At 41.3% G+C, this 1,153,433-nt stretch overlaps 6 protein-coding genes, 5 long non-coding RNA genes and 1 other non-coding gene across 51 annotated transcripts in view; 9 read left to right on the top strand and 3 right to left on the bottom strand.

Annotated features, from left to right (window-relative positions):
- LOC134732246 (small ribosomal subunit protein mS33-like) overlaps positions 1–3,035 on the top strand; it is a 13,223-nt gene extending 10,188 nt beyond the window's left edge. Inside the window, exons 3-4 of the mRNA XM_063615397.1 lie at positions 1,914–2,027; positions 2,474–3,035. Coding sequence (XP_063471467.1) covers positions 1,914–2,027; positions 2,474–2,778 — 419 coding nt within the window. The 3' untranslated portion in view covers positions 2,779–3,035. The remainder of the gene's footprint in view (positions 1–1,913; positions 2,028–2,473) is intronic.
- PSD3 (pleckstrin and Sec7 domain containing 3) overlaps positions 1–133,934 on the bottom strand; it is a 555,378-nt gene extending 421,444 nt beyond the window's left edge. For 8 of the 11 annotated variants that reach the window (XM_055286530.2, XM_055286538.2, XM_055286547.2 and 5 more), the window contains exon 1: positions 133,335–133,934. In XM_055286530.2, coding sequence (XP_055142505.2) covers positions 133,335–133,658 — 324 coding nt within the window. In that variant the 5' untranslated portion in view covers positions 133,659–133,934. Of the gene's footprint in view, positions 1–58,356; positions 58,555–133,334 lie in introns of those variants that run through there. The other 3 variants (XM_055286564.2, XM_055286580.2, XM_055286610.2) reach the window with 2 other exon arrangements.
- Positions 18,992–23,258, top strand: LOC129486578 (uncharacterized). The gene is made up of 4 exons (XR_008659022.2): positions 18,992–19,082; positions 21,863–22,096; positions 22,869–23,042; positions 23,186–23,258. It is a non-coding gene; the product is annotated as an uncharacterized lncRNA (long non-coding RNA).
- Positions 23,588–23,743, top strand: LOC129461529 (small nucleolar RNA SNORA62/SNORA6 family). Its single transcript, XR_008650583.1, has one exon. It is a non-coding gene; the product is annotated as a small nucleolar RNA SNORA62/SNORA6 family (small nucleolar RNA).
- On the top strand, positions 48,458–76,218 carry LOC129486580 (uncharacterized). Of its 4 annotated transcripts, none has more exons than XR_008659026.2 (5): positions 48,458–48,574; positions 51,026–51,159; positions 53,576–53,816; positions 66,359–66,406; positions 76,025–76,218. It is a non-coding gene; the product is annotated as an uncharacterized lncRNA (long non-coding RNA). The 4 variants fall into 4 exon arrangements; XR_008659024.2 differs by lacking the exon at positions 76,025–76,218 and adding an exon at positions 67,680–67,892; XR_010114463.1 differs by lacking the exon at positions 53,576–53,816.
- Positions 89,563–101,816, top strand: LOC129486588 (uncharacterized). The gene is made up of 3 exons (XR_008659027.2): positions 89,563–89,634; positions 89,746–89,916; positions 101,743–101,816. It is a non-coding gene; the product is annotated as an uncharacterized lncRNA (long non-coding RNA).
- An 8,927-nt stretch (positions 133,935–142,861) lies between the features above and the next one.
- On the top strand, positions 142,862–148,039 carry LOC134732192 (uncharacterized). Its single transcript, XR_010115100.1, has 3 exons — positions 142,862–143,030; positions 146,589–146,811; positions 147,947–148,039. It is a non-coding gene; the product is annotated as an uncharacterized lncRNA (long non-coding RNA).
- Positions 148,040–364,099: 216,060 nt separating this feature from the next.
- Positions 364,100–454,028, top strand: SH2D4A (SH2 domain containing 4A). Its single transcript, XM_055286490.2, has 10 exons — positions 364,100–364,144; positions 371,839–372,223; positions 385,276–385,435; positions 387,003–387,174; positions 415,405–415,485; positions 419,393–419,504; positions 422,266–422,476; positions 432,026–432,156; positions 451,525–451,748; positions 452,762–454,028. Exons 2-10 carry the CDS (start codon positions 372,043–372,045, stop codon positions 452,852–452,854), a joined length of 1,365 nt encoding a protein of 454 aa, XP_055142465.2. The 5' UTR covers positions 364,100–364,144; positions 371,839–372,042; the 3' UTR covers positions 452,855–454,028.
- A 9,723-nt stretch (positions 454,029–463,751) lies between these two features.
- On the bottom strand, positions 463,752–879,360 carry CSGALNACT1 (chondroitin sulfate N-acetylgalactosaminyltransferase 1). 14 transcript variants are annotated; one of them, XM_063637633.1, is made up of 11 exons: positions 879,261–879,360; positions 877,791–877,913; positions 793,106–793,144; positions 661,328–661,422; positions 563,040–563,969; positions 516,339–516,555; positions 499,552–499,653; positions 479,770–479,948; positions 478,094–478,188; positions 468,012–468,093; positions 463,752–465,657 (listed from the first exon to the last, which is right to left on the bottom strand). In XM_063637633.1, exons 5-11 carry the CDS (start codon positions 563,671–563,673, stop codon positions 465,368–465,370), a joined length of 1,599 nt encoding a protein of 532 aa, XP_063493703.1. In that variant the 5' UTR covers positions 563,674–563,969; positions 661,328–661,422; positions 793,106–793,144; positions 877,791–877,913; positions 879,261–879,360; the 3' UTR covers positions 463,752–465,367. The 14 variants fall into 14 exon arrangements, with proteins under 14 accessions (XP_063493703.1, XP_063493728.1, XP_055142398.1 ...); XM_063637658.1 differs by lacking the exons at positions 793,106–793,144; positions 879,261–879,360 and adding an exon at positions 878,872–879,051; XM_055286423.2 differs by lacking the exons at positions 793,106–793,144; positions 877,791–877,913; positions 879,261–879,360 and adding exons at positions 685,377–685,488; positions 817,675–817,974.
- Positions 879,313–912,216, top strand: INTS10 (integrator complex subunit 10). Of its 14 annotated transcripts, none has more exons than XM_055286296.2 (18): positions 879,334–879,640; positions 880,239–880,306; positions 881,562–881,665; positions 882,368–882,507; positions 884,387–884,468; positions 885,247–885,387; positions 885,825–885,996; positions 886,758–886,927; positions 888,262–888,395; positions 892,250–892,403; positions 893,871–893,953; positions 895,016–895,168; positions 897,291–897,399; positions 903,083–903,162; positions 904,316–904,478; positions 905,855–905,948; positions 909,320–909,397; positions 911,804–912,216. In XM_055286296.2, the coding sequence occupies exons 1-18, from the start codon at positions 879,512–879,514 to the stop codon at positions 911,958–911,960; spliced, it is 2,211 nt and encodes a 736-aa protein (XP_055142271.2). In that variant the 5' UTR covers positions 879,334–879,511; the 3' UTR covers positions 911,961–912,216. The 14 variants fall into 14 exon arrangements, with proteins under 14 accessions (XP_055142313.2, XP_055142271.2, XP_063493690.1 ...); XM_055286319.2 differs by having other exon boundaries at positions 879,506–879,640; positions 885,825–885,933; XM_055286310.2 differs by having other exon boundaries at positions 879,506–879,640; positions 886,761–886,927.
- LOC134736385 (uncharacterized) lies at positions 909,397–1,145,792 on the bottom strand. Its single transcript, XR_010120388.1, has 3 exons — positions 1,145,748–1,145,792; positions 952,514–952,602; positions 909,397–909,620 (listed from the first exon to the last, which is right to left on the bottom strand). It is a non-coding gene; the product is annotated as an uncharacterized lncRNA (long non-coding RNA).
- Positions 990,468–1,019,029, top strand: LPL (lipoprotein lipase). Its single transcript, XM_055286474.2, has 10 exons — positions 990,468–990,763; positions 999,943–1,000,103; positions 1,003,544–1,003,723; positions 1,005,084–1,005,195; positions 1,005,875–1,006,108; positions 1,007,700–1,007,942; positions 1,011,055–1,011,175; positions 1,012,674–1,012,856; positions 1,013,875–1,013,979; positions 1,017,078–1,019,029. Coding segments are annotated over exons 1-10 (1,428 nt in total). The 5' UTR covers positions 990,468–990,675; the 3' UTR covers positions 1,017,079–1,019,029.
- Positions 1,145,793–1,153,433: the final 7,641 nt, after the last annotated feature.

Below are 1,153,433 nucleotides of genomic sequence, written 5' to 3'. Positions count from 1 at the left end.
AGTAAACAACCACACAGGAAACAACAGTGACTGTACAATGTGAGCAATTACTTCAACTCAGGCAAACAGTGAAAGGTAAGAACACCCTAGATAGAATCCACGGGCCCAATAGCTAATTCCATTCCACATCTTCTCATCCATCTCTGTTCCCTCCAGTCATTATTAGCATTGGAATGCTCACAGGAGATGGCCAGCATTTGCTACAATTCTTTCACCTATTCCATTATGGCCTAGACAGGGAGGGCTGTAAAAAAAGACTCAGGAATAAGGTAGGCAGAACAGCCTCAATACCTTATGTCTGGGCATTTTGCCGACATCCTCTCAATTCCTGCTCATCTAGAACACAGCAGTTTCCGAGGTTCTTATGAGGCTCTCTAGCAGGAAGCCACTGCTTGCCAAAGCTTATGAGATCACCAAGTTAATAATGAATGCACTGGTGGGTGGGGTGAAGTGTGGTGCATCTAGCATGACTGAGACTTCAAATGACCTGGGCTGTGGGAAATGAGTCTTGGCCAGAACACTTCAGATATGTGCCACAGCACACTCATACATTGTTAGAGTGTAAGGAGGGTATAACCTTTTTGGAAGATAATTTAGCTGTTTCTACCACAATTTGAAATGCATATGCCCTTTTATCCAGCAACTCAACTCTTAATAATTTATTCCACAGACACATACCAAAGAGGAAGGTACAATGATGTTCATTTCAGCAAAATATGAGAACTTAAATGTCATCAAGGGCCTGGCTAATATACGAAAATATAATAAAATATAAGGTAGATATTAAAAAACAATGAGAAAAACCTTGTGTGCTACACTGAAACTACCTCCAAGATATACTGTTACATATACAATAATGTATGCATATAACGTATCATCTACATAATTATGTATGCACACAAACACACAGGCTATCCTCTGGTAACAGAGATTGTCTTAGGCAAACTGGGTTTCTGAGGTTAGAGAAAGGTCTTTGTTTTATAGCTCCTGCCCTTTTGTTTTATTTATTTATCATACACATGTATTACTATTTCCCTTTTTTGTTTACTTTCTTTTGGGGGAATATCTATTTATTTACTTTTGGGTTCCCAGGGCATAGATTCTTTCTGAGCACTCAAGGAATTACAGAAAACATTTATAATGAAAAATGCAGGTCAACCCTGCAACATTAAATGCAAAAATCTTAAACAAGATATTAGCAAAGTTAATTCAACAACAAAAAGATAATCTATCATGACCAAGTTGGCTTTATCCTAAGAATGCCAAGCTGTTTTAATTTTAGAACTCAATCAATATAATTTACCACACTGATAGACGAAAGGAGAAAAACCCATATTAGCAGAATACATGCAGAAAATTATATGCAATAAATCTGAATGTCAATTTATTATTTTAAAAATAATCTTAGCAAACTAGGTATACAAAGAACTTCTACAAATCTGCTTAAAGCACTATTAAAAAAATCCAGAATAAACATCATACTTAATGGTGAAATTTTGTTCCAATAAGTCCTATACACAAATAGGATACAGAGGAGTTAAATGGTGTTTTTTTTTTTTTCTTTTGAGACAGAGTGTTGTTCTGTTGCCCAGGGTGGAATGCAATGGTGTGATCTTGGCTCACTGCAACCTGCACCTCTTGGGTTCAAGTGATACTTCTGCCTCAGCCTCCCAAGTATCTGGGACTACAGGCACCCATCATCACGCTCAGCTAATTTTTGTATTTTTAGTAGAGATGACATTTCACCATGTTGGCCAGACTGGTCTCAAACTCCTGACCTCAAGTGACCTGCCCGACTCGGCCTCCCAAAGTGCTGGGATTACAGGCGTGAGCCACCAAGCCCAGCTTAAGTGGAGGTTCTTCATCCCTTTCTGAAAGATGATCCCTTTAAAATATCTTACATATCATTTCAGGGTGTTTCACATCCACCTCCCTTCCGAACATCCAAAGCCAGAAGATCCACGAATTCCAACTGAAAAAGCCCTGCGGAATCCATTCTCCAGCACTACTGGATTCATACTACCAAAGTAACCCACTGTACACTTTACAGCGTTTTAAAACCTTCAATGTGTCTTCAGCCTACAAAATAAAGCTCACCCTCTAGCTCTGCACATCTGACTCCAGTCTCCTATTCCAACTTTCTCTCTCATTGCTCACGACACTAAGCAATGGTGCTCATCTCCTTGGTGTTCATGTCCTCGGTATTTAATGCCTTATGATTCCACCCACCTTGCCTTTCTGCCCACACCCACATTCCACTAAAAGAACTGGGAATCAAGACATCACCTTTATTCCCAGTTCTTTTAGTGGAATGTGGGTGTGGGCAGAAAGGCAAGGTGGGTGGAGTCATAAGACATCACCTTTATTACTTCCGGGACGAGGGTGCGTGGGTGAGGAAGGTCAGGTCCAGATTGTTTCTATGACAACGTGTGTACACTGTATGTGAGTTCCTTGGATCCTGATGGTTATTAAGAATATGCCTTCCGCATGTCTCGTCTCAGTGCCCGGCTATTTGGTGAAGTCACCAGGCCTACTGATTCCAAGTCTATGAAAGTGGTGAAACTGTTTAGTGAACTGCCCTTGGCCAAGAAGAAGGAGACTTATGATTGGTATCCAAATCACCACACTTACACTGAACTCATGCAGACACTCCGATTTCTTGGACTCTACAGAGATGAGCATCAGGATTTTATGCATGAGCAAAAACGACTAAAGAAGCTTCGTGGAAAGGAGAAACCAAAGAAAGGAGAAGGGAAAAGAGCAGCAAAAAGGAAATAGTGTTGGTCCCTCAAGAGGGAGAATTTCTTCCTCAGTGGCGGAGAGAAGAAAGTGCATTTATTGTCTTTCCACATATTGGAGGAATGTCATCTTCCTAAATGAAGTTTATTTGGAGGAACACAGTCATCTCCTTGGTGAAGTCTAATCCGGTTACATTGTGGCTGATTTCTTGAACACATTCTAACTGTGCAAAATTATTTTGGCCTTGGCCGTGTAATGTGAGGTTTACCTGATTCTCTAATGAAATAAATACCTCAGTTATTGTTAAAAAAAAAAAAAAAAAAAAAAGACATCACCTTTATTACTGACAAAAGCTGACTAGAGAAAATGGCTAAAGATCAGTGACAAGAATTAGCCAGACCTCCCCAGCCAGTCACTGGCAGAGCTAGACAACCTCAAGCCATACCAGCATGGCCAGGTCTGTCAATACAAGGCAGAAAAGGCTGTAGTACAGAACCAGCTCTGAACAGAGAGGCCCTGCAGCGCTGAGCTGGGGATCTCCTTCTTACAAATTCACCAGTCAGATAAGTCACTCTTCTTATCATTGTGGTCCCTCAGGCTGGAAACATGAGGCCAGGGAAACGTAGGCTCCTTCACTAATATTCAGTCCTTGTTTTCAAGGCACAGTACAAGTCCCACTCCAACCTGAAAAATCATTCCATCCCCGGCAAAATTACACATTATCGATTCCTTGGAATTCCTATGGAACCCAATGCCTGGGCACTGTTTTGATTCAACATCTACAATAATGTCTCGCATACTGATAGCAGTTTCTCTATCAAGATAAAACCGAGTCCTTGTCTAGCTCTCTGAATTTTCATCATTTTGATGCATGCTCGGAACAAAGACGATGCTCAACTATATTAATTTTGAAAAATTATGAATGTCAGAATGCAGAGTGTGGTCTTTAATAGGTAAGAAGGAATCTTAATAAAGAGAATGCACGATCAAAGAAGTGTCTTCTGAAGATTAGTAATCAATGACATGTCTGAATAGAATACAAGACACAGACACAAGATAAGAGAAACGGCAATAAAGAAAAATAGTTATTTAGATGTGATTTAGAAAAGGGTTCTCAATATCAGAGTAATAAAGCAGAAATCATAGAATAATGGAAAGCTATCCAACAAAAAACTGAATAAAAACAAATGAAGAAAAGAAATTAGGAAACGCAGAAATATACTAAGGGTCACGATAGATCACCAGCTGACTTGCTGCTTAGTGACACTGTTCACACAACAGGACTGTTAAAGATGGGAAGTAGTAAGTCATTTTTATACTTTCTATATATAACCAATAGATCTCAATTAGATCCTAACTGAAAAGAATAATGAAGACAATTTAAAGAGCTGAAAATGAGGCTTCTGGAAGGAGGAAAACAGAAATTTATTTATTTATTTATTTAATTCTGAGGGGTAATCATTCTCTTAAAGACAGGCTGGGCACAGTGGCTAATATCTGTAATCCCAGCACTTTAACAGGCCAAGGGGGCAAATCACTTGAGCCCAGGAGCTTGAGATCAGCCTGGGCAACATGGTAAAACTCCATCACTACAAAAAAATACAAAAATTAGGCTGGTGTGGCAGTGAACACCTGTATTCCCAGCTACTCAAGAGGCTGAGGTGGGAGGATCTACATGAACCCAGGGAGGTCGATGCTGCAGTGAGCCGTAACAGAGTCACTGCCCTCCAGCCTGGGTGACAGAGTGAGACCCTGTCTCCAAACAAACAAACAAAAAAAAGACTAGTGGTGAAAGAAAAAGTGCAACTAGACGGTTTATTACTCTACTGAAAAACAGAGACATTCAGTAACAGAGAAATTTTAGCTAAATCTGAAGAGCTCTCTAAGCAGAATCATTGTTAATAAAGTGATGGTGGAAACAATACTCTCTTTTCTACTTTGACAACTCAATACTTAGGAGTCGACAGTTACTAACACAATGACACACCAATATAGTACACAAAGAAGGTTACTAGTTAAGCTACTTAAGACAAGGAGGACAAAAATAACAGCAGAGCCATAAAAATAAATATATGCAGGCTGGACGTGGTGGCTCACGCCTATAATCCCAGCACTTTGGGAGGCCAAGGCGGGCGGATCATCTAAGGTCAGGAGTTCAAGACCAGCCTGGCCAACATGATGAAACCCCATCTCTACTAAAAAATACAAAAATTAGCTGGGCATGGTGGCACATGCTTGTAATCCCAGCTACTCGGGAGACTGAGGCAGGCAGAACTGCTTCAACCCAGGAGGCGGAAGTTGCAGTGAGCCGAGATCACGCTACTGCACTCCAGCCTGGGCGACAGAGCGAGACTCTGCCTCAAATAAATAAATGCAGAAGGTATTTGTAGATATAAATATTCCTCTAAAGAGGTATTTAAAATTACCATAAAGATATTTTATTTGTCCTGAGTCGAGAACATGATAAATCAGATATACCATCTAACAAAACTATTCCTAAATCCTGGTCAACAGTGTGTGTGCTTCCTCCACTACACAGCACTCACTCCCTTCAGCCCATAAAGGACATCTCTAACTGATGGCTTGCTTTCCTGTGAAAACCATGTAAAATCTATGACATCGGCTTTCACTTTCCAAAATTTTATATTTAAAAATAATGAATCCCAGCACTTTGGCAGACCAAGGCATGCGGATCACTTGAGATCAGGTGTTTGTGACCAGCCTGGCCAACATGGTAAAATCCCATCTCTACTAAAAATACAAAAATTAGCAGGGTGGCTATATGGTGGTTGGCACCTATAATCCCAGCTACTTGGGAGGCTGAGGCAGGAGAATCTCTTGAATCTGGGAGGCAGAGGTTGCAGTGAGCCAAGATGGTGCCACTGCACTACAGCATGGGGGACAAGAGCGAGACTCTATCTCCAAAAAAAAAAGAAAGATAGGTCCATTGCAATTCTTAAAATCTCGTTGTAGACTAAAGTTATCGACAGAGAAGAAAAGGAAAATAATTGATAAAATAAATTTAATAGCTTGTTGTAAATACCATGAATTGCCTTTAAAAATTTCCTCAACATTAAAAAACTTAGAAATCTTTGGCTTTCATTAAAGTTGGGAATATATAACACACACACACAGCAAAAGGTATTTTTGGTGGGAGGAGGTAATAATATTTTGGAAAAAAAATGGCAAACTATATTGCTAATGCATCTCCGGGGAAATGTCTTTTTTCACAAGGTAAAAAGATCAGCGTTAGGTTGAGAAGGGGCTTGGAGTTATTCCAATTCACTATCAAGCTCTAATTCCCTCCACATCATCCTGCCCATAAGTTTAAATACCTCCTCCCACTGTGAAGAATTAACTCTGCCTAGAGAGCTTTTGTTGTTTTAAATTTTTTTTCTTAAAAAAAGAAAGTCATGCATGACTACATACTATAAGCCAGGCACTGGGCTAAGAACTTTATCTTGCCACACTAATCTTCACAACCACCTGAAGACCTAGGTTCTCTTGTCACTCCTATCTTGCAGATAAGGAGACATAGAAAGGTTAAAGGTCACATCGGGCCATTGGTGCAACCAACATATGCCATGGTCCTTGGAAGAGTTCTTTCAGCCTACACAACATATGTATTAGTCCGTTTTCACACTGCTGATAAAGACATACCTGAGACTGGGGATAAAAAGAGGTTTAATTGGACTTAAAGTTCCACATGGCTGGGGAGGTCTCAGAATCACGGTGGGAGGTGAAAGGCACTTCTTACATGGCAGCGGCAAGACAAAATGAGGAAGATGCAAAAGTGGAAACCCCTGATAAAACCATCAGGTCTTGTGAGACTTATTCACTACCATAACAACACTATGGGGGAACCGCCCCCATGATTCAATGATCTCCCACCAGGTCCCTCTCGCAACACATGGGAATTATGGGCGTACAATTCAAGATGAGATTTGGGTGGGGACACAGGGCCAAACCATATCACCATATATATTTCCATTTACTACAAACCACAGAATTTGACCTCCTGAGTTTGTGTTTCTAAACAAAAAATTTCCTTCAAAACTTTTCTCATGCAAATACCAGAGCCTCTGAGGTTTCTGTGGACTATGGATTCCCACTCAAGAATCTTAGCATTTTTTTCTTTTTTTCTTATTTTATACATACTCAACTCGCCAACTAAATTGCAAAGCATCAGCAAGACAAATCCAATTTTCTTCTCTCAAAACGATTCAGAGGGGTAAGCAGAGACCATTACAGTGTTTAAAAATTAGAATCATTGATTAGTTTCTTAACATTTGTCTTGTGCAAGAACTTCTGCTATGCAGCGCTAGCTGGGAGAAAATAAGAAATGGGGGGAGAGAATGAATGGCCAACAGCAATGTTTCAGGTATAAACAATTTATTAATAGTACTCCAAATTTAATGAAATAGCAATATTTTAAGACTTTGTTCATAGTTAAAAGCGGCGGGCGCCTGTAGTCCCAGCTACTCGGAAAGGCTGAGGCAGGAGAATGGTGTGAACCCGGGAGGCGGAGCTCGCAGAGAGCCGAGATCACGCCACTGCCCTCCAGCCTGGGTGAGAGAGCGAGACTCTGTCACAAAAAAAAAAAAAAAAAAAAATAGAGACCACATTATCAAAACATGAAGCAAATTTGTCATTGAAAAGAGTGAGAGGTATAATGCTTGCCCAAACGGATCAGATGGGTCATTCACCCTACGTATTCTATGCTTATCTTGCTTACTTACTGTCTCTCAGTGAATGATGGCGTTTGTTTCAGGTAATTTAGCCCTAGTATGCAGGCTTTCTTCACGAAGAGAAGAAATAACGTCTTAGTAAGAAGACAGCACACACACGCATAGTTTCTATGTATACTTGCCTATATTTATAGGCAAAATACCTCAATTAAACTAAGAGTTAAAAGAAATACCATTCACTAAATCTGATGAATAACTCAGGTTTTTGTTTGTTTGTTTGTTCTGGAGAGCGTTGCTCTGTAACCACAGCGAGAGCACAATGGTGTGATCACGGCTCAATGCAGCCTGGAGTTCCCAGATTCATGTGATCCTCCCACCTCAGCCATCCCAGTAGCTGGGACTACATGTGCCACCATGCCAGGCTAATCGTTTTAACTTTTTTTTGTAGAGGTGGGGGTCTCACTGTGTTGCCCAAACTGGTCTTGAACTCCTGGGCTCGAGTGATCCTCCCCCCTAGGCCTCCCAAAGTGCTGGGATTACATGTGTGAGCTACCTTGCCTGGCCATTAATAACTCTTGGTACACAAAACTTATAACTTTAATGACTCTTTTTGCACAAAACTAATGCTTTACTCCTTAAAATCTGAAGCACTTATTTTTTTACTTCAAAGATTGTGCTGCCTCAGAACCAATTCACAAGAGAGGCAATGATTATCTCCTTAAAGTGGGACCTCATGAACAACCAGCTACTCTTGACTTCTTTATGGAGAGGCCTTCCTTGATCTCCAAAGCTGCTGGAATGTCCGGAGTGGCTCTGAACTGCCTAATTTTCCCCAGAGAGGCACAAAAGACTCCTGTGTCTACCACTGCTCTCAACTCGCTCAAAGCCAGAGGCCTCCATTTTACATCCAAGCCACCCTTTTACTTATTTTGAAACTCAAAGGAAGTATATTATAAACACGGTGACATAGATTTGTTCACAGGGCTGTATTTCAGGAACTACAATTATTTGTGTGGCTTTCAGGTCAGACTTTTTGCTTTTACAGCTCTAAAATGTTATTTGTTTAAACCCCAGCCCTACAGTATTTAACACAAACTATTTGCGTGACCAACTTATTCTTCACTGAATCTCAGCACATAAAAAGGTTCATTCATGTTAAAAAGCTATTTTTAAATGCAGCTAACTCATTGCTTACAATATGCTAACAATTAAGCATTATACTTTACTGGAATTTTTACAGTTTAAAATTATATTTCTCCCATCTCATTTCCTCCCCCACCAATTCTGCCATACCAAATATCAACATTATTTTAAACTTTGCTGTTTTCTATGACAATAACCTCATTCACTGGTCATTCAGAAATAATGTCCTTCTGAAGATGCTGGCAACTGACTTTCACACTCAGTTATACAAGTCAGGTTTTGGCTACCTAAAGATGTATGAGCACATCATGCCAAGGCCCAAGAGAAGTTTCTCCAGCTGAAATCAAAGGAGCAGGTTGTGCCCTTGAGGAACCAGCATCCCCCCTATTGAGCCATTCACAGGCTGTGCTGGTAAGGCCTTGTTCTCTCACCCCATTACCCCGCTCAGCAGCAGTGACAGTGACAGCAAGCATCACACATGCTAGTGAGAAAGCACGCATGCCCAGTTGCCACGATGACCATTTACTACTCAAGTAGAGCACAAGGTTTAAACAATGCTCTCAAAAATTACAGCCTAGAGTTACTGAAAAAACTGAGACCCCACAGATAGACTTGAAGCTGCAAAATGCAGTAAGGGGTGTACATAAAAAGTGTCCAATCCAACAAGCTGTAGGTCAAGCTTGCAAGATTCTGGAGATGGATGGCAAGTGAAAACATGTGAAGCCAACAGGCCCACTCTTGATTTTGACACGAGGATATTTTCACACCCATGAGATGGATCTGAAGCTTAATACAGAATTGTAATGCGAAAAGCAACACATGAACAAAATAAATGGACACATAACAGCAGCGTAAATGCCAGGCCTGAGTTAAGCTCCTGGTAATATGACACCTGGGGTTTGGGGTTTTCCGTGCCCATTTCCTCCAGTGAGTTTAAGGCACATTACTAAAATGATCTCATTAATCCTCACAACACCTGATGAGGGGAGTAGGCAACAAATACTTTAATCTCCCATAAAAGATGGAAAAAACAAATCACCAATGTGCTGTATAACTTTTCCCAGGATTACGGCTGGCACTAAGATGGATTTCTTAATTAGGCAGCTGTACACCACATACATTCCAGGTGGACTGCCATTCCACTTCTCAAAGAGTTTTCACACCTATACTAGGCTGTCAAACAGAGTCATTTTTAAGGCCAGCTGCGGTGGCTCGGGCCTGTAATTGCAGCACTTTGGGAGGCCGAGGCGGGCAAATCACTTGAGGTCAGGAGTTCAAGACCAGCCTGGCCAAGATTGCGAAATCCCCATCTCTACTAAAAATACAAAAATTAGCTGGGCATGGTGGTGCATGCCTGTAATCCCAGCTACTCTCAGGGCTGAGGTAGGAGAATTACTTGAACCTGGGAGGTAGAGGTTGCGGTGAGCCGAGATTGCACCATTGCACTCCAGCCTGGGCAACAGAGAGAGCCTGTCTTAAAAAACAACAACAACAAAAAAAAAACACACAAATAGAGTCATTTTTAAAAATACTTCCCTAGACCTCCTGGCTTCCAGTTATGCCCTACAACTGTTCTTCTCAAACAGGGGACTCCTCAGATCCCCAGGGTTATAAACCAGTGTGCCCCAGGAGAACACAACGTTTCTGGACCAACGGGCACATCTTCTTGGGGCTCAGTTTGAATAGATGGTCATTTAAAATCTGATTTTGATATTTAAAAATATTTTTTAAATGAAATGCAAAATTGGCATAAAATTTTCAAATTAGTCTTAAATGATACCCTAAAACATACTGCTTTAGGCCGGGAGCGGTGGCTCACGCTTGTAATCCCAGCACTTTGGGAGGCCGAGGCGGGCGGATCATGAGGTCAGGAGATCGAGACCACGGTGAAACCCCGTCTCTACTAAAAACATAAAAAAATTAGCCGGGCATGGTGGCGGGCGCCTGTAGTCCCAGCTACTGGGAGAGGCTGAGGCAGGAGAATGGCGTGAACCCGGGAGGCGGAGCTTGCAGCGAGCCGAGATCGCGTCACTGCATTCCAGCCTGGGCGACAGAGCGAGACTCCGTCTCAAAAAAAAAAAAATGCTGCTTTAGGGCACACTCACAAGCAGAGCTTGGGTAGGGGGAGAAGGGATGTTAGGTGCACTTTGCTATTAGGTATACTTCAGGGAAAACATGTCCAAAAACAGAACAAAGCAACTTAAGAGGAAAAACAATTCCAATCTGCTTGCCTGGTGCAAACCATTCCAGGCAGACAGGAATATATCTTGCCATAAAAGCTTTTACTTGGCTTTCTTTTCACGTGGGTTGTAAGACCTATCAGCGTGGAATCCCACTTAGGATTTTCTTTTTTTTTTTGAGACAGAGTTTCACTCTCGTTGCCTAGGCTGGAGTGCAACGGCGTGATCTTGGCTCACAGCAACCTCTGCCTCCCAGGTTCAAGCGATTCTCCCACTTCAGCCTCCCGAATAGCTGGGATTACAGGCGTGCACCACGATGCCCGGCTAATTTTGTATTTTTTGTAGAGACGGGGTTTCTCCATGCTGGTCAGGATGGTCTCAAACTCCTGACCTAAGGTGATCCGCTCCCAAAGTTCTGGGATTACAGGCGTGAGCCACCGCGCCCGGCCAGGATTTTCTATAAAAAAATCTTAAGATTACTAGTAGTAAAATGCTATTTCCATATTAAACCTGAAAACATCAAAGCTACCTATTGACTCACTTAACTATTTTAAGAAAGCCCAGCAGATACCAGATTTGCCCTGCTGAAGGCCTTTATGAGCCGGTACACAAAACATCTTAGAACCTTTGACCATCAGGGCAGGGTTCTCTTTACTATTTCAACCAGAAAATTAGAAAACCAAGGAAAGGCAAATGACCTCAGATGTTGGTAGGAGGAATTCCTTTATATTTACTAAAAATATCTACTAGCTGCCAAAAGAGTCACATGATAAAGTTGGTAACCAGAAATGGAGGCATGTAAAACGTACGCACGGGTTATCAGGAAAATCAGCTGATGGCAGATAGAGGCTTCTCCCAACACGGACATTTTCCAAGCGCTCAGAATTAGAATTAGGTATCAAGGGCCCATTCACATATTCCTGGGAACTGCGAAGAGAGTTGCTTCCAATATCCAAGTTCCACAAAAGGCTAGCAAAAGATCTAAATCTAAACCACTGAAACCAAACTGGTAACTACTTTGAGGAACTCACTGAGCACTCTGACCACAGGAGACATTCATTTTAAGCTCCTCACGGTGGCTCCAGATTTATAAACAGAAATTTATGTCCACATTTCTATAGTTCCTGAAATTGTCAGAGAAGGAAATTCTGCACACGCACACAAAACTGTGCACCACTTCAGGGCAGCCACCGGCCTCAGTTAAGAACACCTTATGTTTCTACCCAACAACTGAGATTCTCCAACTCAGAAAATCTCCCCGCAAGTCCAATTCTGACTTATCAAGATTCTCTGATACTGAGGCAAAGTTTACAAGCAGACCATAAACTTTACAAGAAGACTTTAAACTTTATTTTAAAAGCAGAATGCGTATATCTAAATCAATTGTCCTTGTTCAAATGGTCACCTTAGAAAACCACACACGTTATTTCAAGGAATCCTGAGCAAATCATTTGGAATTCCTATTCTGAAAGTACCCTCGAAGCCAGTTTTCACATCACACAATGCAGGCTTCTTTATAGACATCTCAAGACTAAAGAAAAACTATTTCCCAGCTGGCTGTCACCTAGCTTGCAGAGCACACTTTAAAATGTTGTGGCCTGGGCCGAGCACGGTGGCTCACACCTGTAATCCCAGCACTTTGGGAGACTGAGGCAGGCAGATCACGAGGTCAGGAGTTTGAGACCAGCCTGACCAACATGGTGAAACCCCAGCTCTACTAAAAATACAAAAAATTAGCTGGGCATGGTGGTGGCACGCTTGTAATCCCAGCTACTCAGGAGGCTGAGGCAGAAGAATCACTTGAACCGGGGAGGTGGAGGTTGCAGTGAGCAGAGATCGCGCCACTGCACTGCAGCCTGGGTGACAGAGCAAGACTCTGTCTCAAAAAAAAAAAAAAAAAAAATCCACCCACAAAAATATAAAGGCCCAACACCACTGGGGATATGTTTTCAAAATGCAGTGGGGGATATGAAGACAATTCCAAAGAAACAAGATTTAGCAGCATGTGTTGAGTTATTATAACATCACAGAAATAAGTATATAGCCTTCCAAAGTGTCTACTATGAAAAGGAAAATATTCTTTTAAATATTTAAATTACAACATAAAATATATTAACTTAATAAACATTTCTTGAGGGGAAGGAGGTAATATTCAGCAATGCCTTCCAGAATGGCTTACCTTACTGGAATCTGATAACAGCTGTAAAGTGCGAAGCAGTCACATCATAACCATACATTCTCTTAAAAATCCCTCTTCCACAAATATTTGTTGACTGTTCAAGTGTCCTACAAAGCACATTGTCTTAATTCAAACCTGAAAATAAGACATCTAAATTTGGATGCAACAGCAGCCAGCAATAAAATGACTATAATATTATCTTCATGTTCAATTGCATAGAAATCCACAGTACACTATAAATTTGTGTTAATAACCAGAAAATTTCTGGGTGACAGGGGACTCTGTAATGATAGACAATGTATGCATATTTTAGTCCTTGTTAAAAAAATTATGTTATACCAACAACTTTTTATTAGTGGCCATTTCTAAAGAGAGGTCACTATACCTTCTTTGTTTAGCAAAATAATTTAAGACTACATTAATGAAATGCCCTTGATCTTTTGAAAGTTCATCTTTAGGTAAATTCAATATTCAAATTATTATATGGGATGTCTTATAACTATTGCCTTGGCTATCTTACTCCACAGACCTGAATTCCTGTAAACATACCTGTAAGTTAAAGTAAACCCAAGGATCTTTCAAAGTCCAAAAATTCTAGTCACGAGGAGCAAATATTCAGGAGGAAATGATAGTTCCATCATTATGCGTCTGTAGACACAACAGATACATAGTCTCCATACAAATATTAAAAAAAAAAAATCTCCCCAGAAGGGATTTTTTAAAACAGTGTGCAAAATACCTATAGCTTTAAGAATTTTAAAAGTTTATGTACATTCCTGCTTGCACAGTAAAATTAATAAATACTATCTAGTTTTTTGAAGAAAGAAAGAAACGCTAGGTAAAAAGAAAAACAAGAAACAACCTCGGCCGGGAGCGGTGGCTCACGCCTGTAATCCCAGCACTTTCGGAGGCCGAGGCGGGCGGATCACGAGGTCAGGAGATCGAGACTACCCTGGCTAACACGGTGAAACCCCGTCTCTACTAAAAACACAAAAAATTAGCCGGGTGTGGTGGCCGGCACCTGTAGTCCCAGCTACTCAGGAGGCTGAGGCAGGAGAATGGCATGAACCCAGAAGGCGGAGCTTGCAGTGAGCCGAGATCGCACCACTGCACTCCAGCCTGGGCGACAGAGCGAGACTCTGTCTCAAAAAAAAAAAAAAAAAAAGAAAAAGAAAAGAAAACAAACAACCTCATTTCCCCCAATATATCTCATCAACGGCAAACCAACATTCCTTATTTTCTTTTATTTGCAATTTGATGAATTCCCTAAAGGTCTGGAAAAACTTCAGCATTTCTAATTAGACTGTAATTTTTCTACCGGACAATCAGACATAGTTTTACCTTTACACAACTTCCCATGTCCTACATGCCAATATCCTGGCATGCTCCCCATCCACCTTCCTTCTCTTAACAGCACCTGTTTTGAAAAGGTGAAAACATTTCATCTTTCCTAGAATAGTCCTCTGAAACTCATTCAGTTAAAGATGAGATGCCTGGACGCGGTGGCTCATGCCTATAATCCCAGCACTTTGGGAGGCCGAGGTGGGAGGAACATATGAGGTTAGGACTTTGAGACCAGTCTGACCAACATGGTGAAAACTTGTCTCTACTAAAAAATACAGAAATAAGCTGGGCAGGGCGGTGTGCACCTGTAGTCCCAACTACTTGGGAGGCTGAGACAGGAGAATCACTAGAACCCAGGAGGCGGAGGTTACAGTGAGCCGAGATCACGCCACTGCACTCCACCCTAAGCAATAGAGTGAGACTCTGTCTCAAAAAACAAAAAAGACAAAAAATTCCTAACTGCCACATAAATAGCAATTATCCACCCCAGGGAATGCATTCCTTAATGAGACCATGCAGACCTCACATGTGCTTAGGCAGGAATGGATAAACCCCAGAATCCTAGGCCACAAGTTTAAAACAGTCAAATGAGGACCTTCCTATGTAGATTACAAGTTAAAAACAAAATGGACTCAAGTCAGTTTAGGTAGAAAAGGTGTGTGTTTACTGGCAAGGTTTGGGGAAGCTCCCTGTCTCTGGGAGGGCTGGACACCCAGGCTCAGGCGGGAACAAGCAGGGCAAAGCTCAGCCAAGGTCCTGCCACACCACAGGTTGCCCGAGTCACTGCAGTCACTGCAGCCACCACGGCCTCCCCTCAGTGGACAGTCCCCTCCCATGCGCCTGGGCTCTGGACCCTGAACACTGTCATGAGGACAATGTCCCATCAACTGGCCTAGCTGGCCCCAAGAGTCTTCACAAACAGAACCACTCTCCTGAGAAAATACCAGAATGGGTGGGGTCGATTGTGCTCAGATCACAGGCCCAATCTGATGCGCAGAGGTGGGAGAGGGAGGCTGCAGCCCCCTGGCTTCAGCATAAGGAGTTTGAGTCCTGCCTCGCATGTGCCTTTGAGTCCCTCAAAAAGGAAGGGGACCTGGCACAAAAAAAGATAATTCTGCCACGGAGGCATGTGGAAAATAGGATTCAGAGGGTCCCTTCCAGTTCCAAAATACTATAAAGAGGCCAGGTGCAGTGCCTCACACCTGTAATCTCAGCACTTTGGCAGGCCAAGGCAGGTGGATCACTTGAGGTCAGGAGTTCAAGATCGACCTGGCCAACACAGTGAAAGCCTGCCTCTACTAAAAATATAAAAATTAGCTGGGCATGGTGGCAGGTGTCTATAATCCCAGCTACTCAGGAGGCTGAGGTAGGAGAATCACTTGAGCCTGGGAGGCAGAGGTTGCACTGAGCCGAGATCACGCCACCACACACCAGCCTGGGAAACAGAGCAAGACTCTGCCTCAAAAAAAAAAATAAAAATAAAAATAACAATGAGAACACATGGACACAGGAAGGGGAACATCACACTCCGGGGACTGTTGTGGGGTGGGGGGAAGGGGGAGGGATAGCATTAGGAGATATACCTAATGCTAAATGACGAGTTAATGGGTGCAGCACAACAACATGGCACATGGATACGTACGTAACAAATCTGCACACTGTGCACATGTACCCTAAAACTTGAAGTACAATAAAAAAAATAAATAAAAATAAATAAAATACTATAAAGAGTCAAATGAAGAGTTAATGCCTATCATCCTAAACAGAAAAGAAAGGTATGAATCTTACTAATTCAAATAATAAGGAATGAATAGCCTATTTCCTCAATCTATTTTCATAGAGTATGATCTGATGAAAGCTATTCATTAAAACAAACCAAATAGAGTGTCTCTCTGTCAATTAGGTTCCTACTTTATTTACATACTTCTAGATCCATTTGTCTAATTTCGGCTTGTGAAAAGCAAATGGAATTGATTTTCCGCAATGATACTAAATACAATGCTGTTATATGTTCAGAACAGATAACAGGAGGGGAGGAGGGAGTCTGTAAGAGACTGCCAGGTGCAGGAGTAACAAACACACAGATGTGATCAAAGAGCAGCAGTTATCACAGGGTCAGATTTTGACTCAACATAGCTAATTCTTCGGAACATCTGAAGGAATCCAATCCCGGAACAAGTTTCACAACAAAGCAGTACCTCCACCAACGGAGGCTGCCACTGCTAGGAAGAGAGCAATGGGCTGAATGTGTTCCCCTCAAATTCATATATTAAAACCCTAATCCCAGTATGATGGTATCTGGAGGTAGGGTCTTTATAAGGTAATTAGGTCATAAGGGTGGAGCCCTCATGAATGGGATCAGTGCCTTCATAAGAATAGGCCAGAAAACTAGGTAGCTCTGTTTACACCATGTAAGGACACATGTAAACCAGAAAAAGGACATTCACCAAAGATTCTAATCTCAAATTTCCAGCCTCCAGGACTGTGAGACATACATGTTTGTTGTTTAAGCCACGCTGTGTATGATAATTTGCTACAGCAGCTTGAACTAAGACACACAGCATGGAAAGCATCACTGGGCAAGTGGGTAGGCTGGCTGGGCCACCCTTCTAAGGTCCTGTCCAACCAGATTTCTAAAAAAATGATTTTCTAGAGTCTGCAACAAATAAAAGCTGAAATCAACAAGACAAAACTTTGAATTTGGACAAAAATAATAGACCCAATATAGGATAATGTAGACCTGAGTTTTAGGGGTTTATTCGATGGACTACATCACACAATCTGCGATTCCACTGTAAGGGCAGTGTCCATCACCCAAACTGCTCGGATCATCTGGGGGTTCTGAGTTCATCTCCGGGTTTCCCATTTTAAAAAGAACACTGACACGTGAAAGTATTGAGACAAGGGTGACAATGATGCAGAGGCATCCGAAAAACCCCTCAAGATGGGGATGATGACATAAGAAAAGAAAAGAGATCCAGATTTGTCTGCTTAGGCTGCTGTAACAAGACAGCAGACTGAGTGGTTTAAGCAACAGACATTTTTCTCAAAGTTCTGAAGGCTGGAAGTCCAAGAGCATGGTGCCATCTGGGTTGAATTCTGGTGGTGGCCCTCTTACTGGCTTGGAGACAGCCACCTTCTTGCTCTTGTCCTCAGATAGTCTTTCCTGTGTGTATACACTCTGGTGTCTCTTCCTCTTCTTGGAAGAACACCAGTCCTATTGGATTAGGGGCCCACCCTTATGACTCCTTTTAACCTTAACTACCTCCTCAAATGTCCTACCTCCAAATACAGTCAGCACACTATGGATTAGGACTTGAAGAGGTGAATTTTAGGGAGATACAAGTCAGTTCATAACAGGACTCAATCCTAAATATATGAAAGGCCATATCTGAAAAGAATACCAACTGGATCTTTATTGCTCTAGATGGCAGAATTAGACATGAAGTGGGAGTATTAGAGTTGGACTAGATGAAGTTTAAGCTTCTTTCATTCTGCTGTTATTATTAAACTATAGAATATGAGTTACTAAGGGCTTACTATGAACCAAACTTTGTGCTGATCAAATCTTTCTGTCCATTCTGAGGTCGATACTACTATTATGACCATTTATTGTTCTTTACAAAAGGAGGCCTGCTCTTGCACAGTAGCACATCACTGTTAAGTAGCAGAAGGACAGGATCCCAGACCATCAAACACCAAAGCCACCCAATCTAGCTTTTAACCATTGAGTAGCCTACAATACAAATGAGAAAATAACTCCATTTACCAATAGAAAACCACACAGAAGAAAACTAAAATACTAATAACCATACCACTATCATTTATTTTTCTATGTACCAGTTGTCTCCACAGATTGTCAGAGTTAATCTTCACTTCAAGCCAAGGTAGGCATTATTATGCCTATGTTACAGATAAAGAAAAAGGCTCAAAAAGCCTTCCTCAAACTCAGACAGTGACTAAAAACATGTGGGGAACAGGATTCAAACCAACCTCTGAGTTATTTCAAATGCAAATCTTTTATGTCAATTACAATGCACTCCAACTAGGCTCTGACTTGGCTCAGGCCCTGGGATCTGATAGACTTCAAAATCCTCTGAAGCTGACCACATTTCCCAGGGAGGGCCACATATAACCCAGACACTGCCTTTAAGAGAGAAAAAGATGCAAGGAGAGCAAATTCTATGAAATGAAATCAGGCTTTCCACTACCAAATCCTGTGCCATTCGGAAAGAACTTAGGGAGCCCCACTACGCGCTAGTCCCAGGGAACACACAGAGCAACGAGCAAAAGGAAACCCTACTCCCCTGGACCCTACATTCTAGTGGAGGGAGACTGAAGGAACCAACCTCCAATATAACATATCACGTCAAAAAAAAAACAAAAAAAAACAAACAAACGAGAGTGAAGGGGCAGAGGAACAGGGGTGGAAGGTTGAGTGCTGTTTCACATTCAATGATCAGGCTAGGCTTGGGTTTAAACTGCTGCAAAGGAGCGCAGAAGACCTGCTAGCTATACATCCAGCAGGTCCTGCAGTCTTGACTACAGCCTGGTATTTCCTTGCTTGTCACTGGAGGAAAGGGTGGACCGCAGTGCTAATTACAAACAGGTCAAAGGGAAAGAAAAATACAAACTCTTTTTCCTTGACCAGAAGGAAGCAGTTACCATGTACTGTTGCCATGGCATTGGAGAAATAGAAAAAGCAACATTCTAAGTACCAGAGTACGAAGAGAAACACAACAGTAAGGAGAGGACAAGAGGCTGGCAGAGGTTTCACTCCCTGCAGTGCTGAGGCCTGCTGGGTGGCAGGTGGGAAGCAAAGCTTTCAAAAGGGACAAGGGTTAGAAGCATGGGGAACAGGAAAAGCTCAGAGCTATCAAGGAAAAGGTCTCTGCCTAGTCCCCCCGTTTTCTACATCCCGAATATATCAGGGTACTTAATAAAATAGTTGCAGAAAAATCAAAATAAAAGAACACGAAGTTTCTGAAATGCACAGAATATTTCTAGATAAACATTTTCTGAAAATTTTTTTTTCTTGCCAATATGTACCATAGGCTTCAGCCAGCTAACTTACTACTAATGTGATTATGTATGGCTCAGGAGCAGAAGGCTATAATTGGTGGGATGGAAGGAATATGCTAAAAGTCACGCAGAAGAGGGTTTGTAGCCGATTTCTGCCATTTACAACTATGGAACTATAGATAAGTCACTTGGCTTACCCAATCCCATGTTCTTTATCTATAAGATTAAAATAGAAAGAGTAAAAGAGATAACAAGTATAAAGGTTGACTTATGATAATAAATTAATAAACATTCATTCCTTTCCTGAAACAGTTCCAGTATCTTTTGCTCTAATACCATCAACGTTGGGAAGGTTCATTCCACTGTTAGATAACTGATTTTATAAAATTTTAAAAATTGCACATATAGTCAAAATCCTTCTTAAGGCATGAACAGGCAATTCACAAAGGAAGAAATACTAACTGCAAATAAACATACGGAAAATGTCTCAATCTTAACTCATAATAAAAAAAATACACATTGGACAAGAGTTTTAAAAATAATATTATGTAATATCATTGGTTATTGAGAAATAGGCACCCTGTCATACCCTGATGGTCAACCTACTTTTATCATTCTTCTAGAGAGACAGAAAATACAAATCAATGCCTTAAAAATGTATATTCCCTTCCATCCACCATTTACTCTTCTAAGAAATTTCCAAAGAAAATAATAAATGGATGTTCTTGACAGCATTGTAATGAAAAACTGGAAGGAACAAAAGTCCCACCATTCACATAAACTGTAATATCACCATAAAATGTAAAATATAGTCATTAAAATGCTTATATTAGAAAGACATTTGCACTGCATATGAGAATTCAAAATCTAATTTCTTTATTTTACAGAGAGCTCATAAAAATCATTAAAAATAAAACTGTAATAAACCATGAAGACAGTTTACAAAAAAAGAAATACAAATGCCCAATAAAGATACACTGTATAACCTTATTATTAAATAAATTACAGTGAAATACTATTTTTCACCAATTGAAAATTGTAGCATCTGTGATACCCAGGACTAGAAAGGTACAGTGACACAGGCACTTTCATACCTTTGTGGTAGGAGTATATGTGGACAATACTAATGTTTACCAATACCAAGCCCTCCTCCATCTCTGACCCCCTTGAAGCTGGGCATATGTAGTTAGCAGTAGTAAAGTTCCAAAACGGTTCAAATCACAGATTTCACTTACTACATGACACAAGAACTATTTAGCCTCATTATGTCTTAATGTCTTCAAACATAAGACAGGGATAATAACAATAATCTACCTCATAGGGCTATTTTGAGAATTCAAGCATAGTGCATGGCACACAGTATTACTAATAATAATAGAAATCACTGATCTTACTATGTAGCAGGCACTGTTCTATGCATTTACCCATAGTAGCTGATTTTATCACTCAATAAACAGTACCATTAGTATGAGAATATTGCCGCATTGCTTGTAATTGCAAATATCTGAAAACAATCAAATTGTCCATCAGTAGTGAAGGGGACAGTTAAACCAAAGCATACAAAGGACATATATGTGGGTGTTATAGAGAATGAAGTAGTTCTGTACATGCTGATAGAGAAAGATTTTTAAAAAAATAGAGAAAGACTATTGTTTGACTTTGTTTTTTAAGTCTAGCTGTATGTGTGTGGTTAAGAAATGGTGGGTGGATCATTTGAGGTCAGGAGTTGGAGACCAGGCTGGCCAACATGGTGAAACCCCATTTCTACTAAAAATACAAAAATTAGCCAGGTGTCTTGGTACATGCCTGTAATCCCAGCTACTTGGGAGGCTGAGGCAGGAGAATCGCTTGAACACAGAAGGCAGAGGTTGCAGTGAGCTGAGACTGTACCACTGCACCCTAGCCTGGGCAACAGAGCAACACCTTATCTCAAAAAAAAAAAAAAAAAAAAATTGGGTTCTTGAGCCAGACTATCTGAGCTCATTTCCTACTAGCTGTATGGCTTTGGGAATTATCTTAAACACTTAGCCTCAGTATCCTCATCTGTAAAACAAGATTAATAATAGCAACTACTTCTGATGGCTTTTGTGGGGATTAAAGGAGCTAACAGATAAAACAGTCCCCCTGGCATATAGTCAGCAGCCAACTAATGTTATTTGCTTTATTACTAATCATTTTAACATGTCACATGGACTGAGAGATAATGGGCCTTTTTATTTTCTTTATACTTATCTGTATTTAAAAAGATAGAGAGATTTGTCTTTTGAAAATACAAAATTGTATTCTGATATGAGAGATGTACAGAACATGTCATATGAGAAATGTTAGTAAAAAACAGTATATACAGCCCAAAGTCATTTTTATTAAAATATATTTAATGTTATGTAAGTGTACATTAAAAATTTAGACATGCACTAAAATATTACCAGTGGTCTCTCTGGGAGATGGATTATAAATTATTTATATTTTCTTCTTTTTACTTATCCCTATTTTCTGATTTTCCTAAAATGAACAGACATTACTTATGCAATAAGATTTTAACTGTCATAATTTATTTCCAACCATAGAAGCCACAAAGGAAGAGGTCAAACTGAGAGGCTTCCAATGATGTAACCAGAGATGGACTTTTGAGCAAAAACAAGTAAACAATACATGATTTACTGAGAACCCATATGTTCGATATCATGACGCTAGCAAGGAAAACAGCAATTGATCATCAGTACCTAAGGCTGCCATTCTCCATTGGGCCAGACTCCCACCTGACTTTAGGGAGGGATTGGAAAGCCAGAATCTGGCCCCAGGTAAATGCAATAGGAGCCAAAGCAGGTAACACAGCTCAGAGCTGAAGTTTGCTGAAAAGTCCAGATGGCACTGCCAGCAAGCCTAAAAGCAACACTGCACGTCCACACACTGGGTTTCAACACTTTTTTCACAGCAGCAAATCCATAACGGACTCTGAGTGAACTGGGAAAGAATAACTAAAACGTTCAAAATACTTTCACAAAATCAGTTTGCATTATGACTTCTCTTACAATGTCCAGCTCTGAGTAAGCAAGGAAGGTCACAGGATTTGGTTCAGATTTGCAAGTAGAAAGGGAAACGTGAGGTTACACTCAGGAAATCCTTTTGCTAAGATTCAAAAAATCTGAAAATTAACAAACACTAAAACATGCACATTTCAATTTGCCCCTTCTCTCCTTAACATCTCTCCATAACCTGAGACGGCCACATCTACGGTTGGACAGGACTAGAGGCAATAAACACAGACACAGTAACCTCGAGATGGGGTTTACAGTGCAGGAATGAGGAGGAGCCAGTAGCAGGTATAGAATGTTCCCACACCTCAACCACTGCCAGGCTCCACAGCTCACTGATGCACCGGACACTGCTTCAGAGCACTGCTTCATTGGTACCACTTCTGAGAAGCAGCAAAGCAGACATACTTCTTTCTTTATCATCTTCTCTATCTCTCAATCCCTCTCAATGACAATGACTCATTCTCTCTTTCAACCTCTCTCCCTTCCTCTCTCCTACCCTCTACCCTCATTCCCACCCCCTTATCACTACACTAAGGCCAGCAAGAGGCCACAAGCACAGAAGAGCTTCCAGGCAGCAGCGAAGCAGTTCAGTCTCAAAGAAAGCCAGACAGGAGTCCAAATGCCTATGTTCCTTCTGGAGTTCACCATACGACCTCACTAAAATCCCTTCACCACTGTGGGCTTATTTTCTCATCTGGAGGACGAATGGGTAAGAAGAGATTTCTGAGGTCTTTTTCCTCCTTTAAAATTCTGTGATTTCACAATAACTGAATACAGTCACTAAACAGGAAACCACCAGGACACTGGGGGGCGTCCAGCACATAGCCATCTTTGTTGTATTTTTCATTGCAGGCTTCCAAAGTGTCTACTGCCAAGAAGTACATCCAACTAGACCCTCGGCCCATGTTTTAATTTTTACACACTGTAATTAAAAGCAGAATGACTTGCTTTTACTTTGGATTATGTAATTTCTTTCTATTCATAATGAGCAGCTCTTACGTGACGCCAAGTGAGTTTTCTCTTAGGCAGCACATTCTTACTCAACCAGAGAACTGTTGGCATTTGCATTAACACAATCAATAGTATCTTTCATTCCAAAACCAGAAATTGCTGTTTTGATATAGTCTGCCCAACAGTTCTTCCAAGGAAAATATTTTTATTATTTTACTACTAATATCTCATTACAGCTTATACATGAGTGAAGCATTTATTTTTATATTAAATAAACCATGCTCTTTAAAATAAAAAAGAATATATTCTTCTTGTTAGAGCTTGGAGTTGAGGCCACTGACTGGCCAATGTGAACTCACAAGTGTAGATAGGATGCTATGCAAGGGGCAAGTTTTTCACTAACACCGTAAGATTCTCTGGGCCAACGAGGGGAGTTTAATACAAATTCTTGCTACAACTAAAAGAAAGAAAAGAAGAAATAAAAGAATGTACTCTCCTACTGTAAAATCTACTTAAGCAAAAGTAGGTTATCAGGTCTTTATTGCAGAAAGTGGTTTTCATTTCTTCTCTGCTGTGGAAACAAACCTCCAAATCATTGAAAGGTGGAACAGTATCCTTCTACAGAAATCAGATTTAATCTTGATAGAATTAAATAAGAATCACTCATTATACACTGATCTATGTTTTAACAGATATTATGGAAAACTCAAAGGTGTAACAGGTTCTCTGCCCTGCAAAGAGTTTACCATCTCATATGGAAATCAAATGTACACACATGATAAATGCTACTTAAAGACCTACTGCCTGCCAAACACCGTGGAAGGCACGAGGGACGTGAGTGAGACTCCACCTCTGCCAAAAAGTTCCTCACAAGCTGGTGGGAAAGCCAGACCTGAGTAACCCAGACACTGCTAACCTCCCAGGACCACCTCCGCTACACTTAGAGTGGGAAGTCCAGGGGCTTTCCTAAGAATGTGGTGGCTTCCAGGGTAGACAGACAGGGAAGGAGATGGAGGTAGCTTATCTTATGGTCACCTCTTGTCATTTCTCATCTCCTGGAGGTATTCTCTCTCTGTCAGGTGAAAGTAGCACCTAGTTGGGTTGGTTGGTTCATTGGATGGTTGGTTGGTTGGTTGGTTGGTTGGTTGGGTTTTATCAGTCTGACAATCTTTATCTTTTAATTGGTACATTTAGAACATACACATTTAATATAATTACAAATTAATTAGGGTTTACATCTACCATCTTATTTGTGCTATTCATCTCATCTATTTTATCTTTCCTTTCTTGCCTCCTTTTGATTTAGTTTTGTTTTTATTTTTCCCTCTCTCCCTCCACACACGCACAAGTTTAGATGCTATACACTGCTTTTAGGCTTTCATTATCCTAGAAATTACAATAAATATATCCAACTGATCAAAGTGTAAAGTTAATCAGTTATTTGACCCTTCTGCCTGATCTTAGAACACGTGAATACTATTCACACCCTTCACTATCCCCACTCCTAATTCAGAACACTGAGTGCTTCAGCCCCACTGAACCTCTTTCAGTTCCCTGAACTCTTTTCACAGCTTCTGATCGCTGGTCTTCGCACTTGGCTACTCCTCCTAACTGGAATACCACCCTCTTCTCCTCACACCCTCTTCCCAACCTGGCTAAATCTTTTACACCTCTCAGGTCCTAGTTTCAGAGAGTTCTTTGCACCTGGCTCCCCTGTCCCTGCCCCCTCCCCAGTGAGATTCCCTTTGTTATGCCTGTCTTTCCTCCTAGACATTAAGCTAAAATGGTCAATGACTGCTGGGCACCTAGGCTGTAACATATAAGGGTCCACCTGGATACTGCCAGCCCTCGGCACCACATAATGGATACTCAATAAATATTTGTTGAATGAACAGATGAATGAAATATAGTGGTTTCAAGACATAGAAATCAGGAAAGAAGCAAGAAAAGTCACAGGTTACCCCCCCCGCCCCCACACACACACACAAAGTCCACTCATTATTGAAGCAGAAAGACCACTATGGTGATTTAAAGAGTGCAGGCTCCAGTGCTAGACTAAATGAATTGAAGTTCAGATTCTATCACTTACTAGCGGGTGACCTTGGATAAAGTACTTAACGTCCCTGTGTCTTTGGAAAATAGAGATAACCATAAAACAAACTCATCAGGTTGTTATAAAGAACAAGTAAGCTAGCACTTTAAAAGTATTTAGAATACTTCCTGTTAAGATTCTGTATATACAGGCAAACTCTGGAGATTGCGTGGGTTCAATAGTAGACTACAACAATACAACGAATATCACAATAAAGCAAACATCACAATAAAGTGAATCACTCCAGTGATTCACAGTGAATATAAAAGTTGACACTATACTGCAGTCTATTAGCTGTGGAAGAGCATTATGTCTAAAAAGAAAACAATGTCAATGTACACATATTAAAAAATACTTTATTGCTAAAAAAAACCTGACAATCATCTGAGGCTTCAGTAAGTTATAATCTTTTTGCTGATGAAAGGTCTTGCCTCGGCCGGGCGCGGTGGCTCACGCTTGTAATCCCAGCACTTTGGGAGGCCGAGGCAGGCGGATCACGAGGTCAGGAGATCGAGACCACGGTGAAACCCCGTCTCTACTAAAAAAAAAAATACAAAAAAATTAGCCGGGCGTGGTGGCGGGCACCTGTAGTCCCAGCTACTCGGAGAGGCTGAGGCAGGAGAATGGCGTGAACCCAGGAGGCGGAGCTTGCAAGTGAGCCGAGATCGCGCCACTGCACTCCAGCCTGGGCGACAGAGCGAGACTCCATCTCAAAAAAAAAAAAAAAAAAAAGAAAGGTCTTGCCTCAATATTGATGGCTGCTGACTGATCAGGGTGGTAGCTGCCGAAGGCTGGGGTGGCTGTGGCAATTTAAAAAGTAAGACAAAAATGAAGTTTGTCACATCGATGGTCTCTTAAGACAAAAGATTTCTCTGTAGCATACAATGTTGTTTGACAGCATCTTACCCACAGTAGGGCTTCTTTCAAAACTGAAGTCAATCCTCTCAAACCCTACCACTACTTTATCGACTAAGTTTATGGAATATTCTAAATCCTTTGTTGTCATCTGAACAATGTTCACAGCATCTTCACCAGGAGTAAATCCCATCTCAAGAAACCACTTTCTTTGTTCATTCATAAGAAGCTACTCCTCATCCATGAATGTTGCATCATGGAATTGTAGTAATTCAGTCGTATCATCAGGATCAATTTCTAATTCTAGTTCTCTTGTTATTTCTATCAAATATGTAGCTACTTTCTCCACTGCAGTCTTGAACTCACTCCTAAAGTTATCCATGAGGGTTGGAATCAACTTCTTCTAAACTCCTGTTCATGTTAGTATTTTGACGTCCTCCAATGAATCACAAATGTTCTTAATGGCATCTAGAATGGTGAATTCTTTTCAAAAGGCTTTCAATTGACTTTGCCCACATCCATCAGATAAATTACTACCTACAGCAGCTACAGACTTATGAAATATATTTCTGAAATAATAAGACTTAAAAGTCAAAATTACTCCTTGATCCATAGGTTGCAGAATGAATGCTGTGTTAACAGGCATGAAAACAACATCCATCTCTTTGTAGATTTCCATCAGCGCTCTTGGGTGACTAGGTGCATTGTTGAAGAGCAGTGATATTTTGAAATAAATATTCTTCTAAGCAGTAGGCCTCAACAGTTGGCTTAAAATATTCAGTAAACCATGCTGCTAATAGATGTCCTGTCATACAGGCTTCGTAGTTACATTTATCGAGCACAAGTAGAGTAGATCTAGCAAAATTCTGAAGGGCCCTAGGATTTTTAGAATGGTAAATGAGCAATGGCTTCAACTTCAAGTCCCCAGCTGCATTAGCCCCTAACAAGAGTCAGCCTGTCTTTCGAAGCTTTGAAGCCAGGCATTGACTTCTCTGTAGCTACAGAAGTTCCAGACAGCACCTTCTCCCAATAGAAGGCTACATTGAAACTATGATGTTTAGCATAGCCTCATTCATCAATGGTCTTAGCTAGATCTTCTGAATAACTTGATGCAGCTTCTACATCAGCAATTGCTGCTGCACCTTTATGTTATAAAGACGACCTCTTTCCTTAAACCTTATGAACCAATGTCTGCTAGCTTCCAAGTTTTCTTCAGCAGCTTCCTTACCTCTACCTCTCTCGGCCTTCACAGAATTGGAAGCTTGCTCTGAATTAGGTTTTGTTTTAAGTGAATGTTGTAGCGATTTGATCTTCCATTCAGATGACTCAAATTTGCTCCATATTAGCAATAAGGCTTCTGCTTTCTTATCTTTCACGCATTCACTGAAGAAGCACTTTGAATTTCCTTCAATAACTTTTCCTTTATATTCACAACTTGGCTAACTGTTGGTACAAGACACCTAGCTTTTGGCTTGGCTTCAACATGCCCTTCTCACTAAGCTTAATCATTTATTTGATTTCAAGTGAAAAACATGCAACTGTTCCTTCCACGTGAACACTCAGAGGCCATTATAGAGTTATGAATTGGATTAATTTCACATTGTTGTGTCTCAGGGAATAGTGGGACAGGGGAAGGACCAGTCATGGAGCAGTCAAAACATACGACATTTATTAAGTTCTCCATCTTACATGGACAGAGTTCTTGGTGTCCCAAAGCAATTACAAGAGTAACATCAAAAATCACTGACTGGTGCAGTGACTCATGCCTGTAATCCTACCATTTCGGGAGGCCGAGGCAAGAGGATTGCTTGAGTCCAGGAGCTGGAGACTAGCCAGGGCAACATACCCAGACTCTGTCTCTACAAAAAAAAAAATGTTTTGTTTTTTTTTTTTTTTGAGACGGAGTCTCGCTCTGTTGCCCAGGCTGGAGTGCAGCGGCGCGACCTCAGCTCACTGCAAGCTCCGCCTCCCGGGTTCACGCCATTCTCCTGCCTCAGCCTCCCGAATAGCTGGGACTACAGGAGCCTGAAAAAAAAAAATGTTTTCACTAGCTGGATATGGTGGCATGCACTGTAGTCCCAGCTACTAAGGAGGCTGAGACAGGAGATCATCTGAGCCCAGGAGTTCAAGGTTGCAGTGAAATATGATTGTGTTACCATACGCCAGCCTGGGTGACAAAGCGAGACACTATCTCATTATTTAAAAAAAAAAAAAAAAAAACCACTGATCACAGATCATAACAATAGATGTAATAATAATAATGAGAAAGTTTAAAATATTGCAAGAATTACAAAAAGGTGACAGAGAGATACAAAGTGAGCTCAGGGGGAAAATGATGCTGAAAGACTTGCTCAACACAGAGTTGCCACAAATCTTCAATTAAAAAAAAATAATAATAATATCTGCAAAGCACAATAAAACAAGCTATGCCTATATGTTTACAATAGAGCTGACTCTCTAGTTGTTAAACCACATAACTGAACTACACAATTCTCAACAGATCCTTACTTGAAGCCCAGGTATTGATACATTAAAATGATCCTAACATAATGTCTTTACATTATGGTACAAATTTATAGCCCATGAAGACAACATCACTGCATTAAAATATTTGAAAACAATCAACCAGAATTATTTTAAAAAGTTAAACAGTATTAAGTGCATGCATTAAAAATACCAAAAAAATGGGGCAGTAATACATTTTTTAAAGAATGCTCTCAAAAAATGTTATCAAAGAAACCATTTGAGCATTTGACGTAACAACTACCAGTTTTTAAAACGAGGCCATAATATAATTTTGTGAATTTTGTAGTTTTACCGAATTGTATTATAATTCCTTAATTGTAGCTATAAAAAGTGTTGAGGTTTTTAAATTTTTTCACATTTGAAATTATTCAATAATAAAATTAAATATTAATTATTATCCCATAAGACAGACAAAAAAGATCATACTCCTGCCAACCTGACTGTGGGGTAGTACAGCAAAGCTCCAAGGCAAAGACCTTGGAGGCTGTGAAGGCAGCCAACACTTCAAAGTTTCCCCTCATAGATCCACCAACTTAACCAGCTCAATGTCACCAGGAAATGGTCCTAACCCTGACCCATCACGCTTCACTTTTTTTTTTTGGTGGTGAGGGTACAGAGTCTCACTCTGTTGCCCAGGCTGGAGTATGGTAGTGTCATCTTGGATCACTGCAACCTCTGCCCTCCAGGTTCAAGCGATTCTCATGTCTCAGTCTCCCGAGTAGCTGGGATTGCAGGTGCCCGCCACCACACCCAGCTAATTTTTATATTTTTAGAAGAGATGAGGTTTCGCCATGTTGGCCAGGCTGGTCTCGAACTCCTGACCTAAAATGATCTGCCCGCCTTGACCTCCCAAAGTGCTGGGATTACAGGCATGAGTCACCGCACCCAGTCATCCTTCACTTTTATAGAGTGGAAGGCTGCCCTGTCTTTACCTGGTTCTGGAACTGAAACACTATAGCTCCTATAAAATTGTGAGCCTTTGGAGTCTCATTAAAATGAACAAACATAAGCACAGAGGTCTGCATATAGAATATCTGGGGCCCTAAATTCCATAATACTTAAGAATACAATCGCTGTCCTATTGTGTTTCTTGCTTATTTATCCTAATAGGAAGGCATCAGGAATTCCCTAGTTAAGAGATTATATAAAATATATTTTGAATGAAAGCTGCAATAAAGCTACAAACTATGATTTGGGGCCTTTGCTTAAGTCTGAGATACTTGGGGACTTTATCATGAAACATTAGTTTACTTGACTTTTGTCATGAGTAATTGCCTCAACTTGAATAGAAATATGAGCTTTTTCAGTTAAACACACTAAAAATAGCATTTTCTTCTGGGCTTTGACTACTAAAAGCAGACATTTAAATGAAGTTAATGGCACTTATCAGAAAAAAATCATTTTTCAAGTTGTAATGAGATCTTTTCTTTCTAAATATTAAAATATTGGAATGATGTATTTTATTTTCCTAGAAGCCAATTAAATATTCCCTATTTAGTTTGGACATTCATGGATACTTTTTTTAATGGATACTTTCTAACTCTAAATTAATAGTATTATATTACAATTACATTTTATTATCAAAGTTTGCTGTCAATATTCTACCTCACTTTGTTACTCAAAGTTCTATTTAAAGACCAAGATTACAGTTGTATCTAAAATTCCTAGGTCACAAAATGTAGGGTAGCACAGCAGTAGAACCTTAAAATACACATTGGATAATGATGTAACAAAACCTCATTAACTTAGATTAATTGTGCAGGGTCAAAATGAATTTAGGAGTTTTATCTTAAAAAGAAAATAATTTTGATGCTTTCACATACAGAGAATAACTGAAATTGGGTTAACAGTAGAGGTCTCTGGAGAAGCTGCATTCATGAATAGATATAAATGACTGTAATTAGAATTTCAGTTATCAAGTTTTCAAAGGCACACAAATTATTTTCACCCCTTGGTGTTAAGTTTTTTACTTGTTTTTGTTTGTATTTTTATTTTGTCTTTACTGTCAAATTCTGGGTACCTCATATGAATTGCAGTGTGTTTCCGATTTAATTCCCAGAACACGCTTGCAAGGTTGCTATTATTACCCCATTTTGTATCAGAAAAATACACTCAAGGATCAGAGAATTCAGTAAGGTCTCTGTGGCTTTTTCTGCTTCACTACACATTCTCATGAAGTCCATAAGCTCTTTCTTGAGATAAAATGGTCTCAGCAAAAAAAAAAAAAAAAAAAAAAAAAAAAGTTCAATGTTTGAAAAAAAAATCTCTCAAGCATTTTATTAATGGTGCTGTATTTCTTTATCCAGTTAGCAGATATATTACTATGGCTGTTTTTCAAGAGTTAGACACTTCACTTATCGCTGAATGCCCCTAAAGGATTCTTTAAACCCAGCGGGCTAATGTATCCATTTGCAAACTGGGTACAAAAGACAGTACTCCATTAAGAGAAGACCAAGATGAGGCAGAACAAAGACCCAGCAGCGGGCAGATGAGGAACTTGTTCCCATGCCTAATCCATGAGGACTTGAGGAAAATCAACTCACTTTTCCGGACCTCACACATCGTGGGCCTACTTTAACCCATTTATGCCTAGTGTTCCATTACTGGAACTCTAAGCTTGTGGGAGTTATGTACATCCTACTGCTCAAGGTCATCGCCAAGGTCTGATTTTTTTACAAAAAAAATTTGCAACCTCCGGCACAAATGGGTTAATGGTGCTGTCACAGGGAGGCAAACAACATACTATGCATAATAGTGCTCTGCAAACTATACCTAATAATTTGGTAAAACATTTTCACTCCACACTTTTATTTTTAAAAGATATACAACACTCGTGGTATTATTTATTATGTTTTAGAAGAAAAATTTTTGATGTTTAGCTTAAATTTTAAAACTGCCAGGAAATAAATGAGATTTATTTTACAGAAATTTCTTTCCTTTTTTTTTTTTTTTATATAATTTTTTGAGACGGAGTCTCGCACTTCCGCCCAGGCTGGAGTGCAGTGGCGCGATCTTGGCTCACTGCAAGCTCCGCCTTCTGGGCTCATGCCACTCTCCTGCCTCAGCCTTCCGAGTAGCTGAAACTACAGGCACCCGCCACCACGCCTGGCTAATTTTTTGTATTTTTAGCACAGATGGGGTTTCACCGTGATAGCCAGGGTGGTCTCGATCTCCTGACCTCATGATCCACCTGCCTCGGCCTCCCAAAAATCTCTGCCTGTAATCCCAGTACTTTGAAAGGACAAGGCAGAGGATCATTTGAAGCCAGGAGTTCAAGACCACCCTGGGCAACACAGCGAAACCCCATCTCTACGGAAAATTTTTAAAAGTCAGCCAGGTGTGGTGGCACGTGCTATAGTCCTAGCTACATGGGAGGCTGAGGTAAGAGAATCACTTGAGCCCAAGAAGCAGCAGTGAGCTGTGACTGCATCACTGCACTTCAGCCTGTGCAACAGAGCAAGATTGTGTCTCAAAAAAAAAAAAAAGAAAAAGAAAGAAAAAATAATAAATCCGTTTTTGCAAAATGTGCTGCAATTACATAAGCTAAATCTGAGTGTACACACAAAATACAAAACAAGGGCCTAGGCTTTAGGTTGCTCATTCTTTCAACAAATATTTACATAGCCAAGCACCATGCTAGCAACTGGGGCAATAACACTGAACAAAACAAAGCCCTTAACTGCTAGATATATTTGAATCCCTTGCATTTAATAGTGCTTTGCACACAGTGGGCACCAATGAATGTTAGAAAACAAAAGTATATATATATATATACACATACATGAATAAGTTAGGTATATAAAGGTGACCAGAAAGCAGCCTGTCACTAGAAAAGCTGCTTGAATTGAATTCTGACTACATAAAACATGCGAGTCCTTTGCAAAGATTTGACTAAAAGTGTCCTGATAAATCTGGTCCACTAGAATCGTGTAGTAAAGGGAATGAAAGCAAAAGCATGAAAGCCCTATCCCCAAACTGCGAATAAGACACTCCTGCCTCTCTGTTATCTTGGAAATAAAATTGTAACAGATGAAAATGAGACAACCAAATCTCTAATTTAAAAAATAAATAAGCCCACAAGTGGAAAACCTGCTTTTCATCAATCAAGTAAATCAGGGAAGGCGGCACTTCTAGGCCACAGCCCTTGGGTCTACCACAGCACTTAGGAAATAGCTTTCCTAATTAGTCTAATCATCACTTCTGTTCTACATGGTTGTAGCTGACTAATTACCCAACTCAAAAATGCTCACCCAATCCCCATGCCAAGCTCCTCCAGAGCTCTAGTTCCAATCACACTACTTAAGCCATTATTCACAAGAACGTAAATGACACTATCACGTGTTTAAAAAGTGTTGATTTGAAGGCGTGGAAGAGAGTCCCCAAACTTTGAGGACTTTTTTACCTTAGAAAATTTTAAGGAACAGAAATATGCAAATAAGAGCAGAGAAAATAACTTTGCTTTCTGAAATTCTCTTAATCATTGTTTTACAAGTCTACAGCAATGAAAAAATGACACAGAATCAAAAGTGTGTGTTTGTCCTGGAATGTGAGCGCTTGCCATTTTGCCATGGGGGCTTCAAAGCTGACTGCATGCCAGGGCCGAGCCCACCATGTGACTGTCACTGTGTTCTAATAAACAGCAGCCTGCACGGTCGGGACTCCAGGTAAAGATAACTTGGGTTCTGTAGGCATTCTTTTTCAGATGGCCTCTATTCAATTCTTTCGGTTTTAAAATTCTCTTAGGAAGAAATAAAGAGCATGCCACAGATGACAAAGGCCATGGATGTAAAAACACAAGTTAGCAGGGCTGAGTCTCAGTAACCAGTGAGCACCTCCTATGCACTGGAGCTAGACACTGCGCAATGTTCTAGAAGCCATTTTTTGTTCTAGAACAATTTTTGAAGCGGTTTCATTTGCCCTATTACCTCAGGGTGTTGCTGAGTGACTGGACAGATTTCTTCTGCTTTCAGTCTTTTCATGGGTCCTTCAGAATGAGTTTTGGAAAGGAGAAAAACAAAAAGAGACCAGAAGGAACTGAGAAGCTCAAAGCATCAAAGGTGAAGAAATTTGGTATTTTGTTTTATTTTTAACAGCAGAAGAGCATCAAAGAAAAAACAACACAAATTTTAGTCAGGAAACAAAAATTATCCAAAATAGCAAGTATAGGTTAGATGATTTAATGAGAATACTAGGGATTAGAGAATGTCCCACCTCTATTAATAAATTATCTTGGGCAAATCTTCTTAGCTCTGAGGTCTGATGACATTTTCTATGCTCATGGAAACTTCTTCCTACATAACTTGCATCATCTTAAACAAATCTAAAAACCAACAACAATAAATATCCTAACAAATGGCACTGGTTTTTGTTCCTTTAAGCCGCCCCTCAAGAGCCACTCTGCAAGTAGGATTTGGATCAAATACCCACTTGATACATGTCCAACCAAGTGGCTATTGTAATGCCTCAGCACTGTGCTACAATCAATGGTGAAGAAAGATGAAATGCTGCCTTATCTTTGATCTAAGAAGCTTACAGTCTAGGTGGAAGGATGTGAGTAACACAAAGCAATATCCAACAAGAGTGCCACATCTCAATAAATGGCAACTCCAAGAATCCCCATTAATTGAGGCAGAAATCTATGTCATTCTTCCTTTCCTTACACCCCATCAATCATCAGGTTCTGTTGATCTACACAAAATGTGGCCCATTTATCTTTCCACTTGTCTGTATCACAGCTGCCACCATCCCTGTCCAAGAAACCTTCATCTCTCACCTACAAAAGCTCCCTGATTAATTCCTCTGCTTCCTTTCTTGCCCTCTTCAATCCATTCTTCACAGGGGATCCAGAGTGATCTTTTTAAAAGGCTAAACTTCTTAAACCTCTTCAATGACCTTCCATTTTCATTGGATAAAATCCAGGTACCCTCCTTTAGCCGTAAGGCCCTGCATGATCTGGCCCCAGCTTATCTTTGCAATCCCATTCCATCATTCCTACAGCTCCACCCACTCTTCTTCACTTGGCTCCGCTGCCTGGCCTTCTTTCAGTTCTTCATATGCCACGCTCTTTTCTGCCCGTAGCCTTTGTGCTTGATATTCCTCTGTACGGCATATGCTTCCTCTGGCCAGCGCCATCTCATCTGCCAGGGACATCTGCTGTTTCTGCCTGGCCAGCACTCCATCTTCTGGTAACAGAACACCTCTTTTCTTCTTGAAGTCACCTTTCCCTCATTCTCGCTCCATGTGGTTTGGCTTAAACTGGTAACTTCTCCTCATCCCCACCCAGGCAATCTACAATAACCAGGATATTTTTGGTAATAAGGAAACAAATTTTAATTAAAAATTTTAAAACAGAATATTTTAAAGTAATTACACAATCAGAACAGGTTGCCTGTGCCTATGAATACCTTCTCCAGAGGCCTGTCCTCCACTTACCTTTCCATGATCTGCAATTCCCCGATGATCACATTCACTAACAGACCAACTAAGCTGCAATGTTACATTAACAGTAATGCAGTGATCTCAGTTTTGCCAAAGTGCTTTCAAATAACTGAGGAGTGGGGGAAGCAAAATCCTGCCTCCAAAGACAGTTAAAAGGACCACATGATCCTCTAACTCTCTCCTATTAACCCAGATAAATTTATCAGCTCAGCTAGATGACACTTCAGCCCCACGAAAGTGAAATACATAACTGGGGTAGAAGAAGCTGCCAGCCAGTGCCCAAGGAAAACGGGGCACGAGAAACACGGGTTTCACATGGGCCCAATTCAGTTTTACATAGGGTCTCTCCCTCATCTCGTGTGGAGATTAGCAAGTCAAATTTAATACTTTTGACCAGACACTGGTCTAGATGCAGTATTGAACTAAGTCAGACTGAATTTCAGTGGTAAAAATACACATGCAAAAAATTATTACAGAAGTGAACTTGGCTACAGAGTCATAAGGTGATGTGTTTACTCTCTTGGAGGACAATAATCTTCGGCAACAGAAAACACACACACACACACACACACACACACACACACACACACACAGACACACAGACACACAGACTCCTGACACTCCCTGGGGAGGCTTCACAGTACACCACTTCCCTAGGTGTCCTGTGGCTAGGGTCAACTGTGACCTAGAGGCAGGGCCTCTCCGACTGCTTTAATTGATAGGTGAACCACCAGAATTGGTCCAAAATTGGTAATACCTGTGGAACGAGGGAGGGAGCATTTGTCAATTTGAGACACCACCAAAACAGCTAGTGACATTTAAAAAGATTAATTCATACACATGCAAAACAAACAGTGTTAATTAAGTTAGAGGTGTCATTTTAATGCTTGTTTCAATGTCAGGACTTTTAGACAAAGGCATTAAAGACATTTTGTCTGAGCTCTAAAGTAAAAATAAATTAAGGCTCTGAATTAGCACTCTCAATCTAGCTTCAAAACAACCTTTATCCATGTTTAAAATCCCCTTGACTAAATTATCAAAATAATGGCTGTGCTTTTATTGAATATTTACAATGCACCAGACATGGGGCTGAGCATTTCACAACCACGATTTCCCTTAAATCATTCAACCCTCAAAAACACTCCTACGTAACAAGTTTTACCCTCATTGTACTAATGAAGAAACTGAGTCTCAGAAAAACTAATACATTTGCCCAAAATTGAACCATCAGTGAAACTGTCCATCAAACCTAGGTCGGTCAAATTCCATCATGAATTCATAATGGTTTCCAAACCAGTATACGTTAGAACATTTTTAACAGGTTTATACTCTGTTTTTATGAAAAAGTTTCAGGCTTTATTGTGAATAAATAAGGTCTGATCCTTATAACTAATAAGGATCAGACCTCAAACTGCAGTTAATCCCAATTGTGTGCTGAGATCAAAAGGTATGTCTCATTACATCAAGGCAAGTGGGACTATAGCTTGCTGAAACTCCCAGGGAACCCTTTTAATTTGTTAGTGATACTTAAAAAAAAAAAAAATCTTCTAATCTTCGGTTCAAAACAATCTGATGGTTTCTCATCTCACAGTAAAAGCTAACGATCCTATAATTGTGCTTGGAAGTGTCTGGCACACACCTCAGTAAATACTTGTTGAATGAATGGATAAATTCAGAGAGCCACTATATCCTTTCTTACCCTTTCAATAAAAAGATGCACAAGTTTCCAGGGAAATAAAACACTAACAATAAAAGAAGTTGATGAACTGAAAGCTTTTCTTTAGGAATATCACTGAACTCCAAGTTCAGATAAGATAACCAAAAAGGACTCAAGTGTGCTCTAATTAGAACAAACGAACTTCAGGCTACTTCATTTTGTTAACTCTGGAGAAGATTCAACAGGACCTTTAAAAATGTACTAGAAATGATTCAGTCTTCTTCATCCATACATTAGAAACCATAATTTTTTTTTAAGTAGTGGACTTGAAGTCAACACCTGAGTACTCGTCCAACTTTGTCCTTAATTCATTTTCTTTCTCTCTGTTTCCTCATTTGCAAAATGACATTAGACTTCAAGATTTCTAAGGTCCGTCTGAGCTCTGATATTGTATTACTAATCACAATCTCCAACTTAATTTACAAAACAACTCAATAATTATTTCTATCATAAAAATAATCTGATTAAAGGACGCAATTTATTACAAAATCAGAAACAGACACCTCATCCAACGGTCAATTCCTAATTTCTTGTATAATCCAAATCTTCCAAATGCAATAATTTAATCCAGAATATCTAGGGAGTGACCTAGCCTCTGTCCCATTAAAACTGGATTAAAATCCAAAATAAGAAAATTTTGTAAATGTCTTTTCTGTATTCCTTAGAGAAATACAGAGTGAGTGTACTCCTTTTGCCAGAGTCAGTTTTCTCCTTAGATCATATTCTTTACTCCAAACACTTACTGGTAACTATTACGTCCACTAAGTCTTCTCTCCTTACGTTAAAGATCACAGTTCTATGACCTCTCCTAACATCACATGATTTTCTCACCACTCACCTACCTGTTCACTGTTAATGTCCCCCTTTAAATGTGACACCCAGAATCCAATAAAGTAATTCTCAGAGTCTCATTGTTTCAGAGTATAGTGGCACTGTTTCTGGCACTTATTTATTGACGAAGATAAAACCAATTTTACAGCACTGCTTTAACAGTTAAATAAGATAATGAGTGTAAAGTCTTAACACAAGGTTTGGCAGATAGTAACCTCTCAATAGATGGTTACTGATGCTGTGATTGCTAGTAACAATAAATTGTAATACTGTTTCATGAGTATTAGAGCTTATCTCCCCAATTCAGTTGTAAGCTTTAGCTCTCAATAACACTGAAAGTTTGCCTTATACATTATTAGCTGTTTCTCCCCACGTGAGGGATAGGCAGAAAAAATGCTGAGGCTCAATTTAAACTGAAGATCAATCAGAAACCAAGATAAAGTAACTGTGAAGTTAAGACTTAAATTAATGGCAAACAGGGTATGATTTATTTAAGGAGTTAATTTATCCTCCATTTTCCAGAACAATTTGATTGCATCAATCAAACAATTTGATTATATCAATATAATTTGATTATATCAATCGCTTTTTTCAACTAAAGAGCGCTATCCCTCAATCATACCATTTAAAAGATGAGGCAAATGTATGTATCACTGACATGTGCTGAGAAGGCAATCTGGCACAGAGTGGAAGGGAGTGAGCTCTGGAACCAGACTGACTAGAGTTCCCTATCCTAGATCTACCACTTACCCTCTGTGTGATCTAAGGCAAATTACTTAACCTCTCTGGTCTCAGGCTTCACATCTATAAAATGTGAGTCATGACAGGACCTATCTACCTTATGGGGGGCAGTAAATTATCCTAAATAATGTTGCCAAAAATGTATTATCTAGAAGCCTCAGACATTTTCAATTTTTATAGATCCTCATCTCTGTTAGCCACTGCTGAAGTCAATCAACATGTTAGTATTCTCTGCATATTTATAATTATCTATTTTCTGAAACATCCATTTGTTTTTAGGGTAGATTTTAAGATTACTGTAAAAAAATCCATCTTTATTTTAATACTTAACTAATCATATATGCCTCACTATAGCAAATCATGTGTTGGTATTAACAGAGAATTATGAGATAAAGAAACAAATAAAACTGTGCTTGTCATACCTGCAGCTGCCCTGCATATACACCTGTGCTGTCTAATATGACAGCCACATGGGGCCATTTAGCACCTGAAATATGCCAGATGTGCTGTGAGTGTAAAATATAGGCCAGATTTCTAAGTACAAGCAAAGCATATAAATTATCAATAGGCTTTTGTCAAAATGACAATATTTTGGACATAGTAGGTTAAATAAAATATATTACCTACATTAATTCCATTCATTTCTTTTTACTTTTTTCTAACGTGGCTACTAGAAAAGTTAAACTTACATGTGAAATTCTCATCATATTTCTATTGAATAGCACCGATACAGAAGATCCTAAAAAGTATGCCTCATTAAATTCAGGACAAGATACATGGTCTAAAGTATATAGCAGAAACTAAATGTAGAATTTACAGGAATTTTCAGAGTTCAGATAATTAATTTCAAACTCTTCTCCAACCCCCACCAAAACATGTCCTTTTATAGGTACTTTTTAAGTACCTCTTCCAGTATACAGCCATCTAAGAAGCTTTCATTAGCCAGTGGTGACTTTCAAAGGTTTATTCTATTTTCCACAAGCTGACAAAATTTATTTATAACAAAGCCAAAGGACTGCCCTCCAGCAAGGGAGCTGTTTACTGAAGAGATTTAGCCTTAGCAAGTAGGAATGCAGAGAACTGAAAAGCTGACAATTGAACTGGCAAATTGGCCCCAGTACTGGGACTGCCTATAGCTCCAAAGCATGTACTCAGAGGTCGAGGACAAACATGGCCTTGGGATGTAAATGAGACCCAGAAGTCTGGCCTTCCCTACACAATGCAAATGAAACTTGGCCTAGAGTCTCCTCAGCTATCTAATTACTAAACGAAACTCCCAGACACCAGTAGCTTTTCTGCAAAGATCAATAAAAATGCCAAGAGTGGAAAACAAAGATACTGAAATGCTACCAACAAATGCCACAACAATGTATGGTTGTTCTGAGTCGGAAAGTTCCAGCTGGAAAAGGCCCAATGTGGCAATAACAGAGAAGCAGAGGAAGAGCAGAAGCAAAATCTAAGGAGAAAAAATAACCCAGGAAGTATTACCCTAAGATCTCTTTCTACTCAAAATGAGGTGTGCCACTGGATTAGTCTGTTCTCACGCTGCTATTAAAGACATGCCCGGGACTCCGTAATTTATAAAAGAAAGAGGTTTAATTGATTCACAGCTCAGCTTGACTAGGAAGGCCTCACAACCATGGAGGAAAGCGGAGGGCCAAAGGCACATCTTACATAGTGGCAGGCAAGAGAGCATGTGCAGGGGAACTGCCTTTTATAAAACCATCAGATCTCGTGAGACTTATTCACTATCACTAGAACAGCAGTGGAAAAACTCACCCCCATGATTCAATTACCTCCCACCAGGTCCCTCCCATGACACGTGGGGATTATGGGAGCTACAACTCAAGATGATATTTGGGTGGGGACACAGACAAACCATATCAGCCAGCATCCCTAGCATCACCTAGGAGCTTGTTAAAGATGCAGATCTCAGGCCCCACTCCAGAACTAAAGAATCAGAATCTTCATTTCAACAATGTCCCCAGGTGATTTCCACAGTAATGTCTGGGAAACAACTGGTCATCCACACAAGATCCAAGGACATAGGTTTCTTTAAATTCTTACTCTTATTATCCATCTGTTGCCCTGTGGTTGCTACCTGGAAATACGGGGCCTTTCATGTTTAATGCATGCAATGAATATTTAGTTGACTGAATTAATTCTTGGAAAATGCGATCTTATACATGCTTAACGGATGGTGGGGAAACTGTGCCTCAGATGAGAGCTAAAGAAGTCATCAGTCACTAAAAACATGTGGACAGAGTGCACCTCAGATCCATGCATATCGCATAACTATTAACAGAAGTAGGGACTCCCTGAGGTTAAACGAGATGAGCAGACACAATTCATACCCAAAAGACATTTATTTAAAGGCTCAGACAAAAGAAAAAGTTTTGACTTTTGATGGAGATGGGAAGATAAGGACTTTACATTGAAAAAATCAACAGCATTAACAAAAATCAGTGTTTACAACAATAAGCTAGATGATTTTGGCTGTTTTAAACTACACCAAAGGTCCTTTGGAAATTACGATACTACATCAAGGATCATATTTTTTTCCTCTTTACTGTCTTTCCCATTGGTATTCGAACATGCTGTTACTTCCTGCATTTTTAAAACATCTCTTGACCTCATTTCTCCCTGCAGCTACATTTCTCACATTCTCTTTAGAGCAAAAATCTTTGCAATATTTTTCTACATTTGATGTTTTTGTTTCCCTACTTCTGCGCTCTCTTACATCCTCACTGACCAACATTTGGTCCCCACTACTCCACCATAATCCCAGTTGGTTATCAACCTCGCCAATGACATCTCCATTGCTAAATCCCTGGGTCAAATCTCATCTGCCCCTCATTTTGCTTTACTTCCCGGGAGCATCTGACTCATCTTGCTTGAAGTGGCTTTTTTCATTTGGTTCGCAAGACTTCACACGCTCTTGATTTCCCTCATTCGCTGCTTTCCTTCATTCTCCTTTATTGGTGCCTTCCCATCTCCTCATCTCTTCAATCTCAGTGTGGAAGTAGCCCAGGTTTTGGCCCTCAACCTTTTTTCCTTTCTGGTGACACTCACTCCCTCCCTGTGGATTTCATCCAGTATGTATATTCTGACAACTCTCAAATGTTTAACCTCTAACCCAGCCCCCTCCTCTGTAATCCAGATAAATATATCCAGCTGCCTACCAGACAGCTCCATGACTGAGCTCCTGATTCTTCCTCCAAAATCAGCCTCTCCCTATCTCAGTTAATGCACCTCCATCCTTCAAGATGCACAGGTCAACACTTTGCAAGTCACCCATGCTTTCTCCCACTCACATCTCACATTCAGACAATGACAAAATCCTTCCCACTCAACCTTCAAAACATACCACGGTGGTCCAAGCCACCACCCTCACTCACCTAGGTTACAATAGCCTCCCAACTGGTTTCCCTACTTCCACTCTTCCCCACTTCAGTCTATTCTCATGAGACATAGCAGCAGCATGTCCTCCAAGAATATAAGCCACATCATGTCCCATCTTTATTTGAAACTCTCTAACAGGCTTCTCTGTTCACTCTCAGTCCAAACCGAAGCCCTTGCAATAGCAACAAGGCCCCACAGGACCTGGCGCGGTGTCCGGTCTGACCCAACTGCTCACTGTACTCCAGTCACACTGGTCTCCCTGTTCCTGGAAGGCAGGAAGTATGGCTCCACCTCAGGGCTCTGCACCTGCTGTGCCCTCTTCCCGGTGCACTTACCTTCCTTCTTCAGGTCTTTCCTCATGTGTCACCTTAACAAGGTCATCCTTGACCACCCATTTATAACTGCAACTCCTCCCCCTCCCAAACTCCCTCCTCTGCCTTATTTTTCCCTGAAGGACTTCACACTATCAACATACTACACACACGCACACATAGACACAAATCATACACAGTCTGTCTTACCTTGTAAGAACAAGGATTTTTTTCTTTTTTTATTTTTATTTTTATTTATTTATTTATTTTTGTCTGTTTTGTTGACCACTATATCCCTGGAACCTAAAATAATGCCTGGTTCATAGGAGACACTCAAACACTATTTGTTGAATGAATGTTTGAATGAAGGAAAAGTGACTGTGACACAGAACTGCATATGACTGATTACAATACGCCCTGTAGCCTTTTAAAAGAGCTGTATTTTAAATAAGTCACTTGGTATGCACATATATTCAGATATCGTGGAAAAGACAAAGCTGCTCCCATTTGATAATTAAATTAACCACATAGAAAATCTGGCCCATTGTAAAGAAAAAGCTCTCTCAACTGAGAGATGCCCTGAAAATCTGGCCCATTGTAAAGAAAAAGCTCTCTCAATTGAGAGATGCCCTGAAAAGCTCCGAGGGTGCTAGGCTTTCTCAAAACCCTGGACCTTGCTTCATCAGAGCTCATTTAAAAGATGGGTCCTGGGCCGGGCGCGGTGGCTCACGCCTGTAATCCCAGCACTTTGGGAGGCTGAGGTGGGCGGATCACAAGGTCGGGAGATTGAGACCATCCTGGCTAACACGGTGAAACCCCATCTCTACTAAAAATAGAAAAAATTAGCTGGGTGTAGTGCCACGCACCTGTAGTCCCAGCTACTCAGGAGGCTGAGGCAGAAGAATCGCTTGAAGGCGGGAGGCGAAGGTTGCAGTGAGCCAAGATCACGCCACTGCACTCCAGCCCGAGCGACAGAGCGAGATTCCGTTTCCAAAAAAAACAAAAAAATGGGTCCCAAAAGGTCCATCCTTTCTGGAAGCAGGTGAAAGTAGCCAGGCTAATACAATGGACTTTGATTTCTTTAGATGAAAGAGAAATTATGATTCGAAGTACAAAGCACTTTATAGTTATAATGATACATAAATTCCAGGTGTAACCCATTTTCAGTGAACTTCTGGACTCAAGTATAAGACAGTAAAAAATGTTTTTGTTATACTTTAGTAACTCACTCACCCAGTAGATGGACATGATGGGTCCTATTTTTATAAACCACATTTCTTAAAAACCTAAAATTATCTTCCAGGTGAAAGGAAAGCAAAATAATTTCAGCAAACATTTTAGATGTAGAAATAAATTATTCAGGAGGGAAGTAGCTTTGTACACAACGTAAGTGATGTGAGGCAGATAAATGCCAAAAGTGATTTTAGAACAAAATGGAAAGAATGTCCTAATGTCTCTACCTCATAATATCCCTTTTCATTTCTTAGACCATAAAAGGTTTGCTTTTGTTTCTGAAGTTATGTATACAGCAGAAATTCTTAACCACCCTCCAATTAACCAACTCCAGGGTGTCTCACAGGGTGACACAAGTTACCCGGGAAGACATGCTGGCTGATGCCCATTCATACGCGCTGCTCACAGCTGGTAACAGATAAGCAGAATTAAAAAATCAGTACCTGGTGCTCAAGCTGTAGTCTTAAGGCTACAGCAAGCTCATGAAATTCTACCCACACGATTGAGGTGGCGATTACCAAGAATCAGTTGTGTTTGCACCCGAATGGATTTGTGCTGGTTGTACTTGCTACCAAAATTATGTAACTTAAATATTATGTAAAACAAACATAGGCATAATGAGAGAGAGGTGTATTGCTAAATGGAATGCTTTAGAAAGACGCCATTAAATGGCCACAAGAGAATTCTACTGACAAATTTTTTATTTTAAAATTATTTTTTACTAAATAGAGGCAAAATAAAACTTTACAAAATATTTATAAAATACAAATACTCATGAAGGAAATACTTCTGTATACTACACCACCCAAGTTTTTTTCAAAAATGGAATTACCATTATCTTTCTAACTCCCCTCCAAATCTTACCGAACTTCCCTCTGAATCATTACTTAATGATTTTATAAATGATAATATTTTCTCACTGACTAATCACAGATATATTTGTTTTAGTAATGCTTCTAAAATTTTGGCTTTAATTCCTCTAGGCCTATCAAGTTCTTTTAAATCTATAAACTATATTATCTTTACATAAGCTCCAGTTTTAGAATACGATATTGTATTTTATTAGACTTTTTTTCCCAAGCATGACACAGCAATATGAGAGGCCATCAACTGATATACAAGCCACACCGAGAAGGTAGGAAGAATTGCACCCAAAATGAAAAAATATGACCTGGCACAGAGGCTCACACATGTAATCCCAGCACTTTGGGAGGCCAAGGTGAGAGGATCACTTCAAGCCAGTGGTTTGAGACCAGCCTGGGCAAGATGGTGCGACCCCACCTCTACAAAAAGTTGAAATACAAAAACTAGCTGGGCATGTTAGTGTGTGCCTGTGGTCCCAGCTACTTGGGAGGCTGAGGTGGGAGGATAACTTGAGCCCAGGAGTTCGAGGCTACAGTGAGCTAGAATCATGCCCCTGCATTCCAGCCTTGCTGACAGAGCAAGCCTCTGTCTCAAAAAAAAAAAAAAAACAAAAAAAAAACAAAAAAAAAAACACACAAAGAGAGAGAGAAAAACCTGATAAAATCAAAAGAATGAATGAAACAGATCTCTGAGACCGTTACATCACACCAGGTGAACACAGCCCAAGCCTTTATCTACTTCTATCAGAAGTCTCTGCCAGAAGGGAAAGAGCTGGTTGAGGAAATCCACAGTAACACATTACTCTTATCTTTTATGTCCTAGATTGCCATTTGCAAGAGAGCTATTAATGAAAGTCACACACCTGAAGCTCTAAAAGCAGCCCAGGGAATGGGGAAAATTCCGTGTCTCCAAAACAGGAGATGAAGCCACCGTGAAGCCAATAGCGAAAAAGTGATCAGGCCAAAAATCCCTCTGATTAGGGAAATTCTATTCTGCCATTAGAGGAAGCTAAATGTCAGAGCACCTATTATGCCGTATATTCTTAATAGGGTTCCTATACTTAGCTATGTAACAGCCTGTGGGGTTTAACTCATTCACTAAAGAAACATATTGAATGAGGACCCTGGGCCAAAGCACCACATATAGTCATCCCTCCGGTAAAGTGGGGAAGAAGTGGGGATTGGTCATAGATTTGGGGATTCAAAGATGCTAAAATCTCTTATATAAAGTGGTGTAATGAGTAAGAAGGAACTAAGCGCACACATTCTCTGAGCACCTGCCGCATGCAAACACAGTGCTAAATGCTTCCACATGTATTATCTTTTTAAAATGACTTTTTTTTTTTTTAGATAACATCTTGCTCTGTCACCCAGACTGGAATGCAGTGATGTGATCACAACTCACTGCAGCCTTGACCTCCTAGGCTGAAGCAATCCTCCCTCCTCAGTCTTCCAAGTAGCTGGGACTACAGGCTCGCACCATCACATCTGGCTAAATTTTTTCTGTTTTGTAGAGGTGGGGTCTCAGTATGTTGCCCAGGCCAATAGACTTTATTTATTAGAGTAGTTCTAGGTTCACAGTAATACTAAGCTGAAGGTGAGTAAATTTTCGATACACCTCCTGCCCCCAACACATGCACAGTTTCCCCCATTATTATCAACCCCCACCAGAGCGGTACATTTGTTGCAGTCAATGCATCTACACTGACACACTGATCTTATTTAGACCTTAGTTCCAGCATCTCTGGAAGAGTGGCAGTTGTCTCACTGGCTGACCCTATTGCCTGGTCTCGCTGCATGGTGCAAAGGCCTTTAGAAATTCTCTGCTTTTACTGACTGGCTAACAACTGGAGATTTGTACCCAAAGCATCGAATCTGTATAGGAAACTAGCACATGGAAAAATCTTTGATTCCTCCAGTGTCTTGGATCTCAAAGCTCCAGCCTCACCCTTGGTGGAGGCAGCAGCCCCGGGCTCAGAGAAGGAAGGTATTCAGATGACAGGATTCAGACATCTCAGGATGACCAAAGAGTACCCAACCATTCACCAAGGAGCAGAAGCTTCCCTATCGCTGACAGGCGGTACTTCCTGCAGTGTCCCCAGCATCCCCCGGAAACTGTGGACAAGGCAAAAGAAGAAGTCTGAATATGTGAGAGCCACCAACAGTGCCTTTGAGGCCGACTAACAGTGACCCTCCCCGGGTACCCTGCACTGGCTGAGGTTGACTAGACAAGGGGAGAAGGGTCAGGATTGGAGCTGAGCCACACTCATTTCTGCTAGCAGCTTGGTGCAAACATATCATCCTCTCTCACTAATTGATCACCCTGCCTTAGGACACAGAAAAGGAATATCCCTTGAAGGCAAAATGAAACTGTTCCTTCTTAGAACTGCTAAAGCTGTTGGCCAGAAAGTGACTTTGAGGGGTTATAAAGTTTATATCTCTATCTTTAAGCAAAATCACACCTACATGGAACTTTCCCAGCCTAAAGACCTACGAGGAAGGAAGGCGACAATTCCCCCGTCTTCCTTCTGAGTTGCTGGTGTTCTAGGGTGTGTAACTTTCTGGTCTAAATGTAAGAGCTTGACCCTGAGGCACTTATAAACACATGGTTCTTACTGTTCCTATTATAGCATTTATTTCACCTTGATGAGGTATAATTTTTAAGGAACAAGCATATATCAACTTAGTAGCTCTAGTATCTACTGAAGAGTACCATCAAGGTTGATTGTGATGGTCACTTGGCATGACTGCATGAATTCTTTATTCTTTTATGTGCAGTTTTTCTATAGAAAAACGCTGAAAGGTAAAAGTTGAAAAAAATAAAATGGTATAGCATTTGCACATATGTACATCTTCCCATATACTTTAAATCATCTCTAGATTTCATATAATACCTAATACAATGTAAATGCTATGTAAACAGTTGTTATACTATATGAATAAATAATGACAAGAAACAAATGTCCATACATGTTCAGACACAATATTTTTCTGCATATTTTGATCTGAGGTTGATTGAATGCATGATGCAGAACCCATAGAAACAGAGGGCTGAGTATATTAGAATTTTTCTCTTGGCTTCCATAAAGCACACCTGTAGGCAATCACAGTCTAGGGTACAAGAAAAAGTCCAGTTTTGCCATTTAATAGGCGTGTGACTTTAAGAAGGGCAATAATAATTCCATTTCTCACTCAGGTAAGTATAACCTACCATCCAGGTCACATTTACTGCCTACTTACTGTCTTTCCTAAACTGTCTAAGCCCCTTCCAAACACTAAATGTTAACGAGGTATTCCATGAGGTAATGACGCAGTGAGGCACAAAGATGTTAAAATAACTTGCCCAAAGTGACACAGATAGAAGCAAATCAGAGTATTCAATTCAAGGGCACACTCCAGCTGCTATGCTGCACTGCCTCCTGGTAACACAGAATATCCTTTAAGAGAAGAACAGGGCCAACTACAATGGCACCCCTGTAGTTCCAGCTATTTGGGAGTCTGAGGCAGGAGGACTGTTAGAGGCCAGAAGTTGAAGGCTGCAGTGAGCTATGATGGCGCCTGGGAGTAGTCACTGCACTCAAGCCTAGGCAACAGAGCAAGACCCCATCTTTAAAAAACAAAAATAAAGAGATCAGGTAAATGAGTCTCCCCCTCCCAACTTCACACTTCTCACTCTCCTGAAATTCTTCAGGAGACCCTAATCAACCACCTAAAACAAGCAAAGTGTAGAGATTATGTAAGATGTCTACTTTTCTTTCCATGCCCTTCTCTCCCCATTGAGTTTCATGGAGATCTGTGAGGCTACTGCGGGCCTCCAGAGATTCAGCAATGGTAAGAAAATATGAACACATTTTAAAAGGGGAGGGAAGAAGGAGGGAGGATTCCTCCCAAGAGAGTGGTGGCAACCTTATAACTTGAAAATGTCTGTGAGCCTGTTTTAAATTTTTATGATCCATCTCTACCACACTAGCAGAGGGTGGGGGGTTGGGGACTTGGGTTGTCTTGGATCAAGACCCAGTGCTGAAGCAAGCAACGTAGCCAGACTGGCTTGATGAGCTCCTTGTAGTCTCCCTGGTGAGGGATGTTTGTCAACTGGAAGCCACACCCACTAAAGAGAACTAATTAAGTTCTAGGGGCAACCACTAAGGTCATCATTATTACCAGGTGAGATCAGTTTCCCAAACATTCCAATCTTAAGACTCGCATGGGGTAATTATGAAGACTGCTCCTTCAGAACCACTGTACCAGAATCTTCAGGCAGCCCTAGAAATCTGAAACCAGGTAATTCTTGACAGACAAGTATGGGAAACACTATTTAGATCATGACATTACAGTACCTAAAAAGATCAAGAAGGGTCTTCTAGGTAGGCTGTCCTCCTTTCAAGCAATTCTCTGTCTAATCCAGGAGGAGAACCCTATTTTCTATACATAAAAGTCTCCAGGGAACTGGCTTCCAAAATTTCCTTTCAGTATACATAAGAGTCTCAAGTCTTCAGAGCTTTGTGGTCCCTCTCAAATAGCTCAGGAAAAGGTTAAATCTCCATCCTTCTTCCAACCAGGTATTTAAAAAACAGTATTTGTTACACAAGTCATCATACTTAAAGTTTTGTTAACTCACTTTGGAAAATACATGAGGGCCTAGAACTGTGCTAAGCCCTCTGGTGCTCTGTTTAAGATAAAGAACCTCACTAATTTCAAAGGTCAGGAAGAAGAAAGAAAAAAGACAACCCACAGAATGAGAGAAGCTATTTGCAAAGCATATATCTGATAAGAGACTTGAACCCAGAATATAAAGACAATGCTTAAAATTTAAGAGTAAATAGACAAATAATATAACTTAAAAACGGCCAAAGGATCTGAATAGACACTTCTCCAAAGAAAATATACAGATGGCCAATGATATGGTTTGGCTGTGTCCCCACCCAAAACTCATCTTGAATCGTAACTCCCACAATTCCCATGTGTTGTGGGAGGAAGCCAGTGGAAGGTAATTGAATTATGGGGGTGAGTCTTTCCAGTGCTGTTCTCTTGATTGTAATAAGTCTCATGAAATCTGATGGCTTTAAAAATGGGAATTTGCCCACACAAGCTCTCTGCCTGCTGCCATACACGTAAGACATGACTTGCTCCTTCTTGCCTTCCACCATGATTGTGAGGCCTCCCCAGCCATGTGGAACTGTAATTCCATTAAACCTCTTTCTTTTGCAAATTGCCCAGTCTCAGGAATGTCTTTATCAGCTGTGTGAAAATGGATGAATACAAGCCAATAAGCACGTGAAAATATATTCATCATCATTAGTCATTAGAGAAATGAAAAGCAAAACCACAATGAGATACCACCTCACACCCACTAGAACGGCCACAAAACTTGTATGCTTGTGTTCAGAATGGCATGATTCCTAACTGTCAAAAGTGGAAACAACCCATTAACTGATGAATGGATAAATAAAATGTGACCCATCTAGTCAATGGCATACTATTCAGCAATAACAAGGAATGAAGTACTCACACATGCTACTTCATGGATGAGCACTTGAAAACATGAGAAAAAAGCCAGCTACAAAAGGCCACATTTTGTATTATTTCATTTACATGATATGTGCAGAACAACAAAATCCAGACTCAGAAAATAGATTAGTGGTTGCCTGTGATGAGGGATAAGAGCAATGGGGAGAGGTGGCAACTTATGGGTCTGGAATTTTTTGGGGTGTTTTGTTTTGAGACAGGGTCTTACTCTGTCACTCAGACTAGAGCACAGTGATGCAATCATGACACACTGCAGCCTCAACCTCCTGGGCTCAAGCAATCCTCCTGCCTCAGCCTCCTGAGTGGCTGCCATTACAGGCATGCGTCACCATGCTCAGCTACTTTTTAAATTTGTTTGCTATTAAAGGGGTCTCACTATGTTGCCCAGACTGGTCTCAAACTTCAGAGCTCAGGAGATTCTCCTCCTTCCCAAAGTACTGAGATTACAGGTGTGAGCCACCGTGCCTGGCCTAGGCTTTGTTTTTGAAGTGATGAATATGCTCTAAAATTGACTACGATGATGGGTGCACAAGTCCATGAACATACTATAAACCAATGAATGTACACTTTCAATGGGTGAATAGTATAGTATGTGAATATCTCAATAAAGTTGTTTAAAAAAAGGATCCCATTTAATCTCCATGAGCCTCAATTTCATCCTCTGAAAATGGAGACACCACCCACCTTTCAATACTATAAAGGATATATAGGCCAAGCGCGATCGCTCATGCCTGTAATCCCAGCACTCTGGGAGGCCGAGGCAGGCAAATCACGAGGTCAAGAGATGGAGACTATCCTGGACCAACATGGTGAAACCCCGTCTCCAGTAAAAATACAAAAATTAGCTGGGTGTGGTGGCATGTACCTGTAATCTCAGCTACTCGGGAGGCAGAGGGAGGAGAATCACTTGAACCCGGGAGGCGGAGGTTGCAATGAGCCAAGATCGCACCATTGCACCCCAGCCTGGGTGACAAGAGTGAAACTCCATCTCAAAAAAAAAAAAAAAGAATATATAAATACATACAGATGCATGCATGCACACACTCACACATACTATGTTTCACATAGTACCTAGCCCATAATAAATACTAAATAGATGTCATTCTTTCTCCTCTTCCTATCCCCATGCTTTTGTATTGTTATGCCTTGATATTGTGGTTCCACCACAAATTACAAAACTCAAAATTAAAATGTATTTCAACAGAGGTCTAACCATGAGAATTTCACACTGCTATCCTCAAGACTACTCCTACATGGCCAACTCTGAAGAAATCCTGGAGCCTGCGAATGTGACTGTCTACCTTCCAGACTGGTCACTACGAAGTATCTGGGGATAAAGAGTAAGACCTTTTTCCTCTGTTCCACTGCCTTATTAGAATGTTCCTTATTTCGGCCAGGCGCGGTGGCTCACGCTTGTAATCCCAGCACTTTGGGAGGCCGAGGCAGGCGGATCACGCAGTCAGGAGATCGAGACCACGGTGAAACCCCGACTCTACTAAAAATACAAAAAATTAGCCGGGCGTGGTGGAGGGCGCCTGTAGTCCCAGCTACTCAGAGAGGCTGAGGCAGGAGAATGGCGTGAACCCGGGAGGCGGAGCTTGCAGTGAGCCGAGATCCGAGATCGCGCCACTGCACTCCATCCTGGGTGACAGAGCGAGACTCTGTCTCAAAAAAAAAAAAAAAAAAAAAAGAATGTTCCTTATTTCTAACCACTGGACACAGGCACCTTCACTTACCTATCTTTAAAACTCAGCACAATCCTTGCCAATATAGACGCTATTCAGGCATTTTTCCTGTCAATTTCGTCTACAATGAAAATCAACTGGGCCTCCAAGACAGCTGTGCAGGCGTCCCCAAAACACCTTGGCTTTGATATACAGCACTGCCCACCTGAATATTCCCTGTGATACTAGGCAGAATCAAAGAGGGCTAGAAATTAGGGAACCATCTACAGCTTGCAACCAAAAGTCAACTGCAGCCAGCTGGGCCCAGTGGCTCATGCCTGTAATCCCAGCAATTTGGGAGGCTGAGGGGGACAGATCACCTGAGGTCAGGAGTTCGAGAGCAGCCTGGCTAACATGGTGAAACCCCGTATCTACTACAAATACAAAACAGCCAGGCATGATTGGTGCACACCCGTAGTCCCAGCTACTCTGGAGGCTGAGGCAGGAGAATCGCTTGAGCCTGAGGCAGCGGTGGCAGTGAGCCGAGATCTTGCCACTGCGCTCCAGCCTTGGCGACAGAGTGAGACCCTGTCTCAAAAAAAAATAAATAAATAGAGAGCGAGAAATGACAGCCCAGGACAGATAATGCCATCTATTAAAAAAGCACTTTCGCTGTAAAGTTGCACTAATATAGTAGTTACTAGCTGCCTGAAGCTATTTAAATTACTGAAATTAAATAAAATTTAAAACTCAGTTCTTAAATCTCACTAGCCACATTTCACATGCTTAGCAGCCACATGTAGCTACTGACTGTCTTATTGGACAGGGCAAATATGGGACATCTCCATCACAGTAAAAGTTCTATTGAACAATGCTGATTCAGGCAGTAACTGCATCGATTCTATAAAGTTCACAAGTTCTGAGTTTGTAGGTACCGTAGTTTCAGTATTTGCTGATTGTGAAGTTTGACTCGCACTAGTATGATCCGAGTGAGGTTTGCCTGTGGACAAGGTTTTTTGGAGCATACACGGAGCTCAGCACATGGTAAGCACTTAATATTTGCTGAATGAATAAATGAATAGCATAATAATATCTGTACTTCCGTCTCTGCCTTGATACTTTCAGATATTAGCTCATGGAAAGCAATGGTTAATTTTTCTTCAAGGGAGATTTTTTATTTTTATTATTGAGAGCGAGTCTCACTCTGTTGTCTGGCTGGAGTGCAATGGCACAGTCTCCCCTCACTGCAACTTCCGCCTCCTGGGTTCAAGTGATTCTCCTGCCTCAGCTTTCCGAGTAGCTGGGATTACAGGCACCTGCCACCATGCCTGGCTAATTTTTGTATTTTTAGTAAAGACAGGGCTTCACCATGATGGCCAGGCTGGTCTTGAACTCCACTGACCTCAGGCGATCCGCCCGCTTCAGGCTCCCAAAGTGCTGGGATTACAGGCTTGAGCCATGGCGCCCGGCCAACGGAGATACAGGGAGAAATAAGCATCAGCAGGTGGGGAACGTGGCTCACAGACCTTTTGTAGCCCCTAGAAATGAATTGGCGAAACATAAAAATCTGCCCAAAAGAAACTTTGATATTCAAACAAAGTTTCAGACTCAAGAAATACCTTGCCTCTTCAAACACTCACTACTTGCACCTTGTAGGGACATGAAGGCAGAGCCAGAGGAGACACTCTGGAAGATCACAAAGCCTGCTGTCAATTTCTCAGCATTTTTCCAATATAACTTTGCCAGAAAATAATATAGTCACAGAGACAGCAGCCATCTAATGGCACCATCTGTGCCATCACTCTTACACCTAAATTTCCCCTCTCCCAGTGTCCTATGACTCAATCTAAACTGTGCCTATCAAATAACTTCTTGGAAAGTACAAGTTTTTGAAAATCTACATTCAAAAAAGCATGTAAGTTTCCATATACAGAGAAAGGCAGTTCCACTGGCCCTTAACCAGTAAACTCCTAGAGGCCAAACAAAAGAAGCTACAGCTGCTTCTATTTAAATTTTCTACTTCTCTTGTCCACAGACCAAATAGGCATAAGAAAACCAAGCTGCTTCATTTCTGTAATTCACTTTCTCTTAGCAAAGGTCTGAGAACAGAAGGCCAGGGAAATAGGGAGCAGCTGCCGCCTGATCTTATGAATGCCCTCGGCTCGTTCCCCATCTTCCTCCTTATTGTTTCAAGCTCCTTTTCTCAACAACCTCTAAGCCCCAGCTCGTGGGAAGAAATAACAAAGAAAAGCAGCCTTCACTGTGTCAACACCCACTGTGGCTGAAGCATCTACATCACTTCTCTGAGGTGATGCAATTAGAACTTAAAATAGGTGAGCCTTACATTCCATTTTAACTTGTTAATCTGCTTTATTGTGAATTCCAATTAATGACATATAACTATGTGGAACTCCTTACATGTGGTCCTACAGCGATCCTTTTAGACACCCCAGGGGTTTTGTTGTTGTTGTTTTATTACACCATTTCTATCTCTTGAGCCAAACAACAAATCTGGCCCCACTATTAAGCCAACAAATGTATAATGGTTGGTGATGAATTAGTCATCCAATATTCAGATTCCAAGACTTGAATAACCTAAATATTAGAGCCAACGAGCTCAGTTTCTGCAACACGCAATGCTAACTTTGAGACATAAAAACAGAATTGTGGTTAAGAAAATTGGACCACCTGAGTTTAAAGTCTCAGCTCTGCCACTTATTCACTGTGGGATCTTGAGTAGGTTCCTTAACCTCTCCTGACTTCAGAATGGAAATAATGACAGTACTGACCTCATGGGTTGTCATGGGGACTAGGGGAGACAACCCAAGTAAGAACTCAATAAATATTAGCTGTGATTGTAAAAATGCCTCATGCCTGGAAAATATCACTTAAAATAAGCCTTTTCCAAAAGCTAGGACTTGGCCGGACCTGGTGGCTCATGCCTGTAATTCCAGCACTTTGGGAGGCCAAGGAAGGCAGATCACCTGAGCTCAGGAGTTCAAGACCAGCCTGGGCAACATGATGAAACCCCGTCTCTACTAAAAATACAAAAATTAAGCTGGGCGCAGTGGCATGTACCTGTGGTCCCAGCCACTTGGGAGGCTGAGACAGGAGACTCGCTTGAGTCTGAGAGGCAGAGGTTGGAGTGAGCTGAGATCGCACCATTGCACTTCAGCCTGGGTGACAGAGTGAGATCTTGTGTCAACAACAACAAAAAAATCAGGACTTAACATGAAACTTAAAAGAAAATGCTGCTTTCTCAGAAGACCCACGTGAAAATACTATGTAAGAAAAGAATACCAGCCTAGGTCAAAATGTTAATTTTCCCAGTTATCCTAAATCCGTAACTCCAATAATAATCTTTTAAAAATATCCTTCAACATGTATAAATTATTCTGATTCATCTCACTGATGTATACTCAGAGGAAAGGGAATTTCAAACCAGATGGCTGTTTGCTGCAAAGTAAGCCTCAAGGAGTGAGTGGTCTGCCATGGCCACAGCCTGACATGCAGGAACGGGAGAAGAGCGGGCGGATCCCTCACACCACGGGTGTCACCAAGAGAGAAAATGCTCTGCCACCGCTGTGCCCTGAAGTGTCAACAAAGTCCCTGCCGACTAGGCACCAACTGGGCCCAAGTTTGTTGACCTTCTGGGCGCAGTGAAAAACCTTTCTTTTGGTAGAGCAAACAAGCACTGCAGGGACACGCACTATTTTTATATAAATAAGATAGCACACGCAAAGATTCATTATTAATGTTGAGTTATGCCTTATTTTCAAATGAGGCATGGACATTTGGTAATTTGGATTTAAGAATAACTTGTTAACTATATGCTGCAAATTTTCCTTTTTCTCCATTGTAAATTGCAACAGTCACTACAACACTAATTTGGAGCTTGTGAAAAATGTCCTTGAAAGATGGTCAACGTAACTCAGAAAACACTCTTTGAAAAAATAATGCCACCACTTAAATTCTTTCCAGCAAATCTCTGAGTCTGCATACAATATCACAAACAACACAAGCTGTCAAGATATGGGCACTCCGAACAAATGCTCTGGAGAATTTCACATGGATCCTGTACTCTCCTAAATGAAAGCCAGGCTGGTTTAACTGTAAAAGAACTAGGAAGAACTGAGAGGCAATATTCAAAGTGAAAACACGTCCACTCTTAGCAAAGGGAAGCCAAGGACCTCTGTGCTTGGCCCAGACGGTCCGGGAAGAACCCTTAAATGGTGAGAATCACAACAGCAGTAATTCAAGGTCACGTTAGACCTCCAGCCTCCTATAACCCTGATTCACATACTAAACTCCACAGACTTTGGTCACCAGATTATTTTTTACAGTCTGACTCAACTTCAATCACATCTGAATTCATTTCCAAAAATTGGAAACGATCACTATCCATAACTCACCTCCCAATCCAACCCAAACCCAAAGATACTCTTTTCATAATGTCCAAATGACATTACCCCATGTAAACCTCAAACAAACCAGTTCTGAAGCCAAAGCAGATACACATTTTCATATTCACATAGTTTTGCCTCAGCATCTCTTAACCAAGACTGCAATTAACCCATCACCACACTGGTGTCTTAGTTTATGAATAATGCATGACAAATCACACCTGAATTTCTATAAAAGAAAAAAAAATCACCTCCAAAAGTAGTAGTACCATGGACATGTTTTTTCAATGTAATGCCATGCTAAATTCCACTCAAATAATTTTCCATCAGGGTTGGCAAACAAATATGTAAATATCAAGGTTTTAGAAAGAGGGCAGAGCCATTGATAGAAAGTACCTCTAAATTTTTCTTTTTCAATGAGCTACTTTCATCTTACTTTATTTTTTTATTTCCAAATTCCCAAGATTTACTAGCCTGTAAGAATTTCCAAGGCGACTCAATTTTTTAAATTGCAAGTATCTGATTAAAAGCAGAATTGAATTGCTTAAGTGCAATGTACATAAGGTATATGTTATTCTTTGGTCACAAATGAAATGAAGTGTCAACAAAACTTTCTTTAAAGAAAACACACATTAAGATTGGCAAATCAAGCTTCTTATGCTTGCATTTTAAAAAAACAAAACAAACAACAACAACAAAAAAAACAACATTCAACCATGGAATTTGGCCTTAATAAGATTATTTTAGCTTTGTAGCTCTAATCACTCTCCCACATTCAATAGTCAGGATAAGAGTGCTGATCCATTCACAGAACACACAAACAGATATTTAGAATGTGAAATTAAGAGCACGTCACTGAATAAGTAATGCATAAAACGTGTCTAGGCATGGAAATATGAAATGGTAGGGCTGGAAGGCTCTGAAAGAGCATCTACCTAATCCCCTCACCCTACCAGGAAACTGTAGTGACAGAGGTTAAATAATTTGCCCAAGTCAGTGGCAAAAACTCACCCAGTCAGTGGCAAAGCCTCTAAGCTAGGTGTCCTACCTGCTGATCCAAGTCTCTTTCTTGATCCCACTCTACTCCTTTTGGTACAAAAAGCTTCTATTAATGAAATATCTAACAAGACAAATCACTTGTGGATGGATATAAAAAAGTTGTGGAAGGACATCTAGCCAGCCACTAAAAACTGGCTGAAAAGGTGCTAATTTATTTTGCATTTGCTTAACTGGTGATGTTGAGCACGTTGCACTTTTAACTGCTGAAGAGGAATTTCGTGACTTTTTTTAAAAGAAAATCGGTTTGTAAATACTCTCAGAAAAGGAAGGATCATTTCTTGGAAAAGGGTAGAAAGTGAATTTCCTTTCCTTCAGCAGAGGACATCCTTTCCCTCACATCTCACAAAAATTCAGTCAACCCCTCCCTTTCAAGGTCCAGCATAACTGCCAGCTCCTCTCTGAGAACTTCCAAGCCCGGAGGCCAGAAGCTTCCTCTGAGATCCTCCATGGTAGCCTACGCAGAAGTCTCTCCTAGGCAAGCTCTCAAGCACTCTTCTTGAAAGCAGAAATCCTACCCTACTCACCTGGCTACCAGGCTTTGCAAAATCCTTTGCACATACTCAATTACAACGAATGCATTCAGGCATTTGTTGCCAGAATCCCACTTACAGTGATTTTCCAGATCTCCGTCTTCCCTACACCAACACCTGGACCCACTCAAGAGTTATTCTGGAGCGGAAATCCTGGATCCCACTGTCGGGAGAACCAGTGTCTAGAAAATGAAGTCGTGGTGCCCATTCCATCCTCTGCCTAGTGGGCGTTTAACATCCTTTGACATCGAGGGGAATGGCAAAACGAAACATTTATTATTTAGGTCACCAACAACATTCTAAACCCGCGTCCTCTAATCGGTGTTAATGTGTTTAAAAAGAAAAAAATTCAGACCATCATTCGCCAGAACGGAAAGCTGAAAACGGCGGATAAAGTTAAATGCATGTAAAACAGAATGACTTAAACATCTGTAAAAGCTCCTGGGAATTGCACCGAATAATCTTCCCTTGTCCGTTTGCTCGCTCAATTCAAGTTTGTTTAGTTTAGTCTTTTTTTTCTGACAGAAACGTGATAGTCCCCAAATACAAGCTGACTGGGCAAAGAAAGATCGGCATATGAGGTCCTCTTTCATGTTGCCTTCTTCTGATAGCTTTCTCCCCAGTCTGAGGTTTTCAAAGCAGAGGGACGAACTAAAACCCCTAAACCTTAACACCACAAAGTTGACCCTGCTGGGCTTCTAAAAAACACAAAGCAAGCAAGCGTGAAGAGGAAAATTGTACTCAGCACCTATCGAGACAGCACAAACTCAGGTGGCCCCGGGATCCTGGCGGACACAGCGGCGACAAAGCAACACAAACCCCACGTCGGACAGCGGCGCAGCGTGCGCACCTCGCGCCCGCACCCCGGCCCGGGAGCTCACCGCTGCGCTCCTTCCTTCCATCTTCCATCGCCCGCCCCGCCGGGCGCCGAAACCGCCGCCGGGCGCTCCGGGGCCGCAGCCTCAGGGCGCGAGTGCCGGCGGCCAGCGCCGCGTGCTCTTTGTTGGGCTCCCGGGACCGCCGAGAGGCGGCGGCCCGCGCGCACCCTGGCGGAGGCTGACGAGGCTGCGAGTCCGCGGCGGCCGCCCGCCCGGCCCCCAGTAACGTCAAAGCGAAGGAGGCGCAGGCGGGACCGGCGGTGGCGGGCCTGGGGGGCGGAGGGCGGAGGGCGGAGAGGCGGGGCCGACGCCTCGGGGAGCGGGGAGGAGGCAGGGCCTCCGAGGCGGGGGCGGGGTCTCCAGGGCAGGGGCGGGGCCTCCGGGGGAGGCTGGAGGCGATCCAGAACCTCGCAGTGCAGCCCTCGAGCGGCCCCGACCCTCCGCTGCCTCCTGCAGCCGCGCGCCCGCCCTGGGCCCAGCCTCCAGCCCGCGAGCGGAAACCTGCCTGTTGCTTTGTCTTCTTCCTTCACAGTTTTCCCACCCTGAGAAAAGTGAGAGGTGCTTTCCCTGGTGTTTCCTCTCAGGAAGGGCCGTGTGACTGGAGCCTCGAGTCGGGCGCCGTCTCGCCGGGGCTGGAGGTACGCGGGCTTGGGGACACGCACCTAGGCATCCCTCGGGGTCCCGGCCTCTCTGACGGGGCTCCCCTGGCACCGATCCGCTGCCGGAGCGTTTAGTCCTGGGGACCCGTTGAGCCCTGAAAGGTCCATTTCCCCCTGAGGCGAGTCCCCCCAGGCGCCCCGCAGCCTGGCCTCGGGACTGTCCCCACCGACAGTGCGTGCGCGGGGAGAGGTCACTTAAAACTGAATTTTCGAACATGAGTGCCCCAGACCTGCACCTTTTTTCCTCCGTCCTTTGATCTGTGCCGCAGAGGCAAGGGCTGGAACGGCGCCCTCCCCTGGTAGAGGGACGGAGAGACCTCAAATCTTTCCCCACTGGGAGCTCCGTTAAGTAGATCCAAGCACCTGGAGGCGGAACCTGTGTGGCCGGCTACAGGGTGGTTCCATGTATGTGTTACCGCCTTATTGTTCCAAAGAACAGTCTTTTTCAAGTAACAGGTAGAAGACGCCCCAATAACGAGAAGTGACTGACTTGGCCAAGTTTAGAGTTGGGAGTGGAGTCAGGTTCTCTGGTGGCCCCACGATCTCGCCCACCATGTCAGCATGGGCTGCCTGGTGGGCATAGCTGAGATGCACCAAGGCCACATAAGTCACCTACTTTGCCTTGGCTGCCCCATCTGCATCTATCAAAGGCAGCCTTGGACACCCACCAGAGGAACCAGCATGAGGGAGTGTATGCATTTATACAAATTCACTCCACCTTCAGAAAAACGTCCGCAGCTCATGCTCCCCCTGCCAGAGCAGCACTGTGAGCAGATGTGTAGGTTTGGAAGCACCCCAGTCACTTGGGCATTGATATGGTTTGGCTGTATCCCCACCCAAATCTCATCTTGAATTGTAACTCCCGCAGTTCCCAGGTGTGTGGGAGGAACCTTGTGGGACGTGATTGAATTATGGGGGCGGGTCTTTCCTGGGCTGTTCTCGTGATAGTGAATGAGTCTCACGAGATCTGAAGATTTTAAAAATGGGAGTGCTTGCTGCACAAGCTCTCTTTGCCTGCTGCCATCCCCCTAAGATGTGACTTGCTCCTCCTTGGTTTACACCATGATTGTGAGGCCTCCCAACCATGTGGAACTCTAAGTCCAATAAACCTCTTTCATTTGTAAATTGCCCAGTCTCCGGTGTGTCTTTATCAGCAGTGTGAAAATGGACTAATACAGGCATATTTCTCGTTTGTGATATCCCTTTACCCTTGCATACATACCCTACAGAGACAGTCCTGGTGTGCCTATTCCCAATCAACTCCTGCCTTCCTTGAACCTTGGGGTTTGATGGTTTTGTTGGCAAAGCATCAAAAGTAAGACCGAGTACAAAATGTAGTGGCTACCCTGAGGCTTGACCACTGGCCTACTGGCCTTTACCTGGGAAATTAACCAATTCACAAACAAAAAAAATAACTAATCATATAGGAGGCAGGGTGGACATAGATTTATCTGATGTTTCTAGTTAAGGAACTTGGGCATAGATATCTATAATCGGAGCCTCTGTTTCCTCATTTATAAAATTGGGTTAATAATGCCTTACAGAAGTGTTATTAGCATGATAAATTAAGTAAAGCTGCTGGCCTATAGTGAATTTCAATAAAGGAGCATTTCAAAAGTTAAGCCACAGAAATGTGTTTCCCATTTTCATTGCAAAAGGAATTTTTAATTGGTTTTATCCTCGAAGCCAAAATATTTTAAGATTGTGCTTATAAAGCTGATCACATATATTAAATAATCATTCATTCGTCCAGTTATAAATAATCAAAGATAAAATAGTTAGAGGTTATGATCAGCATAAATTAGCCAGTGTTACCACTACTAAGTCAATGAAGCCTAAAGCAAATCAAATAAACATTGACATTTCATTTTGCCAGCATGTATTTTGTGTGTAAATATTTTGTTAGGCTTTCGGAAATATTAAAAATGAAGTAAGAATCCCCATTTCTGCTACCATAGCCCCCAGTGCTGAAGTTCAGTGTCACAATACACAAGCACCCGCCCTGGTAAAAAGAGAAAGGAGGCATGCAGACCACCTAGGCATGGGCTAGTGTGTATTTATCCAATAACATATTCCTCCCCCACCTCTTCCCGTGAGCCCTAATGTATGTGGTGTGGAAAGAGAGACTATATAGTAGGCAAGACATTATATACTGGAGGTTAAAAGAAGAAATGAAAAGGAAGATGAAATTCCATCATGTATTATTTGTGCATATAGTTAATTCTTCCTATTTCTGAAGGTCACGGAAAAGCCCAGATTATGGAATATTTATTTTTTAGTACAACATGAATGTTTATTTAGAATGACAAAAATCTCAAATACAAATTTCTAAGAGTTGACAAATCCCACAAACATTACCAAATCCAGAAAAATCACACAATATTTTTATCTACCACCTATATAATATTTTGTATTAATAAACTTCCTAAAACACTTCGGTAATATTTGTCTTCACCTGTTTTCTGCTGCTATAAGAGAATACCACAGACTAGGTAATTAATAAAGAAAAGAAATGAATCTCTCGCAGTTCTGGAGGCTGGAAGTCCAAGAGCACAGCAACAGCACATGGTGAGGGTGGTTCCATGGTGGAAAGTGTCACATAGCAAGCGAGCACAAGAGACAGGAAGCAAATAGGGTCCAAACTTATCCTTTTATCAAAAGCTGGGTCTCTAGATAACTAACTCACTCTCTCAATAACAGCATTCACGAGAGCAGAGCCCTTATGACCCAATCACCTCTTAAAGGCCCCACCTTGGCCGGGCGCGGTGGCTCACGCCTGTAATCCCAGCACTTTGGGAGGCCGAGGTGGGCGGATCACGAGGTCAGGAGATCGAGACCATCCTGGCTAACACGGTGAAACCCCATCTCTACTAAAGATACAAAAAATTAGCCGGGCGCGGTGGCAGGCGCCTGTAGTCCCAGCTACGCGGGAGGCTGAGGCAGGAGAATGGCGTGAACCCCGGGGAGCGGAGCCTGCAGTGAGCCGAGATCGTGCCACTGCACTCCAGCCTGGGTGAAAGAGCGAGACTCCGTCTCAGAAAAAAAAAAAAAAAAGGCCCCACCTCTTACTCCTGTTACAATGGCGATTAAATTTCAACGTGAATGTTGGCAGGGACATTCAAGCCATAGCAATACTTTTTCCTCAAGTATTTTGGCTACATACTCTTTTTTTCTTTTTTTGAGACAGTATCTCACTCCATTGACCAGGCTGGAGTACAGTGGTGCAATCACAGCTCACTGCAGCCTCTACCTCCCAGACTCAAGTAATCCTCCCACCTCAGCCACCCAAGTAACTGGGACTACAAGCACACACCACCAGGCCCGGCTAACTTTTCATTTAAGATGAGGTCTCCCTGTATGGCTAGGCTAGTGTCCAACTCCTGGGCTCAAACAGTCCTTCTGCCTCAGCCTCCCAAAGTGTTGGGATTACAGGCGTGAGCCACCATGCCCAGCTTAGCTACATACTCGATCATCTCATTGGAAAGATTTTTTTTAAATAGCTTTATCAAGATCCAATTCACATAACACACAACTCACCTATTTAAAGGATACAAATCAATGTGCTTTAGCATATTCACAGATTTGTGCAATCATCACCACAGTCAATTCTGGAAATTTTTCATCATCCCCTAAAGAAACGCTATCCCCATTGGCAGTCGCTCCTCTTTTCCCTCCAAACCCCTCAGTCCCTGGCAAACACTAATTTACTTTCTGTTTCTACAGATTTGCCTATTCTGGACATTTCATATAAATGGAATCAAAATATGTGGTCTTTGTGACTGGCTTCTTGCACTTATCATAATATTTTCAATGCTCATCCATATTGTAGCATATATCAGAACTTCATTTTTTATTGCTAAATAATATTCTATTGTGTGGATAGGCCACATTTTATTGATCCATTTATTAGTTGATGGACATTTCAGTTGTTTCAACTTTTTGGCTGTTAGGAATAACACTACTACAAAAATTTATGTACAAGTTTTCATGTAGATGTTATGCTTCCATTTCTGTTTTCCATTCTACCTAGAGTAGAATTTGTGAGTTATATCATAACTGTATAACTTTACTTCCAATGTGTTTTCCACACTGGCCACACCACTGTACAATCCTACCAGCAATGTATGAAGGTTCCAATTTCTCCACATCCTCACCCACACTGATTATTATTTTTGTGTTTGATTACAGCCATCTTAGTGGGTGTGAAGTGGTAGATTGATTGTGTAACATTTTCTGTGGGTTGAATAGATAGCCCAGTCTTTTCTCTAGCATGGTTGATCACAATTTTATTATTGACATTTGAGAAAAATCCCACCCTCACATTTATTACTGATAATATTTACATTTTTAATATGTTTTCAAATTTTGGAAGACCTCTCAAGTTTCTTTCATATATAACTGTAGGATTTCAAGGCATTTTAAGTTTTTTAATGCAATGATTAATATTAAATGCTCTTTTTTAAAAAATAAATGGGCGTAAGGGAGCTTCCTAAGATGATGCAGGTGTTCTATTTGGGTGATGTTACATTTGTCAAAACTCATAGAATTTTACACTTAAAAGCTGTGCATTGCTCGTATATAAATTTTACTTCAATAAAAGAAAAAACATGAATCAAGAGAAATGTTCCAATAGTCAATTCATTGTTTTAGACTGAAAGCTTAAGAGATATGTAGATGTGTGTGTACATGAAAGCATGTATGCACTAATAAATCTGAAGCTGAGAACATCTTGCAAAAGGTAGAGGTGGAGAGCCACTTGGAATTTGTTCAGGGGTTAAAGATAGAGGTGTTGATCCAAAACCAGAGAAAATACTTTTTCTTGAATCAAGTGTGTCTGAACATCAAAAACTTGACTACCCAAGTCTATCCTCATGAGAGTCAGAAGATAAGTTTCTTTTCTCTTTTGAGACAGAGTCTTGCTCTGTCACCCAGTCTGGAGTGCAGTGGCTCAATCTCAGCTCACTGCAGCCTCCGCCTCCCGAGTTCAAGCAGTTCTCCTGCCTCAGCCTCCTGAGTAGCTGGGACTACAGGCGCACACAGCCACACCAGGCTAATTTTGATATTTTCAGTAGAGATGGGGTTTCACCATGTTGGCCAGGATAGTTTTGATCTCCTGACCTCATGATCTGCCCACCTCAGCCTCCCAAAAGGCTGGGATTACAATCATGAGCCACTGCGCCCAGCCAGAAGATAAGTTTCTTATTCCTGGTGAAAGCCTAGGTAATTTACTTAGCTCTGGAAATAAATGCCCAGCAAAAAAAAAAAAAAAAAACAGATGGAAGGAATCATGAAAACAGATGAGTTCCCCAGGCTTCAGGTTAATGCTTTAAACTTAAAACTCAACAACTCATTTTTTTAAATCTCTATTATGAGTTTTGCCATTTCACAGATGTGAGTCATTTCACGTCAAAAAAGAAAAAAAACTAAGTATTTTTCCATTGTGATCTATGGCTTACTCCTCTTTATTATCAATTCTCAAACAATCCAAGAGTCTTAAAATATGCATTTAAGGGAAAGGGTTTTTATTTTAAATAATAAGCAACTCTAACCTCTACAGTATTTTCAATAAGTGGGCTGCCTACAACTGCTTAAGTGCACAGATAGGATGCCTTATAAATCATATAATAACTGCATACAAACCACTGATACATTAGAATAGAGAACATAAGTGCCAGTCTTATTTATTCGTTATTGTATTCCTAGCTTCCAGAACTGTGCCTGGTCTGTAGTTGAGGCTCAACAAAAAATTTTTAAATTAAAATTTGCCACTACCCAAGGCAGAAATAGTCAACATACCTAAAATCATGATATGCTTGGATTTCAAAAGCTCAAGGTGAAGCTGAGAGAATATTTCTGACACAAAATTCACCATGGCATTTGCCTGGTGGGACTCGACTGAATGCTGAGTGTATGCTGGGTGGATAAGAGGGATGGGAGACAAGAAGGAAAGAGCAGAAAGGTGGTTCATGTGCTTAGGGGATCGAAGAGAATGGAGAAAAGAGGAAAACTGAGGAGGGAGTATAGTAAGTGCCTAAGAAATGTTAGACCAGAGGGTGGTCCGAGGCATAGGGTAGACTCAGCTCACCTTTCCCCCAAGACCCAAATAACTGAGGTTAAGTCTCTATAATACACGTTCAGTTTATTTTGTACTGTCCTTCTTATGGGTAGTTATTCTTCCATTCATTCATGTGACAAATATTTATCCAACATGTACCATGTGCTAGGTATAGTTTACTGACTCTAACGGAGCACAAAGCATCCCTTCCCTCATGGAGCTTGGGAAGACAGAAAATAAGCAAGATAAGTAAATATATGTGATGTGATATGATGCTGAGTGTCTTGGAGAAAAACAAAACAAGGAAAGGGATAAGGCGTAAGGAGTATAGCATCAGGAGAGTAGATGGTTGCAAAGGATATTGACAGAAGGCTTCACTGAGAGGTGAAATTTGAGTTAACACCTAAAGGAGGTGAGGGGGAAAGCCATGCAAATATGTAACTATAAGTGCAAAGGCCCTGAGGTCTTGCCTGGTGTGTTTTGAGCACAGCAAGGGGTCAGTGTGCCTAGGGCTGAGTGAGCCAGGTGAAAGGTAGTCAGAGATGTCGTAAGTGGGACCTTATAGGTTGTTGTAAAGACCCTTAACTGCCCTTGGTAGATTTTGAGCAGAGGGGCAGGATGATTGACTTACATTTTGCCAGAATCACCCTGTATTATGTATTGGAAGCAAGGAGGTGATTAGGAGGCTACTACAACAATTCAAGCAGGAGACGATGGTGGCTTGGGCCAGGGTGGTGGCAAAGAAGGAGGTAAGAAATGTTGAGATTCTGGTCATATTTTGAAGATTGAGCTGACAGAATTTGCTGATGTGTGAATGTACATTATGAAAGAGAGTCAAAGATGACTCAAGGGTTTGGGACTGAACTACCAGAAAAATGGAGTTGCATTAACTAACCGGGGAAGACTGTGGAAGTAACAAGATTTAGGATGGGATATCAGGCTGTAATTTTTGGACATGTTAAGTTAGAGTTAACTTTTCGACATTCAGCAGAGGAGTGCCAGGCAAGCCACTGGATATATAAAACCAGAATTCAGGGGACAGGTAGGAGTGGGAGCTGTAACAGAGATGATATTTACATCCATGAAACTGAATGAGATCACCAAAGGAGTGGATGGTAAAGAGAAAAGAGGAGAGCCTAATGCACTCCAATGCTAAGAAATTAGGGAGATGAGTAAGAACATGCAGAGGAATCTGAAATGAGCAGTCAGTGAAGTAGGAGGAAAACAAAAGAATGTTCCTTAATGGAATATTTTCAGATTATTTTTACATGAAACCTTTTCCTTTCTACAGTTTTCAATCAGCAGTGTCTGAGTTCTGCTCTCTCCCTACCTCCTGCAGGTAGGTATCAAAACTTGTTCTATTATTTTCAGGAAGAATGAAAGAGATAGTGCTATATGACTGTAATTCTAGCAATCTCAGTTTGTCTCAAGCTATGTTTTGTGCCCAACCCAGTGTTATTAATACTCACTCCCGATTTTTTTTGCATGAATAGTTACTTCTGGAATTAATTAAAAAGACAGATTTGGTTAACATACAGACTTCCAAGCTGACAGAAATTAATTTCTATTTTATTTGTTTTTTTTTTTTGTTACAAAAAAAAAAACATAGCTTCTTGGAATTGTAAAGAGAAAATCGAATGAAATCCATGTAAGTATCATAACCAGGATTTTGAATAAGTTCCATTCCTTGTTGACCAGAACTGTCTGCTGTGATCCTTTTATTTAGTGGGAGAAACTTTCTCCTGGCATTATGGGAAAACTTTGCAGGCCCGGTTATTCAGCTCACTTGTAGGTCCTCTAAGCATAGTGTCAATTCAGTAATTAAACTATGCACTCCTTAGTCTAAACTTGACTTAGCATTAAATCTTCTCTTCTGCTTCAACTGGAAGAGTGCAGTGTGAAAGAAAGGGTGGGTAATCTATTAATCTATTTGTTACCATAGAGGAATACCTGAGACTAGTTACTTTATAAAGAAAAGAGGTTTAATTGACTCAAGGTTCTGCAAGCTGTACAAGCATGGCACCAACATCTGCTCAGCTTCTGGCAAGACTCAGGAAGCTTATAATTATGGCAGAAGGTGAAGCAGGGATAGGCATGTCACACTGTGAGAACAGGAGAAGGAGAAATGTTGGGGGGAGGTGCCACACTTTTTAAAACGAACAGATCTCATGCGAACTCAGAGCAAGAACTCACTTATCACCAAGAGGATAGTGCTAAGCCATCCATGAGGGATCTGCCCCCGTGATTCAATCGCCTCCCACCAGACCACAACTCTGACACTAGGAATCATATTTCAACGTGAGATTTGGAGGGGACAAACATCCAAACCATATTAAGTGGGGTTCTCTATTCCAGTTCCTCAGTCTTATGTACCCACTTGAACATTTCTTCCTGCTGAGCCTTGCCCTCTCCCACCCACCCTACTGGGTGGTCCCCAAGAAGATAGACTCCATGCCAACTCTATTGCACGTGGCCCACATCTCTTCCACAAGAAACACTCACACATGCCTGTTGCCTCAGCAACTCTGGGAGTGTGGGCTGATCCCAACCATATAGCAAGGGCTTCCCTAGTCCCTCTCCCAAAGCAGTTGGTCAACCCTCTCTCACTCTAGGTTTCGTGGGAAGAAGCAGCCTCCATTGGTTTTCTGGAGCATGAGCGAGGCCACCGTCTTCAGTGTTTTCCAGCTACCAGGAACTATTTGTGATTTCTCCAACAGGTCTCTTTGAACTCCTTTTACTAGGCTTGGGGCTAGAGAGTAGCAGCTAGCTCTCTTCCAATGGAGAGTAGAGCCAGGCAACAGCTCTCATCACCATCTCTTCATGTTCTCCTCTCATTAGCACTTATTTTTATAGTTTTGATCTGACTGACAAGGTATACAAGCTTGTGGAACAAAGTCTCAGGACCATTTTTCTTTTTAATCCGTACATGGGGTAGATGTTGTCCCAAATCCACTTGGACATACTTTGCTGTGTATTACATTGTCATCTCAGTAGCACCCAAGACAGAAGGGATCCCACTCTACCATCTTCTCATACTTCTCAGCTTGGAAGAGTCATAGCATTTTGTTTACTCACTATAGATACATGTGCACATAGGATATCAAGTTAATCACCTCCATCGTAGAGTATTATATTTGAAGGTAATGACTCTGAAAGATTGGAGAGATGTCCTCTGTGGAGAGATATTGCTGAAAACAATCCTCCATCCACATCTAGCTCAATCATTTACAACCACATTGTGAATATTGAGGCACTTTGTATTTCCTATTTCTCACAGCTATGCTGTCCAATTCCATAGCTAGTAGACTACATGGCCATTTAAATTTAAATGGATTAAAAGAAAATTAAACTTAAAATTCATTTCTCAGTCTCACTAGCCATATTTCAAGTGTTCAGTAGCCATAGGTAGTTAGCGGTGACTTTATTTATTTATTTATTTATTTATTTATTTATTTATTATTTCCTTAGAGACAGGTTCTTGCTCTGTCACCCAGGCTGTAGTGCAGTGGTGCAGTCATAGATCATTGAAGACTTGACTTCCCATGGACTCAAGCGATCCTCCCACCTCAGCCTCCTGAGTAGCTGGAGACTACAGACATGCATTACCACCCCCCACTGAATTTCTTTTTAATTTTTTTGTAGATAAAGGTACTCACTATGTTGTCCAGGCTGGTCCAGAACTCCTGGCCTCAAGTGATCCTCTGGTCTCAGCCTCCTAAACAGTTAGGATTCCAGGCATGAGCCACTGAGAATGGCTACTATATTTAGACATTGCAGATCTAGAACGCTTCCATGAACACAAAGAATTCTATTGAATTCTTTGGCACATAGGATACACCGGATAGTCTTTGGCACATAGGATACACCGGATAAACGACAAATGAAAGTTTGGTCCCAAGGTATCACAGGACTGCACTGATTTATTTTTCTGTGAGTGTAAAGCTTTTTAGTACAGCACTATGTACTGTACTGTACAGACTTGACCATTAAAAACAAAAACCAAAACTTTTCCTAAGCACATAGCTGCAGCTGCTTTTCTGTTTCATGCCTGAAAACTTATCTGTATCCTCCTACTCTATCAGAAAATGCTTTACTATCAAAATAATTCCTGTAAACATTTGAGAAGAAAGTCCCTATTTCCCTCAGAGCACAAATAAATCACTTTTTCTGAATTATTCCAATAATGAAAAGAAATGTTTTCAAAATCAATATTTCTATCAAAGGGGGATTCCATAGAAAACATTCCTTTGCTGAACTAAGCATTTCATTTATAATCTTTTTTTCCCCAGGATACGTTATTTCACGTATAACCTGTGGAAATTACCTATGCTTGCATGTGTTCAGATTGTAAAAGTACCCTGGAATGTCTCCAAGAGGACAGCAGGGCTTAGAGACACAGCTGTTCTGCAGGGAGTGATGAAGGGAGATAATGAAGACCATGCCAGGGGCCTCTGGAATGTTGAATCAGAGTCAGAAGACAGAAAGGGTCCCACTAACTCATTGTCTAACTGTGTGGGATAAAACAAAATATATTTGGTCTTTGTCCTCGTTTCTAAAACCCGTGTAATTTCCTGAGTCCTTCGTTTTTTATTCATAAAGAAGCCACTTATGATGACACCTGAGCTTATGTTAATGAGGTGACTTAGGATGGAGCCCCTAGACTGCCCGAGGATGGAGTTGGTTATCGGAAAGACGACATGATTAGAGCGGTGGAAATTTCAGCCGCACAACCGACCTCCAGGAACGGGAAAGGGGGTCTGGAGATTAAGCTCTATAGAAAGTCTTGAACCAGGAGACTTATGAGCTTAGGAGTTGATGAATTCATTGAGGTGCTGGGAGAGTGGTGTGCCCAGAGAGGGCATGAAAACTCTGAACCATCCCCAATCCCCTGTCCTATGCATTCCTTTCATTGGGCTGTTCCCGAGTTGCAACTTTTATAATAAACCAGTAAACGTAAGTAAAGTGTCTGTGAGCCTGAGTTCTGTGAGCTATTCTAGTAAATTATCAATCCTGAGAAAGGGGTCACAGTGAGACAGGATGGTCGTAGGAGAACAGAAAATTCCAACCAGCAGTCTCATGACTGCAAAAAGGAGCTGTTGAAAGAGCTGCATATACTAGGGACCAATAAGACCCTGAAAACCAGGACGAGGGCCAAGTTGACTAAGACCAACCAGACTCAACATGGTGCTGGATTTGGCGTAGGTTTCACCTAGGACCTCATTACACACTCATTAACACCCTAAATCACACACACACTAGTGCCATAATAGTTCATGGAACACCCAAATTTGGTGTAAACATGGATGACACCACAGTTCTGAGAAATCTTTACCTTTTTCTAGAAATCTTCATGAATATTTCACCCCTTGGTTAAAGAAACTCATAAAGATAGAAACTCCAAACCCCATTGGGCATGACTCATTCTCTTGAGTACACACACTCACACTCCCCTTTCTTGAGTGTGTCTTTTCACTTTGCCACAAAGCTCCAGACTTTCACTATTTTCTGACTCGTCCTTGAGTTTCTTGACGGTGTCCTTGAATTTCTTGATGGTGAATTCCTTGACTTGTCCAGGTGTCAAGAGCCATCATTTGGGGTTACCTCTCCTACCCCGTAGTATCAATGGGAACCTCTGATTTATGGCCACTTGGTAAGAAGTATTGGTGGCAACCCCAGACTTACTGTTGGCATCTGAAGTGGGGAAAGTCTTGTGGGATTTTAACTTGTGGGTATGGTGCAAATTCCAGGTAGATGGTGTCATAATTTTAGGATTCCCAGTTGGCATCTGCAGAGAACTGGACAATTACTTGGTGTGGAAAAAACCCACACATTTAGTGTCAGAAGTGTAGTGTGAATAGAGAAACTGTTTTCTTTTACCATGGTGTACTAGTCTGTTCCCACACTACCAATGAAGACATACCTGAGACTAGGTAATTTATAAAGGAAAGAGGTTTAATGGACTCACAGTTCCACATGGCTGGGGAGACCTCACAATCATGGTGGAAGACGAAGGAGAAACAAAGTTACATCTTACATGGCAGTAGGCAAGAGCGCCTGTGCAGGGGAACTACCCTTTATAAAACGATCAGATATTGTGAGGCTTATTCACTATCAGGAAAACAGCAAGGGAAAGACCTGCCTCCGTGATTCAATTACCTCCTACTGGGTCCCTCCCACAAAACATGGGAATTGTGGGAGCTACAATTCAAGATGAGGTTTGGGTGGTGACACAGCCAAACCATATCCCATAGGACCATCGTATTCTTAGGCTTTCATTTCTTTTCTCTGAATGGGAAGAATGGCCTTTTTGACTGCCAAATTCCAACATTCTAGGATTTAAAGAGCTTTATTAAAAGCAGTATTTATCTCCATAATTCTGAGAAGTTTTTTTTTGGTAAGTTTTCAGTGACAAGGGCAAATCACAGAAGCTGATGCTCAGTGTTCTGAATTGTGACCCCAAAAACCTCAGAGAAGTTAGAGCTCTCCAGAAGACAGAGACAACACCTTATTTATATATTTACTTTTAGTTTCCAGCACTGGGTATATTGCCTATCATGTAGGAGGCGATTAATAAATATTCACCAAAGGAGACCAGGTGTGGTTGCTCATGCCTATAATCCCAGCACTCTGGGAGGCTGAGGTGGGAAGACAGCTTGAGGCCAGGAGTTTGAGACTAGCCTGAGCAACATAGCAACACCACATCTCTACAAAAAAAAAAAAAAAAAAAAAAAAAAAAGCCAGGTTGTGGTGGCACACACCTATAGTCCCAGCTACTTGGAAGGCTGAGTTGTGAGGATTGCTTGAGTCCGGGAGTTTGAAGCTGCAGTGAGCCATGATCACATCACTGCAGTCTAGCCTAGGCCACAGAGCAAAAGCCTGTCTCAAAAAAAAAAAAAAAAAAAACTAAGAAAGAAAGGAAAATGTATACTGAATGAATGAGTGAGTGAATGAATTCTCTCTTCTTATTTTGGGCAAGAATAGTATGTTGTTTAAGAATTTCTTTGATTTCAGTGGCTCTAAAGAGAGAAATGTTGTAAACCTTGTCACCAAAGTTGGTAGGAGGACTGCAGATAGAATTCTCTTTGCACAATACACACACATTATGAACCCTTACATTGGAAAATCTCTGTACATTTGTTTCTGAAAAGAAGGAAATCTATCAGCTCTCTCTCAGTTTCCCTATTAAAGACTCTCATTCTGTCAGAACAGAGCTCTCTAAGGGAAAAAAGAAAAAGACTCTCATTCTGGACATAACTGCTGAGCTACCTGCAAGAGATAACAAATTTCTAGGGCTGAATTCTGACAGAGTGGAGATTTTTGAGCCACTTCACTTGTAAGTTCTGGGAACCCAGCCATTTGGTTTTTTGATTTGTATTAATCCACGGTCAGAAACCCCAGAGAAAAATTTTTGCCTTCAAAATCAGCTTTATAGAAATATAATTTCTATAGTGTAAAACTCATCAATTTTGTGTACAATTCAATGAGAGTTCGCAAATGTATAGAGCTGTGTAAATTCCACTACAATTAGGATATTTCACCCCCTCCTCATGCTCCCTGCAAAGTTCCACGCCCCTATGCCAGCAATCCCATCCCTGTGGATGCTGGGATCATAGCAACTGCTTACAGAGTTTTAGCTCTCTGTAGTTTTGTCTTTTTTATAATTCTGTATTAATAGATTCCTATGGTGTGAGCTCTTTTGTTTCTGCCCTCTTTCATATAGCATAATACTTTTGAGATTCATCCATGTTTTCATATAGATCTGTAGTCATTCCTCTTTATTGGACAGTGTTCCATTGTATGGATACATAATTTGTTTCTCCACTCACCAGTTGATGGACATTTGAGTACTTTCCAGTTTTGGCTATTGCAAATAAAATGCTATGAATGTCTATGTTGAGTTTTTTGTGTGTACATGTTTGTTCTTGGATAAATACCCTGGAGTGATATTACTGGGACATATGGTTAACGCATGTTTAACTTTACTTTTTAAAAAATCTGCCAGTTTTCCAAAGTGGCTATGCTATTAACACTGTGTTGCATACCCATCTGCAACGTATGAGAGTTCCAGCATTCTGTATTGTGGCCAACATTTGGTATTGTCAACTTTTAAAAAAACATTTAGCTTTTTTGAGTATTTCATTGTAGTTTCTCTGGCATATCTTAATGATAAATAATATTGAGCATCCACCCTTTCATGTACTTATTTTCAATTTGTGTGTCTTCTTTCATAAAGTGCCTGTTTCAATCTTTTGCCCTCCCCTCGGCTACCCTTTTTTTTTTTTGGAGTTGGAAGATTGTGAAGATTGTGTAGATTGTGAAGCCAATCTACCTTTTTTTGGAGTTGGAGTCTCTCTCTGTTGTCCAGGCTGGAGTGCAGTGGCATGATCATAGCTCACTGCAGCCTCAAGCTATCACTGGGCTCAAGCAATCTTTCTTCCTTGGTTTCCCAAAGCCCTGGGATTATGGATGTGAGCCATTTTGCCCAACTCCCATTTTTTAAGATGTATTTTTTGTACTATTACTGAATTGTGAGAATTCTTTATACATCCTGGACGCAATTTACATATCAGATATGTATTTTGTAACGGTTTTCTCCCTGGCTTTGGCTTGCCGTTTAGTTTCTTGAGTGTCTTTGAAGAACAAACGTTTTAAATTTAAATGAGGCCAATCTACCATTTTTGTTTTTGGTTTGTGCTATGTTGTGTCCTGAGATATCTTTCCCTAATGTCATGCCACAAAGATTTTCTTCTATGTTTGCTTCTAGAATTGTTCTAGTTTTAGCTCTTATGTTTACATTTATGAGCCATTATGTGTTAATCTTCACATGTACTATGAGTTAAGGGTGGAGGTTCCTTTCTTCCCAGATAGATATCCAGTTGTTCTAATTCCATTCTTGAAAAGATTATCCTTTTGCATTTACCTTATTGAAAATCAATTGACCATTATATATGCGAACTACTTTTGAACTCTCTCTTCCATTTCATTGATCTATGTCTCTATACTTACAATAATGCAAAGTCTTCATTACTAGCTTTATAGTAATATTGAGATCAAGTAGTGTAAGTATTCTAAATGTGTTCTGCCGTTAAAAATTGTTTTGACTCCTCTAGGTTCTTTGTATGTCCAAATAAATTGAGAATCAATATATTAGTTTAATTAAAAATGTCCAGCATATGTCAATTGGAATGGCACTGAATCTGTAGGTCAGCTTGGAGGGAATTGAAAATCTCAACAATTTGTCTTCTAAAACATGAACACTCTATATCCATTTATTTATATTTCCTTTGATTTATTTAAGCAATGTTCTACAGTTTTCAGTGTATAGTACTTGCATGTTGTATTTGTCCATTCTCATGCTGCTAATAAAGACATACCCAAGACTGGGTGATTTATAAAGGAAAGAGGTTTAATTGAACCACAGTTCAGCATGACTGGGGAGGCCTCAGGAAACTTACAATCATAGCGGAAGGGGAAGCAAACATGTCCTTCACATGAGGCAGCAAGGAGAAAGGCAGAGCAAAAGTGGGAAAAGCCCCTTATAAAACCATCAGATCTTGTGAGAACTCAGTATCACAAGAACAGCATGACGGTGAACACCTCCATGACTAAATTACCTCCCACTGGGTTCCTCCCACCACAGGGAACTACAATTCAAGATGAGATTTGGGTGGGGACACAGCCAAACCATATCACACATATTTTAAGTTTATACCCAAGTATTTTCATGCTTTTTGATGTGACTGTAAATAGTATTATTTTCTTAATTATTATTTCAAAATTTTCACTAATAAACAAATTTTATTTTTGTATATTGATCTTGCATTCTGTGACCTTGCTAAACTCACTTATTATTTCTACTAGTATTTAAATTAAAATCTTAATAATGATTTTCTACATAGCTGATCATGACTTTTGTGAATAAAGTTTTATTCTCTGTAAAGAGCCTTTTTGCACTGGTCAGGAATTTTAATACAATATGGAATAGTAGTGATAAAAACAGACATCCTTGCTTAGTTTCTGATCTTAGGGGAAAAGCATTTAGTCTTTCCCTTTAAGGAGAATGTTAGCTTTTGGTACATGCCTTTTGTCAAGTTGAAGAAGTTCCTGTCCGTATCTAATTTGCTGAAAGTTATTCATCATGACTGGGTATTGAATTTTGTCAAATCCTGTTTCTGCATCTTTTGAGATACTCATACGATTTTTCTTTTTTATGCTATAATTTTGGTGAATTACACTGATTAGTTTTTAAATGTTAAACCAAATTTACATCTTGAGATAAACCCTATTTGATCATAATGTACTATCGTATTAGTCTGCTGATACAGTTTGGATATTTGTTCCCACCCAAATCTCATGTTGAATTGTAATCCCCAGCATTGGAGGTGGGACCTAATAGGAGGTGTTTTGATCATGGGGTGAATGCTCCATGGCTCGGTGCTCTCTTTCTGATAGTGAGTTCTCATGAGATCTGGTTATTTAAAAGTGTGTGGCACCTCTGCCGACCACACTTTCTCTCTTGCTGTTGCTTTCACTATGTGACTTGTCCTCTCCCCCTTCACCTTCCACCATGATTGTAAGCTTCCTGAGGCCTCCCTAGAAGCCAAGCAGCTGCCAGCACCAGCTTCCTGTACAGTCTACAGAACTGTGAACCAATTAAACCTCTTTTTAATTACCATTTATCATCTATGAATTATCATTTATCCTCTCCATCCCCGTATCAACTTAATTTCTAACCTTCTACCACTCCATTTCTAGATCATCCAAGGAATTCAACATAGTCTTTGTCACAGCCTTTGAGAGCAATCCTAATTTTGGTTATGAAAAATATACCTGGATAAGCTGCTTTCCCTTTCATGTCCCCCTTCTTCAACTCGTTTCTAAACATAACTCCTTGCTATAGAAGATCATAGCAGAAACAGTCCCGTGTGTTTCCCAAACCATCTCAATTTCCTCCTAGGAACAAAGGAAGACTACATTTCCTAGTCTAATTGTATCTATATGGAGCTATGCTACCAGTTCTGGCAAATGGACTATGTACCAGCAGCACGATACACCACTTCATGTCTAGCACCTACAATCTGCAAGACAGCATCTGTGTTCTCCTCGCTGTCTACTGTAGGATAGTCAGTGTCCAGCAAAACCAGGACATTCACCAACATATTCTGTGAAGTAAGCAAGAAATAAATTTCTATTGCGTTCATATACTGAACTTTAAGGGTTTCTATTAAAGTGGGATGATTACTTCCGTTGACTAATACCTAGCCCAAACTACACTCAATCAAGTATCAATAATAAGCATATTACTTATTATACATTTGAAAGCTGGAAGAGAATCATTTTGTTCAAAGAAATGTGGATCAAGTATCTTGAAAGCATTTATCAGTTTAATAACATTTGGCATACTACTTTGTGGAGAAAAATCACATAGGGAACAGAGTACTATATGGTAAATGCAAAGTCCTCCGACAATATTTTCTGCTGAGCTGACTTCTGCTTTTTGATACGACAAAGTCAAGAACAATCTGAAAAAGTATCAAACACATATGTAGGTGAGGGTGTTCCCTTTCCTCCCAACAAATGAACTAAAAGTCTCTCTAATAAGGAGATTTAGGATGCAAATCCGTTAACAAGAACTATATTTGACTCATCATAGTGCTGCTGGGTGCTACTTGGGATGAAAACGGGTGACATTCTAATGATCAATTTGTTTATGTAGGTTAACTAAATAGGGGCAGAAAAATAAACCCACGAGCAAAACACTCAGTCTCATAGAACTGAACTAAAACAGAACTAAAAGAGGCATTAGACATTATCTAACTCAATCTAATTTTACAGATGAGAAAACCCTTTTAAAGACTCTTCATGATACAGTTGTTTGGATAGAAACATCATAATATTTTACTTTGAAAATTTCCTAATTAGACGCATCCCACGATCTCTTCTATTTTGGAGAAATGATAGCCTGCTTAGGGAAATCCTTTCTACACACTGAACATGACTTGGGAATGGGATGCTCAGGCCTCTGAACGCCTGGAGAGAGCGGACCAACACAGGATGCTAATCTGAAACCAATGGGCCCTAGCTGGTCATTTTACTCTAAACACTGTCTTCATTTGTCAAATAGTAAAAAATAATTTCCTTTTATTTTATATAAAAGACAGAAAGTTTGTTGAGGAATTTTTATTTTTATTTTTTATTTATTATTATTTTATTTATTTATTTTTTTTTTTGAGACGGAACCTCGCTCTGTCGCCCAGGCTGGAGTGCAGTGGCGCAATCTCGGCTCACTGCAAGCTCCGCCTCCCGGGTTCACGCCATTCTCCTGCCTCAGCCTCTCCGAGTAGCTGGGACTACAGGCGCCCGCCACCACGCCCGGCTAAATTTTTTGTATTTTTAGTAGAGACGGGGTTTCACCGTGGTCTCGATCTCCTGACCTCGTGATCCGCCCGCCTCGGCCTCCCAAAGTGCTGGGATTACAAGCGTGAGCCACCGCGCCCGGCGGAATTTTTATTTTTAAAAGTTCAACAGTTCATCCACTTTCACTACCCCCCAACACACACACACGGTAACTGAGATGTGGTTTATCTGCATATCGCCCGTGTTCATATGTTAAATACAATATTTAGAAACAAATTAAAATTGAAAGCAGCTGGGTGTGGTGGCTCACTCCTGTAATCCCAGCACTTTGGGAGGCCAAAGTGGAAGGATTGCTTGAGCTCAGTAGTTCAAGGTCAGCCTGGGTCTTGCACTGGTAGTGAGACCCCATCTTTACAGAAAATAAACAAAATTAGCCAGGCACAGTGGCACATGCCTGTAGTCCCAGCTACTCAGAAGGCTGAGGTGGAAGTATTGCTTTAGCTCAGGAGGCCAAGGTTGCAGTGAACCGAGATCATGCCACTGCACTCCAGCCTGAGTGACAGAGCAAGACTCTGTCTCAAAAAAAAAAAAAGAAAGAAAGAAAGAAGAAAGAAAGAAAGAAAGAAAGAAAGAAAGAAAGAAAGAAAGAAAGAAAGAAAGAAATCCAAGTTGATTTATTTTATAATGTAAGCTACATTGATCTGCTATTAAAGTTTTTCGGGTAGGAAAATATTTCCAAAGAAAATATTGGTAACTTATAGCTGATGAACATTCAACATTAATGTTAGAGTGTAGAAATTATATCTCATTTTTTGTGAATATAAGTTGAATATGCTCATATTATTGTTAAATAACTTACGAAAGTATTAAGAAGGCTAGTTTAATGGTCAAAAATGTTTTATTTGAGGAAAATGCCACATAAATGTCACCAGTAAAAAACAAAACAAAAAACTAACTAGGCATGGTGTTACCCGCCTATAATCCCTACTTGGGAAGCTGAGGTGGGAGTATCCCTCGAGCTCAGGACTTCAAGACCAGCCTGGGCAAGACCCAACATAGCAAGACCCTATCTCAAAAAAAACAAAGACAGAACAAAACCACCCACAGAGAGACAAACCCAGGATCCTATTTTGAATCCATTTGGTTCAGAGAAAAAAGATGTTATGTGATTTTTAAAAAGTTATTTCATAGATAGAGAAAGATATAAAACCAACATTTTTTTTATGTGAGATTGTCTCCTTTAATTTTTTTCACATGGAAAGTGCCCATACCGGACATACTAGTTTATTCCACCTCTACTGTTACAGTTCTTCTAGTAAATGATTGATTATAGAACAGCTAACAGCAAACTGGAATTTCTCTTTTGTCTTTTACTACCTATTTTTCAAAGTTTAATTTTGATTCTTTCTAAGAATAGTGTTTCTCTTCTATTTGCAAGAACTATGTAGATGTAATGTGAAAATCAGGACAATTTAAAACCTCTTTTTCTTCCTTCTCTGCTTTGAGCTCTTTTTTTTCTTTTTTTAAAATCTGTTTTTTTTTCTCCCCTTGTACCGTTTATATTTAGCCCTTTCACCCTTGCGTTGATTACCTTCCTAGTACTCATCTTCTCATTCCCTTTTCCCTTGGCTCTCTCTCAGCTTTGCTTTACGGTTTTTAGTGGGTTCCTTGCCATTATTAGCCAATTATCTTAGTGATAGCAGCACTCCCAGGAATTGAAGTCCCATAAGCGGTTGGCATGGAAGTGACACCACAGCCCCACAAACAAGTCTATAACTGTATGGATTTCAGTGGTTTCTGTGCAAACAATCAGCAACTGGGCAGAAGCTGGTCATCATACAATGTTGTTAAAGAAAAAGAAAGAGATATGAGAAGGATGGTCATGTTATTTAAATCTAGATTGGTTCATTGGCCTCTCACTGATAGAGGGGTTAAGCAACAAGGTAAAGATAAATAAATATCTACGGAAACGTGATTATATACAGAGAACATTCTGAATATGAAAGGAAATAGTTTGTAATGTTAAAACACAATGGGCCACAGACTTAGGAAAGCTAGTTGAGAAAAAAATCTCTATTTGTAAAGGATCTAAGGGATCTCAGAGGAAAACCTGGCAGAGACTGGGGAGTCCGAATTAGTGGATCCTTTTCCCAAAGTTAAGCCTAGTTCAGGATAAAAGTCTACAAGAGAAAAGCTTGCTCTCTATAATACCATTTCACCAATAACATTGTGTTACAGTCCAGATCCCCTAGGTATCACAGTATAGCAAGAATACAATATAGAAAAGGTTAAAGGATTAAAATAGAAGTCCTTTCTCCCTTCCTTCTGCAAAATTCGTGGAATCATATGGACCTGGAAATCATTGATTTCAACCTCACCCTCAAAGCAGGAAACCCTTAGACAATATTTTTAACAGGTGGCTATCCAGTTTCTGCTTCATTACTTCCCGTGCCAGAGAAGTGAGTCACTACCTTGCAAACCAGTCATTCTACATTTAACATCCTTTTAAAAACAAATACTATCGCATAAAGAGCTGACAGTCATGCATCACTCGCTAGGTACCAGGTGAAGGCCTCAGTGCTTTACTGGGTGTGTTATTTTGGAAGTTCCCAGATGACCCCCTGCAGCAGGCTTGTGGCTTAGAGCAGTTAGGTAGACAGACTTGCAGAAGGAACGGAGTCTGGATTTGGGCCCAGTCTTTTTGACTCCAGACAAGGCCGTCACATCACGCTGAATCACACTTGCCTCCCTGTGGCTTCCACATGTTCACTCTGGTCTGGATCCCAGAGCACAAACCACAACTCCCGTTCTTCCACTTCAAAGTCCTCCAGATACATGAAGGTAGTGACTCTCTCTTCTCCCTGCCCTCCCTCTGCAACCCCTCCCTCACAGACTAACCATGAACAGATCCCTCTGTTAATTCAGAGGCAAATTTTTTTTGAGGTCTCTTTCATTCTAATGCCCCTCTTCTAGAGATGGATGCCCAGGAGCAAACATAATAGATAAGATATGAACAGAGTAATGATTGCAGATGAAATGTTCATTTTTGACTATCAGATTCAGTAAAGGGAAAATCTTTTCTGAGTAACAAATATAAAAATTATCATCCATAAATATTTGATATTGCATCTGTCTATGTATACTTGCAACTCTTTTCATTATGAACATAGTAATTATCATCCTAAACACATTATAGCACTACATAATAATGATTTATTGCCCAAACTGAATTATGTTTCAGGAATTAAGAATGAATTTGATGGATACAATCATTTCTGTGTATCTCTATTTACTGCCATGGCAACAAATTAAAATAGGTTTGTTTAATTAGTTGTTGGTAAAGCACTATGAACATGAAAACTGCTATTAATGGATGCACAGTGTTTAGTGTTAATGCTAGTGTTATCATAAATGGCACAGTGTTTATGGACAAAATAAACCAATTTATTTTCCATTAATAGTAATAATTTCTTCTTTGAATTAGGAAAAGGATTTGTTAAAAAACTTCTGCCTTTAAAAAACAACAACAACAACAAAATTGTCTAGTCTCCCTTTTATGTTTTTGTGTTTAAAGGCAGATTCTTTTGATGTTGCTAAGGCTGGTATCAAACTCTGGGCCTCAAGCAATCCTACCACCTCCGCCTCCCAAAGTTATGGTTTTTTTGGCCAAATTTTAACCAACATTATACACTCAGGCAGAAGAGAATATGAGTGCATATAGTGATGACCAAAATATCCCAATGAAAACAGGTATACTTTTTTTGGGGGGGGTGGGGGGGACTGAGTCTCACTCTTTTGCCCAGCCTGGAGTGCTATGGCCCGATCTCAGCTCACTGCAACCTCCACCTCCCGAGTTCAAGCCATTCTTCTGCCTCAGCTGCTCAAGCCGCTGGGATTACAGGTGCATACCACTATGCCTGGCTAATTTTTGTATTTTTAGTAGAGACAGGGTTTCACCATGTTGCCCAGGCTAGTCTTGAACTCCTGGACTCAAGTGATCTGCATGCCTCAGCCTCCCAAAGTGCTGGGATTACAAGCATGAGTCACCATGCCCAGCCAAAAAATATGTATTTTCTAATGGCCATTGCAATGTTCAAATTACCACTGCCGAGCCTTTTAGTTTCCTAATACAGAAAGGAGGACGGAGACTGCCGGCAATGCACAGCTGAAGGAATTAACCACATCACCCACCTGGAACTATTTTCAGAATGGCTCAAGGAGTTGCTTGTGGAGAGCTTTAGATCTCCCCGAATCTTGTCAACTTCCCCAGTGGCCCCCAATGCTTATGCAATCTCAGTGAAAACAGCTGCTTACCAGGAAGTGGCAGTTCATGCCCAGTCCCCTGCCTTCCCCTCCAACCCTAAGTCTGTCCTAGCTTGAAATTTTGAAGCTCTTTTAGACCTGCCTCCTGTCATTGACCTCTCAAGTCTTGGAGGTCCCAGAGCTGATATCATACAATTTAGAAGTGGAAAAACCCACCAGAGATCCTCTAATCCAGCTCTCTGCATTCTAATAGGTAAAGTATTTTACAGATAAGGAAACACAAAATACTAAAGAAACACAAAGATAAGCAAACCATCTGACTCAGAGAGTGCTGCAGATGGAGTGAATGGGCTGGACTCCATCTGGATTGTGGTAGGGTTATGTGGCTTGGGTTGGAAATCTCATCCATGGGTAAACTGAGGGTGCCTTCAGCTATCCTCACTTAGACCAGATTCATGAACCCCAGGCTGAGTACTTTGTAATGAATTAAATGGACTATCTCATTGCCAGTCATTGAAATGTCCTCTTGTACGTGGTGGTAATGAATCAGACCAGGGCTCTTCTTTAGACACTAGTTCACCTCAATACTCATCTAGGGCCAAAAGAGGCCAAAGACATGAAGAAGGATGAATTTGACTTCAACATTAATCTTCTTCTGAATATCCTGTGTATTCATGTTGCAACTCCCCAGGATTGACCCTTTTAGCCATGTCTTATTGTCTTCAGCATCCCCTGTGTCCTAGCCCCTACTCCCACCACTAATTAGAATTTACCTATCCTTGGGGTCATCCCATATGACTGCCAAAGGACTCTCTTACAGTCCTTACTCTATTGCCAGGTAATGTATTTGTGGTCTAAAAGGATATTTCGATCCCTTAAGCCTGAGGAATGATTGAAAACGGCAATTTCAGGCCCTATGGCAAATCAATGGTAGAACTTTCTGTGCTGAAGAATCTGACCTGAGAAAGAAAGGTCTGCTTGCAAGATGCCAAGAGCCACCAGTGGGGACACTGTCCAAATGCAGCTGATACAAAACTGGCTGCTGGAGACGCTGTCCTGGGAATTTGGGTGACATTGGGCCACATGGCCTTTCAGACACCTTCCAACCCTGGGATTCCAGACTGTGTGAAATGACAGATCTGTGGCAACTTACAGGGGCTTTCCTATGGTTGCTGGAAGGATTTGTGATGGACGATTTCATGTATTAAATTGACCGGACTAAGAGATGCCACATGGCTGGTAAAAAATTATTTCTGGGTGTCTGTGAGGCTGTTTCCAGAAGAGATTCATATTCAAATTGGTACACTGAGTACAGAAAATCATCCTCACCAATATGAGTGGCCGTCATCCAGTTTGGTGAGGGCCTGAAGAGAACAAAAAGGCAAAGGACGAGTGAGTTCCCTCTCTGTTTAGGCTGGGACATCCTGTTCTGCTGCATTTGGACATTGGTGCTTCTAGTTTCCGGGCCTTCACACTCAGAATAGAACTTGCACCGTGGGTTCCTGATTCTCAGGCCTCTGGACTTGGACTGAATTACACCACCAGCTTTCTTGGTTCTCCAGTTTGCAGATAGTCGATCATGAGACTTTTTGGCCTCCATAATCACATAAGACAATTCCCATAATAAATCTCTATATATTTAATGTATATAATCATATGGATTTTAATACATATTAAAGTTATATACATATTAAAAGTGTATATATATAATTTTAGGAGAAAATTTTATATTATAGATTATTTACATATAAAATCTTCTATTGATTCTGTTGGTTCTGTTTCTCTTGGAAACCCTAACTAATCCTTGAATCCTGATCTATCCTTAGCCCTGTGCAGTGCTTATCAAACCATATCACCTCAGATTGTTGGAATTATCAGCCAACGTGTGGCATGTCAGAAAGAGGGACTCAAAAGCTCTTAATAAGCTGGGCTATGAACTGATCTAACAAGGCGACTTTAGAATACGTTTCTCTTTATCAAACTTTCCAGAGCTCCTCTCATCCCTCTAATCTGTTTTATGTTCCCCTCTTACCATCTAATTTCTTTTCCTTAAAACTAACCACTTTGCCTTAATTTGGGGTCCCTTTATCTTTCTCTACAGGACTTTCATCACTCAAAAGAAGTCTTCCCTTGACCCTGTTAATCTTTCAAATTTATGTCTTACCTTTCTATTCCCCCTAGACCCCACATTTATTTATTTATCTATTTATCTATCTATCTATTTGTTTATTTAAGACAGGGTCTTCGCAGGGCACAGTGGCTCATGCCTGTAATCCCAGCACTTTAGGAGGCCGAGGCGGGCGGATCACGAGGTCAGGAGATCAAGACCATCCTGGCTAACACGGTGAAACCCCGTCTCTACTAAAAATACAAAAAATTAGCCGGATGTGGTGGTGGGCGCCTGTAATCCCAGCTACTCGGGAGGCTGAGGCAGGAGAATGGCATGAACCTGGGAGGTGGAGCTTGCAGTGAGCCGACATAGCGCCACTGTGGTCCGGCCTGGGTGAAAGAGTGAGACTCCGTCTTAAAAAAAAAAAAAAAAAAAAAAGACAGGGTCTCTTTCTGTTCCCCAGGCTGCAGTGCAGTGGTGCAAAGGGTTCACTGCAGTCTTAACCTCATGGGCTTGAGCAATCCCCCTGTCTCAGCCTCCTGAATAGCTGAAACCACAGGCATGTACCACCATGCCCAGCTAATTTTTTAATTTTTTTGTAGTGACAGGGTCTCACCATGTTGCCCAGGCTGGTGTCAAACTACTGGGCTCAAGTGAACCTCCCATTTTGACCTCCTAAGGTGCCATGAAGGTGAAGGTGTGAGCCTGGCCCTTAGATCCCACACTTCTATCAAGAGAAATAATACCTAAATTTATTAAGTAGTTATTATGTGTTAGACACCAGGCTAAGCAATTAAAATAGGTTATCTCATTTATTTCTCACAACACCTTTATGTGATGGGTATTAGTTTTATTCCTGTTTAGTATATGAGGCAATAAGGCATAGACAGATTTAAAATCTTGCCCAAGGACAGACAGTAAATGCTGAAGTCTGGCTCCAAATCCAGGCAGTTCAACTCTAGAGCTCTTAACCACTAAGCCCCCTCATCTTCATTATCTTAATCCCCAGCAATTTGACCTTTAACTCCACACTGCCGAAACTGCTTTCCTCCTGCTAGTGCTTGTCTTACTTGACTTTTCCTTGACTGACCTTTTTTTCCTTGGCTTTGTGAGACCATGGGAATCCTTTTTTCTCTGCAAACATCTTTCATACGCAAAGGTTAGAGCCTTCGCATTCTTCTCCCCACTCTTCTTTTTCTTACTTTTTCCTGTTTACCCTTGAAAATCTTTTTCCATAGTTTCAATTACAAAATCAGTGCATGTATCTGTGCTCATTTCTGGGCTTCAGTTTTTCATTCTAACAGCACATGATATCTGAATTTGCATGTCCCAGTGACACCTCAAGCTCAGCAAGTCCCAAGCTGAATTTATCATCTTCCATTAACTACTTTTCTGTATCCTGACTTCATCTCCTCCTCCTGACTCTTAGAGATGCTATGATGTCATGGAAAGAACACCAGCCAGGGAACTCAGAAGACATGGACTCCAGTCCCTGATATGCTTGCTATATGACCTAGAGGTCTTCATCAAACTCTTTCTCTAGGCTAAGGGAGTCTACTGGACAATATCTTGTCTCTCCCAACCCTTCAGACCTGTGGCTCCTGATGTCCCATTTCCATCATTCTTTCAATTACCCAGTGATGGAGTTTTACGGTCATCTCTCACCCCACATAAACTCAGCCTTCAAATGGAAAGAGAATTTTTCTAACAATTAATTTATTCCTGTCATTAATATATATTCACAGAATACCTACTATGCAACAACACTGGGAAATAGTGAAGAATGAAGGATAAAAGTCCCCTCCATCATGGGGCTTACAGTCTAGTGCAGGAGTCTGACAGTAAACATCTGCACAAATAAACGTATTATATGGTATCAAGGAACAATAAGAACTGTGAAGAAAAATGAAGGAGGTCAAGGGTTCGTCAGTGACTCAAGGGTTGGGGGGTATTTATTTTAGTTAGGATAGTGTAAGAAGATGATATCTGGGCACCAACCTAAATGAACGAGGGAATGCACCACACAGACATGAACGGAAACAGCCTTTCAGGCAGAAGGAAAAGACAGCATGAGTTGCGAAATGGGAACAAGCTTGGTACGTTGGAAGGACAGCAAGAACATCCAGATGGTCAGTGCAGAGCACTTAAGGAAGACAGGCAAGAGCCAGGGCCCTAGGCCTCAGAGGCCATGGTAAGGCTTTTGCAGTTAGATTTTATTTTATTTATTTATTTATTGAGACAGGGTCTCGCTTTGTTGCTCGGGCTGGAGTGTAGCTGCGTGATCTTGGCTCACGGCAGCCTTAACCTCTTGGGCTCAAGTGATCCTCCCACCTCAGCCTTCCAAGCAGCTGGGGCTACCACAGGCACGTGCCATCACCCCGGCTAATTTTTGTATGTTTTGTAGAGACGGGGTCTTGCCATGTTGCCCAGGGTGGTCTCGAACTCCTGCGCTCAAGTGATCCACCTGTCTCTGCCTCCCAAAGTGTTAGGATTATAGGCATGAGCCACCGCATTTGGCCTGGAGTTAGGTTTTAACTGTGATGCAATACCTTAGAGGATTTTAAGCCCATGAATAACTTGGCCTGATTACATTTTAAAAGATCACTTTCTGCCCTGTGGAGAATAAAGCACGGGTGTTGGGGCAGGACAAGAGTGATAGCAGGAAGACTGCTTACGATTCAGAATCTGCTGCAATCAGCCAGGTGAGAGATCACAGTGGCTTGGACCAGAATATATCGGTGCAAGTGATGAGCTTACTGAGTAAGCTAACTGATGAGGTACAATATCCCTTTAGAAAAGGGAGGAAATCAGGAATGTTGTCCATGAGTTGTTCTTGGATCACAGGTTATTGAAGGTCTCTTACTCTGAGATTCTACACACTGTGAAGCTTGATCCCATTTTATTTTTATTTTATTTACTTATCTGAGACAGAGTCTCACTCTGTCACCCAGGCTGGAGTGCAGAGACATGATCATAGCACATTGCAGCCTTGAACTCCCAGGCTCAAGTGAGCCTCTTGCCTCAGCCTCTCAAATAGCTGGGACTATAGGTGCACACCACCACATCCAGCTAATTTTTAAATGTGTTTTTTTTAGAGACATGGTCTCACTATATTGCCCAGGCTGGTCTCCAAATCCTGGGCTCAAGCAATCCTCCTGCCTCAGCCTCCCAAAGTGCTGGTACTACAGGTGTAAGCCACCACACCCAACCTTGATCCCATTTTGTATAGAACCTTCTTAATCTACTTGATGGCCCACTACCTCCTGTAAACCAGAGGAAAACTGGGAAATGAATTAACTCAGAGAAGAACAAAGCTAACTGGAGCTGGCCGAGCTAATATCTTTTCTATGGGAGTGCCATAGGGAATGTTGCATGATACTCATTTTAGTTATAGGTGGAGTAAGAATTCCTTGGGCGTTACACTTAAGGTAAAGGGATGCACTCTGTGAAGAGTAAGTGAGAGAATGTGTATGAAAACCACAAAGCTATAAAGTTCTATGGACATCCAGGTGATCATGCTTCGTTTAAATAAAATTCAGTGCAAATAGTGCAAGCAAATGTTTTCCAGTGTGCTATGTCACTTTTCAAAGCTGTAACTACTGGAAATGCTACATCTCTTACACTTACCTGGGTTATCCACAAAGACAGCTAAAAAGTATAAGTCAATATGTATCAGATAAACACATTGGACTATGCCCAGGCAGCTTTCAAATAGATGAGACAAGAGTAGGGATGTGTCCAAACACGTTCTGAGAAACCAGCATTCCTCTTTGTTTTGATATAATCTGCACAAGCTTTCTGATGCATTATTTATCCTTGTTAAAAATAAACCAGAATCCTTGATTGCTAATATTATTTCAAAATTGTGCCTTTCCTATGTGGCTTTACAGAGGATTAAAAGAATGAAGGAACATATTTGAAAAGGGGAGACAAGACAAAAGACACAATCAGAACTGCATTTTGTTTTAAATTCTATTTTGGATTTTTTTTTAACTTTTTCATAATTCAGAGCTTTACACGAATTCCACCATCAGAGAAACTTTAAGAGAAAAAACAATTTCTCTTTATTAACATTGTTTTTATTTTGTGTGTATGTGTTTATATGGGAACAAAACAAAACTGATGAGAAACAGCTGAATGAACATGTGGCTTTTAAAACATTACATAATAAAAGGGAAGGGAAAGGTCTGGAGTCCTACATTGCACATATGATATTTTGTCCCTGTAGGCTCCTTTTTTTTTTTTCTTAAGGATATCAAATTCCAATACGATTTCACAGGTGACCCAGCTTCTAGAATTACATTCTGCAAAATTGTTTCCCTTCCAGAGGCTCAGTGAAATGAGGGGTGATGGCTTCCACATGAGGATTAGTCCCTAACATGTTCTCCAAGCAAACCCAGGCAGACATTTAAAACCAAAGTGACAGATACACTAAATCTAGGTCCATTATATAGAAAATAAAGAAAATGATATGTAACAGAAGAACATTAGTGATTGAAGTATCAAAAAACTTACATTTTGTGCTAGCAAAGTAGGGTTTTTGTGTTTTGTTTTTCAATAAAGTTGACCATGTCTGGATACCAGTGAAATTTGTGCAGTTTTCTTTCTAAGTAAAATCCTGGGATATAAACAAAAAGCACCTCACAAAAATGCTTTTGTCTTGGTCACTGAAATACAGCTGAATTCAAAATAACTGAATTCATGAAGAGCTTGAAGGCATATCATAAATCCATACAATGCCATTGAGCACAGACTTGGGCATCTTAATTTCACTTACAATGTTTGAGTTTGCTGCCAAAACTTCAATTCTCTCCCTTTTTTAATTGAAGTACTTATGAAAAAATTGTACTTCCTAAAAAGAAAGTACAACTTCATAAGAAAAAAATTAATTGCTGTCATCTCCAGTTAAACACAACTTCCATCGTTATAAAATCAAAAACATTAATTGTACCAGTGAGCTGGCCAACAATACAAACAGGCTGGAGGTACTGACAAAAAGAAATGTTCCTCAATTCAACCTACCTCCTCTCCCCAATAATCTGGTTCTTATCCATAAACTACTTTGACCTTACAGAAAGAAGAGGTTTATAAAAAATTGGCAGAACAGAAAAGAGTAGAATTCCTGTAAAGACCCAAGACTTGAAGCATACTAACCAAGAGATAATTCCATGTTTAGCATCAGACCACACATTTTGCCAAATATGATAGACTGGCAAATAGGATATTTGGCAAAAATGGCTGTGGTAAAAATTTGTACGTGTAGAATCACGCTATACAAACAGATTTTGAAACAGTTTTAGTGGTAGTTCAAGGTCAAAAACCTTTCCATACATACTATGATATTCAGCTGAACAGAGCTCACAAACAACTTTCTCATCTGTTAGTGTTTTTGGAGGGCTGATGTGCTGCACTTTATGCACAGTTGTCAATATCCCCTGTGAACTTAAAAAATTCTGGCTGGGAAAGAAACTAGTAGATTCGGGTCCAATCTATTACTTTTGCAGGTTACCTTTAGGTTTAGAGTTGTTGGGGGAAACACCATGACCACATATTTTATGAAATCTTGAAAAGGCATTTCTATGGTTTGAGTGTTTGTCCCATCCAAAACTTATGCTGAAGTTAAATTGCCAATGGAATGGTATTGGGAGATGGGGTTTTTAAGAGGTGGTTAAGCAATAAGAGCTCCACACTCATGAGTGGGTTTAATGCCTTAATAAAAGGGCTTTTGAGAGTAGGCTCCTTCTTTTGCCATTTCCCCTTTTGCCACAGATGACACAGTAAGAAGGCCCTTACCAGATGCCAGTCCTTTGGTCTTGGACTTCCCAGCCTCCAGAATGGTGAGCCAATACATTTCTGTTCAACATAAATTACCTAGTCTGTGGTATTTTGTTATAGCAGCACAAAATAGACGAAGACAGGCTTTAACTGCTTTATGATATTTTCTGCAGGATCTGAGTCTTTGTTTTCTGCTCAACAAGCTGCTGAGTAGCAATCCCAGCCCCAGGGCCCAGAGCACCTTCCTCTGGGAGTCCAGCCCCAGGACTGTGCTCTGCCTGCCCCTACTGCACAGGCCTCAGAGCCACCCACCTCAACTCTGATTCAGCCACAGTCAGAAGCAAGTAAGATGCTTTGCTACACTGATGAGCTCTATGAATCTGCTTTTCGTTTTCATGGCCTTTCCATTTGGCTCCTCCTTATCAGTATCTATCGCTTTCATTGATTGTTCTCTATTTATTAATTTTATTTAGGCCCTCATTGCCTTACAATTGAATTACTGCTCCGGTCTCCTAGCTGCTTTTTCTCCTCAATCCACACTGTTTACTAATGCCAACCTGTACCTTTGATTATATAATTGCCCTTTCCTGAGCCAGCCTGGTGTAATGCAAGAGCCTGAGCTTTGGAGCATCAGATAGGATTCAATTCTAGGCTCTTCCTTAATTAGTCTAAATAAATCACTCTATCTTTAAGCCCATTGACTAATCTGTAAATGTGTTAATCCCTACATGATTGTTGAATAGATTCAATAAGATTATATCAATTATATCCTAGAAAGCATCTACTACAGATATTAAATGTAAAGTATCTTTTGTTCTTTTTCACTATAAGTCATTCCATAGTCCTTAATCTACTCACCAAGACTTTTAATGCCAGGTAATTGTTTCTAGGGGTTTGTCGTCTAATGAGAACAAAGACATACAAATATAATTAAAACACAAATGTACTGTGAGATTGAAAGAACTATGGAACTGCTGTGAGAACTTTGCTCAGTGGTACCATAAAGCTTCACAGAAGAGATTCTTCAAGGATGAACAGGAGTTTGGTGGAGAGACGGGAAAGATTATATAGAAAAACATGAAGGCTTAAGCATGTTCCAAGGTGGGATGGAGATGAGACTTTTAAGAAAAGTAATGTCCAGGCTGGGCATGGCGGATCACGCCTGTAATCCCAGCACTTTGGGAGGCCGAGGTGGGTGGATCAGGAGGTCAGGAGATCAACACCATCCTGGCCAACATAGTGAAACCCATCTCTACTAAAAATACAAAAATTAGCTGGGTGTGGTGGTGCACAGCTGTAGTCTCAGCTACTCCGGAGGCTAAGGCAGGAGAATTGATTGAATCCCGGAGGCAGAGGTTGCAGTGAACCAAAATCACGCCGTCGCACTTCAGCCGGGGTGACAGAGCAAGACTCCATCAAAAAAAAAAAAAAAAAAAAAAAAACCCAAAGCCAAAAAACAAAAACCCAGAAAGAAAGAAAAAGAAAAAGAAAAGTAATAAAGTAATATCCAAATTGTGAAAGACTTGAATGTTTGGACTTTATTTTTTACAGTCAGTAAAGAGAAAATTTCAAGGAGAATATGATATGAAACCAAGAGATTCACAAGACAATAGAAAAAGTTGACAAGGGACCTGCATATCCCTCTCATATATCTCTCATTTGGAATTTAACAAAAGAGTTAAGGGAGGTGAGACTGACAGTAGCCAGCCTCCCTTGAACACAGCCAAGCTTCTTTCCTGGACAAACAATAGGCATTTCTTTTTTTTTTTTATTTTTTTTTTTATTATACTTTAGGGTTTTAGGGTACATGTGCACAATGTGCAGGTTTGTTACATATGTATCCATGTGCCATGTTGATTTCCTGCACCCATTAACTCCTCATTTAGCATTAGGTGTATCTCCTAATGCTGTCCCTCCCCCCTCCCCCCACCCCACAACAGTCCCCGGAGCATGATGTTCCCCTTCCTGTGTCCATGAGTTCTCATTGTTCAATTCCCACCTATGAGTGAGAACATGCAGTGTTTGGTTTTTTGTCCTTGCGATAGTTTACTGAGAATGATGTTTTCCAGTTTCATCCATGTCCCTACAAAGGACACGAACTCATCATTTTTTATGGCTGCATAGTATTCCATGGTGTATATGTGCCACATTTTCTTAATCCAGTCTATCGTTGTTGGACATTTGGGTTGGTTCCAACTCTTTGCTAACAATAGGCATTTCTAAGACAATAGGCATTTCTAAGCAACAGCACAGATCTCTTGAAAGCGGCAGTTCTCAGTAGCTGGTTTCTAGGACTGATTCTACAGAAGTTTACCCAAGTGATTAGGAAATTCTTTGCTCTAGCAAAGATTAGATCTCTTTAGAGAATGACAATAAGTAATTATCCCTTACTTCAGGAACACCTTCTCCATTTAAAGGGGAAGGAAATCCTAGAAATGGAAGGAAGTAAAACAATCCAGCCATCTGATTCAGCCAAAAATCAGCCAGTGTTGGGAGGGTGGAGAAGATGCTGTTAACATTTGTGGGTCACCTCCTAGGTCCTAGCATTCCACTAGATGCTTTATGAACTTTCTCATTAAATCCTCACAATAATCTGTCAGGTCAGTGTTTTTATTCCCAGTTGAATTCAGGGCTTGCATTACATCTAATCATCAATAGATTCTCAAGTCATTTCTTTTAAATCTCCTTTCTGGCTATAACCATCATACCTTATCCTCTGCTCCCAATAGATGACTACCAAGGATGGTTGAAATTAATTTCTTTTTTTTTTTTTTTGAGACAGAGTCTCGCTCAGTAGCCAGGCTGGAGTGCAGTGGCTCCATCTTGGCTCACTGCAAGCTCCGCCTCCCAGGTTCAAGTGATTCTCCTGCCTCAGCGTCCCGAGCAGCTGGGACTACAGGTGCCTGCCACCACGCCCAGCTAATTTTTTGTATTTTTAGTAGAGATGGGGTTTCACCATGTTGGCCAGGATGGTCTCCATCTCTTGACCTCGTGATCCACCCACCTCGGCCTCCCAAAGTGCTGGGATTACAGATGTGAGCCAATGCGCCTGGCCGGTTGAAATTAATTTCAAGTTAAGTTCGGGGAAGCGAACTCTTACAGGGATTACACAATAAGAAACAAGAAAACATTGTATAGAACAAGGGTGAAGTAACTAGATCTTTTGTTGTTGATGGTGTTTTGAGATGGAGTCTCGCTCTGTTGCCCAGGCAGAGTGCTGTGGCCTGATCTCAGCTCACTGCAACCTCTGCCTCTGGGGTTCAAGCGATTCTTCTGCCTCAGCCTCCCGAGTAGCTGGGACTACAGGCACGTGCCACCACACCTGGCTAATTTTTGTATTTTTAGTAGAGACGGGGTTTCACCATACTGGCCAGGATGGTCTCGAACTCCTGACCTCGTGATCTGCCTGCCTCAGTCTCCCAAAGTGTTGGGATTACAGGCTAAGCCACCACGCCCGGCCGGTAACTAGATCTTATATTTCTGACCTTTTCACCATTTTAGCACCAACCGATTTCCCTTATTGGGCCATCACTTATTCATTCAACAAATGAGTTAAGTTCCCAGCATCATGCATCTGGCTGAGGTCAGGCTCAACAAAGGGTCATGCCTATTCTTACTCAATCTTGGCACTGTATTCCTTACCATTTCTTTCTGCCTTTTGAAATGCCCAAGTATAACTTTGCCTTGAGTTTCCAAGACAAGCTCAAGCTCCTTTGTCTTCTGAGTTGATGCAATGTTGGATTACCAAATAAAGCTGCAGATGCCAATCCTTTCAGTAAGATTTGAGGAGGTTTTGTTAAAGCTGACAAAAGAAGTTTCAAAGAAATACTGTCGACACTGCTAAACAGTATTTAATAATGAAGCTTACGTCATTTAGGCCTTGGCAAGTGAAATAGTTAGTTTGTCCTGCAGTGGAAGAAAAGGCCTTAAACTGGGTAGTGACAGCAGCAAAATTCTCGAGTTTGCATCTCAGGTGAACACTTGTCTCGCATCAAGAGTGGGTTGTACCATATACTACCTGGAGAGTTAGGGGTTAAATCTTAGTGCTGGCAGCGCTGGGACCAACAGCTTCCAGCAATTACATTTATCAGTGTATCCTCTGCAAATCCCACTCCCTCTCTGGGGCTCACTGCCAGCAGGCCTCTTATTCCTCTGTTACACAGAGACATAAATCTCTTTGCAGGAAGCGGGAACTAAGCCAGGTGCTTAAGAGCCTCGGCAGAGAAATTCAGTGCCACTCAGCTGTTGATTTGCTGATGATAAAACGTACTGCTGATTTGCAAGCCTAGAGGTCCCTCTCTAACTCTGCGGTTCTCTGTGCCCTGGGGCAGCCTTCATGTGGCCTCCATGTGGCCTCCAGGGTACAGTAATATATTGTATAGATTTCACCGCAAGCAAAGGATGCAGAACCCCTGCCTTGGAGAGGCCACAAGATGCTTATTTATTATAAAATATCTTCTAGTCAGATGATAAAATTCCACCATTAGGGATTCATGCCCTAGGATAAATGTCACTCTCTTCCTGCAGCCTTCTTTCTAGGATGCAAACCTCCAGGAGGTAAGAAAGTGGAGGGGATAAATGAATGGAGGAAAGGACAAAGAAGAGGGAGCTATAGAGTTTGAGTTTTTGGGGAGGGAAACACAACCTTTGCTTCCTTTACAACTACACCATCAAGCCCCAGGTCAGGGACCAAGTTTGTCTGTTAATTGCTGTTCTGCCACACCTTATGTCATATCTGGCACAACATGGGTACTCAGTAGGGATGTGCTGAATGATGTCAATGAACAAAGCAGACACCTATCCCTCTCCTCCCTAAGAATGTGTGTGCGTTAGAACAAGGACGACATGGTGTCTGTGCCCCAGGCAGAAGCTAGCATCTCACGCTGCACAGGAGCCTGTTGCAGTGGCCAGGTGGGCCTCTGAGTCGGAGGCCCCTGCCATCAGGTGATGCCTACTCACAGCTACGTTTGGCTATTGAGTGTCTCCTCGCTAGATTTTTTTTTTTTTTAATGAAGCAGTATGAAAATGCACCTTCTACCTTTGCCTCTTCAGCAGCTCCACTGACCAACCTGTCGGCATTCCTGGCTTGCCCAAACCTAGAAACAAGGAGTATGTTCACATCCAAAGACTTCAAAGAGCCAGGGCAGACAGTTTTGAATTCATCCTCCTGAAGCCTCTGCCACGGTTGGCAGCCAGGGTGAGGCCAAGCTTCACGGCTGCCCTTTGGGGCTGAAATAAATCTGAATGCCAGGGAGCCTGGTAGGACAATGGAACCAACCTCCTCTTTGACCCTTTAAAGAGAGGTGGCCCCACCCTCTCCTACAGGCTGCAGAGTCCTGGCCGACACGTCAACTTGGTGGTTAAGAGCATCTAAAGACGATTTTTATGGGACCTTTTACAAGGGCAATCGTCATTTAAAGACTGTACCTTTGAAAGTCAGATTCCTGGAGAAATGGTTTACAGCCTTGAGCATGGTAAATGGTAAAAACCATTAATCTTGCACAAATATATGGATAAAATAATGAAAGGGGGCTCAGCTGCTGAATTAATACTTTATGTACTCAAAGCAGTTTAACTGCCAAAGTGCTAGCTTGTATATCCGTGGAAGAGAAATGAGAGAGAAGCAAGGGAGACGGAGACTCCAAGTTATCAAGATGGCGAATAAACACGAGAACTGTGAAATGCTGAGTTGACTGCCGTAGAGATACACTTTGCTTGTGAAGCAGTAAGCAGCCTCATTCACAAAATAGAACTGTCACTGTTAGAATCCAGTGGATTCTATATGAGCACGGAAGCAAGGAATCTTAATCAAGCTTCCTCATTTTACATGGATTTGGTAGAGCTCTTTAGGTTCTGTATTTGTTTGCTAGGGCTGCCATAACAAAACACCACAGACTGGGTGACTTAAGCAACAGAAGTTGATTTTCTCACAGCTCTGGAGACTAGAAGGCCAAGGTCAAGGCGTTGGCAGGTTTGGTTTCTTCTGAAGCCTCTCTCCTTGGCTTGCTGCCTTCTTGCTGTATCCTCAGAGGGTCACCCCTCAGTCTCTGTGTTGCCTGTTTCCTAATCTCTGTATAAGGACAGCAGTCATGCTGGATTAGGGTCCAATATGACCTCATTTTACCTTAATTACCTCTTTAAAGCTCTATCTAATTTTACCTAATGACCTCATTTTACCTTAATTACCTCCTTAAAGGCCCTATCGCCAAATACAGTCACATTTGGAGGTAGTTGGGGTTAGGAATTTAATATGAGAATTTTGAGGAGGACACAAGTCATCCCATAATAGGCTCCAAAAGGAGGTGATAACTTGCAAGGTGCAGAGGGGAGACTATCTCCCATCATCATAGTCCTACACACAAGGAAGAGGTCAGAAATCCCTTAAATCTAAGCCATATGTTTGAATGAGCTCCCCATGCTTCTAAGACCTTCATGTGCCTTTACAATCTATGAGAAAGGATGATGTGCCGGGCACAGTGGCCCACACCTGTAATCCCAGTGCTCTGGAAGACCACGGCAGGAGAACTGCTTGAGGCCAGAAGTTCAGGATCAGCCGAGTTAACATAGCAAGACCGTACCTCTGCAAAATTAAAAAAAAATTAGCCAGACATAGTGGTGCATGCCTGTAGTCCAAGCTACTTGGGAGGCCAAGGCAGGAGGATCACTTGAGCCTAGGAGTTTGAGGCTGCTGTGAGCCATGATTGCTCCAATGTAGTCTAACCTGGGTGACAGACTAAGACCTTGTCTCAAAAACAACAAAACAAAAAAAGACAATAGTGAAGATGTCTTTATTTTCTCCTCTAATGAAAATGTAAAAACATAGGTTATTTTCTCTCCTCAGCCTCCTGAGCCTGCATTGATTATTGAGACACAGAGCGGCATGGCAAAATCGAGTCTGAAGCCAGATTCCCTGACTGGAATCCCATCCCTGCCACTTACAGTGTAACCTGTTAACTGACAAACCCATTAATAAAAACCAATCATGACAAGGGAAGGAATGGAGCAATTAAAATTCCTAGTTCCAACCACTTTTCAACAGAAAGTTGAAAGTCTCCTATAAGCCAGGGCTTTGAAAACATAACACTTTTGTTCAAACACGCCGATCAACTCATGATGGAGACTGCATTAATTCTTAGATCAAGAGCTCATTACTTATAATGTAGGTCAAGGAGGCCATGTGAGCTCTGCTAAGTTAGTCTTTGAGAACTGCAATTTGCAAATTAGAAAAAAGAAAGTGTTCTAATTAAAATGATTCTGTCATTTCTGGGTCTTGGAAGTGTGCCAGAATGTCCTTTTTGAGCAGAAAAAGAACTAGTCACAAAAATGCAGTGGGCTTCACAATCTATGCCCATGCCCATATCCCCACCTGTCAAGGAAATAATGGCTAAGAGGCTTAGAAAATACAGAAAAAGATAAGGAATTAAACAAGTGGGCTGAAGACCTCCCGTGAGCCAGGAGCTAGCCACTCACATTCTCTCCCAACTGTCATGGTGTCCTGAGGCAGAAACAGAGCCTCAGAAAGGAAAGAGAATTTGCTCAAGATGTTTAGGCTCATAGGATTTGACGTTAGGACTTACGACTCCAGATTCCAACCCTAGTGCTCTTTCAATGTCCCCAGAGTCTATCCAGACCTCTCCACACTGCAGCTAGGGTGCACATCTGATCATGTCTCACCTCTGCATAAAGACCTTCAGCAGCTCCACGGCTCTTAGAATAAACACACAGCTTCTTAAGCTGGTCCAAGAGACCCTCCTCCCTCTGGTCCCAATCGGGGGATGCTCATTTCTTCCCATCTTTGCCTCGATAATCAGTGCTCGTCCTTCAGTTCTCAGTTTCAGTTCCATTATTACAGGTCCTAAGGAGGCTTTCCTGCTTTCTGGGATCCGACTACACCCTCTGTTACATACTCTCATATGACTCAGTGTTGCCCTTTTTTAGCTTATAATTATTTGTGTTATCAAAACTTGTCATCTTCAGTTATCTATAAACTCCATGAATGCAGTTTCTTAGGGTGTCTCCATCACCCCACATAGTGCTGGCACATAGTAGGCACTCAATAAATATTTTCTGAATGGGTGAATGTTTTAATGAGTGTGTTTGCATGAATATTCTTCCTTTCTATTCTTTCTGCTCCTGGAATGCGGAAATTGGCTCTGAGGCAGTAGAGGAAATAAAAATCCCCAATCAGAATAATTGCTCCTTCCAGTAACTACCTGCAGAATGATTTGTCATTGTGTCATGCTGATTTATAACATAGTTGGGGGATTAGCATGTTACCATCTTCCCCTACTAGACTGCTGGCAGGGGTTACATTTGGTTCATCATTGTATCCACCGTATCTAGCACAGTGCAAGAACTCACACATTTGTTTCGGGGAGAAAAACACAAAGAACTAATGAAAAACGACAGGCGACAGGAGTAAGATCTCTTAGCTCAGGCGTGAAGAAATTCAGAGCACAGGTAGATTAATTAACTCCAGGAAGGAATAGGAAAATCTCTTCCTCTGATACTACAAGAAAAAGAGAGAGAACAGATATAGAAATAAAATTAGATCAAGGTGATGGGGAATGAGGAAGGGGGCATTTGTGCCAGGGTCCACAATTTGCCCAATTTCAGGCTTTCCATGGCAAGGTCTGCAGGGAGGAGCGAGATTGGATGGAAGCAAAGGTGGAGGCTGGAAGAGAGCAAGGATGGTCCAGAAAAGCCACTGTGGTGAGAAAGTCAGAACGTTCATTAAAGAAATACAGAAAACTGGCCGGGCCTCGTGACTCACGCCTATAACCCTAGAACTTTAGGAGGCCGACGTGGGCGAATCCCAAGGTCAGGAGATCGAGATCATCCTGGCTAACACAGTGAAACCCCATCTCTACTAAAAATACAAACATCAGCCAAGTGTGGTGGCGTGCGCCTGTAGTCTCAGCTACTCAGGAGGCTGAGGCAGGAGAATCGCTTGAACCCAGGAGGCGGAGGCTGCAGGGAGCCGAGATTGTACCACCGCACTCCAGCCTGGTGACAGAGTGAGACTCTGTCTCAAAAAAAAAAAAAAAAAAAGAAAAGAAAAGAAAAGAAATACAGAAAATGAGCAAAGCAAAGTGTCAAGAGCTGAAAATTGGTTTAGTCTAGAAACTGTTTCTTATAGTTTCTCTAGCTGTGCTTCATTACCTACATTCAGAGCTTGAGGAATGGGGTGGAGGCTTGGTTGTTAATTCAGCTAATTTAGAAGTCCAAGTTGGGAAAGGAGTTCGGTAACATCAGAATGGGTCAGATTGTCTACACAAAGTGGGAAGGAGTCTAGTTGCTGCCAATCTTGGTGACGGCTGAAGGTCAGGACTTGAGCCCCCTAAGCCATGGGTGGGTGGGTCCATTGGGTGCCCCAGAACTTGAAAATCAGGTACACTGGGGAGGGGCAGGTGCTTGGGTGCAGCTTTGAATGTGAGTAGGTAGAGGTAGTCCAGTCAAGCTGCCCAGGCTTACTTGTAGAGGGCCTGCTTGTGTCACTTCCTACTGAGAATGACAAATTCCCCTCCTCGAGCCTTCATACTGTGGAAGTTCAGGCAGGAGATGAGCATCCTGGAGCCAGGGCTTTGGCCACACAGGTGAATTTAGGGAAATTCCCTAGGACGGTGAGTGGCTAGGAGGTTGTAGTCTTGGAGTGACAAGATGACTTATTGGGCACACTTTCACCACAGTGGTTCATTATAAATTCAAGCAGACAGAAATCCCAAGGGTTAAAGTCATCTTAGGAAGGTGAAAGTGGGTCTATGGTGCACAGAGGATGTTTGGAGTAATGTGTTAAAGGCAGGTGGTGGGAACAAATGGGGATGCATGGTGGCTCTGGAACAAGTGCTGAGGACGGAAGCATCCCTCCCCACTGTGTTCCCTGCCCCCTGCTGCACACAGCCACTCCTCTCTTCTTGAAAAAGAAAAAGAATAAAATGAAATCTAATAAGAGAGAATACTGGGACAGAGTGATTTAGAGAAAGCTTCGTTTCTTGTCAAATGAGGAGATAAAGTAAGGAAACAAAGAGAAACTTGGAAAAAGAGGAACTTGCCATAAAGATGAACTTGGAAAAACATCTAAAGAATAATCAAGAGGGAACACAGGCCGGGTGTGGTGGCTTACACCTGTAACCCCAGCACTTTTGGAGGCCAAGGCAGGCGGATCACTTGAGGTCAGGACTTTGAGACCAACGTGGCGAAACCCCGTCTCTACTAAAAATACAAAAATTAGCTAGATGTGTGGTAGTGGGTGCCTGCAGTCCCACCTACTCAGGAGGCTGAGGCAGGAGAATTGCTTGAACCTAGGAGGCGGAGTTTGCAGTGAGCCGAGATTGCACCACTGCACTCCAGCCTGGGTGACACAGACACAGTGAGACTCTGTCTCAAAAAAAAGAAAAAAAAAAAAAAAGCAGGAGAGAGAGAGAATATAACCTATAGGCTATGCTACCGAGAGGCATCTTGGACCAAAAATTACCTTGGTCTATCCTAGTTTAGGTCTACATGCCTGGAGCTGGAGCTGCAAATGGAGCTTGTAAAAATGACACTTGCCCACACAATTAACTCAGCTTCCTGGCTTGCGCTTCTGATGTCTTCAGCTCAAGGAGATTTAGGACTAGCAGTGAGTAGTTATATGACAGGGATCAGGGAGCCAAACTTGTGCAGTTAAAAGTGCTTTGCTGTTATAAGAATTAGGCTGCTTGACCAAGGTGACTTAGAGAGTCTGGCATCTGTCCAAAGAAAAAATAGATCGCACATGCATCGCTACTCTTAGTCACAAAAGTTTGAGTTTGTTGAATTCTCGTCAAAATAATAAAAGCAATGGGGGTCCTTCCCCATTAGAAGAGCTATAGAAGGGTCCTGGGAGTTGGGTTCTGGATGACACATGCACCAAAGACCTGCTTGGTAGCAGCCTTTGCCAAAAGAGACAGGTGAGATAAGCTGTCCTGAACCTGTCTCCATCTACAAGGCCTTCCCCACTTGGGAGCCTGATGCCCATGCTCTGCTCCTGTCTCTGCCACTACAGCCTTTATTCACCACCTCAGGCACATTACCTAAGAGACAAGGAGGGAGAATGTCTCCCCTTGGCAGGAACAGCAATTGAGATATTAGTAAGGAAATAAGCAGAATGTTTGTTGGGGTGGAGAGGTATGGGAAGATGTATTACTATATTCTCACACTGCTAATAAAGGCATACCTGAGACCGGGTAATTTATAAAGGAAAGAGGTTTAATGGACTCACACTTCCACATGGCTGAGAAGGCCTCACAGTCACAGCAGAATATGAAGGAGGAGCAAAGGGACGTCTTACATGGTGGCAGGCAAGAGACTGTGCTCAGGGGAAATTCCCTTTATAAAACCAAACCATCAGATCTCGTGAGACTTATTCACTATCACGAGAAGAGCATGGGAAAGACCTGCCCCCATAACTCAATTATCTCCCACTGGGTCCCTCCCATGACATGTGGGAATTATGGGAGCTACAATTCAAGATGAGATTTGGGTGAGGACACAGCTAAACCATGTCAGAAGAGCATAGGAGGAAATGTGTCTAGTTAAAGAAGGTACCGAAAACATTTCAAATGCAATAACAAAAATAGAGTATGATATATTGAACAAGTACATACTTAGTCCAAATTTATCCAATCAAACTTTATTTGCTTCAAAATTTTCTTCGTTTTTTTGAGACGGCGTCTCACTCTGTCACTCAGGCTGGAGTACAGTGGCACAGTCTCGGCTCACTGCAGCCTCCGCCTCCTGGGTTCAAGCGATTCTCCTGCCCCAGCCTCCTGAGTAGCTAGGATTACAGGCGCCTGCCACCACACCTGGCTAATGTTTGTATTTTTAGTAGAGATGGGGTTTCACCAGGTTGGCCAGGCTGGGCTCAAACTCCTGACCTCAAGTGAGGTGCCCAACTTGGCCTGCCAAAGTGCTGGGATTACAGGCGTGAACCACTGTTCCCGGCCATGTTTCAAAATTTTCTAAGAGAAATGATATTTTATACATCCACCTAAGACCCCCTGTAGATCTGATTTCCCTATATTGCTTCCTTCTCAGAGATTAATAACCACTATTCTGAATTGTATGTTTAACATCCCCATGCATGTTTTTAACTTTTTTGTTGTTGGTGTGTTGTTTTTTGAAACAAGGTCTCTTTTTGTCACCCAGACTAGAGTGCAGTGGCACAATCATGGCTCACTGCAACCTCAACCCCCTGGGCTCAAGCCATCCTCTCACCTCAGCCTCCTAAGTAGCTGGGACTACAGGTATGTGCCATTACGTCTTGTTAATTTTTTTACTTTGTGTAGACATAAAATCTCACCATGCTGTCCAGGTTGGTCTCAAACTCCTGGGCTAAAGCAGTCTTCCTGCTGTGGTCTCCCAAAGTGCTAGGATTATAGGTGTGAGCCACCGTGCTCAGCCATTTCAACTTTTGATATATTAGCATTTGCATCCATGAAGAATGCAGAGTGTTGTTCTTCAAGTTTTTAAAACTTACTTAAATGTAGCCCTGGTCTAGCGGTAATCATTCTGAAATTTGCTTTTTCATGTAATATTATGTTTTTGAGATTTATTCACATTGATAATTTTAGTTCAAGTTTATTCAGTTTATCTGCTTGATAGTGTTCTATTGAATGAATATACTCTATCCATCTTTCCTATTGATGGACACTTGTTTCCAATGCTTTTGCTTTTACAAACAATAATGTAATAAACATTTTGTAAAAAGTTCCTTATGTACAAGTGTACAAATGCAATATTTTCTTAAGGTCCTGGGCCTGTAAGTAGAATTTTTGGTTAGTACTACTCAAATACTGGCCAGGTGCAGTGGCTCACGCCTGTAATTCCAGCACTTTGAGAGGTACAGGTGCCTTTTGGAGACCGGAGGTGGACTGATCACTTGAAGTCAGGAGTTTGAGAAAAGCCTGGCCAACATGGTGAAACCCCGTCTCTACTAAAAATACAACAATTAGCCAGGCCTGGTGGTGCACACATGTAATCCCAGCTACTCAAGAGGCTGAGGCAGGGGAATCGCTTGATTCTGGGAGGTTGAGGCTGCAGTGAACCGAGACTGTGCCACTGCACCGCAGCCTGGGCAACAGAGTGAGACTCTGTATCAAGAAAAAAAAAAAGTAACATACCAATGGTATTTTAAACTTTATCACTAGATCTATGAGGGAAGGATTTTTTGTTTTGTTCACTGCAGTATCCTGCATACCTAGAAAAGTGCCCGGAAGAGAAGGCACTCAATAATTATTTGTACAAATGAATGAATGAAATTTTGATTTTTGTTCACCTAAGGAAGGTTGCAGTCTTGGAGTTACAAGACTGCTTACTTGGTAGGCTTTCACCATAGTGGTTAGTTAAGGCAAAAGAGGACTCCTTTAGCTTACTTCTCTCTGTCCTTTAAGTGTCTTCTCCTCTGAACCTAACTTGTACTGGTACTTGGGCCTGATGTACAGCTCTGCTAGACCAGGCCCATTAAACTCCCCTTCATGGGATCCTCTAGGGGCTTTCTCCTGCCACGGGCTTGTTGCCATCCAGTGCTTTGGAAGCTACATGTCGAATTGATGAAGTCATGTAAGTGAGGGAGGCTAGCCCCTGAATCACTGATTGAAAACATCCTCCCACAGCTCAGAAACACACATGCTGGACTGTACAGGAATTTACAGGAAACTGCCATTCTGTTAAGCCCTTGAGATTCAGGAGTTTATCTGTGAGAGTATCAAGTGTTACCCGAACTAATGCAGGGACAATGGCTACCTTGTTTATGATCATCTTTTTGGTGCCTGGAAGAACTTGTAGCATATGTCAGAGACTGAATAACATTTGTTGAAGGAAAGAAAGAAGAAAGGAAAGGAGGAAGGGAAGGAGAAAATGGTATTCCCAGAGCTCTATAATCATCTTGTCATGGACTCAACTTATTTACTTATTTTTACCATCTCCATTTTCTTCTCCACATTTGCCCTAATTTTTTATACACTGAAAATGCAGTAAGGAATCTTCTGTTGGGTGTCTGTCACATTTATTCCAAGGAATTCATATTTTTGGTAAACTTCGTATTAATAATACCTGTGAGCTAAAACTATTTTGTAAAACTGAGATTAAAGAAACTATTCTCAAACAGAATCATAATAACGAATGTATCGCTTGATAACATCTAATAGCGCAAACAATATTTAATCCTGATAGACCTGCAATTCTAGGCTTGGAGAACCTTTAAACTAAGTCAATTAGAAAATTAGAATATCATATACCTTATACACTACAGACATATATGTTATTATATATTACCAGCAGAAAGAAAATTTGTGATAGAAAACTTCTAGCGCTCACCTGGGCACAGGGAAGACTACCTGTTCACCCCTGTACAGGTATACAATGCACTGTGACTTGTCCTAGACAATGTGAGATGCATTTATCGCTTCTGGGCAGAGGCAGTGAAAAGCTCTGATTCTCCTTCTTGATCTCTCTTCTCTTTACTTGAGTTGCATGAGCAAGAAATAAGCCTTTGTTGTGTTAATCCACTGAGAGTCAAGTGTTGCTATGTTGCCATAGAATAGTCTTGCCTAGCTTAATTTAGGATGGTTACCCAAGAGGCAGTTCATACAAAACTAATGACACATTTATGTCCTAGAAGATTTGTAGACTTTTTTTTTTTTTTTTTTTTTTTGGACAGAGTTTCGCTCTTTTTGCCCAGGCTGGAGTGCAATGGCATGGTCTCAGCTCACTGCAGTCTCCACCTCCTGGGTTCAAGTGATTCTCCTGCCTCAGCCTCCCAAGTAGCTGGGGTTACAGGTGCCTGCCACCACGCCCAGCTAATTTTGTATTTTTAGTAGAGATGGCGCTTCACCAGGTTAGCCAGGCTGGTCTCGAACTCCTGACCTCAGGTAATCCACCCGCCTTGGCCTCCCAAAGTGCTGGGATTATAGGCGTGAGCCACCACACCCGGCCAATTTGTAGACTTTTTTTCACTGGTCTACATCATTAGTCCGGGGGAGAAAGGACTAAACTATGGTTTTTAAGGTCAAGTTATCAAGAATAGGCAAAAGGTTTAGAAAGGGTAAGTATAGTTGGTGCTCATGATACAGAGTGTTGACAAAGCAAAGTTACACAATTAAGACCACTGCACTGAGATCTCAAACCTCACTGAATTCACACCTCCTGCTGTGACCTGTGGCGACAGAGATTTCATCTTGGCAGTGATTCCTTCCCCTGTATTCACATTACATTAAACTCAATTGGAAAGCTGTTCACCAAAGGTAGACACAGAAATCAGTGCAATTCAACACTCAGCCTTGCTGAAGTGTATGTCAAGAGAACACACTACTTTCCCAGGTTATCTGCTCTTTTACTAAAAATACTGTTACACACCTCCTTAAAGACACATTCTGCTGAAACATAACTCTATTATCTTGAAAAATCTTTATGTCAGTCTGACTTCTTTTCTTCTCCTTAGTGTTAAATACTTTGCCCCTTGTTGCTATTCTTGGAGTTTTAATCTCATTTAAATGTGATCACTTACAGTAAATTCTTCGTGGGATAACTTCCTTTTCTTTGATCGTTTTCAAATACAGGCAGACAAAATATATTATTTCCATGTAGAATCTATAACTTAAAAAAAAGTCCACAAAAGAAACCTGTCATGGCCTCCAGGCAGTTAATGGTTGCAGCTTTGCAAATAAAACTGACCATCCTGTAACATAATTGATCGAGCCAGTCAGAAACTGGGTCTGAATATGTGGATTTAATTTAAAAACATTTCTTGGAACTATTCCTTTCAGTAGAAGAGGAGTCAGAGTTTTGACACGTTGTAAAATTATAAAGAAAAAAGAAGGCTCCTGATGGAAAGCATGGACAAATTCCATGTACACAATCTGATTAGCATGAAAAAAATGCATGGGCAAATGAAGATATGTCTAAGTAGAAATCATATTAGCAAAGCAGTTGCTATCATTTCCAAGTTTCAACAGGCAGCAAACATTCCATTATGGCTCCAAACTACATATTATGTCTGTGCACTTTTTCCATTATCAGTCTGGCTCCTTCATCAACTATTCCAAACCCCGTCACTGGTTTTCTAGGTTCCATATTGGGAAGCTAAGTGAACCCTGATTACATGTCTGGTGCAAATATATCCAATATCCCTTGCTGACCCCTTCCTTAGTGGCATGAATTCAAAATAAGTGAACAAAGACAAAAGTAAAAAGAAATAGAGATAAAAAGAATACAATAAAGGGATTCACTGTGTAAGAATTCACAAAAGGTTAGGTAGAAGCTTGTTCTGCTCTAAAAATTCCCCCTAATCTCCCAGACTGTGGGTGATGAGCTCAGCTTACACTTTACTAAGAAAACAGAAGCTGTCTGATAAGGGTATGACTTTCATCTTGCTATCACCAAACCTATATGCCAGCTTGCCTCTAGCTAACTTTTGATGAGCTCTTGACGCTACTTCAACTCTTTCCTTCTTAAAACTGGGTCCCCTTGATTAACCCCTCAACCCTGCATCAACAGCACATACTCCCTGTACTGCTCTCACTGGCATATGAACATGTTTTACTATCTCTTTATGCATTCTTTCACCCACTGCCTCATTTCTCTACTCTTGTTCATAACCTGATTTCTTCAAGAGTGGTACACACCCACTGTTCTTCAACCTACTAGAATTTGGTTTCACCGCCATCTTTCCATGGAAGTTTCTCTTGACCTCTTGTCAAGGTCTCCACATGGCCTCATCTCAGCAGCATGAAACACAATTAACCCTTCAGGTTTTTATGACACGAAAACCTCTGCCCACCACTCTGGTCATGCCTTCTGTGTTCCTTTGCAAGATCCACGACTTACATTCAACGGTCTCTACTAGTTTGGCTATACCGGTTATTAAATATTGAAATAGTTCATATTGGTTGTAAATAGTTACCATCCTGAGCCAACTTACCACACCTCTCCTCCTATCTTGGCCCCTTCTCTGGGACCCTGCTAAACATTTGCTTCATCTAGCAACTAAAGAGTTATGCCCCCAAAGCAGACGGCCTCCAGGACCCCAAATAGATTACAAGGACAGCTATTAGTGAAGTAAATTCCAAAACATGACGAGATACCACTACACGTTTATTAGAATGGCAAAAAAGAAAAAGAAAAAATCAAATATTGGCAAAGATGTGGAGAAACTACATCTCTCATACATTGCTGGTGGGAGTGCAAAATGACAGGGCCACTCTAGAAAACAGTTTGGCAGCTTTTTATAAAAGTTAAACATACGCTCATCATATGACCCAGCAATCCCCTTCCTATTTTCCCTAGAGAACTGAAAACTTCTATTCACACAAAAACCCCTACAGGATCACTTACAGCAGCTCTATTCATAATCACCAAAACTTGAAAACAACTAAAATGTCTTTCAAAGGATGAGTGAGTAAACAAACTAAGGGTCACCTGTGAGTGGAATATTGAGTAGTAGAAAGGAACAAACTGTTGATACATGAAATAACTTGGTTGAATCTCAAAATCATCAAAATTTGCTGAGTGAAAGAAACAAGTCTCAGTGGGTTATGTGCTTTATGGTTTCATTTGTTTTGATATTCCTGAAAACACAAAACAACAGTGATGAGGAACAGATAAGTGGTTTCCAGGGATTATGGGTGGGGAGAAAATATAAGTATAAAGGGATGGCATTAATGAATTGTTTTGGGTGATAAAACAGTTCTGTTTCCTGATTTTGGTGGCAGTTGTACAAATTTATATAAATATATACATAATATAATCTATAATGTAAAATTATATGATCTATTAGATTGTAATATATATAATAGCATATGCAATAAGTATATAAAATTTATATATAATTTATATACATCTATATTATATGTGTGTTAAAATTCACAGAACTGTACATACACACACACAGACGCAAGTCAATTTTTTTTTTTAAAAGTGTTGTCTCCCCTACCAGCTAGGCCCAACTTAAATTCTACCTGTATTCCTTCCTTTTCCCTGAATTGGGTGATTAAGCACATTGTACAAAAGTTCCTCGAAGTTTGGAGATGTTTCTGGAAATTAGAGAACAGTGCCAGCTCCTTATCTAGATATTTTTGATGGTTAGTGGCTCATCAGTACCAGGCCTGTAGGGTGAGAGGGAGCCATCACGTGGGGCACCTTGGAAAGAGGAAGTGAGGATGTTGCCATTGTTCTCCATGACTTTGGAAATCAAGGCAAATATTCAGCTGGTTTCTGTGACCCAGGTAAGGTTAATTGAAGGATGGGCACCCATAGCTGGCCCTCGAGTGTTCACTCTGCAAAGCAGAGCTGCCCAACCTGAAGAGATATAGCATATATGGCTGGCAAGAGCCACAGGAAAGTTTGACTGTCCCCCAGTGATCTTTCGGGCTAGTTAGCTGTGTTGAAGCTGAACGCTGCCCATGGAAATTCCTTATGCCATCCACACAGAAATCTCCATTTAAGCAGAGACATGAAAAGCAGAATCACCAAATTCTAAGTCATGGGGAAGTCTCTCGTCCAAATAACACCCAGTTGTGGGTGAGTCTGCTTCACAGTGCCAGGAATCAAATCAGGAAATGGTGCGACAATAGGGGACAGCAGAGGAGCGACCACACCCAGGCTTCTCAATTCCTTAGACCCCCTTTACCTGCGTAGGAAGATGTCCCTCTAGCCTCCAGCTCTGTTGCTACTTCTGCAGATGATGGAACCCAAAGGAAAAAAAGGAGCGCTCAGGAGAAGCACAAGGAGAGCAGGGTACACCAAGCTCTGAAACACACTATTTCCAGCAACACCAGTAGCAGCTGGTGCAGAACAAAGCACTAGCCCGAGCAATCTAAACTTTTAGAAAAGTCTAAAATCTAAACCAGTATCAGGTGGGACCGAAGTACTTTATTGGGTAAGATCAGATTCCTCCTTCTCCTACCCTTGTGCCTAGACAGGGAGATTATGAGAACAAAAATTTGCTATCAGTTATTCAAGAAATTTAAAAAAAAAGTATATGTTTGTAAAGCACTGAGTTGAGACCTTTAATCATTCCTACAAGAGAAAGAAGAGAGGTTAGAAAATAAATTGTAAAGATAAAGGAGACAAGAAACAATTCACAGAAAGTTCAAGGCCTTTCTCTTGGATCATTTTTTTTTTTTCCCAACCTGCCAGGGTGCGCTTCAGCTCTATGTGCCCAGCCTCCTCTCCAGGGCACCTACCAGGCTCTGTCTTCTATAACCATGGGAACTTCTGGCTTTACTCTGTGCAAAGAGCTGCATCCCCAGCAATGGGCTAGGACCTGGAAATCAATGGATTAGCAAGCCTGCACGGGCTGCTGTCAAATCTGGGCTTGAAACAAGTGCTTTTGACAAAAGTCCACCCTTAAATGTCACTGACCTTTCAAATGACAGCCTTTATGTTGTATTATGTAGGAAGGGCCCTAACTCTGAAAATCCAGGTTTTTGCTGAGATGCAGTTTCTCCTCTTCCTTACTTGTGAATAACACCAGCTGAAGGAAGTGAATACGTTTTAAAGTTTTGGAATTTAAGGATTATTTGGTTTCAGGTGACTAGAAGAAAACTGAACAAGAGAAAAATCTTTAAAAATGAAATGAGTGTCCAAGAAACAGTTTTAGGAACATTTGAGCAGAGATTTTGCTATCAATACCTCCTGTTTACCAATATACAGGTATCTATAGTCTTTTAGGATTACTGATTTCCTTATATCTGTAAACACAGAGGTCTATAAATCTTATATATAGCTCCACTCTAACATATTAATGTCTCAGTCTGGGCAACATAGCAAGACCCTAACTCTTCAAAAAATAAAAAGCTAGCCAGATGTGGTGGCACGTACCTGTAGTCCCAGCTACTCAGGAGGCTGAGACAAGAGGATTGCTTGAGCCCACGAGTTCAAGGCTGCAGTGAGCCATGATTGCACCACTGCACTCCAGCCTGGGCAACAGAGTGAGACCCCATCTCAAGCAACAACAACAACAGCAACAAATGTCAATAGATCTTGGCAGTGTGAAATATGCTTCCATGCCAAAGTCTAATCAATAATTCTTCCACTGTTATACCTGTTTTCCACTGACGGGATGGAATTCTTCTTTATGATTCCCTCAATTATAAAGTTAGCTGAAGGGGGAAAGAAGGAACTGAAAGATGAGACATGGAAGCAACCAGTCATGCAAGGGCACAGGGTTTAAAAATGGCAAGTGGCTTTGATGGTGCCCATCCCTGGTTATCTAGGCATCTTCTTTGGCAGGGTAACAACAGCCCCCTTGTTGACGGCTCCTGGCTTCTACCTTCTCTGACCGGCCCTTTCTTTGACTTCTTTCAGCCAGCCACAAAACACACTGGGGCACATTCATTAGCCAGGGTTTCCTTCACAGCCTTGGCATGCTCCACGGGCATCAGCCAGGTGCCAGCCTCCACCAGCAGCATCTGCTTGTGCCTCATTGATCCTCACCCCTTCCTATTTTCCCATAACTACACAGACTGTTTAAAAAGAAATATATAAAATCGTAGTTGACAACTCCTTCAAAGTAAGCACAAACACTCATGCATATGCACACACAGCCACACCACACTGACAAAACAAACAAGCAAAAAAGATGAAGTCATTCGGTTGGTCAAGATCCTTATAGTTAGAGAATAAAAATAAAAATATTTTGGGAAATTAAAAAAGGACATGGTGAAAAATTTAATCATTGGCGACAAGACAAAACAAAAGACACTATTATTAACAAAATGACTCAACCCACAAGTATGTCAATTGCAAATACTGTGCTTGAATCAGAAGCAGACAGGTATTACTATCTTGTTTGTTTGCTGGTGAACTTGTTAAATCATGCATTAAAAAAAAAATCACTTCCCGGCCAGGTGCAGAGGCTCACGCTTGTAATCCCAGCACTTTGGGAGGCCAAGTTGGGTGGATCACGAGGTCAGGAGTTCAAGACCACTCTGACCAATCTGGTGAAACCCTATCTCTCTAAAAATACAAAAATTAGCCAGGTGTGGTGCGGTGTGCCTGTAATCCCAGATACTCAGCAGGCTGAGGCAGGTGAATCACTTGACCCCAGGAGGTGGAGATTGCAATGAGCCGAGATCGTACCGCCCTACTCCAGCCTGGGCAACAGAGTGAGACTCCGCCTAAAAAAAAAAAAAAAAAAAAAAAAATCGCTTCCCAGACTTTACACACATGATGAACCCAGCATGGAATGTTCTCCTTCTTCTTCTTATCCTTATTTTAGCTCATCTTCCTTCAAGGTCATGTCCTATCTTCTACCTAAACTTTCTGACAACTTTCCCTCCCCATCTGGGTAAAATTTATTACACCCAATTGTATTGATTATCTGCCTGGCTAATTTGTCCTCCAAGTGCCTTCCCAGTGAAACTGTGAACTCTTTGAGGCCATTCTTCATTTTCTAGACTTCTCTTGCTTCCTTTATGGCACCTAGTTCATCCAGCACACAAGTAAACTCAATCAATGGTTTAAATATTCAAGCTGATGGCTACACAATGTATTCCTACCAATAAGCAACTGAACAAAAATGCTAACTAAGGACATAGAATTAGAGGGATGTTTGAATAGCAGAAGTGGCGGGGTCTCAGTTAATTTATGGAATCCTGGCAGTCAAACATTGAGGCAGACTGGTGTTCCTCTCAGTGTGTTTTGCAGTTGGGATAGAAAGATGAATAAAATGCTGTCTGTTCCCTTAGAATGCTTACAGTTGATGGGGTGATCATCAAGTCCAAACCCCGTTTTGCAGATGAGGAAACTGAAACTCAGAAGAGTAGAGACTTGTTCAAGTCATGCAGTTAAGACCAGCAAAAGACCACTGTTTCCCCAGTTAAGTCCACGACACACCATCTACACAATTTTTGTCATATATGAAAAACAACCATTCAATTCCTAATGCTTTTTCTACTTAAATCGTTTTAAAAAGAATTTTTAGATTTATTATTAATAAAGGGAAAACCAGTATTATTTTCTGTAAGTAAAAGACACATACTAATATACTTTAAAGTAGATGCATAACTTCTAAAATAAAAATAATAGAAGTTGTGTTATCACTTAAAGTCCACATTTTTGGGAAACACTACATTACATCAAAATCCATATTGACCAAAATTAGGTAGATTAGCATGCATTTCATGTAAGATGTTACCACAGACGTGATCACTCACGTATGAAAAATGAATCTTTTTTGCAGAAATCATATCTAGCTGATTTGATCTGTTTTACCTCAAATGCAAAAGAAAAGAAAACTCAGGACCATTAAAAACTAGTCAAGAAAAAATGTCTATTCAAAACTGAAGGTGCCGATAGGTATTTGGTAATAAAAAAAATGAAGAAATTAATTAGAAGGCATGTGTGAGACAGCTGGACTTGAAGAGTACAGATTTAATTAGTGTAGAAAGGCAGAGAAAAACAGCACTAGTTTCTAACTGTTATTTCAAATTTGCTAAAATCAGAGTTGACAGTTCCATTGACTCTGTAAGATGCACCTGTTTCTCTGTAGAGAAAACACTGTAGTTTCTGAATACAGGACAATCAATCTTTTATTAACCTGGGTATTTTCTAAATTGGGCACTCTAGTTAGCTGATTTTAATTGTAGCTTACCAAGAGTTAACCAATTTATTAGCTAACCAAAATATTTCAATTTTAACTGTCATTGTTAAAAACATCTTTTGAAAATATGAAGGCATAATTTTCTGCCAGAGGTAGTACAGAATAGCAAATGTAATGTCACATTTCTTTGGATATTTGTGATAATTGTGGTGGCTCAGGCTAAATCTAGATTTTTAAATGCTTTCAATTTCCTGAGTGCCTATCACGGACTGGACCTCTGTTTTCCTTACACAACCCCATCTGATTCTCACTACATTGTGGTGAGACAGGTATTACCATCCCTGTTGTGCAGATGAATGAATGTAGCTATCAAGAAATTAAATATTAATAGCATGTCTGGAGATCAATAGCGAGTGTAGTAAAGACTTTTACCCAGGTCCACCTGGTTTCCAAGTTCATGTCCTTCTTCCCTACAACTGTGGTAATGCATCAGAATTGGAGGACACAGAATCCTGGCCTGAAGATGCATAGTCAGAATGGGATTCCTTAGTCTTAAAATAAGAGTTGTTTTTTATTTTATTTTTTATTTTTAGCATCTTATAATCTGGCAATTTCCTTGAAACCTTAGATACAGCACAAAAAAGAAATTCAAGGCCGGGTGCAGTGGCTCAGACCTGTAATCCCAGCGCTTTGGGAGGCCAAAGTGGGTGGATCATCTGAGGTCAGGAGTTCCAGACCAGCCTGACCAACATGGTGAAACCCTGTCTCTACTAAAAATACAAAAATTAGCCAGGCGTGGTGGTGCCCACCTGTAATCCCAGCTACTCAGGAGGCTGAAGCTGGAGAATCACTTGAACCCGGGAGGTGGAGGTTGCAGGCAGCCAAGATCATGCCACTGCTCTCCAGCCTGGGTGACAAAGTGAGACTCTGTCTCAAAAAAAAGAAAAAACAACAACAACAAAAAAGTTCAAGTAAACTGAGAACTCTACGTAGCTGAATTCTAGTTAATTAAACTTTAACAGCATGTAATTCCTAACAATTAAAGACACCTCTAGCATGTACCTAGAGTAATATTAGACATGAGAATGCTTAAACGGCTTCTTTTTTCCCCTTTTTTGATTCATTTCTTAAAAAATATTTTTAATTATTATTTTAACTATGTTATTTTAATTGTTTATTTTTAACTGTTATTTACATAATAGTCATAGCTATTTATGGGGTAAATGCGATATTTTGATACAAGCATACAATGAGTAGTGATCAAATGAGGGTCACTGGGGTAGTCATCACCTCAAGCATTTATCATTTCTTTGTGTTAGGGACATTCCAATGGCTTCTTTTCAAGTAAAGGGAGAAACATTCTAATAATACTGAGAGAATCTAAATGCTGCTCAGCAAATTTATCTTCTGAATGTTATGAGGTCCCCTCTAACAAAAAATGTTCAAGATAAACCTTTCTGAGTTATGCTTTAAAAAGGTTAGGAATAAAATTCTTCCCACTCAGCATTCTAGTATTGCTTCATTATTTGGTCTAAACATGAAATTCCAGGAATTAAAAACAAGAACTTGCTAGAATCAATGCCTTTGTGATTTTAGCTTGAAGTAAAGCGGTGAGTATTTACTTTCATTGTATTAAATAAACTTTATAGGAGGCCATTGTTTTGGACTGAGCTCCTGCACTACGTCCCAACAGAACAGACCAAACCAAAATGGAGTCATTGATGCTAGGTGCCACATAATTAAACTAAACTTTAAAATGGGCTAGCTTTCCAAAAAACAGGAGATTCACAGCAACCACTAGGAAGCGGTTCAGTTTACCTGAGCTGGCATAAGGAAGTCCCCTCTGTTTTAACCCTATAAGGAAAGTAACTTTGTAATGACCAGTCTGCTTTTTGTTCCTTGTATCTACTTTCTTCCATCTTTTTCTGCCTATAAAACTCTCAGCGGAAAAAACACAAATTAGGTTTTTTTTCCTGCTCTTACCATAACAATAATAATCCATAAAGAATATTCCTGCGACCAAACGTGTGTGTGGTAGGAAGTTTCTCCTCTTTCTCTCCATCACCAAGCAAACAATCAGCTCTGCAGTGGACATCAGCTTGGTGTCCTCCAATTAAATTCTGATACTATCTACCTGGGGATAGCATCAGATCCCACAGCTTGAGGGCTCAGTCTGACAAGACTGCACCCCCTGACCCTCATCACCAGACACCAGTTTTATGTCTGGGCCTCCAGAATTTCTGACAGATCAGCTTCAAGTTGGGGTTCCCATGATCCCCTCTTTGGGTTTGATTAATTTGCTGGAACAGTTCACAGAATTCAGGGAAACACGTTCACTGGTTTATTACAAAGGGTATTACAACCTATACATAGGAAGAGATGCACAGGGCAAGGCACGTGGTAAGGGGCATGGATCTCCCATCCTGTACCCAGGCATGTTACTCTCCAGGAACCTCCATGTGTTCAGCTATCCAGAAGTTGCCCAAGCCCTATCCTTTTGAGTTTTTATGAAGGCTTCATTATATTGGCATGATTGATTAGATCACTGGTCATTGATGATCACTTTAACCCTAAGCCCCTCTCCCATCCCCAGAGGTTGGGGAGTGGGGCTGAAAGTCTCAACCCTCTAATCCTGCCTTGATCTTTCTGGTGGCTGCCTCCAGTCTGAAGCTACCAGCCACGAGTCAACTTGTTAGCATACAAAAAGACCACTTTGGAAATTCTAAAGATTTTAAGAGTTGTATGCTGGGAAATGGGTTTGAAGACCAAATAAATATTTCACAATAACACAAAAACCCACCTCCTTTGGTCAAGTCATGGCAGCACCTTTCTAAATCCTTAGATGGGATGCTGCCCAATTCATGAATTGCTAATAAAAGCCAACTGGATCTTTAAACTAAATTTGTTGAATTTTTAAAAACCGTTCCCACCTGGTAGATACTAGTTAGAACGTCATTAAAACCATTACAGAGTTTTATAACTTAAGGCTTATTAGAAAATTTGATTACACAATCCATCTCAGTTCTGAGAAAATTTTTCTTTAAAGAAATTTTAATTCTAACAAACCCTTATACCTCTGGCTAGATATAAGCCATTTTGTCTCCCTCTTTTTTGAATTAGAAAGTAGCTTGTTTTTTCTTTCACCAATACATTACTATCTTAAGGAGCAGAGGGTCAACCAAGAAATGCCCTCCCAAGTTTACACAATCAGTTGACACTTTCTTCCAGGGTGCTTTTGCACAGTACATCAGGTACTGCAGAGTCTGACTCACTCTTTATCTCCAGACTCATCCAGCTTCTTTTCTACTCCATAGTCAATACAGAGCCTGGTGTGCAGCTACCTGTACACATATTCAGAGGTTATCTCCAAGTATTTGTGAGCCTTGGGGATGTTTTTACTTCGTATGCCTTGATTTCTTTTGTCTATGAAGTAGAAACAATAATAGAATCTATCTGATGTTGTTCTTTCAAAGATTAAATGAAATAATGCATATAACATGCCCACTCATCCGTAATAAATACTCAATAAATGTTAGCTTATACTATTAGCCTGGAAGTCACTTCTGGCAGGAAGCTTTTCCTAACCATGAAAACCAGGCTGGGTGCCCTAATTATTCATTTCCATAGCATCTTGACATTCTTGGGGACACTCATCCTTTTTTTAATTATTTATTCAATGACTGTCTTTTCAGTCAGATTATAAACACCTCAAAGAAAAGCCTTATGACTATTATTATTAGTCATAATCACAGGGTCTAGCACAGAGTCTAACAATGAATATTTATTAAATGAGTGAAAGCTATTTATCAAAGATGCAAGACTGATAAGTTCTTTGGGCTGACTGTCATTTAAAAAAATTCATCAGTTTGCAGGAACTGTAAACTGAGAGAAATCAGTATTGTGCTGTGCCTTCGGTTGTGAGATAAGTCAGAGGAGAGTATGATAGTAATAGTAACTACAGTAGTGCTACCTGAAATTTCCATGCCCTCTTGCACTGTACAGTATGTTCATATCTATCATTCCAGCTCAGGCTCACAGAATCTGAGAGTTGGGAAGAAATTCAAGAGTCACCTCATCCAAGGCTTCATTTGAGAGATAAGAAAATGGAAAGACATCATTGCACCAAGAGTCATTGCATTCTCCAAGATGCCTCCCACAGAAGGCACCAGAACAGCCCCTGGACCCTGACCATGTGTTCTTTGAATGAAAAAGTCCAAATCATAACTCTCTGAGTACAACTCAAACAGCTTGTGAAAGGATGGAAAATCCAACATGAGTGGGCTGGTAGAATGAGAAGGTGGAACCACAGTTGGGTGATTCAGGCACAGAGGCTTCCCAGGGTGTCACAAGCCAGCAGCAAGGGGTGTCACTCAAGGCTCAGGATGGGAGCTGTTGTCTTATGAACTGCAGGGAGCCACAGCAGGGGTCAACGAAGCAGGCAAGAGCTGTTCTCCAGAGACCCACAGCAGTTGCCTCTGCATGACTCATTTCCTCCCACTGGAGCCAACTGGGTGACTACTGGGTTTATCAAACCCAGCCCTCTGGACCTTTTTCTGGCCACCTTGGAGGAATGTTCCTGGCATATCTACCCATGCACCCTATCTTTGCAGCTGACCGCAGCTATCTCCCTTTAACTTTCCAATGTAGGACCCTTGGGGCTACAAAGGAAAATCCCTCCATCAGTCAGGCACATGGGAAGTGATTTCTGATCATGACGTGGAAGACAATGATTTTCCATATGCCCAAAATTTCAACCCAGTTCATCAGTTCACAGCTCAGGTCTGTGTGCTGGGAATACAGGGCTGGCTGCACAATCCCTTGGTTTTGGCTCCCCTGCAGCCCGCATAGAGGTGATATCTGCCAGAGTCCCCAGAACGAATGAGAAGAGGACATAGCCCCATGAGATCCTTAGCAATGGTGGAATTGACATGGGGGAAGCTAAGGCTGGGGACTTAGAAAAAATAGTCAGATTCAGATGGCCTTTCTTCTCACTTTACTCTTCCTCCTTTTTTTTTTTTTTTTTTTCTGTTTGAGACAGGGTTCACTCTGTTGCCCAGGCTGGAGTGCAATGGCATGATCCTGACTCACTGTAGCCTCAACCTTCAGAGCTCGAGAAATCCTCCTGCCCCAGCCTCCTGACGAGCTGGGACTACAGGTGTACACCACAATGTCTGGAAAATATTATTTGTTTTTTATAGAGACAAGGTTTCACTATGTTGTCTAAGCTGATCTTGAAGTCCTGGCCTCAAGCAATCCTTCCACCTCGGCCTCCCAAGGTGCTGGGATTACATGCGTGAGCCATTACACTCATCTTCCTCTTCCCTTTTGATAGCAAGGGGTGGCAGGACAAAGAACTGACACGTCCTTGCAATAGTTTGCTGAGAATGATGAGTTAATGGGCGCAGCACACCAACATGGCACATGTTTACATATGTAACAAACCTGCACGTTGTGCACATGTACCCTAGAACTTAAAGTATAATTAAAAAAAAAAAAAAAAAAGAACTGACACGTTAGACCAGGGATGTGCTCGGTGCTGCAATGTACAGGCCATCTGCAGTTGGGCTGGCTCCGACTGTGCGAAAAATGGAGTTGCTCTTTTTTGCCCACATCTGCTTCCTTTCAAGGGGTGGCCTGGAAAGGTGAACAATCCAGCAGGTCCCTTCTACCATCCCCTGTCACTGCCTTTGGGCTCCCCTCCCCCAAATCCTTATTATGCTTCATAATTCTATAGAAATACCTCAGCTTCCATCACACCCAACTCACAGTTCTGATGGGGCTATTCAAATTAATGTCAAGCTAACATAGGGCAAGTTGTTTTAAACTGTCTAAATTCAGCAGAAGAATAGCCACCCAGTGTGGTAATTATTTACTTTCAGCAGCTTGAATGCAAATGTCATTAAATCTTTACAATGGTTCTCATAAGTGCTATTCATTTTCATCTGCAGTTTCAAAGAATTACACAGGGGAGTTTTAAAATTTAATATAACAATAAATCTTATTCGGGCTGTGGGATCCGCTGGCCTATAAAAGCTGAGTAAGGCGGTTTCCACAAGGGCTTAGCTTGCTTGAAATAACTTCAGAACAAAACACCATTCTTCCAGCACGGGAACGGAAAGGAAAGGGAATAGAATTGGAAGAGGGGGCCAGCCAAGTTGACAGTCAACTGGACTCTAAAAGTGCTTGGGCAGAAGCTGAATCTATACAAAATTTAGCAGATTATGCACCCATTATATGTACATCTGTGCAAATGTGGATCTTCCTTTCTAGTAAGGGAGATAAGATTTGTACATAAATACTTGAAATGGTGTTGAAGGCGATAGGTCATCATCATGATAATACCTATGATTTAGTGAGAACGTTTTCTACAATGTGCAGGAAGTAGTTAAGGGCTTCAAATCTTTTATAAAAAGAATGTTCACAACAACTAAAGAGTACAAAGAAAGTGAGGCTCAGAGAAGTTAAGGAATTTGCCCTGAATCACTCAGCTAGCTGGACTTCAAAACCAGAAGTGACTCTAAACTAAGGTTGTCAGATAAAATACAGGACACCAGTTACATCTGGTGAATTTCAGATAAACAACAAATCATTTGTTAGCTTAAGTATCTCCCCAATATTGCTATTTTTATTTGTGAAATCTGGCAGTTCTACACAAACTCTCATCTTAAAAAGCTTTTCTTTTTTCTTTCTTTTTTTTTTTTTGAGACAGAGTCTCGTTCTGTCACCAGGCTGGAGTGCAGTGGTACGATCTCAGCTCACTGCAACCTCCGCCTCCAGAGTTTAAGCGATTCTCCTGCCTCAGCCTCCCGAGTAGCTGGATTAAGAGAGGTTTCTTCTGGTTAGCAGTGTCACAAAATAGACTGTTACCCATAGTTCTGGGTACTCAATCCCTATTTCAGATGAATTGTTATGGCTATGAGAGGCATAAAGACTTACAGAAAATCGTCCTGTAGATAGTATTTGTTTTTAATGTGATATGCCTAGCAAGGTTTGAACCTTTTATTTTCCTGCATTCCATCAGCAAAAATATTTGGAGCATTCACTTTCAAAATATACATATTGATTTATGACTGATATATTTATACCATTGTATTAGCATGTCATGTGCAAAAAAAAAAAAAAAAACAACTCACAAAAATAAAGCTAGAGAAGCAAGATGTAAAAATATAAACAGTTGGGAGGCCGAGGTGGGTGGATCACCTGAGGTCTGGAGTTCAAGACCAGCTTGACCAACATAGTGAAACGCCATCTCTACTAAAAATACAAAAAAATTTACCAGGCTTGGTGGCACGTGCCTGTAAACTCAGCTACACAGGAGGCTGAGGCAGGAGAATCACTTAAACCTGGGAGGCGGAGGTTGCAGTGAGCTGAGATCGTGCCACTGCACTCTAGCATGGGAGACAATGTGAGACTCTGTCTCAAAAAATAAGAAATATATATATAAACAGAAGTACTACTATTTTTTTCGGTACCTAGTACATCGTCTTGTACGCCTCACTTTCCACACTGCTGACGCACAGCCCTCTGATTGATCCCTTAAGTCACTGGAACTCAGCAGTAACCAAGTAAAGTTGAATCCAGGACATTGAATCCAGATAATCTATTTAGGCATATTCATCCATTTTTGTAAAATTCAAATTTTGTTTAACTCTTTCCTTTAGTTAGGCTAGGCAGACCTGGCTTAGTGTTTTACTTTCATTTTTAAACCCTCTTCAAAGAGTTCTTGAGTGTCAGGATAACTTACAAACTTGTGGATTTTCTCCTGATCTTTTTTTTCAGCTCTCCCCTCTCTTTTTTTTTTGGAAGGGGGTAGGGGGGATGGAGTCTTGCACTGTTGCCCAGGCTGGAGTGCAGTGGTGCAATCTCAGCTCACTGCAAACGCCGCCTCCTGGGTTCAAGTGATTCTCGTGCCTCAGCCTCCCGATTAGCTGGGATTACAGGTGTGTGCCACCATGCCAGGTTAATTTTTTATTTATTTATTTTTTAGTAGGGATGGGGTTTTGCAGTGTTGGCCAGGCTGGTGTTGAACTCCTGACCTCGAGTGATCCTTCCACCTCAGCCTCCTAGTCTTTTTTTTATTCTTTATTTCTTAAGGAATTACTGTAGGTACATAATAATTGTATATGTTTATGGGGTACCAGCTCCCTTTCTTCAAGCCTAACCCTCTTCTGCCCTGTTTATGGCTCAAGATGCTTCCCTTCTGCAGAAGACATTGAAGAGGTTAGAAATGTTCTGGGTAGAAGAAGAGAAACGGGAAGGCTGTTGAGAATCCTGAGGGGAGAGAGGGCCTTGGCTCGAGCCTGGAAATGGGGGAGAAAGACAACCCTGATGAACCCGGGGAGCTGCCCAGAGGCAGCACCCTGAAATAAGAGAAGGGTGGGTGCATTTATGAGATGACTTTTACAGAGTTAGTCAGAATTTTACAGGCTTTCACGTGTCTGCCTCCTACTTCTTCTTCTTCTTTTTTTTTTTTTTTTTTGAGATGGAGTTTCACTCTTGTTGCCCAGGCTGGAGTGCAATGGCTCACTGCAGTCTCCGCCTCCCAGGTTCAAGAGATTCTCCAGCCTCACCTTCCCAAGTATCTGGGATTACAGGCACCTGCCACCACACCCAGCTAATTTTTGTATTTTTAGTAGAGATGGGATTTCACCATGTTGGCCAGGCTGGTCTGGAACTCCTGACCTCAGGCGATCCACTCACCTCGGCCTCCCAAAGTGCTGGGATTACAGGCGTCAGCCACGGCGCCCGGTCTGCCTTCTACTTCTTAACCTTGTTAGAGGACCATGATGCACATAACTTCACTCTTCCAACTCTACAGAGCTCTTTTGGTTTCCTAAATATTTCTTCTTTTTTTTTTGTTTTTGAGAGAGAGTCTCCCTCTGTCGCCCAGGCTGGAGTACAGTGACACGATATCTGCTCACTGCAGCCTCCACCTCCTGGGTTCAAGCAATTGTCCTCCCTCAGCCTCCCCAGTAGCTGGGGTTACAGGGGCCCACGACCACGCCCAGCTAACTTTCTAGTGATTTCACCATGTTTGCCAGGCTGGTCTCGAACTCCTGAGCTCAAGTGATCCACCCACCTCGGCCTCCCAAAGTGCTGGGATTATAGGCCTCAGCCACCATGCCCGAATGGTTTTCTGAACATTTCTAAGCCTCAATAATACTCTTGTTTTCAAAGTCTCATTTGTTCTGAACTGCAGCGGACAATGAATTTATGGAGAATTAAGACATTAGGTATACGGAACACAGAATTATGATTAGATGAAAATAATACATTTTGTCTTTCTATTTCAAGATGGGAGAGGTGGGTAACAAAAATCATTTCTTTTTTTTTTGTGAGACGGAGTCTCACTCTGTTGCCCAGGCTGGAGTGCAGTGGCGCAATCTCCACTCACTGCAAGCTCCGCCTCCTGGGTTCATGCCATTCCCCTGCCTCAGCCTCCCGAGTAGCTGGGACTACAGGCGCCCGCCACCACGCCCGGCTAATTTTTTTTTGTATTTTTTAGTAGAGACAGGGTTTCACCGTGTTAGCCAGGATGGTCTCTATCTCCTGACCTCGTGATCCACCCACCTCGGCCTCTCACAGTGCTGGGATTACAGGTGTGAGCCACCGCGCCTGGCCTAGAAAAATCACTTCTATTCAGACATGGAGAAAAGAGAGAAAACCCAGGCCACGGGCTCCCAGCTGCTGAAATGCAACCAGGACACAGAAGCAGTAGAGCTGTTGGACCTGAAAGCATGCAACCTAGGGTGAGAGGCAGTTGAGCCAAAATTGAGGTGGATGGAGGACTGGCAATCAAAGCAGGGAGGCTCTCCAGGGTCTGCATATTCTGTGCTAGGCTCAATTCCAAGTTCTTTACATATTATAACTCACGTAATCCTTATTTTCCATCTGGCTCTAAAGTCTGTACTGTGCTGAGTTCATGCGGAAGGACTCAAGTGAACGTGAAAATGCATGAATGCTTTTGTACCTCAGAAATTTCCTGACCCTTGGCCCAGCTGTAGAGGACAGGGAACCCTGAGACTATCCGAGACTGAATTTCTTGCTGGTCCAGTAGGACGAGGGTTTGGGGCTAGATTTTATTAAAGATAATAAAATGGTTAATTCTCTGAGAATGTTGATTTTTATACCTGCTGTACTTGTAATTCATGAATAACTTATTTTGTTCTTTTTCTTGCCTCTTAACAGAATGATAACCCATTTTGTTTTCATAAGGCACAGACTGTTCCACCTGCAGCAAAGGCCAAGCAAACCTGAAAAGGGATGAGGTGGGGAATTAATGCTACAAATTCTTTGGTCAGGCTTCATGATTAAAAAAGGCCTGGCAGGGCACAGTGGCTCACACCTATAATCCCAGTACTCTGGGAGGCCAAGGCGGGTGGATCACTTGAGGTTAGGAGTTTGAGACCAGCCTGGCCAACATGGCGAAACCCCATCTCTACCAATAATACAAAAATTAGCCCAGCATGGTGGCACACTCATGTAATCCCAGTTACTCGGGAGGCTGAGGCACAAGAATCGCTTGAACTCAGGTGGTGGAGGTTGCAGTGAGCCGAGATCACGCCACTGCACACCAGCCTGGGCGACAAAGTGAAACTGTCTCTCAAAAAAAAAAAAAAAAAAAAAAAAAAAGATAGGCCTAAGAGGTCTCAATAATTGTCTTGTCTGAGAGGGAAAAATGCAGAAAAGCCAATCTGTACAGGACTGTTATGAACTGACATACTGTAAGAGGCGTCAAAAATTTCTAAATGGCATTTTTGTTCAGGGGTCACAGCCTGCTTACTCTCAACTGAATCACCTGCTCTGATTTGCTATTCAAACATCAGAATTGTGTTTTTTTGTTTTTGTTTTTGTTTTTGCTTTTTTTTTTTGAGACAGAGTCTCTCTCTGTCGTCCAGGCTGGAGTGCAGTGGTGTGATCTCGGCTCACTGCAAGCTCTGCCTCCTGGGTTCATGCCATTCTTCTGCCCCAGCCTCCTGAGTAGCTGGGACTACAGGCACCCGCCACCACGCCCGGCTAATTTTTTGTATTTTTAGTAGAGACGGGGTTCACCGTGTTAGCCAGGATGGTCTCAATCTCCTCACCTCGTGATCTGTCCACCTCGGCCTCCCAAAGTGCTGGGATTACAGGCAGCCCAAGCCACCGCGCCTGGCAACCCAGCATTGTTTATGTGCTGCCTCAAGATTGCAGTCCTTGCGCTGGGAGCCTCATCCAAAGCAGCATCCCCAAAGCAACCTCAGCTCCCCAACTCCCAACATGGTCTGACCAGCAAACAGCTTCAAGTCACTGGCTTGGATCGAATTTACAGAACCCATTGCGGTGTTCCTGCTGTCTCTTAGCAACATCTTGCAGGGTGGCCTTATTCAGTTGCCATCACTGCCTGGCACCTGGGAAGGGAAATCTTCCAGGATGAGGGGAAATCTCCCAGGTCTGGGGGGGTGCCACCACTCTGTGACGTACAGACACACAATCTAGGTCTAGATTTTCTAATCTGGATTTCAAATTCTCCAACGTTGTCTTAAATGTTGCATACTTTTTATGCTGAAATATGTACTTCATTTCATGACATTGTATTGTTTTCCACATATGTAGTTTATTATTTTTAGTTTACTTTTATGACTTTGAATAAAAGGTATAATTTTATAACTCAGAAATATATATATATATATATATATATTTTTTTTTTTTTAAGACGGAGTCTCGCTCTGTCGCCCAGGCTGGAGTGCAGTGGCGTGATCCCAGCTCACCGCAAGCTCTGCCTCCCGGGTTCACGCCATTCTCCTGCCTCAGCCTCCTGAGCGGCTGAGACTACAGGCGCCCACCACCACGCCGGGCTAATTTTTTGTATTTTTAGTGGAGACGGGGTTTCACCATGTTAGCCAGGATGGTCTCTATCTCCTGACCTTGTGATCCGCCTGCCTCGGCCTCCCCAAGTGCTGGGATTACAGGAGTGAGCCACCGTGCCTGGCCTAACAGAAATATTTTTGAAAATTAATTACTATTTTTTTTTTTTGAGACGGAGTCTTACCCTGTTTCCCAGACTGGAGTACAGTAGTGCAGTCTCAGCTCACTACAAACTCTGCCTCCCAGGTTCAAGCAACTTTCCTGCCTCAGCCTCCCAAGTAGCTGGGATTACAGGCATGGGTCACCATGCCCAGCTAATATTTTTGTATTTTCAGCAGAGACAGGATTTCACCATGTTGGCCAGGCTGGCCTCGAACTCCTGACCTCAAGTGATCCGCCCACCTCGGCCTCCCAAAGTGCTGGGATTACAAGGATGAACCACCATGCCTGACCATTAATTACTAATTTTTAAAATAGATTTATTTTTGTTGTAGAGATAGTCTCTGACTCAGTTGGCCAGGCTGGTCTCAAACTCCTGGCCTCAAGTGATCCTCCCACCTTGACCTCCCAAATTGTTGGGATTACAGGCATGAAGCACTGCACCCAGCCTGTAAACCTTAATCTTAATTTTCAGGTTTCAGACCAATTCACTGCATGTGTGTATGATCACATTGTTGCTATATTCTTTCTTAATGAATTATGAAATTCACACATGAACTCAGGAGAAGTCCAAAACTCAAATCCTCTTTACATTCTTTCAACTCACCAAGTTTTTCCTCTTTCAATCTGATGGCCCCTGGAGTGCATCTCTACTGAGATTCTCTTCTGACTCAATGGAATAACAATGGTGACTTTTCCGCAAATTATGATGTGCAGATAGTAACTTGGACAGTGATTACCCCATTGTAGGCTTGCACTTATTAAAGTATTAAACCTTTGTAAATATACTGCCAGTGTTTCATGCTGTATACTTTAAAATGCCTCTTTGCATGTATGTTTATCTGCCCTAAAAGCTTATAGAAAGCAGAAAAAGAATCTTCTGTTGTATGTATTATAAAGGACCCAGAGAAACATTTAATAAGTTAATTTAATAATGAATATGGTAACTTACACGTAATCAACAGTGTAATTCCTGCATTCACTTTTAATACACAGCTTCTAATTGGATTTATGTAATGCTTTTTTCCAAAGAGCTTCACAGGCTACAAACACAAGGCAACCTAATAAATGAAGAAAAGGCAGGTGCCAGCCAGAAGCGGTTCACAAAACAGTATAAAAAGATAGGTTGTTATGGAGGATGCTCTCAATAAAAAAGATGGTAGAAGGGCAGTTTGCAGAGTATGCTAAGAAAAAGTTCACTTACAAATAAAGATTGGGGATGAGAAAAGTAAGAATTTGGCATGAAAAGAAAAGAAGGAATGATTTATTTCAGTTGAAAATATGTATTTCATAGGTTGTTTAAAGCATAGCGTAGAGCTGGATCTACCTGCCTTGCAATGGAAACAAATTTGTTTTCTAGTTTCCTGGCCTGTAGTGGATTTAGAAAAGGATGTTAGAGATAGGCATAGGAATAATAGTGAGAGGAGATAGGCCAGAACAGAGGAAAGTGAACAACTACTAAAAATCAAAAAGAACTCAGAGAGCAGAGTGCTGGTGGGAGAGGGGCAAATATACAATTTTATTAAATATAAGGGCAAATAGTCTTAAAGACCTAAGGGTACCAGCAAGCAATACTTGGGTACCAGCAGCAAGACTGGAGTAATTACTTACATTATCAGATTAAATTATGTTATGTGTATGGTGTTTAAGGAAGCAGAAACACAGTGAATATTAAATGCTCTTTAGAAAAGTTTTTATCCAAAATGTTGTTTTTAAATTGTTACTTTAAAGGTCAAGCAAAATTTGTTTTTTAAGGAGAATTTCTGTGGGACATGTTAAAAAACCCACATCCTTCCTCCTTTCCTTCCTCCCTCCCTTCCTTCTCTCCTCACCCTTCTCACAATTAGAGCTATATAGCTACCCATGTGACTCTTTGACCTTGGGCAGCTAGGAAGCACAGAGCTAAGTCTGAATGCCAAACATACCAGCTTTGTACGCCTTTATGGGATGGACTTTTGGGTTGCTTTTCTAATCTCAACCTCGTCCTTCCTTGACCTTGACTTTTATTTATATATTTTCCTAGTCTTGATTGTTTATTACCATTTACCTTTCACCATTGTTTTTATTTATTATTTACGCTATTGTTGTAGGATATTGGAAATGCTTTATGGAGAAGATTGAGTCTATATTAACAAAGTCTCCTGAGACTTCTCTGAGATATCTCTGACATGAGATAAATGGTTTAACATTTTCATTGATACTGCATCATACAATCAGTGAGAACTCAATGAAGAGCAGCCAAGCCCCTTGCAGATAAAATGAGATTTTCCAATGATATAACATTGTAAGTGCTTGAATAATTCCCTGGAGCTTTTTACCTTGCAATCTGCTGGACCTGGTTATTGAAAGGTTAATGCGAAATCACACATCCTGAAAATTGAAAGTTAAATTCCAAAAAGTTAAAATGGACTAAATATAATCACAGGAAATATGCACAACATGAAGGGCAGCCAAAAAAGAATCATAGCTGCTGATGACTTTAGAAGGAAGGAAGGTGGACGTCCTTAAAATGAAAAATGCAGCCCTGCCATTATCTGACAATGTCAACTCCATGGAGCCATCATTCTGTCATTTGCCCACCTTTTTCGTTTGCCTAGAAACACTTGCAGAGAGTTGTCAGCTAAGAGTGCAAAGCGATTGCTTTGTATAAATGTTCTTTCAGAGCTCTCTCAAACTTTAGGGAAGCTAATATACATTTTATAGCTTTGGGGAGATTTTTAAAAACAACATCGTTGAACTTTGTAATATATTAGGGTCAAATCATTGTGTGATGTCATTTATAAATAGATTTGCTTATTTATGCTTATTTAATAGACATGCTAAGTCATAAGGTACAGTTCAAGGTTCAGTATAACCCAATTCAGGGAATGTAGCTAATCTCCACCTTTTTGATGTTCTGACTTCTGGAATACTGGGTCAGGAGTCCCAGAGAACTAATGTAAAGTTGAAGAGACCACATGCAGAATCCATGATAGTCATTTGATTACCATACAGCCTGCTTTCACTAAGTCTTTGTTAGTCTCATTGCATCCTATAGTCTCTATAAATCTAAAAGGAAAAAAAAATTTGTTGTTTTTGAGACAGAGTCTTGCTCTGTTGCCCAGGCTGGAGTACAGTGGCACAGTCACAACTCACTGCAGCCTCGACCTCCCAGGCTCAACTGAGATTCCTTCCTAGGCCTCCCAAAGCGCTGGGATTACAGGCATGAGCCACTGAGCCAAGCCAGGAAAACAAAACTCTTTAAAAGATAAAATTTTTATCATATCATAACCTGTAGCAGATTGTGGAAGCAAATCTATTTATAAATCACATCAGGTAATGATTTGATTCTAGTATATTACAAAGTTAAAGGATGCTGTTTTTAAAAATCTCCCCAAAGGCTATAACATGTATAATTTTACAGTACATTTATAGATTCTCTATTAATTATACATTAATGTATAATTTAATCTCAAAATATTACATTGGAGAGAGCTCAGATAGAACACTTATACAAAGCAATCACTTTCCACTCTCAACTGACAACTCTCTGCAAGTGTTTCTGGGCATCTATTGGGTTGGCTGTCTGTATTTCCTCCTCTGCTCTCTGCTCACCATCAACCTTTATGAGTTGTCCCTTTCCCAGACCTCCATGGTGTAACCACCTTCAGGATCTCAGCACCCCTGTTAGCACAACGTGAGCCGCACCTACCTCTGTGCCCACCATAGTAGACTCTGGGTACCAGGCCGCATCAGACCAAAAAGTCTCTTCCCAGGGATGCAGGCCTAAGAGATTTCAGTCTTAGCCTGGATTGTCTTCTAAGGAGAAGAGATGTAAACCTAGGAGTGGTGTTGGTCAAATTCCTCCCTGTGGAGTAGGGAGATGAGTAAGCAGACAGGCAGAAAAAGAAAGAGGGATTCAGAGAAGACTGAAGAACAGGCAAGCAGAAGATAGCAGAGGAGGGATGAAAAACAAGACCTACTGGAGTTGCATCGAGCCCCTGTGTCCCAGGTCCCAATCCAATTGCTTTTCAACATGCTGCAGTGACACAGCTGTAAAGGTGTCCTTGCACTCTTGGCCCTCTGCTTCCTATAGGTGGATCCAGATGCTAAACTTCCAGGAGGATTGCACCTATACAATGATCCACAGGACTCCTGCATGTGAATGTTGAGGACGGGGCAAGGAGAGAAAAAGGGCAAGAGAACGTTGTCATGGGAACACTAAGGCAAATCACAAGATGAAAAAGGATTGAAACCCATTCTGCTATCTCAGGCTTTATTTATTCAAGTAATAAATCAAGACGTCTGTGTCAAAACCAATGTAGCGTAAAATGAACTGAAGATAAGCTTTTCAATCCCATCAATACTGCCTCCTAAATACCACAATCTTTTAAAATGGATGTTTCACTGCACATTTAATCTATATTTCTGTTCAAATTACTATGTGAGCATTTGTGCATGCTCTTTCTTTGTTCTAGTTTCTTCTATAAAATTCTAAATGACTCACCACGTAGAATTAATATAAAGACAGAATTATCTAGAATACTATTTTATGAGAAAAACAACTTCTAAACTTATGACAGACCAGAAGGCAAACAGTCTTGAGTAACGAAATGTTTACCTTTAATGAGGTAAGTGACTGCTTCCTGGGGGTTAAGTAGATCAGGGAGTCAATGTTCAACTCGTAGAAGGGGACTTTATTTAACTGGAATCATTACAGGACAGATGGTTTGCAATACTAGTCCAAAATTCTGTGGTGGGAATTTGTATTACTGTTCAAAGAAAGCACTGACTCTCATATCTGAATGCCTTGCTCCTCATGGAAATCCCAGTTTTTCCTAAGAAAGGTAAGCTCACTCTATATGTAAGTTTCCTGTACTGAAGTCATTTGACAAAATAATGAATCTTTGGAGATAAGCTGAGACAGATGAAAATACTTTTTTTTTTTTGAGACGGAGTCTAGCTCTGTCAACCAGGTTGGAGTGCAGTGGTGCAATCTTGGCTCATTACAACCTCCACCTTAGTGATTCTCCTGCCTTAGCCTCCCCAGTAGCTGAGATTACAAGCACCCGCCACCATGCCTGGCTAATTTTCACATTTCTAGTAGAAACGGGGTTTCACCATGTTGGCCAGGCTGACCTCGAACTCCTGACCTCAAATGATTTGCCAGCCTCAGCCTCCCAAAGTGCCGAGATTACAGGCATAAGCCACCGCACCTGGCCAAAATAAATTGTTTTAATACTTACCTTTCCTTAAAGAGTTTCATTCTCTTTCTATATTCATAGATGCACAGGTATTATAAATTTTTGAGGTAGAAAGATTTCCTGGAGAAAATGAGAGAAGCTAGCTTTGTTCAGGGAGTTGTCAGAGGCCACAGAGCTAGTTTGTCAGCAAAACCAGAGCTTCTTTGTCATCTTGTGAATTAAACAAAAACTTTCTACCCAAACTGTAATGTACTTTATAGATTTACATTTCAGACATTAGTTTGATTTTAAGGAATAACAGTCCAAGACAGAGAGTTCACACTATTTTTCCTAGTCTGTTAGACAGTGTCTGCATATAAGAAAATAGACCTCCATTGCGTTTCCATTGATTAGATGAATGATGTCCCAATGCCTGTTTCCCTCTCACACAAACCCCTTGCTGGCTCCGTGCCTGTCATGCTCATTTCCTTGCTGTCACCTAAACCCTGAACACTCTTACAGGCTAGTGACCGGAGCTCAAAAAGTGAATTGGTTTTGAGGACCAATGGTGAGGGAGGAAGGGAGAAAGGAAGACCAAAATAGAGCAGTTAATTTTTTTGGAAATTTAAAGCCATAGATAAAATTGAGGTCAGTAAAAATGAGGGACATTAAAAAACATATTTACCACTAATTTTCTAAGGCTGTTTATATACCAAAAGTCACTGCTATTTTAAGACATAAAATATGTAAAATATGAAGACCTACCAAAGCAAATTTAAGATGCGGAAATGTCCCGAAATGAAGATAGAGAAAGCTCTTCCCCTCTCTTTTGAGTTGGGTCTGCTTTCCTTATCCTCTTATTTTAGCCCCAAGTTCAGATCAAATGTGAACAGTTCCCCGGGTTCCCACAGAGAGGCAGCAGCACATGAGGCCCAGGAGATGGTTAGGGCAGGCTCTGGCCCTGGCCCATAGAACATTCTCTGATTCACACTGACAGACTCACCACAGGAATGTTAGAGCCCTCCGTTGGCACCACCCTGAGCTGAGACTCCACGTCCCCAACACCTAGGCCTTCACTGCTTCTAGAAAGCTGGCAGGACTCATTCGCACAAGGTTAGGTCACTAGACCTAAAGTCCTGAGGGTCTTTCTCCCACCTTCTCCACTAGAGGAATTAGGAGTGCAGTACAGACCACCAGGCCTGAGGAAATGCAGGGTTACTTCCAAGGAAACCTTGCCAGTTGGAAAGACAGTGAAAGAAGACAGAGAGAGCCCTGGCCTCGGGGTAGACGACTTGAGGGCTGGGCCCAAGCTGCTTCGTCCTAGTCCCATGGAGTTGCTTACAATCTGCAAGCATCTGTCCTTTCACGAGTGAAGTGGGGTGATAATAGCACACATCCTTGCAGAGTTTCAAGATTTTCATAAGAGGAAATAATGCAATGGAAGCCATCCAGGTCACAGAACGCTCTGATTATTTTTACTAAAGCCTGGTCATAGAATAAACTAAGAACCAACCAATGAAGATTTGTTCTTCATTCCTTACGATACTTGGAAAGATGCAAGCCAACAGTTTTTACTCTGGAGCCTGTGATGTTTCATCATTGAGAGAATAAATTGAGCCATTCTGAATCCCGCAAAGAAGAAAGTTTACTCTTCAGATCCAGGATTTTCCAAGCTGACAGTAGGACCTCAACTCTACTGTACCAGGGTAGGGATGGAGTTTCCTCCCCCGTAACCAACGTTTCATTTTAGTAAACCTAACTAAGCACATTTTCCATAAGTTCGTCAACTGAAAGCTTCCACTGTAGGGGATTGAAGGTGTTAGCATCCACAGTGGTCAAGAAGATATTATATTTTAATCAGCTTTTTGATACTTTGTGACAACTCTTATAGCTACATTCCAAAACATGAAAGGATTGAGTAATTCTCACACACTCATCTTTCAAGTCTAGATAGCACCTTAATCTGTCCAGCGCTGGACAGATGGAAAAACTATTGTGCTTCTTTGTCTAACAACCAACCCTGGGCAGGGGCTCCCTGGTTAGTGATAGCCATACAGCACCCACAGGATCTAAGGGTGATAATTTCCCAACTCCTCTCTCTCCCCACGGCAGAGGGAATCACACTGTCTGACCATCTCTGACTCCGTGGGTTCCCTGGTCCTACCTGGTGTCTCATTAATTTGGCTTCTCCTCTTTTCTCCCTTAGGACTACTGAGGGCCCCTTTCACTTTAGTCTGCAAATCTCCATTGCAATGTGAAGCAGGGGACGTCACTGATGTTTTCATGATGGAAAAACTGAGCCTCAGAGAGCTCTGGTGGGTTGCTCTGAATAAGGGCTTGGACTTGGGGCTTCTAACTTTTTAGCCAGGAATTCTCCAACCTTTAACTTAGACCGAGCAGATGTCGGGGGCCCATTTGCAGCCCTCTGAATTAGGTGGACAAGGGTGAGATCCACACACTTGGACCAATTCCCAAAGTGCCTCTCCCCAGAGAAATGGCAACAGCTCTGAGGCTTCAGCTCATCCCCCGAAGGTGGGAGTGGAGAGTGGGAAAAGATGGGGTTTTCAAGTCATCAGGCCAGCACTGAAGTACACAAACAATGACTGTGTGACCCCGCATACAGAGATGGGCTCTGATGCAGGAGTATGTCATTCTTTCTAAATCCCGGTAGGAAATGAGAGATGCAAGAACTAGGATGGAATGTAAACTATTTCTTAAGGAAGCATGCTAGCATCTCTTCCTCCAAGAGTGCTACTCTGGAGAGAACTTTCTCCCCATTTCTTAACTGTGGCTATGCAGACCCTTGTTATAAACAGAAAAGGGAAGGAAGTGTGCCATGAGAAGCCTGCAGGAGAGGGCATGGTGTTCAGATGAAGTGGTACCCCCTCTAAGCCCATGGGAGGCCCCTGCCAGATGCTGTGAATTTCATTCATTTCTTCTGTGACTTCCCTGAGATTCCTCTCCATGCTAACCCTCAACACTCCAATGACTCCCTCTTCTTTCCATCTCATCCCACCACCCTCCACACCCTTCATCACCTCCACCCTCATGCTCACACACGTGCAAAGGATAGCAAGATGTCCACACTGTGAGAAAAGAAAGCTGAATGCAAAATTTTAAGTTTTGTCCACCCATTTTGAGAACAGTGCACCTGAGCTGGGTGGAGAGGTGGGCTGCAGGCACAAGCACAACGGGAAGGCTGGGCCAAAAGTGTGGAGTGTGAGATGCTAACAACATAGGCAGGCAAGGCCGTGATCAGAGGCAGAGCCCATAGAGCTGGAAACAGGAGCCCACAAAGCTGGAAAAGACCCTGGAGGCCACAGAGGGCTGCCTTCCCCTTCCTGATGGGGAATGCAGACTCCTGTCCCAGGCTGCACATCCATTTGGTGGTGGTGGTCTAGGTGTGTTGGGGAGATGGAAGGTAGATGACAGCCCTAGAAAGTCAGGTGTTCACAGATGACCGTAGGGTGTGGCTGAGTTCCAAGGCTGCGCTCCAGTTCTAGAAACCTCCACAGCTCCCTGGAGCCTCCCCCATTGTTCCCAATGCCCATTCTGGAGAACAGGCGTTGCTTTTGCAAGGGTGGGGAGGATGTTTGCCCAGTCACATCTCCACCCCCTCAACTGAAACTGGAGTTGTAGAGCTCTATTTCTCAAAGTGGTTAAGAGGAGTAATGGGATGTGAGAAAATGCCTAGCACATCACAGGGCCCAATAAATGTCTGGGTACCTCCATTATCCTTCCTTCTGGTGTTCCCCTATAAAGTGTGCCGACTTTTCTTTTCCCATCTTTGGCAGAAATCTCGGGAAATAGTTAATCCTTGCCTCCTTCCAAACAAAATGTTTCCAGTGGCCTGGAAGGTGGCAGAGGACAGAGCCAATGCCAGGCCTGGGAAGGCTGCGGCTTGTGGGTACCTCTGCTGTTGAGGTGTGGCCCCTCTAAGCAGAGGAGACAACCAACGCCAGAAATTGGGGGCCAGAGTGGCATGTCTGTCCCCTGGCTCCCTTTCTTCTGCTGGGATTCAGGCCACACGAGTTCTTACCTTGAGAGGCAGAGTGGCAGGCGGGGCTGGGCAGCCCTTGCTGGTGTGCACAGCTGGACAGTACCTGTAGAGCCGCGCCCTTGTCGCCTGCACTGTGGTACCTGTGGCCTCCTTACAGCTCCTGGGGAGTATCTGGCAGGTCTCGGCACCTCTCCTCAGCACAGTCCTTTCCCCTCCATCTGCAGCGTGGACCAGGACAGCCCTTGGAGGGGAGCGTCCCAAGGCATCCCTGCAGCGGGGGTCCATGCCCCACAGATCCTGGGTGGCAGAAGTGACTGGCCAGCGCTTCCAGTCCATGGAGGGACTGCTGCTTTCATCACTCATGATGGGAGTTGGGCTAGGAAGCTTCCATGCCAGGGGCTGTAGCCAGCCCAGTATCTTAGAGGCAGGGGCCTGGCAATGCCTGTAATGTGGGGATCTGCAATCACCACCCCTGCTTACATCCGGATCCTGGGATTTTTTCCTCCCTTCCTTCTTTTCCTTTGCAGCAGAGCAAGTGAAAGCAGCTGGTTCCTCTGTCTCAGGGCCTGCCTTCTGCAGCAGCCTCAAAGGAGGGGCAGCTGAGCCCTGTGTGCGCCTGAGGTCCCAGCCTGCCAAGAAGCCTGTCCTGGGACTTGAGAAACTGTGTCCCTCCTCCAGGCCCCCTGGGGTTGCCGCTGGAGACGGGGCGGGGAGAGTGCAGGCTGGAGAAGCCCGCAGCTGGATGAAGAGGAAGGAAGTTTTCATCTGCTGCTGCTGAAATTGCCCAGCCATTTCCTCCAGGGGAGTCGGGCTGGTCCCTGCCAGGGTGGAGTTTCAGGACTCAGTGCCCAGGGATGCGAACAGCAGCAGCTGTGGGCAGGCATGACTCAGCCCCATGGTTCCACCGACAGCCTGAGGAAGCAAACAACATGTCTTCAGCACCCGGGGGAGTCTTAAAATAGGGGGGTCAGATAATGATCTTGGCCATGGAGCTGGACTTTGCATTTATATCACAGAATCACAAAAACATATTAGTGGAGAATAATCTACAAGTGAGGGGTGACAGTGAGGACAGTCAAGACAACCCCTCTCACCTTTGTTTTTGTTTTTGTTGAGACAGAGTCTGGCTCTGTTGTTCAGACTGGAGTGCGGTGGCGTTATCTCAGCTCAATACAACTTCCCCCTCCCGAGTTCTAGTGATTCTCCTGCTTCAGCCCCCTGAACAGCTAGGATTACAGGCACCCACCACCACACCCACCTAATTTTTGTACTTTTTAGTAGAGACGGGGTTTTGCCATGTTGGCCAGGCTGGTCTTGAACTCCTGACCTCAGGTGATCAATCCGCCCCAGCTCAGCCTCCCAAAGTGCTGGGATTCCAGGCGTGAGCCACTGCGGCCGGCCCCCTCTCAACTTTGTGTATCTAAATGGAATCACTTTCTCTTTTTTAATACATAGAGTGATTTTTAATATATTCATAACCTCTGTGGCTCTGCATTCAATCTCTTTTTCAGTGCTCATTGTGATTAATAAAGTTATCTTTTTTTTTCTCTTTTTCTTATTATTACGCTTTAAGTTTTAGTGCACATGTGCACAATGTGCAGGTTTGTTACATATGTATCCATGTGCCATGTTGGTGTGCTGCACCCATTAACTCGTCATTTAGCATTAGGTATACCTCCTAATGCTGTCCCTCCCCCCTCCCCCCACCCCACAATAGTTCCCGGAGTGTGATGTTCCCTTTCCCGTGTCCATGTGTTCTCATTGTTCAATTCCCACCTATGAGTGAGAACATGCGGTGTTTGGTTTTTTGTCCTTGCGATAGTTTACTGGGAATGATGGTTTCCAGTTTCATCCACGTCCCTACAAAGGACATGAACTCATCATTTTTTATGACTGCATAGTATTCCATGGTGTATATGTGCCACATTTTCTTAATCCAGTCTATCGTTGTTGGACATTTGGATTGGTTCCAAGTCTTTGCTATTGTGAATAGTGCCGCAATAAACATACGTGTGCATGTGTCTTTATAGCAGCATGATTTATAGTCCTTTGGGTATATACCCAGTAATGGGATGGCTGGGTCAAATGGTATTTCTAGTTCTAGATCCCTGAGGAATCGCCACACTGACTTCCACAATGGTTGAACTAGTTTACAGTCCCACCAACAGTGTAAAAGTGTTCCTATTTCTCCACATCCTCTCCAGCACCTGTTGTTTCCTGACTTTTTAATGATGGCCATTCTAACTGGTGTGAGATGGTATCTCATTGTGGTTTTGACTTGCATTTCTCTGATGGCCAGTGACGATGAGCATTTTTTCATGTGTTTTTTGGCTGCATAAATGTCTTCTTTTGAGAAGTGTCTGTTCATGTCCTTCAACCACTTTTTGATGGGGTTATTTGTTTTTTTCTTGTAAATTTTTTTGAGTTCATTGTAGATTCTGGATATCAGCCCTTTGTCAGATGAGTAGGTTGCGAAAATTTTCTCCCATTCTGTAGGTTGCCTGTTCACTCTGATGGTAGTTTCTTTTGCTGTACAGAAGCTCTTTAGTTTATTTACATCCCATTTGTCAATTTTGGCTTTTGTTGCCATTGCTTTTGGTGTTTTAGACATGAAGTCCTTGCCCATGCCTATGTCCGGAATGGTATTGCCTAGGTTTTCTTCTAGGGTTTTTATGGTTTTTGGTCTAGCATTTAAGTCTTTAATCCATCTTGAATTAATTTTTGTATAAGGTGTAAGGAACGGATCCAGTTTCAGCTTTCTACATGTGGCTAGCCAGTTTTCCCAGCACCATTTATTAAATAGGGAATCCTTTTCCCATTGCTTGTTTTTGTCAGGTTTGTCAAAGATCAGATCGTTGTAGATATGCGGCAGTATTTCTGAGGGCTCTGTTCTGATCCATTGATCTATGTCTCTGTTGTGGTACCAGTACCATGCTGTTTTGGTTACTGTAGCCTTGTAGTATAGTTTGAAGTCAGGTAGCATGATGCCTCCAGCTTCGGTCTTTTGGCTTAGGATTGACTTGGCGATGCGGGCTCTTTTTTGGTTCCATATGAACTTTAAAGTAGTTTTTTCCAATTCTGTGAAGAAAGTCACATGTAGCTTGATGGGGATGGCATTGAATCTATAAATTACCTTGGGCAGTATGGCCATTTTCACGATATTGATTCTTCCAACCCATGAGCATGGAATGTTCTTCCATTTGTTTGTATCCTCTTTTATTTCATTGAGCAGTGGTTTGTAGTTCTCCTTGAAGAGGTCCTTCACATCCCTTGTAAGTTGGATTCCTAGGTATTTTATTCTCTTTGAAGCGATTGTGAATGGGAATTCACTCATGATTTGGCTCTCTGTTTGTCTGTGATTGGTGTACAAGAATGCTTGTGATCTTTGTACATTGATTTTGTCTCCTGAGACTTTGCTGAAGTTGCTTATCAGCTTAAGGAGATTTTGGGCTGCCCCCTTCCTCCTATTTGAAATGAAAACACTATTCATTTCATAATTTAATCCTAAATTCTGTGTTAGTTATTCTTGTTATTTGGTGACTGAACTGTGAGACACTGGTTTATAAATGAAGCCTCCAATAAGCTTTGAAGTGTAGTTTTCATCTACTTTGCTTGCATTATTTTTACTAAATACTTTTAAGACCTCTAGGGTAAAGTGCACAACAAACAGTTGTAAGCAACTTTAATGTTTTCATGAATTTGCACTTTAAATCCTGTGGTCATTTATGGGTTCTCTAGGAGAGGTCCCACATCAAAATACTTGGTGTCATGGTTTGTGTCTCCTTCAAAATTCTGGTGCTGCCAATGTGATAGTATTAACAGGTGGGACCTTTCAGAGGCAATTGGATCCTGAAGGTGCCTTCCTTCATGAATGGGATTAAGACCCTTATAAAAGAAGTTTCACACAGCTGTTGAGCAGTAGGTTGCCCTTCCGCCTTCCACCCAATGAAGACACCGTATTCCTCCCCTCCAGAGGACAAAGTCCTCACAAGACAAGGCACCAGGTGCCTTGATCTCGGACTTCCCAGTCCCCAGAACTGTGAGAAACCAAATTTCACTTCTTTATCAATCACCCAGTCTATGGTATTTTCTTAGAGCAGCATGAAAGAAAGTTGGTATTGCCCCATAAAATGAAAAGAAAGCTATATTATGTTGCAGCTGTGCAGAAGACACTTAGCATCAAAGAAAGAGAGAGAGAGAGAAAAGAAAGAAGGAAGGAAGGAAGAAAGGAAGGAAGGAAAGAAGGAAGCAAGGAGGGAGGGAGGGAAGGAAGAAGGAAGGAGGGGAAAAGGAAAAAGAGAGGAAGGAGGGAAGAAAGAAAAAGGAACAGAGAAACAAAGAAGGAAAGAAAGGAAGAAAAAGAAAGAAAAAATTAACAAAAAAGAAAAACGTAAAAGAAGAGATAAAGAAGAAATAAGATTAAAAAAAAAATCCAGGTAACAAATCAGGCTGAAAGGGCTTTTTGTTGTTGTTGTTGTTGTTTAAAAAAATAATTTAGCCCAACTTAATTAGAGGGAAGAAAAAAAAATCTAAAATTTTAACTTGTGAGAACGTGGTAGTGCTTTTTAAAAACGGAGATCATTTCTTTTTAGCAAATTGTAATAGGCAATTGAAAAGTATAATAAATAAAAAATGAGACAAAAGGAAGAAGAAAAGAAGTCACCTTAAAATTCAGTTGAGTCACTCACATTCAGTATATTTCTATAGGCTCAGTACCTCTTAGAGGGAAAGGAATCTTTCTGAGTCATGCTGACCTTGTACTTGAGGAGGAAAGAAGGCAGGTGTGAGAAAGCTCTAGTCTCCATCAATGTGAAATAACTTCACTAAAAGGGAACCAGGAAATCATCCTCCAAAACAAAGTGAGCATGTGGTCTAGAACTTCCTTGCTCTGCATGCAGCGTCGTGTCAAGCCTGGGTGACACGCATCCCCGCACATGGGCAGCACCCCTGGGGCATCAGGGGCCACTGGCCCTGGCTGACCATGGCTGGCCAGGCTGAATCCTTGGAAATTCTCAGGATGCCAGGTTGACCAGTTGGAGCCTCATGATAGTTTTCCTTGTTAAACATCTTCACACAGTTTTTTCACCAAAGGTTAAGGAGGTTTTGCCCACATTTCCAGATAACTGGCAAGTGACTCAATCTACATCTTATTTAGAAATGTGCTCAAATCTGTTTCGGCCAGGCACAGGCTGCTATAATCCTTTTTATCACAAACACCAGTACAAAGAAAATTTTGACAAAACTATATTATGTCTAACTGTAATTGTATGTTGATTGCATTACATTAATGTTCATAAAACATTTTACATAAGAGATGTCTAGTCTTCTATAGTTAATTTTCACACTCTTCTATACAAGAACTTGTCTGAACATTGTAATTACTCAACAAACAGTACTGTGTGTTGACTGATTAACTGCCAAGAACATGGGAAGCTATGTCTTCTTATGGAACAGAAATTTGGGTGAGAAGAAACCATCATTTTATTGTAGCTTCTGAGGGTACCAACCACGACGTCAGGGGCTTTGCATAGTGTATTTCATTCAAGGCACAGCACAATCCTGTGAAGCAGGTGGCATCATTTCTACGTTGCAGTTAAGGAATGTGAAGCTCAGGGAAGGCACAACTGCCCCAGGTAGGCAGGGGCTTTAAAGAGCTGTCAGATGAGAAGTTTCACTCCTTCACCTCTTTCCATTTCAAACGTCCAAATTCTAAACCAAATGAAGTAAAGTACCAAGGAAATCATGGTGGTGCTGGTAGCGTGTCCAGGATACTTCTCTCTTCTTTTTATTTGCAAGCTCTACACGTAGGGATTACTGCCCAAAATTTCATTTCTGGGTTGTGCGGGCTGAAATAGGAGAAGGGTAAAGAAATGGTGGATGACACTTGAGAGCTGACAGGAGGGCTGACTTGGAGGATTCATGTAATGCATTTCCTTGGGACACCCTTAAGTATTAGGAGGCACATTTAGGGGATGGGAGTTCTGCATGAGATGTGGGGGAAAGTGCCAGAGAAACATGAGTAAACAGCAGAGTGATTTGAGAGCATAGATTTTGGTGCCACACAGACATTTCTCAGCCCTACTTCCACTGTGTGGCCTTGTGACTATAGGCAAGTGTATTAGTCTGTTCTCACGCACCTGATAAAGACATACTAGACACTGAGTAATTTATAAAGGAAAGAGGTTTAATTGACTCACAGTTCTAGAGGGCTGGGGAGGCCTCATGAAACTGACAGTCATGGCAGAAGGAGAAGCAAACATGTCCTTCACATGGTGGCAGCAAGGAGAAGTTTGAGCAAAGAGGGGAAAGGCCTCTTATAAAACCATCAGATCGTGTGAGAACTCAACATCACGAGAGCAGCATGAGGGTAAACACCTCCATGATTCAGTTACTTCCCATTGGGTCCCTCCTGTGACACGTGGGGGATTATGGGAACTACAATTCAAGATGAGATTTGGGTGGGGACATAGTAAAACCATATCAACAATTTACTTGGCCTTTTTGACAATCAGGTCCTCTTCTCTAAGATGAAGTAACAATAAGTACTTCCTTTTTAATAATAGCCATTCTGACTCACGTGAGATGGTATCTTATTGTGGCTTTGATTTGCATTTCTCTAATGATCAATGATGTTGAGCTTTTTTCATATAGTTGTTGGCCACATGTGTGTCTTCTTTTGAAAAGTGTCCATACACCAACACAAGAACAGAAAACCAAATACTGCACATTCGCACTCGAAAGTAGAAGCTAAGTGATGAGAACACATGGGCACATAGAGGGGAACAACACACACTGGGGCCTGTTGGAGAGTGGAGAGTGGCAGGAGGGAGAGGATCAGGAAAAATAACTATTGGGTATAGACTTAACACTGTGTGACAAAATAATCTGTACAACAAACCCCCAGGACACAAGTTTATCTATATAACAAACCTGCACGTGTACTCCTGAACTTAAAAAAGTTAAAAAAAAAATAGCTACTTTCAAGGGCTGTTGTGAAGATTAAGTGTAGGTGCAAAAGGCTTCCTTAGCATAGTGCCTGCTACCTAATCGGTTCTGTAAAATAAATGTTAGTTACTTTTAGAACTTAGACCCACATGTTATCCTGGAGAAAACTTGTTCACCCAACAGGACAATTTGAGTTGTTTCATGAAATGTATAATTTTTTTAACCTGCAACAGGTAATTACATGCATGTTTTCATGCTTTCTGTCTGATGGGAAAGCACCTAAGAGCTCAGGAATTAATCGGGATGTAGGAGGGTCAGCAAGGGATTTGGGGTCAGGGGAAATGGGTCTGAGTTCTGGAGTAACTAATCATTAGCTGTGACTCACAGCAAATTTGAACCTTGGTGGACATTGTTTTAAGACAACAAAGTAAATTTCTGCCCTTCCTACTTATGGAATTGTTTTGCAGGTCAAATGAGATATCTATGTAGGAATACTTTGTAAACATAAAACTGATATAAGATCACACACTACTTGACATTTCGGCTAGTGATGGGTGGTCCCATAAGATTAAAATGGAGCTGAAAACTTCCTGTCATCTAGTGACGTGGTCATGTCATAGCACAGCGCATCACTGATGATGCTGATGTAAACAAACCACTATGCTGCCAGGCGCATACAATTGTATGCAATTATGTATAGTACATAATACTTCATAATACGTACTATAGTACGTAATGCTTGATAACAAACAACTATGTTAATGGTTTATGTATTTACTATTTTATCATGATTTTAGAGTGTACTCCTTCTACCTGTAAAAAAAGTTGGCCGGGCACAGTGGCTCACGCCTGTAATCTCAGCACTTTGGTAGGCCGAGGTAGGCGGATCATTTGAGGCCAGCCTGGCCAACATGGTGAAATCCCATCTCTACTAAAAATACAAAAATTAGCCAGGTGTGGTGGCAGGCACCTGTAATCCCAGCTACTCAGGAGGCTGAGGCAGAAGAATCGCTTGAACCCAGGTGGTGGTGGCTGCAGCGAGCTGAGATTGCACCACTGCACTCCAGCCTGGGTGAGAGTGAGACTCCCTCTCCAAAAAAAAAAAAAAAAAAAAATTTCTGTAAAACAGCCTCAGGCAGGTCCTTCAGGAGGTATTCCACAAGAAGGCATTGCTACCTAGGAGAGGACTGCTCCATGCTTTTATTAGCCCTAAACACCTTCTAGTGGGACAGGATTTGGAGCAGGGATACAGTGACATTGATGATCCTGACCCTGTGCAGGCCTAGGCAGTTGTATGTATTTGTGCCCTTGTCTTTGACGAAAAAGTTCAAAAAGTAAGAAAAAAATGTTAACAGATAAAAGCTTTATTAGAGAATAAGGATATAAAGAAAGAAAATATTTTTCTACAGCTGGAAACTGTGTTTTAAGCTAAGTGCTACTACAAAAGAGACAACAGCTTAAAAGAATAAAAGAGTTTATAAGTAAACCTATTACAGTAAGCTAAGGTTAATTTATTATTGGAGAAGGAAAAATATTTTAAGAATGAATTTGTTGGAGCATAAGCGAACTATGTTGATAAAGCCTACAGTAGTGTACAGAAATGTCCTAGGCCTTCACAGTCACTCACCACTCACTCACTCACTCGCCCAGAGCAACTTCCTGTCCTTAAAGCTCCATTCAGGGTAAGTGCCCTATATAGGTGGACCTTTTCTTCTTTTCTTGTCTTTTTTTTTTTTTTTTTGAGACAGAGTTTTGCTCTTGTTGCCTGGGCTGGAGCGCAATGGTGTGATCTCAGCTCACTGCAACCTCTGCCTCCCAGGTACAAGTGATTCTCCCGCCTCAGCTTCCCAAGTAGCTGAGATTACAGGTGTGTGACACCACGCCTGGCTAATTTTGTATTTTTAGTAAAGACAAGGTTTCACCATATTGATCAGGCTGGTCTCAAACTTCTGACCTCAAGTGATCCACTCACCTCGGCTTCCCAAAGTGCTGGGATTACAGGCATGGGCCACCACACCCGGCCAGGTGGACCATATTTTATCTTTTATACTGTATGTTTACTGTACTTTTTTCACGTTTAGATATGCTTAGATACACAAATGCTGATCATTGTATTATCATTGCCAATAGTATTCAGTAGAGCAATATGGTGCACAGGTTTGTACTCTGGGAGCAGTAAGCTAGACCAGAAAGCCTAGGTGTAGGCTATACCATCTAGGTGTCCAAAAGTGCACTCTGTGATGTTTGACAATGACAAAATTACCTGAGGATGCATTTCTCAGAACATATTCCTGTTATGAAGCAACACATGACTGTGTATGTTACATCCTTGAATTGTGATGAATGTTGTTATAATAATATTATTATTACTAACAGTAATTCTAAACTAATCATTGTTTGCGATTTCTCTGAAGTCTCAAGGTTTCTTGCTCTGAAATAATGCTAAGTTGAGGCCCTATTTTTTTGCTAGCACCACAGACCTTCAAGATTCATAAACTATGAATGCAAACAACAGGTCATTAAAAGTATACTTTATTTGTGCTAGTGATTTCTTCTCATCACTTCTACAGAGAAAAGAACATTCTAGAATCCTAACAATGGTGACAAGGGGTGTGCGCACAGTGTTGTCAGGAGGGGGAGACACCAGAGCACCAACTTCTCTCGCTTAAACCTCACGACAACCTTAAGAAGTAGGCAGCAGGATCCCCTTCTTGGAAATGCAGAAAGAGAGAATGGGGGAGATTGAGAGGCTTGCAGAAGGTGACGTCATTAGGGAGAACAGTGGTTGAGGTGGGTATACAGGTCTGGCTCTTTCCTCTCCTCTCTATGACCGGTGGACTTAATGTAAAAAGCATGTCCAGCCTGACTGTACTTCCTGGCCCCAAAGCCCATGTTCCCAAGAAAGATCCACCCACTCCCACACAAGCTCCCTTGGCTCATCAGGGAGCTTTACCGTCTCTAATGTTGTTTCCCTAATGTTTTTAAGAACTTATGTGATTAAAGATTGTATAAAAATGGTACTTTATCAAGATCATTGATTGAATTGAAGAAAACCAGTGATCTCAAAGGAATGATGATTCCAGAGAACAAGGGTTAGAGGCTAAAGACCCAGGAAATCCCAAGGATTCCTGGAAATATTCCATTCAGAGTTTCAGATCAAAGGAGGCACAACCTGCCTCCCAATTCTCATTCATTCTCCCAGATGGTGGAGTCCACCACTGTCTGTCCTTTGCATTTATTTGCAGAGCTCTTTGGAGTCACTGTGCCCAATTTTGTTGTGACCTGGTGGGCATTCACAGCTGATAGGAAAAAAAAAATGTGGTAATCTTAGCCATTTCCTGCTGTAAGAATTGTGTTTGGAAAATGACCTGCATTCTTAAGTCAAGAAAAAATGAGAGACAAGGTACAGCTGGAATGCGACACAGGACTGAGGGAGAGTTTGGCAGAACTGAAACCTGAATAGCTAGGGAGGCATGAGCGTATTAAGGGAGTGTGTGTCAAGGGCATAGATGGGGTGATTGAGCTGAGAGATGACCTAGGAGAATCACAGCAATGGTAAGAACTGGCACTGACCATCCCTACTCATGCTTTAACAAATAAAGCTTCAAGATGTTCTAGGATATTCTATCTACTGGTTAGAAATACATCTTCAGAGTCAGAGCTTTAGTTTTTTTCCACTAATATAAGCAAATTTTTGTCCATGTGAGCTTCCGGTAATATTGGTATTGGCAATGATGATGATGATTATAGCTACTGTCTTAGTCCATTCAGGTTGCTACATAACAAAATAATATAGACCTGGTGACTTACAAACAACAGAAATTGATTTCTCACAGTTCTAGGGGCTGGGAAGTCCAAGATTAAGGTCTCAGCAGATTTGAGGTCTGGTGAGGGCTGCTTCCTCTCAGACAGTGGTCTTCTTACTCCAACCTCACTGGGTGGAAGGGGTGGAAGGTTTCTCTGGAGTCTGTTTTATAAGGGAACTAATCTCATTCATGAGTGCTCTACCCGCATGACCCATCACTTCCCAAAGGCTCCATATCCTAATATCACCCCCTGGAGAGGTGAAGATTTCAACATTTTACATTCGTCACTTCTTGTCTTTAGAACAAAGTAAATATTAGAATCTCTGTCTCAAAGACATGGACACAAGTCTGCAGAAGTGAAACTCTTTCCCCGAAGTGACAGCAATGGAATGGATGTGGGCCCAGGTCGTTCAGCTCTAAAGTCCATGCCGTTTCCATGATGCCAGGCTGCTTCCTAATTAGTATATTTAGGAGATAACTCTATTTTAAAGATAAAGACCTGAGATTTGGAGAGGGTAAGAAAAGAAGAAATCATTTTCACCTCCTGTCCAAGAACCAGGGCCCGTCATCCCCTCAACCTCTTAAACTGGTGCTTTTTCCAAACTGAGTCCCTGGTGACCATTTTTTGCCTCTCCCTGAAAAGCAAGCCCAGTTCATTTCTTCAGGAGATGACACCGTGTCAGATATTTCCCCTTGTGATTATTAGTTCTGGAAGAACCAGATGGGAAAGCTTGGGAAACATTCTAATTAGAAAGAGGCTTTCATTTCCATCCTGTTTCTATTTCCCTTCCAGCACCCACCCCCATCCCATGCACACATTGGCACGTTCTGAGCACTTCTTTGTATTTTAGGTCGATATGTGCCTACCCTGGCAGCTGATCACACAGGCAGAATGCTTTTGAAGTAAACGGAAAGACTGCCCAAACAGACAAGAGTACTGAGCCACGGGGAGTTTGAATGCTCTGTTCTGTGTCAAGCCCAGACAGCCGGTTCTCTTATTCATGGTTTCTGAAGCCCTTTAAGCTAAAGAGTGCTGGGCAGTGAGAGACAGGGTCCTTTAGCCAGACAGGGCTCAGGTTCCACACCATGAAGTGAGTGGGAAGCTGCAGTAGATGCCATTTGAGTGTGAGGAGTGAGGTGTGGGGTGGCTGTGCTCTAAGCCACCCAGGCAGGAGCCAGGGGCTGTACCTCCTCCCCTTAACCTCTCATTGCTCCTCAGTGAGGTCATCCTCACAGTGTTGTGCATTTACCGGAAGCAGCCTTTACAAAACCTTGATTAGATGAATAGGAATTACTTCTAAGAGCACATATTCTAAGTAGTCAGCTCATGTCTGTTGACCGTGGTAATGGCTGCAGTTGTATCTAGTGCCCCTGTGAGACAAGCAGTTCCCATTGGCTACTCGATTTATTCCTCCCTGGGCTACAGCGATGAAGTAACTGAGGCCTGAGAGCTGAAGCAACTTGCCCAAGGTCAGTAACAAGAGGCAATGCCAGTTCTGGAACCTTTTTTATCCTAACTCCAACCTGGGGCTCTGAAGTCCTGCTACTCCACTGGAAGGGCCCTCAGTGCCATCCATGCCCAGGGTGGGTCATTCAGGCTGGGTGGGGATGCAGTCACGCTGAGTGGGCCCATGATCTGGTTCACCTCTGCCTGGCAGAACTGGAGGTATGGACAACCTTGGCAGGGTAAGAGTGGGATAGGAGCACATGTGCACAGCTCACATGCTCTATGCCTTTCAGAAGCAAATCTCGCAATAGTGGAAGAATGGCCTGATTTATCTTAAAAAGTCGCACCAAGTAGATGAAGTGTGACACATAGTGGGAGGAAAGCAACAATTAAAAGTACAACCATGGCCGGGCACAGTGGTTCATATCTATCATCCCCACACTCTGGGAGGCCAGTGTAGATGGATCACTTGAGTCCAGGAGTTTGAGACCAGCCTGGCTGGCCAACATGATAAAACCCCATCTCTACAAAAACAAAACAAAACAAAACAAAAATCAGCATTACTCACGTGTGGTGGAGCATGCCTATATTCCCAGCTATTCAGGAAGCTGAGATGAGAGGATTGCTTGAGCCTGGAAATTCCAGGCTGCAGTGAGCTGTAATTGTGCCACTGCAATCCAGCCTGGATGACAGAGGAGACTCTGTCTCAAAACACACACACAAAAATAAAAAAGCAACTGTTTGAAGCATAAGGCTTTTCTTTAGGTCTTCTTGATGGCAAATGACTGCTTATTCTCTTGAGCACATACATGCAGTTGAGCTTGTTTTTCAACGTGTCTTCCTTCCCCTCTAGTGAAAAAGCTGTGTAAGTAGGAGAGGAAAGGGTCCTTCCATAAGATGCAAATGCACCCATCAGAGTGCCATAGAACCAAGAGTTCTACCCTTACAGATTAATTTTTCTGGGTTAAGCATTGCCTTGGGGGGTACGACTGAATTCTCCTTTAAAATATTAGCTACTCTTGGAGGAGAAAACCCTCTATCCCTAATATCTTGCTTCAAGTGGTTTTCTGAGGCTGCTTCCTTCTACACTGCCAGGTCCAGCAGCTCCTGCAGATGGGTGGTGGTGGAAGGAGGAGAGAATGGGCCACGGGCAGGCCAAGGGCAAGCTTAGCAGCACTCAACATCCTCTAGGAACTCAACAGAAGTCAAGAATGCAGGCAGCTCATGACGAAGACCTGCAGAGGCCCTGGTTTACCGAGCTCATTCACAATTACAGTCGGAGAATTCATCTTTGGTCATTTTCTACTTTAGAAATACGGTAAATAATGTAACAGTGTTTTTAAAAACAAGCTTCATCCCTTCTAGCTCCTTGTTATAGCAAATATTTGCATCTAAAGGAAATATACTTGTGTGTGTACACACATGTGACTGTGCTGTTTGTTTTCCATTCCGCAATAGGAAAAAAACAGTTAACATGCTTTAAAAAAGTCATCCAAGCAGAAAATTGGGAAGAGCAGCAGCTGTGAGAAGAGACGTGTGCAGGGGTTACAAATGATTTCTCATTAACTCCAGACGCTCTTCTTCCTGGTCACCACAGCCCCATCTGAGAGGCAGATGTGACAGTGCTGGCAGTGACAATGACAGAGGAAGAGATGGGAGGGAGAAACGGTTAGCTTATTTGTTTAAAAGAAGCTGCTCAAATGTTTTGAGTTCTTCTATGCCTCGTGAGTCACAAACCCACTGAATGGGCAGGGCTTGGCTTGAAATTGAGGACGGCCTGCCTCTGCCATTTCCTGAGCGGGTGATCTTAGGAAAGTCACTTGGACTCTCTAATGCTCATTTTCTCACTAATAAAATGATGATGATAATACAGTCCGCTTTACAGAATGGAAGCAAGAACTAGGCGAGACAGTACGTAAGAAAGCAATTTATAGAATGGAGGTTACTACGTACAAGGGAGTTATTTTTCTGAACAAATGGCTTGACTCAAGGTCACAAAATATCCATGACAACATGCCCTTTAGGGTAATTCTGAGTAACATGAATCTTAAAGGATAATTAGGAATTGGGCAGTTAAAGAGGAGGCGAGGGAGCACGTAGGTTTTGCATGAGCAAAACACACACACGAAGAAACCATGAGGCATGTAATCTGCAGGGCAGGCTGGGGCATGCAGACTTCAGGGGTGGTGGGTGAGCAGGGGTGGGCAGATGAGCCCCCAGGAGGTTTGGGTCAGTAGCAACTAATCATAAAGTTTGAAGCAGACAGTGGCAGGAGCCTGATCCTAGAGGCATTATATACCTTCTCAGGGAGCTTGAATTTTATACCCTAGAATGATGTTGTATCTATTATGTTCAGCGAAATTTTAACAAACATATCTTTTAAAAAAAGTTTCTTTAGTCAAGCAAGTTCTAGAATGGTGATGTAAATAGTTAACCCTGTTTCTCTACTGCAGGATTTGTTGGAGGCTTTAGTATGCTAACATGAACCACAAATCTTCAGGAAGGAAGTACTCTGGGATGTTTCTTCAAGACCTTTAAGCACAGGCATTTTTTTTTTTTTTTTTTTTTTTTTTTTTTTTTTTTTTGAGACAGCATCTCACTCCGTTGCCCAGGCTGGAGTGCAGCAGAGCAATCACCACTCACTGTAGCCTTGAACTCCTGGGCTCAAGCGACCCCCCACCTCAGCCTCCTGAGTAGTTGAGACCACAGACGTGTGCCAGCACACCCAGTTCATTTTTTTAAAGAAGTTTTTTTGTAGAGACAGAGTCTCTCTCTATTGCCTAGGCTGGTCTCGAACTCCTGGTCTCAAGCAATTCCCCTGCTTGGGCCTCCCGAGGTGCTGGGATTACAGGCGTGAGCCCCCAGGCCTGGCCAGGACCTTTTATTGGTCCTCACTCCCTCTTGCCCTCCCACTGCCCCAGGATTTCCATGTTCTTACTCCACAAACTGGGGAATGCTAGGACCATGAGGGGCCATGAGTGAGCTCACTACAAGTCTGTGCCTGTAAACGCCACTGTGGTTTCCCCAGCTTTTCCTGATCCCCCATGCGCTTGCCAAAGACACCCTTCCCCAGCTCCTCTTCACACAGGCTACCGCTTCTTCCTCTCCACAGATGAACTCACCACCTCCCCTGTAGAAAGGGTGACATCCAAGCTGGGGGCCAGCCTTCTCCACTCCAACACATCTACATCTACAGACTCCGTCTTTGCCAGTCCCTGAGATGTTGGTCCTCCTTTCTAAAGTGAAAGCCACATTCTAGTCTAAGATGAGAATAATTGTCAGAGAAGTGAAGCTACCTGTTCAAGGTTGGAGGGTTAGTAAGACGCAGAGCTTTGGCTAGCATTCGAGTCCCCTGATACCCAGATGAGGACCCCTTTCCTTGGCTCGTCACTATCTGTATCTTCCATTCTGTAGTCTTAATTCAAGAGGTTCAAGTACGTGACAGATGTATGTCATTAATACATTTTTAAAATACTGGCAAAAAATCACTTAAACACATTGTGAATGCCTATTGGCTTTAATCTGTCAAGTTTCTTTTACTTGAATTTTTTATTTCCTTTCTTTTCATTACACTATTTCTTTTTGTTTGTTTATTTTGTTTTGAGGCACGGTCTTGCTCTGTTGTCCAGGCTGGAGTGCAGTGGCATGATCATGGCTCACTGTAGCCTCAACCTGCCAGGCTCAAGCAATCCTTCTACCTCAGTTTCCAAAGTAGCTAGGACCATGGGTATGTGCCACTACATCCAGCTAATTTTTTTTTTTAATTTCTTGGTAGAGAAGGAGTCTTTCTGTGTTGCCCAGGCTAGCCTGGACCTCCTGGGCTCAAGCAATCCTGCTTCAGCCTCTCAAAGTGCTGAGATTACAGGTGTGAGCCATCACACTCAGCCTGCACTGTTTCTTCAAGACAAATCAGTCCAGTCCTAGAACTACCTGGGGATTAATATAAAACCTTCTGTACTAACAGTGAAAACTGAAGTTAATGAAATTCAGCTGCCTTTCACAGTAGTTTCCATTTTGTTTCCCCACATTTTCTCTGAGTTTCTACTGTGTTGGGGATGCCAATTGAGGGTGGGTGACAGTTGTGCTGGGTGACAATCAGGAAGGCCCCCCACCTGCAGAGCCCCTGAAGCAGATACCTGAGTTGCAATGGCATTTCAGCAGGTAGCGGACCCACTTTCACCCCTGTTATCTCTTCATGCATTACTGACATGGAACCAAACACATCCACTGTGTTCGCACCACTGAAAATGTTTGGATTTAGAGACAGCATCTGAAAAAACGTCTCTCTAAAGCCCTTTGCTTTAAAGAAGGTTTCTTGGCATTAAGTCAACACCTTTCTTTCTCCATTGCATATTTCTCCTGGTGTTCAGAGTAAAATTGTTCTTTGCCTCTTTCTTTTTTTCCCGAGTATTTTGGGTAGAATTAGTTTTTGTTTGGTTTGTGTTAAACCCATCTTTAAAACCTGTATGGCTATTTTGTAACTTTTCAAACCTCATCCACTACTTTAATCACATTTTCCAGGCACTATTTCAATCCAGATAGTTTGAAGGCACCAGGCTTCAGAACTCAAAGCCGGCACACACACGACCTGAGAAGAGGGCTTGCTCACCAAGTTTACAGCAATCAGATTTGGAAGGAGTGAATGGTTGTTTGTGTTTAAAAATAGTCAGTTGAATATGGGAGGCTTTTTCCAGTTACTGTGCAGAGACGCTTTTAGGCCTGATTAGCCCCCAGACCACAAACTATAAATGCTTTATAGCTTGTGGGAAAAAAACATATCTTGTGATAACCTGGGACATTCATTCCAAAGCTATAACAATCTGGACACAACAAACCTAAGGCTGAATTATTAAATGAAGTCTAATAATGTTAATTCTTAATAAAATATTACTATATATAACTTAGTGCAACTACACTTTTATATAATCCTTTTGCCTTCTCAAAATATATATATCTGCTGAATCATGTTATCTTTCCAGAGACTTGCCTCCAGTTTTTTTTTTTTCCTTGTTTATTTTTGAGACAAAGTCTCCCTTACTCTGTCACCGAGGCTGGAGTGCAGTGGTGCGATCTTGGCTCACTGGAACCTCCTCCTCCCAGGCTCAAGCGACTCTCCTGCCTCAGCCTCCTGAGTGGCTGGGATTACAGGTGTGCACCTCCATGCCCAGCTAATTTTTGTATTTTCGGTAGAGACAGGGTTTCACCATGTTGGCCAGGTTGGTCTCAAACTCTTGACCTCAAGTGATCCACCTTCCTCAGCCTCCCAAACTGCTGGGATTACGGGTATGAGCCACCATGCCCAGCCATCTCCAATTTCTTTCTAATGTAATCTATCCCTTATATTGTTGCTAGGGATATTTGTCCATAACACAGACACAAGCAATTTGGCTTTTTTGGCTCAAAATATTTCATGTTTCTCTATATCCATTAAGTGTGAACTCTCCACTATCACATTCGGTACTCCCCACAATCTGGCCTCTCACTTTCTAGCTTTGTGTGCCTCTAATAACACTTTGCCATTTCAGCCACCTCCCTCTCAATAACGAACATCAGCAAATATTTATTAAGCATCTATATTACATGCCTTGAACTTTGCTAAGTGTCAGGTTAATGTTGGTGAGTAAAAGAGTTATGTCTCCAGGTCTTGTATAGCTTTCCATCGAGTCACTAAGGGAGAAAATAATATAATTAAAAAACAAACCAATTCCTACCAATCCATTGTGAGAAGTGTCATGAAGCAGATGCTGTAACAGAGAATCACAGGGGAAAGGCACTTCACTAGGGATCAAGGAGGACTTCCCTAATAAGATTACAAGGTGGAACATGGACTGTGCATTCCAGGCAGAGGGACTAGCATGTGTGGAGTCTCTGATTCAGACCTGTCTGCAAGGTGGGCTATGTAACGTGAATATTCACAGCAGAGGACAGTATGACGGGAACCTCTCGGGGCAAGGGGCGTTATGCAGCCTACCACAGTCACTGACTAGAAAACTCACTGTTGGATTTGACATCCTGGAGTACATTGGGTTGAGAAATACAATTTTGGCACAAAACAGCTTGGAGTCGGTTGAGGAATGAATAAGAAACCAAGGAATAGAAGGATCATAGGCAGACAATCCTTTAGAGAAGTTCTGCTTTGACTGGTGATAGCTTAAGGGGTTTGGGGAGGGAGATACTAGAATGTGTGTCTATGCCAAGACTGATTGAGTAAAGAGAGGGAGATTGATTCTGCAGGAGAACTGGAAGTTGAGCTTACCAGAGAAGTAGAAGACCACCGACAAGCAATTGAGAGCTCATTTGAAGTCTGAAGTCATTAATTTGGAATGAAAGAAATAATATAACTTTCTGCTGTTGTGCTCATGCACAGAGAAAGCAGAAGGCTGAGTTTATCCATGAAGGTATGGAAGATAAAGGAATTTATGGTCTTTGTAAAAAGTAGCTAGAATGGTGGAACATGGAATTGAAACTAGGCAAGAAAGGAGGCATTTATGAGGATATTGATGAACAGTGAGAAAGTGAGAGAATGGATGGAGTGGAGGCCATGAAGAAACTGAAGGACTTTTCCAGTAGGGATACTTGAACAAATAAACTAGAAGGTTATGGAATGGCCCAAGGGCTTGACGTTGGCCTTCAAGATTTTAGAGGTTGTACAATGGTCCAGGGGGCAACAATTGGAGTGGGTGACTGAAGCAGACAGAAATAAAAGATCCCTTGAGATAAGGAGGTGAAGAAACTGAGATGCCAGGGGACTGAAATGGGCTTTCCTGGGAATGCTGAGGTTACAAAGAGTGATGACAGAATTTGGGGTGGAGAGGAAGACAGGGAACCAGAAACTAAAATCATCAGTGAATGAAGAGGAGTGGTGGGGAGATGGTGGTAACAAAGGAGATGCTGTATCCAAGTCACGCAAACCTGAAAGGGCAAAGTTTCCACAGGAAAAGGGGAACAATGGTCTGGCGGTGACAGAGGAAAGCAAGGAAAGCACCCACCTTACATGGTTACCTGGAGTATGGGAAATAAAACAGCCTTTGGTGGCCATGGGAGAAGTGGTTTCAGAAAACCACCGCATTTCAGAATGGAGATGAAGAGAAAGTTACAAGGGGAGGCTGTCAGATGGAAACATTTTATGGTGGAAGAGAAGGAGAACTTGGTGGAAGAGGAGTAAACAGAGATGTGTGAGAGTGAGAGCTCTGTTGACAGTGGGTGATGGGATGCTGGGACCTCTTCCGTGGTTGAGGCAAAGGGAGATGTGCACAATGAGATTTGGCCTGATGACCTCCTACAGGAGGCTTGGCTCTGGTGGTCTGGGACCACAGTCCTGTCTATGTGGTCCAAGGTGGCAGCTCCCCTGGGACACCCTGCATGAACGTCTTCCTGCTGGATCCGTGTCCTCGCAGACCTCCAACACATTCTAGATTTTCCTCTTTCTGAGCTTGGCCCCCAGTGCTCCTCCGTGTAAGATGCTCTTACCTGCTAGTGCTACCTAATTTAGTCTCATCTGTCTTTAATGCCTGACACGAATGTCACTCTTTCTGCAACATCCTGCAAGATCCTTTCAATCAAGAGACCACTACTCCCGCTTCTGAATTTATGTAAGTGGAGTGGGATATGCAATTCAAAATGGGATGTTTTAAGACATTTTTTTTCCCTCTTCAGCAGAAAACTTTTTTATGTGCATTTTTGAGTCAGGAGGTATATGCTGAAGGGAGGTCCCTGTAGTCCTAAGGACCCCCAAATCTCCCTTTCAGGAAGGCTAAACAGGATTTGTGTTGTGTTGCCAAGGGTTAGGGCTCTAATTTTTGTCTTTCTTTTCTTTTTCTTTTTCTTTTCTTTTCTTTTTTCTTTTCTTGTCTTTTCTTTTCTTTTCTTCTCTTCTCTTTCTTTCTTTCGTCCTTTCTTTCTTTCTTTCTTTCTTTCTTTCTTTCTTTCTTTCTTTCTTTCTTTCTTTCTTTCTTGCTTTCTTTCTTTCTTTCTTTCTCTTTTTTTTTTTAAAGGGACTTGCTCTATTGCTCAGGCTGGAGTGCTGTGGTGCAATCACAGCTCACTGCAGCCTTGAACTCCTGGGCTCACATGATCCTCCTGCCTTGGCCTCAAAGCAGGGGACTGTAGTTTGAGGGACCCCTGAATTCCTGATTAGGAAAGAGACAGAGAATGAGGCTTTGGTGAAGGAAGGCTAAACAGGGTGTGGGTAGAAGCTCTTTGCAGGGAATCTGAGAAGCCTGCAGGAAATGGGCAGAAGCGATCTGAGCTTGGAGTGTTCAGACGCCAGAGGCCATCCAGGGGGCCATAGAAGCCCATTCTTAGAAAGTTCTAGGGTGAGGGAAAAGAAGCAGGGACTGTACAAAACCAGAACCCAGATCCGAGGCCTGACTTTAATCTTCTCCTGAGTGAACATCACTTATCTGTACCAGAGCCCTCACCTGTCCACAGATGGTACCTTACAAGAGCTGCAGTTTCTGGCTCAATTGCTTTCCGGTCCCTAGCAAGGAGCCTTGTGCATATGTGGTAGATGCTCAAATAAGTTTATTGAGTTAACAGACTATCCTCTGAGATAGGCAAATGTATTAGTCCATCCTTGCATTGCTATAAAGAAATACCTGAGACTGGGTAATTTATAAAGAAAAGAGGTTTGATTGGCTCATGGTTCTGTGGGCTGTACAGGAAGCATAGTGGCTTCTGTTTGGCTTCTGGGGAGGCCTCAGGAGACTTACAATTATGTTGGAAGATGAAGCGGGAGCAGGCACCTCACATGGGGAAAGCAGGAGCCAGGCAGGGGGAGGTGCCACACATTTTTAAATGACCAGATCTCACAAAGACTCACTGTCCTGAGAACAGCACCAAGGGGAGTGGTGCTAAACCATTCGTGAGAAATACGCCCCCGGGATCCAATCACTCCCCACCAGGCCCCACCTCCAACATTAGGGATAACATTTCAATAGGAGATTTGGGTGGGGACACACATCTAGACTATATTAGTAGGTTAATCACCTCAACCTTGTTATACTTTAGAATCTCCAGGACTAACATCATACATTACTCCTGGAGATCCTGAAGTACAACAAGGTTAAGGTGATTTCTTTGTATTTACTAAAATAGCAACTGACAGAGGAAGTAAGAATTCAGGCTACTTCATGTATGGGTATCTTTGCCATTTGTTTTAGCCTCAGCTGTGCAGCTCCCCTGAAGGAAAAGAATGAGAGTCTGCCACTAAGGTGACAACTTGCAGAAAAGAAAGGCAAGATTTTATGAATCCACAGTAACATGTTCCCTTTGCAAAGAGCTTGCATAAACAAGGCCATTTAAAAACAGTCTTCTCATATGAACTCTACAATAACCATAGTGTATAAAAATTGGAGTCCATACGGACACAACCTGGGAGATAATATGCAAAAATTAAAGTCGTTGTAGAGTTAGGTTGAGATGATGAGTAATGGCCCCTGACTTTTCTTCAATCACTAGTTCACTATTTTTATATTACATTTTCAATACAAATGCTTCAGAAAATTCTCCACTTTAGAATAAGTCACCTTGTTATACAAAGTCATCGTAATAACTTTATAATAATAGCGTTCATTTAATTGCCGTTAAAAAGAATCACAGATAAAAAGTATTTTCTCAGCTCTGCTCCTGGAACACAGAAAGAATGCCCTTTAGGGCAGAGCAGCATCAGAAGCCCTCCCACAGTGGGGGACATCCCAGTTGGCATCCAAAAGGCCCTAAGTATTAACTGGGGGACTTTAGGGTTGAATACCACAGCTGCAGATGCCTTTTGTCAAAGTGCAGTGAGTAGGAAGCTGAAGAAATGACTAAGGAGCAGAACTGTGGAAAATGGGAGGGAGGCGAAGTCTGTGATATTAGTTTCAGATCATCATCAAACCCTACCCACTACCAGTCTCCCCCTGCCCAGTGCTCATCAGCTGTCACCCTGATACCTCTAGCTGGTAGTTCCTGAGTAAATTCTGACTACAGCAGATGAGATCTCAGGACACTCAGATCCATCAGCTGCATGCCCTCGAATTAGACTTGCTGCCATAGGCTGCAAGCCTGATCAAATTAACTTCTGCTCTTAAAAGTCAGGTTAGTGGTTTCCTTGAGGATGGATGGGTGGCAGAAGAAAGAAAGAATTCCTGGAGTGGTAGTAAGTTTCTCTTCCTTGATCAGGGTGTTACTTGCGTATGTTCACTTTGTGCAAATTCATTAAGCTGTTGTACATTTATTCTATTTACATTTTTCCTTATATGTATTATAATTTAATAAAAAGTTAAAGCATGAAGACAGGAGAGAGAGGGAGAGAAGAAGAAAGGAGGGGAAGAAGGAAGGAAGAAAGAGAAGCTCGATGATAAAACTAGATTGAGGAGCTTGAGCCTGATTCTATGGGCAATTGAGTGCCACTCTACGTTGTTTAGCTGAGTATGACATGATAGTTGCATTACTATAGGAAGATTAATTTTACCGTGGAGAGCAGTTTAAATGAGATGAAACTGAAGGCAAGAAAATGAGGGAAGAGTTACAGTGACCTAAGTCTGCATGATGAGGGCTGAGACTAGACTGGGAGGATGGTGATGATAGTTAGAAGGGTAGTGAGGGATATTCACCACATAAAGAGACAGTTTTAAGATAAGCTATTACATAAGTGAGCTAAAATTCAGCACACACTACAGGTTGTTTACATATATCATATTTAATATCGTGCTGCACTCTCACTTTGCTTAAATTGTAATAAGAAATCTTGCTGTTGGCATAGGACAACTCACATACACTAAGGTCCATGGCTGAAGGCTACAGGTCTTGGTCTAACCAGTCTCTATTCTCAGATATGGACCATTTGTCAGGAGGCAAGAGCAAGGGCCTAGGAGTGACTCTAGCACAGACTAACCAACTGGTTGACAACAAGAGCCTTGCTTTTTTGCTTTGTTACGGTTTGGTTTGGTTTTTAATACATCATGATAACACTGGTGTCAAATTCTTAGCTTGCCAGATCAAACTAGTACACTTTCTGGGAGCTGTTCAAAAGATTAATATAATGGTTATATGTTTCAGATTAAAGACGTAATTGCTTTCTGCAGCCTATAAAGAAGATTTTAAAAGACGAAATCGAACAGATTGATGCGTATCCTTCTGCAAAACAATATGAAAAATATATTGGCACAGGGCCCTTAGTACAACTTAGATTTATGGAAAACTTTCATTTTTCACAATCCAAAATTAACAAACTCAGAGTGACACAAATGTGTTGAAATGCAATGCAAACTAAACATTTTAGTACATCGTCCTACAGTTCAACAGAATGTTGATATTTAAATTCACAATTAGGCACCTCATTTAATTTCTGCATGATGATCCAATGGGCAGAAAAAGATGAATTGCTGACACACTGACTTTTTTTCAACTCCCAAAAGGGAAACAAAAGTTTGCAGTCAGAGATGAGTGAGGAGTTCATCTGGTTCATTAGTTTACATAAATCTGTAATTATGTACAAAAATAATTTGTATCTACTGTGCTAACTGTATGATTATTATTATTTAGCTTTGCTCTGATGCCAATCATTGAAACATAATCCAATTTGATTAAGTTCCTCAGAGCCTTGGAGAATGTTAGTTACAAGCCTATTCTCTGCTCATTAGCATTGACCTTTATGGTTTGTTTATTTGGAATAAAAAAAAAATTTTTTTGGCCTCCTGCCCCTAACTTAACTCGCCTTTGTTTAATAATCTATACTGTCATTATGCCCTCTTGACCCAGAAGAGAGGCAGATGAATGGGAGTACCGATGCCAGCTTTACAGCTTCTGCACACAGGCAATGTGCCAGAATTCCTATCATTTGACTCTGATTTCTTTTGAAACAAAGGGAGTGAAGAGAAAAGAGAAGAACAGGTATTCAAGGTCTTTGTGGACTCATAATTAAGCACTGTTATATAATGTGATTAAATAGCACAGGGCATATAGTAAGTCCAATGTCAATATCATTTATTATCATTGTTGTTGATGGTGTTGTCTTCGTCTTTTTGAGCACCTCCACTTCAGTCTTGTGCCCCATCTTGAGGCTTTGTTCAAAGGTCTTGTACCCCCAAATCTAAGTCCTACCTAACAGAGCAGCTGTTTGCTTTCTACCCTCTTCAAAAGGAACAAGAAAATGATCAGACAAAATGATCAGCCGGATAGGTGGAGCTATGTGAAGACATGCTAAAAGAGAAGAACACTTCAGCCTGCAAGAAGACCAAACAGTGTCGTGTTCAAAATCTATCAGATCTGAATGGCATGCGTAAGATGAACATGGGTAGTCCCTAAATCTACAGGTATTCAGATGACAAGTGGACTCTGAAGTTTAATGATTGAGAGCTTAAGACAAAATGAATTTTTTATTTCACATGGTAGGTAATAAACTTAAAAAATTAATTACTGAAATGGTCATGTAGGAAATATACTTTTTTAAATTAAAAAAAATTTTAGAGATAGGGTCTTGCTCTGTCGCCAAGGCTGGAGTGCTGTGGCATGATCATCGTTCACTGCAGCCTCAAGCTTCTGGACTCAAGCAATCCTCCTGCCTCAGCCTCTCCAGTAGCTGGGACTACAAGCATGCACTACCACATCTGGCTAATTACATTTTTTTTTTTTTGTAGAAACAGGGTCTTGCTATGTTGCCAAGGCTGGTCCTCGAACTCCTGGCCTCAAGTGATCCTCCTGCCTCAGCTTCCCAAAGTGTTGGGATTGCAGGCATGAGTCACAGTGCCCATAGGAAATATAATTGAATTATAAAAAGGTCAGAAATATTTAACAATCATTCTCTAAGTATCTATCATGAAATGATGCAAACTACTAGCCAGGGATAGTAGCATGTGCCTATGGTTTCAGCTACTCAGGAGGCTGAGGCTGGAGGATCACTTGAAGCCAGGAGTTTGAAACCAGCCTGGGCAACACAGCAAGAGCCCATCTCTACAAAAAATACAAAAATCAGCCAGGCATGGTAGTGTGCGCCTACTGGCTCAGTTACTTGGGAAGCTGAGGTGGGAGGATTGCTTGAGCCCAGGAGATCACGGCTGTAGTGGGATATGATTGTACCACTGCACTCCAACCTGGGCAACAAAGCAAGAAAGCAAGACATTACCTCAAATTAAAAAAAAAAAAACTACCTAAAAATTTGGGAAATGATTATATTTTAAATAGTTATACTTAAAAGAAAATATATTTTAAAAGAAAAAACAATAAAAATTAAATGTATATCACAAATACAGTAATACAGACATATGGAAGCTTGTGACAAAATACAATTTATTAAAATGAAAGTAATTCTGTTAGGATTGGGGACAGTTTTCTTCACTCAAAGAGTTATTTAATATGATTTTGCTTTAAAATAACATTTTTGCATTTTACCTTTTTCCATGCTTTTACTTTGACTTTTTGATGTTATGTTTTAGGTGTGTCTCGTAAATAGCGTAGAGCTGGAATTTTTTCCTCAGTGGTGACAATCGCCCTCTCTCATGGTTTACTTCGCTTTTAACTTGTAAAATGATATAATTTGCATTCATTGTGCTTATTGATATGGTTAGACTTGTTTATAACACATTAACTGATTATTTTCATTTGTCCTACTTTTTCCATGCCTCTTTTGTCATCTTACTTGCATTTAACAAAAATTTAACAAGGTTTTTATTTTTTATTTTTTTATCCTCCAGCTTCTTTTTTTTTTCTTCTGGTTTGGAAGCTAAATATTTTATTGTTATTCTTCTGTTACTTTCCTTGAAACTTAAGTAAAAAAAGCCCAAGTGTAATCAATATCTTAGTCTTCTTCTCAAACTAAAATAACCTTGGAATACTTTATTCCGCAATTAGACATCATAATTTTTATTATAAATGACATGCTTTCTTTTTTCTTTTTTTAAGAGATGAGGTCTCACTCTGTTGCCCAGGTTAGAGTGCAGTGGTGGAGGGTCTTGCAACTGCGGTTGCTCACTGCAACTTCAGCCTCCAATTCCTGGGCTGAAACAGTCCTCCAGCCTCAGCTTCCTGAGTAGCTAGAACTACAGGCATGAATCACCAAACCTGGCTAATTTTTTCAATTCTGTAGAGATGGGGTCTCACTACATTGCCCACACTGGTCTTGAACTCCTGGGCTCAAGGAATTCTGACACCTTTGCCTCCTAAATTGCTGGGATTTACAGGCATGAGCCACCATGGCTTGGCCAATAAACTACATATTTTCTAACACATTTGCTTACCATTCCTTCTTGCATATCATATGATCCTTCTAAAATCATTTCCCTTTGTCTTGAAGTAGAGTCTTCAGAAGTTTCTTTAGTAAAGGTCTGCTGGTGGCAACTTCCCCAGCCTTTCATTACCTAAAACAGTGGTTGTTTTACTCTCATTCTTGAAACAGTTTTTTCTGGGTTTTCGTTCAGCTGTTGATGATATTGTTCCATAATATCTGACTTTGTCTTTTATTTTACAATATTTTATTGATGCATAACAGGTACACATCATTCTGGCTTCCTTTCTGTGTGTGTTGACATGTCTTCCATGTTTCATTGTCATACCTCTGTAAGTGAGTCACCCTTTTTCTTTGGCTGCTTTTAAGATCTTCTCTTTGCTTTTAATATTTTGCAATTTCACTAGGGCTTATCTAGGTACAGTTGTATTTTTATTGAACTTGTTTGCTAAGCTTTCTGTACATACAAGCTTTTCATCAGAAACACATTTTGCTTTTCAGTTACCACCTTTCCTCCGTTCTTTCTATTCTCCACCTCTGTGGCTCTGATTGATAATATGTATGGTAGAACTCATCATTCCATCCTCCATATTCCTTCCACATATTTCCTGTGTCTAGGCTGATATAGTCTCTCTTCAGTTGCCATTAATTCGCTATTGAATCTGTTCATTGAGTTTTTATTTTAACAATTATATTTCTCACTTTTATTCTACTCTGTGCTTATCCAATCCCTCCCTCTCTCCCTCCCTTCCTTTTTTCCTTCCTTCCTTCCTTCCTTCCTTCCTTCCTTCCATCCTTCCTTCTTTCCTTCCTTCTTTCCTTCCCTCCCTCCCTCCCCCTCTCTCTTTCTCCCTTTCTCTCTTCCGTGTTTTTGGTTGTTGTTTTAGTTTTGGGTTTTTGTTTTTTTGAGACAGGGTCTTCCTCTGTCACTCAGGCTGAAGTGCAGTGGCATGATGGTGGCTCACTGCAGCCTCAGCCTCCCAGACTCAAGCGATCCTCTCACCTCAGCCTCCCGGAGAGCTGGGATTACAGGTGCAAGCCACTATGCCTGGCTAATTTTTGTATTTTTTGTAGAGATAAGGGTCTTGCCATGTTGCTCAGGCTGGTCCCGAACTCCTGGCCTCAAGTGATTTGCCCGCCTCGGCCTCCCAAAGTGCTGAGGTTACAGGCATAATCCACTGTGCCTGGCTATATTTTTCATTTTTGAAAGTTCCATTAGGCTCTTTTGTAAATCTACCTGTCATTTGGTTTCTTGATCAAGTTGTTTATGATACCATTCTTTATTTCTACAAATACTTCCCACTTAATTATTTTATGTCCTTTAATAATTTTTAAAATCTGAACACCTTGGGGTCTAAGTCTGTTTACTTCCGTCTTATTCATCAGTCTGACTTGTTTCTTTGTGTTTTTGCTGATCTTTGATTGTGAACTCATATTTGCTTGATATTAATCCATGCAAATGATGCCGATTTCTAAAAAGAGAACTTGTGCCTGTTTTTGCTGCTACTGAGACGGGCGCTTTTAAAGTCCCCTTTGGAGTTCTCTGGTTTGCACCAGAATAGCAGGTTTAGCTCACCCACCTGGTGCTGGCCTGAGGCTTGAGCTCCTTATTGCAATGGCCCTTGCTCTCAGGGAAACACTCATTTCCCATTGCTGACTGTTCCCAGCTCCTGTTTCTGTTTTTACTTACTTTATAGTTGGGAGACAGAAATGGGGACTAGAAGCTGTGGGGGTAAGAAAGTCCTTGAAGATTTCCTTTACTTCTCCTGAGTCCTGCAGTATATGAAAAGCTGTAATTTGTATCAAAGGAGATATTTTTTAAAATTTTTAAATTTCTTAAGCAATTAACATGGTGTTTGATGCTGTACTTATTTAACAAATGAATAAGTAATTTTAAAAATGTACAAAACTAATAGCAATAACATTCATGGGGCATAGCCTTATGCCAGCCCCTATGCCAGCTTTAATCTTCCCAACCATCTTACAAGGTCAATATAATTATTCTGATTTGTTTATCTTACAAATAGTAAATGGCTGTTGTGACTTTAACCCAAGTCTGTCTTGCTCCAAAGCCCATGCACATACTTGCTATGTATGTTGTTTTGGCATAAATAAATGAATAAATATAAAATTTCTCCCATTAAATTAATAAAGATTTCTTGAGGATTTATAAGTAAATAGTAATACATTTATAATAAATAAATAGTAAAATATCTAAGCATTGTTTTGTAAGTCCTGGGATATAGCAACGAACAAAAGAGAAAAATATTTCACCTATGTGGAGTTTACATTACAGTGGAAGGAAAATGACACCACAAAAATACGTAAGCACGTTTAATATATGAAATATGTAAGGAAGATTGAGTTTACGAAGAGCTGGGCAAGACTATTACTATTTTACTTTAAGTGACCAGGGAAAACCTCATTGGCAGGTGATATTTGAGCAGAATATACGAATGAATAAGTTTAAATTTTAGCTGTCTTGATATAACATGAGACACATCACATACAATTTAAACAGAAAACAAGATTGGATTTTCTTTGATAAAAGTCATGTTCTCGAACAGTTTTATTTTATTTTATTTTATTTTATTTTTTTGAGATGGCGTGTTGCTCCATCGCCCAGGCTGGAATGCAGTGGTGGGATCTCGGCTCACTGCAACCTCCGCCTCCCAGGTTCAAGCGATTCTCCAGCCTCAGCCTCCCGAGTAGCTGGGATTACACACATGAACCACCACGCCCAGCTAAGTTTTGTATTTTCAGTAGAGATGGGGTTTCACAATGTTGCCCAGGCTGGTCTTAAACTTCTGAGCTCAAAGTGATCCGCCCGCCTCGACCTCCCAAAGTGCTAGAATTACAGGCGTGAGCCAACAGTCCCAGCCTCTAAGAGTTTTTTGTTGTTGTTGTTGATTGAGATGGAGTCTCACTCTGTCACCCAGGCTGGAGTGCAGTGGCACAATCTCAGCTCACTGCAATCTCCGCCTCCCGCATTCAAGCGATTCTCCTGCCTTAGGCTCCCTAGTAGCTGGGATTACAGGCGTCTGCCACCATGCCTGGCTAATTTTTCTATTTTTAGTAGAGACAGGGTTTCACCATGTTGACCAGGATGGTCTCGAACTACTCGCCTCAGGTGATCCACCCGCCTCAGCTTCCCAAAGTGTTGGGATTAGAGACATGAACCACCAGGCCCAGCCAAGAGTTATTTTTAGTATTAATAATGTATTATACTATACTTACTATTTAAAATAATCAAATATCATTGTATTATATTTTTTTTACCTTATCCTGGAAAGCTAATTGGTGAAGCATCAGAGTGAAATGGTTGTTAACATGTGTTTGAATTCGAATGCATTTACACCTCCCTGTGTGATCTTGGGTGAGTTACTGTACCTTTTTGGTCTCAGTTTCTTAAAGTGGGAATAAAATACAATATCTTCTTCACATGGTTATTGTGAGGATTAAACAAATCAATAAATGTAATACACTGATAACAATGCCTATAATAAGTGCCAGCTGTTGTTATTATTCTTCTCATTTTCTAGTTGAGTAATTCTAGATGCAGAATGATTGCTGAAAAACAAGACTGTAAAGTGTAAATTCCCTGGTTTCAGCAGGGAAGCAGTCTAATTGCCTAAACAAGCTTGAAGTCTATTTTTGAATCATTTCAACATTCACTTCCTAGCATCTCTTTTCATGCATTGCGCTTTCGTTAGAGCAATTTAAGTTGCTACTAACAGGATTTCAGGGTTAAAGTCAACAGAATATATACGATTCTGCAAATGCTTTTTCAAAAAGATAGATGGGCAAACCCTTTCTTATTGCAGTTTTCTCTCATTTTCTTGTTTTTCAATTTTTAATTATATTTTTTAAAATTTTTGTGGGTACAGAGTAGGCATATATATTTATGGGTACATGAGACGTTTTGATACAGACATACAATGTGAAATAAGCACGTTGTGGAGAGTGGGGTATCCATTTCCTCAAGCATTTATCCTTTGAATTACAAACATTCAATTACATTCTTTATTTTAAAATATACAAGTAAGTTATTATTGACTGTAGTCACGCTTTTGTGCTGGCAAATCATCTCATTTATTCTTTCTATTTTTTTGTACCCATTAGCCATCCCCACCTCCCCCCACCGCCAACTCTCCAGTACTCTTCCCAGCCTCTGGGAACCATCCCTCTGCTCTCTATGTCCATGAGTTCAATTGATTTGATTTTTAGATCCCACAAATAAGTGAGAACATGTGATGTTTGTCTTTCTGTGCCTGGCTTATTTCACTTAACATAATGATCTCCACTTCCATCCATGCTGTTCCAAATGACTGGATCCCATTATTTTTTGTGGCTGAATAGTGCTCCATTGTGTATATGTACCACATTTTCTTCATCCATTCATCTAACGATGGACACTTACATTGCTTCCAAATCTTAGCTATTGTAAACACTGTTGCAACAAACATAGAAGTGCAGACATCTCTTCTATATACCGATTTCCTTTCTTTTGGGTATATACCCAGCAGTGGGGTTGCTGGATCATATGGTAGCTCAATTTTTAGTTTTTTGAGGAAACTCCAAACTGTTCTCCATAGTGGTTGTATTAATTTACGTTCCTACTAACAGTGTACAAGGGTTCCCTTTTCTCCACATTCTTGTCAGCATTTCTTATTGCCTGTCTTTTATAATAAGCCATTTTAACTGGGATGAGATGATATCTCACTGTAGTTTTGATTAGCATTTCTCTGATGATCTCAGAGACATTGAGCACCATTTCATATGCCTGTTTGCCATTTGTATTTCTCATTTTGAGAAATGTCTATTCAATATCTTTTGCCCATGTGTAAATTTAATTATTAGATTTTTTCCTATAGAGTTGTTTGAGCTCTGTATATATTCTAGTTATTAATTCCTTGTCAGATGCGTAGTTTGCAAACATTTTCTCCCGTTGTGTGGGTTGTCTCTTCACTTTGTTAATTGTACCCTTTGCTGGATAGTTGATGTGATCTCACTTGTCCATGTTTGCCTTGGTTCCCTGTGCTTGTAGAGTATTGCCCAAGATGTCTTTGTCCAGACCAATGACCTGGATTTGTTTCCCGATGGTTTCTTGTAGTAGTTTCATAGTTTGAGGTCTTAGATTTACGTCTTTAATCCATTTTGATTTGATTTTTGTATATGGTGAGACCTAGGGGTCTAGTTTCATTCTTTTGCACATGGATGTCCAGTTTTCCCAGCATCATTTATTGAACAGACTGTCTTTTCCCCAGTGTATGTTCTCGGCATCTGTCAAAACTGAGGTCATTGTAGGTGTGTGGATTTGTTTCTTGGTTCTTATTCTGTTCTATTGGTCTATGTGTCTTAGTTTCCTCAAATTTTGGATTCAAATTGTGACTCCTATTTAACTAAGGAGTGATGTACAATTCTCAGCATGAATCTAGTGTATTTTACTGATTTACAGGAAGTACTAAAAATAAAATTATTTTCGCTAATGGATGGTCTTTATTTCAGTTTATAATATATAGTAGAATAAATATGAAAGAAATTTCAAAGTAGAGGCTATTCTTTTTCCAGAAGAATCACAGATTGCTGAGGATTTGGGTGCCAGCTCTGCTTTCTAAACATTCACATTCCATGAACATTCCAATAAGGTAGCTAATAGCTATACGTAGCTATTGAGCACATGGAATGGGCCCAGTACAAATTGAGATTATCTCTAAGTGTAAAATACACGTTCGATTTCAAAGTCTTTGTATAAAAAATGAACATGTAAAATATTAGTTTTTACATTAATTATATATTGGGATCTTAATGTTTTGGATATATTGGTTTAAAATATATTATTAAAATTAATTTTACTTGTTTCTTTTTACTTTTCTAAATGTAGCTGTTAAAAACTTTTAAATGATAAATGTGGCTCACATTATATTTCTATGGAATGGCACTGGTCCACACAGCCTTAGTAAATCCTTTCTTTTTCTTTTCTGTTTTTCTTTCTTTCTTTTTTTTTTTTTTTTAATATAGAGACAGGATCTCCCTCTGTTGTCCAGGCTGGTCTCAAACTCCTGCCCTCAAGTGATCTTCCTGCCTGGCCTCCCAAAGTGTTGGAATTACAGGCATGAGCCACTGCACCTTCCCAGTAAATCCTTTCTGATACAGCCCTTAGTACTTCCAGCTAAGCACCAGTCATCGTTTTCCTTCATTTCATGGGTATGCGGACAAAGAAAATGGCATATTCAGTTCCCAAACTGCCATTTCTGCCAGTCCTACCTTAAAAATTGGTCCATAGCCAAAAAGATGGTCTTACTTCATTTTGACTACCTTTACTATGCTTAGGACAAGGTGTTAGTTATTTCAGTACCCAAAATAAAGCTTTTCAGAATTTGTTCATACTTTTTTTTTTTTGTAAAGAGATGGAGTCTAGCTTTGTCACCCAGGCTGGAGTGTAGTGGTGCTACCTCAGCTCACTGCAACTTCCACCTCCCAGGCTCAAGCAATTCTCCTGCCTCAGCCTCCTAAATAGCTGGAATTACAGGCATGTGCCACCATGCCCGGCTAATTTTTGCATTTTAGTAGAGACAGGGTTTCACCATGTTGTCCAGGCTGATCTTGAACTTCTGACCTCAGGTGATCCGCCCGCCTTGGCCTCCCAAACTGCTGGGTTTACAGGTGTGAGCCACTGCGCCCGACCTTGTTCATACTTTTAATTTCATTTAACTTGATTTGGGGGCACAAAGTTCAGTGGGATGAGAAAGAGAATAGAGAAGGAGAAAAGACAGGGATACCTCACCCATTTAAATAACACTAGGAAATTAAACAATTTTAAATCATCAGATTACCGAGGACTACTTAGATGCTAACATATAATTTAGGTAAAGGTGGATGATAGAGGAAAAGATTCCCCAGGATAATTACTTGGTTACTCACATGTTCACCATGATTCACCAAATCCACAGTAATTACACTCCTTCTCTTGGGCGTGTTCCTAACAAGAATCTATTAATTTGACTAAACGTCAAATCCACGTCTTACAGGGTACACTGTCGGGGGCACCACATAGAGGTAGCGGCCTCCTGTTTGGTGCTGCTGTCTCTTGCCCATGCTCTATTATGAAGGGTTGTGGGGGAGACAGAGGACAAAGAAGACACTGGAGAGGATTTTCCACCTACAGCCTACACAGGGATTTCCTTCTCTGCAGGAAGAAGAAGGCAGAGCCTCTTAAGAAATTATCTTCGTGAAGTCCAAAACCCCTGGGAGTTTGAAACACACTTGACCCCACGAGTTTCAGATACAGGGTTGGAACCTTGCTGTGGGCTGCCACAGCTTGGGAGGCAAGGCAAGGAACTGGGCCCTTCATCTACTCACTTACGCTGCTCTTGAGCCACTTTCCCAAAGGTTACTTTTTCCCTTCTGTGCTTTATTTGCTTATTCACACAATCATGCCCTAACTCGAAGACAACTCAATGGGTGCTATAATGGTTGCCAGATATGTTTCAGATATACTGGGATAATGCACGCTGTCTCTCTGTGATGTGGGCCAGTCTTTGCAAGTCTATAAACAATTACAGTAATTAGATTTACCTTCTCTAAATCTACTAACACAGAAAGAAGATATGTAGAATCTTTTTACTGTAACTGTAAAGAGAAAATGAATTCCATGAATTATGAAAAGAGAGTAGTATGTGTGAAGATGTGCTCATGTTAAGATTATAACTTATTTTGAGAAACTGTGCAACATTCTAATGTATTAAGAAAGTTTGTTTATCCTCATATTTCCTAGTAAGAATTATGGTTTATATTCATTTTCCTGAAAGATTTCAAGGATCTGGGTAGAAATTGGCAACTAAAAATGTAATTAGATGTGATTTACTGTAACTAGGACTTAAAAAAAAACCTACACTATTTCTTTAACACTTCTAATTATCTGGCTTTGGTGAAAGCATTTATGGTTTCTTTCTTGGAAACCTTTCCTTAGTAACTATTCACATACCACTCCAGATGGGTGTTTCATATTTGTTACTGCTTACTGCCCTTTGTACCTAAATTTCATTTTGCATAAAGCTAGCACATGAGAACACTAATGAAAAGGATGTATAATTTCTTGTCTCTTAGAAAAATCCCATCTCTTTTCTTCTGAGAGTAAGTGAAACATGTAACTCTATATATAGTTTACATTATGCAGTAATTATATTCAAATGTCTTTCAAATTACTATTTTCTTCTGAGTACTATTGCTCTAGTAAAAGTTCAGCACTCTAGTATAGCCAGCCTACATGATACACAAGTCGTTATGTACTTTCCAAATCTTGTATACCACACAGAACTTCTACATGCCAGTCTGTTTGGCACACCCTCATTCCTTCTGCCCCCATGGGACCATCTGAGTCATGACTTGAAAATCCAGATGAGGTTCCCTCATGCTCAGGGTCCCTTGAGAATGCCACGTTCTCCAAAGAAAGTGACACCTGAAGCTACCGCTCCACTTCCAATGGTCAATGACTGTATCCCATTGCTTGGTGTGTTGAGAGCCATTTTTCTGAAAGTTCCTTGACTTTGTGACAGGTCTGTCTCATTTTCTCCTTTGAGCTTCCACCTGCAGCCTGAGGTTTCCACTGCTTCCCTGTCTCAATCAGTGGTTCTTCTTCCAGCAGTAGATCTGGGAGCAGCTTCAAAAAAAGGTTCATCAGACATTTTCTCCTAATACTTAAGCCATCTCACACCATCAGATGGGTTTCTGGATAATGAGCTTTTAATTGGCTCACATGTTTTTGAAAATGTCATCTTGTAATCACAGCACTTTGGGAGGCCGAGGCGGGCGGATCACGAGGTCAAGAGATCGAGACCACGGTGAAACCCCGTCTCTACTATAAATACAAAAAATTAGCCGGGCGTGGTGGCGGGTGCCTGTAGTCCCAGCTACTCGGAGAGGCTGAGGCAGGAGAATGGTGTGAACCCGGGAGGTGGAGCTTGCAGTGAGCCGAGATCGTGCCACTGCACTCCAGCCTAGGCGACAGAGCGAGACTCCGTCTCAAAAAAAAAAAAAAAAAAAGAAAATGTCATCTTTTTGCCATTAAACTTGATTCTCTTACCATTACATTCTTCTTCTGGGAGTGAATTCAAATGAGGGCTGGTTTAATTGAGTCACCTATACTAAATCTCTATTAATGACCAGAGAAAAGACACTCCACGCATAAATAATTTGTTGATGATGTATGAGACCCACGTGCTTTTTTTTTTGTTATTGTAATACTGTTGTTTTGGTTTTGTTTGTTTCTTTTTTTTCTTTTCTTTTTTTTTTTTTTTTTGAGGCACATTCTCGCTCTGTTGTCCAGGCTGGAGTGCAGCGGTGTGATCTCGGCTCACTGTAACCTCCGCCTTCAGGGTTCAAGTGATTCTCCTGTCTCAGCCTCCCAAATAGCTGGGATTACAGGCGTGGGCCACTACGCCTGGCTAATTTTTGTATTTTTAGTAGAGATGGGGGTTTCTCTGTTGCCAGGCTGGTCTCGAACTCCTGATCTTGGGTGATCCACCCGCCTCGACCTCCCAAAGTGCTGGGATTACAGGCGTGAGCCACCGCATCCGGCCTGTTTCCTGCTTTCTATTAGCTAGTTTTATTTGTGCCTGAGCTTTACGAGAACATATGAAAAAAGTTCTCCCCTAACTTAGGCACCCTTAAACTGGCCTATCTGTACTTTCCTGTGGGTCTTCTTCTGCCACAACAACATTGTGTTCATTCAGCTTGAACAATCGCAATTGCAAACATGGAGCATGTCAGCCGTTGCCCGGGAGCGCAGCGACCCAAGAACTCAGCTCGACTCTGCTTATCTCGGAGGCCCACTCAGTCTGGCAACAGGAATCCTCTGCGCATTCCTTCTCAACAAAAATCAGCAGTACAGGCTCCTTTATCCATTTATTTTTCTGGATCACAAAGTTGTCTGTAAAGCTCCAAATAATAATTTCTGGAGGATACCTTTTCATGTGGTAATGTTTAATTGGGATATAATTCATATAACATGAAATTCACCATTTTAAAGTGGTTTTTAGTATGGTCAGTTGTTTTTAGTAAATTTGCAATGTTGTACAATCATCGCCACTATATGATTCCAGAACATTTCCCCCATTCCAGAAAGAACCTCTATACCTGTGAGCAGTCATTTCCATTCCCTGCTTCCCCCACTCCCTGGAAGCCTCTAGTTTACTTTCTGTCTACGTGGATTGCATATTCTCGATATTTCATATAAAAGGAATCATACAATATGTGGTCTTTTGTGTCTTGTTTTTGTTCCACTTAGGTAATGTTTTCAAAGTTTTTCTATGTTGCAGCATGAATCAGTACTTCATTCCTACATGAATAATATTCCATTTATGGCTGGATAGTATTTCATTTATACATACACATTTTATTTATCCATTCCCAAGTTGATAGGCATTTGAATTGTTTCTCTTCTTTTTTTGGCTATTTGAACTAATGCTGCTATGAACATTTGTGTACAAGTTTCTGTGTGAACATATGTTTTCAATTCTCTCATCCGTGTACCTAGAAGTGGGATTGCTGGGTCACGTGGTAACTCTAGTTTCACTTTTTGAGCAAGGGTCAAACTGTTTTTCACAGCACTACCATTTTAAAATCCCAGGAAGAATGGATGAGCGTTTCAACTTCACAGCATCACTGGTCATTATTTCTCTTTTTAATCACAAGTGTGCAGTAGAATTTTCCATGATGTCATTGTTTTATCAGCTCATGGAATGTGTACTTGTGTATTCTCATGTTTCACAACATTCTCAGACTTAATTTATAACATATTTACATCTAATATACATACATTTCTCATATATCTAGCTAGCTTGCTAGCCCTCACATAAACAAAAGCCAGAATCTCTTAGGGATTCTCAATAATTTTTGTTTTTAGAGTGTAAAGGGGTCCATAGACCAAAAAGTTAAAAAATGCTTGTCTAAAGAGATTAAGCAACATAACTATGTTTTCTGTGATGTGTTTTATTTCCACTATTCTGGAAAGAAAACAAAATTTTTTTTAAGAGATAGGGTCCCACTATGTTGTCTGGGCTGACCTCGAACTCCAGGGCTCAAATGATCCTCCCACCTCAGCCTCCCAAGTAGCTGAGACTATAGGTGTACACCACTGTGCCTGGCTATATATACACATATATGTATATGTGTATATATAGCCAGGAAGGATTCTCCCCTAGAGCCTACAGGTGAATATATATATATATATTAAATTCCAGGGTATACAGTTGCATACTTGTTTAAAATTCATTAACCTGTAAGAATTGCCCAATTCTTAGAATTGTGTGAACATTTTGTAAGATTTGATACCTTACTGTATTCATCTTATACTTCAATGTAAAAGTAGTTTCAAAACATGGACATTAAATAATTCTGGGGAGGAAAGGAATTAGAAAATAAATAGTTTTGCACTAATCCCAGATAATTGTCCAGGTTAAGATTTTTATAAAAGCACAAGTGATTTTACAAAACCAAATTTTACCTCCCTGCAATTATTATCTCATTCCTAGAGAATCTTTACCTTAGAACTTCCCTCTCAGAAACTAAAGGAGAGAGTATTTCAAGAATGATGGGAAGGTTCTCAAAAATGAAATTCTGCCAGTGTACTGATAAATAAGCTCGATTGCTATTTAAAGAAATGGAAAAGATTCATGTACAGAATAGAGAAGACAGGACCTGCAGTAAGAAACAAATGCATGAAATTGTATTTTTGGTTTTAACCAGCTTGTTCTGTTTGTCTCCTACTCTAACCCGATTCGGACTATGTGACACAGAGCAGCACTTACCCTAGAAAAAGTAGTAGTTACAAATAAAGCAAGTTTTAAGTTTTATTTCAGTGACGATCTGGCACAAAGTGATGGTGACTATGTAGAACAGGCCCCTTAACACCCATCTGACTTATTAAATAGTTCTAAGATTGGAGGACACAGAGACAAGGAAGAGGAAGAATACAATTAGAAGTAGTGGCTGGGCATTGTGGCTCACACCTGTAATCCCAGCACCTCGGGAGGCTGAGGTGGGTGGAACACCTGAGGTCAGGAGTTCGATATCAGCCTGACCAACATGGAGAAACCCCGTCTCTACTAAAAATACAAAATTAGCCAGGCGTAGGGGTGCACTCCTGTAATCCCAGCTACTCAGGAGGCTGAGGCAGGAGAATTGCTTGAACCCGGGGGGCGGAGGTTACAGTGAGTGGAGATCGTGCCACTGCACTCCAGCCTGGTGACAGAAGCAGACTCCGTCAAAAAAAAAAAAAAAAAATAGACGTAGTGTATGGACCATGTGTTCTACCCCCATCTCCATCCTCCAGAAGAAGTTGGGAGTGCCCAGTGAAATCTTTTTTAAAATTTGAGGATCTGAAGGAGAGAAGACCTGGGTTATAGCCTAGGGTAAGAAATAGGCAGCCTTGAGAGAATGCTTACCCCTGCTCCATGCCATTCTGGTGTAGAAATGATGACAACGTATATACTCCTCAAGAGGTCACCTCATTCAACCCCATAGCTCCAAACTATGGCTGATGTACCAGCAACTACCAAATGCCATCTCCAGGCCAGACTTCAGTTCATAGTTTTAGCCTAAGATACCCAACTGCCCGCTCAACGCGTCCATTCAGGTCTCTCACAAGCATCTCAATTTCAACATGTTGAAAACCCAAGTTATAATTTTCCCCATGCAAACTGCTTCCTTGCCATTGTTTGCTATAAAGTTAGTAATATCATTTCCTAGCTCAGTAAAATGGACATCTCCACCTAGATGTTCAATAGGCACCTCAAACTTAACAAGGACAAAAATGACTCTTTACTTTCGATACTTATTATTTATTACATCTGTTACCGGTACTATAAGACACCCAATTGCTTAGGCAAAACTTTCATTGCTGTATTGGATTTTTCTTTTTCTTTTCTTTCTTTCTTTTTTTTTTTTTTTTTGGAGACAGAGTTTTGCTCTTGTTGCCCAGGCTGGAGTGGAGTGGCACAATCTTAGCTCAATGCAACCTCCGCCTTCCAGGTTCAAGTGATTCTCCTGCCTCAGCGTCCCGAGTAGCTGGGATTACAGGCGCCTGCCAGCATGCCCGGCTCATTTTTGTATTTTTAGTGAAGACAGAGTTTCATCATGTTGGCCAGGCTGGTCTGGAACTCCTGATCTCAGGTGATCCATTCACCTAGGCCTCCCAAAGTGCTGAGATTACAGGCCTGAGCCACCACACCTGGCTGGATTCTTCTCTTTTACTCGCTCTCCACCCCCAATTCCAAAACAAAACTGTAGCTTCTGTCTTCACTTCGGAGACCTGACCACTGCTTTCTACCTCCTCTGCCACCAACTAGCTCACATTAGCTTTTGCTTGGACTGAACCAATAACCTTGTAAACATCTCTGGACTTCCACTGTGGGAACCATCTATTCTCCCTACAGCAGCCAGAAAGAATTTTTAAAATACTGACCTTTTCAGATGCACTTCATTACACATAGAAGGAAATAAAAACCTTCCTCTGGCTTTCAACGTTCCTATAATGCAGCCTGTCTCGACTTCTTTAAACTCATTCCACTTTCCATTCACCCACTAAATACAGACACACTGGCCTCTCTGTTCCTAGGGTTGTCAGATAAGGATTCCCGCTAAATTTTTTTTCAGTTAATTGAGTTTTATTTTTATAGCAGTTTTTGGTTTACAGAAAAACTGAGCATAAAGCACAGACAGTTCCTATTTACCCTCCCCAATCCATATACAGCTTCTCTTATTGCTAGCATTTGGCATTCGTGTGGTACATTTGTTACACCCGACGAACCAATAATGACATGATATTATCAACTCAAGTCCATAATTTACATCAGGATTCACTTTTTACATTGTACAATTCTAAGAACTTTGGCAAATGTGTAATGACATGTGCTTATCAGCTGTTTGTTTATCTTCTTCGGAGATTACAGTATTTATGCAGCATAGTTTCACTGCCCTAAAAATTCCCCACACTACTCATTCAACTCTCTTCCCACTCTCCATCAATCCCTGGCAACCACTGAACATTTTACTGTCTCTATAGTTTTGCCTTTTCCAGAAAGTCTTGTAGTTGGAATCATACAGTATGTAGCCTTTCCAAACTGGCTTCTTTTGCTTAACAATATGCTTTGAAGGTTTCTCTATGTCTTTTTGTGGCTTGCTTGACAGCTCATTTCTTGTTGTTGAATAATATTCCATTGTATGAACAAACCACAGTCTGTTTATCCATTCACCTATCGAAAGACATCTTTTTGCTTCCATGTTTTGGCAATTATGAATAAAGCTGATATAAACATTCATGAGCAGGTGTCTTAGTCTGCTTTTGCTGCTGTAACAGAACACCTGAGATTGGGTAATTTATAACAGACAAGTGTATTGGCTCTTGGCTCTGGAAGCTGGCAAGTCCAATATCAAGGTGACAGTATCTTGCAGGGACCTTCTTGCTGCATCATTATACGGTGGAAGATATCAGATGGCAGAAGGGCAAAGAGAGGGCAAGAGACAGAGAGAGAAAGGGGGGCAAACTCATCCTTTTATAAAGAACCCACTTCTGTAATAACAAACCCATTCCAAAAATAACCACATTAATCCATTCATGAAGGCAGAGCCTTCATGGCCTAATGACCTCTTAAAGGTCTCACCTGTTAATACTGTTACAATGGCAATTAAATTTCAACATGAGTTTGGGAAGGAACAAACATTCAAACCATAGCAGCAGGTTTTTGTATGGACATAAGTTTTCAACTCATTTGGATAAATAGTAAAGAGTGTGATTGCTGGATCATATGGTAAGACTATGTTTAGCTTTGTAAAAAACTGTCAAAATATCTTGCAAAGTGGCTGTACCATTTTGTATTCCCACCAGCAATGAATGAGCGTTCCTGTTGCTACACATCGTCACCAGCATTTGGTGTTGTCAGCATTTTGGATTTTAACCATTCTAACAGGTATATAGTTTGTTTTAATTTGCAATTCCGTGATGACATGACATTGAGCATCTTTTCATATGCCATTTGCCTTCTGTAAATCTTCCGTAATGAGTGGCTGTTTAGATCATTTACTCATTTTTAATTAAATGGTTTGGTTTCTTATTGTTAAATTTTAAGGCTTTTTTGTATATTTTGGATACAAGTTCTGTATTAGATACATGTTTTACAAACACTTTCTTCCAGTATGTGGCTTGTCTTTTCATTCTCTTAAGAGTATCTTTCATAGAAAAGAAGTTTTTAATTTTAATCACCAATGCAAGTTTACTTAGTTTCTCTCATATGTTATTTTCTAGAAGTTTTATAGTTTTATGGTTTAGGTTCTGTGGTTTTGTAGTTAGGCCTATGATCAATTTTGAGTTAATTTTTATGAAGAGTGCAAGGTCTTTGTCTAGATTTGTTTTTTGTTTTTTCTTTTTGCATGTGAATGCCCAATTATTTTAGCAATATTTGTTGAAAAACTATACTCTTTTCATTGAATTGCCTTTGCTCGTTTGTCAAAGATCAGTTAACTATATTTATGTGGGTCTATTTCTGGGTTCTCCATTGTGTCCTATTGATCTATTCATCTACTCATTTGCCAAAACCACACTGTCTTAATTAATGTAACTTTATAATCAATTTGGGCTGTGTCAGTCCTCCAACTTTGATTTTCTACCCAATACTGAGTTGGCTATTCTGGGTCTTTTGCCTCTCCATATAAACTTCAGAATTAGTTTGTCAATATTTTCAAAATAACTTTCTGAGATTACGATTGAGATTGCATTGAATCTGTAGAACATATGGGAAATAAATTATATCTTAACAACGTTGAGTCTTACTGTCCAGGAACATGGACTATCGCTCCATTTATTTAGATATTTTTTATTTGTTTAATCAGAATTTTATTGCCTTCCTCATACAGATCTTGTACATATTTTGTTAGATTTACATATGCCTAAGTATTTCCTTTTTTGGTGCTAATGTAAATGGTGGCGTGTTTTAAATTTCAAGTTCCAATTGCTCATTGCTAGTATATAGAAAAGCAACTAATTTTTGTATATTAGCCTGGTATCTTGTTCTCTTGAAGTAATTACTTATTAGTTCTAAGAATTTTTATTTGTTCTGTGGAATTTTCTGCATATTCTTAAAGTTGTATTTCAGATAAACAACAAAGTTTTCCTAGTATAGCATGTCCAAAATAGTGCATCATACATACTCATATTTTAAAAAAATGTTGCTTCTCTGAAATTCAAAATTAACTGGGCGCCTTTATTTTTATTCATTAAATATGGCAACTCTATTTATCATCTCACCAAGCTCCTTTCTGCCTCAAATAGTTTCATCAATTAGTACCTCTTCTGGGAACATCCTTTTTCCTATTTTGCATGGTTGGCTGCTTCTTGTTGTTCAAAATTAAATTTAAATGTTATCTCCTCAGATGAGCTTCCCTAACCCAATCCAAAGTGGCCTCCCAGTCCTTCTCTCTTACATCTGCCTATGTTAATGCTTTGCAATGGCAGTCATTCCTTAACAATTTATTGACTGATTGATCAATTGTTTGATGATCTGCCCCCTCCTCTCACCAGCCCATCTCACTAACATGCATTTTCTTTTTTTTTTTTTTTTTTGTTTATTTTTTTATTATACTTTAGGTTTTAGGGTACATGTGCACAATGTGCAGGTTTGTTACATATGTATCCATGTGCCACGTTGATTTCCTGCACCCATTAACTCGTCATTGAGCATTAGGTATATCTCCTAATGCTGTCCCTCCCCCCTCCCCCCACCCCACAACAGTCCCCGGAGTGTGATGTTCCCCTTCCTGTGTCCATGAGTTCTCATTGTTCAATTCCCACCTGTGAGTGAGAACATGCGGTGTTTGGTTTTTCGTCCTTGCGATAGTTTACTGAGAATGATGTTTTCCAGTTTCATCCATGTCCCTACAAAGGACATGAACTCATCATTTTTTGTGGCTGCATAGTATTCCATGGTGTATATGTGCCACATTTTCTTAATCCAGTCTATCGTTGTTGGACATTTGGGTTGGTTCCAAGTCTTTGCTATTGTGAATAGTGCCGCAATAAACATACGTGTGCATGTGTCTTTATAGCAGCATGATTTATAGTCCTTTGGGTATATACCCAGTAATGGGATGGCTGGGTCAAATGGTATTTCTAGTTCTAGATCCCTGAGGAATCGCCACACTGACTTCCACAATGGTTGAACTAGTTTACAGTCCCACCAACAGTGTAAAAGTGTTCCTAGTTCTCCACATCCTCTCCAGCACCTGTTGTTTCCTGATTTTTTAATGATGGCCATTCTAACTGGTGTGAGATGGTATCTCACTGTGGTTTTGATTTGCATTTCTCTGATGGCCAGTGATGATGAGCATTTCTTCATGTGTTTTTTGGCTGCATAAATGTCTTCTTTTGAGAAGTGTCTGTTCATGTCCTTTGCCCACTTTGACAAACCTGACAAAAACAAGAAATGGGGAAAGGATTCCCTATTTAATAAATGGTGCTGGGAAAACTGGCTGGCCATATGTAGAAAGCTGAAACTAGATCCCTTCCTTACACCTTATACAAAAATTAATTCAAGATGGATTAAAGACTTACATGTTAGACCTAAAACCATTAAAATCCTACAAGAAAACCTAGGCAATACCATTCAGGACATAGGCCTGGGCAAGGACTTCATGTCTAAAACACCAAAAGCAATGGCAACAAAAGCCAAAATTGACAAATGGGATCTAATTAAACTAAAGAGCTTCTGCACAGCAAAAGAAACTACAATAAGAGTGAACAGGCAACCTACAGAATGGGAGAAAATTTTTGCAACCTACTCATCTGACAAAGGGCTAATATCCAGAATCTACAATGAACTCAAACAAATTTACAAGAAAAAAACAAACAACCCCAGTAACATGCATTTTCTTACTTGGCACTCTCCTCTCAACACTTCGAATACCTGGCACATAGTAGGTACTGAACAAACACTTGTTGAATTGATGATGGAATGAACTTAAGTCACCAAGCTTAGTAATCCTTTAATCCTTCCTCTTTTCCTTAATGTTTATATCTAATTAATCACAAGTCCTGTCCCTAAATCCCACCAAATATATCTTAAACCCATCCTTTTCTCAGGTTTCCAGTGTCAGTCCTCGAATCAGGCAGGAACTAGGATGCCTTCCAGCATCCTGAAGATAGTGCTGACTCATACTCTCACCCAGTAGATTCTCACTGAGTGTCAGTCTTTTCCATTTCTCTAAGCTCCACCAAGCACGGATGGTGTCTGAATGCTGCTGTATCCTCTCTGTCCCGCACAGAGACTGATGCATAGTCAATATTCACTAGGTGTTAGCTATGATTATTTTACAATAGTTATAATAAACATTTATTAGAAACCATTTGATTTCACTGAAAGATGTATACTGATTAGAAAGAAATGTAATCTTACCAATGACAAAGCACTACAGATATTACTGAAATTCTCTGTTTCCTAGCAAACTCAGTTACCTAAAATGAGCAATTCTTAAATGTTTTGGTTTCAGGACCCCTTAACACTCTTAAAAATTATTGAGGGTGCCAAAGAGCTTGTTTATGTAGATTATAACTACGAATATTTGCTGTATTAGAAAATAAACCTGGGCCAGGCGTGGTGGCTTATGCCTGTAATTCCAGCACTTTGGGAGGCCAAGGTGGGAGAATCACCTGAGGTCAAGGGTTCGAGACCATCCTGGCCAACATGGTGAAACCTAATCTCTACTAAAATTACAAAAATTAGCCAGATGTGGTGGCGAGTGCCTGTAATCTCAGCTACTCGGAAGGATGAGGCAGGAGAACTGTTTGAACCCGGGAGGTAGAGGTTGCAGTGAGCCGAGAGCATGCCGTTGCATTCCAGCCTGGATGACAAGAGCAAAACTCCATCTCAAAAAAAAAAAAAAAAAAAAATTAAAACTGAAAAAATTTCACAATATTACTTTATTTAAAAGCTATAATAATGAACCCATTATGTGTTAACATAGGCAACATATTTCATAAAGAATAACTGTATTTTACAAAACAAAAAATGTACTGAGAAGACAGGCATTGCTTTGCATATTGGCAAATTTCTTTAGTGTCAGGCTTAATAGAAAAATAGTTGAATTCTCATATTAGCTTCTGCACGCGTTCTGTTATGTACAAGACACTGTTTTTGCTAAGGTATGCTTTTTAAAAATCCAGCCTCACACTCATATGAATAGCCTTTTCAGATAATTGAGAATATTCTTTTTAAATTTTATACCAAAGCGGAACAAGTGGTACTTTTGTAAAGCAACTTGTAAAATCTGAAACCATATCAATAAACTTTCTAAATCTCTTTACAACAAAACCCGTCGGTACATTTTGTACCTTGAATGGCTGTTTTATCTATTCATTATTTTGTTTCAACATTTGCCATTTGGAAAATATTTGTTTGCTACATTACAAAAACATTCTAAATGTTGACACATTTCATTACATAACATTGAAAAATCTCATTAGTTAACATCACTGCTAATCTCACCAGAAAAGTTTCATGTATGGAAACTATCAAACACATGGTGGCAGATATTAGTTTCCTAAAATGCTAATTTTTACTTGAAACCTCAAATATTATTATTGGCAACAAATATTGTCCATTGTTGTGCTCTAAGTGATCTGCTTGACTCACTTTGCTCATTTTTGAGAAACTATCTGTGAAATATCCAAGTCTAAATAACCATAATTTGTATGTGAGTCATTTGTTTCAAGTAAAAACAGTATTCCATTTTAAGAAGTGGCGTGTTTACCTTGCAACCTAAATAATCATACAAGTACTTCTCCTTGAGAATCAAACAAGTGCATTTTTGGTAGGCAACAGAACTTTATGTGTATTTTCCCCTTTGTCCCATAGAATAGTAAAGATATGTGTGCTCAAGGGGTTGATTTAATAAAATTAATAATTCTTATTGCTTTATTAAGTAAGTTTTATTTTTTGAGATGCAGTTTCACTCTTGTTTCCCAAGCTGGAGTGTAACGGTGCAATCTCCACCTCCTGGGTTCAAGTGATTCTCCTGCTCAGCTTTGTAATTAGCTGGGATTACAGGCATGTGACACCATGCCTGGCTAATTTATTTTCTGCATTTAGTAGAGACAGGGTTTCACCATGTTGGCCAGGCTGGTCTCGAATTTTGACCTCAGGTGATCCGCCCACTTCAGCTTCCCAAAGTGCTGGGATTAGAGACATGAGCCACCGTGCCTGGCCAAGTACATTCTTAAGTGAAATTAGCATTTCCTTTGTTAAAAGTGCATGATAGTGAGGAATACTATGACAACTAATACAGTTTGCTGCCATATTGTAGTTCAATGTGCCAGCAGTTTAACACCATTATTGCTTTTGCACTGTTAGTGCCATGATCAATACAGCAAAAAAGGGCAAATTATGTCTTAGTATCATTATGAAAAGAGTTCTGATCTTACGGATCCTCTGAAAGGATCTTGGAGATTCCACAGAAGCCTACAAACCGTATTTTGAGAACCACTGAACTGAAAATCTATACAGTGATAGACTTTTGATTTACATTCAATTCGTTCAGAGGTTCTAGACAAGTCCGTCACTCTATGGAAGTAAGAGGTGAGCTCTGTACATTCTTTTTCTCATGTTCAAAAACTCTAGCCTAGTGCTTAACACACTGTTTAAACTATACCACAGTATTCAAAACAAGAAAGATTTGATGGTCCGTTTTGAGTCACTGATAAATTCGGCAACAGGATTGAGTTCTGGATCCTGTACAATGAAAGGGATCATAACAAACCAGAAACCATGATGCGCAAGAAATAAGGAAAGATACAGAAAGAGTTTGTCCCAGAGAAGAGAAAATGAAAATGCATAACTATTTTCAACTAATATATGAGTTGTCATTTGTAAGAGACAATGAACTCAGCCTCTGTGGCTTCAGAGAGCAAGATATCATAATGACTAATAAGTTGATGTTATAAGGAGGTACATTCTTACTCAACCAAATAACTTCCTAATAAGTAGGGTTACTAAAGAAGAACAAGCTAGTTCATGAAGTCACTGGTTCCTGTCATTACAAGGCTATAAAATGAACTCAAGCGACTGCCAAACACCAAACAGGACATCCTTGGATAGGGACCAAAGGCCTGTACTCCAAGCGTAACCTTGGGAGTGGTGAGTGAGCTTCCAGTAAGCAGTTATCAAGGCTGGCCACTCACACTCTGAGGTCACTCTCTCAAGGTGAAATCAATGCCTAACTAAAGGCATTTATGCAATTATTGGGATAATTCGTGTACCACACAGGAGACATATTGGATGAAAGGCCTGCTGTAGTCCAGTATGACCTCATCTTAACTAATTGCATCTGCGACCACACTATCTCCAATAAGGCCACATACTAGGGGCTAGGACTTGAAAACATCTTTTGTGGGGGACACAATTCAACCCGTAACAATTACTAATGAAGAATAGGTTCTAGTGAGATTCCTTATTATATCTTAATGAAATCTGTTTCTCTTTTATTTAAATTACAGAAAAGCCTAGGCAACATTTCCTATATTCCCTTTCCCTCTTAACATTCCCCATTCGATATGATTTTTACAGCATGGATATAATCATTGCAAAGTAATTGGATTCCTAATACTACCTGATGGCAAAGTGCTTCCAATGTGGACATTAGAATTGAGGTAGTATGTAGGCTTTGTGACCAGATGCATCTATATTCAAATTCTAGATCAAAATTTGGGTCGGGAGGCTTAGATTGGAGAAGACTTGGATTTATGAAATTCGAGTAAGCATTTCATTCTCTCTGAGATCACTACAATATTAGAAAGAGAAGATAAGAGTGACTACGTCACTGGGTCATTATGAAGTCAAGCAAGAGAATGGACTTGAGGCTCAAGTTTTGCGAACTCAAAAACAGGTTCCAACTTAGACTCAAGCCCACAGATGTATTTAGTTTTTGTGTCTACTCGTGGCCCGCACAGAGCCTTAACATGTTTTACTTGCTTGTTAACCTTTTCAAGATGGAGATTTTGTAGGAAAAACTGCATTTCCAGCTTCTCTTGGTAGGCCTGTACTGACATTTCTGGAAGCACAACCAGCAGGATGATGACCTGCGATGGGGACCAAGAGACAGCTGCCACTGATCATTGGACCTGATTCTCCATTTTATTACACCGGAATTTTTCTTGTGATGGGACAAAGAAAAGAGTGAAACATTTCTTAGGTTCAGGACGCTATCAAAAGTTAGAAAATGAAAGCTATACTGAGAATCACATGGTTCAGGATAAACAAGAGGAAGCGTATTTCTTTGAAGAAGCTAAGAATATTCTTACATTTAGTATTCAAATAAAGTCTATCTGTGTTCAAAGCATATGTCCTAGGGTGCCTTTACAGAACAAACTCAGGCTGAATAATTGTGATTCTTACTCTAATATGTTATACAGCGTTAGCAAGTATTATGTCAGCATCTACTTAGCTGTTATTTATTTCTCTTCCTCTCTTCTATTTAGCAGTATATGAATTGCTTTTATGTTCATTAAATTTCTCTGTGGTATTAAATCACTCTATCTTATAATTTTGCAGTATTATCTAATAAGTTCCGAGTATCTCCAATCTAAGTATGAATTGCTTATTTTTATCTCCCCATATTTCCAGGCTTAGATTTAAATCCATATTAAAATGCTTAACACTCGTAGTGGTTTTCAAAATTTTGTAAGTGGAACCTCATCAATGAGCTCAACATTTCTAAAACATCAAACACCCTGACAGAAATCAAAAGACGTCGTCGCTCTCAAGACGCATGTTGTCACGTAAACACACAAAAGATGTGCTGAGTGCTTCATTTTCATCCGGATGTCTTGGCATCATGCAGACAGAACCTTTAAGGAACTGAATGATGGGTCATAGCTAGTATGTCCACCATCTGCTGCGGGACACCAGTTGTGCGAGATTTTAAAATGGACTCACAGCATAAGATCAATTATAATGTCTGGAAGGCAGCCCATTCGCATTTCCTCCTGGAAGACACCACTGTTGGCTTTTATAGCTTCCTCTGAGGTCAAAAACCTTCTAACTTCATTTAATGGCATCCATACATGCCCAAACACCCAGGCTAGAAACTCACAGTTACTTTTGGGTCATTGTTTTCCTTCACCTTCCTCATTAATTTAGCTACTAAGTTTCATGAATTCTACTCTACAATGTCTGTAGAATTCGTGTCATTTTCTCCATCCTCACAGGGTAAATAATTTTTTTTTTGAGACGAAGTCTTGCTCTGTTGCCCAGGCTGGAGTGCAGTGGCACTATCTCGGCTCACTGTAAGTTCTGCCTCCCGGGTTCACGCCATTCTCCTGCCTCAGCCTCCCGAGTAGCTGGGACTACAGGCACCTGCCACAATGCCTGGCTATCTTTTTTGTATTTTTAGTGGAGACAGGGTTTCACCACATTAGCCAGGATGGTCTCGATCTCCTGACCTCATGATCCGCCTGCCTCGGCCTCCCAAAGTGCTGGGATTACAGGCCTGAGCCACCGCACCCGGCTGCAAATAATTTTTTTAGCTTTTCATTTTTCTGCCTTCCCCTACCTCATGCAGTATTTATGATGTGTGTATATTTTTATATTGTATGTATGTATGTATGTATGTATGTATGTATGTATATTATATCTATATTTTCCCCACAATCTTCTATTGTCTCATAAGGTTCAAAGTTCTTACCATGACACCTTCTGGAGCTGGGCCCTTGTGTAACCCATTAACCTCAACTTCTATCATTGCAGACCCTATTCAGACCTCTCTCATTCATTCACAAATTTCACAAATATTTCTTGAACACCTACAATATTCCAAGTGCTATTCTAGGTTCTGGTGATGCAGCAGTGAACAAAACAGACAAAAATCCCTACCTTTCTGGAGTTTATACTCCAGGGATGGGTTATATGTGGCAGATAATAAACAAAATAAACACATAGAATATAGAATGTATTTGGTAGTGATACGTGATATGACAAAAATAAAAGAGAAGAGGATAGGGTGTAAGGGGGAGACTGCCATTCTGTGGAGGAGGGTGAGGGACACATTCCAGGAAGGATCATCGCCTAGAGAGTGTAGGGGCTGGAACAAACCGGTTGGGGAGGCTGGAGGAAAAGCTTGGCCAGTGTGGATGCAGAGGTAGGCAAGAGAGAAGAGTAGAGGGAGGAAGGTGAATTAGGGATGGGGAGTGCCAGGTCAGGCAGGGCCTTGTTGGCCATAGTGAGGACTGGCTTTTACACAGAGTAGAATGAGGGCCACTGGAGGGGTGGTTTGAGCTAGAGAACTGCATGATGTGTCTTGCAATATAAATGGATCACTCTATCTGCTATGCAAACAGATCACACTATCTGCTATGTCAAGGACAGATTGAAGTGGGGCAACCCTACAAGAGATGAGGGGGACTTGTTCCATGGTGGAAGCTTCTGAGCTGGTGAGATGTGCTGGGTTCTGGATCCATTCAGTGGAGCCAAAAGGATTTGCTGATACCTTGACACCTTGGCTGTCGCTATAGACAAGTGTCAATAGTGCCTGCTAAGCATTTGGTCTGAAGGATGCACTTGCCATGAACTGAGAAGAGGAAGGCCATGGGAGGTGCCTATAGGGGCGGGGCATGGAGGAATAAGAAGCTCAATTTGGTATACACTGAGTGTGAGATACTTATTACATATCCACATGGAGATGTTAAATAGGCAGTTTGAGATATGTATCCTCCCCACCTAGGATTTGCAGCATTCTTGCTAAATACGTCATTCTTTCAGTCTATATGCCAGTTTATACATTCTCCTGTTAAGGCCTCTTCCTCTTCTTTGCTTGCTGAAATACATTTTCTTGTTCGCCTCTACCACTTACTGAAGTGCATTTGCAATGATATTTTGTGCATATGTATGTGTGTGTGTGTGCATTTGCGTTTTGTGACAAGGTCTCACTCTGTCTCCCAGGCTGGAGTGCAGTGCACAATCATAGCTCCCTACAGCCTCAAACTACTAGGCTCAAGCAATCCTTCTGCCTCAGCCTCCTGAGTAGCTGAGACTACAGGCACGTGCCACCACGCCCTGCTAACTTTTTAAATTTTTTGTGAAGAAGTCTCACTATGTTGCCCAGGCTGGTCTCGAACTCCTGGTCTCAAGTGATCCTCTTGCCTTGACCTCCCAAAGTGTTGAGATTACAGGCATGAGCTACTGTGCTCAGCCTGTAATGGTTATGTTAACTTATTTATTCCGTTACCATACTGTCCTGCTAGTAATTCTCAACAAGATGCCTGATAAAAATAAATAATCAAGAAAAGCTGATTGAATAGTTGAAACTTACGGGGGGCCAAAATCTCCTGCATTCAGTGGTTACGTTTCTTGAAATACGTTGCTATTTCTCCTCTTCCATAAAAAGAACTCTTTGGCACACATTGTTTTAATCAATGAGAATTAAATTCTATTTTTGTTGATGTGCTTTTTTTATATTCCCTTGGGCATGCAATTTATCAAGCATGAGTAATATCTGGCACGCAGAGTCTCTAATAGCTTCCTTTTTATTATTAGATCAATGATTGTCTGAATTACTGAGAAAGGAAATATCTAGGAAGAAAATGCCCCTAAATTCCTTGAAATCATGCTAAAAAGAAAATATGGAACTATAGAAACATTAACAATGAAATTGCTTTGGGGCACTTGAATCCTTTTTTATGGAAACTTGGAACAAGTTTAAAAGTGTATTTTCAGCAGCCAGTGACTTAGTAATGATAGTTTGGTTTCTGAATATTGAATGCATTTATTGTGTCTTTAATGTTTGACATATGTTAAAAGACGCATTTAGAAGAAAACTAATTTTAACGAACTAATTCTTTCTTCTACCACTCTATTTCTACCAGTCCACCAGTCCCTCTCCTGAGCCTAATCCATTGAATAGCTATTTTTCCATTTTCCAGAGACTGTCTAAGCCTTAATATATACATATTTATGTCTATCTTATTTTTACATAAATGGGATTCTACTATGTATTTTTCTTTCTCTCTTTTTTTTTTTGATGGCACAAAACCAACATTGTTTGAGTTTTATTATTTGATCATAAGAAATTCCGTTGACAGCACAGGTCAGAAAACTGATTAGTTCACTTAAAATATCTGACGATGCTTAAAAATAATAGTATTTTATAATAGCATGCAAGCTCATATATATATCGATGTACATTTTTCTTGTCAACAGCTTCATAATATCCCTTCGTGCCGGCATACCATAATCTAATTAAACAATATCCTACAGTTAGGCACTTATCATTGGACACTTATTGTTGCAACAAAAATGTTTCCATGGGCCAGGCATGGTAGCTTATGCCTATAATCCCAGCAATTTGTGAGGTTAAGGCAAAAGGATTGCTTGAGTCCAGCAGTTCAAGACCAGCCTGGGCAACATAGTGAGAATCTATTTCTTAAAAAAATGAAAAACATTAGCAGGCATAGTGGTGTATACCTGTAGTCCCAGCTATTTGAAAGGCTGACCCCAGAAGTCAAGTCCCAGCTAGTTGAGAACTGCTTGACCGCAGAAGATGAGGCTTCAGTGAGCTATGATCATGCCATGCCATTGTACTCCAGCCTGGGTGACATAGTGAGACTCTGTCTAAAAAAAAAAAAAAAAGCAAATATGCAGTTTGAATAATTTTGTGCATATAAGCACTTTGTAATCATATATATACACACACATACACAAACACACACACACACACACATATGTACTTAATGCTAATATACCTAGACTTAGACAGGTTCACGCTCTGTTGCCCATGCTGAGTACAGTGGTGAGATCTCGGCTCACTGCAACCTCTGCCTCCTGGGTTCAAGTGATTCTCCTGCCTCAGTCTCCCAAGTAGCTGGGATTACAGGCTCGAGCCACCACGCTCAGTTAATTTTTTTTTCTTTTTGTATTTTTAGTAGAGACAGGGTTTCACCACGTTGACCACGCTGGTCTCAAACTCCTGACCTCAAGTGATCCACCTGCCTCAGCCTCTCAAAGTGCTGGGATTACAAGCATGAGCCATCCACCACCCGGCTAATTCAGACTTTTTAAAAATACCTTTGCTATTATAATTTCCTACATACAACTGACAACTCTGAGAAACCCAGTAGAATACACTGGAGTCCACAAACACATGCTGCATACAATCTAATCAGGATCCAGATTTCTATTATCAAAGCCTCATTAATGTAGCCGTCCACACTCATTGTCGAGATTGCCGCCTGGCCAAAAAGCAGGTAGGAGATGTTGACCTTACAAAGGTTAACTTAATAGAGTTGAATTTCATTTAAATCCAATCACCATTTCCACAGCCGCTCTGTGGGCCCAGACAGAGACTGTAGGAGTGATGTCACAGTGTCGCATGGCATGGCTTGATGCTCTGGCATGACTCACACCCATGCTCTGAAAGACTCCATTGTCATTTTGCTCCTGGGTGGAGTGGGATTTGACTCACACACTGACTCAGTCCCCTAGCACACCCTATATCTGCTGCTGGAACTTTTCATTTGGGTCATTAGCTCCATCACACCCTCCTCCCTGGCAAGTAGGTAAAGGTACAGAGACCCCTAATCTACAGTTGTCTTTTGTTGTGAGAGCCCCACTGCAAAATCCAGCTAATTCTTGGGGTTCCGTATCCTTTCCTTGTCTCTTCCCCAGCCTCCAATCCCATCAAAATTTAGCCATGTTTGTTACTCAGCTCCCTAATGATACTTTAAATGCAAAGGGGTCATGTAAGAATAAATCATCAAGCATGGTATGGGCAGTATTATGAGTAAATATTTCTGTTAAATTGATGTGCTTAATTATGGATATATAATTTATCTGTAAATAAATTATGCCAGGGTGGGCACAGTTTAAGCTCTACTCCCTCCTCACTAGGCAGATGAGAGTTTTACAACTTGGGAAGCAGTCTTCAGATTTTGGTTATGTTCTTCATCATCTGTTAAAACTTTGTGTTTTTCTTTTTGCTTAGAGTCATTTTTTTTTTTTTTTTTGAGATGGAGTCTCACTCTGTCACTGAGGCTGGAGTACAGTGGCACCGTGTCGGCTCACTGCAACCTCCATCTCCTGGATTCAAGCAATCCTCCTGCCTTAGCCTCCCAAGTACCTGGGATTACAGGTGCCCACCACCACGCCCGGCTAATTTTTATATTTTTAGTAGAGACGGGGTTTCACCATGTTGGTTAAGCTGCTCTTGAACTCCTGACCTCAGGTGATCCACCTGCCTCAGCTTCCCAAAGTGCTGGGATTACAGATGTGAAACACCGTGCCCGGCCTTTGCGTACAGAGTCATTTCATTACGTGTTTTCGTTGACACGGTTATGCCTGTTATAAAACAAATTCCTTGCTGCCAATTCTTGGTCTTTTAATGTATTCCTTTGCTTTCTCCTTCCTTTCAAGAGATGCTCCTGCCTCTCCCCAAACATTGCCTTTTATTCCCCATTTCCTGGGTGGTGCCAGCATCTGCATTAAGTCAATGTCCATTTTATGTTTGTTCAGATCTTTCTCTCTCACTAGAGATTTTTCTGCAACTGGCTCTTTTCATGGTGGGAGGGGTGATTTCTCTGCCCTGCATGAAACTCATTAGTGGGTCAGGAAAGACTGGCTTTCTGGCGCAGTCATAAGGAAGAAAGTGATCCCTGACCACACACACACACACACACACACACAAAGACACGCAAGCACACACACACACGCAAGCACACACACACAAGCACACACACACGCATACACACACAAATGAGTCTCTGTGCTAATTGCCACTTCTGCATTTTAAAAGTGACTGGAGCCTGGCAGAAAGGTCCCTTCAGGGCTGGGAGTGGTGGTTCATGCCTATAATCCCAGCACTTTGGGAGTCTGAGGTGGGTGGACCACCTGAGATTAGGAGTTCGAGACCAGCCTGGCTAGCATGGTGAAACCCCGTCTCTACTAAAAATGCAAAAATTAGCCAGGCGTGGTGGTGCGTGCCTGTAATCCCAGCTACTTGGGAGGCTGAGGCAGGAGAATTGCTTGAACCTGGGAGGCAGAGGCTGCAGCAAGCTGAGATTGCGCCACTGAATTCCAGCCTGGGCGACAGAGCAAGGCTATGTTTAAAAAAAAAAAAAAAAAAAAAAAAAAAAAGGTCGCCTCAGCATCTTCCCTCTTTATTCCTTTTAAATCCTGTATTGCACACTGGAGTTGTCCTAACCTGAGGTTTGGGATGTTGGCAAGTGGAAAGGATGGAGCAGTCGTGCTCCCAGTAGAAGAGGCGAGGCAGGAAGAAGGCATGTGAATCCCGTCATCCGGGTAGAATGTTGTTACAAGGCCGTGATCCTTTTCCTTGGAGTGATGCTTATTTATCCTGAGCCATGGTTTTTGGTTTTAGCTGCCTTTCCTAAATTCTTCACAAATTGGCCAGTTAGAAGCACAATATGCCATTCACAGGAACCATGTTTTATTCCACCCTCACCCTTTCATTCTACGCTTTACGGGTACAAGTGATCAGGGAGAACCAATGGCAGACATGTGCTATAACCCAACACACCTTGACTCTTGCTCTCACCGGAAGCTCAGCTTAGGGAAAGGAGATCTTAATAGGAGACAGAAGACCAGGACGCTGGTTTTGATTGTGCCCTTCTCCAGCTGTGTGGCCTTGAGCAGGTGACTTCACCAGTCTTGTCCTCCTATTTGTGAACAGACAGCCCCAACTGTCTGAAGGTGGAAGCCTGGTTCACGCCTCTCAAGGTCCTTTCTCACTACGATATCCATGAACCAAGTAGTTATCAGGTTGGTAACAAAAGTAATTGCGGTCTTTGCCATAAAAGTAAATTTACTTTTTAATAGATTTTGGTTGGGTTCTTCATCATCTGTTAAAGCTTTGTGTTTTTCTTTTTGCTTAGAGTCATTTCATTTTTTTTTTTTTTTTTTTGGGATGGAGTCTCACTCTGTCACCAAGGCTGGAGTACAGTGGCAGTAAATTTACTTTTAATGGCAAAGACCACAATTACTTTTGTTACCGACCTAAATAGTTAATGTATTACTGCCGTCATTGTAGCAAGAAAAAAAATAAGTTCAAATAAGTGATTTCTCAAGCCTCATGAAGTAAAGAAGATACATTAATGGAAAATTTGCTATAAGTCACGTGATATAAGTTAGCCCAGATGAAACCCCCAAGCCAGGAGATTTGTTGAGTACATTACTTTTACCTAGAAACAATGGCATAATAGAAGGGAAATGAGATCGTGTAAAATGTGCTCAGCATAGTGCCTAGGACACAGTAAGATGGCAGTCCCCAACCTTGGGGTCACAGACTAATACTATTCCATAGCCTGTTAGGAACTGGGCCGCACAGCAGGAGGTAAGCAGCGGTAGCGAAGTGAGTAAAGCTTCACCTGTATTAACAGCCACACCCCATTGCTTACATTACCGCCTGAGCTCAGCCTCCTGTCTGATCGGCAGCGGCATTAGATGCTCGTAGGAGCACAAACTCTATTGTGAACTGCGCATACAACGGATCTAGGTTGCACGCTCCTTGTAAGACTCTAATGCCTGATGATCTGTCACTGTCTCCCATCACCCCTAGATGGGCCTGCCTAGTTGCGGGGAAACAAACTCAGGGTTCCCACTGATTCTACACAATGGTGGGTTGTATAATTATTTCATTATGTATTACAATGTAATAATAATAGAAACAAAGTACACAATATATGAAATGCACTTGAATCATTCTGAAACCACTTCCTCTCAACCCGCCCCAGTCCGTGGAACAATTTTCTTCATGAAACCAATCTTTGGTGCCAAAAAGGTTGGGGACTGTTACAGTAAGGCATGAAGAAATGAATGCCTCTAGTGAAAATATTGACAGCTTCATTGTTATCTTTTTATAGAAAGCACTCCACAGCCAAGCGCAGTGGCTCACACCTGTAATCCCAGCACTTTGGGAGGCTGAGGTGGGCAGATCACTAGGTCAGGAGATCGAGACCATCCTGGCCAACGTGGTGAAACCCTGTCTCTACTAAAAATACAAAAATTAGCTGGGCATGGTGGCACATGCCTGTAGTCCCACCTACCTGGGAGGCTGAGGCAGGAGAATCGCCTGAACCAAGGAGTCAGAGGTTACAGTGAGCCGAGATCATGCCACTGCACTCCAGCCTGATGATAAGAGTAAGACTGTCTAAAAAAAAAAAAAAAAAAAAAAGGCACTGCAAATGCTGTGTCTAATCAGGTGTATTATCTATATATATGGTTTCAACTCAGCAAACAGGCACATAGATTTTAATTTAACATTAGATACTACATCTCCATGAATGATGCCTCATTTTAATTCCACATAATTGTGGTCTAATTTGACTACAATAGATAAAAATTGGAAAAATATGCTTACTTGGAGACAGGATGGTCTAATTATAAGAGTACGGGCTTTGGGGCCATGTGAAGTTTTTCCTTGCCACAAAAATTAGAGGCTATGGTTTGACACGGTGCATCTTTAGAAACAGGGACATTTTCTGCTATCCTGAGATGTTACTTGTCACATAAAGCTTCGATTTGTAGCTAACCTAATCCAGGGTATATCTGTCTTTGGAATGCAAAATCAAGTCTTATTCACAGTGAACTTTCACTTTTGTTCCTTCATCAGTTGGTTACTTCATAAGGTAGAAAAAGATGTTAAAGATTTGGCTTGAGAGGTGCCCAAACTCCGAGACAGAGAGCTCCAAATTTGATCCTAAACCATCAAAAGCAAGCTTCTTTACATTTGTTGTCTCTCAGTGCTTGCAAAATGACCTGCCATCTTTAGGCTCACCCAGGTGCGTATTTAAGCCAAGAGAAGTCTGACCTTTTAATACATTGGAGCTCCCATTGTATGAGAAAGTGGGCTCTGGAGATGTTTGCTGTCCCAAGTCCACGGTATGGATCCCCGGGGCTGAACTGAGTCCCAGATGCCTGTGTGAGTGAAGACCTGCAGTGTCCCTACTCACCCTTCACAAGAAGCATGTCTCTCTGTTCTGTCTTGTTGTGGGGTTTCACTTCATTCACCTGAGACCTTCACCAACCTTTCCAATACCCACTAGTCTATTCTTCCAGGGCTGGACCCTGTTTTTTTAATGGTTCCTCCCTCCTCAATGTCTGCCCTCCATCACCAAACTCTGGTTCTCGAGCACACCGAGAAAAACTCCCTGAATCTGACAGTCACCTGATTCTGAAAGCCACAGCTTACTCAGTGCCCCAGATGCCCCAAGCAGGGGATCTCTGTCTGGGCTAAATCTTTCGACTTGTGATTCCTGATCCTAACCCCACCTGACCGAGCTGTGTGATCCAGGGTCAGCCACTTCTCCACACATACCTCCTTGCCTTCTGCCCTCACCCGCCCCACTCTAGGCCAACCGGCCTTCTTCCTAGCCCCACTGGGACCTTTTAAACTTAGTCCTACTTTTGGTCCTTCAGGTTAGTTGAGGCCTCTGCTCAATGCACTCTGGCCTCCTAACTAACACGATTTGCTACTTCTTATCACTCAGGTCTCAACTTATGTCTTAGTTCACGTTGCTGTACCAAAAATACCATAGAGAATTATAAACAAGAGAAATTTATTTCTCATGGTTCTGGAGGCTGGAAGTCCAAGATCAAGGTGCCGGCAGATTTTCTGTCTGGTGAGGGTCCACTTCCTGGTTCATAGATGACCATCTTCTTGCTGAGTCCTCACAAAGTACAAGGAGTAAGGGAACTTTCTGGGGTCTCTTCTAGAAGGGCATTAGTCCCATTCATGAGGGCTCCACCCTTATGACCTATTCACCTCCCAAAGGCTCCATCTCCTAACACCCTCCCATTAGGGGTTAGGATTTCAATATATGAATTTGTGTGTGGGGGGGTGGATGCTATAGATCATAAACATTTGATCTACAGCACCTTATATGTTACTTTTTCAGAAAGACATTCTTTAATGTCCTCAGTTGCTTTCACATCGCTTTTTTAAAATCATTACACGGTGCTATGGTTTAAAGGTATTCCCTAAAGTTCATGTGTCGTAAACGTAATCCCCAATGCCACAGCGTTGGGAGGTGGGGCTGAATAAGAGATGATGAGGTCATGAAGGGAGAGTCCTCATGGATTAATGTCGTTATCACGGGAGTGTGTTAGTTATCTCAAGAGTGGGCTTGTTATCAGAGCAAGTTTGGCTTCCTCTTGCTCATTCACACTCTCATACTCTCTGATCTTTTCACCTTCTGCCAAGAGATGATGCAGCAGGAAGGCCCTCACCAGATGTCCCTACCTCTAGAACTGTGAAGAATAAATTTACTTTATAAATAAATTACCATCTATTGTGTTCTGTTATAGCAACACAAAGTGGACTACGACACTTAGCATTTACCAGTAACTGATGTGTAACTATTTATTTATTTTAATTATCATGTGTCTTTCTGTCTGTTTCTGGCCATTAACCTCCTCTGTGCCCTACCAACCCAATTTAAGTTCCATGAAAGCAGTAAAATCCCAGACATAAAAGATTTAGCCTTATCTGTTTCAGCCTTTGCTATATCTCAGCATGGAGGATAACTCTTGGCATATAGAAGTTGCTAAATAAATGTTTATGAAATGAGTCAGTGCTAATCCCTTCCTGGGTAGGAGGGAGGACACAAACCCTAACTCTGCTAATTTCCTTACTTTTGCCACCACATAGTCACCTCAGTTCACTTCCTCTTCCTCACGGGGGCATTCCTAACACCTACAGGGTTGGGCTACACAGCATTAAATAAGTCTCCTGCATTTTGTTGCAAGAATGCTACTGTCCTTATTTTTAAAATTAAATTCAAGTATATCAATAAAATTATGAAGCTTTTCCTATATTCCCTTTAAAGAACTCCCTTTCCAACATGTTGCTAAAATTCTCCTTTCTAACTTTTCACAGTTGGTTTATCACCAATAAAGTAAAAATCACACCCCAAGACATTCCTGTTTCTCTCTCTTTCTCTGTCTCTATTAGCCCTATTTTTCCTCTGCCAAGCCTGAGGCTCCCCATGAAGGGCGGTGCTGGAGCAGAGATGCTCGGGAAAGGCACTGACGGATGGGGCTGAGCCAGGGAGCAGCCATTTAGTGCTGCCCACCCGACTATAACAGGCTGTCATTGGGTGTGACAGGCAGGATGAGACATTGCAGGAAACTGAGAACTGCCCGGGGAAGGCAGTGATGAATGCCAAGCTGGGGTGGCCTGTAACAGTGATAGAAATTCTGAAGCATACCTTGCAGTGATGTGGCTTAGCTGAGCACTGCTTGAAAACAGGCTGGAAAGCCAGCCTCCCAGGTTGCCATTAGGAACAGAGCTGCTCGAAATAAAGGCAGCTCTCAGGAGAGTCTTGACTCACACAGCCATGGGCACATGGCTGTTATTTCAACCACACCCACACACACATGTACACACACACACACCCAGAGGTGATAGTGACTGCCAAAAGTCAGCCCCTGATATACAGTATGGAATATCTGTGTAAATGGTGTATAGAATATAACAGTAAAACTGGAAACAAGACTTAGGACATTTCAAATGAAATCTTCTGCATGCTATTGAAATACTATTTGTAATTCTAATTCCTAACACTTAAAAATTTTGCATTCCACAGAACATTTTCTCTGCATTATCTTGCTTGATCCTTATAACAATATCATGTAGCAGGCAGAGCAAATAATATCATACCTACAGTTGAGAAAATTGAAATTCAGAGTGGTCAAAAATATTACCACAATGTCATACAGATTGTCAGATATTCTTGGAGGGTTCAATAGTATCGAAGAAGCCACATTTTTTTTCTCTTTTAACTTTGAGCAGCCTACATTAGCCTAAAGAAGTTTTCATGAAACTATAATTTTGATTAATAGGTAAAATTATATTCCCAGAAAAGAGAAAATTGGGATGGGAGGAGTTTTATTCACTTTACAAAAGAATATTAATTTAGCTAAAGAATATGATATGGCTTGTTTCAATCACAAATGAAAATATTTTAAAATAGCTTTATTGAGGTATATATACTGGTGCATTTAAACAATCAAAATTATTGTATAAATAAATAATAAAATCTAGAGCATATGAAGCCTTCCTATGAAACAATAAGGAAAAAAGCATAACGAAAATGGGCACAATGTATTACCAGCCGAGTCACGGAAGAAGAAATCCAAAAAGTCAACAAACGTCTGCTTGGGAAGGAATGCTAGCACTTTCTCCATTCCTTCCTTCTGCTTGCACGTGGCTGCCCAGCCAGACACATATATTTCCTATTCATGAGACTAAGTTCTTGCCAATGAAATGTGAGTGCAAGAAATGTGTGCAACTTCTGCCTTATTTGTCTGCAAGGAAATGGCTTTCCCTGAGCGTGTCTTTTTTTCCAAAAGCTGTTTATGTGGCAACAACCTGACTTCAACCAGGAAGACAAGGTTGATGACCTAAGGGATAGCACTGTAGCAAATGGAAGGATCCCTGAGTGACTGTCTGGAGCAGAGCCCTCTTACAAGCCTGGACTGGCCAACACCAGATTAAGTAAGAAAAAGATCTTTTTTATTGAAATTCTTACCTAGATTACTATAACTGGAGGTCTCTTTGTTACAGCTGCTTAGCTTTTACCCTAACTAATACAATGGTCAATCTAACTGGTACTCTGGGAAATGAAAGTTAACACAAGATATCATTTCATACCCTAAGTTTGGCCACACTTTAAAAGCCTGGTGATATTGAGAATTGACAAGGATATGGGAAATGAGAAACTCTCATATATTTCTGGAAGAAGTGTAAATTGGAACAACTACTTGGAGAACAATTTGTCAGTATTACTAAAGTAGAAAATAAGTATTCCCTGCAACCCATTCATTTCAATTATAGGTCTAGTAACTTTACATATTCAGACACACCTTGAAGGTCATTACAACATCATTTGTATTAGCAAGAAATTAGAAACAATATAAATGTTCATTGTAAGAGGATGGATGAATAAATTGTGATATTTTCATATGATAGAGTACAGTCAGTTAAAATAGATGAACTGCATCTGTATGTATTAACATGAATAGAGTTTTAAAACGTGATATTGAAGGGGACAGGAAGTTGAAGAATATGAACAACATGACAGCATTAGATAAAAGTTTAAAATATGCAAAGCATAACTGTGTATTCTTTTACATACATATACATGTAGGAAGAGTGCAGAAACATGGTCTAAAAGAATACATACCGGATTCTTGATAATGGTTGTTGCTGGGGGAGGAAGTTGAGGAAACGAATCTGTGGAGAGAAACAGGGTACTCCAGCATTATTACTGTTTTATTTCTTTCATAAAAAAATCATGCAAAACTGCTAAATTACTAACATTTATTATTTATGGTTATTGGGTATAACCAGAAATGTCTGGATGGGCATGGTGGCTCACGCCTGTAATCCTGACACTTTGGGAGGCTGAGGCAGGTGGATCATCTGAGGTCAGGAGCTTGAGACCAGCCTGGCCAACATGGTGAAACTCTGTCTCTACTAAAAATACAAAAAATAGCCAGGCACGGTGGCATGTGCCTGTAATCCCAGCTATTCAGGAGGTTGAGGCAGAAGAATCGCTTGAACCCGGGAGGCAGAGGTTGTAGTGAGCTGAGATCACGCTACTGCAGTCCAGCCTGGATGGATCACACCAGGCAAGCTGATCATGTGTATCTCTTCCCCGTCTCCCCATTCAGTGGTGCCAGGGAGGTGGCTTGGAATCAGCCACGGTGGAAGTATTTATACCACAGAAATCAGCCAGTGCTACAAACCAGCAAATGCTGTGTTTTCCTCTGGAGAGTTAGGGAGAGTTAGTTATTAACAGTAGCACACCACTGGGTTCAATGTTTTTTTTTTTTTTTTTTTTTTTTTGAAACAGAATTTCGCTCTTGTTGCCCAGGCTGGGGTGCAGTGGCACGATCTCAGCTCACCACAACCTCCGGCTCACCACAACCTCCGCCTCCCAGGTTCAAGCGATTCTCCTTCTGCGGCCTCCCGAGTAGCTGGGATTACAGGCATGCGCCACCATGCCCAGCTAATTTCGTATTTTCAGTAGAGACGGAGTTTCTCCATGTTGGTCAGGCTGGTCTTGAACTCCCGACCTCAGGCGATCTGCTCACCTCAGCCTCCCAAAGTGCTGGGATTACAGGCCTGAGCCACTGCGCCTGGCCCAATTTATCTATTAAATTAATCTTGGTACTTCTGGATGCTTTAAAATCTTTTCCAAATGTAAAAAATTAAAATTCTGTTTCATCTTATTTTTTGGGATATTTTTTACATAAAGCATACTGCATGGGTGTCCTACTGGTGATGGAAAAAGAAATGAAAGTGTCTCTCCAAAGGGTCAAACCAAGGCCAGGTTTTATTTGGTGTTTGAGAAAACCCGGTTCATTTGGGTCGGGAGAAAATTTTGGACTTCCTACTAATCACAGGATTTCAACAGCAAGCGTCTTCAAGTCATTTATGACATCTCCTGGCTGATGAGAGGATTCCCGCCTCATCTCAAGGAAGGCAACACCTTTCATAATTACCAGAATGACTACATTTGCCTCACAAAATTGTAGTTGTTGAACCACAGACTTGATTCCTACTTTGGTAAAAATAAATCGTAATTAAAATGATTAAGATATGGAATTGAGCCTCAATGAGGTTTCAGCAGGCATCCATAACCTGTAGGGTTATGATAGTCATGTTTTCTGAATCCCAAATCAGGACATAGGACCATGGAAATACAGAAGACTATCAAGCAGAATGTTTGACTTCAGTTCTGCCGTGAAGATTCTGGGCTTTCAATCCTTCTAACTACGGTACTAGATGACAAAGATGATTTATTCCACATTAAGCACTCCTGAGTGCTCTGTTAACCTCATTCCTTGGAATGATTGTTTTAAAACAACTTTCCATTTTTCCTATTAAAATACCTGCTACTTGGGAGGCTGAAACAGGAGAATCACTTGAACCCACGGTGGGGAGGCTGCAGTGAGCCGAGTGCACCACTGCACTCCAGACTGGGCAACAGAGTGAGACTCTGTCTCAAAAAAAAATGCATATTAATTGAAGAAAATATAGATATGGAAAGGAAAGAAAATCATCCATCCATAATTTCACAACCCAGCGATAACAACCATGAACAGCTTAAAAAATAGTATTTCAACTTTTTTGTGTGTATATTTATGTATTTTTCCACAAAATAATATTAAACTATGTACACTGCTTTAACTCTCTTTTTCTACTTAAGATCTATCATTAACTTATTTCCATGTCATTAAATTTTCTTCAAATGTATTATTATTTTATAGCTTTATGCTGTTACATTACATAACTGTAACTAAATTTATTTCGCCCATCTTCCCACTGTTAAATATTTAGACTATCTGCAATTCATCCACATAAATAGGATGAAGTGATCATCACTCTAGTAAGTCTTTGCATACATCTCTGTTCCTTTCTTTGGGATAAATTCTAGTAAGTGTAATTCATGAGTCAAAATTTATAAATAATCTTTAAATTTTTCCTATCTTTATGGAAATAAGTTATTCATGTAGAAAGCTTTATACCATATACAAAAGTATGTTTGGAGTAAAGATTCAAAAGTTAAAAGCAAAAATATGAACTTTAGAATAAAACTTATGAAAACATTTTGTACAACATTGGTTAGGACAGAGAGAAAATACAATAAAAAAGGTAACAAGAGATATAATTTGAGTATATTAAAATGTACAATTTTGGGTAACAAAAGACTATAAAAGAGAAAACAAAGACTGGGAGAATATATCTACAATAATATCTATATCTATATATACCCATATATAACACAAAAAGGTTACGATTTTGAATATAAGATCTCATAAATCAGTAAGAAAACAGGCCAGACACAGTGGCTTCTGCCTGTAATAGCAGCATTTTAGGAGGCTGAGGCAAGAAGACTGCTTAAGGCCAGGAGTTTGAGACTAATCTGGGTAACACAGTGAGATTCCATCTCTACCAAAAAAAAAAAAAAAGAAGAAAAGAAATTAGCTAGGCATGGTGGCACATCCCCGCAGTCCCAGCTACTCAGGAAGCTGAGGTGGGATGATTGCTTGAGCCCAGGAGTTCAAGGCTGCAGTGAGCTATGATGGCACCACTGCACTCCACGGTGACAGAGCAAGATCCTGTGTGTATATTAATATATATATGTATATTTAAATATGTGTTTATTTATATATACACATTTTGTGTATATATAAATATGTGTGTGTATATATACGTATTTCTTATGTATATAAGAAAAAGATAGGCAATACAATAGAAATTGGCAGAAAATATGAAAGGCAATTCACAGAAAAGGGAACCTGAAGGCTAATAATATCATGCTCAAATTGACTAGTAATAAGTGAACTATAGATTAATCAAACACATCCATAAGACTACCAAAAATTTTCAAGTATTCCATCACACTTAACAAGAATGCAGTATGACTGGAACTCTCATACATTGCTGATGAGACCGTAAATTGGTTCCAACATGTGGAGGGGCAATTTGTGAAGCAATTATTAGAGTTGAAAGTGTATGCTCAGAAGGGTCAGGACCTGGGTGAGTCAAGGAGGTGCCTGGGGCTTCACATTTAAGGAGGCCCTCACTCTCAGGATCATGCAAGCATAGGGTTGCCACCTGAGAGGGAAGTCCTCCTTAAATATTGCACTCTGTGCCTTTGATTGCCTTATCCTGGTCCTGGTACTGATGCATGTAACCTAAAAACCAATAATTCCGTATATATAATATATATTAATATAATTCCATATACAGAATATATATTAATATACCTACAAATATACACCCCTCTTCCAAGAAATATAAACAAGATATAAATAAGAGTTTCATTGTAGCATTGTTCATAAAAGTGAAAATGGAAAACACTTCCCAATTTTCCAAATGTCTTCAATAGAATGCACATATATAAATATGGCATATTCATGGGGTAATGCTATACAATAATTAAAGTGAATAAACTAGAATTACATGTATCAACATGGTTATATCTCAAAATACAATGTTGCATGAGCAAAGCAAGTTATAGAATGATACATTTGGCATGCTTCATTTACATAAGCCTAAAAACATGCAAAATAATATTATCTATTATTTATATTATTTTCATACACGGTATGAAAAAACAAGTCATGGGAATGATAAACAACAAATTTATGGTACTACTTCTTTCTGTAAGAAAGGGAGGAAGGAAGGTTCAGAACAATGTAAAAAGAGGTCTATTTATTAAGTTTTTTTTTTTTTAAATGAAGGTATCTGAAGCAAATTCAACAAAATACCAAGACTTGTTAGAGTCAGGTGGTGAGAACTTGGGTATTACTTAAATTATTCTCCAAAGTTTTTTGTATGTTTAAGCTTTTCATAATTTTTTGTTGGGCATAGTAGCTCACACCTGTATTCTCAGCACTTTGGGAGGCTGAGGCAGGAGGACCACTTAAGACCAAGAGTTTGAGATCAGCTTGGGCAACATAGCAAGATCCCATCTTTATTTTTAAAATAAACATTAATAAAATAAAAATTTAAAAATTTTGTAAGTTTTAAAAATGAGAAAAATAAAAACCGTTAACGAAATAGATATTCATGTCCACAGCTGGTAACTTTGGGTAAGCCAGTTAACTTTTCCAGAATATTAGTTTTTTTTTTTCTAAAATAACAACATTAACTTCAAATTCGGAGGGTGATAGCTGTTGTGCTTTCTAACTCTACAAAGGCTTTCCTGCTATATATTCAACATTGTTTTTATTGAATGACTCCTGACTGAGGTTTGTGGGCTTAATTATCGGCTAGTGGAGCCCCATACGGGTCCTGTGTCATGAGATTCAGAATTTGGAAAGTCTACGGTGCCCACCAAAATATAATCCCACCTTCACCCCATGAGCCTCATCTCTGTGTTTTAAGTCCTCATGTTGGACATGGTGACACACCACCCGGATCTCCATCAAGGAAGGACTTCTTGCCTATTTCTGGAAGGACTATTAGCAGGCAACCTTCAACTGTCAGTGCCTTCAGGGGTTACCCCATCTGCAAAGAGCCACCTAGTTCAAGGTCAAGTCCTTCCCAGGGCAACCCATATCTGGTGACTGATAGATATGAGTGAATAAACATCCAACCATTCTGGCCCAACACAGGCCAATTCTGACCAGCGATTTTAGCTCCAAAACTCCCTCTGGGGTTGCCTGGGGTGGCTGCAGCCTCACTTCTCCCACGGCCCAATTTGGCATCTCCCCCGGCCTTCCACAGGCGTTGACACAGGGAGCATTTCCTAATAAACAATCTGCAGGCTCAACAGTCTCAGGGTCTGCTTCCTGGAGAGACCAACTGATAAAGCTGGGTAGGTGAAAAGGTAATATGAGGCTTGGGAAGTGGGTCACTTGCCACCTCGCTGGTAATAAGGATCCCATCACTGGTGGTAAGTTGAGCACAAATATCTCCTGACATAAAGCAACCATCTATAACGGGTTGAACAGTGTCCCTCCAAAATTCATGTCTACCTGGAAACTCAGAATATAACTTGTTTGGAAATGGTGTCTTTGTAGATGTAATTAGTTAAGGTTGTTGGGATAAAATCATCCTGGATTTAGAGTGGGCTTTAAATCCAGTGACTGGTATCCTTATAAGAAGAGGGGAAGACATACAGACAGAGAGACATGGGGAAAGCCCTATGAAGATGGAGGCAGGGGTCTGAGTGATGCGTCCACAATTCAAGAAATGCCACGAGCCACCAGAGTCAGGAAGGGGTAGGGAAGGATTCTCCCCTCACATGTTTAGAGGGACCATGGCCCTGCCAATACCTTGATTTGACATTTATAGCCTCCAGAACTATGAGAGATTAAATGTCTATTGTTTAATCTACTTAAATTTGCGGTAATTTCTTATGAACACACTGTGCAAGGAAATTAATACACAGCCTAGTTCTTAAAACGTTCACCAGTGGCAAATGGAGATAGTATAGTAGCAGAAGGAAATGCAGTGGCTGGTATAAAGTATTCGATATTTGAAAACTTTGGAAGAATCAGTGCCTATAATGACAATGGAATCCAATCCTACCGCTTTAACGTAGTCTGACACTTTAGAAAATATAATGAAAACCTGACAGCAATTTACAGGCCATTGGAAATCAAATGTGGAAAAGCCAGTGGGCCTTCTTGCAGCATAGAAAGAGGCTCTCCTCTCCTAGGTGAAGGCAGAGAAAGCTGACTACCAGCCTTAGGACCTAATTGTCAGAACAGCAGGGTTCCAAGGAAAGCTAAACTCCCAGCCAAGATAGATGTGCTCTGGCAAGGTCAGGACCCTGGTGTGAAAGAACAGTACTCTCATACTAGGATGATGATCTGAAATCAACATCCAGGTTGATTTCAGAGCCTTCCTTCCCTCAATCTTGGAACTTCTAATTCTCTAAATCGTCTGCGCCTGCAGAGGTGGGCCACCCCTCCCTAGTAAGAATGCAAGAATACTTCATCCCCATTGCTGGAATACAGCGTGGGGAGCCTCTACCCATTGTCCCCCACCTCCTCTCTTGGCCCTTAGGCCTATAAATACAGTTACGTTGCTGCCTAACCTAGCCCCTAGCTGAGGATGTGCTGGGCCTGATAAAGAGAGAAAGGGATTATACACCAGGGGAGGGTCAGGACCTCCTGAGCCATGTACCAGCCACAGCCTGAGGACCAAGCAAGAGACTCAATGCTGAAAGTGATGATCAAGGGGTCAGAACATAAGACCAGATGAACGAAAGGTTGTAAAGTTGAGAGTGCTCTCTCGAGACTGAGAATTGAGCATCTTGGAAAGGCCTCCTGGAGATGGTGTGACCTGGCTACTAAAATGGCACAGAAGAGGTGATGGCCCAGGCTAAGGAGGCTGAAATGCAAGAACTGCCAGGATAGATGGTGGAGAAAGAGATGGAGAGGCTTGGAGAAGTAGACACACTGGATTGCATATACTAGATAAGAACAGAAGACCTACAGGTGATCAGTTTCTGCAGGAGACCCACATGCAGCCTTACCAAGGTCGTCAGGAGTGTGCTGATGGAAGGGAACCAGGTTCTCTATAAAGTTCAATGATGGCCTCATCTGTGGGCCAAGGCTGAGGTAGTGGGGGCTGTAACAGACAAGGTTCATGTGGAGCAATGGGGAGGAAACGAGGCACAACAAGATATTAAAGAGTAAATTGAACTACACAGTTACCTACAGTAGATGCCTGTGTGCGATGTGGGTTTGCTGAATGAATCTCAATCATCATGAAAGAGAACTTCTGAGAATAAATATTGGACCCTAAAACAAAAATAATAGATGCGTGCATTTAAAAGTTATTAATGTAGTTTTGAGAACCATCTCTTTCACCAGCTGCCATTGGCCCTTTCCTCTGGGCTGTTGAAAGAAGAACTTTAAACTAATTAAATTTAACAGAGTGTAACTGAGCAAAAAATGATTTATGAACTGAGCAATCCTCCAAAGCAGAATAGGTTCAGAGCCACTGCAGTGCTGCCACGGGATTGGAGAGGATTTATGGGCAAAAAAAAGGAAAGTAATGTACAGCAAACAGAAGTGAGGTACAGAAACAGCCGGATTGGTTACAGCTTGGTGTTTGACTTATTTGAACACGATTTGAACAGTTATCCACCCTTGATTGGCTGAAACTCTGTGATTGGCACAAGAGTAGGTTACAGCCTGTTCACACATTCAGTTACGCTACAGTTCACCATGTACTATATGTGGGAAAACTTTTAGCCTGAACTTAAAGTATATAAGGAGGCAGCTTTAGGCTAAAATTAATTTATCTTTAAATTTAAAAAAATTTTTTTTGGAGACAGGGTCTTGCTTTTTTGCCCAAACTGGAGTGCAGTGATGCTATCATAGCTCACTGCAGCCTTGACCTCCTGAGCTCAAGTGATCCTCCCACCGCAGCCTCCCGAGTAGCTGGGGCTACAGGTATGTACAATCACGCATGTCTTAAATATAACAGGTCAAAACCCAGTACTTTTGTTCAGGGAAAATTCTTGCCTTGCTATGAACAATATAAAAAAAGAAAAAAAAAGATGGCAGATGATAGAGGAAAGAATGAAGAGGCTTGGGAAATAGACATGCCGGGGTGGGTGTCCTCCACATAATCCATGGCACTGCAGCACTACAGCCTGCAACATGACGCACAGGTGGTGTGTGGTGGAGAGTGGCGTGTGGTTCATGCGTCCCTGTGTGGACCAAGGTACCCACTTCCCCAGCTGCCAGAAGTGCTAGTGGCACCTCCCAGTTGAGTTTCTCCCCAGGAACTGCCTAGCTGCTGCCTAGCCCAAAGTCAACCCCTGCCACAGGGCCAGCCCACATTCAATGATTGGCTCATGCTAGGTACAAAGATTCAGCCCTCTTGCCTGATTAAGGATAACCAGAAGGGCCTTTCCAGCTGCACACTCCCTGTGGGGTTGACTGAGGCCTCTGAACAACTACATCGCAGCTCATCTTCCTTCTGTGCCCAGGCCTGGAACCTGCACCCCTTTACAGATGTGGTTCCTCAGAACACTGTTGAAAAACAGGTCTCAGGACCTGATCCAGAAGCCTACCTAAGACAGTAAGTGTTATCATCATCCATGGAGTCCGCTCAACTGCACAGTTTCGAGAGTGGTGAAACTAATATTTGTAAGTCTGTCCAGGGCAGGCCTGACAGCTCTGAGAACTCCATAAACGGCTCCTAATTTCTGTGTGCCTTGAGTCAGTTTCAATAATGAAGTTAAGAACATTTGACCTTTAATAGCTCCCTACACGCTTACATTTGCTAATTGAAAGCCTGCCTGAAACTGAAAGCAGGCTTTGCACACCAAAGCCCTCTCACATATTGAAAACAGAGGGATCTCCAGAGATTTTAGGTTTACAAAGGCACATTCATGCTTGGGAATTCATGGGTTTAGCATTTTCAATTAGATCATTTTGTATAGAGGGAGGAATGAGAACGTGCAGGTATGGTCATGGAATGTAAATTGGAAATAATAGAGCTTTTTGGGGTACCTCTGAAACAACTCCAACAGAGACAATTGATTTAAAGTCGGTGTGGTATAGTGTGCACGGTTCCTGCCAACCTTTTTCTAATTGGATTATCTGAGACTAAATGTGAAGAGTTAAATAATTTCGTAACACAACACAGAACAAATAATCATGGTGATGTGACCCACAGAAGAAGGAGCACCTGAGCTGTTACTTTCATCTGAAAGACTTTGGCAACCTTGGCTCTAGCTGGGGTGCAAAGGGGTCCATCAAAGTGAAGCAGAAATTGCCCAAAGGCTGTTGGCCAGGCCACAGCTGGGCTGACTCATTGTTCGGTGACTTGTCCAGGACTATAGCTGCTATACAAACAGAGAAAGTGGGATTTTGCTTTTGCTTTTTATGGAGGTACAGTCACAGTCGGGGCTAATTTAATTCCTTCATGCTGACAAACTGAACACAGAAGTCAAGATTGGGGCACAAAATCATGCGAGGCCATAGCTTTCAGCAGCCCCAGTCCCAGTATCTTAATGCAGCAGAAGCACCACAGAGGCAGTGCCATGAAAAAAGTCAATTCCAAGAGCAAAGACAGGCAGGTTTTGGTGGCTCATGCCTGTAATTCCAGCACTTTGGAAAGCCAAGACAGGAGGATTGCTTGAGCCCAGAGTTCAAGACCAGTCTGGGCAAGAAAAGTGAGACCTTGACTTCACAAAAAAATTTTAAAAATTAACCAAGGGTGGTGGTACACACCTGTGGTACCAACTACATAGGAGGCTGAGGCAGGAGTATTGCTTCAGCACAGGAATTCAAGGCTGCAGTGAGCTGTATGATCATGCCAGCACCAGCACACTCTAACCTGGGTAACAGAATGAGACCCTGTCTCAAAAAAAAAAAAAAAAAGAAAAAGAAAAAGAAAAAAAAAGTAAGACAACAGAAGAACTTTATTCTATGAGACCATTAAGAAAATGAAAAAGCAACCCACAGAATGGGGCATGCTGGGGTGGGTACCCTCTACACCATTTATGGCACTACAAATATTTGCAAATCACTTATTTGATGAGTGGCTGGTATTGGGAATACATAAAAAACTCTTACAACTCAATAATAAAGAAACAAATAACCTAGTTGAAAATGAGCAAAGTCTTTGATGAGAAACTTCTGTAAAGAAGATATACAAACAGTAAATAAGCAAATGAAATGATGCCCAACATTAGTCATTAGGGAAATGCAAATCATAACCACCATGATATAGCACTAGTGAAATTGCCTTTGCAAAATTTTAACTGAGGAAATTATGACAGTGAAAGAAATTAGACCTAACCAACTCCATCTTGCTTCTAAGGTTTACGCTGTTCTTGTTCATTCCTGGGTGTAGTCAGAACTAACTTAGGGAAGGAATTCAGTTCATAGTTTGACTCTGAAACAAAATTGATAATAGCCCTTCCCAAAAAGACCCGGTTCTTGCCTGGGGACCAGTCTGTCTTTGCAGGATTAACAAATTAGCTACAAGATTAGAAATTATGGTTTAGGGGTCATGCAGTCTCTGGCTCTAAGAGTCTAAAACTCCCCAAATTGCTCCTGGGGATAGCATCACTATTGTAAAACCTAAGATAGGTGCTTGAGATATTTTGCAGACTCTGCACTCGATAGATCAACTGACACCACCCAGACTGTAATCTGGCTCAACTAGTTCTACCACTGCACCCAGGAACAGAAGAAGCAAGAAAAGCTCACTTCGACCTCCTATGATTCCAACTCCAACCTGACCAATCAGCGCTCCCCAATTCCTAAGCCCCATCCACCAAATTATCTTTAAAAACTCTGATCCCCGAATGCTCGGGGAGACTGATTTGAGTAATAATAAACTCTGGTCTCCCGCACAGCCAGCTCTGTATAAATTACTCTGTCTCCATTGCAACTCCCCTGTCTTGATAAATCGGCTCCCACTAGGCAGCAGGCAAGGTGAACACATTGGGCAGTTACACTAGGGTGGCTGGAATCAAGAAGACAGATAATAACAAATGTTGGTGAGGATGTGGAGACATTCAGAACCCAGCACAATGCTGATGAGAATATAAGATGGTGCCATTGCTATAGAAAACAGTTTGGCAGTCCTTGAAAAGGTTAAACGTAGAGTTAGCATATAACCCAGTAATTCCACACCTTGGTGTATACCCCAGAGAAATGAAAATATATGTTCACTCAAAATCTTGTACACAAATGCTCATAGCAACAGCATTCATAATTGCCAAAAAGTGAAAACAACGCAAATGTCCATCAACAGATGAATGGATAAGCAAAATGTGATATAGCCAAACAATGGAATACTATTCAGCCATAAAAATGTATGAAGTACTGGCTGGATGTGGTGGCTCATGCCTGTAATCCTAGCACTTTGGGAGGCAGAGGCAGGCAGATTATGAGGTCAGGAGTTTAAGACCAGCCTGACCAACATGGTGAAACCCTGTCTCTACTAAAAATACAAAAATTAGCCAGGAATGGGGGCATGTGCCTGTAATACCAGCTACTCAGGAGGCTAAAGGTTGCAGTGAGCCGAGATCACTCTGCTGCACTCCAGCCTGGGTGACAGAGCGAAACTCTATTCCCACCCCCCCAAAAAAAGGATGAAGTACTGACACATGCTATGACATGGTTGAGTCTTGAAAACATATGCTAGGTGAAAGAAAGAAGTAGCAAAAGACCACATATTATATGATTTTATTTTTATGCAAAGTTCATACTAGGCAAATCTATAGAGACAGCAGTAGATTAGTGATTGCCTAGGGTTAGAGGGTAGTTAATAGGGAAAGGTCGCTGGTGGGTATGGAATTTTTTTCTTTTTTGAGTTGAAGAAGATGCTATAAATTTAGATGGTGGTGATGCCTGCACAACTCTGAATATATTAAAGCCACCGACTTGTACACTTTAAATGAGTGAATTTTCTGACTTGTGAATTATATCCCAATAAAGATGTTTTTAAATTTTTAAGAAGAAACTTCATTGTATTAAGATTGCACCCTCCCTTTCTTCCCTAAGCCTGGGTCAGATGGGGAAAAGAGCTATCCATTCTGAGTTCCCTGGGGGAAAGCCTGCATGTTAGTTTCTTTTTTGTTATGAACCCCAACCAACATCCTGAAATGTAGTTTTATTTTCCATTTATTAATAATATATCACACGATATAGCATGTTTAACACCACCTCTTAACGGTGTGGCAACTCACAGAAGAAAAAGAAAGCCCAGAGAAGGGGCAGGAAATAGATAAAGCAAGTAGCAGGAAGGAGAAACGCACAATGAAGTATGATAAGGGGCAAAAGAGTTGGAGAACCACTGCCAACGACCCTGACAAATATGTGCATGCTGTTTGCTTTTGATTGGAAACTGTCAGCAGGAGAAATTGTTGATGTAATCTCTGAGTTACTTTGTCTTTATCTTCCAAGAAACATGGATCCCAAATAGATTAGCCTTCTTTTTCATTTCTCCTGGATCACTTCACTGAAGGATACCAACTCCATTTTTATTTTTATTTTATTATATTTTTTACATGTATATACATATTTACTAAGTTCTGGGATACATGTGCAGAATGTGCAGGTTTGTTACATAGGAATACATGTGCCATGGTGGTTTGCTGCACCCATCAACCCATCATCTAGGTTTTAAGCCCTGCATGCATTAGGTATTTGTCCTAATGCTCTTGCTCCCCTCCCTGTGTCCATGTGTTCTCATTGTTCAACTCCCACTTATCAGTGTGTTTGGTTTTCTGTTCCTGTGTTAGTTTGCTGAGAATGATGGCTTCCAGCTTCATCCATGTCCCTGCAAAGGACATGAACTCATTCTTTTTTATGGCTGCATAGTATCACATGGTGTATATGTACCACATTTTATTTATCTAGTCTCTCATTGATGGGCATTTGGGGCGGTTCCAAGTCTTTGCTATTGTAAATAGTGCTGCAATAAACATATATGTGCATGTATCTTTTTGGTAGAATGATTTATAATCCTTTGGGTATATACCCAGTAATGGGATTGCTGGATCAAATGGTATTTCTGGTTCTAGATCCTTGAGGAAGTGCCACACTGTCTTCCATAGTGGTCGAACTAATTTACACTCCCACCAACAGTGTAAAAGTGGTCCTATTTCTCAACAGTCTCACCAGCATCTGTTGTTTCCTGACTTTTTAATAATCACTACTCTAACTGGTGTGAGATGGTGTCTCATTGTGGTTTTGATTTGCATTTCTCTCATGACCAGTGATGATGAGCTTTTTTTCATGTTTATTGACCGCATAAACGTCTTCTTTTGAGAAGTGTCTGTGCATATCCTTCACCCACTTTTTGACGGGGTTTTTATTCTTGTAAATTTGTTTAAGTTCCTAGTAGATTCTGGATGTTAAACCTTTGTCAGATGGGCAGATTGACAAAGGGCAAGCACTTTGTCAGCAGTGCTTGTGGGACAAACATTTTCTCCCATTCTATAGGTTGCCTGTTCACTCTGATGATAGTTTCTTTCTCTGTGCAGAAGCTCTTTAGTTTAATTAAATCCCATTTGTCAATTTTGGCTTTTCTTGCAATCGCTTTTGGTGTTTTAGTCATGAAGCCTCTGCCCATGCCTATGTCCTGAATGGTATTGCCTAGGTTTTCTTCTAAGGTTTTAAGCCTGCATGTTTTTCTATAGCTGATCTGTATTTTCTTCCACCTGTGTATATTTTTCAATCAGGCTAAAGCTACATGTATGAACTCTCCAACTAGAGCATTTATATGGGTGGACATTTAATGTGAACACCTTTTTGGAGGGCAGCTACTTAGCTTGGTGGCACCTTTGCTACAGCACTGAGTCTCCTCTCTGGTTCTGCGTCTTTTCCACTCCAAATTCTTCATTATCTTTGGGGTGAATTATATTATTTTTCTGCAAATATTTCCTCTCCCCTCTGCACCTGTGCTGCCCCTACCCCCAGGAGGAATGTACTTCGAAGCTAAGTTGCGTTAGGCTGGCTGACTTGCTGTGGCTAATGGAATGAAGGAAGCAGTGACTGCTGCTAGTTGCAGGCTTAAAGAATCTTGGAGGCTGGGTGCAGTGGCTCACGCCTGTAATCCCAGCACTTTTGGAGGCTGAGGCAGGTGGATCACGAGGTCAGGAGATTGAGACCAACCTGGCTAACATGGTGAAACCCTGTTTCTACTAAAAATACAAAAATTAGCTGGGCGTGGTGGTGCATTCCTGTAATCCCAGCTACTCGGGAGGCTGAGGCAGGAGAATCACTTGACCCAGAGGGTCGGAGGTTGCAGTGAGCTGAGATCGCATCACTACTCCAGGTGACAGACTGAGATTCCGTCTCAAAAAAAAAAAAAAAAGATTCTTGGAGACTTTCCACTAACCTTTCATCACTGTCCATCTACTATGGAAAGTGCACATTCCAGATAGAAGTATCTCCGTCAGCCTGAGTCCCAGATTAAAGACACAGGAAGCATATGTGAAGCCAAAGGCAACCTGGAGCAGTGCTACTGCAGACTACCCGTGACCTCCAAGGGAGAAATAAATGCTTGTTGCTGCAAGCCACTGAACTTTCTCTTAAAACACAACATTATTGGAGTGAAAGCTGATTAACACAATCATTGTATTCATTCAGAAAACATATTCCGAGCATTCACACACTCAGATCCTATGGTTGTTCTTTAATAAATAAGACTGAATATTTTCTGTTCTCAGGCAACTTGCAGTCTAGAAAGTAAGACAGCAAAGGACGCAAATAACGCAAATACAAAATACGTGGTGAGCAATATGACAGAATCAACTATACTAAGAGGTTTGGCACAGAAACAGATTATTTCTGGCTTGGAGGTATCATGGAGCTCCTTGGAAGAGGTGACATTTGAGGTGAAGTCTTGAAGATTTATACATACATATAGAAAGATATGGGTAAATAGTACATATATTACTCCTGAATTGTTCATTCTACAATCAGCCACTTTAGATGAGGAAAATGCAATCGTATATAGATAAAAAACAAAAGAATACACTTTAACACAACATATCTAGTTATTAAGGTAGACAGGTATACGGGTACAAACAATATACTAGAATAAGATGAAGGTAACTTTAAAAAAAATTCTTTTTTTGAGAGGGAGTCTCGCTCTGTCACCCAGGCTGGAGTACAGTGGCGCGATCTCGGCTCACTGCATCCTCTGCCTCCTGGGTTCATGCCATTCTCCTGCCTCAGCCCCCCGAGTAGCTGGGACTACAGGCACCTGCCACCATGCCCAGCTAATTTTTTGTATTTTTAGTAGAGACAGGGTTTCACCGTGTTAGCCAGGACATTCTCGATCTCCTGACCTCGTGATCCACCTGCCTCGGCCTCCCAAAGTGCTGGGATTACAGGTGTGAGCCACTGTGCCCGGCCAAAAATTTTTGTCACTTTATTTAATGACATTAAATAGTTTAAGTTTCAACTACTAAACAGCACTTTGAATGGTGAAAACACAGGTACTATATCGTCAAACTTGAATGCTTTCCTTTAAAAACACAATTCCAGTCCTTAGATATATTACAAAACATCCTTAAAGGAGGAAGTGGGCTGGGTGCGGTGGCTTACACCTGTAATCCCAGCACTATGGGAGCCGAGGCAGGCAGATCACAAGGTCAGGAGATCAAGACCATCCTGGCTAACATGGTGAAACCTGTCTCTACTAAAAATACAAAAAATTAGCCAGGCGTGGTGGCAGGTGCCTATAGTCCCAGCTACTAGGGAGGCTGAGGCAGGAGAATCACTTGAACCCGGGAGGCAGAGGATGCAGTGAGCTGAGATCATGCCACTGTACTCCAGCCTCAGCAACAGAGCGAGACTCTGTCTCACAAATAAAGAAAAAAAGGAAAGTGACATCTTTTCTACAGTACTTAAGATACTCAATACAGAACTGAAAAGCAGTCTAACAGAAACAAAGGCGAGTCTTCACAGCTGTACGATTTCACCAGCCAAAGCTGGATGATGGACTGAAACATTACTATACAACTGGGACAAAACATGTACAATATCACAATACTAAGCAAAAACGCTTTACAGCCAAAGAAATAAAACAGGTTACAAAATGTGGAGAATTTAGCAGGCAAAACTGTATTACAAGCAACATTTTAAATCATTATTTTTAATCCATTGCAACTATTTAAAACATCTAAAACAAATATAAAATGAGCCTTTTAGTATTTTATTGATGTGGTTTCTTTGTCTTTAAATATTTCTTAAAGCTTGATGTCATACTCAAAGTACATATTATGTAGCTAAAAGGTCAAGTGAGAAGAGTGTACGCAAAGTAGTCCAAGTTTTATTTCAAACTCTGATTTCCAATTAATCCTTCTAAGTATTATTCTTTAAGTTATAGGTTCATCCATGGTGAAAAAGGTTTAGAAGGTTGCCTAAAATTTTCACATCTATGTCTTTGCGTAAATAACTAGACCACGTTGAAAATTCTCACGTCTAGTAAATCAGGTTTAAAATATTCTGAACTTGTAGAAATACCAACTGATAAGAGTTGGCCACAGTTTACTGCCTTCAAATATTTCTCATAAATCTTGTCTTTTTCATTTTTTCTAAAGTAAATACATACCTGCCTGGCCCAATTAAATAAATCTGATTACATGGCTGGCATAATATCTACGTATCCAGAATTTATTAGTGATAGCTCATCATGGGAAGGTGGTGTGGGGGTGGCGATGGATCCACCAAACCTCACAAATTCTTTATCACAATCCTAGTGTTCTTGGATGATTTACTACTAGTTCTTCAAGATAAAAATGGCAATCTCTTAATTATCCAAACAACCCAAAGCAGTTTTAGCTAATGTTAAACTAATTCTAATCCAGTGATATCTAGAGCAAACCCTAAACCCAGTTTTCTTTTGTTTTTCTTTTCTGGAATTCTTAAGCTGTTTCACTACCTGTTATATCATCATCTCAAAAATGGTTTTGCCATGTTGAGTTGACTCCCATAGTCAAAAACAATGTTTTCTGTAAAAATTCAAGTAACCAAAACTATATATGAATAAAATTACAAGACATTTTTACAGAACCGGATTAAGAAAAAATAAAATGTAATACATTTTCTAGTAAAACTTCTAATAAAAGTGTAGTAGATGAATTAATTTTGATTTAATAATTGTCTCACAATCTAAGATAAAACAACTCTGAAACAATTTTAAAAAATGTAAGTAAACTGGGGTAAAAGAACACGACGATGAGAGAAAAGAAGCACGTAGAAGCCAGTGATTCTTATCTTTCAGAGGAATTATGTCACAATGCTGATAGTACTGGGAATTGTTAAAGCACATTCTTCATGTGAACTTAAAGTCAGCAATGGTTCTGCCATTTTGATGTTGTTTATACAACAGGGTGTGGGCCTGGTGCTGTGGCTCATACCTGCAATCCCAGCACTTTGGGGGGCCGACGCGGATGGATCACAAGGGCAAGAGACCAAGACCATCCTGACCAACATGATGAAGCCCTGTCTCTACGAGAAATACAAAATTAGCCAGGTGTGGTGGCATATGCCTGTAGTCCCAGCTACTCAGGAGGCTGAGGCAGGAGAATCACTTGAACCCAGGAGGTGGAGGTTGTAGTGAGCCAAGATCGCACTACTGCACTCCAGCCTGGCGACACAGCGAGATTCCGTCTCAAAACAAAACAAAACCAAGAATCAGGGTGTGAACCTAACAACCACAAGTTCAGCGTTAAGCTCCTAAAATGCTAGAACTTGATTTTCTAAGTCCGAATCCCACTGCCAGGAACAGATACACTAGCAGGGCACCATGCAGTTAAAAGATGTGCTTTATATTCATGCCAGGAGAGAGAAAATTCATGTGTGGAAGATAATTCACAACCTGATTCATCTCACAAATTGAACCCTAATGTAAAGTTATTGGTACCGTAGATTTCTAGCTGCTTAGAAGCGTTTGCTTCTCAATTATCTGTGGATAAACAAGTTCAGTTTAGTTTTGTGTTGTTTTTAAGGTAAGCTCACACCAGCCGTGCTTGCAGGGGTGAGGGAATTACTTCACCCTGAGCACAGGGGTGTTTCATGGCAAGTAGATACATCAAGTCCACTTCCATGAAAACAATCCTGTCTGAGGGAAGAGTTCAGAGGGGAGGCTGGCCCATCAGAAAGGTGTCTCATCTGATTTCAGTATGGAAAGAGGTCTTCCCATACCCTGATCCCACCCCATCATTATATTGGTGAAACATAGAGGCTCAGGGAAGCTGAGGGACTCTCTGAAAGTCACACAGGCTGTTTGAGGCATCAGTGGGGATTGTAGGTGGGCCTCTTGATTCTTTATCCTGTTCTTACTTTTATTTCTAACAATTATAATGAGAGAGAGAGAAAGGGAGAGGACAGGTTAGACAAATAGATAGCTACTTACCTATCTATCTATCCCTCACTATATATTTGCGCCTTGCCTTGTGCTAAGTTCAGTTTAAAAATAGAATGTAAAAGTGAGGAGTTTAGGGCCCACGTCACAAGTGTCTACAGGCTCTAGACAGTCGCATAAGCCTAAAACAAAGACAGCAGCTGTGGGTATACTTGGACACACTGTGGCCAGAGAGGCAGAAGGGCCCACTCTGCTCAGAATTCAGGATATTTTTCAATTCGGAAACTGTTTTGAGACAAGATTATTGGGGTGGGAAAAACCCTTTACAAATAGAGAGAAGAGTGTAGATAAAGATAGAAAAAATGGCTGGGTGCGGTGGCTCGTGCCTGTAATCCCAGCACTGTGGGAGGCTGAGACAGGTGGATCACAAGGTCAGGAGATCGGGACCATCCTGGCTAACATGGTGAAACCCTGTCTCCACTAAAAATACAAAAAAATTAGCCAGGAGTGGTGGCATGCACCTGTATTCCCAGCTACTCGGGAGGCTGAGGCAAAACAATCACTTGAATCCAGGAGGCAGAGGTTGCAGTGAGCCGAGATCACACTACTGCACTCCAGCCTGGTGACAGAGTGAGACTCTGTCTCAAAAAAAAAAAAAAAAAACCACACACATGAAGAAATGCTCATCATCACTGGCCATCAGAGAAATGCAAATCAAAACCACAGTGAGATACCATCTCACACCAGTTAGAATGGCCATCATTAAAAAATCAGGAAACAACAGGTGCTGGAGAGGATGTGGAGAAATAAGAACACTTTTACACTGTTGGTGGGAGTGTAAACTAGTTCAATCATTGTGGAAGTCAGTGTGGCGATTCCTCAGGATCTAGAACTAGAAATACCATTTGACCCAGCCATCCCATTACTGGGTATATACCCAAAGGACTATAAATCATGCTGCTATAAAGATACATGCACACGTATGTTTATTGCAGCACTATTCACAATAGCAAAGAGTTGGAACCAACCCAAATGTCCAACAACGATAGACTGGATTAAGAAAATGTGGCACATATACACCATGGAATACTATGCAGCCATAAAAAAGGATGAGTTCATATCCTTTGTAGGGACATGGATAAAACTGGAAAATATCATTCTCAGTAAACTATCGCAAGGACAAAAAACCAAACACCGCATGTTCTCACTCATAGGTGGGAATTGAACAATGAGAACTCATGGACACAGGAAGGGGAACATCACACTCCGGGGACTGTTGTGGGGTGGGGGGAGGGGGGAGGGACAGCATTAGGAGATATACCTAATGCTAAATGACGAGTTAATGGGTGCAGGAAATCAACGTGGCACATGGATACATATGTAACAAACCTGCACATTGTGCATATGTACCCTAAAAAAAAAGAGAAAAAATGGGAAGAGTACTTAGAAAAAAGCCAGGTTCTGATGTGGAGACATATGAAGTATCTCTTGGTCAACATAAGGGTATGCATCTGGCAGCCCATGGAGAGACAGAGATGAATTTACCCCCAGTAGGTGCAGAGAGAACCACACTCAAGGACCAGATAGGATTGTTCTCACTGGATGCCGTGGTATGAAAGGGAACAATTGGAGAAAACACACTTTCACCCGTGCCATCCTTGCCCTGGCTATGGTGCTAGACAAGCCCATGGAATGTATATCATTTTTCAGGGAAAAGAAGAAGAAGGCAAGGAAAATCCTAAAACGACTGGAAAACCCTTGCTGTGATAGGTATGCTTGGAACTGGCTAGACTTTCTATCTTCAGGAAGAATGGAGGTTTAAGATAGGCTTTAGGTTTCATTACAGAAAAATTTGGGTAGATTTCTGCATACTTAAGTCTGTGCCTATAAAAGTCATGCTCACTGCACACACAGGAAGGGAGCGACAATTCCAAATGAGGCTATGTGTCTTAGAAAGGCAGGTGCTTGGGTTCCTCCCTGGAGGTCTTGTTTCTTTAGATAACTATTCTATTTCATGCCCTTTGCTAAAATAACGTCCTATGAGTTTTCCATATATTGTGCTATGACTAAGACCATGCAGAAACATCAAGCCCAAAGGAAAAATCAACACATTTGTTTTTTTCCATGTTGAAGGTATGCTTTGGAAATGTGGAATTTCCTCCCAAATATTTCTATTAAAACAGCCCTACCCACAAACGCCTTCTTATTTTAAAAGTACATGCAAAATAAGGGAAAATGGAATATACCTATACCAAAATCCACAGAAAGCAGTCCACAAATATAAGAAAAGGCTCAAAACCATGGTGTAGCTTTGACAGCCTGAATTTAACTTTCACTTAAATAAATCTTCATGAAAGCAAAACACTAGGAAAATATTTCCTCCAATTTCTCTAGGTTTTAGCATAACCATTAGATCTCTAGAAGGTTGCAGTACATTTCATTGCAGCAATGGATTTAAGGAGACGTTGGCATCTCCAACAAACTCCAACGAGGGCATTGCAGTGAGCCGTGTGCTACTTTTGGTCCTACCAATGACTCCCAGTGAGGCTTAGGAAATGAAGTGTAGTCCCTCTGGCTGCCGAAACTTATTTAATCATATTTAAAATGAGAGGACCCCATGCCAGGTGCGGTGGCTGACGTCTGTAATCCCAGCACTTTGGGAGGACAAGGTGGGCGGATCAACTGAGGTCGGGAGTTCGAGACCAGCCTGACCAACATGGAGAAACCCTGTCTCTACTAAAAATACAAAATTAGCTGGGCGTGATGGTGCATGCCTGTAATCCCAGCCACTCAGGAGGCTGAGGCAGGGGACTTGCTTGAACCCGGGAGGCAGAGGTTGCAGTGAACCAAGATGGCGCCATTGCACTCCAGCCTGGGCAACAAGAGCGAAACTCTGTCTCAAAAAAAAAAAAAAAAAGAGAGAGAGAGAGAGAATCCCTAGATGATTCTAGGCCCTTTCCAGCTTTCACACCATTTGATTCTACTTTTTATTCATGCAACTTCTAGATATACAGCTTGGCAAGTCCTTTAGAATTTAACATTTTTTCCCCCAAATAGTGCGTGTTTTGACCAAAGTCTATCAGAGCTCATTTTGTTCATCTTCCTAAAGGTTGATTCAGAATTGATTTTTTTTTTTTTTTTTTTTTTTGAGACGGAGTCTCGCTCTGTCGCCCAGGCTGGAGTGCAGTGGCGCAGTCTCGGCTCACTGCAAGCTCCGCCTCCCGGGTTCATGCCATTCTCCTGCCTCAGCCTCTCCGAGTAGCTGGGACTACAGCTGCCACCACGACTGGCTAATTTTTTGTATTTTTTAGTAGAGTTGCGGTTTCACAGTGGTCTTGATCTCCTGACCTCGTGATCCGCCCGCCTCGGCCTCCCAAAGTGCTGGGATTACAATCGTGAGCCACCACACCCGGCCCAGAATTGATCTTTATACTTACATGCACAAAGACGGTGTCAGTGCTAGAGGAATTCTACCATCCTATGCAGGCTTTAGATCAAGTAATTCTACCTTGGGGATGGCAAGGGACTACGGATTACTCAGAAAAGAAAAGTATTATCCCGTGGAAGGAGAAAGCATGATTTTCCATTTGAAAGAGAATAGGCATATTCCAGCAGAGACTGCTCACTATAAACCATTGTCTAATTTCTTTATTTCCATACAGCTTTATTGACAGATACATAAGCGTTTGAGGGCAATTTATGGCATTGATAGTTTGCTTTCAAGCACAGTATTGCTGAATACAGAGCTCAGAAATTCTGTAAATTTCTGAGAAAATTTTCTCAGAAAATCAGTAAAATTCTGTAAAAGCATGACATGCCAGGAAGGAATACCACAACATTACAGAGAAGAAAGAGAGAACTGAAAGAAAAATAAAACAAATTTTAAAAGATCCCAGAAAGGAAATTTTACAGCCTCTAAAGTCTGAAAGGAGAAAGGCATTCAACTAGCAGTAGAATATGATCTAAAATTAAAAGTAAATAGAAAATAAAAAGAAAGGGACCAGGTGCAGTGGATCACGCTAGTAATCCCAGCACTTTGGGAGGCTGAGGCAAGCAGACCACCTGAGGTCAGGAGTTCAAGACCAGCCTAACCAACCTGGCAAAACCCCATCTCTACTAAAAATACAAAAATTAGCCAGGCATGGTGGCACACACCTGTTATCCCAGCTACTCGGGAGGCTGAGGCAGGAGACTCCCTCGAACCCGGGAGGCAGAGGTTGCAGTGAGCTGAGATTGTGCCACTGCACTCCAGCCTGGGCAACAGAGGGAGACTCCATCTCAAAAGCAATAAATAAGTAAATAAATAAATAAATAAATAAATAAATAAATAAAATAAAGAAAAAGAAAATAAGAAGAATAAGAAGAAAGAGATGAATTTGGAGAACTGAAAGTAAACAATGGAAAATGAATAATTATTAGTCCGAACAAAGGACTTGTACTCAAGAAAAAAAAAGTGAAAAAATTTCATGTGTAAATATTCTTTTCATCAGCATTGTTGGCTTAAATCTATGTCACTATATTTATTCTCATCTTGGCCATTTATTTAGCCCAGGACTATGTGGTTACACTATTTAAATAATTTGTTAATATACTCTTAAATGGAAGACAGTTAAATTAACACATGAACAGTTGTTAGACAACATATACATATATAAATTAATTAACGTAATAATATAAGATGGAACTAAAGATGATTCTTTTTTTTTTTTTTTTTTTTTTTTTTTGGAGATGGAGTCTCGCGTTCTCACCCAGGCTGGAGTGCAGTGGCGCGATCTCGGCTCACTGCAAGCTCCGCCTCCCGGGTTCACGCCATTCTCCTGCCTCAGCCTCTCCGAGTAGCTGGGACTGGGACTGCAGGCGCCCGCCACCACGCCCGGCTAATTTTTTTTGTATTTTTAGTAGAGATGGGGTTTCACCGTGGTCTCGATCCCCTGACCTCGTGATCCGCCCGCCTCGGCCTCCCAAAGTGCTGGGATTACAAGCGTGAGCCACCGCGCCCGGCCTAAAGATGATTCTTGAACTTTTCTTCACAACAATATTTTTTCTAGGTCCACTCACATAGAATATGCAGACTACAAACAAACTTATTAATATAACATTACAGATTAGTTATCACCACTTATAGCTATCAAATATTTTAAAAATGATAGTCAAACAATTATGCCAAGATTCTTAAAGCATTAGAATCTGGGCTATATTGAATACTTTGAAGAAAATTTGAGAAGTTCCACTAGAAACATCTACACTATGATGAGTAAACAGAGTAACAGAAATGAATGTAATATGAATGTAATGCTTTAAGGTTTTATTTTTTAAGTAAGTGCTTTCTCAAAGAGTGCTTAAACATTTGCTGCTATTGGTTTATGCATACAGGATTTCACATTTAAATTCATCAATGCCTTTAAACAAAATAACTTGAGGTAAAGAGTTTAAAGTGTATGCATTTAGACAACTCCAATTTTTCTTTTTCTTTTTTTCAGAGACAAAGTCTCACTCAATCACCCAGGCTGGAGGGCAGTGGCATAAGCATAGCTCATGGCAGCCTCAAACTCCTGGGCTGAAGCTATCTTCCTGAGTAGCTGGGACTACAGGTGTGCAACACTATGATCAGGTATATTTAATTTGCATACGCTATTTGAGTGGATCTAAGAAAAATATTGTTTTGTGGAAAGTTCAAGAAAAATTCGACTGAATTTGTCTCGATGTACAAGAGACCCATTTAAAGCAGGACTCAATCATCCGAGGGGGTTTTGGGTGGATGCTACTCCATAAATCTAAGTCAAAAAGCTATATGCTCTTTCTTCAGATAAATAAGGAATGTTATTGTTTACCTAAAGAAACCTAGACATCTCATGAAACCATGGAAGAAAGATTGGAAGAGTGACATGGCTTATCCAGGGTCATGTGGCTCATCTGAACACAACCGCAAGTGAGATGGGCCATACTCTTTTCACGTCCCTAAGCTACTATTATTGTAATTTCACTTACGATTGCAACAGTCACGGAGTGTTGCTCTTACAAGTGATCTCATTTTTAGGAAACAATGCAATTAAACTCATATTTCTATGCTGATCCTCAGACCTCCTGATCTATACCCTCACTGTGTGATCTTTCAACCAACCTTTATTGAGTAAAATACTTTGGACAAGGATTGAGCTCATAATAATCGTTGTTCTTATTTGTTGAGCACCTACCATAGGCCAGGCACTGTTCTGAAAAGTTTCCATGCAGTAAGTCATTTAACTCTCCAAACAATCACATGAGGTATTACTTTTGTTTGCATTTTACACATAAAAAAGAAGAAAGAAAAACAGGCATAGACAGGCTAAGCAACTTGTGTAAGATCACTGAGTAAGTGGTAGAGCCAGGATTCAAATCTAAATAGGAGAAAGTCCCACCCCTGCTGAGTGCAAAGGCTAAGTGGGAGATAAACAACAGGGCTAATATTTTGTGCTTTGTGTGTAGGTGCATTTGGGAGTTTACTGTATTTAACCTTCTTACTTCATTTGCCTTGAGGGGATTTAAATTGTTGCCAAAGAAATGAATGCCAAAAACAAGAAAATATTAGCAGTCAAATTCTAACATTCAAAATAGAACTTTTCATTACAAAATCAGCTTGAGAGCCAGGCACTATTGAGATATGATGTGAAGGAAAGAACGGGCCAGGCTTGGCTGTCCAGACCACAGAGCTTCACAGTACAGCCAATCAGGGAGAAGATGAGGAAAGCCCCTTTCTCCTCCGAGGGATTGTGGGAATAAGACGGCTGGCAGAGATGGTTGTATGTGTGATGGACTTGGGAAATACTGGGGGATGGAGGACTTAGGAGTTTTGCAGGGGGTCCTGGGACAGCCTGGGTATCCCAGGATAAAGCAACGGGCAGAGCAGCCAGTTCGGGCAGAGGAAGGTTCCAGTTTGCCCTCCTAGGCTTCCCACACACAAGTCATACAGCAGGGATGCTCAGTTAGGGCCAGCATCATTGCAGGAGGGCTGGGAGTAGACCAACTGGAATAGGGGGCAGAATGGAAAACATACAGTGTCATGGAGAAGTCTACACCTTGGGGGACTGAATCAGCAAGAAGATGATTCCTGAGTTGAGAAAGAGCTAAGTGTGAGTCAGTGGTAGTAGGCCCCAGTAGAATGCAGGAACATCCTCTCTCAGCTGGGGAAACAGAGGATCAGAGAGTGTGGCATGGATCGAAGGACCTGTGATCCTCCATCAGAGGTAGGCCATCCTCCCTCCCTGTCTTTGTAAACCCCAGAGGGTAGAACTGGGGGCATGCAAGTAAGCAAATTTCCCAAAGACTGGACGTTGTCAACGAGATGCTTAAATTATTGGAACAAACTCAATTTGCAAAGCCAAAGTAAGTTTGGTTACTTTATCTCTCAGAGAAAGCGGGATGGAGGTGGTAGTTGTCAATTCATGAGGAAGCCCAGAACAACTACAAACAAGTTAAAGGGACTACACTTTTCCTACATGACTGAGTTATGGTAGTACTTAAAAAAAAAAAGTCTTGCTGTATATAAAAACTGTTAACAATTATCAGAGCAGTGTGAACCACAGCAACTCCATCTTGAATAGGGGCTGTGTAAAATAAGGCTGAGACCTACTGGGCTGCATTCCCAGACGGTTAAGGCATTCTAAGTCACAGGATGAGATAGGAGGTTGGCACAAGATACAGGTCATAAAGACCTTGCTGATAAAACAGGTTGCAGTAAAGAGGCCGGCCAAAACCCACCAAAACCAAGATGGCAGTAAGAGTGACCTCTGGTTGTCCTCACTGCTACACTACCATCATCACCATGACAGTTTACAAATGCCGTGGCAATGTCAGGAAGTTACCCTATATGGTCTGAAAAGGGGAGGTGCTAATCCACCCCTTGTTTAGCATAAAATGAAGAAATAACCATAAAAATGGGCAATCAGCAGCCCTCAGGGCTGCTCTGTCTATGGAGTAGCCATTCTTTTATTCCTTTACTTTCTTAATAAACTTTCCTTTCACTTTACCCTATGGACTTGCCCTGAATTCCTTCTTGCACGAGATCCAAGAACCCTCTCTTGGGGTCTGGATTGAGACCATTTCCAGTAACACAATGAAGCATGGGAAGGTTTGTAGTAGAATAACAAAACACTGCTTCCTATATGTCAGACACTGTCCTCAGCACGTTACAGCTCTTACTTTATTTAAGGCTTACAACATCCCTATGACAGGTGCTATTATTATCACAATTTAGCAGATGAGGAAACTGAAACACAGAGAGGTTACATAACCAGGCTCCAGATCACATAGCTGATAAGTAACAGAGGTGGGATTGAACCTAGGTAGTCCGGCTCTCAAGTTCATGCCCTTAACTTCCGTGTTACACATTGCACAGACAAAGCATGGAGGTAATACAAAGATGACAAGACCCACTCTGCCATTTGCAGAGGAAGTGCTGTTGGGGGTTTGGCCTCAGAGGTGGGGAAGGGAAGCAAAAGGGTGAGAAACAGGAGCAAAAGCACTCAAGCCTCAAGGCACATGCATGCAGGGAAGAGCAAGGCAGTAGACTCCTAACATGCAAAGGGATTCGTCTGCAGGGCTGCTAGAATGTTCTATTCGTGAATAGCACTATGGCTGCTGCAGCATAGCACATTTGATATCCAAGATTTCTTTCTTCTGGCTGACAACCAAAACTTTCTAACACTTCCATGCTTTGACTTAACTTCCATTTCATGCCCATTTTGCAAAAAGAAACACCTTTTATTACTTTATGAGAATGCCCTAACAATGAATATGAAACAATAAGGCTCAGTCCATTGAGAAGGCTTGAAGTCAGCTAGGCTCACTCACTAGCTGGATGACTCACAGCTCATACCCCTCACATGTCTGTAATGTGAATTCATGCCTCAACAGAGCGGCTCACAGATAGCCAACACCAGGAAAGTGAAATCTGGGCACGTGAGGAGCCTACCATGTCCTGCGGGCTAGACCACGCAGTATGGAAGAGAAGAGGAGGAACGGAGGCTGGCAGGTCAGCAGAGGCTGAGTTCTGACAGGCCTCGCATGCCCAGCTCAGGAAGACATGGGAGTCAGAGGAAAAAGGGGGCCAAGGAAGGACCCCTACAGCATGGCCATTCTCTTGATCTAATGATTCCGGATAATTTTTCTTTTTTTTTTTTGAGACAGAGTCTCGCTCTGTCGCCCAGTCTGGAGTGCAGAGGCACTATCTCAGCTCACTGCAAGCTCCGCCTCCCTGGTTCACACCATTCTCCTGCCTCAGCCTCTCCGAGTAGCTGGGACTACTGGCGCCCGCCACCACGCCCGGCTAATTTTTTGTATTTTTAGTAGAGACGAGATTTCACCGTGGTCTTGATCTCCTGACCCCGGGATCCGCCCACCTCGGCCTCCCAAAGTGCTGGGATTACAAGTGTGAGCCACCACGCCCGGCCAATTTTTCTTTCTTTGAATATTTTCCTCACATTTATTGGCTTCACATTTGTATTTCTTATTTTCTGAATTTTCAATTTTGCCTTTGTTCATTGAATATTCATATTCTAAAACACCTTTAAAGGTGTTTTTGTATTAAAATATTAACCAATATATCGTGAAAGTTATTGGAATCAAAATGGAGTGACGAATGTTAAGAAAATCCTGAGAAAGGCCAGGCACGGTGGCTTACGCCTATAATCCCAGCACTTTGGGAGGCCAAGGCGGGTGGATCGCCTGAGGTCAGGAGTTAGAGACCAGCCTGGCCAACATGGTGAAATCCCATTTCTACTAAAAATACAAAATTAGCCAGGCGTAGTGGCGCACACCTGTAATCCTAGCCACTTTGGAGGCTGAGGCAGGAGAATCGCTTGAACCTGGGAGGCAGAGGTTGCAGTGAGCTGAGACTGCACCAGTGCACTTCAGCCTGGGCAACAAGAGGAAAACCCCATCTCGAGAAAAAAAAAAGAAAAGAAACAAAAATCCTGAGAAACAGAGCCAGGGCAGGCCCTGGAAAGTGGGTTCTCACGCTTCAGTGTGCGATAACAAAAAAGACTACAAAAAACAAAACCTTGCACAAAGGCCATCACAACCTTACACGCAAAAAAATACTTCTGTAAGAACATCTGCCCAGCAACCGGCCTCTCCAACCTCAGACTGGCGTCACCCTTGTTACTGATCTTTGTAGCCAAGGATAATGATTTCAAAACAATTATGTAATCTTCCTCATTTTTCTCTTTGGAAACCTTTGTCTTTCTTTACCTCCCTGAAAATGCACATAGTTTACTACAAAATGCCTATTCCCATTGCAAAGCTGTATTCTTAAGTAACATCTCCTCTTTTAGAGAGTCTCTGCGATTTAGATTGACAATATGTTGTGAATATTTTGCTCAATGTGGTGTGTTATTTACTTCTGAAATTTATTTAAACTGCTTTTTTTATGAAAAGTTTAAAAAAATTATGTGGCCAAGTCTATACACTTTCCTTCATGGATTCCTTCTGGTTTCTTCGTTTGCTTATGTTACTATTTTCTGAGCAGAAAAGCAACCCTATGGTTTTTTATATCTGTGGTTCCATTACAGGTTAGAGGTTAAGAACTCAGGTTCTGAGTCCAATTAAGGTGAGGTTGAATCCCGGTTCTGCTCTTCACTCACTGTAAGCCATTTTTCTTCCTATAGTTTCCTCTCCGATTCTGAGCCAGGCACTCAATAAACCAATGAGAGACATAGTCTCTGCTTTATGCAGATGGAAAAATTAGTATTTAGAGAGGTGAAGTTAACTGTGCGGTAAGTGGGAGTTAAAATTGGACACGAGTTTGCCTGTTTTTAGAGGCTGGGCTCTTACCAGTTACACTTATTCTACACTTCCTCACATGGGACATGATGGTTACAGTCCTTTACTATCTTGTAGAATAAGTGTTGCTAGCATTTTACTTGGGCTGTTTGCATTTATGGTCAGACGTGAGAATGTAGTACAGTTTGTCAGAAGTCTGCAGGTAGTTTGAACAGTTTGTAGGTAGTTTGAACAACCTCTGGGCTCTGGCTAATATTCACAACCTGGCGATGTCATCTGAAGCCTTAGTTATCGTATTTGGCCCATGTCAAACACCACACTGGACTAAATGCCTTGGCTTGGCACACAGTCACTCTATCAAGACCTACAAAGAAAATGGGGCTGGAGAGAGAAGAGAGCAGATTGGCTTAATTAACAGTATTTAGTAGTTACCCTCTCTGTGAGGAACAAAAATATGCACTGTAAACAGGCACTAAGAAGAATCTGCTCCCCTGGGCTGCTTAAAGCAGGAACAATGATGTCAGGCGATGGTGTGAGTTCAGTTCAGAGCATGTTTTTAAATTTGCATTTAACTTGATTAGAAACAGCTGGAAAATCAGAACGATTGAGTAACCTCTGCAATGAGGCAGAGGGAAAGAATGCCCACTGCACAACCACAAGTTACCATCTTGAGTTGTTTCAGACAGGGAAATAATTCGCAGTCATTGCAAATTATTTTGCAAGCCCCAAACTTCTGGTCCTTTAGGTGTTCATCTTTACGTCTGTTCAGATAATATTGCCGCTTGCTGCTGACTAGAGTCACAGTGCTAAATACTACAAAATTAACATCCATTTCATCTTTACGAAGTGTTTTTTAAAGTATTTAAGTTAGTAAGAGATTCTTAACAATCAAATATAATTATTTTCATTATTAAGTCATGGGCAGCTGAAATAGAATATTCTCCAGAGAGTTGAGGAGCCAGATGCAGATTTCAGCCCTGAACATATAGGAAGAAATGTAAATCGGGGTGAGCGGCACTAGTCCTGGTTCTGGTGCATCCTGATTTTGCCTCCATCCTGGTGGCAGTGAGGGTGGCCTGTGCCCAGCCACCAAGCTCCATCTCCAAGACCAAGCTCCACCTCCAAGGCCAAGCTCCACTTCCAAGGCCAGGCTCCACCCCCAAGCCCAAGCTCCACCTCCTAGGCCAGGCTCCATTCCCCCAAGGCCAGACTCTACCCCCAAAGCCAAGCTCCACCCCCAAGGCCAAGCTCCACCCCCAAGGTGAGGCTTCATTCCCCCAAGGCCAGGCTCCACCCCCAAAACCAAGCTCCACTCCCAAGGTCAGGCTCCACCCCCCATTCCCTGGAGCCCTGCCTCCCCAGCTTGCCTGGGCAATTGTCCAAACTCTAGCCTCAGATCCTTGATTGAGTCTAGTGTTAGTTTCACTGAGAAACTGGAATATTTTGCTGCTCTTTTCTGTTCTTCATTTGTGTAGTGCAAAAATAAAGTAATTAAAATGCTAGGTGTCAAGCCCACAGAGCCACTGTCAGAATAAACAGAGGAACCTCTGATTTGTTTCAAATTAAACAAGTTGCCTTTAAATGAAAATGATTACTGCTTAAGTTTAAAATGGGAGAGGAGGGAGAGAGGAGGGAATCTATAATCCCACTACCTCTAAACAACCACTATTAACATATTGTCATGTTTTATGCCTTTATCCTGGCATAAAGTAGTTTGTTCTGTGTGTCCCTCTCTTCTCTCTTTGTGCTGTTCTTTCTCTGTCTCTTTTTTCTCTCCCCTCCCCATATGTTCTGCAAGAAGTCTTTATCTTTCAACCAGAGGCCACTGAGTTAATTTTCACTCACAGGCCAGAGAGGTAAAAGGGGAAGTAGGTACAGCAGGATCCACATTCCTGAAAAGTCCATATCTCACCGTGGCCTTGGGTCTCCACAGGCCCTCCCAGACCCCACCAGACCTGCAATCTCCATCAACTTACTTCGGTTAGAAGAAAAACCTTAGACAAATTAAATTTAACACAGGTTAGTTGAACAAAGAATGATTCACAAATCGGGCAGCCCCCAAACTAGAATAGGTTCAGAGAGGCTTCATCACAGCCACGTAGTCCCAGAAAATTGATGGACAGAAAAAGGAAAGTGATGGACAGAAAAAGGAAGTGAGGTACAGAAACAGGCGGATTGGCTACAGCTCGCCATTTGCCTTATTGGAACACAGTTTGAACAGTTGGCTACCTCTGGCCGAAACTGTGACTGGCACAAGAGGAGGGCACAGGCTCTTTACACATCCAGTTAGGTTACAATTCACTATGTACAGAGAAACTTTAGGCCAAACTTAAAATATGCAAAAAGGCAGCTTTAGGCTAAACTTAACACTTCTTAATTGCCCACAACTGTCTATGTAGAGGGCCACTGACAACCATCTACGGGCAGCGCTGAAAGCAAGTGGATGGGACTTTCTCCATGGCTTTTTTTTTTTTTTTTTTTTTGAGATGGAGTCTCGCTCTATCGCCCAGGCTGGAGTGATGTGGCGTGATCTTGGCTCACTGCAACCTCTGCTTCCCGGGTTCAAGTGATTCTCCTGCCTCAGCCTCCTGAGTGGCTGGGACTACAGGAGCATGCCACCACGCCCAGCTAATTTTTTGTATTTTTTTCTTAGTAGAGATGGGTTTCACCATGTTAGCCAGGCTGGTCTTGATCTCCTGACCTCGTGATCTGCCTGCCTCGGCCTCCCAAAGTGCTGGGATTACAGGCATGAGCCACTGCGCCTGGCCTTTCTGTGGCTTTTTGGCCCAAGATGAGCTCCACAAGTTCTAAGTGTTGTATCCAACCCCATCCCCACTCTGCCAGGATCTCTTAAACTACCCTATCTTGATAGTCGAATTTCTTTTTCACCTGGCGTGGCAGAGATGGTTATAGCTTAGCAAATATTCCTTTCACTAGTCAACCATCCCAGCTCTTCTGCAGTTAGGTAAGACCATGTGACAAAAGCTTTCTTCCCTTCCTGACTTGAGGCCTGTACTCCATCCAGATGGTGCAGCTACAAGACAGCCTGTCAAGGGTCCATGTGGAGCAAAGACTGACCCACATGGGACATGGAGTGTGTGAGGGAGAGAAAGAGACTTCTGTTGAGCTTTTGAGGTGTGCGGTTTGTTTATTATTGAGGTACACTCCAGCATATTTTGACAAACGCAATTGGAGAGACCCTAAGACGGTGCTATACTCTGATTTTTTAATGTCCCTAAAATATGGATGTCATCATATTATTTTCTTGTTTAAATATCCTCAAGAGCTAGCCATTATCTAAATGATGAAACCTAAATGCCTTACCCTTGCAGGCAATCTGGTCCCACCACTAATCTGGTGTTCTGCCCCTAACCTATATCCTAAATTGCAGCCACACTGACTCCTAAGCTATTTCCCAAACACTACTTTTTGAATATCCCAGTCCTTTAAATGGTACTGATAGGCGTTGTACATGCTGTTCTGTCTGCTGAGATGGCCCTGGCTGCAGTTCTCCGCTTGGCATAGTCTCACAGATCCTACCAAAGCCAGCTCACATATGTGAAGTGGTACCCAACTCCACAAGACATTGTCAGCTCCCTCTCCTGTGTCACCACAAGGCTTGGCAGGGTCTTTCCATCAGAAAGTCTCCCACCACATGAGACATTTACATGTCCATTATTCCAGCCAGATGGTCAGGTTCTTAAAAGTGGTGTCATATCCTATTCTTTACTAGCACAGTGCCAGGTACATAGATATGTATATGCATTCCCTGTTAACCTAGGGCTGTGGCCACAAGGGATGGATTAAGAGGGGCATTAGCCCCTCCATGGTATCTGTCAGTCTACTCTCACAAGTGTTTCGTATATTCAACCGATGTTTCTCAAACAGAATGTTACATAGACCAGCTTTAAGACAAGTCTTCTGCCTCCTCTTCTGCCTATGCCCAGAATGTCACCCCAAATATCTTCTGCATCAAAGTTTTATAGCCCATACGGAGTAGCACTAACAATGCTTGACATAATAGGTGCTCAACAAAAAACTGCTGATGATAAAAGACTACTAGTTAATGGTTATATTTACTATGTGCTAAGCAATAAACTAAGCATTTATATCCATTATTTTATCCAGTCCTTAGGAAAACCCTATGAGCTGGGACATTATTAAAATCCTCATGTTACATCTGAAGAAACTCAAACTGGTTAGGTGTGCCCGGGTTGACATGGTGGGTAAATGGCAGAGCGAAGATGTCAACCCAGGCTCTCCACCTTTAGGCCCTTTGTGTTAATTAAAGAATGAATGCTCAGAGTTTATATTTTTCTGTTTTGACACAGAGTCTACTCTTTCACCCAAGCTGGAGCGCAGTGGCACAATCTTGGCTCACTGCAACTTCCACCTCCCAGGTTCAAGCGATTCTTATGCCTCACCCTCCCAGGCAGCTGGGATTACAGATGCCTGCTACTATACATGGCTAATTTCTGTATTTTTAGTAGACATGGGGTTTCACCATGTTGGCCAGGCTGGTCTTGAACTCCTGAGCTCAAGTGATCCACCCTCCTTGGCCTCTCAAAGTGCTGGGATTACAGGCGTGAGTCACCGCGCCCAGCCCAGAGTTGATTCTTATGATCCCAAACAGTAACATTCAAGTATGAACATGAACTCCTCGGGAAAAAAAAAAATTGACTCAAGAGTCAGGTCTCTAAAGACGGTGAGATGGACCTGAAATAATCTTTTTGTAAGAGGCATGTTTGCCATTTTATACTAAAGGGCCAGTGTGATGTTAGGATGTTGCATCACTACTTGAGTGAACTTGAACAAAGTTATTTAACGTCTCTCTTTCCCCATTTCCCCAAGAGAAAATTGGGGAAACACTAGCCCTATCTCAGCGTGTGAGGATTGTGTGGGCTGATGCACATAAGACACTTAACAGAGGCCTGGAATATTTTTACTGCTTAATAAGTGTTGACTATATTTATCACATAATCATTACAAGAGGACAAAACTCCTTAATAGTATCAGCTGCCATCTCTGATATATCTGTGAACCGAAGATTTCCCTCCATGCACTGAGAACCAAGCCATGCTCAATGGAGGAAACTCACATTAGAAGTCTGGACCTTAGTCAGTTCTTGGCTGTGCTATTAATTTATGAGAGGGCTCGAGCAAAATAGCGTGATCTTTCAGGGCCTTGGTCTGTCTCTGGGCAATGTAGATAATGATGTACCAGTCACTAGCAGTGAGCAGTACCCTTAGAGTGTCTTTAAGCTGCTCTATATAGCCACGCCAGCAGTGGCCATATAGAGCAGTGACTAATGGTCACACTAAACATTTTTGACTTTATTTTTAAGTCAGATATGTAAACTAATGAAGGCTATGTGGAATGGATTAAGTTTTCAGGTTTTTTTGTTGTTGTTGTTTTTGTTTTTTTGTGGCAGAGTTTCACTCTGTCACCCAGGCGGGAGTGCAGTGGTGCAATCTGGGCTCACTCCAACTTCCGCCTCCCGGGTTCAAGTTATTCTAGTGCCTCAGCCTCCTGAGTAGCTGGGTCTACAGGTGTGCACCTCCATGCCCGGCTAATTTTTGTATTTTTAGTAGAGACGGAGTTTCGCCTTGTTGGCCAGGCTGATCCTCAACTCCTGGCCTCAGGTGATCCACCCACCTTGGCCTCCCAAAGTGCTGGGATTACAGGCATGAGTCACTGCACTCAGCCAGATTAAGTTATTTTTAATGATAAATTGACATAACATTTAGAGAAAAATCAACATTTAAGTGACAAGAAAAAACATTTAAAATGCTCAGAAACGGAAAGGCTCAGGAGGAGATAATCAGCTTTTAATTACTTACTGTTCACTCCAATTGAGATCAATTACCTATGCTTTTAAGTTACATTTAGAAGCATTTTCCTATTTAAGAAGCCTATCTACCATAGAGGGAGAAAAGGTAAGATTCATAAACTCCACCTACTTAATTTTTTAGGAGAGCTCTTGGAAACAAAAAGTCAGAGGGAAATAAGAGTTGTGCTGCTTCAAATGGAATTTAGGAATACTGAGCAATGTAGGTGGTCCCCGCTGGTATGATGCAATGTGCTTCTAGAAACCAGAGCATGAGAGGAATACTTATAAGGCCCGCCAAGCAGCTGCTCTTGCATTTGTTTGCACCCGGCCACAGGGTAATCCTTAATTTCCCAGGCCGTTCTTGATCCAAAGAACAGTGGTAACAAGAAAACCCTCTATTTTTCAGGCAATGCCAGAAGTGAGGACCTGCTTATCAAAGTGTGGGAGTCATTTTTGTGTTTTTGATTCCTGAGACCCCCAGTGGAACACCACACTCTCTGAAACGGGTGCTGTGGCACAGTGTGGAGTGGAGAGGCTTTGAAGCCACACGGATCTGGGCTCCAATTCAGATTGCCCTCCTTGCTGTGTGATGTCAGGCAAATTACTCAGCTGTCCTGCGCTTTTCTGGAGTTGTCTGTAAATTCAGGGTCATGATACCTAACCTGCAGTTCGTTCTGAGGCTTGGTGAGTTGTCACACCTATACAAAACATCAGGTGGGTGCTGCGACACCCTCACTGGCATTCGATAAAGCTAATTATGTCCTCAGTGGCCCCTCTTTTCCCTCATGAGCTTTGGACGTCTCCTATATAGTCTTGCAACCTTTGCTCAAGGTGCCCCCTTTAAGAGCCTGTGGCTCAGCTGCTTGGTCACCAGCTCTCACTGCTGCCCCAGTGTTGCTACTCTTGCCCGGCTACCCCTCTGAGGGCACCAATGAGCTACACTTTTCTGATCATCTTTATCACGTGTGGCTCCTCAAGTGACACAGGAGAAGTGCAGGCCCAGAAGTCAGCCTGGGCCCTGCATTGAATTTAGCTCATTATTTGCTTGCACCCCTTTGGCAAGGTTTGAACAACTTTATAGTGGGCAAATTGCTTCACCACTTTTGCATCCATTAAAGAAAAATCTAAGTTGGCATATGTGTTTAAAACACACAAACTACTATACCTGCACTGTCCAATGTGGTAACCATGAGCCACATGAACATGTCATGTGGCTACTGAACATGTGAAAATTGATCCAACGAACTGGGCCATTCTGGGCATATCCAAGTAAAGCAGAGTTGAGAGGCCAAGGGGAGAAAGCACTCAGGGCACATCACATGGCTCCAAGAATGTAATTCCCTGCAAGCCGGGCTGCTGAAACTGCCTGCTGTAACTGGAAACCAGTTTTATCTGACAGCTACTGAAACAACCTGCTACAACTCTAAGACTATTTTTACCCACCATCGTAGTCTCTCACCAATCAGAACTTACCAGCTTTCCAGAACTTTCCTGGTGCCAATGAACTTTTTTTCAAAACAATGCATAGCATTTCTCCTTTCTATAAAATCTCCAACCTTCTCTTTGTTCTTCAGACGGAATGAGGACCACTGGTCTGTGTATATGCCCTGAATTGCAATTTTTGCTTCCCAAGTAAAATGTTTTAAATTTAGTGATTCACCTCTAGATTTTATTTGACTTCAACAGATACTTAAAATGTGGCTGCTGATAAGTGATATGCTGTGAAGTAAAATACACACTGAATTTTGTGCAAAATACAATTAAATATGATAATTAAATATACTTTAATTATTTAAATATATTTTTATTGATTATATAAAATGTATCATTAAAATTAATTTCAACTGTTTTATTTTATTTTACTTATTTCTTTGAGACGGAGTCTCACTCTGTCTCCAAGACTGGAGTGCAGTGGCGTGATCTTGGTTTACTGCAACCTCTGCCACATGGGTTCAAATGATTCTCCTACCTCAGCCTCCTGAGTAGCTGGGATTACAGGCATGCAGCACCATGCCCAGCTAATTTTTGTATTTTTAGTAAAGAGGGGGTTTCGCCACATTGGCCAGGCTGGTCTTGAACTCCTGACCTCAAATGATCTGCCTGCTTCAACCTCCCAAAGTTCTAAGATCACAGGCGTGAGCCACTGTGCCCAGCCCTATTTCTTTCTTTAACTCTTTTTATTTGTCTTATTGTGACTAGTAGAAAGTTTTAATGGTAGCTCACATTAAATTTCTATTATACTAGACAAATCCGAAAAGCAAACATATTAACTATTTTAGAAATACTGCAGTAATCAACAGCTTCAGTACTGTGGAGACAGGTTTTTCTTGGAAGAGATTATGGAATGTAATTATTCATGTTTTGAAAGAGTGCTTGCAGCCTTTTGTATTCGCCTTTCATAATGGCTATGTCATCATATGATTGACCACTTGTTTACCTTTATTGAATAAATTCGCAGATAGATGATTTTCAATGGGCAAAAAATGTTAAAAACCATGCATAAGGTTTTCTGTTATAAAAGTAATGCACAGTCATCACCAACTTATAAGTATTTGTCATATCCAACGTAGATTTACGATAATGGAATAGTATCTGGTTTACTGACTCGATTGTCTAACTCGTTTTGTATACAGTTCCCAGTTACTTGGTCACTATTGTATAAGCTCTTTTGGATACATATGTAACTTTGTTTTAAAATGCCTAATTGCTCACTCAAGAATGAATCACATTCAGTAGTTGGCTAAATGATTCCTGTGAAATTTCTATTATTTGAAGAAAGCCGGTCTTCACTGTGCCATCAGAAAGACAAAGCTTCCACTAAAAAAGATGAATAAACACAACTCTTTTTAGCAATCAAAATAATACTGTTTCTTTGTCTTGTCTTTAAGACATTGGCCTAGTACATTTTTATTTGTTCAATATGTGATCCAAGTAAACATGGCCATCTTATGCTTTATGACTTTTGAAGGTTCTCACCATATTCACCCAATCTAAAAACTGACCTGATACAGACATCTGTCTCATTGAAAACCACTTACAAACAAAAATAATACAGGCTGTCTTGGAGTAGGCCAGCCAGAATATCACCATAGTTTGATCATTTTTAGTTTTTTTTCCAGAATACCTATTTTTAAAACTTCTTTTCAAAAATATGCCTGTATGTTCTGTTTAATTTTCTGTATTATTGGGATAATAATTTTGGAGGGAAAAAACTACTATATTTTCATTAAATGGTGTAACAAGCTGTAGAGAGAGATCACAGTATTTATCAAGGTCAGTGAATTCGTCAAATGAAGCTGCTATTGGCTTCTGCGTATTTTTTGACTGTACAAATTCTGTTTTACCTCACTTTTAATATGTAATATTCTGGTATTTTTCTTTCCCATTTAAGAGTGTCCTGACCATCATCATCTTTTTAAATTCTTCTGTCATTTTGATTACCTATATATTCTTGCCATTCTTAACTTTTTTCTGTATCCTCGTGAGTTTTAACCAGCAGAGTTTTTGTTTGTTTGTTCTGGTTTTTCAAGTTTCTACTGTGACATATAGGAGAGTTTGGGACATTTTCAGTTCTGCCAGTCTTCTCCCTTTCAGTTTACAGTTTGAGCTTCCACTAGCCTATTTCTTTCTTATTATTTGAATTTTAACATGAACATAAATCTGAAGAGATATCCCAAATTAATTTGAAATTAACGCATGCAGAAGGGCAATTCGAATGCATTTAAATGGTTACAATGTTGCATGGTTGTATGAAGCTGCATTACTGTTTAATCAAATCTTCTGCTATATACACCTTGACTAATTTCGAATGAGCTCAGGAGTTTTTATCACTGGATCATTTGTGTCAGTAACTATTTTGCACATTGTTTCTTCTGGAACCACCAGATTTTGTTAAGACAAGATGAATTAAGATATTCAGAGACACAATGCGATGTGCTAAGTTGCATAAGACATACGACTTTTTTTTTTTTTCTTTCTGGAGACAGAGTCTCACTCTGTCACCTAGGCTGGAGTGCAGTGGCGTGATTTTGGCTCACTGCAATCTCCTCCTCCTGGGTTCAAGCAGTTCTCCTGCTTCAGTCTCCTGAGTAGTTGGGATTATAGGCACGTGGCATCATGCCAGGCTAATTTTTTTGTATTTTTAGTAGAGACAGAGTTTCATCATGTTAGCCAGGCCGGTCTCGAACTCCTGGCTTCAAGTGATCCATCCACCTTGGCCTCCCAAAGTGCTGGGATTACAGGCATGAGCCACCACGCCTGGCCATAAGGCACGTTAACTTTGCACACAGACTCACTCCCTGTTCGTAGTACTGGCATAGGTCTGTGCTCTACACACATGAGAAGCCTGAACAAGTCATTTCACTGATGTCCATTAACAAAGAAAAATATTGTACAGGACTTTCATTGCTTTAGACAGTGGATGATGGAGTCTACTGACAGGAGAGCTCTTCCGTTTTGAGCAGGTGGTGTTGAAAATAGCATCCTCTGCTTAGCTTTGTACATGTCTGATGATAGGGAAAATTTTCCACAGACCAGTTTTAGTCTCCACATGCTTATACTAGCTTCTCTTCCACTATCCAGCCATACAGTGCCAGTACACAGGCCATGTCATCATCACAATATGACCTGGCCCTGCACAATCACATCACTGCAGGGCAGGTCAGCACGGGGGCCACAGGAGTATTCCTGGAATCTACTCCATACTGGGACAGCTAGCAGTAATTTAACCTGACACAACAGTGACTGTGAACCTCACAAATATACCCCATGAAACCCAGCTAACTGGATCCTTCATTTAACTTCCTCTTAGATGGAGCCTCAAAGCCCTCATGATCTCCAAACACACTCAAGGCAAGAAGAAGAAGGATGGAGGGTAGGCAGAAGTGGACAGAGGTGTTGAGCAAGCATGCTTAAGATATCTCTAAAAAAATGGTTTGCACACAAGAACATCAGACCATGTGAGCACATTGCTAAGCCCTTTCCTGGGGTCTTGGGAAAGGCCCATGCAACTGAGGGGCCCTGAAGTGGAAGCTTTATCAGCTGCACAGCAAGTCAGCTTCTAATTTATTTCAACACCAAGCCAGGGTTCCAGGACATGGCCCCCATATCTCCATTCTCTTTTGTGTCAAGGTCCATTCCATGCCCATCAGCTGGGCTCCTTATCCAGATGTGGGGACTTGTGGCCTCCCCTTTATTCAGGAGTGTTCAGCAGAACTGAGATGCCCTATTATCAAGTCCTTCCTCATTCTCAATTTCTCCCAGATGATCTGCTGCATCTTCATGAAAACTTGTCTCGTCCTGAGACAAGGCTTCCTCAACTGTACTCCCTACTTCTCATTGTCTTGGTTCCTTGCTGTGAACTATGGAAGAAACTATCTTTGAGTGAGTAAAGAAAATGAAAAGTTAAACAAGTTTTATCAGGCAAAATTCAAAGTGGCAGTGAATGGAAATCAAGAATATACACAAACTTTGCATGTTGACAGTGATAGAAAAACGTCCTAGTGTAGGATGCTATGCTAGTTATGGCAAGGATCACTTGGAACTGATTCTGGAAAGAGTATCAAAACATTAGAGTCGATGACGTAAGACAAGCCCAGGAGAATTTTTAACCCAGTTGTGACTTACAAATCCAGAAGGATTTTTAGCTCAGTTTGGGTGGGGTTGTGACAGCTGCCTTTCAATAGTTGTTACATGTACCTACAAGGATGGAGTGAATAATGTAGCTGGGCGCAAAACAATCTAAATTAAACCAAGTAAGTTAAATTAAGTAAAAGATAATGAGAGCCAGATGTTGTGAAACTCCATTAGGCTACGGAAATGTCCCGAAAGAGACGCAAGTAACATCATTACTCAGAACCAAGAAAATAGTATTATCACTGAATGTGTTATGAGTAACTTCAGGATGCTTCTTCCAGGGGACTAACTGGAGGCCCAACACGTTTCCTGTTTCTCTTTGCCAAATGCCACAATTCTATGATCCTTGTTTACGCAATGCTAAATTATGATGACAAATTTCTTCATTAATATAATACTTAAAGACTATTACCTAAAGAGTTCAATCACTTAAAGCCCTACTTTTTTAAAAAAATGTGTCATCTCATAGAATAACTGAATTTCCCATAAAATCCAATTAATTTTGATGCTGTACAATGAAGCCTGTCAAACTGGAAAGAAAGAGACAAGAGCAGGGACGACAGGTTTCATCTAGTAAGCTTACTGTAATTAGTTAATAGCATTTGCTTGGGGCTGTGAGTGGAGAAGGGTTTTGAGGAAAATAATATCATGATCCATCAGTGATGTCTGCCATGGTATGGGATAAGCCAGCAACAACTTGTTTGCCATTTGCAAAACTCCCTTAGACCAGAGCTAGAGGTCAGCTAACCACAGACTCATCAGAATCCAAGGGGCCCCAGGCAGTGTAGACACAGCCCTGGAGCCGAGGTTTTCTGCTCTTCCCTTAAAAGATGCCACCAGTTGCAAAGAAACTAGGAAGCCATGTTTAAGGGCCCACTATCTTTGGCTATGAGAGTCATGACTGTACCCTCTGGCTTTTGAGAATGCTCTTGGAGGCCATTTTGCACAACTGTGTCATTTTAATTATGAGAAAGCTGAGGCCAGGGAAGCGATGTCACCCACCTTTGGCCATAAGACAACTTAGAGGGAGAGTTGGGACTAGAACCTAGCTCCCAGACCTGTGACCTGAAGTTCTATGGGAACAGCGGGTCCCTTTCCTGCTCCTGCTCTGCAGCACTGCTCCCAGGTCCTGGGTAGCCACATGATACTAGTCTTAGAGCTGTGTGGGTACTTTTCAACCTCTGACCTCTTGTTGGCCACCAACTTCGAAGGTTGTATTCCTGCTTCCTTTTGGGGTCTGTGGTCAGTCTTCTCTTGTTCTTCAGGATCAGTGGCTCATTGGAAACCTGAATTCAGGACATAACAACAATGGTGGCTCCTGAAATGCCCCATCAAAGCTCAGGTAGACTATAGTGTTCTTCCCGATATAAGCCATAAAACAAAACATGCTTGACCTGGGTCTAAAGAACCCTGAATGAGCCTCAATATTCGTTTCTGGTTTGTTGGTGACAAGAGCCAGCCAAGGGCAGATATGAGTCAGACTCTGGTGTCACGTACATCCCAGGCTGACCTTGAACTTGCTCTGCCTGTTAGAGGCCCAGGGACAGCAAAGAGAAGCTTCCCCTGCCTTGCTCTGGGCATGATCACTTTGCAGAGGACAATCTAATCCTTTCAACCTGACTTGTTTTCATTTGTGCTTTTTTTTTCCCCTCTTCCTGTCAAGGCTCCTAAGGACATCTGACAGCCTGATGACAACCACCTTAAGGTTCATCAAGACCCAGACAAAACAGAATTTCACATCAGCAGAAAGCCAAGCACCTCCTGTCTTCTTTCCAGGACTGACATGTGTAGTCATACACCCTTCTAAGTTTTCTCCTTGGTTTTACTTACTTGTGTGGCACGGCCAGGTGCCAAGGCCAGGGAGACACTCAGCAGGCTGCCCCCAGTGGGAGGGGTTTGATGCTGCCCCACTCTTCTCCTCCTGCAAGGACATAAACCATTCCTGGTGCAAAGCTTCAGTCATTGTTTTCTTAATACATGAAGTAGCTTTGGCTTGACTGCAAGGACACTGTTGCTCTGGCAATAACTGGTATTGTATCAAATGAACATGAAACTCAATACAGCAGCATGGTCTTCTCCATCCTTGGCCCATTTATGCCTAGTGTTCCATTATTGGAACACTAAACATGTGGGAGTCATTTATATCCTACTGCTCAATGTCGTCACCAAGGTCTGATTGGCAAAAATTCAAAAAATTGCAACCTCAGGCATAAATGGGCTAGAGCTTCTTATTTTCAGAGTGCCTGAGCAAACGGCAACTATTCTTCCAAGGCTTGTTGGATTTGCACGTACACACCTAGGCCTCTGTGAAGGGGTCTGTGTTCCTGCATCATTATCCAACAGTCAAAAAGGATACATCCAGCTTCTCATGTAAAGCATTTATCATAGTACCTGGCACGTGGTAAGTGTTCATTAGAGTTAACCATTCATATAATTATTATAACTTTTATTGCGTAAGTAGCACCATGCTGTAATGTGCAGTACTACATGGCTTAGTCTTAATAAGAGCTGGCATACTGTAGAAGTTTATAGCTATTAAATAATTTTCAATCATAATGCCACTTAATCCTCAGAAAGATAGCTTAAATTGCACCGCTACATACAATTTTCTCCTTTGGTTCCCATCTATTCCTTCTCTGAACTAACACAGAGCTGAATTTGCCTCTGTTTGTTCCCTCTCTCACACTTAACACACACAGCCCTGGGAACTGTACCCTCTCCTCCTCTGCTCTGCTCTAAGCCCCAGGAATTGACATCCCCCAGGCTCTCCTGCTGGCTGGGAGGCACCAGCCGGAGATTAGAGATGTAGTAGTCAGGGTTGTTCAGGGAAACAAAACTAGTATGAAGAGATGTATTAAAAGGAATTGGTTAATTTGATTATGGAGGCTGACAGGTCCCAAGATGTGCATGGTAAGTCAGCAAGCTGGAACCCCAGGGGAGCTGATCGTGGATTTCCAGGCTGAGGGCTGGCAGCTTAGAGACCTAGAAAGAGCCAATATCTCAGTTCAAGTCCAAAGGTAGTAAAAACGTTGATGTTTCAGCTCAAAGGTCATCAGGCAGGAAGAATATTTTTTTCTTGGAGGAGGGGTCCAAATTTTGTTCTTTTCAGGCCTTTGACTGATTGGATGAGGCCTGCTCACATAAGAAAAGGCAACCTTCTAGGGCCGGGCATGGTGGTTCACGCCTGCAATCCCAGCACTTTGGGAGGCCAAGGTAGGTGGATCATGAGGTCGGGAGATTGAGATCATCCTGGTTAACACAGTGAAACCTTGTCTCTACTAAAAAAATACAAAAAATCAGCCAGGCGTGGTGGTGGATGCCTATAGTCCCAGCTACTCGGGAGGCTGAGGCAGGAGAATGGCGTGAACCAGGGAGGCGGAGCTTGCAGTAAGCAGAGATCACGCCACTGCATTCCAGCCTGGGCAACAGAGTGAGACTCCGTCTCAAAAAAAGAAAAAAAAGAAAGAGACAAAAGAAAAGGCAACCTTCTTTGCTCAGTTACCAATATAAATGTTAATAGCATCCAAAAACACCCTCCCAGAAATACTCAGAATAATGTTTAACCAAATATGTGGGCACCTTATGGCCCAGTCAGGTTAGTGCATAAAATTAGCCATCACAGAGAGTAAAGGAGAGAAAGGTCTCAGCATTTTCTTCCTTCTGCCTCCCTGCTTTGGGTGTAGCATCTCCGATAGCTGACGCGTTTCTCTGGGATGACAGATCCAGTGGAACAGCCCCCACTGCAGGCTCCAGCTCTATTTATTCATTTCCTATCATGGTAATGGCTCCCTTTCTTATTAATCTTTGGGCACTTGAGCAACCTTTGTTGATTCTTTTTTTTTTTTTTTTTTTGAGACGGAGTCTTGCTCTGTCACCCAGGCTGGAGTGCAGTGGCGCGATCTCGGCTCACTGCAAGCTCCACCTCCCGGGTTCACGCCATTCTCCTGCCTCAGCCTCTCTGAGTAGCTGGAACTACAGGCCCCTGCCACCACGCCTGGCTAATTTTTTGTATGTTTAGTAGAGACGGGGTTTCACCGTGGTCTCAATCTCCTGACCTCGTGATCTGCCCCCCTCGGCCTCCCAAAGTGCTGGGATTACAGGCGTGAGCCACCGCGCCCGGCCCTTTTGTTGATTCTTTAACCCAGCACACACCAGAATGATCCCATCCTTTAAGCCTCTTCATTTGAGTCTTTGGGGTGAATGTTATTTCCTCCCGAGATTCAAAGAGAAATAGCAATATTCATCCTTCTCTCCATTTTATAATTATAACAGAAATACATGTTTATTGTGGAAGCTTTTGAAACTAAAGAATACATTTTTAAAAATCAACCCAAATCCTACCAAAAGGAGATCACCGTTATTGACCCATTGTCTCCTATTGGTGTGTGTGTGATGGAGGAGCCTTATAGAAATAGCTTGCTGTTGTCGTCTGTCTCATTTCTTTAAACATTCTTCAAGAATGTAATTTTTAATGTCTGCTTGTTATTCTATGATATTTATAACTCTCTTGTGGCATTTGGATTATAAATTATTTTCTGCCCCTAGAAGATACTCACAGAAGCCAATTTGCCATTCAACTAGCTTTGTACTTTGCACATTAATGTCATTTATTCAAAGCCACATCATTCACCCCGCCCTGTCAAAGACAATAAGTGGTTTACAGAGATAAATAAAATATAGCAAGAGAACATACGCTTAATGTATATGAGAGTAAAAGAGAAAATAAGCATCAGCATAGTAAAATGAGATGGAGCCAAGACAGGTTAAAATCCACTAACGCATGCCAAGAATCTTATACTCTTATTAGAAGTTGGCCAGAACTTGACTGTAAGTCCATTCAAAGAGGAAAACATCAGTAGTTACTCAATCAGCGTTTCCATAAAATAAAAACAGTCCAGTTACTTGGGAGTAGTCTTGACAAATGGCATGATGTAGTCTTCAACAATATCCTTACTGCCAACGCCGAGAGGGGATTTTTATGGAGTTGTTTCTTATAAAATCTGCCTATATAAACCGAGGGTATTGTGCCAAACTGCAAGTCAGGAAAAGCAATTCTACCAGGGCCCTGGGGAGATACATTCCTGGTACGTAGCTCTTCATCCGGCTTAAGCTAGGAGTGGAATTCAGAGACTGTAGACAAAAGGATGGTTTGTATAGTCTCCAGGAAAATCTTCATGCTGGGTCTCTTTACAGTATCTATAGATCTATACCTACTATATTAAGTAGCAGAGATCTGGCTCCAGCAACGTGGTTATTTGAACTAAACTGACCTCCATCCCTTCTAGAAACATTTAAAGTATCACAGAAAATTATAAACACATAATCAAAACTGAAAGAACAAATGAACAGTCTCCAGGTCTCAGCAACAGCAAGAAAGGTCTCAGACAGAGGTATTAGGCTTACCAGCCACCTCTCGTGTCCCAGGGGGACATGGAACCGCAATACAGATCCAAAAGGGTGAGATTTTAATACGTCAAGAGGGGAATTTGGTGTGCTCTCGGGCTTCCGCAAAGTAGGGAATTGAGACTGGAAAGTTCTGTACACAGCTAAGTCCCTGGAAAGAAGGACTAGAAAAGCTATTATTAGCCCATCACTGATTAGGGCTCTGATTTAAAAGAAAAACATCAGATAAACAAACAAACAAAAATTATCCTACAGAAATGAAACCCCAATTTCAAGACACTTGTAATTGTAGAGTTCTGATTTACTCAATCATAGCTGCAAAATTAACATAAATATGGTTTCCAAACCAGTGAAACCCACAGAACGTTTGGCAAAAGAAAATGCAAAACAAATCTGTAGCGATATTTCCCCTGCCCAGGCTCCTGGGACACCCACAGGAACAAACGACTTCAGTTCATGATGAGCTTACAGTAAAAAACTTACAAACCACAAGACAAACAAAAAACTGAATCACATAAGGGAAGTCAGCAGATACAAAAATACAGAAAAATAGGTGCTTCCCGCCAAATTGAAATATTTGGGATGCTGGGGATGTTGGAGGTGGTGGGATTCCCTTGCATCTTTGTAGATCTCAAGACCTCGGAGATCTTGGGCTGTTTAGGTGAAGATGGTGGCACAGGTTCCGGAAGAAAGAAGAAACTCTTCAAAAGCCCTTTATGTCAGAGTTCCCACTTTTACTTTATTAAAATAATGTTACAAGGTGAACTGAGCCATGAACCCAAGTCAGAAAGCTAGAGAGCCCTGAAGTTTTCACCAAATGTATGGACATAGGCAAGTTTCCTCACCTCCTCAGTCTAAACCACCTATTTACCATCTATTTACCAACCCCGAGACGCAGGCAGTTACTAGAACCCTTCCAGAATCACAGAAAGGAGGGCAGATGGGGCTGTGCTGACTGACAAGAGATGAGCTCTGAGGTTCTGCAGTGAGCAGGTCTATGAAAATCTACCCCTAAATTCTGAGGAAGCTGAGAGGCCAAGGAAAAGGCTGACAAATCTAGCTTCTTAGAAACTATTAAAAGGGGCCTACATAATAACTATGTTTAAATGATTAAAAATTCTGAGAGAGAAGGGAATCAATATGAGAAATTAGGCCAGTAAAGAAAGGAGAATCTATACAGAATTAGAAATAAAGCTACTGAAGTTAAAAACTCAGAAGATGGGTTGAACGACAGACCTAGATCCAATTAAAGAGAGGAAAGACCTGAGGAAATCCCCCAGAATTCAGTTCAAAGACACAAAAGGATTCTAAGATACTAGACGACAGTGAGCTCAAGATCATATTTAACTTTACATTTACACAGCACTTATGCGGGTTGCCTCTGTTCTATTCTTTATTCTTTACAAAGATCATCTAACTTAAACCTCTTGACAGTCCTCTTTTTCAAATGTAGCTGAGGTACAAAGAGTTTTATTGACTTACCAAAGACACACAGGTAACCTTGGAGGTGGCAGAGCTTGGGTTGGACCCCAGTAATCCACCCTTTCTGACAACAGTACAATGAGCCTCAGAGACCCTACTGCTTCTGTGCTCCTCTCTCTGCTGCACTAACCACCTCCCCCTCTCCACGGGACCATTCCTATCAGCATATCATAATGCTCTTGTATTTCCCAACATTAAAAGGAATCCTTTCTTGATCTTATACCCTCTGTCAGCTACTAATCCCATTATTCTGCTATTTATCACAACCCAAATTTATAGATTTTTACAAAGGCTGTCTTGACTTCCTTACCTAATATTTTCTCTTCAACTCACTCAATCTGTCATCTATCTTATAGCATACTATCTTAGAGAATCTCTCTGAGCTTCGAATGGAAATATTTGATTGCCTATTGAATTCCAAATTTAACTTGTGTAAAACTTAACTCTTGACCTCCACTTCCCTATTATATAAATCCAAAAATATATGAAAGTAAATTATGTCCATACAAGATGCTTAATTTTTATTTATTTATTTTGAGACAGAGTCTCGCTCTGTTGCCCAGGCTGGAGTGCAGTGGTGCCATCTCAGCTCACTGCAACCTCCGCCTCCCAGGTTCAAGTGATTCTCCTGCCTCAGCCTCCCAAGTAGCTAGGACTACAGGCACCCACCACCATGCTTGGCTAATTTCTGTATTTTTAGTAGAGATCGGGTTTCATTATGTTCGCCAGGCTGAGATGCTTATTAATAACAAAGATATAATGCTACTTTCCTGGCATAAATAACTTTAGTCAAGTAAAGTTAATCACCAATAATGTGACAAATAGATCTTGTATGACTCTTGATAAGATGCACTGGGAAGGACATATCACTCTGTGTTCCTCCCAAAAATATATCACTTGAGTTGAACAAAAAGAAACATCAGGCAAATCTAAACTGAAGGACATTTAAAACAAACAAATGGTCTATAGGTTTTTTTTACTTTTTATTTTTATTTTTTTGAGTCGGAGTCTCACTCTGTCACCCAGGCTGGAGTGCAGTGGCACAATCTTGGCTCACTGCAGCCTCCACCTCCCGGGTTCAAGTGATTCTCATGCCTCAGCCTCCCGAGTAGCTGGGACTGCAGGCATGCACCACCACACCCAGCTAATTATTTTATTTTTTGTAAAGAAGGGGTTTCACCATGCTAATTTTTGTATTTTTAGTAGAGATAAGGTTTCACCATGGTGGCCAGACTGGTCTTGAACTCTTAGCCTCAGGTGATCTGCCCGCCTCAGCCTCCCAAAATGTTGGGATTACAGGCATGAGCCACCATGCCTGGCCTTTGTTCCATCTTTACCTATACCTGATGCTCCACACCGATATGGGGCTATAGTACTGCAACATTTTCACAAACACGATTTCATTCTGAGCCTCACAGCACTCCTACAAGAGGAAGGGTAAGAATTATCCTCTCCATTCGGTAGATGTGGTGGTTTAGACTGAGGAGGTGAGGAAACTTACCTATGTCCATACGTTTGATGAGAACTTCAGGGCTCTCTAGCTTTTTGACTTGGGTTCATGGCTCAGTTCACTTTGTAACATTATTTTAAAACAGTGAAAGTGGGAACTCCAACATAAAGGCTTTCGAGGAGTTTCTTCTTTCTTCCTGAACCTGTGCCACCATCTTCACCCAAACAGCCCAAGATCTCTGATATCTTAAGATCTACAAAGATGCAAGGGAATCCCACCACCTCCAACATCCTCAACAGCCCAAATACCACCTTCTACGTGGAGACTACTGTGTCCCTTGTCACCGCTACCTTTCCAAGGACATCTTCACTATTCTTTCCTTGGTGCTCTGACATCTTTTTGCACAGGCCTTTACTGTAAAGTTTTCACTTTGTATTACAGTTGGTTCTTTGTATGTCTGTCTGTTTCAGCTAGAAATTGATTTCCTTGATGCTGAGTTCATATCGTCTCCATGTCTTCTTCATCTGTCAGTGTCCTGGCACCCACACATTAGTAATTTGGAGAGAGTTTAAGAAAGGGACTATTTAAAAAGATGTGACCTGAGATTAGGAAAATGAAAGCAATCATAGAGTGTTCTCCCTTCCCCTCTCTCACCCTCCCTCGCCTTCACTGACTCCCAGCTACTTACCAACCCCAAGACTTAGGCAGTTACTGGAACCCTTTCACAATCACAGAAAGCAGGATGGATGGGGCTCTGCTAACTGACAGGAGATGAGCCCTGATGTTCCGAAGTGAGCAGGTCTATGCAAATCTATTCCTACAGTCTAGGGAAGCTAAGAGGCCAAAGAAAAAGGCTAACAAATCATTCTTAGTAATATTTACTAGGAACTTACAGACAGAAGCCATGTTTGTGTGTCAGGCGGCAGTGAGACAAGATGGTGGATTCCTGTGCAATCAACCTTCAGACCCAAGGCTTATATACCATAGGGAAAGAGCGATTCAGAAGGAATGCATGGGACAATTGAAGTACAATAACACCAAGGTTGTTTGACCTAAGGGCAGGATTTTCAGGAAGTACCTGCTCTTACACAAGGAACAGATAAACTGGAAATCTCAGAAGACTCCCAGAAATGGGGTTAACCAGAAGTCAACATGGTGGATTAACATTCAAGATGGAGTTCCTTTGGACTTGACACCTGTCTAGAGGGTGCAGCCAGGCCACGAGATCCCCAGTGAGGAGCTCCTGTCTGCTGGCCCATCCTGACTAGAAGCCAGAAAGCAAGGGAGTCGTCAGTGGCATCATCCCCCTTGTGGGCAGAGCAGGGAGAGGCAGAAAACGGGACAGACAGAGAATGTGCCCACATCTTTGCATTCCCAGTGTGTAGCAGAGTGCCTAGCACATCACTGGTGCACAGAAATATTTTTAATTGAATTACTGAATCTTAGATATTGCTCATTGACATCCCTTAGAAATAAAGAAAACTTTTTTTTTCAATGCTACATGTTTAGCACAGGTTAAGCCAGAGAAATACCAGACATATTATCAAAGTTTCTAGCGTTTTTGCACTGTTGTGATGAACTCAGACTTCTATACAAAAACATAAAGCTAACTGCTCTATTTAGGAATGTCATAGCCAAAATAGAGAGTACTGTAAGATTATGAAGTTATAATTCTTTCCTACTTCATTCAGTTAAAGATCTTCTGTACACCTCAATATTAGAAAAGTGTATTTTTGTTCTACTTGTCTTACCCAAATGCTAAGGCTCTTCAGCCTGTTTAATAATTAAAACAACATGAGACTTCAAGTGAATGGCAAATATTGCAGCTAATGATAAATGTGGACATGTGTGTTAGTTATGCCATCTCTGAAGAAACTGGTGAGTTGGCTTCCTGATTATCCACAGTGATGGCCAAAATTCCAAAACAGACACTGCTGCTCCTCCAGGTTTCCATAGCTCTCTTTCCCCAACAGTCAGATTCACTGCTTTTATTAATATCTCAGCATGGTGATGAGTGTAACCCAAAATGCTTGCTTCAAAGGCCACTCAGTATTCAATTTTCTAATTGATTCTTTTAACAAAAACACCCCAAAATGTCTGCAGCATACACTCAAACTCCTTGAACATCTATAATTAATAAGCTGAGATTGTGGCTCCAATACAAATGCCCAGCAATGACTAATTTGCTGAAAATTTATGGCTTTTGATATTAATCACACAGGGAAGCTGGCCTAGGAGAAGCATGGTTTGTGCCTGGGGTCCAGGTGTATTCACTGGTAGTCCCTGCTTCTTTTCTCAAAAGTGTGCTGATTTGGTCAATAAAATATATGGTAACCCTACATAAGGCCCAGCCTCAGTCTCATTTCAGGACTTTTGGAATATGTAGATGACAACACTTCTGCAGCAGTACCAACACTAACATGAAAGTTACAATATCCATGCTATCATTTGCCAATTTTCACTGCCATATTTTGTTAGTTTCCCGTGGGTTCCATTACAGATTATCACAAACTTGCCAGCTTAACACAACCGACATTTATTAATATTTGCTCACAGTTCTGGAAGCCAGAAGTCTAAAATCAAGTCCTGGTCTCCCTATAGAGGCTCTGGGGGAGAATCTATATATCTCCTTTTCTGGTGGCCACTGGGATTCCGTAGCTTGCTGGAGCCTTATCTCAATCTCCATGTTCTAGGTCACGTTGCCATCTCATCTTCTGTCCCTGTAACTTCCCTTTGCCTCAGCCTTATAACGACACTTGTCACTGTATTTAGGTCCCACCCAGACGCTACAGTAGGGGTCCCCAACTCCTGGGCTGAGGACTTGTACTGGTCCATGGCCTGTAAGGAACCAGGCGGCACAGCAGGAGGTGAGAGCTGCAGGTGAGTGAGCATGATATATATATATACATATATATATATGTACATGTGTACATATATATACACATACACACACACTTATATAGAGAGAGCCTGTTTCCTTAATATATATATTTTCTATAAAATTCCAATATATATTTACATGTGTACATATATATACACATACACACACACTTACATAGAGAGAGCCTGTTTCCTTAATATATATATTTTCTATAAAATTCCAAACTATTCCTACATTGCCCTCCATCACCTTTCAGAGCTCTCAGGAGCCCCTTTTCCACAAACGTGGGAAGGATGCCGTTACCACGTGGGAGGGTTTGACATGAGTCTAACTGGCCATGGAGGATGGCACCACCTGCACCTCCTGCAGTGCGTCTTGGGAGAAGCATCTGCCCAACAGTGATTGTTCAGAGTGATTTTCAGAACAGGAAAGAACGCCATGGCTGGTCTACTTCCTGAGTAATTACCTCTGCAAATCTTCTGTTTAGATCTGATGTCAAGCTGGAACAAAACTGTAGATTATGTGGAGACAAGCTGAATTTGTTATGGGATGTTTATGTAATTCCACATATAAATGCTTACAAAAGAAAGAGAATTCCTTGCTTTGTCTTTCCTACTTCAAGCCCATATGTATGAGCTGCTGGCTATTTTCTATTTGTTAATAGCTTATTAATAAATCAAATCCATGTTATTTCAGTTTTCAACTGGGTTTGTTTACTAGTTTTTAGTCTTAGCACACTCAAAGGATGTTGTTTTAAAATAACTGTAAAACTGCAGCCTTAGAGCTTGTAAGGAAAAATGATTTATCCTTTCGTCAAGCTCAATAAATATTGTTATAACGTGGTTTACTAAATAAACCATTGGGTTAAGAACAAATGTAAAAATACACTCACAATCTTTCAGTTTTCACATTAAACTAGAAGGAGGGCCGGGTGTGGTGGCTCCCACCTGTAATCCCAGAATTTTGGGAGGCTGAGGCGGGAGGATTGCTTAAGGTCAAGAGCTTGAGACCAGACTGGGCAACATAGTGAGAACCTATCTCTAAAAAAAATTAAAAAATAAATAAAAACTGGGCATGGCAGTTCATGCCTGTAGTCTCAGCTACTCAGGAGGCTAGGGCAGGAGGATCACTTGAGCACAGAGTTGGAGACTGCAGTGAGCTATGATTGTACCACTCTACTCCAACCTGGTGACAGAGCAAAAACTCTGTCTCTAAGAAAAAAGAAAAGAAAATCATACACACTTATTGGCTTTTGTTTGCAATGTTTGCAGATAATTTAACTTTTAAGTTATGTTTTGGAGAGGCTAGTTGTAAGAGTCACATTATTTGAGCATACACAGTTATGTAATAAAGAAAGTAACCTGGGAGTTTGTTGGAAAACTGGAGAACAGTCCAGTTTGAAACAGAAGAGAAAGAAAAAAGAGAGAGACTAAGCCTGGAAAATATAATTGAGAATACATCCATTCTATTGATAGCTATAAAAGAAAAGGATTGTTTCTTATTTGTCGTTTGAGCAGTGTATGACTTTGTAGACATTTTATATATTAGAAGAGGAACTGGATGGTGAAAGGAAGAGTTAGAAGCAGAGCAAAAGAGATTTAAAAGGTAAAGAAAAGAGAATAATGTTAAGAAGACTTCCTTTGCGTTGTTTGTTTCTTCTTGATGACAATTGTTACATTTACACTCAATTCCTACTTGAAAAATAAAAGAAAGCCATCCCGATGGGTCAGGTCAAAGAAGGAAAATGCTTGACAGTCATAACCCAATGTAGTAACATTGAGTTGTTTCCCCAAATTTTGACTCAGGTTACTTTGCTACCATAGACCCAGCTCTAAACAACAGGAACTACACAGCTCTTTTAAACTCTTGTTACAGATTATATGACAGAAAATGACCGGAAAAAAAAACTATATTTAAGCATATCTGCTGCTGTGCATTTCATATTCAAACCAGCTCCATTGTTGTCCATCAGCCCAGTAGGGCAAGTTCCAGAGGCGCTACTGAAGTTCCTTAAGTTGCTTAATCAACATGCGACAGGTGCGGCACAGCTTCCTACTGTTGCACGCTGCTACCAGCCTGATTGATGGGCAATCCACAGCCATACCCTTTGGCTCAATTACATGGATGCTGTCTTTGCTTTCTCTCTCTTTTTTTTTTTAATTATTATACTTTAAGTTCTAGGGTACATGTGCACAATGTGCAGGTTTGTTACATATGTATACATGTGCCATGTTGGTGTGCTGCACCCATTAACTCATCATTTACATTAGGTATTTCTCCTAATGCTATCCCACCCCGCTCCCCCCACCCCACGACAGGCCCTGGTGTGTGATGTTCCCCTTCCTGTGTCCAAGTGTTTTCATTGTTCAATTCCCATCTATGAGTGAGAACACGTGGTATTTGGTTTTCTGTCCTTGTGATAGTTTGCTCAGAATGATGGTTTCCAGCTTCATCCATGTCCCTACAAAGGACATGAACTCATCCTTTTTTATAGCTGCATAGTATTCCATGGTGTATATGTGCCACATTTGCTTAATCCAATCTATCATTGATGGACATGTGGGTTGGTTCTCAAGGATCTAGAACTAGAAATACCATTTGAACCAGCAATCCCATTACTGGGTATATACCCAGAGGATTAAAAATCATGCTACTATAAAGACACATGCACACGTATGTTTATTGCGGCACTATTTGCTTTCTCTTTTTATTGTGTTTGAGCTTGCAATTGGGACAGCTCCTAAGTCTCTAATCTCTTTTAAGAAAAAGCTGAAACATTGTTTGGAGTTAACATTCTCCAAACAAAGAGAAGACTAGCATCCTTAAGGTACTTCAAAAGCCATAAATACCTAACATTTTTTTAAAAAGTGAAGTCAAACAAACAAACAAACCAAGAACACATTCTGGGTCACTCTTGCACTACTCCTTTAAATAGTGACACAGGGGATCCTAGTTCTGTTTGAATTCCAAAGGTAACATGTCCAGAGAAAGACACATAGTGTCCTGTACTTTGGCTGGAGCAGAAGGCACTGATGCAATCCTTTCATCAGGGTAGATGATGGTTCATTAAATATGGTGAGGTTAAATAGACCCACCAGACTGAAGATGCAATTGGACTCCTGATTGTGTACCAATGCCTCCAGCCTCAGCGAGAGCCATCTCTTGGTCCATTAGCAAAGGTGAAACCAGAAATATATCCCCCAGCAGCACGTCAGTGAGTGAAAGATGATTTGGCTTCTTAGCCTCAGATGTATTGGATATGCTGAAGTCATAGGAGATACTAGGTTTTTAAAAATATAATTTTTCTCAGTACATATTCTTTATCAAAATTGTAAATTTCCACATTAATCTTTCAGTTTCTCTTGCAGAAAATAGAAACTGATTTAAAGCACCTTGTATAATTATCACACTGTAATACTGTAATTAGAATAGTGGTTCTCAAAATGCAATCTCTGTACTCACAGAATCAGCACCACCTGGAAACTTGTTAGAAATGCAAATTATCGGGCTTCCCTAGAACCACTAAGAAGCTCTGGCGAGGCCCAGCAATCTGTGTTTTAACAAGCCCTCCAGGCAATGCTGATACAAGGCCAAATTTAAGAAAAACACTGTCATTATTTATGACTGATTACAGTAACATCATTATAAATTAAGCAACGAAAAACACCAAATTTTACATTTTTTGTCTGTTCTCAGATCTGCTGTTCAGCAAGATAGCTGATTTTGAAATTGCCATGTCCACAGGTATTTAAAACATAAATCTTAAATTAATTCCACTGAAAACAGAACTCAGAAAGGATAAATTCTCTGCGGTCTGCTACTCAATTTCTGAAGAAACGTTTGATTCTGGAAAAAGACATTGCATCTGTGTTGTTGACATTGTAAATTATTCTAAAGGATGGATGTTATGTGGCTTCAGACTCTCAATGGCAGTTGATTAGACTGGGCAAGTTAAATTCCCACAGCAATTAGTGAGTTCTCTGACCAAAAAAAGGGATGTGAAACAAAACTAAACACAAAGAAATAAACAACAACTTCTTGTTTGGATATAAATGGGTAGAAATATTTGGGAGACTGACGGAAAGAATAAACAATATACAATATCATTAACATGACCCAACCCTTCCTACCCAAGGCACTTCCATTTTAAATTAGAGCTGTGTTTTATTCTACTGTAAACCCTTGAAATCATCTGCAATACACAAAGCAGAAAATAAGGCAAAACAAGGGAAGAGTCTTCAGATCAATCTCTTAAAACTTAAAAGCATGACTAAGCAAATGCTCCTTGGAAAGTTATCAAGGGTTCACATTTTTCTAAAAATTAAGGCTACGAAAAGGAAAACCAAAGAGCATTAAGCCTTATATAATTCAAATATTTACTTCTGCTAAAAAAAAAAACCAGTAAACTGGGCTTTTAATAAGTACTGGAAATAAACTTTACTAAGACATGTGATCAGCACATTAAATTAATTTTAAAACTCTCAACTCTCAGCTACCTATCTGGGGTTGCTAGGTTTCTTTCTTTACAGATAACATCAGGACTGGAAAGGACTCTGGAGCTTCTAGGGCTTCTCTGATCCATTTTCTGCTTTTCTTCTCCCTCAGGGTCTGGAGATGCACATAGTCTTACTTTCCGCTCAGACTTTTTATGCAGCTTTTAAAGAAGTTTTTCCTTTTCAGTCCAGTATGTGTACAACTGCCTTTTCTTTAGAAGAAAGTAGAACGTGCAATTTTTCAAGAGTTATTAATAGTTTCCCATAAATAGTCACATGAGCAGGAAGGAAGAAAGGAAAAGGAAAGAAGAAGCAGAAGTAGGAGGAGAAGAAGAAGAAGGGGAGGAGGAGGAAGGAAGAAAGACTTGGCTGAAATGAGAAGCAGACAAGCAACTATGGTCCTCACACACAAATCTGTAGCATAAATGAGTCATCTGACTTTGAGAAGCCTTTGAAGGGAATATGCTCAGAGAATACAGGAAAGCTTCTCTGAGTGATTTCCTGGATGTTTCTCAATGACACACTAAAAATGTATTGTGTACCTTGTAATGAGAGCTGTGCTTCAAATATATTTTATACAATGACTACTGGAGTAGAATATGATGCCCTGTCCTCTAGTGAGAGACGGGACACCAGGGGGCTCATGGACTCTATTAGCACAGTGTAGCTCAAATTCTCATTGTGAATTAATATAATAGGCCCAGTAACAAGAACTTTTCCAAGCATTTACCTTCCCTCAGAAAAATCCTTTTATGTTCTGACCCATTTCAACAGGCATCAGACAACAAAGTGAAAACCAAGGACTTTATCACCACACGTAACTTCCTTCCTTTACTAGGACAAGGTAAAAAGAGAAATGATATAGTTTGGATATTTGTCTCCTCCAAGTCTCACGTTGAAATGTGATCCCCACTGTTGGAGATGGGGCCTGGTGGGAGGTATCTGGGGCATGGAGGAGGATCCCTCATGAATGGCTTGGTGTCATCCCATTGGTAATTAGTGAGTTCTTGCTCTGTTACTTCATGCGAGGGCTGGTTGTTTCAAGTAGCAAGACACCCCTACCTCTCTCTTCCTCCCTTTCTCACCATGTGATGTCTGCTCCCCTCACCTTCTGCCATGACTGGAAGCTTCCTGAGGCCTCCCCAGAAGCAGATGCTGGTGCTATGCTTCTTGTACAGGCTGCAGGGCCATAAGCCAAATAAACCTCTTAGCTTTATAAATTACCCAGCTGTAGGTATTTTTATATCAACACAAAATGGACTAAGACAGGAAACAAAAATGGCAATTTCTGGACTTGAATTTCAGACGTTTTGAAGCATTTTAATTTCTCTAATGCTCTTGGGAAGAGGGGAAAATGGAAACCAAGTGATGACCCATGTCTACACGTGTCACCAGAGAGAACACAATAGGAGCCATCGTCAACTCCTCCTCCCCAGCCCTGCTTAACATCAACCCCAGGAAAGAAACTGTTACATTTAAAAAGATGGGGGTGAGACTAGGAAGAGTGGGAAGACAATAAGAAGAGGGCTGTCTCACAAACCCAAGGGAGGAACCCCAGAAGAGAAGCCTGTAGTGAGGTTCTGTGACATGACCACCCAAATATAATGGATTTGGCAGTTAGGACATGGATGACCTCTTCTATCCAATTTCAGCCACCTGTGAGGGCTAAAATCAGGATTGATAACTAAGTGAGAGATGAGATAGTTCTTTCAAGAAGCTTGGTGATGAAACAGAGGAGAAGAAAAGGGAAGTAACTCGGTGGAGAGTGTGACATTACAGAAGATTTTTATACAATAGTAAAATTTGTGCATGTTATAGGAAGGAAGAAAGGAATAAAGATAACAGAGAAATACGGTAGAAAAATCAATGAAATAAATCCCCAGAGAAGGTAGAAAAGAAGGCAGATCATTAGCAAAGTTGAAAAAAATTGATTTTTGAAGAAAGTAAAGATTACTTCTGCCTCAGATAGGAGGGAGAAAAGGATGGATGAATATATGGTAACTCTGAAAGTGGACAAGAGGGAAATGGAGGCATTAAGATATTTCACAGATTTTTTTTTTTCTGAATAACCTGGGAAGCCAAGCTGTTTGCCAAAAGCAGATATAACTAATGGAGATGTGAATTAGACTGGACTGATTTTACATGGAGAGCTCAAGAGATGTTATGAAAATTGGTCTCTAAGGACAGAATCTTAGAAAAGGGAATAATAACTCCTATTTATTTACTGTCACTTCTTTAACCATTACACTTCCAGGAAAAATAACACTTTAAAATAAGGAGATAAGGAGTGACACTGGGACAGTAGTAGAAACACTGGCAACACTTTTGTCTGAAAGAGAAAGTGCAGCTGACTGATACCTGAGATCTGAACGTGGAGCATGTCAATTGCACTCATAAAGGAGAAAGGTAGCAGCAGCCCAAGGCAAGGTAACTATTACTTTCATTCTTGGATTCTCAGGCAGAACTGTTGAGAGATGCCTTCATAACCTCAGGTGTCCCTGACTTGCCTGTTTGGCACAAAAGGGGGAAGCAGAGTATTACCCCAAATGCTGCATTTATATCACTTCCTCAGCTCTAGTTGTCAGCATCTGTCAAGGCAAGAGAAAAACAATGCCAAATGAAATCGGGAGTTGAAGAAAATAAAAAAGTCTCAGCAGAGCACCAGGTAACAGCGACTGCTTTCTGGTTGCTCCCCAAGTTTAGAAAACAGTAAGTTCTAAGAAACTAGAGTTTTATTAGAAATGGGAAAATATTTAGCTTACACTGACCCAACGTGTAACAATTCTTCATAAAATTGTTGGCCAAAAATGGGTGATACTCCAAAACGTTTAAATAAACAAATATTAGTCTAAAACACTGATTATGTTTCCAAAAGAGTGATGCTTTGAATATTGGATACACAAGAGAACTATGTATACTCTCCAGCTAAGGAGTCAAACACCTAATCAAAATTTAGCCAATTATTCTTTACTAACAATATATTAACACTGGAAAATCATAACCATGAAATTATGATTATATGAAAGCATTGGTTAAATATAAACCCTGTCAACAGAAGTGCATAGGGCTATAGAAGCAAAACCAGAAGGCCCTATCTAGCATTCTCTACAGTCACATTACCTACACAGGGTGGGTAAAAGAAAGGAAATGAAGAAAATATATACAGGGAAACAAAAAAACAAAAAAATTGTTCTTGCACGAAATTAATTGCAAAGACTGGAAATGCCAGCATCTCCAGATGAGAAGGAACCAGTGCAAGAATTCTGGCACCATGAAAAATCTGAACGTGGCATCACCACCAAAGGACGGCACTAGCTCCCCAGCAACGGTCTGTAACCAAAATGGAAACTCAGAAATGACCGATAAAGAATTCAGAGCATGGATTGCAAGAAAGTTGAACAAGATCCAAGACAAGGTTGAAAATCAACACAAAGAAACTTCTAAAGCAATCCAGGAAATGAAGAAAGAGATAAACATCTTAAAAAGAAAAAAAAAAAGAAAAGAAAAACATTTTTTTTCTTTTTTTTTTTTTTTGAGACGGAGTCTTGCTCTGTCACCCAGGCTGGAGTGCAGTGGCGCAATCTCAGCTCCCTGCAAACTCCGCCTCCTGGGTTCATACCATTATCCTGCCTCAGCCTCCACAGTAGCTGGGACTACAGGTGCCTGCCACCACACCCGGTTAATTTTTTGTATTTTTAGTAGAGATGGGGTTTCACTGTGTTAGCCAGGATGGTCTCAATCTCCTGACCTCATGATCCGCCCGCCTTGGCCTCCCAAAGTGCTGGGATTACAGGCGTGAGCTACCGCACCCAGCTGGAAAAAAAAAAAAAAAATTTAATGGGAGTATGTAAAGCGACCAAATGAATGGACTATTGGCATTCCTGAGAGAGATGGAGACAAAGAGAACAATCTAGAAAACATATTTGAGAGGATAATTAAAGAAAATTTCCCTAATCTTGCTAGAGAGATAGACATCCAGATACAAGAAATCTAAAGAACACCTACAAGATACTACACAAAATGAACATTACCAGGGCATACACTCATCAGACTGTCCAAGGTCAACACTAAAGAAAAAAATTGTAAAAACACCTAGAGAGAAAGGTCTGATCACATACAAGGGCCTATGAGGCTAATAGTGGAATTCTCAGCAGAAACCTTACAAGCCAGGAGAGACTGGGGGACTATTTTCAGCATTCTTAAAGAAAAGAAATTCCAAGCAAGAGTCTCACATCCCACCAAACTAAGCTTCATAAGCAAAGGACAAATAATTTTTCCCACTGAAGCAAGCGCTAAGGAAATTTGTTACCACTAGACCAACCTTACAAGAGATCCTTAAGGGAGGTCTAAACATAGAAATGAAAGAATGATACCTGTTACCACAAAAACACCCTTAAATACATAGCCCACAGACCCTATAAAGCAACCATGCAATAGGAACTACAAAGGAAACAGTTAAAAACTTCTATCTCATTCTATGAAGCCAGCATCACTCTGATGTCAAAACCTGGCAAAGACACAAAAAAGAAAACTGCATGTTAATATCTCAGATGAACAAAGATGCAAAAGTCCTCAACAAAATGCTACTAAACCAAATCCAGCAGCACATCAAAAAGTCAGGCTTTATTCCTGGGATGCAACTTTGGTTCAACATAGGAAAATCAATAAATGTGATTCAACACATAAACAGAATTAAAAACAAAAACTATATGATCCTCTCCATAGGTGAGGAAAAAGCTTTTGACAAAAGTTCAACATCCTTTCATGATAGGGTTTTTTCAGGAAACTTGGCATCAGAGGAACATACCTCAAAATAATATGAGCCACTATGACAAGCCCATAGCCAACATCATGCTGAATGAGTAAAAATTGGAAGCATTCTCCTTGAGAACTTTAACAAGACAAGGATGCCCACTCTCACTACTCTCATTTAACATAATACTGGAAGTCATCGACAAAGGAATTAGGCAAGAGAAAGAAAGAAAATGTATCCAAACAGGAAAAGAAGTCAAACTCTCTTTGCTGACAACATAATTCTATACCTAGAAAACCCAAAAGACTCTGCCAAAAGGCTCCTGGAACTGATAAATGGCCTCAGTAATGTTTCAGAACACAAAATCAATGCACAAAAATCTAAGCATTTCTATAGACTAATAATGTTCAATCTGAGAGCCAAGTCAAGATTGGAATCCCATTTACAATAGATACAATGAAATAAAATAAAATACCTAGGAATACATCAAATCAAGAAAATGAAAGATCTCTACAAGGAACTATGGAACACTGCTGAAAGAAATTATAGATGACACAAACAAATGGAAAAATATTCCATACTCATGGATAGGAAGAATCAGTATTGTTAAAATGGTCATACTACCCAAAGCAATCTACAGATTCAATGCTATTCCTATCAAGCTAACAATATCATTTTTCACAGAACTAGGAAAAAACTATTCCAAAATTCATATAGAACCAAAAAAGAGCCTGAACTGCCAAAGCCATCCTAAGCAAAAAGAACAAGGCTGGAGGCACCACACTGTCCAACTTTATCCTATTAAGCTACAGCGGCTAAAACAGCATGGCACTAGTATGAAATCAAACACATAGACCAATGGAACAGAATAGAGAACCCAGAAATGAAGCCACACACCTATGGCCATCTGATCTCCTATGAAGTCAACAAAAATAAGCAATGGGAAAAGGTCTCACTATTTGATAAATGGTGCTGGGATAGCTGGCTAGCCAGATGCAGAAGACTGAAACTGGACCCCTAACTTTCCCCACATACAAAAATTAACTCAAGATGGATTAAAGATTTAAATTTTAGACCTAAAACTGTAAGAACTGTAGAAGAAAATCTAGAAATCTAAGAAAAACCATTCTGGACATCAGCCTTGGGAAAGAATTTATTACTAAGTCCTCAAAAGCAATTGCAACAAAAACAAAAATTGACTTATCAGACCTAATTACACTAAAGAGCTTCTGCACAGCAACATAAACTATAAACAAAGTAAACAAATAACCTACAGAATGAAAGAAAATATTCACAGATTATGGATCTGGCAGAGGTCTAATATTCAGAATCTATCAGTAAATTGAACATGTGAAAAACATATAACCTCGTTAGAAAACGGGCAAAAGATATGAACAGACATTTCTCAAAAGAAGACATACAAGCAGCCAACAAACATACGAAAAAATGCTCAACATCACTAATCATCAGAGAAATGCAAATCAAAATCAAGATGAGATACCATCTCAAACCAGTCAGAATTGCTAGCATTAAAAAGTCAAAAAACAACAGATGCTAGTGAGGCTACAGAGAAAAGGGAATGTTTATGCACTGATGGTGGGTGTAAATTAGTTTAACCACTGTGGAAAGCAGTTTGTAGGTGTCTCAAAGAACTTAAAACAGAACTGCCATTAGACCCCACAATCTTATCACTGGATATTATAGATATATCCAAAAGAAAATAAATCATTCTACCAAAAAGACACATACACTCATATGTTCATTGCAGCACTATTCACAACAGCAAAGACATGGAATCAACTTACACTCCCATCAGGGGTGGATTGGATATAGAAGATGTGGTATGTATACACCATGGAATACTATGCAGCCATAAAATAAGAATGTAATCATGTCCTTTGTAGCAACATGGATGCAGCTGATTATCCTAAGCAAATTAATGCAGGAACACAAAACCAAGTACTGCATGTTCTGACTTATAAATGGGAACTAAACAATGGTACTCACAGACATAAAGATGACAACAATAGACACTGGGGACTACTAGATAGGGGAGTGGAGGAGCATGGCAACGATTGAATAACCAATTATTGGATAATATGTTTAGTACCTAGACGACAGTATTAGTTGTACTCCAAACCTCAGTACCACATGATATACCCAGGTAACAAACCTGCACATGTACCCCCGAATCTAAAATAAAAATTGTAATTTGTTTTTAAAAAGCAAGCATTGTTATATGAAACATAACCAATAATCTGATATAGAGCAAGCTTTGAAGAAACTCAAACACTCAGGTTATATTTTGGTGGAATTCACGTTTAATATTTCTGACTTTTAAGAAAAGACTCACTAAGCCTAAAGATTAGAAATTATCTCAGACATATACATTATATATACGAAACAATCTGACTTGACAGGAAACATTATATATATACATTATATATACAAAGTAACCTGACTTGCTTTAGCTGTCTGACCTTTAATTACCTCCTCACTCTAATTACTAGGACTTCCTCTTTCTCTATTTTCTAGTTATCCCAGGACTCTGAATTCCCTGAATCTTCTGCTCTAGGAGAAAGCTGCTTTTCTTCCTCTGTGCTCCAAGACTTTAAGCGCTCTCTTCCTTATGGCTAGCAGAAAAAAAGAAAAAGGATAAAAACCATGGCACGCACTATATATTCTCATGTCCTCCTTTTGTTCTATCATGAAACAGTTGCAATTCAGTTACTTCCTTTGAATGCTTTCTCTTTAACTTCAATTTTTATATTGCATCAAATAACTTGTTTGCTTATCATCGTAACTTTTAGCCCTAAGAGACTTCTTAAATGGGTGAAACCATTTATTCCTGAATATTTTGAGATCACGTCACACCCAAAATGTGTTTTTAGCCAAGCAATACAGTAGTTTCTTAAAATATCTGTTTAGATAACGCAGGAATGGAAAACCAAACACCACATGTTCTCACTCATAAGTGGGAGCTGAACAATGAGAACACACGGATATGGGGAAGGGAACAACACACACTGGGGCCTGTCGCAGGGAGGGAGAGCATCAGGAAAAATAGCTAATACATGCTACACTTAATACTTAGGTGATGGGTTGATAGGTGCAGCAAACCACCATGGCACACATTGACCTTTGTAATACGCTTACCTATCTATGCAAACCCACGAGTTCTGCGCATGTACCCCGGAACTTAAAATAAAAAAGAAAAGAAACACAGTGAAACCACGTCTCTACTAAAAATACAAAAAATTAGCCAGGTGTGGTGGTGGGTGCCTGTATTCCCAGCTACTCGGGAGGCTGAGGCAGAAGAACGGCTTGAACCCAGGAGGTGGAGCTTGCAGTGAGCAGAGATCGCACTACTGCATTCCAGCCTGGGCGACAGAGCAAGACTCCGTCTCAAAAAAGAAAGAAAGACAGAAAGAGAGAAAGAGAGAGAGAGAGAACAAATAGAAGGTTATGAAAAGCCAGTTTAGGAAATACATCCACCCTGAGATTTTAATGGGCAGGAAATATTGTGATCTTAGATTTTGATGACATGTGCTGTTACAAAGGCACATGTAGATTCATAAATACGGCAGTGGCCAAATAATTATTAAATCAGAATCCAAGCACCTATCTCTGCGACTTGGAGCTTACGGTGAGTTATATAACCATAGCAAGCTTTAGTTTCCTCATTCAAAAAATAAAAATAACGATATAGGAAAAAAATATATTTAGAAAAAAAATTTAAGGTATTTTGTTATGCCTTCCATTATTATCTCACCATCAAATTGGCTGGAAATACCCATTTTACACATGAGCATATTAAGGCAAGTTTATTTCTCTCCAAATTTATTTATTTTTAGCTCTGATCATTATTTAGAGTCTCTACCTCAAAAGATAATTGTGAAAGTTACATGATTAATGTCAGTTAAATAATATAAAACACTTAGGAAAGTGTCTATGGGAAAGCAAGTAGTGTAGAAATGTTAGCTGCTGCTATTATCGTTTTAGGAGTGATTAAGCAAATAATGACTGATTACTCTGATAGTTGGCCTGTATTTTCTGCCTAAGAAACCTATGGGATGTGGCTTTCTTTTTCAGAGAAGTCATGTGAAAGTCAATATTGTAAATATATTAAACTCCTTGTTTAAATGTGCGTAGGGATTACTATTAACCAAAAATTTCCCATTAAAACTTCAGACATATGAATGTATATTCGAAAAGATCAAACTGCAAAGCTGAACATGAGATGGAAACTGTAGAGGAACTTCATGTTTGCTTTCATTTCCTACATAGATCTCTTGAACTTGAGAAGCTTCTGTTGAGGTTTCATCTGTCAAAATGTTGCTTCGTTCCTATTATTCATACATTTCCCTGAAGTAAGTCTCTAGTAAAAACTGTGAGTCATGGTCCACTCTTTTGTAACTGTCACAAAATACAAATTTCTGTAACAATTGTAAAGTAATGCTACATTTTACCATACTGTGCTGGGTTATATAGTCTTCAGGATGTGGGGAATGAGGAATGCAACTGATCATAAGTGGGAATTGCATGGTTTAGCATAAAAGTTCATGTTTCCAGCAAAGGACAAGCTATCGCCAGGACTACATGTAAGAAACAAGAAAGTTTACAGAAGCCCAAATATGCGGTCTGTCATGTTGATGGTGGGGATATGTTTTTCTGTAAAAATCTACTGATCATACCCCAGTATTTAAAAAGACCATCTAAAAGCTTTACATAAATTCAAATTAATTTCAAGAGAAGAAATATAAAATAGCCCAATCACTTTGTAAACTAAGAAAAGATGATGTGAAACCTGACTCACAAATGTAATAAAATATATATTTAGAAAGGCAGAGAGGATGGTGTAAAAGATAAAGCACCTACAAAGGGGATGAATCAATAAAAGAGAAGGAGGCTTGGTGTGGGGCTGACACCCGTTATCCCAGCACCTTGGGAGGCCAAGGTGGGAGGATCGCTTGAGGCCATTTCTACCCTGGGGAACATAACAACACTCTTTCTACAAAATAAAAATAAAAATTAGCTGGTTGTAGTGGTACATGCTTGTAAACCCAGCCACTTGGGAGACTAGGGCAGGAGGATTTCTTGAGGCTAGGTGTTTGAGACCAGCGTGGGCAACATAGCCAGACCCTGTCTCTAAAAAAAGTTTTCTTTCAATTAGCCAGGTGTTGTAGTATGCACCTGTGGTCACAGCTACTTGGGAAGCTGAGGCAGGAGGATCCCTTGAGCCCAGGAGGTTGAAGCTGCAGTGAGCCATGATTGCACCACTGAGCTCCAGCCTGGGCAACAGAGTGAGAATCTGTCTCTAAAAATAAAAAAATAAAAAAAAATTGTGAGGAAGAAGAGGAGGGAAGAAGAGGTCTAGGAACAGAAATACTGCCCAGAATAGGGAAGAGAATGTAACTTCAGGAAAGCTGTAACAGAGGACTAGTGGTACCAGGGAACAATTAAAAGAGCTCCCTCTACGTCAAATAAGAAGCTGGTGGGGAAAAGCTTTTGTATATTCATTTTCAAATTTCAACATCTATTTTAAAATATAAATTCACTCTCTGATCACATTCTGTAGATTTTTCATCCCACTGGGTCATAATGCTGTATGCATAATCATTAAGTTCGGATCATGGATAATAATATTTAGGGTAAATTTGTTGTTTCAGTTTTATTGGCTTTCACTGCACTGTAGGTATAAATATGATTCTTAAGGAAATAAAGAAAACTTACTCTGTTTGTTCTAACCAAAGGGATTAAGGGAATATATGAGGTCTCATTTGAGTTGGACCTCAACCTCCTGAATTGAAAAAATAAAGCAGTGTTTGGTTTTTTGTTGTTCTCACTCATAGGTGGGAATTGAACAATGAGAACTCATGGACACAGGAAGGGGAACATCACACTCCGGGGACTGTTGTGGGTTTGGGGGAGGGGGGAGGGACAGCATTAGGAGATATACCTAACGCTAAATGACGAGTTAATGGGTGCAGGAAATCAACATGGCACATGGATACATATGTAACAAACTTGCACATTGTGCACATGTACCCTAAAACCTAAAGTATAATAAAAAAAAAAGAAAAAATAAAGCAAAACAAACGTATTATTAAGGAAAATTTCAAATAAACACAAACATGAAAAGAATAGTAAAATAATTTCATGTACAGCTGCCCCCCAGTGTTAGAGGGAGGAGCAGCTCCAGGACAGTCCATGGACACCAAAATCCAGGGATGCTCAAGTCCCTCATAAGAAATAGCACAGTATTAGCATGTAACTTATGAACGCCTGTATACTTTAAATCATCTCCTAGATTACTTGTAACACCAATATAAATAGTTGTTACACTGTATTTTTATTTGTATTATTTTTGTTGTTATAATGTTATTTTTTAATTTTTCTGAATATTTCCCATCTGCTGTTGGTTGAATCTGCAGATGAGGAACCTGCAGAAACAGAGGGCTGACTGTACTCACCACTCAAATTCAAAATTGATCAATGCCTTGCCAATTTCATTGCAGTTATTCCCTTGTTTAAATACATGTGCACATGCGCACGCACACACACACAGATGGAGGCAGAGAGCCAACCATATGTGTTCATGTATGTCTGTGTGTTTGTGTACATATATACATATGTGTAGTTTTATATGGGGGCATACACACATAGAGCTGAAGTGCAGTGTTTTAAAATAGTGCTACTCAAGGGCAGTCTGAAACCCAGCACCATCAGCGGCAGCAGGAACCCTTTGGAAGTGCGAACCCTCATTTCCACTACAGATCTCCTGAATCAGAACCTCTGGGGGTGTGACTCGGTATTCTGTGTTTTAATGGGCTCTCCAAGTGATTCTGATGCATGCACAAGTTTGAGAAGCAAAGTCTGAAAGCAAATTCCATACATTATGTCATGTCATCTGTGAAAACTCCATTATGCCTCTGTAACTGATACTACTACATCCAACAAAATTATGAGTAATTCCTTAATAACATCCAACCTAGGGTAGTCACAGGTCCTGGCTGGCCCAGGCCCGTCCAGTTTACAACTGCTATCCTGGAATAATTATTAACATCACTCCTTTCACACTCAGAAGTGTCCCAGTTAGGATGATAAATGTTACGGTCACTGTTTTCATACTTCTGAAGATTATAAAAAAGATTCACCTTTGTCCTCTCTATCCTGTTCCCTCCCCTCCCTTTGGTAACCATTTTTTATTGGTTTTATTTATTCTTCATTTGTTTATTTTTGAAACTGTGAATTAACTCATCTGGGTTTCACTTGCTTCCTCTTTTAACACGATTCCACAGCTCACATTTTTAAACTTTGCAATATACACGGGAGATAACTCTATGGCGGTGTACAGGGATATTTCTCTTTCCTCTTACGGCTACATAATAATCCTTTTTGTGAAAGTTGTAGTCATCAGAGTGCTATTGATAGACATTTGGGTTGTTTACAGTCCTTTGCTATTTCAAACAGTACAGCAATGACTAGCACTGGGCATGAGGTCATTTCAACATTTTGCCCATGTGTCTGGGAGAGATTTCTAGAAGTGGGGCTGCTGGGCCAAAGGATGAATGTATATATAATTTTGGTAGATACTGCAAAATACCACTGTATGGGGCTGTGCAAATTGGATATTTGAGTTCCTGTTTTCCCACTGCCTCCTTTAGAGCATATGTTATCTAACTTTGGAATGTTTGCCTATCTGATAAGCAGAGATATGGTATCTCAATGTAGTTTGCTTTTTTAACTTCTTACTGACATAATATCCATACAGAAAAGTGTGTGTGTGTGTGTGTGTGTGTGTATATATATATATATACAGATAGAAACTTCACAAACCAAACACACCTGGTAACCAGCACACTGATGAAGAAACAGAAAATTATCAGATGTCTAGAACCTCCCACAGGCTCTCTTAGTAAATTGCAATGTGCCTTTCTTGTACTTCGAGCAAAGGAAAGCTCCTTTTCATATATGTCAGGACTTTTTTGCATTTCCATACTGAATATCCCAGTATGGCTTATTAGACAGTCACAGAGTTTTTAGGCGACTTGTGCTAGCAGAAACATCAACTGGGACAGAAAAGGATGGAAACATTATAAAATAAAATGAGACCTTTGGGCCCAGAGACTTCTGCAGATCTCATCCTCCCATGTTGCTAGGACTACATGTGCATGCCACCACATCTGGCTAATTTTAAAATTTTCTGTAGAGATGTGGTCTCACTATATTGCCCAGGCTGGTCTCAAGCTCCTGGCCTGAAGTGATCCTCTTGCCTTCTGAAGTGCTTGGATTACAGATGTGAACCACCACACCTGGCTGACTGCCTTTTGGAATGGCGGCATCTACAGCAGTTATCCTATGCCTTCCCCCCTATTGTAGGTTGCACGTGTAGAGCAGATAAATTGTCTCTTTAGCTCACAAGTCTTTAGATTGAGAAGAAGTAGCCTCTGGAGCTCTGAACCACTGTGTAAGAAGCTGAGGTTGCCCTGCTTGTGAGGAAACAGAAACTAATCAGGAAGAGAGACCACACCAAGAGAGAGATGCCTCACCCCTGCCTGCATGCCTCAGCACACCGCTGATCCCATGGCAGCCGCCATCACACTGCAACCTCAAGAGCGCAGGTGAGGCAGAAATACTCCATTGAACCATTTCCAAATTCCGGCTCACAAAAACCAAGAGGAATACTACATGATAGTCATGGCTTTGAAACAGCATTTGGGGGTCTTCACTCAACAATAGATAACTGGGACTGATTTCGATCCTTGCTCATGAAGTTAAAAAAAAATCCAATTTTCTACTGAATGTAACTAAAAAAGAAACTCAGGAACGGTAGATAAAAAACAGTTTAACTTTTGGAAATTAATTCTGGAACTCAAGAGATGTTGTTTAATTTAATACAAATCATTTGTAATTTCAAGCTACCTGGCTGCCTCCTTACACTCTAATTTGCAACCAGACACAGTGCCTGCAGTTTTAGCCAACAATTACTTAACTGATATGAGATTTTAATTGTTCTAGGTTTCAAAAAATCCAGTCGCTACAAGTGAAGATAATCAATAATTTAAAAAACCATACTACCAAAAGCAAACACACTCTGGGAATAAAAATGGAACTATGATTCTCAGTTCTCCATCAGTTGTTGTAGCTTGGCTCTGAATGGAAATGTCAAAGAAGTCATTGGACAGAAATTATTCTGTGAGTCAAAACAGTGCTCCTTTTAAGAACTACTGACCAATTAAATTTATCTAAAGAAAATTGGGACTTGAAAGATATTTTGAAAACCCTAATTTTATCATTTGATATTTGGTATTGCCAAGGCCCAAAGCATCACCATTGGATATGATTTCCAATCATGTTAAAAATAACACCAAACTCTCGACTTGATTGAAGTAGTAACCAATAATAAAAATATTGAGTTATATACTTTTGATACAGAAGAGATGTCTAAGCTGACTTGTGAACATAGGTGTGGCATTGAATTACTGAGCCAACGAGGCATAACTGCTGCTGTAATTTGATTATTGAAAAATTAGTGTTTGACTCGCCTTTTAGATGGTAAATGTGGCTTTCTTCTGAAAGCTTGTGGAGTCTCAGCACATTTCCTCATATTTAATGGCTGTTTCCCTTTCTCTTTAGTGATTTTTATTTTTAATTTTCACAGGGTATCAGGATGCGACCTGTTTTGTTTCTGTATTGCTTCAAAGACTGAGAAATAAGGGGTTCCAGGGACTGTTAAATTCCAAAGAGCACCTACACAAGGCACGTAAGAGCCAGAAGCAGCTTTTACAAAGCTTAACCCTTCAGCCAACTGGAGCCGTAAAAGGACTGAATGCAAAGAGGAAGAGAGAGTGATGTTTTCTCTGGACCATGTAGTGATGTGCGGGGGCTTCCCCTCCCACCTTTGTCCCACATGTGGGAGAGGGGAGGGGAGGTTCACCCCCACTACAGTGGGAAGGGGGCTGCAGTAGAGCTGAGGCAGGAAGTGGGATTTAACTCCAGAGGTGGGGCTCAGACACCGGACCAAATTGAGGTCTAGCTAAAACAGAGAGGGGACAGAAGTACCTTTCCATGACACTCCCACCAGAATACCATGTCAGTTTACCATTGCCATGGCAACACCTGGAAGTTACGATCCCTTTCCATGGCAACAACCTGATGACCTGAAAGTTACCACTCTTTTAGGAGAAATTTCTGCATAATCTACCCCTTAATTTGCATATAATTGAAAGTGGGTATACGTATGACTGCAGAACCACCTCTGAGCTGGTACTCTGGAAAAACTGCCCATGGGGCAGCCCTGCTTTGCAAGGAGCAGGACCTCTGCTGCTGCTGCACACTGCCGCCTCAATAAAATTTGCTGCCAAACACCACTGGCTCATCCTTGAATTCTTTCATGGGTGAAGCCTCCCAAGCTAAGCCCCAAGTTTGGGGCTCTCCTGCCCTGCATCAGAACCGGGTGGAGAGCTTGGCACAAGCGTACGGGGTGGGCCGCAACGGCGAGGCCAGGTCAGCCTGACGTGGTGCCTTGGTGTACAGCACCTTCTACCAGTGGCTCAGGAGCACATTCTTCTGTTGGGCCGAGGGGGCAGCCCACAGCTGGACATGGTCATTTACAAAGGAGGATGCTTTTCAAAGGCCTTCATCCAGGGCAAGCCTAACTCCCCCCACAGAAAGGACTGGAGGTAGACCTTAGTCAAAAGGACTCAGGGTTAAAAGAGGTTGAAACTGGCCAGCCAGGAAAGTCAAGATCTACCTCATTTGGCAGGAATTCAGTTGGAGGTACCCAGAGGAGATTCCTTAAAATCTCATAAAAGCCTCCTTGTCTCCCAGAAAAGGAGTGGGTTGTGGGGATCCACCACACTCAGAGGGCGCTCGCATGGATGAGCTTGGGGTGGGGCCACCAGGAGCTGTGCTGTGCCTCATCTCCCCTTCCCGGGGCCAAAGTGATGAGTTATCTAGGGTTGGGAGGAGTCAGGGGTCTCGGGATCAAGCAGGAGAGCAAGATGGGAACAGAGAACAGAAGTGCATTCATCCAGATTTCTGATGCTTTGACACCAGGGGTCTTGCTGACTGCCCCTTCCAGGGTTAGCCAACTCCCAAAAATAGTAAATGAGGCTGGGTGCGGTGGCTCACGCCTGTCATCACAGCACTTTGGGAGGCCAAGGGGTGTGAGGCCAGCCTGGGCAACATGATGAAACCCCATCTCTACAAAAAATACAAATATTAGTTGGGCATGGTGGCACAAGCCTGTATTCCCAGCTACCTGAGAGGCTGAGACAGGGGAATCGCTTCAGCCCAGGAGGTCAGTAAGCCATGATCTCTCCACTGCACTCCACCTAGGTGACAGAGCCAGACTATGTCTCAAAAACAAAGAAACAAACAAAGATAGTAAATGTCTCAACTGGAACATGCCTTTCATGTGCAAACCAACCAATCGAAAGCCCTCAGCCTATCACTTCCTCCATCAGACTTTCACACTCTGAGCCACTAGCTCCTTGCCCTAATCATTCCAGGGCCTGGGCCCAGAAAACTAGGGTCAGCTCTCATCACCCCAGACCCTTCAGAAATTGCTCAAACCAGTCAGCCCAAGTCTGCCCACCCTGCCTTGCCCGTTTCCACAGAAACTAGAACAAAGGTGCTTGCTCACATTTCCTCTTAGCTCCCTCTGCCTTCAGACCAACCCTGGTGCTTCCTGGCATGGCCTTCAGACCAACCCTGGTGCTTCCTGGCATGGCCTGCCCTGCCTCCTGCTTTGGGGGAACTGTGAGTAAACGCTTCCTCTTGCCTGACAGTCATTTCTGCATCTGCACATCTTATCATACCCGAGTAAGTCAAAATCCTGGTACCCTGCTAACAGGAAGCCACCCCAGTGTAGGCTTTCCAGATGAAGCAGGCTCAGGAGAGTAAGAAGCTTTCCCCGCAACTCCCAGACACCCCCTTTTTTTTGAGTCAGAGTCTTGCTCTGTCACCCAGGCTGGAGTGCAGTGGCACGATCTTGGTGAAACTTTCCCTTTGAATGAGGCTTCAGATTTGATTGTCTCACTAGATTGGACAATCAATTACTGACATGAGACTCTCCTGGAAACTAATAGTTTTAGAAGACGTTTTGTTCTTGAAAAATAAGAGGGCCTGGAAAAGCTATAGGACCCATCTGAGTCTGCAAGTTTCTGGGAAGAAACAGTAAGTTTGAAGGATACAGTGAGTGGAAAGAATCAAGTTGTTTTCAGCTTGAATCATTTTGAATTCAGTTTACTGAGGGCTCTGGTTACATAACAAAAACACACAAATATATCACCATCAGGTTATGTGAGAAAGGAAGTTCTTACTGACAATGTAATATTTTAAGTAATGATATATTTCAGAACTTTCCAGAGAAAAGCATTTTGAGAAACAGTTGTTGGTAGTGACGTTTTAAAGTACAATCTCACACTAGTAGTGAATTTATTAACCTTGGTAGTATGAAAAAATGTCTTCCCTTTTCTCTAGTTATAGGTATAACTAGAATTGAAAATTTCTCTGAAAAATGCCTGAATTAGAGGCCTGACTATATACTGAAAGCCTTGAAACACCCTTCAACCTTCAGTTCCTCTTCTGGCAATTGCTCTCAATGAAATAATTGAAAAGATGCAAAAAATATTTACTGTAAGGATGTTTATTGAAGTATTGTTTATAGTGCTATAAATTGGAATCATCCCAATTTTCAATAACAGAATGTCAGATAAATCATGGTGCATTCATCCCAAAGGAATGCTGTCCTGTTATGTCAAATGATGTTGTTGATCAGTGTTTTTCAAAATTTTTAAAATTATTGTCTCTCTAAAGAGCCTGGTTTAGTGTGTTCTCACGCTGCTAATAAAGACATACCAGAGACTGGGTAATTTATAAAGGAAAGAGGTTTAATTGACTCAGAGACCTAGTATATATTAATCTCCTATTATATGTGGGTACTTTTCATGTCATTTAACACTTATAATAATGCTGTGAGAAACTGGAGACCTACTGGGAGACCAGCGTGGGGTAGCGAGCACCGTGTTTGGCATAAATTGACGTTTAGTAAATGGTAGCTGTTTTTATTATTATCTTAGATGCTATCTTTAAGAGACAGAATATGTTTTTAATTAATATGGCATAGATGAAATGGTTTGATGACCCTTGGAGCCAGATTGCCCAGGTTTAAAACTTTGCTCTGTTGGCTAGGTGGTCTTGGAGAGTCACTTAATCTCTGGCATTGAGCTTCCTCACTCATTGACTATGATGACAGTAATTATAGCTACTCACAGGGTTGTTGTGAAAATTACATACATGAGTCCTTATAAATGCTTGGAATAACATCTGGTATATAACTAGCAGTCAATAAATGTTAGCTTTTTATTCTTAAAAGCTAACATTTGAATCTGTGAGGGAATATAATTATTTCCATTTTCCAGATGAGAAAATCGAAGTTCAGATAAGTTGAATAATGGAATGATTGCTGAGGGTGAGGACATCAGAAAAGGATGAGATACCAGGTGTCCAGAAGTAAGGCAAAGGACACAGCAGTTAGGTCATAAGAAGTGAAAAGGCACCAGAGATGAGTTTTTGCATTTCCTTTCCATGTCTATAGTGGATATTGCCTACATGTATGTATAATATATATTTCACATATCCACATACACATCTGCCATGTGCTCCCCATGGTCCCTGCTGAAGACCAGAGAGGAGGAATAGGATTGGGGAAAGTATGTGACCTTGGGGTTGAATTCTGTCTCTGATGCTCCCTGGTTAAGTGGCCGTAAAGGATACATCCTTTCTCTGAGCCAAAGTTTCCTTACTTGACAAAAAGGAGATACAATATCCACCTCCTGAAGTTAGTAAAAATTAATAAGAAAATAAAAACAGCCACCATGTAAAGAGTTCCAGGCATGCAAAAGGTACCATGCAAGCTATTTTACATGAATAATACAACAGACCCTCAAAAAATACTACTTTCCCTTTCCAATGTCTTTCCTTGTCCCAGTTGAATGACTCATGTTGAATGATAATGAATAATTCTTGTGTAATTCTAATCAAGGAGATACTTTATTCATTTGCTGTTCACCCAATAGGTCCTTGCTGAGTTGCCTCCAGGTGCTGGTACTTAGCGAGGCCTGGGGAGGGTAAGAGGAAAAACACCTCATCCAGCTTTGGAGCAGTATTTGGTCTAGCGAAAGGAACAGTAACATAAGTTACTAGAGTATAATGTTATGCAACATGCCATGTGATAGTCATATGATATATTTAAGTGGCTTTAATAACATTTGATTTCAGCTACAAACTCTCCCGAATAAGCCAGTCCTCATTCTGCCTTCCACTGACGAAGGATACTGTATTAGTCCGTTTTCACATTGCTATAAAGATACTACTAGAGACTGGGTAATTTATAAAGGAAAGAGGTTTAAGTGACTCACAGTTCCGCATAACTGAGGAGACCTCAGGAAGCTTACAATCATGGTGGAAGGGAAGCAGGCACGTCTTACATGGTGGCAGGCAAGACAGCGTGTGAAGGAGGAACTGTTAAACACTTATAAAATCATCAGATCTCGTGAGAACTCACTATCACAAGAACAGCATGGAGGAAACCACCCCCATGATCCAATCACCTCCCACCAGGTTGACACATGGAGATTATGGGGATTACAATTTGAGAGGGGATTTGGGTGGGGACATAGAGCTGAACCATATCAGATACTGTCTCTGAGATTTGCAACTATTGCTAGGGATCATTAGCACTTGCTGGTCTCACTTTCTAGGCAGCTCTTGTTCCAATAAATTGCAGTTATTCTCTTCCCTCCAACCTCTCTGTTACAGAGACAGAAAACAGTGTCATATTTCTCCTGCAAGTGACTTCCTTTCCCTTCTTTACAACCTTTCTCAAGGGCTAGAAACTCTAGAAACCATAAATTAGGTTAAGTGAATCCAGAACACAGCACTTCAAAGGCTGAGAAAGTGGTCCAATAAATCTCTTTAGATTTACAATACATATCTGCCCCCAGGGTGACTAAAATGAATGAAAAATTTTCAGTTAAAATTTAGTTAGGTAAAAAGATGACATGCTATGACCAAAGGCTTTAAACAATGGATAGTGTTATCTTCCTTATAGAAATTCCTTGGAATGATGAAGAAAGAATTGCTTCCAATAAATGAAGAAATGTACAACATAACTTTTTCAATATCTCCCTTCTCCAACTTGATGGGGAGGCATAGACTGATAACACTCAGCTCATACAAGTGTTTATTGAGCATCTACTCTCTCAGGGTCTGGCACCTGAAATACATCAGTGAAACAAAATCTTCAAAACCCCTACCCTTGTTGGGCTTACATTTCTAGTTGGAGGAAGCAGACACAAACATCATAATAGGTAAAGCATATCTTAAAATGCAGTAATTGCTACCGAAAAAATATGCAGCTAGTTAGGAAATAGGGCTAGCCGGGGCATGGGGAAGAGGGAAATTGTAATTTTAAATGGAGTAGTCAGAGTAGGTTTTACTGAGGTGCTCTTTAAGCAAAGACCTGAATTAGGTGAAGGACAAAGTTTTGTTAGCAGCTGATGTAATGAGTTCCAGGCAGATAGAACAGCCTTATGAAAGCTCTGAGGTTGGAATGTCCCCAGTGAGTTTGAGAGGTCATCCATGTTGCTGAAGATGGATGCAGAAGGAGACAGATGTGGTTCCAGTTTATGATTTATCATTGTGGGTTCCAGTTTATCCTGCTTTCTTCCAATTCCGGTCCAGTCCTCCTTCTCAACTACCTGTCCAGGTGACCTACAACAACTTCAGGTCCACCACCAGATGGCAAGCCAATAGCTTTTCATAAACTTCTCCAGCACCCCCGACACCTAGATAGGTTCTAATCCTTGCAATAATTCCCTCATTTCCTGTCATTCATAGTGGTTCTGATCTTCTGATTGAACCCTAAGCAATACAATAACCAAGTGAGATGTCGGGTAGGTAGCCAGATGTAAGAGTCTCAAGTTCAAGGGAAAGTTTCCAGCTGGATATATAAATTTGAGAGTTATCAACATATAACTGGTATTTAAGGACATGAGGCTGGATTATGTCACCCAAAGAGAGAGCATATAAGCAGAAAAAGAAGAGATATAAGAAGCAGACCCTGGAGCACCTGTAGTAAAGAAGTCAGGGATGAAACGGCCAATGAGACTAAGAAAGAACAGCCAATGAGATAGAAGGAAAACTAGAAGAGTACAGAAAATGTAAAGGGGAGAAAGTGTATCAAGGAGGATGCAGTGATCATTTGGGCCAAATGCTGCCAACTGTTGAGTAAGACTGAGAACTGGTCATTATGTTTAGTAATACCAAGGTTATTATTGATATTTTCAAGAGTGGTTTGCTGAAGTGGTATGAATAAAAGTCAGATTGCAGTACACTTCAAGACGAGATAGGATGAGGATTGGAGAAGATAATTCTTTAGAGAAAGTTGTAAAGAAGATCAGAGAACTGGTGAGGAAAAAATGAGTCAATTAAGAGTTGAGTTTTTTTAAACAAGAGAAATAAAGCCTGTTTTCTCATGGGAAGGATTCAGTAAAGAAGAATAATAGTGGTGAAATTGGAGAGGAGGAGGATAATTTCTGGGGAAATACCTTTAAGTGGTGATAGGTGATGGGATCTACTTCACGTGCACGGGTGTTAGGCTTAGATAGAAGCACGAGGACCTCCTGGAGCAAGGAGTGTGGGTTCACATCTTATTGGTTAGATGAGTAGAATTTCAGAAGGTCTCTGCTAATGGCCTCAGTTTTCCAGTAAGATAGAAAACAAAGCCATCAACTGAGAGACAGCTTAGGGGAAAAAATGTAAGTTTTAAGAGAGAAGAAAAGGCGTGAAATAGTTCCCTAGGAGAGTAGGAGAATATGTGAACTAGGGAAATACAGTATAATGACCGGCAGTATTAAAGGCCTGCTTGAGGATTGTGGTCATGAATTTAAAGTGAGACCATGTAGTGTGAGTATGTGTGAGTCAGGCTCAGCTGCACAGATGCAGGAGCAGAGTAGAGCCATGGAAGTGTTCAGCCAGACTTATGATTTTCATAAATAAGATGAATAAAGAGAAGAATATGCAAGTGAAGAGGAGGCTTTATGCAAAGGAGTGATTTAACAACTAGCCATAGAATTTTAATTGGGTAAGTGGGGGGAAAGACGAGATGGGAATGAATAAAGAAGAGAACACGTGATAAAATCAATGGAATGGAGGTCTTACTGGGGGGGTCTTCATTTTGGAATGAAGGTGCTAGATGGAGTGAACTGGAAACATAGGAAGTGGAGGTTGGAGAATGGGATATGTGAGATACATGGAGGTCTGGATTTGTTGATAACAATATAGAAGTGAACAACTGAGACAGGGCTGAGGACAAGATCAGTAACTAAAAGTACTGACAAACCAGGATATCGCAAGAATCACATATGCATATATTGACATCAACAAGAAGTAATGTGGGAAAAGTGTTGAAAAGAGTGATAGTGATTCAGGAGCTAAAAGTGATCCAAAAATTGGAGAGCTTGACTCTTCTGATAACCTCCTACTCACTCCACTGATGAAAGAGGGTTCTTCTGCCTCAAATAGTATGAAGTGGCTGAACACCAGACACCTAGCATTGGACAGATGGGATTGGCAGCACTTTATTAGTCACATATACTCACAGCCCTGGACACTGCATGCCTTCCAGAACAGGACCACACAGGGGTCGCACTCAGGAATTGAGTGAACAAGTAGAAACTGTGGGAGGCAGGCTTTGTAGTAACAGAAGGATGAGGTGCCCCTTCATTCTCATGGGAGGACATAACTAGCTTATTTGAATCACTCACAGGCTAGGAGGCAAATGAAACTTGTAAGGTTGAACAGGTGGAGTGCAGCTGTCTGGTTGGTAAGAGAACTAGATGGATGGGGAACCTTTCCCACTGGGGGAGGGGTATATCTGGTGAAAGCAGGGTCACTCATGGTCAGGCTTTTGGGGCCCTGTGAGACTCAGAGAGATCAAGGTAGCACTTGAAATTTTACACCTTACAATGTACTTGACCCAGGCTGATGACTTCAGCAGTGAGAGGTAGCAGGTGACACAGCCTGATGGCATGGGATTCAAAGCAGTATGACGACATGGACTTCAAAAGTGGGAGATCTTAGGGTAAGGGAGAAAGTGTGCAAGGAGTAATGAGGGCAAGAGAGGACACCTTCCCCACCCACAAAGTGAGACAGGTGCAGGAGGAGCAGACCCTCAAAGGAGATGCACATTTCAGTTACGCAGTGAAGGCAGCATTCAGAAGAACACTGTAAGGATATGGAGAAGTCAGCTGATGATGAATTGTGAGTTCCAGGGCCACATAGTAAGATTTTAGGACTTTGGGAGGAGTGAAAGATGAGGGGAAAGAGAGATGTCCAAAACTATATGATGAGCAGTTACAGGAGATAACTGGTGACCCAGGGATCTGGGGCTTCTCGTGATGACAGATACAAACAAGGATGAAAGATCCAGTGAGGTTGAGCATGAAGGTTTCAAGGTGGATACTGGTGGCAAAGCTGACTAGTTAATGGATAGGGAGAAAGAGACAGAGTCTGGTCGGCTCTGTCCCTTGTTATTTATTAAATCTTCAATTAATACCTGGGCTTCACTCTCTAGGTGTGTGAAATGAGGGAGTTGGAATAGATTTCATAGATACCTTTTAGCCCATAATATAAGATTTTAGATCTGGTGCAATGCCTCACACCTGTAATCCCAGCACTTTGGGAGACTGAGGCAGGTGGATCACCTGAGGTCAGGAGTTCGAAACCAGCCTGGCCAACATGGTAAAACCTAGTCTCTACTAAAAATACAAAAACTAGCTGGGCATGATGGTACTCACCTGTAATCCCAGCTACTTGGGAGGCTGAGGCATGATAATCGTTTGAACCCAGGAGGCAGAAGTTGCAGGGAGCCGAGATTGTGCCATTGCACTCTAGCCTGGGGGACAGAGTGAGGGTGTCTCAAAAAAAAAAAAAATAAATAAATAAAATAAAAAATTAAAAAAAAAAAGACTTCAGGCAGAGTTTGCACAGCCACGGTACCGGGAAAATGACTTGCTCAATCTGGTGTATCACCATTAGCCCACTGTGGCTATGCTTAGCCCACCCAGTAGGTAATGCATGCACTTTCTGTTAGTAAAGCCAAGTCAAAGTCATTCAAGGCCATTCCTTCCTTTCAACTTGCCTCATTTTGCTTCTGACTCTTTTATTACCAACCTTACTTCTGGCTTCCAACTTCTCTCCTTGCCTTGATCGTTGGGTTTTCTGCACACATCTGTCTTCCCTACTATGATTGTAATGCTCCAGGGTTCTGATTCTCCACTTGAGTCTTCATCTCAACCTTGTTGGATCCAACTCAGAGTCACCCCAGAAAACCTTAGTTCCTCCACAGCCAAGACACTCCCTAGCCCAGCTTGGGCAAGACTAACCCAGTTACCACATTCTTAAATCTCCCTGGCTGACCTGTATTTGTTTACAAAGGGAAGGAAGTCTCTCTCTCTCCAAACACAGACACCCTTTACAAAGCACAAGCAAAAGGTTCTGTTCATGAATATCCTGAGATAGAGGGTGTAAGCCCTGGAGCAGAAGCAGCCCTGGTCTCAAAGGCAGCCTTAGTTCAAAGACTTTTCTCTCCTTCTCTTGAGCCAGTGCTTTTCCTTCCAACAGCCTGCTGATGCAAGAAGTGGTTCCTCAGCTAGCAAGTCTGCATAATATTGTAGGAAGTTCACAGTTCTTAGACCCATCCAAAGATAGATCCTCTAAAATCCCAGAGACATCTTACAGTTTCTCTGATTCGGCCAGAGTTTCTTCATGGGGATTTCATGTTCTCCTTTTCGGAGAGAAGATGAGCACCCAAAAGAGGGTGGAAAGGCTACATTCCTTTCCCCGTCTCAGGAAAATGAAATTCCAAGGACAGACATAGGGGGGAAAATCACATCTTGGTCCTTGGCAAAATTGAAACTATTAGGCTTAGCATATCCTGTTTTGAGTAAGGAAAAAAATAAAATTCTCTATTCCATACCCCACCTACCCCTCGCCCCCCAAAAAAATCCTATCCTCATGACTGAAGGAGTTATTCTGAGAAGCTTATCTTTTCATATCTACAAAAGTACATCAAATATTCCCCAGACAGTCCTACCACCTCATCACCTCCACCCTTGCCAGCCCACACTCACATTTAAAATCTCACTCCTAGTTTATATCCTGCCCATTAACAGAATTGTGATTATGAAATTAGGCTGAAACCGTGTCTACATTCCACACAATCTCTAACACACTGATACTTGGTCAGTGTTATTAATGACATTAATTGTAATGTTTGTTCTCCTTAAGAATGTATAGCATGACCTGAGGTTGCATGCTTTCTAATCCTTTTTTTTCTAATTATTTATAAACGTTCACATTCTGTGTAGTCATCAGCTGTCTTCAAAGGAAACACTGACATTTTCTGTTAGCAACTGCTCTGCATGGAATTGGCTATCTAATATGTCTGGTAAACAAGTCTCTCTTTGACATGTAATAAACTGCAATGATTTCACATTCAGGTATTTCCCTACTTACTTGAGGGCAAAGGGCAAAGGACTAAGTTCGGGGATTTGATTACAAGAACAAAGAATTTTTTATGGATAAGAGGAAAGTAAAAGGTGTTTTTTTCTAACTCTGTCTCTTGAAGTTTCAATGTCCAGCCTTTCTTTGGAAACACATGTCATCTTAATATTTTTACTAGTCACAGTTTTCTTTGAAATGCATTTGTCATCAACTCAATGCTTTTGCCATGACTCCATCTCTGTAACCACAAGATATTAAACAAAGAGCAAAAAGCAAAGTTTCGATTCTGTTTTATTAAAACAGAACTAGATCTTCCAAATCAAGATAAACTGGAGTTTTCTATTTAAAAAAAATTACCCCTCAGTGTATGTTCATGAAGACTGTGTATCCAACCAGCCAATGTTTCAGAATATACTGAAAGAAAAGCATAATTTACAGGTCATTAAGCTGCCTAAATCCTCAAATACTGTGCCACTGGTCATTTGATTTTATGCTACAGTAGGTTTAGATGGTGAAGCAAAAAATATTTCCCTGATTCTCCTGCCTCCAAAGGAAAACACGCCCCAAACCTGCATAGCAAAATACCCCAAATTACCTCTGCTATTATGCAAAAATTCCTATCTTTGCACTTATAGATATAACGAAGACAGAATTTTGAAAGACCCAAACACTTTCTCCTAAAATATATTCTTGCTAGTATTCCGCTTTAGACAAAAGTTTAAATCCTAAGCAGTGACTTACCAGGCTTGCATCTGTCAGCTCCTTGAAGAGGTTCCGCTTTGGTTTTGAGGGGTTATGTCTGAAACTTAAAATATAAAATGCTTTCAGTTAAGCTGCCTGGCATGATTGACTTTGTTTATTCCAGTCATTCCATTTTAGTGAAAATTTCAATCCCTTCTCTCTGTAAAATCTTCAAATTATTTTCTTCCTCATCCTCCTTCTCTCCTAGACTCCAAGCCATGGATGAAAAAACACACGATCTTGGCTCACTTGTTAAGGAAAAGGTGTAAAATGTACATGTAATCAAGCAAATGAGGAATTGACAGTTGCAAAATGATTTAAAATTTTTCAAATAGATATAACTAACCCTGCTGGCTTTCTGCTTGTATATACTTGGTAAGAGAATAAGCTTTTTCAGTGCAGGAATGATATAAGGGCAGGAAGGGACACTTCTGCAAGTCAAACAGAGAGAGAGAAGAGGAGAGGATTCGAAAAGGTGCCAGAGGGTAATTGGACGCTGGCTCTGACAGTTGATCCAAAGCACGCTACAGGAAGTGCACTGGTTAGCTAAACTTAGAGAAACAGTGGCCTCCGATGGAGCCCCAGATGTCACACCAATTACACACAGTACAGAAACTTGCAGTTTATTTTGACAGTCATTCAAGTTAAAATATGGGATGAGAAGGTTGCAACAGAAAAGCCATTTTGGGCCTAATTACTTCATTTCTATAAACAAGGTCAAAAGATCTCATTTTATTATTATCCTCTGATCTTCCTTCCCAGCACTGTTTATTTTCCACCTCCTATTTTAAAGATGCAAACATATTCTAACAAGGTCCATCTTTTAAAATTTTGAATCAAAATGGGAATTTTTGTTTTCTGGCTTCCTCTCTGTTGATATAAGCAAACAATCTTACAGTGTTTATTTTGATAATCAGTATTGAGCAAATATCTTACAACTTGGAAAAATCCTCCTGCTCTGTAGACAGCAGTTTTGTCCACTGGGCACATACAATATAGGCTAGAATTACAGACACTGGGTAGCGAGAAATTCAAGTTCTTCCTCTAAGCACTATGTTCATTTATTTTCCTTCTTTTCTTTCCCCTTTTCTTTTTCTTATTTTACTTTAAGTTATAGGGTATGTGTGCAAAACGTGCAGGTTTGTTACATATGTATACATGTCCCAAGTCGGTGTGCTGCACCTGTTAACTCGTCATTTACATTAGGTGTATCTCCTAACGCTATCCCTCCCCCCTCCCTCCACCTTTGGGTATATCCACATGTGCCAATTTCCTTGGCTGTACTCACATTTATAAAAATGGCAGAAAAGAAAATAAAGATATTTCAAGGATCTAGAACTAGAAATACCATTTCTTTTCTGCCATTTTTACAAATGTGAGTACAGCCAAAGAAATTAGCACATGTGGGTATACCCAAAGACTAATGACAAGCTGATCCTCAAAAAAACCAGACAGAAAGACTGAACCCTTGATACAGGACTTTTCTTGGGCCTCTGTCAGACTTGCAGCAGGGGGAGCCTCATCTACTTGGCCCACGTGCTGAGCCCCTGGTGGGAGGGAGCATGTGAGTAAGCAAGTGCAGGGTCCAGTTGGCTGCTTTGAGTGCTGACACAGGAGCAAACGCCATGCAGGACCCGCGGCCAGACCAGGCGTGTCACCCTGAGGGGAATGCAGCAGCTCCCAGGCAGGGGTGCCCGTGCTTCCAAAGCCCCAGAGGAGGTGCTAGTTTGCTAATTAGCTCTTTTAGTTCTGCCATTCGCAGCCCAAAAGACTGCAGTGTGTTAGCAAGCTCAGTTGGCCCCTTGACTTGTTCCGGCCCATGGCTCTGGGACCGTCTTGGCCCTGCTACTGCTTCTGTTGTGTGGGGTGGCTGCCCTCCACCAGCAAGGGCAAAGGGCAAGTATTACAGCCCTACTGGGTACCTGTGCTTGGTGGGTCCCGAGCTCTTGTCCAGCGTCCAAGAAGAATGAGGTCACACTGACTACTGAAGGGTGATGAGGGCAGAGAATTTTACTGAGTGACAAATCAGCTCTCAGCGGAGAGGGGAACTGGAAAGGGGTCGGGAAGGTCAGGATATCTTCGCCAAAGTCAGGTCATCTCTTCTTGACGTGGCTGAATCTGGGGCTAGGGGCGTGCCTGCTGATTGGTGTGTGAGTATGAAAAAAAAAGGGTTAAAACGAAGGTACCGGTAAAAGGTGGGCACAGTGTAAAAACAATTAGGGAAGGGTAGGTATATGTAAAATAGTTGAAGGGTGGGGCTCACTCAAAGGAAAGCATGCCAAATGGAAGACAGGTTCTCAATCCAGTCCATGGATTTGGCTTGTAGCTTGGCCTTCAGGCTTTAAATCATTTTTGACTTGAAGGTGGGGTTTCACTGGGGACCTGACCACCCCTGTCTGCCTAGGATTTCTCTGCTTTCTGCCTCTATCACCTGATTTCTTTCCAGATTTGGTATTTATTGCGTTGCAGAGACCTCTAGTATGCCTCATCTAGTGATAAGGTGGGGCAACACCCAGAACAGACAGTGATGGTGAACTTGGGCAAGGCCAGTGCAAATTTCAGGGAGGAAAAAAAAAAACATTTGGGGACAGTTTCCTGAACTTTGAGTAGCACATATTTGGTGGAATAACAATAACACACAGGTAAAAGTAAAATAAAATCAAAGATAATTAAAGTGGAAGGCTCCATTTGCCAGAAATTTACCTGTTAAAGATAGTTCCTATGGTTTTCATTTTAAGCAATAGTACAAAATCATGTGAAAAATACATTTAGCAAGAAACTGAGTCAAAGGCAGTTTTACTATTCCATATTCCCTCAAATGAGTAGCCCTGTTGTGTTATATTAACTGCTCTCTAAGCACAAAAACAAATTACCATGATCAATATCAAGATATTAAGATAATTATTCTGTCGAGTTTCTATTATTATTTTCCTCAAGCACACATTTGTGGTCTCATTTCCTAGACATATTGTATGCAGTTTTATATAAATTCACGAAAAGTTCTCAACACATGGATGTTTCATAATGTCACTGGATTGTGGATTTTCATTTATGCCTCAATACACATTCTTTGAAAACATTTTGCAGTCCTAAGGAAAAACCAAGAGGAATCCTAGCAAAGGTTTCCGTGAAGTTAGCAAACCTAATGAAATACTTTGTACAATAAAACATTGTTTTCATTTGTGACATAAATTCATTCTTATCTACTTCCTAAGTTGATTTTGTATTTATTGGAGCTATAAATAGCTCCCAAAAGTCAGCCTACTTCACTGACAAGGACTCTTGATTTCCGTTCAGTTAAGGCAGCTATCTCAGCTTTGTTATTGCAGTATTTGATCCTCCTCTCTCTTCTCTCCTCTCTCTCTTCTATGAAGGTCACCTTTCTCTCTTAGCCATGTCTCAGAATCTATTCCACTTCTCTGATATTTTCTAAGTCAGATAGAGAAGGATGCTACCTCTCTATTCATTCTGATATTTTATTTTGAAACAGTTATAAGGGACACATCTAAAGATTTTAAGTAGTAGAAGATAATCTCATGCCTTTTTTCTTTTTTCCTAATTTTTTTCATGATAAGAGTAATGAAGTCTTATTGTACAAAATTTGGAAATTCCAGAAATGTACAAAGTACAAAAATTGTAATACAGATCAGTCATATTACCATCAGCCAGAGATAATCTCTCTCAACCAGTTCTTTTTTTTCCTATTCACATATTTAGTTTTAGTAATATTTGGATAGCATTGTGTCCTGTTCCACCTACCATTATATTATGAGGATTTATGTCCCCATATTCTTCTTCTTCTTCTTTTTTTTTTTTTTTTTTTTTTTGAGATGGAGTCTCACTCTGTCACCCAGGCTGGAGTGCAGTGGTGTGATCTCCGCTCACTGCAAACTCCACCTCCTGGGTTCATGCCATTTTCCTGCCTCAGCCTCCCGAGTAGCTGGGACTACAGGCGCCCACCACCATGCCCAACTAATTTTTGTATTTTTAGTAGAGATGGGGTTTCACCGTGTTAGCCAAGATGGTCTCCATCTCCTGACCTTGTGATCTGCCTGCCTCAGCCTCCTAAAGTGCTGGGATTATGGGTGTGAGCCACCGTGACTGGTGGTCCTCATATTCTTATATGTGATTTTAATTTCTACATAATACTTACAATTTGTTTCATTCTTCCCCCATTATAGAGCATTTAGATATTTTCCATTTACCATTTTAAATGTTATTGAGAGCATCTTTCTTGCCATTTTTAAGTTATCCTTCTTCATTAAGAGAAATTGATTATTCCAATAATTCTATACACTTAATTTCAGTGACCTAGGGGGGATGAGGGGCCCAGAGAGACTCTATGACTTGCCAGAGGCCATATAACTACTTATTGGAAATGTGGAATTCTTTGATATTTTCAGTTTTTTTATTTATCATGATAAAACCCTAGGCTTTTTAATTGCCTCTTTTTAAACCAGTTTCATTCCATTTTATAACAACTCCTGCCACTGCATTCCCATCCTTTCCTTGCAACCCCACCCAAAAGCCACCTGCCTGGTCCTTAGGGCTTCCCTCTTCCCATTTGCCCTGAACACCACTATCAGGTGATTCAGATGATCCTCCTTATATCACTATCAGGTTCAAAAATTTCATTGACTTCTTAGTGAAACCCTGCATGAAATATAAACAACTTGCCTGACTCTCAAAGCTCCACTTTTCCCTTCAATCTTTCCTCATCCACTCCCACTTGTCTGCTGTTCCCTATCCCATTCCCAGCTTCCTGCCTTCTTCTTATGTTTCTTTCTTTTCCTTTTTTTTTTTTTTTTTTTTTGAGACAAAGTCTTGCTCTTTTGCCCAGGCTGGACTGCAGTGGTACAGTCTTGGCTCATTGGCACATTCTTAGCTCACTGCAACCTCCACCTCCTGGGTTCAAGCGATCCTCCTGCCTCAGCCTCCCAAGGAGCTGGGATTACAGATGCGTGCCATCACTCTCAGCTAATTTTTGTATTTTTAGTAGAGACAGGGTTTCACCACGTTGGCCAGGCTGGTCCCGAACTCCTGACCTCAAGAGATCTGCCCGCCTTGGCCTCCCAAAGTGCTGGGGTTACAGGTGTGAGCCACTGCTCCCAGCCTACTCCTTATACTTCTTAGCCAATTGGAATACTCCTTTGTTCCTCCTCATCAATTTAACTTCATGCAGTCCTCTAATGCCCAGTGCGAGTCTCATATATTCCATGAAATAGAATGAACTTCCTATTGTATCTGAAATTGTTCCATTTGAGTTCTAGTCTGTAATGAACCACTTTCACTGGAAAATGTGGGGGCAAATAATTAACTCTGCTGAGCCTATTTCTACATATGCAAAATAAGAATAATTTCACTAATACCTGCCCTATCAACCTCCCAAGATCCTAGGAAGGACTGGATACGTGTTATAAAGTTTTGGTGAGCTGCTAACTGGTATACAAATGAGGGAAAATATTCTCCACTGTGTCCACTCATAGCTGTCACTTCAAACCATCTCAGTATCCAAGACTGTACAACATATAACACAGCTGTGAGTTATGTTCCATCCCATCAAATTCTCTCATTGTCTTATGGATGCTAATCATTTTTCCTCAGCTTGGTTGTGAAGTCTCTCAAAGTAATACAGTATCTAATATTACCTCTCTAACCCGGGCATTGCTGTAATGACTACTAGTCTAACCTAGATAAGTCCTAGCTGGTAAGGTCTGGATGGGGTCACAATGGGATTTAGATAAAAGTGGATGAGTCAGTAAGGCATCAGTGTTCCAGAATTTTTCTGGAGTAGAAAAGTGTTACACTTCGGGAGTCCAAGAAGACTGGGATTAAGGTTAGCATACACCTTGTGAAGTCTATGTACTCTCAATTTATATTTTGTTTCTTGGATATATTCACTGAATTTTTATAGCAACCCATATTAGGCATGCTTACTGTTGGAAAGCAGAAGCAAGAATATCCTTCAGACATGTAACCCAGCCTTTGGTTGCCCCAATCAGAAGGGTCAGGCTACCCAATCATGATATGTTGTTAAACATGGTCTCCTGATGATCTGCTTATAGATTATTCACTTAATTTGAAATTTACTTATCAGTTTTAATTATCTAGTTTCTAGAGTCCTAAAGAATATTTTTTCCTAACAGGTCTACCCTTAAAAAAGTCAGTTCTAAGGTAAAGATTAGGACTAATGACAAGAGATAGGGATAAGGCTAGAGTTAGGGTGAGCACTATGTTTAGTTTCAGAGTTAAAGTTACGATTAGGTTTATGGTTAGTGTTGGATTAGGGTTCAGTTTAGGATGATGGTGAGATTTAGGTTCAGGCTTAGGGTTAGCATTTATGCTAGGTTTAGTGTTTGTGTTAACTGTACCCTTAAGGCTACAGGTTAGGGTTGGCGTTAAGGTTAGGGTTAAGTTAGATTCTAGGACACAAAGGACACGTTTACAAAAGATCTTCCTGCAAATTTTACTTCGTATGGTAAAAGAAAACATCTTCCACATTTTTACCCATTTCCTTGGAACTAGCAAAAACACTACTGTAGTAGAATGCCTATTTTATAGTATTCCACGATTAAAAACAACTATAAAGTTTTCCATAGTTGATCAGAGTATTTTTAAATCTCTAGTACCGAAAAGGCAAGTAACACCTTTAATGGCAATGTGAACACCCAAGAGGTCAATTTGTCAAGGGTATACAATTTATACTACCTTCTTCCCCTGACATTCCCAGCCACCAACATAAAAGCTGATACCATTAAAGTAAAATGCCATGATCTGAAATGCACTTACATTTTATCTGAAAAACCTTTATATATATAAATTTATATATATATATATATAAAGCACCAGTCACTTGCCAAGCACCATAAACCAAAACACAATTTGTTTAATAAGGTTTCCAAATCATTAGATGTCACTCAAATGGGTATTTTCAGCCAGACCTCACTCTCCAACAACTTCAGTGTCCAGTGACTGAACGATGTCCTCACATAGTACCTGAACTTCAATAGATCTGAACATGGTCTCTACAGCCCTCGCCCAACACACGCTTCTCCTTCTTTTCTTCCATTTGATTTAATGGCAGAACCATTTACCAAGTGCTCCAAACCAGAAACTTTTCATCAACTCATTTTTCCTCACCTCCCCCTGTCCCATCCTGTTGTGAAAATTACCTCAAACCTTCTTTCTGCCCCTCTCTTCAGTTCTATTATTTCTTGCCTAAACCATTTGCAACGGCCTCTTAAATAACCTTGAAATAACTTTCCTACCTCTAAGCTCTTTGTTGTCCAATCTGTCCTCCCCACACTGTCACCAAAATGTGCCATCTTTGCTATACCACCCACCAGTTGAAAATCTTTACTAGGTTCTGTTCTAGAGTCCCTTTCATGAAAACCTTCTCATTCTTCTGTTGGCCTGGAATTTTCCACTTCCTTCTTTGCACCATCCCATACCTTGTACATCTGTGGTTGTGCTTACCATAGTTTATTACACGTGTTGCCCTTGAGTAGATGAGAAATTCCTCAAAATCAAGATGATCTCATTCACTCCTGTACAACCAGTTCACAGAACAGTGCCTGGCATATGGTAGGTGCTCACAACACTTTGCTGAAAAAAAAAAAAAAAAAAAAAAAAAACCAGCTTACAAGACCAAGTAACACTCACAGATCCTCTTTATATAATAGTGTGTCCGGTCCCAAAATAAAACTTAGGCTGTGTAAGACTTCTTAAAAAAGCACACCCTGCATCTTAACAGGAAGTTACAGATTAATAAACAGCTGACGGGATGAACTAAACAGCATCCAGTGACTCACTGGGGGACCGTTCAATTGCTGCTAACTAGATTCAAGGAGAGAGAAGATGGGGCCAAACCATCACTCCCCACTGATGGGAAGATTTTGCAAAGATGCTTGAAAGCCCTGGGTATCAGGGCGATGCTTATTTTCCTACACTGTAGTGGAAATTCAGGAACAGAAAAAGTCCATAGCAAAAATGAATTTGGGGGGCTGTGTGAATACAGACACCAGATAAATACCAAATTTGTGGCCACAGAACGTCTAACACACTCTACTTCATCCCTTGTGTAACATACAGCCTTGCATGAGGTATGTGCTCAGTTTTTAAGTTACTCTTCATGAGAATATGTGGTGATTACATAGACATAGATTTCCCCTGGATTTTCTTCTGCCTTTGCCACCTCTGCAACACCAAGACCAACCCCTCGTCTTCCTCCTCCTCACCCTACTCAACACGAAGACAAAGAGAATGAAGGCCTTTGTGATGATCCACTTCCACTTAATAAATAGTAAATATATTTTCACTTCTTATGATTTTAATAGTTTTTCTCCAGCTTACATTACTATAAGAATAGTGTATACAATACACATAACATACAAAATATGTGTTAATTGTTTATGTTATCAATAAGGCTTTCAGTCAACAGTAGGCTATTAGTAGTTAAGTTTTGGGGGAGTCAAAAGTTATACTCGGGTTTTCGACTTCGAGGAGGGTGGGAGGATGTGGGAGTAGGAGGGGCTGCCTCTAACCTCCTAGGCATTCAAAGGCCAACTGTATATGGTTTTCTGTAACTACTAGCTGTCCGCACTGTGCGGAATTAAGACGAGGTTGAGGAAGCTGTTTTCACAATTTTAAAATCCAAGAGCTCAGCTGCCGGTCTTCGTTACAGACCTGAGGGCCCAAAAGGCACAGCCTTGGGCTCAGGCTGCCTGGAGCAGATGCCTCCCACCTGAAGCATTTCTCGCAGACATAATGTTAAAACCCAGCACCTTGGAAGGTTAGATCTGATTGAGAACTCCCATTGGCAGCTCTCTCCTGGAAATGTGTATGTGGCCAGAGGAAACAGGAGAGGAGGACTGGCCAGCGACAATATACAAACCCATCATGGTCAGACCATATATAAAAATAGAACTCTGACCCGTGACCCCTGCAGCACCTGACCCAGAGCGTCAAGACTTGATCAATAACCACAAGCTTCCCTAAGGTTTGCCCTTCCTGTCCCCCCCTTCCAACTCAGGACCAACCCGAGAAAGCCAAATATGTTTCCCAAGCTAATCGCATGGCCTACCTGCCTCCAGGTCCCCGACGCCAGCAGCCTCCAATCGGGGCACACCTTAAAGCCTTCCGTTCTCCACGATGAAGGGTCCCCATTCCCCCGCCTGCCTCTGAGTCTTGCCACAACAAGCTCTGAAAAAACTGCCTCCCACTACCGTGGCCCTAGTGGATTTCCACCTGGGTGTCTGGAGCACACCGGGAGCTTGCCTACTGTGATGGAAGGCGCCTCTCCCTTGGTGGGGTTAGAGAGGTAGAACTGGAATTGGAAGGGTCACGTTCCAGTTCAGTGGGAGGAGTTGGGTGCAGGTAGAAAGCCCAGGGTGACGCCTCAGGCCAGGAGGTGGAGGTAGCTGGAGAAAGGAGGAAGGAGGCAAAGAAATCCACGCTGCAGCGATCTCCTGCGCCGGGAGCAGGAACAAGGGGTGTGCGCGGCTCGTCCGTCCTTCCCCGGCCAGGCCGCTGAGGTTGCGGTGACTGTGGGGCAGCCGCGCCGTGCACGCTCGGAGACCGCCCGGGCGCTGGCCGCGGCTGGACCCCGGGAGCCGAACCGCGGGAGGGCGCTGTGCGGAGCCGGTGGTGGCCTGCTCCACGGAGGTGGGCGCCGTCACCCTACTGGTCCTGTGCTACGTGCCCGAGGACTGCCCGGGAGCCAGACCTACCAGCTGGTGCAGGACACCAAGGTAGACTGGAGCAGGGAGAAATAGTGCTGCGGCCTGGAGAAGCGCATCGGCCAGGACCAGAGGACATCTGCGAGCTGCCGGGCGGCCAAGGGGAGTAAGTCCGGCTGGTGAACCTCCTGGTGGCGATGCGGCGTAGATCCCCTAGGGTACCATGCTGCCTGCTACCACAGCATCTTCAGGGAGGGTCAGAGAAGAGGAGGAAGGCGCTGACCCCAGATCCCAGCCTGCTGTCGGCGTCCTAGGCGAGAGAGGGCTCTGGTTATAACTCACAAGCGGGCCTCATCGTGTCTCTGCTGATTTTTTTTGAAACTAAGAACTAAGGCAGTTAAAACAAAACAAAAACAGATTCTCATGGGACCAGCGGGGACACAACAGTCCGAGAGGGTGAAGGCAAAATGCGGTCGATTCAAACATACACGAAAAAATATATAATAATAATTCTACAAGACAAACTTATAAAATTATCCATAATGATTCGCAAGTGTGGTTGGCTCATGGCTATTTTCCTCACTTTGTCTCCTTAATGACAAATTTGGCAATACAGACTTTTGGGACTTGGGACAACCAATGAACTTTAGATTGAATTGCAGTTTATACAGAATATATTATTCAGTTTTTCATAATCAGAATAACAATCTTGGTGGTGACTGTTCCTGAAAGCTTTTCTTTTGCAGTTCCCCTTTCCTTGGCTTATTCTGTAAAGAAAATGAAAGATAATCACTCCATGAGACATTTGGGTGCTTGTAAAACTATGGGAAATCCAACAGTCTTTTGTTCTGATAAAGCAAGCACATTACTATTCCAGGAGTCCAGGCTTCCATCGGTGAAGCTCATTGTGTAAGTCCCATGTCCATTTAGAAACACCTTTTTGACAGGTATTGCTGTTCATTGTTCTTATAACAATTTTTTAGTTGTTAAGGGTCCACCCCAACAGATTGGCAATATAATAGAATGTGTCTTTTTGGCATTTCTTCATCATTTCAGAATAGATTTTGAGAAAGAAAAGAAAAAAGAAAGGAAGGGAGGGAGGGAGGGAGGGATGGAGAGAGAGAAGGAGGGAAGGAGGGAGGGAAACAGAGAAGGAAAAGAAAGAGCATACCACAGGCTCATGCCTGTAACCCCAGCACTTTGGGAGGCTGAGGCAGGCAGATCACTTGAGGTCAGGAGTTCAAGACCAGCCTGGCCAATATAGTGAAACTCCGTCTCTACTAAAAATACAAAAATTAGCTGGGTATGTTGGTGGTCACCTGTAATGCCAGGTACTTGGGAGTTTGAGGCAGGAGGATCACTTGAACCTGGGAGGCGGAGTTTGCAGGGAACAAAGATCATGCCATTGCACTCCAGCCTGGGTGACAGAGTGAGACTCCATCTCAATAAAAAAAAAAAAAAAGCATACCACATAAGAGTTTATACCAAATATTAGCATATATCTTCAACTCAGAAAATCTATGACTACTGTCTTCAAACTGCCTGATGAGGGTTTTTGGTTGTTCAAAGAGGGAGTCTCAGAACTATCAGTTAACAGAGGTGTCACATCCTGAATGAAGAGGGAATACCTATATTTTCCAAAGGGTCGTGAAACCAATGGCTTGTGCAGGGGTAAGAATACTGTGCCTGGCATTCAGAAATTCTGCAGATACCAACAACAAACCTGGCTGAGCAATGCGCAAGATATTACTACAGATCTTGCATGAATTGCTTTTGTAGGCATTGAAGATGCTATGAGACCCAAGGTGTAAGTTTCCTGTGGCTGCTTCAACAAAGCTCTGCAACCAGAGTAGCTTGAAACAACAGGAATATATTTTTATCCAGTTCTAGAGCCCAGAAGTCCCAGAGGCCATGTTACCTCTGAAGGCTCTAGGGAAAAATTCTTCACTGCTTTTCTCATAGATTCTGGTGGTCGCTGGCAAACTTTGGCACTCCTTGACATGGAGCTTCTATCTTCATATGGCTGTCTGTCTTCTGTATTTCTGTGTCCAAATTTCTATCTTTTTTAAGGATAGCATTTTCTGGATTAGGGCCCCCCTCTAGTCTAATGTGACTTCATCTTGATTACATTTACAAAGACCTTATTCCAAATAAGGTCATGTTCACAGGAGCCAGAGTTCGGACTTGAATACATCCTTTCGGGAGACATATTTCAACCATCAACACCTGAGGTGCCAAATGCAGTTTCATAATGCCAGCATATTAAATTCACTGCATGTGTGATTCTAGTGACAATCTCCACATTGTAAGGGCTGTTGCCCTGAAATATAGTGTTGTAAAGGTCCCTGAAGGTTACCCATGTTTAGAGGGTACAGATGTCAAGAAACGCATAAAAATGAAAATGGAGAAATTGAAAAAGAAGAAAAGGCTCAAAAACAAGAGTTGGTCAAAATTTCATGTACTTGCAAGATCCAGCTGGTGACAGAATTTTCTGTATTAATGTGACTGGGCTGAGGGATGCCCAGCTAACTGGTAGAAACGTTGTTTCTGGGTGTGTCTTTGGGGCTGTTTCTGGAGGGGCTGTTAGCATTTAAATCAGTATACTAAAGAAGATTGCCCTCACTTAATCTTTTGAGGGCCCAAATAGCACTAAAGGGCAAAGGAAGGGTGGATTCATTCTCCCTGTTTGATCCGGGACATCTGTATTCTAATTCCCTGGGACATCAGCACTTCTCAGGCCTTCTTGGACTAGGAATTATACCAGCAGCTCTCCTGGTTCTCAGACCTTCAGACTCCGACTGAATTATACCACCAGCTCTCGTTGTTCTCCAACACACAGAAGGCCAACTGTGGGACTTAGCACCCTCCATAATCATGTTAGCCAATTCCGATAATAAATCTTCTATATAACCTGTTGCTTCTATTTCTCTAGAGAACCCTGGCTGGTACACCAGCCTTACTGTTAAATATGCTATTACTTAGTGAAAATGTGTAATGAATAATGTTTCAAGACAGAGGCAAATTGTAACAGTTACTGGTGATGGTCCTAATGATGGCCCAGTGTTGAAGACAGCAGATGTTGGATCTGCAATGGGATTAACAGAAACAAATACAGCTAAAGAAGTTTCCTATATTGTTCTTTCCGATGACGACCTTCCAAGTATTGTTAAAGCTGTCATATGAGGTAGAAATGTTTATGACAGGATCTTTACATTCCTTCCATTTCAGTGGGCTGTCAGTGCCACACTGTGGCCTTCACAGCTGCATGTGGTGTTGTCCAGGATTCTCCTTCTAAAGCTGGTCAAACCCTTCTGGTGAATCTCATAGTAGATGCTTTTGCTTCCTTCACTCTGACAACTGAAAAGACCACGGCGTCACTTTTGCTTTGTAAATATTATGGTAGAAAAATATCTTTCCTGTCCATTTATAAAATTGGTGTATAACAATTTTATATACAGTGTATAGTTACTTTTGGTCTAATGTTTGTTAACGAAATACTTTTTAATTTTGAAAGTGGAAGGAACACCATCCTACATGCTCTTCCTTTTCTCCTTCTACCTATTTTATAATGATATATTTATAATTTAGTACTTCTGTTGGATGCAATATATATATATATATATATATATATATATATATATATATATATATATATATATGTAGTTTCACTCTTTGTTACCCAGACTGGAGTACAGTGGCATGATCTTGGCTCACTGCAACCTTGCCTTCTGGGTTCAAGCGATTCTCCTGCCTCAGCCTCCTGAGTAGTTGGGATTACAGGTGCCCACCACCATGCCCAGCTAATTTTTTGTATTTTTAGTAGAGATGGGGTTTCGCCATATTGCGCAGGCTGGTCTTGAACTCCTGATCTCAGGTGATCCACCTGCCTCGGCCTCTCAAAGTGCTGGGATTACAGGTGTGAACCACCGCACCTGGCCAACTTTTTAATGAAATGAATGCCCGGAAGCTTCATTGCAAAACAAACATATTTGAAAGACTTTTCAGTAATATCTTTTGTCTAGTGGTCAGGTGAACATTTGCTGTATCATGTGGTATGGTGCAATACTGGAGATAGGTGTTCCGCTATACAAATCTTAGTCCAGACATGTGACCATGGTGCATTTTCCAAGGAGAATGAGTTTTACTGGGGGTTCAGCTCTTAACTACAGTTCCCAATAACTGTGTGGAGGCCATCATAAGACTTTCACTCGGGGAATGATTTACTAAGTTATTTACTTAATTTACTAAATATACTTGAGAGTCAGAATTAAAAAATGCAAAGCAAAGATCCATTTTGGGTGCCGTGCTGAGGTAGAATCAGATATCCAGTTAGAAAGATAGAAGCATGGCTGGGCATGGTGGCTTACACCTGTAGTCCCAGCTACTCTGGAGGCTGAGGCAGGAGAATTGCTTGAACTTGGGAGGCAGAGGTAGCAGTGAGGTGAGATCATGCCACTGCACTCCAGCTTGGGCGACACAGCGAGACTCCTTCAAGAAAGGAGAGAAAGAAAGAAAGAAAAAGAAAGAAAGAAAGAACGAACGAAAGAAAGAAAGAAAAAAGAAACAAAGAAAGAAAAAGAAAGAAAGCAGGCAGGCAGGGAGGGAGGGAGGGAAGGAAGAAGGGAAGGAAGGAAGGAAGGAAAGAAGGGAGGGAGGGAGGGAGGAGATGTATTTCTTCCATTCATTCACTCTGTCAGGTCACCCAGTATAAGGAAAGGAACACTTTCCAAATTTACACACATTTTATCTTAAATACTTAAAATATCCTAATACCCCTCAAACAACTTCATTTCATCCTTTTCCTAAAATCTCAGATTTTGCTTTTATAATAAATGCATGAATTGAGTTGTCATCACTGCTACTTTTAAAAGCTGTTTTTTGGAAGTGAAGGATACACAGAGAGCTATATTTTAGACAGAAGAGTAATGTGGGAATTCCATACGACTAAAGCATGGACAAGACAAAAATATTCTAACTGTTGTATTTCCTTTCATCTTTTAGCAGAATTCCAATAACAAAATTATGAATAAGTTAACATATTAATATTTACTATTAATAAAAATCAACTATCTACATTATATGAGACAAAGTTATGTTTAAAAGGCTAAGTACCTTATGGAAACTATTGTTATTATATACTACAGATAAAGGATACATATTATTATAAAAACACAGGCAAGTTAGATGCTTTCTAAAAAATATAGGCAGCTATGGTCCAATGTAATGGCTTTTGAATTAAATTGTTCTTTAAGTGCAGATACCCTTCATGATTAGTGAAAAGAAAAGGAGAAAAAATCCAAACCATGTTTCTCTATTTGTTATCTGGCCAAGCTACCATTGTAATTGGGTCCTTGCAGTGCATCTGAAACATAACAAGCGGTCCATAAGGAAAATGAAGCACAGGACCAGGGAAAAGTAAGGCAAACAATGGACTTTTTGCTTGTGTGACAATTTTTTTTTTTGAAGTAGAGTCTTACTCTGTTGCCCAGTATGGAGTGCATTAGCGTGATCTCGGCTCACTGCAAACTTGGCCTCCTAGGTTCAAGTGATTTTCATGCCTCAGCCTCCCGAGTACCTGGGATTACAAGCGTGCACCACCATGCCCAGCCAATTTATATATATAAGTTTTAGGGTACAGGTGCACAACGTGCAGATTTGTTACATATGTATACATGTGCCATGTTGGTGTGCTGCACCCATTAACTCGTCATTTACATTAGGTATATCTCCTAATGCTACCCCTCCTCCCTCCCCCCACCCCACAACAGTCCCCGGAGTGTGATGTTCCCCTTCCTGTGTCCATGTGTTCTCATTGTTCAATTCCCACCTATGAGTGAGAACATGAGGTGTTTGGTTTTTTGTCCTTGCGATAGTTTGCTGAGAATGATGGTTTCCAGTTTCATCTGTGTCCCTACAAAGGACATGAACTCATCATTTTTTATGGCTGCATAGTATTCCATGGTGTATATGTGCTACATTTTTTTAATCCAGTCTATCGTTGTTGGACATTTAAGTTGGTTCCAAGTCTTTGCTATTGTGAATAGTGCCGCAATAAACATACGTGTGCATGTGTCTTTATTGCAGCATGATTTAATCCTTTGGGTATATACCCAGTAATGGGATGGCTGGGTCAAATGGTATTTCTAGTTCTAGATCCCTGAGGAATCGCCACACTGTCTTCCACAATGGTTGAACTAGTTTACAGTCCCACCAACAGTGTAAAAGTGTTCCTATTTCTCCACATCCTCTCCAGCACCTCTTGTTTCCTGACTTTTTAATGATCACCATTCTAACTGGTGTGGGATGGCATCTCATTGTGGTTTTGATAATTTTTTTTATTTTTGAGACTGACTCTTGCTGTGTCACCCAGGCTGGAGTGCAGTGTCATGATCTTGGCTCACTGCAACCTCTGCCTCCTGGGTTCACGCCCATTCTCCTGCCTCAGCCTCCCGAGTAGCTGGGACTACAGGCACCTGCCACCACACCCGGCTAATTTTTTGTATTTTCTTAGTAGAGACGGGGTTTCACCGTGTTAGCCAGAATGGTCTCGATCTCCTGACCTCGTGATCCACCTGCCTGGGCCTCCCAAAGTGCTGGGATTACAGGCATTAGCCACCACGCCCGGCCTGTTTTTTCTTTAAGTAGAGACGGGGTTTCACCATGTTGGCCAGGCTGGTCTTGAACTCCTGGCCTCAAGTGATCCACCTGCCTTGGCCTTCCAAAGTGCTGGGGTTACAGGTGTGAGCCACCACACCTGGTCTTGTGTGACAAATTTAATAATTGGAATGTGAGTCATCTTATATTTGGACACTTTTGCTTTAAAGATTTAGCTTTAAGTTTACATTTGGAAGATTTTGCGTTTGGATTCATCACCAAACTCCAGAAATTTTCCTCTTAATTATCCATTATGGGGAACAATAGACTCTATCCCTTTCCATATTTCTGTTTGATTGTTCTGCATACCAAACTAGAAATGATTTCAAAATATAAGGTCTACTTCACATACACAATGAGCCAGGGAATTTGGCCCTGTAGTGAGTTTATCTCCTTGTCTGTGTAGATTCTTTCAATAAATCGGGCATTTGTTTGAAAGATCCAGTGTGAACAGCACCATTCCACGTATGTTAGAGTGTTAGGGAGAACAGAGACAGGCTCCCTCTCTTAGAGCAAATTTTTGAACAGTAAACTTTATAAAGCAGGAATATACTTCAATAGATGCTTATTTTACTTACTGGAGAACCCACTAACTTCTGAATTTATGGTTGGTGACTTCATATGCACCAGAGAACCCCATGAGAATTCAGGCTTCTCAAAGTTTAAAAAGCTTCTTATTCACTTCCAATTTTGTTTTCTTTTGTTTCGTTTGTCAGTTACAAAAACTTCAGACTTTTACTAATGGATATTGCTATTTTCTAACAAGGAGGGAATCTCTTCTCATTACCACAGTTGCAATTTGTATTTATGAGGACATAATGACAAGAACCATCTAAACATGTCTAGTAATCTGACAGGCCCAAACCCCAAGATTCTTCAGAAAATGCTTACTTTTATTCTAACATAAAAGTTAGAAACACGTCTTTTCTCAATTATTTGAATGCCTGCTGAAAGAATCAATGGATTAAAAAAATTCATTTGCTGCTTTCTTTGATTAATACATTTAAAATAATCAATGGTTTTAAAAAAAAACCAATGCTATAATTGAGCTTCTATTTGAAAGTTTTGGAGAATTGTTAACTCTCAGATATCACACAGTGGGATATGCTTTCGTTTATGGGGAAGTTATATTCAAGAGTGATCATTACTTATTTCTGGTTTCTAAACAATAATGTTTGCTACTATTTTTTGAATTATGATGCAATAATTGACTTACGAAATACATTTTTATCAACCTTTGTATAATATCAGAGCTGTTAACATTCTGAAAAAGAAAGTGATATTAACAGTAATGATGCTTCTTAATTTCCTCCTTGTGTCCAAAGAGGTTGCTAACAGGACATTCTCCTGAGAAGGAAGGAAGGACTTCTTATTCTGACTCAATGATCATTCGCTTTTTTCTCGAAACAATCCAGAGTCAGCTTTGAAAGGGGAGAATTCCTCTCTGGCCACAGCCCTGTGGAGCTGGGATGTTAGCCTGTTAAATTCATAGCTCATTTGTCCGTATGTTTCCTCACTTTCCAGGTGCAGGAATTAAATCTCCAGGCCTGGCAATAACTCGGAGGAACTAGTTCCAGGGCAGAAGAATCTCAGCTGGTGCTAAAAGAAGTCACGTGGCTCCCATCCACATGGCGGCAGTCTTCGTGGTCACAAAGAGAATGGCGCTGTCCTCTTTTCCTTCACTCTTTTCTAGGACTGCTTTTCTCTTTCAGGATTGCCTCAGGTGATGATTTAAATCCAATTTATTTCACTAGTATGTGTCTGTCTTGGGGAGAGGACTTGGTTCACCAGGACTTGATGCAGAATCTGTTAATCCTTCCTTGCCCCAGAATCATCCCCTCCAATCTTCTGGGGAAGCTCTGCTGGTTGCCATTGGCAAAAGAACTTGCTTGCATCACAATTAGTACTCTATAGCCAAGTCTTTGCCAATAGGGTTAAGGCAACAAAAAAGTGAACTCCAGAAACGCCAAGGATAGTACTAGTGGGTTTTTCGACAAATGGGATATAACCAGCTTAGTGACCTCGTCCCACCTCATTTATTTTATGTTCCCCATTATTAGAACAATTGTCCTTCATAAGTGCTTCTCCCTACCTGTTTTCCAAAAACTATCAGTGGATCATATTTGCTATGACATTAAATGTAACTGTGACTTGGCTATTAAAGTCTTTCAAAATCCAACTGCACCATGCCCTTCTGAATTCACTCCCTAAAGCTCCATAATCCTGAGTATATCCTCATTTCAATTTGAATCATTTCCATAAATATTCATTGAGCACCTATCGATCCCAGACACTGTGCTACGTACTAGGAATAAATAAGATAAAGTCCCTGCCCTATAGGAGTTCAAGACATATCAGGAGAATTAACACGAATGTAGCTATCACATAATGATAATAATAACAATCGTTAACTTTATCGAGCCCATTTGTATAGTCCAGGCACCATTCTAATCATTTCATATCAACGCCTTTAATCCTCACAACAAACCTATGAGGTGGTATCATCAGTATCCTTATTTTACAGCTGAACCACAGAGAGGTTGTTTTCCAAGATCGCACAGTTAATAAATGAGTAACTGAATCCGCACAATCTGGCTACAGAATCTACTTCCTTAACTACTATATTATATAGATATTGTGAAGAGAGCTGTACTAGAAATGGAACAAAGGCTACAGGAACAGAAAGGATGCAATTCATTCAGCTTGGGGACATGGGAAATGGTGACATAGAGACAATCTTGCTCTATTCCTTATTTATGTATACCCCTACCTCCTGGAAAGGAATCAGGACAGCTCGCACTGGGAAAGGTATGCATTAAAGTAATGATAACATTTAGAAATAAGGAGTCAGAGCCAGGGACAATGTAAATATTGTAAGAAAATCAAGGCCAGAGGAGAAGTAAATTTCTTCTTAAAGGAATAGCTTAGTTGGCCAGGCGTGGTGGCTCATGTCTGCAATCCCAGCATCTTGGAAGGCCGAAGTGGGTGGATCACGATGTCAGGAGTTCAAGACCAGCCTGGCCAAGATGGTGAAATCCCCCTCTCTACTAAAAATACAAAAATTAGCTGGGTGTAGTGGCGGTTGCCTGTAATCCCAGCTACTCGAGAGGCTGAGGCAGAGAATTGCATGAACCCAGGAGGAAGAGGTTGCAGTGAGTTGAGATCACGCCACTGCACTCCAGCCTGGGCAAAAAAAAAAAAAGAATAGCTTAGTTACACCATGCTTTAGCATCTAATTTTGCTATGAACTTTCTGGTAGTCAAAGAGAAAAGCAAGTCAAGCTCAATTGCATGTTTATTGTCATAAAGGAAAAAGCAAACCAGTTTATCACAGGAGAAAGCAAGCCTTCCTTAGAAGTATGTTCTAAAATAAAATTTTCAAGAGGGATTACTGAGAACTGTAGTAGAAACCATGTCCCCTACAATGCTCCTGTAACAAAATAATAGAAAAATTTATATGGCAGTTTCTTAAAACATTTGTTGATAAAAGCCAGGGATATTGCATTAATGTAATTTAGCAAAGATGATTCCATTAAGGATACTACTGTCTGAATTCAGCATCTTCTGGTGGTAGGATTTGAAGCTAAGTTTAGAAAAATGAGGATTTTTCTAGGTTTAGGAGCAGGGTGAAGGCATGCAAGGAGGAAAAACAATATGATGTTCAGTTTAGTGTGATTTCTCTGGTACGTATGTTTGAGGAGGGAGGAATGGAGGGAAAGTTGGTCAATGAACAAACCTTTATTAAGTGCCTCCTATGTGTCAGGTCCTGTGCAAGCTTCTGGGATGTGAGAATGACTAGGACAAAGTCCCTACCCTCAAAGAGATTACATTCTAGTGTGTAGGTATAGTGAAGGGGTGGAAACTAGAATAATAAATTTGGGAACAAATAAGTAAGTAATTTCACATGAGTGCTGATCATTATGATGAAGAAAACAGGGTAAAGTAAAGTACCTGGGGTGGAGGACTGCTTAAGCTGGGACCTTCTGGAGACAGCCTTATAAATACTGGCTGAAGCACTTTTTCAGATAGAAAAGGTAGCAAATTTTAAAGGCAGAAAACAAGATGGATTTTCTTCTAAGAATAATGAAAGCCAATGGAAGATTTTAAGCAGAAAGTTGACAATGTGATTTATATTTTTTTTTTTTTTTGAGACAGAGTCTTGCTCTGTTACCCAGGCTGGAGTGCAGTGGTGCAATCTCAGTTCACTGCAAACTTCGCCTCCTGGGTTCAAGTGATTTTCCCACCTCAGCCTCCCGAGTAACCGGGTTTACAGATGCCCACCACCACACCCAGTTAATTTTTTTTTTTTTGTATTTTAAGTAGAGACAGGATTTCACCATGTTGGCCAGGCTGGTCTCAAACTCCTGACCTCAGGTGATCCACCCGCCTCAGCCTCCCAAAGTGCTGGCATGAGCCACCACGTAAATTTTTAAAAGCTCACTCTGGCTGAGATGCGGAAGATAGAGCAGATGGATATCAAGAGAGAAAAATGGTGGCAGAAATGCCAGTTGGGAGGCTGCTTGGAGAGTCCAGGGGACATGATGGCAGCTTGGACTAGGGTTGTACATATTTTGGAAATAAAACAAATGTGGGGTATGAATGAGAGATTTTTGTATCAAGAAAGAAACAAGAGTAAGTGGATCAAGTTACAAGTAGGTTATTGGCTTTGGTGATAAGGAAATTGATTAGTTATCATTTGCATCTATTTTTAACATAATGCACGAGGCAAGACTATCACCTAGTAATGATGAAAAGAGTAGATGATAGAGATTTAATCAAGGATGATGCATAGTTGTGTTGCCGAAGCAAGTAGGTGAATGACGTGCCTTTTCTTTCTTTGTTTTTTTGAGACAGTGTCGCTCTTTCGTCCAGGCTGGAGTGCGGTGGCGCTATCTCAGCTCGCTGCAAGCTCCCGGGTTCATGCCATTCTCCTGCCTCAGCCTCCAGAGTAGCTGGGACTACAAGCTCCTGCCACCACGCCCAGCTAATTTTTTGTATTTTTAGTAGAAACGGGGTTTCACCGTGTTAGCCAGGATGGTCTCGATCTCCTGACCTCATGATCTGCCCGCCTCGGCCTCCCAAAGTGCTGGGATTACAGGCATGAGCCACCGCGCCCAGCTGCCCTTTTCTTAAATAGGCACATTTAAACTTAAACAAGACATGGAAAGGGGGGAGTAGGGAAATAAGTAGTTCTGTTTTGACCAAGTTAAGTTTGAAATGACTACTGGACATTCAAGTGGCAGTGGTGATAGAAGTCAGGAGCTCAGGGGAGAAGGTAAGAATAAACTGAAAATTAATAGGTATCTAAAAGATTTTAAATATCTTAAATACAGAGAATATATTTTTAAAATATGCTAATAACATTTTCAAATGTAACTCTGTTTTCTTTTATCTTTGCAGACAAAGGCTCTCTTTAAAACCCTGAGTCCATTCATTAATCTAGGCAAAAAAAATACAACAAATAAATATTTTCCCTCTTTTTCCAAGATTCAGACCATGCATACAGAAGCCTTGAGACTGGAAAGATTATTTGGAAGATGGGAAGAAGAGCAGGTCACAAGTGGACTAAGAAAGAGAAGCCAGGTTAACAGGAGGAATACTAGATAAGACGAAGGGCTTCCAGATTTATTGGTGTGATAAATGTAAAAACACTGTCACAGAGTCTGGAGAACAGAGTCTTTCAAGAAGAAAGGAATGGTCAATTATGCAAAATACTGCTGAGAGGGTGAGTAAAATAGGAAGCGAGCATTGACCATTGGCTTTGGAGAAATGTAAGTCATTGGTGATCTTGGCTAGTATTTTAGAGAAGTGGTGGGAATAAAAGCCCAGTTAGTATGGGAGGAGTGAAAAATAAGAGGTGAAGAAGTGGAGACAGCCAGGAATACAAGTCTTTTAGGTAGGTCTGTTGTGAAAAGAAATAGAGACATACAGTGGCAGCTGAAGGGACACGAGATCATGGAGGATCTTTTCAATGATGGGTGATATTAAGGTGTGTATATATATAGATAGCAATGACCCAGTGAGTGGAAACTGATGACGTAATAGAAAAATTATATACCTGTAGAAGCGTGGTCCTTAGGAAGGGAGAGAGAACAGAACAGGGAATTCTATAGAAATTGAATGGTGGAAAGAGGAGATGAGAGAAATTTAAGGAGAAGATGTCAAGTAATCATCTTAAAGAGTAAAAAGGCAAACGTACTACAGCAAAGGAGAAGGATTACCCAAGAGTGTTGAATGCTCATTTGATATTTGTGGATTTAAATAAAAAAACAATTGAAGGGGCTGGGCGCAGTGGCTCATGCCTGTAATCCCAGTCCTTTGGGAGGCCACCGAAAGGATTACTTGAAGTCAGGAGTTTGAGACAAGCCTGGCCAACATAGTGAAACCCCTATCTCTACTAAAAATACAAAAAATTAGCTGGGCATAGTGATGCATGCCTGTAATCCCAGCTACTCGAGGGGCTGAGGCAGGAGAATCACTTGAACCTGGGAGGCAGAGGTTGCAGTGAGTAGAGATCGTACCACTGCGCTCCAGCCTGGGTGACAGTGAGACTCCATCTCAAAAATAAACAAATAAATAAATAAATAAACAAACAAACAATTGAGGTATTACGAAGGAGGGCTCAATGTCTTCTTCTTCACTTCAGTCACTCATTTCCTAAACTCATATCTTGACTTCCCTACATCTATTCTACCTATGAAATTTAAACTCCAGTATCCCACCCTCTAACCACAGTCTTTTATCATTCAAGTTTTCATCCACTTGGTACCACTATACCATGAATCTATTTAATGTCACAATGACCTTGGCATCTTCCTTTCTTTTGGGCTATTGGGTCTCACTCAGGCTTTATTTCTCTTTATGTGTTGCTTAGATTCCATAGTTCATTACTTCAGTCATTTTCTCTGTAATATCTTAACTTTAATTTCCTTAACCTATTGTCCATTCTTTGTGCACATTCTATAAAATTCAAGATGAGCCAAGTGATCTGCCTTTTCTATTATTACACCTGTGCTGTAGGGCAGAGCAAGGAGAAGAAAGAAAAAATACATGCATGCTGCCACACACATCCACGGTTTCTCAATGCCCAGCCATTCTTGGTGTGCATTCTTAGTGAGTTTCTACTCCAATTCCTCCTGAGTGACTACATTTTCATCACATTTCTGAAGGTTTTGCCACTTCTGCCATCACAATTTGAAGGTAACATAGCCTTATTTATGATAGAGAAAACAGAAGTAATCAGAGGAAAACCTTAATAAATTGTTGTTCTCCTCCATCAACTTTACTCTACTCTCCTTCCCTGTTTCCTTTCTGCTTCAATAGAAGTGACAGCTCGAGTCCCATTCTATTTTAATTCCCTCCTTGCATGTTTTGCCTCCCCTATATTATCCCTGATGGTTTTGGTTGTGATAAACACCTAATTCAAACTAACGTAGGCAAATGAACCCCAAGGATGGGGTTGGCTTTAACCGCAACTAGTTCCAAGAGTTCAAATTCGTTTTTCAGGACTTTGCCTTTTTCTTGTCCCCTCTGAGCTTTTCTTTCCTCCATCCCTCAGCACAAAGAAAGTCACCTCCAGGTGGGTGGTAAAGATTGCCACCAGCAATTCTAGGTTTTGTTGTCTTTACAAATAATGACACCACAGGAAACAAAATTTCATTTTCTTGGTAACTGAAATGAAAGTACCAGGAAGGACTCTGATTGCGAAACCTGAGTCACACATCCACCTCATCACCAAGAAAATGGTCAGCCACCGTGGGTCAAGTGCTCATCCCAGGATTCAGACAGTGGAGAGGGAAGTGGGGACATGTGAGCGACAGCCTTACCAGGTGGGAAAGTAGCATTTCTTGAGCAAAAATATGCTCAACAGACAAAACCTTATCATATTTACACTGCATATCTCTTCCTGGCCTTCCTAAGAGTTGAACTCATGTAGCAGCCCTTCTCATTCCCGTATCTTCAAACTCTTCTAATGACATTGCCATATGTTATATAATAATAATAATGCTTAACACAAATGCCTGGCACATAAGTGTTCAGTAAGTGTCAATAGTAGGAATAGTAATAATGATAATAACACCAACTGCTGTCCCAGCTTAAGCAAATTCTTAGGATCCTCCTCTGCCTTCCGTCTCCCTCCTTCCCCCTGTGAAAGGAAAGTAAGTCTCTGGACTCCAAAATCACCAAGCCCAGGGAAAAAGTCAACCTGGGAATTGCATTGGGCAAAACTGCCTCCCATTCTTTTCCTGAATAAGACAGCTACAAAGATAAGAAAGAAAGAAAGAAAGAAAGAAAGAAAGAAAGAAAGAAAGAAAGAAAGAAAGAAAGAAAGAAAGAAAGAAAAGCTACATACCTCCCTCACAATTCACCCACAAGGAAGTTCCTTGTGGACCAAAGACAGAACTCAAAGTCATCCCTCTGCTCGCATGAGACAAATGCATATCTGATTGCTTCCTTTGCCCTATTGTTTGACGAAGCCAGAGGAAGGCACAAGTGACTATTCCTGTAAATTGTGTATTCAGTGAAAACGCTAATCAGAAACTCAAAAGAATGTCTTTTGTCTACCTATGACCTGGAAGCCCACTCTCCACTTCAAGTTGTCCCGCCTTTCCAGGTCGAACCAACATGCATCTTACAAACATTAATGTCTCATGTCTCCCTAAAATGTATAAAATGGTCCCATGTCATCAGGACCTCTTGATGCCTCCACAGGCATGTCCTTAACCTTGGCAAAACAAAGCTTCAGAATTGACTGAGACTTGTCTCAGACACCTTGAGTTCACACCCCTCTTCCCTGCTAATCGTCTGTCTTGGTGTGTTAATGCTGCTATAATAAAATACCACAAACTGAGTAATTTATAAACAACAGAAATGTATTTCTCACAGTTCTGGAGGCTGGTAAGTCCAAGATTAAAGCACTGGCAGGTTTGATGTCCAATGAGGGCCTGATTTTTACTTCCAAGAAGGTGCCTTGTTGTTGTGTCCTCTGGAGGGGACAAACATTGTGTCCTCACGTGGTGGCAGGGATGGAAGGCAAAAAAGGGGGCCAAACTCAGGCCCTTTTATAAGAGTGCTAACCCAACCCATAAGGGTGAAGCCCTCACGGCCTAATCACTTTCTAGGGGGCCCCTCCTCTAAATACTACTGTACTGGGAATTAAGTTTCAACATGAATTTGAGAAGAGACACAAGTATTGAAACCATAGCAGCATAACTGTGTCTATCCTTTCCCCCCCATCCACTTCCTCAACTTACTACAGTCTGTCTTGTCCCTGTACCACTCCCCTGACACATCACCAATAGCCTTCACCATCCCAAGTCAGATAGATACTTTTCCAATTTGATTTCACTGAATACCTTCAGTATTTGATACTATTGACAATTATATTCTTGTGACTTTCCTCCCTTCCTTTTGTAATTCTTTTCAAACAGCTTTCCTCCTTAGCATTATTCTTATCTACCTTAATGGCTACTTCCTGATTTTCACTGTGAATAGGAGTCTAGTGATTTCCAACATCAGCCCCGTCTCTTTATTGAGATGGAGTTCTCTGTAATACAACTTCCCATTGAAGAGTTCCATTTGGATGTCCCACAGGCACCTAAAGCAAAGCATTTAAAAAACTGAATTTATCATTTCCCACAGCCTATAACAAAAAATTAGTCCCCTTAATTATATTTCCTAATTTTATTGAATGGCTCCTTTAAACACCTATAACTGCTAAAGCCGCAGGATTGGGAGTTATCCTGTATTTTTCTCTCCATCACTCCCAATATCCAGAATCAAATTTAGTAAACGCTTTCTTCTAAGAATCAAATCTCCTCACTTCAAATGCCACTTCTCTAATTCAGCCCACAACATCTCTTGCCTGCATTATTGCCAGTGATACATAACCAAATCCTCTACCTCTCCTGCAAACCACTCGCTGTATCTTTACTAAAGCAATTTTTTTCATTAAAAGCAAATCTGGTCACATTGTTCTTTAGTGGCTTCCTATGGCATCAGACAGCTCTAGTCTTCCTGTATAGGAGAACAGAAGTTCTGCGTGACCGAATTTAAGGGACAGTTTATTTGCCTGTAGCCTCTAGAACAAAGACAATCATGTCTTTAACCTCTTCATTTTTCCAGTGCCCAAGAGAACCTCATAAACTTGACATGAACAGGCTTAGCAATAAGCCATATTCATGAATAGTCAGGGAAAGTTACAGCTCTTTCTAAAGGGGTGGGAGTGGTCTCGGTAATTTAGGGGAGGACAGTCTTTACCTTCTGGTATTCACATCTTTATGTAATCCCCTCCACTTGAGTATGGGATATCACTTTTGAATTAGTTATAAATCCACTGTAGCTCTGCCTTAGGTACACTCCCTTGGGCCCTCATTCTGGGGGAAGCCAGCTGCCAGGTCCCGAGGCAGCGCCGTGGAGAAGGCCACGTGACTGAGCTTGGATATAGATCCTCCCATAGCTTTGGGATGACTGCAGCCCTGGCCAGCATCTTGACTGTAGCCTGTAAGAGATCTTAAACCAGAACCACTCCGCTAAGCCACTCTCAGGTTCCTGACCCACAGAAACTGTAAGATAAGAAATGCTTGCATTTCCAACTATCATATTTTGCGGTACTTTATTATGCAGTGATAGATAATTAATGCAAAGTCTAAGGGGGAGGGCATTTCACTGCAAAAATACTGAAAGAGACAGAAGAAAATTTAATAAAAATAAGAATCTCAAATAGATGCAATTAGATTTTTTTAAAAAGATTCACTGTAAGTACAAATACAATTTTGGGTTTAAAAGTTCCAAGAAACTAAAAACTTATGGTTGTGGTAAGAACTAAATTGATGGCACAAGACTGAAAGGGATAAATAATTCTCAACATAACACAGAGTAAAAACAAACAAAAATTACAAATCATGAGGGAAATTGTAAAAGACTTGGAAGGCAAACCTAAGAAAGCTATTATGCAAATAAAATTTTCGGGAACCAACAGAACAAATAGAGAAGTAACAATAAAGGAAAACATAGGAAAAAATGTTCTCAAGTGTAAAAACACAAAAAGTTACATTGAATGGGAGCAGAGTCTCAAGTAGGATTGACGGGGAAAGATACATACAAGATTTCTGAACTTCGTTGATTTTAAAAGCATTGTATAAACTTCCAGCCAAAAAGAGCAGAATATTCTAAATAAAAGTGGATTCAACTTATCCTCTGTAGTATCAGCAGCTAATAGATAGTGAACAATCATTTTAGGCTACCAAGGGAACAGTGCTTAATCCAAAAGTCCTATTCATGGTGAAGACATAATTCTTGACATTTACACATTTTCAAGCTCTCAGAAAGCATACTGTCCACATATCCTACCAGAAGAAAGCACTTCAGGAAGTAACCTAACCACAAACACACAAAAAAAATCAGAATAAAAGATCTTAAATCAGAAAATAGAGAAGCAAAAGAGTATAAGAAACACTGGTGAGAACTGAATTTTGTAGTACCTGTGGCTACATCTAAAGAAATGACTGTGAAATTTCTTGATGTTAAACATATGTATTAGGACAGTAAGAACAGGAGACTTCCAGTTTCCAGCTGGGCATGTAAGTAGTATTGAAGTCATCACTCTGTCACAACAACAAGCACAAAGCCAAACAAACTGGAAAACCAACAACTTTTCTTAGATTCATTAGAAAAGTGAGTTCTCAGGGCAAACCACTATCCTTAAAATTGGAGAGACAGACAGGTTAGATACAGAGAGTCACAACTTAGTGAAGCAGAAACCCATGAGCAGAAACCCTCACTGGAACCAGTACTGGGGTAGAAAAACCGGAACTATAATTTATGAATTATAGGAAGCTTAATGTGGACAAGTCTGAGAGTTAAAAACTGCAGGGTACCCAGCCATGGGAAGTCTTCTCACACTTTTTGTGTTTTACATCAGGAGTTCTATCAGGTTCTCAGAGTGAAGATCAAAGAAAAATCCTTCATGCTTCCATTAGGAAGTGAGGGGAGGTCGCCATTTTGAAATCCAACAAAGTATTGTTTTTAGCAAGGCCTCCTGCCCTCAAGAGAAGCTGTTTTACCAGAGTCCAGCCTAATGATAGCACTGCAAGGGGAAATCGATAAATTCACACTTATAGTTGAAGATTTTGACGTTCTTCAATCATAAATGGACAGATCCAGCAGGCAGAACATCAGTAAGGACATAGTCAAACTCAACAGCATCATCAATCACCTGGATATAATTGACATCTATCAACTACTTTATCCAACAAGAACAGAGTACACATTCCTCTCAGGCTCACTTAGAACATCCACTAATGTAAACCACATACTGGGCTATAAAACACAAATTATCAATGTAAAAGCATAAATCTTACAATATATTCTCCTTCTGACCACAAGGGAATTAAACTGAAAATCAGTAACAGAAAGATAGCTGAAAAATTTCAAAATACTTAGAAATTAAACAACATACTTCTAAATAACACAGGAGTCAAAGACAAATTCTCAAGAAAAAATTCAAAATACTTCTAACTCAATGAAAATGAAATACAACTTATCAAAATCTGCAGGGTACAGGGAAAGCAGTGCTTAGAGCGAAATTTATGGCATTGAAAGCATATATTAGAAAAAATGAAAGTGTTAAAACTAACGATCTAAGCTTTCACCTTAGGATACTTACAAAAGAAGATATAAAGGTAAATAAGCATATTAAAAGATGTTAAACAACATATATTATTAGGCAATTGCAAATTAAAACAAGTTACCACTACATTGAAAACTATGTCCACCAAAAAACCTGCAGATGAATGTTTATAGCAGCTTTATTTATAATTGCTAAAAGTTGGAAACAAAAACAGGACCTTCAGTAGGTGAATGGATAAATAAACATTGGTACATCCACACAATGGAATATTACTCAGCAATGAAAAGAAATGAGCTATTAAGCCATGAAAAGACACGGAGAAACCTTAAATACATATTGCTAAGTAAAAGGGGTCAGTCTGGAAAGGGTACGTACTGTATGAATCCAACTATATGCCATTCTTGAAAAGGCAAAACTGTGGAAACAGTACTATAAACGGATCAGTGGTTTCCGTGGGTTAAAGGGGATAGAGGGATAAATAAGCAGAATACAAGAGATTCTTAGGAAGTGAAACCCCTCTGTATGATGTTATAATGGCGGATGCATGCCATTGTTAATTTGTCACAACCCATACAATGTCTTTAATACAATACCAAGAGTGAACCCTACTGTAAACTACAAACTTTGGGTGAGAGTAATGTGTCCATGTAGGCTCATTTATTGTAACATAACGACCACTCTTGTGCTGGATTTTGATAGTCAGGCAGGCTATGCACCCCTGAGGGCAGGGTTTCCATAGGAAATCTCTGTACCTTCTGCTCAGTTTTGCTGTGAATCTACAAATCACTCTAAAAAATAAAATCTATTTGAAAAAAATGAGTCCCAAGCCATGAAAAGATAAAGAGGGATCTTAAATACATGTTAATTACTAAGTGAAACAAGCCAATCTAAAAAGGCTACATACTGTATAATTGCAAGTATATGGTCCTCCGGAAAAGGCAAAACTATGGAAATAGTAAAAAGATCAGTGGTTTCCAGGAGTTGTCAGGGGGATGGAGGGATGAACAGGCAGAGCATGGATTTTTAGAGCAACGAAAATATTCTGTATGATACTTTAGTGGTCAATATATGTCATTACACATTTGTCAAAACCTGGAAAATATACAACACCAAGAATAAACTGTAAAGTAAACTACGAACTTCGAGTAATAAGAAAAACACAGACTAAAGAAACAAATAAACAAGCAAACAAAAATATCTTTTATTTAATAAAACTCTTGGCTGGGTGTGGGAGCTCACACCTGTAACCCTAGCACTTTGGTAGGCCAAGGTGGGCAGATCATTTGAGGTCAGGAGTTTGAGACCAGCCTAGCCAACATGGTGAAACCCCATCTCTCCTAAAAATGCAAAAATTAGCTGGTCATGGTGGCACATGCCTGTAATGCCAGCTACTCAGGAAGCTGAGGCAGGAGAATTGCTTGAACCCAGGAGACAGAGGTTGCAGTGAGCCAAGATTGCATCAGCTGGGTGACAGAGTGAGACTCCATTAAAAAAAAAAAAAAAAACTCTGAAAAATCCTGGAATGGGGGTGGGTAGATAGGGGTAGTGTGGTGCATCAGTCTGTTCTCACACTGCTAATAAAGACATACCCAAGACTGGGTAATTTAGGTTTCATTGACTCACAGTTCCACATGACTGGGGAGGCCTCACAATCATGGTGGAAGGCAGATGAAGGGCAAAGTCACATCTTACATGGCAGCAGACAGAGAGAGCTTATGTAGGGGAACTCGCCTTTACACAACCATCAGATCTCGTGAGACTTATTCGCTGTCATGAGAACAGCAAGGGAAAGACCCACCCCCATGATTCAATTACCTCCCACTCGGTCCCTCCCATGACACGTGGGAATTATGGGAGCTACAATTCACGATGAGATCTGGGTGGACAGGGACACAGCCAAACCAGATCAGGTGGGTACAGCAGAGAGAGCTGGAAGTTGAGAATATGAACATCCAAAGGTCTTGTATTGATGTAGGGGAAATGGCACTGTAGATGGGTAAAACATATCGGCCAGAGAGCACAGTTAATATTTATTATTAGTTTTTATGCTAGTAGTAAGTTTGAGGTTTAAACATAGATTCAAGATGATAACATAACCACTATGGTTGATGAGGCATGATAGAAATTTTAACTGGTGGAAGGCAGAAGGGAATAAAAAGAAAAACTATCAAACTAGCAAAAATAAGGAAAACAGGCAAGAGGAAACAACTATAAACTTTAGGTAATAAACATTAAATATAACCAAACTGAACTAGTTTCACCAAAAACTGTGAATGGGGTAAATTCTCTATTAAAACATGAAGTCTCACATTAAGAAGGAAAAGAAACAAAATCTAGTTACATAATGTTTAACAAGAGTCAGAAAAAACTAAAGGGATGGGTAAGATTTCTATTTCTGAAATTTATGATGGACTGGATTCCCGGAAAAACCCTCCTGATGAAAATAACAACAAACATGTTTTTATATGAATCTCACAATTTGAAAATAAAGATTCCACAGAGGCCTAAAACAAGAGGAAAACAACAGCCTTAGGCAGTGGGGCTGAACCCTGGAGAGCTCAAAGAGCCATCTGAGGGCTCCTGCAGGCCAATAACCCCAGCGCCTCCCTGAGATCAGAAGTCTTAAAGGAGACTCCTGTATAAAGCGAGGCCACGGACCCTAAAAAGCTACATTCTCCATGTAATGGTGAAGAATAAACCTATCAATGCAGTACGCAAGAGGAAGGAGCTTGCCTGTCTTGATCTTGATTCTCACTGGAAGCAAACAAACAAACAAAATCTTCCTGGTAATTCACAGCTGCAAGCCAGCCTTCCCTGGTTTGAGACCAGAATTCATGGTCTCCAATATGCCGAAATGAAATAGGAGTAAGCCTGAAATTCTATATCCATTGATGACTGCAGGGTGAGATTCCACTGAGAACCATAAGATTGTCAACTTTAATGATGTAAGAGTTCTAGGTCAGGCACAGTGGCTCACGTCTGTAATCCCAGCACTTTGGGAGGCTGAGGCGGGTGGATCATGAGGTCAGGAGATGGAGACAATCCTGGCTAACACGGTGAAACCCCGTCTCTACTAAAAATACAAAAAAATTAGTCAGACGTGGTGGCGGGCGCCTGTAGTCCCAGCTACTCGGGAGGTTGAGACAGGAGAATGGCGTGAACCTGGGAGGCGGAGCTTGCAGTGAGCGGAGCTCGCGCCACTGCACTCCAGCCTGGGCGACAGAGTGAGACTCCGTCTCAAAAAAAAAAAAAAAAAAAAAAGAAAGAAGAAAAGAGATCTAAAACTTAGACAATGCTGGGAAGAGAAAGACTCCGAATTAACAAAGATTAAGATTCTGCTCCCTGGTAGAAAGGAGGCTTGGTATGGAAATTAAGTCAACTAATTTTTAAAATCATTATATTTCTTACATGCTTGAGTTGTGGATTCAGATTTATATCTGCTGCTTTATTTAAAAAGGAAGACTAAAAATACATTAAGTATGCCCCTTGAGACAGTTGGAAAAACACACTGAAAATAAGCATCAAGATAGTACCTACAGGAAATTAAAAGGATAAAGGGCAGAACTGATTAAAAATAAAGAAAACGAAACTAGTAAAAGGGATAATGGAACCAAAATCTCTTTTATCTGCATAAATAGATAATTCCCATTACATCTCATTAATGAAAAACGTGAAAAAGCAAATACAAACATATCAACATTGAGAATGAGAAAAGATATGCCCACAAATTCAAATAAGATTAGAAAAATTATGAGAAACTATCAGCCAGGTGTGATGGCTCACACCTGTAATCCCAGCACTTTGGGAGGCTGAGATGGGTGGATCACTTCAGGACAGGAGTTCGAGACCAGCCTGACCAACACGGTGAAACCCCATCTCCACTAAAAACACAAAAATTGGCCAGGCTTGGGGATGCATGCCTGTAATCCCAGCTACTCAGGAAGCTGAGGCAGGAGAATCCCTTGAATCTGGGAGGCGGAGGCTGCAGTGAGTCAAGATCGCACCACTGCACTCCAGCCGGGGCAACAGAGTGAGACTCCATCTCAAAAAAAAAGAAAAGAAAAGAAAAGAAAAATTGTGAGAAACTATTACATACAACTCTCCAGAAATATAAATAGAAACCAATAAGAAATGGAACATTTTGTAACAATAAATAAATTAATAAAATTTTCTCAAAAGGACACAGAAAATTTGAACAAATAACTGAAGAAAAATGAAGACACCTAATTCGGTTAGTTTTGCAATAATAATTTCTACATTGTTTGAACTCTTTCTTTCAGCTCACAAAAAGGAAAGCTCTATGGGCTGCCATGATGGCTCACACCTGTAATCCCAACATTTTGAGAGGCTGAGGCGGGAAGATCCCTTGAATCTAGGAGTTGAAGACCAGCCTGGCCATCATAGGGAGACCTTGCCTCTACAAAAAATTTGAAAATTTACTGGGCATGGTGGTTCATGACTGGTAATTTCAGTTACTCGGGAGGCTGAGGCAGACGGATGGCTTTGAGCCTGGGAGTTTGGGGCTGCAGTGAGCTATGATCACATCATTGGACTCCAGCCTGAATGACAGATTGAGACTCTGTCTCAAAAAAAGAAAATAAAAGAAAAAAATAAGAAAGCTCTCAATTCATTTTAAAAGCCAACAACTCTAATATCAAAACCTGAAAAATAGAGAAAAGAAAACCTGATATAACTTAAATTTACTCACGGATATAGATGTAAAGATTATAAATAAAATATTAGACAAGCAAACCCTATAGTATATTAAAATAATAAAACATCACGATGAGAAAAAGTTTATTCCAGGGTGTTAATATTAGGAAATTATTGGCAAAAATGTATTACATCAACAAATTACATCAACAGAAACAATACTGACATGGTCTAAAAAGGGTTTTGATAAAATCCAGTGGTAATTTCAAATAAAAACTCTAAGTAAAGTAGGAACAAAAGAAAAATATATAAAAGTGATACAGATTAACAAAAAAGAAGAGCAAACATCCTATAGAAGGGTAACATACTAAAGCCATTAATTAAAATGAAAATTAAGAAATGTTTTCTTCACTTGACTTCCAGGAAGTGGTGTACTTTCCTCTGAGTCCACTGCTCTGCTTTTCTGTTGTTTGTTTTGTTTTGTTTTTGAGACAGAGTCTCACTCTGTCGCCCAGGCTGGAGTGCAGTGGTGTGATCTTGGCTCACTGCAACCTCTGCCTGGTGAGTTCAAGCGATTCTCCTGCCTCACCCTCCTGAGTAGCTCGGATTACAGGCATGCGCCACCACATCTGGCCAATTTTTGTATTTTTAATAGAGAAGGGGTTTCACCATGTTGGCCAGGCTCGTCTCCAACTCCTGACCTCAAGTGACCCGCCCACCTCAGCCTCCCAAAGTGTTGGGATTACAAGCGTGAGCCAGCACACCCGGCCCCCACTGGCCTGCCTTTCTTGGTCATCTTTACTGGTTCCTTCATTTCTCCCTGGTATTCTTAACATTGGAGGTCATTTGTGCTCAGCCCTTGACCTTGCTTCTTCTCTGTCTGTGTATTTATTTGATACAGTACTCACAGTAGTCTCATAGCTTTACAAACCACCTGTTTGCCCTTTCCTGCCACATTTACATCTCTAGCCTGGACCTCACCCTTGAGCTCCAAGCCGTGATGTCCTCCTGCCCATGGAAACCACTGCTTGGATGCCTAATATTGACACATCTCACACACCAGACCCCTGACCTTTTCCTCCTTCCAAGCCTGCTCTTCGCACAGTCTTTCCCATTTATTTTATTTGTTTGTTTTTGAGACCCAGACTGGAGTGCAGTGGCACAATCTCAGCTCACTATAATCTCTGCCTCCCGGGTTCAAGTGATTCCCCTGCCTCAGCCTCTGGAGTAGCTGGGACTACAGGCTCACAACACTAAGCCCAGATACTTTTTTGTATTTTAGTAGAGACGGTGTTTCACCATGTTGGCCAGGATGGTCTCGATATCCTGACCTCGTGATCTGCCTGCCTCGGCCTCCCAAAGTGCTGGAATTACAGGTGTGAGCCATCATGCCCAGCCTCTTTCCCATCTTAGTAAATGGCAATTCATCCTTCTGGTTGCTGTGACCCAAAGCCTTAGAGTCACCCTGACTCTTCACTTCTATATTTGTCCTCTTAGAGGCGAATCTCAACACAGCAGACACAGTGATTCATGCAAGATATGAGTTAAAACCCTTCGGTGGCTACACATTCACTTTGACTACAAGCCGTTTCCTTTTAATGGCCTATGTACTCCTGCATAATCTGGTACTCGGCGGACAGAACCCTCTTACATCTTTGACTTCATCCACTCCTCCTCCATTCTGCATCTTCTACTCTGCTCCAGACATGCTGGCCTTCCTTCTCCGGGGCCTTTGCACTGCCCCTTCTTCCTGTCTGGCTGGTTCTATTGCTCTTTTTCCAAATCCTTGAGTTAAACTTGTAATTTCTAACATTTAAAAATTTTCTGTTAAATATATTTAAAGTTATAATTTTACCTAATATTACTGTTTATATGGTTCCACATATTTTGACATAAATGTTATCATTATCCTTTAATTATAAGCATCTATTAATTTACTTGATTTCCCCTTAAAAGCAAGACTTACTTAATAAGGTGTTCATCTTCACACGTAGAGGATTTTTTAAATTTTTTATTTCCACAGGTTTTTGCAGAACAGGTGGTGTTTGGTTACATGAATAAGTTCTTTAGCGGTGATTTGTGAGATTTTGGTGCATCCATACCCCGGACAGTATACACTGAACCCAATTTGTAGTCTTTTATCCCTCACCCCCTTCCCACCCTCTCCTTTGAGTCCCCAAAGTCCATTGTGTCATTCTTAGGCCTTTGCATCCTCGTAGCTTAGCTCCCACTTATCAGTGAGAACATAAGATATCCAACACAGGGGATTTTTTTTTTAAAGTTATACCTTTGCGACTTAATTTCTAATTTTACTGAGTAAACTACAATTTCTACTTGAATAAATTACAAGTTGCGAGTTCTCAGGGAGACTTTTTTTTTTTTTTTTCCTCTCCAGAGCCTCAGCAGAAACCATCCATGTCCTTGATCTCTTCCTCGGGTGAATTCGGCCCTCCCCAAGCCTGGCTTGTGCGAGAGAGCTCACTTATTCCTCCAGCCTCTGCCCCCCAGGCAGCTGTGGCAACAGGCAAAACTGCTCTGGTTTTCAGCACCCCTTTAATTCTTAGCACCTGATTACTTTCCCCTTTTATTCCTGCAAGGTCAGCTCAGCACTGAAAGGGATGTTTGTAATGTACCAAACAGCACTGTAAAGGTCTTGAAGTGGGAGGATTTTTAGGTAATCCTGTCTTCTGTGTTGCATATAACTGGAAGAAATTCCAACTACACAGATGGGCGTAAAAGAAAAGTCTACTCCTGTCCAGGGCGGTCATCCGAGTCTCCAGCGCTAACCAGTGGGAACAGTGTGGTCTTGTTCCCATCAACCTTTTCCTTCATATTTTGCAGACCCGTATGTTTCAGGGAGTGGTTATAGAAAGACCAGATCCAGTCCCAGCTCTGCCGCAAAAGACCTATGTGACTTTGAGAAAAGTCACTGACTTCTGTAGGTCTAGTTTTCTCCTTCAAGGGTCATGAATAATAAGATGTATTAGTAAGCTTATTTTTTCTTATCTAGTCTGTTTTTTTGCTTTTGTTTTTATTCTTTTTTGGCTTCTGTACTTATTTCAGAAAGTAGACTGTGGTTAGTAATGTATAACTTTCCTGGAATTAAAAAGGAAGAAAATATGAGGATTCAGACTATATCTAAGGTCTTTTTTATTTAGCACTAAAAGCCCTCTATGCTTATCTATACGAACAACCCTAATAACCGACACAGGTACTTCCCAAACCTGCCTATGCATCAGAACCACCTTCGAACACTTGATAAAAATGCAGGTTTGTGTTCAAAATACAGTCCATTTGTTTTTAAAAAAGAGTCCTTGAGGACTTTGACATGCAGCCAGCTGAGTGCTGAGCAAAGCTCTGGCTTTGGGGAGTGTGGCCTTGATAATTGCACAGGGGACTGCACAAGGGCGTTGTTTATGTCGCTACTGAAGCCATTTTGCATTCGGATTGTGAAGTCCCCAAACTTTCCCGCCCCTGGCCTCTGCTGCTGCTTCTACAAAAGGAAGGGTTGGATTTTCTTCCGACTTGGACATTCTACTAGTTCATAATCCAGTGCTCCCTTGTACCCAAACCTGTCCTATTGATTAGAACATTTTTGCCTAGGGGTCGTCCTCTGCAGAATTGTGAGGTGACACTGTCTTTTACACCCTGAGTTCCCAGGGCATGGTTCATAGAGCCATTCTGAACCATTCCTGCCTAGGAAGAAAATATTTGGCTATCACACGTATTTGAAGGGGAGTGGTCCACCCTGCCTAGAGATGTTCATATTTTCAAAGAGGCCCTTAGGCACGGACAATATTTAAGCTGATGAAATAAATTATTGGCAAAATTAAATACCTGCTTGGCTGATCTATGGAATGTGGGGGAGGTCTGATGTGTTGCAACACATACTCCTTAAGTGACCACCCATATTCCCGCAGATAAGGAAAATTCTATTTGTATATTAATCTTGCATCACTAACTAGTTCATTCAGATATTCAAGCTACTTTGAGTCAGCCAGAGTCCCCACTCCAGGGAGCTCACACTTTAAGGGAAAGACAGATATTTACAGCATAAGTGAACCTGAGAGGCAGGATCAAAATGTGGAGAAGAGGTGGAGGCACCACAGAGAAGCCGACTTTGATTTCCTCTCGAAGGGCATGGAGGAGGGCGTCAGGTAAGGAGAGTTAAGGGAAGGCAGGGAACTATTAGAGCTTAACAGAGGTGCCCAGTTTTAGCAGAAGGATGGGCTGTCACATTTGAGAAGATGTCACTTGGGTGTTCCCCTAAGAGACTGTCTACCCTGAGTGTTCAGAGGCTCAATGTCTTTTCAGCGAGTTTTCCTTCTAGTAATCTCTTTTCTTAATAAAAGTAAATGAAAACACTTATATCCATATGTTACTTTTCTCCGACTGTGAACAGATTTAATTATTCCTTTGAGAAGTCTCTGATTCCCAAATTATTAAATAATTAGTGACCTGACTGAGCACTGTTTTAAGACTCATTTGCTACTTCTTAGACTACGAAGTGAGAGAGGCTCAATTTCTTAACACTTACAAACCTTAGGGAAAGGACCAAGTTAATTCTGGCAAGGACCTGACTATATTATAAGTGATTACTGAGGAAAGGCAAAGGTCTGAAGAATAGTGACGTCTCTCCACTCAGCATAGTCACAATGCACTTTTTTGGAGGGCTAGGGAGGGAATGCATGGATGTGGGGAGACTGGGCATCTGGTCATAGCCAATGTTTGGACACTGGGTTAGGAAAACCAGTCCATTTCTGCAACTTGGCCCATTTTACAGATGAGCAAACTGACTCAGAAACATGAAAGCTCATGTAAATATGACCTGTTTTCCCATTACATCACACAGACTGGAGGGTAGAGTAATACAAAGGGTCTTTGCAGCTCTCTACTAGATGCTAAGAGAATGCCTTCTATGGAACTTCAGAAAATACAGACTCCCAGATCCTATTCAGACTTAACCACCACAAACATTCAGAAATGGGATCGTGGAATGTTTTCCTATTTTAAGCTAGGGTGAGTCTAATGAGTATCTCTGATTAAGAACCACTCTATTGAGAAAACAGACCACCTACAGAATGGGAGAAAATTTTTGCAAACTATGCATCTGACAAAGGTCTAATATCCAGTATCTATAAGGAATTTAAATTTACAAGAAAAAAACCAACAACCCCATTAAAATGTGGGCAAAGGACATGAACAGACACTTCTCAAAAGAAGACATACACATGGTTAACAGTTATGTGAAAAAAAAAGCTCAACATCACTGATCATTAGATAAATGCAAATCAAAACCACTATGAGACACCATCTCACACCAGCCAGTGTGGCCATTATTAAAAAGTCAAACAATAACAGATGTTGGCAAGGTTGTGGAGAAAAAGGAATGCTTTACATTGTTGATAGGATTGTAAATTAGTTCAACCATTGTGGAAGACAGTGTGGCAAATCCTCAAAGACCTAAAGACAGAAATATTATTCAATCCAACAATCCCATTATTGGGTATATACCCAATGGAATATAAATCATTCTGTTATGAAGACACACACATGTGTATGTTCATTGCAGCACTATTAACAATACCAAAGACATGGAATCAACTTAAATGTCCACCAGTGATAGACTAGATAAAGAAAATATGATGCGTATACACCATGGAATACTATGCAGCCATAAAAAAGAACAAGATCGTGTCCTTTGCAGAAACATGGATGGAGCCAGAGGCAATTATCCTTAGCAAACTAACGCAGGAACAGGAAATCAAATACCACAATGTTCTCACTTATAAGTGGGACCTGAATGATGAGAGCACATGGACACATAGAAGGGAACAATACACACTGGGACCTATTAAAGGGAGAAGAGTAGGAGGAGGGATAGGATCAGAAAAAAGAACTAACGGATACTAGGCTTAATACCTGGGTGATTAAATAATCTATACAACAAACCAACATGCATGACACATGTTTACCTAGGTAACAAACCTGCACATCCTGCGCATGAAGTCCTGAACTTAAAATAAGTTTTTTTTTTTTTTAAAAGAATCACCGTATCATCAAATGCTCTATTTAAACTTAAATTGTTTGGGGTACTTGGTTCATTGATTTGTTTTCCCCCCTTTAGTCAGCCCAGTTTCTGTTAACACAGCGTATCTGACACCACTAACATTTGGAGTTTTGCCAGGCTTATTCTCAATGCATGTATTTGGCAAACTCATTCTTATTTATTCAGGATTGCAGTACTTAAGAAGGTTGTATTCACTAATTTCCTGCATAGCCTCAATTGAGTCTTGTCTGTAAAAGGATCATATGACAACGTTGTTGGATTCCAGGATAAAAACCCCGGCATGCATCTCTGTCCTTGAACGAACTGAGAAAGCTGGTCTCTTTCCGACGGTAGCCCTCAGAGGACTTCTGTGTATTCCCAGAGCCGGTGGCTTCCAGAGCCTCCAGAGGCCTCCAGTGCCGCCTGCTGGAAGAACATTTTATTTCATGCAACTTTACTAGGTTGAATGCCGTGAACCCGGGAAACTTGGAAATTCCCATAAAAAGGCAAAAGCTGTAAGCCACCCAATTCATGTTCCCTTAATGTCAGCAAATAGAGGCCCACCCTAGAGGGAGATTCTGCAAAAACGAGAGAGGGAGGAGAGGGCTGGAGAGAGGGAAATAGGAAGAAAGGAAAAATCAGTTGCTGCTCTTCAGCCAGGCAGTCGCCTGGTTAGGGGCCCTACAGAGTCTATCTCTCAGCCAATGCACAGCTGTGCAGCCTTATGGGATGCCTAGAAATAACAATATCAATGTCATATGGAAAACAGATGCCCCAAAACAACAAAAGCAAGATATTAGAACCCATGGACCTGATCCACAATGAATAAATATTACATTGTATGCCAACATCAGCTCTAAGCCAATCGAAACAGCTCTCAACTCAGTAAGTCTTGCATAAAATAACTACAAGGAAGTTATAGGATCGTAGGAACTACTCCAGCTAGAAGCAAACATGAAGGGCTCTGGCAAGTTTCGACAAGGAAGATAGAAAGACACTATTTCAGGAGGGTGGCCTGGTAACACAGCTACTTTATACCTAGGAACATTTTAATCTTGGGATAAATCAGAAACCATAAGTACCATACAAATGAAGACCCTGGGTATTTTAATCTGCAGTTTTTCAGTTCTCTGAACATAAGGAAAAGTTGGTATCAGTCCCCGTGTGGGGCTTGGGGTCACTAGGCCCCTTTGTCACCACCATTGCCACCCTCAGCAGTAATTTTTTGACAATGATAATTCTGTGTATAGGTACAGATATAGGAAGGTACAAACCTAGCTTTAAAAACTGCAAACGTGTGACTCTCTCATCCTACATCTCATGAAGTCACTCATTCTGTTTATTCTTCTCAATAGCAGAGATTTTCTAAGTACAACAACAATAACAAAATTGCTACAGGTAAGACTGATCATGCCATTGAGAATGGAGTGGCTTAGGGAACGGAAAATTGTAGCAGAAGTTTTCAAAACAAAGGACTTTTGGCTCTCAGTGGCACACCGGGAAAGTTTAAAGTCCTTCAATCGTCCTTTAAAGGTTCCTCAGGTGTGGACTGGACACAGTGCCTCACACCTGTAATCCTAGCACTTGGGGAAGCCGAGGTGGGCAGATAACATGAGGCCAGGAGTTCAAGACCAGCCTGGCCAACTTGGCGAAACCTCTTCTCTACTAAAAATACAAAAATTAGCTGGCCATGCTGGCACATGCCTGTAATCCCAGTTACTTGGGAGGCTGAGGCACAAGAATCATTTGAACCTGGGAGGCAGAGATTGCAGTGAGCTGAGATTGCACTACTACATTCCAGCCTGGGTGACAGAGTAAGAGTTAGTCTCGAAATAAGTAAGTAAGAAAGTAAGTAAATAAATAAATAAATTAATTAATTAAATAAAGGCTCCTCAGATGAAGTGTTATTTAGAAAAAGGGTCAGAGACTGAGATTCCTCTAAAGTTCTTGTTGTCTCTGTAATGTCCCCTGCCTCACAGACTAAGACATCTTTTTTGTTTAGAAGGAACTAGAATCTCCCTTGGGTTCTTCAGCATCATGCAACAACTTAGGACATTTAGTCATGTTGCGAGAGCAATTCCAGCCTTGAAAGAAAAGGCCAGGGCAGATGGCTGAAAACAACTTTAAAGGTTGAATCCATGTATAATTGTATTTATTTCCCTCCTCTGCCACTCTCAGCCTAATTGGTTCTAAAAGTTGGTATGGGGTAATATACAGAACATGAGCTTTGAAGTCAGGGAGACCTAAGTTCCAATCCCAGCTCTGCCGTGTGTCAGTTGAGCAGCATAGGCAGACTTACTTAACCTTTCTCACCTTAGCAACCTCCGCCTCCTGGGTTCAAGGGTTTCTCCTGCCTCAGCCTCCTGAGTAGCTAGGACTACAAGCACGTACCACCACGCATGGCTAATTTTTGTATTTTTAGTAGAGATGGGGTTTCACCATGTTAGCCAGGATGGTCTCGATCTCCTGACCTCATGATCCAGCCACTTTGGCCTCCGAAAGTGCTGGGATTACAGGCATGAGCCACTGCACCTGGCCCTTACTTAACCTTTCTGAACATTGGTTGCTTCGTATATAAAATGGGAATACAATGGGCCTATCTCATAAGCTCTTCCTAACAGGTTGTGGAAAGGAAATGAGAAAGTTTGTGATCCCCTTAGCCTGGTGCCAGCCTCCTCGGAGGAACCCAGAGAATGAGCGTGATCATGGTGCTGAAGATGAGATGTTCATGTGGGAAGAGGGAAGAACTTGGCAGTGCTCTTCTCCCACCTTCTAGTGTGGAAATGACCTAAATGTCCTAAAACCTGGCCTCTGCCCTCCATGGGTTAACCCGCCCCAGCCACTAGGAGGTGGAGGGAAAGACTGAGGCTCCAAAAGAAAAATGTTTGAAAGGCCCAGCATGATGATGAACGATGGGACCTCGCAATCTGCGCTGTACCACCTGCTTCCTCAGTGTCATTTCTGGCACGTCACACAATGCGTGGGACATGGTAGGCGCTGCATGAATATTTATTGAGTGGATCCTCTGGCCCCAGGCATGTGGATGAGCAGAGAGAGCCAGGCCCTGGGCAACTCTGTTGCTTCCTTTGTGTCTGGCCACTCGGGTGGCAGTAGCTTCTGTGCCCTGTCTGTGCCATGGCCCAGCCACTTACTAGCCGTGGGATCTCAGGCAGATTAATGACTTCCCTGAGGCTCAGGTTGCTAATCTGCAAAATGGGGATAACAATTTCACATAGCTGTTTATAGGATTAAAATGTAAGATATAAAAGGCACATCTTACAATACCTAGCACACAGTAAAAACTTAATGCCAGCTGTTTAAATTGCCATCTTAATTATCATAGTGTGATTACTAGAATTATTATTCTGGCTACATGCTGATTGTTATGTTATTCTAGAATCTGGCTTCTGGCCCCCGGGTCACCAATTTCAGGCCACTCTCAAGCATAGTAATCAATCTTGTTGAGGGCAGTGGCATCTCTCACTGTTCTGAGCTTCCTCCATTGCCAATTAGTGCTTTTGTGGGATTCCCAGAACAAAGCATATGGCCAAGTGGGGTGGCTCATACCTGTAATCCCCGCACTTTGAGAAGCCAAGGCGGGCAGATCACCTGAGGTCAGGAGTCCATAACCAGCCTGGCCAACATGGTAAAACCCCATCTCTACTAAAAATACAAAAATTAGCTGGGCATGTTGGCAGGCGCCTGTAATCCCAGCTACTTGGGAGGCTGAGGCAGGAGAATCGCTTGAACCCAGGATGTGGAGGTTGCAGTGAGCCGAGATCAGGCCATTGCACTCCAGCCTGGGGAACAAGAGCGAAACTCCATCTCAAAATCAATCAATCAATCAATCATATAAAGAGAATCCTGTGGTTAGAGGACGCCCTCTTCAGGCAGTGACCCTTCTCCTGCAACATCGTGTTTATTCAAGGTTGCTCCTTCCTGTTCGTCCATGTGTGGAATGTCTCTTGGACAGCCCGGGAGTTTGAGGGCTGAAATTGAACTGAAGCTACCATGTGTGCAGTCACGGGTGGCTGATAAGGGCCTGGGATTTTATTTTAATTTTTTTTGAGACAGAGTCTCCCTCTGTCGCCCAGGCTGGAGTGCAGTGACACGATCTCGGCTCACTGCAAGCTCCGCCTCCCAGGTTCACGCCATTCTCCTGCCTCAGCCTCCCGAGTAGCTGGGACTACAGTTGCCCGCCACCACGCCCGGCTAATTTTTGTATTTTAATACAGACGGGGTTTCACCATGTTAGCCAGGATGGTGTCGATCTCCTGACCTCGTGATCCACCTGCCTCGGCCTCCCAAAGTGCTGGGAATACAGGGGCTTGGATTTAAATACGCCTTCTGAAAAGAGGCTTCCACGTGTAGAAATTTTCTATCATGCCTAAAATTCAGCCCCCAGAGAGTCATTCCTTCTGCATCTGGAGAACATGGTCTTCCAGGGAGCATTATTACATGGCACTACTCCCAGAGAAACCACTCCTGAAGGTGCCATTACAATAGAAGCAGCATAAGAAGAGAAGTGAATGTGATTTGCACATTAATATCATTATCTTATGCCAGGCACAGTGCTGAGCCCTTTATGTGCATGATCTCATTATATTCCAACAGCTTTTGAGGTGAGCATGGCCAGCCCCATTTTTATACATAAGGAAACTGTGCTTCACGGAGATTAGGAAACATGAGCAAGGTCATGCAATTCGTAGATGGTGGACCGGGGCACAGTGCCCAAAACTGGGTGGGTGAAAACAACAGAAATTGTTTTTCTGACAGTTCTGGAGATTAGATGTCCCAAATCAAAGTGTCAGCAGGGGAAATCTACCTGGGAGAAACCTTCTGAACCCTGGAGGAGAGAATCCTTCCTTGCCTCTCCCTAGCTTCCCGTGGGGGCCACCAATCCTTGGTGCTCCTTGGCTTGCAGCTGCCTCGCTCCACTGTCTGTCTCTGCTGTCACATGGCCTTGTCTCTGTGTGCCTGTGTCTTCACCTGGCTTTCATCTACCTGTGGGTCTCTCTCCTCTTCCTTTAAGGACACCAGCCACATTGAATTAAGGACCCACTCTCCTCTGGAGTCAGCTCTTCCTAATGTAGGTAATTACATTTGCAATTATCTTCTTTCCAAATGAAGTCACACAGTAAGGTACTGGGGATTAGGACTTAAATATATCTTTTTGGGGAACCACAATTCAACCCATAACATTCAGTAAAATATGTCATGTGTCATGTGAACTAAAAGATGCTCTTACCAAGCAAAAATATGAAATCTTGCAGTTCATATTCTGTTTCACTCTTAAATTTTTAAAAAACCATATAAAAGCTCCAGGTGGCTACTTGAAGAATGACAAAATTGAAGAACACATTCTGTTTCTTTGTCCTTACAATTCCTGTGTTAGCTTTATTTTAAATATACTGTTTAAATTCAAATAAGTGTATTACTACCAAGGTTGTAGACACAAACTGTGCCTCAAGTGAGTTCAAATCACTCACAACTGTGATAAACTTGTTCTCTGAATGAAAGCACGTATTTGTGTTCCCAAGTATAATTAGTAGACTTGCCAGATGAAATACAAGACACCTGTTAAATTTAAATTTCAAGCAAACAACAAAGTTTCTTTTGGTATAAGTATGTCCGAAATAAACATGAGGCATATTTACACTAAAAATCATTTGCAGTTTACCTGGAATTCGAATTTAACTGGGCATGTCTTATCTTTATTGTTAAATCTGGCATCTCTAGCTGAGAGATCTTGGAATTAACTTTCATGTGGAATACAAGGCTTATTAGAGGTTAAGAAACAAAAATGTGCTAAGTTGAAGCTTTCACACATATCATTAAAATTCAATAGTAACCATGACAATTATTTGCAATGGCAACCTACAAAATAATTTTTCAGGTAAGAGTATTTTCTTACTGACGTGATTTAAAACTGCCAAACACAACAATAACAAAAGCAACCTAATTTTTAGTCGGTTTTATAATTGTTTTTACATTTTCAACAGATAATACAGCCTCTTACTGTTTGCATGGGAAGCTGGTGGTATCCACTGTCCCACCCTTAGTACATTACTGACTGTGAATATTAAACATCTAACATGAGCAGAACACAGTCTCGAAAGCCCTCTTTCACATCCATTATTCAATTTAATCCTTGTAGTGGCCCTTTGGATAGGCAGATGTGGTTTAAAAAGTATGTAAATGAGAAAGCTTGCGTGACTGACTTACCCAAAGCCATGCACTTCCCGCAAGGTAGATCAAGGGCCAGTGGCCCTGTCTGTTAACCTTTTGCCCCAAGTCCTTTTGTCCGGGACACCTTGGTTCTAGCGCTAGTTTCACCACAGACTAAACTGACTTGAGCGACTTTACTTATCTTGGCCTCACTTTCCTCATGTATAGAAAAAGACACGGTGGCGGGCGCCTGTAGCCCCAGCTACTCTGCAGGCTGAGGCAGGAGAATGGCGTGAACCCGGGAGGCGGAGCTTGCAGTGAGCCGAGATCGCGCCACTGCACCCTGGCCTGGGAGAAAGAGCAAGACTCTGTCTCAAAAAAAAAAAAAAAAAAAAAGAAAAAGAAAAAGAAAAAGACAGAGTTGAGCCAGGTGACTTTCAAGATGTCTTCCAGCTCTGAGATTCTACAGTTTAGATCTTGGGACCAGTTCAGACCCAGGCATTTAGCCTCTTACCATTGGCTGGGAGCAAGAGAGGAGAGCCGGGATACAGCACAGGGATGTGGGAGCGGTGTTGAAGCATCCCAAACTTTACCTCTGTCATCATTTGGCCGTGGAGCAGTGAAGTGCCGCTGTGCAAACAGCAAACAATACACACTGCACTCGCCCCTAAAACTAGAGAATGGTGCCAAAGAATCTTGCTGGGAACACCGCTCCCATTGGCTTACACTCACACACACATACATGCGTGTAAACAGTCATGCACGCACACGTACACACAAAGTCAAAGGACCGAGACTCTTCAGGTTCTATATGACAGCTTCATTAAGGACGCTTCAAAATTCCCACCATCAGCCAGTGGACAGGGGGTAAGCAGCCCCATTAATCTACTTCCAGGGTGGGTCTGATCTCATCGACACCCATGTGAATCCAGTGACTTTGTCTCTAGCACAGAGCTTTATTCATGCCTGGGTGCACTTGCTGTCTCTGCCACTCAGTTTTTGTGTTTTATTATTACCTTTGTGAATTTTTGAGATATTATGTGAGTGTGAATGCAGATGAGGCCTGGAGAGTGTGCTGGGCTGAGAGAAGACAGAAAAGCAGGTAAGGCAGAACACAAAAATCAAAGAGAAGAGAAAGGGTGCTGTGGCCTAAGGAATCCTCTTATTGCCTGCATCTAACATATATATGTATGTATGTATGTATAATACCTATAATTCATATATGTATATATCAAAATAATAACTGCAGCAGTAACAAATAAAACAATAGATATATTTAATTGCAGGACTGAATAGAGTAACATAGTTTTTTCCTTCCAAGTTAATTTACAGATTTAACACAATCCCAGAGCTGGAAAAGTCTCTATGAAGCAGACTATCTGCTACGTCAGGGGTGGCTTCATAAATCAGCGCAACACTTGGAAAGCAAGTTGGAAATATGTGTAAAGAATTAAAAAATATCAAAGCCCATTGGCCATAATTTACCTCTGGAAATCTGTCCTAAAGAAGTAATCCAAAATATTTAAAAAACCATATGTTCATAGATGCTCAGTACAGTATTTATAATAATGAAAAATTGGAAGGAATTTAAATGCTTACTAATGGAGAATGGTTATGGAAAAACATAAAAGGGATATTATGCAGATATTAAAATTACTGCACAGGAAATAATGTTAAGGAAAAAAGTGCAACCTAGTCTCTATTGTTATAACTGGCAAAAAGCTTAGAAGCAAATGTTTTTAAAAGTTGCCTTTTTGATTTGGATAGTAGGTAACTTCTTTCATTTCCAAATATTCTGTAATTTTCCTGTTATAATAAGAGAAAGGTAAAATGTAGACCAAAATTGAGTTAGTAAAGTGTATTTTATCCTTTATGACACAACTAACCACATCCCATATTTGGCCTGCTAAATATCACTACTCACCTGATAGCCTTTTTCCTTAATTGTGGACACAGTCCCTAAGAAGAAAAATATTAATCTTACAAACCAAAACAATTATACAATAAATATTTTATCTCAAAGCAGCCCCTGCAAAGAGCAGGCCAGGGTGCACAGTTTACTAGCAGTTAGTCAAGCTGCAGGGCCGCACTGGCCCTGGAGCAGGATCAGTTGAGGGCAGTGTCTATGAAGAGACCTGGCCCATGTAATGTGTTTGTTATCACAAGAGGACACGGTATAGGAAGAATCCAAGAAAGAACCATAAATGAGATAAAGGCTATTGTTTTTAATCTCCCTGTTTTAGTCTGTTCTCATGCTGCTAATAAAGACACACTAACTCAAGACTGGGTAATTTAAAAAGGAAAGAGGTTTACTTGACTCACAGTTCCACATGGCCGGAGAGGTCTCACAGTTGAGGCTGAAGGCAAAGGAGAAGCAAAGTCACATCTTATATGGCAGCAGGGAAGCGAGGGCATGTGCAGGGGAACTCTCTTTTATAAAACCATCAGCACTCACGAGACTTACTATCACCAGAGCAGCACAGGAAAAACCGTCCCCCATGATTCAATTACCTCCCACTGGGACACTGCCAGGACAGGTGGAAATTATAAGAGCTACAATTCAAGATGAGACTTGGGTGGGGAAACAGCCAAACCATATCACCCTTTCACTACAATTTCTCCATTAGGACATTGGTTTAATCTCCTACTGAACTCTGTGTATTTCTATAAGCCATCTCAAATTTATATTGGAACAAGATGATTATCTACACAAATAAAACAGTCAGATTAAAACAACATGAGAATCCACTCCACATGCAGCACTTTTGAAGGCATATGGGATGAGGGGCGAGTCGTTAGAATTCTCAGACATGGTGCCTCCCGCACAACAGCCAAGCATATAGTTGGGGAGATATGAGGGGAAATGGGGCCATGAGATATGAAAGTAAATCAAGAGATGAAGGAGGCCAGGCACGGTGGCTCATGACTGTAATCCCAGCACTTTGGGAGGCTGAGGCGGGTGTATCACCTGAGGTCAGGAGTTCCAGACCAGTCTGGCCAACATGGCAAAACCCCATCGCTACTAAAAATACAAAAATTATCTGAGCATGGTGGTGGGTGCATGTAATCCCAGCTACTTGGGAGGCTGAGGCAGGAGAATCAGTTGAACCCGGGAGGCGGCGGTTGCAGTGAGCAGAGATCACACCACTGCACTCCAGCCTGGGTGACAAAAGTAAAACTCCATCCCAAAAAGAAAAAAAAAAAAAAAAGAGATGAAGGGGAAAGAAAAGAGAAGGAACAGGGAACTGTAGGTCTGGGAGAGATATTAAAATATAAAAGACATCCCAAGGAAGACAGGCTGCCTCGTGGACCACAGAACACCTAAGACATAATAGCACCACTGTGAAATAAATTGAGTTTTGGTTTGGCTTCGTATTTCTGCTTTGTGGTTGAGGTACTGGGGAACCTCATTTGGATTCAAGTGCAAACACATCTTGTTCATTTTGATTTATCTGAGAAATTTCAATCAAGTATCTTAGCACAGCACAGTACTCAGGCTGTCATTCCTTTGAAAAAGACAGGTGATGTATGGCTGCAACCGACGCAGGGTCTTCTGCATGCTGGGCTTTGCGGCTGCCCCGGCAGCTACTAAGCTTATCAATCTTGGCCCTTGACTGGCACATTCAGCCTCTATTGTTAGAGGCTGCTGAATATGGCTTAGGTCCTGGTCAAAAGATTATGTGAAAGTTTAAACAGACACTGAAATTATTCTGTTTTTCATTGCTTGAATGATGAACTGAGCTATTATTCCTGAAGGGTATGGCCTGGGTTTTTATTACTATGCAGATGAGCTAAGGTTATTTCACTCTGCTGTCAAATTAAAAAGCTGTGCTTTCTTTTTTAACAGCTCACAGGATGCTGGGACAGGGACATCACTTCATTTTTTTGAAGCAAATTAAAGACCAAATGGGAATTTCTGCATCAATCAGCATCCATTGGGAATCAACTTGATGTGAGGCGTTATGCTAAACAAGGCAAGTTAAAGAGATATATACAGATGACATGAGCCCTGCTTCCAGGTTGCTGAGAAGGAGCACCTCACAGAGATCAAACAGAACATTTATGTATGAAAAAGAGTTCAATAATGGCATGAGGAGGCAATGTGAATAATTTCAGGTTGCAGAGTAGGAAAGTCATTAAAATATATTGATCGCAAGCCCTACCTGATCTGCCACCCAGCCCCCACCCTCAGCCCTGCCTTAGTCTCCTCCAGTTCTGCCTTCTCCTCCCTATGCTCCAGTCACTCTGGCCACGACCCTGTTCCTGGAGCATGTCAGGTGGGCTCACATCCAAGGACCTCTGTTCAGGCTCTCCCCTTTGTCTGAAAGCTCTTCCCCAGATGTCTATATGGCTTCTCCCTCACTTCCTGTAGGCTTTTATGCACATTTCACACTGAGAAAAGCCTTCCCTGGCCACCCTATCTGCACTTGCAACTCCCCTTCCAAGACCCACTCTCTGCTTTATTTTTGTCAGCACTTACTACTGTCTAACATAATGCATGATTTACTTGGCCATATTGTTTTTTATCGTGGTCCCTCTCTTAAATATAAGCTTCATGAAGGCAGGAAATTTTGTCTGCTTTTTTTGTTTTTTGTTTTGTTTTGTTTTGTTTTTTGAAACTGAGTCTTGCTCTGTCACTCAGGCTGGAGTGCAGTGGCACGATCTCTGCTCACTGCAAGCTCTGCCTCCCGGGTTCACACCATTCTCCTGCCTCAGCCTCCCAAGTAGCTGGGACTACAGGCCCCTGCCACCACACCCGGCTAAGTTTTTGTACTTTTAGTAGAGACGGGGTTTCACCATGTTAGCCAGGATGTTCTTGATCTCCTGACCTCGTGATCCGCCCGCCTCGGCCTCCCAAAGTGCTGGGATTAGAGGCATGAGCCACCGCGCCCAGCCATTTTGTCTGCTTTGTTACCGCTACTTCTTCACAGCCTGGAGCAGTGACCAACAGGTGGTGGGTATTCCTGAATATTTCTCAAATGAATGAACTAATTGCCTCTTGCTTCTCTTTCACTGTGCGAAGTGCTTTGTGTAAGACGTGTATTTGAACACTCTTGGCAATTCCATGAGGCAGATGTTATTTGGAGGAATTACAATGTGCGCCCTTGGGCCCACAGCAATGTTTTAGAGTCCTCATCAGGGCAAGGTCGGTTGGATGTTTCCCAAAAGGTTTCACAGGGCAGTGTTCCTCACTTTGGTAAATTTACTCTGGACCAAGGTGTGTGGACTTTGGCCTTGCTGGATCAGAAACACTTTTTCAAATTGCCAGCGTATTCATTAACAGTGAGAGAGAAAACTGCCCAATGAACAGTCGTGAACACCACATGCTGAGTATATTCCTTTCTGTGAAGTCAGACCCACATGGGAAGCCAACCCAACAACAGCACCACCACAAGACTGCAGCATTCATCTCTACTTCAGGACTTTCCCACCCAAAGCTCAGCCCAAGTCAAAGCTCCCTCTGCTTTGGGCAGAGCTTGGAGAGAGAGCTGATTCATCTCCTTTGTTCCTGTTTTCATTCTCCATGCTTCTCTGTCGTGCTCTGTGCCCCAAGACCCCAGCCTTTACAGATTGCCTCCTGGGTTTATTTCTTTTGACTTCTGGTCGGACACCAGTGGGAGGCACCAGCAAGGGAGTTGATGAACAGGAAGAGAAGGAATAGCGATATTTCCCCAAACTTCCCACTGCAGGTTCATCAATTTGGCAGTGGCTATTTTCATGTACAGCCAAGCTCTATCTAGCCAGGTCCAGTGATGTCGTTTCTCCTTTCAAGCCTGAGGCAGCAGTGGAGGAGGGGATAGCTCCCAAGTGTGCAAAAGCCATGGAGGTTCCACCATCTCTTGTTGGTTCTCTTAGCCCTATCCACACCTTTGTTAACCTCCTTTTGAAACTCTCTTCAATTAATCTTTTAGTGTGCTATCTGTTTTCTATCAGCACCCAGACTGATGCAATGTCACTGCCAGGGATTGACTTGAAGACTTTCCACTATCTGTACTTCAAAGATTAATCAACTCACCAACTCGTCTATGAACTAGTGCTTTTCTTGAGCTGTGCTGTCCAACGGAGCTTTCTGTGATGATGGAAATGTCCTCGATCTACGTTGTCCCACTAGCCACATTCTTATTGGACACTTAATATGTGACCGGTGAGACTGGGGAACTGAATTTTTAACTTTGTTTAAATTTACTCAATTTTAGTTTAAATAGCTACAGGTGACCACCATACTAGATGATGCAGGTCTGGCCATGTCATCAGTCAAGTACTGTTGACCTGGTAGTTATTTTTCCTTCAAACGACATATCTGTGTCTCATAATTTATGGGAGCAGTCTTCCTAATTTCCAAGATATTGATGGAAAACTCACTGTAGCCCCCAGGAATTACAACAATATTACCTAGAGAGATTAAGCAACTTGCCAGCATGGGCTGCAGGACAATACTTATGACAGCGTTAGTTAAACAAGAGAACAGTGTTACACAGGAAACTATTTCATGGGGTCCCTGTTTCTGTAGGAGAAGTGGAACAAAACTTTCCCCCTTCATCCCGATAGCAAAGAATTCGGCAGCAAGCTAACAATATCACAGTAGCATGTAAGTTCCTGGCGGGTAGTGACTTGCTGATAGTGAATTAGGAAGAGGAACTGGCCATGCACTGGGCAGGCTTTCTCCTCCTCCTTGGAACCAGCTGTCTGTAGGAAGCCTGCAATCAGCTCTGCTCCTCCATCAGGATACAGTATAGGGAAGGTTGCCAGGTGGAGAGCCTGAGGTGTGGGTGTGTCTGATCCAGGGACTCAGTGCCCAAATGCCTTCTGGTCAGCAGATACAGACTGTGCCCTAGCATTTATCAGTAATAAAAGGGTCATCTAGGTGTTCCATCTGCTTTCCTCTTGTCTAATCTTTTAAAATTTTACTTTAGTAGCTTTAAGGGTACAAGCAGTTTTTGGTTACATTGGTGAATTATGTAGTGGGGAATTCTGATGTATTAGTGTCACAAGAGTAGTGTACCTTGTACTGAATATGTAGTTTTATATCCCTCACCTCTCCACCCTCCCTACTTCTGAGTCTCTAAAGTCCATTATACCATTCTGTATGCCTTTGCATACCCATAGCTTACCTCCCACTTTTATGTGATAATGTGTGGTATTTGGTTTTCCATTCCCGAGTTACTCTACTTAAGATAATGATTAACTCCATCCAAGTTGCTGCAAAAGACATTATTTCATTCTTTTTTAGGTCTGAATAGTATTCCATAGTGTATATATACATTTTCTTTATCCACTCGTCAGTTAATGTGCACTTAGGTTGGTTCCATATCTTTGCAAATGTGAATTGTGCTGTGATAAACATACACGTATGGGTGTCTTTTTTAATATAATAATTGACTTCTTTTTCTTTGGGTAGATATCCAAGTAGTGAGATAGCTGGATAGAATGGTAGATCTACTTTTAATTCTTTGAGAAATCTCCATGCTGTTTTCCACTGAGGTTGTACTAATTTACATTCCCACCAGCAGTGTGTAAGTATTCACTTTCACCACATCCACACCAACATCTATTATTTTTTGAGTTCTTAGTAATGGCCATTCTGGCTGGGGTAAAGTGCTATCCCATTGTGGTTTTAATTGGCATTTCTCTGTAGATTAGTGACGTTGAGCATTTTTTATACGTTTGATAGCCATTTGTATATCTTCTAGAAATGTCTATTCATGTCATTTCCCACTTAATGGGATTGTTTGTTTTTCTTGCTGATTTGATTGAGTTCACTGTAGATTCTGGATGTTAGTCCTTTGTCAGATGCATAGTTTGCAAATATTTTCTCCCAGTTTGTGGGTTGTCTATTTACTTTCATGACTATTTGTTTTGCTGTGTAGAAGCTTTTTAGCTTAATTAAGCCCCATTTATTTATTTTGATTGTTGTTGCACTTGATTTTGGCATCTTAGTCCTAAGTTATTTGCATAGGCCAATGTCTACAAGAGTTTTTCCTAGGTTTTCTTCTAGAATTTTTATAGTTTCAGGTCTTAGACTTAAGTCTTTATCCATCTTGAGTTGATTTTGTATAGATGAGAGATAGGCATCAGGTTTCATTCTTCCACATATGGCCATCCAGTTTCCCCAGAATCATTTATTGAATAGAGTGTACTTTCCTCGATTTGTATTTTTGTGTGCTTTGTCAAAGATCAGCTGGTTTTAAGTATTTGGCTTTATTTCTGGGTTCCCTATTCTGTTACATTGGTCTATGTATCTACTCTTATATCAGTACCATGCTGTTTTGGTTACTATAGCCTTGTAATATAATTGAACGTTGGGTAATGTGATGCTTCCAGATTTGTTCTTTTTTCTTAGGATTGCTTTGGCTATTCAGGCTCTTTTTTGGTTCCATACGAATTTTAGTATTGTTTTTCCAGTTTTGTGAAAAATGATGTTGTTATTATGATAGGAATTGCATTGAATCTGTAGATTTGTTTGGGCAGTATGGTCATTTTCACAGTATTGATTCTTCCAATCCATGAGCATGGGATGTATTTCCATTTGCTTGTGTCATCCATGATTTATCTCAGCAGTATTTTGTAGTTTTTCTTATACAGATCTTTCACCTCCTTAGTTAACTATATTCCTAGATTTGTTTTTTGTTTGTATCTAATATGAAAGAGATTGAATTCTCAATTTGATTATCTGTTTGGTGATTGTTGGTGTATAGCAATGCTATTGATTTTGTAGCCTGAGACTTTACTGAATCATTCATCAAATTTAGGAGTCATTTGGAGGAGTCTTAGGGTTTTCTAGGCATATGATCATATCATCACCAAACAGAGATAGTTTGACTTCCTGTTTTCCAATTTGGATGCTTTTATTTCTTTTGCCTGACTGTTCTGGCTAGGACTTTCAGTACTATGTTGAATAGAAGTGGTTAAAGTGGGCATCCTTGTCTTATTCCAGTTCTTAAGAAGACGGCTTTCCACTCTTCTTCATTCAGTATGATGTTGCCTGTGGGTTTGTCAAATATGGCTTTTATTATCTGACGCATGTTCCTTCTATGCCTAGTGTTTTGAGGGTTTTTATCATAAAGTGACGCTGGATTTTATTGAATGCTTTTTCTGTGTCTATTGAGATAATCAGATAGGTTTTGTTTTTAATTCTGTTTATGTGGTGGACCATATTTATTGTATAGTGTATATTGAACCATCCCTGCATTCCTAAGATTAAATCCACTTGATCATGGTGAATTATCTCTTTGATGTGCTGTTGGATTCACTATGCTAGTATTTTGTTGAGGATTTTTGCATCCATGGTCATCAGGGATATTGGTCTGTAGTTTTCCGTTTTTGTTATGTTCTTTCCTAACTTTGGTATCAGGGTGATACTGGCTTCATAGAATGAATTAGGGAGGATTCTGTCTTTCTCAATCTTTTGGATTCATTTCAGTGGGATTGATGCCAATTCTTCTTTGTATGTTTGGGAGAATTTGGCTGTTAATCCATCTGGTCCTAGGCCTTTTTTTGTTGTTGGCAAATTTTTTATTACCGATTCAGTCTCACTGCTTGTTATTGACCTACTCAGGAGTTTATTTTTCCTTGATTCGAGCTATGAGGATTGTATGTTTCCAGAAATGTATTCATTTCTTCTAGATTTTCTAGTTTGTGTGCCTAAAGGTGTTCATATTTGTCTCAAAGGATCTTTTGCATTTCTATGGTTTTAGTTGTAATGTTTCCACCGAAACAAAAACAATCCAAACCCAAAAGTAGCAGGAGGAAGGAAATAGCAAAGATCACAGCAGAACTAAATGAAATTGAAACAAAAAAATACAAAAGATCAATGAAATGAAACATTGGTTTTTTTGAAAAAACAAACAAAATTGATAGATTATTAACTAGATTAACCAAGTAGAAAGAAGATGCAAATAATCTCAATTAGAAACAATTGCAACTAAATTGTTTAGGAGCTAGGACTATAAAATCATCTAGGAGCATATTGTTCAATTTCCATATGTTTGTATAGTTTTGATGGTTTCCTTTAGAACTGATTTCTAGTTTTAGTCTGCTGTGGACTGAGAAGATACTTAATATAATTTTGATTTTTTAAAATTGGCTGACCCTTGTTTTGTGGCCTATCATCTGGCCTACCTTAGAGAATGTTCCATGTGCTGATGAGAATAATGTATATTCTGCAGTTCTTGGGTAGAATGTTCTGTAAATATCTGTTTGGTCTATTTGTCCGAGAGTGCAGGTTAAGTCCAGTGTCTGCATATTGACTTTCCCCCTTGATGATCTGTCTAGTGCCATCAGTAGAGTGTTGAAGTTCCCCACTGTTATTGCGTTGTTTAATTGATCCTTTTATCATTGTATCTTCTTGTATAATTGATCCTTTTATCAGTGTGTAATGTCCGTTTTTGTCTTTTTTTCACCATTGTTGTTTTAAAGTCTGTTTTATTTGATGTAAGAATAGCAACTCCTGCTCACTTTTATTTCCATTTGCATAGACTATTTTTTTTTACTCTTTGACCTTGAATCTGTAAGAATTCTTATGTTTTAGGTGTGTCTCTTGAAGAGAGCACATACTAAGTTTGTGATTTTTAAAATCCATTCTGCCAATCTGTATCTTTTAAGTGGAGTATTTAAACTACTTACATTTAATACTGTTAATATTGAGATGTGAGGTACTGTTCCCAAAATCATGTTGATTTTTATCTAGTTACTTTGTTTTCTTCATTTATGATTGTTTTATAGGCCCTGTAAATTTTAGGCTTTCAAGAGTTTATACTCTAGCGCATGTGAACCTTTTTTTTTCAAGATATTGAACTCTTTTCAGCACTTTTTTTTGTAAGACTAGTTTGATAGTGACAAATTCTCTCTCTATTTGCTCGTCTGAGAAAGACTTCATTTCTCCTTCATTTATGAAACTTAGTTTTGCTGGATACAAAATTCTTGGCTGAGAGTTATTCTGTTTAAGAAGACTAAAGATAGGAGCCCAATCCTTTACAGCTTATAAAATTCCTGCTGAGAAGTCTGCTGTCAGTCTGATAGATTTTCCTTTATAGGTTACCTGATGCTTTTGTCTCACTGCTCTCAGAATTTTTTCCTTCATGTCAACATTAGATAATCTGATGACTATATGCCTTGCTGATGTCCTTCTGCATAACTGTCTCAGTAGTTCTTTGAGCTTCTTATATTTAGATGTCTAAATCTCTAGCAAGGCAAGGGAAGGTTTCCTCAATTATTCCTTCAAATACATTTTCCAAACTTTTTGCTTTTTCTTCTCCTTCTGGAACACCAATGATTCTTAGGTTTGGCCATTTCACATAATCCTGTATTTCTTGAAGACTTTGTTTCCTTCTTTAAATGCTTCTTTCTTTTGCCTGATTGGGTTTATTCAAAAGCCTTGTCTTCAAGCTTTAAAATTATTTCTTCTACTTGGTCTAGTCCATTGTTAAAACTCAACTGCATTTTGTAATTCTCTAATTGTATTTTTCATTTCCGGAAGTTATGATTGGTTTTTCTTTAAAATATCTATCTCTTTAAAACATTTTTCATTCATATCCTGAATTCTTTTAATTTCTTTATGTTGGTTTTCACCTTTATTTTCTATCTCCTTGAATAACTTAATAATCAACCTTTTGAATTTTTTATCTAGTATTTCAAAGATTTCATCTTGGTTTGGATTCATTGCTGATATTTTGGGAAGTGTTATTGAACCCTATTTTTTTCATATTGCCAGAATTATTTTTCTAGTTTCTTCTCATTTGGGTAGACTATTTCTTCTAATCATTTTGAAATTTATTTTTCATTTGACTGTGCTTTAAAAAAATTTCAGTTTTTTTTCCACTTAAGGATGTGGCTTTCATATTTATAGTTTATTGTAACCTAATTTGGCTCTGGGTGCTTCCAGTGGTGAAGATTCTGTATGAGTTCCTTGGCTATAGAGAATCTCTGTGTGATCACATTCTCAGGTGCTAGTTGTAGTAACAATGTACTCTGTGTGTGTGTGGCTTCACTGTCTCTTGTGAGGCTGAAATGGCAGAGGTCTCATGAAGCTTATCACATTGCCCAGTGGTGTGCACTTATTTATTTATTTTCCCCCATTTATTTCTTCACTGGGTTGAATAGTTTAGGCTTCAGGCCAGTAGGCAGTTTCCATGGGTAAAAAGTAGTTGTGGCTAAAGCAGGTGGCTAAACATAACACCCAATGGTGGGCAGAGGCCCCAGACTTGACAGAGGCAGCGGGGGAAGCTCTCAGTGACATGTGTTGAGACCTTTTTGGGGAAAGGATGTGAGCCACTTTAGTTCCCCTACTAGGCCAGCAGGAAGGTGATCCACCTGTCAGTCACACTTCTTACCCAGTGTTCTAGCCATTCAAATCAAACAGGCACCTCTTTTTTCTACAGGAATGTGATGCTCCATGTAGATGGGTCTTGTGACTCTACCACTCATGCAACCTTAAACCTGGATGGCATTCCTCTTATGGGGATGTAGTCACCCTGAAGTGTTACAGAAAGGCTGTCTACAGGTGCACCCATGCTGAGCTCCCATGGGTGAAGCCTCCGCTGTGTCTGCAGTGGTGGGTAAGAGGAAGAAGAAGTCTCCTTTTCCAAGATGCTTCATGAGACTTGGGGCTGCCGGAATGTTAGGGTAGAGCTGCAGACTTTCCCCACTGAGCCCAGGATTCCACTTGTGCCTCTGCTGAAACATTTTGTACGCAGAAAGTTCCAGGACTCAAGGCCTACAGTCTGCATTCTGTTATCCCACAGCGTGCTCCCTTAATGTGGTGCATTCTCCCTTCCCTTCGAAGTAGGAATCCCTGAGAGCCAGACTACTGTGAATCCTGCTGCTTCTCCGGGTCTAGCTGTGCAGTGGGGCTGCCACACTTCAGGCTGGTGCTAGGAGATGTCCACAAAAGATCCAGTGATGTGACCTCTCTTCTAGCCTTCCAGCAACAGGTACCAGCAACAGCTCTGATGGTGTTGGAATGGGAATGATGTAGACTCTGTGAGATTTCCTTCCTTATAAATCACCTTAGTGTGTTGGCCTTCTCAAATGCCAGCTATAGTAGTAATATACTGGTCATGTAGACAGAGTGAAGACTTCCTGGTTAGGCAGGGTGATGCAGGCTTGGGCAATAGCTAAAAAGGCGCAAAAGTCTACTCCTTCCTAGGCACTGTGTTACTGTGCCTGCAAATGTTGTAATGGCGTGTGTTGGTTGCGCTCCAGCTAGGAGGTGGTGCGTGCGTGCTAAAGAATGCCAGTTGCAGTGGTACTGGTGGGATTTGTGCTTGCCTTATTTATCCAGGGGAGTTATTCTGGTGTCTCAGACAATGTGTGGCACCATGGAGCTCTCAAAAGTAACTGTCCTTTATATTAAGCTCCCAGGGTAGGTGGAGGGACAAAATCAGGTGACGCTGGGTCAGGCAAGGCTGTACCCTAGTTTCCCATGTACAGGTGCAAGCAGCGGCCTCAATGGAGATTGCAGGGCAGTTCCCTGGCCACTGAGGTAATAATCCAGGAGGACCAAAGCTGCCTCTGCTGCACAGAAGAATCTGCACAAGGAGTGGGGAGTACCAGGCAGCAGTAAGCCCTATCCAGCTCCCATGTGCTTGGCAAGGCAGGTCTCACACATGCGGTGTTCCACCAGCAGCAGCTAGCTGGGTTTGAGTTAGCCTGCACTCTGAACCCAAAACTGCCCCAGGCTATAAACCTTCCCTATCCAGACAGAAACTGAGGTTTTCCAACTACACTTCTCCTGGTCTGCCTGTGGAACAGCACACTCAGCTCCTGCACCTGTGGCTAAAGCACACATACTGCTTGTGTCTCAGTTCTGGACAAGGGGGCTCATCACCACTCAAGATTATATCACGAATCTCTGTTGGGAGCTTCTCTTAACCTGTGACCACCACCTGAGTTAGCTGGCTGATTTCTGCAAGGTCCCCTATGAGGTAGGATTAAGAATGGCTTCCTTCTGTCCCTGCTGGTGTCTGGGAATGCACAAAAAGCACATCCCGATGCTGCTACTTCTCATACACTCTCTACCGCTTACAAAATCAGCACTGGGCAAGGTTAAGGCCTCACCCCAGGGCCTGGATTGCCAGGCCCCACAGTAGGAGTGAATATCGTGGAGGCAGCGTCTTCCACCTCACGCTGTAGGGACTCACAGTTTTCTGCCTGGCTCATTCATGGTGTAGGCTGCCGCCTTCTGCTTCTTTCAAAGGGTCTGTAGTTTCTTTCCATTGTTTTGTTAAGTTCTTGTGTTGCTTCTTGGAAAAAAGTTCACAGCATAAATCTCTACACACTATTTTGTCTTTCCAAGGGGAGAGGCAGGCTAGCAATGTCTCCAATCTGCCATCTTGGAAACAAAATATTTTCCTCTTGTCTAATTTTTTAATTCTTTCAGAACTTGAGTGGGAAAAAAAAGAGTGGCGCTATTTTGGGGGGACGCTTCAAGAACTCCAATTTAAGAGTTTGGCAAATATTTTCTGATGATGAAACTACCATCTGATAGAGCAGAGGAGGAGATCTATCTAAAGAATCATGTAGACCCAAGAGGAGGCTCTGGCAAGGCAGTGTATACAGGAAATGCAGGAAAAAGAAAATAAGGCAAGACTTATGATCATCATGTATGTGAATTAATCATTGTTCTGATTCCTACCTTACTTATTAGGTATCAATAAATCTGCACGAGGGAAAGCAGTTTGTTTTGTTTCATTGCTGGATTTTTAGCACTTATAATTCTGCCTGGCACGTAGTAGTTCATCAATGAACACTTTTTAAATAAACAAATAAAATGCAATTGCCCGTGGTGGAATTATAGATTTCTTTTACAGGTGACTACACTGAAGCCAAGAGAACTTGATTACCCAGACAGAAACTGCTAATTCATGGCAGAATCCAGGCTTCCTGGACGCTATTAAAATGCTTTTTGCATTATAACATGCTGCTCCTCTGGGTGGCCTCCCACCTATAAGCTCTTGCCAAATTATCTTACCTCTAATCTAATTAACTTTAAAGCTCTTTATTCTCTGACTTTAATGTTTTGGGCTACTCAAGCAAAGTGGTTGCTTTCCCCAAAAAATGACTCTCTGAGTCTGTGCATTTTCTTCCCTCTACCTGGAATAGACAGTGACTCATCAAACCTTTAAATTTCCATTCATAAACCTTCTTGCTTCCAAGAACCCCTTCCTGATCAACCTTATTCATCTTTAGTCATACATTAAGGCGTTTATTTTACCTACTTGTAAATACTTTCATAACTACATTATTTTTACTTAAACTTTAGGTAGAACTGAAAACATATTGGTGTGGGCATCCAGATCTCATCTATTTGCCTTTCTCTGGAAATTGTCACCTAGCTTCATTCCTACCCAAAACACAGGGTGAGCCAACAGCTATGGCTGTACTTGAAGATCCAATCTGCCTGGTCATGGTGATGAATCCAGGTATGAACAGCTGACCCACCCTGGGCTGAGCAGACTGTTTGTTCCAGAAATTGAAAATTCCAAGCTGAGAGACACAGAGGGAAGGAAGGGGATTGGAGGGAGGGAAGGGGATTGGAGCGGGGGAAGGGGATTGGAGGCGGGGAAGGGGATTGTAGCTGAATCTTGTGCACAGCAAGATGCTTGAAAGAAAACCCACAAATTCAGCTTTCTGGAGCTTCCTGGTCTCTGTCGCTTCCGTGGCCTGGTTTTCCACCCTTCTTTGGATTCTACATGTTCCAGCATCACTCCAGTACATTCTTGCTTTTGCAATGGCCAGCTAGAGTTAGTTTCTATGAGTTGCTATAAAAATGAGAAATAATCCACTCTTCTCATTTTGAAGCTAAGAAAACTGAGGCCTGGAGATGACTTGCCCAGAGTAGCTTTCTTTAGGTTTCCTTGGGAGTATCTGCCCTTTCTCTCCCGCTAGCTTGTCATGCACCTCTTCTCTGTCTCTCTCCATGCCTGTATCCTCACCACCCTGCTTGCACACTGGTGAGAATGTGTTTCTCACCCCCCAGCCTGGATTCCCTAATAGCGTTGTATGTTTCATCTCATGCCTCTCTTCACCTGTTTTGAGAGAGTCATTGTATAAAACATTCATTGCCTTTTTGGCCTTTTTGCCCTTGTCTTTCCACAGCCATCTATCATGGGTCATTCATCAAGGTCATGTGTTCACTAGCTTCCAAGCTGAAGTCCAGTTATGTGAAAAGCATTGTTTAGGAACATGATACTGGCTGGGCACAGTGGCTCATGCCTGAATCACAGCACTTCGGGAGGCTGAGGTGGGTGGATTGCTTTAGCCCAGGAGTTCAAGACCAGTGTGGGCAACACAGCCAGACTCTGTCTCAACAACAACAACAACAACAACATAAAAAAATACAAAAATTAGCCAGGCATGGTGGCAGATCCTGTGGTCCCACTACTTGGGAGGCTGAGGTGGGAGGATCGCTTGAGCCCTAGAGGCACATGTTGCAGTGAGCCATGATAGCACCATTGCACTCCAGCCTGGGAAACAGAGCAAGTCTCTTTCTCTGAAAATGAACAACAACAACAAAAAACCAACTAATACTAAAACATAAAACTGTTCGTCATCTGCATTAATATTGCCAAACATCACACCAAAATCCCCAAAATTAAAACCCTTGATCGGGATTCAGTAACAATAGAAGGTTATCGCTGACGCTTCTGGCTCAAAGATTTAGATTTTATTTGCAGGTCTGCCCCTTTGTACAGCTGTGCACAGGACCTGGATTGGGTAGAGACAGCCCTCCTGTAAAGGCCATTCTCAAAGACTTCTAGGTCCACCGAGGTTGGGAAGTGAGGGTGCAACATGGATGGGGATAGAAATGGCCTTCTTTGTAAAAATAATCTAAAAAATACAAATGTAAAGGCTGAGTATTTTATTTTAAATTCTACTGTGGGAAAGATTAGTATATTTGTTTATGGAATTGAATGTCTTTCAGAAACTCATGTTATTCTTTTTTATATGCCCTTTAAAAATAACTATTCCATTATACTCATGAAGATGTGTCATTTAATTTTAACTACAACAGAAATAAAAAGGAGGCTGCACTCACTTGGGGATTAAATAGTTTTCTTCCAGAATAAATTCTGAAATGTTGTTCATCATTTAAAACTTAATGTTTAGGCCGGGCACGATGGCTCATACCTGTAATCCCAGCACCTTGAAAGGCCGAGGCAGGTGGACCACCTGAGGTCAGGAGGTCGAGACCAACCTGGCCAACATGGTGAAACGCTGTCTCTACTAAAAATACAAAAATTAGCCGGACATAGTGGTACACGCCTGTAGTCCCAGCTACTCTGGAGGCTGAGGCAGGAGAATATCTTGAGCCCAGGAGGCAGAGTTTGCAGTGAGCCGAGATCCTGTCACTGCACTCAAGCCTGGGTGACAGAATAAGACCCTGTCTCAAAAAAAAAAAAAATTAATTTTTAGTACCTAATGATAATTTAGTATCTGTATATTTTCTATTCGGTTTGGCAACAATATTTATTAGGTTTTACATGTATTGTGTGCCTGTCTTGATATGTCCTTAAGGAATTTAAAATCTAGATGTACAGCCAAGATTTACACGAGAAACAATCAAACGACCTAAGACAGCATAGATTTACATCCATGAAGGTCAAGAAGCAGAAAATGATTACTATTAATAAATACATTTATGATTTTCAGAGAATTGTTTCCCTTTCAAAAGCGTTATACTGATTGATCATTCAACAATCCAAATTATGAAGTATACTTGATGGAGGCAAAACATTTTGCAATGACTAAAAATTGGTATGCTTCATTCACTACGTCTCTAAGTATTTAAATCAAAGAATACTTTTCAAGTTGTGTTTCATAACCACTCAAACAACACCACTATCCAAGGAAGTTATGAAAGTAAAGAGTCGCCTTGAAAAATTATTTCCCCATGCGATGTCAGTTGAAAAGCCGGTTAGACAGCTTCACTTTCAGACAGGCATGCTGACTTGAAAACACTAAGTGCGGCCAGGCGCGGCGGCTCACGCTTGTAATCCCAGCACTTTGGGAGGCCGAGGCGGGCGGATCACGAGGTCAGGAGATTGAGACCACGTGAAACCCCGTCTCTACTAAAAATACAAAAAATTAGCCGGGCGTGGCGGCGGGCGCTTGTAGTCCCAGCTACTCGGAGAGGCTGAGGCAGGAGAATGGCGTGAACCCGGGAATGGCGTGAACCCGGGAGGCGGAGCTTGCAGTGCGCCGAGATTTGCGCCACTGCACTCCAGCCTGGGTGACAGAGCGAGACTCCGTCTCAAAAAACAAAACAAAAAAAAACAAAAAAAAACCCAAAAAAAACACTAAGTGCTAGCCAGATGCTCACGCCAACAGTGACTCAGAGATATGCTGTTGCTTCATGGCAGGGAGGCCAGCGTTGCTGATAGATTAGATTCTGTGGATGATTCTGTGGATGCCGAGCATACTTTAGGTTTGCAACTTGGCTGACACAAATTCAGGAGGAATGTGAAATGTGACAAAGAAGACTCCGAATCCATTTTTCTTTCTAGGAAGGCAGAAAGCATAATGGTTAAGGACACAAACATGCGAATCTAACAACCTGGATTGATATCCAAGTGCTTCCACTCTTAATCCTGGGCAAGTAACTTCTCTGCCTCCGTTTCCTCATCTGTAACACAGAGATAACAAAAGGTTTACTTTGATGATTAAAAGAATTAAAATACGTTAGATACTCAGTGTTCAGCACATAGTAAATATTCAGTTAGTGTAAGCTTTTCTTGTTTCATGGAAGGCTACTTGAATTGTTTTTCCTCCCCCCAACCCCCACCCCCAGCCTGTGCTGAGAGCAGACTCTTTCTGTTGCCCAGGCTGGAGTGCAGTGGTGAGATCTCAGCTCACTGCCACCTCTGCCTCCTGGGCTCAAGCAATTCTCCTGCCTCAGCCTCCCGAGTAGCTGGAACTACAGGCTTGCACCACCATGCCCGGCTAATTTTTATACTTTTGGTAGAGACAGGGTTTCGTCATATTGTTCAGGCTGGTCTCAAATTCCTGACCTCAGGTAAACTGCCCGCCTCGGCCTCCCAAAGCGCTGGGATTACAGGTGTGAGCCGCCGCACCCGGCCTTGAATAGTTTCTTAAAGGATACACCAATTCACATAGAGCAGTGGTCTCTGAACTCTTTTCCTCAATCCCATATCCAGTTGTACGAAGAAGCTGGAGAGAAAAAAAGGGGTGAGGAATGAGAAAGTCCACGTGGATATATGCTGCACACCAGTTACATGTCGCTTACACCTGCATGGAAGCCGACATTGTGTTGTCTGTCTATGCCAAGGGATCTAGAAACACACACACCTCAAGGCAGATGGAGGTAATAAACTGTGGATTGAAGTAATAAGCTGTGATCATTATGTCCATCTTCTTTCTTTCTTTTTTTTCTTTTTTTCTTTTTTTTTTTTTTGAGATAGAGTCTCGCTTTGTCGCCTGGGCTGGAGTGAACTGGCACAATCTTGGCTCACTGCAAGCTCTGCCTCCCGGGTTCATGCCATTCTCCTGCCTCAGTCTCCCGAGTAGCTGGGACTACAGGTGCCTGCCACCATGCCCAGCTAATTTTTTTTTTTTTTTTTGTATTTTTAGTAGAGATGGGGTTTCACCATGTTAGCCAGGATGATCTCAATCTCCTGACCTCATGATCTGCCCGCCTCCGCCTCCCAAAGTGCTGGGATTACAGGTGTGAGCCACCACACCCGGCCCATTCTGTCCATTTTCTTAATTTCAAAGTATACAGTAGTCAGAGGACAAAATTAGAGCCAGGCAAAGAGAGAAGAGGGAGCAGACTCCCAGGGAGATAAGAGGAGAGGATACTTCATTCATGTTTTGAGTGTTTAAATCCATCCTGTCATGTGTGGGGTTTCAGGTAACCACTTTGGGGAGAGAAGGTGATGGGCAGGACGTTTAAAGTCTGAGTGATGTTTTTGCCCTAATAATCCTGGTCTTCTGCAATAGGAGCCTGGGAGAAACCTATTAAAATCTTTGCTTGATGAATCGATTTTTAGTCCCTTACCCACAGGACTAAAAACTTGAGGGCAGAAGCTTCTCTATCTTGCTTTTTCACATATTCCCCTACCAAGCACTGTGCTTAGAACATACTAGCACTTGACATGTATTTTTTATTTTTACTGTTGAATTTGATCTTAGAAACTTGTCATTGAAAAAATTCACAGCCGGGCACGGTGGCTCACCCTTGTAATCCCAGCACTTTGGGAGGCCGAGGTGGGCGGATCACGAGGTCAGGAGATCGAGACCACGGTGAAACCCCATCTCTACTAAAAATACAAAAAATTAGCCGGGCCTGGTGGCAGGCCCCTGTAGTCCCAGCTACTAGGAGAGGCTGAGGCAGGAGAATGGCGTGAACCCGGGAGGCGGAGCTTGCAGTGAGCCGAGATGGAGCCACTGCACTCCAGCCTGGGTGAAAAAGCGAGACTCCGTCTCAGAAAAAAAAAAAAAAAGAAAAAATTCACACATTTCAGCTCCACATGGGTGCCCATGCATTTGTAACACTTATTTTGAGAGTGGTGGACAACAAGCTGGGAATGCGGGAAGGATTTGGGAAGGCTGCACAGGTGTTGGAATCCCATCACCGTGTCTAATCTCCAAAGCTTCCTGCGCATCAGCTCTCACTAATCACCACTGGCCAATGGGCAGTGGGTCTGACCTCATTTGACCTTTGGTAGACGGCAAAGCAGTTTTAAAATTCATCTAGATGCTGCATCATGAGAAACACAGGAGGGCATTTATATCCTTCCAGATCCTTGATGTGTGTGTGTGCGTGCGTGTGCGTGTGTGTGTGTGTGTGTGTTTTCTGAGACAGAGTCTTGCTCTGTCACTCATGCTGGAGTGCAGTGGTGCAATCATAACTCACTGTAGCCTTAAACTCCTGGGCTCAAGTGATCCTCCCTTGTCACTTTCCCAAGTAGCTGGGACTACAGGCATGAACCACCTCACCTGGTTATTAAGAAAAATTTTTTAGGGTTGGGGTCTCACTACATTGCCCAGGCTAGATAGAGCCTTGTTCCTTTAAGGCTCCAGCAAACTGCCATCACTGTGACACATCAATGCTACGTATAACTGGCCTGTCTGTGGATTTCAGATTAATCTTTAAGAATGAAAATAAAAAGTTAAGTGATTAGAGGAAAATGGCTTTAGTCCAACCGACAGAACCAGAAATTTGTAGTCTTGAGTCATTTCTCACTTCAACCTCAAACCATTAGGTGCCTAATTTGTGAAAGAAGAAAAGACATAGATTGATGACTGGATAAACCTTGTCAGGAGCTGGAAAAACCAGAGTGTTGGCATTATTAAAATCTTTCTCATTTATTGCTCTTTTTCATTTCTCATTTGTTCTTTATTATAAATGTAAACATTTGCTGTAGTTTCGAAACGTATAGAATATGCTTTTAATCACACTTAGATTCTCAGGCTAATTTGTTGTCTGATTCTCACGATTCATGGAAGGGTAGAATTTTGGACTTTTAGATTCCTTTCCTTGCAAGTTTTTCATTATGTAAAGGACATTGGGGCTGGAGAGAGGAGTGACTGAGCCATGGTCACCTTGTTTGTTCTGTTAGAGCCAAGATAGCCTTCAGGTATCCTCACTCCTCTTCCCATTCCTCAACTATTCTTTGTTCTGTTCCAAACAGCCACCCATCTTTCAGTTCCAGGCCATGTCTACCGGCGAATTGAGTTTAGCTTGGAGGGGATCACTTCCAGAACCATCAGTGTTTTAGTTAATGACTAATTCACCACTTCCACAAATGGAGCTGCAAAAAAGTTTCTTCTGTTCTCTAATGAATTTAATTCCCTGCCAAAAACACAGCCACCCCCTAGATGTGGAACAGAAACAAATCCTGACGCTGCCTGTTGTCACACTGAGACCCACATAGGGAAGGGGAGGATCCCTGGCCAGGAAGAATACAGGGTTACATCTCCTGACAGTGCAGGGAGGAGAGGACGGTGGCCTCATGCCAACAGCTGGCATGACCTAGGACAGCAGTTCCCAGGACAGGGGTTCCAAGAAAGTTAACAGAACAGCAGGAACCATTCCATAGGCTGCCCTAGAAAGATCACAGGATTCCCTCAGTTATGGGCTCATGGGTGTAGCCATGGCTCTCATTGACAGTGACCAGTTTATCATGAACTACACAACTCAAAAATAAAAATAGCCCACCAACTATTTCTATCTTAATGAAAGTTATTTGTATGCTTGTAATTCAAACCTAGCATTTGTGCCTACAAAAATTTATACTACTGTGCTGTAACACATTTTTTTGCGTCTTCTTTACACTGTAATGTCTATAGCCTGCAGCCTGTAGAAGGGGAGAGTTTATTAAATAGAGAGGAAAAAATATTTTTACCTGGTGGCATTTACTCTGAGAACCCATATTCTACCTTTGGGAGAAGTTTCCCTGGGGACTCACATGAATACAGACGATTAACGAACATCAAATCAAAATTTTCCTTTGTTAAAATAAATACACATTTAACTTCCCAAGGTTTCTGGCTGTTTGGCCCTTTCGGGGGTCTGAAAGTACTTTGTTTAGCAGCAGATAAAGTGGTCTTCACTGTTCCATTTTCATTTCATAGAAGGAAGGAACACGTGGGTCCCTGTGAATCCTGCTTGGTATACTGGCATCCTGGTAACTTACACAGTGGCCTTCAGCTCTGCTTAGCAATTGCCTACAAGTGGGTTTCAAAATAGCTCCTTAACGAAGGGTTTAGACCATTTAAGGACTGAGCGTGTCAATTAAGGGAACTTACAAGCCTCTAAATGTTGTGCCATTGTCAATGCATGCAATAAGAGCTTCTTTCCTTTTTTGGGTGTCTAAAGAAAATATATTTACTTCACTGTATTATTTATTCCGCTCCTGCTTCCTAATGATTCATTTGTCTTGTAGTTTAATAAGTGATCTTTTAAACTCTCACTAGCTCTAATTTCAGCCGAAAGATTGCAAACGCATTGGATATTTGACTTTCTCTTGGTGTAATCTTTCTTCTCATTTTGCCTTCCAACCTTGGACATACTCTAATCATCCATCCAGCGGGGCTCATGGGTCAGTGTTAGGGTTGCTTCTTAATTTTAGACAAAGGGTAGTCTTTACTGTCCTACGCTTCTGATACTGATGATACAAATGTGTAAACACCTTTTAAAGTGCTATTAGAAATGTGTTTTGGTGCCCTTGAAAGTCTTAAATATATACAAGGTTATTAAATGACAGAGCCATTTTTCATACAAGGGACCGTGAGAGGATTTGCATCTAGGTACCAAAATTAGACTTCAGGGTTTGTAAAGGTAATCTATTATTTTATTGATTTGTCAGTCTTGCATAAAGTGTCTACTGGATGCCAAGTACTTTACCAAGTTCTGGGGTTACAACAAGGAATGAGACAAAATTTGCCCATAAGAAATTTAGTCTTAATTCAAGTGTTTCTAAGATAAAGACAAATACTTAAGGTGATGAATAATCTAATTATGCTGATTTGATCTTTATAAATTACATATGAATGTATTGAATTATCACAGATACCTGGAAAATATGTAAATCTATTATGTGTCAATTTTTAAAGTAATATAATAAAATCACTCCATTAAAAAAGACATTTACAGTCTAATAGGGCATAAAGGCCTATTATAACTTGATATTATAAAATATTGAGCAAATACTTTGAAAAGTACATAATAGCTATTATGGAAGCTCTCAAAAGGGGGCATATCTCTACGGGGAGGAGAAAAGAGGTCAGGAAAGGCTTTGTGGAGGATCTGAAGACTGAGCTGAGTATTAAAGGATGAGAAGGAGTTAGCTCGTGTTTTGTTTTTGCTTGGTGGAGTGAGGGTGGCAGTGTAGAAAGGAAAAAGGAAAGAGGATTCAAGGCAAAACAGTATGTACAAAGACACAGAAGCCAAAAATAGCATGCGGGGTACAAGAAACTGGATACATTATTTAGTGTTTTGAAGCCAAAAGTGAGAGACAGATTAAAGGATGAAGCTGGAGAGAAAGACAGAAACTTGCCTTCGGTCTACAGAGCTTTGACTTTACTCTCTCAGTGATGGGTTTTGAGGTGCTATAAATGCAGTTGGCTTAACATTTTTTTTTTAGCATATTTCTTTTGTGGCTCTATAGAAGACGGATTTGGAGAGGATAAGATAACAAGAAGGGAGACCAGTTGGGAGACCATACAAGTTAGAAATTAGGAAATAGATGATGAGACCTTGGTCCAATGACAGCAAAGCTGTAGAGGCTGGGAAGAGTTCAAGAAATATTTGGCCATTAGAATTCACATCGCCTGATCAGAATTGACATGAGATGGCAAGTAGTGAAGGGGAGGGGAAGCCAAGAATAGCTTGAGGGACTGGTTAGTATAACCTACTAAAAGAGCTTAGAGTGAAAGAGAAAATATGAATTCTGTTTGTGCTGTGTTGAGTTGACACTCATATGGAATGCTCGTGTGGACATATACATCAGGTATTTGTTATCTAAGTCACAATTTCAGGGAAGAGATCTGGACTAAAGGTAAAGACTTAGGAAGCATTGACATGTGGATTTTAAAAGGCTGTGCAGATGAAGTCACCCAAGCAGAGTTTGTAGAGTCATTATAATCAGAGGAATCAGAAGGGAGGGTACTACTCTTAGGAACTCCAGCATTTGAAGGTAAAGAGGCAGATGAGCATTCCAGGAAGAAGCATTAAGGATTGATTAGAAAAGTTCAGAAGACCAGGAGAGTGGGCACTCACAGAAGCTAAAGGAGAAGTAAGTTTCAAGAAACAGGCATCATCCCCAGGGTCAAAACAAGCAGATAGGCACTGTGAGTTAGAGGAATTAATCCATGTTCATTAGATGTGATAAGCTGATGGTCATTTGTTTGCCACAGTAAGAGCAGTTTCAGTGGAGAACAAGTTTGGGGCACTGAATCATGGGTCAGAATCTGATAACAATGGGTTGGTGATGAATTGTAGATGAAGACATGGACAGTGTTAGTTGAATCTATTATTTTAAGAAGTTCACTTGAGAAGCAAATGAGAATGTACTGAGGAAGTCCAGGGAGGGATTTCTAGGATAGGAGAAGCTTGAATATATTCATAAACTAAGAAATGTCAAAATGGGGAAAGATTCAGAATATAGCAGTGAGAGGATAGAGGACACAAAAGCAGAAAGGGATGAAGTTAAGCATAGAAATTAAGAGGATGAACTTCAAAGTAGAAGGCATTGTGATGAGAGGAAAGGAAGCAGGAATGGGTATGCAGGAGATAAAGTTTTTGGTCGAAGAATGGGAAGCTAAGAGATTATGGGAGATGTTTATCATGTTTGTAGCTCTGAAGCATCTCTTGGACACTCCTTCTATATTTGAAGAGTTTTCCACATTATGAATCCTGATTCCCCAAGGTAGAAACGAGAACTCATTCTCCTGACATCATTTGCCACTAAAGTGCAGGCATGTGAGCTCACTTCCATCAGTCAGATGCTTCTGCATGAGATGCTGACTTGGAAGGTAACAATGTCAGGAGATAGGCGCATGGAGACTCCATATTCTGTTCAGACACAATAGGGACAGAACTTCTGGTTTCCAGTTCTAAGCATCAGCAATGCATGGTTCTAGCGAAGGTTTGGATTCCGGCAATGGTGCTCACCACAACAGCCCTCTTGGTGTGGTTGGGGCTGGATAGCTCCCAAGCTGGCTTTCTGGCTTTCCTGGAGATTCCTTTAACAACTGTGGCATTCAAGCAGCAGACTGGGTTCTGTTGTTTATTATGACAAATGCTGACTGATACAGCAACCATGTGTAAAGGCATCAATTTTCTCAAGAAGGGAGGCAAGGTCATCTGCTGAAATTGAGAGGGAAAGGGCATGAAGATAATGATAATGGGTTGGAGTCACCGAAGAAATCTCTGGGAGAGGAATCTGAGCCAGAGATAACTGAAGAATTAATGGGAAACCCAAGGGTCTGGTATTTAAGGTCAAGTTGAAGTTAGACCCATGAATCTGCGGTAGGCTTTATCTTCATGGATTGCATGATTTTCTTTTCCTAGAAGAATTAGGTAGGGGAGGAAGGGAAATGAAAATGGCAGCAAGAAATCAACCAAGGAGGTCTATTCTGGGGAGAAAAAAAGGAAATGCCAGAAGTGAGCTGATAAGCCAATAAAATGGGAAGAATCAAGGGATTAAAAATTTATTTGAGTTAAAAGAGCAAGTATAGTGTGAGTGAGTTAATGAGAAAGCTGAGAGCATAAGACACTGTCTCCAGAAGTTGCAATCTTCAAATATTATATTTTAGAGGTAGAGAAGATCCAGGTCTTGAAGAGATTCAAGGGGGTAAAGAACGTCTCCGGCATTAAATAAACTCAGGAACCTCTAAGCTAAGATGTAGGATGAGTTGTCCATTAATATTGATGGTGAAATTTCTTAGGATGATGGTAGGAGTTGGAGAGAAGAAGATTTAGTACCAGATGCCAAAGTTTATGAGTGAGGGACAGTGCTTGGGAGCTGAGTGGGTGGCAGTGGGTGAAGGAGATAAATGACAAAGACTGCTGGTCTCAAATGTATCATGGAATGAGCTTTAGTACAGTAGTTCAATAGTAATAGAATAGAAGCAGCAGTGGTTCATGCAGGGTGAAAAAATCTAGAAAGAAGGCACACTCGTAGCTAAGGATGGTAAAACTCAGTACAGGGCCAGGAGAGGGTGAAGGTGGCAGTGTGGTCCTCATTTGTCCTTCATTTGCTAGGTAATGACTGCCTCAAAGAGAGAAGACAGGCTTGCTGAGCAATAACTGGTCTCAAATCTCCAAAGTCCTAACTGTGTCCAAAGAATTTGTAGAGCAAAAATGAACTAAGTCACATCCACATGAGACTCCTTAAGATACTTGGAGATGTCCCCACATACCCACAAGACTTATTTTGTCCATGCTAGACACACTCAGTTCCTTTATCCCCCACTTCACTCATTCATTCTTCTCTGGAAAAAAAAATTGCCCACTTGATTGTTTTTTTCTTGAGCTTTTACTCATGGCAGAAGGTGAAGCAGAAGCTTGCACATCACATGGTGGGAACAGCAGCAAGAGAGAGATGTTGGCAGGGGGAGCTGCAACACATTTTCAACCAACCAGGTGTCATAAGAAGTCGTTATGATCAATGTCATCTTAAAATGTGGCACTCAAAATCAAGCACAGTTTTCCAAAGACAATCAGGTGTAAGGAGAACATGGTAAAATAGCTAACCTTTATTTCTTATAAGTTGAAATTGACTCAGGTGAGCCAAGAAAACATCCTGAGGTCACTTTGAGTATAGCCCCCTTTCTTCTCTTCATTCCCTTCAAGTATATTTGGGCCTGAACAAAAATTTTGTTACTGATGGTAAGGAGAATTCTATGGCTAATAATGATTATGACGATTGCTTTAGGCCATTCTTGCATTGCTATAAAGAAATACCTGAGACTGGGCAATTTATAAAGAAAAGAGATTTAATTGGCTCACAGTTCTGTCTGCAGGCCAGACAGGAAGCATGGCAAAACTTCTTCTGCTTGGCTTCTGGGGAGGCCTCAGGGAGCTTTTACTCATGGCGGAAGGTGAAGCAGAAGTTTGCATGTCACATGATGAGATCAGTAGCAAGAGAGAGATGTTGGCGGTGGCAGGTGCCACACACTTTCAAACAACCAGATCTCTTTAGAACTCAAGATCATGAGGACAATACCAAGACATGAGGGATCACCTCCATGACCCAGACACCTCCCACCAGGCCCCACCTCCAACACTGGGTAAATTTCAGCATGAGACTGGAGGGGACAAATATCCAAACTATATCAATGATGGTGTTGATCATGATGAAACTCAAAGCAAACTGTGGGTGACAGGCCCCTCATGGAACTAGCATTAGAACTCAGGAGATAGGTAATAAGTAGGGTTTTTTTTTGTTTTGTTTTGTTTTGTTTTCAACATGAACAAAATGTATATGTATATATATGTATATACATATGTATATGTATGTATACATATATATGTATATACATATGTATATGTATGTATACATATATATGTATATACATATGTATATGTATGTATATATGTATATACATATGTATATGTATATACATATGTATATGTATGTATATATGTATATACATATGTATATGTATGTATATGTATATACATATGTATATGTATATACATATGTATATGTATATATGTATGTATATATGTATATACATATGTATATGTATATATGTATGTATATATGTATATACATATGTATATGTATATATGTATGTATATATGTATATACATATGTATATGTATATATGTGTGTATATATGTATATACATATGTATATGTATGTATACGTATATATGTATGTATATATGTATATGTATGTATACGTATATATGTATGTATATATGTATATATGTATACATGTATATATATGTATATATGTATACATGTATATATGTGTATATATGTATATATGTATACATGTATATATGTGTATATATGTATATATGGATACATGTATATATGTATACATGTATATATGTGTATATATGTATATATGGATACATGTATATATGTATACATGTATATATGTGTATATATGTATATATGTATACATGTATATATGTATATATGTATACGTGTATATATGTATATATGTATACATGTATATATGTATATATGTATACATGTATATATGTGTATATATGTATATATGTATACATGTATATATGTATATATGTATACATGTATATATGTGTATATATGTATATATGTATACATGTATATATGTGTATATATGTATATATGTATACATGTATATATGTGTATATATGTATATATGTATACATGTATATATGTGTATATATGTATACATGTATACATGTATATATGTGTATATATGTATATATGTATATATGTGTATATATGTATACATGTATATATGTATATACGTATACATGTATATATATGTATATGTATATATATGTATATAAATATATGACTTGTTCAGGGACCTGCTGTCCTAATGCCCAAGTTACTTCCTGCTTTAAATCCAGTAGCACAAGCTAAGGGTGTTGATACGGTTTCCAGAGATACCTAACCTATTCCCACATAATGCCTCATGTACTGGAAAATTCTGACTCACAGAAAAGACACAGCAGAAAGAAGAACTTAAAAGTCTAACTCCTATATGGCATTTCATTGTTTGTTAAATTATACCTATAGGCTTGATGAAAAATAAAATAAATAAAAGATGCTACTTTGAATTTACTTACAGTTACAAGTTGTGGTTTGGTTGATCCAAACTGATAACTTTTTTTCCTGGAAAAAAAATTATCAAGTATTAGACCATAGTCTTGCAGTCAGAACAGCAGTTAAAACAAGGTAAATACAAGTTAATAATAAACAGGAGTGTACATAGTTTTAGGAACACATCTGGTTCAGTGCTATAAGATCAGGTTTGGGGCCATTTCTCTTTAGTGTCTCTACTAGTTAATTTAATGTTAGACGTGATAAAAATGAAATTATTTCAAAATTATGAACTAACAAAGGAACATTCTCAGTACTGAAAAGTAGAGGAAATGCCAAATAAAATAATTAGAAACATGGAAAACTAAATGAAACATTAGATAAGAAGTCCTCAAATGTATAATTTAACATAAAAAAAGATAACTGGAGATCAGGTATGCACAGGACATGAAGAGGGAGGTAATTTACTTGTGCAAAGTTCACTAGAGTGATGCTTGAAAGATCTGAATTCTAGTCTTTAATGTCCTCTAAATTAGCCTGGCAAGTCATTGCCTTTCTTGGTCCTCATTTTCTATATTTGTCAAATAAAGGGTTTGAGGGATTAATCCTAATAACTTGGCCCAAATATTCAAATGATTCCATGAAAAAAAAAACAACAGGAAGAAAAGCAGGAAGGAAGGAAGAAAGGGTGGGAGGAAGAAAGGAAGAGAGGAAGAAAGGGACTAAGGAAAGAAGGAAGGAAAAAAGAAAGGAAGGAAGGAAGGAAGGAAGGAAGGAAGGAAAGGAAAGGGAAGGGAAGGGAAGGGAAGGGAAGGGAGGGGAGGCAGGGAGGGAAGAAGGAAGGAAGGAAACAAGGAAGGAAGGAAGAGAAGAAGGGAATGAGGAAGGAAAGAAGGAAGGAAGGAAGGGAGAGAGGGTAGGAGGTAGAAGGGAAGAGAGGAAGGGAGGGGGGAAGGAAAGAAGAGAGGAAGGAAAGGAAGAAAAGAAGGGAAAGAAGGAAGGAAGGAAGGGAGAGAGGGTAGAAGGTAGAAAGGAAGAGAGGAAGGGAGGGAGGAAGGAAAGATGGAAAGAAGAGAGGAAGGAAAGGAAGGAAAGAAGGAATGGAAGGAAAGGAAGGAAAGAAGGAATGAAAGGAAGGAAGGGAAGGGAAGGGGAGGAGGGAGGGAAGGGAGGAGAAGAATAGGCAGATCCCTGCAGAAAGCCCCACAGTAGTTTGTCTAATTTATGAGTTGTCCAGACACTCTACATCTGCAGAAAAAAATCATCCCAGGACGCTGGAGAATAAATTCTTCTAAAAAATTGAGCATCGCAGGGCATGTTGTTCATATGCTGGAGAATTCTATATCAGACTGTGTGGTAGACTGTTGCACCAACAGGCCTCAATAAATCACACTTTTCAGCATCCATGTCATTGTATGGTCCTCTCTAACTGACTCTAGACTTGGCCCACATGGCTTGCCTCAGCCAAGAGGACATTGGTACATGTGTTGCTTTGGGGCTTGTCCTCCTGAAATGCTGCCACTACAATGTGAAAATATAAAGTAGCCAGCCTGGACTCCTTGAGAATGAAAGACCACATGCAGGGAGAGGCCTGATAATTCCAGCCTGTTCCAGCTTCTAGGGGAGCTAGAAAAGGACTGAGCACAGGCAAGATCAGCAGAGTAACCACTCAGCTGACCCACAGACTCACGACAAATAGTGCAGTGTTACCATTTAAAGCCACTAGGTTTTGAGTGTTTGTAATGCAGCAGACAATGACTTATCCAAGTTGGAAAGATCAGGCAGACTACTAAAAACTTCTAATTAAGAGAATGTTCCCCAAATCCTAGAGCCTTAACATTTTATGTGTTCAGCCTCATGCACACTCCCAACTGTCCTTGTGACTCTGTGACTCTGCCCCATAAATTTCTCCCACTCCCATAAGAAGGTATGTGACGAAGGGGAAGTTAAAATAAACTTTATGGTAACCACTGGAGTTTACCATTTATAACATGAGGAGACCATAAAATATAATGTCAGGACAACTTTTGGTGTGCAGATTAGATGTCCTTTCAGAACATTCTGTGTTTAGAGAGTTGATGTGGGGGTTTTAGTCATAGCCTCAAAGACGGTGAGCACAAGTAGATACATAAAGTGACCTTCAAATTGAGGCTCCATTTTTCTCCCTTGGTCTCTCCCCATGCCAGCCTCTGTGATGTTTGACTCAGTTGACCTTGGGATTTTCTAGGACCCCTGAGGCTGTTCTGTGCTTGAGTAAGTGAGATGGCTGAGTTGGATAACAACAGTCATAGGATTACATAAAAAATTTAGCAGTAGCGTTGATATAGGACCATGTAGCTTCGTAAGAGGCCCCTAATGTTCTGAAGGGAGATGGTTTCACCAGCCAACAAGGAAATCATAAATTCACGCAAAAGAAGGAGACATAATTGTGTTGGTCACAGGCCAGCTCACCTGTGTTTTGCCTTCAAAGGTTCCCATAAGCCCAAATGACAAGATAATGCAGTGGCTGTTTGGTATTGTAGTAGAGGTCTCTACCACATTAACTTAAAGCATAGGAGCTGAAACTGGTTCTGTGGTCTTCTTAGCACTGGCCCTCCCTCCCCATTCCTCACTAGTATGGAAGCATTGCTGTTCTATTCATCAATCTATTTTATATCCTTGTATTAGACTGCCCTTGTATGGCTATAAAGAAATAGCTGAGTCTGGGCAATTTATAACAATAAGAAATTTAATTGGCTCAGGGTTCTGCAGGCTTTGCAGGAAGCAGGGGGCCAACATCGCTCGGCTTCTGGGGAGGCCTCAGAGGGCTTTTACTCATGGTGGAGGGGAAGTGGGACCATAGGCACGTTACATGGCAGTGAAAGCAGGAGGAAGAGAGAGAGAGTGGGGTGATGGGGGAGGTGCCACGCACTTTTAAATGACCAGATCATGCAAGAACTCACTCACTATCATGAAGACAGCACCAAGTCATGAGGGATCCGCTCCCATGATCCAAGCCAGCCCCCACCTCCAGTATTGGGAATTACAATTCAACATAAAATTTGGGTGGGGACAAATATCTAAATTATATCAATTTTCTTCCTCCTTTTTATTCCTGTCACTGTAATTTAAGCACTTGTTTTGAACTTGCTCACCTTCCCTTCAATCTCTCTTTCTTCACATACTGCCAGATTAATCTTCCTAAAATACAGTACTCCCCTCTAAAAGCTCACCAATAGTCAATAAGAAAAGTATATAATTTTGGTCCTGCATTCCTGGCTCCCTTCAGTCTAATCTTAAAGAATCCCACTGACCATATCATTCCTAACTCCTCTTTATCACCCTAGAATCACAGTTCTCTATATAAGGCCATCTTTCTTACCTCCAAGCCTTTGCTCTTAGAATCTCTTTGCCTGGAATGCCTTTGTGTCTCATTTCTGCTTGTCTATGTCAGATTCCTCCTTGAAGACCCATCTGAAATACCACATCCTCCATGAAAACACTACTGATCCCTCCGTGTTGATGTAATCTCTCTTCTCCTGAATGCCCACAACTTCATCTCTGTGGCCTTTGTGGCACTTATAGTTTCTAATCATTTAAAGCATTATAATTATTTTCATTCATGACATTTTACCCTTTTAGATATTATGCTCACTGCCATCAGGGACTGTTTCCTCTCATTTCCCCCAGCACTAACAGAGGCTTACCACGTTTGATGAACAAGCAGAAGCAATCATTCATTTTCCTTTCATGTTACCGATGGAAACTACATCCCTGTGTGTTCCAAGCATATCACGTGAGTAGGAAGATATGAAAAGCAAGAAGAGAAGAAACGCAGGAAGGGAAGCAAGAGGAGAGCCATGTGTGGCTTTTTAACTCAAACATCCTAGAAGTAGCACCCTCAATTCTGTCTATATTGTTTGCCCTAGGAAAAAAGTTTTATTATAAAAATATATAACTATTGGCCAGGCACGGTGGCTCATGCCTGTAATCTCAGCACTTTGGGAGGCCAAAGCGTACAGATCTACTGAGCCCATGAGTTCCAGAGCACCTTGGGCAACATGGTGAAACCCCATCTCTACGAAAAGTACAAAAAATTAGCTGGGCATATTGGTACATGCCTGTGGTCCCAGCTACTTGGGAGGCTGAGGTGCAAGGATCATCTGATCTTGGAAAGTTGAGACTAAAGCGAGACCAGGTTGCACCACTGCACTCCAGTGGGGAAACAGGAGTGAGACTCTGAGTCAAATGAAACAAAACAAAACAAAACTATATATATATATATATATATATATACACACACACACACATATATATGTGTATGTATAAATATGACTTTTATGAAAGACTATGAAGGATTTAATAAAACATTTCATTCTAACTATAGTATTTGTTAAGTTGGATCAATATAAATTAAAAATAAAATTATTTTACAAACATTTTCAAACTACTCTAAAGCGTCAAGAGAATTCTACATCCTTTGATTTAGACACTCAGAAATTCATCCTTGTGCAGTCAGTCCTTCATTAGGCATGAGGGGAATATACAATAAATAAAATAAATACACAAGTCATGGTCTAAAGCAATTTACAATCTAGTTGGGGAATCAAGAATAATGAACTGATTGAATAATAATTCAAGATGGCATATTACTAAAATTGTAAGATGAATCATGTAAATACTAATCACTCTGTGTCAGAGTTCTAGAAATGCTGTATTTCAACACAATGGTTACTCAAATCAGTATCACTCACATTTTAGGGACAAAATATATATAGATCACTGCATGTAATGAATAATAATTTGAAAAATAATAACAGTTCAAGAGAAAATAAAAATAGGGTGGGCATGGTGGCTCAGGCCGGGCATGGTGGCTCAGGCCGGGCACGGTTGCTCATGCCTGTAGTCCCAGCAGTTTGGGAGGCTGAGGCAGGTGGATCACCTGGGGTCAGGAGTTCGAGACAAGCCTGGCCAATATAGCGAAACCCTGTCTCTATCAACAATACAAAAATTAGCTGGGTGAGGTGGCACGCACCTGTAGTCCCAGCTACTCAAGAGGCTGAGGCACAAGAATTGCTTGAACTCAGGAGGCAGAGGTTGCAGTGAGCTGAGATCGCGGCACTGCATATCAGCCTGGGCGACAGAGCGAGACTCAGTCTCAAAAAAAAGAAAAATAAATAAAATAAAAGCATATGATTCTGTGACAGGATAATAACATGATCTCCATGGGATCACCTCTTCCTTTTATACAGAATAGCATCTCATTTCAGAACACTCAGGCTACAGGAACCAGACCTGAGGTTAAGGTATTCTGTAGAACAGATTAATAGCTATTAAGTTACAGAGCCACTCAGGCTTATTTTCCAAAAATGAGCTTACTTAGGTTAATCAGGAAGGCTCTGGCTCTCTCTGGGCTAACCCAAATTTACATGCATTCATTTGTTCAACAAGCATATATTAAGTACTTACTGTATACCATGCACTGAGCTAGGCTCTGGGAACAGAAATATAATGAGGTTAAGTTCCAGCCTTCCTGATACATGCAATGTAACTGGGGAAATGAGGGTGTGCTGGCGACAGCATGGTGTAGCAGAAAGAGCCTTGGACTGCACGTTAGAGGTCTTGAGTCCCAGCCCTGGTTCCCCCACTGCCCAAGTTACTATGTAAACCTAGGCAAGTCATTGATACTCCCTGTACCCAAGTGCCTTAGTGTGTCAATTGAGGATCACAAGGGCCTACCTCACCAAACATATTATGAGGACAGAAGGAAGTAATAGCCTGAAAGTTCTTTGCAAAGTTAATCTGCACAGATTTATGGTGTCATTATCATTTATAGCTCACTCAGAGGACTAGAAACAGTACTGGAGCGTTAAGTGTCATCTAAATCTTTAGTGACATGTTTCTTCCTTGGAATCTAACTAGGAAATACTGTCTTTAAAAGAAAAAAAAAGTAAGATTGGAGTCTTTTGTTCCTGGGCATTTAATGAGACTGTTTATTCAAACAATTTGGAAACGCTGCTTGCCGTATACCAAAACTAACAATGAAATTCATGCTTTTAAGTTCAGTATTGGGCAGGAATTCTTCTTTCATTAAAGACTCTCAAGATAATTTCTGAAGCCCAGAGGCATTCTTCCTTTCTCTCTTGTGTGAACCATTTCTGTATTAACAAGAAGCGTGGATTTGAGACTCTACAGGAACGTACTAAAGTGAAGCTCACTTATAAAATCAACTATATTACAGATTTCTTTTAAAAAATCTCCTGCATTCTTTTTATCCTTCTGGTATTGATTCCTCTGTTTCTTCTCATTTTCTTCTTCCTTCTTTTTTTCTTTATGTTTCCTCTCTGGGTCAGACTTTGATCTAAAAGAATCGCTTGGAATTGTTTGGTTTTCCATCAATACCTTCTTATTTTACTTAAGATGAGTCACATGCTGGGTGCAGTGGCTCACACCTGTAATCCAGTGCTCTGGGAGGCTGAGGTAGGAGGATTGCTTGAGGCCAGGAGTTCAAGACCAGGCTAGCCAACATGGCAAAACCCCATCTCTACAAAAAATAAAAAATTAGCCAGGTCTGGTGGTACATGCCTGTGGTCTTAGCTACTTGGGAGGAGCGTTTGAGCTTGGGAGGTTGAGGCTGCAGTGAGCAGTTATCAAACTACTGCACTCCAGCCTGGGCCATAGAGTAAAACCCCATCTTAAAAAAAAAAAAAAACACAAAAAACAGGAGTTGCTTTGTTCAGGCTCAAAAGCTTGTGTGTGACTTGCAGGTCTTCAACTCTGAGCCCAGGACTGACAGTAGAAACTGGAGCCGAGTCCTATACACACCCAGCCGGCCATGAACCAGTGCAGCTTTGGAGGTAGCTCCCATCTGCTCTCCATCAAGAGACATTGGTGCTGTCTGTTAGGAGAGAGACCGGATGGTGGCTTGCTTCACTTTTTTTTTTTTTTTTTTTTATTATACTTCACGTTTTAGGGTACATGTGCACAATGTGCAGGTTTGTCACGTATGTATCCATGTGCCATGTTGTTTTGCTGCACCCATTATCTCGTCATTTAGCATTAGGTATATCTCCTAATGCTGTCCCTCCCCCCTCCCCCCACCCCACAACAGTCCCCGGAGTGTGATGTTCCCCTTCCTGTGTCCATGAGTTCTCATTGTTCAATTCCCACCTATGAGTGAGAACATGCGATGTTTGCTTTTTTGTCCTTGCGATAGTTTACTGAGAATGACGGTTTCCGGTTTCATCCATGTCCCTACAAAGGACATGAACTCATCATTTTTATGGCTGCATAGTATTCCATGGTGTATATGTGCCACATTTTCTTAATCCAGTCTATCATTGTTGGACATTTGGGTTGGTTCCAAGTCTTTGCTATTGTGAATAGTGCCGCAATAAACATACGTGTGCATGTGTCTTTATAGCAGCATGATTTATAGTCCTTTAGGTATATATCCAGTAATGGGATGGCTGGGTCAAATGGTATTTCTAGTTCTAGATCCCAGCTTCACTTTCATTCCGAATTCAGTAAGGTAAATGAGCTAGTTAACTTAATGTAGTGTAATAACTATGAAAAGAGATTATGCATCAGAAAGTCTTTGTTTTAATTCTGTATGCCACTGACTAGTTCTGTGATGTTTAAATTGGTGAATGTGGCTATATAATTTCTATGAATCTAGAACCCTCTCTCCGAAGGGTTCAGGGAGCTACCCTCTTTCATATTTCTCTATTTGTATAGAATGATCTGTCATCTATGGGCCATACCCTTCCACTAGAAGCTATGCCGGGTGTTGTACAAATTTAATTGTCCTTAAAATACCAATACGCCAGTCAAAACCAACTCTGTTTCAAACTTAAACAATGCCACTTATCGAAGAGGCCATAAGCTGGCTCTTATTCAAACATACACCTACAGGAAGAGGCAAAGTGTCTTAATTTACCAAAGGGCAGAATGAACTTCAACTTCCCGTTAGAGAAATCTGGAGGACACTTGGAGCCATGCATGGGGTGTGTGTGGGAGTGGGCGAGCCTTTGGTGCCAAAGAGGGAAATGCCTTCCTCAACTAAAGGGCCAGAGGGAGTGTCGGGTGTTTCAAAACCAGGAAGAAGTGGAAGGAAGGAAAGAAGTAAAACTTGTGTATGTTGCGCATCCCATAATAAGCCAGACACTGTCATCTTATGCATCTCATTTCATTGCCATCCTATTAAATGACAGTCTGGGTTTGGTGGAAAGTCCATCTCAGACTGACTTTAGGAACTCACTCAAAGACCAGAACGAAGAAGATGATCATCTAGCCTTATGTATGTTTCAGTAAAGTCCAGGAAGTGCCATTACTACTTTTTCAACATTTCTCAGAGCCAATTAACTTTATTTCCACATATTTTAGTGGCTCTCAACCTTGGCCACACATCAGTATCCCCTTGAATGCTTTGAAAAAATGCTGATATCTGTGCTCCATCCCATCCCAATCAAATAACTCCTTGGAGGAGTAGACAAAGAGGCAAATGTTACAAAGAAAATCTCCCTGGGTTATTTTAATATGTACTTGAGAACGGCTGTACTCATTTGCAGAAAATTCCTCATAAAACTAAAAGGGATTTGTGCACTTTTTGCAAAGATTGCCTGTAAGAGAGAAGCTAGGAAATGGAAACCCATTTCTGAATCTGGTCCAACAAAGAGATGAGATTTGATTTTATGAGTTTAATAGACCTTATCAAAACTGCCTGGGAAGATCCAAGGAAGACCAGAATATTAGAAAAAGTTTGCTTCTGCTCCTTTCTCAGAGCTTTGATTTGTAAAAAAGCACTCGTTACCATAGGCCCCTGCAGATGTCCCATATCATTGGGATAGCGACTGTCCAACTCCACCCATAAGTTTTGGTCAGCAGTTCTCTGAGACACGGGCTGCTTGTCACTGTATTACAGAAATATAAGAAACCACCGGGCATGGTGGCTCACACCTGTAATCCCAGCACTTTGGGAGGCTGAGGTGGGTGGATCATGAGGTCAGGAGATCGAGACCAGCCTGACCAACATGGAGAAATCCTGTCTCTACTAAAAATACAAAAAATTAGCCAGGTGTGGTGGCATGTGCCTGTAGTCTCAGCTACTGTGGAGGCTGAGGCAGGAGAATCACTTGAACCTGGTAGGTGGAGGTTGCAGTGAGCCAACCAAGATCGTGCCACCACACTCCAGCTTGGTGACAGAGCGAGACTCCATCTAAAACATATATATATATGTGTGTGTGTATGTTGTGCATCCCATAATAAGCCACGTGTGTGTGTGTATATATATATATATATATATATATATATACACACACACATATGAGAAACCAAAAATGTCTAATTAGCAACTCAGAGTGTGGATTTTAGAGAAAGAACTCCATAAAGGTAATTCTTGGAAAAACATTAAATGCTACAGTAATGTAATTGATACAGAGATGAATGTAAAGACCAATAATTTATCTTAGTGTTTATGAAGATGAAGAAATAAAGGCCCATATAGAACCATACACAAATGAAAATAGTTCAAAATCAAATCTAACTGCTCACAGAGTGCTGAAAACATAGGAGATCCCCAATATATTTTTAATGATTGATGAACTGATTAAGGTTTATTTTGAGATTTGATCAGTTTTTAGTAAAGTTTAAATGTTTTTGTATTTTTCTTTCATATGCACATTACATTCACTCTGGTACAAGTGTATAACTGCTTTAACAGTTAAAAAGTGGTTGAGGTTTCTGATGCTGATCATAAAATACGACAGGAAAAATACTCTATTTTATAAAGAAAACATATGAAGGTAATTTTCATTGTCTGTAGAACTGAAATAAGGATTAATCTTTATCTTAGAAAAAGTGCAAAGTGGCTTATCTTGTCTTTCTGGCAACAATAGGGCTGGCAGTGTTGCACAACTCCAGGGGGCGCCTTACACATAGTGATCTCTGTGCTTGTCCCCTGCCCACCCACAGTTGTACAAGGGCCATGCTATGCCATTTTACTTGACAGCCCTGGGCAGCAGGGCTCCTAAGCAACATTCTAAAAGGAAGGCCAAGGAACACATCCATTAAATGTAGGCTATTTGTTTCATGGTATTCATTACTACAAATAAACAGCAAATTAAAAATATTAGTAACAAATAAATAGACATCAAGCTTTTCTCTTTGAGTTCTGGCAGTGAACGCTGCAGCAGATCATTCCTGAACACATGTGCTGCTGCTACTATGTTCCATGTCTGTGACTCGTCAGTGGCCAGCCACTGCCAGCAGTCTTCTCCACATTCGTCCCCACAACACATCCTAGACCATGGAGGGGGGAAAATGTTTTCCTCTGAGAGTACCGGCCCAAAGGGAGGGAAAAAGCAACTGAGGGCCCCACAAGTCACAGGCCACCCGATTTTTTTTAGAGCATTAAAAAACATTCTTGGCTGGGCGCAGCGGCTCATGCACGTAACCCAGCACTTTGGGGGGCCGAGGTAGGCAGATCACCTGAGGTAAGGAGTTCGAGACCAGCCTGGCCAACATGGTGAAACCTTGTCTCTACTTAAAAAAAAAAAAATGGCCAGGCGCGGTGGCTCACACTTGTAATCCCAGCACTTTGGAAAAATACAGAATATAAAATTAGCCAGGAGTAGTGGCCCGTGCCTGTAATCCTAGCTACTCGGGAGGCTGAGGCAGGAGAATCACTTGAACCCAGGAGGCGGAGGTTGCAGTGAGCCAAGATGGCATCACTGCACCCCAAGCCTGGGCAAAAGAAGTGAAACTCCATCTCAAAAAAAAAAAAAAAAAAAAAAGAAAAAAGAAAAAAAGAATTCGTACTGTCTACTTTTGAAATTAAGGGAAAAACATCTACCTTTTCTCTTCCAGACAATGCCAATTAAAAGAGGAAATTCCAGGAGTCAGGAGAAAGGGAACAAAAAGAGAAGGTGATAGAGGAGAGGGGAGACCAAGTGAAGAGGATGGAGAAGAAACTACAGAAATAAGACAAGAAGAGATCATAGCAAATACAGGAAAGATGCAAGAGACAAAAAGGTTGGAAACGAGCAGATGGGAGAAAACGGGAAAGAGTCTGGGTTCTGAGTTATTTGCATTATTTGTGTACAGCGTGAGTTCCTTTGGGCTGTTAACATTATTTCAAGATAGAAGCTCCAAGGTGTTTCCTTACCTAATCTCTGAAGTGGCATACCATCATCACTTCTGCCGGGTTCTACTGATCAAGCATACCAACCTTTACAAAGTGGCGGGGAGCTATGCAAGGGTGTAAATACCAGGAGGACGGGATCCCTGGGAATGACTTGGAATGTAGGTGGCATGGTGGGCAGAACCCACTGCCTAGGGTGAGATGGCAGGAACCTGGAATTACAGTACCTTAACGTGATATGAACTGATCTGAATGGATGTGTTTGAACACTCACCACATGCCAAGAGCTGTTCTAATCTCTTTGCATGTAGTATCTCATTTAACCCTCTTAACAACTTACCAAGGCAGACACTCTTTATCCAGAGGAGGAAAGTGAGGTACAGAGGTTAGTAGCACAGTGATAAAGCTGTTAAAAGGAAGGACTTGCCAGGACCTGGAGAGAGACTGGGTGTGAGGAAGGTAACTGGCTGTCACAGTGTCCTGTGGGATTTTTCCTAACTGATAAACCACCCTGTATCGTTCAACCAATCCATCCATGCAGGGCTAGGATTCATTTTGACCTCGTCATAGCAGCTTTCCAGGGGCCAATCCCACTCCAGCCTAAAGCACCTCATAGGCTATCATTTAAACTGCAGTAGGAACTAAGCCTTAGACCAGAAATTCCTCCCTGATGGGATTCCTGGAATGGTTCGTAAATAGCTGGGTCTTATTTCCTGACAATGCCGCCTGCCCCGAGGCTTGATGTAACTCTGCATAGCTTCTGCAGTTTGGAGAGGCAGGGAATGCCATTTTGTGTTTGAATCCAGCAGGTCAGGCTCCTGAAGAGGTCAGGTAGTGCGTGGAGAGGTATACTGGTGTTTACTGTTTATTACATCTCTCCCAACACACAAAATCTGGGGTTCACCAAAGCAGGAGGTTTTCTGCCACATGCTCCTCTAGGATGCAAAATGCCCTCCAGTGGAAATGCCTTTCCACTGTGCTTCTGCTGAATTTTCCTCCAAGATTTCCTCTAACTGTGGACTGCCAGCTCCTCCCTGACGTCTTCAGGCACCAAGCCAACATGTTCTTGTTGCAATCCTCAAAATTCCTTTCAGCATCTTAACTTTTTCCCCAGTTTTCTTTCATTTTCTCCACCTGTCTGTGTTGAGTGCGGTCTCCTTCCTTCCAGCCTTTTCCTTCCTTCATCTTATCCTACAAAGCCACACCTGTACCCACAAGTGCCAAAGAGGTCGATCATTTGCTTAATGTCAACAAAAGAAAAAAAAAAAGCTCTAGAGTCGCCTTGGCTTGCAGCACGCAAGCAGAGTGAACAAGTGGGGCCTGCGCAGCCTCCTACCCTCCACCTCGCAAGGAACCCCGAGTTCTGAAACGTGGAAAGGCCCAGACCTGCAGATTTAATCTAAGTCCTGCAGTCCCCAAGAGATCACAGACTGCAGATCCTAGTCTCATGAACTAAGGAGAGGAGCAAGGTTACCCCGGACTACCGCAGCTCAGGGATAATGCGCGGGACAGGCGGCCCGAGATGCGCAGGCCACGCAGCCTCGCCGACGAGTGGCCCTGGAGAGCCTCCAGGCGCCCGGGTGGGGCCGCGATCGCGCCCCGCCAGTCACCCCGGCATGTGGGCGCGGCGGGGCGGCGCGGGCGGGCCGGCTGCAAGAGCTGTTTGGCGTCCCGGCCGGAGTATTTGCTCAGCCCGCCTGCGCCGCTTGGGACGCCTCTCCCTTTCCCTCCCTCCCTTCCCCGACGGCTTCTGGCGGCCAAGTGGATGTGGCGGGTGATCGGGCCACCCTGCCCAGGGGCGCCCAGCACTGGTAGGTGCTGGGGGTGGGGAGAGGCTTTGGGGAGAGTGTGCATGGGGTGGGAGTAGGGGGAAGGGAATTTCCTCGGGGGCTGCATGGGTCCATGGGAGGCGCAGGGGCCAGAGTGGGCGGGCGGAAGCCTCACCCCCGCCTCCACCCCTTCGCGGCGCCGGGGGCGGGCTCAGGTGCGGGGTTGGGCGGCGAGAGCGGCCGCGGCGGGTGTCCGGTGTCCGGTGTCTGGAGCGGCTGGCTAGGTGAGCGGCGGTCCCCGGGGCCTGGGGGCTTGCGGGGGGGCGGGGGGACCTTCGAGGGAGAGGGTCTGCCGGGGCTGAGGACCTTCGGGGAAGTTCTGGAATCGCGCGGGGACACGCGGCGCGTGCTTCCACCTGCGGGGAGTGCAGGCCCCGAGAGGGTCTGGGCTGACCTAGAATTTCTAGACTCCTAGCAGGAGCACGTCGTCGACCTGCGCCTCGAGATCTTCCAGGAGGGAAGTCCCAGGAAACGGTGGCAGCCGGCGCAGCACCCCCGCAGCGCGTTCCCCGCGCGCCGGCACCCAGGGGCGCCCCCACGTGGGGTCCGGGAGCTCGCGGAGGCCAGTGCAGCGCCGCCTCCCTCGGGCTGCAGCGGCAGGGCTGGGCCAGACCCACACCGGGTGCCCATTGCGCACAACCAAGCGGCGCCCCTGCCCGCTCCTGGACTCGGGGGTCATGCGAGCACCTGAAGGAGCTACAGTTTGTAGGTTTTCTGAGTTCTCTCTCCCTTCCCAGGGAGCTTAGAGAAGCAGCAAGCTTGGCACCTCCCCTTTTCAAACAGGTGCTCCTCATCGCTCCAAAGGCTTTTGTTTGATTGCTGATTTAATAGAAACAACGACTTGGGTACCACTATTATAAAATAGTGAATACATAAGTGGAAAGCGTACGGGGCATAGATTTGGCATATGAGTGGAATTTTCTACGTATACTAAATCTGTGTGTACAGTAATCTCAAATTTCTGAAGAATAGGATATATTTACAAACTTGCCAAATTGCTGTCATCTCTGGTCATTTGTTTCATCCTCAAAAACAGCCCTTTTGCTGGTAGATGAATAAGGTTTGAATAAGAAAACAAAATTGGACCACAGCGCTGGCTGTTTTAAAAGAATTAGAATTCAAACTGTATTGTTAATGTTATAGTTACACTGTCCATACCACAATACTTTTATTTATTTTTTATTTTATTAGGTCGGTGCAAAAGTAATTGTGGTTTTTACGGCAAAAACCGCAGTTACTTTTTTTTTGGCCATATAAAACACAATAACTTTTGCACTGACCTAATGTTTTTAATTTTTGAGACAGGGTCTCCTTCTGTCACCCAGGCTGTGGTGCAGTGGTGCGATCTCGGCTCACTGTAGCCTCAAACTCTCTAACTCAAGAGATCCTCCCACCTCAACCTCCCAAGTAGGTGGGACTATAGGTGCGGGCCACCACGCCTGGCTAATTTTTATTATGTAGAGATGGAGTTTTGCCATGTTGCCCAAGCCGGTCTTGAACTCCCGAGCTCCAGCAATCCACCCATGTCCACCTCCCAAAGTGTTGGCATTACATGTAGAACCACTGTGCCCGGCCTACTATTTTTATGATTTAGGCTGTCTCTTAGGCCTTTTAAAATTTGTTTTTTGTTTAGGTCTCAGAGTTATCCAAAAGACAGTTGTATTGTAGAACAGTGTGAAGGTGTGGCAATCAGGCCAAATCTATGGTATCATGGAAAACAACTGATTCTCTGACCTTTTAGCAATTGGTGTTCAGAATAAATAGCAGGTGTGAGCTTGTTGTTTATCATTTCTCTCTTTTAAGAAAGGTGCTGTGTTAGCTGAGCTAGTCCTTTGTTAGATCTTGAATCACCGGAGGTTTGCTGCCCTTGATATAGTATGGGAAAGTCCTCTGAGTTTGAATCAGTATCAGCAGTGATTACTTCCTTGTCAGGGAGTGAAAGTGGGAAAGTCCTAGTTAGTTAATTTCCTGATTTCTATTTCTTCTATCCTGGCTCCACCAGGCTCCTTCACTTCACAGTAAATTATGTCAGATACACTCAGATTAGGAGTCACAGACTGAACCAGCCCTCATTTCACAGATGAGGAAACTGAGTCCCGAGGAGGTGAAGTGACAGTGTAGAGTCACACTGCTCATTAGACGCGGAGCTGGGAGTTGAGACTGGAGTGCCTCTGGGTGTCTTCTGTGCACTGTGCTGAGCTTCAGTTGGGGTCTGAGAAAGCCTTGGAGTAGGGGTTAGGGGTTGGGAATTAGACGGTGAGGGGGACAGGTGATTTACACCAGTACCATTCAGCAGCTGCCGAATGGCCCACATTGTCAACGGCCTGACCACAGATAGTTGTCAGCTGGGTCCCCCAAGTATTCTTGGAGGCACAATAAAGCCAGTGTCTTTCCTTCAAGATGAACTAGTTAATTTTAATGTTAGAAATCCACATTTGCTATAAAAAGTAAAACGAAACAACATAAAAATGGAAATAATGTGAGCATTTCATCACAGAGGTGCCATGAACCTCCTTGCGCATGTGAGAGGCTGTGCTTTTTGCGCTGTTCTTAGTGTTTGTTTGGAAGGGGAAATTGTGGAGACGAAGTGGATGACTAAGTGCAAGGGGAAATGGAGGGGACTCAGTGTCTGGTGAATGCGTGGGTAAACAATGTCCACACCTGGGCCAGTGTGACAGTCGCTTCATTGCTGTCCTTCCTGGCTGGGGTGTGTGCACCTGGCCTCCCCTAAGCTTAGCTACTGTTGACCAGGAGGAGGCTTCTGCCCTGTGTCAAGCACCATCAGTTCAGCATTTCTGTTGCTGCAGGAATTTGCTGGCTTCCATTCTGAAATTTCATACATGGCACCACATCCTGCTCTTCTGATTCTGGGCACACAAACTCACAAAAAGGCTTCTGTGTCATGTATTACAGTGAAGCTGAGTTAGAGCTGGACTGCCCGGCTCTGCCGCTTACCAGCTGCTGACCTATGCTCTATCTTCCTAAACTGTGAGATGGGCATAGTGATGGGCTGGACTCTAAGGTAATTGTGAAGATTAAGAGAGTTAACACATGTAGAGTGCTTAATTAAGATGGTGCCTGGTACAAGAAGTGTTAGCTGTGTTATCAGGAATATGCAGGGCGGGGAAGACAGGAGGAATGTGACTTTGACACTTTAAGGGTTTTAGATTTTAGGATCTACCCATGCCTTTAATAGGATTCATGGCATTCAAAATGGGGAACACAGCAGAAGTCTCAACCCTAACTGAACTGTTCGCCTTCTGCCGTGTGTGATTTCTGTGAAAGCCAACCATTGAACATCAGGACATTTACTGGAATGTCAAGGAGTCTTTCCATCTCATTTCTTACCACTTTGTCTCGGAGCTTGTGGATTTCATTGGCTCCACCCTTTCAAAAGCTGCTAGAAACAAAAAGTCAAGAAATCTTGACAAGACATTCATTTTTTTTTTTTTTTTTTTTTTTTTGGCTGTTCAAGCCTTTAAGGGTATCTCAGTTGCAAAATACAAAGTTGGCAGGTGGACCTGGGAAGGGCATGACATTACTCTAATCCTTTAAAATTTTTCTCTTAATGTTTGGTTCCATTTCGATTCTGGTAGTTGAATGCTGCTGAGATGATAGGTTGCAGTTAGTAGGGATAGGTGTAGTTTCATCAAGGGCCTGGCTTCACAATGAACAGTCAGCGAATCTAAGAGCTGTGTAAGCACACCACTCTGTGGCAGCCTAGCTATTGAGTGTGCTTGTCTCAAAAGACAGGTGTAAATCAAGGAACAACTTTGCACGGAAGAGGAGGAAGACGGGAAGCTGAAGGAGGCCCCCAGGTGGTGAGAGGGGCCTTACAAATCTAGCTGTATCAATGACAAGGTGAATGAAGAGAAACCAACAACCCTACAATGGCCATAATGTAGCTCAGTGACTTCTCTGAAGTTTAAGAGTGTTTGAACATAGTATGGAGAAACAAGATATTTAAGAGCACATGGCAAGGTGTAAGATTATTGAGGTGTTATTATAAACAACAAATTATTGGTCAATTTCTTTTTTTTATTTTTGAGACTGAGTCTCCCTCTGTTGCCCAGGCTGGAGTGTAGTGGCGTGATCTCGGCTCACTGCAACCTCTGCCTCCTAGGTTCAAGTGATCTCCTGTCTCAGCCTCTTGAGTAGCTGGGATTACAGGCAACCACCACCGTGCCCAGCTAATTTCTGTATTTTTTGTTTTTTTAGTACAGATAGGGTTTCACTATGTTGGTCAGACTGGTCTCGAACTCCTGACCTTGTGATCCGCCCGTTTTGGCCTCCCAAACTGCTGGGATTACAGGTGTGAGCCACCATGCCTGGCCTATTGGTCAATTTCTTAGGACACATGTGATTCTGAAAAGTTGTAGTAAGTTTTTTTTCTTATATCTTATTACATCGAATCCAAAGTCTTTTGTTTTCCAGAATAGAAATATTTACATAGTTTCCTTCTGATTACAAAAGTATGATGGTTTATGAGACTTAGAAATTGTTTAAAAATAGAAAAATTATGACAATGTGGTAATATTTTTAAGCCAATATTTTCAAATAGAAATCTGGAAAGTGGAATGAAACCTCAGTAGGATTTCCAACCCCAGGAGAAGTTCTAGGAGGCCACTGTGCACGCTCGCTTTATGGTTTCTCTTTCAAGGAGCCATGCAGTAAAGTCATATAAATCAAGGATCCTTTGTTATGAACCTAATGACCTCTTCATCCCTCTAGTTTATCTGGTCTGTCCATTTAGGTTTTATCAAACTAGGTTATCCGGAAAAAGCACACCTAAAACTCGGTGACCTTCCAGAATGTAGATGGATGTTCTCTCTTGCACCTGCCCTCATTTTCATGGCTCTAGTAGGTTACCTGGAAATTACATTATCCTTATTTGAAGAGGAAAGTACATAATTTTGTTTATTTAATGCTACTTTTTGGGGAAATTGCAGAAAATGCATGGTGGTCTAGTTTTTATTTCTTCCTTTTTCTTCCTTGAGCATGGCTCTAGTTTGGTTTGGGGTGAGTTACTCTGTGACATCTCAAAAATGGTATTTTCTTTTGAAATAGGTACTTTGCAGAGAGCCTTTTAATTTCTTCCTGTGACTTTTTTTTTCTTTCTTTTTTCAGCCACACAGTTGGTGGTTTGTTAGGCTCTGGGATAATAATGTGTTTGCTTAGTTGGGAGCGGGACAAACCTCTGTGAACTTTTTTTGTTTGCCTGAGATTGACCTGTATAAAATTAGGGTTTGTTTTCTTTTTTTGACAAAGTATCTTTAGAAATTATAGGATAGAGGTTATACAAACCCTTAACAAAGTGTGCCTCAGGTTTTCTTCTTCTCTTTTCTCCCTGAACTGAAAAGTGATACTGTGTTTCCTCCTAGCTTTTTTTTTTTTTTTTTTTTTTGAGACGGAGTCTCTCTCTGTCGCCCAGGCTGGAGTGCGGTGGTGCAATCTCAGCTCACCGCAAGCTCTGCCTCCCGGGTTCACGCCATTCTCCTGCCTCAGCCTCTCCGAGTAGCTGGGACTACATGCGCCCGCCACCACGCCCGGCTAATTTTTTGTATTTTTAGTAGAGACAGGGTTTCACCGTGGTCTCGATCTCCTGACCTCGTGATCCGCCCGCCTCAGCCTCCCAAAGTGCTGGGATTACAAGCGTGAGCCACCGCGCCCGGCCTAGTTTTTTTTTTTCAAACCAGTCCTAGCCAGTGTCCACACATTTTAACATGCTGCCTGAATCGGGCTCTTTCTCTCTGCAGATTCAGTGAACAGCATTTTGGACAGGACATTTGGTGCCAGCTCTGAGGAGCCAGTTTGCTGAATTATTCTCCCAGTCAGCCAGGATTGTGAGCTGTTTGGGAAGTTTCGTGGACACGCCCAAGTGCAAGCACTGGTGGAGGGATACCTGGAGGCCAGTTTCAGGAACTTTTGCCACCAGTATAAAAGACTCCAGAACTGCAAAGATGCTGAAACAGATACTGTCGGAGATGTACATAGATCCTGATCTACTGGCAGAGCTCAGCGAAGAACAGAAACAGATCCTGTTCTTCAAGATGAGAGAGGAGCAGATCCGACGATGGAAAGAAAGAGAAGCAGCTATGGAAAGAAAGGAGTCCCTGCCAGTGAAACCCAGGCCAAAGAAAGGTAAACGTATCCACGTTTCTTCTGTGGATGTGTTGGCAGAATAGCTCCTGGCTTGCTTTGACAATTTCACAGTAGTCACAAGCAAAGCAGGTGCAAGTTCTAGTTTGATAGATGAATCGTAAATGTTATTGAGAATCTAATAGTGCAGTATGTCTACCTGAAGTCTACACACACACACAGTATTCACCAGGGAGTTGCATAGCTGTGAGGAAATCTTTTACTTGAAACCAGACTAACCTGAAGCTGTATTAAAAAGTCACCTGTGAGGTGTGATTTGAGGGGTATTAAGGAAGGTTTCTATCTCCTTTATCGTTACTGGTTCCTAATATTCCACTACTAGAACACAAAGTTCTTATATCAATATATTTATAGCAATTGTGTTTGCATTTCTTAGACATCAGAGGTTTTTCTTTGAGGTATCTTTTTAGGGAACACCTCCTCTTAAAATGTAAGGAACTGCTATAAGAAAAAAAAATCATAATACTATCTTTTTTTAGTATGAATGAGTTTCTCAGATGTAAACTTTTCCTCGTTATCAAAGGAATCTCTGGTAGTTTGAGAGGGTTCTTTTGAGACCAAGAGGGAGGAAATCTTTGTATATTAAGACTTAAAGCAGGCAAGGTGCAGTGGCTCATGCTTGTCATTGCAGCACTTTGGGTGGCCAAGGTAGGAGGATCCCTTGAGCCCAGGAGTTCTGACCAGCCTGGGCAATATAGTGACACCTTGTCTCTAGGAAAAATAAAAAATTAGCTGGGCATGGTGGTGCATGCCTGTAGTCCCAACTACTTGGGAGGCTGAGGTGGTATAATTGCTTGAGCTCAGGAGGTCCAGGCCGCACTGAACTGAAATCACACCTCTGCGCTCCACCCTGGGTGACAGAGTAATACTGTGTCTCAAAAAAAAAAAAAAAAGACTTAAAGCATATACACATACAGACAAAGAAAAACACAAATTGTCCGCCCTCCTCACTCCGTTCTCACTAACCCCCACACCCCCGCCCTGCTGTTCACATGCGAAGTCTGTCATGGGTGAATACCGAAGTTGTGAAAACACAGCACACTTTTCAAGGTCACTGGCAGAGGCATCTAAGACCAATCTCTTTTCATGTTTCATTAAACCAGGATAATAAAATTTTGTAAAATCACATATGGTTTCAAAGATTGAGAAAATGAATCTCATCTGCATCCCTGGTATATGTCCAGGTTCAAAAAGGAAGTCAGTGTAGCGTCCTTTACTTTTTACTGTCTTTTATTAAAACTTTTTTCCAATGATGCCTTTATCATGACAAGGAAATAAACATAAATATGTCGTTTCCTCTTGTTATGATCAATACAACTATTTATGAAACACCTCCTGTTTCAGATACTACGTGAAGCACGTTTATGTACATAATGCCTAACCTTCACAAAACTTCTGCAAAGTCAGCATGACAGTCCTGTTTTATAGATGTTGAAACTTAGAGAAGTTCATTTTTTTTGTTTGTTTGTTTGTTTGAGATGGAGTCTCATTCTGTTGCCCTGGTTGGAGTGCAGTGGCACAATCTTGACTCAATGCAACCTTCGTCTCCCGGGTTCAAGTAATTCTCCTGCCTCCGCCTCCCAAGTAGCTAGGATTACAGGCGTGTGCCACCACACCCAGCTAATTTTTGAATTTTTAGTAGAGATGGGGTTTCTCCATGTTGGCCAGGCTGGTCTTGAACTCCAGACCTCAAACGATCTGCCCCCCTGGGCTTCCCAATGTGCTGGGATTACAGGCCTGAGCCACTGCACCTGGCCATGAAACTTAGATAAGTTGAGTAATATATGCAAGGTTATACCACCTATAGTTGTCCAGTTCTGTTGGATTTTACATTATTCTGCACGATCCAAAATACAACTTTTCCTCCAACAAATAACATGGCCAAACTGAAACATAACTCTTTTGTCTTTCTAAACTGGTTTATGCACCTTCTTGGATTCTCTAGTCAGAGTTTTTCAGGTATAATTGGGTCTCTTCTGGGCACCATGTTCGTTGTGAACATAACATATATTAGTGTGACAGGGTGACCTTGGGGACTGGCAGCCAAAGGGTTCTTGCCACTAGAGTCTGTGGCCCAGACTCTGTTAGACTTTGGGTTTCTCGTGTTTGCTGAATTGGTCTCCTTGTGATGACTTAAAATAATAATTTCAGTTTCTTTGCTTACATTTCTCACTTGTAGGGTTTTGAATCTACCTCTCAGAAACCCTGTGTTAACTTTGTTAGTCAAATGATCGTGAGAAAAGTATGTTAATATAAGCGGGGAAAGTTCTCTCAATATCTCACGTCAAAAGTGTATTACCCCCTTAGATTGAAAACTTGGAAAAGTATATTTTGCATTAAATTAGTTCCTCTTCTGACTACAGAAAAGGAAAAGGTTCTCACACTTCCCCTAAAATCACATCACTTCTCTTTCGTCTTGCGCTGTCTTTGAAGATAAAACCATAGACCGTCCGAAGCAATGCTGTCATGGCTGGTGCTGCCAGAGGTGCTTATCTGTGCTGTAGACTTGCTAAGCCTGTGACCCTTGTGGATTGACAGGTCACTCGTGCATCTCCTCCCTGAAGGCTTGTGCTCCCTGCCTCCCCTTCTCCTGCCTTTCTGGTTAGTACTGGGCTAAGTGCTGCTTTTCCTTAGCAGTTCTTAGCCACACGGTGGTTTTGAAGGTTGTTCATTTCATTAAAAACATCATATGCCACCCCTGCCATTCCTTGACCCCCTCTAGCTTATCACTTAGAAGTTCTTTCATTGTCATCTCGTCATTTTTCACTATGACTACATGGACCCCTGTGCTTAGTGTTCAGGGATCATCACTAAAATTGTTGTGTATTGTGCATCACAGGAACTTGTCTATTTTTTTTTTTTTTTTTTTTAAGACACAGTCTTGCTCTGTCGCCCAGGCTGCAGTGCAGTGGTGTGAGATTTCAACTCACTGCAACCTCCGCCTCCCGGGTTCAAGCGATTCTCCTGCCTCAGCCTCCTGAGTGATTAGTTGGGTTTATAAGCACCTGCTACCATGCCCAGCTAATTTTTGTATTTTCAGTAGAGACAGGGTTTCACCATGTTGGCCAGCCTGGTCTCGAACTCCTGACCTCAAGTGATCCACCCACCTCCGCCTCCCAAAGTGCTGGGATTACAGGCATGACCCACCGTGCCTGGCTTGTCTGCTTTTTAGTAATCTGAAGGCTGAAGTAGAAGGGGCTGAAAAACTATCAGTATGTGAATTTAACTTAGTACTATATGAGAAGATCATTTCTGATTTCTGTAGTGGGAGAATGTGATACTTAGGGAGAGAAGTATGGACCTACTCTGCTTGCTGGGGTAGCTAGAGGTCTACAGCCGCACCGTCCAGTGCAGTCACCACTAGCCACGTGTAGCTCTTGAGCACAGGAAATGAGGCTAGTCTGGATTGAGGTGTGCTATACATGTAAACTACAAGATTTCAAAGACTTGGTAGAAGGAAAAGAAAATGCCACATTAATAATCGTATATTCCTTATATATGGAACTGATAATATTTTGTATATCTTGGGTAAAGTAAAATATATAAATTAATTTCACGTGTTCCTTTTGATTTTTTTTTTTTTTTTTGAGACAGAGTCTCTTGCTCTGTCACCCAGGTTGGAGTACAGAGGCGTGATCTCAGCTCGCTGCAACCTCTGCGTCCTAAATTCTAGCAATTCTCCTTTCTCAGGCTCCCAAGTAGCTGGAATTACAGGTGTGTGCCACCACACCCAGCTAATTTTTGTATTATTAGTAGAGATGGGGTTTCACCATGTTGGCTAGGCTGGTCTCAAACCCCTGACCTCAGGTGATCCACCTCCCTCGGCCTTCCGAAGGGCTGGGATTACAGGTGTGAGCCACTGCACCTGGCCTCCTTTTGATTTTTTTAATGTGGCTACTAGAAAAGTGATAGTTATGGATATGGTACACATTTCTACAGTGCTATAATGGCAGCATCAGCCAGCATTCAATACGCTTAACTGGGTATCAGACCCTGAGCTTTGAGATTGAGTATATTATCTCATTAAATAATCACAGCTAAGCCTGAAGTGTGTATTGCTATTCACATTTCACAGATAAGGAAAGTCAAGCTCAAGTTCATTAACTTGGCTAGGGCAAACGGTAAGTGACAGAGCTGGAATAGATCCTGGGTCTCATTCTCCCAAAGCCAGAACTATTAACAAATAAACTACATGGAGAGCTTAACTGGAGCTTCATGACAGTGACTTTTGTCTGAAGCTGCCTTCACTGGACCTTAATGACAGTGACTTTTATGTGAAGGCACCTTGCACACATCTAAAATGTGCTCGCGTCAGGAATCTGCCACAGAGCCTTCTTCTTGGGTGATTTTACTGGGTAACGCAAACAGAAGACGCCTTCACTTAGCAGCTTGTTTCCCAGCACTTATTTCATGGTGTCTGTGTCGAGTTGATGGAAACCTAATGCAATGGGCTGAGATCTGGTTGCTGTGCAAGGTGCGGAAGGGGCTCCTCTGTGTGCCCTTGAAACAGACTTGGATTCATATAGCTTTATTTGCTGCGTTCTCATTGTTCCCAAGGGGGCGGATCCTTTATGCAAAGCCTTCCCTCCATTTTTGTGAAATAATGTTAAGGCCATTGGTTCATGCCATTGACAGTGTTTGCCTCCCTGCCTTTCCCTCTTGAACTCACTGCATGCAGTAGAGTTATCAGCACAGAGGCATCAGCTGCTGGATTCCTTCCTTATCTTGATCAATTCGTCAGCTGCCTCTGACTCTAGATGCCTTTTGGTGTCTCTCTCTTGGAGTTGCCGCCCAGTCACGAGTCTCTTGCTCTCTCCCTGTTTTTTTTTCTTCTCTGCCGTCATCTTGAATATCTGTATTCCCCAGGGGGTGCCTCACACTGCACTGGTGGTTTGTGATTTTGAGATGAGGCTGGGGGCTCATAGACTCCTTTGAAAATTTACTGAAAGCTTAGAGCTAGGAAAATGCACAGCGACACCATTCTGTGTATAATCTCACAATGTTCACAGACTCCCTGAAGCTCATTCATAGACTCTCAGGGGTTCATAGATCCTAGGGTAAGGTGAAAGTTCTGATTATCTCCCTAGGGCAACTCTTAGAACCTTTAAACGTGAAACATCACCTTTATGCCAGTGACTCAAACCCAGATTGCCAAGCCGGACCTCTCACCCGAGTGTCAGTTGCCTGGTGAGCACCTCCGTTCAGAAGGCCTGTAAGCCTTGCAAGCTTGATGCAAAACCCAGTTCACCAGCATCACTCCAACTCTCTCCAGCATCTGCTTGTCCTGCCTTTTACTCTCAGTGATGATGGGTGGTATTGCTCTGTTCCCAGTCACCAAAACCAGAACTCCAGGAGCCATGCTGCTCCCCCCCCGACCCTCACCCACCCACCTAGTCTCTGATGCCTTGGATTTTGCTTCATCAGTCCCATTCCATAGAGATTTCCCACTACCAAGATACTGGTCTGTTAGGATGTGCCAAGCATAAGTTTTGTATTCATATGATTTCATTTAATCCTCACAAGGATCTGGTGAGGTAAATTTTGCCCCATTTATTGTTACAAATAAGGAAATATACTTAGAGACATAATTTGCATGAGTCGGTAGTGGAGTTAGGATTTGAACTCAGGTCCAGTTCAACTCCAAGTCTGTCCTGAACTACCGGCCCTGAGCCCCACTTTTCTGTTCCCCCAACTCTGGGCTTTATAATTTAACTGAGATTGGCTTCCTAGCTGCATGGTGAACATCTTTTTTGGGTAACACTGTCAGAACCCTTTCACCTTCCCTGAGCTGCAGGCTTCACTGATCCCCTCTCTCTATTTTCTAGTTCTTCCATCTGCTTTTCCAGCCGAGGTTCTCTCGTTTCTATACTGCCCACTGCTTCCCTAGGCTGTAGTGCCGTGCAGGTTCCCCAACTTTCTTTCTGTCCTCATCTCTCAATAAGCATAAAAATTTATTAAAATGTTTAGATATTGACTTTGATATTAATAACTTCAGAATTGTTACCTATGCTAACAAACATAGGAAATAATGGGGAAAGCAACAGTTTGAATCATTTCAGGAAGTTCTGATAGAAATCGGCCTTGGCCTTCATTAAAATGAATACGGGGCTAGACCTAGCGTTTTCATCACCCCGCTGCTCTGTGGAGCCGGGAAAGAACATGATGGCGACTTCACATCCCTGCTTGCCCAGTGGGGTCCTGTGTGTGGTTGCCACCCCAGCGTCCCTTTTCAGTTGCTCCATTTTCACCCTCCAGAGCATTTCAGTTTGGACTGTATGAGGTAAGCTGGCCTAAACAAGTTTTGCCATCACTCCGGCAGAACGGTTTTGAATTCTGGTCTCAGTGTTTACTAGCTCTGTGATCTTGTGCAAGTTATTTAATTCCTTGAGCCTCAACTTCCTCATTGTAAAATAGGTGAGTAATCACCTGAGCTGATATTTAGTGACAGATAGAGCATGGGCATCAACCAGTTGGAAGGGCTGTGGCCCCTGCCAGTCAGGCATTTGTCTTCTGGTTTCTGGGTCAGTTGAGGGGATCTGGGGTGTCCCAAAGGAGAGGCCAGAGGGAAGGAAGATCCACTTGGGACAATATGGCAGTGGTTTCTGGGAGTCTGCCAGCATGGTAACAACTTTGGTGTTGGTGGGCACCTTGCTTCCATCAGCCCTGATAAGACCCCACTGTAGTTAATATGGAACGTTGCTACCACTGTCCCCTCTACCTCATAGGAGGCCCTGGTGTTGATTCTCTTTTGTAGCTGTTGGCTCAGTCCTTAGTCTTCTCTTTGTGGGGATAAAGTACATAATTCTCCTTCCCTTTATCTCTGTTCTCTTCCCGCCCATCGTGTGTGTGTGTGTGTGTGTGTGTGTGTGTAGTGTGTGTGAAAGCGTGTGTACGTGCCTCTCCCTCCTCTCACACACACGTCTTTTACTATGATTGCCCTTCAGGTTGGATCCAGTGGTGGTGGACACCAAGGGCTGACTCCTCAAAGGTGAGTCTTAGCCCTTCATCTCCACCTTAGCTGAATCTAAGGCTGACATTCACTGCCCTTGAGGAGCTAATCCACACTGACGCCCGCGTCTCACCCTCAAATGCCTCTGTCGAACCCATCACCTGGGAATAAATCCAACACAACAGTGTTGTGAGTGGCATCACGCTGCAATCTAGGACTGGACCAAGCCCGGCCATCTCCTTGCCAGGGACATGTGTCACCCCACTTTTATCTGATGTTTTTCAACACTGCCTAGTTAGAGGAGGCCCTAGGGGGAAATGTCTCTCAGATCTTATTTCTCTGCAGATTGAAGTGTGGATGTATCTCTACTTGGCAGTGTGGTTCCGAGCAGGACTGACCAGCCTTTCTAGAAAAGTTGGTTTTAGAAAAACTCTTCAAGAAACCCCCAAGATAGCAAACATGAAGAGTCCTGCAGTGTATAAACATGATTCAAGGACTGGAAAGAGAAACCCTGTAATTAAATGAAGTGCTATAAAAAGCTCCCTCCTTCACTCACTTCTGATTAAAGAGTGCGTGTAATTTTAAGGTGAAGCAGACAGAAAATGCAGAATGCCTGGGCGGTATTCAGGTAGGAAAACACACGTGCATGCCCCATTAGGTTCCCTGAAATGTACCTTCAGAAAGCACACTTAAGGAGGTACACTGTGTGCAGAAATGTGGTTCTGTGTATCTCCATTTTCAACTTCTCTTACCAGACTGGAGCTTTCCTCAACTCCTTGTCAACACTTCGTTCTTCACCTGCACCTCATTCTGTCCATCATTCCCTGGGCGTCATCCTTGATATCCTTACTCCCGCCTCTTCCAACACCCCAGGTATACTCCCTGCCTGTGTTTCCCCCATTTAAAGAAATCATTCAGCCAGTTGTGCTCTTGAAGTGCTCTTTCTGTCCCTTGGGTCTATGGAGCAGTGCTGGGCATGTAGCAGACATTAAGTAAATACTTGCTGAACCAATAACGGGGAATCCTCCTTTTCCTCTTCACAGTAAACTCCAGAGCACACGCTGACTGCTGACACCAGTTCTCACCATCCCTTCCATCCCGCCTTTGTAGCCTGTCCCCACCGGCGTCCCCACAATGAGTCTCTCTGAAGTCCGAGGCTGCCTGAGAGCTTTCTCAGTCTGCATTTTCCTCCCCTTCATCTCAGCAGGGCTTGACACTGCCCTGTCCTTTTCCTCTCTCAGCGACATGGCAGGACCTTCTCCCTGGTCTCCTCCACTGTTTGGTTATTTGGGGCATCAGTATCCTCCAGGTTTTTCATTTGTTTATTGTCCATCAGGACTCTCTTTCCCCTCCCCTTTCTTTTGCCCTCTGAATAAAGCACCTGCTTTTCCAAGGTTCTCTTCTTGGCTTCATTCTCTCTAAGAGCTCATCTGTACCAGTGGTTTCAATGACGCCATCTATAGAGTCATTCCCAAGTCTACATTGCTAATCTCTGCCTCACTTCTGGACTCCAATTCTGGATTCCAGATGTCGATTGAAAGTCCTCATATGGACTTCTAGTAAAAGTAAAAATAACGTAGTCTACGCTTCCAAAGTAGCTCATTTTTTTTTTTACTCCTTAAGCAAATTAATTTTCCTGTCACTACTTCTGCCTGTCCCCTGCTGTGTTGCCAGTTAGTGAGTTTCAGGATTCTGGCATCATCTTTGAGTCCTTCCTTAAATCCAGTGGCCTGGACCTTCCTATATTCTTGAACACTGTCCTTTCCTATGCCTGCCTTATTTAGGACCTGACTGCCTCACTCCGGGTCTTTTCACCCCAGTCTCTCCCCATTCTCTCCCCAGATTCTGACTGAATACCCATCACATGCCACCCTGGTCCATCCTGTATATAGTGACATGCAGAGCGGAGCTTTCTCAATCACTTTCTTATCCTTGTGCCATCTGCTCAGAAATATTCATGTGTTCTTCATTGGCCACTCAGATAAAGAATGTGAAAATAATACACTCTGAGCATTTGTCACTTAGCAGGCCTGTGAGGTAAGACTTTCTTACCTCTGTTTATTATAGAAGGAACTCAGGCTTGGAGACATAAATTGATGTATGCATGGTCTCATAACTTGTCAGGGGTAAAACTGGGATTTTGCTCTTGCTTTCTGGCTCAACTGCAGTATAGGGCCTAAATTTCAGTACCTTAGCCAGGTGTGTGGGACCCTGTGCCACGTGGCCCTCTGCTCCCCTGTGTGATGGTCAGCCTATGCCACACATGTGCAGGTGCCTTCCGGTGCCCCTCTCGGCCTTGGTGGAGACCCTCATTTCTTATCGTCCATGTCTGCCTGCTGATTCCCTTCTCTATTCTTTGGTCACGCTGTTCTTTGCATCCAGTGTCAAACACACCCTCACTCTCTGTCTAAATTCCATATCCATCCTCCCATACTCAGTACAAAGAACTTGTTGTATTTCTCCTCTGTCTTTCCAGAGCAATCTCTCCATCCCCTGAATCCTCACTGGACTTAGTAGAAAATCCACCGTGTTATAATGTATGCTGTCCTGGCCCTCCAGGGACTTAGTTCTTTTTTTTTAAACATTCCCGTAGCATCCTTTAACACCACCCCCGACCACCTTTTGAAGTTCTAATAATTTTATAATTAATTAAGTATCCATGTTTGCTTCCCACAACTAGAATGTTAGTTTCCTGAGGACAGGGATTACTAGAATGTTAGTTTCCTGAGGACAGGGACTAGACTGTCTTGTCCTAAGTGTTTACCTGTGTGATATGGTTTGGCTCTGTGTCCCCATCCAAATCTCATCTTGAATTATACTCCCATAATTCCCACATGTTGTGGAAGGGACCTGGTGGGAGACAATTGAATCATGGGGGCACTTTCCCCCATACTGTTCTCATGGTAGTGAATAAGTCTTACGAGATCTGAAGGTTTTATCAGGGGTTTCCACTTTTGCGTCTTTCTTACTCTCTCTTTGCCTGCTGCCATCCATGTAAGACGTTACTTGCCCCTCCTTGCCTTCTACCATGATTGTGAAGCTTCCCCCGTCATGAAACTTTAAGTCCAGTTAAACTCTTTCTTTTGTAAATTGCCCAGTCTTGGGTATGTCTTTATCAGCAACGTGAAAATGGACTAATACACTGTGTCTACCTCAGTGCTTGACACGTATTAGATACGTGATGAAAATTCATTAAATGCATCACCTAATATCTTGCTCCTTCTCTTGTAGACTCTAGGTTCCTTGCAGGGGAATGGGCACATCTCTTTCATCCCTTTCATCCCTGTATCACCTGCAGCATCTAGCTCTACATCTTGCTAATAGTAAAAACTCATTTTCTGCCTTGTAGAATGAACTACAACTAAGGCCTTGAGAGTCATCCCCTCATCTGATGTGAAGCCGAGGGTATCCCAGCTAACACTCATTATACTAGAGCAACTTCCCCCTCCTCCTACAGCTTCAGGGAGTTCATGGAACCACTTGAAGCTCTTCCAATATGCCCGCTCTCTGAGCTCATTGAAGAGCTCTTAGAGGTGAAAAGTCAGCAGAGAGACCATTGTCATTGCCACTCTGTCAAGAGCCGGTTTTTCAGCATCTGGCTAACTGACATTTCCCATCTCATTCTCTTTCTTCTTGCCAAAAGCCACTACTTCTTTATGGTCACCGAGTTCTCTCTGTTCCCTCCTTTAAAGCTTTCTTGACTCTGCACCTTTGCTTTGCTCTCTTCTCTTTGTTTAGCTTTGAAGCCCCAACTGCTCACATGCAGTTCGAGGACTTCTCTCCCCACCTGTAGCAATGCCCCTTTTCCCTAAGAGTCCCCGCCCTGCCCGTAGCCTATGGCCTCTCTGGAGGCTGTTCTGGGCTGTCTTAGCTGAGTTACTGGAATCCCTCTGCCCTTCCTTTTTCTTCCCCTGGCACAGTGCCACTTGCCATCCTTTCTGGGAATCTTGCTCTTGCTGTCAAAAAAAATACTGACCGAGAACTACTTAGGTGAAGGCTGAGAGGCTGACATAATAAAAATATTATTAGTTGGCCTGAGAGAGTGTAATAAAAGGAGTTTTATGAGGTATGACAGCTTTCTAAAGTTAACGAACCATCTGGCATTACGTCAAACAGACAAAGAGCTTGCCAGGAGCTGGCATTGGTGCCCAGCCCCATTCTGGCACAGTGGGACTGATCTTCTCCTTCTTACCTGGAGGCCACATTTGCTGTTTCTCCACAGTGAAAACAGGAATTCTTTGGTAGTGCAGTCTGAGTCTATTCCCTCTGCCCAGCATCTCTGTTTAGAACATACTGCAGGAGTGTCCACTGTACCAAGAAGGGTAGAAAGGGTCAAAAGAAAGCACGAGCCTGGCTTTGAGCAGCCTGCTTTGGTAATGTATCCCAGGGCCACAGTACAAAAGTCAACAATACATTGGACAGAAGACACCTTAATTGGAAACCTCCTTTGACTTAGTGTGAGAGGACAAGACACAATCCCAGTGTGGTGGATGTTTCACTCATCAAACAGGGCCCAGCACACACACCAGCCGGGTGCCCTCTTCCATGCAGTCAGCACCACTGCTAGTTTGGGGTCTTGACTGGAGGTCCACCTTGGGCCCACAGTTGCCCTGACAGACTCAGGGATGGTCTCTGTTGGCCTCTCCTAGGTACGCTCCACCTGCTCCCGGTTTAAGGGAGCGCGACCGATGTGGCCGCATTTCAGGAGCACTAGGATGTAATCTAACCTGGAGGCCAATTGTAAACAAGGGTTATTTAAGTAGCTTCACCAAGTATCACACTACCTGGTCATATTATCTTCTCACAGGCTGGTGTGAATCTCTGAGGCAGCCATATAAGTCAATAATAGGCTAGCAATGATAGCAGTTAACCTCTATTGAACTCCTGTTATGTGGCAGGCACTAGGTGAAGAACTTGGCACAGGTAGCCTGCCTACCCACAGCAACCCTAGGTAGTAAATACTGGTATTCCCATTTTGCAGATGAGGAAATTGAGTCTAAAGAGTTTAAGAAAGTTGTCCAAGTCACATAGCTCGTAAGTGGCAGGGCTAGGATTTGAACTCACGGTGGTCTAAATCCAAAATGCCTCCTTGTCTAAGGCAAGAGGATTACTTGAAGCCAGAAGTTTGAGACCAGCCTGGGCAACAAAGCAAAACCCTGTCTCTACCAAAAATTTAAAAAATTAGCTGGGCATGGTAATGCATGCCTGTAGTCCTAATTACTATGATCTCACCACTGCACTCCAGCCTGAGTGACAGAGCAAGAAACCATTTCTAAAATAAAATAATAAATACAAATAAAATACAATATAAATAAAAATAAAATAAAATAATAAAACCTGCTTTTTATCCACCAATGAAGCCTGTGAATGTAGTACAAATGCCACACCCTTGAACAGCTGTGGAATTCTGGGTTACAGGGAGATTGTTAGATTTAAGAGATTATGGTGTGAAGTGCTAGCTCTGTTACCCTAAAGGATAATGCAAACAATGAATGCTTTCTTCCCATTTCTGCTTCTTCATTTATAAAATAGGCACGTGCAGCCAGGTGCAGTAACACACCTGTAATTGCAGCACTTTGGGAGGCTGAGGTGGGTGGATCACGAGGTCAGGAGTTCAAGACCAGCCTGGCCAAGATGGTGAAACTCTGTCTCTACTAAAAATACAAAAATTAGCCGGGCGTGGTGGCAGGTGCCTGTAATCCCAGCTACTTGGGAGGCTGAGGTGGGGAATTGCTTGAACCCAGGGGGCAGAGGTTGCAGTGAACCAAGATCATGCCACTGCACTCCAGCCTGGGCAACAGTGTGAGACTCTGTCAAAAAAAAAAAAAAAAAAAAAAGCACGTGCAAAAAACATACCCCTGATATTTTTAAAACAAATATATTCACTGAAGCTGCCTCTCACTGCCACCACTGCCACCACTGCCATTGCTACCTACAGATGTTCCTGAGCAGTTGGAAGTTCTTTGTCTCATCTAATATATATATATTTTTTCAAAGACCCTAAATACTTTAGTGATGGAAACAGTAATCTATGACTAAAGATATTTGTACAATCTGAATTTTTTGTTTGTGTGTTTGTTTGCAGAGAATGGCAAATCTGTTCATTGGAAGCTGGGAGCCGATAAGGAAGTCTGGGTGTGGGTGATGGGCGAACACCATCTAGATAAACCCTATGATGTGCTCTGTAATGAAATTATTGCTGAGAGGGTCCGGCTGAAAGCAGAACAGGAGGCAGAAGAGCTCAGGTATGAGATCTGCAAAGCAACCAGAGACTTAAAGACTTTCCAGACTTTAGAAAACATGGCAAACACGCCTCTTGCTCACAGTATCAGGTGGAAGAGTAGGGTTGGGTTGGAGGGTCACAAAAGTCACTTTGGATCTCTTTGGAAGGTTGATTTAGATTTTTGGTCTGAAGACCTTTTGGATCTCTTTAGAAGGTTGATTTAGACTTTTGATCTAAAGTTTTTGATAGCACTAAAGACCTCATGAAAGTCTTTAGTGCTGTCAAATCAGCTGCTTCATCTCCCTGCTTGTCATTCCAGTTTTGATCTGTATGAGTGTGTGAATTCCCCAGTGATCACCCGTGGCTGCACCAGAGTCATGTTAGAGCAATGCAGGCCGACGCAGCTGAGTATCAGGAACATATGTGAGAAATGCAGTGACTGTGCAAGCTTCAGGCTTTCCAAGGAGATCACTTAGATACAGGTGGCTGGATAATCAGGCTCTTTAGGTGCCTACACAGTGCAAGGTACTGGGAATTCAAAGAGAAACAGGGAGCTTCCAGTCTAGGAGGAGAAGGAGACATATGCACAGCTCACTGCGGCCAGTGCAGGCTGTGATTTGTGCTATAATTAAGGTAGAAACAGAAAGTTTACCAAGCATAGGTGGGAACCTATCATTCTGATCCACAGACAAGGTGAAATCTGAACCGAACCTTGAAAGGAGTGGTTTTCCAGCTACAGAAGGCCAGGAAGAAAGTGCAGGCAGAGGGCTTAACCAAGATCCCTAGACTTGACTACGGGTGGTTCTTTGGGGAATGATGAGGTCTTCTGAGCATTTGGAAAACACTTGGACAACTGCTTCAGAGGCCAGATTTAGGAGTTTAGACCTTATTCTGTGGACGGTTAGGTTTTTCAATAGGGAAGTGACGTCAACTGCAGATGTAGGAAGGTAACTCGGAGGGAAACTGAGGCAGGTGATGGCGCTCCTCTGCTGGGTACCTGGGGTGCTCTGGGTGTCCTCCTCTGGCTCTGGGCAATGATGTTGACAGCCGTACTCTGAGATTGTGAAGTGGAAATTGGGACAGACATGAGGACCACAGTTCAGTTCCCAAGGGCTAGGGATGCAAAGCAGACTCTGGCACAGTGGATGGTGCATTGGACTTTCAAGGGCTGGGATGCTGCCCACTAGTGCCTGTAACTTTAAAACTATCAATGGCCATATGAAGATAAAGGAATTATTTAATCATTGATTGGAAGGAGACGGTGTGTTCTAATAGGTTAACTTCTAAACCAGGAGTCAGGCAGACCAGGGTTCAGATCTTGGCTGTACCACTATGTGGTCTTGGATGAATTACAAAATTTCTTGGAGCTCTTATAACAAAGTGAGGATGATAATGCCTTCCTCACAGCGTTGTGATGAGGATGAAGTTAACGTCTTTACACACCTAACACAGGGCCCAGCATGTTAGAAGCACTCAGTAAGTGGTGTCTGTTACTGTTTTTCACATAATTTGAATGTCGACATATGCTTTGGAAAAGCTCTTCCTGTTGAAGAATGTTTTTTGAGAATTTCACTTTTGCCTGTCTTCAGAAAAACTCACTCTGAAGAATTCACCAATAGCTTGAAAACAAAATCACAGTACCATGATCTGCAGGCTCCAGATAACCAGCAGACTAAAGACATCTGCAAGAAAGGGGCAGAAAAGGAGGAATTGGAGCAAGGATCTAGGCCAGCACCAACCCTGGAAGAAGAGAAAATCCGAGTGAGTCCTTCCTGTCTGTAGATGTGCGGAATTTCATCATGGGGGAGAAAAAGCTATTGAGGCCACAGGGACTACTGTGGCTGTGTGTCGGGATACTCCAGTGGCTTTCTTGGGAGAAATGCCTCCTAACTTTAAGATCCTCCAGGCCAGGGGCGGTGGCTCACGCCTGTAATCCCAGCACTTTGGGAGGCCAAGGCGGGCGGATCACGAGGTCAGGAGATCGTCTCGATCTCGGCTAACATGGTGAAACCCCGTCTCTACTGAAAATACAAAAAAAAAAAAAAAAAAAATTAGCTGGGCGTGGTGGCGGGCCTGTAGTCCCAGCTACTCAGGAGGCTGGGGCAGAAGAATGGCGTGAACGTGGGAGGTGGAGCTTGCAGTGAGCCAAGACTGCGCCACTGCACTCCAGCCTGGGCAACAGAGCGAGACTACGTCTCAAAAAAAAAAAAAAAAAAAAAAAAAAAAAAAAAGATCCTCTTGCTCATGTCACTTGGGGGATTTACCTTCCATGCTACATCATGAAAAATAAAGCACCCCTATTTCGTGAGACTGAAAGTAACAAGCAAGAACGCTAGCAATGCAATTTGGCATTTTAAGATATTTTCAGGTTCTACTCAAAGCTGCCCCATTATATGTCTTCTGTTACAGCAGAGTTTGGCAAACATTTTCTGTAAAGTGCAACATAGTAAATGGTTTAGGTTTTATGGGCCATGCCATCTTTGTCACAGCTATACACAAATGAATGAGCATGGCTGTGTTCCAATAAAACTTTATTTTCAAGGACAGGCTGAGGGGCAGATTTGGCCTGTTCATGATTTAGATTACATTCTACTGAGTCTTCGCCTTTTTGTTACAGACTCTAAACATCAGTGCCTGTTTGGCTTCATCGGCTCTGCCTGTGACTTGGGGGACAGTTACTCCCCCAACGTAATAGAAATTTTATACTCAGAATTGGTATGAATTCTCTTACGGTTCAGGTGGTTTAAAGAACTCAAACATAATTTGCTGGTTGGATTATAGTTTGGGAGAACAATCAAACTATATTATGAAGTACCTTATTATTCTGCCAGGAATTTAATTACACTGAGAATTGACAGGGATTTGCAGTTGTTTGATTTCCGTTTATGTCTCCAGCCCTGCAGCACTGGCTGTGTGTGCTTTTGACTTCTTTGAGGCTATCAAATGGGAACACAGATATCTCCTGCCTCCTTCTAGGACCTAGTGAGACTCTGATAACTAACATGGTCAGAGGTTATTCCACAGCAAAGCACACTGCTGAGTGTCTCATGTGATCCTCACAATAACATGAACTAGAGACATTTGTCCATTTTACAGCTGGGGAAACTGAGGCTAGGTGTGGTTAAGCAACCTTCCCAAGGTCTTATTCAAACCCAGGTCTGCAGGACTCCCAGGCTATTCCTTAAATATTAACTACTAACTCCTTAATTCTTAACTCTTGTATTTGGTTGTGTCATTAATATGAGAGCTATGAAGAAGCTTTTTATGAAGGGCTACAAATATGAGGCTCAAAATATTTAGGAAGAGAAAATTCTAAATTTGGTTTTTCATCTCAAGGTCAGCCCTGGGCATGCTCCCCACATCCTCAGTGAGGCCTCCATGCCTCCCCAGGCGTGCTTTGCACTCAGCATGCGTAACACCAAACTCCCCCATCACAGCTCCCCTCCCCACACCCCTCAAACCAAGAACAATAGCAATAACAAGAAAGCTCCTTCCAGACTATTAATTATGCAGCTGAGTGCGGTTGCTCACACTTGTAATCTCTGCTTTTAGAGGCCGAGGCAGAAGGTCCTTTTTGAGGCCAGGAGTTCCAGACAAGCCTGGGCACAATCCTGCAGAGTTAGTGAGACCCCCATCTCTACAAAAAATAAAAAAAAATAGCCAGGGCTGGTGGTTCATGACTGTGGTCCTAGCAACTCAGGGGGCTGAGGCAGGGGGTCGATTGAGCCCAGGAATTTGAGGCCGCAGTGAGTCCCGATTACACCACTGTACTGTAGCCTGGGCAACCAAGTGAGACCCTGACTCTTAAAAAAAAAGTATTAAGTATGTATGCTTATCTTTGTGCTTGAATTACAGTACTTTTTTAGACCTTTTTTTTTCAAAAGTAGGACAAAAGATTAAAATGGAAATTAAAATAGATACCACAGTTATTATTCTTTAACCATCTCATAAATATTATATTGCGAGTGGTACTGTTCCATTCCGTAGGTGCCTGCTAAACTGTCATATGGAAAGAGATGGGGGCAGGGGAGAAAGAAACATTTAGGTACAAGGAATATGGAAATAGATGGGTGACAGGTTTTTATATTTCTGCTTTTTATCCTTCCCTGTGTCAGAGCAGATGTTGTCAGGGGCTCCTGTGGTATTTGCTGAAGTTCACTCTGACAGCAGGCCACACAGCGAGGAGGCTGATCTTCACAGCTAGTGTGCGCCTTTAAAGAGGTTGTCTGCTACCTCTTAGACAGTTGACTCGATGGTACATTATATTTTTATCGTAAGTTCTGTATATGTCAGTATGGTGGCCTGAATATTTATCCCCCGAAATTTATGTCCACCTAGAACCTCAGAATGTGAGCTTATTTGGAAATAGATCTTTGCAGATGTAATTAAAGGATCTCAAGATGAGATCACCCTGGATTTAGGACCCTAAATCCCATTACAGGTGTCCTTATAAGAGGAGAGCCAAGGGAAATGTGTACTAGTCTGTTTTCACGCTGCTGATAAAGGCATAACCGAGGTTGGGCAGTTTACAAAACAAAGAGGTTTAATGGACTTACAGTTGTACATAGCTGGGGAGGCCTCACAATCACTGTGGAAGGTGAAAGGCGTGTCTAACATGGCAGCAGACAAGAGAGCTTGTGCAGGGAAACTCCCCTTTATAAAACCATCAGATCTCATGAGACCCACTCACTATCACAGGAACACCATGGGAAAGACCTGCCCCCTTGATTCAACTGCCTCCCACCAGGTTCCTCCCATAACGCATGGGAACTGTGGGAGTTGCAATTCAAGATGAGTTTTGGGTGGGGACACAGCCAAAGCATATCAGACAGAAACACTAGGAAGAAGGCCAAGTGAAGAAAGAGGCAGAAAGCAGAGTTATGCTGCCGTAAGATGAGAGCCACCGGAAGCTGGAAGAGGGAGCACAGCCCTGCACAGCCTTGATTTCTGACTCCAGCCTCCAGAACTGTGAGAGAGTAAATATCTTTTGTTTTAAGCCATGAAGTTTATGGCCATTCATAGCAGCAGCCCTGGGTAGTGAATGCAGTAACTTCTCATTGACTTTGTCAGAAATGTTTCATTATGCTACCCTAATTATTAAATAGTTATTAAAATGGAGAAGCAACCATTTTAGAGAGACAGACCCACTTTCTGGAAAACCAGAAATAATTTGAATCCAGCATCCCTCACTTCCTTGTGCTGTAACTTTTAGCTCTTGAGTTTCTCCCTCTATCAAAAGGGAATAAACAATCTATTTGTTAGGCAGAATAATGGCAAATATTAGCCACATTTAGATCTCTTGGACCCACAAACACATTACTTTACATGGAACAGGGGACTCTGCCTCTGGGACCAAGGTTAAGAACCTTGAGATGGAAGATTATCCTCGAATATCCAGGCAGGCCCAGCTTGATCGCACGAGTCCTTAAAGTAGAGACTCTTTCCTGGTTGAGTTCAGAGGGAGATGTGGCTATAGGATAATGATAAGAGACATGTGATGTTCCTGGCTTTGATGATGGAGGAAGAGACCACATGTGAAGCAAGGAACGGAGGCAGCTTCTAGAAGCTGGAAGAGGCAAGGAATCGGATTCTCCTTGAGTCTACAGAAGGCACGCAGCTCTGTTGACACCTTGATGCCAAGGTTGGGTCTCTGACCTGCCGAAATGTACCATAATTTGTGTTGTTCAAAAGCATTGAGTTTATTGTAATTTGTTACAGCAGCAGTGGAAAACCAATACAGTCTGGTAGGATTTTGTGATGAATAAGTGAGGTATCGTATTGGTCAGGGTTCTTTAGAGGGACAGGACTAACAGGATAGATGTATATATGAAAGGGAGTTTATTAAGGAGTATTGACTCACACCATCACAAAGTGAAGTCCCACAATAGGCCATCTGCAAGCTGACGAGCCAGGAAGCCAGTCCGAGTCCCCAAAACTCCAAAGTAGGGAAGCCGACAGTGCAGCCTTCAGTCTGTGGCCGAAGGCCTTAGAGCCCCTGGCAAACCACTGGCATAAATCCAAGAGTCCAAAAGCTGAAGAACTCAGAGTTCAATGTTTCAGATCAAGAAGCATCCAGCACAGGAGAAAGATGGAGGCTGGAAGACTCAGCTGGTCTAGTCCTTCCATGTTCTTCTGCCAGCTTTTATTCTAGCCACGCTGGCAGCTAATTAGATGGTGCCTACCCAGATTGAGGGTGGGTCTGCCTTTGCGAGTCCACTGACTCAAATGTTAATTTTCTTTGGCAACACCCTCACAGACACACCCAGGAACAATACTTTGCATCCTTCAATCCATCAAGTTGACACTCAATATTAACTATTACAGGTATTCAACACTGAGCACTTATTTCAGTGCCTCTAAACACATATCAGATATTTAGTTAGCTCACTTTCCTCTTCCCTGTAAATTTTCTTTTCCTTTTTTTTTTTTTTTCCTTTTTGAGGCAGGGTCTCCGTCTCCCCCAGGCTGGAGTGCAGTGGTGCAATCATAGCTCACTGCTGCCTTGAACTCCTGGGCTCAAGCAATACTCCTGCCTCAGCCTCTCTAGTAGCTGGGACTACAGGCACAGGCCACCACCTCCAGCTAATTTCAACAATGTTTTGTAGTGATGGGATCTCGCTGTGTTGCCCAGGCTGGTCTTAAACTCCTGGTCTCAGGTGATCCTCCCACCTCAGCCACCCAAAGTTCTGGGATTACAGGTGTAAGCCACTGTGCCCGGCCCCTATATATTTTTTCTTAGCTTAAATACATCAACAGTGAGGAGAGGATCCCAAGATTGATTGATTTACTCATAACATGTTTTGAGTACCCAATAGGTGCTAAGTGTTGAGGTTATGATACTGGAGTAAAACAGAATCACTGCTCTCATGACGTTTTAGTTGGGGAGGGAGAGAGAGACATCACATAACATATAGTTAAAAACAATAACAAGTGCTGTGACGTGAGGGATAGGTTTCTTTTCACCCCAATTACATTAGCACTGCGGCAGCTCCAAGGAGCCAAGGATGGCTTTGCAGAGGACATGGCCCCGAGGGCTGGCAGTTCCAGCTGAGGAACATGTGGCAAAGGCTGCGTAGCTGGAGGGAAAGCGGGCTTTGGAGGAGCCAAAGGGGCCAGTGTGACTGGAGTGCAGAAGCAGGGAAAGCATTGTGGGGGGTGGGGCAGGGCCAGACAAGACAGGGTCTTGGGGGCTACTTATGTGTTTTGACTCTTTTCAGGAACAATTGGAAATTGTCAGTGATTATCGAGCAAAGGGTTGAGCTGATCAGGTGTATATTTTGAAAAGGTGAGATCATTCTTGCATCACAGAGGTTGGAGGAACCAGGTAGCGTGACCCAGGTTTCTAAGCTTGGATGCCTGGGAGAATGAGATGTCAGCAGGATGGACGGGCGTGTCTGGAGGAAGAGCTGATGTTAGAGGAGATGGTGATTCTGGTTGAGACGTGTCAGGATTTTCCAGGCTACTTGCAGCAGTGGTAGTGGTGGATACATACTGATTTTTTTCTTTTCTTTCTTTCTTTTTTTTTTGAGACAGGGTCTTGCTCTATCACCCAGGCTGGGATACAGTGGCACAATCATAAGCTCACTGTAACCTCCAACTCGTGGGCTCAGGTTATCCTTCAGCCTCAGCCTCCTGAGTGGCCAGGACTACAGGCACATGTCTGGCTAGTTTTTAAATTTTTTGTGGAGACAGAGTTTCACTGTGTTGCCTAGGCTGGTCTTGAACTCCTGTGCCCGAGTGATCCTCCTGTCTCAGCCTCCCAGAGTGCTGGAATTACAAGTGTGAGCCACTGCAGCCAGTCAGGCTGATCTTATACATGTGATTTGGAGTTCACAACACTTTTTCTCATCGAGTTAAGTCTTTTCACAACACTCCTGTGAAACAAACAATACATTACCATTTCTTTTGTACAGATGAAGAAACAAATGTTCAAAGAGATTAAGTGATTAACCTCAGAATTACAGTTAGAATGCCCTCATTTTTGTATGTCTACTTTAATCCCCACTCTCATCGTAACTATGACATATTTAAAACAGAATACATCACTGCCCCCAGGCCTTCTCCTTTAGAAGAGAACTCTGGTTTCTGGTGAGAAACCAAGACTGGAGCTTTAGGATGCATCCCACGTGTTTCTAAAATGCAATTCAGATTTGCACAGTAAGGATTAAAGATTTCCAAATTTCCGCTACAATTTATTTTAACTCTGATATCTAAAAGTATATTGTCATGTCTTCAAAATTGCATTGTGTACACAAGGCCCAACATCTGTTATAAAAAAATCTTCAAGCAGTTTTTATTGAAGTTAGTGAGCACTATCCTTATCTGAGTAACTCTGGGGTGATTTAAACAAAAATCAGTCTTCCAGGATTGTAAACAATATTCAAGGGAAATCAGCTATAAATTTATTAAAGTAAAGCTGTTTTGTTAGATTTGTAGTAAATTTCCAATGAAAGGTCATCACTAGAGTCCAGTTGCTGTGACTCACATCTGTAATCCCTGCACTTTGGGAGGCAGAGGCAGATGGATCACTTGAAGCCAAGAGTTCAACACCAGCCTGGGCAACATGGCGAAACCCTGTCTCTACAAAAAAACGCAAAAATGAGTCAGGCATGGTGGCATGCACCTGTAGTCCCAGCTGCTTGGGAGGGTGAGGTGGGAGATCACTTTAGCTGGGCAGGCTGAAGTTGCAGCGAGCTGTGATCATGCCACTCTACTCCAGCCTGGGTGACAGAGCAAAACCCTGTCTTCAAAAAAAGAAAAGATCATCACTAGAAACTGTGCCCCATTTTCTAATAAAATACTCAAGACCTGAATCAGAATGCACTTCTTACCACTCTGATTTAAAATCTCCCAAGGGCTGTGGAGAATGGGTGAAAATTAAATTCAACCCAAATATTGATGTGTATTCAGCATTGTAGAATCTCTTGTGGAGAATTCAGTTTCTTCTAGGAGGTAGTGCTTCTAGTTAACAGTGACCCTTTTTATTTGTACTGATTTATCAGTTGCTGCCAGAAGAAGTCCAAATAATGGAAAAATGTCAGGGTTGGGGTTGGGCATGAGAGTATTCAGTCTTATGCACGTCAGGGTACACTGGATTTCTGTATTGTTATCAGTAGTGTTTTTTCAACTCTGCTATGATTATCTCATGGAAGGAAGGATTGAAGGAAATATGTAGTCAGAGGCCCCTTTGAGCTTATGTAGAACTTGGGGTAAATCCTTCAGTTACTTCTTCATTGTACTTTCTCTTTACTCACTAGTATTTTGAATAGGATGAAATCAGGTTCATAGAATGCCGAGGCCAGCCTCAAGGGAAGAAAGCAACACATGGTAAGAGGATAGCTGGAGCTTGGATGCTATTTGGTGAAACAGGAAGAATTGCCTTAGTGCTGGTCACTGAGATAATAGTAGTTAGATATAGGTAGCCCTGTACACACTTGGAAAGATGTACATTCACCATGTTACTTCATCCTCACAACTGTAGGAGGTGTGAAACAGGTATTTTTATTCCTGCTCTGAGTGGGGGGATCAGGGCAATGGTTTGATTCACATGCGGAGCTGGGTCTTCTACCTTATTCAGGTCCCTCTTATTATTTGCCCCAGGGAAGGTAATCACGTCTGCATCTTAACGATCACACTGCTGGGATTAGAGATTTTGGGCTTTTCCCCACCACTAGCAGTGATACTTTAAACCAGATATTCTTGGCTTTAAACAGAAAAGCTTTTTCCATAAGAAAACACGGAGAAAGGGAAAGAGGAGGGAGTCAGGGAACAGTGGAGAAATAGACAGGATTAAATCTACCTTTCCGGACGCCTTCAGCCAGTCTCATTCACCTTGGTGGTGTTTTTGCAGAGCTCAGAGCTCTAGCACGCTGCTTCCGTGCCTGTGTGCCTTGGATTTTTAGAGCAGCCTCTCTGCCCTGCACTGCGAGAGGGTTGCATCTGTACTGCTGGGTTGGTTACCTATGCTAGCTGTGCAAATTTCATAACCCTCTGGAACCTTCTTTCTCATCTATCGAAATGGGGAATTAAAACCAGGTGTGGTGGCTCATGCCTGCAATCTCAGCACTTTGGGAGGCCAAGGCGGGTGGATTACTTGAGCCCAGGATTTCCAGACCAGCCCTGGCAACATAGCAAGACACTGTCCCTACAGAAATAAAAAAAAAAAATTAGCAGGACATGGTGGCGCACACCTGTAGTCCCAGCTACTCCAGTGGCCAAGGAGACAGGATCGCTTGATCCCGGGAGGTTGAGGCTTCAGTGAGGTGTGGCCACACCATTGCACTCTAGGCTTGGCTTCAGAGAGAGACTCTGTCTCGAACAAACAAAAACTGGGATTTTTTTTTTTTTTTTCCCTGGCTGATTTATTTATTTATTTATTTATTTTATTATTTTTTTTTTATTATACTTTAGGGTTTTAGGGTACATGTGCACAATGTGCAGGTTTGTTACATATGTATCCATGTGCCATGTTGATTTCCTGCACCCATTAACTCGTCATTTAGCATTAGGTGTATCTCCTAATGCTGTCCCTCCCCCCTCCCCCCACCCCACAACAGTCCCCGGAGCATGATGTTCCCCTTCCTGTGTCCATGAGTTCTCATTGTTCAATTCCCACCTATGAGTGAGAACATGCGGTGTTTGGTTTTTTGTCCTTGCGATAGTTTACTGAGAATGATGTTTTCCAGTTTCATCCATGTCCCTACAAAGGACATGAACTCATCATTTTTTATGGCTGCATAGTATTCCATGGTGTATATGTGCCACATTTTCTTAATCCAGTCTATCGTTGTTGGACATTTGGGTTGGTTCCAACTCTTTGCTATTGTGAATAGTGCCGCAATAAACATATGTGTGCATGTGTCTTTATAGCAGCATGATTTATAGTCCTTTGGGTATATACCCAGTAATGGGATGGCTGGGTCAAATGGTATTTCTAGTTCTAGATCCCTGAGGAATTGCCACACTGACTTCCACAATGGTTGAACTAGTTTACAGTCCCACCAACAGTGTAAAAGTGTTCCTATTTCTCCACATCCTCTCCAGCACCTGTTGTTTCCTGATTTTTTAATGATGGCCATTCTAACTGGTGTGAGATGGTATCTCACTGTGGTTTTGATTTGCATTTCTCTGATGGCCAGTGATGAGGAGCATTTCTTCATGTGTTTTTTGGATGCATAAATGTCTTCTTTTGAGAAGTGTCTGTTCATGTCCTCTGCCCACTTTTTGATGGGGTTGTTTGTTTTTTTCTTGTAAATTTGTTTGAGTTCATTGTAGATTCTGGATATTAGCCCTTTGTCAGATGAGTAGGTTGCAAAAATTTTCTCCCATTGTTTAGGTTGCCTGTTCACTTTGATGATAGTTTCTTTTGCTGTGCAGAAGCTCTTTAGTTTAATGAGATCCCATTTGTCGATTTTGGCTTTTGTTGCCATTGCTTTTGGTGTTTTAGACATGAAGTCCTTGCCCACGCCTATGTCCTGAATGGTATTGCCTAGGTTTTCTTGTAGGATTTTAATGGTTTTAGGTCTAACATATAAGTCTTTAATCCATCTTGAATTAATTTTTGTATAAGGTGTAAGGAAGGGATCCAGTTGCAGCTTTCTACATATGGCTAGCCAGTTTTCCCAGCACCATTTATTAAATAGGGAATCCTTTCCCCATTTCTTGTTTTTGTCAGGTTTGTCAAAGATCAGATAGTTGTAGCTATGCGGCATCATTTCTGAGGGCTCTGTTCTGTTCCATTGATCTATGTCTCTGTTGTGGTACCAGTACCATGCTGTTTTGGTTATTGTAGCCTTGTAGTATAGTTTGAAGTCAGGTAGCATGATGCCTCCAGCTTTGTTCTCTTGGCTTAGGATTGACTTGGCGATGAGGGCTCTTTTTTGGTTCCATATGAACTTTAAAGTAGTTTTTTCCAATTCTGTGAAGAAAGTCGTTGGTAGCTTGATGGGGATGGCATTGAATCTATAAATTACCTTGGGCAGTATGGCCATTTTCACGATATTGATTCTTCCAACCCATGAGCATGGAATGTTCTTCCATTTGTTTGTATCCTCTTTTATTTCATTGAGCAGTGGTTTGTAGTTCTCCTTGAAGAGGTCCTTCACATCCCTTGTAAGTTGGATTCCTAGGTATTTTATTCTCTTTGAAGCAATTGTGAATGGGAGTTCACTCATGATTTGGCTCTCTGTTTGTCTGTTATTGGTGTGCAAGAATGCTTGTGATTTTTGTACATTAATTTTGTATCCTGAGACTTTGCTGAAGTTGCTAATCAGCTTAAGGAGATTTTGGGCTGAGACAATGGGGTTTTCTAGATATACAATCATGTCATCTGCAAACAGGGACAATTTGACTTCCTCTTTTCCTAATTGAATACCCTTTATTTCCTTCTCCTGCCTGATTGCTCTGGCCAGAACTTCCAGCACTATGTTGAATAGGAGCGGTGAGAGAGGGCATCCCTGTCTTGTGCCAGTTTTCAGAGGGAATGCTTCCAGTTTTTGCCCATTCACTATGATATTGGCTGTGGGTTTGTTGTAGATAGCTCTTATTATTTTGAGATACGTCCCATCAATACCTAATTTATTGAGAGTTTTTAGCATGAAGTGTTGTTGAATTTTGTCAAAGGCCTTTTCTGCATCTATTGAGATAATCATGTGGTTTTTGTCTTTGGTTCTGTTTATATGCTGGATTACATTTATTGATTTGCGTATGTTGAACCAGCCTTGCATCCCAGGGATGAAGCCCACTTGATCATGGTGGATAAGCTTTTTGATGTGCTGCTGGATTCGGTTTGCCAGTATTTTATTGAGGATTTTTGCATCAATGTTCATCAAGGATATTGGTCTGAAATTCTCTTTTTTGGTTATGTCTCTGCCAGGTTTTGGTATCAGGACGATGCTGGCTTCGTAAAATGTGTTAGGGAGGATTCCCTCTTTTTCTATCAATTGGAATAGTTTCAGAAGGAATGGTACCAGTTCCTCCTTGTACTTCTGGTAGAATTCAGCTGTGAATCCATCAGGTCCTGGACTCTTTTTGGTTGGTAAGCTATTGATTATTGCCACAATTTCAGAACCTGTTATTGGTCTATTCAGAGATTCAACTTCTTCCTGGTTTAGTTTTGGGAGGGTGTATTTGTCGAGGAATTTATCCATTTCTTCTAGATTTTCTAGTTTATTTGCATAGAGGTGTTTGTAGTATTCTCTGATGGTAGATTGTATTTCTGTGGGATCGGTGGTGATATCCCCTTTTTCGTTTTTTATTGCATCTATTTGATTCTTCTCTGTTTTCTTCTTTATTAGTCTTGCTAGCGGTCCATCAATTTTGTTGATCTTTTCAAAAAACCAGCTCCTGGATTCATTAATTTTTTGAAGGGTTTTTTGTGTCTCTATTTCCTTCAGTTCTTCTCTGATCTTAGTTATTTCTTGCCTTCTGCTAGCTTTTGAATGTGTTTGTTCTTGCTTTTCTAGTTCTTTTAATTGTGATGTTAGGGTGTCAATTTTGGATCTTTCCTGCTTTCTCTTGTGGGCATTTAGTGCTATAAATTTCCCTCTACACACTGCTTTGAACGTGTCCCAGAGATTCTGGTATGTTGTGTCTTTGTTCTCATTGGTTTCAAAGAACATCTTTATTTCTGCCTTCATTTCATTATGTACCCAATAGTCATTCAGGAGCAGGTTGTTCAGTTTCCATGTAGTTGAGCGGTTTTGACTGAGTTTCTTAATCCTGAGTTCTAGTTTGATTGCACTGTGGTCTGAGAGACAGTTTGTTATAATCTCTGTTCTTTTACATTTGCTGAGAAGAGCTTTACTTCCAACTATGTGGTCAATTTTGGAATAGGTGTGGTGTGGTGCTGAAAAAAATGTATATTCTGTTGATTTGGGGTGGAGAGTTCTGTAGATGTCTATTAGGTCCACTTTATGTAGAGCTGAGTTCAATTCCTGGATATCCTTGTTAACTTTCTGTCTCGTTGATCTGTCTAATGCTGACAGTGGGGTGTTAAAATCTCCCATTATTATTGTGTGGGAGTTTAAGTCCCTTTGTAGGTCACTGAGGACTTGCTTTATGAATCTGGGTGCTCCTGTGTTGGGTGCATATATATTTAGGATAGTTAGCTCTTCTTGTTGAATTGATCCCTTTACCATTATGTAATGGCCTTCTTTGTCTCTTTTGATCTTTGTTGGTTTAAAGTCTATTTTATCAGAGACTAGGATTGCAACCCCTGCCTTTTTTTGTTTTCCAGTTGCTTGATAGATCTTCCTCCATCCCTTTATTTTGAGTCTATGTGTGTCTCTGCACGTGAGATGGGTTTCCTGAATACAGCACACTGATGGGTCCTGACTCCTTATCCAGTTTGCCAGTCTGTGTCTTTTGATTGGAGCATTTAGCCCATTTACATTTAACGTGAATATTGTTATGTGTGAATCTGATCCTGTCATTATGATGTTAGTTGGTTATTTTGCTTGTTAGTTGCTATAGTTTCTTCCTAGCCTCGATGGTCTTTACAATTTGGCATGTTTTTGCAGGGGCTGGTACCGGTTGTTCCTTTCTATGTTTAGTGCTTCCTTCAGGAGCTCTTTTAGGGCAGGCCTGGTGGTGACAAAATCACTCAGCGTTTGCTTGTCTGTAAAGTATTTTATTTCTCCTTCACTTATGAAGCTTAGTTTGGTGGGATAGGAAATTCTGGGTTGAAAATTCTTTTCTTTAAGAATGTTGAATATCGGCCCCCACTCTCTTCTGGCTTGTAGAGTTTCTGCTGAGAGATCAGCTGTTAGTCTGATGGGCTTCCTTTTGTGGGTAACCCGACCTTTCTCTCTGGCTGCCCTTAACATTTTTTCCTTCATTTCAACTTTGGTGAATCTGACAATTATGTGTCTTGGAGTTGCCCTTCTCGAGGAGTATCTTTGTGGCGTTCTCTGTATTTCCTGAATCTGAATGCTGGCCTGCCTTGCTAGATTGGGGAAGTTCTCCTGGATAATATCTTGCAGAGTGTTTTCCAACTTGGTTCCATTCTCCCCATCATTTTCAGGTACACCAATCAGACGTAGGTTTGGTCTTTTCACATAGTCCCAAATTTCTTGGAGGCTTTGTTCATTTCTTTTTATTCTTTTTTCTCTAAACTTCCCTTCTCTCTTCATTTCATTCATTTCATCTTCTATCAGCGATACCCTTTCTTCCAGTTGATCGCGTCTGCTACTGAGGCTTCTGCATTCTTCGCGTAGTTCTCGAAACTTGGCTTTCAGCTCCATCATCTCCTTTAAGCCCTTCTCTCCATTGGTTATTCTAGTTATCCATTCTTCTAATTTTTTTTCAAAGTTTTTAACTTCTTTGCTATTGTTTTGAATTTCCTCTCGTAGCTCAGAGTAGTTTGATCGTCTGAAGCCTTCTTCTCTCAATTCATCAAAGTCATCCTCCATCCAGCTTTGTTCCGTTGCTGGTGAGGAACTGCGTTCCTTTGGAGGAGGAGAGGTGCTCTGTTTTTTAGAGTTTCCAGTTTTTTTGGTCTGTTTTTTCCTCATCTTTGTGGTTTTGTCTACTTTTTGTCTTCAATGATGGTGATGTACAGATGGGTTTTTGGTGTGGATGTCCTTTCTGTTTGTTAATTTTCCTTCTACCAGACAAGACCCTCAGCTGCAGGTCTGTTGGAGTTTACTAGAGGTCCACTCCAGACCCTGTTTGGCTGGGTGTCAGCACCGGTGGCTGCAGAACAGCGGATTTTCGTGAGACCACAAATTCAGCTGTCTGATAGTTCCTCTGAAAGTTTTGTCTCAGAGGAGTACCCGGTTGAATGAGGTGTCAGTCTGTCCCTACTGGGGGGGTGCCTCCCAGTTAGGCTGCTCAGGGGTGAGGGACCCACTTTAGGAGGCAGTCTGTCTGTTCTCAGATCTCCAGCTGCGTTCTGGGAGAACCACTACTCTCTTCAAAGCTGTCAGTCAGACAGGGACATTTAAGGCTGTGGAGGTTCTCGCTGAGTTTTTGGTTGTCTGTGCCCTGCCCCCAGAGGTGGAGCCTGCAGAGGCAGGCAGGCCTCCTTGAGCTGTGGTGGGCTCCACCCAGTTCGAGCTTCCTGGCTGCTTTGTTTACCTAAGCAAGCCTGGGCAATGGCGGGCGCCCCTCCCCCAGCCTCGCTGCTGCCTTGCAGCGTGATCTCAGACTGCTGTGCTAGCAATCAGCGAGACTCTGTGGGCATAGGACCCTCCGAGCCAGGTGCGGGACACAATCTCCTAGTGTGCCGAAAAACTGGGATTTTTAAAAAAACTTGCCTTGTTTATCTCATGGGTTTTTGGTGAAAAAAAAAAAAGATGAGATAGTAAAAAATGACATGAGATAATATATTTGGAAATTCTTTGAAAACCGCAAATCCCGGTACAAATCTAAGGGGTTATTTCAACTAAGAGCACTAGACATTGTCCTTCCCCTGTGTGACCGTCTCCTACCCAGGGGCTGCACACTTCGGTGCCCAGCACTGTTGGGCTGGTTGGGCTGCATCAGTCATTCTCTGAGCAAATATCCATCAAGGTTTATTCTGTGTAATGATAGGCATTACAGTGCCACGAGGGAGGCGTAAGATGAGGTTTGCATCTTTCAGGAGTTTTAACCCCTGGAAAGAGCAGCAGTGACTGCCCTGTAGGGCAGGATTTAATCACGTTCTAGGAGGCCAGTGGCCTGTTCACTGGTTTGTGGAAGGCAGGGATGGAGCGGGTGGCAGAGAAAGGCAGAGAGGCCTGGGGGGAAAGGACTCTGCAGTCCTGGCTGGTGAAATGTCAGTGGTAAGAAAGTGCAAAGCCTCGTGTGTCGGGGAGAGAGAATGCAGGGGAACAGTCTGATGGGGTAAAGTGCTTTGACTGGGACGCAGAAAGGTAAATTTGAGTAGATGCTAACAGGACACCTTATGGAAGAAGAGTCAGTCTTGTTCCATGTATTAGTTTTCCCCATGTGTTATCTCCCAGCTCCTCAGGTGGGAAGTCTGACATAGCAGGACTGGGTTCTCTGATTAGGGTCTTATGAGGCTGAAATCAAGATGTCAGCCATGATGGGCTCTTATCTGGAGGCCCTGGAGAAGAATCCGCTTCCAGGTATATTCACGTTGTTGGCCAAATGAATCAGCGGAAGGCCCTGAATTCCTTGCTGGGCATCAGCCAGGGGCCAGTCTTTGTACCTGGAGCCACCTGCATTCCTTATGCTTTCTGAGTGGCCCCTCAAGCAATGGCAGATTGGGTCCTCCTGCTTAGAAGCCCTCTCTGACTTCCTCTTCTGCTGTCTCTCTCTGACTTCCTCTTCTGCTATCTCTCTCTGACTCCAGCTGGAGAAAGTTCTCTGCTTTTGAAGAGCGCCTGTGATTAGTTTGGGCCCACAGTTAATCCTGGATAATCTCATTTTAAGGTCCATAGCTGGTAATTAATGTCTGAGGAGTTCCTTTTGCTGCATAACATAACAGATTTACAAGTTCCAGGTTAGGGCGTGGGCATCTTTTAAGGCCATGACACCTACCACACCCCTGTAGGCTGTCGGGTCAGTAGTGCAGGCCTGCCACCCCTTATCCAATACATCTGGGCCCAGAAGTGTTTCAGATTTCAGCTTTTTTCCAGATTTTTATAAAAGAAATACTGAGCATGTACTATGTAATATATAATGCCTCCCAGCAAGGTCTGGGGCAACACTCTGTAAACAAATGCTATAAATACCGTAAGTAGCCTCATGTTAGTTCAAGTTAGGATCCTCCCTGATAGGAGCTACATATTTTCAGAGCTTTTTGGAGTTTAGAATTGTTGATAAGGGATGGTGGGCCTCCAGTCCATTTTTGAGCTATGGTAATATAATGAGAGCAAGTGGTCAGAAGAACTGGATTTTCATTTTGACTATGTCTCTGCAGGACTTTTGTTTTCTTAATGTATAAAATGAGAGACTTTTAAATTGTTTAGTGACCACAGAGCCCAGGTGCAGGTACTTCCTATGATGCCCCTGCCACAGACATCACTAAACAATCGCAGCACTCTCTCCTGGTGAGCCAGGACAGGACCTCATATCCTTGTCAGCAGGGCTGCAGGCAGCCAAATGGAGTCCTAGGAGTTAACGGTACAGATGGACTCTGTTTGCTGAGGTGATTTCTCAGAAATTTCACTCTAGCTCTACACACGCAGATCTTAAAGCAACACTTGATGCCTGTATGACAGAAAGAATGTTTTTTTCCTATCGCTACTAGCTATTAAAGAGGGTAGCCATACCGTTTGAATGAATAAGCCACACCACAAGGTCTAGACTTTTGTATTTGAGTAGCAGTTAGGCAGGGGTGTGATAGGAAACCCAGTGGTATGTGGCAAGGTCAACTCAATTTTATTTCTGTAAATAAGGCACAGATGATGTATTCTTTGGTCAAGTTGCATTCCTGAGCTGGTTTTCACTACAGCCCTCCCCTCCGAGACTCAAAACATATCTTTTGGTCCACCTGGGTAACAGCTAATCTTCTCACATATAAAAATGTAGAGAGCTGTACCTTCCTGCCATGCAACAGTTTCTGTAGTTTTAACCAGAACACCAAACCACCCAATCTGTAGGTTTGCATTTGGATATGATTTTATACCAATGTAACCCAAGTTATATCTTCATTAGTAAATGGCTTCATTCAAGGAGATCGCTTGCAGAACAGTGGAAGACTTGCCCCAGTTCTAAAAGTGAAGAATTTTTGCTTCACCCTGATAGCCATGAGAAGCAAATCTTAGGAATCTGAGAATTGTTTGATGGCTGCTGCAGGCTTTGGAAACCTTAAGGTCCAGTCTCAGAGTATCTTTCTACACACGCATGACAATCTTTACAGAAGATTTTCTAAGGATATATTTTTGTTGATTTAAAATTTTTATTATACCAAATAAATATCCAAAAGTAAGACTGCCTGAATAAGTACCAGATACCTGGAAAGCATAGCACCAACACAGTAGAAGATCTCTAGTTAGGGAATGGAAGTTTCAGTCCTTACAGGCAGCACCGATCCTTGGGGCAGTATCCTATAAGGCAGGCGCCCCTATCCCTGAGGTACCATTGGTCTGTAATCTGTTAGGAACCGGGCCACATGGCAGGAGGTGAGCAGCAGGCAAGCAAGCGAGCGAGCATTACTCCCTGGGCCCCGCCTCCTGTCAGATCATCAGAAGCATTAGATTCTCGTAGGAGCATGAACCCTATTGTGAACTGCGCATATGAGGGATCTAGGTTGTATGCTCCTCATGAGAATCTAATGCCTGACGATCTGTCACTGCCTCACATTACCCTCAGATGGGACTGTCTAGTTGAAGGAAAGAAAGCCACCGATTCTGCATTATGAATTTTGATGAGTATGTAATAATTATAGAAATAAAGTGCACAATAAATGTAATGCACGTGAATCATCCCGAAGCTATTCCTCTGGCGCCCCCTATCTGTGGAAAAATTGTCTTCCACAAAATCGGTTGCCGATGCCAAAAAGATAGGGGACTGGGGCAGTAAGGGATCCGTTTCTTCTGTAGATGTTAAATTTAGTAACACCGACTCTTTACAAAGGAAGCTGATAAAATGTATAAATAGGAGAAAGCAGCTTGCCTAGTATTGTCTGATGGAAGCAGCAACAATTGCCTCCTGAAGTCCTTCAATTACAGGATGCCGTTCTCTCACCCCCAACCCACATCCTCTAGCAAGTATGTAGAGCAGTAAAATATGTTGTTCTTATCAGGAGCCCAGGCTTGATCCTTCGCATTCTTCATATGAAGAGTTGGAGGCAAAAGAAGGCTGTCTGGCGGGATTTTCCAAGCTGAGGAGGAGGCTGAAGTAACATCTAGATTAGAACTGAGTATATGGTTTTTATTCTGCAAAGCTGTTACCTTCTGTAAAATAGCTGGCTTGTCCTTATTTTTTGGCAGTGGTGATGCAGCTGAGGAACCTCTGAAGTGATGCTCTGCTTAATACTGAGTCAGTGTTGTGGTTCTCTGTGGATCACGGTGAACATGCAGGGTTACTGGGTGCCTACACTGAACTGGAGGTGCTGGGGAATAGCTGGGTTTCTCTATCCTCCTACCAGGTTTTGAGACATACAGGTTCAGAGTAGATGCCATTCCCAGGCGAGGATGAATGTAATGGGGAGTTAATGGGACTCAGAGAAAAAGACAGTGGCATGCTGTGTGAACAGACTCACCCTACCTAGGGGAGTTTGGGTATGAACTTCTAGTCCCCTGCAGCTGAAGAGACCCTTAGAGGCCCTCTACGTGGACAGCCATCTGAATGCAGTGATGTCCCCCACCCCCACTTAGAGCCGTCCTGCATGTGGTTGGGAGAATGGCAGACTCTGCCACCTGAAAGATAAGCTCCTCTGTGTTTCTCCGCTTGTATGTAATTTGCAGGCTTGGAACTCATTAATCAGTACCGACTGTCCTTGCCCCTGAAGGGGACCTTGAATCAAACTATATCTGCTTACTTTTACATTTTATCTCCAGAGAATTCTTCATTATTTTTACAGAAATGGCCTTCAGAGTGGGCCACACTGCAAAACAGGAGATAAAAAAAAAAATTAGAACCAAACATCTGGGATTCAAAACATTATACACACAAAAAAAGAAGACCTTGTAGCTGGCAGATTAAAAAGCCTTGAGCAAAAGTCTTCCCTGTGATACATTCTTTAACCAGGTGGAGTTACAGATGAGGCCTCTTAGCTCTCCACCCCCACCACACAGGCACACACATGCCACACATTGCATGCAAACATGTGCACACAACACACGTATGCACGCTTTCCACACTGCCCCAAGGCTCTGATACCTGTTTTTAAGCCTGTCATTTTTCTATAACAACTAATGATCACAAAAACACGCCACTAAAATGTATATTTTAGTTGTAAACTTGACACTGAAACTATGGTGTTTTTAAGTTTTTGTGTGCGTGTGTGTGTATTTTTAGAAACAGGATCTTGCGGCGTCACCCAGGCTGGAGTGCCAAGGTGCAGTAATGACTCACTACAGCCTCAAACTCCTGGGCTCAGGTGATCCTCCTTCCTCAGCCTCCCAAGAAGCTTGGACTACAGATGCATGCTTCCATGCCCAGCTAATTTTTTTATTCCTTGCAGAGACAGGGGTCTCACCATGTTGCCCAGGCTGCTCTTGAACTTCTGGGCTCAAGTGATCCTCTTGCCCATGCCTCCCAAAGTGCTGGGATTACAGTTCACTTGTATTTTTAAGTGTTATTGTAACTCATAGTGTTACGTTTCCATGAGTAGAGAGCCCTTAAGTACCAACCTGTAAAATGATTTTAAGATATAATATGAAACTTCCACTTAGATTTTCCTTCTTCTATACCTTTCTTTCAAACTAAAATTAAGAGCGCTGTCCACTCTGAAATGATCAGTTCTGTAAAACTGGACTTCATTGGTTTGCCTTTTAAAAGGAGAGATTCAGAAGAGAGTTACTGAGATCAGAACACATCTTTGAAAGAATAGAAAAGAATATGCTGAATTATTTCTAGGATTCTCATTCATCTCAAAGTGTTATTGCATAGCAACAAAAGTTTGTAGTTTTCTGTCACTTGGGCTTCAGGTTAAGAGTGAAAAGCAGTATTAGCAAAAATAACACTTTAAGGTGATTTAAGCGGAGGTGAGTACTGAGCTTGGTGAGTAGGCTGGGTTGAGAAGCCTGCATCCCACTCCAGAGTAGATACCTTGTGCCTGCGGTTAGAGGAACCAGTGTGGCATTGCCTGGTTCTGACTGCAGACAGCCATATTGTCAGTCTCTGGAAGGCAAGGGGGTTCACACCTTAGAACAAGGACCACCATGGTAAATAGAGATCATGTGCTTCCGAAACACAAGCTAGAATTTGGAGGATTAAATCGGATATAGAGACAAAAGGGGAATAATCCTATCCCAAGCTAGGGGTCATTTGCCGTGATGTGTATTCCATTCTAGTATACATGAAGGAAGCATTTCAATATAATTTTTGTGAGAAATAAAGCATTGGACATACCAGGTAAAAACGGATAAGTAATTAATTGTGCATATCTTATTAATTCAAGAGTGGAGCCCTAATCAGAGGGCTACACAATTACCCAAGTGGTTTCTGTGTAACTGTAATAGAATTTCATGGTAGGTAATTTGTAGAATAAAATCTTATATAAGATAGAATCACAAAATGCTAGCACCTTAAAATTCACTTAAGCTGTTGTGCTTTTTAAAAGCAAACAAATAATCAAAATTTCTAAAATAAAAAGCTTGATATAAATTAGAAAAGAGAAAAACATATTTCTAGTCTAAGGGTTTACTCAGTTTTGTTACCAACTTCATAATGTACAGCTGCATTGTGGGAGATACTAGCATTGATTCACTTACTGAACTCATTAAAAGTAGTATGCTAGATTCCTGAGTCGGGAGATTTGTTGACCACTTCAAGGTCAGTTGTTCAACCTCTCTGAGGCTAAGTTTCCCAATCCATAAAATGGACGTTAAAGTAGCTACATGCCATTGGGTTAATGTGAGAATCAAACGAAATAATATACATAAAAGTGTTTTGTAAAGCATTACATATGATATGAATATTGTTTTCTATTATTATTTCTTGAGATAGAGTCTCATTCTCTACCTCCAGTGTTCAAGCGATTCTCCTGCCTCGCCTCCTGAGTAGCTGGGATTACAGGTGCCCATCACCACGCCCAGCTAACTTTTATATTTTTAGTAGAGATGGGGCTTCGCCATGTTGGCCAGGCTGGTCTCAAACTCCTGACCCCAAGTGACCTGCCCACCTTGGCCCCCAAAGTGCTGGGATTATAGGCGTGAGCCACTGTGCCCAGCCTATTATTTTTCTATTATTATTTGTAGTTAAGTTTTATGTTCCATTTCATCAGGACTTCCTGTATCAATCATGTTTTTTTCATCATGTTTTTAAGATTCTGAATATTTTCTCAATAATCCTTTATTATTTTATGCTTACACTTTATATTTCACAATTCCTTTATTTCTCTTGCTTGTCTTTTGCTTCTTCATGGATCCTATTTCAGGCGTCTCCCTGGATGAGAATATAAGAGTGGCCTTTGAAACTCCCTCACATGTGAATGCTTTGCCCAAGCAACCTGCCCCAGCTCTGCATCACTGCATTTTCCAAAGATGTTGCTGCCCAGTTCTGTTGTTTGTGTGTTGCTTAATGGTGTTTTAGGGGATGGTGCAATAGGAGTGAGCTATTGTTCATCTAATATGACTTACGTTCTGTGCTCTAACATGCTCAAAATAAACTCGGACACCAAAGACAATGTTTTTAGTTGTTGTCGTTCTTTATTGTTTTGTTTTGTTTTTGAGACAGAGCACTGCTCTGTCTCCCAGGCTGGAATGCAGTGGTGAGATCGCGGCTCACTGTAACCCTGACCTCCCCAGGCTCAGGCGATCTTCCCACCTTCGCCTTCCAAGTAGCTGGAAATACAGGCGTGCACAACCACGCCCAGCTAACTTTTGTATTTTCTGTAAAGACAGGGTTTCACCGTGTTGCCCAGGCTGGTCTCAAACTCCTGGGTGCAAACGATCTTCTGACTGGGCCTCCCAAAGCGCTGGAATTACAGATCTGAGCCACTGCAGCAGCTGACAATGTTTAGTGAAACATGTGCCGTAAAATCTCACATCATATTAGAGTCTGCTGTACTTTCAAGTCGGGGTATTCAGTAGTCTCTGCACATGGATTTTGCTTGGAACAATATTAGATAAATAAGGAAAAGATTTGCTCGGGTTTCCATTGTCCTAATTGATGTGTCAGTAAAATCACTCTACAAGGAGTTCGTACCATATTTTTAGCAATAAAATTTACTGTCCCGCTTTTCATCTTGTTAGTCTACTTGGCCTTAGGAAAATCTCTCCTGTCTCTATTATTATTCTTTATAACTTTATTGAAGCAGAGTTCCATTATTCTGCCTCTCCCGTTATTTTAGAAGCAAAAAGCTAAATCCCAGTTTGCTCAGAAACTTAATATTATAGTCATCATTGGGAAATTGCCTTTTTGTTTAAAATGGCTGAAAAGAGGATGATCTGATTATTTCAATGACCTGGTTGGCAAAATGGGTGAGTTATAGACCACTGATTCTCAGAGTATTTGAATTCATTCTATCTTGATTAATAGTGAAACTAGATCTTGGCTGGGCGCAGTGGCTCATGCCTGTAATCCCAGCACTTTCGGAGGCTGAGGTGGGTGGATCACGAGGTCAGGAGATGGAGACCATCCTGGCTAACACGGTGAAACTCCGTCTCTACTAAAAATACAAAAAATTAGTAGGCGTGGTGGCGGGCGCCTGTAGTCCCAGCTACTCGGGAGGCTGAGGCAGGAGAATGGCGTGAACCCAGGAGGTGGAGCTTACAGTGAGCCGAGATCATGCCACTGTATTTCAGCCTGGGCAACAGAGAGAGACTCTGTCTCAAAAAAAAAAAAATAAATAAAAATAAACTCTTGGTTTTATGCTGTTAATTCTTCATTTTCATCTTTACCGTAAAAATTGAGTCCTGACAATGTTCTGTTTGTTGGAGCTTTCTGGTTTATTTGGAATTAAAGGCACTTGGCATTTATTTGACTGTACAGCCCTAGCATTATTATTATTTATTATTATTATTTTGAGATGGAATCTTGCTCTGTTGCCCAAGCTGGAGTGCAGTGGTGCGATCTTGGGTCACTGCAACCTCTGCCTCTTGGGTTCAAGTGATTCTTCTGCCTCAGCCTCCTGAGTAGCTGGGATTACAGGCACCCACCATCATGCCTGGCTAATTTTTGTATTTTTGTAGAGATGGGGTTTCCCCATGTTGGCCAGGCTGGTCTTGAACTCCTGACCTTAGGTGATCCTCCTGCCTCAGCTTTCCAAAGTGCTGGGATTACAGGCCTGAGCCACTGCATCCGGCCTATAACCCTACTTATAAACAAAGGGAATATTAAGTTAGAAGCCAGAATCAACTGTTTCTCAAACCAGTTTAAATAGTGAACATAATTAGAATAATTCTTCTCATATGACAGACTCTGGGGGAAGCCTATTTTGTAACCATGTAATATTAATGTTGTCAGCAGCATCTTTTTGTAACCCAGTTGCTTATTTAGATTTGAACTGCCATACTTCTAAGTTTAACTGTAGTTACTATTCTTCATACTATCTTTTGGCCAGTCAGATGGGGTACACCCCCAGATCCATTTGGGATCTTCACTGATTACAGAGGGTTATTCTGACTTGATGTCTGCAGGAAGTCCACTAGCTTCTGATGTTATTAGCTTTCAGTTTTTCTTTTTTGGAAGCTTTTGCATAAATATTCATGGCAGTTTTTGTGTTTAAATAGAATAGATACGAGGCAGATAAGATTGCTTTAACTCTGCTCATAGAGCTCCAGCAGCTGTAAGAATTTCTGTAATGTGGCAGATGGATGATGACCGCAGTGGCTGTTATGCGTAAGAGCATATATATGTTCTCTCTGGGAGACCCTGAGGAAGGAGCAAGCTTCAGATGTGGAGATGACATGCATTTGCGTCCCTGTCCTCCTACCTATTAACAGGTCAACTTAGGCCAGGTGTGGCGGCTCACACCTATAATCTCAGCACTTTGGGAGGCTGAGGTGGGAGCGTCACTTGAGCTCAGGAGTTTGAAACCAGCCTGGGCAACATAGTGAGACCTCGTCTCTACTAAAATTAAAAAAGATTTAGCCAGGTGTGGTAGTGCACGCCTGTAGTCCCAGCTACTTTGGGAAACTGAGGCGGGAGGATCACTTGAGCCCAGGAAGTCGAGGCTGCAGTGAGCCCTGATCATGCCACCGCACTCCAGCCTGGGAATAGAGCGAGACTGTGTCTCAAGAACAAAAACACAACGACCAATAAAACAGGTCACCTTACCTCTTTGGTAAAGGGATAAGGCCTATTTTGACACCTAATATGAAGGTCAAATGATGTATTAGACTTCAAAGTGCTTTATAAGCAAAAATTATACAGGTAGGAGGGTTATTTTCTTCCCTTTTTTCGTATAGAGATAACTAAAGAGTGTATTTCCTGGGTCATAGCAGCATATGGAAGCTTCAGAGAGGGCATGCTACCCTCTTTGAAAAGCCCCTTCATCCTGCCTCTAGGAGTGCTTCAAAGAGGCAGTGGTATTGCTGAGGTATACCCTCTGATATTGCCGTCATAAATCATCACTTTTGAGCCCATCGATCATCTAGCTTTTTTTTTTTTTTTTTTGAGACAGTCTCGTTCTGTCATCTAGGCTGGAGTACAGTGGCACAGTCTTAGCTCACTGCACCCTCTGCCTCCTCGGTTCAAGCAATTCTCTTGCTGCAGCCTCCCGAGTAGCTGGGACTACAGGTGCGCATCACCACGCCTGGCTAATTTTTGTATTTTTAGTAGAGATGGGTTTTCACCAAGTTGGCCAGGATGGTCTGGATCTCTTGACCTTGTGATCTGCCCACCTCAGCCTCCCAAAGTGCTGGGATTACAGGTGTGAGCCACCACACCTGGCCTCTAGCTGTTTTTTTTTTTTTTTTTTTTAATAAAGGAAATACCTTTTGGATCCCACTATTTTCAGTCTGTTACTTGTTGTGCATTTCATGGATTTGTAGAACGTGTAAGTGTATCTAAATGAGACTGCTTTCTTCAAGTTTTAAGTTTTTCATGTTATTTTAACCCTTTAGAATAATGGCAAAATCTTGGTTCACCTTGAAAAGTAGAATTTTTATAAATGTGGTTCTTAGTATGTGTGAATAGCTTTAGAGCTTACAGTATGTTTTAGACACATTGAATAGAAGTGTTTAAATAGAAGGATTCATCTCTGGAGTGGTTGTTCAACTAATTTTTTTTTTTTTTGACATGGAGTCTCACAGTCACCCCGGCTGGAGTGCAGTGGCACAGTCTTGGCTCACTGTAACCTCTGCCTCCCAGGTCCAAGTGATTCTCCTGTCTCAGCCTCCCGAATAACCGGGATTACAGGCATGCGCCACCATGCACCACCATGCCAGCTAATTTTTGTATTTTTAGTAGACAGGGTTTCACCATGTTGGCCAGGCTGGTCTCGAGCTCCTGACCTCAGGTGATCCACCCGACTTGGCCTCTCAAAGTGCTGGGATTATAGGCATGAGCCACCACGCGTGGGCCTAATGAGTTTTTATGCTAAAATTCTTCTACTCAAGAACAAGCTTGTGAGTTTTGGTATACTAAAGACAAAACCTAAAATTTCAAAGAAAAGAAAGATCATCAATCAACTCCAGCTACCATGAGTGGATGGTGTTGGCGGCCACCACAGTCACTTTAGTGCCCAGTGGAATCACTTCCATGCACACTGTCTGAAGCACGTGTCTGTGCTTCTTATTTTAATGTAATTCATAACCGCGTCAGATCTGACAAATGCAAAAGCAGTGAGCATGTTGAAAGTACTAGTAAGAAAAGGTATACAATGATGATAGGAAAAAATGTAAGATAATTTAAAGAAAGCAAGTAGTAAAAATACCTTGTTCATGTGTACATGAGATGAACTGTTCAGTTGAAGGAATAACTGAGGGATGGAGGATAACTCACACATTGTGTTTAAAGCATTGTACCCATGCAGATGATAGTAATTGGCGGGAGATTGAGGGGAAACTGACAAAATAGACAAGACTTTTGAATACACGGATTAGAAGATAACCATCAGATGCCTATTAGCCTAATGCTAATTCAGGAAGCAACTAAGTGTGTTTCAAAGCTCAAAGACCAAGAACAGCAAATGTGCTGCTGACAAAACCTTGGTCCAGACAGAACTCCAGTTTCAAAAGTCCAGATCTGATTCTGCAACAGCTGCTCTGCGTCTGTTCTATTTTAGATGTAGAGCAGCGAAGTATCCTTTTATAATATTAAAATGAGAAAAAAATGAAAGTATGATAAGTAGCAATTGTGAAACCTACAGGATTTATTAGTTTGCCAAGTAATAAACATAGCATATTTGAAACATTCTCTGCAATACTTGAGGGAGTATTAAGAAAGAAGGGTTACCTGCGTCCTAATTTTCAAATATAAGAAACTGATCCTTTTTGCAAAACAGTGCCCCAAAGATCTTATATCATCAAAGAAAGGGAGAGTGGGCCTGTTTTTAAAGCTGTCCTTCCTGGTGGTGGAAATGCACTCAGAGACTTTTAAAGTCATCTTGGACTTTTGAGCAGTCACGCTTACATGAAACCTGTGGGAACATTTCGCTCTGTTCCCAAATAGAGGAACTGGTTACTGTTCTGTTTAGATGCAGAGCAGCAAAGTATACTTTTATAATACTAAAATGAGAAAAAAAATGAGAATATGGTAAGTAGCAATTGTGAAACCTACAGGATTCATTAGTTTGCCAAGTAATAAGCATTAGATATCTGTTGACCCGCATCTCATTTTCTTATCACTACAATGTCAACATAGTGGAAAAAGCATAAACTCTGGCACAAACCAGCTGTCTGGTGCTGAGCAAGCTCCACAACTCGACTGAGACTTGGTTTCTTCATCTGAAAATTGCCCATTATGTTGCCCATCCATCACAGATGTAGTGTGCAGTAAAAATAATACTAAGACACTAACATGATGCCAGGTCATGATATGTCTTCAGTATGCATTAGTGCTCATTAGTGGAATTAGCATTAATCTCACCACCTATGATTAATTATAAAACTTCAGTAGAGAGCTTGAAACATGCCACCAGCAACTGTTGTGAGCAGTTTTATCAGTTGATAGGCTAAACTTTTGAAGCAAATAGTCCCCAAATGCCATGGCCAAAAATACAATAAAAGTTATTTATTTGTCTTCCGACAGTCCAGAATAGGTGTTCTAGTTCAGGAGGGCTCTGCTCCACACAGTCATTCAGGGCCTCAGGCTTTTGTAGTCTAAGTATCTGCTATCTTTAGTAATAGCACTGCTGCTGTCACCATTCCAGCCCAAAGGAAGGTGGAAGTGGCCTGGAGGAGTGTGTGAAGGAGGTTTTAAGTGGGCCTGGGGAGAAATAGCAAATGCCTGTTGTCACCTGCATTATGTTGAGACAACTGCTAAGGCATTTGGGAAATGCGGTATAGTGGGGTAGCCACATGCCAGCCACTGTGAGAAAAGGGGAAGATTGAGAAAGCCACTGGTTTATTGCATGGTGTAGTAATGATCCTCTGTACTCCTTCTGAATGGTGGCACCAACCTTTTGCTGAAATTTTGCTGACAATTTCCGATCTATGCCAAAATTATGAACTGAGACACAAGGCATATACTTTGCGGTAATGTGGGTTGTGGGTAGGTATATCTGGGTACTCAGGACATGTGACTACCCATGTTGGGACTTAGCTTAGGATCTGCACTCCAGCCAGGGACTGATGGGGGCCTGTGTCTTAAGAAGCACCCACTGTGATTTGCTGGCATACTTGTGATGCCAGAGGGTTGGCCTGTGGCAAGCAGGAATGACACCAGGGAATTTAGGCAACGAATCTGGGAACCCCACTGGGGAGGCTGCCTCATGGGAAATCCATCTACAGCAGCAGAAACATAGATACTGGGTGACAAGGGTGTGAAAGGAGGAGAAGTGTGGGCCAGGCAGGGAAACTGGGCAGGGCTCCCAGGCACTAAACTGGTGCTCCCGGCATGTCTGCAAGGCATCATATAGTTAAATCTGGAGACTAAGGCATTTCTTTGGCCTACACTAAAACAGGGTATGCAGAGATTAAGCAAGAAGAGAATTTACATAGGGGGTAATGTTGATGTCTAGAAGTGATCCCCATGGCCCTCCAGGGCCAACCAGATGGGAGAAAAATATACCAAACCCTCAGCTCCTGGCTCTTGGGCAGCAATTCCTTTCTACTCCCTACTGAGTGGGGATACTGAGGATTCACATGCCTGTTGCTGTAGTCAGGATCGGCCCAGGAACACAGGTGCCAGTGGGAGCCTTGGGTGGATCCAGCTGTAGGGGTGGGGGCAACATTAGGGAATGTTGAAACCAGGGAAACATTGACAGATTATCTTATGAAACTGCATTGCAGCTCCAAATGCCATAAATGTGTTTTGTTTAATTTTTAGTCACCCTCCAATTCTTCAAGAAATATTCAACAAATGTTGGCAGATTCAATCAATCGTATGAAGGCATATGCATTTCACCAGGTAAAAGACTTCCCTTCTGTCCTCCGGGGGCTGCATACCTAGGCATTTCCACTAATGTTTCACAGATTAGTTAATTAATCTCATGCAGAAATGAAATTAAGCAGCAGAATGGGAAATCTGTCCTAAAAGCTGCAAACACAGTTCTTCATCTTTACCCATTTATCTGGAGTTCGGGAAGTGTTGAGTGTCATGGGGAGAACAGATGCCAAGATGTATCAGCCAAACTCCTCCCAGAAGGTCTAACATAGAGGCGGCATCTCAGGCTGCTGCAGACATGGAGGGAAGACTGATTTCAGACAGTGATAAACGGAGCATTAAACTTGGCAGAAAGAGTGAATTCAGATCGAGTTACTTCTGTGCTCATTGTTTCTGAACCTGTCCCTTGAGGGTGAGCAGCTGCTGTGTCCTCCACATCCACCACGCCTGGAACCCCTTCTGGCACTCAGCCCTCTCTCACATCCATCCAGATGTGACATTCTCCCTCCAGGCCAAGCCCTACTTCCTCCATCATGTGAGCTTGCTATCGTGTCATAAATTGCTCAAAATAAATGAGGCGTAGACTGGTACTTGGAAGCTGTAGTAGGATTTGACCTACAGAGAGTCTGAAACAGCAGCGTAAGATGTGAGCCTGTGAAGAGAAGGTTCCTGAGATCGGGCTGTGGTGGAGGTCAGCCCAGGGACCTGTGTTCCTGTGGACCATGTCATGAATTCCATGATTGCTCTGCAGGGACATGCATGAACTTGCATTTTTAAGACTTCAAGAAATCAGGATGAAGTTGTGGAACTGTAGTCCTGTATGCATACTGCTGATACAGTACATACTTCTTTCTAAAACAGCAGCAATAGGGGATCTAAAGGACATTTTCATTAATTCTGCTTAGATCTCACTATGTCATTTTAAATGGGGACAGCTGAGGAAGACAAAGGATCGTATATTCATCCAAGCAATATCTGTTGAGTGTCTACTACACACTAGGCACTGTTATGGGAGTTGGAGACACATTTTATGAAAAAGTTAGATAAAATTCCTGCCCTCAGGGAGCTTATATTCTTCATGGGAGAGAGAGAGATGATAAACATATCTATGAGGACAAGTGATCCTAAGCGCTGCAGAGGAAAATAAAGCAGTATGAAGAAAGTGAAGAATCCTCGGAGGATGGAATTGGGATGGGACAGGTAGTCAGAGAAGGCCACTCTGGGAAGGCAGTATTGGAGCAGATACCTGAAGGAAAGAGGGAAGGAACAATGTGGATGTCTAAGGCATGCGGACGTCTCTTCCAGGCAGAGGGAACAGCAAGTCAAAGACAGAGGCAGGACCTCACTTGGCATGGTCGGGAAAGGGCTGATCGTTTGAGAGAATGAATGAGCCAGTGTGCTAAGCTTCTCTGTAGAACAAACGTGATAAAACAGGCATCCTACTTTGGGGGCAGTTGTGAGGCTCTGATGAAGGAATTGGGGAGGCACTCTATGTGCTTCCATCAACAGCCTGGACAAGAGGCTTTCTGTATGGGCCCAGCGGCTTTCTATATGGGCGTGGCCTTGTTTTCTGGTCCTGTTAGCTAAGCACATTTTCACAGCTCACACCACACATCTGGGTCTCCACACCTTCCACCCTGGGCATCTGGATTAGCATCCAGCCTCGGCCCCTCTGCCCCTCCACTCCAAGCCATCACCTGGATTTCCCCATGCCTGACTCACAGTCCTGAGTCCTGGACCAACATGCCTCCAGCAAAACACTGCTGAAAAGGAAATGATGGTCTTCTGAATAGAGAAAGTAAACCATTACAGATTTTGATAAAAGTAAAATTCTTTGAGAGACTCAGGACAAGTTCCTTACGTTTTCTAGCTTTTTTGAATAAATACGGTGGTCAGGGCTGTATATAGGTGGGTAATAGCAGATCTCATCTGCTCTTACTCTGTGAAACTCGTTAATTTTTCTTCTTTTCCACTGTGCCTGTACATAATTATATGCAGATTAAAGGAGTAGATTTATTAAATACAGCTCTGTTAGATATTTGAGTAACGTCAACCAAGTACTACATCTGTTATTATTAATATTTTTTCTTAGGTAGAATCATGTTCCAAATTTCTTGCTTATCCTCAGCAAAAATACCCGTGGTGATCTTAGCTTAATGTTTTCACTATATGTTTCCTGATCATTTAAAAATAAACACATATGCATGTGGAAGGATGAACAAAGCTCCACTTTGAAGCTTTTTCTGTTTAAGCTTAGAAATTGCTAGCAGCACATTTATCTATCTTGGGCTTGCAAACAGCTTCAATCAAAGGATGGCAAATTTTAACAGTCCTTTCAAACATCAAAGCTGTCCTTTGGATTTTCAAATGTTGGCAAACAAAAGGAGCTTAGCTCTAGGCAGGAAAACAATGTAAGGAAAAATAATGAAAACAGTAAATGCACAGAAGTTTAGTTACATCTGCAGTGAAGCACAATTTATGAATGATCATTACTTGAACTGTGATTTATGACTGCCCACAGTGATCAGAAACAAGTTTCACAACATTAACGTTTATATTTTACGTTGTGGTGACATAAGAGCAAGGAAGTCTTTATATTTCTATGGGAAAGCTCAAAAAGAAAAAAGCCTGTCACTTGTGATAGAGAGGTGGGCACAGGCAGCCCTTCCTGGCCGTTTCAGTTTGTTTTATTACTTAGCTAACCTAGGCTTTTATTAGTCCACCAAATTGTAAATTCAGTCGTCTTGTGAGCACTCAGAAGGTTGTGTCCAAATAAGCAAAGTACTTTTCAGGTCTAAGTGATTTGGTTTGTTCATTTCTCTTTCGTTTACAATGATTTCCCTTGAATGCTCTTAATGCCAGAAAACAGTACACTTAAAAATGGTTAAGGTGGTAAATTTTGTTATGTGGAATTTTACTGCAAGTTTTATAAAAACCTAATTCTGCTTTTAAAGGAATATTCACGTTTAAAAAATATTTCTCCTTTCTCAAAAGATGCTTTTGAAAAATATTTTTGTTTTGCTTTGTTTTTTTTTTTGAAACAAAAAAATACATATTCTGGCAGGGTGTGGTGGCTCATGCCTGTAATCCCAGCACTTTGGGAGGCTGAGGCAGGTGGATTGCCTGAGCTCGGGAGTTCAAAACCAGCCTGGGCAACATGGCGAAACCCCGTCTCTACTAAAAATACAAAACATTAGCCGGGCATGGTGGCTTGCGCTTGTTAATCCCGGCTACTCGGGAGGCTGAGGCAGGAGAATCGCTTGAACCTGGGAGGCGGAGGTTACAGTGAGCCGAGATTGTGCCACTGTACTCTAGCCTGGGTGATGGAGTGAAGCTCTGTCTTAAAAAAAAAAAATGATATATGTTTCTTTTGAACCACCTAAAATCATGTAGTAAGTACCACATTTTGGGACACATGATTCGAGGGGAGAGATTCAGCTGAGATTGCTGTGGGAATGTGCATTTCTTCTGCGGAGTCTGTCAGCTACTGTAAAATAGGTTGACGCTGGTTCTATGTAATAGTGTGTTTACATCCTTCTTCAGGGAGTCAGTTTGAAGCAGCTAACTACTGTGTCTGAGGAAAAGGAATATTTTTTCTTGCTATATATTATACCCTGTGCCAGGGACTTCTTACGTTATCTAATCCTCAATATAACCCTAAGAAATATTTTTTTCTCATCTTTCTTATGGGGAAACAGCCCAAGAGAGGTTCAGTTGTTGCTCCTGGAGTTACACACTAGCTAGCAATGGTCAATCCAGCTTCAGGTCTTACTCCGAAGTCCACCCTTGATCCTCCCTAGTGGGCCAGAGAGTTAGATAGAAATCAGCTGTGCCGGGTACCCCCGTCCTTCAGGAAACTGGATTTGCTCACCAAGGTTCATTTTTGTTTTGTTTTTTGTTTTTGTTTTTGTTTTGTTTTGTTTTTAAACAGAAGAAAGAATCCATGAAGAAAAAACAAGATGAAGAAATAAATCAAATAGACGAAGAGAGAACGAAGCAGATTTGTAAGAGCTGGAAAGAAGACTCGGAATGGCAGGCATCTCGTGAGTACCAGAGGTCTCTGTAGCACCTTCCAGGCTCCCAGCTGACTCTCTCACTTAATAATGTGATCAATCTAGAAAGCGCTTAATGTGGGTTGTTGAGAGATATGTTCACAGTAAGTTACCACTCAAATGTTATTACTAACTTATTATTCAAATGCTTACAAGCTACTTTTGAACAGCAGACTGGTTCTCCATTCATTTCTGTATCACCAAAATTATGATGTAATTTATCAAATAGCATGATATATAGCTATGGAAAATAGGTTTTGGAAGAGTGTTTAATGATCTTAGACTGTTTACATCTCATTAGCTTGGGGAAGAAAAAACACCATGAAATAGAATGGAAAGATTCGCTATTTAGAAATGTCTAAGTATCTGAAGGAAAAGAACTGGGAGGTTACAATAACATGTAAACATTAGTTTTCTTGGAAAGGTGGGATTCAGGATTATTTATTTGAATGTTTTTCTTGTAATTTAATATTGTGTTTTGGATTTTTTCCCCCTAAGTTTTTGATAGTGAATACATTTTAACTTTGTAATCAGAAGCACACAGGAATACCAGGCTGGATGTATTAGCATCCCGCTCGTGCCTGTGACCCAGCCCTGACTCCTATTCGAATTAGCAGAGTGGGTGAGAAAACTCACAGGAGAAGAACAAGCCCATGCAACTGAAGGCAGAGGAGAGGATGCTCCAGAATGCTAGAAGAATTAGGTTTGAGAAAGAATTAGTGTTTCCATCTGACTCAGAGAAATCTGAACTGCTAGATCATCCTGAGGTAGCTTGAGGAAGACAGCAGGTATGGCTATATTTGCAGGATGTTGACATCCTACATTGATCTGCAGTCCCATTACAACCAATGCCATTTAAATGACAACTACTGTGAAATGAAAATATTTGCAAGATCCAGTGGCCTCTTTGTACTACGCAGTGAAATCCTAGTGTAAGGGAATATTTTGGGTATCTCTTTGAAGTCAATTATAACAGGATTTGACCAATAATGCCTGAAGTGTAAATATACTCAGTAAAAATCATTTTTACATTCTGCATTAGAGTCTCATTGCTACAACAAAAAATTCTCTTTTACAAAGTAGTCACGTGCTGTATAATGATGTTTTGGTCAATGATGGGTCGCATATATTCTTTAGGCCAGGCACTGTGGCTCACTTCTGTAATCCCAGCCTTTTGGGAGGCCAAGGTGGGTGGATCACTTCAGGTCATGAGTTCAAGACCAGCCTGGCCAACATGGTGAAACTCCATCTCTACTAAAAATACAAAAATTAGCTGGTTGTGGTGGTGTACACCTGTAGTCTCAGCTACTCAGGAGGCTGAGGCAGGAGAATTGCTTGAACCAGGGAGACGGAAGTTGCAGTGAGCCGAGATCGTACCACTGCACTTCAGCCTGGGCAATGTAGCAAGACTCAGTCTCAAAAAAAAAACACAAAAAAAACCACACACAGACACACACACACACATACACAAAACCAAAAAATAATAATAATAAAAAACCCCAAATAATGGGTTGCATACATTTTTAAATTTTATAAATGTAGCGCCTGAGTGTAAAGTGTTTATAAAGTCAACATCAGTGTGTAGTAATGTCCTAGGTCTTAACAGTCACTGAGCACTCACTCACTGACTCATCCCAGAGCAACTTCCAATCCTGCAAGCTCCATTCATGGTAAGTGCCTTATGTAGAGGCACATTTTTTTTTTTGTCCTCTATACCGTATTTTTACTATACCTTTGCTATGTTGGGGATATTTATTATATTTATTTTTTATTTTTGAGATGGAGTTTCTCTCTTGTCACCCAGGCTGGAGTGCAATGGTGTGATCTCAGCTCACTGCAACCTCTGCCTCCTGGTTTCAAGGGATTCTCCCGCGTCAGCCTCCCCAGTAGCTAGGATTACAGGCACCTGCCACCACGCCCAGCTAATTTTTTGCATTTGTAGTAGAGTTGGGGTCTCACCATGTTGGCCAGGCTAGTCTCAAACTCCTGATCTCAGGTGACCCACCAACCTTGGCCTCCCAAAGTGCGGGGATTACAGGTATGAGCCACTGTGCCCTGCCTTCTGTTGGGGGTATTTAGATACACAGATACTCTTGTGTTACAGTTGCCTCATGATGCATTTCTCAGGATGTATTCCTCTCATTAAGTGACTAGTGACTGTAATATTAAAAGGCAGGCTTGGGGTACTTTTTCGTGTACTAATGTGTTCTACAATTGCCTGTGGTTAAGCATCCCTTTAATTTTTTGTCTGTCAGGCTGATTCTCATTTTGTCCTGCTTTCTGCTCCTTCACCCTATGCACACCCCCGTGCCACTGAGTAGTCCTGATCTTTGCTAGTGAGTCAGGCCCACTGCATCAGAACATGAGTGTATGCAGGACGTGACAACTGCCTCTTATTACTCAGCACCCCTGCCAGCTTGAACCCATGCTCGGGTGGGGGACCCTCACTTGGTCTTGCCAACTGCAGGAAATTCTTGCACACTTTCTCTACTTCTCTCTCATCCTTTCTTCCTCCTCTTCCTTTTCTCTCCCTCTGAGAAAACCCCCAGTCCTGTATGAAGAGAGGAATCCTGCAGCAAACGCTGGGCAAGCCCTAATGGCCTGGATCATAGGTGTTGATAATGATTGTTCCTTATTATAAGCAGATAACAAACTGCTGAGAACCTGCGCTGCTGCCCGTCGTGCAATGCTGAGCCTTCTCACCTGCTCTGTGGCCTGATGAGGGTTTTCTCCCACCCCGTTGTTTTTCTAGTGCGAAAATCCAAAGCAGCTGATGAGAAGAGACGCTCCTTGGCTAAACAAGCACGAGAAGACTACAAGAGGTTATCCCTCGCGGCCCAGAAAGGAAGAGGCAGTGAGAGGCTGCAAAGCCCCTTGCGTGTTCCGCAGAAACCAAAAAGACCTCCCCTTCCACCCAAGCCTCAGTTCCTAAACCCAGGGGCATATCCTCAAAAACCTCTTAGGTAAGAAGCCACACAGATGGGTTTATGCATAAACATTGCAATGGGCTTTGAATAAGCGTTGAAATTAAAGGGGAATTGTGTGAGCTGCCATGGGGTGTGGAGGGCCAACTGGCAGCCGGTGTAAGTAGCTCAGGCTCACGTCTAAGCCTTCTTCCTGGGTGATCTGGTCAGGCATTCCTCTCCTTCTTAGCTGTCAAATGTCCGTAGTTGTTATACTTAGTATACCCTGTGAAATAGTAAAGCTGTGCATGGAGTGAGAGAACTTCCCATGTCCCTACCCCACTCTCCCCTTTCCCTCCCCACCCCAGAGGCAGCCGGTGAGCCAGTGAGGGGAGAAGAGGAAACAAGTGGGGTTTCACTGATGCCCAAGATCACCCTTAGTCCAAGATTATCAAAGTAGGAACCCAAAGGTTTGCTGACTTTAGTGTGATCAGTAGGATTACATTTTCACTGCCAAGGATTAAAGGTTTGATGGTAATTCTCATTCAGGGATACATAGCCGAGTTCATCTTTTAAGAATCTGGAAAGTCTCCTTTTTTAAATTGTCTATTTGGTGGTGGAGATACCATTGCCTGCTAGGCTGTGGAAGAATTAGGAAGAACCATTTGTTCTGGAAAAACTCTGCAGAAAAGTGCAATGATGCTATTAAAGAAACCCCCATCCCTTATGCTTGCTGATTATAAATTTTATTTCTAGTTATTGATCTTATTTTTAACATCCTATTATTTAGAAGTATTAAAATCAAATATTGATTGAAAGAAACAGAATTGTCTAAAGCCTTGCCTTCTGAAATAAAAACTAAAAATAACTTGAAATACTTCTCTAAGATTATGGAGAAAGGAAAAATAAGACTCTCCTCCTGTTTGGAGTTGTAGTTATCTTCAAGGTTTTCTTTAAACAGGAATGATGACCTCAGGGGAAACACAAAGGCGGATGTTTTTCTTTGCTATAGTTATTTCTACTTACTCTACTGGAAAGTTCCATTTCGGGAAGTGGGGACCAACATGGAACTCAGTGGAGTAAGTGGAAATAATTACAGTAAAGACCATGATCTCCAAAGTGATGGTTTGGGTAATCATTCTTTTCTTACCGACAACAAAGCAAGAAATGTAGTCAGGAAACAGGAGTCTCCTTAATTGTGTGAACAGCTGATGAAGGTGCACACGGCCCTCTGAGTGGTGGAGCTTGTCTGTGTGCACGGTGGCGACAGAGCGTCAGCAGGGATGTTTTTGCAGCTCACTCCTGTTCTCCGTCTCTTCCAAGGGTAGCATGGAAATGACTTGTAGATGTCCCTGTCCCAGAGCATTTTGAAGAACAGTATATTTGATTGACAGCAATGAAGGTGGTCTTTAAACAAGGGCAATTCCTATTTTTAGCTGTGCTCAGTTAGCTCATTTTTTCCAACTGACGATGCTGCATGAAGTGCTTTTTGTGAGTCAGACTGGGTGGTTTTAGGGCTGGGACTTGACACAGGGATGGCAGAGGTCACCTTGGAGCCACCCCAGGAAAAGACAGAGATCGGCTAATAAAGCGTCTGTGGAGTTTTGCTCGATCTCCAAGGACTTCCCCCAAAAAGAGCCTAATTTGGAAGCTAGTAAGAGAATGTATAATATAACTTCGTATGTGTGCAGTGTCTGCCTCCCAGAGAAGTCAAATATTACAGGATATTTTCTCCAAAAGGCTCTGAAAGTCATTAGAGATAATATATACATATATATGCATATGTACATGTATATATGTATATCTGACAGTATGTCACACGTAACTCAGAAGCACGTTATAAAAAGCGTAAAGAACCATAAGTTGGTTGGCGGGGCGCGGTGGCTCACGCTTGTAATCCCAGCACTTTGGGAGGCCGAGGCGGGCGGATCACGAGGTCAGGAGATCGAGACCACGGTGAAACCCCGTCTCTACTAAAAAATACAAAAAAAATTAGCCGGGCGTGGTGGTGGGCGCCTGTAGTCCCAGCTACTCGGAGAGGCTGAGGCAGGAGAATGGCGTGAACCCGGGAGGCGGAGCTTGCAGTGAGCCGAGATTGCACCACTGCACTCCAGCCTGGGTGACAGAGCAAGACTCCGTCTCAAAAAAAAAAAAAAAAAAAAAAAAGAACCATAAGTTGGTTAATTAGAATAAATTCTAGTAGTTCATCCAAACTTGATTGTGGTGGTTGTGTTTCATAAATTGTATTTTGTTTTTAATTGACACACAATAATTGTATGTGTTTATGGGATGCAGTGTGATGTTTTGATACATATATACATTGTGTAATGATCAAATCAGGATAACTCACATATGAATCACCTCAAACACTTGTCATTTCTTTGTGGTGAGAACATTCAAAATCCTATCTTTTGGCTGTTTTGAAGTATGTGGTACATTACTGTTGACTGTGGTTACCCTGCCATCTAACTGTAACTGTATTTCTGCTGTCTAACTGTAACTTTGCGCCAGTTGACCAACCTCTCCTCATTTGCCATCCCCCTACTCTCCCCAGCCTCTGCTAACCACTGTTCCATTCTTCTGTAAGATTAACCTGGCCGGGCGTGGTGGCTTATGCCTGCAATCCCAGCACTTTGGGAGGCTGAGGTGGGTGGATCATGAGGTCAGGAGTTCGAGACCAGCCTGACCAACATGGTGAAACCCCGTATTTACTAAAAATACAAAAATTAGCCTGGTGTGGCGTGCATCTGTAATCCCAGCTACACTGGAGGCTGAGGCAGGAGAATCACTTGAACCCAGAAGGCGAAGGCTGTCGTGAGCCGAGATTGCGCCACTGCACTCCAGCCTGGATGACAGAGTGAGACTCTGTCTCAACAACAAAAAAGATCAACCTTTTTGATTCCACATAAGAGTGAGGTCATGCAGTGTTTGTCCTTCTGTGTTTGGCTTATTTCACTTAACATAATGTCCTCTAGGTTCATCCATTTTGTTGCAAATGACAGGATATTATTCTTTTTATGGATCTTTTGTTCTCTTTAATTTTTTTGAAAAACTTCATACTGTTGTTTATGCTGGTATGCTAACTTATATTCCTACCATCAGGCAATGAGAGTTCTCCTTTCTCCAGATTCTCACCAGCATTTTTTTTTATTGCAAATGACAGCATATTATACTTTTTAGGTCTGAATAATATTCCATTGTGTATATACACCACATTTTCTTGATTCTTTCATTGTTGGACACCTAGGTTGATACCATATCTTGGCTATTGTGAATAGTGCTGCAATAAACATGGGAGTGCAAATGTCTCTTTGACATACTGATTTCATTTCCTTTTAACATAGACCCAGTAGTGGGATTGTTGGAGCTTTTGTTCTACTTTTCATTTGTTTGAGAAACTTCATATGGTTTTCTATAATGGTATACTAATTTATATTCTTACCAGCAGGCTATGAGAGATCTCCTTTCTCTGGATTCTCACCAGCATTTGTTTTTTGTTTGTCTTTCTGATAATCAAAAATACAAAACTGGGCAAGGTGATCTTGTGGTTTTGATGTGCATTTTCCTGATTAGTGGTATTGAGCATGTTTTTCATACACCTGTTGGTCATTCATATGTCTTCTTTTGAGAAATGCCTATTGAGGTTTTTTTCTTATTTGGATTATTTGGTTTTTTTTTTGCTATTGAGTTTGAGTTCCTATATTGATGCTTTGTCAGATACATAGTTTATGAATATTTTCACCCTTTCTGTAACTTGTCTCTTTACTCTGTTGATTGTTTCCTTTGCTGCAGCAGAATCTTTTTTTAGCTTGATATAATCCCATTTGTCTATTTTTCTTTGGTTGCCTGTGCTTTTGAGGTGTTACTTTTTAAAAATCTGGGGCTAGGTGTGGTGGCTCATACCTATAATCCCAGCAGTTTGGGAGGCCGGGGTGGGAGGATTGCTTGAGGCCAGGTGTTCGAGACAGGCCTGAGCAACATAGGGAGACATTCATCTCTATGAACAAATTAAAAATAAAAATCCTTGCTCAGACTGATGTCCTGAAGTGTTTCCCCAATATTTTCTTCCGGTAGCTTCATGGTCTCATATATTCAAGTCTTTAATCCATTTGGAGTTGATTTTTGCACATAGCGAGAGTAGGTAGTTTCATTCTTATACATGTCACTATCTAGTTTTCTCAGTACCATTTATTGAAGAGACTATACTTTCTCCAGTAGGTGTTCTTGGTGCTTTTGTTGAAAATCAGTTGACTGTAAATGTGTGGATTTATTTCTGAGTTCTTTATTGTTTCATTGTTTATGTGTGTGTTTTTATGCCAGTACCATGCTGTTTTGATTACTATAGATTTGTAGTATATTTTAAAGTCATTTAGTGTGATGCCTCCCAGCTTTGTTCTTATGCTACAAATTGCTCTGGCAATTCATAGTAGTCTTTTCTGGTTGCATAGAAATTTTTAAAGTTTTTTTCTATTTCTGTGAAAAATATCATTGGTATTTTGATAGGAATTACATTGAATCAGATCTTTTTGGGTAGTACAGCCATTTTGACTATTAATGTTTCTAATCCATGGACATGGGATGTCTATTTTTTTTGTTTGCTTTCATTAGTGTTTTATAGTTTTTCTTGTAAAGACATTGCACCTCTTTGGTTAAATTTATTCCTAGTTATTTTATTTTGCTATTGTAAATAAAATTGCTTTTTTTTTTTTTTTTTGCTAGGCCATTGTTGATGTAAGGAGATTTTACTGATTTTTGTAAGTTTATTTTATATACTACAATTTCCCTGAATTTTATCAGGACTAAGAGTTTTTTTAGTGGAGCATTTAGGGTTTTCTGTATGTAAGATCAGGTCATCTGCAAACAGAAAATTTGAGTTCCTCTTTTCCAATTTGGATGTGCTTCATTGCTTTCTCTTGACTCATTCCTGTGACTAGGACTTTCAGTACTATGTTGAATAAAAGTGATGAAAGTGGACATTCTTGTTTTGTTCCAAGTTTTAAAGGAAAAACTTTCCATTTTTCCTCTGTCAGCATGTAAACTGTGATTTTGTCATATATGACCTGTATTGGGTTGAGGTACATTCTTTCTATGCCTAATGTGTTTAAAGGTTTTATCATGAAGGGATATTGAATTTTAGTAAATGCTTTACCTGTGTCTGTTGAGATGATCTTGTGGTCTTTGTAGTTTATTCTGTTAATATGATGTGTCATGTTCATTGATTTGTTTATGTTGAACCATCCTTGCATCCCTGAGATGAATTTCCTTTGATCATGGTGAAGGATGTTTTTGACGTGCTGTTGGATTTGGTTTGCTAGTATTTTGTTGTGGATGTTTGTACCTATGTTCACAATCATCGGGAATATTGGCCTCTAGATTTCTTTTTTTGTTGTGTCTTTGTCTGGTTTTGATATCAAGGTAATGCTGACTTCACAGAATGAGTTAGGAAGAATTCCTCCAACTTCAGTTTTTTGGAATAGTTTGAGAAGCATTGCTATTAGTATTTCTTTAAATGATTGATAGGATTTGGTAGTGAATCCATCAGGTCCTGGGCTTTTTTTGATAGGACACTTTATTAATGATTCAATCTCATTAGTCACTATTGGTCTGTTAAATTTTCTGTTTCTTCATGAGTGAATTTTGTTAGGTTGTATGTGTCCAGGAATTTTTTGATTTACTTCCAAGTTTTCCATTTTATTGACATATAGTTGTTCATAATAGTCTCTAGTGATCTTTTTATTTCTATGGTATCAGTTGTGATGTCTCCTTTTTCATCTCCTGATTTTATTTGACTCATCTCTTTTTCTTTGTGTAGCTAAACATATGTCAGTTTTGTTTATTAAAGCCGCTCTTCATTTCATTCATATTTTGCATGGTTCTTTAGTCTCTATTTTATCTATTTATGCTCTGGTCTTTATTATATTTCCTTCACCTAATGTTGCATCAAGTTTGTTCTTGTTATTCTAGTTCTTGTGGTACAACAATAAAATTACTTATTTGAGATCTTTCTACTATTTTGATATGTGTGTTTATTGGAATAAACATCACTCTTAGAACTGCTTTTGCTGTATCCCATAGGATTTGGTATGTTGTTTCCATTTTCATTCATCTCAAGAACATTTTTGGTTTCTGAAATTTATTGACCCATTGGTTGTTCAGGAGCATGTTTAATTTCCACATATTTGTTTCTAGTTTTCCTCCTGTTACTGATTTCTTGATAAGTTTTAACTTGAAACAATTTAAGAATTGTTTTGTGGCCTAACATATTCCTAAGGAGTATTCTATTTGCTGTTGAGATACTGTGTATTCTGCATCTGGTTGATTAGAATAGTCTATAATTGTCTGTTAGGTACATTCTAGAGTGTGGTTTAATTGTTGATTTTCTGTTGGTATGATCTGTTCATTGTTGAAAGTGGGGTGTTGAAGTCCGGTACTATTGTTGTATTGCAGTCTTTCTATTTAGGTCTATTAATATTTGCTTTGTAAATGTAGGTGCTTCCATGTTAATTATGTATATATTTATAACTATTCTTGCTGTATTGAACTCTTTATCATTGTATACTGGCCTTCTTTGTCTCTTCTTACAGTTTTCAGCTTCAGGTCTATTTTATATGATATAAATATAGCTACTCCTGTTGTCTTTTGGTTTCCATTTGCATACAACATTTTTTTCCCCATTCTTTCCTTTCCAGACTATGCATGTCCTTACAGGTGAAGTTAGCCCCTTGCAGGCAACATATAATTTGGTCTTGTTTTATTTTTATCTAGCCATTCTATGCCTTTTAATTGGAGAATTTATCCATTGATATTCAAGTTAATTATTGATATGTAAGGGCTTACTATTGCTATTTTCTTTTCTTATTTTCTAGTTATTCTGTAGATCCTTTCTTCTCTTATAGTCTTTGTGGTTAGGCACTTTTCTCTAGTAGTAGATTTCCTTTTTATTTTTGGTGTATCTGTTACAGATTTTTCTTTGTGGTTACCATGAGACTTACAAAAATATCCTATAGTTATAACAAGTTATTTTAGAGACTTCTAAACTTTGTGAAGGAAAGAAACAAAAAAACTGTACACTTTACTTCCATTCTCTCCTTGCATTTTGTATTTTTGAGCGATGATTTACATTTTCATATTACCTATCTTAAATTATTGAAGTTATTTTTGATAGTTCATTTTTTAGTCTTCATATTAAAGATATAAGTGGTTTACACATCATGATGATAGTATTATAACAAAAATCATGTTAGCATCCTGTTTATGTTTGAAGAACTATTTTTTAGCATTTCTTAAGGACAAGTCTGGTAGTGGTAAATTCTCTCAGCTTTTGTTTGTGTGGAAAAATCTTTATCTCTCCTTTTCTGAAGGAATACTTTGCTGTGTGCAGTGTTCTTGGTTGCATTTTTTTTCCTTCAGTACTCAGCATGTATCATCTCACTTCTTTCTGGCCTGTAAGGTTTTTTCTGAGAAGTCTGCTGCCAGGTGTATTGGATCTGTCTTACATGTTATTTGCTTCTTTTCTTTAGCTGCTTTTAGGATCCTCTATTTGTCTTCGCACCCTGAGGGTTTGATTATAATATGTCTTGGGTTATTCCTATGTAGGTTGAATCTGACTGGTGACCCTTGACCTTCCTATGCTTGGCTATCAATTTTTTTTCCAGGTTTGGAAAGTTTTCTGTTATTATTTCTTTGCATAAGCTTTTAACCCCTTTGTCTTCCTGAATTCCCTCTTTAATAACTCCAATATTTACTTTTTTGATGACGTCCCACAGACCCCATAAGCTTTCTTCATGTCATTATTTTCTTTTTTATTCTCTGTGTATTTTCAAATAGCCTGTCTTCTGGCTCACTAATGCTTTCTTCCATTTGATAAAGTGTGCTGTTAAAACCCTCTATTGCATTTTTCATTTTATTCATTGCATTTTTCAGCTCCAGGATTTTTTAAAATTACTTCAGTCTTTCTGCTAAATTTCCCTGATAAATTTTTGAATTGACGCTGTTCTTTCTTGGAGTTTGTTGAGCTTCCTTAAAACAGCTATTTTGAATTGTTTCAGAGATCACACACCTCTATGACTTTAGGCTCGACCTCTGGTATCTTATTTTGTACATTGGTGAGGTCATATTGTCTTGAATCTTCTTGATGCTTGTGTATGTGTGACAATATCTGCACATTTAAGGATTAGGCTTTTATTGCACTCTCCACAGCCTGGCTTTATTTGTGCCTGTCCTTTCAGAGGCCCTTCCAGAAATTCTAAGCCAACTTAGAATTCTTAAATTGTTTCCTGAGCCTGTGACCACTGCAGCCATCTCAGCACTAGAGGGCGCTCCAAGTCCAGGCTCGCTGCAAGTCTCCCATGGGCTCTATGATTTACACAGCTCTCACAGGTCTTTGATGGACCTGAGGAAGAACTCAAGGAGGGTACAGGGGCTGTATGGGAAAGCTGGTCAGGCACTCCAGTACAGAAGACTGTTTTAAAGACCCAGACAAGTGTGTCTCCTACTGGATCCCTGCAGGGAATGGATAGTTCCTTGGCTTCAGTGGTGGGAGGGGATGGAGCTGATATTGGACCCCCTCAGTATCTGTTTTTGGGGAGTGGCTGGAGAGCCCATCTCACTGGCTAAGACAGATGCTTGTCTCCCAGCAGTTGCCTCTCCAGACAGGATAGTTCACTGACTGCAATGGTGTTGTTGTTGTGTTTAAATTGAATTCTGCTCAAAATTAGTAGGCTGTTGAGTAGGACTTAGAAGTCTGTTTATTACATTGCAAGGTTACTCTTTGTAGTAGAATTTGACTTACATCCTAGAACTTAAGTTCTGCTACTGAATCTATTTCAAAATGATTCTGCTGCCTGTATCTTTGTCTTACCAAACTTCAAATACTCTTCTTCCTTTTACTTTATATTTCTTTATTTTTGTATAGCAGAACTAAATGTCATCAAAGTGTGGAAGAGGATAAAGCAAGTCAGGGAGGTTAGTGGAAAGAGAAAGAAGAGAAAATCAAATAATGCACACATTAGGAAAGAAATCTATCTTATTGCATTTGATTTCTTTTGTTTGTAAATACATGCTTTCCAGGAAAATGTGCTGGGGTAAAAGTGTATTTTGCCTTTTAATGCTTATTTTCTCAGATGTTAATTGGAAGTTAATGGAGCTTATAATTCCTATACAAATGAATTTAAATCTATGTGTTAACACAGCAGTGGCTCATTTCTATAACTAGCCCTTTAAGACTGGAAGGACAAGTGACAGATTTATATTCCTTCCTCTTCTGCCCTTGAGGAGGTGTATAATGGTAGTGTGCCGAGGGTCCAGCCTCCTGTTAGCTGAGGTCATTGAATTAGATCTTGAAATGTATATAATTCTCTCTCCCTCCCATTCTCTCTCTCTCTCTCTCCACACACACACACGTGTGTATATATATATATGTATACATATTTGCATGTATATATATTTGGATGTATAAAGCACCTCTGGTGTCTACAGACATGCATGTATATATATGCATGTATATGTGTGTGTGTATATATATATACACACACACATATATATATGACTTTTGAGGGCATTATTTTCAAATTAGTTAAATCTAACCTGAAAAACTTTTATAAATAACAGAAATCAGGGAGTGGCGAGGACAGTGTCCAGCTCTGCCCAAGAGGACATCATCCGGTGGTTTAAAGAGGAGCAGCTACCACTTCGAGCGGGCTACCAGAAAACCTCAGACACCATAGCCCCCTGGTTCCATGGTGAGTGCAGAGGTTTCCTTAATGGTGTTTCGTCTTAGGGCGGATGAAGCTATGCTAATCTACCAGGAAGGCAGAATAAAAGCTTCCATTTACTGGTGCTGCCCAAAAAGAGTCTTTCAGATTATTTTCACAAAGCAGTTTTTCAAAGATGCCTCAGTAAGCTGCATTCTCATGACTGTTTAGAAAGCAGTCAGCATTCATGGGCGCTGTATGCACTGTGGGGCAGATTTCTCACCACAAATAAAATGCATCAGATGGGAGGGAAAAGAGGTATTCCTGGTGACTTACCACTAGGGTACTTGATTGTGACTTCCATCAAATGGCCACGTCTTCCTTTCACCGAGGGAGACACAGTTATGGGTGTGGGAATGTGCTGGACAGGACACTGGCTGAGCAACCTTGAACAAATCATTATTTTTTTCTGTAGGAAATCAGTTTAAGCCTCATTTTCCCCATCTGTTAAATGAAGGAGTTGAGCTTTGTGGTCCTGTAAGTGAAAACTTCTGTAGTTTTGATTCCTTGTTTCCAGTATGTAGTTGAGTGTGTAACATAGGTGGTTGGATCCTAGGCAGATAACAGCTAGGAAACATTTTCTGTATTTGACCCAAGAAACTTGATTCAAGCTCCTCTTCCACCTTGCAGATACTTCACAGGCCCCTCTGTTTCTTGGATCTCAAGAAAAGTGAGTGGTTTCTTGCCTTAGTTGACTTCCATAAAGTCCGTGGTTGAATTGGACTAATCGGCTATACGGACAACAAAAGGTGCTTTAAAACAAAAATACAATCCCCTCCCAGAGTATGTTTGTCCTAAGGATGTCTTGGTTTGCATTATGTTTAAGGTACCTTCTTTCAAGTAGTATCATCTCACACACAAATATGCCCACAAAAAGGAAACTCCCAAACACATATCATGGGAAACTCTTCTAAAAGGAATAGCTATTTGTGACAGGCTTTCTCCTAAAACGCTGCTTGTGTGGTCAGAATGTCACAGAAGAACTGTCTGGCTTCTCTTGGAGGTATGTGTTCTTTGGCGATTCAGACTTTGTTAAGTGTCCATCCCAGAGGAGTCCCCTCTCCTTCCCAGGATGAGGTTGCAAGCCTCCTTCCTTTCTGCTTTAAGACATTGAGAGAGAGATGATGGCGTCAAAGATGAACTGAAAGAACATGGGCCAATGATGCATTAGCCGTGGCTGTCTCAGCCGTCTAATAACGCCTTGCTTTGCTTTTTAAAATAAGCACCGAGGAAATCAGCCATTTTGTAGTTTCTGTGTCTTTGGACAGAAGATGCCGTCATCTCTGATTATAATAATGGTAGTTTTTTTTAACAGCAGGGAGTAAGAAATGGAAAATGATGGTTGTTATTAAAAGCCCTGGTACTTTAACAGGCAGTTCTGTTTGAAAAGCTGAAAGCTAGGAAGACAGAGACTAAAAAATCGAGTTGGAGGTTTGGTTAAAAAATATGACTCTTGAGTTTTACGTAAAATAATTTATTCAGGTGTGATTATTATCGATTTATTTTCACTTATACACACATTTTTCAGACTCATAAGCAAAATAAAACTGTATAATTAATAACCATTACATAGCCATATAGTCGGTATACATCTTTATTTTCAGTTTCAAGAAGATACAGTTTCACATTTTCATGTAAAGAGAATATGCATTACATCTTATCTCTTTGAAATAGAATTGTTTATCACCGGGAAGCCTGTTCTGAAATATTAGGATGGTAGCCCTTTATAGGTTTATCATCTTTTCTTTGTCACATCCACCATGAATTTCCCTTCATAAGATGGTATTTTGTTTGCCTAATTTTTCACTCCACAAAATTTTATGCTTTCATCTTTTTCTCTCAATTAAGGTTAAGGTAAGGATGGGAGTGGGTAGGAGAGGACAAAGGGATTGAAGACTGGTGGATTTCTGGCTTTTGTGGCTGGGAGGAAAGTGGCTGAGCTATCAATGGAGAGAAGGGACATAGGGGATGGGGAGGGTTAGGGAAGCAGAGAAGAGAACAGAGTGTTCTGTTTCACAGCGTGATAAATGTAGTTAATAGAGTATTGTATGTTTCAAAAGTGCCAAAAGAGTAAATTTCTAATGTTCTCACCAGAAAAACACTAAGTATTTCAGGTGATAGATGTGTTAGTTTAATTATTCCACATTGGGTTCATATATCATAACATCACTTGGTATCCCATAAATTTATACAATTGTAAGTTGAAGATTTACAATGAAAAAGTTCCAAACTCCTCCCTGTGAGCCACAATGCCTACTTGATCTGCCCCGTCTATTGCTCCAGACCCATCTCAAGCCGCTGTCCCTGCCTCGGTCACCTCTCCAGGCCTCCCTTCCGTCCCTCAGACACACCACACTTGTCCCTACCTTAGGGTTCTTGCAGTTGGCCTTCCTGCACACCTTCCTTTGGCTGACGACTTAACGAATTGACTCACGTGATTGCAGACCCTTGGTAAGTCCCAAATCTGACAGGGTAGGAGGGAAGGCTGGAGATGCGGGAAGGAATGGCTTTTCCCATCCCAATGCCCCCTGCTGGCAGCATCCCTTCCTGCTCAGGGGAGGTCAGCCTTTGACGTAGTAAGGCCTTCAACTGACTGGACGAAGCCCACACACATTATGGAGGGTAATCTGCTTTACTCCAAGTCCTCCCATTTAAATCTCATCCAAGGCTGGGCACAGTGGCTTATGTCTATAATCACAACACTTTGGGAGGCCAAGGCAGGTGGATGACTTGAGGTCAGGAGTTTGAGACCAGCCTGACCAATGGGGCAGAACCCCATCTCTACTAAAAATACAAAAATTAGCTGGACATGGTGGTGCACACTTGTAATTCCAGTTACTCGGGAGGCTGAGGCAGGAGAATTGCTTGAACCCAGGAGGCACAGGTTATAGTGAGCTGAGATTGTGCCATTGCACTCCAGGCCTGGGCAACAGAGTGCTACCCTGTCTCAAAATAATAAAATATAAAACAAATCTCATCCAAAAAATCCTTCTCAGAGACATCCAGAATAATTTTTGACCAAGTATCTGGGACCATGGCCCAGTCAAGTTGACCCATAAAATTAACGATGGAGGCAACTTTCTTGGTGAGACTGTGCTGGTCTGCTTGCTATAGACAACATTCAGATGAGCAGTTAGTTAGTTTTCTCCTTAATGAAGCTAGATTTAAGTTCTCAGAATGTAATCAGGCAAAATCATCTCAGAAATCCTCAAAACCACAGGCATAAAAGATCATACAAATTTTAATTTTTTCCCTTCATTAAAAAATGATTTTTCTTATGGAATATTTTAAACACAAAGTACCAAGAAAAATACAACAGCAGTGATACAACAAATGTTGTATCTGTTCTCCAGGTATAATGAATATTAACAGCCATATTTACTTCATATCTGTTTTTCTTAAGAAATAAAAGTTGCCAGGGCGGGCGTGGTGGCTCATACCTGTAATCCCAGTGCTTTTGAGAGGCTGAGGCAGGCGGATCACTTGAGGTCAGGAGTTCGAGACCAGCCTGGCTAACATGGCAAAACCCCGTCTCTATTAAAAATACAAACATGATCGGGATGTAGTGGCAGGCACCTGTAGTTCCAGCTACTTAGGAGGCTGAAGCAGAAGAATTGCTTGAACGCAGGAGGCAGAGCTGGCAGTGAGCCAAGATGGCGCCACTGTACTGCAGCCTGGGAGCAGAGTAAGACTCAATCTCAAAAAAGAAAATCTGCCATATAGAGTTAAGTTCCCCTTTGTTGCTTTTCTTTTTAATCCCATTTCCTTTCCTTGTATCCTTCACCGCTCTTCTGAAGCTGTGATTTCCATCCATATTTTATATGCTGTAAACATATATATTGTAATAAAAATATACAGTATTGTGTTTAACATTTCAATGGGATCATGTTACACGTATTGTTTTCTCCCAACATTGTTCCTGGGATTTGTGCTTGCTTATACATATAGACAGGCTCATTCATTTTACCTATCATGCAGTGTTTTATTTTATATATATATAATGTATATAAAAATATATATCTACACACACATATATTACACACATATCATTATTCATCTCTTCTACATTTGCTATAACTTTTTTGCTCTTACAGAAAATGATGTGGTATACCCCCTTGAACATGTCTCGCTGTAAACATATATGATCATTTCTTCAGAGTATATATCTAGAAGCAGAATTCCTAGGAGGTAGGATATGTGCATCTTTAATTACACTACATATTGCTAAATGCCCACGAAACTGATTATACCAGTATATACTCCTACCAGCTGTACTTGAGAATTTGTTTCCCTCTGTACTTGCCAGTTCTTGATACTGCCAGATTCTCATTTTCCATTCCTCACAGTGGAATCTTCTTATTTTAATTTGTACTAATTTATAGTGACTGAGCTCATATATTACTGGCTGGATGAGTAGGCCTTCTGTAATTATAGAGATCTTTTGACCATTTTTCTAATGAATTGATTTTTTATATTGACCTATAGGATTTTACATATTCTGGAGACTGATCCTTTGTCAATTATATGGGTTACATATATATTCTCCTACTTTGTGACTTGCCTTTTAAGTCTGTTGACACATTTTAAGGGAGATAAGTTTTTCATTTCAATGAGGTTAAATTTAGCTATTTTTCCTTTATGGTTTTTGCTTGTTGTATCATGCACAATCCACCCATATTTTATTTTTGCATATAACAGGCATGGAGACTCTATTATGTGAAAGTATGCACTATATACAGTTTACCACCTTCACAGTTCTTTGTTGTTTTTGTTGTTGTTGTTTTGAGATGGATCCTCGCTCTTGTTGCCCAGGCTGGAGTGCAGTGGCACAATCTTGGCATACTACAACCTCTGTCTCCCAGGTTCCAGCAATTCTCCTGCCTCAGCCTCCTGAGTAGCTGGGATTACAGGCGCTTGCCACCAAGCCCTGCTAATTTGTGTATTTTTAGTAAAGATGGGGTTTCATCATGTTGGCCAGGCTGGTCTTGAACTCCTGACCTCAGGTGATCCACCCACCTCAGCCTGCCAAATGGCTGGGACAACCATTTTTAAGTGTACTGTTCAGTGTTAAATACATCCATAATACTGTACAACTGGTCATGTGTGGTGGCTCCCACCTATAATCCCAGCACTTTGGGAGGCCAAGGAAGGCGGATCCTTTGAGCCCAGGAGTTTGAGACCAGCAACTTAAACATGGCAAATTCCATCTCTACAAAAAAAACATGGCAACACCCCATCTCTCCCCCAAAAAAAAAAAAAAAAAAAAAATTTGCCAGGCATGGTGGTACATGCCTGTAGTCCCAGCTGCCTGGGAGGCTAAGGCAGGAGGATCGCTTAAGTCTAGGAGACAGAGGTTGCAGTGAGCCAAGATCACGCCATGCACTCCAGCTTGGAAGACAGTGACAGACCCTGCCTTAAAAAAAAAAATTGTACAGCTATTACCACCATCCATCTGCAGAAGTTATTTCACCTTGTAAAACTGAAACTACCCATTTAATAATGCTCCATTCACCACCAACCCCCAGCCCCTGGCAACTATCATGGTGCTTTCTCTATGAACCTGACTATTGTAAATACGTCATATAAGTAGAACTGTACAGTATTTGTCTTTCCGTGACTGGCTTATTTCATTTAGTATCATGTCCTCAAGATTTCTTCATGTTGTTGTGCATGTCAGAATTTCCTCCCTTTTCAAATCAGAATAATACTCCATTCTATGGATGGACCACAGTTTGCTTACCCATTATCTGTTGATGGACTCTTGAGTTGCTTCCATGTTTCAGGGTATTGTGAATAGTGCTGCTGAGAACACAGGTGTACAAATAGTTCTTCGAGACTCTGCTTTCAGTTCTTTTGGGTATTTACCCAGAGGTGGAATTTCAGGATTATAGGGTAATTCTATGGTTTAACTTTATAGAAACTGGCCATACTGTTTTCCATAGTGGCTATGCTTTACTATTTTACCTTCCCACCAACAGTGCACAAGAATTTCAATTTCTCCACATCCTTGCCAGCACTTGTTATTTTTTTTTCCTTTTTTCTCTTTTAAGAGACAGGGTCTTGCTCTGTTGCCTACGCTGGAGCACAGTGGCACAATTAGAGCTCACTGCAGTCTTGAACTCCTAGGCTCAAGTGATCTTCCCACCTCAGCCTCCTGAGCAGCTGGAACTACAAGCATGCAGTACCATGACTGGCTAATTTTTTTAATTTTTGTAGAGACAGGATCTCACTATGTTGCTCAGGCTGGTCTCAAATTCCTGGCCTCAAGCAATCCTCCCTCCTCAGCCTCCCAAAGAACTGAGATTACAGGCATGAGTCACTGTGCCTGTTTTCCTTTTTTCTCTCTCTCTCATAGCAACCATCCTAGCGGGTGTGAGGTCATATGTCATTATGGTTTTGATTTGCATTTCCCTAATGACTAGTAATGTTAAGCACCTTTTCATTTGCTTATTGGCCATTTGTATATCTTCCTTGACAAATGTTTGCTTGAACTCTTTGCCCAGTTTTGGATTGGGTTCTTGTTGAATTGTAAGAGTTTTCTATACAGTATATTCTGGGTATCAATATTAGATATCTAATTTAAAAATATTTTCGCCTGTTATATGAGTTGCCTTTTTACTCTGTTGAGAATGTCTTTTGATGTATAAAATGCTTTAATTTTTATGAAATTTGATTTGCCTATTTTTTCCTTGTGTTGTTGGTGCCTTTGGTGTCATATCTAAGAAATCACTGCCAAATCCAATGTTGTGAAGGTTTGGCCCTCTGTTTTCTTCTAAAAGTGTTCCAGTTTTAGGTGTTACATTTAAGTCTTTGATCCCTTTTGAGTTAATTTTTATATATGCTGTTAGATATGGGTCCAACTTCATTCTTTCACATGTGGTTATCCAATTTTACCAGCACCATTTGTTGAAATGACTGCCCTTTCCCTATTGAATGGTGTTGGCACCTTTGTCAAAAATCATTTGACCACATCTATGCATTTTTATTTCTGAGTTTTTTATTATAATCTATTGGTCTGTAAGTCTGTATATATGCCAGTACCACACTGTTTTGATTACTGTAGCATTGTAGTAAGTTTTGAAATGAGTATGTGTGACGTCTTCCTGCTTTTTCTTCTTTTTCAGGATTGTTTTGATTATTTGGGGTCTCAAGATTCCATATGAATTTTTGGATGGCTTTTTCTATTTCTACAAAAGATGTTGGGATTTTGGTAGGGATTACATTGAATCTGTATATCATTTTGAATAGTACTGTTATCTTAAGTCTTCTAATCCAGGAACATGGGATGTGTTTTTATTTACTTATGTCTTCTTCATCTCAGCAATGTTTTGTAGTTGGTTTTTTTTTTTTTGGACAGAATCTTGCTCTGTTGCCTAGGCTGGAATGCTGAAGTGCAGTGGTATGATCTCTGCTCACTGCAACCTCCACCCCTCAGGTTCGAGCAATTCTCTCATCTCAGCATCCCGAGTAGCTGGAATTAAAGGCAACCACCACCATGCCTGGCTAATTTTTATATTTTTAGTAGAGACAGGGTTTCACTATGTTGGCCAGGCTGGTCTTGAACTCCCAACATCAAGTGATCCACCTCTTTCAGCCTCCCAAAGTTCTGGGATTACAAGCCTGAGCCACTGTGTCCAGTCATCAATGTTTTATAGTTTTTATTGTATAAGTCTTTCAATTCCTTGGTTAATTTCTAAGTATTCTTTTTGATGATAGTGTAAATGGAATTTGATTTGTAATTTCCTTCTCAGAGTGTTCATTGTTAGTGCATAGAAATGCAACTGATTTTTGTGTGTTGACTGTGTATCCTGCCACTTTGCTTAATTCATTTATTAGTTTTAACAGTTTTTTTGTGGAATCTTTCTGGTTTTCTACATAGATGATTGTATCATCTTACAACAGAGATAATTTTACTTCTTTTCTAATTTGGATACCTTTTATTTTATCTAACTGCTGTAACTACAACTTCCAGGAATAGTTGAATAGAAATGGCAAAAGTGGGCATCCCTGCCTTATTCCTGATGTTAGAAGAAAGGTCATTCAACATAACTATGATGTTTGCTGTGGGTTTTTCAAACGTGGCCTTTACTATGTTGAGGGAGTTTCCTTCTCTTCCTAGTTTGTTGAGTTTTTATCATGATAGGGTATTGCATGTTGTCAGATGCTTTTTCTGCATTAATTGAGATGAGCATGTATTTTTTTTTTCATTTATCCTGTTAATACGGTGTGTTACATTGATTGATTTTCATATATTGTACCATCTTGCATTCCAGGAATAAATCCTACTTGGTATGGTGTATAATCCTGTTGACATGATGCTGGATTAATTTTGATAGTAACCATGTTACTATAATACTAGCTTTTATAATTGCCTATGCTTTTATAATTTACCTTTATTGAGTTACTTGTTTCTTTATTTGGCTTTGAGTTACTGTCTGCATCCTTTCATTTCACCATGTAGCATCACCATCCTTGGACATTTCTTTCATGGCAGGTTTAGTGGTAACAAACTTCCTTAGCTTTTGTTTACCCGGGAATGTCTTAATTTGTCTCTCACTTTTAAAGGACACTTTTGCCAGGATTGGCCAAAAGAATCAAGAATCAGTAGGATTCTTGATTGACAGTTTTTTCTTTTAGTATTTTGAATATGCAGATAGTCCTCAATTTACAATACTTTGATTTACAATTTTTCTACCTTACAATGGTGTGAATGTCATACATGTTCCATAAAAACCATACTTCGAGTACCTGTTCAACCATTCTGTTTTTCACTTTCAGTACAATATTCAATAAATTACATGGGATATTTAACACGTATAGTCTTTGTGTTAGATGATTTTGCCAAACTGTACAGTAATGTAAATATTCTGACCATGTTTAAGGTAGGCTAGGCTAAGTTATGAGTTTCAGTAAGTTAGGTGTATTAAGTGCATTTTTGACTGATAATATTCCCAACTTATGCTAGGTTGTAACGCCATCATAAGATAAGTTGTGGAGCATCTTTACTGGCCCACTGCTGTCTGTCCTCCAAAATTACTGATTAGAAATCTGGGGATAATCTTATTGACCATCCCTTGTATGTGATGAGTTGCTTCTCTCTTTTCTCTGTTGCTGCTTTGAAGATTCTTTTTTTTTTTTTTTTTGAGACAGGGTCTCACTCTGTCACCCTGGCTGGAGTACAGTGGCATGATCTTGACTCACTACAGCCTCGACCTCCCGGGTTCAAGCAATCCTCCCACCTCAGCCCTGTCAAGTAGTTGGGACTACAGGCATGTGCTACCATGCCTGGCCGATCTTTGTCTTTTGACAGTTTGATTGTACTATGTGTCAGTGTGGGTCTCTTTAAGTTCATCTCACTTGGATTTCATTGAATTTCTTGGATGTTTGTATAATGTCTTTTGTCAAATTTAGGAAGTTTTCATTATTTCTTCAAATACTCTCTCTGCCCCTTTCTTCTTCTTCTTCTGATAGTTCCACAAAACATATATTGGGTCACTTGATGCCATTCCATAGGTCCCTTAGGCTATGTTCACTTTTCTTCACTTTATTCTTTCTGTTCCTCAAACTCAGGAACATCCACTGTCCTATCTTCAAGTTCAGTGATTCTTTCTTCTCCCTGCTTAAATCTGCCTGTTAATTCCTCTAGTGAATTTTTCATTTTAGTTATACTTTCAGCTCTTTTTTTTTTTTTTAGGTTTTTTTATATTTACATTTTGTGCATACGTAAAGTCTTTGAGTAGCTCTGTCGACAGGTCTTTTTCAGGGACAGTTTCTGATTTGTTTTCCTTTGAATGGGCCATATTTTCCTTTTTATTTTCATGCATTGTGATTTTTTGCTGAAAATTGGGTGTTTGAATGTAATAATGTGGTAACTCTGGGAATCTGATTCTTCCTCTTCCCAAAGGTTTACTTTTTTTTTTTTTTTTTTTTTTTATTGTCATAGGCTTTCTCTATGTCAAGGATCAGCCTGAGGTATAAACTTACGGTCTTCACAGCTCCTTTTTGAGCCTGTATCTTTACATGGCCATGAATAGTCATAATTTTCCCCATATATGCAATTATTTTTTAATGTCCTAGTCTTTAATGTCTGGCTCCCAAAAGGGGGAAAAAATTTAGGGAGAGGGATTTTTAAAATGTAATGACTAGATTACCTACGTTTGAGTTGGGTTTTCTTCTCTGTAAAATGAGAATAATACTAATACATCTATGTCATAGGGTTGTTTTTATAAAGTAAATCAGCTAATAATATGTAAAGTGCTTGGAATAGTACCTAATAGGTGGTGTTTGCTATTTTGGTTTATCAGATTTGTGCAGTTTAAGTTCATCTTTCCTCTTCCCCTTTCTTTTCATATCATTTTGAGTAACAGTGTAAGGAAGCAGCACTTCAATAAAATAGATTGTAATTACTGCAAAAACTGCCCCATGCTATTTCTACAAGTGTTTATTTAGGGCCTGTCTTTAAAAGCTAGGAGGTCACCTCAGAAGGCAACAGTAATTTGGAAGGACAGAGGGTCAACACCCTCACCAACAGAGAATGAAGTTTTTTGGGTAAGTTTGCCGGGACATTGCAGGTTAAGGTTGAGCTTGGGTTTGGGAGGGACGGTGCAAGGAGACAGGGGTGAGTCTTAGCATTGCTAAAGTAATAGCTCCCATTTTCTACATTTATGATCTTCTAAATATTGTAATTGCTTAAGTCTGCCTGATTTTGTCACCCTTTATTTCTTCTTATTCCATTGTCCTTGAATTCCCATTTTTTCAGTTCTGGACTGTCTTGATCTTCAAATGCAATCCTTGTTTTATTCATTTTATTCTTGCATCTGATAGCCAGATTCCAACATTCTTTAAGAAAGACCTTACAGTCTTTGTAATATTTGTAAACTAAGTAAGTAATGTTGGAAAGTCCTTCTGGCCAAATTTAACATCCTGCTGACTGAAGAGTCATCCCAGTTATTCTGACTTCAGATTATGAGTCTCCAAAGTGTGTAGATACATAATTCATTTTACCCACTCACATGCTTTTAAAGTTCCCCAAGGCAGGGCCACAGAATAAATAAAATTGACATCTGAAGTTCTGTCCAGAAACCCACAGGTTCATTTCTTCATTCTATCAACATTTTCCTACTTCTGCTAAAAATACAGCAATATATTGGAGCTTAGAAACTGGCAGGGACTGGGAGTGGGAAGATGGGTAAAAAGCAATCTGTGTATAAACAAGTTTATGATTTAAACAAAAATTCACATATTTGCTTTATGTATCAATAGTTGATCATTATTCCTCTGAAATTTAATAAACACTCTTACTCAAATGTGGATGTAATTAGACTGTTGATGAAATCTTTCCATCTTGATTTGTTTCTTGTGGCTGTCTTTTGCTGTCATGGCATACAACTGAACCTGCCCTCCTCGTGCTTTGGTCCCAGTATTTTATATTTTAATGTACTTAGCAAGGAGATCCTTTTTACTTTGGTGGGGTAGCAATATAGTTCACACTTCAGCTTTTTTTTTTTTTTTTTTTGACACAGAGTCTTGCTATGCTACGCAGGCTAGAGTGCAGTGATACGATCTCAGCTCACTGTAGCCTCTACCTCCCAGGTTCAAACGATTCTCCTGCCTCTGCCTCCCGAGTAGTTGGAATTACAAGGCATGTGCCACCACACCCTGGCTAAGTTTTGTATTTTTAGTAGCGACCATGTTGACCAGTCTGGTCTCGAACTTCTCACTTCAAGTGATCCACCCATCTTGGCCTCCCAAAGTGCTGGGATTACAGGCCTGAGCCACCACACTCGGCCACAGTTGAGCTATTTTGATTTCTTCCATTTTTCGATACATCCTACTCACTCTTCAGAGGGTCACTCTGAACCTCTTGGAAGTATTTTCTGTAATTGTTGTTCCCTAGAGATGGTTGTTAAGGTAGAATCGTGTGTCCCACTCCTCCCAACTTCCCTTCCTCTACTCCTGACAGTTTGTCACACATAGCTCCTTCAAAACAGGGACCAGATACCACCCCCAACAGTGCATACGTCACTGAATAGGTTGCATTAAGAAGGGCTCATGGAGGCTTCCCAAAATTTTTCAGTCTAAGATCTTAGCAGACCTGAGTCACTGCCCCTAAGTGATCAACTGTCCTTCTACTATTTTGCTGAAGAATGGAGATTTCTTTTTTTTTTTTTTTTTTTTTTTTGAGACGGAGTCTTGCCCTGTCGCCCAGGCTGGAGTGCAGTGGCGCAGTCTCGGCTCACTGCAAGCTCCGCCTCCCGGGTTCACGCCATTCTCCTGCCTCAGCCTCTCCGAGTAGCTGGGACTACAGGCGCCCGCCACCACGCCCGGCTAATTTTTTGTATTTTTAGTAGAGACGGGGTTTCACCGTGGTCTCGATCTCCTGACCTCGTGATCTGCCCGCCTCGGCCTCCCAAAGTGCTGGGATTACAAGCGTGAGCCACCGCGCCCGGCCTGAATGGAGATTTCTTAATTGTGGGGCCATCAATATTCTGCCCACTTGTCACAAAGGGATTTTCAAGCTTCTGTCTTCACCGAGCACAGAGTAGTTATTTATGTGATTTCTCAAAGCCTTTTTGTTCTTAAACCTCAGATGACATATATATCCTGCCTCATTTACACGGATGACTCACACATTTTATGGAGTGGATAGGCTGTGGCCAGCAACAATAATATATCACTGCTGGTGTGTGGCAGAGAAGGACAGCCGGAAGTCCATTCCCAGGCAGGGCTCCTTTTAGCATGAAAGCTTCACCTACATTAATGTCATTAAAGCAAAGCACGTTTTGTCCAAATTATTCTCCATGGTCCCCCAATAAAATTGCTTAGTATTTGTTCAGATTGTAAAGCAGCTGGAGAAGATGACACAAAGAGGCTAAAACTACACACATTAATTCGGATTTGGGAAGAACTAGCTTTTCTACAGAACATTCTATGCAATGCTGGCTTTTTCCTGGAAGAACCTGCCTTTTCTCATAAATTACTCAATGCAGCAGGCTTCCTCCAAAAATGTCACTATGTTTGCTAGTAATGTGGGGAATAGGCCATTAGCCCCAAGCTCTTACTTGGGTTTTTGCAGATGATGCACTTGAGTCCTCATCCTAACACTATCACAGGATGGCAGTGGCTGTGCCCGGGAGCCCCAGGCTTCCCACTACACATGCCCAGGACTGGACCCTTGTAGTTCCCTGTCCTGCCCTTGGAGTCCTGAGGTTGCCTAGAGGGGCCTCAGAAGCAAGGGGCAGGTACAGTGGGTGTGTGAGAACCTAAGAAGAGAGATTCTGCCTTGGGGGTTTCGCTAGGAATTTTGAATAGAAAAGGGATTCTACTGTTTTAGTATTTTGAAAGCCATGTATTTGTCATCAAACTTTTGTCATCACATGCTTTTTTTAAAAAAATAAACAGGGTCTTGCTCTGTCACTCAGGTTGGAGTGCAGTGGCATGGTCACAACTCACTGCAGCCTTGACTGTCTGGGCTAGGGTGATTCTCCCACCTCAGGCCCCTGAGCAGCTGGGAATGCACGTGTATACCACCACACCCAGCTCATATGTTTTTGTTCTTCTTCGTAGAGATGGGGTCTTGCCATGTTGCCCAGGCTAGTCTCAAACTCCTGGTCTCAAGCGATCCTCCCACCTCAGCCTCCCAAAGTGCTGGGATTATGGGCATGAGACAGGGCACCTGGCCATGGCCATCACATGCTTTTTTATTTTTGTAGCATCACACGCTTTCTGGACAGTTTCTTGTGACACAGCCAGATGATGATGGCTGACTTCTTTATGCCAAGGGAAAGTAAGTAAGTAGTGGTTAAGAGCATGCCCCTGGGGCCACAGTGCCTGGCTTCATATCTGAGTCCCCCCATTAAGTAGCTGTGTGGCCTTAGGCAGCCACATGACTCTTTCCTTCTGTCCCTGATCTGTATAATGCAGATCATTAGGGTTGTTCTTGCCTCAATATGTGCATGTAATTTGTTAATATTTGTAAAGAACTGTGTAGCACATAATAAGCCCTTGTTAATAAGTGTTAGCCAGTTAAGATAATGAAGTGAGGATGAATAACGCTAATAGTTCTGATCCTTGACCCATTAAGGAGCTTCTCAGTCCTCAGCAGCATGAGTGCTAAGCTCAGAGGTTGGAAGAGTCAACGGTGCACTGTCCCCACATCAAGGCATACTACACATATGTAACCAATGAAAAATGCATCTTCTTTAAGTTGCCAAGGTGAGAAATGAACACCCCTTTGTGAAATAAAGACTCATTTTATTTTCGGCTCATTCCAGGAAAATTCCATGAGCCTAGTGGGTTAAAAAGCACAACCCTAGAATAGGAGACAAGAGCCCTGGAAGTGTCATTCGCTAATACTGCATTAGTTTCTTCATCTATAAAATAGAGATGATGATAATAAAAGCTCTACTTTTTAGAGGAAACAACTCTAAAATGCAGTGGAAGCACATTGAACAGTGTGGTACACCAGTGCAAAGCAGGTGTTCTGTCTGAGAGAACGGGTGAGAACATGGGCTCTGAGGTCAGCCAGCCTGGGTCCAATCCCAGTGCTTCTCCTGACCTACCCGAATGACCTTAAACAGGGTTTGCAAGTTTTCTCATCCATTATTTGAGGATAATAACAATATGTCTATGTAGGGTTGCTGTGTGGATGAAAGGAGGTGATACAAACTTTATTTGGCTTTCATCTGATTTTTAAACACATATTTTCCAGACACAGGAAGTTGTACAGATATACCCAAATAATGTTAGACCTCGTGGCACTTCAAAGAAAGATGAAATGCATCTCTTGTCCCTATGATCACAATTCTTAGATTAGAGGCAGTGGCTGCACGGAAGTGTCCCACAGAAGGAAGTTTCTGACTTGATTATAAGACACAAGCATTCATTAAACTCTTTTTTGGTCATCTTCTAAGTGGCAGGTGCTGAGTGTGTAAAAATAAATAAGATGGAGTAGTTGGCCTCTAGGAGCTCACAAGGAAGTGGGGTAGGGCAGGACAGTCACGGCAGCAGGTTCTGTGAATTCTTGGAGAATTCTTGGATAGAGGTGAAAACTAGCTGAGTACACAGATGGAGGTACGTACAGATGACACCCTGCATTGACCACGTGGGTGCTCAGATGGAGGTGGGAGCAGGTGCTCGGCAGGTCTAGGAGAAACTGGGACTGACTGCCTAGACTAAGATCAGGATACTTGGTGTTCTGGAGTTGAATCTTGTGGAGTGAGTAGGAGTTTTCCAGGAGGAAGCTGTAGAGAAAGACACCATTGAACTGCCCTGTGGGGTAGTCCCTGCCACTTGGATTTCCAACCGGAGCCTGCTGGTGTTTGAGTTACTTCTGGGCTCTTGGGTCTGTTTACCGTCTCCTACGCAAACAAATATTTCCCCGGGGCCTTTCTTGGGCAAAATGTTCATTCTAGAGAGGTTTAGAGCTATGCTGTCCAGTTAGGGTAGCCCCTAAACACATGTGGCTTTTCACATCAAAATGAATCACAAGCCCTATTGTGATTAGGGCTTGTGGCCTATGTAGCACATGTGGCAATATTTTCATTATCACACAGAGAGAGGAGTGGGACCTCCTCCAGCTGCGACGGACCCCTGTGCTGGTGGTGTTGTGTAGGGTGCAGGCTCTCAGGAGTTTCAGTTGCTGCTCTGCCCCAGGCTCTTCAGGGCCAGACATTGCCTATCAGACCTCACGCAGTGACATCTGCTTTCTTGTGGGCTGCCACAGTTCTGCCAGTCCCGGCCTGGATTCAACTCTAAAATCAACAGAATGTTGCCTGGGTGAAAATCTGGTTCACTAAATTGATGGACTAAAATATTCCAACCTGGGCAACATGGTGAAACCCCATCTCTACAAAAATTGGCCGAGCATGGTGGCATGTGCCTGCAGTCCCAGCTACCCAGGAGGTCGAGGCTGCAGTGAGCCGAGATTGTGCCACATCGCTCCAGCTTGGGCAACAGAGTAAGACCCTGTCTTAAAAAAACTAACAAAAAAAATAGTGCTTTTCTCTAGCACAGAAATCCTCCTATGATATCAGGTTTGGTTTTTTTAAGCTGTGTGGACAGGGCAGGGCAGAGGGAAGCAGCACCAATGTGTCATAGCCTTCAGGGGCTGGGGTGAAGAGCCCCGCATCAGAATTCTTAGAGTTGTGCAAAGGGCAATTCAGGGGACAAGTACCATTAGGTTGACAGGCCGGGTACTGTGGCTCATGCCTGTCATCCCACTATCATCCCAGAACTTTGGGAGGCCGAGGTGGGCAGATCATTTGAGGCCAGGAGTTTGAGACCTGCCTGGCCAACATGGTAAAACGCTGTCTCTGCTAAAAATACAAAAATTAGCTGGGCATGGTAGTGGGCTCCTGTAATCCCAGCTACACAGGAGGCTAAGGCATGAGAATCGCTTGAACCCAAGAGTCAGAAGTTGCAGTGCGCCAAGATTGCACCACTGCACTGCAGCTTGAGTGACTATTTATTTAAAAAAAGACAAAACGTTGATTGAGCCCTCAGTAATCAATATCTAATATTGGATTTTGGTTTTGTGCTCAAGAATTCCCTATCCCAGCAGATGAACCTCACTGCTTGGCAGTAATCACAGCCAGGACAACCCAAATGCACACACTGCCCTTGATAGATTCATGACAAATTGTACATTGACCTGTGTATTTAGCTGCACCAAGCCAGTTTGCTAATAAGGAATAGTAATCCTCTTAGCAAAAAAAGCAAAGACAAACTACCTCTTGGATCATTCAAAGCCTAGTGTCCAGGCTACTTCCGTTTGGAACCTGCCCTCATGTCCCATGGTGTACAAGGAGTCTCCACTATGACCTGTGCTTTGCCAACACGTTTGACTGGGTCCTGGTGTCCCATGAGATTAGATGGCACCAAGATCTGTGCATAAGGCTAAGGGGCTTTTGGAAAGTTTCAGTTACAGTAACTACGACCTCATTTTAAAAGGAATTTGACCTTAGTTAGCCGAGTTTTGGTTACAAATTTCCAGAATAGCTTTTATTTTACGAATCCACATTCATCTGGATAATTTCCAGATGTCATAAATTATAACATCTGCCCCTTCTGTTGAAACGGCCTGGAATTTCATAGTGAGCCGTCAGCCTAGGAGGAGGGAGAAATCTTTTTCCAGGATGCTGCTGCTCCTCCAGTCGTGGCTCCTTGTTTGTGAAGGGGACTTTTCAGGGTCATTGAAAAACATCCCTGGGTTTCGGAGTCAGTCTCATACACTGTCTTTAGAGATTGGCCATGTGCAGTCCCCGCATGGGCTGGTACCTGGGGCCTTGTTTCAACGTATGGTTGTCATTTGTAATTTATCAGTGGGACCAGGTATGCTTAGGAAGGGGAAATAGACAAACAGAAGGAGTAGCCCATATCTGTTGGAACTTAGCCATGATTTGAGTACCTCATGTGGATAGTGGAGCATCTGAACCAAGAGGCTCTCTGTGTCCATGGTTCCTGCAGTGTCCTGTGGGTCTGTCTCAGCAGGGAAGGGGTGGAAAAGCGACTGGACATGACACATGCAATGCATGTGCATCATTCATCTGCTGGGAATGAGTGTAATAGAGCCACTGCCCCTAGGAGCAAGGCCCTGGTCTGTTTCAAGGACATTGACTATCTGCAAGTCAGGGAGACTGGCCTTTTCACCCCCTCCTAGCTCTTACCTGGAGGTCTCACACTGGGCTGACCTTCATACACTGGGACTCTGCAGTGGGACACCTGGGCTTTGTGTCCTCCTAAATACGAAGCAGGAGAAGGGCTGGTCGGATGATCTTGGCTAGGAGAAAACAGGCAATTTTAAAAATCCTCCTGTCATTCAAGCTCTGTTTATAGAAAAGAGAATAGAAATGGTTTTTACTCTGGAGAGAGTTCACTTCTCAATTAACTGTACTAACAAGACAAAAGGGCTATGGCAGCCTGTTGCCTTTTCCTGAGGTGGTTCTGTTATTGTTTTGTTTTCCTGATGATAAGGTACTGAGTATCAACACGGAGCCAACAAGAGAAGGCAAGAGCTTTGCTGAAATGAAAATGGGCATGCATACAATGCTGCTCCTCAGCTCACTGAATAATTCATTGATTTCCCCATCTTTCCAAGATGCATTTCCACTCTATGAGTCTTACAGCATTATCTATGCATTGACGAATTATGATGGGAATAAAAAATTTGGAACATGAGTCAGACCTCATGAGTTTGGACTAACTGGGGAAAAGGCTGGTCTGGAGTAAGTGTGAATTCATGAGGCATCTAAGCTATGTCTATATATAACTTCATTTATGTATATAAAGACACACATATAGTTTTATTCCTTTAAATGCCAGTGTGGTGTCATTTAGCAATAGCTACAGTCTAAGGTACTTTACAGAACTGAGTCTGACTTGGCTCTGTCACTGAATTACTGAGCCTCCCACACCAGGGAGTCTCAACTTCAACACTACTTCTATGTGGGGCTGGATAATTCTTTGCAGTGTGGGGCTGTACTGTGTCTCATAGGCTATTTAGCAACATCCCTGGCCTCTACCCACATCCCCTATCCATGACAACAAAAGATGTCTCTCGGACACTGTCCTGGTTGAGAACCACTGTCCTAGACCAAGTCAAATCACCCCCCAGGCCATTGAGTCCTTGTTGGTAAACTGAGGTAGCCTAGGGAGAGTATCTTTAAATCCCCTCCCAGATTTAACATTCCTAGGATGACCATCAAGGTGTTCGGTTAGACCCTCATAAACCATCTAACAAATACCTGTGTGTTGCTCTAAATGGGTGTATAAGTAGAAATAAATTCTTTTTTTGAGACAGAGTCTTGCTCTGTCGCCCAGGCTGGAGGGAGTGCAGTGGTACGATCTTGGCTCACTGCAAGCTCTGCCTCCCGGGTTCATGCCATTCTCCTGCCTCAGCCTCCCAAGTAGCTGGGACTACAGGCGCCTGCTACTGTGCCCGGCTAATTTTTTGTATTTTTAGTAGAGACGGGTTTCACTGTATTAGGGTTGTCTCGATCTCCTGACCTTGTGATCTGCCCACCTCGGCCTCCCAAAGTGCTGGGATTACAGGCGTGAGCCACTGTGCCTGGCCCAGAAATATTTTCTTCTTTTAAGGTTGACATTTAAGCTCTCATGTATACCTCTATACATGATTTTTATACAGTTTGCCTCTATAACCTGTTCATGTCTAATTAGCAAATACCAGAAGAATATTCCGTATTCCTAAGAAGCCCAAAAGAGACTTAAAATTGCTCTTATTGTGTCTTATTTAGGTGTCATTGACTCTTTATCCATGAAGCTGGATTTAACAGAGGGGAGTTTCCGGAATGATTTGCCTGAAATACCTGCCTTTTTTTTTTTTTTGCTTTGCCACAGGAATTCTCACACTCAAGAAAGCAAATGAACTTCTTCTGAGCACAGGCATGCCCGGCAGTTTTCTCATCCGAGTCAGTGAAAGGATCAAAGGCTATGCCCTGTCCTATCTGTCGGAGGACGGCTGTAAACATTTCCTCATCGATGCCTCTGCAGACGCCTACAGCTTCCTGGGCGTGGACCAGCTGCAGCATGCCACCTTGGCAGATTTGGTGGACTATCACAAGGTGAAGCAATGCTTAAACTTAATTTGCCTTCTGAGTCACTGTCCTGTAGCAGCTCTAACAACGAATGACAATTACAAAGAAAAGGACTGAGACAAGTACCAGGGAGGGGGCAGGGGTGGGGGCTTGTCTTTGACAATTCTTCCTGATAATCAGGATTGTTAATCACATTTCATTTATCTTAGAACCTAGTTCTTCCTTAAATACTCAGGGAACCCCACTGGGGCAGAGAATACAAGAAATGCTAAAAAAAAAAAGAAAGAAAAAAGAAAAGCTGTACCCACATGGATCACATATGACAGCAATCCCCAACCTTTGTGACACCAGGTTCCTGGATGACAGTTTCTCCATGGACTTCGTTGGGGGATGGTTTCAGGATGATTTAAGCACATTATATTTATTGCACATTTTATTTCTATTATTACATTGTTATATATAATGAAATAATTACACAGTTCACCATAGTGTAGAATCAGTGGGAGCCCCGAACTTGTTTTCCTGCAACTAGACAGTCCCATCGGGAGGTGATGGCGGACAGTGACAGATCATCAGGCATTAGATTTTCCTAAGGAGCACACAACCTAGATCCCTCGCATGCACAGTTCACAATAACGTTTGTGTTCCTATGAGAATCTAATGCTGCCACTGATCTGACAGGAGGCAGAGCTCAGGCGATAATGTGAACGACAGGGATCAGACGTAAATACAGATGAAGCTTCACTCCACTGCTCACCTCCTGCTATACAGCCCAGATCTAACAGGGCACAGACTGGTACTGGTCCATGGCCCTGGGGTTGGGGACTCCTGACCTATGAGAACAGCCTTAAGTTAGAACTCAAGCCCTGGAGGGAAAGACAGTACCTGGCCGCGTTTAGATAAATGCCTTTTAAGATGATCATAAACCACAATAGCTTTGTGTAAATCATGGGTAGGCAGCTAGTGATGTCCTCTGAGGAAGCAGGAAGAGCACATGGTTACTACTTACACTATCTGACCCTGTGCCTTCTGATTGACAGGAGGAACCCATCACTTCCCTGGGGAAGGAGCTCCTCCTGTATCCCTGTGGTCAGCAGGACCAACTGCCTGACTACCTGGAGCTGTTTGAATGACAGCCTCCATCACGGTCATCCTACAGCCTCCCACTGGGCTTTCCCCTGGACAAACGCCACTGCAACATTTATATGTGAAGCCAAAATCACCCTACAGCAGAGCCAATACTGATCAACTGAAAGTATCCATGGAGTCCTCATTAACACCTCTCTTCTGCACAAATACTGGAATTCAATGTCAAGAGAAAATGACCTCTGCTCAAAAGGGAGAAGAGTCTCAATTTCAGCAAGTACCTGTCACGAAGGGTATGACCTTAATGATGTACATAAAATAAAACAAACAAAGAAATGGAAACCTTTTAGAAATTAAGGTGTACTTGAAAACGAGTATCTTTATGAACTATCATATGACCCCTGCACTCCCTCTGGATCATCTCAGGAGGTTTCAGGGGCCTGTTGACATGAAGTTTCATGTTGGCTTTGGAATGGCAGCAAAAGCCTTTCCTGGCTGAGATGATGCTTCAAACACACCTCACTTATTGTACATGTTGGAACCAGGTGTTGGAACTAGGATATGAGAGACAGAAAAAGAGAAGTCATGAATGTAAATGGAATGAGAAGTTTTAAAACATAGGATGAAAGGCTTAACATGCATAAAAATACAGATGGACCTGCAGGAAAGTGAGCAAACATCGCTGAGTTTGTTTCCTTGTTCTGGAGAATGGGGCCAGGGCTGGCCTGGCCTCCCCTGGATATACTCTAGAGTACACCAAAAGGATAAAACATCTGCTCATGTATTTTTCTTTTATCGGTAATGCTTAGACAAGAACAGAATAAGCAGGCTGTTTGGATAATCCTGTTCCCCCAAAATATATGGTGAAGTCTAACCCCCTATCCCCGTGAATGTGACCTTGTTTGGAAATAGGGTCTTCGCAGATATAGTCAAGATGAGGTCACACTGGATTAGGGTAGGCCCTAAATCCAATGACTTGCATCCTTAGGAGAAGAGAGAGTTTTGCTAATAGACACAAACGCAGTGGGAAGAAGACCAGAGAACAAGAGGCAGGTTGGAGTGATGCAGCCAGAAGGGAAGGGACACCAGGAATCGCTGGCCACCAGCAGAAGCCAGCAGAGAGGCATGGGACAGGTTCCCCACAAGCCTTAGAAGGAAGCATGGCCCTGACTTCGGAATTCCAGACTCCAGAACTGGAAGAATAAATTTCTGTTGTTTTAAGCTGCTTAGTTCATGCTGATTTGTTACTATAGCCCCAGAAAGCTAATACAGTTGTTTATGTAATTACATAACCTGACACACAAGATTGACCCATTCATTGCTGCCCAGTCCACCATTTTCATAATGAAGTAGAAATGGGAGGTAAGAAAAACATTCCAGCCAGTTCCATTTAGCCCTGGGACACATATTTGTCCTATTAGGAATCTTATGCCCTGCTGCACCCCCCACCCACCTTGGTCCAGTCCCAGTCGGGGGAACAGCCTCTAGGCAGGGACTGAGGTGGCTCTGAGCCACTGGAGATCGGCTAGTACCTCTGGCCTGACTCTGTAGGTCAACACTCTTTTACATTGCCTTTTAATAAAAGCAGAATGATACAGCAGTGTGGTTACGAGCTTGTTGGTTGCACACAGCACTCACTGGTCAGTGAGTAAAATGTAGCCAGAGAAGGGGATGCTTGGCATGTGTATTCTAATGAGAAAGATGATGAGGATTATCATTTTTAGAGACAGGGTGTTGCTCTGACACCCTGGCTGGAGGGCAGTAGTGCGATCACAGCTCATTTCAGCCTCGAACTCCTGGCCTCAAGCAATCCTCCTGCCTCAACCTCCCAAAGTGCTAGGATTACAGATGTGAGATACTATGCCAGGTCGAGATAGCTTTTAAACATAGATCATTATTTAACTCTTTCTTGAAATGTTCCATGTGGTTTATATTATTAAACTATTGTAAGGATCTCTCTCTTTGCTTGTGTTCCTATGATTCAACAATCAGAGCATTATCGAGAAACTTCTCATTTCTTCCCACCATTTTCTCTGTAATCTTGGACAGGACTTTTTATCCCTGAGCCTGTTTTTGCTTCTGAACAAAAAAAATATGATTTAACTGGGTTATCTTTATATTTTCATGCAATTCTTTTAAATTTTAAGGTTCCAGTGCTTCTCACTGGAATGATGGAAAGTACCCCCTTGTCACTAATAATAAGGAAGACGTTAAGATTCCAGTACTGGCCAGGTGCAGTGGCTCATGCCTGCAATCCCAGCACTTTGGGAGGCCAAAGTGGGTGGATCATGAAGTCAGGAGTTCAAGACCAGCCTGGCCAACATGGTGAAACTCCGTCTCTACTTAAAATACAAAAATTAGCCGGGGACGGTGGCATGCACCTGTAATCTCAGCTACTCAGGAGGCTGAGGCAGGCGAATTGCTTGAACCTGGGAGGCGAAAGTTGCAGTGAACCAAGATCATGCCACTGTCCAGTCTGGGCTACAGAGCAAGACTACGTGTCCGGGGGAAAAAAAATCCAATACCCCCCTGTGCCTACATTTATCTTGTAGGAAATAAGTGTGGCCATATCCAGATACAACTACACAAAGCAACATCCTATTAAAGGAAGATTTAGAAAACAAGTCGCCCAACCAAATTAACCCAATATTACAAAGGGGAGCAGATGTGGGTTCCGGACTAGTTTATCCTGTTGGTTGCTGATTGATAGAGGAATACACTGTCCAGTGTTGGACGATATGATGGCACAAATGATACTTGAAATTCTTAGGGAAGGAGAATGGTTTACAGATTTCAGAAACTGAATTCAACTGAATGGGGTTCAGGAGGCCTGAATTGTCATCCGAGCTGTGCTGTGGTCTCTGTCCTGCCTACATCTACCCTGAGTTAGTTATGGTCTAAGGTGAAGATGTCTAAACTCTGACCCTGGTCTCCTCCTCCTGTTGCATCCGCAAGCCCAGCTCCTTGACCTGCCTGCGCAAGGTTTCTGGGTCTAGCAATGCTGCCTTCATGTTACTGTCCTGGTTCTCAAGCCTAGAGGCTCTGGTCTGCAGACCCTGATGCACTGGGACTGTGGCCAAATACTCCCTGCCCATCTAGATTCTTCCCTCCCACAATTCTGGCATCTCCCTCCCATAGTCATGTAAGATTTTCTGGCTGCCACCGTATTGCCAGATGCTCACAGACCCATCAGGTTACTTGCAAGGACCCTGCTTCTGACCTCCTGCCCTACCCTGCTACAGTAGGATGCACAAGGAAGGTGGCTTGGCCCTGAATGTCACCAGCAGTGCTAGGCAGTCTCAAAAAGTGTTTTCTGGCGGGGCACGGTGGCTCATGCCTGTAATCCCAGCACTTTGGGAGGCCAAGGCAGGTGGATCACGAGGTCAGGAGATCGGGACCATCCTGGCCAACATGGTGAAACCCCATGTCTACTAAAAAAAAAAAATACAAAAATTAGCTGGGTTTGGTGGCACATGCCTGTGATCCCAGCTACTCAGGAGGCTGAGGCAGGAGATAGCTTGGGAGTCAGAGGTTGCAGTGAGTCGGAGGTTGCAGTGAGCCGAGACCACTGCACTCCAGCCTGGCGACAGAGCAAAAGTCCATCTAAAAAAAAAAGGTGCTTTCTGGCACAAAGCTTACCCTAAAAATGGAGAAAACACAGGGCAAGTTAGGAAAAAAAGGATCAGAGAAAGAAAAAAGTAGGTGGATAATGGTCAGTCAGGTCACCAAAAATACGTCCGGGACATTTCCACCCAAAATTGCCTATCCGAGCTAATGCTTCGGAATTAAGCATCCTTTGCTAATATGACATGAAATCTGCTTTTAGACTAAAGAAAACTTGATGGCTTAAAGTTTTGCAATTGCCACCTTTTGTAAAGGCAGTTTTCTTAATGCACTGGAGTCCCAACATGTTTTATGGCCCACACATACAAATTTTGGGGCTCCTGCTGTCTGGTGAGAGAGAAGACACAAATGCATGGGTTATGCATGGTTGTGTTTCCATGGGGCCTCTTTGCTTTCATATTTATCCAGAACGTGGTAGATGCTTTACTTTCAGGCTGCAATTCACAGGGTTTGTTTTGTTTTGTTTTAGAGCATACGTTTTCAATGACTGTATCTTTAAATAATCTGTTTGAATTTAGTTTTTCTCTTCCTTGGGAATAGCTATAAATACTGGATTTTTCTTTGCTTTTCATTCGGTATTCTCACCCCCATTGTTTTCATCTCTCCCTTCTTTTCTGTTGTATTTTAGGAGAGCTCTTACATCTCTCCTTTCCCCATCAGCGACTAAGTTTTCTGCAGTGTTAATTCTGCACTTCACTCCCTCCAGGTGGATTTTAGTACCACTTTTACATCTCTAGCTACTTCCCATCCTACCTTCTCTCCCTATGCAGGGATCTTTAGGCTTCCCACCGCTTCCCCAGACTGACAATTGTCAGGAAGCTTAAATGATAAAAGTACCCTGTTTAAATTGTCGTAAAAGCACATTATTTGATAATCAGGCCGCTCAATGTAGTAGAGAGCAGGCCCAGCAGGTTTGGGGTGTGGTCCTGGCTATACCATAACTAGCTGTGTGGAGTCATTAAAGACAAACACTAACTAAGCCTGTCTGAGCTTCAGTTTCATCTCTCAGACAGTCGTTACTAAAGTCAGCTGGGTTCTGACGATTAGGAAAGAAATATGTTAAATATCCGGCATAGAGAAAGCACTCCATGGGCCCAGCATGGTGGCTTATACCTGAAATCCCTGCTCCTTGGGAAGCTGAGACAGGAAGACTGTTTGAGCCCAGGATTTTGAGACCAGCCTGGCCCACATAGTGAGATGCCATCTCTACAAAAAATACAAAAATTAGCCAGGTACGGTTGGCATGTGCCTGTAGTCCCAGCTACTCAGGAAGCTGAAGCCACAGGATCACTTGAGCCCAAGAGTTCCAGGCTGCAGTGAGCTATGATTGTACCAATGAACTCCAGCCTGGGTGACAGAGTGAGACCCTGTCTTCACCAAAAAAAAAAAAAAAGAGAAAAGAAAGCCAGCTCTCCATAAATAGTAATTGGGTAATTGCATTTTCCTTTACCTAGTGAATTGTGAGTCCAACAAAGCCAGGATCCTTGCACTCCAGCCTTCCCCTTTGTCAACTCAGTTTATGTGACCACCGGGCTGTTTATCCCCCACCCTTGTTTCCTAGAATTTCTGGGATCAATTTTCAGAAGGAAGGGGAAACTCCTGAAGAGTAAGGGATATAATAACCAACCACACAATACATTCATTTGCCAGCTGACCTGCAGAGAATCGGCTCACTCTGTGCCCGGTGAGTCCCGGACAGAGGCTGCCATGGATGGCTGGCCCTCACTGAGTCCCTGGGGCAACTGTGGAGGCTGGAGAAGGGTCTTGAAGGAGCACAGCCCTACTTCTCCCCCCAGAGCAACACCCACCCTTCCCAGGCTGTGACGTTCCCCAAGGCGGCCCTGTCCTGCCCCTCCTCCCCTATGGTTCTCTCCACCTTCTTGCTAGAATAGCAGACACGCCAGACACAGCCGACCAGACACTGGGGGTGACTATGCCAAAGGGCATGTTCAAAGGATCACTAATGCACAGTTTGAAAGGCACCTCTGCTGACAGAGGCACAGAGGAGCTTTTTCTAATGTCTGATTTTGACAATTCCCAAATTAGCAGTAACCAGATTTTACCCCCAAATCAGCCATTGTCAAACTAGCTCTGTTGCCTTGGGATTCCTGATTACAATCCCCAAGTATTTGCCTCCCGTTTAGACCAAGAGACATTACAAACCCAGCTCCCTTTGGGATGAACTCTGCCTGTCTCCCAGCTAGGTCAAGCAATGCCAAACAAGCTCCCCCACATTCTGTTTTCCTCTGTCTAAATCAACTTAGGCTTTTCTTCAATTGGAAGGATGTTTCTTGTTGAAATCTTCCCACCAATGGGGTTGAGATCCTGGGAGCCCTGCATGGGCCTGCACCTCAACAACCAAACAGAATGGCAAATGCCTTGCCCTGCAGGGGTGCCCTCCCAATGGTGTGGCAGTGCTTGAGAAAAGCTTCCCAACCAGGCTGCTCCCTGCTGCTCCCAACAGACCCCCATGCCAGGGGTGTGATTTTGACATAGCTTCATTCGAGGCTGATAAAGAAAAAAGTTATGTAAATAAGCTTTTTCTTCACCCTTTCTTTGAACTTAATTTGGGTGTTTTCCTGTTTTTTTACTGACTTATTTAAACCATTTCAAATGAACTTTAACATCCTAGCAGGCCAGGTGATGTTTACTGTTACTGTTTTGAAACCCTGGAATGACAGGGTGAGCTGGCAATGGGGGTAGATAGAAGCTTTGGGAATCACAGTGGAGGTGGAGGAAGTGGCCTGGCAGGGCTGCACTTCATTTCAAGCTCAAGTATCTGACTCAGGTTGATGAAGAATAAATCCAGTTCACCACACATCCCACCCAGGCTGAAGGGCATTCGGTAAGTCCCGGACAGAGGCTGCCATGGATGGCTGGCCCTCACTGAGTCCCTGGGGCGACTGTGGAGGCTGGTGAAGGGTCTTGAAGAAGCACAGCCCTACTTCTCCCCCCAGAGCAACACCCACCCTTCCCAGGCTGTGACCTTTCCCGCAAGGCGGCCCTGTCCTGCCCCTCCTCCCCTATGGTTCTGTCCACCTTCCTGCTAGAATAGCAGACATGCCAGACACAGCCGAGGAGACACTGGGGGTGACTACTCCAGAGGGCATGTTCAAAGCATCAGTAATGCACAGTTTGAAAGGCACCTCTGCTGACAGGGAAGAACATATTCTGTGTGTTGGAAAAAACTACCGTCAAAACCCTCCAACCAACTGGCACCATCCCCATAGTTATTGGCAGCAACAGCAAAGCATGGAGCCCTGCCAGGAGAAACAGCTTTGAATTAAAATATAAAGCTAATCAGAATATGGATCACACAAAGCTGCCAGTCATTTGATGTGTATGGGGAGTAAAACACCCCTGCCCTGCTAAGAAACTGCCCAAGGTCATTATCTCTAATCAGCAATTCTCACAAACAGTATCAAGTCTTTTTTTAAAAAAGCAAGTATTCCCACCTGCCATCCCCTCCTACTCAAATCATTTTTTTTTTTTCTTTGTTTTTGAGATGGAGTCTCAGTCTGTCACCCAGGCTGGAGTGCAGTGGCACGATCTCAGCTCACAGCAACCTCTGCCTCCCGGGTTCAAGCAATTCTCTGCCTCAGCCTCCCAAGTAGCTGGGATTACAGGCACCCACCACCAAGCCTGGCTAACTCTTTTGTATTTTTAGTAGAGACAGGGTTTCACCATCTTGGCCAGGCTGGTCTTGAACTCCTGATCTCATGATCCACCTGCCTCGGCCTCCCAAAGTGTTGGGATTACAGGTGTGAGCCACCACACCCGGCCATCACTCTTTCAATGTAACATGTTGGAATCCTGCATGAGAGCCAGATTCCAGGGCTTTGATCCCATATGGAGTCCTAACACTGCCAGTCATTGCACAGTGGCTGGAGGGGGTGGTCAGATGCCTTAGCTGTTCCTCGATCCCTGTGTTACCAAGCTTTCTTCCCTTGTTATGTGATTTCTCAGGTGGGACTAGAGAGCAGAGAAATGGTGAGAAACTGAGAATCAAAAACAACAGGCTGGCGACTTACCCTAGGCCAAAGCTCATTCCCGCACACCTTCCAAATCCATCTGGAGCTGGCCATGTGACGGGTCATGGTCAGGAACAATGATGGTCACATCAGCCCTGAAGCTGGCTATTTGCTGGCTGGATCTCTGGGCAAGCTCTTCAACATTTCTGATGCTCATTCTCTGCACCTGGAAAATCCAAGTAATGATATTATCTAGCTTAGAAGTTTGGAGTAATGAACATAAGCTTCCTAGCTATGCTCCTGACTTCAAAAACCTGTAGTCTCCCAGCTGCCTAGAAGGGTATCAACTCCATATTACTGAGCGTGGAATGTAAGGTAGAAATTACCCATTAAATTTCACACTCCTAGTAACCCTTCTCCTTCAGATAGATTAAGTTTTGACAATGACAAAAAGAACAACAGTGTACATGATGGCTTCATAATCTTTACTGTATTGCCTCTAATAGTCGTCTGATTATATCCAAACAGCACTGGGCATACCAAGAAGCTTAACAGACACTGCCAGATACACAGTTGTACATGAGGAATTGTGTGCTGAATACTAATAAGTAAATACCTACCGTGTGCCTGATGTGTCCTAAGTGCTTCATACATATGAACCCATTTAATCTTTAAAACAATTGCACGGTTGGGCACGGTGGCTCACGCTTGTAATCCCAGCACTTTGGGAGGCCGAGGTGGGCGGATCACGAGGTCAGGAGATCGAGACCATGGTGAAACCCCGTCTCTACTAAAAATACAAAAAATTAGCCGGGCGTAGTGGCGGGCGCCTGTACTCCCAGCTACTCCGAGAGGCTGAGGCAGGAGAATGGCGTGAACCCGGGAGGCGGAGCTTGCAGTGAGCCGAGATTGCGCCACTGCACTCCAGCCTGGGCGACAGAGCGAGACTCTGTCTCAAAAAAAAAAAAAAAAAAAAAAAAAAAACAATTGCATGATATACAAGGATTGAATCCATCACCCTGAATGAGGACATCAAGGTACGAAGACATCTAGCAACTCCTTTAAGATCCTGTAAATTGCAAATAAAATAACTAGAATCTGAACCCAGTTTGTCTGGCTGGAAAAACCATGATATCAACTACTCTACTGCGCTGAACCTTGATTATATAAAATTAGATAAGATGATTTTTCCTGAAACAAAAGCATTACTAAAATTAGATTCTGGGTAGCTATTTTCCTATGCCTGATCTTCATCACATTTATAAGTATAAAGAGGGGCTAGGAAGTAGATCACTGCAGAAAAAACAGCCCAGGTAGCCCAGGTATGTCACTTAGAGGCAATGATGTGCGGATATAAGTTAACAATGGGCCAGGCCTAGGGGCCCGGGGTGGTAAGGATGGCTGATTGGTAGCATTGGCCAATTGCCAGTTTCCATGGTGTAAATACTCCCACCATGATGGATTTCAAGCTACCAGCCTGTCAACATGGAGTGAGGACTGGGAAGAAATGCTTAAAACTGGCTCCCACGAGGCTGTACCGGTACACCACTGCCTGGAGGAGACCTCCAGTGTATTAGAAAGCCCAGCTCAGTAAGATAACCTGTGCTGGTCACTGGACAATTTAGGGATAGGAACAGAGAAAGCATGCAGAGTTGGAAGGGGCCTTAGGCAAGCCCAAGACTCACTGTTTCCTCAGCAGCATCCTTGAGAATGTGCGATGTGACAGGGTTCTTGAAGCCACTGTTCCGATACTGCTTTCCTTTGCTAAGTTTAAATTCCAGCCTCCTAATTCTGATGTTTTTGTGGGACCTTCTACAATCCTTCTTCTCTGTATGTCCTGGGCAGTCAAAGGGGGTATTCTCCTCTAGCATGTTGCTAAAGAGGGCCTCTACCCTTTGATAAAACTGTTTTACCTGAATAAGCTTTAAGAAAGAAATACCATAGTTTAATATTATGCTGTTCCGTCGCAGCAGCTACTCTCCACAACTTTAAAAAACCCAATTCTTAACTACACAGCCATAAAAAAGAAAAAAATTATGTCTTTTGCAGCAACATGGATGGAACCGGAGACTATTATCCTAAACGAATTAACACAAGAACAGAAAACCAAACACTGCATGTTCTCACTTATAAGTGGGAGCTAAATTCTAAGAACCCACGAACACAAAGAAGGGAACAAAAGACACCAGGGCCTACTTGAGGGTGGACTGTGGGAGGAGGGTGAGGATTGAAAAATATGTACTGCACTTATTACCTGGGTGACCGAAGAATCTGCACACCAGACCCCTGCAAGACACATTTGACCCATGTAACAAATCTGCACAGGAACCTCCTAAAAAGTTGGAAAGGAAAAAAATTCTTCACCACTGTCTTGGGCATCTGTGATATGCAATTTAAACAAGTACAAAAATGGCTGATGAGCCCACAGAGTGCAGCCTGGATGGGACCACCTGTGAGACTCTTAGACCTGCCCAGTTCCACGGTCAGAATATTGGATCGCCACTGCCAGCCTTGTTAGAAATGCATCCTTCTTACGCTTGGAGGATATGGACAAGAGCGTGCAGGTCACTCACCACAAAACCATCAGAACCATAGCAGAGACAGGCCAAACACATGCCCTGAAGTTACTAGTACCATCAGAGCATATGAAAATATATATATATTTGAGACCAGGTCTCGCTCTGTTACCTAGGCTGGAGTGCAGTGGTGCCATCAGGGCTCACTGCAGCCTTGACCTCCTGGACTCGTGATCCTCCCACCTCAGCCTCCTGAGAATCTGGGACTACAGGTGTGTACCACCACACCTAATTTTGTATTATTTGTAGAGACAGGGTCTCACTATGTTGCCCGGGCTGGTCTCAAACTCCCAGGCTCAAGCGATCCACCCAGCTTGGCCTCCCCAAATGCTGGGATTACAGGCATTAGCCACAGTGCCCAGCCACACATGACAGTATTAAGCACAGAGCTGAAAGGGGCCTTGGAAATCATTTCTCAGTTTCCTCTAATGAAAACAGACAAGTTAATGTATTAATAATTCAGGTTTTTCATTACGGTTCTCTTCTCCCTCTAGCCCAGTGGTTCTTAACCAGGGCTGAGTTCCCCTCAAAGGACATTTGAGCATGACTGGAGACAATCTGGTTGTCAAAACAGGGTGGGAGATGCTCCTGGCCTCTAGTGGGTACAGGCTAGGGATGTGGTTAAACATCCCACAGTATAGAAGACAGCTCTCCACAGCAAAGAGTCATCTAGTCTAACGTGTCAGGAGTGCCAAGGCTGAGAAAGCATGGTCCATGCACAATATACTATTGCCAAAAACTAAACAAAATGGCATTCTTACTCCACAAAGCAGTCATATCCACAAATCATATTTTATTAGCTGTGCAATACCACCTTCCATTCATGGCCTGTGTTTTAATTAAAGTTTATAAACTACCAGTACAAATCAATACAATGCGTTTTTTAACACACCAACAGCTTGAATGTTCTTGAAGCTTTTAAACAATGAGTTTACTGTGGGCAAACAGAAGGCAAGGACTCAAAGAGATAATTAGCTCATGCATCTGGTGCTGGCTAATAATTTTCACATGAATGTAGAAACCACTCTATGTTAACTGTATTTATTTTTAAAAAATAGTTTGAAATGGTAATAAAATGCAATTTTCAGAGCATCTTGGTGATTGAGTAGAACTGCTTAATTTAAAAAATAATTAAGTTACTTCCACCTGGCCTGGGGCGGATGAACATGTAGCAAAAACTTCCATCCCACTAGATTCTGGCAGTTGGATTGATCTTTCACAAAATATATATATATATTTTTCTCCATTTCTTCTTATGGAAGCCAGAAGCTATGAGAAGCACCCTGCTTTGAAAAGAGATTGTTTGGTTCACGTGGTATACTTTGGTTTATTTAAACAGGTAAGAAAGTGGTCCCTACTTCTGAGGAGAAAATGTGGTTTCTGACTTTAGCTACATCACAATATCACCAGTCTGAACGAGTTTCCTTTTCTGTAAAAGACAAAGTGTCATTTCTTTTCCTCCAGTGTTCGGTTGCTCCTCTTCGAAAATACTCTTCAGATAAAGTATCTGTACGTCTGTATTAGTACAAACCATTCCTTCCCTATGTCTCAATGCCTGACATTCAGTGCCTGACAGAATCAGCATTTGGCATGTCCTTGGATATGGGATCAGTTTGATGCTTTGAACTGAAAGTTCTCATGATGCATCTCAAAGTATCTTCTTAAAAAACATAAAAGCGTAGGCTAACTTGTGCTCTCTTGTAAGGCTTGCAAAGTGGTAATTAAATACGCAGACTATAACTCACAAGCGAAAAAAAGTGCATTTTTAAATAAAAGAAACAAACGGAGACAGTTAAAAGGACAACCAAAAAGATAAGCAGATTATTTTTGGTTAATCTTGGGAAAAAAATGACACGATATTTACGGTTTCTTTTCTTTTCTGGTCCATTTGATTTTACTTAATGTACTCACTAGGCTCATAATACGCCTATCTCCTCTCCTGCCTTCTGATATTTTAGCATTCCTAGAAACTAGAGCCCTGCTGATAGGCTCATTCATATGAGGAGAAATATGCTTGCCTTTCATGCTAATGAACTTTTTACAAAACTGCTCTTAAATCATGAATATTTCAATGAGCACACAAAACAATAGGTCTCAGTTTGCTGTAAACACCATCCAAACCTCCACACCATTAGGCTTATAATCTCACAAGCATTCTGCCTTTGTCAGACACTTCACAGGGTGCAACTGGGCTACTTTTGCAGGCAAAGTGGAGATTTGGATTTCTGTTGTGAAAAGCCCAACAGAGAGAAATCGGAGGCTCTCTCGTCTCTGACCTATCAGTCCAATTCTTTTGTCGTCCTTTATAGAAGTCTTTTCTCTGTTGCAGCCACTTTCAGTAATTGCAAAAGGAAAGAAAAAGTGTCTCCCACAGTTCGTCTCTGGGAGTTCATGTTTTTTTGCTACTTGTCTTCTGTTTCTGTTTGCGAAGGTGAGCCTCTATCTCGTGCCTGAACACCAGCATGCCCAGCTGGCCGTGGGATGCCTCGTTCATGGCCTTGGACTGCATGCACATCTTGTACTGCTCGGGGGTCAGTTCGTCCATGCAGCGTTTCTCATGCCAGAGGTGGAAGAGTCCCCGCACGGGCGTCCGCACCACTATGAGGTTGCTGTGGAGATACTTGCGATAAAGGTGCACATCCTCTCCGCCCCAGCCTTTGATGTCCAGATCAAACCCACCTGTCGGGACAGAACACACTGCTGAATCACACTGCACTGAGCTGTTTTGCTTCCCTGAGTTGCAACAAGCACAAAGTTTTCATTAAGACATGATTGGGGGGGGATGCGGGCTTCACCACCACCCCTCCAAGGTATGAGAGTGTCCACCTGGGTCAGAGGCCCCGAGAATTCCCCAACAAAGACGACTTTCATGGCGGACAGCACCAACTTCTTCAGATGACAGGACCTCCAAGAAAATTCCAAGCATTTGCCTGCATTCAAGAGTTACCAGCAATGCTAATGAACAGCCCCAGCCTTGTGGTTAATGGGTACAAAAATAAGATCTAGTATTCGGTAGCATTATTACTGACAGACTTATTGTGATTATGAATTAGCTATTGTTAACAATTTAATGTATATTTAAAAATAGCTAGAAGACTGATAAATATGATAAATATTTGAAATGATGGATACCTCCAATGACCCTGATGTGATGATTACATATTGTATGCCTGTATCAAAACATCACATGTACCCCATAAACATACCCATAATAATTAAAAATAGAGGTTTTGTAAAAAAAAAAAAAAAAAAAAAAAGAGCTTCTACAGCATCCCCACTTTTCAGCTTGAAACCTCTGAATGCAAATTCTTGTGCTTCTGTTAGGAGGTGGCCTTCTCCTGCCACTGCAAACAGAGAAGAAACGAGGGGCTTGCAGTGCCTCTCGGCTCTGCAATCTCCACCTACTGGGTTCAAGGGATTCTCCTGCCTCAGCCTCCCAAGTAGCTGGGACTACAGGCACATGTCACCATGCCTGGATAACTTTTGTATTTTTAGTAGAGATGGGGTTTCACCATTTTGGCCAGGTTGGTCTTGAACTCCTGGCCTCAAGTGATCTGCCCCACTCTGGGATTAGAGGCATGAGCCACCATGCTCAGCCTAGAAAATTTTTAAATGTCCTTTTTGGGAAGCTGATTTGCACATAACCATTTAGGAATAATTCTCTCAGAGATGTCCAAGACCACCTGCTGTTAGTTGCTGACTCTCTGCAGGACACCCACCACTCAGAGACCGGCATCCTGGGTGCTCTGCTCCTTCCAACAGGACTTGACTTCAACTTTTTATTTATTTTTTTTAATCTTTAATCCGGTGATTTCCTGGGGGTTCCGTAGTCCTTGTAGTTCATGTCATCTCTGAACAAAACAATCCTGGGGCTACACCTCATCCCTGATTTTAAAGTGAGTAGCTTTAGGTCTTGGACCTGAGCGGGGAGTTGCCTAGAGGCCAGTGAGACCAGCAGCTCGTAAGGAGCCTGGGGATGGAACGCTCCATGCCACCGTGAGGGCACGATCTCCCTGACTCCATCCCAACTGAGCCCCTGCACCTGAGATCAACGTTTCTGGACTGTTCATTCATTCCCAGGTCATGCATAATCTGCAACTCTATCTCTTTTGAGATCCAAGAGTCAGTATTGCTATGGGAAGGTGGGGTGGCGTTTCCAAGGGGGACAGGAGGCCTCTGTTCTCATCCTGACTCTGCCTCTCACCTGCTGTGAGGCCTGGGAGGGTCTCTTTGCCTTTGACAGGCTTGGTCTCCTCACCTGGATCCCAAGGGCCTTTTCTCTCTGTGCTCTAGAAACCCACAGGCATGTGCATGTGCATATTTGTGTATGAACTGTGTGCGCAGGTGGACATTTGTGTATACGAATTGTGTGTGTGCGTGTGTATGTGTGTATTGGCACCAACTGATCATTTAGTCACAGATTAAAGTGACATCTGGAATTGTGAAGGTTAGCAGAGAGAAATGTGGGTCTTTTCGAGTATGTATTTCCTCCAGTTCCCCTATTTCCCTCATACTCTTATGGGGAGGCTTAGGATGTTCTACAGGAGACGGCAGAGTGGCCAGGACCCTGCTGGGAGGAGGCACTGGAAGACTTGCTGCAAAGCTGCCTGGATGCAATAAGCAGCCTTTAATCTCAAATTGTGTGTCTTATTTGGGGTGACTAAGAGGTGCTTGTGGAGCTCACAGGGGCTAAAATGCCACCTACTACCAACCCCCTCTTGGTCCAGCCCTGAGTCTAGGACATCAGGAACAGCATTTGTTTTTTGTAGTGATTCTCTTTAGGAGAATTGCTATGTTGTCCAAGTTGGTCTTGAACTCCTGGTCTCAAGTGATCCTCTCTCCTCCAGCCTCCCAAAGCACTGAGATTACAGGTGTGAGCCACCGTGCCTAGTCTGTAATAGCTTTTTTTTTTTTTTTTGAAGGCAATGGTACCACCTTCCCCACCAGGCTCCTTGGAAACCCGACTTGATTCCTTCAAGGCCTGCATGGGCCCGTGGCCTCTGGGTGGCAGTAGAGATGCAGATTTGTCCTACCTATATTGATGAAGTCCGACCGATACTGACACGTCATCCCAAATCCAAAGTCTCTCCAAAATCCAGTTTCCTTCTTTATGACCTACAAGGAAAGCACTGTCATTTGAGGGGAAAGTTTAGGGTGGACAAAAATAGTCTTCACAAACTCCTGTGAGCGACCGTGGAGTGTGGAGCCCATCCCATCACTGATAAACAGCCTCCAGTGGGGCAGGAAACGCAGATGGATTTCAGTCCTTGCAGACAGTCAGGAATACAGTACACACACCAGTCCCAAAACAAGGGCTTGTGATTTTTGGCACCTTAGGCTGGAATGTTTCTAGGACATAGGTATGAAAACACACACACACACACACACACACACACACACACACACACACAATCAAAAACAAAAACCGGGAGAGCCAGTTTTTGAACAGTGCCGTGGAAAAGCCACCTACGTGCCTGGCCCCACACCAGTGCCAGTGAGAATCGGAGGCTTGGGCCCCTCACACAAGCCTGGGAAGCAAGCCAGCAAAGGGCTCAGGAAGTTGAGAAAAGGGATAGAGAACAACTTGGAATTCAGCTGCCCTGGCACAGTCCACACACAGGACTCCCTTGGGGAATAAAAAGAAATATGTGAGAGACTTTAGTATGTTACCAGCTCTCCAACTCTGCTAACTCTTGCTTGCTGAGGAAAAGGGCACTAGAAGTCCAGCCTCTGAAGAAAGACTCTGTCCATTCATCTTCACACTATTTTAAAACCAAACTGCTCCCAAAAGCATCTACCGTGGTGCCAGCCTGCAGGGCTGCGGAGAGGCCATGTAGGCACTGCCCAGTCTCTTACTCTGCAAGTAAAATTTCCAATATATTTGCTGAAACAGCAAGGCTTTTTAAAACTGCATGTGTACATATATATATATATATATATATACACACACACATACACATATATATACATACATATATATGTATAGACAGACAGACACACACACACACACACACACATATTCAGCTGAGAGAACTCTGGGAAGTTTTGAGATCTTAGTTATTTTTCATAATTCATTCTTGCAGTTAATGTAGGTGCTTAGGTGAAAGGACATCCCCGCATCCTGTCCTCTGGGGAAAGGGAGAGAGGGCGGCAGCAGGTTCCTCTTTCCCTACTTGGATTTCTATGGATTTTGTTGGGGACATCTGGTTCTGTTCATCACTAATTAGAAACGGTATGTGACGGGGGAGAAGCATCAGAGTCTTGGCCCAGTGTGACCACTGGCTGGCTTTTTCACTTCAGGCAGGCTCCTTCACTTCTTCATGCATCTATTTTTTTTTTCCTTATAAAACAAGGGGCTTAAATTCACTCATCCCTTAGGTGTCTTTCAGCTTTCACATCCAAGTGTTTATCACATCGTCCCCCTTCCTGAAGTTTCACCACAGGCTAATTATATTTGATAAATGGCTTGCAGAAGGGCTGATGAATCTTAAACGTTCTTTAACTCTGTAACGTATGAAACTGTCTTACTTTCACTACAATCTACAGGTAGATGTCACTTCCACGATGTCACTTAACATTCCACAGGGGAGGGGGACCTGCTGCCACCCTCTCCTGCAAGCATCAGGACTGCCCAAGGAAAGTAGGACCAAGAGTGTTTCTGTTGGTTAAAGTTGTCCCCAGCAAGTATTCTCCAGTTCTACTTCAGAATACAGGACCGTTATACAGTATCTCCCAAATGACAAGTCAATTTCATTAGTATCAAATGGAAAGATTTTGCAAGGCAGCAAAGTCTAGAAAAGTCTCCACGGAGTAATTTTTTAAAAAATGGACTTTGTTCCATCCCCGCCTTACCAGGTACATGGTTTCCATTGCAGCAAATGGACTAATACGCCTTCTGCTGGCAACCCAGACAAATTCCCTAAGCTTATGGGTAAAAATGGAGTCAAAGAGAAGTGCCAATATCCAATCTTCAAATATTTCACTGAGGTTCAGATGGAATTTAAAAAGGAACGCTCCAAACAGGAAAAAAACTGGCCAAGCCTTGGGAACGAAGGCAAGAGGGAGGCATCCAGAGACTCTGGGCTGCATTCACGTAGGGCCTTACAAGGTTGAACAAGGTGAAGGGTGACCCTCACATGGGAACAGCGTGATGGAGGCAGTATGGCTTATAAGGTGGGGAGTGAGCTGTGTAAACATTTATTAAAGTCAGTATGGAAGTTGGCAAGCCACAAAAAGCCGCTATCTGAAGAACTTGTCGAAATTTAGCCCTTTGTGGAGACTCATTTGGTCATGCCCACAGCATGTAATTTCAGGGCAAGACGGAGTTCCCTTAGCTGAGGTTCCATCACCCACAGCTGTGCTGGGTCCCTAACTGGAAGGACGCGCTAGTGGCAGTCTGGCGGGAGTGTGTGCCCTCAAGCACGCATCCGATTACATCACGTTCCCACGTGATGCCCTGCAAGGGTTCCCTAATCGTCAGCCATCTCATTTCTTCTTATCCTTCTGCCTTGTATAAGGCCCATTTTCTCCCACTTGGATTCTCCGTGCTCACAGGTCTCCAAGGCCAGATACTTGCAGTCTCTCCTGCCTGGGTCACCGTTTCCCCACACACCACTAAGCTGTGCTCCAATGTCACTATTCAGAGTGGTCGTCCTGACCCTCCTGGCCCGCGTTATGCACCTGCCATCCGAATGCCACTTCCTGCACTGGATCCCTGGTTTATTTTCTCTGTAACAATTCTGGCTTCTGAAATGATCCTGTTGATGCATCTGCTTCTCTGTTTGCTGACTATCTTCAGTCACCAGCCCTGGTGAATGTAAGTTCACGGCTTGTTCTTGTTCATGGCTACCTCTCCAGGACCCAGAACACTGTCCAGCACACAGCAGGTACTCAGTAAATACCTCCTCAATGAATGAACCAAGAGCAGTCCCTAGGGCAGAGATTGTTCCAAGCCAGTGGAAACAGACACATTGCAAGATGCTTGCCAGCAAGTGGCCCAGCAAAGGCCTGGGAAATGCAGTGGTGAGAACCTCTCAGAATTCTGTGGCTCTGGACCAAGAGACAAAAATGTTTTCACCTCCCTGGGGTCTAAGGTGCAGTGCGTGACTTCTTAGAAACTTTGCTGCAAGTGTGAGAAGCTCCACCATTCTCTTCAAGCATTGACAAGTGATGCACAAATGATGTCTGCTGCAACAGAGGAAGGAACCCTAAGATAAAGAGGAGACTTTAAAAGAAAAACATCTCTTCCTCCTGTTCTGGATTTCACTGATCTGTTTTCAAGTGCTATCTTCCCCCCGCCTCCTTTTTTTTTTTTTTTTTTTTTGACAGAGTCTTGCCCTGTTGCCCAGGCTGGAGTGCAGTGGTGTGACCTCGGCTCACTGCAACCTCCGCCTCCTGGGTTCAAGCAATTATCATGCCTCAGCCTCCCGAGTAGCTGGGATTACAGGCACGCACCAGCATGCCCAGCTACATTTTTTATATTTTTAGTAAAGAAGGGGTCTTGCCATGTTGGCCAAGCTGGTCTTGAATTCCTAACCTCAGGTGATCCACCTGCCTCAGCCTCCTAAAATGCTGGGATTACAGGCATGAGCCACCGCACCCAGCCTGCTCTCCTCATTTTCTAAAATGTCCTCTGATAGCTGGCCTCCTCTCAACTCTCTCCGCAGCACCCGCTCCCTCCCCACCTGAGATCCCAGCAGAGCACTGCAGGGCAGGAATATCCCACAAAAGGACAGCTGTCAGCCCTGCTCTCTCACAGGAAGTTTCCAGAGCCACAGCTCTGCGGACAATTCACGTGACAGGGATGATTATTTTCTGTTAGGACCAAAACACAAAGCACAAATCAGCATCTCTCCCCAAAGATGTGGGAAGGCAGCCGCCCTGCAGCTGCATGTGAGCTGGGGCGGCGGTCAGTGCCTGTCTGGTTTAATGGTGCCGACTTGGCCACTTGCCCATGAAGAAATCTGGACCCTAAAATAAAATAAACAGCAACTACTCAGGCAGAGCGCCTCCTCTCAATCAGAGTCGCCCCAGCACTGAGGCTGTGTCTGCTCTACCTTGCATTCACAGCAACGCCCGTGAGCAGGGCCGGCTTACAAAGTGACTCACGCAGCTGCACAGGGCCCCCATACATGGAAGGTCCCAAGGCGTGCTGTCACTGTCATGAAATTTGTAATACTTTTTGAACAGAGGCTCACATTTTCATCTTGCACCGGGTCATGTCAATTACGTAGCAGTTTCTGGCCTGGGAGGAGCAGACTCCCTGAGCTATGAGAACGTCTGTGTCCAGGCTGGGGGCCCCCTGCCCGGGCTGTCCATTCCTTATCATGTGGGCCCTGAGGGCTCAGTGATCATGCTGCACAGGGTGCCAGGAGGGCTGCATGCCCTCTTCTTGTGGCTTCTTGGTATGAAGACACAATGACTCGCCCAAGACCACTCAGCCAATGTTGCCAAGCCCAGAACAATTCTAAGACTCTGGGGACAGCTCCACGTCTTGAGAAATAAGGTATCCTAGAGCCACGGCTTTAGAAGACTCAATTAAGAACACACTCAAAGGCCATCTCCTCCCAGATGTATTTGCACTTATTCACAATTTCCTGTAAGTCTTCTCTAGGTGTTTGCATAGAAAACACATTGTGTCTTCAAGGGAATCATGCTAGACAAGGAGTCATCCAGGTTCTGCCATTTCCATGAACCTATCATCTACAACTAAATGCCCTCATTGCCCCCATGAAGTGCTCTGAGGACAAAGGATGTATCCCCTGTTGCCCAGCATCCTCAGCCCAGGTGCAGTCACATGGTGTGGCACTCGAGTTCCCACCCCTGCCACTTAGCCGCTGCGGGCACCTGGCCCTCAGTTCCTCATCTGTGAAATGAGAGTAATAGCACCTCTTCCCCTTATTGAGTATTACGTGAGATAATGTGGGCACCAGACTGGCTTCTGGAAAGGCTCCATAAATGGCGTCTGTTCACATTAATTTTGGTATTCAGCAGATGTATGTTTCCTGAATAAATAAAAACAGAATGCAAGGATGCATAGGATGTGCCATGCTCGTTTGGCAATTTACAAAAAGGTTTCAACTGAACTGGAATGGTAAAATACTTTCTGAAGGGAGGTAGAGAGGTTAGGGGTGTGACCAGAGAGAGGGCAAGGACAAAAGCCAGCACGCTATGCGCACCCTGAACTGTATCAAAAAATCATCAGATTTAACTGATGGGTAAGACCGCATCGCAGACTAAGATGTGTGCGTTGGATGCCGTGGGCGTTACAAATGGTAAGGAGGTGGCCTTGAGGAGCAGAGAAAGCCAGGGAGACTGAGCAGGTGTGCTCACCTGGCAACAAGGCTGGCTTGGGTGACTGCGGAGCTGGTACCACGTGCCAGGTTCTGGGGTTTACAGATATTTTCTCTGCATCCATTTGAGAGTCGGTCTGTGGAGGACAACGAATCCCAACAGGGACTGGGGGCTTGCAGTGCTGTGCTGGAGCCAGCTTGCACCAGCTCACAAGGATTGCGCAAATCTCTTCCCAACCCTGTGTTCAGTGATGTCATGCTGGTAGCCTGAAATAGGCCATGGTGGGAGTATTTACACCACGGAAATTGGCAAATGCTATAAATCAGGTCTTTCTCCTGCACCCCCTTTTCAGAGAGCAGGTTGTTAAATATTTACCAGCACATCTCTGGCTCTGTGCCAAAAAAGATTTCTTAAAAAACTGAATGAATCTGTGATTTAGAAACCTATCTCTGGCAGAGGGTGAACAAAAAACTGGAGTCTAGGGGAGGGAAGGAGGCTAAAGATAGAAGTGGTAGGAGGCTCCTGCAGTGACCTAAACGGGAACTGGCAAAGCTTGAACCAGGAATGTGAAACGCCTAAAGTTAATGTTTGTTTAAATTATAGTCATTCCTTTCTCAGTGAACTGTTTCTACATTAAAGCACCAGCAAGTTTTATCTCATGGTTTAAACTAAAAAATTTAAACATTAGTATAAAATCCCATAGTTTCACTTAATATGAATTACTAATGGTCTATACACACAGGGAAAAAACAGTAGTCGAAGTACACACATACACACACACACACACACACACACAATCATAAATGTGGTTTCTTGCTTTTGTTTGCAGACAAAACACTATCAAATGACAGTGGCAACAGTCACGAGAAGGAATAACATACATTGACTAATGTGATCCTATTTCAAAGGCTGCTAGTAAAGATTGTCTTTTGTGTGCAAAACTAACTTTCATTAGAGCAGCATTCTGGATCTCTGTTCTCCCTTTATCTTTGATACTGATGTATTCCAAGAAGGCTATCAAGGATGTAGTAATTAATATATACAGGTAGCATCTCTTTCAAGACTGAGTCAGAACGTACCCTCAGTAGGAAGTCATTACTTAATTGATCCATCTCCAACCATTACTTTTAATTTTACACCTTCTCATCACCTAAATAATCCATCTCCATTCTATTACTTTCTATAGTTTCATGTTCTCCTTTGGAATTCTTGTCAAGACTTTTCCTTCATATATCAGTTCTCATCTAGATCCTAAGCAAATCTCTTCCCTCTGCACTGATAGAAGGAAATCCCAATTTTGCCCTGAGCTCTGCCACTAGCTAGCTGTGCAATCCTGAACAAGCCAGTCCACCTCTATAAAAAGAAGAAAGTGAACGAAACACTCTCACGAATTACTGCCAAGTAAGTGAAAGTGTTTCATTTCTTCTGACTTCTCCACTGGCACCTAGGCCAGTCCTCCGTAGGAAGCAAGTGCTCAAGAACTGGTTTGTCCGGTAAAAAACATAATCATACCCTTCTTTTGGGAAGGGGGAGTCCTTCATCTCAAAGGCAATTGCTGTTTCACCAAACTAGTCATAAATACTGAACTCTAAAATATCAGACTTCTGTGGTCTAGGCAAGGTCAAAATTGCATTTGGAAGTAAATGTCAGAGGCTGCAGGATAATTCACAGCCTCTGGCAATGGACACAGGGAATCTGAGTGGTTTCTGCTTTCACCACTAATTCTGAGGATGTGAGAAACTTGCCTAACTGCACGGTGCCTCTAATTTCCCTCGCAACTCCTCCTCTGCAGGAATAATAAAAGGAAAAATCCTTTGGATTGTAAAACGAAAACAATTCCTTGCAAGCAAATAAGGTCTTTATGAGTTTGAAGTGGAAATATTAATCACACTCTATGTCAAATGCAAAACAACACATTACTTAAAACCAAAGGAACTTTAACTTTGATTGGCTGAAAGAAAATACATCCTTTATCTTGTTTCCCTTTCAATCCAATGAGAAGCTTAAAACTCCAGGAAAGGGAACAAGAAGTTTCTCTGTCAATGAGGGTGATATATGCTGCTTAACCACGCAACTGTAAGCATAGGCAATTGTAACACAATGGTATTTGTGTATCTGAACATAGAAAAGCTACAGGAAAAATCTGATGTGAAAGATTTAAAAACATTTTCTTGTAAGTGTAACTTGTGTGCTGCCTAATGACATTTCCATCAACAACAGGCTGCATATAAGATATTGATCATCCAGAAGGCAAGGTGAACAGGTTAACTTATTATTAAAGAAATGAAAACTTTTTTTTTTTTTTCTGAGACAGAGTCTTGCTCCGTTGCCCAGGCTGGAGTGCAGTGGCACGATCTCGGCTCACTGCAACCTCTGCCTCCCGGCTTTAAGCGATTCTCCTGCCTCAGCCTGTGGAGTAGTTGGGATTACAGGCGCATGCCACCATGCCCAGCTAATTTTTGTATTTTTAGTAGAGATGGGGTTTCATCATGTTGGCCAGGCTGGTCTCAAACTCCTGACATCGTGATTCACCTGCTTCGGCCTCCCAAAGTGCTGGGATTACAGGTGTGAGCCACCACACCCAGCCAAGGAAAACTTTTAAAAAGTAAGTTTAGTGTCACCTAAGTCTACAGTGGTTAGAAAGTCCACAGTAGTGGACAGTAATGTCACAGGGCTTCACATTCACTCATCGTCCACTCATTGACTCACCCAGAGCAAATTCTAGTCCTGTATTACAAGCTCCATTCATGGGAACCATTTGTAAAATCTTTTACACCATATTTTTCCTGTGTCTTTTCTATGTTTAGATACTGAATACCGTTGTGCTTCAATTGCCTGTAGTATTCAGGACAGTCACATGCTGTACAGGTTTGTAACCTAGGGGCAATAGCCTGTACCATACAGTCTACGTGTGTAGTTGGCTATGTTATATAGGTTTGCATAAGTGCGCTGTATGATGTTTGCACAATGATGAAATTGCCTGACGATACATGACATATCTCAATTGTTAAATAACACATGACTATAGATGAAAACTCACTTTTTTTTTTTTTTCTTTGAGACAGGGTCTCACTCCATCAACCCAGGATGGAGTGCAGTGGTGCGATCTCGGCTCACTACAGCCTCTGCCTCCCAGGGTCAAGCAATTTTCATCCTGCCTAGTAGCTGGGACTATAGGTGTGTGCCACCAGTCCAGCCTAATTTTTTATTTTTTAGTAGAGATGGGTTTTGACACATTGGCCAGGCTGGTCTCTAATTCCTGCCCTCAAGTGATCCGCCCATCGTGGCCTCCCAAAGCGCTGTAATTAAAGACATGAGCCACCAAACCCAGCTGAAAACTGATTCTTAAGACGTGAAAAACTCTTACTGTTTTTATGTATAAAGCACAGATATAGATACACTACAAAAACAGATACACAGTGTATCTGTGGTATTACAATTCCACTAGGGGAAAAGGGAACTGTATTATTAGTAAACCTGGTGCACCCCAAAATGAAGCCATGCTAGGATATAAGACATGAACATTGTCCAACCTGACGGCCCCAAAGTTGAAACTTTCCGGAAAATATCGTAATATCAGCTGCCAGAGGTTAACTCGGGGAGAGAAGATGAAAGGCACAGGATGGGGCTGGAAAGAACAGGTTTTGCTATTTCTGGAAGCTTACATACAAAGACAGTCCTCAAAGAATCTCACAGAACATGCGTTTTGGATGGAAATCAGTTTACTCTCCCATTGCATGGAAGCATCAGAGGCCTGGTGCCATCGTGTCTTCAGATTCCCACAGCAGATGTCCTTCCTCCATCCTAAGGAGTCCTCACTGGGAAGAAGCATGGATTTGCCTTAGCAAGAGGCAGAGCTACCCACAGCAAGGAAGAACAGATGTCCCTCAGATGGGAAGGCCACCATGAGATACAGCCTGGGCCAGAACACAGCTTCAGACAAACCTGGCTCATCTCCCTGCAGGAAAAAATCACAGCCCAACTTGAGGTGGGAGAAGGGCCTTTTCCCTCTCTGCCAATGCTGCCAACAATACCAAGAAATTCCATCCATGGGGGCCATGCCCAGACGACATAGAGATCCTCTTCTGGCTTGCCTTTCCTCCTGCTGCTTGCATTGCTTCTCTGCAAAGTAGACTAACTGCCTGTGACAACAGAGACATCTCAGCCTACAGGGACCCTTGGGGGCTATGTGCATCCATCACCTGTGCAGCCTGTGCACTATCCATCACCTGTGCAGCCAGGATCTTAGCAGAGAAGTCCTTCCAATACTCCCTTGAGAGCCACCTTGCCAGTGACACCTTTAACGCTAATGTCTACCCAAACACTGTGATGTGTGGGAACGGTGGCACGATGGAAAGGGCACTGGGAACACACTGGGAGTTTCCACTTCAAATTCACAAAGACAAGGTCCAGGCAATTGCTCTGGCCCTCTCTGGGGTGAGCCACCCCTTTCTGATTTTTGTCAAATGGGAACATTAATCTCACCTTTGTTACCTTGTAGGATTTTGCAAAAATCAAGAGAAACTGTACTGCATCCATAATGCAACAATACTAGTTTCCAAAAACCACTGATGGAAACTATGAAGGTGTGAAATTACCTTTCTGTAAAGTACTGCTTCCATTTATTTTCCACTTTAAATATTGCAAGCACTTTTAATCAACGAGGTGCCGGGAGCAGAGGCCAGCACATCTGCCAAACGTAAAAACTACTAAGGGAATCACTGCACAGATTTCCACTCACCTTTGCTCATGGTCAGGTGCCCCTGGTAATGACAGACACTAAACACAGCCACACAGAGGCATCTGCAGGGTAATTACTCACCAGCTGCTGTTCCAAGGGAGGGACTGCATCATGGTGGCCGTATATTATGCCAGGATTGTACTGACTGAAAAGAACTGGATAAAATACCTTCTTCCCTACAAACCAGAAAACAAACATTCACTTAAAGTGACAGATCCAAGTAGTTGGTTTGTTCCTTGACATCTGGCCCTCTGAAACACCCCAGATATTTGCACCCACTTTTTGTTTTTGAGAGGCAGTCTCACTGTCACCCAGGCTGCAGTAGAGTGGCACAATCTTGGCTCATTGCAATCTCTGCCCCCTGGGTTCAAGTGATTCTCCTGCCTCAGCCTCTTGAGTAGCTGAGATTACAGGCACCCGCCACCACACCTGGCTAATTTTTTTTATTAGAGATGGGGTTTCACCATGTTGGTCAGGCTGGTCTCAAACTCCTGGTCTCAAATGATCCACCCACCTCGGCCTCCCAAAGTACTCGGATTACAGGCATGAGCCACCGCGCCCGACCTGCACCCACTTTTCCTTTTCCCTTCACTCAACTCTAAAATGAGTCTTAGCCGTGCAGCACCAAGCGGACCAGACAGTCATATCTGCAAATATTTCTGATCTCCCAGCACAGGAATGATATTTGAAATACTGACAGTCCATGACCAAGCACTGGGCATCACGCCTTGGGAGGGGGTGTGAAAGAGTGTCCTGGTGCCCCTGCCCCACCTAACATTAACCCTTTACTTGCTGGCTCATGGGGTCGTCTTAAATGGTTGACTTTGGGTCAGGGTGACTTTGGGCAGTTGGACTAGACTTAGAGTGTCCGGGGTGGTTTCTCTTTATCAATTTACACAGAATTTCTGTATTTTAGCAACTGGCATGGCTGTGCCAGTGTTCATCAGCTCAATAGCAGCCTTGCCTATGAGTTGAGTTTGTGAAAGTCATTTCAGTACTGCGGGTTCTTTGGGCAAATAGCTCTTCTACCCTAGGTAACTGCCCACAGGTACTCCTTTCTCTTTAGGGTTGGGTAGTTTTCCAGGTCCACATCCTTCCCACCTCGCTTTCTCCTGGGAATGTTCATGAAAGCTGATCTCCCAGTTGCAGATGGAAGAGAGGTTATGGACATGAACTTGGGGAAAGGGTCCCAGAATTATGGTGGCTGACAGGCCCATGATGTGGCCTCAAAGGAGAACTCTAACCAGATGGTGACATGGTTTGGCTGTGTCCCCACCCAAATCTCATCTTGAATTGTAGCTTCCATAATCCCCAGATGTCCGGGGAGGGACCTGGTGGGAGGGAATTGAATGATGTGGACAGGTTTTTCCCATGCTGTTCTCATGATAGTAAATAAGTCTCAAGACATTTAATGGTTTTATACATGGGAGTTCCCTTGCACACATTCTCTTGACTGCTGCCATGATAGACTTCCCTTTGCTCCTCCTTCACCTTCTTCCATGATTGTGAGGCCTCCCCAGCCATGCAGAACTATGTGTCCATTAAACCTCTTTCCTTTATAAATTACCCAGTCTTGGGTGTGTCTTTATTAGCGAGTGAGAACAGACTAATACAGATGGTTTTCCTTTTCTTTGCTATTGGAGTGAAACAGACTGATTCAGAAGCAGGACATCGGAGTGACTGACCGATGAAGAGGACGATGCATGGGCCCGAGAGGGATGGGTGCCACCTGAGCATGACAGAGAGAGGATCCATACCTGGCTGTGTATTCAGCCTACACGTATTGAGGAATTCAGATGTGAAGTAGATATCCACATCACAGAAAAAGAGAAGGACATTGCTTCCCTTCCAGAAGCGGGCTCCAACATCAAGTCCCTTTCCCCGAGAAAATTCTCCATTCAGCTGGATGAAGGTAAAGTTCCTGAAGTTGGCAGCTCTGAAAGGCAAGACAAGGTACTGTCACTCACATGCCCATATGTTGACAGCATCCCCTGAGAAAATATGTGATCAGGGCCCATGCACGTCTTGACCCATTTCTTTTGAATACTGAGGGCACTTGGACTCCCCAAACAGTTAGAGAATGGCCCAGACTCACTGGGATCAAAGGTACCAAGAACATCTAGTGGAGTTTTAACACTAATTTCTTCCTTGTTTCTCTGGCAGTTTCCCCATATTGAAAATAGTATTGTCATCATTAATGACTATTCTCTGTGATGGAGAAAACTTGAACCAGGGAGGACTAGAAACACAACCCTGGAAAATCTTCGTGCATCCTGAGCCAACTGAAAGAGGCCGCTGAGCCAAGGAAATAAGATCACATTGCAGTGGCCCCACTTAGCATCTTTTCACCTGCATTCAAATCCAGGAGCCAGACAAAATGTTCTCAATGTGAATCTTTCCCCCAAAGAGATTTAAACCCGGATTCCTTCCCCATCCTCAGGTAAAGCAGCACAGCATGGCAGGAAAAACGACCAACTTGCAGTTAGAAGAAGAGGACTGTCTCAGGCCTGGCTCTCCCATAGATAGCTCTGTGATCTAGGCCAGCCTATGAATCTTCCTGAACCTCAGCTGACTCATCTGCCAAACAGGTGTAATAACACCTTCCTTCACTATCCCACAGGGTTATTACTGAGATAAACAGTGCCAAGAGTATACAGCACTCTGTAAGTATCAGCTATTGCTGTGATTAGCATGGGCAAGGATTCCCAGGCCCCAGGCAGTGAAGCCAGGATGTTTCCTGCATTCGTTGTTCTTTCCCAGGGACAGCAGAACATTCTGAAATGGGGCCTGTCTTCAGCTAACGTTCCATGAATTCGTTCCATGCCCAGCGGGACAGGTATTGTCTTCTAACAGATAATACTAGAGAACCACCTTCAGTCTTCTTTCAGCCTAGCAAATCCCTTTTCCTGTCAATGACACCCTTCTTTTCCTAATGGCTTCCTCTCCTCTCACACTCCCTGTCCTGCCAGCTACCCGGCTTAGTCCCATGCCCCAACTTCTCTTTACTCTTTCTTTCCAAAAGGTACAGAAATTCATTTCTAGTTTGTAAAGTTTGCATTCCAAGTACCTATCTTGGGTAAAGGCCAACACAAATATAGAGTCATAAACTTTTAAAATGCTAAGTTGTATTTGTATCTGGAATCGAATCAGTAAAACTAGTTCTGTGACTCCCTCCTTGACTCATCTTCTTCTTTTGGATCCGGGAGTGAGCTTGGTTTTTTATCTTAGGGATCAGTGAGCCCATGTCAGAGTACGATGCCAAACTTGCCTTTCAGATTTGGATCAGGTTAGGAGGCCTCATGATGGGTAGAGCACTGGTCTAGGACTTTGGAAACCTGGATCCAGGGCTAAACTGTGCCTGGGACCCCCTAGGCGTTCAACACATGTTTTTGAATGAGTGCGGGAATGTATGAATGACTCTAAACCTAGCTGTGCCTCTGACGGATTTGAGGCAAGTCACTCTACCCCTTTTGTCTCTGTTTCCAGGTACAAAATCCAGTGGTTACAGAGCTCAAATTCCCCTTTACACACTAAGATGCTATTTTTCTTTGGTTGAAAAAACTTACTTTACATATGTACATTCTATATCCTTGCATATAATACACTTTTTCTTTTAGAGACAGGATCTTGCTCTGTCACCCAGGCTGGAGTGCAGTGGCATGATCATAGCTCACTACAGCCTCAAACTCCTGGGCTCAAGCGATCCTCCTCTCTCAGCCAAGCCCCAAGTATTTGGGACTACAAGTGCATGCCACCATGCCCAGCTAATTCTTAAAAATTTTTTATAGAGACAGAGTCTCACTTTGTTGCCCAACTCTTGGTTTCATGCCGTACTACTGCCTCGGCCTCCCAAAGTGCTAGGATTACAGGCATGAGATACCACACCTGGCCGAGACTCTATTTTCCTATGACACTGCATTCACTTCAGCACCACTACTCTACATTTGCAGGGATTCTCCCCCTCTTTCAGAACTTTATCTTGAGTCTTTTCTCTGGGTGGGTGCCCCCATTGCACATTTTCTGTGTGTTGTGTTGAAGTTATGCTCCAAAGCCTTTTCAGCATTAGGTATGGCACTAGTTAAGGACAGCACTATCCTCCTGTCTCCAAAGACATTCATATGGTGTGAGGTCACTGAGAGCACCTTCATGTCTCTCTTAGAGGTGTCTGCAGCCCCAACTCCTGTAAGTCAGGTCAACCCATTTTTCCCTTCCCAGTTTGGTCAGTTTCCAGGAAAGTTTTACCCATGGGAGATGCCTGGATTTTTACCTGTTCATCTAAAGGCATCTGATCCTGGAGTCCATCTTGCTTTAACTTTCTGTGTATTTAATATATGTAGCCAGTAACCATTCTCTTTCTTCGTTGTTTCCAGGTTTGTATTTTTTAGGACATCCTCCTCCCCACTATACAGGGATATCTTCTAACTTTCAGAGCACAAACACAATGTTTGAGCAAGTCCTTCCTCACTCAGGTTGTACCTGACTCATAATTCAGGTACCTTCTCCAGGAGAGTTTCCAGGATCTACTATAGGAGAGTTCAACTACAAAAAATACCTGAACAACAGCAAGTGACTTTTGCCAAGGGAAGAAGAATATATGCTCTTAATAGGCTGCATTAAATGAGCTGCGACATCAAGAATCTCCCCCTTGAACAACCTACGGTCCATTTGTATAGATAGGCCAAATATTTACAAAAGTTAAATCATGTTGAGTAATTAAATAAGAATACAAGACAGTGTCAGAAACTGAGGAAACAGCAAGAAAGAAATGACAAGTCTACGAGTGATTGATTAATTGCCGAGGGAACAGTAGAGATAGTTAGTGCTACAAATTTAGAGGGAAGAGTGGTAATTTGGTGGTGTGCATGCTTACCCAATGCACAAATTAATCTAGTTTATTCTGTGCAGGAATCCCCTACCCCTGGCTTGAGCTGTTGCTAATAAATGCTGTTCTCTCCTCTGCTGCAACAGAGGATTGGGTACAGGATGGGCTTCGTGTCATAGTCATGGGAAAAAGGGTGGTAAGAACTCAAGGTACCTAGTGTTTGACATGACCTTAATTTGGAAGAACTTTTTTTTTAAGCCTTAAAATGTAAATCCCTATGCTTCCATGATGTGTTGCTTCTAGAGAAAGAAAATTCAGACAAATGGATGCTGGGGAATACTTTATATGGCCTAATGCAAAAGGCAATTTGCTTCCTTTCTCTTCATGCAATTTTCTACAAGGATAAGACAATGCAAGTTATATCCATGGCACTACCCAATCTGAATATGCATTTCAAATTCACTTTGTGTGTCCACAGGCTGCACAGAAAGCCCTGGGAAATGGTACCCAGCTCTGTCCACGCACTGTTTCCATGTGGACCACACGGGGGCTGGCACACACACACACACAGCACCAGGCACCTCTGCTTGCCTGTTCTCCCTGCCCCATGCAGGACTCTGCCCTGATCTAGCTTTGCCTGGGACTTTCATCCACCCTGATCAACAATGGCCAGAAGGCAACATTGCTGGCTTGGCAGTATGGGTCCATGTTAGAGCTGCTCTGAAGACCTGACCACTCACCAGGTCCTGATGAGAGAGCTGAACATGAGTGTGCACAGAAGGCAGGGTGGGGACAGAGTCACTGCTGGCTTGGGAAGCACCATCAGGTAGTCACAGACACTGGAGAAGGCCCAGAGTGCTAACTCTGTCCTCCATCTGTGTTTCCCAGGGTGGCTGCCAGGTCATTATGCTCAGCTAGGGGTCCGTCTGAGGATGAATAATGGTACAATTTTCCTTCCTGATTCCTCAACCCAAGGCTTTTTTCCAATAAACCACTGATCTGAAAGAACCTCTCCATCTCCTCTCTTGCCATCAGGAAGAGCCTCTGATAATTACCAAGCATCCTCTGCCAAGAAAGAGGACTGAGCTGGAAAAACCATGAAAAAAATCAAGACAACTTCCTGTCTTTGCCAAACCTCCTGGGCCTAGAAGCGGGGCAGCCTCCTCATCTGAAACTTATCAGTACCTGCCATGTGGGCTCCAGAACAGGATATGACAAGATGAGGAGGAATTGGCTTCTTCAACTAGTCAGGCCCCTTATCAGTGCCCCACACCCTCATTTTGAAACACTGTTCACTGGGCAGGGAATCCATCACTAGACTAGAGTGCCCCCTGCTCAACAGTGGATTAAAAGGCAGCAGAGCCATTCAAACACAATGACACATTTCAACTCAAATCACTGATGTGTCCAACGTAGCCTGATGGTGTGGTTTGGGAAGGTCCACACCATGGCCATGAGGCTACAGCCCCCAAATGCAGAGTACAGTGTTTCCTAGGCAGGCATGCTGCTTTATCCTCTCTCCTGCTTCCCCCTAAAGTGACCAGCCAGGAGTAGATGATTATGATTGTGAAAGAAAAACAGAATCTCAGGACCCCAAACTCACCATGCCAAAAGGAGAATTAAGCTTGAGAAATGAGTCAACAAGACTGTTCTCCCGGCCAGGCGCAGTGGCTCATGCTTGTAATTCTAGCACTTTGGGAGGCCGAGATGGGCAGATCACTTGAGGTCAGGAGTTCGAGACTGGTGTGACCAACATGGTGAAACCCTATTTCTATTAAAAATACAAAATTTAGCCAGGCGTGGTGGTGGACGCCTGTAATCCTCACTACTTGGGAGGCTAAGGCAGGAGAATCGCTTGAGTCTGGGAAATGGCAGTTGCTGTGAGCAGAGATCCTGCCACTGCACTCTAACTTGGGCAACAGAGCCACAGTCCATCTCAAAAACACAAACAAACAAACAAAACCATTTTCCTGCTGTTCACTGACAGTAGCTGTAACTTCACAACCCCGTGTCACAGTCTCATTCTCGTGACTCCCTCCTTTTACATGTGTTCATTTTTTCAGATGCAAAATGTAGATTTACTGAGCATGAGGCGATGCAGAATCGATTTTTTCCTTTGTTCCCTCTTTTCACATGTAAAACAGAGAATTACTAAGGCTAATCAGAGCCTCACAGGAGTGGAATCATCTACCTCACTGCCTGCTCTCCATCCCTTTGTTCCTCCTCCTCCTAGTTCTTTCCCCTTTAAATACCCAAGCGGACAAAACCCCCTTTGGAAAAAGCAGAGGTTGCAGATGCTCCTGTGGTTTATGACTTTCCTAGGCGCATCCTCAACCTTGGCTAAATAAAACTCGGATAGACTGAACCTTCCCTCAATCCCTTTTTGGTTTACATAACAGACAACTCACCAAGGTGTGGGCATGGCTGGGGCCTCCTATCTTCTCACTATTCTCTTCCCCAAATGTACATTCTGCATCTACTCCTGCGAACGTTACTCAGTCTTTAAGGCCCATGTCAAGCATCACTGCCCCTCGTGTGCCTCACCATAAACTCATAGTGCGCACTCTGGGCTCCCAACATTTGATCCAGTCCTGCCTCTGTCCCTCTGTGTCCTGGCGCCTTCAAGGGCCTTTGCTTGCACAGATCTGTATGAGTTGCTCTAGCAGACTCCACACCCTTCAAGGACAGCAATTGCATTACTTTTTTTCTACCTTCAGAGATTATCCAGCACTGTGCAGTAAATGGCACACACGGGGTGACCAATATCCACTGGATGAATCAAGAGCGGAACAAATGGAAAACACAGGCACATTTCAGATCTGTCCCGAGGAGGGTGCTGCATGGAGATGCCTCCCTGCCAAAGAAAGCTCAGCCCACTCAGATGGGCACCAGAGAAACCCCTCCCTTGTGTATATACACCCACCTCCAACATCAGAAAGAGGCTGTGACCAATGGATTCTGAAGGACAGGCACAAACCCAAGCTTTTAAGAAGATGAAAAACATGTAAATAACAGAAAAGAGATGAGAAAAATACATTGCAATATGGTTCAAACTGTTGAAGTTACTCATACAAAGAAATATAATGTTTAGTGTTGCCCTAAAGCAATGGCAAAGAAATGTGCATTTATTATGGTAGGATGGGGGCACTACATTTTATATTACATAATTTCCTGTTATGAAACTGAACGTGCAGTTCCACTAACATCACATGATTTGCTCATAATTATTTCTTCTTCTTTTCTTGAATTGTATTATCAACTGACAAAACTCTGCCATTTCCCACTCAATTCCTGTTTTTATATAATAAATCTGATGCATGGAGACTCCTCTAAGTTACACAGAGTCATTTTTATAGAGGTTGTAATGACCTGACAAAGCTACTGTTTCTACGGGAGATTTAATTTCCCTAACTGACTTGCATTTCCCAGAATTACTGGATTAAAAATGATAGATCTTCCTGTCTAATATGATTTACTCTAATATAGACTTTTCCCCATAACTGCAAGGATAGTCTCTTAATGTAACGCTTCTCACGACAGCCTTTCATTTTAAAAAATCTTTAAAACTTTACATAGAACACTAGTATTATATCCAATGCATGATTTTAAATCTCACAGCTCTAAATACTGAAATCACTTATGAGTTCTAATTCTTGAAGATATAGGGATACAGTGAAGAATTTAAAGCTGAACATGTTATCATCCAATTTTTCATAGGAGGCACTTTAAATAATTTATTTAGAATTGCCTAGATTCTGAGCTTCTTTAAGCCTGTTTTAGCAAGTTTCTTCAGAAACTTCATTTTTGCCTTTCCATTGGTTCTAAAAGTTCATGTGAGCATGAGGCACAGTTCATTAAGAAGAGCAAATGAATGTCTCTGAATCTCACAATGGTCACAATGCAGGCATCAGCCGATTAGAATTCACCATCTTCCCGGCTACATCCTCAGATTGTCTTTTCTTGCTCACTGAATGCATATAATTTTGTTTTCTTTGCTTGTGTTTTAAATTGAGAAATCAAAGCCAGCTTTAGTAGGTACCAAACAAACTTGCCGATGCACAGAAAAACGGTGAGATTCAAACATCTGACATGAGGCCTCCGGCACGGAGTTTCCTTAGAAAATTAGGGGGTAGCGGCCGGGTGCGGTGGCTCACGCCTGTAATCCAAGCACTTTGGGAGGCCGAGGCGGGCGGATCACGAGGTCAGGAGATCCAGAACATCCTGGCTAACATGGTAAAACCCTGTCTCTACTAAAACCCAGCCGGGCGTGGTGGCGGGCACCTGTAGTCCCAGCTACTTAGGAGGCCGAGGCAGAAGAATGGTGTGAACCCAGGGGGCGAAGCTTCTAGTGAGCCAAGATCGCGCCACTGCACTCCAGCCTGGGCAACACAGCAAGACTCCATTTCAAAAAACAAAATAAAATAAAATTAGGGGGTGGCAACCTGAACACCCACCATGCCAAGCCTTCATGCACCTTTGCCACAGGGAAGTGTGAGTGACTGTGCACAAGTGAGGAAGGGAAGCCTCCTTCCTAATCAGTGAATCTCCCTGTGCCCCAGGTGAGGAAAGCAGTCTCATAGTAGGTGTAGGACAAGACACATAAAGAACCTGGGCAGAGGCTCAAGGTTGCTACCTTAAGAGGACACAATCCTCCCTCCTCCTCTGGATCTCCTGCAGGTGGCCTCCATCCTCAGACTTAGCTCATTGCATGTGCCATTTCTCCTTGCTCTGTAAAGTCTGGATGGATAATTCCCAGCTCCTGTCTTGCCCTGCACCCTGAGGCATGCATCCCTCCATTTCCCACACAATACCCGAATGTACAGCAGCATCAGAGTGTGTATTAGTCTGTTTTCACACTGCAAATAAAGACATATCCAAGACTGGGTAATTTCTAGAGGAAAGAAGTTTAATTGCCTCACATTTCCATGTGGCTGGGGAGGCCTCAAAATCATGGCAGAAGGCAGAAGAGGAGCAAAGTCACATCTTACATGGCGGCAGGTGAGAGAGAATAAGAACCAAGCAAAAGAGGCTTCCCCTTGTAAAACCATCAGATCTCGTGAGACTTACTCACTACCATGAGAACAGTGTGGGGGAAAATGCCCCCATGATTAAATTCTCCCTCACCAGGTCCCTGCCACAACACATGGGAATTATGGGAGCTACAATTCAAGATGAGACTTGGGTGGGAACATAGCCAAATCATACCAGAGACTTTCCTCAAAAAGCCTGGAGTAAGCTGCCCTACATAAGGACTGGCAAATAGTGGATACTGCGCTTTTACATCATTAAGTACGATGCTTCTTTTATGTCTTAAATAAACTACTATACAGCAGCACATTCAATTTGTTTCCACAGAGGAAAAGTATGGCTGGCTCTGCAGAGGACACAAGGTGTTTAAGACATTGATTAGGACAAAACACCCTTCTCACATAAGACACGATGTGTGCGTGTGTGTGTGTGTGTGTGTGTGTCTGTGCGTGTGCATGCTGTGTATTTATATGTATACTTTTTACTGAGTTAAAATTCACACAACATAAAATTTGAAAGTGTATAAATCAATGTCATTTAGTACATTCACAACGTTGTAAACTGTCACCTCTTTCTAATTACAAAATGTTTTCATCACCCCAAAAGGAAATCCTACACTCATGAAACAGTCACTTCTAATCCCCTCATATCCCCAGCCCCTGGCAACTGTTAATCTACTTTCTGTCTTCATGAATTTATGTATAAAGAATATTTCCTATAAATGGGATTAAACATTATCAAACTTTTTTCTTGTTTTCTTTTGAGACAGAGTCCTACTCTGTCACCCAGGCTGGAGTACAGTGGTACAATCTTGGCTCACCACAACCTCCACCTCCTGGTTTCAAGCGATTCTCCTACCTCAGCCTCCCCAGTACCTGGGATTACAGGTGTGAGCCACCACGCCCAGCTAATTTTTATATTTTTAGTAGATATGGGGTTTCACCATGTTGGCCAGGCTGGTCTCAAACTCCTGACCTCAGGTGATCTGCCTGCCTCAGCCTCCCAAAAGGCTGGGATAACAGGTGTGAGCCACTGCACCTGGCCATTATTGACCTTTTACATCTGGCTACTTTCATTGATCACAATGTTTTTGAGGTTCATCCCATTGTAGCACTTATTAGTACTTCATTCTCCTTATGCCTGAATAATATTCTATTGTATGGTTATGTCATATTCTGCTTTTCATTCATCAGCTGATAGATATTTGAGTTGTTTCTACCTTTTGGATATTGTGAATAATGCAGCTATGAACATTCATGTACAGTTATTTGTTTCAATACTTACTTTCTGTTCTTTTGGGTATATACTTGGGACCAGAACTGCTGAGTCAGATAATAATACTATGTTTAACCATGTAAGGAACTGCCACACTGTTTTCCACAGTGGCTACACCATTTTTCATTCCCAAGAGCAATAGACAAGAGTTCCAATTTCTCTGCCTCCTCAGAGACACTTGTGATTGACTTGTGGATTACAGCCATCCTGGTGGGTGTGGTTTTCATTGTAGGTTTGATTTGCAGTTTTCTAGTGACTAATGAAGTTGACCATCTTGTCCTGTGCTTATTGGCCACTTGTGTATCATCTTTGGAGAAATGTACATCCAAGTCTTTTGTTCATTTTTAAATTGGGTTATTTGTCTTTTTACTGTTAAATTCTCTCTCTAGTTTTTGAATATAGACCCTTATCAGATTATGATTTGCAAATATTTTATCCCATTATATAAGCTGTCTTTTCACTTTTATGGTAGCACAAAAGTTTTTAATTTTGATAAAGTTCAATTTATCTGCCTATTCTCTAGTTGATAGGGTTTAAAAGTCACATCTAAGAAATCACTGCCTAATCCAAGGCTATGAAGACTTACAGCTATGTTTTCTCTTAAAACTTTGATAATTATAGCTCTTACATTTAAGTCTTTGATCCATTTTGACTTCAAGTTTTGTATATACAGTGGATGTATACCTATCAACTACAGAGAGCAACTTTCATTCTCTGCACATGAATATCGAGTCATCCCAGAACCATTCTTAAAAAGATGATTCTTTCCCCCATATGATGATCTGGCACCCTTGTTAAAAATCAAATGACCACAAATGTACAGGTTTATTTCTGAACTCTGCTTTCCATCCATTGATCTATATGTATATTTTTATACCCGTAGCAAAGTCTTAACTACTGCAATTTTGTAGTAAGTTTTGAAATTGAAACTATGAGTCCTCCAATTCTGTTCTCTTAAGATTGTTCTAGCTATTTTGGGCCCTTGCATTTCCATGTGAATTTTAGAATCAGCTTGTCCATTTCTACAAGAAAAGTCATCTTGGATTTTAATAGCGATTGTACTGAAACTATAGATCAATTGACTGAGTACTGTCATTTGAAGAATATTAATAAACATGGGATGTCTTTCCATTTATTTAGGCCTTCTTTAATTCCTTTCAAAGTTGTATTGTAGTTTTCAGCATGAAATTCTTGCACTTTTTTACTACGTTCATTTCTATGTTTTTACATCTTTTTTATATTACTATGAAAATTTTCTTAATTTCAATTTCAGATTGCTTATTGCTCGTATATAGAAATACAATTAACCTTTGTATATTGATCTTATACCTCACAACTTTACTGAATTTGTTATTAGCTCTAACAGTTCTGTGGATTCCTTGTAATTTTCTATATAGAAGATTATATCATCTGTGAATAGCATTTACTTTTTCCTTTCCAATCTAGATGACTGTTATTTCTTTTTCTTATCCAATTGTCCTGGCTAGAACACCCAGTACAATACTGAATAGTGAAAGCAGACACCTTTGCCTTGTTCTTGATCTTATGGGGAGAACATTCAGTATTTCACCATTAAGTAAGATATTTTTCACAGACGGTTTTCTGTATGTGTCCTTTATTAGGTTAAAGAAGTTCTCTTCTAGTGCTAGTTTGAGGATTTTTATCATAAAAGGATGTTAGATTTTTAACAAATGCTTTTCCTATGCATATTGAGATGGTCATGTGATGTTTGTCCTTGAGTCTATTAATATGGCATATTTCATTGATTTTTGTATATTGAGCCAACCTTGCATTTCTGAAAAAAAAAAATCACACTTAGTAATAGCACGTAATTCTTTTTTTCTTATGTTGTTGGATTCAGTTTGCTAGTGTTTTGTTGAGGGTTTTGCATTTATATTCACAGGGATACTGATCTATAGTTTTCTTTCCTTGTTCTGTCTTTGTCTGGTTAGGTTATCAGGGTAATGCTGGCTTCAAAGAATAAGGTGGAAAGTGTTCTCTCCTCTTCCAATTTTTTTGGAAGAGTTTTTGACATACTAGTGTTAATTCTTTAAACACATGGTAGAAATCAGCAGTAAAGCCTGGGCTTTTCTCTGTGGAAAGTTTTTTTTTTGTTTTGTTTTTAATTAAATTAATCCATTTGCTTGTTGTAAGTCTAGTCAGATTTTCTATTTCTCTGTTCCCTCTCCATTCCTGTGCTGTTATTGTATTAATATTACATCTTTATGCACTGTGTGCCCTTCAACACAGATTTACAATTTTTTGGTATGAAGCTGTCTTTTAAATCAGCACAAAAAAAGAGTCACCAACAAAAATACATTTATACTATCTTATATTTGCCTATGTAGTTACTTCACTAGCAGTATTTACACCTTCATGTGGATTTGTCTTTTCATGTGGATTTGTCCTTTCATGTCCGCCCCAAGGACTCCTCTTAGTATTTCATACAGGGCATGTTTACTAGTGATGAAGTCTCTTCATTTGTTTATCTGGGAATGTCCTAATTTTGCCTTCATTTGTAAGGAATGGTTTTGCTGATAATCAAATTATTAGTTGAAGTCTTTTTCTCACTTTGAATATGTTATCTCACTTTCTGGCCTCCATTGTTTCTGATGAGAATTCAGCTATTAATCTTATCAAGGATCCACTGTACTGGATGAGTTGCTTCTCTTTCTCTGTCTTTGAATTTCAAAAATGTGATTATAAATTTAATGTGGATTTCTATGAATTTATTCTATTTGGACTTAAGATTATTAGATATGTTGATTAATGTTTTCCATCAAATTTGAGAAATTTTTACCCATTATTTCTTCAAATATTTTTAGGTGCCCTTCTCTATCCCCTTCTTGACTCCCATTATTCATATGTTTGTATGCTTGATGGTATCCCATGAATCTCAGGTTTGTTCATTTTCTTCATTCTTTTTTCTGTTTCTTCTGAGACTGAGTCATTGCAGTTGGCTTATCTTGAAGTTTGCCAATTATTTCTTCTGCGTCTTCAAACCTGCTGTTAAGCCTCCTCTGCCTTATTAATTTTTCATTTTTGTTATTGTAGTTTTCAACACTACAATTTCTATTTGGTTCTTTTAAATAGTTTCTACTTCCTTGTTGATATTCTGTATTTAGTATAACATGTTTTTCATATACTTCAGTTCTTTAAATGTTTTTTGTTTTACTTTTGCGAACATACTTAATACAATTGATTAAAAATTTTTGTCTATTAAGTCAAACTTCTAAGCTTCTTCAAGGACAAGTTCTAATGACCGATTTTTTTTTTCTCGTGCATGAGCCTTAGTTTCTTCACATGCCTCATAATTTTTGCTAAAAATTGAACATTTAAAAAAACGTATTATGGCAAGCCTAGAAATTAGAATCTCCTCCTTCTCTCAGGTTTTTTGTTGTTTGTTTAGTGACTTTTCCGAACTAATTCTGTAAAGTCACAATTCTTTGTTGTGTGACCACTTAACGGTCAGCTAATGAGTGGACAACAATTTCCTTAAATGACTGGAACCAGTAAGTCTCTCTTATTTTGCTGAGGGATTCTGTTTGCATATTGGGATACACCTTCAACACTCAGCCAGGCAATCAATGACTTATTTATCCTTTACTTCTTGCTTCCACAGAGCCTGAAGGTCAGCCACAAGTGGGAGCTTAGGACATACTTAGGTTTTAAGTAGGAGCATAGCCCTAGAGAGGTACATGGTCCTTAGGTTTTTAGGAATGTGCTGGAGCTTTTCAAAGGCCCTATGAATATCTAATCTCCGAGATTTTCCTTTTAAGCTTTTTAATTAGTCTATTGTTTGCCCCAAATCTTAATCACTGCCTCAGGCAGCCACAAAGTTAAACGCTTCCTATAATTGTTTTAGACAAATGTTCTCCCTGAAGAAAATACTTTCTGCATTGGAAGAGCTCTGAGTCAGGTCAAATAAAGACAACCTTGTGAGTAGTGTCTTCCAAGGAACCTCCAGATAGCTCAAATAGTGACAACTCTCTGGTTGTGATGCTTTAAAGCAAGCTTGTCCAACCCATGTGGCTCAGGACAGCTTTGAATCCAGCCCAACACAACTTCATAAACTTTCTTTAAACATTATGAGATTTCATTTTTAGCTCTTCAGGTATCAGTATATTTTATGTGTGGCCCAACACAATTCTTCTTCTTTCAATGTAGCCCAGAGAAGCCAAAAGATTGGATACCCCTGCTTTAAAGGATCTCCAACCCCATTTTGTTCCACCATTGGCTGCCAGGCTGTGGTGATCACTGTGCTTGTGGGCTGTTGGATTTCCAGCTTACCAGAGAGCTGGAGTTGGGGATGGGAATAGGGCAAGTTAAACCTCCATAAAGCTCCCTTTCACACCAAAATTCATCCATGTTTCTTGGATAAATGCTCTCGAGATTGTTGCAAACTTTGGTTAATTTCTAGAGTTCTGAGAAAAGTGATTCTATTTTTTTCCAATTTTCTTACTGCTTTTGTGGAGAGGAGTGCTTGCAGAGGCCTTTACTCCATTTTCACTGCTCTAACTCTTTTTTTTTTTTTTTTTGAGACAGAGTCTCGCTCTGTTGCCCAGGCTGGAGTGCAGTGGTGCAATCTCTGCTCACTGCAAGCTCCGCCTCCCGGGTTCACGCCATTCTCCTGCCTCAGCCTCCTGAGTAGGTGGGACTACAGACGCTTGCCACCACGCCTGGCTAATTTTTTGTATTTTTAGTAGAGACGGGGTTTCACCGTGTTAGCCTGGATGGTCTCGATCTCCTGACCTTGTGATCCGCCTGCCTCAGCCTCCCAAAGTGCTGGGATTACAGGCATAAGCCACCATGCCCAGCCGACTCTTCTTCTTTTAAACAGTGCATTCTATTCCCCTGCATGTACTAATATCATTTAATTGTTTTTCATAATACATTTTCCCCACATTTTTATTTGGACAAATTCTAAACCTTCAGAAAAGCTATAAGAATAGTATAAGTGCCTACATACCCTTGGCTAGATTCATTAAGTGTTAGCATTTTAGCATATTTGCTTTTTTTCTCTCTCTGAAAGATGTGAGAGGTAGTTTCAGACATCATGACAACCTCACCCTTGAAGACATGTATCTCCCAAGAAACAAGATATTCTCCTGGTTCATTAGAAAAATATAATAATCACACTCAGGAAATTAACATTTTTACAGTATCATAATTTATATGGCATATTCAAATCCCCAGTAAACAATTCAGAATGCAGGCACATCTCCAAAAAGAGTTGGCACACCAAGCAGAACCACACTTAGCACAGCCTCTGGCAAATACCAGGTGAGATGGTCAGAGGCCTGAGATACTGCTTTCATCTGCAAGATGCTACTCCCTGCCCCTGTTTCCCAGGGTCTGAGACTAATTATCTGCTTGGGAGGGATCTACTGTGCAGCTTATTTCATTTTAGCAAATGAGATGCTTATCTAAAAATCCTTGTTTAAGAAAAAAAAATAAAAGCAAATCAACAATGCCGCTCAAATTTCTGAAAATGAACAAACAACCTGGAACAAACCATTTCCCCCAGAAAAAATCTTCCTAGGGGTATCTGTCAAATCATTTCAAAGAGGTGTGAAATGCTGACACAAACATTGCAAGGTAGGTCCCTGATAACGACAACAACCCTCCCCTAGCATCACATACACTCTCTGGCAGGGCAGTATCTCATTTCTAGCAACTTAATCTCAGAGATGACTCCTCTGAAGGAGGCTTTCATGTCCTTGTTACTGGGCAAAGATGAACTTGCAATGTAGTAAATGTCAACTTACAATGTGGTAAATGCCAATTAATCTACCAGTTACATTAAAATATTTTTTGGCCGGGCACAGTGGCTCACGCCTGTAGCCCAAGACTTTGGGAGGCCGAGGTGGGAAGATTTCAAGGTCAAGAGATTGAGAGCATCCTGGCCAACTTGGTGAAACCCCATCTCTACCAAAAATACAAAAATTAGCTGGGTGCGGTGATGTGTGCCTATAGTTCCAACTACTTGGGAGGCTGAGGCAGAAGAATTGTTTGAACACAAGAGGCGGAGGTTGCAGTAAGCCGAGATTGTGCCACTGCACTCCAGCCTGGTGAAAAAGTGAGACTCTGTCTCAAAAAAAAACAAACAAACAAAAAAAACAATTCCCATTACATAGCTCCAAGCAAGTATCTAAAGCAGAGTTTCTTACAGTATGGTCCATGAACCACCCACACCAGCATCACATGTGGAACTAGTTCAGTGATGATTCCTAGGCTTCATCTCCGGCCCATTGATTGAGGAATTCTAGGCCTGGGTCCCAGGAATCTGCATTTTTAAAAGCACCACAGGTTATTCCAAAGCATGTTTATATTGAAGAACCACTGAGCTCATCTGAGATTAACTGAAGCTTGGAAAAACCTACAGAATAAGAATCAGATATTGAGAACCTATTTGTATTTCTGTCTATGTCAGTAGCTTTTAAACATTTTGACCATGATCCTTACAAAGGAATATATTACACATCCTGATGCGGCACACACACACACAAATTGAAATTAAACTTTCATGAAAGAATATTTATCCTTACGACTTGTGATTCACTCTGATATTTTCTATCCTATTCCACTCCACTTTTTAAAAATTGGACATAAGCCACAAAATTGATTTCCCAACCCTCTAATAAATCACAAACTGGTGTTTGCAGAACACTGATCTATAGCAATCAACTGAAATGTAAAGCTCAATTGACTAAGAATAAACTAGGGAGGGAGAGTGTAAAATATTGCATACTGGTCACTAAACAAGATTTTTAAAAAGATATTAAAGTACATGCATTTAGCTGGATTTAAAACAGCTTAATCACAATACTGATTTCCAAATAACATAAATTTCATTTAGTGTGACTATAAATCTTACTACTTTCAACTAACAACTATTGGTTTTAGGAGCGAGCATATTAGAGTGAACATGTGGTGGTATGCTAACACTGTGAGTCTAGAACTTAACACGAGGCTCTGATTCTGGCTCTCCCATCTGGCAGGGATCACAGCCTGAGCAACGACCTCGTTAAGCCTCAGTTTCTTTATCTGTAAGTAGGGCCCAAAACAGTGTCTATCTCATCAGGTAATGAATATTAAATACTATAATTTATGCAAGCTACATTATTCAGAAATAAGATACCTCTGAACAAAAGCTTTATCAGCTTAAAAATAATTTAAAAATGTTTAAATAAAGTTTCATGTATAAGCTTATATGTAGATTACTATGGGAGGCTGGGTATAGAGGATCACACCCATAATCCCAGAACTTTGGGAGGATGAGGCAAGAGGATTGCTCAAGGCCAGGGATTTGAAACCAGCCTGGGCAACATAGGGAGACACTGGCTCTACAAAAAATATATATGTAAATTAGCCAGGCATGGTGGCACATGCTTGTAGTCCCAGCTACTAAGGAGGCTAAGTTGGGAAGACCATGTTAGCCCAGGAGTTGGAGGCTGCAGTGAGGTATGATCACACCACTGCACTCTAGTCTGGGTGACAGAGCAAGACCTCGTCTCAAAAATAAACAAAATACATTACTAAGTGCACAAATTTACTATATACCTGGTATTATTTTTCTCTTGATGAAGAAACCTTGAACATTTTCTCTGTATGGTGTTGTGCTAAGTGCTGGAATTAAGGAGTCATGAGACACCGTACTACTTATTGAGCAGGTTATAATCTAGTTGCAAAGTTAGTAGAACAGGAAGAAATGTCAATCATCAAATCATGCACCAAGTGGCAGATTCAGAGGTGCAGAAAGTGAGTATAGTTGGAATTCAGAGAGGAAAGGAATGGGAGTCAGAAAGAGCGCCAGAGGTGGGAACTTCGGTGGGGAGTGATGGCGGGCTGAGGTTTGAATTAACAAAAAGGAGGGTGGAAGGAACTCCCAAAAGAAGAGAATAATGGGAGTGAAGACAAAGATCAAATTCTGCTCCCAGTTTGGCTAGGGAGCAGTAAGTCGTAAAGACAGGATTAGAAGCAACAGCCCGTCTGGGGACCAGGCTAAGGCAGTGAGGGAGGTAGGAAGATTGATCTGGAAGGTGGAGTGTGGTATGGTAGTGTGAAGTCAACGCAGGCTGGCTGCAGAGGTCTGGGCATCCCTAGGAGAGCCTGACCAGCAACACCGTAAGAGAGGGCAGGACATGGCCCAAAGCATCAGTGACATCAACACTACAGATATCACTGGTTAAAAGAATGAGGGTATCAACACCAAAAAAGTATTTATTTTATTCCCTATGCAACTAGTCAACCAGGTATATGTATAGGTATATACAAATACAACTATATACATATACCAGGTATAGGTATATAAATACACAACTTAAGAAGTTCAGGTTAATTTTGCCAAAGTTTACATAGCATTACTTTAAACACCAACGAACCTGGTCTCTAGCATGAAGCGAATTGGGTAGATTGATAACTAGATGTTTGCCAAAGTTTGAGGCAAACCATCTCTACCACTCAAATGATTTTCCTTTTCTTACTCAGATTCTATACATTCTTTGCTCACCAAGCTACCTTCTGGTTGAGAATTCAGCTTGCCAGGTAATTTGATATGGAGAAGAATGTATTGATAAAGGTATAGCCTTAAGCATTCTAGTCACTACAAGGGGTCTAAACTGTCCTTCTACTTATCCATCGGACTCATGTAAATGTGGTTACGTGTAACCCTCAGGAAATGCCTCGTCATTCTTTGATGTGCTGGAAATCTGCCATACCCAGTAGGAAGGAGGATTTCAAGCCTAGCTGTACTTCAGAGTCACGTGGGGAGCTGCTTAAAATCTCTTGGGGTGGGGCAACCAGCTGGCTGCAGTTAAGGGAACAGCTCCCAAGTGGACTACCACCTTCTGGTACAATTGTTCTCAATTGTGGCTTCACGTTAGAATAATCCGGGAAACTTTAAAGAACCTATGTCTAGGAATTGACATTGATAGAGATGTTAAAACCTACCCAATGGGCAGAGGCCGTGAATTTATATAATTCATATTCTTCGTTTCTAAGCAGAGGTGAGAACATAGCAATGTACTGGAGTCGAGGAATTTCTACGTCACCTGCATTTATGATATCCAATTATTTTATTCTATTTGATCTTAGACACAGGCCATAGCTTTAAGTTGTTGCTGGTTTTAAACTCTTAACTCATTACTGCTTTAGAGCAGGGATAGGCACAATTTGTCAAGAGCCAGACAGTAAACAGTTTAGGCTTTGTGAGTCACACAGTTTTTGTGGTGACTACTCAGCTGCACAGCTGTAGACAAAGGCAGCCACAAATAATATGTAAAAAAATGGGCATGCCTGCATTCCAATAAAACTTTATTTACAAAGACAGGTGCAAGACAAAATTTGGCCAGGGAGCTGTAGTTTGCTGATCTCCTGCTTAAGAGTGCTTGAATAATTATAACTAGCACTCAGATCTTGGGCCAATTAATATAAAACTAATAACAAAGCATAAAAATAAAAAGTACACTCAGTCTTAGAATCTTATCCTTTGGCTATCTTCCTATTACCATTTACCAGAAACTCAAAACAGAGGGCACTGTTTATATCTAAATCATATGGATCTACTCAGACTATGTCTGCCCCTGAGTACCACTGGCCATACTCAAAGCTTCACTTGCATAGAAACCACCCACCTGATTACTCAAATAGCTCCCCCTGCAAACCTCCAGGGCAAACTACAGGCCAGTGTGCAGTGCCATTCCGGCTTCCTTACTGGTAGAAGATGCCATGGGGATTACTTATTCATTTATTTTTATAGGGAAAAAAATCCATCTATGCTACTTTTGAATACATTTATGCCCCATGCAATTGATCACCTAGGTATAAATGTACAACTGGAGGCCTCAAGTTTTTGGTTAAATCATTTGTATTCAACTGAGTAAGTTTGATCAAGGATCCTGCCTTGGCCACCACTTCTGGTTTCCCCTGAATGTCTCAAAATACTTAACGAATCAAAGCCCAAAGGGTGAGACTGTTTGCTAAGTGGATGAGATCTGAGCATAGACTTCACTCTTAGCCTCTGAAGTTGTGGCTGAGATGGAGCTCACTGCACAGCTGTGCTCTCCCTAATTCCTACTCTGCAACATGAAGTCCCCGCATCTATGGTGCTAAAAATGATGACATCCAGTTATATGAAAGCTCAAAGAAGCCCCCACTCCCCTCCCCCTTGCTGTGTGCAGTTTATCTCCAGTGTCAAAGTAATCACCCATGCACACTGAAAACCAGTGTCAGACAGGGTAGTCTCCTGGGGAAGAGGAGTGCAGACTTTTGCCTGCACACAGCCAGCAATCAATCCATCCCATTTAACCCACAGTGTAAAGGAAAACAAAACTAAGCAGAAGTTTCAGCCTTGGATGTGTGCTTCTGAGTTTAGTTACCAGGACTCCTTATGACGGCTCCATATTGTACTCACTTGGAAGTGTTTTCAAGTATTCCTTTGACTTCATTTATTTCTTCTTTCCCAAAGTAAACAACAGTGAGATGGACTCTCCCATCTTGCTCAATGCACATCTCCCTGGAAAACAAAACACATGCATGTCTGGTGCCTGTTTTCACATTGACAGGCACAGCACAAACCAATACCCTTTCGTAAAGTGCAAAAGGGTCTTGAAGAAAACTTGGTAAACTTCCAGGAGAGCCGAGATGGGAATCCAGGACCTTTCTGGTTGGGCCATTCCAACTATCTGTATTTGTATTTATCTTATTGGGACAACAAGGAAATTTAAATATGCAGTAAATCAAAACTCAGATGCAAGGCACCTCAGCTGCAATCTGCCACAGGCCTAGCCCTCCGGGTCCAGACAGTGTCATGGAAATGGGTCGCTGGTTCTTACCCCATAAAAAGACTATGAAGTACCAAAGATGAGAAAGCTAAAGTCCAGAGAAGATGAGACTAGAATCCTTGCCCATGACTCTCTTTTCTTGTGTGGGCCAATCACAGAGTCTTAAAGACCGAATGAGCAATGGTCAAAAGTCATTCTCTTGTTTAGGACTCTAGAGTGCCTTGGAAGCACCCAATGTTATGACTGTCTGAGGAAATGGCAAGGCAGGACAGTCACTGAAGTTCACCCTTCCCAAGCGGATATCATCACCTTCACCATGTCCCCACTTCTTCTCTCTGTGACTCTAATGATCCCAGGCACCGAGCACCTCATGTTCCAGCTTTCTGACAAAACCACCATTCGGCCATACCCTCCTGGGGCCAGATCTCTAGCTCTGGCCTGGTCCTGACCTGCTTTCCCACATTAGCTATTTGTGTTTTGCCCACGTCCTGTCCTCTCAAGTGAAAGCACTAGCTAATCTGGGAAGGTCCTCTGCTGAGGGTTTAGTTCATTTATGTATATGTGTATGTACGTAAATGCTGGTGCGTATGTGTAAATATGTACATATATGCATGTAAATGTATGTATGTGTAGATATGTAAATATATGCACGTGCGTAAATCACTGTTTATGTACAAATATATGTGTGGATATGTAAATATATGCATGTGCGTAAATTACTGTTTATGTACACATATATGTATATATTATGTACATATGTGTACAGTTTCCTCTCAGTATCTGTATTAGTCTGTTCTCATGCTGCTAACAAACACATACCCAAGAATGGGTTATTTATAAAGGAAAGAGGTTTAATGGACTCACAGTTTCACATGGATAGGGAGGTCTCACAATCATGGCAGAAGGCAAAGGACGATAAAAGGCACATCTTACACGGTGGCAGGCAAGAGAGCTTGTGCAGGGGGACTGCCACTTATAAAACCATCAGATCTTGTGAGACTTATTCACTGCCACAAGAACAGTATGACAGAAACTGCACTCGTGATTCAATGATCTCCACCTGGCCCTGCCCTTGACACATGGGGATTACAACTCAAGCTGAGATTTGGGTAGGGATATAATTAACCATATTAGTATCCATGAGGGACTGATTCCAGAAACCCCCTGGGGATACCAAAATCCAGATGTTCATGCCCCTTATATCTGCAGTCCCCAAACTTTGTGGCATCAGGGACCGGTTTCATGGAAGACAATTTTTCCACACTGGGGGTGGGGGTGGAAGTGGGGGCATGGTTTCAGTATGAAACTGTTCCATCTCAGATCATCACGCATTAGAGTCTCATAAGGAGAACACAACCTAGATCCCTTACATCTGCAGTTCACAATAAGGTTCATGCTGCTATGAGAATCTAATGCTACAGCTGATCTGACAAGAGGTGGCACTCAGGTGGTCATGCTCACTCACCAGCTACTCACCTCCTGCTGTGTGGCCTAGTTCCTAACAGGCCACAGACCAGTATTGGTGTGTGGCCCAGGAGCTGGCGCCCCCTGTCTTATATAACATGGTGTGGTATTTGGATATAACCTACATACATCCTCTTGTGGACTTTAAATCATTTCCAGATTACTTTTAACACCCAACAGAATGTAAATGCTATGTAAAGTGTTTTTGTTCTGTATCATCTAGGGAATAATGACAAGGAAAAAAAAAGTTTGTGCATATTCAGTACAGACGCAACCATTCCTGTTTTGTTTTTTAGAATATTTCCAGTCCTTGGTTGCTTGAACCGGAGGGTGTGGAACCCTTGGATACAGTGGGCCAACTGCATACGTGTATGTGTGTAATTTTAACCTGAGTTTCTGGAAACAAGTTAATGGAAAGGTTCTACTGGTAGGATATTTTGTGATATTGATATTTTACATGTCCTTCCATTTGTTTTCTTTTATCTCAGTGTTGGCTACTTACTGTAACCCCCAAACAATAATCCACATCATAATTTCTAAAGATCCTTGAGCTCTAAATGCAGAGGCCAGTTTGTTCAATGCTTTTAATGATGACACCTAAAAGAAATGACCACCTTCCTGGGCTTGCTGGGAGAAATCCACAGCAATGGAAGACACGGTTCTTGCCCTCATAACACTTACTTAGGAAATCAAATGGGCTCAACTAAAACCATCAGACATCTCATGGCATTGATATAAAGAACATGGAATTGAGAAAGTACAGCAAATGCTGTGGGGTGGAATGGCTGGGCTCAGTGAAGGAGGGATAGGGTTTAGAAAGGCAGAGGTAAGAAAGAAGAGAATTCCAGATGGAAGAAATAGGGAAGATGATATTGACCCAGGCAAGACACATACAGGGCTCACTCTGGTCACAGGTTTGGTTCTGAGCATTCTGTCTCTTTCTGGTGGAAGAAAGAGCTACCTCAGGAACCCAGAGCAACGGCAGAGGTTTAAAAGCAGACAAAGGACAGGGAACAGAGGCCTAGGATATAACTACATGTTTCAAAACCAGGGGCTCCCACTTCGCCACAGTCCCTGCAGACTGAATCATCACCAATCAACAATGAAATCCTCTGTACATAAAAGATCCCTTTCGCAAACTTCCCAGACAATGTCTTAACTTCCTCTGCCAGGGTAGAATAAAAGCATACACACAGGGCCAAGTGCCAGAAAAATTGCTTGAAATTCGTGCATGCAGTGGGAAAAATCCATCCTAGAATCAGGAGAGGGTCACCCGCTACGTCTGAAGAAAAAGCATTCTCATTTTTCTAATAATATCTTTGCTGTCTCCCTCTCTGGTATTTTTAAATCCATTCAAAGAACTTCCTGTTTTTAAGCAATAAGATAGATGCATTGGACCTTTACTCTCTGTGACTAGGTGAGGCGTCTTAAAAAAGGCAAAGTAGAATTTGTTGTGAGGTCTACTGCCAAGGTTCCATTGCATTCATTCATGTACTCTTTTCCTTCATTCATTCAACAAACACTTGGTGACAACGTATCATGGACCAGACACTCTACCAGTGCATCTTAAGAAATTAGTAAGACATGTCTGCCCTTGAGTTCTCCATGTGCAAAACTGAAACTATCTGTAATATAACTAACAAGTGCTTTACAAGAATGAGTCTCATACCATGAAAAACCATGGCTGGCTGGCAGAATGATCTTTGTTTTCCTCTAAACAATTCTGAGTAAACTCCATCCACTGGAAAGGTGTGTGTGTGAGAAAGAGTGTGTATGTGAGTGAATGTGTCCATATGTTTTTGGTTTGGAGGCAAAAGTTTAAAAAGTAAAGTAGGCTGGGCATGGTGGCTCAGCCTATAATCTCAGCACTTTGAGAGGCCGAGGCAGGACGACCACTTGAGGTCAGGAGTTCAAGACCACCCTGGCCAACATGGTGAAACCCGTGTCTATTAAAAATACAAAAATTAGTCAGTCCTGGTGGTGCAGGCCTGTAATACCAGCTATTTGGGAGGCTGAGGGAGGAGAATCACTCAAACCTGGGAGACAGAGATTCCAGTGAGCTAAGATGGTGCTGGTGCACTCCAGCATGGGTGACAGAGCGAGACTCCATCTCAAAATAACTAACTAACTAACTAACTAACTAACTAACTAACTAAGTAAAATGCATGAGAAAGGAGGAAAATTGTATTCATTGCGTATTCAAACTCCTGCCTTTGCACTGTTATTCACACCTGGACACATGGTACCTAGGTCCCTTGGGCTGACTTACACGCCTCTGATAGCACTTCTCTATAAACACCTTGGTAACACTGTCTACAAAAGCCTTTGCCATGAATCTCAAGAAACTCCAACTTCCTAAGGTCCCTCCAGGGAGCTCATCATTTTCTCACGGTCTCTGTGCATGAGCTCCCCATTCCCGAACCTGTAAGCCTGAAAATTCACTCATTCATTCATTCATTCATTCATTCATTTATTGAGAGAGGGTCTCGCTCTCTCACCCAGGCAAAGGTGCCATCTTGGCTCACCACAGCATCAACCTCCCAGGTTCAAGTGATCCTCCCACCCTAGCCTCCAGAGTAGCTGGGACCACAGGTGTGTGCCATCATGCCCAGCTAATTTTTGTATTTTCAGTGGAGACAGGGTTTCACCATATTGGCCAGGCTGGTCTCGAACTCCTGACCTCGGGTGATCCACTCGCCTTGGCCTCCCAAAGTGCTGGGATTAAAGGTGCAAGCTGCCATGCCCGGCCTGGATATTCTGTTTCTATTCCACAAAGACTCTTTTTAGGATGTTTTTTCTTAAAACAACAAAAAAAATAAACCCATAAACCAGTTCTTCACCCAGATATTATAACAAGAGAGTACGGAGAGTAGAGAGGCTAATTAAGATGTATTTCCTATCACAAAACATGTATCACAGTCACTTAGACACCTATATTTCTATTTCCCAAGAGGCCAAAAGCCCTTCACGGCCTTTGAGTTCTGTTATTAATCTGCACGCCTGCCCTGTGGAGGGAGGTATGTGGCCATTGTTCGTAGCCTTAGCGTACAGGTGAGGGAAGGAGTTCCAATGACCTGACCGAGCTATGGAGGCAGCAAGGCACGAAAGCCAGGTTTCCAAAGCACCTGCCTGGTAGTCAGCTCCCCAGGTCACCTGAGCCTCATGAGGGATGCATCTGTTAAGTCTGACAGCTTTGAACTCACTGTCTAGGACCCCACTACAAAGCTGGAGGGCTGGTATGGCCGGGTAGAAGGGAAAAGCCACAAGAAAACTCCAAACGTTAAAGGACTGTGGGGAAGGATTGTTCAACCTGAGTTTCTGATGGGAACCAGCCAGATAGCATGGGCAGATCTGATGGACTGGTGACAGGCTGATCCGAGGCCTGATTTGAGGAGGGGGTGTACACTTAGGGTGATAACTCACCCTAAGGGAGCCTTTTTCAACCACTGCACTGCTAACAGTTTAGACCCTCTAACTCTTTATTGTGAGAGGCGCTGTGATGTGTACAGTAGGATGTGTGGCAGCACCTGTGAAGCACCCACCTATCCCAGATGTGACAACCAAACAGGTCTCTAGACTTTGCCAGCTGTCCGAGGGTAAGGGGAGGTGGGTGTAACAAAATCGCCTCGGTTCTTGGTCACTGTCTTGAGGGAGAAATAAGCTCAGTAATAACAACTGACTTGTCAGAGGGGCAGTGTGGTTGTCAAAGTGATGCACACCCCTGGGGTGGGTCCTGTTCTCCAGCCAGCTCTTGTGGACTCACCTGTGAGTCCTAGAGAGACAGAGCTACAAAAAACGTGATGGCTTTCTTTACAGCAAAAGAAACTATGAGGATACTGGGAGCTGAAGCCAGGACTTTTGGGGAAGGTAATGGTGTTAGTATGATAGAGATGCTGGTGGTGGGTACAGTAGCAGCAGCAGCCACATGCCATTTGGGAGTGATAGCCCCTCTGGCTGTTGTCAGAAGCATGGGTTTGCTTCATACAACTGATACTTGTGCAGCCAGTGGAGGTTGAACTTAACATCTGCACATATGTGAGTTATCACCCAGGATACCTAGAAAGACTGAGAAGGCCACATAAGGTTGGAGATCTTGCCAGAGTAGTGGAGTAGGGGGGGGAAATTGTGTTTCTTGCAGTTAAGGATACTTATCTTTATACCTCATATTATGTGGTCTAGGGAATCGTGGATTGAATAATCAACACTTACTGAGCACCTTTGTGTGCAGTGAATTATCCTCATTGGAGAAAGAATTACAAAGGATGACCATGTATGGTCTTTGTAGTAGAACCAATCAACCAGGCTTTCCTGAGATTTTCCAGATTTTAGCAATGAAAATCCTATATCCTGGAAAATTTCTCAGTCCCAAGCAAATTGAGACAACTGGTCACCCTCCCTATTGCAGGAACTTTACAGTTTTTTGGAAGCAACAGACAACTAAACAGCCATAATATAATGCAGGATGGAATAACCACAGTAACACAGGTAAAATGAGCTAAAAGGCTGAGAGGAGAGCACGGTTATTTCCACTGGGCGCCAGGGAAAGGGGGACTGAGGACGAGGGGGATCCAGGCTGAGCCTTGATAGGTGAGTAGCCACCACGCACATGAACAAGGGCAGAGGCAGGGCTTTCACAGCTAGGAAAGGCACAGATGCAAGGAAATCACATCACTATTCTTTCCAAGTCAATTTTCTACTCAAATGGTCAGATATGTGATGAATATCTATTTAGGCTTTAAGTAGTGTCCCATGCAAATGAAATGACATGTAAAAGACCTGATGTTCCCAAACTGTATCTGTAGTCTTCTGTGGTTACAAGAAGAAATTCCTTGGCACAAAGAAATTGGAAATAAGGAACAGAGTTAGTGGGGCTAAGTAAAATCTGGCTTTAAAATCAGTATTCTTCCTTTGGGTTGAGGGGCATCTCCCCTCCCCTGTGTCAAGATAAATTTATTAACATATAATTATTCTATTCCCTTATTTGAGTAGTCCAATCAGTGTTAAGAAATGAGTAATCAAGCAATTGGGACCTATTTTCCTGACTGTTCATTTCAAAACAGAAAATGAGATCATTTTCCATTTGGTCATTTTTTACTCTTGGATGGATGTTGCTACATAACCCCCGGCTCAGGTGAAATCAAAACCAACTTCTATTAAGTCTCCAAAGAGAAACCTTTATCCAAATACAATGAATGATATAGCTTAGCATTTCTCAAACACATTAGCCATCCAGCTTTCTTGGTGCAGCTCTGGTGTACAAATAGTGAAATGGCCTATGGGAGAGGTAGAGGGGCTTAGGGAAGGCAAGAGGACTAGACTATGCAAAATATATCATTTTCCTGTTGGGGAACACAAAGAAACTGGGAATCTCTATCATGATCCAACATTTGATGACCAGAGGCCTTTCTATCACATATACCAGCCTCGCTAAAACATTCCAGGCTCATTTCAATTTCCGAGAACCTATACGTACTGCTTTAAAATAATTTTCCTGAAATTTTCAGAACCATCTTAATGTTCTAGGCCAAAAAATGAATAAAAGAGAACTGCTAAAGAAAATTCAAGTACAAAATTTCCTTGATACTGTATTAAAATATCATAAATGTTAGAAAGAGAACATTAAGACAAAAATCACCAGTCAAGTCTGAGGGGGAATATAGCAGCACGAAAAAGCGTTCTCAGTCCAGCTGGAAGCAGTCAAAATAAAAAATCAAGTAAACTTGGAATTGAGAAATTTTTTTTTAAAGCAAAGTGAAGAATATTTTCCATAAAAATTCTGTCTTTTTCCCCTCAGAGAGGCTCAGAGATAAAGACCAAAGAAAATCTATAGCTTTGTTATTATGAGGTTCTTCCTGCTATCACAAACAAAATAGACAATGAAGTAACCAGCTGGCTTAAAATCTACAATATGGAAGGTAAGAGAAACAAAGCAGCCAAAAACCAAACTTGAGAGTAGTTTCAAAGGCAAAATGGGGTGGAAGAAGAAAGAAGAAAGAGAGGGAGGAGAGGGAGGAGGGGGAGGAAGGAGAAGAAGGAGAGGAGGAAGGGGAAGATGAGGAGGGTGAAGAGGAGGAGGGGGAAGAGGAGGAGGGGGAAGAGGAGGAGGGTGAAGAGGAGGAGGGGGAAGAGGAGGAGGGGGAAGAGGAGGAGGGTGAAGAGGAGGAGGGGGAAGAGGAGGAGGGGGAAGAGGAGGAGGGGGAAGAGGAGGAGGGGGAGGAGGAGGAGGAGGGGGAGGAGGAGGAGGAGGAGGGGGAGGAGGAGGAGGAGGAGGAGGGAGAGGAGGAGAGGGAGAAGGGGGAGATGGAGGAAGAAGGACAAAGGGGAGAGGGAGGAAGGGGGAGAAGAGGGAGGAAGAGGGAGAAGTGGGAGGAAGAGGGAGAAACAGGAGGAAGAGGAGGAGGAAGGGGGGAGGAGGAGGAAGAGGGGGAGGGGGAGGAAGAGAAGAAGAAGGGGAGGTGGAGAGGGAGGGGAGGGGGAGGTGGAGCAGCAGGGGGGAGGGGGAGGAGGTGAGAAGGGGGAGGGGAGGGGGATGGGAGGGGGAGGAGGGGGAGGGGAGGGGATCGGGAGGGGAGGGGGAGAGGAGGGAATGGGGAGAAGTGGGGAGAGGGGAAGGGGGAAGAGGAGGGGGGAGGGGAGGGGGAAGAGGAGGGGGGAGGGGAGGGGGAAGAGGAGGGGGGAGGGGAGGGGGAAGAGGAGGGGGAGGGGAGGGGGAAGAGAAGAGGGGAGGGGGACAGGGAGGGGGAGGGGGAGAGGGAAGGGGACAGGGAGGGGGAGGGGGAAAGGGAGGGGGAGGGGGAGGGGGAGGAGGAAGACGAGGAGAAGGAGAAGGAGGAAGAGAATGAGAAGAGGAGGAAGAGTAAGTAGGTTTAAGCCAATATGCAACTGGACAAAAAGGAAACAGAAAAACAGCAGGAGCTACATTTAAAGCGCGCTTTCCCTGGTAAGCTCCCTCTCTTCCCAGCCACAGGTAGAGTCTGCGGAGACCCAAGAGAGGTGGGTGGGGCATTCAGGGGAGAAGAAACTGCACAAGAAGCCTGTGAGGGTCCCACATCAGCCAGGACAATGACAGCAGGAAAGAAGGAGCCTGCCACAGTTCCAGATATTTGATTTCCACAAACAAAAATAAAGTCATTTGCAGGTACAGTGGCTCACACCTGTAATCCCAACACTTTGGGAGGCTGAGGCAGGCTGTAAAGTGATCTTTACAGACGATCACATGAGGTCAGGAGTTTGAAAGCAGCCTGGGCAACAGAGCAAGACTTTGTCTCACTAAAAATCTGGCTGGATGTGGTGGCATGCATCTGTAGTCCCAGCTACTCAGGAGACTGAGGTGGGAGGATCACTGGAGCCCAGGAGTTTGAGGCTGCAGTGAGCCATGATCACACCACTGCACACCAGCTTGGGCTACTGAGCTTTTTTAGAGGCCGTGTCTCCAAAAAAAAAAAAAAAAAAAAACACAAGAAAATGGACTTACACAGCACATGCATAGCCCCATAGCACCAAGAGCAGAGCAGTCTTTATTGCTATCGAGCGGTGCAGTGGGGCTTTTATTCTTACTCAGAGATGACAATACTCAAGCTTTAGCATCAAGCTTTAGCATCATGATTTCTTGTAAATGTGAGGAATATCATTTATTTGGTGGCTCAATGCCTCTTAAATGAAGGCCCTCAGGGTCTGGGTGCTAGGAGAAAGCTCATCTCACCCAATGGACGACAGACTTCTCTTCATTAAACATGAACAGCTGGAGGACTCTGGCCTTTGTTTTACCCCTTTCTCCTTGCCTGCTGGGACGTCCTGAAACCTAGTGTTTTCGACAAGTTCCAACTTTCTATTAGTCTCAATTTCTAGGTGGACCTGTCCCTCTTCCCATATTGTTATTGAGTCCTTGTTCATTGAACTTTATAAAAATGGTTTTATTAAACTTGTATTTTTAAAAACACAAATAATTTTTGAGAGTAGTTGAGATGACTATAAGGAGAAGAAATAATAATGACAATAAATAACTTAGTCCACACACTCTGTGCACCCAGGAATAAATTTTGTTCCCAGGGACCACCCCAAGCACAGTTCTAGAGCACAAAGATGTGCCCTTTGCTTCCTTCCAGATTATACCCGGGCCTGGCCACTACCCCGGGTGAGCTGTTTTCTGCAGACCTAGCCTTCCCCAGGACCGCTTTGTGCCTCGTGACCAGGGCTGCTCTTTCTTGGGAATTCCAGGCTCCACACCTCTTCCTTCTGTCCAAGAAGACATATTTATTATAAGTTGAAGCCATGCAAGTCTTTTCTAGGTAAATAATTAACAAATTGATGCTGATGTGGAAAAACCTACTACTGATAATAATCCACCTACAACTGCAAGGGGACAGGGCCCATCTAGACCAAGACTTTCCTTTTACAGAAGATACTAAAGCTGAGATACATGAAGCAACACATAAAAGATTCCTCAACCAACTGTATCAGAGCAAAGGGCGTTGATATTTTAAAGGTGATGCATGGGAAGGATAATGCTTTAAATACATTCATCTCAAATAGCAGTCATTGCAAACTGTGTGCCAAAAATAGTTGAAAGTGGCAACAATTTTGCCACCAATAAATGACCAATGCGGGAGACATAATCTTCTGCTGTCAACTTCAACAGAGTGGAGGCCAAGGAAAGAAATGGAAGGTTCTACATTAGCTTCCTGTGGCTCCTGGCCCCACTTACCACCTCCAGAAGGGAAGCTCGTTGGTGAGAAAACAGAGGAGACACAGATTCAGGTGTGAGAAGGCAGCCTGGGGGAACTATGGAAGACACAAGAGACCTTGGCTTCCACCTAGGACCTTGGCACCAGCAGCAGGAAGAGCCACAGCAGGCTTTTTTGGTATTTCTGCAAATTTTAATGGAAATTTAAAGTGGAGAGGGAAGGTAATTCCATCCTAAACACTTGTGAACCCCTGAAAAAAAAAAAAGCAGGAAAGGGGAGATTTGACATAAGCAAAGGAAAAAAGCTAATCACTTTTAGTGAAGATCTTTTATCTGAAGAGTTAGAGGAGAAGGGATGAGAAATACTGAGAGCCGATGACATGTATGCATCTCCCCCACATCCCACAGAAGCGTTAGAAACAGAGCCAAAACTTCCTTTTTCCTCTTTGTGACTGGTAGGAGTGGAAAGAGATGCTGAAGAAGAGCAAGGGAGCTGGAGACGTGAGTAAGTGGGGCTGACTCTTTGTGATGTCCCAGGCCTCAGCCCTTATATGAAGGCCATTATGAGGGCCAAATATGACACATCCACCCCTTGGGAAAACAATTAATTCCCCCTACACCAAGTGAGCCTAGCAAAACTCACATATCCATCCCAGGGTTCAGAAGAGCCACGAGAACAGGGAACTTCAGCAAAGGCTGCACAAAGCCCCTGGAGGTTCTTCCTCTCCTCCACCTAGCTTTCACACTACAAATAAACTAAACAGAGAAATATCCTGTCCTCAAAATATGCACAACAATTCTCAGTCAAGATGAGGAGAGAGCCAAGGAGAATCCACCCATACTATGCTCGAGCAAACAGAAGGCTGGGTAGTCCCCTGCACGTGATGAGAAAAGATAAAAAAGAAATCAAAGCAACCACATCCCAAGAATCAGAACAAAATTAAAAGGAAAAGTTAAGAAATAGCATGTAAAGCGAAAGAAAAAAATGGGTCTGAAAGAAAAGGTAACTCAAACAGAAGAAAATTTCTTAGAAATGTTTCACACTTTATTAACAAAAATATGAATTTAATTTTTAAAAAGTCCAAAGAGAAAACAATAAAAACAACAGAATAACATTAGCAGGCATAATGTGTGCTCAGAAAATAAATCAACAGCCAAAATGCACAGAAGTAATACATTAGAAATAGGAAGGTACAGAATAGATATGTCAGAAAATCAAATTACTGACACAATAAAGGTTTAAGTAAAAGCAGATAAAAGACTAAGGGCATTAAAAAAACAGAGATGCTAATAAATGGAGAAGACCTGTAAAATATATAATTGCATCCATGAAACAGAGAATCCAATAAACGAAGCAAACAGAACTCAAAAATAAAGCATCCAAAAATTTCCCTGAAAGAACCCACAAAGCAAAATAGGAAACTGTACTACAGAAAAATCAGCTAAAGAACAACAGACATCGGCCAGGTGTGGTGGCTCACACTTATAATCCCAGCATTTTGGGAGGCCAAGGCGGGCAGATCCCCTGAGGTCAGGAGTTCAAGACCAGCCTGGCGAACATGTGAAACCCAACCTCTACTAAAAGTACCAAAAACAGCTGGGCGTGGTGTCATGCATCTGTAGTCCCAGCTACTTGGGAGGCTGAGGTACGAGAAGCACTTGAACCTGGGAGGCACAGGTTGCAGTGAGCCAAGATTGTGCCACTGCACTCCAGCCTGGGTAACAGAGTGAGACTCCTCCATGAGAAGGAAGGAAGGAAGGAAGGAAGGAAGGAAGGAAGGAAGGAAGGAAGGAAGGAAGGTAGGGAGGAAGGGAGGGAACAATAGAAGCTGAGATGAGACATAACCTGATTAAGTAAATGTGATTAAAGACTAATGAAGGAATTCTTCAGGCATTCTGGCAAAAGCCGTTTACGAGACAGACAAAATAAAGTGCTCTTACACTTCACCAGATCATTTAATGTCAGAATATCTACAAAGTTCTGAGGAAGGACAGTGTGTCCCATGAATTTTAAGCCCAGCTAAGCTCTCTGTCCACGATGACAAGAAGAAGATACTCCATTCTCAAACACTTGTGACCTTTCTTGAAAAATTTTCTTGACCATACAATATAGACAACTAAGAACTCAGGAATGGAAAGCTATTGGAAAAGGACTGCTGATGAATACACTAAATCCACTTAAATCCAGAACTGTAGACACTGTAGTGATAAAGTGGAATGTAAAGGTTGTAACCCTGTCAAGGTCAAAGTAATAGATTGCAGCCAGGCACATGGCTCACACCTGTAATCCCAGCACTTTGGGAGGCCGAGGTGGGCAGATCACTTGAGGTCAGGAGTTTCAGATCAGCCTGACCAACATGGTGAAACCCAGTCTCTACTAAAAATACAAAAATTAGCCAGATCTGTTGGTATACGCCTGTCATCCCAGCTACTCGGGAGGCTGAGGCAGGAGAATCGCTTGAACCAGGGAGGCGGAGGCTGTGGTGAGCTAAGGTTGTGCCACTGCACTCCAGCCTGGGTGACAGTGAGACTCTGTCTCAAAATAAATAAATAAATGATTGCTAACAAAATTTAGAAGATGAGACACAGAAGGCAGAAAGTGTAGCTGTGCTGATTTCCTTTTGTACTGCAATGTTTCAATCAAAAAGTTACAAAATGTAGTTAAAAAAATAATATTTCCAACCATTTTTTGTTTTGCAAAAATTACTTTTTAACTTCAGCGGGATCTCTTGGGAACTAATGTCTCTTACAGTGAAGACACATTTTCTTAAAGTTCAGCAAATCCTTTATTATACTTCCAGTTTTCTTCTATGAATTTAAGCAAGATACATTTTAATTCTATAAGTAGAAATACAATGTATATCTCATGTTGCACTGACTTATTCCCAGCTGGCAAGCAATTCTTCTATCTGCAGATATGCAAAGAAAATTGCCCAGAATGATGTTCAACTAATGTTAATAACGGTTAATTCTGTGAGGTGAGACCTGAAGTGACTTTTTAAATAATTTATTCCTTGTGCTGTTCTACACTGCTTAAACATCTTATAATGGCCAAGTATTACCTTTTACAAACTAAAAAGTCACGTTTAAATTATAAAAGCCAAAAATAATCTTTCACTGAATCTTTAAACAAAATATAAAACATATGGTAGTTATATAAATATTTAGAAAACAGAGGAAAAAAAGGAAATACAAATTGCTTCCAGTGTCATCCTCAGTGTCAGCCACAGTTCACAGTCTCCAGTCTGGGGATGAAAAGGACTTTATAAAGACAACATCAAATATTTATTAAGTAGCCCTTTATATTTTCTCCCAGTAATTTTATGGTCATGCTAATTGCATTTAAATATTTAATTGGAGTTTACTTTGCTTTTTTGGTGTGAAATAAGAATCACATTTTTTTCTGCTATGTTTGGCTAGTTGTCCTGACACCATGCTCTGAATAACCCCTTCTTTGGGTTTGAAATGCCGGCTTTAATAAGGTCTTATGAAGAATTAAATACCCACAGGTATTTACCCTCTCGCATCCCAGTTTTTCAGAGACCTCAACACTCTCAGAAATGCCTTGACTGCGACATAAACCCCCTACTCAGCCTCCTGCTCCAGTGTCAGCTGTCCTGCGCAGATTCTCTTTGTGTCCCACTGTCCCCTGTCTATATCTCTGCCACAGTGCCTAGCTCTGTATTTGCAGCTTCTGCTATTCGCGAAAGTAGGCACCGCATCTTGAATGTATCTTCTGATCCCTCGCACCTGGGTAGCATGTCTAGCACATGCAAAAGGCTCTCAAAATATCCTCTCCAGGTCACAAGTATTCTGTCACCCATCCCTTCCTACCTCCACGAGCAAGGGACATCCAAATAGTAAAAGTCCATATGGTGAGCTGAGATGAATCAGCTCAAGGCAAACTGCCCTAGGATTTTTGTGTTCTTTTAAAACATTAACAGAAATCACGTTTCATTTCACCCACTCCGTTTTGAGGCTTGTAAGCTACTCATTTGACTCTTCTCAACGAAACTTCCCTTCCTGTTTTACTACCATTGCTAATTGCTTAAAATTCTCATGACACTAAGGAAATAGCTGTTCATATATACCCAAGAGAATCCTGCTATTTCACGCCCCAGGAGTCCTACAGTGAGGATTTGTCCTTTCACGGAGCAGATACTTCCTTAGTGTAAGCGCCACCTTAGCAAGCCTAACATGTCCAAGGACTCAGAGAATCAAAGCTCAGGACCCTGAACCCAGTAAGACATAGCTTCTTCGCCAAAGGAACTTGCTATAACCTAGAAACGGGCATTCTAGCTGCTGAGAGTAATGATTTCACTTAATGCCTAATGCAAACCACATTCAGGTCTGACAACTGCATTCAGAACGCTGCAGGTTCAGTCATTCTGGAGATGTAATGTTTAACCAACTGTGCCATTCAAAAGGGAAGGACTACAGAGAAAGAGAGCAAAAACACTAAAAGAAGGTCGAAAGAAGCCAAAATTATAAAAACACTCACTTCAGGACTGGAGCCAGAGGAACACTGCAAACAATTATGTGATCATGCACAAAGGAGTATTCTACAAACTGGGAAAAGATCAATCAATCAGCCCACTCTACTTTGGATTACATCATGGCTAAAGGCAAGCTCCAGCTAATAAAAAAAATGTACGAACTAGGGAATATGAAAAAGCTAAGGGAATTGAGAACTGCTATACCTCGGAAAGAAAAGACTAGGAGAGTTGTGATGACCACCTTCAAATACTTGAAAGCTTATGATGTTTAAGAACAAATAGACTTGTTCAGTCCTCCAGAGGCTAGAATGAGACCCACCAGGCAGAAGAGACATGGAAGCTGTCTTCAGGTACAAACAATAAAGAGCTTCCTATCCAGAGATGGTCAACAAAGCAGCAGCTTGACTAGAAATGTAGGCAGCTTCCTGGTGCACACACACATTGCCTGGAGAACCCTATGTCAGAAAGAGAGTCTGAATTAAGGGAAGATTAGACCAGACGACCTCAAAGGTCTAAGGACTATTTGATTCTGATCTTCAAAAAACTTAGTTTTAAGTGGGTTACCCTTTAAATTAAAACAGAGTATGCTCATAAATCAGAATTTTGAAAGGTATCAACCACACCCTTATACTGAACATTATGCCTTTTAATAATGTAAATTTACTAAGATTAAAAATCAAGGCTGGGCACGGTGGCTTACACCTGTAATCCCAGCATTTTGAGAGGCCAAGGTGAGGAGATCACCTGAGATCAGGAGTTCAAGACTAGCCTGGCCAAAATGGCGAAACCTGGGCTCTACTAAAAATGCAAAAATTAGCCGGGCATGGTAATGGGCACCTGTAATCCCACCTACTTGGGAAGCTGAGGCAGGAGAATCGCCTGAACCTGGGAGGTGGAGGTTGCAGTGAGCAGAGTTCGTGCCACTGCACTCCAGCCTGGGTGACAGAGTAAGACTCCGTCCCAAAAAAAAGAAATAAAAAATCAGCTTGATCTTTCAAGATTCATAATTAGACAGTAGGATTTTCTTTGTTTAAAACAAGCTGGTGAAATCACTTAGCTGGTTATCCTCAGCCAATATGTGCATCTGAGCCATCACAGCTTCTAAGATCCAACACCACGCAATCAAGGGCTTAAAGGCACACATCTAAAACCTTCATCAGCATGCCTGAAAAATGAAACCCAGCTTAGTCTCATTGAGTAGCTACAAAAATGTGGGCTTGAAACCTTCTTGATATAATTCTACAATTAAGTCTAAGATGATGCAGGTTAGAATAAAAGATAGATTTTATTCCAGTGCATTGCAGCCACCACTGGAACAGGACAGCAGGTGAAGGCAGCCTAGAGCCAATCGAGAACACCTTGCATAGCTTGCCCACAGTCAACGTGGGCTCTGCCACCGCCAGCTCCTCTCTGCTCCTCAAGACTCTAGGCTGCTGACTTGCCTGTGAGTCTTGGTTCCTGCTATCCCCAAACCCGAGCCCCTCTGCAAGTCAGAATGAACATAACAGGCATTCGGTCATCTTTGTAGATCCTGGTGAAAACCCAGTCCTTCCTGCTTTTCACTTCTGAAGGTAAATATGCTTGTAAGGCAGTTTTCTAATCGCTCTAGGGAAAGGCAAATACAAATGATAAACTTTACATGGAGAAAACAGAGCTGATTAAGAGAAAGGAGGCTTTGTACTCGGCAGGGGAAATGAAGGAGATGACGGGAAATGATGTCAGTGTTCTAACACACACCATGCGGAGGAAGATAAACACGTGCGAACAAACCAACCTGAAATTCTGCATGAACTGCCGGAACTTGTCCACCCTTTTTGCTAGAGGCACGATAACATTGATAAGCGTGTTGGCCATGTTGAGCTTTTCATTTTTCACTTTCATGATGGGGCCGAATGGTCGAAACAAGACGAGCCGTTTGAATTCGTGTTTGTGGTCCCCTTTGAAGGTGAGCTCATACAACGTCCCTTTGTCCCTTTCTGTTCGGTAGATCCCTATTAAGAGAAAAACAAGGAAAGATAGTTCTAAAAATTAACCTTGGCTGCTGAGTGTTTTTTAACCGAGATCTAGCACAGACTGCCTTTAAAAAGTGTTTAAGATGAAATCTCTCCAGCAATTATTCGAAAATTCAAAATGCTCCCAATTAAAAAATACCAAAAGAAGTCAAAATAGCATGAATTTTAAAATCACAGTTATGAAGTCTGCATAAAAACATGGGAAAAAGCTTGAAATGCTGGATACAAACTGTATTCATAGGATACAGAGGCATTTATAAAAGGATTTTTAGGAAATAGGCCAAAATAAGACTGACTATGATACAGAGTGGGATTATGTGTTTTTTCTTTTCTTCTAGTATCCAAATTTTCTGCAATATGATTTGAAGAATATTAAAATAATTACACTTAATTTTAAAAATGAGCATTAAAATTATGTCTTAGAAATTAAGCCATTTCAGCCTGGGTGCGGTGGCTCACGCCTGTAATCCCAGTACTTTCAGAGCCTGAGGTGGGCATATCACCTGACGTTAGCAGTCTGAGAACAGCCTGGTCAATATGGTGAAACCCCATCTCTACTAATATAAAAGTTAGTAGAGCGTCATGTTGTGTGCCTCTAATCCTGGCTACTTGGGAGGCTGAGGCAGGAGAATCACTTGAACTCAGGAGGCAGAGGTTGGAGTGAGCCAAGATCGTACTACTTCACTCCAGTATGGTCAATAGAGCGAGACTGCATCTCAAAAAAAAAAAAAAGTGGGCGGGGGGGAAGAAATTATGTCCATTTCAGATGAACTGACCATAGTAATCTATTTGGGACACCTGGGAGTAGCTCAGGGCTGGTCACATGGGTTGTGGGGCCCTCTGGAAGCTTCTAGAAGCATTAAAATAGACAACATATAAAATATTCAGTACAGTGGTATGAATACATCATATTTAGTTTCATATCTTCCTTCCTATCTCTAAACAGCATGACTCAGGGAATCAGAGCACATACTATCAAGCCAGACTGCCTGGGTTCAAATACTGGCCCCACAGGTTTGCTTTGAAAAATTACTTCATGCTGCTGTACCTCATTTTCCCCACAGGTTACTGTGAGGAGTGAATGTTTTCCTGTGTGAAAGAGGTTAGAACAGTACAAGGCATGCCATAAACCCTCGATAAATGTTAGCCATCCTCACGACTCCCCTTTCTCTGAGAAGGTAGAGAAGCAGGATAGAAGTCTAGGGACCATTCAAACTGTGTCCCATCCCATGTCACTGTTGCTGAAACTCCATAGAGTATTGCTTGTCAGGCTGAAGATATGAACTCAGCATCTCAGCTCCCCTCTCAGAACAAGCCTCCCTAGGGTCTAGGTGACAGAATTTCCCAATCTAAGGATCAGATGACTTCCCTGATGCCTAAAGATCCATTTCCTTCCACTATCTCTGATATTATGAGTGTTTTCTCTACAGTCAGGAAACACACACGCATACACACACACATTACAAAGGTAAAATCCAACAAATCAGAAAAGCTTTTGGGTTATACAGCAGTCCCCATTTTCTAGTTTCACTTTCTGCCATTTCGGTTACCTGAAGTACAATATATTTTGAGAGTGAGAGAGAATCAGGGAGACACAGAGAGCGAGAGAGAGAGATGAAGAGACCATGTTTACATACTTTTATTACTGTATATTGTTATGATTATTCTCTTTTGTTATTGGTTATTGTTGTTAATCTCTTTCTGGGGGCTTAATTTATAAATTAAACATTATCCTAGGTATGTATGTATGGGGAAAAACATACAATAGCTAGGGTTCAAGACGCTCTATGCTTCTGGGCATCCACTATTGTCTTGGAATGTATCACCCAGGATGAGGGGGAACCACAGTACCATGGATTCTATTCATGTCTCCTTAATCCCCACAGTGAACTAAGAACGCACCTCCCAGTCACTGACTGGCTACAGAAATCAATCTCCAGGGAGAAACCTGACAAGTGACACTGTGGAGTTTCAGTTACAGCGACATGGCAATGGAATACAGTTTGAAAGGTACATAAACAGATTTCTCTCCTGCCTAGAGTCAGTTACAGTTTCTCAAGGTCTCTCACAAACCCCCCCTTTTTTCTTGCTCACTCTCCCTCTTCTCTTTTGTGGGAAGTACATGTCTTCCTCGCAAATGTTGCCAAGTTCTCTTCTCTGTTTTTTTTGCCTTCTGGGAGCTTTTCATCCTACAGCACTGGTTTTACAGCCTCTTTGATCCTGTTCAAAGATTGGATTTCTTTGAGGTGCCACAGAGAGGAGTGTGGTCCTGTGAGTTTTCAAGGTAGTCTCGTGTCTCCCTGCTGTCCTCACAGCCCCACCTGAAAACCTAAACCCAGAGTTCCCCAGCAGTGAACACAGCTATTTAAAGGCCCAGACATGGAGGAATTACAAGGACTAAGTTCCCTTTGGAAACTTTCATGAATGCGTTGAGTAAAAGGGTATCCTGCTTGACTGCCCTCAAAGTCAAGCAAGCTGAGAGTTTTGCTGAGCTCATGTTGGAAAAGATTTCAAAGTCCCGGAGGGAAAGGCTATGGAAGAAAAGAAGGTTCATTTCTTAGGAAGCTCAAAGGACTTCTTTGAAAACATTAAGCATTTCCCTTCAAAGACAGTTCATTCCTTCAGCAATGTAGTACTCACTGAGGCAACAGGCTCTCTTCCCATCTTTGATGCTGTGTGGGATCACAAGGTGAATCATCAACTCCCAGGGCCCAAATGAGGTGGGGCTAAGTCTGAAAGCAGCCACATTCACCATGGAGGGCATATCTACACAGCACCCATATTCACTATGCAAGGCATATCTGCACAGCAGCAACATTCACCGTGGAGGGCCTATCCACACAGCAGCCACATTTGTCATGGAGGGTGTATCTGCACAGCAGCCACATTCACCATGGAGAGCGTATCTGCATAGCAGCCACATTCACCATGGACAGCATATCCGCACAGCAGCCACATTCACCATGGGGGGCGTAAATGCACAGCAGCCACATTCACCATGGAGGGCGTAAATGCACAGCAGCCACATTCACCATGGAGGGCGTAAATGCACAGCAGCCACATTCACCATGGAGGGCATATCTACACAGCAGCCATATTCACCATGGAGGGTGTATCTGCACAGCACCCACGTTAATCACAGAGGGCACATCTGCACAGCAGCCGCATTTGCCATGGACAGGATATCTGCACAGCAACGACATTTGCCATGGAGGACATATCCACACAGCAGCCACATTCACCATGGAGGGTGTATCTGCACAGCAGCTACATTCGCCACAGATAGTATCTGCACAGCAGCCGCATTTGTCATGGAGGGCTTATCCACACAGCAGCCACATTTACCACGTAGGGCATATCTACCCAGCAGCCACATTTGACATGAAGGGCATATCTGCACAGCGGCCACATTCACCACAGATGGTGTCTGCACAGCAGCCACATTTGTCACAAGCGGCGTATCCACAAAGCATCCACATTCACCACAGAGGGCCTATCTGCACAGGAGCCATATTTGTCACAGAGGCCATATCTGCACAGCTGAAATAGGTCTCCCGGTGTGGGTGACTGCATCTCGTCGAGTTTCTGTTATTCATGTCAGCAGCATAACTTCTCCACACAGTCATAAACACAGAAAATGCAGCTGACAGTTTAAGATACAGATAAAAATGTATGCAGGCTGAGATATGATTTTTTTTTCTCATTGAAGTCATTTTCTAGGAAGCAGGTTAAGAATCATTAACTTTTAAAAATCAAAATCCACAGAGTTGAAAATACCCGATAGCAATATACCTAAACCTGTCTCAAGAGATGGACATCTATTTATGAAGAACCTAGAGAATGTAGTAATTCTTATTCATAACAACTCCTACGAATAGAGAATGCCAGCTGCCTTGGAGGTGCCTGCATCATCAGCCCAGGGTGACAGAGATCCCCAGCCATGGTCAGTGGTTCCAGGTATGGCACACTGCCCAACAGGAAGGTTACAGCACCCAGGCTCACCCCACACACCACAATTTATGCTGCTTTCTGTCTTCCTCATACCATGCCTTGCAACAGTCATTACATCCATTTTTTAGCTGGTTTCTCTATACTCTGCTAATTATTTTAATTATATCCTATCAATCTGATTTGGGATCCCTTAATTTCATCTGTTTTCTTTTTTCTTTTCAACTTTACTTTTAGGTTCAGAAGGAATATGTGTAGGCTTTTTACACAAGTAAACTGCATGTTGCAGGGGTTTGGTGTACAGATAATTTTGTCACCCAGGTAAACAGCATAGAGCATAGTACCCGATGGGTGGTTTTCCAATCCTCACCCTCCTCCCACTCTCCACCCTGAGGTACGCCCCAGGGTCTAATGTTCCCTTCATCGTGCCCATGGGTACTCAATGTTTACCTCCCACATATAAGTGAGAACATGTGTTATTTGCTTTCCAGTTTCTGCATTCACTTAGAATAATAGCCTCCAGCTGCATTCCTGTTACTCCAAAGAACATGATTTCATTCTTTTTTTCATGGCTGTGTAGTATTCCATGGTATACACATATCACATTTTCTTTATCCAGTCCACTTCTGATGGGCATCTAGGTTGATTCTATGGCTTTGCTATTGTGAATAGCACAATTTCATCTATTTTAAAAACGTTATTTAAAACTGTCTTGCAACCTAAGTCCACCGAAAGCCATACCCAGCCATCCACCTACCATGCCCACAGGCACACATTCCCATCCCTGCACAGAGGGAACAACTTTCAGTTGGTCTTCTTTAAACATGAAGGACAACACCTGAAAAAATCCGTTTGCCTGCTGGAGCTCTTTATTGGTGGAAACACAAAGGAACAGAGCAAACTTGGGGGTGGTAGGAGGGGTGGGGAGGGAAGGGTAAGTATTCCAAGGCAGGAATAGTTTTTCAGCCAGTAAGCTGACGCATGCAAATGGCAAGTACAAAGCAAAGCAGCCCCACAAACACCCTCCTTGTCATCTTGTGTAGAACAGCATCATTTCATGCACTATGCAAATTAAAGATCAAAATCAGGACTTTGGAGCTAGCTTAGATCTTTGTTTAAACACCCTACCTGGCACCTCCATGTCTTTCCTCCCTTCCATAAATGCTAAGCTTTCTTTGAGTTTGGTGTAATTACTCCTTGTGCAAGTATCCCAATGCTGGTCTTTTCCTACTCAGTGGGCCAGGATCTAAGACCCCCAACTAGGTGGGGACATCTCCATGTATCCAAGACAGAGATCTGTAGTCTATTCATGCAAATGTCTATTCTTTCAGTAGGCCAGGAGCTAACCTGTGCCCTGTCTTCAACTGAGGACCTTGACAAGGGACAAGAAAGGCACCACTCCTGACTCAGATTCCCCGCCCCCACCGACATGCGTGCACACAGGTTGTGACAGATGTCACACTACTGAGCCTATGCAGAATTTCTCTTCAAACTTTCTGCCTGCAAAACATTACACTCATTCTCAACAGTCCCCTTCACTCACATTCATTCTCAGTCTCCACATTCATCCCTGCCTTCCCTACCTTCCTACATGGCGGCGTGGTCTCCCAGCTGGATAACAACAAGCATCTGCCAACCCATATCCTGGCCTCGGGGGGCCAGTCGGTCCCACACATAAATATTTTGGCCCTTATGTGTCCACAGTACCACTCAAACCCCACATCTCCCTAGCTCAAAGTTCTCGCCAGCATCCCATACCACAGCATAAAGTATCACCACAGTCCAGCCTTCAAGATGCTCCATAATCAGGCCCCCACCTACTGTACTAATTGTAAGTCTTGTTCTTGCCTTTTACAAAATCTGGGTACCAATCAGGATGGTTTATACTGAGCACATATAACTACTGATTCCAGGGGTCCCTAAGCCCCGGAATGGTACCAGTCCATGGCCTGTTCAGAACTGTGCTGTACAGAAGGAGGGGAGCAGCCGGTGAGTTAGCATGACTGCCTGAGCTCTGCCTGGTGTCAGAATTACATTCTCATCACCCTACCGTGAACTGCACATGTAAAGGATGTAGGGTGTATGCTCCTTAATGAGAATTGAAATAATGCCTGATGATCTGACATGGAACAGTTTCATCCCAAAACCACCACCTTCCCCTTGTTGTGGAATTGTCTTCCACAAAACTGGTCCCTGGGGCCAAAAAGGTTAGGGACTGCTGACAACTTTCTCCAGTTGGAGAAACTGGAATCCTGTGCACTACTGGCAGGAAGCAACATGGTGCAGCCACTATGGAATGCAGTTTGGCACTTCCTCACAGAGTTAAACATAGAAATACCGTATGATTCAGCAATTCTTTATATTTCTAGGTCTATATCCCAAAGAATTAAAAACAGGGGTCCTAACAGATACTTATGCACTCATGATCACAGCAGCATTATTCACAGAAGCCAAAAGGTAAAAACAACACACACCCCCATCAACAGACAAATGGATAAACAAAATGTAGTCCATCCATATGACAGAGTACCAGTCTGCCTTAAAAAGCACGGCAATTCGGATACATGCTACATGGATGAATCTTGCAGGCATCATGCTAAGTGAAATGTGCCAGTCACAAAAGGAGAAATACTGTAAGATCCCGCTGATGGGAGGTACTTAAAGTAGTCAAGCTCAGAGAGACAGAGCACAGAATAGAGGTTGCCGGGGCTGGGGAAGCAGGGACTGGGGAGTTATTGTCTAACATATACAGAGTTTCTGTTTGAGAAGATGAAAGTACTCTGAAGATGGATGGTGGTGATGGATGCGCAAGAATGTGAATGTACTTAATGCCACTGAACTGTCCACTAAAAAGTGGTTTAAATGGTGGATGTTATATGTATTGACCACCATAACTGCTTTCCTCTGAAAAAGTCTAGCAGTTTCTCACAGACACAACCCATGCACAAGTCTATGCTTCCACCTTCTCCTTTTAAATCTGATCCTTCTGCTCTGGGAAGATTCCCAGGACATTCTCAATGCAAAGCCATCTCTCTTCTTCAGGCACTTCTGTCTTAGAGCTTTAAAGTCTCTTCCTTAACTACTGTTTTGGCACCTGACAACATGAAAAGCTCTTGGGCATCTGCCTGTCCAGGCTTACCATTTCACAGATGAGCAAAATGAGACCCAGAGAAGATGTGATTCGCTTGTGTTAGCCTAACTGGTCAATGAAGGCCTGGAATAAACCCCCACTGAAGGATTTACTCCCTGGAGTCACTTTTCATATGCAGAAAAAGATAACTCAGCACATAGAAAAGAATCCAGATCATGAAAAGAGCATCCAAGAAGTCAGAACAAGGTACAGTCTGTAGCAAAACTCATTGTACCCAGAGATAACCCTCACACCTACCCTTACGGAATTCCTGGAACCTTACCATAGAAATTTGACAGTTGTTAAGTAACAGCTATCTGAAGTTCCAAACTCCAACATATTGAAAAGGGTAAATTTTGAAAGGGGGGATTTTGAATGGAAAAAATTATATGTTCAACAAGAAAACAGAATATTTGGGAAAAGAAAATCCGTAACAGGCAGAAATGCTGAGAATGGTAAATAGTGTAAGGCAACCACCTGACAGAAGGGAGAGGGCAAAATACTCCTTTCTTTTAATTATCAGCGTCTGAAATCATTTAATGTACTTGATCTTAGCCAAAAGGCTGAGAAGCAATGATCATTTAATATAAAGAAAAAACACTTCACCCAGGTAAATTGCCTTTGAGGACATCCCCACAATAGCACAGATCTGTGTACGCTGTTGCACCGTAAACACATATTCTGCTTACTCTGTTCAAAAAAGGAACAGGTAAATGTTTAATATTTTACTCTAAAATAGGATTTTTTATTTTTTGTACTGTTTTGTTGTCTCACTTATCTAGAATATTCTGCTCAGATGGCATATCGCATTCCCAGACCACATGAGATAAATGAGACACTATTACAGTGCCATCACCTGCCAGCTCTGTTTTTATAGGTAACGTAGTAAACTTGGGACATTTGTGGAAGAGATGTCCTAAGACTGATATAAATCCTCATATGCTCAGATGCTAGAAGGCAAATCACTCACCCCATGAAATGCAATAAAAATTATCTACTTGAAGGCTGTCTTCACCTGTGGGGCCACAGAAATGTCCGTACTTTCCCCTGCATCACAGTTCGCCTATGTTCAGTGGCTCTGGACTTGTCCTCACTGGTTTTATTTCTGTTTCAACTGCCACTGAAAGTTTCTTTCACTTGATAGGAAATAGTTGCAGCGAATGGTGGACTTGCTGAAAAAATTCATACATCACCTTTTCTTATTTCTCTACACTGCATTTGTTGTGTATTTGTTTATGTCATAGATGCAGGCAGGCAAAACCAGTATCTGGTTCCTAATCCATCAGAAATGTCTAAGAACTCACTTAGAGTGCCTTCTCATTTCATCATTGGTACTAGCAGCTGACTTTTTTTTTTTTTTTTTTGAGACAGAGTCTCACTCTGTCACCCAGGCTGGAGTGCAGTGGCATGATCTCGGCTCACTGCAAGCTCTGACTCTCGGTTTCACGCTATTCTACTGCCTCAGCCTCCTGAGTAGCTGGGACTACAGGAGCCCGCCACCATGCCCAGCTAATTTTTTGTATTTTTTAAGTAGAGACAGGGTTTCACCATGTCCACCAGGATGGTCTTGATCTCCTGACCTCGTGATCCACTTGCCTCGGCCTCCCGAAGTGCTGGGATTACAGGCGTGAGCCACCTCGCCTGGCTGGTACTAGCAGTTGACTTTCTTTTCAGAGCCCTTCTTCCCTTGCAGAGAACTGCAATGTATTTCTCACCTCATGAAGGCCATCAGGCAATCAACAATGAGTAGAAAATGAAGGCAGGTTAGGATTCCAGCACTGAAGTGGGCTGGGCTCCTCATCAAGTGGCCTGCCAGCCTCATGGAGTTCAAATGCAGATGACATGGTTAGTTTTATTTTTATTAATTTTTTTCTCATGGCTAATATTAATGATGGATTGTATTCTATATTAGAGATATAAACATGGTCCAGGCAGAGTGGCTCATGCCTGCAATCCCAGAATTTTGGGAGGCCAAAGCAGGTGGATCACTTGAGCCCAAGAGTTCCAGACCAGCCTGGGCAACATGGTGAAATCCCGTCTCCACGAAAAATACTAAAGATTAGCCAGACATGGTGGTATGCCCCTGTAGTCCCAGATACTCAGGAGGCTGAGGTAGGAGGATCACTTAAACCCAGGAGTTGGAAGCTGCAGTGAGCTGTGATCAGGCTGCTGCACTCCAGCCTCAGCAACAGAGTGAAACCCTGTCTCATAAAATAAAAATAAAAAAGATGAACATGATAAAATCACTGTGCTTTAAGGATTTACATTCTAGAGAGAAAGACAGGTAAACAAAACAGGCTTCAAGATGGTAAGTGCTTAACAGAGTCTGCCCGTGGTGTAAGGGAACAAAAAGGAGGGCGTCTCCACTTGCGGGAGGGTCTACACACTTGGATAGCAGATGATTTTTTTTTTTTTTTTTTTTTTTTACCAGAACTGAAGACTGAACATGTGTTGGCCAAGACAACAACATCAGAGAGGGCATTCTAAGGAAAGAAAATCGTGGAAGCAAAGATAACAAAAACCAGCTTGTTATGTTTGGCCACCTTGAGGCAGCTCGGGAAGGCTGGAGTGCAACAGGCAGACACGAATGGGAGGTGTGAGAAGGCTGGAAAGACCGAAGTGGAGCGGGACGAGGGCTCACATCACGTGGATCCCCTAAGTCACCTTCACAGGTGCAACCTGTCCTAGAGGAAAGGGGAGCTGGGTCAGTGTTTTAGCACGGGAGAGATGAGATCTTTCAGGACATTCACCTTAGAGCAGGGTGCGGCGTGCGTGGATGATGAGAGGGAACGACATTAGAGAGCAACAGGGAAAGAACCACGATGGTTTAGCAGGAAATGACAAAAGCCTGAACTAAGATGGTGGCAATGGAGGTGGAAAGAAGCTTGAGAGAATGTTGTTAGCAAATGTCACGGCAGGTGAGGGAGAGGGAGAAAAGGAGGCTGACTCCAGTTACAGGTGAGACAGGGATTATGAGCTAAGCTTAGGATGTGCTGATTTGAAGAGGTGCATGAGTAGATGTGAAGCTTGGTGGGTAAGCCTTTTGTAGACATACAGATTTAGACATCCCCACTCTGTAAGCTGAAGCTGTGGATGTGGGTCATGTCTGCCAGGAAGAGTCTTCAGATTAAGAAGAACAAGCTCAGGATGCAGGCCCAGGATACGCCAAACCTTCAGGTGCACAGTGCGTGGATCTGCAAGGGTCACTGAGAAGTCCCAATGACAGAAGCATTCAGAGGGGCAGAAGACAGCAACACCAGGGAACCCAACAGATGAGGGAAGGCCTGCTCAACAGTGCCAACCAGTGCAGCGAGGTTAATTAATATGAGGATGAAATTGGCCCCATTGCCCTGAGAGCAGTGGCTCACACCTAGCACTTTGGAAGGCTGAGGTGGAAGGATCACTTGAGGCCAAGAGTTCGAGACCAGTCTGGGAAACGTAGCAAGACCTTGTCTCTAGAAAAAAAATGTAAAAATTAGCAGGGCGTGGTGCTGTGCGCCTGTAGTCCCAGCTACTTAGGCGGTGCAGGCACGAGGATCCCTTGAGCCCAGGAGATGGAGGCTACAGTAAGCTGTGTGTGCACCACTGCACTGCAGTCTGGGTGACAGAGCAATACCCAGTCTCAAAAAAAAAAAAAAGAAAGAAAAAAGAAATAGCCCACTGGATGGGGCAAGGAGGAGACCATCCACAGGTAGTCTCATCAGTAACAGTTTCAGGAGTGTAAGACAGCCTGGGATAGATTTGAAAAATGATAAGGGATGAAGGAGCAGTAGTGAGTTGAGTGTTTTTCCTTCATTGCCTTGAAACTGTCAAGTTTATTCCCGCCTCAGAACCTCTGCCCTTTCTTTCTCCTCTGCCTGGGACACTTCCCTAGGTCTGACATGGCTAGATCCTTCCTACCATGTAGGTCTCCGCCCTGAAGCCACCTCCTCAATGAGGCTTTACCTACTTTCAGTCTGTGAAGCCCCCCACCATCCCACAGACACTCTCTGTTACCTTTTCACATGACCCCATTCTGGGTTTTTCATCGCACATTATCTGAATGTGTTTACTGCTTATCTACGCGTTACTGCTCCTGCCATGGGAAGGTACACTCTGTGTAACCAGAACTTGGTGTCTGCAACCCTAACGAATACTTGCTGCACAGAAGGAGAAAGGGAGGGAGGGAAGAAGAAAGGGAAGGTGCTTGGCTAAAAAGGGAATAAATGCAATAGGGAAGAAATCAGAGGAATTACCGAGTTGACAGAATGTTTTTATAAAATATCGGAAAGAGCAACATACTTCCTTCATATGCTGATAAGAAGGAACAAATAGAAATGGATAATACAGAGGCAGGGGCGGAGTGAGAAGGTGAGAAGAGGATGAGATCTACAACCTGGCAAAGTACTTGGTATCAGACTAAGAAGGGTTCCCTAGTTCCCAAAATGGGGATGGAGCAGAAAGCTAGGGATACAAATAGAGAAAGCTTGGGGCAAGGAACCGCAGGAGCTCATGGTGCTAGGTTGTTAATTTCTTGGTGACACAGAATGAGGGAATTAAAGGTAGAATAATGGGTTTCTGAGGAGTGCTGGAGGCTGGGATGGGACAGATGAGCACGGAGATGAGTAAGGATGTGGGAAACAACGCAGAGGTGCGTGCAGTGGGGCGAGAGAGCATGAATTTGCACTGACATCAGAACGCGCATTCAGTGACTTCTCTCCAGCAGCGTGAGGAACACAGGAGACAGAGGAAACAAGACAGCGAGTCACTGAGCTAGGACTGGACTCTGCAGACAGGTGTGAGGGCAAGGCAGGCAGGCACTGGGAAGCTAGTGGTGGAAGTGTTAACAGGTAACTAGGCATGAGTGGGGCAGGAGAGGGGTCTCCCCTAGAAACGTAAGGGGATGATTCGGCAATTATCTCACTGCCTCTCTAAAAATGAAAATTTGGCAGCGCCAGAGAGAGGACACTTCCTGATGTTCCACGGCTGTTAACATCAAAATGCTAACTGAATGCAGGCCCTAAGGAGAAGCAATGTCCTGCGAACGTGTGTTAAGAGACAAAAATGCGCTGGACGTGGTGGCTTATGCCTGTAATCCCAACACTTTCGGAGGCCAAGGCAGGCGGATCACCTGAGGTCAGGAGATCCAGACTAGCCTGGCGAATGTGGTGAAACCCCGTTTTTACTAAAAATACAAAAATTAGCTGGGCGTGGTGGTGGGCACACATAATCCCAGCTACTTGGGGGGCTGAGGCACGAGAGTCACTTGAACCTGGGGGATGGCGGTTGCAGTGAGCCAAGATCATGCCACTGCACTCCAGCCTGAGCAACAGAGCCAGACTCTGTCTCAAAACAAAAGGAGAGAGGGGGAGAGAGAGAGACAGAGAGCGAGAGAGAGAGAGAGAGAAAAGGTGAAGTATGATCTTCTCCAGGCACACTCCACCGGAAAAGGGAAGAAAGCCTCCAATGGGCATGCGTATCACTCACTAAACATACTGCGCTTGCTCAGGGCCAAAGGGTAAGGAGAACACTGCGAATGCGGAAAGCCTATCCTAAGGGGAGAATCATGGGGAAGAGACGAGCCTATAAAGTCCCAGGATCAAGTTTAAAGGTCTCCCTGCCTCCCTTTTTTTTTTTTCATTCCTGTCTTCTTTTGCTCTCTTTTCTCTCTTGGTCCCTCAGGTAGCCACTTGGGTCTCTTTCAAGTGAGTTTTCCTTTTGTTCCTTTTCTAAAGCCTTTTAAAATGAACTTCCATTCCTGTTCTGAAACTTGCCTTAGTCTCTTTTTCTGCTTTATGCCCCTCAGTAGAATTCTTTCTTCTGAGGCGGCAAGGACTTAAGTTGCTGTGGACCTCTTAGGGGTTCACTGCCGGTAACTCGGGGTAACTCCTATCTCTTCCACCGGTAACAGAAGGGTTACATTATGGGGTCCAGGTTGAGAGATGAGCAGAGAAGCCTAAGGAAAGGTAGAGTATAAGGACAGGAAAGGGTGAAAGCTCAGATGCAGTGAGAGTAAACAACAACAAGGCTGAAGTGAGAAAACTCAACGGAAGAGATGGGGAAGAAACAGATTCTGAGGATGTTTAAATCTAACTTGCTCCAGGTGACCAACAGCCCCAGAATGAACCTATCCTGGAAATTGGGCCTCTGCACTTTTCTCCCTCAGTGCTGTCTCTAGAGTTGGCTGGACCCAGACAACAGGCTGCTCGAAACAACTCCACAGATCTCTTTTTCACCTTCACTTCCATTGTTGAAGAACTGTGGGTTTCTAATGAAGAAATGGCAGATCCACCTCTTCCCATCACATTACCTTAAGACACCAACAGTTAGAAATTACACTTGCAGGATGCCTACTTGGACTCAATGGAGTTTAAGAGGCCAGTCAGCAAAGGTAGAGGCAAAGATAGTAGGGAGTTATACAAAGATTCCAGAACAAACAACATGCAAGGAGGGGAAGTCACAGCTGCAATTATTAGGGCCAGTTTCCAAACAGCTGTAGGACTTCCTCTGCAAACAGTGGAATGTATATCCAGGATGTCGTGGGAAAGCAGAAAACTTAAGATATAGGCAGAAGCAACGAGCAGGAACTAAAACGTCAAAGACCAAGGAATGTGTGACCAAGCTATTGTCTTTGGCCAAGCATTGACCTCGTCCATATGCAGCTTACCACCAAAGTAGAGGATGTGCAGCCTAACTGAAATTTCCATCACTCTGACTCATGTCCGTTTTTCAAACCCTGTTCACAAATATTATCTTGATTTTGAAGTATCTTTCAAAGAGGTAAGCCATTTACTCATCTTGAAAAAGTAAAGTAACCTATTCAAGGTTGCAAATGATATGCTCCCAGACCAAAGGGCATACGAGTAAGAATCTGAGACCAATGTCAAAGTACAGCTCTTTCAAGGTGAATCAACTCGGCCATCAAAAGGATGTTTTAACTCTTCTTTCTTTTCTGTTCTTCCTTTCTTTTTGAGACTGACTTGACAATAAAAAACATAAAGATGCTTCAGAAAGCTTATCAACTTTCCAAAGCGTATCAGAAAATTCTTAAAACTCATCTTTGATGAGTAAGATAATACTAATTCATTGATATCAATTTCTTTATATTTAAAATATGGAATTAATAATACTTCTTCATAGGGTTATTTTGAAAATTAAATAAATATATGTAAAACATTCATGCCTGGTACATAGGAAGTACTCAATGATGTTAGAAATAACTATAATAATTGTTCTTACTATTGTTATCATGTCATTCTACTTTGTTCCATTAATCATTTAATGTATTGCTGCTCTCAGTCAAACAGGTCAGGACTCCATACCAAGCACTTCACTTGCTCTACCGCTATTAAATATGCTTGAAAGCAGAATGCAATTGCTAGTTTTTTCAAGTCGCCACTGCGGACCCAAAGATGTGAAGATTTTTGATATTCTGGTAAAAAGCCTCAGGATATACAAATTAGCATAGGTAATATTCGGGTCAAAGTAATGTTTTAGCAAGATTGCTACAGGATTTTTTTGACATTGCTTGAAAAACTCATTTCTAATGCATAATATCAACTGAAAATTTCAAATGGTTAACTCGAAAGCTCTTTGTCACTTACCATGACCTTTCATCTCCCCTCCCAATCATCTGTTCCAGTTGTAAAACCCTGACTTATATAACACCTATATCACCACCCGCAGTCACTAACATGATTATCATAGAGTCCTTCCCAGACACACAGAGTCTCCTGGCTCTTCCAGACAGGCTTCTGTGGTTGACGAACACCCATGGTACAGACTTGCAGCCTAACCTGGCTTCACCACTGACTTTCTATCACCTTAAATAAGGTATTTAATGACTCAGGGTTCCTACTTCCTGGTCTTAAAAATTGGATCACAGTATCTATTCAAAGCCTCAACATCAACTACTTTGTGCTTCAAGAAAAGTCAAAAGTAGTGTCTCTTAAAAGCATTAGTTTTGTTGGAAAGACTCATCTAACTAATTAGTGATGGAAATTCATTTTAGCTTTACAAATAGGTTATAAAGTTTAATCCACTGGATATTTGGGGAAAATATATATGTATTTCTGTGGAACTTCTAAATGACAGAGAAACCACAGCAAGCTGAAGATCAAGAAAATAATTATAAGCCTAGAAAATAGGTCACAGTTTTCTACTATAATAAAATGAATTGACCTGTATTCATCTATGCCAGTAGAAACTGGTAAGCTTGAGAAAATACAGGTTCTTGGGCACCAGACCTATTAAATTGAGGTCTGAGGACTAGCTTTTGGAAACCATTCATTTATCTCAAACTGGTACATTGTAAGCCTTTAGTAAATCTTAGTAAAAAAGAACTAGCCATTACAATAAATAATAACAATGGTCCCAATCAATGGAGCTTCTGATGAGAGATAAGCTACGACCAATACCAACTAAACAGGTACTATAACAAAGCCTGGATTTCTTGTCTCTGTGGGTTCCACAGAAGTCTTCAAAAGGGAAATAAACCAACACTCCTGCCAACCAAGGAAAACAATCTATGTGAAAAGCACATTTGTAGACCCAATTCTTCCTCTACCCCTTGAATATCTACTTTCCAATATAAAGAAAGTTTGAAACTACCATCAAAACTTTGGCAGTATTTTTAAAATTTACTTATTTATTTACTTACATTTGGACTTGTATAGAGCAGGTAGTGTTTTAAGTGGAATCTGAATAACATATCATTTCTTGCAGTCATTGTAGGGTCTTAAGGGCACTGACTAAAGCCCAGATGATGATGAATGGCGAGATATGATTCTGTTGACCCATCAGTCCAATAACTTATTGACTCAAGGACCCATCAATAAGCACCTTCCGGCCGGGCGTGGTGGCTCATGCCTGTAATCCCAACACTTTGGGAGGCCCGAGGTGGGTGGACCAATTGAGGTTGGGAGTTTGAGACCAGCCTAACCAACATGGTGAAACCCCATCTCTACTAAAAATACAAAATTAGCCAGGTGTGGTGGCACACGCCTGTAATCCCAGCTACTTAGGAGGCTGAGGTAGGAGAATCCCTTGAACCTGGGAGGCAGAGGTTGCAGTGAGCCGAGATCATGCCATTGCATTCCAGCCTGAGCAATAAGAGCAAAACTCCATCTCAGAAAAATAAAAAAAAAACGCACTTTCCATTTTTGGTAACAGACTAGAATATACAAAGATGAATAATATACACTTTGTCGTGGAAAGCGCTCAAATTTGCAGCACAGAAACAGAAATGAGCAGCTATAACACCGTGGTCAGGGCCGGGGGTGCATTGTGAGAAATCCCTAACTCTGCTGGGGAGATTTTGAGAAGGGCATCCAGACAGGGGAGTCTCAGAGTTAAGGAGGAAGAGCTGTAGTGCAGGCACACTTAACGGGGTTGGATGAGGAAGATTCTCCAGGCCACTTGGCCAGAGTGTACAAGAGTAGAGAGGAAGAATATGGCACAATCAGAAAAATGCAGAAGCCCAGGAAGTCTGGGAGAGAGACCAGGTAGAGAATGGAATAAGACCTGAAGCTGAAGGGCCGAGAAGACAGCCTGTGAGTCACATAAGGAGGTCTCACCATTTGCCACCACGAGGGTTTTGGGGTTTGTTTGGATCTTTGGTGGTTTGGTTTTATGTTCAGACAATCCCTAAAACTAAAACAAAACCTATAACAATCTGAATATTAAGCTGTACAAAAGCATGTTCCAATCACCATAAAGTTTTGAAGAAAAACCCCTGGAGATCAGCTTTCAATCAGAAGTGTCAATCTTTGTGCCATGCTTCCCTCCACATCCTTGGAAACACATACACAAACACAGACACACCCTCCACTGATCACCAAGGGAAGATCACGACACACAACAAGAAAGTAAAAAGTGGTTTCCTTTGAGGTGAAGAGCACAAGAGCAAACAACTTAAATACTGAAGATGAGGTTTGTCAACCCAAGAGGAACGTCCTTTTTAATAGAATAATCTGCTCAGAACGCCAAACTATGTTTTGGTCACACTAAACTCCAGTGTTGTGGCAGGTCATAGAGTGACAGCACAGATGACAAAGCCAAGCAATGGCCTTACAGAGACAGCCTGGCACGTGAGAAAGACAGAACTGAATTTCCATTCCATTTGACCATTAACTTACTCTAAGACTTTGGCCAAAGTCATTCTCAAAGCCTCCATTTCCACAACAACACAGATACTAAATGAAACATGACTTGCCATGTCCATGAGAAGCAATGAAACAGAAGAAAGACAATTGTAATCTTAGGATTTTGATAGCCACTGCCCCTACAAAATTCCTACAGTAACTTTATTAATGTATCCTATGACTGAGGTTGTACCTCCCTAAAGAAAAAAAACAATTGCCTAACATGTCAACTGAATATGGCCATTTTTCAGCTGATAGTTTAAGAAATTTTTTAAAACCTAGCCTATAGGAATAGATAATACATAGCCGATTTAAGTGTACTCCCCCAGTTTTTTGTTTGTTTTTATTTATTTATTTTTTTGAGATGGAGATTCACTCTTGTTACCTAGGTAGAGTTCAATGGCAAGATCTTGGCTCACTGCAATTTCTGCCTTCCGAGTTCAAGCGACCCTCCTGCCTCAGCCTCCCAAGTAGCTGGGATGACAAGTGCCCACCACCACGCCTGGCTAATATATTGTATTTTTAGTAGAGATGGAGTTTTGCCATGTTGGCCAAGCTGGTCTGGAACTCCTGACCTCAGGTGATCCACCCACTTCAGCCTCCCAAAGTGCTGGGGTTGCAGGTGTGAGTCACCACATCCAGCCTCCCCAAATATTTTTTTTCAAATGAGTCATGACCCCCAAATTCTTTGGCAATGTCCCCTCCTCTTGAATCACAGGGGCTTATAACCGCAAGACCTAAGAGAAGAGAGTGACGCAACACAGCTTCCACCTTGTTTGTTGGAATATTTTGTTTTGGAACCCAGACTTCTAGGTAAGAAGTGCAACTACCCCAAGGGTGCCACATGGTGAAAAAGCCACACAGCATGGACAGGCTACACATGGGCACTCCAGCTAGCAGTCCCAGTGCTCATGTCACAGCAGTCCAGATGCCAGATGTGTGAGTGAGCAAGCCTTCAGATGATTCTAGACCTCAGCTGTTGACTCACTCCCCTCAAGACTTTCCCATGAGGCCTTCCCATGAGGTCCTGGGCCTGCTAGGGCAGGGACAAGCCATCCCCATGTGTCCTCTCTAAATTCCTGACCCAGTTGCAGAATCTGTCAGCATATGAAAATGGTAATAATAAGTACTAAAATTCCAAGATAATTTGTAACGCAGCAATAACTGGAACACGTGTAGTTCATCATTACTGGCACGCAGAAGTTTTGCTATATGTTCTCTGACAAGTTCACAACATGTAAATATGCTATGCTGCCCATCAAGTGCAGGTGCCAACATTATCAGTTACTGCACGTTCAGTGTTGGCAACATCCTCTTATGCCACTCCAGGTATGTGCTGGAACATAAGGCCACTCAGGGTCCACATAGAGCTGGGCAGTGGGGGTTCCCTGTGTAGGACAAAGATTTTTTCTCAGAAAAAAGTTCTGCGTCCACTAAACACGTGGACAAATGGGTGGCTAAGACCCCAAAATCCCACACAACTGAGCAAGGCTACAATGAATTCAGCCTAGAAAACTTTTCCAACGGATGATATCACACTCTTACTCTGGCCATAAAATCAAGCAATTAAACAAAGACCCCTGCTTAAGTACCCACTGATAGTTATCTTTAACTTCTTGGCATACTCTCTAATATAAAAATGCACCTTGGTTATGTAACTGGTTAACTTGGGGGACATAAACTCTAACATATTAGTCATTATCTTAAAACTAAATGATCTTCATATCCCAATTAAAAGGAAGGGCGGGCTCTAGAGCTGGGTGTGAGCCCCAGCTGTGTCATTTTGGGCAAGGTGCTTAACCTTTCTTTGCCTCTATGTGTTCACTTCTAAAAGAAGAATGATTGTAATACAATAGCTACCTCACAGGATGGTTGTGAGGACTGAAATACATATGTAGCACTTAGAACAATACACAAAACATTTCAAGCACTTGATGGATGTCAGCTAGAATACTATTTTGGAGTGTGGGAAGAAAGACTTCAGTTCCTCCCATACACCTCCAAACTCCTAAGAAGCCATGCACCAGTTAGAGACAGTCAAATATGTTTCATGATGTTTGATGAAGAGTAACATGGTTTCCAGGGACCCCACCTCCTGAACAGGCACAGGCTTGAGAACTATTAGATGTCAGGTAATTCTAGCTCTAGGTCTGGTGGTTCCTGTTCAACAGCAGTGTGCAACTGTGGTTACACAGTGGAATCATGTGGGGAGCTTTAAAAATACTGATGTCTACGATGGGAGCTGTGGCTCACGCCTCCAATCCCAGCACTTTGGGAGGCCAAGGCGGGCGCATCACGAGGTCAGGATATCGAGACCATCCTGGCTAACACGGTGAAACCCCGTCTCTACTAAAAATACAAAAAATTGGCCAGATGTGGTGGTGGGCAGCTGTAGTCCCAACCACTCGGGAGGCTGAGGCAGGAGAATGGTGTGAACCCAGGAGGCGGAACTTGCAGTGAGCCGAGATTGCGCCACTGCACTCCAGCCTGAGCAACAGAGCGAGACTCCATGTCAAAAAAAAAAAAAAAAAAAATACTGATGTCTGGTCCCACTCCCAGAGATTCTGATTTAATTATTCTATGGTGTGGCCTGGACTCCCCAAAAGACTAACATACAGCCTTGGTTGCAAAGTATCACTTGAGGGAGTATGATGTCAATGCTTCCATAATCCAGTGATTCATGCATGGAGGTAACATCATTCACAGGCAGTCATGGGACACTGGTACTTGGCTAATAACATATTGCTCCTCTTCAAAGCAATTCTAGGAGTTAAGTGATGATAAAAATAATGCCCCCCCTTTCTCCACTGCTGAATTGCTCCATTGCTATGAATTGCTCCATTGCTATATATTGCTTCAGTAAAAAAGCAATAATGTTGCCAAAGCCCAATGTGACAAAGCTACTTATCCCTTGAAGTGCAATATTCAAATGAAACAAAGTAAACAACACTGAAATCACGAACTTTCCAGACCTCTGCATTCACTACCCTCCTTAAAGGGATCTTGTCATGTCATTTTAGGTTGCTAATGTTTGGATGGTAGGAAAAACACCATCCAACATGCACAAGAAATACTGAGAAGCAGGATAAAATCTTGAATGTCTGGAGAGTGACTTATTTGATGGTCCTATAGACACAGAATGCGAAGTTAAAACCTCAAAGGTTAAACGGTCTTATTAATGACTGCTATTATGATATATGGGGTGTTATGATGTGATGAAGCAGACTTGAAAGAGATAGCAGAAAATACAATTCAGAGCAGGGGGCCATCTACACAACTTGTGGAAAATTTGTCTTCTGGGTCCAGGGTACTGTCTGTTCCCTTATATGAAGCTGGAATCACTACAGCTGTCACCAACGCAGACTAAAACATCTCAACGGCCACAGCTATAAAGAAATACACTCCATTGTCTTTGTATGAGACTCTGTGCTCTGGATAGACCATGGGAAAAAGTCCATTAAGGACTCTATCCATGGTGAGAACCAGGAGTCTCAAAGTGCCATTGGCTGCCAGTAGTCCAGGCTGACCTTTGGTTTCTAATTTGACACAGCTGGGCTTATTCTTTTTCTTTCATTATTATTATCAAACCTGGATACCATTTAATTGTCCTCATTAGTTCTGTCTTATTCTCCTTCATATGCTTATTATGTTTTAACTACAGTATTGAAGGCTTAGGGGGAATTGTGATGCCACGTGAAAGGTATAAGAAGTGCTGTTCTAACCAGGCAAATACGCAGAATTAAGGATGTTCATGCAGATACACAGAAAGCCCAGACTGTTAGGATTCCTCATTAAGTTCCTTCAGAAGCTGTGTGATTTAACAAGAGCCTGAAGGAAAAGCTGTATTTCTTGACTTAGAAAAAAAAAAAAAATTCCTCTCTGTAGATCACACTAATGCCTGTCTTCAGGAAAGAACTTTTCCCTGTATACTGGGATTCCATTGAAAAACCTAGGTGTGATATAAATATTGGGATGACAGATACCTCTTTGTAGAGTACAGAACCCTAAAATAACTGTTCTCAACATGGTAAGCTTATTTTCTTTTGTTTGAATTATAAATAACTACAACAATGCATATTTCATTAAGCCTTTGTTCTTATATTCTAAATAGGAAACAAGTCATGTTTTTTGTTTGTTTGTTTTGCTTTTATTTGAAGTTCAGGGGTACATGTGCAGGTTTGTTATATAGGTAAACTTCTGCCCCGGGAGTTTGTTGTACAGATTATTTCATCACCCCAGTATTAAGCCTAGTACCTATTGTTTTTCCTGGTCCTCTCCTTCCTCCCATCTTCCACCCTCAGAGGTAGGCCCCAGTGTGTGTTGTTGCCCTCTATGTGTCCATGTGTTCTCATCATTTAGCTATCACTTATTGGTGAGAACACGCAGTATTTGGTCTTCTGTTCTTGCATTAGTTTGCTAAGGATGGTGGTCTCCAGCTTCATCCAGGTTCCTGAAAAGGACATGATATTGTGCTTTTTTATGGCTGCATAGTATGCCATGGTATGTGTACATACCACATTTTCTTTATCCAGTGTACTGTTGATGGGCATTTAGGTTGATTCCACGTCTTTGCTGTTGTGAGTAGGGCTGCAATGAACATATGGGTGCATGTGTCTTTACAATAGAACAATTTCTATTCCTTTGAGTATTTTAAACAAACCTAGCAAAGAGCATAGTTGCTGACTCATCACTGGGAATTTCTAGTTCCCTGAGGTTCAGTGATCTGGAGTGTCCAGCATTGAAGAAGTAAAACGTGTATATTTACAGACAAGGGCTCATTTCTCTTCTCGTTTCCTATCCCTACCAGGCTCACCCCAGCAGGGAGTTGCCTTTGAGATTAGAAGCCACACCAACAACACTGGGAGGGAAAAGGAGGAATATTTCTTCTTTCTAAACAGTTACTCTAAAGTTTCCACCCGGCATCAACACCAGGCAATATCGACTCATTCCCCTCTTGTGCCTGCTGTTATGGGTCTCCTACGAGAGCGATCCTAGGTCTGTGTACTTCGCAAGTTGCACTTGCATTAGGTCATCTGCCTGTCCAAGTGCCTAAACTGTTGTCTGTTGCTGGAAATATCACAGTGAAAGTCTTTTTCCAAGTTTTAAAGGCTGTAATTAATCAGGCATTAGCTTTATAATGACCCCTTATCACCTGCAGCTAATAAAACCATCCTTCATCTTTCCAATCGCATCTTACTCCTCTCTAACTTTATTTGCCACTCTGCCAGTCTTCTCGTTTCCTGAATGCCTTGTGCCCATCGATCTCTGTGCCCTGGGTGTCTGTCCTTATAGTCTGCCCCATACTCCTGGTTGGCACCTTGCTAGTCACGGTCCTGTTTTAATCTTCACGTCTCTACGATGTCTCGTTTTCCCAACTCAGAGTAGGGATTACGTCTTATCCAAAAATCTTGACTACATCCTAGGGCCTAACAAACGTGAAGGTGCTTAGCAGGTGCTTGATAAACACCTGTGGACAGGAGGGACCTTATATAAAGATCACAGGTCTTTAGCTAAGTACCCTGCCCAAGATCTTCATCAAAGGCTACCCAAACCTCCTCTTGAGCTCAAAATCACAGTGGGGACACACTCAAGGACACTTAGAACCACCCTGTGAAAACAAAGTCCCAAACTGGAGATAAGCACACATCCTTATGTCAAAATTTTATAATCAAAATGACATCATAGTCATTTCTGTATCCTCAATGCCTCTCTCTCTGGCTTTTCTACCTAGGGCATAGAAAAAAGTGCTGAGCTCATGTTGCTATGCGATTATACCACAGGTGACAGCACTAGAAGAAGTCCCAGAGTAACCCAGACTTAAGCCAACAAACATGTATCAAACCCATCTTATGTGCAAAGCTAAAACTTATGGAGATACAGAGATAAAACAGTATTTTCTCATCTGAACCAACTCTGGAATACTTAGAAGTACTCAAAATAATTTAAGGGTTTCAAAATGCTGGCAGGAGTGCAGGGGGCTTTTTCCCCCATATACTGCAGCTACTCGATAGGACATAGGCAAACACACGGATGCTTTCACATTATCAGCTCTTTCCATCAAACAGCTCATGACTCCGATTAAATACACACATAGCCCTACCCCTGAGTATACACACGGGAGCCCAGCACAGCTACCGCTCCTACCGTTTCCTTCCTCTCTTTCAGTGCTGAGCACCTGGATCAGCGCTGGGAAACAGAATGTTCGGTGATGATGGACGTGTTCTTTATCTGTTTTGTCAAAGGGCTACTGTACACTTGAAGTGTGGCTAGTGAAACTGAGGACATACATATTTAATTGTATATGATTTTAACTAATTTTTCTTTAAAATAAGCACATGCAGTGAGTGGCACTGTGTGGGACAGTGCAGTTTTAGGCTCTGTAACCAACATCAGAGGACTTTTTCCTTTTCTTGTCCCATGGCAACCTTATTTCTGCCCCTACCACTCCACTAATGATGTTCTCTCCCCAATCCAGGCCAGCAATGACTTCTTGTGCTACATCCAATAGATCCTGTAAATTCTTATCTTGCTCTGCCTTTCTCAATATTCGATGCTAATTCCCATACTCTCCATCTAAAGAAGCTTTCTCTCCTTGGGTTTTGAGTTACCAAATCCTTCTGCCTTTCTGCCTCCCTCTTTGGCTGTTCCTTTATAATTTCCATCACGGGTGCCCTTCCTCTGCCTATAACTTAATTGTGGGTGGTCCTCAGAGTTCCCATCACAGATCGCTTTTCACTCTCAACGTTTCTATGGAAAATCTCATCCATCTCCACAGTTTAAATTTGCATCAATAAGTCCTAACCCCTTAGCTCCAAATTTGATTTTTATTTTGAGCTCCAAACCCACATTCCAAGTGTCTTGGCCCTCTCCCTTTATGTGTCACGGAGACAGCTGAAAGTCACCCCCAAAACTAAACTGATCATCTCTCTCCTGGTCTAGTTCTTCCTCTTCTGAGGAGCAGTGAGTTGCATTAGCATTAAATGAGCTGCCGAAAGCTGAGCTTCATCCTTCACACCTCCCTCTCCATCCCACATCCAGTACACGGTGAGATCATATCGATGTTTGCTATTATTATCTGATCAATTACCAAGCCCCATGGGTTCTGTTCCCTCAGGGCCTCTGGAATCATCCATTTCTCTTATCCCCAATTCTGCTACCACAAATGAAGCTGGTTACTTCTCAGCCTGGAATTACAACAATACCTCTCTGTCCCTGTAGGCTGAGTTCCTCCAATATGTTCTCAACAGAGCAGACAAAGCAGTATTTCTAAATTTAATTCTAATAATGTCACCCTTCTGTTTAAGCCCTTCAATGGCTCCCTGGTTTCATTAAGACAAAGCCCAAAGGCATGTGAAGTTAAGGCACTTCATTATGTCTGGTTCTCAGAGATATCCCCAAGTTTCATCTGAACATGCCCTGACCCCAGACTCCATGCTCCAGCCAAAATGGATTTTAGCCTCATGAATTCACCAAGCTCTGCCCTGCCCTAGGGCTCTGCATACCACCACTATTGGTCCCCACAGCCTATACTGGCCAACCGCAGTCGACTTTTGCTCCTCTCTGTCCTGCTCCCTTCTATCCCTCTAGTCTTAGCTCAGAGTATCTTCCTCCAGGAATCAATCCTTTCCACACCCTACAAGAGTGGATCTGATGACCTTCCTTCCTACGTACCCCATACAACAATTATGTAATCTCTGTAATCTAAAACCGCACCTTATCACCATCACTGATCATCTGTTTACTCATCTGTGCATCCCAGGGCCAGCTGGGAAACTCTCATTTATTCATCTTTGTTTCAACCATGTCTGACGGTAAATACTCAATAAATTACTATTGACTAAATGAAGTGAATATGTAGCAACAGCCTTTCTTCCAATGTATTGTCCTTTAACAGACATATACCTCAATCTGATAGATAGCCATCCCCACTTACCCACTATTTTGCTTTTCGTGGTTTCAGTTACCAGTAGTCAACTGAGGTCCAAAAATATTAAATGGAAAATTCCAGAAATAAACAGTCCATCCTGACCAGGATGTGAATCATCACTTTGTCCTGCATACCTAGGCAGTAGACACTAGCTCCCAAACAGCCCTCCCTCCACCCCATTAGTCTCTTAGGAGCTGTCATAGTGATCACATCAAATGTTGTGGTATAACTGCGCTTATGTTCATGTCACTTTTATTTTACTTAATAATGGCCCCTAAGCATAAGGGGAGTGATATAGCAATTCAGATACGCCAAAGAGAAGCCATAAAGAGCTTTCTTTAAGTAAAAAGATGAACGCTCTCCACTGAATAAGAAAAAAATCACATGCTGCAGTTGCTAAGATCTATGAGAAGAATGAGGGAAGCTTAGTATATATAAGGGTTGGTACTATTCAGTTTCAGGTGTCTACTGCGGGTCTTGGAACATCCAACTCGAGGATAAGGGCAGACTACAGTAAGAAATGATATTTACTTATTTTAATTTATGAAGGAAAGACGTTTAATGGACTCACAGTTCCACATGGATGGGGAGGCCTCACAATCATGGCAGAAGGCAATACAGAAGCAAAGGCACGTCTTATTTGACAGCAGGCAAGAGAAAGGAAATGTTACTGGCACTCTCATTTCAGGAGTCAAGTTGCCTGGCTGCAGGACAGTCTAATCACACAATTCCTCCAGATTCCCAGATACCAAAGTTGGCCAATTTGTGGGCTGAACTGTGTCTCCCCAAAATTCACATGTTGAAACTCCAATCCCCAGTACCTCAGAATGTTATTGTGTTTGGAGAATACCTAAAAGTACTTTTGTGGGCTTTTAAATAAGTTATTAAGTTAAAATGGGGCTGCTCTGGTGGGCCCTAATCCAATCTGACCGGAGTCCTAATAAAAGGAGGACATTTGGACACACAGCAGACACACCAGGGATGTGCACTCACAAAGGAAGGGTCATTTTTGACCTGTCCTCACTGAGGACACAGCGAGAGGGCGTGGTCCTATGCAAGCCAAGGACAGAGCCCTCCGAAGAAACCAGACCCGTTGGCACTTTCACCTTGAACTTCCAGGCTGCCAATGGGTGAGAAAATAAACTTGTGTCGTCTCAGGCTTTCAGCTTGCGGTGCTCTGTTATGGCAGCCCAACTAAAATAATACAACCAATGATGTCCACCATCAGTTACACAGCGTCTACTTTCCCAGAATGTGTCTTCTGTAAGTATACATATTTTTAAATTACACACACATATACCCCAGCGTCTTCCCATCTCGGTCAATCACAACACACTCTTGTGTGTTCAGCTCAGGCTGAAATCTACTAAGTCATCCCCGACTCTTCTCTTTCTCTTGTTAACCCATTAGCAAACCATGCTGCTCCTACCTTCAAAATATGTCCAGATTCTGACTAGGCACTTCTAACCACCTCCAATGTGAGAAATAAAAACAAAATCCTAGCCCCCAAGTGACTCAACAGACCTCGTCTTGGCCAAGAGATCCCCAGAGAAACCTTGGAAGCTGAATTCAGGGGCATAATGGGATAGGAGATAGGACACCCCCGTTGATGTTAACAGCTCCTAACAGCTATTACGCTTTCTTCCCTAAGGGCTAAACAGCAACTAGCCCTTTTTGAAAGCCTACTTGCTTATTTACTATGTACAGAACAAAGAGAAGATGAGATTAATCATTCCTTCACCCCTCCCGGAGACATCCACTTCCTCTATTCCCTTTTTCTTCAAATATTCACCTTATCTTATGTAAAATGTAGATTTACTGGGCACTAACTAAAGCCTCACTGCCACCTCAGTTTTTTTTTTTTTTAAATGGAGTTTCACTCTTGCTGCCCAGGCTGAAGTACAATGGTGCGATCTCGGCTCACCACAACCTCCACCTCCCAGGTTCAAGCAAATCTTCTGCCTCAACTTCCCAAGTAGCTGGGATTACAGGCATGCGCCACCATGCCTGGCTAATTTTGTATTTTTACTAGAGACGGAGTTTCTCCATGTTGATCAGGCTAGTCTCAAACTCCTGACCTTGGGTGATCCACCCACCTCGGCCTCCCAAAGTACTGAGATTACAGGCATGAGCCACCGTGCTCGGCTGCCACCTCAGGTTTTTAAGAAAAATATATAAATACCAAACCTCCTGAGAGTCTCTTTGGGAAAATAAAACAAAAAAACAGCCACAGATGCTTCTCTGACTTGCATTTTTCCCAGGTGTGCCTTTAGGCTGGCTTAATAAGCCTGGATGATTGGTGACAAGCCTCAATCACTCATTTTGGTTGTCACTTGTTACCACCTCAGTCCAGCCATTCTCATCTGCTGCCTGCTGACTGTCATGGCTGCCTAATGGTGGTCTCTGAGCTTCTACCCTACCTCCCCAAGCCTATTCTCAACACAACCTCCAAAACAACCCTCTAAAATTGGGTCTTCCCATCTCACTGAGGGTAAAAGCCAAATCCTCACAGGGGTCTACGAGGCTCACATGACGTGCCCCTCCCCTACTTCTCAGACCTCGTCTTGTCCTCTCCTCTCCCTCACTGGCTCTGCCCCTGCACACTGCCCCGCAATGCATTCCTGCCCAGAGCTTGCACACCAGCTGTTCCTTCCATCTGGAAACTCTCTTCCTTCAGGCATAGGCATGGGTGGCTACCTCTTTCTCTTCAAGTTTCTGCTCTGATATCACCTTCTCAGTGAGACCTACAATGACCATCTTATTTCAGATTGAATTATCTTCCACTGAAGCCCGCAGCCCCCTTAAACGCATTGATTGTTCCTCTAAAGGGAATCCCCTTTACTCAGCTATGGAAGTTGCTTACTTAGGTTTATGTTTATCAAATCCTCAACTAGAACGCAAGCCCTGCAATGCAGGTTTTGTCTCAGTTTTCACTCCTGGTTCCCCATTGCCTGGGACAGTACCTGGCACACAGTAGCTGCCCAATAACACTTGAACGAAAGGTAACCAAAAAGGCTGCCTACTCTTTCATGCTTCTGTCAATGGACAGCAGGATTTACTACCTGTCCTCTTAGGAAGCCAAGGCAAACAGAAATCCTTTAGCTGTTATTTTCTGGGAAGAAAGTTAACCTACATTCAGATGCCAACTCATGCTTTTATATAATGCTTCCCTTCTGAAGAATTGCCTCAATTTTTTCTCAAGCTGACAACTCTAAAGAGCTTAAATTTTATCCCCGAAAGCTTTTGCTTTAACATTTACTCCCGTTCTGCTCCAGAGACTCATCTGTCATGTTAATATCCTAGAACACAGCATTGCTTTAAAAAGACAAACAATTTCACTCCCACCAACACCCAAATGAGAACATTTCACCTCCCAACAGCAGCGATGGTGTCTGGAAATAAAAGGGCGCCTTTCTCTTACTGCTGCTCATGCTTAGTCAAACCAGCTCCAGATTCAAAGAGCACAGGATGCCCAGTGTCCATGACAGGGAGGTTCCAGGACACGGCCCACATGTCAACACCATGGTGGAGCCCGCACCTACTGCAAAGGGTGAGACACATGAGCTCTGAGCCCGATAAAGTAGAATCTAATGGCTATTAATGTAATGGACGGAAAGTCAATAAGAAGAACGGGTAAGATTCTGGAGAAGAAAAATGTCAGACTTTGAAAGACTCAACTGTTGATAAACTCCAATAGCCGAAAAGCCACCTTTCTTACCAACTTGCCTGCACCTTCAGCTAAGGTGCTTGGTACAAGTCAGCTATTCATGGTAGTTTTCCACAAAAAAGGGTGTTTCCACATGCAGACTGAGATATCCTTCCCATGCCATCCACCTTCTAATAGGATTTCTAATTAGAAAAGGGCTGTAGGTATCATGAAATCATTGAGCTCTCTAGTCAAAGGAAGCTTGGGGGTTTAGAATGGAAACACAGCAGCCCAAAGAATGAACTGAGAATGAAAATTCTCATTTCAAGATATGCTAAAAAACTGTGAAGTGATATTGATATTAACTCTAGACCCAAAATTCTTCATATAATACACCTCCCAAGAGACACCCTCTCCCCTCACATACTGTAGGCACACAATAATACACTATGGTGGTTTGCAATATGACTGCTGATAATCATAGCATTAGCACAGGGGGCTAGGCGTGGTGGCTCATGCCTGTAATCCCAGCACTTTGGGAGGATGAGGTGGGTGGATCACCTAAGGTCAGGAGTTTGAGACCAGCCTGACCAAAATAGTGAAACTCCACCTCTACTAAAAATACAAAAATTAGCCGGGTATGGTGGTGTGCACCTATAATCCCAGCTACTCAGGAGGCTGAGGCAGGACAATTGCTTGCATCTGGGAGGCAGAGGTTGCAGTCAGCTGAGCTGATGCCACTGCACTCCGGTCTGAGCAACAGAGCAAGACTCCAACTCAAAAAATATATATCTATAATACATATACACAATATGTATTTTATATATATATATATGGTTAGATCAGAATTCTAACTTTGTAAAGAGCCCTTCTTCACTGAACAATGTTTACTCTTATAATTTTGTTTATATTAAGCAGTGTTTTGGAAATGGTTCCAGAAAGGGAAATGAACCTATGACTACTTAATGGTTTCTCAGAGAAAATCAACTGCTATTCAGAAGGGTATGAAGAGCCAGAGAAGGAGTGTAAACAATTTCTGGGGCTATAAAAATGCTCTCTGCAAATTTCCACCAACAAATAACAAAAGCAGTAATAATTACTAACATTTATCGTGCCAGGCACTGCTATAATGACATGTGTAAAAACTCATATATAGCTTATAACAACCAGACAAGGTAGATATTAATAATGTCAGTTTCACAGAGAAAGAAACTCAGGAGAAGAGAAGCCTGAGAACCCTGTATACCTGACACAATCAGTTAAACAGTGAAGAGAAGACAACAGCATCGGGATGGGATTGTCTAATCAATTTTCCCTGCTCATGAGTCATAGTAGATCCACGGGTTTTCATTTTATATAAACTCAGGATCCTTGAAAATTAATAATACGCAGTTATTATTATGTGCAAGTAAGTCCAAGAAGAAACGATGGCCCCCATGTGAAGGGCAAAAGATTTATCTCCTACAGGTAGAAAACGGAGATGAGATAGGGGGAACAGGGCACCTAAGAAGGGGTCATTGCAAAGAGCATAGTGGGAGTCCCTAGTGTGACACAGGGTGTCCCTCGAAGAGAGAGAAGATGAAAAGTGAATCCAGTGAGAAAATCAGTATGACTATTACAACAGAAATACCAAACCTACAGATAAATTGCCCTTCTATTTTACAGAGTAAAATCAAAATACAGACAGGGAAGAATGAAATAGTCATAGGAAATCATCACTATCCAATGTTTATCAACCACCAATTATGGTGATTACTGTTATATGGTTAGACTTTAAATTCTTAGTCTCTCTCTCAAAGGAAAAAAAATCAAACAAAAATTTACTCATCACTCTGCAGAGCCATCCTTTCCTCTGGTCTCAAAGGAAGCATTTTCCTTCCTCTTTCTGAGGCCAATCCCTCAACCTGTGGTCTTCTTCCTAGCCCCTCTGTGATTTCATTTATTCATTCAACAAACATTTAATCAATATTTCTGTACCAGGCAACCTGCTCAATATTAGCGCCACAAAGTGGTATGAGAAAGGGTCCCTCATCTGAGTCTAGGGGGAGACCCTGATGAATTAATCAACAATCACAGGACACGAATGGTATGAAAATGGAGCATGAGCAATCTTTGTACCATCGAGGGTCCCAGATTGTCTTTTCACTGGCTGTCTTGATGATGACATCTTTCCTTAGCCCTGTTAAACATAGCTGTGTGTCTCCAATTTTAAATTAAAATCAAAAATCTCTCCTTCAACTTTCTTGTTAGGAACCTTTGGTTAGGAAGCCAAGCTGAGCTGATATCTATCAGCTAGAATGGTATGTTTACACACATTTTCTAGCCCTACCTGTTCTAACCAAAGTCTCCTTCTACACCTTGAATGCTACCGACAGAAGCAAAATTCTGCTCCAAGCTCAGAAAACGACCAATTGCCTCCGTGGACTAATCACCACATGGGCCAGCTGCCTTCCTGGACCATCTGTTCTTTTGATGGCCCCCAAATATTTCTAACTCTGGGATTCAAGGATAACAGCCAGCAACATTCAGAAGCCAATCCTGATCAATAGCACTGCTCTTCCCCCGACTTCCCAGCTCCTCTTTAAATAGCGCATGGAACATCACTAATTTAGGCATTCTAAAAATATGGCACATAATACAGACCAAGCTACAGATGGAAGGCTGCACACGAGAAGCTGCTTCTGCGACTCACACTGGTTTTCACAGACTGACTGCAAAGCAGTATTTTGGGAAAGAGAGGAAAAGAGAGAGACAGGCTTTAAAAAAAAAAAAAAAAAAGGCACTTTTGACAGTAGGGTCTTTCTTCAAGGGAAGGAAGAAGAGGTGTTTTGTTCTTTTTCCTCTTGTCCTTGAAAATTCCTATTCATCTCCTGGGACTACTGGGAAGGGAAAAAAGAAAGCATCATAAGATGCCACCAGGTAAGGGACTCTGATGGAGAACACCACAGCCTCTGGTTCCACCAAACTCTTGCTTAGGGGCCAGGAGCATGTGAAACCACCATTTCTGCAGAGCCAACTGATAAATCCACACCAGCTTAGGCCTATATGCTGATTGGTTCTCTCCAGCTTGGACACCTGTAGTCTCCATCACGATGCAGGAGAAACGGAACCCAGGACACAATGAGGCTTTGCTGTAACTTCTTCCACAGGGCCCATTATCTCCTTCCCCAAAAAAACCTCACCTTTACAGGCGGCCTGCTCCAGTCTTGGTATTTAGGGTAAAGACTGATTGGGACCTAGAAGTTACCCGTAATTATTTTTCTCTTTCTGGATTCTCCAAGTGATTCCCGGGCAGCAGGAAGAAAGTCCCCTGAAACTACCACCTCGAAACCTGGGGCTGTTTCAATTGCCCTATTTCTGTCACGTTTAGAGTCAAATGCTAATTTACTTTTCAGTCATGTCAACATGATTCAAGCATTGCCATATCTTATTGCAAAGTATAACAGCAAGAGATTTTCCAAAAAAAGTATCTGGAAAACACAGCATCACTCATAATTCTACCACTCAGGAAAAAAAAAACCCAATGCTTTGCTACAGTGTTTTCGTCCCCTCAATCTTTTTTCTTTACATAGCTAGATAAAAACTTTATAATTATTTTCACAATTAAAATGATAGCCTTTGTCCTATGTTAATATTTACTGAATAAATGATTTTTGTTTACTGTACAATATTCTACTATACTGATACTGCATAATTTTACCAGTCTCCTATTGTTAGACATCTAATTGCTTCTCATTTTTCATTATTATAAATACTTCTATGATATAAATATTCATGGACATTTCTGAGAATCAGCTTTCAGAAAGAAAAATACTGGAAAAAGGTATGAATATTTTGAAGGTTCTTGATACAAGTTACTTTACAGAGTGATAGAAACAGTTTATACTCTTAATACTAAACATAAATTTTCATTTCACCTGCTCCTAACAATATGTGTCGTCATTTATAAAACTGTGAAAATTTGTATTTTACATTCGCTTTAAACTTTCTCTATTAGGTAAGAAAAAGTAAACAGTTTTTTATTTGTATATCAGATATCTGTATCTCTTTTGTGATCCGTTCATCTTTCGCTCATGTATCTTTCATGATGTTTGCTTGGGTTTAAGTTTCAGCAAGAATTTATGTCATGCTCATATGCATCTTGAACCAAATAAAGCAAGGTCTTCTCACATTTCACTCTTAGCATTTCATGTGTGTTTCGATGTTGTGCAGTAATTTGCAAAGGACACAACTGATTTCTAATAAATTTGGTACATAATTCGAGGGTACTAAGACATACATTTACATTCCATACACTTTACATGAGTCCACAGAATTAGCAATTTTTCAAGCATTGCAGTGCAATTTAGTATGTGGGTAGAGGTTACGGAGATTAATGATTTCTTTAAACATGGATGGAAGGCCAAAGTACACTCTGTGCTATTAATAAGCTCTATTTATTGACCATAAAATATTCATAACTTAAGCAGGTTCAGCCACGAGCTTGAAAATGAAAAATGTGTTTACAATGCCGCTCATGGGAACATTGGTAACTAGTGAGAATTCTTTGGAAAATGTCTAAAAATTTACAGGATTTAAGTAACAAAATACTAAGTATATGCGAGAAGGCTCTTCTTTTCAGAGAAGCACGTGTCTAAGGTCAACAGCACACAGCCCTCACAATGAGATCAACCAGCATACTGCTGGGCTATGCCTGGGACGTAGAAGACATTTGGTTGAAGCCCTCACGGTGAAATCAACCAGCATAGTGCTGGGTTACGCCTAGGATGTAGTAGACATTTGGTGAATGTTGAGTAATTATCCCAGGGTGGTAAATTTCATCTACCTCTTCAGTTTCCTGCACGCTGCTCCTGGTCTCCTGATTCAGATGGCATTTTTCTGCGTTTTTAGTAATGTCTAGTGTGAACTTCAAGTATCAGTTCACATCCTCTTAAACTCTGTGCCATCTACCCTGCTGGAGCTAGCCTGCCAACCCAGGCCAAGCCTCACCTGTGTCATGTCTGATGCCCCAGTCTGACTTAGATTTTGCCCTAAAGGCTTTCCGGATAAGGGCATGTTCCATTCAACACCAGCTGGAAGCCCAGCCATATTCTGGTCTTGCTGGTCCATGCCACTGGCTCGTAGCCACCAGCCTAGCAATGGCATAATGCTGCCAGTTATTAGGTTTGAATGTTTAGCCTCAAACTACTGATATCATATTTAAAAAATTATTCCCAAACTGGAAATTCATCTTTATAGTAATCTGTTGACTATGATCAGAAATAATACGAACAGATTTTTCATAATTTTGCCTGTTAAACTAATCTTATGGTAAAAATAACATTTAAGTCTTCTTTCTTTTAGCTTGTGCCCTGCCTCGCCTGCCCAGTGTATGGCATATTTGTGTATTCCATGAGAAGGTTATGATCAAGCACTGACATAAGTGAGAAAGAGAATCAACATCAATTAATTCAATAGCTGCCTTAAATTCTTTTTTTTTTCCAAAAAAAACTTATCTGTAAATATGTTTGCAATAGATTCTTTATTAAACACTTTTGTGAAATGTCTATGGAAGAGCACAAGATACTAAATTAAAGCTAAAGAATTACTCTCTCCTGAACACATTCAGCCTCCCCCAACCTTCTATTTCACAGCAACAGCCTCCACCCAGGAGCTCTTCGGTCACCTCAACTATTTTTAAAGCCTTTTCATTAGGCTCCCAGTTTCCACTGTTTTTTTTTTGTTTTTTTGTTTTTTTTTTGGAGGACAGAGATTGTGTGATTTTTTTATTGAGATAAAATTCACGTCACAAAATTCACCCCTTTAAAGCAGACAAGCTAATTTTTGTATGTGTTCCCAGGTTTGTGCAACCATCACCACAATCTATTTTTAGAGATTATTGCATCTTCTCCAAAAGAAACTGTAACTATTCACAGTCACTCCCCAACTCCACTAACCCCTCCAACACCCAGAACCCTAGGCAAACACTAGTCTACTCCCTGTCTCTGCCGATTTGCCTATGCTGGACATTTCACAGACACGGAGTTATAGGACATGTAGTCTTTGACATCTGGTTTTTAACTTGATATAATGTTCTCAAGGACCATTTATGCTGCAGCATGTTATCAGTAATTCATTTCTTTCTATGGCCAAATAATCTTCTATTGCGTGCAATGCCATATTCTGTTTATTGATCCATCCACTGATGGACATTTGGGTTGTTTCCACCTTTTGGCTATTATGAACAAAGCTACCATGAATATTCACATGAGTTTTGAAGTTAATGTGTGTTTTCATTTCTCATCAGTATGTATATGTATGTGTGTGTGTATACACACACACACACATATATCTAGGAGTGGAACTGCAGGGTCACATGGCTACTCTGTGTTTAACATTTTGAGGAAATGCCAAACCATTTTCCAAACCTGCCTCCAATCTAATCCTCTATCCTGCTACCCAAGTGACCCAGCTAGAAAGCAAATCTAACCATGACATTTAAAATGGTCAACAGACCAGTGAATAACCTACACTTAGGTAGCATACAAAATGCACAGTAATCTTGGCCCTGCTTAATTCTTCAGGTTTATCACCTTGCTGTGCCCTCTCCTTCTACCTTCTATTATGTTCCTCCTTGATGCTCCAGCACTATCTGGTTACCTGTGGATCTCCAGATCAATCAACTTGTGCACACCTCCATGTTTTGCCCATGTTAGTTACTCCTGCTCCTAAAACACTCCCCTCCTCCACAACAGACACACATCCTTGGCCTGAACCAATTCTACACATCTTTCAAAACATGCTCAAGAGTAGCCTTCCCTGTGATGCCCTTCCTGATCATTCCACCCCATGGCCAATTCTCTCTGTCCTGTACACTTGTTTAATACAGGACCCTGTGCTGTTGTTATTACCTGTGTACATGGGTGCCCCTCCATTTGGGCTCTGGGGCTTGTGAGAGGTAGGGACTATATTGTCTAACTCTGTCCATCTCCAGCACTGAGAACGCCTAAGGCACATCCAATGAACAAAGAGCACTGAATATCCAAGTCTTTAGCAACCTCAAAGCATAAAATGCATTCTGTCCCATTACACATCTATTCCTACACTTAACAAACTACAAAGTTTTGAGTTGCACTTAACCTAAGTACCTCCTCCAACAATTTAATTTCCTCTGGTTCTGTTCTTTACAGTCAGCACCCTGCCTACAGAAACCTTCAGATGAAGTCACCTCTGAGAGCTGCATTTTCCATAGCATTGAGAAACCAGATGGAACACTCCAAGGTTGGAAAGTCCATTTCTTCCGTCCACCCTATGTTCATAGTAAAAACAGAAAATGGGCGGCGGGGGGGAGGGGCAGGAGGGTCGGGTAGGATTTAGGCAGTTATGTCCATGATGGAGCCCCTCTTCTTGTGTTTAACCCTCTCCCACCTCAGCTCCTATATGAGATGTAATGGGAATAAAGTCATCTGGGCAAAGGCTCAGCAGATACTCACTCTGAAGAACAACAAGCCCAAATGTCTCCATGGATGTTGACTTCTGATAAGCAATCTCAATGGAAACAGATGGAGAGGGAGGAAGGGTGCTTCCTAGACCCTATCTCTTGCTTGCAATAAAAATAACCTCATCAGGGCCATCCATATGTTCCCTTTCTTTAGGTAAATCAGATTGATTCTGACTTATGATATAGAGAAACATTGGAAGCTTCTGACAGTGAAATTTACAATGCCAGGAAATACAGGGAGGCAGTCGTCTATTTACAAACGGGTCCTGTTCCAATGTCCATTTGTAAGTTACTCAGAAAGCACAGAAACAATACTGTCTGTTGTGGTGAAGTCCTCAGACCAGCCCTAAAAACCTCTTTAACCCATCGTATGCCGGCAGTACGGCATTTATAGGGCTATATATATTGACCCAGGGATGTAATTGAGAAATCCATTCACAGTTCTAACTTTGAAAGTCAGAATGACACCTTGCAGGGATCAGTGAGAGAGGGACTATCCCTCCCCACAAGACAGGGAAGAGGCTGGAGAGGAGAGAGCTCTAAGTCACTACTGATGGGTCCTTAGGGCACAAGCTCCAGATGGCAAGGATGGGTGCAGAGAAACAAAGGAAGCAGAAGCTACTGACTGGCAAAGGAAGTCCGCCAGAAAAAGAAGAACGATAAGATTCGGAAGAGAATGTGTAGCCTCCTCAGGGTTTAAAGTCTTGGCTTTATTTCTGAACCAAGGGTTTGTGTGAGGTGATGATAAAGAGAGCAGCAGAGGACACTTCAGCCACTGCTGTGTCTCCAGGCCTGCAGGAGGAAGGGAAATATAGGGAAAAGGTGGACAGTTCTGGAAGGAACAAGGTATTACCTTTGCCTCTGGAAGGAACAAGGTATTACCTTTGCCTCTCCAACCAATACCCATTTTAAATCCCCTACTCCAGCTAACACAGGACTTGTGTCAAAACTGGAATGGCGTAAAAGGGGTTCTAGGCTAAGGTGAAAGGAAGAAAGTACGGAAAATAGTGACCCCTATTCTGGCAATGAGGAAGAGAGGGCTGATTCTACACCACCAATTTGGAGTAGTATGCTTGTTAATTACAAATTTCCACAAAAACAATAGCTTTATATTTAAGATAATATGGCATTTGAGAGAAGAAATCCAAGGGCCCAACACTACATATAACATTAAAACTCAAAGAATATGAATCTGGTACAAGATAGGGTTTTTAAAAAGAATGCCATTTCTTTAAATCATCACCATAGAACAGAGATCAGATCATGGGATCTGAGGCTTTCATTCAAAAGTAAATCTTCTAATAATGGACTTCCAGGTTGGGGTGTGACCACAACATTCCCACTCATGAGTAAAAACAACACACTTCAGTTCTTTTAAGCTATGGGACTCTGTTGATGGTTGGAACTAGGTTGTGAGGTTGTGGGAAGACGTTATTGATTTCTAGAGGAGTGTAAGTAGACAAACTAATCAATAGCTTTTAAAGTATGATTTTATGAAGGAGTTTCAGACTTCCGTTTCTGCTCCAAGATAGAATGAGCTGAAAGAAGCATCCCTTACCACGAAAAAGAACCACATAACCTTCAAATGCAAGACTCTTTTGGAACTTAGTAGAGAGGTGAAGTCACGGAGCAAACAGCTAGTTCAAAATCTGAGGAGTCACAGGTGCTGGCAGGGAGAAAAGAGATATGACCCCTTGCTTGGTGGGGCAGATACACTTGGCTAATGGCAAAAAGAAATCAATGACATAAGCAAGGCTCAGTGCAGATGAGTAGGGCAGTGAAGCCCTTTGTGGTTCCAAGAAGTGGAGCTTTCTTTTGCAAGTTTTTTCTCCAGGTACCCCAATGGGTGTTAATAAAAAATGACCAGAAAGAACCTTAGGACACCGACCATGCCCATGCCGTGTAGCCGGCGGGAGGGGACAGCAGCTCCCTGGGAGGGGCAAAATACTCTTCCTGGACCCTCCCACTCCCGCCTGCCCTCCATGGAGCAAAAACCTTATTGGTGGGGAAAGATCAACAAATATTCTCACCTTAGAGAACTGGTGAAAACTAAGTGCAGCTGAGGAAGGCAGACGTGGGACAGAAAAATACCCTAAGACCCAGTGACATGGTACCTGCGTAGGACAGAGATTTTATCAGAAAAATCAGAGACAACCCCACTTCCCTCCTGCCCTGCACAGACAGTTAAGCTGGTAAGCTGTGAATAACAAGAAACAGCAGAATATTGCTGGGAGTGGGAAAGGAGAGAAGTACAGATACCTTCTCTGAAATATAGAGCAATGAGTAGACCTCAATTGCAGGGCTGAACAGACAGTACTCAGGTAAAACAACCCCTACCCTAAACACAAGGTATCTCAAAAGGGATTTGAAGTCTGTGGTAAATATAGCAACAACAAACCTCAAACCCAGCCCAGCTCCTGACTACTCATCCCCTACCTCCCCCGACCACATCAAGACACAAAGCAATCATCAGAACTAGACTCAGGTATGATACAGATGCTGGAGCTATCTGACGGAGAATCTAAAACAACCATGAATAATATGTTAAAGGCTCTAATGGAAAAGTGGACAACAAGTATATGGGTCACTTCTGCATAGAGATGGAAATAAGAATCACGTGGAAATGCTAGAAATAAAAAATACAGTAAGAGCAACCTAAAAATCCTGGATCATTATGTGAAAGGAAGATAAATCCTCGGGCCCCAAATCACTAAGCTAAAGAGAAAAGTCAAGCTGTGAACTGCTCAGGGCCAACCTGCCTCCCTAATCTATTCAAAGTCACCCCTCTGCTCCCTGAGATAAATGCATATCTGATTGCCTACTTTGGAGAGGCTAATCAGAAACTCAAAAGAATACAACCATTTGTCTCTTACATACCTAAGACCGGGAAGCCCCCTCCCCGCTTTGAGTCTTATCAGCTTTGCTTTGAGTTGTCCTGTCTTTCCAGACTGAACCAATGTTCATCCTACATATGTTGATTGATGTCTCATGTCTCCCTAAAATGTATAAAACCAAACTGTTCCCTGACCACCTTGGGCATATGTCATCAGAACCTACTCAGGCTGTGTCAATGGGCACGCATCCACAACCGTGGAAAAATAAACTTTCTAAATTAACTGAGACCTGTCTCAGAATTGTGGGCTCATAATTCAGAGTTCTGTCTCCTCCCTGAGGCAGGTTACCAGGTCTTTCAAGCCTGAGACCTGGCTTTCTCCTTCTTTTCTATCCCCAAAACAGCTGGGGAGGTTCTGCACACGTGACCAGTATCCTATACACACATGTTGATTAAGCCTCGGTGCAGGACCACATCACAACCATAACTGAGGAAAAACTGGGAGGCTGATTAAAAAACTTCCGTCCTTTCCCAACAATGCCTCCTACCCAACACAGGTGAGATGGGAGAGGCTGACCAGCAGTGCCTGCCAAACTAACGGGGAGGCGCCATTCATGTGCAGGCGGCTCTCTGCCTGCACATCTCCCCTCCTAAGCCTGCACCAGCTTCAACTCACACAGAACACATGTCCTTCCAATTTGTGTACAACCCAGCCAAAACCCCTCTTTCCCCTGAGACTTTCCCACCCATCTCCCCTCCTAAGCCTGCACCAGCTTCAACTCACACAGAACACATCCTTCCAATTTGTGTACAACCCAGCCAGAACCCCTCTTTCCCCTGAGCCTTTCCTGACCACTCCAGATAAACTCAAGTTCCTTCATCTTTGACCTCCCATAACATCACAAATTTTCTCTCATAACATATTCTTAATAGGAAACATAAGCCAGGAAGAACAGTGATATCTCTATTAAGCAAACAAAAAGGGCCGGATGCAATGGCTCATGCCTGTCATCTCAATGCTTTGGGATGCCAAGGTGGAAGGATCACTTGAGGCCAGGAGCTCAAGACCAGCCTGGGAAATACAGTGAGACCCCATCTCTATCAAAAGGTTTAAAGTAGATGGGCATGGTGGTACACACCTGTAGCCCAGCCGCTCCGAAGGCGGAGGTGACGGAATCACTTGAGCCCAGGTAACTGAGGCTGCAATGAGCCATGATCATGACACTGCACTCCAGCCTGAGCAACAGAGTGAGAACTTGTCTCAAAAACAAACAACAAACAAACAACAAAATTAAAATTAAAAACCCCCAAATCCTCTGACGGACCCATCTCTTCTAGGAAGCTTGTCCTATATTCTGGGCTTACGTAGGTGCCCCTTTATTACAGTCACAAAATCTCCAAGATATATCTCTATCATGGCATTTACCATATAGCGTCATAACTGTATTTTAAAGTGTCTGCATCTACCACCAGGCTACAAAATTCTTGAAATAAGGACTGGGCCCGATTCAGCTTTGTGTGTCTGGAGCCTAACACAGTTCTTGGAACATAGTGAACACTCACATAACATATGGTGAATGAGTGAATGAGTGCAACCTTCCGCCCAAAAACAAATAAATAATAAAAACAAACAATGAACATTTTTTTCCCTGGGAAGTAAACTGTTTTGAATAAGGATAATACTATTGACAGCAAAATCACCACAACACAAGGCCAGATTTGCCAGCTTCTGCAGTTGCAACAAAATGCTCTGTGCACAGGCTCCATCTGCCCCAGTCCATGGTCAACAGAGCTGGTCCTCAGCAAAGTTATCAGGAATGTACTGTTAGACTCATAATTCCATGTTCCTTTTCCTTGACCTCTCCCTTCTGTCCCCTCCACCTCAGAGGTAGGACCAGCTACACATTTTGCAAGGCCCAGTGTAAAATGAAAACGTGGGGCCCCTTAAACACGATTAAGAATGTCAATTCTGAGACAGATGAACATTAATTCTAGCATGGGGCTCTTCAGGTTGCAGGATCCTGATGGAGTGTCTGGGGGCTGGATTCCTGGCAGTTGCTAGAAATCCAAGACTGGGCTACTCTTTTCTCACCATTACCACAAGGAAGGATTCATTCTACAAAGTACAGCCTCAAGCCATGTATTTGCATTTAAGTCTCTTATCTCTAATTTTGGAATGAAAGGCATTTATCCTTCCTTATAGGGACTTGAAGCATAGGCAAACGCATGGAGATATTTGAGAGCAGTAAAAGGATAGAGGGGCGTGGTGAGAGAGGAACCTCTTATCACACAGGCCTACTCCACATTGAAGAATAAACCACTGAGTTGTTCCAGAACACAATGAAGTGACGGTAGTGAGAAAGACCCCGGTTCTGCCACCCCTGCTTCCCTGGAGATGCTGGCTCAGAGTTCCCAAGTCTAACTGAGACCCTGATGGCCTTTTGCTGTCCTGCCTGTGAGTCTCCTCCCACTACACCCTAAATACAAATGACAGCCACCACTATGGAGAATCCCCATCTTCCTTATTTCTGCACCAAGATGTCCAGATATGTCTCAAATGCCCAGAATGCACCTGAAAGGCTCTTATGATTTCCACCACAAGCCACAAAGGTGCTATCACTGAAATGGCACACTGACATAAGGACCCATTTCCTGTCCGCTAACATCCCCAGCACATTGCTCACCAAGCATGCAGGACCTGAAATTCTATTTGACTCATCCAGAGAAGCTTTAGCAAAGTGGTCACAGAGCATTCCTCAGAGGCTGCTTAGTGATACACCGACAAGTGAAGTAAAAAACTCACTATCCCCGTGAGGTGTTTGTTGTAGAGTACAGGCGGTTGGCATTGACTGTACAGCCTGCTAATACGTGTTTATAGCTATCTCCCTGCGTCTTTGCTTTAAAACATATCTCAAGGTGCCCTCTTAGTCCATTGTGTGCTGCTGCAACAAACTACCTGAGACTGGGTTATTTACAAAGAACAGAAATTTTTTTTCTCACAATTACAGAGGCTGGGAAGTCCAAGATCAAGGCACAGGCAAGTTCAGTTGTCTGGTAAGGTCTGTATCCTCCAGAGGAAAGGAATGCAGTGTTCTCCCACGATAAAAGGCATATGGGCAGAGGCCGGGCACGGTGGCTCACACCTATAATCCCAGCATTTTGAGAGGCTGAGCTGGGCCGATCACTTGAGGTCAGGAGTTTGAGACCAGCCTGGCCAACACGGTGAAAGCCCGTCTCTACTAAAAATACAAAAATTAACCAGGCATAGTGGCATGTGCCTGTAGTCCCACCTGCTCAGGAGGCTGAGGCAGGAGAATCCCCCAAACCTGGGACATGGAGGTTGCAGTGAGCTGAGATAGAATCAGCCTGCAGCCTGGGCGACAAAGCGAGACTCCATCTCAAAAAAAAAAAAAAAAAAAAAAAAAAAAGGATAAGGGAAAGTTCCCAAATGCTACATAGAACCTCTTTTACATGGGCCTTAACCCCTTATACATATGAGAGAGGAGCCCTCATGGCCTAATAATCATCTTTATCATCTTTTAAAGGCCCCAACACTTAATGCTATCACATTGGCAACATCTGAATTTTGGAGGGGACACATTCAAACCATAACACCCCCAAAGCCCTCACTTCTGTGTGGAACATAGCTTAGGTTCCATCTCATCTCAAAATCAACACTTTTTCATCTGACCCACTCTCACCACACTACTAACCTTGAAGAGGCTGGAGGAGGATGAGCCACACAGGCTGGTGATAGAAGAGCAAACCCATGGAGATGGTAGACACAAATGCCTCACATGGAAGTCACATTATCAGATGTTTGGATTGTGAAAGAGAGTTTGGAAAGCTAATTTGTTTGATGGGATAATGTCAAACTTATGTCCAAGGGATCTATTTAAAAACAGTAAATCAGAGCCAAAATATGTGCCACTTAGATCTCAGGATTAGTTTGTATATCCCATCCTGAAGGAATAACTAAACAACATAAAGAGGGATTTTTTGTGTACTTGAGACAAACAGTGAAGCACAGGATTTGATTCCATCTCTACACTCACTTCTCTTCCCAGATGGTTGTAAAAAATTACTGCAATTACATAAGAATCCAACACAAAAATCAGTGCCAATGGAACATCTGGGGAAAGAGAAAAAAGAGACAAAAATCACTTCCTCTGTGTTTTGAGGATAGATAATAATGAAATCAATATAGATAAATTAGACATCTGTATGATATTTTCCCTCTGCAAGCTTCACAGAACTGTAGAAAGTGGCCACAGACAGACCAGACCTTATAAGTAACGTATCTGATTCCTCCCTTTTATGGAGGAGGAACCCAAAGGGGAGGTGGCTTGTCCTCCCTGGGTCACCTGGCAGGCTGGATGGCAGAGCATCTCTGAGAGATGGTTGCTTGGCAAAGCTATGGAGAAAAGCTTTGTATTTTGCAGACAAGAGAGACCAGAAGGCTGGGCTGGGAAGGGCGACAGAGGACATATATGTTAGGTCTTTTGTTGACAGATTAGGAAACTGAGTCTCAAGGAGCCTAAGGGTCTTGGTCAAAATCATAGCTTCTCAAGCTTGCATCATCACGCCATTTCTCTCACAATTAGCCTTAAGTTTTACATAACTAGAATCAACTGCAAGCATGCCTTGGACTTTTCTTGTTATTTTTTAAATACAAAGAATCCCCATCTTTGTCATACTACTTCAGGGTTCAGCAAATTTGTTCTTCGTTTGAAACTCTCAAAGTGTGGAGAACTCCTGTTTCTAACCAAGTTTTCCCACGGATTTTGAGAAATTGCCTCAACCTTGGATTACTGAAACCCAAAATCCCAAATCACTCTAAGGTTAGGAACCCAAAGAAGTTATTTTAAAGATACATTTCACCCTTATGAAGTCCTGTCACTTGTTGTAGTTCACTACAGAAGACAAATCTCAAACCAGACCTTTCCATTACCTTCTTTCTCCTTAACTAGGTATGGATCAAAGAATTGTGAACCAGGATTGAAAAGGTCCCCAAATGTAATTCAGTCGAATCACCTCTCTGAAGCTAGAATCATCATTTATAACCACCTAGTCAAATGGTCACCCAGTTGATCATAGAATTCTTGTAGTGCCAGGAATCCCACTTTGTTCTGAAACATCACTATTCTCAAAGCTACTCCTTACACTGCACTTAATTCTATCACCCCTGCAGCTTCCTCTGACCGGTACAATCTTTCATAAGGCCCTGCTTCCTGTGACTATAAAAGATTATCTCCACAGTCTTGTGTTATTGATAACATTTTTCAAAATGAAATAAACTGCTTATGATAGTTCAATCTCTATAAATATATTTAAAGTGTTTGCCTTTATTTACTCATCAATGAAAACAGTTGACTAGACTTTTACCAAATATGGAAGACACATGTGGATTGATCTGCCTTAAAAAAGCTGTGTGCTGCCCATGAAATCAACACTGAGTAGCTATAATGTGAGTCTCTCTAAAAGAAGGTCATCCGAGCCTCAGAGCAAATATACTGAGGGGCAAGAGGCTGGTGTCACTGATGATTGAGAAAGATAGGCCTTATGTGTTAAACTACTGTGCATACAATAGCAGATAGATTTCAAATATGAATGCAGATTGAACATCACAAGGTCACACATTCCAAATTGCAGACACTGATTTGCAATCAAGTTCTTCTGAAACTGCTCTGTATGTGGGCAGCTCTATGTAGCATACCCCAGGGAGAGTGACAACCAGGATTTTTTTTAATGATGTTGAATGATTTTCCCTGAGGGTAGGCTAGTAAACTAATACATGTGGAAATGCTTTATAAAATGTAAAGTACTATAAAATGTGATGTTGCATCATCATGATGATTCTATTTTGAACTCTTACTATGTGCTTACCATGTGCTTACACAGGTTAGCTCCTGAACATTCTAGACATTTTTACTGTTTCATATAACTGAGTTTTTTTTTTTTTAATCTCACACCAAAGACGATCTTGTAAAAGATTTCTTTACCTGGCTCTAGGCATAAAAAACTGATGATACACTAAAACTGCATCACTTTATGGTTCACATATCAAGTCTAAAAAAGCATAAAAGAAGAAAGTGTCCGAAGAACACAGGCATAAACAGCAGCAGGAGGGTTTTTGATTTGATGGAAGAGAGTCAGTTTCGCCTGTAGGCCCATGAGACAGTGGTTGTATAACCAAAGTGGGGAGTGGGGTTAGGTGGACACGGCTGTATTTCTGGGCAAGATGAATTACATTTTTTTTTTTTTTTTTTTTTTTTGAGACAGAGTCTCACTCTGTCATCCAAGCTGGAGTGCAGTGGCGCGATCTCAGCTCACTGCAAGCTCTGCCTCCTGGGTTCATGCCATCCTCCTGCCTCAGCCTCCCAAGTAGCTGGGACTACAGGCGCCCACCACCAGGCCTAGCTAATTTTTTTCTATTTTTAGTAGAGATGGGGTTTCACCGTGTTAGCCAGGATGGTCTCGATTTCCTAACCTCATGATCCACCTGCCTCGGCCTCCCAAAGTGATGGGATTACAAGCGTGAGCAACTGCACTCGGCGAGATGAATTATATTCTTTTCAGAAATAGGGAAAGAACTAGATGTCCTTGAAGGTACTTCTTTTCCCAAATTATTAGTTGATTTTTGAACCAGTAACAATAGATAAGTTAAGAAGACATTAACTTCCAAGAAACTGACAAGGCTGCTGTCTTCTAAAATTAGACACAAACACAAATTAATACTAGGCTGTCCTACACCCGTGAAAAAAAGATGAGCCATCATCTCACTAGTTTCCATGTGCTCTGACAATCTGTATGATATAATGTAGAGGTTAAGGACATGGACTCCGGAGTTGACTTCCAGGGTTCAAATCCTGGTTCTGTCACTTGTTAGCAGAGCAACTTCAGCTATTTAATTAATTAAGTTACACCTCCATTTCCTCATTCCCTAATGGGGTCATTACACAGGAAAAGAGTAAGTGTGGCTGGCACATGTAAGTGTAATAATATGTGCGTGTTATTATTCTGTTCATGGGCTTGCTAACCAAGCCCAGTTACTAGAAGTGCCCTGTCATATTTCATTTGGGTTTCAAAGTTTTATGTTTATCTATTTTTAAAATGAAAGCAAGAAGTTCTACCTTCTTCTGCCAAGGAACAATGAAACTGTCCACTCAATGACTGTGGTTTCCATGAGAAAGTAAGTGGAAACAGATGTTTCTGAAAAATAAAAAGCCATGCCATACCTTTTGGTGTCACACACATAAAACTTTCCACCAGCCATCCCAGAGCCAGCTGCCAGCCTCCTGGAGCTGGAATCTGCCTGGGTGCCAGGAACCCGCAATTCCTTTTCTTCTCATTTCCCCCCAGTTCACAAAATGCTAACCTTCTATGAAATCAGAGGCCGTGTAAGGACGGTGATTGGGGCTGTTCTCTGCAGGATTGTTCAGGGTCTCCAAGGCCGATTCAATGGCCTCCACCAACTCATCCCGCTTGTCCTTCCTCACAGGCTTCTCCTCGGGGTGGCGGGTAAGGCCAGTCTCCAGCTGGTACACCTTCTGTAGAGTAAAGCTATCAAAAGGCACTGCTGCATACTCTGTGGCCAGCTTGACGCCAGCATGCACCTCTGCCTTGTCCACCTGCGAGTGCAGGAAGGCCAGGAGGTCAGCATGGGTTTTCTCTGGGGGGCTCCTGTCCAGCCCCAGGCCAGCAACATCGCTGGCTTGGTACTGCCCGTTCCTGAGCTGCTCACTCCTCTCCTGCAGCTCCTCCTTGAGCTGCGCGATCTGCCGCTTCAGGCTGCTCACGTAGTTGCGGTGCTGCTCCTCCCACTCCTGCAGGACGGCCTGGTACCCCTCCTTCCCCGTGGGGCTGTTGGCCCTGGGCAGTGCCAACTGCTCCTCGTCACCTTTTGGGGTGCAGGCCAACATGTACAGGACGGAGATGGCACAGCAGAGGAGCACCAGCAAAACTACCACCCGGGAAATCCACGCAAGCAGCCCCCGGCGAACCATCATCATTCAGGAATCAGCCATGCGTCCAGAACCGGTGGCATCCCTGAAAGCCGGGGCCCCCACAGAAGGGCTTCCCTGGGCTAGACCACAGGAAGCATGCGTTTGGGGCCCCCGGAGCTGATTGCGTCCATTTCCTTCTAGAACGGGTTCTGCCTCTTGGAATTAACCACCACACAGAGCAGCTTCTCTACTTTTAAAGGATGATCTTGCAGGCAGAAGCAATGACTTAAGTGAAATCTCCAAGTTTTCACCTTCATTCCCATCATAGCCTTCCTGATGTGCAGCCAACAGCAAGAGGGGACCTGGGAAGAAACATAAATGACATCAACATTTAATCAAGACGACTCCCTCAGGCTCCCTATGGCAATCAATATCCAACAGATCTCCTGTGAGAGTCATGGCAAATGCCTGTGATAGATGATTAAATATTGTTAAATGTGTATAAATCAGAACACAAACACACATCTGCAGGGTAACGCAAATAAGCAACAAAGGACACAGAAAAAAGATTGGAAGGAAAATGGCAAAATGTGAACAATAATTCTCTCCAGATGGAAAGATTAAGAGTCATCATTCTACTTCTATTTTTCTGTATCTTGTAATTTCTGCATAGTGGCACACGTCCTGATGGTTAAAGGGAGAAAAGCCAAAATGTTAATGACATTGGAGTTGCTGGCAGGGGACTATTTGGCCAGAGCCTGTGCTGTGTTTGTTTGTCCCCTCCAAGTCTTATGCTGAAATGTGATCCCCAGTGTTGGGAGGTGGGGCCTGGTGGGAGGTGTTTGGATCATGGGAGTGGATCCCTCAGGCATGGCTTGGTGCCATTCTTGCTGGAGTGAGTTGGCACTCTTAGCTCCCATGAGAACTCCTTGATAGAAAGAGCCTGGCGCTTTGATTCTCTCTATCCCCACTCCCTCCTGCTCCCACCATGTAATGCCTGCTGACCTTCACCTTCCACCATGAGTGGAAGCAGCCTGAGGCTTTCATCAGAAGCAGATGCTGCTACCATGCTTCCTGTACAGCCTGCAGAACTGTGAGCCAGATAAACCTCTTTTCTTTTTCAGTTACGCAGCTTCAGGTATTCCTTTAGAGCAGCAAGAATGAACTAAGCCTGCCAGCAGGGGTGGATGCAGCCAGGCGAGCCCACATGCGTTCACCTGTGTGCACTCACTTGGAGCAGGCCTGAAAGAGGATCGACATGGTTCTGAGCTTTCTGATCAGGAACTGGGGAAGCACCCAGAGGTTCAAACATATAAACAATAAATGCGGACGGTAACACATCCAGAAGGGATCAGGGGACAATGGTTCCAGCTAACTCTTTGATGCTGCTTACAGACAGGAGAAGATGAATTTACCATAGAAAGGATGAGGTTGGGAGAAGAAGAGAGATCAGATTCAGAAATACTGTCCTGTTGGGACCCAAATCCCAGTTATATCTCTGCTCCAGTGTCTATGAAGAATTCTGTGTCCTGATTGTTCATAAGAAATACTCAGACAGGTCCCAGGACCTTTCACATGCTCTGCACCTCAACTTTCAATCTCAACAAATGAGAAACCAGTCTACCTGCCTGCTCCATTTTCCCCTGGCGTCACCCTTCCTGGTCCTCCACTTGTCATGGACATTTCCACAGCACACTCCTTTTCAGATGTTCTCCTTCCTTAATCCCTTTTCCTTGTCTTCCCTTACCCATCTTAGCCAGAAAAAAAAAAAAAAAAAAAAAGATTGATTAATGGAAAATAGACCAAATACAATTTCTTGTCTAGGGACATTTTAATGAAACCTTCCTAGACGCATCTTTCTTGTTTTCTCTTTGTCGAGACAGAGTCTCGCTCTGTCGCCAGGCTGGAATGCAGTGGCGCGATCTCTGCTCACTGCAATCTCTGTCTCCTGGGTTCAAGGATTCCCCTGCCTCAGCCTCCTGAGTAGCTGAGACTACAGGCACGCATCACCATGCCCGGCTAATGTCTTTGTATTTTAGTAGAGACAGGGTTTCACCATGTTGGCCAGGATGGTCTCCATCTCCTGACCTCGTGATCTGCCCGCCTCAGCCTCTCAAAGTGCTGGGATTACGGCATGAGCCGCCGTGCCCGGCCCTCCTAGATGCATCTTTCTATATCACTTCACTCACAAACAAGCTCCCTGAGGGTATCATGCCTTTGCCATTTTATAAAAACTTGCCATTTTATAAAAACTTGTCATTTTAAGTAATCCTCATGATAACTAAATTATTCTTTATATAGTCTTCACCCGACTCAGAAAGCCAGATTCTGGGCCAATAATCTCATTTACTGGTAGTCTATCCTATTTAGCGATGAGAAGAAGAGCCCAGCTCAGTCAATTCGCAGGTTCAGGACCCTTGGGAGAAAAGAGGGAGGTGTCCCTCTCAAAGACAGAATGTTAACAACCTCCTTTACTGAATATGCACTTGCTATGCAGTATGTCTACACAACAGCTCCTCTTCTCTTACCCAGGAGGTGTGCCTCTTACTGATATCACTATGCTATCAAAATAGTTTATTTCTCAACTTTTCTGAGAAATTCAACACTTAACATTCTCATATTTCCTTCGACCCAAGGATTCTCTCCACTGTAATTTAGAACAACACACAGTTATTAGTGCTAAGTTTAAAGTGCATGTTTACCCCTGGAAGCCTTTTCCATCTGAGGAAAATATTGGGATTTGTATAATTACTATAATTCTGTGATTGAAAACAGCTCAGCTTTGGTGTTCAGCCACCTTGCTGTTTCTAATGAAGTCTCTCAGATAAACTCACTATATCCAAGTATTAAATTACCAGTGAAGACATGTTATCATGCTATTCTGCCGCTTTCAAGACTCCTACTTTAAATAGATTGTCGTTAAAGACAAAACAAGCGAATCAAAAAACAAAAATGGAATAGTCAACACATTTTGTTGTGTTGTGGAAACTTAAATTATGCAGTTTTTCTCTCAGAGTTTTCTAATAAAATTGTATTTGCATAAAAGATGAAAATCACGTTGGTTAACTGAACACCATTTAAAAACTAAATCTGTGATTTGAAAATTTAAAACTAGACTATCTTTTTGTTCTGTTTCTATAATTTTCTTCAAGATCTAGTTTGGCTTTTGAAATTCAATAGTATAAATTTCAAATTTATTTGGTATTCCACTCTTTGGAGAAAAGGAGAAAAAGTAGAAAAGAAAGATTTTTAGGAAAAATGGGCATTTTTAACAGAAATAACAAAAAGCCATAAGAACTGCTGCCAAGGAGGCAGCGATGAATTTTTCCTTTGAAATGTCAGAAGCAGATAACACGTGTCGGATACAAAAGTCCATTCTTTAACAGACAACATATTTCTGAACCGTTCCAGCAATCTCATCTGTAAACAAAAGCTTAAAAACTGGTTACACTGAAGAGGCTGGGAGTATCTGCTTCCTGAAGTCAGGAGTGGCTTTTACCCTTTGGATTCTTGCTTCTGTGAACACTTCAGGTTTTTCCTTTGGCAGCACAAAACATCATTCTTAAAAGTGGGTGTCGGCCGGGCGCGGTGGCTCATGCCTGTAATCCCAGCACTTTGGGAGGCTGAGGCGGGTGGATCATGTGAGGTCAGGAGTTCGAGACCAGCCTGGCCAAGATGGTGAAACCCCGTCTCCACTAAAAATAAATAAAAAAATAAAAAAAAAAGTGGGTGTTAGCTGGGCACGGTGGCTCACACCTGTAATCCCAGCACTTTGGGAGGCCAAGATGGGCACATCATTTGAGGTCAGGAGTTCAAGAGCAGCCTAACATGGTAAAACCCCACCTCTACTAAAAATACAAAAATTAGTCAGGCATGGTGGTGCGTGTGGCCTGTAATCCTAGCTAATGTGGAGGCTGAGGCACGAGAATTGCTTGAACCCGGCAGGCGGAGGTTGCAGTGAGCTGAGATTGCACCACTGCACTCCAGCGTGGGCAAAAGTGCAAGACTCGGCTCAAAAAAAAAAAAAAAAATGGGTGTCACCTTACCACCTCTGCCACCTTCAGGAAAAAAACACCTTGATGAGACATAACCGGACCAATATATACCTAAGCCACGAAAGCTCTGTGCAATCTCCTTCTCTGAGCAACAGTGGGAGAATTAAAGAGTTAAAATTTATATGTTCACAGACTTGCAGACGGAAAGCACCGTGTAATTAGCAAGCACTACTAGAAATTAGAGATAACAGTGAAAATACAGCTTTATGTGATCACAGCAGCATTGAGCTACTATTTTAAGAACTTTAAAAGGCACCCACATTTTTAGACCAGCTCAATCTCTTGGGGGTGGCTGTGGGACAGAGAGAGTAGGGAGCAAGGGGTCCCTGTCAACAACAAATTTTAGGACCCTTGAAAGAAGGGAGATGCATATTCCTGGGTTTTTTTTTTTTTTTTAATTGTAGAAAATCCTTATGTTCATCAGGTTTCTTGACACTGCCATTTTTTAAATGTTCATCCTTACTATGTTTTGCCTAATACTTTCCTTTCCCTGGCCAAACCCCCAGGGATGGAACTGTGATGCATCATGTCTGAAACTGGATTTCTTGATTAGAATGAAGGAGATATCCAAGCGCAATGGCTTTCCTGCCATTCTTGCAATCTCTGAACAACAGGGAGAAGCTTCTTCGGGGTCTTCTGTGAAGGCAAAACACCCCCGCAGAGCGATGATTGTAGGACTCACTCCAATCTGAGACCCGGAAACAACCTCCAAATAACACAGCAATGAACAAACAACAGATGACAGTCTCAGTCCACTCTATCTAGGATTCTGTCTTTACTCATCCATACAACAAATAGGCACTAAGCGCTTAGTATGTTCAATGCACTGGATAAAAAGTTACAGGAGATGAAAAGGTGAACCAAGAACAAATCCCAGCCTCAACAAACTTACTAGCTTGTAGAGGAACTAACGTCCTTTCAAATAACTATAATTTGAGCCCCAAACAGACAAATACCATTTAAAACAGATATAGTGTTAATGTCATGTTCCCATCGACCAAATGTATGGGTGAGGAGTGGGAGATGGGAGGATCTGAAAAGTACAAATATAATACATTTTAAAATGACAAAAGTTTAAGATAAACGTTATGTGTCATCAAAATTTGTCAAGATAAGATATCCGAAGTAGTTACAGGTACCGTTTACCATTTCATCTCAGAAGGTAAAACGAAGACAGGTCAGGTTTGTTTCACAGCCTAAGACTTAACCGAAATGTGGCCAGTGCATACCGGGATTTCTATGACCAGGACAGAAGTTGCTCTTAGTTTGAGTGTAAGCATTTCACTCTGCAGATTTCAGTGAACATTTTGGTCACGAGAGCTGTGTACTCTGCCAAGATATGCCTATTAATGTCCACAAGAAGCTCATAAATCAAGAAAGACTCAAGGACAAGCCCTGCTGATGAAACGCTGTCAGGGTCAGCAGAGGGCAGAAAGGACAGTGGCTTCATGGCGAGGCCAGGGCAGGCAGCACTACATGCTACAATGACAGGCCTTGTAAGTGATAAAGGAAACTATTCAAGGAGTGGCAATAAATTCTGCAAGACATCTCCACCCCGTGTGCAGACACAGCCAAAAGGCTTGATGGAGAAAAAAACAAGCAGTGTCTATGGGGTCAGGAAGTGGTAGACCAAAGCCCTAATGCTGCAGTGCGAGTCCATTCCACTTGGGCACACACAATGAGCTCTTTGACAGCAAGAGCACAAACTAACCTTCAGTCAAAGGAATAGCTGTACCAACAGAACATAAACTCAAGTCATATCTCTCGGATAAACATACCATCCTGGATGTGTGTGGAAAGGATTTTTAATTAGAGTTTTCAAATGCTCTCAAAAATGGATATAAAGTCAGCACTGTAAACTTTATTTGAACATATGGCTTCATTTAGAATTCCCTCTACTCCAGTTGAATTCCTGTAGGCAGGGTGTGATAGCCAGGTTCCAAGATGGCCCTCAATGGTCCCTGCCTCCTGGTAGTCATACCACTGTGTGTTTGCTCCCACACCGCACTGGGGGCTTGATGTGAGTGATTGTATTAGTCTGTTCTCACACTGCTATGAAGAACTACCTGAGACTGGGCAATTATAGAGAAAAGAGGTTTAATTGACTCACAGTTCCACAGCTGTACAGGAGGCATGGCTGGGGAGGCCTCAGGAAACTTACAATCATGGTGGAAGGGAAAGCAAGCATATCTTCACATGGCAGCAGAAGAGACAGAGTGAAGGGGGAGGTGTTACACACTTTTAAACAACCAGATCTTGTGAGAACTCACTCACTATGATGAAAACAGCAAGTGGGAAATCTGCCCCCCATGATCCAATCATCTCCCACTAGGTCCCTCCCCCAACACTGGGGATTACAATTCAAAATGAGATTTGGGTGGGGACACAGAACCAAACCATATCGGTGACCAACAAATATGGCAGAAGTGGTATGGCACTTGTGAGATTAAGTTGTAAAAGGGGGCAGCTTCTGTCTTGGGTGCCCTCTCTCCCAAGCAAGCTGCTGTGTTGTGAGCAGCCCTGTGGAGGGGCCTGTGGATGAAGAACTGAAGCCTCCAGCTGACCGACAGCTAGCAAGGAACAGAGGCAGACCTGCCGGCAACCCCCTGAAAGAGCTTGAAAACGCGTTCTGCAGCCACAGTTAAGGCCTGAGATGACTGCAACCAGAGAGCTTGATTGCAACCCTGAACCAAAACTATCCAGCTATGCTGCTCCCGGACTCCTGACCCTACGACCTTGTGAGATAATAAATGTTTGTAACTTTAAGATAAGTTTTGGAATAATTTGTTACATTCCAACAGATAGATAACTAATTCACAGGGTCACAGACTTCAGATTTACATAAAAATGCTATCTCTCAACCATACACTATTTTTCATTTTACAAAATGTTTTAATATGCCTTATCTCCTATGATGCAATAAGCTTGTGACATCAGAAATACATTAATCAGTTCTCAGTTTGAGAAAATAAGGCTCAGAGAAGTTATGAGACTTGTCTAAAACCACACAACCTGCAAGATACAGATATGGGACTCAAACCCATCTTTGACTTGAAGCCCAATATGCTTTCTTCCAAAGCCCTCCGAGATTTTATTTTTGAACAATAGTCATTAATCCAAAAATGTTTTTTTAAGTGTCAGGGACTTTAGGAAACCTGTAAAGTTAAAATGTAATTATGTTTTAGAGGAACACTGTTTCCAGAAACCAGAGTCAACAATGGTGTGTTGCATAGAAGTAGTTGACGATTACAACACACAGGCCAAGTTAACTGAGAAGTGATGAAGCACAGCAGGTCTGCTTCCCTTCCAGTCATTGTCTTTGCAGCCAATGGCAGCACAACCCACCAAGCTGCTTAAGCCAGAAGCAAGAAAACCACCCCTAGCCCTTCCTTCTCCATCATCTTCTGCCATTGACTTATCACCATGTCAAAATGCTTCCTCTTCCAAAAGTATCTCAAATCAGTTCTCGCATCTCTACCTCCACCACCACCCTACTCAAGGCTCCATCATCTCCTACCCAGACCATGCACTAGACACTGAATATTAGAGGCGGGTTGTGGACATAGGACGATGGCGACAACGTGGGACAAAGGAGGACAGCAAAGGTCTTAACATTAAAGGAAAATACCTGAAAATGTAATGGAAGACACACGAAAGCCACTATAATGACTGAAAGACCCTAACGCTCCCAATTCCTACACCCAGTACATTCTGTTCATTGAATTTTCTCTCTATATATATATGTATTTTGTGCCATCTGCCTGCCGCTAAAGAAAATGAGTATATACAACCAACACCTACAACTGCTAGAGTCCACAGTAATCTATCTCTTGTACAAAATTAATTAGTTTAGGGCTGAGGCCCAGTTATGTCATTGCTTAATGAAAGAAAAATGTTCTGGGAGATGCATCGTCAGTCAATTTTGTTGTTGTGCGAACATCATGGAGTGTACTTTCACAAACCTAGATGGCAGACCTACCGCACACCTGGGCCATATGGTATATAGCCTATTGCTCCTAGGCTAACAAACCTGTACCACATGTGGCTATAATAAGTACTGCAGTCAACTGTAACACTATGGTATTTGTGTATCTAAACTTATCTAGACAAAGAAAAGGTACAGTAAAAATATAGTATTATAATTACAGAACCACCCACACGTATTCGGTCCATTGACAAAATGTTACACATCACATAACTGTACTTTCAAAGAAGTCAAAATGACCTGAAAATGAGCATAATAGCTCATCATCTCCCCAAACCACATCCACCCAGAAGTTTCAGAGCAGGGTTTTCAGGTGTCAGAGATCTTTCTGGAATGCAGTTTCTTTTTTCTATTGAGACTTTCATTGGCATATATATATGGGCCAAGTGCTTTATCTTCAGCTATGTTCCTGATAGCAACTAAAGCAGTTCAGTATTACTGTGTATGCACTAAGAGGTGCTTGAGCCAAATCCCAGCGAGAGGACAGGGGTCCCACTGGGGTGTCAACCATTAAATGCCAAGAGTTTGGAGTTGGCTGTGGAAGAATCCGAAGCCTTCTTCCCTGACCCCCTCCAGCCCTGACACCGAGCTACTTACCACGGGTACCAGCTCGGGTTTCACACAGACAGCAATCTGCATGGGCAGCTGCCTTGGTGGCCCTAGCAGTTTTGCTGCTTTTCCTCCTCTTTCCTCAACACTCAAGATGAGCTGTCTCCAAACATTAATTAAACATAAATAGCACATTTCAGGCAGTCATACAACTTTTGAACAGAGACTATATATATAAATGTATTTATTTAAAAATTATATAAAGTCCAGGCACAGTGGCTCTCGCCTGTAATCCCAGCACTTAGAGAGGCTGAGGCAGGCAGATCCCTTGAGGTTAGGAGTTTGAGACCAGCCTGGCCAACATGATGAAACCCTGTCTCTATCAAAAAAAAAAAAAAAAATACAGAAGAGGATTAGCCCAGCATGGTGGCTCATGCCTGTAGTCCCAGCTGCTTGGGAGGCTGAGGAAGGAAAATCACTTGAACCTGGGAGTTGGAGGTTGCAGTGAGCTGAGATCACTCCACTGCACTGCAGCCTGGGCGACAGAGCGGAAGTGTCTCCAAAAGAAAATAAAAATAAAATATTATATACAAGCTTTATAGTGTAGTTAGTATTATGTATTTACAATATATCTAAAATAATAAAGCATAAAACATTTTTAAATAATATTGTCTCACCCTGATGGACCATCCTGGACCCCACAGACACCTAGCTCCAGGTTTCCAGTAGTTGATCTTCTGACTACATTACAAGTGTCCTTGGGACAGGGCTCTTGCCACAACTGATTCCAGGGCCCCAGTGCCAGGATCATGCCTTGATCCCCCATTCCTTCAGGAACCCAGCCTCAGAGAGCCTTTCCTGCCTCTGGACCCCACTATCTCTATCTCAGGGTCCCCAGCACCTGCAGTCAGGCCATGTGAACAAATTGCCAGGACTCCACCCACAACCCACTTCCCTTCCTTCCTCACTCAAAAGACTTAGGCTCAGCCTTCAGGATGCTCCTTGAGTCTTCCCTGTGAGGTCCACCTATCTCCAGGCTCAGAGGGCGTGTTCTCCAGGGACCGGCACTGACCCAGCCCAGGGGAACAGGCTTGCAGATGACTTCACAGTCAGGAATTCCCTAGGAGGGAGGGACCCTCCATCCCCTCAACTCCTCGTTGGTCTTTTAAAAGAATTCTCAATAGAAAAGCAACTGAGAATAAACACGTAAGTGTAAATAAAAAGAAATAATAATAAATAATAAAATAAATAAATAAATACAAGAATTCTGATTCAATTTCCCTGCCTTGAAGCAGAAAAACGGAAATGTGGCAAAAAGAAACTGGCACCTGCTAATCAGAAAATGAAAGCACATTGATCACAACCACAAGCACCAAAAGACCAAAAAACAGACCCAAGTCTTCTTTTGTTTTTGAGTTTGATTTTTAATTTGCTGGCAAAACTTTAGAGAGGAAGCCTGATGGAGAGGGGCTTCCTGTATATGCCAGACCGTCTAGTCCCATTCCTTGCAATCACCACCCTTGCTTCAGGAAGACCTAAGGCAGGTAGTTGGCATGGGTGGTGGTCATGGACCCCAGAGGGTGCAATGAGGGCAGGACACTGGCATAAGAAGCTACTCAAGCCAGGTGTACAGAATAAAGATGCTTCTTGCAGCTGTAAGACGTCTCAAGCACACATGTGGGGCTGAGTCAGCTGCCAAACCCTGCAGAGAGACCTGCCTCCCAGTTGGGGCTCTTAGTGCCAGTTTTCACCCCAAACTGGGAACCGCATGAAACCAGATATCCAACACCCTCCCCTTGTTCATAATTACAAGCACTTAGTGAGCATTTACTTTGGGGCCAGACATCATAGAAAGCACTTCACAAATATTATCTCATTTAATCCTCGTAACAATCCTATGAGCTACATCTTATTATCCCCATTAAAGAAACAGAAACTGAAGCTTAAAGCAATGAAGCAACTTGACCCAGATGCTCAGCTGGCAAGTAGCAGAGCCCAGCTTCAAACCCAGCTCCGTCTGATTCTTACCCACCACGCTATACTGTTCAACTCCCTTCATAATCTCGAACTGCTAGCTGAGACCTGCTCCTCATTCTACATCCAGCATACCCAATTTTTCTTGTTTCTGAACTCATAAATATTATTTATGAGCTTGCCTGGCCCCTCAAATGTGGTATGAATCACTGCTTCTCTAGTTAAAATGTTTCGTACCCCCATGTAGCTGCGATTTGCATTTACGCATCTCTCGACAGCTAGGCCAACTCACACTATCCTGACAAATAATCCCCATCCCAGCATGCCCAGTGTGAGCCTTGCTCTATCCCTGCAACTGGGGCCAGGCAGAGTATCTTCGCAACATTCAAATGTTTCTAAGTGATTCCACCAGACCCTCCAGCCGTGTGGCCTCCACAGACCAGGCTCTGGGCGGGCTGGGGGAATGTCACTCGTTACTCCTTGGGTCTGGCCCTTGGGCTTCCATGATGGGAGCCCCCAGGAGGGGGTTAGATGCTGGAAGTGGCTGCTTTCTGGGGATCGAGGTGAACACAGCAGGCCCGGCAGTCCCAGTGGTTCAAGTGCTGCCTTTGCTCCTGGAGTTTCCATTTGCAGCTGGAATCTGCAGCCACATTTATTTCCTGTTCTCCATTCCCTGTTCTGGCCAGGACCCACTACCCATCTGGAGGGGTGGCTGGTTTTTAGTTGAGATGCCTCAAACCTGATATGTGGGTATAAGACGCCAGGAGTTTATACTCACATATCAAGTTTGAAGCATCTCAACTAAAAAGCATCACAGCAAGTAGAATTTTTAAGCAACTAAGAAATGTTCTTTGAAAGAGAAAAAGAGGGCTAGGCATGGTGACTCACACCTGTAATCTCAGCACTTTGGGATGCCGAGGTAGGAAGACCACCTGAGGTTGAGAGTTTGAGATCAGCAGTCTGACCAACATGGAGAAAAACCGTCTGTACTAAAAATAAAGAATTAGCTGGGTGTGGTGGCAACATGCCTGTAATCCCAGCTACTCGGGAGACTGAGGCAGGAGAATCGCTTGAATCTGGAAGGAGAGTTTGCAGTGTGCTGAGATTGCACCACTATCCTCCAGCACAGTCAACAAGAGTGAAACTCCGTCTCAAAAAAAAAAAAAAAAAAGAGGAAGAAGAAGAAAAAGAGAATATCTCTAGGAGGGGTTAAACTGATCACTATGGAAGGCTCTCCTGCCAAACACTGTGTATTACTCCACTTTCATACTGCTGATAAAGACGTGCCGGAGAGTGGGTCATTTATAAAAAGAGGTTTAATGGACTCACAGTTCCACGTGGCTGGGGAGGCCTCACAATCATGGCGGAAGGTGAACAGCTCATCTTACATGGCAGCACACAAGAGAGAATGAGAGCCAAGCCCAAGGGGTTTCCCCTGACAAAAACATCAGATCTCCTGAGACTTATTCACTACCAGGAGAACATTACAGGAGAAACCACACCCATGATTCAATTATCTCCCACCAGGTCCCTCCCACAACACGTGGGAATTATAGGAGCTACAATTCAAGATGAGATTTGGGTGGAGACACAGCCAAACCATATCACACTCAGTTCTCTCTTCTTTCCTCTAGAGCACTGCAAAAGTAGATGCCCATGTAATGGCCATGTGTCAAACTAACATTCTCCTGTGCAGGCAGAAACCAGCCCTGGCACTGGGGAAGACTCCAAGACTCAGGTAAGTAAGCACCTGGAGAGATCAGGGTCTGAGGTCACATCACACAGCTTCCAGATAAATGCATGCTGTTAATTAACAAAGAGGGGACTAAGTTAAAAATGAGCAATGCTCCCCAGCCAAGTACTTTCTGATACAGGAGTTAAGAAGCAATCACTTAGGCAGATAGTAAGGGTATGGGAGTCCTCAGTAAGGCCTTCTTTTAAATGAAAAGCAGCCCAAATCATTTTCTAACAAAGAGTAGCCTGTAAAGTCCAGCCCCAGACATACATAAGCAAGGTGGGAGTTTGCATGGATGATTATCAGCAGGACCTAATGACTAGATGTGCTCAAGATGGCGGCTCCATCTTCCCTTCTCTTTATCAGCAACCTGTACTGTAAGGAGCAGACAAAATGATGCCAATCAACTGGAAAGCCTATTTGCATAATAAGATTAGGGTGGGGCGACCAACCTTCCCCACACACTATGTAAACATCATACCTAATCAAACCAATCTGTGAGCTCTATGTAAATCAGAGACTGCCTCCTCAAACCAGACTATACAATCCTGTGCAGTCTCTGCTAGTCAGTTCTTTTTCTGCTCTGAGACCCTTTCCTCTGTAGAGAGAGCTGTTTCTCTTTTACTCTTCTGCCTATTAAACCTCTGCTCCTAAACTCCTCATGTGTGTCCGTGTCCTCAGTCTTCCTGGTACACCACGAGGAACCCCACGGTATATACCCCAGACAATGTAGCTGCTTCACTTCCAGCTAAGCCATCAGCACAGGCCCTAAGCAGACTGCAGGCAGAGATGCTGAGTGTAGACATCAGCCACAAGGGGGGATCAGAGGTGTGAATCACCACACTCTGTTGGGAAGGCTAAGGTGGCTCCACTAGCAAAACAGGCTCAACTTTATTTATTTATAGTGAAAAGCAGCACAGAAAGAAGAAAAACAAAGCTCTCTATGATAAAATGATCCTTGTACATTATGAGCAGACAGAAGAGGGGAACTGAGGATGAGAAACAATGTGTACCCAATGCCTTGACCAGGTATGAGCTGATGGTTTTAAAACATTCTTTTGACACAGCTCTCCAAGAACAAAACATTATGGAAAGCCCAATTCATTAAAAGATACAGGTAAAAGTGTTCACTTTGAGTCTAAGGTAGTGACCTAGTCCTCTCGGGCAGCCGTGAGGGTGGGGGTCTACCAAGTACTACTGGAGAATGCTCGGACCTTCTCCATCACCTGTTGTCTCACTTAAACCTCATAATAACTTTAATGGCGAGTTGTTGATCCCCATTCTCCTAGACTAGGAAACTAGGATTCAGCAGGGCGGGGTGACTTGCCCACACACCTAGTAGGCCCCCACATCCTGAAGCACCACCACAATGATCTGCTTCAATCAGCCTTACGTTGCAAAAAGTAGACAGAGCTTCTCAATATATACAGAATTAAACAGGAGCACAGGGGAAGGCGATGGCCAAAGCAGGGCAAAAGAGAAAGAGCAGGCCAGTTGAGAAAACATGCAGCAGGGAACCCTGGAAATAGGACAAAACATCACCTCTAAAGAGAATCACTGGTGCCGATAGCTGTCTTGTGAAGTGCCAAATCATGCTTTGATCTGAAGGCGAGAGTTGGAGGATGCGTGTGACACTCTCCCTCCTCTCCATCTCAGGCTCCCCTGGGTGAGACACTCTGCTTTGCTGCCAAGAGCGACAACATAGTAATTAAAGCTTGTCTTCTTGGGCACTTGCGGTCACCTAATGGCTGCTGTATGCTCCCTTCTCCCAGGGGTGGCATTCCGGTCTCTCCACCCACAATCCTTCTCACCAGCCAGCATGATGGAGAAGCCTGGTCTGCCCCAGGCATCATGGAAGAACGGAGTCTGCGCAGTGGTCTCCCCATCCCCCACCAGCACAGTCCCTAAGGAAGGATACCTGGGAACATTGCTACACTGAAAGGTGCAGGCACCCACTCTGCAGACTACATGGAGGCATGTTCTGGAGAGTTCTGCTGGCGTGTTCGAGGTGAGAGGGGTTAAGAATGAAACTTTTACTTTTAGTTAAGACAAAATAAACAGCCTAACTCCTCTCAGCTCTCCTCTTCCTTCCCCACCTACAAAAAGATATGAGCACACAAATGAGGGGCTTTCTTTTAGAAAGTGGTTATTATAGAACGGGACTACAGAATGCATGTATTGTGCAGAATTATTTTAGAAACTCCATGAAGCTACATCAACCAAGGCTTCTCTCTTTGTGCCATCTATCTGAACAGAAAAATGGAATAAAAAATGTAGGGAAAAATAACAAGAAGAAACTCAATAACATAAATGCAAGCTGCATTGTTATTTTTGGTAAAAGTAAGACCTACAGATAATATTGCAGACAATATATTTAAGGCTGTAGCTCCAGACTCCCCCCCAGGCCTATGAGTCCCTCTCCTGGAGTCCCTCACTCCTGGCACCTGCCACCAATCCTATCTTATAGTCAGCAATCTCTACTAGGGAGTTAGTAGATTATTATGGCATTAGCTAAAAAACATTTCAAGATTTCATGCCTGTAAAGAAATGTACGTGCAGTAGAAATTGTCCTGTTTGTATGTACAGATAGATGCCACAGGACAGTTATTTAATCCAAGTTTTAAAGTTTAATACTGTTGAACATTCCACTAATATGTTCTCTCTGCATCACTCTTAAAATATTCCATTCTCTTTCAGTAGACTTTCCTCTCATAATTAACCCCATGCTATCTGCATCTTCCTTTTAACTTTCCAATACCTCCTATGAGGTAGGTTCTGTTAATACTATAACCATTTTGCAGACAGAGAAGGACAATGAGACAGAGGTTATTAACATGTCCAAATGCCACAGCGAATCAGCGTCTCTAGTCCAGTGTTGTCTGTGCTCTTAAGCACCATGCCACACGGCTTCTCTACAATCTACAGAGGTCCTTTAGCAGATGCATGTTCACCATGAGGAAAAGCACTGATAGGTTAATATGGAAACGCAGAATGCCCTTTCAACACACCGTCCTGGAGCGTTAAGAGCAAAAGGGAGGTGTGGGGGAAGACATCAGAGCAAAAAGCCCTCATTTCATGGCAGAAAATTTAAACTGATAGGATGAAATTTCATCCTATAGGTAACAGCTAGCCAGCTGTCTAAGATTTTAAACAATAGACTCACACGATCAGAATTGAATTTTAGCAAATAAGCATTGTTGAGATGAACTGGAGAGGAAAGAGTGGCACTGGGGACACCAGATATGAGGCTATTACAGTGTTCTAAATAAAGGCCAGGGAAGCCTTCAACCCAGGCCACAGCACTAAAGATAGAAGAAGTACAGCAATTATATAAGGAGAGAAAAAAAAAAAGCTATCCATCAAGAGGAGGGCCCAGGGGGCCTGCATGGTGGCTTACATCTGGAATCCTAGCACTTTGGGAGGCTGAAGTGGGTACATCACTTGAGGTCAGGAGTTTGAGAATAGCCTGGCCAACATGGTAGAAACCCATCTCTACTAAAAACACAAAAATTAGCCAGGCGAGGTGGTGTGCGCTTGTAATCCCAGCTATTCAGGAGGCTGAGGCAGGAGAATCGCTTGTAACCGGGAGGTGGAGGCTGCAGCGAGCCGAGATCACACCACGAGACTCCGTCTCCAAAAAAAACAAGAAGAAGAAGAAGAAGAAGAATAGCGCCAAGGTTTAACATGTACATTTCTGAGGATGGAGCTGCCACTGAAAAATAACACACACAACAGAAGTTCTAGGAGAAAGATAAGTTTGGTTTCATGGACTTGCAAACTTTGCTCTGCCTGCAGGAATGGAAGATAAGAGAGGGGGCTTTGAAAACAGAACTCTGCTGGCATTCTTCAAATTACTGCACAGGCAAGCATCTGCTCTACCAATCTCTGAGTCGTGGTAAGACTTCACATGTCTATTTGTTCTGACTCTGTAAGGCGCTTCCACATCTTGTATTTCCCTTTCTCCTAGCAGCCAATGCAGTGGTTGACATCACAGGCTCTGAGGATGAGACCATTTGAGCCCTGCAATTGTTTGGTTTCTGGAAGCCTTTGTCTCCCACACCTGAGGAGCACAGAAAGCCTTGTCTTAGAGAGTCCTCATGACGTACTCAGCACAGTGCCTGTAACAGAGTTAATATGAAATCAGTGTGAGCTAAATTAAGGTCAAAACCGTACTAGTGAGAGAAACGTGGCATGGACATCACTTTGCTGATGAGAAAACTACCACCAAGAAATAAATAGCTGGTGTGTATACACAGGTACAGAGCTGGTAGAAAGCACAGTCAGAACCAGAACTCAGAACTCGAGACTCTTCATCTTTTGCCTCTAAATTTGCACTTTCCAAATTTTAAATCAAAATATCTCACGTTCTTACCTCTCCAGATCCATTTATTTTAAGAAAAGAAAACCATAGTAAATTTGAAAAACTCTCTCTAAAATGCCATTTAAACAAAGTGGTACAGATTCCATTAGGGATGCTGGGAGATTTTAAAAGGCAACGTATGTAAAATGCTTAGCCCAGTGTCCTGGCACAGTGGAGGAGGACATTAGGTCGGGGGACAACAGATTCCATAGTTGTAGACATGGGGCTGCAGGCAGCAGGAGCATTTTTCTACACCAGGAACTTAACCAAAAGGACTCTGGGTACACCTTGGTGAAGTTCTGACCTGCAAAGTCACTCTTCAAGGGGCAGCAAGCACATTTGGGAGAAATCTCAAAACCTCGTAAGTTATTTTTAAATTGAAATTTTCCAGTAGCTCAAAATATGATTCGATACACTACTGTTCTAATTTCAGCTACTGGTACTAGAAATATTCCCAAGGCTCAAAAAAATTTAAACAATAAAAGATTCTTCCCAAAATAAGGCTGCAAGGTGTCTCTGGTGAGCGGAGTTTCCTGATTCCCTCTTCAGACTGCATGCTACTATCCTGACATATAACAAGGCTCAGTTCAATGCTGCCTAGGAGAGGCATAAAATGCCTCCATGTGAAAGATGAGTTGGAATATGATCCTTTTGATTACACTCATGTGAAGCTGCAACAATTGCGGACATTACTACCACTGCATTGCAAAAATCTACAAGGAACAAGACCATCAGAGTTCCATGTCATGTAATAGTGACCTACATTGAAGCAAGCACCTGTGAAATAGGGGTAGGGGCACCACCTTCTTACGCCACACCCACCCCGCTCTACAGGAAAGTGGCATGTGAGATGCTCCTAAACAGCATGATTACACAGTACTATTTTTATTTCCTTATTTGCAGACAGGGTCTCACTCTGTTGCCCAGGCTGGAGTGCAAAGGCACGATCATGCTTCACTGCAGTCTTGAATTCCAGGGCTCAAGCCATCCTCTCACCTCAGCCTCTGGAGGAGCAGGGACTACAGATGCATGCCACGATGCCCAGCTAATTTTTTTTTATTATTTTTTGTAGAGACAGAGTATTGCAACGTTGCCCAGGTTGGTCTTGGACCAACCTTGCTCCAGTGATCTGCCCACCTTGGCCTCCTAAAGTGGAGATTACAGGCAGGAGCCACCACGCCCAGGCTACATTGTACTACTGCAACAGAGAACAACTTTTCTGGGATTCAGTAAATAATGTTACAAATAATGTGAATTGTATTCGCGTAGTCATCAAATATGTATTAAATGCTTACTGCATGGAAGGGACTGTACCAACTATCACAGGAGACAAAGAGAAGGGTCAGTTGAGATCCCCGTCCTCACCAGGGTAATGGGAAGTGGCAAGGACAGTTCTAAAAACAATGTTTATGTCAAGGGAATGTGATCAGTCATTCGCGATATAAACAAAACAGTGCCGTAGTTCAGAGAAGACAAAGATCATCTGGTTGGACAAATCAGAGAAGCTTCTGCAGAGCCTTTTATGGTGAGTATTATTTGTTAGGTAGAGATGGAAACACTTGGGAGAATACCGAAATCATCATGGATACAAAATATGCAGCAGAGCCAGGCACAGTAGCTAATACCTTTCATCCCAGTGCTCTGGGAAGCTGAGGTGGGGGGATCCTTAAGGCCAGGAGTTTGAGACAAGCCTGGGCACCACAGCAAAACCCCATCTCTAAAACATAAAAATTAGCTGGGTATAGTGGTACATTCCTGTAGTCCTAGCTCCTTGGAAGGATGAGGCAGGAAGATTGCTTGAGACCAGGAGTTCAACGCTACAGCGATGATCATGTCATCTCACCCCAGCCTTGGCAACAGAGCAAGATCCTGTCTCTCTGAAAAAACACTGCAACAGATCTAATTGGCCGGGCGCGGTGGCTCATGCTTGTAATCCCAGCACTTTGGGAGGCCGAGGCGGGCGGATCACGAGGTCAGGAGATCGAGACCACGGTGAAACCCCGTCTCTATTAAAAATACAAAAAAAAAAAATTAGCCGGGCGTGGTGGCGGGCGCCTGTAGTCCCAGCTACTCGGAGAGGCTGAGGCAGGAGAATGGCGTGAACCCAGGAGGCGGAGCTTGCAGTGAGCCGAGATTGTGCCACTGCACTCCAGCCTGGGCGACAGAGCAAGACTCCATCTCAAAAAAAACCACAGATCTAATTAAGATTTTCCACTCCCACCATTCCCACTTCAATTCCGCTGTTAAGGATGCATGTTATTTTAATAATAAGAGGAAAAAATAGAGAACTCGAAACTCACCATTTAATCAACCATGCCTAATTTTTTTTTTAGATTTTGTTTTTCTAGTCTGTTTCTTTTAGCTTTCAAACCCTTTACATATTTCCCAGGGCAAGGTGAAATACAATGTGCCTTGTCGTAGTCTTAATTTTTTTAATATTAGTTCCTTCCATATAGTAGGAAGAGTTGGGGTTTTTTTTTTTCTTGACACTAAGCTAATGAGTCTCAAGACTGATATAAATGCAATTATCCTGTGGAGTGGTGAGTATAAGGACGCTCCAGCTTTTAATAAACATTGCTTATCCCTATTAAAAGCCTATATGTGATAAGGTTTGTAAGCCCTTAGCTACAGAGGGCTGGGACCATTGATTGCCTAAGCCCCCAAGATGTTGATTTCCAGCTTCCCGGCTCAATGATAGAACAGACATAAGCAAGAACATAACAAAACAAGGTGTACCTTTATGGAACATCCCACAGCCTCAGCTTAAGAATCAGACAAAAGATGCTGGAAATAAAGAGAGAGAGAGAGAGACAGAGACAGAGACCATCCCCACTACAGACACTTGTAAACCAGAACAGTATCTCTGAGGACCAGCCAAGGAAATTGAGAAACAGTGCTTAGCAAAAACTGAGGACCAGCCAAGGAAATTGAGAAACAGTGCTTAGCACAAACTGAGGACAGCATTGCTTATGATTTACTACTTTGTTACATCTTTATTTCCAGCAATTCAGAAAAGCAAGCATGCCCCTTAAGTATGGAAACTTTGTGTTCTTTGTCCAATATATATGTATCTGCCAGGCCTGGCTCTCCTTCCAGGACAATCCCTGGTACCAAATTGATGAAAAACTAATGTCAATTTTCTTTAAACAAACGTGAAAACGGCTTGCAGAGTTCAAACTAAAACACTGGTTGTGGGTGGCATCATTACTGCTTTTATCTTGGTTTCTACTGGCATTAAAAACTTGCAGAATCGCTGGGTGTGGCAGCCCATGCCTGTAATCTCAGCATTTTGGGAGGCTGAGGCCGGCGGATCATTTGAGATCAGGAGTTCAAGACCAGCCTGGCTAACATGGTGAAGCCCCACCTCTACTAAAAAATACGAAAAAGAAAAAAAAAATTAGCCGGGCCTGGTGGTGCATGTCTATACTCCCTGCTACTCAGGAGGCTGAGGCAGGAGAATCACTTGAACCCAGCAGGCAGAGGCTGCAGTGAGCTGAGATCATGCCACTGCATGCCAGTCTGGGTGACAGAGGGAGACTTGCCCCCCGCCCCCCAAAAAAAGTAGAGCCCACTGTAAGCCTCGTGCACAAAGCTGGAATAAATGACCTAGAGAAAAGTTGCCAAGGGACAACAGAGAGAAAGCAGCCTGCCCTTGGAGCACAGCTGAGTTACATGAATGTCCTAGTCTATAGGGGCACAGCCTCTGAACTGAGGCCCTAGAACCAGCACCTTGGCAGTGTCAGCTACGTGAGGCCAGGGGTGGCTGTATCTTGCCGCTCCCTGATGGATTACTGCCAGCGTCAGCACTGCTCCACTGCTCTGTCCTATATAACTCTAGTGCAATATCCAAACCAGAAACTAGGTCTAGTGTGCATTTACATTCCATTTTATCATATGTGCAAGAATGGGGAAAGTAGGTGAGGAATACTTCAGACCTTTACAACTTCCTATAAATCCGTAATTATTTTCAAATAAAAAGTTAAAAAAGGAAAAGGCTGCTGAGCCCCACAAGGCCCAGTGCTGTCATATCCTACCTCCCACTATGCTTCGTTCAGACCCACCTCTCTCATGAAATCCAACTGAGTCTAGGGAAAGGAACATGGGATTGGGAGGCAGAAGCCCTGGTTTCCATTCAGGGGCTTGCATTTCCTTAACTAGACGGGCAGAACAGCCATTACTCAAGGGCCCTTAACTTTTAAGATTTATAGATAAAGGCCAGGCACAGTGGCTTACGCCTGTAATCCCAGCACTTTGGGAGGCTGAGGCAGGCAGATCACAAGGTGAAGAGACCGAGACCATCCTAGCCAACATGGTGAAACTTCATCTCTACCAAAAATACAAAAATTAGCTGGGCATTGTGGCGCGCGCCTGTAGTCCCAGCTACTCAGGAGACTGAGGCAGGATAATCACTTGAACCTGGGAGGCGGAGGATGCAGTGAGCCGAGATTGTGCCACTGCACTCCAGCTTGGTGACAAAGCGAGACTCCATTTAAAAAAAATAATAATAATTTATATATAAAAATTGTAGGTAAGAGAAATGCTTATTTGACTGATAAAGATATTACTTAAAGGAGCCACAATCCAACGGCAATCAACCAGCAACAAAAATAAACCATTTCTAAAAACATCACGTAATTTAATAGAAAAACGCTCCATACTTTACCAAACTTCAAACAAACTACTACTTTTCTAAAAGATATCTCATGAGTATAGCAAAATACAAGACTCTTTTGCAACTAAAATTATCAATGCTCTGGCCATTCCTGAAGTACAAAAAATGCTAACAAAATCTCTAGACAACCATCAGTTTAACAAACATTTACTCAGTACCTGTGTTAAATGCCAAGTCTCACTGAAGATCGTAGACATCTGTATCTATATGACTCGCTACATATCTACCCACCTATCTATATCTATCTATACCTATATACTATGTAGCTAAAAACAGGCAAAGCTCATGATATCAAGATAAGTAACACAGCATTCTTGACTTTAAGGAGTTTGAAGTACAGTGGCAGTAACAGATCCATGAAAGGATAAATCGATCAACTAACCACTAGGACAGAGAAAAAAAAGGAACAAAGAGGACATAGATAAGAAACATTCAACATAACCTTACGCATTCAGAAACAGCTTTCTGCAGGAGATGACACCTCAGCTAGGTCTTCGAGGAGAAGGTTAGCCAGGAAGAGAGGATAAAAGAGGGCCAGGAACAGTGGCTCACACCTGTAATCTCAGCATTTTGTGAGGCTGAGGAGGGTGGATCACTTGAGCCCAGGAGTTCAAGACCAGCCAGGCCAACACGGTGAACCACCCCCCGCCTCCCTAAACTCCTAAAAATGGAAAAATTAGCCAGGCATGGTGGTGGGTGCCTATAGTCCCAGCTACTTCGGAGGCTGAGGCAGGAAAATCGCTTGAAGCTGCGAGGCAGAGGTTGCAGTGAGCTGAGATCGTGCCACTGCACTCTAGCCGGGGTGACAAAGCGAGACTCCATCTCAAAAAAAATAAACGATAAAAGAGGCTTTCTGGTAGAAGTAACTGAGTGGCATACGCTTGGAAATGACATTATGCATGAGAACTGTGCAGGCAGGTCAGGGTAGCTGGAGTGTGGGGTGCTGAGATGGAGTAGCAGGGTCAGGCTGTAGAAAACCAAAAATATCAAATTTAGGGAGATTATGAGTGTGGCCTTGGACAAGTTAAGCTCGAGTGCCTCTGAAGCATCCAGGCTGAGATGGTAGCTAAGCAGGTCAGAGAAAAGAAGAGCCGTAGGCCAGAGATGTAGATTCAGGGCCATTGGCATATTGATAGGAATCAAACCATAAGACTGAAGGAGATAAACTCAGGGAGAAAATCGAGTGGGAAGAAAAGGTGGTGCTGAGTATACAGGAACTCCAACATCAAACAGCCAGGAAGAGGAAATGAGTCAGCAAATCACCTGGAGAAGGAACTTCTGGAGAGGACCCACATTGTTATGAACTTGGGGGCTGAGGCTCTGCCTGAGTGGGTTTGACACAGGGCTATCCAGAACTGACTGAGGTGGCCTGGCTAATTCTGTAGCCTATTTTTGCCACGTACCCAGGTCATGTTCTCCAAATTAGCCAATATTTGTGTCTCCATCTGCCCAAATACCATTTCCCAACTTGTTGAGGACTGAGAAAGAAAAAGAAAAAGAAAAAAAAGCAAGCAGCCCCTGATATTCAGAAGCTTGCCTGACAGTCACGGCAAGGTCATGTTATTCCACTATTAGACAGAAACCATCTCAAAGAAAACCAGCCTCACACACAGTGATAAACAGAGACAAAACAAGGCCACTCCATAATTTTGTCTAAACACACACAAAAACAAGGTCAACATGTCACCCACAAAATACCAAACACCCCCTTTTCTTGGCCAAAGTGACAGCCTCTTTACTAATTACAACTTTATCCTCATTCTAGACCCCCGTAGTAAGATTTACTGAGATACATAATGTGAGAATTACTCTTTTTGATCAGATCCAATCTAGAGCAAATCTCTCCTTCCTTAGACCCACCCCCAAATCATCCAACCAAGACGCAAATCTATATGATAGGTTCTCCCTCAACACCCTCTTAGTAGGATACGTCACGACTTCCCATGGTATGCATTCTCCTTTGCAGCAACAAGTAATAAACCCAGCGTGTCAAACTACAGAGTGTGCCTAACAGTCTTTGGCTGGAGGGAACTGACAACTCAGATGTAGAAGATAAAGATATTGAACCCCTAGATACCCCAAACACCAAGGCTGGGATGGTAGTTCTCTCTTGGGATGGAAGAAGTGGGATGTCACTGGGGAAGGGAACACAGCCTTCAGAAGCTCTATGAGGAAAGGTTGTTAATGTTAAGATTTTATTTCTTAAACCAAATGGCAAGTAGATGGGGCTGTCATTCGCAAAATTTTGAAGTCTCAAAATTTGAATATACCTTTAAAAAGAAGGATTCAGTGGGCAGCAACATCAGATGCTGCTGAGAAATCAAGTAAGCTGAGAAGTGCAATAAAGCCTGGTGAGTTGAGCAACATGGGGGTCAACGGTAACTTAAAAGCTTTCCTTGGTGATTTCTTGAGTGCAAAAGAAGAGTGAATTAAAGACAGAGTGGTAAGGAAATGGAGACAATGAATAGGCAGAATTTTTTCCAGAAGTTTAACTGCATAGCAGAAGAGTGAGAGTGAGTGCGCAGTAGTTGGAAGGGTGCGTATCAGGGAGAAGACCAGGGCATTTGTGCAACTGACGAGACCTGTGGGTCTTGACCACTACTGGGCATCAGCTCTTCCTCCTGGCTCCTGGAATCCTACTCAAGGCTGGTGGTGAACAAGTAGGAGCTAAATCAAGAAGAAGGTCTTATCTCCTGTTTCACTTGACTTTAAGGTTTGGGCTCTTAATAACATTTCATTCATCATTACTGCAACCCCTTCCCCATTACTAATAAATAGCAAGAATATTTATCAAATACGTATCAATTTCAAAGTAGCAGTGAATGAAAAAGTGGTAAGGAAAAATGTGTCTATTCATTAAAACTTCATATACACACACACACACACACACACACACACACACACACACACACACACAGAGTTGTCACTTGGTATCCACAGGGGACAGGTTCCAGGACTCCTCCAGGGATACTAAAATCCATGTACGCACAATTCCCTTATGTAAAATGGTGCAGTACTTGCATATAACCTAAGCACATCCTCCTGTATACTTTAAGTCATCTCTACATTATTTACAATAACCTAACACAATGCGATGCTATGTAAATAGCTACTGTACTGTTTGTTATTTGTATAATTTTTACAATTATTTCTCATATTTTATTTTTTAAAATATTCTCAGCCCAATGCGGTGGCTCACGCCTATAATCCTAGCACTTTGGAAGGCTGAGGTGAGCTCTTGCCTAAACTCAGGAGCTGGAGTCCAGCCTGGTCAACACAGTGAAACTCCATCTCTACTAAAAATACAAAATAATTAGCCAAGCATAGTGGTGTGTGCCTGTAATCCCACCTACTCTGGGGCTGAGGCATGAGAACTGCATGAACCCAGGAGGCAGAGGTTGCAGTGAGCCAAGATCACGCCACTGCACTCCAGCCTGGGCAACAGAGCGAGACTCTGGCTCAAAAAAAAAAAAAAAAAAAAAAAAAATCATTCCATGGTTGGTTGAATCCATTCAATATCCATAAATGTGTACACACACATACACACATGCACACAAGTACTGACTGTACGTATGAGTGTGTATGTGTATATATGTAAGTATATATAATTTTATAATATCTGTAACTCCTTCATTAACATAGATGAGTAACAGATTTTGCATTTATGACTTATTCTCTACATTTATACATTATAATCATGACATGTAAACTTTACTAGAATTCAGTTGCTAAACTCTTGCTTCTAAGAAAATGTAAAACCAATAGCACAGCAGAAAAAAGTAAATTGTTCACCAGGCACAGTGGCTCGCAGCTCTAGTCCCAGTTATTCACGTGGCTGAGGCTGGAGGATCATTTGAACCCAAGAGATCGGGGCTACAGTGGGCTATGATTGTGCCACTGCCCTTCAGTCTGGACAACAGAACAAGACTTTATCTCATAAAGGAATAGAAAAGGAAAAAGTCGATTGTCCACGAAGTTAATAAGACTTTACACCTCAAGTCACAGACTTTCTAATGAGAAAGGGATTGGTGAGGAAAAAAGAGTCACACGAAATGAGCAACAGAAGTTTTGTTCAATACAAATATTTCCCTGCAATCTGGACTGTGTGGATTTACTGCCTCTAGCCCCATTGTCTTGAATCTACAGAGGATTCTCTCCACCACTCCCCAAAGAAACTGTCATCAGTCAACCAATATCAGCTGATCTTCAAGCCTGGCACTTCAAGTATGAATGCCTAAGAATCTGAACACATGGTTTCTTGGTAAGGCCTACATTTCCTATTACATGAGAACCTCTTGATGATTTAAAAAAAATTAAAACCTTAGATTCCAGGGAGCATGAAACTCTTGAGAGACAAACCTATTTTCTAAATCCTCATGACATTCCACCAAGGGAGGCAGATATCTATCATCTTTATTTTAGAGTAGGAAACATTGAAACCCCAAAAGCACAAGCTTCCTAGAAGAATGTAACATCATCAGTCTGCCAGAATTTTCACTCATAGCCCCACATAATTTAAAAAGTCAATGTAAGTCAAATGGGATGGACGTTAATACTGCCATTCCCATGAGACATATTCTAGACTGCTAAAGAAATTGCAGGCCAGGAGGCAGAACACCCAGCTCAGCCCTAGCTGGAGCCACAGCTTTGAGTGGATCACTTCATTTATTTAAGTTCCCTTATTTAGAAAATACTATCAAAATTTACAACTCAGTGGCATCTCCAAGTCCTGTTTCCAACACCACCGCTTACCAACTAAGTAACCTTGGCAAATCACTAAAGTTCGCTGGGTCTCAGCTTCTCAGGTGCAAGGCAAATTGACAAAGAATCTCATGACTTCAAGGCAGGAGCCCTCAACACCTCACCTCTTCAGAGGATAGCCAAGGTGAAATTTTTTTTATCAACTGTGACTTCCGTGTTTTTGTTGTTTACAAGCAAATTCAACTTGGCTTTCACGTCCCCAGTCTGCAGGGAGCAGACCACCCATCATAGCCTACTCTGCTCTACTCACTGTGATCCAGTGGGTCCTTTTGGCCAGATGCAGGTACTGCCCAGTTCAAGGCTCCATGTCTTTCCAGGAGATAGGGCTGCTGGGTTTCTCCTGCCTGCCCCTTCCCTTTTCCCTGGATGCTTGGGCTTTTGGAAGGGAAAAGAGGAGCCTGGCCCCTCTGAATCTCTCTACTTCCTGCCTGCTGGTTGAGTTTTTCTTTCCTATTCTTAGGAAAACAGTCCTGACATCATACCCTGCATGAATGCTACGGTGTACTGTAAATTCTAGGCTCTGTTGGTCTTGACTGTTAGGAGAGCACAGAGCCTTTGTTGCTGTTTCTTTCTGTCTCTCAACAAGTTTAGCTTTAGGAAATTAAAAAAAAAAAAATGTTTGTTTGCACATTATTGTCTCACTCTGGACCTTAAAACAAGCTCATTTTGATCCTGGAAGCCCAGCAGCCATGGCTTCTTTATCCAAGCTATACTCGCCCTCCTCCCAAAACAAGAATTATCCCAGTTTCAATGGATGCAAAGCTGCAGGGCAGTGAGGAACAAGTAGGGGTGACTGGGGATGAGGACATATGAGCCTGGTATTTTCAAAAACATGGGCCATGTTACAAAAGCCTTTTATGTCTGTCTTCTCTTTTCTATTCCATTAAACATCTCTCTGCTTTAGGTTCCGATCATAACAAAAGAGCTCCCTAACCAGTCTTCGCACTCCAAATTCTCACCCCAGTTGCCATTATAGTTTTACTAAACCACAGCCTCAATCATGATTTTTAAAAATAATGACCTGGGAAGTCTTCACGTTGACCCTCAAAGTCTCTCTAATGTGGCCCTCTCCCTGCCTTCAAGCCTTGGCTCCTACCATATTCCAGTCATGTGAGTACTCAGATGGCAGAAGGTGCCTGAAGAGGTAGTGAGCTCTTCCTCATCACAGATACACATGTTTGGGATGGTTAACCCTTGGCGAGAAGGTAGAGAGAGCGAGGTGTCACCTAAAATGCTAGATTCAGATCCATCTACACCAAGGGAAATGTTTACACATAACCCACTTCGCTGTTCTACGGTTGAACTAGAAAACAAGCTGCTTATCCACTGGACTCAGTATTTTTCAACTGCCATACATCCCATCCGATCAACATTGTCATCTTTGTCTAAAATAGTCTTCTCTTCTTCTTCCACCCCAACTTTTATTTTCCTTTCCGAATTCTACTCCTTATCTTAAATATTAAATATCAAACTCTTTATGAAGCTTTTCTTTTCTACTGTATATTCTATCCTGTTTAGTCTTAAAGCAGTTTGAGGTTTTTGTTTTTGTTTTTTTGTTGTTTTTTTTGTTTTTTTGAGAGACAACATCTCCCTCTGTCACCCAGGCTGGAGTGTGGTGACACTGTCATAGCTCACTAAAGCCTCAAACTTTTGGGATCAAGTGATCCTCTCACTTCAGCCTCTCGAGTAGCTAGACCTACAGGCACATACCACCACACCTAGCTAATTTTTTTATTTTTATTTTTATAGAGCCGGGGTCTTGCTATGTTGCCCAGGCTGGTCTCAAACTCCTGGCCTCAAGTGATTTTCCTACCTTGGCCTCCCAAAGCATTAGGATTACAGCCATGAACCATGAGTCATGGTCCCTTCCCCATTTTTAATTTATCCTTTTCCAAATCCTACTCTTCCAAGACTTATCGATATCAAATTGTTCATGAAGATTTTCTTCACTACTGTACCTTCTATCCTGCTTGGTCTTCAAGCACTGGAGTTTAACCTTTTTATGGCTCATATAGTATATTTTTTATCATATCTTTTCATGTACTTCACATCCTAATAGGCTGTAAGCTCTTTGAGAGCAAGAAATGGCTCTTCCTCTTTCTGTATATCAACAGCATAGACAATGCAGAATAACACTTAGTTTCAGTATGTTGAGCTCCCATAACATACTGATCATCATGCTCATTGCTGTAGGCATATGGAAGAGCTTTTTACAGTTCTTTTTCTTCAAAACATATGCAGTCTAATTGGGAATACATGGAAAACAAAGCTTAGACTTTTTAAAAGGGTCAAAAGGATAAGATGTTTAAAACCATGAGGGGAAGAAAAAGAGAATCTTTACTATTACACCAAAATAATCTCCCCAGATTTTTTGGTATGTGTCTCCCTACCTTCCCCACATGCCAAATCAATTGTTCTGAGGTACTCAGATGCAGAATTTGGTCTTATTTCCTTTCAAAGTCTGAATTTAAAATAAGTATAATATTAAAAATATATTCAGTGATGTGTGAAAAATGGAATAAAGTCTGAAAAAATACTTGATGTTAGCAAGTTCATAGTTCAATGTAATATTAGGCTGCATAAAAGGCCGGGTGTGGTCATTCACTGTAATTCCAGCACTTCGGGAGGCCAAGGCATGTGGATCACTTCAGGCCAGGAGTTCGAGACTAGCTTGGCCAACACTGTGATACCTCATCTCTACCAAAAAAAATACAAAAATTGGCCAGGTATGGCGGGTGCCTTTAGTACCAGCTACTCAGCAGGCTGAGGCAGGAGAATAGCTTGAACCCAGGAGGCAGAGGTTGCAGTGAGCTGAGATCCCACCATTGCACTCTAGCCTGAGTGACAGAGCGAGACTCCATCTCAAGAAGAAAAAAAAAAAATCTGTGTAAGAGTAGTTATTTAATCAAGAAGCAGAATCCTGGGGAATCAGACACCCATCTATTGCATTGCTGTAGATGGTGGTGCACGAGTGGGGAAAACGCATCAATCATGACCCTGCAGGTACCATTCAGAAAGGGGCCAGGGAAAATTAGATGAAATCCACCAAGAACTATTTCTTGGCATGACTAAAAGCAGACAAGAATCGAAATTCGAATCAGAAATGAGAAAGCCCCAACTGACCTAAACTCTCTCACACACGTCTAAAATGCTCAGCGAATGACAGTTTAAAGAGGAGTAAAAATGCCTAGAAGAAATAAAATAACCGTCATAAGCAGTTTGTTAGGACTAATCTCGCATTTGGCAGTATTTTTTTCCTCCAGTCAAGTGGGGAGTTTGTAATCCAAACAGCCTTGGTGATTATAACCATGTATTTTGTGTCTATCCATTGCACTTCACCATATTTCCTCCAAGAAGAAGCTTCAAATCCCTGACCACTGCCGAAATATATGTAGTGGCTGACACCACCAAAAGATGTTGCCAGGTTGAAGTAAATAAAAAGACAGAGTTAGCAGTGATGATCAGGGAGTATTTGGAAAGAACAGCCAAGGCTTAAAACCATCTGTGCTGAGAGAAAGAATGTGTGAAGAAATAGGTTCCTAATACATTTAAACACTTTAAACCTATCTCCAAATTACCATCCCTGTGCCTGCTACCGACATATAAAAGACAACATTTGAAAAAAAAATAGAAAAGAAATATTATTTCCTATGTTTAATTTTATGAAATCTGGCTCTCTAGAAGCCTGAAAATTTCAGCGTGTTCTTCTAGCACCTCAAAGATTCATCATCCAAGATGCCCCTTAAGCTATTTCTAAAACTAACAGCTCAAGATAACTCAGTCATTAACAACTTCTATTCCAAAAGAGCAGTGAAAAATTAGTTAAAGGTTGATAACTATTTTAAAAGGATCTCTCCATAAGGTGTGATTTATCAGTTGAACTCTCCTGACTGGAGGGTTTAGACAAAATACACTTATATAAACTAGTTCTCAAAATCACTAGTTCAATTAAACGTCCATTAATAACAATAAAACTTTGAATATTTAAAATCATTTAAACAATGATTAACCAATTCAGGTAGTGCTGCAAGTCAATTTTTAGAAATTTAAAAACTAAATATGATTCTGATTGTAAGATGATGAATTGAACCCATGCATTTAATCTGATGCAATATACCATATTAGCAAGCTATAGAAGGAAAAAAAATCACATGATCTTATCAACTGATGTCAAAAAACATTTGAAAAACTTCAACATCCATTCATAATTTAAAACTCTCAGAAAAGCAAGAATAGAGGGAATTTCTTCCACTTGATAAGGAATATCTACGATAAATCTACAACTAACATTATACTTAATGGTGAAATACTAAATACATTCCTTTAAGACTGGGTACAAAGCAAGGATGTTTATTTTCACAACTTTTGATCTATCTAGTACTCAAAGTTCTAGCCAATGCAAGGAAGAAAAAGAAAAGGCATACAGATTAGAAAGGAAGATATCAAACTGTCCATTTTTGCAGAAGACATGATCTTCTATATAGGTAATCCCAAGTAATCTACAAAAAACTCCTAGAGTAAGTGAGTGAGTCCAGCAGAAACAAAGGCTGTAAGATTAATATACAACACTTCATTGCATAATCTAAACCATAAACTTTGGGTGATGATGATGTAAAATGTAGATTCACCAATTTAACAAATATATCACTCTGGTTGGGTATGTTGTTAACAGGGGAGGCTACACGTGTTTAAAGGCAAGGGGTATATGGAAAATCTTTGTACCTTCTTCATTTTGTTCTGAACTTAAAAGTTTTCTAAAAAGTGTTAAAAAAAAATCAACTGCATCTCCACACATTAGCAATCAACATATGGACACTGTAATTAAAAATACAAGAGTATTTAAAATCACTAAAAAAATTTAAATACTTAGATATAAATCTAACAAGACATGTACATGCCTTATGTGCTGAAAACTACAAGACACAAATGAAAATTTAAAAATCTAAATGAATGGATGTATGGATTGGAAAATGTAATCGGGGTTAGATGACTCAACAGGAAATAAATTGTCTTAAAATTGATATATAAATTTAATATAACTCCTATAAAAAATCTCAGCAAGATTGTTTTGTACATATAAAGAAGATTATAGAATTTACATAAGAAAGCAAAAGAGCTAGAACGGCAAATAATTTCAAAAAGAAAAATGAAGTGGGAGAAATCAGTCTACTAATTTCAAGAATTATTATACAGCTGCAGCAGTTGAGACTGGCAGAAGTACTGGCAGAGAGATAGAGATATAGAACAACAAAATAGAATAGAGAACCCAGAAATAGATATGACTGGTATGTCCAACTGCTTTTTCACAAAGGTACAGTAGTAATTCAGTGGGGGTAACAGCCTTTTCAACAAATGGTGCTGGTTCTGGAGCAAGTGAACATCTAATCTGAGAAACAAAAATAAAATCCTAAATTTCCCTCCAACCGACAAACGGATCTCCTCTTGGCCAATGGGATCCCAGAGAAACCTTTAAAATCTGAGTTCCTAGCCATGACAGCATGGGAGGTCCGACACACCTCAGTATGCCCCTTTCTTATTAACCTTTAAGCAGAATTCTTTCCTAATGAGTAAGCAGAAACTAGCTCTGGAAAACAAGAAATGGGTAATTTGTTTCTTTACTACCTTTAGTCAATCATTTGAGGCTGTAACTACACTCCCCCTCCCTCTTTGCACTTTTGATGGGACAGCTCACCAGTTCCACAATACATCCCCCTCCTAAAATCTCAATCTCTAAGCCAGTTTGTCTGACTCACAGAGGGTGTGCAGTAAACGGTCTTCATGGCCTCAGATGTCTGAAAACTCCACCCTGGATTATGGTAAGGCTGCCATTTTTTAAAGCATGTGAACCTTAAAGATGCATAAATCTCAATTGCTTGTTTCTCCTTTCATAAATATTCATGACTTATTATTCAATATGTACATTTGACCACCCCATTCAGCATAAATTCCTGTTCCCTCTACCCCTCACTCAAAATGTCTGCTTTTGGCTTCTGCCAGAGACTACCCTACCAAGCCTACAGGATGGGTAGCCTGCAGGCTGCAACCCTTTATGCAAAATAAAGCTCCCCTTTCCAAATTTATGAACTCAGTGATTCTTCAGTGGACAAATCCATAAGCAAACAAAAGAAAAAGGAACATCAACCTAAGTCTCACACCTCATACAAAAATTAAAATGGATCCCAGAGTTAAACGTAAGAGATTAAACTTTTAAAACTTTTAGGAAAAAACATAGGACAAAATCTTTGAAATCTAAGAGTAGACAAAGTACTATTTGACTTGACACCAAAAACATAGGAACTATCAAAAGAAAAATACACTGGACTTCATTAAAAACTTTTGCTCTGCAAAAAATCCTTGTTAAGATAATGAAAAGATCAACTATAGACTGGGGGAAATATTTGCCAACTATGTGTCTAACAAAGGACTAGCACCAACCTTTAGTCAGATATAAAGAACCCTTGGTAGAGTGCAGTGGCTCATACCTCTAATCCTGGTGTTTTGGGAGGCTGAGGCAGAAGGATGCTTGAGGCCAGGAGTTCAAGATCAGCCTGGGCAACAAAGCAAGATGCTACTGATACAAAAAATAAAAAATAAAAAAGTGAGCCAGGCATGCTGGCATGTGCCTGTAGTCCCTAGTTACTTGAAAGGGTGAGGCGGGAAGATTGCTTGAGCCTAGGAATTGGAGGCTGTAGTGAGCTATGATTGTACTCCATCCTGTGTGACAGAGCAAGATCCTGTCTCAAAAGAAAAGGAAAAAATAAAAACCCTCAAGATTCAACAATATAAAAAAAGTTATATAATTAGAAAATGGGCAGAAGACATGAATAGACATTTCACTGACATAGAAAATCGGCCACGAGGCCAAACCAATGATGCAGGCAAAAGATAATGGTAATTGGAATGAGAACGGCGGCAATAAAAGTAGAGAGCAATGTATGAACCTGACCTCATGTTGAATGCAGGATTGAAGGCCTGGGTAATTTGCATGGGGAAGTGAGAAGGAGGAGGCCTTTAGGATAACATGAGCCAACATTAGGTGCATAAAGGTTTATTTTCCTGAACTGAAGGAGACCAGGGGAGGCAAAGGCTAGGAAGAAACAACCATGAGTTGTACTTTGGGCAAGACAAGCTGGAGAAGGCTGGAAGATCAGTTGCAACAGCAGGGTTTGTAGACATTACTCTGCACACCTGGGTCAAGGTTATAAAGCAGGCTTCCTATCCTTGTTCCCTTGCTTCCTAGATGTCCCTGCCACCCATCCCCAGACTCACCGTCTCTTCATTGAGCCTACCAAGGTCAACCTTGCCTCTGAGCTAGTGTGTGTCCCTTTGCTCTACCTGGACTGCTCATCCTGAGATGTTGGCCCTCCTGGCTCCTTCTCTTCTGTTGGGTGTCAGCTGTGATATTTTCTCCTAAAAGACCTTGTGCGGGGCACACAGGAGAAACTAAAACTTCACCAGCAGACACTCTGTATCACATTTTGTTACATTTTCTTTTTACATTTTTAGCGTATATATTTAACATGTACAGCTTGATGTTTTGATATACATATACCAAGTGAAATGATTACTACGGTCAAGCAAATTTACGCACCTCACAGAACCACCGGGTTGTGTATGTGTGTGGTTAGGAATCCCCAACATCTACAGCCTTAGCAAATTTCCAGTACACAATATCATCAACTGTAGTCCTCATATACATTAGGTGTCCAAATTTGCTTATTATACATAACTACAAGTGTGTACCTTTTGACCTTCATAGAAAGAAACTATCTGAAATTAATCTTATTAGTGTTCTTATTATCTGCCTTCTCTTCAAGAAAGTTAAGTCCATTAGAACAGGGATCTTCCATGTCCTATATTCTACTGTAACCTCTGTCCTCAGCACAGGGCCTCGCATAGAGAAAGCACTGAATAAGTACATTTTTGACTGGAAGGGAATTTAAAGCAAGGCTTCTCTGAAAGTCATGAATATCAGGAGAATTGTCAAGTAGAAAAAGTGCCAAGCAATATACTGCAACCAAGACTGTCCTGATAAATGTATGCTTTCCAGATTAAAGGAGGTGGCAGTCCTACTAAACACTGTACTGTCAGGCCACAATGGGAGTATGCACAGTGACATGTGACACAGCAATATTTATCCTTGAGAAAAAAATGGAAACAAGTGACACTAAAAATGTTGGCCACATTGACTATGATTCTCTACCCCCTTCCAGAGGCGATGCCCCCGCTACAGCCCTGCTGAGGGAACAGTTCTAGGCTATTAAACACAGATGGGCAGTGACATGGCCTCGGAGGGAGGGGGATACGAGGGGAGATACCTATGAGGTAGCCTGGAAAGAAAGTTCTGCCTGAAAGGATTTGGGGTGAGTAGCTGGCTCCATTAGACTCCTCCCTCTTGAAAAAAGAAATATTGAGAGAACTAGTCAACTAGTTAGTGGAGGTTACCCAAAGACACATAGAGAGTAGCAGAGCCACAAAAGACTAAAGATCACGAATTCCTAACGCTAAACAACATCATTCCAGTTGTCCCTAATCCTGAAAAAAAAAGGCTATTCCCATGGCATGTGTGTTTTACAATACCCCAGTGCTTCATATTATTTGGGAATTGATTCGTTGCTACCAAAATAGTCTAATGACCTAAATACGTGATCAGAACATCATGTCCTATCCAGTTAATTGTGCCCCTTCTGTCTGCTGAATTACCATGCAGATGTTAAAAAGGCTATTAAAGGGACTGCATGGTAACATGAAAAACAGTATTTATTCTTTAGTGTTACCTGGGTGGGGATTATAAAGTAGGTGTTCTACACCCCTCCCCTTGCTCCCTGGATTCCTATCCCATGGGCTGTGTGGATACAAAAGTGACTAAAATTTGAGTTCACAGTTTCTGACACACAGTATCTGCTTATAAACACTTGTTTTGAATAAACGCTTGCACTGGGATTATAACTTAGCAGAGACCCTTATGCATGAGTAAGAGACTGGAAGAAAAAGCAACATAAGGAACAATTTCAAATGTCTTAATCTGGTGGGCCAGGTTCTTTGTGATCTAATCTGTACTTCCTTCTCCTGCCTCAACTCTCAGCCCTTACGTTTTAGATTCTACGCTTCAGCCACAGTACTGTATGCTGTGGATTTCTCAATGGGTCACGCCGTCTTCTTGCCTGGAGAGCTTTGTTCATCCTGCTCCCTTTGCCCAGGAAGCCTTTCCTCTCCCCTCCACCGGATCATCTTCCTCCCTTTGATGGAATAATCCCCATACATCCTTCAGTATCAGCATGGATGTCACCTGCCAAGATGACTCATGTGAGTCTAGGTTAAATGCCCTGAGGTAGCACTCCTCCACTGAGCTATAGCTGCCTGTTCTCTCAACGCTCTCCAAGCCCCTACCCTGTCCCCAGACTGTAGGTCATTTAAAGAAAGAATTATATCTTAATTCTTTATCACTTTCACTATAAATTATGCTCATAATGGATGTGGCAAAATTATACTAATATATTTTCTCTGGGTGATAATTTTTTTTTTTTAATGGAGTCTTGCTCTGTCCCCCAGGCTAGAATGCATTGGCATGATCTCAGCTCACCAGAACCTTTGCCTCCCAGCTTCAGGTGATTCTCTCGCCTCAGCCTCCCAAGTAGCTGGAACCACAGGCACATGCCACTATGCTTGGCTAATTTTTTTTTTTTTTTTTTTTTTGAGACAGAGTCTTGCTCAGTCACCTAGGCTGGAGTGCAGTGGTGTGATCTCGGCTCACTGCAAGCTCCGCCTCCCGGGTTCATGCCATTCTCCTGCCTCAGCCTCCCGAGCAGCTGGGACTACAGGTGGCCGCCACCACACCTGGCTAATTTTCTTTTGTATTTTTAGTAGAGATGGGGTTTCACCATGTTAGCCAGGATGGTCTCGATCTCCTGACCTCATGATCTGCCTGCCTCGGCCTCCCAAAGTGCTGGGATTACAGGTGTGAACCACCATGCCCAGCCATTTTTTTTTTTTTTTTTTAGTAGAGACTGGAATTTACCACATTGGCCAGGTGGGTCTCGAGCTCCTGACCTCAGGTGATGCACCCTGTGTTGGCCTCCAAAAGTCCTGGGATTACAGGCGCGAGCCACCGCACCTGGCCTGGCTGATAGATTCTTTATTAAATAATTTTTACTATTGTTAGTGTGGCTTTTGTAAGCTTTCAATGTTTATCTTAATAAATGTATTTTGGAATAAAACATGTAATTCTTCAATGTTTCTATTTTCCTATTCTTAAAATAACTGTGTGCGATGGAAGAATGAAGGGCCACCATTAAAAAAAGTCCCTGTAGGCTCATGTCAAATATTGCTCTTGGCAGTTCTTATTTGAATCTCATAACATTTCACAGAAAAGGTCTTCAGTTATCAACAAATACTGGAATAAAGGCAAGATATGTTTATACAAAAGAAGAGAAAACTTTGGCATGGGTAGATCTTATGATAAAAAATATTCTCTAACCAAGGCAGTTGTCTAGTTCTTGATGGAAGCAAAAAGAATAAATGACAAGGAATTGTTTTCCAAATGCTTTCTTCTGTGAGCTCCTTGATTTAGACAAAATTTCATTCCAAGTACTAAAGAAAGAAGAGAGACAGCACAAGGAACACACACACACACACACACACACACACACACAGTGTTATTATTCACTGAAGCCTATTAGTTAAGCTCAAAGGAAAGCCATTGAAATTCCCTATAAAGAAAACATTGTCAGTCAAACCAGGACTGTGTCACTTAAGCCATAATAAGAAGGGAAGAATTTTCACTTCAAAGAAGACTGGAACAGTATTAGCAGCAAAGGAATCATAAAATATTTTAAACAAGAGGCTCCATAGTGGGGTTCCTTGTGACAGTCTCCCAGTCCCAGAGCCCTCCGTCTATTTTTCTCCTTTCCTCCACAGGCGCCTGCTGCCCCGACTCTTTTCAACCTCCCAGGTTCTGAGTGACACCCTGTGAAATCCTAATGGAGTTACCAAAACAAGAGATGATGATTAATTTCTATGGGGGAGTTTTAAGAATCTGTGTAGAGGAGCAAAACACACTTGTCTCCTAGTAGGAAGGTAAAAAGGCAGCCACTTCTGCCAAGCATCTCTTCATTATCTCATCATTTTTATTAATTCACCTATCCAAAACCTCATCATTTTTTTTAGGATAGGTGTCACGCAAAACAAAACAAGAAGAAAACATAATTCATAAATTGTTTTAACGGCATAAATGGCTCTAAAGCAGTGGGGTTAATTTTATGAAAGTAACATTGTAAGCATTTTAAGAAGCCCTTCTGTAGATTCCAATTGTTTCCTGATAAATCCAGTTGGGTTTTCCTACTTCAATAATGAAATCTCAGAGAGGTATGAGCTATCAACAAGCAGAGAGCATGGTCTAGACTAAGCTACCAACAGTAAGACTCAATTTAAATTGTATGAAACCTAAGTCATAACTTTGGAAGCAGTCACTTACATATGCAAAATATAACCCAGATTATGACTGAATTGTAATTAACAAATACTAGGCTCATGGAGTTTTCAAAAATAGACGTATATTATACACAGAATCCCCAGATATTATCATTTTCAGCTCCAGATGCCTTTATCAAATGCAAAGTCTAATCTTGATAACTCAGAGAAATGATCACATTGCCCTCCCCCATCCTATACTTAAGGTTCAGTCTATTTTTGCAAACTGTTTACCAAGATGAAATGCAGTCCTATGCAGGAAAGTGTTAACATAGCACGCCTGAGGCTATCCTTAGAAAGTCCTGCAAGATCCGCCCTTGACAACGTCCAGGAACGGGGCTTGTAAAAAGTTCTCTATACGTACGTGAAGAGTTCCTTAACTGATAAGGTTGTTTTGCTCTGCCTAGAGTGTTTGTAGAAACTGTGATTTACGGTGAGCCCCCACTTTCTTTCTGAGAGCCTGGTATTTGGTAGGGGTTGCTAGACAAAGAATGCCTACATGACTGTCTTCCTAATATAAACCCTAAACTCTCAGTCTCCAATGGGGTTCCATGGGCAGAAACTGCACACATGTGGCTGCATCTTTCCCAGCTGGGGAAGGTGCACTCTTTACATAGCCTTTCATGTACAGTGCACAGGAAGCTACACATGGATGCCTCCAAACTACACTCATGTCTTTTTCCCTTGGTGACATTGCTATGCCTTCTTGCTATTTCACTGCAATTAATAATAACTGTAAGTGCAACTAAATGCTGATCCTAAGTCCTCCTAGCGAAATCACCCAAAATGTAGATGGCCTTGGGGACCCCTGAAACAAGTCCAAAAACAAAATATGACCTTTTACCAGTCAATCATTAGCATTTGTTAATTTTTCTAAAGCAGAAAAGATGGTGCCATTATTAAATTCTGCCTGATCAGTTTAGAGAGAGACATAGAGACACTTGTTCTTTTTAGGAGAGAGACATAAAGACAGTTGTTCTTCCCTCATGAAATACATCATAGCCTGATGCTGCTAATGTAATGGGTTTTCTACTGTGGGGACATAACTTTTTTTTTTTTTTTAACAAGTTGTTTTGCTGCTTTTTAGTTTATGGGAAAAGAATAGTTTGGTGACCACAAGGACATGGCTGTTAAACTATAGATTTAGACAAAGCCTGAATAATAAATCTGTTCCTTGCCAGAGGCAACAAAATAAAACTGAGCAGACAGCTGGAATATGTGCCACCACCACTGAGACCACAATTGTATTTCTCTAATTCAATCTTAAGGAAATATAATTTAATAGAACTAATCTCTACTATTTAAAAATATCTATGTAGTTTAAAAGACATTGGGAACAAATCACTGAATAACTATTATTGAAATACTGAACATACTAAACGTGAAACTTAGATGTTTAAAAGTATGAAATTTTAATTTTTTTCTCCAATGCTGAAGGAAAAAGCTAACAATTTCATGTTTTCTTTAACTGCTTGAAAAGTCCATTAAATGAAACCAAAGGTAACTCCGAATAGATATCCACCTGATTGAATGACCCTTTTCCTTTTTAACCTCTCTGGTGTTCAGAATTCTAGAGAAGATTTGAAACTGCCTTATCCAAATATTTTGTGATAATTCTTAAAGTAATGTGGAACACGGCCCCATAGCTATGCTGAGCTTAGCTATGCTAAATTCCAGGGATGAATTAATAAACCTCTAGTAGCTGTAAGTTTAAATGATTCTTTTGTATAATTTTAACTATATAATTGGTCCAATCTTCATTTATCTTGCTGGAAAAATACAGACATCATCCTCCTCCAAGTAAAAGCTGTGTATGTGAGATACAAAAAGTGTTCCCGGAGAAGACAACAAAGAAAGAGGCTATCGTTTACAGACGGGACACCAGAAGCTCCTTGCCTTTCAAAAAGGAGAAGTTTTCAAAGAAAGAATGGGAACCAGGGGAGAAGCCAGTCAGTCTATTCTTTCAGACTTTTTTTTTTTTCAATAACTTAGCTCCAAAGATCAGGATAAATCACGACGACATAGCGACTCCTGGGAGTTGCTCTGAAGCACAGGGATGCCGCTCCATGTCACCCTGGAAGCTAGAAAATACATTTTCCTCCAACAAAACTGTTAAAATCCTATCTCTGGACTTGACTGTCACCAGGGAGGCCTGTTCATAGCAGTTAGGTGGCTGCCACACTTGGTATCTCCCACTGTAGTGAAATGAGGATGTCCTTGTGGTTAAGCAGAAATGAGATGAATGAAATCCCAGAAAAATGATGATTTTTCCATAAAACAGTTAATGTTCAATTGAACATTTAAATTCATAGGTAACTCTTTCATGAAAAATGAGACGGGGAAAATTTTCCTGCAGACTTATCTTGGCAAAGCCACCCCATGCCTATGACTTTTGTCTTTGATAATAACTGATGCAGAGAAAGCATAAAGCATGATCATTGATTTCTGCCAGATGAATAAGCGGACGGCAAGTGTCCGGATAGCAAAGACTCTGTCTTACATTTTTATTCCTCCTCAATGCCTAGTATGATGCTTCAAACATAACAGGCATTCAATAAATGTTTCTGGGTCAACGAATGAGTATGCTAAAAAGATAAAGTAGTAAAACAATAAGGAAGAAAAAAAGAAATAGTTCAAGTGAAATTATAATTTTTCCTCCCAAGTCTCCAGGCAACTAAAGTTAGATGATGTTAAGGAGACCTGGTGAGAAAAGGATATATATATATTTTATACACATATATTATGCATATATATTAATATATATGTATACATATATTATGTATTTATATATAATAGTTATATACTATATATTATATATAAGTTATATGCTATATATGTATACATATATGTGTATTTTTCTAAAACAGCAAAACAATGCACAAAAAATAAAATAAAGCTCACAATCTGTAAATGGCATGTATAGTTATAATGTGTGATTCCTCCACAGATAGCCCAAGAAAATTTAGGACATACAGTTGCCATAGCATTAGATCAAATTTTAATAGTCCTTTTCATTTAAAACAAGAAAGTTTTATAAGGAAACAAGACTCAATATATTTTACATACTCAATTCAATTGCACAAACAGACATATGCACATAAAGTCAACAAAGTATATTTTTAGTATGCTTTGCCCAATTTCTATATTCAATGATATTTATCTGTCAAGTACGTAAATATATAAAACATGATTAATCGTGTTTTTGTAAGTAAGTTGAACATGGCTTTCACATATGCCTAGAGGGCTGTGCTTCAATATTACGGCTTTTATTTTCCCTTTTCAAAAATGGCAACACAATACCCATCTGTCGATCTTATTCTTACTATAATCATCAACTTAAGTGGAAATTAACCTCTGTGGAATATTAAGGACTTTGTGATCATGGACCTCAGGAGAACACTGAAATAACTATGCCTCGCTACTCTTCAACTAAAGAGGGAGGTATCATTAAGAATTAAGGATGGAACACAAAGCTAACTAGAAGTTTCTTAAACAAATGTGGCATCAAATTATTTAGAAAATAAACACTTGGAATACCATCTGATGATGCACAGCCACATCCATTCTCCCAGGTGAGTATTCTCATGAATATTGTTTCTTCCCACTACCCAATCATTCTTGGGAATATCTGAAATGTACAATAAGTATTCTTGTTGCTACTGGCACAGAAATGTAATAAACAAAAACCTATATGAAACCCCTCCAAACTCAGATGAAACCTAAAAAGCAAACACAGGTGACTAGAGGAAGGCTCTTCTTTACAGAGGTTGAATCCAGACCAAGCTCAGCTCCTGCCACAACTGAGGTCCCTGGATGAGTGTCATATAAGGTTCAGGGCACAGAATGATCCTATGGCTTCACAATATCTCTTGACTGCCAAGATGCTCTTCCCAGAGGGAGCTGAAAGTAGCTGAATCATCCATCAGATTCGTCTTCTCTAGAAATACCTGACAGTGATTTTCCAGAAACACCGTCTGAGAACTTACCAGTGTCTCACAGTAGACTCTCCTGGGATTTCTATACCCAAGAATGTAACAAATATAAAGTGATATCCGGAGTCTTTCCGGCAAAAAAAACAGGCCAGGACACGAAGGGCTCCATGACGCCACAGGACAAGGCAAAAATGCCGGTACTGTTTTGTTACAAGTCTGCTCCTCCCTTGCTGGTATTTTTGAGGTGTAACGTACCACACAGCCAAGTAAGTGACAAGTAAAAGCTCTAACTGGTCATCTATGGTCCAAGCTTGATAACTAACTGGAATCAGAATGCATTTCAGTGTTTTGTGAATGACATGGCTTGGCTGTGTCCTCACCCAAATCTCATCTTGAATTGTAGGTCCCTTAATTCCCATGTGTTGTGGGAGGGACCCGGTGGGAGATAACTGAATCATGGGGGCGGTTCCCCCATACTGTTCTCATGGTAATGAATAAGTCTCACGAGATCTAGTGGTTTTGTAAGGGGTTTCCACTTTCGCTTGGCTCTTGTTTCTTTGCTCTTGCCTGTCACCATGTAAGACGTGCCTTTAGCCTTTCACCATGATCGTGAGGCCTCCCAGCCATGTGGAACTGTGAGTCCACCACATCTCTTTCTTTACAAATTACCCAGTCTCAGGTATTTCTTTATTAGTAGTGTGAGAACAGACTAATACTGTAGAATGCAATAACATATACTCTAGAGACTTTCACTTATATCAAGTATAATAGTTAAAAACTTGGGAAAATGGAGATGGATCACTGATTTGTAAAATAAATTCCTGACTAGTAAGTAATACTGAGAAGTGAAAGAAAGAGTAACATTTATATAAAAGGTGATGAGGACCAGATGGCCACTGCCAGACCCTCAGGGATTTGGGTGTGTTGCCAGGGGGTTGATAGTTATGGATGGGAAAGAGAGAGCAAGTGCCATTTTCCTAAGTTTCCACCATATTCCTAGCATTGTATTAAGTAATTCATATGAGTGATGTAACATCGCTCACATTAACTCTGTGAGGCTGAAAGTCTGGAAATGTCCAAAGCTGGAAGTAGACTATTATTGGATTAAGTATTAAATGTTTCAGCTAAATACTGAATTTGGATTATATCTCAGCCAAACACTAATCATTAAAGAGAGAAGAGGCAACTTGCCCATTTCAGTCCAACTGGAATTTTCCTCAAGGATAGCAAATCTGAATTCCAATGATTCTGGCACTTTTTTCTAATGCTTAATATTTGAAAATAAAGTTAGATACTAAGTGTGAATAATAAAGCTCTGACAAATTCCAATGTCAAATATCAAACCAACCATGACTCTAAACTCATGATTCATATGAGACTAAAAAGTAGATTATTTTACAATATATTCCAAAAACTCACTGCTGTTTTTCTCAAGTATTATTTTTAAAAAATATTTTGTGAAATGCAGTATTCACATGAAACTAAACAATAGATTACTTTTCAATATATTCCGAAAACTCACTGCTGTTAGTTTTTCTCAAATATTATTTTTAAAACATTTTGTGAAATATGTTAAAACTTTACATGTGTAAATAGACTTTTATATACATGGATTTATTTTATCAAGCACATGATTTTAAAATCAAATGGTACTATAAGACTGACAATTAAAAATAGCAGTCTTTTGCCCTCTCCAACTTCCCTGAGTCCAAATGATCAAAGATACTTTCAACTCTTTTAGCTGTTTTCTTTAGTATTTATCTTCATATTTTAGGTAATGTTCTTCAACGGCCATGGTTATCCCTTTATTTCTTTTGAGAAAGGTCCTTGCCCTTTTGCCCTTCTGCAGTAGAGTGGTGCAGTCACAGCTCACTGCAGCTTCTATCTCCCAGGCTCAAACCATCCTCCTGCCTCAGCCTCCCAAGTAGTGGAGACTACAGGTGCATGCCACCATGCCTGATACTTTTTGAAATTTTTGTAGAGATAGTATCTCACTATGTTGCCCATGTTGGTCTCAAACTCCCGACCTCAAGGAGTCCTCCTGCCTCAGCCTCGCAAAGTGCTGGGATTACAGGCATGAGCCAGCGAGACTAGCTGCTTATCCTTTCTTTAATAACGATTGGTATCCCAGTGTGGAAGATCAGGATTTAGTTCTCTTACCTTTTCAACACACTTTTCCTCTCCATCCCCTCCCCCCAAAAATCCAATCAATTTAACCATTACAATTTTTAGTAACAATAATACTATTTATATAACAGTATTTTGTCTTAAATATTGTTCATAACTAAGCCCAATGATACACTGTCATTATAGTTTTCTTAGACAACTTTTTGTTTTTTCTTGCTATTAATAACTGCTTCAATTTTTCATTTGGTTCATTTTTCTACATATCTAACATTAATTTTCCCCACATTCTAACACAGATCTAGAAAACTAATAATTAGGTAATTTTTCCAATTTCTTTTGTTTTGTTCCTCAGGCCATTCTTCCAGGTCTCTTCATCCCCTGATCCAATCAAGAAAGGCTGTTCTCCAGGCCTGACACAGGTGATATTCAGAGGTGATGTTCAGAGATCACCCTGAAACGTCCCCTTTTCTCCCCACCAGGGAACTTTCTTCACTTTCCCCAATTTCTTTTTTTGTTTTTTCTTTTTTTTTTTTGGCGTATTCACTCACCTTCTCCATAAACTTCTCAAGATAGGGTGCAGAGGAGGCTAATTTTTGAGACCTTGTATTTCTGTCTGAAAATATCTCTATTCTACCCTTGCATTTGGCTGACAGTTTAACCAGGTAAAGGCTTCAGTTTGGTGATCACGTTCCCTCATATTTGGAAGGTACAGCTGTATTTCTTCTAGGTTCCACTGTTGCTGAGAAGTCAGATGCTGGCCTGTTTGCCGAGCCTTTGAATGTGACCTACCTTTTCTCTGTTAAACATTTTTGGGAAATCTCTTTTTGTTTTTAATTCAGACTTCAATAGATGTGTCCTGGAGTTGATCTTTTTTTCCCATTCTTTGTGCTGTGCACTTAATATACTCTTTCCATATGGAAATTCGTATTTTTCAATTCTATAGCATTTTTCTATAGTTGGCTCTTCTGCATTTTCTTCGTTCTCTTTCTGAAACTTTGTTTTTTTAGGTTTTTGTTTTTAGGCGAAGGAGTCTTGTTATGTTGCCCAGGTTGGCCTCAAACTTCTGAGCTCAAGCAATTCTCCCACCTCAGCTTCTCGAACAGCCAGGACAACAGATATGCAGCACTACACCTGTCTGTGAAATTCATTAGAAAAACAGATTTTGGACTTCTTAAAGTGAGCCTCTTGTATCCTCCTCTGTTCTCCCATGTTTTCCATCTCTGTGCTTTTATTCTACTTTCTGGGCAATTTCATCCACAGTCCAACTCCTCACTGAATTTTTAATTTCTGTCATCACGCTTCTCATTTCCAAGCCCTCTTTCATGGATGCAGTATCTTCTCTAATGTCTCACAGAATACCAATTACAGGTTTTTGAAGTATTTTTCTTCCCTGCTTTTCCCCTTATTTCCTCTGAGACTTCTTTCCTGCTTATTTATTTTGGTCTCATTGCTTCATCTTGGTGATAATCCTCAAATTATCAGTGATCCTTCACTGTCCACCCTGAGATCTAAAACTGTGCATTTAAGTAATGTCACTGGGTGAGGACACAGCCATTTTATTTGGTGGGGGGGGGCCTTCAAAAGTCTTCAACTGGTCTTTCTCAGATGTGAATCCTCTAATCCTGGCATGGTGGAGGATAAGCCCCATTGTCAGAGTTCTGGGCGCTCAGAAGGAAGATAGCACCCTTCCATACAGATTTTCACAGAAAACTCCTATTTTCTCTAGTATGTTTTACCCCTACTCTCATTTGTCTCTGCTGTTTCCAAATCCAAGGCTTCTGGAAAACATACCTGCCAGGGTATTTGTCCAGACACGTGGTTAGAATGGGCTCCTACTACTCCTTATTCTGACTTCCCAGCAATCACCAGTTTTGGCCTCACCCTTCAAATCTGTCTTCTGGCAGAGCTTGTGCTTCTGAAACCATGCCCCAGGGTTAGAAAAGCTATTAACCAGCAAAATTTCAAGAGTTTGTTTTGCAGAACTATGAAGAAAAAAACAACTGAAGAAGAAAAGAGTTTGTTAAAATTCCCTTATTCACAACAAAGTCGGATAACAGGCTGACACCAGCTGGAACCAACATGGCAGACTGCAGTCTGCCTAAGAAAGACTTACTCATTGATGAGTGACCTTTGACCTCAGAGAGTCGGAAACTCCACCTTCAGATCATCCTCATTCCACCATTTTCTGAGCAAGCAGCCCACGAAGCATGTCAGGGCAACAGCACATGCCCAAGGGCCCTTCCCAACCCCTTCCCTTCAAGCCAATCACTGTGCAGACTCGAAACTCCACCTGCAAAATCTCTCCCTTAATTGGGTGGCAAAGTCAGTAGGGCGAGATAGATTAGATAGATTAGAGCACTTCCTCTTGTCTCCTTGTCGGTTCACTGGCAATAAATTTATCTCCCTGGAAAAACCATGCTTCAGTGTTCGGCTTCCTATTGTGTGCAAGCAAATAGATCCAGTCTGGTTTGCTTACACTTCCAAGTCTGAAGCTTTCCTGGTTCTGACCACCAATCAATCTGCTTTGGGTTGGCTTTCCTCCCAGTGGGCACTTGGCTTTCCATTCTCTCCCTTCTGCTAATTCAATTCCCACTCAACCATTTGCTTGCCAACTCCCAAAAATTTGTTGACATTCTCACCCACTAAGCCTCGTGTCACATTTTCTTTGTCCATAGGAATTTATATCTTATTTTTACCTATTACGTTCAGTAGTCTTAGGAGGCAACAGAGAAAAACAAATGTGTTCCAATTGTCCTATATAACCGTAAGTTCAAAAATCTTTTCATCATGAAAAAAATTCAGGTTAGAAGTCTTGGTTGGATAACTCTCTAAAATAGGGTATCATTCCTTTAGGTTAGCTAGCATTGCAGCATACCCTGGCAAAATAATTACACCAATTTTTTAGTCTACAAATCATAATTTATAAATGACATGGAGAGATTTCAGATGGGATAAAAAATAGTAATTAGAGGATTCGGAAACTGGCTTAAAAGAGCTAAACAAACAGATTAGATTATACCATGAAAAGAAGACTAATGAGGGATTTAATAATGGCCATTGAGTAGATGAAGGATTATTATAGACACAAGATGCTTGGCCTAATTTCTCTGTTTCCATTTCAAGCACAGTAAGAAAATGGACTTAAGATACCACATAAGGAAAATTTACTGACAGCAAAGTATATTAAATATTACCAGAAGAGGGTGTAGAGTTTTCTTTTCTGGAATAATATTAAAAGTAAAAATGGGCCACTCCTTAAAGGTAAAATGCTAATTTGACAACTCGATTCCTTCTAGCTGCATTTTTCCCTTCCAACAGACCTGTATGCAGAAAGTAATCACTCCTAATCCGAGTTTTTTTTTTTCTAATAGAAACATTCTTCTATGGATAAGAAAGATGACTTTTAAAACAAGCTCAGCTCAGTTTCAAGATATATACTTGCAAGCTCCCATCACTTTTCAGGGAAATTAAAGATGGACTTTTTATACATTAAAAACATGACGACATTCAAAATGTGGATGGCACTTCAATACTGAGATGAAAACTTGTATTGCTGATGTTTTCGATTTTTCTTTGCAATAGATTGCACTGTTAAAAAGTATTAGTTTCCTTGTGTAAAAAGTGTCATGAAAAGAAAGTCTAACTGTAGCTACACAGAATGCTTGTAAGAACAGAATGTAAAGAACTTTTCCTTTCCCATTCACCCTCCCAAGTGAACTGCAAACAGGTACTCCTTCAAAAACATACTAAGAACAGGAGGGTGGCTGATGAGGGACCCTGGCGAGAAACAGAGGCAGGGACGGCTGTGCTCAGGATGGATGGAAGACACACGCTGGAGAACAAAAGGAAGGCTCAAGCACATAACATCTGCCTCCACTGTGCATTTGATTTTGATGTTATTGTTTTTGTTAAAGAAATATAGGTTTCTGCTGATTTGTTTTTAGTACAGAAATTTGAGCCTGGCCTCACACAAGAATCAATTCCAGACAGACAGAAGACCTCTATGTGAGAAACAAAACAACATTTCTAAAAACAAGTGTAAGATAATACCTTTCTGACCTCAGGTTAAAAAGACATTCCTTAAACAAGACAGAAAAAGCACTAACCCCAAAGATTGGTCCATTGAACCACACTAAAATAAAACTGAAAAAAACCTTCTGTTTATTAAATGGTACCCTAAAGGAATTAAAAGGCAAGGCAGAGGGGCAAAAAATGTGCCTTTCTTTCCATAAGAGTGAACCCAAATTTCAGTAAGTGCCTATGAGTGGGGAATCAGCACCTGATAAGACAGCACTCTACATTCTGGCATTTGGGGGGCCCAAAATGCAAGAGCTTCTCCCCCCATCCCAAACTCCTATCACTGAAAACAAAGCCTGCCAGTCAAAAAGCTCAAACCATTTATATACAAAAAGCTTAAATCATTTATATACAAAAAGCTCAAACCAGATATATATAAATAAATATATATAAATACATTTATATACATATATAAAAATATGTCAGCTTTTCTAGTACTTCTTCCTTATGAATGAGCAGACACCCAAGGATGATTAAGGCACAAAACTAGTGAGGGATTTTAAATTTCAACGTAAAAGAGAAACAAATGGGACCTCAAAGATAATAGAAAGGTCAGAGGAAATAAGAGTTTTTTGAAATGTAATTATTGTTGTCAGAGAGCTGAGAAAACATTGCATTGATAGAATAAGTAGAGAATGTCATGAGGAAAATAATCACAGAACAAGAAAGAGCTCATGGAACACACACACATCACACCCAGAATCAATAAAAGCTTGGAAGATAAACCTGAAGGTATCTTTCAGAATAGAGAAAAATAAGAAAAGATAACCATCTAATTTCCAGTTTGTCCATCGTTCAACATCCAGTTGGAGCCCCAGAAAAAGTGAAGAAGAAAAATGAGAGAAAATTAGCAAGAGAATAATAAAGAATGAATGAAAAAACAAAGCCCACACCTGAACATAACACAGGGAAATTTCAGAACTCCAAAGCAAAAAACAATATCCTGAAGGGTTCCAAAGAAAAAGCACAAGTCACTTGCAAGGGAAGGAGAGTGGACTGATAACAGATTTATCATCAGCAACACTGGACATCAAAAGTCAATAGAGCAATGTCTTCAAAGCTCTGAGGGAAAATAAGATGGTTAACTTATCAAATCAGTGTTACATTTTTGGTACCTGGAGAGTCAGGTATACATGACAGAGGCAGACGGTGAGAGGAGCTACAGCAAATAATGCAGGGCCAAGATCCTCACCTTCTAAGTCAGGGACCAAGTGATGCCACTTCTGGGTAATGAAGCAAGATATAAAATAGAAATATACTATTAAGTTACTTAAATAGACGAACTAAAAATGTGATGCAACTATACTGAGCAAAGGAGGAAAGAGATGGAAGTGTATGGCAGGAAACCAACAGACAGTTTCCAAAACTGATATACCAGGAAATAACTGTAAGCATAAAATTTTGAGATACAATGATAACATCAGAAAAGGCAGTTACAGAGGCTGGATGTGGTGGTTCATGCCTGTAATTCCAGCACTTTGGGAGGCTGAGGCCAGTAAATCATCTGAGGTCAGGAGTTCAAGACCAGCCTGGCCTACATGGTGAAACCCCTGTCACTACTAAAAATACAAAAATTAGCTGGGTGTGGTGGCACACACCTGTAGTCCCAGCTACTCAGGAGGCTGAGACAGAATAATCACTTGAACCTGTGAGGCGGCAGTTGCAGTGAGCCAAGATCCCACCACTGCATTCCAGCCTGGGTGACAGAGCGAGACTCTGTCTCAAAAAAGATAATGAAAGAAAGGAAAGAAAAGAAGAAAGAAAGAAATGAGCCGGGCGTGGTGGCTCATGCCTGTAATCCCAGCATTTAGGGAGGCCGAGGCAGGTGAATCACGTGGTCAGGAGATCGAGACCATCCTAGCCAACATGGTGAAACCCCGTCTCTACTAAAAATACAAAAATTAGCTGGGGGTGGTGGTGGGTGCCTGTAGTCCCCACTAGTCAGGAGGCTGAGGCAGGAAAATAGCTTCACTCCAGGAGGCAGAGGCTGCAACGAGCCGAGATCACGCCATTGCACTCCAGCCTGGGTGACAGAGTGAGACTCTGTCTCCAAAAAAAAAAAAAAAAAAGAAAAGAAAAAGAAAGGTCAGTTATAGGAGTTAAAAGCAGCTCTCTAAGGGGGACCATCAATATCAAATGGAGGCAACAGCCTACAAAAGAGAACCAGGAATGTTTGTTGTGATGGAGGCGAAGGAGGTAGAGTTTGAAGAAAGAAAATGACAAACTATCAGATGCAATAAGAGAGGTCCACTGTAAAGGGCTATAACTCCCAAACTTTTCTAGATTTCACATGCTTCCCATAGTACTTTCTGACCTATGTGAAGCATATCCAATACACTGAAGCATAATTCCAATATATTTAGGAAAAAAAAACAAAAACAAAAACAAAACCAAGAACTTGACACTGGCTCAACTGGAAACACCTGTGAGCATTAAATCACATCTCTGTGGTTACAATGCTGTTTATTGCTCCCAACTATACATTTTCAGACTTCATTTAGCATGTTACGGGTGCTTAGGTTCCAGGATTATTGAGATCTATCTCTACTCATAATTGCTTATAAAATGAAATCTATCGTCACCCTAATCGCCTGTGCCTAAAAATATAGCATGCTTGTCTTGTGGGAAATATTCAACCTGGTATGTGAGTGACTGAAATGCAACTCTGTGGAAACACCCCAACTCTACATATTCATCCCCTTGGTAACTCAGCAGTTAGCAGAGTCACAGAAAGTGAAGAAGTAAAACGCTCCCCTTTATTTGGCTTCTCAAGTCCCAGTTTTAAGACAGCCATCAGGAATGGGCACTCTGTGGTGTGTTTTTTTTCCCTCGAAGGTAAGAACAATGACACTGAAAGTTGTGATGACAAGCGCAAGCAACATCTTGCATTAACAAACAACATAAAAAGGATGATTTTGGCCAGGCAGGGTGGCTCATGCGTGTAATCCCAGTACTTTAGGAGGCTGAGGTGGGCAGATTACCTGAGGTCGGGAAAAGACCAACCTGGCCAACGTGGTGAAACCCTGTCTCCACTAAAAATACAAAACATTAGCTGGGCATGGTGGTGGATGCCTGTAATCCCAGCTACTCGGGAGGCTGAGGCAGAAGAACCACTTGAACCTGGGAGGCGAAGGTTGCAGTGAGCTGAAATTGCACCATTTCACTCCAGCCTAGGCAACAAGAGTGAAACTCCATCTCTCAAAAAAAAAAAAAAAGATGATTTTATTATGGAACAAAATCCTACTTTAACGTGTTCCTTTTATTTTAGAGGCAGAAATAATGGATGACAATCAGTGATAATGAAATCCAATGGATTTGGCTTTGGCATCAATTCAGAGTCAATATTCAGTGTCACTGCACCACAGCAACCAAGACCGCTGACCAATAGTGTTGTGCTCTAGTCAATTTAATGAGTTGGCACAATCAGAACTCAGCATTATTGGGACTGTTCTGTATGCAAGCTTCTATCTGCTGCAAACAGGCACAAGCTATAATAGATTCTCCTTTTTTTTTTTCTCCTAGGATAATTTCTTCAGTGCCAACACCCAGAGCTTCCGGAGTCATATTAATGCACCATGTATCTTGAAGCAAATTTAATCTCAAAAAGACCTAGCAATTTTCAGGTCAACAGACATTAAAGTAAAACAGGATGAAGTTTCCAGATATAAACTAAAATTGAACCAGGTGTAAACATTTAAAGTAAATCCGATACAAAGTTAGCGACACCTGTGGGCAGGCATGCTATAAACAAACCACGCCACTGTAGATGAGAAGGATCATATTCTCTGCCCAGAAAGAAAAACAAAAAAAGTCTTCAACCTTGACTGGAACATCCTTCAGAGAAGAAAAGCAAAATTCAATCCTGCAAACATATTCTAATATGGTTTATTCAGGTGAAAAGGAACTGGCATCACTGTTGAGGTGCCTGGAATTTCCTTTCCATCCCAGGTCCAATTCTGTAAATGTAGTTGCCTCTTTTAGACACATCAGGAAACCAATGAGCTGTCACAACCTCATCCTACCCAGAATCTCCTGGTCTACCCAGAATCCCTGTCTACCCATAATCCCCTTGTCCTTGATCTCCTGCCTTAAAACTTCAGTTGCCTCCTCACTGCTATTGCTCTTTTCTATATTTGTCTCTCTTCAGACTATTATATGGCAGCAGAGGGATCCTTGCAAAACTAAAGTCAGATTTTGTTATGTTGCATTTCCAAACTCTCCAATGTCTTCCATTCCATACCTCCCAAATCCTGGACCAGGGGGTCCAGGCCCCTAAGAGACCCTGCGCCCAGCCTCACCTCCCACCTCAAAGCCCCCATACTTCCCCTGCTTGCCTTGTTAGCCACACAGCCCTATTCATTGTTTTGGGGACACACCAGGCATTTGTACTTTCTCTTCTCTTTTTCTGGGACATTCTTCCCCTAAGTATCCACAGGGCCTATTCCTGTATTTCACTGAGGTTTTGCTCAAAGGTCATCTCAATAACTTCTTCTTGACCATTCTACCCAAACAGCACCCCCTGTCCTCTCTATTTCCTTCCCTTGCTTTATTTTTCTTCTTGCCACTTCTTCATACCTATCATGTTATTATAAAGCTCTTTGTTTACTGTCAATCTCCTATCCTGGAACAGGAACCCCATGAGGAGGGAACTTCGTTTGCTCAACATGCCATTCTTCTCAGTACATACAACAGTATCTCACACATGGTAGCTTTTCAAGAAACTTGTGATACCATTTGAAACCATATCAAAAAGTGCCTACCAATAAATCTAACAAAAGTCATGTAAAAATGAAAACATAAACAAGTAAACAAATACAGTCCCAACTCTAATAATAAATGCCTTTCTGATTTTAGTGAAGTCACTCATCTCATCTCTTGGACAAGGAAATTGTACTGCTTGGCTGCTTTTGTCTCATCTCTTTCTAAAATTCTACTATTTCCTTACTCAGCTGATCACCACCACAGAATGTTGTGAAGCTACCATTTGATGAATGTTTATCATGCTTACTACAAGTGTTATTAACAGCTCAAGTATACATTTAAGCTACCTTTTGGCACAGTTTTACATTCACTTTGGGCTTTTTTGTGGATTCATGGCTCTTTAACATATCCAATATGATTTGATTGCCAGTATCGTGTTTTACACTTCAGCCATTCCTCCGAAGTAGGAACCCTTTTCATGGCTGGAACTTGGCTCTTTGCCCTTCTTAACGCTATTTTAGAAACTTGTTCTTTACAATTAGGGATTCAAGGGTCCCTATAGTTGAGAAAGGTTTACTGTTAGGGTCTCCAGGAGATTTCTGAACATTCTTGAAAAGGCTATGTTAATACAGAAAAAGTATGTATGGATTTGGAAAGCTAATTAACATCAATCAAAATTATAGCCTATGTTTTATATCATGTGGGTTTAATCTAGATGTTTACTTTTTAAACTTAAAAGACTTATTTTTTGCTTCCAAAAGTAAAATCTATTCTTAGAAAATATACTACTCAACTACTGACTCAAGGCTTACACTATTAGTGTCACGGGTTATCCAAGAGAGAAAAAATTCTTTTCACACTGACATTTAATTTAGAGATTTAAATAGAATACTGAACAAGTTTTAAATCTAGTTACTAAAAAAATGGTTTCAGGGATGAGGCCATTACCTACATGTCATCAACATTCTTGGGAAGATATTTTGAAAAGAGGTATTTTTTTCCATGAGCAATTTATATAAAAGAATTTTTCTCAATATTAGCTAAACTGGAAATATTCTGAACATAATTTGAACTTTTGCAAAGGAAGATCGTTTCCAAATATTTGATGTTCCTTGAACTACATGCATAGGTTAATAGTTCTATTTCAAAGCAACTGTGGCTTTCACATCAAAAAAGCTTAATTTTTATTCCTCAGGGAACTTCAGAATGAAATTAAACATTTCAATGCTCTATTTTAACAACAAAGATGGTACCTGAAATGGAAATTACAAACTAATGTCTCTCATGAACATGGATACAAAGCCCCACAATTTTAGCAACCCAAATCCGGTAATATATATCATGACCAAGTTGATTATAATTTTTTCAATAAATGCAGAAAATATAGCTGATAAAATTGAACATCCATGATTTAAAACTCTTAGAGAAGTAAGAAGAGAAAGTCACTTCTTTCCCATTAGATTATCTACCATAAAAAAAATACTGCAGCAAATATCATACTTAAATGCTGACAATTTCCATTTGAAATGAGAAGCAAGACAAAGATGCCTACCATCCGCACTTCTATTCAACAGTTAACATCAAATTAAAACCTAGCCAGTGTATTATGGCATAAGTAAATCAATGGTACAAGGATTGGAAAGGAAGAAACAACTGTCATTATTCAGAAATGATATGATATCCAAATGCATTTACAGATAAGCTGTTAAAAGAGTTCAGCAATGTAGAGAAATCAATTAGCAATATAGAAAAACTAAATTTCTGTGGATATAAAAGCAAACCGAAAATGAAATCCAAAAAAAAGACACCATTTGAATCTGTATAAAAAGTGCCTAGCAATAAATCTAACAAAAGCCATGCAGAAACCTCTGAGGAAGAAAACAATAAAACTTCACTAAGACATTTAAAAAGACTTCAGTAGAGAAAGACAATATTGTAAAGATGTTGGTTCTCTCCAAATGAACTTATAGATTCAATACAATGCCAATAAAAACCCCAAGACTTTATGTGAGGTGGTGTGGAACTTGATTAAGTTGATTCTAAAATTGCATATGGAAATGCAAACAGCCAAGTATAATTAAGACTCTCTTGAAGTACCAGGCTGTTCTCTCAGATATTAAGACTCACTTAAGAAGACGCAGTAATTAAACCTGTGTGCTACTGGTATAGAATAGACAAACGGCACTGACTAGAACACTTGGAAATACACCCACACTTATAAACATTTTTGATACGTTGCATAGGTAGTAAGTAGAACGTAACCTGCACGGACCTTGGGGGACTGAACAAAGAGGGTGAAGTGGTTTCACTAAATGGAACTAGAGTATCCATAAAAAAAAATTAATTTCGATCTTTACCTCACACCACACATAATAATTTCAGATGAACTTTAAGCTTAAAGACTGCAAGATTAAACTCTAAATCTTTTTAAATTTAATTTATAAAATATATTCATGATCTTGAGCTAGGAAAGGATTTCTTTAAAAAGGCACAAAAGGCAACAACCACAAAGGAAGTGGCTGACGAATATGACTACATTAAAATTAAAAACTTTCTGTTTATTAAGAAATACCATAAAGAGAGTTAAAAGACACGCCACAAGGTAGGAAAGAGATCAATCACATGTATAACCAACAGAAGACTTGGATCCTGAATGTGTAAGAATTCTGCAAACAATTCAATAGATACACAACACGATGGAAAAATGACCCGCTTCACAAACAAGGGGAAATCCATGTGACCACAAACATGAAAAAGGGATCAACCTTACTAGCAAACAGAGAAAAGCAAAATAAAACCACAAAGAGATATGAATACACACCTTCATTCTGCAACAAAACAAAGTATGACACTACTCAGTGCTGGCAAAGATGTAAGACCATTTGGAACACAGGACAGATGCAGAGATGTGTATTCCAGGAGCCAGCAATTCTACTTCTAGGCTGATAGAGAAAGGCATGCTGGTATGCACTGGAATGCAGGCATAGGAATATTCACAGCTGCAAAATCTATATTCCCCAAACTGTTAACAACCCTAAGGTGGATAAACACACTCATATTTTCATTCAGTCGAATACTTCACTATACAGCAGCAAAATCTAGGAAGCCACAGCTACACACAGCAGAATAAATGCATCTTACAAACCTAATAGAGAACAAAGCAGCAAGACACAAAAGTACACAGCCTGACTTCATTTATATATAATTCAGTAATAACCATAAATAATTATCAAAAGAATGGTGATATTTTTTAAAGCAAGACAATTATTATCATAAAAATGAGAAGACTAGGTGTCTGTGGGAGAGGAAAGGAGTGTGATCAGGAAGGGACTCATGGAAGGTTATGGACAGTCTGTCAATGTTCAGGGTTATGTAGGTATCTACTTTCAAATTATTCATTAACCTCTATATTTATGGTTTATGAACTTTTTTGTACATATATTTTGTCTTATAACGAAAATGACAGAAAACAAATGTGTACATTTCAGAGCTTGATTTGGACATAGGTTGGATAAGTGCTTCACGACCAACAAGCACAGGAAGCTAGGAGAATAAGAAACAGATGAAAAATAACGGTGGAGGTTGTTTCCCATGTATGAGTCCCTCTCCGAGGCCCCACCAGGCTCTTCATTTGCAAGCCCTCTGCTGTATCCCAGATCCTGTGAAAAAATTCAGATCTCACTGTGGCTTATACCTGCTGCTAAAGGCGGCCTTGGCCTGTCCTGCAGCAGGTGTGATGATTAAGATCCATGTGCAGGCCTTGTCTCCCTTTACAAGGGGAAAACAGGTACATGGCAGACGGGGGAGGGGGCATACAGAGAATGATTCTTTTACCCCTCTGGCCTTGTTACTAGAAACTAGCACAAGAACAAGAGCAAAGGGAATATGCTGTGAAGCTAATTCTACTGGCAGTGAACCAATAGTGAGGAAGGCCAGTGGAAGCAGCAGTGATTACAGGGAAAAGAGGAGGAGAAGTCAGTGGGGCCAGGAGGGTAAGAGGAACACCTGAGCCCAAGCCAGGCCCAGATGGGTGGGGAGGGGTTGCTATTTCAGCATGCGGCCTGATCATGCCCACATTTCTCACCCTTGATCCTCCAGAATGGCCTTGACCTTCCCCCATCCTCCACGGTGGCTTCCACCTTCTCCTACTCCCTCTGGATGGAGCTCCTACCAAGCCTGCACTGAGGCATCACCTGACAAGCATGGGTCCTGGGGGAGGAAAGCTGCTGTGGTCCCATTCTGAGCACCACCGTCCTGCCACCCCCACAGACCCCCCAGAGCCAAACCAGAGGCTTGGGCCCTATCAAATAGAGCCCAGGTTTAAAGATATTATCTTGAATCTCCAACCTTGAAAAGGCCCTTCATGGTCATTGAAAGCTGACTTGCTTAGGCCGGGCGCGGTGGCTCACGCTTGTAATCCCAGCACTTTGGGAGGCCGAGGCGGGCGGATCACGAGGTCAGGAGATCGAGACCACGGTGAAACCCCGTCTCTACCAAAAATACAAAAAATTAGCCGGGCGTGGTGGCGGGCGCCTGTAGTCCCAGCTACTCGGAGAGGCTGAGGCAGGAGAATGGCGTGAACCCGGGAGGCGGAGCTTGCAGTGAGCCGAGATCGCGCCACTGCACTCCAGCCTGGGTGACAGAGCAAGACTCCGTCTCAAAAAAAAAAAAAAAAAAAAAAAAAAAAAAAAAAAAAAAAAGAAAGCTGACTTGCTTATTTCATAAAAATTCTTCAGGCTTAGCCAAAGAAGTCATTCTGAAGTGCCCTTTTACATAGAATAGTAATGACTTAGAAACAAAAAAATATTATTTTTGCTAGGCAATACCATTCAGGATATAGGCATGGGCAAGTATTTCATAACAAACATGTCAAAAGCAATTGCATCAAAAGCAAAAACTGACAAATGGGGTTTAATTAAACAGCTTCTGCATAGAAAAAAAAAAAAAACTACCATCACAGCAAACAGACAATCTATAGAATGGGTAAAAATTCTGCAACTTATCCATGTGACAAAGGTCTAATATCCAGAGTCTTAAACAAATTTACAAGAAAAAAACAACCCCATTAAAAAGTGGGCAAAGGACACAGACACTTTTCAAAGAAGACCAGAAACATACGAAGAAAAGCTCAACATCATTTATCATTAGAGAAATGCAAACCAAAACCACAATGAGATACCACCTCATGCCAGTCAGAATGGTGATTATTAAAGTCAAGAAACAAAAAATGCTGGCAAGGCTTTGGAGAAACAGGAACGCTTTTACACTGGTGACAGGAATGTAAATTAGTTCAACCATTGTGGATGACAGTGTGGTGATTCCTCAAAGATCTAAAACCAGAAATATCATTTGACCCAGCAATCCCATTACTGGGTATATACCCAAGGAATATCAATCATTCTATTATAAAGACACATGCACGTGTATGTTCATTACAGCACTATTCACAATAGCAAAGACATAGAATCAACCCAAATGCCCATCAATGATAGACTGCATAAAGAAAATGTGGTACATACCATGGAATACTATGTAGCCATAAAAAGAAAGGAGATCATGTCCTTTGCAGGGACATGGACAGAGCTGGAAGCCATTATCCTTAGCAAACTAATTCAGGAACAGAAAGCCAATCACTGCATATTCTCACTTATAAGTGGGAGCTGAACAATGACAACATATGAACACAGGGAGGGGAACAACACACACTCGGGTCTGTCAGGAGGGTCAGGGGGAGGGAGAGCACAAGGAACAATAGCTAAAGCATGTTGGGATTAATACTCAGGTGATGAGTTGATAGGTGCAGCAAACCACTATGACACACATTGACCTATGTAACAAACCTGTATATCCTGCACGTGTAACCCGGAACTTAACATTTTTTAAAATAGAAAAATATTATTTTCAGCAGAGACAACTGGCAAGTCATGGCTGACCTGGAGTCACCTTTACCCACTCCCACTCTATCAATGCCCACCCACTGCCTCCACATCTGTCAGAAGAACCCACCCTGATGGTCACCATCACCGCTCTTAAATATGCCTTCTTCCTCCTATTGCCACAGCCCCTGCCTTACTTCAGTTACTCATTCACAAACTACACGGTGACTACCACTGTAGCTTTCTAAGCAGTCTCCACCTCCACTCAGATCTTTAACCCATCCTTCAAAGTCAGCAGATCCAGCCTCCTAACACAAGTCTGCTCAGATCCCTCTAAGCCTCAAATGTCTTCACTAACTCCCAGTGACTCATACAGTCTAGCCTTCCTTGTGTAACACTCAAAGGCCTCCAACCTCCCCTCAGCCTCTCCCCCAGGCATATCCTCCCCAACCCTAGACTCCCACCACACTGGCCTCCTCCCTCAGCCACGCACACTCACGCACCACACTGCGGCTGTTTCTGAAGCTGGACACTCTGTCTCCACGGCTCTCCACACCACACCTACTCCTTCAAATCACATTTCTGCCACTGAGAACTGCCCCGTGCTGACTTGATCCTTCCACTGTCGGTGCTCCCCACAGGACACTGCTTTAAAACTTCAATTAAAACGTTTCTTTCACTGAACTTATCGCACTGAACATTTTGCAGACTTTTAAAAGTGGAAACCAGGTCATATTACTCCCTACATTAAAGGACTTTAAAGACAATCCGTTGATTTCCAAACACAATCTAAATTTCCTACCTTTTCAAAATCCTGAATTACCCAGGCTGGTTTCCTGTTAGATTAGAATCCCTCCGGGCATAACACAAAACGAAATAAAAACAGCCACAAAAATGGATGCCTAGTCCCATCCTCAGAAATTCCAATTTCATTTTTCTCAGGTGAGGTTCAGGTATTTTTTTTAAAGTTCCTGCAAGATGTTTCTAATGGGAAGCCCAGGCTGGGAACCACGGAACTAGGTGACAGGTCCTAACTGTTCTTTGTAACCTAATTTCCCACCACAGGTTCCTCAGCCACAACGTTCCACATTTTGGGTCCTTGAAGCTGCCACATTCATTCTTGCCTTGGGGACTTTGGAAGAGCGGCCCTATAGGCTTATGCATCCTGTGCAGTGCACCCACAGGACTCATTCCTTCGTGTCCAATCAGAATTCATCTTAAAATCACCTCCTTCAAGAGGCCTTCTTGGATCATCCAATCAAAAGAAGCCATTGCTCACTCTGTAGCACATCTCATTCTAATTCTCTGCATAGCACTTCTTCTGTAGTATTTCTCTGGTTTGTTAATTGTCTACCTCGCCCTGTGAGAACATAAGCTCCATGAAAGTACAACCTTTATCTGGGTTGTTCAGCACAATTTCTCAAGCTCCTAGAACGGTGCCAGGCACACAGCAGGGATTCAGTAAATATTGGTGGAATAAATGAGTCACAAATGAGTGAACATATCTAGGTCACTCCCATCGTGCTCCATCAGGCTGTGCTGTGCTTTGCATAGAAAAGGACCTCAATGAATCCACTGCATTTCAGGAACTGAAAGTATCCACTATATTACAAACTTGGCCAAAGTTTAAAGGTTACAAGCATCCTTGCTGAAAAATATCCTTTTCCTACTGTATATAGAGAGAACAGATTATGTATCACTTTAAAGACTCTCCAACTTTTTCTGAAATCCAACTTTCATAAAAGACTTTCCAACTTTCTCCAAAATCCAACTTTTGGAAAAGTTCGAAAAGTCAAAAATCATCATAGAAAAAAATTTTAATCTGACTCCCACATTGAGTAAGTAAAGGTAAAATAAAGGACCCCCCTCAGTCTCCTCTGGCATAAACTGGCACCTCTTCAGGCAGTGTAGCAGGACTGCCTACTTGGCAGACTACAAAACTAATACAGTCAACTATCACGTAATTTTTTAAAATTAAATCTCTTGACCTGTATTTACGACATTCATTCATCTCAGGTAGTTAGAGATATCTTTCCAACTCAAGATCCTCTAATGATCAATTCTAATAAAAATAAACAACGAGTTCAAAGGATAAATGTGAGAGATAGTCAAGTATTTTCTCTAGCTTCATTGCTTGTAGTACGAAAAATAGAGCACCTCTATTTTTACACTGAAGAACTTCAGGCCGGGCACAGTGGCTCAAGCCTGTATTCCCAGCACTTTGGGAGGCCAAGGTGGGTGAATCATCTGAGGTCAGGAGTTCAAGACCAGCCTGGCCAACATGGTGAAACCCCGTCTCTACTAAAAATACAAAAATTAGCCTGGCGTGGTGGTGCACATCTATAATCCCAGCTACTTCGGAGGCTGAGGCAGGAGAATCGCTTGAACCCAGGAGGCAGAGGTTGCAGTGAGCCGAGATCGTGCCACTGCACTCCACCCTGGGCAACAGAGTGAGACTCTATCTCAAACAAAAACAAAAACAAAAACTTCAAGGCTAATCTAGTCTTTAAATGTCCATTTCTAGTTACCTTGAGTTACATCATCATCAAAATATACTAACAGCTTCCACATTGTAGCTAGAATGGCTGGTGGCCTCAAAAAAGATGTGTCTGTCTCCTAATCCATAAAACCTTTTGGCTTCTATGGTAAAAAGAGTGAATATTACCTTGTATGGGCAAAAGATGTAATAGAGTTCATTACCTTGAGAGGAGGAATTTATCCTGGATTATCTGGATGGGCCCTAAATGTCATCACATGTATTCTTTTTTTTTTTTTTTTTTTTTTGAGATGGAGTCTTGCTCTGTCGCCCAGGCTGGAGTGCAGTGGCACGATCTCGGCTCACTGCAAGCTCCGCCTCCCGGGTTCACGCCATTCTCCTGCCTCAGCCTCTCCGAGTAGCTGGGACTACAGGCGCCCGCCACCATGCCCGGCTAATTTTTTTTTTGTATTTTTAGTAGAGACGGGGTTTCACCGTAGTCTCGATCTCCTGACCTCGTGGTCCGCCCGCCTCGGCCTCCCAAAGTGCTGGGATTACAGGCTTGAGCCACTGGGCCCGGCCCACATGTATTCTTATAAGAGAGAGGCGGAGGGAGTTTTAACACAGAAGAGGAGGAAGCAGTGTGACCATAATCAGAGACTGGAGTGATGTCACCTAGAGCCGCCAGAAGCTAAATGAAGCAAAGAATTTGTTCTCTCCTGGAGCCTTCAGAGGAAGCGCGGCCCTGCTGACAAGTTCATTTTGAATATCTAGTCTTCAGAACCATGAGAAAATAAATTTTTTTGTTAAAACAATAAGGTTAAATAAGCTTAAAAGCCTTATGTTTATGGTCATTTGTTACAGCGGCCACAGGAAACCAATACACACACTTAATGGATTGCTTAATATGTGCTACACATTATAAAAAACTTGGTATAATAAATATTAGTTACCGTCAGGCGTGGTGGCTCACGCCTGTAATCCCAGCACTTTGGGAGGCCGAGGCGGGCGGATCACGAGGTCAGGAGATCGAGACCATTCTGGTTAACACGGTGAAACCCTGTCTCTACTAAAAATACAAAAAATTAGCCGCGCACAGTGGCGGGCGCCTGTAGTCCTAGCTACTCGGGCGGCTGAGGCAGGAGAATGGCGTGAACCCGGGAGGCGGAGCTTGCAGTGAGCCGAGATCGCGCCACTGCACTCCAGTCTGGGCGAAAGAGCGAGACCCCGTCTCAAAAAAAATAAATAAAAATAAAAATAAACAAATAAATAAATAAATATTAGTTATTAAAAAGATGTTTCAGTTTCTAAGAAAATAGGTCTTTTGCATTTTAAATAAGTATAATGAAATATATTCAATGTCCATTTTGCAGGTCACATCTCAAACAAGGTGCTCCATTCTTGTTAGGATTTGAAGCCCCTTGCTTGATGTCTCTGTAAGGGAGTTCCCCATCTGAAAATATAAGATTAAAATTCTCAACTCCTTCAGGGTTAAAGGGATAAAGTAAAAGAGGATAACAACGGGCTACCCCTCAATGATTCAAGGAGTCTTGGAGCAAAAGCAGCCCTTGATGAGTACTTACAGCCAATCCCCCTTTTTCTAAGGATGAGAAGGCAAAGGCTCTCAAGGGTGAGACCCTTGCCATGAGAAAGCCAGGAGACTCCAGGTACGTGGATCCTGGCTCAGAGCCCTCTGCACAGCTCTGTGCTGCCTACAGAATGATAAGGATAATACCCCCAATTCACTCATATTCGGGTTTCCTCCTCTCCTAATGGATGAGTTTTCACTGGTCAATGCAAACACTCGGTCACCTTTAGGGCTAATGGTAAAATACAGGCTTAGGGCACAGATTGGTTCAACTGAAAAGACTCAAGCCTAGACCCGATGGAGTTAAAAATGACAAAACAAAAACCCCAGATGTCCTGAGTTGATCATGAGCCAGTACTTGCTCAGAACCACATGTACACCAGTACAAAGAGGGAGACTTAGGTGACTGTAAATGTCAATTCTTCCAGTAGTCATTAGCCAGGAAAAAGAGTAGAAGGATCAGCCTGGAACCCAACCTAGGTAATAAAAGTCAGTCCAAAATATTATGTTAATGACAGTGAGTCAGGACTGCCATTTTCCACGTTTAAGAGACAGTGTGACAGACAAAGTGCATGATAAAACTCATCATCCACCAGAAATAGCAGGCTACTTCCTTAATCTGATGAAACGTATTTACAACAACCCTACAACAGACATTACACTTATTGGGGAAATGTTAAAACTTCTTCTTTTGCGATCTGGATTATAAGGATACCCACTACCATCATTTTTCTTAAACTCTGTACTCAAGATCTGAGCCTATGCAATAAAGCAAGGAAAATAAATTTAAAAATATAAGGATTAGAAAAGACAAAATTAGAATGTCATTATTTACTGATGTGTCTATTTTCTATACGTAGAAAATAGGAAAAATCCAAAATCCAGAAGAAAACACATATAAAATATCAGAATTCGTAAGAGTTTAACAAGGTTGTTAGATGTAAAATTCAATGTGGAAAAATCAATTATATTTTAATATAAGCACAAAGAGTTAGAAAATGAAATGTTAAAAAAGATACGATTTACTATGTCAACAAAAATATAAAGTATCTAGAAATGAATTTAATGAAAGATGTATAAAACCTAACTATGAAAATGATGTAACTTCACTGAGTTCTCTAAAAGTAACTCAGGTATGTATATAGGTTTTAGTCTCAACAAATGAAAAAAAATCAAATTGGATGTAATCATCCACCGTATCTTTTCATTAGAACATTTATTTTTGCAATGTAGAGATATCTTCATGTGTTATACAGTCATGTGTTACTTAACAATGGGAATACATTCTGAGAAACACACTCTTAGGTGATTTAATCAAGCAAACATCATATATTGCACTGACACAAACCTAGATGATAGAGCCCACTATGCATCTAGGCTATATGGTATAGCCTATTGCTCCTAGGCTGTAAACTTGTAAAGCATGTTACTGTATCGAATACAATTGTAACACAAGGGTAAGTATTTGTGTATCTAAACATATCAAAAAATAGAAAAGGCACAGGGAAAATATGGTATTATAATCTTATGGGACCACCATCATATATGTGGTCCATCATTGACCCAGACATCGTTATGCGGTGCATGGCTGTATAAAAATTCTGATCAGATGGGTGCAATATAGGCTCTGATGGTGGATCAGGATTATCCAAAATTTAAATAAACATCAAATAATCATTTGAATTTCCATACTCAATACTATATTGCTTGTGAAAAACAAAAGGACTTTAAATTCTTTAATTTTGTAGTGTCTATAAAGAAAAATCTGCTGGAATCTAATGTCTAAAGTGGCAATATATATAAAACTTCAAAAAATCTGAGGTTCTATTCAGTCAATATATCCAGAATGAAATAGTCCAAACCAACAGATATACGGTGCCAATACAACCTCGCATTGCAGTAATTTGAAATTTCTGTCTCAATGTTTAGCCATTTCCAGAGCTCCCTGTTACAGCTACCTTTAAATGTAGGTAGAATAGACAGCTTCCTATATGGGGATATTTATCAAGACTTCCTTTCAAAATTCTCCCTTACCCTCAAAAGGTCAAACATCCAACCATCAAGGCTAATTCCTTGTAGCTAAGACACTATGTGTCCGAGAATCCATTATTAAAATAAAAATGCTTCCAGGAGGAGGTAACATAAATGAACCATGATGCAATTTTAACACTGCAACTTCATTTACCTGAGTCAAAAGCAAGATTTGGGGCAATCAATTCTGATAATGTAGGAAAGAAATGAGACAGCTTTTAAGGAGACAGATATGGAGTACACAGTGCTACCATTAGCCAGATGGGCGTAATGGGGTATTCTGAAAAGCACACAGTTAATGACAGCACAGTGCTAGAGGAAAACTGAAAAGATGCTAGAGTCAATCATAATGTGCTCGACTATTTAGGGTGGGGAGTGGATCCTGCTGTTAAGATAGGTTTGAGAGACTACCGATCATGGCACTTGATCATAACCTGACTCACACTGCTGATGGACTATTCTCTCTGACACCCTAGTGAAATACAGTAAACTCATCAAAGCAGGAGTGATGCTTTGTCCTCTTATAGACCTTGTGATACAATAAAGCTCTTTGAACCCAGTACTGAACATTGCCACCTGGTGAATTAAAACTTCACTTAAGAAGAAGTATCTGAGTTCTGGAGATGCAAAAAAAAAAAAAAAAAAATCTACTTTTAAATTAGAGCTAGCACTTTTTTTTAGCGTTACGAGTTGGTTGTTGACAATACCAAATGCTTTCAAGGATGTGGAGCAACTGGCGCTCGCATACATTGCTGGTAGAGTCGAAATTGATATAACCAATCTGCAAAACTGTTTATCAGTGTGTTCTAAAGATAAACCTAGGCCTACGCTATGACCCAGTAAGTCAAGAACAGACATGTCCACCAGAAAGCATGTACAAGGATATTTAGAAACTTTATCCCTAATAGTCCAAAACTGGATAAACTAAATTATCCATCAACAGTAGAATGGACAAATTATACTACATTCATACAACACTTCACAGGAACAAAAAAGAACAAGCCATTGCTATATGCAGCCATACAGATCAATCTCAGAGACACAGTTAAAGAAGTCACACATTAAGGAAGACATACTCTGTGAAGCTATTTGTATGAAGTTCAAGAGCAGGCAAAAGTAATCCAAGATGTCTGATTAGATCAGAGGTCCAAATAGTGGTGCGCCTTGGGGCAGGGGATGTTAAATGGAAGGGAGGGTAGATTGGGGGCCTGTTTTTTTTTTTTTTTTTTGGTTCTAGAAGTGGTCTACATCTTGATTTGTGTGGTGATTAAACAGATATATTCACATGTAAAACTCTGCTGAACTGTATACTTAAGATTTTTGTACTTTGTGTAATATACCTCATTAGAAAGGTAAGAAAGAAAAAGTGTTGGCTGTTTCCCAAGGCTTAATATTTGTTTTAATCATTTTAATTATGGGAAGCCAATTTTCTTTAAGCATATTTTTGCTGATGGCTATAATTTCAATGCTTGAACACTTGAAAGGATCGTTTAACCAATCCAATAAAGAATAGTACTCTCTCCCTACAAAGGTACAGAAGCCATTCCAACTGTCTCAATACTCCACTCCTCATTAACACCTAAAAGGAGCCATAACCTAATCCGGACACAAACAGAGAACAAGAGGTAAGGAGGACAGGGACAGAAATGAGTGGTACCTCTGACTCCATGGCTGCAGGGTTTCCAAGGCATTCAGGGCAGTGGCTGGCTCACGCTGGGAGCGTTCTTCTAATTTAAGAAGACATGTACAGGCTGGGTTTGGTGGCTCAAGCCTGTAATCCCAGCACTTTGGGAGGCCAAGGTGGGCAGATCACGAGGGCAGGAGTTCGAGACCAGCCCGGCCAACATGGTGAAACCCCATGTCTACTAAAAACACAAAAATTAGCCAACTGTGGTGGCAGGTGCCCTGTAATCCCAACTACTTGTGAGGCTGAAGCAGAAGAATCAAGCTGAGGCTTGAACCCAGGAGGCAGAGGTTGCAGTGAGCCGAGATCATGCCATTGCATTGCAGCCAGCCTGGGCAATGGAGCGAGACTCCGTCTCAAAACAAACAAACAACAACAACAACAAAATGTACAGAGATGGCTCTGATTTACATATTTATTTATTTTTGAGACAGGGTCTTGCTCTGTCACCAAGGCAGAAGCGCAGTGACACAATCACTGCAGCCTCAACCTCCCAGGCCCAGGTGATCTCCCACCTCAGCCTCCCAAGTAACTGGAACCAAAGATGTGTGCCACCACAGCTGGCTATTTTTGTATTTTTTGTAGAGATGGGGCTTTGCTATGTTTCTCACGCTGGTCTCAAACTCCTGGGCTCAAGCAATCTGCCTGCCATGACCTCCGAAAGTACTAGGATCACAGGTCTCTGATTTTTGAAGCTCCATATTCGATATGCCTAAGACACTCATCTAACAAACGCGCTAGCCAACAGGGGCTAGTTCCTACCTAAACACCTACGATTCAGGGAGTCCTAGAATTCTAGAGTGGGGGGCATCTGAGAATTGTTACTGACTTAAGCCTGGTGCCTATCTGGCCAAAGTCAAGAAATGAATTAAGAGTAGCCAAAAAAAAAAAAAAAAAAAAAAAAAAAGAAAACAGAACCAGGGAAAGAGTCCCTGTCAGTTGCCACTCTTTCTCCCCAACTAATGTGGCTAATACGGCATTTATAGTGAAAAGGATCTACACATATTTTAAGTTAATGACTAAAGCAGAATGGGGTTTTTGAAAGTAACTCTGGATAAAAATTACCAATATCTGAAAAAAATTATATTGGAAAGTCAGAGAGAAAGGCATTACTTTCAGCTTTCCCAGCCAAAGCCCACTGAAAAATGGCCTCAGCTATTTTAGCCACTGACTTTTCAGAGCTTTAAAGCAAACCTACAGTCCCTCAGCAAAATGGGAACAGAAACCTGTGCCCTCTTTGCTATCAGCCAAGGTCTGCCTGGAAAGCTAATGTATGACATGCCTGAATTTCCTAAAAGAAATTACTCTAAGTTTTCTGTAAGGCCTACAAAGATAAGATGGATTTATTTCCAATTATTTGGATTAAAACTGCCTGCCTCATTTTCACCAAATAAGTCATTACATTCTTTCTGAGGGGTTCCCACATCAATGAAACATGCCAATCATTTCCTATTTTCAATGCCTAGAAAACATCAGCCACCTTCAAGTGTTTTTCCCATGTTGAGAACAGCAAAATCTGCCAGTCAACCAGAAAAACATTGGCAACAACGGCCGGGCGCGGTGCCTCACGCTTGTAATCCCAGCACTTTGGGAGGCCGAGGCGGGCGGATCACGAGGTCAGGAGATCGAGACCACGGTGAAACCCCGTCTCTACTAAAAATACGAAAAGTTAGCCGGGCGTGGTGGCGGGCGCCTGTAGTCGCAGCTACTCGGAGAGGCTGAGGCAGGACAATGGCGTGAACCCGGGAGGCGGAGCTTGCAGTGAGCCGAGATTGCGCCACTGCACTCCAGCCTGGGTGACAGAGCGAGACTCCGTCTCAAAAAAAAAAAAAAAAAACATTGGCAACAACAACAAAACTATTTACATATTTCCCCTAAAATAATAATCATGTTTTCATATACTTTTTAAACTTTTAGAGTTCCATCTCTCCAACCCGTAACATCAGAGCCACTTCCCCAGAAGATTTACATGTTTATCTACCTATCAAACTCCATCTCCCTAGATGAAAAGAATGAAATATTGAAAATGTTGAAATTTGTGCCATTAATGTTCACCCTTCTTTGTTCTTCATAGATATTCAGTGAAGCAACCGCAGTATTGGAGGCTTAACACTGATTCTAAGAGAAAAATTACATTAATTTTCAGAACAGGTTAACATGAGAAATCAAGAAAGCAAAAAGCAACAGAACTCAAGAGTCTCTTAAGATAAACTCGCCTTATCTATGGTCAAGGCTCACATACCAGTGAAGGGAAAGGCTTCCTTGGCCAGCAAATAAAGCACTTCCTGTGTACGTACTACTCACAAAGAAGTTTTAATTCAGCAACTACAATAAATTGTTCTAGTAGTTCAAACTAATTGTATTTACCCAACTGCAAATAAAATTATTATTTTTTCCTTTGGTTCGATAATGTTGCAAGGCACGATTCCCATGCTAAAGGTGGAAATTGAATAGCAAACGCTAATGGCATTTCACAGCACTATTAAGTGTTTACACATTTAATGTGTATTATCTGGGGTCACTGATAATTCACAGTAAGATTTTTCATGAACGTCCACAAAACACAAAAGAGACTATTTTTCACTCTGTTCCAGTGAAGATAAATAACCCATAATGAGACATAATTGAGTACTTTCTCCAGAAAATTGCTGCAGTCCTGAAAATCCTAAAAATCATATTTGAAAAGCAGGAAGACAGTATGAGGGATTCAGAATCAAAATTATACTTGTTACAACTGGTGGAAATGATACTAAATGACAAATACACAGGGCACAAAGGATGAAATGAACTGGAAGTGGGTTTTTCACCTCCCGCCAGCAGATCATTTAAAAGGATACACTCCCATGGCTGTAGCATTCAGAGGTTTTACTTTGATCTCAAGACATGAAAAAGATGAAGTCAACTTGGTTCATCCTCTCCTCATCCAGCTGTACCCTGCAAATTAGCCCTTACCCACTTCTTCATTCAAACATCAACTGACTGTCTTAGCAACCAGAATGTTGAACAAGCACAACTGCTGGAACGTGATCAAACAAATCATCTTATTCTCCCTCTGGCCTTTTAAAAATCCAGCAGCGGGCAGGTGGCCTTCGTCGGCAATGGACAAAAACCTTGGCAGGTGCCAGGACCTTTCTGTTCACTCTTAGGTGACTAAGAGTCACTTAAGTCATGAAATATTCCTTTTTTTTTTTTTTTTTTTTTTTTTAGACATGAAGTCTCACTCGGTTGCCCAGGCTGGAATGCAGTGGTGCAATCTCTGCTCACTGTAACCTCTGCCTCCCAGGTTCAAGCCATTCTCCTGCCTCAGCCTCCCATGTAGCTGGTATTATAGGTGTGAACCACCATATCCAGCTAATTTTTGTATTTTTGGTAGATACAGGGTTTCACCATGTTGGCCAGGCTGGTCTCAAACTTCTGACCTCAAGTGCTCTGCCCACCTCGGCCTCCCAAACCAATCTCTTTTAATGATCAATACTGCAAACCTAATTTAAGAGCTCCATCTCTCCTTCCAGTGATAGGCTAGTTTCAGGAAGGGGATATAACGGGCTTCTCTCTCTACAACTGCTAGCTCCCTCAAGGTGTTGGGGATAAAGCAGGTAGAAGAAAAGGAGTGAGAGTCCTTAAGAGGACTGCTTCCATCATAAGCTGGCAATCCATTCTTTGGGCCTGGCAGACACTTATTTTAATTTTTAGAGAAAAAGTCTCTGTTACTCAAGCTTGATTGCAGTGATGCTATGATGGCTCACTGCAGTCTCAAATTTCTGAGCTCAAACAATCCTCCCGCCACAGCCTCTAGATAAGCTGGGAATACAAGCGCTCCATGATGCCTGGCAGGTTTTGTAGAGATGGCATTTTGCAATGCTATCCAGGTTGGTTGGTTTTTAAACTCCTAGCCTTAAGAAATTCTCCAGTCCTGGCCTCCCAAAGTACTGGGATTACAGGCGCAAGCCACTGGGATTACAGCTGGCAGATGTTTAAAGTTCATTCTTTCTTGTATGAGCTGCCCTAGTGGGGACTTGGAGATTCTCAGTCCTGGAAACCATCTCTCCTGCAGGTCCTCCGGACCCAGCAAATGCAACCTAGTGCCAATGGTCTCCTGCAACAACTTCCACAGCCGCCTGGAATCTGGCATCCATTTCCAGCCTCTTGCTCATAGCATTCCTCCATGCAACCCAATTTATCAGACAGAACCAAAAAGCTATGCTGCTCTTTCACATGAGGCTCACCTATCATGCAGGGACAATAAATACATAGCCTCATATTGCTCAACAAATGCTGGCAGGGCAGGTGGATAGTAACAGGGCAGCCACACATACGGTGCGGAACTGGCACTAAAGCCACAGCCAGCCCACCTCTCGCTGCCTGAGGTTCAGGAGTCCAACCCTGGCAGTGCCCTCCAGCCCTGTACACCATGGAACTGTGCTTCAAGGAGCCCCAATGCCAGCCTACAAGGTTTGGGATAAGATGGCAGACTGTCTAAAATCTCTTAAAATCCTCTCTCTGGCCGGGTGTGGTGGCTCACGCCTGTAATCCCAGCACTTTGGGAGGCCGAAAGGGGCAGATCACGAGGTCTCCTGAGGAGATCAAGACCACCCTGGTCAACGTGCTGAAATCCCGTCTCTACTAAAAACACAAAAATTAGCTGGGCGTGGTAGTGGGTGCCTGTAATGCCAGCTACTCGGGAGGGTGAGGCAGGACAATCTCTTGAACCCTGGAGGTGGAGGTTGCAGTGAGGTGAGATCGCGCTACTGCACTCCAGCCTGGCAACAGAGCGAGACTCCATCTCAAAAAAAAAAAAAAAATCCTCTCTCCTCTCCATAATCTGACCATTTTAGAGCTGTGGAGCTGGTTTTCAAAACTGCCTTGTCTGCCAACTCACACATTTATTGAATTTGGATCTCTAGTGCAAAATGCAATTTTTAAATTCCATTACAGTTCTCTATAACCAGGGTATCTGAAGAGGCTGAACATAGTGGTTTTATTTTTTCCAATAATTGCTACCACTAGCTGCACTCTGGTTGTCGCCTTTTCCCCCTGTGAAGTTAGCAACCTTAATTCTCAGTCCATCCCAGAACATTTAGTTTTTTGGGTTATGAAAATAGTCCAGTATATACAGCACCACCTATTAAGTATTCTTGAGTAAAAATAAACTGAAGCTGAATCTAATCAAGTTTCTAAATCTACCTACTAGCTTGCAGGTAACAGCAGAGGTAGAGAAACACATTTAATAGACATCCTTCGGAAGTAGTCGGTTAAGCGGGCAAAACTTGCCGTAGGACAAATGATTCTGCTTCTCCATCAAATAAACGTCAGAAAAGCAACTGTTAAAACAAAACAAAACCTTTGAAGCAACTGTAATAATTTGAATGTTGACTGGGTATTCTAGGATACTAAGAAATTTTGTTAGAAGTAGTAATAGTATAATGACTTATCAAAAAAGTTTTTATCTGTTAGAAGTATAAACAAAACTTTTTATGTGTGAAACAGTAGAATGCCTTGGATTTACTTTAAAATATTACCCTAACTTTTTTTAATAAACAAAATAAAAGTTGGGGAGTGTTAGATGAAGTAAGATTGGAAAAATGTTAATCGTTGAAGTTGACTGATAGGTTCATGAGAGTTCATTGTACCATACTTTTCTATCTTTTGAGAGATTTTAATAATAAAAAGCCTTCTTTTTTAAAAAAGGTACACATTTCAATCTTATGCCCAATTCTAAGTTCCCCTTCCTTTCTGCAGAGCAGGCCGAGCAGGTGGTCTAATGGTTCAGACAGGAAGAGGTAGGTGGGCCGAGAGACGGGAGTGGGTGCTGTCTGCTAGCCACACCCCATTCCTGTTCTCTGTGCAGTCTCCTCTGATGATGAGCCCAGAGAGGCTGGAGACGATGTTTCCCTCAGCAGTGAGCAGTCATTTTCTTTGTTGCTAACCCTACACTTTCTTTTTTTTTCTTTCTTGAGACAGAGTCTTGCTCTATCGCCCACGCTGGAGTGCAGTGGGGTGATCTCAGCTCAGTGCAAACTCCACCTCCCGGGTTCATGAGATTCTCCTGCCTCATCCTCCTTAATAGCTGGGATTACAGGCACACCTTCACACCTGGCTAATTTTTGTATTTTTAGTAGAGACGGGGTTTCATTATGTTGGCCAGGCTGGTCTCAAAGTCCTGACCTCAGGTGATCTTCTCGCCTCAGCCTGTCAGAGTGCTAGGATTACAAGCTTGAGCCATTGCACCCAGCCTATTCCTAATCTTTCACATGAACCTGTTGCAGTGGTGATAAGATTGCTGTCACCTTCTCGGTGGTCATCACAGACGATATGGATGGAGTCCCCCAACGAGTCTTGCTAGCAGGCACCTCAGTCCCCTCCTCTGGGCATTAATGATCTCTCATTAGATCCCAAGACATCCTCCAGCAGACCCCCGGCTGGCAGCCCCACGCTACACTGCTTTCATATGAGAGCCTTTCTATCCCGCCTGCTGGTGGCCCCATCAGTCTTACCTCTGTAGGCCAGAGCCAATACTTGGGCCTGCTTGTGAGTGGGGTCCTACTAGTGTCTCTCTCAGAGACCATGAATGTGAGCAGGCTGACTTGTTTCCTCTGCAGCTGGTTATACTGCCACACCTTACTTCTCTCCATGAGCACTGGGGCAGGTCAGCAAGCGCAATCAGTAGCCATCCGATAAGAAAGCAAACAACTCGCTTACCCCCCTCTTAGACACCCTACAAATTACATGAGCAACCCTCTCACCCTCCACACCCACCTCAGAAGCACAGAAACATCCAAACCCCATTAGACTCTATGCTCCCCTTTGGGAAGGAGAGAGACGGGTAACATGTATTTTTTCACAAAGAGAGAGTCCATTTTCTCCTCTATCCCAGGTCTCCTCTTATGTGTCGTTTGTCAAAGTCTGACAAACCAGTGCCCCTTCTTGCACCTGGAAATAGACTGAGAGTTGTACTTGGCCTTGGAGAATTCATAATTTTGTTCTTGACATGATACTAGCTCTACTGTTGGGGCTGAGGCGTATGGCATAAGAAAATCTCAATTAGTAGCCAGGCACAGTGGCTCAGGCCTGTAATCCCAGTGCTTTGGGAGGCCAAGGCAGGAGGACTGCTTGAGGCCAGGGGTTTGAGACCAGCCTAGACAACAAAGCCTGACCCCATCTCTACAAAAAAAAAAAAGAAAAAAGAAAAAAAGCCTAGTATGGTGGCACACATCTATAGTCCTAGCTACCCAGGAGGCTGAAGTGAGAGGATTTCTTGACCCTAGGAGTTCAAGGTTATGGTGATCTGCAATTGCATTACTGCACTCCAGCCTCAGTGACAGCAAGACCCTATCTCAAAAAAAAAAAAAATTAAAAATAAACAAGAAAGGAAAATTTTAATTAGCAACTCCAACCATCCTGTTGGATCTAGTAGGTATCAGGTTAGCATGCAAAACAACGAAAATATAAGGACAGATAACACATACTCCCATTGGGTTTAAAATAACAAGGCATGGGTTTGGGTCCAGGACTTGCTGCTTTCCAGCCGTCTGACTTGAGTAAGAAGCTGCAGCAACTTTGGAGTTAAGACTGTGTCTTTAACTGCAAAGTTAGAGAGGCGGGTGAGATGCCTCCCACATCCCCTATAGCACTCACAGCCAATGGCTGAGCCAAACTATTGGCATCACATCACATGAGACATGAGTCCAGCCCTCTGCCACAGTTAATTCAAAAGCAAAATAAAGAGCTAGTTGGCATGCGGGATAACTGGATCCCATAGGTGTGGCCACACTGACTGGAGCAATGCAAAAAATGACGCCAGCGCCACAGCCTGCTTTCACTCAGCAGATGGGCTGGAACATGCTCCAGATCAACTGCAAACCTTTGTGGTCCAGGCACAGGTGGCACCGCAGGTTGTCCCTGAGGCATAAGGTAACATGTGGGCTACCAATGATGCCATCAGCAAATTCTATCCCCCTAGCTAGTCACTATGCCACATGCATTTAAAATAAATATTTATCACCATTTCTAGCATTATCACTCTCAAAAGTCTAGCCCTATTATGGGAGCTAGGCCAGCACAAAGTCAAGTGAGAGGACTTTAGGATGGCCCACTGGAGTGACCATTTGTCATGCTCTGGGACTTTGTGTACATCCTTCCTGTACTTAGGAATCCGCCACCTGTGATCCTGCTGCCTGGAGGAAGAAGACATTTACTTTCCTATAGCCTCTCTTGCGTGTGCAGCGAATCATCCTCTGTGGACTTTAAGTGAAAAATATTAACTTTTATTTAAGCAATTGTATTTGGGGGTAGCTTAGCCTGTACTTTAATACACAAGCAAAATGATTAGATTCTGACCTGCTTTACTGCAGATCCTACCATCCCTGTATTCGCTAGGAACTTACATTTGTGGGTGTGTTAGATACTACTCAAAACTGTGCTACACACCTCCCTCTAGGCCTACACCAAGTTTCTTAAAAAGGCACGGACTCAAGCTGTCTCTGTTTTCTCTCTCCCGATTCCTCAGTGTGACTCAGTCTGACTTCTGACATCTGCCTCTACCACTCCACTCAAACTGTCCTTCCCAAGGTCACCCCTGATTTCCATATTGCCAGATCCCAACATTTTTGAGTCTTCATCCTATCTGATATCAAGACCACGTCGACCCCACAAACCACCCTCTCCTTTCTTACATCATACTTTCTCTTGGAGGTCTTGCTACGTTGACCATGCTGGTCTCAAACTCCTAGCCTCAAGTGATCCTCCTGCCTCACATCCTTAAGTGCTAGTAATCCAGTAATGAGTCACAGCACCCTGACTCATTCAGGAAGTTTTAACACCAAAAACACTTATGTAAAAACGAACTTGAGCCTATCTACCACACCCAGTCCAGAGTGATAATTTTCAACCATTCAAGTGCCATACTCAAAATCCTGCGATGGCTTCCCACATCACTTGGGAGAAATTCCAAAATCCTTAGCATGGACTAAAAGGCCCACTTTGATCAGGCCCCAGCTCCAAATTCGGCTCACGTCACTTTCCTCTGTTCCCACTCCCTCCATGTCCTCTACACTGCTGAAAACCTCACTGGCATCTTTTCAGTTCTTTAAATGAACCAACTTCTTGGCTGACAGGGTCTGCAGCACATGTGCTGTTTCTTCTAGAAAGCTCTGGCTAATTGCTTTTCACTACCGGTCTCAGCCAACACTTCCAAAGGGGCACATTCTCTAAAACCTTTCCCCTGGTGTAAATTAAGTCACTCTTCTAAGTCTCTTTCATAATTCATTTTACTTTTCCTCTGTACCTCTTACAATAACATGTAATTATATATAGATGTAGATTTAAGCAGAGAAAGAGACGGACACATAGATATTTCTCTCTACCATACTGTAAGATCCTCAGCCAAGGGCAGGGATTATGCCTATTTAGTTCACAGCATTGTCCTCAGCTTCTAGCAAGTTCAACACTGAATAAACAGAAAGTTAAACGATGAATACTAATAGCATATACCATGATTTTAACCTAAAAACAGTTACGGTATTTGCCTACCCTATTTTCCCATAGGAAAACCTTGATTCAAATAGATAATACTACCGTATGTATTGCAGTCATGGAAAAACTTGGATTGCAAAAGAATGACAAAAAGTAATGGTAATATCACACTAAGTCTCCCACTAAGAACAATTACAAAAGCTGGATGAAGAAGAAGGAAGGGAAAGGACAGAAAGAAGGAGGAGGAAGACAAGGGGAAAAAGCTGCTGTTTGCTGTTTGCAGACTTTGGTCTTCAATAAAGGCATGTAAAACTTGAGGGGCTAAGGAAAATACTCTGAGGTGAGACCCTCCTTTGTACTGCTTGCTCTTTTCAGAGCATTCACTAATTCCTGGCCAGGGGACATTGGCCGAGCAGACAGCTACAGCCCAAAGCCTGGAGCAGTCTTACTGGGATGAGGAGCTGAAAAATGAAATCTAGGACTTCCAATGCAGCCAGAATGTGAGGCACAAAATCCAAGAGAAAAGACAGCTTCAGAAAAATGAACCCAACATTCTTTCCAGCCTTTGCACTCCAAAGCTGTGAGTTGTAAAAGGAGGAGAAAATAAACAGAAAGCTTCTGCTGAGAGGCTAAAAAGCTAAGCTGACTTTATGACCATGGTACTCAACTTAGGAGTTGACATTTAGGGCCTAGTATGGACAGAGTCCTGCTAAATACTGCGGGCTTTCTGCTGATACTCTCAATGGCTTATACCTTAGAAATAAACCAAACGAAAACAGACTAACTTGAAACTTAATTCCAATTATCATAATTGTTGATTGAATCTAGATGAACAGCTTTATCCTACTGCCAACAGAAAACAAATAGATCTTCCCTGGAGGAATATAACAGCATCCAGAGAGCCTAAAAATGTTCACATACAGTATCAGGCACTTAATAAAAAATTACAAAGCCTGACAGAAAACAAGATCAAATGACTAAAACCAAGATAAAAAAACTAGTAATAATTAGACTCACTGGCAATCTAGATATTTTATTCATCAAAATAGAATTTTACTATAACTACAATTACTTTGTTCAAGAAAATATATTAAAGACAGAGAATCTTACCAGATACTTAGGCTGTATAAAAAAGAGGAAAACTGAAATATCATAATTGAAATTAAAAACTCAATAGACAGGTTTAAAAGGACACAGAAAAGACTGGAATGAAACAGGCGTCAGTAGAAGAAAATCTAATCAGAAGCACAGAAAGAAAAACAAAGAATTGAAAATATGAGAAAGATCTTAAGTCACATTTAAGACAGGAAGAAGTAATACACATATAACTATTACTCCAAGAGGAAAAGAGAACAATGAGAAAGAAGCAACAGCTACAGAGATAGCCACCAAGAGTTTTCCAAAACTGATGAAAGGTATCAAGCCAGAGATCCAACAAGCTCCACGAACCACAATTAGGAGAAATATAAATAAAATACACCTAAGAGCCATCACAGTAAAACTGTGAAAATCAAATATAAAATCTTAAAAGCAGCTAGGATTGGGGAGGAATAGGAGAGCAGGCAGGCAATACTGCCAGATGTAAATGGCATATTCAGGCCTGAATCATAGTTTCATACTCAATTATGCCATTTTGATATCCCCTGTCACCTACTTTGCTATTAGTAAAACTAAGGATAAAGTTCAAATAATGTCTTCTTAAAGTCCCCAAATTAAAATGTTATATTAATTTGTGACAGAACTGTGCAACATATTAATTGTGAGATACTAATTTTGTTTTGTTTTTAAAACCTGTCACTCAGGAGGCTTCGGCAGGAGAATCGCTTGAACCAGGGAGTCGGAGGTTGCAGTGAGCCGAGATCGCGCCACTGCACTCTAGCCTGGTGACAGAGTGAGACTCTGTCTAAAAAAAAACAAAACAAAACAAATCTGGCACTTACTGTATAAAAATACTTTAATTGAAGTCTGGGCTTCTCTAACTCCTAGAATGAACATGTAAAATACATCAGCTACAGAGTATCAACAACATATTAATATATACTCATAACTTCACTTTCTAGGGACCCAAAGCCCATAAAGCAGAGAATAAAAATGGATTATTTTGATATGGTTAGATTAGTCTCTTAACATGTAGACAGAAAGCTGCTGTTGTAGATATTTTTAAATGGTGAGCTCACTATAATTTCAAAGGATTAACAAATTTATTCTGACTTTCTCAATTTAGAAAATTGTTCATCTTAGTTAACAGGAAAATAATTCAGATGTAAAAGCTTACAATTTTTCTTAAAGATGACCACCTACCAGCCCAGGCTGTATGTGAGCTATCTCTGTTACCCAAATGAGTCCTAGAACTGCTGGGACAAAAAACATGTAAATATATAGATTATAGGTATCAACTTGCAGATAGTAATGTCCTGTAACTTGGCCCTTTCTCAGGAGGGCCATGGCTATAACTAGGCAGTGCAAGTGACTATATTCCTCCATTCACTGGGATTTTAAATACTGTCCGGGTGAATGCAGCATATTGGAAGAATATGATTAAAGTTTTCACAGATAATTCAAAGATACCAACAGACAAACATGATAAAAATAAATCAGCACTTCCAATGAAAGACTAGATAATATAAAACTTACAGGGTACATTAGCAAAACTGTATGGTGCAGGTTGAGGAAAAGAACCTTTACTGCTTATTTCCCCTCAAAGTCCTGGTATTTTTATTTAAAGAGACTGAGAGCACCTAGTAAAACCAACATTTTCTGTAGTTCGGCTGTGAAGAAAATCATCTGGCTTCAGGAGTGATACACATGACTAAGAGCTGGTCAGTTGAGTAATTCAATCCACCCCATCAAAGAGATTGGTTTAGAGATAAACACATGACCCAGTCAAAGCCAATGAGAGTCAATCTGGGGATCAGCTGGAAAGACATAGAGAGGCATGCTCACTCTTCAGCTTGTCTTAAATTTAGAGATGCTGTAGACTTTTTTTTACCATTATCTAAAAAGGAAGCCACCATAAAAAGCAAAGCCAAGCTATCTGAGTCCCTGGACTAAGGCATCCTAGAAATCAGTAGCCCCTGTGTATGTATATAAGCCAACAGATTCTCTTATTTTCTAGAGCCAGTATGAACTGGGTTTGCTGTCACTTGTATTAAAAAGAGTACCAAATGACAGGCTCACTTGGAGAAAGACAGCCATTTCAACAAGTCCCATTTTGAAGTACCTCAAATAATTTCTTAGCTAGAAGTCCCAGTAAATGGAATGGGCTAACAGCCAAATTGGACCACTGACAACCACTGTCATGGACACACATATACACTGGAGAAAAAAATTCTTTTTCACTTTACACTTAAAATACATGCAATTTTTATTTGTCAATCATACCTCAGTAAAGCTAAGGGGAAATATTATATCCTTGTATTTATGTATCCAAAAACATAAACGAATACCCTTTTTTAAAAAAATCCATTATTCTCTTAAATCATGTAGAAGACAGAAAGTAGAGTTCCAAGCCATTGCTACAACAATGCTAGGTTTTATAATTATCCATGTATTTATCTACAGTGATAGTACTTTTTTCTTTGTACATCTTTGAGTTATTCTCTAGTATCTTTTCATTTCAGCCCTCAGAAGTCCCTTTGGATTTCTTGTAGGACAGGTCTAGGGGTAACAAACTCCCTCAGCTTTTGTTTATCTGGGAATGTCTTGAAAAGAAAAAATCCTAAGCTGCATTGGATGTAATGCAAAATTATGGCCTATATATGGTACCAGATCAGCTTCTGGCATTAAAAATATAGTCATTCGATTCCATTCTAACTGATTCTTTCCCAAAATGTGTTAGGCTACTAAATCTCAGTATTTTCTACTAATAAGCAAGTATAATTCACAACAACATAGCAGCAGAGAAGTGCATTCAATTTTCATTAACATCATCGATTACTCTGATGATAAGCATTCCTCAGGATTATGCTCATTTTCAGACATTCAGTTTCAGCTTAAACTCTTCATTCTTCTTCTCACTGCTACTTTGCATCAGCCACAAAGCCTGCACGCTGGGGTTCGAACTGCCAACAAAAAAATAATGATTGCTCTGCAGTAACTGAGCAACTAGAATAATATTTCAAAGGCTTCCAAAATCTGTTGCCCACTTACTCATACTACGGGTTTGAGAGAACTCAGACCAATGAGGCTAAATACTGACATCCATCACTCTATGCACCCTGCAGCCTCTGTGGCATATTTAGGTTGCTCAGTTGAGACTGAACAACACAGAAGCACAAACTGGGCCACATCTAACAGTCTGCTACATTCATAGACTCAGCCCAAGTGTTTCTTAAAAATACTCCAATTCAAGGCAACACTAAAAAGTAAGTAGTAAAGAGGCCATTTCTGTGATCCATGCAGCCTTGTGACTTCTGAAAGATCACCTACCTCTGCTGTTTTTTCACCTGCAGAACATAATAGTCTAACTAAACAATCACCTCCCAGAGCTAACATTTGAGAAATCTTGTGATCCCTAAGCCTGAAAGCTTAGAATCATGTGGTCCCAGGCAATGTTATTGGAATTCTGTAATTAAGTTATACAGCCAGTTAATATTACTCATACTGGACCTTTGCAAGTCTATGGTGATTTTCATATTAGAATGTCAAACGGGGCTGAAATATTTTTTTTTGACACAGTAAGGCTTAGCTTGGAATTTGAATTAAGAGAAAGCTTAGGCTAATGGTTAACCTTGGATTAATGTTTATTTTACTAATGTTAGCTTTGTATCACATGGTGATATCCTATTTCCTCCAGGATATTGTTTATGCCATTATAAAATTCTAGCTAACACCACTAAATTCTAGGCATACAGTATTGCTAATAAATACCATTAAGTGACTATTCCGAAATCAAAAGTATAACCTAAATATACTTAGCGAAGATGAATGCAGGGATCCTCTGACTGGCTATGATACTGTTTTCTTTCACAGTATGTCCTAGAATGACTGCTGACAGCTGCAGCGCAAGGCTGAGAGCAGTATAAAGCATTAAACCATCAGTTAAAAGGCAGTTATAAGGCATCTCTTTATGATTTTTCTCCTAACAGAATTAAGGGCTTGCCATCCAGCTCAACAGCAAAGAAGATATTCTGAAGTGAGGGATGGTGACGCTGTCATGGGTACCAACCGTAGACAGCAGGATGGGGCAGGGGGACCTCAAAGTGGACTTTAGAAACCAAATAGACTTAAGTCTGAATTCTAGCCCTATCACTCTCTAGCTGTGTACCCCTGGACAAGTTATCTTATCTCCCTGAACCGCTGGGTCTCATCTATTCTATAAAGAACTGCTAAGAAGTACTTCCCAGGGTTATTAAAGAGAATACATGAAAGAAGTACCTATGTAAAATAGATTACAGAGTGCTTGAATACTCAGAGTGCTTGGCTCACCTTTCCTTTCTTCTGGTCTACCCACAGGCAAATCACTTCTCAGCAATGCTAAGAGAACCCAGCCCCACAAAGGTTCTCTCCTCCAACCACAAGTTAACCCGAAGGAGCCGCTTGCTGTTTGAGTTGACACTCTCTAGTAAATCCTGGCTTAACTTCTACAGCAAGGCGAGTGACCACATGGGCCCGAAAGAAGGAAAGACACAAACGTCCTCATCAAAGCACTCATGGGCCACAAAAGCACAACCTTGATTCTCTTGCCTCTAATTAAACCTACAGCTACCTGAGCATTTTCCACAAGCGATGAGACAATCTTCACAGCATGGGTAGATTCCTCCGACTTCATCTCAGCCTTGGATGTTGTCATTTGGGCTCTTCCTTGGAAAACAACCATCAGAGAAGCCTGTAGCTGTGATACACCCCTTTACTATCCCCATATTAATTCCCTGAATGGTAATTGTAAAAACCCATTAATCTTACCGCGCTACTTCCCGCCTGGCTTCTCACAGCATGGTGCTGAGGAAAGGAGATTCTAGAAGGTGTTAGGCCATGAGGTGTAAAATGAGAAGAACCCATACAAAGAACGTTTCTCCAAGAAAGCTTCAATTCAACCTCCATGTTACCAAATTATCGTTTGTATTTTCCAACCAGAGTTCCAGGTCCCAGTAGCATTTGCCCTGAGGAGCTCAGGAAGCCCCTTCAACAGTGCTGCCCCTCATTACTGCTTCTTTACATCTCAAATTAACCTGCAAGTCCAGATTTGCAATGGAACTGTGCCAATGCCCAGGCTGGGAACAGCAGGCAGAGCCCCCAGGAGGCTAAGGACCTCAGAGTGCCCATATCACCTCAGTTTTATTTCAATACGAAACCAATTCCTTCTAGGAAACATGCTTAACATCAAAAAGAGTTGCAAAATGGGGCTGGGCATGGTGGTTCATGCCTGTAATCCCAGCACTTTGGGAGGGCAAGGCGGGCAGATCACATGAGGTCAGGAGTTCGAGACCAACCTGGCCAACATAGCAAAATCCTGTCTCTACTAAAAACACAACAATTATCCGGGCATGGTGGTGAGTGTAATCCCAGCTACTTGGGAGGCTGAAGCAGAAGAGTCGCTTGAACCTGTGATGGGGCGGCTGCAGTGAGCCAAGATGGTGCCACTGCACTCCAGCCTGGGCAACAGAGCAAGACTCCATCTCAGAAAACACAAACAAAAACACAGAGTTGTAAAATGGACACACGCACTGTAGTCTTATAGAAAAAAAAAAAGAAGAAGAACTTAGACAACTCTTCCTAACGTAGTGATTCTCAACCTCTACAACATCTAAGATCCCCTGGGACACTTTTCAAAGCTGCAGGTAACTGGCACCACCCCAGACACACAGAATCACAAACTCTGGGGATGGGCTTGAGCATCTGTAGATTTTTTTAAAGCTCCAAATCAAAGGGTGAGAAACGCTGGCTTAGTCTACGACTGGCAATGAAGTGTAAGTCAGACTTCGAATCAGGTTTTCCTCATTTTTCCCAAAATGCAGCACTTCTCAAAGGCTGCTGGGTGGGATATTGTACCTAAGAAGGTTGAGAAATGTCCAGCTGGAAATGGATTCTGTGGAGAAGAAAACTGAGAACCCCGAGCTTAAACAAAACACATCTTTAATTTAGAACTCCCAGAATCGTCCTACGCTCAGGTACATTGTACCCTACCAGAGAGGAATCCATTATATAGTATTTTCCCAAACTTACTTGATCACAAAATTCTTCTTTGAAAAATACCTCACAACTCTAGTAATCTCCAGGAAACACTCTGGGAAACGCTGGTCTCATGTGCTTGTCCTTCAATAATGATTTCAAAAGGTTTCCTGGAAGGTCAGTACAGTGCAAACATTCACTTAAAAATGTGTTTGAGTTACTGGCCTTAGGGCTTTGCTGACTGCACAGTGCTGCACAATCAGGGCTGCAGGACCAAAAACAGCAATCATTGCAAACTGACTCCATTCGCAGACTCATTACGATCCCCTGGGATGCTTTTCAAAATTGCAGGTAAGTGGCACCGCCCAAGACACACAGAATCAGAAACTCTGGGGATAGGCTTGGGCATCTGTAGTCTTATTAAAGCTCCAAATCAAAGGCTCAGAAACACTGGCTTAGTCTACGACTGGCAGTGAGCTGTAAACCAAACTTGGAATCAGGTTTTCCCCAAATGCAGTGCTTCTCAAAGGCTACTGGGTGGGGCCATTTTTCCTAAGTTGAGAATTGTCATGGGTGATAAGGATGCTGTGTCCCACCCTCCCCCAGGATGGGGTTCCTAGGATGGGGCACCAAACAACTAGGATGGGGCTCCGAACAACCTAGGATGGGGCTCCAAACAACTCAATCCTTTTCTAACTTGGTCCCAATATAAACAAACCTAAGTCATGACTAATAACTATCAAGTTATGAATGAAGATGAGACTGTGCACACATCACTAAATTTCCTGGAATAAGGTTACCAGACATTTTCGTGTTCTTAGCAATACCGTAAACCTATAAGTAACTTATTACATATAGATGCCCTTTATTATATTATTCCACTATTAACAGCTAGTGGCAAGGGCATAAATACTCCTGCATTAAAAGAGAAACTTGTACTCTCCAACCTAGGGGGCCTGGAATGCCACAGTTTTCGAAGGGGAAGGCTTTCTTCTTCTTGTTTCTCCTCTGGGGAGTCAGAATTTTAAACTCTTAGTACAAGTAATAAACTTCCAGCTATGATGGGTTTCATATTTGTGATACCTTTGTGATCAGCATTACAAATATACAACAACAGGCCAGCAATGGTGGCTCACGCCTGTAACCCCAGTGCTTTGGGAGGCTGAGGTGGGAGGATCACTTGAGCTCAGCGGTTCAAGACCAGCCTGGTCAACATGGCGAAACCCTGTCTCCACAAAAAATACAAAAGTTAGCTGGGCAAGGTGATGCATGCCTATAGCCCCAGCTACTTGGGAGACTGAGGCAGGAGAATTGCTTCAATCTGGGATGGGGAGGTAGGTTTCACTAAGCAGAAATCACACCATTACACTCCAGCCTGGGTGACAAGAGTGAAACCCTGTCCCCCCATTCCCCCCCCCAAAAAAAAGATATATACATATATACACACACACACACAGATATATATACACACACACCAACGAAAAATGCCATAGGCAAGGTATTCAATTGGCAATGACAAAGTTACTAGTATCATACTAATACTCCTAATATCATATTTTAGCCAGTGAGAAGAACTCATTGCGAATATGATTTTTTCTGTAGAGTATTATTTGATTCCAAGTAACTTACGAAGTAAGTTCATCCAAGCAAACTCAGAAAGAATTCAGTGATTTATATCCTACACAAATACTGATTACCTAAATGTAAATATCACTCGTGAGTATTGCTCATAAATCACAGTGTGCCCATGCACTCAATCGACAAATTTACTGAGGTCCTCTCATACACCAGGCAGTATTTCAGGAGTTGGAAATTCAGGAGTTGGAAATGCAGCAGTGAACAAGAGATAAGAACCCCTGCCTTCAGGAAGCTTTCATTCTAGATCTAGGAATCCAAATAAATATCAAGTTAATTGGATTTTTGTCATTTCAATTCTCTTGCAAGGTTGGCGCTGAAAGAAACTATTTCAGCTGCTCTGTGCATGACATGAGTTCAAGACAGGAGACGGGGGTGCAAGAGGGCAGAGGACCCAGATCCTAGCTGTACTTCCATATACTACCTTAGCTCATCTTTTTATGTCTCTGAGTCTCAGTTTCCTCATTTGTTCATTAAGTACTGGATTGGAGCCTGACGCATTACTCAATGCATAGTAGTTGAGGGGTATTTGAAAATGTGTGGGGGTGGGGAGGCATTCTGGTTGACACAATCACTGAGTGGGCCCAGGAATGGTGAATGTCCTTTATGTCACAGGACAAGCCTATACCGGGGTCACGGAGCTCCTGAGAGCCAAGATCGGCTGACTCTGTTTGTGGTCCTTTCCCAGATGCCATGCTATTCCATTCTTTCTAGGATTGTCTAGGGTGTTATGATCCCTGAGTTCTGTTCATTTGCAATAGGTTGGGTAGAGCAGTGAATGTTTCTTTGAAAAGAAAACCATCTGTCAACATCCTCTCCTCTGAAAACCTCAGACTAGGTAAAGCAGGCAGCTTCTAGTTATCATTCTAAAGCTACCTAAATTTTCAAAATGCCCCCCAGTTCCTTTTAGGAAGGTTTTTGTTTGTTTGTTTTTGAGATGGAGTCTTGCTCTGTCACCCAGGTTGTAGTACACTGGCACGATCTTAGCTCACTGCAACCTCCATCTCCTGGGTTCAAACAATTATCCTGCCTCAGCCTCCTGAGTAGCTAGTACTACAAGCGTGCACCACCACACCTGGCTAATTTTGGTATTTTTAGTAGAGATGGAGTTTAATCACATTGGCCAAGCTGGTCTTGAACTCCTGACCTCAAGTGACCTTCCCACCTTGGCCTCCGAAAGCGCTGGGATTACAGGCATTACCCACTGTGCCCAGTCTAGGAAAGTTTTTTCATACCCAAAGCTCAAATAACTAAAATTAAAATAATCGTATCAACTAGATTTAATTTCCACTAGGATTTAGCTAATTTGAGCTAATTTGATTGTAGCTTGTTACAAAAAGGTATGTTAGTACAGTCATGGTTTTGAGAAGACTTACAGCATCCTTCTAATGCCTGAAGTGGATAATTACAAAATATTTTGCAACCAAATCATTAATCTCTAGAAAACATGCAGTTTGTGGAAAGAATATGTGAACAAAACCAAAAAGGTTAAGTAAGAAAATCTTATCACATACATAGTGCAGTTAAACAACTATTACCTTCTTCACTGATGAGCAGACACAATGCAATGCTACCCAAGAAGTTAAAATCAGACCTCTCTAGGTTAAACATATCATAAATGAAAGAAGGAACTTTCACGTCCTACCAATTAGGTTGAAATGTCATCTTATTATCTCTGCCTCCTGCCCAAGTTTGGTGATGTTGTCATCTCCCTCTTTAGAGTTATTTAACCCCTAACCTGCCATTAAGACACATATTTGAGTGGCTATGGGCAACAGGATTACAAGTCATCCTAGAAAGATTCTTTTAACTAAATTGATGATTACTAAACTGTGCACTGACGTACCCTGGGGCCTCAAAGGGAATTCACAGAGGCACTTTCAGATATGTTAATTTTGTGGCAGAATGTCGTAATAGTAGACATCTGTTAGACATCATACAGTCAACATTAGATTGAGCTACATTCCTTTTGGCGATAGCGTATATCTGCCCTTTCAGTAGTTTCTGCAATGAATGCAATTGCTGCACAAAATGAGGTGGTGTCTAATCTAATTCCAAAGTTGAGACATCGCGCAGTGCTCAAGAGATGCACACATCCCCCTGTTCACTCTGGTCGAGAATGAGATCAAACTATTACTTTTTCCAATTTATTGTATTATTTTCTCAAACAGCTTCTAAGTCAATAGGACATAAATACTCATAGCTGATGGACCTAACTACTTTTTTTTTCTTTTTGGAGCTGGAGTCTCGCTCTGTCGCCCAGGCTGGAGTGCAGTGGCACGATCTCGGCTAACTGCAACTTCCACCTCCTGGGTTCAAGCGATTCTCCTGCTTCAGCCTCTCATGCAGCTGGGATTACAGGTGCCCACCACCACACCTGGCTAATTTTTTGTATTTTTAGTAGAGATGGGGTTTCACCACGTTGGCCAGGCTGGTTTCGAACTCGTGATCTCAAATGATCTGTCCGCCTTGGCCTCCCAAAGTGCTAGGATTACAGGTGTGAGCCACTATGCCCAGCCCTAAGTACTTAATTTTTAGACATTAGGTATTTCCTTTGTTCAAGGGACACTGGAAAAATTAATGAGACACTAACGGCACCATGAACCAAGAACGTTGAAGAACCTGTCAACTATACCTCTTGGTCAATCTCCAAAATAGGGCAGAGAATAGGAAGGGTTCTTTTTCGCAGAGATGTTATTTGGAAGAGATCAGGGCCTGGACCCACCTCCTCACAAAGCCACAGCAGAAGCAAGAGCTGGATTGGTCTCACTACTAGTGGAAGGTCAGGACCGGCAGATGGTCAGCTGCCCACATTTTATGCCTACTGCTCCCTTTATGTCTGGGGGTTCAAGGACAGAAGGGAAGAATTACTTAAATACACCCTAAGTACAGCCTATAAGCTAAAGACCAATAGACTTCAATTTTCATTTTAAACTTAGAAGTGTGCGCTCTTCAAAATAATTCACCAAGAGACAAAATAAAAGTATACTGTAAAAAATCAGTGATAGTTACTTATAATCCTTTTTGGGCGTTTATATTCATCCATCTTCGATTTATTCAACTGAAGTCCAACCGTGTAACAAAGATTAGGTAGGAATTTTGGCTATAAGCCAAACCAGCTTAATTGTAGAAAGGGGGTTTAAAGAATGCTAATTTCATTGTGGACTAGTAATTGACTGACAGGGATAAAAAAATAAGCGTTTAGGCTGCGTGGAGTGGCTCCTACCTGTAATCTAGCACTTCAGGAGGCTGAGGCAGGAGGATCACTTGAGCCCAGGAGTTTCAGACAAGCTTGGGCAACATAGTGCGATTCCTCTCCACAAAAAAATGTAAATATAAAAATAAAATAATATAAAGGGATAAAAGCAATTCTTATTAGTTTTAGGGAGAAAATAGTAGGTATATAGTATTTTTTAAAAGCTGCCATCACCTTAACTGCATCATCAAAATTAACACTGTCAATGAGGAACAGATGTAATACCTTGATAAGAACACATCATTTATGTAAATTCCTGTTCAGAATAGATAACCTGAATCCAATTACAAGAATCACTCATCTAACCCAAAATAAGAAACAGCCTTTAAAAGAAAAACAAAAAAAAGATCGTGTACTTCAAAAACATTTTCACAAAAGACAAAGAAAGGCTATGAAAATGCTTCAGGTTAAAGGAACATAGAGACATAATAACTAAATGCAATCCCTGATGTTAGTGCTAGAGGGGAAAATACTTTAAAGGACATTAAGTCAATTTACAAAACCAGAACCCAGTACATTAGGCAAATTCAAATAAATGTTATGTTTACTGATGTTGATACTTGCACTTTTGTTATATAAGAAAATACCCTTATTCTTAGGAAATATACTACTTAGCAGGAAAGGGCTATGATGTATACACTTATTCTCAAATGGTTCAGATAAAATAGTATATATATTTATTTATGTATGTATATACATGAGGGGAAAGAAAGAGACAAACAGCATGGATAAAAAGCAGATGAGCAGGGTATAGTGGCCCATGCCTGTAATCCCAGCATTCCAGGATTCCAAGGCAGGTGGATCACTTGAGCCCAGGAGTTTGAGACCAGCCTGGGCACCATGGCAAAACTCAGTCTCTACAAAAGATACAAAAAATTTAAGCAGATGTAGTGGTACACACCTGCAGTCCCAGCTACTTAGGAGGCTAGGGTGGGAGGATCTCTCCAGCCTGGGAGGCAGAGGCTGCAGTAAGCCAAGATCGCACCACTGCACCACTGCACCACTGCACTCTGGCCTGGGGGGCAAAGACAAACTCTATCTCTAATTAAAAAAAAAAAAAAAAAAAAAAAAGGAAATGATGTAAAATGTTAACAACAGGTCAATCTAAGTAAAGAACACGTAAGTTCTTTGTACTATTCTTATTTTTGCACCTTTGCTATACAGACCGGACCCCACTTACAGCGGTTCAAATTACAATTTTTCTACTTTACATTGGGTTTAACATGGTATTAAATGCTTTCTGACGTACAATATTTTTGACTTACAATAGGCTTATCCAGATATAACAGCACTGTTAAGTCAAAGAGCATCTGTAATTTGAAATTATTTCCAAATATTTTTCAGTAAGTAAAATGTCTTTGTAGCACTTTGGGGTACAAGAAGCTAACTGCTTCAGTAACTAAACAGGATGCCTGCGCCACAGCTAAAGAATGTATGATATGTATCAGACATACATGGGCGTAATGACAGGAAGTTCACTGTCAATCAACAGTGTGATGGTACCAAAGCACATAAACGCAAGTTCTCAGTCATTGCCTGCTGAAGACTCTGCAGTAAGTGATGTGCAGGAACAGTGAAAAGAACTGAAGATACCAAACTTAAATGAACAAGATATATAGGGACCTTACTGCTAAGGTTCACCATATGGAAGTGAAGTCTGCGTCATTTTGTGGTCTTCCTGGGGCGCCACAACAACTAGGCTCCTCAAATGATTCTGTTCTGTAGGTCTGGAGTGGGGCCTGGGGCCCAGATGCTCTCAAGTGCCCCAGAAGATAGCTGCAGATGGCCCACAGACTATACTAAGGCCACAGGTTCTAGCTGACCCTTTGCATGCTGGGAAGCCCCAGCTCCCATTAATGTACAATGATTTGTTCTTTTGAGGAAGTCTGTAGATTTCTTTACAGGGTATGAATAACATCAGGAAGGGTGATTTTCATCTTAAATCAAATGAGCTGAAGACTAAGTACAGAGAAAAAGATCCTTGAGGTTAAAGGACACTGTGCAGCTCCTCTCAGTCTGCCCAGAAAATTCCTACACATGCTCCAAGAATTCTGCTCAAGCATCACTTTTTGGGACTGATTCCTACATTCCTTCCCTTGAGGGCTGGATGAGAGCCCACTTATTGTTCCACGAGCCCATCTGTCTCAAGACCCTTCTCAACATTGTGCTGAAACTGTTAATTTTCCTTCCCTGTCTCTCTCTCTAGGCTGCTTCATGAAGGAAGGAGAAGGACTGGAATGGTGACTTGGAGACAGAATATCAGAACTCAGCTGCGGACATTATGAATGGAGGGTGCTGGTGGAATATGCCATGAAGATGGTCAGGAGTGCGCATCTCAGAGGAGTGGTTTGAGCTGAGGGTACAAATTTGAAGTTAGCAGTTTGGATAAAAGTTCACCACTTACACCAGAAGCAACTACACGAGTGAAAGAGAATGAGAACAGAAAAACATGGACTGCTAGAGAACATCAGTACTTAAGGCATGGAAAAGGAGATTATGAAGAAACAGCCAGAGGTGTATGAAAAAACTACCAGAGTTTATTGTCACAATATAGAAATAAGGCAAGGGAAGTGAGAGTCCCAAGGACAGTGGTCAAAGTGCCAAATGACGGAGAGAAATCAAGGAACACCTAATATGTATAATCCGGTACTCAGTACTAAAAATATGAGTTAAAATACGTGGTATCAAATTACAGTGAGATGAACAATAACACTGAGACTCAAACACACAACAAGGACCTCAAAGGAAGAAAAGTTAGGTGACCATTTACCAAAGAAAGAACTCAAGCTGCCCACATGCAATTAGCTAGTCCACACCGGGGTACCGTCTTCATTCCAATTTTAGGTCATGACTCAAATTAGGACAGACATGAATTTTCCAAGACTATAGGTAAGAGTTTTATTTCACTTTGCTACAAAATATACATATATAATTATATATGTATATATATATATACATAAATATAATACAAGTCAAATTTTATAAATTATGTGATGGTATTTTATTTTTTTTGAGACGGAGTTTTGCTCGTCTCCCAGGCTGGAGTGCAATGGCGTGATCTCTGCTCACCGCAACCTCCACCTCCGAGGTTCAAGCAATTCTCCTGCCTCAGCCTCCTGCCTCAGCTAATTTTTTTTTTTATTTTGAGTAGAGACAGGGTTTCACCTTGTCAGCCTGGATGGTCTCGAAACCCTGACCTCAAGTGATCCACCCACCTCAGCCTCCCAAAGTGCAGGGATTATAGGCATGAGCCACCACACCCAGACTTTAATTTTAATTTAATCTATTTTCGTACTGTCAGGACCTTTACTCCTTTTATATACCTACCCTCCAGGCTTGGCATAAGGTTGGCTATTCACATGTGTTATAAAGTTAGAAAACACATTTGATGATACAAGTGGCCCCGTCTGAAAGTTTTTATCATATATGAGATTTTGTGTCTGCAGGCTCCCCACCAATTCTGTGGGACATTCTTTCAATAGATTCCTTTCCTGCTTAAGTGAGCCTCATTGAGTTCTGTTTCTTGTACCTAAGAATCCTAAATAAAAACCAACATTTTATTTTACTAATAAAATTTTAAAAATTAACTATCATTAATTTTATTAACCATCCCATTTTAAATTTTATTAAGAAAAAAAGGCTAGACCCTTAAAGTAAAGGTTATCCCTTTAGAGTGAGTATTAGCTCTTTGAAAACAACACGCTATTTTTCTCATTTCTCTGTGGATGACTGAGACTTTCACCAGAGACTGGATTCCAACCAAGAATTGGTACTTGGTAACCACAAAGCACATTTAAAGTCCAACACGTAGTAACAAGTCTCAATATATGTTTGTGAGTTCAGAACATACAACTCTTTATTACACCATTTAAGGGTAAACATTAATATTTCAAATTACCATTTATTTTAAGAACTTAAATATAATTTTCATGAAAAAATTAAAGTATCAGCTTGGATTAGATATTTGCCTAGTGGAAGAGATGAATTTTCTTTTCTCTGGGGGACTTGACTATATAATCACATTTGTAATGTTAAAAAAAAATCTGGCCAGGCACAGTGGCGCACACCTGTAATCCCAGCACTTTGGGAGGCCAAGGCAGGACCCTGTTTCAAAAACAAAAATTTAAGTAACAATTGAAGTGTTTGCTTCCAGAGGTTGTAATGCTTTCCTTTGTCTACCCTCCACTCTAATTTTCACTCCCTCTCTTATTCCAGACTTCTCTGCACAACTCCATCAGATTCTTGCCCTCTTTTCTCATTTTCAGTTAATATATTCCTAGGATGATGTGATTCAAGCTCCTTTTTTTTCTTTCTTTCTTTTTTTTTTCTTGAGACAGGGTCCCACTCTGTCACCCAGGCTATAGTGCAGTGATGTGATCTCAGCTCACTACAGTCTCAACCTTTCTGGCTCAAGGGATCCTCCGACTCTAGCCTCCCAAGTGGCTGCGACTACAGGCACATGCCGCCACACCCAGCTAATTTTTAAAAATATTTTTATAGAGACAGGGGTCTTGTCATGTTGCCTCAGTTGGCCTTGAACTCCTGAGCTCAAGCAATTTGTCTGCCTTGGCCTCCCAGTGGGTTGAGATTACAGGTGCGAGCCACCGTGCCCAGCCTCATTTTCAGTTCTTCAGGAAAGATATCACATTGTGGGTCAGAAACTGAGTGAAAAGAGAGCTACTTCCTAAGTGTCAGCTGAACATTCTGAAATTGCATTCTTTCAAACACCAGGGTGTTATTGACAGTTTTAAAGTCATGATTTTCCATAAGGAAGGACTGTTAATGTGATGAGGGGGAAAACAAAAAAGCCTAAAGCAGTTGGCTTCTTATGAACAATCAAATCAAACCCTGGAGTGTGTCAGGCCCTCTGCTTGTGACAGAACACACATTTCTGCTCTTAATCATAAAAGTAATTTTTAAGTATCATACAAGTATTTCTGATAAGCAAAAAGATCCTATTATCTTTGCTGAAGAAAAACAAGTGAGAAAGTGAGTAATTCTGAATCATGTTTTAACTGCAAATATAGGCAATAACTCGTAAGAAAAAAAAAAGACAACAAGGTCTAAAATTAAGTCCCAAAGATATTACCACTGTAAATACATTTTTTCATACATGACACATTTTGGAATAAAAAGTGATTTAAAAATCTAAGCAAAGGAAAAATAAAGCTCAAAACATGAAGTCTAAAAAATCTAATTCCTATCAATTATTTTTACTTTTAAAGGATAATCATTATAAAAATAGGTACTCTGACTTTTTATTTTTAATTGTAAAATTCATGTAATGAAATTTACCGTCTTAACCATTTTTAAGTATACAGTCCAGTAGCATTAAATACAGTCACAGTTTTCTACTGCTAAATTCATTCACTGTTATGCAACCAAACTCCAAATCTTTTTCATCTTGCATAACTGTAACTCTGTACCCATTAAACAAGTGCCCATTCTCGCCTCCCACAGCCCCTGACACCTCTCATTCTATTTTCTGCCTCTATGAATGTGACCACTCTAGGGACCACATATTAGTGGAATCACACAGTATTTGTCACACTCTGACTGGCTAATTTCACAAAGCATCATGTCTCAAACTGCATCTGTATTTTAGTATGTGTCAGAATTTCTCTCCTTTTTAAGACTGAAAAATATTCCATTGTATGGATATACATACTGCATTTCGTGTATCCATTCATCTATTAATGGATATTGGGTTGGGGCTGCCTCTACCTTTTTTTTTTGGAGAGGAGGTCTTGCTGTGTCACCCAAGCTAGAGTGCAGTGATGTGATCATAGCTCACCGCAAACTCAGCCTCCTGGGCTCAAGCAATCCTCCCGCCTTTGCTCCCAAGTAGCTGGGACTACAGGCATGAGCCACCATGCCTGGCTAATGTTATTTATTTATTTTTGTAGAGACAGGGTCTTCTGACTATGTTTCCCAGGCTGGCCTTGAACTCCTGAGCTCAAGTGATCCTCCCACCTCGCCTCCCAGAGTGTTTGGATTACAGGGGCGTGAGCCCCAGCACTCAGCCTTCACTTATTTTAAAACAATTAATTTAACTAAGCAGGCAAAGTGCTGGAGTCTGATCCCTTGCCTCCAAGGCAGCAGAAAAAACACAAATGTTAAAAGGAAGTAGGGGAAAGGTTGGTACACCATCAAGTGTGCAGCAAATGATGATAATAATATTGCTAGCTTCTGATGAGGGTTTTCAGACAGCAGCAACTCCTTCAAACCTTTGTTTGTGAAGTAGGAACATACATATGCTAGATACTAAAAACACAGAGACCATGCCTACTTTGAAGGCCAGATGGCCAAAGGACAAACATCTAACCAGTAAATAATTATAAACAATATGGAAAATAAGGTAATAGAGACAGGCACACAATGGCCCAGACCCATCCCAGCCTGGGGCTCAGCAAAGGCTCCCCCCTTACCTGCCTTCCAAGATGAGGCTCAGGCATGGAGCGAGAGTCTGGAGGGTCAAGAGGAAGGGGAAGGCACTGCAGATACGGGACAGCACAATAAGACGTGGAGGAGAGAAAGCAAAGCACAGGCTTGGAGGTAGAACCTAACTCAATGAAAAGGGCATCCCAATAGCAGAGCTCAAAACAGAATGGGAAAGACAGCAACAACACCTGACTAAGGATCAATCAACAGGAAGAAACAAAAACCTACTGGAAGGCATGCATCACCGGATACCCATTCATGTGCCAGTATGAACCTCCTGGAGTAGCCTCGTCTGCAGAAAACCAATGGCGGCCCAGGAGTATAAATTAAAATTGAAGCAGTGAAAGGTGACACTGATTAAAAGCTTACAGACTTCATGGTACCCCTCATTCCATTCAATGAAAATATTTTAAAAGTCTAAAACACATCCAAAAGAAGGCCACTTTATAAAATCCAAACTGTTACTTTTCTCTGGCTTTTCAAATAGGAGTAACTTGCCCAGTTAGTACATTATAGTTCTACATTATTATTTACATATAACATCTGCTTCCTTCCAAAAACGATTGCATCAGCTACTATTTTGTTATTTGCTAGTCATGCTTCACAGACTAGTGGAACTGCAAAGGGCCTATAAGATTATGTGTCTACACACAGTTTTTAGCCCCCGGATGCTTGAGAAGGAGCTGGATCACCAAAATGGGAAAGGAAAGTTCTGCGCCCTGCTCAGGGGTGAGTCCAGGAGATGACTGTGCAAACAATAATGACAATGCAATGACATGTGCCTGCAAGAAGAATGTGGGTGGTGCCAGAGGACTAAGTGGAGCCATGTTCAGGTAGGAGACATCCCTTTACTCACTTTTCCATTCATTCACTCACTAATTCATTCTTTAGTTTGGTGCCTCGTAAGAGCCAGGCACTGGTCCTCAGGCTAGAGTTGTCTATACAGGCACACATTTCCATTGAGGTGAGGTTTGAAGCTCCCTAGTCAGCGATGAGAAGAAAGTATGCTAGGTAGAAAGAATGGGGAGACCAACACAGCTTCAAGGACTGACAGCTGGGGAAGAGTGAGCAGAAGGGCTGGAGGTGGGAGACAGGAACAGGTGGAGCCAAGAGCACAGGTCGGGGAGGGGGAGCACAGAGAGTTAGCATCAGGGGACGGAGAGTACAGAGAGCTAGCATCAGGGACAGGAGCACGGAAAGCCAGAAGCACATCTTTTCCTTGATAGGAAGAAAGGAATTAAGGATGTGGAAATATGGTTCCATTTCATCATAGGGAGAGGCAGGAAACATATCAGTGAGCAATGACAAGATACAAGGTGGCCATAAAAATTGTGAGCAGAGGCCAAGCATGGTGGCTTACACCTGTAATCCCAGCACTTTGGGAGGCCAAGGAAAAAGGAAAGAAAGAAAGAGAAAAAGAAAGAAAGAAAGAAAGAAAGAGAAAAAGAAAGAAAGAAAGAAAGAAAGAAAGAAAGAAAGAAAGAAAGAAAGGAGGAAAGAAAGAGAGAAAGAAAGAGAGAAAGAAAGAGAGAGAGAAAGAGAGAGAGAAAGAGAGAGAAAGAGAGAGAGAAAGGAAAGGAGGAAGGAAGGAAAGAAAGAAAGAATAAGTAAATAAGTAGTCCAAAGCTGATTAAGGTCTACTTGGGCAAATGCAAAGTTATAGGATGTTTCTGTTGTAAAGTTAAAGCTACCAGAGTAGCAGGACAGGGAACACTTGGGGAGCTTGGGAAGCCCTTGTTTTCCCAGAACTTCTCCTTACTTTTATAGACTCAGGGCTTGAACATCCCTCAGCAGCAGAACTTCACCAGACTTGAAAGAAACCAACATGCACATTGAGAATGCAGCAAATGAGTAATGAGTTGTTTCCTTTCTTTTTGGGCAGACACACCTACCCCACACCAGCGCATGCTTGGCGATCACAGGATCCCAGCAAGGGGAGTTAATTGTTCCATTCAAACATTTAGTAGCATTAGGCCATAAGTTTTGCAGTAGGGATAGCCTTCTGTGTTAAACACATCCTTCATAGAGCTTGTTCCACCAGGTGGTTCCTTCTTGGTCAATTGCTGCTCACTATTCATTCATTCATTCATTTATTAGAGACAGTGTTTGCCGTTGCCCAGGCTGGAGTGCAGTGGCACGATCTTGGCTCACTGCAACCTCTGCCTCCCCAGTTCAAGCAATTCTTCTGCCTCACCCTCCCTAGTAGCTGGGATTACAGGTATACACCACCATGCCTGGCTAATTTTTATATTTACAGTAGAGACGGGGTTTCACCATATTGGCCAGGCTGGTCTCGAACTCCTGACTTTGTGATCCACCTGCTTCGGTCTCCCAAAGTGCTGGGATTATAAGAGTGTGCCACCGTACCCAGCCTACTTCTCTATTTTGTAAAGTTTATTTTGACTGTTTTCTGGCATTATCTCAAGGTCTTACTAATTATGGTCTACATGGGGTTGTAATGACATTGTTCTCTTTTGCATCATCCAAGTAATTCTCAAAAACATTAAAAATCACAAGGCCCAAGATTAGGACAGTTCCATATGCCCTTCAGGTTGACCCTGAATTACTTAAGCCTCTTAACCACTTGACTTTCTACTCAGGAAAGGATTTGGGAGGAATTCTCCTTCAGTTATTTTTGTTTATATTATTAACTTTCAACTAAGGTTGTTTTTTTATTTTTTCTATTGTTAGTAACTGAAATACAGTCCTTTATGAAACTCCACACACACCCTCATTTAAGTAGAGGGCAGCTCATTAATGCAAAATCAAATCATTAACTACTCTGGCTTCCATTATTTTATCTTAATAGTGTGACAAAAGTTTTCAGAGAGAAAAAAAAAAGCAAAACCATCCAGCAAACCTCTATAGACATTTGTTAAATGAAGAAGGACGGTGAAGGGGGCTTTCTGAAGATATGTATATGCCGAGTGCAGCCTATCTATTTTCATTTTTATGCCTATTGAATTACTTTTAGAAAAAAAAAAGTCTCCTCTGCTGAAGCTTGGAACCATATATACATATATACCATTGCATGTCAACATTAATGATATGTTACAGTACTTGTTTTATTTTGTATTTTTTAAGTTTAGTCTTGTCAGATGTAACAAAACATCTTATTGCATAGAAACTCAAAATTACTGGTTACAAGAGCAGAACTGAAACAACATTCCAGAGATTTTCATTTGTCCCCGGACTAAAACCAAGCTTACAATCCATAAGGGTACTATTCTCAAAGAGTTCTAGACAGTGACCCTCTAAGACATTGTATGTCAGAAAGAAAGCCCATTCTTCAATTTCCAAAACCATGGTATTTAAATAATTATTTTCTAGCAAAGTCAAAAGTAGAGTACCTATTTGATGACAGGGTGACTATTTTAAAAAGCTCAATATTCTGTCCCAATTTCCAATGGGAGAACAAATGTTCCTATGTAAGCGAACTGTTTCAAAAAGATGTAGCTTTTCTAGCTCTATGATTGGTTTAAGTCACTTGCCACTCTGAGAAGAGATAAATCCTTAAAAAGTTGGGAAAGTTAGATGTCGATGTTACAGCCTTTAAAAAGTGAATGAAAAGGATTCAGTGGAGCCAAGTAATTGTATTACTTTGGAAGAAGTATCATTATCCTGAAGTAATAACTTGTTACTAATCAAGCTATTCAAAGTAAAATGAAATTTCATACATTTCAAACATATCCAGAATATTGAACACAAAGCAGACCATGCAAAGGTTTGTTTCTTGAGTGAAAACGCTCACTTACCTGGGGGTTCAAGAAGGGAAGGTTAGGAGGTGGCTACATCATTCCTCCTCTGGGTCAAAATTACCTTGGCGTCTCTCCTTGAAATAGGAAGGCAGCTAAAATAAAATAAAAACAGAAAGCAACCCTTGTAAATTTCCATGTCTTAAATGTATGTGGACAAAATGGGAAAATTTTAAATCACTTAGCATACAAAATACAATTCATCTGAAAGTATTACCCCAAAAAGCAGGATGGTATTTGTTCTCTCCCTCTTTCAATGAATAAAATGCAAACTATTTGTTTTAAAAAAATCAAGGCTTTAAATAGTGATAACCATGTCTAAAGGTGTCTAAAAATGAAGCTGAACATTTTCACCTGAAAAAGAGCAAATCATAAAAGCTGACCTCGCAAGAAACAAACGTGCCCAGCTGTCAGCGAGCCGCTTCCTAACTCGCAGCTCTGCTTCCAATGCTCTGACAGTGCTGAAGTCACACTGGGGTTTCCAGGTTGGGGTCAGGAGGGAAAGTGCTGCCCCCCTCTGCAAGGACTGTGTTCAGCGCCACCGCTTAAAAAAAGAAAAAAAGGTTTCATGAAATGAAATGTTAAAAAATAAAAAATCCTCCTCTTTTCCCCAGGGAAGGAAAGCGTGCACACGCTGGAAAACGGTAGGAGTAGGGAGGAACGCCCGCCTTCCTGAGGCACCGCAGGGTTCGCCGCGCAGCGCCGCTGGTGAGGACCCAGCGCATCTGCCCATAGCGCCCGGGCCGCGCCTGGAGCCTCCCGCTCCCCGGGGAGAACGGTGGGCGCGTCCCAGGAAACACGACACCCAAGGAGAGGGGAGGCACGAGTCCCACCGGGTGACCCGCTCCCTGGGGGGCGTGAAACCCCCAGACCTGCCCTGCCCCTGCCTGCAGATTGCGCCTTGCAGGGCGTGACAACGGTCCCCAGTCGTCCCTTCGTTTTACGAATATCAATGGAGGAAATAGATGTGTCGACTAGATAAAAGCAGAATGGAAAAGAGTTGCAAGCAAAATACTCTGGAATGAAGGGCAAGGGGAAAATACTGTGGAAAGGGACTAAGCCCTTCCGGTTAAATTCATGTCAATAACGTTATCTTCAATTAATCAAGGCACAGTCCTCCTTCCTGAGTTGTCAGGATTTTTATCCTATCTGTCTTTATAATTCGAATAACAGCAAATATCCATCTATACATATATTTGCTATTATATATATATACATACATACACAAATATATTCATATATACAAATATACAATTTGCTATTACTGTGTGTATACACACACACGCACGCACGCACACACACACACAGAATTGCTCCCATTTCACATGCAGGAATAAAAAAAAAAAATAAAGAAAAGAAAGAAAGAGAAAAGAAAAGAAAAGAAAAGAAAAGAAAAGAAAAGAAAAGAAAAACAGGCCCAGAAAGCTCCAAAGGAAAATTGCTAAGTCTCAGGTCTACAGACAGCTGGTCCCCAGTTCCCCCATGGGGATGGCCTCCAAACACCTCTCCGAAGGTTTTCTCTGACTCATTGACATGAACAAGGTCAGTTGAAGTGTGAGGTGTATCACTATAGAGGTTTAGAGTCTATTTTGTACCCACCCACTCTTACCCCGGTTCACTGTGGGTTTAGTGTTGGAGAGGGTTGCGGACTGCCTGGGGCCAGCTCTTGGCCCCAACTCGGTGCCTCTACTGCGATGCCTGCGCAGCTCTCACCACCCACTTCCGCCTCTGCCTGGCCAATCAATCTATGTCTAAACCGAATTGCAATTGGCAGCAACGCAGCAATGCCTAAGTGGAATAATCACTTGGACCCGAATCTGAGTTGTTTTCCGTCCCCGACAACAAATAATGTTACTTCAGCGCCTGCAGGCCAAGAGTTGAAATGAGCTTATAATTTGGCTTCCAATCCATCTCACATTCTGATTCCAACCACTTAAATTTTCTTTTCTGTGTTTTAGCTTGCAGGCGGCAGATCTGGAGGCTCCATCACTGGCATGGTCTTTATGGATATCCTTCATGAATAGCCTTGGCTATCTAGTTAAAAAGGGGGGAAATCTACATAATCCAAAACCACACTTGTTTTAATAATGAAAAGAAATAGACTGTCAGCTGGTACCTCCACATAATCATTAATAATCTAATTTGTACTTTCTTACTCCAGCCACTTGAAGAACTGTTCACAGTTTTCTCATCTATACACAGTAATCCACATACATCCAGCCCCGGAGTGCAAGGTACTGGCAATACCAAACTGCAGGTTCAGAGCCATGGCACGGCTCAGCTCCTCCCTCGTTTTCCAGTAAAGGGACTTATTAAAAGTCTGCTCTTCAGCTCTGGAAAGTACATGTCTCCTTAGCCATTCCAAGCGTCATGTTCCTCCAGAGAAGAGTCATCTCAAGCTAGTAACTGAAAAATAAAGAGACTAGAAGGCAAACCTACTGCCAAGACCCCCTTGGAAATCATGGTGGAAGGGAAATAGCATCGTGGAAAATTCCAGGAGGTGACCTGCAGGTATACTAACACCTAATGAGAAGTGGGTATGTTCAACTGGACAGACGCTCTACAGGAAGAAAAGAGAAGGAGCATCAACAGCACATCCACAATGTGTCCATACACCACGCAAGCTATGTTACACATGAACTCATTCCAACCACAACAATGCTATGGATATGTGCATTAATATTTCTACTTTACAAATGCAGAAAGGAGGCTCAAAGGTGTTAAGTAACCTACTGGGCTCGTACGTGGTGAAATCAGGATTTTTCTAACTTTCAAAACCAAACTCTACAAAGGAAAGCGAGCCTTTACTCTGTTGACTTTGCAACACGCCTTTACCTACAGGACATAGCCTTCATGTATGATTCTTTGAAAGTAAGTATGGAGCAGCAAGGCATGGTGGCTCATGCGTATAACCCCAGCACTTTGGCAGGCCAAGGCGGGCAGATCACAAGGTCAGGAGATCGAGACCATCCTGGCTAACACAGTGAAACCCTGTCTCCACTAAAAAAAAAAAAAAAAAAAAAAAAAAAAAAAAATTAGCCAGGCATGATGGCAGGTGCCTGTAGTCCCAGCTACTCAGGAGGTTGAGGCAGGAGAATGGCGTGAACCCGGGAGGCGGAGCTTGCAGTGAGCCAAGATCGCACCACTGCACTCCAGCCTGCGCGACAGAGCCAGACTCCGTCTCAAAAAAAAAAAAAAATTAGTATGGGGCCTACATAACACAGCTGCATGGAAGTGGTGGCTAGGTATATGTGCTGCCAGCAACCTAAGGCTGCCATGTTTGGCCTCAGGAACACAGCCCACCCTAATCCCCTACAATTCCCTCATAAGAAACCACAATGACAAAAATGCACACTTTCTGAGTATCAAAGAAATGGACAATAAGTATGTGCCAAAAGCAAAAACTAAATCCAATAAAGCAACTGCAGTTAGAGTAGTTACAAAACCTTGCTTTGCCCGATTCAGACAGTGACAATGACTTGCCTCTGTCTAAATTCTTATGTCAGCCTGGCCAACATGGTGAAACCCCGTCTGGACTAAAAATACAAAAATTAACCGGGCATGGTGGCAGGCACCTGTAATCCCAGCTACTCAGGAGGCTGAGGCATGAGAATGACTGGAATCCAGGAGGTGGAGGTTGCAGTGAGCTGAGATGGTGCCACTGCACTCCAGCCTGGGAAAAAGAGTGAGACTCTGTCTCCAGTAAATAATTAATAAATTCATTCATTCATTCATTCTTGTATACAGGTCTCAGTCCCCTCCCCGTCCTCCGATGCCCAGTATGTTCTCCATAGTTTGGCACAGAGAGTGAGGATTCCCAGTGAGCATTATGGAAGCGCTCATGTGTCATCACCGGTGTCAGTTACAGTAAAAAGCGAGTATGAGGAGGAAGGATGTGCGTGAGAGCAGCTGAGAAACCATCCATGGAAAAATCCTACAATTGGTTTTGGAAGTTTTTCAGTTGGGATTCTAAACATTGGGAAGTCCACCCTGCCCCAACCCCAAAGAAACGGAGTTTGGCAGACATTGATTAGCAGTCCTCTATAAATAAACCTACTTTTAATTGTGTTAAAAGAAATCTACCAAAAATCATCTACTGAAAAGAGCAATTAAAAACGGTAAAAATGAGTACATTAAGATCAATAACACTTTAACCATCTAGGAACTCATCCTATTTAAAGTACAACTAATAAGTGAAAGTTCTTTGCATTTTAATGTCCAAAGGGTTTCAAAAACACAATGGATCCAACGGTGTGAAAATATCCATCCAGCCCCCTTAAGTTCCAAGGCTTACTCACCTGCATCTATTTAAAACTTTAAATCTTTAGACCATCTAAACCATGTCTGTGTCAGACACACTGATTCTCAAAATGTGAAAAATAAAAAGGCTAAAAACCCCCTTCACCATCAGCATGCCTAAAATAACAAATGAAAAACACCACGAGATGAGATATGTGTCTGCCAACTCAAAGTTCCCAGTGAGATCTTCTTTGTGCATATGTGGCTAATTTTATATATACACAAAATTATATTTAGATCTTAATGGTAACTTTTATTTCTTTAAATCAACGAAGTCCCTTATGTTATGGCACTGGAGGATAGAGCAGGGATAGGGTCAGGAACTGTACGGCCAACTTCTAAAATTATCATCTTTCTCAAGATATGTCTCAGAAAAGAAAGGCCTCTTGGATGTCACACATGATAAATTGTGTGTTACTATACAATTTCCTTAACCACATTCCTTCTACATTAAATAATTTTACTGCATATAGTATGTTTTAGAACACAACTGATTTTAAAGGTCGCGAATTCTTCCCCTAGAAGATTACTTTCCTGTTACTTTGTTAAATGAAAAACAGGATCTTGGTGTCCTGGTCTTAAGACTACAGGATGCAGACTCAACGGAAAGATATCTATTTTTAATTCCTTTTCATTTTAACCCTTTCACTCAAGTGGGTCACCCTGATTTTCTTCACTTCAATTTCTTACCTCAATAGATAGAGATAATCTTAGATAACAAAGTTATGCTACTAAATGACTTGGAAGTCTCTTTAAAAAGGTACGAGTCCATTATTGCCTTAAAGGATACCAAATATTATTTTCCTTATACTTCAAAGATTTACCAAGTGTAGCTGGGCGCGGTGGCTCACACATGTAATCCCAGCACTTTGGGAGGCTGAGACGGGAGGATCACGAGGTCAGGAGATCGAGACCATACTAGCTAACATGGGGAAACCCCGTCTCTACTAAAAATACAAAAAATTAGCCAGGCTTGGTGGCAGGCACCTCTGGAGGCTGAGGCAGGAGAATGGCGTGAAATCAGGAGGCGGAGCGTGCAGCCAGCCGAGATCAGGCCACGGCACTCCAGCCTGGGCGACAGAGCAAGACTCCGTTTCAGAAAAAAAAAAAAGATTTACCAAGTGCCTCCAAAGCTCACCAGTAGGGACCCTGCGTGGTCTGGAGTTGAACTGTTTTCACATTGTCAACATGGGAACCACTAACAAAATCGACAATGAAATGACTCCCATCATAAGTTAACTGGAGATATAAATGATAAGCTATTATAGCATAAAAAAGCACTGACCAATTTAGTCTGGAGAGGATCTGCATTATAACTAGTCTCTTGAAAAGAAAGTAAATTGCTTCTGTTTGTCATTGGCTGTGAGACCAATAACACAATTTTTCTCCTCTATCAGTGAAGATACAGACAACTGATGGACCTCCGTAAAAGAGCTATTTTCCAGCAAACAGTCTGCAGTGCCATAGTTACACTCCACATGCAATTGTTCATTTTATTAGACACCCTTTTCCAGTAAATCCTTCTGGGCTGGCCTTGCCCTTATTAGACACTACAGCTGCTCAGCTGGTGCTAGATGCCATCACAGAGCCTAATGAGGCCAGAACAGTGTTTCAGGGATATCAGCTGTGCTTAATCCTGTCCAGAACACAAAATTTGGCTTTTCATCTTAAATGAGTTACTGTGAGATCTTAGGCAAGTTCTTAACTCCTGTGAGCCTCCACTTCCCGATCTGTAAAATGAAGAGGTTGGACTAAATCTGTGATTCTCGGTGAGGGAGGATGATCTTTATCTGTTGTCTTCTCACCCCTAGCCAAGAATCCCTGTGTGTAAGAAGATATATTACAGATGGTAACAAGCTACACCAATAGATGATGAAAATGCAGACAGCATTGAGACTTAGATGTTAAGACTAGGGAAGAAAAGCTTAAAAAGAGAACTGCTATAATGCTTAAAGTTGTAGACTTCGAGAGTACAAAGATTTCAGCAGGCTAACTGATAAAGAGTAGTTAGACAATCAAATAGAACAACCATGGTTACTTCATTAGCCAAATGTCACCTCTCATTGTGGCCTTTCCAACACATAGCTGGCTGAGTTAGGCAGGCACAACCCTTCATTCAGAAAAGTAAACTCACCCCCAAAGATGATACAATGATCAAGAATAGGTCAACTAGGATGCACGGTCCGAGGCAACAGGGACACCTATACACGGCAGCCCAAAATAACAAATTATACATTCCCACACCTTATACGCCAACATACTACTCCAACACAACAATGGAAGTAGCGGTATGGGGAGGGCAGTGGTGTGTGGTTCAGAAATGCCAAGTTCAGTCCCGGTTCTGCCATGAAATAATTGTGTGACCTTGAGCAAGTCACCTGCAAAATCAAAGTACGGAACAGATCATCTCTAAGTTACCTTCCAGTAGAGAAACTGAACTTACTTTTTAATATTCTTTTTGTTTTGTTTTTGTTTTTGAGACAGAGTTTCGCTCTGTCGCCCAGGCTGGAGTTCCATGGCACTATCTCGGGTCACTGCAAGCTCCGCCTCCTAGGTTCACACCATTCTCCTGCCTCAGTCCCCCGAGTAGCTGCGACTACAGGCGCCCGCCACTACGCCCGGCTAATTTTTTGTATTTTTAGTAGAGATGGGATTTCACCATGTTAGCCAGGATGGTCTCCATCTCCTGACCTCGTGATCTGCCTGCCTCGGCCTCCCAAAGTGCTGGGATTACAGGCGTGAGCCACCGCGCCCGGCCCTTTTTATTATTCTAATAAACATCTATGTGCTACTAGAATCTCCACAGCATCTTTAAGGTCACTACATGCATCTCCATTACTGGCTCAGTTTTTAAAATTACCACATTTCCAGCCTTTTCGGGCAAAGACAACACTTAGGACAACTGCCCAGAACACAAGTTTGAGATGCAGAATGAGTAAAGTTTGTTTTCTCTGGCTTCTTTACAATTCCCTCTGGCTAAATTCTACCCTGTACTCTGCCAAGTCTCTGTATTTCTGGCACTGAGACTTGATGTATAGTAGTCATAGGGCTGGTGACACTGTGATAGATGAAGAAATTAAATCTTTCGCTAAACTTGAAAAGGCAATTTTGAATGTTAATATTTATCTTCTTCCTTTCCAGATGCAGGAATGTCAACAGTTGAGAGACACTATGATGAAGGTAGAAAGTCACTGCAAAAACGGACCTGCCTCCCAAATGGTCTCTCATTATCTTGCAAATGTATTACTTTTGCTGTATCAATTTCTGAGTTTATTTTGTGTTACGCTCCAACTGCAAGGGAATTGAGAACATACTGTCCGCATTTTCCAGAAAAGACTAACATTAACAGAATAAATCTTTCGCCATGAAAATGAAAACTTTGTGTAAATATTTATATAATTAAATTTATTCAATCAATCCATTGGGTTAGGCCGATGGAAGGATGCTTTGTTTTTTTATATTGAGATTGAAGGAGGCAAGAAAACAATTCTAATCTCAAGATTCAAATAAATAAATAGTAATACTGTTTGTAGATGTCATTTAGAAAGATTTATGCATACAGAATGTAAATGAGTAATGCCCTCAGGGATCCTACCATTGCTGTATATTATTTGCTATGCATACTAGATAATGAAGTTTAAAAATATAAATGGGAAACACAGATGTTTCCTCAACAAATATTTTTAAATCATTTCAATGTGTTTTCATTCCACACCAGAGCCAGGTAAGCAAGACAAGGGTAAACAGTTAACGAAGAAAACATCATTGGAATACTCAGCAATAAAAAGGAATGATCTATTGGTACGCGTATCAACATGGATCATAATTATGCCAAGGAAAAGAAACACAACAAATAGAATACATACTGTATGATTCCATTTATATACAAGTCTAGCAGATCGGTGTTCACCTGGGGATGGGGGTTGGGGGATGAGAAGGGCAAGGATGGACCCAGAGAAGCAGGAGGGTCAGATAACCGAGGGGCACATGAAACCTTTTCTGGGGATGTATATATTTTCGATTTTGGTAACAGTTTTGTATGTGTATACATATGTCAAAACAGATCAAATTACCTGATTTAAATATGTGAGTTTATTGTATATCAATTATACCTTAATAAAGCTATACAATGGGGAAAATATCTAAATGATACAGAACGGACGTGCTGGGACGCGGGGAGCATGGTCCTTTTAAATAATATGGAAGAGGCCAGGCACCGTGGCTCACACCTGTAATCCCAGAAGTTTGGGAGGCCGAGGTGGGTGGATCACGAGGTCAGGAGTTCAAGACGATCAGCCTGGCTAAGATGGTGAAACTCCGTCTCTACTAAAAATACAAAAGTTAGCCAGGCGTGGTTGAGGGTGCCTGTAACCCCAGCTAAAACCCCGTCTCTACTGTAAATACAAAAATTAGCCAGGCGTGGTTGCGGGTACCTGTAACCCCAGCTACTCAGGAGGTTGAGGCAGGAGAATTGCTTGAACCAGGGAGGCGGAAGTTCCAGTGAGCCAAAATTGTGCCACTGAACTCCAGCCTGGGCGACAGAGTACGACTCCGTCTCAAACAAACAAAAAAGATACGGACGAGGGGAAGGGAAGGGCTGGGTAGAGGTGAAGGGGTGGTCCCTGGCTAGGGTTCTAAGCCCACAGACCTCGGTGAGGACAGGCATTTCCTGCCCAAATGTTGCATTTCCCAAGACCACCCTGGCCTGCCACAACCCATCCCATGCCTATAAAAACTCCCGAGACCCTAGCAAGGCAGAGACAGGGGCAGGTGGACGTCGAGAGGAGCACGTCAGTGGAGGAACACACAGGCGCTGGACATCGAGAGGCACGCACCGGCAGGCGCCAGCAGGCCACCAACCAGCAGAAGGAGAACAACGCAGAGTTTGGCTGGGGCAGTCCGAGGTGAGCCCAGGCCACTGAGTGGCCCAGCTCCCGAGGAAAGCCCTCCCACTCTACCCACTACAGACTTTCCCTGAGCTACTTGCACTCAATAAAACCTTGCACTCATTCTCCAAGCCCACACGTGATCTGATTCTTCCGGTACACCAAGGCAAGAAACCGCGATACCGAAAGCCCTCTGTCCTTGAGACAAGGTGGACGATCTAACTGAGCAGGTTAACACAAGCCGCCTACAGACGGCAAAACTTAAAGGGCACATGGTAGCACATGCCCACTGCGGCTTCCGGAGCTGTCAACATCCACCCCGAGACGTGGGGCCGGAGCCCCACAGCCTGCCGTCTGTATGCCCCTCTAGAGCTTTGAGCAGCGGAGCACTGAAGCAGCGAGCCGCTCGCCCTGTCGCACGCCCTGCGAAGGGGACAAAAGAACTTTTCCCGTTTCAGAAAAACAAGGCATAGTTAAAATTGTGAGTAATTAAGACACCTGTCGTATGAAAAGCTACAGAAAATATAAGCTATACTAGACACAGGAGACTACCAGAGGCAGATTTCAGGATCAGGGGAATTCAGGAGGTTTCACAACACTGAAAAAGTCATTCTGAGCACTGAAAGACTGTGCCTAGTTAATATTCATCTCCTCCAAAATATATAGTTCTCATTTCCTTAAGATTTTTTTAAGGTACCTGGGATTAGAGGTGTGCACCACCACACCCGGTTTAAGGTTTGACAGAAATAGTTATAACTTCCTTCATAGTAGTAAAAATAGCTAGGCGGCACTTACTGGGAACTTGCTGTAAACCACACCCCAATCTAATGGATTATCCTATTTAATTCTCACCTAAGAACCTAAGAGACGTGTATAATCTTGACTCTCCGTGTTACAGATAAGGATATCTACACTCAGGAACATTAAATAACTTGCTTAGTGTCACCCACCACCAGAGTGGTAGAGCTGGGATACAAACCCAGGTGGTCTGAATCCAGAGTCGAACCCTTGAAATTAAACTTCTGGCCCTGTTCTTCATAAACAGGATCCTGTATGCTGACTCATACCTCTGATGGCTTAAGGAGACTCTTTCTTCATTGCATAGCTACATTTCTAAGTCTGAACGCTAATCTTCTGCGTGGTAGCAGCAGAAACGGTCAGTAGTAAAGTGATGGCAGAAGACAAGGGGAATTATAGCAGGAAAAAAAATATGACCGGAAATCAACAGAATTCGTTTTGGTCATGTCCTCACTGACGACTGTAAACATGCGCAAGCCATGTCTCCTGCTTGGATCCATTGCCTTTATGGTAAAAATTAAGGATTTGAACTAACTGATTAATTCTAAGACTCCTTCCATCTTTGTGATTCTGCTGGTCCTCTTTTGAGGAATACTTCCTGCATTTTACAACCTGGATTAAAAATTCTCCATGGGACCAGCATGGTGGTTCATGCCTATAATCCCAGCACTTGAGGAGGCTAAGGCAGGTGGATCACTTGAGGCCAGGAGCTCCAGACCTGCCTAGGCAACATGGCAAAACCCTGTCTCTACTAAAAATACAAAATTTAGCAGAGCATGATGGCACATGCCTGTAATTCTAGCTACTCAGGTGCCTGAGGCAAGAGAATTGCTTGAGCCTGAGAGGAAGAGGTTGCAATGAGCCAAGATCATACCACTGCACTCTAGCCTGGACGACAGAGTAAATCCCTGTCTCAAAAAAAAAAAACTAGTTGAAAAAAAACATTCTCCATGAACATAATACATTTCAGATACACAGCTTTCTTCATCCCCTCAAATACCCATCCACCTTCCCATCCCTGCCATATCTTGCAAGATTCTTCACTATTTCCTCAAGATCATCTGTTCACAAGGATCACCCATAAAGGCCCAAGAAAAAGGAGGAGGGTCCCGCAACCAGTGACTGCCCTGTTCTGCTAGGCACTCTAAACCATCTTTTTCACTTGATAAGCATGCAAGAGTTAATTTGGGCTTTCAAGGGGTGAAAAGGAGAAGTCCCCACCCAGAAGCTCATTCCATTTTCCTTGTGTAGCTTCTGACATCTGAGATGATCCAAAGTTCTACTACGTGGTGGCTAAAGTTACAAGATTCCGTTTATTTCTAATTCCTATTGGTTCTTTAAAGTGGCCACTCTCTCTTTGCACTGAAAACACATCATTTTCTCTTTTTAAACGGACAGATTTTGTGACCCTTTGGGGAGACATAAAAGCGAGAGAGCAACTAAGTAAGGCAGTTGTAAATCATTTCAGCATCTATAAAACCTTCTCCTTTATCACAAAAGAAAAGAGGAAAAGCAGCTGGAAAAAAAAAAAAAAAAGCACAGCTGACAGGGAACTTGATATCTTTAAGAACAACTTCTCTCATGAATTTTCATCTCCATATTTTGGGGTTTCCACTGAATTGAAAATTCTTTCCAGAAAAACACTTCTCATGTGTGATAACTACTTTCACAATACATTGGGGAGACAAAACTCTTAAAAATTTCAAGGAGTATCATGTCTATTTTTCTATAATTCTACCTATATGTCAGCTCTTTATTTCTATTCTGTATTTTACATACTCTCACCTATTTTCAAAAACATCCTGTTCTAGCTCAGAACATATAATTTATGTTTTTATTTAGTACATTGTTTTTATTGAGTCATTTAGCAATTATTCTATGATAAACCAAAAATTAAAATATAGATCATCCCTTTCCAACATCAAACCAGACTTACAAAATTCACTTCTAACCTTTATCATTGCACAGACTGGTTTTCTTTGGTTGCGTTCACCATGCACACACTATTTTTTAACTTTTTGCTTGATGTCTCCATTTATCTGAGTCCAGATATCTGTCATTTTGAATGGTACAATATTCCATTGTTTTGCTAAAGCAGTTCGATTAGCCATCTTTCAGCTGGTTGTTTCCACACATGATTATAATCCAGTCAACCATTTTTAAACAAATAAATTTTGTTTGTTCCTACTGGAGCTCCTTCCTTAGGCTATAATCTGAAAAGTGGGGTTAACACATTTAAGACCATAATCAGCCCCTGTGACTTTTATTATAAATCACTTTTATTATTATAAATGGCTCTCCAAAAGAGGTATTAGCAATTTGCAATGTCACCAGCAAAATTATGACCCTACCTTTTTCTTCATAGTCTCTTTCACACTGAAATTTCTGGGCTGTATTTATTTTAGGGTGATTTTATTTGCGGAGAACACTTGTATACCAGTGTCCATCCAGTGGTTGAGGACTCCTGAGCTACGGAAGTCCCAGATGTCAACTAATACATTAATTATTCCTGAGAGGTGATATTTAGAAAAACAGAGTTTCTATGATCAAGTGACTCTGGAAAATGTTGTCTTAAAGTTAACAAGTTTCATTGTTGTGGAAGATCCCAAAGACTTTAATCTACTAAAAGAATGATGTAGAATCTTTTAGTTCTTTGAAATCTGTCACATTTATGTAATACTCTTAATGCCCCCTTTTAAAAAGGTGTATTGATCACCTATTATATGCCAAGTGCTTTATATGCCTCATAACTCATTCAATACTCCTGACTGCCCGATAAAGTCATTATTACAAATCTTACTGTTACTGAAAAATGAAAAACTGAGACTCGAAAGGCTAAATAATGTACGCAAAATTCCAAGGCTAATATGTAATCTCAGGTTTCAAACTCATTGTCTACTTTTTGTGGATTCGCCATTATACCATCCTGCCTCATAACACAATGTTTAAACATATTGTCAGTTAGCGAGTTTCTATTCTTCTTTTTGGTGGGGTGGGGATGTTCAGTTTTCTAGTTTTCCTGTTTACTGAGTTATCGATACACAGATGAGTAAAGTACAATCATCTTAAAGGTACAGCTCAATGAGTTTTTACATAGTATACCCTTCTATAACCATCACATGGATCAAGATACAAAATTTTTTTTCATCAGCTTAGGATATTTTCTTTCTCAACAGAGATTGGTTTTACGCATCTCATTCTATGTAGGGCGTGGTACTGAAGTTATTCAAATAGGTGTGTAATAAACTGATCAGAGAAGGCTGAAACTAGAAGTGACATCATAGTTTATGGGTTCCAAACTCTTCAATTTACAGATGTGCAAACTGAAGGCAAGAAGGAAAGTGACTAAAGACACAACAATTCAGAGCATTTCTGCTACACGGTGCTGCCCTTGCTGGCCACTGGCTGGTTACTTCTACACATTGTACTGCAGACACAGTGAGGGGTAACCAGAAGACAGGATGCATAACAGAGAAAGAAGGCCAGCTAAAGAGTTTTGCAGTGAGATTTTAATTTTAAACAAGACTTGAAGTATCCAAAACGTAAAATTGGTGAAGAAATGCTCATCAAACTAACTTTAATGTAAAACACTATTTTTCAATGTAAAAATATCAACACACTTTGGGAGGTTAAGTGGGTACTTGAGGTCAGGAGTTTAAGGCCAGCCTGGTCAACATGGTGAAACCCCATCCCTCCTAAAAATACAAAAATTAACCAGGCATGGTGGCGTGCACCTGTAATCCCAGCTACTCGGAGGTTGAGACAGGAGAATCAGTTGAACCCGGGAGGCAGAGGTTGCAGTGAGCCCAGATTGCGCCACTGTACTCCAGCCTAGGGGACAGAGTGAGACTCCATCTCCATCAATCAACTGACAAATAACACTTTCCAACCAAATGAATTTGCCCTTCCAAGTGGTGTCCTTGGGAGGGCAGACACTTATTCCAAGAATGCCCTGTTGCTCGTGACTTCTTTTGAACCCTCTCTTTGAGATTAATTTCAGAGGTACTTTGAGTTAAACAAACCAATTTTATTTTTAAAAACTACAAAATCAGCACCAGAATAGGTACCGGATGTGTATCTTCCAAATCATAAGAAAACAAAAATATAATCCATATAACTAAAGCAATAGAGAATTATAAGAAACATTTAAAGTAGAAAAATTTTTCCAACTTGAAAACATATTAGACCTATGAAATGTGATGAACATGAACAGGTTAAACATCCCTAACAAAGACAAAGATTCTCAACATCCAATTATATACTGTTTACAAGACAGACCTGAAGTCAAGTGACTCAGAAATCAAAAACAAGAAGAGGAGCAAAATGTATCCAGAAAATGCAAATGAGAAGAAGAGCTGAATGACAACATTTATATCAAACAATCCAGAATATGAATCAAAAGACCATTTAACAGGACAAAGAACATGTGAAAAACGTCAACCTCATTAATAAAAATTTCATTTATATGAAGAAGTTTTAATTTATCAAACAGGTATTTTAATTATAATACTTTTATCATAGATGGTACAGCCAAATAGGCATACCCATACCATCAACTCTTAAGAAGACAATAGGAAAATGACCAAGATATTGTGGATATATATGATTGAATGAAATGCACCCATTAAAAAAAAGTTTCAAAATACATTTAATGACGTGGCAATGTTATCATACAATACTAGGCAAAAGAGGAAAGATACAAGATATATACAGTAGGACCTCAAATTATCTTAAATATTCATATGAGATATTTTTAAAACTAGAAAAAGAAATAGTCTGGTTAAATTAGGGAAGATCTTTAGTTATTTCTTTATGCTACTTGTTCCTATTTTTAAAAAAGAGAAAGCCTCAAGTCCAAGATAAACGAAAACATGGCATTAGAAGACACAGCTTCCTCAAATTCAGGCATCCAGATATTCAGACCCAGACACATACCATCCCCAGGTACTGATGAGGGGTCATAGAAAAAAAAATAGGAGAATCCTGACCCTCCTGTCACCTTCAGGCTCCAAAACCCCATGATTTTTATTTTCATCCAAGGACTGGCTAATATTTGATATAGTTTAGACATATGTGCCCCCAAATCTCATGTTGAAATGTAATCTCCAATGTTGGAGGTGGGGCCTCCCAGAAGGTGACTGGATCATGACGGCAGATCTCTTATGAATGATTTAGGACCAATCCTATGGTGCTGTCCTTGCAAGATCTGGTTGTTTAAAAGTGTGTGGTACCTCCCCTCACTCTCACTCTCTCTCTCTCTCTCTTGCTTCTGCTGTCACCATGTGATGTATCTGCTCCTGCGTCACCTTCCACCGTAAGTAAAAGCTCCCTGAGGCCTCCACAGATGCTGAGCAGAGGCCAATGCCATCCTCATACAATCAGCAGAATTGTGAGCCAATAAAGCCAGCAGTCCCCAACCTTTTTGGCACGACGGACTGGTATCAAGGAAGACAATTTTTCCACGGGGGTGGGGCAGGGCTGGGGGAGATGATTTGGGGATGATTCAAACTCATTACACTTATTGTGCACTTTATTTCTACTATTATCACATTGTAATATATAAGTAAATAATTATACAACCCACCATAATGTTGAATCAGTGGGAGCCCTGAGCTTGTTTTCCTGTAACTAGACAGTCCCATCTGGGGTTGATGACAGACACCAACAGATCATCAGGCATTACATTCTCATAAGGAGCTCACAACCTAGATCCTTCATATGTGTAGTTCACAACAGGGTTCACACTCCTATGAGAATCTAATGTCCCCACTGATCTGACAGGAGGTGGAGCTTAAGCAGTGATCCAAGTGATGGGGAGTGGCTGTAAATACAAATGAAGTTTCGCTCACTCACCTGCCATTCACCTTCTATGGGGCCTAGTTCCTAGCAGGCCACGAGTATGGGTCTGTGGCCCAGTGGTTGAGGACTCCTGAATTAAACCTCTTTTCTTTAAAAAGAAATACCTAGTCTCAGGTATTCCTTTATAGCAATGCAAGAACACCCTAACACAATATTTAACCAGAATATAGACTGTTCATTTTTTCTTTATTCTATGCTCTCCAAACAAACATATATTACTTTCATAAGCAGAGTAAATTCATAACCACAAAAATACAGTTCAATTACCCATTTTGTTCGTAAATCTGTCCTACAGAGATATAGATTTACCAATGCTAGAAAAAAGAATGTGCCAAGTGCTCTAGGATAATTCTGAACAAGAAGTTCCAAAAATATTTTAAGTGAAGGCAGACTCATGGGAGTAGCTTCCCAAAGTATCTTCATTGAATTACTTTGCATTCATTTTGATTTATATATTTTGACATGTTAGGATATCTTAAAATAAAATTGTGCTGATTATGTTAACATGTCATTTATTTAATACCTTGAAGGAAGAATAGATAGGCTTTTAAAAGAGAAACTTAATAAAAGTCATTATATTCCTATATGCTTTTTTTTCAGAGACAGATTCTCTCTCCATCGCCCAGGCTAGAGAGCAGTGGTGTGATCATAGTTCACTGCAGCCTCAAACTCCTTGGCACAAGCAATCCTCCCACCTCAGACCCCAAGTAGCTAGGATTACAGGCCCTTGCCACCACTTCCAGCTGTTTTCTTGTAGAGATGGGGTCTCACTACATTGCCCAGGCTGGTCTCAAAGTCCTGGTCTCAAGTGGTCCTTCTGCCTCACTCCCCGAGAAAGCACTGCGATTACAGACAATATTACTGCAACTGGCTATGCCTGTATGCTTCAAATGAGACTTGTACTCATTATTGCTGAGAAATAATCAGATTCCAGGTTGCTCAGGAAGATCTATGTCTCGGCAAGATATATACCCTAAAAATTATGACACAGAGGACTACGTACTGTCACTGTAGGGCTGGCATGCACAGACCTAAGAAAACCTAAGTAATTGGCGGGGCACGGTGGCTCATATCTGTAATCCCACAACTTTGGGAGGCTGAGGCAGGTGAATCACTTCAGGTCAGGCATTTGAGACCAGCCTAGCCAACATGGTAAAGCCACAACTCTACTAAAAATATAAAAATTAGCCAGGCTCGGTGGTGGCCACCTTTAATCCCAGCTACTCAGAAGACTGAGGCAGGAGAATCACTTTAACCTGGGGGGGGAGGTTGTAGTGAGCCAAGATCATGCCACTGCACTGTAGCCTGGGTAACAGAGCAATACTCCATCAAAAAAGAAAAAGAAAAAAAAAAGAAAAAAAGAACAAAAGAAAAGAAAGAGAAAGAAAAAAAGAAAAGAAAGAGAAAGAAAAGAAAACCTTAGCAATCATGGCACCCAGCTTCTCACTGTCCTAGAAACCACAGTACAGAGGGGGGACATGACTCTCCCAAGACCTGGGCTAGCACTTTTTCCAGGCACAGCTGCATCACTAAGTGCCTTCTAAATTTCTCCTTCCTGCTGGATTTGCATAATGTAATTATCACCATCATCCATTTTCTTCCACACTGAATTCTTTACCACTATAAGAGAAATTTTAATGGGATGGAGGGCAGGTGATTGAACAGGCAAATCTCTCACGCCCCCTTCCTCCAGCATAAATGCACATGTGCCTCAGAACTGTCAGGCTCTATGATGGGGCTACAAACCCTGCCCTCCTAGAGAAGTCACAGATTATTTCCCCTGCCATAAATCAGAAGACAGTGGGCTATAAGAAAGCGTGTGCAGGGCGCTACAGAGGAGCAAAGGGAAGGAGCATCTAATCACATTAGACTACTCAGACTCAACTCTGAGTCAGGAAGGGCAGGTAAGAGTGCAGGTGAGGTAAGAAACGGGAGATAGGAAAAGAGCATTCTAGACAGGGTGGGGGGGACCCTTGAAAAAAGGCACAGACACAAGAAAGCATGGCAGAGTTTGCGACCTGTGAGGAGAACAATATGGCTGGAATTTCAGATGCCTACAGGAACGTGGAAGGCAGTGAGTCTATAGAGAAGGCTGGGAACCTCTGCTAAGGGATGGAGCCATGGCCTAAGCGCAATGGAGTCGCAAAGACCATATTTGTGACATAGTTTTAAATGTTCATTCTGAGTCCATGATGTGGCTGGGCTGGAGAGGTGAAAACTGGAGGTGTGGAAACAAGCAGAAGGTTCCAGCAGTTACCCAGCTGAGAAGGATTGGTGCCAGACTAGGGGCAGCTTCAAGAGACATTCTAGGCATAGAGTCAGGGCTCAGTGATTGTTCTCACATAAGGTGAGGAAGAGGAAGGAGTGTTTCCAAAATTTAACTTTCTTCTTGTTCAAAAAACAGTTTTGAACAGTTGAACACATTTGTGTCCAATAACAATATGGTCCTGTCCTCAGACTTTGAGATCCAAATACTGAATAAACATTGATAACAAAAAGGGAGGCAGAGGCCAATGAGGTTACTTGAGAGATTAGACAGTAACATCAGACTTGTTGACAAGAGGCAGTATAATGCATGGTCATAGTGCCAGATTAACTCAGGCTCAAATCCCAGCCTGGTCACTTGAGACCTGGGGCAAATTATCCTTTTAAATTCTAGTTCTCTAATTTCTAAAAGGAGGAGAATAATGGGACCTACCTGAAGAGATTAACCAGGAAGCTTCTATAAGAAGAAAGCAGGCTGGGCGTAGTGGCTCACACCTGTAATCCCAACACTTTGGAAGGCCAAGGCAGGCCGATCACTTGAGGCCAGGGGTTCGAGACCAACCTGGCCAATGTGAGGAAACCCCGTCTCTACTAAAAATACAAAAAAAATAGCCAGGAGTTTAGGTACGTGCCTGTAATCCCAGTTACTCGGGAGGCTGAGGCAGGAGAATTGCTTGAACCCGAGAGGCAGAGGTTGCAGTTAGCCAAGATTGTACCACTGCACTCCAGCCTGGGCAACAGAGTGAGACTGTCTCAAAAAAAAAAAAAAAAGTGCAAAATACTATATCTGACCTACAACGAGTACTCATTAAATCACTATCATCATTCAGTACAGAGGATTTCTAAGGGCTGGAAAAGAATCTTTTTTGTTGTTGTTGTTGAGAAAGGGTCTTGCTCTGTTGCCCAGGCTGGCTGGAGTACAGTGGCATGATCATAGGTCACTACTGTCTCGACCTCCCAGGCTCAAGCGATCCTCCCATCTCAGCCACCTGAGGAGCTGGGACTACAGCAACCACCACCAGTCCTGGCTAATTTATGTTTTTATTTTGTTGAGATGGGGGTCTCAGTATGTTGCCCAGGCAGGTCTTCAACTCCTGGCTTAAGCAATTCTCCCATCTTGGCCTCCCAAAGCACTGGGATTACAGGCATGAGCCACTATGCCCAACCCCTTTTTTAAATTTAAAAAAAAAATAGCTTTTATTTTTAAAATATCCTCAGTTATGGGTAGTGGGTGAGAAAGAATGTTAACACTCTGGTATGTAGCCATGGACTGAAAGTTATCAGATGCTCCTTCTCAAGTCCAACCAGGAGCATCAGAGGGAACATGGATCCCTCAAGTGGGGGCTGTGAGATACTCTCACACCCCAAATCTGCTAGAATAACAGTGGGAAGCAAAAGCTTAAAAGCTGATGTTACAGTAACAGAAAAGTCTTTTAGGCAAAAGGAAGAGAATCATCTATTTTGCACTCTGAATAAACAGAAACTTAACAATGTAAATATGTCGTGAGAAGTAAGAGGCCTTGGTCATTTTTACAAAAATGAAAAATGAACAACTAGTCTTGAGTTCTTTATCAGGAAAACCGTAATAAAGAAACGAATACTAGAAGTAATAAAGAAGTAAATACTGTATTTAAGTTAGTGACGTCTAATTTTCACCCTAGGATTCTTAAGAAAGTCAGTCGATAGAAAAATAAAACTCTTAGGCCGGGCGCGGTGGCTCACACTTGTAATCCCAGCACTTTGGGAGGCCGAGGGGGGCGGATCACGAGGTCAGGAGATCGAGACCACGATGAAACCCCATCTCTACTAAAAATACAAAAAATGAGCCGGGCGTGGTGGCGGGCGCCTGTAGTCCCAGCTACTCAGAGAGGCTGAGGCAGGAGAATGGCGTGAACCCGGGAGGCGGAGCTTGCAGTGAGCTGAGATTGCGTCACTGCACTCCAGCCTGGGTGACAGAGCGAGACTCCGTCGCAAAAAAAAAAAAAAAAAAAAAAAACCCTTACCTGCAGTTTTGAAGGAGTGAGGTCAGGGGTGTGCTGGTAAATTTTTAACAACCAGCTTGATGAGGGGAAAAAACACCCCTGCATATCTTGAATTTTGTACACAAGTTTATTATAAATTTTACTGAGCTAGGAATGTGTCACAAATCCTAAATTCCATATAACCAATTCATTTGTTAATTTTTATACAATTATTGTATCTATAGAAAACCTATGTTTGTATATGAGGAACAAGTGTACTTCCAACATGAATACATGTAGATATTTTCTTCTAATAATATATTATTAGGAATAATGGCCAGGCACAGCAGCTGTTTTGTGTAATCCAAGCACTTTGGGAGGCCAAGGCAGGAGGATTGAGGCCACGAGTTCAAGACCAGCCTGGGCAACGTGGCAAGACCCAGTATCTACAAAAAATATTTTTTTACATTAGCCAGGTGTGGTAGCAAGCACCTACAGTCCCAGCTACTCAGGAGGGTGAGGCAGGAGGATCTCTTAAGACCATGAGGTTGAGGCTACAGTGAGCGATGATCACACCACAGCACCCCAGCCTGGGCAACAGAACAAGACACTGTCTCTAAAAAATAAAAATAAAAGAGTAAAACAACACATCATTCACTCATCAATGGCAAGAGTGATTCCTTTCCTGAGTCAGATAATTGTTTCTGAATATGAGAATATTTTCCACAATTTTTTGTGCTATTCACAAAGTGCTACAGACAACAGATACTATTAACTTTAATCTTCAATTTTCTTCATCATTTTCTTAAGCCTACACAACAAACAATAACTCAAGTCCTGGTATGCAGTCAATACTTCCATAAAGGCAATAGTCCACTGTGGCCAATTTCAAGCTACAACATGACCACTGGTTAACACAGAGTTTGGAAGAAAAGCACAGTGGAACACGGTTATGTAATATTTTTATAATACAGGTATAATGCACTGCATTGTTTCACATTTACGAAACTTCTCAATGCCTTCCTCTAGGTCATCATTAAAATGTGTCGCTATTTGTTGAACTTGACTAAACACGGTGGTTGTTTTATTGTTTAGGGATCCTAAATATATCCACGTTTGAATGCTGAGATGTAATTCCAAGGACTATCTTTATTAAACTTGGCTACAGTACTATGTAATGACTTCCACTCAGTAGCGTACTTGACCCAGATCTTACTGGTTCATCAGAGACAACTATTAAATTTTCAGGAATTTTACAAGCCAGTTGTTAAATGTAACCATTGTTTAAAAGAAATCATATGAACTTATAATTAAATTATATTTTAAAACAAGGATTAAATATTCAAGATTCATCACTTCACATTCGTATTACTACATTTTACTGTTACCTAGAGGTTATTCAGGGTAGTAGCATATAAATTTGAAAGGGATATAAATGGAGTTAAACTATTTTAAAGCCCTTGCGTTGTCCAGGAAGTGGTAAAAGTACTAGTTTATATTAGCCTTTAATAAGTCAAAGATAAATACACACTCTCTAAGGTAACCACTAAAAGAATGTAAAATAATGTGTAATTAACAAGCTAATAAAGAGGGAGGAAAATCAAAAAGTAACACTTAACTGAAAATAAGGCAAAAAAGGAGAAAAAAATAAACAAGAAATGGGTGAGAAAAATAGAAATTAAATAGTAAGATGGTAGATTGAAAGCTAAATCTGTAGTTCTATTAAAGGCCAGCAGATACTCCAAGTACAAGACAAAGATAGACACAGTAGATAAAATAAAATTCAAGTCTGCTGCTTAGATGATGGGTTGATAGGTACAGGAAACCACCATGGCACATGTATACCTAGGTAACCAACCTGCACATTCTACACACGTATCCCAGAACTGACAGTAAAATAAATAAAAAAGAGGCATACCTTCATCATAAGGATATAGAACGTTTGACAGTAAAGGGATAAAAAAGATATGCAAATACTAACCAAACAAAAACTGGGAAATCTTAACTAGACTTTAAAGTAAGAACCATTCTCATCAGATTGATATAGCAATTCTAAATCTGTATGCATATAATAACATCTCCTTGAGATAAAGAAGAAAGTGAATGAATTAAAGGGAGAAATATTAATAATCCTTAATCACAGATATTTTAATATACCTTTCTCTGGCGTTCACAGAGTAAACAGGGAAAACAATCTGTGAAGATATTGTGAACAAAAATGTTTCTATCCTTTTACTTTTAACCTCACTATAACCTGAATTTGAGAAGTCAGTCTCATAAACAGCATAAAAGCATCCTGTCACATTTTTTAACAATTGAACAATACTATTAACACTCTTCAATGCTATATCCACCAACTGTAGAATGTGAATTATTTTCAAGAGTAGATAGAATGTTTACAGCAATTAACTACATGCTGGGCCAGAAAGCAGCACTCAACAAATCTTTAAGAATTGAAATTACAGAGTAGGTTCACAGACCTCAGTAAAATTGAGCCAGAAATCAATAACAGAAAGATGACTGGAAAATCCCCAGGTGTTTGGATATTAACCAATAAACTTTTAAATAATTCATGAATCAGAAACTACTTAGGACCTGTTGATAATAAATCCTTTCAGAGGGGAAATCTCTAAGCCAGAATGGGCTTTTTATCTATTCATTGAAAGTGGTGAAATAATGATCCCTCTTAATGATCTAACGACCTAAGATGATTTCTCTCTTGTATTAACGGATCATGTACTTAAGCCTGTGCCTATGAAGGAGGCTCATCTTATAGGTCTAGAACAGCACTGGAGGCAAATGGCTAAATATTTTAGATCCGGTCCCTGGACAGCTACTCCATGGAACACAAGAATCTTCTATTTTACAATGAGCAATAGCACAGTAAGTTACGTGCTAAACCCTTTGTCTTTTCTTCTAGTGCCCAGCACCATTCTCCTAGTGGTAGAATGCCCACCCTCGGCCCTAGACTACTTGGATCACCTCTTCAACAGTGTAGTCCCTCTGAGATTATCTACCATCTACTACCTCTGGTTCCTGATAGCCCTTATTGTCAAGGGATTATTATCTTGACTTTCACCTGGCTAAGAGACCTGCCTCTGATGTTTGAGATTATATACATAACACCCACAAAAATATTCTGGATTTAAAAAATTTTGTATTCTCCAACCAATGAAGATCTCACCATGCTTTTGTCTCCTACTGAACTGCTTGCATGTCTTAATATACTTCCTGTAGCTAGTATAAACCATAAAGCATTTAGAACATAGAACAAAGATAATATTCAAAAGATAATTTTAAGTGTTTAAAAATAGCCAACACCGTATATTAATTGGAGTAATTAACACTAAGTACTGCACACATGCCCCCAAATCTCAGTGGTTTAAAGCAACAAACCTTTAGTTCTCTTTTGAGTAACTCTAATATGTTAATGGAGTTTGGAGTCTCCCCCAAATGGTGACTCAGAGGATCAGGCTACTTCCATCTTGTACTTTTACCATCTTCTTCTGTTTTTTTTTTTTTTTTTTTTCTTTTTTTGAGACAGAGTCTCGCTCTGTTGCGAGGCTGGAGTGTAGTGGTGAGATCTCAGCTCACTGCAACCTCCACCTCCCAGGTTCAAGCAATTCTCCTGCCTCAGCCTCCCAAGTAGCTGGCATTATAGGCATACATCACCATGCCCAGCTAATTTTTGTATTTTTAGTAGAAATAGGGTTTCACCATATTGGCCAGGACGGTCTTGATCTCCTGACCTCGTGACCCACCCACCTCGGCCTCCCAAAATGCTGGGATTACAGGCATGAGCCACCGTGCCCAGCCGGTTTCACCATCTTCTTGCTTCACTGTCATCCTGCTATCACCCAGCTAGTAGATGCAGAGGAACAAAAGAGAAGTCTAATCAATGACTGAACCATCTCAGCCAGGAAGGGACACGAGTCAGTTCCATTCACATTCTATTGACCAGAAAGAGTATCATGACCCTACCTAGATGGAGAAGGACTGTAAAGTATAGTCTTCCCAGTGACCAGGAGGGAAGTGGCGTGGTCTGTGACACACATCACACTGTCTCTTCCTCCAACAGGCATCAAACCGCAGTCTATTAAGGAGGAAGAAAAGAAAGGAAGTAGCATTCACTGATTTGGGGTACCAAGTTTAGTGCTACAAACTAGTTCAACCATTGTGGAAGTCAGTGTGGCAATTCCTCAGGGATCTACAACTAGAAGTACCATTTGACCCAGCCATCCCATTACTGGGTATATACCCAAAGGATTATAAATCATGCTGCTATAAAGACACATGCACACGTATGTTTATTGCGGCACCATTCACAATAGCAAAGACTTGGAACCAACCTAAATGTCCAACAATGATAGACGGGATTAAGAAAATGTGACACATATACACCATGGAATACTATGCAGCCATAAAAAATGATGAGTTCATGTCCTTTGTAAGGACATGGATGAAGCTGGAAACCATCATTCTCAGCAAACTGTTGCAAGGACAAAAAACCAAACACCGCATGTTCTCACTCATGGGCGGGAACTGAACAATGAGAACACATGGACACAGGAAGGGGAACATCACACACCGGGGCCTGTTGTCGGGGAGGGACAGCATTAGGAGATATACCTAATGTTAAATGACGACTTAATGGGTGCAGCACACCAACATGGCACATGGATACGTAACAAACCTGCACGTTGTGCACATGTACCCTAAAACTTAAAGTGTAATAATAAAAAAAAATGCTACAAACTTCATACATGCTGTGTTTAAACAGTAAGAAAACGTAAAACAAATGTCATTCTCCTCAGTTTATACATGAAGAAACTGAAGCATAGAGATATTACATAAGTAAATAAAAAAGTCAGGAGTCGGCTCCAGGTCTATCTGACTTCAAGGCGTGTGTTTCTCTTTTATCATCCCAGGTTTCTCAAAAGGTGGCCCACAGCTCACTTGTATCATAGTCATTTGAGGTGCCTAAGCCTCACATCATGCTTACTGAATTAGAATATCCAGGGCTAGAGTATAGCAATCTGCAGTTTTAACAAGTTTCCAAAGCGCCTCTATACTATAGCGAATCATGCTCTCTCTGGAACACAACAGTGAAATTCTAAACAATCTCTTTAAACAAACTAGAAAATGTACGAAAAAGGAATAAGATTCAGTAGGCTTAAGAGGGGAGGCCTTACGGCAACTGGAAAATCCTATAGAACAACAAGTTCAAGGCTGGGGAATTCATCCCAAGCCAGTTAGTTTCCTGGGTAATCTTGGGCAAGTCATCTAACTTCACTCAGTCTGTCCCCCAAAAAATTCTACATTTTCTCCATAGTCAAATGTTGCAGGCTAAATAATCTCTAAAGCATTTTCAAAAGTTATTTGTAAAGATTTAAAGAGCTTTAAACTGAGACAATAAAACAAATACAGGAGAAGAAAGTATTAACCTTTAAATTAACAGATAATCTTAGCAAGATTTTTTGTAGATATACACAGGCTTCTTCTAAAATTTATATGGGAAGGCAACAGAACTAAAAAGTTAAAACAATTTTGAAAAAGAAGAATAAAGTCAGAGGAATCACAATACCCAGTTTTAAGACTTACTGTGTAACTATAGTAATCAACACAGTGTGGTATTGGCAGAGAAATAGATCCACAGATCAATGGAACAGATTACAGAACCCAGAAACAGCTCTATGTAAGAATGGCCAGCACATTTATTTTTAACAAAGGGTTAAAACGCAACTGAATGGAGGAAGGAGACTGTTCTCAAGAAATGGTGTCGGAACAACTGGCTATCCAGAGGCCCAAAGGGGAAAAAGAAAAAAAAAAAAAAAAAACATTTACAATCTAAACCACACCTTTAACAAAAATCAAAATAGATCCTGGACCTCAATGTAAAATCGTAAAAATAAAAATACAAAACCTTTAGAAAAAAACAGAAAATCCTTATAACTTAGGTTTACGCAAACAAATCTTAGGCACGACACTGAAAGCATGATCAGTAACATAAAAATTTCAATTCATTATATATTTGTTTTCCACAAAGTATCTTGGGAATAGGATGAAAAGATAATCATCAGAAAGTGAGAACATGTCCACAAAATACATGTCTGACAAAGGACTTGCTTTCAGTATATTTAAAGAACTTGCTAAATAGTAAACAATCTAAGTTTTTTAATATGCAAAAGACGTGAACAGATAGACCTTCACCAAAGAGAATATGGGTAGTGAATAAGTACATCCTTAGCCAGAGGAAAATACAAATTAAAACCTCAATGAGATACCACTACACACCTATTAGAGCGGCAAGAATAAAAAATAGTGATAATATTAAACTCTGGCAAGCATGTAAAGGAACTGCGTCCCTCGTACGTTGCTGGTGGGAATGTGAAATGTACAACCACTAACGGAAACAATTTGACAGTTTTTTAAAAAGTTAAACATACAGCAAGCATATGACTCAGCAGTCATACCCTTGGGTATTTATCCTCAAGAAATGAAAACATTCTCACATAAAATGTACATGAATTTTCATAGCAGCTTTATTTGTAATAGCCAAGAAATTGACACCAACCCAAATGTCTTTCAAACAGTAAACAAACTACCATCCATCCATGCCATGGCATATATACTAATTGGCAACAAAAAGCAATCAACCACTAATACACAAACCAGTTGGATGGATCTCAAGATTATAGAGAGTGAAAAAGATCAATCTCAAAAGTTAAGATTCCACTTATGTGACATTCTCAAAAAGTGATGGAGCATGGATCCATGGCTGCTGGAAGGGGAGCGGGGTTAAGGATGAAAAGAGGGTGTAACTATAAAAAGATTGCACAAGGAAGTTAGTTAATGGAAATGGAACAATTTCATATCCCTACTCTGGTGGTAGTTACACACATCTAGACAGGTAATAAAATTTCATAAAACTATACACACACACAAACACAAAAAAGCAAGCATGAGGCCAGGCATGGTGATTCACACCTGTAATCCCAGAACTTCAGAGAGGCTGAAGCAGAAGGATCACTTGAGGCCAGCTCAAGGCCAGCCTGGGCAACAAAGTAAGACCTGTCTCTAAAAACATAATAAAAAAATTAGCCAGGTATGGTGGCATGCACCTATAGTCCCAGCTACTTTGGAGGCTAAGGTGGGAGGATCACTTGAGCCTAGGAGTTCGAGGCTGCAGTCAGCTATGATTACACCACTGCACTGCAGCACCTGGGTGACAGAGCGAGATCTCCTATCTTTAAATAAAAAAAGCATGGTGAAAAAACTAGTGAAATCTGAATAAAGTCAGTAGTTCAGTTAATAGTGTTGAACCAGTATCCGTGTCTTGGTTTTGATAAACCAAGACATACTATAACTATGAAAGATGTTATCATTGGAGAAAGCTGGGAGGAAAAAGCTGGGAGAACGAACCTGGGCACTCTCTGTACTATTTTTTTCAACTTCTTGTGAGTCTAAAGTGATTTCAAAATAAGATAAAAAGCAGCTAGTATTTGTTGAGCACTGTGTGCTGACATTGCTCTGAGAACTTTACATACATCAATACATTAAGTCCTTACATCTTTGCAGTAGATACTGTTGTATCAGTCAGTTCTCACACTGCTATAAAGATACTACCCAAGACTGGGTGATTTACAAAGGAAAGAAGTTAATTGACTCACAGTTCCACATGGCTGGGGAGGCCTCAGGAAACTTGTAATCATGGCGGAAGGCCAAGGAGAAGTAAGGTACATCTTACATGGTGGCAGGAGAGAGAAGGCTCAGGGGAAACTGCCACTTTTAAGACCATCAGATCTCATGAGGACTCCCTCACTATTATGAGAATAGCCTGAGGGAAACTGCCCACATGATCCAATGACCTCCCAGCAGGTCGCCCCCTTGATACATGGGGATTACAATTCGAGATGAGATTTGGGTGGGGACACAGAGCCAAACCGTATCAACAGTGTTCACTGCATTTTACAGATGAGGAAACTAAGCTTCAGAAAATTTAAGTGAATTGAGCAAGGACACAGTTGCTAAGTAATAGAGGTAGGATTCAAACCCAAGGAGTCCAATTCCAGTGCTTTAGGTCTTAACCAATAAGCTTTTTTTTTTTGTTTTTTGGGTCTCATCCTGCTGCCCAGGCTAGTCCTGAACTCCTGGCTCAAGCAATCTGTTCACTTCAGTCTCCCAAAGTGCTGGGATTACATGCATGACCACTGTACTGAATGCCAATAAGCAGTATTTTTTAAGGACAAAAAAAGAAAAGCAGGACAAAGAAAAGGTCAGGATAGGAGTGAACAATATGGGGGGAGGAAAAAAAAAAGAACACAAAAAGACAAAGTCAACTGAACACAGAATGCAAAAGCCCGGGAAGTCATCTTTCTGGCACCCTCTGTGTCAGTCAGTCCCATAGGAAAGACTGTATTCCATTTTGATCCACTTATTTCTAAGGGACCAAAGAGAAACTGGAGAGAAGGAAGGCACATTCTCAAAGGAATATTTAACAGCTCTTATTCTAATAGGTCAGAGTAATTGGAGTTATTTAATCTACGGGAAATCAAGAGAGTAGTTTAATTGCTACCTTCCGTAAAGACTTTTGAGAGCATGCCCAGAGGATACAGGACAAATCAAAGAGACTTAAATAGAAAAAAAAAAAAAAAAAAAAACTTTAGTTTGACATTAAAAAACGTTTTCCTGGTCATCTGAGTGAGGACAAAACTAAGACAGATTAGACTTTCTTCTGAGACATTCAAGAAGGAAAAAACAAAACTGGCAGTTCATTGTACTCAAAATGAAATCTGTTCAGAAGCTGTAACTGGTGCTATGCCAGGACCCATATAAGACATTTGATAAGTGTTGTCTGTTTGAATCCTCATAGGTAACTATGAAGTAGGTATGGCTGTTCCCACTTCATAGATATGGAAACTGAGCTTCAGAGAGGCTCAACTCCTGCCTAAAGGCACTCAGCTGCCTGGTGGTGGAGATGTGAAATGCAAACCCAGGCATATCTGCCTTTACAACTCAGATTATTTCCACTATGTTATATAAATGTTAAACTTGGAGATTTGTGGACTTTGAGACCAGCCCCCCCACCCCAGCCCTAATGGCATAAAACTGCATCAAATAATTAATTATGGTTGTTTTCCAGCTGTAAAAGTACCTATGCCTCAAAATGCTACTAACCTGATTTGACATCAGCTCCAAATCCACTCATCTCAATCAAGCCCTTCTTTCAAGAACTCTATCTTGTCCAGTAAGGAAAACTGTGCTTCTAATATATCATTCTCTCAAAAGCATCCCTGTGGGGTATGGAATTTGAATTAGAAAAAATGACAGAGAAGGAGTAAGCATGTGAGTCTCATTTTACAGATGAGAAATTCTGAGATGCCCAGCAGGCCAGGCATAGAATCAAAGTTGTGTATAAGTAAACAAGAGACTCAGGGATCAGGGGAGTCTGACGTCCTGAAGATTTCAACACAAAATGAGTGTAGCCCCATGGATGCTATGGCAGAGCAATGTGGAAAAACTGGGCAGGCCTCTACCCATCTAGGCCAACGTGGGCCGAATGAAGACTTCCCGGCTTTCACTGTGCACAGTTGTGGGTAGCCACAGTTAGGATGCCAGAGAAGATTAGCCATCCAAGTTCCCACGTGTGTATGTGTGTGTGTGTGTGTATGTGTGTGTTCTAGTAAAATTTTATTTGTAAAGACTGAAACCTGAGTTTCATATAATTTCTTGCTAATTTAAAAAAATTAAGAGTTTAATTTTTAGAGCAATTTTAGATTTAAAGGAGAAGTGACAGAAAAAGTACATATATTCCCAACCACCCCCATCAGTTTCCCCCATTATTAACTTCATGCATTGGTGTGGTATATTTGTTACAACTGATGAACCAATATGGGCACATTATTATTAACTTTACATTAGGATTCACTCTTTGTGGTATACAATTCTGTGGGTTCCGCCAAATGTATAATGACGTGTACCCACCATTACAGTATGAGGCAACATAATTCTACCGCTCTAAACATTCCCTGTTCTTCAACTACTTTATCCCTCCCCACCAAAACCACCAAAACCACTGATCATTTTGCTGTCTCTATAGTTTTATCTTTTCCAGAATGTCATATAGTTGGAATTACATAGGAGCTTCTTCAGACTGGCTTCTTTCACTTACAATATACATTCAAGCTTCCTCCAGGTCTTCTCACAACTTAATGGCTCTTTTTGAAAAATAGACTAAGAACAGTTTTAGGGTTACAGAAAAAGTGATCGTAAACTATGGAGATTTCCCACACACCCACCTCCCTACAAACAGTTTCCCCATTTTATTTCCATCTTGCATCCGTTTGGTACATTTGCTACAAATGACGAGCCAATATTGATATGTTATTAAAGTCCAACGTTTTCATTAGAGCTCGCTGGGTTTTGACAGTTGCATAATGGTGTGTATCTACTGTTAGCACATTTGTAACAGACCATTTGTATGACCACACCACTGTTGGTCTATCCATGCATCTCCTGAAGGACATTTTGGTTACTTCCAAATTTTGGCAATTATGAATAAAGTTGCTATAAGCATTTCATGAGATTTTTGTGTGCACCTAAGTTTTCAACTGATGTTGAAATACCGATGATCTTGATTGCTTGCTTATATGCTAAGACTATGTTTAGCTTTGGAAAAAAAAAAACTGTCAAAGTGTCTTCCCAAGCGGCTATACCATTTTGCACTCCCACTAGCAATGAATGGAGTTTCTGTGGCTCCACATCCTTGCTGGTGCTGTGTTTTAGATTCCAGCCATTCTAACAGGCATGTCTCTTGGATGTGTCTAATATGTGTAGCTCACATTTTAACCCAAAAGTATCTTTTCTAAAGTACAGCATTCAACTAAAATAAAACAAGTCTTCATAGACCTCCAGAATTCAGCCTGTAATTGTCATTTTCAGAAACTTCATCCAATCAAACTGGAAGGCTCCAGTGAGAACAAAATTCTTTAAAACTACTAACTCCTATTGCTGAAGGGAAGGCTGGTATTACTTACTACCCAAAATACTTCGCAACTGAAAAAGCCAAGTCAAAAGGTGTCCCTTCACTGATATGCTAAAATGAACTTTTTTAGTACAGCATGAGGACACCTGAAGTACAAAATAAAAATTGTATTCTGTTGACTAGTAGCCTCATAAAGGCACTTTCTTTAGCATTTCTGGATTTGACTTTGTTTTTCAAAGCTTCTCAGATTTAAACAAGTGTGCAGTCCTAAATTACTTTGCGCTGTTTCTAAGACACTAAAAGGTGTGGGCCAGGCCAGCAGGGAGGGGCCTGGCATTTCCTTTTTCGATAGCTTATCCAGATGTTCTCTCACATTTTTTATGGAAACTGGGACAACAGAAAAATAGGAAGAAGCTTTTTGCTGTCTGTTATTACACCTGCTATGGCCTGAATTTTCAAACAGTGAAAGATAGTTTCTTACCATTTTTCAAAGCTACATTTTACACCTTCTCGTTTACATAATACTTTTGATGCTCATTAACTCTACGAAGGTTTGGAAAACAGAGTGCAAAAAACAAATTCTTGAAGAAAGAGAAATCACCCAATTTCACATTTTTTGCAAATGTGAACTTTCCACAGTTATGACTTTATGATGTGGTAACTTAATGTCATCAAAATCACATAACACATCTACCTTGGAAAATTATTGGCAAGGATCTTAGATTGTTAAATAGCCCATTTTACATTCCAATCCTTAATGAGCAAGATCAAACCATATAAAAACAAGCGCTTTCTCAACTATCTATCTGCCTTTTATGGCACCTCCTCAAAAGCTTTGGAAATAGTCCATAATTAGGTGGCAAAGATGCCTGAGAAATTTTCCAAACCAAATGGCAAAGCATTTAACGGAAGCATCAAAAAAGCATTTATCAGAAACAAGCATAACATTTGGAATACCTTTCCTTGGTTTTTAATCGCTGCATGTTGGAGGGTAAGTTTAATTACTTCTGCTCTTAACCCGTGCCTATCTACAGCGATCATTGCAGCCACCCCTGTATTTCATATGGCAACATCGAGCGTAAGAAACTTCAAGTAAAACACTGAAATACCCACACCTCAGCAGTGCTAAGAAAATTCTCCCCAGGAAAGGAAAGTTGTAACTTCCTTTCAACCTAAGCAGAGTGAGAACATTCTGCTGAGTCTTTTACTTCTATTTGAGACAATCACACTCTCTCATCCAGGCTGGAGTGCAGTGGAATGGTCACAGCCCACTGCAGCCTCATCCTCTCAGGCTCATCGATCCTCCTGCCTTAGCCTCTCAAGTAGCTGGGACTACAGGCTTATACCACCACGCCCAGCTAATTTTTTTTTTCTTTTTTTTTTTTTTTTGGTACAGACGAGGTTGCCCCACGTTCCTCAAGCCGGTCTCAAACTCTTGGGCTCAAGAGATCTGCCCACCTCAGCCTGCCGAAATGCTGAGATCACAAGTGTGAGCCACTGTGCCCAGCTGAGGGCTTTTTAAAAGGGAGTTTGGGGGCTAGTAAAAATAAATGATGTAACTTTTTAAACATTTCCAGTGAGGGACCTCTGGCACAGGAGGTACTTGATTATCCCTGCCGAATTGAGGGGTCTTCCCCAGGTCGTCAGTGAATCTTTAATTTTATCAGTGAGTTTCCCAGTATGAGCCACGCGATTTCTGTGATCCTTTCCTTCTCTTACCTTACTGCTTGATAAACATACTACTCTCACCCACACTACAGACATAAAGCTTTCTACCACGCTATTATGGGCTGAATGGTGGTGCCCTAAAGAAGGCATGTTAAAGTCTCAGCCCCAAAACTTCACGTATTATTTGGAAACAGGGTCGTCGCAGATGTAATGACTTAAGACAAGGTTATACCCAGATAGGGCAGGTCCTTACTCCCATGTGGCTATTGTCCTTTTAACACACTGTGAAAATGTGACAGCAAAGAGAGACTGTAGAGATGCAGCTGCAAAGCAAGGAATCCCACCTTCGGAAGATGAGAGGAGGCAAGGGAGAGTTTTCCCCTATGGGTTTAACAGGGAGAACTGCCTTCCAGACTTTTAGCTTTAAGATTTCAGATTTCTAACCCCCAGGACTGACACGGTAAATTTCAGTTGTTTTAAACCATCCAGCTTGTAGTGATTTGTTATAACAACCCTGAGAAACTGATACACATGCCTTGGTTCTTGAGTCAAACAGGGGTTCAAACCCTTCTTTCTGGATAACTGGTGGCATGCAAAACTCTTCTGGGACTGGGGCCCAACCGTGCTGCAGTAACCTCCTCCCCAGGGATCAGACTTCTTTCCCAGCAGAGGGTTAGTGCCTTCCTACTTTCCCTTAACAGTAACACAGCCTCCAGGGATGCTGCCTAAAGGCCTATGGAAAACCCATAAAGCCCCTCCTGGGACTTGGGAGTTTGCTTGGTTTAATTTTTCATAAACACAAAATAAGCTAGTAAATTTATAAGTTTACCTAAAAATTAAGATAAACCTATGATACTTTGTCATATATGTTAATTTTGAAAATGTATTACTTTCATATACATAAAATGTCTTTGGCTCAAAAGCTGTTGCTATGGACTGGATTATTTCCTCCCCAAATTCCTATGTTGAAGCCCTAACTCCTTAGTGCGATGGTATTTGAAAATGGGGCCTTTGGGAGGTGACTAGGTTTAGATGAGGTCATGGGGTGGGATGTTCATGATGGGATTAGCACCCTTACAAGAAGAAATACAAGAGGCCAGGTGTGGTGGCTCATGCCTGTAATCCCAGCAGAGAGAGGCCAAGGCAGGAGTATCACTTGAGCCCAAGGGTTCCAGACCAGCCTGGGAAACACAATGAGACCCTGACTCTCCAAAACATTAAAAAATAAACTTGATACGGTGATGCACACCGGTAGACCCAGCTACTTAGGAGGCTGACATGGGTGGATCACTTGAGCCCAGGAGGTCTAGGCTGAAGTGAGCCATGATTGCACCACTGCATTCCAGCCTGGGCAACAGAGTGCCTGTCTCAAAATTTTCCTTCAAAAGATGAGACAAGAGAGCTTGCTTTCTCTTTCAGCCATATGGAGACACAGAGAGAAGGCAGTTGTCTACAAGCCAATAAGGGAGCCCTCACCAGGAACCAAAGTGGCCCACACATTCATCTTGGACTTCCATCCTCTAGAACTACGAGAAAATTATCTTGCATAACCACTCAGCCTATGGTATTTTGTGATGGAAGCCCAAGCTAAGACAGCTGTCATATTTAAGTGAGAACACAATGTAATGTAATGATGATAACACTTTAAAAGCAGTAGCAGTAATCAGACATCATCTGAGTCAGGACTCTGTCATATCGATTTTGGAAAGACAGGTCATGTTAAAAGTTTTAAGTAAATGTTGTATGTTTTAAGTACAGCAAATTTCTAAATGACTGTGTTAATTAAGTGGTTATGGTCCTTTGCTTTCAATAATAAATAAGATCTGTTTACCTCCTGCTTCACTGCAGTGCCCTGGGCCTGGCCATCAGGGCAGAGCAGACCAGGAGGAGAGGGAGGGAGAAGAAGGCTGCCCGTCCTCTCCTGAGCCCACACTGGTAGAAAAGCCTCTAGACACCTGTCTGAACCCCTTGGCGAGTAAGCCCGTGCAAGGCCAAGGGCAGGGATGGGTTTGAGCTGCTTTTCTGTCCAACTTCCGCAATGTCCACTCTCGCCTACAGCATCTCCTCATGTCTGTTGCCCTCACTTTAGACACCAAGTCCTACCTGCCTACTGGTATTTTTCCTCAACACTTTGATCTAGGCCTGTTGCCCTAAATGGCAAATCTGAACTGCCACATACATGTGCCATCTGTCTGTTAGTGTCAGGGGCTTAGGGGTGAACCTCGGCTGCTTCTGTGTCCAACTTCCTTGTTGCCTCCCCCTTGTCTGTCGTCTCACCAGATACCTACTGCTTCTCCCCTCACAATTCACAGGCATTTCAAGATCAGCTCCACTTTCTCGGCATATTGAGGTCGCTTCATAAAGGAGGGACGGGCAGAGGGACACAGTTGTGAGGCATCCAAAGTGGGCATTTAGGAAGTCTTTTCACTTCCCTTTCCAGCTTTTCGTTTTATTTTTTTGAAATGGAGTCTTGCTCTGTTGCCAAGGCTGGTGTGCAGTGGCGTGATCTCCGCTCACTGCAACCTCTGCCTCCTGGGTTCAAGCAATTCTCCTGCCTCAGCCTCCTGAGTAGCTGGGATTACAGGCACGCACCACCACGCCTGGTTCATTTTTTTGTAGTTTTAGTATAGACAGAGTTTCACCATGTTGGCCAGGCTGGTCTCGAACTCCTGACCTCAGATGATCCACCTGCCTCGGCCTTCCAAAATGCTGAGATTACAGACATGAGCCACCGCACTTGGCCTTTTCATTCATTTTTAAAAGGCTTCGCACACCATTCCTCAGATTTTATGGTAGTATTCCTATTAACTATAAGCAGTAGTCCCCCGTATCAGCGGTTCACTTTCTGCAGTTTCCATTGCCTCAGGTTAACCATGGTCAGTAAACAGGCGAGTACAATACAATAAGATATTTTGAGAGAGTTAGAGAGAGATCAGTTTCATGTAACTTATAGTATATTGTTCTAACTATTCTATTATTGGTTATTGTTGGTAATCTCTTACTGTACCTCATAAACTTTATCATAGATAAGTATATATTAAAAAAACTATAATATATATAGGGTTTGGGGCTATCTGTGACTTCAGGCATCCACTGAGGGTCTGGGAGCATATCCCTTGTGTTTAAGAGGAAATGACTATGTAACAGATACCAAAATCCAAGAGAAAATAGCACCTCTATAATCAGCACGACTTTATATAATTGGAGTCACTTCATAGAAAATGGTGGACAGTTTTTTATATTCTATGCTGCTCTGTCTCTGAAAAGTGTTGACAAGTCCCACAAAGACATAATTATTTTTCATTCACCTGAACAAGGCCTGTCTTTCCAAAATCGATGTTCACACCAGCAAAAGTACCCTGGTGTCACATACAGTCAATAGTGCCGTCCCCAAGCTGAGTGAGAACTTGGTAACATCCTTCTAGAATTCCCTATTCAATCAATAGGAATAACTTTAGAGTCTTCCTTCTCCTGAGTTTTGTAAAGTTTTTTACCTTATGTAATAACATTTGAATGTGGATGCTTTCACAGGTTAATCAAAATCTTTGAGACAACTGTTTCACACTGAAGAAAGCAATGACATGCTACATCACCTATTTTCATTAAAGAGTCTTAAGGAGGCCAGGCATGGTGGTTCAAGCTTGTAATCGCACTTTGGGAGGCCAAGGAAGGCAGATCACCTGAGGTCAGGAGTTCGAGCCTGGCCTGGCCAACATGGAGAAACCCTGTTCTCTACTAAAAAAAAAAAAAAATACAACAATTAGCCAGGCATGGTGGTGTGCACTTGTAATCTCTCACTTTACTACTCTGGAGGCTGAGGCAGGAGAATCGCTTGAACCCAGGAGGCAGAGGTTGCAGTGAGTGGAGATGGCACCATTGCACTCCAGCCTAGGTGACAGAGACTCCATCTCAAATAAATAAAAAAAAATAAAGTCTCAAGGAAAATGCTCTGCTTCAAGAGATTTTCCCTTTTCTAGTTGGTAGGAAATCAAACCACCCCCTTCTTTTCCACCAAAAGCCTTTATTTTCTCAATTTGGAGTTGGTTATTTTAGTAATCACAGCAATCATTCTTTTTTATTTACCATATGCACTTGGTAAGATTTTTATTTTACTGTTTTTCTTTCTGGTTTATAATGTTCTCTTTTTTGTATGGTAATGTCATAAGCCTAATTTTCCCTTCTGTTAGGTCTTGATTATTCCCCCCGAAAGCTGATATTTAAAATTAAAGCACTTAAAACTTAATGTTAGCCGAACAGTTATGTGGTCACATGCATACAAGGGAAAATAAGCCTCCAGACAGTGTTAATATTCTATGCAAATTAAGTCTAATGCAGCACATCTAGTAAGGAGTTTCCCTTCAGGGCTGATCTAATTATAAAACTGAGCCTAAGTTTTAAAAAGGTAATTGGCAAATAACCAGGAATCAGTTTGTCACCGCTGTTGCAGGACCAACTTCTGAGGATCATTTGTAACTGACCAGGGAAATTACAACCTGAGAGTTATACTCGTTATATGAGAATGTTCTCGAAATTAGCCTGACCAGTTTTTTTTTGTTTTTTTAAACAAAAATAGAAGAAGTGAGTGCCCAGTGCTGATATTAGTTGAGGTTAGCCACAGGATGGGTTAAACAGGTCTCTTCAAGGTTAGCTGTAGCAGATCTCAGGTCGAAACTGCTGGTTAAGCCAAAGGAAGCAGCAGTGGGTCCACTGAGCAGCTCATTGGCTTTTGTCAACTGATATGAGGAAGTTTCGATGAAGGTATAGAAAAACCTTGACAACCAACCTAAACTGTTAGTCTCTTGAGACCAACGACTGTCTAAAATAAACTAGGAGACTCATTTCTAGCTTCCCAGGCCCTACTTTGTATTGAAAGTCCCTTCCCTGCCTCCTTAGCACAGCCACATCCACCTCACCCTTCAGATCTCAGCTCAAATGTCAGCTCCTGAGAGGGTGGGCTTGAGAGGCTGCCCCGCTGCCTCAACTGTGTCTGCTGCTCCAAAAAGCAGAGCAGAAAATGGGCAACAGACAAGCCCAACCAGAAGGGAAGAAAAGCACTGCCCCAAGTGGCAATCACACCCATCGGTGCCCACTGGTCTTTGGGTTCAACCTAACCTTGGACCTTGCCTTTTTCCTGCCCTGTAAGATTACTCTCAGTTGATTGTTCTAGTTATTTCTGGTTCTCAGAGCATTAAAATGTTATGCTAAGATAAGTTAAAAGGAACTCGATGTATCAGAAAGGGAACAAGTGAAAAGGCTAACAAAAAGGGGCAAAGAAATATTTAAAATGTATTATAACTGAATAAAATCAAAATACACAAAAGACCAACCCAACTGGAATTTAAATAGTTCTATGAGATCTTCACAAGAAGTGATTATTTAAGTGAACTGAGAACGGGAATAGAATCCTGTTCTATAGTCACTGGGTGGTAACTTCCCTCAGGCTAGAGACAGTGTGTCAATTCACTTGCTCTCCACCATGAAAGAGCTGAACCAAGCCTGTGGGAAGGTATTTTGTAAATTCAATAGATGATCGTTGCTCTTAAAGGCCACATTCTGATGTAAAAGCATCCACCGAGACTTACTTTGCACATCAAAGTTACAACTTCCAAGGTCAGTTAAAACTACCACATACATAATTTGCAAAAGGCTTTTACTACTATAAATGCCTACTTTCTGTGTTCTTTTTCTGTTTTTTTATGGCTCACCAATAAAGAGGTATGTCATGATCACCTCTTCTCTAAGGACTCCTCCCCTGCCTCTTCAGAACTCTGAAGGGGAAAATTGACAGTAAATACGAGTGTTTTCCTAGCCCCTCTAAAAGTACAAAATTAAAGAGACCTGTTACCCTGTAATGAAAATGTTCTACTTAAATGAAATCTCATTTTCAAGTGACCCAACCACAGAACAATTAACAATAACAGGCTTTATGTCCAAATGGGAGAGGAGAAAGGCATAGCATGCTTGCCCTTGGCTAAGAAGGGTTGTATTTAAACAATGAGAGACAAACATGTCTACACCATGGGGTCTGGGGAAAATACGCTAGCTATTGTTATTTTGGGATTAATGAGAATTTTGCTCCCAATTTTCCACAGAACGGTTTTTATTTTCTAATATTCTCATTGCACCATTAACCACTGCCAGGAAGAAGCCAAACAGTTGCTAAACTCTACTGTATCACATGTGAAGCAATGTGAAACAGGACTGTCAAAAAACTAGGGTACCCCCACCACTCCTGGCCAGGCCACATAGTTCCATAGTTCTGGCAGGATTGAGGGCTGCAAGGCAGGACTAGGGAGGAGATACTCAAAATGGGTAACGAATATTGAAAACTACGTATCATACCAAGTCTTGGGAGTCAGGAAGATGGAGCAGGTAATTTAACATTTGACAAAGCTTCCCTCTCTTCTTCCACCTCCAGGGGAAGAGGGCTGCTTTTCTTAATCAGGCCATCCACAACATGCAACTGCTCTGACCCGCTCCATGTCATCATAAACAAATGGCAAAATATTAAGGAGTTTCTTGAATTTATAATGATATATCCATTTGCATTATCTAAAATGCTCTTTGGAATAGTCACTTTTAAGAACAGTTTTTTGTTTTGTTTTTTTAATGAGACAGTTTCATTCTGTCTCTCAGGCTGAAATGCAGTGGGGTGCAATCACTGTCCATTGCAGACTCGACCTCCCTGGGCTCAGGTGATTCTCCCACCTCGGCCTCCCAAGTAGCTGGGACTACAGGCTCACCACCATGCCCACCCAGCCAAGCTCAGTAAACCATCCCACCTGCTCATGAGAGCTTTAAACGTGCAATGCACCTGGGGGATACGTTAAGGTATTTTATTTTCCTCAATGATACTTTAGTGAGCAAATAGCTTATTAACATCTCAGATCGCAACCTCTAGCACTTGCCAGCCACACACCAGTGTAATATTTGTATATTTTGCTTACTTTATGAAATGTATTTATACATATGTACATTTACATATATTAGACACGTATGGAAAATGACTATGCAACAAATTTAAAGCACATGATCCCACACATTGTTTTCTCCTTGATTCCTGAAATTCTCCAAAGACTCCTTGGAATCCAGCTGCTAGAATATTCTTGACTGAACATAAAACTGCTGCTAAACGCATTCTCAATATAACTTTGAGTCCCAAACATAGCCATATTTTCATTTACTTAGGTAAAATGATTACATCTGGAAAATGTATATAACTTGGACTCAAACTCAAAATCAGTCCACCACTGCATCAGAAAATAACAACATTAATTCTAAGCAGATTCTTTTAACAGGGAAGCACTACATAGCATTTCTCAGTAGTTGATCTGGCACACTTGAATCTAATCTGAATTTCTAACAACTTTGCTTCAGGAGTTTTTCCATGAAATTTGGTCTTCGCCTGACTCGCCTGCTATAAATTCTATTAACCAAACTCGGCAGGCCCTTACGCTATTCTTGAACAATTCTACACTTGAAAAAAGATTATGAAATCTTTAGCGAACACATTCTGTATTTCAGAAAGTAAAATTATGAGCTTAAGACTTAAGTTTTGGTTGTTTTTTTTTTCCTTTCACATTATCCAAAAGGCTGGATTCAGTGCCTGAACAATCATTTTCCAAGACAGAGGAATGAAACCATAGAGAAACCCATTAGAGTTCAGACTCATCCTGTGAGACTTAGGCTGCTTAAATACAAAGCAGGATGATTTTGTAATCCATTTCTCTTAGGTCTCTCCTTCCATGGAGTTCTCACGTCTCCCAGGGATGTGGAATCTACCTGTATTACCAGTAATGGTGACCTGTGTTTTTTTTTGTTTGTTTGTTTGTTTTTTTACCAACCCTCTCTCTCTCCCTTCACTTCTCCTCCCAACAAGACCTTCAAGTCTTCGAGCGTTTTCCGGGTACCACAATGCCAGCCTCACCCAATCCCTCTATGCCTCTATGCTCACAATCCCTACCCATCCTGGGGAGTCTCGGCTTTCTCCAGTGATAATGGATGGAAGTTAGTTGGCTAATAAACCAAATCACATCAGGTTTACAAGATGCCTTAATCTAGTTCAGAAGATGTCTCCTAAAAGAGGCTGCTGCTGAGACTTGGAGCAGCAGGGCGAACCTGGGAGAACTCTCATTTTGGAGCTCTTCAAATGTTTTTATCTGGACAGCTGCGACCATACCAGTCCTACTGCATGGGAAACTCCATTAAAACAAGATGTCCACAGGAGTGGACACGATCCTTCAAAAAGAAGTACATTTTTAAAAATGTACACACTCAACGTACCTTTTTACATGTATGAAACATATTGAAATACGAGGGTGAAAGCAAAGAAACAAAACCTGTAGGCATTCACTCATATCCTCCCGTAAGATTGCCTTAAATGCATTTACAAAACACACACCTTCCTAGATAATGTACAGAAGAGGCAGAAAGTGACTGAAAGCAAAGCAACGACTCATAATTACCACGTGACCCCCAAATGCCTTCTGGTTGTTGGCCAGGGCTTTGCTGCACAGTGTCCTTAGCAATTTTTTTCTGCAAAGGGCCAGATAGTTAAATATTTTCAGTTTTGTGGGCTCCACAAGGTTTCCGTCTCATCTTCCTCTTTGGTTTATTTTACAACCCTTTATAAGTGTAAAAGCCATGTAGTCCAACCACCCCTTCCTTAGGCGATATTTGGGCAACGCCTGATGTCTGTGTCTAACTGGACAAAATTATCAGTTAGGAAGAGTACTGAAAACTAAGAGGCTTCTGTTTGAAAGGAAAATGGCTTGTTAGATAGACACTAAAACAGAGTTCCATTCTGCCTGAATCTTTTTGTTAGCTTTACACAGTTTCAAGGGAAATCTTAGAGACATCTGTGTTTCCCTTTCGTTTTTATTTTGTTTCTTTTTGCTGTAGGAAGGGTAGAGATCAGGGAAGACAGAAGAGAATGAATCTTGCAAAGTGACTCTGACTCATATAAAGTAAAAAGGTTACAACGACTAAGTTCTGGAAAATAATTGTAAGGAGGAAGAATACAACTTCAAGAAATAAAACGAAGTTTTATTATATATTTTTACAACGCAGAGTATCATTCTAGGGTAAATATGCAACAGATCAACAAAACCAAATAGCATAGAAACAGACCCTAAGCTATAAAAGACATTAACACGTGATGAAGTGATGACAAAAGGCTATGGGGAAGCTGAGAGTAGTGGCTCACACCTGTAATCCCAGGACTTTGGGAGACTGAGGTGGGTGGATCACTTGAGCTCAGGAGTTTGAGACCAGCCTGGGCAACAAGGTGAAATGCCATCTCTACAAAAACAACAAGACAAAACAAAACAAAATTAGTTGGACATGGTGGCACGCACACACCTGTAGTCCCAGCTACTCGGGAGGCTGAGGTGAGAGGATCGCTTTGGCCCAGGAGATCGAGGGTGCAATGAGCTGTGATTTCAGCATTGCACTCCAGCCTGGGGGACAAAGTGAGACCCTGTCGCAAACAAAAAACGGCTGTGGTGGGGACACAAAGGCTTATTCAACAACAACAACAAAATTGATGGGTCAGTCAACAGATTATCTATAGAAGAAAAATCAAGTTAGATTTTTCTCCATTTCAAAATATAATTCAAAATGAATTCCATGTAAATAATACAGTTAAAGTTTTAAAATCCCATTAGAGGAGCTGGAAGAAAATACAGTTAAATTTTGACTGTCCTTCAGGATGGGAGATTTTCTAAAATGACGGCAAGAATCACACACATAAAATATACTTGACTACTTAAAAATTAAAATTAGTAAACTGAATTAGTAAATTTACCTTTATATAGTAAATTATACGTTACATAGTATATTATGAACTATTAATACAGTAAATTAAAATACCGAATAAAAATTAGCAAATTAAACATTAAAAAATCATTTTAAAAAGCCAATAATAACCAATTAGGACAATGTTTTCAGCTAATATAATAAAGTGTCAATATACCTAATCTATAAAGATGTTTTACAAGCTTTAAGAAACATACTAGACTTCAATAGATTAAACAGTAGGGAGCTTTCGCCAGGCACAGTGGCTCATGCCTGTAATCTCATCACTTTGGGAGGCCAAGGCAGTAGGATGACTTGAGTTCGGGAGTCCAAGACCAGCCTGGCCAACATGGCGAAACCCTGTGTCTACTAAAAATACAAAAAATTAGCCGGGTATGGTAGTGTGCACCTGTAATCCCAGCTACTCGGGAGGCTAAGACAAAATAATTGCTTCAGCCTGGGATGCAGAGGTTGCAGTAAGCCAAGACTGCGCCACTGCACTCCAGCCTGAACAAGAGAGCGGGACTCCATCTTAAAAAAAAAAAAAAAAAGGGTAGAGTATTTCTTTAAAGTAGTGAAAAGGTTAATACACATATTTTCTGAAGTTTAATAAATTCACTGATAAAGAACTGAGAATTGAGAAAACATTAGTTTTTGCTGATCAAATTAACCACGATAGCACGCAATGACTGTTGGAGAATATTGAGTCCAGGCTTCTACCTGCTGCTGGCTGCAGTGGAAATTTGCTCACTCACTCAGGTAAATAATTTAGCAGTAATTTGGCAAGTATGAAGTATATTTAAAGTGGCCTTACTTTTAGACCTAGTAATTTTACTTTGAGCAATGAATCTAAATTAAGTAGTCATAAATGTGGACAAAGATGTCTATGCACTCATGTGTACATAGGGGCATTGTTCATAAAATTGTAATTTACATGCCTAACATTGGAGAATGCTAAGTTATGGCATATAGATTTTATAAAATACTAATTACCTAACATTAAAATTATCTTTATGAGTTTTTAATAGAAAAGTTATGATACATGTTAAATGTGTTGGTATCTCAAGTTTGCAAATATGTGTGCACAGTGCACACACACGGATTAAAGGCAAATATACCAAAATAATTAACAGTGATCATCATTGTAATGTTACTAGTAGGTAAAATTATAGGTAACTTATTTTATTCTTCATATATTTCTGGATTTTCTACATTTTCCATAATTAGTATATTTGTTTTCACAAATATTAATTTCTTATTCAGAAAAAAATAAACCTGAAAAACAGTTCTTAACCTCTTAAAAAGTAAGGTAAAAAGATGGGCCGGGTGCAGTGGCTCACGCCTGTAATCCCAGTACTTTGGGAGGCTGAGGCAGATGAATCACCTTAGATCAGGAGTTTGAGACCAGCCTGGCCAACATGGTAAAACCCCATCTCTACTAAAAATACAAAAATTAGCTGGGTATAGTGGCATGCGCCTGTAATCCCAGCTACTTGGTAGCCTGAGACAGGAGAATTGCTTGAACCTGGGAGTGCCGCTGCACTCCAGCCTGGGTAACGAAGCAAGATTGTCTCAAAAAAAAAAAAAAACAAAAAAAACAAAGAGGAAACGTTGCTAGTCATCTCGTCATCAAGCCAAGCTGCTTCTAAACCAGAATTACAGAACTGAAAATGACCTCATGTACCTAATCTAAGATCTTGTACTGCAGATAAAAAAAATCATTGTAAGTATTTTATGAAACCGAGGCATATCCTGTATCCATAAAAGTCTTATCCCAACATGCCGTCAGCCAAATATTAATAATATTCCTGTGTAAATAGCAGGAGCCTCTGTCTGGGCAAGATACAAGTTTAAGAGTAAAAATACAGTTTTGATAAAAATGAAAGGATCCATGTAAAAGTCTTTTAATCATCAAAATTTAATTCATTAAAAAGAAAATAATCAATAATCTTGGTTTTGATATGATTAGACTCTCAGAGCAAAACATAATAATTAATTTAGGCCTGCTCTCACCAAGGCAGGAGGCCGGGAAACAGGATTCACCAGTTATTTGATTCTAATACAATAAACAAAGCAAACAAGGTACTGCATTATTAATAAGTCAAACAGGGAAAAATGAGTAACTTTAGGGAGCATGATGCCACGGTATTAAGATACAACAGTGGGATATAGCCAAGACATCCTCTAATGAAGACATGGAGGATACTATCCAACTGAAGATAGCAAAAGCTATAAAAGAAAAAACACGCAAGCACCAGATTCCCTTTGTCAGAGAACAAGCTGCTGTGGTGGAAATTGTCTAGATTTTGAAGTCACACAGACAGGAGGTAGAATCCCAGCACAGCCACTTACAAGCTGCGTGCTCCTTGACAAGGTTCTTAACCTCCCAGAGCATCCATTTCCGCAGGTGTCAAACAGATAACAAGGAACCTCGAAGGGTGGGTGTAAGGTTGAGATAGTGGGTACGAAATGCCTGGTTCAAAGCACAGTTTGCCTACCAACGAATGCAAGCTGTAAGTCCATTAGGAAAGACTGGATGCCAGAGCCTAGTCCTGGGTCGCTGATGCTGTGGGCACTGCTTGACTTGCAAGCACAGGAGGAAAGCTGTGATTGGTGTCAGCAGGAGCAATTGGGACAGGTAGGAAGTGAATGATATGGAAGCAGCCTGGATGATCAAATGTAGTCCTGGCCCTGACATTACCCACTGGTTCCCCCAGGGCAGTGCTGGCCTGGGCTCTCTCTGTCCACCCCACACCAACTCCCAACTCCACACAGCCTAGAAAAAAATGAGGATAAAAGGAATGGGTAAATGGTAAAAGGAATCCCACCAGAGAAGTAACAATACACCCTCCAAAGAGAGGGAAAAGCATGTTATAGAAAATACAATAAGCCTTATAATAAAAAGAAAAATAACAATAAATAAGAGTGAGAAATCAACACATCTAGAATAAGCCTATTGAACAACACTTTAAAAGAGATGCTGAACACAAAGAGTGAAGAAAATTGGCAGTGATGGGAAAAATTAATGAAGACAAAAATCGGTATTACTCAGTAGAACGACAAGAGAAAAATACTAGAAATACAAGATAAGTGTGTGTAAAATAAGAACACTGCCTGGCATGCATCTGGATCGTAAGAGAATTACACAATGACCTTGCTGAGAGAGAAAGAGACAAAGCTCCAGCCATCCCCAGAGGCTGAAGAAAGATCCCGTGTGATTTTGCTGATCACTGAAAAGTTAAAGGGCAATTCTGACAACTTGTCAATAAATTAAGCCTGAATTTTCAGAGAATACAGATAATTTGAAGAGATACTGAAAATCATTTGCAACATGAAAATGGATCATAATTACATTAGGGGTAGTGGAACTAGGAGTAATAATGAGTCCTTTTTAGAAGAAACAATTGTGTCCAATGGATGTGACAGCCCCTTATATTAGTATAGACACTTTTATTTTTAGCTGACAGAATAGCATAGTGGATAAGGAAACGCCACCTTCAGCACAAGAAAGCCCCGTCTGTGAATCTCAGTGGTGCCCCCTTACTTGTCGGCACATGCTATTAATATTTAAAACTCTCAGACTCAATTTCTTTATCTATAAAAGGAGCTATAAATATCCATCTCCTATTACAGTTAACAAGTGATAAAAAGACCTAACCCATAGTAAGAGCTCCATAAATGGTGCCTAAGGTGAAGCTTACCACCATCTATTGTGTTCACCTCGATTCTAAAGAGGGGGATAAGAGACACACCTTCTCAGTGGCCAGATCTTGCCAAGTTGCTAAGGAGAAATAACAACAATGCTGAATAAATAGTTTTGGTGCTCAACTCTACACCAAGAATACATACACGACCTCCTTTGGCCTGTAAAACATGGTGAAAGCTACATGGCTGAGTGGCTCAACTTAACACCGAGCACCTGTAAGCCTAGTGCTCCCCTAAATAAGAAGCCTGCTTGGGCTAAGAACAAATCTCACAGTGGCTGAGTACAGCATCACAGCCCACTGTGATGGTCAGCTTCTGAAGTACTGAAGCAGCTAGGGCCTTCCTATAAGGCTGGGAGAGGTCAGCTGACAACTCACAGCTTCTCATCCTAACCAGGTGACATGTTCCACACACCTGCTATTCAACAAGTTTTTCCTGATTTTGTACCCCAGTGACTAAAAATGGCTACATGAGGCTACACACAATTGCTTATCCCTGTATTCCCAACAATTTGGGAGGTCAAAGCAAGAAGATCGCTTGAGGTCAGGAGTTCAAGGATGTATTGAGTTGGAATCATGCCACTGCACTCCACCCTGGGCAACAGAGTAAGATCCTGTCTCAAAAAATATTTAAGCAATAAAAAATAAAAATGGCCATGTGTTTATCTGTATCTTGGCATGTTATTTTTGTTCCTCCTCTTTCAATTCCTCAGCTCATCTGAATACTCAAAGACAGCCCAGTGATCACCTGCCAAATGGATTACGAATGTGCATCTCAGTGCTAATCCTAATTCTTAGCACAGATCGGAGTTTTGTTTCAAGAGAGTGGTGCATTAGGAACTCTGTAAAATTCAATAGCTGCATAATTTACAAAATGTAAAACAGATAAAGGAATTGTAAATATCTTCAACTGCCCCAACGTTACCAAGTGCAGGTCATACGGTACAGGATATTAGATGCTGATACAAGCTTTGGGACTGGTTTATTTAGGAGATTATATTATTTGAAAGTATTTAGAATAAACTTTCACCTACATCCCAAACAAAAGCTATATGGGCAGTTTGGCTGGCAGCAATAATTTGCATAATGAAACGTTTGAATAAAAGAAAGGCAATCTGTGTTGTGCCAATCTCAGACCCTGGAAACAAGAGACAGTATTGCTAAGCCAAGGCACTTCAAGGAGCATCTGAAAGGCCAAGCTCTGCTGCAAGTGGAAAGTAAATACACTGTTGCTCAGGGTTTCTATTCAAGCTCTTTGTTTTGTTTCAATATCTCAAGAATACTTTGGGAGTTAGTGAATATAATGACAATGTGTTACATATTATACAGTTCCTCTGAAAACAGCTCACTAGACTACTTTGTTGCTCCCTCCATCACTTAAGAATAAAGCATTAAGTGCTATCTTCCTACCACTCAATCTGTTCCAAAGAATCTAGCAACGTTAATCAAATTTCCAAGTATGGATGGGTATTTTTATTATTGCTGAACAAAACTGCATTTTAAAAATTAGTGTTAGAGCAAGGTCAGGAGATCGAGACCATCCTGGCTAACACGGTGAAACCCCGTCTCTACTAAAAATACAAAAAATTAGCCGGGCGAGGTGGCAGGCGCCTGTAGTCCCAGCTACAAGGGAGGCTGAGGCAGGAGAATGGCGTGGACCCGGGAGGCGGAGCCTGCAGTGAGCCGAGATCGCGCCACTGCACTCCAGCCTGGGTGAAAGAGCGAGACTCCGTCTCAAAAAAAAAAAAAAAAAAAAAAAAAAATTAGTGTTAGAGGCAAACTGTCAAAAACAGGCACTCTCATTCTCTGCTGGTAGGAGTACATCATTCTGTGAAGAGCAATTCATCAATATCTAAAATTAAAGCCTATACTTTGACCATTTCTACAGTCAATTTCTAGAAAGTTCCTTTACAGATACATCTCCACATGTACACATCCATTTCACCAAGGTTTTTTATAAAATCCTAAGAATGGAAACAGCCTGGCTGGACACGGTGGCTGACACTTGTTATCCCAGCATTCTGGGAGGCCAAGGCGGGAGGATTGCTTGAGTTCAGGAGTACCAGACCAGCCTGGGCCACATGGTGAAACCCCGTCTCTACAAAAAATACAAAAATTAGCTGGGCATGGCGGTACCTGTAGTCCTAAGTACTCAGGAGGCTGAGGTGGGAGGAACACGTGAGCGGGGGCAACTGAGGGTGTAGTGAGCCATGGTGGCGCCACTGCACTCCAGCCTGCGTGAGAGTGGGACCCTGTATCAAAGAAACAAACAAACAAAAAGAATGTGAACACCTTAATGTCCATTAACAGATAACTGGATAAATTATATCCATAAACGGAATACAGTAGAGACTTTAGAACAAATGCAGTAGCTCTATACCTAATAAATCAAACTCTACAGTGTTGAAGATCTCATATCATTAGGTTTAAAAAAGCAAAGTATTTAAATATATAATTGTACTCTACTGTTTATGTCTATACAGTAAAGTGAAGACAGACACTCACATATAACATTAATAGTTGATATTTGTCTACTGTATTGTGTGCCAATAATTGCTACCAATGTACGTGAATTATCTCAATTACCTCATTTGTTCCTCTCAGTGATTCTAATATTCCCATTTTGCAGATAAGAAAAATGGAGGCACAATGAGGTTTAGTCACTTGCCCAGGGTCACAAAGTTGGTGGCCATCTTCTTAGATATGACTAAAAAGAATCTCCTGGTGTAGATACTGGCTATGAAAGTCCCCACAGAAAGCTTCTAAGAGCAGTCACTCTACGGAAGGGACTGCTTGGATAGAAGATGGGAACCGGAAGATTTATTCTCCCTGAATCTTTGGTATGCTATACATGACCATGATCTGTGCAAAAAATAATAAATCCAGTGTTTTTTTTTACTCTGCCTTCTGGAATTAATTAGGAAGAAGGACAACATGAATGCTGCTGTATATTATGTATTGTTAAAGAAATGTTGTTTTAGTCCTATGTGTTTACTTGTATGATTAATCCCTTAGTTTTTCCAAGTACTTAAGAAGATGGAAAAGACAACTTATTTCTACACAGAATTCACAGTTACGAATACAGGCAATTTCCAAAATAATCAAAAGGGAATGATAATATGCACAAACCCCAAAACCCAACATCAAGCCTATTGCCACGGGTGAGAGTTGAGTTTGTTCATTTACTACAGATTAGCCAAGACTCTTGTTAAAAATAGTAGAAATTTTAGGTTTTGTTTCTAATTAAAGGAAGAAATTAAATGTATTCCAAGTAGCAAAAAAAAAAAAGAAGGGGGGGCGTTATCTATCTCTTAATTGTAAGCTCTAATAACAGAAAAGCAGTAAAATTTTTCTGGTAGGGAATACATTGACCATAACATACAAAACCACATCTTCATAATACATGAAACATAAAAGGTCTGTGGGGTAGGGCCCTATTTTAGTATGTTTTTCTGAAATACAGGGTCAGTTGCCCAGAAAAGTACTTCCCAAACTTTCATGTGTATGATGAGCATCACCAATGATCTTGTCGAAACGATTCAGGTGCTCTGGGGTGAGATTCAGATTATGCATTTCTAATAAGGATACTGCTGGTAGGTAGATGACATTTTGAGTAGCAAGGCACCAGGCAATACACAAAACTAAATAAAAGTATAATCTGATCAATGAGGTTGTAGAATCAAATTGCAACTATTAAAATCTTAGCCCCTTCAGAAGTATTTGAAAGCTAGACAAAGAAATAGATTTAGATTTTTCTCTTGAAAACTGTGAGCAGTGTGAAATAAAGAGACATACTTGTAAATACTATGCCTTCAAATTTGGTCAATAATTCGAAGTCGATTTCAAAAGACTCAGAAGGGGTTCTAGTTTCAAGAATGAGAGAAGAGCTGTAATTAGTACATTATTTTATGCATGAGCAATAGTGAAGCTCTTAATTTTTTCAGCTAAATCAAATGTAATTCAATGGGCACCAACAACACGCTCAGCAATGGTGGAACACAAGATGCTGATGACACGGTCAACGTGGTCCTTGTTCCCAAGACCATCAGGTGTGGAGACAGCATGCCAGAGTCCAGCAGAGTGGGGACCCTCCCAGGAGACCAGCTATAGCAGACAGTATGTATGAGACTGAAACAACATGTTCAAGCGCTGAGGAAATGCAAAGCAAAGAAACAAAACCAGTTCGTTTCTTTTGTTTGGAATAAGGAATACGTGAGGGTTTTGGTGATAATTTCGGCCAGGGAGTGAGTCTTAGCTTCTTAGAAAAAGTGACTAAAAACTAAAGTGGCTTAAACCTGCACTTCCAGGACTCAGGTGAAGAGTCACGAGTTGCTCCCGTGTCCTTAGCAATTTTAACTGTTCAAAGTGCTGGAGAGAGGCATCATCAGATAATTCTAAGAGTTTACAGCATCAGGAGAATACCAAGAACAAAGAAAAGGTGGGCTCAGATACTAGCATGGAGGTGGGGTCTTCAGAAGTCAACATTTCCTCTGAGCCTTGATGTGATCAACTGTATAGGGGTCAGAAAGCTTTTCTGAAAAGGGTCAGACGGTGGACAGTTCAGGTTTTGCCATTGTAGTACAGAACTAGCCATAGATCATGTTCCAATAAAACTTTACAAAATTCTGGATTTTGTCAATGCCACTGCATTGTAAAATGAGGGTAATAATACCTTTCCTGTTTTTTTTGTTTTCTATTTAATTTTCTCCAACTTTTATTTTAGGTTCAGGGGTACAGGTACATGTCTGTAACATGGATAAATAGCCTGTTGGCGGACATTTTGTACACAGATTATTTCATCACGAAGGTAACAAGCCTCATACCCAATAGTTTTTTTATCTTCATCCTCCACCCATCATCCACCTTCAATTCGGCCCCAGTGTCTATTGTTCCTATCTTTGTGTTCGTGTGTACTCAGTGTTTAGTTCTCACTTATAAGTGAGAACATGCAGTACTTGGTTTTCTGTTCCTGCATTAATTCACTTAGGATAAGGGCCTCCAGCTCCATCCATGTTGCTGCAAAGGATATTTTGTTTTTTTTATGGATGCACATTATTCCATGGCATGTATGTACCACATTTTATCTAGTCCACTGTTGATGGGCATCTATGTTAATTTCATGTCTTTGCTATTGTGAATAGTGCTGCAATGAACATTGATATCCATGTGCGTTTATGGTAGAATGATTTTTATTTCTTTGGGTATATACCCAGTAATGAGATTACTGGGTTAAATGGTTGTTTGAAGTTTTTTCAGCAATCTCCAAACTGCTTTCCACTGTGGTTAACTAATTTACATTTTCACCAGCAGTGAATGTGTTTCCTTTTCTCTGCAACCTCACCGTCTGTTGTTTTTTTTAACTTTTTTAAGACAGGACCTCACTCTGCCACCCAGACTAGAGTGCAGTGGCCTGATCTCTGCTCACTGCAACCTTCACCACCTGGGCTCAAGCAATCCCCTACCCCAGCCTCCTGAGTGGCTGAGACTACGTGTGTACACCACCACACCCAGCTACATTTTTATTTATTTTTTTCGTTTGTAGAGATGGGGTTTCACCACGTTGCCTGGGCTGCTCTTAAACTTTAGGGCTCAACCAATCCACCTGCCTAGGCCTCCCAAAGTACTAAGATTACAGGCATGAGCCACTTTATCAGGACTGCTTTTTACTTTTTAATAGCCATCCTGACTGATATGAGGTTGATTAATAATAACTTTCCCAAAGGTAAGTATTTGGTGACCAAGATCAAGGAGGGGGAAGTGATATAACTTTATGTGACAGTATATATCAATTCAAATATTCATGGACCATGACTATCTATGCATATCTAGAAATAGAGGCATCCCCACCTGTCTTTACCTCCATCCCTTCTAATTCACTAGATGAACTGTCTCTCTTCCCATCTACCTCCTACCTCCCCTAAAAGGTCACTCCTTCAATTCATCCTCTCTGGTATTGTCAGCCTTCCTTTCTCTATTGCCTCTTTCCATCAGCATATGGACACCACAAAACATAATGAGCCCCATCTCTTTGACCATCTCCTTCTCTATCCACTGCTCCTCTATTTACAGTCGACTTCGGGAAACAGCAATCTGTGCTTTCCCCACCTCCTGCTGTTCCACTTAAACTCCCTGTGTTAATTGAATTTTGACCCCACCACTCTTCAGTAATCGTCTTTGCCAAAATCAATAGATATTTCTCTGCTATTAACATACTAGACTCCTCCGCAGGAACGGAAACTGCTGACCTTCCTCCAAACTCCCTCTCATCCTCGGTTTACCAGATGACCCCAGCTTCTATTGACTAGGATCTCTGTGGCCTTCCAGCTTTCCTCACATGCTCTTTCCCTCTGCCCTCAAATTTTCCACTAACCAAGTATCTGCTTTGCCCTCCTCTCTTTATATGTAACTACTTATAAGTTTGGGGGGCATAAGCATACAACGGTAATGAAAACCATTAAAGTGAATTATGAACTGATGAAAACTGAACCCACTGCCACAGTTCAAACCAACTCCCCCCTCCTAGAATCACTATCCCTCTTGATGGAACAAGTGTCCACCTAGTTAACCAAACCAGGAGACTTCTGTCCCCTCGATTTTGCTTCCCTTCAACCCACATTCCCAATGGATGGTCACCTCCTGTCCTTGTAGCTTTCTCAGTTCTATCCTTCTAAGGGAGGCTGAGCACGCAGCGCTGCTGACATCACTGAGTAACCCTACAGGCAGCAATCCTCCCCTCTCTGGATTTCAGAGGCCCCACCCTCCTGTCTCCTTGGACACTGGTTCCCATTGTCCCCCTCAGACTCCTTTCTCATGGCCTGTTGTGTGCCTCAGGGGCCTACCCTGCACCCTCATCCAATCCCAGGGCTGTAAGTCCCATCTGTGTGTGTTGAGAACCAAATCAGAACCTTCATCTGTGCCCAGGTGCAGTGGCTCATGCCTGTAATCCCAGCACTTTGGGAGGCCAAGAGGTATGGATCACTTGACCCCAGGAGTTTGAGACCAGCCTGGGCAACATGGTGAGATCCCATCTCTACAAAAAGTTAAAAAAATTTGCGGGTGTGGTGACACACATCTGTAGTCCCAGCTACTTTTGAGGCTGAGGCGGAGGGATTGCTTAAGCCCAGGGGGTCAAGGCTACCATCAGTGAACTGTGATTGCGCCAGTGCACTCCAGCTTGGGTGAAAGAATGAGACCCTGTCTCAAAGAAAAAAAAAAATCTTCAGTTGTACATTTCTGTGCCTTTCTCTTGAGCATCAAATCCTTCTATCCAATACCTACCCACATCTCCTCTTAGCTATCATAAAGTATAGGAAGATGACTATAGGTGTTCACTGTCTGACATGCCTCCATTCCCCTCTCCCCTTCCTTGTAAGGAAACCATGCTAGGTTCACAGAAAGCAAATCCCAGCCTCCTCCCACAGGGACCCTGACGGTCCAAATCTGATCCTGCAACGCCTAAGGTGTGCCCACTGCATGAAAAGCTGCCTTATTCCATCATCACTGAAAACACACGAACTGACTGCTTTCAGAGTGCTTTAGGACCTCCACACTATGACATAAATGTGAGTCATTAAGTCAGTAATAGTCACTGAACATAACATTTTCCAGCTGTTTCTCCAAATTCAAAATAAACAACTGAAACTGGAAATACTCAATCACTTTCTTACAAGGTCACGTCCAGTTAGCATGGTAACAAGCTTTGAATTTCAAATGGGAAGGGAAGGAGTTCCAACAGACTTAATTTTTAACCTTTAATATCTGCCCAAATCCTACCATTAAGTCTGAATGTGTGTGACGCACTGGAAAGACACAAGCTTTTGAATCAGGTGAACCTAAATCCAGATCACAGCAGCCCCACTCCTTAATGGCTGAGTGACCAGGATAAATTATGTTTTCCTTGGTTTCCTCATCTTTAAAATGAGGATGTTGTAAGTTACTTAAATATTTAAATTAGGTAATTATTTTTGAGGGGGGTTTCACTCTGTAACTCAGGCTGCAGTGCAGTGTTGTGATCTCAGCTCATCTGAACCTCTGCCTCCAGAGCTCAAGCTATCCTCCCACCTCAGGCTCCCAAGTAGCTGGGACTACAGGCATGCAACACACACCCAGCTAATTTTTTGTATTTTTGGTAGAGACAGGGTTTTGCTATTTTGCCCTGGCTCGTCTTGAACTCCTGAGCTCAAGCAACCCTCCCGGCCTTGGTCTCTCAATGTGCTAGGATTACGGGCATGAGCCACTGTGCCCAGTACAAGTCAGGTTATTTTTTCAAGTAAAATTTTTCCTAAGTATCGAATAAAACAAAATATTAGTAATCGAGATTTCAAAGGAAGTATTCTTCTACTTCTACTAAAAAAAAATTCTAAAATCATCTGATGGTAGACCAGAATTAAAAAAGAAGAAAGACTGACATGTATCCCTTTATTTAACAAATGGGTATAAAAATATATTGAGTAATAAACCAATAAATGTTAGGGCAGTCATTTTTGTAGAACACCATGGCCTAATCTCTCTTTGGAAAATAGTGATTAGCAGAAGTCATTTTCCCGGAATGGTGCAAAGACTTTTCCTCTGTAGAAGACACCTCTGACTCCATTATGATAGGATGAAAGTTCTGCCAAGCTACTCTACACTTCAGGCACTGAGACACCAACAAATCCAAGCCCTTTATGACATAGTAGGCTATCACTCAAGAGAAGGCTCTTACCAACTCTGACAATCTTTCTCCACTATACACAGTCATGATGCACCTTCCTATTTGCTAGTTGGATTTTATTTTTCTTTTGAGGCAGGGTCTCAACTCTGTTGCACACGCTGGAGTGCAGTGGCACTATCATGGCTCACTGCAGCCTTGACCTCCTTGGCTCAATCAATCCTCCCATCTCAGCCTCCCAAGTAGCTGGAACTAAGGCACGTGCCACCATTCCCCACTAATTTTTATATATACATCTATATACACACATATATATGCATATATACACACACACACACATATATATTTATATATATATATTTGCAGAGACAGAGTTTTGCCATGTTGCCTATGCTATAGTCTCAAACTCCTGTCCTCAAGTGACCTGCCCTCAGCCTCTCAAAGTTCTGGGATTACAGGCGTGAGCAACCAACCCAGATGGTAGTCTTTAATTCTTTGTGAAAAATTTGTGAAAAGTGAAAAATTTTTTTTCACTTATTGTACAAAAATATTCCAACTATCTCTTCAAGGCTATGGAACATAGAAATATGGATAAAACATGCAGCTCTCAGTCTGGCAATAGAAGACTTAAAAATAATAACAAAAGGTAGAAGTTTGTGATGAATGTGCGCCACTACTATACTAATTCAAAGGAGGGGACCATTTGGGGTTAGAGTTGGGGGATTCAGGGTTGTCTTCTCAGAGGATAGAGTATTTCAGTTAAACTTTGGAGGTTGAGCAGGATTTGACAGGGCAGAATGGAAGGGGGTACATTACAAGCCTAGGTGAGGGCAACTTGTGCTTCACACAACTCTGGGAACTCCACTCACTTCAGTCATCATGGATTTTAATGTTATGAAAACTTTCCGACCAGTAGCAACAAAGTGTCTGAAGATAGGATTGCCTTTTGCTAATCTGCACAATGTTTTATCAACAAGCAGCATGGCTGCCTCTCAGAAACTGCAAGAAAATTTGATTCTCTCAAACGTTGTGAGCAAACAGAGGGAAAAAGATCTATCCTAAAAGTCTGGAATCAAAACCTAGCCCTCATATAGGACCTCTAGTCCAATTCACCATTTTCATATGGCTTGAAAAACCTCAAACCAAAAAAAAAATTTTAAGGTGGTTCCAGGTTGGTAGTGCCAGAAGAAACTTAGCAGCAGCAAACAAATTCTCTACAGAGGAACCCATCTTCAATCTAGACCTCAAAAAGGCCCCACAGGTAAATATTCAGGAAATTGAATTTACACTTAAAACACACATGTGTACGCGCATGCACACACACACACACACACAGTGACCAAGAACCAGGAGAAACCATCCCCCCACACATACGCACACATAATAGATCAGCAAAGACTTCAAATACTAGAATTACCAAACACGAAATATTAAACAATCATGTCTAAAAGAAATAAAAAGTAGCAATTTATAAAGTGAGTAGGAAATAAGAAACTATTAAAAATAAGCAGCTTTTAAAAACAGCTAAATAGAACTTTTAGAAATTAAACCATGTAGGCCAGATGCAGTGGCTCACACCCGTTATCCCAGCACTTTGGGAGGCCAAGGCTGGTGGAACACAAGGTCAGGAGTTTCATACCAGTCTGGCCAATATGGTGAAATCCTGTTTCTACTAAAAATACAAAAATTAGCTCGGCATGGTGGCACATGCCTGTAGTCCCAGCTATTCAGGAGGCTGAGGCAGGAGAATCGCCTCCCAGGAGGCAGAGGTTGCAGTGAGCCAAAATCATGCCCCTGCACTGCAGCCCAGGCAAAAGAGTAAGTCTCCCTCTCAAAAAAAAAAAAAAAAAAAGAAAAGAAATAAAACCATGTAAAGTAAGTGAAACTTAAAGAATCTGTTTATTAGTAAACTAGACACAGCTGAAGAGACAATCTGTGAACTCGAAGATAGAGCTATAGAAATCCAGAATAAACCAGAGAAACACACAGATAAGAAACTGAGAGATTACAAGACATGAGGATGTTAAACATGTCTAACAGATCCAATTGACTTTCTATGAGAAAAGGAAAAAATGGATCAGAGGCAAGATGTGAAGAAATAATGGCTGGATATTTTCTAGAATTGACAAAAAACCTCAATCTAAAGTTGCAGAAGATCCAATAAATTCAAAACCGAAACAAAGTCACCATACCTAATATATAATAGACACCACAGAACACCAAACATACAAATAGTCAGAATGAAAAGATGGATTATCTTTAAAGGAACAACAGCCCCATTTCTCAAGAGCCACAGTGGAAGTCAAAATCCAGTAGAAAATACCTTTCATGTGGAGAGAGAAAGTAAATCTCAATCCAGCATTGGTACTATCTCAGAAAACATCTTAAGAATAAGGGCAAAACAAATCTAAGAAAAGAAGTTTCTAGAAAGTGTTCTAAGACCCTGGGGCAAGACGAGAAGTGCTAGGAGATGAGGACAGAGGTAGCATAGGGGGGCAAATTATATGGGTTTTTATAGGCAATCTTAAGGACCTCCACTTTTCCACTGGGAAAATAAGTGGAGGGTCCAACAGAGCACCTTGGGCACCCCTGATGGGATTTCCAGGCCATCATTAGATGGCCTGGGGGCACAGAAGAGTCAGGAATAAGCTTGGTGGTCTAACTAGCTGATCTTTTAAGGTCTCTTTCAACCTTGAAATAATTATTCAGGCAGAATAGTGATAGAATAATTACTCTAGACTGAATATGTATGCTCTTTTACCCTCTGTCCAGAAAAAAAATCCTGTTAAAGCCCTAACCCCCAATGTGATAGATTTGGAAATAGGGCCTTTGGAAAGTGATTACGGCTAGATGAGGTCATGAGGGTGCACCCTCATAACAGAATTAGTGCCCTTATAAAGCAAAGGCCATGTGTACACACAGCCATGAGGCAGCTGTCTGGAAGTCCCCAGCAGGAACCAAATAAGCCAGCATCTTGATCTTGGACTTTCCAACCCCCTATAGAGAAAATACATCTGTTATGATATTTTGTAAGCCCAAGGTGATTAATATAATTTATTATTCCACCAACCACACTCTAATATGTTTCAAGATAATAGTTACCAAGAAAAGTCAAAGAAAGGAATCTCAAAAACCAAACAAGAGGCTGGGCATGGTGGTTCATGCCTGTAATCCCAGCACTCTGACAGGCCAAGGCAGGTGGACCAACTGAGGTAAGGAGTTTGAGACCAGCCTGGGCAACATGGAGAAACCCCATCTTTAATGAAATTACAAAAGTTAGCTGCACATGGTGGTACACACCTGTAGTCCCAGCTACTTGGGAGGCTGAGGCAAGAGAATCACTTGAACCTGGGAGGCAGACGCTGCAGTGAGCCAAGATTGTGACACTGTACTCCAGCCTGGGTGACAGAGCAAGGCCCTGTCTCAAAACAACAACAACAAAAAAAAAAACAACAAAAAAAAACACCACCACCACCACAGGCAAGAGCTATGCTTCTCCATATTTTCATTAGCTATAACATTTAGCAAGCTTCAACTACTTTAAGGGAATTGAGGCTGGAAAGTGATACACAGTGTTCATCTTCCAACAATTATCTGGTAAATCTTTCTAAGTTAAACAGGTCTTTGGGGCATGATATTCAAAAGCCAGTACCTGATAGCTAGTTACATCTGTTGGAGCTGTGAATAACTAGCTTCATAAATGTTTTTTTCTTTTTCCAGTCATCTAAGTAATGAAATCTCTTGTTAAATTCTCACTGAAAAGGCAGGGCTCCCCCCAACCCACCCACCACCTTACATGTCTGTGCATTGTACATTTTCTGCAGGATGATATTGACATTTTAAAGTTTGATGTAACATTAGAGGGATATATGTATTTTGGCCAGATTTAACCAGGGTATCTCACATAAGCTGAGTATACATAGCATTTCTTTGTCCACCACGTTAGATCCATACTAGAAAGCAAGGCTAACTCAGCTCCATTTTGCCTGTGCCTCGCATTATTTCCCATTTGTCACTCTTGATTTCAAGCAACACTTTCTTCATCTCAACTATGTCAGATTCTTACTTGGGCTCCTTCCCTTATCCTAGGTGCTGTCCACACCCTCTTTTTATCAACCAAAGACATGAATTCTCATTGCCAATTTAAACTCTTCTACAAATGCTTTTGTGACAAACTGTGTGTGTTTCCGACAGAACTATTTCCCAGGCATAGACAATTAGTCATATGAATCCCCCAGAGCTTCTAACTCTGTACTGGGAGTGACTCTAAAAATATTTGAATTGAATCTGCCTGGATCACAAAAGTTACCACGAAAGTGTTTTTCAACAAAATCAGGTATCAGCTGAAATTCTCGTCTTCTCTTTTACATACGAGTATAGAACACGCATCCCATGAATCTCTGCCTACATTATTGACTAAAGGCTGGCAGGTCATCCAGTTTTTCCTGTTGTTGCTTAAGAGCACCTGCCTGGCATGCAGCTCAGAGCACTGTCTGCCCAGACTGTGACCAAAGCACATAACCCTCCAGCAGTACCTCTCCAAGGGGAGATCGCTGCTTCCTGTCAATCACAAATTGCCTACTTCTCCTCTTGCCTGAAGAGATGGCAGCAAATCACGGCAAAAATACTGCCTCACATTTATCGAATGCTTATTATATGTTAGACTCTAGCCGCTTTCTCTGTAGTAGTTCATTTACTACTCTAACAAGTACAAGGTAGTACTATTATTGTCCCAGTCTTATAGATGGGGAAACTGACGCAGAGGGAAGTTAAGTCAATTGCCCAGTCTTACAACTAGGATGTGGCCAAGCCATGACTTAATGGTCAATCTGTGGGGCTTCAGAGTTCACATTCTTGTCTACAATTCCATACCCACATCAATACAGGGCATTCTGTGTTATCCCATATATCCTGCCATGGGATCAGAGAAAGTTCAATAAATGTCTGCCTCACCAAAAAAGATGAGAGGATGGAGCAGACGCAAGAGTGCAGTCTGGGAACCAGACAAACTTGAGTTACAGTCCAAGATCTTAACTGCACAACCTCAAGCAAATTACTTAATCCCCCTAAACCTTAATTTCTTCATCTGTAAATTGGGGATAATTATACCTTCTGTCACTGCTGATGAGTGGCAGAAATAAGACTCAACCCCGGAATTATGGTGCCACAGCCTCTAGAAGATTATCATCTTCAAAAATTGGGGGGAATACCAATGCTTTGCTGTAGCCAGGTGATTTAGGGGTAACTGTAGCCCCAACCAGAAACTTCTGGTCCTGCTACCTCCTCTAAAGAGTCTGGGGTTGTGAGTTAATTTGTGTGCCATCACGCAGGACCCACTAGGTAGCAAGGAAAGGCTCCCCTCTTACTCACAAAAGCTCCAGCTGCTACAGGCACATTCTCAGAGCCTACTGCTCCATGATCCCTGATATTAAAGGCAATGACATGGTAGATGAAAATCACCAGTCCCTAGAATATCAGTGGCTCCTTTGTCCAAAAGGACACACTCCCTTCTACACACAGGAAAACACAAGGTTCTTACATGGGTGTACATTCCCAAAACCTCCAGAATGACCTCATTCTATGGCACAAGGACTGTTCAGGTTTTTTTGTTTTGTTTTTGTCTCTTAAGGCAGAGTCTCGCTCTGTCACCCAGGCTGGAGTGCAGTGGTGCAATCTCAGCTCACTGCAACCTCCGCCTCCTGAGTTCAAGGGAATCTCCTGCTTCACCTTCACCCTCCCAAGTAGCTGGGACTACAGGTGCACGCCATCACACCCGGCTTTTTTTTTTTTTTAAGTAGAGACAGGATTTCACCATGTTGGCCAGGATAGTCTTGATCTACTGACCTTGTGATCCCCCCGCCTCAGCCTCCCAAAGTGCTGGGATTAGAGGTGTAAGCCAACACTCCTTGAAGGACCATTCAGTTCTACCACCCTGGCGCAGCAAGGCCTCTCCCAGAGCCTCATCTCTCTACCCTTGCAATAGCCTGGAAACTGGGCAGGGACTCTGCCCAGAGCATGTGAAGATGAGTCACTTACTGCTGTCACCTGGCCTAGTTCCTGAGTGGAATGCTGCAAAGTCCTAAGTGCTCCTGCACGGCACTGATGAAAGGGATTTATTAAATGAAGGTAACAACTCTCAATGAAATCTCTCTTCAATCTAAGGAATGCACCAAACCCACAGTGCTTGTATGAGAGTTGGTATCCTGGCCCATAGATGTTCCAGGACCTTTCAAATGTTCTGTAATACAGTACTATTCCCGCTATGTGGAGTTTAAGTAATACAAGTGACTTGTGGCCCGGACTGCATGGGACATAGGATAACCATCCCAGATCTTCATTCATGATCATCTATGCCATGCTCCCTATGACGATGGGACAAGCACATAGAATATTCTGTTCACATGGGAGGATGTGGCCATTCCTTTCCATGGATCTAGAAGGTGAGGTACGTCTTCATTTCCAGTAGAAGCTGCTTACAGATGTGCCAATCATTTCAAGTCATGGATATGCCTTGCCTTTCTATTTCTCCCATCAGTTTCACCAGTGTCTGGGCCTCTAGGTGAACAGTTTCTCCTTGTATGTAACCCCAACTTGTTTTGACCAAAGACTTCTCCTTCATCCTAATAGTTCAAGATTTGGTGAAGCCCATTTCCACAGCAATCATTCCCCTTTCTGGTGTTCATTATCCTGGGATAAGAGCTGAGGTATCTTTAACCATCCCTACCAGCAGCAACCCCTTTCCCACTATTAAAGTTGCCCCCACCTCCCCTGCATCTTCAGCAGCTTCAGCTCTTTATTGAAATTCAGCAACTGAGGCTAGGTGCAGTGGCTCACACCAGTAATCCCAGCACTTTGGGAGGCCAAAGCAGGTGGTCAACATGGTGAAACCCCATCTCCACTACAAATACAAAACTAGGGGGGCATGGTGGTGTGCACCTGTAATCTCAGCTACTCAGGAGGCTGAGGCAGGAGATCACTTGAACACGGGAGGCGGAGGTTGCAGTGAGCCGAGATCACACCACTGCACACCAGCCTGGGCGACAGAGCAAGACTCTTGTCTCTAAAAAAGTAAGAAAAATATCTGAAATCCAGCAACCAAAACAATCCTAACATGGTTTTACGTTCTCAACACTCCTACTGATGTAAGAATCAAAGCTAAACTGTTAGGCTGATGTTTGGGTGAAAAAGGTTCACATTATCCAATAACTGGATGCAACCCAGATAGTTAACAACTATGCATTACTAGGAAGCAGTGTACTCCTTTCTTAGGAAGACCTCCTATTCCATTATTTCCTCTTTGCTGATAGGAAACCTTTAAATCCTAAACTGAAACATCTGTGCCTGCTAAGTGGATGCTAGGGTGTGTGTGGTAAACATACCTGAAAGAGATATTTGTTTTGTTTCCATCTTTGGGCAACAGTGGTCCACACTGGTAATACTCACCTTTGTCTCTGTCTTCACCATCCGCTCTGAGCGGCGGGGAGATGGCGCACCCATCAGCTGGGGCACTAGCACAGCTGCCCTATTCTCCCCCCATTCAGGAGGTCATGCCAGCTACTCTGAGCCTTCAACCACTCCCACGAGACAATGAGGTTATGCCAAAGGCAGAAACCGAAACATCTGTTTGCAGTGTCAGGCACATCTGTAATGATGCAAGGAAAAGGAAAGGCAAAAAAAAGTGCTAGTGCTACAAATGCCTGGAAGGGGTTGCAAAGAACAGTGCAGGATGCTATGAATCTATTGTGTTCCTCATTAGTCATGATCACTGCCTCTACAATGCCCCAGATCCCTCTGTGGCATTCAGGAGTCAGGCCACTCTGCCTCTACAATGCCCAGTTGGAGAAACATTTCCATGGAACGTCAGTCTATTAAAAAAGATAACTACACTTGTGAAGATGGGTTTTTCCATCTTCCATGACCTAGGGTCAGGCTTGTACTTAATTGCACCTGAGGTTTTTTTTCTCTCCTTCCTATAGTGGTTGAAGGATACAATACCACGAAAACCCTGTTTTCTTTGGGTGCTTTCAAGCCCTCTTCTCGCCAAAATCTAAAAACAAAACTGACTGAAAAATCACTCACTGCAAGTAAATATATTCAGAGCAAATTTTCAGTTTAAAGCAATCACTCACATCCCAATTTTCCTTTCCCCCTAGCACAAGAGGTTCCTACAAGCAGCTCTGTTCCAAACAGCATAGCATTCACACTTCCATAGGGAAGAAACAGGCAATTCTAGAGTTGACAGCCTGGGTACAGTGGTACCTCTTTAAGCTTCAAATTCAAATCCTGTACAAAGATTTGAGGAATAATTACCAACTGGGGAGGAAGACAGACACTAGGGAAAAGCACACACAACATACTTAAAGAGACAAATGTATTACCTGGAACAACTTGGGGAAACTGCAATACCACATTTCTATTGTGCAAACAGTTTCAATTCATCAAGAAGGAATCTTAGGCATGAGAACAGACAAGAGCCAGACAGATAATGCAGCCCTTCTCCTCCATCCCACAATTCTCTCTTCTTCATGTTTCATATGGTCCCAACAAGACCTTCAGATGTGGGTTCAGATGCCAGACTCTGGCAGTTTTAAAACAGACAAATGTCACTGTTGTACAAAGAGTAGAAGTGACACCATCTTCACAGAGAAATCTTCTCCGATTACCAGCAGACAGGCTGACTCCCAGCTGGTGAAAGCGCGGGCCAGGAGTGGGCCAAGACACCCTCCACACCCTGCCAGGTGCCTGCACAATGGCTCGGCCCAGGCTCCTGGAAAGAGTTTATTTCCCATTACTTCTTGATGTTGATATACTCTCCCAAATGTTCCTTAGACTCACATTTTATGTTGAAAACATTTTTCAAAGCTGTAAATCTAGGAATAGAATTGAGACATTACTACTTTTACAGGATTGCTGGATGAAGAAATGGCATTTTGCAAACTAAAACCACAATGAGATCATCTTACAGCAGTCAGAATGGCTACTATTAAAGAGTCAAAAAATAACAGACGTTGGTGAGGAGGTGGAGAAAAGGCAACACTTCTACACTGCTGGTGGGAATGTAAATTAGTACAGCCTTCAAGGAAGACAGTATGGAGACTTCTCAAAGAACTGAAAATAGAACTACCATTTGAACCAGCAATCCCGCTACTGGATATCTACCCAAAGGAAAAATCATTACATCAAAAAGACACCTGCCCTCCCATGTTTATCCCAGCACCATTCACAACAGCAAAGATATGGAATCAATCTAAGTATTCACCAATGTATGCTTAAAGAAAATACAGTGTGGATATATGTACACACACACACACACACACACACGTATACACAATGGAACACTACTCGTCCATAAAAAAAGAATGAAATAATGTCTTCTGTAGCAACATAGATGGAACTGGAGGTAATTATCTCAAGTGAAGTAACTCAGACACAGAAAGTCAAATACTGCAACTTCTCACATATAAGTGGGAGCTAAATAATGTGTATACACGGATACAGAGTGTACAACAATAGACACTGGAGATTAAGAATGGGAGGATAGGGGGGTGAGAGACAAGAAATTACTTAATGGGTGCAATGTATACTATTTGGGTGATAGCTACAGTAAAAGTCCAGACTTCCCACTATGTAATATATTCATGTAACAAAAATGCACCTGTACTCTATTTTTTGAGAGGGAGTTTCACTCTTGTTGCCCAGGCTGGAGTGCAATGGCATGACCTTGGCTCACCGCAACCTCTACCTCCCAAGTTCAAGTGATTCTTCTGCATCAACCTCCTGAGTAGGTGGGATTACAGGCACGTGCCACCGCACTTGGCTAATTTTTTATTTTTAGTGCAGACAGTGTTGTACCCCTTAAATTTATACAAAATCAAAGAAGAAAAGTCATTTTTACTCAGCTTTGAAGTATACTGACGGGTAAATCCAGGGATTTATTAATAATAGAAGACAAACTTCTTTGTAAAAGTATTCATAGCCGAGTTACATTAAATGCCATGGCTCTTTTGGGCTTCTAAGACAGTATTTTAAGTGGTTACAAATGTCTATTTATGAATAGCTTGCCTCCTAAGATAATGTCTCGGGGCCAAAACTCAGAAGGAGTGAGAAAAGGCAACTGCCTCAAAGGTACTCAGGCTGCAGGTAAACATTTGATGGAATAAATGCTCTTTATTCATGGCCTGTGTTGAAATCTCCCTGAGGATGACTCACCATGCCTCTTCCCAACATCAAGCCCAGGAAGCCACGGACTTTCCCATGTCATCACTGACTTGCAAGCCTGGGGCAACACCACAGTCCACCCAGCACAGAACTTAGTTCTGCGACCACAACCAAAGATCAACTTGTACCCTAGGAAGATGTGGTCTTCTAAGCCTGACAAAGGACATCAATTTTCCCCATTCCTCCCTGTTAATTGATAATAGAAGGGTGTGGTTAATTACACCTGGGATAATGAGTAACTAAAAATGTGTTCCCCACCAGGTAAATAAAAGCACATTCTCTATTCATTTACAGTTACCATTTCAACTTCCTCTCAGTCTCACCTCCCAGGACAAGGTCAATGGACCCACATTCATCTAAACCACATTCTCGATTTTCCAGGCTTCTTATTTTCTCCATCTTTCATCTTTCCATTTGAAGATTCCTCATCGTTTTAGACTTTCTTCATCACAGCGCTCACATGGCAGTCCAGATTTGGGGTATTTTTATTCCTTTTAGAGTTATTTCAAGTTGTTTGTCTAGTTTAAATCCAGGCAGCCTTCAAGATTTTTCCCTTTGTTCCTGTGAAACACTGGTGAAAGGAGGGTGCTCCATGGAAGCTAGATTTGAATACTAGAAAAGGAACAAGGTATTCTAACAGTGCTCTTGCCACAACTTTCACCGTCAGACCTTAAAAAATGAGTGCTGTAGGGAAATTACAACCATCTATTGTCCTCACATTATAGTTGGAGGAATAGAAGCCCAAACAAAAACAACTTGCTCCGGCTCCCATGAAGAAAACCCTGTCTCTTCTAATTCTTCCTATTCTATTTAGCTACTTCACCCAATTCATCTTTTAACATTTTCTGAGCCAGGCGTGGTCGCTCACACCTGTAATCTCAGCACTTTTGGAGGCTGAGGCAGGCGAATCACTTCAGGTCAGGAGTTCAGACCAGCCTTGCCATCATGATGAAACCCTGTTTCTACTAAAAAATATACAGACTAGCCGGGTGTTGTGGTCAGTGCCTGTAATCCCAGCTACTCAGGAGGGTGAGGAGGTGGGCGGATAGCTTCAACCCAGGAGGCAGAGGTTACAGTGAGCTGATATTGTGCTACTGCACTCCAGCCTGACTGACAAATCGAAACTGTTCTGGGGAAGAAAAAAAGAAAGAAAAGAAAGAAAGAAATCTCATCACAATATCAAAAGACATAAATTCAGCTAGATGCAGAGGCTCACGCCTGTAATTCTAACAAGTTAGGAGGCAGAGGTGGGTGAATCGCTTGAGCTCTGGAATTTGAGACCAGCCTGCCAAACATGGTGAAACCCCATCTCTACAAAAAAAAAAAAAAAAAATACAAAAATTAGCTGGGTGTTGTGGCACATGCCCCTCATCCCAGCTATTCAGGAGGCTGAGGTTGGGGGGACTGCTTGAGCCCAGGAGGTTGAGGCTGAAGTGAGCCAAGATCACACCACTGTACTCCAGCCTGGGCAATAGAGCAAGACCCTGTCTCAAAAAAAAAAAACAAAAATCAAGACATTATTTCTATTCTACCTTAGTGCTTAAAGAGTGAAGTGATTTAACTATGACTTCTCACAACAGTAAGAGAACAACGAACTGCAATGAGTCAGTCGTGTTCCACCGCCTTTGAACCAAGGCTGATGAATTATGAACAAGTCAAGGCCCTTAATGCAACATGACCACAAAATGGCAGTAAAGAGAAGGTACTTGAAACCCAGAGGCTAACGTCTCTTCCTCCAATGAGGAGAGCTTTCAGAGAGCTGCAAAGGTCATTTGCTGCTTCGTGAGCAAGAATGTAAAAATCATAGGCCATAAATCACTAACTTCTGCCACAGAGAATGGAATGTAAGATTATACCATCCACATATTTTCATTATAAGGTATTACATACTGGTAAGAATTCAAAAATCTGATAAAGCATATGAAAAAGTATTAAACTCAATGAATGATCATGGAATTTCCTCCAACTAAATACTTTAAAAAGAAATAGAATTAAAGCACAGATCACAACTCCTGTGAAAATGAGCATGGTGAAGTTGAACTGAAGGAACCCTAACGATGCAAATATTAGAAGACGCTAGAAAGTAAGAATATAAAAACCTGACCAGCATATATTACATCCTTTAACTTTTCCAAAGGGAGAAATAAAACTGGCTCCCAAATATAAAACATGGTCATCTACACAATGAAAAATAGTTTTCATGAGATTTTTCCTACATTTTGTTCAAAAATGCAAAAAAGGAATGGTAAAATCACACAGCATGTCATCATTGCTTTCCTCTGTTCCTTTAATCGCACCCTCATCTCTGCAGTCACCTCAGGGACACAGGTTGGGGACAGACACTCCTCAGCTTCCTTAGCCACTCATAGCCCCATCTCTGTCTTACACACACATGCACAGTTACACACACACACAACTTTATAAAAATAGGCAAACATTCCACATGAGCCTTCAATTTGTTTTTCTAATTTTAGAATTTAAAAACTAAAAAATCAGTAAGAAGTTGAATCCTTAACTTAAGAAAAAACTATTCTTAAATAACTGATCAATTATTTCATGAATAAACTCAAACCCAAAGATTCCTAGCTGTATACATCTAAACTGCCAATCTATTTCATTTTCATTTTTGAGACCAAGTCTTGCTCTGTCACACAGGTTAGAACGCAGTGGCATGATCTTGGCTCACTGCAACCTCCACCTCCTGGGTTCAAGCAATTCTCCTGTCTCAGCCTCCCAAGTAGCTGGCATTACAGGCGAGTGCCACCATGCCTGGCTGATTTTTGGATTATTACGAGATACGGTTTCACCATGTTGCCCAGGCTGGTCTTGAACTCCTGACCTCAGGTGATCCACAAGCCTCGACCTCCCAAAGTGCTGGGATTAAAGGAGTGAGCCACCGTGCCCGGCCTGCCAATTTATTTTAAATGGGAAAATGGGATCAATCACATTGCATTAGGAACACCCTTATTGAAACACTAGGACACCTTTTGAAATACTGTAATAATCTATGAATTTCCAGTGATCAAAGTTTTAATTTCTCACCAAAATGCTTCCGCAGAAAAACAACTTGTTACAGGTGAATATTTATGGGCTCTGAAATAAATTTTGCATAAAACAAAAGGTCTCAGGTACAGCAGGCTTCTTGGAGTCTAGACATGTGGATTTCATTCAAAAGTATGTTGATAATTTGCTATTTGGTTTTGAGAAAATAACTTAATCATTGAGAATTTACCTCCATTTCCCCAATACGAATTTGAGTAGATTTGCAAATGCAAGCACTAGTCTAACCAAGCAGACATGCAACCACAGAAGAGAAAAACCACTACCATCTGTGTTTCTGGAAGCAAACAACTTTCTCTTCAATTTTATTAATATGTACCCTTGCTTAATAAATTTCATCCCGAGATGGAGGACACTATCATAAAAACTACAAACATTCAAAGCACACGGTTACTCTACCAAACCAAATAAAAACTATAAACCGTTTCTAATTTTTGTTTGTTTGGTTGGTTTTTATTTTGGAGATGGAGTCTCCCTCTGTCACCCAGGCTGGAGTGCAGTGGCACGACTTTCACTCACTGCAACCTCTCCCTCCGAGGTTCAAGCGATTCTCCTGCTTCAGCCTCCTGAGTAGCTGGGATTACAGATGCCTGCCACCACGCCTGGCTAGTTTTTTTCTTTTTTTTTTTTTTTAGTAGAGATGGGGGTTTCACCACATTGGCCAGGCTGGTCTCAAACTCCTGACCTCCCATAATCTACTGGCCTTGGCCTGCAAAAGTGCTGGGATTACAGGCATGGGCCACAGTGCCCAGCTGTAAACCATGTCTTTCAAAAGCCATTTCTAATGTTGTGGCAACATTAATTTGCATGCTGAAAACAGCTTATTGCAGCATGAAGGCCCTCCAGATGCTATTCAAACTTACCTTTCAGTTTCGTCTCCCAGCCCCTAACCTGCATGTCCCCTGAAGTCCTGTGGACAAACAACTCACTGTCCCCTCAAAATGTCTCCTTTCCCATTTCTTTTATATTATTTCCACCTGGAATTCTTTAATTATCCCATGCCTAGGTACTCCTACCTATCAAAACTCCTAATTCTGTAGTTCACTGCCATGTTCCCTACTCCTTACACATTTGCCTGTCCCCAGATCGCTTGCAACTTCTTCCTTCTTTCAATCTGTATTGTGGCTTTCCTACTCATCCCGGGCACTGTTTTTGCAGTTATAATCCCACTTCAGAGAGTTCAGGGACGATTTTTAAATGATCTCCACAATCTCCTTCAGTGCCCATTGCAGTACCTTATAACTAGTAGAATCTCAGTAAGTTTTTATGGAATTGAATAATCTGTTACATAAAATCTTGCTTCCCAAAAATCAATCTATATTCCCTGAATAAAAATTACACCATTTTAACAGCAGAAGGTTACTGTAGCCAAGTTATATCCTAAACATTTCACTTATTAGCTTTTTAAATATTAATAAGAAAAAGTCGTTAAATATATATGTACATACATATATAATGCCTTCTAAGGTGCTTGAATCACTGCCCATATATTATTCTTATGCCATCTCTGAAGGGTCAGAAATTACATTTATTTTATACACAGGAAACTAAGGATCAACTGACTAATAAGTATGTGATATCAACCTTCAGACCAGAACTGCTCATGCACTATTGAAGACAGAAAAAAAAAAAAAAAAAAGAGAAAATAGAAACCTTCTCTCAAGCAGCTTGTCATTTGCTTGCAGAAAAAAGATAACACATGAGACAAGTACAGCATATGTGCTTAAAGCATTTCTATGGTTTCTGTCCTAAAATAGATTGAGCCAGATTCTACTTGGCTTCCAGCAGAAGTAGTTTTGGCCCCTTTGGTTAATGGCCATTGTAAATATGGCTCCCCTGAAGCCCAGCTCCAAGAACTGCACTTTGTGCTTGGCCTACTCCACAAGGACCATGGGGACTCAAGGGAGGACAAGGCCAGAGTAGTCACAGAAGACCTTAAAAGGAAGTCAAGACTCAAACTGGCATTAGACGAAAACAAAATTTGAAATGGCGACCACGAAAAGTGTAGCCTAGAAAGGAGACAGCAGAAGCCAGACTTGGAGATGGTTATTACCAGAATTAGCCCAGAGTGGAGGGCAGGAAGAGTTAAGTCAACAGACTGGCCTGAAGGGTGTTGCAAAGAGCCAGGGTGGAATGGTGAATAGAAAAGGCAAGGTCAGGCTCAAAACCCAGCAGTCAGTCAAGCACAGAACCCGTAACAGACCCTGAAGGTTCTAAGACGGCCCTCGACAATATTCTCTACCTGCAACTAGAAGGCTTTGATTCTGTTCTCTTCAATCCTCTGTTCAGCCATTCCCTACGGATGAACTAGTTAGGTCCACAGGACAAATTCACACGCAACAATGTTGTTTTCAAGCTCCAACTACAGAGGTAATCCATGTTTATTATGGAAAATATGGAAAACCCACAAGTAAAATTTAGAAAGTTAACGCCCACCAGTATCATAATCCAACCACATTTCCTTCACTCATTTATTCACCAAGTACAGTACTTATCAGAATCTGCTACACCCCAAATGTTGTTCTAGGCTTCTGGGACATATCAGTGAACAAAACAGACAAAAATCCCTGCCCTCCCACAACTTATATTCTATTAGGAGAGAAACACAAGAGTCATTAATATAGACAAGTAAATGTCAAGTATGTTAAAAGGTAGTAGGGACAAAGAAAAGAATAGAGCAGGGTAAAAGGATTGGGAGTGCAGGGGTGGTGGGGGGAGCTACAAACTTAGGGGAGTCAACTTGCTCTAAATTGAGACTATAGATTTGCCAAATTGAGATCCTACTGTTTTATTGGCTTTTTTCCCCACTTATTACATAATGAGTATCTCCCCAAGCCATTAAATATTCTTTTGCAATATAACTTTTAATGACTGCAGAGAATTCCATCTCATGAATGTACCATATATGAACCATAATTAACTGTTCTACTCACTGGGGCAATTAGATGCTTTTTTAAAAAGCTATTATAAATAATGCTTCCATTTCCTTAAGAGAAACATAAAGAGGTACATTTACATAGAATTTGGTACAAACAGTGTTAAGGCTCATGATATACTTGAGCTGCATAGGGCATCAGCGTCTTAAAGCAATGTGCTCAGATTCTTTTTCTCCCTCTCTTTCTGTCAAGGTTCCTGCCTCCCACACATGGCAATTTTTTCCATCAAGCTCACGGAATTTCTTCGGCTTTCCCATCTCTCCATCAGCTTCTCTGTATATCGAATATTCTATACATCAGAGGAGAACTCTTCCTTAGATGCCTAACATAGTACCAGGAACAGAGAAGAACATGCAATACCCATTAGATTAATAAATGAACAACAACAAAAAAAAACCAGCTGAGTATTCATAAACACTCTGGCTTCCACACAGCCAGGGAGATGCCTGGCAATGTTTCTCTTCTCCCACCTTTCACCGTAAGGAGTGAGTCATAACTCAGACATATTCAGCATCACTTTAACAAGACTGCAAAGTATTTCCCTGAATGCCTTTAGGATGCTGGAAACCACCATTCAACCTGGATAGCTAAAGAGTACTATTAACTATCTAATGTAAATGCTTAATAGCAGAAAACCCTTGCATTATTTTCCTTCTTTCCAGTCACTTATAGATGACTCTTATATAATGCCTTACACTGGAAACATAAATGAAAAGCATCTTTTTAATAGTTCATAAACCAACATTCCTAATTAAATTCCAACCATAGCATTATTTAGCTGCTGCTCATATCAAAAATAAACTTATTTTTTATACTGTCACATCAAGAGGAAAAAGCCTGAAAATGATTTGTAGAAAAGTTGGCAAACAAGAAACTACTGCACTCAAAAAAAAACAACAAAAAAACAAAACAAAACAAAAAACAGGATACATCAGTTATTTATCACTTGAAGCTGTTTCAGTATGGGTTCATGCTACTGAGTGATTAGAGTTTCATTGTTTAGCCAATGGAAGCCTCTGAGTTGTAAGCACTGTATCTCACTGCTTCTAAAAAGTCTCAACATCCTCCTTCCGAGTCCCACTTTTCAGAGTTCGAAGTGAAATCAAACAGCTATCTCAAAAGATTTCCTAATTTATAATGTAGCCTTAGAACAAGGGGAAAGTGTCCTCTTACACCAGCAGTGAGAACACACACCCTAGGGTGACAATTGTCCTTTCTGGGAAGAACCCACACAGCCATTCATCCACTGCACTAAAAATAGACTCCGATGAAAGGAACAAAGGGGATACCGGACTCAGAGCCTTCATTGGGTTTCCACGTTTGAGCAGTGGTGCTACGTAAAACTACTGCAGCTTCACAACTAACTTGGCTGTGCTTCAAAGACACTGAAAGTGGAGAAGATGAAGACTCTAGGAACAACAATGATTGTTTCAACTTGCTCATGCTCAGGGCTGTAGATACATGTGACAGCTCTTTACCAGAGTAAAGAGAGATGTGGTCACAGCAAACCAAGATGGCAGGGATAAAGAGACCAAACTTGTTATGCACAATGTGGTTTCAGCTGGCTTCCACACTGTTACACAACACTCTTGCCTGTCTTCAAGATGCACCACAGCAGAAAACAGTGAAAGCCACGTGTGTTTCCATCTTTGATTCCCATAGCTATCCTCAGAAATGGTCTCATGGGAAACAAGCAACCCAGTCCCGGTAGTTAAGAGTTAGAAATGAATTTGTCTGCTTCCACCATGTGCTAATGTTCCATACCCCAAAGGTGGGTGTGTGCGTGTCAACATCTTAGCACACTTTTACCATACTAATTTCTGCAGGGTTCTTTTGAAATAGAGTTTTAAAAGAATAGAAATTAACCCTATCAAATTCCTTTTTTATGAAGTACTCTGAAAATATTGTTTGTCTTTTGGTGCACTCAACCAACAAATATTTACTGAGTGCCTATCCTGTGCCAGGCACTATTCTAGGCACTCAAAATACATTACTGTAAAGATAAATGCAGAGAACTTGTCATCTAAGAGCTTAAGTTAAGGGCAGAAGACACAGAGATATCTAAGAAGTCAGGTCTGGTTGGGCAGTGGCTCACACCTGTCATCCCAACACTTTCGGAGGCCAAGGCAGGCGGATCACTTAAGGTCAAGACTTCAAGACCAGCCCGGCCAACATGGCAAAATCCCATCTTTACTAAAAATACGAAGAAAGAATTAAGCCAGGTGTGGTGGCGGACAACTGTAGTCACAGCTACTCAGGAGGCTGAGGCAGGAGAATTGTTTGAACCTGGGAGGTGGAGGTTGCAGGGAGCCAAGATAGTGCCACTGCACTCCAGCCTGGGTCACAAAGTGTGACTGTGTCTCAAAAAATTTTTTTTTTAAGTGAGGTCTGATGAATGCAGTGAATAATGCACAGTAAGAGGGAATCAAGAGGAATGGAGGTGGTATCTCAGCAGAGATCAGAAGATGAGTGAGGGGTAATACTGCAGGTATCGGAGGGAGAAGGAAGAAGGACAAAGGCCCTGAGGCAGGAGAATGTCAAATTCAAAGGTGAAGGTGACTGCAAAAGCTGGGTGGTTTGAGCCAGAGGATGAAGAAGAATAGCGGGAAAAGGCAGGAATGGGCAATGGGGAGAGACAACCCTACCACCATAGAAGTCACTCCAGGGCCCTGGCCTTTATCCACAGTGATAGGTAAGCAGTGACTGGTGAAGGGCAGTGGTGTGAAATGAAGCTTGACAGAATCTAACTTACCATCTAACTTACCACGAGGTGAAGAACAGACTGAACGGAAATAATTGGGAGCAGGGAGGGCAGTTAGGAAGCAGTGATGGCTCTGTATGTGAGAAATGATCTCCTGGAAATGGAAAGAAGTTGTCTGGTTGTAGATTTATTTTGAAAAAAAAATCATAAGTAGGTCATGGCTTGGATTTGGATATGAGACAATGAGAGGGGTCATGGATGAATCCAGAGTTTCCAGCCTGAGCAATGAAAGGAGGGCATTGCCCATCTTGAAGTAGGGTAAGACCAAGGCAGGATGTCAAGAATCCAGACTTAGACTCAAAGTTGAGATGCCCAATTGACATCTAAATGAGGATACTGAGTTCTGGGAAGAAATCTGGGCAAGAAATAAAAGTCTGGTAAAAGGTCCAGGCAACAGAGGTAAATCTGAGAGTTCCCAGTAGGGTATTTAAAGTCATGGAGCGATCATGGTAAGTGCCCAGGACAGCCATCCTTCCTCTGCTTACAACTAGAAATTCTCAACAAAATACAAACAGCAACTACCTGAGAACTAGGAAAACAAAACAAAAGCAGGCAGATTGTACAGAGGAGTCAAACGTTGGCAAAGGGACCTAAAAAAGGGTTAATTCTCCCACTTTCCCTGCTCCTACTTCTCTAATGGCTTTGCCCCAAGGTGGTGCCCACCAGTCACAGAGGTCCACAGTCAGATAAATCTTACAGAAACCAAAGAGGCAAAGGGATTCTTATGAACCAGAAAATGAGTGGAACCACACAGAGGAGAGAGCTGGAGAGACAGATCCTCTAATTCTCCTCCCTTCCGTCTCCTCAGACAGAGTCTCCTCTGTCACCAAGGCTGGAGTGAGTACAGTGGCACAATCTCGGCTCCCTACCACCTCCGCCTCCTGGGTTCAAGTGATTCTCCTGCCTCAGCCTCCTGAGTAGCTGGGATTACAGGCACATGCCACCACACCCAGCTAATTTTTTTTATTTTTAGTAGTGACAAGGTTTCACTGTGTTGGCCAGGCTGGTCTCGAACTCCTGAGCTCGTGATCCACCTCAGCCTCCCAAAACGCTAGGATTACAAGTATGAGCCACTGGGTCTTTGCCCTAATTCTATATATGAACCGCCACCCCACTCTACCCAAGCTCTCAGGTTCATCCAAGTTGCATGCGGGCAGGACACACTCAAAGTGATACAGCAGAGACCTGAGGACTGAACCAAGATTCACACCAAGGCCCAAATCTCAAAGTAATCCCTGGTGATACAATTTCAGGACAGATACAAAGTAGAAAGCCAGGGCTTTAAAAACCTCAACTCACACTGGAAGCACCACCCATAGAGAGCGAGACAGAACTACTTGCAGCCTGAACCTGACCACGATGGATGGTGGATGTCTGATTTTAAAAAAAACAGAAACAAACCAAAAAAAACCTCCCAGATTACAAAAGGAACCAGAGTTTACACAAGATAACATCCACAATGTTCAGGACAATGCAAAATTACTCAAGGCACAAAGAACTGGAGAAATGTCACCAGTTTCCAACGGAAAAAAACAATCAACGGATGCCAACTCCAATATGACCCAGATGTTAGAATTATCAAGCGAAGGCTTTAGAGCAGCTATTTTAGCTATGTTCCATAAGGCAAATGCTCTTGAAATAAATGGAAAGCTGGGCATTCCCAGCAGGGAAATAGGAACTATAAAAAAGAATCCAGTGAAAATTATAGAACTGAAAACCAGAATATCTGAAATCCAACATTCATGGAATCGTCTTGTAGCAGAATGGAGGTAACAGTCAAGAAAAGTCAGTACTTGAACATCAACAGAAACTATTCTATCTGAAGAACAAAGAATGAAGACTGAAAGATTATAATAAATTCAGCCTCAGTAACTTGTGGAACGATATCAAAAGATGTAATACATGCTGTGTAGTATAAGAAGGAACAGAGGAAGAAATTAAGACCAAAAATCAACATTTGCAGAAACAGTCATGGAACTTGGTAAGAGCACCTGCAAATTAAGCAGGAGGAGGAAAGAAAAGCCTCAGCGGCTAAGCAAGCATTGTCCACTGTTTAGACATTGGCAAGAGGAAGAGAAACCATCAACCTAGACAGGATTGGAAGGATCTTTCAGGAAGACAACTGGGAAGCTCGGTACTGGAACCAAAGGAAGAAAATCAAGAAGAAAGGAGTGAACCACCATGTCAAACACTACTGATAAATCAAGTCCGATTAGAACTGAGAGCAACCAACCATTGGATTTGACAAGGAAAGAGTTATTAGTAGCACTGACAAGACCGGTCTTGTAGAGGACTAGAGACAAAAGTCAAACTAAAGAGGATCAAGAAAAGAAAGGAGAGGGAGTGTAGAAAATTCTTTCAGTAAAAGCAAAGAGAGAATGCAGCAGAAGCTAAACAGAGGTGGGTTTGAGAATGCTTTTTTTTTTTCTCCTAAAACAGAGTCTCACTCTGTCACCCAGGATGGAATACAGTGTTACGATCTCTACTCACTGCAGCCTTGACTTTTTGGGCTTAAGTGATCCTTCCACCGCAGTCTCCTGAGTAGCTGGGACCACAGGCACGCACCATCACGCCTAGCTAATTTTTTAATATTTTTTGTAGAGACAGGGTTTTGCCATGTTGGCCAGGCTGGTCTCGAAGTCCTGATCTCAAGTGATCCTCCCACCTCGGCCTCCCGAAGCGCTGGGATTACAGGTGTGAGCCACCATGCCCAGCTGAGAGTGCGTTTTGTAAGATGAAAGATATTTCTGTGTGCTGATGAGATGACATAGTAGAGAAGAAAAACTAATGGTACCAGGACAGATGAACCAACATTACAACAACGACCTTGAGTAAGTGAGAAGGACAGGAGCTAGCACACAAAAAGGGCAGGGCTTTGGCATGTGTAGGGCTAGAGTATGCACATTTTAGCTAGAAGGAAATCAGTCTATAAGTTCAGATGTGGATAGGTTTGTAAATTTAGTATTGAATGTAAATACTGTCTTCAGAATGTTTTTACTTCAGCGAAGTAAGAATCAAGGTCACCAGCTGATATTATGGAAAGATAAGATGTTGAAGGTTGAGGAGAAAGGAAAAATCATTATGAAAAGCCAGAGAGTTTCTGGACTAGGGAAATGGGTAAAGCAGAAATTCAGCAGGGGCATAGGTAGGATTTTTTTAGGGAATGTTAAAGGTCACAGATGACTGCAACTTTCAAATTGTCTGAAAAACAATTACAAGACTGTTTTTCAATAAAACAATTACTGGCCAACATGGTGAAACCCAAAATCTACTAAAAAACAAAAAATTAGCTGGATATGGTGGTGGGCACCTGTAATCCCAGCTACTTGGGAGGCTGACATGCTTGAGCCCAGGAGGCGGAAGCTGCAGTGAGCAGAATCGCGCCACTGAATTCTAGCCTAGGCCACCCTGAGACTCTGATCTCCAAAAAAAAACATGCATGTAATAAAACAATTACCCCACTAAATGCTACTTAGTCATACTGCAAATACATTTCCTAAATAGTTTCCTCGGGGACTAATCCCAAGTTTTAGGGAATCACTATTAACCTTAACATTCAGCATTCTGGGGCAAAAAGGCCTAACAAGAGGTATCCAGACATCTCTGCATACAGACTTCTTTAGAATTAGTGTGTAATACTGAAACCTAACAAACAGGCAAAGTTTTCACACTGGGACTCCAGACTGAGAATTCTTCAAATAACCAACGACAGAGTACAAAAATGATTCCAGGAGAAGTCACCAGGAAGGGTAACTATTACAGAAAGCTAGAGCTGATTTTGTCCTCATAGCTAAGCAGTTACTGATTACGTTTGACGTAAATGCAAGTCAGGCACGCGATAGAAAATGTAAACAGGCTCCAGGAATGTCCCTGTGTCCCCAGCTCATTAAGCAGAAAAGAAAGTCCAAGACAAATGGTGTAAAGGAAAATGTCAACAATAACATCATCACTGGTGGGACCTCAAGGCAGAGAGAGGAATCACAACTAGATCCTGCAATATAACAAATCACAATCTTAGGAATTTTTTTTTACAAAGCAGAAATTCTATACGTTTTGACCCACGAAGGGGAGAGCTTCAGCACATCCAAGAGATTCGTCTGGAGTAATAGGAAGTACGTCCAAATGAGGGAGGAGGCATCCAAAAGGTCAAGACCTGGTAAGTGACACCAAGCAGGGAACACCAGGAAGCCCTCATTATAATGACAGTAACTACAACAGTAATAGAAACCAATGCAATTAGTGATTACTCATGGCCATCCCGTGCTGGGAGCTTGACTGTCTCCTCTTACATCACTTAATCCTGACATAAAGATTAAGTAGGAGGTACCATTATCCCTATTCTATGGATAAGGAAACAGTCTTACAAACGTTATGCAATCAACAGTGTAGAAACTTTTCATGAAGTCTTGAAAAACTTCCATAATTATTCTATGTACAGGAACTCTTCTTAAAGGTAAGGAAATTCAAGACAGCAGCAAAGCCCTAAGAAACTTCCTCTCAGGTGTGGTTGCTCACACCTGTTATCCCAGCACTTTGGGAGGCCAAGGAACGTGGATTGCTTGAGCTCAGGAGTTCGAGGCCAGCCTGGGCAACATGGTAAACCCTCGTTTCTACAAACAAAATACAAAAATTAGTGGGGTTTGGTGATGTGCACCTGTAGTACTAGCTACTTGGGAGGCTGAGGTGGGAGAACTGGCTTGAGCTCAGGGAGGTCGAGGCTGCAATGAGCCATGATCGTGCCACTATACTCCAGCCTGGGCAACAGAGGGAGATCCTGCCTCAAAAAATAAAAAATGAAATAAAATAAAACACAAAAGGGAAATTCCAACAACTTAACCCATATACAGATCAACCTCATTTTAAGGTACTGACACAGGATGCTGACAGTGCTGATCAAATATCCCTGTAGCCACCTTTAAAAAGCGAGGATACTCGCCATTCTTCTTCAAATCACCTTTCATCCTGTGCACACAGGAAGGTCCGGCACCACCTGCCGTGACTCGAGGCAGTCATGTGCCATCAATATTCGCCAGCTACCCACAAACAGGTGCTGGTGCCCAAACTCCTTGTGTTATGAAAACGCTACTCTTAGGTTCTGATGTACAAGAGGGTGGAAGAGGTAAGCCCGAGTCCCGGCCAGACTTTACCTGTGGCTTTATAGAAATAACTTCACACACTCTGATCTCAATTTCCTACCCTATATAATGAGGAATGTGCACTAAATTCATAGGCCTTCTGAGCTGGAAGGGGGCCTACATACCGGCTTAGAGTAGATTCAATTCATTTTCAGGTTATAATGGACAAAGCACCCTTCCAGTAGCAAAATTCTAAAAATAGCCACGACAAACTTTATTTCTGAAAGTTTACTTACAAATTAGCTGTTTGAAATTGGAAATATACTTCCCCACAGGAATAATGTTATTATAGATTCCTATGTCAACCTCCAAAAGCCTATTTCACTTGTAAACTACCTAAATGTAGTATAGTTGGCCCCCTGTATCCATGGGCTCTGCATCCAGAGACTCAACCAACCACAGATCAAAAATATTTGGAAAAATAACAATAAAAACACAAAAATTAAAAATAGTGCAAATTTAGGCCTGGATTGGTGGCTCATGTCTGTAATCCGAGCGCTTTGTGAGGCCGAGGCAGGTGGATCACCTGAGGTCAGAAGTTCAAGACCAGCCTGGCCAACATGGCAAAACCCTGTCTGTACTAAAAATATAAAAATTAGCCCGGTGTAGTGGCGGCTGCCTGTAATCCCAGCTACCTGGGAGGCTGAGGCAGGACAATCACTTGAACCCAGGAGGTGGAGGTTGCAGTCAGCAGAGATCACACCACTGCACTCCAGCCTGGGCAACTAAGCAAGAATCTGCACCCTCGTGCACCCCCACCCCCCCGGCCGCCCCGGCAAAAAAAGAATAGTGCAAATTTAAAATACAGTTATAACAACTATTTACGTAGCTCTTACACTGTATTCGGTATTATAAGTAATCTAAGAGATGATTTAAAGTAGTCATGTGTCACCGAATGACTGTGATAGGTCTGAGAGATCTATCATTAGGCAATTTCATCACCACGTGAACATCAAAATGGACTCACACAAACCTACATGGTATTAGGTTTTTATTTATGTATATTTTTTCATATGGAAAAACAAATATCCCAGAACCATTACTGAATATCAACCATTTTTCCTACTTGATCTGCAATGCCACTATTTAGTTTCATGTGTCAGGTTTCTACATATGCCCCGTTATCTTATGGGACCACAGTTGTATATGTGGTCCATTGTTGATGAAAACTGCGTATGACTGTACAGACTGTATACAAGAGGATGTGTGTAGGTTACATGCCAATACTACTCCATGTTATATAAGGGACTTGGGCATCCAGATTTCAGCATCCACAAACTCCTGGAACCAATCTCCTGAAGATATGAAGGGATCACTTTACTACTATCACAAGGTCATAGAAACTCATTGAGATACTAGTAAAGCATCTCCCACCTCCCTGCAGAGCCCCCACTGCCCCTGCCAAGCCACCAACACCAAGCAATAGGAAGAAATTCACAGCAAGGAAAGGAACAGAGTAAGAATGGAAACAGTAGAAAGGCAGGAATTGGATGTGTATAAGAGGCTGAGGCAAAGAATGAGAACAAGACCAGCAGATCCATAAATGCAGCGGGAGAGAGAGGCAAAGGGGATATGCTGCATCTGTCCTTCGTACCCCCATCCCCGTCGCTGGCTCCTTCATCACAGCAGACTTCTGTCACCACCAGTACAACATTAAAAGGAACAACTGCGGACGTAGGGATCTGGGAGGAGAGAGGTCAGAGCAGGTGCAAGACAAGTCTCCTGGGTCTGCATCAGGTAAGTGGTAAATCTGCAGGCGTACTGCCCAAATCTGAAAGTAACCAACGGACATTTCTAAAACCATAATTTGGTATGTCCAAGGGTTCCTATGCTTGAGTTGCCTGACCTCGGCACTTCCAGCACCTCATCTGGCCTGGATGTGGTTCCAAGTTCCCACTTGCTCCCTCAACTCCTCCCATCTCTGTCCCCTGCCCTGGGAATGTCAGGCTGGGCCAGAGTCTGGGCCCGTGCCCTGGGCACCATGCTCAGAAGACACTGCTCACACCTTCTCTAGCCACACCATGTCACAGGGCAGAGTTCACAGGGTCCCCAAGACATGTTCACCTGGACACCACCCCACCTTCTGGGTCACACTCCAGGTCTCCCTGGGCCTGCTGCTTTACCTGCCAGTGTCCGTTTTCTCATGGGTGAAGCACTTCACCAGTTTGCGTAAGAGAGATTGTTTGCAGAGGTGTAGACAGACTTGGGACCTGTGGCCAGGGATGTCTCCCTGTATCACAGAAAGATTTTGGACAAGAAACTTGAAGAGTCTGAGAATTCTACATTGGAGCCTGGCTTCCAGGTTGTTGTGAAGGTTGTGTTTATTTACCAAGATGGCAGCGTAGGACCTGATTTTTAGAGAGGTCAACTTAGAACTTGGAAACAGCTACTTAGACACATGGAATGTCAGCCTCTGTTTGTATTCATGCCTTGGGCCCAGCAAGTGTTAGGAGCGAGCCTGTCTCTCCTCTCCCTGCTTTGGGCCACTAGGTAATGTGCCCAGAAGGTGTCATCAGAGTGTTTGCTAATGAGTTGGCAAGCTCACTTACTTCCCTTCCTAGGGCTCTTCTTAATTAGAAACAAAACAGCTCCCAGCATTCCCCAAACAGAAAGTTCCCGCAAATTTCACACCCAATAAAGGAACCTTCCCTCTCCCACTCACCCACACATGAGATCAAAAAGATGACGCCTGTCGTCACCCCTACCTGGGGACGTATGGTCTTTCCCCATCTTTGTTGTCAGTACTCTACTCCCATAGTTTCCACCTAAGGATAGCACTCACTGATGTACACTGGGACTTTAGAGCCCACAGATTGTGTAAAATATTCAGGCAACAACAGTCAAAACCACAAGGAAGCCATTGACACAAGTCTGGGGTTACTCACCTCCGTGCGATTTGGGGCCACACCAACGCACAGCGTGAGCAATGCTGCGGATCCCTGGACAAGCCCATCTGCCCAAGTTTCAGGTCTGGTTTTAAGCAGCCCTTCCGGCCAGCACAGATAACACTATCCGTTCTGCAATCAGGGCCAGGACACTGCAGTCAGCAGCCCTCACCAGTCCAACCGCAGACCGCTGTCAAGCAACCCCATGACCATTTATGAAATCCCAATTACCTGTGCTTATCCATCGCTAGTTCAGTTTGCTGCAGTCCTTCGTACACTGAAGAGCAGGTAGAACGAGTTCACCCTGAACACAGCATCCCTTTAAATGATCCTGGAGACCGTGACTTGCCACTGCCAGACAGGATGGACAGGGGAACAGATAGGCAGCTGTGTGCGATCACAGGACATAATGGAATGAAATGTCAGATCAGGAGATAGGATTTGATCTGTGCTATGGTTCAACCTGTGCTACAGACTTCACACTTGGTCAGGCTTTTCCACGATGTGTAAAATTCTACAAGGTCTGTGCGGCGTCACTTTTACTCTACTTTGCTCAACCACAATCACTGTGATTAAGAAGCCTGCCCATAGCCACATGACCCTCGCCACCTCCCACAGCCTGGGGGCCAGTTGTTATGACATTTTAACAGGATCTTGGTCATCAGAAACCACTCTAAAAATGGGTTTCAGAAAGTAGAAGCAAGGCAAAAAAAGCTCTGACAATTTAAAAACCATTAGAATTACTAAGAGTTTGGTAAGGTGTCAAGTTCTTTTAAAAATAGCCTTTCCACACACCAACGGCAGCCAGTTAGAAAAGATTGTGGAAGAGGGCTATACAGTCCCTTTCTTAACAGATATTAAAAATAACTACCTAGAACTGAACATTAAAAATTTGCCAAAAACACTCAAATACCAAGCACATGAAAGGAAAGTGGAATAGACAGACCACATCCCTGGAAAGTAATTTATTATACAAATCTCAAGTCTTTCAAAATTAATCTAAAATGAATATTAATCTAATTAAATCCCAAAAGGACTTTTTCTACAGCTTGACAAAAATGATTCTTAAGCTTTCATAGTGTAATAAATCTAAGAAAAGTCAAGAAAGTATTTTTTTTTTTTTTTTTAAGGAAAAGCTATTAAGGGACAGAGGGCAAGACCACATTCTACCAAATATAAAAATATGTAATAAGGCCAGGCGTGGTGGCTGACGCCTGTAATCCCAGCACTTTGGAAGGCCAAGGCAGGTGGATCACCTGAGGTCAGGAGTCCAAAACCAACATCCCCAACGTGGTGAAACCCCGTCTGTACGAAAATAAAAAAATTAGCCGGGTATGGTGGCACACACCTGTAATCCCAGCTACTTGAGAGGCTGAGGCAGGAGAATGGTGTGAGCCTGGGAGGTAGAGATTGCAGTGAGCAGAGATTGTGCCATTGCACTCTAGTCCAGGCAACAGAACTTGACTCCACCTCAAAAAATATATATATAATAAAGCTCAATTATTCAGTAATAATCTAGCAACAGACAGGCAGATCGATGCAAGAGAACAGAAAATCCTGAAACAGATTTAAGAATAAATAATATACGGTAAAGGTGGCATTTCCAATCAATGGGAAAAGGTACGTTCATTGACAAAGGTATTGAAGCAATGGGTTAAGATGTGGAAAATAATTGTATCTCTGCTCCCAAACATTCACCAAATGAGACTGTAGACCTAATAAAAATAAACCTAAGATTATGAGAATAAAATACCAATAAATATTTATAGTATCTTGCAGGGGGATAGGAATTGTCTCACTCCTGCTGCGGTAACTCCCCATAATCACAGGGCTCTCAGTTCCAAAGAGAAAAATGGAACCGATGCCTCCTCCCCCCTCACTCCCCTGGGACCCAGGGTTTGCTCCCTGAAGGTATTGAGCCACCCTGCCTCCCACTCCTCCTGGGAAGCCAAAGAAGCTTAAACAGCTGGGCCCCTCCCTGTGCTGCCCCTGGGAGTACAGAGAGTTCTGGAAAGGGAGGAAAAGCCAGGGTCCGATCAGAAAGCCTCTCCACGTAAGCCTTTCTGGCCAACCACCTAAAAAGAGCTCAGAAGAAAAAAAGAACCTGAATCTCCAAAGTGTCAGTCATTTGTTCACTTTTCTTTTCTCATTCTAAGTAAATACTCACTTTGGCACCGAATTTCATATCAGTGTTATAAGCTTTGTTAAAAAAAATTGTGTAAATTTCAGGCTCCACAAAACCTGGATCCATCCCTGTTCCCACACTTTCTACTGTAACAGCACTCACAGATTTTGCCTTCAATCTATCTTATTAAGTTCACATTAAATAACTACACATTTGTAACAGGTGCATTTATGACTACGGTAAAGAGCACAAACTTTGAGATTTGAACTTGGGAAAGCATGATGAGATCAGGTATGTAAAAATGCTAAGAACAGTACCCAATACATGGCAATAAAAATGTGACAGAAAGAAGGCCTGATGAAATATGTTAAAGTGCTTATTCCCAGTTGGCAAGATAATGGGAGTTTTTTCTTCACTTCTTTTTGGTTCTACTTTCTAACTTACCAGCAATGAGCTCATAAGGCAGATATGTCCCTTCAGCCCAGGAGTTGGAGACTAGTCTGGACAACATGGCAAAATCCTGTCTCTACAAAAATGAGCTGGGCTTGGTGGCATGTGCCTGTGGTCCCAGCTAATCAGAGGCTGAGATGGGAGGATTGCTAGAGGCTGCAGTGAGTCATGACTGCACCACTGCACTCCAGCCTGGGAGACAGAGCAAGACCCTGCCCCAAAAACAAAACAAGAAACAAAGAAATAAAACAAGAAAAAAATTATTTGAGGATGCTCCTAATTAGCATTAACTAGTTCTTAGTGTTACATGGTTCTTTAAAAGGAACAGTTTCAAAGTACCGTACCCTGAACTATCAATTTTAATATGATTTTGAGAGCTGGGTTCTCATGCTGAAGGTGCCCCTGATGGATTCAGACAAGATGGAATGATGGTCCCTCCCTCAGTACAGATCCTGCTTCTAGGCCATCTTTCATATTCTGAATCTGACAGGCAGGTATTTCAAGGAAGGGCATTTTGCCACCAGGCTAACTGACATACCAATGAGAAGGAGTGGGAAGAGGTGGTTTTGGAATCAGGAGGCTTGAGTTTAAGCTCTACTTCTGCTAGTTAATAGCCATACAACCTCAGGCAAATGACTTAACTTCATTAAGGCCACCTGATCACTTGTAAAACTAGGGGAGTGCTATCTACCCACACTCACATATCAAAACAATCGTGTTAAGTACACACTCTTGGTGGACTGTGACGTGTTCCTCAAGTAGGAAGATTACAGTGATAGCTGCCTTTACACAAATGACTACACAGCACAGTCAAGAGCACAATTAATTCTTTTTCTCCAGTGAATCAATCTTGGCTGATGGAGATGGGAACTTCATGGTTCTGCTTTGCTCTCCAGCCAGGGGACTGACAAGGATGCCCCAAAAGCAAAGCCAAAGAGAGTTAAAAACAAATGGCCATGCAGGGGACACACAGGCTGGTCTCCATGTCAGCCAGGACTCTTGATAACAAGGGACGGACTGAACACTTACCAGCTTAGGGGAAAAAAAAAACTAGAACAGCAAAAGCTCACTCTCACTTTATCCACAGGAGACAGCATTCAGGGGGCTCAAAGAAGCCCACCAGGTCTCAGGAGCTACAGGAGTTCTTGCTGCCACAGCCACCAACGCACTCTAACCGGCTTTCCTCTTTGCACTGCTCGCTCCAGTTTCAAAGTTCCAGTGAAATGCACCCAGCTGGCTGTCCTGGGAGGTTTGTCTGTGCCTAGCCAGAGCCAATGCCTGCCTCCCACCAAGACTACACATAGAAGGCGAGTCCCAGGAACTGAAATAATAGCCACCAAAAAACAAACTCCACTGTGAATAAACATTGGCCACATAGAACTTCAATTCCTCTGCAAACTGGAGCTTTTCACCACCTCTCCCTTGTGCCTGGATAGGATAAAAGAACACAAGGCGCACAGGCAGGGAACATTCAGAAATTTAACAACCTCAGAAGGGAACATTCAGAACAACCCCAGAGAGGGATACCATCCATCCTGTAACTGCCCTGGGAAAATAACAGGCGATGTCACAGAATCATCATGGTTACTGGACTAGAGATAGGACTTCTGGTGGGTCACATCTCTCTCTCCTTCTCTGACTCCATGGCCAACAGTTTAACCTAACGGCTCCCTCTCAGCCTTGGCACAGAGCTTTCCATCAGGACCAAATCATACACAATATAGACGCCCATATGCTAGGAAACGCAAGCAACAAAGATCTGTTTTTCAAACGCCCTGTGTAACTTAAATGTTATGATTGCGGTTTGGATCTATTCATGGTCTTGGGGCTTGTTTGCATTAAGAACTGCAAAAAACGTGCACAGTATGACAGTGTATTTGTGATGTTTGTTCTACCACAAGGCAGTCAATACATCATTGAGGCCTCAAAACCACCAATGAGCTTTTCCTCTAGTTGGGCATCCTATCAACCTCTTGACAAATTCCTCAGCAAGACATTTAACCATCAATCTCTATCTATGATCACTTAAACACACACACTTCCACTACTATGTAGAAAAACTTAGGTAATCAATGTCTCATCCTCTGACCCATCGGAAGTTTTGCTTTAGAAAAAGAGTATAGCTGCCCCAAAAGAGATGCCCCGCTAAAATATATTATATATGTGCATATCACAATAATCTCAATGTACAATGCTGTACAGATGTGACGCAAATTACTAAAAAAAATGAAATTAACTAAAATGGAAGTTCTTTTCATATAGAAGTTAATTAGCACAAACTATAAACTGGATTATGTTACTCTGTCCATGTTGTATGCCTTGGTCCATTACCACACTAATATAATTCCTGAAATATCAACCATTTCTCACGTGTCAGAAAAAATTTGCCTTTTAAAGACATGCAGTTCCAGAAATGAAATTCCACTCACCTATTATCAGCTCTAGTCTCTAGTCTTTACTCCTCAGAAAGGAAAAGACTACAAAAAGACAGTACTATTATTACTATGTCCATTACAACTGTAGATCATGAAGCAAAAATTATTGCAATTTTTCAATGGCTGACACTTCCATGCCAATTTCTTGTAGAAGTCAGTAAATACAAAAGTGACTGAAGCAGATACTGTATGACCCTCAAAGGAAAAAGAATCAAGTTTCTGATAACACATAAAGAGCCACTGACCTACAGGATGACAAATAATCAGTTTCTTATATCCATGTTGTGGTTTGCAAGGTACAATTTACCGTTTAGAATCTACTTTATAGGAGTCATCAATCTCACAGCCCTCCTCTCAAAACATCCCTCTGAAGTAGGTGTTCATTTCCCATTTTACACATGGCCGGTTGACACCCCCAGAGTGAACAACTCTCTGACTAGATCAGTATTTGGTCCCTGGAGACATCGGTGGGGCCTTCTTGAAGCCCTGTGTCTTCCTATGGGCTGCTTTCCTCAATGGGTAATTTAGGGAAATAGATGGAGTTGATTGGTAAGATCTTTGAGATTAGGGTGAGGAGAACAATTGGTACCTATAGGGACGTCACCAGGGTTGCTGCAGCATCCATTCCCATGGGAGGTTGATTCTGTAAAAAAATCTCTTTGGTCTAATGTAAAACAAAATGGTAGACAACTGGCCACACCCTGAAGGGGAACGAAACGGGTCACGCAGGTGGTGGGCAATTGCTAAGTGACATTTTTCTACAGGTGGAATTCCTTTGTTCTAAAGCAAATGTTTAACCAGTGTCCATTGTATATGTGCTGTGCCAGCACCCCTGCACTTAAAATCCAGAAAAGAAATTATGTCACATACATGATAGAAACAATGCCACCTTGTATTTTCAACTGACTCCTTCCCTTCCTTCTATTCTCTCATCTTTATAAAAAAAAAAAAAAAGAAAAAGCTGATAAAATAGATAGGAATATGAAAGCTCTCTCAGCCCACTGTATCCTTCTCCCTCTTTCTTCTCTCAGCTAAGCATTCTGAGAGCATCGTCTACACCTGCTGCTTCCACATCATCCTCTCCCAGTTGTTCCCAGCAGCCCAGCAGTCTGACTTCCATCCCTACCATCCCAACAGAACTGCCCTTGACAACCTCCTCCACATCCACCACAGTCCGAAGATAATGAACACTGCTCAGCACTCGCCTAACTGGGACAAAATTGATTCCTATCTGGATGTGCAGCCATGCATGTCCACATAATTATGGATAACAGTGCAGTCTCACCTTAGCAACAAGTGATCAGTCTTTCATTTAGAAGGCACAGTTTGGCTAGGGTAAATGTTAATGAGAGGCTTCTAATGGATTATGGCAGTTTTAAAACATACCAAAATCTTTGATTCTCCTCTTAATCTATCTCCTATTGCCCCCTCCTCTGCCATCTGGGCGAACGAGTACAGCACAGCAGTAGCGATGCCATGTGCCTTCCAAGACTTTGTCATAAAAGACTATTATAGTTCTCCACCTGGTTCTCCTGGAACAGTCACTCTTAGAACCCAGCTACCATGGTATGACAAAGTCCAGGCAGCCCATGGAGTGTCCTACATGAAGAGGGCCATTTGGAGATGAACCAGGACCCCGGCCCTGGACCCCAAATGAGCTCTGGTCAACAGTCTTTTGAGCAGCCATCTTGGAAGAGGATTCTCCAGCCCCCTGAACGGTCCCAGCTGACACTGCATGGAACAGAAACCTTCCATACCAAGCCATGCCCAAGTTGCCTATTTCCGAACTCAATACCTGACTGTTGTTTTGAGCCACTGTTTTGTAGAGGTTTGCTACACAGCAATAAATAACTGATATACACGACTATAAAACATTCTGGCTTCTGCTTAAGAATTCTACGAGAAAGACTCTGAGAATTTTCTATGTATGAAACTATTAAGATTTATAGGAGGCCATTGATTTAGACTGAGCTCCTGCCTGCTCTAGGCTCCAACAGATCTGACCAAAGTAGAGTCACTCATGCTAAAGTTCCACGTCACCAAACCAAAACTAAGCTATTTATCTGACCTGAGAAATCGAGAGAGAGATGCTAGTTAAATCCCCAAACAGCAAGCTTCAGCATAAAGAAGTCCCCTGTGCTTGAACCCTTACAAGGAAAGTGACGTGGAGTAACCTGATATTAACAATCTGCTTTTTTGCACTATGCTATTTTCTTGTTCCTGCTCAAGCCACCTTTTAAAAACCAACCGCCAATGCCTGATCAGAGTCTCTTTTCTGCATCTTTAGATGAAATGATGCCCAATTCAGGAATAACTAATCATTAAAGCCAATTAGAGCTTCAAACTAATTTTGAAGATTTGAAATTTTAACAGAACTCAACAAATAAAACACTATATTGTAGAGACAACTGCAGGTATAAATTTACTAGAATCTGGATAAAACTTTTTTGGAAAAGGTTCAAAGCAGTTATATTCTAATACATTTCCTAATATTGAGTGGGCAATTAATACATGAATACTTTTGAAATCAATTGGTGATGTAACAGAAGATACAATTTTACCTCTTTTCCTTCCAGAAGGCAACATTAACTGCATTTATAGCCAAGTAATGCTATTTTAAAATCTTCATTATCCAGATTAATTCTCTATATTATTATAAATTCATCAGTATTTCTAATATCATCCCGCTCCCAGGACTTAGATATCTTTACTTTGGGCCTTAACGCTCTGTTTCTGCTAAGAAAAAAACCGACAAAAGCTACCACAAGTGTGATATACAGAACTATTAAATAGTAAAATAGCTCACCTTTCTCCTAACTCAGAGTTTCACTACAGCTTACCAAAAATGAAAAAATAGAAACCATATATAAAACATATTTTCCTCTATAACCAAAGCCCACTTGTAATAAACTACATGAGGGGTTCAAATTTGCTTGATCATAATAGAGCTGTTTAAAAATACACGGCTGGAATTCACATTTGCAGTTTGCAGGTAGAGCAATAACGATACTCTGAATTAATAATATGTGATTGAAACTCCGCATGGAAAGAGGGGGTGTGTTATCCCACCGTATCCTCCAAGCTTAGGTCTTCCTAAGGACTATTTTGCTCAGTGGGTAATTTGGGAAATTAGAGTTTGTTGATAAGATGTCTCAGATCAGGGATAAGCAAAAGATTTCACTACTCTGTGAAGGTCACTGGCAATGACCACAGCAACCATTAATAAAGATTGCCTTATTAAAAATCTCCATGGCACTGGGCACTGTGGCTCATGTCTGTAATGCCAGCACTTAGGAAGCCCTAGAGAGAAAGATTACTTGAATCCAAGAGTTCAAGGCTGCAGTGAGTGGCAATTCCATCACTGTACTCAAGCCTGGACAACAGAGAGAGACCTTGTCTCAAAGAAAAGAAGAAAACGCAAATAAAACTCTCCGTGGCTTATCATAAAATGAAATGTCAGGCAAGGCAAGAGGCCACACCCTAAGAAGAAAACAGATAGGCCTGAGTGTGGGGGTAATGCTCCAGGCAGCAGGCGGTGAGGAAAGGGGTCAAGCTGGGTTCCTGAGAAGTTCCCCATAGAGTTCAGCCAGCCACGCATAGGCCTCCTCCCAAACACCGCTGAGCAGGGCTTCTAGATCTCACTGCTTCTCACAGCACAGCCAACCTCAGCCACCAGGGTCATTTGGACCAAAAGGGAAAATACCACTAATCAAACAGGGCCCAATTTCTTAAAACAACAACAAACAAACAAACAAAAAACACCAATTGCTTTCTTATTACAAAAGAACTTAAGAAAATCACTAGGCCTGTTAGACCAAACAACTAACTCCACAGGTGGTTAACTGCCTGGCCCACTGAGTGGGGCAGCACCCAGTCCTGCAGCTCCACAGCCCTGATGATAATGCAGGCTTGACTTTCATTCACAGACGGCCTAGGGGACATCAACAGCTGACCCAAGCCGTGACATTCCATGCCTGCTTCCTAGCCATGTGGTTGTGAACTAGTGACTCAGCCTCTTTAAGCCTCAGCTCCTCTGCTGTAAGATGGAGCTAACCATACGGGTCTGGAACACTGTAAGAGCCACACACTGAAGTAGTGACTCTCCAAGTGTGTCGCTGGGCTAGCAGCAACAGCACCATCTGGAAATTTGTGAGAAATGCACATCTCCAGCCCCCACCCAGACCTACTGTATTACACCGTCTTCGCACTGCTACAAAGAATTGCCCAAGACTGGGTAATTTCTAAAGAAAAGAGGTTTAATTGACTCACAGTTCTTCACGACTGGGGAGGCCTGAGGAAACTTACAATCATGGCAGAAAGGGAAACAAACACACAGTTCTTTGCAAAGCAGCAGAAGAGAAAGAGCAACAAAGAGTAGAGAAAACTGCTTTAGAAACCCATCAGACAGCCTGAGAACTCACTCACTATCACGAGAGCAGCATGGAGGAACAGCCCCCATGATCCAATCACCTCCCACCTGATCCCTCCCTCGACACACGGGAATTATAGGGGTCAGAATTAGAGATGAGATTTAGGTGGGGACACAGCCAAACCATATCACCTACTAAAACAAAAATGGAGTGGGAGAACTTAAGGGGCTGGGGGAGCCTCCTGCAATGTTACATGCCCTTCAGGTGCTTCTGATTCATGCTAAAGTTGGAGAACCACTGAGCTACTGTCTTAAAGCATAGTTACCAGTGTAACAAATAGCTCCTCCCTTCTCTGCAATGCAGATAACACAATGTTCTACTTGGTGTGTTCAATGTCTACGCTCATGGCAAGGGAGATAGATGGTGATGATGATGATGGGGAGGATGAAAATGATCATTTTTCTTTATTGAGTGACAGGAAGTGGGACAAGGAACAGAAGATGTCCTCATTCGTGGCTAAAAATTTATGTGACTAACTCACAAGGCTGTTGCTTCTGTGGCCATCCAGGACATAAAGGCACAAAATGAACTTTTTTAATGCAGAACTTTATTTTATAATCATGGTAATGGAGTTTTCCATCTTTCTTCCAGAATGTTTCAACAATTTCAAGAGGGTTTTGTGGAGCTCTGGTCAAAAGTCTAGCTGTTGTGACTTCACGTGGCAATAGAAACCTAAAAAAGAGTGCCTAGATCCTTAACCTCCCCAGAATCTGGCTGAGCTTCCAGCAGGCTGGAGAATAAGCACTGTCACCTGGGACAGGAAGGGCTCTCGGGCAGATGAGGGCACTGGCAGAAGGCTGGGAAGATGCAATGCGTCTGATGCTCTGAGGTCTTCAACATTCTCGCAGGCTTGATCTGCTACCTGCGTGAAATCCATGAGGCCATCAGCCCCCACCAGCACACCTGCCAGGAGTCTCGCTCCATCCCTGACCCAGCCTTGTGCCTATGTGCCAGTCATTTGCCTATTTGCTCTTTGACTCATTCCCTACCCTTCATCTGCGAACTACCTTTTCCAGGCTCATTTGCCAACTGGCTCCAGCTGGGTTGAAGTGGAAGACTGGAGGATGAGAGGAAGCCAGAGAATTTCCTCCCCTTCTTTTCTCTGCTTGGGGTGATATCTCCAGTAGTGGCTTTTTCTTCTCCATGATTCCAACTCCCAGCAGACAGACCTTCCCTCTACAGTCCCAGGTGCTTCTGAACACCCCCATGCAGATCCAGTTCTTCACCTGTGGTGGCACCATCCTCTCTCTGTTCTACCAGCCTTTGTCATAGTAATGGTTTCCTGCTACTGTTAATATCTGGGTGAGTTTATCACTCCTATTTGGCTGTTCACATCTTCTAAAGATCTTTGTAATTAAGTACTTATATTAAAGTGATCTTATTTTATTGCATGGGCCATGACTAATGCATCCTCCTCTCATGTCTTCAATCTTGATCACGCCTTACCTGAGGCCCACCCAACTGACTCAGCTCCCTATCCAAGATTTTCTCTGGACCTGTCTATGGGGAGCCCCTGTTCACATACAGAGCTTTAGCTGTTACCTGTTTGTGATCAATCAGTTTTGATACCAGTTCATGCACCTGTGCCCTGACACCAGCCCAAACCCTGACCACCCAAACTCAATAATCACCTAACTCCAGCTCTCTCTGGACAAGCGAGTCTCCACTGGTATCTGCTACCTTCCCCTTCTTGAACTCGGTAACTATTAGGTTGGTGCAAAAGTAATTACAGTTTTTGCCATAATAAGTTAACACACACTCTGAGGATCTCAATACATATTTTCTACTTAAAAATGTTTCCTGGAGCAACCGTATAACATTAAGTGGATATTTAAGTTAATCAGGCAAAAGGAAGTTTGTGACTTGAAATAACTGGCCCAAACTCACCTGATATTTTCACAACTTTCCACTTCCTTTTGGCTACAAAGATACAACAGATGTACAAACTAAAGCAAGAACACAGTGTTCCAGAAAATGATTATGCTTTTGGCAGCTACCCACGTAAGTGTAGTAAGTACAGTATAATGACAGTCCTCCCTGGAAGCTTCTTGTTCTGTAGAGAGATTTGCCCTCATTTGAAGTCTCACATTCCAAAATAAATTGTTGAATTATCCTTAACAACCAACCTTAGAAAGCTCAATTCCTTTAATTAATTTTTCGAAAAGTTAAAAAGTTAAACAAAACAGAGAAAATTGCACATAGTGAAGATAGCAGTGTTGCTGACTTAAGATTGGAGCCAGGACTGGCAAACGCCATGGCTTTCCTAAGCCTACACACACTATATTTATACATGTTGCATACTGCACTACAGCTTCTGGAAATACTCAGTTAGTGCTCATGAGGTCTTCTAGAATAGGAAAGGGCATGGGTTCCCTTAAATGTTAAATAAACTTCTAGAATTGATCAACTACCTTAATATGGGCTTCTGAGCCCTTCTTTAGTTGCTCAGCTATTCCCAGTTTGCCCTTAAGGAAATGCAGGCAGCTACCTGAAGGTAAAGCACCTTAATAAAAAGAAGAAAGAAAAGAAACAGGTCCAATATTGCAGGTTATCTTCTAAAATGATCCAATGCACTAATGCATAAGGTCCCCAAAAGTTTGTTCCATGCTGCCTGTGCAGCAAAGATGGCACACAGAGGCCCCATGTCTGTAAAACAGCCCAGACCCTTTCCAGTCAACAAGCCCCAGAGACAGATGCTGAGGGGTCATGAGCCAGCACAGGCCCCCCCATCTATAGCTCACTCCTCCTCTGCTCACTTTGTATTTGGATGCTGAGAGATTCTAGTATTTGAACAGCACCCAACATTGTTCACAATAATGTTAAGCTTCAACAAAATCTCCCTATATAATTTCACATCAATATGAAATTCAATATATTTTCACAGTGCATTGTTATTATTTTTCTAAAACCACTAACTTCATTTCAAGCTTCTACAGAATTGGAAATAATTTGAATTGCAAGACCTTAATTAATAAAATAAAACTTGGACTTTCCTTAGGTCTTCCCATTCGTTTCTGGATGGTTTCATTTCTGAAAGCCTATGAGGGGGAAATAACTCAAATAGCAAATTTTAGCCTTTGGGCCTCATCCTGGGTTTTATCTCTACTCTGCCACTAATTAGCTGTGTGGCCAGAGATCATTTCACAATCTCTCTCCCAGCCTCAACTTCTTCCCTCTATAACAAGGAAGTTGGACTAAATATTGTCAAATATCACTTCTAAGCCTAAAAGTCTCCAATTGACTCCAGGAAAATAACCTAAGAAATGCATATTTTAATTCAAAGTAAAATTAAAGCATGATGAAATAACAACAAGGAGTTTAGATTTCTAACATCATTTTAGAGGCTGCACTGCAGATTGGGGTAGAGATTGTGAATTTAAGAGAAAAGCAACAATGTCAAGACAAAGGAACGTGGGTAATTTAGAAAGGCCTCCAAAAGTTACTAAGCTTTCATGTGATATCATGCACATGTTTAAGAGTTTGTGGAGTCAAAAGCTTTCTCCTTCAGTGCGGGAGATTTTGTAATATTTCTAAATGATCCAGCCAAATAACATTGGAGGAAGAAAAAATCAAACACTACACTACAGAAGCCATCATCCTGTCACAAAGCCATTAGCGCTCATGAAAAACAATGGTATTGTTAAGGTTTATTTATAGTTCTTTCTTAATCAAATAAAAATTGAACAGGAAAACACTCTGAATATAAATTTTTAAAGACTTTAAAGACCCAAGACCAGTAGCAAAAACATATATGAAGACATAGTCCTACAAATCGTCTTTTTAAAAAAATTGTACAGGCAGGAATGCTTATGGCTATGGCTGAATTCTGCCTTTCTCCAGGACATCATGAATAATTAGACATCCAGCAGTCTAGGTTACTGCCATCAGGACTTTGGGGAACCCGACAATGTGAAAAAGATTCTGTCCCCAATCCAACTTACATTTTATGCAATTTGCCCTAAACACCACTGTAGTATCTTATAGTAAAGCAAGATAATGTGTGTCATTTTTTTTTAAGTCATGCACACTGAAAACAACCAACTCTTCATTCCAGGGATATAAGCATGAATTAAAGGCAGGCCTGCCCTCAAGGGGCTCACTGTTTAGCAGGAGAGAACAACAATTAATACGTAATTGGAACAGGGCATATGAAACGCCACGATGGAGATGTACATAAAGAGGGATGGGGGCAGGGAAGTGCTGGCTGAAAAACCACAGTTGCTACAGTGGTTATGAACCCAAACTCTAGAATGGGGCTCCCCAGTTTCAGACCCCAGCTTGCTACTTGCTAGCTGTGTGACTCCGAGCGAGATATTCAGCCTCTCTATGCCTCAGTTTCCCAACTGTCAAATGAGAGGGATAGTGATGGTGGCTACCTACAGGTACCACACAGGGTTGTTGCAAGGATTCAGCACACGAGTTCACGTGGACCATCTAGAACAGTGGCCGGTACACAGGAACCACACACAGCGTTGACTGTTCTCACTGTAACAGAGAAAGCTTAGACGGTGCTGAATCTTAAACGCTGAGTGGGCATTTCCTAGAAAGACAAAGTACAGGCAGAGCCTCCCAGACAGAAAACACGCATGCCAATGAATACTAGCATGGAAAGCAACCCCACGTGATTTGGTGTAGCTCAAAAGTGACATGTGAGGGGTTGCAAGGCAGGAGGTAAAGATGGTAAGGGCAGATGGCAGAGGGCCTGTGTGTGCCATCCATAGGAATTTCTCCTTTATTCCCATAAGAACAGGAAGTGTGAGTTTCAAGTAGGTAAGAGCATTGTCAGATCTAGCAGGAGAGTGGAGGATGGCCAGAAAGAGGGACGGATGGAGACAAAGAGACCGAATAAGAGGCAATAGCAATGGAGAGAGATGACCACCATGAAAAGGAAAAATGGTAGTGAAGACACAACAGAGGCGAGCACTTGGGAGCCATAGAGGCAGTTTCATGGTCTTACTGACCCTGAACTGAGGGTTGCAAGCAAGAGGGTCAAGAAGGAGTCCAGAATGATACCCAGGTCTATGGCTTTGGCAGATGATGAACAGTGGGGCTGATCACCGTGATGGAAATTCAGGCAGAAGAACAGTACAGGGCCGTTCAGGAAGAATGTCCAGACAGAACCACAAGTCACGTTAGCACCTGGGGAAGGTCTGGCCGTTCCCCTTGTAAGATGACTGGGCACCAAATCCCACGGCTGGGCAGAGCTAAAACAGAAGAAAAGCAAGATAAATGGCTGGAAAAATCTAGAGACTGGACCAAACGCTAGCTGGGGAGTTAGGGAGTGAGTAGCCCAGAGCCCCGCCCCCGTACACGGCACCCAGCAAGCTCCATGCTGTGGGTCCAGTGGCTTCAGGGCCCTTGCTGGGACCGAGCAGAGTCAGAGGCAATGAGTTCACTGTGGGACATGTGGACTTGAAGGAGATCAGGAGGCAGTGGTAAAGAGGACTCAAGTTCAGAAAAAGAGGCCAAGAAAGAGATTGGAAAGTCATTAGAGAGAGGTGGTGGATAACGTCCCACCCAGAGAGGGTAGGGTGAATTAGAAGAGGATGAGAAATACGATTGTGAAAGAGAGCTATCCAAAGGGGAAGGAGATGGTGTCCCAGGAAGCAAGGAGGAAGATCAAGAATAGAGAAGTAAACACTGAAATGCTGCCAAAAATTCAAGTAAGTGTATCCTCGGATTTGTCAATTAGAAAGTCATGGTGAAAAGGGTCACAGTGGTACTCATGGGAGCTCCACTGCGGGAGCTGAAGAGTGAATGGGAAGTGAGAAGGCTGCTGGGGAAGCAGGGAGAAGTCACTGGACAAACCAGTCCCATGAGGTCCCCTTGATATGCCCTTCATACAGATTTTTAAAAAATAAGAAATTTGTCCAAGGTCCCTCAACCAGAAGGTCAGAAAGCTGGATTTCAGTTTCTTGCCTTCCGGTCCCAGAACCAATGCTCTTTCCACCATACACTTTGGAAACATTGTGTTTGGGGTTAGGATATGGGAGGAAACCAACAGCTATGAACATTGAGAATTTTAACTATGAATACAATGCACACTTGTTCATGCTTTTGCTCTTATGGGAAAATAAAATTAATACTTGAATAAGCACATCGCATAAACTACTCTCTCATTAATACCCATAACAATCCTTCTTTACAGACATTTACATTGTACAGAAGAGGACATGGAGGCTCACAGGCTAAGGTAACTTGCTCAATAAGGCACAAGAATTAAGCAGAGGAGCAGCGTTTCTCAAAGAAGTTAATCTGGAAGCACTACTGATACTGCTTTAAAACTTACCTCTGTACCTCACACTTAGCAGTATGGCTACTGTTTTTTTAAAAGCAGAAAATAACAAGTGTTAGCAAACATGTGGAGAAATTGGAGTTCTTGTGAATCACTGGTAGGAATGCAAAATGGTGCAGCTGCTATGGAAAAGAGAATGGATATCCCACAAAAAAAAATCATTGATTTACCATATGATCCAGCAATTTCACTTCTAAGTATACAATCATCCCTCATTATCTATGGAGGACTGGTTCCAGGACTCCCCACAGATACCAAAATCCTTGAATGCACAAGTCTCTTCTATAAAATGCCATAGGATTTGCATGTGACCTAGGTTAGATTACTCATAATGCCTGACGCAATGGAAAGGCTATGTAAAGAGTTGTTGCAGTGTATTTTTTTTCTTTCTTTCTTCTCTTTTCTTTCTTTTTTTTTTTTTTTGTTTGCTTTGTTTTTTTGAGATGAGGTCTCACTATGTTACCCAGTCTGGTCTCACGCTCAAGCAATCTGCCTGCCTTGGCCTCCCATGCTGGGACTACAGGCATGAGCCACCACGCCCAGCCTCGTTTTTTATTTTTAGTTTTTTAATGACTCACTGTTATTTTTCAAATATTTTCAGTTCATAGTTGGTTAGTTGGTTGAATCCACAGATGCAGAACCCACAGGGCCAAGTGTATATCCAAAAGAATTGAAAGCAGGATCTCAAAGAGATTTCTGTACACCCATGTTCATAGTAGCATTATCTGCAACAGCCAAAATGTGGAAACAACCCAACTGTCCATCAACAAATGAAGAGATACACAAAATGCTCTAATCATGAAGTGGAATATTATTCAGCCTTAAAAAGGAAGGAAATTTGGAAACAGGCTATAACACAAGTGAACCATGAGCATATGATGCTGAGTAAAATAAGCCCATCACTAAAGGGCAAAAATTATATGATGGCAGTCACATGAGGTCCCTGAAGTAGTCAGGTCCATCGAGCTAGAAAGTAAAATTGCAGTTGCCAGGAGATAGTTAATGAGGAACAGGAATTCTTGTTTAATGGATACAGTTTCAATTTTGCAAGATGAAAAGTTCTAGAAATGGATGGCCTTGATGGTTACAAAAGAATGTGAATCTACCTATTGCCACTGAATTGTACACTTAAACACCGTTAACACTGTAAATTTCCTGTTCAGTGTATTTCATCAAAATTTTTAAAATAACTTAGGGGCTGGATGCGGTGGCTCAGGTCTGAAATCCCAGGCCTCTGGGAAGCCAAAGAGGGGCCAGATCACGAGGTCAGGAGTTTGAGAACAGCCTGGCCAACATGGTGAATCCTTGTCTCTACTAAAAATACAAAACTTAGCTGGGCAAGGTGGCGCGTGCCTATAGTCCCAGCTACTCAGGAGGCTGAGGCAGGAGAATCACTTGAACCCAGGAGGCGGAGGTTGCAGTGAGCTGAGATCACAGCACTGCACTGTCTAGCCTGGGTGACAAAGTGAGACTCCGTCTCAAAAAAAAAAAAAAAAAAGAAACAAAAAACTTAGTTAACTCTTATTTCCCATTTTAAAATAAGAAATAAGACACAACGATGTTAAGTCAGTTTTTTTTTTTAGTAATATAAATTGTTTACTGCGGACCTGGGCCGAGAAACTAAACCTCCTACTTCCAATTGTGTGATCTTCCTAGGCAGCACTCACAGGTTTGCTTTCAACTTTGACTGTGACTTGAGGTTAGGAAGTCATTGTAATGTGTTGCCATGGTGTCCTTCCCTATTAATAAACCTGGCCCAGTGATCTTTCTTATCTACAAAATCAGGCTAATAGCCTTCCTTTTGTGCCTCTCATGATGGTACTAAGGTGTTTCTATATTACTGACAAAGTAGCTATAGGTGGAAATATGATAGAAAGGATATGGACCATATGACACAGCCTTCCTCACCATTAATCACAGATACCATGGTGGTATCTGTGAGTGTGAACCAAGACTCTCCCTCTACCCGTGCACCTACAATTGATTGAACCAAAAACATCCAATGTTCCTATCTCTTTCTGTAATTGTCCTTCCTTTCTTGAACAAACTTCTTAAAGGCAAATCTTAACATATGCTAAAAATGAAACAAATAGACCACCAAAATTTGTCTGTCCAAGAGAAGGCAATTGACTTCTATAAAATTCTTTGAAAGCCTTGAGGTCGCTTTCCTGCAGTGTGGCAGTGGCCCCTAGTTTCTCATATCATATCCATCGTTCCCTTTTTCTTAGTAACAGAACATTTGCATTTTTGAGGGGGGCAAAATTTCTGAAGAAATTACCTTTCCCAGTATCCACTGAAAACAGGGATAGCCAATGAAACGTCAGTGGAAGTCCTTAGGTGGGGTTTCCAGGAAAGAATTTAAAGAGAGCTTATTCAGCTTGCAGGTACCTTTCTGACCTTCTACCCTTCCCTCTTATGCCATCGAGACAGAAATGATGGCTGGAGCTGCAGCATTCATCTTGAGTTCATGAAGGAAGGAGACCAAGAAAATTGCAGTTCATCTATTATCTTTTTTTTTTTTGAGACAGAGTCTCACTCTGTTGCCCAGGCTGGAGTGCGGTGGTGTGATCTCCACTCACTGCAACCTCAGCCTCCCAGGTTCAAGTAATTCTCATGCCTCAGCCTCCTGAGTAGCTAGGATTACAGGCACACCACCACACTGAGCTAATTTTTGTATTTTTAGAAGAGAAGGGGTTTCACCATGTTGGCCAGGCTCGCCTCAAATTCCTGACCTTGGGAGATCCGCCCACCTTGGCCTCCCAAAGTGCTAGGATAACAGGGGTGAGCCACCGCACCAAGCCTACTCTGATATCTTAAGACACCAAAGCAGTGCCAGCAACTGTGTACCTCCAGTCTTCTTGTTATGTTCTGAAAATTAACCCTTGGAGTTTAAGACCACACAGTAGAAGGTCTGTCACTCTTAGCCAAATGCAATTCCTCAGGGGTACACCTAAGATCCCGAAAAGACCCTACATAGACAATTAAGTTATGAATAAATGTTACTGGATAATATGACAATGATCACGATGATAATGATAACGACAATGTTAATCTATGCAGCACATCCTACATGTTATGTACTGAAGCCCAGAAAGGTTAAGTAATTTACCCAAGATCTCGTGGCTAATAAGTGGTAACACTCGACTTTGAATCCAGTCAATCTGGTTCCAGAATCCATGCTTTTAACCACTATAAGATGATAATATCAAGTAAAACAAACTAATACACACTGCACAAATGAATAAACACAGATATACTAATCTTAAAGCAGCTTTGTTGATTCATTAATGAAAATTCTTATTATATGCCATCCCCAAATTGCTCCTTTATTTGAGAATTATTTCCTTTAGGAACTGAGATTCTTACAGGTCTGGCAAACATGTGATTGGCTTCATAAGTGCCTACCTGTTACATTAAATACTGCTTGAACCATCATTATAGCCTCCTAACAGATGCCCTTGTTTCTGATCCCTCCTCATCACCATCCATCACACCCACCATTGCAAGATGAATCTCTCTACAGCAGAGCTCTAAACCCCTCACAGCCCTTCCCAAAGGTATTCAGTGGATCCTTAGAGCCAAACTCTGGGCCAGGTGCAATGGCTCACACCTGTAATCTCAATGCTTTGGGAGGCTGAGGCAGAAGGATCCCTTCTGAGACCAGCCTGGGCAACATAGGGAGACCTCATCTCTACAGTAAAATAAAAGTTTAAATATTAGTTGAGTATACCCCTGTAGTACCAGCTACTTGGGAGGCTGAGGCTGGAGGATCAATTGAGCCCAGGAGTTGAAGGCTGCAGTGAGCTATAATAACACCACTGCACTCCAGTTTAGGTGACAGGGTCCATGTCTCTAAAAAAAAATTAACTAATTTTTTAAAATTCAAACTCTGTAACCTGCATGTGCTCCCAGCCCTTTCCCACCTTTCCAGCACTCCCCTTCCCATGCAAAACCCTCCAGCCAAACTAAGCACTGGTTGTCCCCTGCATGCCCCTGGAATGCTCCATCTCAGCCCTTGTCACAGACTGCTCTGTTGGCCGGACACCCAGCCTCTCCCATCCATCCCCCAGTTCCACGTGTCTATACCAGGCCTTGTCCTCAAGACTCAAGTCACATTCCATGTCAATGACTCCTTCTGGACAAGGGCTGAGCTGCCATGGATCTAGTTCAGAAGGAAAAGCTCTGGGTTTCAGGGTCTCCCCTAAAGGGAATCAGTGTAGCCCAGCCCCTCACCCAGTAGCCCCCACTTAGACCAGGGCCAATGACTAGATCTCCTTCTTCCCCTACACCCCTCTTGGCCCCCTTCCTGGTGTGTGTTCATTTCCCTCCACATCTCATCTGATCAACATAATCACCGTGGACGGAATTCAAGCTCAAAAGGGAAACTTGTAACCCTATGGATGTCTGAGGCAGGGGAGGAAGGGAGGTCGTGGGGAAGCGCTCGCTAGTGTCCCTCCAATAGGACACTACTGCCTTCTGATCTGTTACCAAAACAACCCAAGTCAAGTAACTCCAGGATTGGACTGTGCTGATTCCCTTTAGGGGAGACCCTGAAATCCAGAGCTTTTCCTTCTGAACTAGACCCATGGCAGCTCGGCCTTTGTTCAGAAGGAGTCATTGACATGGCATATGACTTGGGTTTTGAGCCACTCAAAGTTGTTACATAATAAGAACAGGCTGACCTCTCTTGGTTGGCTGGCTGGTTGGCTGGTTGGTTTTGAGATGGCATCTCGCTCTGTCACCCAGGCTAGAGTGCAGCAGCACGATCTCAGCTCACTGCAAGCTCTGCCTCCCAGGTTCACACCATTCTCCTGCCTCAGCCTCCTGAGTAGCTGGGACTACAGGCACCCGCCACCACGCCCAGCTAATTTTTTATATTTTTAGTACAAACGGGTTTCCACCATGTTAGCCAGGATGGTCTCAATCTCCTGACCTCATGATTCGCCTGCCTGGGCCTCCCAAAGTGCTGGGATTACAGGTGTGAGCCACCACACCCGGCCCTCTCTTGGTTTTTAGTGCTCCTCAGACCTTCAGGTAACTAGAGGGTTGGTTACTACTGACTGTACAGCACCTTCCACGGTAAAACAAAGTTTAACCAATACAAGAAATCCTCTCATGGTCTGCAGGTCTCCTTGATTGATACAAAGTTATCAGATTCATTCACTCAAAACAACATATTCTACACCAAGTAATTTATGTGATTAAGTTTAGTTCTCTACAAAGTACGTTACAATTAACAGTGTTTTTTAGGAAACGCCCATGCACTGGCTTTCCTCCCTCATCCTACACGCAGCTCTCAGGAGCCTCTTACATAGTACGGGTGCACATCTGGCAGTGACATCTTTCCTGAGAGCTGTCAGACCCTTGAGGGTATCGTCTATGTCTGATTTGCTCTTCCAGCCCCACTCAGTAAGCCTAACACACTACACTGCACATGGGAGATCTTACTTTTTAAAGTTTTGAATGAATGAATGAGAATGCTCTGAATTAACCAAGCTTGATGGTTAATTACACAATTCCATGGATCATTCTTATTCTCTTCTCTCCCTCCCTTCCTCTCTTCCATTTCCCCCAATCCCTGGAAAAACAAGGCACTAAACGAAGGTGCTGCCAAAGGAGAGAGAAGAAAGGTAACAGGGCATTTGAATCACATACCCTTCCAGGCCCATATTATATTGTTAGATAGAGAAGAAATTTTGAATTTTTCCAAAGTACCATTAATACTTTTTTAAAATTTAAAAATAAGTTTCTTGCAAATCAAAACCACAATCATCTATCACTTCACACCTTAAGATGGCTGTGATGAAAAAGTCAAAAATATCAAGTGTTGTCGAGGACTTGGAGAAAAGGGAATCCACATACATTGTTGGTAGGAGTGTAAATTGGTATAGCCACTATGGAAAACGGTATTGAGGTTCCTCAAAAATTAAAAATGGAACTACTCTATGATCCAGCACTCTCACTTCTGGGTATACACCCAAAGAAATAAAATCACTTTCTCAAAGAGACACCTGCACTGTTTTCACTGCAGCATTATTCACAATAAGACATGGAAACAATTTAAGTACCCACAGACAGATGGATGGATGGATGGGTGGATGGGTGGATGGATGGATGGATGGATGGATGGATGGATGGATGGATGGACGGATAGATGGATGGATGGACGGATGGATGGATGGAGAAAATGTGATATATACATAAAACAGAATATTATTTACCTTAAAAAAGCAGAAAATCCTGCCATTTGTGATAACAAGGATGAACCTGGAGGACATTATGCTAAGTGAAACAAGCTAGACATGGAAAGAAAAACATTGCTCAATCTCATTTCAATATGGAAGTTTTAAAAGTTGAACTCAAACAGACTAAAAGGGTAGTTACTGTGTGAAAACAGAGGGTTGGGAAATGGGGAGATTTTGCTTAAATGATGCAAACTTTCCATTACAAGATGAATAAGTTCTGGTAGCCTACAGCATAGTGACTATAGTTAATAAACGTATTGCCCACTTAAAATGTGCTGAGAGGGTAGATCTTAAGTATTTGCACCACAAAAAGGTACTACGTGAGGTGATAATTAGCTTGATTATGGTAATCATTTCACAACATATACCAAAGCATCACACTGTACACCTTAACTGTATGTAATTTTTGTCAATTATACTTCAGTAAAGTTGGGGGAAAAACAAATAGAAAGTAAATCAGTAATTCTACCTTAAGGATAGTAACTCAAGGGTAGCTATTTATGCAAAGACTTACATCAAGAATTCCATTAACTCAGGGAAAAATTGGAAACAATTTAAACATTCAATAATTACTTTCTAATGCATTTTTATGCATCCATTCAATGACATGTTTTTGAATAATGTTTAGAAGGAAAAAGCTCATCATTTGAATTTTAAAATCCAGGGAAGGCTGGGCACAGTGGTTCACACCTGTAATCCTAACACTTTGGGAGGCTGAGGCAGGAGGCAGGAGGCTTAAGCCCAGGAGCTCAAGACCAGCTTAGGCAACATGATGAAACACCATCTCTACAAAAAATACAAAAAATTAGCCGGGCATGGTGGTGCATGCCTGTAGTCCCAACTACTCGGGATCCTGAGGTGGGAGGATCGCCTGAGCCTGGGAGGTGGAGGCTGCAGTGAGCTGAGATCACACTACTTCCTTCCAGCCCAGGCAACAGTGCGAGACCCAGTTTCAAAAAAAAATCCAGAGAAAAAAAATGTTATGCTAAAGTTTCAAAAATTGTACATTACATATTACGATTAGATGTATATAAATATGACCATAAACATAAAAGTAAAGCAACATTCCAAAATGTTGATGCTAGTTAAAGCTGAATAATCGAATGACAGGGCATGACGAATTTTCATTTTCTTTCATTTCCTCGATTATCTTCAATTACCTTGTATTACTTGATTATCTGAATCCCCGAACCTCCCCTCCAACATGAAGACAAAGGCAAAAAAATCTGGAGGTGCAGTAGCTACAAATAAACCCAGACATGGAAAAACATTAATCAAATCAAATAAAAACAAAAACAGATTTCTCCACCTCCCAGTCATACAGGGCCCTTACAAAGCAAACAGCATGCAAGGATGACAACGGGGGACAGCTGTGTGTGGCCTTCTGTCTTTGTGAACTCACCAAGCCTTCCCCAATGTCATAGTTAATTCATTTAGGTTAGGGAGAATTCTGCTTCATGCTCTAAAGGGATTTTACAAAAAGGCAGTCATTGTCCCTGTGGTTTGTGAACTGAAGCCAGGCTCAATCTCTATCTGTATTGTCATAAAGAGAATTTCCTCCACATCCTCAAAGGAAGTGTTACTTCCTAAAAGGAAACCTGTGGCAGAGGCTGGGGAAACCTAAGAGAGCAGCGGAGCCGCGGCAGCCCAGGAGGTCAAGGAATTGAATAACACAGGCACTAAAATCAGACGCTGGAATACACTGAATCAGGTTTAAAGGAGTGCCTTTTCCTAACCCCAAGTCCACAAAACACCCAGAAGGACATCTCTTTAGCCTCCAACCACAAGGGAAGAAGAGGAATCATTTTAATGGGGGACAAGTAAATAGCAATAATAAATGTTGGCAGTGGGATATCTACCAGAGCATCTGCAGGTCAGGGTCCTCCTTGGGTGTGAAGCCAACCCCCAGACATCAGGTGTGGGCACTCCTGGCTCAAGCAATCCTCCTCACCAAGCCTCCCTAGTAGCTGGCACTACAGGCATGCACCACCATGTCTGGCTACATTTTTAAAAATCTTTTGTAGAGACAGGATCTCGCTATGTTGCCCAGGCTGGTTTTGAACTCCTGTCCTCAAGCGATTCTCCCTGCCTGGCCTCCCAAAGTGCTGGGATTACAGGTGTGAGCAACTGCACCTCCTTGGCATCGTATCTGATCAAAATCGACACCAGGGCAGTCCCAGAGCTAAAAATATTTCACATAAGGGAAGCTGGCAACACTAAGGATATGTGAGATGGGGGAAGAGAGAGGCCGGGGAGCTCTTACCAGCACCCAGGGATTCATCTCGTAGGAGGCTACTGCCTTTCCGATCTATTCACCAAGATAATCCAAGTCAGGTAACTCCAGAAGGTAGCCCAAGAGAAAAGTAGCATGAGGTTTAAACAGGATTTGAAAACACCCCAACGGTGTCCATGGAAATACCGGTGCTAAAGCCAGGAAATTCTTGGTTGGTTGACAGATCAAGCAGTTCTACATCCATAAGTGCTCTGTAATTAGGCATAACAAATTACAACTTTTAAATCCCAATTAATAGCTCTGTGAACTAAGGGACCCAATAAAACCACAGTAGCCAACCTCTTTACTACTTATTTCTGATACCCTGAATAGAACTGTGTGTAAATAATACAGTATCAGACATGCAGCCATTTTCATTTAAAGTCACTGATCAAAAGGAAGGAGTTAGGGACAAGATCATTCTGCAGTAGAAGTCCTCTACCATTTATAATTTGAACCAGTACATGTCTAAGGGTAAAAGAAGTCACTATTAAAACTGTGCTGGGACCACTGACACAAACTGAGATTGTCCCAGGCCAATGAGGGTATTAAGTCACCCTCTTCAAGAGCCACATACAAACATAATCAACAATGGAAGATGAGATAAACAGTATATGTTTACCAAATATGCTTTTTTAAATCCACACAAAAAAACCCTAAAACTATATTAGATATAAAGGCGGGTGTGGTGGCTCACACCTGTAATCCCAGCACTTTGGGAGGCTGATGTGTGAGGATCACTTGAGGTCAGAAGTTCGAGATCAGCCTGGCCAAGATGGTGAAACCCTGTCTCTACTAAAAATACAAAAAGTAGCCGGGCATGATGGCACATGCCTGTACTCCCAGCTACTTGGGAGGCTGAGGCAGGAGAATCGCTTGAACCCAAGGAGGCGGAGGCAGAGCTTGCAGTGAGCTGAGATGGCACCACTGCACTCCAGCCTGGGTGATGGAGCGAGACTCCATCTCAAAAAAAAAAAAGAAAAAACTCTACTAGATAGAAACAACAAAAATACACTCCCACTCCATCCTGAGAAAGGATGAGCTGAGCAGAGAAAGGAACATAGACAGGCGCTAAGGAGGGAGAACTGAGATAGAACCGGAGGAAAGTAGTTTAATTTGGTTCTGAGGTCAAGGTAACTGGTCACATTGCCCTGTTTTATTTTGATGTTCTAATGGTGAAATTATGCAAATATTTCTTACATGCAAAGAAATGTGCATAGCACATAGGTCTGAGTTATGGGACATTCCAGCAGACTCAGCATCTAGGAGCCCATTACCCATTGCATCACCTGGGAGGCCCGTCAACATGGGGTATTTTCTTTTTTTTTTTTTTGAGACAGAGCCTCGCTCTGTCGCCCAGGCTGGAGTGCAGTGGTGCAATCTCGGCTCACTGCAAGCTCCGCCTCCTGGGTTCACGCCATTCTCCTGCCTCAGCCTCTCCGAGTAGCTGAGACTACAGGCGCCCGCCACCACGCCCGGCTAATTTTTTTTTTTTTGTATTTTTAGTAGAGACGGGGTTTCACCGTGGTCTCGATCTCCTGACCTCATGATCCGCCCACCTCGGCCTCCCAAAGTGCTGGGATTACAAGCGTGAGCCACCGTGCCCGGCCAACGTGGGGTATTTTCATCTCTATCATCAGTAGCCCTGTCGAAACTGATCCATTGATTAACAGCTACCCCAGATTTTAGGACATTTTCCTGAAACTCATATGGGGTCCATTATGAGTAAGATACTCACAGTGGCGCACTGTGGAGCGGATGCTGTCCTCACAAGCAAACCAAGTGAAATAAAGCCGCATAGCTCCAACTACTCAGCTACAAAACCTGCTGCCTGCTGGGTCACAGCAAGTTAGGAAGGTCACATCCTTAAGGTATGTGTGAACCCTTCCATTAAAAGAACTCAGCAAGTATGAGCTGAGGACTCAGCACCAGGTTCCAAATGTGCAAGGCAGGAGATGGGGAAAACTTCCTCCTCATTACTGCTGCATCCTCTCGCCATTCCACTGGCCGTTCTGTCCACGCCCTGGGACTGTTTAAACCAACAAGAGCACAGAGCTTCAGGAGGAAAAAGTGCCGTTGTCAGCACGGAGTGGAGGGGCAGGTGAGTGCTCCCTAATCCTGGAAGGTCTGGTGCCCTCTCTTGTCCCTCTCATGGTGTCCCAAGGAGGTACAAATTCTAATTCCATCACATACCACATATGTGGACTTGCACATGTCATTCATTTAACTTCTCAGAGCCTGTTTCACCATCTGTATGATCATCCCCATCCCACAGGAAAGATAAAATTAGAAAAAGTACATGAATGTTCCTTAAAGCTAACTATTATCATATTCATGTCTGTATTTTCATTGTCATTATTATTATTATTATTCATTTGGAGAGGCTGAGGGCAAGATCAGGAAACAGGAACAGGCCTGGATTCAAGAACATGCTGCCAGCCTGTGTTCTGATTACGTACTTGCCAAGAGGTGGGTACAGCTATGCTGGAAAGAAGCTAACTCTTCTCCAGGTCTCAGAAAAAGGACTCAAGCCTATGCTCAGTATCTCTTCAATGCATCTTGATATCAGAATTCATTCTCATTTAACAGATATGTTATATGTATATATTATACCAGGCACTGTCGTAGGCATCAGGCCTGCCTTCAAGGGGCTTATATTCTAGTGAAGGGAGGAAGAGACAATAGAAAGCAAACAAATTAACAGATGATTTCAGGTAAGCCTAGGGCTAGGAAGTAAATAAATAGGATGTCATGCTTTGGGTTAGCTGGTGAAGGGTGGGGATCTGTTTTAGATAGGATGATCAAGGAAGGCCTTTCTCAGGAGAAATGACTTGAGAGAATGAAGTGGTTCCTACAGAGGGAACAGCAAGTGCTCCTGAAGCTGGAAAGCCCTTGGTGACTTCTAGAACCTAGAGGAAGGCCAAAATAGCTTGTTGCTTTCCAAGTGGTGCTTCTCAACTCGGCACTCAGTGGTATCACCACAAGGGCATTAGGCATTATGGAGGTTTGAGTCTGCCCCTCCCCCCCCAGAGTCTGATGTCATTGTCTGGGTGTGGCATGGGGAGTTTTCCAAGTCCCCCGGGTATGTCTAATGCACAGCGCAGGATGACAGCCAGGTCAGGTAAGATTGTAAGTGGACGCAGGACAGAGCTCTAGGGCACTCTGGGATTGAGTGCCTTCCACTCCTAAAGGCCCCTACAGAACATTTGCTCCAGTCTGCAACCAGACCAGATGCAAAGTCAAGGCTGGGTTGGGTCCACAGCAGATGTAAATGACTGATTACTTCTTATTTTCATTTCACAGCTTGGAAGGAGGCAAGACATGTGTGTGAAATATTTACTCCCCACAGGCTTAATTTTTCCTCCTTAAGAAATACTTCTAGGAAAACACTGCAACAAAACCAGTTTCATCCGTATCCCTGGAAATTATCTGTGACTTCTGATTCAAAATGTTAGAGAAAAAGAAACCCAAAAAGCCATAAATTAATTATAATTGTTTCTGTCATTCCATCAAATGCATAATTAAAAATTAACACAGCATGACTATATGTGGAGAGTGAATAGGGTCTATAATCCATTTGTCAAGAAATAATTACCAGCTGAGAGTCAGTTTAGCAAGGTTGCTGCAGTCATCTAGTTTGTTTTATAGCACCTATGATAAAGCAGTGAAATCATCTCAAAAAAGGATGGGTCCTGTAAAAGAAATAGATCACCTTAACAACGCTACGCTTGGTGACAGGAAACACACCAAGTTCACAATCATGGCTTCTTCCGAGGAGGAGGGAAGGGAGAGGAACAAAGAGTACATCGGCCAGAAATATTTTATTTCTTTCATTTAAAAACAAATCTGAAGCAAACAGGGCACAATGTTAATATGTATTAGTCCTAGGGTAGGGAGTGGTCCACAAGTTCTTGTTTCATTACTCTCTGTACTTCTCTGTATGGAAAAAAAAAAAGAAATGAGAACATGTTTGAAGGGTAAAAATCCTTCATTTAACACTTCTTGCATAATGTGTTAAATTGAGTAGAAACCCTATAATTACTTCTTACCGTTACTGTTTGCCAGTTTCAGAGGCAATGCTCCTGAAATCATCATAAGCATTTGCACTCCTGTTATATTTATACATGAAGGCCAACGAGGTGCTGTTAAATACCGCCTAGATTGTCTCTTTCACATTCTCCTTCTTTATTCGATTGCATCGCTACCGTATGCTCGTCTCTGATTTTTTTTTTTTCCTCAAAAGTACTGCCTGAAAGAAGGATTAGTAAGACAGTCTCCACATGCTTCAAGGAAGATTGTCCCCGTGGTTCATTGCCCCACCCATCCCCTGCCGCTATTCTACAACTGTTTGGTCAACCTTTACATATTCATTTTTTTCTTAATTTATGCTTTCAATATAAATAATATCTATATGTCTTTAAAGGATAATTCATAGTACTTGTGCTAAGTCAGGCCCAATAAAAAGTAAGCAGTCATCAACAGTGATAGTTGAGTTGTGCTGGGAGGAAAAAAAGATGGAAGCTGAAAGTTTTAAAACTGATATTTTTATCCTGAAATATTTATTGATCAATTTTAAAGCAGTGGAAAACATTTCCCTCCTGCAGGAGGGTGGGGCGAGGAAGAAGTAAAAAAAGAGACAAAGGAAGAGAGTCTAACAAGTTCAACAATAAATTTTAAGAGAATTCACTTTGGTGATGAAATATAGGAAACCAAACCCTGTGTGCCAAGTGGCAGGAAGTAATGTATTTCAACAGCGTGGCATCTGTTTAAGGGAACATCGCAAATAAAGCAAACTTATATGGAAGCTTTTACAGTATAACCCCCTAAATCAGCATTATTATCACATGTACAAATTAATATATTTCAGAAATGTACTTGCCAAATGGATCTTAGGCTATAAAAGAATGAACATTGAGAAGCAAAAAGCCTAACACCCTGCAGATGCCCACAGCTAAAGAAGGGAATCTCAATGTGACATCTCACAGGTGACCAGAGCATCATCCCAACAATTCACTTCCATTTCAGCCTTCATTGACATGCCCACCCGTAGCCACTTCACTCCTCTTTGTCGTGGTGTCCCATACTCTTCAAAACTAGGAAAGGATAAACGAACAGTGTGTGGCACCTCCAACATGCCAGGCATTACTGGGATGGTCACTTTTCAATTATCTTAATATCTTATCTCATTGAACCTTCCCACTAACTCTAAAAGTGGTGCTAAACCTATTTTACAGGTGTGGAAGCACCATGCCCAACATCACAGAAATAATAAGTGGTGAAGCTGGGGTTAGAACTCAGAGCTCTTTTTTTTTTTTTGAGACGCAGTCTCGCTCTGTTGCCCAGGCTGGAGTGCAGTGGTGCGATCTCAGCTCACTGCAAGCTCCGCCTCCCAGGTTAACACCATTCTCCTGCCTCAGGCTCCTGAGTAGCTGGGACTACAGGCACCTGCCACCACGCCCGGCTAATTTTTTGTATTTTTAGTATAGATGGGGTTTCATAGTGTTAGCCAGGATGGTCTCAGTCTCCTGATCTCGTGATCCACCCACCTTGGCCTCCCAAAGTGCTGGGATTACAGGTTTGAGCCACTGCGCCCGGCCAGAACTCAGAGCTCTTCAACACCAAAACTCACGCTCATTGTTGTACCAAGCTTCACAGGAACAGTTGGAAGAGGGAAGTACCTAGAGATTTTAGCTGTCTGCAGTGGGGAACCAGGAAAAGAACATAATGGCAGCCTTTTAAATTCATGGTGCCTACCTCTAGCCACTGAGTACTCTCTTGCTGAACATTCACTTTGCTTGTTCTCCAAGGGCCCAAGTAGGCCTTGCTGTGCTTCTACCAAACTCGGCACATCCTAAAATCATCCCTGCAAAGCTCTTCCTTATCGCAACCAAGTCTCTGCACTCTAACTACCGCCATCACAAAAAAGAAGTGCCAACCACCGTGTTTCTTAAAATGCAGTGCCTTCCTGGCCAAAACAGCACCAAAACACAACAGAACAAAAATGCATGGATGGACAGCTCCTGTTACCCTGCTCAAGACAGATGAGCATCTCACTGAGGCAGCTAAAGGCATAGACAGTTAACAGAGATGGAATATCTAAAAATGTGCAGAGGGTCAAGCTTGGCAAGAAACATCCAAGTGCAGTTGGAAACAACGAACCCAATCCTGACTGATGTTAAGGCTCCTGGTGGACCCTGTGCAGAACAGTCTGAAACATCATTGTAAGGAAGCATGGTTACAATCTTACCCTCAAAACGAAAAAATACTATTTTCAAAAAACAGCCTGGGATATCCTCTCTTCCTCCCATCTTTCCAATGCTTTATCTCACCTCTTTCAGAGAAAGCTTTCCTGATTACTCTCCATCCCCATTTCCTCTGATTGTAATGGCTTTCTCTGTACTGCAAGATCCTAAATCATCTTACTAGGAAGTGCCTCTGGACCCTGTGAAGGGTGCAAAGAGCAGCTGAATCACTTCCGTTCTCAAGATGGTGAGCCATGCTGGGCAGACAGGAATAGCGAACCACATAAAAGATATAACTTGTTTGAATAGCATGACAGAGTGCTGAGAGGAGGGAATGCCATTATGAAAGGCTTCAGATAGGAGGTAGGACTCAAGGGCACTTCAGACAGTGAGTTGGATTTCCCTAGAAGAAAATTTGTAAAGAGGGACGAAGACGTAGTAAGTGTTATGAGTTGAATTTTGTCCCCACTAAAAAAGATATGTGGAAGTCCCCACCCACAGTAGCTCATGATGCATCCTTATTTGGAAATAAGGTTGCTTCAGATGTAATTAGTTAAGGTGAGGCCATACTGGAGCAGGTGGGCCCCTGGATCCCATGTGAATGGTGTCCTTATGAGAAGACAGAGACACACACAGAATGTCATGTGACGACAAAGGCAGACACTGGACTGCTGCAGCTGCAAGCCAAGAAACACCAAAGATTGCTGGCAAGTGACAAGAAGCTAGAACATGGCAAGGAAGGACCCCTTATGGGTTTCAGAGGGGATCTTGCCCTGAGGACACCTTAATTCCAGACATCCAGCCTCCTCCAAATCTGCAAGATCACACATTTCAGTTGAAATTAATTTCAATACATTTTTCCTACTATGAAGTTTGTGGTATTTTGCCAGGGCAGCCCCAGATGGAGAAGGGGAGTGGAAGAAAGAGAGAAGCCAAGCTGTGGTGAAAGGAAACCACAGAACACGTTTAGGAAATGCCTTTCTCTGATCCTGTTGAAGACCTGTGTCCTACTTTACTCAATGGATGCATGGCACTCGAATGAGTTCACCTCCACATTCTCCTCTCTGCACCCAAAGCACTCTCCAGCTTCACCCTTCTTCTTTTTATCTTGTCTTTTAAAAGAAGGAGATGTTTCTCCTTTCAAAGGCTAATTTTGCCATCTATAAACTTTATCCAGTTATTCCCCATTCCTGTTCATCTCTTGCTCCAATAATTTCAAACTTTTGTTATCTGCTGTGTAACCTATCTCCAGCCCTCTAATTTTTCTCTTTGAAAAGCAGCCTATACTTAGATTCCTTTTCTCTGGCTGAATTAAAATTTTCTCTTTCTCTTTTGTTTACAACTATTGGAGTATAACATACCTGGGTGTGTTTTGTTTTGTTGTAATTATCCTGTCTGGTAACCCCCTGAGCCTCTCGGATCTATAATTTGGTGTCTGTCATTACTTTGGGAAATTTCTCAGCCAACATTTCTTTAAATATTTTTCCCATCTCTATTCTCTCTCTCCAGTCTCCTTCTGGAACTCCAATAAGCTATATGTTAGACTGATATTACCCCAGAGCTCTGAGGCGTTTGGTTTTATTCTTCTTTTTCCTTTCTAAAAATTTTTTCTCTTTGTGTTTCAGTTTGGGTAATTTCTATTAACTCATCCATTCTTGTGCATTGCCCACCTTTTCTATTAGAGCCTTTAGCTTATTAATCATAGTTATTTTAAGCCCCCTATCAGATCGTTCCAACATCTGTGACACGTCTGAGTCTGGTCCCGATGACTGCTTTGTCTCCTGGGTTTTTTTTTTTCTGTTTTCTAACTTTTACTTTAGTTTCAAGAGTACATCTGCAGGCTTGTTATACGGGTAAATTGTGTGTTGCAGGGGTTCAGTATACAGATTATTTCAATACCCGCGTAATAAGCATAATACCTGATAAGTAGGCTTTTGATCCACATCTTCCTTCCACCCTCTACCCTCAAGTGGGCCCCAGTGTCTGCTGTTCTTTTCTTTGTGTTCATGTGTACTTGTATTAGTCCGTTTTTATGCTGCTGATAAAGACATACCTGAGACTGGGAAGAAAAAGAGGTTTAATTGGACTTATAGTTCCACATGGCTGGGGAAGCCTCAGAATCATGGTGGGAGGTGAAAGGCACTTCTTACATGGTGGCAGCAAGAGAAAATGAGGAAGATGCAAAAGTGGAACCCCCTGACAAAACCATCAGATCTCGCGAGACTTATTCACTACCACGAGAACAGTATGCGGGAAACTGCCCCCACAATTCAAATTATTTCCCACTAGGTCCCTCCCACAACACGTGGGAATTATTGGAGCACACTTCAAAATGAGATTTGGGTGGGGACACAGAGCCAAACCATATCAGTAGTCAATGTTTAGCTCCCACTTACAAGTGAGAACATACGGGATTTGCTATTCTGTTCCTGTATTGGTTTACTTAGGATAATGTCCTCCAGCTCCACCAATGTTGCTGCAAAGGACATGATCTCATTTCCTTTTTATGGCTGCGTAGTATTTCACGGTGTGTATGTACCACATTTTCTTTATCCAGTCTACTGTTGATGGACATCTGGGTTGATTCCATGTCTTTGCTGTTGCGAATAGGGCTGTGATGAACATTTAGGTGCATGTGTCTTTATAATAAAACAATTTATTTTCTTCTTGCCTTTTTGCATGCCTGGTAATTTTTGTATTGAAAGTGTGGGAGGATAAAGATGGGGGTAAATATATTTTAATGCCTGGAAATGGGCACATCTTTCCTTCTGCTAGTTCTGCTAGGTCTCTAGTGTAAGAGTTTGAGTTAATCTAACAAGGAGTTGGGCTGACTTGGAGGTTTGTTGTCTCTGTGGTTACTCTCAGTGATCTACCAGCCTCATATTCCTCCAGTGATACCCTGTGTTCAGGGCAAGGGCTGATTGCCAAGTCTGTTTTCCAGTGACTGCTGCACTCTCAGAGACTTCAGTCTTTCCTTTGCGCCACGTCTCAGAGAAAGTCTGTCTCCACATATTACTTGTCACTGAATGCTTGCCAGCCTGGTGACAGGGAATGGGGGTTGGAGGTTGTTCTCTTGTTCTGATTAAGCCTCAGTCTTGGGCAGGCAGTTTATCCCCAGAAACCAAGGAGACGGCATTTTCAATAATCCTGCCAATCCTTTAATAATCCCGCCCTTTCCTCCAACACAGTCTTGAATCTAGCTTGTAATCTTTCCCCTCTCCCAAAATAAAGCTTTTGTCTTCTAGGGGAGACACAGGGGAAAAGTCATATGCCAACTCCCCTTCCTCCACGATCAGAGCACCGCCTTTGTATCTCCCTCTGTGCACTCGGCATATCCTGTGTAGTAGGGAGTATACCTCTAAATATGCTTTATCTTGTCTAATAGAAGATATGATCTTCCTGTGTTGTCAATCTTGGCTTTTTATTATATAATTGTTCTATACATGGTTATCTTTTATCTCAACCAAAACCATTTCTTCTTTGATAATATGATACAAACTTTCCCTTTAAAAAAAAAAAATAATATTTCCAGCTGGGCACAGTGGCTCATGCCTGTAATCCCAGCATTTTGGGAGGCTGAGGCAGACAGATCACTTGATGCCAGGAGTTCAAGGCCAGCCTGGCCAACATGGTAAAACCCTACCTCTACAAAAAAATAAAATAAATTAATAAATAAATTAGCCAGATGTGGTGGCGCACACCTATAATCCCAGCTACTCAGGAGACTGAGGCACGAGAATCGCATGAACCTGGGAGGCGGAAGTTGTAGTGAGCCAAGATCGCACCACTGCACTCCAACCTGGGTGACAGAGTGAGACTCTGCCTCAAAAAAAAAAAAAAAAAAAATCAGTATTTCCTTTTGCAATTTCTTATACTTCCTTCAACCTCCAAATACACAACAAATAGCATAGAGGATTAAAGTTGACCTGATCCTTTTCCGCAAGTTCTCCAAATAGAATTATAATTATATATGACTAAGGGTCTGCAGTCCTATACTAGAGCCACAGCTCCCCACTCAGTTGTTGCATGGCATTAGGCAAAGGACTTAAACTTCCAAGCCTTAGTGGGGATAAACGAGGCAAAAATTCATACTTAATTCACAGGATTGCTGTGAAAACTACATGAGATAATGCATGTGATAAGCACTATGCAGATGTCAGTTTCTTGTAAAATTATCATTTTAAGAAATAGTTGCTTTTGGCAGAGAGGAGGAATGGAATTAACTTTTACTGAGTCCTATGCACAATGCTCAGTGCCTCTGCAGTCTCCATTTTAGTGAAGCCACACCGGTTAAAAGGCATATGTATTATCATTAACCTCGTGTGACAGAGGCAAGGTGCAAACAAGTTCCTTTGTCACCACTGACATAGCCTACGTAGCTGTGAACTATTACTTTCTTCTTATGACTGCAGAAAATATCTTCTGCGGTGTACAGACACATAATATAGCCACACCAAAAGATTACTTAGGAAGGTGGTAGACCAGTAACCTTCCAAAGCAGTGAATTCACCACCAAGCCTCTAGACTCCGTATGTTCAGCTATATGGGTTTTGACAAATGCAATGAGTAATGTATCTACCACCACAGAACCATAACGAATGGTCCCACCACTCCAGAAATTCCCTCATGCTGCCCCTTTATGTGGTTTAGACATTATGATAGAATCAAACAGCTAATACGCCCTATTCGGGTCTCTGGTTCCCAGGACCCAGTCCCCTGGGCTCCTGAATGGGACTCAGCTTAACAACCCCAGCTTGGTTGTCCAGTGATTATGAATCCATAGCTTTTTTCTGTAGGTTATGTTCTGCAAGACTAGAGACCATTTTTAGATTCTTGCAATGTAACCCTAGTCTTAGCTAGCCTCAGGCACTGTAACCGTGGTCCAGGCTAGCCTCAGGTACTGCAATCCTAGTCTAGACTAGTCTTGCGGCATTGCTAACCTAGTCTAGGCTAGCCTCAGGTACTGCTTAGAGGCAGGCACCAAGGATCCACAGGCCAAGATGCCCTATAACTGCCCCTGCCCCATCCACCATCTGCCATCAAGCCATCGCAGGCATGGGCATCATGGGCTGGGGCCTCTGCAGACTTTCCCCTTGGGGCCCAGAGTCCCTTTTTATGATAACTAAAAGGTCCAAAGTGTAACAGGCCTTCTTTTTGAGACAGAGTCTCACGCTGTCACCCAGGCTGGAAGGCAGTGGCACAATCTCAGCTCACCGCAACCTCTGCCTCCCAAGTTCAAGCAATTCTCCTGCCTCAGCCTCCTAAGTAGCTGGGATTACACATGCTTGTTACCACACCCCACTAATTTTTGTATTCTTAGTAGAGATGGGGTTGTACCATTTGGCCAGGCTGGTCTTGAACTCCTGACCTCAAGTGTTCCTCCCGCCTCAGCCTCCCAAAGTGCAGAGTTTACAGGTGTGAGCCACCAAGCCTGGCCACAGGCTTTCTAATTTTCCTCCATTTTCCTATTTAAAAACTAGAAGCCAAAGACTGAATTTGCACAATTCCTATGCTATAGCAACAAAACGCACAGTTGCAGCAAGTGAATCTGTGTTTTTAAAACACGTTCTCTTTTCTTTTTTCTTGCCATCAATGTACTGTTTCTATTTCATATGAACTGATAATTATTGTATGCAATGCTTTCCCATCATGAACACTTAGTCATTTTTTAAAAACATTGTTTTGATCATGTCACTTCCCCGGCCCAAAACATTACCCAGTTTGCAGTTGTTTGCCATTTAGCCATCTCTAAATCCACCCAAACTGCCTCCCATGCCTCCCACACACAAAGCTCTGCTTTGGCCAAACAGGACTTATTTCCATCCACTCTACACTTGCCTCTTCTGCAAGGGTCACCATGACCGTGAAGCCCTCTCAGACCACAGGAATGAACTTCCTCTCTCATCTGGATTCCTGTAACCCAAATTCCCCATCATGCGAAGACGTCCTGACATATTATGGCTATTAACATACTCCCTGCAAGATCTCTCACCATTGTAAAGAGTTAAGCTTCCCTTGAGTAACCATCTATCTGTCTTGTAGACACTGCGAACTGTGTAACAGAGTCTTTCCTTCCACCTGCTGACTGCTAAAACCTGAGAGCTAAATTTGTACCCTATTTCTAGAAAGTACACAGGACCTTATGCCACACATATACAATATACACATACACTATACAAAACAGTAACTTGTACTTCAACCCTGGCTCAAATCATCACTTCCTACCCTTGTTTTCTCTTGGACTCATTTGTCTTTCTGATTTATATTTTATCTTGCCACGTTGCATGCATTGTTTTGGAAGGTAGGATGAAAGCGAGTGAGAAAAAGCTAGAATTCTTTCCCATGCCTGGCACAGACACCCTGTACTCCCTGTGATGCGAGGTTGACAAGTAGATCTTCACATGCTGATATGTGTCATTATCTAAGGGGTGTGTCTGGAAATAAGCTCACATTCTTCAATCTGCCTCTGTTATGACCAAGCAAAACTCAGGAGGCCCCAGAGTCTGGGTACATTAAACATCACCAAGGTCCTGATCTAGAAATCTCCCATAGTTTTAAGATATTTTCAGAAAAAAACAATACAATGGATGCCAGGAGCTAAATGTCCAAAATAGTTGTGTGATGATGGTAGGAGCAAATCAGCAAAAAATCCCTACGTTGTTTCTTACTGGGATTCTAGACCTTGATCCTCCCGTCTTGGTATAAAGTTTCATGTCCACAGTTAAAGCCACTCATTCCGCAAGTGTCTGTCTGAGTCATTTCTACGTGGGAGGATGCTAGACAATGCTAGCTGCCTACATTCGCCTTTCTTCTTTATGAGTAGAACCCCAATTTTGCTCCAGGCAGCCACATATTCTTCCTTATGAAAAAACAACAATGAAAAAACACCTCCCTTCCCCAGATCCCCTGCAGCTAAGTATTGCCACGTGGCATACTTCTGGCCAGTGAGACATAAGCCGAAGCTTACTAATTAGGGTCTTCCAAGAAAGCTATCATTCTTCTAATAATAGAAGGAGCACACTACCCTGGCTCATCCCTTCTGACCTCACGTTTTGCCCTTTAGACTTCCTGGAAGGTAGATGTAATGACAGAGGTACAATAGCCATTTTGCAAACCTGAGAATGATAAGAAAGACAGCGGAGAAAGCTAAAGGGCACTGGTGACATGGAAGAGCCACTGCGCCAGTCCGGAGCCACTACCCTTGTCCTTATCCTAGCACGAGAGAAGCGAAACCCTACAATTCATGCCAGCATTTTAGGTTTTCCATTACAGGCAGCCAAAGTCAATCCTTAGTGATGCAGGGAGGCAGTGTGCTTAATAATAAGAGAGATAAATAAGACGCGATCCCAGTCAGCACATGGTTCTCATCTATTGGGGGAGATAAGAAACCCGGAGGAATAATCACAAAGCCTGATGGACCGTGACAAGCACATAAGCCATAGCTGGGGTGCTCAAGAGAGTTCGGAGGAGGAAGAAATGGCTTCTAGCTAAAAGCATTTAAATTGGGCCACTTTACACTAAAATATCACATTTATCCTACCTGGAGAGACACTGCTCAATCCAAGAGAATCAACCTCTCCTGGTAGAACTGTATGCATTACATGTCTTGGGAGGTAGTTTGAGGAGTGGCTCCCTTCCCTGGACAGGGCGAAGGAGTGTGGCTGTGCCAGGCGTGGCATGGGAAGACATCATGCTGATTCTCTTTCTCCACCCTCCCTCCCCTCTTCCTCCCATCCACTTGCTTGTTCTCAGTGCCCAAAAGGGAAAAATCTTTCCTCCATCACTCTCTGGACGATTCTGGTGCTGCTGGCTCATGCCCAAGAATGTCCTGGCCAAGCAGCATCCCAGAGGAGGGTTTTGGTTGCATGTTTTAAAACATCACAACAAAGCCCCTGATGAAGAATCTGAGCCTGACACTTGTCCCCAAGGAGGCCTGCCGAAGTGGTAAGGGCGGCCCTGTGCAGAGGCCCTGAGACCTCAGATCTCATCTCCTATAGGAGCTGCACAGCCAGGACAGAGAAGAAAATACACACTGGGTTTTAAAGCGCTGTTTCCCGGACCACACTAGGTGACAATAAACATGAGATCCAAGAATCAGTGACCAAACAGTATAGCCAGCCCTCTCCTTTTCTGCTGGAACTCAGCCACCTTGAAATGTTCCCCGTTGGGTTCTCAGTTCAAGGCTCACACCCCGAACTACACTGGGGATATCTGCCAGATTTTCCTATCGAATTCTAGTCCTGTCACCATCATTTCCAAAACCTGCTGTGAACAACATCCCGGAGACTGTGAAACTGATCTCCAGGCCCACGCAACAAGCCCAAGTCCCCAGCCAAGACCTCAAGCGCTCTGCCTACTCCACCCACCATGTAAAGAAGGATTTTGATCAACAATGTATGGAAATCACCGTTTGCACTCTGAAATCTGCAACTACAAAAATATTTTACCCAAAACACATAGGCACAGACAACACATAAGACACAATCCTAGTCCACACATGGTTCTCATCTATCAGGGGGAGATAAGAAACTCGGAGGAATAATCATAAAGTCTGATGGACTGTGACAAGCACATGAGCCATAGCTGGGGTGCTCAAGAGAGTTCAGAGGAGGGAGAAACTAAAAGCATTTAAGTTGGGCCACTTCACACTAACGTATCACATTCCACGACAAACACAGAATTCTGTCTGTCATGGAAAAGGTTAAATTTGAAAAGACCGCCAAAGTCTTCTCATCACATCACATACTTGAGAAATATCACGCATTATGCTGAGAACACATTTATGCCTAATGAACTGCACAATAGATGCAAATTAAAACATGCTAATTGGCTTTAGCTGTTCCTTTACATAAAGTCAATACTTCTACGGATCATTAAATGTATCCCTTTCATATTAATTTCAAAAGAAAAATTAATTGCTATAAAAACAAATTCCCTGGTGTAGGCAATATAAAGATTCAAATCTAAAATGTTGCTACAGTAAAACATTTACCGTGTCAGCTCCTAAAACCTAGTAAGTCTTCAACTCAAGCAAAAAAAAGAAATTTCGTATTGAATTTTTTTTCTGTGATTTAAAACTGATTAATTCATGCTGCTTTAAGTTCAATAGAAACCTTTTGCTTACATTTCAAATTTGTTTAAAATAAGCATTTAGTTATCTATTTTTTTCCTAATTAGATGAGAAAAAGGACACTAAAACCAAGAAGGAAGCAAAAGAAATTGGCGCTTGAGACTGCCCTGCCTGTCCCATTGACTGCTCCCTCCCCTAAAATGTATGCAGTATAGTGTCTGGCACATAAAGGGCCTCAATCAGTATTTTTTATTTAAATGAATGAATTAATCGATTAGCTTTTTGCAATGTCTTATGATGCCTTTAGCTAATTAAAATAAAATAATAGTTATAATTTCTTGGATGCTTACTTTCTGCCAGGTACCCTACAATGTAGGTGTTCTCTTCAATTTCCAGATACAAAAACAGAGGCCAGCAAAGTCAACTCAAATAGGTATTAGGTTTCAGAGCCAAGATGCAAATCCAGGTCTGGCCACAAAAGTCAACACCATTTGCACATGGTCGCCCCAGCCTAGGGTCATGGGTGGTTACTAGAGAAGGGAGCAGATGGGAGCATGTGCTCCACGAAATTCAATCCAGCTGGCTACCCTGCAGGCGGTCTCACAGTGCTGGTGTATTGACCAGAGCCATGGATAAGCACTGGCCTTGCACACTCACCGAGGGCAAGGTCATCCTTCAGAGAGACTCACATTAACCAAGCCCAAAGTGCTGGGCATGAGTACAGCACCAACACCTCTTTTGCAATAGGAATCAACATCTTGAGGACCAGTATATTCTCCCCAAGTAGCAAGATCTGCAACAGGGAAAGCTCAGTTAATATCAGAATGTTGTTGAGAAAACCAAAACAGAAGCAAGTACAACGATTTCCCAGATGTTTTCAGGGCAACTAGACTATTTGGATTTCCTTGGCTGTCACTACTACCTGCCACCGATCTTTATTCCAGGGACAAAGACTAGATAAGTGATTCCAATGTCTCAAGCTTCTCTCTTTTCAATCATCTTCACTTTGCAGCAAGCCTCCTCTATTTGTATATGCTAATTTATTTTCTCAGATTACCCTCAAGCCTCTGTCCTGGGAAATCTTCACCTTATTTTGGGCTCTGGCCCAAAGACCCAACAGATTGATACTAAAATTTAAGATCAGTCTCATTTCCCTTATTTTCAAGCCCTTATATTTGAAGGAACTTACATTTGGGGTATACACCCAAATAAATGAAAACAATATCATATGTGTGTGTTTAATATTGTTAACGTGCTAATGAAAGACAAGTGGGCTGTAATAAAAGCCCAAAACATCTTGAGGTACGGATTCTTACAAAGTGTAATTACACTTACATCACGTAAAATATCACATCACTTTCACGTTATTCAAATGCAAGGTACTATTCTGAAAAAAGAATAAATCAGTGTTTGCCGCAAACCTCAGGACTAGTTGACTTTGTTAGTTCTCAGGATATCAAAAGAAGAAAAAGGGAATGGAATTTATAAAATGATCCACTAAGGAATGGAAGTTGCTGGGACAGAGAGAGGAGATGAAGGCACAAGGAGGAAGGCACAGCAACAGGTTTGCGTTCTGGTACAAGGACACAGAAGTCATGGCTAGTTCCTCCCACACTAGGATGTACTTTTTGGAAAAAGTGCCTCCTTTGAAAAGCTTACAATTAAGCCTAGTGATACATTGCACCATTTGATGGTAGTGGACATGAAAACATGCTTAAAAACCCTCTGGGAAATGCAAGTGGCTACATTACAATCTGTAAACAGTCCTGGTCCCAACTTCAAATGAAAATGTAAACGGTTTGAAAACACAGCTCTGACCTATAGTTCCGTGCTTAACCAAAGAGTCTATAAAGATTAGGAAACTTTTTTCTATCAATAGAAGTAGTAACACATTACCATTTATTCCAAGGAGGGGAGGCCTCAAATCTCTCATTTCAAAAACCCTAGGATTTTCTGGCTCTCAGATTTGTGCCTAAATTCTCCCTAAAGTGGAGATTTTGTCTAAAGTTTCCATGCTGATTTTCCAATATCCAATAAGCTGAGCACGAGTTGTCCAGGAAAGCAAGACCACCGCTGCCCAGCAGCACATTTGTATCAGTTTCCCAGAGCTGCGGCCACAAACTACCCCAAACCTGGCAGCTTAAAACCACCCAAGCGCATGATGTTAAAATGCTGGAGGTCAGAAGTCCAAAATGCATCTCACTGGGCTAAAATCTAGGGCTCAGCAGAGCTGCATTCCCTCTGGAGGCTCTAGGAGAATCCATTGCTTTGCTTTTTCCAGTGTCCAGAAAATCCATTTCCATGCCTTTTCCAGAGGCTGTGGTTGGTGGCTCCTGAATCCATCTCCAAAGCCAGCAATGGCTGGCTGAGTTTTTCTCACACGGCATCACTTTGGTTCTCTGCCTTCATCGCCACCTCTCTTTCTCTGAATCTTTCAAGAAGTCTGTGATACTGAACCCACCCAGATAACCCAGGATAATTTCTCCATCTCAAGGTCCCTCCCTTCATTACATCAAAGTCCCTTTTGCTGCATATAATAACAGATTACAACGACAAGGATTAGGATGTGGCCGTATTCGGGAGGCCATTATTCTGCCTGCTGTTGCACTCTCGGCTAATACATAAGGATTCGCAAAGTACAATGAAGGTGCAATGAAGTCAATACAAGTTGCAAATAGAAATCTGTTCTGCTCAGGTATTTGAGTCCCACAGCCCTGTGGGTTTCACGCACAGACACATTGCATCCTCTGTGTCATGACCTTTCAGAGAGGGTGGAGTGGGAAAGACAGAGCGCCATGTGTGCTTGGTGGCCCTGCATTCTCTTCTTTGGCTGGTGATGGTGGGTGACTATCCACCATCCCATGTAAGCAGAGAGCTGCGCCCTCAGCATCTCCGAGAGCCCTGCTGCCCCTGATCTCAGCTCCCTGGCTTCACTGTGGCTGTCTGACTCATGAGCTCCAAACTTGCTCCTGCCCATGCCTCCATCTACTCATCTCTGACTGCTGCTGTTTAACCTGATGCAGGGTTCATCCTTACCCAAAAACCTACAGAAGATCAGAAGTAAGCACCGAGTCTCCCTCTGACACTAGGGATAACTGTCCATTTTCAGGCAGGTGCAGAAGTCCAAGGCACTAAGCCTTGGTGAGCACTTCGCTAGTGCAGCCCACCCTCCATTCTAAAGAGATGGCTGAGTTTTGGAAGGCACAGCTATAAGAATCTGCGTTCTGGCTGCCCAAGGCAAGCGGGCACCCAGCGTGGCTCTGGAAAGTAGCTTGGTAAATAAGACGGAACCCAATGCACAAAAATACCTGAATTTCTTTAAAGACTTCACTTTTTTTCTTTTTTCTTTTCTTTTTTTTTTTTTTTTGAGATGGAGTTTCGCTCTTATTGCCCAGGCTGGAGCGCAGTGTGTGATCTCAGCTCACTGAAACCTCTGCCTTCCAGTTTCAAGCAATTCTCCTGCCTCAGCCTCCCTAATAGCTGGGATTACAGAAGGCCGCCACCATGCCCAGCTAGTTTCTGTATTTTTAGTAAAGACAAGGTTTCATCAGGTTGGCCAGGCTGGTCTCGAACTCCTGACCTCATGATCCACATGCCTCAGCCTCCCAAAGTGCTGGGATTACAGGAGAGGGCCACCACGCTTGGCCAAAGGCTTCATTTTTTAGAGCAGTTTTAGGTTCACAGCAAAATTGAGAGGAAGATACACAGATTTCCCATATACCCTCTACCCCCAACACATACATAGCCTCCCCCATTACCCACATACCCTAGCAGAGTGGTGCATTTGTTACACTTGAACTTACATTGACACATCATTATCACCCAAAGTCCATAATTCAGGGTTCACTCTCGGTATTGTACATTCTATGGGTCTGGACAAACGTACAATGACGTGGAGCCACAATTATAGTATCATTCAGAGTAGCTTCACTTAAAATCCTCTGTGTTCTGAAGACTTAAATTTTTCTGCGAAGTCTCTGCGGCCATATTACCTAGGGAAAGTCGTGTGGGCTTGAATTTCCTAACAAAATATTGATAATTCTGCCTGCGTCGCCTGCACATTGGAAATAATATAAGCTCCATGTATTTGGATAAAAATGTTATTGTAAATAGTTACAAACTTTAAGATAAGTTAACATTAAATTTTAAAATAATAATATATAGGGCCTTTGATAAATGAAATAGCCCTAGGGTTCTAAAATGATACGTAATTTAAAAAATATGTTTATGACACAAAAAATTGTTAACTACCTTGATAAATACGGAACATTCATACAATCTAATATTATACAACTACTGTTGTGAAATGAAAAAATATTCATTTTTATGTTTTTTCTTCATGTTTACTTTTTGTTTCTCTTCCTTTGTATAGTGGACAAAAATTGTACACATTTACAGGGTACAACATGATATTTTGGTACATGAATATATTGTAAAATGGTTAAGTCAAGCTAATTAACATATCATCACCTCACATGCTTATCATTTTTTGTGGTGAGAACATTTAAGATCTACTCTCCCAGCAATTAAAAAATATACAATACATTATTATTAACTATAGTCACCATGTACAAATATTTTTAGAATGAGTATGAAGTCGTATGAACAATATAATACTGACTATGAAAAAAATACGCTAGAAGACAATGGAAGGAAAACATCAAACGCTGGCAGAGATTTCCTCTGGATAGCAAGTACATCTGCTAAAAATCATTAGTGGCAAACAACAGGAACTGATTCTGACTAACTTCAGCAAAAGGGGTTTTATTAGGATACTGAGAGCTCAGAGGACTGAAAGCTAAGGAGCCATACCTGTAAGTCAGTGAGAACTAAGGCAATTCTAGAAGCTTCTAGACAGCAACCTTAGGAACATCCTCATACAGAGTTACTAGTCAAGGTGCCACCTCCAGGAATGAATAAACTCCAGCACTTTTATTCCCCTCAAAATTCAAATCCCTGGGAAGAAGCTTGCTATTGGTCCCGCCTGGGTGACACACCCACTCCTGGTGCTGAGGGAAGGCACTCGACCTGCTTTTCAATGACCCCAGACTTCCCTTAATGGGGAGAGATGTGATTCCCCAAAAGGAGATCAGAGGGTTTATGGAAAGGAATGGATGGTGAGCAGCATGAAGGGAAAAAAAAAATGTCCAGTGGAATTAGGAGTGACTTTTTCCCTCTCTTTTATTATTTTCTTTAGTTGACAGGTTGCACCCAGTAATTACAAAATTGTGTTGGGTTTGGTTTGGTTTGGTTTGGTTTGGTTTTAGACAGGGTCTGGCTCTGTCACTCAGGCTGGAGTGCAGTGGTATGATCACGGCTTTCACTGCAACCTCCACCTCCCAGGCTCAAGTCATCCTTCCAATTCAGCTTCCCAAGCAGCTGAGACTACAGGTGCACGTCACCACACCCAGCTAATTTTTTTATTTTGTGTAGAGACGGGGTTTCAACATGTTGCCCAGGCTGGTCTCGAACTCCTGGGGTCAAGTGATCCAGCCGCCTCAACCTCCCAAAGGGATTATAGGTGTGAGCCACTGCAATTGGCCACAAATTGTTTCTATCAAGATGGTGATAGTCTCCTTTTTGGTCATGGTTGATGGTTGCCCATCAAAGCGTGCCCTCCCTTTTTCCCTAACACCATGGCTGGGTGACATTTCCCATCCTTCCTGACACGTAGGTATGACCCTGGGACCAAGGTGGGCCTCAGTTGTCTCCAGTGGAAAGTTAGCAAAAGTCCTGCCTCTGCCCTGAGGCCTCCTAGGCCTGCTCACCTGGAATGCTCCCCTCAGACCACATGAGAGGGAAATAAACATATATTTCCTTAAACAACTAAAATTATTGTGGAGTCTCTTTAAGGGACTAGCCTTATCTTAATGAATAGAAGCAAAATGTCATTCCAAGTGCGACAGGAGTTCTATGCACGATGCTCTGAGAGGCCGTGTTGTGTAATGATTAAGAACCCACACTCAGGAACCAGGCTGCCAGGGCTGAAATCTGGGCTCCAGCACTTACTAGCAGCAAGGCCTGGGCAAGTCATTTAGATATTCGGTGCCTCCGTTTCCTCATCTGTAAAATCTCGTAGGGTTGTTATGAGGATTAAGAAAATTCTTCTATATAAAATCTAACTGTGACTCACACAAAGGAAACACTATGATAATTTCTACATGATTCAAAAGAAGTAGGCTCATTTTTCCACAGTCACAGTTTAACAATTTTTATGGAAAAAATTAACACATCTACAGGTCAGCGCTAAAAATAAAAACTGAATAAGAATGCAGGCCAAAATATCAAGCATTCTTTGTGCAGTAGAAATTATTAATGCTACATACAGTAAGAAGGATCTGTTTGAGATGCTCAAAGAAATGCTTCAACTCACTGGTGTGAGCTGAAGATAGAATTTCATTTTAAACTCTTCTATTTCAGGGTTCTATGAGTTTAGGTCAGATTTATAATCCTATTTGCACAGACTTGTTCTAATCTGAGTACACACGCACACACACTCTCATTGATTTTGAGGCCACATGTTCATTCCACATTTCAGCCCACGATTTATGCACTTGTAGGAATAAAGTACTATTCATTCAATGCAGAGGCACGCTGCCTCTGCATAAAAAGGTGGCTTGTTAATTCATTTCTCGAGTTTTAATACTTTCTTACAATTTCTACCAAAAATTCTGGAACATTTTTAGGTGTGTATGACTGCACTGTGGAAAAAAATGGTAACCCTTTCCTTAACCCCCAAAAGGCTTAACTCACCTAACTTTGGCATGGGGCCTTTGAGAAGGTGAAATTAAAAGAAAATTGTCCTTCAAGCAGGCAGTCTGATTTCTAAGGAGCTATGGGTTACAAATATGTTACTAAACAAGTTTGCTAATAGAAAATTTTCAAAGGTTCCTACTGTTTTTTAAGCTGATATATTTCCCCAGGGAAATTATCACAAATTTCCTAGTATTTCCTCTCACAAAATATTCCATGGATAAGTCCTTAACAATATAAACCAGTTAAACGTGACCTACTAGATACAACTAAGTGAGGACTGAAATGTACCATTGATGTAAGGAAAGAAAGTCATGTCTTCTGAAAATTAATACATACACTCAGAAGTCTCTGAGCATATTAAACCAAAGGAATTAAATAATGGAGTTAAGAAGAACTCTCAGCTCACTCTAATATTTGCTTATTCATTTGTTTGTTTGCTTGCTTGCTTGTTAAGTGATTGCATGTATATTTGCAGACAGTGCTCATATGCAAACTAGCAACCATTCCTATGCACGGTTCCTCATTCCTCTAAGGGCAGAATTTAAGGGCAATGGGTAGAAGCTGTAAAACACATCCAAATTGAGCCATACAGATGCAGAATGGCCTGCCTTGTGAAGTAGTGAGTTTGCTGTCCCAGGAGTATTCAAACACAGACCGGACAACCTGGGATGCTGTAGACAGGCTTCAAGGATCAGAGGGCTAGTTAGAATAGATATAGGTTCCTTTTAACTTAGAGAGCCTAGGACTTCACCAAGGCCAACTGAAAGGCTTTAATTCATTTCATTTTGATCTAACATTGTTTTTCTCCTGCACTTCCTGGCCCAGGAATAACCTGCCACAGAAGACATGGAGAACATGCTATGAATGCCACAAGAATACGCTTCCCCCTCCACACAGAGAAGGGTGGTCCCATATGACCTTGCACCTGGGGGATTCCTGGGCTCCACAGCAGGTAGAAGGAAGAGTTGAACAGGGTCCCATGAAGAAGTTCCCATCCTCCTTTACTGGGGAACTGTCACCTTTTTGTGAGGAAGCATCGCTTTTCATTTCCCCAGCACCGTCAGCTCTCAGCAGGAGAAATCAGCCCACCAGCAGAAGTAGGGTGCTGATGTCACCTGCCATTCCGTGTTCAGAGGGAGCGATCTCAGACAAAGGGTGCCAGTGGAGCCCACCAGACTAGAGACCTTTACAATCTTACTGATCGTGCCCATGCAATGTTTCAAGATCCCCAATCTATAATCACAACTCTCATCTGCCTGAGTCACAGAAAAGCAGAAAGCTCATTCCTTGAGAAACGCAAAGTCAAAATCACATTAAAAGCCATCACACTCCCTTCTTTACACTCAATGTCACCGTTCCTAAATCAGAATGCTCGGAACCAACCAAGAGATCATGAAGACCAAGATAGAACAACACCTGGGGAATAGGACATGTAGCTCCCTGGCTGGCTGAGGTGGGATTTGAAAATGCAGCCACTAACAGAATTTGCACGCTGCAGGACTCCTAGTCAAGCTGCTAATAAAGAAATTGCCTGTGCTAGGGGACTAAAAATGTTCTGTATTGTTAAACTGGCATTATGTCCATGGCATTATGTCCATGCTGAGGTTGGAATTATGATGTTTAAGTGCCTGCTATTCTGAATGGACTTTTTCCAATAAAGAAAAATGGACTTAATGATAAGCAAAAAAGTATGTAAGATGAACCCACCGGAAGGAATAACTAGGCCATCACTCTTAGCTGCCTGCTGTCTGTCCTTGTGTGCAGAGCTACAGGGGTGATGCCCACCTCCCAGGTGACAGCCGCACCTCCCAGGTCCATCCAGTGATGGAGTTGCCTGGTTCCTGGGTAGGAGCGAAATGGCCCCAATCCTCCCTCTGACTGTGTTCTTAGAGTAGAATGTCCTTTAATAAGTCCCTGGTATTTGTCAGTAACACTGAAATAGCTCTCTTGTATTCTATCACTCTAATCATCTTGCAAACCAGACTCCAATGGCCACTGGCCAGAGCTGAAACCAGCTCTCCCTGCCCCACGCTTGGGCAGAACAGAATGTGTCCTCCTGCATTCTTCATGCCACGAGGATAGCTGGCAAACGCTCCGGGAGGAGAGGTGGGGAACTCCTTGAAGCGTCAGGGAATGGAGAATTAACCTGGACAGGGATCTCCACTGGAATTAGGGGGTGCGAGTCTCCCTGAAATAAAGGGAATCATGAGCCTAAACAGCTTCTAAAGATGGCTGTTTCCTGAGACATCATCTTACAACCTAAAACCTGAGAAACTTGTGATGCCACTTTTTCATAATGCAACTCCATTAGGCTCACTCAAACACAGCACCTCCAAACAACCAGCAATAAAAATAAGCTCCTTGGCCGGCCGCAGTGTCCCATGCCTGTAATCCCAGCACTTTGGGAGACTGAGGCAGGCAGATCGCATAAGGTCAGGAGTTCGAGGCCAGCCTGGCCAACATAATAAAACTGTGTCTCTACTAAAAATACAAAAATTAGGCAGGCATGGTGGCCCATGCCTGTAATCCCAGCTACTTGGGAGGCTAAAGCATGAGACTCCCTGGAACCCGGGAGGTGGAGGTTGCAGTGAGCCGAGATTACACCACTGCATTCTAGCCTGGATGAGAGGGAGACTCCATCTCAAATAAATAAAAAAAAAAAATGGCTGTTTCCTGACACGTCATCTTACAAACTAACACCTGAGAAACTGACGCCACTTTTCCATAATGCAACTCCATCTCGAACACAACACCTCCAAACAACTGCAATAAAAATAAGCTCCTGAAAGAGATCTGTGGATAGAAGATGGTTGCGCAACCATGTGAATGTACTTAATGCCACCAAACTGTACACTTTAAAATAGACGCACTATGTGTATTTTACCACAGTAAAAAATAATTCCATCTCAGGCTCTAATTCTTGATCAAGAAACAGCAGATACTTACTCATCAGCATCCTCTATAATTGTATATTGAGAACTCTTTTAAACTGTTGCCATGGTTAATAATTTAGAAAATAAATTAAAATATTGAGTCAAATAATAACCAAGCTGTCAGGCTGTGCTGCAACTCTGTCTTTGGCATTTCAATTATGCATGGCATTAGAGCTTTGATCTCCATAACGAGTTGATAGCACACAGAAAACAAGACCATTTCTAAAAATGTGTCATTGGCCAAATGCTTTCTTACAATCAATTCTAAATCTTCCAAGTTAAGAGAATTAGGTAACGTAAGCTAAAGTTGCAATCTGAATCAATCTAGCTTTAATCAGTTCTCCCTTTTTTCTAGAAATTAGTGTGCTTAAAATGGCACGTTTTCAAATAAACTAGCATAACGGTTGTGTTTCTCCTGCTGTCTTTGAACATTAACTAACAAGAAAAATCTGTCCTCAAAAACATTATTTTTAACTTCCTGACAGGCAGAAGTTAAAGAGTTTTTTTAACAGTATTTCTACAACAAAATACGTCCCATTAAAATCAATCAATGTCTACTGTGGTTAACTTTATTTATCAGCTGCCATAAAATATGCACCAGAATCAGTTGCTGTGTTCAAGGACCATCTCTTGAAAACAAGAACATGAAATTCTGACTCACTGATAGTTGACCTTTCACTTGATATTGTCTTCCCTGATCCTGAAAGGAGAATAAAAAGCAGTCATACGTGTCTTCATGGGACTTTCACCCCATATCACCAGCACGGCACCTGGCACATAGTAGTGGCACTAGGAGTATGTCTTAAAAGAATAAACAGGAAAACAGCATCATGGTTTATGAGTTAAAACAATATACAGAGAAGTGAGAAGTATTCACAGACACTTTAGACAATAGATCAAGTTGCAGAAAAGTTACATATATGGATCTTTATAAATTACGTCATTTCAAAATCCATTCCCTTGCCATATGAATCACCCTCTGTGTTACTTTGCATTGCTGCATCCTACAAAGGGAAGTTTAATTGTTGTTGCTGTTTTTTAGAATGCAAATAATTTTCTAATTTATGTATTTTGTAACTATGATGATACTGGACATGTTGTTCCTGATTTGTTCTTTTTAAAAGTAGAACATGTAAATATCTCAAATTTATTTTGTAATACAAAGGGAATAAAATATAAATGGTGAAAAATGGAGTTCTTATAATTTCAAATGATTATACTACTAACTCATCCCTTTACCCTGTTATATTAGAAATGGTATAGTGCTGAAAAAGGATTTCTGAGGATTAATAACTAATGTGATAAAGAGAAGAACTTCTGGACAGAAGTGAAAAGAACAATCAGTATCAATGTAAGAAAACATTGTTTTCTGTCTCTTTTGTTTTACATAGCAGTGCTTTATATGGAAGGTACCTCAGAAATATGAGTTAAATAAGAATAAAATCCCATCCCTATGTTCCAAATTCACATTTTATAAAGCACTCGTCAATTTGGAACGTGCTCCTTGTGGTATGTTCACATTGCAAGATCACAGCCAAGGCCCACACTCCACCAATTGTTAATGTGGAATTCTATTTAAGCATAAAAGAGATTCCATTATTGCCTACTTCAAAAACCTATATTTTCTATTAGTAAGAATAAATCAATTCCCTATGCAGGATAACTACCAAATCAACACCATTGTCTCAAACTTTCTGAGTTAGGAGCCAGCAGCTGTGTGACATATGAAGTTTTACGCCAATATGGATTATCGCTCACCTCCTCCACAACTGCTAAGACAGAATTTTAATCAGAGGGTAACAAAGGCAATGCACAATGCACTCTGTGTGCCGAGTGGTCTATGTCCTTCTGCTGCTAGAAGAATGCCTGTGCTAAATTATGCATGCTTTTCTGTTTGCCTGAAAGACATCTACATGTGCACTGACCTTTCCCAAGGGAGACTAGCTAAGGTGAGAATTCTACATTTTGCTTCTGCTCACATGAGCTTTATTTGTTGTCATTAAGGACCATTTTTTTTTTCCTTAATGTACCTGAAAGTAGCCAGAAGGGAACCTCTGCTGCCATCTCTGAATACTGAAAAGGAAGGAACAGCTTATCTCCAGCTTAGAATTCATGCCCAAGCCCAGGAGTGCAAGCCCAAGCCATAGGGGAGGCCAGAATGCACTCTAAGAAGTGTACCCAGCTGCTTGATGGCACACCAGGGAGCCAGGGCTATCTGTTCACCCCCAACAAGGAACGCTGAGGCTCCTCAATCAAGGGATGGAGAGGGACCAGGCTAGTGCCAGGCTCTGGGAATTGTAACAGAACCTGAATGGCCACTCCCCATATCACTTCCATCTCAGAATCAAGGTATGTGAATCAGAGATAAAAAATTTCAAAGTATCAGCCTCTTGCGCACAACCTGAAATCTACACCTTGTACCGAGTGTTAAACTAGATGAAATTGGCCTAAAGCTGCTTCAATACTTTGCATCCTTACACAGCAAACTGCCACCTAAGAGAATATTCTTGTAACAAATAGCTGAGTCTCAGCCAATCACAGCAGCCAAGCTTCAGCCAATCACAGGCTGCCAATGAATCAGATCATAAGGTAAATGTCTCATCACACTGTGCCCAAATAAGGCAAATGCTCAGCCATGACTAATCAAGCTGTGCCTATACTTTCTTTCTCTGTCCATAAATATTGCCTGCACACATTGCTGGGCTGAGCTCTCTGAACCTCTACTACTTCAAGGTGCTGCCTGGTTCATGAATCATTCTTTGCACAAATAAACTCCACTAAATTTAATTTGTCTGAAGTTTTTCTTTTAACACAAGAAAGAGAAGAAGAATTCTGAAGTACTCTTCCCTTCTTCTATTAGTGTTGACTCTTGGCTGAATGTCTGAGAGGTCACAGAAAAATCTGAGGAAGAAGAAAACACAGACATCCATTGCCAGTAATATGGCAGATTAGATAGCTGAAGAAAAGCTGTACAAAACACCTAAAGTTACTGAATGTCAAAACACGCACATAATATATACATATATGTGTGTATGTATATATGCGCGTATGTATAGTATAAATATACATATATATTATAAATATACATCCGAATTCAGCATGGTTGAGATGATGGGTAAACAAGGAAAGCTGTCAGAGTCCTGAAATAATAGGAAAGCATGGATCCAAACAGATAAGAAAGATCAGGCTTGCTCTTGCTAGCCAGGAAATCAATGTTAGTGAGCCACTTAGAAGGGACAAGGGGCAATGTCAAGGGCATATGCTGGGGCCAGAGGTTGCCAGAGGAGATCCCATGCACAGACCTGAATGGAGCAGCCTTAGGAGGTAAATTAGAAAAATATGATCCAAGAAAGCAAGTGGAGATGCTTGCCCATCTCAGCATTGGCTCTGGGTGAAAAATGAAAAAGAGGTGCCCTGAGAATGCCTAACTATAAGGCCTCCTTCACACATGTATGGGCTGAAATTGGCACTCTGGGGCCCCAAAATTTCCATACCAAAGATTTCATTTTGAAACACTTTGGAATGATGGTACTCCCAGATACTTCCAAGAAATAAATGTAAGTCCTCTCTGAACAAACTCACTTTAAATATAGGCCTCAAAAAATTCTCACATTAACATTCCCACAGATAACATTCCAGTGACCAGAAGCTCAAATCAAAATACCACAAAACTCTCAGGGGGGAAAGCTGTCATGAGCAAGTAACAGGAAAAAAAAACATGCTGCAAAATTACATGCACAAAAATTGTAGATATTGGAATTATCAAATAAAAACCATAAAAATGTTTTATCTTTAAGTGTATGGCAAAAGACAAAGAGACTATCAAGAACTATCAGATAGACTTAAAAAAATAAAACTTTATTTATTGAAAGACAGAAGATCTGACCCTTATTTAACAACTTTACATGAAAAATTGTTAAATATAAAAATAGTTCCAATAACTTTAATTGAGAAAAATTATAATACATTCCATCTCCATGGAAGACATTCAGACAACCTTGACAGGTAGAATAATATGTCAATTGAACAATAAAAACAAATTCAAATCCTAAAAACAATTTGAACGTGAATAAATATATAGTATAGAAAAAATACAAAGTACATAAAGGCTTTTTTCTTCTTTTTATACAATCAGTTTTATCAATGTGTTTTATCAATTTTCAACATTTGGTAAGTTTATGGGTATTTCACATTCAATCTGCATGTAAAAATAATATTGCAACACAGGAAAACACATTTAAGACAAAAATGCTTCAAAACTTATGGAAATAGTGCAATCATAACAAGCTAAAGAGATGTACAATAGCCACCTCTTCTTCTCTTTTGTTTGCAGTGTGTGCAAAGCAAATGTTTTAATTCATTCAAATACAAAGCAGAATTCAAATTTCCTTAGCAGGGGTCAGAAAACTAGAGCCCACTTGTTTTTATAAATAAAGTTTTATTAGAATATAGCTGTGCTCATTCATTTACATGTTGTCTATGGCTGCTTTTTTCCTATGATGACAGACTTGAGTAGTTGTAACTTACACTGAATGGCCCACAATAGCCTAAAATATTTATTTATTATCCAGCCCTTTACAGAAAAAGTTTCTATAGGATAGTCTGTCACAAACTGCTGACTATGTATTTTCCTGAATTTCTAATGTCTAAATATCACTTCCTATAGGGTTTTATCTCATGTGCTTGGGACTGAGAAAGTCCTTAGGTCCCAAAACCAAAAAAAAAAAAAAACAAAAACAAGAATCATCCAAAGAGTGGCACTACTTTTCAAAAAGCCATTAACTGAACAGTTCTTATGCACAGTATGTACAGTATGTCTGTACGTTGACATTAGAAACCGAATAGATGGTCTACATATTGTATTGGACATGGTTAAAAAGATAATTTGTAAAACAGAAAATAGAGTTGAAAAAATTACCCAACAAACAGCACAGAGGGAGAAAAAAGATAGAAATATGAATGAGATTAAGGAACAGAGAGGAACTCTACAGCACATCTCACTAGAGTCCCAGGAGGAAACACTAGCAACATTGGGGAAAGAGGTTATTTTCAAAGAAATAATGGCTGAGAATTTTCCAAGACTGATGAAAGACAATTATCCTTGAGTTCAGGAAGCTCACAAAACTCTGAACAGGATTAAAAAAAAATCCTCACTCACCACATTAAAAATAAAAGCATAAAGGAGAGAGTAGAAATAGGAAAAACAAAGATACTTAAAGCAGCCAGATAAAAAAGGCACGTTTCTATAAATATCAATTCAATTTAAAACTGACTTCTCAAAAGCCAGTTAAATACTATATTTTAAGTACTGAAAGTTAATAACTTCCAACCTAGAATTTTATACCTAATGAAACCATCTTTGAAAACTTAGAATAAAACAAAGTTACTGTCAGATAAATAAAACTAGCAGAGTTTACTTCCAACAGGCCCTTACTAAAAGAACTTCTAAATAATGTATTTCAGGAAGTATATATCTCCCAGAAGGAGTAAGAGGCAAGAAGAAACTGTGACTGGGAAAAAAAATACATAAATGTGGTTAAACCCAAATGAATGCTCACCATTTAGTACAATAGCAATAATAATATCTAATTTGTCAATTTACAAGATAGATAAGGCAAAAATACTAAACAGGTGGGGATCACAGTTTTCTAATACTTTCTTTTAGGAAAAAGAAACATAAATATATTGATTAGTGGTTAATTTTAGACTTTGTTAAGTTAGACACATATGGAAAAATTTCTAAGAGAACAACTGGAAAAATAGTAGAATGTGTAACTTCCAAACAAGTAGAAGAAAAAAATTGGAAAAAGAAAAAAAAAAGCACTCAATTCAAAGGAAGGAAAAGAAGGAGAGAAAATGAAACATAAAAGAAGTAGAATAAATAAGGCACATAAGATAAATAGCAGTAATCACAATAAATGTAAACATACTAAGGCTCTAACTTAAAGACTGAGGTCATCACATAGATAGTTCTAAATCTAGCTAAATGCTATTTTCATATCAAAATAAAAGGATACACAAAATATTATGATTCTACTTACATGAGGTACTTAGAGTAGTCAAAATCATAAAGACAGAAAGTAGAATGCCAGGGGCTAGGAGATGGATAAACAGACAGTTAATTGTTTAATGGATATAGAGTTTCAGTTTGACAATATTAAAAGAGTTCCGGAGATGGGCAGTGGTGATAGTTGCATAACATGAACGTATTTATTACCAATGAACTGTACACTTAAAAATGGTTAAGATGGTAAATTTTGTTGTGTATATTTTGCAACAACAAAAAATGAGGTAGCCAGGCACCATGGTTTGCACCTGTAATTCTCAGCTAATCGAGAGGCTGAGGCAGGAGGATCACTTGAGCCTAAGAGTTGGAGGCTGCAGTGAGCTATGATCACACTACTGTACTCCTGAGTGACAGAGCAGGATCTCATCTCCATAAAGAAAAACATATTTTTTTTAATGGGGAAATAAGAAAGCAAGACATAGAGTGGAATATTATTCTGCTTTAAAAAGAAATAAAATTCTGACACATGCTACAACACGGATGAACTTTGAAGACATTACAGTAAGTGAAATAAACCAGTCAAAAAAGGACAAATCACTATATGATTCCATGTATATGAAGTTCTTAAATTGGTCAAATTTACAGGGACAGAACGTAGAATGGTGGTTGTCAGGGGCTGGAGGATGAAGGAATGAGGAATTATAGTTAAATAGGTACGAGTTTCAGTTTGGAGAGATGAAAAAAGTTCAGGAGATGAACATTCGTGATGGTTGCATAACAACGTGAATGCACTTAATGCCACTGAAGTGTTCACCTAAAAATGGTTAAAATAATGAATTTTATATTATGTATATTTTACCACAATAAAAAAATTTTAAGACACAAATGTACAAAATAAAAAGATAAGGAAGTTTTAAAGTTAAGGGCTGGCCACGCATCACTAAAAGCAGAACCATAAGACACTGTGCACCGACTGAAGCAAAAATAATTATTCATATAAACTACAAATTATTTTTGTCTGAAAAAAATGAACCTCCATTTAATTAAACCTGTAGATATAAGTAACGTTTATAGAAAATAAAGAAGACACAAAACAAGTAAATGACGATACCAGGAAGAGGACTTTCAATTACAAGAGACTTCACAGACTAAGCAATCAAATTCAATGTGGGGCCCTCCTATACAACATTAATCAAACAAAAAGAGATACTTTTTGAGATAAGGACAATTTAAACATGGTCTGGGTATTCAGTAATTTTTAAAGAATGATAATTTTTAGGTATGAAAACAGCATGGTGGTTATGTACAATAAAGACCTTATCAAGTTGAAATATATATGATATTTAGGGGGTATGCTTATATCATGCTACTCAAGGAAAAATCTAGTAGGCTCTATAATTTTCTGGCCACTTGCAGGTAACAAAACTCCTAACGTTACTTTAAGTCACAAAACATAATTGTGATTCAGTTAATAGAAAGTTCAGCTCAATGTATGACATTGACTCTAAAGAAGATCAAACAAACAGTAAGACTTCCTGCTGCATCCCCCAGCTGGGATCTGTACAGGTAGCCTATAGGCTTCTTCTCTCTTTTCTACCCACTTTTTAGCTGCTGTTACTCTTCTCTCTGGGTTTGAAATATATGAAGAAGAAAGACCACATGACTGCCACTGCCATGAAAATGCTGGCTGCCTCACTATATCCCCTTCCTCTTTACAAAAAGAATCACAGCAATAAGTTTATATTTCCTAGCTTCTCTTAGAGCTAGGCATGACCACATAAGTGAACCCTGGCTAATAAGCAAAAATGTTAGGTGGAGCATCCTAAAAGTCTCCTTAAATAGGAGGGGGCAGACCGTTCCTCTGCCCCTCCTTTCCTTCTATGCCTGGAAAGTGATGTGATGGCTGGAGCTTTAGCAGCTGTCTTGCGCCATGAGCACAAGGAATCTATTCCTAGGATGTAGGAGCAGTGAAGTAGAAGACTTGTTCCTAATAACTGTGTGGAACTACCACCCCATTCCCGAATTGCCTACTTCTTGACTTATTCTATGTAAGAAAAAAGTAAACTCCTATTTTGTGTTACCATTGTTCTTTCATTTATATGCAGGCAAACTTAATCCTCACTAGTGCAAATGGCTTCACATCCTGTAGACGAGCATATACTTAAACCAAGTTTCTCTCTTTCTTATGGGTACTTTTGTAGGTTTTCCAGGGGCTCCCTGCTGGGCCCCTTTAACCAAAATCCCTGTGATATGGATGATGCATTTAAGTCTTCTGTTTGTACTGCCCCCAAGCCTACCCCTGCAGCCCCTAAAATTCACTCCACAAGCTGTCTGCTGCCTGTGCCTCCTGGGCAGAGGCCAAATTGTTCCAGGCTGGCTCTCCATCCCGCCTGGGCCACATCTGCTCCACAGGAAGCGCACACAAATCTCTCCAACATGCTTGGCAGCGGGGAGGCCCTATCCCAGCTGCCCCCCTTCACTCTGCCACCAAAGTGTCTCACCCGAGTCACATGACAGCCTGCCACACTCTCAGTCTCAGGGGACACAGAGCCTACTGTCCAGGCAGCCTCAAAGCAGCTGCTCTCTCCAGGCTTGGGGTGGGGGCAGCACCCCCACAACCCTTCCTCCAGGACAAAAGGACAGTGACAGGAGCACAGCAGAGGCTTCTTCAAATAAAGCCCCTCACCCATCCAGTACCAGCGTTTTACTGTATCTTCAGAGTGAGAAAGATTTTCAAGAGCTTGATCCTGGTGTTTGGACATTTCATTTGAAAACCTCCATTGGGGTCTTTCTTGCACCTAATTTTAGTAACTGCTATATAATGTATCTTGAAGGGTTAGCCAAATTTTCCCATTCAACAGCCTGTGGAACTGGAACAAAAACAAATTATTTGTGGATGCACATTTCTGGTAAAGCTCAAAAGAAAAGCAAGGAAACAGTTAACAATATTTGGAAAAGCAGTTACCCCTGGGGTGAGGGAGTGGGAGGTAGGAAGGAAATATGACCAGGAAGCACACGTGAAGGGTTTCAAAGGAATGTTCTAGATGCTTATGGATAGTTATTTGCTTTATTATCATAAGTTAAAATGGACGCACATGTTACATAGCCACATATGTATTCATAATTTATAAATCTAAAACTAAGCAAAAGAAGAGACACAAGATAATATCTAAACTCCATAGCAAAGCAATTTGGAAATAAGATCACACTCTGAGAATTAGGTCATGAACTCAACAAAATGGAGGAAGCAAGTCAAAAACTGACTTTTGTGTGTAGGTTGAAGGATTTCCTCCAAGACTGGGGTGTTGTTCTTAGACAATTCTACAGTGGCAGTCCAGTGGCACAGACAATGCCCGTAACCTGTCTAATCTACTTTAATCATTTGCGTGGATAGATCAGAGAAAACCATCACAGAGTTGCTCACTGACACTCCAGAGCTCCCTATAGTAGGAAAAGTCTGCAAGCCCTCAGAGGTGAAAAGGGATTCTTAGCTGGGTGCAGGGGCTCATGCCTGTAATCCCAGCACTTTGGCAGGCTGAGGCGGGTTTATCACGAGGTCAGGAGTTTGAGACCAGCCCGGCCAAGATGGTGAAACCCCGTCTCTACTAAAAATACAAAAATTAGCTGGGCTTGCGTGTGGTAGCACATGCCTGTAATCCCTGCTACTCGGGAGGCTGAGTCAGAAGAATCGCTTGAAGCCGGGAGGCAGAGGTTGCACTGAGCCGAGATCGTGCCACTGAATTCCAGCCTGGGTGACAGAGTGAGACTCCATCAAAAAAAAAAAAAAAAAAAGGGAGCCTTAGCCAAAAGAGTCGGGGAGCTGATCCTGCTGGCAGTCTACTTAGCTAGACCACAGCTCCATGAGCTATAGGGACATTTTATAAAGGCTTCTGAATTCTTTTCGCATTACTTTAGTAATTGCCAAAGCAACTTTCTAATTATGATCTAGCTTCTAACTTAATAGCTTGTCTACGGGAAAAGAAACTGCTGATCGCATGGATTTTATTCTTGTTATTAAAGTAATGCTAGCTTTATTATAATTAATAATGATGAGAGCTAATATTTCTGGTGTGCTTATCCCATTTGATCCTCACAATAACCTTAATCCTATCAACAGGCAGCATAGGAAAGTGATAAAAAGCAACAGACTGCCAAGATTCAAATCCCAGCTCAACCCTGAATAGCTGCGTAACCTTGAGCAAGACATTAAGCCCCTTTGGGCCTCAGTTTCCTCACTGTAAAGAGAGGATAATGGTAGTGCCTGCCTCATAGGGTTTTCTCCTAAAGCACCTGGCATACACTAGGCACAGTATAAATGTTATAATTCCCGTTTTACAGACAAAACAACTGAGACAGCGCTTGGCATACGGTGAGCACAATATAAATGTTTGCTATTATTCCCATTTTATAGACAAAACAACTGAGGCTCAAAGTGGTAAAGTAACTTGCCAAAGTTCCATAGCTAGTAAATGGCAGCTGGTCTAACCCAGACATCTTAGACTTCAGACCCAGTGTGCCAAACCACTGTGCTGTATAAACTGAATACTCAAGTTGCCGTGACAATTATCTAGAAAGGTAAATTAACCTGTTTATCTCTTGGGTCCTTTTCAACCGTGGGGCCTCTCTTGGCTAGGTGATTTACTCAATACCTGATCATCGCCCTTGCAGGCTGAAAATGCAAGATGCCAGGCCTCTGAAACAGAACACCCAACTCCTCAGCTGAGACCTGGTCTGGCCCAGCTGCAGCCAATGCATCTCCCACGACAGAGGTTTGCTGCCCTCTCTGACTAGGTACTGAACTCTGAAATTCTGAAAGACTACCCTGGGAATTTTCGTCATTGAGATTTCGGCTTCTAACAATACGCCAATGAAAAAATATCACCCTAGACAGATTCAGATGATCCCAACCCTGTCTTCAGCGGGCCATAGGCAATGGTTCTTCCTTCAACATCTTTCTAACCTACCTAGACCAAAATACACTATATCTGTGAAGGGTCTGGAAACTGGGAAATGGTCCAAATGTCATCATCTCTCAGGGGCCTCCACTGTACTGTAGAAAATGCACAGGGAATGAGCCTACCTCCTGTTCCACTTCTGCCACTAGCAACCATGTGAACTCTGAGAAGCCTCTTTGCCTGTCTGAGCTTTGGTTTCTCCTTCTGTGGTGCAGAAACACTGGACTAGATGATCTATACATTCCCTTCCTTTCTCTGATCTTTATTTCCATGTTTTCATTCAGAGCCAGATCTCAGTCTGATTTGACCACATTCAAAAACAACTCACAATAAACTCTCACTTTAGGGAGATACACACACGCCGATTTCCATAATGCATAAATGGAAAGCAATGCTGTTGCTATTTGCAGTTGTGAAGGGACAAAGCCGCTTTCAAAACCCCAACATGAGCTGCTGGAACCAGTGACAGGGAAAAATCTATTAGTCCAATAACCATAAATTACATGAAACGTATGGAGTGGAAGCTTTTATTCCTGAGAGTAAGAAGCAATAAACTGGGCCTATTCCTAATCTGGTTGATGCCAGTCAGCCCAGATTACATGTGTATGTGTATGCCTGAGTGTGTGTGCACAAATGAGAAAGTACTGTGAACATCTGAAGTAAGGACCATAATTCATTACGATGATCATCTCAAAATGATATCAGATAGCTTATCAAAGATACTAGAGTGATTCATAATCTTACTTTTGGCCCTATACAGACAAAATACTTGCTGCTAAATCAGCGATGCAAATATACTTTTGAATTAGGCTGCACAGAACAGATAAATTGAGAAAGTAAGCAAGGGTTCACCACATGGACTTTCAATGATGGTGGTTTGATATCTAAAAATACTCTTTTCATCATCAGCATGTATAAAATGTAACTACTTATTGATTGGTTTTTTCTTCTTCCCAACATCGTTGTAATTTATATTTTTATGATTTAAAGCTACTTTAAGATGGCTCCATTGAATAAAATTAATGCCATCAAGTAACTATTCTATATATCTTTTCAGAAGTCTGATTCATAAAAAATGCAAACTATAGATGATGAATTTCTCCACACATTTTTTAGAAGTTTCATAATCTTTGTAGCATAATTTCTTAATGGCCCAATAGTACTGAATCATCAAATTTTTATGCAATATATTTGGTACAGTGGCACTGTAATAAGAAAGGAGAAAAAAAGACAAATGATCCAGAAAGCTGAGGTATGTTATAGGTAATGACCAGACTATTATTCTAAATGATAATGCCACGCTTGCCCTGAATACTTTGCCTAATTAGACTTCACATGAGAAAAAAAAAAGCTTTAATATTTAACAAGTATAATGGTGCAATCAATGTGCACCAATCAGGCTCGATAAGGAGTATTGCTTATTAAAAAGAAAGACAGATGGCTACATGAAAGGTATAATCATTAAAAGTAAGACCTCACAGACTCCAACTGTGAACACCAGCCACGTTCTTTAAAATTGCCACCAACCACAGAAGCTCAATGCATATTTAGTCCTGTCCTCATGCTCAGCGGACCACAGATACACTCACATCATAGATTGAATAAAATAACTTGGTTCAAATAGATTGTCTTTGCTGTTTCTCAAAAACCATCTTTTCTTAACCACTTTTGCTGATGTCAGAATCCCAGAGAGTCCAGATGTCCAACATGTCTCTTATAATCGTTTCAGCTAGGTAATTAGTCCTCCTTTTTATTACCTTCAAGAACACTTAATGTGTTGGAAGGCTTCCTGCCTCTATTAAATCCAGCCAGCCTGCCACAAGAGTATGAATATATAATTTGTTTATAGGTAGCTTTTAAGAAAACACATAGTATGTAGGAATATAATTGAAAACAGGCATGCTTATAAACTGAAAATTATAATAAAAGAGATCTCTAAAGGTGAGTTTTCTGTTTGGTTTCTCCAAGGTCAGATTTACACTCAAATACAGGGGTCCTTGAATGTGATTTGTCTACTGATGAACACAGTTTTTATTAACCATGTCGACTATTAAATTGCTTCATTTACTCTTTCCACCCACCTTTATCAAGAACCTTCTGTGCCTACACACTGTACTATACTTGCCACACTTTTGGGAAGACATTATAAAATTGTGTAAACTATGGTCCCTATACTCCAGGAGTCTATAATTTGGTCCAAATGTAGTGTAAACACAGCTAAAACATCCACTGCCAAAGTATTTTTGTATGTGTTGAAAAAATAAATTCTACAAATAAAATACTTCAAACAGGGTTTAGCACATATTAAAACTTCCTAATCTTCTGCCATTTCTAGATTACCAGAAGAAAAACGAGCCTTAATTTAACTGAAAAGCCAACTATTCACCCCTTGACTTAGATACAATAATACCCATATCCACATCTTATCTCTCTTTCGGTACATACAATCCCACTTTTGATACATAATAACTGTACATACTTATGGAGTACATTTGGTTTTTGATATATGTGCACAATGTGTAAGTGATCAAATCAAGGCATACAATCCAATTTTTTACTTGTGTCCCTAAAGAAACTGCTCAGAACCAATCTTACCAAGTGTTTCCAGGAAGATCATAGATTTGAAATACAGAGAAAAAAGGATTTCAAACTTTAATTCACCAGCTGGATGTGTACAGATGAAGCTAAGGTCATTTAGAGTCCATTTGATTCATGAAGCTTTTTGCCACTATTTCCAATTCTGATGTTGTAACATAAACAGGAAATAAAAATACATCCCTGTGCCTTGAAGTACGCAGTGAGAGCTCACCATCCCCAGGGAATATCTGTGACTGAAATGCGAGGGGTTCATGTCCAGGTCCTGCTGCTCACAGCACAGAAAACCAATCTCCGAGAAAACACGTATTGCCAGGGAAGAAGGTTTTAATCAGACAGCATCTCCCTGACCCACTAAAATTAGGAGTTTATATAGCAGGGAAGGAATGTAAGTACACAACGGAAAACAGGAATTAGGGAGGGGTAAGGAAGGGGAGTTGGCCAACAGGAAGCAGGTGGTCAGTTAGGCAATTACAATGGATGAATGGTCTGGGGTTTGTTCAGACTTGGTGATCTGGTAAGTTTCAGCTCCTTGGTAATATCTGGGAGTCCTGAGTGTTGGTTTTCTGAGAAAGGAACTCAGATAAGACAAATGTAAGTTTCTTAAGTTTTCTATGTTTATTCAAAAGAAGCCATAAACATCAGTTCTATGGGAAAATTGGACCAGTTTCAGATGCCCCATGGGTCAGTAAGCCCTAGCGTAGTAATATATTCCTTTCCTTGTATTTCAATCTCCTGTGAGCTCCTGGGGTCAGAATCCCCTGTCTGTTCATCTATGTAACTCCAGCATCAAGCACAATGCGAGGCATACAGTAGAAGTCAAAAACTAGATTCTGAACAACTTGAGAGTAGGCATCTTGGTAGTTCATTATTATAAGGGGCACCTAAAACTATCTGCCTATTGGGCATGGTACCTAATGATGTTGCAGAGCCCATCAAGTGCAGATTGATGAAAATAAGGAACCTGGGTTCTATTCTCAACAACATCATTCATTCCACTAAGTAGCTGGGTCATCTTAGAAAAGTCACTTAGCCTCTCTGAGCCTCTATTGCTCATCTTCAGATTAGATGGATAGTACAGGTCATCTCAAACATGCTATTATTTCTGCAAAACACTGTTGTTAGATCAAATGATCTGAGGTGTTATTATTTCTGTTGATATATTTTTGCTAATCATTGGTTCTCTCGTGAATTCCAACTCCAACATGTTATTGACAAGATTATTAAATGAAGCCTACAAGTCCTCCAGGAATGAAGTATCTCTTTCAAATGCATGATTTTGCCATTTCAAAGATTTCTAGCTCATGTAAATTAAATAAACAAATATGGTCAGCTTTATTCAAAGCTTTGCCATCCATTCTCTGCCCTTCTTTCCTACATGATGGAGAGCAATGGCAATACTTGGCGATTTCACACACTGGCATCACTGGCATGTCATCTGCCCCAAGAATAACACAACCATCACTTATGGACACCAGGGAAAGGGATTTAAAGAGCCAGTGCCTCCCACATGCCTTCACTTCAGTGGGTGGCCAGCTCCACAAGCCAAAGAAGCCCCTCCTCATGCTTTCAAGCAACCAGACAATTTTACAAGGAACCCACATTCACATCCCATCCCACTTTGGTGAAAAGTACAAAAAGTCACTGGTTACCCTATGTGCACCAATAAAATTCACTATCTTGAGAGGATAGAGAAAAAATGCAGTCCTGGTACTTAGCCAGCAAATAATTCCTGGTTGGTTCAAGACTTCAATGTCTTGAGTGGGAGAGAAAGCAAAAAAAAGCCAGTAGTTCCTGTATTTCCTCCAACTTCATTTTCCATTAGAACACCAAACGTGAAGATACTGGTTCTACATACAGGGTCTAAGGAGGTGTTCCCTGAGGCCTCTGTTATCCACACTAACAATGCCCCAAGCACTGGTGCAGACTCATTCTTGGAAGAAGGCAAAAAGCTAACTCCAGTGAAGCTGGATAAATTCCTTTTTATACCCAGGTATATTAATGGGGAAAACCCTCAGGATTTTTAGTGACTTCAGTGAATAATATGTTCTCTACAAAGGAAAGCTATTTTTGAGAGCACCCCAGACCCAAAATGTTGAACCAGCTTACTCGATCCAACAGAGTAACTATTTTCTGCTCAGATTTTGGCTTCAGCCACCCTCTGGACTGATGAATCAATTCACAGTCCACAAATTTCATTGCTTTGCATTTGATTAAATTCCTACTTTATGGATTAAGAATTTGCTCATGGCTACAGAGTGAGTCAGCTACAGAGCTCTGTCTCCACCAAGATAGTTTCCTACTGCAGAAAATTGCCTACACCTCCATTTGGAGGAGAAGTAAAAAAAAAAAAAAAAAAAAAGAAAGAAAAGAAAAAGCCTCAAACTCAGCTCTCTCCTGTTATTCAGGCCCAGAAATACATGGGCCATAAGTTTAGTTAAAAGATGAAAGAAATCTCCCCGCCAAAAAGCATGCTTTAGACAACTTGGAGGTCATAGGTATATCCAAAGAAATATCCCTGCAAGCCAAAAAACACGTGAAGAAATGCTCATCATCACTGGCCATCAGAGAAATGCAAATCAAAACCACAGTGAGATACCAGTTAGAATGGCCATCATTAAAAAATCTGGAAACAACAGGTGCTGGAGAGGATGTGGAGAAATAGGAACACTTTTACACTGTTGGTGGGACTGTCAACTAGTTCAACCATTGTGGAAGTCAGTGTGGCGATTCCTCAGGGATCTCGAACTAGAAATATCATTTGACCCAGCCATCCCATTACTGGGTATATACCCAAAGGACTATAAATCATGCTGCTATAAAGACACATGCACACGTATGTTTATTGCGGCACTATTCACAATAGCAAAGAGTTGGAACCAACCCAAATGTCCAACAACGATAGACTGGATTAAGAAAATGTGGCACATATACACCATGGAATACTATGCAGCCATAAAAAATGATGAGTTCGTGTCCTTTGTAGGGACATGGATGAAACTGGAAAACATCATTCTCAGTAAACTATCGCAAGGACAAAAAACCAAACACCGCATGTTCTCACTCATAGGTGGGAATTGAACAATGAGAACTCATGGACACAGGAAGGGGAACATCATGCTCCGGGGACTGTTGTGGGGTGGGGGGAGGGGGGAGGGACAGCATTAGGAGATACACCTAATGCTAAATGACGAGTTAATGGGTGCAGGAAATCAACATGGCACATGGATACATATGTAACAAACCTGCACATTGTGCACATGTACCCTAAAACCCTAAAGTATAATAAAAAAAAAAATAAAAAATACAAAATAAAAAAAAAAAATCAAGTATGTTAACACATAAAAAAAAAAAAAAAAAGAAATATCCCTGCAAAATACAAGTCTCCTCCCTTGTTCACCCATTATGTAGCCATAAATGTACTCAAAAAAAAATCTTACTTCTATGCATATAAGATACTCAAAGGTAACCTGGAAATTTTAAGTTACTTATATGTATGGAGGTCCAAGAAGATGTATCTATTTCCTATCCTCTTGTATAAAGAGTAGATGGTAAATAATAAAAGAAAAGCTGTTACCTTTCGAGTAACTAATTAAAGTAGCCAGGGGACATTAGGAATTCATCATTTAACAGCAAGTCCTAGTTGTTCCTCTCAGTCTAGAACTTCGAAGATATCAAAGGATTTCTGGGATTAGTTTCCAAATCCAACCACCTTATGATAGTGACAGGCACACAGTAGGTATTCAAGACATATTTGATTATAATAATCTAGAACTTACACATTTAAAAAACTAAGAATAGAAATAGGAGATATAAGGCCTAAAGCAAATATAGCATGCTCTTCCTCATCTTCCAAATGCTCCTTGACACTCGTTTTCTTTTCCATGTTTCTTTCCCATCCCTCTCCGCCATAACAACAGTTGATACATATATCAAGGATTTACCATGTGCTGCAGTGTTTACGTACATTAGCTCAATGACTCAGCAAACCACTCAATAAAATAAGCATGATTATCCCCCCATTTTATGGATGAGAAACAGGAATCTAAAGAATTAAGTAGGCTGGGTGTGGTGGCTCACATCTGTAAACCCAGCACTTTGGGACGCCAAGGAGGGTGGATCACCTCAGGTCAGGAGTTCGAGACCAACCTGCCAACATGGTGAATCCTCGACTCTGCCAAAAATACAAAAATTAGCCGGGTGTGGTGGCGAGCGCCTGTAATCCCAGCTACGTGGGAGGCTGAGGCAGGAGAATCTGTTGAACCTGGGAGGCAGAGGTTGCGGTGAGCCGAGATTGCACCACCACACTCCAACCTGGGCAACAGAGTGAGACTCCATCTCAAAAAAAAAAAAAAAAATTAAGGAACTTGCCCAAGTTCACAGAGTTAAAAAGTGAGGTTGTTGTGCATGACTCCATCTCCCAGGCCCGTTCACCAGGGGTGCTGTTTCTTTATTCAGTTCATTGGTTCCCAGGTTTTTTCACTTATTTGTGTGTTTTGCATATGCTCATGATACTAATATTCCCAAGAATCATTTGAACTAACTTGGGTTTCATTTCAAGGACTATTCTTCTTCCCACTAAGCTGTCCTTCTGTTTTTTTTTTTTTTAAAGTTTGCTTGTTCAATTCATTTTAATACACTCTATTAGTTCCACAAAATGGGCTTTTGAAAATTACAGTAACTTGCTTGAAACAAACTGTTCTCCAATTTGATACTGTTTTTAAATTTTTGGCTTTAAAAAAAAAAAAAGCCTGAATCAAGCTTCTCGTGCACCTGGGCAGGTTCTGTTTGCTTATTCACAGAAGGGCTGGTTTATGCCTATATGCCATGGCATAATAAATAATGAGTTAAGGCTTCCTGCTCCTGGCTGAGGTAGACGCTTCTGAACTGTAATGATTTTGTAAAATCCATGTTCCCTCCCTACCACACACAACATCTACCCTGGTCACCAAACAAGGTGGCTCATTATCATAAAACCACTTGAAACATCTCACTAAAGACCATCCCTGATCTAACAACACAGACTACTATACAGAACTGCAAGCAGGGCCCTATACAGGCCTCCATGGATCTGGCTCCCTGCATCATAGTGAAACAGACTTGGATGTAATTAACCAAATCCCCAACTGGCGGTGGGAGGGGGAAGGCTCATTTCTCCTGCGACAATAGCTACCCCTTAAAGATCTCCAGTAGTTATTGCCAGACAACTAATAATTTTGATTTAGCTACTCACTGACAGGGGATGTACTGCTTTTGGAAAAATCCTGCAGTGGGAGGCCAGGGAGCCAGAAGTCCATAAGAGGCAATGCACCAATCTGGAGAGGTACCAGGCTGCAGCTCTCCTCTGAGCTTTTCAGTAGAAGCCATCCGGCTAGTGCAGCACAGCTGAGCCCCTGACCCAGCCTTGGACCCCTCAAAAAATGGTCACTTATATGCCCCTGCATCCTGGATCCCCAACCCCTTCTGTTCAGCTGACCTCCAACTTCATTTCTGACTTGTTCCAACTTCCATGAGACCTGAGTTCTTGATTTCTTCTTAAAATAGCTTCTCCCTTACCCCTTGTACCCAAATCTTATTCTACACCATAGGTACCTCTCTTGGGCTCCAAGCTGCCATTTGCCTCCTGGCCATCCTCTTTGGCCAGCTTAGGTAACAACCAAGGGTCACAGGGACCCTACACTGCTGCCAGGTTTGTCCCAGCCTCTGGTGGAAGAACCAGAAAACGACATTCTAAAGGAAATGATCACACTCGGCCTTGGATTTTAGATACTTTTATCTCTACGACCACTCTGTTAGTAGGGGGCAGCGGGGAAGAGGGAAGGGAAGGGAGAGGTTGAGAGGAGACAGATGAGAAGAAAGAAGAAAACAGACACTGCTATTGGTTGGTACCTACTACTTCCTGGTGGCTTGGAACCTTACCTATAGCTTTCGTTTAAATCTTGCAACAAGCCTATAAGATGTTATTATTCCCATTTTGCATATGAGGAAGCTAAGCCTCAGAGATGTTTAGTAATGGAACAAGGTCCCCGAGTCAGTAAGGAGTAGAGCTGGGATTCAAACCCCAGGTTGTCCACCACCAAAGTCTCAAACTCTTCCTCTCTCCTGCACTGTCTTCACATCTTGGTATTCCCTGCAGTGTCTGGCAGAGTACCTTCATAGAACAGGTGCATAAAAGTGTTTGGTAGATGAATGCATGAATGGTTGACTCCAGCCTTAATACCTTAATATTCTGCAACCCACACACTTGATCTTATTCATACTTTTTTGCTTGTAACATGCCTGCCAAATGCCTTGATCGGAAGTTAGATGTTAAACAGAGATGTTGCTCTACATTGTATTTTTGAGCAGCTAGAAAAAGCTACATACACAAACCTATAAATTAAAAGTGCTGAAGCAGACCCTCTGATAAAAGTTATTTTGTTATCTTGCTCCATCATGCCCAGAAATGGAGACAAATGCAATACTGTAAGGAAAATCAATGTTTCCACGTCAGAACTCAAAGACCTTTTCCAGGCTGCCTATTCAATGAGTATTTATGCTGGAAAAGACAGCAAAGAAGTCATGAGCTCAGGTCCTGGAGCCAGGCAGACATGCACTAAGGCCCAGCTACACCACTTACTAGCTGACCTTGACTTGCTTCCTAAATCTTAGTGTTCTCATCTGTAAAACGCAGATAATAAGAATGCACAGTTCCTAAGTTCCTGGCTGTGCTGATTAAATGAAGAACTCATGTACCACACTAAGCAGAGTACCTGCTACATATTTAAGGGCTCCATCAGTGTTAACCATTTTTATCATGGGAAGAGAATTGTGATAGAAGTGAAACAAGAAACCTTAAATGAATTACTTACCTTTGCAAACATTATTATAAGCACTAAGTTTACCTGAATCCCCGGTTCCAGATTATTGTGACTACTAGAATGATCTACTCTGAAAGCAATGCAGTCAATAATGATAATATTAATAACAACAACCAACAGTTATATATTGGTATGGTTTGGTTCTGTGCCCCCACCCAAATCTCATGTCAAATTATAATCCCCACATATGGAAAGAGGGGCCTTGTGGGAGGTGACTGAATCATAGGGGCAGACTTCTCCCTTGCTGTTCTCGTGATAGAGTTCTCACGAGATCTGGTTGTTTGCAAGTCTGTGGCACTTCCCCCTTGGCTCTCTCTCTCCTGTTGCCATGTGAAGATGTGCTTGCTTCTCCTTCACTTTCTGCCATGATTGTAAGTTTCCTGAGGCCTCCCCAGCCATGACCCCTGTGCAACCTCTGGAACTGTGAGTCAACTGAACCTCTTTTCTTCATAAACTACCCAGTCCCAGGTAGTTCTTTACAGCAATGTGAGAACAGACTAATACATGTGTATATTTATATATATATATATAACATTTTTAAAATTGTATATATTATATAAAATATACAATGTTATACAATATATTTTTATATGATATGATAATGATGATGATAAATGATATATATTATTGTATGATATATAATATAAAATGTTATATATTATATGATATGTATTATATGACACATATCACATATAATAGTATATATTTATATCATATACTATATACTATATATCTTATATGATATATAAAATATACACACACACATATATAACCTTTACTATCCTCCAGACATTGTTCTAACCACTTTTACAGACAAAAGCGTCAAACAAAGTTATGCAGGTTGTGCCACACGTGTGCCCTGCAGGAACTTCAGCCCACTCTCTGCTGACCAGGCTGAGCACCCGACATGGGACAGTCTACCACAGAGGGAGGGGTTCCTAGCACAGCCCCGTGTACATATATTGACCTATTGACTGATGCATTAATTTTAGCACATTTTTTAACACTTAAGAAACAGAAGTAGAAAGTCACTTTTGAGAGAACACAGAGCCGAAGTCAGAGACCACCATTTTAGTAATTTTATTAACAGAATAGATGAACATACCACAAAAATCACCAGTGACCTGTTCCTAGTATTAAGCTGCAGTGCTGTGTGCCCACGTGCCTTAAGAATACAAAAACAAGGCTGGCCCTCAGTATAAATGGACAATTCACATCTACCTCCTCCCCTTTTCCTGCTTTTCTTTTCCTGCATCAACTCAAATGCCCTTTGTGTGTGAAAATGAAACAAATTATCAAATATGACTCCCGGGTAACTGAATGTTATGTTTTATGCATTGCCTAAAAACAGCAACAAAAATTATCTGTCCTGCAAAGTAATGTTTCCCCAAGTCATAGGTTCAAAACATGAAATTCCAGCAAACAATTATTTTTGTGCAAGCACACCTCCGAAGTGCTGGTTCCTAAAAATGACTCCCAGGTTTAAAGACTCATTCATTTCCTCTCAACTCAGCCATTCATAACCTTGTTCAGCTTGGAGCTCTTGCCCAAACTAAATTGTCCCATCCTGCATAAAGCTTTGTACCTATCATCTTGGCGTGGACTCAGCTTCAGTCTGCGAAGATGAAGGAGAGGCAGGGAGACACCATGGCCTTTGCTAGCTGGGGGTCTGAGGATAAGCCAAACTCTTGCAGTTCTGGGGAAGCATTAGTTTGTGCAAATGGGACCTCTATAACCTTTTCGTGTGCACAGAATCCTAAAAGTAATCCAAAACATTTAGCTTAATCAGAGGGAAATGATATTTAAAATGTTCTACAACCTTCATCCAAAAGTTATTCCTCTTACTCTGTTCTCTTAAGACTACTGACCTAGACCTTGATTTTCAAAAAAACCAGATTGTCTTACTGTAAAATCCTGCTATGTAAAAATCAGAATTGGATGTCTGATAATTTTCCAAACTCAGAGACATTCTGCTAGATAAGCCAGGAAAACCACTGGTAAGATTTAAGACCTACGATGGGCTAAACTGCTCTCTGTTGCTAGTTTTTGTTATGGTTTGTTTGGGTTTTGTTGATTTGCTTCTGAGACAAGGTCTTGAGATGTTGCCTAGTGTGGTTTTGATCTATTGAGTGCTTCAGAAATCCTACTACCTCAGCCTCCCAAGTAGCTGGGACCACCACACCTGGGTCTAACTGTTTCTAATTTTACTTACAGATTAAAGGTATTTAGTTTGTCACTCGAATTAAATTTCATGAAAAACCTGAAAATATAATGTTCTCATTCATTTACATAAAATATGGCAATATTTTCAGTAATAACGTTTGTTTATATACATTGTCAGTAATTTTTCTACCAAATAGCAAATTATTTCTGACAAATAAAAACACAAGCAAATAAAAACTTCTTCAAGTTGTTCAATAAATATTCTCAAGCTTGACTAACTTCACTCACATTAGAATTTAGAAATAAGAGGTCTTTTCAAAAACACATAGAAGAAAGGCGCCTTTCAGTGATGCATCTTGGAATGTGATAAAACACTATTTAAAGGTGAGATTCAATGTGGCTCCATTATTTTTTTTTTTTTGAGTCTCACTCTGTTGCCCAGGCTGGAGGGCAGTGGCGTGATCTCGGCTCAATGCAACCTCCGCCTCCCGGGTTCAAGCGATTCTCCTGCCTCAGCCTCCTGGGTAGCTAGGATTACAGGCATGTGCCACCACGCCCAGCTAATTTTTGTATTTTTAGTAGAGGTGGGGTTTCGCCCTGTTGGCCAGGCTGGTCTCAAACTCTTGACCTCAAGGTATTCGCCTGCCTCAGCCTCCCAAAGTGCTGGGATTATAGACATGAGACATTTTTTAAAAAGGAAAGAGAACCAGAAGCTTCTGCTAGCCAGATGAAATTCCTTGAAAAACAACTTATATTGCTGTTAGTGCTACAAATATCTATTTAGGAAATAAAACCATTTTAAACACATTAAAAGATAAAAATAAGCAGTACCAAACCACTGAAATACTAGATGAAAACCATATACATATTTTTTTTTCAAAGTTTTAAAAAATCATACATTTGGAAATTAGGATATATAAAATACAAATCCAAATTCTTACACCTCTTTTAAGCCCTTAACTCTAAAGTTATTCAAAAATAGTACCAAATCCATCATTTAAGACCACTTTCATTTATTTTTAGGCCTTTGGCTAATGCTTTTGACACAAGGTTGCCCTTTTCTAATAAAGTATTCCATGTCGTGAACCCAGGAAGTTAAATTTCTTTGCTACCTTAAAGGACAGGATAATGGTAATAAATGACAGCCTGGGGTGATACACTATGCTGAAGAGGCCCCTAGTGGCGAAGTTACTCTCCAACCCGGCTTTATAGGTTTTATAAGACTGCTTCGCCATGAGTGCAAAATCAATGGGTAATAAAGTCTACCTTAGCTTTGCCTCCGTAATAACCTCTATTAGCCCTAATATATAGTAGGGCTAACATTTAGAATCTCAAGGTCCTTTCATCAGGACTTATTAAAAGAAGGATGTGACCCAAAGAATAACTTTAGCACTTTGGGAGGCCGAGGCGGGTGGATCACGAGGTCAGGAGATCGAGACCACAGTGAAACCCCGTCTCTACTAAAAAATACAAAAAATTAGCCGGGCGTGGTGGCGGGCGCCTGCAGTCCCAGCTACTCGGAGAGGCTGAGGCAGGAGAATGGCGTGAACCCGGGAGGCGGAGCTGGCAGTGAGCCAAGATGGCGCGACTGCACTCCAGCCTGGGCGACAGAGCAAGACTCCGTCTCAAAAAAAAAAAAGAATAACTTCATTACATTCTGTATTTTAAATCAACAAATATTTATTTAGTCCTTATGCCCTGCCAAGCACTGTGTTAGACGTGGAGGAAATAGGAAAGATGAGGACCCTTGCAGACCTTACTGTTATTTCTTTTTAACGTAATAACATGGCATTAAGAACAGAGCTAGGGCAATATGAAGATCGGTAAGCACCATTCATCATCATATGAACTTAGGATGGATTCTTAGGAAGATACAAGAAAAAGCTGAAGTATTGCCCCAAAGTTTCAACTGCTTATTTTCAACACCCATACTGGGCAGCATCTGAGATTCTTCAATAAATAATCAATGGATAAATGAATAGAAAGTAGGGTTACAAAGAAGAAGGAATTTTTACAATTTTTTTTAATGTTGAAACATGCTGGAGTTGGGGATCCCTAAATGTAAAGAAAGACAAAAAAAAAAAAGACAACATTTATGAAATGCATACTGTGTGCTCGGGGCACTAGGATAAGTTCCCAAATGTGATTTCCTCCTGCTAAACACCTCTATAAGGCGAGGAGTATTATTGGCATTTTACAAATTAGGACACCAACGCTGGGAAAGGGTAAGTAACTTGCCCAGGGTCATACAGTTAATAAGTGGAAGAAGCCGCCTGGAGCTCAGGTCTCTGAAACAGCAAAGTACAAGCTCACTGCACTGTAATGTAAACGGATGAATCCAAATGTTGGAGATTCTGCTTTAAAACCCACTAATACATTTTACAAATAGACATATAAGATTTAGCACACAAAGATGAACAGGATGAAAGTATTTTGATATTGTATTATGTGGAGTACATATGGTGTGGTAGCTCAAGGCAGATGAATTATTAAATACGTACGGTGATCTTACAATGGGTATCGCCCATCTCATGCTTTCTAGGAATTGACCATCTTCTGGCAGCCCAAAACCCAGTCCCCTGTGTATTATGCACTATTACAAAATGTGTTCAAGTCGCCTTTTATGCCTAAGGCTTACATAAAAATTCACCTTGTCTTTCTGCGTCTATTTCCAAGTTTGAAGGACCTTTCTCCCTCCAATTAGCAACATTTCAGCACTGCACAGGGCTTATTAATGCTCACTGTTGCAAATAACACCAAGGTAATTTGACTTTCTTGTAGGAACAATGTCGACAAAATCCAAGAAATCCTAAAGAATTAAATGTAAAATTCCAGTTTAAAAAAAAACCCTGAAAGAACATTTCATTATCTTTATTTTCTAGACATATCTAACAACATTAAGTAAAAACTGCGCCAAGGCTTTGAAATCAGAATAAAAGTGGAGTTTGTGAAATTTAACCACTCTATGCTTTTTATTAGTATTTCATTTATGAGTATTTCCCGAAGCTCACTGTTTTGGCAGGCACAGTGCTGTTAACATCTCTTCCTTTCTCACCATTCTTTGCTCATCAATGAAAAGACAACTTCAAAATCTCCGATAGGAGTGCAGGTGCAGGAAGTGCGACGGAAACAAACAACTTTGCCTCCGCTTCCTACAGCTTTCCTGTCCTCCCCGCCCTTCCAACCCCCATCCCACCCCAAGATCATGCCCTCGCACAGCTTCTACCCACCGATCGCACGTTCCCTGGGCATCTTCGGAAAGCGGTGACCCTCAGCCACATCCCCCACGGGCCCGGTCCCGGGCAGGCGAGCACGCTGCCCACCGGCCACCCTCGTCACGCCCCCTCCACCCTCTCCATCCCAGCCACAATAATACAATAACAGCAGTTATCGCGCGGCACGTATATAGGCTACTTTTCAGTGGGTTTTGCAGAAAGTAATTAGACAGCGGAAGGCCACGAGAAAGGCTGGTGAAGCCAAACCGACCCCGGGAGCGCAGCGGCCCCGGACCCTCCCTGGAAGCTCCCTCCGTGTCCCCGCGCGCCCACCCGGAGGCGCCGCGCCCTCCGCCTGCCAAGCTGCTCCCCGGCCCCTGCCTGTGCCCTGGGCCCCCGGCGGGCAGCGGCGGAGGGAGGCCAGGCGCGGCACCGTTCTCCGCAGCTGCACTAGCCACCCCGAGGTCGCGGGGTGGGCGGGCGCGAGCGAGGCGCGCGGGGCTGTGGGGATCTGCAGGCACCACTGACGCCCCCCCGCGGCGCACCGCTCCCCGGCTGGCCCGGGAGGGGATCCGACTCACCCAAGGCGCCCTCCTGGCTGCCCGGCCCTGCTCCGGCCGCTGCAGCCGTCGCTGAACTTTCTCTCCTGCGCGGCCGCCGCTGACTCGGCTCCACCTCCCGCTCCGGCAGCCGCGGAGCCTCCAGGGACCCCGGGGGCGGGGAGCAGCGGCGGCGGCTGCGGCTCCGGCGGGCGGGCGCAACAGCGGCCAAGCCTGGCGCCCCGCAGCGGAGTGGGTCCGGCGGGGGCGGCCAAGGCCGGGCTGGGGTCGCGGTTGGCCGCGGACGCCCGCGTCACCCACGGCCCCTCTGCAGTGCGTCCCTGCGCCCGTCGGAGCGGCGCCCTGGCTGAAGCCTGTCACTATCGGAAGGGGCCGCGCTCGGACACCAGGGCGGTTTACGAGTGACTGGTCACCGAGAGCCGGAAAAGTTTAGAGACTAGGACACTGTGGCGTGGCCCGAGTTGCAGGAGAGAGGTGTCCAGTCTCCATGGGGTCCTTACTCTTGCAGGACAGAGTTCCCCCATCCCCCTGCTCCACCCGCTCTGTTCCCTTGGCTGCCCACCCCCGCCGAGTGCCGACTTCCATGCAAAAACTTTGTAAATCGCACTTCGGGGAATTCATGCTTTAGTCGCGGTCTCTGCTGCTCTGGTCAGCTATAACGCCTCCCCTAGAGAGCTTTTACTTACAGCGAAGGTCAGGAACACCTGTAACTCTCACACCGCACCACTGTGGGTAGGCGATGTCTGCAGGGACCCCTGACGGCCACTGGGAGGCCAGGAGAGAAGTGGGAGAGGAACGGCTAAAAAGGCAAGTGGAGTGTAGGGTAATAAAAGATCCACCGCCACCTCCAACACACACAGGCACACACCCTCCAGGGCCACAGGTCGCCTTTTATCTGTAAATGCTCCAGCGCATCTCTGTGGGAGAAGGAGTTGGGAAATAGGATCGCCAATTTTCAGTGTAATTGAGGGGGACTCAGGAGGAGTCAGTTTGACTGGAAGAGGTCATCACCTGCAGATGCGGTTAAGCAACTTGCAGAGGCCCCAGGGCTGAGCCACCGCAGAACCAGAGCTGGAAAACAGTCCTATGGCTCCCGAGGCAGTGCTCTTTCTATGGCCTGGCCATGGCTCCTTCTACTGCCTGGCTCAAAGTCTCCATCTGGGAGATTCCAGCGCACCAGACTTTATGTGGGCACAGGGTAGGCAGTCCTGAGGCTATAGGCACCATCTTGAAGCAGCTCGGTTTCCATTAAGCTCCTGCTTACTGCAGGAAGCATCCCTGAAGCAAGTTTTGTTTCCCACCTGGACTCCCCAGGTGGACCTGTCCCCACCCCACACCCTGAGTGAACTCTTCACCATCGTCACCTAATATACCCACTGCAATTCAATTTAGACTTGGGAAACAGCGAAGAAGTGGGTGTTTTCCAAATGAATGAAAAATATGTCTATTCTGCTACTGCCACAAAATGCTGCATAACAGAGGTAATAAATAGTTAACACAGCATACGTACACATATACATAGGTACAAGCCATTGGCCAAGGCTCCTTCCCACATTATCACACAGCACCCTCTTAAGGCAAATCATGACAGTCCCCATTTTGCAGACGGAGGGCAGGACATGGAGGCTGGAGTTGGTTGTGAGTTTTGTAAAGGTTAGAACGTTCACAGTCAAGCACTCTGTGGGTAACCAGGTAACCTCTTCAGAGCCTTCTCACTGCCACCAAAGCATTCCCACACCTCCCTATATTGGCAGGTGTGTTGTCAAAGCATTGATTTTCTTTCCTTTCCTGAAGCATCTCCTGTCTTTCTGCTCAGTGGTATCTCCGGAATTATAAAACACAGTTTCAGCATGGAATCTGGTCTGGAAGACAGCCCAGAGGACTTGAGCAGGAGCTGCCATGGCCCAGCACAGATGCACGCGGTTGGACTCAGGTTCTAGACTATGTGGATGGGCTTGGGGAGGGTGGAGGAGGCGCCCTTGTTGCTGCAATTGGCTCTATAGCTATCTAAAAGAAAGAGGTAGAGGCCAGGTGCAGTGGCTCATGCCTGTAATCTCAGCACTTTGGGAGGCTGAGGTGAGTGGATCACATGAGGTCAGGAGTTCGAGACCAGCCTGGCCAACATGATGAAACCCTATCTCTACTAAAAATACAAAAACTAGCCGGGTGTGGTGGGGCATGCCTGTAATCCCAGCTACTCAGGAGTCTGAGGCAGTAGAATCACTTGAACCCGAGAGGCGGAGGTTGCAGTGAGCAGAGAAGGCACCACTGCACTCCAGCCTGGGTGACAGAATGAGACTCTGTCTCAAATAAAAAAAAGAGGGAGCTCACTCCAGGATTAATTACTTTTTAGGGGCTTATAACTTTAACAGTACCTTGTTACCATTTCCAAATTTTTTCATTTGGATAGTAATATAAAAGCATAGCAATGTACATAACAATATGTGTCATATCAGTATGCATCTATATATCAATTCATAAAGCCAGTTGTAGCTAAGAGTTTGGTGTCCCCATACATTTTGACAACAATTAATATATGAAATGGTAAAACAGCGGAAAAGGTGATAAAACTATGAAACTAAGTAACACAATGTGAAAAAAGATACTATTTTTCTGGAAAAAAAGCAAGTAGATACGTAACAGCCTTTGGATTACCCCTTTGGGAGCCAATATTATCAAGCAGTATCGGTGGTACTTAGTGTCCATCATTAGAAAAGGCAGCAGAGTATGAGGGAAAAGAATGGCCAACTCATCTCTGCAGCCTCAGTGCCCTAACAATGCCTAGCAGAATTAAGTCAGTGAACCTAATAGAAGGATGGGTTCCTTTACACCTCAAAGACCAAAGGAGAAGACTAACCAGGTTGAACACAAAACCTACGAGGTGGGTGGATCACGAGGTCAGGAGATCGAGACCACGGTGAAACCCCGTCTCTACTAAAAATACAAAAAAAAAAACAAACCAATTTTTAAGACTTATGGCCAGGCCTGGTGGCTCATGCCTGTAATCCCAGCACTTTGGGAGGCTAAGGCTGGAAAATTGCTTGAGGCCAGGAGTTCGAGACCAGTCTAGGAAACATAGTGAAACCCCAACTCTACGAAACAAATATTTTTAAATTTAGCCAGATATGGTGGCACATGACATAGTCCCAGCTACGTGGGAGGCTGAGAAGGGAAGACTGCTTGAGCCCAGGACGCCAAGGCTGAAGTGAGCCAAGATCACACCACTATACTCTAGTCTGGGCAACAGAGAGAGACTCTTTAAAATAATAATAATAATTACTACAAAAAAAAAAAAGGCAGGGCATGGTAGCTCACACCGGTAATCCCAACATTTCGGGAGACCGAGGCTGGCAGATCACTTGAGGTGAGGAGTTTGAGACCAGCCTGGCCAACATGATGAAACCCCGTCTCTACTTTAAAAATACAAAAATTAGCCAGACATGGTGGCAGGCATCTGTAATCCCAGCTACTCAGGAGGCTGAGGCATGAGAATTGCTTGAACCCTGGAAGGGGTGGCTGCAGTGAACAGAGATCACACCCCCACACTCCAGCCTGGGCAATAGAGCAAGACTCTGTAATGAGAAAAAGAAAACAAAAAAGAAAAGAAAAGTTTTCTGCATGGAGTTTAGCTTTAGTTATGTGGTTAAACATTTTTCATAAACATGATTTGAGAATCAAAATGTTATTTTAATTTACGAGGACATTACAAGTGTACTTTAATATGGTGCTGATAATGCAGTAACAGTAAGGAAATATATAGAAAGTTGTGGAAATAAGTCAAGTCATGGTGTCAGAGTGATTTTATCCCCTTAAGGAAAAAATGGAATAAAATATATGGCATCGTGGCATCATTTTTATATGGCAGCCCATATAAAAATATATTCTATAACAATATATAAAGTGGCAAACTTTTATAAAATGGAAGATATATACAATATGTTTAATATCTTTAATAACTTGTTTCAAATATATTTAATAGGTATTTTTAAGTACAGAAATACTTCACACATTTCAAGGTTAGACTTCTCAGCCTCACCAGGGTCCTTGAGAACTTTGACCCAGAGCCATTCGGTAGCTGAAGGAACTGTTGTGAAACTTATTCATTAAAACTCAATTACATTATTTTCGAGGAGACATAATCATGTCATGTTGACTCTTCTTTTAAATACAGTTCTAATAATCAGGGTTATCTGATTTCTTAGATGACAGCAAATGTGCCGTGTAGTTAGAGACTGCTCATTAGATGGAAGAGGATTGTTGTACCCAAGCATAAATACTGGCCAGACGGTACTATTGTGGGTGGTAAATCATTAAGCTAGGATCTAATTATATTCCATATAGTCTACTTAAGGAACATGGGAAATATGAAATATATTTCTAAATGAATTTTTTATTTTAAATGAGTAAAATAAACATTTGACCTGGAGAGGTCAACTTTGCTTTTCTAGAAGAAAAAAGGTCACACATGTTCAACACCTCATTCCATAAGCATATCTCAAACATAGTGGGGGCTTTGTTAATATTTGCTGACTGAAAAGGGGATGCTTTTAACTTCCGGATGTTTTGAATTAACACCTTTAAATATACACATTAAAACAAGCGAGTTGTTTCCTACTATTTTCAAATTTACACTCTTCGTTGTTCATGCTGTTTCTCTCCAGATCAGTCCAGGAGGAGGACTAAAGGGGGAACATGTATCCCTCTCACTGCACCATTGCCGAGCTTTCTTCTCCAAATGGCACAACAGGCACAGCTCTCTGGCGTAACGCTTTTAACTGCATAACTGAGATCTCACATAAAAGTCATCTAGTACAGGCCAGGCGCAGTGGTTCATGCCTGTAATCCCAGCACTTTGGGAGGCCGAGGCAGGTGGATCACCTGAGGTCAGGAGCTCGAGACCAGCCTGGCCAACATGTTGAAACTCTGTCTCTACTAAAAATACAAAAATCAGCCGAGTGTGGTGGTGCGTGCCTGTAATCCCAGCTACTCGGGAGGCTGAGGCAGGAGAATCACTTGAACCTGGGAGGCGGAGGTTGCAGTGAGCCAAGATCACTCCAGCCTAGGCAACAGAGCAAGACTCCATCTCAAAAGGAAAAAAAAAAAGTCATTTGGTACATCAGGGTGCTTCACAGGTTGACTTTTCCATTCTACTTCTGTCCACTCAGCATCGTCACTTCTCCAATCTATAGAAGAGAACAAAAGGGTAACAGAGGGAACTAGTACAGAAAACGAGATGAGTGGGGCAGCAGAGATTAATCTAGATCTGGTCTGCACCTGTCTGACATAAAATCCAGATATCTAAACACAGATCTGCTGAAAACGGTGTCTTTTATTTCTATAGTAATTACAATAACTCACCAATGTGCATATCTAGCTCACCCAGACCTTTATTTCTCAATTGGAAAACTAGTTTTCAAATAGTTTCCCTTTGATAACTCAAAACTCAGTATTTTAGAGAAAGGTCTTCTCACCTTTACTCCACCTTTAATTTTTAAATTCTGATGGACAGGTTATTTAAATTATTACTGTTGTTTCTTTCCAAGCATTTTTAGCACCATTTTAAAAAGTAGATATTTATCATTTAAGTCAATATCTACAAAATCCTGTCCCACTTTCATACCTTACTCTGTGCCCTTTCACTATGAAACACTATGATAAACTCTCCATTAATAAGAGAATATGTTTCAACACACATTATAAGAATCTTTATTACCAACAGTAGAAATAAGATGCATAAAGGTACACTCAAGGATGCTAGAAGGGATACTGTATAAATATTAACATTGAACAGGGAAAATAGCCTGAGGAGGGGAAGGGCGAGTATACTCAGAATCAATAGGTCCAAAAATAAGAAATGTCTAAAGAAAAGCAACAAGTGGGTTATCCACCAAGAAAAGAAAAAGACAGGCAAAGGCGATAACACGGGAAACACGCGTTGCCAATTTCATAAACAAGGATATTTCCTTTCCTATTGCACAGAGGGGATTCACTATGTATCCGAGGGGATTCACTGTGTATCGGAGGGGATTCACTGTGTATCGGAGGGGATTCACTGTGTATCGCCATAAACACATCCCATTGAGGAGAAATTTGGCCTTCAAACCAGATGATGCCAGTAATGCCTCCCTTGCAATATGAGACGTGTTTGGCTTTTTCTGTAAACACAACCAGAAAATGTTCTAGTCAAGTCATTATTCATCCAACAGTAAGTTAGGCAGTTACTGTGTGCCCAGTACAGTGGGAACCACACAAATGACTAAGCATAGTTTTTACCAAGAAACCTAAAATCTAGTAGAAAAGACTGAAAATATAAGGATGAAAAGTAGAAAAAAGAGAGATCCCTGAATTGTCTATAGATGGCTTCACGTTAGGAGTGGCGCTTTTTTTTTTTTTTTTTTTTTTGAGACAGAGTCTCATTCTGTCACCCAGGATGGAGTGCAGTGGTGCAGTCTCGGCTCACTGCAACCTCTGCTTCCATATTCCCCTGCCTCAGCCTGCCCAGTAGCTAAGATTACAGGTACCCACTACCACATCCAGCTAATTTTTGTATTTTTAGTAGAGATGGAGTTTCATCATGTTGGCCAGGCTGGTCTTGAACTCCTGACCTCATGTGATCCGCTCGCCTCGGCCTCCCAAAGTGCTGAGATTACAGGCATAAGCCACCGCACCCAGCCAGAAGTAGCTTTTGAGAGAGATCTTGAAAGGTGAGCAGAATTTGGATGGGCAGAGAAAATAGGAGGTGGTCCCCAAGAAGTAACTGAAGCAGAGATGGGGAAATCCTAGGCATGTCCTGATCCAAAGGACAGGATCCAAAATGACCAGAACATGTGGGACATTTAAAAAGAAAGGCAAGACTCTAAAAGTGTTCTCAGTCTAGATATGGGGGACTTTGAATGCCAGAAAAAAAATTAATATGCCAGAAAAAATTTTATTATATGAATTTTAGTAGGGTGCAAATCTGCGGATGTGAGCAGACACTGTTAGTTGCTTAATCAACATTCTTTCTTTGTTGCTGGAAGAGCCCTAATTTTGCTCAGAGCCCATCTCCATGAGGCCCTAAAAGGGAGAATCAACACTGTCCCAGCTCTGAGTAGGGCTAGGGAAATAAATTATGATTGGTTTAAGCCAACAGGAAAAACCAATGGCAAAAGTGGCTGAGCCTTGACGGAATCCACGGGATATCTCAGAGGAGAGGTCTGGTTATCAATTGGAAATAGAGATCTGGAACTCAGGATGGGCTAGAGCTAGAGATCTAGAAAGAATTGAGGTCCTCCATGTACAAAAATGTAATTGTTTAAATAATTAGAATGAAAGGACCAACTAGAGAGAGAAGATCCAGTGAAAGGTGGTGGCCGAGAGCACAATCCAGGGAGCATCTGAGCAGCGGTCTCCAACTTTTTTGGCACCAGGGACAGGTTTCATGGAAGAGAACTTTTCCATGGACCGCAGGGGCAGGGGTGGTTCTGAGATGATGCAAGTACATTACGTTTATTGTGTACTTTATTTCCATTATTTTTACATTGTAATATATAATGAAATAATCATACAACTCACCATAATGTAGAATCAGTGGGAGCCCTGAGCTCGTTTTCCTGCAACTAGATGGTCCCATCTGGGGGTGATGAGAGACAACGACAGATCATCAGGCATTAGATTCTCATAAGGAGCTCACAACCTAGATAGCTCACATGTGCAGTTCACAAAAGGGTTCGAGATCCTATGAGAATCTAACGCTGCTGTTGATCTGACAGGAGGCAGAGCTCAGGTGGTAATGGAGAGATGGGGAGTGGCTGTAAATACAGATGAAGCATTGCTCACTGGCCCACCACTCACCTCCTGCTGTGCGGCCCAGTTCCTAACAGGCCACAGACCAATACTCATCCATGGCCTGGAGATCGGATACCCCTACATTAGAGGATTCTATAAAGGATGCTGGGAAGGAATGATGGGAAAGCCAGAACCAGCAAGGGAGATGCCTCAGTGGTCAGAGAGTTTCCAGAGGTGGGTAATGGTTCCATGTATACAATTCTGAGGCTGGGCGCGACGGCTCACGTCTGTAATCCTAGCATTTTGGGAGGCGGAGGTGGGCGGATCATGATGTCAAGAGATTGAGACCATCCTGGCCAATATGATGAAACCCCATCTCTGTTAAAATACAAAAAAATTAGCCAGACGTGGTGGCACGTGCCTGTAGTCCCAGCTACTCAGGAGGCTGAGGCAGGGGAATCGCTTGAACCCTGGAGGCAAAGGTTGCAGTGAGCCGAGATCACGCCACTGTACTCCAGCCTGGCAACAGAGCAAGACTCCGTCCCAAAAATTAAAAAAAAAAAATTCTACAGTATCCGTTGAGTTTGCCAAGAAGTATCTTTAGCTATATATGAGCCCTCAAAACAACAAAAGAGGCATATTTTCTCACAATGCTGCTGAAAAGGCTAAGTAAATATCAACGTTTTACTAGAATCATATAAAATCTGTGTGGTTACACTGACATCTCACGATGAGCCTATGCTGATTTGCGGTTGACATCACAGTACACTCAGGAATGTGAATGAAGACCGAGTCACTGTGCACAAAGTGTCCAGCATACCATGAGTTTTTTGGCCTAGAAACCAACCCAGAATTAAGCAGGCAGAAGCAGTGAACAGTGCATACGTATCTGTATATTTATCTATCCTGATTGTCTTTTTAGCATCACAACCATCAGATATCAGGTAAACTTATTATACTTCAATGACAGTAAATATCTGGTTAAATATTTGGATCAGAAATGGAAGAGAAAAATAATGTTAATAAAAATGGGAAAAAAATCACGAGCCCTACTTTTCCCACTCCTGCAGTTATAGAATCTCAAGACCTTTAACCTACAATCAGCCACCACGGAGACCTGAGTTTGTCCTAAGCAAATATGGCGCCCTCTGTTAGAAACCACAGCCTGTTCATGGAGCAGGATGGGCTCACCATGTCTGGACCTGCCTTGAGTGTCTGCCTGCCACCAGCTGCACCCTCTTGCAGTAATACCTTTGTTTTAAAGGGAGTTTTAATGGCTGGACATGGTTTTCTGCAGATACGAGTCCCCCTCTGTTAACAAACTCTGCTGTGAAGCCCAGACTATCTGACCTATACCTTGACCCCTTCTTGCTTTTTTTTTCTATGTCACTTTCCCCCACCTCCAACACTCTAACTTTGCTCCCTAACCCTTCTCTGACCTTGAGAGCCCCCCAAAAATTAGTATAGACCTCAGCAACCTGAAAAATAGTACCTCCGCACCCAAACTCCTGTTGCTCACTCCCACACATCCTTAAACAATACGGCAACACCACTCAAACCACAGTGTTCTATATTCTTTTGGGCATGTAGGTGGGACTACTAGTCAACTCTAAGAAGGGCCAACCCTTCTCCCTGGTTAGTTCAAATAATAATAGCAGTAATGATCATATCATCATCGTCATCATCATCACCATCATCATCATCATCATTACTATTGTAGTTTGACTTTCACCATGTTCTAGGCACTGCTCTAAGCCAGGGGTCCTCAAGCCCCAGGCTGCAAACCAGTACCAGTCCGTGGCCTGTTAGGAACTGGACCGCACAGCAGGAGGTGAGCAGCAGGCAAATGAGCATGACTGCCTGAGCTCCGCCTCCTGTCAGATCAGCGGTGGCATTAGATTCTCATAGGAGCATGAACCCTATCATGAATTGCGCATGCATGGGATCTAGGTTGTAGGCTGTTTATGAGAATCAAACTAATGCCTAATAATTCGAGGTAGAAAGATTTCATCCCCCACCCCCGGCCCGTGGAAAAATTGTCTTCCGTGAAACCAGTCCCTGGTACCAAAAAGGCTGGGAACCGCTGCTCTAAGCCATAAATATACTCATATACTTGCCACAACCCTATAGAAAAACTGAGGCTTAAAGAGGTCATACAGCTAGTAAGCCATGACATCAGGATTCAAACCCAGGCCAACCTTCTTTCCCATGGACACAACTCTGGGGTTCCCATACCTTACAGTCTGAGATAAAAGAGATAACTAATAATATTTTTCAAAACATCCTATTTACAGGGCAGAAATAATAAAAATAGGTTCTTGGTAGGAAAAAAATAACAGGAGGAAAATAGGAGGAAACCACTGATCTCTAATATTTCCTCTAAGAACAAGATAAATTCAGAATTGGGATTTGCCCACCCGGCTCCCAGTCCAGTGCTCCATTGTTGTGCTATGTGTGGTCAGAAGGGTGAGGAAGTATCACAATGGAAAGGCCAACAAGATGGCAATGAATGCATCTACTCCTTCAGTCATTTGCTTCAGTCTTTAGTCATATCATGCCACGTTTTGTACTCTCATTGGGGTGATAATTAGCGCCATCTGTGTACTCTCATTTTATTAAGCCAATAACTAGAGTCATACCAACAGTGTTCACAGAACTAAAATAAGGAAGCTTTTCGTGTGTTTGTTTCTTTTCCCTCTCACAGAACAGATACTTCTCCTTCCTATTTTTTTTTTCTTTTTTACTAGCATCTTGGAAGACAACCAGTCCCAGGACCTATAAACAGTGCTTCCCTTCAGATACAGCTTTTATGTTGATTGGGCAGAGAAAGACAGACTGTTCCCTTGCTGATAAAGGGCTTTTTGAAGACTTTTACATAACTTCTGCAATGCACTGGAAAATAACACCCAGGAAAAGGCTGGGTGTTGCGGGTGGATAATAAACTCTTACTGCTATATGAAAAGTTACATTTTTCAGAGTAATATGGTGATTACAGATAAAATAACAAAATAAATTTTCATAATACCACATTGCCGAGTCATCAAATAATTGGGCACTGATCCAGTAACTTCTGGGAGAATTTGCACCTGTTGCCTCTTTCCCCAAGGATGGAAGAGGTTGCCAAAACCAACTCCTCCTGGGAGGGCTACCTGCAGCTCGAGTAAGCATCAGCACTGGCTAGGTCATCGTCTCTTCCAGTTCTGCCACCAACCAACTCATTCCAAGAAAATGTGGGAAATAATGCCTTATCTTGAAGTAAGTCAGAAGCTGTCACACTTACAAAGAAAAATGTTTTCTCGTCAGGGTTCCCGGTGGACATGTCCTTGCAGATGCCTTGATGCGGCTCTGAATTTCTAGTTACAATTAACTGGCAATGAACTGAAGCTATGCTAGTTTAGATTAGGGGTTTTGAAAAGTCTACTTGTATAATAATAGCATACCTAGTCTTAGCTTTTAGGTTCTCTTTCTTCAAAGGGAACATTCAGAGCCAGATAGAGGCAGAGGTCTGCCAGGCAGCTTCTTAGAGCAACAATCTTTAAGAGGAAACTCTAAGGGGGAACTCACATAACACTAAAATAAATTGGAAATACAGCCCCACTTATCCTGGGTAAAATGTAATTGTCTCACTACTCTTGAAATCGGCATTTTGGAGTTGGAAGACAAACACCAACCCACCACACACACACACGCATGCACACAGTCACACAGATACACACACACACACTCTGTTGAATATTTTGGCAATGTATACATGCTAAATAGTAATTTGTTGCCTTCAACTGAAATTCTAAAACCAAATAATACATGGCATAATACTTACAGAAGCGAGTGAATCTTTTACTATCCAAAATGTTAAACCCTTTAATATACCTCCCAAGGTGTTGTCTGGTTCAGAAACTCACAAAAGGAAATGGAAGGGCAAACTAGAACTGCTGAAAAAGTGGAAAACAAATGTAAACAATTTCGTCATTAGCCAATGAAGTAAATTAGATGACTCTATGTAATTTTCATTACCACAAAATATTTTCCCACTCCCACTAAATAAATGTTAAGTAATTATTTAAATGACATAAATTATCTTACATTACTAGCTTGCTTGGAGTGCTCACGTAAAAGTCTTAATTACTCATACTTTCTCACCACCACAAAAGAAAGAAAGAAACAGGTTGTGGGGGTGTGGGGGTTAAGAAAGAAGGAAGAAGGAAAAGGACGGAGGGAGACAGGGAAGAAAATAATTGATTTCTGCCATTTTGGAAAACAGAGTGGCAGTTTCTTAAAAAGTTAAACACGTATCAGCTGGGAGCAGTGGCTCACGCGTGTAATCCCAGCACTTTGAGAGGCCAAGGCGGGCGGATCACCTGAGGTCAAGAGTTTGAGACCAGCCTGGCTAACATGGCAAAACTCCGTCTCTACTAAAAATGCAAAAATTATCCCGGCGTGGTGGCAGGTGCCTATAATACCAGCTACTCGGGAGGCTGAGGCAAAGAAGAATCCCTTGAATCTGGGGGAGTTGGAGGTTGCAGTGAGCCGAGATTGTGCCAGTGGACTCCAGCCTGGGTGACAGAGTGAGACTCGGTCTCAAAAAAAAAAAAAAAAAAAGTTAAACACGTATCAGCCATATGATCCAGCCATTCTACTCCCAGGTATTTATCTAAGAGAAAGGGAAATACATTTCAATATAAAAATTTAAACACAAATGTTCATTGTGAGGTAAGAGGAAGGACTTGACTCAGGAGGTGGGACTTGACTACAGAGATAGGGCTTGGACACTGGACTGAGTTGAGGACTAGCTAAAACACAGAATGAGGCAGAAGCAGCTTTCCATTAGACACACCCTCTAGTGTGTTATGTCAGTTTACCATTGTCATGGCACACGTGGAAGTTACCACCCCCTTCCAAGGCAACAATCCAATGGCCCAGAAGTTACCACCCATTTTCTAAAAATTGCTGCATAATGCATCCTTCAATTTGCATGTCATTAAAAGTGGGTATAAATGTCAGTGCAGACCTGCCTCTGGGCTGCTACTCCGGTCACACTGCCTATGGGGTATCCCTGCTCCACAAGGACCTGTACATTTGCCACTGCTGTACACTGCCATTTCAATAAAAGTTGCTAACACCACTGCCTTACCCACTCTTGAATACTTTCCTGGGTGAAGCCAAGAACCCTCCCGCACTAAGCCCCAGTGTTGGGATTTGCCTGCCCTGCATCATGAGCAGTATTATTTGTAATAGGCAAAAACTGTAAACAATCCAAATGTCCTTAGCAGGTAAATAAAGAAATTGTGGCACATTATAAAATGGGATACTGCTCAATCAAAAAATGGAATTAACTACTCAGATGCTCACCAACATGGATGAGTCTCAAAATCATTATGCTGAGAAAAATAAACTATCAAAAAAGTCACATATTGTATGATTTCATTTATACAAAATTCTAAAAAATGCAAATTAACATAGCGACGCAAAGGAGATCAGTGGTTACTTGGGTATGGGGTATGTGAGAAGGGGTGGAAGGAAAGAATTACCAAGGGGTACTGGAAAACGTTTAGGGGGCATGGATATATTCACAATCTTGATTGTGGTGATGGTTTCACCGGGGTATACATACGTCGAAGCTTACCAAATTGCATATGCTAAAGTGTGCCAATTTTTTGTATGTTAATTATACCTCTCTACAACTATTTTAAAATTAATTTTTAAATTTAAAAAACAGGCCTCTGCATTTGAGAGAACATGTTCTCTATCTTGCTTTCAGTAAAAATCAGGAAGAACCTTTGGAGACTAAATTAAGTGATCCTGATTTTTTTGTTCAATGACTAAAACAGTGGTTCTCCAAATTTAGTATGCATGAGAGTATCTGAGACGCTAATTTGAAATGCAGTTTCCAGGGTTTTATATAGAGGTATGCTAGAAAATATTACTGATAAAAGAATGTGTAGCACCTAATTTACGAGTTATAATACATCCAATATTCTTTATTGTAAATTTAATAAATCTTACAAAATGCTTTTGTTGGCTTTTGCTAAACTCTTGTATCTGTAGTCAGCCTATGGTTGCAAGAGATGAACAAGTACAGTTCCAATTGAATGTTGGGTAATAATTTTGTTTACTCAGGTGAAAGGATTACTTGAGGCCAGGAGTTCAAGATCAGCCTAAGCAATGTAGTGAGGCCCTATCTCTAAAAAAATTTTTTTTTTAAATTTCACCAGGCACCATGGAATACACTTGTAGTCCTAGCTACTCAGGAGGATGAGGCAGCAGGAGAGCTACAGTCCAGGAGCTTGAGGATACTAAGTTCATACTGCTGCACTCTAGCCTGGATGACAGAGCAAGACTTTATCTCTTAAATCATAATAATAATTTTGTTTACATTAATGAGTAAAAATGAAGCATCATTTCTTAATCTCACATGACTTATTAACGATGTGAGAGACTTCTTTGCTGAACTGGAAGATAGTTTTTGAAGACTGGGAGAATATTTCCTTAAGTTTATACTATTTATCATGTAACAACCACAGGCATGACACACTTTAAGTTTAATCTACATTATTAACATTTATTCCATCATTGTCTACATAATCAACAAAGCAATAAATCAAGCCTGGCTGTATTTGACAAATGCCATGGTGTAAATATTCCCACATGGCCAATTTCAAGCTCCCAGTGCATGTGAAGTTGGGAAGAGATGTACAGTAGCACACCAGTATCAGTATCTCCACCACACAGATGTAATAGACATAACCTCAAAAGCATAGATAATAGCAAAGTGTAGTAAAGTCAATAGGAAGTGATGAGTTTTGAATACTTATTATCTTTGTTTTCAACATAATTTATGTAATTGTGAGCTTCTACAATTTAATTTGTAATGATTTTTAGTAATGAGCTCATAAAATTCCTGAAATTTAATAGTTGGCTCTCAGAAACTGATATAAATTGGCTCTGACACACTGCTGGCTTCAGCTCAGCCCTAAGAAATTAGGTCCTTTGGGGATGGAGCTCAGGAACCTGCATTTCTAATACTGTCTAAGATGATTGTGATACACAATACTGGTGGAGAATCTAATTGCAATTTTCTTTTTAGCTAGTGTTATGATCTGAACATTTGTATTTCCCCAAAAATCCTTATTGAAATATGATCCCCAGTGTGATGGCATTAAGAGATGTGGCACCCAAAGGGAGGGCGATTAGGTCATGAGGGCAGGGCCCTCATGGATGAATAAAATTAGTGCCTGTATAAAAGAGGTCAAGGGAGCTTGTTTGCCCCTTTCCCCATGTGAGGACACCGCCATCTATGAATCAAAAAGCAGGCCTTCACCAGACACCAAATCTGCTGATACTTGCATCTTGCAATTCTCAGCGCCTAGAGTTGTGAGAAATAAGTTTGTGTTGTTTGTAAGCCATATTGTTACAGCAGCCTGAACAGTCTAAGACAGTTAGTACATAGGTGTTCTTCGGAGCCAACATGTTATGGGGAAAGAATACAGGATTAAGCATTAGGAATACTAACGTTCTCACTCCAGTTCTTCCACTTAATTATATGGCCTTGGGCAAGTCACTAACTTCTTAGTTTCCTAATCTAATAAGGAGGGAGGAGGACCCAAGAAAAGTTTAGTAGATGTAATTTTAAAAGATTTACTTATATACTGAAGTATTTGTAGGTGTAAAGACCTGGTACCTATTACTTGGTATCTATTTCCTTAGAATGCTTCGAGAAACAAAAGGAGAAAAAAGGTGGGCTGCAGATAAGTAAAAAGATAGGCAAAATGTTTTGATAATGAGAACATTGGTTCTATTATACCATTCCCTTTACTTTTGATGTTTAAAATTTGTCCATAATAACAATTTCCTAAGAAGTCACTAATAAATAATCCAGATTCTTTTTATCTTTAAAAGTGTGTTTCACATCATCCTTGGATTTATAATTTTTTTAATCGGACAGGAGTCAGGACTTAGCATCTTCTATGTGTTTGTTGCTGAGCAATCTGTATCTACTTTAAATTCCCAGAAAAATTAATGGCTGAGCCAGGATTCTAACAACTACCTTCTGAGTTCCAAATCCCACCGCCATTTCGGTTACACCAAGCAATGTGAGGGTGCTGCTGTCCCAGTGCAGTGTCAAATGGGAGCAGGGAGATGAGAAAGAGGGTGGAAATGGGGGAATTTGATGCAAAGCTTCCATATCAAGCATCGATATTTATTTAAAGTACATGCTGCTTCTAATTTCAATCAAAACCAGGGGCAAACATTGCTGTGGGCAATTAAAAAGCCAGTCACTGCAGCTACTTGGGAGGCTGAGGCAGAAGAATGGTGTGAACCCGGGAGGCGGAGCTTGCAGTGAGCCAAGATTGCACCACTGCACTCCAGCCTGGGCGACAGGGCAAGACTCTATCTCAAAAAAAAAAAAAAAAAAAAAAAAAAAAAAACCAGCCACAAATTATCCTCTAAGATTCTGGGCTGTTGAGAAACTGCTTATATCACTCCCATTTCTACCTATCATTTCAGAATGAAAACAGGGGAAAAAAAGGTGAAATAATGCAAGTCAACACAGTACTATATTTTCTTTATTTCAACTAGGCTGGAGCCTGATACACTTTAGGAAACAGTAAGTGCTCCATAAATGTATTTGGCTGAATCTAGGTAACCCTAAACATTTTCAGCATTTCATGTGATACATGCTTTTTGAGTACCTACCATGTGCTAGACATAAAACTTTGATACTGTGGACTAATTCAGTAATTTTTATGTGTCTCATTATTAATAAGTGATTATTTCAATACTACCAAAAAATTTTAGTCCTCTCCTATATAAATTCCATAGAAAAATTAACTCTATCAGCTTCAATTACAAGACAGATTGTTAGAATAATTTTTAAAAAGCAAGAACCAATTTTATGCTGTCTACAGGACACTAACTTTAAAGACATTGGTTAAAAATACAAGGGTAGAAAAAGATACAAGATGCAAACTCAAACTAAAAAAAAGTCAGAGTGGCCATATTAACAGCAGACAAAGTAGTCTTCAGAACAAGGAATATTACCAGGGATTCAGAGGGGTATTATGTAATGCTAAAGGATCTATTTGCCAAGAAGACGTAACAATCCTAAATGTGCATGCACCAAACAACAGAACTTCAAAGTACATGAAGCAGAAACTAATACAACTGAAAGGTAAAATAGAAAAATCCACATTCCTAGAGCTCAACACAAAGTCTGGGAGCTAAACCTGAGAGTCTCACATTAAGCTGGGTCTTTTGAAGCAGTCTAAAGTGGTCCCAGACTAGCAGCTCCCACTGGCACACATCAGAAAGTAAAACAAATTCTTTCTGAGGAAAGCTTCCATGATTTAGGATCTCAGGATTCCAACTGATTAAAGTCAATCAAATATAAGTTCATGGTGCAAAGTCATCAAACATATGAGGAAATAGGCCAGCATGAATAAAAGTCTGGGAAAAAATAACTTATAACCCAAAGAATTGAATTTAATATTGGAATTATCAGATATAGAATACAAAATAAATTTGTATGAAGAAGAAAAAAGATTGTATAAAAGACAGACAAAACTGAGCATTGCACAAGCAATAAAACATATCATAAATGAGCCAATAATTTATTTTAAATGAATTGATTTTGAAAATGTAATCAATTGGCTTTAAAGTCTCAATGGATGGGCAAAATGGCAATTTAGATATAGCTAAAGAGAGAATTAGCACATATGAGGATAGAATAGAAGTTGCTGCAAGGAAAAAAAGGGAAATAAAGAATATGCCATGTATCAAGGGTCATAAATTAAAATAAACCTAACTCCAGACGTAGTTCAGTGAAACTGAACAGGAAAGATAAAAAAAGATCTTAAATGCTGAGGTAACCATATTATTTATTCTCCAACCTAGAACTTTTTTTGGAGTCAATGAGGGCATTCTTAATAGATGTTCTAAGAAAACAGACTTTAAACAGCTGTCGTAGGCAAACTCACATACCAGGTCATCCTATTAAAGCACCCAGTAAAGCCGGGCAGAGTGGATCACGCCTGTAATCCCAGCACTTTGAGGGCTGAGCTGGTGGATCACTTGAGGTCAGGAGTTTGAGACCAGCCTGGCCAACATGGTGAAACCCCGTCTGTCTCTACGAAAAATATAAAAAATTAGCCAGGTGTGTGGTGATACGTGCCTGTAATCCCAGCTACTTGGGAGGCTAAGAAAGGACAATCGCTTGAACCTAGGGAGGGTGGAGGTTGCAGGGAGTCAAGATCATGCCACTGCACTCCAGCCTGGGTGACAGAGCAAGACTCCATCTCAAAAAAAAAAAAAAAAAAAACCACCCAGTGAGGAAAAAGGTCACCTATACATACACAGAATGATCACTGGACTGTCAGCAGTCTTCTTAACAGCAACAAATGGAAGTTAGAGAACTGAAATGTCAAATAATGTATAAAAAATACAGACAGCAAACCACTATGGCCCTCGAATTATGACCTCCAAAAAACTATATTTCAAGAATAAAGCTGAAAGAAAGGCATTTTCAGATAAGCAAAAACAGAATTTATCTCCAGTGAACCTTCACGAATGGTACTTCTAAAAGATGTTCAGAAATGAAAGAAAATCAAAAACAAAAACCTGCTGAAGGAGCAAAGTGTGAAATGTAAGAAGGAATGAATGAACAAAGAAACAAACTGCTAAACATGTGTATATCTAAAGCACATATTACCTGCATAAAATAATAGCATCTAGCTTCATAAATTAAGAAAAAAATGAAAACTGGCCAGGCGTGATGGCTCATGTCTGTAATCCCAGCACTTTGGGAGGCCAAGGCACTGGATTACTTGAGCCCAGAAGTTTGAGACTAATCTGTCCAACATGGCAAAATCCAGTTTCTACGAAAAATAGAAAAATTAGCCCATCATGGTGGTGCACGCCTGTAGTGTCAGCTACTTGAGAGGATGAGGCAAGAGGATAACTCGAGTCCAAGAGTTCAAGCAAGGCTGTAGTAAGCTGTGATCACACCACTGCACTCCAGCGTGGGCAACACAGAAAGATCTGTGTATTTAAATTAAGAAAAAAGAAAAACAGCTAGGTACAGTGATGCATACTTATAGGCCCAGCTACTTGGGAGGCTGAGGCAGGAGGATTCCTTAAGCCCAGGAGTCAGAATCTAGCCTGGGCAACATAGTTAAAATAACATAATTAAAACAAAACACTAGACAACAGTACCATGTAGGTTGGGAAAGGGCGATTGCAACAATGTTCTAAGCCTCTTATATGATCCTGGGAAAGATACTGATTCACTTTAGATTAAAAGATGTACAGTAAAACTGGAGATCATTATGTTAAGCGAAATAAGCCAGGCACAGAAAGACAAACATCACTGTTCTCACTTATCTGTGGGATCTAAAAGTCAAAACAATTGAACTCACGGACGTAGACAGTAGAAGGATGGTTGCCGAAGGATGGTTGCCAAAGGCTGGGAAGGGTAATTTGGGGGCTGGTGGGGAGGAGGGCATAGTTAATGGGTACAAAAAAATAGAATGAATAAGACCTACTATTTGACAGCACAACACGATGACTATAGTCAATAATAATTGTACATTTAAAAATAACTTAACAAGTATAATTTTATTGTTTATAACTCAAAGAATAAAATGCTTGAGGGGATGGATACTCCATTCTCCATGTTGTGCTTATTTCGCATTGCATGCCTGTGTCAGAACATCTCATGTGTCCCATAAATACACACACCTACCATGTACCCTCAAACATAAAAAAAAAAATTTTGGCCAGGGGCGGTGGCTCACACCTGTAATCCCAGCACTTTGGGAGGCCACAGTGGGTGGATCACGAGGTCAGGAGATTGAAACCATCCTGGCTAACACGGTGAGGCCTCATCTCTACTAAAAATACAGGAAAAAATAGCTGGGCGTGGCGGCGGGTGCCTGTAGTCCTAGCTACTGGGGAGGCTGAGACAGGAGAATGGCGTGAACCCGGGAGGCAGAGCTGGCAGTGAGCCAAGATCGCACCACTGCACTCCAGCCTGGGCAACAGACCGAGACTCCATCTCAAAAAAAAAAAAAATATAAGAGATGTATGGTAAAATACTAAAGGTAACCGGTAAAATAAAAGAAATACGGTAGGTAACTTCTGAACCCATGGACAAGGTAAGAAGGAAGAAAAAGAAAATTCAATTTAGAAAAAGCAAGAACAGCAACAATTCAGTCTGACAATATTAAGTATTTGCAAGATTATAGAGTTATGTTAAAATTTCATACTGCGGTGGAAAAACTTTTTGGCACTATCTTACTAGAGAAAAATATGTATACTCGACAACCCAGCAGTACCATTCTTGCATATGGAGAAGAAAATCTGAGGTACTTGTGGAGAGAAACTAAAATGTTTTTAGCAGCACTGTTCATAACATTAAAAACTAGATACAATCCTCTATTCACTTACTGGAGCTGCCATAACAAAATGCCACAGGCTGAGTGGCTTAAACAACAGAAATGGATTTTCTCACTATTTGGGAGAGTAGAAGTCCTGGATCAAGATGGCAGAAGTCCTGGATCAAAATGGCGACAGGGGCCTTTTCCTGGGGCCTCTCTCCTTGGCTTGCAGATGGCTGCCTTCTTGGTGTGTTCTCACAGGGTCTTTCCTCTACGTGCAAATCCTGGTGTCTCTGTGAATCTCAATGTCCTCTTCTTATAAGGATACCAGTCAGATTAGATTAGGGCCCAGCCTAACGCCTTATTCTGCCTTAAACAACTTTTCGAAGGTCCCATCCCCAATACAGTCACATTCTACAGTCCAAGAGGGTTAGAGCTTCAACATATGCAATTTTGAAGAACACAATTTAGCCTCTAACAGACCCAAATGTGTACATAATATACATAATAAACAGGAAGACATAACCAAATTTTGGAATAAGTACTCAAAGGAATGTTACGCAGAAGTAACATGAATGAATTACATGTGATAAAATGGAAAATATTGAGTAAGAAAAGCAAGTTGCCAAAGACTACCTCCATTCTAATACCATTTTTATATAGGAAAAGAAAAGCAAAAACATCATACAATTTAGTGATATGTACATATGATATCACTATTTTTATAAGGCATGGGAATAATAAAGCTAAAGTTCAAGACGGTGGCTACCTCTTGGGGCGATGGAAAACTACAGTGTTGGTAATGTCCTAAGTCATAAGTTGGGTGGCAGGCTATGGGTATTCATGTAATGCATCATTACTAATATCTATTTATATCATCATGTATATATTTATATCTGATATGTATATAATTACATATTATTGTATGTATCAAATATAATAATATTAGGTATTTAAAACACCTTTTATGGAGGAGAACTGGGGAGGTGTTGCTTTTACCGTTTAGAAAAAAAAGTGCAGCTCACCACTCATTTAATTTTACATAAACACACTCTTTGAGGCTGAAGTAAATCTGATTTTCAACATGAAAATAAAATATAAAAACAGTTCTTAGAGTTATTTTTCAACAGAATGAACATCAGAATCATCTGAATCATCTGAGTCGTCTATTTCGGAAAAAATCACATTCATTAAATGAATCTTCCTTCAGCCAACAACTTTTCCAGAGCCACGTTAACATCAAATGTAGGAATTCTATGTTTGCTAGGATTTGACATCTTCAGCGATTGAGAATTACTATATTTTGTAAATGAAAACACCACTACTAAAAACAGGATGCTATAAATAGAATGATGTCTTTTGTTTCCGAAGTCAATATATTAGAGCAATGGGAAAATAACAACAAAAGTGAGATAGTTCCTGAAAAATTAAAAGCGAGGTAGTTCCTATCAAAGTTATGCTGGGCAAACGCCGCCAACAAGGATTCTCAGAGCAAACAGCAAAAAGTACTAAGTTTCAGTCAGACAGATGAAAAAGCTCTGAAGATCTATTGTACGGCATGGTAACTAAAATAATAATGCATTGTATACTTGAAATTGCTAAGAGATTAGATCATAAATGTTCTTACCAGGAGAAAATGATAAGCATGTGAGGTGATGGATACATTAATTAGCTTGATTTAATCAGTTCGCAATGCATACATATATCAAAGCATCGCATTGTACACCATTTTAAATTGTTAATCATACCTTAATAAAGCTGAGGGGGTGCCAGTGGTGGCACTATAATCTCAGCTACTCTGGACAATGAGGTGAGAGGATCACTTGAAGCCAGGAGTTCGAGACTAGCCTGGGCAACACAGCGAGACCCCTGTCTCCTAAAAAAAAAAAAAAAACTATTAGCCAGGTGTGGTGGTCCATACCTGCAGTCCTACGTACTCAGAAAGCTGAGGCAGGAGGATCCCCTGAATACAGGAGCTCAAGGTTACAGTGAGCTATGATCACACCACTGCACTCTACCCTGGGTGACAGAGGGAGACCCCATCTCAAAAAATAAAAATTAAAAAAAAAAGCTGAGAGGGTAACACCTCTTATGACAACATATTTTTATGTAGACCTCTTTGCGAATGGATGTTAACTCATTTATACTACTGTACACTTGCCCTAATTTTATATTTTGAATAATTTAGTGGTGGGTGTGGAATTAGAGGAAGTCTTTGTAGAGAAGAGAATGTGTCTCTGTACCTGATTATCCATATGCCAGACCTCCTTCCTTCTGCAGTTCAAATATAGTACACTTGTAATTTCATCTCATGATCATAGTAATAGCGTAGTCAAAATCCGTTTGAGACTTCTTATCCTTGTAAATTAATAATTGTGATAGTATAAGCATATTCATGACTTTCTTTAGAGCTGGTTTCTCGACCTCAGCATTACTGACCATTCAGGGCAGTTGTGCATGACCCTCCTGTACCAGCAGAGAATGTTTAGCAGCATCTCTGATCTTTCCACCACTAGATGTCAGTAGCACACACCCACTCCCCACCCCCAGTCAAGACAAGCAAAAAAACAACTCCTGAGGTTGACAAATGTCCCTTGGGACAAAATCAGTGTTCTAAGGAATTTCTGATTCGAATGACCCTTAGAGACTCTATACCGAAATTACTTTTTCATATCTCAATCTACTTTTCTATCTTGCTAAATAAGTTCATGTTTTGTTCCTTAATGTAAAGATCTTAGCTTGCCATCAAAACACTGCTGACCACATTATCACATGGAAACACTAGTGATAAATACATTTTATTTTCTTCTTAATGTTTCACTTCACAAAATACTGTGGATGTAGACTGAGGATAAGGTACCTGAATATCTGTGTGTTGTCCTGATAATGAACTTTAATTTTAATCTTCTATAGCTGTGAACAAATCCATGCTTTTACTTAAACTTTACCAATTATGTTATGGGGACTATAAAATACTATACAGAAAGCTGCCTTTCTATTTTTACATAAAGATCTTTATATATTTGATTAGCATAATTTCTTAGAATGTATTTATCAACAATAAAATTATTGGCTCAAGATTAAGAATAGTTGTAGAGCTCTTGAATGTACTGCCATATTGCTTTACTGAAGGATTATGCCAGTTTATACCATCATGTGAACTGGTTTGAAATCATACCATTGACTCTTCTAAACTCTACTAAGAAAATAAGATTTTCTCCATCCACCGTATTGGCTTTCTCAATTCTTTCAAATGCTTTCCAGTTTCTAGAATCTATTACTATGATGATCAAACACAAAAGTATTATTTTGCAGTTTTTGACCTTACATCTATTGATTGACAGTTATCTGTTGTCTAGGCCTTAAAGAACTACCAAAAAACATTGAATTGGGTTTGTATCTATACATATTCAAGTTATAGATAAGTGCAGAAATAAAACAGTGGGTAATAAATTAAATAGGCAGTGAATTATGCAAATGCTATCCTTCTTACTTCATCACCTGGAGACTGATGACATCCACGGATGTGACACATCTGATATCACTCCTGAAACAGAAATGCCACATTTGGATACAATTGCACCCAAGTCAGATTGGGTCTTACTGTGATACCTGGAAATTTCCTGTATTTGAAACACTGCAAAATTCAAACTAAAAGCCAGCCTTTCATCCTAACTCAAGCCACCAACAAAAGCACTTTATTTTGTGATGTAAGATACTGGAGAATTTTGGTTCCAAAACTTTTGTTCCAAGATTGCCCTCCTGAGTTATAAACTTCATGAATTTAAGAATAAGAAGTTTAAGCTCAATAATTTTCCCTTAAAATTTATTTCATGCTCTTATCATAATATAATTGTAACAGGAAAATGAATAGGCATTACTATTGATTCTATAGAAATAAAAATGATAAAAGAATACCATAAACAATTGTATGCCAACAAATTGAATAACCTAGATGAAGTGGACAAATTCTTCTAAACACACAAACTACTAAAACTGAGCCATGAAGAAATAGAAAACTGAATAGACATATAGATACTAAGGAGATGGAACTGCTAATCATAAATATTACACACAAAAAATCCCAAGACCGCATGGCTTCACTGGTGAATTCTACCAAACATTTAAGAAGAATTAACACCAATCTTTCTTAAACACTTTCAGAAAATTTAAGAGAAGGAGACATTTCCTAACTATGAGGCCAGTGTTACCCTATTGCCAAAGCCAGACAAAGAAACTACAAAATTCTAAGGACTTTTTTTTCAGAAATAGAAAAATCCAACTTGAAATTCATATGGAATCTCATGGGATACCAAATAGCCAAAACAAGCTTGAAAAAGAAGAAAGTTGGAGTTCTCACACTTTCTTTTTAAAAATTACTACAAATTTTCAGTAATTAACCCAGTGTGGTACTGGCATAAAAATACACATATAAACCAATGGAATAGGACCTAGAGCACAGGAAAAAACTCTTAAAAATGTAGTTAGTTGATGTTTTGACAAGAACGCCTTATTATTCAACAAGGAAAAGACAGTTTTTTCAACAAATAATGCGGGGAAACCTGGATATCCACATACAGAAGAATGAAGTTGGACCCTTGCTTTACAGCATATACAAAAAATTAACTCAATATGGGTCAAACACCTAAACCAAAGGGTGTAAACTATAAAACTCTTTAGAAGAAAATCTTCATGACTTGGATTAGGTGGTGACCTCTTGGCTATAACATCAAAATCACAGGCAACAAACAAAAATAATAATAAAATGGACTTCAAATTTTAAGACTTTTGTACTTCAAAGGACATCAAAAGAATAAGAAAATAACTCACTGAATGGAAGAAAATATTTGCAAATCACGTACCTGATGAAGGATTAATATCTGCAATAAAGAACTTATATAACTCAACAACAAACCAGACAACCCAATTCACAAAGCAGTAAGGGACTTAAACAGACATTTCACCAAGAAAAATACATAATGGCTAATAAACAATGAAAAGACGTTTAACATCATTAGTCATTAAGTAAATGCAAATCAAAATATTGGCCAGGATATGCAGAAAATGGAATTCTTGTGCATTGCTAGTGGGAGTGTAAAATAGTACAGCTGCTGCGAAAAAAAAAAAAAATGTTACTTGTTCCTCAAAGAGTTAAACATAGAATTACCATATGATCCAGCAATTCCACTCTCAGGTATATACCCCAAAGAACTGAGAACAGTCAATAAACCTGGTATTGATGGAACATATCTCCAAATAATAAGAACTATTTCAGACAAACCAGCCAGTATCGTACTGAATAGGCAAAAGCTTGAAGCATTCCCTTTGAAAACCAGCATAAGACAAGGATGCCCTCTCTCACCACTCCTATTCAACATAGTATTGGAAGTTCTGGCCAGGGCAATCAGGCAAGAGAAATAAAAAAAGCGTAATCAAATAGGAAGAGAGGAAGTCAAATTGTCTGTTTGCAGATGACATGATTTTATATTTAGAAAACCCCATTATCTCAATCCAAAAACTTCTTAAGCTCATAAGCAACTTCAGCAAAGTGTCAGGATACAAAATCAATGTGCAAAAATCACAAGCATTCCATGCACCAACAATAGACAAGCAGAGAGCCAAAACATAAGTGAACTCACATTCACAATTGCTACAAAGAGAATAAAATACCTAGGAATATGGCTAACAAGGGATGTGAAGGACCTCTTCAAGTAGAACTACAAACCACTGCTCAAGGAAATAAGAGAGGCCACGAACAAATGGAAAAACATTCCATCTTCATGGATAGGAAGAAGCAATATCATGAAAATGGCCATATTGCCCAAAGTAATTTACAGATTCAATGCTATTCCCATCAAACTATCATTGACAGTCTTTACAGAATTAGAAAAAGCTATTTTAAATTGCATATGGACCAAAAAAGAGCCCATATAGCCAAGATAATTCTAAATAAAAAGAACAAAGCTGGAGGAATCATGCTACCTCACCTCAAACTATACTGCAAGGCTACCAGAACCAAAACAGCATGGTACTGGTACCAAAACAGATATATAGACAAGTGGAAGAGAACAGAGATCTCAGAAATAACACCACACATCTACAACCATCTGATCTTTGACAAACCTGACAAAAGCAAGCAGTGGGGAAAGGATCTCCTATTCCATAAATGATTCTGGGAAAACTGGCTAGCCATATGCAGAAAAATGAAACTGCACCCCTCCCTTACACCTTATACAAAAATTATCTCAAGATGGATTAAACACATAACGTATCCACCTAAATGTATCCTGGCAAAAAAAAAAAAAAAAGCCAAAATTGACAAATGGGATTTAATTAAACTAAAGAGCTTCTGCACAGCAAAAGAAATGAGCATCAGAGTGAACAGGCAACCTACAGAATGGGAGAAAATATTTGCAATCTACCCACCTGACAAAGGTCTAATATCCAGAACCTACAAGGAACTTACACAAATTTACAAGAAAAAAACGAACAACCCCATCAAAAAGTGGTCAAAGGATATGAACAGATAACTTCTCAAAAAAAAAGACACTGGCCAGACGCACTGGCTCATGCCTGTAATCCCTGCACTTTGGGAGGCTAAGGCGGGCGGATCATGAGGTCAGGAGTTCGAGATCAGCCTTGCCAGCATGGTGAAACCCTGTCTCCAATAAAAATACAAAAAGTTAGCTGGGCATGGTTGTGCATGCCTGTAATCCCAGCTACTCAGGAGGCTGAGGCAGGAGAATCACTTGAACCCAGAAGGCAGAGGTTGCATTGAGCCGAGATCGTGCCACTGCACTCCAGCCTGGGCAAAAGAGCGAGACTCTGTCTCAAAAAAAAAAAAAAAAAAAAGAAGAAGACATTTATGTGGCCAAACAAACATATGAAAAAAAGCTCAACATCATTGATCATTAGAGAAATGCAAATCAAAACCACAATGAGATACCATCTGACGCCACTAAGAATGGCAATTATTAAAAAGTCAAGAAACAATAGATGCTGATGACGCTTTGGAGAAATAGGAATCCTTTTAAACTGTTGGCGGGAATGTAAATTAGTTCAACCACCGTGGAAGGCAGTGTGGCAATTCCTCAAGGATCTAGAATCAGAAATACCATTTGACCCAGCAATCCCATTACTGGGTATATACCCAAAGGAATATGAATCATTCTACTATCAAGACACATGCACACATGTTTATTGCAGCACTATTTACAAGAGCAAAGACATGGAACCAACCCAAATGCCCATCAATTATATACTGGATAAAGAAAATGTGGTACAAATACATGATGGAATACTATGCAGCCATAAAAGGGAATGAGATCATGTTCTTTGCAGGGACATGGATGAAGCTGGAAACCATCATCCTCAGCAAATTAACACAGGAACAGAAAACCAGATACCACATGTTCCCACTCATAAGTGGGAGCTGAACAATGAGAACACATGGACACAGGGATGGGAACAACACATACCAGGGCCTGTCGGGGGGTGGGGTCAAGGTGAGGGAGAGCATTAGGACAAATAGCTAATCCATGCAGGGCTTAAAACCTAGATAATGAGTTGATAGGTGCAGCAAACCACCATGGCACACATATACCTATGTAACAAACCTGCACGTTCTGCACATGTATCCCGGAACTTAAATTTTATAAAAAGAATTGAGAACAGTGGCTCCAACAGACACTCAGTGTTCACTGTAGCATTATTTGCAACAGCCAAAAGGTGGAAACATCTTTTGTGCTTATCAATAGATGAATGGATAAACAAAATATGGTATATACACATAATGGAATATTACTCAGCCATAAAAGAAATGAAATTGTGATACCTGCTACTACATGAATGAACCCTGAAAACATTATGCTAAGTGAAATAAACAGACACTAAAGGGCAAATATTGTATGATTTAACTTACAGGAGGTACATGGAATAGGGAAATATACAGAGACAAAAGTAGAACAGAGGTTACTAGGGATTAAGGAGGAGTGAATGAGGAGCTACTTATTTAATGCCACATTTTCTGTTTAGGAAAATGAAAAGATTCTTGAGATGGATGATGGTGAAGGCTGTACAACATTGTGAATATACTTAATGCCACTGAAATGTACACTTAAAATGGTAAATTTTATGTTACATATATTTACCACAATTTAAAAAATAATAGATAATTTGAGATGTTAGCTGCATAGCTAGGCACAGCTGAAATCAAGTTGAAATGTTGAAAACAAGTTTTAATCAATGAATGAAAATGTGAACATCTAAACACTCATAATTCAGTTGGCTGTAGTTAAACTCTGCTCTTATATGATTTAGATACTCTACATGCCACATTCTCTTAGAACTTTTACAGGGCAATATTTAGATACCCATTCTTTAAGAGAAAAAGATGTGTTCTGAATTAGGAAACAAGAAGCTCTAACTCTCATACTTAAAAAGAGATGTTTACCAAAGTCAGAGGAAGAAAGCAAGCCAAGTTTTCTTCAATAATAGCAGTCAGTCATGCATATGAGACAGACCCTAGTTAGGTCCTTCGTTTCTTCATCTGTAAAACAGGATTAGCAGTATTGATTATGTACCAACTCTATGCTGCGTCCCCCGCCTCATCATCACTGAAAAGTACACATCTGAGCAGAGCTCAAGCTCTAAACTGAAACTAAGAAAATGAGTAATCTCATTTTTATATGTTAATCCATATTTAATGTACATCAAAAAATATTAACAGTACTTTTTAAAAATTTAGGCAAGTTCTGGAGGAAAAACATTTCCCAGAGAGGCATACATAAACTTTTCTGTGTTTTATACAAAGGAAAATCTACTCTTATTAAAATATCAGACCTATTTTTATGTAACACTTTCTAAAAATAACATTAAATGACACAACTCAATAAAACAAGATACACTGGAGAAAGACCTTCTTAGACTTCTGAACTTAAAATAGGACCATGGAGGCACTGCAAATCATTGAGAAAGACCGGAATTATGCAGCCTAACGTTTGAGGACATGACTCACAATTTGGGGGGAAAAAGCTTTTAGAAGATCATCTTACAATATGTACCAAAATTTTATAATAGCAGAAGACAGAACTTAATATTTTTTGAGCCTTTTGGTGAAAAAGGCCATTGTAAGGTGAAGAGAATTAAAAATGAAAACACAAGGGGAAAGATGAGCAAAGTTTACTGCAACAGCAACAAAAGCCTAATTTTAAAAATTTAATTATAATTAATATTTAGTTTAGCTTTTAAAGGTTAACAGCAAATGGAAAATATACACATAAAGGACATAAGACAAAGGTGAATATCTTTGCTTGAAAAGGAACCCATATCAAACTCGTAGCCCCTCTATCACCACCAAAAAGAACAGATAGGGTTTAATTCCTTATCTTAGAGAAAGGTCTGGAGATGTAGATATACATACCCCTCCACTCCTGGATTAAGGAGATGCAGCGAAAGAGAGAAAGTTCTGTTTTTTATCTGCATTTTGTATTGTTTTATTTTTAAAGTAAGAATGAATTACTTTTGGGATTTAAAAGACATACATTTTTAGGATAAAATGCAGCATCATAACAGAGAAAAAAATCCATTAAAAAAGGAAAAAGTACTAGTAAACATGGATAAATAACTAAACTCAGTCATAATCAAAGAGAAACTAACTAAATACATGTTGTCATTTTGCTTCTATCAGAAGAATAGGAAACACGGTTGCTAATGCTGTTATGTAATGATGACAACAGGAAGAATCCGTATCCCTTTGGTAAAGAAATTTAGCAATACATTCAAGAGCTCCAAAACTATTCATAGCCTTGACCCAATCATTTAATTTCTGATAAATCAATTTTAAGAAGTAATTTATTCTAAGGAATAATATAAAAAGAGCTCCATATGAAAAGGTAGAAATAATAAATATCCAACAACATGGAAACGATTATATATGAATCATACATGCATTCAGTGAAATCTTAGACAAGCAATAAAAGCATGCTTAAAAAGCTATCTGATAATGCACTATAAAAATATATTATTTCAAATAATACATAAATCACAGAAAAATTTTAAAGAAAAATTAGAGTTCAAATTGTCTATACAGTACAACGATAACTACATACTTTTAAAAAATACGTATATAGGCCGGGCGTGGTGGCTCATGCTTGTAATCCCAGCGATTTGGGAGGCCATGGCGGGCAGATCACCTGAGGCCCAGAGTTCAAGAGCAGCCTGACCAACATGGAGAAACCCCATCTCTACTAAAAATACAAAATTACCCAGGCGTGGTGGCGCATGCCTGTAATCCCAGCTTCTTGGGAGGCTGAGGCAGGAGAACAGTTTGAACCCGGGAGGCGGAGTTTGCTATGAGCCGAGATCGTGCCATTGCACTCCAGCCTGGGCAACAAGAGCAAAACTCCGTCTTAAAAAAAAAAAAAGCCTATATACAAAAGGAAAGAATGGATCACAAATTAATATGCCAAATGTTACCCCAAAATGATTGTGTTTACAGGCATGTAAGCTTTTACTACAGGGCTGACACATAGGAGGTGTTAATAAGAGTAGCTATTATTTTTGCTTTGTTATTATGAATGGCAATACATATTTATTTTTTATTTAGTGATCCGGTATTACTTTAAAATAAAAACTAATCCTCTTGAAAGAATTAGCAATTAAATTTGAATGGGGGTGACTTCTGGGTATTGCAATTATGGGTAATTTGTACTTTCTTGCTTGTCTTTTTCTGAATTTTATAAAAGAAACATATATTCCTTATATAAATCTTAAGGGGGTTTATTTATTTATGTATTTATTTATTATTATTATGAGATGGAGTTTCGCTCTTGTTGCCCAGGTTGGAGTGCAATGTTGCAATCTCGGTTCACTGCAACCTCCACCTCCCAGGTTCCAGTGATTCTCCTGCCTCAGCCTCCTAAGGAGCTGGGATTACAGGTGCCCACCAACACACCCAGCTAATTTTTTAATTTTTAGTAGAGACAGGGTTTCACCATGTTGTCCAGGCTGGTCTCAAACTCCGGACCTCAAGTCATCTACCCGCCTTGGCCTCACAAAGTGCTGGGACAACAGGCATGAGCCACAACGCCCGGCCAGGGGTTTTTAAATGTTTAACTTTTAACATCTGTATTTAACACGTGGTTCTTACTGAGCTGAACACATTACTGCTCTGAAATTCACTCAGAGTCAATTTATTGAAATCATATTCACTATGTTAATATTGGTCAAGATAAGTGACCTGGAAAGCAGGACTTACACTTTTCACACTTTTTACCTCTGTAAAGTTTTACTTGCTTATACTGAACATGTATAAATGCATTATTTATACAATTTTTAAAATAATTTAAAGGAAAACTTGGAGAAAAACAAACCATTTTGTCCTCAGACTATAATCAGGGCACTTAACGCTGTTGTGAAAAAACGAATACAGTAACTATCAACTAGTAATCTCAAACTAGTTATTTCAAACAGGTACGTTGCTTTTAGGAAGGAGATGACTGTATTTGGAAGGTAGTTCAGAAAAAGAGAAAAAAGCCAACCAGCCAGTTATTTCTCCATTTTGTTGTCTTGGTAACTAAGGCAGCTGCATGAGCTGTTTTCTATTATTTTCCAATCCTGTTCCAGAAAGAAAATTTTCAAATAGGAAAGCAGATATACCAAGGGTGTAATTAATCTCCCTGAAAATGGACCATTACAAATAATGTTAGTGGACACAAGGATAAAAAAGAACCCAAACAAAAGTACTAGAAAAATATAAACCTAATGCTAAAGGGTTACACATTTGGTTCCCTTTACAGAGTAATAGGAAATGATTTTCCAATAGGCTAAAAATTTCTACAGCTGGAATCTAAAAGGCCCAGGCAAGTGTGGCTTACTCAGAAACCAGTAAAGTGGGGAAAGGCTTCGTTGGGCCAAAATCACTAATACAAAGAAATAAAACTTCCCTGGCGAAAGCTCCAAAGAGCAAAGAGCATGACTTCATGGAATAAATCGTTCTAAATGGAGTCTGTTTTCAAAAGCCACATGTAAAGTGAAATTGATTCTACCATAAGTAACTCAAGAAAACAAAGATTTGGAGCAACAGAAACTATATTACAGAGCTATATTAGTATAACATATCACAAAGCTTTTGCATGTATGTAACTTTCTAAAACAGGTTGCTTGCAATCAGCCACATACATCCCGCCAATATCTGCAAAGTAGAAATTTAAAGAGCTATAGATGCTCTTAGTCGGGTTGGTATTTGCCTAGATTTAAGTCAGCTCTACTTGACACAAGTGAAAATGTTAATAAATTGTATTAAATTTGAGAGCATAAAAAAAGAACAAGAATCCTGTTTTCTACATTTTTCTCTCTTACTCTACACATTGCCCAGAACAGATGAATGATTTATCTTTTAGTGAATCAATAAACCAGCTGTGAAAATGTCAGAGATATCAGTTAGCGATAGAAAAAGATACACCCTCAGATTCAAGCAATTAACAGAATAAGTAAGCAGCATTATTTTCTGGGTGGGCCAGCTTCCAAAAACCATTTTTCAAGTTAAAAGAAAAACTCAAGTCATCCTAAAAACCATACTATTTGAGTTACTCTCTACACAGGATAGAAAAAAAAATGAGTTTAATTATAGACCCTGTTTTTCAAATTCAAAAATAAAGTTTTAATTATTTTAGCTATTACAAAAACAAACTGTGATACAAAAATTAGCCGGACATGGTGGCACATGCCTGTAATCCCATCTACTCGGGAGGCTGAGGCAGGAGGATCCCTTCAACCAGGGAGGTGGAGGTTGCAGTGAGCCGAGATCGCACCACTGCACTCCAGCCTGGGCAACAGACAGAAACTCTAAAAAATATACATATATATATATCGTGCTCATTGAACACCCCTCTTAAGGAGAAGGTGGGGGAGGATGACAAAGAGAAGAAAAGAAAATTGAGTCCAGCAAAAAGAGGAAAGAAAGTACACCCAAGACCTAGTCTCCCAGCGACAGCCACTGTGGATAATCTTAGCATAGGCATGTCCAGATTCTTTTCTTTGCTTGTACAGATTTTCCCCCAAATGTATTAGTATGACTTTTTTTTTTCACTTAAAAATGTAGATGGTGTCTTCCTTTCTGCCTTTATTTTCCTCTTGTCCTTCTTCTTTTTCTTCCTGAAAAATTGAGTCCAAGATCATGAAATCTTTGAGTGGAACCAAGTGAGGGGGGCATCCTGTGGCTGAGTGTGAGGGTAGGGTAGGGAGGGCAGGCTGTGGCAGCCCAGCATGGGGTACATCAGAGGCCGCAGGGGGAGGAGTAGAGGAGGAGTGGAGAGTGACATTGGCAGACTCGTGCAAAGCGTCAGAATTCAAGTGGGGCCAGGCACGATGGCTCATGTCTATAATTCCAGCACCCTGGGAGGCAGAAGTGGGAGAATTGCTTTAGCCCAGGAGTTCGAGATCAGCTTGGGCAATATAGTGAGACCTCTGTCTCTACAAAAAATTAAAAAAATTATCTAGGCGTGGTGACACACACCTGTAGTGCCAACCACTTGGGAGGCTGAAGTAGGAGGATCACATGAGCCTGGAAGGCAGAGGTTGCAGTGAGCTGAGATCTGAGATGGTACCACTGCACTACAGCCTGGGCAACAGGGCGAGACCCTGCCTCAAAAAAAAAAAAAACTAACTAAAAAAATTAGAAAAATTGAAAAAAGGATCCAACTGAGTGAGGAAGACATCAGCATGAGGGGCGGCCTGCTGCGTGGTGGCTCCCAAACAGGAATTTTTTTTTTTTTTATAGGACTAGAAGGAATTTTATTAATTTTTTTTGCACACAAAACAATAAACATTTTCTAAAAATACATACAAACAAAAAGATGCATATCAAACATATTAGGAAGGTTGCACATAGGAAGACGGGGAATAGAAATGGGGGGTGGGAATTAAAGAAAATAAATGAGATGGGACTTTGTATGGATCGATGATAACAACTCAATCCTCTATTTGACAAAGAAGAAGGAGAAGGAAGAGGAAGAAAAAGCAAGTGGGATAAAGGATCAGAAAGGGCGGAAAATAGAAAAAATTAGAGTATGACTCCAGGGTAGACCTGTTTTGTTGTCGCTGGGTTGGTTGGTTGGTTTGTCTGTTGTATTTTTCATATGTTTCGTCATGTTGGCCAGGCTGGTCTCGAACTCCTAGCCTCAAGTGATCAACCTGCCTCGACCTCCCAGAGTGCTGGGACTACAGGTGTGAGCCACCACGTCCAGCCCCCACATTGCCTCTGTCCTCCATGGTAGACCTCCCAGACGGGGCGGCCAGGCAGAGGCGCTCCCCGCATCCCAGACGGGGTGGCCGGGCAGAGGCACTCCTCACTTCCCAGACAGGGCGGCCGGGCAGAGGCGCTCCTCACTTCCCGGATGGGGCAGCCGGCCAGAGGCGCTCCTCACAATCGGAGCGCCTCTGGCCGGCCGCCCATCATCTGGGAAGAAGTGAGGAGCGCCTCTGCCCTGCCACCCCATCTGGGAAGAAGTGAGGAGCGCCACTGCCCGGCCGCCCAAACAGGAATTTAAAGAGTAAGCAGGATGAGAAGAGCATTTGTGAGGGGGTGGGCACTGGTGGTGATACTGAGGCAGGAGAATAGGGTCTGGAGGCAGGGAACCTATGGCTGATTCACACTGACTTCCTAGAACTAAATCAAAAGGAAAACCCTAACTTTCCATGCCCAAGTAACAAAAGGACCGGAGGCTACTCCTTTTGTAAACCACCCCTTTTCTCTGTGGCAGATGAAAAATTCAAAGTACCTCTGATTGGTCCCCTCCCGCAACCAATCGGGGTGGTCACGGGCCAAACCTTCATTTGCGTAGGCTACTGTAACAAATTATCACAAGCTTCATGGTTTAAAATAACAGAAATGTTTTCTCTACAGTTCTAGAGTCCAGAAGTCCAAAATCAGCGTGTCAGCAGAGCTGAGCTCCCTCTGGAGGCTCTAGGGGAGAATCTTTCCTTGTTTTTTCCAGCCCGGAGAACCCTAATACAGATATCAATGTTAATTTCTTGATATTTATGGTTGTATGTTGATTAGGTAGGAGAATGACCTATACCTAACCACAGTACACAAGTATTCAGGGCCATCGGGACATCATGTTGGCAACTTATTTTAAAATGTTTAAGGAAAAGAAATCTTTACTGTTTCTGCAATGTTTCTATAAGTTTAAGATTATTTCAAACTAAAGGTTTTTTTTTAATTCAACAATGCTTGTGAAAGAAAAAAAGTATATGGTGGCCAGGTATGGTGGTTCATATCTGTAATCCCAACAATTTGGGAGGCCAAGGTGGGTGGACCTCTTGAGCCCAAAAGTTCCAGACCAGCTTGGGCAACATGAAGAAACCCCATCTCTACAAAATAATACAAAAAATTAGCAGAGCGTGGTGGCACACACCTGTAGTCCCAGTTACTCGGGAGGCTGAGGGGGACGCTCACCTGAGACTGGGAAGTCGAGGCTGCAGTGAGCTGTGATTGCGCCTCTGCATTTCAGCCTGGGAAATGTAGGGAGACGCTTGTCTGTAAATAAATATGTCATTTAAAAGCATATTGTAAACACTTTTCACATCAGCAGTTACATTCATGTAATATCACTTCAAATGTTTTTATACACTTGTAGAGATCATTGCTTGTTTAACCAAATCTTCTATTGTTGGACATTTACATTGTTTCCAACTTTGCATTATTTCAAACAGCAGTTTATTGAACATTATTATAGTACCATAGCTGAGTATATTCTTAATTATTTTCTTCACATAAATTTCTAGAAGTGCAAATGCAGCATCAAAAGGCATTCATTTGGCACTCTGTATACACGTATTTCCAAACTACCTTTTGAAATGCTAAATTCCCTTGCCACCAACAAACTTAGACCCTGCTTTAAGTAGAATGACAGGCCACTGCTCAGCCAGAATTCACAGCTCCTTAAATGCCCTAGCCAAGACTCAAATTGCCCAGACTCCAGTCCCAACTTCTCATTCCCACCTTAAATGCTTCTCCTGGTTAATATGGAGTCTCCATGCCAAGCCGATAATATTGCCCTTCAAAGTGTAAACCACATGTGTGAGCTGAGAATGGGCTTTTGAGTTAGACCAAAAGCTAGTATTTGATGCCCAGCTCAACTACTTATTAGCTCTTCTACTGTGGAGAAACTACTTACTGGTACAATATTTTAACCATATGATATGTTTTTATTAAATTCTAAGAGTAAAATCATCTTAAAATATGAAATTGCAAAGTCATGTGTGTTAGTCCAGGTCCTCTGAGAAGTAGATACAAACATGGTATTAAACATACAAGAATTGTATTAGAGAAAACACCTGTGGGAGAAAATAGGTGGGGAGCCAAGAAGGCCTGGAGACCCACCAGACTGACAGACTGACACAAGGAAAGAGGACCCAAGCAAAGGAAATAGGGGAGAAAAATTGAGTGGAAACATCCCAAACAGCCATGGCCATGCAATCTAAGGCAATCTCAGCAGAGCTTTTGCGAAGTCCTCAAGCTAGTCAGCTGGCAGAAGTCTGTCTCCTAGAAATGAGTCTGCCTTAGCATCTCAGCCACACCCTGTCATTGGCTTGGTGCAACCTCTGAGAAACACGGCCTGGTGCAAATGTGGCAGCGCACATCTGAGCACTGCAGCTCCGGCCCTTGCACAGTTATGCTCCCTAAAGTTACAGAGCTGCCAGTCACATGCTCATAGTGGCCATACCTCATTTATTCTCTGTCTCTGCAGGTTTCCAGCTGGGGAGCAACGCAACATTTAGCCCCATTTGGGGAATCAGCAGCCCAGACTCTGGAACAAATTCTGCCTCTCAGAAGGAGATAATGGATTATATTTTTCTATTCACAAAGAGATTTGGAAGACTTATAGGAATAAATTGAGGCAATCTTACCGAGGATCATAAGAGAAGACTAGAATAAATGAAGAAATATACTATTTCCCTGAATGGAAAAATTCTAATGTTATTAAAATATTATTTCTCTCCAAATTATTTGTCATTCCAGTCAAAATAACCATGGGATTGATTAAATTTTTCAGCTACTCATCTTAAAGAATAAATGGGAAGGAATGGTTTTAAAATGTTAGAAAGGATTAATAAAAGAAAGGTTCTTAAACTTAGCAGACATGGAAAATTATAATGTTTAGTCATTAAAACTGTGTGGAAGACAGACTGATGGAAATGATTAGAGAGCTTAATAACAGACCTAACTACAAAGAGTGTTTAGTCTAAATTAAATGAGGCCTTTTAAATCAGTTCTGAGATAATCGAATAAATGGTTTTGGAAAAGGCTACTTGGAAAAATAAAATCAGATCCCTAAATCTCACCAAACACCAAAATAAATTACAGATGGATTACATTTTTAATGTACCAAAAAAACTCAATAAAGTACTTTAAAATGTATGAGAGATTACTTATCTGAGTTTAGAGTGGAGAAAGCCTCCCTAAGCATACAAGCAGAAGCATAAACCCATAACATTAAAGATTGATAAATCTGACTACATTAAAATTTAAGACTTCTGCAAGTCCAAAAACACCACAAAAGATTCTGGGAATGTGGCAGTGGCAGATACGACATAGTTTTTGGTTCTTTCTGAATTGCCATGTAACAATAGAAAGAGAAACTATTTAGCAATGGCAAAATATGGCCAACATTAACAATAAACCTGGGTGACAGGGTATGCCCACAAACCCCAAAATTCAAGCAGATAAGGACAAACCACCAACAGCCACAATACCTGTATGGTATTGACATCTTTGCAGGAGGAAACAGAGAGAAGCCACCGGGTATCTGATGGGGTGAGAACAGCAAGACCATAGAACAGCTAACAGAAATCCACAGTAAAGAACAGCAGAACACCTTGACGGTGGACACTGGAAGACAGTTCCCATGAAAATACAAAACGATACAAAAAGAAACAAACAAAAAAAGGCATCTATAAAAAATGGCTGGCCGGGCGCGGTGGCTCAAGCCTGTAATCCCAGCACTTTGGGAGGCCGAGGCAGGCGGATCACGAGGTCAGGAGATCGAGACCACGGTGAAACCCCGTCTCTACTAAAAATACAAAAAATTAGCCGGGCGCAGTGGCGGGCGCCTGTAGTCCCAGCTACTCAGGAGGCTGAGGCAGGACAATGGCGTGAACCTGGGAGGCGGAGCTTGCAGTGAGCCGAGATCGCGCCACTGCACTCCAGCCTGGGCGACAGAGCGAGACTCTGTCTCAAAAAAAAAAAAAAAAAAAAAAAAAAAAAATGGCTAACAGATCTAAAAGAGAAGCAGTAGAAGATGACTCTGGAACATCTTGTTATAGCAGCTGATATGATTTGGCAGTGTACCCACCCAAATCTCATCTTGAATTGTAGCTCCCATAATCCCCACATGTTGTGGGAGGGACCTGATGGGAGGTAATTGAATCATGGGGATACTGTCCCCCATACTGTTCTCGTGGTGATGAATAAGTCTCATGAGACCTGATTGTTTTGTAAGGGGAAACCTCTTTTGCTTGGTTCTCATTCTCTCTTGCCTGCCACCGTGTAAGACATGCCTTTTGCCTTCTGCCATGATTGTGATGCCTTCCTAGCCACATGGAACTGTGAGTCCATTAAGTCTCTTTTTCTTTATAAATTACCCAGTCTTGGGTATGTCTTTATTAGCAGTGTGAAAATGGACTAATACACCAGGTAAAAAGGAACCGGTCAAAAACTACTAGAGTATTGACAAAATAACTCTGTACAGCCAACTCAAAGAGGATTCTACTGGCCAAAGATAAGACAATAGGCTCTCAAGAAGGTTAATCATTGCAATGATCTGAAATCCATCAAATAAATTTAAACCCAAGAGTTCATAAGAATACTAACTAATTGGGCTGGGTGCAGTGGCTCACACCTGTAAACCCAACACTTTGGGAGGCTGAGGTGGGTGGATCACCTGAGGTCAGGAGGTCAAGACCAGCCTAGTCAACATACTGAAACACCATCTCTATTAAAAATACAAAAAATTATCTGGGCGTGGTGGTGGGTGCCTGTAATCCCAGCTACTTGGGAGGCTGAGGCAGGAGAAACACTTGAACCCGGGAGGTGGGGGTTGCAGTGAGCCAAGATCGCGCCATGGCACTCCAGCATGGGCATCAAGAGCAAAACTCCATCTCAAAAAAAAAAAAAAAAAAGAATACTAACTAATTAATATTTTTAAAACCAAAATTAATCACTTTCAGAGGTTGATTGGAAACCAGTTAATTATCTTGCAGATCTAATTAATAAAGTACACGAATCAAGCATGTATTTTTCCTTCCTGTATAAGCTGCATCCTATATGAGTTATAGCACAAGAGTAATAAAAATTATATTTATGAGCATCTTCTAGCCAACAAGTGAAAGAGAAGTGATAGAATTTGAATAACAACATTTCATAACCCCCAGGGAATTATTAAATCTAGGCACAAAGCATTCGCAGCTGTTAACATCACCATCAGAGAGACCGTCAGACATCACGTGCCTCTTGATAAAACCGTCTACAGTCTTGCCAAATACACCAAACCTAGTCTGACCCAGTCTCTGAATACAGCTGCCAACTTGCAGAAATTAGATGACATTTAAAATTTCACCATGAGTATGCATTTAGTAAAACCCAAATCATGAATAGCTCTACAGATCAAATAGCCTGGTTTCTTCAATAAATACATTGTTATGAAAAGAAAGAAATGGGATGGGAGACAGTATAGAATAAAAGAACCTTAAACAACATACTAATATAACAAGAGTTGGCAGGGAAATTAGAATCCTTGTAGATTGCTACTGGGAATATAAAATAGTGCAGCTGCTGTTGAAAAAAAAGTTTAGCAGTTCTTCCAAAAGTTAGCTCTGTAGAGTTCTCATGTGATCCAGCAATTCCATTCCTAAGTATATATCCAAGAGAAATGAAAACACAAGTTCACACAAAAACTTGTACACAAATGTTCATAGGAGCATTATTCATACTAGCCAAAGACTGAAAACAACACCAATGTCCAATGGTTGATGAATGGATAAACAGTATGGTATATACTGCCGTGGAATATTATTTGGCCATAAAAAGGAATGAAGTACTAATACTTAATACAACATGCATAAACCTTGAAAATTTTATGCTAAGTGAAAGAAGCCAGATACAAAAATCACATTTCATATGATTCTATTAATATGAAATGTCCAGAATAAACACATCCTTAGGGACAGAAGGATTAGTGGTTGTCAATGGGAATAGGAAGTGAAATGGGAATAGGAAGTGACTGCTAATGGGTACAGGGTTTCTCTTGGGAGTGATGAAAATGTTCTGGATTTAGATATTGATTGTGAGTGAACAACTGTGAGAATGTGCTAAGAAACACTGAATTGTATGCTTTAAAAGGGTGAATTTTATGGTATGCAAATTATATTCCAATTTTAAAATAACAAATAAAGTGGACATATTAATTTTTAATGGATGACACTAAACCACACTGTTTACGGATGCACGCTTGGGTGTTCAAACTATAAAAGAAGTTATTTTATACAACTCAGGTAGTGGTTACTTGTTGGGGGAAGGAGGGAGATAAAGATGAGCATATAGGGACTTTGTGGGAGAGAACTTCTCTTTCTCCACCTGGGAAGTAATTACAAAGATGTTTGCTTTAGAATAATTCACTAAGCTATGTTTTCATTTTGTTTGGTCATTATATCCATGTTTTACAACAAAAACATTATTTCTAAAACATCATAAGATTAAAAGGCACCCTATAAAAAGTCCATCTATGATAGCAAATGATTAATATTCTTATTTAATAATCTTTAAAAAATAATAAGAAAAAACTTAGCTCACTTTAAAAATGGGCGAAGATATTTCATAGAAGACCTACGGTGAGCAATAAACGTATTTTTTAACGTTCAAATTTGCTTATTGTCAAGGAAATGCAAGTTCAAGTCAAACATAAGAGTGTGATTGATGATATTGGAAAAGATAAAAATAAAATGGCAATACCTAATGTCGTTGAGCATGGAGAGAAGTAGCATTCTCCTACAATGCTGATGGGAATCTAGTTTGTCATAACTTGTTTGGAGAGTAATTTGGCAATATTTAATATTACAGTTTTTTTCCAAAAAACCTTTTTAAAAATCTTTACTTAAATGACTTCACTTTTAAGAATTTAGTCCAAGGAAATTATCACGAAAGTTTGAAAAGGTATATAAACAAAGACGTTTAGCAAACTATTTATAGTTTTAAAAAACTAGAAATAACTAAATGTCATATATAATAAGGAGCTTGTTAAATTATCAACTCCAGGAAATAATATGCAGCCATAAACATGCAGAACACTTAATAATGTCGAAAATATTAGTAAGATGGTTTTGAAAAGAGAAAATTTAAAAGCAATGTCTACTGCAATACTATCATTTCCTTTTAAACATTTCTACTATTCCATATAACACACATAAATAACTGTGTGCAGAAGAAATGGGGATAGCTGATTTATCACAAAATGAATATCTGTTACCACCATCCAAGTCTAGAACTAAAATCTTTCAGGCATCCCCAAAATGCCCTCCTTCTACTTTCCAATCTCTATACCCTCCCTTCTCTGCAAATGAACCACATTCCTGATAGGATTGTAATCATTTCCTTTCTTTATACTTTCATCTCTTGCATATACATCAGTAAATGCTGTAATTTAGTTTGTTCTGATCTCAAACATTATGTAAATGGAATCATATATGTTCTTTTGTTCTTGGGATCTCTCACGCAACATTTTGGTTGTGAAGCTTATCCCTCTTGTTGCACATAGTAATCGTTTTTCATTGATGTATACACATAGGAATGGAAAAAGCCTTTCTAGTGGGTTGCATGAATATACCACAATGTCTTCATTCACTCTGCTCTTGAAGGACATTTAGTTTCCAGTTTGGGAATATGCCACTACAAACATTCTTCTAGATGTCTTTCATCACACAGGAAGCGCATAACTCCGTTGAGTGAATTAGGAATAGAATAACCAGACGAAGTGATATGTAGATCTTCAGCTTTTATAGATTATATCTAACAGTTCTCCAAATTGCCTATAACCATTTGTCACTCTCATCAGCACGGTGAGAGTTTCCATTGTTCATATCCTTAATAATACTGGTTATTGTTAGCCTTAATCACAGTATGGTTATGTAGCAATATCCTGTTGAGATTTGAATTTGTATTTTCCTTATTTCTAATAGCTTTATTGGCCATTTAGATGTAGTCTTTTATGAAGTGCCTATTCAAATCTCTTGCCCATTTTTTCTATTGGATTGTTTGTCTTTTCCTTTAAAAGTATAGAATATAAATGGAGAAAAAGATTTTTAAAATGGACTGCATGGATGCCTGCGAATGGCAATAATGACTATTTCTGAATGATGGAATTATGAGTGATTTCTATTTTCTTCCTTGTGCTTTTCTGTACTTTTCTAATTTCCTATAATGATTATGTATTATTTTCAGAAAGTTTAAGTGTTACACAATTATAATGAATAAAAACAACTGGTTTTAGCAAAAGACACTGTCCAGGAAATAAGTCTGAATACTGACTTGTTAAATTTACGGTATATGGGTAGAGTATCATTTATCTGAAATGCTTGGGACCAGAATTGTTTCAAATTTAAGATTTTTTTTATTTTGGGATAGTTGCATATACATACTGAGAGATCTCAGGAATAGGACCCAAGTGTAAACACAAAATTCACCTATACACCTTATACACATAGCCTAAAGATAATCTTATATGATATTTTGAATAATTTTGTGCATTAAACAAGATTTTGCCTGTGATCCATCACATGAGGTCAGGTGTAGAATTTTACACTCTAGTGTCATGTTGGTGCTCAAAGAAGTTTTCCATTTTGGAACATTTTGGATTTCAGATTTTTTGATTAGGGATGCTCAGTCTGTATTTGGATAATTTACGGTGGCGATTCTCAAACTATTACAAGGTGTTCCACAGCTAAAATTGAATAATAGTGTCCTTTTCCAATTTTCAATGGTTTCATTTATTTTGTTTAATGCCTTATTACCAAACTTAAAATACCAACTTACTGACTTATATACGTGTCAGTGAATTATTTATATGTCCAATAGGATCAAGAAGAAACAAAACAGAGAACTTTGAGCCATAATTAGGAAATCATTCTCTATATCAAGAATGTCTTCTTTCATTCTCATCAGAACTCATACTAATGTAGCAGCTTCTTAAATAAAAGTATTTGTTCTGATAAATCACAAGTTTCAAGGCGTTAGATTTCTTGTATCCAAAATAATTAATTATCAAACATTAATTAAATAGCTGTAGCCAATAGTGTATAGCATAAAAAAATTAAAACAGTGATTGCTCTCAAAGAAATGCCATCTAATAGGAGAAATAAATCAAGCTAACGGAAATAACAAAAATACGATAGTGTATAAAAAACACAGGGAGTCAAAGAAAACATATCTAAAAGTAAGACGAAGCCATAAAAGAAGGCCTAATACAAGATGAACATTAAACTTCCAGAAAGTAATTTTTCTTCATTATTGGGACTCTGCCTGATCACTCTGTCACAATAGATGCTACTTTACAACAATTAAGATTTTTAATCTAAATTAATGCTACCTTCTTATTTTTAAGATAATGGCAAGTTGATGGTTTTACAATAGTCTCAAAAGCTTTAGTTCCCCAGGATCCCAATCCTTTCTCTACTGGATTTTATGATATATGTATGTCTTATTTCTACACAGAAACACGCCTACTTTTGTCCTTGCCTAACCTGGAATATAACTTGAAGAAGCCCTTAAAACGTTATTAAAAATTAATTTCCAATTATGACTCTCAACACTTCTAAATTCCACACAACAACTTAGAGTCAGTTTTCATAAATGTTAAATTAGAATTTCGACACATAATTTAAAAGGAACTGTACAAGAATGTAAGTTTAAATAAGTTTGGAATGTCAGGGGAGGTGGCAGAGCAGGAAGCAACAAGGATCTGTCTCTTGAGGGAGACAACGATTTTACTGGCAGAATCTGTCTGATACAACTATTTGGGAATTCTATAGTCCACTCAAAGGCTTGCAGTTTCCAGGGGAAGGTGTGGTTAATTTTGATCAATTTCAGCCTAGTGCAGTAGCAACTATGCATCGTCCCACCCCCAGCTCTGGGGCAGGCAGCTGTGTTAGGGTGCCTAGAGTGGCTTTTAGGATACAGAGTGGGCAATAAGGACTTTGTTCTCCAAATGTTGGGGATCTGTGTTGTAATCATGACTGGTGCTTCTGGTTACAAAGAAGCAGACACAGAGGCAGGCAGCCACTGTTGCAACTCCCACTGCCATTGTTTAATACCACTCCAGCCAAAGCGGCTACCAGTGGATTTAAAGAGATGTTAAAAGACAAAAACTACAGAGTTAAGGATCCAATTGGCTTATACTTGTGACTCTAGAATCAGGAAGTATTTCATTCTAAAAAATAAAATAAATGCTCTGGTGAGCTGAGCAGAGAGACTTGGCTTTATAAGGAGAAAAGGGCTGAAAGCAAAAACAAGGAATAAAAACCAGACTGGGCCGGGCATAGTGACTCATGCCTGTCCTCTCAGCACTCTGGAAGTCCAACACAGGTGGACCATTTGAGGCCAGGAGTTTGAGACCAGCCTGACCAATATACCATAACCCCATCTCTACTAAAAATACAAAAATGCACACACCTGTCATCCTTCATCCTAGCTACTTGGGAGGCTAAGGCACAAGAATCACTTGAACCCAGGAGGTGAAGGTTGCAGTAAACCAAAATCATGCCACTGCACTACAGCCTGGGTGACAGGGTGAGACTCTGTCTCAAACAAAAACAAAAACAAAAAACAAACGAACAAAAAAGCATACTGGTCACTTTCATAGAGGCAGAAAGCAGAGAAACTATAGGAAGACAAGGGCAGGTCCCCAGTGAAACTCCACCTCCAAGCCGAAAGGCCTAAAACCCGTGGCGGAAAGTGAGAACTTCTGTACCCATTTGCCTGCTCTCTCCTGATTGGTTCTTTCTAAATAGTGTCTTTTTACCAACTGAATGTTGCCTTTTACAAAACTACATATGGCCCGCCCTGCCCCCCATCCTGTGGCTATAAAGACCCCAGATTCAGTCAGTAAGGAGAAAAAATGGCTGGATGTCAGGAAGAGGTGACTTGACTTCAGAGAAGCAGCTGGACATTGAAGAGTCAACTTGACTTCCGAGGAGAAAGGTAGAAAGTCAACTTGACTTCTGAGGAGAGAGGTAGAAAGTCAACTTGACTTCAGGAGAGAGTGATCTGCTCTTCCCATCCGCTTTCCAGCTCCCTTCTCTACTGAGAGCCACTTGCATCACTCAGTAAAAATCTTTGCATTCACCAGGCTTCAGTTGTCCACATGACCTCACTCTTCTTGGGTACTGGACAAGAGTTTGGGACCCACCAAATGCAGGTACCCAAAAAGGCTCACACTGGCCCTTTGCTCTCACTGGTGGAGGGCAGCCACCCCATGCAATGAGGCAAAGGGACCACTGAGCTGATAGCACTCTGCTGTCCTCAGATGGTGGAGCTAACAGAGCACTGTAACATACTACCTAGGGTTTTGGGGTCACAGGCACCCCCATCTGGATGATGCTGCAGGCCTGCCTAGAGTTTGCTCCTGCCAGCGCCAAAGCAGCCAGCCAGTTCCTACGCTCATTCGCTCATGTGCTCCCTCCCAAAAGGGGTTGAGCGTGGCAGCCTGAGTGAATAGGGTACCCCTGTTGCAAATCCTGCAAAGGGGTCAAGGAAAAATCCTGCATCAATTTCCAAATGATTTTTGTTATAGGGTTTAGAAGGAACTTTCTTATTATGCTGGCTCAGTGCAACTGATTGCTGTGAATCTTCTGTTTCTTGGGAAAATGGCCTTTTTCAAAGTTCAGTTTGATTATGTGGCACTTAGCATGAGTGAGTCCATTTAGGTTTGGTCAGGTCTGCTGGAAACTAGAGCAGAAGCTTAGTCCAAATAATGGCCTTCCATAAATTTTGTTTGACAAAGACAATGCCTTCTTTTTCTCATTTATTTCCCCCTTTTTCTACCTTTGGAAGCCAGGCATTTAAGATTGGACATTCAAAAGCAACTGCATATTTGTGGGAATATAAAAAGTCAACAAACATGCCTGAGACATAGGCTCAGCAAAGACATGAGAAGACCTTGAGTTTACATCTCAGGCTGATCTCACACAGAGGGTAATACCCCACTGAAAAAAAAATTTAAAAACAGCAAACAAAAACAAAAGAAAACCAAAATGGAGAAAAATCTGTTTTCCAGAGTTACCAAATTATAAAATCCAAATATGCAGTTTTCAATGAAAACATTAAAAGACACAAAAAGAAACTAGAAAGTGTAGCCTATTCAAAGGTAAAACAAATAGACTGAAACCATCCCTGAGGAAGTTCAGATGGTGGACCTACCAGAAAAATACTTAAATAAAACAGCTGTCTTAAAGATGCTCAAAGAGCTAAAGGAAGATGTGGACAAAGTCAGAAATATGTATGGAATATCAATGAAGAGACAAAAATCAAAGCAGAACAAAAGAGAAATTCTGCAACTGAAAATTATAACTTGAATAGAAAACTCACTAGACGAATTTAAAGGCAGACTAGAGCAGGCAGAAGAAAGAATCAACAAACTTGAATGTAGGAGAATTGAATTATTGCCTCTGAGGAAAAGTAAGAAAAAAATGGAAGAAAAGCGAACAGAGCCCAAGGAACTTGAGGAAATACATCAGGTGGACAAGCATATGCATTGTGGAAATTGCAGAAATAGAAGAGAGAAACAGAGAAAGGGGCAGAGAGATTATTTCAAGAAATAATGGCCAAAAACTTTGATGTTCTATGTGAATCCACAAATCTAAAAAGTTCAACTAACTCCAAGTAAGATAAACTCAGAGACCTATACAAAAATGCATTATAATCTGTCAAAAGCCAAAGAAAGATAAAAAAATCTTAAAAGCAGCAAAAAACAAATTCATCCAATACAAGTAATTCTCAATAAAATAACCAACAGATTTGTCATCAGAAAACCTTGGAAACCGAAGGTAGTGGGTTGGTATATTCAAAGTGTTGAAAGAAAAATAAGTGTCAACAAGAATTCTATGTCAGGCAAAACTGTCCTTCAAAAATGAGGGAAAAATTAATACATTCCCAGAAAAACAAAAACTGAGGGCATTCACTACCATTAGACATGCCCTGAAATAAATGCCAAAGGTAATACTTGAGATTAAAGTGAAAGAACAAAAGACGGTAACATGAAGTCACATAAAGAAATAAAGATCTCTGGTAAAGATAAATATCTGGTTTAATTGTAAAGCCAGTATTATTATAACTTTAGTTTGCAACGCCAATTTTTATTTCCACGTGATTTAAAAGATAAATGCATAAAAAAATCAGCAGTCTATGTTTTGGAGTATATGATGTATAAAGATACGATTGGTGAAATCAAAGATATAATTAGTGAAAGGTGGTGGAGCAGGAGCCATATAAGACCACAGTGTTTCTGTGTAATTGAAGTTAAAAAGGCATAATTTCAAATTTATGGCCTGCCATGGCATGAAATGGAGTATAGTGGGGAGAAAAGACGTGGGAAATCTTATTTAATCAATATGACAAAAAATAAGTAGATTGGCAGCTTTGAAAAAGATAAGCTTGGTGTCTTGAACTTTCAATGAAGGCATGGGTTGAAATCAGGAAGCTTCTGTCATGGCCTCCTAGGAACGTCTTATCTCTGCTGCTAGGCTGTAAGTGGCTCCGGGTTGGGATACCTATTCTGCAAGATTCACCTCATTATCCTTCATTGTCTCCAGGCATATAAAAAGAGATAAATTCTAGGACAGACAGAGTATTTGTATGAACTTACAACGTGTTCCCGTAGTTTGTTTAGTGTTGCCAGGGAAAAAAATAGTAATTATACAATGGAGAAATTAGACAGCACCTTGAACAAGTGAACAAAATAAATGTTATCAATGATGGGCAAATAGACATTTTATGCTTTCAGATATGATACCCTGAGAAGGACATATCAAATATGTGGTATTCTAGCCAGGAATACACAAATGAATCTAACAATGAGGAAGGAATGAACAAGTCCAGAATGACGAACATTCTATTTAAAAGAAAATGAAGTGAAACTACGTTCTTCAAAAATATTGAAGTCATGAAAGACCAAAAAAAAAAAAGAAAAAAGAGGCCGTGGAAATGATCTGGACTAAAAAACACTAAAGGAAAAATGAATGTAATACCTGATCCATGACTGGACTCCACTAGAGGAGGAAATGCTGTAACAGACATTATTGGTGAATTAAAATACTGGAATAGAGATGGCAGATGGGTGAAACTATTTTATTAAGGTTAAATTTACTGACATTGATAATTATATTGTGGCTATGTAGAAGAATACCCATTTTTGGCTGGGTGCAGTTGTTCATGCCTGTAATCCTAGCACTTTGGGAGGCTGAGGCAGGTGTGTCACTTGAGGCCAGGAGTTTGACACCAACCTGGCCAACATGGCGAAACCCCATCTCTATAAAATACAATAATTAGCTGGGTGTGGTGGTGGGTGTCTGTACTCCCAGTTATTTGGGAGGCTGAGGCAGAAGAATCCATTAACCCGGGAGGTAGAGGTTGCAGTGAGCCAAGATCATGCCACTGCACTACAGCCTGGATGACAAAGCGAGATTCTGTCTCAAAAAAAAAAAAAAAAAAAAAAAAAATATATATATATATATACATATATACACACACACACATACACATATACATATATCCATTTTCTTATAAAATATACTCTGAAATGTTTAGGAGTAAAGAGCTATGATGTATAAAATTTATTCTCAAATTGTTCAGTATAAATATTATACATACACACGCATTTATGCAGAGAGAGAGAGCATCTGTACAAATAATAAAGCAAAGAAATTAAAAGGTAATAATAAGTGAATCCAGGTAAAGGATATGTATTGTTTGTTTGCTAGGGCTGCCGTAACAAAATACTATGAACTAGGTGGCTTAAACAATAGAAATTTTTTGTCTCTGTTCTGCAGGGTAGAAGTATGAGATTAAGGCATTGGCAGGGAAGGTTCCTTCTGAAGGCTGTGGGAGACAATCTGTTCCATGCTTCTTTCCTAATTCTGGGCAATTTGCTACCAGTCTTTGGGGTTCCTTGACTTATAGACATATCACATTGATCTTTGCCTTTATGTTCACAGGGCATTCTCCCTGTCTCTGTGTCCAAATTTCCCCTTTGAAAAAGGACACATCAGATTAGGGCCCACACTAATGACTTCAAGTCAAACATCTGTTTAATTCTGTAAAAACCCTATTTCCAAATAAGGTTACATTCTGAGATACTATGGGTCTAGATTTCAACCTGTCTGCTTTGAGGGGGACATGATTAAATTCATAACAAGTATATAAATAATTTTTATACAATTTTTATTCATGTAGATTTTCTGTAAGCTTGAAATTATTTCCAAGTAAAATGTTTTTTTTTTTAAAAAAAAAAAAAAAGGAAAAGAAATTCCTGTATAGCCCAGTGAGCGAAGTATAAAACCTAATCCAGGAAGAGGTACAGGGTATGCCAAATGAGTTGCAGGATTCTGCTAATTTGTATTAATAGGATCCCTGGAATTGACAATAAGGTTATTGATCAAATGGGACAAATTATAAAATTAGGGCCAAATTTATCAATATGAGTGCATTTTCCAGGAATTCCAGACTCAGTATGTCCAGTAGCAATCAAGGAACTGTTTTTTGTTTGTTTGAGACAAGGTCTTGCCCTATTACCCAGGCTAGAGTGCAGATGCATGATTATAGCTCACTGCAACCTTGAACTCCCGGGCAATCCTCCTCCCTCAGCCTCCCACGTAACTGGGCTTACAAGTGCATGCTACTGCATGTAGCTAATTTAAAAATTTTTTTGTAGAAATGGGTCTTGCTATGTTGCCCAGGCTGCTTTCAAACTCTTGGCCTCAAGCAATCTTTCCATTTTGGCCTCCCAAAGTGCTGACATTACAGGCATGAAACTGCTTTTCAAACGGTCATGCTTTTGTTCTCAAACTTATGGGCTTACACTGTGATTCTCCTATTAGACCTTTTCAGAGGTTCCACACGGCACCCCTACTTGTCACAAACACTATGAATTCTATTGAATGTGTTAGAACAATTGCAGATCTCTCTCTTGCTTCGATCCTGAAATGAGTATTCAGTACCAAATGGCTCCAAGCGAGGCTGAAACATGGCCTAGACTCAGATGCTGGAATTTTCCTAGCATGCTTTAGAGAAACGAGTATGGTGGCCGTACCAGTCAGTTCTCACACTGCTATAAAGAAATGCCCAAGACTGGGTAGTTTATAAAAGAAGTTTAATTGACTCACAGTTCTACATGCCTGGGGAGGCCTTAGGAAACTTACAAGCATGGCAGAAGGGGAAACAGGCATGTCTTACAAGGTGGCAGGAGAGAGCGAGCGAGCCCGAGGGCAGGAGGAACTATCAAACGCCTATAAAACCACCAGATCTGGTAAGAACATACTCATCATGAGAACAGCACGGGGGAAACTGCCCCCATGATCCAATCATCTCCTGCCAGGTCCCTCCCTTGACACACGGGGATTATGGGAATTACAATTTGAGATGAGGTTTGGGTGGGGACACAGAGCCAAACAATATCCGTGACTTAATGAGACGGGAATGCTGGAAGGAATTCATTATCTGCAGTCTGCTCAGCAAACCCGTACCATACACACCAGGAGGGCCCAGAAATGTATTACTGAAGGAAGCATCAACATCCATAAAAATTTTTGTGTTGGCTATCCTGTGGCCCAGAGAGGCTGGCATGAGATACTGCCATAGAAGTGGGCTTCCTGATTTCAATGGGAATAATGGGATTCTTGCATAGTAGAAGTCACGTGGCAGCACTTGACCATCAGAGGCAATAACCCTAATAGGTCACAGGGATACAGTGGCAACTAGAGCATTTTGGCTGTCAGAGTTGGTAGCAATAGCTAATGAATCATAAAGGTCCTAGGAATACAACAGATGGGCAGCCTACAGATGTATGACTTGATTTATAACATCAGAGAAAGTCAAAGCCAAGTGATCAGAAATCTGACTTGAGTAACCATCGTGGGAAGAACCCAATTCCCAGACTGCAGCCAGTTCATACATCCAGAGTTCCTTAGCTGAGGTGGAGGCCAGATCCCTTTTAGGAAGGACTCTGCAACTTGATCACAATTTCATACGATACATCATCCTCAAAACCTTCCACAGAGGGACCTCCAACTATTTAACAGGGTGACTGGCCATTAAAGGAATGGAAAACCCAGGCCTCCTGGTGTTATCAGATACTTACTCTGAATTAATATTGACCACATTAGTCTACTGGTCAGGTGATAAGTGTGTTTTGGTCCAAGCCCATCTCACAGTGGGTCCAATGATGCTCACAGGAAATGATCCTGTGATTATTTCCCCATGGATACATTTCACAACTAGCAAAAAGAATCCTCGCATCCATTCCCTGACTAATAAAATAGGAGCTTGTATTAGTCCGTTTTTACACTGCTATAAAGAACTGCCCGAGAGTGGGTAACTTATAAAAGAAAGAGGTTTAATTGACTCACAGTTCAGCATGGCTGGGGAGCCCTCAAGAAACGTGTAATCATGGCAGAAGGTGAAGAGGAAGCAAGGCACCCTCTTCACAGGGCAGCAAGAAAGAGAATGACACAGGAGGAACTACTGAACACTTATAAAACCATCAAATCTTTTGAGAACTCACTCACAATCAAGAGAACAGCATGGGGAAATGGCTCCCATGATTCAATTACCTCCAACTGGTCTCTTCCTTGACACGTGGGCATTATAGGGATTACAATTAAAGATGAGATTTTGGGTAGGGACACAGCCAAACCACGTGAGACTTATTACATAGGAAGGGTAGAACTACTATGTAAGAAGAGTAGAAACACTGTTGCCAAAATAGTAAACCAAAAGCAACACTGTATCCTCAAAGGGAATTGCAGAGATTAATGTCACCATCAGATCCTTGAAAGATGGACGGTAAATGGCTCCCATGATACCTCAGTTAACACAGCAGAGCATTCATCTTGAAAAAACTAGATGGATCTTGTAGAACAACTATGTTATAACCTTAATCAGGTAGTGCTGCCAGCTGCAGATGCTGGTTTAGATGTGTATCTTCCTTTTGTAATTTTTTGTTATTTTTTTTAAGACAGGGTCTTGCTCTGTCACCCAGGCTGGAATGCAGTGGTGCAATCACAGCTCATTGCAACCTCCACCTCCCAGGTTCAAGCGATTCTCCTGCCTCAGGCTCCCCAGCAGCTGGGACTACAAGCGTGCCCCACCACGTCCAGCTAATTTTTGTATTTTTACCATATCAGCCAAGCTGGTCTCGAACTCCTGACCTCGTGATCTGCCCGCCTTGGCCTCCCAAAGTGCTGGGATTACAGGCGTGAGCCACCACCCCCAGCCTATATTATTTTTTATAGAGACGGGGGTCGCCCAATGTTGCCTAGGATGGTCTCAAACTCCTGAGCTCAAGTGAGATATGTATCTTTATACTACAACAAATTAAGACTCGGTGTGGTGGCTTGTGCCTATAATCCCAGCAATTTGGAAGGCCAAGGCAGGAGGACTGCTTGAGGCCAGAAGTTTGAGACTAGCTTGGGCAACATAGCAAGACTCCCATCTCTGCAAAATAAAAATTTTTAAAACTTAGCCAGGCATGGTGACACGTGCCTGAAGTCCAGGCTACTCAGGAGGCTGGGGTGGGAGGATCACTCGAGCCCAGGAGTTTGAGGCTGCAGTCAGCCATGAATGTGCCACTGCACTTCAGCCTGGATGACAGAGAGAGACTCTGTCCTTAGAAAAATAATTTAAAAAAATTTAAATAAAAACAAATTAATATAGCTCCTGATACCTGGTATGTAACGCTTCCCCTAGCAAATGCCAGTTGAGTGGCGCTCAAAGCAGGATAAGCCTCTACAACTACTGTAACAGATGCGATAGAATTCAGAATGGTTGTGACAGAGGGATGCTGTTTGGAGCCTCTGATATGGCTAACAGAAGAATCACAGTGCAAGCCCAAACCATGCCCATTTGAACACCAGAAACTAGACTGTTAATGGAGCCTGGTAGAGACTGAACCCCTGATCACAAACTATCAACTGACATGTGATCTCAGCTGCCCATCATGAATTTGATATTATCTTAAATATCATTTATGACCCCACCATGAAGTTGGAACTGTACTTCGACTATGCTATAGTACTAGTATTCTATTACTTAGTAGAAATACAATATTTATGAAAGGGCCTCAGCAGGTCTGAAAAGCACAAGATTTCATCAACATGGCTCAGAACGCCACGTGGCTACATCTACTGCCTCACCACCCTTCCCTGAACTCACATCTTAGCCTCTTGGGAGCACCTGGTATACAGAAGGGTGTGCATGGTATGTGGTCATCGGGAGGCAGGCAGCCTCTGAATGACAGCCATCTTCAGTGGTAACCCTAAAACACAATGAAGGGAAATATTTCCAGTAGGTAGGACTTTGGGCAGTTCATTTGGGTGGTCCACTGTGGAAAGACACCCTGAAGTACAGCTCTCCACTGGCAAGAGCAGTGGCTGACAGACTTGTCTGACAGGTCAGGGATGTCAAAAGAAAAAAATTGGAATACTGGTGTCAAGGAGGTCTAGCAGAGGAGTATGTGGACACTTAGAATGGGCACAAAGAGTGAAAACAGCTGCATTCTCTGTAAAACCTCCCCAGAGGACATCTATAGTGAAGAAGCACCTCATTAATCAGGTGGAAACAAGATGACCCACCCTGTGATGTCAGTCTCTTTCACCAGCCATTTGGGGTTTGCTCAGTGGGTCCATGGAAAGAACAGCCATGGCACCAGAGATGCTATGTATGGGCTCAGCATGGCTTACCCTCACCAAGGATGACGTGCCTAAAACTACCAATGAGTGCCCAGTCAATGGAAGAAGCCAGAACAACACCCTCAATATGGCACCATTCCCCAGCAGGATTAAATAGTCACTTGGTGGAAAGCTGATGACACTGGACCTTTTCCATCGTGGAGGAGGCAGTGATTTGTCCTCATGGGAATTCATACTATTATGGATTCAGATTTGTCTCCATAACACTTCTGCCTGTCCCACCACCATTCATCCATGTACAGAGCACCTTATTCATTACCACTGTATCTTGTTTTCTGTTAATTATTACCTCGTGACTTAGTCTGTTTTCTGTTGCTTATAACAGAATACCAGAAACTGGGTAACTTATAATGAACTTTATTGCTTACAGTTCTGAAGACTGGGAAGTCTGAGGTTGAGGGGGCACCTCTGGTAACAGCCTGCTTGCTGCTGGAGACTCCCTAAAGGGTCCCAAGGCAGTGGAGGGCATTGCATGGTGAGGGGGCTGAGCATGCTAGCTTGAATCTCTCTGCCTCTTTTTATAAAGCCACCAGTTCCATTCCCATGATAACCCATTAATCCATTAACCAATAAATCCATGAATGGATTTGTCCATTCCTAAGGGCAGAGCCCTCATGTTCCAGTCACCTCTGATAGGTCTCATCTCTCAACACTGCCTCATTAAGAGTTCAGTTTCACCACGAGATTTGGAGAGGACATTCAAACCATAGCCCATTGTATCCCACACAATATCACTTCAGACCTAAGAACTGATTTTATGGCAAAAGAAATATAGCAAAGGGAACAGACTCAAGGAATTCCTTGGTCTTACCCTGTTCCCATCACCCAGAAGTAACTGGCCTGAGAGAATGGTGGGATATGGTCTTCTGGAGGCTTAATTATGGGGTCAGCTAAGCCATATCCTTTGAGGTTGGGTACCACCCTATGGAGAAGTATATGCTTTAAATCAATCAAAGGCGGAAGGAGCTAGTAGCCTCTCAAAATATACTAATAACCCACTAACAGAACGTTCCCCAATCTTGTGCTCTGAGGACTTGGAAGAAGCTCTAATTCCTAAGGGAGGAGGGTTTCCACAGGAAACATAGTCCTGGTTCTATTGAATTGGAAGTGAAACTGCCTCCTGAGCATCTGGGCTTCCTTTTTTTTTGTTTGTTTTTGTTTTTTTGTTTTTTTTGAGACGGGGAGTCTCGCTCTGTCGCCCAAACTGGAGTGCAGTGGTGCGATCTTGGCTCACTGCAACTTCCGCCTCCTGGGTTCAAGCGATTCTCCTGCCTCAGCCTCCCGAGTAGATGGGACTACAGGTGTGTGCCACCATGCCCAGCTAATTTTTTGTATTTTTAGTAGAAATGGCGTTTCACCGTGTTAGCCAGGATGGTCTCGATCTCCTGACCTCATGATCTGCCTGCCTCAGCCTCCCAAAGTGCTAGGATTATAGGCGTGAGCCATTGAGACCGGCCCTGGGCTTCTCATACTATGGAACTAACAGGTGCAAAAGAAAGGGGTTACTTTATTGGTCAGACGATTGATCCTGATAACTAAGAGGAAATAGTTGCTGTTACATGAGCGATGCAGGAGGGGCTATATCTGGAACACAGAAGATCCATGGAAGCACCTCATGTCCCTCCAGTAATAACTATCGTCTTCGTTTGGGCTTCCTAGAAGTGCCTGAGACAGGAATCTGGGAGCACATGATTTATTGAGGAGGTGCTCGTCAAGAAAAACCTACAAAGCGGGTAAGAAGAGTAGAGAAGAGGGAAGAGCTGAGCATGTGTGTCTCAGACAGATCCAGCCTTGGCCCCATCCACCAGGGAGGACTTTGAAATACAAATTATGTCACACGTTTGCCCCCTTTGAGGCAGGGTCACTAACGTTTTTACTGTGTATCACCCCCTTGGGAGTGGCTAACTCGTCCAGGAAGCTAAGGGCAGTTCTCTATGGAAGGGAGCAGTTGTGAGCAGTTAGCAGCCAATACTGACAGCAGCAGGGAGTGGTTGTACTGCCCGGCAAAGGCGATCTGAGCAGGGCATACAACATCTACTGTAATCAATGGGAAACAGCAGTAATCTAACGCAAACACGTACTCTACTGGAAGATACCAGGAGAAATAGACAGAAACTATAGAGTGAGGATAACTGGTAACAGATTCTCTAAGGAAGCCAAGGGTATAGGATTAGAAGCACAAGTGAGGATTTTGGCCTTGAACAAAAGGGACTCTTTATCCCTTGAAACTAGACAGAATGAAAATTGTATAAAATTAGAGGCTTTATGTACATTTGTAGGGAAGGGTCAAGACATTTAAAATTCACCTAAATTTTATTGCTAGCCTACTATCAGTAAGTGTCAGGCACGTTTTAGGGGCTAGGAAAGCCACAGCATAAAAGACAGGTCAGGTCCATGTCCTGATGGAGCTTACTGTCTGGTAAACCATCAGTTATGAAACAGCATAAGGACTGGGGGAACAGGGGAGGGGTAGGGGCAGAATAGGTTTCCCTGGGAAGTGTTGTCTGAAACTCAATTAGCCCAATGAGGCCGGCAGGGGGCAGTGTTCTAGGCAGGACAGAGGTGATATTAGCAAACAGTACACATGAATGTGTGGAAATGACAAAGAACATACTACATTGAAGAACTGAAAGAATTTCTGGGCGGAGGCTCCTAGCGAATGATGGGGCAAAGAGCTAGCTGCAAACCCCATGGAAGCACAATTATAAACTATCAAGGGTTTTTAAGAATACATATACGGGCCAGGCGTGTTAGCTCATGCCTGTGATCCCAGCACTTTGGGAGGCTGAGGTGAGTGGATCAGTTGAGGTCAGCAGTTCCAGAGCAGCCTGTCCATCATGGTGAAACTCCGTCTGTACTAAAAATTCAAAAATTAGCCCGAGTGTTGGCACAAGCCTGTAGTCCCAGATACTCGGGAGGCTGGGCCAGAAGAATCACTTGAGCCTGGGAGACAGAGGTTGCAGCGAGCTGAGGTCACGCCACTGCACTCCAGCCTGGGCGACAGAGAGAGACTCCCTCTCTCAAAAAAAAAAAAAAAAAAAGAATACTTATCTGGGCCCATTGTGCTGGCTCATACCTGTAATCCCATCACTTTGGGAGGCCTACGCAGGTGGATTGCTTGAGCTTAAGAGTTCAAGACCAACCTAGGCAATATTGTGAGACGCTATTGCTACAAAAAATTTAAAAATTAGCCAAGTGTGGTGGCACACGCCTGTAGTCCCAGCTACTTGGGAGGCTAAGGTGGGAGGATTGCTTGGGACTGGAGGTTGAGGCTGCAGTGAGCCATGATCATGCCACTGCAGTCCAGCCTGAGTGACAGAGAAAGACACTGTTTAAAAACCACACAACGCAAAACAAAACAAAAACACATATATGATCAGATGTATAGTCTTGAAAGATAAATAGGGCTGTGGTATTCAAACTTGGAGTTTAAGGGCTGGGCGTGGTGAGTCATACTTGTAATGCCAGCAGTTTGGGATGCTGAGGAGGGTGGATGGCTTGAGGCCAGGAGTTTGAGACCAGCCTGGCCAACATGGCAAAAACTTGTCTGTACTAAAAACACAATAATTAGCTGGGTGTAGTGGCGTGTGCCTGTAATCTCAGCTACTCGGTAGGCTGAGGCACAAGAATGACTTGAACCGAGGATGAGGAGGTTGCAGTGAGCTGAGACTGCGCCACAGCACTCCAGCCTGGACGAGACAGCAAGACTCTGTCTCAAAAAAAAAAAACAAATAGTGGATACAGTGGCAGGATAAGAAGGCAAAGACATGAACATATTGAATGTCTGAGCACAGGGTTTAGCATGAGTGGGAGAGGAAAAGCCCAAAGGGTGGCAGATGCACCCAAAGGAAAATGTAGGTATCAAGGGGATAGAGGCTCATGAAGGTAAAATCAGGGAGAAGGGAAAGTAGGAAATTATTAAAAAGAACCAAGGAGAGAGTTGAGGGCAGGGAAGTTAAGAGGTTATGTGAGGAAACTGGGAGTTTGAAGATTTTGAAGTGGAAGGGGAAAAGCAATGTAGAGTTTAATTCAAATCACTGAACTGAGCTCACAGAAATTGAAGCCGGGTGCTGGATGCAGGGCATTTTACGTGACTTAGAAGTTGTCAAGGGCCGGTGTGGTGGTTCACACCTGTAATCCCAGCACTTTGGAAGGCCAAGGTGGGTGGATCACAAGGTCAGCAGTTCAAGACTAGCCTGACCAACACGGTGAAACCCCATCTGTACTGAAAATACAAAAAAAAAATTAGCTGGGCATGGTGGCTGGCGCCTGTAATCTCAGCAACTTGGGAGGCTGAGGCAGAAGAATCACTCGAAACTGGAAGGCAAAGGTTGCAGTGAGCTGAGATTGTGCCACTGCACTCTAGCCTGGACAATAAGAGCAAAACTCCGTCTTAAAAAAAAAAAAAAAAAAAAAAAAGTTGTCATGGAGAAGAAAATGAGCTAGGCGCCTCAAGTCTCCAGTGAGTCAAAATCACACCAAGGAGGCCAAAAGATGTAAACTCACTTGGTGTGGTACCTCCCTTCTGTACTTTGAGATGCCAGCATAACACTGCAGGAGAAATGTGTGGCTGGGGACCATTCAAAATCAACAAGCTGACTAGAAAATAACCGCAAACCTTACGTTGTATTCTGGCAAAAAGTCTAGAGGCCCTCTCAAGGTTGGCATCTAAAATACATACAGAGGCTGGGCGCAATGGCTCACGCCTGTAATCCGAGCACCTTGGGAGGCTGAACCAGGAGGATCACTTCAGCCCAGGAGTTCAAGATCTGCCTGGGCAACATAGGGAGACTGTGTCTCTACAAAAAAATTTAAAAATTAGCCACATGTGGTGGCACACACCTGTAGTCCCAGCTACTCCAGAGGCTGAGGCAGGAGGATGGCTTGAGCTTGGGAGGTCAAGGCTGCAGTGATCCATGATCAAGCTGCTGCACTCAGTCGCAGTCTGGATTTCAGAGCAAGACTCTGTCTCAAAAACAAACAAACAAACACAGAATTTCCTTATTTAGCCTCTAACTTTAAAACCTTAATTTACAATTTTTATTCCACAGAACACTAAGCTGACGAACAAGTGTGGAGTTGTTTTTTTATTTTTGGTAAAGACCAAAACCAGAAAGTTTAATGACCAAATCAGTCATTTTTACCATTTGAAAATTCTAACACTTCATATATTAACATCAATGAAATAATTTTAAAAATTCAAGCTAGCAATCTGCTTTTATGCTCTACACTTTATAAGATAAAAATTATCCTGCTCTGTTTAAATCCAATTTTCTACCTTCTTCTATTCTACAAAGCCAAAATAATTGTATCACTGAGTAATCCTGGCCTATAAAGTAATCATACAGTTCTGCTGTTCTGTGCATAATTAGGGGATATTAAACAGTGCTTTGAAGCCCAGCGCGGTGGCTCATGCTTGTAATTTCAGCACTTTGGGAGGCGAAACAGGGCGGATCACCTGGGGTCGGGAGTTCCAGACCAGCCTGGCCAACATGGTGAAACCCTGTCTCTACTAAAAATACAAAAATTAGCCGGGCTTGCGCGTGGTGGTGGACGCCTGTAATCCCAGCTACTCGAGACGCCGAGGCAACAGAATCTCTTAGATGGAGAATCTCCTAGATGTTTTCCATCTCTTAGATGGAAAACAAATCTGGAGTTTTGGTGAAAAGGACATTGATTCTGGCTAGAGGAGATAATTATAATAATAGCGTAGTTATCTTTCTGTGGGTTTCACGTCCAGAACATTTAAAACATTTAAAACCCTTGCTGGGTCAGGGATTTAGTCATCTTTGCAGCAACCACGAAGGGCATCCACCAAAGCGCTTTCCAAGTACTTCATTGCTCAATAAACGTTTGTTGGGGAAACCGGTGAAATAATAAAACGTGGACGGATTTCGGAAAGAGAAGGAACCCCCGAGCTCACACTTTGCACGATCACCCCCACCAGTCCCAGGAGTTTTCGCGTAAATCGAAGCCTGGGGAGTGAGCCGCAGGCAGCGTCTCCCGGGGAAGGTGTTTCAGGCCGGCCTGGCTGGAAGGTGCTTCCCGCCGCCTCCCCGACACTCTCTGCTCTTCCTCTCAAACTTCTTCCCAGCCTTCCACGCCGGGGCACGCCCAGGGACCGCCCATTCCCCGGGACCGCCCGTCTCCCCGCCCCCGCCTCCGCCCCCGCCAAACTGAGCAATACCCAGAGGATGGAAATGGCGAAGTGGCCTAGAGCCTGCCCGCTCCCGCGCATGCTCCCTGACTTCACCAGGGTCACGCTGCAGCCCGCAGAAATGAAAATCCACTTCTCCGCATTTTGGAGCTGACCTGGAAACGGTTCAAATGCTCTGGCTTCTCGGAAGAGGAGGGGACCGGGCGGTAACGAGGAGCCAAGGGGAGGACACTGCTCGCAAAACCCGGAAAAGCTTTCCCGATCCACTCTGCTAGCCTCCGTGCGCCTCCAGACATGCGCAGTAGCCTCCCCCGCGGTGGCGGCGGCGGTGGCGGCCGTGGAGGCTGAGAGTCCAGAGCCGGACGTTCCGGCCGCTTCGGGCTGGCGGCTGGAGAGCGCCGGGGTCATGTCGGCCCAGGGGGACTGCGAGTTCCTGGTGCAGCGAGCCCGGGAGTTGGTGCCGCAGGACCTGTGGGCAGCCAAGGCGTGGCTGATCACGGCCCGCAGCCTCTACCCGGCAGACTTTAACATCCAGGTGAGGTCCCGGCCGTGCATGCGGCCGCTCTGCGTGAAGGTGCGTGCTCCAGTCGCCCAGCCCAGAGCTGCGCCTGTCTGGGGGCTGCCGCCTCCTGCCCGGCCCCCTCCTTTCTCCCCTCCCACTCCCTCCTCTCTCCCCTCCCATCCTGCACCTTGCTCCTACACCTTTCACCCGCCTTGCTCCTACACCTTCCAGGAGCCCTCTCCCCAGTACTTGAGAGACGGCCGACCCCACTTGAGGTCGGGTGTGCTTGGGTCCCTGGGGCTCAGCGTGCCATCTGGCCTAGACAGCACATGATCGCCACTAGCAAAAGGCCATTCGCTCCTTCATTCATCATAATGGCAGCAGTTTGTTCGGGGTCTGCGACTTTGGAAACATTATCCCACTTAATCCTGGGAGCCTGAGATTGCAAGTGAACCCTAGGGTCACACTCTAAGCCCAATGGCAAGGCTGCCATGTATGTGGCGCTGTGTCACCAAGGCGGAGCTCCACTCTCAGGCACCCCTTCCCGCGGGAGCACCAACGAGCGATGCTGAATGAGCTGGGAGCCTTCTGGACAGGGGTGAGTGACCAGGGTGCCTGATGTGTGTTGCAGTATGAGATGTACACCATCGAGCGGAATGCAGAGCGGACCGCCACCGCCGGGAGGCTGCTGTACGACATGTGAGTGAGACGCTTGACATCACTTTTACTGCACTGAATCTCTCCATAAGGTTTTGTTTCTCTCTGCAGAAGTAGGAGTTGGGGGAAGATCTTCAAGTTCATCTACATCTTCGATACCTAAAGCAAACCTAGTAAGGAGTCCAGGCCTGCCATAAATTGCTGACATGGCTTTTGCAGAAGAGTTTATTATTCTTATGTTTTATCCTTGTTAAAACTTCTGTTTCATCCTTGTTAAAACTTCTGTTTCATAATTTATTCTAGAAATAATATGTGCTCATTACAAAAATTCAAACACTACTTGTTATAGAGAATAAAAAGTGAAAGTGCCTCCTAAACTCAACCAGAGTTAAGTTTTGTAGGCAGTATATCTATATATATATACATAATGCATAAATAGGGTTTTGGGCGGAAGGGGTTACAAAAGTGAGAAGACCATACTACCCTTGCTCTGATCTGCAGCATGTTTCGTTTACTCACTCTCATGGACTCCTTCCCATATCAGTATGTAGAGATCCACTTCATTCCTTTTCATGCCTGTGTAGTATTTCGTAGCCACTCTTTTCTTGGTAGACATTTCAATAGATAGTTTTAAATTATTTGAAATTATATTTGGTGTGTGAACAATTTTGTAGTCATATTTCGGTGTTTTTCTGTGGAATAAATTCTAAGACATTTTCATAGTCAAAGTTTATGCGCATTTGAAAATTTGATACGCTATGAAATTACTCTCCAAAATGTGATATCCCAGTCTACATTACCACCAATGGTGTATAAAGAGTGTGTTTTCCCATACCCTTCCCAACACTGGATATTATTAGTCTCTTTTTAGTTCTTGCCACTGTGATAGGAGAAAATGGTATCTTGCTATTTTTAAAACAAATTTGTACTACTCGTACTGTTAATAAGATCCAGTGTTGTTTCAGCTGTTCTCTTTGGCTATGTTGTATTCTGTGATTTGCCTTTGCCTATTTTTTCTTTCAAATAGTTTGTTTTATTCTTGTTGACTTTCAGGAGTTCTTTCTATATTATGGTTACTTGTCTTTTCACCTATAAAATCCACTAAAGACTTATGTGAGTACTCTCATTTTTATAAATCAAGTAACTCTTATTTTTACATTTTTATTTTGGTTTGTTTTGGCACGTCTAAGCATTCACATGGAATAAAGGAAAATTTTTCACCAAATGCTAATGTTTTTTTTTCTGGATACTGTATAGACTTTGACATTTTAATTTAATGTATTTATTTTAAAAATAGGTTTGTGAATTTCCCAGACCAGCCGGTGGTGTGGAGAGAAATCAGCATTATTACATCAGCATTAAGGAATGATTCACAGGACAAACAAACCCAATTTTTAAGAAGTAAGAATAATGGTGTATAAGTTACCATTTCGGGAATTCCAAATCATATATAGTAATTTCACACACAGAAAAGTCACACCTGGGGTATTGGTAACCATATGTACGTTTTATTCTTGGCAACCAAAGTCTGTAATAATGTCACTCAGTTCCTTGACTTGCTTAGAACCCTTTAAGCTTCTTTAAAGTATATGGATTTATCAGTGAGATGAGGAATTAATTGTATATATTTTTAACAGGTTTTACAGTAACCAGATAGCAGCTATATATTAACCAGCTCTCCACAAAACAGGAGAGAAGCTTTTAGTAATTTAGAAGCTTTCTCTTTAAACTTCTCTATGTTGCTGTAGTCAATGAAAGATTTCAAATTCTAGATAAAATAGCAAGTAGATGCATAGGTCATTTGAACTTCAACAAGCACATGCTCTCTATCTCAACCTGCAACAGGCATTCTTGTGACCATTCACATACATCATTGTTTTTTGAATTTGATCAGTCTTCCAAATATTTTACCATTATTCAGCAAACATCCTGTGCCAGGTACTGTCGGCCCCAAAAGGCTGCCAGGTTGCAGGTGAAACTTAACCGCATTGATTTCACATGTAGTGTTTACTGTTCTGTATATGAAAATGCCTTACTCAGCACTTTTGCTGCAGTCTTTTCTGTCCGCAAGAAACTTTTAAAAGTGAAATATGTTTCATACAGGTTTATTTGAAACTCTTCCTGGTCGGGTCCAGTGTGAAATGTTACTCAAGGTCACGGAACAATGCTTCAACACGTTAGAACGATCAGAAATGTTGCTTCTACTTTTGAGGCGCTTCCCTGAAACGGTGGTGCAGCATGGGGTGAGATTTGATTCTTCCACTTCTTTTAATATAAAATACAATGGGTCATCAACAGACTCATCAATATGGTGAGGAGCTACAAAGCAGAAGTTTCTGAAGAGTACTGGTTAAGATTGAACTGAAATAAAAGGTTCTTTGTTAGTGAAGCTAAAAGGACATTCTTTTTACCAAATTTCCTAAGTTTCCAGGAGAAGCTGTTTTATCAGGAAAATCACCAAGCTCTCACAGTACTATTTATTTGCAATCCATATGGCTAAAAGTAATCTTTTTCCGTTGTATTCTACACTGTGCTTTTGAATTTAACGTAGAGTTTATAGTCTTAACAGAGGTGTTTTTCCTGTGCTTCTGCCCTATGGAGACTATTTTCATTCTGTTCCTGTGCCTTCCCTTCATCTGTAATAATTATCGAGTGCTATTGGCAGGCATGGGAAAGTGCTAGTTATGTCATATCTTCCTAAATCCCCTAAAGTAAATGGTATCCCACTTTACAGATGACGAAACTGAGCATTTTGTGTTTTAGTAACTTCCCATAGCCAGTGAGGTGTCAGGTTTCAAACCATTCACTGCATTCGTTCATACTCTGCGGCTTATTCTTTCCCATGCCATTTTCTGGTGTCTGGCCCTGGTTAATCATTTCCGTACCTGCTTGTGTTAGTCTCCTAGGGTTGCCATAACAAAGTACCACAAACTGGGTAGCTTAAAACAACAGAAGGGCTGTCACAATTCTGGAAGCTAGAAGTCTAAAAGCCAGGTGTTGGCAGAGCCATGTTCCCTCTGAAGGTTCTGGGGAAGAATCTTTCTTTACCTCTCCCTGGCTTCTGATGGTTGTCAGCAATCTTTGGCATTCCCTGGCAGGCAGCTGCATCACTCTTCCAATTTCTGCTCCATCATCACATGATCTTCTTCCTTTTGTGCCTGTGTCTCTACATGGCCATTTTTTTTTTTTGAGGCAGAATCTTGCTCTGTTGCCCAGGCAGCAGGGTAGTGCCATGATCTCGGCTCACTGCAACCTCTTGCCTTCAAGCAATTCTCACGCCTCAGCCTCCATGGCCATGTGATAAGGACACTAGTCATTGGATTGAGGGCCTTTCTAATCCACTATGACCTCATCTTAATTAATTATATCTACAAAGATGCTTTTTTTTAAAGAAAGGTAACATGTATATGAGGTCACATTCTGAGGTTCTGGGGGGATATGAATTTGGTGGCACTGTTCAGCCCAGCACACTTTCTGGTCATAACTCTGACCTTTCACCTTCTGTGTGATGTAATCTTTCACACTTTTCCACTCCTGTGGCGCATCCCTGTGTGGTCGCAAGGAAGTTGATACCAATGTCTTGGTGGATTTGGGTAAGGGACCATCTGCTGTGCTAGAGCATCGGTAATGGAAAGGTAGCCTTAAAACTCAGACCTTTCTGTCCAGTCTACGCCAGACTGTATGACTGGCTACTCCTGAGAACTTATCTTGAACGTGATACGTTCTATGTTGATGTATCTTCATGTAGAGAATAAACTTAGTTTCTTTATTTCTTAGAAAATCTCTCTACCTCTGTATTATCATTTGAACTCCAGTTCCATTGCTTCCTTTACATTTCTGTAGACATTTTGTTAATTCTTTTTCATCGTTAATTAGAATTTTGCTAATTGTGAAGAGAATAACCAAGACAGAGTAGTCAGATGTTCAGGTGAATTTGGCCTTCTAGGGTGTGTGGCTGGTGCATTCTTTTATTTTCCAGTCTTTAAAGTGTGATTATTTGTTTCTCAGATAAGTTTGATTACACAAACTGTGATAAGTAAAAAAAAAATGCCCCATTACTTCATATAGTTCTGACAACTTATGCTGTAACACATTTAAATGATTAATTTTGTTTTGAAATAGGTTGGCCTTGGGGAGGCACTGTTAGAGGCTGAAACTATTGAAGAACAAGAATCTCCAGTGAACTGCTTTAGAAAATTATTTGGTAAGGAAAATTATATTCTATATTACTTCTATGGTAAATTAATATGCTGAGTTAAGTGTTGGTTCAGGGATAAGCTCATATATGGAAGGTAAAGGAACTCTGTGTTATGGCATTTAAGTTCTTATTTTTATTTAGAAAGCATTTTAGCTGGGCACGGTGGCTCACGCTTGTAATCCCAGCACTTAGGGAGGCCGAAGCGGTTGGATCACGAGGTCAAGAGATCGAGACCATCCTGGCCAACATGGTGAAACCCTGTCTCTACTAAAAATACAAAAATTAGCTGGGCGTGGTAGCGCATGCCTGTAGTCCCAGCTACTAGGGAGGCTGAGGCAGGACAATCGCTTGAACCCGGGAGGCCGAGGTTGCAGTGAGCCGAGATAGCGCCACTGCACTCCAGCCTGGTAGCAGAGCGAGACTCCATCTCAAAAAAAAAGCATTTTAAACAACTTCTAAACTTTTGTTATGTAAGATTTGATACCTCTGAAGGAATATGCATAAGTGTATATGTAAGTATGAAGCATCATAATAAACAAACATCTGAATTCAATGGAAGAACTGGACCCTCACCCACAGCATAGAACTGCCTGTGTGTTTCCTCCCTGACTCCAGCCACTGGTGTCTCTCTGCACAGCACATTTTGAATACATGAGTCATAAGGGATTGTTCCCCCTATATATTTTAGATACTACATCGAATGAACTCTGAAAGCTTTTGTATTTATCGGAACTCTAGGTTAGACAACCTAATTAATTTATTTCTTCTTTTTCTCCTCCAACAGTTTGTGATGTCCTTCCTCTAATAATTAACAACCATGATGTTCGATTACCTGCCAATTTATTATATAAGTACTTGAACAAAGCAGCTGAATTTTATATCAATTATGTCACTAGGTCTACTCAAATAGAAAATCAGCATCAAGGTAAGTAGGAATACCCTGTACTTTTATTTAAATAGGCTTTAGTAATATTGCAAAATTCAGAAACCCCTCAGTGTTCTGATTATTCTCCTCTGGATACTTACCAGTTTGGGAGTGTTTCAAAAGATGGTATCTAGAAAAAAAATACTAGAGTTAAAAGATGAGGCTTTTCTGGAAGCAATGCCACCCCTTGATCAAAACAGTCTTCTGGCTGAACTGTAATGTTATTGCATGGAACATTACACATGTACCATGATGAAGTAGTGGAAATTACTTCTTGCTCATACCAGTGGCCTGTTGTCGGTCCTTGAGCAAAACATAAATGTGTTGGAATTCTGTGCTCTGTGCGTTTTCATGGGGAGTCAGACTTTCTTTATCAGGTACCATGTCAACAGTAAGTCATAATGTTAATTGTAGGCTACTTTTTTCTTACATCTCAGGCGCCCAGGATACATCTGATTTAATGTCACCTAGCAAACGTAGCTCTCAGAAGTACATAATAGAAGGGCTGACGGAAAAATCATCCCAGATCGTGGACCCCTGGGAGAGGTTGTTTAAGATTTTGAATGTTGTTGGAATGAGATGTGAATGGCAGATGGATAAAGGAAGACGGTAATAAATAGCTTATTTCCAGAATTGTCTATTGATTCTTTTGGATCCTTACAAAAACAAAATCATGCTTTTTAAATCTGTGTAATGCGTAGGTATAGTTTTTGGGCAAATTTTGTGACACTCAATACTTGATGCAAAAGAGGATGATTTTTCATTTTATCAAAACATTTCTGTCCGGGCACGACGCCTCACACCTGTAATTCCAGTGCTTTGGGAGGCTGAGGTGGGCAGATCACTTGAGGTCAGGAGTTTGAGACCAGCCTGGCCAACATGGTGAAACCCCATCTCTACTAAAAATACAAAAATTAGCCAGGCGAGGTGGTGGGTGCCTGTAGTCCCAGCTACTTGGGAGGCTGAGGTGAGAAAATCACTTGAACCAGGGAGGTGGAGGCTACGAGGAGCCAAGATCATACCACTGCACTCCAGCTGGGTGACAGAGTGAGACCCTGTCTCCAAAAAAGAAAAAAAAAAAAAACAGATTTCTAACTGAAATGTGAACTCTTAAGACGATGTTGTGTTTGAACCTCTCCTAGCTACTTCAGAGAAAAGAGAAGCTACTTAGCATGTTTGTGTCATGAAATCTTGATCACCACCCTAATTCACAAGGGAAAAGTTACCATTTATATTGGACAATAAAGAATAGTTGTACATGCCTAGGGCAACATTCGGTACATGTAATGGTACCACCAGAGCTTTTCTTTAGACTTTTTGCTGACCAGCCCAGAGTAATCGAATAAGTTTCATCATTCCTTCCTTTTTAGAAGCTATGGAGATATTTTGCATAGAATGAAGGATCTCTGCAGATACATGAACAACTTTGAGAGTGAAGCACATGCAAAATATAAAAACCAAGTGGTGTATTCCACCATGCTGGTCTTCTTTAAGAATGCATTCCAGTATGTCAACAGCATACAGCCGTCTCTCTTCCAAGGTAGGTTTACAAATTTTAGAGTGTCCAAAAAGCCGGTTCATACCGTGGGGATGGTAAGGAAGATGAAAGTGTTTATCCACTGTTGCTGGATCCGAATAACTGTGGGGTGGTACCAGTCCTTTTTATAGTTGGCGATTGAGTTTTGTTTAGTTTGGTTTAATTGGTAGTTTTTATGTAAGTATGTTTCATTAAAAGTTTCTGTATCAAAGGGTGTAATGGTACTGCACAACTAAATACAGGTATCAAATGCCACTATTTTGAAAATAACAGCAGGCTGGTCACTGTGGCTCACGCCTGTAATCCCAGCGCTTTGGGAGGTGAGGCCAGCGAATCACTTGAGGTCAGGAGTTTGAGACCAGCCTGGCCAATGTGGTAAAACCCCATCTCTACTAAAAATACAAATATTAGCTGGGCATGATTGTGGGCACATATTTACAACATATTTAAATATATATTAACAACATATTTAAGTAGATTTCATGAAGACATCACAATAGGCAAAGATTTATTAAGTAAAATATCCATTTTATGTATAGAGACTATATGCATAAATATACTGTAGAAAATTTGAAAAATAGAAATAAGAGTGAAATCACCCACAATCCTTCCAGTATAATGCAGCAGTCGTTTTTACGTATTGCCTTATAATATTACATATATTTAGATTTTGTTTGGAATTTGTAACCATAATGTAAATATAATTTGGTAGTCTTTTGATGGTACTTTAATGACTCATGATCATTATAAAAAATTTGCAGATACATAACAAATGCAAAGAAGGAACTGTCACTTGTATTCTGTTACTGACAGGGAGTCTTTAACAATTTGGTATATATCTGTACAGTCTTTTTTTTCTATGTGCATATACTTGTTTGTTTACCTAATTGAGATCACACTGAACATATTTTTAATGACGTTTCTCATGACAGTTGAGTAAGCTTCTCCCTTATTTTAAGTATTCTTTTCCTAGCTGCATTTTTATATTTTTTTAAATTTTATTTATTTATTTTTTAAGTCTCGCTCTGTCGCCCAGGCTGGAGTGCAGTGGCGTGATCTCGGCTCACTGCAACCTCTGCCTCCCGGGTTCAAGCAATTCTCCTGCCTCAGCCTCCCAAGTAGCTGGGATTAACAGGCGCATGCCGCCATGCCCGGCTAATGTTTTGTATTTTTAGTAGAGACGGGATTTTGCCATGTTGCCCAGGCTGGTTTTGAACTCCCGAGCTCAGGCAGTCCACCTGCCTCAGCCTCCCAAAGTGCTGGGATTACAGGCGTGAGCCACCGCGCCTGGCCTCCTTGCTTCATTTGTAAGTGTTGGTGTTTTTCCCCGTCCTTAGGTCCTAATGCCCCTAGCCAAGTTCCACTGGTTCTTCTTGAAGATGTATCGAACGTGTATGGTGATGTAGAAGTTGATCGTAATAAACACATCCATAAAAAGAGGAAACTAGCTGAAGGAAGAGAAAAAACCATGGTAAGGCTTTCAAATATACTTATTAACAGATTGGATGGGACGCTTTGCTAGAGATGAATCTTTGTAAAATATGGCTTTGGAGCTAAATCGATAAAGCTTGGGTTTTAAAATTATACGATATATTAATAATTACTAAGTCAGTGGTTCTCCACTGGAGGTGATTTGCCCTCAGGGGACATTTGGCAATGTCTGGAGACATTTTTGGTTGTCACAGCTTGGTGGGGAGGGGCCAGGGATGCTGTTGAGCACTTCACAGTGTACAGGACCACCCAAAAGTTCTGTGAAGAGGTGGAGAACCCATGGTATATGTTCCTTATACATGTTTTGACTGAATGGCATTGATTCAGTTTAAAAAACAAAAGCAAAATGGCATCGGACCCCTAGAGCAGGGTGCAGTGTGGGGTACTGGCTCTTGAGAATGGAAAGCTCTGAGGTGGGCAGGGCAGCAGGAACAGCATATGGGCAGATGCAGAAAAGATTTCATGAAGGAGGTCAACATTTGAAATCAGTGCTGAAAGACGAAGGGTTTTGTGGGTTGGAATTGGGAGGTAGATTTTGCTGAGAGGAAAAAGTTTGCACAAAGATGCAAGAAACCTGAGAATGTGAAGAATTGTCAGTCCTCTAACCTGAGCAGGCAGTGCCCCGAGCCCGTCCCTGCCTCCTAGCCTCTGCCCATTGAGGCTGTGCTCTGCGGTTACCGTGCTTTTCCCTTGGATCTCTGACCGGCTAGGTCCTTGTCACTTGGTCCCAGCCCAAACGAGTGTCCCTCTGACACTTCTCCTGAACACCCATCTGAAGTAGCTGTCCGGTTCTCTCTACTGATTCCTCTGTTTTAATTCTCTGTGGCATCCTCCTTGCTGTCTGTTTTTTCTTGTTTATTCACTGACTGATTTATTGTCTATGTCCCTTCTTCACTAGAGTACAAGCTCCGTGGGGCCTAGCATTTTTTCTGCCTCATCCTCTACCATACCCTGGGCATCTGAGTAGTGCCTGGGCTGGAGCAGGTGTGTGGCGAGCATCCGGTGAAGGAGGGAATTCCCATTGATCCCTCCTGGGTTTGGTGTCCAGGCTATGGGATGGCTGTTTAAACCTGGCCCAGCTGTTCTTCCTTCCGGTTTTTTTTGCCTGTCAAGCACTCATCTAGCAAGCCCTGTTCTCATAACCTGGCCTTCCACCCAATGCGGAATTTCCATCCATTTTTGTTTTCATGGTCTTAACTGATTTTGTCCTGATTTTCATTCTATCCCTGAGTCTTCCCCAACCTGATGCAGATCTAGACCTCAAAGGCCCATGAGCTCAGTTCACAGATATCTTGCTTTGCTTACAGTGTTTTGTTTGTTTAAATAACCTAGTATTTAAAAATTAGAAACCAGGCTGGGTGCGGTGGCTCATGCCTGGAATCCCAGCACTTTGGGGGCCAAAGTAGGAGGATCACCAGCCCAGGAGTTTAAGACCCACCTGGGCAATATAGTGAGACCCCATCTCCATAAAAAATGCAAAAAAAACTAGCTGGCTGGTGGCACGCACCTGTCATCCCAACTGCTTCAGAGGCTGAGATGAGAAGATCCCTTGAGCTCAGGAGTTCAAGGTTCCAGTGAGCGATGACCATACCACTGCCCTCCAGCCTGAGCAACAGAGGGAGACCCTGTCTGTAAAAAAGAAACAAAAGATAGAAACCTAGCATTTCTCATAACAATCCAGATTTCTGACTTCCTTTTTGTAATTAGGATATCTAATCATACTGGCCCCGGTGGCAACCCACAACTGGAGTTGGGGGGTGGCCAACATCAGTTCTCCAGCCAGCTTGTATCACAGGCTCATGTGACGTCATAAGTGGCTGGTGCTGGGACGGGCCTCTCCTGTGGGCATCTGTCCCCCACCTGGTGCATTCTTGCTTCAGAGCACACTCTCAGTGCTTCAGAGTGTACTTGCACATTTCAAAATCAGTTTCTTTAAATGTAAAAACATTCGGAACTCACACTAGTCCCACCACATCTGGGGTCCTTTCATAAATTCCTGATCTCGCGTTGAGGCAGGAATGTTTTCCGTAAGCTGCAGCACTAGCAGACGCGCCATGCATGTTCGTGTATTATATTAGGTTGCCATTACTTGGCAAAGAACAGACCCCTGGTGAAACAGTACCTGGCAGATAGGGTTGTGTGTTTTTTTTTTTTTTTGGTAGAGACACGGTCTCTCTATGTTGCCCACTCTGGTCTTGAATTCCTGGGCTCATGCAATCCTCCCACCTTGGCCTCCAAAATTGCTGGGATTACAGGGGTGAGCCACTACACCTGGCCTGGTAGACAGGTTTTCATTGGAAAGGGTGTGTTTTTCCCAATGCAAAAACATTACTTAGGGAGGATAAGAACATGCAGCAGAACAGTGGGGTAGGGTAAAGTCACCAAGCATAGGGACTAGCAGGAAGATACCAAGCTCAGAAAGTGGAAAGAAAGGTGGGCAGTGGAGGGAGGTGCCCACAGCTTCCTGTCCACCTTACCTGAGATGAACTTGAGGAATGGAGCTTTTAGTGACAATAGTTGCACATATTTTTATTTATTTCTTTATTTTTTTAGGTTTTCTTTTTATTATTATTATTATTATACTTTAAGTTCTAGGGTACATGTGCACAACGTGCAGGTTTGTTACGTATGTGTACATGTAGTTGCACATATTTTTAAATGATCTTTGTGGAGTAAAGATCTGCAGGAAGAATTTAATTTGGGTCATTAAATCAGTAAAATGACCTAAGTGGAATAAAAGATTCAGAAAATTCTCAGCAAAATAAAATTCAGTGGAGCCGTTTTTACCTTTACTTTTTTTTTGGCAAAACATCTGACTCTACCCAGCAGTATTTCCAATAATTGCCTTTCTCTGTAGCCCTCTCTTTTCTGTGGGGTTTATATTACTTAAGATGAAGAGCAAGAAAAGTAGAAATGTGTATTGTAAAATACAGAGGGCTTTAGTAGGTAAGTGCAGACAAACGTACTTTCTGACCAGGACCTTGCACTGGGGGAGGAGAGCGCCAGAGGGGTGACCAGTGAAGGGGAGTCACACGCAGTGAACCAAAGATAACTAACAGTTATTCTCTGACATTATTTCTTAGAGGACGCAGGCTTTAATTTTGTTATTGTTGAGACAGAGTCTTGCTGTGTCGCCCAGGCTGGAGTGCAATGGTGAGATCTCTGCTCACTGCAACCTCTGCCTCCTGGGCTCAAGCAATTCTTGTGCCTCAGCCTCCTGAATAGTTGGGATTACAGGCACGTGCCACCATGCCCGGCTGACTTTGTATTTTTAGTAGAGACTGGGTTTCGCCATGTTGGCCAGGCTGGTCTCAAACTCCTGGCCTTAAGTGATCCGTCCTCCTTGGCCTCCCGAAGTGCTGGGGATATAGGCATAAGCTGCCACGCCAAGCCTCAGGCTTTAATTTTATCCCAGTACATGCCAAACCATTATTTGGAAGCCAATTAAATCATGTCACGTATTAGAAAAAAAAGTAAACTATAAACAGGTGCTGTTTAAGCCGTGTCTCTCAATGTAAAAATCTAAATTTTGACTTTCATAACATTGATCTTTTTTAAACTTTGTTCCAAAACCACCATAAGCAAACATAAGAATTTAGCATCAGAAAAAAAATTCACTCAATTTTAAAAGTAAAAATGGAATGTGTGAGAGTATAAAGACAAAAATTATATATTAATTTTCAAAGCTAAATTGTTAAATTCAAAAAATTGTATGTATGTGATATCCTTTGATATAAAATTCGTACCATGGGCAAAACTGGCAGCAATAATATGTTTCCATATATGACTATATTTATAACTGAATTAACCTTGTTCTCCACATTCTTTAAGCAGAGTTCAGACGATGAAGACTGTTCAGCGAAAGGAAGAAATCGTCACATTGTAGTCAATAAAGCCGAACTTGCTAACTCCATTGAAGTGTTAGAAAGCTTTAAATTGGCCAGGGAGAGCTGGGAGTTGCTCTATTCCCTAGAATTCCTTGACAAAGGTAAGAAAGCGCATGTCATTGGTGCTGTTTAATGTTTTTTGTAAAATCATTAAGCTACTTGAAACGTCAGGTAACTTATGGCAAATTAAGTTGATTACAGTAGTTCATACATTTTTTTTTTTCTTGTTTTGAGACGGAGTCTCACTCTTTTTCACCCAGGCCGGAGTACAATGGCATGATCTTGGCTCACTGCAACAGGCACCTCCTGGGTTCAAACAATTCTCCTGCCTCCGTTTCCCTAGTAGCTGGGACTACAGACACGTACCACCATGCGCAGCTAATTTTTTGTGTGTTTAGTAGAAACAGGGTTTCACCATGTTGATCAGGCTGGTTCTGAACTCCTGACCACGTGATCTATCCACCTCAGCTCCCAAAGTGCTGGGATTACAGGCGTGAGCCACCGTGCCCAGCCATATTGCTGTTTTTATCTGCATTAACTCCATTGTCTGAAAAACTCAAAATCCAAAAACTATAGGAAGCCTATTTTCCTTTGAGTATACTGGGTATTTTGACATTGCTTAGAAATCAGTAGCTAACTAAGGTATTCTTACTATACTTTGGAATCGGGGCCCCTTATTTTACTTTTAGCCGTGGACATTCATCCCCTGGCTGCAGTCATGTGTCATACAGAGCCCTTGGCCAGATGTGCTGTGTCATCTTTTCTAAGTAAATTTAGCACCATTCAGTTTCTCTTTGTTACATTTGGGATTGTGAACACATATGTGACAGTTCTGGAGGAGATCTTTCCTTTAGTTAGAAATTGATTTTTTAAAAAATGAATAAAACCTTTTAGTGTCATTGTATGTTTGTTATTTTAATTAGGTCAAAATAAAATGGGCCAGGCAAGATGGCTCATGCCTGTCATCCCAGTGCTTTGGGAAGCTGAGGCAGGTGGATCATTGAGCTCAGGAGTTAGAGACCAACCTGGGCAACATGGCAAAACCCCGTCTCTATTAAAAAAAACAAAAACAAAACTTAGCGGAGAGTGGTGGCATGTGTCTGTAGTGCCAGCTATTCAGGAAGCTGAGGTAGGAGGACTGCTTGAGCCTGGAAGGTCGAGGCTGCAGTGACCCATGTTAGGGCCACTGTACTGCCAGCCTGGGCGACAGGGAGAATGTCTCTAAAAATAAGATAAAATAAAAATAAAATGGGACCTTGTTTTGGGGAAAGCAAAGTAGCTTAAAAGATAAATGAGGAAATACATGAAAAGCGCTTTAAACAGTTCTTGGCACCTGGTATGTGCTCAGTAAGTTGTTAGCATCTACAAAATATTGCTTGTGTATTACTGTTAAGTGTTGTGTGTTTCTTCTCTGCTTGAAATTCTAGAGCAGTGTTTTAGAAATCAAAGTCAAAGTTACTATACATTTTTGGTAGTTTGTCTCTGTTCTCTCTTACTGGATTTGTTAGTTTGTTTTCTGCTTCTGTGCTACATATACTTGGTAAATTTATTCTTAAATTCTTACTCAGAATTTACAAGGATTTGCTTGGCCTGGAAGACGGATACTTGGCTTTGGTTAAGAATCTTCCTCACTGATATGATCATCTATCAGGTAGAGTATTACACATATTTTAAGTACCTGTGTCTGTACAGGATGGCTATGGTGGCAAACCAGCTTTCCCATACAGAATGTGTCATGTTCCCTCTTGGGCTAGTCCACTGCCTGCTGACACCTGTTCTGTCTTCAGTGGCTGAGGGGGTATGGTCCATTTTCCTTTCAAAGTAACTATGGGCCGGGTGCCGTGGCTCACGCCTGTAATCCCAGCACTTTGGGAGGCCGAGGTGGGAGGACTGCTTGAGCCCAGGCATTTGAGACCAGCCCTGGCAACATAGTGAAACCCTGTCTCTAGAAAATAAAAAACTTAGCCCAGTGTGGTTGCATGTGCCTATAGTTCCAGCTGCTCAGGAGGCTGAGGCGGGAGGATCACTTGAGCCCAGGAAGTCAAGACTGCATTGATCCATGATAGCACCACCGCACTCCAGCCTGGGTGACAGTGAGACCTTGTCTCAAAAACAAAACGAAACAAAAACTCCAAAATGACAAGCCTGTACCTTCTGTGTTACTTTTGGTATATCCAATCACATCTCTCTGTAAAAGTAAGATTTTTACTTTTCCGTAAAGGAGGATCACTTCTCACCGTCCATCTCTCTCTGCTGGTGGAGTCTGCCTGGCTATACTGTTCTCCAGCATCTTAGACCTAGAATGGAGATAGTCGATAATTTACGAATGAGGGGGTATTGGAATGGGCAGGTTGCTGCTTCCATCCTTCATAAAGGAGAAGTGGTGCTTATAGTAAAATATTTCTAAAGAAATGTTATATCCAAAATGTGCTGGATCACAGGGCCTGGTTATTTTCTTTAGTCTCAAGACCTAAGACCAGAAAGAAAAATCTTCATCCTTATAAAGTACCGCCATAAAGAACTCCCACCTGGCTTTAATTAAGTTGATTTGATTCTATTGCCAAGTCTCCTTTTCTTCCTCAGATGATCGAACCAAGCTACCGTCTTTGTATAGTTGCTTGCTCATTGCTTCATGAACCCTGGAAGGGTATTTTTTAAATTTCTTTTTTTAACGGCGATGTTTTTCCCCTCCTTGCTATTCTGTCTTTCTTAGGGTCAATATAAAAAGGCGATAGCCAGCCTGCATCACTTAGCAGCTCTCCAGGGATCCATTTCTCAGCCACAGATCGCAGGGCAGGGGACCCTGGAGCATCAGAGGGCGCTCATCCAGCTGGCGACGTGCCACTTTGCGCTAGGGGAGTACAGAGTGAGTACTGCACGCATGCCTGCTGCAGGTGCATGGGGCCACCTGGCCTTTCTCCTTTTCTTAGCGCGGCTTTTCATTCAGTGCACGTTTGTTTCAATTTGATCTTTCTGCCTAGATTTATTACTTAATCTGCTAGTGAACATCACAATGATTTTGTTTTACGTAATTTTCTCTTTACTTCAGCTTCCCTGAAATAAGGCGTCAGTACTTTTTTAAGTTTCTTGTTCATTGTTCCATTTGTTGGAGGATGTTTCTTTTTATTATTATTTTTCTTTTTATTATTATTACACTCTTGTCTCTTCTGTTGTACTTGGAAACACAAGGCCATTATTAAGTGGGAAATGGAGGATTTATATTTAGCTTACTCAAACCTCAGATTTTCTCTTTAAATGGTAATAACATGCTGGGTGCGGTGGCTTCTGCCTATAATCCCAGGACTTTGGGAGGCTGCGGCCGGCAGATCACCTGAGGTCAGGAGTTTAAGACCATCCTGGCCAACATGGTGAAACCCCATCTCTATTAAAATACAAAAATGAGCTGGGTGTGGTGGCGGGCACCTGTAATCCCAACTACTTGGGAGGCTGAGGCAGGAGAGTCACTTGAACCTGGGAGGTGGAGGTTGCAGTGAGCCAAGATTGCACCACTGCACTCCAGCCTGGGTGACAAAGCAAGACTCCCATCTCGAAAAAAAAAAAGGCGATAATACCTGATAGGGGTGTTGCAGGAGTAGATTTATAAATGGGTGTGTTTCCTCCAGGAGACTCTCCCTACCAGGCTGCCCATCTCTCTAAACTAGAGCTTCACAACCCTGTGGGCATAGGTGGGTTCTAGAGGTGCCAATATATGGATCCTGCAGCCTTTGGGGCAGTCAGCCATGACCTAGGGCTGCTGGGGCCACCCAAGGTCAATTGCTGCCAACCCTGAGCAGCCACACACACATTACTTTCAGGGTGTGCCACAACATGAAAAGGGTTGGGAAGCATGGGTTTAAATCCCCACTTCCAGGAGTTCAACAGTGAGAACACATGGACACAGGGAGGGGAACATCATACACTGGGGCCTGTCAGGGGGTCGGGGGCAAAGAGAGGGAGAGCATTAGGACAAATACCTAAGGCATGCAAGACTTAAAATGTAGATGATGGGTTGATAGGTGCAGCAAACCACCAACGCACATATATATGTAACAAATATACATGTTCGGCACATATATCCCAGAACTTAAAGTACAAAAAAAAATAAATAAATAGAAAATTACCCAGAGACCCAGAGATGTCTCTGGCCTTTTGCATAAAAGAAAAAAAAAAAAGCTCCACTTCCTCCTCTGGAAAATAGAGAACAAAAGGATTTGCTTGACACAGATAAAAGGCTCATTGCATGGAATCTGACTGTTGTTAGGAGAATTTGAGTAGATAGAGGGGGAGTGGTGATGTGGACTGTCTGGATCAAGGCCAGCCTGCACAGAGGCACTCGAGGCTCCTCTCCATCAGCACTGCATCCGTCCCGTGCCTCATCTGTGTCCTAGACCAAACCTCTGGCCCTCAAGTAAATCACCTAAACCCATATATAGCCCTTCCCCATGTCTTTCTCTCCTGCCTGAAAGGCCTCTTTTCTGCATTCCAAATCCTTCCTCTCTTAAAGGCTTAGGTCAAGATAACCTTCCTGCCTGAAGCTTTTCCTGCTAGTTTCTCCTGTGTGTATTTTCTCCTGCATTTTAAGTTATGCTCTATATCATACTCCTTAGACCTCTGCTACGTGTTTTCTTTGTTAGTTTTTCTATGCAGTGCGTTAGTCAGTATCTTTCAGGCAGGGACATCTTCCTTTTGGCTGCTTCTGTGCTGTTGAACACCTCAGTACTTAATGCTTGGTTAATTTGTAAGTTTTGTTTTTTTAATAGCAAAGAATGGATTATTGTTCCCTCAAAGGTCTAGTACATAGATTTGAGTCTTATTCTTTACTCTTTCTGTATTCACTGTTGAGCAATGGTAATGATCACATAAAGAGGTAGAAATACAGACCTCCATGTACACATTGCCTGATTGTATGCTGCAAATATTTTGGTACTTTATTTGATTTCAGTTCAGAAAGCTTCAAGTTAGTTCCTTTTTGGTCTTTTCTGCTGTAGATGACATGTGAAAAAGTCCTTGATTTGATGTGCTTCATGGTACTCCCCATTCAAGATGGAGGCAAATCCCAGGAGGAACCCTCAAAAGTAAAGCCCAAATTTAGAAAAGGTACAGTGACATGTTTTATTATTTCGTAAAAATAGCTTTAGAAAGCCAGGCACGGTGGCTCACACTTGTAATTTCAGCTACTGGGAAGTTGAGGCGGGAGGTTAGCTTGAGCCCAGGAGTTTGAGACCAGCCTGGGCAATGTAGTGAGACCCTATCTCTTAAAAAAATTTAAAAAGAAAAGAAAAATAGCTTTAGGACCCAAGGCTGAACAATGTTTTACAGTTCCTAATGAGATAATACTGCTGCAGGGCTTGACAAATTGTATAAAAAGTTAATCCCTTTCCAAGTTTTTCCTTGGCTCTGATTTCATGAGCAGCTGTAAATGTCTTTCTTCCAAAGCTCTCTTCACTTCCTGAGTTTGTTATCTCTTTGACAAATTTCAGTGAACTCTTTTTCCTGTCTTTACAATTCTAGAAAAATGTGTAGATGATTAATTAGGAGGTATCTGTCAGCACATCCCTCTGAACCCATTCTGAGCTTCAGCTCAAGCTTCATGTTGCTTGAAAAATGAAATGTACAGCTGATCTGAGTTTGTTAGAAAAAGATACATAAATTAAACTTGAAAATAGATGACAGGAAAGAATAATGCTAAGAGCAGAAGTCAATGAAATAGAAAACAAAATAGAGAACATTAATAAAACTAGTTTTTTTTGAAAAATGTTATAAAATTGATAACCCCCTAACAAGATCGATAAGGAGGAAGGTGAACATAAACTACCAGTATCAGAAATGAGATAGGGAATGTCACTACAAATCCTACTGAAATCAAAAGGACAGTGAAGGAATACATTATGAAAAACTTTATGCCAATAAATTCAACAACTTAGATGAAATGAAAAAGTTTCTTAAACACAATTTACCAAATTGACACAAAAAACAAATAGAAAATCAGAGTGTTCTGCCAGGAATGGTGGCTCATGCCTGTAATCCCAGCATTTTGGGAAGCCAAGGATGGCAGATCGTTTGAGCCTAGAAGTTCGAGACCAGTGTGGGCAACATGGTGAAACCCCATCTCTACTAAAAATACTAAAAATATGAAAATTACCCGGGTGTGGTGGTACACACCTGTAGTCTCAGCTATTCAGGAGGCTGAGGTGGGAGAAGCATTTGAACCTGAGAGGCAGAGGTTGCAGTGAGCCGAGATCACACCACTGCACTCTAGCCTGGTCAACACAACCAGACTCAAAAAAAAAAAAAAAAGGAAAGAAATCAGAATGTTCAAGAAAGAAAGAAAGAAAAATAAATCAGAATGTTCCCTTAGCTATTAAGGAAATTAAATTTGTTATCAAAAACCTTCCACAAAGAATTCAGGTTCAAATGGCTTTACTGGTGAATTCTATCAAGAATTTAGGAAGAAATAGTGCCAATTCTACACAAACTCTTATCAGAAAATAGAGGAAGAATCCCAGTTCAGTTTTAAAGGCTAACACAATAACCCTGATAGTAAAACCAAACAAGAGTATCACAAGAAAAGAACTTTAAAGGCCAGTATCCATCATGAACTATAATAGGGGTCAAATCCTTAACAAAATATTAGCAAATTGAATATAGCAATATGGAAGGACAATATATTATGACCAGGTATACCAGGAATGCATAGGCATTTGAATATACAAAAATCAGTGGCCAGGCGCAGTGGCTCATGCCTGTAATTGCAGCACTTTGGGAGGCCGAAGCAGGAGGATCACGAGGTCAGGAGATCGAGACCATCCTGGCTAATACGGTGAAACCCCGTCTCTACTAAGAAATGCAAAAAATTAGCCAGGCGTGGTGGCAGGCGCCTGTAATCCCAGCTACTCGGGAGGCTGAGGCAGGGGAATCGCTTGAATCCGGGAGGCGGAGGGTGCAGTAAGCCGAGATTGCGCCACTACACTCCAGCCTGGTTGACAGAGTGAGACTCCGTCTCAAAAAAAAAAAACCAAACAAACAAAAATCAGTGTAATTCACTCCATTAGCAGACAGAAGGAGGAAAATCATGACTGTCTTAGTAGATGCATACAGAATTCAATATCAGTTTGTCATAACAAAAATCTTAGCAAACTAGGAATAGAAGGAAACTATTTTTTAACATCAAACTTAACTATGAAGTATTGAATGCTTTCCCCCACTAAGATTAGAAACAATACAAGGATGTCTGCCCTCACCACTTCTGTTCAATAATCTGGAGATTCTAGGCAGTACAGTAGGCAAGAAAAGTGAATAAAGGCATAAAGATTTGACAAATATGAGTACCTTTGTTCACAGTTACATATTTTGGCCAGGCATGGTGGCTTATGCCTGTAATCACCGCACTTTGAGAGGCTGAAGCAGGAGGATTGCTTGAGCCCAGGAGCCCAAACCAGCATGGGCAACAAAGTGAGATGCCATCTCTACAAAAAATTTAAAAATCAGCCAGGCTTAGTAGTGTGCACCTGTAGTTCCAGCTCTCTAGAGGCTGAGGCAGGAGGATCGCTTGAGCCCAGGAGGTCAAAGCTGTGGTGAGCTATGATTGCGTCACTGCACTCCAGCCTGGGTGACAGAGAAAGATTTCCCTGTCTCAAAAAACAAAAACAAAACACCTAACACAGTTACATATTTGGGTATGTAGAAAACTTGAGAGAATCTCCACAAATTCCCAAGGCTGGGCGCAGTGGCTCACGCCTCTAATCCCAACACTTTGGGAGGCCGAGGCAGGTGGATCACTTGAGGCCAGGAGTTTGAGACAAGCCTGGCCAACATGGTGAAACCCCATCTCTACTAACAGTACAAAAATAAGCCAGGTATAGTGGCACACGCCTTTAATCCCAGCTACTTAGGAGGTTGAGGTGGGAGAATCACTTGAATCTGGGATGTGGAGGTTTCATTGAGCCAAGATTGCACCACTGCACTCCAGCCTAGGCAACAGAGTGAGAACTTGTCTCAAAAAAAAAAAAAAAAAAAAATTTCAAGACGTTTTAGTGTATAAAAAATCAATTCAATTTCTATGCTATTAATAAGCAATTAGAAAATGAATTTTTTAAGATACTGTTTCTAATAGCATCAAAAAGACATAAAATACTTAGAGGTAAATTTAATGAAAGATATGCAAAACCTCCACTTTTAATATCAGAAACATTTCTGAGAAAAATTAAATATTTTTGAAAATGGACAGATCATGTTTCTATATCAGAAGATTCAATATTATTATGGTGCCAGTTCTCCCCAAATGTATCTGTAGATTCAATGCAATTTCAACCAAAATTACAGCAGACCTTATGGGTTTTGGTGGTTTTTTGCTAGAAGTTCACAAAGTGATTCTAAAATGTAAGTGGAAATATTACATAATCTAGAATAGTCAAAACAGTTTTAAAAAAGACAGAATTAAGTGACTTATACTACATAATAACAAGACTTAATATACAAACATAATAATCAATACAGAGTTGACAAAATATTGATATAAGAATGGAGAATCCAGAAATAGACCTGCATAGATTTGATCAAATGATTTTCGATGAAGGCCTCAAAGTAATTCAATAGGGAAAGGAAAGACTTTTCAACCAATGGTGCTGGAGCAGATTACTTTGTATATGTTTGAAGTTTTCTATAACAAATGGTTAAAAAAAAAAAAAATCTAGCCCAGACTTCTTCAAAAATTAAGTATTTGTGCAGAACAGAAAGTTTCTGGTTGAAACTCATGACCCTGTAGATGAAGACTCACAGCTTTAGAAACACTAATCTAAGGTGTACAAGTAGGAGGCAAGGTATATCATTAGGTAATGACATGTTCTATTTGGTAATGGTAAGTTAGTTTCCAGAGTGGTTGCATGACTTTATATACCTACCAGAAACCAATTAGGTGAATAAGACTGACCTAGCTGACTTCAAGACTTATTTTAAAGCTTTAGTAATTAAGATAGGGTAGTATTGGCACAGGGGTTGACCAGTGGAACAGCATAGAAAACTGAGAAATAGATGACATTAAAATTCAGTGGGGGAAGAATGAATTTATTCAATAAGTTGTACTAGAACAATTTATTATCCAAATGTAAAAAAACCACAATAGAAAAATGAGATCCCCTCCTTCACGCCACATAGACATCCTTTAAATTTTAAGGTTGAAATGTGACAGCAAAATCTCTAAAGCTTCTAAACTTTTAGAAGAAAATTTAAAAATAGAAAGATTAGTAAATTTGATCACATTAAAATTAAAATACGAACAAAGGCTATTACAATCAAAGTGAAAAGCTAAGCCATAGACTGCCAGCAAATTGTCTATCACACAAAGTCAACAAAAACTTAGTATCTACAGTTTTGAAAGAGCTCCTTCAGACCAATAGGAAGCAATTATCCAGTCCCCATAGAAAAACAGGCAAAGGACAGGAACAACAGATTCACAGGAGCAGAAATCCAAATGGCCAAAAACTATTTGGAAAGATTCTCAACCTTTTGTCATATGGGCAATTCAGAATAAAACAATAAGCTACCATTTCACACACATCAGAATGCAAAAATTGAAGAGGATATGAAGGAACACAGTGCCACGTGCTTCTGGAAGGTGTATAAAGTCATGCAACCATTCTGAAAACCAACTTCACATGGCCAAGTTGAACGTGTCATTACCTAATTATTAAATGTACCTCGCCTCCTAGTTGTATACCTTAGATGAGTGTTTTTCAAGCTATGAGTCTTCATTTATGGGGTCATGAGTTTCAACCAGAAATTTTCTTTTTTAATGAGATAGAATTTAATAATATTTTAAGAAGACATCTCAGATAAGAAGAGTGACTATTATTCCATGCACCTTTTGTTTTGGATATATCACATTATGTAAGTATGTGTGTACAGGATCCCATGTGAAAAATATATTTATTTCTTGCTATCTTGCCTCTGAGTAGAGAAAGATAACAGACATAAAGAACACAGACCAGAAAGGAAAGATTGGGATCTTGCTTTGCAAGCTGTTGCTTAAAGTTCTTTCCACAAATGTACAAGAATATGTAAGAATGTATATTTATCATTGTAATAGTGAAAAATTGGAAATGTCAATATCCTCCGCAAAAGGAATGCAGACAACAGAATACTATATAACACTGAAAAATGAATGAACTGGAGCTACATGTATTGATATTGACCAGTTGATAAATCTGAACCACATGAAGTTGAGTAAAAAAAGCAATTTGCAGAAGGATACATACAAAATGACGCCATTTATATAGTAGACTGAAAGCATGAAGAACAGTCCATTGTCGTTTATGCGTTTAACAGTCACAGGAATGACAACCACTGCCTTCAGAATTATGGCTACCTCTGGGATGGAAGAGAATGGGATCAGAGAAGGTTACACAATAGGCTTTAACTGATTTTGTGATTATTGATAATAGAAATGTTTAAAATTAAGATATTAACATTTCATGAAGCTGAGTGGTGAGCACACCAGTGTTATATTCTCTGTATATAACTTTCTGTATATTTGAAATGTTTTCTCATAAAAAGTATTTAAGTAAGTTTAGGAAAGAATATTGATAAATGAAATCTAGAGACCATCAAAAGCCAGTTTCACCATCACAAAGTATAATTGTGTTTCAACTATAATTGAAATCGTGTGACTGCTGCATATTCTTTTTGTTGTTGTTGTTAATGAAAGCATCTTAAACAGTTGCCTTTCAAAGCTGTTATCTTTGATAATAATATACATTAACCTAACATTGTGGACTTCTGTTAGGTTCGGATCTGAAGCTCCTGCCTTGTACCAGCAAGGCTATCATGCCATACTGCCTGCATTTAATGTTAGCCTGTTTTAAGGTAAGCTTAAAGTTGATTAGCTTGAAAAAAAAATTTAATTTCAAATATTATTCTCATGACGTGAGAACTTGAGAACCTTGCTAAGGATTGTTATTTTAGTACTTTTGAGGGCAGGCCCAAACAGTTAGCAAAGCACATGAGCTACTAATTAACAAATCTATATTAAATAATGACTGCGCTAGGCAAAGAGAAGTAGGAAGTTCTCCCCATCCTCAAAAAGTGTAATAGTGGGACAGATATGCAAATAACCTTGACTGTTGTAGTGTTTGGTAAATATTTTATCAATATAAATATATTAGCTACAAAGAAAGGGAATACAAATTGCAGTTAGGTTCATGGAGAGATGATGAGTTTGTCATTGTAAAGGTGTGCTAGATGAAGCATGTTAGGTATTGAGATCAACACCAGTTAACGGCCCAACATTTGGGAAAGTTCCAGGACTTGAAAGAATGCCAAGGCCCTTGGCTGCAGGTAGAGCAGAGCCTTAGAGCAGGGAGCCTTCATTGTTTCTGGAAGGTTTGTTGGCCAGAGAGTAAAACATTGGGTCTCCACTTCAGTGCAGTAACTCCCACTTAACTCATCATCCATATCACTTTTTTAGGGCAACAAAAACAATTTAAAGTGTGATTTTATGCATAACCGCTCATTTGAAACAAAAACTCTTTTGACCATTTCTTTAGTTCACACTTCTGCTTATTTCCTTGTGGCTCGCTGCCTTTCCTTCCCCCTAATCCCATGTTCTCTACAAACAGTTCTCTCCGGGATGGCCTCTTGCCCACCTTCTACTCCCATCTGCTCCCGTTCAAAGAAATCTCCAGATTTATTTCTCCATTACACAAGATGAATCAAAGTTCTCTGCCCCTGATTCTCATATGCAGAAGCTTCAGGCCCACCCATGTGCAACTCCCATCTACACACTGCCAGCAGCTGTGCAGAGGGAGCCTGAGGCTTCTTTGGTTAGAATCCGCCCTCCTTAGAAGGCAGCTGTGATGTTTACCAGCCATTTCGTTTTGCCTTTGTTTCCTTCTTACTCTAATGACCTTTATCACACATTTGCATATACAGCATATTTTTGGAAAGTGATGTTTGCTGTATTTCAGATTACCCTGTGACTTCCTTTTCTTTCTGTCTTGTATAAATCTTTGTCTTGCAGCTTAGAGCTTTCACAGACAACAGAGACGACATGGCACTGGGGCATGTGATTGTGTTGCTTCAGCAAGAGTGGCCACGGGGCGAGAATCTTTTCCTGAAAGCTGTCAATAAAATTTGCCAACAAGGAAATTTCCAATATGAGAATTTTTTCAATTACGTTACAAGTATCCTTTTTTCTTGTTTAAGCATAACACATTCTGATTTTCTTTAGAATGAATACATGATACAAAAAGAATGAACCATTCTGGATAGAAATAATGATTTTTACTATTTTGCAGCGAAGAGAAGGAATGGGGATTAAAACTGGGGCTGTGGCAGTTGATCTTCTGAAAGTCGTAAAAGACACGATTCAAGGAATTGCAAATCTTACAACCCTCTTCCATTTCCCACTGCTAGGTGACTTCTAAGAAGGTACCCAAAATGCCTCCAGTAATAGCCTACAGGTTGCTGATAGGTCCAGCTTGCCCGGCTTAGTCATGGAATATAATACTAATAGTTCCTCTTCTTCCATCTATCAAAAGAATGCCTCCTGTGGCCTGCTGTGCCCTGCAGTCACTTGTTAGGGCACCCTGCCATAGCTGTCCTAGCTACCAATGAGTACCCACCAGAGATGCTGTACAGCACAGTAGCTGCTTCTGACATCAGGTAATGCTTTATTTCACAACGCTTATTAGGGAAAGACCTTTGAATTAAAGGTTAGTTATCAATTTGTGTGTTTTTACTTCATTGCTTATCTTATTACATTATTTCTGAATCATAAGGACTATAAATGATATTCTTGTTCAGGTGCTCAGAGCAATAGTTTTTATTTTTATTTTTATTTTTTAGAGTTGGGGTCTTGCTGTGTCACCCAGGCTGGAGTGTAGTGGTGTGATCATAGCTCACTGCAGTCTTAAAAACTCCTGGGCTCAAGAGACCCTCCTACCTTAGCCTTCTGAGTAGCTAGGACTACAGGTGTGCACTACCATGCCAGACCAAAGTAATAGTTTTTAACCATGGTTTGGGACATATCTTTTGAGAATCTAATGAAAGTTACATAGTTTTTCACTAGAAAAATGCATATATGAATGTCATCGACATATTGCATAAAATTTGGGTGACTCACAGGAGCTTCATCCTCTGATGCATCTAAAAACCCTTGCACCCCAGTTATGAAGAAGTAATCACTTGATTTTTATGAATTTTATGTTCTGTAACACCAAACGTTCCTCCCTACTTTCACCTCCTCTTTCATTTCTTATTAAGAAAACAAAAAAATTTTGCTCTTGTGACCATGTAGTATTAATTATTATCGATATGGAAAACATGTTGTCCTCATGCTCTTTAGCCTGGCACATCTCATGCCAAGAGTTATCTGTGCAAGGCAGTTTAGTGGGTATAAGAATCAGGTTTTGGCATCAGACAGATCTGGGTTCAAATATGGAGTCTGCAGTTAGTGGGGTAGCAATGGGCAAGTTACTGAACTGCCGAGACCCCATTTCCTCGTCAGAGAAAACTAGCACCTTTTTTTACATGTGGTTAACCTGAATCTGGCCTGCAGATATTGATATGCTGGAGGAATTTGCCTACTTGAGAACTCAGGAAGGTGGGAAAATTCATCTGGAATTACTACCCAATCAAGGAATGCTGATCAAGTAAGCATGTTCCCTTTTGCTCTTCCATGCTGAGTGCTCACCTTTTGTGTCTCTGTATGAAGTATTTGTAAATGTCTATACCTATCAGAAATTTAATACAAAGGACTTTAAACCTGGTCTCTGTTATGACAGTCAGTTTGATTCTGGGTACCTTTTGAAAAACTTGCATTTCCTTAACTACATTTCTTAAAACACTTTGCTTAAATTGGGGTATTTTTGTCACATTTGCATCTTTTTCACTAGACAAAAGTCTCATTCATGATATCTTTCCTTTCAAAAATTTATATGGTGATTCTGTAAGTTTCTGATTAGTCACAGAGTGCCTTTAATTAAGAACAGTTGTGTGGCCAGGCGTGGTGGCTCACGCATGTAATCTCAACATTTTGGGAGGCCAAGGAGGACAGATCACCTAAGGCCAGGAGTTCAGGACCAGCCTGGCCAACATGGTGAAACCCCGTCTCTACTAAAAATACAAAAAAAAAAAAAATTATCTGCGCATGATGGCAGGCACCTGTAACCCCACCTACTTGGGAGGCTGAGGCAGGAGAACGGCTTGAACTCAGGAGGTGGAGGTTGCAGTGAGCCGAGGTCACGCCATTACACTCCAGCCTGGGCAACAAGAGCGAAACTCCGTCTCAAAAAAAAAGAAAAAGAAAAAAAACAGCTGTGCTTAATTAAAATTGTGCTGGGTTAGAAAAATTCTTTAGGAAAAACTACCGACTTTTTATTTATAAACTACCTACGAAGCCCTCCTATGCAGTCCTCATTACTTACCTAACACAAAGTATTAATAGCCAGGTGTAGTGCCTTTAAGAACATACCTGTCCCAAGAAATGATGGTGGGAGTGGTTGGTCTCTACCATACTCTCCTGAACCCACAAGATGTTACTAAAATTCCGGGTTGGCCCAGATGAAAATGCCAAATTAGTGACCATTTATGATTTTTAAATAGCTCATAAATCTTGCTTCTCTCCTTCAATCCTCATTGTAGTTTGGGTAATATATCCTCTCTGCTGTAAATGCCACGTGTAGTTTTATTTTCATACTTCCTCCTTTGCTTCCTGCACATTCAGTGTGTCTGTAAGTCAGTGTTAGAGTTTCTGCAAGAGACTGAATCCTGAATGAGAAGAAAGTACTGCTAAAACTGAAAACATTTTTCCTTTTCCCTCAATTGTGGAATAAACTAGTTTTCAGTGGTTGAAAGCAAAAATCCACATCTTGTTCTATCTTGATAGTCTTAGAAATGCCTAGGGAAAGAAGTAAGAACTGTTCATTTTAGATTTCTGTAACCTCAGTAATTTGCTGCATAGCAAACATTTCTTTTTATGTCTAGCAAGAATAGGGTCTTGTGGAATCCATTCTCAAGAATAGAAAGATTAAGTGATTTTTTTCTCCTTCATCTTGTAAGTGTTATTAAATTATAAGCTTTTAAAATAAAAGAACAATGCTCTTTTTAAAAATACACGAGACCTTTCTGCTTTGGGTTGCTTAAGCAGGATGGACAAGGACTGGCATCTTCCCATCCCCATTTACTTTTCTAAGATCGTGAATCGAAACTTTGGGAAGAATAACTATGTTGTTCAAAATATTCTTAACAGTGTTTGGGGATAAAGATTACCTTTGGATACGGAAGCCCAGGTAACCCCTTTTGTATTGTGATTTGTTTTCTAGACTTTGAAACTGGATATACAAATACACCCTGAATCAAGCTTTTTAGTTAATTCCCATCAGCAGTCACTATACGAGTTAATATAGAGACAGCCATAGTGGAACCGAAGTCTGTATACATAGGATTAAACCTACAGATGATTATCACTGTACCTAGGTAATGCCTAACTGTTAGTGCAGATGTGAGAGATGGATTGTCAAAAAATCAACAGTTGAACTTCAGACTCCATTGTACTGAACCTTTCTTCTTTTACCAGTTTTTACCGAGCTGAAGAGTGATGTAAGTCCATGTGGACAAACCCTAGGATGAGGAATGACAGCAAGGGAGTGTTGGGTACCAGCTAGTATCACAGGGAAGAGTGTTTGGAGTTGTTTGTGTAAAGGATACCCATCATGCATTTCTAACTAGTGAGGGATAACTCCAAGGTCTCCCACCTTGATCAATATAACCCTTAATTTCTTCTAACTTTCTATAGAAGACAAGCCTCTTAGGAAACCTGCAGTTGCATCAGTTTGAAAGCAGGAATAGGGATTATTCCCTAGTAATCTGACCTTGTACGGATTCGCCCAGTCTTCACTGTGTGAATCTCAAGGTTAATTACTTATGCCTGAATTAACATGGTAGAAAGCACACTGCTTAAGCCAGAGAGCTCTTCCTAACTGAGGAATGGTTGGAATCTTTATTAAACAATCTAAATTCCTTTTCCCTTTGGGTTCCAAACAAGTTCTCTGAAGCCATTACAGACCTTTTGGGTTGTCGCTCCAGATGAGTGGCAGAGATGTTGTGAGCAGTGTACACTTCTGCCCGGGGGTAAGGCTGTGAGTCTGCCCTAGCTATGGCATCTGGGATGCAAGCAGGTACAGTACCAACACTGAGGGCACCTGGTGCTTCACTCAAAGGAGGAAGAAGCTCTTAATCTGTTACACAGACCTTTTGCTCTTAAGTATTTTGAAATAGAGAAATGTTTCTGTGCTGATAAATGCAGTATCTTAGTTGTATTAGAGTGGATTAAAATGGAAAACAATGTCCTACTTATACTCTGAATAGGGTGGATAATAATGTTCTATGAGGTGATCACCAGCTAATACACTAAATCTTTGTTGTTACAGAATTCTGCACAGCCATGGGTCCCGGACTCTTATTTTCCCCCATCTGTTCTCAATACGTTTTTGAAATTGAAACTCACCCCCTTTTTTTTTTTTTATCAAAAACATTGCCAGACTATTTAGTCCTCTTGGAAGGGCCTCTCCGGTGGGGCTTCAGTCCTGTTAAAGATGGTTACGAGACATCACCAGGTTGAATGCTGGGACTGGTGTACCGTGAGAAGAGTGGAAAGTAAAGAGGCTGGCTTTGAAAATGTGTCTTCTCAAAGGCTGCCCCTACTCCCTATTGCCATTCAGCTGCATTCCATCGTCCTCTTCCTCACTGGTCGCTTTTTATACCACATCAAAAGGGGGCTGAGCTCTGGGACCAGGAACTGAGACGCCTCTGGACACGCACCAGCAGCAGCGGGTGCAGTGAGGGCCGGCTAGCTTCTCCCCAGTCTCCTTAAACACCCAGCCACGGCCAGGGGCTTGTTGAGGTTAACGAGTTTCTGTTTAGTCTGCTTCTAGTCTTGTGTATTTTCTCTGGAGTGTTGTTTTTGCAGTGCAGGGTGAGTCGGTGTGGGTGTTTGAATGCTGCTGTTTGCTGTTTTTTAAAGGCCTTCTAGCCCTCCCATGGGGTTGCTGCAGCAGGAATTCTTACCTGTGCTTCAGCCCAGCATACAGACTGCTGACAGGTACCAAGTGGAATAAACGCCCGCTCATAGTGTGCTGTTTGTCAACATGTTCACTGCCCATGGTTCTCAGCTCTTTGTTCCTCAGTGCTCTTTTTCATGCTTTCTTTATTTTTTAATTTGTTCTGCATTTTGGCAAACCATCTGGTTGTAATATTGTAACATTTCTTATTTTTTTCCATAAGTTGCCAGTGTGTTTGTGTTCGATTTAAAAATCATTATGGATCTGGAAAAAACAATGAAAGCTATATAAAACTGTATTCAATTAAGTGCACATTAGCTTAGGTGCACTATGATTCTCTTTTGATAAAACGTTAAGGCGTTCGGTCATATATATTTAAGGATGCTGACGTTTAAGTACATTTTTATTTGTGGATATTCATATGAGTGACCAGTCGTTATTGTCATATTAGCAATTAGTTGCCTGGTATCTAAATAGGCACTGATGTGTTTTTTTCTTCCTGCTACTGATGTTTTTTCAGACCTTACCTTTCTGAAATGAAAATATTTGATAGGCTAAAATGCCACATTTATTAGCTGGTTTATCCTGTTCTTAAACCACAAAAGCTTACTAATTCTCTTTTTCATCCAAACTCACCAAAGTGATAGTGCTTCTAATAGAAATATAATCGAATTGTGCCACTCTTTATATATGGAGATAATACAATTGGACCCTGATCTGCAGGATGTAGCATTTAGTTATATTTTTATTGGTATTAAAAGCAGGATTTATTAGCCGGGCCTGGTGGCATGTGCGTGTAATCCCAGCTACTCAGGAGGCTAAGGCACAAGAATTGCTTGAACCCAGGAGGCAGAGGTTGCAATGAGCTGAGATCATTGCCACTGCACTTCAGCCTGGGTGACACAGCAAGACGCCATCACAAAAAAAAAAAAAAAAAGAAAGAAAAAAAGGAGGGTTTGCCCTTTAGCTAACTGGCTAACTGTCTGCAAATGCCAGTAACCTCCACTTGGTCAGAGGGTCAGCCCCAGTTTGAGGCTGCAGCCTGGGACCCAGAAGAGCAGTATCTCAGGGCAGCATAAATGGTTTGCATCTATCCTAGTGGGACCTCACTGATGCTATGTCCTAACTACTGCGCTACCCACCCAGATTTGACGAGAGATAGTCACAAAGAACTGTGCATTTACCCCACGGCCCTGCTGTTTTCCCCCGTAGTTCTTTAAAACATCCATGGGCATTAGAAGGTTCTGTAATAGCTTTACTTATCTAACAAAGCTGGATTTTTTTTTTCTTTTCATCTGTTGTTTTACAACTTGGTGACTCCTGTTGTCCTTATTTGATATGATCATTAGTACAAGTTTTTAAAAACAGAAACATTTTAGAGTAATTTCAACACTTTTATCTTGCCCAGAACATAAAAAATCTTCATTTTCAATTCTTATAATTTTGTGTGAGGGAAATTAGGCAGGAGGGTGGGAAACAGAGGTGACTTTTGTTTAAGTCTACCAAATTGCTGAACTAGTAGGTAAAACTCCCTTCCTCTTAACTGAGCTGACTGATTTTTGCCAGATTTTTCTTTTCCTTTCTTCATTTTGTTTATTCCGTTTCCTGGGATTTTATGTGTGATTTCTTTTTCTAAAGCACAACCTTTGGGGCGTAGTTAAGAGACCTTTTTTTCCTGTGTCCCCACCACCCCTTCCACACATGTGCAGGTCTCCCCTGCGTGCCCGGACAGTGTAGGACCACGCAGTCCACTGCCTCTGCCCCTCAGAGATTCTGCCTCTCTCTCCTCCTCACTCTCCTGACCTGTGCCACATTCTCGTGTCAGGACCCCAGCTCCTGCTGCATTTTCTTCAACATATGAGAGTCTAGATGGGCACAGCATTTAGAGGAGCTGCCCTATTCTGGTGTCCTGGGGAGAGAGATGTGCTCGTGACCCCGGCTGTGCAGGAGCCCTGAACCTTTCTGGGAGCACCAGCTGCGGGGGCCATGGTGGGAGCTCACTTGGGTGATTGGCTCATTCAGGTCTCCTTCCTCCTTGCTGCTGCCTCTGGAGGGTCTGCTGGCCTGGCTGGACACAAGCTCTTTGTAGCCAGTGTGGACTGGACCCATTTGGCCCTAAGTAACTGAATTGTATACCAGTGAGCAGTAGGGATGCATAACACCAGAGCTTCATTGATTCAAATGCAAAGCAGGTGGCATTTTACTGAACAATTGAATGTTTGAAATAACCTTTTATAGAGTGGGACAGATGTCTGTCTAGTTTTAAGTCTTTCTGAAGGGGAACGGGCTGGAATGTTTGGTTGGTTGCAGCTATTCTTGTGTTCTTTTTAAAATATCTGAGCTTATACTTAGATATGGGGCAGGCTTTATTCCTACCCAAGTAGCAGCGATCAGCGATGCTGGTGCTAACCCCTTGTCTTTGTCTGTTTCCCTATTGCTGACCTCAGGCACCACACGGTAACTCGAGGCATCACCAAAGGCGTGAAGGAGGACTTTCGCCTGGCCATGGAGCGCCAGGTCTCCCGCTGTGGAGAGAATCTTATGGTGGTTCTGCACAGATTCTGCATTAACGAGAAGATCTTGCTCCTTCAGACTCTGACCTGAATGGAGACCTTTCCACCAGACACAGCTCGGGGCTGTATAATTGTAGGAGAAGACACTCAGCAGTGATTGACGTGGCACACAGCCGTGGTCATTGTTGCTTTTACAAAGAAGAAAACCATCTGAGTTCTAACTCCTTGGTTGCTTAAAAGTAGTTCCCAAGAGTCTGAGAAGCTATTTCTATTTTTAAGAGTCTTTTTTTGTAATTTTTGTAAAACAAAAGACCCAATCTGTTTTGTAAATAAAAATCATCCTAAAATTTGAGGTTTTTAAAAATTTCTTTTAATTCTTATGAGTTTTTGAACAGGGGTGCATTTTTCGTCTTTTCTAAGCATATAGCAAGGGGAAAAATCTAGCATAATTGAATTGAGTAATGAATTTTGCTAATATAGATACTTAAAAGACATATGTCTTCCAAGACCTTAAGATTTTGTTTTCCATAGTTAGTTAGGCTTTGGTCAATATTACATATCAACATAATATTAGACGTTTTCATTCAGGTGGTCTATTTTTAGAAACAAAGTCTCACTCTACATCCAGGTTAGAGTGCAGTGGCACGATCATAACTCACTGCAGCCTCAAACTCCCAGCCTCAAGCAATCCTCCTGCCTCAGCCTCCTAAGTAGCTGGAACTACAAGCATACACCACCATGCCCAGCTATTTTTTTTTTTTAAATTTTAGGTAGAGACAGGGTCTCACTGTGTTACTCAGGCTGGTCTCAAACATCTGGCCTCCAGCAATCCTCCCACCTCAGCCTCCCAAAGTGTTGAGATAACAGGCATGAGCCACCATACCTGGCCTCATTCGGGAAGTTTTAACACCAAAAACATTTATGTAAAAATGAATTTGAGCCTGACCTCTCCCCACTGACGGTCCCCTGAAGGAGAGGTGCTCAGGGCTGCTGACAAGCCCAGGATAGGAAGTGGAGGTGAGAGGCGAGGTGCCGCAGAGCAGCCTCCCCATTGCTGTCTGGCTCCAGGAAGGCCCTGCTGCTGTGTGAGGGTGGCCCACTGGTTTCTACCCAGGGGCTTTGGAGCCAGGTGGCCTTGTGTGGCTTTGCATCCTGGCTTTGCCCTGCCCTTTACGTGCTATGTGACTGTGGACAAGGTAACTTGTGTGTGCGTCAAGCTCTTTGTCTGAAAACGGAGCTGAATGGTCCTCCCCTCACTGGTGGTTGGGAGGATGAAATGTTGCTCCATGTGAAATGCTTGGGAGAGGGCCTTGAGTGTAGTTAGTGCTGGCCAACATTAGCTATTAGGCTAATTTTTTTTTTTAATTAGGCTAATTTTATTTTCCTTTTGCTCTTCATGAAATTATACGCAGACAAACATCAATAAAATTTGTTTCAAGGGAGTATTTAAGAATGAAAGAGCTAAGAAGTTTTGCAGTTACTCTGCATAAAAGGTCTTAGAAATCTTTTCTAAATAAAGATCCTTTTTATAGCTATATTAAAATCAATAAGATGGTTTAAATAAGAGACATCTGATCTCAAAAATATCAACTAGCTTGTTTTGCAGTGTTTATCAGTGTAATATGAATTTATTACAAATATATAAGCTATCCTTTTTTTAGTCATGGGATGTGCTGTCACCTAAAAGCTCCCAAATTAAACACTCTCACCTTTTGGTTTTCTAGCACTATTAGGGTTCTCCAGAGGGACTGAACTATTGGATAGATTATATATGAAAGGGAGTTTGTTAAGGAGAATTAGCTCACATGATCAGAAGGTGAAGCTCCACAGCAGGCCGTCTGCAAGCCGAGGAAGAAGGAAGCCCGCAGTGGCTCAGTCCAAGTCCAAAAGCCTCAAAAGCAGGGAGGCCAACAGTGCAGCCTTCAGTCTGTGGCCAAAGGCCCAAGAGCCCATGACCAACCACTGGTGTAAGTGCAAGAGTCCAAAGGCCAAAGAACCTGGAGTCTGATGTCCAAAGGCAGGAAGCATCCAGCACGGAAGAAAGATGAAAGCCAGAAGACTCAGCAAGCCAACTTATCCCACCTTCTGCCTACTTTGTTCTACCCTCGCTGGTGTCTACCCAGCTTGAGGGTGGGTCTTGCTCTCCGGGTCCACTGACTCAAATGTTAATCTCCTCTGGCAACAGCCTTACAGACACACCCAGAAACAATACCAGCTATCTAGGCATCCTTCAATGCAATCAAGTTGACACCTAATATTAACCATCACGAACAGCTTCCTCAGCTCAGTGTTTGAGGAGCAGTGCACATCACAACAAGACTTTCTAATACCCCAAAATGTAGGTACTAGCTAAAAGAGGATTAACCATCTTTTTTAAAATTCAGTGGTGCCACTTCTCTGTGAAGAGGCCGCAAGGAAAGGGCCACAGAACAAAATGGAAACTCAGACTGAGTTTTCAGAAAAGGAAGGAGTTGGGAGAGAACTGCCGACCTCTCGGCACATAATGGCTCCATCCAAACCACTGCACTAAGAGACCTGACCAGAATCTCTAGCTTGGCTACCAGCAGCTTAAGGCCGTGACCCCAGTCCTGCTTAAAATGCCTGCCTGAGAAAGCTCCATGCTACCAAAATTTATTCTAGACCAAACCAGGTGATAGGCAGATAGGCCCCTGGACTCTCTCTTAGAATAGTTACTTTAAAAAGGTTGCAATTACACATTCTTTGCACTTTGAGATGCAAAGCGACCCCCCAGAGCTGTTTTCTTAAGAACCCAAGAGCCGGCTTTTTGAAATCCATTCAGGGAGACAACTCTTGCTCACAGTCCCTGTGGGAGGGAACATTTGAGCTGAGTTTGGACCACTGTTAACATTTAGACTCGTACAGGAGACGTACTGTTGCCATGGCAATCCTGCTCCCTAACAAAGGAACTGCAGGCTCAAGCTTTTGCTGTCTGCTTGTCTGAGTAACCAATGGGGCAAAGCTACCATCAAGGTGACCTTAAGGCAGACAGAAGATAGAGCGGTGCATAGGAGGCTTGACTGACCTTGGATATCTCGTCCCAGACATTCCCCTCCCCTGGCAGCGGGGTGCATCCTGCGTGCACAGTATCCTCCTCTTACGCTTAGGCCCATCTGGATGTAGAGTCCCTATTGGGAAAAGAGGAACTGCCAGAAAGAGGCACCTGCCCCTCGCTCATCACCAAATGCAGGTTCCTGGGGAAACTGATGCGAGTAAGAGCTGCCTCTGGGTTTCCTAAGCAGCAGAACAGCTCCCTCACTGCAATCCATTGAAAGTCAGTCCTGGACACCAGGGTTTGTCCACCCACGTGGAGGCTCCAAGCATCTATGCATCTATCCCTCTAGTTCACCAGGACTCAGACCCAGAGCCACTCTGTGGGGCAGCAGTGATCAGGTACCCTCCTGGCAACCCGACTCAATGCCCCGCCTCCTCACCACCCTGCCAGGATGCACCCTGGGCTGGGACAAAGTTGGGGAGCGTTGGGGACAGCAGAGATGGATGGGTAGCCCCCTGCATCCTCAGGGTTGAACAGCAGTCTGCCCGGCTCAGTCTCTCTTCTGTAGTCCATCAACCTCCAAAGACTCACATCGATGGGCCCCTGCCTGCCTTAGGCCAGGGGTCCCCATTAGATTCTAGCCAAGGGACAGTCTCTCTTTCAAGAGACACTGGACTAGCTCAAGGCCTGGAGCGGCTGGGTTGACCAGTTGTCCGGCTCCCGCCTTAGACAAGAGGCTAGGGCCAACCTAGATAAGGGCCCACAGAGACCCCGAATGGCAGTGGGGGTAAAGCAGAGAATCATTCCTCAGGTGGGGTGGGGCCCAAGGTTTATGGGAAAAATGTTATTGTTATAAGATATATTTATCTGTAAATATGAAGTCACAAAAATTGTAATACAGTCTTCTATAACATTAAATATAAATTGTAGAGGTTATAAATGATAAATCCATGTGAAAAATAAACACGTGAAAAGTTATTTTTATTTTTTTAGAGACAGGGTCTTGCTCTGTCGCCCAGAGTAACAGTTACCCTGCAGTGCAGTGCCGCGACCATGGCTCATGGCAGCCTCCTGGGCTTAAGCGATCCTCCTGCCTCGGCCTCTGCGTAGCTGGGACCACTGGCACATTCCCTCATGTCCGACTAATTCTGAAGCTTTTTATAGAGATGGGGTTTCACCATGTTGCCCAGGCTGGTCTCCAACTCCTGGACTCAAGAGAACTGGCCACCTCCACCTCTCAAAGTGCTAGGATTATAGGTGTGGGCTACTATGCCAGGCCTGAAGTTATTTTTGTCACTGTCACTCATCATGATTGTAACGATCGCTGTTACGATTATTTGTTGTCGTAGCTAGAGCAATAAACATGCTGAGTACAGCTCTCTGTCCACAAAGGGGTCCCACCAATGGGAGGCAGTGGAGGAGGGGCTCAGGGCTCAGAATGTCCAACCTTGCAGGGCACCGCTGTCCTCCACCCACAGCTGTCCCTGGCCCAGGGCCTTCTGGAAAAAAAAAAAATCAATGCCTCCTGGACTGTGGGGGTTAGCCCCCTCCAACCCATTCCAACCAGAGAGCTCCAAGGTGGAGGCCAGGCCCATGCTGGGCACTCTCTGCCAGCCCTGGGCCAAGAAATGTGACCCAACGTGAGTAGAGCCAAGGCCGGGTGTCCTCACCACCTGCAGTGGCTTCCGTGGACATAAACTTTCGCATCCCTTGCCAGGAACAAGCTGGTGGCTGCTTTTATGTAATCCATGAAGGTCACACAGATGGCCCGACCTGACCCTGGTGAAATGGGGGTGGGAATGGACAGGAGTTGGTGTCAAAGGGCAGCTAGAGGGTTAAAACTGAAGTTGAGTCCTCAGTTGGAGGGTGCAGGCTGGGGTGTCAGGTGTGAGAGTGACTCACGAGGTTTATAGTAATGAGAATATTTTTGTTATTTATAAACATAATTGTAATTAATACATATATAATTATATAAGTACTATAAATATATAACTTTATTATACATAAACTATACATAAAATACAAAATATTTATCTATAAATTATATAATACATAAATATGTTATATAAATTTTGTTTTTGTTTTTGGGACAGAGTCTTGCTCTGTCACCCAGGCTGGAGTTCAATGGCACAGTCTCGGCTCACTACAACCTCCGCCTCCTGGGTTCAAGTGATTCTCCTGTCTCAGCCTCCCAAGTAGCTGGGACCACAGGCACATGCTACCACACCCAGCTAATTTTTGTATTTTTAGTAGAGGCGGGATTTTGCCATGTTGGCCAGGCTGGTATCAAACTCCTGACCTCAAGTGATCTGTCCGCCTCAGCCTCCTAAAGTGCTATGATTACAGGTGTGAGGCACTGTGCCCAGCCCTGTATGTCACATAAATTCCGAAATGTAAATTAAAGTATAGATTATAAGCATTTTATAAATATTAATAAGTACATAAAAGTATTATCATTGCTATTTATCATTATTGTAATTATTACTATGATTACCAATAGGAGTTGTTATAAAAATATTGAATAAAGTTTCTCTGTCTAGGAAAGGTATTCAGTTGACCAGAGATGATAAAGAGGGTTTCCAGGCCAATGAATTGTCTCAGTTCACTGGTGAGCACAGGAAGGCCGTGAGCAGCCACCAGCCTGGAGAGCCTATCTACACCTCCGCAGTGATCTGTCCCAAATGGTCAGGACTGAATCCAGACCCTCCCTCATTTTTGATACTTCTTCCAAGTTAGGGTCAAGAGGAGAAAGCCAAATACGCTGACCCTCACAGATCATGCGGAACGCACCTCTTCTTGTCAGTCTGCCTCCAGCCATTCCCAGATCAGCCAGCTCCCAGCAGGATGCACCTTCCTCTTTTCCTACCATAAAGCTTTCCTACTCCTCTGCCTGCCTTTGAGTCTCTGCCAAGCACAAGCTGTTGTGGTGGCTGACTCTTACAATACAGAGCGTGCTCTCAATTAATAAACCTTGTTCTCATGTGAGTGATCTTTATCTCCACAAAGGTTATGACACAGGAGTCTTCTGGTGCCTCTGTGCCAGCCAGAAACCTCTGTGACTGGCAATGCAGCGACCCTGCTCAGCTCTGGGTTCACTGCCTGGCTTGCTCCACCCACTTGGCCTGGCAGGCTGTATTCAGCTCATGCTCCTGGCCTGGATCCCATGCCCACCAGCTCTTCACTCATCCTGCAACTGGTCTGCATGCGGCCTTGAATGACTTCTGCCTTGGGCACCAATGTCTGGATGAGGGGGATGCAGCAGTGCCTGAAAGCTTGAAGATGCCAGCAACCATGGAACCCCAAGGGGTGTTACAGCCTTTTCCTCGGGGAATCCTAAAGTGCTGGGACTTTAGGCTCAAAGTGTCCTTTGAGCCCTCAGGAAGCATTACACCTCATTTGTGTTACAGCTCATTCATTCCCATCATCTGCAAACTTCGGCGAATCAGGTCACGTCTCAGCTTGTTTGGTCCTGCCGCCCTGCCCGTGGCTCCTTGGCTGGCCAAGTTCTGCTGTCACCGCTTCCTGTCCCATGGGGCAGCCATCTGGCACCAGTGGAGGGTGGGAGGGCTACAGTGCTACAGCTCTTTTCACACCTGCCTTTCAGTGGGCTCCAGGTCCTTGTCCCACATCCAAGAGAAATGAGCTATACAGACACTAGAGAGTGGGCAAGGTGGGGAAGAATTGTCTTGAGTGACAGAAAAGCTCTCAAAACAAGAGGGAACCCAAAGTGGGTAGCCCTTTATGTGAGAAGGAGCCTGAAGGCAGATAGTCCCAGTGTGTGGCTGAGTCTGAGGGTTTTATGGGCTCAGAATCAGGGAGGGCATACTAATTGGTCCATGGGCAGGCCTGAAAAAAGCACCATTTGGGGAGAAAAATTTTGCAATCTACCCATCTGACAAAGGGCTAATATCCAGAATCTACAAAGAACTCAAACAAATTTACAAGAAAAAAATCAAACAGGGAGCGAAGGATATGAACAGACACATCTCAAAAGAAGACATTTATACAGCCAACAGACACATAAGAAAATGCTCATCATCACTGGCCATCAGAGAAATGCAAATCAAAACCACAATGAGATATCATCTCACACCAGTTAGAATGGTGATCATTAAAAAGTCAGGAAAAAATAGGTGCTACAGAGGATGTGGAGAAATAGGAACGCTTTCACACTGTTGGTGGGACTGTAAACTAGTTCAACCATTGTGGAAGACAGTGTGGTGATTCCTCAAGGATCTAGAACTAGAAATATCATTTGACCCAGTGATCCCATTACTGGGTATATACCCAAAGGATTGTAAATCATGCTACTATAAAGACACATGCACACCTATGTTTATTGCGGCACTCTTCACAATAGCAGAGACTTGGAACCAATCCAAATGTCCATCAGTGATAGACTGGATTAAGAAACTGTGGCACATATACACCCTGGAATACTATGCAGCCACAAAAAAGGATGAGTTCATGTCCTTTGTAGGGACATGGATGAAGCTGGAAACCATCATTCTCAGCAAACCATCGCAAGGACAGAAAACCAAACACTGCATGTTCTCACTTACAGGTGGGAACTGAACAATGAGAACACTTGGACACAGGGCGGGGAATATCACACACCGGGGCCTGTCGTGGGGTGGGGAGATGGGGGAGGGATAGCATTAGAAGAAATACCTAATGTAAACGACAAGTTAATGGGTACAGCACACCAACATGGCACATGTATACATATGTAACAAATCTGCAAGTTGTGCACATGTACCCTAGAACTTAAAGTATAATAAAAATATATATATACTAAAAAAAGAAAACAGCACCATTTGATTGGCTAAAAGGCACCAAGGATGTTCTCACTCTGAGTTGTGGACTCTACCTGGAACTGGCAGCCCGGTTTTCAGGCTTCAGGTTGTCTTTTAGCTTGAAGGTTGGGATTCACTGAGGATCTCTTTCTGCCTAGGAATTTGTCTGCCTCCTGCCTGTATCAGTTAGTAGTAGGGAAAGAAAATAAGGCAATCAGAATCGTAACCATGCCCTATGTTAATTCTTTCTCTGTCTCCTTTATGTCCCTATGTTTTCAATCACATCATTTTAAAAATTAGCATATAATCTGCATATCATAAAAATTCATCCTTTAAAAAGTGTACAGTTCAGTGATTTTTTTTAGTCTATTCACAAAGTTTTGCAACTATCACCACCATCTAATCCCAGGGCACTTTCATCACCTCAAAAAGAAATGCTTATACCCATTAAACAATCCCCATGCCCATTAACTAGGCATTTCCCATTTGACCCCTGCCCCATACCTTGGTAATCACCAATCCGCTGTCTTCAGGACTCGTTTAGTCTGAATATTTTACATAAATGGAATCATACGGCATGTGGCCTTTTATGTTTGGCTTCTTTCACTTAACAGAATGTTTTTGCAGCTCACCCATGGTTTTGTATGTATCAGTGTTCTATTCCTTTTTATGTGTAAAAGACCAGAATATACCACTTCAAAATATATCTTTTTAGCATAAAGATTATTTTGAGTTGAAAGCATTGAGAAGAAACAGACACAGGAAAAACTCTCTGTCCTCCTTCTATTTGTCTAAAAGCAGGACATAAATTTACAAGGGTATCCCTCCTTCCCGTTCTACCAATGACAAAGGTTAAGCACCAGAGACACCTTTAAACCCTTATCAGCCTGGAGACCACCCAGTGAAATTTACATAACAAGCTTTACTAATTCTCCTTTGTCAACCATTTATTTGCCCCTGGAGGCTCAAAGTCCCTTTCCTTTGTCTTGTCACAATTCTAAAACATTTGTTGTTCTTTGTTGAAGTTGCTATGTAAGCTGGAGTTCTAAGCCATCTCTTTGATAATTACTCATTTTTTGAGTATCTCTCATATGTATATGATATATACATTTTAATAAGCTTGTTTGTTTTTCTCTTGTTAATCTGTCTTTTGCTACAGGGATCCATCAGCTAAGAGCTAAGTAGAGAAGATAGGAGACTATTTTTCTCCCCCTTCATATGGCTTAATAAGTTTCTATTGGAAGCCATTAAGATGGAATGATTGATTCATTGGTTTTCCCATGCTATCCAGTCCTTCTGCCCCACCCCCTAATTTTAATTTGTGGTAAAATACCATTAAAAATGAAGAACGCTGACATGCTATGACATGTATAAACCTTTAAAACATCATTTTGGGTGAAATAAGCCAGACACAGAAAGACAAATACTGTACAATCCCACTCATATGAGGCACCTAGAATCACCAAATGACTAGAAACAGAAAGTAGAATGGTGGTTGCCAGGGGCTGGCTGGGTGGAGCAGGTAAGGAAGGGAATGGGAAACTGTTAGTTCAATGGGTATAAACTTTCAGTTTTTCAAAATGAGGAGTTCTGGAGATGAGATGCATAGCAATATGAATATACTCAACACCACTGAACTATGCACTTAGAAATGATTAAGATAGCAGATTTCATGGGGTGTGGTTATTTAACACAAATGTTTTTTAAAATGTATTCAAATATATATCCCATGCAATTTGTCATTTAAACATTTATTTTTTGGTAACATCTGTCATTTTTGGTAACATCTGTTATTTTATAATCTCTGATTATAAAGGCAGTAGAATTGTGTTCTATGAGATTAAAATAAGGAGCTACCAGAGCACAATTTCAGGAATCACATGGTTTACTGACATATGAGATTTTTTTCTCTTTTGGTTCACAATGGTTAAAGATGGGGCAAATAGCAAACAGATCTCCCAGAGAACACATTTGATAGACAAGGTATGTAAACCACATAGTGAGTGGGTTCCCAATTGCTCAGTTAGGATGGAAGCAGGGCTCTAAGAAAAGTAAAGACTAATTATAAAATTTTGAGATATACTTTGATAGGAGCGGCTCTCCAGAGAAGCTGGATTGACCAAGACAGTGGGTGAAATCCGTGAAGGACGTAAGGTCCCTTGATGCTAGAGGGCAGTAGCAGTGTGGTGGTGGGAAGGGGAAGGAGGGATGTTTCAAAGCTCCAAGGCCCATCACAGCCTGAGCTCTCGGCATTCAGAGAAGTGGCTGACAGAGCAAAACCTGCCACAACCTCGGCTCTCAAAGTGTCTGTCTAACTCATAAGTGTATATGTAATTGCAAGCCCAGTAGTTTAGGTCAGTGGCCTGATCAGGTATGATATAACATTCCCAAGGGGATGGGATGCATTGCTATTTTTAACCTCATACAGTAAGATAGAAGAGGAAAGAAATAACTTAAAGATGGATTTTATAATTAAAAGGGCAGCAGAATGGAGTTTTCAGCTTGGCCATGTAAAGAATGAAAAGGTGTGCTCAGGACAGCAAACCAAGGGTGAGCTAAGGCGATTCATATAGATAAAAGGGATCATCAGGACAATGGGAGGATGACTCCAAAGGCATTTCAAAGACTTTCAGGGCTGCCCCTGCCATCACAGGCCCAGAGCTCTAGGGGGGTAGAATAAATCTGGGGGACAGACCAGGGTACCCTCCATGGGTTCATTGCCCACAGCCACCTTGGAGCTTTGCTTCCACATTCCAGTGCAGGGCTCCTCAGCCACCCCGGTTGTGGCTCAAGTAGATTCCAGTGTAGCTCAACGTACCATTCTGGAAGGTACGACTCATAAATCTTGGCAGCGTCCACATGGTGCTAATTCTGCAGGAGTGCAGAATGCAAGAGACTTGGGGGCATGGTTTCCTCTGCCTACATTTCAAAGAATGACACAGACAGCTTGGGGACCCAGGGTAAGACTTGTCGTAGGGTCAGAGTCACCACAGAAAGCCCCCATGAGGGCAATGCCCAGTGAAACTGTGGGGTCAGAGCCCCCACAGACAGCCCGCCAGGACAATCTCTAGTGGAGCCATGGGATTGAGACCACTCCCACAACCCCAGAACTGCCTTGGAGAGCTTCAGGCACAGCAAGAGACTCCAACCTGTGAGTGCTGCTGGGTGGTATGAGCCTTATGGGTCCAACCTCTACTCCAGTGTGCCCAGAACATGGGACATGGAGTCAAAGCAGACCATTCTGGAGTTTTAAGACTTGTTTTCTCTTTTGGGTTTTCATACTTGGGGCCAGTTACCCCTTTCTTCTTGACTATTCTTCCCTTATGAAATGGGAACGTCTGTTCTACGCCTATCTCACCATTGTATTTTACAGTGGAGATAATTTATTTTGTAGATAACTTATTTTGATGTCACAGACTCACTGTTAGAGGGAATTTGCCTCAGGATGAATGGTGCCTTAAGTCTCACCCATATCTGAGCTAGATGAGACTTTGGATTTTGGGCTTTTGAACTGATGTTGGAATGAGTTAAGACTTTGGGGGCTATTGGGATAGAATGAATGCATTTTGCATTGTAAGAAAGACAAATCTGTGGGGCTAGGGGTGGAATGCTATGTTTTGAATGCATTCCCCAAAGTTTATGAGTTGAAAACTTAATTGCCACCAATGCAACAGTGTTGAGCGATGGGAATTTTAGGAGGTGATTAGGCCATGAGGGCAGAGGGCAGAGCCCTCATGAATGGATTAATGTCATTACCAGAGAAGTGAGCTTGTTATCAAAGTGAGTTCAACCCTCTCTTGCTTTTTTTACTCTCTTATGCTCTCTGGCCATTCTGCCTTCTGCCATGGGAAGACACAGCAAGAAGTCCCTGCCAGATGCCTACACCTTGATAATGGACTTCCCAGCTTCCAGTATGAGAAAGAAAATAAATTTTTTTTTATTTATCTGTAGTATTTATTTTATCTATAGTATTCTGTGATAGTAACACAAAATAAACAATGACAGTCCATATGACCAAGGAAATAAAGACTTTGTTCTCTTAATAAAATACAATTAGAACCACAAAAACAATAGCCCCATACTCAAAGTAGATAGGGTTAAATAATCTTGTCTGGAAGGGATTTTAGAAGTCCTGTGGCTGGTCTCACTTTTTCTCCCAGTGTTGAAATCTACAACTGTGCTGTCCAACACAGCATCTGCTAGCCAGAAGTGACTACTGAGCACTTGAAGTGAGTCTAGTCAAAGTTAAGATGTGAGCCAGGTGTAAAATACACAGCAGGTTTCACAGTCTCACTATGGAGAAAATGACACAAATGATCGCAATTATTTTATATTCATTATAGACTGAAATAACATTTTAGATATGTTGAGTTAAAATATATTATTAAAATTAAGTTTACCTATTTATTTCCATGTTTTTAATGTGGCTTCTAGAAAATGTAAAGTTACATATGTGGCTCATATTTGTGGTTCACATTATAGTTCTACTGGACTGTCCATTGGTCTATGACATTCCCCCTAGTGGTCATCCAGCTTATGCTAGGACACCTCTGAAGACAGGAGCCGTGTCCTTGGCTCAGGCAAACAGTAGCAACTGAAGTCTCAGTGGATGATTAGGGTGAGTTACCTAACTTCTTCCCAAGGCCAAGTAGCAGCCTTATACTTCTGACTGGCATTTCCCAAGCTTTGGTCTCTTCCTCCTTGAATGAGTGATTAAACTAGAATTCATGAAATACATGCTAATGTAACATGAAAAATATTTTCATCTTCTGGCTAGGTGCAGTGGCTCATGCCTATAATCCCAGCACTTTGGGAAGCTGAGGCAAGGGGATCACTTGAGCCCAGGAGTTCAAGACCAGCCTGGGCAACGTAGCAAGACTCCATCTCTACAAAAATTAAAAAATTAGCTAGGTATGGTGGCGCATGCCTGTAGTTCCAGTTATTCAGGAGGCTGAAGCAGGAAGATTGCTTGAACCCAGGAAGTTGGGGCTGCAGTGAGCTGTGATTGAACCACTGTACTCCAGCCTGGGCAACAGAGCAAGACCTTTTTGCTTAAAAAAGAAAAAAGAAAGTCTTACATGCACAAGTAAAACCACACTGTAAAAACTGTGAAACAGTTAAGTGGTAGTCTCAGAAGAAAACTTAATAAAAAGAAGAAAAGCACTTTAAAGAAAAGAGATTAGTTAGGAAAGACTGAACGGAAGCAAGGGGAGAAAGCAATAGAAAATTGAAAGCATGAATGTTTTCTTCTTTTTGCTAATGATTTAGGGAAATCATTTACCAAATTTACCTAAGGAGTTAAACCACTTCCCTAATACTATGACCTCAGGAAATATCTAATCCCTAATTTGATATAAATTTAACCTCCCAGAGTATACCAAATCCATTTGCATAAACGCATAAAGGCTTGCTTGGCAGCTCATGAACTCACTGTTCTTCTGCATGAAAGAAAGATCACATTTTAATAGCTATGCTGAGATTTTCCATCAAAGTAACTTCAGGGAGCTTTAGAAGCTACAATACTCTTTATATTACAATACGTGTGCCTGGGGTTGTTAAGTTATTATATGTTATTTTCCTAGCCTCATAGAATTATACAGCTCTCTGAAATGAAATGTTTTTTTCTTTTTCATAATAGATGTATACACCTAGTAGCCCAAATACAAGGAAGGAAGGAAGGAAGGAAGGAAGGAAGGAAGGAAGGAAGGAAGGAAGGAAGGAAAGAAGGAAGGAAGGAAGGAAGGAAGGAAGGAAGGAAGGGAGGGAAAAGGAAAGAAGAAAGAATGAAAGAAAGAAAGAAAGAAAGAAAGAAAGAAAGAAAGAGAAAGAAGAAAGAAAGAAAGAAAGAAAGAAAGAAAGAAAGAAAGAAAGAAAGAAAAGAAGAAAAAGAAAGGAAGGAGGGAGGGAAGGAAGGAAGGAAGAAAGGGGGGGAGAGAGGGAAGGAGGAAGGAAGGAAGGAAAGAAAGGAAAGAAAGAGAAGAAAGGAAAGAGAAAAGGAAGGAGAGAAGGAACGAAGGAAGGAAAGAAAGAAAGATAAAGAATGAGAGAGAGATAAGGAAGGAAGGAAGGAAGGAAGGAAGGAAGGAAGGAATCGAGGAAGGAAGGAAGGAAAGAAAGAAAGAGATAAGCAAGGGAGGAAGGAAGGAAAGCAAGCAAGCAAGCAAGAAAGAAACAGGGAAAGAGCGATAAGGAAGGGAGGAAGGAAGGAAGGAAGGAAAAAAGGGAAGAAAGGAAAGAGAAAGGAAGGAAGGAAAGAAAAAGGAGGAAAGGAAGAGGGAGAGAGGGAAGAGGAAAGGAAGGTAGGAAGGAAAGAAAGGAAGAAAGCAAGCAAGAGAAAGGAAGAAGGAAAGAAAGCAAGAAAGCAAGGAAGAAAGAAAGAAGAAACAAAGAAATGAAGGAAGTAAGAAACAAGACAGTACAAGACATAAAAGAAAGAAGTCATATAAGGAAAAGAAAATATTTCTGGGAAACCTACATTCTTGATATTTAGCCTTTAATGCAATTTCTCTCCTTCCATTTTTTAGACTGCAGAAGCGATTTTATGCCTCACCTTAACAAATGAGTTTTAAAAGTAAACTTAAAACATAATACTGAAACTGCACAAATCTTATGCAGTGTATGACCCAATAAAGTTTCAAATTTAACCCAACTGTGTAACCAGCATTCATATAAAAAGATAGAATATTCTCAGCTCCTCAGAAGCCCTCGGCACACCCTGCAGAATCACTAACTTACTCCAAAAGTATTCACTGTTGTGACTGCTAGATTAGTTTTAACTATTTCTGAATTTTACGGGAGTGCTCTTCTTCCACTCACCATTTGTTTTGTGAAATACATTCATCTTGTGCATGTAACAAATTTCTCCTGTAAATAATCAGATATTTTAGGCTTTGAGGGTCTACATTTCAGCATGTATGGTGTTTTGGGTTTTTTGTTTGTTTGTTTTTTGAGATGGGATCTCACTCTGCCACCCAGGCTGGAGTGCAAGGGCACAATCTTGGCTCACTGCAACCTCCGCCTCCTGGGCTCAAGCGATCCTCCCACCTCAGCCTCCTGAGTTGCTGGGACCACAGGTGCAGGGCACCATACCTGGCTAATCTTTTTACTATTTTTTTTTTATTTTAGGTAAAGATAGGGTTTCACAGTTTTGCCCAATTTCTCAAACTCCCGAGTTCAAGCAATCTACTGCCTGCCTCAGCCTCCCAAAGTGCTGGGATTACTGGCATGGGCCACCACAACCAGCATAAATTCCACTTTTTCATGCAATGACTTATAGTTGCAAAAGCAGCCATAGACAATCCATTAGAACTTTATTTACAAAAAGCAGTAGTGGGCCAGGTTTGGTCCACTGATAAGCCCTATACCATAATCAATTCTATAGGTGCGTGCCACCGCATCTGGCTAATTTTCGTAGTTTTGGTAGACATGGGGTTTCGCCATGTTGGCCAGACTGGTCTTGAACTCCTGATGTCAGGAGAGCTGCCTGCCTTGGCCTCCCAAAGTGCTGAGATTACAGATGTGAGCCTCCATGCCCAGCTTGCTTTTCTTGAAAAAAAAAAAAAAAAAAATTTCTTTCCTGGCATGGTGGTTCATGCCTGTGATCCCAGCACTTTGGGAGCCTGAGGTGGGTGGATCACCATGTGTACTGTGTTCACTGCTCCATCCCTGCATTCTAGAACAGTGGCTGGCATGGCAGGTGATGGATAAATGTTCTCTCATGTGAACATATCAAGACATACATGTACCTCTTCTGTTCCAGGGCAGGCTTGGGCAACCCACATCACCCGCTAGACTCTTTCGTGGGCAGCATCACAGAGCAAATGACGTACTGACTGCCCTGGCTCTGTCCCTACTGACCATGAATGTGGAAGTCATTTGACCACCTCCCTGGGCTCCAGATTGCTCATGTTTAAAATAAGTGGTTTGGATGGATGGTTTTCGTGTTTTTAATTTTACTGCAGCCTGCAGCTTTTTTACGCAGAGATTTGGCTCATAAAACTGATAAAAGTGGAGTTGTTCAGAATGAACTGAGGGAAGACACCAGAGTAAGACTCTTTGTCCACTTCTGTAACCACCCCATCACAACCCCCTACAACCCACAACCTTCAGCAGTGAGTCTGGCATCTCTACGAAATCTCTGGGTATCTGCAAGGTATTGTTTAAAAACAACTCAACTGGCTAATCTTTAAGGCCACTTCCAGTTTTAAGATTCCAGTAGCAGATTTTTTTTTCTTTTTCTTTTTTTGAGACCGGGTCTTGCTCTGAAGTCCATGCTGGAGTGTAGTGGTGTAATCATGGCTTACTGCAGCAGCCTCGAATTCCTGGGCTGAATCAATCCTCCCGCCTCAGCTCTCTGAGTAGTTGGGACTATGGGTGTACATCATCATGCCTGGCTAATTTTTTATTTTTTGTAGAGATGGGGTCTCCCTATGGTGCTTAAGTTGGTCTCAAACTCCTGGGCTCAAGCTAGTAGCAGATTTTTTAAAGGGAGTGGCAACAGATGAGGCGAGAGAGGCAGGCAGGGAAAGGGTTGTGGGTCAATTGAATGCAAAACCACTAAAAGGTTCGAATCAGGGAGATGACTAATCTGATTTAGTTTTAGGAAATGGTTCTAGTTAAACTTGATGTGTGGATATATGCATAAATCCTTCATTACTGGCTTGCCTGTAAAGTGGCAAAGAATAGGTAGATACAGACATAGAACTAGGCTGAGGTACAGATAGAGATAGACACAGAGATAGATTTAGAGATATAATCTCACAAGAACAAAGAAAAAGGGCAAGAGCGCATAGCAATGGACATGAGGTTTAAATAGATCTATTGAATATAGGTGTGGATAGATATGTGGTGGGAATTCTCTTAGATGAACAAAAAGAGCTACAACTTTATCTATAAATAAGTATGCAGAGAGTAGTTAGCTTATGTGTTTTCTAGACCCGTGAAAATCTTAGGATTTGAGACCCAGGTCCCAAGAAGGTAGGGTGAGTTTCTGACCAAAAATGAAGGACTGATTGAAAGTTTGTTTATGAATAGTTACATCCTAGATACCTTCCAAACCCACCTCTACTTTGCAGGAGGCAGGAAGACTTTGTAAAGATCACTAGTGAGGCTCTCAAATAAGGAAAAACCAGAAACGGTAAGGAAAAACCAGAAACGGTAAGGAAAAAGGTGGGCCAAAATCTCAAAATAATAGAAGCCAATGAAAATTTTCATATTGCACTGGTGAGAGTTTCCACACCTCTTTTCCTGTCATTATCCACAAATGACAGTCGCCTACCACATGTCAGAAACTGATGAGTTTGTCTCTAGAGAAATTGAATGACCAAGAGAAAAGGTTGAGACATTAAACATTTAGGAATTCTCCAAAGAAACTGACCCTCACTGCCTAGTGACCTTGAAATGAAATTCAAAAGTTACTAAGCCTGCTGAATGCAAGACTCAAAAGAAAACATTTAAAAAAACTACTATGATATACTCAAATAAATGTGTGAAGACATTGCATCTATATATTATGAATAGCATGCAATTAAATAGAAACTTGAGGAGAATAAATAGAGCTCCTGGAAATTAAAAATATATATGGCAGCCAAAGTTTTAAAAAAGGTAGAAGAATTAAAAGACAAATTCATAGCACATTCCCAGACAAACAAACAAAAGGATAAAAAATGGAAAACAGGAATTAGAAAAAGAGAACATTAGAAGATCAATATAAGAGGTCTAACATAACATCCATGGGAATTATGAAAAGAAAGTGCATGGGAAATGTAGGGAGAAAATAAATAAAAGAACACAAGAACATTTCCCAGGATGGAATAGCATGAGTCCTCGGATCAAAAGAACCCACCAAGTGCTCAGTAGAATTAATAGACCCAACACAAAGAAAATCAAACTGACATTTCAGAACTTGAGAATAGAGGTGCTAAGCACATCCAAAGAAGAAGAAAAAAATCCCTTGTGAAGCAACAGGAAACAGAAAGCCACTGACTATACTATCACGAATAGAAGAAAAATGGTAGGGTTTCTTTAACATCCTGGGGAGATTTTTTTCAACTAGTGATTGTACGGCCAGCAAAATGTCAATCAATTGTAATGGTGGAATAACTACATATTCATTCTTACAAGGACTCAAAGAAACTCACATCTCATGCCTCACTTTTTTAGAAGTTGTGAGAGGATATGCTTCAAAGAAGAGGAAAACGTGGTTCAGGAGGGAACTGCAGGAAGGTGGTCAAGAGGGGTCCCAAGATGACAGATAACTGAGTTGGCCCAAGGGCAACAGGTCCCGATTTGAACAGGTAGAGAGAAGGTTCCAGAAGGAGAGGGGTCTCCAGGAAAGAATGGAAATAACATAATATCTTCTATCATTGATAGACATCTTTTTCTCTTAATGATAAAATATCTTTTCTACAAATACATGTATTTGGAGAAAAACTACTAAAGGGCTATGATAGAGCCAGTGGGAAAAATTAATATGACGTTAACAGGAAATTACACAAGAGAAAAGAAAGAGGCGATTCAGGAAAAGCAAAGGGTAAAAGAAAGGTAATAAATAAATTCTGTAATGTCACAACGTGGTCATATAAACCCTGGCTGGCTTGAAATACAAGTTAAAGTGAATATTTAATTTGATGGGAATAGGGGAAAAGGAAAACTATATAGTCACTTAAAATAACAGGAAATCAAGAGATAATGTCTACAATTTACAGTTCAAAAGCAGCAGTCTCAGTTCATTACTAAAATGATGTATAAAGCTAAATATAAGAAAACACATTTAAAAACATTAAAAGAGATTATCGCTGGAGAGCAGGAGATGCGAAGGGGAGGAAAAGACTGTGGGTAGAGCCCACGTTTTTTGGTCATGTGTTACTTAGTTATACTTGATTTTAAAATATGCTGTATGCTTTACTTTTTAAAGTTAAAATTAAATACATATATATATATTTTAAATTATTCCTTATGCGCTCTAAGAAATGAAGTTTTATATGAACACCAGCAGGTGGCACCATTTTCTGCCTCTCAGAGGGAAAATGCTTCCTCTTCTTGTTCCAAAGTCACCTGACCGATTACATTGAATTGTGTAGACTTTCCTCACAAGAAAGAGAAGCTCTAACTGATGAATCTTTACTGAGAAAATTATTTGTTTCTCTAGATTTTAGGCAACCATAAACATTTCTATACTGACTACGCTGAACTGAAATAATCAAAGTATCCGCTACATTATATTTTCACTGATATTTTGCTTTTGTAAAGCAGAGATGAATTCAGTAAACTCTTCCTGCTTTCATAAATACTTGCCTTCAAGGAAAACCAGCACATTTGTACAACACAACCCGTTTACCTACCGACTTAACCTGACTTCATTACAAAGTACCAATGTTGGAAGACACAAATGCTATTGGTTATGACAATACAATTTGGACTCTAAGTTGACGCTGATTACAAGGAGTACGATTATAAGGACTGAATTGGTGTTACCTAATTTCATCCCCACTAGCTCTACATTGTACTGAAGCTAGATCTTGAAGCAATGGAAAACACTGATCAACTGAGCAGTGGTTTCTTTTTTTCTTTTTTTTTTTTGAGACGGAGTCTCGCTCTGTCGCCCAGGCTGGAGTGCAGTGGCGCGATCTCGGCTCACTGCAAGCTCCGCCTCCCGGGTTCACGCCATTCTCCTGCCTCAGCCTCTCCGAGTAGCTGGGACTACAGGCGCCCGCCACCACGCCCGGCTAATTTTTTTGTATTTTTAGTAGAGACGGGGTTTCACCGTGGTCTCGATCTCCTGACCTCGTGATCCGCCCGCCGCGGCCTCCCAAAGTGCTGGGATTACAGGCGTGAGCCACTGGGCCCGGCCTGAGCAGTGGTTTCTGAATGCCTCTCACCTATACTTGCCTCATCAATGCCTGTCCTGTCTGACTCCTGCATTTTGCTCACTTCCTCACCCGGCTCCCTCTGCCAACTTGCTCTGCCACCTGGACTTCATGTTCCTCTCACCCGTCACTCATTCCTTGACTGCTGTCTCTCCTTTCCTCTAATGCACCCACTCACATCACTCTCTCTGCCTCACCTACTCTTTGCTCCATTTAGCAAACAACACTTTTCTCAACATTGTGCATTTCTGCTGTGAACTATCTGATGCTTTTTCTTCCAGTCCATTTTTTTTTTTCTCTGCATTGGTAATTGTGTGTCTTGGTCTCTTTCTGTGGGTTAGGGTCAGGGTCAGGGTCAGAGGCAGAGTTTTCCATATTTCTTTCTGGTGGCCGCCCCTCTCAGCCATACTTTGCATTCTTTCTTTCATTGCCTGGGGCATTCTCATGGATTCAGTGACAACATTTCAGCTGACAATACTGTGAAAACAGTGAACCACCTAGACAAAGGAAAATCGCCATGGTGCTTACAATAAGCATTTGGTGAGTATAGAAACTAAAGAAGGCTGGGCAGGGTGGTTCACGCCTGTAATCCCAGCACTTTGGGAAGCTGAGGCAGGAGGACTGCTTGAGCTCAGGAGTTTGAGACCAGCCTGGGCAACATAACAAGATTCTATCTTTACAAAAAATACCAAAAAAAAAAAAAAATTAGCTGCGCATGGTGGTGAGCACATGAAGTCGCAGCTACTCAAGAGGGTGAGGCGGGATGACCAGCTGAGCCTAGGAGGTTGAGGCTGCAGTGAGCCATGATCATGACTCTGCATGACAGAGTGAGACCCTGTCTCAAAACAAACAAACAAACAAACAAAAAAACTTAAAAAAATAACTGATACTGAATAACTTGGTATTGGTTAAAGGCAGAGGTATTTTTGCCTCAGTTTTAAAAATGAGATGTGTAAATGATGAGATCTGGGCTAAATATGGACCAGCTGAGATTAGAATTAGAAAGAAGAGGGAAGTATGGGACAGGTGACCTCGCTGCCACCTCCACTCCTCACAGACGGGTGACCCCAAGGCTCTATTAACCTCGGCTTCTCAGGACTCAAAAGAGACATGGTAATATACATTTCTGAAGCCACATTCCTTGGACCAGGGGAAATCTTGATTTCCTGTCTGTTTTTAAGATTTGTAATTTTAACATGTGGCTTTTACAATTCCCTTAAATTGGCACAGAATAAAGAGCTTCTGGAAAAAAAAGGGAACTTATTTACTCAGTGATTAAAGGATCATTATATATAAATATAAGGATATCCTTTGTCCCAGTAGAGGAAATTGGGGGAATTTGGCTCAGTGATATGGTGATAAGAAATAGAACTTTGTACTTTCCGAGACAATGACCCAGGCATTGACCCAGATCTGCACATAGAACTCACCTGTTTCCAAAGGTGGGTCTGGTCCATAGAACTGTTTGGAATCATTCTATTTCTTCCACAGTCACTGGGTGGGATTATGAAATCTTTCCCTTAATGTGTGTGTGTTTATTCATTCAAAAACATTTGTACTCATGAATAAGTGTGTGTGCAGGAATTTTGCTCACTTCTGATTATTTCTTGAGACATGGAACAAAGAGACATGGACTTGCTTTCCGTGAAGCAGAGAGGGCAGAGAGGAGCTTTAGAAACTGGCATTAAGAGGCGTAAAAACTGGAAATGGGGAAAGATATATTAGTCAATTTTCACACTGCTATATACTACCCAAGACTGGGTAATTTATATTACAAAAGAGGTTTAATTGACACACACTCTACATGGCTGAAGAGGCCTCAGGAAACTTACAATCATGGCGGAAGGTGAAGGGAAAGCAAGGCAAGTCTTACATGGCGGCAGGAGACAGAGAGAAGGGGGAGGTGCCAGACACTTATCAAACAGCCAGATCTCACGAGAACTCACTCACTATCATGAGAACAGCATGAAAGAAACTGCCCCATGATCCAATCACCTCCCACCAGGTCCCTCCCTCCACACGTGGGGATTACAATTTGGATTACAATTCGAGATGAGATTTGGGTGGGGACGCAGCCAAATCATATCAAGCGGTTTCTCCCCTTGACATCTAACACAACACACAGTTGCCACACCAGCCAGGTCTGCTCAATTGTGTTTCCTCCTTTTTTTTCCTTTGGCTCAATAAAATTAAGTATTAAAAAAAAACTAGCCTTAGTAATACCCGTATTATGTATTATGTGGACTAAAATAAAGTTGACCTATATTCTTACTTTCCACATGTGTTTGTGAAGCACCAACATGTGCAAGGCATTGCTCTCGGTGTTAGGGATACAGCAGTGATGCAGGCAGACAGAATAACTCAGCAGGAGCTTGTATTCTGGGAAGGGGAGATAATCAATCAATCAGTCAGTCAGTCAGTCAGTAACTAGCAAGAAAAATTTCAGATAGTGGTGAGTGAGTAAAGATATGTCACGACTAGACTGGACAGCTACTTTAGTTTATGTGTTTAGGTAGACATTTTAGGCTGAGATTGTGTGAAAGGAGAATATCTTAGGCCCCCAAAATCACTAAGCTAACAGGAAAATTCAAGCTGGGAACTGCTCAAGGCAAGTCTGCCCCCCATTTCTATTCAAAGTCACTCTGCTCACTGAGACAGATGCATATGCTGATCTGGAAAGGCTTATCAGAAACTCAAAGAATGTGACCTACCAGTGATCTGGAAGTCCCCTCCCTGCTTCAAGTTGTCGCCGCCTTTCTGGATGGAACCAATGTACTTCTTACATATATTGACTGATGTTTCATGTCTCGCTAAAATGTGTGAAACCAAACTGTGCCCCAACCGCCTTGAGTACGTATTGTCAGGACTTCCTGACGCTGTGTCATGGGTGTGTGTCCTCAGCCTTCGCAAAATAAACTTCCTAAATTAACTGAGACCGGTCTCAAATTTTCAGGGTTCACAACTGGAGTAAGAATGATGATTATTATGAAATTAGACGAAGATGCATTCCAAGCCTACTGAATTGATGGTACAAAGATGCACAACCAAACCTAGACCCTCAGACAGGCCCCAATATCTGGAGCGAGCTCTCAAAAGGGGAGGGCAGTGGCGAAGGAAGGAGAAATCAGGCTGTGTCAGACTTAGTTACTCCACAAGTTTTGACGCTGGCATTCTTGATGTTTGTGCATACACAGGCAAAGATCTGTACATTACAAATGCTCCCTGGCCAACAGCAAGGTAAGATACATCCCCATTTCATAGCTGCCAAAACATTAAAAAAAAAGTATGCCTTTGAATTAATAAAATATAGTGCTTTAGATGTGTTGCAGAAAGTTCTTTGTTGCAGAATGTTTGAAGTCATTTTAATGGAACTCTATTTTAAGCTGTCTTTGTTCAACCTTTTGTGAAGTGAACTATCACTTTCTTGTTTTCCTTTGTTATAAATCCAGGTACTTAGAATGAAGCTCAAATATAATGAGAATGCTAGCCCAGCATGGTGAATAGATTATTTTAAGAGTAATTGGAGCACCTAAAAAACCAAGTCAAATTGTTGAAACTGAAATTGAAATGAAATTTAAGATAAGATGCTCAGAAAAGCTTACCAACCTCACTTTAGGGTACAAAGATAAAGCTTTATCAGAGACTTTATTAAGTCTTAGTTGCTATGTAAGTTCAATTACTCAAGATAAGATGTCTAAATGCTTAGTATTAAGAGAAGTAACAGACTTATTGCTTTAAAAATAGGTGTAGATTAGGATGACTGATCTGGAACAAGAAGCTAGACTGTCAGCAAGAAATTTGGGGATCAGATTGTTTTGTCCCTTCTTTTCCAATTCCCTTCCAACTCCAGAAGCCAGAGAGATATGCCACAGGTCAGGAGAAACTAAGAAGTTTCTAGATGACTCAAAATGAATTCTGGAGAGTTTGCAAACTTGAAAATACAGGTAATCAGCCCAATATCACCTTTTCCCAGCTATCCTGGTATTTAATTCTTTGCGAACAATGCTAAGCTTTGTATGATTTTGGTTTGCTAGTACACTATAACCCTGAAATCCATTCCTAGTTGAAAGTACTACATGTTTAAGTGTGAAATGAACTTAGAGGGTAGAAACAGCCTTGTATTCTAGTTTGGTATAATACATAGAATAATGTGGCCCAAAATGTGGGGGGAAAATTTGGGGTGTGCAGGTTATTTCCCCACCCAGGTAATAAGCATAGTGCCTGATAGGTAGCTTTTCAATCCCCACCATCTCCCACCTTTCACCCTCACATAGACCCCAGTGTCTGTTGTTCCCTTATTTGTGTTCATATGTACTGAATGCTTAGCTCCCACTTATAAGTGAGAACATGTGGTATTTGTTTTTTTGTTCCTGTATTAGTTTGCTTAGGATAATTGCCTCCAGCTCCATCTATGTTGCTGCAAAGAACATGACCTCATTCTTTTTTTATGGCTGTGTATTATTCCATGGTGTATAAGTACTACATTGCCTTAATCCAGTCCACCATTGATGGGCATCTAGGTTGATTCCATGTTTTTGCCATTGTGAATAGTGCTGCAATGAACATATGCATGCATGTGTGTTTATGGTAGAACGATTTACATTCCTTTGGGTATGTAGCCAGTAATGGGATTGCTGGGTCAAAGGGTAATTCTGTTTCACATTCTTTGAGAAATTGCCAAATTGCTTTCCACAGTGGCTGAACTAATTTGTATTCCCACCTTGAGTTCATTGGTTTAAAACAGTGTTTCCTACAAGGCCGAAGCTCCAGGGGCAGTGGAGAGAGGCTGCACTGGCATCTCAGGGCTTGAGTGGCCACTCTGACCCTGCTGTCCATATACTTGCCTCCTTTCAGTGAGACCCCTCTCCTCTCTGAGGCTCAGATCTGACTCTTTCGAGTTTTTATTTCTTATTTATTTTTATTGCTATTTTATTTTAACGACTCTATTCATTAGACTTTGACCTAATTCTATTTTCAACTGCAGCTTTCTAGAACATTCTGTGCAAACTCAAACTGATTTTGTATGTCCAGCCTTCAGCTGAAAAAAAAAAGAAATCTTTCTGCATTTTTCCCCTGCTCCACTCTGGATACTTTCACACTGTGCTGCAAGGATAGCTTCTGAGTGCAGGTAATTAAGTCCCCCTAACCTAAGTAGGGGTGGAGGTCTGAGCTGGGTGGAGCCAGCAGGTAGATGCTGTAGTCCCATGGCTTTCGATGGATAATTCTGGATGGCATTCTCCATGCTTCCTAGGAGATCACAGGATCATCAAGCTCTCATCGCTCCCAACCACAACTTCCCATTGGGCATACTTATATCAGCTTTCCTCTTTCCCTCTTCACTCTCCACTCCCTTACTCCTGCTTCCTGAGATCACCTCCCGTATCAGAGTTTTATTGCTGCATTACAGATTACCACCTATTATTACCTGTATCAGATGCATTACCTGTTCTGTAGGTCAGAGGTCTGACTGGGATTGACTGGGTTCTCAGGTTAGAATAGTGCAAGATTGAGATCAAGTTTCCACCAGGCTGGGCACTTCTCTGGAGGCTTTGGGGAAGAATCTGCTTCCAAGATCATCCAGTTTGTTAGCAGAATCCAGTTCCTTGCAGTGGTGGGACTGAGGTGACTGTTTCCTGACTGTAAGCCAGGAGGTCATTCTCAGCTCCTTTCTGCCTGTCTCCCTCCATTTCCAAAGCCCGTCATGGCATGTCAGTTCCTTCCTGGGTTTTGAATCTGTCTTCCCCTTTTCCAATCAACTGGAGAAAACCTTCTGCTGTTAAAGGGCTCATTTCTTAGATTAGGCCTACCTGGACAATCTCCTTTTTGATTAACTCAAACACAGCTGATTAGCAACTCAATCACATCTGCAAAGTCCCTTTGGCAATATAATGTTAACATAATCCCCATCATGCTATCTCACCATATTCACTGTTCCAGAAATTAGAATGGGAAATTTTGAAGGATCATCTTTAGAATTCTGCCACCACACCTCCAAAGTAACATACTTGTCCTCAAACCCTTGCCTCAAGCTCTGCATTCAGGGGCACCCAAAATCAGATATTCCATAAATAACAAATGACTGCTTTTTATAATTCTGGTTGAAGCTTTTGACTATTCCAACATAATTCAAGATTTTAGAGATGTTTTCTAATTTTGTTGTCACTTTCATTTCTGAAAACTTATAAGAGAAATAAGTATAATAATTAAACAATTTCTCAAGCTTCCTTAAGAACGTCTGAGCTATTTAAATGTAAGAATGATAGTTCCTTGTCTTTTGGTCTTCTAATTTTATAGTACATCTCACTTCATATTTTATATCCTTCCTTTTTTCAATATTTACTGCATTTATCTCACTTACTCTTCCCAAGAAGCCTGACGGATTTTATTACCTGGATTTTATACATAGAAACTGGGGCTTGGCCAGTTTCAAAATATTTCTCAAGGTCACATAGCCAGTCATGGCAGACATTGGATGAAAATCCAGTTTTGTCTGATGCCAGATGCCTATTCCTTCCACTTTGCTGGCTTCTAAAATTGAGAAAATTAACTATGTAACCTTAGAAAAGGCAGGTTTGCATGGCCCTACATAGAAATACACATTAAGTGGTTAAGTTAGAGAAAATAATGGCTTTCAATGCACACTGGCTTTATAGAAAATATAGGGCATAGCACTGATCCCATACCATAATCCTGATTTTCTCTAACAGACCTCCTTCTTCTAGAAAATTCAACGAATCTCAGAGAACATAAACACAGCCCTGTAAGAGTTTCTATGGTTTCATTTCAGCAAAACTGTTCATTAAACATCAAGCTCTTGTTTTTAGAATAAAAATACTCATATGAATAAATATTTCCCCAAATGGATCTCTTTCTAGACAATTTTACAAGCTATTCTTTGTGAAGGAAATTTAGAAAGCATAAACCACACAAAAGCCAAAGCAAAATCTTTGGAATTTCATTCACTTAAACGAATAGCCTGAGAGCTTAGTTAGCAGGGCACTTAATTTTGAAGAAGAACTTCTCTAAAACAGAAAGTAGATTGCATTGAAAAATGGGTAGTTGCTTTCAAAGTTGTTTCTGCTTAGTAAACTTTTATTTTCTAGAGGAGACTTATTATCCTATCAAGAATCAAGGTTAATTTTGACAAGACTAGGATTTTCTCTGAACTCCAAATAAATCAAAAGAAGAAAGAATGAAAGGAAGGGAGGGGAGAAGGAGGGATGAAAGAAAGAAAAGAAGGTAGGCTGGGCACTGTGGCTCACGTCTGTAATCCCAGCACTTTGGTAGGCAGAGGCGGGTGGATCATGAGGTCAGGAGATCGAAACCATCCTGCCTAACATGGTGAAACTCCATCTCTACTAAAAATACAAAAAATTAGCCAGGCGTGGTGGCGGGCGCCTGTAGTCCCAGCTACTCGGGAGGCTGAGGCAGGAGAATGGTGTGAACCCGGTAGGCGGAGCTTGCAGTAAGCCGAGATCGTGCCACTGCACTCCAGCCTGGGTGACAGAGCGAGACTCCATCTCAAAAAAAAGAAAGAAAAAAAAAAAGAAAGAAAGGAAGGTAGGAAGAAGAAAAGAAGGAAGGAAGAAAGAAAAAGAGGTAAAGAGAGATGGAAGGAGGGAAAGACAATTAAAGAGCAGATTCTTGTTTACTAATAAAGCACAATAATGGATGACTTACTTTAAAGTCTGTGATGGCTTTAATATGTCATCATTACAGTTAACCCTAGAGCCACACTGGTTTGAACTGTGTGGTTCCACCTATAGATGAATTTTCTTCCACTTCTGCCACACCTGAGACAGCAAGATCAACCCCTCCTCTTCCTCCTCCTCCTCAGCCTACTCCAGTGATGGTGAAGGCCTTTATGATGATCCACTTTCACTTAACAAATAATAAGTACTTTTTCTCTTCCTTAAGATTTTCTTAATAACGTTTTCTTTTCTCTAGCTCACTTACTGTAAGAATACAGTATATAATACGTATAACATATAGAACATGTTATTGGTAAGGCTTCTGGTCAACAGTAGGCTGTTAGTATTTAAGTTCTGGGGGAGTCAAAAGTTATACATGGATTTTTGACTAGGTAGGGGATTGGTACCCCTAACCTGCATGTTGTTCAAGGGCTATGTTTTTATTTGGAAGTAGGTGTCTACACACACAAGTAAATGATAGAAATGCAAAATGCTTTCAAATGTGAAATATTCTGAGAGAAGAGAACACCTTGATTCATTACCCTCATTTGTCTTCACAGTGAAGGAGAATGTGAATGCTATATTTACAGTGTTGGCACCATTTGAGCTTTGACTGTAAGTTTCGTGGTGAATATTCTAGGGCCTCAAGGCTCAGGAGCTGGAATGCTCACATGAAGAGCAGAGCAGGAACCAACACAGGGAGCATATGGCTTTGCCTCTAATTCTTCTGCTAAGCAGACACTTCTTGAGTATCTTCTTTTCTGGGATTCCTGGCACTGAGGCAAATGCATTGCAGTTCGCTGTTTAGTGAAAATATCCTGCTGCCTTCAAGGTTCTTCCCTGTTTCTCATCTCAGCTCTGCAGCTTCCCTCCTCCACCCCTACCCTTGCCAACATGCCGAAGATGCTTCTGTCTTTCCCAAATAAGCATCTTTTACATGTATTTGCCAAGATGATAAAGACTGAGGTATTAAATTTCTCAGTAGTTGTGATGGCCTGAATGTTTGTGTCCCCCTAGAATTTACATGCTGAAATGCTAACCCCCTCAAGGTGATGATATTAGGTGGTGGGGCCTTTGAAAGGTGCTTAGGTCATGAGGGTGTAGCCCTCATGAATGGGATCAGCACCCTTATAAAAGGAACCCCCAGAGAGCTCACTCATCCTCTTTCTGCCACATGAGAATACAGAGAGAAGCTGGTCACCTGCAAGCCAGGAAGCGGACCCGCATCAGACACCAAACCTGCTGGCATCTTGATCTTAGACTCCAGAACTGTGATAAATAGATGCTTGTTGTGTAAGCCATCCAGTTACGCTATTGGGTTATAGCAGCCAGTACTAAGACAGGAATGTTCAGTTGAAAAGAACCTCACCATAAGAGAGCCATTCATAATGAGGAAGAGACAGTGCCAATGGGAAGTTAGGAATAAATGGAGGCTGTGGGAAGGTGTCAAGAGATTCAACGGAGTCCATTTTTTAATGGTTCCAGACTTGTAATATCAACTGGAAGAAAGTTTGGGGTCAGGATCTTCCCATATCCTTGATTCCAATCACTAGAGGACTTCCTACTGACCCCACCCATGCAGCCAGACTTTTTTACTCCTGCCACTTGTCTGTCGCTTTTTCTCTCCAGTTGCTTCTCTCCTCTTTTGAGGCTCCCTCATATTTTTATTCTACCTCTCTCTTCAGTTCTGGGGTCCTCTCTTTTTCAGTATTTTCCAGACCGGTCTATCACAAGGAACAACATAGTGACCTGGAAAGTCTTGCATGGGAAATCAAGAGGCCTGGCCTCTGGCTGTCAGCACTGTTACCCCTCACTAGGGATGAGTGCTGGGGAAACACAGTTCTCTGGTTCTCCCTTTTTTGGATGTTCTCTCTGTCCCTTTAGCACTAACATTGTGGAGTTCAGCACTTCGTTTATTTTGTAACTACCACTTCCTTTCCTCTCAAGATTCCTAGCTAATTCAAATAATCAGTTAGTTGAAATAATGAAAAACATTGCTACTCAAAGAGAGGCTCATGTGCAACTCATATGAGCATCACCAGGAAGCTTGTTAGAAAATCCAGTCCCAGCCCAGATCTACTGAGTCAGAACCTGTATTTCAGTAGGGTCCCCAAATGATCTCTATGCACACTGAAATCTAGAAATTCTCTTCTTGAGAGGTGTTTGGGCACCGAGCGCAGAGCTCGGGAGCACCGTTCCTGGCAGTCCAAGGGAACAAGTCCTGCCGGGGCCACTGATGGAGGGTGTCCAGCAGATTCCAGGAAGCCCATTTTTTTCTGGTTGCAGCTTTTACCATTGACCTCAATGACCCACAGCTTCCTCCTGATGCTACACCTGGCATGGTGCCACCATGCACGATCCAAGAACATCTTTTATCAGGAACAAAGAGCCAAATGTACCTCCCAGGATAAAGGAGAAGCCGGTGACAAATGAGCATAAGAAAAAATAAGCACTCCAGCCTGGGCGACAGAGCGAGACTCCGTCTCAAAAAAAAAAAAAAAAAAAAAAATAAGCCCAACCTTCCTGCTTCTTGCAGATTTTGTCTTCCTACAAACAGCCTTCACTTCTTTCTCTGGACTCCCGTTTCTCCACTTCATCTTTCCAAAGGGGAGTATTGCTGAATTCTCCCATCAGTTTCCTTTCTGACTTCTTTGAATCTAGCATTTTTAACAGTTTTCTTTGAAATAATATTCACTGAATGAGACAATTATCAAAAACGAGTAAAGGTGGCCAAGATATCTGGCATATAAATCAAACCCTGGCGCGGCTTCTCTCTTTATACCAAAAGAATGCTGCTTTCCCTGCACCTGCCGGTTCCCCCGCAGCAACCGCAGATGCTGCTGTGGATGCAGCACCCCTGCTAATCCTGGATGTGAAGGTGAGAAACTCACTTTGGTTATTACTGGAGAAATAATTCCAGATTTCACCTGATCTCAAGTCACTCACAGCCTCAACCCCCTCTCCACGCAATACAAGAGACAACCAGAAGTTAATTTTAAACTACTCTGAACTGCAGAAATAAACATTATATAAGCACCATGCATGAGGGTTGATGAATGTTACACCTTAGTCCCTCACTCAGAACTTATGTATTCTTGTTTGATACTTTGTTCTAATAAGCTTAGATATGTGATTTTGAAGCCATAATAAATTTTTAAAAAGACAGACTTACTACAGGTAAGTGCAGTGTGACTACTATTTGAGATCGAGGATGCAGGAAAAAAAGCAGAAATCCTATATATGCAAGTGCACACACACAAACAGTTGTTTGGGAGCATTTTATGTAGGGACAAAGATCCATTCCTATACTTCTCCCTGAGAACATTATTGTTCCAACTCAGTATCTCAATTTATATTCTTTTACTTTTTTAAAAAATAGAGATGAGGTCTTGCTATGTTGCCTAGGTTGGTCTCAAATTCCTGGCTTCAAGTGATCCTTCCACCTCCGCCTCCTAAAGTGCTGGGATTACAGGTGTGAGACACCACACCCAGCCTCCAATTAATATATATTTTTTCGAGACAGAGTCTTAGTCTGTCATCCAGGTTGGAGTACAGTGGTGCAATCTAGGCTCATTGCAACCTCTGCCTCCTGGATTCAGGTGATTCTTGTGCCTCAGCCACCTGAGTAGTTGGGATTACAGGCGTGAGCCACCACGCCCAGCTAATTTTTTTTTTTTTTTTTTGTATTTTTAGCAGATGCCATGTTGGCCAGGCTGGTCTCAAACTCCTCATCTCAAGTGAGCCGCCTGCCTCAGCCTCCCAAAGTACTAGGATTACAGGCATTAACCACTGCACCCAGCAGTATTCTTAATAATAATGCTGAGTCTTGCCCCAAATGTGAAATCTTCAGCAGTAATAAAGACAGGTAAGCATAAATTATAGTTAAACTGTAAAAAAGTATAACCATAGCATAAATGCAATTTAGACAAATTTCCCTTGGAAATAGTTAAAATTATGTTTTGAGATGCAATTTAAGGATTCTGACTACATAAAGTTTGACAGCACCTTAAAAATGTTAAAGAGGTTCTCATGTGCATTCTCTGTTATCCAAATGGGTTAGCAAAAACTTGAGATGAGTTTGATTAAACAGCTCAAGGAAGATATATGGATTTCTAAGCACAAGGCAAGGAATCACCTCGAAGAAGTCAGGATGATTCATATGACTCTCTGAAATTATGGATAAAATATTTTAGAGTGCATTAGGGTTTTCCAGAGAAACAGAGCCAATATGATGTATATATGTAGAGAAAGAGATATATTATGAGGAATTGGTTCATGCAATTATGGAGGCTGATAAATCACAAGATCTGCAGAGTGAATCAGCTGGAGGCCCAGGAGAACCGATGCTTTGTTTCTAATCTGAGGCCAAAGGCCTGGGAACCAGAAGAGCTGATGGTGCAATTTTAGTCTCAAGGGTGGCAGGCTTGAGACCCAGGAAGAACGAATGTTTCAGTTCAAGTTCAAGTCTGAAGGCAGAAAAAAGGCTGATGTCCCAGAGTGAAGATGATCACGTAGAAGGAGAGCATTCTCTCTTTCTCAGGGGGGTCAGCCTTTTTGTTCAATGCAGGCCTTCAACCAATTAGATGAGGTCCACCCACATTAGAGTGGGCAATCTGCTTTACTCAGTTTACCCACTTAAATGTTAATCTCATGAAAAGCACGCTCATGGAAATACCAAATATCTGAGAACCCCACGGTCCAGTCAAGATACACACGAAATTAACTGTCACATAGGAATATGACAGAAAGAACAAATGTATGTAGAATCATATCCCTCAGGCTAGAAGGAACTTAGCAATTACTTGGTTCAACTGCTAATATAATATTCCAGATCTCACTGCATCCCTGATAAATTATTCTTCAACCAAGATTTAAACAGCTTAGGGGAGGAATAATTACCTCTATTTAGAGTGTATTCATCTTTGAGTAATTCTCTTAGAACACTCGTTTATACACTGAGGTACAATCAATATCCTTTCAGCACCTACAAATAACACCTAGCTTTATCTTTTTTTTTTTGGTCTTCTTTAGTGGGGAAAAATCTCAGGAATAGGACTAAGGAGAGGTGAGGTTACTCTCTTCCAATATTTCGAGACATTATTTGATAGAGAAATTGTACTTGTATTCTAAGGCCACTGTGATTTCTGAGTAAAAGTTATGGAAAGGCAAAAAGAAACATTTAAAGAACCATTACAGTCCAACCATGTAATAAACTGCCTGGAGAAACCCTGCTATTCCCACTATTGGAGGCATTCTAATCTAGGCTTGGCCACCAATTGTCAGAGTGCCATATAAAATGTTTCTTGGCCGGGCATGGTGGCTCACGCCTGTCATCCCAGCACTTTGGAAGGCTGAGGTGGATCACTTGAGGTCAGGAGTTCGAGACCAGCCTGGCCAACATAGTGAAACCCATCTGTACTAAAAAGACACAAAAAAATTAGCTGGGTGTGGTGGTGCATGCCTGTAATTCTAGCTACTTGGGAAGCTGAGGCAGAAGAATTGCTTGAACCCGGGTAGTGGAGGTTGCACTGAGCTGAGATTGTGCCACTACACTCTAGCCTGGGCGACAGAGTGAGAGTCCATTTTTCAAAAAAAAAAAAAAAAAAAAAAAACTTCTATATTACATGGAAGATTGTGTTTTACAAATTCGAACTTACTCTTACTTATGCTATTGTGCCTTCTGGGTTACAACTTCTCAATACTCAGCAATTTAATAATAATAATAAATCACTAAGACTTATTTAGTGCTTGTTGCATCACACATGTACCAAGCATTTTACATGTATGATCTTACTTAATCGTTTCAGCAACCCTACGACAGAGATGATGGTGTTAGTATTCTCATATGATACTCAGAAAACCAAGACTTACAAAGGTTAAGAATCCTGTCTTCAAATTATACAGATTATGAACCAGTGGTTGCCAAGGGTTGGCAGTGAAGGAAGGGGTTGATTACAAAAGCACACCAGAGAAGTTTTCTGGATGATGGAACTGTTCTATATCATGATGGCTGAATGCATTGATCAAAACTCATACTAAAAAGGGTAAATTTTACTATGCAAATTACATCCCAATCAACCTGAGTTTTAAAATACTGCCTTTGATCATACAGCTACTTAGAGCCCTTGTGTGTGTTAGCATATCTGCAAGTTTGGATTCTGAAGTTACTTGGTTTTTTGTCTGAGGCCTATAATTTGGGTGAAGTGTCACATTTGCGACAGCGGTGCTTTGCCTAAGTTCACAGTTTATGTGGCCACTACTCCATGGGGATTTCCATGACCAAATAACTTTATCAAATTGTACTGTATTTGTCACGGTATTCATCTTTGTAATTCACTTTTTAAGGCACGGTTTCCAACGCAGCTACACTCAGATTAACTTGAAAGCAGAGACATTTTCTTTATCTCTATAATTATAATCTCTATAAATTTAATATCTTTCATAGTGCCTGTTTCAGGCACAGGGATTATTTTCTTCAATAAATAACATGAGGGAAACTGAGATTTGGGTTCAGCATAAAGGAACATTTCAGATGATCACTGCTGCTCAGAGGTGAACCAGGTGCCCACTAGAGCAAGGGTGGCTTACGACAAGGAACAGAATATTTCTAAAATCACCTTTAACTGAATTTACCCAAGTACCCCCCCGCCCCCAAAGACTCAGTGACTTCTCTAAAGGCATAGGGAAAATGGACTCAATGGATTTATAAATACAGAACACTCTGAGAGATAAGAGGGACACCTCTGGCTTTGCTTCTATTCCCACTTGGCTTTCCTTCTGTGCCACTTTCCCTTCCACTCGGCTTTCCCTCTGTGCCCACTTTCCCTTCCACTCGGCTTTCCTTCTGTGCCCACTTTCCCTTCCCTTCCCTTCCCTTCCCTTCCCTTCCCTTCCCTTCCCTTCCCTTCCCTTCCCTCCCCTCCCCTCCCCTCCCCTCCCCTCCCCTTCTCCCTTCTCCCTTCTCCCTTCTCCCTTCTCCCTTCTCCCTTCTCCCTTCTTCTTTCTCCCTTCTCCCTTCTTCTTTCTCCCTTCTCCCTTCTCCCTCCTCCCTCCTCCCTTTCCTTCTTTTCTCTTCTCTTCTCTTCTTTTCTTTGAGACAGAGTCTGGGTCTGTTGTCCAGGCTGGAGTGCAGTGGCTCACTGCAGCCTCAACTCCCTAGGCTCAGGTAATCCTTCCACTACATCCTCCCAAGTAGCTGGGACCACAGGGGCACCACAACACCCAGCTAATTTTTTTGTATTTTTAGTAGAGAATGGGTTTCATCATGTTGCTCATGCTGGTCTGGAACTCCTAGGTTCAAGCAATCCTCCCACCTCAGCCTCTCAAAGTGCTGGGATTGTAGGTGTGAGCCACTGTGCCTGGCCTTTGCCCTCTTTTGTGAACATGGAGATTCCTCCTGAGGGTAGTTTAAAGGCAAGATTTTGAGACAATTGATGAATGAAGTCACTAGGCGTAATCAATTTCATAAATGAAGAATATTTTTATAATTAACATGTCTAAACATATTTTCTAGATATTTTTATTGCAACTGACAGTTGTTACATGTCAAAGTAATCTAAGCTGATGAGTATTTATCAGTAAAGACACAAAAGAAGGGATAAGGGTAAGTGCCACCTAAGCTGTGAAATATTTTGAAAAGCAAAACAGTACCATTCTTATTCTATTCACATACATTTTGGAAGCCCATGTCAGACCTGGGCAGACTGCACTGGTCCCTGAAACTCTCCAGTGTCAATGTAACCATAGACTAAACATGGCCATGAGTGCAGGATGCCAAAATCTTCACAGCACCACAGCCCTGAGAGAGAGAGCGTGATTAGATACTTGGTGCTCAAGGACGGAGAATCACAGGATATGGGGGTGGCAACTCTCTGCAGCAACAGGTGCTCAGACCGCTACAAGGCAGGTGGTGTGACTTAGGGAAAGTCAGCCAGGGGTCTGAGATTCTCCTCCCACCAGAGTTCATGACCCTAAACAAGCCCCTATGTGTCCGGCTTCCATTTCTTACCTGCAACATGAGATGTACAGAACCACTGGAGTAGATTTCAGGATAAATCTGGAACCATTTGAATAGCTCATGTATTAAACATTTTAAATTAAAGTCTGGTCTGACATTAGGGTTTCTGGAAGTTTCCTAGTTTTCAATATTTGCATGGAGTTTGAAATGTCAAACCATTGTGAAAATGTCTTCCACAGTTTCCAATGTCTAGCCAATCAGGCAAACAGCAAGCCATGTGAATTGAGTAAGATAAAGACATTTTAAAATAGAAAAATATTGCGCCATAGAACTTGTGTCACGTGAAGACTGCGAAATATCAGAGAACAGTTTCTTAAGTTGCTCAATTATGGTAGAAAAGGTTAAATAAAAGGGAAAAATTGCCTAATATGTACTCTCCTCCAAAACCTGAAAGTGGCAGGCACACAAGGCAACGCTCTAAAACCAGGAAGTCCTAAAATGACAAAGTCCAGAAGTAGACATCCGCTGGAGTAAACCACTACAAAACATGTGAAAATACAAAGTAAATTCTAGAGGAATCCAGGAAGTCAGAGAATTGCCTAGGCCAGTGTGTAGCAAGATTTGACAGCACAAACTTATTCACACTATGAATAGTGAATACAAGAGCCTAAGGGCAAATGAACCTAATAATTTATTTATTATTATTTTTACTATTATTTTTGAGACAAGGTTTCACTCTGTCACCTAGGCTGGAGTACAGTGGTGCAAATATGGCTCATTGCAGTCTCGATCTCACCAGGCTCAGGTGATCCTCCCACCACAGTCTCCTGAGTAGCTAGAACTATAGATGCATGACAGCATGCCTGGCTAATTTTTTTATTTTTGTAGAGACAGAGTTTTGCCATGTTGCCCAGGCTGGTGTTGAACTCCTGGGCTCAGGCCATCCTCCTGCCTTGGCCACCCAAAATGCTGGAATTACAACTGTGAATCACTGTGCCCAGCAATCATTATTAACAGTATGCCTTTTGGTATAGTGTTCTACAAATTAAAAAAAAAAAAAGTTTTCAGACTTATTCTCTTATTTGAGGCTCTGTAAAACTCTAAGGTAGTTAGAGTAGCCTTATTCTGTTTAGACACCTGCCCCGGCCTCCCACCCCAGATGCCAATGGGAATGGCCCATAGAAATCAATGAGAATGTCCTAGAGGTCAAGTGATGCTGTGTTAATCACAAGGCCAGCAAACGGGCACCTTATCCACTTCCATTCCTGGATCTAGCAAGAAGGAACACAGAAGCTCCAAATTCAAAGCTGCGTCTGTTGCATGTAGCCAGTGGTAAGTGGAAAAATTCAGTCTTTATTATTAGAAGGCCTGCACTTCTAAGCTGAGGCCTGAACAGATCCCAACCTATTTTGGAAGCTGCTTTCTCTTATGTAAAACATAGACCCTGGTGATACTACTACTAACACTTGTGATAAGAACAGCATATATTTGTTCAACAATGTTTACACTCCTACTGTGTAGGCTTAGGCAGGGTACCAGAGAGATGGAGGTAAATATAGGAATAGGTTCCTCACCAGGACTCTGTAGTCTAGAAGAGGAGAGAGAAAAAACAGAAAGGCGTCTTGTGAACTAGAAAATCCTAAATGGGTTTATTAGTCCATTCTCTCACTACTATAAATAAATACCCGAGATTGGGTAATTTATAAAGGAAAGAGGTTTAACTGACTCACAGTTCCACATGGCTGGGGAGGCCTCAGGAAATTTACAATCATGGAGGAAGGCGAAGCAGGCACCTCCTTCACAAGGCTGGAGGAAAGAAGTGGAGTGAGTGAAGAGGGAAGGGCCCGTCATAAACCCAACAGATCTAGGGAGAACTCATTCTCATGAGAACAGCATGGGGGAAACCACCCCCATGACCCAATAATTTCCCACCAGGCCCCTCCCTTGACGCATGGGGATGATAGGGATTACAATTCGAGAGGAGATCTGTGTGGGGACACAGCCAAACCATATCAATGGGCAATTGCATTTATTTAAAGGAGATGGGAATCGTGGGCCTAGCTCAAATGTCAAAAGTGAGAAAAGGGAACTGGGTTTCCAAAGCCTCCTATATGAAGCCGTGGCTTTTCTTCCTGCTTGTAGTGGCCCCTGGAGTCCTAACTGTGACTTCTATGTGTAAAATGGCTACAGAATTGGATTTATGACTATAAACATGTTATGTAAGGGAGGCAATGATTTAAGTGCAGCAGGGGTATTTTTACATTTCATATGAAACTTGAAAGGTCACCTGAACTTTGGGGCAAGACCCTCCATCTCCTCTCTACCCACAGCTTTCCACACAAGATTTAGTTGAGATGTAAATACCAGAATCAAAACAGTTGCTGAGGCCTACCAGCACTTTGAGAGGTTGAGACAGGAGGACCGCTTAAGCTCAGGGGTTTGAGAACAGCTTATGGAACATAGCAAGATCCCACCTCTGCCAAAAAAAAAAAAAAAAAAAAAAAAAAAAGCCAGGCATGGTGTTGCATGCCTGTAGTCCAAGCTACTCAGGAAGCTGAGGTGGGAGGATTGCTTGAGCCCAGGATTTCGAGGCTGCAGTGAGCTATGATCGTGCCATTGCACTGGATGACAGAGAGAGACTCTGTCTCTAAAAACAAAACAAAAAACAAAAACCACTTGCTGAAAATGAGGCATGCTGAAAGGAAGATGAAACTGATCTTTATTTTCCTCCAGCACGTCAAGTTCTCATAACATTCACCACACACTCAGACCTTTACAAATCTGTGGAGTAGAAATGTGTAAGGCGAAAGGAGAAGGGGAGGAAAGTGTTGCGGACAAGTTACGTGGAGTTAGCTGCAAAAGTAGGAGCAGTAATTGGAAGCTAGGCCAGGTAAAAGGGCTGGAACGCCTGTGTCCCGCCATCACGGGGGGACCACCACAGTTCAGGGCTCCAGGCCAGACCTTGGAATGGGAAGCCACCATTTTCCTTGGTCACAGACAGCACCAGGACCTCAACAGTTCCTCTGCAGCCCACTATGGGACAGTGAAAAGAGTAATAGGATGAGGATCAGGTGGCTGGAGCTTCAGCACAACACAGCCATTACTTAGGCAAGTATGCATCAAACACCAGGGCCTCAGTTTCCAGAAGTGTGAAATGGGATAGTGGGAGCAGATAAGATCAAGAGACTCTCTGGCCTTGTGAGTTGTGGTTATGTCAGGATGGCATAATTCAAACACCAGGGATGTGTGTAATGAATAAGCTTCACTACTTACTAGCTGTGTGAATTTGGAAAAGTCACTAAACTTTTCTGAGCCCTACTTTCCTCAGAGTTAAATGTGGATGATGGTTCCTCTTAGGTGGAAGGGACTAAATGAGATCATGCACACAAAGCCCAGGGCATAGCGCTGGTGATGATGGAGGTTAATTTGTTTCCATCCCCTCATTGGGGTCCTCTGGTGGGTGCCCTCTGAGAGTCCTGATTGAAATTCTAGCAGGACTTTGGAAGAGGGCATCCCACAGGGGAACCCCAGGGAAAGAGGAGATGGAGTTTAGACACCCAGCATGCTTTTTATTTTAATTTTTGTTTTAGAAACAAGATCTTCCTCTGTTGCCCAAGTTGGATGGAGTGTAGTGGCATGATCATAGTCCGCTGCACCCTTGAACTTCTGGGCTCAAGCAATCCTTTCACCTCAGTCTCCAGGGTAGCAGGGACAACAGGTGTGTGCCTCCACACCTGACTAATTCTTATCTTTTGTTCTGCTGCCCAGGCTGGTCTCAAATCCCTGGTATCAAGAGATCCTCCTGCCTTGGCCTCCTGAAGCACTGGGCTATAGGTGTGAACCACTGCACCTGGCTCCCAGCATGCCTTTAAGCAAGTCCTGAGCATCAGTGAGCTTCACTTACCTTACATGCAAAATGAAGGTAATGGCTGGGTGCGGTGGCTCATGCCTGTAATCACAGCACTTCAGGAGGCTGAGGCAGACAGATCACTTGAGGCCAGCAGTTCAAGACCAGCCTGGCCAACATGGCGAAACCCTGCCTCTACTGAAAATATAAAAATTAGCCGGGCATGGTGGTGCAGGCCTGTAGTCCTAGCTACTCAGTAGAGGCTGAGGTATGAGAATCGCTTGAACCCAGGAAGTAGAGGTTACAGCAAATCGAGATTGCAGCACTGCACTCCAGCCTAGGTGACAGAGCGAGACTCTGTCTCTAAATAAATAAATAAAATAACATGAAGATACTATTTCTTGCCCTATCTACCTCTTAAGGCTATTGTGAGAGCAAACAGGATGCACATGAAATGTTCTTTGAATTCTAAAGAGGAATTCAAATGCCAGTGCAAGAGGAGAGTGAGGGATGGGTGTCTGCACGACTAAATGGCTTCCTGCTCACTCGGGGGACAGTGGCTGTGCATGCACCACCACAACTGGCTAATTTAAAAAAAATCTTTTTTTTAGAGATGGGGTCTTGCTATGTTGCTTAGACTTTTCTGAGAGACAAATTGGCTGTGCTTCCAACAGGAAAAGTATGTGCTAAGAAAAGAGTCCCAAGTTTGTGCCTCCCTGATCTCCACGCCCTAATTCTGCCCATTTTAAATTTTCCTCACTAGTCTCTGCTCTATGGCTTCTTGGCGACGTGCCAACAGAGTCTCCATGAAAGACCCTCGGAACAAGTTACTCACTTCTTCTAAACGACTGATCACGAACATAATTAAATAGGGATTGGAATGAAAGAGCAGCTTGTGGGAAAGTGCAAAGGATGCCATCACATGTATTTCCTATTATTAGCTTGAATTTTCAATTTCCTTTAGGTGCCCCAAAGAAGGGAAAACTTCACTAGGCAGTGGAGATGTAGACAGATGGTCCAAAGGCCTTCGGAGCCTTCAGAAAATGGTGGCTGTCTCCTCCCATGTTTTGTTAGTCATCTTAGGCAGAAACATAGGCACCTGGGATGGTATAAAAGGAACTTCATGGCAAAATGCACCTACAATTCAGTTGTAATTGATTAATTTACTTAACTACCTTCTGGCCATTTTGAAACTTTCTCCACATATATATTTACAACCCTGTGGCAATTATGTAATGATGACCTAATTATTGGTAAAGTGTAAGGAAAATACGGTGTCTAGGATTGCAGTGGTGCGAAATTAAATGTCTGATGACCTGTCTGTACTATGCAATGAATCACCATCATGCAGTAGAATTCATACATTGGGTTCAGTCACTGTACTACATGTATAGACTGAAAACTGGAAAAATATGCAAAGCTATCAAAAGGTTTGCAAATACTCAGTTACTTGATGTCAGGTAGGTAACTTACCTCATAACTTCCATGTTGTCTTGGTGTAATAAAGACAAACTTGAAGTCACGAGATGGTAGGCTACAGCAGAATTCTTTTTAACTCCCAGCTGCAAAACAAAACCAATATCATAAAAATGATAGCTCCACTTACTAACTCCTTGGTAGTCAAATATATTGTACAAGAGCAGGCACTCTTTTCATCTCTCTCCAGCATGTCTTCCCAAAATATGGGCTGATCCCATCAAAAAGCACCAAATTATAGAGACCTCACAAGATAGCTGGTGCAATCCTGTATCTTACGTGAAAACCTGATAGATTGTTAGCAGATTTTTGGCTAAAAATTTCAACCATTTAAAAACAATCAAAATTTGCAGTGTTTGAAAAAATGAATTCTAGTTGATTAAATCTCCAAGGGCAAACATTTTTACAATGAAATATTTCAAAGTTGAGAATGGTTGCACAGCCACAGCAAAAACAACAACGAAATATGAGTGCTCCCCGAAGAATTCTAAAAACAGAAAACCCAACCCCAAACAAAACCTGCACACAAAAAATAGTACTGCCTTGTGAAACAAATATCCAAATCTACATTCAGTAATAACTCTGCTTTATAAAAATAAAATCTACAAATTTGAGAATACATTATTTCCATGTAATGCAGTTATTCTTGACCTCTTATGCCATTTTGGCCATACTGCCCAAAGTAATTTATAGATTCAATGCTATCACCATCAAGCTACCATTGACTTTCTTCAAGAATTAGAAAAAAACTACTTTAAATTTCATATGGAACCAAAAAAGAGACCGTGTAGCCAAGACAATCCTAAACAAAAGGAACAAAGCTGGAAGCATCACACTACCTGACTTCAAACTACACTACAAGGCTATAGTAACCAAAACAGCAATGTACCAAAATCAAAACAGATATATACACCAATGGAACAGAACAGAGGCCTCAGAAATAGCGCCACACATCTACAACCATCTGATCTTTGACAAACCTGACAAAAACAAGCAATGGGGAAAAGATTCCCTGTTTAATAAATAGTGTTGGAAAAACTGGCTAGCTATATGCAGAAAACTGAAACTGGACCCCTTCCTTATGTCTTATACAAAAATTAACTCAAGATGGATTAAAGACTTAAACGTAAGACCTAAAACCATAAAAACCCTAGAAGAAAACCTAGGCAATATCATTCAGGACATAGGCATGGACAAAGACTTCCTGACTGAAATACCAAAAGCGATGGCAACAAAAGCCAAAACTGACAAATGGGATCTAATCAAACTAAAGACCTTCTGCACGGCAAAAGAAACTACCATCAGAGTGAACAGGCAACCTACAGAATGGGAAAAAATGTTTGCAATCTATCCATCTGAAAAAGGGCTAATATCCAGAATCTAAAAATAACTTAAACAAATTTACCATGAAAAAAAAACATTAAAAAGTGGGCAAAGAATATGAACAGACACTTCTCAAAAGAAGACATTTGTGTGGCCAATAAATATATAAAAAAAGCTCATCATCACTGGTCATTGGAGAAATGAAGATCAAAAACACAATGAGATACCATCTCACACCTGTTAGAATGGCGATCATTAAAAAGCCAGGAAACAACAGATGCTGGAGAGATGTGGAGAAATAGGAACGCTTTTACAGTGTTGGTGGGAGTATAAATTAGTTCAACCATTGGGGAAGACAGTGTGGCAATTCCTCAAGAATCTAGAACTAGAAATACCATTTGACTCAGCTATCCCATTATTGGGTATATACCCAAAGGATTGTAAATCATTCTACTATAAAGACACATGCACATGTACATTTATTTCATCACTCTTCACAATAGCAGAGACTTGGAACCAACCCAAATGCCCATCAGTGATAGACTGGATAAAGAAAAGGTGGCACATATACACAAGGGAATACTATGTAGCCATAAAAAAGGATGAGTTCATGTCCTTTGCAGGGACATGGATGAAGCTGGAAACGGTCATTCTCAGCAGACTAACAGAGGAATAGAAAACAAAATACCGCATGTTCTCACTCATAAGTGGGAGTTGTACAATGAGAACACATGGACAAAGGGAGGGGAACATCACACACGAAGGCCTAACAGGGGGTGGAGGACTAGGGGAGGGATAGCATTAGGACAAATACCTAAAGTAGATGACGGGTTGATTACTGCAGGAAACCACCATGGCACGTGTATACCTATGTAACAAATCTGCACGTTCTGCACATGTATCCCAGAACTTAGTGTATGTGTGTGTGTGTATATATATATATATATATACACACACACATATATATACATAATATATATTATATATAAAGAATTATGCCTATATATTATATGTATGTCATATATATATAAAGAATAATGCCATTTTGTAATAGAGAAAGACATTAAAATAGACAAAAACTAATTTCTTCCTTTCCAAACAATTAGATCTGAAGAAGTTCTCTCTCATAAGATGAACGAGGTGTTAGTTTTAGGAGATAGACAAGCACCCAACAGGAATCTGTGAGATTAAGAAATGAAAGATTAAACTTGGGAGTAGAGGGTAGTCTTGCTCTGAAGGAAAAACCTCCTCGCTGTGTTCTCCTGGTTCAGATCATTCTAGGAACTTAGGGCTTGGATTATTTATATTCATTAGATCTTTTGCAAGGCAAAGCAAACAAGAGAGGAGAAGCAAAGCTGGGACCTGTCCAGCAACAAACTCGATGCCTATGATGTTCTGGTCTAGGGTTCAGTCCAGGGAGCACCACCTCTCACCTCAATCCAGACCACTGGGCATTAGAAGTCAAGCTGCCGACAAAATGACGGGACAAAGGTCAGTGGCCACAAATTGCCTGCTAAGTCCTTCCGAAGTCTCCATATTCACAAATACCATCTAAACAGATGCCTCCAGAGCATCTTAAAGAAAATATAAATAAGAAGCTAAGGCATCAAACAGGCTTATGTCCTGATGGACTCTTCTAGGGTGACATATAAGTAGCAAAGTGCAAGAAACAGCTCTCCTATAAGACTTCATGCTCTAGGAAATTCACAAGCACAGAAATCAATCCATTTAAGGACCAGCACCCTGAGGGTTGTTGACTTTGAACACATATAAAGTGTTATGTCTACATTTTCTCTAAGTTCCCATACTGAGAATTGGCCTCTGGGCTCTGGGTTCCAAAGCCATTTCCTGGTGTATTTCTCAGGACTGTGATTTTCCAAGGGTAAAATTCTGAGAATTAGGAAAAGCTCTTGCATGTCGCCATAGTAGAAAGTGAGCAAGAGCAATTCTGAGTGGAATTCACTTTCCAGTCAGGCGTCAGCACAGTTTCAGATATGGCATCAATTTGAGTAAATACAATGTACAACTTATTTCTTGTCATTATTTTTACTTATTAGCTTGGGAGGTTTACTTTTTGGAAAGCAAGATAACATTTCAAAATGATACTGTGTCATACCTCAAAAGGAAGAAACATCATTAAGAAGGTACAAATAATCCCTAAACTCCAACATTTATAGAGTACTCGTCAATTCACAAGTTCCTCTTAAAAATGACCCCGTCTGATTTCAAAACACTCTCCTAAGGTAGGCAGGGAAAATATTATAATGTCATTTTTACAAACAAAGAAACTGAGAGGCTCAGACTGGTGAGGTCAACTGCCGACCCTCAGCTGACATTATTAGTAGAAAAATAAGGACTTAAACCTTTTCCTCTCAGTAGCATTGAATAGTAATTTTTCATGTATCTCATTTTCCTTAACAAAATAGTAATGATATTGATAATAATAACATAACACTCTAGATTCTTGACCCCTGGTGGCTTTCCTTTCAGTTCTCCTAAACCACAACTAATTTCAGAATACATAAACATAAGGGAAAATTGTAACTTTTTTCTTTAGTACTCATTTGAATATTACACAGAAAAATATCAGTAAATATTTATTAAGGTCCTGTTATGTGTTCAGTGATGGGGATATGAAGTGCTTAAGATAATAAGCTGAAAATGTACATTTTACTTAAATAGCACTGAATATTCATATATATCAAAATGTGTACAATTTTGTTTGATACATTTATATGTATCAAAATATGTAGACAGCATGAATCAGTGACTGAATTTTTCACTTTTCATGTAGATATTTTGTCATTTTACATAGAAAAATCAAAGACTAAAGAGGAAAAATACCTGGTACTCTGAATCCTCCATTCTTTCACTAGGGATGTGATACTAATGCAAAAAGCTCTGGTGGGACCAGATGCAGAGGCCGCAGAAGGAGACCAGGACGTGGACTTGGGCCAGCCTACCTCTGTGTTGGGTTTGTTCAGTCAGGCTCTTCTCGCTATCTGCCCTCAAACCTGATAATCATTGGCTTGATTTGAGTAATCTGCCCAGCCCTAAAAAACTAACCTGCTGACTAAGGGGTGGGATATACTAATTGGCTAGACACGGATCCCGTGTTCCTCCCTAGATCCAGAAGTAGGGATTAAGTCTACTCCTAAACATGGATCTATGTTGGAGTAGTAGTAAAAATTTAGAGTGCCTTGACCAAAAGTGGGGAGTCTAGATGGTCAAAAGTAAATAAATAAATACATAGATGTAATACAGGGGTTGATGTGTAAAACAACAACAACAGTAACAATAGTAAGTTGGTCTGATGGTATATCCTGGGAAGCACAGACCTAACTTATACTGCTGCCAGGGGTGGATGCTACTTAGCACTGTTACTAGGTATCAGGAATTCTCATTTCTTATCTCAACTTGTTTTAAGAAAATAAATGAGAATTCCTTAAGAATTCTCATTAAGAGAGAGAACAGGTCCTTTTATACAGATACTTCACATTGAACTTCTACTGTTTATACGTAAAAAACTTGACTAAAACAAACAAAAAGAATCCTATGAGTTTGCCCATGTTGTGCCTATAAGTTATTCTCTTTTTTTTTTTACAATATTATTAAGAGGAAACTTTTATTTCAATTTTATAAGTAAAGACAAATTTCCATTGTTTTAAAATTTTACTTTAAGTTCTGGGATACATGTACAGAATGTGCAGGTTTGTTACATAGGTATGCGTGGGCCATGATGGTTTGCTGCACCCATCAACCCATCATCTAGGTTTTAAGCCCCGCATGCATTATGTATTTGTCCTAATGCTCTCCCTCCTCTTCCTTTCAACCCCTGACAGGTCCCAGTGTGTGATGTTCCCCTCCCTGTGTCCATATGTTCTCATTGTTCGACTCCCACTTATGAGTGAGAACATGTGGTGTTTGGTTTTCTGTTCCTGTGTTAGTTTGCTGAGAATGATGGTTTCCAGCTTCATCCATATCCCTGCAATGGACATGAACTCATTTTTTTTTTTATGGCTGCACCTATATGTTATTCTTTCACTGCTTCTACTCCATGGTCCCTTTGGACAACACTAAAGATTCAGCGGGAAACCAAAAATAAAATTCTAAGGCCTCTCCCCACCCAACCATCTGAATGGACTCCCTCCTCAGCCAGGGGACCCCAGAGTTAACCTGAAAGACTAGTTCAGGCCATGATGGGAAGGGTGGGTGTGTCAGACACGCCACATTATGCTCTCCTCCCTTTTGGAATTCAGGAAAAACCAACCAGCATTTAACATCAACACAGACCCTGAGTCTGATAAGAAGTATGTATAATCTATTCTCTCTGAATCCTGCTACCTGGAGGTTTCAACTACATGATAAAACTTTGCTCTCCACAACCTCTTGTCATAACCTAGATGTTCCATTTTTCAACAAATTGCCAATCAGAAAATTTTTAAATCTACCTATAACCCAGAACCACCCCTCATCTTCGAGTTGTCCTGCCTTTCTGGACTGAACCAATGTATATCTTAAATGTATTTGATTGATGTCTCGTGTCTTTCTAAAATGTATAAAACCAAGCTGCGCCCTGACGACCTTAGGCACATGTTCTCAGGGTCTCCTGAGGGCTGTGTCATGGGCCATGGTCACTCATATTTGGCTCACAATAAATCTCTTCAAATATTTTACAGAATTTGACCTCTTTTCATTGACACAGAATAGACCATGGCCTTCCTTAAATAGCTAATTCCAACCTTCCTCACTCCTCTCCCTCTTGCTCCTGTAGAATGCTATCATCAATGTTCTTAGAAAGATTGTCTGCTCCAGATGAATTCATACCTGACCTGGAGAAAACTTGCTTGTCTTGGTTATCATCAAACATGAAAGCTGCCCTCTTAGGCATTCAAAAAATTCAGTGAAAAAATACTGTTCCAAATACAGCTATGTTAGGGTTAAATGCTTTTGCAACTCACATAAAAATAAAGAGGGCCTCCCTCATGAGGCAATGCATAGATGTAATAACTTATCAAAAACAATGCCCTTTACATAATGTCTGCCTTATTAAAAGAAATGGGCTGGAAAGGGGATTCAAGTCTCAAATGGTTTGTACTATTTCTGCTAATAGCTGGGAGTTAGGAAGTGAAAAATCTAAAAAATGAAATTTTCTTGGCTTCTACTTTACTAAATAAAACTCCTAACCCTCGTAACTATGGAGACAGATTTATAAATTAATTGCCTAATAACTTATCCTGGGTTCCCTAGAAAACAATAACAATGCTTGAATCAAAAGTGTGTGTGCTGTTACTTTTATGGGGGTTGGGGGAGAGATGCAATTCCAGAGAAATAAGAATAAGGGGAAAAGAGGAAGTGAGGCAAGGGAAGGAGGAAACACAAATACAAAGACGTGCCTTATAGAACTGGACAAGCTGGTTGTTTGATCTTGCAGGATATCTCCTGAGAATGATATAAAACTACCGTACCCAGGAACGGTCCGTCCGTGGCGGGAGGAAAAGTGAGCAATTCCTTATGTTGCAGTAGGAGTAATGACTTTCTGCTACTTATTACATCTTACTCAGATGCAGAAGCCATATTTGTACATTTTTTTTTTTTTTTGAAACAGGTTCTCTCTCTGTCACCCAGGCTGATGTGCAGTGGTGAGATCATGGCTTACTGCTGCCTTGACCTACCTGGGCTTAAGAGATACTTCCACCTCAGCCTCCCAAGTAGCTGGGACCACAGGCATGTGCCACAGCTATTTTTTTTTTTTTTGTATTTTACAGAGTTGGGGTTTCACCATGTTGCTTAGGCTGGTCATCTTGAACTCCTGGGCTCAAGGGGTCCACCTAACTCAGCCTCCCAAAGTGCTGGAATTATAGGCGAGAGCGCCACAATGCCCAGCCTCATATTTGTAATTTAATTATTTTTGCAATTTAATAAACTGTAAAGCACCATAAGCATGAGGATGTAGGGGCCAAGGGAAAATGTTCCCTTTGTCCTCTAAAGTTTCTGCTGAAAAATCAACTCACCAAACGCAGATTAATTGGAGAAAAGGCATACAAATTCATTAATGTGCACATGGAAAAGAATCACAGTGATTACCGCCCCCCACAACAATGGGGTTTAGAAGTTTATATACCCGCTTAGGGTTACAAAAAGAACGGGGTCTTGGATTATGGCCAAACAGTTTATGGTGATGGAGAAGAGGAGGCCGGGCTGGCAAAGGTGGTCTTGTTATGTACATGAGACCTCACAGGTAGCAGCTCTCAGACAGAAAAGATGGCAAATGATTCTTTCACATGTTTAAAAGCATCAGATTCTCAGTTCATCTTTCCTAGATCTGGCCAAGACAAAGCCTGGCTGCCTCAACGCAGATTCTCTACAGATGCACTTGGTAATCATTGGCTTGATTTGGGTAATGTGCCCAGCCCTGAAAAACTAACCCTCCCCAATAAAAACAGCTTTGTAGGGTTACATGTGTTTGCTGACTCTCTGAACAGCCATTGCAAAATATGTCAAAAATATTTTGGGGAAAAATATTTTTATTTTCTTCAAAGACAAGGACAATGACTACCTTGCACAAAGATACATTCCTAGCACTTAGCAGTTTCTGGATCCTCCCAATGACCTCTTATTTAAAGTCAAGGCACAACACTGAGGGCCAGCGAGACATCCAACAGAATATGTGCGGCTGACACTCAAGATCATGGATGATTAATGGGAGAAGCAGCATTGCCAAGGGGGCAATAATTGTTTTTTAGGGAGTAAAAAGAATCTCTCATATTATAATGGTTTGTGGCCCTCTGAAAGGCCAACATAACTAAACAGAAACACAGTGTGCATCAGGTGCCAAGGACTCTCACTTGTAATCCCAGCACTTTGGGAGACTGAGGCAGGAGGATCGCTTGAGGCCAGGAGCTTGAGACCAGTTTGAACAACAATAGGGAGATCTCGTCCCTACAAAAAAAAATTAAAAAATTAGCCAGCTGTGTTGGCCCATGCCTGTGGTCCCAGCTACTTGGAAGGCTGAGACGGGAGGATGGCTTGAGCACGGGAGGTCAAGGCTGCAGTTAGCCATGATTGTGCCACTGCACTTCAGCCTGGGCAACAAAGCAAGACTCTGTCTGAAAAAAAAAAAAATTAAAAAAAAAGAGATACAGTATGTTTGTGGTATTAAAATTTCATGGGTGGGGCACTGTTAGAAAAAAAAGATTGGCCAGGCATGGTGGCTCACACCTGTAATCTCAGCCCTTTGGGAAGCCGAAGCAGGTCAAGAGATCGAGACAATCCTGGCCAACACGGTGAAACCCTGTCTCTACTAAAAATACAAAATTAGCTGGGTGTGGTGGCGCGTGCCTGTAGTCCCAGATACTCAGGAGGCTGAGGCAGGAGAACTGCTTGAACCCAGGAGGCAGAGGTTGTAGTGAGACAAGATTGTGCCAAAGAGCAAGACCCTGTCTCAAAAAAAAAAAAGAAAAGAAAAGAAAAGAAAAAAAGGTCTATTAAGATCCTCAAAAGGATAGTAAGTATTAAAAAGATCGAGAAATTCTGCTGTCAGCCACATGCCTAAACTTTCAGGCGACTTTGAGTATACCATGTAATAATTGGGGGTTCAGCATATTTATCTGTTTGTGGGGAAGGGTGGAGGAAATGGAGACGGCATGAGGAGGGTAAATTTCCAGTTAACCCATTACTAGCCAGGAACAAAGAAGAAAGTCAAGGCAAGGACTGCACATTATATTCACCTTTGTGTGACCCACACATTATAAATAAATGCATAATGAATGAAAAATAAACAAGGAAGTAATTCGTGAAGAAACACAAATTCATTTCTTCAGCAGGGTTTGCCAGAATTGACACTGCTTCAAACATCCAAAATTATTACAGGAAAGTTAGGATGAAGTACCAGCTAATCATTTCCCCTAGGAATCCCATAGTTTTTCATTAATCCTGCTATCATTTCAAAATAATATAAAATCAATCACAGTAATTTCATAATGTATCTACCTATTATTACATATCACATTCTTCTGTTTATCAGTAAATTCACAAGACTCAAGTATACTAATGATCAAGAATATAAAGCAGTTGCTTACAATTTTAGTTATGTAAATATTATTTCCTCCATGTAGGAGTTAAATGTTCTTTCCCTTCTCTCTCTTTAGTTTTGAGATTGAAACTGAGGCACTGTGTAATTCCTGAGACTGAGTTTCTTGGAAATGTAGCGCAAACCACAATCAAGCGCAATGGGCAAATTCTTGTTAGGAGTCCAGCTTATGCTGATCAGAAGCCAAGATATACTATAAGAATTAAAATGTGAAATGGCACATATGACATTTAAAACCTGATGAAATATTCAGCAGTGAGGTATGTGTGTAGTTTGTAGAATTATAAATCAGAACTGCTGTTCTCAGAAAGGGTGTAATCTTATTCGGGCCACACGATTAATAGAGAAAGAAAACAGTATAAAAAGTATGTAAGTAACCCTGGTAATGATGTAGAACAGTTTGTTTGCTGGAAGAGTTCTGAAAAGATCTCTGAGGGCTGGAAGTGCTAAGGACAATTTCATAAAGAAGGTAAGAGATTATCTACATAGATCTGAATACTCTAAAAGAAATTGTGAATTCATGTTGGATACTTTGAAGGTAATAAGAGGAAGCTGTCACAGTAGGGATATAGTCAATGCCCTGAGGGTCTCCGGGGTGCATAAACAGTGAGAATAGCTACATTTATTGAGTACTGAGCCTTGGGACATGAAGTCCTCCAGGACACCAAACAACGAGACAATTCAAAATATTGGTTTCTGGCCTTCAGAAAATAAATGACTCTGTTCACTGGGTAAAAATTTGTCTCTAGTTCCTTGTTTTCTAAAGAAAAAAATGTAGGAGGCCCTAATCCAGCTGTAAGCAAACAATTCTTGAAAATCATTTTTAATGTTAGAACAGTTTATGACTTTTTAGCATGTAACTAGGAAGGAATTCTAAGAACAGAATGGCATTAGTATTAACAAATTTTCCTCCATTGTTATCTATTTATTTACGTGCAATAGTATTCCATATGCTTACAGCTATGAAAGTAGAATAAAATTGATGCTGAACACTGAATCATTCTAGCAATAACTAACGTTTAACAAACACATGAGTAAATTAAACTTTAAAAAGCCTATCTGGCCAGGCGCAGGGGCTCATACCTATAATCCCAGCGCTTTGGGAGGCTGAAGGGGGCGGATAACTTGAGGTCAGGAGTTCAAGACCAGCCAGTCCAACACGGTGAAACCCCGTCTCTACTAAAAATACAAAAATTAGCTGGGCATGGTGGCTCCCAGCTACTTGAGAGGCTGAGGCAGGAGAATCACCTAAACCCAGGAGGCAGGGGTTGCAGTGAGCTGAGATCGTGCCACTGCACCCCAGCCTGGGCTACAGAGTGAGACTCTGTCAAAAAAAAAAAAACCCATCCATCTCATTAAAAGTGATTTTCCCATAACATTTTATTTTTTTACATTTACTACTTATTAACATTTGTGGTATATGTGATTTATTATATAATTATAATAGTACCTCAACCCAAAATATAATTTTAACCCTTGGAATCTTATTCTTATTATAAATTAATATAACCTTAATTTCAAAATATATAGTTTGTTATAGTATAATATGAAAAATGATTAATAATATTTACATATAAATACCAAAAGTCCCTTGCTGACTTCTGAACTACACATATCTGGGCCAAGGCAATGAAGAACCTAGAGAAGAGATGACAGCTTGGTAGGCACAACAGCATAATGCAAAATAGACCCACAGATGACCCAGATGTTGGAATTAGCAGACAAGCATTTTAAAATAACTATGAAAATACGTTTAAAAATCTACAAAGATGGATATATGTGGCAAGAGTAAGGAGTATCAGGGTAACCAAAATAAAAAACTAAGTGAAAATTTTAGAGCAAAAAAAATTTTATATAAAATTTTTATATATATAAAAATAAAAATAATTTATGTAAAAAATTGATTGGATGGTATTAACAGAAGATTTTATGAAGGAGAAAGAACAAGTGAGCTTGAAATTGGATCAACTTAAATCATCCTAAGTAAAGCACTGGAAGAAAAAGTACTTAAAACAGTCAGAATAACCTTCAAGGTTGTATTAAGGCATGTGTAAATAGAGCCCTAGAACAAAAAAGACCAAGAATGAGTCAGAAAAAGTATGTAAATATTAACAAAAATTTTTCTTTTTCTTTTCCTTTTTTTTTTTTTTTTGAGGCAGAGTCTTGTTCTGTCACCCAGGCCAGAGCGCAGTGGCGCAACCTCAGCTCACTGCAAACTCCGCCTCCCAGGTTCAAGCAATTCTCCTGCCTCAGCCTCCAAAGTAGCTGGGATTACAGGTGCCCGCCACCATGCCCAGCTAATTTTTGTATTTTTTTTTAGTAGAGATGGGGTTTCACCATCTTGGCCAGGCTGGTCTTGAACTCCTGACCTCATGATCCACCAGCCTTGGCCTCCCAAAGTGCTGGGATTACAGGTGTGAGCCACTGCGGCCGGCCAACAAAAATTTTTCTAAATTTGATGAAAAAGAGCAACTTGCACATCGGTCAATCCCAGCAAATCCCAAGAAGTTTAAATGCAAAAAAAAGACAAAAAACCCCCAAACAACAAAAAACAAAACTCATATCTGCAAACATCATAATTAAACTGCTGAAAACCAAAAAAGAAAGAAGACATGGACACATGTAGACAATGATAATAATGAAGGTGATTTCTCATTACAAAAACTAGAGACAAAAAAAAGACATTTTTTAAAAACAAACAAACGAAAGACTGGCAACTTAGAATTCTATACTCAACAAAATATCCTACAACATTAAGATATTTTTCAGATTAATAAACAAGATCAGGGATAATTTGTTGCCAGCAAACACACCCTACAAAAAACTACAAAAATAAGTTATTTAGATTGCAGGGTAATGATACTAGATGGAAATTTAAATCTATGACACATAATGAATACTGAAATAGATGATCAAAGTTTTAAAACTTGCTGAGTATGACTTTACCAAATTATAAAACTTGTACTCTTTAGAAGGGCACAGTTAATAAAATGAAAACCACACACTGGAAGAAAATATTTGCAAAAACTTATCTGTAAAGTTTGTTTACAGAATATATAAATAACTATAAAAACTTGATAACCTAAAATAAAGAGATTGAGAAAATACTATTAAGTGTTGAGTTTATTCTAGTACAAAGTTTGAAAACGGCCACCAGGGAACACAGATTCGAAAGAACAGAAGTCAGTGCACCAAAGTGGGGAAGTTTGGGGTTGTTTATAGCTAAGGCTTGGGAAGCTTAATTAGGTTTCCACATTTTCCTCACAAGGCTAGCACACAGTTACAGTGCTAGCCTTCAATGAACATGATGAGTTAGGTTTGACTAATCATATTATAATATGATTAGCTATAGTTCAACTAATATGATAGTTGGAACAGTGTTCATTTTGGGAAAGGCATATTTAACAATCCACATTGAGGATGTAACAATGATGGGGTTTTTTGCACCATCTGGTCTGAGTTAGGTGGAAGATAATAAAGGAAGAAAGGTCAGCAAGTAGGAGGGGAGGAGGTGGCGTCTCTGGCACCATTCAGTCTTTCTTAGTCAATTTACAGAACAAGAGCAATGAGAAAGAGAGTTAATCTATAATAGGAGAAGCAGAAGTTGCAGCTACTTATTGCATAGCTTAGACCTCATGGTCATATTTCCTTCAAGGCTCAACATAATTTTTAGGGTTCCAAATATTATGATTAAGTTTTAATTATTTATTTTTATAAACTCAGTAATATGGAAACAAATGAACCAATTTAAAAATAGGCAAAATATTTTAAAATATCTGCACCAATAAAAGGTACACAAGTGATGAAGTACCACATGAAAATCTTTGCAACATTAGAAGTCACTAGGAAAATGCAAATAAGTACCACAGTGATGTATCACTATACACCCGGTAGAATGCCTTAAAAATTTTTACCATACCATCTGCTAGGAAAGATATAGAGCAATGCTTGGAGGGAAAGAAAAGTGGCACAGTCACTTGGAAAATAGTTTGGTGGCTTCTTATAATGTTAAACATACGCTCATCATATGACCCAACAATCCCTTTCTTACATGTTTACTCAAATGAAGTGAACACGTATATTCACACAAAAACCTGTATGCAAATGCTGATGCTGGCTTTATTCGTAATCATTAAAAGTTTTAAACAATTAAATTAGAATCCAAGTGCTTAATGGATAAACAAACCATGATACCCAATTCTCAAAAACATAGTATTAGTGTATTAGTCAAGGTTCTCAGAGAAACAACTGATAGGAGACAGATAAGTATGTAGATAGATATAGATAGGTAGGTAGATAGGCAGATGACAGGAGATTTATTATGGGCACTGGGTTACACCATTATGCAGCCTAAGTCCCATGATATGCCATTTGCAAGCTGTAGAACCAGAGACGCCTTTGGTATAGCTCAGTCCAAGTCTAAAGGCCTGAAAAGTAAAGTAGTTGATGGTATCGCTCTCAGTCCAAGGCAGGAGGCCTAGGAACCTGGAGGCCACTGCCACAAGTTCTGGAGACCAAAGGCCAGATAGCCTGGAGTTCTGATATCTAAGAGCAGGAGAAGATGGGTGTCCCAGCTCCAGAAAAAGAGCAAATTCACTTTTTTCCTGCCTTACTGTCCTGTCCAAGCCCTTTGTAAAATTAATTTTAATTTTTTTTCTTTTTTATTATACTTTAAGTTCAGGGGTACATGTGCAGAATGTGCAGTTTGGTTACATAGGTATACATGTGCCATGGTGGTTTGCTGCACCCATCAACTCATCATCTACCTTAGGTATTTCTTCTAATGCTATCCCTCCCCTAGCCCCCCACCCCCAACAGGCCCCCGTGTGTGATGTTCCCCTCCCTGTGCCCATATGTTCTCATTGTTCAACTCCTACTTATGAGTGGCAACATGTGGTATTTGGTTTTCTGTTCTTGTGTTACCTTGCTGAGAATGATGGTTTCCAGCTGCACCCATGTCCCTGTAAAGGACATGAACTCATCTTTTTTGAGGCTGCATAGTATTCCATTGTGTATATGTTCCACATTTTCTTTATCCAGTCTATCGCTGATGGGCATGTGGGTTGGTTCACAGTCTTTGCTATTGTGAATAGTGCTGTAATAAACATTTGTGTGCAGGTGTCTTTTTCTTTTTTTTTTTTTTGAGACAGAGTCTCGCTCTGTCACCCAGGCTGGAGTACAGTGGCGTGAACTCGGCTCATTGCAACCTTCGCCTCCCGGGTTCAAGCAATTCTTCCGTTTCAGCCTCCCGAGTAGCTGGGACTACAGGCACACACCACCATGCCTGGCGAATTCTTGTATTTTTAGTAGAGACAGGGTTTCACCATCTTGGCCAGGCTGGTCTCAAACTCCTGACCTCATGATCTGCCCGTCTCGGCCTTCCAAAGTGCTGGGATTACAGGCATGAGCCACCATGCCTGGTCTCATGTGTCTCTATAGTAGAATCATTTATAATCCTTTGGGTATATACCCAGTAATGGGATTGCTGGGTCAAATGGTATTTCTGGTTCTAGATCCTTGAAGAATCACCATACTGGCTTCCACAACGGTTGAACTAATTTACACTCCCACCAGCAGTGTAAAAGCGTTCTATTTCTCCACACCCTCTGCAGCATCTGTTGTTTTCTGACTTCTTTAAGATCACCATTCTAACTGGCATGAGATGGTATCTCATTGTGGTTTTGATTTGTATTTCTCTAATGGCCAGTAATGATGGGCTTTTTGAAATATATTTTTTGGCCACATAAATGTCTTCTTTTGAGAAGTGTCAGTTCCTATCCTTTGCCCACATTTTGATGTTTTTTTCTTTTTCTTGTAAATTTGTTTAATTTCTTTGTAATTCTGGATATTAGCCCTTTGTCAGATGGATAAACTGCAAAAATTTTCTCCCATTCTGTAGATTGCCTGTTCACTCTCATGATAGTTTCTTTTGCTGTGCAGAAACTCTTCAGTTTAATTAGATCCCATTTGTCTATTTTGCCTTTTGTTGCCATCGCTTTTGGTATTTCAGTCATGAAGTATTTGTCCATGCCTATGTCCTGAATGGTATTGCCTAGGTTTTCTTCTAGGGTTTTTACGGTTTCAGGTCTAACATTTAAGTCTATAATCCATCTTGAATTAATTTTTGTATAAGGTATAAGGAAGGGATCCAGTTTCAGCTTTCTACATATGGCTAACCAGTTTTCCCAGCACCATTTGTTAAATAGGAAATCCTTATCCCATTTCTTGTTTTCGTCAGGTTTGTCAAAGAGCAGATGGTTGTAGATGTGTGGTATTATTTCTGAGGGCTCTGTTCTGATCCATTGGTCTACATCTGTTTTGGTACCAGTACCATGCTATTTTGGTTACTGTAGCCTTGTAGTATAGTTTGAAGTCAGGTAGCACGATGCCTCCAGCTTTGTTCTTTTCGCTTAGGATTGACTTGGCGATGCGGGCTATTTTTTGGTTCCATATGAACTTTAAAGTAGTTTTTTCCAATTCTGTGAAGAAAGTCATTGGTAGCTTGATGGGGATAGCAATGAATCTACAAATTACTTTGGGCAGTATGGCCATTTTCACGATATTGATTCTTCCTATCCATGAGCATGGAATGTTTTTCCATTTATTTGTGTCCTCTCTTATTCCCTTGAGCAGTGGTTTGTAGTTCTCCTTAAAGAGGTCTTTCACATCCCTTGTAAGCTTATTCCTAGGTGTTTTATTCTATTTGTAGCAGTTGTGAATGGGAGTTCACTCATGATTTCGCTCTCTCTCTGTAACTGGCGTATAAGAATGCTTGTGATTTTTGCACATTGATTTTGTATCCTGAGACTTTGCTGAAGTTGCTTATCAGCTTAACGAGATTTTGGGCTGAGACAATGGGGTTTTCTAAATATACAATTATGTCATCTGCAAACAGGGACAATTTGACTTCCTCTTTTTCTATTTGAATACACTTTATTTCTCTTGCCCGATTGCCCTGGCCAGAACTTCCAACACTATGTTGAATAGGAGTGGTGAGAGAGGGCATCTTCGCGTTGTGCAGGTTTTCAAAGGGAATGCTTCCAGTTTTGCCCATTCAGTATGACATTGGCTGTGGGTTTGTCATAAATAGCTCTTATTATTTTGAGATACGTCCCATCAATACCTAGTTTATTGAGAGTTTTTAGCATGAAGCACTGTTGAATTTTCTCAAAGGCCTTTTCTGCATCTGTTGAGATAATCATATGGTTTTTGTCATTGGTTCTGTTTATGTGATGGATTATGTTTATTGATTTGCATATGTTGAACCAGCCTTGCATCCCAGGGATGAAGACAACTTGATCGTGGTGGATAAGCTTTTTGATGTGCTGCTGAATTTGGTTTGCCAGTATTTTATTGAGGATTTTTGCATCGATGTTCATCGGGGTATTGGTCTAACATTCTCTTTTTTTGTTGTGTCTCTGCTAGGCTTTGGTATCAGGATGATGCTGGCCTCATAAAATGTATTAGGGAGGATTCTCTCTTTTTCTATTGATTGGAACAATTTCAGAAGGAATGGTACCAGTTCCTCTTTGTACCCCTGGTAGAATTTGGCTGTGAATCCGTCTGGTCCTGGATTTTTTTTGGTTGGTAGGGTGTTAATTATTGCCTCAATTTCACAGCCTGTTATTGGTCTATTCAGAGATTCAACTTCTTCCTGGTTTAGTTTTTGGAGGGTGTATGTGTCCAAGAATTTATCAATTTCTTCTAGATTTTCTAGTTTATTTGTGTAGTGGTGTTTATAGTATTCTCTGATGATAGTTTCTATTTCTGTGGGATTGGTGGTGGTATCCTTTTTATCATTTTTTCTTGCGTCTGTTTGATTCTTCTCTCTTTTCTCCCATATTAGTCTTGCTAGCAGTCTATCAATTTTGTTGAACTTTTTAAAAAACCAGCTCCTGGATTCATTGATTTTTTAAAGGGTTTTTTCGTGTCTCTATCTCCTTCAGTTCTGCTCTGATCTTTGTTATTTCTTGCCTTCTGCTAGCTATTGCATGTGTTTGCTCTTGCTTCTCTAGTTCTTTTAACTGTGATGTTAGGCTGTCAATTTTAGATCTTTCCTGCTTTCTCTTGTGGGCATTTAGTGCTATAAATTCCCCTCCACACACTGCTTTAAATGTGTCTCAGAGATTCTGGTATGTTGTGTCTTTGTTCTCATTGGTTTCAAAGAACATCTTTATTTCTGTCTTCATTTCGTTATGTACCCAGCAGTCATTCAGGAGCAGGTTGTTCAGTTTCCATGTAGTTGAGCAGTTTTGAGTGGGTTTCTTATTTTTGTTTTTGTTTTTTGAGACGGAGTCTCGCTGTCGCCCAGGCTGGAGTGCAGTGGCGTGATCTCGGCTCACTGCAAGCTCCGCCACCCGGGTTCACGCCATTCTCCTGCCTCAGCCTCCTGAGTAGGTGGGACTACAGGCGCCCGCTACCGCGCCCAGCTAATTTTTTGTATTTTAAGTAGTGACGGGGTTTCACCGTGGTTTCGATCTCCTGACCTCGTGATCCACCCGCCTCGGCCTCCCAAAGTGCTGGGATTACGAGCGTGAGCCACCACGCCCAGCTGGGTTTCTTAATCCTGAGTTCTAGTTTGATTGCACTGTGGCCTGACAGTTTGTTATAATTTCTGTTCTTTACATTTGCTGAGGAGTGCTTTACTTCCAACTATGTGGTCAATCTTGGAATAAGTGCGATGTTGTGCTAAGAACAATGTATATCTGTTGATTTGGCATGGAGAGTTCTGTAGATGTCTATTGGGTCTGCTTGCTGCAGAGCTGTGTTCAATTCCTAGATATCCTTGTTAATGTTCTGTCTTCTTGATCTGTCTAATGTTGACATTGGGGTGTTAAAGTTTCCCATTATTATTGTGTGGCAGTCTAAGTCTCTTTGTAGGTCTCTAAGGACTTCCTTTATGAATCTGGGTGCTCCTGTATTGGGTGCATATATATTTAGGATAGTTAGCTCTTCTTGTTGCATTGATCCCTTTACCATTATGTAATGGCCTTCTTTGTCTCTTTTGTTCTTTGTTGGTTTAAAGTCTGTTTTATCAGAGACTAGGATTGCAACCCCTGCTTTTTTTTGTTTTCCATTTTCTTGGTAGATCTTCCTCTATCCCTTTATTTTGAGCCTATGTGTGTCTCTGCACGTGAGATAGGTCTCCTGAATACAGCACAGTGATGGGTCTTGACTCTTTATCCAATTTGCCAGTCTCATTTTTTAATTGGAGCATTTAGCCCATTTACATTTAAGGTTAATATTGTCATGTGTGAATTTGATCCTATCATTATGATGTTAGTTGGTTATTTTGCTCGTTAGTTGATGCAGTTTCTTCCTAGCATTAATGGTGTTTACAATTTGGTATGTTTTTGCAGTCGCTGGTACCAGTTGTTCCTTTCCATGTTTAGTGCTTCCTTCAGGAGCTCTTGTAAGGCAGACTTGGTGATGACAAAATCTCTCAGCATTTGTTTGTCTGTAAAGGATTTTATTTCTTCTTCATTTATGAAGCTTAGTTTGACTGAATATGAAATTCTGGGTTTAAAATTCTTTTCTTTAAAAATGTTGAATATGGCCCCCACTCTCTTCTGGCTTGTAGAGTTTCTGCTGAGAGATCTGCTGTTAGTCTGATGGGCTTCCCTTTGTGGGTAGCCCAACCTTTCTCTCCGGCTGTCCTTAATATTTTTTCCTTCATTTCAACTTTGGTGAATCTGACAATTATGTGTCTTGGAGTTGCCCTTCTCGAGGAGTATCTTTGAGCAATTCTCTGTACTTCCTGAATTTGAATGTTGGCCTGCCTCGCTAGGTTGGGGAAGCTCTCCTGGATAATATCCTGAAGAGTGTTTTCCAACTTGGTTCCATTCTCCCCATCACTTTCAGGTACACCAATCAGATGTAGATTTGGTCTTTTCACATACTCCCATATTTCTTGGAGGCTTTGTTTGTTTCTTTTTACTCTTTTTTCTCTGAACTTCTCTTCTCGCTTCGTTTCATTCATTTGGTCTTCAATCATTGATACCCTTTCTTCCACTTGATCGAATCGGCTATTGAAGCTTGTGCATGCATCACGTAGTTCTCATGCCATGGTTTTCAGCTCCATCAGGTCATTTAACGTCTTCTCTACACTGTTTATTCTGATTAGCTATTCATCTAATCTGTTTTCAAGGTTTTTAGCTTCTTTGCGATGAGTTCGAAATCCTTCTTTAGCTCAAAGAAGTTTGTTCTTACCGATTGTCTGAAGCCTTCTTCTCTCAACTTGTCTAAGTCATTCTCCATCCAGCTTTGTTCTGTTGCTGGGGAGGAGCTGCATTCCTTCGGAGGAGAAGAGGCACTCGGATTTTTAGAATTTTCAGCTTTTCTGCTGTGGTTGCTCCCCATTTTATGGTTTTATCTACCTTTGGTCTTTGATGATGGTGACGTACAGATGAGATTTTGGCATGGATGTCCTTTCTGTTTGTTCGTTTTCCTTCTAATGGTCAGGACCCTCAGCTGCAGGTCTGTTGGAGTTTGCTGCAGGTCCACTCCAGACCGTTTGCCTGGGTATCACTAGTGGAAGCTGCAGAACAGCAAATATTGCAGAACGGCAAATGTTGCTGCCTGATCCTTCCTCTGGAAGCTTCCTCTCAGAGGGGCACCTGATTGTATGAGGCGTCAGTCAGCCCCTACTGGGAGATGTCTCCTAGTTAGGCTACTCGGGGGTCAGAGACCCACTTGAGGTGGCATTCTGTCCATTCTCAGATCTCAAACTCCATGCTGGGAGAACCACTACTCTCTTCAAAGCTGTCAGACAGGGACGTTTAAGACTGCAGAAGTTTCTGCTACCTTTTGTTCAGCTATGCCCTGCCCCAGAGGTGGAGTCTACAGAGGCAGGCAGGCCTCCTTGAGCTATGGTGGGCTCCACCCAGTTTGAGTTTCCCAGCCACTTTGTTTACCTACTCAAGCCTCAGCAAACGTGGACGTCCCTACCCCAGCCTCGCTGCAGCCTTGCAGTTCCATCCCAGACTGCTGTGCTAGCAGTGAGTGAGCCTCCATGGGTGTGGGACCTTCCGAGCCAGGATCAGGATATAATCTACTGGTGTGCTGTTTGCTAAGACCGTTGGAAAAGTGCCGTATTACGGTGGGAGTGTCCCGATTTTCCAGGTACTGTCATCATAGCTTCCCTTGGATAGAAAAGGGAATTCCCCCATCCCTTGAGCTTCCTGGATGAGGCAATGCCCCGCCCTGTTTCGGCTCACACTCTGTGGGCTGCACCTGCTGTCTGACAAGCCCCAGTGAGATGAACCCGGTGCCTCAGTTGGAAATGCAGAAATCACCCGTCTTCTGTGTCACTCACGCTGGGAGCTGTAGACTGGAGCTGTTCCTATTCATCCATCTTGGAACCTCCCTCCAACTGCTGCTTTTTTTGCTTTCCATTTGCTTGGTAAATATTCCTCCATCCCTTTATTTTGAGCCTATGTGTGTCTTTGCACGTGAGATGGGTCTCCCAAATACAGCACACCAATGGGTCTTGACTCTTTATCCAATTTGCCAGTCTCTGTCTTTTAATTGGGGCATTTAGCCTGTTTACATTTAAGGTTAATATTGTCATGTGTGAATTTGATCCTGTCATTATGATGCTAGCTGGTTATTTTGCCCATTAGTTCATGCAGTTTCTTCATAGTGTCGATGGTCTTTACAATATGGTATATTTTTGCAGTGGCTGGTACCAGTTGTTCCTTTCCATGTTTAGTGCTTCCTTCAGGAACCTTGTAAGGCAGGCCTGGTGGTCACAAAATCTCTCAGCATTTGCTTGTCTGTAAAGCATTTTATTTATCCTTTGCATATGAAACTTAGTTTGGCTGGTTATGAATTTCTGGGTTGAAAATTCTTTTCTTTAAGAACGTTGAAGCTGGGCGCAGTGGCTCATGCCTGTAATCCCAGCACTTTGGGAGGCCAAGGTGGGCAGATCACGAGGTCAGGAGATCAAGACCATCCTGGCTAACACGGTGAAACCCTGTATCTACTAAAAATACAAAAAATTAGCCGGGCAAGGTGGCAGGCGCCTGTAGTCCCAGCTACTCGGGAGGCTGAGGCAGGAGAATGGCGTGAACCCCAGGGGGTGGAGCCTGCAGTGAGCTGAGATCGTGCCATTGCACTCCAGCCTGGGTGACAGCAAGACTCTGTCTCAAAAAAAAAAAAAAAGAATGTTGAATATTGGCCCCCACTCTCTTCTGATTTGTAGGGTTTCTGCTGAGAGATCTACTGTTAGTCGGAAAGCCAGGCTTCTCTTTCTGGGTAACCTGACCTTTCTCTCTGGCTGCCCTTAACATTTTTTCTTTTCAACCTTGGTGAATCTGATAATTATGTGTCTTGGGGTTGCTCTTCTCAAGGAGCATCTTTGTGGCATTCTATGTATTTCCTGAATTTGAATGTTGGCCTCTCTTGGTAGGTTGGGAAAGTTCTCCTGGATAACATCCTGAAGAGTGTTTTCCAGCTTGGTTCCATTCTCCCCGTCACTTTCAGGTACACCAATCAAATGTAGATTTGGTCTTTTCACATATTTCTTGGAGGATTTGTTTGTTCCTTTACATTCTTTTTTCTTGTATCTCGTCTTCTCTCTTTATTTTATTAAGTGATCTTCAATCTCTGGTATCCTTTCTTCTGCTTGATCAATTTGGCTATTGATACTTGTGTATGCGTCATGAAGTAATTTTTTTCTTTTTACCTGCTCCTGGATGCCACACTGCAGGATCAGTTGCTGATGAAAAAATGGTTAACTTACGAAAAAGAGACAATAATCCTACATACATATGCAACTAATAACAGAGCTTCAAAATGCATAAAGTGGATATTGGCAGAACTAAAATGAGTTATCTACAATCATGTTGGGTGATTTTAATATCCTTCACTTGGTAATTGATAAAATGAGTAGATTAAAAATATCAGTAAGGATGTAGATCTAAACATCACTTTCAGCAAACTTTAGCTAATTAATAGTTGTAGAACACTACACACAACAACTGCGGAATATACTTTCTTTTTCAAATTCACTTGGAACATTTACTGAGAGAACATATGGTGGCCCATAAAATAATTATTAATACATTTCAAGGGATTGCAATCATACAGAGCATGTCCTCTAAGCACAAAAGAACAAAATTTAAGAAATTTTAAAGCAATATCTAGGAAACCTAAGAATATTTGGAGATTATTTCTAAAAGCTCATGTGGTAAAGAAAATTAATACGAGAAATTAGAAAATATTTGGATTAGATGACAATGAAAATAAAATATATCAAATTTTGTTGGATGTACCTAGGCTAGAGTGTTCATAGATTGGAAAATTCAGTACTAAGATGTCAGTTCATCCCAAAATGATAGATAGGTTCAATGTCATTGAAATAAAAATACTAGTGGATATTTTGTAGAAATCAACAAGATAATTGAAGAACCTAAAAGGAAATTCACAGGACCTAGTAAGTAGCTGAAATAATTTCATAAAAGAGAAAATTAGAGGTCTTAAATTACATGATTTCAAGATTATCAGAAAAGTTACAATAAAGACAGTGCAATACTTGGATAAGGATGCATAAATAGATTTAAGAAACAGTATAGAATAAAGGACATATGTACAAATTTGAAATGAGAATTGACAATGATACAATAATAGTAGAAGACTCTAATACTTCACTTGCAATACTGAATAGAACATCCAGGCAGAAAATCAATTTAAAAATTAACATCAGACTTGAAAAACATTATAGGTCAAACGGACCAAATATACATATACAGAACCTTCCATTCAGGAGTGAAAGAATACATTCTTCTTAAGCACACAGAACATTCTCCAGAACAGATCACATGTTGGGTCACAAAAACAGGTCTTAACAAATTTAAATGGCTGATATCATTCCAAATATCTTTTCTGGATACAGTGGAATGAAACTAGAAAGGAATAACAATTGGATATGGAAAAAAACTACAAACGTGAAAACTAAACAACACACTCTTGAGCAATCATTGAATCAAAGAGGAAATCAAAAGGAAATTTTAAAATCTCCAGACAAACGAAAATGCAAGTGCAACACACTTAAGTGTATGGCATGCAGCAAAAGAAGGGAGTTTTAAAAGGTAAGTGTGTAGCAAAATGCCCGCATTAAAAAGATACCATATAAACAACCTAACTTTCTACTTTAAAGAACTAAAAACAGAACAAACTAGGTTCAAAGTTATTAGAAGGAGAGAAATGAATAGTAGAGAAGAAATGAAACAGAGAATAGAAAAACAAAAGAAAAAATCAATAAAACAAATACTTGGCTTTTTGAAAAGATGAAATCAGTAAACTTTTATCTAACAGAAAAAAGGAGAGGAGACTTAAATAAATAAAAGCAGAAATGATAGAAGAGGCATTACAATGATTGCCTCAGTAATAAGAAGGATCATAGGGGCTGCTATGAACAATTATATGCCAACAAATTGGATAACCTAAAAGAAATGGATATATTCCTAGAAATATACAACCTATCAAAACTGAAGCAAGAAATAGAAAGCAGTAACGAAGAGAGCAATAATGAGTAAGGACATTGAATCAGTAAACAAGAACCTCCCAACAAAGAAAAATCCAGGATCAGCTGCCTTCAAAGGTGAATTCTAACAAACATTCAAGGAAGAATTAATACCAGTCCTCTTAAACTCTTCCAAAAAATAGAAGAGAGAACAGTTCCAAATTCATTTTATGATACCAACATTACCATGATACTAAAGCCAAAGACATAACAAGAAAAGAAAACTACACACTAATAACTCTAATGAATCCAAACAGAAAAATCTTCAGTGAGATGCCAGCAAACCAAACTCAATGGCATATTAAAAGTATTGCACACCAAGTGGGATTTGTTCTTGGGATGTAAAGGTGGTTCAGCATACACAAAACAATACATGTGATATACCACATTAACATAAAATGAACAACAGAAACCACTTGATTATCTCAACTGATGCAGAAAAATCATCTGACAAAAGTCAACATATGTCCATGACAAAAACTCTCAACAAAATAGTTATAGAAGAAACTTACCTCAATGCCACAAAGTCTACATATGAAAAACTCACAGCTAGCATCATAATTAATGAGAAAAAACTGAAAGCTTTTGCTCAAAGATCTGGTACAAGGCAAGAATGCTCATTCTCACTACTTCTATTGAACATAGTACTGGAATTTGAAACCAGAGCAATTAGACAAGAAAAAGAAAAAAAAGGTACTCATAATGGAAAGAAATAAGTAAAATTATCTGTTAGCAGATAACATGATCATATATATAGAAAACTCTCAATACTCAATGACAACTGCAAACTGTTAAAGCTAATAAACAAATTCAGTAAAGTTGCAGCATATGATATAAAAATACACAAAATGGTGGCATTTCTATACATTAACAAGGAACTATCCAAAAAGGAAATTAACAAAAATTCTCATTTACAATAGCAATAAAAAGAATAAAATACTTAGGAATACACCAAAGAAGTAAAAAACTTTGCTATGGTTTAAATGTGACCCCCCAAAGTCCATGCGTTGGATACTTAATCTCCAATGTAATAGTGTCAGTAGGTGAGACCTTTTTAATTTTTTAATTTCTATATTTTATACAGATGGGGTCTTGCTATGTTGGCCAAGGTAGTCTCGAACTCCTGGTCTGAAGCAATCCTCCTGCCTCGGCCTTCCAAAGTGCTGAGTTTACAGGTGTGAGACACCTGGTCAAGCCACAGTTGAGACCTTTAAGAGATAATCAGGTCATGAGGGCTCTGTCTGGATAAATAGATTAATGCCACTATTGCAGGAGTGGATTAGTTATTGTGGGAGTGGACTCCTAATAAAAGGATAAGTTTAGCCCCATTTTCTCTCTGTCATTAGTGTTTACTTGCCATGTGATGCTTTCTACTATGTTATGACCCATAGTGTAAATAGATGACCAAGCAGATGCCAGAGTCATTGCCTTGGACTTCCCAGCCTCCAGAACCATGAGCCAAATAAATCTCTTTTCTTTGGAAATTACCCACTCTGGGGTGTTTTGTTATAGCAGCAGAAAATGAACTAAGAAAGATGTGCACACTAAAAAGTATAAAACATTGATCTAAGAAATTAAAGAATACACAATGAAAAGACTTCCCTTGTTCATGAATTGAAATAATTAAAATTGTTAAAATACCCATGCTACCAAAAGTGATCTATGTAGTCAATGCAATCCCTATTAAAATCTCAGTGGCATTCTTTACAGAAGTAGAAAAAAAAAAAAAACTTGTATAGGAACACAAAAGACCCCAAAAAGCCAAATCAATTTTGAGAAATAACAAAGATAAATATTTTCCACTTTCTGATTTTATAATATATCACAAAGCTATGGTAATCATAACTGTATGATACTGGAATAAAAACAGACACATATATCAATGCAACTGAATAGAGATATATAAATCTACACATTTTCCATCAACTGATCTTCAACAAGAGTGCAAAGAACACACAATAGGGAAAGGATAGTCTCTTCAATAAATGATGTTAAAAAATTAGATAACCACTTGCAGAAGAATGAAATTAGATCCTTATCTCACAGAATAAACAAAAATCAACTCAGAATGGATTAAAAACTTAACTGTAAGATCTGCAACTCTAAAACTACCAGAGGAAAACATAGAGAAAAAGCTTATTGAAATTAGTCTTGGCACAGATTTTTTGGTCGTGACACCAAAAGCGTACGTAGCAAAAGCAAAAACAGACAAGTGGGCTTGCATCAAACTAAAAAGCTTTGCACAACAAAGGAGAAATTGACAGAGTTAAAAGGCAATCTATAGGATGGGAGGAAATACTTGCAAACTATATATCTGATAAGGGGTTAATATCCAAAAAATACAATAAACTCATATAACTCAACAGCAAAATAAATAAATACATAATAAAAATAAAATAATAATAATAATAATAATAATAATATAAAAATAATATGATTTCAACAATGGGCAAAGGACCTGAATAGACATTTCTCAAAATAAGATACACAAATGGCCAACAGGTGCACAAAAAAGTTGCTCAACATCACAAATCATCAGAGAAATGCAAATGAAAACCACGATGAGATATTACCTCACAACTGTTAAAATGATTAACAAAAAGATGAAAGATGAAAAGCACTGGCTGGGTGTGGTGGCTGACGCCTGTAATTCTAGCACTTTGGGAGGCTGAGGCGGGCAGATCGCTGGAGCCCAAGAATTTGAGACCAGCCTGGGCAACATGGTGAAACCCCATCTGTAATAAAAACACAAAAACTGAGGTGGGAGGGTCACCTGAGCCTGGGGAGGTCGAAGCTGCAGTAAGCCATGATTGCTCCACTGCATATTCCAGCCTGGGTGACCGTGCGAGACTTCATCTCTAAATAAATAAATAAATAAATGTTGGTAAGGATGTGGATACTAAGATGTCAGCTCACCCCAAATGATATATAGATTCCATGCTCTTCGCTCTCGAACCTTGAAACTACATCACTGGTTTGCCTGGGTCTCCAGCTTGCAGATGGCAGATTATGGAATTTCTCAGCCTTCATAATTATGTGAGCCAATATCTTATAATAATAAAGCATATATGTGTAAAATGAATCATATATAGGTAGAAAGACAGATACGTGCATACATACATAACTCCTGTTTTCTCTGGAGAACCCTCTCTAATATACCTGGGGCAAGAGATTCTGGGTGGAGACATACAATGGCCTAAGGCACTAAGCAGAAGCTGGTGGGAGAGTTCATACTCTTCAGAGCGACTCTCACTGAAAACACATAACCCCAACCCAGAAAACAACTAGTACTGGCAAGGAGGCGGAGAAAGTGAAATCCTTGTGTACTGCCAATAGGAATGTAAAGTGGTACAGCTACTACAGAAAACAGTATGAAGTTTCCTCAAAAATTAAGCATATAGCTAAAATATGATCCAGCGATTCCACTTCTGGGTTTAAACCCAAAAGAATTGAAAGCAGGAACCAGAACAGATATTTGTGTATCAATGTTCCTAGGACCATTATTCACAGTAGCCAAAAAGTGAAAACCACCAAAATATTCAGAGATGAGAATATGGATAAACAAAATATAGTCTATAGTCTATATATACAATGAAATATTATCCAGTATTAAAAAGAAATGAAATTCTGATACATGCTACAACATGGATGAACCTTGAAGAACAAATTTTTGTTTTTGGTTAAATGAAATAAACCGAAAACAAAAGGCAAATAATATATGATTCTACTTACATCAGGGATCTGGAATAGTCAAATCATAGAGAAAGAAAGCAGAGGCCGGGCGTGGTGGCTCGTGTCTGTAATCCCAGCACTTTTGGAGGCTGAGGTGGGCAGATTGCCTGGGATCAGGGAAGTTGCAGTGAGCTGAGATTGCACCATTCCACTCCAGCCGGGGCAACAAGAATGAAACTCTGTCCGTGCCACCCCCTCCCCCTCAAAAAGAAAAAGAAAGAAATATTCAGGTAATGAAAAAGAAGCCATAAAGGATGAATAGAGGGGAACAAAAGATGTGACACTAAGCAAACAAGAAGTAAAGTGATATATGTAAATCCAACTGTACAATTACAGCATTAAATGTGAATGGATTAAACAATCAAAACGAAGAGATTGTCAAATTAACTTTAAAAAACAAGACCAACTATATGCTGTGTATGGGATGCACTTTAGATTTCAAGATACAAATAAGTTGAAAGTAAAAGGATAGAAAAAGATGTATCATGGAAATAGCAACCATAAGAAAGCTGAAGTGGCTATACAAATACTCAAAAAATAGACTTTAAAACAAAAAAAAAGCTACTAGAGATGAAGAGGGATATTTTATATTGATAGAAGGGTCAATCCATTGGGAAGATTTGGCAGTTATAGACACATGCACATAAAAAGAGACCCCAAAATACATGAAACAAAAATTGATAGAATTGGAGGGAGAAGTAGGCAATTCAGCAATAATATTGGAGGCCGAGCATGGTAGCTCACATCTGTAATCCCAGCACTTTGGGAGGCCAAGGAAGGAGCACTGCTTGAGGCCAAGAGTTTGAAACCAGCCTGGGCAACATAGTAAGACCCCGTCTCTACAAAAAATTTTAAAATTAGCTCGATGTGGTGGTGCATGTAGTCTCAACAACCTGGGAGGCTGAGGTGGGAGGATTGCTTGAGTCTGGAGAAGGTCAAGCTTGCTATAATCACACCATTGCATTCCAGCCTGAATGAAGGAGTGAGACCCTGTCTCAAAAAACAAAAACAAAAACCAATAACAGTTGGAGACTTCAATGCCCCATTTTCAATAACAGATAAAACAACTAGGTAGAAGAATAAAAAAAAAAACTGGGACAACACTGTAAACCACCTAGATTTAATAGATACCTATTGAACATTCTGTCCAACAACAGCAAAATATTCATTTTTCTTGTGCACAAGGAACATTCTACAGGAGACACTATGAGACACTATACACGAGGTCATAAAACAAGCCTGAGTAAATTTAAAAGGATTGAAATTATACAAAGTATGTTCCCTGACCACAGTGAGATTATAAATGGATAGCATATAGAAATTCAAAGCATCCAAAATAGCCAAAGAATGTTTAAAAAGTGCAAAATTGGAGGACAATTTCCTGATTTGAAACTTACTGTAACACCACAGCAATCAAGGCTGTGTGGTAGAGACAAAAGGATAGACACATAATCAATGGAATAGCACTGACAGTCCAGAAACAAATATTCACATTTATAGTCAATTGATTTTTGAGGAGGGTGGGGAAAGAAGAGTCTTTTCAAAAGCAGTGTGGAGTCACTGGATATGGTGCTGAGTCACATGGACAAAAGAATAAACTCAGATCCCTACCTCACAGCGTACATAAAAAATTAACTCAAAATGGATCACAGACCTAAAAGAGCTAAAACTATAAAACTCTTAGAATAAAACATGAGTAAATCTTCATGACTTTGGAGTAGGTGATGGTTTCTTAGATATAACACCACAAGCATACGCAATAAAAGAACAAAATAGATAAATTGGATTTTATCAAAATGTAAATCTTCTTTTTTTTAACAGTTTAAGTTCTGGGATACATGTGCAGAACATGCAGGTTTGTTACATGGGTATACATGTGCCATGGTGGTTTGCTGCACCCATCCAGCTGTCATCTACATTAGGTATTTCTCCTAATGCTATCCCTCCCCTTGCCCCCCACACTCCAACAGGCCCCGGTGTGTGATGTTCTCCTCCCTGTGCCAATATGTTCTCATTGTTCAACTCCCACTTACGAGTGAGAACATGCAGTGTTTGGTTTTCTGTTCCTGTTTTAGTTTGCTGAGAATGATGGTTTCCAGCTTCATCCATGTCCCCGCAAAGAACATGAAATCATTCTTTTTTATGGCTGTACAATATTCCATCAGTTTTCTCAAGCTGAGGTCAGTCAGCTTCAGCACATTATATGTGAAGATTTACAGTGCTTGAGTGAACAGGGCTTTCTATCTTAAATAGCTGAGACTGCTGATATCCAAGTGACCCTGGGGCCCACTCCAACTTGGCCCAGGAATCAGCCCAGAGCTCCAACTTCTGTGGTCTCCTGCCCTTTCACTGTAGACCTTGCCACCTATTCTCAGTCTTCTCCATCAAGTCCTAATGAGATCGGTTTTCTTTGGCACTGTTCTTCACTGAAGCTGCTAGAGCTGAAGTTTGAGATGGAAAAACTTCCCTCATTCACGGAAGACTGAGCTGATGGGACTGCCTAATTTCTCCTGGCCAGTCAAGCAGACAAACAATGTTCAAGGCCTCTAGGGAAGGCCTTCGTAATGTAGGATCTAGGTCCTGGCAGATTCCTGCCCCTCTTACATTGCTATTAAGTAATAAGTCAACTGAGTTGACCTTCTGAAGCATGAAATGATCCCAGGAGTATGTCTAGGATAGAGTGTGTGCAGAAGGCTTGGGATGGCTGTGGAGAATGTTGGACATGGGTCAATCAAATGCCTGCATACTGAGAGGTGATTGATGTGTGAAGTCTGAGAGTAGAGCTTTTAGACATAATTCTGAAGATCAATCCGTGTGCTGATTTTCCTGGACAGTTGTTTGAGAATCAAGGCCAAGCCCAGGCAAATGTTCAGTTCTGAGTGTGATGCTTTTGTTTTCACAACCATGAAGCCTGCTTGTATGTAACACATTGTGTTATTTATTAGACTATTTAAATATCTCAAGCCAAAGATATTGGTACTGAACAACATAAAATAATTTTTTGGATAAAACAGTACTCTGACAGAGATGAAAAATAAATTCATAAAAATTTCTTAAAAATGGCAGTTAGCCTTACATTAAAATATCAGTTGAAGTAAGAGTAAAAAGTTACCTATGAAATTGTATCAGTTGCTATAATGCATTTAAGTAACATAATAAAAATAAAAATGGTACCATATATAATTAACAATGTTTATGACAATGTAAGCTCAGATCTGAATCTTCGTTTTTGGTTTTGATTTCTTGTATTCAATTATAAATAAGATAACAATGCCATATTCATTTATATATTAACTGCTTTAAAACTCAAAGATTTCAATTTATCATTTTTAATTCTGGCTCTTTTATTTAATTATTTTGTGAAGAAAACTAAAAATTGAGTTGTAAGATAAATTAAATAGCTGGCAGTATATACTGATTTTTACCTTTCAAACTTTTACTTCTTCCTTTATTCAATCACTTGTTCATGGAAATGTTTGAGTACATACTCTGCTACCCAGCTCTATTCTCACTGGTAAGGATACCAGGACTATAAATGAGATTTCATCCCCAACTTGGGGGAAGTCACAATTTCATGTAATACACAGACAGTGAATAATACGACATTACAAGTACAACAATCAAGATATGAACACCAATTTGTAACACAAGGAGATGGTGACTAACTCTCAGAGGGAAACCTGGAAAATTCCGTGGAGAAAGAGGTGTTTAAAAGTCTAGCAGTTCCTCAAAGACTTAAACATACAGTTACCGTGTGACTTTGCAAATATACTCCTGTATACTCCAGAGAACTGCAAACATATTGTCCACATAAAAACTTGTACACAACTGTTCATAGCAGCATTAATCAAATAGCCCCAAAGCAGAAAGAACCCAAACATCTGTCAACTGATAAATGGATAAATAGAGTGCATGATATACAGTGGAATATTATTTGGCAATAAAAAGGAATGAAGTACTGACACATGCTTCAACATGGATGAACCTTAAAAATAATATGCTAACTGAAAGCCAGTTATAAGAGCCATGTATTATATGATTGTGTATATGAAATGTCTAGAATAGGTAAATCTATAGAGACAGAAACTAGCCTACAGTTGGAGGCAGGGGAGGGGGGATTAACTGCTAACGGGTGCAGAGCTTCTTTGGAGGTGACTAAATGACCTAAAATTGGTGATGGTTGCATATCCCCGTGAATACACTAAAAACCATTTAATTATATACTCAGTAGATGAATTGTATATTTAAACTATATCTCAACAGACCTGTTTTATATTAAAGTAGTTCATGTATATGAAGCTTTTAGAACAATGCCTGGCACATAGTAAGTGTTATATGAAGGTTAGTTATTATTATGATAATGATGATATAAAATATAAACTAAAGAAGAGACCACGTTACACCTGCAAGATTGTTAAATAGTTCAGCATCACACAGTAACAGCCAGAATGTCTACAATCAATCATTCTACCCCGTAGGTAGAATGTAAATTTGTGCAGTTTCATTGGCAGACAGGTGACTTTACTTATTAGAATAAAAACACTTATGCTTTTTGACTCAATAATTTTAAAGAATTTATATTTATTATAGCATGGTTTATATTACAAAGATATCTAAATAATTATCAATAGGTGTCTGATTAAATAAATGAAGATAAAACCAAATAAGAAAATCTTATGTGACCCAAAGAAGAAAGAAACAAAATAACTCTTTCTCAAGGAGCTAATCTCTAAGACATATTCTCAGGTGAAAAATATAAATTGCAGAAGACTGCTCATGGTATGCTGACATTACTGTAAAAAGTAAGTTGTATGTGTGTGGATAAATACATACACATGCACACATTTACAAACACATTTATGCTTGTGTGTTCATAGACTTTTCTGGAAGGGTAAACTTTATAAGAAGGGAAACTAGCAGCATAACTAGGGGATTGGAAGTCTTAGGTCAGAGAAAGATTTTGTTTGGTTGTACATAATTTTGTAGTGTTTGAAATTTCGATTTTAGTGTTTTTGTTTTTGGTTAACAACAGATTGCTTTTTCAACTAAAGAGTTAGTTAGAAGAAGAGGCTGAACAACGTGGCTCACACCTGTAATCCCAGCACTTTGGGAAGATGAGGCAGCAGGCTCACTTGAACCCAGGAGTTCAAGACTGCCTGGGCCACACAGGGAGACCTCTAGCTGTACAGAAAGAAAAAAAAATTTCAGTGAGCCAGGTGTGGTGGCACATGCTGGTAGTCCCAGCTACTCAGGAAACTGGGGTAGGAGGATTGCCTGAGCCTGGGAGGTAGAGGCTGCAGTGAGCCATGATTGCATCACTTGCACTCCAGCATGTGTGACAGAGCAAGACTTCATCAAAAAAATAAATAAACAAAAATAAAAAAAATAAAGAAAGGAAGGAAGGAAAAGAAAGAAAGACAGAAAGAAGAGAAAGATACTATGCCAGCAAAATTTCCAATCAAAAGAAGTTGTCCTCCACTTTTCTAACCCAGATTTGGGCTACGTAAACTTAATTATGTGTCTGTGTCTGTGTGTGTGTGTGTGTGTTTGTGGTTTTGTGGTTGTAGTTTCATAATTAATATATCTAGTGAAAGTTTAAAATAAAAGGAACCCTGCTTTCTCCCCCATTTGACACTGGATCATCTTTTACTCAGTGTTGTTAATTCACCCAACAACTATTGGCTAAGAATCCCCTAACTTCCCAGCACCATTAGATACTATGGGAAATACCACAGACAGGGAAAGAACAATACCTTCCTTCAGGTTACTTATGGTTGAACAAAAGAAACAAGAAAGCTCAGATCTGGCCCAGTGCCTCACGCTAGTAATACCAGCACTTTGGGAGGCTGAGGCAGGTGGATCACTTGAGCCCAGGAGTTTGAGACCACCCTGGGCAGCGCAAGACCCCCATCTCTACTAAAAATACAAAAATTATCCGGGCATGATGGCGCACACCTGTGGTCCCAGCTACTCAGGAGGCTGAGGTGGGAGAATTGCTTGAGCCTGGGAGTTTCAGGCTGCAGTGAACCCTGATTGTGCTACTGGACTGCAGCCTGGGCAACAGAGTGAGACCGTCTCAAAAAAAGAAAAAAGAAAGCTCAAGTAACAATATAAGAGTTTAGAGTTTATTCATTCATCAAGTCAATTCTGTTTCAAGCCTGTTACAAGGGCTTTTTTGGGATATTACAATATCACCAGGAAGTCAGCAGGGGGCATCTCAAACTCATCTTCTGCTAAATGGGGCTAAGCTCGTTTTCAGAGCAGGCCTTTGACATGGGTCTGAAGTAATCTCTGAATGTGAAACCATCAGCAAAAAACATTCATGATGTTCCATATTCCAATCATTAACTGGGTCTCAAAGTTTTCTTTAATATTCTACATGGACTTAAATTTTTAATTTTGTTTTGTTTTGAAAAGAGGGGAACTACTCATAAACGAACGTGAATTAGAAATCCAGTGGGTTATTTGTGGGATATTCTTTTTGTGTGTGTGTGAGTTGTGCTCCCCCTTGGTTCCCCAGTTCCTCTGGGACATCATCTGGATAGTGTGCTCTATTCTTTTTCTTTTCTTTGTTTCTTTCTTTCCTTTTTTTTTTTTTTTTTTTTTTTTGAGACAGAGTCTCACTCTGTCGCCCAGGCTGGAGTCCAGTGGTGTGATCTCAGCTCACTGCAACCTCCACCTCCTGGGTTCAAGCAATTCTGGGGCCTCAGGCTTCTGACTAGCTGGGATTACAGGCACCTGCCACCACACCTGGCTAATTTTGTATTTTTAGTAGAGACGGGGTTTCACCATGTTGGCCAGGCTGGTCTTGACTCCTAACTTGGCCTCCTAAAGTGTTGGGATTACAGGCACGAGCCACCGCGCCTGGCCATGCTCTTTACTTTTCCCCTTAACATGAAGTCTCTTCCTGGAGGCATTATTGCAATGCACTGGCTTTTTAAAGAACTCTCTCTTTTTAAAAATTATTTTGAAGTTTACCTTCTTAATTTTATTCAGACAAATCTTTTAATGATGATTATATTATTTCTTCCTCTCTCTTTATGTAGTTTTGCTTTTCTATTGTTTTTGGAAAGGGGAAGGGCATGAACATCCCCAACTCAGGAAAACTAAAATCTTTGAAATGTGTCCAGGTCATTCTACACTGTAACTTTATGGTTTGAAGAAGTTCTCCCCACATCCCACCATATTTCCAGGTCCAAGAGCTGCCAATCTCAACTTCATCCTTACCTTCAGCAACACATTATCATCTCTGTTCGGAGCCAGTTTGTGCTACAATTCAAAGGACAGATGTGAGTGGGTAGTGGTGGGAAAGCCTTTTATGACAACTTTTAGTAAACATCTTTGTTTTTTCTTATTTAAAAAGTCAATAGATTTTAGAATATATTTTAATATTTATGACTTTTTATTTATACTTTTTATTTGTACTAGTATGTTTTCTTACATTAATTATACTTTTTATAAGGACAAGATCCGACTCAGTACTGATATTCTTTAGAGCCTACTTACACATTTCATTGTATTTTACTTTAGTAAGAAAGCCACAAAATAAAAATCTACATTAAAATATGTGTGTACAAAAAAATCTGATTCCCAGCCTATTCCTGTTTTCAATTGCTGCAACATTAAAATATAGCACATCGAATACATTTTTCTTCTCTCCTAGGATCGCCAAAGAAAAAACATCTTATGATTTGTGGTTGTTGTTATTTAATCTTCCCTGAGTTTCATCTGACCTCATCTGTAGAAAGAGAATATTATTGAGTTTGGAGTACTTTTGTAATGATTAAACGCAGTAGAAGATGAAAAGTGCCAAGCGCAATTAGCAGGCCTTCAATCAAAATAAGCTAGCTAGCTAGCTGGCTGGCTGGCTAAATAATGCTTCCCTACATCCAGAATTTCCAGTTGTTTCATTAGACATGCACATTCGACTTTTTACTTAGGTCATTTTAAATGAGTCCCAGTGGCAAGTGTCCTGCTATAGGGATACTGTTAGCTTCTTCTCACCTAAAACTTAGTTTGCTCCAAAAGAAATGCCAATTATGGAAAAAGTGAAGCCTTGAGCTACTAAAGGCCGAGGAACCTCGCCAAAGTTTGGATGAGTCGCTTCACTAATGCACATGCAATTCTGACCTAGAGATCATGTGAGTTTCTGCGTTAGAAGGCAGGCACCTGATCGCTCCCAGTGCAGCCAATCCGGAGAGAGCGTTGCCGCCACACCCACCTGCTCCGCGCTGGCCCTGGGAGAGTAGCCAACCTGTCTTGCTTTTCTTTTTTTTTTTAAACCAGGCTAAGCTGCTGTAAATTAAGTCTTCCCGGAAATCTCTGCAACTCTATTGGACGTGCTAATGGCACAGTTCACTCCAAACTGGATTCATATTTAAATATTACATATCCTCCAACTCTTTTGAGTGCTTTAATTTTGTTATCTGGTTAGCCTGGGAAATCATTTTTAAAATACCTTATAAGTATCGGACTTTCCCTTAGCAATTACATGAAATCTCCTTGCAGTTTTCTGAAAGGCACAGAAGTGCAGTTTCGTTTGGTTGTCTTATCAAAGGATATTTATGCATGAAAATAGGCTGCAGGAGTATTCTATATAAGACAGCAGGCATTTCTGCACGTCTGTTTATATGCCATTCACACCATGAACACATCCAACGCAATTGTACTCATCTTCTGTCATTTTTTAAAATTAGAGTTTACTACATGATTTTTGGAGGACGGCCACATTATAGTTATTCATCCCTTGCATGGTCTGTTCTGCCACTTCTAGAGTTCTGCGAAGTTTAATTTTTGGCAGGTTTCAAGATTCTCTACATACTTTGTAGGATAGAGTGAACGTGCACAGTATATTGTGTAGTAATTGCAATACAAGATGGTGTGTTGTGTTGTGGCACGGAATGCATCAACTTAAAGATAGAACTGTTGTGCAGAATAGAGACCTTTGAAATATTGGTATTATCAACTGTTATTTCATTTTTTGACAAAAACTTAAAAAGTGAGCCCAGTTTTTTAAAAAGCTTTTCATTGTTCTAAACTACAATTGTGCATTGTGTGTTTGTGTGTGTGTGATGGAGGGTGGGATAAGTAAAAGGGGACATTAAAAATATTCAGACCATAAATATAGTAGATTGGAGGTTCTGATTTGATGAGCCAGTTTCTCAGCCATAAACTGAGAGGGGGTTGGGGATACACTTCATTGTCCTTCCCGGCTAATATAAATCCCTTATATTTAAAAAGATATTTAAAAGTATTCCAAGCATTTTGGCAGAAAAGCATAGTATCCAATGTTATTTTGTTCTTATTTTATGCGCATGCCTCTTATCCACTTAAAAATAGCTTTGTTGACCTATAATTTACACACTATATAATTCTCCCATTTAAAGTGCACAATTCTGTTGCTTTTAGTATATTTCCAGAGTTGTACAGCATAAGCATAATGTAATCTAGAACATTGTCATCAACTCCCCCCAAATCTCTCTATTCTTCCCTTCCCCTATTAATTACCCAGCCCCAGGCAACCACTGATCTAGTTTTGGTCTCTACAGATTTGTCTATTTGTGGACACTTTAAATGGAATCATACAATATGTGTCTTTTGTGACTATCTTCTTTCACTTATCATAACTCAATACGGCTTTAGATTATTTGACCTCGATGTTCTGCCTCTGAACATAAAATATTATCCTTGCATCCCTTGATGAGTTTGAGGATTGAGAATAATTTGCATGAGACAAAAATTAGAAACTAGTTAGAGCAAGTAGGCTTTTCTCCATCACATAAGCTGATTCATCTTGCCAATGTTAAAACACCAGATTGTACAAGCACAAGCTGGGACGCAATGTGTGTCCCTGTATCCCTACATTGACTTTGCGGGGGTGGGGGTGGGGTGCGGGGTGAGTGAGGGAGGACTGCAAGTGACAAACAGGATTCATCAAAAGAGAGGTGTATTAACGTGCCGATCAAATGTAATTTAACAGCTAAACTTTCCCTCCTTGGAAAACAGGTGATCGTTGAGTATTTAACATGAATGGATATAAACCTGTATTTGGTGCTTAGACAGGGGGTCCCGGGTAGAGTGGAACCCCTTAAGCTAAGCGAACAGGAGCCTAACAAAGCAAATTTTTCCGTCTGCCCTTTCCCCTTCTTCTCGTTGGCAGGGTTGATCCTCATTACTGTTTGCTCAAACGTTTAGAAGTGAATTTAGGGCCCTCCCCCCAACTTATGATTTTATAGCCAATAGGTGATGAGGTTTATTTGCATATTTCCAGTCACATAAGCAGCCTTGGCGTGAAAACAGTGTCAGACTCGATTCCCTCTCTTCCTCCTCCTCAAGGGAAAGCTGCCCACTTGTAACTGCCCTGCCCTCCCCTTTAAAGGGCGACTTGCCCAGTGCCAGACCGCGGCTCCAGCCCTCTCCAGCCTCCGGCTCAGCCGGCTCATCAGTCCGTCCGCGCCTTGCAGCACCTCCAGAGGGACGCGCCCTGAGATGGAGAGCAAAGCCCTGCTCGTGCTGGCCCTGGCCGTGTGGCTCCAGAGTCTGACCGCCTCCCGCGGAGGAGTGGCCGCCGCCGACCGTAAGTTTCGCGCGGAAACTCCCCTCCACCTGCAGACCCGGCGGGTGGCCACTGCCACCCGAACTAAGGATGCGAAGAAGGAAGTTGGAAGGGGCTGTGGATGCGCCCGGGGGCTCTCCCAGCCTGGGCTCTCCCAGCCTGGGCTCTAGCCCCGAAACTGTCCCTGGAGTGGGATCCAGGAGGGGCCGGGAGGGAATCTCCTCCCGATCGTGAAGCGGCGGCCCCCAGTTCCCGCTTTTTCTCTCTCCCGGGTTCCCGCGCTATCCCTTCCACTCTGGCTGGGACCGCGTTCCCGGGCGCTCGGGCTCCGCCGGGGAGGTTCCGGGGTGTGAGGGGCGGGACGGCGGAGGCGGGGAGTAAGGGCCCGGCTGGCGGTGACCTGCAGTCACCTCGCTGCCGGAGGGGCCCTGGAATGAAAGGCGCGCGGGCCAAGGTGACCTCGGCTTGGCTGGCGCTGCGGCTCAGCCCTCGCCCGGGGGCTCGCGGGCCGACTGTGACCCCTTCTGGGGAAGCCGGGGCGCGGGGAGGCGTTCCGGGCATCTCAGCCGCACGGGGCGCAGTGGGTGTCGGGGTGGAGAAAGGACGCGTGGCGCGGAGTCCTGGGGACCCGGCGTCCCACCCGCTCTGGAGCGCCCAGGACTCTCTCCAGCTTCCAGGCTCGCATGCCCCTCTTTTCTTAGTGCCCTAAGAACCCAGCGAGGAGCTGACTCTCCCGAAACCGTGGCGCAACCACCAGCAATCTGTGGTCGCCCACTCGGGGGTTGCCAGGTCTGCACTTGGCCACCCTTCCTGTCCTGGGGGCTGAGGCCAGCTCCGGGCGCCCGGCCCCGCGGCTCGGCGGCGAGCACGTGGGGTTGCCGGGCGCCGCGGGGAGGCAGCGGGCACAACCGTGGTCATCGCCGCCAGGGAACCGCCCGCTCGCTGGGGTCCAGGCGTTCGGGGCCAAATGAGAATGTCTCAGACCTGTCCACAATGGAGGCAGCCTGCTTAATTAGAACCTCGATTCAGTTAACATGCAACAGCAACATAGAGAGCAGCTGAAGCCATTCATAACAAGCGCCAACATTCCTTTTTTCTTCCTTGCTGGAATTGCAATTAGGGCGGTGTCGCTTGGGTGTGCTCTCAGGCGGCACGTCCCCAGAGGTTCAAGTTATGATCCAGTCTGTCCATGGCTTTGATTACCGCTGAACGTTTGTTTTATTTTGGCATTAATTTGTGAAATATTTTTGTTAGGTTAAAAAAACAAAAAGTTGGCAGGAAGCAGTGGCTCACCCATGTAGTCCCAGCACTTTCGGAGGCCGAGGCCGGAACACAGCTTGACCCCAGAAGTTCGATATCAGCCTGGGCAACACAAGGAGACACCGTCTCTATTAAAAAAAAAAAAAAAAATACAAAAATTAGCCGGGCGTGGTGGCCGGTGCCTGTGGACCCAGCTAGTCAGCAGGCTGAGAGATCACTTGAGCCAGGGAGTTTCAGGAGACTGCAGTGAGCTGTGATTGCCTCACTGCACTGCATCCTGGGTGACAGTGAGACCCTGTGCCACGAAAAAAAACAAAAAACAAAACAAAAAAAACCCACTAAGTATAGATTCCAACAAAGCAAAATTGGATAAGAAAAAAAAGTATGGCCGGGCGCGGTGGCTCACGCTTGTAATCCCAGCACTTTGAGAGGCCGAGACGGGCGGATCAGGAGGTCAGGAGATCGAGACCACGGTGAAACCCTGTCTCTACTAAAAATACAAAAAAAAAAATTAGCCGGGCATGGTGGCGGGCGCCTGTAGTCCCAGCTACTCGGAGAGGCTGAGGCAGGAGAATGGCGTGAACCCGGGAGGCTGAGCTTGCAGTGAGCGGAGATTGCGCCACTGCGCTCCAGCCTGGGCGACAGAGCGAGACTCCGTCTCAAAAAAAAAAAAAAGAAAAAGAAAAAAAAGTATCTTTTCTATTGGATCAGTTTGAAAACACTGGAGAGTTGATGAGAAAGTCTTCAACGACTTATGTGGGGTATGTTTCGTATGTTTCCCTTCGTACTGCTTAAAGCTGACAAGAAAATGGTAGGAGCCAACTCCAAATTCTTATTTCAGAAAGCACACCATAGAATAACGTTATTTTCATCGCAAAACAAGCACCGAAATATGTCAACACATTCAAGTTTTTGCTAGGCTCCCTTACAGGTTCAAGACTCCCTAAACTCTTGGGAGTCAGTGTCACCTCTCTGGGTTTAGGTTCCTCAACTCTGCAATGAGTTTGGATGAGGCCAATGTTCTCTGAGGCTAGTGTAACTCTTGCCTCTTTAAGTGGACACTTATGTGATTAATTACTTTAACTGAGTTGTAGCCAACACATGCTTTTCCTGGCTGTAAATATAATTAAGAAAGGATTATTTCGAAGTAGACTGGAAACGATGCCCTCCCATCCCCTCCACTTTCACTCTACGCACCCAATATATCATGCCTCTCCCATCACAACAACTTTCTCCCTCTTTCCCCTCCACATGCATTCATCTAGGACGGTAAGAATTTCAGGGAGAGAAAGATGTCACCGTGGTAGAAAGACAGGGAGCACCTCCGCTGGGCTCTTGAGTTTACTTATTCATTCTGGATTCTTTCTAACAAGAATATGACGACCAGAGGCACTGTCCTCAGGCACTTTGTCCTGGGAGCCACCACCATCTCTGCATGGCCCCAATTAGGAAATGTGAAGAGCTAGGAGAGGGAGAGTATGGTCAGTGTTTAGCAGCCTAAGTTCCACGTGACTGGCCATCGTGAATTTCCAGGCTGTCTTCTGAGTTGAACAAGATGACAAAGGAGAGCAAAATAGCAGATGTCACTGAAGGAGAGCTCAGCGAGGGAGTGATTGATTAATAGCTGTATTGAAAGGTGGGAGTCAGGTACGGGGGAAGAGCTGCGATGGAAAATTTTCGCTTTCTTTCAGCAGCTTATTTTTAACTGAGCTTTCTGTTCTTACTTTATTATGGAGGAAAGATTGGGCCATACAGTTTACTGCCTTATGCCAGATTGTTCAAGAAAGTGCCTTGCAACTTACAACATTTTGCAGCTAGTTTCTTCTGTGACCACCACAAAGACTGCATTGACTTAAATATGAAGATGTTCCAGCCATCAAAATGATGGTTGGTGACGATTTTGGATCACAAAGTGTAAGGGAAGTATTCAAGACATGGGTATCCCGATTTTTTAAGGTCTGGATGAAGAAACCATTTGGATTTACTCATAAGGTAAATTCCAACTTTTATGGCAATAAAAACAACAAAAACACTTATCAGTGTAAAGCTTTGGGATCATTTATCCATTAAATGAGTTTGTCACCACAGTGAACTAACTACCTTTTATCAACACAGACTTTCTAACCTGGGAGTAAAATCTTTGTCACAGTGCTTTTGTCACATTCTGTCTTTGCAAAAGTTGAAGGCTCCGTTAGTTTCTGAAGGACGAATAGGATAGGGTTCCAACTTACTCAGAGGCTAAGAGTTTGAAATTTACTCTGAACAATGTCTGTTCACTAGACTGCGTGACTGCACTTTGCTGTCTTGTGGTCATTTTAAGATTGTCTGTGTGCACTGACACCATTTGCGTACTCAACAATAGATATCTACTAGGAAGGAAGGAATGGATTATCTTAGGTGCTATATATATATGTGAGTTCTGCTGGAAGTGAGCCTATTAAACTTGTGCCAATTCATTCCTTTTGTTCTTCCCAGACTGTTCTCTCAGAATGATCAAATGCTATCTAAGTAGTGTGGTGATTTTGACTGTGTGAATGAATAAAACAAAGTGTCTCCCACCATTATTTGACAGTAGAATAGAACAAAGATGACCCAGTTGGCGTGGCCACACTTTGTCTAATCCAGCCACCTTGCTCACAGCACTCAACCCACTTTGGTGTGCGCGCTCATCTGTATTTTCGGAAATGCTGAAGTCTCTTTCTATGCAGTCAGGTAGGGGTAATACCATTCTGCCTTGGATTAATTTGAGTGTAGTACAAAGTTTAGAGAAGCTTTTAAGTAGCATGAAAAGTCGGATGCTTTCGGAGGGATGGTGGTGAAGGTAGGTAAATGGAGCTACATTTAGAGATCCTCAACAGCCCTTCATTCAAGATACAGTTATCACGACAATAATGTACCTTTGAAAAAAAATTGGCTGCAGAATTAATTATGGTGAAAAATCATATAGGAGTTAGCACTTACATTTTAACTAAAAAGAATAGCGTCCCCATGTTTATTCAGCCTTCCCTCCAATAAAACAATTGTTGGCAAAGTAACCATGGACTTTCATTGTGTTAGTTTGAGACAACTGGATGTTTCCATTTGCCATCCTCAGCAACAAGAAGAAAGTAGTCTCAGATTAACCATGTAAACATGTTGTATTTCACTTAAAAAATCTTGACTTAAATATGCCTATGTGATGACACTCAACAAAATTATTTCATTAACCAGTCCACATGATCTCTTTAAATAATGATGGCTTATTCACACTTGATGGTTTAATTCAGTGGGGCAATTTTAACACACATCTCTGAACCTATTTTTTAACCCCTCTTTTCAGTAGTGTGGAAGGTTAGCCCTAATATTGGAGAAAATTCAGGGTAAAATTCAGGTGGTTCATACAGGATTTATTTTTACTATTCCATTAATAAAACATATTTTATAAAAATAAAAAGTAGGCTGGCGCAGTGGCTCACGCCTGTAATCCCAGCATTTTGGGAGGGTGAGGTGGGTGGATCATGAGGTCGGGAGTTCAAGACCAGCGTGGCCAGGATGGTGAAACCCCATCTCTACTAAAAATACAAAAATTAGCCAGGCGTGATGGCAGGAGCCTATAATCCCGGCTACTCGAGAGGCTGAGGCAGAGAATGGCTTGAACCCAAGAGGCAGAGGTTGCAGTGAGCCAAGATTGTGCCACTGCACTCCAGCCTGGGCGACAGAGCAAGACTCCATTTCAAGAAAGAATAATAAAATAAAATGAAATAAAGTAAAGCTGCATGTTAGATAAGTCAAGAGCATTATTTACATTAGAATATCTGAACAGACCAATCAATTCAGTCTGATCATGATATTGATGTTTTTCTTCACCAAATCGACCACATCAGTAATTCAGTTTGCTCTTCGATATCCTACAGACACTGCCTGAGTCGATAACTATGACTATCAGTCTCAGAGAGCAAATGAATTACTGAGGAAGCCCTTTAGGAGTGAGAGAAAAGGGGAGAGAGAGAGAGAAAGGGGTGGGGGGTTAACAGGAGAACAGAAATTCCAAAGAGAATTGCATTCTCATTGAGTTCTTGTACCTCATGTCATTGCATAAATGTTCATCTTACTCACGTGATGATTTTGATCTGCCTTTAAAGCACTATCTGTTGCTTTCCCGGGATGCTCAACGCTTCCCTCTTTCTAGCAACAAGAATTACCACTCTTCCCCTCTATACATTTATCTTTCTCTACGTGCTTTAACTTCTCAGCCTAATTTCGTCTCTGTGAGTTATTATCTATGTTAGAATAAATTCTTTGTCTTTGTTTATGCACTCAGATTTGTAGTTATTTATTTAGGAATTTAGGAATAAAGATTCCATAGTCAGGAAAGGCATAATTTATAACTTGCATGTTACCCAAAACTCTCCCCTAAGGGCTTAATATGGACATTTCTGATGAGGCCTGATTGGCAGGTGGTACGGTCATGCTAAGTTAAATTCAGAATGAAGGCCTGCCTTTCCTTCCCTCCTTCCTTCCCTCCTTCTTTCTTTCCTTCCCTCCTTCCTTCCTTCCCTCCTTCCTTCCTTCCTTCCCTCCTTCCTTCCTTCCTTCCCCTTCACCTTCTCCTTCCTTCCCTCCTTCCCTCCCTCCCTCCCACCTTCCTTTTCCCCTTCCCCTTCTCTTCCTCCTTCTCCTTCCTTCCCTCCCTCCCTCCTTCCTTCCTTCCTTGCCTCCCTCCCTCCCTCCTTCCTTCCTTCTTTCCTTCCTTCCTTTCTTCCTTTCCTCCCTCCCTCCTGTACTCCTCTTCTTTCTCAATTCTAAGGTGGCCTTAATTTCTAAGGGACATGGTAAAAGACAGTCTAGTTGGATGAGTGCAGTCACTAATATTATTTCCATGTATGGAAAATAACAGTTTCTTTAGTAACAGTTGCATCAAATCAGTTCAACTGCTGCCCAATAGCAATCACAGGATGCACTGGGACAACTAAATATACTGACTGCCCCACAGCCAGGGTCCATCATCCTACCCATCACTACATGGTCTAAGTCAGTTAGTAGAGAGCTGATTGAAGTTTGGGAAGCACATTCATCTTTAGGACACTGAGACATCATTGGGGGGTTGCAAACACAGGTAGTGTGAAAATTATCAGAACATCCAAGAAAAGGAAAGTTTGACTAAGTGCCAATAAGATTTATGATTTCATGTCTGACATAGAATTGAAACCATCACATAGCACATAGAATGGTATATTTTCAGGTCAAATGAAAATCATTTTCTTTAAAAGTGAAATGAAAGTCTCTAAATACAAATTTACTAGAGGATGTGTAAATTTCCTACTTTTCATTACATACTCTGGACCCAACAGACGGAAATTGGAGCTGTCAGTGAGCCATACGTGCAATCTGGTACAGGATCTATGGATTGAATAGACTTTTTTTCATGGAAGTACACAAAGCTAGTCTCAGTCATTTCAAAGAAAATTTGTGGTCATTTCAAAACCACCAGCAATTCCAGGGACACCAAGTTGCATAATTCTAGGGGAAAGTGGACTAAAAGTGAATGGCAGCCTCTGGAGTTGTACTGAGCAATACTCTTAAAATGTCAATTTGGCAAATAGGTGGTAAGCGAGATCTGTCAGCCAGATTGTTCACATCATCTCTGCTTTAAAAAGATTGATAATAGAATATGTTAAAATAAGACTCGTGGAGAGGAGGTATGAGCTATTTAAGGTGGAAAGGTGTGGGAGATGGTGAAATTAGTTTTAAATTTTCTAAAGCACTTTTTAACAGGAAAAGAAGTTCTTGGGCACTGAAGGCAGAATTAGATTAAAAGTATTCAATACTCTTTTCCATTATCAGAGAAATAGTAAAGTTACTAGAGTGCTTTCTGGTTGGGAAGGAAGAAGATGACCAACATCTTCAAATAAAGATGAGAGGTAGAGCATATATTTGGTGGATGGATGGATTCACGTGCACTTTTACTATATGCAAATGAAAACAGCTTTAAAGATGAATGGTTTAGCACAGACTCTTACTTGAATAAGTGATCTTGGAGTGTTTAGCCGTTGTAACAAAACTCCTTTTCTCATAATTAGAATCATTAAGAAATTTCTCCTACATTTTAGATGATGGAGGTGCACGTGTGTGTATGTGTGTGTGATCAACTCATTGCGTATTTCTTAAACCACAACATTGTTTAAGGGATTTTAGAAAATAATTACTCAATAGGAAAATGTTGGCCAATCCTCAGATAATTAGATAAGACTGATTCAAATGCCTGTACTTTCACTGTTGTTACTATGACACTCTTACTTTTATTTTTGGCCTGACTTCTGCAGTTATTTTGAAATTATAGATTTTTAAATTTTGAGTTGAAAAAAAGAGCAAATTTAGATTAAGAAATGAGAAGTAGTCCTCGCAGCTGCATGAATCTCCTGAAATTTTGAATGGCAAAATCTAAAATCTACAAGTTATTACCTTCTTACAGTAAATAGGTGGATTTTATGGGTTGTTTTCTTTTTTTACTTTTTTACATGAAAAGGAATTAAATGATTTCCCTTTAACATAACTTCCCATTGATTGTGCTCTGCTTCGTGAAGTCTGATTTTATTTGCACTATAATTTACTTCAACTAGTCACTGTACCCCGTGAAGATTCAGCAGCATTTATAACTATTGTCCATAGTTTCGAAAACTAGGTTGTCTTTCTCTTCTCACCAAGTTTGGGATTAACTATGAAGAACCAAAGTGAACCCTTTCAACAATAAGCTTTGCTGTGGTTTTCAAGTTTTGCCTTTGTGTGGAAGATTGTAATGACATAGTGGGAAAAGAAATATTTGGGGAGAGAATTAACTATGGCTCATACATAGCACGAGTATTTCTGAACAACCTACTAAATTATTTCTTAGAACATTTTGAAGTATGTCTTGCCATAGGAGTGGGAATAGATTCATACAAAAGCCTCCTCATGCTTCCAACTTTTCTTTAAAAAATATTTTAAAAATTATTTTAATAAAAATAGAGGCCCAGTCCAACGGCTCACATTAGTAATCCCAAGCACTTCAGGAGGCTGAGGCAGGCAAATCACTTGAGGCCAGGACTTTGAGACCAGCCTGGCCAACATGGTGAAACCTCATCTCTACTAAAAATACAAAAATTAACCAGGCCCGGTGGCTCATGCCTGTAATCCCAGCATTTTAGGAGGCTGAGGTGGGTGGATCACTTGAGCCCAGGAGATAGAGACCACCCTGGGCAACATGGCGAAACTTCATCTCTACAAGAAATACAAATTAGCCTCGTGTGGTGGCACACGCCTGTGGTCCCAGCTACTCAGGAAGCTGAAGTGGGAGGATCACTTGAGTTCGAGGGTGCAGTGAGCCAAGATCGCACCACTGCACTCCTCTGGCCTGGGAGACAGAACAAGACCCTGTCTCAAAAAACAAAGCAAAACAAAACAACCCCCCACACACACACACACACAAATGGTGGAACTATAGCACACAAGAGCCATGCATGAGTCAGTGTTCTCCAGGAAAGCGAGCTTCGAAGTGGAACCGAGAGACCTGGTTCTGATCCTCACCCTCCCACTAATACCAGGGTAACCTTGGCCAAGTCACTTAAATTCATGTCTTGAGAGAAGACAGAATTAACTAAAGAATCCCCAAATAGCACTTCCCTTACTTGAAATCATGAACATACACACACACACCCTGACTAAGGAGAGCTTCAAGAAAGGCTGGAAGACTTAGGAGAGGTCAATGGTGACAACCTTAATTCAGAGTTAAGGTTGTCTCTCTGTCAACTTTGCTCAACGATGGAGCATCTGTTGTTCTCTTGCAATCCACATTCGTTTTCGAAAACACTTCAGAAACAAAAATAGCATCAGCGGTGGTTGCCTGTGAACCTAAAACATACCATTCCAATGAATAAAATCAAGCAACCCTCCAGTTAACCTCATATCCAATTTTTTCTTTCCAGAAAGAAGAGATTTTATCGACATCGAAAGTAAATTTGCCCTAAGGACCCCTGAAGACACAGCTGAGGACACTTGCCACCTCATTCCTGGAGTAGCAGAGTCCGTGGCTACCTGTCACTTCAATCACAGCAGCAAAACCTTCATGGTGATCCATGGCTGGACGGTAAGGGAGGCTCTTTGGGGAAGAGTGGATTGGGATGGCGAGGTATCCTGATTGGCCTTCCCAATTGTTGGGGACCCACTGATGGGTCCGCACCCCACATCTCACGTGGCTCTCCTTTACACTTGAATAAAGACAGTTCTGGCTCAGGTGGGATCTGAAGCCACATGTTCATGAGAACTCCCCCTAAGCAGTGCCAGCCTTCATTTTAACACTGTACCTGGTTGGTGCCCTTGAGCCAGAGCTTCTTGCGAGGTGTGTAAAGGATGCTCTGCCCAGCTACAGAGCAGAAGATAGGTGATTCTTGTGGGGAACTGGTGGAACCCTGGCATGATCCTGCATCATCCAGCACATTGCCAGGGGAACCTTTCTAAAGGACACAGCAAGGAAGAGTGAGGAGAGGGCTGGAGTGGAGTGAGGAAGTGTGGGGTCCATGCGGGCTTTGCCATTCTCCAGCTCTGTGCTGTGGATCAAGTCACTTTTCATCTCTGGGCCTCTATTTACTGATCTGTAAAGCAGAGGTTGCACTAGATGTCCTCAAAAACACTCTACTTCCAAAATTTTCCAGTTGTAAACTTTAGGGAGCTTTTCTGGAAATTAAAAAAAAAAAAAAAAAAAAGGCTGGGCAGGGAACTGACATGCCAGATGATTAGAAAAAGTGAAACTGTGATTAAATTTACTTTTAAAAAATATTGTTAAAAGTCCCCTCTCTAATATTTCACACAGTCACTTTACATTATGTGGTTCTTGCTTAGTTTGTTTTAAAATGTTTCAATCCCAAGTGAGTAGACTGTGTAATTTATTTAAAAGGATTTATGTAAAATGGATTGTTAAAGATATATTATCTATCCATTATGTCAGAGCTTGTGAATGTTATAATACTAATTTCTAGTGAGAACTAGCTAAAAATAACATTCATCTAGTCCACATTTCTTTTCCTACATAATTTAAGTGCCTTTGTTATTGACTGAAGAGGACAATTGCTACAATTTTTATAGAGATGAAGACTACTACTAACAGAATTCACACAGATGTTTAATAAAATATAGCCATTTCCTATGTTAACATAGTAAATTCAGTATTTTGTGATAAAATCTCAAATTCCTAAACATAAATCCTTTTACATTTTAATAGGTGTAAGTAGGAAAAAGGAATCTTTTTCTTTTTTGAGAAGGAGTCTCACTCTATTGCCCAGGCTGGAGTGCAGTGGCACAATCTCGGCTCACTGCAACCTCCGCCACCTGGGCTCAAGAGATTCTCCTGCCTCAGCCGCCCGAGTAGCTGGGACTACAGGAGTCCACCACCATACGCGGCTGATTTTTGTATTTTCAGCACAGGCAGGGTTTCACCCTGTTAGCCAGGCTAGTCTCGAATTCCTGACCTCAAGTGATCCACCCACCTTGGCCTCCCAAAGTGTTGCGATTACAGGCATGAGCCACTGCATCTGGCCCAGAAAAAGGAATCTTTAGAGGCCCTTTGGTGATATACAGAACTTGGCTTTTAATATTTTTCAAAAAATCTGAGCTTAATAAACGCATTTATACAACAGAAATAAATTGAGTATCTCAGTCATCTCAATCTTATCCCTGAGAGAATTTTATACTTTGGGAAGTTATGGGAAAAAAAATGTTTCTTTTTCATACTAAGATGACATGACCAACCCAACATCAACAGATGGTGCCACTTCCTATCATGGGTCCTACCACCTCACTAAGCCCACCTGTATCTTCCACATCATGTGTCCTGACATTCTGAGTGCTTGAGCACAGAGACCGCTGTCTGGCTGTGGGACCGAGTTGGGTCTGTGCAAGAACTAAGCCAGCCACGCTGATCTTGATTATCTCAGTGAACTCACTGGCAGGGTCAGGTGGCTCACCTGGTACAGGCAGCAGGGAGGGCTTCAGTTCAGCTGCATGTCTGAAAACCAAAGATTTAAATATAGTAATTATTGAACCTCAGAAGAAAAACTCAGATTGAAAGAACTTAGAATAAGACCCTTTTTGAGTTGAGAAAGGTGAGTACTTAGATTTTTCACTCGCTTTGTTTGGTGTTACTTCCATCAGTATTTTATGTTGATCAGAAAGAAACAATTCAATTAGCTATTGTGCAGTTAATAAAAGTGTCAGCCACTGTAGGAGTAAGTTAGATGTCCAGCCCTTTTAGATTGCTTAACTTAGAAACACTGGGCCGGGAGCGGTGGCTCATGCCTGTGATCCCAGCACTTTGGGAGGCCAAGGCAGGCAGATCACTGGAGGTCAGGAGTTTGAGACCAGCCTGGCCAACATGGGGAAACCTGATCTCTACTAAAAAAATACAAAAAAAATTAGCCAGGTGTGGTGGTACGTGCTTGTAGTCCCAGCTACTCAGGAGGCTGAGGCAGGAGAATCGCTTGAACCAAGGAGGCGGAGGTTGCACTGAGCTGAGATCATGCCACTGCACTCTAGCCTGGGCAAGACAGTGAGACTCTGCCAAAAGAAAGGAAAGAAAGGAGGGAATAAAAGGAAGGAAAGGAGGGAAGGAGGAAGGAAGGGAGAGAGGAAGGAAGGAAGGGAGGGAGGGAAGGGAAGGAGGGAGGGAGGAAGGAAGAAGGAAGGAAGGAAGGAAGGAAGGAAGGAAGGAAGGAAGGAAGGACGGACAAAGAAAAGAGAAACATTGGTAGTACAGAAAAACTTCTAATAGGGGCCTAGAGTAAACCCAATTTTCTTGCCTTATCTGAAATAAGCTGCCTGGGGACTCACAGGCACAGATGAAGGGAAGTGAGGAGGCTCTCTAGCTGTGTCATGAGACACCCAAAAGAATGCTTAGCATGTAGCATGCATGTGATACATCCCAGCATGTTGCTTAGACACAGCTATCTTGGAGCTTTGCCACTTGCTTGGATGTCACTGGCTTTAAGTACAGGGTTCCCATTGTGAAGTAGGGGATCCTGGCTGAAACAGGGAGACATTAACATTACATTCTGAAGAAATGACACCATCCTCTCTTGATCTCGAAAGCCAACTACAAAGAGTGCCCAACACCCCAACCTCGAAGGGAGGCAAAGGCGAGTGGGACTGGACCAATTCCATGGGGTTCTGCTCCTAGCTAGGTGCTCCTGCTAGTTTCCTCAAAGACCCACTTTGCATTCAGACCAATCTTTCCTTTTAATAGTATAAATGATCAAAATTTTATTGAATGTCTAAAATATACTTTTTAAATGGGAAGCATGGTGAACTCCAATCTGCCGTTCCTCAACTCAACTCAATGCCTTCCTGGCGTACTTAGATCTGCCTTGGAAGGGACAGACCTGCTCTAAACACTCTTCCGTTATTTGATTTTTCTATCTGTGCCAATGGGCTTCCTTTCAAGTTTGTTTTTTCCATTTCATGCAGGTGTATTGGGCTGATGTATCTATGGCAAGTGGTAGGTGGGTATTTTAAGAAAGCTTGTGTTATCATCTTCAGGTAACAGGAATGTATGAAAGTTGGGTGCCAAAGCTTGTGGCCGCCCTGTACAAGAGAGAACCAGACTCCAACGTCATTGTGGTGGACTGGCTGTCACGGGCTCAGCAGCATTACCCAGTGTCCGCGGGCTACACCAAACTGGTGGGACAGGATGTGGCCCGGTTTATCAACTGGATGGAGGTAAGCCTGGGAGAAGGAGACTTACATGTCCAAAACAGTGTTTTTGACTGGAGCCAGAAAAATGGCTGTTTTTTCTTGCTTTTCTCTTAGATGTAAATATTTTCTGGGGGCAATTCAAATCTTCAGAATGAGCATGGATATTATTTTATATCCAAAAGCAACATTTTGATAAGAATAGACTATAAGGCCAATAAATAGTCCTGCCCTGCTCTATCATTTGATATTTTCATAGTGAATAGATCTGCTGAGACCAATAACTAAGTGGGCCCAACAGAAAAAAGCTTGTGATTTTCGGACCGAGGAAAGATGGCATGTTCAGCCAAATCCTTCCCCACCAGTTGGCTGGCCTGTGGACATCTTATCCTCGCCTTGACATACCAATCTCTTTCATAAACATATTAATAGTACTTATTCTTTAGTGTGAAATAGGATGAATGTTTTTGCTGAGCATTGGGAGAGTGATGGAATTGAGCTAGGAAGATGTTGGAAGGGAAGGTGCATAGGATAGAAGGGAACTGAGGTCTGGAGTTCTGACTTAGCTGCAAGAAACGCACTTTTTCAGATGATCCCCTGAAAAGTACCTCTGAAAAGTATCTTGGGATTGGAAAGAGGCTGATACTCTGACCAAGGCAAATTATTTTAACCAAGTAATTGGAAGTAAAAAATAAACTGTATTTATTAGACTGATCATAAACGACAAAAGTTATTTTCTTGTGTTTTTTGCTGACTGGGCAAATGAACATGGGCAAACGGGATCACCTCCCTGGAGCTCAGGCTTCTCATCTGTTAAATGAGGGGCTGGACCATGTACCTCTGGCCCCTTCCACTGAATGTTTCCTGAGTCTGTCACTGCTTGGCTAACCTTCAATGATAAAGTGATACAGATATTTAGAGTAAGGAATAATGGGAAAATATATACCCATATACTATACATTCAAACATATACACATATACATATATGCATGCATATATATGTATATGCATATGTATGTGTATATGTTTGTACATATAGTATATGGTTATATATGCAAATACATATATATGCAAACATACGCATATATTATATACACAAATAATACTATTTCAGATACATGGAAAAACTTTGTAATTTAAATCTGTTATTAAAGAAAGAGAAAATCAATACTAGATTTGTTTATAGAAAAGTGAAACAAAAGAAAAAGAAAATTTTAGCACTAGAGAATATTTTCTCTCTCTTACCTGTAACACAAAATTAAAATATGTAGAATTAGTTTTCAGTATTTCCTATATTTTGAAAACAATATTTATATTCATTTTGTTTCTTTTAGTTTTATTTTTGGCAGAACTGTAAGAACCTTCATTTTCTTTTTCTCTTCCAAAGGATGAGTTTAACTACCCTCTGGACAATGTCCATCTCTTGGGATACAGCCTTGGAGCCCATGCTGCTGGCATTGCAGGAAGTCTGACCAATAAGAAAGTCAACAGAATTACTGGTAAGAAAGCAATTTCATTGGTCTTATCATAAGAGGCGAGAAGACTGTCATTCTGAGAGAGAATCAGAACAAACTTTGTTAAATACCCACGTGTGTGGTGTTCTTCCCGGAGACATGCCCAGCATTTGATTATCTCATTTTAGGGCTCTTTATTAGGGATAAGAAAAAACACAGATGCTCTGACTGGCTTACTATCCACTGGCAACAGCACAGAAATAAAGCAGAATTACACACAATGCCTGCAGATTTCCCCCGACTCTCAGCTCTGTGTTTTAGTAGTGTAATGCTGCACATCAGTACTAGGAGAAAAGAAGAAGGACCAATTCCAGAGGCCACTTGGAAAGAAGACCGTCATCTAGGCAAAGGTGTGGCATACACACAGAGAGAAAGAACCTACCGCTGTTTATACATCTTCTCGACATATTCAGAAATAATCTACAAAAGGAAATCCAGCCATCCTGAGTGGAAATTGCTGTATAAGGCTAGTTTAAGAGAATCAAATTGATTTTAGAAGGAGCCAAGCCTCCTTTTTATGTCTCTCTAAGATCCAGTGACTATAGAATAGGAGCTAATAAGAATCTAAATAGCTGCCAGTGCATTCAAATGATGAGCAGTGACACGCGAATGTCATACGAATGCAAATTTACAAATCTGTGGACCTGTTTTTTTCCCTTTTAAGGCCTCGATCCAGCTGGACCTAACTTTGAGTATGCAGAAGCCCCGAGTCGCCTTTCTCCTGATGATGCGGATTTTGTAGACGTCTTACACACATTCACCAGAGGGTCCCCTGGCAGAAGCATTGGAATCCAGAAACCAGTTGGGCATGTTGACATTTACCCGAATGGAGGTACTTTTCAGCCAGGATGTAACATTGGAGAAGCTATTCGCGTGATTGCAGAGAGAGGCCTTGGAGGTAAATATTATTTAGAAGCAAATTAAATGTGACTCTTATCCTTAACCCTTATTGACCCAATGTCCTACTTAGTAGCTTCAAAGTATGTAGTTTTCATATACACGTTTGGCCAAATTATGTTTCTGAAGAATTCTGCAATGTTCAGCATGACCACCTTAGAGCCAGGCAGACAGCCATTTTATCATTTATTTACTATATTGTAGGCTACACTGAGCAGTGCACTTACAGTAGCAAGAGAAAAAGGTGAGATTTTAGACAGGAAGACTCCACTGACCTCAATAATGGCATCACAAAATGCTTGTCATACCTTGAATGGAGTTGCAAAGCCAATGGAAAGATTTTAGATGTTATTGGAACAGAAGGAGATGTTAATTAGTATAAATCTTCCAAAATGTTCAGAACATAATGTTAGCTTAATGTTTTACTTTAATAATGTTAGCTTGTGTTAAATTTATGATTTTTTTTTTTGAGACAGAGTCTTGTTCTATTGCCGAAGCTGGGGTGCAGTGACACAATCACAGTTCAGTGTGACCTTGAACTTCTAGGCTCAAGGGGTCCTCCTGCCATAGCCTCCCAAGTATCTGGAACTACAGGCACACACCCCCATACCTGGCTAATGTTTTCGTTTTTAGTAAAAACAGGGGACTTGCAATGTTGCCCAGGTTGGTCTCAAACTCCTGGCCTCAAGTGATCCACCTGCCTCAGCCTCCCAAAGTTCTGGGATTACAGCTGTGAGCCACCATGCCCAGTTTATGATTTATTTTTAAGAGCCTCTTGCATACTTTATAGACATTGGGACCTACCTAGGATATTCTCGTTATTTTTGTGCACATGTTATAGAACTTACAGCATAATGTTACTATTTTCGATTGTCCTAAAAACTTAACAAGGAATTCATTCTTATGGCATTGCTGATTATTTCTATGTTCATTTGATATAAAAGAGTGTTAGTAGGGGCAGAACCCTCAATTATACATAATATCAATGATAAAATACAATTCATTTAACAATTACCCTCTCAAGATGTGGTTTCTAGAAATACAAATTGTCCTTAACTTACAGTTTTCCAACTTTATGATTGGGCTGTAACACCATTGTAAGTTGAGAAGCACGTGATGGTTTGACTTAAAACTTTTTGACATTATGATGGGTTTTGGGGGTATTAAGTGCATTTCGACTTACAGTATTTTTGACTTATGAAGAATTTATTGTAAGGCAAGGGGCATGTATATGTTTCCAGAAGCACCTAGAAGTGTTAGACACTTTCAGTGTAAGAGAAGGATGTGATAAACAAGGAAATCAACCTCCACCTTGGAGGCTTATTACAGCTTCATAAACATACTCCTAAATATGAGAAGCACAAAAGTCAAAAATTCCGTGTGAGCTTGCAACTTTCACTGTCTTGGAGGTAGGTGGGCCGCTACCACCACGAATATCTCCTGAAATAGGGCCTACAATCATAAATACACAGGACTATATCCTTGGCTCATTTTATTCTAACGCCACATCTAACCTATTTTAGACACGCCAAATGAAACACTCATTGTGGATTTCTGCCGAGATACAATCTTGGTGTCTCTTTTTTACCCAGATGTGGACCAGCTAGTGAAATGCTCCCACGAGCGCTCCATTCATCTCTTCATTGACTCCCTGTTGAATGAAGAAAATCCAAGTAAGGCCTACAGGTGCAGTTCCAAGGAAGCCTTTGAGAAAGGGCTCTGCTTGAGTTGTAGAAAGAACCGTTGCAACAATCTGGGCTATGAGATCAATAAAGTCAGAGCCAAAAGAAGCAGCAAAATGTACCTGAAGACTCGTGCTCAGATGCCCTACAAAGGTAGGCTGGAGACTGCTGTAAACAAGGAAATCAAGGAATCCTATTTCATCATGCTCACTGCATCACATGTACTGATACTGTCCATTGGAACAGAGATGATGACTGATATTACTAAACCCTGAGCCCTCACTGGAGTTTCTGTTGATAGGAGGTTGCATTGATCTATTTGTCTGAGGCTCCTAATTCCCATTGCCAGCAAGGACCCAGTGCTCAGCGTGGGATTTGCAGCCTTGCTCGCTGCCGTCCCCTGTAAATGTGGCCATTAGCATGGGCTAGGCTATCAGCACAGAGCTCAGAGCTCATTTGGAACCATCCACCTGGGGTCAACAAACTATAGCCCCTGTGCCAAATCCAGCCTACTTCCTGCTTTTATCAATAGTTTTTTTTAACTTTTAAGTTCAGGGATACATACGTAGGTTTGCTAAATAGGTAAACCTGTGACATGGGAGTTTGTTGTCCAGGTTATTCCAACACCCAGGTATTAAGCTTAGTACCCATTAGTTATTTTTCCTGAAGCTCTCCCTCCTCCCACCCTCTGGGAGGCCCCAGCGTCTGTTGTTCCCCCCTATGTGCTCATGCAAAGTTTTATTAGGACACAACCACACACATTCATTACCATATTGTCAAAGGCTGGTTTCATGCCACCATAACAGAGTTGATAGCCCACAGAGCCTAAAATATTTACTCCCTGACCCTTTACAGAAAGTTCACGACTTACATAAAGGCAAGGACCATCTGTCTTATTTATTTATTTATTTATTTACTTAATTTGAGATGAAATCTAGCTTTCTCCTAGGCTGGAGTAGAGGGGCACGATCTTGGCTCACAACAACCTCTGCCTCCCGGGTTCAAATGATTCCCCTGCCTTAGCCTCCGGAGTAGCTGGGATTACAGGCATGCACCACCATGCCCAGCTAATTTTTGTATTTTTAGTAGAGAGGGGGTTTCACCAAGTTGACCAGGCTGGTCTCGAACTGCCGACCTCAGGTGATCTGCCCTCTTTGGCCTCATCTGTCTTTTTAAATGCAACTATTTCTGGAAGGCAAGAATATCTCACACCTTCTAAGATATTGCCATTTTGCCAGGAGTTTGTTTCACATTTGAATTTCAAGCCTGGCCTCTTGTTTAGAGCCAGACCTAATCTGGTGAGAGGAACCAACTTCAGGAAGGGTGGCTTTTGTGGAATCCAGGTGGAAACCTGAGGGAAGGGATGATATTACAGAACAGTGGCCCCAAGTAAAACATACGGCACTTATGTGTAAGGTGATTCTTAGAATCTGTACAGGTGTCTTTCATGGTATAGAGGTTGGGGCACCTGTGCTTCAAGGAAACCTTAACTCTTCAGAATCAGGCAATGTGTATGAGGTAAAGAGGGGACCGTGGGACCATAATCTTGAAGACACAGACAGGCTTCACTCATCCCTGCCTCCTGCACCAGTGGGTTCAAGGCTCTGTCAGTGTCCCCTGGGGGCACCTCACCACTCCCAGCTTCTTCAGCTCTGGCCTGTCCTGCTGCCTGCAAGGGTTTTGTTTAATTCTCAATTCAATGTCTCTTTATCTTTTAGTAGCTGTGGGGTTTTGTTGTTGTTCTTCTGTTTCTGCTTAGTATCTGACTACTTTTTAATTATAAAAAGAGATGTATCTAAACAAAATAGAGATTGTTATCAGAAGTTCACAACATTTATTGAAAATTTTTTCACCTGGACAAGAGTCTAAAGCAGCATAAAAATATGGTCTGCTATATTCTAAACCATCAGTCTTAAGAGATCTGTGTCTCAGCTTAAGAGAAAGTATATTTAATAGACAGTAACACAAAAAGAAAAAAATCTGACCAAAGATAGTGGGATATAGAAGAAAAAACATTCCAAGAACTCTTTTTTTTTTTTTTTTTTTTAGACAGAGTCTCGCTCTGTTACCCAGGCTGGAGTGCAGCAGCGCAATCTTAGCTCACTGCAAGCTCTGCCTTCCAGTTCAAGCGATTCTCCTGCCTCAGCCTCCCGAGTAGCTGGGATTACAGGCACCCACCACCACACCCAACTAATTTTTGTATTTTTCTTAGTAGAAACAGGGTTTCACCATGTTGGCCAAGCTAGTCTCAAACTCCTGACCTCAGGTGATTCACCCACCTTGGCCTCCCAAAGTTCTGGGATTACAGGCATGAGCCACCATGTCTGGCCTCCAAGAACTCTTTTTTCCCCCCATCATCGTGGTTGTATTTTCGTCCTGCTTCGTTTCCCTTTAACCTCTCCCCAGGCTCATTTGCTCAGGGTTTTTGGTAGAGACCAGAGTAGAGGCAGGGAGGAGATACAGAAGTTCAAGTACCTGCTTCCAGAGGCTGTCCCTAGTATAGAATACTTTAGGAGCTGGCTTTACAAGGCAGTCCTTGTGGCCTCACTGATGGCTCAATGAAATAAGTTCTTTAAAAAAATTTTTTTTTTATTGCCATAAGCTATTGGAGAACAAGTCGTGTTTGATTACATGACTAAGTTCTTTAGTAGTGATTTGTGAGATTTTGGTGTGCCCATCACGGAATGGAAAAATCAAAGAAATATGTTCTATGGTGCACCTACTAGACACCTACTCTGCGCTAGATGGTAGGGGAATTAAGAGCGTGGGCATGATCCTCTGACCAGAAGCCTGCTTACAGTCAGGGTGGGAGGACAGACCTACTCATGAAACAAACACAGTGACGTATACTGACACAGAAGCAAATGCCGAATGTGCTTGCTCCAGATGCTAAGGGACAAGATGGCCAAGGATGGCGGAGTTCATGGAGAAAGCATCATGAGTGTTTTGGCCTTCGGATTTGATCTCCCTAACACCCCATCAAAGATGGCTACTTCGTAATGCTGCTTGGCAGTTCAGACACATTTGGGTTTTTCCTATGCATAAAACCACACTTTTCTGAAAGGGAGTAGAATTCAAGGTCTGCATTTTCTAGGTATGAACACTGTGCAAGATGAAGTCTTTCCAAGCCACACCAGTGGTTCCATGTGTGTGCACTTCCGGTTTGAGTGCTAGTGAGATACTTTCTGTGGTTCTGAATTGCCTGTTTGGGGTTGTGATATTTTCATAAAGATTGATCAGCATGTTCCAATTTCCTCCCCGACAGTCTTCCATTATCAAGTAAAGATTCATTTTTCTGGGACTGAGAGTGAAACCCATACCAACCAGGCCTTTGAGATTTCTCTGTATGGCACCGTGGCTGAGAGTGAGAACATCCCATTCACTCTGTGAGTAGCACAGGGGGGCGGTCATCATGGCACTGCTCCCTCCCCTGCCATAACCCTTGGTCTGAGCAGCAGAATTAGAGACAGATGCCTAGAAAACAAGTCTCTAGTTAAAAAAATCAGAATTTCAAAACTGAGGTCTTTCCTGTATTTCATATTGAGAAAAAAATGCTTCAAATTGGCCATTTTATTTTCACTTACTAGTTATATTTTTTTATTTATCATCTTATATCTGTTTCTTTCTTTTATAAAGCTGCTGTTAAACAATACAATTAAACTATCTGAAAAGGTTTGACATTAAAGAAAATGAGCAATAGTAACAGGAAACCACTCTATAGATGTACATATAATATGTATAGAAAATATAAGTAGTAAGAAGTCCATGACAAAGTGTTAGCCCTTTTTTTTTTTTTTTTGAGATGGAGTCTCTCTCTATTGCCCAGGCTGGTGCGATCTCAGCTCACTACAGCCTCTACCTCCTGAGTTCAAGCAATTCTTTTGCCTCAGCCTCCCAAGTAGCTGGGACTACAGGTGCCCACCAACACGCTCAGCTAATTTTTGTATTTTTAGTAGAGACAGGGTTTCACCATGTTGGCCAAGCTGGTCTCAAATTCCTGATCTCAGGTGATCCACCCGCCTTGGCCTCCCAAAGTGCTGGGATTACAGGTGTGAGCCACCGTGCCCAGCCTACCCTTTACCAGTAATCAAAGAAATACAAAATTAAGACAACTTGATACTTTTACAATTACTAGATGAACAAATCTTTAAAAATAGCCACTGCAGACAAGGTAGTTAAGCAGCACATGCGAACCTACCGTGCATCGTTCACGGCTAGAACCCTCCAGGTGTGGAAGGTAGTATTTTAATAACTTTCCATAGCTATAAAATATTATTACATAGAAGGGAGTGATTTTTTTCTAATATTTATCCTAAAGAAATAGTCAACAAACATTTTTTAAAACATCAATTACAGTGGTACCTATACTAGCATAAATTAGAAACCCAGTATCCAACATTGAGTCAGTGGTTAAATGAATTGTGGTTTATCAAGTCATTAAAATCGATCCAGCCTTTAAAAACTATAATTCTAGGAAACCCAGGAAAACATGGTAAAAAATGGAATATAAAATATAAAGAGAATAAAGAATAGAGAATCGTATGTGTGCTATGATTGTAGCTAAATAATGTTCAAGTATCAATACAAATTGAAAAGGAATACATGAAAATTAAAATTATATTTCTGAATGATTGACTTCAGGATTTTCTTTTAGAATTGTATTAAATAGTTCATGTCATTAGGATAAATGCTGGAATGTGGATATAATTTAAAATATACTAAATGCCATCGACCTTCATTTTGAGTATTTTGTTGGGCATTTTTTGCATTTTTAAAATATCCCCTAAACAATAAAGCTATTTATATTTGGAGAGGAGAAAAAAAAGTGGGGGGCAGGGAGAGCTGATCTCTATAACTAACCAACTTTATTGCTTTTTTGTTTAGGCCTGAAGTTTCCACAAATAAGACATACTCCTTCCTAATTTACACAGAGGTAGATATTGGAGAACTACTCATGTTGAAGCTCAAATGGAAGAGCGATTCATATTTCAGCTGGTCAGACTGGTGGAGCAGTCCTGGCTTTGCCATTCAGAAGATCAGAGTAAAAGCAGGAGAGACTCAGAAAAAGTAATTAAATGTATTTTTCTTCCTTCGCTTTAGACCCCCACCTGATGTCATGACCTAGGGATTATATTTCAGGGGTCTTCATGATTCAGGGAGAGCTTTAGGAAACCTGGTATTTATTACTATATAATGTAGACTTTCTTTAGGAGTCTTCTTTTATTTTCTTATTATTTTATTTTTTGGGGAAGTGACAGTATTTTTGTATTTCATGTAAGGAAAACAGAAGCCCTGAATCGCTCACAGTTATTCAGTGAGAGCTGGGATTAGAAGTCAGGAATCTCAGCTTCTCATTTGGCACTGTTTCTTGCAAGCACAAAATAGTTGGAGAACAAACCTCCAAGATGTTACTTGGACAATCAAAGATTCAAGCCAACCTCTTCAAGAAGGATGAGATTCGAAGATAATCTCAACCTGTCTCCACAACCCCACCCACGGGTACCCATAAAATGAATTACACAGAGAATGCTATAGGATTTAAAGCTTTTATACTAAATGTGCTGGGATTTTGCAAACTATAGTGTGCTGTTATTGTTAGTTAAAAAAACTCTTTAAGTTAGGATTGACAAATTATTTCTCTTTAGTCATTTGCTTGTATCACCAAAAAAAAAAAAAAAGAAAAGAAAAAAGATCTTGGGGATGGAAATGTTATAAAGAATCTTTTTTACACTAGCAAGGTCCAGTTGAAGGCAGATGCCCTAATTCCTTAATGCAGATGCTAAGAGATGGCAGAGTTGATCTTTTATTATCTCTTGGTGAAAGCCAAGTAATATAAGACTGCTCTAGGCTGTCTGCATGCCTGTCTATCTAAATTAACTAGCTTGTTTGCTGAACACTGGATTAGGCTCTCAAATTACCCTCTGATTCTGATGTGGCCTGAGTGTGACAGTTAATTATTGGGAATATCAAAACAATTACCCAGCACGATCATGTAGTATTTAAACAGTCCTGACAGAAATGTACCTTTGTGAACAGTGCTTTTGATTGTTCTACATGGCATATTCACATCCATTTTCTTCCACAGGGTGATCTTCTGTTCTAGGGAGAAAGTGTCTCATTTGCAGAAAGGAAAGGCACCTGCGGTATTTGTGAAATGCCATGACAAGTCTCTGAATAAGAAGTCAGGCTGGTGAGCATTCTGGACTAAAGCTGTCTGGGCATCCTGAGCTTGCACCCCGAGGGAGGCAGCTTCATGCATTCCTCTTCACCCCGTCACCAGCAGCTTGCCCCGACTCATGTGATCAAAGCATTCAATCAGTCTTTCTTAGTCCTTCTGCATACATATCAAATGGGTCTGTTGCTTTTTGCAATACTTCCTCTTTTTTCTTTCTCCTGTTGTTTCTCCCAGCCCTGGCCTTCATCCCAGGCACATATTTTAGGTTTTATTTTACTCCTTGAACTACCCCTGAATCTTCACTTCTGCTTTTTTCTCTACTGCGTCCCTGCTGACTTTGCAGATGCCATCTGCAGAGCATGTAACACAAGTTTAGTAGTTGCCATTCTGGCTGTGGGTGCAGCTCTTCCCAGGATGTATTCAGGAAAGTAAAAAGGTCTCATTGCATCACCTGCAGCCACATAGTTCTTGATTCTCCAAGTGCCAGCACACTCCGGGACACACAGCCAACAGGGCTGCCCCAAGCACTCATCTCAAAACCCTCAAAGCTGCCAAGCAAACAGAATGAGAGTTATAGGAAACTGTTCTCTTTTCTATCTCCAAACAACTCTGTGCCTCTTTCCTACCTGACCTTTAGGGCTAATCCATGTGGCAGCTGTTAGCTGCATCTTTCCAGAGCGTCAGTACTAAGAGGACACTAAGCATGTGACCTTCACCACTCCTGTTCTGAATTCCAGGAATATGCCATTTTCAACCCTCCACACATTCCCTGCCAGACAGCAAGTGCTAATGGGTTACAGGAACAAAGGGGAGAAATATTAGATCCTGTCATACAAGACAGTGACACAAGAAATGATAGGAAAGGCTGGACACAGTGTCATCTGGAAATAGGAAAAGCAATTGCTTTTGGTTTGTTCTCTTTTCCTAGTTGGCATTTGAGACAAAAGTATAGAATAAGAGTTACCTTCATGCCTACAATCCCAGCACTTTGGGAGGTTGAGGCAGGCGGATCACCTGAGGTCAGGAGTTCGAGACCAGCCTGGCCAACATGGTAAAACCACCTCTCTACTAAAAATATAAAAATTAGCTGGGTGTGGTGGCACATGCCTGTAATCCCAGCTACTCAGCAGGCTGAGGCGAGAGAATTGCTTGAACTGGGGAGGCAGAGGTTGCAGTGAGATGGGATCACGCCGCTGTATTCCAGCCTGGGCAACAGAGAAAGACTCCGTCTCAAAAAAAAAAAAAAAAAAAAAAGCCTATTAGGAAAAGTATATTAAAGACCCTTTGTGTGACATCTTTAATATTTTTAAATTCTACTTTATAATAGATTTTATACATGTTTACTATAAATACATTAGGAAAAATGAGCAAAAATAAAATAAAATCACTGTGACCATATCACTCAGAGACAACCCCAATTAACATTTTTATTTATATTCTTTCATACTTTATATATACATAATATTTATATGTTTTTTGTCTTTTACAAAAATACAGTTATGGTGTATATACTCTGAATGACTAGATGAGACCACCTCGATCAAAAGCATTAATGTAAGAGCATTCAAGATAAACTCAAAATGGAGAATAGTTAGTGGTATTGAGCCAGGCAAAACAACGCAATTTTTATCTAACTGGAGACTTTTCTTCTAAGAGGTTATTACGTTGTTTTTCGTCATCACAAATCTGAGGCAATATCATACTTTCTTCAATTCTTAAAAAGAGACTTTTAGATGAAGTTTTTTTGTTTGTTTTGTTTTTTTTTCTTGAGATGGAGTTTCGCTCTTGCTGCCCAGGCTGGAGTGTAGTGGCTAGATCTCAGCTCACTGCAACCTCCACCTCCTGGGTTCAAGTGATTCTCCTGCCTCAGCCTCCCAAGTAGCTGGGATTACAGGTGTCTGCCACCATGCCTAGCTAATTTTGTATTTTTACTAGAGACAGGGTTTCACCATGTTGGTCAGGCTGGTCTTGAACTCCTTACCTCAGGTTATCTACCTGCCTCGGCCTCCCAAAGTGCTGGGATTATAGGCGTGAGTCATCACACCCAGCCCTAGATGAAGTTTTATACGTGCATTTGTATTATGCATAAATAGCATGCATATTCTCCCAGAGCATCTACAACTTTAAATCTACATGTGAATGTAAAAATAAAACCTCATTAAACTAGTAAATAACTCTAGCTGCTTATAAAGCACGTCCAGTCATATTATTTGTATAAGTTACAAGACTTTATCTGAGATAGCCTAATGAAGCATTCCTTGTCTGATTATAGGATACCGACAGGACAGTTATTTAGACAGAGAATGTTCAGATGCATTTTATTTTTATTTTTTACTTTTATTTATGTATTTTTTAGACAGTCTCGTTCTGTTGCCCAGGCTAGAATGTGGTGGCGTGATCTCGGTTCAATGCAACTCTGCCTCCCGGGTTCAACTGATTCTTGTGCCTCAGCCTCCCAAGTAGCTGGGATTATAGGTGCCCGCTACCATGCCCAGCTAATTTTTCTGTTTTTAGTAGAGATGGAGTTTTACCATATTGGCCAGGCTAGTCATCGAACTCCTAACCTCAGGTGATGTGCCTGTCTCAGCCTCCCAATGTGCTGGGATTACAGGCATGAGCCACGGCACCCAGCCAGATGCATTTTTAAAAATGTACCTGAACTTTATCTAGGAGGTAATTATAAATTAGACTAATAATCTTCTACAGTTTCTTTCTTCTGTGATTAAAATCAATCAAATCAAAGATTCTTTTTCTCACAGCTTCTGCTAACTCCGCAGAAACCTCACATCACAAGAAATGAAATGGAACAGGCTTTTCACTTGATACATTTTAGAATAAGAAATCCTCTAAATTTAGAAGCCATTTGGCCCAGTCCTCCAAAAATGATGCACCTTATTGGGACGGGGCTAAATAGTTTCTCCAGTGTCTTCCATTCCTATGAACCTGCCATTCTCTGATCCATTATACACATCTCCCCTGGGTTTATTCTCACAACCTTTGTTCTGAAATTCCATTTGAAGGCTTTTTCCATCCTAAAACCAGTGGGGGATGGGCGGGGATTGTAAAACACTCAGAAGATAATAAATTGCCCTTTTTCCTGTGCTTTTTCTCAGAAACTGGGCGGATCTACAGAAAAAAGAACGGCACATGAATTCTGTGAAGAATGAAGTGAAGGAAGTAACTTTTACAAAACATACGCAGTATTTGGGGTGTTTCAAAAGTGGATTTTCCTGAATATTAATCCCAGCCCTATCCTTGTTAGTTATTTTAGGAGACAGTCTCAAGCACTAAAAAGTGATTAACTCAATTTGTGGGGTATAGTGGCCAAATAGCACATCCTCCAGCGTTAAAAGACAGTGAATCATGAAAAGCGCTGTTTTGTCCTTTGAGAAAGAAATAATTGTTTGGGCGCAGAGTAAAATAAGGCTCCTTCATGTGGCGTATTGGGCCATCGCCTATAATTGGTTAGAACCTCCTATTTTAATTGGAATTCTGAATCTTTCAGACTGAGGCCTTCTCAAAGTTTACTCCAAGTCTCCAAGAATACAGAAAATGCTTTTCCACAGCATGAATCTGACTCATCTACCTAGCAGTATGCATGATGTTTTAGAATGATTCCCTCTTGCTACTGGAATGTGGTCCAGAAGTCATTCAGGAACATGTGACTTGGAGAGGGACAAAGAAAGGGTCTGATAAACACAGAGCCTTTACACAGTCCCTACTGTTGCTTGCATGATGACAAAGTTACAAATTCAAGGAGATATAAAATCTAGATCAATTAATTTTTAATAGGCTTTATCGTTTATTGCTTAATCCCTCTCTCCCCCTTCTTTTTTCTTTGTCTCAAGATTATATTATAATAATGTTCTCTGGGTAGGTGTTGAAAATGAGCCTGTAATCCTCAGCTGACATATAATTTGAATGGTGCAGAAAAAAATGATACCATAATTTTATTATTAGATTCTCCAAATGATTTTCATCAATTTAAAATCATTCAATATCTGACAGTTACTATTCAGTTTTAGGCTTACCTCGGTCGTGCTTCAGTTGTACTTCCAGTGCGTCTCTTTTGTTCCTGGCTTTCACTTGAAACGATAAGTTTGAGTCCAAATTTTGCATTGTGTGAGCTTCTATAGATTTTAGACACGGACCGTTTTTACTAAGTAAAAGGGTGGAGAAGTTCCTGGGGTGGATTCCTAAGCAGTGCTTATAAACCATCACGTGCAATGAGCCACATGGAGTACCATGAGGGTTGCTATTTGTTGTTTTTAACAACTAATCGAGAGTGAGTGAATAATTATTTATAAACTAGATCTCCTATTTTTCAGAATGCTCTTCTATGTATAAATATGAAATGATAAAGATGTCAAATATCTCAGAGGCCATAGCTGGGAACCCGACTGTGAAAGTGTGTGATATCTGAACACATACTAGAAAGCTCTGCCTGTGTGTTGTCCTTCAGCATAATTCGGAAGGGAAAACAGTTGATCAAGGAATGTATTGGAACATGTTGGAGTAGAAATTGTTCCTGATGTGCCAGAACTTTGACCCTTTCTCTGAGAGAGATGATCGTGCCTATAAATAGTAGGACCAGTGTTGTGATTAACATCATCAGGCTTGGAATGAATTCTCTCTAAAAATAAAATGATGTATGATTTGTTGTTGCCATCCCCTTTATTAATTCATTAAATTTCTGGATTTGGGTTATGACCCAGGGTGCATTAACTTAAAAGATTCACTAAAGCAGCACATAGCACTGGGAACTCTGGCTCTGAAAAACTTTGCTATACATATCAAGGATGCTTTGGCTTTACATTTTATTTATTAGCTGTAAATACATGTGTGGATGTGTAAACGAAGCTTGTACATATTGGAAAGGTCATTGTGGCTATCTGCATTTATAAACGTGTGGTGCTAACTTTGTATGTGTCTTTATCAGTGATGGTCTCACAGAGCCAACTTACTCTTATGAAATGGGCTTTAACAAAACAAGAAAGAAACGTACTTAACTGTGTGAAGAAATGGAATCAGCTTTTAATAAAATCGACAACATTTTATTACCACACTAAGTCATTATTTTGTATCATTTTTAAAGTAAATTTATTCTTAGGTCAGATTCACTCAGCATGTTTTGACTAAGTAACCACTGTACTTAGTAAACCAAAGAGCTTCTGAGAATTATAGTGCACATTATAGATATTTTTAACATTTATGTTTGTATAAAGCTAAAGAAAGCCTTACATATCCTTTAAACTGACTATAGAAGAAAATGATACAGAATTTTGCCTGCATAAAATACACAGGACTATTCTTGCCTACAATATGCTTTTTCACAAGCAAAATGTTAGACTAATATAAAGTGTCTTTGGCCATTTTATAGTATACATCATCTCTATTTCTGAGGCCTCATTGTTAGCTGTAACACAAGTAGCATTTATGCAATAAAATGAACTATTTGGGATGGGGGGGTACATTTTTTAGAACTTTGCAATGGGTTGCCTTGATAATTAACAGCATCTAGTCCATTTATGCAGCTAAGAAGGGATTGCTTGTTAGTACAGTCAGGAAGAATTTAGCCGAAAAAACAATTATTTCAACGGCCACTGACCCAAACTTCCAGGCTGGAGTGCAATGGCGTGATCAGGCTCACTGCACCTCCACTTCCCAGGCTCAAGTGATTCTCTCGCCTCAGCCTCCCAAGTAGATGGTACTACAAGTACATGTCACTGCACCCAGCTAATTTTTGTATTTTTTGTAGAGATGGGGTTTCGCCATGTTGCCCAGGCTGGTCTTGAGTTCCTGGCCTCAAGTGTCCGCCCTCCTCAGCCTCCCAAAGTGCTGAGAATTACAGGCATGAGCCACCATGCCCATCCCTGATCCAAACTTTTATTGTCAATTAGCTATTGGGGCTTCTGGAGTTTGAGTCTCCCCTGACAGGAGGGGGCTCCCCAGTTTACCCTTGGCCACTGCCCATCAATGCCTGTTGATATGATCAACAAGATAGACAATTGCAAATGTTGCTGAGGATGTGGAGAAGTGTGAACCTGTGTAAGTGGCTGACGGGAATGTAAAATGGCACAGCCACTATGGAGAACAATTTGGTAGTATTTCCAAAGTTAAGCATAGAGTTTAACCCATATGACCTAGCAATCCCACTCCTAGGTATATACCCAAGAGAAATGAAAACATAGATCCACAAAGATTTGCACACAAAGGTTTATAGCAGCATTAATCAGATTAGTCCCAAAGTGGACAACCCAGATGTCCATGAACTTGTGAAAGAGATAAGCAAAATGTGACAAATTCATATAATAAAATATTATTCAGAAGAAAAAAGAACAAGCAGCAGATATATGATACAACATGACGAGCCCTGAAAACCTTTAGCTATATGAAAGAAACCAGATGCAAAATGGAACCATGGGTTTAGGGGAGGAGAACGGGACAATAGTGGAAAAGTTGCAGAGAGGAATAAAAAGGCTACCGTCCTCACTCCCAGGCCAAGTAACACAGGAGGAAAGAAAATATCCACATTTGAGAGGGCTAAAGGAAAGAGGTGTTCTCAAGATGAAGTAGGAGGTGGGACTCAACTCTGGAGATGGGCCTCACACACTGTACCAAATTGAGGACTAGCTAAAACAGGGATGGGGTGAAAGCACCTTTTCCTAAGACATGCCCACCACTGTCCCGTTCTCCTCCCTTAAGCCCTTGTCTTGCTCATGTCAACAAGCTTATTGCCATCTATTCTTCCTAGTTACAGACATCTGTAGAGCTCTGAATTTTTTCCCTAATCATTATTTTAGAACCTGGTTCACTCTCTCTCCCTTCTACACTAGTTCTGTCATTATTATTACTGATTTCAGTATCTCTGAGATGACGTATTTTATTTTCCAGTGGCAGCCACAACACTACCTCCCATTCTATATGTTCCACTGCAATGTTGTCTTGATATCCCTCTTAAGAGTTGGAATCTAGTCACTCCACTTTTCTAGTCTCCCTACTCCTTTGAACTTGTGTGGGCCCTAAGATTGCTTCTACTAGTAGAATAGAACTAAAATGACCCTGGACCAGTGTGGGGTGCAGCCCTTAACTGGCTTGGCAGCTTCTGCTTTTGGCTCCTTGGGGCACTCACTCTTGAGAAACTTCGGTTTGGAACTCAGCATTCATGATGTGGGAAGTCGAAGCCACATGAAAAAAGCATATGGTGGTTCTCTCAGGTCCCAGCCAACAACCAGTCTCGACTGTCAGCCATGCGAGTGAGGCATCTTGGACCTCCGGCCAGTTGAGGGCTCAGAAGACTGCAGCTCGAGCTGGCATCTGGATGCAACCACATGAGAGACGCTCTGCCCAGCCAAGCCCAGCCAACTCACAGTACTATCAGACATACTAATAACTTGTTGTTGTTATTTTTTATTAAACTTCAAGTTTTAGGGTACATGTGCACAACGCGCAGGTTAGTTACATATAATGTGCACAACGCGCAGATTAGTTACATATAATGTGCACAACGCGCAGGTTAGTTACATATGTATACATGGGCCATGTTGGTGTGCTGCACCCAGTAACTCGTCATTTAACATTAGGTATATCTCCAAATGCTATCCCTCCCCCCTCCCTAAGTTTTTAGGAGTTTGCTTTGCAACAATAGATAGTTGAAACATCTGGATGATGCATCCAATATTCTGGCTCCTCACTGCCTTTACCTCCTTGCTCCCATGGCCTTGTCTTCTAAATCTACATTTACATAGAAAAATTCAGTCATGTGCTGTACTATATCAGGCCATTACTAATAACTCATAAACTCAATTTCAACTTCTCCCTTCTTTGGCTACCACATGCTATCTTTCTACTTTAATCAGTCTAGGGCTCTCAGTCCAACAGCTCCTCAACTACCCCAGGACCTCCAATACATTGATCTATCCATCCCTTGTTTCCTTTCTTAGCCTCACTTTGATCCGTACTCACCTTAGATTTCAAGGCCCAAGGTTATTATTACTCCAATGCCAAAACTCTAAAGAGCTGTGCTTCTCTCACCCTCAACTGAGCTCTTCAGGGCAAAACATAAACCCTGAATATATCCAAATCACCACTTAACTCCATAACTGCATCTGAGCAGCAGAATGTGATAGGTAACACACCCATGCACACACAGCCCTGCTGCCCCTCACTTTACCGCCTCACTCCATGGATCCCTTACAGCTGTCCAGCAGTCCTCCTACATTTCCCTAGTCCAAGCAGGCCTCACTCTCCCAGATGATGATTTAATCTCAGACCTCTAATAACTTCTCACCTCTCTCCACACTCAGCTGATTGCCTTATTTACTGAGAATATAGGGGCAATCATAAACCTCTATGTGCTTCACTCTTAAATCTATCCACCTCCCTGCTCCTGTGTCCATACACTCCGCTTTCCCTTCTGATATAAGAGACGTTTTGCCTCTTTCTACCTCTGACCAATTCTTGCACAAAAAGATATTGCAGGAGAAGGAAGTCCTTTTCTCCTACTCAAAGACATTGCTCTGGAGTTGTTCCTGTTCTCTCCTGCTCCTCAGCTTTCACCTCCCTATTGGATCATTCTAACAGCAAACAAAAATGTATACTTCCCACTTAAAAACAAATTAAAACTTGCTTGAACTTACTTCCATCTCCGCCTTCCTTTTTTCTTTTTTTTTTTTTTTTGACACAGAGTCTTACTCTGTTGCCCAGGCTGGAGTGCAGTAGCATGATCTCAGCTCACTGCAACCTCCACCTCCCTGATTCAAGCAATTCTCCTGCCTCAGCCTCCAGAGTAGCTGGGATTGCAGGCATGTTGCTACCACACCAGGCTAATACTTTTAGTATTTTTAGTAGTGATGGGGTTTTGCCATGTTGGCCAGGCCAGGCTCGAACTCCTGACCTCAAGTGATCCATCCATCTTGGCCTCCCAAAGTGTTGTGATTATAGGTGTGAGCCACTGCACCCGGCCTTATGTTCCACTTTATAGCAATTGCTTAATCTCTACTAATGGTTTCTACTTCCCCTCGCAATCCTTGAACAAAGTCTGATCAAGCCACTTTCAATCTACCAGACTTATTCTTTCTAAGCTTACTGATGAATACCATGGCAGTAAACCCAATGGTCGATTCTACTTTGTCCTCTTACTTGACTTCCCTGTGTAATTTGAGCCAGGTTGCTTTTCCCTTGCAACGATTTTTCATTGGTCTCTTAGGACTCCACTATTTGCTACCCTCTTTCTCTCATTAGCTACTCCTTCTCACTCTTTGTTGATTCCTAACCCTTGATGTGTTGAGTGCTCCAGCGCTCAGTCTTCAGCTGTCTCAACTTCATTTATATCTATTCACAAGGTGATACTTAGTTCCATGGCTTTAAACACCACGTAGCTGCTGATGAATCCAAAATTTACATCCCTTTCTTGTACCTCGCTTCTAAATTTCAGACTTTTTTATATATCCAGTTGTCTATCAAATATCTCCACTTGGCTTTCTAATAGGTTTTGTGAACCTATCATGTTATAAAACATTGTTATCCACCAGTTTTCTCCTCCCAGTTAAAAGAATTTCTTTCTTCCAGTTGCTCAGGAGGAAATCTTGGAATCCATACTTGAGTTCTTTCTTCCGCAATACATAATCAGTCAAAAAAACTGGCTTGGTGTCATGGCTCATGCCTGTAATCCCAGCACTTTGGGAGGCCTGGGCAGGAGGGTCACTTGAGCCCAGGAGTTTGAGACCAGCCCAGGCAACATGGCAAGACGCCATCTCTGCTAAAAAAAACAAAAACAACAACAACAACAACAACAACAAAAACACTTAGCTGAGCATAGTGATGCATACTTCTATTTTCAGGAGACAGGTTTGAGGATAGCTTGAGCCCAGGAGTTTGAGGCTGCAGCAAGCTATATTAGCAAAAGAGCACTCTAGCCTGAGTGACAGAGAAAGACCCTGTCTCAAAAAAAAAAAAAATTCTATCAGCTTCATTTCAAAATACATCCAGAATCTGACTACATTTTACCATTTTTAATGGTACGCCGTCAGGAATCAGGTTTCACTGGATTATTTCAATAGTCTCTCCTGGTTTCTCTGCTACTGCTCTTGCTTCCCATTGGTCTATTAATAATGAATCAGGTGAACTTTCTAGAGTAAATCGTAGCATCCCATTCCTCTACCCAATACTTCATCTATCTGTATTTTTCATCCTGCCTAACAACAAAAAAACTATAAATTATTGTTTGCATATGCATGTGTGTGTTTGTACGCATACTGTTGTTATTCATCCTGTTTTACATTTAGCCCATTTCTAGCTCATTTTTGTATATGGTAGTATCTGTGGTTAGAGGTGTTTTTTGTATTTGTTGTGGTAGTTGTGGCAATAATTTTTTTTACACAGTCAAATTGTTCCAGCAATTTGTTGAAAAAAATATCCTCTCTCCATCGAATTACACTGGCAACTCTGTTCTCTGGTCCTCACAGATCAGTTCCTCATGATGACTGATTTTTCAGGAAATGTGGGCTTTGAACAGACTTCACTCAGAAAGCCTGTGCTAGAGTTCCAGTATAGGGACCTCATTCCTTTATCAGGGATCAGATCCTTCATCCTCTTGTAACAAGCTCTGGATCTACAATGGAAATCTGCTGACATGAGATTAAGAGAAGGTATCTGGAATCAAGGCACTTCTCTGACTCCACCCATTCCTCGGACAGGGCTCCAACAACTCCAGGGTCTTTTAATCAAGAGATCGCTAAGCCAAAGACAATGCCTCCTTAGCCAAATGTGAAACACAAAGGTTTCATAATGAAAATGAAATTCCTTCTTAGCACACAACTGGAGAAAGCTCTAAAGGAGATAAGAATCAATAATAAGATTTACAAAATTTGGCTGCATAAGCTGAGGATGATGATATTTCCCTTAATCTTTGTGTTTCCAGATGGCACTGGTGTGGCAGCAGAAATCACATCATGGATGAGACACTAAGAACTGGCACAAGATCTGCACCTTAGATCCAAAGACTATGTGATCCAGGTCCTCAAATACATCTTTTCTAATCCTCATAATAATTCTATGAGGTTGGCATCATTGCCCCATTAACAAATGGGGAAAGGTTATGTGCAAAGTCCAAGCTCACACCACCACAATGGGATAGCCTGAGGATGCAACCCCAAGACCATTTTCCTAAAGTCCGTTAATGGTGATCAAATGGTCCAAGTTGCAAGTTAAGGAGAGTAGGTAGGTAGAGACAATAAATCATTGTACTCCCCAGACTTCTCCAACTCGTTGCAGTTATTCTTCGTGCATTTAACGTAAAGCTCTTCGCCAGACAACCTGGCCTCTTACTCTTTCCCTAAACAAGGTTTTTTTTCTGTAGTCTCTATATTTTTGCCCAAACGGCACTCTCTGCCTGTAATGAGCACCCTATTTTCTAAGTACCTTTAAAGACTACATTCACTCTTCTGAGCTCCCTTCTGCAACCTTTTTTTCTTCCATTGCTATGTTACCACTAAGACCTATCTGTCAGCACAAGTGTTGCATGTACTTGCTCTGATGTTGTGTTACTAAAAATAGTCACTACCAGTTTTTCTGCATCAACTATGTGCCAGGCACTGTTGGAAGTGCTTGGTTAATATTTGTTTTATTCTCACAATAGCCCCCTAAAATAGGTATTTTTATTTTCTCTTTATTGATGAATAAACTGAGGTGCAGGGAAATGAATTAATTTAGAAATCAAAGCTAGTAAGTGGGCGAGTTGGCTTTTAAACCAATGTGTGACTTCAAAGTTGGAGTCGTTGATTTTAACCCCCTTTGAGTTTTAAGCCTGTTTGAACATATCTAGGGCACTTGGAGATGGTGCACCAGAAATACATTGGCAGGAAAAATTTTTCCTAAGAGAAAAAAGAAGCAAAACACACAAAAGCGACTCATGGATAGAGGCCCAAGATAGACAGGAGAGGCAACTTTGAGTTCCACCATGTGTCTGTTTCTATTGTCTGGCAGCCCAGCCTATGGGGGAATGCCTGAGGTCTAGGGAGAAGCAACTGTGATATTCTGTGAATTGCTAGATTTGGCATCCATGGTGTGGGGCATGGTGGCCCAACATTTTCCCAGCAAGCTTCTAATGTGCTGGGGTCTATGGTGGCTTTTATAAGCTGCACTGACTTCAGTGAGGACTCCGTAGGTCAGGGAACCTTGACACCCCCGGTGCTTCAGCAACTCATTTGTGGTGGGTTGTGACAAGTGATATTATTAACAGCTGGATGGACAAAGGAAGGAAAATGTAAAGTCAATGCAAATTTTTATCAGGTACCTATGATGCGTGGGCAATTTTGCAAGGTGCTAGTGTCATGCAGCCTGTGGCATGTTTGAGCAGACTTATGGGAGTATACAGAAAAGCTAAGAGTGACAAGGGTCTTCATGCACTTATCTTTTTGTAATTCATCTGTCCAGAGTGGGCAAATTTTCGTAATTCATGCACAGGCACTATACCGTACATGCTAACCCTGACTTTACTCACTGCTCTGTTTCTCACCCAAGTTTGTTAGGAACGATTTAAAGATGCTGAAGATACCTGCATATAAAGAAGGGGGATGAAGAAGCTAGAAAAATGCTATTGCAATATTATTTTGGCCCTACATTTCCCCCAGCATTCTGTTGCCCAGAAATTGATTTGCATCACTGTTTGTCTTGCCTCCTCAGTTCCTTTGGCAATAACAATTATATCATCCATCTACTTTTCTTTCAAAAATTCAAAGTATAAAAATAAGTGTATTTAATAATAATTTGTTGAAAAATGCATACATAAATGAATAAAGACTGTCATGAATAAGTACTTTTAAACTCCAACAAGCAGCATAAATGAATGAAACTTCTCATTTTTCTCTCCATGTCTCCACTTCTGTAGGTTTCTATAAGCAGAGGGTGTAATCAAAATTGACCAGTACACTCATTCTTCCTGGGAACAGAACATGTAGGATGCTCTAAAAATACCTTCTTTGATTCATTAAACTGAGTTTCTCAAGGATGTAACGAAAAGGAACACAATTTGTTCTAGAAAGAGATTTTCCTATATGTCCTAAGAAGGAGAAAACAACCAGGAGACAAAAAGGAACTGAGATACTGACCAAAATAGATCATTAGGAAAGAGTGGGTGATTTTGAGTTGGGTTTTTTTTAAAAAAAGCAACAGAAAACAGAAGTTAGAAAGAAGGAAGGAAGATACTCATGTCTTGATATGCTATCATTTTAGTAACTTAGTATTGATTTTCAAGTAAAAACCAACCTTATTTTTCCATTGTATGGGCCAAAATCATGTGAGTTTGTGTCACACATTGAGGGCAATGACAGTGCTAGTTAAATAAAGAGCTCGTTGATGTGCCAGAGTAACACTGTGAACTCAGCATTTTGATAACCATGTAAGGGCTAGAAAATTAGGCTTTTAGATGTCCCCAGGTCAGAGGTGAGCCTGGGTTGTTAAATGAGGCCCTAAGATTCCTCTGCTACCACATGTGATTTGGCTAAGATGACAATGGTAAGTGTCCCTTCAGAGGTATGGAGCCTTCTGAGACCAGGCCACTCATTATTTCAAGGTGACCTCAAGTCCAAGGGCACATTTTAACTTCACGTACAACAAATAGCATCATGCTGCTCCTTGATGTTTACTGGTTCATTAAAGGGTAGGATGTAGGGTGTGAGGAAGGGAGGGTGGTACCTTTTATTCACACCAGTAAAAGAAGAAATGTTCAAGTTATATTATATAATTTCTACCAAAAAAAGTAGCAGAAATCAGCACATTATTTTTATAAGGCTCACCACATGTGGATATCTTTCCAAAATGTGATTTGTCAAAATAATTGACATAACTATAGTGTTTCTCACATTTTCTCCTAAGTCACATGCCTAAAAGCTAAGCAGAAAAACGAATGGAAGAAAATGTAACCCATTTAAGATAAGCTGAAATATAAGCAAAGTCAAAAGATAACAAATTGATCCCCCCAAAATTGACATAGAAAAAGTAAGTTTTGGCTGAATGCAGTGGCTCACGCCTGTAATCCTAGCACTTTGGAAGGCCGAGGCGGAAGGATCACCTGAAGTCGAGAGTTCGAGACCAGCCTGACCAACATGAAGAAACCCATCTCTACTAAAAATACAAAATTAGCTAGGTGTGGTGGCGAATGCCTGTAATCCTAGCTACTTGGGAGGCTGAGGGAAGAGAATCGCTTGAACCCGGGAGGCAGAGGTTGTGGTGAGTCAAGATCACGCCACGGCACTCCAGCCTATGCAACAAGAGCAAAAACTCCGTCTCAAAAAATAATAATTGTGAGTTTCTAAAAATCAGTAAGAAAATCACACACACACACACACACACACACACAAATGAAAAAAGAGCAAAAGATGGGAACGCAAACATAAACATATAGTGGTCCTTAAACACATGAAAGGTAGTCATTGTCATGCATAATAAGAGATAGAATTTAATAATATATGAAAATGCCACTTTTTACCAATTTAGATTCAGAAAATCCCAAAGTTTAAAAATACACCTTGTTGGCAACTCTAAAGGAAAATAAGAAGTCTTACATTGCTGATAGTAATGTATATTGGTGCACGCCTTGTAGAAGACAATTGGTAATACCTTTCAAAATTATAAATACACATCCTTTTCTAATGGTTCTGCTCTTGGGAATTTACCTTGAAGATACACATCTGCAAAAGGATATTAGCAAGTGTCAGTCATTACAATTTTGCTTGTAATAGCAAATTAGTGAACAACACATATTGTGGGGAGCCAAATTCACATTCCCATGCATTGGCAAGGCCTGCAGACAGGGAAGTAGGTGGCATGGCAAGGACCCCACCGAAGATCCTGTTATGGGTACCTTCCTGTTCTTACCAGATCAGTGAAGCGCTGTGAATGGCTTTTCATAGTTAATAGTTAGCATAAGACAGACTGCAGAGGCCGCATCAAAGGAAGACAAAAATAGTTATTGTGTGAACTTTTGACCCCTGGCATGTATAAAAGCACTGAATAAACCAGAGCTTGTCAGCGCTTCCCTATCAGGGAACCATCCCTCCTAATCCCGCTTTTCTGTGTCTTTCTTTCACCATTCTTCTCACTACTTCTCGGTGCATCCCTGAATAACCCCTGCGCCCGGAACAGGGACCCGAGAAATACTGTGAGAAGAACGCCCAGTTCTGGTAAGGTCTGCAGAAGTTGTGTGAGTATAAACAGTTGTGGGCGCATAGTCATACATTAGGAGTAAAAATGGGACATTCTGGTTCTAAGGAACGAGCTCTTTACATTCAAGTATTGCAATCTATGATGCATGCCCGTGGGGCTTCTATAAAAACTAAGCAGTTAGAAAAATTCTTGGAGACAGTACAAGAGGCATGTCCTTGGTTCCCTGAGGAAGGCACTATTAACATGGATACATGGTCAAAGGTGGGGGAAGGCCTGCGGAAGTATTATACTCTGCATGGCCCTGATAGAATTCCTGTAGACACCTTTGGGCTTTTTAATCTGGTCCAAGAATGCCTAGTCCCATGTCCTGAGGCATACAAGCCTTTTTCATCTCCTCCTGAGGATTTGCCTCCTCCTCCTCCATCGGCCCCCGAGGAGACTCCTGTAATTTGTACACAGCCTCAACCCTTGGGAATGACGCCCATGCCTGCCTCTGAAGAGGAACAGGAGGCCCTGGTACGTGCTTTTGCAGCTACCTTTATTAAAAAGCCCCCTGGGGCTCCTAATGCTTGCTTGCCTCCTTTAAAATTGAGCACCTTGCCTGTAACTGTTATGTCTCCCCTTGAAGGGGCTCTTCATCAAGCTCGTATGTCGGGGGAAACTCTTGAAGGATTTCATGCTTTCCCTGTTAGACTTCATCCCCAGGATCAACAGCAATACCATGAACCATTACCTTTTAAGACTTTAAAGGACCTTAAGGCCGCTGTAGTTCAATATGGAACTACAGCACCCTTTACTTTAGCCATGGTGGAAACCTTGGCAGAGGATGCTTTACCTCCTAATGATTGGAAGGGCATAGCAAAAGCCTGCCTAGACGGGGGTGATTACTTGTTGTGGAAAACTGAATTTTTAGAAAAAGCTGAGGAAGTTTCTCACCGTAAGCGCTTGGCGGGTAATCAGGTTACTTATGAAATGCTCACTGGCTTAGCTAACTTTTCAGATACTGCTAATCAAATTGGTTGGGAAAGATGGATTTATGATCAAGTATCCAATATTGCCCTCTCTGCCTGGAAGAAATTGCCATCCTCCAAACGCACAGAGGAACTTACAAAAATTCGCCAGGGACCTGATGAGCCTTATCAGAACTTTCTCTCTCGGTTATTACAAGCAGTGGGCCGAGTGATCAGTGACTCTGAGGCAGGTACTGTTATTGTAAAGCAACTTGCTTTTGAAAATGCGAATGGCGCTTGTCAAGCCGCTATTCGCCCATAGAAGAAAAATGGGACTTTGGAAGATTATATTCGCTTATGTTCTGAAATTGGCCCTGCTTTTAATCAAGGTGTGGCTTATGCTGCAGCTATGAAAGGAGTTCCTGTTTCTCAGATTTATTTGCAGGTGCAGGGTAGGAGCCAAAATAAGCGGCTTCAGAACAAGAGAGGTAATCAAACTTGTTTTAATTGTGGTAAACCAGGACATTTTAAGAACCAATGCCGCCACATGTCCGCAGTTTCAGGAAAGTCACCTAAGGCTCGACCTACTTCCTTGTGCCCTCGATGTCAACGTGGGTTTCACTGGATGAATGAATGTAGGTCTCGTACCGATTCTCAAGGTAACCCTCTTTCCCCTCAGGGAAACCAGAAGTGGGCCTCTCCCCGGGCCCGACAAACAATAGGGGCCCTTCAGACAGTCCCTCCAGTGACCTCCATAAGTCCCTCCAATCCCTTTCACGAGCCACCCCAGGGTCAGCAGGATTGGACTTGTGTGCCATCTCCAGCTACGTACTAACACCTGAAATGGGTCCGCAGCGCATTCCTACAGGAGTGTTTGGGCCTCTCCCTAAGGAGACTGTTGGGTTAATTATTGGAAGAAGCAGTGTCCTCTTTAAGGGGTTAATTGTCTATCCTGGAATAATTGACTCTGACTATACTGGGGAGCTTCAAGTTATGGCTTTCACCTCTCAAGCTGTGGTCACTGTATCTAAAGGTCAGCGTGTGGCCCAACTTCTACTTTTACCCTATGTTTCTCAAATAGGGCAAACAGCTTCCTCTACTGCGCGCGGCAGTCGTGGTTTTGGTTCCTCTGATGTCTACTGGCTGCAGACTGTTGATGCCGAGAGGCCTACCCTGCAACTTCAAATAGAAGGAAAGACTTTTTCAGGCTTAATTGATACTGGAGCAGATGTTTCTGTATTTAGTTTACAATTTTGGCCTGCTTCATGGCCTCTTACTGCCTCTATAACTCACCTACAAGGTATTGGAATGTCTCAAAACCCCCAGCAAAGTGCACAGATATTAACCTGGACTGACCAAGAAGGTCACCAAGGAAAGTTTCAACCCTATGTGTTACCCCACTTACCTTGTAATTTATGGGGACGTGATGTGTTACAACAAATGGAAGTTTATTTGTTTAGTCCCAATCCCATTGTTTCTCAACAGTTGCTCCAGCAGGGACTGCTCCCCAACCAAGGATTAGGAAAACATAACACTGGCATTCTTGCTCCAGTACAAGTTACACCAAAAAACGATCGACATGGCTTGGGTTTTCCCCAAGGCCACTGATCCTAGCTGCCCCCTTAACTGCAGATGCTATTCAGTGGAAATCTAATGAACCTGTTTGGGTGCATCAGTGGCCTTTAACTCGGGAGAAATTATTGGCAGCCACTCAATTAATTCAGGAGCAGCTCCTTGCTGGTCATATTGAACCATCTACTAGTCCTTGGAATACACCAATATTTGTTATTAAAAAGAAATCTGGAAAGTGGAGGTTATTGCAAGATTTGCGAGCCGTAAATGCCACTACGTTACCCATGGGGGCATTGCAACCTGGCCTTCCCTCTGCTACAGCTATATCAAAAAATTGGCCAGCTTTTGTTATAGATCTTAAGGACTGCTTCTTTACAATTCCTCTCCATTCAAGTGATAAAGTCCGATTTGCTTTTAGCCTACCCTCTATTAATTTTCAACAGCCAATGGCTAGGTATCAGTGGAAGGTTTTGCCTCAAGGCATGGCTAATAGCCCTACTTTATGTCAAAAGTATGTGGCCATGGCTTTACAATCTTTTAGGGCTCAGTTTCCTTACATTTATTGTTTACATTACATGGATGACATTTTAATTGCAGGAGAAGTTTTTGCAGAATTACGGCAAGCCTTATTATTTTTACAACAGCATTTGCCTACCTTTGGTCTGCAAATAGCAGAAGAAAAAATTCAACAAACCTTTCCTCTTATTTATCTTGGTCAAAAAATTGCAGAAACCACTGTTTCTCCTCAAAAGATACAATTTAACCTCTCCAAATTGCAAACACTCAATGATTTTCAAAAATTGCTTGGAGACATAAACTGGGTTCGACCCTTTTTGTCCCTTACTACTACTGACTTACTACCCTTGTTCAATATTCTAAGAGGAAGCAGTGATCCCACTTCTCCTCGAACTCTTACTCCAGAAGCAAAACTAGCCTTACAACTTGTAGAGTCCGCAATTCAGCAAGCTCATGTTTCTCGCATAGATTACACTCAACCTCTGCTTCTGTTAATTCTTACCCCTCACTTATATCCTACAGCGGTGTTTTGGCAACACTCCCCTTTAGAGTGGTTACATCTGCCCTCCACTCGTCACAAGACTATCCAGCCTTATGCAGAATTAGTGAGTCAACTTATTATGGCTGGCCGCAAAAGGTCTCGCCAAATATATGGAAAAGACCCTGATATCCTCACTGTTCCTTTTACTCAACAACAAATTGTTTCTCTTTATCAATTCAATCTTTCTTGGCAAATAGCACTTAGCAATTTTACTGGTCAATTGTCAGTTCATTACCCTAAACATGAATTGTTAACCTTTTTTCAGCGTACTTCATTTGTTCTTCCTCTTCATTATTGTCATCAACCATTAGCCCATGCTCACCTTTTGTTCACTGATGGTTCAAAAACAGGTGTTGCAGCCATCATCGCTGACAACCGTCCTTTTCGGTTTCCCACTACTTATTCTTCTCCGCAGCGAGTTGAACTTTTTGCCGTATGCCAGGCCCTACAAATGTTTCCCTCTGAGCCCACTAACATCTATACTGACAGTGAGTGGGTTTTTCGCAGTAGCACTCATATCGAATCTGCTACTATTTCTTCCTTGCTTGATGATGAACTTTACCAGTTACTTTCACTTTTACAATCATGTTGTCGACAGCGTACCGCTGCCTATTTTGTAGGACATATCCGGAGTCATTCTCTGTTGCCTAGACCGTTGTCTGCCGGAAATGCAGCTGCTGATAAACTTTGTTTCTTCACGGAAAATGCTGTCCAGCAAGCAGCTAATTCCCATGCCATACATCATCAAAATGCTCACAGTTTACGATTGCAGTTCAAAATCACTCGTGAAGCTGCTTGTGCTATTGTAAAGCATTGCTCCACCTGCCCTCAACTGCAACCTGTTCCCCATTATGGAGTTAATCCTCGAGGCTTGCAGCCCCTACATTTGTGGCAGATGGATGTTACTCACTACCCTCCTTTTGGTAATCTAGTTACATCCATGTTTGTGTAGATACCTTTTCAGGTTTTCTTTTAGCCTCCGCACGCTCTGGAGAGGCTGTTAAAGATGTTAAAGCTCACTTACTCTATTGTTTTCAGACTTTAGGAATCCCCTGGCAACTCAAGACAGATAATGCACCAGCTTATGTTGCTAAAGCTTTTCACTTTTTCCTTGCACAATTTAATATTTCACATTGCACTGACATCCCTTATAACCCACAGGGTCAAGGTATTGTTGAACGTGCACACTCTACCATTAAACATCAACTTGAAAAAATTAAAAAGGGGGAACTTTACCCCCGCACACCTGCGAATTATTTGCATCATGCTTTATGTGTTGAATTTTTTGCGCCTGGATGCTGCAGGACGCTCTGCTGCAGAGCGGTTTTGGCATCCGGAGGCATCTACAAAAGCTCTTGTAAGGTGGAAGGACCCACTGACTGGACAATGGCATGGACCTGACCCTGTGCTGATATGGGGACGAGGGAGTGTTTGTGTTTTTCCTGAAGGGTCTGATGGCGGACCTCGGTGGATTCCGGAGAGGCTCGTCGGGCATGCAGAACGAATTTCTGGTGAGAAACCTCAATCTGCACAGTCCCTCGAGCAGTCCTCCGGGCAGTCCCTCGAGCAGTCCTCCGGGAGTTCGTCGCGGAGCTCCTCGCCGTCGTCGGCGCCCTCGCCGCCTAGCCATGGGAACACGTAACTCTCCCTTTCCAACTTGGGGTCAAATAAAGCATCTTGCAGTTACCGCTCAAGATATGCTTTCTACTGAAGGCAAGCCCCTCACTCCTGAAAATTTGTTCCTGGCCATGCTGACTCTCCTGAGCTTCCAGGTATTGCCCACTGAAGGAAAAACTTATTGGGCTTATGTGCCTGAACCCCCTCTTTTGCGTCCTGTTACATGGAATGACGCTAATGTGCCTGTATATACCAATAACAGAGACTTATTTGGGGGCTTAGATGGAGACTTTATTATCCCTGTTTCCACCATATATAATTATACAGGATCCACTGCTACACTGCGTATTTGCCTTTCCTTTACTCCAATGACTGGCTGTCTTACTCTTGGGTATGAAATTCGACGTGTGGCAGGATACCTGCCTACGGCGTTACATACTATTGTGCAATGGTGGCTTTTATTCCGGGGATTTTCGGGATTTCCCACTAAGGCGGTCGCCCTAAACAGCCAACATCCGCCTCATGTCCTTCCCCCATGCCGTGTTGTCACGCCTGGACAACATGTTATCTCTAAATATCCTGTATGGCAAAGTTGTGCCTATCTGCCTGGAACTCAACATCAAATTCCTCATTATGACATTACTCTTACTGACTGGCATACCCGTATGCTCGCCTTCCTTCTGGGACGCGTAATACCACTGCTGGAGATTGGACGATGCCTATTATTACCACTCAGAAGGGACGAATACAAGAACACATTTGGCGAGCCGCTGCTGCTTTAGGAGAGGTAGAATTCCTCTTTCCAGAACACTCTCCAGAACAGACCACTCACACCACTCACAAGCGAGTTCGAACTGGGTTGCGTGCCTGTGTGCGTGCCCCCTATGTATTCCTTTCTGGACTTTTTAATATTACTGTACAAGTCCACAAAGGCAAGTTAGTGTCCCCACATTTAGCTCATAACATTTCCCATCAAGGTGAAAAGAAATACATTATCCATTGCCTGCATTGTAACCTTACCAACTGTGTTACTAGAGACAATTTCAACCTAACTTTGGCTATTTTACAGCAGCCTCCTTTTGTGATGCTGCCTGTTCATCTTAATGAAACCTGGTATACCGATCCTGGTTTTGCTGCATTACAAATAGTTGTTGAGTCTCTGTCCCGAACAAAACGCTTTTTAGGACTTCTCATTGCAGGAATAGTAGCACTTGTTACTGCTGTAGCTACTGCAGCAACTGCAGCTGTGGCTATCACACAATCTATTCCAACTGCTCACTTTGTAAATGACTTTGCAAAAAATACTAGCACTGCTTTAGGAACTCAAGAATGAATTGATTTAAAAATCAATGCAAAGTTGAATGCATTAGAAGAGGCTGTCGAATTTCTAGGCATGAGAGTAGAGGCCTTATCTACTAGACTCCCCCTAAAATGTCATGCCGATTATGAATGGATCTGTATAACAGCTCACGAATGTAATCAATCTCAGTGGAGCTGGGAAAAAGTGCAGGCACACCTTCATGGAGTCTGGTCAGCTAACAACTTCTCTTTAGATGTTGCCTCGCTACATAATGAAATACAAACAATGCAACAAGCACATTTAGATATTGTAAATCCTAAGGATGTTGCTGATAGCATTTTGTCCATTTTTCATAAGTTATCTCCTACATCTCATTTGTCTGCTATAATTATCAGTCTAGCCACCCTTGCAGGTATTGTTTTATTAATTCTTTGTGTTTTCCCAGTCTGTCTCCGAGGAGTCTTCTCTGCCATCACCCAGCTCCGGAAAAATCATCAACGGCTTCTTTTAGAAAGAAAAGGGGTAACTGTGGGGAGCCAAATTCACATTCCCATGCATTGGCAAGGCCTGCAGACAGGGAAGTAGGTGGCATGGCAAGGACCCCACCGAAGATCCTGTTATGGGTACCTTCCTGTTCTTACCAGATCAGTGAAGCGCTGTGAATGGCTTTTCATAGATAATAGTTAGCATAAGACAGACTGCAGAGGCCGCATCAAAGGAAGACAAAAATAGTTATTGTGTGAACTTTTGACCCCTGGCATGTATAAAAGCACTGAATAAACCAGAGCTTGTCGGCGCTTCCCTATCAGGAAACCGTCCCTCCTAATCCCGCTTTTCTGTGTCTTTCTTTCACCATTCTTCTCACTACTTCTCGGTGCATCCCTGAATAACCCCTGCGGCCAGACCGCAAGAACATATATCTGTCAATTACGATTATTTTGCAACCAGAAAAAATGAAGATAAAGATGGATTTATCAAAATTTGATATTCATTAATGATAAAAAGAAAAACTCTCAGAAAATTAGGAATAGAAGGATATGTCCTCAACCTGATGAAGGGCATCCACAAAAAACCTACATCTAAAACTATATTTAATGGTAAAAGATTAAATTATTTTCCTAAAATCAGGAAAAAAGCTAACATAGTTGCCTTACAAGACCTATTGAATATTATACTGGAGGTTCCATTCAGTGCAACAAGACAAGATAAATAAAAGGCATCCATATTGGAAAGGAAGAGGTATAACTGTCTTTGTTTTCATACATGATCATCTATGTAGACAACCTGATGGAATAAACAAAAATGATCTACAAAGTTGCCCATGGGATTTAATGAACAATTGATAGTCTTTTCAACAAACGGTGCTAGAATAACTGGATATCTCTATGTAAAAACAAACAAAAACAACAACAAAACCCAGCCACCTCTATTTATAGCTTGCACCATATATACAAAATTACTAGAACTGAGCCTAAATATAAAACCTAAAACTATAAAACCTCTAAAAGAAAACAGAAGAAAATCTTTGTGACATTGGGTTAATCATAGCCTTCCTGAGATATCAAAGGCACAAACTATAAAAGAAAATACTGATAACAAAGACTTAATCAAAATTTAAAACATTTGCTCTTCCAAAGATAGTGTTAAGAAGATAAAAGGTCAAGTCAGACTGAGTAAAATATTTGCAAAAAAAAAAAAAAAATCTGATCAAGGTCTTATATTCAAAACTATTAAAGAACCCTTAAAACTCAGTATTAAACAACACAATCCTTAAAAGATTTCAAAAATTAAACTAAAATTAAAATGGACAAGTAAGCATACAAATAGATTGCAAATAATAGAAAAACATATATCATGCAAACAAATACCACAAGAAAGGTGATGTATTATTCTAATATCAGACAAAATAGACTTTAAAGCAAAAGAAAATGTTACTGGAGACAAAGGGAAACATTTTCTAATAAGATTGCCTATCTGCCACGAAAATATATAATAATTATAAATTTATATGCAACTAATAACAAAGCACCAAATACATGAAGCAAAAATGGACAGAAATGAAAACAATTCAACAATAATTGTAAGAGATCTCAATATCGCATTTTGAACAATGTATAGAAAAACTAGACAAGATAGCAACAAGGTAACAGAAGCCTTAAAGAATAAACGAAGTAGGTCTAACAGATATCTATAGTACACTTCACCCAGTAACAACACAATACATAATTTTCTCGAGTTCACATGGACCATTGTCCAGGGTAGGTCATATGCTAGGCTATAAAATGCTTCATAAATGTAAAGAATAGAAATAATATAAAATATGTTCTCCAACCACAATGGAATACAATTAAAAATCAATAGCAGCAAAAAATTAGGGAAACTCATAAATGTGTAGAAATTAAACAGTATATTCCTAAATAACCAATGGATCAAAGAAGAAATCAAAAGGGAAATCAGAAAATAATTTGAGATGAATGAAAATGAAGACACAACATACTCAAATTTATGAGATGCAGCTAAAGCAATTCTTCAAGGAAAACTACTAGTTGTAAATTCCTATATTAAGTAAGAAGAAAGATCTCAAATTAGTAACATTCTTTTAGGTTAAGACTCTGGAAAAAGAAAAGCACATTAAATCTATAGCTAGCAAAAGGACAGAAATAATAAAAAATTAGAGAAGCAATTAATGAAACAGAGAATAGAAAAACAATAGAGAAAATCAATGAAACCAAAAGCTGTTTTTTTTAAAAGATCAACATAATTGACAAAGCATTATTTAGACCAACCAAGAAAAAGAGAAAGGAGACTCAGATTACTAGAACCAGAAATGAAAGAGGGGACATTACTGCCAATGCTACAGAAATAAAAGGAATTGCAAAGAATATGATGATAATTGTATATCAACAATTTAGATAACTTAGATGAGATGGACAAATTCCTAGAAAGACACAAACTGCTGAAACTTACTCAAGAAGAAATAGACAATCTGAATAGACCTGAAACAAGTAAAGAGACAAGCAATTATTTTAAAAATTAGCTGAGCTGGATTTCATCAAAATTAAAGACTTTTGTGCTTGAAGATGCATTAAAATCAAAGTAAAAAACTGGTTATATTTCTATACAAGGAATAATTTGCAACAGAAAATCTGAAAATAAAGTCAAACAAATATTTGCAATCACATCAAAACAATAAAATAGTTAATAATAAATTTAACAAAATAAATTCAAAAATTATACATTGAAAACTACAAAATGTTGTTGAAAGATATTAAGGAAGCTGTGAATAAACAGAATAGCATCTCATATTTATGGATTACAAAACTTAACAGTTTTTAGATAGCAGTACTCCTCAGATTGATGTACAGTGCAATCCCTATGAGAATCCCGGTGTCTTCTTTGTAGATACTGACAAGCTGATTCTAAAATTCATATGCAAGGGTCCCAGAATAACCAAAACAATCTTGGAAAAGAGGAACAAAGTAGAAGGGCTTACATCTCCTGATTTCAAAATTTACTACAAGGCAATGGTAATCCAGACAGTGTCGTGTTGAGATGAAGATAAAAATGTATAGATTAATGGAATAGAGTTAAAAGTCCACAAATGAACTAATACACCTATGGTCAACTGATTCAATGAGGGTTCCAAAACCATTCAGTGGCAGCGGCAGTGAGGGTAGGAGAGGAAGAATCGTTTTTCAACTCATGGAGCTGAGACAACTGAATAGCTACATGCAAAAGAATGAAGTTGGAACCTTTCCTATGTGCAAAAGAATCAAGTTGGAACCTTTCCTTACCTTTCCTTACATATCCAAAAATTAACTCAAAGTACTAAAACTATAAAATTCTCAGCAGAAAACACAGGGGTAAATTGATACACCTCTGGATTTAGCAAAGGATTCCAAGACACAAACTTTTTCAAAGCACAGAAATGAAAGTAAAAAGTAGATAAATTGTATTTCATAAAAATTAAAAACTTTTGTGCTCAAAGATGCCATTAAGAAAGTGGAAAGACAACCCAATTATATTGAATGAAGTTTGATTTATCTATGAGCTAATTTTTACATATAATGTAAGGTAAGACTCAACTTCATTCTTACAAGTCAATAATAAAAAGACAAACAACCCAACTTAAAAATGGGCAAAAGATCTGAATACACATTTCTTCAAAGAAGATGTATAAATGGCCAACATATGAACAGATACTTGATGTTATTAGTCATCAGAGAAATGTAAATCAAAACCACAAGAAAATAACACTTCACATTCACTAGAATGACTACAATAATAAAGTCAGATAATTATAAGTGTTTCTAAGTATATATCAGAATCCTCAAACATTGCTGATAGAAAATTAAAATGCTTCAGCCGCTTTCAAAGAAGTCTGGCAGTTGGTCAAACAATTAAATATACAGTTACCATAAGACTCAGTAATTCCATTCTGGGTACATAACTAGGAGAAATTAAAACATATTTCCACAAAAAATGTGTACATAGACATTTATAGCAGATTTATTTATAAGGCACAAAAGGTGAAACAACCCAAATATTCATCAACCTATGAATGAATAAACAAAATGGGAAATAATCATACCATGGAACACTATTCAGCCATTAAAAGCAACCAAGTACTGATACATGCTATTATTTACCACAACCCAGATAGACCTGGAAAATATTATGCTAAGGGAAGGAAACCAGCCACAAAAGGCTACATATTATCATTCCATTTGTATGGAAGTCCAGAATAGACAAACCGACAGAAACAGAAAATAGATTAGTGGTTGCTGAAGGCACGTGATGGTAGTGGGGATGGGAAACTGTTTAAAAATGAACAAATATTTTGACAATTCACCAAAGAAAAAATGTTATTGGGAAAGAAACACATGAAAAGATGCTCAACATAATTTGTAATATTATACAGGTTAAAATAAAAAGACTAACTTTATTGTTAGCAAAGATTTACAGCAACTAGAACTCCCAGACATTGTTGGTGGGGATGCCAGATGGTACAGCCACTTTGTAAAACAGTTCCGCAGATTCTAGTAAAGTTAAACTTACATGTATCTAGGACCCAGATTTTCACTCTTAGGAATTTTACCCAACAGAAATGCAAAATATCGACACCAAACCTACAGTAAATATTTAGAGCAGCTGTATTAGTCTCCTATTACTACTGTGACAAATTACAACCTTAGTGGTTTAAAGCAAGACAAATGTATTATCTTACAATTCTGAGGTTACAAGTTCAAAATAGCTTAGGCTAAATTAAAGTATGTTGGGTTTTGTCCTTTCTGAAGGCTCTAGGGGAGAATTCACCTTCTGGCCGATTCTGACTTCATTCCTGGATTGTAGCCTCCTTCATTTTCAAAGCCAGCCATGTAGCATCTTCAAATCTGTCTCTCACACACACACACACACACACACACACACAAACACACACACACACAAACACACACACACACAACTCTGCTTCTCCTATCTCCCTCCTTCCCTTATAAGAACCTTTGTGATTACACTGGGCCAACCTGGATAAACCAAGATAATTTCCTTATCTCAAAATTCTTAATTTAATCATACCCACAACATCCCTTTTGACATTAACATATTCACAGTTTCTGGAGATTATGATTCAAATGCATTGTGTGTAGGAGACAAAGGGGTAGGGCCAGGCGCAGGGGCTCACACCTATAATCCTAGCACTTTGGGAGGCCGAGGAGGGAGGAATCACCTGAGGTTGGGAGTTCGAGACCAGCCTGACCAACATGGTGAAATCTAGTCTCTACTAAAAATACAAAAATTAGCCGGTCCTGGTGGTGGGCACCTGTAATCCTGGCTGCTTGGGACGCTGAGGCAGGAGAATTGCTTGAGCCTGGGAAGTGGAGGTTGTGGTGAGCTGAGATCGCACCACTGCATTCCAGCCTGACCAACAGAAACAAAAACAAAAACAAAACAAAACAAAAAACTCTCAAAAACAAAAAATAACAAAAATGGGGTGGAGCAGGTATTATTCTGCCTACTACAGTAGCTTTATTTAAAATTGCTAAAACTGGAAAAAATGAAGATGGCCTATTACCTGATGAATGGATAAACAAATTGTGATACATTCCACACAGTGGACACAAAATCTGAGACACCTCAACACCACTCCCTTACATAATCTTCTCACACCAACATGCCTGACACATGTGAGAAGTGAATGGTAAGGCTGGTGTGCATCTCAGAGTCACTGACCTCCTGACAAAGATTCTCTCTTTGACCAAACTCTGGACAGGCTCCTCTGAGCTCTTCTTCATTCAGTCCATGTCCTTGGGTGTGTTCTCAGGAGTCCAAGTTTAGCAAGAATTCTGCTAAGTCAGTTTAGGCAGGACCCTCGATATGTCACCTTTGATATCTGATTGGGTTCCTCATCCTCCACCATCCCCCCAGGTGACATCCGATTCGCCTAGCCTGCCTTCAGTCAGAATCCTATTAGCTGGATTTAGCCAGAATCTCCTCGAACTCTGATGTTTCCTCTTAGTAATTTTCCATTCACTGCTAAAAATTGGCTATAAATTCCCAATTGTTCTTGTTGTGTTTGAATTTGAGCCCAATTTCTCCTGATTACTGCAAAACTCCATTTAGTAGACCTTATACCAATGGTGAAGGTCCTAAATAAAGTGTGCCTTACCATTTTAACCAGTGTCAGGAATATTCTTCTTTAACACTGCTCATGTTATGGACAGAAAACTATCATCTGAAGAGATCAGGAGACTTGCCCAAGTGCACACATGTGAGATCTCCTGCTTCTTGGTTTGGTACTTTCCCTACCATACTCCACATTAATCCTTACTGAGTTCCTAGTCCTAAGAAAATCATAATATGAGTGAAAATTAATAGCATAAAGCACTACACGGTGGTCTTTCTTTCACTTAAAGCATGAGTTGGAGAGGGCTTTATGGTACAGTCATTAACAACTCAGACTAGGGGACAAAGAGGTACAGTAACAGGTCCTGGCTCTGCTACTTCCTAATTAAGTAAATCTCTGTGCCCTAGTTCTGCCTTCATAAAACAAAGCTAATAATATCTAATATTCAGGTCAGTTGTCAGAATTAAATACGAATTTGCTGGTAAAATTATTAGCGTGATAAGTGCTTAGTATCTGGTGCGATTATCATTCTTGTGACTATCATTATCCCTGGTCTTTATTGAAAATCAGAGCAGAGCTAACAGATGCATGTAGGCCCTTTAGCATCCACTCTTCTGAAAAAGACAATTTGTAGAAAGGTACACAAGCCTTTTGTTGAAGTTCAAAATTGGCCCAAAGGACGCTTTGTTTAAAAATATAATGATAATTGCTTTGTAAAATACATGTTTGTAGTTGAATGGATTCAACTGAATTCTACCGATTATTTTAGAAAACAATCAGTTGCATGAATTTTACATCTTAAAATAAGCTAGTCTGTCTCCAGATAGGCAAGGTGGATAGAGTCTTCAGAACAAATAAATTTCATCCTTACTTTCCTCAGTTAGGTTATATCACATTTAATGTTTAGTGAGAAGCAAAGATGAGTGTGATCACAAAGTGTTACAGAAATACATATAAATTCAAACCGTATATTTTGGAAGGGAGATAGGGTTTGTATACAATGCAAAATAATTGATTTTACCTAAAATTTCAAACTTTGTAAATTTTGTCACCTGTGCAGTTGGAATAGAGGTGTTTATATTGCCTGCAAACCCTGCCTTTGGTGTTTGCACAGAATCGTATAATAATATCTCATATCTACTGAGCCTTTACTGTCTGCTGGGTTGTGCTAAGCACTTTATGCAAATTAACTTTATGTGCATGAACTTGTGCACATTAATTTTTAAAATCTTCACAGCACACCTGTGAATTAGGCCCCTTATAGTCCTTATTTGAACAATTAAGAAATCAAGACACAGAAAAGTTAAGTAACGAGCCCAAGGTGACATGCGGAATCTAGACTCACTCCTGGGCCTCCTTAGCAGGGACAGGCTGTGGATGAAGCCAATGGGGTCATGGCTGAGGGTGCAGGTCCAGGTAAGGAATGAGCAGGATGGGCAATTTGACAGCAATTGAAAGACCTTAGAGAAACTTGTCAAAGTAAGATCAGGAGGCCGGGGAGACATAGCAACCAAGGAAGGTAAGGTGGGGAAATCTGTGAACCCTTCTTTAACTTAGTAAAGAGAGTAGGGGCGGTGGGGAGAAGCTTATTTGACCTTAGAGAGAAACGTCTAGTAAAGGGAGACAGAACACAAGTTTAGGGAATTACCATTGGAAGGATGCACCTCCTTTGCTGGAGAAAAGTCAGGGATCTTAATTAGGCTGCTGCTGCTGAGGAATTAGTGGAGGAATCTCTTTAGCTCAAGGAGGGCCACTGCCAGAGGACACATGGGAGAGAATCCCTTGCATTTAAATGTTATATAAATTGCACATGAGTCTCGATCATTCTTACAAAATTCTCCCTCCATATCCCTCAGTCTCTCCAGTAACAAGTGAAATAGGAGGCAGGGGCTTGCCTACCTGTGTACTTCCATTGATTGTGATAAGCTTGAGTGGATCCTACACTCATTCATTCTACAGATATTTATATTGAAATGTTTACTTCACACCCCACTGACACACACAGAAACCTTAACAATTTAAAATAAATCATCTCTAAAAATGTTTCAGCCTGGTGCAGTGGCTTACACCTGTAATCCCAACACTTTGGGAAGCTGAGGCAGGTGGATCACCTGAGCTCAGGAGCTCAAGATCAGCTTGGGAAACACGGTGAAACACCATCTCTACCAAAAATACAAAAAATTAGCCAGGGGTGGTGGCATGTACCTGTGGTTCCAGCTACTCAAGAGGCTGAGGTGAGAGAATCGCTTGAGCCCGGGAGGCAGAGGCTGCAGTGAGTGGAGATCATGCCACTGCACTCCAGCCTGGGCGACAGAGGGTCTCAAAAAGAAAAAAATCCTATTTAAAATCAACAAGGCCCCAGTACATTCCCTTCACTTTATAGATGAGAAAAATGAGGCTTCCAGATGTAAAATAACTTGCTCAGGGCCATACAGTAAATTAACCAGGGGACTCTAGATGAATGTGAAATTATCCTGGCCCCCGTCCTACCAAAATGCACCCTAGTTCCCACATGCCCCATTTCGACTTCTCTTTATTCTGGTATGAATGTACATGTGTACGTACACACACACACACACACACACACACACTTCTCCCAACTATCCATCCATTTTCAGGAAAACCCGAGAGCTGCAGAGGCAGATTTGCCATGAAACCAATGAAATTTTAGGCACAGGCATTTCTAAAGCCCTGTATCTCATTCTGCATTTGTATTTCATATTCTTTTAAAAATATGCCCTAGAATTATATCAAGTCCAAATACCCAGAGGCAGCATTCTCTATCTGCCCCTGGGAAGCAGGCCTATGGAGGAAGCATGAGTTACACTTGCTGAAAACTCAGTGGAGCAAATAATGATCAAAGTGAGAGTGCAACCCAGAAGGAAGCAGGGAAAGGACAGAATCAAGGCATCCATTGGCATCACAGGTAGAAAAAGGTGACTTAGCAATCTTGCCCCTCTTTTCCACTAGGTGAACTTCGTGAAGAAACAGGAGAAAGTTGGCTTGAGAATTGCAGAAGGCTTCTGAGACCTGGGGAAGCTGAGCAGGTCACAAGGAGGATTGTGGATAGGGAGGCAAGGTGGGACAGCCTGGTGGCTCCTCACCAGTTGTGTGCTGGAGCTGGCTTATATGAGGCTTGAAAGAGCCCGCTGTTAAATTTTTAGAAATCTTTTAAGCCAGGCCGGGCATGGCAGCTCACACCTGTAATCCCAGCACTTTGGGAGGCCAAAGTGGCTAACACAGTGAAACCCCGTCTCTACTAAAAAAAAAACCCAAAAAATTAGCCAGGCATGGTGGCGGGCGCTGCAGTCCCAGCTACTATGGAGGCTGAGGCAGGAGAATGCCATGAACCTGGAAGGTGGAGCTTGCAGTGAGCCGAGATAGTGCCACTGCACTCCAGGCTGGGCGACAGAGCTCAACTCCGTCTCAAAAAAAAAGAAAAAAAAATAGAGATCTTGTAAGCCAGTTGTTAAATGCAACTCTTGGGGCTCAGAAAATGATACCCCACAAAGCACTCTGACATGCTGAACTAAAGAAGCAGTCTCAAGGTCTCTGATCTTCCCCTCTAAACTAAATGGGACCAGAGAAAATTGTCTCTCAATCCTCTGTCTCTCCCAAAGTAGGAGACGAGACCATTCTCTGAAGTTCCCATATCTACCTACAAATGGGACCAACTTCTCAGGTCCCATTTAGTTTATAAACAGAATCATTTACAATCTAATTGGGTTAATTAATCCCTCCTAAAATCATTTACTACCCTTCTAAAATTGCTTACAGCCCCCTACTTCCTTCTCTCCTATAAAGAATGTATTTAAGCATCAACCATTTGGTCTTTCTTTGAGTCTCATACTTTGTGACTGGCTTCTGTGTTTATGTATGTCAAATGAATTTGTACACCTTTTTTTCTTGTTAATTTGTCTATTGTCAATTCATTTCAACAGACTCAGACTCCAAAACCTTTGGAGGGAAAGTTTGAACTTCCCTACATAGCCATTTAAAAATCAAATTATATTAACTTAAAATTAAATAAATTGTATTCAAAACAAAAGTAATAAAGACACAGAACTTCTCAATTCCTAATTATTATGATTTATATCTATGTTTTTACACCTAAATTCTCTACAATAGTGTGCTACTGTATATCTCTTCCCAACTCTGTATTCAACAAAATCATGTTGGTGGCTAGAAATCTGCCATCATGGGAGTATTAGCACCAAAGAAATCAACAAACATTACAAATCAGGGCTTGATTTATTGTTTTGTGGATTGTCTAGACTTAAGAATGTGACAGAGAAGTGTTAGCAATGCAGATTAAACATAAAAGCAATCTGCGAATGCTGACATTACCTTGTAAATATCACAAGAATTGAGAAATGTTCTTTCAATATTTAAAAACTGTTATCTGATTTGGCAAAAAAAATCACTCATGTCATTTGAGAAACAAGTGAAATTCTGACATTCATCTTCAGGATTTCAGTTTCATCTTACTTGTTAAAGTAAATGAAAATATCAACCAATATTCATGGCAGAATTACACAAGGAGAGTAGACTCTGAAACATTTACCAGCACAACACTGGTCCTAATCTAGGGTCTGCAAGCCCCTTCCTAGGAGGTCTTTGCTCATGGATGATTTATAGAATGTCTATTAAATTACATCTAACACTTGCCATAAAGTTTACTTTTCTGGAAAGTGGTTCACAGCACTTACCAGATCCTCAAAGAGTATGATTAACAAAAAAATTTACAACTCACTGATATAACAGATAATGCATCTGCCTGGCATTCTAAAATCCAGCGTCATCGTTTATTATCTCTAAGAGTTTGGTCTACTTACTTAACTTCTCTGGAGCCCATTTTTCACATCTAATAGATGTAGGACCTACTTCTTAGGTTATAAAAATCAGATAGAGGAGCCCACACAGTAGATACCAAAACCAGGAAGACACAGATTCTCATCTAGCTACTTCACTGACCATGTGATGTTGAATAATTTAAATTGACTGGGTCTCACTTTTCTCATCTGTAAAATGGGAAGATAGGTGTAAGTATTTTTCAAATTATTTTAGTTTGCAGAACTTTTCTTCAAATGAAATCATACATTTAGAAATAGTATAAGAAACAAAATTATTGCTTGGAATATGAGGGAAAGAGGAGAAGAGGGAGTTTCCCTTGATGTCTCTCAGATGCTTCCAGAACATCACTAATTCTCCATAGAAAACCACTGAACTACACTGTCTTTAACATATATACAGCACAGTTCTAATTAGCCAGGCATTGTGGTGCTCACCTGTAATCCCATCTACTTGGGAGGCTGAGAAAATTGAACTCAGGAGCCAGTGAGCCAAGACTGTGCCACTGCACTCCAGCTTGGGCAACAGAACGAGGCTCTGTCTCAAAAGAAAACCACCGCCACCAACAACAAACCCATAAAAACCAGTTCTAAAATTATCTGTATTGTTTTTGCCCTCAGCATTGACAAAAACTCCAGCGACAAGAAGAGCAGATGAGAGGTGATGACTCAGCCGGAACCCATTCTACTCTGACCAATAAAGTAATGCCTGGAGCAGCACTCCTGGGAAGGATTCTTTATATCAAAATATATAAAAACGGAAATGATGGTTTCTGAAGGATATTTGGTTGTTGCTTATTGCCTGAACCCTCCAGATCAGCCTATCTGTCTAAATGTCCTCTGTTGACTCCATAAGACACAGGAGAACTGCCCAGCAAAGCCTGTCTGAATTCTTGGCCCACAGAATTTTTAGGTATGATAAAATGGCTGTTGTTTTACATCACTAAGTTCAAAGAAATTTTGCTATTCAGCAAAAGATAAAGAAAACTGGAACAGTAGTGGCTTAATCAAACAAGTACATTACTAGCTTTTTTTTTTTTTTTTTTGAGACAAAGTCTTACTCTGTCACCCAGGCTGGAGTACAGTGGCACGATCTCGGCTCACTGCAAACTCTGCCTCCTAGGTTCAAGTGATTCTCCTGCCTCAGCTTCCCGAGTAGCTGGGATTACAGGTGCACGCCACCATGCCTGGCTAATTTTGTATTTTTAGTGCAGACAGGGTTTCGCCACGTTGGCCAGGCTGGTCTCGAACTCTTGACTTCAGGTGATCTGCCTGCTTCAGCCTCCCAAAGTGCTGAGATTATAGGTGTGAGCCACCGCACCTGGCCAGGAACTCTAATTTTAAGTGAGAGATGGCTATAGACTTGGGAATGTCTGCAGGATCCCAGCGAGTGAGGGTGCTTTTGTTGGCTTCTTGGTCTACAGACTCCTTGGGGAAAAGTTACACTCATTACAAAGAGCCTCAGCTAAAGCAAGACGTGGAGGCTGCCTGGCCTTGCTATGGAGGGTAGGTGAGAACGCCAGAGGTCAAAGCACTGCAATTCCTTGACCTTCCTGGTGATTTGGCTTATAGATACAGATCAACAAAATACTATTTCTGAACTTGTTGAACAAGTGGAGTCATCCTGGCTAGGTTTTCTCAGTGATAGAGAGAAATGGGGGTGGAGGAGTCATGGCTGGGCATGAAGACCTCCTGGGATGTCAAAGCACAGAGCTGGGACAGAGTTAGGACCCAGGCCAGGAACGGAAAGAATCTTAAAGTAAGGGAGACCAAACACAGCACTACAACCTTCTACTTGGCTTGGTGTCTTTGATTCCACTTAGTTTTTTCAAGTCTTCTGGGGACCACTAATTTTCTAGACTGACATCCTCTAGTCCGTGTCAGGCAGGCCATTATTGGATGGCATTTGGTTCTCCCTTTGGTCTCTGTTTTAAGAAATGTTTGCTAGAAGTGATTTTGCCTATAGAGTGATCTTACAACTAACGAACTGTGCTTTTGTGAATCTTGAGAGTTAACTGTGAATTGACACTAATTTTTTTATTTTATTTTTTTATTATACTTTAAGTTTTAGGGTACATGTGCGGTATGTATGTGTTTTCAAATGCACAAAACAAACATCAGACAAATACTCTATAAATATGGTGTCTCTAATTGGCTTCGAGAATGATGATTTTAAAAGTATTTAAGGCATATCTCACAGTGCATTTAAATTATTTCCCTGTTAGCATCTATCACTATCTTTCTTACATTGTGCTAAGTTGTGTGTCTCCACCCTACCATCTTGTGAGCCCCAGAGCTGAGCCTCATTCATTTCTGTGTTTCTGTTAGTACTTTACTGAGCACAGATCTAGAAGTTCATCCATGAGGAGCTTCATAAATACTCGATGAATTAAAGTGATCTGGCACCTGGTCAACATGGACCATGCTCCATGTTGTCTCCATCTGGCTTCTGTGGACAGCACACATGTCAAGGATGGATGTTATCAACCCAGCCTGGACACTGTTTATGGCTACAGTGAACATGAACAGGTGGGCAGAATGTCAACAAACCAAGTCCAAAAATACAGAGAGAACAATGTGTATCGCTGCCAATGATCTGGAAATTCTAAGCCATTTAAAGAGATATAATGCTAATTGCCTCATCCAATTACTACAAGGGTTTGAGATAATGCAATTAAATTACCTAGCAAAGAGCCTAGCTCATTTGCTGAAGTGGTAACATTATTATTGTTATAATTATTAATACAATAACAGTAATAAGCCACCTGGTATAACAATAGAAGGCTGGGAAACAACTTGGCCTATAGCAGAGCCAGAAACATTCTTTTTTTGAATAACAGTATTCTGGATTTAATTATTGGCAACCAACTGGACAAAGGATAGAGACTTCTATTAATGGTACTTCCATAAACTCTCACCTTGGCTGAGGAAATCCTACATGCCCTATAAGATTCAGTTCCATAGACTTCTGTAAAGCCCTTCCCTCATCATCTTCTGCTTTCTCTCCCATGACGGTCATCAAAGGCACCACCCTCTCCAATTCCAGTTCTGTATATCTAAAGCTGTTGCCAAGCTCCCATCACCCTCTACAGTACGTGGTACCTCCAGTTCTTACCAAAGAGAGCCACGTAAAGGGTCTCCCAAGAGATTCTAATATGCCCACACCACCAGCCCATTTTGAGAAATGCTGAATTCTTTTACCTATCCTCTATCAAAAAGTGCTGTTCACCTTTATATTACTATAGCTATTATATATGGTATTATATATAATGTTGATATATATTACATAACTGATATATATATTAATTATATTAATTAAATAACTTGACTCAACATAGTTTTAAAAATGTTTACTTCTTAGCTAATTTGCAAGTGCAAATGTAACCCATACTTGATAAATGTATGATCTACAGAAGCCAGGCAGAGACAATACGGAACACTGTCCAGGTGCCAAATCAGTTCAACTAGAAAAGCATTTATTGAGCATCTGCTATGCGTCTAGGTTTGTGCTGGGCTGGGTGCTAGTGCATGCATCTGTTCCTGAGAGTGCTTCTTTAAATATTGTGCCCTGGGCCCCTCTTGCCTCACCCTATTTCCTGCAGAGAAGTACTGACCTCAACCCCAGACACTCCTCTCTCCTGTCTGCATCTGCTGCTGACATCAATGAGAGGTGTGAGGCTCTAGATTCCTCCTTCTGACCTCTGTGTATTCTGAATTTCTGCTGTGTATTTCCTGGTTCCTTTCAGAGCCTCCATGGCATCCCAACCCTCAGGATGAGGAAGGCGCATAGAGAAACAGCCAAGAGTGGAATCATTAGAAGTGACAATGAGCTGAAATGTTGGCTCTCCCATTTAAGGCTTGTATGACCATACATAAGTTTCTGTATCTCCCTGACCACATCTATAAAATGAGGATAACAATTCTTCCCCACTAAAGTCAGTTGTGCAGATTAAGTGAGGTATGTAATGTGTGCCTGAAAAAAGTCTATTCCCAACACTCACCTCCCAACTGTATCCTTTCCCTGCTCCTCAATCAGACCCAGTCTCAGCTTTCAGGTTGCCCCACCCTGCTGTTTGAAGATTTCAACTTCACCCTAATCCTGGAAGACTTTGTGGCTCCAATGCCTGAAAAACTCTAAACTTCTCACCCTGGAGTGGGGTGTAATATGCAATGCTGTCTAAGACCTAGAGGTGAACAAAACAAAAAAGATGGCCCCTGTCCTTGAGGAGCTTGTAGAGACTTAAAAAAAAAGGAATAGATAACTGGCCTGGCATGGTGGCTCACACCTGTAATCCCAGAACTTTGGGAGGCCGAGGAAGGTGGATCACTTAAGGCCAGGAGTTCAAGACTACCCTGGCTGTGAAATCCTGTCTATACAAAAAATACAAAATGTAGCCAGTCATGGTGTGCAAGCCTGTAGTCCCAGCTACTCAGAAGGCCGAGGCAAGAGAATTGCTTGAATCCGGGAGGCGGAGGCTACAGGGCCAAGATCGTGCCACTGCACTCCAGCCTGGGTGACAGAGTGAGAGTCTGTCTCAATAAATAAATAAATAAATAAATAAATAAATAAATAAATAAATAAATGGAAACTGATGTGACAATAATATAATATAAGGCATATATGCTACAAGAAATGTACAAACAAAATGCTACAAAAGCACAGAGAAGGAAAATGTTTTTTTCCAGCCTAAGAAATGAGAACACTTCATGGTTAGATGTAGTTGAGCTGAGTCTTAGAGGATGGGCAGGATCTGAAAAGGCAGATAACAGAGTGCATTCAGAAAGGCTGAAGCAAACACTCAGAGGCAGGAAAGCACCTGGAGCTGTCTGGTTTGGGAGGGGTGTAGGATGACTTCAAGGACCCAGTGAAAGATTCAGCTGAAAAAGTAGAATAAGGCCAGACCCCAGCAAGCCTTCAAAAGCCACCCTGTTGCTTCTACCTGGAAACTCATTTTCCCCCTTCATTCCATATCTAAATTTTACTTAGAATTTACCTATCTCTGTGGATGTAATTTCCTGCAGGAAATCTCCCTGACCCTGAGTTAGGGCCCCTCTTATATGTCCATCCTGCATCTCTTGTGGTGGTCCTGAAAGGCGCCACCCTCTCCAGCCCCACTCTGTGTATCTAAAGCAGTTGCCAAGATCCTATCTCCCCCTACAGTAGATGGTGCCTCACTTCTTACCAAAAGAGAGCCATGTATGCTTGCATCCTGCATCCTGCATCCTATGCCTCCATCACAACACTACCTACCATCTTGGAAATGCTCCTTTTGTTCCTTCTCCTATGAGAACTTGAACTACATGATGTATCTGTAGCCAATGCCTCACATAATGTCTACCAAATACTAGGGGCTCAGCAAATGGTTGCTCAATGAATGAATGAATGAATGAATAAAAGCAAAACTCTGATAAGAAGCTTGGACTTTACTTGGTAGACACTGGAGAAACATTAAGAAAAAATTAAGATTCAAGAGGCTAGGTTTAAGAAGATTTCTCTGGAATAATTGGATAGAAATAGTTTAGAATGATGACAGGGTTGGTATTGAGAGAACAGTCAATCCTACAGTAATTCAGGAAGGAGAGGCAAGTGTTTCAGGGAGGGAAAACAGCAATAATTCAGATAAGAGATGATGAATGATTCAACAAGGTTAGTAATGCAAAGAAGGGACAAAGGAGAAGGAAACATCTGTAAATCAACTTCAAGCCTGCATGAAAGGATAATTCTGCATAAATAAAACCAGAAAATATACCGGGTGTGGCAGCTCAAACCTGAAATCCCAGTGCTTTGGGAGGCCAATGCAAGGGAATCACTTGAGGTGACGAGCTTGAGACCAGCCTGGGCACCAAAGGCAGACCCCTGACTCTATGAAGAAAACAAATTAATTAGCTGGACGTGGTGGTGCAGGCCTGTGTTCTCAGCAACTTGGGGGGCTGGGGCAGCAGGAATGCTTGAGTCCAGGAGTTGGAGTGAGCTATGATTGTGCCACTGCACTCTAGCCTCAACAACAGAGTGAGACTCTATCTCTAAAAACAAAATATTAAAAAATATTAATGAGCCAGAATATACTGGAAGAGATTCCGTGTTATGTAAGATGATGGGCTTATTTTCAATAAATTGACCATAAAGGTGTAGAGGAACATCTACATGATGATAGATAATAGGAGTTTTGGAGAGAGGTCAGAGATCACAAATGTAGATTTTAGGGCTGTGTCCATGGAGGTGACAGCTAATTAAATAAGATAACCAAGGAAGAAATAACGGTGAGAGAGAAATGTGGGACAAAATTGCTTCAAAATTGCCACAAAATTGACCTTTGTGGATAGGTAAATTTAGGAAATAGACGGTAGAGGAAAATCCACTGAAAAAACTTCAAAGAAGCTGTAGGATATGTGGAAGTTACCAATGTCAGAGACAGAAAGTGTCTACAAGAAAATGAAGCCAGTTGACGATAACAAGGAAAGTGCCTGGGTCTGCCAGTAGAACTATAGATGACTCCTTAGAATATAAATTCTACAGAGTGACAGGAACAAAAGCCACATTGTAAGGAACAAAGAATAAATGGGACTTTCACAGATGGGGTCAATGGCCTCTAGAGAAGTTTGCAGGCAACTCAAGAAGGGAGAGAAGATGGTAACCTAAGAGGCAGTACGTGAGAAGCAAGATTTTTATTCTATTTTTTATAGAAGAGATATTTAGGCATTAGCGAAGGAGAAGAGACTGATTTCAAAGAAAATATAAAAATAACTGACAGAGCCTTGAAGAATAGTGAAATTGAATGACACACAGTTATGGGAATACATAGACTTTATCTTGACAACCAGGGTTTCAGTCACCTTGATATACATATATGCACTTGGTTCCCAGTGAAACATTTTTGAAAGGATATTACTGTAATTTGCTTTCCTGTCACACCCACACATATACATGACAACATCTGCATCAAATTTCATCTAAAGCCGAAAATGTACATACTCAAGTTTATTCACACAGATCTGGTTCTTATTAGTCAGTTATTTCATCTTTGTTGAATGTCTTTAGAACATATAATTCTGTCACTGCATTGACTGGCTTTTATTATGCCTTCAAGTGATAAAATATATTCCGATTAAAAAAGGTGGCCAGGCGCAGAGGCTCACACCTGTAATCCCAGCACTTTGGGAGGCCAAGGCAGGTGGATCACCTGAGGTGAGGAGTTCAAGACCAGCCTGACCAACATGTTGAAACCCTGTCTCTACTAAAGATACAAAATTCGCTGGGCATGGTGGCACATGCCTGTAATCCCAGCTAGTTGGGAGGCTAAGGCAGAAGAATCGCTTGAACCCAGGATGCCAGAGGTTGCAGTGAACTGAGATCATGCCATTGCACTTCAGCCTGGGCAACAAGAACAAAACTCCGTTTCAAATAAATAAATAAAATTAAAAAGGCAATGTATTTCTCTTTGTGTATTAATATGAGTATCTATTTTGTAGCTAAAAATGAAATACCAATTCCATTCAGAATAAGAGAAGGAAACGAATAAATTATATCACATAACACTTATCATTATACATGTCTTGGGAAGGATAACCATTCATTAGTTTAAGTTAAGTCTTCTGCTTCTACGATAAAGGTTAGTTTAGAAAGCCGGGGCTCAGTCGGCCTCTCCTGTAATATTCACACTGGATGTAATGGAAACAAAATCATAGGCATTAAGATACTCTCTAAGAGTGTAGAATAAACTAACAAATGTGGTTACTCATGACAGGAAGGGTGAAAAAACTGAATTATTCAGGATAATGGTGAGCCTCTAATATGTTTTTCCAATGTTGTTTCGTTTTTGAACTATTTTACTAGATTACCTAATCATAAAGCAAATTTAAAAAGGTAAAATAAAACTAAACACAAATATCCAGTCATAGTTTTATTATCCCACAATGCTTCTATCAAAACACAACATTCTGCCTAAAACAATTTATCATCCTTCATAACAGAAGGTTAAGCAGGATCCTAATTAATGAACGTATCAATTGTTTTCCCTGTCAAGCACAAGACACTGTCTTCCATAATAGCATATACTCAAGCAATGAATAATAAATATCATTATCACCATCATTACCATCATACAAATTATTTGTTAGGGCAATAAAAACCCATTCCTTTAAGATGACTGTCCAAAATGAAATCGTATATGGATGGTTCACTTAAGATAGTTCAACACTGTGTCTCACACAGATAGTATTTGAAAGGGGCTTGGCAGCTTGCAGAGCATCCTCAATGTATACCTACTCCAAAGAGATCAGGAAAGAGCCAAAAGTGCATGCTCCTTATGAGAAAGGTGGATCCTGCACAATAATTGATGCCCCTGAAAACTGGAGGAAGTGTCCTTGCCACTCACAAAGGGAAACAGAGAGCATAGGATGGCAGGGGCTCATAGGAAAATGTTGGATCTTAAGAGCAGAAAAGTGGAAGAGAAACAGGTGATGACATCAATTGTCCCTTGAGGTCTATGGGACTAGAACTGTTATTTGGAAGTTAGATTCCTGTGGCAAACAACAATATGCTTCTTCATAAATGGTTTAGCCAGGAGAAGCACAGGCAAAATGACCTTTGAAGACAATCTTCATGAAGAGAAATAATCACGTCTCAGAGTGCAAAAGAGCAAGGCAAGGCTGACAGGCATTTCCATTCTCAAAGCTGGCTTTCTTTGACCTTGAAATCTCTGAATATTGGTGCAGCCACTTGTTCCCTAGAGGAAAAGGATCTCAAAGCACTGTATAACCACCTGGCATAGCTTCTTCTTTCTAGACTTCCTTCTGGACTTGTCAGAGAAACTAGCTCAGCCTGTGGCTACTCAAGAAGACATGGGTTGAGAGGAGGCATGGATCTATCTAACAAGGAGTAGTTTAGAGCAGCTGCACTTTTCCCAAAGGCAAGATGGCACCGTAGTCTCTCCATTTGACACACATAGGAAGTTGGAATCAGAGCAAATCAGAAACAATGCTTACTGTTTATAATAGGTGCTTGTGAAATAGGAAGCTAAAGTGGTTTAATTCCCCATAGAAAGGTCTAAAATCCAGGATCCAGAACTTAATTTGCTTATTCAACTTTGCAATGCTATATATTATCTCTGGCCCTGACTACTAAAACTATTTTGTAAAAGTCTGAAAGACAATTTTAAGTAGTGAAGAATTAAAAGCATGGTTAAGAAAAGAATGTTTTATCAGCACCTTCTAAAAGTTTAGTGAACATGAAACAGGCACTTAGGTTTTTGCTTGAGATGTATTTCAAGTTTCATTCATTCAATTATTTACTCAAGTCATTAATTTAACAGGCATTTGAATGTCTACTATAAGCCAAGCTCTATGCTAGATGCTGGACATATCACGGTGAATGAAACAGACTTGATCCTTGTCTCTCAAGAAACTGATGGTCTAACGGGGAGACAGGCATTCAGTTAATTATGATATTGGATAATACACCAAGAATTAAGAGTACAGGGCGTCCTCAGAGAGTGTAACAGAGATGCCAAACCTCCTTTGGAAATCAGGAAAGATTTTCCCAAGGAAAATTGTTTTAAATGGAGACTCGAAAGACGAATAGGAGTTATTCAGGCAAGAGAACAGGGATAGGAAGGGGAGAGAGAGCATTCTACACAGTCAGAACAGCATATACAAAAGGCTTGAGACAGAAAGGAGCTTGTCTGGAGAATAAGAACAAAGAGACGGCCAACATTTCTGGAGCCAAATGCAGTCTGGGACAGAGACACAAGAGAATGGTGATACTCAGGGCATGGGCACAGCCCTGCAAGAGCTTGTGTTCCACTTAGACTGTATCCAAAGATCAACAGAAGCCACTAAATAGTCTTACAAATGTCCAACAGCAAGTGATCTTTCCCTAAACCCATGGTCTTGAAAACCCAGGAGGAACAGAGGATGATAAGGAAGGAGAGTGGAGAGAGCTGCTACAAATCAACTTTGGATTGTATTCTTTCTTCTGGGCAATCTATACCTTATGTACAAGTCACTCCATGACAGCTTATTAGTCTGAAGATCCCCTGAGAATAAACATACTACTGCCCTAAATGGATCTTTTCCCTCTATGTCTGACTTCTCTTGCTGGCAATGTGGCCCCTGCAGACTTAAATCCAAGCTTGATTTTCTTTGGAAGCTGATGGCCTGGTTAACTGTCTCCACTTGAAAAACAACACTGTCTGGCCTGGCAAAGGCTATACTAGTTGCCATGAATGGAAAGTGAAGTGAAAGAGGTTAAAAACACATGTTATGCTTCTCCTAGAACTTAGAATCTTTCAACTTATGCACAAAAGAGGAACACACCATAGGGAATGGTATTTTTTTTTTTGAAGGTGAGGCAGCACTGAATTGGGGCAAAATTGACTTATATGTTTCTTTTCATACTACTGGGTTTCGAGAAAGTACTGGAAGGAACTTGTAGATGAGCAAACGAATGTGGTAACTTCTTTTAACAGTATGTGTTTGGTGAGAATATGACTAATCGACAGACTAAATTTCTTGAAAAGAAGATGGCATTTTTCTCTCTCTCCCACTAACCCCCACGATCCCATTCAGCCCACTCTCACTCTCTCTATATATGTGTATGTGTTGTGTTGGCAATAGTGTGCAAAAGATAATGCATCCATTAAGTTAGACAGCTTAAGCATTATTCCCCCCAAAAAATCTTCTTTTCGGCCAACTAGCCTATTCCAGATTCTCCACATCCCTTTACCATGAATGCCCTGCCTTTCACCTGAATGTTCCCCAGCCAACCAGCTTCTACCCAGTATGTGAGGCATAACTGAAGGCACATCTTCTCCCTCAGGCTTCAGCCCAAGGCCAGATTCTTGCTTTTCCTAAGCTCAAAAACATGTTATTTTTCCACCAATAATTTGGCCTGAGCATCACTGCTTTGCATTGTTTCAAAGCACTTGCTTTTCTTATGTTGTTTGCCCAGACACTAAAGCTTAGAGAGAGAGAGAAGTCTGACACGTCTCGGGAATCTCCTTCATAATAAATTATAAGTGTTCAAGAAATACCACTGATTTAATTAAAATGTAAATGAAGTTGCTTCGGACCCATTCAGCTCATAGAATAAAACTAGACTACAAGCTGAGATATTTCCCTCCAGGTTAAAAAGAAAAAACTACTTTCTCTTAAATAAAAACACGACAATGAAAAGCAAATGGCTTCAAAGGATTTTTGTGACTACTGAACAAGTTACGGGCTGCAGTATGTGACAATTATTCCCTTTTCCATACCATTCAGTTATAATTGGTAAACAATAAGCTTCACATGATTAAAGCATACAATTTTTAAGTAGATAGATAACTACAGATATATACATTAAAACACAAATACTTATTTTTGAGTATAATTTGCTCTTTTTTTTCTAGCTTCTGAAGGCAGAAAATAAAGTAAGGTCATTGATTAGCAACTACTTTTCTTCAAAAATAGCATTTAATCTATAAATCCCCTAAGTATTGCCTGTATATCTGAGAAATCATCTCCATAGTCAATATAACAAACACATGCATTATTCCCAAATGACTAACAATGTTGATCACCTTTTTATGAACTTAACTGCCATCTGTATTTCTTCTTTGAAAGATTGTCTGTTAAATCATTCGCCCATTTTCTTTTAAATTGTTTTTTACTTTATCATTATTGAGTTGTCAGAGTTTTAAAATATACTCTGGATACCAAGTTTTTACCAGATACAGAATTTCTATATTCCACTTAATTTTTGTACATTACATGAAGTGTGGGTCAAAATAAATTTTTGCATATGGATATTGAATTGTTACTTCACCATTTGTTAAAAACTAGACATTTTGTACTGAATTGTTTTTGTACTTTTGATAAAAATTAATTAATCATATGTGTAATATCTTTCTTAAATTTACTTTTTGTTCCATTGACCTATTTGTCTGTCTTGATGCTAATGTTACATTATCTTGATTATTGTAGTCAGGCAGTATAAGGCTCCCAATTTTACTCCTGTCTTTCAAATTTGTTTTGGCTGTTTTCACCCTTTGCATTTCCATACGCATATTAAAATAAGCCTGTCAATTTCTTTTTTAAAAAAGTCTTGCTTGGATTTTTATTGGAATTACTTTGAATCTATAAATTATTGTGGAGATAACTAACATCTATACAATACAATCTTCTGATCTATGCACATGCTATATATATTCATTTATTTGGGTCTTCTTTAATTTCTGTCATCATTTTATAGTTTTAACTATACAGATCTTGCACATTTGTTGTGAGATGTAGGCCAAGTACTTCATATTTATGATGCTATTATAAACGATCCTATTTTAAAATTCAACTTCTCTTGGTTCATTGCAAGCATATGAAAATACAATTAATTTTTGTATATTGCTCTCAAATCCTGCAATCATGCTAAATCTTATTAGTTTTAGTTTTTTGTAGAGTCCATAGATTTTTTTGTAGATTTTACATAGAAGATCACATCAAATACATATATAGACAATATTGCTTCTTTCTTTCCAATTGGAATGTCTTTTATTCTTTTATCTTGTTCTATCACAGAGCAAGAATTTCCACTAAAATGTTAAATAGAAATGGTGAGACTGAATCTACTTTCCATGCATATTCCTGGTTTTAGGAAGAAAGTATTTGTTAAAATCATCAAATATCTAGTGTCCCCATTTTCCTAGCTGTCTTAGGAATATTTACATTTTTACAATTTGTTTAGCTGAACGGGAACCCAAATAAGGTTCATACATTCTGATTGGCTGATACATCTCTTAAGTCTCTTCTGATATGTAGGCTTGTCCTCTCTTTTTTCTTGTATTTTTTTGTAATGATAGCATTTAACATTTTCCTCTGATTCTTATATTTCATCTAAATTTGCAGGTATATCTAAAGGCTTGAACAGATTAAAGCTAGATGTTTTTGGAAACACTACTTCATTGGCACTGTGCATATTCTCACCACAGAGTCATGAGGTCTGTCCCTGACATTATCAGCTATTCATGATCATTATATAGACCCATTAATTCATTGGCTGATATTCATATTCTGACACTTTTCATCACTTATTAGCTGGAACATACCTATAAAGAGAAAATTTACCAACTATTTAGTTACTCTGGGGTATAGGAAAGCAAGCAAATAATTAATTCTTATCCTAAATTAGCAAATTTTCAAAATAATGAGTTGATTCCTTAGTACGCTTCAAAGGTGACCAGTGAGTTTTTAACCTATACTTTTTAGAATAAATATAAATTCATGGACTAAAACCTATTTGTAATGTTTCAATTAATTGTACTTATTATCCTTATCAGCATCGAAACTATATTATCTTTGGCCAATGAGAGCCTCCTATGACTGCTGGGTCTTTATTAGCTGATCCTGGTGTTAGTCAGCTTGGGTTCCAACAATAAGATATCACAGATGAGGTGGCCTAAACAGAAATTTATTTCCCCATAATTCTGGAGGCTGGAAGTCCAAGATCAAGGTGTTAACAGTGTTGGTTTTTGTGAGGTGTCCCTTCTTGGCTTGCAGAGGGCTGTCCTCATTTATCCTTTCCTCTGTGTATGCATGGAGAGAGAAAGCGATCTCTGGTGTCTTTTCCTCTACTTACAAGGGCACCTGTCCCATCAGGTTAAGGCCTACCCTTATTACCTCATTTAATCTAAATTGTCTCCTTAAAGGCCTTATCTCCAAAGACAGTTACCTTGGGGGTTAGGTCTTTAACATGAAATTTTAGGGGTCACAGTTAAGTCCATATAAACCATAGTAGTCTTAGATAGCATCCTTGCTTTCATTTCATGATAAGATACTCTTGGCTCATCTTGTACATTTCCTAACCCAAACCTGGAATCAGTCATTTTGATAAATGCTGTCTTGTTCTTTTGTGTGTGTGTGTGTGTGTGTGTATTCTGTAATGTATATCTATATTACATGGGTATACAGTTTTGTGTATACATATATTATACATATGCATACATATACATATCACATACACATATATTATATGTATATGCAGTTTTATGATCTTTGATAAAGGTATGCATCCATATAGCTAACACCCCAATCAGAATAGAACATTTTCACATTCCAGGAATTTCTCTTCTGCTTCATTGTAGTCAAAACTGTACCCTTCCTCTCCAAGAGTTAACCACTATTTTGATTTCTACCACTATATTCTGTTGATTTGGGGTGGAGAGTTCTGTAGATGTCTATTAGGTCCACTTTATGTAGAGCTGAGTTCAATTCCTGGATATCCTTGTTAACTTTCTGTCTCGTTGATCTGTCTAATGTTGACAGTGGGGTGTTAAAATCTCCCATTATTATTGTGTGGGAGTTTAAGTCCCTTTGTAGGTCACTCAGGACTTGCTTTATGAATCTGGGTGCTCCTGTGTTGGGTGCATATATATTTAGGATAGTTAGCTCTTCTTGTTGAATTGATCCCTTTACCATTATGTAATGGCCTTCTTTGTCTCTTTTGATCTTTGTTGGTTTAAAGTCTATTTTATCAGAGACTAGGATTGCAACCCCTGCCTTTTTTTGTTTTCCATTTGCTTCATAGATCTTCCTCCATCCCTTTATTTTGAGTCTATGTGTGTCTCTGCACGTGAGATGGGTTTCCTGTATACAGCACACTGATGGGTCCTGACTCCTTATCCAGTTTGCCTGTCTATGTCTTTTAATTGGAGCATTTAGCCCATTTACATTTAACGTTAATATTGTTATGTGTGAATCTGATCCTGTCATTATGATGTTAGTTGGTTATTTTGCTCGTTAGTTGATGCAGTTTCTTCCTAGCCTTGATGGTCTTTACAATTTGGCGTGTTTTTGCAGTGGCTGGTACCAGTTGTTCCTTTCCATGTTTAGTACTTCCTTCAGGAGCTCTTTTAGGGCAGGCCTGGTGGTGACAAAATCACTCAGCGTTTGCTTGTCTGTAAAGTATTTTATTTCTCCTTCACTTATGAAGCTTAGTTTGGCTGGATATGAAATTCTGGGCTGAAAATTCTTTTCTTTAAGAATGTTGAATAATGGCCCCCACTCACTTCTGGCTTGTAGAGTTTCTGCCGAGAGATCAGCTGTTAGTCTGATGGGCTTCCCTTTGTGGGTAACCCAACCTTTCTCTCTGGCTGCCCTTAACATTTTTTCCTTCATTTCAACTTTGGTGAATCTGACAATTATGTGTCTTGGAGTTGCTCTTCTCGAGGAGTATCTTTGTGGCGTTCTCTGTATTTCCTGAATCTGAATGTTGGCCTGCCTTGCTAGATTGGGGAAGTTCTCCTGGATAATATCTTGCAGAGTGTTTTCCAACTTGGTTCCATTCTCCCCGTCATTTTCAGGTACACCAATCAGACGTAGGTTTGGTCTTTTCACATAGTCCCAAATTTCTTGGAGGGTTTGTTCATTTCTTTTTATTCTTTTTTCTCTAAACTTCCCTTCTCTCTTCATTCCATTCATTTCATCTTCCATCAGTGATACCCTTTCTTCCAGTTGATCACATCTGCTACTGAGGCTTCTGCAATCTTCGTGTAGTTCTACCACTATAAATGGACTTTGGCTGTTTTTGCTCTCCATATGATTGGAAACACATTATGCACCCTTTTAGGTTTGTGTTTGCTTCTTTTGCTCAACATGATTTTGAGAACCATCCATTTTGTTGCATGTATCACTAATTCATGTTATTACTGAATATCTATATACAAATTTGAATGATGCACTAATTTGAAAGATAAACTGTGTTAATCTCTTTATTGTAAAATAATTATCAATCAGGAAACTGCACAAACATATATACAGCTTATCCTTTTAATCCCCAATAGAGCTCTGTCACTTACCCCAGAGCTTCCTCCTTGTTCCATGTACCAATCATAACCACCTTCCTCCCTCCAAACTATAATTATTCTCCTGATTTTATAGTTATCATTCCTTGCATTTCTTAATGGCTTTATCATCCAACTTTACAGATGGAAACATCATAGCTTAATTTTCCCCATTTTTCTTCCATGTCTTCTAGTTGTTTTTCCTCTATAAGTTTTTCCTTCATTCTTTTTTTTTTCCTTAAAGTTTAACAGTTGGAAAAGCTGGCCCATTTTCTCCATGAAGGCTCTCTTGGTCAGGGATTTGGTCCTGGTACTCTTCAGTACGTCTTTGGTATTTCCTATACATTGACAGCTGGAGACAGAGGCTTGATGAGACTCAGGCTTGAGCCTTGGGCAAGACCATAAGTTTTGATGTGTCTTTTCATCAAGAGGCAAGCAGTGTCCGTCAGTCTTCTTGAGATATTAACACTTGATGATCATCATCCAGATGTAGTAATTTCTTGGGAGTGTAAAATGGTGATGCTCTAAACATTTCATTCTCACGAGATGCTTCCCTCATCTACTCTTCGGTGACTCATTAGTATAGTTCATATAGGAGAGGCAAGAATTATGTTTGATTCTTTCCCTTTATCAGTTTTCAAGATAATAAATTGACTCTGCCATTCTTCTAATGTGACAGATTATCTTTTTAAATGTAGCACTTGAGTTTAAATATATTTTATGTGTTCCGAGCTATATCTTTACTAAAACTGAAACTGTTTCATCTTTGGCCAGGAGGGAGCTCTGCAAGTTGGCCCCTGTCCTTTTGATGTGACCCTGTTAGTCTTTGAAGCTTCTTTGCTCTCCAGTATATTCAGATGTTCCATATGCATATTGCACAGTTCATGTCCCTGACCTGGAATCAGCCATTTCTCCAAGAAGCCATGATTTCTTTTAGAGGGAAATGCTGTTTCAAGACAATAATCTGGGTGCCAGGGATGCTCATTACTGCTTGTCAATATTTCCAGATTTGTTTCATTGATTACCACCTACCAAACTATCTGAAAATTTAGTGAGTTATTTTTTCATGATTTGTCCATTTGGGCCAAATTTTATATAGACTGTGAATGCCTGTTCCACATGTTGTCACCTGGGGGAGCTCCACTAGGGCTGAAAGGTCACCCACATGGCTGGCACATTGGTGATGAAATCAGGAAGCTCAGCTGATGCTGGCCCCCGAGGGTTTAGATCTCTTGCTGCATGGCTGTCCACATGGCTAAGAAGGCCTTCCACAAAATGGCCCTGGGATTGATTCTAACAGATAGTATCCTAAGAGCCAGCATTATAGGGAGACAAGCCTCAATATGCAAGTCATTATGAAGCCTCTGCTTGCATCTCAATTCCTCATGTCTCTTTGTCTGTCCAAATTGTCCAGTCCAGAGTCAGTGTGAGTGGGAACTACATAAAGGCAGGAAGGTGTGGTTTATTGGAGACTGCCAAAGTAACAGTGTCAAGGCATCTTTGGGGTGTCGCTCTTATGGCCAGAAACGTCTCTGGCCAGTGGTGCCTTTGCTTGAGTTCTTGTTCTGAGCCCAGGAACAATGAGGTACACAGACAGGTGGAGGGTGAGCAAGATGGAGCTTTATTGAGTGTTAGAACAGCTCAGAGGAGACCCACAGTGGGTAGCTCCTCTCTGTAGACAGGTTGTCCCATCAGTGTTCAGCGCTCAGCAGAGAGGAGGCCCTGAAGTGGGTGGCTCCTCTCTGACAACACTCATCCTGATGAGTGTTCAGCTCTCAGGAGAGAGGAGGCCCTAGAGAGGGCAGCTGTCTCTGCAGCTTGTCCTCCCAAGGTCTGCTCAGCTCTGGCTGAACCAGGGGCTTTTACGGGCCTCAGAGTGAGGAAATGTGTGCCAACTTGTCCATGGGAGGCCATGGATGGGCCCAGAAGAGGCACCACAGGTTCACACTCCAATGAGTGGGACTGGCAGCCGAGCCCCTGGCCTTCAGGCCCCTCTGGCTTGAAGGTGGGGCCTCACTGGGGACCCACCCCCTTCAACCCAGTAATCTGTCTGCCTCCTGCTGCTGTTCATGGCACCTGGGCTCAGCCTCAGTTTTGCTCCCAGATCAGAGTGGGTGCCAAGAGCAGGTATTTCTGAGCCTGCGAGGGCATATGGGGGCCTTCCTGGGCCGCCAAGAGTGCAGGAATGCCTGAGTCTGCAGCTGTGATTTGGGTGGCTGCAGCCATGCCCAGGGCCAAGGTGGCGGGGGTAGCAGGATTCCCACCTGCTCTGTGGAGCAGGAACCCTGAGTCTGCAGCTGCAGTTTTGATGGCTGCAGCTGCACCCAGGGACTTGCCACCCAATTCAGGAGGGGTGGGGCTCCCGCTTGTCACTGGCTCCCACTGGCTCCATGCAGTGTGCAGCCCTGGCCATACCTCCCTGCTGCAGCCAGCATGATGGCAGTGGCAGGCTGTCTGGAACAGTGGCTGCCATCAGCAGTACACCATAAGGCCTTTTCAGTGAACAGAGCACGTGTTCCCTTTAGTTTATTTATTCACTTTTATTTTTATTTTTTTATAGAGACAAGGTTTTACCATGTTGCCCAGGCTGGTCTCAAATTCCTGGCCTCAAACAATCCTTTTGCCTTGGCCTCCCAAGGTGCTGGGATTACAAGTGTGAGCCACAACACCCAGCCTAGTTTATTTATTTTTCATAATTTTTTCTTTTTTGTATTTCTAATTCTTCCTTGAATTCTGTTGCATTATTTCTGAGTTTTCTAATCCCGTTTATATTTCTCTTTCCTGTGTTTTATCATATTCTTAAAAGTTTTTAATTATTAGTTTTAAAAACTTTAGTTTCTATCTGTTTTATGGGCACTTTCTGGTATGCTTTTGCTGTTTGTAGGACTGTTACTCAGTTTGTTATTCTCTTTTATTCTTAGAGCAACTTTGTGAGAAATTTAACCTCAGTGGTTCTCTTTTGGTCATTTTTATGTGAGGTTACATTTTAAGTTTTACATGACATTAGTGTTCCTCTTTTTGAGGGAAAAAACATGTAAAAGAAGCTAAGTTCATAGACCTTCTTTTTCTGTTGTTTGCATAGTTTAAAAGCATTAAAGACAACATCAAATACTGCCAAGGATGTAAAGAAACTACATCACTGACACATTGCTGGTGGGAGTGTCAAATGGTACAGCCACTCTGGAAAACATTTGTCAGTTTCTTATAAGACTAAACATACAACTACAATACAACCCAGCAATTTCACTCCAGGGTATGTAGTCCAGAGATATAAAGATAGGTTCACACAAAAACTAGAACAGGAATGTTTACAGTAGCTTTATTTGTAATAGCCAAAAACTGGAAACAGCCTAGCTATCTCTCAATAGGTAAGTGGTTAAACAAACCATGGCACATCCATATGATGAAATATGACTTAGCTACAAAAAGGAACATACCATTGAACACGTGTGGTGGTTCACACCTGTAATGCCTGAACTTTAAGAGGCCGAGGTGGGAGGACCACTTGAGGCCAGGAGTTCAAGACAGCCTTGAAAATATATTGAGACCTCATATCTACAAAAAAATTTAAAAATTAATTGGGAGTGGTAGCATACTTGTAGTCCTAGCTACTCAGGAGGCTGAGGCAGGAGGATGACTTGAGCCTTGGAGTTGGCGGCTGCAGTGAGCTATGATCACCCGACTGCTCTTCAGCTTGGGTGACAGAATGAGAGCCTACCTCAAAAAGAAAAAAAAGGAAATAAAGTAATGGGCTATTATTGATGCACAGAACCTGGATGAATCTTGGGTATTTAGGCTGAGTGAAAAAAAAAATCCAGTCACGAAAGTTTACTTATTATATGATTTTATTTCAATTATATGCCATTTTGAAAGGCTAGCATCATAGAGATGGAGACAAGACTAGTGTAGATAGATAAGGTTATAAAAAGGCAACAAGAAAGATCCTTGTAGTAAGAATTGTTCAGTATCACTGGCTGTGGTAGTGAGTACACAAATATACACAGGTGATACACCTGTACCAAGTAAGTATGCACACACATAAATGAATACATGTAGAACTAGAAAACAATCTAAATAAGATTGGTGGATTGTATCAATGTTAACATCTTGGCTCTCCTGGTTCTGATATTATATTACAGTTTTGCAAAACGTTACTGTCAGGGGAAACTGGACAAAGTATATACAAGATTCCTCTGTATTATTGCTTATAATTGCATGTGCATTTACAATTATCTCAATAAAAATTTCAGTTCACAAAACTACAAAAACATTTGGCTGCTTATTTCTAAGATTTTCTGGCTCTGTTCTCCTTCCCTGCTTTTATGTGGATGTTCTTTTATCCTTAGTTTCTGTTGTTTTGCTAAAATGTGATTTCAAGCCTGGTAGTTTTCCTTCAAAGTGAGTTCTTATTTTGGAAGGCAGCTCTGCTGATCAGTTTCAAAAAAATAAATAAATAAATAAATAAATAAATAAATAAATAAATAAAATTCATAGGATTAGATTTCTCCTGCCCCGAAGACCTTACCATGAACTGCCTACCCTCATTCCTATTGAAGAGGCCAACGCCTCTTCCCAGTTCAGTTGCTCATCTCAAATCCTTCACCTGCACCTGCCAGTGAGTATTGTTGGAAATCGCGGAGTCCTCATGTTCCAAGGATCTTGAGTTGCCCCGTTGTTTTTTCTGAATTTATTAGAACATGAGTTATGTCATTCCAAACCACTATTGACTTTGCTGGGATAGCACTGTGTCCAGGAGACCCTAGAAGAGACTCAGGGCCAGCAAATGACACTTAGGGTTTATTGAGGACTTACACACAGGTCAGTTCAAGAGTAACAGATTGGACAGGAAAACCACTATCATTTATTTAAAAAAAAAAAAAGCATGCAGGTTATATAGCATTTTCATTTAGCAACCTCCACCTAGCAAACAAAGGGGCTCAATCCTCTGTACAGCCTGCCTTCCAACTAATGGGCCAGGGGTTCAAATGTCCTTCATAGATATGGAATGAATCTCCAGGTTGGCCACTCCCTGATTCCTTAGCTCAGAACTCTGAACACACATTCTTCTTAGATCATAGGCACATTCTGAGGGTATGCTGAAGTGATTGCTACCAAGTATCTCTGCCACACAGGTTATACCACCGTTGAACAATTCTTCCACAGCAAATGCAGTGAGAACAGCAGCCAATGCTCAGAAACCAGGTTAAATGAGTAAGTTATATATATATAAGCAGGTTATATTGACTTTGCTGGGATTCAACCTCTGCCAGGTTGAATCCAGTGGTTGGGGGCCTGTATATTAACTGACAATGGATAGATTAACAGGAAAAAAGGTTTGCTTATGCATTAAAGGAGTTCAGGAAATGCCTCTATAAAATATGCCCCTTCAGTGTGTTGACATTTCATACTGAGGGCACTTGGGGGACAGTGGATGTAGGCAGAGTCTTTCTCTGGGCTCCCCTTAAGTGTCTAAAAACAGATCCTCCGAAAGGAACTCAGCTGTCATCAGTCCCCTCCCAAGGAATTTCATCAACCAGGAAAGATTAACTTGTATCACAGGAGGGGAGACAAGGAGTCAATGCCACACTCAGACAAACTTAGTCACAGACTGTCACCTATTCTTCCAAAGGCCCATTCATGTTTTCCATTCATCAGCTACTCTCCTCTAAGCTGCTTCCATCCCCCCTCCCTTATGAAGAGGGTACCTAAGCTTCTAGACTAACTAGGTTTGGGTGGCATTCCCCTTTTTTTCCTCTGATGCCCCTATGCATGTAACAAATTTGCATACTTTTTCTCCGGTTAATCTGCCTGTTGTCACAGACTCACTCACAGGACCTAAGAGTAGATAGAAAGCATTTTCTCCCATACTGCATACATTCAGGAGTACTCAGTGATGAGTAACTTGCTCAATAGCCAGAGATAAAAACCTTATATAACGAATTTAACAAGTATGAGCAGGGTGGCGGTGGGGTTAGGGCTTCAATGGGAAGGTATGGAAGGTTCTGAAACCACCATTGCAAAAATTATACCAGTGAGAAAATTATGACAGTGAAAGAGATCTGATCTAACCAACGCCCATCTTGCCTCTAATCTCCAAACTTCCCTTAATCTCTCCTGAGCCTACAGCAAGCTAACTTTGGAAGAAATTTAGTTTATAGTTTAAGCAATAATAGCCCTTCCCCAAAACTGTATCACCTTTGTAAAGCTAGTGAAAGACCACCAGGTTAAGATGATGAGAGGAGCCTGAATTCTGCTAGGTGTAGACATAAACAATTACCAACCATTATTTCGGAGGTCACAAGACTTGCAACTTCACTAATTATTCCTGCAGATAACATCACTTTTGTAGAACCTAAGATTGGCCTTTGAGATGTCTTTTCAGGTTTTTGCATTTTTGCACCTGGGCCAACCAATGATTACACCCAGAAGCAAACTTAGCACATACAAGAACCATTTTCCACATGCCTATGATGGCATCCCCAGCTGATCAGCAGCCCCCATCTCCCGCCTGCCAAATTGTCCTTGAGAAACCCTAGCCTCTGAACTTTGTGGGGAGATTAATTTGAGTAATGACTCTATCTCCCACATGGCATGGTTGGCCTTATGTCAGTTAAGCTATTTCTCCTTTGCAATGCTATGGTCTTAGTGAATTGGTTTTGTTTGTGCAGTGAACAAAGAGAACCCACCAGACAGTTAAGAGTTCTAGTTATATTTTTGATGCTAAGAAAATAAGAAGCCTGTCCCCACAGCAGCTGAATTCACAGGAAATCCCCTGTGAGGGGGGTTAATGTCACTCTATTTTCTGGAGGCTCTGCTTTAGTCAGATACAGGAAGTTGAGATAAGATTTATTTCTGCATCTTCTTCAGTTCAAATCTTTTCCCTTTAAGATAATCTTTATACCAATTCTGGGGGTCTGAGCATGTTCCCACACAGGTTGGTAACAGCCAACAGGGAAGGTTAGCCCCACCTCCTTGCCTGTCCCATGAGGATGAGTACTCACACTGGTGTAACAGACCAGAACATGCCATCCCCAAATACGCTGCCTTGGCATAAGGATTATTTTGAGAAACTGAAGACAAAGAAGAATCACTGAAAGCAGAGTAGAGGTTGCCCTTTTGTAGGGGAAATTTATATCTATAAGGGAAATCTCCATTTGTAAGGATGTCTATCTGTACTAGGAACTCTTATCAATGGAAAAGGCACGGACTTAAACCTTCAGAATGTCGATGAAAAGAGTCAAACCCTGTAAAATACTGGAAGAGATTTATTCTGAGCCAAATAGGAGTGACTGATGGCCCATGACACAGCTCTCAGGAGATCCTGAGGACAAGTGCCCAAGGTGGTCCAGGTTTAGCTTGGTTTTACACATTTTAGAGAGATATAAGACATCAATCAACACATGTAAGATATACACCACTTTCATTTGGAAAGTCAGGGCAATTGGAAGCAGGGGGTTTGCAAGTCACAAGCAGATTCAAAGATTTTCTGATTGGCAATTGGTTGAAAGAGCTATTATCAATAGAAAGGAATGTCTGGGTGAGGGGTTGTGGAGACCAACGTTTTATCATGGGGATGAAGCCTCCAGGAAGCAGGCTTCAGAGAGAATAGATTGTAAATGTTTTTATTAAAGAGTCTGCTGTATCAGTAATTTCAAAAGGGAGGCGTGTATCCTGAGGCATATCTGGCTCCACTTTCCCATCATGGCCTGAAACTAGTTTTTTGGAATGCCCTTGGCTGAGAGGAGGGGTCCATTCAGATGACTGGATGAAGGCCTTCAAAAATTTTTTTACATTGCTACTGAATGTTTATGATTATTAATGCAGGATATGGAAATATCCCTTAAAGCATTAAGAATAAATTTTTAAAAAAATTTTTTCACTTTTATTTCAAGTTCAGGGGTACATGTGCAGGTTTGATATATAGGCAAACTTGTGTCATGGGGGTTTGTTGTACAGATTATTTCCTCACCCAGGTATTAAGCCCAGTACCATTAGTTATTTTTCCTGATCCTCTCCCTCCTCTTAACCTTCAGCCTCTGATAAGCCCCAGTGCATATTGTTCCCCTTTATGTGTCCATGTGTTCTCATCATTTAGCTCTCACTTATAAGTGAGAACACGCAGTATTTGGTTTTCTGTTCCTGCAATAGTTTGCTAAGGAGAATCCAAAAACATAAAAACTTCAACAAAGATTTCATGATGAAGACGCCAAAAGCAATTGCAACAAAAGCAAATATTGACAAATGGAATCTAATTAAACTAAAGAGCTTCTGTACAGCAGAAGAAACTATCATCAGAGTAAACAGACAACCTACAGAATGGGAGAAAATTTTTGCAAACTATGCATCTGACAAAAGGTCCAATAACCTGCATCTGTAAAGAACTTAAATTTGCAAGAAAATAATTTTATTTTGGGGTTTACAATAACAAACCCTACCCTAGTTTACTGAGCTTTTCCTGGGCATCCCCCAATAACTGGCCCTCCCTCCACCTTTCTTTCTTTCTTTCAGTTGAAGGTGGTATTTCAGCCTAAATTCTAAGCCACCTTTTTGAAATGTATTCATTTTTTCCTTGAATATGTCCTGGGTATACATGAGGTATACATGTTAATAAATTGTTTTTCTATTGTTAATCTGTCTTTTGTTACAGGGGCTTGTCCCAACTAAGAAGGATAAAGGTTAGAGAGAAAATTATTTTCACGCCATGAGAAGGAGTTAGGACTTTAAAATGCCTTAGTTAGGAAGGCATGGGAAATGCCAGGAGAGGGAGTTGGGACTTTAAAATGAGTGGATTACCATAAGCTGGCAAATCAACGTTGGTGTTTCTTCTATCATTAGTGAAAATGGGAGCTTTAGGATTAACAAACAACCATGAAAAATAAAGGGATTTTTTTTTCCACAGCACATGTAAATTTTTGTGGGTAGTTTCTACTCTCTCCTACATCACAGATCTGCTAGAGTTGGTGAGGAATACAAGCATCTCCTCAGCTGATTCCTTTAAAAATAAAACTTTTAAAGGCATGGCATTTCCCACACTGAGACCAAGTGAAGCCTTTCTGTACTTAGCAGAGTTGCTGGGAATCAAAGAGAAACACTGGGAATTGGTGCCGGATGATTTCCTAGACAATTTAAAATATCCAGAAAACCTTAAAAATTGCTGAAGTCTATTTTGTTTAGTTAATTTGTAATTTTGTATAAGCAGAATTATTCATAGAAAGTAGCAGCCAGTATGGCTGTTTTGTACATAAGGGCAATTCGTAGTCTCTGGGAACCCTGAAACCATGAAGTACCAACATTAGCATCCCATGTCCTGCTTCCGGGTCTCAGGATTCCTGGGGTTGACTCAGGCCAGCACCTCCCCTCCCGCCTTTTCTCTTTATAACAAAGTCTGAAATTGTCCCAAAGCACAAAAGTTCCCAGTGCACTACTTGAAGTGACTACATTTAAGTGTTTGAGGAAAAATAAAAATGATCATGATTCAAGGAGCCAGCTTTTCCTTGGCCTGAGAACTTGACATTAATTAAAATAGACTGTCTTAATCTCCTCTTTCATAAAGGGACAGTGTCATGCTACTTTAGCTTTTGCTTTGGCAAGCTTTCCTGAAAATTCTGATCAAGTCAGTTATTGTGGACTGAGCATGAAGAAGAGTGTTCAAACAGCAAAAAATTCCAGTGGGTGGCGAGAGAAAGGTTACTCTCGGACAAATTCCTTTTCATAAGTTCTGACTGTGATTTCCGTGTGACTATAGCTGGCCCTACAGCAATGTGTGGGTTTTGGGAATTGAGGAATTCCCTGTAGAATTATCTAGCTGACAGTTTATTCACATAAAAAGTGCAAAGAGACAGACAAAAGGCCTCACCCAAATCAATAATCGACATCAGCTGATGCCTTATCTATATACTCTACCAAGGCAGCTGCTCTCAAATTTATTGCCTATTAGAATCAACTGGGAAGATCTGACAAACGCAAGTGCCCAGCCACATCCTACACAAATTTAATGATCATCTCTAAGGGTGAGACCCAGGCATGTGTAGTTACCAGGTCGTTACCATGTGTAGCCATGCCTGAGAACCAACATCTGAGAGGGACCTCCGGGAACGATACTGAACCATGAATGTGGGTCACCGTGGAATTAAGGGATAGAACTGAGACACAAATAATACAGGGTGGTCACAGGAAAATAAAAAATTCCAGGCAGCAGTTCCACATGACTCGAGGATATGACCTGAGAAGACTCTGAAAAACCAGGATACGGACCAAGCTGGTTATGACTGAATGGATCCAACAAGGCACTGGATTTGATTTAGGTTTCACCTAGGCCCTCATTATATGCTCATTAACACCCCAAATCACACACCCACCAGTGCCATGACCATTCCAGGAAAACTGTATTTGGAGTAAAAATGGGTGGCACCACAGTTCTGAGAAATCTCTACCTTCTTCCAGGAATCTTCATGAATATGCTACCTCTGGGTTAAAGAATCCCATAAAAGTTGCAGCTCCAAACTCCATTTGCATGAGTCTCTCTTGAGTATGCCCGCACTCCCCTTTCTTGAGTGTGTGTACTTTTCGCTTTGAAATCAATCTCTGTACTTGCACTATTTTCTGAGTCACCCTTGACTCCTTTTTGTGCTGGTGTCAAGACTGTGGACACTTGCTGGGGTCAAGGTACCGCCAGCATTTAGGGACCTCCCCTAGCCCACCAGTACCAGAATGACTTCTCCTCAGTTCAAAAAGAGACCACAAATGAGAGGGACAGAAACTTCAGCACAGATTACAACTACACCCATATTATTAGAGACAAGTATTGGTCAAGGCTTCATAGACAGACACTCTGTCCTCCTCTCACTACAGAAGCAACTAGGAAGTACAGAGATCTCACATTTCCTAGGCTTTTCCTGGTTATTAAGTATAAATGAGGAGGTATTGTAGACCCAAGATGCCAAGCATTTTGGTTTTGCTGAATGCAAACATAGGAAATGCTCCTTGCCCAAATCAGGGAGTTGATAAGTTGATAAAGAGCTCCTGCAGAGACCTTGGCTAATGCCATAATGACATACTTCAGTAATGACCAGGGCGTCACAGACAGTCAGGGTCATATGAGGTTAGAAAAGGGACAGGCAACGTCACTGATGCTTAAAGGGAAAGGGGCCTGAGGTAGGCTAGTACACCTCGGTGAAGCCAGGGGGGTTCCTGGCCTTGCACTATCGCTGGTGCTGTGGCCTTCTGATGGGTGGAGGATATAAACAATATTATTCAACAAACATTTACTGAGCAACTTCTGTGTACAGGCACTGTTCTGGAATCTGAGGTCACAAAGTAAACAAAGCAGATAAAATGTCCTATCTTCAAGGACCTTAGAATCTGACTTCTCCCCATTGTATTCCAATACCTTGGTCTGAACTACTCAAACGCCCCCTTATCTTGGGTTGAATAATGCCACCGCCCCAAATATATGTCTACCTAGAACCTCCAGAAGTTGACCTTACTTGGAATAAGGGTCTTTGCCAATGTTAGTCAGTTAAAGATCTTGAGATCAAATTTTTCTAGCTCAGAGTGAACCTAAAATCCAATGATGAGTATCCTTTTAAGAAACAGAAATGGAGTAATAGAGAGAGACACAGGCCATGTGTAGATGGAGGCAGAAATTAGAGAAAGTCCACAATCCAAGGAACACCAAAGATTGCCAGGTACCACCAGACACTCAGAGAAAGGCATGGAATTCTCCCTCCGAACCAATCCTACCATCACCCTGATTTTGGATTTCTGGCTCCTGGAACTGTGAGAAAACAAATGGACTTGTTCGAAGTGGTATGAGTAATTTGTATAGTCATTTGTTATGCAGCCTGGGGAACTAACACGTCCCCTAACTGGGCTTCCTTCCTCTGCCCTTGTTCCCCACAGCTGTCAGAGTGATCCTTCTGGAACCCAAGTCAGATCGTGGCGCTGCTCTGCTCAAAGTCCATCAGCAGCTCCCATCTCACTTGGAGCAAAAGCCAGGGTCTTTTCAAGGACCTTCAAAGCCCTTGGCACTGAGGAGGGACGATCTGCCCCCAGCTATCTTTCCAGGCACGTCTCTTTTTTTTTTTTTTTTTTTTTTTTTTTTTTTAATTTATTTATTTATTTATTTTTTTTTTTATTATACTTTAGGGTTTTAGGGTACATGTGCACAATGTGCAGGTTTGTTACATATGTATCCATGTGCCATGTTGATTTCCTGCACCCATTAACTCGTCATTTAGCATTAGGTGTATCTCCTAATGCTGTCCCTCCCCTCTCCCCCCACCCCACAACAGTCCCCGGAGCGTGATGATCCCCTTCCTGTGTCCATGAGTTCTCATTGTTCAATTCCCACCTATGAGTGAGAACATGCGGTGTTTGGTTTTTTGTCCTTGTGATAGTTTACTGAGAATGATGTTTTCCAGTTTCATCCATGTCCCTACAAAGGACACGAACTCATCATTTTTTATGGCTGCATAGTATTCCATGGTGTATATGTGCCACATTTTCTTAATCCAGTCTATCGTTGTTGGACATTTGGGTTGGTTCCAACTCTTTGCTATTGTGAATAGTGCCGCAATAAACATACGTGTGCATGTGTCTTTATAGCAGCATGATTTATAGTCCTTTGGGTATATACCCAGTAATGGGATGGCTGGGTCAAATGGTATTTCTAGTTCTAGATCCCTGAGGAATCGCCACACTGACTTCCACAATGGTTGAACTAGTTTACAGTCCCACCAACAGTGTAAAAGTGTTCCTATTTCTCCACATCCTCTCCAGCACCTGTTGTTTCCTGATTTTTTAATGAAGGCCATTCTAACTGGTGTGAGATGGTATCTCACTGTGGTTTTGATTTGCATTTCTCTGATGGCCAGTGATGAGGAGCATTTCTTCATGTGTTTTTTGGCTGCATAAATGTCTTCTTTTGAGAAGTGTCTGTTCATGTCCTCTGCCCACTTTTTGATGGGGTTGTTTGTTTTTTTCTTGTAAATTTGTTTGAGTTCATTGTAGACTCTGGATATTAGCCCTTTGTCAGATGAGTAGGTTGCAAAAATTTTCTCCCATTGTGTAGGTTGCCTGTTCACTCTGATGATAGTTTCTTTTGCTGTGCAGAAGCTCTTTAGTTTAATGAGATCCCATTTGTCGATTTTGGCTTTTGTTGCCATTGCTTTTGGTGTTTTAGACATGAAGTCCTTGCCCACGCCAGGCACGTCTCTTAACCAACTTTCCCATCTCCCTCAGAACACTGAGTTCTAGCCACAGTGGAATGTCCCTGGTACGTGGGTCCCACCTGCTGAGAATGCTCTTCTCCAGATATTCCTCCTGCCTTATTTCCTTACAAATCTCTGCTCAAATATCACTGTATCAATGGAGGCCTTCTGGGGTCATTCTTCTCTCTCCATGCCCTTACTCTGCACCTGACATCATATACAAATATAGATCAACACAAGTATACATATGGCCAGAGATATAAAGCATCTCCCAGTAGAGTGCATTCTACCTGAGTATAAGAATTTTAGTTTTTTAGTTTTTAATTTTTTAAAATTTTTTTGAGACAGGGTCTTGCTCTGTTGCCCAGGTTGGAGTGCAGTGGTGTAACCACAGCTCACTGCAGCCTCGACCTCCCTGGGCTCAGGTAAGGGGTAAGGATTTTATTTCGTTTGCTGCTGCATTCCCATTAGCTATTTCTGAAATGCCATATTCTAGAGTTTTTGCCTGTTTTTGAACCCATTACAGATTACTTTGCATTAAGGACATCTCTTATTATATGTCTTACGTCTCCCACAGGATTGAAAGCTTCTTGAAGACTGGAACTCTGTTTCAGTCATATCTGTTTCAGCCTTTCTCTCTGTCTAGCCTAAGATAGTACTTTGCAGATAATCAATGCTCAAGATATACTACTTGTTTGGACCATGATCTAGCCTTTTTAGCTATCAATCTACATAAACTGAACTTTAAATTTCTTGTTTTCTTAAAATGTTTAAGAATGAACTCACCTAAAGGATCTTGGACTTTTATGAGCATATCTTGGGAAGAAAGCAATCCTATAAAAAGACTGTAATCCAAACTGTTTTTTCGGTGAGAAATGTTCTGTTTTTTGACATTAAATGTCAACAACACATTTAGTATTTGGCATATTAAAAGCTGCTTCTTAAAAAAAATGCTAGGGACCACATATTGAAAGGACTGTAAACACTCACTAATTTGGACTCCCCCATTTTGAGATTTTGCTACTTCCAACAAGGAGGGAAAGGACTTCGGGTTGAGACATCTGATCTAAATACATACATAAAAGATTTGCTTATATTTTAACTAATATCTCGGGAAGTTGTTTAAACCACTTAAGTAGCCCTCTAAGACAATTGTTTCTTTCTTTCTTTTCTTTTTTTTTTTTTTTTTTTGAGACAGAGCCTTGCTCTGTTGCCTAGGCTGGAGTGAAGTGGCATGATCTCGGCTCACTGCAACCTCTGCCTCCCGGGTTCAAGTGATTCTTGTTCCTCAGCCTACTGAGTAGCTGGGATTACAGGCACATGCACCACACCCGGCTAATCTTTGTATTTTTAATAGAGATGGGATATCACTATGTTAGGCAGCCTGGTCTTGAACTCCTGACCTCAAATGATCCACCCACCTTGGCCCCCTAAAGTGCTGGGATTACAGGTGTGAGCCACTATGCCCAGCCAAAGACAACTGTTTCTAATTACCATACTTATAACTTCTTCAGGTCAGTTTTCTAAAAATGAACTGATATGAGAATTTAAGGCATTCCTATTTATTCACTAATAAAAGTTCCAAAGCATTTCTTGAAAGTAGGATTCTCACCCATGAAAAGTAGAGGTGCCAGCAAGGCAGAGACTTGATCAGGGTCATGGGCTGTCAGAATGATCTGCCCGAGGAGAAATCTGCAATGGGCATAAAGAGTCTGTAAAAGTTAGTACTGGAACTTCAAAGTTAAAATGAACTTTATTCCAACAACCTCCACTCAATCTGTAGGAGTTTAACATACAATATAGAAGAAGAGTGACAGATAGGATTCATTTAATTACTTTTTTTCCTCTTCTTAGCTTAAAATGACTATAATTTGATTTAATTTTCTTTGAGAAGAAACCACCCCCCAAAATTGTTTTCTTGGCTTTTGTTTCTGTGTTTAAATAAGGAAAGAGATAACAGATGGAAAACAACACTGGGCTAGAAACAAGGGGAACTGATCCCAGACTTCTCCCTATCTTGTGTGCTCTTAGACAAGTAACTTTCTTTGGGCCTCAGTTTCCTCATTTGTAAAATTAGGGGTTTGGAATAGTTGAGGTCTCCAACAGCTCTAATGCTCTGACATCTTATATAGTAATATATAGTATTGTTGTGAAAATCTGACTTCTTATCAAATGTGAATTATTTGAAGTTTTGCCTTTTAGACTTAAGTCTTCATTATCATCTTCAAAATTTGTAAGATTAATCTCTGTATCTATCATCAAACATTCTCAAGAAGGCATTGTTCATCCAAAGACCTGAGATTTATAGGTAAAACACCTCAAATAGGAAGATACCCAATGCCATCTTTAAATGTTTTATTTTTTATTTTTTTCTTGTACAATATTTACCTTAGCATTTTTTAATTTTTTTTTTTTTTTTTTTTTTGAAATGGGCTCTCACTCCTTCACCGAGGCTGGAGTGCAATGGCACCATCATGGCTCACTGCAGCCTCCAACTCCCTGGCTCAAGTGAGCCTTAGTCACCTTAGCCCCTCAGTAGTTGGGACCACAGGTGTGCCACCACCATGACCAGGTAAATTTTTTATTTTTTTGTAGAGACAGGAGTCTCACTATATTACCCAGGCTGGTCTTGAACTCCTGGGCTTAAGTGATCCTCCTGCCTCAGTCCTGCAAAGTGCTGGGATTATGGGAAGGAGCCACCACGCTTGGCCAAAAGTGATTTTAAACAACAAAAAAAAGCCATCTCTTGGGCATTTCATTGAATTCTACTGAAATCGCATTAAAAGTTTTATTTAAAACATCTATAAATCTGTCAACAAAGAGAAGGGGAAAAAAGAGAGGAGAGAGAAAGATAGAGGAAGGGAAAGAGAATTTTAACTTTGAGCACTGTGATCACAGAAAGCGTCAGTGATTGAGAAATTGTGTTATGTTCTAAGAAACAGCTAGCCACAAAGGCCCACCCTGCTCTGTGTATTCCCCAGGGTCTGTCCTCATGACTCCCCTAAAACTGCTAACAACTGTGTTTTCCATCCTCTATAAAACTCCAGGTCCCTTCATTTCCTTTCCTCATTAATAACTGTTCTTCCTATGGCAATAACTTGAATAAAATCTCCCTAATTGCCTAGTATATTTTATCTTTGGCCATATATAGCTAGCAGCCTCTGCTGGGTGCTCTGATGAAATCATACCTGGTGCTACATTAATTAGGTGAACAAGGAAGGCGTCGGTGAGGAGGTGACATTTATACTAAGACCTAAATAACAGGAGGGAGTAAGCCATGGACCGAGCAAGAAGAAAAGCCTTCCAGGTGGGGATTGGGGGCGACCCGTGCAAATATTCTAATGCAGGAATAGCTTGGTGTTCCGCAGAAGGCTAGAGCATAGTGAGTTGGGGAGTGCAGTGGGTTAGGGCACACTCCAGTGGTAGCAGAGGAGGTTAAGAAAGAGAGATAAAAGAGGAATGATTATGAAAGCCTTGCCGCACATGGTGAGAAAACTGGATGTTGTTTAAAATGCAACATGGCTGGGTGCTGTGGCTCACGCCTGTACTCCCAGCACTTTGGGAGGCTAAGGCAGGTGGATCACCTGAGGTCAGGAGTTTGACACCAGCCTGGCCAACATGGTGAAACCCCGTGTCTACTAAAAAAAAAAAACACACAAAAATGAGCCAGGCATGGTGGTGGGCAGCTGCAATGCCAGCTACTTGGGAGGCTGAGGCAGGAGAATTGATTGAACCCAGGAGGTGGAGGTTGCAGTGAGCCAAGATCGGCCACTGCACTCCAGCCTGGTTGACAGAGCTAGACTCTGTCTCAAAATAATAATAATAATAAAATAAAATAAATAAAAAAGTAAAGTGCATTGGGAATCACTAGAAGAATTTAAACAGAGGAACGACATGATCTGAGGTCTTTTAAAAAGATGATTTTTGGCTGCACATGGTGGCCCATGCCTGTAATCCCAGCAATTTGCGAGGCCAAAGCAGGAAGATGGCTTGAGATCAGGAATTCAAGACTAGCCTGGGCAGCACAGCGAGACTCTCTCTCTAAAAAAAATTTCAAAAATTAGCCAGGCTGATGGTGCAGCCCTGCAGTCCCACCTACTTGGGAAGCTGAGGTGGAAGGATTGCTTGAATCCAGGAGTTTGAAGGTGCAGTGAGCTATGGTTACACCACTGCACTCCAGCCTGGGTAATAGAGCAAGACTTCAACTATAAAAGAAAAACAAAGATGATTTTAGATGGTCAAGAGTGAGAGTAGGAAGCTTATAGGCCACTGTAGCTATCCAGGCGCAATAGTGTCAATGTTTGTGTACCTCAAATTCATATGTTGAAACCTAATCACCAAGGTGATAGTATTAGAAGGTAGGACATTTGGGAGGTGATCAGGTCATTGGGGGTAGAGTCTTCATGAATGAGATTAGTGCCCTTATGAAAGAGGCCCCAGAGAAATAACTTACTGCTTCCACCACAAGAAGATGCAGCAAGAAGCCACCTTCTGTGAACCAGAAAGTGGGCCTTTACTAGACTCCAACTCTGCCAGCACCTTGATCATGGACTTCTCACAGCCTTTAGACTATTCAAAATGAACTTTTGCTGTTTATACGCCACCCAGTTTACAGCATTTTGTTATAGCAGGTTAAATGGGCTAAGACACCAGGTAAGAGTTGATAGTGCCTTGGACTGCAGTAGTGGTAGCAATGGAAAAAAGTGGATACATTTTAAAGATAGAGTCAATTAGAACTTGCTGATGGATTGGAAGTATGGTAGTAAATAAAAGAAAAACAGGGATTAAGACTGGCTCTCTGATTTTAGTTTTGACTTGGGCAACTGAATAGGTGGTGGTACTACTGGGGCCCAGGGGTCTCCTGAGAGGAAACTGATTGAGATCTCAACCCAATTTCAGGTGTTAGGAGGAGTTCTGGAGTTGACAGTAGACTCGATGCTAATGAAGGCAAGGGAGAACTCAAAAATTAGTTGGAAAACTAAAAAGTGTGACTGTGTTTATACCCAAAATTTGTCAAAGAAGTCATATACATTAAAATTTATTTACTAAAAATAAATTTATCAGGTGCCTACTAATGTCCGAGGGCTTCCAGGAGTCTGTACCTGGTTCTTTTTAAACTCTTGTAATTCTTTATACAATTCCTGGGTAACAACATCAATTCTCATGTCTTCACTTATAACACATATGCTAAATTCATCTGATAACTCTATGTATAGTCCAGATAACTTTTATGCTCTAGGGTGTTTGTGTGTGTGCATGTGCACGCACCTGTCTGTATACATAAGCACATATGACTGCCTACTAGATGTCTATTGGATGCCCTACAGGTATATAAAATTAAATATAACACCAAAAAAAATGATCTTCCACATAACTATGTTGCTCCCCTTCCTGTGTTTGCTTCTTCAGTCTATGTCATCAAAGCCCAGCCATTCTCCCTACTAAGAACTTGGTTGTCACTCTGTATATTCCATTATTCCACCCTGTCATCCCACATCTGATTAAGTTCCATTAATGCAACCTCCATCACCTCATTCATATTTCTTCATCCTCTTTTCTGTGACTTCACGTCATATAATCATTAAACCTCTCATGAAATACTATGATAGTATTCTAGTCCCCTGAACTCTACTGCCTCAATTACCTCCTGCACCATAACCAGTGTGGTATATCTAACCCAAAATTATGACCATGCCTCTCTCTCAATTAAAACTCTTCAAAAGCATCTCATTACCTACAGGAAAAAGTCCAAACCCTGTAGCCTGGTATATGCAGCCCTATGTCATTTGGGTCCTGCCTAGTTCTCCTTCCACATTTCATACCACCACTACCCTACACTTAATGAATCTCAAACTTCTTGCTACTTCCCCAGAAGCATAATGCTCACTCTGCTTCTCTTGCCTGGAATGTCCCTCTTCGTTACCCACCTCCTAGCTGGTGAGCACCTGCTCATCTTCCAAGAGGTGCCTAAGCTTCCCTTTCTGTATGGTCTTTTCTGTCTGCTGTCAAATTGAATGATCCACTCCCTTCTTTGTGCCCTGACTCTATTCTGTACATACTTCAACTATAGCACTATACATAACACTATACTTATTTAAAAGTGTATCTTCCCCCCTAGACTGTATGCCCTTCAAGGGAAGGGATATTAACTTAAATTTGTATCATTAGCATGGAGCTCAGTGCCTGACATGTAACACTAGTTGATAAAATTTTAGTCAATGATTAAGTATGTTAATAAAATAATTTATATATTGAAACTAGGAATTTCATAGAGGCTATTGTTACTTCGCAAAGACAAATCAAACAATCTGAAGACAAAACATAGAAAAGCATGGAAGAAAAATTATCAAAGGAATAACATGAAATAATTTTGTAGCTGAAGGAAAACAGAAGACTATCGGAGGAACCCGTCCCCAATATTTCAACGTAGGTTATTTCTGTTTTCCATAAGTGCTGGCCAGCTGAGAAATAAAGAGAGACAATATAAAGAGAGGAATTTTACAGATGGGCCACTAGAGGTGACATCATGTATCGGTAGGACTGTGATGCCAACCTGAGCCTCAAACCAGCAAGTTTTTATTAAGGGTTTCAAAAGGGGAGGGGGTGTAAAAACAGGGAGTAGGTACAAAGATCACGTGCTTCAAAGGGCAAAAAGCAGAACTACTAATAAGGGTCTAACAAAGATCACATGCTTCTGAGGGAACAGGACAAAGGGCAAAAGCAGAACTACTGATAAGGGTCTATGTTCAGCAGTGCACGTATTGTCTTGATAAACATCTTAAACAACAGAAAACACAGTTCGAGAGCAGAGAACTGGTCTGACCACAAATTTACCAGGGTGGAGTTTTTCCCCATCCTAGTAAGCCTGAGGGTACCGCAGGAGACCAGGGCGTACCTCAGTCCTTATCTCAACCACTTAAGACAAACATTCCCAGAGCAGCTGTTTATAGACCTCACCCAAGGAATGCATTCCTTTCCCAGGGTATTAATATTAATATTCCTTGCTAGGAAAAGAATTTAGCAATATTTCTCCTACTTGCACATCCGCTTACAGGCTCTCCACAAGAAGAAAAGTATGGCTTTTTTTGCCCAACCCCAAAGGCAGTCAGACCTTACAGTTGTCTTCCGTTGTTCCATAAAAATCGCTGTTATTCTGCTCTTTTTCAAGGTGTGCTGATTTCATATTGTTCAAACACACATTTTACAATGAATTTGTACAGTTAACACAATTATCACAGTGGTCCTGAGGTGATGTACACCCACAGCTTACGAAGATAACAGGATTAAGAGATTAAAGACAGGCATAAGAAATTATAAAAGTATTATTTGGGAACTGATGAATGTCCATATTGAAATGAAATCTTCACAATTTATGTTCCTCTGTCAAGGCTCCATCCGGTCCCTCCGTTCAGGGTCCCTGACTTCCCACAACATCTCTCCCTTCCTTTTTATATAAATGTGTCATGGCAAAAAAGGCTTGTTTGTTCTCGGTTTTGATGCAGGATTCTTTGACTGGTCTGGTACACTAAAAACAAGCCAATTAAACAGAGAAACATGATTCCAAAATTTACTACAAGGGAGCCCCCAAGAGACTTAATCCAAGTCGTGGGGGTTTAGTCCAGAAAGACTTTCTGCCACCTGATCTAACACCTCAGCTCCAGGCACAATGGATAAATGAGCTTGAGTGGCTTCAAAAATTTGTTTCTTTAATGTAGTTATGTCCAAGGATAAATCATCTTCCCTATCCAGAAGGTGTCCCTTGACCATTTCCCATGAATAATCAGTCTCGTTGTTGGAATATGGCGTGATACAGAAATCAGAAGTATTCCAATGGCACTGCATTTGCATGCGATGTTTGAGACTCATTAGCCGAACTCCAAGCCAAATAACAGACTGTCTTAAATCATTAATTTGATTAGCTAACTGTTGATCAATGCCCTGTTGAGAATTCCACATTTGAGTGGAATTGGCTTGCCAATCATTAACAAAATGAGCCATTTGAATAGATTGGTGTAAAACTACTCTGGCAGTGGTGGCCAGGGCAGTGACTGTAATTAGGCCCATGATCACAGCAATTAAAGTGAAAATAAATCTCTTAGATCTTTTGAGAATTCGTTGTAACACTTCACTAACCAAATGTACTAAGGAGGAAGATTCCCAAGGTCTGGGTAAAGTTACCAGTATCCAGATTCCTTCTAGAGCTTCAACAAATATTACACTTTTCCTGAAGTCAAAACAAGAGTTAACACAAGTGTACAAATGCCAATTAATGCACTGGACAGTTTCATTGTTCATCTAAATTTTGATATTTCCCACTAACAGCATGTAAGCAGGCCTAACACAACTCTGTATAGGAATAGCCAGGTTGGAGGTAAACAAAGCAGAATGTTTGAATCTATGTTGATACTGAGGGAGAGGAGCAGTGGTGGCAATGCCCGATGTTCTTCACCATAAAGAAGCAATCTGAGGTGGCTGGTGATGCCAAAGAGGTAGAGGGGCCTACCTGGGTCAAAAAGAATTACTATAATGCCAGTCAGAGTCCCATAAAGGAGGATTGGCATCAAAAAGAGGAAAAGCGTTCAAAGGGGATTTATCATGGGGTTCAGAATCACAGATGCGAGGGGCAGTACTGGGGACAACAGACAGAAAAGTTTCTCCTTCCCATACTCGCAGTCCGTACATGGTAATAGCCAATTTCCAAGTTCTGGGTGTTCTGGGCTCAGAATGGGGAATATCATATGAGGCCTTGGGGGGTAATGCCCTTATCTTCCTATTTTAAGGGAAATAATGAGCTGAACCTTCTGTGCAAAGTAGGATGATGATCCTCGTCCTCCCAATAAGAAATAATTAAATAGCCTCCAGGCATTCCCTTCTACCAGAGGAGCAACTGTTCTTTAAATAGCCCTTTGGTGCCCAGTCTATTACTAAATAATATGAGTCATTTTTTAATACTACTGCATGTGAGTTAACACAATCTTCCTAAATTAAAATTTTAGATGGGCCCTCAAAATTTTTAGGACATGGTTTTCCTACAGGTTTATATTGAAAGTATGGGGTATCTCCTATTACTCCCCTTTTCATTTGTCTTAAAGGAGAAAGGGAGAGGCCGGAGAGCAAATGTCCCTGTTACCCTGTGGCTAATCTCTCTGGAAGATAAGCAGTCCAGACTTGAGTTTCTAGATGGATACAACCAGGTTTATGTCTGAGGCACAGAGGAGGGTATTTACAACCCATAGTAACATTAAATGCAGTGCCTTCTTCTCCTGGTTAAGCAGGGCAATGGTCATCTTTAGCTCCAGGCATCCACACACTATCGTTGGTATAGATTTCCTCAGGAGCATCCACCCAGGTGAGAGCTCGATCAAATGGAGGAAAAGGCACATAAGCCCAATAAGAATAATTTTGTGTAGCAGGTAAATCAGTGTGTGGGGAAACTGGTGAAACAGAAAGTATAAGGATGAGAATTATTAAATAAAACCTACTGTAAGCGAGATCCAGTGCTGAAGGAGGAAGAGAAGAACAGAGGGATGTTATTTTCAGGCTAATAGAAAAATGGTGAGATTTTTACATTCATAAGGAGAAAAAGAAAGGCAATTAGGAGAAGTGGGATTAGTTAGAGGGGTCTCTGTTGCCATTAGGGAGGACTGAACCAGACCCATTTTCATTTGGCAGGCCAGTTTTTGAGGAGTCAGCACAGACATCACCAGGTATGAGGGCAGTCTCTGACACGGACATCTTTTCCCTGTGGTTTTCATTGTGAGTATTCACACAAAGTTTAAGTCCCCTAGTGGGCAACCAGACAGGGGATTGATGATCTCCCGGTAAAACACAAACATACCCTCTTCCCCACATTATAATTGTTCCAGGATCGCAGATATTGGTCTAGGAGTTTTTCCATAGCACTGGCTTGCCTTCATTCAGGGAGAATTTTTTGCCTGTATAATGGCATTAAGCTGCAATCAGAGTATTGTCTTTAGGAACATTTAGGAAATTTAAAGTAAATAATGCTAAATATAATTGGGAGTGCGGAGTGGTTAAATTATGATTTTGTTGCTCAGACTGATGGGACAATTGAGTTTCTAAAGTGTGATTGGCCCGTTCCACCACAGGACTGTAAAGGATTCGATAATATGGGAATTTCCCCATTGTTGCATAAATAAATCAAAAGCCTTACTAACATATACAGGGGTGTTGTCAGTTTTTATCTGATATGGAAGCCCCATAACTGCAAAGCAAGAATACAGATGCCTTTTAACATGGGCCATGCCTTCCCCTGTTGGGCAAGTAGCCCAGATAAAACCTGAAAATGTGTCTACAGAAACATGTACATATGAAAGTCAGCCAAAGGAACTAACATGAGTCACATCCATTTGCCATAAATCATTAGGAGTTAGGCCTCGGGATTAATGCTATGTTCCTCATTTGGAAGTACAAAAACTTGGCACTGAGGGCAGTAGTGGACAATAAGCTTAGCCTCCATCCAGGTGAGAGCAAATTTATCTTTTAATCCAGCAGCATTGACATGAGTGAGATTATGGAAATACTGAGCCTCTCGGGTTGCAAAAGAAACCAGTCAACCTTATGGTTACCAGCAGACATGGGTCCTGGTAAAGTGGTATGAGATCTAATATGTGTAGTATAAAAAGGGTGTCTACGTTGGCTAACTGCCTGCTGTAACCTTGAAAATAAAGAAGCCAATTCAGAATTATCAATATGTTTGATAGTAGTGGTTTCTATATTTTTAGTGGCATGTACAACATAAGCCAAATCAGAGACAATATTTAAAGGTTTGGGGAAATCCTGTAAGGCAGTAATTACAGCAAATAACTCTGCCTTTTGAGCAGAGGTATAAGGGGGTAGAAATAAGCTTGTCTGTAAGACCCACATAACCAGCATTTCCATTACAGGAGCCATCAGTGAACACTGTAACAGCCTCAGGAATGGGTTGATCTTTGGTAACTCAAGGGACCACCCAAGAAGTCATTATTATAAAATCAAATAATTTGTTTTTTGGATAATGATTGTCAATAAGACCAATAAAATCAGCCAAGTAAATTGGCCATAGTATAGAATGTTGAAAAGCAGCCTGAACTTTGAGCCAATTTAAAGGAACCACAATTAAATTCAGATCAAATCCAGAAATTTTAAGTATTCTACACTGAGCTTGTCCAATTAGGGTGGCCATTTGGTCCAGATAAACAGACAAAGTTTTCGACACAGAATGAGGAAGAAAACACCACTCCACTAAATCATTATGTTGAACTATTAGCCCAGTAGCGGAGTGCAATGAAGCAAAAACTAGAAGTTGAAAAGGCTGAGACCGCAGTGCCCTAGACAACTGGGCAGTTTGGATTCGTTCCTCCATGAATTCCAGTTCCAGTGAAGCCTCAGAGGTCAAAGACAGTGAGATTAGAATCTCCGCGCAGCATAGAAAACAAGTTAGACAGCGCATATGCTGGAATGCCTAAAGTATGACTTTTTTTTTATTATACTTTAAGTTTTAGGGTACATGTGCACAATGTACAGGTTTGTTACATATGTATACATGTGCCATGTTGGTGTGCTGCACGCATTAACTCGTCATTTAGCATTAGGTATATCTCCTAATGTTATCCCTCCCACCTCCCTCCACCCCACAACAGTCCGCAGTGTGTGATGTTCCCCTTCCTATGTCCATGTGTTCTCACTGTTCAGTCCACACCTATGAGTGAGAACATGTGGTGTTTGCTTTTTTGTCCTTGTGATAGTTTACTGAGAATGATGTTTTCCAGTTTCATCCATGTCCCTACAAAGGACATGAACTCATCATTTTTTATGGCTGCATAGTATTCCATGGTGTATATGTGCCACATTTTCTTAATCCAGTCTATCACTGATGGACATTTGGGTTGGTTCCAAGTCTTTGCTATTGTGAATAGTGCTGCAATAAACATACATGCGCATGTATCTTTACAGCAGCATGATTTATAGTCCTTTGGCTATATACCCAGTAATGGGATGGCTGGGTCAAATTGTATTTCTAGTTCTAGATCCCTGAGGAATTGCCACACTGACTTCCACAATGGTTGAACTAGTTGACAGTCCCACCAACAGTGTAAAAGTGTTCCTATTTCTCCACATCCTCTCCAGCACTTGTTGTTTCCTGACTTTTTAATGACTACCATTCTAACTGGTGTGAGATGGTATCTCATTGTGGTTTTGATTTACACTTCTCTGATGGCCAGTGATGATGAGCATTTTTTCATGTGTTTTTTGGCTGCATAAATGTCTTCTTTTGAGAAGTGTCTGTTCATGTCCTTCGCCCACTTTTTTTGTTTTTTTGTTTTTTTTTGAGACGGAGTCTCACTCTGTCGCCCAGGCTGGAGTGCAGTGGCGCAATCTCAGCTCACTGTAAGCTCCGCCTCCTGGGTTCATGCCATTCTCCTGCCTCAGCCTCTCCAAGTAGCTGGGACTACAGGCGCCCGCCACCACGCCCGGCTAATTTTTTTGTATTTATAGTAGAGACAGGGTTTCACCCTGGTCTCGATCTCCTGACTCGTGATCCGCCCACCTCAGCCTCCCAAAGTGCTGGGATTACAAGCGTGAGCCACCGCGCCCAGCCCCTTTGCCCACTTTTTGATGGGGTTGTTATTTTCTTGTAAATTTCTTTAAGTTCTTTGTAGATTCTGGATATTAGCCCTTTGTCAGATGGATAGATTGCAAAAATTTTCTCCCATTCTGTAGGTTGCCTGTTCACTCTGATGGTAGTTTCTTTTGCTGTGCAGAAGCTCTTTAGTTTAATTAGATCCCATTTGTCTATTTTGGCTTTTGTTGCCATTGCTTTTGGTGTTTTAGTCATGAAGTCCTTGCCCATGACTATGTCCTGAATGGTATTGCCTAGGTTTTCTTCTAGGGTTTTTATGGTTTTGGGTCTAACGTTTGAGTCTTTAATCCATCTTGAATTATTTTTTGTATAAGGTGTAAGGAAGGGATCCAGTTTCAGCTTTCTACATATGGCTAGCCAGTTTTCCCAGTACCATTTATTAAATAGGAAATCCTTATCCCATTTCTTGTTTTCATCAGGTTTGTCAAAGAGCAGATGGTTGTAGATGTGTGGGATTATTTCTGAGGGTTCTGTTCTGTTCCATTGGTCTATATATCTGTTTTGGTACCAGTACCATGCTGTTTTGGTTACTGTAGCCTTGTAGTATAGTTTGAAGTCAGGTAGCACAATGCCTCCAGCTTTGTTCTTTTGGCTTAGGATTGACTTGGTGATGCGGGCTCTTTTTTGATTCCGTATGAAACTTACAGTAGTTTTTCCCAATTCTGTGAAGAAAGTCATTGGTAGCTTGATGGGGATGGCATTGAATCTATAAATTACCTTGGGCAGTATGGCCATTTTCATGATATTGATTCTTCCTATCCATGAGCATGGAATATTCTTCCATTTGTTTGTGTCCTCTTTCATTTCATTGAGCAGTGGTTTGTAGTTCTCCTTGAAGAGGTCCTTCATGTCCCTTGTAAGTTGGATTCCTAGGTATTTTATTCTCTTTGTAGCAATTGTGAATGGGAGTTCACTCATGATTTGGCTCTCTGTTTGTCTGTTATTGGTGTATAGGAACGCTTGTGATTTTTGCACACTGATTTTGTATCCTGAGACTTTGCTGAAGTTGCTTATCAGTTTAAGGAGATTTGGGGCTGAGATGATGGGGTTTTCTAAATATCCAATCATGTCATCTGCAAACAGGGACAATTTGACTTCCTCTCTTCCTATTTGAATACCCTTTATTTCTTCCTCTTGCCTGATTGCCCTGGCGAGAACTTCCAACACTATGTTGAATAAGAGTGGTGAGAGAGGGCATCCCTGTCTTGTGCCAGTTTTAAAAGGGAATGCTTCCAGTATTTGCCCATTCAGTATGATATTGACTATGGGCTTGTCATAGATAGCTCTTATTATTTTGAGATATGTCCCATCAATACCTAATTTATTGAGAGTTTTTAGCATGAAAGTTGCTGAATTTTGTCAAATGCCTTTTCTGCATCTATTGAGACAATCTTGTGGTTTTTGTCTTTGGTTCTGTTTATATGCTGGATTACATTTATTGATTTGCGTATGTTGAACCAGCCTTGAATCCCAGGGATGAAGCCTACTTGATCATGGTGGATAAGCTTTTTGATGTGCTGCTGGATTCAGTTTGCCAGTATTTTATTGAGGATTTTTGCATCAATATTCATCAAGGATATCGGCCTAAAATTCTCTTTTTTGGTTGTGTCTCTCCATGGCTTTGGTATCAGGATGATGCTGGCCTCATAAAATGAGTTAGGGAGGATTCCCTCTTTTTCTATTGATTGGAATAGTTTCAGAAGGAATGGTACCAGTTCCTCCTTGTACCTCTGGTAGAATTCGGCTGTGAATCCATCAGATCCTGGACTCTTTTTTGTTGGTAAGCTACTGATTATTGCCACAATTTCAGAGCCTGTTATTGGTCTATTCAGAGATTCAACTTCTTCCTGGTTTAGTCTTGGGTGCTCCTGTATTGGGTGTTGAGGAATTTATTCATTTCTTCCAGATTGTCTAGTTTATTTGCATAGAGGTGTTTGTAGTATTCTCTGATGGTAGTTTGTATTTCTGTGGGATTGGTGGTGATATCCCCTTTATCATTCTTTATTGCGTCTATTTGATTCTTCTCACTTTTCTTCTTTATTGGTCTTGCTAGCAGTCTATAAATTTTGTTAATCTTTTCAAAAAACCAGCTCCTGGATTCATTAATTTTTTGAAGGGTTTTTGATGTCTCTATTTCCTTCAGTTCTGCTCTGATTTTAGTTATTTCTTGCCTTCTGCTAGATTTTGAATGTGTTTACTCTTGCTTTTCTAGTTCTTTTAATTGTGATGTTAGGGTGTCAATTTTAGATCTTTCCTGCTTTGTGGGCATTTAATGCTATAAATTTCCCTCTACACACTGCTTTGAATGTGTCCCAGAGATTCTGGTATGTTGTGTCTTTGTACTCGTCGGTTTCAAAGAACATCTTTCTTTCTGCCTTCATTTTGTTATGTACCCAGTAGTCATTCAGGAGCAGGTTGTTCAGTTTCCATGTAGTTGAGCGGTTTTGACTGAGTTTCTTAATCCTGAGTTCTAGTTTGATTGCACCGTGGTCTGAGAGACCGTTTGTTATAATTTCTGTTCTTTTACATTTGCTGAGGAGAGCTTTACTTCCAACTATGTGGTCAATTTTGGAATAGGTGTGGTGTGGTGCTGAAAAAAATGTATATTCTGTTGATTTGGGGTGGAGAGTTCTGTAGATATCTATTAGGTCCGCTTGGTGCAGAGCTGAGTTCAATTCCTGGGTATCCTTGTTAACTTTCTGTCTCGTTGATCTGTCTAATGTTGACAGTGGGGTGTTAAAGTCTCCCATTATTATTGGGTGGGAGTCTAAGTCTCTTTGTAGGTCACTCAGGACTTGCTTTATGAATCTGGGTGCTCCTGTATTGGGTGCATATATATTTATGTTAGCTCTTCTTGTTGAATTGATCCCTTTACCATTATGTAATGGCCTTCTTTGTCTCTTTTGATCTTTGTTGGTTTAAAGACTGTTTTATCAGATTGCAACTCCTGCCTTTTTTTGTTTTCCATTTGCTTGGTAGATCTTCCTCCATCCTTTTATTTTGAGCCTATGTGTGTCTCTGCACGTGAGATGGGTTTCCTGAATACAGCACATGGATGGGACTTGACTCTTTATCCAGTTTGCCAGTCTGTGTGTTTTAATTGGAGCATTTAGTTCATTTATATTTAAGGTTAATATTGTTATGTGAGAATTTGATCCTGTCATTATGATGTTAGCTGGTTATTTTGCTCATTAGTTGATGCAGTTTCTTCCTAGCCTCGATGGTCTTTACAATTTGGCATGATTTTGCAGTGGCTGGTACTGGTTGTTCCTTTCCATGTTTAGTGATTCCTTTAGGAGCTCTTTTAGGGCAGGCCTGGTGGTGACAAAATCTCCAGCATTTGCTTGTCTGTAAAGTATTTTATTTCTCCTTCACTTATGAAGCTTAGTTTAGCTGGATATGAAATTCTGGATTGAAAATTATTTTCTTTAAGAATGTTGAATATTGGACCCCACTCTCTTCTGGCTTGTACAGTTTCTGCCGAGAGATCCGCTGTTAGTCTGATGGGCTTCCCTTTGTGGGTAACCTGACCTTTCTCTCTGGCTGCTCTTAACATTTTTTCCTTCATTTCAACTTTGGTAAATCTGACAGTTAGGTGTCTTGGAGTTGCTCTTCTCGAGGAGTATCTTTGTGGCATTCTCTGTATTTCCCGAATCTGAATGTTGGCCTGCCCTGCTAGATTGGGGAAGTTCTCCTGGATAATATCCTGCAAAGCGTTTTCCAACTTGGTTCCATTCTCCCCGTCACTTTCAGGTACACCAATCAGACGTAGATTTGGTCTTTTCACATAGTCCCATATTTCTTGGAGGCTTTGTTCGTTTCTTTTTATTCTTTTTTCTCTAAACTTCCCTTCTCGCTTCATTTCATTCATTTCATCTTCCATCACTGATACCCTTTCTTCCAGTTGATCGCATTGGCTCCTGAGGCTTCTGCATTCTTCACGTAGTTCTCAAGCCTTGGCTTTCAGCTCCATCAGGTCCTTTAAGCACTTCTCTGTATTGGTTATTCTAGTTATACATTCATCTAAATTTTTTTCAAAGTTTTTAACTTCTTTGCCTTTGGTTTGAATTTCCTCCTGTATGTCAGAGAGGTTTGATCATCTGAAGCCTTCTTCTCTCAACTCGTCAAAGTCATTCTCCATCCAGCTTTGTTCTGTTGCTGGTGAGGAACTGCATTCCTTTGAGGAGGAGAGGCACCCTGCTTTTTAGAATTTCCAGTTTTTCTGCTCTGCTTTTTCCCCATCTTTGTGGTTTTATCTACTTTTGGTCTTTGATGATGGTGATGTACAGATGGGTTTTTGGTGTGGATGTCCTTTGGTGTGGATGTCCTTTTTCATTCTGACAGACAGGACCCTCAGCTGCAGGTCTGTTGGATTTTGCTAGAGGTCCACTCCAGACCCTGTTTGCCTGGGTCTCAGCAGCAGAGGCTGAAGAACAGCGGATTTTCATGAACTGCAAATGCTGCTGCCTGATCGTTCCTCTGGAAGTTTTGTTGCAGAGGAGTACCCAGCCATGTGAGGTGTCAGTCTTCCCCTACTTGGGGGTGCCTCCCAGTTAGGCTGCTTGGGGGTCAGGGGTCAGGGACCCACTTGAGGAGACAGTCTGCCCATTCTCAGATCTCCAGCTGCGTGCTGGGAGAACCACTACTCTCTTCAAAGCTGTCAGACAGGGACATTTAAGTCTGCAGAGGTTACTGCTGTCTTTTTGTTTCTCTGTGCCCTGCCCCCAGAGGTGGAGCCTACAGAGGCAGGCAGGCCTCTTGGAGCTGTGGTGGGCTCCATCCTGTTCGAGCTTCCTGGCTGCTTTGTTTACCTAAGCAAGCCTGGGCAATGGCGGGTGCCCCTCCCCCAGCCTCACTGCCACCTTGAAGTTTGATCTCAGACTGCTGTGCTAGCCATCAGTGAGACTCCATGGGCGTAGGACCCTCCAAGCGAGGTGCAGGATATAATCTCCTGGTGTGCCGTTTTTTAAGCCCGTCGGAAAAGCTCAGTATTAGGGTGGGAATGACCTGATTTTCCAGGTGCCATTTGTCACTGCTTTCTTTGACTAGGAAAGGGAACTCCCTGACCCCTTGCACTTCCCGAGTGAGGCAATGCCTCGCCCTGCTTCAGCTCACGCACAGTGTGCTGCACCTGCTGTCCTGCGTCCACTGTCTGGCACTCCCTAGTGAGATGAACCCAGCACCTCAGATGGAAATGCAGAGATCACCCATCTTCTGCGTCACTCATGCTGGAGCTGTAGACCGGAGCTGTTCCTATTCAGCCACCTGGGCTCCCTCCTAAAGTATGTCTTAAATAATTAATGTTACCTAAAAGTTTTTGGAAGTCATTTAACGTTTTTAAAGAATCGCTCCTAATCTAAACCTTTTGAGGTTCAACACATTCTTTATCAACCACCATTCCTAAATATTGAACAGGAGGGGTCTGTTGAATTTTATCCTGAGTGATGTGTACTCCAGCCTCTGTAACATGATGGCTCAAAAATTGATAACAGTCAATTAATTTTTTATCAGTGGGGGCAGCAATTAATATATCATCAATATAATGAAGAATATAGACCTGGGGAAATTGAGCTAGAACTGGTGAAAGCACCTGTCCAACATAAAGCTCGCAGATGGTAGGGCTATTCAGCATTCCCTGAGGAAGTACTTTCCATTGATAACAAGCTGCAAGCTCCTGATTATTGATAGATGGTACAGTAAAAGCAAATTTTTCGCCATCCAATTTATGTAAAGCAATATGAAAGAATCAGTCTTTAAGATCAATAACTATGAGAAGTTAATTCTTAGGTATTAAAGCAGGGGCATTTGGTCGTGTTTGCTGAGCCAGCTTGGCCACTTTTAAGTTTTTAACAGTGCAATTTTTTCGAGTATGACCAAGTTGACCACAATTATAGCAGGCTCCAAGAAAAGAATCAGTCGAGCCAGTTTGATAGCCGTCCTTCATGGCCCATGCCCACAGAATAGCTTTGTGGGTCCCCGATCTAACGCCTTCACAAGCTTTAATATATGCAGGCAACACCTCATGATCAGGTAAATTTTGTTGTTGGATGCAAAGCATGGCCATTTTACACTCTTGGTTTGCATTCTCAAAGGCTAACCCACGAAGGAGAATACCTTAAGCATGCTCATCAGAGACAGATTTTTCAACAGCATCTTGTAATTTAGCCAAAAAATCAGGATATAATTCATTGTGACCCTGTTTAACAGTAGTAAAAGAAACAGGTGCTTGGCCTGGGGCACTTAATTTATCCCAAGCTCTCACAGACACCTTTGTTACTTGTTCCATGGTGAGAGCATCAAAGCCTAATTGGGTGGTAGTGTCAGACTAATTATCAGAGACTGTGAGCTGAGCCTGAGTAATTAGAATGCCATCAGCCCGATTTAGCTAAACCTGCAGACGGACCTCCACTGACCACCAGGCACGGAATTGTAAATGCTGAGATGGAGATAGAACAGCTTTTCCCAAAAGGTCCCAGTCTAAAGGAAGCAAAATGACCTCAGTGCAAAGAGTCTGTAATACCACTTTAACTTACAGAGAAGCAGGACCATACTGAGTACAATCACCCTTGAATTCTTTTAAAAAGGTAAGATTGAGTGGTGCCTATCGATGCATTTCTACCCCTTGAGCATTGGGAGGTTCCAGCACAACCAGATAAGCCCACGCCTCTAATCCACTTGTTTCTTTGTTCTGGCATAATAAGCGTTGCATGGAAGTTTCAAGAACAGGCACATGAGATGGAGTCCGCATAGAAGTAACAGGAAAAGTATGTGTAGATAAGGGAAACTGAGGTTGAGGAGGTTGGATTGGTATCAGAGCATGAGAAAGGGGCATTGAGGGAGAAGAAGAGGCAGAAGCATAATGGTGATTACTGGCCCAATCCTGTGCAACCAGAGTGGCAGGGGCATCCATGCATGAAGAAGGGTACAGAGAAGCAGATTGAGTGGATGGCAAAGTGACCGGCTGAGGGACCAAAATGACAGGAGGGTGAGGGGCTGCGGTGGAGAATTACAGGTAAATTGTAGTTTGGTCCCAGAGCCATTAGATGGCTCTGGAGGCAAAGGCTGCAAAAGATTTGAAGACAGAAGAGTTAGCATAGATATGGTCCTGGGCTGTCCAAGTCAGGGCCGTGGGAGCTACAAGTAATGGCTCTTGGTGAAAAGAAATAAGATCATCAGGGGGTGCCATTAAGCCAAAGTCACCGGAGTTAGATATTGAATTCTCAACATCCTCAGGTTGAGGAGGAGTAGGTGAAGGGAGAGGCTGAGCAGATAACAAAGGCCGACGGGGAGAGAAAAGCCGAGGAAGAGGTAGAGGGTCACCAGATTCAGAAAACTGTGGTAACTGCAGGGGGTCACAGGATTGATATGTCATTAGGACAGCACGTACCAAGGCCCAATCACCCCAAACAGTGACAGAAACATAATTTCCTGTTGGGACCAGTTCCCGGAATTTTGCACCATGATCCCATAGTTCCACATGTAATGTTCCCTTTTCAGGAAACCAAGTACAGTGTTCTTTCACCATCCTAAATAGGGTGAACATATTTTCCATGGGTACCCAAACTCCTCACTGTTTTAACGGGCGTTTAATATAGCAGAGATAAGCATAATGTTTAGACTCCATGTGACCCATAGTTACCCCGGACAATACACAGACAACTCACCAATCATCAGCATGCCAAATAAGCATTCCTGTGAACGGGACCAAGGAATGTTTCTATGCACCTACCAAAGGGAATAGGGTTCCCACATGCACTTAGGAAAAAGAAAACAACATTGGGTGCCAGATATTGGGGGAACCCACCCCCAATATTTCAACATAGGTTATTTCTATTTTCCATAAGTGTTGGCCAGCTGAGAAATAAAGAGAGATGGTATAAAGAGAGGAATTTTACAGCTGGGCCACTGGGGTTGACATCATGTATTGGTAGGACCATGATGCCCACCTGAACCTCAAACCAGCAAGTTTTTATTAAGGGTTTCAAAAGGGGAGAGGGTGTAAGGACAGGGAGTAGGTACAAAGATCACATGCTTCAAAGGGCAAAAAGCAGAACTACTGATAAGGGTCTAACAAAGATCACATACTTCTGAGGGAACAACACAAAGGGCAAAAGCAGAACTACTGATAAGGGTCCAACAAAGATCACAAAGCAAAGGGCAAAAGCAGACCTACTGACAAGGGTCTATGTTCAGCGGTACATGTATTGTCTTGATAAACATCTTAAACAACAGAAAACAGGGTTCAAGAGCAGAGGACCAGTCTGACCACAAATTTACCAGGGCAGTTTTTCCCCACCCTAATAAGCCTGAGGTACTGCAGGAGACCAGGGAGTATCTCAGTCCTTATCTCAACCGCATAAGACAGACATTCCCAGAGCGGCCATTTACAGACCTCCCCCCAGGAATGCATTCCTTTCCCAGGGTATTAATACTAATATTCCTTGCTAGAAAAAGAATTTAGCAATATCTCTCCAACTTGCACATCCATTTATAGGCTCTCTGCAAGAAGAAAAATATGGTTCTTTTTGCCCAACCCCACAGGTATTCAGACCTTGTGGTTGTCTTCTCTTGTTCCATAAAAATCGCTGTTATTCTGTTCTTTTTCAAGGTGCACTGATTTCATATTGTTCAAACACATGTTTTACAATCAATTTGTACAGTTAACACAATTATCACAGTGGTCCTGAGATGATGTACATCCTCAGCTTATGAAGATAACACGATTAAGAGATTAAAGTAAAGACAGGCATATGAAATTATAAAAGTATTATTTGGGAACTGATAAATGCCCATATTAAAATGAAATCTTCACAATTTATGTTCCTCTGCCACAGCTCCAGCCAGTCCCTCTGTTCGAGGTCCCTGACTTCCTGCAATACTTTCAATTGAAATAGCTTATTTGCCAAGTAGTATAAAGGAAAAAGAAATACTGCATACCCTTTAGTATAGCTGTAAAAATTTCAAACTTAAAGCATCCAAAGACAATAGAAAGCCACCCATTTTAAGGTTTGCAGTTAGTTGCCTTCCAGCATTCATAGGTTCCTCCATCTTCCTTTTAGGGCAATTCTGTTTTATTTTATTTCAGATTCAGGGGTACACATGTAGGATTTATATAGATAAATTGCACATGACGAGGGCAATTCTTTAATCAACAACAGGTAAATGCTACAGATTTTAGTGCTGTTCTTACCACACCTAAAATTTGAGAATACCTTGGGAACTGGGCAGTAGGAAGAAACAGTAAGGACTTTGAAAAGCGTGTCAGTGAAAAAGGAAAATGCCTGAAGCAGCTTTTAATAGAACCTGCAGGCCTTTGAGGAGGCTGCTTCTGAGAACTTACAGAAAACTAAGCAAAGTGTTATTGAAAACTGGAGAAAGGGAATCCTTGTCATGTTGTAACAGGAAGAAGCAACACTGCTGCCTGAAGTTATATGGAAAACAGAAAATGCATCTAGCAAGTTGATTGACTGAGTGGAGATCTCCAGACAGAGTTGAAGGTGTCAGTCACTTAGTTTCTTCTTATTGCTTATATTAAAATACAAGAGCAAAGAGAGAAGCTGGAGAAAAGACTTTTATACAAAAAGAAGCCTGGACTAGATGAAGCCAGCTTTTGAAAGTTTTCAGCCTCTCAGGATAGAAAGCAATGCTAAAATTAAGATATGACTTCTAGGAGAATATAAGATCCTGGGCACTGTCAGGCAAACAGCATCTAAAGATGAAACCATGCATGTGGCTATAAGACTATAACTCCCTTATTTACACCTTGGAAAGATTTACGATGATGTTTTAAAAGACAGAGCTTGCTAAGAAGCTTAAGGATGCTGTCTCTCAACAGTCTTAGCTGAAGATCAATAAGAAGGGCTTATCATAAAGAAAGTCCTGTGTGTGGATCTTGTGTCAAATGGAGAGAATCCCTTAATAGGAAAATTATACTGGTTTGGATTAAAGGAACAGGAACAACACAAAATGAAGAGAAGCACTGGACCCCCATACTTCTACAGACAGGAAGCAAGCAGAGAGATGATTCAGCTGCAGACACATGCAACCTTCCATGGAAAAGGCAGGATCTCCCAAAGAAGCCCAGAAGGCAGAGCCAAGAGCCTGTCTTGGCCCTTAGAAGAGAATCATTCCAGGAAAGGAGCAGGACTGAGTCAAGGAACTTCTAATCAAGAAAACTCCAACTGGATTTAAATCAGTATAGGCCCATGACAACGTTTTCCCTCTTTTTCAATGAGACTGCCTATAGTGATTACTCTATGTCTGCCTCCCACTGTATGCTGGGTGTGTGGAGCAGATGGCTTGTCTCTTTAGTTTGTAGACCTTTAGCGGGAACTGTACTCTAGGACGTGTGTATGAGGAAACACGCCTACACCTACCCCCAGTTAAGATGGCAAAAGACCCTGAACTTCAAGTAAGATGCTATATACAGATGATTTGTGTGGAATCTTAGGAAGTAGTGAGTATATTTTTCATGTGGGAAAGATGTGAGTCATGGCATACCAGAGGGAAGACTGTGGTAGGCAGCTTCCAAGATGATTGCACGTCTGTTATTCATGACCTCGTGAAGTCCCCTCCTACATTAAGTAGGGCTGAACTGTATAATCAAGAGGATACTGTAGAAATGATGGAGGGTGACTTCCAAAGCTAGGTCCTAAAACTCGTCAAGGTTTCTGCCTGGCTCTGTCTTAGATCATCTGCTCTGGGGGCCAGTGTCCTGTAGGAAGCTCGCTCAAATAGCCCCAACGAGAGGTCCTAGAACCAGAAACTAAGACCTCCTGCTAGGAGTCAAAACCAACTCACTATCCATGTAAGTGAACCATCTTAGAAGAAAATCTTCAAATTATGGTCAAGTCTTCAGATGACTACAGCCCAGCTGACGTCTTGACTACAGTCTCAAAAGATACCCTGAGCCAGGACCACACAGTGAATTTGCTCCTGTATTCTCCACCCACAGAAACTGTGGGACATTATTGCTATTGTAAGTCACTCAATTTTAAGGTAGTTTGTGGCAGAGCAATAGACAATAAAAGAGATGTAAGTAACTTTAATAGCACAAGTTACCAATAAAGTAGAATAACTACACTGGGAGTATAGAGAAGGGGTGAGCAAGTCGATGTAAATGGGCAAAATCAACATTTGCCACAAGAGAAAGCCAATAGAAAATGTCTAAAATTAATAAACAAAAAAAGCCAAGTAAAAAATTGTTTAGAAATGTACAGATAAAATCATTGAAAAAACTAAAATAGAAATGATTCGAAGTAGCCACTTTTGCATAGAGAATTCTCACTTTTCATTGTAAGTCCTCTGTTCTATTGGATTTTTAAGCCAAATTCACCATATATGTGTACATGTATGTATATATTTTTTTTTGAGACAGTCTTGCTCTGCCACCCAGGCTGTAGTGCAGTGGCACAATCATAGCTCACTGAACAGCCTTGAACTCTTGGGCTCAAACAATTTCCTGCCTCAGCCTCTTGAATAGCTGGAGCTACCAGCGGTACACCACCACACCCAGATAATTTTTTACATTTATCTAAAGATAAAGAGAGATGGGAGGTCTCACTACCTTGCCCAGGCTGGTCTCAAATCCTGGCTTCAACTGATCCTCCTGCCTCAACCTCCCAAAGTGCTGGAATTACAGGCATAAGCCACTGCACCCAGCCTTGGGTGAATACTTCAAAGCTGACCTGTCATGCCTTCTACATTGTAAAAGTTTGAATATTTTCATAGAAGCAGTTTTTTAATTAACCAGAAGTACATCTTACATGTTACAATTTCAGTAAAGGCAAATCTTGATACAAGCTCATCTATTAAAAGCAAATGACTCTCAGCTATAACCACAGAGTACAATCCAAATTTATGCAGATGTTCTTGAAAAATATTTCAAACAGAGGAATACAATAATATTGAGAATAAAAAGATTTGCAAAGCATAGCAAGCAAATGAAGACAAGCAGCAGGAGTGCTAAGCTTAATACCAGAACAAGTTATTTTCAGAGCCAAAAGCACACTGAGACAAAGAAAGATACCTTTTAATAATAGAATGCCTAATCTAAAAAAAAGTGTCATTGTTGCTATATCAAATAATACAAATAATGTAGCGTCAATATTTGCACAGCAAACCTATAGAGAATTTTAAAAATGAACTTTATCAAAGACTTTAACTCAATTTTCTCAGTCTATGATTGTTCAACTGGTCAAAAATTAAGTAATAGAACAGAAAATCCAAATAACAATGGGATGAGGCAGCTTTTATTGTTGTCTCTATAATTCTGTCCTTGAAATAAAGTATCTTCTTTTCAAATACCTATGGGACATTATAAAAATAATTGACCGTAAATATGAGGCTGCTAATAAAACTTCAATGAATTCCAGAATGTAGATATGGTACAGAGGATATTTTCTGATCACAGTACAATAAAAGAAGCAATGAATAACAAAACTAGAAAAGAAACAGACAAAACCCACAATAATGAGGTAAAAAACAAAAACTTACTCATAAAACTGGGTTTGGGTTTAGGAGGATAATAAAACCCAAATGACAGAATCCTAACAATAATAAAAGCATTACAATCATACTTATGGAATTCATCTATAATAAATTTTTCTGCAAATTGCAGAAGAAAATTCATAGTTCCAAACACTTATCTTAATGAACAAAATAAATGAAATATCTACTCAAGAGATTAGAAAAATAACAAATAAATCTAAACGACACCGAAACACAGAAACCACAGAGCAATGAAAGCAGAAAATCAATCTCAAAATACTAAAAAGGACTAATAAATAAAAAAGGAGAAATGTATAAAAATATCAAATGAGTATATAATTGGTTAACTTAATCATACAAAAAACTATACAAGTTTATAAAATAAATTCCCTAATAATATTAGGGAAATTACCACAGATTATAAGAAATTAAAATAAGTAATCACCAGAAATTACTTTATTGAACTCTACATAAACAAATTTGAAGAACTGGATGGAATGAATGGTTTTCTAGAAAAATATAAATCATAAAAACCCTACCAGAGATTGAAAATTTAAACCTAATTTCCATAGTAGAAATAATTTTCAGAGGGGTCCTCCTCCAAAACACCACAACCAGTTGATTACTTAGGTTTATCAGGAAGTCTTAATGAAATTCACAGTAAATAGGTCAAAAGTGGAAAAACCGTATGACTGGCTCCAAAAATGTTTAAAAATCAGTTAAAATTTAATGCTCATGCTTTTATGTTAAAATATCTCTTAATCAAATAGAACATTCTTTTAAAAAGAATGGATTCTTTTTTTATTATTATACTTTAAGTTCAAGGGTACATGTGCACAAAGTGTAGGTTTGTTACATAGGTATACATATACCATGTTGGTTTGCTGCACCCATCAACTCGTCATTTACATTAAGTATTTCTCCTAATGCTACCCTTCCCCCAGTCCCCCGCCCCCTCACAGTCCCCAGTGTGTGATGTTCCCCACCTTGTTTCCATGTGTTCTCATTGTTCAACTCCCACCTATGAGTGAGAATACATGGTGTTTGGTTTTCTGTCTTTGTGATAGTTTGCTTACAATGCTGCTTCCAGCTTCATCCATGTCCCTGCAAAGGAAATAAACTCATCCTTTTTATGGCTGCATAGTATTCCATGGTGTATATTTGCCACATTTTCTTAATCAGTCTATCATTGATGGACATTTGGGTTGGTTCCAAGTCTTTGCTATTGTGAATAGTGCTGCAATAAACATACGTCTGCATTTGTCTTTATGGTAGAATGATTTATAATCCTTTGGGTATACACCCAGTAATGGGATCATTGGGTCAAATGGTATTTCTACTCCTAGATCCTTGAGGAATCACCACACCGTCTTCCACATGGTTGAACTAATTTACACTCCCACCAACAGTGAAAAAGCGTTCCTACTTCTCTACATCCTCTGCAGCATCTGTTTTTTCCTTTTTAACGATCGCCATTCTAACTGGCCTGAGATGGTATCTTACTGTGGTTTTGATTTGCATTTCTCTGATGACCAGTGATGATGAGCATTTTTTCATATGTCTGTTGGCTTCATAAATGCCTTCTTTTGAGAAGTGTCTGTTCATATCTTTTGCCCACTTTTTGATGGGGTTGTTTCTTTCTTGTAAATTTGTTTAAGTTCTTTGTAGATTCTGGATATTAGCCCTTTATCAGATGAGTAGATTGAAAAATTTTCTCCCATTCTTAGGCTGCCTGTTCACTCTGATGGTAGTTTCTTTTGCTGTGCAGAAGCTCTTTAGTTTAATTCGATCCCATTTGTCTATTTTGGCTTTTGTTGCCATTGCTTTTGCTGTTTTAGTCATGAAGTCTATGCCTATGTCCTGAATGATATTGCCTAGGTTTTCTTCTATGGTTTTTATGCTGTTAGGTCTTATATTTAAGACTTTAATCCATCTTAAGTTAATTTTTGTATCCAGTGTAAGGAAGGGATCCAGTTTCAGCTTTCTACATATGGATAGCCAGTTTTCCCAGCACCATTTATTAAACAGGGAATCCTTTCCCCATTGCTTGTTTTTGTCATGTTTGTCAAAGATCAGATGGTTGTAGATGTGTGGTGTTATTTCTGAGGCCTCTGTTCTGTTCCACTGGTCTACATATCTGTTTTGATACTAGTACCATGCTGTTTTGGTTACTGTAGCCTTGTAGTATAGTTTGAAGTCAGGTAGTGTGATGCCTCCAGCTTTGTTCTTTTTGCTTAGAATTGTTTGGCTACGCAGGCTCTTTTTTGGATCCGTATGAACTTTAAAGTAGTTTTTCCCAATTCTGTGAAGAAAGTCATTGCTAGCTTGATGGGGATGGCATTGAATCTATAAATTACCTTGGGCAGTATGGTCATTTTCACAATATTGATTCTTCCTATCCATGAGCATGGAATGTTCTTCCATTTGTTTGTGTCCTCTTTTATTTCATTGAGCAGTGATTTGTAGTTCTGCTTGAAGGTCCTTCACATCCCTTGTAAGTTGGATTCCTAGGTATTTTATCCTCTCTGTAGTAATTTTTAATGGGAGTTCACTCATGATTTGGCTCTCTGTCCATTATTGGTGTATAGGAATGCTAGTGATTTTTGCACATTGATTTTTGTATCCTGAGACTTTGCTGAAGTTGCTTATCAGCTTAAGGAGATTTTGGGCTAAGACGATGGCATTTTCTAAATATCCAATCATGTCATCTGCAAACAGGGACAATTTGACTTCCTCTTTTCCTAATTGAATACCCTTTATTTCTTTCTCTTGCCTGATTGCCCTGGTCAAAATTTCCAATGCTATATTGAATAGGAGTGGTGAAAGTGGGCATCCTTGCCTTGTGCTGGTTTTCAAAGGGAATGCTTCCAGTTTTTGCCTATTCAGTAAGATATTGGCTGTGGGTTTGTCATAAATAGCTCTTATTATTTTGGGATACCCTCCCTCAATACCTAGTTTATTTAGAGTTTTTAGCATGAAGTCCTGTTGAATTTTGTCAAAGGCCTTTTCTGCATCTATTGGGATAATCATGTGGTTTTTTTGTCATTGGTTCTGTTTATGTGATGGATTACATTTATTGATTTGCATATGTTGAACCAGCCTTGCATCCTAGTTATCAAGCTGACTTGATTGTGGTGAATAAGCTTTTTGATGTGCTCCCGGATTCAGTTTTCCATTATTTTATTGAGGATTTTCGCATCGATGTTCCTCAGGGATATTGGTCTAAAATTCTTTTATTGTTGTTGTGTCTCTACCAGGCTTTGGTATCAGGATGATGCTGACCTCATAAAATGAGTTAGGGAGGATTTGCTCTTTTTCTATTGATTGGAATAGTTTCAAAAGGAATGGTACCAGATCCTCTTTGCACCTCTGTTAGAATTCGGCTGTGAATCCGTCTGGTCCTGGACTTTTTTCGTTGGTAGGCTATTAATTAATGCCTCAATTTCAGAGCCTGTTATTGGTCTATTCAGAGATTCAACTTCTTCCTGGTTTAGTCTTGGGAGCGTGTATGTGTCCAGGAATTTATCCATTTCTTCTAGATTTTCTAGTGTATTTGCATAGAAGTGTTTATAGTATTCTCTGATGGTGGACTCTTTTTTAAAACACAAAATAACACATCTATCTCAATCTCAGAGCCAGCATCAGTATTGGATTAGTGGGAAAATCCTAGAAGCATTTCCACTAAAGCCAGGGAAAAGCAGGATGTCTTTTATCATTGCTATTAAGCTAAATTATTCTGGTAGTACCAGACAATACAATTAGAAAATATTTTTTAAAGGCCACATAAACCTTAGAAAGGAAAAAGTATGATTACATGAAGATGGTAAGATTATCTTGAAATCCTTATATAATCAACTGAAACTATATTATATCTAACATAAAATGGTGGTTGGGGTGAAATTAATATTCAGGAAGTCTGTAGAATTCATATATACAAACAAGTTGGAAAATAAAATTTTTTTAAAAATCATTCTGTTTATCTCATCAACAAAAATGACCAAATACTTAGGAATTAGTTTACCAATACATAATCATAAACTTTAAAATTACTATTTTGGACACAAAAGATCAAATGGAATGCCATCCTATGCTTTTGATTAGGATTGATTTAAGATCATAAAAATGTATTTTATTGCTAAGTTAATCAGTGCATTTTACATGAAACCAACAAATAAACCAATAAAAAAATTTTAACAAGAAAAAAAGTTAACTCTTTTGTAAAATCACATGAAAAATAAACAAGAATAAGAAAAAAGATTCTGAAAGAGGACAAGAATGGTACATACGGACTGGCTTTGCCAAGTATTAGGACACATTGTAAAGCTATACTGATTAAAATAATGTTGTCTGGGGTATGACAAGTCATACTCATGAAACAAAAATGGACCCAGTACATATATATAATTTTACTGTGTGTGTATATATGTATTTACAAATAGATAATATACATATATACATATAAAATACATATATGTGATAAGTTTGCATTTCAAATAATTTTAAAAGAATCAAATTATTTAATAAATGGTGTGGGGACAACTGAGCAGCCATCTGAAAAAATAAATTGGTCACTATTTCACATCTTACAGTAAAATTAATTCCACACTGTTAAAAAACTTAAACATAAAAAAACAAAACTGTAAACCCACTGAGAGAAAATGTGGGAGAGTTTAAAAATTTATTATTGGAGTTGCTAAGTCATTTCTGCCTATAATACAGAATCCAGAAGCTATTAAAAAATTAAATTCTGTAGCCACATCAGTTTAAAACATTTTTGTGTAGCAGAAAAAATAACAAAGACACAGCAAAGAGCTAACGTCCTTAGTTTAAAAGAGCCCCCACAAATCAATACAGAGTCTAGCAAATTATCAGAAAAATGGACAAAGATATGATTAGGTATTCACAATGTAAAAATATGAATTGTTTTGAAATTTACGAAAGTAAGTGCAACCTCAGATGCAGTCATAATAAAAGAAATGCCAACAAAACTACAGTGAGGTGACATTTTTCAAAAAGAAATAAATGAAGTTGAATAAAAGCAGTGTTGATGAATGGTGCAACTGACTCTATCCCACTGGAGGTAAAAGGATATGTTGCTACAACTTCCCTGGAGGGAAACTAGGTAACAAAATGTGTCTTTCGGAATTAAAATTTGATATGCACTTTGCCCCAGCAATCCCTTTTTTTTTTTTTTTTCTTTGAGACAGAGTCTTGTTCTGTGGCCAGCCTGGAGTGCAGTGGTGAGATCTCGGCTCACTGCAACCTCTGCAATCCAGGTTCAAGCGATTCTCCTGCCTCAGCCTCCCAAGTAGCTGGGACTACAGGCATGCACCACCATGCCCAGGTAATTTTTGTGTTTTTAGTAGATACAGGATTTCACCATGTTGGCCAGGATGTTCTCGATCTCTTGACCTCGTGATCTGCCCGCCTTGGTCTCCCAAAGTGCCGAGATTACAGGCGTGAGCCACCATGCCCAGGCCCCAGCAATACTTTTAAGGATCTATCCTATGTATAGATTCTTACATGTACGAAGTGATGAAACTACACAGATATTAATTCCAGCACTCTGTAATGACAAAACATTGGAAACATTTAATATAGTAAAGGGTTAAATCAATTGTGGTACATCACCATATGCCAATATGCTCTCATTTAAATGAAATAGCTTTACGTGTACTATGGGAAGATCTAAACATATGCTGTGAAATACTTACAGAACAGTGTATGTTTATTACTGCTTTAAGTGTGTAATATATAGAACCATGTGGTTTTGTTTCTTAAAATTTTGTGCTTGGTATTTTACTTATTTTTATTTTTATATTTTGTTTTATGTTGACAGAACTGTATATATTTAGCAGGTACAACATGGCATTTTGAAGTAGACATACATTGTGGAATGAGGAGCTGTTACAATTAACATATGCATTACCACTTGTAGCCATCATTTTTTGTGGGGAGAACACTTTACATCTACTCTCTTGGCATTTTTCAAGAATACTTTATATTATCAGTTATGGTCATCATGTTGTGCAATAAATCTCTTTAACTTATTCTTCCCAACTGAAATTCTGGGTCCTTCAGCTAACATCTTCCCAGCAACCTTCCCACCCCCTGCAACTACTTTAGCCCCTCTATATTAGTCTGTCTCACACTGCTACACAGAACTTCCTGAGACTGGATAATGTATAAAGAGGTTTAATTGACTCATGGTTCGGCATGGCTAGGGAGGCTTCAGGAAACATAGCAGAAGGTGAAGCAGGCATGTCTTGCGTGGCAGCATGTTGAGAGTGGGGAGAGAGAGAGAGAGAGCATAGGAAAAACTACCATTTATGCAACCATCAGATCTCATGTGAATTCACTCACTATCATGAGAACAGCATGGCAGGAACTGCCCCCATAATCCAGTCACTTACCTCCCTCTACTCACGGGGATTACAATTTGAGATAAGATTTGGGTGGGAACACAGAGCCAAGCCATGTCACCCCGGTAACCACCATTCTACTCTCTCTACTTCTGTGACCCAACAGGCATATGAAAAGGTGTTCAGCATCACTAATCATCAGAGAAATGCAAATAAAAACCACAATGAGACATCACCACACACTTGCTAGAGTGACCACTACCCAGAAGACAAAAGATCACAAGTGTTGGTGAGGATGTAGAGAAAAGGGAATCCTCACACACCGTTGGTGGAAACGTAAATTCCTATAACCATTATGGAAAATATATGGAGGTTCCTAAAAATATTATCATAGAACTACCATATGAACCAGCAATCCCACTACTGGTATATATTCAAAGGAAATGAACTCAGTATATCGAAGAGAAACCTGCACCCCCATGTCTGTGGCAACACCATTCATAATAGCCAAGATAAGGGATCAATCTAAGTGTCCATCAATGGATGAATGCATAAAGAAAACGTGGCATAGAAACACAATGGAATACTGTTCAGTCATAAAAGGAAGGAAATCCTGTCATTTGCAAAGTGAGTAAACCTGGAAGACATTATGTTAAGTGAAGTAAGCCAGGCACATAAAAATAAATATTGCATTATCTCACTCATATGTGGAATCTGAAAAAGTTGATCACATAAAACCATATTTTTTTAATGCATTAACCATTCCTACTAGAATCCTCAGAATCCAGTAACAGTGATTATATTTTCAAGTCTCAATTGCTTCTGGCCCTCAGAACTGGGTTGCTGAGGGACAGATGTAGGAGGAAGACCCTGTTTTCAGTGTATCCCCTCATGAACCTTTGAAATTTTGTACATATGCATAAATTATTTGTTTAAAATCATTTAAAATTTATCTAATTTAAATATTTGTCCATTATGAAAGACACTGATTTTAAGCCAAGCCCCCAAATGAGATGTTAGCATTGATGATTTGAATGGGAAAAGGGAACACGGAGGAAATATTTAGGGTTTTGGCATGGTTTCATCTGGAAAAAGAGTATCTCATGCAGTTGTTTTCGACTGCATGGAGATACTGGAGGGGAATGTAAAGACAACCAGCTGTGTTTCATCTCTGCTGAGCTTGCAGAAAAAAGCAATTGGAGCAGAAGGTACTGGAGCTACAAAAAATAACATCATTAAAGCGCTCCTGGCTCTTGGTGGAAGCTCACAAACTAGGTCACTGGAGCATGATCTGCTTCTGGGAGAGTTGCTAAATGGTCTCCTCTTTATCCCACCTGTGTGTCATCTTGACCAGACACACAACATATGACTGCTTCCCAGACAGTTCTTATTTCTGCCTGACACAAGAGCTGGTGGGGTTACAGCAGGGCAGCGAAGGATGAGGAGAAGTGCAGGTGACTGTGTGGCTACAGGAATGGGCAGGCCTGCCCCCAGGACTGGGCAGGATTCAGCACTTCCAATCCAGCAATAAGGGCCTCCAGGTGGAAGGCACGCTGAAGGCGTAGCCTAGGCAGCCCCCTAGATACTCCTCCAGCCAACTAGAGAGAAAACTTCCTGCAGAAATGTCTGAGAGATGGATCCAGGGCCACGCTGGATGAATGGGACAAACTATGAGTACGTGGTCAAGAGGAGAGAAGGATTGGCCAGGCGCGGTGGCTCATGCCTGTAATCCCAGCAGTTTGGGAGGACAAGGCGGACGGGTCACCTGAGGTCAAGAGTTCGAGATCAGCCTGGCCAACATGGTGAAACCCCATCTCTACTAAAAATACAAAAATTAGCTGGGCATGGTGGCAGGCACCTGTAATCCCAACTACTCAGGAGGTTGAGGGAGAACTGCTTGAACCTGGAAGGCGGAGGTTGCAGTGAGCCAAGATCACGCCATTGTACTCCAGCCTGGGGGACAAAAGTGAGATTTTGTCTGAAAAAAAAAAAAAAAAAAGAAGGATTGAAGGAAGATTCGGCAGAGAAATAACACGAGGGCAAGGTACACCCACTTCTTGCTACTTAAGTTTCCCTGTCAAAAATATTAAAAAGGAGAAAACTTTTGTTTAGCTTTAAATGTTTTAAAGGGCTTGTTTCTTATTTTGCCTGCCTCTTGGCTTGATTTTCTTTAAGTTTCCGCCTGCACAGACCACCTGCATGGTTTATCCTTTGCTTTGAGCTCCAGAAAGGATTTCCCATGGGTGAATGGGGGGCTTCTGTAGCTTCTTTGGGGGATGCTGAGATAGTATAGGCCAGGACTAAACAACTACATGGCATGATTTAGGAGGTGCCAACGCCCCAGGGAAAATAAACATTTCTCGGTTCCTGGGAACCCAGTTATTTCTCAACTTAGTAAATTATACTCCGCCTAGTAATGAAAAGATTTTGAGGTACTTTAAAATATACATGATTTTGCAATCAAATTGGTGGGAAGGAAAATTGAGGCCAAATCTTACCATGAAAGCAGAGGAGGGTGAGTAAGCAGAAAGACAGGACATGAGGCCCTGCATGATCAGTAAGTGAGCCAGAGTTCAGTCCTATTTCCTCACAACCAAAATCAGGCAGCTGAAATGCATACACCCCCAAGGGAGGTCATTTGCTGACTTGCATTGTGTAAATGACTAAGAGCAGATCTTTTTCTGGGAATGGGGTTTGGTTTGACGGGAGAGGGAATGCAAGTTTCCCAAAGACGATCAAGCCTGTCTAACATATCCTGTCTTTGTCTCCCACCTCCAGGATCCAATCATAGAAAACTACCCTAGTGCCTGCACTCTGACCTTTGATCTAAGCCCTATCTAGGATGGAAATGAGGAGGAGGGCTGGCCCTACACAATATTATGAGGTAGTTTTGGCTTTTGTTGTCATTTGTGCTTCTTCACTCAGACTCTGTTTTTCTCCCGTCTGTGTAGCCTTTCTTATTGATTCCATTTTTCTCAAAGCACAGTTGTAAGGGCGAGTCTTAGGCCACCCAATGGCCACGTCTCAGCAGAACAGGACAATCGCATTGTGTACCTCTCCTGCCACCAGCAATGGTTTTTGACATGTGAGTAAAATGAATACTATAAGAGGCTTTTAAGGGAAAAACAAGGAGGAGAAGGAATGTCAGAGTCAGGAGACATGGGTGCCATTCTTGGCCCTTCTTCTACCTGTTAGCTGTAGACCTATGTGCAAATTATTCCATTTGTTAGTGACATTTCCTTTTGTCTATTTATTTATACTTTAAGGTCTAGGGTACATGTGCATAATGTGCAGGTTTGTTAAATATGTACCCATGTACCATGTTGGTTTGCTGCACCCATTAACTCATCATTTACATTAGGTATTTCTGCTAATGTTATCCCTCCCCCATCCCCCCACCCCACAACAGTCCCCGGTGTGTGATGTTCCACACCCTGTGTCCAAGTGTTCTCATCATTCAACTCCCATCTATGAGTGAGAACATGTGGTGTTTGGTTTTCTATCCTTGCGATAGTTTGCTCAGAATGATGGTTTCCAGCTTCATCCATGTCCCTACAAAGGACATGAACTCATCATTTTTATGGCTACATAGTATTCCATGGTGTATATGTACCACATTTTCTTAATCCAGTCTATCATTGATGGACATTTGGGTTGGTTCCAAGTCTTTGCTATTGTGAATAGTGCTGCAATAAACATACGTGTGCATGTGTCTTTATAGCAGCATGATTTATAATCCTTTGGGTATATACTCAGTAATGGGATGGCTGGGTCAAATGGTATTTCTAGTTCTAGATCTTTGAGGAATCACCACACTGTCTTCCACAATGGGTAAACTAGTTTACAGCTCCACCAACAGTATAAAAGTGTTCCTATTTCTCCACAATGTTTGAACTAGTTTACAGTCCCACCAACAGTGTAAAAGTGTTCCTATTTCTCCACATCCTCTCCAGCACCTGTTGCTTCCTAACTTTTTAATAATCACCATTGTAACTGGCATGAGATGGTATCTCATTGTGGTTTTGATTTGCATTTCTGTGATGGCCAGTGATGATGAGCATTTTTTCTTGTGTCTGTTGGCTGCATAAATGCCTTCTTTTGAAAAGTATCTGTTCATAACCTTTGGCCGCTTTTTGATCAGCTTGTTTATTTCTTGTAAATTTGTTTATGTTCTTTGTAGATTCTGGATATTAGCCCTTTGTCAGATGGGTAGAGTGCAAAAATTTTCTCCCATTCTGTAGGTTGCCTGTTCACTCTGATGGTAGTTTCTTTTGCTGTGCAGAAGCTCTTTAGTTTAATTAGATCCCATTTGTCAATTTTGGTTTTTGTTGCCATTGCTTTTGGTGTTTTAGTCATGAAGTCCTTGCCCATGCCAATGTCCTGAATGTCCTAGAATTTCTTCCAGGGTTTTTATGTCGTTAGATCTAACATTTAAGTCTTTAATCCATCTTAAATTAATTTTTGTATCCAGTGTAAGGAAGGGATCCAGTTTCAGCTTTCTACATATGGCTAGCCAGTTTTCCCAGCACCATTTATTAAACAGGGATCCTTTCCCCATTTCTTGTTTTTGTCAGGTTTGTCAAAGATCAGATGGTTGTAGATGTGTGGTGTTATTTCTGAGGCCTCTGTTCTGTTCCATTGGTCTATATCTCTGTTTTGGTACCAGTACCATGCTATTTTGGTCACTGTAGCCTTGTAGAAGAGTTTCAAATCAGGTAGCGTGATGCCTCCAGCTTTGTTCTTTTTGCTTGGGATTGTCTTGTCAGTTCGGGCTCTTTTTTGGTTCCATATGAACTTCAAAGTACTTTTCTCCAATTCTGTGAAGAAAGTCATTGGTAGCTTGATGAGGATGGCATTGAATCTATAAATTACCTTGGGCAGTATGGCCATTTTCACAATATTGATTCTTCCTATCATGAGCATGGAATGTTCTTCCATTTCTTTGTGTCCTCTTTCATTTCATTGAGCAGTGGTTTGTAGTTCTGCTTGAAGAGGTCCTTTACAGCCCTTGTAAGTTGGATTCCTAGGTATTTTATTCTCTTTGAAGCAATTGTGAATGGGAGCTCACTCATGATTTGGCTCTGTTTGTCTGTTATTGCTGTATAAGGCTGCATGTGATTCTTGCACATTGATTTTGTATCCTGAGACTTTGTTGAAGTTGCTTATCAGCTTAAGGAGATTTGGGGCTGAGTTGATGGGGTTTTCTAAATATCTAATCATGTCATCTGCAAACAGGGACAGTTTGACTTCCTCTTTTCCTAATTGAATACCCTTTATTTCTTTCTCCTGCCTGATTGCCCTGGCCAGAACTTCCAACACTATGTTGAATAGGAGTGGTGAGACAGGGCATCCCTGTCTTGTGCCCGTTTTCAAAGGGAATGCTTCCAGTTTTTGACCATTCAGTATGATACTGGCTATGGGTTTGTCATAGATAGCTCTTAATATTTTGAGATACCCTCCATCAATACCTAGTTTATTGAGAGTTTTTAGCATAAAGCACTGTTGAATTTTGTCAAAGGCCTTTTCTGCATCTATTGATAATCATGTGGTTTTTGTCATTGGTTCTCTTTATGTGATGGATTACGTTTATTGATTTGCGTATGTTGAGCCAGACTTGCATCCCAGGGATGAAGCCAACTTGATCTTCGTGGATAACCTTTTTGATGTGCTGCTGGATTCGGTTTGCCAGTATTTTATTGAGGATTTTCACATCAATGTTCATCAGGGATATTGGTCTAAAATTCTCTTTTTTTGTTGTTGTGTCTCTACCATGCTTTGGTTTCAGGATGATGCTGGCCTCATGAAATGAATTACGGAGGATTCTTTTTCTATTGATTGGAATAGTTTCAGAAGGAATGGTACCAGATCCTCTTTGTACCTCTGGTAGAATTCAGCTGTGAATCCGTCTAGTCCTGGACTTCTTTTGTTTAGTAGGCTATTAATTATTGCCTCAATCTCAGAGCCTGTTATTGGTCTATTCAGCAATTCAACTTCTTCCTGGTTTAGTGTTGGGAGCACGTATGTGTCCAGGAATTTATCCATTTCTTCTAGATTTTCTAGTTTATTTGCGTAGAGGTGTTTATAGTATTGTCTGATGGTAGTTTGTATTTCTGTGGGAACAGAGGTAATATCCCCTTTATCATTTATTATTGTGTCTATTTGATTCTTCTCTCTTATTAGTCTTGCTAGTGGTCTATCAATTTTGTTTATCTTTTCAAAAACCAGCCCTTGGATTCATTGATTTTTGAAGGTTTTTTTGTGTCTCTTAACTCCTTCAGTTCTGCTGTGATCTTAGTTATTTCTTGCCTTCTGCTAGCTTTTGAATTTGTTTGCTCTTGCTTCTGTAGTTCTTTTAATTGTAATGTTAGGGTGTCAATTTTAGATCTTTCCTGCTTTCTCTTGTGGGCATTTAGTGCTATAAATTTCCCTCTACACACTGTTTTAAATGTGTCCCAGAGATTCTGGTATGTTGTGTCTTTGTTCTCACTGCTTTCAAAGAACATCTTTATTTCTGCCTTCATTTCATTATGTACCCAGTAGTCATTCAGGAGCAGGTTGTTCAGTTTCCACGTAGCTGTGCAGTTTTGAGTGAGTTTCTTAAGCCTGAGTTCTAATTTGATTGCACTGTGGTCTGAGAGACACTTTGTTGTGATTTCTGTTCTTTTACATTTGCTGAGGAGTGCTTTTCTTGCAACTATGTGGTCAGTTTTGGAATAAGTGCAATGTGGTGCTGAGAAGAATGTATATTCTGTTGATTTGAGGTGGACAGTTCTGTAGATGTCTATTAGGTCTGCTTGGTCCAGAGCTGAGTTCAAGTCCTGGATATCCTTGTTTTTTTTTTTTTTTTTTTTTTTGAACGGAGTCTCGCTCTGTCGCCCAGGCTAGAGTGCAGTGGCGCGATCTCGGCTCACTGCAAGCTCCGCCTCCCGGGTTCATGCCATTCTCCTGCCTCAGCCTCTCCGAGTAGCTGGGACTACAGGCGCCCGCCACCGCGCCCGGCTAATTTTTTGTATTTTTAGTAGAGACGGGGTTTCACCGTGGTCTCGTTCTCCTGACCTCGTGATCCGCCCGCCTCGGCCTCCCAAAGTGCTGGGATTACAAGCGTGAGCCACCGCGCCCGGCCTGGATATCCTTGTTAATCTTCTGTCTCATTGATCTAATATTGACAGTGGGGTGTTAAAGCCTCCCATTATTATTGTGTGGGAGTCTATGTCTCTTTGTAGGTCTCTAAAGACTTGCTTTATGAATCTGGGTGCTCCTGTATTGGGTGCATATATATTTAAGATAGTTAGCTCTCCTTGTTGAATTGATCCCTTTACCATTATGTAATGGCCTTCTTTGTCTCTTTTGATCTTTGTTGGTTTAAAGTCTGTTTTATCAGACACTAGGATCGCAACCCCTGGTTTTTTTTTGCTTTCTATTTGTTTGGTAGATCTTCCTCCATCCCTTTATTTTGAGCCTATGTGTGTCTCTGCACATGAGATGGGTCTCCTGAATACAGCACACTGATGGGTCTTGACTCTTTATCCAATTTGCCAGTCTGTGTCTTTTAATTGGAATATTTAGCCCATTTACATTTAAGGTTAATATTGTTATTTGTGAATTTGATCCTGTCATTATGATGTTAGCTGGTTATTTTTCCCATTAGTTGATGCAGTTTCTTCCGAGCATCAATGGTCTTTACAATTTGGCATGTTTTTGCAGTGGCTGGTACTGGTTGTTCCTTTCCATGTTTAGTGATTCCTTTAGGAGCTCTTGTAAGGCAGGCCTGGCAGTGATAAAAACTCTCAGCATTTGCTTGTCTGCAAAGGATTTTATTTCTCCTTCACTTATGAAGCTTAGTTTGGCTGGATATGAAATTCTGGGTTGAAAATTCTTTTCTTTAAGAATGTTGAATATTGGTGCCCACTCTCTTCCGGATTGTAGAGTTTCTGCCAAGATATTCACTGTTAGTTTGATGGGCTTTCCTTTTGGGCAACTCGACCTTTCTCTCTGACTGCCCTTAACATTTTTTCCTTCATTTCAACCTTGGTGAATCTGACAACTATGTGTCTTGGGGTTGCTCTTCTCAAGGAGTATCTTTGTGGCATCCCTGTATTTCCTGAATTTGAATGTTGGCCTGCCTTGCTAGGTTGGGGAAGTTCTCCCGGATAATATGCTGAAGGGTATTTTTCAGCTTGGTTTCATTCTCCCCGTCACTTTCAGGTACATCAATCAAATGTAGATTTGGTCTTTTCACATAGCCCCGTATTTCTTCGAGGTTTGTTTCTTTTTACTCTCTTTTCTCTAAACTTCTCTTCTCGCTTCATTTCATTCATTTGATCTTCAATCACTGATACCCTTTCTACCACTTGACCGAATCGGCTACTGAAGCTTGTGAGTGTGTCATGTAGTTCTCGTGCCATGGTTTTCAGCTCCATCAGGTCATTTAAGGTCTTCTCTATACCGTTTATTCCAGTTAGTGATTCATCTCATCTTTTTTCAAGGTTTTTAGCTTCCTTGTAATGGCTTCGAACATCCTCCTTTAGCTCAGAGAAGTTTGTTAGTACTAACCTTCTGTGGCCTACTTCTGCCAACTCATCAAAGTCATTCTCCATCCAGCTTTGTTCCATTGCTGGTGAGGAGCTGCGATCCTTTGGAGGAGAAGAGGTGCTCTGGTTTTTAGAATTTTCAGCTTTCTGCTCTGGTTTCTCCCCATCTTTGTGGTTTTGTCTACCTTTGGTCTTTGATCATGGTGACCTAGATAAGGGGTTTTGGTGTGGATGTCTTTTTTGTTGATGTTGATGCTCTTCCTTTCTGTTTGTTAGTTTTCCTTCTAACAGTCAGGTCTCTCAGCTGCAGGTCTGCTGGAGTCTGCTGGAGGTCCACTCCAGACCCTGTTTGCCTGGATATCACCATCAGAGGCTGCAGAGCAGCAACTATTGCAGAACAGCAAATACTGTGGCCTGATCCTTCCTCTGGAAGCTTCAACTCAGAAGGGCAACCCAGGTGCATGAGGTTTCAGTCAGCCCCTAATGGGAGGTGTCTCCCATTTAGGCTACACTGGGGTCAGGGATCCACTTGAGGAGGCAGTCTGTCCATCCTCAGAGCTCAAACACCATGCTGGGAGAACCACTCTTCTCTTCAGAGCTTTCAGACAGGGATGTTTAAGTCTGCAGAAGTTTCTGCTGCCTTTAGTTCAGCGATGCCCTGCCCCAGGAGGTGGAGTCTACAGAGGCAGGCAGGCCTCATTGAGCTGTGGTGGGCTCCACCCAGTTCGAGCTTCCCAGCCGCTTTGTTTACCTACTCAAGCCTCAGCAATGATGGACCTCCTCCCCCAGCCAGGCTGCAGCCTAGCAGTTCAATCTCACACTGCGGTGCTAGCAGTGAGCAAGGCTCCATGGGTGTAGGACCCACTGAGCCAGACGTAGGATATAATCTCCTGTGTGCCATTTGCTAAGAATGTAGGAAAAGCACAGTGTTTAGGTGGCAGTGTCTTGATTTTCCCACTACAGTCTGTCATGGCTTCCCTTGGCTAGGACAGGGAAATCCCCAGACCACTTAGGCTTCCCAGGTGAGGCATGCCTCACCCTGCTTCAGCTTGCCCTCTGTGGGTTGCACCCACTGTCCAACCAGTTCCAGTGAGAAGAACAACAGACCTCAGTTGGAAATGCAGAAATCACCCGTCTTCTACGTCGATCATGCTGGGAGCTGAAGACTGGAGCTGTTCCTATTTGGCCATCTTGGAACGGATTTGTTGGTGACATTTCTAAAACTGGCAATAATATACTGATCACCCAAGGGTAGGACTAAATCATCAAGATCCACTTCTGTAAGAGATGTAGTCAAAGAACAACATGCAGCCATGGAAAACTGAGTGGGCTGGAGGAGTGATTGTATATAAAAAATGCATCCGGGCTGTTTTTACAGCTAACTAGTCAGTTCCCCAAGACCACTATGGGACAGAGGAGAGCCACAGTACTCCCATTTGTAGAAATCCAAACCCACCCCACATCATAAAAGTATCATAAAGGTACCCTTAACCCACATTATATAAACTTTTTTTTTTTTGGAGATAGAGTCTTACTCTGTTGCCCAGGCTGGAGAGCAGTGGTGCAGTCTCAACACAGTACAACCTCTGCCTCCTAGGTTCAAGCAATCCTCCTGCCTCAGCCTCCTGAGTACCCTGGACTATAGGCATGCGCCACCACATCTGGCTACTTTTTGTATTTTTAGTAGAGATGGGGTTTTGCCATGTTGGCCAGGCTAGTCCCAACCTCAAGTGATCCACCCGCCTCAGCCTCTCAAAGTGCTGAGATTACAGGCATGAGTCAACACACCTAGCCCACATATAATACTTTTTAATTAAAAATTTAAAATGTATTTACATTTTTACTTTTACTTTTGTAAATTACATTGTAATTTACACTTGACTCTGATATTTTGATACTCATTCAGCCACCTCAGGAATTCTTGCAAAGTGAAAAAAGGCTAGCCTGAAGTTGTGCTTGAATGTAATAAACTTTTTGTAAGTATTAAATTCAGCATTTAGTAACATTAACATATATTTGTGGACATTTAGTGAAGTATTTTTCAAGCTTAATTTTGCAGCATTCTTGGAATATACTGAAGCCAATGATTATATTTTCAGGTCTCAAGCCTTAGTAAGTTAAAATCTCTTAGATTGTAAGCCTTCTATCTACCTGGTCTCATGGTAGCAACAGAAAGGTACTGAGAAGTGCTACACACTTCAGGGAAGTTTTTCTATGGTGCGGACTTGGGGGACCCTGGCCACTGACAGAGGCACAGGTCTCTGTCAGTTTCATTAGCTTGACTTTAGTGCTGTGACTTCAGAGCCTGGCAAAGAAAGAAATGCAGAATCCAATCAGACATCATTTGATGTCTTTGAAAACTTCAGCCTGGACTAAAAGAAAACAAATTAAACAACAAACAAAAATCAAGATCCAATCAAGCCATGAAGGAAGTTTCTCTGATCTTTGGGCTGACAGCCGGCTGACTGAAATCAGATGGAAGACTTAGGGACAGGTATAACCAGGGACTATGGTTTGAATATTTGTCCCCTCTAAACCTCATGTTGAAATTTGATCTCTAATGTGTTAGAAAGTGGGGACTAATGGGAAGTATTTAGATCATGGGGGTGGATCCCTCATGAATAGATTAATTACGTCCTTCTAGCATGAGCAAGTTCCCACCACTCTATTCGTTCCTATGAGAGCTGGTTGTTAATAAGAGCTGGGCACCTCCCTGCTCCCTCCCTTGCCTCCTCCCTTGTCATGTCATCTATTTACACGTGCTGGCTCTCTTTCCACCTTCCACCATGAGTTGAAGCAGCCTAAGAACCTCACCATGTACAGATGTCCAATCTTGAACTTCCTAGCCACCAGAATTGTGAGCTAAATAAACTTCTGTTCTTTATAAACTACCCAGTCTCAAGCATTCTGTTATAGCAACACTAAATTGACTAAAACACCAGGAGAATGAAATCCTAACTGAAAGAGACATGCCTAGAATCCCATGTTATGGAAACCATGAAAGGGGGCTCAGCATGTCATTAATGGCCTGAGAGATGAATCACCTTGTAGGGGCTCCAGTTAGGTATTACATAACAAACTACCCTGAAACTTAGTATTTTAAAACAACCATTGTTATTTTTATATTTCACAGTTTTGTAGGTGAGGAATTCAAATGGAGTTCTGCAGAGATGGTTTGATTCAGAAGTACAGTGTCTGGACCCCCAGCTAGAATGAATGGTTCAGGATTAGGAGAGTGGGACTGACCAGCCATCTCTCTCCACACACATCATTTCCACATAGCTAGTTTGGTCTTCTCCAGGACATGGTGACTTGAAGCTGGTCAAGCATCTTACGTGGCAGCTGGCTTCCCTCAGTGTGAATGTTCCAGGAGACCAGATGCAGTAGCATTTTATTTTTGCCAATTCTATTGGTTTCACATAAAACCAATTTGGAGCCATAGTAACAGGCCAGATTTGAGAAAAGGCACTACACAAGGATTTGGGTTCCAAGAGGCATGGCTCATCCAGAAGCCATTCTTGGAGACTGTTAAGTTTCTCATCTTGGCTCAGTTATCTAATTAATAAGTGCCGCAAATCCCTGAGTCCCAATTCACCTAGGATAGTAAAACATTTAATCCTAGAAGGACTTAGAATGCAGTATAGAGAGATAGTAAATCAAATGCTCAGTAATAATTTGGGGCTAAATTTAGGAATAATTCATGCATTTGACGTTTAAAGTGTTATGTTTAAGAGAATTTCGCATATTTGTGTATCTGACAGATTAGCTCTGTGATTCCAATGTAAAATATAAAATTAATTTGTTTTAGAGCTTGAGATTTTTAGTCAAAAGGAATAAGAGAACAAGTTTGTGAACAATACTGGAATGTTTAAGGGTACTTAGGATTCACTGTATTTTAAAGATTGTTTTAATTAGATTTAGGGGAATGGGTAGGTAAAGAGGATTTGCTTTTTAGGCTAGCCATTCCAAATGTTCCAAAAGAAATCAAATATATTACAATCATAAAACCAGCTTAAAATGTTTGCAAAAATAAAATTAAGTCATAAAGTTGATTATTTAGGATATTTTCATTATTCAGTATAAGTTGATTACATGGTAATCAAAAACTTCCTTAAAAATTATTTTTAAAGCTTACTGTATTTATAATTAGAATAAAATGAATTTAAAGCTTAATATCAACTAGGCTTAAAGATAACTAGGATTTAAAAATTATTACAGTAATAAATTAAAAATTATTTTTGTTCAAAGTAGCCAGAAATAGTCTTTGATGTGCACAAAGCCATGCATGCACACTAAGCAAACACATATCTTCTGATTCCATTTTATTCCTCCCCACTCCTTGAAACCCCAGCAGTCTCTGCCTTATTATCTCATAATTATCATCGGTGGTGCTAATCCTTGTTAGTCCATTAAGAGTAAAAGTACTGACTTCTAATTTAATACTCCTTGAAAAAGAATGTGGTCTCAGAGGCAGATAATCAGAAGGTATGTTTGGGAGACTGTACATTCCCATACGGATCCATGGTATTCTGCAAAATCATAAAGTCTAGAGAAATATTACTGCCTGACTTACTCCGTAATACATTTTTTCTTTTTTTAATTAGATTTTAGAATTTACTACAGAGGTACAGTTAATCAAGATTATGTAGCACTGGCATAAGGACAGACACGTATGTAAAAGGAACAGAATAGGATGTCCAAAAAGCAACGAGCACAGATAACAAATTGACCTTTAACAAATGTTCTAGGGTAAGTCAATAGAGAAAGGACACTACGTTCAACAAGTGGTGTTATCTTGGACAACTTGTACCAAATGCATCCTTATCCATTTCTTGTACCACATACAAAAATCAACTTGAAACAAAAAAGTGTAAAAACCAAAATTATAACATTTCTAGAATAAATAAAAGAAAATTTTTGTGTTCTTATTATTTACAAATAGTTCATATATAGAATGTAAAGGTATAAACCATAATAGAAAGCAACAATAAATTAGTCATCATCAGTAAATATTTTTTAAAAATAAAAGCATAAGCTGTAGTCTGGGAGACCATATTTACATAATACATGTCTGATAAAGATTTTAATTTCAAAAAATATAAAGGACTTTTACAACCAAAATCATACATGTGCAAAAGAAGATTTATAAATGGCAAATCCAGACATGAAATGATGCCTAAAGTCACTAGTCATTACAAAAATGAAAATCAAAATCCCACTGAGCTACGTTACATACTACCAGAATGATAAAAATTAAAAACAAGAACAGAAACAGACAATGCAAATGCTGGCAAGGATATGAAGATGCCAGATCTCTCACATGATGTTGGGAATGCAGTGGGAAAACTAACCCAGAAAACAATCTGCAAGTGCCTTTTGTATTCAAACAAACACTTACCAAACAAGTCAGCAGTCTCACTTTTTGTGTTTATTAAACAGCATACATGTATGTGAATATTCATAGCACTTTTATTAAAAAGTATCAAAAATTGAAACTATATCTCCATCAGGTGATGAATATATACATAAACTGTGGCACAAACAATAGAATACCACTCGACAATCAAAAGGGACAAAATATGGAACATGCAGCAACATGAATGATTCTCACCAGCATTACGATAAGTGAAAGAAACCAGACACAGCAGGTATATAGTGTATGGTTTCACTTATATGACATTTGAGAAAAGAAAAATCAATCAGGACAGAGATACTATCCTTGATTATGAAGGACTGGAGTTTGGGGGAGGGGTATTAACTACAAAGTGGCAAGAGGGAATTTTTTCAGTTGACGGAAATGTTCTGTATCTCACCACTATTCATCTCCAGAACTCCTTTCATCTTGTAAAACTGAAAATCCATATACATTAAATAATAACTCCCCATTTTCCCCCTCCCACCAGCTCCTGGCAACCACCATTCTATTTTCTATCTCCATGATTTTGACTACTTTAAGTATTTCATACAGTATTTGTCTCTGTGCCTGTCTTGTTTCACTCAGCATAATGTTCTCAAGATTCATCCATGCTGTATCATATGTCTGAATGTCCTTCCTTTATAAGACTGAACAATATTCTACCGTATGCACATCCAACTCTCTGCCCGTCCATTCATGAACACCTGGGTTGTTTCCATGTTTTACCTCTTGTGAACAATTCTGCTACAAAAACGGGTGTACAAATGTCTCTTCACATTCCTGCTTTTACTTGTTTGGGGTACAGACACAGAAGTAGAGTTGCTGGATACTTCGATAATTTTGTTTTTAATATTTTTATTAAGTACTGTGAATAACAAATTACTCCAAGATGTTGTGGCTTAAAACAACAACAATCACTTATTTTCATGATTTCTTTGCAAAAGGAATTTAGATGAGGTACAGAAATGACAGCTTATCTCAGTTCACCTGTGCCTTAGCTGAAATATTTGAAGATTGGGAGCTGAAATCATCTGAATACTTCTGCTCTTTCATTTGGGCCTATCTGGGGCTGCGGCTGGACACCCACACATGACTTCTGCATGTGGCCTGGATTTGCTCACAACATGATAGCTGGATCCCATAGGCAAGTGTTCTTAGGGAAAGAGAGCTGGAATAAAGCTGTATTTTTTATAATCTATTCTCAAGAGTCATACAGTGTCAATGCTGTGTATTTTACTGATTGAGACAGTGACAGTTTTGCCCATGTTCAAGAGGACGTAACATAGACTTCCTGATGGAGAAATTCCACTGTCACGTTATAAGAAGAGCACATTCGATGGGATAAACATTGGCACATTCAGTCTGTCACCAGGATCATATGGCATATGTCTAATTGTGTTAAATTTTAAAGATTATTTGAATTTCACTATATATGTGAAATATACTAATTGTGATTTAATTGAAAATTACTTAAAACATAAAGATTTTTTAAAATTCTCCCACAATTCTCTGAGCAAGACATAACCGCTTTGAACATTTTTTAGTGTTCCTTGTGATTTTTTTTAAAAACACACAGTTGGAGTCTAAAATGCAACATTTTGATGAGACCAAGCTGATATCACTACTTTGGCCACTTGGGCTATTTTGACTACGATTGCATACACTATATAAAATGGCCTCATTAACATATAAAAGCACAATTTAAACAACTAGTGAGTAATCTATGCAATAACCCTCTATTCTGTGTCTGACAACCACCCACTCCTCCTCCTATGCTTCAGCCTCAGCCTAACCCAAAGTGAAGGGGTAGAATAAGGCTTCAGGGATGAGGCAAGAAAGTTTGCTTTTCATTTTACCTTATGTATTTTTGTTTTCTTTTAATGTTTTGTTTTAAATAATTTTAAATTTACAGAAAATTTGCAAAAAAGTACAGAAAGTTTCCAATTACCCTTCACATAGTTTTCCCTAATGTTAACGTCATCTATAACCATAGCACCATTATCAAAACCAGGAAATTAACACTAATACAATACTATTAACTAACCTACAGACATTGAGTTTCACTAGTTTCCCCACCAATGTGCTTTTTCTGGTTTATGATCCAATCCAAGATTTCAAATCCTATCTAGTTGCTGTGTCTCTTTCATCTCCTCTCTGACAATTCTTGGTCTTTCCTTTTCTTTAATGACTTTGACACTTGAGGAGTCCTGGTCAGTTATTTTGTAAAACATTCCTTCAGTTTGGATTACTCCAAGATGTTGTGGCTTAAAACAACAACAATCACTTATTTTCATGATTTCTTTGCAAAAGGAATTTAGATGAGGTACAGAAATGACAGCTTATCTCAGTTCACCTGTGCCTTAGCTGAAATATTTGAAGATTGGGAGCTGAAATCATCTGAATACTTCTGCTCTTTCATTTGGGCCTATCTGGGGCTGCGGCTGGACACCCACACATGACTTCTGCATGTGGCCTGGATTTGCTCACAACATGATAGCTGGATCCCATAGGCAAGTGTTCTTAGGGAAAGAGAGCTGGAATAAAGCTGAACACAATCTGATGTGTTTCCCTGCTATGACTGACTGTATGCATATTTAGTTTATCCTCAGTTCACAAAAGGAGTTGAAAATGGAAAAAAAAGTAAGCCTTCATCTGAGTAACAAGAACTTATAAACTTAGAATGGAAATAGAAATGTCAAAATGTATTATTTCAGCCTCAATGAGATGTTCATTGGGTTCAAACCAGATTACTATAGGTTCACTTGTAAAAGAGCTTTGCAAACCACTTTGTACCTTTAGTTTCTTCATTTACTAAACAGAGATAACATTTACCTTACCTCAAGAATGTTGCATATTTCCCAGGGTATATCAGATATGAACATTTTTTTAAATTGTATTTTATTTTAATTTTTGGAGACAGGGGCTTGCTCTTTTGCCCAGGCTGGAGTGCAGTAGCACAAACCTAGCATACTGCAACCTTAAGTCCGTGGGCTCAAGTGATCCGCCTTCCTCAGCTTCCTGAGTAGCTGGGACTACAGGAGCACATCACCACAACAGCCTCCAGCTAATGTTTTGTTTTGTTTTGTTTTAAAGATATGGGGTTTCACTGTGTTGCCCAAGCTGGTCTCGAACTCTTAGCCTCAAGCAATCACTGCCTTGAGCCCAGGAGGTTGAGGCTGCAGTGAGCTGTTACTGTGAGATGTTCACACATACATGCATACACACACATTAATGTGGAAAGGAAACCACTTTAATTATCCCATAGAACTGATGCTTATGGTTTCTTTTGAATAAACACAGAAATTGACCCTCCCAGTCTTAAAACTTGAGAAAGTTACACTTATCTGTGTGCCTTTCCCAGGAAACCAACCATCAGGACTCCCAGCTAGTATCAGGGAACTGAAACCAGATTATCATATCTGGACAATGAGAAGCCAGACCCTTCACCCACCATGACTGCCTAACTGACCACCTGCTTCCTGTTGACCAATTCTTCATCCTTACCACCCACCCCACACCCATTCCTGTTTTTCTGCATATCATTACATTCCTTCCCTGCTATATAAAACATTGATTTTAGTGGGTCAGAGAGACGAATTTGAGACTGATCTCCCATCCCCACAGCACATTAAAGCCTTCTTCCCTGGCAATATTCATTGTCACAGTGATTGGCTTTCTGTGCAGCAAGTAACAGAACCTAGACTGAATCCCTGGCATTTCAGTAACAGAACCAGTGCATGATGTATGTGTAGGTATGGCTACATAGTTTATTTGTATATTTATTCATTTCATTCACACTTCGATTGTATGTGGCTATTATGTTTCACCAGTGCTTCTCAACTTGCCTTGGGGCCTTAGGTGACTGCTGGTGGAATGATATTTAGCATAACATTTACTCAGAATTTAAAATAGAATTTACTCCCAACAATACCCCAGAAATTTATCCTTAAAAACTCTGATCCTCGAATATGCAGGGAGACTCATGTGAGTAATAATAAAACTCCAGTCTCCCACACAGCTGGCTCTGTGTGAATTACTCTTTCTCTATTGCAATTCCCCTCTCTTGATAAATCAGCTCTGTCTAGCCAGTTGGCAAGGTGAACCCATTGGGCGGTTACAGGATTTGTTCTGCGACACTATCTTTGGTACCCCCAGTATTAGTCTAGGGCAAGAATGAACTTCAAACTACAATTTAGACTCTGCTTCTTAGTTGGAAGTCTGCAGGGCCAGATGGAGACCACCACACAATTGGTCAGAAAAAGATGAGCCAAGGGTGCATGTGAAGCAAGAGAGAGATTAAAAAAAAAAAAAAATCCTTCTTCAAAGTGAGCCTGTCATGCAACAAAACCAATGACATTTAATAAAATAGCCAAAAGACCCAAAAACTCAGAATAGGAATTTGCTCTAAATGAAATTTACTTACTGGAGCAGTACAAAAATGACTTGAAAATAAGGATGCTTATGATGTTCAAAAGAGATAAGCAAAGACATAATTTGCATTAAAAATAACATATAATTGCTTTTAAGGACAGCAAAGAGGGATATGAAAATTAATTCTTAACATTAAAATATTTTTGAAATAAATTTAAATGTTAATAGACCAATGTTAGTAATAGTTAATATTTTTTATGCCAAGAACTATTTTCCATGCTTTATATATATATTGGCTCTCTTAATATTCATAAACACTATGAAATAACTATATTATTCCCATTTTACACATGAGGAAACTGAGATCCAGAGAAGCCAGTAATTTTCCAAGCCCAATAGACAATGAATAGAAATGGAATCTGAATCTAGACAGGCTGGCAGCAGAGCTCTTAGCTTTGAAATAACATCCTAATGCTGCCTATGCCTAAGTCTTGAATGAACAGTTGAAGAGAGAATTTGTAAAATGGAAGATTAGAGAAGTGAAATAAACCTAAACTGAAGATGGTGCAGAAAGACAAAGAAATAAACAAGTAAATAGCAGCTCTAAGACACTTTGAAAAGCATTCATGTCCAACACTTGACTATCAGGAGCTCTGGCAGAACAGAATGAAGGAAATGATGGAGAGGCAGTATTTGAAGAAATAATTAATGAGAATTTCCCAAAATTAAATAAATATGTGAATTTTCAGATCAAAGGTGCTCAGGACTGGGCAGGATAAAATGTAGAGCATTAGAGATAAAGAGAATCTTAAACACTCTTTAAATAAAGGGCAAATTACCAACAAAGAATTGAATGTAGAGCATACTTAGCTACAATAGATGACAATAGAGTAATATTTTACAGTATTAAGGAAAAATAATAGTAAACAGGATGTGCGCCCAGCAAATGTATCACCAGAGTGAAGGCAAAATAAAGGTATTCTCAGATATAAGATGGAGAAGGAATCAAGAGAATTCATCAGCTAATCACAAGTGTTCTAGGAAGGAGACAGAGGGAGATTTGATGACATGAACAAGGAGAATGCAATAAAGGTAATGGAAGCAGAAACTGGAGTGATAGGGCTGCAAGCTAAGTAATGCTGGCAGCCACCAGAAATCGGAAGATGCCAGGGAGAATTCTTCCCTAGGGCCTCTGTAGGGAGTTCAGCCCTCCCTGAATCTTGATTTTGGACTTCTAGCCTCTGGAACTGTGAGAGAATACATTTCTTTTGTTTTAAGCCACAAAGTTTGTGCTGATTTGTTATGGCAGCCAGAGAAAGCTAATACACCTCCTAAATTACAAACAAAAAGAATAAAACAAAGCTTGAAAACAAACAACAAAAACAGAAATATTTCTATAGCTTTGAAACAGCAGAGGTAAAAAGAAGTCCATGCATGACAACAACAAAGATGATAATGGACAAGTGAATAAAGCTAACAGATAAACAGGTATGAAAGACCTCAGTGGAGAAAATTCCAAACTACCATTAAAATAAAAAATAAATAAATAAATAAATAAATAATAGAAGATAGACCAGAGCTTTTTATTAAATAAATATAAAACTAAAAATATAATAAAAACTCAGTTCAAGACAATGGTTACCTCTAGAGAAGGAAAAAGAAGATGAAGTGAGAAAGATGGAATCAGGCCTTGACTGCATTTCTAATGTTTTAGATCCCTTAAAAAAATGTGAAAATATATGAAGCAAATATAGCAAAATATTAAGCGTCCTCTGAGTTCAGTGGTAGATATATGACTATTACATTATTCTCTGTTCTTATTTTTATATTTGCAATATTTAACAATAAAAATCTAAAAGAATAAAAGTAAAAATAAGTAAAATAAAGTGGGTCCCTTTCATAGCAAAGTGGAAAGAGTGTTCAAAAGATAGGCTTAAGTTTTTCAGCTTGATTTTGTTTTTTTCTAACAGGCCTTGGAAGCTGTTGTCATAAATAGGTTTACATTATTTTGACATCATCAAGGGCACTGGAATCTGGGCAGTGACTTTTAATGGAATTTGGCAAAGGCAGAACAATCATCTCTAAGCATGAGGGGAGGTGGAGATGCCAGAGTTGAGATATCATGTGTTCTCCTTTTACTTTGAAAGGGATTCCAAAACATAAATACTTTCAACAACTGTTTGTTGTTGTTGCTGAGGTTTTTTTAACGCACTTCTTTTCAGATAACATGGAAGGGATAGAGGCATTACGTGGACTATGTAGTGAATGGAACCAGATGTGTGAGAAAGGAGAAATTGACTCAAACCAATGAGAGGTTGTATGACACGGAAGGAGAATCTGGACCAGAGTCAGGAAACTTGGTTCAAGTTTTAGCTAACTAGCTGCAAGGCATCTACAACTTTCTTTTTTAAAAAAATTGTTTCATTTGTTTTTTTGAGACAGGGTCTCACTCTGTCACCCAGGCTGGAGTAGTGGTACAATCATGGCCCACCACAGCCTCTATCTCCTGGGCTCAGGTGATCCTCCCAGCTCAGGTTCCTGAGTAGCCAAGACTAGAGACACCCACCACCATGCCCAGCTAATTTTTGTATTTTTTTGTAGAGACAGGGTTTAGCCATGTTGCCAAGGCTGGTCTCGAACCCTCAGGCTCAAGCAATCCACCCGCCTCAACCCCAAAAACTGCTAGGATTACAGGCGTGAGCCATGGCGCCCAGCCAGTATCTACAATTTGTATCAACTCTCTGGGGTTTTCCCTTAACTACAAAATGAGGAAATAAGTTTAAGTAATGACTGAGGTCACTGTGGGTATTAACATGCTATCGCTAGCACTTAGTGTTGTTGTGCCTTTTCTACTTTAAATAAAACCATCTAAAAATACTTTATTTTTCTTGCTCCTAGGGCTCTTCGGTGATGAACAAAAAGTGAGGAGTATAGATCCTGAGACCGAATCACGCTGTTTCTGCTTTTTAAATTAATTTTCTCATCATTGTCAGTTTTTCTTTTTTTTTTTCTTTTGAGACAGAGTCCCGCTGTGTCACCCAGGCTGGAGCGCAGTGGCCTGATCTCAGGTCACTGAAAGTTCTGCCTCCTGGGTTCATGCCATTCTCCTGCCTCAGCCTCCTGAGTAGCTGGGACTACAGGCACCCACCACCATGGCCGGCTAATTTTTTTTATTTTTAGTAGAGACAGAGTTTCACCATGTTAGCCAGGATGGTCTTGATCTCCTGATCTCATAATCCGCCTGCCTCAGCCTCCCAAAGTGCTGGGATTACAGGCGTGAGCCACCACGCCTAGCCCGTCAATTTTTATTTTCATTGAGAGAATAAAAGTACATAAAAATTTCCTGGGATGACAACCTTCCATTCTTGAAAATTTGATCTTGTGACTTCTTTTTTTTTACGAAGTTTTTTTAACTTTTAGGTTCAGAGGTACATGTGCAGGTTCATTATACAGGTAAATTGCGTGTCACGGGGGTTTGGTGTGCAGATTATTTCATCACCCCAGTTAATAAGCCTAGTACTGATATGTAGTTTTTTAATCCTCTCCCTCCTCCCACTCTCCACCCTCAAGTAGGCTTCAGTGTCTGTTGTTCCTTTTATTATACAAAGTATTTTTGATATTTTAAAATTACATTAAGAAAAATCTCTAACACTATGGATTAAAGACTTACATGTTAGACCTAAAACCATAAAAACCCTAGAAGGAAACCTAGGCAATACCATTCAGGACATAGGCATGGGCAAGGACTTCATGTCTAAAACACCAAAAGCAATGGCAACAAAAGCCAAAATTGACAAATGGGATCTAATTAAACTAAAGAGCTTCTGCACAGCAAAAGAAACTACCATCAGAGTGGACAGGCAACCTACAGAATGGGAGAAAATTTTCGCAACGTACTCATCTGACAAAGGGCTGATATCTAGAATCTACAATGAACTCAAACAAACTTACAAGAAAAAAACAAACAACCCCATCAAAAAGTGGGCGAAGGACATGAACAGATACTTCTCAAAAGAAGACATTTATGCAGCCAAAAATCACATGAAGAAATGCTCATCATCACTGGCCATCAGAGAAATGCAAATCAAAACCACAATGAGATACCATCTCACACCAGTTAGAATGGCCATCATTGAAAGGTCAGGAAACAACAGGTGCTGGAGAGGATGTGGAGAAATAGGAACACTTTTACACTGTTGGTGGGACTGTAAACTAGTTCAACCATTGTGGAAGTCAGTGTGGCGATTCCTCAGGGATCTAGAACTAGAAATACCATTTGACCCAGCCATCCCATTACTGGGTATATACCCAAAGGACTATAAATCATGCTGCTATAAAGACACACGCACACGTATGTTTATTGCGGCACTATTCACAATAGCAAAGAGTTGGAACCAACCCAAATGTCCAACAACGATAGACTGGATTAAGAAAATGTGGCACATATACACCATGGAATACTATGCAGCCATAAAAATGATGAGTTCATGTCCTTTGTAGGGACATGAATGAAACTGGAAACCATCATTCTCAGTAAACTATCGCAAGGACAAAAAACCAAATACCACATGTTCTCACTCATAGGTGGGAATTGAACAATGAGAACTCATGGACACAGGAAGGGGAACATCACACTCCGGGGACTGTTGTGGGGTGGGGGCGGGGGAGGGACAGCATTAAGAGATATACCTAATGCTAAATGACGAGTTAATGGGTGCAGCAAACCAACATGGTACATGGATACATATGTAACAAACCTGCACATTGTGCAAATGTACCCTAAAACCTAAAGTATAATAATAAAAAAAGAAAAGAAAAATGTCTAATACTTCTACCCAGAGATGAAAACATCTGAACAAGTATTATGAAAGAGAACCTGAAGTCATGGTTAGGTTAATAAGTTAAACTGCTTGTTCACGTATTGAGTCTTCACCAGAGGACATAACAGCCTACTGGATGGCTGTGGCAGACACCAGTAATGCTCCCTGAATGGCCTTCTTTCCTTCTTCCTTTTACTAATATAACCACCAGAGTTTTAACTGGTCTGAATTATCAACAAAGAACACTTTTGATACCACGTGTGTGTGGGGATTTTCCTGGAGACAACAACAATCAATTCTGCAGTGAATATCAGCTGGGTGTCCTCTTAGTTTTTCTTTTTTCTTTTTTTTTTCTTTTTTTTTTTGAGACACAGTCTCACTCTGTGGCACAGGCTGGAGTGCAGTAGTGCAATCGTAGCTCACTGCAGTCTTGAACTCCTAGGCTCAAGGGACCCTCCCACATCTGCCTCCCCAGTAGCTGGGACTACAGGCACATGCCACCACACTTGGCTAATTTTTTGCAGACATGAGGTCTTGCTATGTTGGCCAGTCTGGTCTAAACTCCCGGCCTCAAGCGATCCTCCTGCCTTGGGCTCCCAAAATGCTGGGATTGTAAGTGTGAGCCACACTGCCTGGCCCCTCTAATTTTACTCAATTCTGAAATTGTCTACCTGGACACAGCATCAGATCTCACAGGTTGAGGGCTCGGTCCCCAAGACTGTCTCCACTTCAGATGCCAGTTGCAATTACAGGTTGTGACCTGTGTTTCTGCCCAGTCAGCTCTAAATTGGGGTTCCCATGATCCCCTCCTTGGGTTTGATTCATTTGTTAGAACAGCCCACAGAACTCAGGGAAACACTTTACTTGCATTTTCTGTTTGATTTTAAAGGCTATTACTAAGGATACAGATGAATAGCCAGATGGAACAGGTGCACAGAACAAGGCATGGGGGAAGGGGCACATGAGCGTCCATGCCTTCTCCAGTCATAATGAGAGGTGACAGCGTGCTGGCAGCCCTTGCAGCACTCGCTTGCTCTCAGTGCCTCCTCAGACTGGGCGCCCATTCTGGCCACACTTGAGGAGCCCTTCAGCCCACCGCTGCACCGTGGGAGCCCTTCTCTGGGCTGGCCGAGGTCGGAGCTGGCTCCCTTAGCTTGCAGGGAGGTGTGGAGGGAGAGGCACGAGTGAGAACCGGGGCTGCACATGGCACTTGTGGGCCAGTGCGAGTTCCGGGTGGGCGTGGGCTCAGCGGGCCCCGCACTCAGAACCGGGCAGTGAGGGGCTTAGCACCTGGGCCAGCAGCTGCTGTGCTCAATTTCTCCCCGGGCCTTAGCTACCTCCCCATGGGGCAGGGCTCCGGACCTGCAGCCCACCATGCCTGAACCTCCCCCACTCCGCCGTGGGCTCCTGTGCAGCCCCAGCCTCCCTGAGCGCTGCCCCCTGCTCCACGGCGCCGGGTCCCGTCAACCGCCCAAGGGCTGAGGAGTGCCGGCACATGGGGCAGGACTGGCAGGCAGCTCCACCTGTGGCCCCTGTGCAAGATCCACTGGGTGAAGCCAGCTGGGCTCGTGAGTCTGGTGGGGACTTGGAGAATCTTTATGTCTAGCTAAGAGATTGTAAATACACCAATCAGCACTCTGTGTCTAGCTCAAGGTTTGTAAATACACCAATCAGTGCCCTGTGTCTAGCTCAGGGTTTGTGGGTGCACCAATCAGCACTCCGTATCTGGTCAGTTTGTAATTGCACCAATCAGCACTCTGTGTCTAGCTCAAGGTTTGTAAATACACCAATCCACACTCTGTATCTAGCTAATCTAGTGGGGACGTGGAGAACTTTTGTGTCTAGCTCAGGGATTGTAAACGCACCAATCAGCACCCTGTCAAAACGGACCAATCAGCTCTCTGTAAAACAGACCAATAGGCTCTGTGTAAAATGGACCAATCAGCAGGATGTGGGAGGGGCCAGATAAGAGAATGAAAGCAGACTGCCGGAGCCAGCAGTGGCAACCCACTCGGGTCCCCTTCCACACTGTAGAAGCTTTGTTCTTTTGCTCTTTGCAATAAATCTTGCTACTGCTCACTCTTTGGGTCCACAATGCCTTTATGAGCTGTAACACTCAACACAAAGGTCTGCAGCCTCACTCCTGAAGCCAGTGAGACCACGAACCCACTGGGAGGAATGAACAACTGCAGACGTGCCACCTTAAGAGCTGTAACACTCACCGCGAAGGTCGGCAGCTTCACTCCTGAGCCAGTGAGACCAGGAACCCACCAGAAGGAAGAAACTCTGAACACATCCAAACAGCAGAAGGAACAAACACCAGACACACTGCCTTTAAGAACTGTAACACTCACCGTGAGGGTCCGCAGCTTCATTCTTGAAGTCAGTGAGACCAAGAACCCACCAATTCCGGACACAGTAACACCCTACAGGAACCTCCACATGTTCAGCTATCAGAAAGCTCCCAGAACCCAGTCCTTTGGGGTTTTATAGAAGCTTCATTATGTAGGCATGATTGATTAAGTCATTGGCCACTGGGATCAACTTAAACTTCAGCCCCACTTTTCTCCCCAGAGACTGGGAAGGGTGATGCAGGGTGGAGCCAAAAGTCCCAAACCTCTAATCATGCCTTGGTCTTTCTCCTGATCAGCCACTATCTTGAAGTGATCTAGGGGCTCTCAGTCACCAGTCATCTCATTAGTATACAGGATACCTCAAATCCAAGGATTTTAGGAGCTATATGTCAGGAAACAGTGAAAAATACCAAATACATACTTCACGATATTACAGCTGGGCAATTGGCTTCCCAGGTATTGCTTTTCTCAGCCTCCTTGGTGACTAGATGTGCGTGCAAATGAAAGTTACAAGAGCAATTTCTAGATCTCATACTTTGAAAAGAGAGCGTTGCATGCCCTTAACTTTCTCTTTCCCCTTCCTGCAGGCTGAAATTTGAATGCAGTGCTACTAAGAGAGCTTTGACTTTGTAAGAATCAATTCTTGAGGATTACAATGATGGAGCAATAAGATAGAAGGAGGCTGGGTCCCTGGATGACTTTGTGGAGCAAAAGTCATTTCACCAGGACTGCAGACTGCTCACTTGTGGATTGTTATGTAAAAGAGAAATTAAAACCTATCTTCTTTGAGACCCAAAGTTGTGATCTCTCTATTATAGTAGCCTAGTCCCAGCCCTAATTAATACAATGACTGAAAAGGAGCTTGAATTTTTCGCAGAAGTCCCAAACGAGATGGGAACCTTTACCAAGGATTTGTGCTGCCAGGAAAACCAGGAACAAATACTAAAATAGCTCGAATCTAAAGAAGAGGAAAAATCAGGAAAATCCACACAGAAAGACATTCTGCAAAATGATGATCCTGGATCCTTAAAACATGTCAGTATCATGAAAGACACAAAAAGGCTGGGATACCAGATTAAAGAAGCCTAAAAGATCATGACAACTAAATGCAGTGCATGATCCTTGACTGGATCTTGATCTAAACATATATATACATATATATATGACATTATTGATACAACTGGAGAAATTAGAATATGAAATGCATATTTAATAATAAAACAATATCAATGTTACATTTCTTTGAGCATTGTAATTATATTAATTATATTGTAGTTACACAGAGAATGTAGGAAACATGCTGAAATATTTGGGGTAAAGTGTTTAATGTGTGCAACTTATTCCTAAATATTTCAGCAAAGTAATAATAATAGCAATAATTTGTATACACGGCAAAATATCAACAATTCATAAGTCTAGATGAATGAGTGAAGGGTATATTGATATTCTTTGTACTATTCTTATAATATCTCTGTAGACTTGAAATTTTAAAAAATAAAATGTTGAGAAAAAACATAGTAGAAAGTACACATGAGTGTCTTTCAGATTTTGAGGTAGGAAAAACATTCTTAAACAGGACACACAAAAATGACTATATAAGATTGAATGACTATATAAGAAAAATGACTATATAAGAAAACGATGGTCCTGGATCCTTAAAACATGTCAGCATCATGAAAGACAAAAAGAGGGTGGGATATCAAATTAAAGAAACCTAAATGATCATGACAACTAAATGCCTTTGCATGATCCTTGACTGGATCTTGATCTAAACATATATATACATATATATATATATATATGACATTATTGATACAACTGGAGATTTGACCTTATCGCCCTGGTGACAGACTGCTTGGGTTCAAATTCTGATATTCTCATTAATCAACTACACAAAGATCATCATGAACAAGTCATGTAGATTCACTAGGCCCCATGTAGATTCACTAGGACCCAGTTTCCTTATCTTTAAAATTGGGGAAAACAACAGCAACTACTTCCTATGGTTGTTGTGAATAGTACATAAAATAATACACATCAAACAGAGTGGCAACTTAGTACCAGTACCCAGATGATGAGAGCTGCTGCTGCTTGAGTGACTGATGGGACTTGGCTGGCCCTTCCCATCTCTCCATCCACATCTATACTGTTATCGCGTCGTGTCTAAGGCTGCGGTTACCATAAGCTTCTTTTTCCTGAATATTCATTCTCTCTCTCACGTTTGCACATGCTACTCCCACTGCATAGAACACTTTTCTGCAAAGTTGTTTTTCTTTTTACCAAAATGCTACTTATTTTGCACATCTCGTCTAATAATTTTTTTCTGGGCAGAATCTTCTCTACTCCGCAAACCCAGCTTAGCTTAGGTGCCCTCCTGTGTGCTCACATAGACCTCTCATGGCCAAACACTACTGAAAATTTACTGAATGAATTCCCAGCATGACTAGACATCTTCCTAAATGCACTGACCTGGCACAAAAGTGCTCTATGGAGGAGTTTAGAAACTAGCAGAGAATAAGAGTTGCTGGGGATTACCTCCTTTCCTTCTCAGCCTTACAACATTCTTTGTGCTACAATGATCCTACCTTTTCCACACCCCTACTAGTCCATACTAGAGGGAAATTGTTCTGAGGTGGGCAGGCCAATGCAAACTTACCCTTGAATTCCAAAGAAGCTGAGAGGTCAAAGAAAGAGGCTGACAAATCCAGTTTATTTTTTAAAAAACATACACATTTAATTGCTGCGAAGAGAAGCCATGTCTCTGTGCTGGGTGGCTGTGAGTCTAGATGGTGGATCCTGGTGCCATCACCCTCCAAGACCTAGAGCTCATATACCATAGGGAAGGAATATATAGCACAATTGTAGGAAAAGGCAAGAATGCTACGTGAATCTGCCTAAGGGCAGGATTTATGGGCAAGATTTACAGTTAGTATATGCCCTTACACATGGAACAGTAGATAAAATAGAATCTTAGAGGCATTTCTGGAACCGGAGTTAATCAGAAGTCAACATGGTGGGTTAGCATCCAAGAGGGAGTTGTTTTAGCTGCCATAAAACTGTTAAATGGCAATCACGGACAAATCCCCAACATGAATCTTGTTCTCTGGCTTGGAGAAATATCACATTTCAGAAGGCTCTACAGTAGTTTTTTGTGAGTTTGGGTAGGCAGAGCAGGAACTCACAGCTCTGGGATTCAGATCTGTTGGAAAGCTGACAACCACCCAGCACGTGCCATTGTTTTGTCCCTTGTGAATCACAAACCCACCTGGCACTTGGCCTGATAATGTCCTATTAATATGAGGTATGAGTATCCACATGTGAGGTTAAGGCGGGATCTGCCTCCCATCACTGTAACCTTGACAGGAAGTGGCTTTGAAGATGACTAACTGCCTCTAGAAAAATGTTGGCATGACAGAGTGTTTCCCTCTGGCCACCCCATTCTCTCCACTGCCCTCCAGCAATATGTCATAAACATGTTGTCCTTGCTCCCTTTTGAGCGCAGCTGGTGTCATCTCTGTCCAGCTTGCCTTCCAGGGCACATATCCAAGCTTCAAGGACTCACAGTCTGTACTGGGACCATCTTGTGGGCAGCTGGGGCACGTGGACTCCTCTGGAGCAGATTTCTGTTGACCTTGAAGGATCGGCATATCGGAGGGGTGTAATGAAACTTGTCTTCTCACAACACATTTGTGAGGTAAACCACAGTGTTAGGCAAGTAAGCCAATCACAGCATCAAAGACAAATGTGTTGCAGAAGAGAACGTGCACATTAGAGGAGAGAGAAGCTACTTATCCAAAAATCAACAGAAAATGCCTCATTATATCATCTATCTCATTATTCTAATTCTTTCATCAGGATTGGTGGTGGTAAAAAATTCTTACACATGGTTCAATTCAATAAATGATTAATAAGCAAGAACCATATACCAGTAATGTGTAACACGCCATAGGTATTAAGGAAAAAAAAAAAAAAAGACAAAGCCAGGTCCATCGTCTGTCTTGAAAAACAGCCCAGCTGCTCCAATCACAATCCTCCCTTTAGAATGCCATTGGCAAAAGCTCACATGTGTTTTCTCCCTTCACCTAGAGGTTATCCATTTCTTTAATGAATTTAGTTCCCCAAGTCTGGGCTCTTTCCATCCCGTGCTTTTAAGACTATCTTGAGGTGCATTCTAGAATATATACACAGTCTCTTCAAAGTTCAGACAAAACATACTTTTCTAAAAGATGGAGTCATATTTTCTGCATGTTTCTCGGCAATACCCAATAGCAGGTTGGCCCTTGTTGACTGTAGGAGCATATTAGAATGATGTATTCTAGGCTGTACACATTCATTTCTTGGACTATATCATGTATAGTCTAACAGCTTCAAATCTGGTTTGCATTACTTAAGACTAAATGTGATAAAAGTGTATTGACAAAGCCAGGCGTGTTGACTCATGCCTGTAATCTCGGCACTTTGGGAGGCTGAGGCAGGCAGATCACTTGAGGCCAGGAGCTCGAGACCAGCATGGCCAGCATGGCGAAATCCCATCTCTACTAAAAAATACAAAAATTAGCCAGGTGTGGTGGCACATGCCTGTGGTCCCAGTTACTCACGTGGGAGACTGAGGCATGAGAATCACTTGAACCTGGGAGGCACAGGTTGCAGTGAGCCAAGATCACACCACTGTACTCCAGCCTGGGAGAGAGAGTAACACTCTGTCTCAAAAAAAAAAAAAAAAAAGGTATTTATACATAAACACACTGAAGCTCTTAGGCCATTCTCCTGACTACTTAAATCCCTTTATTGAGATAGTCCTACACCGCATCCCTATGTCTAAGAACCGTCTACTTAAAATCTCAATAATTCAAAGATAATTCTATTCTTTGATGAGTGTCCTCCTGAAAGACTTTTTGAAAAAGACAATGCCATGGTGAGAAACTGTAATCAAGAAATGTTGTATACCAGCCTGGGCAATGTGGTAAGACCCCATCTCTACAAGAAAATTAAAAATTAGCTGGCATAGTGGTACACATCTGTAGTCCCAGCTACCTGGGAGGCTGAGGTGGGAGGATCACTTGAGCCCAGGAGTTTGTGGCTGTAGTGAGCCATGATCATGCCACTGCACTCCTGCCTGGGTGAAAGACTGAGACCCTGTTGAAAGGAAGGAAGAAAGGAAAGAAAGGAAGGGGAGGGAAGGGGAGGGAAGGGGAGGGGAAGGCAGAAAAAGAAAGAAAGATGTGAAGAGAGGTAGAGGACCTTAGGAACCAGCCCAATTTAAAATCAAGCCCTACCTCTGCCATGTACTCCGTACATGAACTTGGCCAAGTCACTGAATCCCTCTGAAATTCAGTTTCCTCAGCAGCAAAAATGGGGTAATAATACTGACTGTAATGAGGTGTGAGAATTAGGAATAATGCCCAAAATATATTTAGACAGTGCTCACAGCAGTGTCTCATAGAACTTTCCGTAATGATGAAAATTCCCTATTTTGTCCAGTTTTACGTAGGTGGCTACTGACTACTTGTAATGTGGCTAAATGTGACTGAGGAATTAATTTTTAAATTTAAGTTTAAATTTAAATAGTCCAATGTGGCTACTCTATTAGACGTCACACATCTAGGCTATGGTAGGTCCTCAAAAGATGACAGTCATTGATACGATTAATAATGGGAAGTTTGTATTTCCTGCCCAAGGATGGTCTAAAACAAAGAACGAAGCAAAACAAACAAAAAAAAATAATAAAAAAAATAAATAAATAAAACAAAGAACGAAGCAAAACAAAACAAAACTAAAAAAACAACTCCCGCAAATCAAGAATTCTCATTAATGTTTCCTGAGACTGTCTACAAGACCTTATGCATATTAACCTGAAAACATCTAGATACAGCCTTTTATTTTTTTTTATTTACTTTTTGGAGACAGAGTCTTGCTCTGTTGCCCAGGCTGGAATGCAGTAGCGCAACCTCAGCTAACTGCAGCGTCTTCCAGGTTCAAGTGATTCTCGGGCCTCAGCCTCCCGAGTAGCTGGGACTACAGGTGCCTGCCATCGTGCCTGGCTAATGTTTTGTATTCTAGTAGAGATGAGGTCTCACCATGTTGCACAGGGTGGTCTCGAACTCCTGAGCTCAGGCAAACCACTTGCCTTGGTCTCCCCAAGTGCTAGGATTACAGGCACGAGCCACCATGCCCGGCCTAGATATAGCCTTTCAATTCCTCACTGTCTCAGGGCTCTGGTTCCCTCCCACACTCCTGAGCCCGGCAGTGATACCAGGACTTCCCTCCCTTCTCACCACTGGTATGCCACCTCTGCTGCCATTATGTCAAATATGACATAAGGAAGTGTCCTCTTACGATCCTAAATTGAGAACCACATAGTCCCTAATACTGCAACCCTCAAGTCAACCAAAGATACCATAAAAGTCCCTTAGAGAGAATGCTTTTTTTTTTTTTTTTTTTTTTTTTGGTGTTTGGGATTAGCTCTACCTAGAAGCTTACGAGAAAACATAAAAAAAGATCCCTGAATGCGTCAGATCCCATACTCCCATGCACTTTGTTCACCCTGTCATCCGATACAAAGCAGGCTTCAAGACTGTTCAGCTCAGCCAGCAAATACTGCTGGAAGTAATTTTATCACACTCACATTTCTCAATAGAACTCGAAATCAGCTTCTAAAAATACCAACCATTCTGGGCCAGGCAGTCTTGTAGACACTGACGTCTAACTAACTTCAGTTTCTACAGCTCCAACCTCTCTGATCTCCAGTGAGTGTCTGTCCATGAAAAATATGATTTAAATTATGGAAATTCTTTTGTTTATGGTTTAGAACTTGATCTTATAGCGTGGATAATTAGGGTTGATTTTAAAATACAGCAAATGAAACAGAGTAAACTCAAGATTAGTCCCACACTTTATAAACCAGACATAAACAGATGGATATATTAGAATTTGCCAGAGATCCCAGAAGGATGCAGAAAATAATGATAAATTATCCTGAATCTTGAGAAAGTATGAAGGTATAAACAAGTTAGACACAGTGCCTTCAGGCAAACATCTTCTTTGTTACATGGAGACTGATAATAAATAGGCATAAAAGCACAGTGAAATCACAAATAATAGAATGTTGAAGCCGGAAGGATTTTATAAGCTGGACAAACTGTTCTGCAGAAAAAAACTGAAGCCTACGAATTGTTGATTTTCCCACAGTTACATAATTAGCTAATGATGGAGCTCAGAAATGGAATCTCCTGGATCTCATTCTAGTCTTCTTTCCAGTATACCCAAAAGTTACCCAATTTATGGTAAACCACTTTCTTCCTAATGAGTATCAAACCCCTGGGTTAGGGAAGTCACCATCCCTATTCAAGAAGAAGTCCTTTATTCAGCCCAGGGTTTCTCAGCAGTCCCAGAGCTCAAAGTAGGGCAGCTGTGTTGGTGGACTTGTGAATCACCTTAGCAAAACCATCGGAAGTTTCACCTACTGAGTTCCACAAGATCAAATTTAGGACCTCCAGGAGGAACCAAATTGTTCAACTCCCCAGGATGCAGAGCTTGCAGAGCAGATGCCTGAGAATCGTGAGATCATACAGAGTGTGTTGTTTACTCTCTAAGGGAAGCCAGATGTAGTCACCACAACAGAACTCCAAATGCCCTGTGCAGGAGGAGCACACTCCTGATGTACTCTATGCAAAGGCAAATTCCTGCTATAGAATCAACTAAGTTTCACAGACTTTAGAATCAGGAGTGCCCACCACATATCAGGTGTATTCCTGGCCTGTGAGGCTGGGATGGCATGAGTCCAGATGGCACTAGAATTGGAGAGTTGATTAGTCAGCCCATGAACAATTTTTTGAGTATATATCAAGTTCCAGTCTAGTTACTGTAAAAAATAAAAAATCTGGACACCACTTAATCCATCAGAAATATTTACTGAGCCCTAGCAGTGCTCTGGATGCTGACGGTACAGCTCTCCTGGATGTGTTACATTGCTCCCACCTCTGTGATCCTGTGGCATGTGGTTTGTGCCTCTGCAAGGGCCCAGTTTGACTTTTGGTATTTACTTGTGTATATTCACTTTCCTTTTTCTAGACTGTAACACCTCCAGGGCAAGGAATGGAGACTTTTTCACGATAGCTAAATAAAAGATAAGCAAATCTGTTAGCATTTGCCAGATACCAATAAAATTGATATCACTGTAGTTCAATTCAACTTAACAAGCACTACTTGCTTATGTATTAGTTGGTAGCAAAAGTAATTCTGGTTTTTGCCATTAATGACAAAACCATGCTAGGTGCTGTGGGGCATAGACAAACATCTAAATTTGCATGTCTTTCCCTCCAGATATTTGCAATATTTTCTGGGGAGCAGAGAGGGAGAAAATATAAGTATCAATGCAATCCAAGGTTATTTAACTAAATGAGAAAGTGCAATAATCTAACCAGGTAGATGGTAAATGGGGAGAGAAAAGTGTAGCTAAAAGGCTTTACCAGGAAGAAAACCTCAGCTGGGCCTTGAATGAATCAATAAATTAGAAGGAAGGATGGGTAATTTAGGTAACAGGGAAGGCACAGAATCAGGAATGAAAAGGAACTGAGTCTAACTAATGATGTGACAGCTATGTGTTAAGTACTGCTCGAGATTTGATTGTTTTCACCACTGTTGCTAATTTCTGAGATGCAACAAAAGTCAAGTTAGAACTGTTTTCTAAATCTACCTGAATTTCTGGTTGTACACATTTTTCAATAACCCATCTGGAAATTTATTTATTTTCCTATCTGTCAAGAGAGTTATTTGAAGGAGTATCTGTACCTTCTATAATTCAGGAAATTGGGGAAATGTCTTAGTCTTCTACAATTAAAGCAGTGGTTCTTAAACTTTAGCTTAATGTTAAAGCATAGATTGCTGGGCCACTCTCTGAGTTTCTAGTTCACTAAGTCTAGGGTAGGGCCTGAAAATTTGTGTTTGTAACAAGTTCCCAAGGATGCTGATGTTGCTGGTTGGGGATCACACTTTGAGTACCACTAATTGAAAGCCAAGCTGAAGTGGGGCTTCCCATCCCTGAGATGCCAGACACAGGCTGAGGAAATTGTTCATATCAACAACCCCAAACCTAAAAATTAAGTATGTATATGAAAAAATGAACTGCATTTACTGTTTGAGATAATGAGATACAAAAAAATAAACATTACAGCGTGACTTCTAGGAATAATAAGCCGTTTAACTCAATAGTCAACAGAACCATGTCAACTATAGCCAGGAAAAAAAAACAGTGTTGTCGCCAATGGCTTTGTTTGTCCTTTAGCATAGCATAGATATATTAGCCAAGGTTCTCCAGAGAAAAGGAACCAATAGGATGTGTGTGTATGTAGAGACAAAGAGATTTATTTTAAGGAATTGGCTCATGCTATTGTGGAAGCTTGGCCATCCCAAAATCTGATCATGGAGGCCAGCAGCCTGGAGATTCAGGAAAGAGTTGGCATCTTCTGGCTGGGTGTGGTGGCTGACACCTGTAATCCCAGCGCTTTGGGAGGCTGAGGTTGGAGGATCACTTGAAGTCAGGAATTCAAGACCAGCCTGGCCAGCATGGTGAAACTCTGTCTCTACTAAAAATACAAAAATTAGCCGGGTGTGGTGGCAGGCGCCTGAAATCCCAGTTACCTGGGAGGCTGAGGCAGGCGGATTGCTTAAACTGAAAAGGAGGTTGCAGTGAGCCATGAAAGAAAAGAAAATGGAGATGGAGATAGAAGTGATGTGGCCACCAGCCTAGGGATGCCTGGGGCCACTGGAAGCAGAAAGAAGCGAAGAAGAATCTCCCCTGGAACCCCTGGAGGAAGGGCAGCCTTGCCAGATTTCAGACTTTGGGCCTCCAGAAATGTGACAAATAAATTCCTGCTGTTTTAAACCACCAAGTTTGTGATTATCTGTTCTGGCAGCCTCAGAACTGACAAGAATTTTTCTACATCTGCTCAGAATACCAATTGGTGTTGGCTTCTGGGGGTCCTGGGAGGTGCAGCACTGAAGCTCAAGAGAGGTGTTGTGGAGGTGACAGTCAGAGGCAGAGGCCCTTAGCCACAGCAAAAGCAGTGGTGAGGCCCCCATGCAGCTTCCCAAGCAGTGGGTGATCCAGTAGCTCGTGTGGCCTCAGCACTGGAAGATGGCTCCTGGGAGCCTTTCAGTAATACTAAAAAAGGACCATAGGTGATTCCAACCCCTCTGGGTTCCATCCAGGCCAGTGACAGAGGAAACCCATCACTCCTTTCACCTGGGGCTATATCAGCCCACCTAGTGTTGCTGAATGCATTCTCTTTACCTAGTCCTGCACACTCTGGGCACCTAAGCTTTGATTTAAGTAGTCGGGAAGAATCCATTATACCCAGCCCTCAAATGTACGTATAATGCCTGGAAGGGCTTGATGAAGACAACATTCCATAATAAGACCCAGACACATATACTATATACAGTTGCATGTTGCTTAACACCTGAGATACTTTCTGAGAAATGCGTCATTTGGTGATTTCATCATTGTGTGATTATCATAGAGTGAACTTACATGAACCTAGATGGGATAGTCTTCTACACACCTAGGGTGCATGGCATAGCCTTTGGCTCCTAGGCTGCAAACCTGTAACGGCATGTGAATGTACTAAATATTGTAGGCAATTGTAACACAACGGTAGGTATTATGTATCTAAACATACCTAAACATAGGAAAGGTACAGTAAGGTCATTTTCACTATGTTGATTCTACTCATCCATGAGCATGGGTTGTGTTTTCATTTGTTTCTGTCATCTATTATTTCTTTCAGCAGTGTTTTGTAGTTTTCCTCATGGAGGTCTTTCAACTCCTTGGTTAGGTATATTCCTAAGTACTTTATTTTTTTGCAGCTATTCTAAAAGTGTTTGAGTTCTTGATTTGATTCTCCGCTTTGTCACTTTTGGTGTACAAAAGAGCTACTCATTTGTGTACATTAATCTTGTATCCAGAAACCTTGCTGAATTCTTTTATCAGTTCTGGGAGCTTTCTGGAGGGGTCATTAGGGTTTTCAAGGTAAATAATCATATCGTCAGCAAACAGGGACAGTTTGACTCCCTCTTTACTGATTTGGATGCCCTTTATTTCTTTCTCTTGTCAGATTGTTCTGGCTAGGATTTCTAGCACTATGTTGAAGAAGGGTGGTGAGGGTGGGCATCCTTGTCTTGTTCCAGCCCTCAGAGGGAATGTGTTCAACTTTTCCCCATTCAGTATTATGTTGGCTGTGGGTTTGTCATAGATGGCTTTTATTACATTAAGGTATGTCCCTTGTGTGCCAATTTTGCTAAGAGTTTTAATCATAAAGAGATGCTGGATTTTGTCTAATGCTTTTTCTGCATCTATTGAAATGATCATTTGATTTTTGCTTTTAATTCTGTTTATGTGGTATATCACATTTATTGACTTGAGTGTGTTAAACCATCCCTGCATCCCGGGTATGAAACCCACTTGATCACGGTGGATTATCTTTTTGATATATTATTGGATTCAGTTAGCTAGTATTTTGTTAAGGATTTTAGCATCTATGTTCATCAAGGATATCAGTCTACAGTTTTCTTTTTTGGTTATGTCCTTTCCTGATTTTTGTGTTAGGGTGATGCTGGCTTCATAGAATAAACTAGGGAGGGGTCCTTCTGTCTCTATCTTATGGAATAGTGTCAACAGGGTTGGTACCAATTCTTCTTTGAATGTCTGGAAGAATTCTGCTGTGAATCCGTCCGGTTCTGGACTTTTTTTTGTTGTTGTTGGTAATTTTTAAATTATCATTTCAATGTCGCTGCTTGTTATTGGTCTGTTCAGGGTTTCTAATTATTCCTGATTTAAGCTAGGAGGGTTGCATTTTTCCAGCAATTTATCCATCTCTTCTGGGTTTTCTAGTTTATGTGCGTAAAGGTGTTCATAGTAGCCTTGAATGATCTTTTGTATTTCAGTGGTGTCAGCTGTAATATCTCCCATTGTGAAAATGACCATACTGCCAAAAGTAATCTACGAATTTAATGCAATCCCCATCAAAATACAAAATACCACCATCATTCATCACAGAATCAGAAAAAAAAATTCTAAAATTCATATGGAACCAAAAAAAGAGCCCTCATAGCAAAAGCAAGAATAAACAAAAAGAACAAATCTTGAGGCATCACACTTCCTGATTTCAAACTACACTATAAGGCCATAGTCACCAAAACAGCATGGTACTGGTATAAAAATAGGAACAAAGACCAATGGAAGAGAATAGAGAACCCAGAAATAAAACCAAAAACTTACAGCCAACTGATCTTCAACAAAGCAAACAAAAATGAAGTGGGGAAAGGACACCCTTTCAACAAATGATGCTGGGATAATTGGCTAGCCACACCTATGAGAATGAAACTGGATCCTCATCTCTCACCTTATACAAAAATCAACTCAAGATGGATTAAGGACTTAAACCTAAGACCTGAAACTATAAAAATTCTAGAAGATAACATTGGAAAACCCCTTCTAGATGTTGGCTTAGGAAAGGATTTCATGACCAAGAACCCAAAAGCAAATGCAATAAAAACAAAGACAAAAATAGCTGGGACCTAAGTGAACTAAAGAGCTTTTACACAGCAAAAGGAACAGTCAGCAAAGTAAACACACAACTCACAGAGTGGGAGAAAATCTTCACAATCTATACATCCAACAAAGGACTGATATCCAGAATCTTCAATGAACTCAAACAAATCACTAAGAAAAAAAACAAACCATCCCATCAAAAAGTAGGTTAAGGACATGAACAGACAATTCTCAGAAGAAGATATACAAATGGCCAACAAACATATGAAAAAATGCTCAGCACCACTAATCATCAGGGAAATGCAAATCAAAACCACAGTGCAATACCACCTCACTCCTGCAAGAATGGCCATAATCAAAAAATCAAAAAGCGGATATTGGTGTGGATGTGGTGAACAGGGAACACTTCTATACTGCTGGTGGGAATATAAACTAGTACAGCCACTATGGAAAACAGTGTGGAGATACCTTAAAGAACTAAAAATAGAACTACCATTTGATCCAGCAATCCCACTACTGGGTATCTACCCAGAGGAAAAGAAGTAATTATTTGAAATAGATACTTCCACACACGTTTATAGCAACACAATTCAAAATCGCAAATCATGGAACTAAGCCAAATGACCATCCGTCAACAAGTGGATAAAGAAACTGTGGTATATATATACATGGCGGAATACTACACAGCCATAAAAAGGAATGAATCAACAATATTTGCAGCGACCTGGATGAGACTGGACACTATTATTCTAAGTGAAGTAACTCAGAAATGGACAACCAAATATCTTATGTTCTCATTGATGTGTGGGAGCTAAGCTATGAGGACACCAAGGCATAAGAATGGTGCAAGGCACTTTGGGGACTTGCAGGGGTGAGGGATATAAGACTACAAATATGGTGCCGTGTATACTGCTTGGGTGATGGGTGCACCCAAATCTCACAAATCACCACTAAAGAACTTCCTCATGTAACCAAATACCACCTGTCCCCCAATAACTTATGGAAAAATTAAAAAAATAAAAAATTAAAGGTACAGTAAAAATACAGTACAAAAGATAAAAAATGCTACACCTGTATAGCTCACTTACCATGAAAACAACTTACAGGACTAGAAGTCGCCCTGAGTGAGTGAATGTGAAGGCCTCGGACATTACTGTCCAACACTGTAGGCTTTGTAAATAGCTACAGTAAATTTTTTAAAAAAATTCTTCCTCCAATATTAAATTAACCTTCGCTTACCATAACATTTTTACTTTACAAACTTTAAAAACTTTTTAAACTTTTTTATTCTTTTGTAATAACATTTAGCTTAAAACACACACTGTACAGTTGTACAAAAATATTTTACTTCTTTATATCCTTATTCTATAAGCTTTTCTCTATTTTTAAATTTTATTTTAGTTTTTACTTTTTAAAACTTTTTAGGGGTTTCCACTTTCGCATCCTCCTCATTTTTCTCTTGCCACCACCATGTACGAAGTGCCTTTTGCCTCCCACCATTATTCTGAGGCCTCCCAGGCCATGTGGAACTGTAAGTCCAATTAAACCTCTTTTGTTCCTAGTTCCAGGTATGTCTTTATCAGCAGCACGAGAACAAACTAATACAGTAAGTTGGTACCAGTAGAATGGGGTGTTGCTGAAAAGATACCTGAAAATGTGGAAGTAACTTTGGAACTGGGTAACAGGCAAAGATTGGAACAGTTTGGAGAGCTCAGAAGAAGACAGGAAAATATGGTAAAGTTTGGAACTTCCTAGAGACTTGTTGAATGTCTCTGACAAGAATGCTCACAGGGATATGAACAATAAGGTCCAGGCTGAGGTGGTCTCAGATGGAGATGAGCAACTTGCTGGGAAATGGAGCAAAGGTGACACTTGTTATGTTTTAGCAAAGAGACTGGCAGCATTTTGCCCCTGCCCTACAGATTTGTGAAACTTTGACAGAGAAAATTTAGGGTACCTGGCAGAAGAAATTTCTAAGCAGCAAAGCATTCAAAATGTGACTTGGGTGCTGTTAAAAAGCATTCTGTTTTAAAAGGGAAACAGAGGCTGGGCACGGTGGCTCGCGCCTGTAATCCCAGCACTTTGAGAGGCCAAGGCGGGTGGATCACAAGGTCAGGAGATTGAGACCATCATGGCTAACACGGTGAAACCCCATCTCTACTAAAAATACAAAAAATTAGCTGGGCGTGGTGGCGGGCGCCTGTAGTCCCAGCTACTCGGGAGGCTGAGGCAGGAGAATAGCATGAACCCGGGAGGCAGAGCTTGCAGTGAGCTGAGATCCTGCCACTGTACTCCAGCCTGGGTGACAGAGCCAGACTCCATCTCAAAAAATAAAATAAAACAAATGGGGAACAGAGCATAAAAGTTCAGAAAATGTGTAGCATGACAATGCAGTAGAAAAGAAAAACCCATTTTTTGAGGAGAAATTCAATCTGATTGCAGAAATCTGCATAAGTAGCAAGGAGCCTAATATTAATCCCCAAGACCATGGGGAAAATGTCTCTAGGCCATGTCAGGGATCTTCATGGAAGCCCCTCCCATCACAGGCCTGGAAGCCCAGTAGGAAAAAGTGGTTTCATGGGCTGTGTCCAGGGTCCCCCTGCTGTGTGCAGCCTAGGGACTTGGTGCCCTGAGTCCCAGCCACTCCAGCCATGGCTGAAAGGGGTCAGGCTGTGGCTTCAGAGGATGGAAGCCCCAAGTCTTGGCAGCCTCCATGTAGTATTGAGCCTGTGGATGCACAGAAGAACTGAGGTTTGGGAACCTCTGCCTAGATTTCAGAAGATGTATGGAAACCCCTGGCTGCTCAGGCAAAAGTTTGCTGCAGGGGTGGGGCCCTCATGGAGAACCTCTGCTAGGGTACTGCAGAAAGGAAATGTGGTGGTGGAGCCCCCACACAGAGTCCCTACTGAGGCACTGCCTAGTGGAGTTGTGAGAAGAGGGCCACCATCTTCCAGAGGACAGAATGGTGGATCCACTGACAGCTTGTACCATGTGCCTGGAAAAGCCGCAGACACTCACCGCCAGCCTGTGAAAGCAGCCAGGAGGGAGGCTGTACCCTGCAAACCACAGGGGCAGAGCTGTCCAAGACCATGGGAACCCACCACTTGCATCAGTGTGAGCTGGATGTGAGACCTGGATTCAAAGGAGATTATTTTGGAGCTTTAAAATTTGACTGCCCCACTGGATTTCAGACTTGCATGGGCCCTGTAACCCCTATGTTTTGGCCAGTTTCTCCCATTTAGAATGGCTGTATTTACCCAATACCTGTACCTGCATTGTATCTGGGAAGCAACTAGCTTGCTTTTGATTTTACAGGCTCATAAGTGGAAGGGACTTGCCTTGTCTCAGATGAGACTCTGAACTGTGGACTTTTGGGTTAATGCTGAAATGAATGAAGACTTTGGGGGACTGTTGGGAAGGCGTGATTGGTTTTGAAATGTGTGGACATGAGATTTGGAGGGGCCAAGGACAGAATGATATGGTTTGGCTGTGTCCCCACCCAAATGTCATCTTGAATTGTATCTCCCAGAATTCCCACGTGTTGTGGGAGGGACGCAGGGGGAGGTAGCTGAATCATGGGGCCCAGTCTTTCCCATGCTATTCTCATGATAATGAATAAGTCTCACGAGATCTGATGGGCTTATCAGGGATTTTCGCTTTTGCTTCCTCCCATTTTTTTCTCTTGCCACCATGTAAAAAGTGCCTTTAGCCTCTCACCATGATTCTGAGGCCTCCCCAGCGATGTGGAACTGTAAGTCCAATTAAGCCTCTTTTTCTTCCCAGTTTCAGGTATGTTTTTATCAGCAATGTGAGAACAAATTAATACAGTACTCATAATAATTAAAAATATTTTTAAACAAAAAATAACTAAAAGTCCACTTTTAAAGTATGTCCTCAATAGGACTTTTTTTTTTATTATTATACTTTAAGTTCTAGGGTACATGTGCACAATGTGCAGGTTTGTTACATATGTATACATGCACCATGTTGGTGTGCTGCACCCAGACCACAGTGCAATCAAACTAGAACTCAGGATTAAGAAACTCACTCAAAACCACTCAACTACATGGAAACTGAACAACCTGCTCCTGAATGACTACTGGGTACATAACAAAATGAAGGCAGAAATAAAGATGTTCTTTCAAACCAATGAGAACAAAGACACAACATACCAGAATCTCTGGGACACATTTAAAGCAGTGTGTAGAGGGAAATTTATACCACTAAATGCCCACAAGAGAAAGCAGGAAAGATCTAAAATTGACACCCTAACATCACAATGAAAAGAACTAGAAAAGCAAGAGCAAACACATTCAAAAGCTAGCAGAAGGCAAGGAATAACTAAAATCAGAGCAGAACTGAAGGAGATAGAGACACAAAAAACCCTTCAAGAAATCAATGAATACAGGGGCTGGTTTTTTGAAAAGATCAACAAAATTGATAGACCGCTAGCAAGACTAATAAAGAAGAAAAGAGAGAAGAATCAAATAGACGCAATAAAAAATGATAAAGGGGATATCACCACCGATCCCACAGAAATAGAAACTATCATCAGAGTATAATATAAACACCTCTACACAAATAAACTAGAAAATCTAGAAGAAATGGATAAGTTCCTAGACACATACACCCTCCCAAGACTAAACAAGGAAGAAGTTGAATCCCTGAATAGACCAATAACAGGCTCTGAAATTGAGACAATAATTAATAGCCTACTAGCCAAAAATAGTCTAGGGCCAGACGGACTCACAGCCGAATTCTAACAGAGGTACAAGGAGGAGCTGGTACCGTTCCTTCTGAAACTACTCCAATCAATAGAAAAAGTGGGAATCCTCCCTAACTCATTTTATGAGGCCAGCATCATCCTAACACCAAAGCCTGGCAGAGACACAACAAAAAAAAAAGAATTTTAGACCAATATCCCTGATGAACATTGATGCAAAAATCCTCAATAAAATACTGGCAAACCAAATCCAGCAGCACATCAGAAAGCTCAATAGGACATTTTTAAGAAATGTCATGAGACCTCAATGAAGGTATATTGTTTTCAAATCATCTAGAACGTTTTAGGACACTTCTGTAAGACTCTTGAGTGATATATCACTTCAGCATTTAGCTCTCCAGACATCTGCCTGTTATCTGTATGCACCTAGCTTTCTTTAGGAAAATTTTGACTTCACCCTCACCAGTAAACAGAACTCAGCACTGCACAAGACAATAGTAAGAAATCAGGTTTTATTAAAAGATTTTAAGAAGATAAGGAGAAGAGGTTTACATTAGTCACATTCCCTGGTTATCTAGTGGTTAGGAAAAAAAACACATTACTCACATACTTCCATAAAATTCACAGAAATTGGAGATTCAAAAAAAAATGGACTAAAATAGTATTTAAACTCTTCCTAGCCAACAAAAAGTCTAGAAGTGCTACATAAAACATAACCATCCTTAGGTTGTTTTTTTTCTTCTTCTTTCTTTCTTTTTTTTAATTTAGCTTTACAGGAAAGAGAAATCCCTAGGTGCTAGAAGATAAAAAGAAACTAAATATTAGAGCAGCATGAGTTTGCTCTGAATTAGACTTCCCTGGAGGATAGGTGTAAAGCTTGGCAGTTAAGAGTTGAGGTTTGTTTGGGATTTTTTAAGTTAATTTTATTGATTAATAATTACATACAATAAAATGCACCCATTTTAAGTGTGTGTTTCCATGAGTTTTATCAAATTATACACATACACATACTTGAAACTATCACAATTGAAATATAGAATACTTCTCTTACTCCAAAAGATTCCCTTGTTTCCATTTGCAGTCAAGTCTTCTGAACCCCCAACCCCAGATAACCATTTATCTACTTTTTGCCACTATGGAAAAGATTTCTCTCTTCTAGGATTTCAGGTAAATAGAATCATACAGTATGTAATTGTTGAAGATAAAATTTTTTCACTCTGCATAACGCTTTTATGACTCATCCAAGTTGTTGCATGGGTCAGTAGTTTATTACTTTTTATGGTTCAGTAGTATTCCATTATACAGATAAACCATAGTTTCTTTATGCATTTACCTGTTGATGGACATTTGAATTATATCCAGTTTGCGACTAATACGTATAAAACTGCTATGAGCATTTGTATAAATGTCTTTCTTTGGGCAAATGATTTCTTGTCTCTTGGGTAAATACCTAAGAAGTATAATTTATTTGTCATATGCTTTACATTCTAAGAAATGAAACTTTTTCAAAAACGTTTATACCATTCTATACTCCCAATAGCAAAGTTTGTGTGCTGCACATCGTTTTCAACACTCAGTATTGATAATGCTTTTAAATTTAGTCATTCTAGTAGGCATCCAAATTGAATCTTATTGTGACTTTACTTTGTATTTTTGTGCTGACTAATGTTTAGCATCTTTAGATGTGCTTATTGACATTCAAGTATCTTCTTTGTGTCTATTCAAATATTTTACCCATTTTTCCTGAGTTGTCTATCTTATTATTATCAAGTTGTAGAGTTTGTTATATGTTCTGGATAGAAGTCCACTGTGAAATATCTATATTGTTAATCATTTCTCTCAGCCTGTGGTTTGCATTTCCATTTTTGTCAGCTTGAACTATTAAACCAGGTTAAATTAAAAGGAGTTACTTATATGATGGACCACAGGGCTTTATGATGTTTTTAAAATCTCAAGGAGACTAGGGTCAATGGAGGTATTTTATTTATGGAGCAGTAAATCTGAGGTAGTCCTATAAGGAAGTAGATAACCAGGCTTCATTAGATGTCTGATTTTCTAGTGCAGTGCTTCCAAAGCTCAAATGTACATAGAAACACTTGCAGATATGGTTAGCATACAGATTCTGATTTAGAAGGTCTGGAACAAGGCCTCATATTCTGCATTTCTAACAAGCTCCCAGATGATGCTGATGATGCTGGTCCAGGGGCCATGCTTCAAGTAACAAGGGTCTAGTTTAGCCAGAACAGTTTCAAAACCAATAATACACAAGCATTTATTCCCTTATTTATACCAGAATGTTTGAGGACTAAACACAAAATTGTTGGGTCTGTCTGTGAACATTATCACCAGACATTTCAAATACCCCAACCCAATCATGCTATACACTAGGGTTGGTTACAAAATAAAATTACCTCTTTACTTTTCATGTTTTTCCATCTACAAACTAGTGTTTGTTTATTTTTATTAGACTTTATTTTTTAGAGCAGCTTTGGGTTCACAAAAAAATTGAAGAGAAGTTAATGAGATTTCCCACGTCTCCTGCAAGTTAACATTTTTAAAATCACAAAGATAATTTGGGCAATTTAGGACATAACATAAATATCACTTTAGACTCAACCAGGGGCCCCAAAGGGCTCTATTCCAGCAATTCACATTTAAGAAGGCTTAACACAACACTTGAAGAACATAAAATGACCAGGCAAGAATGCCTGATAGCAGCCTGTGTCAAAAGGATCATCCTCAATGAGCAGCACTTGATAAATTTATATTAAATAAAATCACATTCCAGCCTGAATGGCTCAGAAAATCATTCTGCCATCATTTTAACACTTAGCAAAGCAAGACTCCTTGTTTCTGTGCTTTGGAATATACATCCAACTGACCAGACATGGTCATGGGCAAAAGGCAAGTAATATACCTCTGATTAATTAGTAGAAAAGAATTAAAATGTGTACAAAAGGCCTGAATAGACATTTCTCAAAAGAACATACACAAACAGGGCCAGGCATGGTGGCTCTCACCTGTAATCCCAGCACTTGGAAAAGCCAAGATGGG

The sequence above is a fragment of the Symphalangus syndactylus genome, chromosome 1 (assembly GCF_028878055.3).
Source record: "Symphalangus syndactylus isolate Jambi chromosome 1, NHGRI_mSymSyn1-v2.1_pri, whole genome shotgun sequence".
NCBI lineage: Eukaryota > Metazoa > Chordata > Mammalia > Primates > Hylobatidae > Symphalangus > Symphalangus syndactylus.
Note: the sequence above shows the minus strand (reverse complement) of the source record. Positions and strands in the feature narration are given on the sequence as shown.

Excerpts from the sequence above, each read along its gene's own strand:
- INTS10 (XM_055286285.2), top strand. The coding sequence starts at position 879,512 with ATGTCGGCCCAGGGGGACTGCGAGTTCCTGGTGCAGCGAGCCCGGGAG. Across the intron at positions 885,997-886,757 it reads CAGATGGATAAAGGAAGACG|AAGCTATGGAGATATTTTGC; the intron begins GTAATAAATAGC and ends CTTCCTTTTTAG. Across the intron at positions 909,398-911,803 it reads AGCATACAGACTGCTGACAG|GCACCACACGGTAACTCGAG; the intron begins GTACCAAGTGGA and ends TGCTGACCTCAG.
- LPL (XM_055286474.2), top strand. The coding sequence starts at position 990,676 with ATGGAGAGCAAAGCCCTGCTCGTGCTGGCCCTGGCCGTGTGGCTCCAG. Across the intron at positions 1,005,196-1,005,874 it reads GAAAGTCAACAGAATTACTG|GCCTCGATCCAGCTGGACCT; the intron begins GTAAGAAAGCAA and ends TTCCCTTTTAAG. Across the intron at positions 1,007,943-1,011,054 it reads TGCTCAGATGCCCTACAAAG|TCTTCCATTATCAAGTAAAG; the intron begins GTAGGCTGGAGA and ends CCTCCCCGACAG.
- SH2D4A (XM_055286490.2), top strand. The coding sequence starts at position 372,043 with ATGCTGAAACAGATACTGTCGGAGATGTACATAGATCCTGATCTACTG. Across the intron at positions 415,486-419,392 it reads AGGCATATGCATTTCACCAG|AAGAAAGAATCCATGAAGAA; the intron begins GTAAAAGACTTC and ends GTTTTTAAACAG. Across the intron at positions 419,505-422,265 it reads CTCGGAATGGCAGGCATCTC|TGCGAAAATCCAAAGCAGCT; the intron begins GTGAGTACCAGA and ends TTGTTTTTCTAG.
- CSGALNACT1 (XM_063637633.1), bottom strand. The coding sequence starts at position 563,673 with ATGATGATGGTTCGCCGGGGGCTGCTTGCGTGGATTTCCCGGGTGGTA. Across the intron at positions 516,556-563,039 it reads GGCCTCTGATTTCATAGAAG|GGATCTACCGAACAGAAAGG; the intron begins GTTAGCATTTTG and ends TTCTCTTAATAG. Across the intron at positions 499,654-516,338 it reads CAGTTCATGCAGAATTTCAG|GGAGATGTGCATTGAGCAAG; the intron begins GTTGGTTTGTTC and ends TTTGTTTTCCAG.